This window comes from Ambystoma mexicanum, chromosome 10 (genome assembly GCF_040938575.1).
Source record: "Ambystoma mexicanum isolate Mex_15411 chromosome 10, UKY_AmexF1_1, whole genome shotgun sequence".
NCBI classification, from domain to species: domain Eukaryota; kingdom Metazoa; phylum Chordata; class Amphibia; order Caudata; family Ambystomatidae; genus Ambystoma; species Ambystoma mexicanum.
In genome coordinates this window covers 1498898528-1500051960 of record NC_090932.1, presented here as the reverse complement: position 1 = coordinate 1500051960, position 1153433 = coordinate 1498898528, and the positions used below count along the sequence as shown (strand labels likewise).

The 1153433-nt window shown below is 46.6% G+C and overlaps 2 protein-coding genes across 2 annotated transcripts; one reads left to right on the top strand and one right to left on the bottom strand.

The window, feature by feature from the left end:
- The first annotated feature begins 232074 nt into the window (after positions 1-232074).
- VPS37B (VPS37B subunit of ESCRT-I) lies at positions 232075-328674 on the top strand. Its single transcript, XM_069619636.1, has 4 exons — positions 232075-232314; positions 291443-291614; positions 320963-321045; positions 325601-328674. Exons 1-4 carry the CDS (start codon positions 232210-232212, stop codon positions 326093-326095), a joined length of 855 nt encoding a protein of 284 aa, XP_069475737.1. The 5' UTR covers positions 232075-232209; the 3' UTR covers positions 326096-328674.
- Positions 328675-435324: 106650 nt separating this feature from the next.
- HIP1R (huntingtin interacting protein 1 related) lies at positions 435325-976747 on the bottom strand. Its single transcript, XM_069619635.1, has 32 exons — positions 976523-976747; positions 801809-801872; positions 754999-755141; positions 749451-749507; positions 729377-729457; positions 725873-725949; positions 723578-723639; positions 685077-685217; positions 671080-671137; positions 670894-670969; positions 668780-668926; positions 645289-645350; positions 645128-645200; positions 637222-637405; positions 636967-637055; positions 631850-631966; positions 631364-631465; positions 607360-607554; positions 605745-605892; positions 587878-587964; positions 565189-565296; positions 558778-558914; positions 554520-554630; positions 498498-498556; positions 494256-494286; positions 479332-479394; positions 475748-475848; positions 474192-474297; positions 464261-464384; positions 461464-461525; positions 440705-440902; positions 435325-435812 (listed from the first exon to the last, which is right to left on the bottom strand). Exons 1-32 carry the CDS (start codon positions 976619-976621, stop codon positions 435759-435761), a joined length of 3216 nt encoding a protein of 1071 aa, XP_069475736.1. The 5' UTR covers positions 976622-976747; the 3' UTR covers positions 435325-435758.
- Positions 976748-1153433: the final 176686 nt, after the last annotated feature.

Here is a 1153433-nt window from a genome sequence, read left to right as displayed (position 1 = left end):
GGTGCTATGGGTTAGACCCTGGCTATAGGGCCACAATACAGTGTGCAAAAAAGCTCATTATCACCTAATGAGAAACCCGTAAGCACTCCCACCAGACAAGCCTTCCCTAAAAATTCACAAATTACAAAACAATTCCTTTTGTTTGAATTTCAAATTAAAACAAAAGGAATAGCTTTCTGTACTTTGTGAAATTATATGGAAGGCCTGCCCGGTAGGAGTACTAATGGGTTTCCCATTTGCTTTTTTTGCAGACTCCCTGCGTACCCCACCAACAACAGCCGATTCAGCATTTTATACAACATCGCTACTTCCTCCATTAGATGAGGTCATATCTATAAACATCCACTACCAACTTTACATATTCACAAAATCATCCCAATTCTTGATTTATGGGAGAGTGGCTAACATCATTGCCATGGGAGTACTGGCAGCATTTGGCCTGGGTGGCAAGTTTAATTTTCTGGCCCATAGAGCAATGCCCAAGCCCACAGTGCAGCGCCCCAACATCCAGAACAAGCAATCTCAATGCCAACATCTCCTTCACCCACACGTTCTCAAGTGTAAATAGTAGGTATTACTTTCCTTTTATGCAACATATTTTTCAGTTATGTTTATGGTTTCTTCGCGTGCGGGACCCCTGGAAATTCACCCGCTTACCAAACATAGAAAAATTATTTGAGCCCAGTTTTCAGTGGGTTGCAGTTTGTAATTTGACAGCAGACTGCATCTCCTCCCATCCCATCTTTAGTGAACAATGTAAAAAGATGGCAAGGGTAGAGAATTAATTGGTAGAGCAGACGCATTGCTGAACCACGGGGTCCGAGTTTGCTCTCAGAGTTGAACATGAACTGGCATGCCCACAACACAAACCCCATACTTGCAACCTGTGTACCCACCACCCACAACATAAGACACTCAATTGTCATCCTGCTACCTCACCAGTATGCTTAACATACATTGTTAAAATTATAATTATTTATAGAGTAACACTATAGCATATAAACCAATATGAGTGAGGCTGTAACTACAGATAGTTAAGGATAGTTAAGGAAATAAGTTGCAGTGATGAAAAGTGATTTGCTCAGGGTTACATAATGTATGAGGTAGGTGGAGATGTGAGCCATGTCTTTCTTGGTCCACAGTTTCCAATTCAGAAAGCAGGGGAGACTTCATGTTCCCTTATCCTCAATATTAGAAACATAAATATGTGTTCTGCAATGGTCTGCAAAGTTGTTATTCAAGGGCTAAACTAGTTTACTGTTCAATAAATCTGGTTTTAAAAGCACCAATGTATTTACAAGCGGGACGCCTATTAATTGTATGCTTCCTGAGGCAAATACATCTGAGAAACAGACTAAGATTATGATTATAATGAAAATGTACTTTAAGTATAATCTTAGTCTGTACAATTGTGTGTATTTTCAAAGCACCAAGTCACATGAGAAAGAACCTGGCAAAATATAAGAGAAGTAGTAATTGAAACATGTTCGTAAAGCAAGTATACATCACTTAGTCAGAAAAAAGAAAGGGATCAAGCCAGTCTCACAATTGGGTGCAGTGACATGCAGGTCAGACATAAATCTCAGCAACAGTCAACCTGCTGCCCAACTGTTTCAGATGTGTACTTCCCTCTCATTTACCCTATTTTCTTTACCCATCATCCACAGGTGTCCTTCCCTTGCACCACATTCTCAATATCCATTGTTTCTTACAATTAACATTCAGAGCTCTGTTCCTCTTTTACTCCATCCTTTAACCAGGAACTCAATCCCCTTCCCTTACCTTGCATGCACCTCCTTCCCTTGCCCACGTTTCTCACTTACCAATTCCTTGCCGTTGGCACCCTTTAATTGTCCATCACACCATGCCCATTCCTTAGCCCTCACCACCTTGCATTGCCCTGGCTTACAGTTAAACATTAGACCACCTTGATTTGCCAGTCAGTCTCTGCCAGTCACGACAGGAAGCCACGGTCGGTGTATTGCTGGTAATAGTGGCGATGGGGTCTGCACTTGGATAATACACAGCGAAAGACGGTCAAGCGGCGTGGCTTTTTTGTGCTCCCAAGTTGCAGTTTCTTGGAAAGTCGGCTGCATATTTCAACTCTCAGAGAGATTGCAAGGAGAATATGCTTTGCATCTGGTGATGGAGAGGGAGCAAGAGCGGCCTCTTATATTGACGTGTGTTTTCAAACAATGTGGTGTGTGTTTTTCAGTTTCTGTGACTGGGTTAATGTGTTTCAGTGCATTAGTGGCAGTATAAAGTATACGTGGAACGATGTATCTGTGTTCAAGTGACTTTATATCTATACACCTGAATCTGGTGTTAATTTGCATATGTGTCCATTGTTGGTCACATAAGGGAAGAGTGCTCTGGACAAGACAATTACAATCTATCACAGACTTAGGGGGTGACTCAGAGTTGGGTGGTAACAGTAAAATCATCAGTATTTGGCACATACCTTTGATTTTACCGTCCACCCAATTCACAGTTTGATCAAATACCATTCGTGGTATTCCATGGGAATACTGGCAGTGGTATTCTAGGGAGATGTACCAGAAATCCACCCATTTTAACCACTACCTTCAAGGTGAAGGTAACAAAAATCCAAACTGGTCCCACATTTTTTAAATCTTTCTTTTAGCTATATAGATTGAAAGTACAGGGGGTAAAAAGGTGGGCCACCTCTCACCACCTTGCCCATATAATGCACAAAAGGGCCAGAATTGACCCTTTTGTGCATAAAGAAAGTAAACGGTATTGATATGAAGCACTAATGTACATAATCAATTTCTTCCTTCACATTGATGCTGAAAATGTCTGAAAGAAATGTAAAAATAACCTTTTTATATTAGCGCCATCAGAGGTGGTATTTCTCTGCTGGTGGTGAACTTTGAGTAGGGCAGAGTTTTAGGAATGCCACCAGCACAGTTGATAATATTCTTCAGTGGTATTAAAAAATCTTCCGCAGCTCTAAATTACCCCCTCAGTTGGAAGTCTTCTAATAATAGAAATTGGACTACTATCATCTTTGTAAGTGTGTTTGTCAACTGTGTCCAATAGTAAGTACCACAAACAGTCCAGCAGCAATTTCTAAATCCACTATATAAGTAACATGAATGGGTACTATTCAAGATCCTGTTAAACTCTTTTTGTACTAACACACTGGTGATGAAGAAATTCACCAGAACATAGGGGAAGCATTCGAAAAGAATCAAATCGAGAAGGCAAACTCGATTCCGATATGGACCACTACTTCCTTGGCAAGTATGGGTCATGACACGATCCAGTGGATTGCAACAGACTAACGTGTATGTGGAGAAGTGGGGCCAACATTACAATCCAGGGTCACAGAATCTGTTATTTAAATGCATACATTGCCACTGAGAGGTAGTAACCTGCCCCTGCAGCCACTAACCTCTCGCCCTGGCTTTTCAACCAATACCTGGCAACTCTCGCCTACTGCATTTCTATTTTCTGCTCTAATTTCCAGTGCTATGCTGATGACACCCAACTCATGTTCAGGCTTCCTTCAGCCACCTCCTCTCCTTCCCTCATCTCTGATTGCCTAATCGCCATTCAAAATTGGTGTGCCGCCAACGATCTCTGTCTAAATGCCAACAAGACCGAGATCCTCCTCATGGGTACACCTTCACCATATTTTCCCCTCACCCTGTGGCCGACCGCCCTTGGCCCTCCTCCTACACCTACCTGCGAAGCCAAGAATCATGGGGTCATCTTTGACTCCACACTTTCCTTCTCCTCACACATCTCTGACATCTCAAAAAAGTCAAACTTCTTACTGCACCTCCTCAGAGGTACTCTGCCTTTCCTCTCCTTCCCTCAGAAGCTCACTGTCTCCCAAGCTCTGGTCCTCTCTAGGTTGGACTACTGTAATAGCCTCTTTCTAAATCTACCTGCCTGCACTCTCCACCCTTTTCAACATATCCAGAACAGGACTGCAATACTAGTCCTTGGCCTCAAGCCCTGGGATTGTATCTCTCCAGCTCTGAAATCCCTTCATTGGCTCCCAGTGTTTGCAAGGATTACATTTAAAACCCTCTGCATTGTGCACAAGGCTTTCTGGGGCCTGGGTTCAAAATACCTTCAACTATCCCTCCATAAATACCTCCCCTCTCGAGCCCTTCTCTCCTCTACGTCCAACTCCCTTAGGGTCAGTCGTTTTTCGAAGAAACAAGCTGGGGGTAGATCTATGTCTTCAGCTGGGGCATCCCTTTGGAACAGCCTCCCTGCCACCTTGAAACTTGAGGAGAACCATCTCCGGTTCTGGAAGCACTTCAAGACCTTCCTCTTCGCTTCTGCCTTCGCGCCCCTCTTCTCCCCTGCTGATCTGATTTCTCTTTCGGCACCGTGCACCTGGCCACCATCTGTCCTTTGGGCCAAGGTACCTGCTCACCCTGCCACCCTCCTGCACTGCCTCTGGGCCACAAATTGCACTGGGGTCTGTATTTGTACCCATACAGTCCCCCGCTTCATTTCTGCACTTATCAGATATACCCTACATCCTAGATATGCTTAACCTAGCACTTGCCACTTGCTGGCTCCACTACCACCTTTATTTATTTATTTATTTATTTGTTTTACTTATTTATTTTTCTGTTCTCTCCTCTGTTCCGCACTTTCCCCCTTTTCCCTCTTTCCCATGCACTTGCGCGTTCTCAATGTCACTGGGCCTAGTAAGATCGTTATTTTTGTTCTCCTCTGTTCCCCTCCCTTTGCCTGGTCGCGCTCTGCAACAATTTTGGACGAGCGTGATATAAATAAAATATAATTTCATTATCATTTCCTTTCTCCCTCTCACTCACTGTGGAGGCCCATGTTTGGGGGTGCTCAAATCAAGACGAACGCCTCACCCACGTACACAGAATCTCAGCAGGCTTCACAGCACTCTTTTCCTTTATGACATGCTAGAATCGGAAGGATTTCATATCTGTTATATTTTGGAGCTTTGGTCCATGGGGCAACAGCCCAACCAGTCCGGGGGGCATTTGCCCCTTTGTCCCCCTTGCCAGGCTGCCTCTGGCCAGAGCCTTAGCACAGAGCAAGGTGGATTATGAAGAAGGTGTGCACGCAAACTTTTCAAAAAATACTTTAAAATAACCACTTGTTTTAAAATCAGGCAGCAGGCCTGAGGCTAAACCTTGGTGAACAGGACCAGATCACCCCAATGCTTACACCCCTTCACTGGCTGCTTGTTGAAATTATAGTAACCTCTAAAAACCTGTGCACAGCACTCAGGGTCGATGGGGGTTCTCGGCCCATTCACCCATCAACCTTGTGCAACTGATATGCCCACATTAGGTCCCTCAGGTCGTCTAGATCAGGCACATGGGGGTGGCTAAACCAGAAAAGAAAATCTGGGGGAAGAATGTTGGCGCATATTCAATATGACCATCTGCTAACAAATATACTGTTCTGTAAGGATTTCCCCTCAAGAAGCAGCTACACAGTCTGCTATTCAAGGCCATTGATAACTCTCATGCCTGCTATTCATAGACCCAACTGACCGCTCCAGGGGTCCTGCTCCTGGGTGTTTGTGCCCAAGGCCATTGATAACTCTCATGCCTGCTATTCATAGCCTCTGGCTGACCCCTCCATGGAATATTGCTGGTTTCATTTCTCTGCCCTTTTCCCATGAAGTTTCTGCCCGCTGGGGGGCCATGCCACCTTAAAACCGTGGAACAAGGGACAGGGGTACGTTGGTCACCTACAAACATCAACCTACTTAACTGCAAATTGTTCTCTTCTTTTAATCATACCTCCTTTTCTTGGAAATCAGCAGTTTTTAATGCTGTCCACTTTGACAGTTTTCTTAACGCTCTCCATGGCAGTATCTCAGGTCTACTTAGGAAGGGTATTTCTAAAAAATCTCATCCACATAGGTTTGATTTAGAACTGGCTAAAGAAAAGGCCCACACTCGGAAACGTATTAGAGAGGCACTAGCTCTAGACACTGAGTGGGATAATAAAAAAATAAAAATTAAAGCTATCCGCCAAAAATATAAAAATTACTGCAAATCAAGAAAATCTATTATGCTACAAAATGATGCGGAGCACATGCTTGAAGTTTTAATGAAAAGAGATTTGAGGGCATTTTGGGTTACTCTCTCTAGTCAAGATGATGTGCCGGAGGATGATCAGCTGAATGCTATCCCAGACGTTCAATGGGTAGAGCACTACACTGATTTGTTTGATACAGGGGGAGAGGGGCTAGAATTATGTAATCCCGGTAAGAATGCATCAAATGATTCCTGGAAGCCTGTAATTGATTATGAGACAATATTTGGTCTTGTTTCTAAAATTAAGAAATCAAGGGCCCCTGGGCCTAATGGATTAACTAATAACACATTAAAAGCTGGACCAGAACTTTGGGCCAAGCTCCTTCTCCTGTCATTTCAAGATGTTGTTAATTCTGGCAACGTACCAACTAGCTGGCAGACCGCACATATTGTTCCTATTTATAAGAGAGGTTTACAAACTTTGGTAAAAAATTATAGACCAATCTCTCTTATTGATGCGGACTGCAAGCTCTTTGCATCTACGCTTCTTTCCCACCTTAACGTTTGGATTCAGGAAAATCATATTCTCCCGAAGCAACAAACAGGTTTTAGGGCTGGTCATTCAACTAATCTTAACGGCATCATTTTAACTGCCCTACAAAGCACTGTTTGGGGTAAATATGATGGCTCTCTCTATGTTGCCTCAATCGACTTGTCAAATGCCTTTGATCTGGTAATCAGGTCAAGACTTTGGGAAAAGTTAACTAAATGGGGGATCTCGGCTGGACTTCTCTCTGTCATCATGGCAATGTACGAGAACTCGGGGGTCCATATTAGGATCGATCTGGCAGGAACATTATCTAGAAGGATAAGGTCCCGTATTGGGGTTAGACAGGGTTGCTCTTTAGCTCCCTGCCTTTTTATCCTTTATATGGCAGATGTAGGTGACTTTTTTGGAAACACAGGCATGGTGAGGGCAAAATTGGGGGATCTTAGGCTCTCATGGTTGGCATATGCCGATGACTTTCTTCTTTTTGATCATACTAAAGTCAGTTTGCAGAGGCTCATCTGCAAATTTGAAGAATATGCCATTCTTAATGGGTTGAAGATCAACCCGAGCAAAACCTGTACAATGGTCTTCTCTAGGGGAAGAAAAGGGAATAGCAAGGTGTGTAAAATAGGTGGTGAAAATATCATCAGAGTACACAAAATTGTCTATTTGGGATTTCTTATTCTGGCCCAACCATCGGCGATTGAATTAAGACGATTTCTTAGACACAAACTGCTCTCGCTCATTTCCCAATCCATAAGGTTAGATAATAAATATTGCATGTTTTCCCTTAAACCTGAAGTAGATTTTTTCAAGGGAAAGGTCACCCCAAAGCTACTATATGGAATAGAACTCCATTACTTGGCACTCTTGACATTTTGGGACTCTCTTGAGGGTATCAATTGGAGAAAAATTTTGAAACTGCCGAACTGTGTTCCAATAGTGGCCATAAGATACAAACTCGGGTTAGTTTCACTGCGAGCTAGGATTCTCTGGAGAGTTCTTTCACTTTTCTCCGCCTTGCTCTCCCCCAAATCTGATAAACTCTATGTTGATGTGGGACAAACAATCTTCTCACAGGGACCTATGGATCGAAACTTATATCTTACTAGATTCAGTGATCTCTGTGATAAGACCTTATCTGATCTTTCTACTGATAGGGATACTTTGTTAACGAATCCCAATACGGTTAAGGAGTGTCTATTTAGTCATGATTGGAGTAATACGCTGGAAAAACTGCATACTTATTCTTCTCTTAGTGACTTGCAATTTGATCATAAGAAGAGAGGCTCACTGTCTTTTATCTTGACTCAATTCCCAAATCGCTATTACCGTGCACAACTCCTCATCTAGAATCTCCTTCCCACTAGGGAAGTTCTACATAGGAGGAAGGAGTTTACTGATTTGGACCCTACATGCCGTTTTTGCAACACTTTTGGGGTAATTGAGTCTACTCGTCATCTCTTTCTAGAATGTGCTGCTCTAAAAGGTTTAAGGGACAAATACTTAACTAGATTTAACACGTTAGGCCAATTGGGGGCAGATAATTTTATTTGGTCACAGTGTCTTGCCATAACTAATACTAAGGATGGGCTTGCTGTGGCGGGTTTTATTAAAGCTCTAGATTTGTATGCCCCTCTTCTCTGATCAATTTGCATGATGAATTTTATCTTATGCTATTTCTCTCTGTAGGTATATATAACATCTCAATTTTTTGTGATATCTTTGCTAAAATCTGCCTATAAGTAATTTAAAGGTGCTCTCTTAATTTTAAACTACTTTGCTGAATTTTAATTGCACTGAATCTTTTAAAATGTGTTTTTTTGTGCTATGAGTCTTAATCTTGGAAATGGGATCTCTGTTTTCTAATGTATTGTTTTAAAATGTCTATATAAATGAAATTTAGTTATAATGTATGTTTTTTGTAAAGGTTTCTTTTGTAAACCATATACAATTTAAAAAAAAATACCTCTCATGTCTTCTATTCATAGGCCCCCACTGACCCCTCCAAAGGTCCCTCACCTGGATGTTTGTGCCCAAGGACTTTGATACCTCTCATGCCTGCTATTCATATCCCCCACTGACCCCTCCAGGGGCCCCTCTCCTGGATGTTTGTGCCCAAAGCCTTTGATACCAGTCATGTCTGCTATTCATTCCCGCCACCTGACCACAGCAGGGATCCCTCTCCTGGCTGGATTTGCCCCAAGGGCTTTGATGCCTCTCACATGCTCCATCCAACCGCAAGTCATTGCATACAAGGAATGGACTGCCGATCACCATGATTTCGATACTTGAATCTACGACTGAATGAAAACATTTGCCACATGCTAACTCAAATGTTACCAGGCTGGCTGCCGCAATCTGGCTCGTGGTAAAGCTATGACTCTCTCTTTCTACACACACCGCTTTTGTTCCCTCAACTCCTGCCCCCATCCTAGATTTCCCTCTCTCCACTCCTACTCTTTCCTCTGTTCAAACTGAAGTGGAATGTTTCCACTGTTAGAAACAATCTAGATATATAACTCACTAAGCTATCTAACATTTTTGTTTGCTCTCTGGGTTTATCAGTGAATACAAGTAGGTGTATCACAAAGTAAGTTAGACCGAATTAATATTGCTTCATGGAAACATACAAACATTCAGCTCACGCGCGTTCCTTGTTTTGATAAATGTGTATACAGCCCTCTACCTTCCTCATCGGCCTTCTCTCGCTCATGATTTCTTGTGAGTTTAAGTAGGTGCATAGCTAATTGCTTAATAACTAACCTCTAGTGCTATTCATGTACCTGTTTTACATTATTACGTGCCATGTTTACATTCTGTGCATGTTTCAAGATGGAGGATATCTTAAAATGGAGACTTTCCATGTCGGGACTCACTCTGGCATCTCCCGATTGGCTCCAGTGAAAATATCCGTAAATCAGGCTCAATGTGTGGAAATCAACCAATTCCAGGAATATTGGAATACTGAGACACGTTGAATCAGGCTTTCTGGCATGGGTGAGGAAAGCCTGTGCGGGAGCTTCATGTAGAGTTCCTACACTCATGCAGAACTGTTCAGTTCAGCTAGGATTGTACAGACACTGAAAAAAGACAGGAAAGCAGTTTTCTGAATTTTCAATGATATGATTTATGATATGGCATTCATAACGCGCCTGTACACAAGTGTTTCTAGGCACCACAAGACAAGGGAGGGAAGACAAGGCAAACGATCTTCCTAGGCCTTGTGTCAGTCAGATTGTGAAAGTGCAACACGAGAAGTGCAGTGGGAAGGGTGAGGGGTAAGTGCAAGGGAGAGGGAAAGGGGGAAGTGCGATCAGGGCAGCAGGCTAAGAGTGGCTCTGGGTAAGTGCAAGGAGGCAGGGGGGTTACAGTTACAGCCCCTTAGTGCACGGTAGGCCAGGAGGCAGTGCAAGGAGGACTGGTCATGGAGGAGCCTGGTACCTAGTGAGGGTACCAAGCAACCAGCCTGTAAATTAGCAAGGAAGTGAGAGAGAGAAAGCAGAGGAGAAAAGGAAGGTCTTGAGCCGCTTCTGGAACTTCAAGTGGTCAGGCTCAAGTCTGAGAGGGGCAGGGAGGTGGTTCCAGAGGGAGGCATCTGGAGGGGAGAGATATCTAGCCCCTATTCTCTGCTTGGATAAGCGTCTGAACCTCAGAGGGTTGGAGGTAGCTGAGAGAAAGACTCTAGAAGGAAGGTATTTCGGAAGAGAGAGTTGGATGTAGTGCAGGCCCCGACCCCAGAATGCCTTGTGGACGATGCAGAGGGTCTTGAACGTGACCCTTGCAGCGAGCGGGAAGCAGTGGAGAGATTAGGGCTGGAGAGATACGGTCCCTGGGCTTGAGGCCAAGGATAAGTGTTGCAGTCCTGTTCTGGATTAGTTGCAGGGGGTGAAGAGTAGAGTTAGGCAGACTGAGAAAGAAGCTGTTGCAGTAGTCCAGCCTGGAGAGAACCGGGGCTCTGGAGACAGTGAGCCTCTGGGGGGAAGTGAGAAAAGGTAGAATACCTCTGAGGAGGTGAAGCTGGAAGTGGGCCTTCTTGGCAAGGTCTGTGATGTGAGGAAAAAAGGAGAGCATGGAGTCAAAGAGGACACCAAGATTTTTCGCCTTACAGGAAGGCGAGGGTAGAGGGCCCAAGGAGGGCGGCCTGAGTGAGAGAGGGAAAGCGGAATCAGGGGTCCCAATGAGAAGGATCTCCTTCTTACTGACATTAAGGCAGAAATCGTTGGAGGCGCACCAATCCTGAATTGCGGACAGACAGTCAGGAATGAGTGAGGGAGGAGAGGAGGCTGAGGGAAGCCTGAAAGGGAGCTGAGTGTCATCCACATAACACTGGAAGTTAGAAGGGAAGGTGGAGTTCAGGAAGGCCAAAGGGTTCAGATGGATATTGAAGAGCCAGGGTGAGAGGATAGAGGTCTGGGGGACACCACATGTGGAGAGAGAGGTGGTGGAGAGAAAAGTCCCCGTCCAGGAGGAAGGAGGTCAGCCACGCCAGGACCTGATCCGTGATGCCCAGGTTGTCGCAGAGATGATTGATCAGGGTGACGTGATTGACCGTGTCAAAAGCAGAGGAAAGGTCAAGGAAGATGAGAACAGAGGGAAAGCTGGAGTCAAGATTAGAGAGCAGATCTTCACAGCCAGACTGATTATCATGGAGACAACCAACAGATTCAGTGTGGAGAGTAACCTGGGAGATGGCCAGCTTTTCCAGGAGGTTACCCAGGAAAGGAGTGATAGAAATCGGGTGATAGTTAGCCAGACAGGTAGGATCGTCAGGAGGTTATTTTGGGAGAGCGTGCACAAGGGAGTGTTTTTGGAGGGAGGGGAAAGATCCAGTGGTGAGTGATTGCAGAAATCGGCCAAGGCTGGAGCGAGGGTGGCAATGTTGTCCTTGATGGTTCTGGAAGAGCCGGGGAGCACCTTTTTGGATGACACTTTGATAGATCAGACTTGTCTAGAAATATCGTCAGGTGTTATCAGAGAGAAGGAGGAAAAAGGAAGAGGAGAGGCGGCCAAAGGGGGCCTGAGTGAGGTAGAGGGAGAGGAAAAGGAAAGCGAGGACAAGATATGCTGCGTTTTAGTGGTGAAGTGAGAGGCCAGAACCGTACAGAGGGCTGGGAGGGAACAGGAGAGGTGGACACTGCAGTAGGATTGGCCTGCTCCTTGCAGATTTGAAAGTGTTTGGCATTGTTGTTAGAGGCTGCTGAGATGCAGGCTTGAATATGGACCCTCTTCTTGGAGAGGACAGAGAGGCTGTATTGCCTTTGGAGCAGGCGGCAGGCCAGTTTGTCAGAGGATGGGCCTGAAGCCCTCCACTTCCTCTCAGCCACCCTGCACTTGCGTTTCAGGGTGGCAAGGTCGGAGTACTACCAAGAGTTGCACTTGGATGTAGGCTTCAGATGGATTCTCATTACAGGAGCAAGGATGTCTAAAGTGTTGGAGATAGAAAGATGCAGGTTAGATAGGGCTGTGTTCGAGTGTGAGTCAACTGCCGGAGTAGAAGGAGCAGAGGAAGTGGAAGCAAAGGCATCCACTATGACTCGCTTCATGGGCTGAATGACCAAGAAGGAAGGTGGCAGTGCTGGGGTAGGCTTTGCCTGGGGCACCAGACATTTTGGGTGGAAGGAGAGCAGAAAGTGGTTAGTCCAAGAGAGAGGAGTGGTGAGAGGGTTAGAGAGGAATGTCGGATGAGATAAGAACATTCAAGTTGTGTGCAGCAGAGTGTGTTGCATCAGAGGGTAGATTGGAAAGGGAGAGAGTGTCGCAAAGGTTGCGGAAGAGCCCAGAGGCAGGATTAGAAGCATCCAGGTGGATGTTTAGGTCTCAGAGGAGAAGTTGAGAGGTAGAGGCAAGGAGAGAAGAGGAGAGGTCAGCCCATTCTGAGAGGAAGAGGACGACCTGGCCAGGTGCCCTGTAGATGGTAGCCACAGTCAGAGAGAGGCCAAGAGAGATAGAGAGCCTGCAGACCAGGCATTTAATGGAGGAGTAGGCCTGCGTAGGAATGACAGAAGCAGGGACTCTGGAAAGATCAGGGCTACGCCACCTCCAGGTTGGTTGGTTCTGGTCTCATAGAGGATCTTGTAGCCCTCACGGAGGAGAGTGTCAAAACTTGTGACAGAGCTGGCCATGAACCATGTCTCGGTGAGAGCGAGGACATCCAGGTCAAGGACTTCGAGGAGGCGGCAGATGTCGAAGGAGTGCGGGGCGAGTTTCGAGAGTAGCGACGTGGAGCAGGTTGATACAATTGAAAGACTTCCAGGATGGGGTACAGGAGTGAGGTATACCCAGTGGAAGTGGTAGATGGGCCTGATAGTGGGAAGAGGTAGCAGGCAGGGGTGGCATAGGGGCCAGAGAGGAGGAGGCAGTAGACAGAGGCGTCATAGGGGCCAGAGAGGAGGAGGTGGAGGGTGTCAGAGAGGGGGTGGAGGAGTAAAGAGGTGGCAGAAGAGCCAGATAGGTGGTAGTAGTAGCAGGAGAAGGAAGGAAGTTGATAAGAAGTGGGAGATGCCTATCCAGAAGGAGGAGATTGGGTTGAGAGCCCTGGGTCATGACAGTACCATTTCGATAGACCGAAGCCTTTGGAGGAATGGAAGGCATCCAAGAGGACCTCCCAATGGGTGCCACCATTAATGGGAGAGGAGGAGAAAGGAGAGAGAGTGCAAGGCATGTGAACAACACAGTACCAACAGTAACCACAGTGGAGTAGGAACCTAGAGAGTGGGAGAAAGCCTAGTGGAACAACAGAGGCACAGTAACCAACAGTAACCACTGTGGAGTGGAACCTAGAGAGTGGGAGAGAGCCTTGTGGACACAGCAAACACAGTTACCAACAGACACCAAGAGTGGAATAGGAACCTAGAGGTGGAAAAACAGACCTAGAGGCATCTATACCATTCAGAATTAGGACAGGGGCCTTCAGCCTTCGGTTCTCCAGATATGTTGAACTGCAACTCTCATTAGCCTCAACCAGCAATTTCAATGGTGAGGGATCACAAGAGTTATAGTCCAAAACATCTGGAGAGCTGCAGGTTGCAGACCCCTGCAAAAGTCTCCTTTTGGCAACATCCTTTGAATTAAAGTTAGCACACAAATTAAAGTCCACAGGGTTGCAAATTCACACGTTAGATTCCCATGATGTTCTCATAGCCTTCCTACCACTTTTTGGGCTATCAGCAGGGCTCTCAATAGCCGGAGCTCATCTATTTTTCATATTTCCGTGTAGAATGTGAGTACATGTGCCAACACTGTCCCTATCGTCTGCTCAACCAACGATCACCATTTCTGTATGCGAAAGGGAAAGTATTGAAGTTGGCAAAGGGAAAAGAACCACCCATGTGGAAAGATGCGACAGCCTACACATATTGAAATAGGTCTGGAAATGCTGCAGAAAATGAAAAACGTGTACTAACCCCAATGTAAGGCGGAACAGCATTTCCTTCAATGCTCAGTATGATCCTGCATTGTTAGCAATTGATTTCTGCAATGAGGAAATAACACCAGCGCACATGGGCTTGTTGGGAAACCTACTGCTTCTAAATTATCTGATGTGCCCTTACCACCTAACACCCGCCCACAACACTTTTAAGGACTGTAGAAAAGGACGAGGGAACAGCAGTGAAGGAAGCAGACTCACAGAATACCTGTCCATTGAGTCAGATTTCCCAATAGGACACCCTCCCAGAATAAAGGTAGCAAAATCTACCCTGGAGCAGCTAAAGAAACAGAGAAAGTCCAGAGGAACCAGGGATAAATTCACTGGAATCTTTTGCAGTAGCTAAGGGAAGATCACGTTACCCTTATGTCATCACTTCCAGCCCTTATGAGATGACCAGTCAGAACAATAATGTGTATGGCACTAGCTTTTCTTTTTAAGTAATCACTATTTCTTATTATTATACAGTCATAGGATTTCAATAAAGACTGTGTAAGGAAGCAAATGATGCCCCCAGGGTCACATATCATATGATTAGGAGTTTATGAATGAAAGGAATTGGTTGATTTCAACCTAAGAGGCGGAGCAACATTTTTAGAATTTTGTTTCAATTTCTGGCAGTATGGCCAATCAGAGCATGTGGAATGTTCCTGCTCCTTGATCTGGTGATATATCAGAGAGTACTTATTGGCTGGAATTCTGGACCTCTTGGACTGGGTAGTGTGAGAAACCAGAAGGTGTCTCACCCGCTAGTCCCCGGGGATCTGTCATCCAGGTGGGCAGGATACGTCCATTGCTTTTGGATCCAGTTCCTGGGGGTGGACAAGTGCGGGAGGATCACCTGGATGAGGGGTCTTTGGGGAGTGGGAGTGGGGCGCCGGATGGTGAGACACAGTATCCCCTTCCCCATCATGCCACATAGGGTACTTAGGAACTCAACCCCCCCAAACCCCCTCTGACACAACCACTTTCTCACGGACAGCTCGACATGAGCGAAAACGGACTAATACCCGAGCCGTGTACCTGACATGTCCCAATACAATGGTCAGGCAAGGTCAGGCAATTACTGATCATTACACACACCTGACTTCCATCACACTTCCCCACATGGATAAAAGGCAGAGCACGAAAGCACACACTGACGAAGGCAAAGCCCACAAGGAAGCAGCAGTTCCAAGATGGCAGTATAATATGAGGAAATGCGGCGAGACCAGAAAGGGTTGCAACGAGGGAAGTTCCCTTGACCTTTTCAGACTGTTACTTTTGTGAACCTTGGAAAATAAGAAACCTAAGACCTGGGCCCTGAGACTAGAGCTGAAGAAACCTGCATTGTGCGTCAGAGGTACCTGGGGCTCTCACGTGTCAATAACCACTGTTGTACTGTCCTCCTACAACAAGCAGTGCCAGTAAAGACAGAACAGCCGGTGAGTCGGAGAGAGACTGATACCAGACCAGCCTGTGTTAAGACCAAGGTTGCAAGCGGCAACAATGTATGAAGAAATCTAAGAGAACAGTGTGCGAAATGTATGTGACGAGCGCGGCAAATATAATTGAAAATCAGAGGAGTGACTGAACTTTGAAGGCCAAGAAAGATACCGTAGACAGAGTGGTCCGGCACCACATGGGTGCTCATTTAAAAGTTTCTGTTAGGTATCCAACTGGCTGGCAACTGTGAAAAGGGAATTTTGAGATTGAAGTGGTCCTGCAACGAGTCAAGCTAAACCCCATGCACATTCGAAAAATCTTCGATAGTTGAATGCAAACTGAAATTGGTCGGAGCCCGTCTGAGGGAGACTAATTGTGTAAGAGGAAGGATCTGAGCCTGGCTGAGAGGGAACCGGGGGAACCGGGGTGAACCGAGAGTCACCCGAGAAAGAATATTCTCTGAACACTGTAAAACGGGGGATCTGAGCCCAGAAGAGGGGGATGCACACTAACAACCGTGATACAAAAGAAATCTGAACCGGCTAAGGGGGATCCATGGTGAATCATCTGAATTGAGTACTTATAAAAGGAAAGGGACTTTGTGTTTTGTTTTGGTACATCAGGCCCTCTGAATCAAGAGACTTTGAAGTAAAGAGACATGCGCACAGAAGGCCCTGATACTGGTAATGGTACTGTATCGTCGTGCTGAAGAAGCCAGAGTGTGTGCTTGGCTCGAGTGAACCATCCTGTCCCATGCTGAAAACGTCCTGAACATCCTGACATATCTTTTTGTGAACACTTCTTTCTTTTTTCATGAACACTACCCCACACTATTTGTATTTAGCAGTAAGGATTGGCAATAGGTTTTTTAGTATAGGCCCTTTTATTTTGCCGAGACTCCACTAGGACTGCATTATTATTATTTGATGGTCGTAGATTGCTGCCATCTGTAGATTTAGGTTTAGATAGGCGTTTATAACACCCTTGTTGAAGTTCAATAAACCCCCTTGAACTGTGTTCACTTTGTCTGTCTTACTGTTCATACCATGACTTCCTTACAGTAGAATCTTCCTGAATCCAAGAGGCAAATGGGGGCAGAATCTGCGCTGTGGATGGAATGCGGGTGGGAGCAGATTTTGCACCAAATCTTCTTCCATTCCTTTCACCGGAACAGGAAACTGGATGTTTGCACAACCACTATTCTCCAACGGCATATACCATGTTCAGAGGATCAATACACTTCTTACCACATGGATAAGATATATAATATTAAATAAGAAAATATATTAACAGTTGTTTATAGCACAAAAAAGTAGGACCAAGGCTAATGGTTCATGAAGTTTCCAAATGAATACATATTTTTGTTTAATTTTGACAACCTAAAAATGATCATGTTACATAAAACGCTTTGGGGTGTTGCCTCAGTTAAGAAGGAGGAGTGGACGAGGAAACAAGGTTGTCAGAGGAGGCCCCCTTGAGCACAGAGGCAGAAGATGCACGGCCTCTGGTCGAGCCCTCGATGGAGGACAGGGCCTGTGGTGGAGCATGAGGGAATGCAGATGATGTGGGAAATGGACCCAGGCACACTTCTCATGTGTCATCAGAAGGGTGCAGTTGCTGCAAACCCCCTTGAAGAGTACAGTAAGACGTTTCCTGTCTCATTGAGGCCATTGCAGAGAAGGGGGAGGTCCTTGCGGAGGCACCTTATGTTGGGGAGGATCCTTGGGGAAACAATAAGCCTCATACTGCGCCCGCCATTATAGATGGAGTAAGGCAAGCACAGTAGGCCCAGGAAGAAAAGACCTCTCCCACCTTCACACGCCCCTCATGGTCCTGGGTGGGGCTCCTTTCCCCTCCCTGCAACCGTGGAAGACCGTCAAGGGAGATGAGTCTAAAGTCTTCTGCAAAGTGGATGTCGTTGGAAAGAAATTGAGGCGTGGGCAAAGAGGAAAGGGCCGCTCAGTGGGGTTGGTGGCCATGCTCTTACACATTCACCAGTGACACTAATACTAAGACTTAGTGAATTAATCCCCACCATCGTTGAGCCCACCATTGACCCAGCTGCTCCCATAGCCTGACCCTGCGGTTGAGAGGATGCAGTCGCTAATAAATCGGGATGCCCTGCCAAACAGCAGGCAATCCCTGCATCTGCCAAGCCTCCTGAATCACCAGCAACTGTGGACAGCAGTAGGTCCCACTTACCAGTGCCAACCTGTCAGTGCCTGTATTGTGGCAGAATCTCCAGGACCTGGTGACGATGTATGCTTGCATTGACTGGTGACGATGCATGCTTGCATTGCCTGGTGACGATGCATGCTTGCATTGCCTGGTGACGATGCATGCTGGCATTGCCTGGTGGCGATGCATGCTTGCATTGCCTGGTGACGATGCATGCTTGCATTGCCTGGTGACGATGCATGCCGGCATTGCCTGGTGATGATGCATGCTTGCACTGCCTGGTGATGATGCATGCTTGCACTGCCTGGTTACGATTCATGCCTGCATTGCCTGATGACGATGCATGCCTGCATTGCCTGGTGACGATGCATGCCTGCATTGCCTGGTGAAGATGCATGCCTGCATTGCCTGGTGACGATGCATGCCTGCATTGCCTGGTGACGATGCATGCCTGCATTGCCTGGTGACGATGCATGCTGGCATTGCCTGGTGACGATGCATGCTTGCATTGCCTGGTGACGATGCATGCCGGCATTGCCTGGTGACGATGCATGGTTGCATTGCCTGGTGACGATGCATGCTTGCATTGCCTGGTGACGATGCATGCTTGCATTGCCTGGTGACGATGCATGCCGGCATTGCCTGGTGACGATGCATACTTGCATTGCCTGGTTACGATTCATGCTTACATTGCCTGGTGAAGATGCATGCCTGCATTGCCTGGTGACGATGCATGCCTGCATTGCCTGGTGACGATGCATGCTGGCATTGCCTGGTGACGATGCATGCCGGCATTGCCTGGTGATGATGCATGCCAGCATTGCCTGGTGACGATGCATGCTTGCATTGCCTGGTGACGATGCATGCTTGCATTGCCTGGTGACGATGCTTGCTTGCATTGCCTGTTGACGATGCATGCTTGCATTGCCTGGTGACGATGCATGCTTGCATTGCCTGGTGAGGATGCATGCTGGCATTGCCTGGTGACGATGCATGCTTGCATTGCCTGGTGACGATGCATGCTGGCATTGCCTGGTGACGATGCATGCTTGCATTGCCTGGTGACGATGCTTGCTTGCATTGCCTGGTGACGATGCATGCTGGCATTGCCTGGTGACGATGCATGCTGGCATTGCCTGGTGACGATGCATGCTGGCATTGCCTGGTGACGATGCATGCTTGCATTGCCTGGTGCCTCAGAGCCCAGGAGAGATGGACTTCGACTGCAATCGAGGCAGCTGTGGAGATGCATGTGCTGCAGCACCGTCCTTGTCAGATGTAGTGGTTCTGATGGGGAAAGGGATGAGGCAGTCATGGGGAGAGACTGTCCTCTGGGAGACACTCCACATGTGAGAGTGGCAAATGCTCAGTGGAACAGCCTGTGAAGTATGGGAGTGCCAGCTCTCTGTGAGACAGTCCGTGAACTAACTTCAGGAACTAGCTGTACCCTGTGAAAGATGCAATTAACTTTAGTGTGTGACTGTGCTCTGTGGGAGAGCCCAAGCACTTTTGACTAGTGGCTTTTGTGATTGCGACAACAGTAGAACTCAAAAACAGCTCTACCACAAAAGGCAGTGGCATTTTGTCATCAGCAAGTCAGCAACTCGTCAGAATCTCTCAATCACTAAATATTTATTCTTTTTCCAACAACATGCACCGTGAAACCATTCCTCTCTACTTTTCAGTGACTGACGCTTACTGGGTAAAAAGTCATCATCCGAGCTGGTGTATTGGCTATGGGTAGAGATTGTTCCATAGTCTTCTGCAATGAATTGACTGTTCATTCTTAGTTTTTGTTATTCGGTGGCGCGCGTGCCACCCATAAGCCGAAACCATTGCATTAGAGTACCACTAGGGAGAAATGGCATTCGAGGAGGGACACAAAGCTTGTATGTGTTGTTTGGTTATTTACCCGCCCATTGACTGTCCATGGCAATGCTAATCCCTATGACCATTCCCTCCTACATCCCTCCCTGCCCAAAACAAATCCTCCCGGTACCTTTTTGATCTAGCTTTATTAAGCCTTACCATCAGACTTTGTGCTCAAAGTGTCTGCCAGTGTTTTTTCAAAGCTGGGAGGTAATGACTTAATTGGAGCTGTAAACACGCTACTGGTGTAATACAAAATGTCAACCAGCTCTGCCTTCAGCCTCTCAATGTATAAGCACTACGTGTGCCCATAGCTGAACTCCTATTAATAACAAGCACTGGCAAAGCCAACAATTTGAGATGTGTATAAGTATTAGGCATTTGCCAGGCACTGCTATTATATGCCCAGGTACCTGCACCATTTTGCAACTGCTACCATTGATGGCCAGTCAATACCACTATGGCAGTGCCTGAAAAATGCCTTTCCCATTCCTACACAAAAGCCAAAACTGTTGGCATTGCCAATGCTTGTTATAAATGTCAATTGTTCAACTTGTAACACTGAGAGGATTCTTCTGCGGTTAGCGTCAATAGCAGCCAAAAACCCACTCGGGCTGCACACTTGCGGGGTGCAGCTTAGCCATTCAATGGCACACAAGGACCACCGAGCAGACAGACCACTTGCTGCACCAATACTGTCCTGAGTCATCATTCCTTTCCACATGTGAAGGGCCCAGTAGATGGGCATCAAGAATCTGTGCAGCTTGGAGTCTAATGTCTGCTCCTGTTGATGACCCATCTGCATTCAACATGTCCGAGTCACTCAGGAGGATATCCCACAGAATCTCCTAACAGTATGCTGTGCGCACACTACTCACAAAGCGTTCAAGAGGTGTCAGTGATGTGCTGCCTTTGATGCCATCAATGTTGAGCATGACATTCTCGGTGTATTCTGCACAATTTGGGCTGGTTTATGTTCTACCTGCTGCATACATTCTTTCTCTAACTGATGCATATTTGCACAGTCTCCCCTTCTTTTGCTGCTTACTGCGAGTCCCTCTGCACATGTGCAATTATCTACTTTTACCTTGAAACTAGTGTAAGGGTGCCGAAGAAGGACTCTGACACAAAGGTGGCATGTTTGGGGCTCAATATGTTTATTTTGTAATAAAGCAAAAGAAAACCTATCTTTCCCTATTCCTAAACAGGGTTTCCCTGCCTCAACTAAAGATCTAAGGTGACTATCAGGATGTCTGTTAAAGTAAAAGTGTCCACCGTTCTGTGTCAAGAAAACCCTACTTCTGGCCATTACACCATAATAAATAAAATGATAAAGGTTCCCACACAATGTTCATTGGGGGGCCAGGAGAATGCCTCCCTTCTCCTGGCATTCAGTCTAAAAAAACCTGGGGGAATGATTCCCTTGCCTTCACCAGGTCACAAAGTTCCAAAACAATTTTCACTTTCTCTGTGGACCAGGAACATGCCTCCCTTCTCCTGGTGTTTAATCTCACTCTCAAAAAGAGACACAGGGAATGACTCTCTTCTTCAAGTCACAAAGTTCCAAACAATATTCACTTTATCTGTGAGTCAGGAGAAAGCCTCCCTTCTCCTGTCGTTTGGTCTCAGTCTCAAAAGACCCAGGGGAATGACTCCCTTTCCCCGGCTTGTTGGACCTTCCTCCTGGTTCAAGTTACCAGGAGAATGACTCCCTTCTCCTGGTATTTGTAAAACAATCTCTTAAAACCAGGGGGAACGACACCCTTCCCCTGCTCTTTCTTTCATTAGGATTCACACTTACAACACCCAACTCTGGGTGTTCCGAGGGTCCATGACCCTGGCTTACCTCTTCTTCTTTGGTTTGGCCCACTTGGTCCCCTTCCCTGCCAAGTATTGCCACGAGGAAGATCACTCGAATCACTCTCTTGGTTTGGGTCCCTGGCCCCGGTTTCTCTTCTTCTTTGGTTTGGCCCACTTGGTTCACTTCCCTGCCAAGTACTGCCAAAAGGAAGATGGTTTGTATCACTCTATTGGTTTTGGTCCCCGACCCCGGTTTCTCTCCCCTTCTCTTTATGTCCCCTTGGCTGCTTTGGTTGCCAAGTACTGACACTAGGAAGATAGTCATGCTCATTATTTCCATGCAGTGTTTTTGCCTCCTGTACCTTCCAGCCCCTACCGGTCCCTGCGCCTCTCCCGTTACCTTGCCTGTTCCTGGGATGTGTGGCCAGTTCTTCCTGGGATCTTTCTCCTACTCTGTGTGCTGCGTGGGCATCTCTGTGTCTTATTGCTTTCACCTCCTGGCTCTCCTGCCGGGCCGTTGGAGCATGACTTGGATGCTGCCTCTTGCGTTCGCATCACCGTGGGCCAACCTCACGTTACCGTCTTGAAGGTGTTGGGCAAAGGAGTCCCGCTGTCCTCTCGACTCCGGGAGCAGACTGCTATAGGTTCTGTCCTGGGCGTCTCCTTCGTGCTTCCCGGTCTCTCATCCTGGTTGGCTGCATCTCTCCGACAGTCAGTCCTTCTTTGGTGTTTATGGCATAAAAGGAACCACGACTCTGCGGATGTCTATACCGCTGCAGTTTTTTCTTGGTATTGCTCATTGCTCCTGTGTTCCACCTCGTCCCAGTACTTGGATTACCTATGTGCCTGATGTTGTTCTTCATCTCAGTACTTTCCAGGACCTTGAGGTAGTCTACTTTACAACAGTACATAGATCTACTGTCTTAAAAGAGGTTAGCAGAAGAAGGAGAGATTAGAGTGTGTAGGGGTCTAATGTTCTCATCAGGACTATACCCTAATGGTCGCCATTCTCCCTGATGGGGGTCCCTCCCGATGAGAGCCTCCCGCATTACACCCCGCCCCAACAAGGGGGACTATCATGTAGCAGCCTCACCTCCCTAGCCTCGTGGAAAAGGGCTCCCTCTCGGGGGGAAGTGACACATGCAGTGAATCGTAACACCGGCTAGATGAAGGATGCCAGCAGGTACTAAATATTTCCTTTAAATCCAACTTGGTTGAGAATCGGTCCCTTACCAGCTGTGCTGCATTCTAATCCTCTACAAGGCATGGTCCGTCTGTATGCTAGGGGAGAACCTCAATGAGGAATGCACTTTGATAGTTAAGCCACTTGGTGGTTTCTTTGAAATGCTCCATTGCCACATGCACAGTCATGAGTATTTTAGTAATCTGTGATGGCACTGCACTGCTCATATAGCCTGTACAATATGTGCAAAGTCAAGTTACAGTAGGTGACTACTACGGTCTTCGGGTTGAGCAGTGGCAACTTGTGGCAGGCCTGTCATTGCTGCAGTGCATTTTTGATATGGTTGGCTGGACTGAAATGTGAGCTGAGCTTCTGGGCATAGCAACCATTTCTTTTACAGGCTGACAAATGCTGATAAAGCATGTGACCATGAGATGAAGGCCATGTACAAAACAGGGAAAGTGCATTGTCTTGCCAATTCAAAAGGCAGCAAAGACATTACATTCATTTTAAGACACAACATGGACAAATGCAAATTAGGAGTCCTTAGACACTGTGCCTCCACCTCCTCGACATCATTTCAGATGTCATCTCCCCTGTGGCTTCTGCTCTGAAATCCTTGCATATGCAATACTGCCTAGTGCCTAACTGCATACTCCTTCTGCCCCCTTGCATTACTCCAGACCACTCTCGGCTAGTAGATGAAGGAAAGGTTTTCGACTCTTCTGCGATAGACACGTTGCTAATGCTGTGACCACTAATCCACATGTATCAGGTGAAGTAGAACTACCCACCAGTGATCTGCTTTTTCCATAAACCACTGTAATCCAGGGATTTCCAAAAGGGAGTTGGAAAAGGGTTATTTTGCCAAAATTATAACCTTGCTAGCATCTAGCAGGCACTATCGGTCATGTTGCTTGTGATATTTTCACCTCTGCTCAAATAATTCCACAAGCCTGCCCTGATGCAATGGGGGCATCAATACTATGCATTACTACGGTGCTATGATCCGTGCTTTGTGTCCCAAGCAATACACATCTGCAGTATTTTCACAGGTGCTTTTTCAGACTGATGCTGGTATGCTGCTTGTTTGGTGGTATGGGGAGGGCTGTACCGCAGATATGTTCACTTCTTCTGAAGTCGCTGCATGATGCCACAGCATATGGGACCACATATATGTTCTATCCAAGCTGGTCTATGGGGGTCATTACGAGGTTGGAGGTAAGAAACAGTCCCTACCGGCATGGAGCAAATACCGTGTCCGTGTAGTAAAGAGCCCGCTAATACTGGCATGCCGCTAAAGCCCCCAAAAATTGCCCTTACCGGCATCATGGAAAGCGCAGACAGCACAACCGCCGGCGTCCTCCTCCAAATAACGTGACCGGTATCAATGGATACGGCACTAGCGGGCACCGCTATCAGCGGTGACCGCTAATAGCGGTGACCGTAAATAAGCGGAACCGGAACTAGCGTCATCGCACAGGAACAGGAAAGAGCACGGTGGCCATCTTGAAAACACAATCCATTGCTATCCTCACCACACAGGACCTGGAGCCTATTTCCGACTGCAGATACCAACCTACACCACCAGCATCATGCCCAAGGCTGTAAAAAAAGGCACATCCCAGCAAAGCAAAGAGCGCTTCAATGAGGACGAGCTGACTATGCTGGCAGAGACACTGGCAGACAATGCAGAGGTAGTTTTTGCCAACAGCCTCAAGAGAGAGGCACAGATTAAGAAGAAAGAGATCTGGCAACCTGTTGCCCAGAAAGTCAGTGCCGTAGGGAACACCCCCCGCACAATCAAGGATGTTCGCAAGCGTTGGGACGACTTGCTTCTGAGAGTCAGGAACATTTTGTCTGCAAACCGGAGCCAGGCCATGGCTACTGGCAGTGGTCCCAGCTCACCCATCAAGCTAAGCCGATGGGAGGAAATCTGCGCCAGCACCATTGGCATCAAGGCTATAGAAGGCGTGGGTGAGATGGAACGTGGCACCACCTTGTCGGAGGATGGAGGTGAGTGTCGTAAGAAAACACTGTAAAGCAAAGTATGATAGTCCACCAATTTGTCCGTCCAAAGAGGAAATGCATGGCCCATTACATACACATATGACACTTCCCTGCCTAGATGCCGTCCGCAGCACAGACACATGCACATGCATGCAGCATGGCAATGCCATACCTGACACACACCACACATATATGAAAACGGCATAAGTCACACTGCACGCAGTCCACAACAGAAATGCATGTCACACAGCATACGCCAGCTCCAACATGAGTGAATCTGACGGATGCCTGCATGCTCCACCCATATAGCAAGCAACGTGAATGTCAAAACTCCAATACCTAACACCCTCTAATGTATTGAACTGCAATAATACCAATGTATGCATGATGCTTGTTGAACCATCACTGATGCCATCCCTCTGTCGGTCCCCCACAGCCTCTGATCCTGACAGCGAGGCCCGGGACTCTGCCCCGCAGGCTACAACACCCCGGAAGAGGGCCAGGGAAGAAGGCAACAGGCCTTCGACATCCAAAGTGCCAGCCTGGCCACAACAGGCACAGAAGGGGCAAACACCACCGGATGCCACGGCACTGGTGCCGCTAAGGGCCACTGCAACAGTCCCCACAACACCTGTGTCCCCTGCACAGGAGACAGTGGCCGATGGGGCCCTTTCAGCAGCAACCAGCTCTGTAGGGGAGGCGGCAGCCATGACACCCCAGACAGATGAGAACGTGCAGAGCCAGGGCCAGGTGTGTGTCCCTGTGGAGGACGGCTCATCGGAATCACCTGCCACACCCATTCCCACACCATCACCCCACGTCACACCTATGTACTCCTACCATGAAACCACACTGGAGCAGTCTCGAGGGGAGACAGTGGAAGGGAGCTTGAGCCCCACGGAGGAGCCACACGGATCTGGGGATGTGACACATGGAGCACCTACCTCCACGGAGGAGCCACACGGATCTGGGGATGTGACACGTGGACCATCCACCTCCACCGGTGTTCGGGCAGGGGTGCAGCAGATCGGACACACAGTGCAGCGCCAGGAGGAACTCACTGCCCTAGTCAGGCAGTTTGTGTCAGACAGTGCCCAGGCAAGGCACGAGGGGCGCGACAACACTGCGTCCCTGAGGCAGGCCATTGAGGCCAGCACCGCGTGCATATGCGAGGAGGTGTCTGCTCTGAGGCAGGTCCTCTCCCGCATAGCGTACTCCTTGGAGGCTGAGCGTCCGGCCCCCAGACTGGAGCAAGCGGCCACACCATAGTCATCCAGCTCCAACCAAACCAGCCCCCTTCGCAGGTCAGCATGCACCTTGCGGAGATCTGACATGCCGCCACCAGGTGCGGGAAGTGGACGTATGTAGATGGGTTGTATACGAATTGTTCGTTTTACAACTGCTCAAATGACAATTGACCTTTTCACAATTGACCGAATTGTGAAGGTCAATTGTACCATATAAGTGGGGGGAAACCCCCCACAACCCCCCACCCAACGCCAAACCCCCCAAAACCCATATATATATATATATATATATATATATATATATATATATATATTCGGTCAATTGTGAAAAGGTCAATTGTGACCCTTTAAATTCGGTTAATTGTTCATTCGAACAATTGTAAACGAACAATTTGGGTAATACCTGTAGATGTGGCAGCCAAATCCGGACAATAGACACCTTTTGCATTTCCTTGGACACCATGTGTGTGGGAGTTGTGGGGGGGGGGGATGGGGAAGAGTGTGTGTAGGGGAGTTATGGGGAGTTATGGGGAGGGGGAGAGGGTGTTTGGGGGAGTTGTGGTGGGAGGGGATAGAGGGTGTGTGGGGGAGTAGTGGGGGGAGGGGGGATGGGGTGTGTGAGGTGAAGGGTTTGAGCACTTTGTACTATTGAACAGTTAAATACACCCGTTGTGTTGCAGAAAAAAAACTTGAGTGGACATTCCTTATTGCTGTTGTGTCATTTATTGATATACAGTGCATAGTGTACATGTACTCCCACACCCAGTGCCCTCTGTCCCACTTTCATGTCACCCTCTGCCTCCATGTGTGTTAGAAATATTGTGCAATCACTGACTGACGCACAGCACGTCCCTCCTGTGCATCTGCACCGCGATGTTGTGCGTCCACATCTTCTTCATCCCCTTCATCATCACCAGGTGGTTGCAGTTCAATGTCAGGGGGCATGGGCACGTTCCGTCGGATACACATGTTGTGCAGCATGACACATGCCATGATGATCTTGGGCACCTTCTCATGCCTGTAGAGGAGTGCCGCACCCGACCGGCTAAGGCAGCAAAACTGTGCCTTCAACAGGCCAAAGGTCTGCTTGATGACCACACGCGTATGGGAACAATTGTAGTTCTCCTCGTGCCTGTTCTGCGGGTTTCGGACAGGGGTGAGGAGCCACGGCTTCAAGGGATAGCCACTATCACATGCATGAGAGACAATAAAAGGTATATGTTAGATGATTCATGATGGACAGCTGTACTTGTCACACGTGCCTGCAGATAATTGTTGGTCACATGCACATGTCCCTGGTTGTATGCACACATTTTTCATGCCCTCAATGTGTTCTGTGCCATGGACTTATGGTGTGTATTGCATCTTCAAGATGATACATGGTGTACACTGCCTTGATGGTGCTCATGCATTGTGGACGCATACCGCTGTTTTTGTGTTAAATATGTGATGTGTAGTGTTCTGTGTGATTTTCTAACTGGCAGCGTTGGCAGTAGTCTCTGCATTATTTGCCATTCGGCGCTGATTATTCCCATGGTGACATGCTGTACTTCTGTGGTGGTAGCCCTGTGACAAGCAGTGGATTCCCTTGGTGGTTTTGTTCAGTGCACTCTCATGGATGCTTGCCCTGTGTGGTGACTTGCTGCAGACATTTACATAGTGAATTGTGAATACTCACAACATGTTGCTGGATTGTGTTACGGAGGGTGAGGTACGATGATGGGTGGTGCAGGTGTTGTGGGATGTGGGGTGGTTTTAAGTTTGGCATGTTGTGATAGGTGTGCAGCTTACTTCATTGCTATGGGAATTGGTTGTCATGTTCAGTTTGGGATGCTTTGGGGCACAGTGTTTTGGGATGTGAACATAGTGCTGTCACAACAACAATGACACCATGGTGGTGTGTGCATCTATCCCCCCCATTTCACTGCCATGTGACTGTCATGCAACTTACCAAGCAGCCAGGCACGTCATGCTGCATGCCGCTCCATGTAGTGTGGTAGCGTGGAGTTCCACAGGACCATTGAGGCATGAGTTGATCCGGGATATCGGGCACAGCAATGTGTGATGATCTTGCTGGGGTCACATACCATCTGCACATTGATGGAGTGGTATTGCTTGCGATTGCGTTACACCACCTCCATGGCATGCGGCACCACCAACTCCACGTGGGTGCAGTCGAGGGCACCAATATAATTTGACATGCTACCAGTGCATGGAAGCCAACTTTTGCATCAAAGATGTCCTGGATCTGTAGTCCCTTGTGTGCTTCAAGAGGGCATCCAGCACATGGTTCAGCATGCGAGAAAATAAGGGTTGTGATATGCCATGCATGTGCCCCACTGTGTGCTGGTAGGTGCATGAAGTGGAGCACCGACACTACCTTCAGTAGAGAGGGGATGGCAGTGCGTATTTCAATGAGGCTGACAATGTCGTTGTGTATCATGTCCACAATGGTGGTGATGGTGTCCAGGTCCAGACGGTACAGGGGTTAGGTTGAATGGACTGGCTCTGATGCGAGGGATAGGGGGCTGCCTGCGTGGTACCACTGGCTGCACTGGTGCGGCATGCTGGGCCTGTCTCACCCTCCTTCTCCTCCTGCGTCTCCTCTGTGGTGCCTGCTGTTGTTGTTGTTGTTGCAGCAATGCAAGCATGTCCTCCAGCCCCAGTATTGCTACTACTAGTGGAATCATTTTGGTGTGGGAAGGGGTGTGGTGTATGGGTGTGTTCCTTTTGTGCTGGCCCAGACTCCATTGCCTCCACCTGTGCTGATTGTGTGCACCTGTGGCAGTTGGGAACACTGCCCATAGCAGTTTACGGGTGGTTCGCGATGCCGGTATTGGCGACATGCCGGTATCCCATATTAGCGCCTTCATGATGCCGGTATTTGCATGTCTGCCTGAGTTGTGATGTCCTCCTGTTAGCGGTATCCCGGTATTGCCGACCTTAAGGCCTGCATGCCTGCACCCATGCTGCTATTAGCGTCATCGTTATTAGCGGTGCCTCTAATACCGGGTTCTTGGGTTGGAATAGCCCAGAGCGGTATGCAGTGCCGGTAATCCTTTACCGCCATCATATTTCCATTACCTCCAACCTCGTAATGACCCCCTCTGTCTGTCCGCTGCACTGTGTTTTCTGGTAGAGGGTGCAAGTGCCCAGATTCAGTTGCTGTTTATTCTGTGTGACGTACTGGCACACTTGACATTTTCACTGCAGGCTAACAACACACAGGCTGGTCTCATCTGTGCGCAATGATGCAGGTGGTGTTCTAGATGCCATGTAATGATGTAATTTACTCTCTAATCTGTGGAAGGAGGGCTGTACACAGTGGGAGGCGAGCTTCTATTACTACTACAGCCTCTGTATCTGTGGTGCCATTCTCATCCTCCATAGTAACACTGCTTCCAGCAGGAGCGGCACAGTCCTGCCTGTACTCTGATGGATCCAAATCATTGTTCTGATCTTCTTCTCTGTCCTTTTCAAGATCACTGATATCTGACTTATCAGTGAATGCAGGCGCGAGCGATAGAGATCTTGAATTTTCAAACTTCGCTTCCTGTTCAACTATACCATGTCTGTTTGCTCCCTGGTCCTAACTAGATAAAATCTGCACCCATCCCTCTTCTGCCATTGAGGTAGTGGGTGGAACTGCCTGTTTCGACTCACCATCTGAATTATTCACACACTTCAGATCACCGAGTGAGTCACAAAGCACGAACAAAACCTACCCTAAATCTTACTCCCTACCTCTTCCCCGCACTTCTTCCTACTCAACTGTTCTATGCACAGTCAAATTTATTAGCACTCCCCTCATTTTCCTGAGCCTGTCATCATCAAAAACCTCCGGCCTCTTTGAAAGCTGCCTAAGACTGGAAATAAGTTGAAATGAAGTTCGACCTCAGCCAATCACCCAAACTTTAGGGGATTTGAGGTCCTACCAAAAAAGTTCTTCCAGACCTAGTCCTACGTTTTCTTTGAGTGCTCTGAAGTGGCTGCAAAGTGGCGTTGTGGTGTGCTATAATGTTCCTAATTAAGTATGTTAATAAATATTTTTAGTGATACAAAGTTATTGTTTCTCCTATTAGTCTCATGACCAACAGAAAGTCTGCAGTCTCCATTATCGTCTCTCTTTGCAATTTAAATAGGGGTGCAAGGCCCTGGGCTTGGCTCCTGATCAGGAGCTCCTTACTAAAGTACCAGAAATGGTTCCTGGTGGAGACATACCATTTTTAAGAGAATTCATTATTTGGTGTCTGAATTAATCCAAGGCTCTGAACTGGGTACAAGAAGTTATGAGTGTTTTATTATTACTCATAGGTAGTTGCCTTTATACCTTATTTGGCAATATTTACAAATACAGTCATTTGTCAATTTATTAACATCTGTTCAATTCTTCAAGGAAGCATATTATCATTGCAATCAACTATAGCGTCATGGTGCGCATAGGAAAGGAAGGTATCCCGACTGCTCCCAGTGTACAAAGAAGCAGGCTGGATATATGGGCATGAAAGAGGGTGTTTTAGATGCAATGAGTCATAGCACCCTAAAGAAATGAAATTGGGCCAGGGTGGCCCTAAATCAACAACCAGGAATCACTCCCTGGGTCAATCGACTCCTCACCACTATCCAAAATGACCCTTATGCCCTCCTGCTCACCTGCCGTCTCTTCTTCTGCTTGGAGTCCAAATCTCCTTCTTCTCAAACCTCTTCTCTGGAATGCAGATGGGGTCTGCCTCGAGAGGAAGCCACCCTGCCCCTCTGACTCGGGGCCTAGGGGGGCCCCCGAAACGGGGCAGACCAATGAAGGGGAAAAAGCCAAAAGGCAAAAACCCCTCTTGGTTGAGTACGATGACAGGATGCCAGTCCGAAATGATTGGAATGAGAGGACCCAACAGAATGAAACGCCTACCCAAAGAGGGTAGGATGGGAGTGGTGAGTAACAATCAGACAGGGAAAGAAAGGGAAGAAATGTTGGAGCCAAAATAGTAGCGAAGTCGGAAGGACTGCAGAGGAAGAGGGAAGCCAGAGAGGAACGAGAGTAGCCGAGATGGCAAGGCTGGACGGCACAAAACCACAGGAGAAGGTAACGGGAGAGGGGCAGAACACAGAGGAAAGGACTGGAGCGTACCAACCCGGAAGCCTAACGCGAGTAGGATGCAACGCGCGGGCTTCCGGGTTGGCGCTCGTAATAAAGTACGCCGCTGGTCCGACGGCGGAAAGCTGGACCGCGGCTGGAGAACGTGCAGCGGCGTAACAGCCATTTCAATGGCCGCTCCAGCGCCAGCGTCTCCACAACTGCCAGCGGCCGCGGCCGCCGTGCGTGACACAGGGTTGACGCTAACAAGTTAAGGAAAAAGTTTGAATCACATGTTAAATAAATGCACTTCAGCTGAGTGTTTCAGAGATTTCAGTCGATCGCTTCTTCAAGACCAAAAAAGTCCCCTGGTGAGGTTTCAAAAAAGGAGACAAAAAAAATAAAATCAATTAAAATAAAATAAGGTCCAGTTCAAGAATATATTAGGCGAGGTGCTGCAACTCACCCGCCAACAAGGGGTGCAAAGGACTTCGTATTCCTTAGTATGGGGCTCCTTAATAAGGCTTGTAATGCAGATACCTCTAACATTTGAAAAAGAAGAAAAGACAGACATGTGAGCGGGGTTTGGGGTAGGGGGTGCCTAGGTTCCTGACCGATCCCCGTGGCATTCGTCGTTTCACCTCATATAAGGGGAGGAGTCACAAGAAGGATCCCATTATGTGGATTCTGGATGCCACGCCAGTTTGTTGTCCCCTTGCATATGGGTGATGGTCAAAGCTGATGGCACGCTGGAGGCTGTACGTGATCCCTGTGGTAGGCTGTTCCGGGACAGAAAGAGAGCTTCATAATAAGGGGTTAGTCTGGTGCCGGGAAATAACTTGGAAACCTAAAGCAGAAAACGAATAACTTTACTTTTTGTTAGTCCTTCCAGGTTTCACAACGCATCACCATTTTGACAGTGGAAGCACAATTGCTTGAACTGTTATTTGGGCATCTCCAATAAATCTGCCTCTTCTGAATTGAGAGATGCCACCGTGTGCAAGTGCAGCCCTCAGTCTGACATGGGATTTGGAAATGGGGGCTCGCCAGAATTGGTGAAGAAATACTGAAGATGTGTGTTTCTTATATACCATCCAAGGAACTTGCCTTCAGCGCAATGCTTCACTGATTTCGAAAAGGAGTTATGATAGCAGCACAAAGTACTACAAACAGGCTGTGAAGGCGGAGAGACCGAACCTTTCCGTGCGACTGCTGTAGAGTGCATGCAGGGCTTGCGCACTGGGTAGGGTGAAGGCAGGAGGACAAAGCAGGAGAGAGTGTTGGCTCTCTATTCAGTGTAAATTGAGAAGGACAGGCATAGGGCCTGGTCCCACATTATTGTAGCCTCCTTTGTTCACATACTCTTCGCTGTTGGAAGCCATGTGGTTTCCAATGTATGAAAGAGTTGTTTCTTCACCCTACCAATATGAGGAGCAGGCACCCGTGTGGAGTGCTCAGAGGATGGAAGGAGAGGTGTGCGGGGGGCCTGTTCCCTGGTGACACACCTAGTGATGGGCAGAACGCATGGCAGTACACCATGAAGTGCAGTGCTGCAAGTGTACTGCGCAGCGGTGCTACTGACTGAGCAGAAAGAGGAGGGAGAGAAGGAAAGGCTAGAGGGTACTCTCAGGTGTGCAAGGTCAAAGCTGGCATGGAGCAGGCGTGTGTGGCAACAAGAATTGCCTGCTCGCCGCCTCACCTTAGCCAATGTGGACCATATACCAGCAATCGCGTTCCCTGTACTTAGAAAGTGGCTCGTGGTCATTAACATGGATTGCTGATATCATGCAACCGCAGCTGGACCCCACCAGGAGAGGGACTGTGCACCCCCCCCCAACCCCAGGAGACAGAGAGCATCTGGCAGTGGGATCAGGCCGAGTCGAGAATCTGCAGGAAAGAGACAAGGGTTTTAAAACAATTCTGACTGCTAAGGACCAGTAGAGTTAGACAGGGTGACAGCCCAACGGTGGGACATAGTGGGCCTCATTACGACCCTGGCGGTACGGAGTGAATGGCGCCGTAAAAGGTACCGGCGCCCTTCACTCCGTACCGCCGCATTACGAGTTCCCCTCGCGGGACACGGTAAGCACGCCTGGGAAAACCAGGCGTGCTTACTGGGTCCCGCGAGGGGAAGAGGGAGCAAACAACGGGCCATTATGAGATGACCCTATGGGGGCTGAAATGGGAATGGGGAAGGACCAGGTCCGGGTCCTTGGAGGGAGGAATTACCGGGCCTTCCGAACTCGGAATGGCCCGGTAAGTCCTCATTCCGAGGACCCGGACCCCGACACGATTTCGGCGGCAGCGTTACCGCCGAACTCGTAATGAGGGCCAGTGTCATCTCTGGTTGCAATGGCTCTAAAGCACACTGAGACGAGAGCGGCAGAGGTGCTGTTCTCTGGTTACGGCTCTGGCATCTCTATGTAAGGCTGGGTATATACTTATTCTCTATTGCGATGAACATGGGAAACCTCTTGCAAAGTGTGGATATGCACCAGGGACTTCTCCAATGGTTGTGTTCATGCCATCCATGTGTAGAGATACTTGCAGACCAGAACAGAGCGCTTTCAGACACTTTGGGCCTCATTACGGGTCGGGTGGTAACCGTGCCGGTGATACTGGCAGGTTGTTTCCAGACCCGTAAATATTTACTGGCGCCTGACTTCCCGGTAACACTGGGGGATTACAACCCCGGCAGACCGGAAAGTCAGGCGCCGGCAAAATCTAATTTATTTTCAAATTTGTTTATTGGCATTTATTAATTAACACGCTTGCAGGAAAACATATGCCAAGGTATAAGGATGTTGAAAGTTAATGAGGAAAAAACAACAACAACAAAACAAACCATAAAACATTAATTTTCTCCCAGTGATTCTGCGTGCTGAGTTGGGTCGGTGTCACCAAGTGGGTCAGGAGGGAAGAGTTCCAGGTGGTTTGGAGTGAGGGGGAAGGAGAAGGAGGGAGACATCTTAATAACTGGCGAACTATGGTCTCAGGTCCATTGTGCGGTTGGCTCTTGTTAATTCACGGGGGCTTGTCATCAGAGGGATAAAACAGGGAGTCTGTAAGTTCTCTCCAAGCCTCCAGGGACGAGCTGGATTCATCCGTCGATCTAGTTATGCTTTCCTCCCACGCTGAAGTTTCTGCTCGCACCCAGCGTTTCAACTCGGAGTGCCAGTGTTTCTGTTGGGGCCCTGCTGCCTTCTTCCAGGACATTGCCACAGTCCTTTTTGGCAGTATGCACATGATGTCCATTAGTTTGGTAAAATGCTTGAGTTTGGCCGGCCTGGCATACGTGCCCAGTAGGCATTCCTCCGGGGTCCACTTGTATCTAGTCGCTCCCATGTTGTTGCTTGTCTGCTGAATAGTGGTCCACAGGAGTTGCGCCTTAGTGCATTGCCAGAACACATGGATCAAGTCTGCATTATTCTGTCCGCACCATGTGCAGTTAGAGGGTAATTTGTTGTTCAGTTTTGTTAGCCTGGATGGCGTCAGGTATGTTCGATGTAGGAGGTTAAGTTGGATTTGTCTGAACCTGTGGTTTCTAGAGACCGATTTAGGAAATGACAAGGCCCTTTCCCATTCCTCGTCAGACAATTCTCTGCCTATGTCAGTTTCCCATTTATCTCTCAAATTGGCACTCCGTGGGTTGGGGATGTCGCTCAGTTGGGCGTATATCTGGGACACCGGTTTCCATCCTTCCCCTAGAGTATAAAGAAGCGTGATTAGGGGGTTCGGTTCCGGTTCCTCCGGCCATGACGACCATTTGAAGCGTGCTGTGGTTCTCAACCTCTGGTACCACAGAAACTGGCCCGTGTGGATTCCATCATTTTCCCGGAGTGTTTCAAAGTCTTTGAAGGCTCCGTCCATAAACAGGTCCCCCCACGAGTATATCCCATTTCTTTCCCAGTGTCTGAGGTGTTGCAGATCAATGGTGGATCCACACAGGTCAGAAATTAGCGGTATGTCTGGGGCATACTGATATTTGGTGCATGTAAGGGTCTCCGTTCTGCGCCAGATTTTATGTCCCAGTGCGGCTAAGAAGGGGGCACTGCGCATCAAGTGGGAGGGGGCCCAGATGAGTTCTTTTAAGTATAACGGGGAGACCAGGGTCTGTAGTAGGGGGGTCTCAGTTGTGACCTCGTCCGCTAGCCATTTGGTGACGAAACTAAGTTGCGCCGCCAAGTAATACTTTTCAAGGTTTGGGAGTTGGATTCCCCCCTGGGCGTATGGCAGCATTAAGGTGGAGAGTGCTATTTTGCGCCTTCCTGTACCCCACAAAAAGTCCCGGATCATTCTTTCTAACAGGCGGAAAAAGGGCACTTTAATATAAAAATGAATATTCTGAAACCCGTAGAGGAATCTAGGAAGGACGATCATTTTTATTATTGCCGCTCTGCCCATCATGGACAGGGGAAGCTTCGCCCAGAATTGCATAGATTTTTTTAGGGCTGGGACCACAGTCTTCGTGTTATGCTCATGCATTAGTATGGGGGTGTGCAGTATGTGTATCCCTAAATACTTGAATGAGGTCAATTCCCATTGTATTCCTACCTCCGGGAGATCTGTTATGTCTCTCCCCCTTAGGCCTGCTAGGGGGAATAAGCAAGATTTCGCCCTGCTAAACTGAATGCCAGAGTACTTTGCAAAGTTGTCTAGGACATTTAACATCGTGGGTACGTTGTTCAGTGGATCCCTGACATACAGCAGTACGTCATCAGCGTAAAGGGAGATTATATGGTCAACTCCCCCTAGTTGTATCCCAGCATCGGAAAATTGTCTACGGAAGTAAACAGCAATAGGTTCCAGCCCCAATACGTAAAGCATGGGGGAGAGCGGGCATCCCTGCCTGGTGCCCCTGCATATATCCCAGGCCTCTGATATGTGCTTTCCTGTTTTTACTCTGGCTTTAGGTTTGGTATAAAGGATCTTGATCCAGCTGATGAAGCCTGGGCCAAAGCCAAAGTCAACTAGGACCGCCACTAGCCACTCCCAGTATATCGAATCGAACGCCTTGATGGCATCGAGGGACAATAATGCATACGTCTCCGCGCTGGCCTCTGTCTGAGCAATAATCTGTTGTACCCTTCTTAGGTTCATGGATGTGTTCCGACCTGGTATGAAGCCACATTGATCCTCATGTACCACCTCCCCTATGATTTTGGCCAGTCTGTTTGCTAACACGGTGGTCAATATCTTAACATCATAATTAAGCATGGCTATCGGGCGGTAGGAGTCACATCTGTCAGCCGGCTTGTTGGGTTTGATAATTGGAATCAACAGGGTCTCCCTCATACTATCGGGGAGTATCCCCCTCTCCTGTGCTTCTTGGAAAACCTCGCACAGCAAGGGTGTTAAGGAGGTCTCATAGGCCTTGTAGAATTCTGTGGGCAGTCCGTCGCTCCCCGGGGTTTTACCCGTGGCTAATGACTTGATAGCCTCAGTTATATCTTCTGGTGTGATATCTGCATCTAGTGCTGCTGCCTGTTCCGGGGAGATTTTGGGGAGACCTATTTCCTCCAGGGTGTCTAAAATTTGTTCCCGGGGGACCTGGTCGCTATGAGAATAGAGGAGTTCGTAGAAGCCCCTAAAGGTGTCGTTTATATCTTGCTGGGTCTGTACTATTTCCCCTGCTCCGGTCTGTAGCTTGGTGATAGTGTGTTTGGGGTGTTCCTTCCTGCATAACCAGGCCAGCATTTTACCAGATCTGTCAGCCTCTCTGTGTGTTCTGTTTGTTTTAGCGGCATAATCAAACTTGGCTAGTCTTTCCCATGCGAGGGCACATTTAGCTCTAAGTTCCTTCAGGCTGTCTTCCCTTGGGTGAGTGCTTACTGGAGCGGCTTCTAGCTGCTCAACCTGTTGTTCCCATTGAACCAATTCTCCCCTCAATTGTCTTCTGATGCCCCCTGCTTTTGTGATGATTTCGCCTCTCGTTACTACTTTGAGAGCATCCCATACCGTACTCAGGCTATCTACGCTTCCTTTGTTTCTTCCAACAAAGTTATCTATGAACTCGTGCAGTTCTTCCCTGAACACAGGGTCACCAAGAGCGTCTATTGGCATCCTCCACATAGGGATAGGGGGCCTAGGACCAGTTTGATTCCATTCTACTAGGAGTGGGGAATGGTCGGAGATGGTTCTACCCAAATAACGCGCTTCCACTATTTGTGATAGGTGTTCTTTGCCTATGAAGACGTAATCTATCCTCGTGTAAAGGTCGTGCGGGGAGGAGAAGTATGAATACCCCTGGGAGTCAGGATGGCGTTCTCTCCAAATGTCGGCCAGGTTCAACCTATCTGTCAACAAAGACAGGGCCGTGGTTGCCGGTGCGGAGCCTTTCGGGCGAGGCTGGGATCGATCTCGGTTCACATCATGAACACAATTAAAATCTCCCCCCCAGAGAAAAATGCCATGTCTATAGGGTGCGACCTTAGTGTACATGGAGTTTAAGTGTGCTGGGATGTTAGTATTGGGGAGATAAGAGTTCACTATGCATACTTCTTTTTGTTCCAGCCGGCCCCAGAGAATGACAAACCTGCCCTCAGGATCTATGACTGACTCAACTAGGTGAAGTGGGAGCTGGGGGTGGATCCAGGTGTATACCCCCCGTGCATATTTAGAGTATGTAGTGCCCACTCCCTGTCCTCCCCAGTGTTCCCCCAGTTTGGCCAGGGCATCCGCCGTACAGTGTGTCTCCTGTAGCATTGCTATTTGTACTTTTTTCCTGTTCAGGTATGACTTGACTCTGTTCCGGCGTAAGTAGGTTCCCAATCCCCTCACATTCCACGTCATTATCTTTATTGTGACGTTAGATGACATGTCGGGTCACTTCGATTGAGTTCAGTTCGGTCCAGGAACCATCAGTTCCTTCCGAAAAGGCTCCCGTTCCTCGCCCTCCTCCCACCCGTCCGTCCCTTCTTGCAGCTTCAATCACATTCATGGGAGATTTTGTGATTTGAGTAACTCCCATTTCTTGGAATGGGGAAGATGAACAAACCAAATTAAACAGGAGAACAAAACCTTGAAATGCCCCCAGCAGTTGCTTCAAACTTGCAACGCTCAGGGGTCCCGAGCCTTCCAGGCCACTTTTGGTCTTCCGGGTCGGGAGGCGTGTGGGTAAATTGCCCACACAGTGTCCGGAGGGGTGGGTCATTCTGCAAATGCACGTGTGGTTTCTGGAGTTCCTGCCCGATCTGGCAATCGTTACAGTAGAACTCTGGTGTAACATAGGCGTCTGCTCGTTTAGGCCCACTGGTGGAAGTGCAGGTATATCTTTTAAGTCAGTGTGAGGGCGATCATCTCATTTCCGATCTCGGAGGGTCTTCCTTGTCGTCAGCCAGATTGTTATGTTCTAGCCACATGTTTGCTGCGGCTGGTGTCTCCAGGAATATGGCTCTTCCTTTGTAGAGGATTTTGAGGCGTGATGGGTAAAGCAGCATGTATTTCAGGTTGAGCTTTCTTAATTGTGCTTTAATTGGGATAAAGGAGTTCCTTGCCCGTTGGACAGTGGGGGTGTAGTACGGGTATATGACTATTGTCGAGTCCTTCCGTTTGATCTCACCTCCTTCTCTGGAGTGTCGCAGTATTATTTCTCGGTCTCGGAAGTTCAGGATTTTAGCTATGATTGGGCGAGGGTGTGATCCCGGAGGTGGACGCTTCTGGAGGGACCTGTGGGCTCTTTCCACAGAGAAGCCCTGCGAGAGTTTCCCTGGGCCAATTTCCTGTAGTAGGAGTGTCTCTACGAATTCAGTCGGGTCTGAGCCTTCCAAGTCTTCGGGAACCCCCAGCAGGCGAATGTTGTTGCGGCGGGCTCGGCCCTCAGCATCCTCCGAGCGCGCTTCGAGTCTCGACACCTTTTGCTCTAGGACCTGGACTTTCGACTTCAGCTCCTGGGTGTCTTCCACATTCTCTTGTAGAGTGTTTTCAGCTGTCGTCACTCTTTCCGTGAGGTTGCGGGCGTCTTGTCGCATAAGCTGCATGTCTGTTCTCATCTCTTCAATTTTCCCTTCTACTGACGTGCGGAGGGCTGCTATTGCCTGCAGGACCTGCGCGTGCTTAAGATCTTCTCCCTGTTGGGAGGGTTCCGCTACCGTTTCCTGGGCCTGTTGCGGCGGTCTTTGGGGCTTGGTCGTCGTAAAGGAGTCCATCGTGACCAACTTCAGTTTGCCTTTGGGGGGGGACATCACCCTCGTCAGGCCGTAAAGCTTTAGTTCTATTTCTTGCTGTATTAGCTATGGTAGTCTGCGGCCCTTAAATCTTGTCTCAGGATTGAGGGTGTCCAGTAAAGTTTCTCAGATGGGGCCTTCTATCTGGACTGTTCAAATGGCTATAGGTGCGGATCCCCGTAGTTCAATTGCCCTGATCGCGAATCAAGCGGGTGAGGTACAGTCCAAGACGGCTTCCAGCTATTTTAATTGGGTTCCGCTTTTCGTGGTGTCCCAACCGCAGGTGTTTTAAGTTCTTGATGCTAGCCCTAATGGGTGGGGGCTCCCGGGTTTATCCGTCAGTTGTTGGCATTATAGCTGCGCTTATTATGTTGTTTTGCAATGCTCTAGGAGTTCCACCGCCAGGCAATGGGGCTGGGTGTATGGTAAGGCGGGCGCCAGGTTTCGGAAGGATCCCAGGTCGCTGTGATATGTTTCTGGCTGCCTCAGCGACAGGGTTATTGCTAGTCTGATGAGGCACGTTCCCTCCCCCGGGCAGGGCAGCAGTCGTGGGGCTCAGTTGTGAATGCCTCCTCGGTGTCCCTCTCTTATTAATGCATCGCGCTGCAATCCACCACCTTCCCAGTTGTGAGATTATGGTTCGGCTCACCTGTGTGTGGGCGTCGTCGAGACGACCGTCAGCCCTCGATCTTCCTCCGAGTGTCGCGGTCGCTGTTGCAGCAGGGGGGGTCGGTCAGTCTCCCGCCTGTGGGAGCCCGAACGAGGCCAAGGGGAGGACTCCGCGACAGCGGCTCGCAGGAAAGAAAAGTCCCAGGGACGCGATCGGACTCCAGCCTCGACCTTTCTCGGATGTAGCGGGTCCAGGACGCGCGGGCCAAGTCGCTCACCTCGAGTCACTGGCGCATCCCCGCGTCAGCGTGGGTTTGTTCCCGGCTTCTCCTTGTTCGTCCGGGTTGGCTCCGCTCCGCTCTGTCTCTGCCCAACGGAGCTTCCGCTGTACGTCGTCTCCGCCGGCGCCGAAAGGCTCCGGTCACACTCCCTCCTTCAGCGCTTCCACCCTGTGGGCTGCCTCCGGGCGTCAGGGCCAGAGAAGTCGCCCCGTCGCAACGTCGCAGCAAGCTGCGGGGCGTCCGGTCTCAGTTGGCTTCACTCGATCGCGGGCGCCGCCATCTTGTTGGTCCGAGGGGCGCAAGATTAAGCCTCTCGTTTCGACGCTTCCGTCTTCCGATTTTACTCGAAGACTCCTTCGAGCGCCGGCAATCTGTTTACATTCCAGAAGATATGTTTATAGCCCTTCACAGCGTGATTTTCAGCGATATTTATCCGTGTTTCAAGGATCACGGGACGGAGCTCCGAAGGAACCTGTCTTCACGGCATGCGTGCTGGCCACGCCCCCTGGGCGCCGGCAAAATCTAAGTCCCTATTAAACCACTGACACTGTTGTTAACGGTGCCGGTGCTTCTATGAAAACTCTGCGGGCAGGTGCTGACCTGCCAGGGGGGAGGCTACCTGCCCGGCAGAGTTGTAGTGTGCCGGTCCAGACACAACGTTGTCAGTAAGCTTACCAGCACTGTTGATTCCAGACCAGCACACTTAGAATAAGGCCCTTTGTCTTGGCTTAGAACAAACACGAGTTGTGGCACAAAAATATCAAATTAAGAGACAATGGGCCTCATCACAAGTCTGGCGGTAATCCAGCACAATTACCGCCGGGACGCTAATAGCATTATTGCTGGGTCATGTGCCGCAACACAACCTGGCATGAATGCACCCTGACTCCGGCAGTAACGCTACTAGAGCCCAGCGGTAACTGAGCCGGAATAAGGGCTACCGCTGAGCAAACGGCACTAATAGCGCTTCCGCCGCCGATCCCGGTGGTAAAACAATGGTGGAAATTGAATCACCGCGGGAACGGAAACCATTGCAGCGGCCATTTCGAAAAACACAATCCATTAAATATCTGCACTTCCTGCAGCCATCCGGTCCTGTTAAGCAGCAGAAATGTCTCAGGAGAGGGTAAGAGGCAAGGTGGCCGAAAATCACCTCAGAAAACCCCAATTCAGTGGGGAGGAGCTGGTGGTCGCCACAGACGAGGTAATTCCACACTGTGAGGAACTCTATGGCAGTCGCCAAGGCAAGACCACTGGGCAGCAAAGGACAGCCATCTGTTCCTCCATCTCCCAGAATGTGACAGCAGTATCCAGCGTACCCCATGATGAAGAGGACAGCCGCAAGAGGTGGAACAACCTGAGGGTCAGGGTGCAGGGACTGCTGTGCCAACACCGGCAGAAGTCCCCAGCGCCTGGAGGAGGCACTGAAGAGCCACTGGTCCTCACCGCCTGGGAGGAGAAATGTAGCACAGTGCTGGACCTTAAAGGGATAGAGGGAGTCAGCAGTGCGGAGGCGGGTGCGAGGAGGCAGGAGGTGAGCCAACAGGGCAGAGTGACGGGGTGGTACATCAGCCACCCTCCACATCAGCCATGGGGCAGGTCACCAAGGGCACCCCTGAGCATCACAGCAGCAGGAAGGGTAGACAAGTGAACCAAAACAATGTCATGGGCATCAAACCCTTACCAGCGCACCCTGTGCCAGCGGGATTGAGGTCAGTGAGCGACCACAACACCGTGCAGTAGTCGCACGAGCATGTTACGGCCCAAGTAGGCCTGCCCTATGTCGGCACGGCAGACAAGACACAGGGAAGTACACGTCCCACACATCGACATGCGCCCAGCCTGCCAATCACTGTGCACCACAGTGCAGCCCTGCTGGCTGCACAGCAGTGACCCATAGAGCCATGACACTGCCATGGACTAGGACACCACCCCACCATGTGAGTGCCACCCGGGAAGGGGATGTGGGGCCATGAAGGAACACAAACATGCATGCCAGACGTAAGCTACCCCAGCATCAACACCCTGGCCTACCCACACACAGGTCGAAGATCAACAGGCCATGGGTCACACATCCATCATTAGAAGCAACCACATGATGCTGGGTCCACATGCATCCTCCCATGACCAACCATGCCCATTTGCCCATATGTGTGGGGTCACACTCTGTAATCTAGCAATTGTGCCTTGCATGCCAACACACATGGGGGAGCCATAACTGATAACATTTCCTATGTCCCGTACAGGCACTCAGGCATTGCCAGAGGTATCAGAGGAGGATGCAGGCCCATCTGGGAAGGGCAAACCTAGGCCCTCAAGGTCTGCCACCACCACCCCGCAAAGGCCGACACAGGCCACAACAATGCAGATGTCCCGGTGCGTAACGCCGCAGTAGAGCAGGGCCAAGGCAAGACCCATGTCGAAGGTCACCAGGAGCAGTGCTGGCCACACTGCAGCCACACCCACAGCTGTATGCATGGACACTGAGGCCACACCTACTGGCAGGGCGACTGAGGAGGCACAGGGGGACAGCAGCCCGTGTCACCACCTGTGGAAGGGCCAGACTCCCTCGGAACCCTCCACGCCGCCAGTGCCAATGCTCCCCAGAGAGCTCTCCACACCGCCATTGCCAATGCTCCCCAGAAAGCCCTCCATGCCGCCAGGGCACACGGACTCCAGAACCGGATGTCGACAACGCGTCTTATGGCTCACCTGACTACAGCCCTGGGCCAGTGCCATGCCCCTCACCCACACAGCGCAGTCCAACATGCAGCATGCTGATGCAGAGGCTCAAGGACATGGAGCGCAGACAGCGTGACATGGAGCAGATTGGCCACACTCACTCTGCACTCCTTGAGGCCATATGGGACAGCATCCATGAGGCTACCCACAGGGTTGTGCGTGCCATGGCGCGGAACAGGGCCGAGACGACTGCCAACACGTCCGCCCTGACACTGTATGCACAAGGGGTCAGGGAAATGACCAATGGTGTCTCTGTACTTCCAGAAGTCATCCAGCAGGGAACGGAGGTGCAAAGGCAGCAAAACATGGGAACAGGCTGCATCCCATCCACATCATCCACACCCACAGAGGGGTCACAGCATGGCACGCCACAGTGACAATCAGAGCACCTTCCGCACCCAAGATCACCAGGGGCGGCAGGGGGTGGAGAAGAGGCCACGTTTGTGAAAGACTCTGGGACACTGGTGTCCATGAGTGGTCATGCCGGGGTGTTGGTGGGGGAAGGGGATAGTGTGATGGGGTGTTGGTGGGGAGAGTGGGAGAGATAGTTCGGGCACGTCAGTCCATAGAAACCATTACAATTAATCAATTTGAGGACATTCCTGATTGTGTCATTGTCGTGTTTATTGATAGGGGTGGTGTCACACAGTGGTGCATGGCTTGTGCCATGTGAAAGAGTCAAAAGAAATTGTCTATCAGTCCCTGGCATGCCTTTGCCTTTGCCGCAGGCACTGCATCCTCATTCTCTGGGGGTGGCATGTCCACGACAGGGGGTAGCGGAACATTTCTCTCCAGGCAGATATTGTGCAATATTGCACACACAAGCACAATTTTCCCCACTTTCTCTGGAGCGTACATCAGAGCTCCACCGGTATAGTCGAGGCAGCGAAAATGTGCCTCCAGGAGGCCAAAGGTACGCTCGATGCACACCCGGGTCCTGCTGTGAGCATGGTTGTAGGCATTCTCTTGTGGTGTTAGTGGAACATGCCAAGGGGTCATTAGCCAGAGGTGCTGTGGGAATCCAGAGTCACCTGCATGGGGGAGGCACAGGCATTAGTCACAGTGTAAGGTGTGGGGGTGGACATACACAATATCAGGTCAATGGACTACCTGTGCATGCAGATGGGCCTTCATTTCATGGCATGTCTCTATTCTATGTCTGTGCATGCAGTGTCACTCGTGCCATGCATTGTTTGTGCTTCGCATGCACCTGTTCCCTTGCAGCAAATGTCACGTATGTCGGTGACATGTGCAGCGGACATGGTGGCTGTCATGTGGCTGTGTATTTACACCGTACATGTTGTATGCTTGGTTCCCCATTGACCCTCCTGGGTGCCTGGTGGCAACGGGTGAGCATTGTGGGCTGGCCTCAGATGGATGCATGGCCGTGGCACTGGCGGGGATGTTGTTCTGTGTGGCAATTTGGCCATTTGTCTGCATTGCTTTCGTAGGTGCATGTTGCATTGGGGTACCTTTAGTCATGTTGGTGTGTTTGGTTGATACTGTATGTGTACTACTTATTCTCCTCGCAGGTAAGTCCAACATGTGTATGCTCCCTGCTATCCTTGGTATGGTCATTCGCAATCCCCCCGATTTGTGCTAGCTTTTCTACTCACACACTATTCAGGTATGTTGTCCTCTGTGCCCCTCCATGTATCCTGGCAGTGTATTGTTCCGTAGGACCATGGCATCGTGGGTGGAACCAGGATAGCGGGCACAGCAGTCGATGATGTACAGGTTGAGGTTGCAGGTCACCTGCACATTCAGGGAGTGGTAGTGCTTGAGGTTTCGGTACACTGCTTCATAGGCCTGGGGGACCACCAGTGCAACATGGGTACAGTCCAGGGAAACAATCATGTTTGGCATTTGGGCAATGGCATATAACTTTGCCTTCATGGCAATGACTTGGGCTGGGGTGGTAGACAGCGAGATGTGGCATTGCACTTGCCGCAGGAGGGCTTCAAGCACCTGGGCCAGCATTGCACAGAATGTGGGATGTGCCATGCATCATGGCTACGGAGAGCTGGAAGGTACCCGTTCTGAGGAATTGTAGGACAGACACAAGTTTCAGCAGTGTGGGCACAGCTGTCCGGATGTTGATCCTGCTCCCTATGTCTTCCTGTATTGTGGTGAGCAGCTCTGTTATCGTCTCCCTGTTGAGGCGGTACAGGGTGACGAACTGGCTGTCAGTGAGGGTCCAAAGTGAGGGATGGGCCAGGCCAGGAGATAGGGCAAGCCTTGCTTCGGCTCTCCTCCTCCTACTCCTCCTGCCCACCCCACCCTGTACCCTGGCCTCGTTGTACAGCCTCTCTACTTCCAGTGCAGCATGTCCAGCTGCCTATCCCAGCTCACAGTGGCTGGAAACATTGTTTGGGGTAGGGGTGTGCTTTATGTAGCCCTTTTGGGTGGTTTGGGATCACCTGTGGCTTCATTTCAGGTACGTATGTTCATTTACATCCAGCTGGAGGCTGGAAGTGACTGCGCCTGTATTAGCGCCGCTAATTACATTCCTCCATTGTATGGACGGACCTCTTCGCAGAAGATCAAGAACTATGCCTTCTGGAAATCTTGCCAGGCATTAAGCAAGGGTCTCGCGTATGTTCGCTACTTTCCTTCATCATGGACTCCCCTCTTTGCAGAAGATCAAGGACATGCCCATTGATAACCTTCCCAGGCATTAAGTAAGGGACTCAGAGATGTCTGCTACATTGCTCCTTCCAATTGGACTGACTCGCCGTTTTGCATACGATCAAGGACTATGCCTACTAAAAGCCTTCCCAGACACTAAGTAACGGGCTCACGTATGCCTGCTACATTCCTCTATTTTATGGACTCACCTATCTGCAGAAGATCAAAGACTATGCCTACTGACAGCCTTACTAGTCATTACGTAAAAGACGTGTGGATGTCTGGTACATTCCTTCTTTGTATGGACTCGCCCCTTCACAGAAGATCTAGGACATGCCTACTGAAAGCCTTCCCAGGCATTAAGTAGGGGGCTCACAGATGTCTGCTACATGCCTCCAGCCTAATGGATTCACCTCTTTGCAGACTGCCATGGTCTGTGCCTACTAAAAGCCTTCCCAGACATTAAGTAATGGATTCGTGTATGTCTGCTAAATTCCTTCATCGTATGGACTCACCCCTTCACAGAAGATCTAGGACATGCCTACTGAAAGCCTTCCCAGGCATTAAGTAATGGATTCGTGTATGTCTGCTTCATTCCTTCATCGCATGGACTCGCCCCTTCACAGAAGATCTAGGACATGCCTACTGAAAGCCTTCCCAGGCATTAAGTAGGGGGCTCACAGATGTCTGCTACATGCCTCCATCCTAATGGATTCACCTCTTTGCAGACTGCTATGGTCTGTGCCTACTAAAAGCCTTCCCAGACATTAAGTAATGGATTCGTCGTATGGACTCGCCCCTTCACAGAAGATCTAGGACATGCCTACTGAAAGCCTTCCCAGGCATTAAGTAGGGGGCTCACAGATGTCTGCTACATGCCTCCATCCTAATGGATTCACCTCTTTGCAGACTGCCATGGTCTGTGCCTACTAAAAGCCTTCCCAGACATTAAGTAATGGATTCGTGTATGTCTGCTTCATTCCTTCATCGTATGGACTCGCCCCTTCACAGAACATCTAGGACATGCCTACTGAAAGCCTTCCCAGGCATTAAGTAATGGATTCGTGTATGTCTGCTAAATTCCTTCATCGTATGGACTCGCCCCTTCACAGAAGATCTAGGACATGCCTACTGAAAGCCTTCCCAGGCATTAAGTAGGGGGCTCACAGATGTCTGCTACTTGCCTCCATCCTAATGGATTCACCTCTTTGCAGACTGCCATGGTCTGTGCCTACTAAAAGCATTCCCAGACATTAAGTAATGGATTCGTGTATGTCTGCTTCATTCCTTCATTGCATGGACTCGCCCCTTCACAGAAGATCTAGGACATGCCTACTGAAAGCCTTCCCAGGCATTAAGTAGAGGGCTCACAGATGCCTGCTACATTGCTCCTTCCTTTTGGACTCACCACTTTGCTGAAGATGAAGGGCTGTGCCTGCCCATGCCTGAGGCGTTCAGTGGCAGCAAGGGCTAGGCTGACTCATGGCTGGCAACACTTACTCATGTGATGAACGCCTGGCAACCAGGAATGTACACTGTCTGTACTTTGATTGCTTGCTTCTGGGCCCCTCTTTTGAACCTTCCTTCCATGTTTCCACCATCCACTCTCCGCCCCATACTCATGCGGCTTTAAACCCGTTGCGATGTGAAAGGTGCCGTACACAACAGCAGAAAATAAGCACCTGCACTGCTTGCAACAGAAAGCTACAGAAGAGTGTCTGGGTGGCATAGTGCAAGACGCCGCCGGCTTTCCAATGGGCTTGACAGAGTCTGCGGGGCCTGCGGCTGATGTGATGATGCTTTTCCTTGCATGCTGGGGCAAGTTGAAAGGAGCAATTTAGGGGAGTCTGGGGTCTTGCTGGTTGTCTGACAATGTGTTACAAAGACCAGGAAAGCAACCCCAAAAATGTGATTTTAAAAAATGTGCACGTATATCCTTTTTGAGTTTTCAGTCAATCAAGGATTTAGTAAACCACCGTTTTTGGGTCATCTAATTCAAAACATAAGTAAGGTTCACACTGGTTATGAAAGGCATTTTATTGGGGGGTGGAGGGGTATCTTGTATCGGAGTGGGGGCACCATTGATGTACATAAGGGTTTTGGACCCAACATTTGCTCTAATGGCAAAAACAGTTCTGGGAAAGACAAATATTTCATAATAACCCTGGTGCCCCCAACTGCTAGTGTTCAATGAAGCAGCGGGACCCTCATTGGACATCAACACATGGGTGGTTCTTGCATTGCCTTGGCCAGAAATCAAAGTGTCTATGAATTGGAATTGTGAGCAGCGCTGGAGAGGGATACTCAGAATCGGGAACTGCTGGAGGAACAGCCCTTGGGCAGGGGGTACTCAAAATTGTGAATGGCTGGAGGAACAGCACTTGGAGAGGGGTACTAAGAATCGTAAATTGCTGGAGGAACAGCACTTGGAGAAGGGTACTCAGAATCGTGAATTGCTGGAGGAACAGCACTTGGAGAAGGGTACTCAGAATCGTGAATTGCTGGAGGAACAGCACTTGGTGAGGGGTACTCAGAATTGTGAATTGCTGGAGGAACAGCACTTGGTGAGGGGTATTCAGAATCGTGAATTGCTGGAGGAACAGCACTTGGAGAGGGGTACTCAGAATCGTGAATTGCTCGAGGAACAGCACTTGGAGAGGGGGTACTCAAAATCGTGAATTGCTGGAGGAACAGCACTTGGAGAGGGGTACTTAGAACCGTGAATTGCTGGAGGAACAGCACTTGGTGAGGGGTACTCCGAATCGTGAATTGCTGGAGGAACAGCACTTGTTGAGGGGTACTCAGAATCGTAAACTGCTGGAGGAACAGCACTTGGAGAAGGGTACTCAGAATCGTGAATTGCTGGAGGAACAGCAATTGGAGAGGGGTACTCAGAATCGTGAATTGCTGGAGGAACAGCACTTGGTGAGGGGTACTCAGAATCGTGAATTGCTGGAGGAACAGCACTTGATGGGGGGTACTCAGAATTGTGAATTGCTGGAGAAACAACACTTGGGGAGGGGGTACTCAAAATCGGGAATTGCTGGAGGAACAGCACTTGGAGAGGGGGTACTCAAAATCGTGAATTGCTGGAGGAACAGCACTTGGAGAGGGGTACTCAGAATCGTGAATTGCTGGAGGAACAGCACTTGGAGAGGGGGTACTCAAAATCGTGAATTGCTGGAGGAACCACACTTGGAGAAGGGGTACTCAAAATCGTGAATTGCTGGAGGAAACACACTTGGAGAGGGGTACTCAGAACCGTGAATTGCTGGAGGAACAGCACTTGGTGAGGGGTACTCAGAATCGTGAATTGGTGGAGGAACAGAACTTGGTGATGGGTACTCAGAATCGTAAACTGCTGGAGGAACAGCACTTGGAGAAGGATACTCAGAATCGTGAATTGCTGGAAGAACAGCACTTGGAGAAGGGTACTCAGAATCGTGAATTGCTGGAGGAACAGCAATTGGTGAGGGGTACTCAGAATCGGGAATTGCTGGAGGACAGCACTTGGAGAGGGGTACTCGGGATCGTGAATTGCTGGAGGAACAGCACTTGGTGAGGGGTACTCAGAATTGTGAATTGCTGGAGGAACAGCACTTGGTGGGGGGTACTCAGAATCGTGAATTGCTGGAGAAACAACACTTGGGGAGGGGGTACTCAAAATCGGGAATTGCTGGAGGAACAGCACTTGGAGAGGGGGTACTCAAAATCGTGAATTGCTGGAGGAACAGCACTTGGAGAGGGGTACTCAGAATCGTGAATTGCTGGAGGAACAGCACTTGGAGAGGGGGTACTCAAAATCGTGAATTGCTGGAGGAACCACACTTGGAGAGGGGGTACTCAAAATCGTGAATTGCTGGAGGAAACACACTTGGAGAGGGGTACTCAGAACCGTGAATTGCTGGAGGAACAGCACTTGGTGAGGGGTACTCAGAATCGTGAATTGCTGGAGGAACAGCACTTGGTGATGGGTACTCAGAATCGTAAACTGCTGGAGCAACAGCACTTGGAGAAGGGTACTCAGAATCGTGAATTGCTGGAAGAACAGCACTTGATGGGGGGTACTCAGAATTGTGAATTGCTGGAGAAACAACACTTGGGGAGGGGGTACTCAAAATCGGGAATTGCTGGAGGAACAGCACTTGGAGAGGGGGTACTCAAAATCGTGAATTGCTGGAGGAACAGCACTTGGAGAGGGGTACTCAGAATCGTGAATTGCTGGAGGAACAGCACTTGGAGAGGGGGTACTCAAAATCGTGAATTGCTGGAGGAACCACACTTGGAGAAGGGGTACTCAAAATCGTGAATTGCTGGAGGAAACACACTTGGAGAGGGGTACTCAGAACCGTGAATTGCTGGAGGAACAGCACTTGGTGAGGGGTACTCAGAATCGTGAATTGGTGGAGGAACAGCACTTGGTGATGGGTACTCAGAATCGTAAACTGCTGGAGGAACAGCACTTGGAGAAGGATACTCAGAATCGTGAATTGCTGGAAGAACAGCACTTGGAGAAGGGTACTCAGAATCGTGAATTGCTGGAGGAACAGCAATTGGTGAGGGGTACTCAGAATCGGGAATTGCTGGAGGACAGCACTTGGAGAGGGGTACTCGGGATCGTGAATTGCTGGAGGAACAGCACTTGGTGAGGGGTACTCAGAATTGTGAATTGCTGGAGGAACAGCACTTGGTGGGGGGTACTCAGAATCGTGAATTGCTGGAGAAACAACACTTGGGGAGGGGGTACTCAAAATCGGGAATTGCTGGAGGAACAGCACTTGGAGAGGGGGTACTCAAAATCGTGAATTGCTGGAGGAACAGCACTTGGAGAGGGGTACTCAGAATCGTGAATTGCTGGAGGAACAGCACTTGGAGAGGGGGTACTCAAAATCGTGAATTGCTGGAGGAACCACACTTGGAGAGGGGGTACTCAAAATCGTGAATTGCTGGAGGAAACACACTTGGAGAGGGGTACTCAGAACCGTGAATTGCTGGAGGAACAGCACTTGGTGAGGGGTACTCAGAATCGTGAATTGCTGGAGGAACAGCACTTGGTGATGGGTACTCAGAATCGTAAACTGCTGGAGCAACAGCACTTGGAGAAGGGTACTCAGAATCGTGAATTGCTGGAAGAACAGCACTTGGAGAAGGGTACTCAGAATCGTGAATTGCTGGAGGAACAGCAATTGGTGAGGGGTACTCAGAATCGGGAATTGCTGGAGGACAGCACTCGGAGAGGGGTACTCGGGATCGTGAATTGCTGGAGGAACAGCACTTGGTGAGGAGTACTCAGAATCGTGAATTGCTGGAGAAACAGCACTTGGGGAGGGGGTACTCAGAATCGTGAACTGCTGGAGGAACAGCACTTGGAGAAGGGTACTCAGAATTGTGAACTGCTGGAGGAACAGCGCTTGGAGAAGGGTACTCAGAACCGTGAACTGCTGGAGGAACAGCACTTGGAGAAGGGTACTCAGAATCGTGAACTGCTGGAGGTACAGCACTTGGAGAAGGGTACTCAGAATCGTGAACTGCTGGAGGAACAGCACTTGGAGAAGGGTACTCAGAACCGTGAACTGCTGGAGGAACAGCACTTAGAGAAGGGTACTCAGAATCGTGAAATGCTGGAGGAACAGCACTTGGAGAGGGGTACTCAGAATCGTGAACTGCTGGAGGAACAGCAATTGGAGAGGGGTACTCAGAATCATGAATTGCTGGAGGAACAGAAATTGGAGAGGGGTACTCAGAATCGTGAACTGCTGGAGGAACAGCACTTGGAGAGGGGTACTCAGAATCGTGAATTGCTGGAGGAACAGCATTTGGTGAGGGGTACTCAGAATCGTGAATTGCTGGAGAAACAGCACTTGGGGAGGGGGTACTCAAAATCATGAATTGCTGGAGGAACAGCACTTGGAGAGGGGTACTCAGATTCGTAAATTGCTGGAGGAATAGCACTTGGATAGGGGTACTCAAAATCGTGAATTGCTGGAGGAACAGCACTTGGAGAGGGGTACTCAGAATCGTGAATTGCTCGAGGAACAGCACTTGGAGAGGGGGTACTCAAAATCGTGAATTGCTGGAGGACCCACACTTGGAGAGGGGGTACTCAAAATCGTGAATTGCTGGAGGAACCACACTTGGAGAGGGGTACTCAGAACCGTGAATTGCTGGAGGAACAGCACTTGGTGAGGGGTACTCCGAATCGTGAATTGCTGGAGGAACAGCACTTGTTGAGGGGTACTCAGAATCGTAAACTGCTGGAGGAACAGCACTTGGAGAAGGGTGCTCAGAATTGTGAATTGCTGGAGGAACAGCACTTGGAGAAGGGTACTCAGAACCGTGAACTGCTGGAGGAACAGCACTTAGAGAAGGGTACTCAGAATCGTGAAATGCTGGAGGAACAGCACTTGGAGAGGGGTACTCAGAATCGTGAACTGCTGGAGGAACAGCAATTGGAGAGGGGTACTCAGAATCATGAATTGCTGGAGGAACAGAAATTGGAGAGGGGTACTCAGAATCGTGAACTGCTGGAGGAACAGCACTTGGAGAGGGGTACTCAGAATCGTGAATTGCTGGAGGAACAGCATTTGGTGAGGGGTACTCAGAATCGTGAATTGCTGGAGAAACAGCACTTGGGGAGGGGGTACTCAAAATCATGAATTGCTGGAGGAATAGCACTTGGAGAGGGGTACTCAGATTCGTAAATTGCTAGAGGAATCGCACTTGGATAGGGGTACTCAAAATCGTGAATTGCTGGAGGAACAGCACTTGGAGAGGGGTACTCAGAATCGTGAATTGCTCGAGGAACAGCACTTGGAGAGGGGGTACTCAAAATCGTGAATTGCTGGAGGACCCACACTTGGAGAGGGGGTACTCAAAATCGTGAATTGCTGGAGGAACCACACTTGGAGAGGGGTACTCAGAACCGTGAATTGCTGGAGGAACAGCACTTGGTGAGGGGTACTCCGAATCGTGAATTGCTGGAGGAACAGCACTTGTTGAGGGGTACTCAGAATCGTAAACTGCTGGAGGAACAGCACTTGGAGAAGGGTGCTCAGAATTGTGAATTGCTGGAGGAACAGCACTTGGAGAAGGGTACTCAGAATCGTGAATTGCTGGAGGAACAGCAATTGGAGAGGGGTACTCAGAATCGTGAATTGCTGGAGGAACAGCACTTGGTGAGGGGTACTCAGACTCGTGAATTGCTGGAGGAACAGCACTTGGTGGGGGGTACTCAGAATCGTGAATTGCTGGAGAAACAGCACTTGGGGAGGGGGTACTCAAAATCGGGAATTGCTGGAGGAACAGCACTTGGAGAGGGGTAATCAGAATCGTAAATTGCTGGAGGAACAGCACTTGGAGAGGGGGTACTCAAAATCGTGAATTGCTGGAGGAACAGCACTTGGAGAGGGGGTACTCAAAATCGTGAATTGCTGGAGGAACAGCACTTGGAGAGGGCCACACAGAATCGTGAATTGCTGGAGGAACAGCATTTGGAGAGGGGTAGAAAGGTCAGAAAAAGAGCTGGGGCTCGGAGAAAGTTCAATACTCCCCAAAGCAGAACCCCAGGACCCTCAGCCCCCCACAGAACCTATTTGGGCCCCTCTCACCACCCCCCATATGGGCAATGCACCCTCAATATGATTGCAACATTCCTGTAGGACACAGACTAATCAATGCACGTCTCCAAATACCAGCCCAGTCCCCACCTCAGGGGATGCTTTTAATCACAAAGCCCCCACCCCCTTCAAGATCTCTGTGTTTTTTTTTCTGGGATGCAGCTGCAAGCAACAAGTGGGGTAACAGTAGCAAACACGCACCAGAAAAAGCGACTCTTGCCCACAGAAAGATTAGAGAGACAAAGACAGAGAAAAAGGAAAAGAAAGCTCTCATCAAAAAAAGAGAGAAAGATAGGGCATGAAAAGAGGGCGCACTAAATCAGCAAACCATACACCGTGTGCAGTTGGTTCCCGTATAATACACAACAGCCTGAAATATCTGCATAAAAAACATGCACATTATTTTCGTATGGTTGAGTTTTCACTACTCAGCTGTAAAAGCAAAATGACACCACCCAACTGCATTACCTTATTACAGCTGACTTGTGACGTCACTTAAGGTAGCACAAAGCAGAATTTCAGCTGTCATAGAATTAATTCATTAAAGTTATGCCTAGCTTTCTAGATTCCTTTCTTCTGAAAATAACTCTCTGGGGAATTTTCCAGCTATTAATTGATAAGGAACTGTTTATGGTAGTTATGTTATGTTAAGACTTCTTATAAAGCGCACGGTCGCCCAAAAGCATCATGGCGCTGGAGAGGAAAGAAAAGAAGTCCGGAAAACAGCCATCAACCATCAGCCACTAAGGTTGAAAAATATGTGTTTTAAGAGCCTTCCTAAAGGCCAAAGGGTTGGACATTTTTTTTTATGCCACCGGCAGCTTGTTCCATAGCTGTGCCGCAGCAATGGAGAAAGCATGTCCCCCAATCCGGGAACGGCGAAAGGGTGGCACACAAAGCAGGCCAGCCGACTCAGATCTCAGGCAGCGCTTTGGAAGATAGCGTACAAATTTGATCTGAAGATACTCTGCCCCCTGATCAGGCAGAGCGCGATGCACAATACAAAGCGCCTTGAATTCGATACGTTGGGCAACCGGCAGCCAGTGCAAACGGCGCAAAACCGGAGAAATATGGGCACCATAAGGTGACCCTGTCACCACCCGTGCTGCAAAATTCTGAAGGCGTTGTAGTAGGAGGACCAGGCCCTTAAGCTGTGCAAGATAAAGAGAATGGCAATAGTCCAGCCGACTAGATACCATTGCAGCCACAGCCGGCGGGCGCAAGGAAGGTGGTATCATATAGAGTACCTTTTTCAAAATGTTCAGGTGGAAAAACCCAGTCTGACAAACAGATGATACCTGGGCATCCAAAGACACGATGGCAGTCATAATTACTCCCAGATTCTTCACCTTCGCCATAGGGACAGAAAGAGAACCCAAGGAAAAAGGCCAGAAGGACGTGATCCAAAGTGAAGGGTCAGGAGGAGAACCCACCACCAACACCTCCGTTTTGTCCCCATTCAGCTTCAGCCAGTTAAGGCCCATCTACTCCCCCACGGCCGTCAGGCACTGATGAAAGCACAACGATCAGGATCTGGGTGTCGTCAGCATACGAATAGCACCCGGCGCCGAAGGAGCGGATGAGGCACACTAAAGCCCAGATGTAGATATTGAAGAGAATGGAGGACAAAGCGGAGCCCTGAGGCACACCACAGCTAAGGTGACAGGAATTAGAAGAAAAAGGGGAAAGCAAAAGGGATTGAGATCTATGAACCAGAAAAGAAGAGAAGCAAGCTAATACTTGACCAGATATGCCGATTTGGGCAAGGCGGGATAGCACGGTAGGATGGTTCACTGTGTTGAAAGCCGCTAACAGTATCAGGGCTCCGACACCTCCCGCATCCACAAGCCTGGCCATGTCGTCCTAGACAGAGACCAGGACGCTCTCAGTGCCCCTGCCCGGCTGAAAGCCAGACTGGGCTGGTTCAAGGCGATCTGATAGTTCAAGAAAAGAAGACAGAAGGGGAGAAACCAGCGATTCCAAAAGTTTCATGAGAGCAGTTGGAGAGAAATAGGCTGAAAAATAGGCCAGTAGTGTGTTTATGTTGTGCACTGCTGGACTTTAGCAGAGGAGAAGAGGAATGTATCTGTACGTTATTACTCCATCACCTGCGCTAAAGCAGAAACGGCAACACGCTACAAGCTGCATATTGGTGTTTTATCCACTTTTTTCACTGGTGATTTGCAGCTTTTTTCACTGGCGGTAGCCACTGGTGATTTGCAGCTTTTTTCACTGGCGGTAGCCACTGGTGATTTGCAGCTTTTTTCACTGGCGGTAGCCACTGGTGTTTTGCAGCTTTTTTCACTGGTGATTTGCAGCTTTTTTCACTGGCGGTAGCCACTGGTGATTTGCAGCTTTGCAGCTTTTTTCACTGGCGGTAGCCAGTGGTGATTTGCAGCTTTTTTCACTGGTGGTAGCCACTGGTGATTTGCAGCTTTTTTCACTGACGATAGCCACGGATTTAAATGTCCTGGACGTGGATACAGGGGGGCATCAGCAAAGGAAGTGGGGCATCTGGTGGCAAGTAAGGGACCCCCCTAGAGTGTAGATAGGAGCTTGGGCAGTATAGGTTTGGTGGACGATTCTTGGGGAGGGGGGGCTTTTTGAGACCAGGTTTTAATTTCTGAATCGGAAATGGTCTTCTTGAAGTTGCAGATTCTCAGAGAGAGAATTCAACAGCATAGGGCCAGTATGTGCCAACATTTTGTCTCCAGCTCCTGCTTGTTCAAGCTGGCCACGTTGAGTTAGCCTGAGCTGAATTGCCTAATGTAGGTGTATCTTTATGATGTGATATGGTATTTGTAATGCGCCTTTACACAAGTGTTTCAAGGCGCGACGAGGCGGGGGGGGGAACAAGGGGAGACAGACAACGATCCTACTAGGCCAGGTGTCATTCAGATTGCGCAAGTGCAAGGGTAGGGGGACAGGAAAAAGTGCAGGGGAAGGGGACATTTTGCCATAGTGATACAATGAAATGCATTGGAAGGCATACTTTTTAGCCCTTTTCTTTCCCTCTAGTTTTCACAGTTGAGTTATGCAAATTAAACTTGTACCAATAAAAATATGGAACAGGACGTGGTGGTTTTCTGGTTGGGTAAGGGCAGACTGGACATCGGAGCAGATGATGTGAAGGGCCTCTACTGCTCAAGAGGAAGAAAAGAGCCCAGACTGACTACCCCTCTCTCTTCGGTCTGTCAAAGAACACAGCGCGGAACGAGCGACTACAGCGCGGAAAGCATTGATGATACCAACAGGCATTAGATGATTGGCATTACCACAGATGAAAACTACAGGACTAAGCTTGAATTCATACAGCTATCCATCCTTCTTCCTCTTCTAAAATAATTTTTTCGCTGAGGCTCCACCTACATAGAGGTGCTATCCGGTTCCGGCTCCTGGCACACAAAAAAACAGTTCCAGAAGCTCCCCTCCATGGTCTTCAATCACCATTGTCGACCACAGATGTGACACTCCGCATGCTCAAGGGGCAAGAAACTAAGTTTCTCAATAAGCAAGACCGTCCTGAAGATGGCCGCATAATTACTTCATTGACCAGCGCTCACCACGGTGGTATTCTAAAAAGGCCGAAACATATGTCGACTACAGGAAAACCTAATTGTGTTTTTTCTGGTGTCTCGCATATTGAAATTGACAACTATGCCTTAAATATATGTTAATTGTAGCACCCTGTACTCATACAATATATGGATTGATATGTAACTGTCGATGAATGCATGTTGTAATTTGTAACTGTCCGTTTTTACCAACAACTTTTTAAAAAAGAAAATATTAAAATAAATTTCTACTTTTGTAACTAAGTATCCAGTCTAAAACAATTTGTCGCCCAACAGGTGTTGTTTCTGCTCTATTATTAAGCAGGTTTTAGTGTACCCTTTCCCTGTGTTCTTTGACAGACCGAAGAGAGAGGGGCAGTCAGTCTGGGCTCTTTTCTTCCTCTTTAGAATCTCCCTTCCTCCAGCTCTGACCCCCCCGACAACAAAAAACTTTGGGAGTACCCATCTTTATAATTATCTCTACTGCTCAAGACTTACAAGCCCTGCTTAATATCCAGAGAGCCCCAAAATAAGGCAGACCAAGAGAAGGTGAGTTCAGTGCCCAATGAGACCCGACAACCATGACAGTAACTAAACCAAACCCCAAACTGCCCATTACTGGAGAACAGTGCCCTGCACTGCCTGCTTGATTTCTTTACCTTATTGCTTACAGCGCGAACCTAGCTCAAGAGCAGCGGAGCAGCAGAGCAGCGGAGCAGCGGAGCGCTTTGCAACAGGATTGCGCCAGGACTGGGCTTGGCTTTTATACAGTAACGCAGTCCTGTTGCTGGAGCGAGAGAGGCCCTATGCCTCTGCAGCTAGCTGCCGCCGGATGACATTAGGGTTACACTTTGCCTACTTTCACCTTCTATAGAATCTGACAAAGCAAAGGAAAGTCTAGTACTAACAATAGCCAGTGGTGTGCCTGCACAGCCATTTATCACTGATTTCCCAATGCTCCACATTTAATGTGTCCCAGAAGGATAAAGGCTGAGCAGACCTGCCAGGTGTCCAGCTGTTGCCCTTGATTGGCCAGCCAGATCCCTACAGCTGATGCATCAGTCACCTGAGTTATTTTACCAGCCAGGTTGTGAGACAGGGGGGAGAAAGATAGCATTCAAGGGGGTAGGTGGTATTCTCAGAGGATTAAGGCCTTGGCAAAGAGATGTACTTAGAGATGGTACTTCAGACCGGCATATGGGCAAGCTCAAGGTGAAGCTAGGTGCCCTCTGCATTGAGATAATACAAGTAAAGGGTACTAGGTCCAGACACTAGGGGGCGCTGAGACTGTAACACTGATGGCCATTGCAGATCCTGCCACTAATGAGTACTGGTACCGATGTAGAATGTCTCATGACCCCTGATGCAAAGGACAGGGTCAAAGAAGAGGACTTGATGGCAGCTACGTCAAGTAGGCAACATACCATACCATGCAGGGTTAGGGGTAGCAACTGGCACCCCCTATGGTGCTGCTTTGCTAGCCCTGGCGTTTAGCAAATCAGACTCCTGATCTTATAAAAGCAGGCATGCCCTCACATGGTGCCAGTTGCACTATAGCTGCCTTTTACCTATGACTGTCTGCTGCTTCAAGATTTCAACAAATGTCAAAAAAATCATCAATGAGTCGTTATCTAGGCCAAAGGTCATGCAATGTCAGAACATGTGATTTCACGACAGCCAAAATGCATGTGAGCTCATTTCTACTACCTTGATGATATTGGTGAAAGGACATCGTTAGCACACATACGTGCAAGAAAACATATATGGGGCGTCATTATAGAAAGGAGCAAGTTTGCACTAGTTCAATAAATATTTATTTTATTTTATTTTAAAAATGTATAAAGCGCACAAACAGCCCGGGGGCATCGTGGCGCTGTTACAAGAAGGTGACTTAGTTACATAGGACATACAAAGGTGTTACATAGGAGGATTACATATATTCGTTCAGTGCACTTTTGGTCGGGAAATGTTTGCATTGCTGCTAAGGAGGGCAAGCATTGCTCTGGCGCAAAAATGCATTTGAAAAATGTGTGCTTTGCACTAGTAAAAATCGTTCCTGAATACGAAGACCTTGCACTTGTGCCGGCACAAACTTGCTGTCACGAGGGCCATGGTGCATAAATAAAGCTTGGTGCTAAAGGCCCCCAAACAAGGGAGTAGGGGCATCATAAGAAGAAACGCACGATGATGCAGAACGGGATGTGCTTGTTTGCAGTCAGGCTCATACCTGGGAGCTTTTGGATTTGCCTTAGCAAGAGATTTCCATCCCCAGAAGGGGCATCAACTAGGCTGAGAGCAACACGGAGCCCATCACACCTCCACCAGAGGCACTCATACATCTGCCTGAGGTTTCCTGCAGAAGTCAGCTAACCTACAAGAAGCATTCAGGGTCGATATACGGGCGGCTCAGGTGGCCTCTGACACCAAACCCGCCACATGACTCCTTGCTTTGGGGCGAACCAGCAAAGGGCAAAGAGCTGAGGGCCAATCTCCAGCCTGCCCTCCATCCTCTTTGCCTATGAGCTATTGCTTTGGTGGGCCCTGCTGCTAGCTTCTAAGTACAACTGCATCATTGCTCTGCCCCGCTCTCACCATGCGCTGCTCTTACTTTCTCTTCTACTTTCTTCATTCTCCTCTGATCAAAACCATTTCAACTCTCTTCCCATCCCTATTATCTCTTTTCCTTGCTGTCTCCACTCTTCTCGCTCAACTACCCTCTCTATTCACAACACCTCCATCCCTAACTTTCATCACTCTTTCTCGTCTCACATCTAGCCCCAGCACCTCTCTACTCTAAGTCGCAAGCCCGTTATTAGCGCCCTCCCCATTCCCATTGAGCCCTATGGGGGCTCAAATGGGAATGGGGAATGGTTTGTATAATGGGGATTTACCGGTCCCACCAGGGTCGGACTACACCGCTAAGTCCCCATTGAACAACACCGGACACGGGCACAGTATGGGAGGTAGCCATGGAGCTAACAGCTCCATGGCTACCGCCCAGGTCGTAATGACCCCCAATGCATTCCTTTGCCCTGTGGTAATAGGCTTTCATGAAAAACAGAGATCCACAGGTTGATACTCCAGCAGAACCAGGGGTCAGATAGAAAAGCACAACGCTACAACGAGAATACACACATAATCAATATCGGTTTTGTGTCAGAAACAAACCAAGTCCTTCTGCAGCCACAGTTACCAGGTCTTATATCCAGTAATTCCTAGGGGATCAAGGCGATAAGGAACTAAGGCCCAAAGATCAGAGAACAGCCTGACATTCCCAGCACCGATGGACCCTCACAAGCAGTCATACAAGTCTACAGGGACCTATAGCTGACAGCACAAGGACACCTAAGGAGGTAGGAGATCCAGAGGCAAGAACAAGGAGCAGGATCCAAGGTTTTGCAGAAGACAAATCCAGGCCAGGAAATTCAGAGGAATGTTCAGGAGGAGGGGTACAAGGACCAGGTAAAGTAAAGACACAGGGCCTCATTACGACCCTTGCGGAAATGGAAAAATGATGGCGGAAATGCAATACCGCCATCGAACACCGCTCGTTGCGATCATGACCCGTCACCGTAAAGTACGATGCCATTAGCGACACCGCAGTGAACGGCAACGCTAACTGCACCAAGTACGCGCACGCGCGCCTTGCAAAACCGGAATCACCGCCATGGCGCAACGGTACGCGAATTCTGACCCTAGCGGACATGTACTGAACGCCATCAAGCACGTCGTAAAGTACCATTCCGCCATGGCGAGAAATACGGCAACGCGAACCAACCGTAAATGGCCCACTGAGTGCCTGTACTCCACTCCCTGGCCTCATTGCACAACTCCTGGCAGGCGCAATGTACTCACACTATGCAACCAGTGAAATCCACAATTCACCCATGCATGCCAACGTAGAAAAGCATGCAGGGGCTCAAAGCGCCCCGTGAGTGGGCATCCATGTACGGCATGTCACCATAGCCGTACTGACGCAGCACAGGCATGTGAAGCTACAATACATCAAAATGAAAATCAAGAACACATGACACAAAACAACAGTAGTCCCCCATCGCTTGCCACCAGCGCAAGGCAACATCCAAAACAGCATCCTGAGGGGGATTGCACCAGCCCTGTACTCATGCCAGTAAACAAACCAACCATCAGCAGAAGCATGTACCACACAAGTCGGCAGAGTGACTGAGCAGCCAGGCTCATCCCAAGAGGGGCCGATGGGAGCTGCAGGGCACAGATGGCATCAATACAGAAGCTATTCCAATGGACATGACCCCAGTCCCCCTCCAACAAACGCACGCAAACACAGTCACCTGTGACCAGCCACATTCTGAACAACCCATCATTCCACCAATCGACCTGGCTGACAGGCACCAGTCGGCCAAAAGCCAATCCCCCGCCCCTGAACAGCACATCATGTAAACAGTCACAATGGCAGCCCCTATCCGTGACCATACTGTGCTACGTAGGCAAACGCGGCCAGTACTGTACCACACAACTCAACTCAGAAGCCGGAACACAATGCAGATCATCACGCAATACATACCGCCACAAAGCGAAAATCGCCACATCACCTGCAAAGAACAACGCAACACGACAAATATCGGAATACAATTTAAATGCACATCCAAATGACAAAGGCCCCACAGCAATTTGCAAAATACCACCAAAACAACCATCATCACCGAGGGCTGCATCTGCAATAATTGACCGGCTTCCACTTGTGTGACGCCCTGTACCATCATGGCACACAGGGCCTACATCAACGTTCCAAAAGGCCACATGGAAGCGGCAAGAACCGCAGGTCCGTCCCATGAGGCAGGCACTAGTCGAGCTGAAAGGCCGAAATGTTGCACCTAGCCACCAGTACAGCGTAAGGGCATGTGGCCCATTGGCGATCGTCCCATATGATCGAAATGGTGCTCCACTGATTCACCCGAAGCTGCAGGAGTCGAGAGTAAAAACCATCTGGAGGAGTGGCGTAGAGATGGCATCTGCAATAGGGCAGGAGATACCTGTCACCCAAAAGAAACACAAATCAACCGATTGCATTACGGGACTCATGATGCATTACAATCTTCATTCAACACACCAAATCCACACCCATATGCATGCTAGCCCACTCCAAAGGAATATACACACCCCTAAATCAGTATCGAATCATAACGAAACCAATCGAGCTAAATACACCATTGTCAACGTCGGTTACTGTGCATGCGTCCGTCAAGATAGAACCCATGACATGGGATTAGTAACGTGCCTAGACACAAGTGTATGAAGGCGCGTCGAGACAGGGAGGATCCGACAAGGGCAGATAGACGTATGTCCCACTATGGCAGCCTTGCATCACATAACGCAGGGGAAGGGGAGAGAATCAAAAAACCCATGTACATGGCAGACCCTAAACGGAATCATCAGTCCATGCATCCACACATCATTCCCTCATACCGCAATGAAAACGCATGAATATTCACTCACATAATATGTGAAACTTCCATCGCGTCTGTGCGTAATGCAGTCCGCAAAAACCACTGTGCCCCTGGCCGGATCTGTAGCGTTGTGAAGCAAGATGGATTTGGGAACGTCCTGCCTTATCGTCCACTACGCTGTTGCGCATCCCATTCAATTCATATCATTCATTGCCAGCTCGTTATGGGCCATGTCCCAAGGACATTCTACAATAGAACGTTACATTTCCAGCCAGACCTGTGGGCGTATCCTCGCCGCTACTTCAAAACCCAAAATGCTGGCCTTCGAATTCCTCACTTGCAACATTACGTCGAAAAGGCTTCTGTGAACGCTTGCATTCACAATTACATCAATGTAGTGCGGCTGTGTGTCATGATGCTAACTGGCTGCAATCACAAATGGCACGCCACGCCCGTCGGTGAAGTACGTTACTTTGCTGCATGAGGGTCGGCCATCGATCGAGCCCTACATACCACTGACTCTTCACAGGTATGTAAGCGGCTGCAATCATAGCATGTGTAACAATGGGAGCATAGCATGAAGATCAGTCAAAGTACATCACACTGCCATCGGGATTTGATACATGATTCAAATCCCAAGATGCCATGCGGCCAAATGCAGCCTTACGTGCGGGACGTGCTCGGCCAGAAGGGATTGCATCTGCCACAGATTCATTCAATCAGCACAGGTGGAGGCCATACAGGCCGACAGCACATATATTGCAGACCCAAACCCCTCCCACAACCACTCCCACTCCAAAATGCTACCGGCAGGACTAGCGATGTTGGGCCTGGGGTACCAGATAGCACTGCAAGTGCTACAACTACAAGAAGACGACGAACAACAACAGGTACAACAACCGGGCGCACAGGGGAGACGGAGGAGAAGGAGGAGGAGGAGGGCAAGGCAGGGTCAGCAAGGCCCACAAGCACTGCCACTACCACCACGCAGGCGGCCCGCAATCCCACGCCTCCGAGCCGATCCGTTCAACCTCACTGCTGAGCAGATCCACACCCTCTACCGTTTGGACCGGGACACCATAATCGCCATTGTGGACATGACACATGCTGACCTCGTGAGCATGATAGATAGCCCAACCGCCATCCCACCCCTACTGAAGGTGGTGTCTGCACTCCACTTCCTGGCCACAGGCACCTACCAGCACACAGTGGGACAGTTGCATGGCATTTCACAGCCACTGTTCTCACGGACACTCTTCCAAGTGCACGATGCCCTCCTGAAGCACGCCGACGACCACATCACACTACCACGCACGTACCAGGAGATTACCAACGCTAAAGTGGGATTCCATGCACTTGGCGGCATCCCGGGTTGCATTGGTGCCATCGACTGCACCCATGTTGAATTGGTTGTCCCACATGCCATGGAGGTCCAGTACCGCAACCGGAAACAATTTCATTCAATCAATGTGCAAATGGTGTGTGACTCCAACAAGATATTTACGCATTGTTGTGCCAGATTTCCAGGATCTACCCATGATTCTATGGTCCTGAGGAACACAAGAATACCACGCTACATGGAGAGACACGCAGGGCACAGATCCTGGCTACTCGGTGAGTCTCATTCCATGCATGACATCGTGGCCCATTTGATGCGTCAATGACCTTGCAGGGGGGGGGGGGGCTACTTAGCACTATCATTCCACTGACACCCTTTATTCGTCTCATACAGGTGATGCCGGGTATCCACTGAAGAGATGGCTCCTTACACCAATCCGGAACCCACAGAACGAGCATGAGGAGGACTACAACCATGCCCACTCACGTACCCGTGTGGTCATTGAACAGGCATTCGGCCTACTGAAGGCTCGTTTCCGCAGCCTCAGCAGGTCTGGCGGGGCACTCATGTACAGCCATGAGAAGGTTTCTAAGATGGTCATGGCATGTGTCATGCTGCACAACATGTGCATACGTAGGAATGTGCCCATGCCCCCTGACGCTGTACTGCATGCACCTGAAGATGATGATGATGATGAGGGTGGGGATGTGGAGGCACCTCAAGGAGTCCATGAGGCACAGGATGTACGTGCAATCCGACAGAGCATCATAGATGCATGCTTCTAGCAACCACGCATGGTGCCTATTACACGGAAAGGGGACCTGTGGCACTGTGTGTGTGTAGTACAGGCACATTGTGGACTGTACGCCTATGAAGGCCTCGTACGCAAATATCAATGTCCACACATGTCATTGGATGATAATGAGGTGCTGTATTGTTAATGTGATTTGATTTATACACCCTATGGACCCGCCACCCAGTGAAGCCCAACACACCCCCTCCACCCTACTACCTCCCCCCCCAACACCAGTGTCCAAATATGCATGCTGTCCGTGGGTAGACGCTATTGCAAGCCCCCTCTACGGGTATCAGGGGCACCCCTGCCCGTGGAGCGCAGGTTCCTGCCAGATCTGCGTTGGGGGCTGCCCTGGACGGAACTTGCCACGGATGATGTCTCTGCCTGCTCGCGTCCATGCATGTCTCTGAGGGTTTGTGAGAGCTCCGAGAGCACACGGCGCACAGCAGCAAGTTCAGCACAAACGTCTTTGGACGTCGCATGCAGTTCCCCCCTCAGGCTCTCGGTGCTTTTCTCCATTTGTGCTCTCAGGCTCTCGGTGCTTCTCTCCATTTCTCCCCTGAGGCTCTCACTACTTTTCTCTATTTGTGCCCTGAGTGTCTCGGTGGATGTTTCCATGGCTGCCCTGGAACCCCCGCATTCATTTGCATGGTCCTTGAGTAGCGTGGACGCTTCCTGCTGTTGCTCGATCAGCAGGTCGAGGGACTGTTGCCTCTGCTGGGCCATGGACATTTGCGGTGGTGTGACAGGGGGGCTGCTCAACACATGTTGCCTTGGCACAGGACTTGTGGGGGTTGGCCAGTCGTCGTCTTCAGGGTGCCCCTGCGTGGTTTCGTCATGGTGTAGGGGATGGAACATGCAGGGGGATTGGGAAAGGTCATGGATGGTACCTACGTCGCCAGCACTGTTTTCCGTGTCGGAGCATGCTGGCATGACAGCTGTGTCACCTATGGTGCTGCTACCACCAGAGGCAGTGCCATCAGATACGTTCTTTGGGGGGACCTGTGGTGCTGGGGTTGTGGACTTGCTGGCTGCTGGGGTGCCTGTTGCAGTCCCCTCCAGTGTGCTGCCACTTGATTCCTGCTGCTGCCGTGTCTTGATCCTTGCACCTGAGGTGGAGGCTCTTGGGACGTTGGTCCTGGCCCTCTTTGCAGGCGTGCTGGTAGGGGTGTCCTGCAGCTCGTCGTTGGTATCGGACCCTGTGGTGGAGTAAAGAGGGGCGAGCGTTAGTTATGGGTCTGTCGGATTTGGAATGGCAACGTATCAAATGCATTGGGGTGGTACATGAGGCTGATTTGGGACTGGGCCTTGGAGGTGGTCTCATTTTCGTGTGGATTGAGGATGCATTCATTTGGCTGCCTGCAGTTAGGGGGTGCATGCTGCACATGTAGGGGTTGTTTATGGCTTCTTGATTGATTTGTTTGTTCATTCTGACTTTTAGAGGGCGCTGTCAGGGCAAAGTATGTATTGCACTATGGGGTCACATGGTACTGCACATGTTCGTGGTTTGTGGATTTCGCATTGTTTCTCTTGGCCAACCTACCTGATTCTCCGGATGTCGGCACTCCTTTCTCCATCCCTCCGACTCCCTCTATGCTCTCCATTCCTATGGTGGAGGCGCAGATTTCCTCCCAGGGGGTCAACTTGATGGGCGACTCTGAACCCCCCCCGGTAGCTGTGGCGATGTTCCTGTTCGCAGAAAGTATGCTGCGTACGCGGATCCGCAGGTCGTCCCACCGCTTGCGACATTGCTGTGGCGTGCGGGGTGTTGTCCCCACCGCACTTACGCGCTGTGCCACCAGGGCCCATATGGCCTTCTTGTTGGCAAGGGCCGTCCTGGTCATTTGACTGGAGAAGACGACGGCGGAATTTTCCTGGAGGGTCTCGGTGAGCACGGTCAGTTCCTCTCGGGAGAAGTGTACCTGCCGCTTGCGGTCACACGCTTTCTTGGCTACCTTTCCCATATTTATTTTTTTAACTGGGGTTGCTAACGGGTTGGGATGTGTGTCAGGGTCGGATTTTTTATGGTTGTGTTGGGATTCGGATTTTATAGTTGTGCGGCGTGCTGTTTCCCGTTCCGGCCACATGCTTTTACTTCCGTTTCCGTATATTTACGGTGGCCGTAATTTGCGGTGCACGCTCGTTACGGTGACCGCTCATTACGGTGACCGCTAAGATGGGTGGCGGTATTGCACCTGGTGCAGCGTACGGCGGCGGTAAGGGCCGTTTTGGGGTCATTTCCGCCATCGCAGCCTTTCGGATTCCGCCATGGCGTAATGCTCGTGCCCGATGGGTCGTGATTGGCCGCACTTTGCTCCTTCGTGCAATGGCGGAAACGCTATTTACGCTGTTGCGGTCCGGTCAGTCACTTTCCGCCAGGGTCGTAATGAGGCCCAATGTCATAGATGCCACATTGCATTGCTGTGAAGAGCGGTATCCAGTGATTTTACCTAATACAAAATAGAGAATGACATTTTAACGAATAGAAATTACTGAAAAAATACCAAATTTATTTAAAAAAAAGATATGCACGGGTGGGGTTAGGGGTTACATCTGGTGGGGAGGGGGTTGGGATGGGGTACTAAACGTGTGGAAACAGGGGTTTGGTATTTTGGGTTTGTTAAAATTTCATTATCTATTTTTGGGTTCGATAAAAATCACATAGATCTGTGAAGCGCAGTTCCTCTGGGAAATGTAGTTTGCTGCTCTGTTGCTGCAGTCTCCATTGCAGGTGCCAGCAATCTGTAAGGATTGAAACTTTGCCATCGTCTGACATCACCTGACAGATCCTATTCAAACTGGCTTCCGAACTCTGCACTCTACTGAGTCAGCTCTCCTTAATGTCGGCAACTACATCTCTCCGCTAGTCATTCTAACCAGTCATCTATTCTTATTCCTCTGGACCTCTCTGCTGCCTTCGATACTGTCAACCATTCTGACCTTCTCTCAATATCTCGCCTAGGTATCAGGCACAAGGCCCTCGCTTGGTTTGCTTCAAATCTCGCCCCTGACACTTCCAGGTGTCCTGGAACAGCCTTACCTCCCCACTCAACCTCTCTACTGTTGGTTTCCCCAAAGCTCAGTCCTGGGTCCATTTCTTTTCACTCTCTATACCTCTGCTGTTGGCACATTGATCTCCTACTACGGCTATTCCTATCAAATCTTTGCCGATGACACTCAGATCTTCTCCTTTCCCTCCTTATCTACGAGTTACAGTATAAAATGTCTAACTGTCTCTACATCATCAAATACTGGATGGCATCTCATTTGCTCATGGCCAACTCCACTAAGACTGAAGTTCTCTATTTGCCATCCAAACAGGCTATCTCTTCCTCTTCCGCTCTTCTATTTTTCTCCTCTCCTGACCACCTTCCCTACTCTACTTCTGATTACAACGTTGGTGTCATCTTCAACACATCTCACAACTTCTCGCTCTTCTTCTCCAAATCTGCCGCTGCAGCCAGACTTAATCTCCTCAACATCAGAAAATAAGACATCTTCTCCTCTTCAACACTGTTGAGCACCTGATCTACTCTTTAGTACTCTCTCGATCTGATTACTGTGCCAGTCTCCTATATAGTCTTCCCAACTATGCTCTTTCATTTCTCTACAAAGTCCTCAACGTTGCTGTCCGTACACACTTCCAACTGTCCCGCTTCACCTCCACCTCCCGAGCCCATTGGCAGTAAGGCTGATTAGCTTTGAGACAGAGGGTAAAGTATAAACTCAGTCTCATCATCTTCAAAACTATACACAGACTTGCCCCATCCTATCCATCGGCCCATCTCAATCCCTACTCTCCACCTCTCTCCATACGATCATCCTTGGCTCACCTCTTTGCCACCTCTCGTCCCCCTTGCGCTCCCTCTCGCCCTCTCCTCCCCCATTACTATGCAATGATCTTCCTCTCCCTCTCTGCCCTACTCCCATGCTAAATCCAACCTGCTAGCTCTCCTCCTTTCTGAAGAACCACTTTCATAGCATTCTACGCCACATCCCCCTCTCTCCATACCTCTCAACCACAACCCCACAGCACAGACCCTTCACTCCATCATCTGTAATTTAGCACATCCTCCACTATCCCCTTCCTATACCATGCTCTACTGTCCTCGGCCATGCTTCATGTTTCTATCTCCCCTGCATCATCCGTAACTTAGCACATCCTCCACTATCCCCTTCCTATACCATGCTCTACTGTCCTCGGCCATGGTTCATGTTTCTATCTCCCCTGCATCATCCGTAACTTAGCACATCCTCCACTATCCCCTTCCTATACCATGCTCTACTGTCCTCGGCCATGCTTCATGTTTCTATCTCCCCTGCATCATCCGTAACTTAGCACATCCTCCACTATCCCCTTCCTATACCATGCTCTACTGTCCTCGGCCATGGTTCATGTTTCTATCTCCCCTGCATCATCCGTAACTTAGCACATCCTCCACTATCCCCTTCCTATACCATGCTCTACTGTCCTCGGCCATGGTTCATGTTACTATCTCCCCTGCAGCATCTGGTCGTATATTCACATCCTCCCACCCATTGTTAAGGACACTGGTCCTCCACTCTGTAAAGCAATGTCAAACATTTTGCTGGCATGTTTGTGGCAAATATGCAGTGTTTTCCCTTTAATTTCCATAAATAGATACATGCATTGGTGAGTGATGGGTTTCACCAGCATGATTTTACACAGTTAAGGTTTATTGAGGGACTGCATCAGATCACTCTCAAGAATGGTAGACCACACCACAAATTATGCAGCCTGTTGCAATCTCTTCCTAAATACCTCTCTAGACTCAAAGCACGGGCTGCACTGGGCGTTGTGGACTCGAAGCCCAGGTGTGAGAGACAATAACACCCAGTACAGCCCGGGCGGATAGTCTATAAAGCTATCCCAGCCGCCTTTGTTATTATGGGCATCTGGAAATCCTATAAATGAGCCTGGTCGGTTTTTGGGGAACTGGCTGCGATATGCGCAGCAGGCTGAGCCATCTGCGGGCTCATATAGGCCGGTGATTGTCCAATCAGCAAGCACGATGGCCCTTACAAGGGTTAACATGACATATATGTAGTGCACATGAAACATCGTTCAACAGACAGACAACGAAGAAAAACAGGAGCACAATCGTTCTCTGAAGAACTTGGAGGACATGTCGGTGGTCAAGGAACATTGCCTTTGTTTGTCGGATTCAGCCCGGGTCACTGCGACTCAGAAATTGCATATACATATGTTTTTCATCCTATAAAGACTATAGACTCAGGCCTCAACCTTGACAGTTTCCAGGTGCGCCTGTACGAGTATGCACCTGTCAACAAAGCTGCTTCTGACCTGTACAACAGATGCAAACACGCCCGTGCCATCAACACTGGGAGAATTGTCCATGCAAACTCTTTTAAAAAACAGGTTTCGTGGCAACTGGCCCAAACCAGAAATGTATAAGCACATGCAATGTTTGTTGAACAACAGTCACCTTGACTCATTGTCTCCTTTTCTAGCCCAATCTCCCGCCCTCGTTATTGGCATAAGGTACTTCTATATATCCAAGGAGCGGGACACCTGTGAATTCTGACGAGGGACAAGCGAACTGGACTATGGAGAAGTATCGCGATATATCAACGTGCCACTGCCTGTAAGAGCCTGGCGGGGTTGGGCATGAGTCAGTCACATGTCAAGTGTGGCCTGATGGGAGCTTTATCTTGTGTTCCCTGAATTTCAGGATACAGCTGTTGCTGCAAGATTGACTGCTGGGGGCTGGGTGGCTGTTTGCCCATTCCCTGTCTGCTGTTAAATTCAAGTTGTCCAGATGTTTGTTATGTAAAAAATTATTTTAACCAGCAGCTTCTGTTGCATATTACAGAAGCATTCTGTGTGGAAAAGTGCTGCGTAAGGGAACACAAGTGTTCCTGTCAGAAAGTATTCCGGGTGGTAAAGTGCTTATAAACGGAACAGAAGTCCTGGATGTTTTATCTAAGATTTCCTCTCAATTATCTCCACCTCACCTTCCGAAATTCCCTAAGGCCACCTTTGGTTAACTGGCATATCTTGTTAAGGTTTGTTGGACTGCCTTGTAGAAGATACAGTCGTTTCTGAATAGCATATGTGCTGGGAGGTATGCAGATAGCCAATTGGCTATAATATAAACTACCACAGACCATGAAAACAGCATTATCAATGCTGTGTGATCACTACACAATAAAAGCTGTGCAGAAGTGAGCTGCTCAGTGAACAGTATACTGCTGCTCACTGACACACAGAAATTCCCCGCCTGGCCCATGTCCCGTGGATTCCTGCTTCTACCCCCTGCAGCATGAAGGTGAGTTAGTGTCTTGCTACCCGTGTCCCCGGAAGTGAGACAACCTATTTATTAGCATTTATAAAGCGCCTAAACATCAAATGGTGTTTCAAGGCGCCACAAGTCAAAAAAGGTGTGGGGGGGGAGAGAACTCAACAATAACGCCCTACTAGTTCTTGTGGCATTCGGATCGTGCACGTGCAGTAACATAAAGTGCGGGGGGAGTGGGTTGGGGAGAGGGGTTTGGGCTCAGGGGGAGGTGGGAGGTGGGAGCAGAGGAAGAGGACCCCTGGGGCAGGGCAAGTGCTAAGGGGAGGCCAGGTGTGCAAAGTGCCAGGGGAAGCAGGGAGTGGAGGGAATGAGGACCACAAGGACAAGGACAGGGGTGCACAAGGCTAGGTAGGGATGCCCACCCCGCCAAGCTAATGAGGGGAAGGGGGCCGATGAATGGCAAGTGCAGGTTTGGCTGGGGTAAACTGGACGGGGAGGGCCTGGTGCCCTGTAGGACTCAGGAGGTACCAGGCAGCCAGTCAATGCGGAAAAGGGGGGCATTAGCAGGGGAGCGGGAGAGGGAAGGAAGAAGAGAATAGGAGTGCTTGAGAAGCTTCCAGAACTTAAGGAGATCCGGCTCAAGCCTGAGAGTGGCAGGGGGCCATTTCAGTGGGTGGCTCCTGCTGAAGAGAGAGATCTGTCCCCCACTATCTGCTTGGAAAAAACGTCTGATCTGCAAAGAGCTGGAGCTAGAAGCCCAAAGGACTCTTGCAGGGAGGTATTTAGGGAGATACAGTTAAATAAATCGGGGTCACAGGCCCCAGAAAGCCTTGTGGATGATGCAGAGGCAGTGGTCGAAGTGTACGAAAAGAAGTAGTGGAACTATGTTCTCTGATGGCCTGCCCCTGCTCCCCACAAACCCCATTGCAACAACCCCTCACAAACACAATACACCCCCCCAAACACTTGCACCTGCTGTTTAAGGGAACGTTCAGTACAGTGCACTGAAAGTGCAAGCTGCAACATCTTCCTACACTTTTATTTTAAAACAAAACCATTCCGGAACAGTTTAATTTTAAAATAAAAGTATAGACGCTGTACAAGGTAATTAAAAAAAAGTATAGGAGCACTGCTCCCGACCGCTCCCGCTCACTTCGACCACGGTGGAGAGGGTCTTGAACTTGATCCTCACAGCCTCTGAGAGCCAGTGGAAAGATTTTAGAGTTGGAGAGATGCGGTCCCTGGTCTTGAGGCCAAGGATAAGTCTTGCAGTCCTATTCTGGATTAGTTGAAGGGGCGAATGGGAGGATAAAGGTAGATTGAGAAAGAGGCTGTTGCAGTAGTCCAGTTTAGAGAGGATAAGAGCTCTGGAGACATTGGGCCTCACTACGACCCTGCCGGTCTGGTAACAATGGTGCCGTTAGGCTCACCGGCACTGTTGTTACCAGACCGGCAGAGTACAAGTCTCTGAGCCGGATGCCCTTCCGCCCACTAGGTCTGACCTGGCGGGTCGGAACGGCACCCCGCTCGCAGACTTTGACGGAAGCACCGACACTGTTATTAACAGTGCAGGTGCTTCCATCCTCCCCATTCCCATTGAGTCCTATGGGACACAAATCTGAATGGGGAGTAACTTTTTCCAGCGCCTGTAATCCCCGGTTATTCCCCAAAGCCAGGCGTCAGAAGAAATCACGACTCCGGCGCCAGCCGTGCTGTTTTTACCGGCACGGCTACCGCCAGGGTCGTGATGAGGCCCATTGTGTTTCTGGGGGAAGGTGAGGAAAGGGAGAATGTCTCTGAGGAGGTGTAGCTGAAAGTGGGCCTTCTTGGCAAGGTCCGCGATGTGAGGAGAGAAGGAGATAGCAGAGTCGAAGATGACACCAATGTTTTTAGCCTCACAAGAGGGTGAGGGGAGGGGTCCAATTTAGGGAAAGAGAGTTGGATGTAAAAGGGTCCCAGAAAGATAACATGATAATGGTATGCTTAAAAGAATTTGATGTGTGCATGCATTTTTCGAATGGTATGAAAAGTGTTTTTGTAAGTATTTGGATGAGTGTTTGCACGCCTGTGTGTGAACGAGTAAATATATGAGACTGTTTGCACGTGTGTATGTTTTGTTGTCTGTCTATGTGATGAAGACTTAGAGTGTGTGCAAGTGGATAGATGCGTGTGTGTTATTTGGCAGGGGGCATAACAGCAATATGAAAGTGAACTACAGTGCAAATGCTGCCACAAATTTTGGGTGAAACATCTTCTAAGTAATTTACATTATTCTACATGGCATATATTGTGAGCGCAGCTTTGTGAATGTTATTTAAATGGGAAATGCTGGAATATAGTGTTTGTGCAGCTTTATGAACATCATTTACTGTGGCATTGGTGGCATATATTGTGGGCTCAACATCGTGAAAGAGGTTTACAGTGAGAACTCTGGCTTATAAAGGTGGGTGGAGCATCACAAATCTATTTACAGTGGCAAAGCCAGCATATGCAGTGGCAACTCTTGCATATATTGTGTGCTCATCATCATGATAGTAATTCAGAGTGGCAATGCTGACATATATTGGGGGCACAGCACCATGACTTTGCATTTGTGCATTGTTTTAAGTGCTACCATGAGAAGAGATTGTGAATTGTAAACTTTTTAACCAATTTGTCTCACAAATTGTGTTGTAAAATGCTCCATTTCAATCCATTGTTCAAAACATTTTCTCCGGAGGAAGGGGATACCCTGAAATCCACTACTATGTTTTGGGCTCCCTCGATAGGCTCTATTGCTCATGTTAACTTGCTGAGATATTTATGCCTATCCACTGAAACTATTCAATAGCCGCAACTGACCTTGAATCTTTTGCACTGCCCATGCCCCCTTCATAACTGCCTGCACTCCAGGCACCAAAAGCTGCTTCCACCACTGAAGCTGATAGTGTGTCACGTAAGACATTCTCTGGTGTTTAATAGTGCTGAGCAAGGACTCATATAATAGCCTTTTTTTAAAGGGACTTGCTTCCACTGAGGTAAAGGCTGTATGGTTTATGTCCCTTCTAAGAGCCTTGAACAACTCCTGCCATTTCAGTTCATGGAGTCAGTTTTTCCAGCTTCTGGGAGGCTTAGTTCCAAAATTGATGGAATTCCCATATTAAAGTTTTTAGATGACATTTCTTTTGAATATCTGGTAGTCTTCCATTTAGGTCTAAGGGGAAGCAGCTAGATTACTTTTGTTTATCAGAGTAATAGCCTCTTGTTGGTGGATATAGTTAGAAGACAAAGAACAAAGCTTTCCCCATTTTTTAAGCACCAATCTTGCCTGGTGTGGCGTGACTGCAAGCAGTGTTCCCACAGCACAGGTCTGGCATAATGCAAATCGCATACAGAACAATGTGTGTATTTGTTATACAATGACAACTCCCTCAGTCTACTCTCTGTTTACAATGACCACCATTTGCTAATGGCAGCCATCAAGAACAAAGGGAGTTAACGAAATGCAACGCCAAAAACAGTTCTACAGACATCCAGCAATAAACACCAGCATCGCGACAAGTAACATCATAACAACCACGACAGCATGTTATTCAAAGAGAGCAACCAAAAGCATGAAAGCCCTCCAACACTTGTGACAAGAAGGCTCATAGTAATGTCATTGTGTAAAGAAAACAAAAATGATTTAACAATGAGAAAACACAACTCTTGATTGACTACTTCATGCAAAGGTTATGGCACAGCAACTAAACAAGGGATAGAAGCATAAATACATCTCATTACATTAATTCGAAAGCTAGTTTGAGCATACTGGAATTTACTGCAGTCTTCTGTGAGAAACCTGAAGGTGTCTCACCCGCTAGTCCCAGAGGATCTGTCATCCAGGTGGCCAGGACACGGCCATCGCTATTGGAACCAGTTCCTGGGGGTGGACCAGTGCGGGAGGATCACCTGGATGAGGGGTCCTCTGGGAGTGGAAGTGGGACACTGGAAGGCAAGAAACGGTATCCCCTTCCCAATAACTCCTTTTACCCATCCTTCCAGGTAGGATACATAGGAACCCAACCCCCGTCCCCTTTTCCGACACAAACACTTTCTTGCAGATCACTGTGAGCGACAACAGACTAACAACACCCGAGCCATGTACCTGACATGTGCCAACACAAGGGTCAGGCAGAGTCAGGCAACTACTGATAATTACGCACACTTGACTTCCATCACACTTCCCCACATGGATAAAAAGCAGAGCAGGAAAGTGCACTCAGAGCAAGGCAAAACACACAAAGAAAAAGCAGTTCCGAGATGGCAGTTTAAACCGAGGAGAAAGGTGGTGAGACCAGAGAGGGCTACAAGGAGGGAACTACCTTTGACCTTTTCAAGAGGCCTTGAGAAAAAGAAACATAAGACCGGGAATTACAGCAGAAAAATGGTGCAGTCTGTGCGTTGAAAGTACACAGGGCTCTCCCGCATTAATAGCCAAGGCAGGGAGAAGCGATTGCCGCCGTGGTACAATACCTGGTTCTGATAACAAAGCAGCTAGTGAATTCAGCACAGCTGGTGAGTGAGAGAGACTGATAGCAGACAGGACTGTGTTATGATCAAGGTTGCAAGCAGCAAAATTGTATGGGGAAAGATGACTTGTATGTGATTGAACTTTATGAAACCAAAATAGATACCATATACAGAGTGGTCCGGCACCACGTGGGTGCGCATTCAAAGGTCTCTGTTTTCCAACGTGTGAGAATTAGTGAACTGTAACATCGAAGAGGTCCTGCAAAGGGTCAAGACAAACCCCATGCACATTCAAAAGTCTTCGAGAGCTAATACGAACTGTAATTGGTACGAGCCCGGCTGAGGGAGACTAATTGTGAAGGGGGGATCTGAGCCCAACTGAGGGGGATCCGGGGTGAATCGTGAGTCACCCAAGAAGAGATACACAAATGGTAAATGGCCCGAACCCGGCTGAGGGAGACTAATTGTGTAAAAGGGATCTGAGCCCGGCTAAGGGAGATCCAGGGTAAACAGTGAGTCACTGGAGAAGGAATTGTGGGAGCAAAAGGGATCTGAGCCCAGCCCAAGGAGATCCAGGGTGAAGAGTGAAAGGCCCTACTTGAATACTTGGAAAGGAACTTTTTGTTTGTTTGATTCATCAGGCCCTCTGAAAAAAAGAGACTTTTTGATAACTTGAGAGACTTGGGAATAGAAGGCCCTGATGTTTGTAATGGAACTGTGTACTTGTCTCAAAGAAGCCCAAGAGTGTGCTATGCTTGAGTGAACCACCTTGTCCCGTGCTGAAAACATGGGGAAGGGAGGCCAACGGTCTGAAGATCCTGACTTATCATTTTGTGAACACTTCTTTCTTTTTCATGAACATTACCCCACACTATTTGTAGCTTAGCGGTAAGGATTGACAATGTTTTTTTTAGTATAGGCCCTTTTTCATCTTGACGAGACTCCACTAGGATGGTCGTAGATTGCTCCCATCTTAGATTTAGGTTTAGATAGGTGTTTATCACACCCTTTATAAATTTCAATAAACACCCTTGAACTGTGGTCACTTGTGTCTGTCTTACTTTGATATCATGCCTTCCCTACACTTCCTGTGGATTCAGCTGTGGCTGGACAGTAGAAAGTAAGCCATTTGCCTTTCTTGTGCCCATAAAAATGGCAGTGAGGCGGCACCTACCCAAATAAAGAAAAGATGATGAGATTCACCATACAGTAGTCATTGCAATTATTACATATCCTTTTCTTTATTCTCACTGAGATCCTACTCGGAACGCTCAGCAACATTTTGAAATATTTCTGAGACCAAAAGATAGGTTTACGAACTTTACTTAGATAAAAAGCTCTGCCACACCGACCAAATATGTATGAAGTATATCAGCAAGAATATCTAACGTTTGCAAAAAGAAGATAGATTCAGAAGATAACTGTTTTGATTCAAAAAGAATCTGCCAGAGGAATTTCAACAGAGATCAAATTAAAAGTAAAAATAGCCCCCCATCATCAAAGAATACAGTCTTCCGATAAGCAAAGGCATAGGAGAGCGAATGGGGCTGGCAGTGGTGACTGATAGACATCAGTAGTAGGGAAAAACAGCAAATTGACTATCAGACAAATTCTTAATGTTGATAGCAGCTACTAACTCCAAATTTTTAAATTAATGTGATCACCTACAGCATTACCTGTATTCTTGATTTGTATTATGATAGCCCTAATCCTCTCCTGGATGGGGATTTGTCCGACTACCATGGATATACTAATCTCCGGAAACATTTCTAGCGACATTAATCATATAGTATTGCTAGCTACACTTTGCAATCTCTCCCGAAGAATTAAGGGGACACGCTCTGAGCGTTACACTACAGCTGAGAACCCATGCCAAAAGTTATTCATAGGGAGTTTATGCTGTTAACAGGGGGACGAACCCAGTCTCAATTTATTTGGGATGCAGGACTGAAATATTACATCAGACAGGTTATGCCGATTACGTGCAAAAAGCTTATAATCTGTTGCCCACATTTTCTTTGCTTATCCTCACCTAAAGACATCCTATACCAGATGCTTTCATTAAAAGAGAGTCCCTTAACATGTTGTGTTCCAATGTAGTAAAATGTACTGATGAATTTAAGGGAAGTTGGATCTGTTATCTAATGATATTAATTGATTGATCAAAGAAGTCTGTTACATTTTGTATCAGTTTTACATCATATTTTTAATATGGTCTAGGATACATTATGTTTCTCATCCCTCTCTTTTATTATGGGTTGTCATATTATTGTTAAACATATGTTATTTAGATGCTACAATAGATGTTATGCTATTGATAATTTTAATTAATGTTCGCAATAAAGCACTTGTAACATTATTAGGATTCTTAAGCAGTTTTTACTTTTATACATTATATTCTTACATTATGTTTTATTTACGGTTAACAGTACAGTTTTTCTATCAATTGTTATATTATTGTTATGCATATGTTATTAAGCTGTGTTATGCTATTGTTGGTTTTAATAAGCTTTAGAAATAAAACCCTTAAGTAAAATAATTTGGATTCTTGAGTATTACTTTGGTTCTTTGAGGGGGTTCTTGAGCCACTTGCTTTACTAAATATCAGTACTTAAGCAATATACTCTGCCGTGGGAAGGCTTTACCAGTCAGGTAATGTCCGGGGCTCGAGGTACAAGGTGAGCCCCAGGGCATTACCTCACCGGTGATGCCCTCCCACAGATAGGGTAATTGCTATTAGCACCCCTGGCATGCTTCACCAGGTGATAATAGTGTTTTTTAAGTGGTTATATGGCGCAGTTACTGTTTCTCCACTTTAAAAAATAAAGTACAAAACAAAATGGCCACCATGGACACAGGGAAAAGAGAACTACCCAGTGCTACAGAGGCAAAGGCTGGGAACAGTGAGTGTTTTTCGGGAAAGGTCGAGGGATGAGGCTGCCTCAGGAAAGCTGGGCTGGGGGTGGGGAATGAGGAGAGTTGGTGTGTGAGGTGGAAAATGTGAGTAGGGTGTGGTAAGCCAGAATCAGGAGACAGACAGAGTAGCATTTTAGGAAAAGTAGTTCTTTTTTTGAACACCAAAACCTTAGCTGTGTCTTTGCTAAGCTAACCTAAGCTAAAAAAGTCTGCTCTACAGAAAACTGTCGTAACCAGATTTCTCTCCCTACCTCTGTAAACTAAAAAGAACCTAACTTTAACAAAAGTACATTGAGGAGCTTTGCCCAAACAAAAGAATGGTGGCTGGTTTCTGACTCCACTATGATGTCGCTTTATCAGAAAGGGGCTTGTAGCCCCCAGGGAGAGCTCAAATAAAGGCATGAAATGTCTCTTCCACCTTCGCCTCCTCGTGTTGGATATCAGTAGTTTGGTTAGTCTCTCTCTTCTCGAGTTGCCAGGTACATTGTCTCAATTTCGGGTCATTCACCCCTGGGATTGCCCTTGATTATAGGTCCACACCAGGTACTATCCTGAGCTGCTCACCAGGAAATCTCATTGTGCTTTCACCACTCAGCTAGCGCCTGGATTTTACCCCTCCCTGGGGTGTAAGTTCTCTGGTTTCTCTTAGCCTACCTTGAGGCCTGGTTTCTTTCACCCCGCATTGGTGTCGTTTTTTCTCTCCCTGCCTTGGGGGTCTGATTCCTATTACCCCACCTTGGGGGTTTGGTTGCTCCCACCACACCCTGGAGTTTGGTTTCTGTCACCCCATCCTGGGGTCTGCTTTCTGTCACCCCGCCTTGGGGTCGGGTTTCTCTTACCCCACCTTGTGGGATGGTTTATGTCACACCGTCCAGAGGTCTGGTTTCTCTTACCCCCCCCTTGGGGTTTGGTTGCTCTCACCCCACCACCCCCACATTGAGGTTTGGTTTCTGTCACCCAGTCCTGGGATCTAGTTTCTTTTACCCCACATTGGGGTCTGGTTTCTGTCAACCTGTCCTGAGGTCTGGTTTCTCTTACCACACTTTGGGATCTGGTCGCTGTCATCCCACATTGGAGTTTGGTTTCCGTCACCCCTTGTGCGGTCTGTTTTTTCACAACCAGCCTTGGGGTCTAGATTGGCCTTTCTGACTTCCTCCAGGCTCCCTTGAGTGATGGCATACATTCTGTCTCCCTGCTGTGCTCCTCTGAGCAAGTGAGAGCTTAGGCTGCCACGGTTTCTCCCTTCAGGGTTTCTCTAGGGTTTCCGCTCATGCTGGAACTCCCTTCCTGCTGTCTTCCTGTTGGGCTTCTGTGTCAAGTCCACATTGTGTCACTTGTTGACCACTCCGGTGTTCTCCACTGCATGAGATTCACGTGGACTGGGCTTCTCTTGTCCTGGCACCGGTAGGATTGTCGGGCATTCCGCATGCTTGACTGTGAGCCAATGCGCCATGCCAGATGTGTGCTTGCTGCCCTTTCCCAGGAGGCCTTTTCTCCTCTGTAGCTCCGCAGGCCTCTCTCCTCATCAGGTACAAAGCTGATTGGGTCTTTATCTTCCACGCAAGGAGTGTAGTGGGCTTATTTCCCATTCTTCGTTGATGACAGTGCCTGAAAATGGCCAGAAAGCATTTCACGGCATTTGTGTAACGAGTGCAGCCTTATCTCTTCAAAAAGAAAGAAAAGAAAGAAAGAAAAGAAGACCGAGACCAGATTATGGAAAAAGAAGAGTGAATCCCCAGAGGAATCCCCCGAAGATGAAGGTGAGGAGGTTGAAATGGAAGAGTGCTCAGATTCTGAGAGTTTGCAACACCCTGATCCTACAATGGCAAGTCTGGAGCAATACGAGGAGTTGGTGGCTGGCCTTCAGGGACTGACGGTAGAAGTACAATCCCTCCATGCTGAGAATGTGGCATTACATCAGCAGGCTGCTTTTAGGGATGATCAGAGAGAGGACCTCCCTCCCTTAGCGTTTCCCTTTGGGAAATATGATGGTTATCCCAAGCGCCTTAAAGAATTCCTCGACGCATGTCTGGTCTACTTCACTTTTTGCCCCAGAGTCTATGAGTCTGATAGGGCCAAGGTGGGATTTCTCGTTTCAAATCTTGTGGGGAATACTTTGGCCTGGGTCCCCGCACCCCCGCCCTGGTTACATGTCAACCCCTTCACTGAATGACTACAACCTGTTTATCCAACAGTTCAAGGCTCGGTTTGAGAGACCGGAAGTCCAGTACTCCACCTATGAAAGCCTACTGGACATACGACAAGGGACTTTGGATGTACAGTCGTAAGTGCCTATGTTCCAGAGAGTAGCAGCTGAGGCTTGATGGCCTGACTCAGAACAACAGACTTTACATCAGCATGGGTTACATGAGGACATTAAGGATGAAGTGGCCCGGATCGCCAGGCCGGCTACTTTCCATGAGCTGGTAACCCTGTCCCCCCAGATTGAGTTCTGTTTAGCAGAACGGAGACTAGAAAAGAGAAGGACAAGGCAGTTCCAACCCACACCTATAACCCTACCATCCCAGGCTGAGAAACCTAAAGTGGATGAGCCGATGCAAATAGGAACTGCAGAGGACCGTTAACTGCTACGGAACGCAAGAAGCGGAAGGAGCAAGGATTGTGTATGTACTGCGGATCTAGAAAAATCTCCTGAGGAATTGCCCTGAAGTACCCCCACGTCGTCAGGGAAACAAATATCCCCGACCTTAAGCAAGGCTAAGGTAGGGGAAAATGGCTGCAGTCTCTGCAATCTCACCGAACGGCCAGAAACCTCAAGTGACAACAGACTGATGGTCTTTAGCATAAAACTGTTGCTAGAGAAGTGTTCTCCCATGGAAGTCCTCGCCATGTTAGACTGCAGAGCAGCAGGAAACTTCATTGATGTTGTGTGGGCCAAGGAAAATAACATGACAAGACAAGACGGATCCCATTTCGGTTGAAGGGGTTGATAGTTCCCCATTAACATCTGGGCCCATTGCTCAGGACACATGCGCTCTTACTGTTTCTATGTTCCTTGACAAGGAATATATCACATTCGACTTGATTCGCGCAACCCACTTCCCAGTCATATTGTGCATACCTTGTTTAGGCAGACACAAGCCCGGTATTGACTGGACCTCGGACACTATTAGGTTCCAGTCGCAATACTGCAACCAGTACTGTTTGGAGCAGAAAACCAAGGTACCCCAAGGGGGGGTAAAGATTCCTTTGTCCACTTCAGTAGTGCACTCTATTCCTTTACACTATCATGGCTTCTAGGATGTCTGACAAAACCCCCAAGAAAACTCCCACCACACCGAAAGGAAGACTGCGCAATTGAGCTGCAGCCGGATGCTACGGTGCCTTTCGGCAGGATGTTTCCTTTATACTTGCCGGAAAGAAAATCACTTAGGGAATACATAGACTGCAACCTCCAAAATGGCCTTATTAGGGAATCTAAGTCTGCACCTGGAGCATCTTTATTTTATTTAGCATTTATATAGCGCTACAAACCCTCAGGTATCTAAGCGCTGCTTATTATTACCCACGGTGTGTGGTGCTCATTTATCGAGCTTGGAAGGATGAGAGGCTGAGTTTGGCCCTGCCAGGAATGGAACCGGCGTCAGCAGGCTCTGCACAAATGTCAAAGCAAGCACTCTACTCACTGTGCTATCGGACCGGCTGTGCAGTGAGTAGCCGGTCTCTTTTCTTTATACCCATGAAAGGATCTCAAGAACTCAGGCCTTGCATAGACTATCGAAGGTTTAACAGTCTAACCATCTGGAACAGGTATCCCATGCCCCTCATCAAGGAAGTCCTAGGGGATGTACAAGGAACCAGCATATTTACCAAACTAGACCCCCGGGAGCCTATCACCTCCTAAGAATCAGGACCGGGGATGAATGGAAGACAGCTTTCTGAACCCCCTTGGGTAATTTTGAGTACCAAGTAATGCCATACGGCCTAGTAAATGCCCCAGCCATATTCCAGAGGTTTATGGACAAGGTTTATTCTGATCTCCTGTTCTCCTCGGTAGTAGTCTACCTTGATGATATTCTCATTCACTCCTCAAGCCTGGCAGAACACTCTAAGACATGTCACTGAAGTTCTACATCAACTACGGCAAAATCAATTACTGGCCAAGCCTGAAAAATGTACATTTGAAGTCTCAACCGTCTCCTCTCTAGGGTTCATCCTGTCTGAACACCAGGTACAGATGGATCCTAACAAGACCAAGTTGGCCGGAACGAAGATCCATCAAGGATATTTAAAGATTTATAGGATTGGCAAACTTTTACAGAAAGTTTATACCCAATTCTTCGGAGATAGTTTTACCCATAACTGCTCTCTTCAAGAAGGGTGCTAAGTTCGAATGGGCTGCCGAGGCTAATGCCGCATTCCTGAAGCTTAAGAAAACATTTGTTTCTGCACCTATCCTTCTCGAACCAGACCAAACCAGACCTTTTGTGGTAGAGACTGATGCCTCTCGGGGTGCATTAGGAGCCAATCTTCTGCAGGAAGGAGAAGACGGGATGGAACATCCAGTGGCATATTACTCGAGAACTCTTACTCCCAGCAAAAGGAACTATTCAGTGCTGGAGAAAGAACTGCTCTGTATACGACAAGCCTGCGAGGAATGGCACCATCTTCTCGAAGGAGCTGCTTTTCCATTTTGGTTTGCACTGATCACTGCAACCTTCACATACTCCAACAGATGTCGGAATTCCAGGCATGCCCGATGGGCGTATTTTTTTCTCAATTTGATTTCACTATCACCTAAATACCAGGTCAAGAAAACATTCTAGCAGACGCCCTATCCTGCAGCCTCAGGGAGGATTCTGGACAATACCAGGGCCACAAGAAGATTCTGGCAGGGAAGGTATTCCTGGGTGAGGTCAATGCTTTCCTTCAAGATGTCAATCAGCCTACCATTATGTTCAACTCACCTCAACTTCCAAGACAACCCTTAACTCAAAGGAAGGGACTTCTGTTCAGGAACAAAGCCCTGTTTCTGCCTGACAGGGAACTGCAGAAATAAGCAACATCATGGTGGCATGATCTACCCACCGTTGGCCATTATGGCCAAGCCGCTACTCTGAAGCTGATTTCGTGATGTTTTTGGTGTCTTTTTAGATTAGCAAATACATGAAAGAACATGTTTCATCATGCCCAAAATATGCTCGGAACAAGTACTCCACAGCTAAGCCGTTAGGCCTCTTAAAACAAGGATCTTCTCCTTCGGGACCCTGGCAACATATCTCGAACGATTTTATAGTCCACCACCCCCTTCACAGGGGTACACAGCCATAACGGTAACAATCATTTCTTTTAGTAAATTGGTGCATTTGTCCCCCCTGAAGGGGCTTCCTTCGGCTCCTATGACGGCCTCTGTGTTCTTGGCCTCACCATCGTGTCTGACAGAGGTACGCAATTTACCTCTGTTTTTTGGTCTACCCTCTGCAAACGGCTAGTTATCCATCAAGCTCTTTCTTTGGGATATCATCCCCAGAGCAACGGACAAACTGAAAGACTCAATGCCACACTGGAGCATTACATCAGGTGTTTTTGCAACCAAGGACAAGACTGCTGGGCTGACCTCATCCCCCTAGTGGAATTTGCATACGGTAACACCAAGCACACAGCTATCGGGATGAGTTGCACTTACGGGAATCATCCTAAGCATATACCCGCAACTGGATTCTCTCCCTCGAAGATTCATTCAGTCGTCCAACTCTTGGAGACCTTAAGGTATACCCACAAAGAGGCTCTCCAAAACATGGAAACTAGTAAGAAATCCTCCAAGACCTTGGCTGACCGAGTAAGAAGACAAAACCCATCTTGGGATATTGGCACTAAGGTTTGGTTATCAATGAGATACCTACCTAGGTGGGTACATCATGGCAAATTCTCTCCTTGTTTTATTGGCCCATTTCCCATTGAATCAAGGGTCAACCCTCTGGCCTTTCGATTGAAACTTTCCCACAGATTAAAGAAAGTGCATCCAATATTTCATACCTCCCTCCTTAAGACCTATTTACCAGATCCTTACTTACGCAAGTGTTACGCTCACCTGGTCTCTGCAGGGATGTTGGGGCACGGTTGGATCCCTCCCTCGCATCGGCTCCCTTAGATAGACTCTCTCCCCCAGCTGCTGCTGAGCCTGCTGTTTTGGACGCTGGTATTGCCCCTGAGAGACGATGAGAGGCAATGAGAATGGCGTGGTGGTGTCGTGAATTCCCTCAACCCTCTCGTGCCAAAATGAAGTGTGCAAGCATTTTCCAACGAAAGGTCACCTGTGGTTTTGTAACGCTGAGCTCTCCGTCCTGCTTCTTGTAGCAGGGGCGCGTAGAGTGGACCTAGTTGCTTCACTAGTCCGTGGAATTGGTGATCCAGACCGGCTGCGACCAATCCACTTAGAAGGTAAGTCTTGTGATTATGATTAATGTTCGTTTTCTTATAATGGCTTTTGCCTTCATTATTATTGCAATGTCTTATCTCTTTCTCAATCAGTGTGAAGATGGCCAATCGGAGTTGTGAAGTGAGTCCGGGGAGTTCCTTGTGGATGATGGAGCTCCCGAATTAGCTGGCAAGTTGGCCTTTATAATGGAACTCTAGACTCAGGTATGGCACGGCCAAGCATTCGTTATTTATATGGTTTCTAACCTGTTGTGTTCTTTTTCCCTTACAGGAGAAGACTGGCGGCGTACAGCGGAGTTTGAAGGCTCGGGAGCAGCTCCGTGGCTGCAGGATGAAGGTACCACAAAGATGAAGACAAGAAGTGGAGCTCCGCCTTGCTGGAAGCTCGGATCAGGTGAGGAAAGGCTCCGACTACGATAGCGATGGGATGCAGGTAAGCGGCCCGCCCAGCGATGGAGCGGCTAGAATCAGGTAAGGAGCACCTTCAGCGATGGAGCGGCTGGAATCAGGTAAGGAGCGCCTTCAGCGATGGAGTAGCTGGATTCAGCTAAGAGGCGCCTTCAGCGATGGAGTAGCTGGAATCAGGTAAGATGGTCTTCAGCGATGGAGCAGCTGGAATCAAGTGGATGCACAACGAGATAAAGAACAGGTAAGGACAGCCGTAAGCGTTAGTCTGCTGAAAGCAGAATAACGCGAAGCGGAGGCATGTGGGTGGGTTGGTCTTAAATAGGCTGGCTCTGGCGCCTTCCTTTGGCCCTGCCTTGTGGCTCCACCTTGCCCCTCCCAGGGACTCTTTCACGTGCCTTCCAATGATAGTCTATGTCCACGCCTGGTCCAGATGCACGTGCCCTAGGCACAGAGTGTGCAAAGCACACTTTTTCATGAGCCTGGCGCCAAAGGCACCAGGACTGGGTCAATTTGGGCCCTGGGGGTGATGAAGGCCTGGACCCTTGTCCAATGGCCATGATAGCAAGGTAAAGATACTAGGGATCGCCAGGAAAGAGGAACCTGAACAATATGAGGTATCCAGACTTATTCATTCCTGTTACAAGAAGGTAACATTACAATACCTGGTACACTGGAAGGGGTATTCCGATGCAGAGAGAACCTGGGAACCCTTTCAAAATATTCATGCCCCCCGGCTTTTTTGCCAGTTCCACAGACTACACCCAGGTAAGCTGGGGGGGGACCCCCGATAAAGAGAGGTCATACTGTCATGCACCAGACTTGGAGGTTATGGAAGTGCTGGTGGCTCCATTAGTGTTCTGCTACGTTCCTTCCTTGCGTCTATTATCGGTCTAGCATTTTCTGAAAAGGCCGCTGCAATGTTATATCCTTGCAAATCTTTCCTTATGCGGGTAAGACACTCATAGTTCACTACTTGCTTTCCCTCTATTTTTCCTCCTGTGGCATTCCATTCCACTTGTGGTACTCCTGTTTCTCCCGCTCTCACTCTGTTCCAGTGAGGGCTTACTTCCGCTATTTCTCTGTGTGGTGCGCAGCGGCGTATCTTTCCCTCCTTGCTTATCATTCGATACGCTGCTGTCGCACTTCTCCCCGGCTCCCTTCACGGCTCTCAGCTGTTCCCCTTTGTGCTTGTGGATCCCTCTTGGAGTTGCGGCTCCTCTGCTTCTGCTGGCATTCTCTCCAGTGTACTCCGGACTACTTCCTTATTACTGTGAGATCCCTGGCTTGCTGGTTTCTGGGGTTACTCCATTCTTTCACTACCCCCATTCACCTGAGAAAACTCCTTGTCCTGTGGCTGGGTTTCCGGGCCTTCCTTCCATGGATATTCCTTGTCCATATTTACTGGACCCCAGTAATTCCTCCAGTCTACGGGTTCCTTTGTCCTCTTACTAACAATCTGGGAAATCTCAAATTTCCAAAGACAAATCATCTAAGGAATCATCCAGCTTCACACAGATATCCAGGGTTTTTTCTGCAGTAGGGCTTCTTCCCTGTTCAGGGGTTGGCTCCTCAGAGTCCCCACTGCCTTGCGTGTTGCGCATTCAGGCAAAGTGGCCTGTGGACGAGCGTGCCCTAATCTCTTCAAAAAGAAAGAAAAGAAAGAAAAGAAAGAAAAGAAGACAGAGACCAGATGACAGAAAAGTAAGAGTGAATTCCCAGAGGAATCCTCCAAAGATCAAAGTGAGGAGGTTGAAAAGGAAGAGTGCTCAGATTCTGAGACCCGCTCTCTCTCAATATCTGTGAGAGATCATTTGCACCATGGGTTACCGCAGCACCCTTTTGCGATATATTCATACCACAAATCAACCCTCTTCAAAGCCAGGGTATTCATTCCAACAGATCCCCTATCAATACGCAGCTAGGGGAATGTATGACTGAGACCACACATCGTACCTATTTGAAAGTTCCCCTGTGTTTCCTACCCCCCGCTGTATATCTGTTCTCTTGTTACCTCTGAAAAACACTCTGTTATGCATCTGTACTGTTGTATACCCCTTTAAAGTGTTCCATTGTGTTTCTGTATTGTTGCATACCTCTTTAAAGCACTACATTGCTTCTCGAAGCTAGGTCAGCGCTCAATAAATACAATAATAATATTATAATAATGGCTCCAAGTGAAATATCTCTTATCAGACTCAACGCTGTATTACATGAGTCTAGCTGCAACTCAATATCATGAATGAGTTAAGCTCTGGTCTTCCCAACATGGTACAAGCTTGTAGTACAAGCGTGCACTTTGCAAGTTTGTACCTTGGCAGGCCAGACTCAAGCCTTCACCTTTCTGTGGTGGAAAAATTGATATAATTGAACTAGGTAATAGCAAAAGCTTGTGGGGGGATTTATAGCCAGTGGAATCACTGTTTGGGGAATCCACTGATTTGCAGAGGGAAAATGGCAGATTCACCTCCAGCTTGTTGCTGTGGGTAAATCCTCCACTTTACCTCCAAAAATCGCCAGATTTACAGCGCAGTAATTCCACCGGGTGTACATCTGTCAAAGATCCCCATGAAGTTCTATGGACCACTTCAATGGGGAATTACCACCACTTGTAATCGTTTGGTAACTCCACAGGACCAAGTGGCAGTAACAGCAATTGAGTTTGGCGGTATTTCAGCAGTTTTACTGCAAAAATACCTCCAAACCCATGATGAGGCCCCTGATATTGTTTTCATTATGCATACTGGTATCTAGGCAGTTTCTGAACTGCCTTACAGGTTCAAAGAATCGACACCATGTGCTCCATCCTGAGGCGGTACATGACTGCCATTACAGTCACACAGTCTTCAGAGACACATGGGATATCCTGGGGTTCACTAGTCTCCTATCCATGTGCATCAGAGAGTATATCAAATGAGATATATATGGTGAAACACCACCTACTGGAATGTACAGCTCAATCACTTCTGGCACATATGCAAGGACTAGTCCATGACCACATCAGCGCTGTCCAACAGTGTTTACTCCCATGTGACTGCCAGTCTTTTTCCTAGATTTTATTGTGTTTTGGACGATGCCTTCAAGTACTTCAATCCATGGTAAATTACTTGCTCACTTATTCTTTGACTCCTAGCAAGCTGTTCCATCTTGGTCCTCTAGGGCTTCTTCTTCAAGGTCCTGCTAGGGCAGGTTTTGTTTTGATATCCATGCAGTGTTATTTTGTGCCTAGTTCTGCCTGCCCATTACTGACATTTCTGATGCAGTGCTAGGGTGATTACTAGGATTCCCACATAGCTGTCCCGGGCTATCACTTAACTCCTATTCCTCCATATAGAGGTTGTGTGACGTTTGTAAGGAAGGCATGGTATCAACAGTAGGAGAGACACATGTGACCACAGTATAAGGGCATATATTGAACTTAATTGAGTTTGAAAAACACCTATATAATCCTAAATGTAAAAATGGACCTATACTAATAAACCTATTAACAATCTTTACCTCTAAATAAAAATATGTGGGAAACAAAGTTATGCAAAAGAAAAGTGTTCAAGAAATTATATGTCAGAATATCTGAGCCGTTGGCTCCCCTTCCTCATGTTTTCAGCACGGGACAAGGCGGCACACTCGAGCTTAGCACACTCTCTGGCTTCTCTATCACGAGGATGCAGTTCAAAACATCAGCACCAGGGCCTTCTGTGCCCAAGTCGCTTTGCCTTTCAAAGTATCTTCTTTCAGAGGGCCTGATGTGACAAATAAACAATAAAGTTCCTTTCCTCTTAGGATTTCATACATACTCAATTTCTCAGGTGATCCACTATTCACCACAGGTCCCCCTCCGCTGGACTCAAACCCACTTTGACACAATGTTCTCAGGATTTTCACGTAATCCAATTTATCGAGAGCTTCACGGTTCACCCTGGGACCCCCTCCACCGGGCTCAGATCCACTTAAACATAAAGCTTTCAACTGATCTCCCTCTGCCAGGCTCTGACCAATTTAAGGTTCATCCTGGGTCCCCCTCCACCGGGCTCAGACCCACTGTAACACACAGCTCAATTTTGGGTGTCTCTGTTCACCCCGGGTCCCCCTCTGCCGGGCTCAGACCCACCTTAACACAATATTCTTAATTGGTCCCCCTTCGCCGGGCTCGGACCATTTCCTCTCAATTTCAAAGCCTTCCTTTTTGCATCAAAGATCGAAGGCTTTCGAATGTGCACAGGATTTTGCCTGACCCGTCGCTGGAGCACTTCGATTGAGGTTGTTTTTTTACAACTTTTTAACTTTTCATTTCTACCACTGCTCAGCTGGATAACCTACAGAGACCTTCGACTGAGCACTAACGCGGTGCCGGACTACTCTGTCAAGGGTATTGTATTTTGCTTTAAAAGTTCACTCACTCATCGACTGTTCAATTTTTCATGCGTCTTTCATCACGTGCTTCTTAACACTGTTCATTCCATCGCTCTCTTCAATTTACCAAAAAAACTCAAGTTCCATAATGCCTTTCAGGGGCCTTTTTCCTTATTTCTTGTTTTCTTCCTCAAATTCGATATTTAGGTTCTTGCTCCAGCCACATGCACGCTTCCCGGGATTTCCTCTCTCTTTCCACAAGACTCATTTGGTTGGCGCAGCACTGGCGAGGAACCTCTCTGCAGCTCTCTGGGTTGAGGTCAGGGTCTTCCCGCCTGCCTCTCTGACACCTGGGCTTTCCTTCTTGAACCCAGGGGAAATGAGCCCACCAGGAGACACAGCCAACAGGCTGCAGTCTGTCTTCTCTGGTCCTCTGGAGACATGGCTCCCCTATTAAGATGCAGCCTCTCACAGGCACGGGTCAGTGCTTTCTTTCTCAGCTGTTCTCCTCTGGACTCTGCTGACAGTTCCTTCCGCTCTCTCCTGCATCATGGCTCTCACGGGCCTATCAGCAGTTTCAGCTCACTCAGTGTGTGCTCCCGTGCTCCGCCTTTTTATCCGTGTGGGGAAGTTTGATGGAAGTCAGGTGTGAATAATTGTTAGTAATTGCCTGGCCCTGCCTGATCTCATTATTGGGACAACATGGAGACTGCCCATAGGAATCAATTGCGCATGGATTCCCATGGGCAATCCTCATGACTAACATCTGCCTCTTCTTCGTCCCAGTGTTTCTCAGGATTGGGGAGGGGGAGATTGGGTGTGAACTCGAATACTCCCTGATGGTAGAAAAGGAGGGTGGGGATGATGGGAATTACAAAAGGCCTGAATATCGCGTTTCCCCTTTGAACATTCTCCCCCGAATTCTCCACTCAGCTGGTCATCCCTTTTTATTCTGCCTCCAGAATCGGGACTTGAGAGAGACAGGATTTCTTTGGGCCTTAATGTAGTAGAAACCTGGGGACTAAGGTGGGGAAAAGCCCTGGGTTTTTCATGCCTGCCCGGTTCTCACTAAGAGTAATTTTCCAAATGCTAATGTGTTACCCACTTAGGAATACTAATTAACCTGACTCCGCTCACACAAAACCTTCAGCCAAATATCTGTGTGTTTAGCAGGGTGCTGCCAGAGAATACTGCCTACTAATTAATTGTTCAGGAAACAAGAACATATCTGAGAATGAATCCCAACTCTTAATTTGGCGAGGCTTTTTTCCATTCTGCATTTGGGCTGTCACAAAAGTGAAGCTCCCCACACACAGCTTGCTTCATGCTGGTGTGTTGTCCTGTTACGTGTGTGCAGGATGATGCACTCAGGCCCAATTGCTGAAAATCCTTGTAAAGTACAAGGGAATAGCTATATGTAGCGGCAGCTTTATCGGGAGCTGGGGAATTCAGATCTTGCAAGGCGTTACGACATACGTGTTCTATATTTAACCAGTGGCATAGCACAAAATGTGTGGGACCCCCTTCGAGCTGTGCTGAGGGTGCCCCCCTCCCCCCGAGCTCCTTAACAAAGCATGGGGCACACCACCCTCCAGGCCGGCCCGGACCACCACTTGTGTGCAATGTCCATGATGATCATGCCGCTGGAGGGGCTGCTGTGCTCTAGGTGGAAGTTGTAAGTACGTTTTAATCAAAGCTTAAATGTTTCAGCTATTGTAGAAAGAAGTGGGTGATGCCTGGCCCCCACATATACTGGCCACCAGTGGTGGCTGGTGAGTTGTTTTATTGGAAGGTGTAAGGTTTTGCCACAAGCATACGATTGCAATCTAGCCTAGCGAGGGAGGCCGAACCAACGAAAATGGTTTCGGGGAGGCAGAGGGATCATCCCCGTGCCCCTGCGAAAATGTTGCGAGTAATAGTTTTAAATGGTGCATTATACAGCAAACTTTCTGTGAAAAATTGGGTAAAAGGCCAGAAAATGTGCAATCGTTTTTGTAGAAAAAATCTAATAATATGATATTTGATTTTTATCGCGCGCATACACAAGTGTTTCATAGATGTAAGTCGCCAAACGTGCACAGGAACAATTGACCAATGCATTTTCATGCCTTTCCCCACAATATACGCGAATATATATGTCATGCTGGATGTGCCCATTCATTTCCTTGCTGGCTCCACCAATATATGCCCGTATTCCGACGTAATACCAACCAGCCCCCTTTCTTGCAGTTGTGCATGGCAAGAGCAAGTGTGGCCTGCACATCTATGCATCTACCAATGCATTGATGTGCACAGCCAGTCTGATGCAGGACCTTGATTTGTTTTTAGCATGAAAACTATACGTATTCACAGGCTTGGAAACAAAGGCGGGGATATCGAGGGTATTTTGAAATCGCTCGTACGGTCCAGAAAAACATGCTTAGGCAATTCTGGGAAATCAGCAGAACGCCTCCTCAACATGGCTGACTTTCCAGGGACGTTTGTGTTTTACACCTACAGGCATTTCACCTGACCTGTGGTTTAAATAAATAAACCGCAATGAATCGCTTAATTAAACCACAATTGAACACTAGCAATATTGGACTGGTTTGATGCCAACCTTTCGTTCTCCGAACAAAATCGCCAGCATCCACCTCCTTCTGCTTCCCAGTATTCTCTGGGTAAACATCCCTAGAGCTCTTAGACTTGACGGCCGGGCTACTGTAGCTCTGTAAACATTGTAGCCCAGGAAACGAAACCACCAGAGCAGGGACGAAATTAGCTGACAGTCGGAGCTGTTTTGCTCCTGCTTGTTGCTTAAATAAAGCCTGGTTAGCTTAACGCAACCTTACCGCCACCTCAGACATAGGGCGGGCTTGCACTTCACAATTTCAAATCCCCAGCCCCTCCTTTCCGAGGTTGATGCAGTTATCACCATTGAACTGGGTACTAACAGCTGTAATTACAGTGCTTACAAGTGGGATGCCTGTTGTGGGGTGTTCCATACCCCTCGTGATGTTCCGTGAGCGCCTCAGGCCACCTGGTCAAAGACTCACACAGAGATGTCTTGTCAGGCTCGGGCTCCCCGGTCGCACTGATGACGCGGGCACACCCCCTTTATTTAAAGGCATGCAGCGGAGTGCAGCGTCACTGCGCCCCGTGCCGAAACCCTTAAAGGGGCAGCACCACACTCCTCCTTTTCCATGAGGACCAAAATTAAACACTTGAACTTGCATAATCACACTGAACTCAAAACACACTAACAATGTCAAACCACACAACTGTACCCTGCAAGCCCCTTTATTCACAGCCGCCCCAGGGTCCTCCCGCCCCCATGCATGGCAGATCCTACCTGGGCCGTACACCATCATTGCTCCAGAACATAGTCGCTGAGGCAAACAGGTTTCCCTTGCCCTGTCCTCAGGGGGTACCTCCTGCTCGCCTCGGGGATGGGCATTCCACTGGTAGCTGGCCCGCTGACAGGAGACCGAGGGGAGATCTGGCACCCCCACCCTCATCGGGTATGTCCACAATGTCCTCTTCTTGATGTGCCTCGGTCCTGGGCTCCCCCAGTTTCTTAAAGAAGCTGACATTCCTCATGACCAATGCCCGGCCAGACGAGGCGGTCACCATTGACCCTTTAACTGCAATCATGTCCAGCGGCTCAGGTTCATATGTCAGAGATAACTTCCCACGAGGATGCCTGTTTCGAATTAGCACTTCGTCCCCGGGTACAAGTTGTTGAGGTCGGAGGCCTCTCCTCACAGTCTCCTGCTCGATCCTCAGCCATCAGACCTGCTCCACCTGCTGGTCATTGATGACTCCCGGCTCCTTCTCTTTGACCTCAGGCAGCAACCCCCCTCGGGCACCAATTGAACAGGGCTTGCGCCGGGGTCACCCCAGTAGATGAGTGCGGGGTTGTCTGATAGACCCGCAGGAATTGATATAGAGCCCTCTCCAAACACTGTCCTTGACCTTGTGCAATTCGTAACACTTTATTCAAAGTGCGCATTAGTCTCTCCGCCTCCCTGTTAGCCCTAGGCCAGAGCGGGGTGACCTTCCGATGTTACACTACATAATCGTCCATTAGGGCCGCAAATCGCTCGCTTTGGAATGGGGCCCCATTGTCCGAGGCTACATACTCGTCAACCCGTCGCTCTAGCTCAGCGAACCATACCTTGAGGCGTAGGCGGGCCTTGGTCTTGGCAGCCCCTGGTGGCCTTGTTGGGCCAGGCCAATCACCTCTTGAACTTTTGCCTGAGGGACCACAATCCCAGCTCCTCGCAACAGCAGCCCGTTTGCCGAGAACGACAGCTCTTCCCGCACCTTTCACAACTGCTCGAATACCACTTTCGCTTCCTGTGTGCGCCCTGCCAACGACTCCAGCATGCTCCTCCAGGACCCTTGCTGCATGGCCGCTCTGAGGATGTGGAAGCACTCGTCTTGTGCAGGTGCTACTCCCAGTTCTTCCAGTGGCAGGGCATTTGGGGTTGCCCCCTCGACCACCAGTTGAACGTGATCATCGGCCTCTTCTGCACAGGCATCCATCTCGCCGTCGTTGTGTCCCCTTGGATGGCGAGACAGATAGTCGGCCGCGTTGTTGGAGCCAGGCCAGTAGACCAGCGAGGCCCCGTACTCCAGAAGTGCAAGCATCCACCTTTCGATCCTCGCTGGTGGTTTGGAAGAGGATCTGGCCAGGAGTGGGAGCAGGGGCTTGTGGTCGGTAATCACTGTCACTGGCCTACCCAGAATGTACAGGCGGAAATGCCTGCACCCCCACAGGACTGCCAGGGCCTCCCGTTCTATCTGAGAATAGCGCTGGTCAGTCTCAGACAGGGCCTTGCTTGTGTAGGCCACCGGGCGGACACTGGAATCAGGCCCAACTTGTGTCAGGACGGCCCCCAAGCCAAAAGGGCTGGTATCCATGATTATCTCGGACTAGAGGGCGGGGTCAAAGAACGCCATCGTATCTTCTGCCGTTAGGGCGCTCTTAATGTCCTCGAAGGCTGCTTGCTCCAGCGGTCCCCACTGCCACACGGTCTCCTTCTTGGTGAGGGCCCATGGGGGCACAGACCTGGACACCAAGTTTTTGATAAAGCGGCCATAGGTTACCATGCCCAAGAAGCTTCTGACTTCTGACACATTTTCAGGTGGTCGTGCATCTTTAATGTCCTTTACCTTGCAGGGATCGGGAGACACTCCACCCTCTTTAAACATGAAGCCGAAGAACTCGATGTTTGTCTTCAGAAATTCACATTTCTCCAGATGGAGCGTTAGGCCCAAGGACTGCAGCTGTTCGAATGTTTTAGCCAGTTTGTGCAGGTGATCCACTTCATACCTGGCGAATACAAGAATGTTGTCGCTGATGTTCAGCACGTCCTCAAGGTCCGCCAGTGCACCCCTGATTATGTTTTGGTAGACCTCAGCCGCCGAGGACACCCCGAAGCTGAGTCTCTTATACAGGTACAGGCCCCTGTGAGTTGTGAAGGTTGTGATGTAGCTTGACTCTGGATGCAAGAGGACCTGATGGTATCCAGCCCTGAGATCAAGCTTCGAGAAGAAGAGAGCCCCTTGCAGCTCTGGAATAATGTCATCTATTGTTGGTGTGAGATGTTGCTCTCTCCGGATCGCCTTGTTGGGGAGTCTCATATCCACACAAATCCTGACTGAGTCAGGTTGCTTGGGTTTTCTGGCAACCACGATGGGGGACATCCAGGGCGTCGGACCATCCACCTTCTCGGTGATATCGAGGTTCACCAGGTTGTCCAGCTCCTTGTCTACCAACTCCCTTAGGTGGAACGGCACCCTGCAGTGTTTGAGGGCAATGGGCTGCACTGACTCGTCGATGTGCAGCCTCACTGGGTCGCCGGTCATACGTCCAATCCCTTGGAACAATTTAGCATACTTGTCAAGTAAAGTCTGTATGTCCTCCACGTACACGGAGTACGCAAAGCTTACAAGTCCCAGGGCTTCAGCCGCCGCGCAGCTCAGCTGTGTGTTGGTGCTGACGGGCGTCACATAGAACCAAGCTTTTATTTTTGAGCCCCCATGCCCCACCTGAGCTACAAATGCACCGTCCAGTGGAATTGGATGTGAGCCCCCGAACGTGAAGATTCAAGCCTTCGGGGCAGAGAGTTTGAGGGGGCAGTTCATGGCATCATAGTGCTCTCTGGCCATCACATTGACAGACACCCCCGTGTCTACCAGCACCGGAATGGGGGAGTCATTGACTGCCACGATGCACATTGGTTGTCTTTGGCTCTTGGACTTGAGGGACTCTATGCTCGACACAAAGAAAATATTCTCCTCTTCTTCCTCCTCCTCCTCGTCAGGTTGTACACCCTCCTCCCCTTGGTCCACCTGGGCGACATTAGGAGGGCAAGACTGTCTAAAGAACCCAGACCGCACTGGGCCTCTGGGCACCATCACCGGCAGGAGCGCTCTGCACACTCGGGCATAGTGGTCTACCAGGCCGCACCACCCACATGTTCTTCCAGCTGCTGGGCACCCTGCAGGGTGGGGCAGGTTGTACCCACATTTTTACATGCCTCCCCCGGCTTTCCGCCCCTGTCGCAGAAGTTGCCAGCCGGCCTCCTGGCACCCCTGCCACCACACCCCACTGCGCAGACCTCCTCTGACTTGACAGGATGTGCAACCGCTTCCATTCTTGACGCCCTTACCTCTGATATTTCCTGCCAGCAACCCAGCTCTAGGATGAGGTGATCCCAGGTTCTCTCAGCACCTGCCTCCGTAGATTTCCTGAGGAACACCCTTGAATGAGCTGGTTCCTAACCCTGTCATCAGGGTTGGCCCATGCACATGCCACCGATAACCTCCTGAGACGGCCACAAAAAGTGTCCAGCGTCTCATAGTCCTTCTGGTGGGTGGATAGCATGACAAAACGCTCATAGTCTGCATTGGCCAGGGGGAGGAAGTAATTGCGGAGAGCAGTCTTTGCTGTGCCATAGGATGCATCTGCAGGCTGGAGGAAATCAAAAATGTCATGTACCGCAGGCCCTGCGGCGTAAAGCAACGTGGCCAGCTTACTGTCATTGGTTTCCATTGTTGCACAAAAATACATGCCCAATCGATCAACCCATCGTCTCCACCTAGGCCCAAGGCTGGATGGAGGACCCGACACATCAAACTCAGGTCATACGTCCAATCCCTTGGAACAATTTAGCATACTTGTCAAGTAAAGTCTGTATGTCCTCCACGTACACGGAGTACACAAAGTTTACAAGTCCCAGGGCTTCAGCCGCCGCGCAGCTCAGCTGTGTGTTGGTGCTGACGGGCGTCACATAGAACCAAGCTTTTATTTTTGAGCCCCCATGCTCCAATTGAGCTACAAATGCACCGTCCAGTGGAATTGGATGTGAGCCCCCGAACATGAAGATTCAAGCCTTCGGGGCAGAGAGTTTGAGGGGGCAGTTCATGGCATCATAGTGCTCTCTGGCCATCACATTGACAGACACCCCCGTGTCTACCAGCACCGGAATGGGGGAGTCATTGACTGCCACAATGCACATTGGTTGTCTTTGGCTCTTGGACTTGAGGGACTCTATGCTCGACACAAAGAAAATATTCTCCTCTTCTTCCTCCTCCTCCTCCTCTTCCTCCTCCTCCTCGTCAGGTTGTTCGCCCTCCTCCCCTTGGTCCACCTGGGCGACATTGGGAGGGCGAGACTGTCTAAAGAACCCAGACCGCTACCATCACCGGCAGGGGCGCTCTGCACACTCGGGCATAGTGGTCTACCAGGCCGCATCGCCCACATGTTCTTCCAGCTGCTGGGCACCCTGCAGGTGGGGCAGGTTGTACCCACATTTTTGGCATGCCTCCCCTGGCTTTCCGCCCCTGTTGCAGAAGTTGCCAGCCGGCCTCCTGGCACCCCTGCCACCACACCCCACTGCGCAGACCTCCTCTAGACCTCCTCTGACTTGACAGGATATGCACCCGCTTCCATTCTTGATGCCCTTACCTCTGATATTTCCTGGCAGCAACCCAGCTCTAGGATGAGGTGATCCCAGGTTCTCTCAGCACCTGCCTCCGTAGATTTCCTGAGGAACACCCTTGAATGAGCTGGTTCCTAACCATGTCATCAGGGTTGGCCCATGCACATGCCACCGATAACCTCCTGAGACGGCCATAAAAAGTGTCCAGCGTCTCATAGTCCTTCTGGTGGGTGGATAGCATGACAAAACGCTCATAGTCCGCATTGGCCAGGGGGACGAAGTAATTGTGGAGAGCAGTCTTTGCTGTGCCATAGGATGCATCTGCAGGCTGGAGGAAATCAAAAATGTCATGTACCGCAGGCCCTGCGGCGTAAAGCAACGTGGCCAGCTTACTGTCATTGGTTTCCATTGTTGCACAAAAATACATGCCCAATCGATCAACCCATCGTCTCCACCTAGGCCCAAGGCTGGATGGAGGACCCGACACATGAAACTCAGGGATGGATTGAAAGGGCCGCTGGGGGCCTCATCTGGGCCATGGCTGGAAGTGGAGGTTGGGGCTGTCCTTGAGGCTGCGGTTGTTGCACTGCTGGCTGCCATCTGTCCTGGTTAGGTAGATCACTCATGGGTGAAGCGCACAAGCACCCCACTTAGATTATACAGGGGCCGCAACTCACCTAGCCGGACAGGCCTACTGAGTCCAACTTGATCTTCAAAACTTCCACACCAGGACACACACAAGAAAACCCCTGCAGGCCTTCTTGATCTTCAGAAGTCCACACCAGTACTAATCCAGGGCATAGAGTATACAATAGAAAGTCCAAAACAGAATGGATGGCCACTGAAAGTGTAACTAGGCTCAAAAGTCCAGTGAGGAGTGTCCAAAAATTCAGCCGGGGAGACCTAAGGGACATGCATAGAATAGGCAGTATCCCCCGCAGTACCTCACCTTCACTAGACCATATCTACCTCGAAAATGGAAAAATGACCAAAATTCCAGGCATGTACAAGTAGGAATAGTGGTCTGCTATTCCATTTTTCAAAAATTAGGCTTGGATGGCATTCGTGTGCCCCTCCGGAGCTCCTCGAACATCCTGCGCCTTGAAGACAAATTTGCTGCCGCTGCATGGGCCGCACCTTCCCCCAGGCGTGGAACAAGAGGATTCTGTCCCTCGTTTGAAGGCAAAAAGTCAAAACATTATCACTGCCGGGTCCGGGTGTGCTACCGGCCTCATCGCCACTGTTGTGGGGCGTTCCATCATACCCCTCGCGATGTTCAGTGAGCCTCCCTGCCCCCCTGGTCAAAGACTCACACAGAGACGTCTTGTCAAGCTTTGGCTCCTCTGTCGCACTGGCGACGTGGGCACGCCCCCTTTATTTAAAAGGCACGCATCGGAGTGCAACGTCACTCCGCCGCATGCCGAAACCCTTAAAGGGGCAGCACCACAATGCCTAGCTTGCACAATGCTGTTAGCTTTTTTCTGTTTCCCTTAGGAAACACAGTTCCCAGGAGACCCAGTGGTGGAACAGCAAGCAAGTAGCACGACTGGGAAAGAAACAGGAAGAGAGGTCCAGACTGCAGAACGACCCATACACTGATCAAGCCGTTTGAACACCCCAGGCAGCACGGACTCCAACAACATTTTCACCCAATACTAGTGTGTGATGCGCTCCATGTAGCTTTTCAACTCAGCCTCCCACAAGGACAATGCACTTACCCATAGCTCTCAACTCACACGCTTTTGGCGGGTGTCACCTGCCTTGTGAAGGGCTGACTCACCCACCAGGCCTCCTGCAAGCCCATTCATTCCAATGGGTGTCTCACCTGCCAAAAACAAAATCGGGTGAATTCACCCGCCTTTGCGACAGAAATGGTAGAGAGCTATGCTTACCTGCTATAGGGCCACAGAGCAGTCCTGCTGTCAATCCGGCATCCCATACACTTCAAAAAGCCCTCACACAAAATGTTTGTATTTTAATTTTATTGACATGTGGTTTGAAAATAAACCTTTATCAACAGAAATATCCAATACCATAAATTCATGCAATATCATATTTCCATGCACAACATCTGTACAAACTAATAAAAAATAGAAAAAAGGGAAAGAATCCAAAATATCAATTAATCAGATCAAAGAGATAAAGAACTCTTTCAGAAAATGCAACAGAGAACTAGTAACTGAAAGACTTTCGCCCTTCTGTAACAATGACCAGAACTCTTTCTCTTCCAGTGAACCATATACTTCCACAACCTTGATCATATATCTGGACCTTATATTTGTCAGCCCCTTACAAAAAACATCACATATTTTAATGATTCATCGATCTATTCATTGTGACAGATTCTACACCACTTTTCAGATGACTTTCCATAGGTAACAGCTGGTTAGTGAGCTATAAATCAAATCTAATTCGAAGAAACCAATCTCTGTATCAAGTGCTGGGAGCAACAGAAAGGTGCTTCGGAAGAACCCCATAGGATTTCACTTCCTCCGACAAAGAATCCACAAGGCGATGTAAGTTTCTCTCCTCGATCATGCCAATCCAATCACTGCGCCATAGTTTTATCTTGACTTTGTTTGGGAAGTTACACAATTTGTCCCCATCGGACTGTAGGTCAATCAGAATCTGACAACCATCACACCACTGTCTCATAAGTACCCCATCGACTCTTTCTTGTTTGCACTTGAAGTATGGAACTGCTGGTGTGGGAATTAAGGTTTTCCGGAAGAGTGAGAGAGATTTCCATGTCACTCTTCCCTTAATTGCGATGAGTCTCAGTTCATACCTTATCAAAGCAGTTGAGATGATTTGTGGCAGGTTAAACATTTTTCTCCAGAATGAAGCCTCTAATAAAGCCCACAGTTTCCATGGGGTCATCAAAAATGCCTCCGCTCCAAAGGTCAAGGATGGAACAACTTTGAGGCTATAGAAAGCGGGACTTTGTTTAATTGACAATTTCCCATACTTTCTCTGTATCCTTTTCCCCTGACCCACCAGGCTCTTAAGCCTAGCTTTAAGCTGAATGTGTCTAGACTGGTCACAAATACTGTTGTTAATCCGGATGCCCAGGTAATTGATCTCTGACGTGACTGGCAATCTTTGGCCCCCAAACCATTTGCTAGCTGCTCTCCCAGTTGGCTTTTGGGGCCCAAACGATATGATGCTTGTATTTGAAAGGTTCATTTCGAGGCCATTTTGATGTAGAAATTCATTCAGTGCTAACAGCAATCTCTGCAGGCCAATCAGTGTTTTGTCCATCAGCACTATGTCGTCTGTATACAGGAGTATAGGTAGCTCCGAACCCCCTATCAACGGGAGAAATGCATGTGCCATTTTCAAGTGCTCAACCATATCCGATAGAAAAAGGCTAAGTAAAGTTGGTGGTAACGGGCACCCCTTTTTTGAGCCTCTAAACGTTGAAATACTTTTAGTGAAGGCTCCCTCAGCATTTAGGCGTACTTGGATGCTTATAAAGTCATAGAGAGACTTAGTAGCCGACAACAGGTGTGAGGGACATTTCCACTGTTCCATCTTCCTCCACAGCAACTGGCGGATAACCTATCAATGGCTTTTGACAGATCTACAAAATCCAAGTAAATCTTTGTCCTTCAATAAATTGAGAAGTAGGAGGTTTTGTGCTGTCCCAGTTTCCTTCAGGAAGTCTGTTTGCCTCCGATCAAACCTATTCATTGACCGAATCCATTGCTGCAGGTGTTTTCAAAGAAAGGCTGAGAATAGCTTACTTATGGCATCCAGCACGCAATCGGGCGGTAGTTGGACGGAGCCTTTTTTATAAAGTGGCACGATTATTGCCTTTTTCCATGATTCTGGAATCGTTCTTGTTTTGAAGATGTGATGGAAGACATCCAAGATGAGAGGTATCCAGAGTTCTGGTGATTCCTTTAGTACATTGTTAGTGATTCCGTGCAGTGCCAGGTGCTCTTGAAGAGCTCACTTTTTTGATCAGAGTTCCACATCCTGGTAATCCAAAGAAAAAGGCCATGCTGAAGTGACGAAATCAAGCTCTTGTTGGCCGCAATCCTCCCTTACTTCAAAAAGCTTGCTGAAGAAGTCATCCCAGATTTCTTCCTCCACCACCCCTGCCAGTGCACTTCAGCTAAGATGGTATGTCTCACTAAGCAACTGCCATGTTGCTTTGGGATCTTTCTTCAGAATTGTGTTCAACATTGTCTCTGAGTCTAATTGAAGCAGGCGTGCCTTTTGCCCTTTTAGACAGTTCTTATAGGCCATGTTTCTTCTTTAGATCAAATTCTGGCATTGATCACAAGGTGCCTTTAGAATACTCCTTAAATCTTTGCAGAGGAGAACTTACTGATCCTTTACTGCTGCATCAAAGCCATGTCTCTTACGCGGTTAGGAGGCTTTTCTCCTTGTAGAAAGGTGCATAAATCTACACACAAAAAAGGAGCATAGTTCGAGTCACCCCCTTTACCACATGGTCTCTAAAGTTGGCACTTAAGGAGATTATGTCAGCCTTCTTCAGCCTGAGTCGGAATCCTCCTCTCGTAGTCTCGATGTTCCCCCTCCATTTTCCAACTCCCTCATGGCGTTTAGTAGTCCAAGTCAGAAGCAGGAGGGCATGGTCACTAGTATCTCTTCCAATAACATCAAGGCTAGTAGGGCGATTTATTAGTGAGCTCGAGACAGCTATATAATCAAGTAGCCTGGGTTTTCCTCTGCCCAGCCACATCGGTTTAGCGGGGAAGTCTCCATCACTTTGCCCATCCAAAATATTCAGATCTTTCTCTTCTAGGAATTCCAAGATTTTTTCTACCTTTAAGGAACACCCTCCGCCGTCCTTCATCGACCTCACTTCGCTAGCAGCCATTTGAATTAGGCCATGGCAATTCAAATCTCCACCCACGATGATATAATAGGGCTGGGTATCCGGAGTGAAGTCATCTATGGCCGTGAACATTATGTTCAAAAAGGCTCCAGTGGATAGTTTTTGGGGGTTCCAGTAGATGTTGAGGATTAAGATCTCCTTTCTGATCTCTGAAGATTCCTCCTGCATCGAGAGAACCAGCTCCTGAACAAAGGGAGAGGGGGAGGTGGCTTCCCTAATGGAAACGTCAGTAGACCCGCCGCCGGGTGTCCTCTAGCCCCCTTATATGCTGGATTGAGAAAGGTTGCATATCCATCCATAACCGAAGGGTGAGGTGAGCCAAGTCTCCTGTAAGCAAATGACGTCCAATTTGCCAGAAAGAATCACAGGATCCGAGCACAAATGGGTAAAGCCTCTGGTGTTCCAAAGGGCCATCTGGAAAACTGAAGTACATTGTTAAGCGGGAGCAGAGAATTGCTACTCCACACAACATGAGGCTGGCGATTGCCATGGAGATTGGCACACCACCGTCCACTCAACCCCATATTGCCCAGAAGCCTGAATCCGTGCAATGAGTTAGGGGGCCAGGCATGGCAGAGCTTGCTGATGTACTGCATCTCTGAAGCCTACGATCCCTGCTAAGAGAGACATGGAGGAGGTAATGCTGGTGCTTTTCAATGACCTACGGACCTGTTTCCCATCTTATGAGCATAGGAGTATTTTATAGGTGTGCCTGCCCGCATTCAACAACACGCAACATGGGAGTGATACTGGCTGGAATACCTCCCATTTCTTTTTCCTTTGAGCCCTCTGTACCAGTGTGTTCTATGAACTCATGGGGACAGTGCTCTCAGAAGGAAAGTCATCTTGTATAGGAGGCCCATTGCTGGCTATTACTCTGTGTTTGGGGCCCGGGCGGATTACAAAGGCCACACTCAATGGAAGAAAGCAACAAGGTCATGATCACCTTGTCACAGGCCATCGCGGGGTTGCGTGGGGACATGATGCCTGCCCATGCTACAATCAACCAGAGGAATAATGCCATACAAAGAAAGATCCACCCTCTCCCCCAGACGAGGAATTTGCAGGGACCCCTCACTAATCCTGCACCTCTGGAGGCCACTGCCGCCCCGGCCCTGGTGACAGAAACTGCACCCATGGTGTTACCACCGCTGATTCCACTAGCCCCTAGTCAAAGGTCCTTCGGGAGATCACGGAAGTATAGTATATTTGTCAACCACTGCAAGCTGCACTTTTTGTGCCATACCGCTGCATTTCCTGACGCCACCTTGTTTGTGCTTTCCCACTCGGGTGGTACAGCAGCTGCATGGGCCAACCCTCTATTAGAGGCAAACAACACTGAGCTGTACGATTTAAACACCCTTTTGGGTGCCACGATTCGGGTCTTTGAGACATGCCACTGACCTACAATTGTTGGATTCATTACAGGGCAAGAGAGATCTGTTATCTTAGATTGCTAGATTCAATCAGTTGGCAGCTGAAGCCTGGCCGAGAACAAATGTACTGCAGTGTTCTGCAGCGGCCTCTCTGAGGAACTGAAAGACACTTTGTCTGTGGTTCTGACTCTTCAGTCTACCTTTCCTGTGTTAGTGGACTTGGTTCTTCAGGTAGATGCACGCAGGGGCGAAAGACGTGGGAAAAGAAAACATCCTGACCTGGGTCCAGGTAAAATCGTGTCCCACACACCACTGGTACGGAGCGAGCCAGAACCCATGCAGATCGAGTTGATCAGGGGCCCTCTTACTAAAAAGAGAAGGGCTGCAAACCTTTGTCTGTACTGCAGACCAGCTTGTCATTACACTTGCTCCTGCCCTAAATACCCCGTTAAGAAGTTGGGAAATGCTCCGAGTCGTCCCTAGAGAGAGCCCCCTGGACGAGTTGTTATGGCATGGGTTCCCCCTGTTATAGGCCTTCTATGATTACTTATCTCGAGATTGATACTGTATTGCTAGGACAGCAGGCTCCTTTCCGCAGCTTAGCTTCATTAGATTCCAGAGCTATGCAACTACATAAACATATGTTTCGCCAAAATGCATGGATTCTGAGTAGAAGCCAAAGAGCACCCCAAAGCGGTACGAACAGTGGATGGCACTCTCGTGTCTTCAGGATTGGTAACACAGTAAACCCTGAGGTACTCCTGAAAATGCCCCAAGGACATCAAGAGCACCTTTGGTAAGATCTCATTGCAACCCCACAATTTGGAATCAAATGGGGGACTCTTTGGCTCCACTGAAATAACCAAGTTATTGATTGGGAAAGTCGTACTGTTCAGTTTACCTCTGCCTATTGTAGTGACAACTGCTTAGAAGAGGCCGTAGTTGACCCGGCATCAATCTGCGAAGCATTGCTTACCGCACAATCCGGCTATAGCTGGGGATACTCTTCCTCAGTTCCTGCTCCAAGGACTACCTTGCCGTCTATGATAAAAACAGGCTGAGCATGTTCCCCCTCATAGCTCTTATGACTGCCAATCGACCTTCATCCAGGCGCTTCCGTCCATCATGGTAAAATATATTCTCTAGCCCAACAAGAAGACGAGCTCTTAAGGGAATACTTAGCTACGGCCCTTAGGAACGGGTTAATTAGGCCATCTGTTCAACTACTGCTTTCCCCCATTTTTTGTACCAAAAAAAAAAAGTAGAATCTCAGACCGTGAATTGATCATAGGGGACTCAATGCCATTACTATAATTTAAAAAAAAGTATCCCGTACCTCTGATATCGGTCCTATGGGACCAGTTTAAATCTCTGGTCATCTACACAAAACTGGACTTAAGGGGCACTTACAACTTGGCAGGGATACGTGAAGGTGATGAATGGAAGACAGCATTCAAGACAAGGAAGAGGCTTTTTTTAATATCTCGTAATGCATTCTGGTCTTTACCACCCCTGCGACATTTCAATACTTCATGAATGACATTTTTTGTCACATGATTGACCGGTTCGCAGCCATAAATTTGGACAACATTTTAATATACTCCGAGTCTTATAACCTTCATGTATGTCCGAGCCGTCCTGCAGTTTCTACAGGAAAAAGCTACCTGCGCTGAGATAGAGAAATTGATTTTTCGTATACAAGAAGTTAAATTCCTGTGCTTCATCCTCTCCCTGAGGTCATCAAAATGAGCGAGACTAATGTGAGGGCTGTTTTCGCATGGCCTCCACCTACCTCGGTTAGGACCCCAAAGGCTTCATCTAGTGCCATTTTTCTCACAGCGTCTCACTTCTTCCGAATAAAAATTGATGATCATGGAGAGAGAAATTCTGGAAATGGGCTGCATTCAAAGAATGGTGGCATCGCCTGCTGGGCGCCAACCATCTGGTGACAGTATACACTTATTACTGCAACTTACAAGCATTTGCGTCAGCTAAATGCGATAACCCACTGCAAGCTTGATGGCACCTGTTCTTTACAATGTTCAATTTCCAAATGACGTATCAACCGCGTGCGAAACATGACAAGGCGGATGCCCTGCCCCATATTCGAGGGGAACAAGAGCAACCAGGACAGAAAAGGGAGGAAAGCATATCCCCTGTACATATTGTGTTATGTGTTTGTACCCCAATAGTCCCTTTGATGGACAAAGTTAAAGAATGGACTTGCCCCCATACAAAGTCTCTGGAAGTCATGAATACAGTTCTCAATGTTGGGCTTTCATACCTCGAGGAACACATATACTCCCTAACATACATGGGGCGCACACAAGACATGGTGTAATGATGGCAAGCAGCACTTCCGGGGCAATGTAGAATGCTGAATTGTTGGTGGCCGACTATGAAATGGGAGGTCACTGACTATAGCCTTTCCTGTGCAGTATGTGCACAATGCAAAACACAAAAGGATGGGTATCCCCAACACCGTGGAGCAGGGGAACAATGTATTGAAAGGAACAAAGTGGTGGTCACACGGGTTAATACAAATTATTTAAATCTCGATTGATTCAAAGTGTGGAGAAGGAGAAAGCTCAGTCAGATAAACAATTTATAAACCTCATATTTTAATATTTATCGAAATCGACATAATAGCATAAAACACATTTAATATCACACCATAACATTATAAAATACATCTGAATAATGCCACTAGGGATAAAATATCCATATTTGTTTGCGCACAAATCTAAAATTTGGGAAAAGGCCTAACATATATTGGCAGATATGTTAAAAATCCATCCGTAAATCGTAACCCCTATATGCTGGTCATTTTAGAAAGTGCTAACAAGAAAAGTGCTAACATGATAAAGTGCTAAAAAGGTAAAGTGCTAAGTGCCAGGTGCCTACTACATGGAAAAATACCAAAGTATTTAGAAAAATGTAGTTTCAATGACACACTGTATCTAGTTCCGACTGGAACTGATATTCGTCTTCTTCAGGGCGCACCATTAAATTGCATCTACCATAGAAAAAATAGAAATGTTTACAATTTCTGATAAAGTAACTGAGGCATATATTTGCCCCAATCTGATACTAATAGCTTGATTGTAGCTCACTGTACCGCAACTGTTGCGTACCGCAACAGTGTACTGTAACATGAGGCTGGCGGTTGCCATCGAAATTGGCACTGTCCTCTCAACTCCACCTTTCACAAGATGCCGAATGTGTGCAATGGCGTTGGCCGGCAGGCACGATGGAGCATGCAGACCTCTTGCGTCTCTGAAGCCCACAATCTCCGCTACAAGAGAGGCAGAGAAGGTAATGCTGGTGCTTTTTAATGAGCTCTGGGCCTGTTTTCCATCTTGTGAGGTGTGCTGCACCCTGAAACGTCTTGCCGGTTGTTGACCCTGCTTAATTCCTGGATCTCGCGTTGGATTTGATCTCCTGGAGCGGTCATTTGGATTGTGATTTGGATTGTACTGACCCTTGGATTTGAGTGCTGCATGATTGTTGGCACTGTCTTTTGGATTGTGTTTTGATTAACCTGACCATTGGATTTGACCATCGCCTGTTTCTTGGAACTGGTCATTGGATTGTGTTTTGGTTTTGGCCTTTTTTCACCTGGATTTGAACCCTTCTTCTCTGGGAACTGTTTTTACTGTTTTCCTTGGTTTATTTCTGCCGATTCTGGAACAACCATGGGAGAGCTAACCCCTCTTGTTCATCTAGTCGTCCTCACAGCACAGGGGTATTGTGTAGGTGTGCCTGTCTGCTTTCAATAACACTCAACCTGGGAGAGATCCTGCCTGGTATACCTCCCTTTGCCTTTTCATTTGAGCCCTTTGTACCCGTGTCTTTTATTAACTCACAGGGTGAGTGCTCTCGGGAGAAAGGTCACCCTGTATAGGAGGCCCATTCCTGGCTATTACTCAGTGTTGGGGACCGGACAGGGAAAGCAAGAGTAGTAGGGTTGTGGAGAGGCAAGCATAGTAGGAGAGTATAAAATCAGAGGGTGGCAGTAGATAGTAGAGAAGAGGAGAATGAGCAACATTGGAGGGATAGAATAGGAAGCGTGTGGAAGAGAAGGGAGAGCTGATGGGTAGGGAGAAGAGTAGGTGGCGAAAAAAGGAGTGAGACAAAAAGACATAGTAAGAGGAACAGGAGGGGGTGTGGAAGGAAGAGACCAAGTGGCGCCTGAGTGTCTGAAAGACACTTAAACTTACAGGATACTACCTTTTGGGGAATTTAGATTAGGGACCACCTAGATTGTTCCCAGAGGGAGTTAGCGAGAGAAGGTGTTTGCCTTTAGATCATCACGCTCAGGCAGATAGGTTTTAGATAGTAGGGGTTACCGAAACTGTAGATTCAAGCCTGTGGTTGAGGGATGCGTGGCCGAGGGAAGCACTAGCCTGCACTAGAGGAGGGAGAGAGGAACAACCCTTAGTGAGCCCTTTTTCAGTTCTGAAAATAGAACCCTTGAACTGTCTTCGAGAGTTGGTGTGTTCTTAAGGCTATCAGTGACAGAATATGCATCTTAGTCACATTTATATTTCTGATTTTTTTTTTTTTTAACTATGCAAAATTATATAAAATTATTTTCAAAGTCAGGGTTTGATAAGAGGCCTAATACTGAGCTTTCACTAAGCCAATACCCATACCGTCACTATGCTTGTTTGTGCATTATTTGGAGGAATTGGTTCTGGGTTAAGAACAGAGACAGCACAACTACAGAACAAATAGGTTTGATGGTCACTCATCACCCAGCATTAACACAACGTAATAGAAATGTTAAGGACCTACAACCAGCAGGGTTGTTGAGTTGAGAAACATTTCCAAAGACACTTCCTTAATTGCATAGAAGAAACCGAAACATCTAGCTTGGGCCAGGACCAGAAAGTATTTTCACTAGATTAAGTACACATGTGAGACATACCTAAACAGTGTTAGGAGATTCAATACCTGTCAACACATTTGAGCTCAATCTCCCATTGAGGATCTGCCATTGAGGAGATCAACCTCTATGCCATAGCAATAAAGATATAAGGGGCATACCACTGACAATCATCCAATGCTGTGTACCTCATGCAATGCAAGGAATACAAATAAAATGAGACCTGCCAAGAGTTATGTGGAACAGTTAACATACATAGATATACCATATCAAATTCCAAAACAAAAACACCAGTGGGTCATCACTTCACAATGAAAGGTACATACTTACGGGACCTCTCAGTGATGGTATTGAAAGAAGGTGAGAACATAAGAGTGCAAGTACCTGAAGATGTGTACCCTATAAAGCCAAGGTCTTAACATAGGCATAAAATGTATGACACACTATGAACACCATTGAACCCTGGACTATCAAGACAGCAACACCAGCAGTGGCAGAAGGCAACCAGCACATGTGGGTGACCAGCCAGTACCAACTCTCACCAAAAGCTGTGGAACACTATCGTTCAGAACCCCACAAAACATTAACACCAGGACTCAACAGGTTGGCACCCATGATTGAGCAGGCGGTACACTGGATAACATTGGACGATGACCCATTCAAACAATGGGAATGTATATTGACTCTGGGACATATTGAAGCCAGTGAGCCACTGTTGAGCATAGGGCACATTGAATTCCCATTGGACACTGGCCCACTTGCACTTTGGTAACATTTGTTTTATTTGTGACTTCAGCAAGTATACATCTGTATACCTCCCTGACAATATGCATAGGATGCACAACAGGTGTACTTACCTCGAAATGAATGCTTTAGTTTGGACAGTGGTGCAGATTGCCATTTTTAAGCTTTATTGGGCACTGAAATCTACGCAGGTAATGTTACGAGAGGGGCTGCCATGGAGGTGCAGACAGTCCTATTATTTAGAAACATTTAGGTGGTCGTTTTATACTGGGTGGCATACAAATAAAGGCCTAAACGCAAGGTGTATTGATTTTTCACCTCCAATTTCCACTCCAGCCCATTTGTGTGCTCACACAAGGTGGAGGAGGGGCACAGAGAGGAGTGAACTTCTCGACCATACTCTCCTCTGATGTCTTGTGTGAGCACTTCATTTTATGCCTGCGTAAGATTCTCATGCACGCGTAAAACGAATGGATTCCCATTGAAGCTGCCTCCGTTTAACACCTGCTAAAAAGCAGGCAGATTCCATAGGAATCCATTAATAAATGCTCTCTACAAAGCGTAAATGTAATTATTAAATTGGGAGAAAAAGTGAGAAATACAGGCAAACTCATCTGGTAGTTCACTTCATATTTGCACTCAGCTTCGTGACTCTTTAAAATGCCATGTAGGGGACCCAACAGCAAGTAAGTGTCAACATTGGACATCCCCTGCATGCAATTTGCATTTAGTAAAAAATAAACCCCGTAAGGTTGTTTGCATGTACAGGTGATGCGCAATACTACTAGAATTATTAATGCCTTTCAATGAGTAGCATTTTGTGCACACTCTTTCTGCGCTCAATGGAGCTGAATTGTCTGGTGCCGTGGAATGAGGGGGGGGGGCATGTAGCTAAAGGGCACAAGCCCTTAAGCTTGGGAGCGGCCGCAGGGAACAATGAGTGGGAAGGGGAAGACAGGAAGGAATGAAAGGCAGCCAGAAGGCGCTCCTCCCCTCCTGTATCCTCTCCTCCTCCTCCCCCAAGTGTTAGGAACACGCACACAGGCATCCTGAAAGGAAGACCAACATAGATGGGACCCAGACAGCCAGGGTGCTAATGGCAGGCGCCGGCACCCTGGCAGCAAGTGTTATCTCCCGCTTTGATTTCAAAGGGGGAGAGAAAATAATACAGATAGGTGAGGGGGAAAGGAGGGCCACGCAGCTAGGTGCTACGTGGCCATTGGCATATGCCGGCCTGTCTGTTGCTCAGGGGCCGGCCAGGGGCATGTGATGACCCAAGGGCATGTTTGCCCTATGAAGACAGGGCTGCTGGAGTAGTCCCTCAGAAGAAACACTCTGCCCTGAGTGTACTGGACTATGTTTGCGCAGACCCGGCTTCTGGGTTTCCCGGGTACCCACCCACCGTGGAAGAAGGCACTTTTGGGCAAGCAAAAAGATAACGGTCATAGTCAGGAATTCGTGGAGCAGAAGAACAGGAAGGGGACATGGGCCTGGAAGGAAGCTCTTAGCAGGCACAGGAGTGCTCACCAGACAATGTATAGGTCACAAGCACACACACCTGGGAGCCCACACTGGGGGTCACCCGGTGAGCAAAAAGAGTAACTTCCATTTCCCGGCCCAAGTGCCCAAAAATACAGAACTATGATAACACTGCACACCTGTTGGTTGGAAAATAAACATAATACTCCTGTTTTGGTTATCAGTATTATGTTTAATATAAAGCATTTAATAATAAGCCACTGCCTTTTTATTGCCAACACAAACAAGAGTCTGCGTATTGGTTATTGTATATAATGTATGATGTCTAGGTTCCCCAAGGTTAGCGGTTCCACAGCTTATGGAAAGTCAAACTTTTTTCTATGTCACTACCACATGGCGAAGAGGTCTGTGAGCATGTTTACCATGTCTGCCAGGAAGCCCCGGCACCACTAGAAATCTACTAGTCTACTCATCCATCCAGATACTGGCCTTTCAGCGCCTGATGCGGGAGATCATGCAGGACTTCAAGACCGACCTTCGCTTTCAGAGCTCGGCGGTCAAGGCCCTGCAGGAGGGCAGTGAGGTCTACCAGGTCAACCTCTTTGAGGATATCAACGTCTGTGCCAATCACACCAACCAAGTGATCACCATGCTCAAAGACAGCCGTGTTTGCTCAATCTCTGAATTTGTACTTTGCAGTCCAGGTATTTAGCTCAGATGTATCACCTGGAGCCACTGGGTCTGTGACAGCCTCCCCTTGCTGTGTTGGACTTCCACCTTTACTATCTTTAGAACTTTTAAGACTGGCTACCCCTCCAACATTGTTATTTCTGTCTGTGGGAGTTCTCATTATGTTGCGTGACTTCATTTTCCTTTCTGCTTGGAGTTCTTTTGCTCTTTACTCCTTCTGGTGTATACTGCTCGCCGATTGTCATCATAGCATTATATTGTAACCTCTGATCTAAGCTCCTTGGCATAAGGCCGCATAGAACAAATAAAGCAAACAAACAAGCACTGCTACATTTGGAGTCCTCTAAAATGTTCTCACAAACATCAATGACATTTGTGATGTCATCTTTGATGTCCTGGGTGTTAATCTAAGCAGTGCACGGAGGTGGCGCGAGTTATGGTTGCTTAGCGTAACATAAACGGCAAATTTCAATGGTTTTCCGGTTTTACTTGTAACCATAACGTCCCTTTAACAACGTTTTTTCAGTGAATTTTTACTAGTGCACCTTTAATCTGTTAGAAGTCCCTTATATTCTTATATTATACTCACCCCTCTGCTCTAACATAGCAGATATGGAAATGCGGACAGCAGGGTAGACCGCAGATGCCGGACAGCATTTACAAGGCTCAGAATCATAGGGGAAACCCAAAAAAGATGTACCCAGCAACCAACAAACAGATGTACCAAAAATCACAAATAATGTTTACAACATGCAAACATACCTTTTTGTACAAACACGTTAAAAAATAAAACATTTTTATGTAACTCACATCACAAACCATAACAGTACACACCAGGCGCTTATTGGACAACACATTCTCACTAAATAGTAAATGCGTTGTATTCATTTCTTTTTTATTAGCTTTCATTACATAAACATGTGTTATAAGACAGAAGCCCTTTTTTCTCACAGAAATGGCAAGCACAATTGAATGGGTAGAGGAGAACTTCCCAAAAGAAGAAATGAGCGACGATAACATCTCCAATGGTATACAATAGATATTTTAATGTAAACAAATAATGTATTTTGTACACACCTTACTAAAATAATAATTTCTATTTCTCTTACAGTACAATGTTTTCATGAAGAAACCACGCCCCAGTTGAATTATACCCAATCCCCAGAATCACAAACAGAAGCCCTATCCCCAACTGTAAATAAACAAATCATGAACGTGTCCAACCAATTAGATGAACTTACTAATGATTTGAAAGAACTTGTACAGTATGTGAAAAATCATGTAATTAAAATGTTCCCTATCGCTATCCTTCTTGAACCTGTCCACCTTGTCCCCAGCAATTATCCCCAGCAAATTCTGAAAATGTTAATGAAAGACACTTTAATGAAACCTCATTCCCTTCCTCCCCCCATAATTATTGTACAAAGGTGGCTGATTCTCCCATTTATATTTCCTTTTCCAGAATAAATATATTTTTTGTACTATAAATGTTTTGTTTATTATTGTGTGATAAACCCGTGGACACTACGATTGTCTGGGGTGTCCGCACTCAAAATGGACGGGCCCCCAGACAGGCGCAATGTCCGGACATGTCTGTTTTGTTGTGACACACTTTTAATTAGTTTGCGGACACTGTGCCCGTTCTATGAACACCCAGCATATGTGTCCTATGATTCCAGCCTGGAGGGTGTCCAGGGACGCCCCTCAGGGCTGCTATCATCCCCAGACGTCATCATGTGACTGTGCTCATGCGGCGTGGCAGCAATGTCCACGAATGGTGTTTGTGGCTGTGGTCAGTTTAAAAGTGCTTTTCCAAGGGGGGAGCTGTTGCGCGACATCCAATATGGCGACGCCGGGGGCAGAGTGGAGATTCATCATTGATATGCGACATCCACTGAGGCACTTTTGATAATAAAAGTGGGCGAAATTACTTGTAAAGGGTGCAGCCATCTTTAACTGCTGTCGATTGTGGACGGGTTTGGCTAAAAACGAGCTGCGGAGCAATGTACTGTGGTGGGCACGGTCGGCCCGGGGCGCTTGCTGTGTGATGACTGCACGGTTGCGGGTCCTGCCCACGTCAAGGAGGGAAGGAGTGTGAGCTGGAGCAGGTGACCCGCGTTGGAGACCACAGGGCAACAGACCACGCTTTCCTAGGGCCTTCTGTTTGTTGGAGTTTCAAATAAACAGGTCCTGGTCAGAGCCTTTCGAATGAGCGTCCATGTGGTGCCGGACCCCTCTGCACCAGGATCTCAACTGGGCTTTGTTTGTTTGTTTGCATGGGAGGCAACTTAGGAATCCATGGCTATATAGGTTAAGCTGTAAGATGTTGCTTTCCAACTAGCCATATAATAGAATTACTTCTGAAGTTAGTGAGTTGGTGGTTTTTAATGTGAGAGGGAGTGTGTTCCACAACTGAGCAACCATGACTGGGAAGCTACTTCCCCCTGATTTTTGGAGTTTGTATCTTGGCACTACGGTGTTGGGGGACCTAGTGACTCTAGTTGAGGCCCTGAGATTAAACTTTGCAGAGAGATAACGAGGCGCTGCATGGTTTAAAGATGTGTACATGAGGGCCATAGTTTTCAGTTCTATTTTATCGTTAATTGACAGCCATTTATGTTGTCTTCTTGTTTCAGATATATGAGCTCTCCTTGAGATGCTTCGGGCAGATCTCAGGGTATTATTTTGCAACATTTGTAATTTATTGAGAACATATTTGCTTGCTCCCAGGTACAGTCCGTTGCAGTAATCCAGCTTGGATAGTATAAGTGCTCTGGCGAGGGTAATGCAACTTTCTTCAGAAAGCAAAGGTTTGCAAGCCCTGATCAGTTTCCCGGTGTAGGCAGTAGCCGAGGCAGTAGCATTCACTTGTTTGCGCAGATTCAGTGTTGCGTCGAGATAGAAATCTAGAGTCTTAACCTCTTTGGCTACTGGGATGGTGTTTCCATCGATGCTGAATGAGGCATAGTCTGTGTTTAATTTATTTAGATTCGATGAGGAGCCCACTATCAGCAGCTTAGTTTTGTCGTCATTCAGGCATAGGCCTTGAGTGGCCATCCATGCCTGAATGATAAGGTAGATTTTGTTCACAAGTAATACGTCACTGTCATAGATACTAGTCAAGGGAAGGAGGATCTGGGTGTCATTAAAGCTTTCTTTAAAGTTCAAACATACACACAGGTCTTTTCTTCTTGCGTTCAAAATGTTGCTACTCGCAACCTTGGGCTTAACACAGTTTGGTTTGATATCAGTTTCCTCCAAATCACCACCTGTGCTGAACCCGTTGGCTTCTTTGTTCTCTGGAGTCAAGGACAGTAACACGGTAGCCAGCTTGCCTCTCCACCTGCGTTATCAATGCGGGAGGCCCCCGTGTACCATTGACATCTGTTGCTCCACATGCCAGCTGTAACTCCCGGTCTTACGATTTCCCTTCCTAGAGACTTTGTAGATCTGAGTTGAAAAGGGCAGAGGCAATTCCCCCTTCATCGTCCTTCCAGGTCTCAGTGCTTTTCTTCTCCCTTTGTACTGCCGGTTTGGTGTAGCTGCCTCCTTGTGCGTTCCGCCTTGCTCAAAGTGTGCTTTTGTGCTCTGCCTTTTATCCCTATGGGGAAGATAAAGGGCCGTCAGGTGTGCATGGTTTTTTTTTTTAAAATGTATTTTATTTTATAACGACCACACAGTGCAACAGAACATAAATAGAACACATCAAGCCACAACAAAGGCCAAACGACAAATATGAAAAAGAAGAAAAAAAGAAAAAGAAAAAAACAGAACAAATTAACTTAACAATCCCCTTCCCTCCCCCCTATGAGCCTGTAGGGTGTCCACCATCATTGTCCGTTCCGTGTGGTGGGGTGCCGTCGCTCTCAGATCCAGCCGAGGTCGACCCCGTACTAAACAGTTCAGCCAATAGCACCTTCCATGCCATGAGGGAGCTCACCTCTTCCTCCCCTCCCGCCCTGCTGGCCTCCCACCATGCTGTCGTCTCGGCGGCAGCCCATTTCTGGAGGTCACGCCACCATACCTCCACCCGTGGCCTCTGACAATTCTTCCATCCCATGGCTATTCTGCGTTTGGCGAGTACATAAGCCAAATCTTTAAGCTTCTCCACATGCCGAAGCTTGCGCGCCCTGGGGTACCCTCCAAGCAAACAGGCCCAGGCCGAATCTATCTTAAGTACAATGCCCCTCCCTGCCAGCTTCTGCGCTACTTCACTCCAGTAGGTTGCAATCACAGGGCAGGCCCAGAACATGTGAATCATATCAGCGTTCTCTGTGTTACACTTGGGACACGCCTGGCGCCCAGTGTCTCGAAATCTGGAAATTCTCAGGGGGGTCATGTATGCCCTATGCGTAATATATAGTTGTATCTGTTTAAACCTGGCATTCCTCGACACTTTTTTGTGGTACCCCAGGGCGCGCTCCCACTGCCCATCCGCCATCGGGGCCCCCATCTCTGTTTCCCAATCCAACCTCAGGTACCCCAAATCCTTCCCAACCTTTGCCATCAGCATATCGTACAGCCTGGAGACCTCATGCCCGCCCTCGGATGCGTCATACATAATCTCCAGCGTCGCATCCGGCTCGCCAGCCAATACGGTCTCGGGCCAAGTGCTCCGGACCTCCCTGATCACTCTGTGGAACGTCATGTATTGCCCCGTGTGCAGCCCCGCCCCCGCCTCTAGATCTGCGAACTCCGCCAAGGCCCCATCCTGCCAAATGTCACCCAGAGTGACCAGCCCCACTGCCTCCCAGTATGTTCGCAGGATGGCCCCAAGCTGTCCGTCTTCCCTTGCCAAGGCCACCAGCGGCAGCTGTGGCATGCACGGCAGGGGATCCCCCATCATCCGGCAGGCTCTTTGCCACATGTTCCTGCCCAACGCTAGCATCTTAGGACGCCCCCTCATCCATGTGCTGGAGGCCCAAATAATCTCTCGCAGGTAGAAGGGGGAGCAGTCCTTTCCCAACAGTCTGTGTTCCGGGGTTTCGTCGTCCGAAAGCCACTTGGCCACGTACTGCAGCTGCGCTGCCACGTAGTAGGCTTCAAAGTTCGGCAGCCTCACGCCGCCTTTCTCATAAGCATTCTGCAATTTCCACAATGCGACCCTGTTACGCGTGCCCTGCCATAAGAAATCCCTACATACCCTATGTAGTCTAGCAAAAAACCCCTTGGGTATCATGTATGGAATGTTATTGAAATAATGCAGCAGCCTAGGTAGCACGACCATCTTAAGCATAGCACCCCGGCCCATCATCGCTAAGGGTAGTTTCTCCCAAAACCTCATGCACTTCTCAATCCTCCCCACTGCCAATTCAGTATTGTGCCTGTGTTCCTCCCCGGTCGTGTGGTATACGTCTATGCCAAGGTACCGAAAGGTGCTTGTCGCCCATGGGATCCGCAATACTGGCAACCTCTCAGCCGGTATCCCCACATAGCCGCCCAGCGGGAACAGAATGGATTTCCGAGGGTTGACCGCTATGCCAGAGAGCCAAGCAAACCTCTCCATCACCTCCAAGACATATTGCAAGTTCTCTTCAGGATATTGGAGGTACAACAGCATATCGTCGGCATACAGGGATATCAGATGGCTCTCCCCCCCCACCTCTATGCCCACCGGGTCATACTGTTGCCGGAGGTAAATTGCCAAGGGCTCAAGGGCCAGGATGTACAACATTGGGGACCAAGGACATCCCTGCCTGGTGCCTCTACCTAACTGCCACCTGTCCGACACTACTGCTCCCGTACGAACTCTGGCTAGAGGCGCGCTATATAATACTTCGGCCCACCTCCTGTACCCCGGCCCCATTCCGAAGTGATCCAGTGCCGCCAACAGCCACGGCCAACGAACAGAGTCGAACGCCTTGACCGCATCCAGCGCCACTATCGCCATTTCGCCGTCCTTGCTACATCCCCCTTCGACCACTCTGTGTAGGCGTCTATGGTTGTGGGTAATGTTCCTGTCCGGGACATAGCCCGTCTGGTCAGGGTGAATCAGCTTGCCTATCACTCTCCTCATTCTAGCCGCCAAGACAGCCGTTAGGATCTTGCTGTCCTGGTTCAGCATCGACAAGGGTCGATAGGAACCGCAACCGTGCCCCGGTGTGTTGTGCTTGGGGAGTGGCACTATGACCGCTTCCCTGAGTGATTCTGGTAGCTGTCCCAGCTCAAACGCCTCATTAAACATGTCCAGCATGGGTGGGAGTACCTCTTCCCCATACGCCTTATAAAACTCGCTGGGAAACCCGTCCGCCCCCGGGGCCTTGCAAGTGGGCAGCTGTCGCACTATCTCTCTGAGCTCTTCCAGAGTGATCGGAGCATCCATCTCCTCTCGCTCTTCATCGCTGATTCTGGGCAGGCCTATATCCCCGAGTACTTCATCTATCTCCTCTCGGCTCCCCCCTTCCTGATCTTCATACAATGTTTGGTAGTATTCTGCGAATGCCCCATTTACCCCTTCTTGCGTGTCGATCTCCGCACCCCCTTCGGTGATGACCGATCGGATCGGAGCCCTAGGGGTTTCGCTCTTATATAGCCAAGCGAGGAGCCTGCCTGTCTTGTCCCCACCCGCATGCAACCTCTCAATGTACTTCGTATAATTCAGGTTACAAAGTCTGTCCCAGTGCCCAGAGCACCGCTGCTGCAGCTCAGTAACTACTTCCATATCCGTCCCACCCTTCTCCAATTCTTTTTCCAGCTCAATCTCGGCCTCTCGCAGGTCGGTCAGGATTCCACCCATTAATCCCTTGGACTTCGCGATAGCAACTCCCCTCATCACCACCCTAAAAGCCTCCCACAAAGTACCAGCCGACTTGACACTCCCTGTGTTCGACTCAAAGTACGCGACTATCTCCTCCCTCATGTCCTCCTTGAATACCGGATCCCGTAGCGCTTCCGCCCGAAGGCGCCATGTTGGAATCCGTGCACGTGGGGGGCGCAGCCGCCATTGCATGATTAGGGGCGAGTGGTCCGAGAGGACCCTCGCCCTGTAGTCAATCTGTTCACACTCCGTAAGAATGTCTGGAGTGGCAAAAAAATAGTCGAGCCTCGTGTGCAGTTGGTGCGGAGCCGAATAGTGCGAATACTGCCTCCCACCCGGGTGTCTCGCTCTCCACACGTCTACCAGGCCTAGATCCGTTAACAGCGACTGCAATACCTTGGCCGCTGGGCTGGGCCCAACCATTTTGTCATCCGACCTGTCCTCCCTGGGGTTAAGCACACAATTAAAGTCTCCACCCCAGATTACTGTGCTCCCCATCCCTTCGCCGAGTCTCGCGCACAGTGTCTTAAAGTAAGTCGCTGTGTCCTGGTTGGGCGCATAAGTGTTTATGATACAGACAACTCTACCTTCCACAATCCCCCGAACCATGGCCAGCCGCCCGTCCGACTCCACAACCTCCCCCAAGAGCTTGAACGGGACATGTGGTGCAACCCAAACCAGCACACCCCTGGCATACGCAGAGAATGTGGATCCAACCACTGTCCCCCTCCATTTTCTCCGCACCATTTCAAGTTTATCCCGTGTCAAATGCGTCTCCTGTAACAAGGCCACGTCTATCCTCTGCCTCTTCAAATACAACATGACCTTATTACGCTTCAGGTAGCTATTCAACCCTCTAACATTCCATGTCAATACCTTAAGGTCTCCCATGATTTATCCGTAGCTCCCACTTCCCCCTCTGGTCTGATCGCCTCCCCCCAGTCCCACCTACTTCCCTTCTCAGTTTCTTCCCCAGGCTCACATAACAACTAACACCCCCCACCCCCCTACCCCAACCAACTGCCCAGCTCCATCCCTGGATCTCAGGCATCCCCGTGTCCAGTTCTCTCCGGAAGCCCGTGTAGAGAACCCGACACAGTGACTAATCTAAACACACACTGGGGTACGAATAAAACGGCCCTCGGATTCCCCCTACACATCTATATCCGCGCTCGCGGACCATATGCGAAACAATTAAAAAGTGCATCCCCATCACAAAGTGGCAAAGACTATATTCCAGTCCAAATGTTCAAAGTCAGCCGGGCCCACTGTTTCACTTAACTCTCCCTGCTCCATCCGCCATCTGCTCCTCGGGCTCCTGCGGGCAGTTCTGCGCATCGAGCCATTCCATGGCCTCCTCAGGGGTGTCGAAAAACAGCGTCCTAGCCTTGAAGAAGACCTTAAGTTTGGCTGGGTAGAGTAACATATACTTGAAACCGGCCGTCCGCAGGCGCCTTTTGACCGCCCCAAAGTTCATCCGACTGCGCTGCACTAGTAGAGTGTAGTCGGGGTAAGCAGTGATGGTTGCCTCCCCTCGCCGTATGGTGCCCCCTTTACGAAAATGTTCCAGAATCTTCTCCCGGTCTTTGTAGTTGAGGATCTTGGCGATCACGGGCCTGGGCGGATTACCCGGCGGCGGCCTTCTGATCAGGGCCCTATGTGCCCTCTCCACTGCAAAACCCTGCGTTAGGGCGCCTCCGGTGATCTCCTGCAGCAGCAAGGTCTCAATAAAATCTGTGGGATTCTGGCCCTCAGTTCCCTCCGGTAGGCCCACAATCCGGATGTTATTTCTGCGGGCCCGACCTTCTGCCTCTTCAGCCCTGCTTTCCAGGTTGCCTACCCTCTGCACCAGGGCATGGATCTCTCGTTTGTGCACGGTGCTTTCCGCCACAGTCGGGCCCATCTCCTTCTCCAGGGTCTCTGTGCGCTCGGCTAGGGTTCGCACATCTTGCCTCAGAAGGTTCACGTCCTCCTGTACCGCCCCGACCTGTAGTTCCATCGCAGTTTTCAGTTCGGCCACCGCAAGTTGGAGTTTGGTCTCCCATGTCGCCTTCAGATCTGCGATCGCTGCCAGGACCTCCTGGTTCGTTCCTCCTGTGGCCATCTCCTTGGGCTGAGCCTTCTCTTTGCTCCTGGTCCCCTCGGTGCCAGGCGACGTCTTGGCAAATTCGTCGAGCGTGGGCTGTTTATTCTTCGCCCTCAGGAGCTTGCTAGCCATATCTTCGATCAGGAGCGTCCCTTCGATCTTGCTTAGGCCCCAGGTCTGGGGGCACTATGTCCCCCCGTCGCCACACAGTTTCGGCTACCTCCAGTCCGGCTAGCTCTCGCTGGATCGCGCTGAACGTGAACTGAGGGAATCGTCTCCAGAATCCCGGTCCCCGATCCTTTGTCCCACCATCAGGCGACGGCAGCCATTTTGTCTGCCGGCGAAGCTCCGGCACCAAAACTTCTCGCGGCTCCAAAATACACAAGCGCTGCACAATCCCGTGTGAAAATGCATCCACATGTGCAGCCGAGCTTCGCATTTACAGTCATCACCGTCTATGCCACATCGTAGCGGCCGTTGCGCGGATTCAGGCGCATAATGTTCGGATCGACGGGAGCTCCCGTTCAGGCACGTCCTTTCACATGGCGTCCAAGCCACGCCCCCGTCAGGTGTGCATGGTTATTGTCAATTGCCTGACTCTGCCTGACCCGAGTATTGGGACATGTCAGGTAAAAGGCTCTGGTGTTAATGCGTTGACAGTTACCTTGTAAGAAAGTGTTTGTGTGGGAAAGGAGGGTGGGGGGTAGAGCTTCTAAATATCCTACAGGGTATGTTACAGGGAAGGGGATACCTCCTCTCAACCCTTGGTGTCCCACTTCCACTCCCCGAAGACCCCTCGCCCAGGTGATCCTCCCCCACTGGTCCACCCCCAGGAACTGTATTCAATAGCGATGGTCATATCCTGGCCACCTGGACGACAGATCACCGGGGACCAGCGGGTGAGACACCTTCAGGTTTCTCACACCTCTCACAACTCCTACTAACAAAACTCCTGCTACTCTCTCTTCCTGTACACCACACCCAAGAAACCTGATTGGCTGATCCTCTGATGTCCAGGGACACCCACGACTGTCTGTGGCCTCCGAAGTCCCCTTCCCATGCAGGCAACCTCAAAAGATCCGGATGTGGCACATGCCGCCTGCGGACAACCATGGCGTCTGCGGGCAGACCATCCAATTGAAGGGGTGGGGAGGTTCACACTTAATTTAAACAATTTATTATACACTGGTGGCTCTTAAGAGCGTAATTTTGTTTCAGTTTTTATTTTTTTTGCTTTTCTGATTTGTATTTCCTAAAACTCCTTCCAAATGTTTTCATATGCACTGTACATCTTTTTCACATAAACTTTCTCAATGCATTTAGAATATTTACAAGGAACATCTGATTGCCATAATCAGTAAAATTCACTCAATCACTCAGAAACTGTTTACACCATCCAACTTGATGTTTTCATTTTCAAAAGATGCCATGCCCATGACATTCAAAAAAGCACATACACCTTTATTTACAAGGTGCCTACCATGTCGTAGTTGTGCATGAAATACATTTGGGCATCTCCACACTTCACTTGTATGTATTTCTGAAAAAATAACCTTTGCACATGGAAATAGCCCCGGAACACATATTTTAATGCAACCTGCAAATATAGTGGAGTAACGTACCCCAAACCATTTCCTCCACAATGTAGAACAATAATATGTGGTCATTGAAAGTGGTAACAAAAGGATGGGTAGCCCCTAAACCGTGGACCTGGGGAGCATATGAATACAGAAGACCAAGCAGAGGTGATCACACAGAGCACAAAAAAATGTAACCGTAAATACAATCGACTCTGGTCAGTGGAAGGGATAGTGTGCTCAGTTCTTTTCAATATAGTCATATTTTATTAGTATGTTAAACACAGTTATATAAAAAAAATAAACATAATATAAGACATAACATGTATATAAACATCCAAAAGTTATAAAAAGCAATCCACTTTGATACTGCTGGAAATAACCATATATACCATATATGGGAAGAGAATTGTCATAAATAGACGTTCCTAAAAAATGGGTACTAGATATTCCTTTTCATAGTTGGCCAACTATCCATATTGTATCTATATTTCGTGAAGCCTGTGGCTTTATATCCCTCTAGATGTAGAGACAATATGGCCTCGAATACATGTATATTAATGGCCAAGATATAAGGTATCATAAAGTGCTGAAACAGTAAAAATAGTGCAAAAGATGCTAATACGAAGTGCTGAGTGCCTGAAAGTGAGCCATAGTCTAACAAAATGATAGTAAACTCACCCAGTTTAGCCCTGACACTGTGTACCAGCAAACCTCCACTCCCTCCAAACCAATAGTACCAGAGATGCCACACAACTCAGTGTACCTTTTCAAATTGTTCACCCAACAATCTCTGACCATCCACACCGTGAGCTTTTCTTGAGCACTATCCACATCAATCTTCCCTACACACAACAATTAAAACACCTACTACCCTCACTTCATGTAAACCACATCCAAAACACCTAATTGGCTGATCCCCACAGCCCCCTGTCCATGCCACGCAACCTTAAAATACCCAGATGTGGCACATGCTATCCACAGACTACCGTGGTGTCCACGTACTATGTGGCCATTCAAAAGGGTGGGGAGGAATTAAACACAATTTAAGGTATTTAATCTTTAGGGTTGCTCTGAAAAGAACCATTTTTGGGGGGGTTGGTTGACAAACACCTTTTTTTTAATCCACAACCTCTCAACCTAACCCTATCATTTCACTTCAACTCTTCAGATTTACACTTGAACTCTCAAGAGTACATATCTCCTGTTAATGAAAGACATCTGCATTAAAAAAGAACTCTACAGCTGTCCAAGATTTCTATTTCCAGATTCATCATGATCAGGATCTAACAGAACATAGTACAGGTATGCTTATATTTAAAAAACTGTTTTCTTCAACTCTTTCGCAAATATATATAAAGGGTTCCTGCTACTTAACCTGTAATAAGCTTCTCAATAAGCATATTCTCTTTTTTAACCACTCTAGCAAATGCCATGCATTCCAGCATTCATCACCTGCTCACACAAAGCAGCAAACAATTGCAATGTTCTCTACTTCAACTGTTTCCTTGTGATGAAAGTTAAAGAATGCACATGTGCATATATAGCAGCACTGTATCACTGTTTCATAAATTAAGGGGAAAGTACATGAAATATATCTGTAGACTATTTTTAAATGGCAATTAGTGTCTGCCAGTTTAATATGTTGGCAGCACATGCATACATCCCAACATCACCCATTCCAATGTTTCAGTGCTTCTTAAGTCTTTCTTTTTTCCTTTGCATATTGTCACTTCCAATTCCACGTCTCCCATAATAAAACACAAACTGCAAGTCCCAGAAAGCAAAGAAAAAAACACGACTAACTTCAATATTCGAAACTGTGACAAATAAACATATAAAATGCTGTGCTTTTCAAAACATCTTTTGGAAAGCATTTTTAAGAAAGTTTAAAAATGCATATCTGCATGTACAGCAGTACTGTGTCACTTCTTCATAAAATAAAGTAAAAGCAGATAAAATAGATGTGTACACCATTTGTAATTGGTGTTCAATGTGTGCCACTTTAATATATCCAAGGTAAATGTATGCTTCCTAACATAACCCATTCCAATCTTCAGCTGCTTATGCAGTCCTACTTTTTTCGCTACATTCTGTAACTTGTACTCCAACTTTCACAATGGTAAAAGTGGAACTACAAGTCCCAGAATGCAAAAAGAAATCTAGCGCTACATAAACACCAACAGATTAGAATGCATCAGGATTGGCAAGAATGCATATACTCCTAACATATTACTTCCACACACCAACTGCCATTTAAAAGTGTACTACAAATCTTTTCCATTAACTTTTCTTCTGTTTTACAAAACATTACAGAGCTTCTACAAATGCACATATGCATTTCTTAACTTTCATGAAAATGCTCCTAAAAGCAACCATTTCAAACCGTCCAATTTTGTTAACTTCTTCCCCACCACTCCTCCTTCCTTTATAAATATGAACATTGCTTTCTAAAAGTACTTCGCCATTTACACATATCCCCAGTAACTTTCTATTACAATAACAGGAAAGAAGCACATCACTGAAATCAACAACCGAAAAATGAATACCGTTCGTATCCAACAAAGTAAGTACATTAATGTACCAGGTATATGTGTGTAATTATAGCAGCACTGTTCCACTATAAATATGACCCCAGACTACGCTTTTCAACCCAATTCTTTCACTATAGCCCATTATATTCCACCATTCACACTCTCACTATTCCCATCTACACACCACCATTGCAACACTGACTCTGTTCCTCAAAACATCACAATCACTGTACAGATTCCATCACACCACCACTGCCTTACTCGCTAACCCAACATCATCACACCTCTGTACACTGTTATTCTCACAACCTTCGCAACCACACCTAATATACCACCTCACAATCAAACAGCACTGTATTTATCTCTACAATCACCCCACATACCCATGCACCACACATGCATATAGATTGCACAACTTTCCAAAGCAACCTTTATCTTTTCCCAACATACACAACAAAATGCCTACTAAACATCAACTCTGTAGAAAAGAAAGAAAAAGTAGAGAAAATAAGACTAAAAGTACACCATATAATCATCCAACTCTAAAACAATGTATAGAAAACATTAAAACAAACAAGCTAGTAACCTCACTAAACAAAACAAAACTGGCCACAACTAAAGAAGGTAACGCCCCTCTTGCACAAACAAAAAGTACAAAATTAAGTACAAAGAAAGGCAGACCTACTAACAAACCTAATACTCTATCTACCAGTGTTAACATAGTCACGGTAAAGCAATCCAAAGAAATGATGTTACAAAAAATGTACCACCGTAGAGTTCTTCACAAACTTAACAAAACATCTGAAAAGTCATGATCTAGCCTTAAAAACCACCGCAGCTCCTGCAGGCTCTAATTGACAGCGCTTTTCTGCTGAAAAGAAAATTGCTTATATTTATTTTAAACAGAATGAAATCCTTTACTAAATTAATCAATACATTACAACAAGTACTTCTAAACATGTACAGTGTCAATATAGAGACCTTTTCATACTTCTGTTACAGTGAATGTATGCACACAAGCAGAAAAGAACCATACTTCAATGAAGAAGCTTATAAACAAGAACAACAAAAAGCAATTGCCATTGACAGTAATGGTCGAGGCTATGAAGCAGTGAAACAAACCGTTATGGCAAAAGAAACCCTTATAGAAAACAATTCACCAACAAACTTCCAACCAAATGCTCCTTTGACCCAAACAACCCATCCAGTGTACAAATGGACATGCAGCTCAACGTGTAATGTACGCCAACAATCCTTTAAATCTTTATGGCAATTCCTCAATCACTATTTGAAACTAAAAGACAAAAGTAAAATGAAAACTTTACAAACCATAGACTCCTGTCCAGTGCGCAGCCACACTGGTCTGCAAGGATATTCATTAGCCTGAATTTTAGGAACTGCTTGCAAAAGCACTTTCCACCCCATCAAAATGTTAGCGACACACCATTCTACTAAACAGAATCTTGTGCATCGACTATACTATGCAAAAAGTCCCGCTCTAGAACTGCAAAATTTAAATAACATTCTCGTACATGGAACAGCCAAAGAAATCCTTCAAGAAATAGAGCATATCCAACGTAAATACTTTGGAACCAAAGGTGATTTAGAAAATTCTCTATCTTTAGAAAGCATTACTGAAAAACTCATTAACACCAACGTAATAAAGAGATACAAAAAATAGCTAAATTTCAAAACACATCTGCTGAAATACCAGATCAAATATATGTCTGTTGCCGCAGAACGTTTTATAAAAAGAGCACAAAAATAGTAGATCTAGCCTACAAAATAGAAGACAATGTAGATTCCAATGGTTCCAATTAGCTTTATATCTAACAGCAGAAGCTAAATACAAAATAACTAACCCCTCAAGAGTGTGCACATACTGCAACACAAAGCTTGACAATAACCAAATGTAATCACGTGCTTTCACTAATAACTTAGAAATATTCCCACTTCCGAAAGTTCTACAACAGCTTAACTTGTATGCGAGCATTATAATACAAACAGTGCACATATTTCAAGGTATAATACGCCTTCAACCGAAATCAGCCAAATTACCTCCATCCGAGTTACTAAAGGGCATCTGTGGCAAATTAGTATATTTATCATTAGATCTAAAAGAAAATGTACAAACTCTAAGACTACAACGGCCAATATATCAATCTTTGATTGTACTAGTTAATGGTGTGCCAACAAAAGACAAAATAATTTGGCAACAACTAGTTGACTTAAAGTTAGATAAGCCCTACATTATCTAAGAGAAAACAATGAGTAATACAAAGATATAAACATAGAGGAAAACTTAAATGAAACCATCCAAATTATTCAAGAGTCACCTGAAACTGGCCAATTTGAATGTGCAGATCCTGTTACAGCTGCCAACATTTCAGAGCAGTATACAATTCACCCACTAAATTCTAAAGACACAATTGACGATGTATTTGAAACATTTCAAATGGATCAAGCCAAAGGATCCCCAATGAGCACATGGAAAAAGTGTAGAAGCACGTTCTTTTCTTCTACGCTTTCCTTCAGGAAAAGGAGGAAGATATGATGAAATGTCCACACAAATTTGTTCATACGAATATCAGTCTTTATGAAGATTCAGACAAAATGTTGAATACATCTTCCACCTCCTCTTTGAAAGTGTCTAGCAACTCTATGTTGTGGAGTTGCACACACATCAAAAACAGGCTATAACTTTTTTAACATATCCGCTACCCAACTGCTTCAAAACATAAAAGACAAAGATAAAGTTTTGCAGTCAAGTATCTCTTGGAAAACATGCATGGTACAAAAGAATACTGGTTCCGATATCACGCTGATGTACGTTGTATACTAAGGAACCTAGACCCGCCCACATGGTTTAAGTTGTGCGGAGTACGCATGGGATGACTTGCACAACTTCTTACGCACGGCAAACCAAAATAAAGACGGAATAGATATAAAAACACCAGGAGAACTCTGTTCTCTTGACCCTGTAAATGTATCAGGGTACCATTGCTCCATTGCCATGCTGCATTTTATCTACAATAAAACTACCCGCCCGCTCATAGAAATGCAACAGTTCCTTTGGAGAAAATAATATAAATCCAGAGGAGCATCACACATCCACATGCTTTTGTGGATCAAAGATGCTCCAAAATGTTGCCATGATAGTGATGCCAATGTTTTTCAGTTTATTGAAAAATACATTACATGCGACATCCCTTCAGAAACCACAGATAGTGACCTACATACATAAGTGTTACGCTTCCAAAAACATAAATGTGGCAAATACTGCTGACGTAGATATAAAGGGAAATATTATACCAAATGTCGCTTTGGCTTCCCTAGACGAGTTTGCAAAAAAGGACAAGTAAATAGCTTGATGTCTTCTGTTAGACACAGTGTACAAAGCAATTCCCCTAAAAATACATACAACATTAAAAGGGACGAAGCATCCAGTACATCAATGATTACAAGCCAATCATTGTCCTCTTGTGGAATGCAAACATAGACATACAATACATTACAGACAATTCCACTGCAGTTGCAAGATATGTCACTGCCTATCTCACCAAAGCTGAGAAAACAGAGCTAAAGGACCTCTGAGATGACATATGATCTCACAAAACACTATCACAGAAGTTGTACGGCATCAGTATAAAAATGCTCTCCCATAGTGAATGAAGGTGCTGCAAAGCTGCAGACTGTACAACAGGTACAGCCTTATATGGCAAATCTGAGCACATTGTATGGCTGAACCTTGGACCAGCTTTATCCCAAGAGTACTAAAATCCTACAGAGAGATAGAAAACATAGCCACAAATGATCCCAATAGCCAGGAAATTTTAAAAAATAATTTAATTGACACAAACTACCCAAACACGACATTGCCCAAAACTACACCTACAAAAACAATGCCACGCCAAATGAGACAACTGGCAAATATTCAGTCTCAACTTGTGAAGGAAGCCTAGTGAAACTCACCAAACCCAGTCTAATTAACCATATAAAGTTATCATTTAAATCGCCACAATATAGAGAACTTTATTAAATTGCCCTACTCCAACCTTTTAAAACTTGGAGAAAAAAAATTATTGGGCGACTATGACTCATTTCAAGCTGCATTCAAAAGCAAATGAAAGCTGTATAACAAATGACACAACACAAACAAATGTTGGACAATGAACGCCAACAAGAGGAAGAAATTGAAGCTCAACTACACAAAAACGCTCCTGAGGGCAGTCAACCTTCCCTAACAGGAAGCCAAGACCCGCTTCACTCCTAAATGAAGCAGAAATAGCCATGACTGAGGTAGAAAATAACATGCATCAATATTAACAATCTGAGGAAGACTTGTCATTCTGGAATCACAGCTAAATGATGAACATTTATCTAGAAGTCACTCAAGAAATTGAACATGGTTTTAAACATTAAACTAAACCCTGTAGCTGTAAAAATTATAAATCTTTGCTTCTGTATGTAAGTGGTGAAGTTGTTTCTGGTAAAACATTCTTAATTAAAATAATCAATACATTTCTACAAAACTTAACAAACAACAACCTTTCGGCTGTAATAACAGCCCCCACAGGTTTAGCTGCCTACAACATAGGAGGTATAACTTTACACTGACTACTACTCCTACCCGTAAAACACCAAAACAAATTAGAATACTACAAATTATCAGCAGAAACTACTAGTGAAGTACACATAATTCTAAACACCAGTGATTCCTCCTCCTAAACTCCTCCCTACTAAAACCCTATTGTGCTCCTGGCGCTTGGTAGATACCAAGGCTCTTAGCGCCCTAATAGCCACTGAGTGGGCCTGTCGGAGGCCACTATCCCTAAAATCTCTCTCCCAAATTTTTGTGGCTGCTGCAGATCTCTGCGCCCCACTCAAAATGACTCAAAGCCGCAGACTGCCTTCTCAACCCTGGTTCACGGACCTGTTTAAAGCTACTCAGCTGAAACTCAGAAAATTGGAACGCAAATGGCGAAACCGCTATAGCCCTGCGCTCAGAGATTCCTATAAATCTGGGCTCTCTGCTTATCTGGCCGAGGTTAAATTGGCCAAAAAATCTTTTTTTTCTCAGAAAATCGAAAACGCCCTATACCAGCCCAAAGCTTTGTTCTCGATTGTACATTCACTAGCCTCCTCTGAGGCTCTTACTTCCAGGGTCAAGCCTTCTCAAAAGTTGTGCAATGACCTTGCCTCTTTTTTATCACTAAAATTGAAGGGATTTGCACAAACATTGCAAAATCCCCAGCGATAATGTCGCCAGATACCATCATACTATCACCTGCCCCCCCCCCCCCGATTGATCCCTTAGTCAGTTGGTCCACTTTTCCTCTTTTTAGTGAGGCAGAGGTCCTTGCGGCCATCTTGAAAATCAAATCATCCTCTTCTGAGGATACTATTCCTGCCACCATCATGAAGCAGATTGCCCCAGATCTATTATTTAATATCACCATGGCTATTAATGACTCATGTCAGTCAGGCTTGGTCCCTGCTGAGCTGAAATCTGCAAGGGTTATTCCACTTCTTAAGAAGCCCACACTTGGCCTGCGGTTCCCGCTAATTTCCGTCCAATATCTTTACTTCCCTTTTTGTCCAAACGTCTGGAATCTCTTATCACTCCCCTCCTGTCTTCTTTTTTGGAATCCTCTAAAATCTTCAACTCTGCTCAGACTGGCTTTAGGCCAGGGAGAGGCACTGAAAGTGTGTTGGTGTCTGTTCAAGACGACATGTCCAGACTATTTGACGCAGGTGGAGTTGGTGCTTTGATTCTATTGGACTTATTAGCCGCGTTCGACACGGTTGATCACCCCATTCTGCTTTCTCGTTTGGCCCCGATTGGGATATCTGGCCAAGTCCTTGCTTGGTTTACTTCTTTTCTTTCAGATCGCACCCAAACCCTGGGTATGCCCCCCTTTCTTTCCTCCTCCTGCCCCCTTACTTGCAGTGTCCTACAGGGATCCTCACTTTCCCCGATTTTGTTTAACGTTTACATCTGGGTGCTGGTATGCCTCATCCGCTCTTACGGCCTCAATTGCTGTTCCTATGCCGACGATACCCAAATCCTGATCTGTTTAGATCAAGATCAGGCTGAGGTATCGTCGTGCCTCCATGATTGCTTGAAAGCGGTAGGGGACTAGATGGACCAGAACTGGCTTAAACTTAATGGCGACAGAACTGAGGTTCTGGTGGTAGGCTCTCCTCCTGACCCCTCAATGTGGACCCCAGCCTTCTGGCCCACCTCTTTAGGTCCTCTTGAAACCTGGGCGTTATTCTCTCTGCTACCCTCTCCATGTCCAACCAAGTGTCGGCTGTGTGTTAAGCCGCCCACCATCAGATTAGGCTTCTTAGGAGGGCTCTACCCATGATACCTAAAGCCTTCTGCCCCCCGGTAGTGGCTGCGTTAGTGCTTTCGCGATTAGACTATTTCAATTCTTTGTATTTGTCACAGCCAATTGGCCTAATACAGCGGCTTCAGCGCATGCAAAATTTGGCAGCTAGACTGGCTACTGGCACCTCTTATGGTGCCCACATCTCTCCAGTACTCCGGCGACTCCACTGGCTTCCAGTCGGCCAGCGGGTCCTCTTTAGGTCTCTGCGCATTGTGCACCAGTCAGTTCACGGCCAAGGAGCTGAGTTTTTGCAATTAAAATTCACTCGCTACGTCCCTACACAAGACTTGCGCTCCTCGACCACCAATCTTCTTGTTGTTCCTAGGTTCAACCGTGAAAGTGTCCGCGGTTGAGCTTTTTCAATTGCTGTGGCTAGACTCTGGAACAACCTCCCCCCGGGACTAAGAAACGCTTCCAACCATCTTAGCTTTAGAAGAGCCCTGAAGGCCATTCTGTTTTAGCTCTCTCTTGCCTGGGTTTTCCTCTGCTTGATCAGCTCTCTCTCTCAGCGCCATGATGCCCTCGGGAGACGGTGCGCTCTAGAAGTTTAAATAACATAACATAACAAAACAAATGAAAGTGCTCCTGATAGATAAGGTAAGCATGGTTTCCAACCTCATGTTGACTTTAATTCATCTCAGAATGCAAGAAGTCCTGAAAACCAACTACGAAGAACTATTTGGAGGAAATCATGTTATTGTTTTCGGAGACCTCCTACAGTTATCAGAGAAAGGGCAACCTATTTTCAAAACATCAGGACACAAACCATGCCACAATACCCTCGGCAGCATTGGAAATGTAAATCTCTAGCAATATTTTCACTACAGAGAACTAACTTAAACATGCGCCAGTCTGCAGACGTCACATATGCTAACATTTTAAAAAGCATTCAAACTGGCATGCTTAATATAGATGCAAAATCCATCTTAAATAGTAAACTAATCCATGAGCTATCAAGACGAAACACATCCGCTCCTGATGTCATCGAACAATTAACTCAACAAAATCTAATATGTATGTCCTTAAGGCCAACCCTTGCAAGCTGTAGTCGATTCAATGAGACAATGTTGAAAAAAGAAATGCAACCCATACTGCATATTAGCTCCACAGACAAACTAGAAGTGCACGGCATGACACTTCCTATGTGTTAACAAGCAAATGCACGACTAAATAGCTTCGAAAAAAAATGTATCTCCAACACAGCCGTATTGGAGAAAATATTGACTTTGTGTCTAAGCTGCACAGTAATTCTAAAAACATAACCTTGACGTAGATCAAGGTTTAGTCAATGGAGCAGTTGGTACAGTTGTTGGCTTCCAAGCATATCCACATGACAACAACATTCAGTTTGTCAGCATCCACTTTGACAAACTTGTGGAAGTTAAAAAATTGGCTAGACAATAGGAAGTTTCCTTCTTTTCAAAGACATGTACATAAGCAGAGATCAATTTTCTCTATCCCTTGCATATGCTGTCACTATTTACAAATCACAAGGTCTAACCCTAGATCAAGCATTGATTGACATTGGCAGCACAGTCTTTAAAAAAGGTATGAGTTACATAGCACTTTCACATCTTTGTACAGTCAATCATCTATTCCTAGTTAACTTTGATGCAAACAAAGTCAGTGCTGATATTCCTCACATTCTGGAATACAACCGGCTACAGTCACTATACACCCCCATCTAGATATGCAGCCTGTACTTCAAAAAAAGAAACCTTTTAAAAGACAAATAACAGAAACAGAACCTATAGCAGATTTTCCAACAATACCTCTAAAAGAACAACAACCAACTCCTTCTGCATCAAACAATACAACCACAAAACAGTCTAGTACAATATCAACTGCACATCTATTAGAAAAGAAACAGACAAATCTCTCTTCTCCAGAAACATCTGCAGGCCCATCAAACGATCCACAAACAGAACTCTCTGGACCATTGAAATTCAAAAACAGAACTAGAGTAAATTGTTATGCTAATGTGACAATGCATCTTCTCTTTCAATTGCCACCAATTGTTCACAACATTTACTTAAACGGCTTGGACCAGCTGTGTTTGCAAATGTTTGTCCTTCACAGAAATGCCACAAATAATCCTGACAACACTTACAGTGTCTCAGGTATAAGGCAAGAATTGGATTACTGTGCAGGAATGGTAAAATGTACCATAGACACACATGAAGATCCACAAGAATTCCTAATGTACTTACTGTAAGTACTAGAAACCCAAAACATCCCTATAAATAAAATTTCCAGATTTCATACATGTGGAAACATACATGCGCTCTCTGCAAACTTGTTTCACAAGACCACATCCCTAATGAATGATTTGTATATATATATCCATAACAAACTCTGAATCCATTCCATTTCACCAGCTTCTGCAGAATGCAAATCATGGCATAGTATGCCCTTTTTGCAATTCATACAATCGTTCCACCATACAAATAAACTCACATAGCCAATATGTCATACTAATGCTTCTAAGGTACAATTCAGATGGTGCCAAAAATAACTCTAAGCTTACAGGCTTCACACACGGCTAAGTATCTCTTGGAAAGGAAACCTTCACAACAGTAGGTATAGCATACGGTATGTAGTGTTAATAACTAAACATAAATAAAGAACAAACATTTTCAGTGACACCTGAATAACGTCAAAAAGTCAAATTGTTTAGTAAAAGTATATATGGGGGTGGGGTAAGGGATTAAAAGGGGTGGGGGTAGCTGGGGAGGGTAAACAAACTGTAGAAACATGGGGTTTGGGGGGACCCCCAAAATAAATTAAAAAAGGAAATGTGAGTTTTTTTGTTATTAAAGTGTCACAATATTGTTATTTTGGTTGTTGTTATAAACACATAAACACATGGAACCATAGTATACCACACTGGTGCCACACCCACTTGAGGGCACTACACTGCATACGTCAAAAAAAGAAGTGGTTGGTTTGAAAATAACAATACCTCTGTTACTCCAAAACATAGATCACCAGCAAATTTAACAAATGCCTACTTAATATTCCAGCAACCCAAATTTAGTCACTAAACTATAGTAAATGTAACAGTTATAATATGCCAGCAGGTATCTAACTACATCCATAATACTGCAATAGCACCTTTGAAAGTCAATCTAGTTAGAATATGCCAAAAGGTATCTAACTACTTGAAAAACACCCTTTATTGCAAAGCACTTCAAATGCACCATCTCAATTATTATACAACAAAACATCTTCTAACCTTTAATGTAGTTAGAATATGCTAACAGGTATCTAACTTGTTGAAGCATTCCCTTAATCACAACAAACTTCAAACAAACATACTCTCACCTGTGAGAAACCTGAAGGTGTCTCCCTAGCTAGTCCCTGGAGATCTGTCATCCAGATGGCCAGGGCACGGCCATCGCTATTGGATCCAGTTACTGTGGGTGGACCAGTGAGGGAGGATCACATGGATGGGGGGTCCTTGAGGAGTGGGAGTGCGACAAGGATGGGTGTGACGTGGTATCCCCCTCCTTTCAACACCTTTCCCCCTTCTTACCACGTAGGATAGTCCAAAACACTACCCCCCCTTTTCCGACATGAACACTTTCGCACAACATGAAAGACAATGGACTAACAGCAGAGCCATTGAGATGACATGACCAGTTAGAAGGGTCAGGCAAAGTCAGGTAATTGACCAGAATCACACACACCTGATGGCCCTTTCCCTTCCCCACAGGGATAAAAGGTTGAGCACGAGAGCACTGGTCGTGCAAGGCAGACAGCACGACATGAGAGCTAACTGAGCACAGTAGTTCAAGAGGAGGAGAAAGACGACCCATATTGAGAGGGTGACAAGGAGAGAAGTGGCCTTGCCCTTTCTGCCCAAGGCCTGTGAAACCTCCAGAGAAGGAATCATAAGACTGCAAACAATAGCTAGCGTGTATTGCAGCAGATGTCAATGATGCACAAGACCCTCCTCTGCTGATTACCACACCAGGAAGAGACGCTTGTCTCTGTGGTATCAACCTTGACTCCAAAGAGAAAGAAAGCTAAGAGGTTCATCACAGCCGGTGAGTTGAGGGGAAAGTCGATTAGAAACCGAACTGTATTGAACGAAAAGTAGCAAATGGCTAATTTGAACTGTGAACACTTAAAGAGCTATTGATAGAAGAGGGGAAAACCAGCAACAGAGGAGTCCGGCACCATGTGGGTGCTCATGCAGGAAACCTTGGGCAATTACCCGATGGCAGAAACTACCGTAACCAGAAGGCCTTAGGAAAAGGCAAAAGGGGGTCAAAGTAGTCATACTGGGGTCTTGTAAAATCCTCTGTACAGTCGACAGTCTTTGGCCGACAGATTTGTGTGAAGCAAAGGAAAGTGAGTCCCGACATGACAAGAAATTAATGGAAAAGATTTGAATGACAAGTTGGCAATAGTGAACCTGGTGGAGGGATGCTAACAAGATGGGATGAAGCCTAAAGTCCCATGAACAGGAGTGAACCCGATTGAGGGATGTCCACAGTGAATTGTTTAAAAAGACATTAAGATTTGTGAATGCAAAGACTATTGTTATGCCAGGGGAAGTGGATTGTCATCCTTGGTACTTGGTTCCAAGCCTGACCGAGAACGATCCAGGGGTTAAAAGACATCACCAAAAGTCCATTTGGGAAAGTAACTTTTGTTTGTTTTTGAACACATCAGGCCCTCGAAGACAAGAGAGTTTTCATTGAAAGGAGATTTAACCATCGAAAAACCTGATAGTTGGAATGGAACTGTCGGCTCATGCTGGGAAAGCTTGAACTTGTACTGTGCTCAGGAGATTCACTGTGCTCAAAACATGGGGAAGGCAGACCCATGGCAATCACATCCTCACTTATTATTTGTGAACACTTATTTCTTTATTCAAAACCCTAACCCACACTCTTTCTGTAATTAGTTGTAAGGATTTGGCAATAGTTTTTTTTAACATAGGTCTTTTACTTTGACAAGACGCCACAAGGACTGCCTTATTTTCATTTGATGGTCGAAACTTGCTCCCATCTTAGATTTAGGTTTGGCATTTTTCCACCCTGCATTTACAGTGAATAAACATTCTTGAACTGTGATCACTTGTGTCTGTCTTCACTGTTGCCACCATGAGTTCTTTACACACCCTTACACTCATGTAACTGTAATCATTTTTAAAAAAAATCCAGTACAGATTATTTTTTCCAATGACCCAATGATTATTTAATGTCATACAACAGCAGTGTGTCATACACTAATGCTGTACCAAACACAGTACTTAGAATGTACTGTTTATGAGGGTCTAAAAAGAAAAAGGGTATTTAAATTTGTATACAACTACAGCATTTGAACTATCCTGCTTAACCAATTGTACTGTTTTTTCCACAGAATATAAACCAGAGATTGTAGCTTCATAACGCTACAACACTAAGTAACCACAGCAATTATAATCAAATACATATTCTATAAGCACTAGCCTGAATTGTACTACAATCATAAGTAACATATACAGTTCAATTACAACATTCCTCCGCATTACAAACACGTTATACTCCCACTACATTGCCTACAATTACTATACACATAATTCTACTAATGTAATCCTGGCCATACTCCTACTACATTACCTATAATTTCTATACACATGCTACTGCTGTGGTGGTTGTGCCCAGTGCACATATTCTTGGAGCCATGGCCTTCGGCCATGCCCCACAGAATCTGGCCACTGGCCTCATCCACCACAATACAATTAACTATATAAGAAGTACATACCATACACCGGAAACTAATAAAACTCACCCTGACCCCTTGCAATCGAAATGATGTCCACGGACTCCGAAATTGACTGCAGACTCCGAAATTGACCATTGACTCAGCAGCATTTCCAAACCCTTTTTTCACCTATAAAAACAGCTCCACTTACCTTCATTCCACTTCCCTACCATCTCTACGGCCTCTTCCAGCCATCAAATAACCACAAATCTCTTTTCCAAGCTGTCCATTCATGGCGCTGTCTGGGAACTACTGCAGTTTCTGAAGACAGCTACAACACCTGCCCGGACTTTTTCAACCTACAAAAACATCCCCATATCATCTTTTTTCCACTCTTCCCACCCTTCCCAGACCCTCTTTCCACCACCAAATGACCCAAAATGTGTTTTCCTGACTTTTTCCAAGCGCGCTGTCTGCACTTGCGGCTGTCCGCGGATCCAACATGTAGGGCGTTTCCAAAAATATGACGCACCTTGCGCTTTTCACCATCCAATCATCGGGCGCGGTCGATGCCCGTTGACCTCACGTCGCCCACTCGGCCAATCAGAGGACCGTCCACAGACCGAACAAGGAAGTGGGTCTGCGGACCCAACCCAGATATCACACTTTTTTTAAACCTATTTTTTGGTCGTTTTATAAAAACTACTGGACGGATGTACACCAATTTTACAAAAGCACGCTTTTAGGACCAATCCGCCACTCCTGTCGCACATTTCGTGAAAATCCATCTAGCGGTTAAGCTGTGGGTGTGAGCAATTTATTTTCTATTGAGTCTATGGGAAAAAACACACATTTTGGGACCCCCCTATAACTTTGCACTCCTTGATGAAACCTCACCAAACTTTGCACAATCAATTTGACGGGGTCATATACTTTTTTTTAGCAATGTTTCATGAGGCTTTGTTCAGGGGGGGCGAATTTATAAGCTGCCCAAAAAGTGCTCTTCCTATAGATTGAGCAACTTAACCATAACTACAGGGTCGCTACTGCAGGCCCGTAAAATACATATATTACTAGCTCCATGTTCTACGAATGTAGCTGCTGCTCCATAGTTGAGGTTGTAGTCTCTCAGGAGCTACTTTTAGTTCCTGCTTTTCGACTCTTTATTTTTCGATGCATATCAAAGGAGACACAACTAGGCAGCCATTCACCGTCTGAGGCGAGCTAAAGAAAATTGGTACCCAGAGGTCAAGATGGGGAGGGGTGCTTGGCAGCAGCGCTCTATTTAAGTGCTTAACTCCCCACTCCCGTGCTGGAGAGGGGAGTTAATCACTTCCATAGGGCGCCGATGCTGGTTTAGCATCAGCGACCTATTGAAAGGAAATGCACCCTCTCTCGTGCTGGCACTGGTGAGAGCATACAGATTTCCTTTCAATAGGGTGACTTTACCCACCACGCCAGCTTGGGGGAGCCCTTGAAAGACTCAAGGTGGGCAACTAACATGGCACCCGGGCGACCACCGAGGTCACCCGGGCCTAAAGCTGGCCCTGCCACCATGCAGTCCATGAATCAGTAGAAGACAGACCTGAGCTTGGCGGCCTCCAATACTTTACAGGGAGCCTCATGTCAAGCAAACCCAAATAAATCTGCCAAGCAAAATTTAGGGGGAAGAATTCTGGACGAACAACCAGCAGAGTACAGGGCCGTTTTCTCTGGGTTCCATGTCATTTCATCGCGGGATGTTTTTTTGCAGGGTTTTCTACCGCAATTTTTTTTCTTAAACCATCAAAAAAAAAATTGGGGGGAGGGGGGGGGTTCCCCCCAAAACCCCAATTTCCCCCAAAAATTCTATGGCTTTTTTGGAAAAAATAATCACGGTAGAAAACCCAGCGAAAAAACATCCCGCGATGAAAGGACGTTGTACCTTTCTCTGCAATGCACTGGAGGCCAGAATATGGGCCCTATCCAGCATCCCTGTCGTTTTGTGTGTGTGAAAAAGCAGGTTGGGCAATGTGTGCGATCCACTTTTACTCACAGTCAAAGTCCCTAAGCACCCGGTGGACATGCTGGGGTACTAATGGCAATAATGAAATACGAGCATGTTGGGCAGGGTTTAATTCTAATTGTGAGTGCCGCAAGACATGCAAGCATGGCAAGTGTTGCTCACGGTTAAAAGTAAAAATTGCCTGGCATGCATTTACATAATTTGCAGGGCAGAGAGAAAAAAGCTCAGGTCAAAAGGCGGTGTATACATGTATATGCCGTCTTTTGCCCTACACCTTTACACCCCACCCTGCCAACACCGGAAATTTGGCATCAGACAGCCATTTACGATGCAGTGCAAATGTAATGACTCTCCACCACCAAATTACAGATTTTTATCAAATGAGCTACATACAGTTTAAAAAGCAAAGAAAAAAATAGGTGATAAATGCTTAAATTAACAACATAAAAACTGGATCACAGCATTTTATCACTTGATGATATTCCATTTTCTAACAAGTGCATTTACTCAGTGAATCTGCCACCTTATCTTTGCAGGTTTGAGAATGGCGAATCCTTCAATGAAGGCTGAAGCAGGGCACGAAAAATACAGCTTTGGGGCACAACGAAACCTAAATTTCAGGGGTGGGACTAACCCTTCAAATGTTGGGAGGGATGCTAACTTCAGAGACGGTGTGGGAGGGGCAAACGTATTTGTGTTGGGGCATCTAACTTCTTTATGCATTCCAATGAGACTATTCTAGTGTAGCTTCAATGTTACAAGCAGTTAACCCTCTCCTTTAAGTCTGAACTCTCTCCTTTAAGTCTGAAAGCACCCACTTAAGGACTGTTGTGAGAATAAGCGGTCTCCTGTCCCCTCTCTACCCTTCCAATCACTCTCCTGGCATGCAAGTAATAACCCCACATCACGATTTCAGTTGCCTAAAAATGTATGCATATCAATGCAGGTGCTAACAGTGAAATGCTTTACGTTAGTAATGGCAGGGCCTTTGTTAACAGCAAAACCAAGGTACCATTTAACATCTGTGTCCTCTTCTGTCCAGCCACGGCTCGGTAGGTCTGCCAGGTCGAGTCAACATAGCCCAAAGTTTTGGGGGGCGGGGGAGTTTGCTGAAGCCTGGCCAGCTAAATGGTGTTGCGCCACTGATGCAGCTTATGCCGGTTGCAAGTGTACACGGTTTCATAGGGCACGCCCTTGCTGGAGGGACACCAGGGAAAACAGTAAAACAAGGCAGATGTTTGCGGGTGGTAAACACTGCGCGGGTTGGTCGTGAGAAAGAAGAGCGGGCATGAGTCATGCAGAGAGCTCTGGCACTGGGTATCGCTTGCAGGTTGCCATGGCAGTGTAAGGGTACACCTTAACATCTTCAGACGCCTTGTACAAAAGTGAAGACTGCTGGTTCTTCGACAGCTTTATTTAGGAACAGGCGGAGGAGTGCTGGATTCTGAAAAAAAGGGAGAACATTGATTTATTTTATATGTTAAAATGATGCAAATTGTGCCTGTAAAAGCACTTTTGATAACACGGAAAAAAGCCTGCAAGCAATTTTACAAATGAAATACTTTAGTGGCCAAGAATTAAAAAGCACATTTTAGCGTCTGGTTTCCCGCTGTTAGAAACTGCTTCTGTTGTGGTGCTTTGCTAGGTCAGGGCAAGAGCAATGCTTACCTTCCTGACCACAACAAAAAGATGGAACAGGGCAGTTTTGTGGGCCAATCTGAAGCTACTTTAATGACTTGGTGGAAGATGATGCTGGCAGTTTCATCCAATGACTTGCCCAAAGTGCTTTAAAATGCACCATTTCCCCCAAGCTTGCCCCCAAAACACAGCCTGAGAGCAGACACTACTCAAACAATGGAAGTCATTTTAAGTTTTAAATTACGCTTTGCAGCTGCATTTATTAATGGATTCCTATGAAATCCACATGCTATTTAGTAGGTGCAAATGCGAGGTAGATTCCACAGAAATCCATTTGTTTTACGGCTGCATTAGCATTTCATGCACCATACAAACTGCAATTACCCGTAGAAAAGTGCAAACCCTCCGTTCATTAATAGTACAATTCATGCACGAACACGCCACAGAATCCCCTCCAAAGAATTGCCCTACTCAAAGGGCATGTATTCTAGACAAAAGACGGTGTGTATGTTAAAGTTCATTTATTTTATTCATTGGTCAAACATCATTGTGAAAAACATTTACAAAGAATTACATGTAACACATTGACTTATGTATTAAAACATTTCATGCAGGCATACAACCTGGTGCTCTTCCAAGATGGAGGTGGAAAGTAAATTCTGCTTTGTGCCCCTCGAAAGCGTTGGAAGGGCACACAAATGAGCTGGACTGCAAAACGGAAGTGTAAAAGCAATATGCCTTGCTTTCCCCGTTCATTTGGCCTTCCGCTCATTCCAGAATGGCCACCATGTGCCCCAACTACTTAACTTAGAGCCACCACCACCATCTACCTGGTTCTATTACCCACCCAACATGGGATGTCCCAATTCTGGAACTTGTGGTATTGCTCAGATAACACTATGAGCAAAACAGGCCAATGTGGTGATGTGATAAAATAAGAACTTGTAGAACTTAGAAGTGTGCCGATCCGGTAATAAAGTGCCGGTAACACTGTATACCGGACCAGATTATCCTGAGTCATGTTTGTATTTTGTATTTTATTTATTTATATAGCGCATCAGGCCCATGGGCGCATCACTTAGGTTACAACACAGTATAAGCATAAACAAACGCATTTACAGAAAATATGTACATATAAAAATTTGTAAGGTCAGTTATTTACATATTTTCACAAGACACAAGAGTAATCCTTAGGCGAGAGCAAGAGAGGTCACTTAGTGAGAGACAGAGTAAGAATTGTCAAGACACACTGCGCCAAAAGATGCAAGGATTTTTATCAAAATACAGAATTGTATTTATTGAAGTGTAGTAGTCAGCCTGACACGTGTTTCGAGCCAAACCCGGCTCTTGATCTGAGGCTTATTGGAGGAAGAATGGATACAAACCATGTATATATAAATTGCCAAATTACTCTATTGCTTCGCAATTGCGGCAAATGGACTTGGCGTTAACAGGAGGACACGGACAAATGGCTTGAAGAGCCGGGTTTGGCTCAAAACACGTGTCAGGCTGACTACTACACTTCAATAAATACAATTCTGTATTTTGATAAAAATCCTTGCATCTTTTGGCACAGTGTGTCTTGACAATTCTTACTCTGTATCTAATTAACGTGGTAGTGGATTGGCAGTCCACCCACACTCCTCGAGACACCCGCCGCCCTATTGCTAACTAAAACCCTTTGTACAAGTGCTGTGGATATTACTGACTTTCACTGCCAATTTACTTGTTTGTCACTTAGTGAGAGGTCTGAATCAAGGGCAGGTCTTGGGCAGACAGCCAGGTTTTGGCCTTGCTCTTAATTGCCAGAAAGGAGGGTTCAGCTCTGAGTGTGTTGGGGAGCGAGTTCCAGAGTTTTGCCGCCATGACTGGGAAGCTGATCCCTCCAGATCTTTGAAGGTTGAAACGGGGTATGGAAAGGCAGTTAGTCTGGGCACTTCTAAGAGGTCTGTTGGAAGTGTGGATAAAGAATCTGTTGGCCAGATAGCTAGACGCTTGGCTGATAAGAGAGATTCTTTGTGTTACTGGGAGCCATCGGATACTTCGTCTGGTGTCAGAAATGTTTTGGTTCCTGGGGATATTTAATACAGCTCTAATGGCATTGTTTTGGATGATCTGTAACTTCTTGATATTGCTGGTAGCACAGGCTACGGTAGCAGTGGAATGTCCATGGCCAATTGCTGATAACACCGGTATCACAGAAACACTGTAACATTATTAGCATGGACTTGCCGGTAATACAGGCAGAAAAATGCCAGTATTACCAGCAAATCCATGCCGGAAACACCAGCACCGCAGAGCAGCTGGAAAATGGGCCTAGGTGGGGAAGAAAATGCCACAGGTGCACCCAATCCAACCAGGTGCACCCAGTACACACTGGAACAGCACAAAAGGGCCACACCCACCTCAAGAACACTTCCAAACAAAACCATGCTGCCACTCATTGTTGTAGCTAAGACATGGAGGCACAGCTCACTGGAGTGCAGCTGATTGAGTTGGAGCAGGTGGACAGGGAGTGGAGAAGGGGGAGAAGAAGAAGGAGGATGAGGAAGGTTAATGTGATGCAAGTGACGAGGCAGAGGACTGCTATGATTCCCCGCACAAGGGCAACACCCTGGGCCCTGACAGACGGCCAGATACACACCTTGTACCGCATAAACAGGGAGACACTACTTGAACTGGTGGACCTCATCCTAGATGACAACGGGAGCAGGATTGGCATTCGGACAGCCATATCACCCCTGTTGGAACTGGTGTCAGTCCTGCACTTCCTCGCCACAGGCACGTTCCAGCACTCTGTGAGCCAGCTGCGTGGCATATCGCAGCCTGCATTCTCCAGAGTTCAGGTGCAGGTACTGGAGGCCCTCCTGCACCATGTGGGCCAGCACATTGCCCTCCCAAGCACCCATGCACAGGTAAACGCTACCAAGGCCTGCTTCGATGCAATCGCGGGCATGCCCAATGTGTTGGCAACATTGAACATGTAGAGCTGGTGGCCCCCCCATGCCTTAGAGGAGGTTATAGGAACCGGAAGCAGTACCCTTCACTTAATGTCCAGGTGACCTGTGACGTCGACTTTACAATGATGCACTGCTGTGCCCACTTCCCTGGATCAACCCACGACTCCATGGTCCTACGCAACAGCACCCTGTCGGCGCACATGGCGCGTTATGGAGGAGGTTGGATCAGGACATGTACAACTACACATACATTGCTGCATGGGTCACAGGCTAACGAGGATAGGGGTGAAGGCACAAATGCATGTCCCACAGCCAACCTGCATATGTATGACTAAACAGTGCACGCCCAATTGACTGCCCACAGCTCACATGAGTAACGCGAGACTGGTGTAATATCATACATTGACTAGTCCATTCTTAACCCATAAGGCCACTAACATGCATTGCACTACAGGTACCGCAATGCAACACTGCCACTCCACCAATTCAAGTGAACCAGTACACTGTCCCACGTAGGTCCATGAAATGCATGTCCTAGTCAGACATGGTGCATGCATGCACACACTATGTAGAATCTGCAGTCACAAGCACCACTGTCGTGCACCATCACTCACACATGTCAAATGTCATTGTCAATGTGAACATCAATGGTCCTTATATAGCGCACTATAGACATTTTGCACTCAGGTGGGTCTGCAATGTGAGCAGCATAGGGGTGAAAAGTCAGTGGAATTGGAAGGAAGAGGGACTACACGTCCATGCTGTGCCATTGCCAGCTCCAGTGTGTCCAAACCGGTAAATGGTCTTCCGGCCCTTCTGTGCATTTGAGCGGTCACATGGTATTTGTGCATGTCAAATAATGTCCAGTGTGCATTGCGGGTGCCATGGAGTGTGTGCAGTCACAGCTGTGGTAGGGGCACAGAGACGTCCACACCAGAATCTTATGCATATTGGTGATACCCACTACGTCCAGTCAGTGGCAAGCCATGTCTTAACCCCAGCAATCCATCCCAGGGACCCGTACCCAGCACAAACAGAATGTCATGCAGTGGCTGTTACAGGGTGCAGCAGAGTGCATGGAGTACAGCCAGCCCACAGTACAAGATGCATGACATAGACTACAGAAAGGCTATGTGAAATACATTGTTCTGCCACATGCATGACATGGCTCACCTTATTTCCTCCACCCATGTAGGTGATCCTGGATCTGGATATCTGCTGCTTCCGTGGCTGATGATCCCTCTGAGAGATCCCCAGACGCAGGAGGAGATGGCCTACAATCATGCACATGTGCAAACCAGGACAACCATTGAGCAGACCTTCGGGCTATTGAAGGCACGTTTCCGATGCCTACACCAGTCTGGAGGTGCACTCATGTACAGGCCAGAGAAGGTGGGACAGATAGTCCTGGCCTGTGCAATGTTGCATAACATCTACTCCAGATGCAACATTCCCCTGACCCCGGATTTGGACATGCACCACCAGAAAAAGTTGATGATGGATGCCGATGCCACACACCCCTCGCTCCCCCTCCCATACATTCCCTGCCTACACACACCCCTACCCTTCCCCATGCACCCCCTCCCCACAAACACCCCCTCCCCACATACACCCAAAAACAAAAGGCCATGAATGCTGTGCATCATTGTCATTTCCTATGCTTCTTTGTGTCACAGGCCTTGGCAGGGGTAGGTAAGCCTGAAAGTCACTGGGAGCTTGCCAGGGTGGTTGCACTGGTGGAGGGTGGGGGTTCAGATCCCTGCACCCCCATGCGATCCAGGGTGGCCTGCAGGGTGTGTCAGTGACTCTGCGAGTGCATACACCCCCTTGTTTCCCTCCCAGACACTCTGTGTCAATACCACTAGGGCGGAGGTTGTGCAGCCAGGGCATGTGCACAGCACCGGCTGCTAGCCTGCCGGCATTGACACATCATCCTGGATTCCACCAGTTGCTGACGGACCATGTCCGCCATCTCGTCATGCCTCGCCTCAATCCCACGTATGCGGGCATCCATATCCATTATTCTGGGCATTGGTGGTGGAGGGGGGCAGTGCAGGGTTGAGGGGCTGAAGGCAGGCCTGTGGTAAAGGGTGTGGTCCTGAGAGTCATGCATGCAATTGTCTCCATCCACCGCCTCATCATCATCAGCGGAGGTGCCGGGATAGGCCAGTGCCTGTTGGGTTGTCGCGTAGACTGGGCGCTTTGGCAGAGCGGATGGCTGTGGTGCAGTAGTTGGATCTTTAACAGCAGTTGGCTGTTGTGCAGCAGATGCCTGTGGTGCTGGTCCAAATGGCTGTGGTGCAGCAGCTGGCTGTGGTGCTGGGCAGGATGGCTGTGGTGCAGCAGCAGGCTGTGGTGCTGAGCCGGATGGCTGTGGTGCAGCAACTAGCTGTGGTGCTGGACAAGATGGATGTGTGCCTGGTCCGGATGGCTGTTATGCTGCAGCTGGTCTTGGCTGGGATGTGGTGATGTGTGGTGCTCTTGCCGTCCTACGTGAGGTTGCCTGGCCGATGTAGGGTCCAGGATTGTCACTGTCGGAGGTTGTGACTGTAAGTGTGAGATGGGCATGCAGTTAGTCACCTGTGTGTCACATCAACGGACTTGCATTAAACAGACACAGCATTGTGTGTGACCTAGCCTGGGCATGATGTCTGGTAGTCAAATTTGCTGTGATGCGTGCATGCATATGTGTGTGGTATGAGTGCACATTGGTTGTTGTTCTGTCATGCTGGTTTGTAGTGATGTGTGCATCGTGAATGTGCCAATTGTCATGATATCCCTTTGTGCACATGACCAGTACTCATTTGGCCATGTGTGTGTCGATGCATTTTGTGTACAATGCTTGTGCATGTCTTCCTCTGGCCCCCACCCCTGGCATTTGTCTGTGCATGGATCATACTGATGTGGTTGTCAAGTGTTGTACACATTTAGTTGGACGTGCCTCCCTAATGTGTATGGTGCATTTCACATTTGTCTCATGTTTGGCATTTGAATGTGGCTTCTTGTACTCATCGCCCTGCTCTAGCTTCTGCTGATCCTACTCCCTCATCCCCCTCCATGTGCATCACCGAACTACAGGTCTCCTCCCACGGCATTCGTTTTAGGGGTGAGCCAGTCCTGCCTCCAGTGGCCAGGGATTCCCTCTGATGTGCCGATAAGATGTTTCTGACTCAGAGGTGCAGGTCATCCCACCTCTTGTGGCAGTCTTTGGGTGTGCAGGACATGGGACCCACTGCCGTAACCTTCTGGACTACCTCCTCCCAGATGGCAGTCTTGCAAGGCTGGCAAGTTTGCCGATTGCCACTCCCGAAGATTTCATCTGCGTTGGCCAAAATGTTGTCAATCAATTCCGTCAGTTCCAGCTCAGTGAAGCGGGGCTTCCATAGCCAGACCTCAGGAAGGCGAGACTTGGTGCTACCTGCCATGTTGCTGGTGTTTGCGTGAGTGGATGGCAACAGGTAGTGCAATTGATCGAGTTTTCCAAGCTGGATGACGACGAACTTCCAGTTCCTGCGATGATCCTGTTTCCGGTTCCGCTATTACTGTTGCTGGTGTTTCTGGGACCGGTGGTACCGTTTCTGGTGTTTCCGTCATGATAGACGCCAGATCACTGTTACCGGCATGCTTGTTCACAGAAACACCAGCATTTCCTGGTTTTGCAGTGTTTCCATCATGGTGGTAACAATGATTCCGGCAATGAGGGATGCTCACGAGGCTGGAATATGCCAGTGATTCCGTCCCTTCTGTAGCCGGAAACGTTATTACCGACATGATGGAATCACCAGCCTCTTTCTGACAAATTTGTAGTTCGGCCCACTGTGTAATAACTTTCAATTAGCCAAATCTGCCTTGAAAACACAATCCAATTATCACAACACTTTAGTGCTTACTATTCTTTCAGCATTGGAGAATTATGGTCCACCTAATAGGACTGACATGCACTCATGCAATCACAAAACATTCCTCCCCTGCTAAATCCCTCCTTCTCTTTTGCTTCTATTATCAAGTTTCATATTTCCTTTCTTTTTATCTTCCTTGTTTATTTTTGATTCTGCATACTAATGTGGTGGAAGAAAAGACGACTCACGATTCCAGTGGATTGATGAACACTTTATTAGTAAAGCAGTAGCAGACACATAACCAATGGCAACACAGGACTTTGGTGCAAGTGAACCTCCCTCCCACCTCTGGCTAGGTCACTTATACCCACAATACATGAGTTTCAATGGAAGGGGGGTGGTCTCAACCTGGCAAGCTCACACCTAGCAATATTTTGCGGACAGAGAACAACCCCTCATTATACAGCTTTTGATGCCAGCTGCACTCTGCTGTGCTCATTAGTGTCATCAGTGAATACAGCAAAACGTGATACTTTTCTGTAAAGTATATATACTCCCTAAAGCTTCACTCTCGCTTCAAAGCAGGTGAGAGTCCATGTAATATGATGAATTCCGCCAGCTAAAGCCGCCTTTTAGTAGAGAAGCAAGAGCAGAGAGCACACTGTGAGGGGTCAGAAATGTGAGGCGGGCAACTTTGTGAAAGATTTTCAAAAGATGCCTTTTTATTAACTTAAAAAGTTTGATAAACTCCTCGCTATCCCTAACCAGACGAGGATGTCCCTGCCTAAAATAAACTACAGGAAATACTCTTTCTGTCCCTCACACTTGTACATACATCAACTCAACAAGGTAATATATGGCAGCTCAAAAGCAACACATATAATAGTTAAGTACACAACATCATAACTGTTTCTCCTTATACTCTGGGTGAATTCCCCTTCCCCAGATTCAAGCTGGATTTTGTTTAGCTGTTCCAAAAGGGTAAGGAAATCCTGCCTCATAACAAAATGTTCCACTTCAGTTCTCTTTTTGTTCCAATTGGATAACAAAAATGTCCAACTTGAATTCAATCAACAGTTCACAAGTGTTCAACAAAGATTTCCTCTTTTCGCTTGTAACCAAGATCTTGAAACAACTTATTTTCATCAGCAAAGAATATTTCCATACTTCAATAGTTTCAACAAAAATGTATATTTCTGCACCAGTTCACAAAACCACTTGTTTGACAATATTAAATAATTATGCAGAGGTTCATACAACACTTCCTTCAGTGATATTCATTTGTCAGGATGATTCTGTATTGACCCACAAAACACTTTAGTGGTTCTTTAACTACTTCTTCAAGAGTTTTATCCACACCACAGTAGTTCAACGACTTCCACCTGGCCTACTCACTTGGCAGGCCTTCTACTACAAAATTCTCTGTTCTGGTGTACGCTCCTGTCAGAACAGAACCAATTGGTATGAAGTCCTCTGGCTGGGTTTACTCTCCTACCAGGCCAGAACTAACTACCAGTACTTCTATGGCAAAGGTCAGCTTCCAACAATTTAGCAATGTTTCTTGCTTCGCAACATCAGGTTTAAGGATGTCCAAAGGCGAAATAAGAACCACACTTGTGCTATTTGTTACACATGTGTGATTACCATAGGTAATACAGGATACGCTCCACTCCTCCTGAATACGTTTTATCAGAAGGTCAGCTCTCTTGCCACTTTTATCTACCCACTTCTGCTCCACTACTTCAAATTCAAATTCAAATATGACTTCCAGGAGAACAAGAAACACATTGGTGCTGTTTGATCCACCCTTGTGATTGCCCCATGCAATGCAGATTAACTCCACTCCTCCAGAAGATTTTCTATCAGAAGGGAAGCCTTCCTGACACTCTTGCTAAATGCTGATAATGATTCTGTTTCACTTTTACACTTCTTTGGCAAAGTAGGTTTAAGCCATCTCGTCTTATGACATCCTTTACATATGGGAAATAGTCTTTACAAACACTGAAATTCTCAATTGCCTTCTTTTGCCTTTGTATGATTCTCTTTTGGCTTTGGCAACAGTGATTTGTATTTTGTTCTCAGGTTATTAATCTTTCTTGTTGTTGGCTTTTAATATTACCCACTATGTTATAACAACACCCTTCTCGCTTGATTATTAAGTGCTTGTTCTGCTGTCTGTTCCCTTTTAAATCAGCTTGGTCTTCAACAAAATAATGAGCCGGCTTTACATTAGTTTGGTATTCCAAAAGTTTCCTCTTCTTTATCATTACTCTGTTTATCTCATTTCTGAGGTTCAGATCTGTGGACTTGGCCAGTGGGTGGCTACAGAGCGCTACGGGGTCACAATGTATCAGTGAACTCACTGGGTCTTGCAAGCACGTCCGTTCGCCTCGCTGCCTCCTCTCCTTCGTGGCCTCCGGTGGCTCGTGTCTGTCAATATCAGAGCTCTCCTGGATCCCACAGCTATCCGGATCTCGCCTGTCACTGGTGCTCGTTTAATAGTTGGTTAAACTGCTAAATGGTGTGCATTCTGCTGCGCGACCTCTGCAGCTGCAATCTCGGGCATAAGGGACACTCTCAAGGCCGGCATTCGTTTGGCACAGCAAAATGGTTCCGGCGTCTCGGCTTTTCTTTAACTTCTGCTGCCACGTAGCAGTATCAAAACTACTCCACCTTCTGCTACTGCCCTTCTTCTTCTCCTTTTTCTTATTATTATTAATGGCCTGCACCTGAGTGGGCCTTTTATACCTCCCAATATCCCTCAGGTGTTGGTCATTATTCCTAATGGGCTGCAACTTGCAGTCTTGTGCCTCCGCAGTCCTCCTCCGCGTCCAAGTACTTTGGGATTTGTGGGACATAAAATTCACAAGATAAACTTTCTCTGGTGAAGAAGGTCAGGAAATAGCAGAAATCTGATCGGAGGAACAATCATCAGATGCTGAAGTTCTGAAAACCAGAATCTGGCTGGGCACCACGGAGCTTGAACAGGAGAGTGCAGTTCGATGCGCCCCTGAGCTTGCAGAGTGACCGATGAATCAGAGGCAAAGGAGGAAAAGCATAAGCCTTCATGTTGTGCCACAGGATCTCAAGGGCGTCTCCCAAGGAGGATGCTCCAAGGCCGTCCCTGGATGCATAAAGAGGAAGTTTCCTGTTTGTAGAAGTCACAAAGTGGTCCAGTTCTGGAGTGCCCCATTGGTGAAAAATGAAGGGGAGGACATTGCTGTTCATTTCTCACTCATAACTGGCCGCTGACTGACAGCTCAGTGAGTCTGCAGTTACATTGTTACCTGGGATGTGTACAGCCTGGAGCCAGACCTTGTGCTGGATGGCCCAGTCCCAATTTTGTATGACTAGGTCTACAAGGAGAGGTGACCTGGTGCCACCCTGCTTGTTGATGTAAAACATCACCACAGAATTGTCCATGCAAACACAGACTACCTTGTTGGTGATGGACAGTTGAAAAGCTTTGCGTGTCAGGAGCACAGCCAGGAGTTCCAGATAATTGATATGGAACAGCCTGTTCTGAGGTGTCCATAAGTTGAATACCTCTAGGTGACATAGCGTTACTCCCCAGCCCAGAAGGGAGGAGTCCGTGGTCACCTTCACTTGTGGGCAGGGATCCTGGGAGGAGGCCCCCACTGAAAGGTTGTTGGTCGAAGACCACCACTGTAGATCCGCTGTCATGCAGGATGGAACTGGAATTATGTTGGAATCTGGGTCCGTTGCTTGAGACCAGCTGCTCCGAAGAGCTAGCTGAGTACGCCTCATCTTCAGCCGTGCAAGAGGTAGAGCTAGCACGCAAGAGGCCATGAGACCCAGAAGTCTCTGGAACCACCAGGCCGTCACGTGCGAGGACTGGAGGAAGAGCTGACAAGTGGTTGATAGGTCTGCAATCCTGTCTGCCATTAGGAACACCTTGGTACTGACTGTATTCCAACGGAAACCCAGGAAATCAGGTCTTGAGAGACCATCATTGATGATTTCTTCCAATTCACTGACAGCCCAAGATGGAACAGGTGTTGAAGGATAGACTGAAGATTCGTCAAGGCCGCCTGTGGGCAAGGACTGCGCAGGAGCCAATCGTCCAAATATGGATATACATGAATCCCCTGCAGTCTGAGGAAAGCTGCAATGACCAACATCATCTTCGTAAAGACACGCGGTGCCGAGCTGAGACCAAAAGGGAGCACTGGGAACTTGAAGTGTTCCTCTCCCAGGGAGATCTGCCACGCCTCCAGATGAGACGAAATTCGTCCTCCCACCGGAATCTCGTGCGACCAACAACATATATCATTTGGATGATTTGTCGGCAGGGAGACTGCCTCTCCTTGGAGAGGAGGCTGCTGGCCGAGAGGAAAACTGGCCACCTTGCCGTTATGGCGGGCATGCTAACTGGAGCTTCAGATCGGCACGCACAGCGATCCTGAAACCCACTGAACCCAGAGAAGGACCGAGTTTGGGACCCTGACATCTGTGTATAAGGGGCCTTAGCTGGAGATTTTGCCAGGACTGATAAAGACTTGGAGGTTTGAGTAATCACCTTAGTATTTGTGAGTTCTGCATTTGCGGAGGAATGGAGGAGGAATGGAACAATTCCTTACCATCAAAGGGAAGATCCAGCCCTTTGTCCTGCACTTCCTTTGAAATCTTTGTCGCATGGAGCCACGCTTGGCGGGAAACGTCTACCCCGACCATAAGGCCTCGAGCCGAGGTATCTACGTGGTGAGCTGCAGCCTCCAGTATATCCTGGGTCAACAATCTGGCATCCGACAAACCGGCTTTGAAGTCTTCTAGCCTTCCGCAGGTAAACATTCCTGGAAATCAGTTAGCTCCCTCCACAACCTGACATTGGCCGCAGCCAAGATGAGCTTGGTGTTAGCCTGACGAAGTTGGAGTGCCGAATTGGAAAAGACTTTCTTGCCAATGGCGTCAAGAAGTTTGGCCTCCTTGGAGAGTATTTGGACCAATGAAGTGGAGGATGTCGAGGCCGGCTTGGACTGAAGAGTGGCTGCTGCCACAACCGTTCACGATGGGAGCCGACAAGGCTATATCTTCCAAGGCGTGAAGCTTGTATCGAGCATCAATCCTCTTATTGAGATGCCACCCAGTATAGGGTTTCTCACAGACCTTGTAGGCCTCAGCCAAGACGTCCTTCTGGAGGAACAGGCCAGTGTGCTCCTGCAGTGATGGGGTAAAGGCTCCAGAAAGCACCCCTCCTGTGGAGCGGGGGCCTCGGACACTGGAAAATCAAGCAAGGCCATCATATCCAGCATTCAGTCATGGAATGTACTGATAGAGCAGGGCTGTTCATCGCTGCCATAGTCAGCCTGGCCCTCATCCAGAGAAGCGGGAACAGGAGGCTGATCCGCTGCACATGGTGCGTAAGGTGTTAAAGTGTTGTCTAGCGGCACACCTAATGTTTTTTTCTATTGGAGATAGCGGAGGCAGAGGAGGAAGTGATGGAGGAGGTCCGGCAGTTAGAGGTGGAGGAGGTGGCACCACTGGGGCATGCAAAGGAATAGCCGGGGCAGAAGGCAGCACAGGGGGTTCAGGATACAGTTCCCTGAAAACACCCTTAAAGTATGCCATCATGGGCTCAAAGTGCACGAGTGTCTGAAATGTCCCAAAAAGCACATCCTCAGATGAAGGTCTAGCTGCTTGAGTGGGCAGAGGCCCCTCGGAAGGGGCATACACCAATGAACACAATGAGGATGGTTGCCAGGAAGGTCCTGCACCGGCTGGGTCCACATAGATCAGGGGTGTGGAAGCAGGAGGTAGCAAGACTTTATGAGGCAGCGGTGCCCAAGTGTACCAATCCACTGAAGGGCGGAACAGGTTTTTGTTATCCACATGGTGTGGAAAGAACTGCTCAGCCCCAAAAGGAGTCCCCCCAACACCAGCCGTAGTGAATGATAGGGTAAGAGGGGTAGACAAAATGGCCGCTGTGGACCATGGAGGTTGAGCCGCCATTTTGTCGACACCTGAGGTGAACTGCGTCACAGCCAAAGGTGAGGCAACTGTCTTCTTAGGAGAGTCAAGGGCCTTATGTGACATTTTAGTCTTGAAACAAGGATCGTTGGCCAAGCCGGTACTGGCAGGTCAAGGGTGTTTACTGGGCATCCCAGGGGCTGCTTCAAAATTAGCCTCCAATGGAGGAACCTTGGCAGAGCCAGTACTCGAAGGCCTGAGGTGCGTGACCGCCTTCTTTGCCCCCTCGACAGAGATGGTACCACCACGACCCTGAGCACAGGAAGGTTGAGGAATGTACAAGGGGAACCTAAGAATAGAACCCGGGGCATATAGCTCCCTCAAGAGGGGCCTTGAGATGTGACTCAGTGTGGAAAGCTCCAGAAATGGAGACCTCAGGGCGTTCGCCTGGTATCGGTGTGGAAAGCTCCAGAAATGGAGACCTCAGGGCGAACCCCGGTATCCAGACCCACAGAAGAACTGGGCTGAATTTTAGCCCCCAAACAGGGAACCTCAGAACAATGTCCGATTTTGGCAGGCCCACTGTGGGAACCATCGGAGGAACCTCCGGTGTGCCTATTAGGCCCCTTGTGGGGCACCGCAGGGATGACCCTGGTAACAGAGGTACTCGAGCCCCTCCCAGTCCTTGGAGACCCCGGGAAGGAGTCATCTGGCTGGGGCACCCTAAAAAGTAAAGAACTTACCAGGCTTTTCCTCTTTTCATCAATGAAGAGCTGAAAATGCAGTGGAGGAACGTGTTGAAATACCTCCTCCCACCGAAGATGATGACGCTGGAGCGCCTTGACGGAGAGGGAATCGCAATAACACACGAATCCCAATGATGGTCTGGGTCTAAACACTCTAGGCAAAGAGAGTGGGGATCTGCCCTCGCAAAACGACGTTTGCATGAAGAACAGGACACGAACCCCAGATGCCCCGCCATAGACGGAGGACTAGATGATCGTGGAAGGATGGAAGGACAACGGGAATAAAAATAAAAATGTCCCGGTGATGCTAGTGCATCCTGCCCCGACCACGCAGAGAAAATGACTGAAGGGGGATGTGCGGGGCAGAGCTCAGGAGGGTGGGTTACGGCCACATGCGGTACCTCGTGTAAAAATAAAATAAGGACAAAAACAAAAAAATGTTATGCTTTTTTACAAAAATGCTCCGGTCCCGTCGAAGGACGGAATGTCCCACAAGTATGGAGGAAAGGGGACGGATGTAGGAGTAAGTCCCAAACCTACTATAGAGGGCAATTACCTGGGACGCTAACCACGTCACCTTTGATCTGAGCATCATATAGTATGCTCTTTCATCTAGGTTCCTATTCACCAGTATTCCCAAATAAGTGATAGTATCAACCATTTCCAATCTTTCCTGTCCGACAACCCAGGAGTATATTCCCTTGTGCTTCCTATGGTTTTAACGTTCACTCGTAGATTATTCTCTTCAAGATAGACAATAAAGAAATTCAGTTTATGTTGAAGTCCTACTGGGGTTTGATCTATGATCACCAGATCATCAGCATATAGGACCCAAGGCAAGCATAATTCATTGATTTTCGGAGGAAAGGCATGTACCACCTGCTGTGAATCACCCAGATTTGAAATGTATAAGTTAAATAGTATCGGACCAAGGGGCATCCTTGTTTTAGTTTCCGATATATATATATCCGCTTGGAAGGGGAGCCATTCGCCATCAACCTAACTTGGATAGAGGGGTCAGTATATAAAGCTTTTATGGCCTCCACCAAAACGTTGATGGCATCCAAGGATAGGGGAGGCCTCAGCCTACCAGACTTTCTGAGATATGAGGCAGAACAACTGAGGGTGGTGAGGGAGTGATTTTCGGGAGACAGATCAAAGCCGTGGATGAGGATGGACAGAGCAGTGGTAGGGAGTTGACCCCCTAACACTTGAATTAGCCATATTATTTGATTAGTGCGTTACATATGGGATGGGTTACTAGAGCGGGGGTCGCTGTCCTCAATCCCCTCTTCCTTTACCACGATGTTTGAGAACCCACACTTTTCCACTGGAATAGAAATAGGAGCCTTCACGCAATGGCAGCAAGTCGTCTGTGTAAAAGTTGGTGATATGATGCAGGGAGCGGAAATACTATTCGTTGACACATGTAAACAACATATAGGGCTTACGCAGGAAGACAGAATGAGGTACTGCCAGTTGAGGCTCTGGTTGTTGGATGCAACCATAAAACAACCCGCGTGTAGGGAGCTGACTGCTTTTGAGAAATGTATCACTACGCACAAAGGGACTAAAAGCCTGGTCTCCGCTCTGTATATGCTTTTACTCGACTGCAAGGCAAAGAAACGCTGGAAACTATATGAAGAAGTGGGAGGGCACTCGACATTCCAGAGGAGCACTGGGAACAAATGTGGGGAAATATACCTAAGCTAACTAGGTCAATACAACTTAGGGAGGCCTGGTATAAAATCATGATGTAATGGCACTACACACTGATGGTGTTGCACGCAATGTTCCCTAAGGTTTCATCAGAATGTGGAAGAGGATGCCAAAATCAAGGGCACTGGGCCGACATTTGGTGGACGTGCCCGGTAGTAGTGCCGTTTTGGGTCGGAAATGACCCTCAGATAAGGAAGATTTCACATTTGGAAAACAAATTGGTGCACAGGAATGGATGAGTGTGCTGTTTGACCCAGAACATTACTTACCTTCCAAAGCCCAAAGGAAAGCATTTATGGTGTTGTTGATAGCAGCATTGCTGGTGCTTGAGCAGAAGTGGAAGCAAAGACAACCTCCAACAGAGCTTGAATGGCTCCAGATGGTGTGGATGTTATTGGCGATGGAGTGGGTTACATATAGAATCCAAGGGGGAAGTGCTCAATTTACACAGGATTGAGGGATACTGCTAACTTACCTTCAAAGTGATTTCGAGGAACAATGGTGCTTTCACAATCTACACATTGTAGACATCATGTAAGGGGGAGGGAGGATGGCCCGTGGAATAAGACACTAGGAAAAACAAACAAATGTTGGTTGACACGGGGAGGAGGTAAGTAGGAGAGGGATACAAAATGCTGTTAATGTGTTTGTTATACAAAATGCCAATAAACATAATTTAAAAACATACATAGCTTAAGTTTCATAAAATACCAAACAGTATTAAAGAAGTCATATTATATACCAACCACATCTTAACTAGGCCGCTGCCTTGAGTTTCCATGGAGGAGGTCATGTTATGACAGGGGTAGACCCAGTAGAACGCACATAGGTCAGGGACAGTGCCATGAATATGCCACTAAGTCCCACATGGCAATTTACTGCAGTTTTATACCAATCATAATTGTAGGAATGAACTAGGATTTCTTTACAAAAACCACCCATAGTATCCACTTATTTAATGGTCATCAAATTAAACAAAATCGGTTATGTAGACATCTTCCAAATTATGGGTGATGGTGTCACCGACAGCAAATATATATATATATTTGTTTTGCATTCATAGACCAGTCTTTCAGCTTCAGACCTTTAAGTATAAAAAAGTAAGATTCACACATATTTCAAGGAAGCAAAGAAACACGTTTTATGTGACCCTAACTTAAGACTATAGAGTTCATTACGGGGTTGCCGATAAAGCTTGCTGGTGCCACCAGGCTATCACAAGTGGCAGTAACGGTAAATCCCAATTTCCATGAAGCCCCCTAGTACTCCATGCAAATGGAGTCCGAACGCAGCGGAAGTGTTGCTAATGGTGCAGGTTATTCAGTGACAACCATGCCAATAGGTCAGGTTTGCCGAGGGATCCGTGGCCCCTACCAGCATTGTTGTAGTATGGAGGTCTGGAAAGGGTTCCGGTAGGTTGCTATCGGCACCCTTATTTCCGAACCGCCATACTTGTAATGAGGGCCTACGACATTATTCTGAGCCAATGCACTGATTTATTGATGCGAACACTTAGGCCTTTTATAACAATCTCTTACTTATAAAGTGCTTTCACAAAAGCACTTTACATAAAACACTATTATATTAAATTATTCGTATCCTGCAACCAAAATTGATACTCATTTGTCTACCTCAGAAGGATGAAAGGTTGAATAGACCTCGCTAGGAATAAAACCTGACACCAGGAGAACAGACATAGATCCCAACACTGAGCACTTAGCTTGCTGAGCTATCTTACCAGCTATTTTTTCAATAAAGCTACATACCACAGCATTTGTTAATACACTGGCTATGGGGAAAACATTTCTTATTAACATAACACTAATTATTACAGTGCTTAGAAGCACTAGGAATATGTAGTTGCCCACTAGTAAACCTGATACCAGTTTTATATTTGGTTTTGAAAAGGGATGAACGGGACAGAAGAGGGTGAAGGGTAGATATCCTAATAATAGTTTATTTTAAACTGCACAATTGATTAAACTACATACTGTAGCTCAATTGGATATCTCAGCGAGTTAAAAGCCATTCTGCTCTTTCCAAGTTCATATTTCAGCAGAGCTGAATCAGCCCCTCACCCTTCTTTGATTGAAGTGCAATTACACTTGGTAGTAAGAACACCTATATTTACAGTGTTTAGAAGCAGGAGGAATTAGGAGTCAGACATAAAGCACTATACATAAAACTATGGGCCTCATATGTTTGGCGGTAGCCTTGCCGGTAAAATCGGCAGGCTGCCACCAAACTTGCGAGAAATTCCGGCACCCGCGAATGGGCAATTACCGGGTCATTACAGCCCTGCCGGACCCGGTAATTGCCCATTTGCGGGCACCGGAAAAAAGATGCTCCCCATTCCCATTCGGCCCCATAGGGCTAAATGGGAATGGGGAGGACGGATGCACCGGCACCGTTTATAACAGTGCCAGTGCATCTGACATGCTGTGCTCGCGGGTGCCGCTCTGCCTGTCAGGTCCGACCTGGCGGGCAGAAATGAGCCCAACTCATAGTTGCCGATCCGTGAACTACGGTACCGGCAAGCTTACCGGTACTGTAATTTCCGGACCAGCAAACTTCTAATGAGGCCCTATGACATATTACCAACTACTTTAGTTGGGTATTGAAACATGTGGGGCACAGTAACATTAAAAGTGGAGTATGTTTGCATAAAATGATAGGCCTCAGAAACAAAAAAAAATCAAGTTGAACCTAAGAAGCTCTCGGTCTGTGGCATCCACTCTGCATGGCCTATATAAAGAAACCTAATCTCCAACTGCACCTTGCAAAAAGCCGCACTTCATAGGAGATTTCCGATATTAAAAGAGGGATCCAAGATTCGCTTTTTTAAATTTACCCCACTGTCTCTGCAATCGTTTTATTTTTTTAAAATTTTATTGGTCATTTGTATGGCACCTACGTACAAGTATTTCCAGGTGCCACACGACAAGATGGAGGTGAGGGGATAAATAAGGGAATAACAGCAAAAAAAAATTGTGACAATTCTACCGTGCAAGTGCTTGAGAAGGTGGTAAGTGCAGGGAGTGAGGGGGTAGAGGAAGAAGTGCAGGAGTGGGGCGCCCCCAGGGAAGTGCTGTGGGAGCCTAGAAGCCAAGTGCTAGGGGAAAAATGGGGGAAAGGGAGGAAGAGTGCGGTGGGCAGGGTGGACAAGATCGGCTGGTTTGGGAAAGGGAGCCTGAGGGCAAGCGCTGACAAAGGGTGCAGGGGGACTGGTGGGGTTTGTCTGCCCCCTGTATCACTCTGAAGGGACCAGTCCCCAGACATAGCGGCAGAGAGAGAATTAGCAAGGGAGGGGGAGAAGGAAGGAAGAGGAGAAAAGGAAAGTCTTGAGAAGTTTCCGGAACTTAAGAAGATCCGGCTGAACTCAGAGAGGTGAGGAAGACCATTCCAGAGGGAGGAGCCAGCCATATATAGGGATCTACCTCCCACTCTCTGCTTGGAGAAACGTATGACCTGCAGAGAGCTGGAGCCAGAGGACAGAAGGACTCTGGTCGGGAGGTATTTAGGGAGGGAGAGCTGGATATAAAGAGGTCCCAGGACCCAGAGGGCCTTGTGGATGATGCACATCTTGAATTTGATCCTTGCGTCACCGGGAGCCAGTCGAGAGATTTTAGGGCAGGAGAGATGCAGTCCCTGGACTTGAGGCCAAGATAAGTCTTGCAGTCTTATTCTGAGTGGAGGGGGCAAAGGGAGGAGAGAGGCAGACTGAGGAAGAGTCTGTTGCAGTAGTCAAGCCTGGAGATGTTGAGCTTCTGGGGGAAGGTGAGGAAAGGTAGAATGCCCGTCAGAAGATGGGAGTTGAAATGTGGACTTCTTGGCAAGGTCCATGATTTGTGGAGAGAAAAGGAAAGAGGAGAGGAGTCAAAGATGATCTGTGAGGGGATGGGACCCAAGGAGGGTGGCCAGAGAGCCGTGGGAAACAAGGAGCAGGCGTCCAATTGAGTAGGATCTCAGTCCTACTGGCATTTAGGCAGAGATCATTGGCAGAGCACCATGCCTGAATAGCAGTCAGGTATGAGGGAGGAGGAGGTAGGGGATGGAAGCTTGAAGGAGAGCTGCGTGTCGCCTGCATAACACTGGAAATGAGGTGTGAAAGTGGAGATCTCATAGGCCAGAGGGGCCAGGTAGATGTTGAAGAGCCATGGATATAGAATCGAGCCCTGGAGGACGGCACAGGTAGAGAGTGTGGCGGTGGAGAGAAAAGGAACCATTTGTACTGTTTGAAAGGAAGGAGGTAAGCCATGCCAGGGCCCTGTCCGTGATGCTTAGGGTATCATGGAAACGGTTTACGAGGATGGAGTGGTTCACAGTGTCAAAGGCAGAAGAGAGACCAAGGCAGATTAGAACAGAGGGAGAGTTGGAACCCAGGCTGGAGAGTAGGTCTTCACAGGTGTTCAGGAGAGCAGTTGCCGTACCTCTGGCAGCTTGAAAACCAGACTGTTGATCGTGGAGGCAGCCGGCCATTTCAGTGTGGAGGGTCAGTTGGGGGTTGACCACTTTCTCTGTGGGTTTGCCAAAGAAAGGTGTGATGGAGATAGGGCAATAGTTAGCCGGGCAAGAAGGGTCAGCAGTTGTTTAGGAGAGGGTGCACAAGAGAGTGCTTGAGGGGTTGGAGGGAAGGAGCCAGTGGCAAATGAATGGTTGCAGAGGTCAGCCAAGGCAAGGGCGAGGGAGGTGATGAGTTGTCCTTGATGGTTCTGGAGGAGCAGAGGAGCACCCGTTTAGAGGAGACTTTTATAGAGCGGACGACTCTACAGATATCATCTGGCGCAATGGGAAAGAAAGAAGAGAGTATGAGAGGTTGAGGAGGGGGGCAAGGAAGGCGAGAGAGGGGGTTAAGGGGTGGAGAGGTGGAGCAGAAGACTGAGTGGACAGGAGGTACAAAGTTTTGGAGGAGTAATGGGAAGACAGCACAGAACAGAAGGCCTAGGAAGGAGGAGGGGAAAGAGGCAACTGCAGCAGAATTGGCAGGTTCCTTGCAGATTTTAGAAAGTCCAGCTCTGTTGTTGGTGACGCCAGAGATACGGCCTTGTACATGAGCCCTCTTCTTGGAGCAGATGCAGAGGCGGCATTGCCTTTGAAGTAGGCGGCAGGCCAGTTTGTTAGAGGATGAACTAGATGCCAGCCACTTCCGCTCTGCAGCTTTGCACATGCATTTCAAAGTGGCCAACTCTGAGTCATACCAAGGGTTGCATTTGGAGGCAGGCTTCATGCGGATTCTCATGACAGGGGCAAGGATCTCCAGGGTGTCGGACAGAGAGGTGGAGGTCAGCAAGAAGAGAGTCAGATGAAGAGTCCAATGGGGGGGGAGGCAAATGCAACGACTGACACACGCTTTTGTCCCTATTGGTTTCAGGTGTAGATCATTTGGGTTTGGGACTGGTGGTCCTAGGCAGTTCTCTCCCTGCTTGCCACACTCTGTCCTTGGGTAATTTTCTTGGGCTTTTGCAAGGGGCTACCCCTGGTTCCTAGCAGGCACCCTTGTGGTTTGTCATACTTTAGCTATGCTGTCTGCAGCTGTAGAGAAAGCTTCCTTGCAGGTCATCCGCTCCATTGTATCTTCACACTGACAGGGCACGGGGAGGTCCACTGCATGAGCAGTGACTGCTGTGCACCACTGTCACTGTTGCCCCTGATGGCAATCTTCTTGTGTAAGGTACTGTCTATGTGTACAGCAGCTCCTGAATGCAGACCTTCACTCCCTCTTTCTGGCAAGTCTGTAGCAGTGTCATGAGCCCAATCTATAGTCTATAGTCTATAGACGCATGAACCTAGATGCTTGAGGAACAAAATGCTGCGCACAGAAGCATGATGTGCTGTGCATTGGGCTTCGTGGTTCATGGCCTGAAGACCGCGAATAGAGGCAGCGAGAGCCTGCAGGAGGAGGCAGGGGATGGGGACGGAGGGGGCCGTGTGACAAAAGGCTGACCTTGCGGCATTCGAACATAGATCCAGATGAACCAAGTACACAACGTTTATCCTCATTGAGACGGTTAATAATGGGGTCTTGGATTGGTAGGAAGCAATATGATCAGTCATCCAACCTACAACCCTGTGATTCTTTAAAGGAGCAGTGTCCCATTTTAGCCTCATGTGGTGATCCCCTCACTCTCCTTGGTGGCATGGTAGAAGCAGAGAGGTATCCTCCCCACGCCACATGTTCTGTTGCAGCACCTGGCAAAATGAAAGTAGACCCTTGCTCTGTGAATTTTCTTTGAGAATGCCACCCCAGTGAAGTATGATACCAAGTGTTTACGAATTTCTTTTTTCATACTGGCTAGAAGGTGGACGGCTGTTGGGGTGAGGGTGACTTGGTGAAATACTGACTAGAATGTGGATGGCTGTTGGGGTAAGGATGACTTGGTGAATACTGGCTAGAAGGTGAGGATGACTTGGTGAATACTGGCTAGAAGGTGGACGGCTGCTGGAGTGAGGGGGAACTTGATGAAATACTGGCTATAAAGTGGACGGCTGTTGGAGTGAGGGGGAAATTGGTGAAATACTGGCTAGAAAGTGGATGCTGTCGGAGTTAGGGGGAACTTGGTGAAATACTGGCTAGAAGGTGGACGGCTGTTGGGGTGAGGGGAACTTGGTGAACTAGAACATGGCAATACCTGTTCCCCACCGTTGACACGCCCAGTGAGATGCACTTATCTATCCAGATACGTGAGAATGTCTATAAAAGAGGGGTGCTTTTTGTTTCGCTGATGGTATCTGACGAGCCAAAAGAATTGTTATAATACCACTGGGTCTCTAGATGTTAAAAGTAAATGAGCCATCTCAAGGATTGTCTGTTGGTAGGTCAGGGGAACTAATAGCTCATACCACGTTTTCCCAAACCCCTTGAATTATTCTCACCCTATAATGTAACTCTGGTTCATTTAAAAATAATGTTCCTTGTTTTTCCTTGATTTCTGGAATCTCTTGTTCAAAGGATCTTGGAAGGCCAGGTTTTTCGTTGGGTGACACCACATTTTTAAACACCATCCATCAGGAAGCCTGGGAAGGTTGGCAACACCTCTTTGGGGTGAGTGGAGCCAAAGCCTTTGTGACCCCTCCTCGTGGGTGTCAAATCCCGTACTTCTTGTGCATCAGGGATTAATATAAATTTGCAAATTGTCTGGCCAATTGTGTCTCCTATCTGCAAGGGAGAAGGATCAGGTTTCTCGGACCCTTTCAAGGATCTGAGCTTTAGTCCCCAGCAGTGACAGCTGGAGATTGTTTAACTAAAAGGACATAAAAAGTATCTCTCTAATATGCACAAGCAACCGAGCATAGCGAGGTAGCCTGAACCAAACAATGGGGCTTCGGGGGCTTTTCCCCTCTAGTATTATGTTAAATATTTGCTAAAAATAGTGCATTTTACAGCACCTTGTGAAATATTGGGTCACACAGTTTGCAATCAATTTTGTATAGTAGCACATGAAAAAACCCAATAGATGCGAGTCGCAAACAGTACACAGGGCCATTTTATAATTTATTTTCATGATGCCTTTGCCCACAACATGTCAGTATATAAAACATGCTCAAGGCTGGCTGAATCCATACATGCTGCACCAATATATAGTAGTATTACCACATAAGGAATCTAAGCCAGTAAATGCCATGATTGCGCTCTGAAACACTTGTGTATCAGCGCGATACAAATATCATATCATGCCACAGAAAGAAAGTAGATCCAGACAGGATGTGCCATGTTAGACAGTGTACCAAGTAATCACACCTATGTTTGCTTTTACACATGATCCAAAGTACAAAAATGTCATGACACAAAGAATATATGGCTAGACTCGAGAATTCAGTGTAAGCCATTCCAGCCATGTATTAACATTCAACATGTATGCTTTACCATTGATGTCAAGTAAAAAGTAACAAATGCCATCCCATAGTAAGAAGGTAAATGCACACTGACTCCACAGCTCAAGCTAGCCACATAATAACACTTATCATCATATTTGCTTAACCCGTGATGCCAAGTAGAAAATTGTCATGCCAAATTAAGAAAGTAAATGCAGACTGGCACTACTAATATAAGCCAGTCTAGCCACATAATAGACATGTTTGCTTTTCTCTTCATTCCAAGTAAACACATGCTTCATGCTACATTAAGAAGTTATATGCAGTCAGACACTCGTACTGCCGCTCTGCATATACTTTCTTAATGTGGCATGTCATTTTAGCGTTATCTTTAATGCAAAAAGAAGGCCATGACCCCAGCATACCCCACCCCTAAATGTAGGGGTTGGGGCTGACACTGACACATACGGACACCAACACTTTCTCCCGCTCCTTCACACATCATTCATCTAACTCATTGCATGTATGCATTCATCATATTAAAAATAACACTTAACTTACATTCATGCACCCTCAACACATGTCTTTGCCTCCACAGGGGTGACATGATGCCCGCCCCCCTTCCTCTACGCAACGTAAAACACGCTGACTGACAGAAGAGGATTCCTCGCCTTTCAGTCAGCGTGTCTACCCTGCTAGTGCAATAATAAGAGGCGATAGGGCCATTCTTCTGCTCCCCGCCGCCACCACCGCTGTGCAGTACGTTTTATAAACCAACACAAAATGCGTAGCAGGCGATGCATCCCTGCTCAGAGGCAGGCAGCACACTCCCCCATGCGAGTAAAGCACACAGGGACTGTACTGCCTGCCACTCGGGGAGGGGGTGGTGCCCCCAACCCATAATGGGAGGCCACTAGTGGTCCCCAGCAGTTTGCTCCATGCTCGAGTCTTGACAGGGGCTGGACTGAAAGGCTCGCTTTCTCTCACCCCATCAACCACCTTGAGGATCTTCTCTCTGGCTTCTCACTCTGCCTGCATCCTTCTTTCTCCTGTTATTCTGTTTCCTCAATCCAAACTGCACCAACAATGCCTGGGATTGGTTGGACCATTTCCATTCCAACTCCCGGGGCACATGCCAGGTGTCCATGGCTCCACCTCCCTACCATGCGTTTCCCCTCTTCTGTTCATTATTCCCATGTGCTGTGGCTGCCCCCGGCTAGGCTCCAGGCGCTTTGGTGAGCCTTTGTGCTCCAGCATGAGTGGGTGTGTGGGCTGCCTGCCAAATCCAATATATGAACGGTGCTGTGGTGTCGCCACTCTTGCCTGCTATTAGAGGACGAGTCCTCTGTCTACTTCTGTTCTTTGGTGGGCTGCGACCCACGTGTGTTAAGGGGCGGGGTTACCACCCAAGGGCAGTTCGAGTCTGACTGTGATGCAGTAAAGACGTGTTGCACCCCAGCTCCGTGTCGGCCTAATCATTGTGTGAATGATTGAGTGATCGATGACTTAGCGTGAGGCGGTCTACATGGAAGAATATCACATTGGCGACGAGGCGGACACGAGGTCCCACCGTGCCTGCCATCATCAGGTCCACCGCGCTCGTGGTGTACTGCCTGACACCACTGGAAGCGCAGGACCGCACCTGTCGGGGAAGTCTGATTCAGTGGGTTGGAGCGTGAAGACTCCCCACCGTCGGGACAAGCCCCCCTGCGTGAGCATCTCCCGAGCTCCGGCGCACACACTTCCTGCGGGTGGAGCAACTGCGACGGCTCCCCTCGTGGCGGATCATCCGGGTGGTGGAGAACGGATTTTCTCCCGCCAACGGCAACGACAGCGAGGCCTGCTGCGCACGCTGAAACACTGGCAGGTAGAGCAGTAACTCCCTGCTCACGCATTCCGGGCGGTGGAGGAGCACTGGCTTCCCGCCGACGGCAACGAGCAAAGACGAGTGGTGGAGGCGCGAACCTCCCGCTCCAACGAGAGCACATTAAGGGGTAAGCAGAAGCGCTCCCTTTTCTCTTTTCTATTTTCTTCACCTCCACAAGGCCCAATAGCGCACACAACAACACCACGGCTGCAGATCAGGGCCCCTAGCAAGACACTAGGCCTCACAAGCCTGCCATCAGGTGGCACAGCGCTCCCCCTTCCCCCGGTTGGCGCGCAAAATCGCAACGCACAAGGCGGGAAAGCGCCTGCAAGCTACCTGCAAACTATAGCAGCGCCCTCTTGTGGCGCCAAGGCCCCACCGCACTAGATCAAAGAAACTTCCATCCAGCACATTCATAGGAAAACTCAAGTGCAACGTCACTTCATGAGCGGCTCAGAAGGAGAATCATTAACAGTTCCTGTGACTCCAGCCAGAACAGAACACCGGAAAATGACAGACAGCCTACTAACACAGCTGCCAGCAAATTTCGACCTCACTGACACCGGCACCCTCGGATCAAGGTGGAAGAGGTGGCTGAGGGACTTTGAAGTGTGTTTAAAAGTGGCAGGTACATTGGAGGATGAACAGAAGCTCAACCTGTTAAACCATGCCGTGGGACCGAACGTGCGAGACATCCTTGAGGAAATACCGGAAGGCCACATAGACACATACACTAAGCTGAAGACAACGCTCACAGAATACTTCACACCCCACACAAATGTGGACTATGAACGACACATATTCCACACTACCAAACAGAACAAAGGTGAAACCATAGATGCATTCGTCATGAGACTTCGAGCAAAAATGAAACACTGTGATTTCAACAACTACTCCAACGAGGAGGCTCTCAGATCACAAATAATAGTGTGGTGCGAAAGCGCCGACTTCCGCAAACAACTGCTGCAACAGCCGCGCAGCCTAGAAGAAATCCTACGCCTGGCGCGATCTGATGCTGCTCTCGCCGCACAAGTCGAAGGCCTAGACGACATAAAGATCACCCACGGAAAACATGAGAGCATCAACAAGCTAGAGGGGACAGCAAGAAACAGTGACCTTTTCTGTTACCGGTGTGGACACGAATACCCCCACAAAGGAACGTGTCCTGCAATGGGTCAGAACTGCTCCGCGTGCGGCGGGGAAAACCATTACAAGGCCGTGTGTTTTATATTCCGCAGCAAAATGAGAGGAGCGGGAAGAAGCAACAAACCCATAACAGAACCGGAACAAAACCAGCCGACACCCCACTACCATCGGGGAGCATACCAGCCCCACGAACAAGGGCGCCACAAACACCATGACGAACAGCCAGAAAGAAGGCAAGACAGAAGAGACTGGAGGGAGAGCAAGACCCTACCATCAAAAACCAGGAGAAGACCCCGAAGATATGTACGGTGCCTCATTGAGCAGTCACAGTCTGACAGCGTGTCAAGCGCATCATCAGACAAGAGGGCCCATCGACTAGAAAGACAATCTGAAACGCCGTGGAAAAAGGGATATCTATACGCACTAGGAAATAGTACGGCAAAAGAACATAGCCCAATACTCTGAATACAGGTGAACCAGACGGCGGCTGAATTTCTAATTGACACAGGGGCGACCGTGAATGTAATCAGTGAGAAAGTCTATGAAAGCATACCAAACGCTCCTCGCCTGCAACCAGCTTGAACACTTATTTATCCATATGGTCCAAAGACCCCCTTGGCATGCAAAGGATTCTTCATAGCATCGTGTCGATGTAAAGAGCACAAGAAAGATATCCCCATGCACGTCCTGGAAGCGGCCACTGAGAGCGGATGCATACTAAGCTATCAAGCAGCCATAGAGATGGGACTCATCCACATATTATATCGCCTCATGGTACACAAATACCTAGACCCCACAGCAAGCATAGACCAAGTCTTTCCATCATTATTCAAGGGTCTTGGCAAATTAAAGGACAGACAGATCGAGCTCCACATCGACACCAGTGTCCCACCCGTAGCCCAACATTACCAGGGAATCCCCATCAACATTCAAAAACAAGTTGAAAACGAACTGACCAAATTGCTGGAGGCAGACATCATTGAGCCAGCGGAAGGCCCCACCCCATGGGTCTCTCCCATCGTGCCGGTGCCAAAGAGAGACTCCCAAGACATCAGAATATGCATGGACATGAGGAGACCAAATGAGGCCATTCTAAGAGAACGCCACCAAGCCCCTCGAATAACAGACATGGTGCATCTCTTGAATGGGGCGACCGTGTTCTCAAAACTGGACCTAAACAAAGGATATCACCAGCTGGAGCTCTGCAAGAGCTCTCGCTATATAATGACGTTCGCTACCCACCTGGGACTTTTCCGCTACAAGCGACTAAGCTTTGGAGTGTCGTCCGCAGCTGAAATCTTTCAAGCAGAGATTCACAATGTCATCAAGTACGTGCCAAACTGTTTGAACTACAGTGACGACATCTTGGTCTTCGCCCAAAATCAAGAGCAACACGATGACACGCTAATGAGAGTGTGCATGGCCTTGGAAGACGCACGGCTCAAATTAAACAAGGAGAAATGTGAATTTCGCAAGAAAACACTCCGTTTATTTGGGCACATATTTCCGGAGAAGGGCATGACACCAGATCCAGAAAAAGTCAGTGCACTCCGAGAAGCCAAGCCGCCCACCACCACCACCTCAGACCTCAGGTCATTCTTGGGACTTGTAAGTTACTGCACCAGATATATAAGAGATTTCACCTCCATCAGCGAACCTCTCCGAGCACTCACCAAGCTCAACACAGAATTCGTCTGGTCATCTCAATGCCAAGAAGCGTTTCAAATCATCAAGGACCGCATCTCCGATGCCCGGAATATGGCATACTTCGACCCCAAGAAGACCACAGAACTCATCGTAGACGCCAGTCCAGTTGGCCTAGGCGCCATTCTAACACAACTGGACGACAGAGAGGAAAGCGGAAAGCATATAATATCCTATGCCAGTCGAAGCCTCTCCAAAACCGAGCAAGCCTACTCTCAGGCAGAAAAGGAAGGTCTGGCTGTGGTCTTGGCCTGCAAACACTTCCATTTGTTCCTGTATGGTAAGCCTTTTGTAGTTGTAACGGACCACCAGGTCCACATCTTCATATATGGCAACCTTCAGGCAAAAATGCCACCCAGGACAGCTCGATGGGCACTTCGATTACAAGACAATCAATTTACCATCACACACAGGCCAGGGAAAGAGCAGAACCCGGAAGATTTTCTCTCGAGACACCCAAAGGACACATGCGGTCCAGAGCACTCCATAGCCGACCAATACATAAGATATGTCATCCACAGCAACACGCCACAAGGACTTGACATGGATCACATAACGCGTGAGTCCAACTCTGACCAAGGGATACAAGTAATTCTACGATGCCTAGAAACAGGGCGATGGAAACATGCCAAACAGATTCGAGAGACAATGAATGAGGACATGAAACATGACATCACCTGCCTTCTAGCCGTGAAGGAGGAACTCGCAAAATCAGACAGAGGGCTGCTGCTAAAGGGCACCAAACTCGTAATTCCACGCAGCCTGCGGCAGAAGGTACTAGAACTTGCCCATGAAGGACACCGAGGGATCGTATCTACCAAAAGAATGCTAAGGCAGAAACTATGGTTTCCGCAACTAGACACCTCCGTGGAAGAACTACTGCAAGACTGCCCTACCTGTGCGCTTGTAAAGCCACACACATCCCCTGAACCCCTGAACATGACCGCACTGCCTGAAGGAACATGGGAAGAAATAGCTGTCGACCATTTTGGGCCCATGGAAGGGGGGGAATACATTCTGGTGGTAGTGGACGAATATTCAAGATACCCCGACCTACAGATAGTCCCGTCCACATCAGCACATCACACCATACCCGCCCTAGATCGGATGTTCGCTACCTACGGAGTACCCAAGCTAGTAAAGTCAGACAATGGACCTCCATTCACGGGGCAAGACTTCCAAAGATTTGCAGAATAAATGGGTTTTCGGCACCGAAAAGTGACGCCCCTGCGGCCACAAGCAAATGGCACAGTAGAAAGATTTATGAGCAACATTAAGCGCACAACACAAATTGCACGCATCACTGGAGAGCCAGTCGAGAAACTGCTATACCAACAAATGCGAGACTACAACAGGAACACGCCACACAGCACCACTGGGAAGACACCATCGGAAGTGATGTTTGAGCGAACGATTAGGACACGATTACCACATGTGGCAGTTGATGATGATAAATATGACAAGGACACAGAAATGAGAAAGAAAGACGAACACATGAAGGAGCACATGAAACGGAACGCGGACACCACCCGACGAGCCAAAGTGAATGACTTAGCACCAGGAGACCTGGTGGTGGTCCGCCAACCTCAGCATCGGAAAAGCATAGCACCGTTCAGCGAGGAACCACTCATCATCGCGGAGGGAGACCGCAGGTCCATAACGAGAAACTCGTCACACTTTAGACGGATGCCGGGAGTCCCAGTCGTGGGCGACAACAACTCGAGTGACGATTTCACGCCATGGGATGCTCCCTATGAAGGAGACAGAGAAGACTCTGAAGGAGACATAGCACCAGAGACCTGGCCAGATCCGCCGGTCCGAGCAGAGTGTCGACCAACGAAAACGAGAAAGAAACCCCATCGCCTCATTGAAGAAATTAACTGAGGGTGGGACATAAAGTTTAGTGACGGGAGGGTGTGGTGTCGCCACTCTTGCCTGCTATTAGAGGCCGAGTCCTCTGTCTACTTCTGTTCTTTGGTGGGCTGCAACCCACGTGTGATAAGGGGCGGGGTAACCGCCCAAGGGCAGTTCGAGTCTGACTATGATGCAGTAAAGACGTGTTGCACCCCAGCTCCGTGTCGGCCTAATCATTGTGTGAATGATTGAGTGATCGATGACTTAGCGTGAGGCGGTCCACGTGGAAGAATATCACAGGTGCAAACACAAGCTTGCGGGCTGCTCACGAGATCGGGTACTCAAAGTTAGTGTTGAGTGTGTTATAGAGGCTGCAGTCCCTGAACGACGGCCACATTTTCTCACAGTCTGATTCTGTAACCTGTCCTGAGGTTCCTCTGCACACAAGGTTGAGGATGAGCTCATACACGCTTCAGGGATTGGTTCGTGTAGCAGGTGGCTGCCCGTGGCTCCCAGAGACTCCTAGTGCACCCCAATCTGCCTCTCAAAGGTGAATCATGAGCTCTGGGGGATCTACCCCATGCAAGCTTCAGGGATTGGTTCGTGTAGCAGGTGGCTGCACGTGGCTCCCAGAGAGTCCCAGTCCACCCCAACCTGCCTCTCAAAGGTGAATCATGCATGACATGCACACTTGCATAATGCAAACTGGGAATCTGTCGAATTGTCATGAGGTACTTTGATAAATAGACATAATGGAAACGTGCAATTATGAGCCGATTGGGTTTGCTGGCCATTGACAACGATGAGCTAACTAGGCATGGTATACACCGTAATGGTGTGCTAGCCAAGTCCATACACATAGACATTTAAAAAATGAAACAGCTGAACATTTAGGGGCAATTACAGCATTGTGGCATTGCCTCCGATTAAATGTATTCCATTAGGTGTACTCGGCACATATGCGCTTTGTTACTTGTGTGCACATTAGCAGAATTGTGTTAAATGTACAGTTCTCACGACCTGCCATGGTACCAAGCCCTGTTGGGGACTGTTAAGATTGAAACACTTCTAATGTTCTCTTCTTCCATCAGTCCCTGCCCTGGCCTGTGCCCAATATTCAAATGGCTCCTACGATTTAAAAAAAAAGTTCTACATGCTAAAGATGAAGACTAAAAGTTAAGTTCTATTATGTGGGAGCAAAAGTAATAGAACACCTTGGCATCCTAAAGATTCGCCGCCCAATTTAGTGGAACACGATTTTGGAACCAAATCACAAAGAAACAAGCCCCTAAAAGTAGTGTGGAGTATTCTCTTTTTCCAATGCCCCATTCTGGGAAAAGTGTGGGTCACCTTATTCTGAAAAATACCCTGCTCATTTCTCCTAGTTGTGCAAGCCAAAATAATGTGCTAGTCAGCCCCTTTGATACACAAGCACCCCTCCACCCCCACTGATGCAGTATGAGCACGTATTGTCCCTTTCTTGCAACAGTTTCCTGGAACTCTTCCCCTGTTAGGGTCCTTGCCCCTTCTGTGGTCACGACCAGCAACATGTCCCAGATTCACAAGACCCTCCTACACCAGGCCCAACTATTTCATTTTTCTCGGGCACCATGCTCCCCTTGAATCTTTCTGTAGGAATCTCATGACTAGGTCCCAGCCCACCACAAATCCCTGATGATTCCCCTGTATTGAGTACAGGGGGATTACCCATTCCCTGGAAGCCACCTGACATATTTTGCTTATCCATTCGTGCTCCTTCGGTGGGTCCCTCGCCTTCCATTTTTGGGCGATTACCTGTGCCCCTGAAAGCATTCGTATTACATAGACTTTCCTCTGCGCTTTGGAGGGAAGCTCCTCGGTTATTCCTCCAAGGCCCAACATAGCCTCGCCTCGGTTACCGGTCATCTCTTCAACTGCGACTGTTATCTTGGGCCAGTACGCTTAGATTTGGGGTCATTCCCAACACACACGTCTCCACTCCCTTCTTCCCCACAGCCCCTCCAGCATTCTCTTCTCACTAGCCGGCCCCCACTAATGCTTCCCCGTCTCCCACAACCCATGTGTGAATGCTTGCAGGGAAACGTACCTTGACACACCTTAAATCGCCTGTCATGGATAAAAGTTAGAAAAAAAAATGCTATTCTTTTCCTTTCAAAATGCTAGAAATGGAACAGGCGCATTGCTGTTTTAAGCTTCTGCTCTCCGAGAGGAAAACAAATGAACAGGAGGGTCTTGCATACTCCCCTTTGTCTGTTCCAAACAGCTGGGGGGAATGCATGGCAAAACCGCGCCTTTTCCTGCACAACCTAAACCTATGTGTGGACGTGGGAAGCTCCTTAAAATGGGCGGTTCTGATGCAAATGGTGTTCAAGAGTGAATCAGACCGCGTGCATCTGGAACCCACACAATTCTGGTGCCCTTTGCAAATAGGGAACTTTTTATGTTTTAAATCATAGCACACTTGCTCTTTACATTGAGAAAAAGCTAAACAATTTCAATTGTATTAGTATTCTGCTTGTACTGTGCATATACTTTGGATGAGTCTCTTGTAAGACATTTATAAAAAAAATCTAAACTGTGCACAAGCGCTCACAAATTACGCTCAATTGTTTAAAGGAATAAAAAAGGTAACCGAGAGGTCTCAATAATGGGTATATCGACACAAACCAACACCTATAGGGAAAGGCAAATGTTCACACGCTATTCAAACTACATCCCCTAACTCTGTATTGGGATTGGTCGCTTACACATGCACACTGTAGGACACAATGCTTTTGTTTTTTAATCCCAGGTGGCAACACCACAGTATATAGTTACGTTGCCATAGTGATACCGTGCCTACAGAACACATCGCTGAAAGTGGGTTTCAATAGACAGGAACTGCCCATTGTTAATGGGCAAGAAGTGACATTAGAGACACCCATTCCTCGTGAATGAATAGACTTGAACAGTGCAGTTCTGCAAACTGGATCAGCGAAGGCAGGGGGCTTCTTGGCCTGTAGAGGCCGTCAGAGGTCCGGAAGCAGCAGTGGCCAGTCTCTGGATGCAGATGTTTGCAGGGTGAGTCTATTCCAAACAAGTGCAGATGTGTTTCCGGGCAGTGTGCAGCCTAATATTTACCCAATGGCTACCACGGATTCTCAACACTCACCCTTCAGAGGTATTCAGAGTGTACAAGAGTACACAGAGTAAAGAAGTATTCAGAGTACACAGAGTAAATAATTTTAAAACATAACAATGGCTCAGTCTTTTTACACGTAAATTACATTATACATGATTGTATAAAATAAATGTACGGAAACATAGAACACATGGTTACTAAACATGCGCATGTTTAAAAACTGGAACATTTGAAAGGTATAGCCTTCATCTCGTTTCCCACAGCTCTAAAAGGACACGTCAGACTGACTCAAATCCCAAGGAATAACAAGTGGCAGCACAACCTCAACAAAGTGCATTCATTGGGCCACCTAATAATCATACACAAAGGTGTGCCCGCATGCTCTGTCACCAAGGAGCACGAGTCCTAGGCGTGCTATCCTCAAGCACACTTACAAACTACACTTCACAAGTGGAATCTCAGTTGTAGACGCCTTTGCCAACATCTTTGGACCAGTGACAGAAGCCTTGTGGGTGTCTGCCGGCGGCTTTCACAAACGTTGACACAGAGGTCCAGATTCTGAGCTAAGGAGAAGAGTAGTGTGGAAAGGATACGTGCTCCTGTCCACTCTCCACCTCACCGTTCTGAGGAGAGAGGAAGGATTGCAGGGGATCGATCTTTCCTGCTTTCCAGCAGCAAAAGCTGCTAACATTTCTGTTGTGGAGGCAGCAAGTGGACAAGTCTCCTCCCGGATTTCTGAAAGGTCTGCCACTTTTCTGATTTGCGAAAGTGTCCTTGCACATTCAGTAAATCAGAAAAGTAGTGCTACCTTCTGGGAAATGCTTTGATAATAAAAGATGCACACACTGCGGCTTCGATGGGCAGCCACCCCATTCTTAGTTCAACCAAATATGGTGCATTTTAGAAAAGTGTTCTTCCTACATGGAACAACACTTTTCTATTCTTGCATGCACCTCAGAATTGGGCCCTCAGTCGCATAGCTTTGCTTTATAGCAATTGTCACCTTTTTAACTAACTGCTTCTACAATTGAAAATGTTTCTGCTGCTAGAGATCACAGGAATTGATCTCATTCTTAAGTCAGGGCCTGCAAAGATAAGTTCCTGCTCTTCATTCGACATTCAACTGATCCCTTTGAAATCTTCCAACTCTACATCCAGCGCAGTTTCCAGCCCCAGCCTGCGGTCCCTGGGCTTTCTCCTCTGACTTCATCCATTTCCCCAGCCAAGTGGTTTACAATGACACAGCCCCACCCCAGGGATCTTACTGATTGTGTACATTTCTGGAGCAATACTCATTTGTAAAGTGAAGTAGATGGCAGCAGGAGCCTATCACAGTCATCCTCTCCAGCTGTACGTCTGATCCACAAACCCATTCATCAGACAAGGCACTATTCATTACAGCCACAGAGGATCAAGGGTTTGGCTACATTCAAAGCTAGCCACTGATTGCAACATACAGATTATAATTGGCTTGAGACATATAGACATACTTGGTATCAACCTTTAAAATGTAAACTTTTAATTAAAACGACTTAATTTCAAACCAAGTATCCGACAAACTAAGGCAAATGCGATATGGGGTACTATTCACTTTTCTAAAATATGTATTGCACTAGTGGAAACGCACCAAGACATACACACAATGATTTACAATCCGTGCGGTAGGATGATGATGTTTCACGTTCGTTTCTTTAAGATAGCACAGGGTCAACGTGCTGGTCTTGGAAGCAAGACCACGCAGAGCAACATAGGTTCAAATCTCGGATTCGCAATTAGAAACCAAACTCAGGTATTAGGTGCGTAATAAAATAATTTAATTATATTAATTCTGAATGCAGACTCTATACTTCTGTACCATTGTTTTATAGTAGTTCAAACCAGTGTGATGGAAACTTGTTTTATTTTTTTAGAACTGTACCTTAGAGCTTTTTGTTTTTACATTTATAGAATTATAAAAGCATCTCAGATACACAAAACGTACAAAGTGGTATTTCCAAAGCGCTACACCCTTATCTTACACATCTATTGCTCAAAATAGTAAACCATCTAAATACTACAATGATCATAAAACACTCATTATATAGGCGATGTCCATTTTTCTGTTTAATGGATAGGCAACGCATGTTTCGACATGAGCCAACAAGGTCTTCCTCAGGGCTGATCGTTACCAGTAACATAAATTAAATATATTTACATGGAGGAATAGCAATCGCCTTCAAGTCTCACTTCTACGCCTCAATCATCGGCAACCAGCCATCCATTCCTTCCTGCGAATCACTCCTCGTAAAACTATCCCTCCCCCTTTGTTCTCCCACAGCCTCCTAATCATCTACAGACCCCCTGGCTATGATAGACAATTCTCAAGCAACCTCTGTGACTCTATTGCCACCCTCCAACTAAACCATCCCACCCTCACCCTTCTAGGAGACTTCAACATATGGCTTGACATCACCACCAACCCTATGACCCACTCTCTGGTTGACAGCCTAGACACAATTAACCTCCATACCCACATAAATGGGCCGTCTCACTATAAAGGACACACACTTGATGCCATCTTCAGCTCCCACAACCTAATACATCTAAACCCCCCCTCCACCCCTATCATCTGGTCCGATCACTTCATTGTTTCTTTCACCATTCGCTCACCCAACCCACTCCCATTACCCGAACCAGAACCTCAGAATCTACACAAATGCTGGAAGAAACTAAAAATCCTTCCCGACCTAGCCGATGCACTCCTTCAGTCTACTCCCCCTACCTGCCTAATCAACGAACCCCTAACCTCTGACGCCTTTGACTCATGGCTCAACACCTCACTAATCCTGTTCACCCCCTCTTGCAAACCATCAGCTCGCCATGGCCTTTTTCCTAGATGGTTCACACCAGAACTGAAGACCACTAAACAGCTATATAAATCCCTAGAACGCAAATGGCGGAAAGACAAAACAGCCCTGAGCAGATCCACCATCGCCTCTACAAGGCCGAAATCCAGAAATCTAAAAAAGCCCATTACAAATCCCAAATCCTAAACTGTAAAAACCCCAGCAAAGAACTTCACAAAATCATCGCTGAATTCACCAAACCATCATGTACCACCACCCTTCCCAACCCCTCACAATCACTATGCGACTCACTCTCTCTACACCTTTACACCACAGCTCTCGAAAAGAACAAACTCTCTAACCAACAAACTAGCTCTCTTACACCCACCATGCAATCCACCCACCCTACCTGCCATCCCACCGCCTGCGACCACTACCCAACCGACTTTCGACTCCTTCACTCCAATATCATCTGACCAATTTCTCAAACCTCTCTCTGCCCGCAAACCATCTGGCTCCCCGCTCGACCCCTGCCCAGCCATAACCCTCAAAGAAATGTTCGCATCTACCTGCACAGGAGAACACGCAAGAACCATCATAAATGACTCCCTCTCCTCTGGAATTTTTCCAGACACGTTCATAACTGCTCATGTCAAGCCTCTTCTAAAAAAAAAAACTTTCCTAGACCCTCTCGAGCCCAAAAACTACTGCCCCCATCTCAAACACCAGGTTCCTTGCCATACTCATTGACCAAACCGCCTACTCCCAACTAAATGCCTTTGTCGAAGCCAACAATCTCCTAGACCCCGCTCAATCAGGTTTCAGAGCCTGACACGGAACCAAAACCACCCTAACCTCAATCTGGGATGACCTTAAAAACACTGCCGATTCTGCGGGATGCTCCGCACTAATCCTTCTTGACCTATCCCCCGCCTTCGACGCAATCAACCACTCAATTCTCCTTGACCGCCTCCACTTCCTGGGAATCTGTGGAAACACTCTCAAATGGATAGCATCCTTCCTCAACAACAGGAACCAAATAACCCTAGTCTCCACCGACCCGTCATCACTGGAGTTCCACAAGGAGCATGCCTATCAGCACTCCTGTTTAACCTCTATATGTCCACCCTCCCACAAATAATCTGCTCGCGCAATATCCTGTGCTATAACTACGCCGATGACACGCAATTAATCCTAAAACTCCTGAATTCAAAACCCAACTGCCAACCCGACCTCGCTTCCTGCCTCAGGAATACATCACAAACCACCTCTTGCTAAACCCCACCAAAACTGAAAACATGGTATGTGGCAACACCGAACTTCTTCCGCAGCCGCTACCCTGGCCATCTGCCATGGGCAATTCCCCGGCTCCCTCAAATTCAGTAATAAACCTTGGATGCACCCTAGACTCAGACCTAACCCTCTCGCTCCAAGTCAACAACGTCTCCAAGTCCTGCCACTACCACCTTAAAACTCTTAGGTGCATTTTTCCATACCTCTCCTTTCCCAACAGACTCTCTGTGGTCCAATCAATTGTTATGTCAAGACTGGGCTATGCTAACCCCCTCTACCTCGGAGCCCACGCGTACCAACTGACTAAACTACAAAGAGCACAAAAAGCTGCAGCCAAACTGCTACTAGCACTTGACTCAAGAGATCACATCTCCCCAGCCCTCAAAACTCTGCACTGGCTTCCGGTTGCCCGAAGGGTGACCTTCAAAACCTTATGCATCTCTCACCGAACAATGCATAAAACCGGACCTCAATATCTTCAAGACAAACTAAAACCTTACCATCCTCCACGCACTCTAAGATCAAGCTCTGCCAGTCTCCTAGTTATACCAAAAACCAACTCAGTCAGGTTAGGTGGATCATCATTCTCAGCCCTGGCCCCCACTCTGTGGAACACACTTCCACCCCACATCCGACTCACCGAGGACCTCATGTCTTTCCGCAAATTACTGAAAACATGGCTCTTCCCCTAAAATCGACTCTTAACTCAAACTGGATAACAGTAATCAATGACCTTAGCCGAAAGCTGCTTTATCATAAATAACAATCCAGCATCATGATCCGAGCGAGAAATCGAAAACTAATAACCGCCAATGTAAATTATAACGGATAAACTGAATAGAACGAGTGAAGTGGATGAAATTAGTGAAGTGGATGAAAGGAATAAACTAGATGAAAGCAGTGAAGTGGATGAAATTAAGGAAATGGATGAAATCAATGAAATGGAAGAGAGGAACGAAGTGGACGAGAGGAATAAAGTGGATGAGGGGATGGAAAGGATGAGTACATGATACGGATGGTGTGCACGGAATAGATAGAGTGCATGGAACGGATAGATGGCATGGAATGACAGAGTGCATGGAATGAACAGAACGAATGGAATAGATGAATCAAGTGCATGACATGGATGGAGTGCATGACATGGATGGAGTCCATGGGACGGATGGAGTGCATGGGGCGGATGGAGTGCATGGGGAGGATGGAGTGCATGGGGCGGATGGCGTGGGTAGAACGGATGAAGTGGGTGGGATGGGTGAATTAGGTGGAACGGATAAACAGTATGGATCGGATGAAGAGTGTGGAGCGGATGAAGAGTGTGGAAAGGAGGACGTGTGTGGAAAGGATGACGTGCGTGGAAAGGATGACGTGCGTGGAAAGGATGAAGAGCGTGGAAAGGATGAAGTGTGCAGAGCGGATGATGTGGGTGGAATGGAAGAAGTGGGTGTAACGGATGGAATGCATGGATCGGACAAAGTGCATGGATCAAAAGGAATGCACGGAACTGATTGAACAGATGGAGTGCATAGAACTGAAGGAATACATGCAACGGATGGAATGCTTAGAACAGTTAGGGGGCATAGAATGGACATTGTACAAGAATGGTTGGAGTGCATGGAACAGCTGGAGTACATGGAACGTTTGGAGTGCATGGAACGGTTGGAGTGCATGGAACAGTTGATGAGCATGGAACGGTTAGAGTGCATGGAATGGTTGGAATGCATGGAATGCATGGAGCATGAAGGCGCTCGATCTCAGCACCTACTGAAAACCACCATATCACATCACCACGCTTAGTCTCTTCTATGCACCACCACTCAACTAGAACACAGCGATAATATAACACATTCGGTATAGCTGTTCCCATACCAACACCTGCCATATACTCCCCATCATCCTAACTGAACACAGCTGGCTTCACACCCACCAGACTAGGCGTTCTCCTCAGGCCTAACGCAGCCAGAATCAGTCAGGTATCACCCTGCCAGAATTAACACATACGCCTGATCTCCCAACCTCCACACCTACCGCTAAGAAGCAGCTATCATACGAGTGCCACACCTGCTGCACACATATCATGTGCACACACGCACCTTATGACTCTCTCTCTCTCTACTGACTTGAACTACGGTTCCCGAGGGCGTTCAACCTACCAGCGCCTTGAGATCATACCAATGGTACATAAGGCGCTATATAAATGCAAAGTAACATAACATAACATACGCTTCACATACATATAATAAATTCAATACATTACCACAGTGTGACACATTCAATTCCCCATTGATTATAGTGTGAACATGTAGACTCAATAGTAAACCCATCAAGGAACCAGAGAGGGCTTCAAAGTATGAGAAAAGGAAAAAGAATATATACAAAAGAAGGCTAACATTAGTTTACATGCCCCCTAGACCACATTCCCATAACTCACAGCACTTGACAAATCAGAGCTCCTACCAGTGTTTTTTAATTCCACCTAATTTCACCCATATTTAACAAACGTACCAAGTTGTTCATGCATCCACCACCAGCACAAACCATATAACGCCTAGATTCAAACTCCCAAGATCATCAAAACGGAAAGATAAGTACTAATAGTGAACCATGCAAATCAAAACAAATGCCTGAGGTCTCATTTGGCCCTGCTAGCAATCATCTCCTTCCCAAATGTGATACATAGACCCAGTAATTGGACAATACCTGTGCTTGATTTCCATGGGCAGATGCCTCAAACTCAACACTGTACTGCGCTATTGTCAAGACCACTGCATCATATGTACATTAAAGAGGGAACAGTTTCCCCAAAAAGCCTGTAACCATATAATATAATTGCAGAAGGCTTTGTAGAGTGCAGTTAGACTCCGGGACTCTTATCACTGCATGAACCTAACTGCATACATTTGGAATAAATTGTCACTCGTCTGGAAGCAACAACAGCTTTCTATGTTCATGGGATCTTAGCTCCGCCCACTTACCTATAGCTGCCTACATAAGCAGGAAGTCGTGCTCCTCTGCATTCGCGCATCGTGTAGTACTTTGTAGAGTGCATTTAAGCTCCGGTACTCTTATCACAGCATGGTGTGCCTTGGATTATGTTTTTAATGATTCCTCAATATCCTTCCTAAGACATATGTACTAATGCTGGCTTTCTATTACCATTCCAGAACCTAACCGCATACATTCGGAATAAATTGTCACTCACTTGGAAGCAACTAATGCATTCTATGTTCACAAGCTCTTAGCTCCGCCCACTTACCTACAGCTACAGAAGCAGGAAGTTGCGCGCATTGCAGAGTGCTTTGCAGAGTGCAGTTAGGCAGTTGGGCAGGTGTCTGGTGGCAATCCAACATTTAGTGGTATTCATTTTGCCCTCCACCCGACATTTTCTATTCACGAGAACTAGTATTGTCTTCCATTCGGGACCTCCAGTCCACTCTCATTGTCTACTACCTACTCCTTGAAGTCGCTCAGGCACCCTCCTAATGAAATTAAGAAATTATTAAAACAAACTAAACATACGCCAAACAAGAGATGCTAACTCTGCCAGATCCTTACAACAAAGCATTGTCCTTATGCGACCTCGCTCACACTCCCTCACAACTGATATTAGAGCTTATTGCAGCACAGAGCACACACCCAAAGCTCTAATAAAAGTTGCAGTGGAAAATCTCCCACTTCCCTTGACAGTACACAATACTCAATCAGATTCTAATAATACAAACTTACCAATATATTTGACAACTACCCCTGACTCGATCTTGGCCGCCAGCTTTCTATCGACTGCCCTCCATTTAGAACTTGAACCATATGTCAATCAACCAATAGAGACCCTGCCCACTTCTGCATCAAGCAATTCGAACAATCTCATTCTGTGACTCTGTGACAGTAGCTCAAATTCATAAATATTTGATACCTTTGCTTCCTTCTTCCGAATCTGTAACTGTTGCCACCACTCAGGTTTCTTCTGGAACTGACTTCAAGTCTCCTCCGGTCATGGGATCAATTGCTACTGAATTAATGAATGTGAAGCATTCTACTCATGATCCACTGGCTGGGTCACTTTCCCGCCAGCTTTCTCCAATTCACATGCCCCACCCTCGTCCGATCGACTTACCCCAATCTCCCATTATATTTCCCAACTCGAGCTCCCGTTCCACTGCTCTGTCCTTATCTTTTGCTCATCCCACACCATGCAGAGCTCCATTATCCCAGACTTCCTCCTTACCACTTGTCGAAAGTCCTAAGTGCTATGAACACAGCCCTCCTATCCTTAACCAAATTCTTTGAGAATCTTGACATGAAGGTTGAAGAGCAAACCTCTATTCTAATGAAATTGTTGGATCATTGTTCCAATAACCCAGAGATTAATTGTCCGTGAGTGCAATGTGAACATGAGTTACTCCTTACTAATGAACCAACTATAATAGTCACAGTGGGAGAAACACAAGTAAAAGGAGCTAGTGCTCCCTTTCCGTCCTCGCTATGTGATTCCGTCATTATAGTCCCCGAAACTCACCCTCCTGTCGTCTCTTTGGACCCGCTACCATCTATAAAGCCAGCCTTTACAATCTTTTCGCGGCCAAAGACTACTGCCAAATCTTGTACCACCTCAAAGAAAACATAAAACATGAAAGCGCCTCTGGGGTCTATGCAATCAGGCTTGTGTAAATTCTTCCAAAATCTAACTATGCCTGGCAAGCAAAGTTTAATAGCGAATAACGATATAACCAAGAAATATGCAACCATCACCCGAACCAAATGGCTGCCAAATAAAACTGCGAAAATGTTAACACCCACTTCCATCAATGCTGATGAGCTAACTTATGAACCTCTGGATGAATTTGACTTGATTGCTTGCGGTCAAGCTTGATTTCTGCCCCCCTCAGCCCCAGGCGAGGCTGTGGAAAGTGGACATGAATCAGAAGTCATTTTTATGATAAGGAGTTTGGCCTAGCGCTTGGGACCATCTTCCTGAGATTTCCCTCCCCTTAGCATAATTGACAAAAACACAGCCAAGAAAATTTGTGAAGTTCTTTTGGACTCGGAGAGACACCATTATAAGGCATTACTCAAAAATGTGCAGCTGACACTGAGGATAGAAGGTTAATATATTTTTACTATCGCAGCTATCGCCTACAAGCTCTAATTTGCATTGCACACGCTATAACAAAAGCAGCTATGACATAGCACATTGACATAATAATAATAATAATAATAATAATAATAATAATAATAATAATAATAATAATAATAATAATAATAATTAATTAGGCTTTTATATAGCGCTACAAACCCTCAGGTATCTGAGCGCTGCTTATTATTACCCACGGTGTGTGGTGCTCATTTATCGACCTCGGAAGGATGAAAGGCTGAGTTTGGCCCCGCCGGGATTCGAACCTGCATTAACAGGCTCTGCACGGGTGTCAAAGCGGGCGCTCTACTCGCTGTGCCACTTGACCGGCGATGAGAAGAACTGTGGTATAAGCTAAGAGCATGGTTTACATCAATAGAGAAAAGAACAAGTAATCATTTAGTTTAGCAACTGTGAGTGACATGGGATTTATGTTATGGTGATCTATATGCTATGGTATGGTGTAACATACCAACGTGTAACATACCAAAAGCCTTTAATCTCAACCTGCACACAGCAAGACTTCCACATTTAAACTCACGCTTTAGGAAAAGCTGTCAGTTGGGCATGCGTCTTCCTCTGCTCTTGGACCTGTGATGCTCAAACTCCCCAGCCCCCACAACTTGAGCTCTGCTGGTTGCTGGGTGAACCTCTGCCCTCCCCCGTCAGTTTGCGCTTTTTATCTTAAGAAGGGTCTTAAGATTGTTAATTTGCCTTGCCCTGCTTTGAACATACGACATACCTATGTGCAAACTCAAGAGACAGGCGTTGTCTGTCTCCCCAAGTTTACTCTACCATAGTAGTTGGGCTTCTGCTTATTGACCAGGCAAAGCGTGTCAATTTCTTCCACACCGCTTCAACTCCATTATATTAAGTGCGCTTCTGAAGAGGTAAAGCACATCACTCGCCTCCACACACGTTCAACTGTGCATGTGTATTTTGGAGTCATGCTTCCTGCCCTTGGCTTCTTATCAGATCTGAAATGTGCGAAAAAGCATCTCTGGAATTTGCTAAGAGCTGTTTAAGACAGGAAGCTGCCACTTGTGGTTAGGTTTCTTTGCAGAAAAGGGGAAGCTCAACTTCCTGCTCATCGTCTTTAGCTGAAGCCAAATGGCAAGTTTATGTACGTGATCCTAGTTTACAAGCATGTGCGTTATTTAGTCACTTCACTTATATTATCAGAGGCTAGTGTCTGTTTTTGTCCCTACATTGTTGGACAGTATGTGTATTTTTTCAAGGAGCATGTGTAGCACCATTTCCTCTGCACCATGCAAATTTGCTTGATGTGAGCCAAATTGTCTTCTCCGACTCATCATTCTCAACACCCCCCTTAAGACAATTTGACACAGATTTGACACAGATCAAAAGGATTTGTAGCTCTGTGACGTCATTGATACACCTACTGGGAGCTATAATTACATGAAGATTGCCTATACTGGGGCAAAAACGAAAACATGTACACATTCACATTTTTCAAATAGCTGCTGCTTGCACAAAATTAACATGAGTTGTTTGATAATTTGCTGAGCGCCTAGAAGCCTGTTATGTGTGCTAAACACATCAAAATCAGCGGCTGCATCATATCTGACATGGTTAACACTACTTGCAAACACCAGCATGAATAAATGCATGTATCTAACATTGAAGTATTCAGAAATGAGTCCATTATATTGCAACTGGACCTAGCTATGGATGCATGAATGAATGTATGTATTCAATGTGAGGTAATTAGGTAAAGTGAAAATCATTACAGGTAATAGCTTAAAATACAAAACAGAATCTTTGAGAATCCATTAGCAATTAATAACCAGCATAGCTTGGCTCCTGGTTTCTTGACCCAATGCACTGTGGACTGTGTCATTTTGAGCACATTCTCGCATGCATAAACAGTCAATAGTTTGAACCTGTGTCCTTGAATATAAACCAATATGTGGGTGCCTTTGTTGCCCACAGAGATTACCTGATTCTGATGCCCGCCCAGGCGAATTTGAGCGAATTTCAGGCTTTCTAAACTCTGGATTAGCAGCAAGTCTTTTTCTAAGGTGTGTTAAGAAGCACAGAGGTGACAAAAACAGGACGTTCATGTCATCATTTTGTACTGTACTGGGCATTGTTTTCTTGTGCCGTGTACTCCTGGAACCAGAGGAATCCATTGCTTGCCTTGCCTGTCTGAGGTCCAGGTCCAGGGTTTGGGAGTAGGCATTGATCATCTTGTGGCTTGCTTGTGTCCGTCTTTGCAACAGAGGGTTCAGCTGCTTCCTTGGTTGCGGCGTTGGGGGTACTCTACGCATTTGGAAATAGTCTGAGTCGCTTTCATCGTTTCCTGAGCAGTTTATCTTGCTGTGGCAAGTACACATGACAAGGGGTGGTTTCAGGGGGACTTTCAATGAATCCACAGTAAAAGACTTGCGGGAAGTACCTTTGGATTCCGCAAATGTCTCTATGGACAGATAATATTCTGGCGAGTCTGCTGCGCCACAGCGCAAGTCTTGGCGATAATACTTTGACTCCCACGTTCTTGGCAAGAAGTGATTCTTCGGCACAAACTCTGCATCTAGCAGTGGCTGACACCATAGACTTCTTCTTGATCAATGAAAAAGTGAAATGTTTATGAAATTGCGAACACTGCTCGTATGCAAGACCTCTGCAAAACTATGCTCTGTACCGGAAACGGGTTGCTTCAAGGCCCTTCATATTGCGACTCGTCAAGATTTAGTGTCTGCAGCAAAATATGGAACAAATTCCAGGTATTACCAACAGCCAGCAGTACCAAGCACTCAACGAAGTTAGTGTTCTAGTGTCCAAGGCAATTAACCCTTTATGTAGGGCACTAGTGGTTGCTGCTGCCACCACAGAAATACCAGTATTGAACCCACTGAACTGTGAACTGTCAATCAAAGAGTGCATAGCTTCCTTCATCGTATTTTTGGAGCCTAGCAAAGATGCAATCTTTTTGACCACAGCAAAGTGTGCTTGGAGATATGTCTCTTCAGTGCTTTGCACCTCCAAACGCATTTTTAACAGCCTTGCTATGTATAAGCTCAATTTGGGGTATTCTAATTGTTGTAAAGTGAAGCTAGGCCAGAGCAATGATTTTAATTGAAATGATTTAGGCAGGTTCAAAATAAACCCACAACATTTAATTTGTGCATGTACAGTGATCAGAGTTGGCATTCCTACTGTGACATGACAACAAGATTGATTAAAATGTACCAGATATGAACCATTAGATAGGCTATGCACTGAACTGTGAAAAGAAGCAATTGGTGGAACATGCAGTGTGCATTTAGAGTTAATCTCACAGGAATTTACTGGGTCAGCATATGTACACGACATTCGTGTAGAGCATGTGCATTCACGTAATGAGTAGTGTTATATCAGGACTTGATGATGAAACACATGCATGTGAATACAGCACAACATAATCCTCCCTAACCCACATGTCATTTACCCAATGCACATTACCCCATGAATGTAGTTCTCGACATATAGAAGGTGTTGTTTGGGAATGTTCAGCACCCCGTGCACAATCCAATTTGTTGAGCCTGGCGACCAAGCAGATGCTGCTACTACATTCTTTGGCAGTACACTAAACAATAAACAATAAAAAAGTGGAGCCAGGGGGCGTGGCTTGGAGTGCCATCGATGTGGTCGCTCCCTTGAGGCCGCCCGTGGGATGTCCGCCGCCGCCGCCAAAATTCAAGCGGTTCTGACCGAGTATCCAAGTCGCCAATGCCATCTACGGCGATCGGAACCGATGAGGCACAACCTGGCTTACAATGACCTCCGAACGCTGGAGCGTTCTCCTAGAACTTAGCGACCGAACCGCTCCCCCGTCGCCATTCGAAGAAACCAAGATGGCGGCCGCGCCGGAACTCAACAACATACTGCGAACCTGATGGCGACGGGCTTCAGGGGGACCGAAGAGGAGCAGCAGACGGACCCGCCAACACGGATCCAGCCAGATCGTGCCGGGGTTGCCCGGTGAACATGTGAGAACTTCATCGGGGGCTGCACTCGGCCAGGTCGACAGGGGAAACACGGAGGCCACAAGATAAGTCCCGAGAGCCACCCAGAGAAGCCCGACCTCGCGGGCCCTCCCTTCACGCACCACTCAGTACTTCCTGGGGCGCCCCGGCCCACCCATCCAGCTAGCGACCCAGTCTACTGCGGAATCACACCTACTCTGACGTCTCACTCGCACTCCCATGCTTGAACTCTCCTAGGCGGCTGGCACACAGCTTTGGCCTCACCGCAACCCTTCCAGCCAAGACCGCCAAACACGATCATCATGTCTAGGCAAACGAAGGTTGGCAAGGGCGCAGATATCTCCACCATGCTCACTACGCTAGATAAAAGCAAGAAGCAGGAGCCTCCCAAACTCACTCCACAGAAACAACAAGAGGACGGGGGAGCCCTCGCTACCAAAGGGGACCTGATAGCCTTCATGGCGGACATCAAGTCGGAGTTCCGCTCATGCCTATCAGAACTCACCACCAAAATCGAACAGACGGACCAAAGGGTTACGGAGGCCGAACAGAGGCTCGGAGAAATCGAAGACCACTTGCGGGACCACGCCACCACTCTAGGGGAAATGCGAAGAGCCATTGACTCCCTGCACCAGAAATGCGAGATCCTGGAGTTTAAACATGAGGACCTTGAAAATAGGGCGCGCCGCAATAATCTCTGCATTCGGGGGGTCCCAACCTCTGTCCCCGACAACAAGCTAGCGGACTACGTGGGACGCTTCTTTGAGGCCCTCCTCCCAGACCTGGATAAATCTCAGCTCTTGCTAGATCGCACCCACAGACTTCGCCCGCGTCGTGGGGCTGTCTCTGACCCCCCCCCCAGATGTCATTACGAGGGTCCACTTCTTTACAACCAAGGAAGCGATTTCGGCGATCAGCCGCCAAGGGGAGGAAATTACATTTCAGAGCACGCCACTCCAAATATATCAGGACCTCTCACCACTCACCCTCCAGAAAAGAAGAGCACTCCGACCCCTGGCACTGTTCCTTCAGGAGCAGCAAGTCCGCTACAGATGGCTGTTTCCAGCGGCTCTACAATTCACATACAAAGGCACCCTACGCCGGATCAGTCACTTGGAGGATGGGCATTGCCCCATCCACCTTCGCCCCAGGAACTCTCCACACCAACCGCGGAGGGAGCTGAGGACTCCGGGCCGTTTTCCTCCCCGAAACCTAAACGTACGCCATGGTCATCAACCCAGCGGATCAACAAAAAGAGATGAACAATGGTGCCCCCCGCACCTCCAGGTTCCAACTACATCTCTCCCTGGTCTCCTCTGACCCGGCCTGAATTCGGATACGCCACATAACGCTTAATCTGATGAGCTTCGAGGGCGGAGACGGCGGACCATACCCACGGTTCATACCCACTCCAAGGACACTTTCCAACTTTCGTTCCTTGGAAACCCACAGTACTTGATACACGATGGGACAACCGGCCCCGTTGGCCAAGGGTAGGCCCGTACCTACAATGTCGCTCTACCCACCAGTTAAAGTTGCGGCCCCCCGTTGGGGCCCCGCGTTAAAACCTCAAGTGCAGGATGGTACTACAAGATCTCATGACAAACATGGCAGCTAAACCATCGACCCGGACTCCCCCCCCCCAACTCAAGAGATAGAGAATGGGACACCTCTGGACCACCAGGTTCTGCGAATCCTCTCCCTAAATGTTAACGGACTGAACTCCCCTAACAAACGAAAGGCAATTTTATTAAAGCTCCAGGACGAAAACGCTGCGATAGCTATGCTCCAAGAGACCCACTTGCTGCCGGCGGACGTGACCCAGCTTCGTTCTCGATCATTCCCGCTTCAATTTTTTGCCTCCGGCCCAAGCAAAAAGGGGGGCACGGCGATTCTCTTTATAAAAGACTTGAACCCACAAATCCTGGAAACAAAAACATGCCCGGAAGGCCGATACACAGCAGTCAAATGCCTCCTGTTGGGAGACCTATACACCCTCATCTCGGTATATGCCCCTAACACGGGACAATCACTCTTCTACGACTCCTTGGGCACGACCCTCGCTAGTTTTGTGGAGGGCCAAACAATTGTCGGAGGGGACTTCAATGGGGTTCCCGACCCCACTAAAGACCGGTCACACCCCCGACTCCAAGCGATTTCGCCCAAGCACTCAGCCTCCTCCGGCTGTTCAGGTCTCTGGAGATAATAGACTCGTGGCGGGTGTTTCACCCCGATGAAAGAGACTACTCCTTCTACTCGTTCGTACACCGCACTTTCTCAAGGATTGACTTATTCCTGATCTCCCCGCACACCTTCCCCTCAGTCAAAGACGCCTTCATCGGCACGAGAGCCATGTCCGACCACGCTCCAGTGTTCTTGGAACTCCGGGTTCAGGACCCCAATCTCAATAACCCACGCAAATGGTCTCTATATGACCCGATTCTCAATGAAATGGCTACGAGAGACAAGATTGTGACAGGAATTAAAAACTTCTTTGACGAAAACCCAGCCTCGGACACCTCACTGGCAAATAACTGGGACGCCATGAAGGCAGTAATCAGGGGCTCCCTCATCGCTCAGGGAGCGGCCTACCACTGGAACAGACGCCAGATCCGAATAGCTTTAGAGGACGAGCTAAGAGAGGCTGATGCAATCCACAAAGAAAAAGGCTGGTCCCCTAAGACGCAACGGATCATGCGAACAGCGAGGAAAAAGCTTGAAGCCCACTACGCGGAACAAACCGCCCTAATGATGGCAAAAGCCAAACAATCATACTACGCGAAGGGCAACAAGGCAAACAGGTTCCTGGTGGCCAAACTAGCCAAACGGAGACGCGTCAACACGATTGCAGGCCTGCGTGATCCTGAGGGGGTCACCCGATACTCGGAGCCTGAAAAACAACAGCTCGCGACAGACTACCTGACCCAAATCATGAAGGCAACCCCTCGGAACCGCCCGCAACAGGTGGAATATCTACAGAAGGCAGCGGTTCCCCGTCTCGCCAACACAACGAGAGATGAATTGGAGGATCCCATCACTGGGGAGGAGGTCGAGGAGGCCATCAAGTCACTTAAAACACAAGCCCCAGGCCCGGACGGCTTTTCGACCAGATTCTACAAACTTTTCAGGCCACAACTGACCCCCCATCTGGTGACCCTGTTCAACTCCTTCAGTGACACAGGCGCGGTCACCCCATCGATGCAGGAATCAACCACCATCCTCCTGTCCAAACCAGGAAAGGACCCAAGGAGTCTAGCCTCTTACAGACCGATAGCACTCTTAAACATTGATGCAAATATATATTCAAAAATCCTGGCAAACCGCCTGAATCGCGTTCTCCCGAAGATCATTCATCCCGACCAAGCAGGCTTCATCCTCCATCGATCAGCGGGAGACAACACACGGAGAACCCTGAACCTGGTGGACCTCGCCTCCCGGAACTCCCAAAAACTGGTCTTAGTGGCTCTGGACGCAGCCAAGGCGTTTGATCGAGTAGATTGGCCCTTTATGAAACTTACCCTAGAGGCCTTCGGCTTCGGGTCAACTTTTCAGACAATGGTGCTGGCCAACTATAAGAGCCCAAGTACGAGTCTAAGAATTAATGGACACAGCTCAGCTCCGATCCCCCATTCATGCGGAACCCGGCAGGGCTGCCCGCTATCACCCTTACTCTTCGCTCTCACCATGGAGCCTTTGGCCCAAATGATTAGGGGAAACGATCAAATTAAAGGGCTGCAGGTCGGACCCAACCAACATAAAATCGCCCTATACGCGGACAATGTCCTACTCACGATCTCAGAAGCCCAATCATCATTGAAACAGGCAATACGAGAACTTACCACCTATGGTGAAGTCTCAGGCTTCACTATAAACTTTGACAAATCCTCGGCCATGGGCATCGGGCTCACTCCAGCAGAACGGGAGCCACTGACGACGATGTGCCCGATGACATGGGTGAAGAAGGCCATCCCCTACCTAGGGTCCACATCCCGGCTAACCCAAGAGACACATACAAAGCCAACTTCCCCCGGCTACTGAAAGAACTGGAAGGCGACTTGAAACGATGGGAGACCCAAGAGATCTCACTGCTGGGGCGCATCACAGCATGCAAGATGAATCTACTGCCGAGGTTCCTATACGCCTGCGCCTCCCTCCCAGTAGCGATCCCCACACCAACCCTCAAGGACATCCAAAGGAAAATGCTGAAATTCATCTGGAAAGGTAAGAGAGCGAGAATCCCTCTCAAAACGATGCTGGGGGGCTCCAAGCTAGGAGGTCTGGGGGTCCCGGATTTGAGGGCCTATAGTGTGGCAGCACAACTAGCACAGTTTCAGGCATGGCAGACCATAACAAACCGCCCCAGGTGGGTAGAGCTGGAACAATCACAAACACCTTTACCCTTGCGATTTCTGCCACACATTCCGCCCCCCCTTAGAACACACTGGGGAGACCTCCTATCAACTAAACACACCCTTAGCTCCTGGGACTGGGCTCTAAAGCAGAAGGGAGTGCCCAGAGAACTGAGCCCATGCTCCCCGGTCTTCCATAACCCATCCTTCTCACCCGGAGCAGACCCCCGCAATTTCCGGAACTGGATAAAGGGCGGGCTGGAGACCATAGACCAGCTATATATGGGAGGGACACCCCTCACCTTCGCCCAATGCAAGGAGAAGTTCCAACTCCAGGAAAGGGACAGATTCACCTATATCCAGCTACGCCACTGGTGCTCGCACCCCCAGACTCTGCAGGCAGCAACTCGCCCGCCCACCGCCCTGGAGCTGACACTGGGGGACCTTCCAACGCGAGGCAGGGTATCCACCCTATATAGGCGCTTCTTAAGGGACTTCCTGTCCACAAAGACCCGCTGCATGGCTCAATGGGAGGCGGACCTGGGCCATCCGGTCGAGGACAAAACCTGGGTGGACATCTGGACCAGAACACATACCTCCTCCACCTGCGTTACCAATAGGGAATGTGCGTACAAGGTGCTCCTCCGGTGGTATTACCCGCCCCTTCGACTTCACCACATGAACCCACATGTGGATCATGCCTGCTGGAGAGGATGTGGCCACCCAGGCTCTTTCTTCCATATGCAGTGGGCTTACCCAAAAATACAACAGTTCTGGAGGACATGCCTAGAGACCATCGCACAAATTACAGGAACGGCGATTCCTCTGGAACCTGAACCAGTCTTGCTGGGAGCCCCGATCCCCGCGATCTACCCGCGCTCCGGGACCAAGTCTAAACTATTGACACACTGCCTTCTGGCGGGGAAAACGGTGTTGGCCAGGGCCTGGAAATCCCCAGAAGGATCTCACATAGCCCAATGGTGGTCTAAACTCTGGGACATCCTGATCGCGGAGAAGGTCACGGCAGCACAGGCGGGAACGCTCCACCGCTTTCAGAATGTTTGGAGCCCAGTGCTGGAATACGACCAGCGCTTCCCCGCCCAGACCTACAAACCGACCAGGGCCCGATGGATCTTGAAACACCAAGAGGACCCTGGAGAAGACACATAGACGCTAAGGGGCGAACTGGACAACCCAGAAAGAAAATTCCGCCTCCAAACATGAGGGGGGGAGAGGCGGAAGGGAGGTGGGAGGGAGGAAGCCTGATGGGGGAAATGAGGACTGGGGATCGAAGAACCTGAATACGCATTGCTTGTGATATGTCATGATTTGTATATTTGCCATCCTGCCTTGATTTAAAATAAACAAAGTTAAAAAAAAAAGAAAGTGGAGCCAGACATCGCCTGATGTGCTGAAACCTTGGACAAGTTAAGTACCTGTATTTGTTCTGGCCATGAAATTACATTCCAATCGGGGACCCCTCTGCTGAGTGTGTCCAGAAAATCACGTACCACAGAAAGACTTATTGCGACTTCTTGGTCGCTTCTAATCATAGATAAGTAATTTTGAATCAACCCCACTACATCTGTAATGACATCTCTTAGCGCATAAAAGCCCTGTTGTAGCACTTGATCATAAGAATCTGCAGCATGAAATCCTAGCTGTGCTGCCTCACTTTCAGTTTGTGACCAGGTATAAGTTCTACCTGTTATGGACACTTGTCCCACCTCACAAGGTACACTCGGGTCAGAGGTGGTGCAGGTAGCTGTTCTCCTGACACGCCCACTTTGGGTGCACCTCAGACCAGCAGCTAACTGCATGATGCTGTCCAATTCACTTATTTTATGAAGTTATCTAGAGATTGTATCACCTCACTCAGATGATACTGTGCAAGCATTGCTTGGCACAGCCTACCTATGGATATAGCTTGTGTCAGGGAGACGTTAGGTAGATCCAAGCTCTATAGGGGCCCACTCTGAGTCCTGCTTTTCTTCTATTGCATTCATCTGTCCTATTCCACTCAGGGTAAAAGCTCAGGTTCCTATTACTGCAAGTGGTCTGGAACGGCATATAATTTAAGAAATACATCAAATGTGGGAATCTACATGCCAACACCTTTGATTTTCCATACCTGTTGACCCCAAGTAAACCATAGGGAACAGTTTCCTGCCATGTTTGTTCAGTCATGTTTGCAAAGTATTCTCTGTCAAAGAGGACTGAATCTGCAACATACATGTTTTGTGCATTATGTGGCTCTGGAGGAAATGTATACTGATTTTCAAACATGTAATCCCCTGCTTGGTATGGTCTCAGCGAAATATATGGGAACCGTGCTTTGGTTTCAGGACTGTCTGTTTGAAAGGGCACTGCACAGTGTTCCCAGAATGTGTGTTTGGCCCACAGGATGGGCCCACTTTTGACAAATAAAAAGGCTTTGTAATATCGCACATAACACACATGGGGCCCCATATCATGGGGATTCTCCACATCATCAAACACATCAAATAATGCATTTTGCGCAAATGTCTGGAGCCTAGTTCTTAACAGTTCTCTTCTTTGTATGTTCTAGACACAGGATTACTGGGTGCAAACAGTCTGGATTCATCAATCACAGAAAAGGTGTGAGCTTGCAGCTGTGTAGCTAAGCCATTAAATGTATTGAACGATGCCATCCACACATGACCCATAGTTAGAGAACATTTTTGTTGAGGCTGGAGTTCCGGTCTCTTGGAGATCTCTTTTCTCTAACATGTGTGAAGAACTTAAAGGCTTTAGAACAACTTCTTTGCTTACAGGTGGAGTGGAAACCTTGCTCAGGAAATGCTCAGAAGTCAGTGGGATGAAAAATAAAGTGAGGCTGATCTATAGTAGGAGGAAATACACTGCCAGTATTTTATAACACAGTTTTAGAAAGTCTGTCCAAAAGCATTCTTTCATTACTTTAGCAACTAGAAAGCTTTTCTGTTTCCACATGGGCAGACTTTGCGTACTTTCCTGAATTGTGGACGTGTAGTCGAGATTGGCATATTCTTCCCCATCTTGCACACCTATCAGCATCATTTGACGGATCTCCATCTCTTCATCTTCCGTGGGCTCCTCACTTGGAAGAGGAAGCTTGCGTGGAAACATTGCGGTAACCATCTGGCACAGGTTTTAGGTGATCCAAAGAAACTTGCCTGGTACCTCTCTTAGGTGGTAATGCGGGTAGGACAGCAGTTCTGGAAACTTTCACTCCGATTACTTGCACTACTGGTTGGTAAAACGGGCCAAACAGAGTCTTATCATGGATCTTTTCCAGGACCCAATCTTCTGCTTTGAAAGTGTTCTCAGGACCCGCCTCAGCAGCTTCCACCTGGAGGGATTCCCTCAGCAGCGTTGTCGCCAGCAGTTGCTCGTGCCTAGAGACGGGGCTGGGAGGAGTATGCAGATCAGCCATTTACATCTTTCTCCCAAACAAGAGTTCAAATGGAGTCTTACCGTTGGATAGAGACTGGCATGGTAAATTATTTAAACTCCTGATCACTAATAGCACATGGTCTAAACAATTCCCTCCCAGTGACAAAATGCATTGAATCAGGCTCACTTTTATGGTCTGATTCGCTCTCTCCACAATTCCGTAAGGATTGGAGAAGTGCAGCTTGGTTCCCCATGCTTCCAGTGCCTTCTTCAGAGCCTGCCCCGAAAAAAAAGCCGGACCATTGTCAGCATGGAGCGTTTGGGTTGCGGTCATCGCTACTACACCCCTAAGTGTCTGTATGACTGATTTGCAGTCTGCTTTCTTTTGAGGAATCATCCAGGTAAACCTAGTGCAAGAATCCACTACTACTAGAATGTACTTGTACTTAAATATTGCTGGTAGTGGGCCTATATGATCCATATATTGGATCTCAAAGGGCGAGACTGTCTTTCTCAAAGGAACCTCCTTAGGTTTCTTGCTGTGGTCCACAGATGTCTTTAAGCATGTGTCACAGTTTTCTATATATATTTTCACCTGCTGTCGTAGCCCTGGCCAACCAGCAGTTGTGCAGGTGCACTCACACCAGAATGGGCGGATGCAAGTCCAGCGTGTGTGTCTGCAATCAGATTTTCCCTGTCTGCTCTATTAGGGATTAATCTTTTAATAGGATCCCCTTTTTTCATAGTAATGGTACCTACTCCTTTGTTATTTTCAATGTCCTAAACATAATTACTGGGGAAATCATCCATTGCAGTCGTTGAGCGAGTTAAGGCTGCTATTGTTTTTCTCACTGTGTGCTCTTTGGCATATTTATCTGCCAATGCATTGTCAGTGCTATGAGTGTGCCCTTTGGTATGTGCTCTTGGCTGCATCCCCCATAGCAAAGGGCAAGTCTGTTTAAGATCCCAAACCTGCTTCCAGAGTTGCCTGGAAGCAATAGTTTTATGCCTAATGTCTTTGAAGTCATTTTGCATCCACCAATGCAAATCAGTGTTATAATCCCTGACAATGTAATCTGAATCTGAGACTACTAGAGTGGGCTTCCCTGAATCTGAATGGCGCAATGCAAGCAGTAATCCATGCAATTCAGCAGTCTGGGCAGACATGTCTCCCAGATGCTTTGTTGCAATATCAGTATGTATAAATGCTTCTTCGGAAGTGTCCTATGACTGCTGCACACGCAGCAGCGTATTTGGACCGACTCCCTACCGTGGGAATCGCTGACCCATCACAGTAAATTACCTGGAAAAAAATCAAACAATGGCATGTCAGGCCGTGAGGTGTCAGGCTCTGTGTCCAATGTCCAACTCAATCCACTCAGTCTTTGCAATTCTGCCTTATAATGGTACTTCACATCTGGAGCACGCTGAGATGCTGACCATTGAATCCATCTAGTATATAATGCCTTTGCATTGGGCACACTAGCTTTTGTGGCAGCCTCAAGTTGAGCTAAAGGTGTGTTTATGTGTATGGTTCTATTTGCTGCTAATGGCCTCTCCTTCTGAATAATCATTTGAACTGAAGCCAGATGTTTCTCCTCAGGTGTACATTTTAACTCAGGTGTGGAATATACATGTGATTTATATGCAATTGGTTTAGTCTCCCCTAGATTGCACACTGTGTATGTGAAAGCATTATCTCCTGCACACTGTGTATGTGAAAGCATTATCTCCCACCACCAGGTTTATTTCTAAGTCTTTATCTGTATTTCTGTCCTGCAAAGGACCCGTTTGAGTCATTAATGATTACACATGGTGCAGAATATGAGTGTGTTCTGGCAGCCTGAGAGCTGCCTTGAAATTCGGTTTTATATATGCATACAATGGTTTCACTAGCTTAGCAAAATTAGAAACATACGAACTGTCAAAATGGGTTTATAGACATAATTTCGAAATCAAAAATTTCGAAAGTCAAAAAGTCGAAAAAAAAATGTCGAATTTATTTTTTATGACGTTTTTTTTTCGAAATGGGGGGGTTCCCCCCCCAACCCCCGTTTTTTCTTTTTTCTTTTTGTTTTTACCTATTTTTTTTATATAAACTAGAGCCCAAAAAAAAATATCTAAAAAAAAAATAATTCGACTTTTTTTTTTCGACATTTTTGATTCGACTTTTTTGACATTCGAAATTTTGTATTCGATATTATGACTGGACACCGTCAAAATGCAATAGTCCTAGAATAGCTTGTAATTGCCTAAGCGTGTCAGGTGGTCATATCCTTGCACACTTTTCAAGAAAATCTGCTGACAAACCTCTGCCCTCATCTGAAAGAGTAAATCCTAGAAAGTTAACTACACAATGGGCCTCATTACACGGACGGCGGTAAGGGTTAACGGTCACCGTTAATGGCAACGGTGACCGTTAACCCTTACCGCCGTACTACGAGGTCCCTTTGCGGGTTGGAGGATTTAACGCCTGCTTCTTGCAGGCGTTAAAATCCAACCCGCTAAGGGACCTCGGAGCTAATTACGGCAACCGTAATTTACGGTGCCGTAATTAGCGCCTTCCCCATCCCCATTATGCCCTATGGGGCAAAAATGGGAATGGGGAAGGGCAATGGCGGAAAGGGGATTTACCGCCCCTCCAACCTTGGAATGGGGCAGTAAATCCCCTTTCCGCCAAGGCGGTGCCGGTATTTTACCGGCATGAGCCATGGCGCTAATAGCGCCATGGCTCACCGCCTACCGTGTAATGAGGCCCAATGACCTATTCTTGATTTTTTTAAAAATTAATCAGGTATCCTTTTGAAGCAAATGTGTGAATGACTCTTGTCTACTGTTGTAAGTGTTCACTGAGATTCTCATGGGTGATGTAAATTTCGTCTAAATATTGGCAACAGTTAGGAATGTCTGCGAGCAGGCACTGTATTCTTCTTGAGAATGTGCTGAGTGAATTTTTATACCCCTGCCTTATTTTAGTGAATTGGAAATGTGTTCCCTTAAACGTGAATGCAATGTATTTCTGGCTTTCTACACTTAAAGGTTGTGTGAAATACCCATTGCCGAGATCAAGGTGTGTTTTATATGTACATCTGTGTAAGTTGGTTAGCAAACCAGAACTGTGTTGGTTCTGGACTGCCTTTGTCTTACAATATGCATTCAAAATTCAAGAATCCACAATAAAACGGTAAGTACCATCAGGTTTTAAAACTGGGAGCAGTGGACTATTGTGTGGTCTAGCTTGCTTTAGGATTACCCCCTGGTCCATTAGCTGGTCTACTATGGTTTGCAAGTGGGCAACTGCCTGTGGTTTAACTGGATACTGCCTCTGTGGCGGGGTGGTTTCAGTAATGGAATCACATGTGCTGGAATTTCCCATTATGTCCTACATGGTTTTTAAACAGCTGCACTGCTGCCAGTGCTGAACATTTTCTTGCATATTTTTGCATTAGTTCCCCATTCGCTTCTTGTGAAAAAGCAGGCATTACCACCTCTTCCCCCCTGGGTGCTTGTCGCACATACAATGGTGGCCAGTCTTGAAATGCTAACAGCCCTTTATACTGAATGTGCAACTGCGGCTAAAACAGTGCTTCAATCTTTTTGGGGCCTTAGCTTTCTAGCTGAATGGTTACAAAATACACTTCATTATGTGCTAATGTAAGCCCAGCGGGAGTAGTGATCTGTGCATTCCGGTGTTTCCTTGTGTGCTCCAATAGTGCCTTATGGCTGCATTCAAATATGGAAATGTCAGACCCAGAATCTAATAGGACCTCGATCCAATCCGTGTGTCGCTTGGTCTTGGGAACGATGCAATGAGTGTGTGGACTCTGAATTTTGTGACACCTGTAGGGCTGCCGTGCGTTTTTCCTCAATCTTCACTTCCTTCCCCTCAGCCTTAGAATGATCTGGTGTCCTTGCCTGTGGGGAAGGAGACGGACCCTCATCAGTGTATTCTTGCGGACTCTTCCTGTGTCTCCTATCTCTAAAATCATAGTCAGTAGGTCTGAAATGGGACTGTCCCCCAGGCTTACCCCATGATTGTCTACCCCTGTGGTTGCCTTGCCACTGCGGGGCTTACCTATCACCTGCAGTTTTTATATTTTTAGGCCCATGCTCAGGATATTTTTCTTCCTCTATTGGGGATAATTGCTGCCTCTGGATTGTTGCACTTTTTAGCATGGAATGATCCTCGTCCTTTCGAGGTCCTTCCTTCGTGGTGTGTTTCCTTATCTGGCTTAACATCTTTGTTAACTTTTTCTGTGTCTGTGTCTCGGCAGGTCTCCTGCCTAAGTGATCCCTGCCTAGTGATTGATAAGTGGACGTCACTATGTCCCCAAATTGCTCCCTTTTTTCTTGTTCATTCAATTGGGACAATTTCCTATGACTGGTAGAAATATGCTCTCAACCATTTGATAATTATTAGATGCTATGGACAGGCCTAAATTCATGGCTGCGGCCGCGCCTTGTGTTCCCATGATGTCTGCTAGTATCAGTGCTAGTGATGTGAAGGACGGCATGCCTATCAGCTGTAAATAAAGCCAGCTACAGATTGAGATCCAGGTGTCACACCTCGCTAAAGGCGGTGTGCAGCCAGATGGAAGGAACATGGCTAGTGCCCTATGTCTGTGCTGGGGGGTGACTTGGGGATAAGCCGCTTGCAATTGCCCTAATAAGTACACAAAGTGGAACTTCTTAACAAAAAGATAGATGACCCTAGTTCGCAAATCACTCAAGCCATGCCCAACTTTCCTCTGAGAATGAGAGCCCGAAATGGCCAATGCAGAAAGTTAGCACTTCTGTCAATAAGACCATCCCTATATCACTATTCAAGCCCAGGGTGCAGAATCAGCCCTTTTCATTGCATAATGCTGTTGTTGAACATTCTAGACAGTTGCAACAAAACCCAACAAGGCAATACAATATGTCTGCTCATTCTCCACCAACGCATCATAATCTAATTTTGCAATGCAGAGGTGGATCATATCCAATTTATGATCTCAATAGGGCCAGCATACTAAATATCTTCAGTAATATAGACAGCCTTTAGGACTTATGTTCTTCAGACATAGCCCAAGTTGAATTTTTACATCATAATGACCTGACAATCGCAAGACTCTGGATCCAATCTGGCATAGTCTTAAACACTTTATGGCAAGGAAGACCTCAATTAAACCATCTGGGCTTTATACTCACACAAGACACATCTCCTCTTATATCTACTACGCAAGACAGGATTAGTGCGATTGCACACACGAACCCTAGCACTACATCAGATTCCTCCCTGAAAGTTACCTGTTCCCAGGGAGCCTTTAAGGCAATTAGGCAGGTAGAACGTATACATACATCTAAATATGCCTCTCAGTCACAATGTTGTAATTCAAATGAACAATTTGTGCCATTCTCCTTGCAAATTTGCAAGTTTGCTAGTTGGAACACGAGGAGCTTTAAACATCTTTTAACCTCTGCCAATAACCCATTAAGCAGTTATGTCATAGACTTACAAAACGTTTGGTTGACTGAGACCCATGTTTGGGATAACTGCGCTGTTTCTTTGTTAACAGCCATGGGCCTACCGTACACGGGTAGGCCCATGGTCGGCCTTCTGATTGCAATACAAACTAATCAGGGCATTCACTTGAAACCGTGGGCTACCCTAAACATGTTAATCCAATTAGTTAAAATCAAAACTCCCTCTGAAATGTTGGCCCTCATTAATCTCTATTGGAACCACTCCAGTATTGAACCAGAGTTCTTTCTCCAAGACATGGTGCTCACTCTAGATCTTATCTTTGATGACTGCTCGATAAGTCACATGATTTTGACGGGCAATTTCAATCTTCATCTTCTAACCAAGAAGCCGCAAAAATCTGGTGATCTAGTGCAGCGCTGGCTGACATTGATGGATGAGAGACAGTTCTTAATGAAGCCATCAAGAGAGGCATTCCGCCGCAGAGCACTTGGAGGAGAGGGTGTCAGCAAGCCGTTATTGACTATAGATTTACAGATAGGAATAGGTTTCCAACTATTGAACATTTCAAAGTTATTCCTCAAAAATTCAGTAACCATTAACTGCTTTCAGTCACTTGACAATGGTCCTACCGCTACCTCCCACACAGTTCTACAAAGCTGCCCTTACCCTCTCTGGCAGCAGAATTAGATTTAAATGGTCCCCTGAATCACTAACTCTCTTTAACTTATACTTGCAAGGTAATTACAAATCAGTTAACCCTGAAATGGTCAAATCCGACGGCCTGTATCTGGCTGTGCTACAGATCTTTAAGAAGCAAACATCTGTTCTTGCTAAACCAACCTATGAGCATAAGCACACTTACGATCATGAATTGCACAGAAGAAAGATCCAACTGCGGCATTCTTTAAGATACTTAGCCAATCTGCCTTTTGTATCTAGTATTATAAAAGCCAGAAATCTCAGAACACAACATAAAAACTGGCTCAAATCTTGCAAAGCCTTAACCATGCAGGAAGATGCAGTACAAATGCTTTGGGCTTGCGCCAAAAAAAAAACACAGCTTCTATCTGGAGTCTCTTAAATCGTGCCACCCATGACACCCAAGTCCTAATGCAAATGAACGCAGTACAAGAAGATCTATGGGCACAATACTATCAAACATTAAATGCTCATCTGCCCCATATCCAACGAGCAGCAATGCAGGTAGCATCAGATAACACATCTATTCAATTTGATAGAGATGATATAATCTACAAAATCTCAAAACTGAGCTCCTCAAAAGCTCCTGGACCTGATGGGTTATCTAATATAATGTTGAAAGCCTACCCTGATCCCTGGGCCTCAATTCTTTTAAAACATCTTTGACAATGATTTCCAAAAAATGAATTCCACCATCATGGCAAAGTCCATCATCATCTCCATATTTAAAAAAGGCGATCGGGGGCAACCTGAGAATTATCGGCCCATGGCTTTGCTTGATACCCCTGGGAAGATTTTTGCTCGTCTGGTACTGAGGGATTTCAACCGCTGGATGACTACCCAGTGGCTACATGATACAATTCAAACAGGCTTTGTCCCGGGGCTAGGCACTGCTATTAATCTGTTATCCATGACTGCAGTTACGTTGCATGAGCAACGAGCTAAACAACCCTTGTATATGGCTTTTGTGGATTTTAAAACAGCGTTCGACTCTGTAATGTGAGAATTATTGATAGACAAATTGACAAGAGCAGCCGGTCCGAATTACATCCAGGCCCTGGTCTTGCAGCTACACTCCAATACATCAGTCCAAATCCACGTGTCGTTAGATGGAAGGCAATCAAGATCAATTCCTACATATAGAGGCCTTAAGCAAGGCTGTATTCTGGCCTACTTTTTCATATCTGACATGGCTCACCACTTTTTGAATGTTGTATCTGATTCCCCCAAACTTGGCCACTGTGCAATACCTTGGCTTCTGTATGCAGATGACCTAGTCCTTCTATCTAGGATTCCCAAAGGCCTTCAAAATCTTTTAAAAGCTTTGGAGTGCTATACCCTTGCAAATCATTTGATAATAAATCTAGGCAAAACAAAGGTCATGATCTGCGCAACTCACTATCAGTTCAGCAAGTGGCACTTGCAAGAATCTCCTTTGGAAGTAGTCAGTGAATACCGATACTTGGGCCTCAACACTAACAATCATCCCTCTGATTTGCCATATTGTGTGGATCTTAGTCGTAAAGCTCAAACAGCTGTTGCACAAGCCCACATTTTTCATAGAAGGTTTGGCAAAGTTTCCATTAAACCTCTAATCAAATACTACAAACAAAAAGTGGTACACATTCTCACTTACGGTGCCGAGATCAGAGCCTGGAAGAAGAGACCTTCTGGCTAACATTAGAGGGCCTATTTTGGAAGCAGGTACTCTGTGTGCCCGCCAGTCAACCTATGAGTGTAATTAGACATGAGTTGGGATTGTCATCATTTGGTACTTCTTATGTCTGGAAATTATGTACCTTGTATAGGAAATGATGAGCCTCGATCTTTGTTACTTATCTTATCCTCTTATATGAATTCAACCAAGAATCATTTCATGACAGTTTGGGAACAGCAAGTTGTCACAATCAAGGAAGCTGCAGATATTTCAATCTTGCTTATTAAAACTAAACCGTGCAAAGAAAAAACGATGGCTCTAGGATTGGATCCAAACACGAGAACAATGCATGACCTATCAACATTTCAAGCATGGAAACTTCAGGATCAAGAGTCTTCATGATATTGAGCCTTACCTGATGAAATTCCCCTGTTCAATCTACAGGAATGTATTTCTTCAACTTCGCCTAAACTTGTGGCCAACAAGAGAAGTCTTATTGAACTGGAAGATAATTGTCAGAGCAGACAGCTCATGCAGATGTTGCCACAATTCAAATGAATCTGAGACTCGTTAGCACTTGATCACACTCTGTCCATCTTTGTCCTTAAAGAGAATATTCTTTCTGCAATCCTTGTTTCAAGGCCATTCTAACTTAATCTGAGATTCATTGTGGTTGAAACAGTTTAATGGAGAGCGTATAAGTGTTAGTATTGCTGCTGTGAACTTTTTGTTGTCTCTGAACTTGGGCTAGTTATTTAGCCAGTCAATTGGCTTGGTATTGTTTCTTAATTTTTACAAATCAATCTTCACCTCATTTGGATTTAATCAAAGGTTGCTTACAGTTTATGATGCGCTGATTTTTGGGAAACCTCTGTTGGAAATATAAGGGAAATTTCACATAATTTTCTCTCCTTGAATCACTTTTAGACTTTGTGATCTAATGTAATTTTACAATTGGAAATGATGCACTGATATGTATTGCAATAATATGTTCAACTGCTTTTATCTGTTTCTTCCTCTCTTAATTTTCTATCCTCAGTGTTTTATTTCTTTTTTCCTTTTCTTTCTTTTTTTTGTCAATGTATGATTTTAATTGAAATTGTAATATATTGAAAGGTTGACTTGCTCAACCATAACAATCAATAAAAAAAATAATATCAAACATACATTGGGTATTATACTATAACTCACAAAACAATTCTATTCCCAAAACCATGAAGGAATAGTCACATTGGAAATCGCCAAATCTAATGGGACTGTTCGATTCAAAAGGTTTATAGCTTGTTAGTCCATACTCCAATGTTCAAATGTTCTAAAGAAGCACACAATAAAAAGAGAAAAGGTTTCCGTTAGTCCATAATCTGCTTCCTTCTTATGTAAAACTAATTATATGAACGTGTATTGCCCGCCCATAAGCATGACCCAATCATGACAAGTGTCTCTCACTGTCCTAATAGTCCTTACCTCAATGCTAGTTCTCATGCCTCCATTCCTCGCCATTTGCTCCACATGGCATTCCGCATCTCGAACTTCACAAACTAAGCCACCATGTTGTCGCAATTGCTCCATATAACCACCAGTTGATGTCACCATGTTAAGGATGTTGCACGCATAGCGTCTGACGTCCAAGCCAATTTGCATATGTAAACAACAGAGTGCTCCCGCACTTTGCTTTACATGCAAAGAAAACAGACCCGTAATCTTACGAAAATCAATTCACAGCGCTTCCCATTTTTCTACCAATATACATGGTCACAAGGTCCCTTATTACTTCAATTCATCAGTTTCCAGTAAAAATCAATCCAGAAAGCTCCAACTCTTTAATGATAGCTGGCTCCTCAAACATTGGCTGCGTGTGTGTTTACACAACAAATATGTCTACCCGAAACTTATGTGCATCTGCGCAACAAAGATTGTATTGGTGGTGGTTGCAATCCACAAAGTGCTCATCTATGGCGGTGCAAGATAGCATATTTATTATATATTATTACAGGCACTTCTCTGTGCAAGATGTCATACATTTTGTGATATGTCCAACAGTTACATGTGCATGCATTCCCAATAGTATCATCAGATACACCAGGATATGTATTCTTTCTCCTGAGTACATACAACCCATGCCCAGTGAAGGACAGAAACCGGAGACTTGGCTCCCAGCACCCAGCAGCATAGTTGAACACCCTTTTATCAGAGGTGCCCTCATTAATGCTCGGTCTCTAGTCGCCCACGCGCTCGACATTGCAGACCTTATCTCTGCTAACAACCTTTACTTAAAAATGAACCTATTGCCTGGTCGGACCACCGCGTCGTCTCCTTCTCCATCGGAGGGAAGGTGCAGCCGAATACCATACCGGCCACCCTCCAGCAAACCCTCTCTAGGAATATCCGTAACATCACGTTGCATAGCCTTTGCCCCCTAATCCACAATATCCTTGCACCAACAAACTACACCAACTTAGATGTGGATCAACTTGCAGGCCTCTATAACAAAACTCCTGAATCAGCAATTGATATAATCGCTCCCATCAAACTTACCAAAGCCAAACTGGCAGCCCACCTGAACAAATGGTTCACTCCTGAGCTTAAAATCCTTCGGAACGCCAAACGGGCAGCAGAATATTCCTGGAGAAAAACGCGAACCTAGCCAACAAAACACTATTCACGGTAGCGGCCACCACTTACAAAACAGCCATCCTTATGGCCAAAAAAGAGACCTATGACAAAAGAATTGACAATGCCAAATCAAGAACAAAAGAGCTCTTCATTATCCTTAGGGAACTTGAGTCTTCCTCCACACCTACAGAAACCGGTGTGAAAGATGCAGATTGGTGTGAAAGAATCCAAAAAGCGTTGGCAGACACAATTGCCATGCTACAATCTAGAATAGAACAAAAGAAGACCAGTCTAGCCAAAAAAGCGAACTATCCATCACTATCCACTCCTAAAACTCCTATCTGCTCTCCCCTTTCTTTCACCCCTGTCTCAACAGAAGAAGTTGAAAGCATCATTAAAGGCCTAAAACCTTCCAGATGCCAAGGGGATTCCTGCCCAGCCTCCATCATTCAGGAAGGCGCCAATGATCTGGCTCCATTCATAACTGCACTAATCAACTCCTCCTTCAAAACAAGCTCAGTCCCTAGCAGCCTCAAGGAGGCCTGGGTCATGCCCCTCCTAAAAAAGAAAAAGCCTCGACCCCAACAACCCAACTAATTATAGACCAATCACCACTGTCCCCTACAGCCTAAAGATCTTAGACAGAGTGGCCTACCTGCAAATCCAGAAGTAAGAAACATCTGGAAGAGAATAACCTCTTGGGCCTCGGACAATCTGGCTTCGGGCCTAGGCACGGAACAGAGACAGCCCTTCTGGACTTAAAAATCCAGATGGACGAGGCTAGGGACAAGGGCAACCTAGCCATCCTCTTGCTGTTCGACCTCTCGGCAGCCTTTGATCTCATTGACCACCAGATCCTCACGGAACATTTGGCAGGGTAAGTAATATTCTCCAGTCAGGCGACCGCCTGGGTCCAATCCTTCCTCGCCAACCGAACCACCCAGGTCTTCTCACTGGGGGCTTCTGCCCACCCCATCCCTATCCTTTGTGGCGTCCCCCAAGGTTTGTGCGTCTCATCAACCTTATACAATATCTTCACAAAGCTATTGTTCGACCGCCTAGATAACCTCGGTGTCACATCCACAAATTATGCTGACTGTTGGGTGTTCTGACCCACGTTTGGACTATTATGCTACAACATTTGGTGCTGTGGGCTTAGGAAATCCAAGATGGCCGAAAAAGCCCACATGTGCGCCAGAATCTATGAAAACCGCGCAGTTTGTGCGCACACCAAAATGGTCGCCTGACTTGCCACCCCCCGGTGCGGGTGTGCTGGGTCAGAAGAGCCATGAGTGAAATGGGGTGCCAAAGAGAAAAACAGCAGTGCCTGTTCGCTAGAAAGCACTTTAAAAATCACCCTTTGTTTCTCTGAAGGCAAGCTCAGAATGCCCATTTCAAACATTGCAGAATATCCAACAATCTCACTGAACACCAGCAGACATTTGACAGAATAAAGTCTTGTGGGCATACATAATCTGGAAAGAGGATGAGCCTAAAATAATGTTCATAGCAAAACTGGCTGAGCTGCGGATTTCAGCAGTTTAAGTAAATTTGGACTGAAAGACACTAAAAATCTAAATGTTTAAAAGAAATGAGTGACCTACTTTTGAGTGTCACATAGGTTGCAATTGTTTAAATGTCATAGTTTTAAACTTAGAATCAGCATTCTAGCTGCATGCGTAAAAATTGGAAGTTTGATTTGGACAGGAAAACTGGCAGCCAAAGAGACATTTAGCTGAGGCCTGGCTTAAAAAGAGATGGAATTTTGCCCACCAGCTACCCCCGACAGGAGTTGAGACTTGCACAACAGCTGTGTTCCCAGGCCTAGCTGCCTTTTGCTGTTCCCACCAAAAGGGATATGACACTTCTCTGATTGAATTACCTGGGCTCTGCAGGAAATTGAACAAAGCCCTGTCCTGACTCAGGCAAATGTTTTATTGGGGGGGTCGTAAAAGTGGCTTCCTCCTGGAAGGAAAGGGGAGGAGCACTGCCTGTGAGAGCAAGCTGGCTTGGCAGAACTGGAAAAACCAGAAATTCAACCTTGTGCTGGGGGGAAACCACACCCCTTTGGGGCCAGAACATAAATCTAAAAAGATGGATCATTCATAGAGCGGAATTGTGAAAATTTTATAAGTGATATCATTATTCTTGTGATTTTTCTGTGCACATTTGAAGACGTGTTAGGACCCGGTGGTATGTTCAGGGGGGTTTTTAGCGGAAAAGAGGATATTACTCTAAATGTATGTATGTTAAAAATCTGACACTCCACCACCTAATGCCCACATGCTTTGCGAACATTTGTGTAAATGCGGGGACAAATCCAATATTGGTAACCCGACCAAAAAGTGAAATATGTTGCCATTTTTTAACCCAAGCTCCTAGAAACGACAGAATTGGAACAGGGGCTACCATCAGTAACCAAACAACTGTCTATCGGGGAAGTATGTATTTGGATCAGATATAGATTTGTGTGTAAAGTTGACAGGGGAGGGTTCTCTGACTCATAAACAGATCTCATCATGATGACACCTCACTTCATTCCCCCAATCAAGGGGAAGAGGAGGAAGTGGCCAATGACAAGTGGAGAGGGGTAGGGCCTAGAAAGCTAGCCTCTCCACCCACTTTCAAAACACATAAAAGCAGACAGTCAGGACAGATAGACACATTCTATTCCATCTGCTGCGGGACGCTCTGCCGGGAAAATCCATACTTTACCTCCATCAACCTCCAGAGAGCCAACACAGAGACTTCAGTCTATCCACCTTCAGAGACCAAGACTTTACTTCAGAATTTGTAGCAGAGAGGTCAACTACAAGCTAAATCCCTCTTTAGCAGGCCTCAAATCATTGCAACTATTCACAGCCAGGCAAGCTGTTTGAATTCTTTGCAAGAACTCTTGCCATTTGCCAGAAAGCAGTGTTGTATCCAGAGAGAGACCAGCTGAACCGGAGACCGCTGTATCCGGACCCACAGACCTGATCAGAACCAGAGACCCAGACCAGACCAGCAGAGTAGAGCTGACCCAGACGCTGTGTGCAGAGACCGTCCGTGGCGAGTGAAGAAAACCCGCTGACCAGATCGTGACGAGGCCCAGTCCTTCTAAAAATTAGGAGTGAGTATCCGCCAAAACTGTGCAGAACCCAATCTCTTAGTTAAAACAATCTAATGCAAGCTATTTTAACTTGAGTAGAACTGTCTGCTAGAGATCCTGTCACCTGTCATTCTTAAGCTGCGAGCTGTCATATGTAATTCCAAAGTTGCACGCTGTCACTTGTCATTTTGAGTTGTTTTAAATCCGAAAATCTACCTTTACTAAATCGTTCATAACTCCGGAACCGTTTGGGTTAGGAACGAAATTTAACTTTCATCTGGAAGCTGAGATCATAGGCTGTCCTAGGACCCCAAACGATAGTGCTACTCCTTGTAGTTCCTCTGTAATCGCGCCCAGCGCACTCGTAAAAATCTGCCACGATTTGACATTTTGCCGCGAATTGAAAGGTTAGCTCACGTGGAAAAATCTGCAGCTGCTTGCCTTCCGTTGCAAAAATTCATTTGCAACCTGACAACCATTCATAGAGCATTGCTAAAGTGATCCTGAACTCATTCAAAGTATCTATCACTCACCCTGAACCTCTAGAGGGAATTAAAAGCATTTTAGCATATTTTTCACTTCCTTGCAAACCACATTCAAAGCATTTTGGGCCTGTGTTTAAAACTCTGACCTGTTTTCCTCTAAGCTTGCTGGGGGGGAACTGAATTTCGTATTGTATTGATTGCATTCCTGAGAACTGTGTGCTCTCCTTTCCATCTCCTTATATTGCATAAAGGGGGAGTGAATTTTCAAAGAAAAGTGATTACATTGTCTTTTAGTGAAGTCCTATCAAGTCGATTTCTGTGCTGCATTCTTTTTCATCTGTGCAATTCATTGAAACCATAAAGCATTCTCTGATACTTTATTCCCCTGTTCCTAGTCATAAGTCACCAGAACTGTGCTATTGTAGGATTGCTTATTGCTGATTACTGCTCATATGCCTAAGTGTGCTATCAATTATTAATGTATTATCAAAGTGTGATATATCTATAAATTGTTAATTTCTCAAATAAATCTTTTAAATTTGCAAAACAAACCTACTTCTTGACTCAGTGGGGTCAGGGGGATTCTAAGAGAGGGGTAGTCATCCAGAACTCATGAACTGGGCATAAAGATATATCAATAAGGGTTTTCATTCAGTATTCTAGACTAGGCGTTGACTTAGCTGTAGTGTTGAATTGAATCCTCTTACAAAGTGGGGGCTCGAGCCGGACGTCTGGATTAGGTCTATCACTTGTGCAGAGTAATACAGTGTTTAACTGACAGGAAACATAATCCGGTCGGATCAATACGCTGTTTTACGCTGTAAAGCATTTCTCAAAGGGACGCTTTAAGGAGGTCTGTTTTGCAAAATAAAATACTAACTGTTGTAAGTCAGAAAGGAAATTAACTTCCAGAATGACGTCCTTAGTAGATATGAAAATAGCCAGAGAGCACTTCTTACATAAGCTATTTGTGAGAGGTGAATGGACTGAACAGGACCAAAATGTGTGGTTGCAGGCAATCGCGCAACAAGTCACTGTAACTGGGTCAGACATATGGAGAGATCAGGGTCCATTACATGTGGCCCTGAGTGAACTATATATGGCCCCTAAAGCCAAAGATGAACATAATAAGATCGGCAGAATAGCGGCATATTTGTACATATATATGGGTGGCATGCAGGACAAGTGTGCTGAAGGCCAAGATCTGGCAAGTAGGCAACTGTTGGCACTACAGAAGGCCCAATCTGATCTGGACTCCTCTGAGCAAAGGCTGCACAGAAGCCAGGAGTCAGAAAATGAGAGTAGACAGTATCTCATTAAAATAAAGGAGGATATGGATGTCCTGCAACAGGAAAAGGCAGAACAGGATACCAGATTTCTGGCCTTGCAGAAGGAACACCAAGAAGGTTTGGACTCCCTACTGCAAAGCCATAAAAAGCTGGAGCAACAACTGGACTTCAACAGGGCATGTGCTGAGCAGGTAGTCACCCTGCAAGGCCACCTAGATAGGGAAAAGGCAGAGAGTAATAAACTTATTTTGAAAGACCTGGGTACCCCGGCAGAGTTTGACCAAGAACGCCAGAAAGCTGGTGCCTTTCAAAGGCAAAGGGACGACCTGGCGGCACAAATGCAGGCTCTTAGTCAGGAAAGGGATACCTTATGCCAGGAAGTCTGCCACTTAAAAAGGAAAATTGAAGAAAATCACCTGGCCCTCCAGGGACTGGGTGACCTCCAAAAAGAACACCAGAACTTGCTGGAGCACACCAGGAGGGTGGAAGATGCTCTGGCAAGAAAGGAGCAGGCCAGTAGGGACGGTGCCCAGGAGGTAACCACCCTGTAGCAAAGACTGACCCAGTGCTCCAGGACCAATCAGGAGGCGCAGAGAGAAAATGAGGCTCTCAGCACAACGATAGGCTCCAGCAACAGGTAGCCATGCAGGAGACTGATAGAGTCTAGTAAGGCCTTAGTTGAGGAACTGAAAGCACAGGCTCTTGCATGGCAACAGGGAGCAGGGGCCGATAGAGATGAGGTTCGCTGGGAAAGAGAGATTCCTGAGCATAACCTTAGGAGCCCTAGTGCCAGAGGCCTTCATCTCTACCAGTCCCTGGACTCTGCCACCCCCATGCTCCCTGGCGCACATGAGCACGGGGCCACAGGGATGGCAGATTACTATCCAGCCAAAAGTATGGGGCTCATAGGCCAGTACCGCCCAGGAATGGAGGGGCGGGCATCCGGGTATGGGCACCCAAGTACAGTCCAGTTTAGTGGGGAACCCCAGGAGAGTAAGCCCACCAAGGGCATCCTGAAAACCTCTGCCCAGTTAGGTCAGTGGGGGGGGTACCCAGCAAATCCTGGCAGCAAGGAGGGATCTGAAGACTCCTCTGAGCGACACAGGACACAGGAGACCAGGTCCCCACATTCTGCCAGCCATTCCCAGGCTCGCGGAATCCGGGAAAACCTGGAAGATCAGACGGGAACCTCTGGGAGCAGTGCCTCTGAGTCAGAAGATGAATGGACCAGGGTTACCCGAACCAAAAAGGCCAATAAGGCAAAAAGGGCCTTGCTTAAGGACCCATTAAAGCAAATAAAGGCAATAAGGAGTGTCATCACGCCTTATCATAAGAACGCCAAGTATTCTGTTTGGCAACACTTGGAGCTCTATGAGCAAATGATGGAGACTTTCCATTTGAAGGACAGCAGTAGCTGCATCCAGTACGTCAAATGGACATTCTCCCCAGAATACTCCAGTTTCTTTGCGGGGCTGGAGGACCAAAATCATTTAAGATGGTCCACCTATAAGGCGGCCATCTTGAAACATTTTTCTGTGCACCGAAATCCTCAAGAGGCTCGCAAGGCGGCCTACAATTTGCAATGTGGGGAGGATCAGGCCCCACAAGAGTTTGTGCAAGAATTAAAGCGTGCTTTTGCGCAGACCACCAGAAGGGTGCGCACGGACAGCAGAGAATTTATTAATACATTTTTCCATGCCTTACCCAAGTACATAATGACCCAGCTTGTGAGAGATTTTCACAAGAAAAGATCTTTAGACTGGGTCATTGAGCAAGCCACCCGCATCTATGAGGTGCAGAAACCGGTAGAAAACAAAAGTAATGCGCAGAAAAACCCCAAAACCAATAGCACCCCTGCTGCTGCCAAGGTGGCAGAGGGAAAGGTTGCCCCCGTTTTAGATTTGGAGATGGGGGGGCCTAAAAACCTACCTGCACCTAATAATGCTAGGCCCAGAAGGTCCTCGGGCCAGTCACAGACAGGGAGCCAAGGAGGCAGCCCCACAAATGGGGTCCCTCGCTCTCCTGATTATGTAAGTCCCCGTTACAAGGGAAACAGACCCATCCTGGGTTATGTGTGGACTCCTCCAGCCCAAGGGGGGGGGGTCCAGCCAAGCACCTAACCCAGAGAACTTCCCTCCTAACTTCTCACAGGAGGGCAGAAACTCACCAAACCCTGGGCAGAACTTCTTCCCCAGGTATCCACCCAACTTCCAACCCCAAAATCATCCATCCTTCTTTCCCCAATTCCCTGAGCCCAGACAACCTAATCCGGGAGAGGGGAGGCCAAGGGTGGAGGGGTACCCAAATCTTCCCAACCAGGGGTACTACCAGAGAAGGGATAGCTACCCTTACCTGGATCAGCCCAGGGGAGAAAACAGAACCCCGTACCAGCCTGAGCGGGTTTCACAACTTGAGTGCCAGGTTCAGAACATGGCACGGGATCTGGGTCACATGCTAAGGGCTCAGCAGAACCCTCAGATGGGCAATGCCGGCACAGAAGGCACCAAACTCTGGGCCTGGTGCTCCAGAGCAATGACGGGGGCAGCACCCCGACAACCCACCGGTTCCCAGGGAGGTGGCACAGGAGAAAGGGGGGTGTAAGGCCTTGGAGGAAGCTTCCTCCCCCACTCGTAAACAGCCCCTGGAAACCCAGGAACCGGAAACAAAATCTCCTACACCTGAAAGCCTGCCTCCAAAGGAGCAGAGGGGGGGTAGGAGAAACAAAGTACCCAAAGAGACTCACTTTGAAGAGGAGGTACAGGTCTTCCAATTTGCGGGAGAAGGATCTTCTCCTTCAGAGACGGGGGAACTCCTCCCAAAGAAAAATGGGTCCCAAAGGATTCCAATCCAGACTGGGGAGATATGGAGACTGAGCTACCGCCGCCCATCATCTCATCCCAGAACCAACAGCAAGAAAATCCCCTGGTTCAAACCCATCCTGGTGACTGCCTCCAAAAAGGAGGGGGGGGGGCCAGAACTGGAACCAGGGGAACCCACAATGGCTCTGATCTCCAGTTGCCAAATTTTTCTTTCAGATTCCCAAGGCTCTCCACAGAATTCTGCCCAAATTTCTTCTCTTGCAATGTCCAAAACCAGAAAGTTAGCCCACCAGTTGTCCGAAAATGTGCATTATCTGTGCCCCCTTGAGGAGAAGGAGGGAAGATATTATGCCCCGGTACAAGTACAGGGGCAGGGTACGATTTCAGCGCTGGTGGACACGGGATCTCAAACTACCCTTCTGTCCAGAAGGGCCTTTGATGAACTGAATGCAGGAAGGGGAGGGAATTACCAAATTCCTCTCACCTCACTTCCTGGACAACTCCAGAACTTTGACGGGAAGGAAATTCCCGTCGAGGGGACGGCAGATTTGGACATTAAAATTGGGCGACACAAGTTGACACACACGGTCATAGTTGTGACTCCAGAGGGCACCCCTTGTTTACTAGGGAATGACCTCCTGAGAAGGTTGTCACCCCTAATAGATTGCGTAAACAAGGTCTTCTGGACCCAGACTAGCCGACCCATAAAATTAAAACAGAGTGTCAACCATGTTAGTTTAAACGGCACATGCCACATGGTTGAACAAAAATCTGACCAAGTAGAATTTCACTTCCAGAACAACCAAATTCCAGACGTGACAGTAATAGCAGTAGGACAACAGACTGGTGATGGAGGGTCCTCTCTATTTCTGAAAATCAACCTTCCTTCCAGTTTAAAGTGGTATTCCGCGCTGGAAGTAAACACTCTGAAATTCTATACTAATCGACAATCAGAAACTCCCACTCCTATAATCCAGAAAGATGTGAAATCAGCTCAGAGCCTGGCTGATATTCAGCAAATTGGAGAGCAGTTGTTCATCCCTGTTCAGTTAAATGATGGGAAGGACTCTGTTCTCGCCCTAGTGTGTGTGAGCAACGGTAAGAGCTTCATCAGCGAAGCCATGCTCCGCCAACTCCCAAAAGATCCAGCCATTCCCACATTCAAACTGATAGACAAATGGGAAATGGACCTGGAAGCGCCTAATTCCAAACATCTCCTGCCAAGCAGGTGTATGCTCAAAATCTCCATTGGCAACAAGAGCATAGTCCATAATTGTTGGGTCGTGCGAGACGTCACTGCCGCCTTTTGCTTAGGCAGTGACATTCTCAATCGCTTTGCCATTAGTTTGGACCTAATAAACTTCAAAGCTTGGTCCTGATTAGCGGATAATCCCATGGGCTTTGATGATCCAGAAAAAGCATTTAGGTCAGCTCAATTGCTACCTTATGCAGTTGAAGTTAAGATTAAAGAGGAAGTCACCATCCCAGAAAGGACCCGACAATTCTCCCTGGAGGTGAAAGTTAAAAGAGGACAAAAATTGAAAAACCCTGATGCTTACATACATCTAAATGCTTCTCTCCAACAGCAAGGGTTGGGGGTAAACCCAACTCCATTAGTCAACATAGAGCATGACACCATTCCAATAGAGGTGGATAACAGCGACTTAAAGAGTATTACTCTAACCGCAGGCACCATTATTGGAATGGCGGTTGATGACCGACATTTCTCCATTGATCTAGGAAATGAACTGTTAGGACCGATCCCCAAGGACTGTTTTGACAGTGACAATGATGACAATACAACACCAGACAGGATCTTCACCCGGCATGGGGGGAACTTCCTGGTGTACACTTCCTGCCCTTATGGCAAGGAAGACGTGACTTGTGACTTCAGAAGGGATGAGGTGGTTTTCCAGGTTCATGAGGGCTGCCTTTCCCACCTGAGGCCTCCCGTCCAAATCAGCACTCTGACCAGGGACTTCTCCACCCAGCTGGAGGAGGCCGCTGAGATAGCCAAACCAGAAGTCTTTCCAGGCTTCAGGCAGATGGTGGAAGAGAGAGTCAACCTAGCTGATGCCTGTGTGACTCTGGAACAGAAGCAACAGTTGAAACAAGTCTTCTTGGATTTCCAAGATCTCTTTGCGGTAGACTCATATGACTGTGGTCGCACCGACATCCACACAACAACAATTCCCACGGACCCTGGCATGACTCCAGTGTTTGTGAAGCAATATCGCTTGCCTTTCGCATCCATGGAGTCCCTTACTGAAATAATTAAGAACCTTGAGTCCAGGGGAATAATCTGTCCCGTCCACAGCACCTTCAATAATCCGGTGCTGGGAATATTAAAGCCAAACGGCCAGTGGAGACTCTGCGCTGAAATTAGGGAGCTCAACAAACGGGTCCATACTTCCCGATGGCCTCTTCCCTACATTGACCAAGGGCTGGCCCAGATTCAGGGGTCACAGGTATTCACTGCAATAGACCTGACCAATGGATACTGGACCGTGCCTGTCAGCAGGGAGGACCAATACAAACTGGCTTTTACCTTTGGGGGCCAGCAGTACACATGGACCTTCGGATACCTTAACTCCGGTAATGAGTTCAATATTTTCCTACATAAGGCCATGCCAGACCTGGGTGCGAGGGGTAACCTGGCTTATGTAGATGATGTCCTCATCAAAGGTTCATCTGTGGAGGAACACATAGCGGAGATCCGTTATGTTCTGACACAGTTGAGGGCCGCCAGAGCAAAACTTTCCTTTCAGAAAGCACAGTGGTGTCGAACCCGTGTTAATTTCTTGGGGCATGAGATTACTCCTCAGGGTCTCTGTCCCCAGGAAAAGAAAGTGGAAGCCCTCCAAAAACTGAAAGACCCCACAACTCTGCGGGAACTAAGGAGCCTCCTTGGACTGACTAATTACAGCAGAAAGTTCATTGAGGGCTACGCAGAGATCACCAGACCCCTGATTCATCTCTTGGGAATGGGGTCCAGAACAATCCGAGGCAGTAAGGCAGCTCAAAAGAAGCCTCTCACAAGCGCCTTGCCTAGTTTACCCTGTCAGAAACAAGGAGTTCTTCCTGGAGACAGGGTTCTCTAATACGTGCTTGACAGCAGTATTATACCAAAAGCATGACAAGGTCAATAAAGTAATCTCCTATGCGAGCAAAACTTTATCCTCTGTGGAGGAAAAATTCAACGATTGTGAGAAGGCACTCCTGGCAACGGTGTGGGCATTGAAGAATTACCGCCCGTTCATCCAGGGGGAACACATCATAGTGGAGACTCCACACCAACCTCTGCAATATCTCCAAAGTGACAGAATCCGGGCCGGAAATGTTAGTAATTCCCGAATTACTTCCTGGATTCTGTCAATGCAAGGCTTTCCTGTGGAGGTCAGATATGGCCAAAACAAGAAGAGTCCCCTCGCGCAAGGTCTGGCTTACTTGCATGATTGTGCCAGAGAAAACTGTCTCGAGGACGAAAGTCTAAAAATAAAGGACAACATGGAGGCATACCTTAATTCCCCCCACAAAGTCTTTGAAGAAGTCAAGTGTGAGGGAATGCCCACTGTGTATGTGGATGGATGCTCTTACCATGTTGACAACAACGGGGAAAAAGAACTGGTTGCCGGCGTAGGGAATGCATGGGTGAAGGAGTTCCCAGAACCCTCCGCTGGGTACAAAATTGGTCCCCGAAGTAGTCAGGTGGCAGAGTTGATGGCTGTGCATCAAGCCATCCTCACCGCTGTCCAACATCAACTCCACGAACTGGTCATAATCACAGATTCGGATTATGTCCGGAACGGGTTCGTGGAGCACCTGGTTAATTGGAAAACCAGAGGCATGTTATGTGCTAATAACAAACCCTTGAAACATGGGAAGTTAATCCAAAACATTGATGAGCTGGTCACCTTGAATGGGATGACCATCTATTGGAAAAAGATCAAGGGTCATTCCAAAGTAGAGGGACCAGACAAAACTGGGAATGACTTAGCTGATCAGCTGGCCAAAACCGGGGGCATCCAAGGGGATCTAATAGAAACAGAGTCCCTCTTGGGGGAACTCCAGGTCACTGTTATCACTAGGTCCCAGACAAATGCTCACAATGATCTTTCCACTGCACAATGGAGTAAGGAGACCCCTGATGCTGATTTAATTACAGCTCAGAAGGGGGATCCAATAATTGGTAAGTTTTACCAGCACATTGAGGACCCTGAGAACTTTCCCCTGACGGATACCGATTACATTGGGAAAGAGGACCTAAGAGTGCTGATGAAATGTCCAAAAATGTTGCGAATCCAAGACGGTTTGTTGGTAAGGAAATCGAAAGCTGGCCACGATCAGTGGGTGGTTCCTACCTCATTCCGAAGCCTGATGTTAAGTCACGCCCATGATGCGGCCACCGCCGGTCATAGGGGGTTTCACACAACACTGGAAATCTTAAGAGAGGTTGCATACTGGCCACACATGGGCCAGGACCTCAACCAATACTTAAAGGGTTGTCTTGTGTGTGCACAATGTCAGCCAACATCCCTCACACACCGGGCGCCTCTCCAAAAGAGGGGGATGACACTGCCATGGTCAGATTTACAAATCGACTTCGTAGGCCCCGTGATTCGCTCCTCTCGGGGGAATAAGTACATGTTGACGGTCACATGCTTATTTACCAAGTGGGTGGAATGTCTCCCACCCCAAATTGCAAGGCAGAAACTGCAGCTGCCCTGATGATTAACCACATCTTTTCCCGTTTTGGTCTACCTCAAAGGATTGAGTCAGACAGAGGTAGTCACTTCACCAGTGAAGTAATGACAAAGATGTGGGAGATACTGGGGGTCAAAAGAAAGCTACATATTGCTTACAGGCCAGCTTCTTCTGGATCAGTGGAACACTACAACCGGACCATTGGGAGCATCCTAAAAAAGTTTGTGGCAGATTCTGGGCCAAGTTGGGATATCAGATTACCTCTGGTCCTAATGGCCATCAGATCTACCCCTTCATCTGCAACCAAAATGTCACCATTTGAGTTGATGACGGGGCGCAAGATGGTGCTTCCTCAGCATTTGCTCTATAGGACCCAAGAGCAGACATTGATAAATGCCTCCACAACTCATGAGTATGTGGAGAATTTAAGGAAACACCTTCAACATGCTTTTGCCTATGCTCAGCGGAATCTAGAAAGATCAGCTGATAGCATGAAGACCCACTATGACCTGAAAACTTCCAGGAAGGAATATCAGGTGGGAGACCGGGTCTATCTATACAATTTCCAAAGGAACCAGGCCAAACAGCGAAAATGTTTGCCTACATGGAAGGGACCGTTTGAAATTATAGACAAGATCTCCCCTGTAGCTTATAAAATCCGCATCCCCAAAGGCGGTTTGGCAGAAGGGGAAGACAAGTGGGTCCATATAAATCAGTTAAAGTGTTGCCATCCCAGGCACACTCTACAGCAACTAGAGGAATCCTCTGGAATCCCTGAGGGGGCCACTCCAGAGTAAGTCAGTTCTAACCTAAAATATCCCACATATAGTCTCTAAAATATTATGTTTCTTGTGAGCGACTGTCTCTGAATTATATCTTGTTTTTCAAACTAAAAATTCTACGTCTCCGTATGTATAAAATATATATGTTTGCCACACCATTAATCGTGGTGGAAAAATGTCTATGAGTAGGTATTGCCGCTTTTGCTTTCTCGTCCTAGGAGAGATGAAACCAAGGAGAATGACCCAGGGACCGGGAGCAAAGATCCGAGGGTCCCAGTGTACCGCCCAATACTCCCATCAGGACCGGCGAGGAGAACCGACTGATCCACCCCTGATGGAGGAAAGGATGCTGAACTTTGTCATCTGCCGAATTGGAAGAAGATGATGCGGACCTCCCAGCACGTGGGTCAACATCCTTAGCACCCAACATCCCCTCGACTCAATCCAAGTGCAGTCGGGCGGGGGGGTTTGTTGGGTGTTCTGACCCACGTTTGGACTATTATGCTACAACATTTGGTGCTGTGGGCTTAGGAAATCCAAGATGGCCGAAAAAGCCCACATGTGCGCCAGAATCTATGAAAACTGCGCAGTTTGTGCGCACACCAAAATGGTCGCCTGACTTGCCACCCCCCGGTGCGGGTGTGCTGGGTCAGAAGAGCCATGAGTGAAATGGGGTGCCAAAGAGAAAAACAGCAGTGCCTGTTCGCTAGAAAGCACTTTAAAAATCACCCTTTGTTTCTCTGAAGGCAAGCTCAGAATGCCCATTTCAAACATTGCAGAATATCCAACAATCTCACTGAACACCAGCAGACATTTGACAGAATAAAGTCTTGTGGGCATACAAAATCTGGAAAGAGGATGAGCCTAAAATAATGTTCATAGCAAAACTGGCTGAGCTGTGGATTTCAGCAGTTTAAGTAAATTTGGACTGAAAGACACTAAAAATCTAAATGTTTAAAAGAAATGAGTGACCTACTTTGAGTGTCACATAGGTTGCAATTGTTTAAATGTCATAGTTTTAAACTTAGAATCAGCATTCTAGCTGCATGCGTAAAAATTGGAAGTTTGATTTGGACAGGAAAACTGGCAGCCAAAGAGACATTTAGCTGAGGCCTGGCTTAAAAAGAGAGGGAATTTCGCCCACCAGCTACCCCCGACAGGAGTTGAGACTTGCACAACAGCTGTGTTCCCAGACCTAGCTGCCTTTTGCTGTTCCCACCAAAAGGGATATGAAACTTCTCTGATTGAATTACCTGGGTTCTGCAGGAAATTGAACAAAGCCCTGTCCTGACTCAGGCAAATGTTTTATTGGGGGGGGTCGTAAAAGTGGCTTCCTCCTGGAAGGAAAGGGGAGGAGCACTGCCTGTGAGAGCAAGCTGGCTTGGCAGAACTGGAAAAACCAGAAATTCAACCTTGTGCTGGGGGGAAACCACACCCCTTTGGGGCCAGAACATAAATCTAAAAAGATGGATCATTCATAGAGCGGACTTGTGAAAATTTTATAAGTGATATCATTATTCTTGTGATTTTTCTGTGCACATTTGAAGACGTGTTAGGACCCGGTGGTATGTTCAGGGGTTTTTTTAGCGGAAAAGAGTATATTACTCTAAATGTATGCATGTTAAAAATCTGACACTCCACCACCTAATGCCCACATGCTTTGCGAACATTTGTGTAAATGCGGGGACAAATCCAATATTGGTAACCCGACCAAAAAGTGAAATATGTTGCCATTTTTGAACCCAAGCTTCTAGAAACGACAGAATTGGAACAGGGGCTACCATCAGTAAATGCATGATGTGTGTATGCAATGCCAAACAACTGTCTATCGGGGAAGTATGTATTTGGATCAGATATAGATTTGTGTATAAAGTTGACAGGGGAGGGTTCTCTGACTCATAAACAGATCTCATCATGATGACACCTCACTTCATTCCCCCAATCAAGGGGAAGAGGAGGAAGTGGCCAATGACAAGTGGAGAGGGGTAGGGCCTAGAAAGCTAGCCTCTCCACCCACTTTCAAAAAACATAAAAGCAGACAGTCAGGACAGATAGACACATTCTATTCCATCTGCTGCGGGACGCTCTGCCGGGAAAATCCATACTTTACCTCCATCAACCTCCAGAGAGCCAACACAGAGACTTCAATCTAACCACCTTCAGAGACCAAGACTTTACTTCAGAATTTGTAGCAGAGAGGTCAACTACAAGCTAAATCCCTCTTTAGCAGGTCTCAAATCATTGCAACTATTCACAGCCAGGCGAGCTGTTTGAATTCTTTGCAAGAACTCTTGCCATTTGCCAGAAAGCAGTGTTGTATCCAGAGAGAGACCAGCTGAACCGGAGACCGCTGTATCCGGACCCACAGACCTGATCAGAACCAGAGACCCAGACCAGACCAGCAGAGTAGAGCTGACCCAGACGCTGTGTGCAGAGACCGTCCGTGGCGAGTGAAGAAAGAAGAAAACCCGCTGACCAGATCGTGACGAGGCCCAGTCCTTCTAAAAATTAGGAGTGAGTATCCGCCAAAACTGTGCAGAACCCAATCTCTTAGTTCAAATAATCTAATGCAAGCTATTTTAACTTGAGTAGAACTGTCTGCTAGAGATCCTGTCACCTGTCATTCTTAAGCTGCGAGCTGTCATATGTAATTCCAAAGTTGCACGCTGTCACTTGTCATTTTGAGTTGTTTTAAATCCGAAAATCTACCTTTACTAAATCGTTCATAACTCCGGAACCGTTTGGGTTAGGAACGAAATTTAACTTTCATCTGGAAGCTGAGATCCTAGGCTGTCCTAGGACCCCAAACGATAGTGCTACTCCTTGTAGTTCCTCTGTAATCGCGCCCGGCGCACTCAGAAAAATCTGCCGCGATTTGACATTTTGCCGCGAATTGAAAGGTTAGCTCACGTGTAAAAATCTGCAGCTGCTTGCCTTCCGTTGCAAAAATTCATTTGCAACCTGACAACCATTCATAGAGCATTGCTAAAGTGATCCTGAACTCATTCAAAGTATCTATCACTCACCCTGAACCTCTAGAGGGAATTAAAAGCATTTTAGCATATTTTTCACTTCCTTGCAAACCACATTCAAAGCATTTTGGACCTGTGTTTAAAACTCCGACCTGTTTTCCTCTAAGCTTGCTGGGGGGGAACTGAATTTCGTATTGTATTGATTGCATTCCTGAGAACTGTGTGCTCTCCTTTCCATCTCCTTATATTGCATAAAGGGGGAGTGAATTTTCAAAGAAAAGTGATTACATTGGGCCTCATTACACGGACGGCGGTAAGGGTTAACGGTCACCGTTAATGGCAACGGTGACCGTTAACCCTTACCGCCGTACTACGAGGTCCCTTTGCGGGTTGGAGGAATCAACGCCTGCTTCTTGCAGGCGTTAAGTACCAACCCGCTAAGGGACCTCGGAGCTAATTACGGCACCGCAATATTGCGGTGCCGTAATTAGCGCCTTCCCCATTCCCATAGAGCCCTATGGGGCAGAAATGGGAATGGGGAAGGGCAATGGCGGAAGGGGGATTTACCGCCCCTCCAACCTTGGAATGGGGCGGTAAATCCCCTTTCCGCCAAGGCGGTGCCGGTAATTTACCGGCATGGTCCAGGGTGCTAATAGCACCCTGGATTACCGCCTTCCGTGTAATGAGGCCCATTGTCTTTTAGTGAAGTCCTATCAAGTCGATTTCTGTGCTGCATTCTTTTTCATCTGTGCAATTCATTGAAACCATAAAGCATTCTCTGATACTTTATTCCCCTGTTCCTAGTCATAAGTCACCAGAACTGTGCTATTGTAGGATTGCTTATTGCTGATTACTGCTCATATGCCTAAGTGTGCTATCAATTATTAATGTATTATCAAAGTGTGATATATCTATAAATTGTTAATTTCTCAAATAAATCTTTTAGATTTGCAAAACAAACCTACTTCTTGACTCAGTGGGGTCAGGGGGATTCTAAGAGGTCGGTGTTATACAGGGGTAGTCATCCAGAACTCATGAACTGGGCAGAAAGATATATCAATAAGGGTTTTCATTCAGTATTCTAGACTAGGCGTTGACTTAGCTGTAGTGTTGAATTGAATCCTCTTACATGACGACACCCAGGTTCTCATCACCCTTTCAGGGTGCTATGAAGAGGACTCCACACGGATTAAAAACCTATACCTGGAGATCCAAGCCTGGATGGCAGAACACAGCTTATGTCTTAACGACGAGAAAACTGAGCTTCTTCTCGTTGGCTCCCAACAACGGCTAAACAAAATGGACCCCTGTTACGCTTCTATCAACATAGATGGTAACCTTATCACAGTGGCGGCCAAAGAAATCAAAACCCGATGGGTTTACCTGGATTCCACACTCTCGCTCAAAAACAAGTAAACGCCACAGCATCCTCCACAGCCTACACGAACAAGCTCATCAATGCCTGCAAGGCATTCCTCTCACCGTCTAGCTGCATTACCCTAGCCAGAGCAGTAGTGCTCTCAAAAATCGACTACTGCAATACTCTCTTCCTTGGTACCTAAAAGCGCAACTTGAACAAATAGCAGGTGCTACAGAATAATGCCCTCAGACCGGCTTTGAGTATTCCGCAGCACTCTAACATTACCAGTTTTAGACAAGATGCCCACTTGCTCCCAGTACGAGACAGAATCACCCTTAGATCACTCGTCATCGTCCACAAATGCTTCTCTAACGATGCTCTCAAGTACCTGGCAGATAAATTTAGCAAACACACTTCAGCCAGACCCACCAGAACAGTATATTCTTGTTGCCTATCCATTCCCAAATTCACCCTAAAAAAAGCAGGCGGTTCCAGCTTCCCGGTCCTAGCTGCCAAACAATGGAACGCTATACCTGTGAATCTCAGAGCAGAACCCTCCTTTTGGACCTTTAGAGCCAAAACTAAGTCCTGGCTCGCCAACAAGAACTCGTGCATGGCCCGACTCATTAACCCTGTTTCACCACTGTATTCTCCTATGTCTGCCTTCTGACCACCATGTAACCCGGTCACTTGCACTTATTGTTATTATCATGTATGTCTATAACTTGTTGTAACCTGCTCTAAGTCTCTGGCGGTGGTAAAAGAAACCATAACACTGACATTAATATTAGCTAAAATCTTAAATGCAGGGTGAAGTAATTCCGAACACGGTTCAATCACATGTGAGCCATAATTGAAGAACGCGGTCTATTGATTAGTAATGAACACAGATAAGACACCTGCCTTACTGCTTACACGTATCCCAAGACACCACACAAGGCCAAATACACAGGGATCACCCTGGTTCATGGACTACAAATGAGGGATGGTATCTTCTTTAATCAAAAGAAAAAGCAGCCCGTGGACCTCTCTCCCCCTACGCCTGTCTAGCTCATGTCTTGACGACCTTGCAATTGTCCAAGGTGGGTCAGTGGAAAGCCAACCAATGAAAACCCCCAATGTCAGGCCGTTCATTACGTATTAGGCCAACCAATAGCTTATTTTAGAGATGATGTCTGTGTCTTTTCATTGTTATCAATTTAGAGGTGGTCTCAGGAGGAAGCCATCAGACAAGCATTACCCAATCAGAAATGTAACTCCTATAGAATGTATATGTAGTCACCGCTATTCAATCCCTGTTCCCCATAGGTTTTGGCAACTAAGATTAAAATATGATGTCAGTTATGACGCATATTGAATATATAAACTGTTGTTTTTGATAATCATGTCGAGATGAGGTCCCCAAAGCCTTTGTGGGCTGTTTCACCTCGACCTCCCTTCCGTTCGATAAACTTCTTTTTAAAGAATACATCATCCCCTCTGCCTCTGATAAATCCATTACTCACTCCGCTGCCTTCAGAAACCATCCCTCTTCCAATCCTCGTTTTTCTGTTCTCCATTAGAATACTCCCAATCATTCTTCTTTCTGTCCCTCTGATTATTATTTTCCATATTGCCAACCTGCTCAGGTACCATACTACAGTTCCCATGATTCCCCTTGTGCGTTTCACAATCCCTTTTGTTCTGTTTTACATCCCAGTCACTCTCGCTCATTTCACCGACCTTCCCTATCCCGTCCCGTAGGATACTCGAATACCCCAAACCCCTCTTTTTGTTACACGCATACTGTTTTACACCCAAGACAGCAGACTTATGTTAAATCTGATTACCTAACATGTCCCAACCCGAGGGTCAGGCAAGGTCAGGCAATTCATTATAATCACACACACCTGATGGCTCTTCCTTTTCCCCACAGGAATAAAAGGTGGAGCAAGAAAGCACAAGAAGAGCAAGGCAAGGGAAACTAGCACGAAAGACTGCACGACGAGAAAGATAATCTTTTTATTTTTATTGATTTAGCTGAAATGAATCAACTTTTCAATACATTTAAACATAATACAGTGATGACATACAAGATAACAATAAATAACCAGCTTGTGCTACATTTAAAACTTACAAGACATGATGTGTCATGATACGAAGCAAAAAAGCAAAAACGAAATATTACCTTAAATTACAAACATGCGTTACTTGTCATTTTCAGCAACACAAGATGGAACGTGGTCGTGTTGCTGACAAAACGACAATTACATTTAATTTATCAAACGTCTACCGTTTGTGAATTAATGTCATAAAAAGGAAAACCACTAACAGAAGTGCTCTTTAAGCAGTGGGACATTGAGTACAAATCCCAAATTTGCATTTAAAACAGCACGAGTTGTGCATCATGATTAAGAATCAATATACTAAAACATTAAATATGGACGGCTTCATACAATAGTACATGTATTCTGATCTACTTGTCATGATTAGGCCAAACTAATAAAGTTCTGCTTGCTAAAATACCTTCAGTGAATAGACACAGTTGCACATCACACTATCCACCATTCATGGTCACTAGAAATACATTTATGTAAGTGTCGTTTTCAATTTACTATCATTATCCAGCGCTATTGCTCTCAAAGAATTTACAGTGGCAATTTGAATGCTGATCGAGAGGGTGGACAAGCTCGCTAACCACCTGAGGTCAGGATTCAGATCCCCAATATGTTTGAAATGCTTGGTGAAGAACCTCTGTCTGTCCAAGGTGAGTTCTGGACAGTGGATGATCAGGTGTTCGAGTGTTTCTTTACATGTCCGAACCTCACAGTAACGACAGAAATTTTTGTCTGATATAATGATCTTTCGGTCCGCCAATAAGTCTCGAGTCGGCCATTGATTTAGTCGAAGTCGCAGGATAGATGATCTAATGAATGGAGAAGTAAGTCCACTGGAGGGGCAGCCCTAACTGGCGGAACCAAAGGCTGAAGTAAGCAGTATGTCACAAAAGGGGGTAACCGCCTGACTAAATTGCACCATACTCTAATTTATATACGGTCAACATTTGAAAAGTAAAAAGGGTGGTTTATACAAAAATCAACCTATAATTCATCCTTGTGATGAAATCAAACATCCCTTAGGGGTTGAATACAAGAAAGCATACTTTGTATTGTATAGGCAAGTTCTGTAGGAAACAACCAGTTGTATTCAGTGCTGTTTTATTTTTAGTGCACTCAGTATATCAAAAGAACTTGGAAAACAGAAATACAATGTTTTAAAAAAAAAAAACCAAAAGTTTTAGAGCATCGGTCTCAGACTGGAAAAAAGAAAGCAGAACTATAAGTGACCAATCCTCAGTCGGTCAGAACTATAAGTGACCAATCCTCAGTCGGTCTACGTCAGGAAATAAAAAAAAAAAAAATTCCCAAAGATGTAGGTCGGGTCTAAAGTATATCTGGACCCTTGGACGTTTCGGCTTCCAGTGTGGGTGCCTTCATCTGGGCCGAAAGAGGATTGTATCTCCCTGAAGTCTGGATCCAGACAGGGAGAAACTGTGAAGAGGTGGCTTGGGGAGGGGAAGAAAAGGGCGGACGTGCAGCAATCCCGTCTCTTGGGCTGTAATGATTGAACAGCTTGTGCTGTGAGGACTGGACACCTTCCAGCCAGGGACAGAATAAGCAGGGGTCAGAGAAGGACCCTAGGCAGGCAGAGGGCTGAGAAGCTGAAACTCAGCCCTACTGGGTAAGGGGCAGTTACAGGGAGGAGCCCTTGTAGCAGTAGGCAGTAAAATGTCTGCAGTGTGGAGAGTGGCAATCCAGAGTCAAGCTAGGATGCAACTAATTTGCTACTTGCATCCTAGGCCGGCACTTCTTTTTACTGCCACAAGTAGGCCTACCTCTTACCGAGGTTTTAGCTGGAAGCAAAAAAATATCTTCCCCTGTAGGTGTCTCAATCAACCACGTTTCCTGAAGGGCCAAAATATCGAATTTGTCAATCTGGTTGTCTGTGGAAGATTGTAAATGAGAATGACTGCGTGTTTTCCAGCTGGCCAGGCACATGTATTTCGATGTATTTTTCATTAATGGTTATGTCTCAATATACTGCTCTCTAGATGGATGTTGAGCATCTAGATTATAACAGTGAACACAGTTAGGAGGTTGTGAAATCACTTTGTCATTCACAGGCCAAGTGTTTTTATTTTCAAGGTCTTGTGCTATTAGGAAGCCCATTTTGAATAAATCCATCTGGGTCTTCCAAATGGTATTGAGAACCACACCCGAGGGAATCCAGATTCTAACAATAGACAAGTTGTCATCACACAAGAATTCCACTTGGTCGAGATCACTTGATGAAATATCGTAAAGTGCAGGCCCATCGGAACATATGTTCAGAATGCTGGATCTGCTTAAGTAATTTTGTATATGGCGCATCGCAACATTTCATGATCAAAGAATGAAAAGGCAGAATAGGTTTATTATTGTTGCTTAATGATTTTCGAATAGCAACGCACTGGTCTATCTGAGGAGCAAATTTAACATGTGGGATGGCTCTATTTGTGTACTGCGCTTGAGTGCCTCCGGCAACTGTTGTACACAGGCTGTCATGTGAAAGACCACATGGAGGTACTTGAGTAACAGAAAACTGGTGTGCCTGGACGTCATGTGTAGAGTTATGATATGCACTGCCAACTAAGGCTATGGTGTTTGAAGAAGGGTTTGTTTTATCTTTGAGGCGCGCATCAACTGCTTTTTTTAATCTCTTTGGTCCTATCTTCAAGTCCTAATTCGTGGCAGCCTCCGTTTTTGTTTGAGTTGCTACATTTGAATGAGCTAAAGTAGTTTTTGAATGCATTACCTTGGCATTTTGTTCTATGATCTCAATAAGATCATTCAAAGGTGGATGGGTTAGCGATCGTTCATGGATAGTTTGTTCAGAAGAATTAACAGAAGCCTCCGGTTTGTGTGCTTGAGATGGTAGTCGAGGCTCAGTAATTTTGGATGATTTAGATGCAAGATTGATAGCTTGTATGAAGGGTTTAAGACTCTTTACGCTGGCCGACTGTGACCGCTGCATGTTTTTGGTTTTCTTTTTTTGCGGCATCACTTGCTGTGCTTTCAACTTCGGGCCATTCTATCACCCCTTGTATGGTCCTTGATGGGAAAAGATGTCAAAGGGGTTTGGTGGTGGAGCAACTCAGTTAGATGAATTGGTTAAATCTACACTTATCCATGAGTCGTTAGTTGCTTCCACCATGGCACTGTCTGGAACTTCAGCAACTGGACGTATCACATGTTCAAAGAGTGGAAGCGCTGAGGGTATATGGCCAGCTACAGAAAGATGTGAACGTGGTTCGATTGGGACGCCAACAGAGGGCGAGGTAAGAGGTTGCAGACAAGAGTCTTTACTAAGGCTGCTTAATGTTTTCTTAGCTATCCAATCAGAAATGTGTTGTATTTGGGCCGACTGTAAAGTGATTTTTGAGTCAAGTGAATTCGATCATGGAGCTTTGATTAGAGCTCTTTTTTTTATATGAGATGACATTTGTTTACGTGGGGTGGGTTGCACGTACGATACAGAGACAGAGCACACATAAGAGTCCATGGAGCATTGTTCATGATAGTCAGGTGAAACAGTATGGTTAGAGATTAGGGACGGCTCACATACACTTGCATGCAATGGTTACAGGCAAGCTACTAACAAAATGGGATACTTTAGAGGGTGACTGGGCTGAGCTGAGTATAGTTTGATCTGAAACAGAATAGGGGGAAATTAACCGCCATGGCAGACTCCATCAACACTGTACTACTGGCCGTCACGCCTACCAGATTAAGGTTTTGAAGCGACTCTGTCGCAGCCTGCAAATTTGTGGCATAACTCGCCTGCGTGCCAGGATGCATTTCAGGATGCAGTGACCAGAAATTACTGATGTCTTTCTTTGTTGATAGCAATTTGGTTGATATAACAGGTGTGAGGGTAATTGCCTTATGAGAAGTTCATCTAGATCCGATGCGGTCCGCAGGCGCCATGTTTGCAGAGGTGGATTCGATGATTTGGCATGCTAGATTTCAAGGAATGAAGTCTGGTTAGCATGCAAACTTTTTCTACTTGCAAAATAAAAAATGTATCTAATGTGATAAAAGACAGAGGGCACTATTACGCTGCAACGTCACGCTCGAGAACCGTTAAGTAAATAAGTCACACTTTGCAGTGGCAAAGCAGGACTTAATTCGGTACTTGCTTCTGGTGCGCACGTGTTCCCAATATGTAAGGGTGTCCCACGGGGGTGTGTGGCTAATGCAGTAGATGAATGATGCAAGCATAAAAACAAACAATAAACCAATGTAAATGGGTGAAAATAGTACAAGTGATATATACAGGTCCTGGTAAAGAGTCACTTTTTGAATACTGGACACAATTCAACGATAAATAAAAGGAAATCCTTCAGAGGGGTCACGGTCAGAGTGTAACGTGGCAAATCGGTACTTAATCCGGTACTTGCTTCTGGTGCTTACCGTGTTTACCGCGTTTGGCTATTAACTGTGGCTATTGGTCAAACATGGCCGTGCCACAAGATTTTTCGCTTGTCCCTTTTCCATCTTGTTCTTTAGCCTTCTTCCTGGCCTGAGAGGCCAGGAACATCCTTATAAGGACTTCCAGTGCCCAGGAAAGCAGAAGCTTTTGGCGGGCTACTGGAGGGCTGTGTGGGTTTGCTGGCAGGATGTGGGCTGGGACTGTCTGGTCCCAATCCACAAACTGGTTTCAGTGTGTCTGAGTGGTATGCATGAATGTTCCCGCCAGTGGTCCCGACTGGACCACTGCTGGGGTGTTTGTGTGGGCTAGTCCTGCTATTGGGAGTTTCAGCTCTTACCTGGCTATAGGATAAGAAAAGGACAAATGCACCCATTCTTCAGAGATACTGGAGAAACCTGAAGGAGCCAAGTATCCTGTCCAGCTGTGAGACCCTGAAGAAAGCTGAGACCTGACTGAAGGTGGCCTGGCAACCAACTTCTGTTTCTGTACTGGAGAAGCCCGGTTTTGCTTGTGGTCTTTAGCAGTCCTGCGAAGGAGCTGCGACCCTTGGTGTGGAGGGACCACCTATTCCTGACGTCTGCTCGGTGCCCTGCCAAAGGAAGCCTTCAGAAGTGCCCTGGAACAGTCCTGTGGCTGACCAGCTTTGATTTTGAGCTAATGTGCTGTCGGCATCACTGTTACGCGTTTCGGCCTGAAACTTGGGGATCCTCCGCTGGCCCTACGAGGCTAATCTCTGCGAAATGTCAGTGTCCCATCATCGAGGAGACCCGAGAAAGGAGGGAAAGTCCGACCGTGGCTGCTGAGTCCCTTTGCGTCGACGTGCTGCGGCAACCGCCGTCTGAAATCGCTTACCTGACCCGAGTCCAGTCCTGAGAGGGGTCCTGCATCGAGTTTTGCTGCATTCTTCAATTGAGAGGCCTTGAAACAGTGAAAGAAACCAACCGGAGATCAGCTCGAACCTGCAACCCCTGGAAATCAAAGACTGCGACTTTTGGCGGGAAAAGCAACCTCGGGCCATCTTCTTTTGCCCTGCCAAGCATGGGGAAGAATTGGAGCATGCGGGTAAGTTACAGTGCTTCTAACCTACCCCTATACCCCCATTGTAAGTCAATGGGCTTATAATAAACCTTTCATTCTAACACTTTTGTCTTTGCCATTGCTTGCTTGCAAAAGACTTCAGAACGTTGGGCAACTTTTGGGCATTAGTTTTACTTGTACCCTAACCCTAAGAACTCTTCACTGGACCCCAGAGATCCTACCTGTATTTTTTCCTGCTTCATAACTTCTGTGGAACTTTTACCTGAACTATTGGGCAAAGGCCCCAGACAATTTAGGGTTGGACAAATTTAGTTAGGGATCATCCCTGTGGACCTTGAGTGCATAATACCAATCTAACATTTCAACAAAATGCGGGTAGGGTCTCTGGGGTCTACTATGTATTATGCCCTATAACAAAGTGAATGTATATATGTATTTAGTTTAATAGTGTTGTGTGATAGATAACTCTACTTGCAAGTAGTCATTTGTCATAGTGTGTTTTGGCCAATAAATAATAACTTTATTTGTATACATCCTGTCTAAGTGTAATTTGTGATCCCCATTGTGTGGCCTGATTGTGGATCCTTTCCAAGCTCACCACCTCTAAAGAACATCGCCTAGACGGCCTGTCACTGCATCCTGAACTGGATTGGCTACAGCTCCCTACAGTTGTGCCTATTACAATATATGTTGGCCTTCTATACGGATCTGTGTGAAATTACTGAATTGAAAAGTCTGACCACCAAAAGTCAGTTTTCCCCGGCCCCCATTTTTTAGCATATATTTGTGTGGGGGGAGGCCCCCCACAGCCCCCATCCTTACACCTATATATTTTTATTAACTGTACCCCCCCCCCACATATACATATGCGAATAAATGGGGGTCAGACTTTTGGTGGTAGGACTTTTCTACTTGGGTAATTTCGTCCTAATCCTTCTATACATCTCTCCATCAGGCCAGAGTATAGAAAATCAGTTCTAACACCAATCTCATACCACCTTACTGATGCAACCCCCAAAAAACAAACAAACCCTGGAAAACATAAACAAGATTCACTGCAGAACAATGTCAAAACACAGCACAGGAACACATGACCTCCTTGGCGAAGATGGAACTGACATCTAAATCCTCACAGAAACCTGGCTAATGGAAGACTTCAAGGTAGTTGCACACAAATCCCTCCCAAAAAACTTCAAACTCAGGTAAGCCAATAGAGAAGGAAAAAGAGGGTGGGACCTTGCCTTTGCATACAAAGACTACTGAAAAATCACAATAGCACTGTCATTAAATATCCCAAACTGTAAATCACTCTTCTGTCTTCCACCAACTAGCTCTGGGCCACCAAACTAATCTTTCATTCCTACTTGTCTAAAGACCGCCTACATACAATTTATCTTTCACAGAAGCATTAGCAGATTCCATAATCAGCATAGCTATAAAACTACGCGATCATCCTAGGGTATGGCAAACAACACCCAAAAGAGAAATCTGACAGCTTGAAACACAGCAGCTTTTAGAAATCTGCCACACACAACTAACTAAACTGATGGATGAGCAGCACCAGCCTTAAACTCAACCCAGACAAAACTGATATCATAATCATGCCTAAGAACCCTTAGACTCAATAACACATATCATTGCCTACCGAACTAGGAAAAAGACTGAAAGCTTCCAAAGTAGTGAAAAATCTGAGACTATTAACGGACATAGACCTAACACTAAAAGTGCAAGTCAATGCAGTAGTCAAGAAATAATACTTCCATATATGCACAATGAAATGGATAATACTTTTTTTAACCTTCTCAAACCAAACACTTGCCATCTTCTCCCACCTCATTTCAAGAATAGACTACGCTAATAGCATATACCTCGAAATTCCAGATTACCTTACCAATAAACTGTGATGGATACAGAATTCAGCACCAAGACTATTCCTCAGACTCGCTAACAAAGACCACATCACATCAGCACTAAGATACCTACACTGCCTACCAGTCAAAATAAGGATTTACTTCAAAACACTCTGCATAACCCACAGAGCAATCCATGGTCAAGAAGCAGACGTCCTGGAGAAACTATCTCCATCTATAAATCGAAACGAACCCTGAGATCCAGCAATGACATACGTATTGAACCCAACAAGATTCTAAAATGAAATATGTGAATCAGCCTTGTCATACATTTTAACAAAACTCTGGACCTAACTGCCCGGGGAAATATGCACAATAGAAGGAACATCAAACCACCAGGAAATCACCAAAAACCTGCCTCTTTAATTTGCCAATCTAAAAGCCAAAACACGGTCAAAGAGAAACATGCAACCTCCTTACCCAAGAGACACACCACGAATCAGAGGGACACCTTTCACCTCCTAATTTATTTATTGGTCATTTATAATGTGCTTATACACAAGTGTTTCGAGGTGCAGCAAGGTAAAAGGGGGGGGGGACAGTGAGACCAAAAAAGTAACCAACCACCTGATGGGGCATCTCAGTCATAACCAAACAATCTACTCAACTTTGACACAAGGATCTTCCTCGTCCTAACATTAACCCTACTAAAACTCCCAATATTCAGGAAAAATCACCACACAAATATCAAATGCAACACCCACACAGAAACCCCACAAAACAAACGCTAAAATCATATAGCAAAATACACACCTTCTCCAAGAACTCACTCAATCGCAACACGCTCAAATTCCAACCCTGCACCACAGGCACACAAAACAACCTATACAGCTTCACACACCAGAAAACCCACCAACCCATACCACCTAGAAGCAAACCCAACGCACAGTGGCCGTTTTTTTTTCTGAATTGAAACTACCAACAGAACAGCAAAAGCATTCTTGGTGCTCTCCCTCTGATCCCACCAACTAACTTTCCCCTAACTGGCATTCCAACTTTTTTTAATGCAGAGTCCCGCCTTGAGTAAAAATGTTGTTGCCAAGCCCCCCTTGAGTAAAAATATTGTTGCTGGGAACCCTCAGATGCCATCTCTGCTCTATCAAATGCAGTCACCATACTCCCTTTTTGAAGAGCCTTGCATCCCCGCCTACCCCTTTTGAAGACCTTAACCCTCTTTCTTTCTGATCCGCCAGTGAGCCTGGAGACCATGACAATGGTAGCTGTAGGTCGTATAATTCACGTTAACATAACTGTAGCCTCTCAATTGTGTTCGCGTCCTGTACCTGCTACTCTAACACAGTCCTCATTCATTTTTTTTAGCCGTCTTGCTCCCTTCCCACCCTATCCTGTGCCATCTCCTGGTACTGCCATCTCCTGGTACTGCCATCTCCTGGTACTGCTGCGCTTGTGGTATCAACTTTGCAGCTCATATTCCACTGCATCATCCTCTTTACGTCCTGCTAGCAATCTCCCGTATATGATACGGCCACAACACAAGGTTTTAACCTCACTTCCGCATACAGGTTCTGGTGTGCACGCGGGTAACCCCCAGGCATTGACATCACTTCCGCTCCAGCGAGAGGGCGGGGCGGAGCGGGAGAGCTGCCAGGGCGCTTCCGGTTTGGGCGCAGTCGGCGTTGCTGGGGCTGCGGAAAGGAAGTACGGGGAGGCAGCGGCTGAGGGCGCCGCCATGGCCGTGGACGTCAGCAAGTTCGCCGGGCTGACCCTCACTCAGCTGAACGAGCTCCTGGAGGACGAAGACAAGCTCCGAGGGATCAGCCAGGAGATGGACGAGGTGAGGCGGCCGAATACCCTGGTTACTGGTCAGCAGAGGCACGCTATGTGGAAGCACCACCTGGGGAAACAGCCCAGCAGGGGGGTAATGATGGTCTGTAGGGCACCCTCAGGTGGCAAGAGAGCGAGCAGCGGCCCTAAGGGGAAGCTCGGAGTCCCTGGAGAGGAGGTGCTGGGGACAGCCCGGTTGGAGAGGGCAGCGGCTCTCATTGGGAGATAGACGGGGAGGGAGAGGGCGGCCAAGCAGGAGGGACAAGTGCTGCTCGTTAAAGGCGAAAAGCCCCAGGGGAGGAAGCGGACAACGAGGTGGGAGGGGGGTAGACTATCATGCCAAGTTGTGTCCTCGCGACTGGGGATAGATGCTGTCGAGACGGCAGGTGTCCTAGAGTCACGCGGGGAAGGTGTTTCTCAGGTGTGGGCGTGGGCCCCTGAATGGGCTGAGCAGGAAACTGAAGAATGATCAAGAGAGGGACCGTGGGGGGAGGGGGGGTTCGGCAAGAGAGGGACCGGAGACAGCCGAGGGGGAGCGAATCTCCTTGCCGCCCCCTCACATGAATCAACTGCATGAACTCTGGGGAAGTGACGAGAGTACACCCACAGGGGGTGCCTTTGCCATCTTTGAACGTTTGGATTTGCAATAGTCAAAATCGAGACACCTTTGGGCTAGAGTGCAGTGCTGCCGGTCGGTTGCCTCCTGTACAACATTTGTCCTTGTTCTTAACCTGTTGTCTACGGTGTCTGGTGCGTTGTTGCCATACGCCTTCATTATTTTTGGTACACGCACAGATGTTGCTTATCAGATTGCAGTCCTTAATGGTGAGCATTTGGGATGTCAATCTTTAACATACCATATTCCCCTTTTATCATTAAATTATTCATCATTTGAGAAGGGGCAGTGGTTGTCTAACTTTGTGTCTGACTATACACAATGTGTCACGCTTGTCCACGAATGCTCCAAGTCTGAACTGCATTTATGCCGATTGAGATTTGAACGTGCCTTCTCCAAAATAAACTTTGTTTATTCACTTATATTGCGCGGTGGACCTGAGGGTAAGAGGGCGCAGGAGCGGACAAGGATATTCTCAGTTTAGTTAAAATGCTGTACAGTATTTACAGTGAGTACCTGGGTAAAAACAGTTACAATAGAGGCAGTGATATACAGTTTAAGAATATACATATTTACATGGTTTACAGTGGCATGGTAAGGTTGGGCAGTCAGTTTGCAGTCATTGAGTTTTAACCACTAGATGTAGTTATGTCTGAATTGGGTATAGGATTGAGCAATCCTTAAGGAAGGCGGTAGGGAGTTCCAATGTTGGGCTGCTTTCACCTGAAAGCTGTTGCCACCCATTTTAGTTGTTTGAATCTGGGAACTGTGAGCAGATTTGCATTTGAGGATCTAGTGTGTCTGTTAGGTGTGTATCTATGAATTCTGTCGATTAGGTAGTGGGGGGCAGCATTGTTGATGCATATATGGGTTAAGAAGGCTACTTTTAGCAGGATTTTCTCTGTGGTGGTGAGCCAGTTATGAGTTCTCCTGATATTGGAAATATGTTCTCTCTTAGAGATACAAAGTGCTGCTCTGAGAGCATTGTTTTGCAACGTCTGGATTTTGATGGTGACCTGTTTGTTGGCTCCTACGTATAGGGCGTTCCAGTAGTCCAATTTTGATAGTACAAGGGCTCTGGCTAGAGTGATACAGCTCTGTGAGGATAGGAATGGTTTAGCTGCTCTTATTAACTTACAGGTGTATGCCGGGGAAGATGCCATGGAGCTGACCGGTTTGTGGAAGGAGAGGGAGGAGTCAATGTATATTCCTAAAGTTTTCACTTCTTTGGCTACTGTGATTAGGTTCACGTCAATGATGAAGCTAGTGTATTTGTTGTCGAGTTTGGTGATGTTGGGAGTAGAGCCGAGGATGATGAGTTCAGTCTTGTCATCATTCAGGCATAGACTATGAGAGGCCATCCATGCCTGGATGATGACGTACACCCTGTTCACCAAGGCCAAATCATGGTTGTAATCTCCCGTCAACGGGATGAGGATCTGCGTATCATCGGCATAGTTAGTATAGGTGATACTCAGGCCATCGAGATCATCAAACGGGCTTTGTGAACACGTTGTACACTGTGGGGGAGACACAGAATCCCCGAGGGACGCGACAGGTGATGGGGTCTGCGGCGGCAGAGGTGGAGAAGACACGCATAGATCTATTACTTAGGAATGACTCGATCCAGTCGATAGCTTCGTGGGAGAAGTGGGTCGCTGAGTCCAGATGGTTGCAGTTTTGATCTACGAGATCAAATGCTGCTGAGAGGTCTAGAAGGAGTGGCAAGGCAGCTTTCCCATTGTGTCTGTGTCAATTTGTGCCTTCAGATCGATGAGGGCCGTTTCTGTCCCGTTTTGGGGTCTAAAGCCTGATTGCCAGATGCCCAGGAGATGGTTTTGTTCAAGGTATTTTTGTATTTGTAGGTATGCTGTCTTGTCTAGAATTTTGAGCAAGAAAGGCAGTGGTAATAGGCCTGTAGTTGGTGGGTATAGAAGGGTCAAGAGAGGGTTTTTTGAGAAGGGGGAGGACCCAGGACTCTTTAAGGTTGCTGGGGATGGTACCTGAAGAGAAGGAGGCGTTAATAAGTTTGGTAATGAAAGGAGAGAGGTCTCTAGCCGCATCTTTTAATAATTTGTGAAGGGCAGGGGTCACCCTTGCAGTTTGATGGTTTAAGGCTGAGAATTATTTTTTACCACTTCTAAGGTGGAGACTTTGGAGAAGCTGAAGCGGATAAGAGGGTTGTTGGGCCTAGAGTGTTGGGATGTGGGCCTAGAGGCAGTTTTAGAAGAATTCGTCAATTTGGATAGGGACTCTTTATTTTTGTTTTTAATTTGGAGGCCTGCTACTTTATTAGACAGGGCGTTTTGGACACTGGTGCACCATTGGCAATCAGAAATTACTCATTCTGCTGTAATGAAGCGTTTAAACTAGTTTCAATTTCTGATTTTTAATATGTTAAACTAGTTTGTGTTTGCTAATAAGGCACTAACACATACCACTTCTCAGATATGAGGATTTTTAAAAAATGATTCCCAAAAAATTGACTTCTTGCGGTAACAGGCCCTGTACTGCATTTAGAAAGAAAAAGCCTTGAGTGATGCCAAGAAAGAGTAGCACGTTTTGCTGATAGAGTATAAAGGTACCTGTACGAATCTGAGAATTTGGCAGATGGTGGCTATCTTAGCACAATGTAAACTAAGGCGATAGACTGAAACACCTGCCTTGTTTTTATGTCGATACCCCCCTTTTAAAAAAAACACCTATAAATCCTAAAACTGCAAAAATAAGACCGATGAGGATCATACGTTGCTTATGCCAGACTTGGCCGTTCGTGAAAGATTCTGTTGAAAAGCATGGAATAGAAGCATTGGTGCTCTCGCTGTGCTAGGCATTTTCTAGAAACACTATTCTCTTAGGTGTAATCACACAGTTTAACTGTCAAAGAATTTGGGCTCGTCCGTTTCCTTTCAAAAATTGACAAAATAAGGTTGCCTCAATTGAGACTTTAACATACAAGAATAAGATTTTCATATTTTGAGAGGAATCAGAGTATTATACTAACATAGCCATGTGTTTCTGGATGAAAAAAGTATTTTCTCTGCCTCCCTTGGACTGACCTGCAGTCTTGTTTAGCGCCAGCCTGTTTGGATTTAACTTTAGACAATTGTTTATTTCCAGTTCATAATCTGTCGGATCCAAGTACCTGTTTTCTTTGTACTTTAACTTCCATTCTTGAAATTGTAAATGCTTCAGTTTGGCGTGGCTTGGTTCCTCATGTTCACGAAATTACTTTGGGCACGCTTTCATTAGAATCAGAAATGTGCAGTGATTATAAACCAGCATCTGTTGTGTCGGGAGGTGGCTACCAAAGAGCCTTAAAATTGTGTAATTCTGAAATGGTACACGATAATAGAACCACCATAGTGCGGGTACATGTTCCACTGTGGCTGTCAACCAGTCTTACTTGATGTCCAGTGACGTGAGACCAAAACCAGACCAGTTAACCTCTTAACCTGCTTGTTGCACTTCCGTACCGTTTACACCTTTTTTGCATTTGAAAAAAGGCCAGGATTACCGAGTATTCTGATTAGTAGACCTACTATGACCCAAATAGTTGGTATGTTTCTAGACTAAAAATACATCCATGGTCTTACCCCTACTCTGCTTCCCTACCTGCCCCACTCTACTGGAAGTATTTCCGATCTCCATCAAAGCTATCTTTTTGTGGAACTCTGGCTTGAACTCAAACTGCTAAAATTGGAAGCCCCCCCTTCCTATTCAAACCTCGTAGCCCACCTATTTCTGCGTTCTACCCAGAGTATACTCAAATCTAACTTACAAATACAATGCAACCTATACATTTTGTTTGTCCATTTTGCCCCTTACCCTTTAAATGGCTCCTAGATGTGACCATATGCTCCTAGAAAGAATCACAAGAGCACAAAATAAATGCCACATGGATATGTTTGCATTGCATCAATCGGTGTGGGAGTCAAAAGTAGCCCCTGCCGGCTGTTGATGTTGTTACCCAGGTTCTCCTCGGCTATTAGGAAGAACTAGCTTGCAGAAATGTTGAACCCTGGTATATTTTCCCTCTCGTACCCCATGATAAACCCCATTTAAGGAACCTTAACCAAGTACTGCCTCACTCTTTGGTACAGCCTACTTCGTAAGTAATTTATTCTCAAAATAACACCACGTACTTCAATAAATGCAAATACTGCATGAATCCTAAGAATGAAGCATTTGAGGCTATGCTAAACGTGGGGCCAACTTCAACTAGGCGTAAGGGGCGTGCATTGGAATCCAGCGATAAAGTACATAAAACTTGAACCGCCCCCTGCACATGGTCCAAGTCCCAACCTTTTGTCTGGTAGTAAAACCAGACTTCCTGTTTAGAGGTACCCAGTGGACATTATCTGGTGTGTAGCTCTGAAGCCATACCAAAGAGCATTATAAATACTGCCTGTTATTGGTGTTTATAGCTAGTTGTGAAATACCGCCCACTAGGGGAAAATGCCAACACATTGTACAAATCCAATGTTGCAATGGGCCAGTGGTATTCAAACTTTTTCATACCCACCCCCTTTTTGAGTAAAACATATTTTCTCACCCTTCCCCACCACATAGGACTTAGTGCAAAGAAGGTACGCGGTGGGAGGGGACAGGCTCTTTAAAAAAGGATTAAGGTGACGGCTTTCAGTAGAAAATCTACTTATTTTATATTAAAAACAGCCGTCTTAATCCCCTTTGAGTCTGGGATCGGGGCAGCCTTTGAAGACCACTGCCATAGACTGTAAATGCATTACATACAGTAATCTGCATTCTGAAACACAAGACCATCTGATGTCGCAGAAACAACTGCTTGAAATAAAGTAAAACATCAACAACATCCTTTAATGCTAAAGATCAACATCATAAATATGAGATGTTTGAGATGTTCTGGGGAGCGTTTAATTACCTTTTATGCTTGGTTATTTTTTCTATGGGTTTTGTTTTTATTCTCTAAATGTAGTAGTCCTTTTTTTCTAATTCTTTTTGCTTTTTCTTCATCTCTCCTGTCATTCCTCTGTGAATTGGATTGATGTGTTTAAATACGTGTTATTCTGTACATTAGAATTATTGTATTTTGACTTGTCTATGTAAGTGTCAAAAGAATAAACAAATTGGGGAGAAAAAAAATCAACACCCAGCTGCCACGGTCAGAAGAGTATCTTGATTTCAGTAAATTATCGGGTCAGCGATGATTGGTTCGTGCTTCGTGTCCCTACCCCCCCCCCCCCCCCCCCCTCTCTCATCAGAAGAAAGGTTGATGTTCTTTCAAACTGGCTTCTTTTAAACGCAACAGATTGTGCATTTTTAGATTTTAAGTGTTGTAGCTGTGGTTAAAGTCCCCGCCGTATTAGGATAGTACATAATTGTAGTACTACTGCCAGCATAGTAATCCCTTTCTCGGCTGCATTTTTTTTCCACCTTATCTCTGTTTCGTATGCAGTGGGCCCCAGTCGTCAAATGCCCATGTCATTTTGTCACTTTTTTTTCCCCAGCGTCGAAACGTTTTGTTTCTCTGTACTGGATTTGTAAGGGGACTAAAGCAATACTTAGTGGTTTTGCTAAAGTGGGTACACTTGAAGTGAGTGATGGCAATGAGGTCTTGACTGAAACCGAGATGTGTGTTAATTAAAACCTCGGCATGCTTGCTTTAGAGATCCGAGGTTTACAAGAGCAGGGTGCTGTTTTTCCCACTAGTTGTGTGCTGCTGTAGGCGGTAATTCATCTCTCTGGGTGCCATTCAACTTCACACATTGAGTGTGAAATTGGGGAATATCTTTAGCGGTGTATATTTTAGTGTCACGGGGGTGTGAAATCCCAGAAGCTTGTTGTGCTTTTTTTTTTCTTTTTTCAAATGGAAAATGAAAGGGAACGAGCGTGTGGCAGCGCAGGGAGTTCCCTTTGTCACGGACCAGATTGGGCCCATCTGTGCATTGCAGTTGCCGTGGGGGCCGGTTCCGCCGTTTCCATTAGGGACCGAAATCAATTCATGGTCTTGTCGCAAGATGTTCCCATGGCAGTTTCCAAGCCCAGACCTGTACAGAGCATGCACAGGGCTGGAAATAGATACAAACTCTCGAATGTACCGTCAGGCTTTTGAGTGCCACACACAACCACAGCTCCACAAATTGGTGTTTCGTCGATTTTAATCTATACTGGGTCTCTCGTTTACTGGGGTGCAGTTCCACGTTAACAGGAATCTGCTCTGTCGCCCTTTCTACTGGCATCTGGATTATAGTTTGTGACAATTGCAGACATTTCTTTCTTGCAGGCAGATACTCTGCATTCAAACTGAAATGGCTACACATGACATTGCGAATTTCTTTGTTGCAACATCCCTGGAGCTTGCTCGCCACGGATGTATTATCTGAACAATTATTTCTTGGGATTAGTGAACAGTTGTTAATGTAGTTCTTCTGGGAGCACTGTGATTGACAGTAGTTGTTCACCCTAGTTCAGACGTAGGGGGTGGAATGCCGATTGCAGTATCCTCCCACCCCTCCTTTTTTCTTGGCTCTAGCTCTACCAAAAAGGTGGTATCCTGTGCTGGAGAAACATTGTGACGTACCTGTACAATTTACAATAGGGGGTAGCTGCCATTGTAGATTGTTGGTCATTCTATGATAGTCTAAAGTATGTCCCATGGGAGAAGATATATTCCCTTTTCAATGTGAAGCCATCTTTGTCATGCATGAATTGTTCTTTGGTTTGAAGACTGTTACTTGTCCTGGTTCAAGAGGCCTGCATCTTCTCTGGTGGAATCAGTAAGGCTGCAGAAGCTCCTTCAACGCCCCTGCTCTTGCATCAGAACCTTCATTGATCAGCCTTAGATGTGAAATGGCTGGGTCTTTTCCAGTTTTTGGGACAGCAAACCTACCTTTTGGAGGGTGACGCGCCACAGTTCTGAAACTAAAAAGGGGCAGGGCTCTTCTTTTGAAAGTGAGTCTTGAACTAGATATCCAGGCAGAACACTGGACAATCCTTGGCGATCAGTCTCTCTGGAAGGCTGCATTATAGTAATTGTGACTCCCATCTTGAATATGTAATTATGATCTGAAAGTCTGGCATGAGCCGTGATCCCTATAGTAGTAAAGACACAAGGCCAATTGAAGGCAGAATGCAGAGGGAAAGCGCCTTCATAGGAGTTACGGTGCCTTTATTGAGAATAACCCTCGGAGGTTTGTTCTACACCACTGAGTTATTGGTTAATCTATCGTTTCTGGCAAGGCACAGAGATTATTGCCTTGTCAAACAAGGTGTAGCTGGTCAACATTTTTGCTGCAGCTTTGAAAGGCCAAGGGTGGTTGGTTGCCTTTGGGACGTGTTCTTTCATTTCCTTTACATGCAGTTGAAGCTGTTATGTGCATAACCCACCTTACATTGGTGGATTTCTTTTCTTTGAAAGAGTCCCAACTCGTGAAACATGTCGATGAAATGGTTCAATTGACCACATTAGAAAAAAAATATATATATTATTATTCACCAGACCAGGCAAGTAAAATCGCCTGACACCGGTGTACCGGCTATACAAACTCGCAAATACTACAAATGTTAATGTGAAAAATCGTTTCTAAAATATCGTGTTGATGGAAAGCAGACTACCTCTGAACCAAAATTCTAGTCCTTGCCTGCTGAGAATGAATATTTAAGTACCTTTAAAATATTGTAGCATTTGATAATTCTGTAAGTTCCAATACTCGAGTTTAAACAGGACTGTAGGCCGGCTGTGAAGAAGTATGTACATGGTACTGCTTGATGAAATTTACATTCCAGAGCATAAATGCTGGATTATTATGAAGACGGGTTACATAATTATTTTGTCTCCAATCATTTTGTTAAGGAATTTCAGCCACAGAGTTCCAAAGTAATAGCTTAATATCGTAGATACTGAAGCAGTTGTCAACTATGAAACACAAATAGAATATACAACAGTACATATAAGCATCGTAACGATCTTCTCTCATATTTGCACATGACTAAACCAGATCGAAACATGAAAACGAGCATGTTCAAATATTGGAGAACCAACGGAGGGAGGGGGGTTTACGCACAATCACCGGGACTTGCTTCACATATTCCAGAACGGAGGGGAGCATATGCTCTGAAATTTAGTCCTTAACCCAGGTTCAGATCCATGATTTATCACAGCCACCACAGTTCCCAGCATTTGATAGACCACATCAAAATCATGGGCCCTCTGGATTTTTCCACAGACGGGCCACAGTAATAATTGCTGCCGTTAAAAGGTGGATGATGTTGCTGTTGGGCCCGACACGGAACATTCCGCCTCCTTCTCCCCCCTCCCGCCCCCCCACCCCCACCTCATATCACCGAGTAGTACTGTTGCGAGGTCCCATGGGATGGTCAGCCCAGTGATTTCACCTGTGCCAGTACCTTCCAAAAAAGTTGGGATTTATCACAGGTCCATTGTAAGTGAAAGAGGGAGGCCACTATTGAACAATCTCTCCAGCATTGCGGACGGTAGGAGGGATTCATTGTGTAGTTTTTCTAGGGTTTTTATATCATCTGAAACAGACCTTTACTGCACACTCTTGTGACGCATCTGTGGCTCCCAAATGTGCGCTTCCAGATCCGGCACCCAAATATCCGCTTCCAGATCCGGCACCATCTGTCCACCTCTAATTCTTTCCCCTAATCAATCCTCTTTCCATATTTTCATGTAGTTCTCCTTGACCGATGGATCAAACTAGTCTAACAACTATGTATAGGGTTGAAACTTTCCCCAAGGTTGCGCTTGCTGCCGGAAGTAATTCCAGCACCATGGCTTCTCTAATCGCATGAATCTTCATGAGACATCAGTGCCTCAGTTGGGCATATCGAAGTGCTCAGTTTCGTGAATATGAAATTTGGTCTTACCCTTCAAACGATAAAGGGTTCCCATTCACATAAGTTTCGTAAGTGTTAAACCACCCACCTTCCAGTGCCTAAATCTAGTTGCATCACACCCGGACGAAAATCCAGTTTGTTCGATACTGTAGACCCAAAGTGGATTTAATACCCAATCTACGTGCCGCCCTCTTCCTGTAGTAACTAGTATTGGAGGTGGATGTTAATGTTTTGATCCCATATTTTTGTTGGGTAATTCTCAGATGGGGAAGGTGGGACAGCGACATGCTTGTTTCCATATGGGTGCTTCCTCAAGTACCTACTAGGCCAACATGTGAGATAATTGCGCCGTGAGATTGTAACGAAAAACCTCTGGGACTGCAACCTAAGCATAACCCTCTTTGAGATGCAGGTTTTATTTCTCGCCCCCTCCCCCCAAGTTTATTATTCGCTGTGGAGTTTCCCCAGCTATGCATCAGCGATTCTGACCGGCAAGGCAATGGTATAGGAGTCTGGGATATGGATTCATCATAATTGACGTAATTATTCCAAACCAGGAGATTTCCTGTTCATGCCAGCAATCCAAATCCCTGTGCAGGACTTTCAATAGTTGTGGAAAATTACAGCGGAACATGTGCAATCTTGTTTGGAATTTGGACCCCCAGGTAGTTCATGTTTCTTGTTCAGCCAGATAATTGGACACCTTTTCGCTAATTCCCTCTGGTGTTTTGAGATAAGGATCTCCAATGCGATATACTTGGCATAAGGGAAATTGGGTAAAGAGGCCAGAAGATCCCAGCGCTTGCAACGTGATTCTAAGATGGCTGTACGGCTGCGGTCAATTGTTAGTATGTGAATGCCTTGCCCAGCATCCACAGTGTAAGCAAATTAGACCAAGTATAACAATCGAACTGCGCCACGCACAAAAGATTTCTGTCACAAAGTACAAGTGTGCAGTTATTCAATGCCAAGAACAACCTGACACGTGTTTCGAGCGTAGCTCTTCGTCTGAGGCTGTTGGAGTATAAAGCATATGTAGAGATGTACACAATAGTTAAGACATCCATTCAGAAAGCATGGGCCAGGTATTGGTGGGCAACACGTTGTCAGCATAGTGTGTAATCAGCAAATACACAATTAACAAGCATCAATTGTCATTCAAAATACAGATTAAAAGAAAACAAACGTGCATTTAGCAAAGAGTATTCATGTGCCATTCCTAAATAAAGCGATACGCAATATTCATATTACCCAGTCAGGGATATCACCAAGGTAGTCCAAAAACCTTTCACCACCATCTAATGTCATATTGGTCACACTCGATTTCCAGGCTCTTTATACATCTATTGATAATTTGAAAGCTATTGAAAGCATTAACCTAATTTTTCGCCAGCAATCTGCATCCTATCATCTACATATCAAAATGATTAAAGAATTGCTTCTTTGTGCCTTGCAGAATGTCTTCCTGTTTAACAACACATTATAAGCAATTGGCATATCCATGGGTGCTAGCTTTGCACCATCAGTGGCCAACATTTTTATGCACCACTTTTAACAGCTATGTGTTTACCAACACTGACTTTATTCAATCAATATACCTATGGAAAAGGTATATTGATGTCGTTTTGATTTGGACAGGTCCCGAGGAGCATTTATCTCAATTCGTTAATTTTCTCAATGCTAATTGTTTGGGTCTCCAATTTACATATCAGCACAGTACCCGCACCATTGGTTTTCTTGACCTTAATATCTCTGCATCTCAGAAAGGTTTTCAGACTAAAACATACAGGAAACCCACCTCTGTCAATTCTGTCCTACATTCTTCAAGTTCTCATAAAAAAACTCAGTGATCAATAATATCCCGAAAGGGGAATACATTCGAGCCAAGAGAAATTGTTCTAGGGATGCTGATTTTGTGGCGGAAAAAGATTTTATTCATGGTCAATTCAAAACACGGGGATATAAGTCCCACATACTCAAGCCGAACGTGTAGTGTCGAGTATGAAGAGAGCTGATCTGCTAACACCTAAAAATAAATCCAATTGTGCTCAAGGGCGCCCTCATAAAATTAGACTTATTATCCGTTACAACAGTGACAGCAACAGCATCTATGTGATTCTAAAACGTCACTGGCATTTATTGCAATTAGATCAAGACTTAGCTACATTTCTTGAGCCCAATCCTGCTATTACGTTTACCAGAGCACCGACCCTTAAGAATATCTTATGCCCATCCTTTCTGTCTCAACCGTTAAGTGGGGGGACATGGCTTTCACAAGGCAGGATCAAAGGATTCCACAAATGTGGGAGCTGCAATATGTGCATGTATACTTGGGAGACTGAGATTGTTGATTTTGGAATAACTGGCAAACATGTAATCAATGCATTTATTAATTGCAATTCGAAATTCGTAGTGTATTGTATTATTTGTGTTTGTGGTCAAATGTATATTGGCAGCACAATTAGGCCTCTCAAGATTCGTATTCGTGAGCACTTTTCTACCATGTCTAAACAAGACTCTAAATATCCACTGGCCAATCATTGGCAGACCTGTCATCAAATGGATAATGCCAAGGATATAAGATTTACAGGATTATATCAGGTCTCTTTGCCCAAGAGAGGGGGCAATATGGAACCTAAGCTTAGACCACTTGAAGCACGCCTCATTTGCAAACATAGAATGGTCACCAGAGGCCTTAACTCAGATCATGAATTTCATGTATTCTTGTGACAGACCTATATTTTTTATATATTGTTATATATGTTTATCCCTTTTTATAATGGTTTTGGCCAATATTTTCTGCTAGCCTAGTATCCATAGCTCAATAATATTATGAAAAATGTTTTCTTCAATTATTCTAATTAGCTGGGCTCCATTGTTGTAATTCACTTTCAACATTGTAGTGGGTGCAGTATGACTGCACCCGACACTCCCAAGATGGCGGCGTGAGTGGTTCGCCGTTAGTATTGCAGTAATAGGCTACAGCTTTTAGTTATAGCTACTTGGAGATGCGGCAGCGCGCTCTCCCTTCGATTCATTTTTCGCCGACCAGCAGGTAAGCAGAATGTGTGAACCTGCACACGATCCCTGAATTAATTTAGTGGTTTTAATGGCTAATTATACTATTTTTGAGCTAATTAGGCAATTGCCATTTATCTCATTTTGTCTTTACATTTGTTGCATGTTGGAATTACGGACTGATGCCTTGTTGACACCTAATTTTTACAACTATACTGATTCTCCGGGATCGCTGCAGCCCGCAGATATATATTTAGTATGACAACTACAAGTTAATCAAGGTAACATTTATTATTTTTAAATACTTGTCTCTGCATGTTGGAGAGGACGCTAATTAGCGTATATATTTATTTCTCTTCTAGTTACACTTTTCTGAGCTCGGTTTTGATTCATTCACTTATCTAATTGGTAAGTGATACTTATTTTCTATTCTTTGCTTGCAAATAGTGTCACATACCATCTCACGCTGGAATTATTTTGGGTTTTGATCCATACTCATTTGTTATTTATTATCTTTTCTTTCTAATAACCAGTGTTTCAATTTGGAGCAGAATACGTGGTAAATATGCAATTTCCTTCTGGCATATGCTATTGAATCAATCAATGGTTATTGAACAGACTTACTCCACGACTGCCTACCTACCAAATTTGCTAACTGCAGGTTTTGTTCTATTTCTCTCTCCTTCTTTGTTTTGGACTACCTTGGTGATATCCCTGACTGGGTAATATGAATATTGCTTTATTTATGAATGGTACATGAATACTCTTTGCTAAATGCATGGTTGTTTTCTTTTAATCTGTATTATGATGACAATTGATGCTTGTTAATTGTGTATTTGCTGATTACACACTATGCTGACAACTTGTTTCCCACCAATACCTGGCCCATGCTTTCTGAATGGATGTCTATTGTGTACATCTCTACATATGCTTGACTGTATGTACTCCAAACGCCTCAGAGAAAGAGCTACGCTCGAAACACGTGTCAGGCTGTTCTTGGCATTGATTAAATAACTGTACACTTGTACTTTGTGACAAATCTTTTGTGCGTGGCGCAATTCGATTGTTATACTTGGCATAGTTGAACTCGAACACCGAATTGTTTGTTTTCATCCATTAGGGCTTTAAGCGCGGTATCGCCATGTCTGAGCGGGAGTAAAACGACAGCATATAGCAATATTTTATAGGCTTTACCCCTGACCTGGATCTCCTGAATGTTTTTATTTGTTCCGGTTCTGACTGTGAATGGTTCCATCGTGGGGGGGGGCAAATATCAGAGGAGAAAGGGGATAGAGCCATGCCTAGTTCCCCAGGAGATCATTATTTTTAGAATTAATGTTTCATTGACTTTGATGTCGATGGGTGCTGCTAATTGGCGAGAATCCGTCTTTTGAATACATATATAACCCCAGTCAATGTTATTGTTAATGTGAATGTTAAAGGATATTTGTACCGCGCACTATCACCACCAGAGTGGTCCCCTGGCGCTCTGGTGGCTCCGAAAAAGGGGTAGGGGGAATAAGCTGGAAAAGTGCAAGAGAGCAGTGATGTGCTGTTGGTGGCCTCGGTCCGGTAAGTCCATTGGCTGGGCTTGGACTGTTTTGAGGTGGGTTGTCGTCGTGTGCTGCTGTGTGGTTTGTTTTGTTGTAGTGAAGTTTGTGCATATTGTTGTGTTGTAGGCTTGTGGTTGTATTTGGTTAGTTTGAGAGGTGTATGCAGAGGGGTGAAATTGTTAGTGGATTGGTTAATTGGCATTGCTGTCTGGAAGTGAGGCGCTAAACGCCTGTATTCTCTCCAGGTGTGGTGTGCAAGCATCTCCGTCCAGATCTGTGGCGTCCAACACTCGCAGTTCCTTTCACACATGGCATCCACTCGCATTCATAACCTTACCAAAGTTCGACTTAGGCCCCCTATGTGACACCTATCTATATGCGGGGCAGGCGGGCGTTTGTACGTCCTTTTAAAATCTGGCCCAGAGAGCATTCCCAATTCAGTCGGTGTGCAGCATCTGTCAGCAAAGGCTACTCTGTCCATATCTGGCGGCTGGTCGGCATTTAACATCTTATTCAGTTGCTCATGCAGGCTACCGCTCCCAGAATCTTCGAAACGTGGCACAAGCCAATGCTTGCAATTACTTCCAGGGGTGGCACCTACCTTCATTTACAACCCCATCTGATCAATGCCCATGCCAATATCCACAACTTAGTTCAAGTGTTGCAAGTGGCAACATTCACACAAATCTATAAAAGTATGATACCTGGTTGCAATTATCGAGCGGGTTGCCTGGAGTTGGCTAGGGATGATTTCTGTCCTCATGGGTGTTGCTTGTCATATTCGACTTGGCATCATCTCTTGTTGTAGTGAGTTACTTCGGTCGGTTCTAGATTTTCAGTGTCATCCTAAATTTGTCGTCATGTTCTTTGTGTTTCCTGTTCGGTTGTTAAGCTTGTTCAGTTTGAATCTGTGATGTTGAAGAGCTAGGTTTTTAGTAATTTTCTGAATTGTTTGTGGTCTTCGGTGTTATTTCTTTCGAGATGTTGTTCCAGGTTTTTGCAGCTAAGTGGGAGAAGGAGGAGCCCCCAAGTTTTTTCTTAAGGTATGGTTTTTGTTCCAGGCGCATTTTGTTGCTTGATCTGAGGAGTCTCGTTGGCTTGTAGATTATTTTCTTTGACAGTGTCAACCGCTTTGAGCATCACAGGGAAATAATACCTACTTCTATATTCTTGTCGGCGGAGATAGATTTAATATGCTGTTAATGTTGTCACGAGTGATCCCATTGGTTATCAACCCAGTTTGGTCTGATCCACAATTAACTTTAATACTCCCATTAACCTTTGGGTAAGATTTTTGAGAACATTTTAGCATCATTGTTCATGATGGTAATAGGCCAGTAGGCATTTCGTTCCGTATGGTCTTTTCCTGGTTTAGGAATAAGAACCATGAGACTCTTCCATTGAACGGGGTATGACAGCCTGTAACTCGGAAGGAGGTAAACAATGTTGTCATGCGGGGAACCAGAAAGCACAGATGATATCCTAGTGTTATATTCAATTTCACTTGCTCTTTTTCTAGTTCTACGCAAACTACATTGGCTTCCACTCCGAGACTGTATACTGTTCAAGACTGCATGTATCGTCTACAAAGCAGTCACGAGTAGCACAGTCTACCTGCCGGCTAAGCTCCACATATCTGGTGGCACACGCTCCTCAGGCTGCAAACCGACCAACCGGCTTGAATCGCAACTCCTCCGCAAAGAGAGGACCGCAACAATCCTTCTCTTGTTACAGCACCCACCCTATCCAGCTCGATCCCAGTATTGGTTCTGAATGTCCCCACAATTCTCTAATTTTGCAAATCTCTCAAAGGAATGGCTATTTTCAACAAGACCTAACCAAGGACTAATTCCATTGGGCACATATACCGATGCACAGACCTTACACAACCGCACTACTGCTAAAAGATGCCAGCCACCCACACTGTGTACAGCGCTCCACTGCTCTCGGTCTAGGTCTGTGCTTTAAACAATAAAATTAAAATAACATGCATTTACCCAACTGAACCTCAGTGCTAGAATATTCTTCCAGGAGTGGATTTTCGTCACTTTATAAACACAGGCAGTTTGCTTTGTTTCCATGCGCATAATAGTATTTAGTTTTTGCATTGGCTTGTGCAGATTTATTAGCTAAATGTAGCTCCAATTGGGCTTTGCCCCCTTTCAGCTTCCACCAGTCCTTCCAAGACTGTAGATTTGGGCTCACTTTCCAATTCCCTGACCCAGGCTTTTAATTGGCATTGGTACTGCTTGTTAGTTCTGGTAAATGCTGCCGTACTGGCCATCATTTCCCCCCTAATTGCAGCTCTCATTGCATCCCAGGTTGTGGCGAGGGAGCAATCTGAAGTTGCGTTTTCATTAAAGTACTTGGTGAGAGTGCCTGCGATCGCCCGGCGGACTGACCCATCTTTTAAAACCAGATCATACAATTTTCATGGTCGTTTAGGTAATCTTGCATATTCAGTATTCTAATGTGGGCCATTACTGAAGCATGGTGAGAGATTATGCGCAGTGTGATACACAGCTCCCTGTGGCACGGGAATGGTGGGCCTGACATAAGAAGGAAGTCTAAGCTAGAGAGACCCCTGCGGACATAGAAATAGAAGGTCAAATCCCAAACTCCCTCACTTGCTGCTCTCCAAATATCCACTATACCCAGTTCTCTTAGAAATCTAGCAAATTCTACAGCATTCCTGTAGTCTGTTCTGGTCGGTGGGGGGGTTTTATCTGCTCGTGTTTGGCATCAAGTTAAAATCTCCACCAATCATTATCTGCCCTTCGCTGAAGGAAACAATTGTAGGGGTAATTGTTTGTAGGAAGTGGTCCTGTTCACTATTGGGCCCATAGATCGAGATGAGTGTATACCATTTCCCAAGCATCTGCCCTTTAACTAAAATCTGCTTAGAGTACTCAGCAATTTGTACATCCCTGCTCGGAAGCAGTGCCACGCCCCCTTTATTTTCTCCCCACAAGTGGCAAATAATGTCCTCTGGTATCTCTTGTGCACGAGTCTCATTTCATCCTTAGCCAGCAAGCGTGTCTCCTGTACACAAACATAATCAGCGGAGAACTCCTGGTCTACACACAATGGATTTCCGTTTTACAGCCGAGTTTAGACCTTGCACATGCCAGGTAATCGTACGCAGTTCATGTTACATTTTCCTCACCCATGAGTTATGTACAGAGCGCCTTATTGCGGTGCGCGCGCGGATAGCTTTGCTGTATAACCGAAGTGTAGTTCTGATTCCACTATTGTCAGGTTTCAGACAATTCTATTACATTTGGCTTTTATCTTATCTGACCCTTGTAGTGTGTGGTTATTGCCATATCTGATATTGCAAACAACTATCTTACTCGCTCAAAACGTCAGATATGCTAAAATTGTAACAAAGTATGCGACTGCTGATGATGCATCTCCCCCAGTGAGCCTTGTACTATGAATAAAATTCCAACTATGATTAACCCGACGGTAAGTGGGCTGGAAGGCCTAACTTCACCACAACTCTCAGGGACAACCTCTATCAGGTGTGCCCATGATGATCTGGGGCAAATAAATTATAACGGGAACCGTTCACAGCAGTGTAGATGGCTGTACTGAGACAAGCTTTCACACTGAGCTTACTGTTAGATTACCTATCGGCCCTACTAATTTCCATACCATTCATAGCATTCACTTGGACAAGTCTGCAAATGCTTATCCATATGATGCGACTCCTAATCTTGGCTCTGCGCCTTATGAAAAGAGCAAGGGAGAGGCACACTACTTAAACTCATAAAGCAAAGATTGCTCTGCTCAAAAATACGATCTCTAGTCCGTCATGTAACAGAAATAGCAGACATGATACATATCTTGAATCTAGACTGCCTTGTTCTTACTGAAACTTGGCTGCATGAGACTGCCACTCATGCATTATTACTGGTCACTCCATCTGAGTATAAGTCGCTTAGAATGGACCGGAATAGTTTGAAAGGGGGTGGTGGTGCTATTATTGTTAAAGAATCATGGGAAATACAAACAGCAAATGCACCTTGTGGTATACAAACCACCTAAAAAATGTTGTGTTTTGAGGGACAACTTGTATCCTTCCTGAGCGATTCCTTGAAGCCTCTAATTTATATGCTGGTGCTGGGTGATTTTAACCTCTGGACACAACAATGATGACGTTTAGGCTATTTCATTGATCTCTGCTTTATTAGCCATTGGTTTCTGCCAGCATGTTGATGTCCCCAAACACACATGGTAACCTATTGGACCGGGTACTTAACCACAATTTGTGTATTTCCACTCCTGAGTGTACTTCTTGCCCATGATCATACCAACATTTGATATCTTTTGATTTCTCTCCCTGATGCTCTTGATTTGGTTGGTAACAATTGAAGGTTAATTCAGAAATCATGAAATCTAAAGGCTACTCCTGGGTCAATTGTTAACCTCGTGACTCCACTGATTAGGAATCTACCCCTCATCTGATGAGATTCTGGTGAAGCAATATCAGGAAATCTCATGAAAGGTAATTGATACTCTTGCCCCTCAAACAATAAGAATTACAAAGAGTGAGGTTAAGAACAAAAAGTGGTTTAATAGCAATATCATTTATCACAGGAAAAGTAAAATCTCCCGTGAGCAGTCGTTACATAGGAATCCATGTCATGAAACCAGGAAAGCATATCAACTTGTGGCAGCAGCCAATAAGAAAGTGATTCCTCAAGCTAAATGGCAGGATAGAATCTCGGGTGCTAAATCGGGCTCAGGGAATTATTTTCCATCCTCAAGAGCTTGAGGGCAGTAAACTGCAAGCCAATGAATGCTGGATGAGTGACAAGTAGTGTGAAACCATTCAGGCTGAATCGAATAAAAAAAAAAGTTGACTCATCCATAGACTATCAGGAGTATGAGTGATGTCATGCCACCTGTTGTCGAGGAAAAGGATTTATGTAATAAAACCATAATCTGTCCTCTAAATTAATTCTTCATGAGGTCTCTGAGGTGGATATTCTCCAGATCCTCTCAAGCCTACATCATGAAAAGGCGATGTTTGTCCTGCTAGTGTTATCCAGGGAGCGATTTATAGCCTCTCACCTTTATTTGCCTGTATAGTCCACTCCTTTTCTACCTCATCTACACCCATCATGGGTTTGAAGGAGGTATGGGTTACACCGTTACTTTAAAGACAATACGCATTGGATCCAGATGTCGTGGGGAACTACTGTCCTATCACTAATGTTCCTTTTTTAATTGAAAATCTTGGACAAAAAGGTTTACCAGCAATTTCAAGATCATATTGAAGACAATTGTCGGCCGTGCCAGTGCCAATCTGGGTTCTGGAAGTGTCATGGAACAGAAACTGCTCTGATTGATCTAAGAGCCAATCTCGCTGGAATTATAGAAGGTTGTACTGCCATGCTTAGGCTGCTTGATTGTCAGCACCCTTTGATCTTGTGGACCACTCGCTATTACTCCAATGGCTTGCAGAGCTTAATAACTGCCCTGTTCCTGCAACAGCATGTATCCGGTCTTTCCTTGGTCCTAGACTCTCAAGGGTATCGTCTGCAGACTTTAAAGCATCTCCTGTCCCTCTTTCATGTTAAGTACCACAGCAATCCTGCGTATCCCCCTTACTGTTCAACATATATTCGTCTGCTATTCGATCTTTTGTACAAAGTTGGGGTGAAATACACTAATTATGCATACGATGCTCAGCTTGTCTTTGAGCTATCTGAAAAATTATGATTCTGATTCCCTTTCAATCATTCATGCCTATTCAGTGGTACAAACATGGATGGCTGCAAATTCCCTGGCCTTGAATGACAGCAAGACTGACCTGTTATTGGTGGGATCAGCTCAGCGTCTAAAAAAGCTGAACAGTTTGTGCCATCAATTTGAAATTGTACCATCAATTTATTCCATTGATTCACACTAAAAACACTAGGTTATTTTTTTTACTCTAGTCTGCACATGAAAAATGTTGCACACCTTCGATCTACCTATGCTTATTCTAGCAAACTGATAAAGCAGGTTAAGTTTTATTTGTCTTCAAAGAATTTGGCTTATCTTGCAGGTGTCCTCATTAATAACAAAATCGATCATTTTATTGGTCTAATTGGTACATCTAAAACCAACTTGCAATCATTCAAAACGTGGCTGTTGGAGCAGTGAAAAGTGTAAAGAAAACTGCACATGTCAGAGGCCAGAAGATCGCTTCATTGGCTGCCTGTTTGCCATAGAGTGACTCATAAAATCCTAAAATTAGTACATGAATGCAGGACAGGCAATGCCCCCCAAATATCTTCAGGATTGTTTGCAAGAGGCTAGGGTGCTCTGGTCAAATGGAAATAACAAAGTCCATCAGGCACGGTGTACGTTTAAGAACTTTGGTGGCACGAGCTTCGATCATTGTGCCCCAACACTCTGGAATAAACTACCAGATGCATTACGGGAGGTCTCTAATCTCTAGCTTTAAGAAAGCCATAGACATGTGCCTGTTCAATTCTAGTGACCAAGCTAGCACTCTAGTTATGTGCCTGGGTTTGTTGGTTTATGATCTATTTATTTCTGCCGGTCTCCAACAGTGTTTGTTCAGTCTTTTTTTGTGTGCGCTTGAGGCTATTTGGCGAGATGCGTGTTATAAGTAATTAGTAAAAACTGATCAACTTCCATGTTCCTGGCCTAGTATTGCATATAACAATTTGGCAGTGAGACTAAGTTGTAAGTCATTGAACCTGTGGCACTCTAGTGTTATGACAATCCTATAACATTTCTCACCCCATCTTACCCCCCAGAACCCAAATGTGAGAGTAAGAATTGAGTTCACTCAAGCGGCATCCAGCAACGCCCAAAATCTGCATGTGAAATGCACTCTTTTCAACCCCTATCAAAAGCTATGAATTTACACATAAGCACCCCCAACTTAGTTTTTGCTTCTTGCATCTCATTTAGCAAAGAATCAAGAGTGACCAATGCCTCGCCGGTGAGTGCCCAACAAAAAAAAGAACCAGCAAAAATCCACCCTGCTCCTTTCTTGCCTCTACAGGACATGGCCCCCTGTCTCCTGCATCTGGCCACTGGAGACCAGACCGCCAGAGCCTTATTAGGTCGAGTATTCCCCCCCCCCCACAGCTCTCGCCTCAGTCCCACTCGCCTCCCCTGCTGCCTCTGGATTAAGTGGGCATTCAGCGTCCTTCGAGCCAATCTTCCAGTTCTTGTTGTCGGCCATAAAGATCAGGGCTGCGGGAATAGGGATGGGAAATCTTCCTTTCCTGTCGCCAGTTATAGGTCGCAAGTCCCTCCTTTTACAGAGGGGCCACGAATATTGATGTAGGTGGAGAGACACATCCTTGAATAACTTTCTAGATGACTCCATTGTTGCCTGCACAATGAGTTCTTTGGTCGTATAAAAGTCGACTCCGGCTAATACGGCCAGAGGGCCATTCTGTGGTTGCCTTGGGTGCGTTCAGTGAACTCTGTCCAAATCCAGCTCGGCGTCATCCGTGAGGTCCAGCACAAAATGGAAAAAGTCCTGTACAGACTCTGTATCAGCAACAGTTAATGGAATGCCCTGGAGGCGGATCTTATAACAGATTGGCCGGTTCTCTGCCTCTTACTGTTTTCGTCCTCTAGGGCCTCACATCGGGCTTCAAGGGACTATTTGCATTTGTATAGCGCACTTGATGCCCAGAGGCATCGAGGCGCTGTTGCATGAATTTTAGCAGTTTTTAGATTAAGTTGGTTCACATGCGACCGTGAGGTCTCTTGGTTACAGGTACATTAGTATACCTACAAATCTGCAGTAAATATTACACAGTAAGCATTCGACAGTATTCATATAAAGAGCTTGGTTTTGATTGCTTTGCGGAAAGCTTGGTGAGACACAATCATTCTTGGGTGGGTGGGAAGGGCATTCCAGTAGGAGGCGGCCATAGTGGGAAAACTAGATCGCCCAGCGCAGATTCTTTTAGTCGTGGGCATGAGAATCATGTTGGAGTACCCCTTCCTAAGAGGTCTTGTGGCAGTGTGTTTAACAATTCTTTGGACAAGGTATGGGGGTGCAAGATCATGGAAGCATTTGTGTAAGGGAGAGGGTTTTGAAGATGATTCTCTCCTTGACGGGGAGCCAGTGAGCCTGCCTTCTAATTTCGGAGATGTTATCTTTCCTTGAAGTTCCTGAGGGCGTTGTTTTGAACCAATTGGCCAGGTTTTTGCAAGAGGTCCCTGCTAGGAGGGCATTGCAATAATCAAGCCTTGAACCAATTATTTCCCTAGCAATGGTAAGGCAACTCTGGCGCGATAGGAAAGGTCTGGCTGCGTTGATCGTTTTGGAGTAATATGCTGACGAGGAGGCAATGTAATTCACTTGTCCATGGTAAGATCCGAGTCTAAATAAACTCCAAGTGTCTTGACGTTATTGGATACCTTGATGCGAATATTGTCAATAGTGAAGGAAGCGTATTGCTGATCAAGGTTACCCAAGGTGGTGGGCGAACCGATAAGCAGAAGTTCAGTTTTTTTCACTATTGAGGCATAGCCAGTTGTCCGCCATCCAGGATTGGATAGTAGAGTAGATGAAGGTGAGAGTGATCATATCTGCTGCATAATCACCCGTAAGTGGGATTAGCCTGTGTCATCCGCATAATTAGTATACGAGATGCCCAGGGAGTCAAGGGTGCTGAAAAGAGGCCTTGTGAAGAGGTTGTATAGCGTGGGTGCTATGCATGATCCTTGTGGAACTCCACATTTGATGTGGCACAGTCTGAGTCGAAGAAGACTTTCATGGCCCTCTCTTGGAGAAAGGAAGTAATCCAGTCACAAGCTTTAGGGGAGAAGTTGGCTGCAGTTGCGAGATGGTGGCAGAGGGTGCTGTGATCGACCAAGTTGAAGGCAGCAGATAAATCAAGGAGCAAAAGGAGCGCAGGTTTGCCTGTGTCTCTAAAATCATCCATTTGATTTTTTAGGTCTATGAGAGCCGTTTCTGTGCCATGTCGTGGGCGGTAGCCAGATTGCCGCAGGCCGAGGAGATGGTTCTCTTCCAAGAATTTTTTTACTTGCAAGTATGCTGCTTTGTCCAATATTTTTAGAAGGAATGGGACAGTAGTGATGGGCCTTTAGTTCCCCGGGATAGTAGGGTCAAGGGATGGTTTTTTAATTAACGGGCGTACCCAAGCTTCCTTGAGTCCAGTAGGAACGTGACCTGCCTGGAAGGACGAGTTAATGAACGCGGTAAGGGTGGGTGCAAGGGTGTGTGCCGAGTCTTTGAGCTGGGCTGGGCAAGCATCCCCCTTACAATTCGAAGGTTTGATGGACTTCAGCAAGGTGATAACCTCCGATTCAGTAATATCTTTAAAGTTAAATGGTGGGGAGGGCTTAGGTTTAGAGGCTTTGGGCGCTTTGCTCTGCTGATTGGCTATTAGTAGTTTAAGAGCTTTTTGATAGCCAAGGATTTTAGTTTGCAGGGTGTTGAGTTTGTCTAGCATGGCTGACTGGATACTATTACACCAACTTTCATCCTTGAGGAGCGTGGGTGGAGGGTTTTTCCAGCTCTCTAAAGATGGAGAAGATTTCTTTGGATCCTGATTTAGCATCATTTATCCTAGAGTTAAATGACACGGCTTTAGCCTTGGTGACATTGTTTTTGTATGACTTGGAAATGGTCTTAAAGGCATTCCTAGTGATTTTGGATGGATTGGCTTTCCAGGCAGAGAGGGCAGACCTTTTCTCTGAGCGTTGTTCAAGCAGCTCCTTAGAGAACTAAGCGTTAGATTGACCTTTTTGGCTTTCTTTGGGGCAAGTGGAGCGATGGCGTCAACAGCTTGGGTGACAATGTATTGGCTAGAGTTTCTGGGTCATTAGAAGATGGGGCCTGCAGAGCAGGCACCATTAGAAATGGGGCAAAATTTTCAGGGGTCAGTTTGCGTGAGCTTCTAGCGAGGGCTGGACATGGAATGGTAGGCACCGGGTGCCCTTGTTTCATGGCGAAATTGAATTGAATATAAGGGTGGTCAGACCATGGGATTGGAGTGTTGGCGGCGATTAGAATAGAGTAGTTATGATGACTAATCCAATCCAATGTGCGTCCTTTTGATGTGAGTGGGTTCAGAGATAGTTTGCGAGAAGCCTAGGGTGGATAGATCTTTCTTGAGGGATTTGGCATGGCAATCCTTTGGGTCGTTCAGGCCTAGGTTCAAGTCGCGCAGGAGAATGACTTGGGATGTCTTTTTAATGTCAGACAAGGAGAGGGTGAGGGAGTCCTGGAATTCGGCAGTGGGACCTGGAGGTTGATACACAATGTGCATGGTAATGGTGCAATTGTGGGAGGTTAATTTTGAGTGGGAGATAGTCAGTTATGCCCAAGTTGTCCTGGAGTTTCCCTAATACGGAGGGTTTCCCTAGCTATAAGGGCCATGCCCCCACATCTCTGGTTAGCATGATCTTTCCTGAAGATTGTGTACTCTGCAGGGATGGCGAGAGATGGAGCTGGGCCCAAACTTTCGTTAAACCAGGTTTCTGTGATTATTAGCAGGTCGTCTTTGATAAGATGTGGGTATAGTGTGCGTTGACCAGTGCACACCTAAGAGTGGGGTACATTTGGGGTGTGGAGGCGGGTAGTGGCTTGGGAGCAGCAGGGGGAGCTTGCAAAGCATATATGACATTACTCGGGCAGGCCGGTGATGGTGTGGGCATAGATGGTGGTGTTGGCATGCTCGGTATGATGGGGACCAGCAGAGGCAGGTGGTGACATGGGAACATCATGAATGCGTGGCTGGGCACCAGTGGTATTACAGGCATCAGGTGTGGGCACAGGCTTACCAAGCGGTGCTATCATAGCAGACAATGCAGTAGTACAGCAATCGGGTGTGGACACAGGCATGTTTAAAGGTGCGGGTAAGGCACACAGAGCATTAGTAATACAGGCAGGGAGGTGTACAGGCACAAGTGTGGTAGACGTAGAACAGTTATTTGAAGAACCTGCGTGCAGACGTGCGTACATATTTGTTGGTTTAGGAGGAGACAGTGTTTCGGGTACATTGACTGGTGTGCATTCTCCCAGCGATGTTAGAGGTTACCCAGTGCACTTGGCTAGAGTTTGGCCCTCATAGTCACGTTTAGAATAGCCTGCTCCTTTTAATGCGTGTGACGTGCCGGTCAGTGCTGTTTATAGGGGAGTTTGGCAGTGGTAGCAGTGATTTGGACCTTAAAGGTGTCATAGGGTCCCTCGGATGTGCTCGCGTGAATGAATTTAATGACGCTGTAGGGGAGTGCAAGGCAGAGCTAGTGCAGAGGTGCACGTGGGGCGGATGCCTTTTGCAGTCGCAGATAGACGTAGGACCTTGTAGGAGCGGGCCAAGTTAGGGGGGACACCTAACTCCGACCTTGCGGTCACTAGGGCACAGAGCGTAGGAGAGGGGCAGGGACGGGTAGGTGCACGACCAAAGTCGAGCATTCTGGTATAGGAAGGGGGCGGGCGCGATGAGCAGGTGGCGTACTTCGATCTTTGATGGCCTGATGGGCGTGCAGTGATGCTTATACAGGGACTTGTAGAGGGTAATTGATGTACATGCCCCATTTCACGAAGATTTTCCAATATGTTGTTATCCTGCCTCATGCTTACCCTGGCACTTGGGCGACATGGACCCGGCAGGGGTTTCGCATGCTGGGGTCACTATACCTGGAAGATAACTTCATTCAAACCTGACATCCCAGGGCTGATAACGGAGCATGTCCTCCCAGTGGCAAGAAACTGAGTTGCTTCTCAAACCCGAGAACTGCACACTACTGGGGTTTGCACTGACAGCTGGCGACAGTCGTAACTGGGTGTCGTCCTTGTACCGCTCAATTCAAACATGCTCGGATGTGACATATCAAAACACGTGTATCAAATGGACGAGGTATCTCCAGCTGGATATAACTGATGACCTCTGGCCTGATATGTGCGCACAGACCCAGAAGGTGTCATTCAGCTCCCCCTTTCGACTGATCGCTCAGTGTTATACCGGTACCACTACACTCCTAATAGAAAGTTTTCAAATGAAGGGGCTGGAGCATGCCCACGCTGTAATCTTGCTCATGCTGGATACTCTCATATGTGGTGGGACTGCCCGAATCTTGCAGCCTTTTGGGGCTATGTGTGCGCAATGCTGTTCGAAATAACTAATATGGATGTCCCCTCGACCCATTGCTGTGCTTATTCCACGTCCCAAATTCGCAATCTGCTGTCAGTAAACTTGTACAGCTCTTTCTTCAGTTGGTCAAGTGCTGCATTCTTCTGCATTGGACTGGTGCTCATGCTCCTAATCAAGAACATTTGTTACGTGACTTGGGCGAATAACATGGGGGGCCGGGGGGGTGCCCATTACGCACATATGCAGCCTCCTGAGTCAAGACCTATTTGGAACCCCCTCAGACTGTACCTTTTGCACTCTGCGACAAAGGTGGATGGTAATCACCGTAGTTTGTTTAAATTGTCCCCTTGAAGCAATGACCTGGACACACAAGGAATATGTTGAAAGATTCTCTCAGCATACACTTGTTCCCCCCCCCCCAACCCCCCTCCCTTCAACACTCTCCCACTGTGCTATGTAACACGTGTTTCTGTACCCTGATGCCCTCTCATAGTCGAACGCTGTCAATGATATCCTACTGTGTTGTGTAATATCAAGTGCTTTAATAAAGTAAAAAGAAAAGTAAGGGAAACTGATGTCTTCAAGTCATAACCCTCGTAGTAATGAGAGCGGGTCCCATTCCTGCCTGTAGCTTTGGTTACTGAAGGGATTCCATCTTTAACTTGGAGACCCAGCGTTAATTGGTTATAAGCGTTGAAAATAAGTTCTAAACTCAATAGATTTTGTGCCTGACCTTTGGGCTGCTTACTGGAACGTAGCCAGCCCACCTACGTCCTAACCTGGCAAAATGCACACACGCATCTTAAAATGTAACTCTTAGAATCTCCCACACCTGGACTGTGGTGCCCGAGGGCGTTAACAATTGAGGCCATACAAATGGGGAAAGGGCACTATATAAATGATGAATCCAATACATTGTAACGGAGTGGCAATGCCTACTACCTACCTCCCTTTCTTTAAAGCCATGTTTAGTTTTTGTTGGGGTTGGGATTGAGAGATCACTTCATTTCCACTCTGGGATGCAATCCTTCCAGTTCGTTTTTTTTCAAAACGGTTTTGTTTTCTCACTTATTTTTTTTCTTGTTTGGGAAGGATAGCGGGGCTTACTAGTTTAGATGTATATACCAATGACAAATGCACAGCATGCACACTGCCTCTCTCGACCGAAATCTCTTCCCTGTTTTCCCCTGAATCTCAGCAAAATGATTGCCTCCTTCAAACCGACGTGTTAACTCTGGCAATATAATTCTGCTCTCCATCATTAAACTTTGATGGGCCCGGGGCTAAATGCGCTCCTCTGCATAATCAATGCCTACCTCGCAGGAGGATTATTTCCGACACCCTCAAGACTTTTTGATGAAAAAACAACCCTAGATCCAGACGCCTTAGCCAACTACAGGCCTGTTACGAACCTCCTGTCTATTGGCAAAATATTGCAAAACGGCACTGTCCTGAATTGGTTTACCTCCAGACACCAGGCTGTCCAGACCAACTTGTTGAGTTCTAATTTGCTCCATCCTCTCACCAGTCCTTTTTATCTTTTACATGGAGCCTCTGGGCACTCTACTCAAAGATCCCAATATAGCCATCCATCAATACTCAAGACGATACTCAAGTTGTACATAGAGTAACTAGCGCACATGACATCATTCATCTCTGTGATTGCCTACCTAGCCATCATCCAGTCTTGGATGTCGACTGCCTACCTCAGACTAAACCCATCCAAGTCTGAATTTGCAGTCATCGGTCCGCCCACTAAAAAACAGCTTGTCCAACAATGGGTCAATGAAATGCGCCTAGAAGAATTTGATCTACAACTATCGCTTTGCAAAATCATTAGGCTTCACTATTGACCGCATTCTGCCCTTCCAGAAACACATCTCCAAAAAGGCCCAAATAGTCTGGCACAGATCTGTACCGTTAGAAAAATCAAACCCTTCATTCTGCCGCAGGATTTCTGGACGGTAGTGCATGCCCTTGTGGTCTCGCACATTGATTGGGTGAGGGGGGGGGAATGCTCTCATGACGGGGCTCCCAGCTGCTCACTTGGTTCCCTTAAAAGCAGTCCACCACACTGCAGCACATCTTGTTACGAGAGCAGACACATTTGGCTGAATTCCTACACGAACAACATTGGCTTCCACTCCAAGCCAGGATACTGTTCAAGACTGCATGCATCTACAAAGCAGTCACGAATAGCGCACCAGCCTACCTGCTGACTGTTGGGATGCACGTTCAGATCCCAGCCCCTCCTCAACGATTCGGACTGCGGAAAGTTTACTAATATGCAGGTAATACACATCAGCGGGTACAGGTAGGAGGGGGGAAACTTGCAGGTATAGGTGAAACAGGACTATATGACAAATGACTAACAAGCTTCTTAGAATGCTAGGTGGAGATCTTGCATGCACATGGCATACATATACAATGGATCTTTAAAACCGTATTCAGAGGTAGGCCTGAATCCTCGTAGGCTGTGTTGGGCGCAAAAAACGACTAGGCCTCGCAGGTGAATATTTCTCCCCCACCCCTGGTGAGGAAGGAGCACAAAAACACACATACAGATATATTTTGTTAGAGCTTTGCGAAATTAGAAGGGAAAGTGAGCGGTGCACCACAAGTAAGGGCTGCGGCCGGTTGTGAAGGACAAACCCATGGGATCCAGGGCAGAGGTCTTGAGCTGCCAAAACGCCGATTTAGGACACTAGCACCCCCAGGATGATGGCCATCCTATTTGAACTACCAGTGCCCATGAGCAAAACTCTTCACTACTTGGATTGATTAGTGGCACCTGCAAAAAATCCAGCCTGCCCCTCAGGAGGGGTAGCTGATAAGGGGGGAGCAGAGAAGAACAAAGTCTGTGATTTGTACTGGGAGAGCAAATGATGCCAACTCTTGCAACATTACGGCGGGGTGGCATGTTGGGGGCACCTATCTCTGGGATGAGAAATGGGATGCTTTATTTGCAAGGGCCAGAATTACTTTGAAGTTAACCACGGAGCTTGTGTTGCTGGGAAGGTGCACAGCACATGATTAGGCCTCAGAGCAGGGTTCCCAGAAGCTTAACCAATAATTTTAGAGACCCAAGGTGAAGTCACCCACATGCGAAGATGTTGGGAGTCGGAGAAGATGCTACCAATGAACTTGTTGGGGGAGGGGGGGGTTGTGTATATGTGATTATTGGTATGCAAATAGGCGGTAGCCAATGAGGGTGGAGGATGAACACTTTATATTGAACCTTCCATGAGTGACAAATTTTGCATTATAACATGTTTTGCTTTGAAGAAGACAGAGCTCTAGGGGAGTGGACTTATAATAGCCTGTCACGCCTTTTCCTTTTTGTACACAAAATAAAGCTCTTGTTCTTCTTACAAAAAGGTGCACTGGGCCTTTTTCGCTAGAGGGTTATTTTCTGGTCTGGTTGTCGAGCGATTACTCTACACGGTTATGTTCTGTATATCTGGTGGCACACGCTCCTTGCGCAGCAGATCGACCAACCGGCTTGAATTCCCAACTCGTCCGCAAACTATAAAGTGCACAAAAACCAGGAGGCATCACAGCGCTGTTACAGCTACCAGTTGTATGGGGCCATTTGACAATCGAGTTACAAGCCGAAAGATAAGCAGCTACATACGAACTGGGTTATGCAGAAGGAAAGGAAGGTGGCTCCGGCAGGGCATAAGGGTCATCTGATAATGTAAACGCAAGTTTTAAGAACCCTGTGAAAAACCAGATTCTTCAGCTCTCTGCTCATGTTGGAGGGAGTTCCATTGTTTAGCTGCAATGGATGGAAAGCTTGAACCTCCCGCTTTTGGAGCGTTTACATTTAGGCTGGCCCAACTGATGGGAGTAGATGAGAGGGTTTTAGAGATTTTGTGACAGGTAGGACGGGCAGACCAGGAGATGCCCCTGTGAGTGATCGAGAGGGTGTGGAATATGGTCCTTTCTTGGATTGGGAACCCGTGTACAGCTCTACAGCAGCTGAGATGCGTTCCGTTTTGGGAATGTTTAGAGCCGCTGAAAGGGCATTATTTTGGATAGTCTGGTTTCTGTAAGTTGTATGCCAAAGTACCAGCAAAGACTATGGTGCAGTAGTCTAGCCTGGCACCTATCACTGCACATGCATCGCTGGACAGCTATCTTTAGATGGGAAAGGTCTGGCAACATTTATCAATTTGGTTGTGTATGCTACTGAGATCATTCAGTTGGGGAGTCCGGTAGGGTGTCATTGAGGTATACTCCCAATGTTTTCAATGCAGGGCAGACAATTGGAGTACCATCAGTATTGAATGCTGAGTAGCTGGGGTTGAGTTTTTTTTTTTTTTTTTTAAACACTGGTAAAGGTCCAACAAGGAGCTCAGTCTTCTCATCCAGAAAGGCCATGTGTTACCACCCAGGCTTGGATGGTCGTGTATGATGTGCTCATGGTGTTGGCGTCATTGGAATAGTCTCCAGATAAGGGCAATTTGCGTGTCATCTGCATAGTTAGTGTAGGCTATGCTGAGGGAGTCCAGGAGGTCAAAAAGTGGTTTAGTAAATGCATTAGTGCGTGGGAGAGACGCAAGATGCTTGTGGAACTCTGCATTTGATTGGAACTTGTGGAGCACTTTTGTTTTCAGCGAAGACTCGTTGCTCTTCCTTCTAAGGAGGCGATCCAGGTCGTGGCTTCAGGTGTGAAGGACGCTGAGATGGTTAGATGGTGGCAGAGAATTTTGTGGCAGACTAGGTCAAAGGCTTCAGATGGGTCTAGGAGTAGCAGGGCCCTCAAAAGCCCTTACTGGCGACTTGGATATACATTTCCTGTATGAGAGGGACTTCATACAACTATGGCGCATGATATTAGTCCTATTTCATACCTTTTATAGCATATATAGATCTACCTTGTGGAAGATACAGAATCGCCTTCCAGATTACTCCATACACAATGCGCTGTTGCAAGACCTCAGCCCCGTATGTCAAAATCTCCACTGCCTTCATCTTGTAGATGGTACCGGTTCAAGTGACAAAACCTCTTCATTAAACTTGAGCCTTGAGCAGCTACATTTTAGCTTTAGCCGTAGTTGCACAACCTTGTATGTCATTCACACTGTTGCTCATCAGCATACCTAGATAGATAAATGATTGTACAGTGGTGATTTGACCCCCACTAATGCACCAAGTCTTCGATTTCACCTGCGTTCATCCAGCCCGACCTACATTCAAAAGCTTTGTCTTGGGCACATTGGTTCTCAATCTTTTAAGGTCTACATACAATTGAAGAGCCTGCAGTTGACGCCGGAGACCCATGGGCGTTTGGTCCACAAGCACTAGGTCGTCTGCAAAAAGCAAGTGGCCCACAGGTCTCCCACTCAACCTCAGAGGAAATGTGTTTACGTTGCTCAGTGCATCAGGCATGTCTGAAAAGAATAAGTTGAAAAGGGCTGGAGCCATAGGGCACCCTTGTTTTAATCCTCTACAAGTGTTCAGGGGTCATGTTGGCTGTCCAACCGCACCCTCAGAGGTGTCCTGCAACCGACCCAATGGGCACCTCACTCTGTTAGCTTACTCCTTAGAAGATCCATGTCTATGGAGTCAAAGGCTTGCTCTAGTCCGCAAACACAATTTTGCCTTTCCCCATTATTGAACGAGTATTCGGAATAGTTAGGAAGAAAGCGTTCAAGCTAGGGCCTATCCCTCTAAAGAACCCTGATCGGAAAAAGTCATGGCGCCCCACGTCTATAGGCCAATCCATTAGTTTCCGCAGAAGTCGAGGTAGCAAATAACTTTCCAATTCCATCAAGAAGGGCAATGTTTTGGTAGTTTATTTGGTTCCCCTCTAATGCCCTTCCTGAAAACTGGAACTACAATCTGTTTTCCACAAGGGCGGAATCGTCCTAGCTTGAACAGTCTTTGTGAACAAGACCATGTAGTTTTACCCATTGTTTTCTCGGTTTTCACCATTGTCGGTTAAACCATCAGGGCCCTGTAGCTCCCTTTATTAGATCATACAGGGTTTCTGTTAAATGATAGGTGCCTGTCAACTTGGCTCACATAGTTGTGGAGGTTGTTGCTGTTAGCTGGAGTGGCAAACAATCCCGAGAAATGACTTGCCCACGTTTCTTCAGAGACAGCGTTTAGGAGCAGGGCTTGTTTTGGCATGCATGTGGAGTTTAATAGTTCCAAGATTTTAATTGCAAATTTTCACCAGCATAGTTTGAGCGTCTTTTAATAAAAGTGCACAGTTATGCCATTTAGCCCAATTTCTATTTTTGTATCTTCTCCTTTTCAGGAGTATCGGAGCACACGCCCCCCAAATTCATTTAATTTCTTTTAAATCGGCTCAGTCTCCTTATCTTTAACAAGGGCAGAGATATAAGTATGCTTCCGCAAAAACTTTGCGGTTCCCTCTCCCTGCTTGGCATAAGAAATCCGTTACAAATAGCGGGTAGTCGATAGAGGGAGGGTTGCTGGTACTGGTCTGATTTGAATTGATCCCACTTATTAACCGCAAAAGTTTTTCGCCGACATTCTCACACTATTTCTCCCTTGAGAGAGAGATCAAGCTCTGCTCCATAGGCTGCTCTCGACACCATGTTAATAAACCAGTTCATTTGCAAAATGTTGTGGTCACTGGTGTTGAATTCTTAACCTCAAATCTAGTTATTTGAGACAAAAGGTTGCCGCTAACAAAGATATAGTCCAATAATGCTGACACATTTCCATGTACTGCTTCCTGGTATATACCCTAGCAATGGACTCCTCCATGCAAAACTTTTTTCTGCCCTCTGACTTTGCATCTAGCATTGTCTGCGCTCATTGACTCGGCTGTGCCTTCCAACCGAGGCAAATTTAAGTTGCCACAAAGTATGATGTAATAAGTAGACTGTGCTTCGCAACAATCATTAATCTGTTGGTAAATACTTCCGGTAAATACTTCCATGAACTCTCGATCGTTTTTACCTATGGGGTTCCAATAAAAGTCGCATAGGACGTACCATTCCAATACTTTTACTACTCCACAGAATCTACGAATTACCAACACTTGAATAAAGGGGTTAGGATGTTTCATCTCCGTTACCTCCATATCTAAACTGTTTTTTTTTTAATGCCATCAGGAGTCCTGAAGACGGATTACCCCTCGGGGCCCTTTAAAGCATTGTTCAAGAAAAGAGTAACCATTGTTTGTTGGCACCGTCAATGTTTCCTGTGAACGTAAAATAGCAGGACTGAAACTGCAGTTCACCCTACACAGAGACATCGTGATCCTCGACAATTCCAATATGCCAACGTGATGCTCAATTGCTCAGGTAACCCACTTAGTCCTCTTTCCTGTCTAAAATCAAAGCCTCAAACAGCCAAGTCCCAGTGCCATTCTCTTCTGGCATGTGGCTTTCTACTTCCTTACACTCCACTGTTCTCCATGCTCCCTCCAGCCCACATATAGTTATTTTGTAGGATATCAAACTATCTAAGCGTACACAACAGTTACTGCTTTTCAACAGCCTTGGGGGACAACCTTTGTAAGTTGGGAGGAGCATTTTCTATAACACTGGCTTTTTTTAATGGGCCCACTCGAAGGTTTTGTAGCTTGAATTGTAATCTGTTGTCTATTCAGTGATATGCTTTGTTTGGTTTGCCCTTTTCCCTCCACCGTTGTGGTACCAGCATATGTAGATCTAGTGACTTCCAGACGATTACGGCCTGTTCGGTCTGTTCTTTGGGCCAATGGAGTAGGCTCATTTCTTCAACATGGCCACGGGGTATATTCTGAATAGACATGTTTTTATAGTTTTTTCCCCCTAACCTCAGATCAGTCACTCGATCTTCCTCAGCTGAGTGGGTCGATAAGTTAATCAAAAGCTTTATAGATGCTGATGGAGAGTATACGCCTTGTTCGTCCTCTGAATAATAGATGGATGCGCCTCTCACCAGATTCAACTTTCCTGGCCTGAGAACCCAGAGCCAACAAAGACCTTCTTTCTAGTGATTGCCACGTCCACCGGGCTCAATGGGATAATTAAGTTCCTTAGAAACTTTCTGGAATCGTTCGATTTTAATTTGGGTTTGTACCGCACCGCAGGCATCAGGGTGCACTTAAAAACGTGCTTTTTTTCTGAAGCTGTTATGGTTCCTTTCGAGCCTTAGCTCGATTGGGAGTCTATTCCAGTTTGGGCTACTCTCACTGGAAGCGCTCGATCCAGGCTGTTAGACCGTTTGGAAGAGGGGCATTTAATCTGACTCAAAGCCTCTGATCTTAAGGATCTTGTTGGTATATATCGGATGATCCTTTCTTTAAGATCAGCTGGGGCATGCCCAAACAAACATCTGTGTGCTAATGCCATGCTTTTGAAAAGTACCCCATCTTCAACGGCAAGCCAATGGAGGTCTGTTCTGTTGGTGATATGCTATCTCCTTGTTCTCCTCTTATTCTCAATGCATTATTTAGGAAAATCTGGCATTTAGTTGGGCATCCTTTACTGGCACTCTACATCAGTGCATTCCCATAGTCCAACCGCGACAGGATTGTTGCTCTAGCAATCGTGGCACTGTTCGCCTCGCTTAGGGTTGGATGGGTATCTGGTTATTTTATCTAAAACATTACCATCGAATGCCATTCCATCAACAAAATTGCATTGAAAAAATATGCATCGAATGCATGTTTTTTCAAGGTAAAGGGTTTAGTGGTATTTGAGTTTAAAGTGTAAAAAACGGGTGGTTGGTGGGGGGACCGGACCCCCATTTAAAAAAAAATAAACAAGCAATCGGTGGTAATTTTTTCGATGCATTTTTGTTTTTTTAGATGGAATGGTCATTCGATGGTAAAAATTCAATGGAATGACCATAAACCAGTCGGACGGACTTGAGGAGACGGAGCTAGTACTGGCAGTTGTTGTGCAGGTATGTGACCTGGGAGGCTTCCTAGGAACAGACGAGCGTTTTCACTTTCTCACCAACAGTAATGGCAGTGTCTTTAAAAGTGAAGGACATAAACTCTGGGCTGAGTTTGGCTTGGGCTTGAATTGAGCCAAAAATCAACTCCATCTTCCCATTCAGACACATCCAATTCCTCTCCATCCAGGCCTCAATGGTATTATATATGGCTTCCACCATGGCACTGTCCTTATAACACCTGTTTAGTTCCACCAACTGGGTGTCATCTGCATAGTTTGTGAAATAGGCTCATATGTTATCGACCACTATGCAGAGACACCTCAGGTAGAGGCTGAACAAAAGCGGGGATAGCCTAGCGCCTTGTGCAACACCACTATCGATGGGCATTTCTGTGGATACTTTTCCCCAGGTGGATCTTTGGCTTCCTGCCTGAGCTGAAAGAGTCCACACATCTGGTAGCTTCAGGGGAGCAGTTGGCTACGTTTTCCAAAACCCACTAGAGCTGTTTATGGAAAGGCTGCGCTCAGATCAAGTAGCACAAGTAAGCCCGTTTTGCCTTTGTCTGTGATGCTCAACATGTGGGTCTGCAAGTCCAGCATAGCTGTATTTGCCCTGTGCCGTTCTGAACCCAGATTGTTGCTTATGCAAGATGTCCTTGGCTCACACAAATTTTTGAATCTGTGCAGTGGTTACCTTGTCCATGATTTTAAGTAGGAAATGACTACGTTATAGGACACAGGTTGCCTCGGTCCTTTGGGTCCTGTTCTAGTTTTTTCACTAAGGGTGTAATAGTAACTGTCTTCAGTTCCTCTGGTATTTTTCCCTCTTTAAATGAGTCCACCATCCTGGTAAACAGGGGTGCGAAGATCTCTTTATTTTCCAGAATAATATTTGGGGGGAGAATGTTTTCTGCGCAGTAGGTAGGTTTCATGGAAGCTAATAACTTAAGCATCTCTTCCGTGAAATTCGAAGTTATCCTGTGTTACTTGGCGGCATTATTAGGGTGGGTGTGCCTTGTTGGCCCTGCGATGTGGCTTGCGCTACTTGTATAGATTCTCTGGCCTTCCTTATTTTATTTTTGACTCCTCTTACACTTTATCACAATCGGGGCACTATTTGTGGTGTTAGAGACTTGGGTTTCTCTATTCATTTAAGAATTTCGAGCAGCTTGCTGGACGAGTTTGATGCCAATGAGATCTGTTTGTTGAAAAAAATATTGTTTTGCTTCTACAATAGTTTTTATATGCTTTTCTATTCCCTTCCAATTGTCCTTATTAATTTGTGATGGCGATTTCTGCCATATAACCGTTCCTTATTTTTTCTTTTCTACTCCACTAATTCAGGATTGTACCACTTTTGGTGGTTTTTATTGGCTCTAACCAGCTTGTTCCTGATGGGTGCCACCCGGTCTACTAGTTCTTGGAAGTGAGTTGTACTTGGCGACAATGTCCTCACATGTATCATCCTCTGACCTTTCCTCCAGGATAGTTTTGAGACATGGCTCTAACTGTGCAGTAGTTATTTTCTTGTAGTTCCTGTTCAGATTTTTTTATGTGCGTTATTTTTCAATTGAGCATTTTTTACAAGCAGTGAGAAAGAAACTTTGAAATGATCTGTCCATATGCAAGGGGTAGATTTTCCCATTCGTGCCTCAAGGTTATGTGTAATTAACCCATCAAGTTGGTTCCCTTTGGCGGTAGTCAGTTCTGAGTTAAGTACTGAGAACTCAATGTTATTTAATGCTCTTTCCAATTCAATTGCCTCCTTATCCTCAGGGTTTCCTCTCCACCTATTGAGGTCTCCCAGTACTAGTGATGCAGTATTCATGCCTTTTTAATGTTATTCAGCTGCTGGATGATTTCGTCGTAAAGTCTGACGTTAATGAAGGTGGTTTATCTATCACTAGAACATTGATACTATTGTTGGTCTGTCTATGTGTGTGTTTGAGGTGCAGAACTTCACATCCATGGTAACTTCTATTGGATGGAAACATATTAATAGAATCCTTAACTATAACCACTTTTCTTCCATTGCATTCTGAACTGCTCTTTGCACTGGTGCCATGTGTTAACAGGTCAAAGGGCAATCTGTTTGAGGCCCATGCTTAACTTTAAAGGGAAATACTATCTCTATCCGAAATGTGATGTATTCCGTAATTCGGCTCCACGCCATGGACTGGCGAACAAGCGCCTGTCGTTTGCTTATGAGCCTAGACTGGACTTCTGGGTCCTCTAGTCTCAATTATGCAGTGTGCTGATGTCTCCTTCGGGGCTAATGCACTCCACTGGTCTAATGAGATCAGAACCTTTCTTTCCATTACCGATGTTTTTAGGTTTTTTAAAACTCCTCCATTGGTACCTTCGGGCCTTGTTGCTTCTTAAGGGTTTTCCTTGAGAAAATAGGATTGTCAGTTTTTATTTTATCCGGTGTAGGTATTCCAGAAGGAGTCCCTTCTTTCTCACAAGCGAGGGAGTCATTGGCTAGATCAAGGTTTGGCATAATGGATTTCAGTGGCTGCCCCTCCCCAACCTGTCTTCCGAGCATTGGTGATTCTGTATCACCTTTGCTTCTCTGTTGGACAATACTTGCATCTCCATGTACCACTAAGTCCACAAGGGTGTGCATCTCGTGGATAACCATTCCCTTTCTGGTTTTGCAAACTCTAACCCACTAGCATTGGCAAGATGTTTTTATGAAGGGTGAATACCATTTGCGTGATATTCGACCTTCCTGGCGAGTATGGAGATTTTTCATTTACTGCAAACACTGTTTTCAGTAAATGACATACAAGTTTTACTGTGCATGCTTGACAGCATTGTACCAAATGTGAAGTGCACTTATGGCAACAGGCACCATTTTACAAAAAGGACTGGTAAATATTTTGTCGCCAGTCAACTTGGAGCAAGTACTTTTGCCATAGGTCGAGTATTTAAACTAAGGAACTCGCCCTGCAGGTTTAGTGGGATTTTTACGAATTTGCAGCGCCTGCCTTTGGTCTCCCAGGCTCGGTTTTATTGATTTTTTTTTTATTTTATTTTTTTGTTTTTTTTGCTCCTGAATCAGTGATTCAAACAAGTTTATCTTGGGTTCCAATTGTAAAAACTTCCTTAATCAACTTTGAGTGGAGCATTGCCAACATAGTGGTGAGATCCTTTAAGTTGTCATTCAGAGACTGGTATAGCTTGATGTAAGGACCCAACAAAATGCTTAAAGCGTAGTACACCTATGTCGATACTAGCGTTCCCATCCCACTTCGTAGCTGTTTCGATTTAAATCGACAGGGTCTTCTCATCTGGTCTATTCCGCTCATCACGGACTCTGAAGTGGTAGGGCTCGTCGGAGAGGTGCTTGCTCCTTTAGGGCTAATTAATACTGTACCCTCGCTCTGCTCACCACTCAACCTTTCGGACAGTTCTGTATTCCCGCTTTTACGAACACTGGGACTGAGTTTGCTTGGTCAAATTAATTGCTTGTGCAGTTTTTGAAGCGCAAGGTTGGAGTTTTGGCTCGAACCCTAACGCGGGGATCATTTCCCTGCGCTACTGGGAATTTAACGTCGTCACCTACCCTTTTGGAAGGTGACATAGACGTGTTAGACTTTGGTGTAGATACTTTTTTACCGACACCGATCAAAGGACTCTATGTGGTCTCCGTCAATTCAGCAATCTTAGCTATTTCATCCTTTAAAGATGCTTTTTGTTGATTAGGGGGTAACTAAGCTCAGGAACCAATAAGCGGACCATCTTGGATGAGCATGACTTTTCCCATATACAGGATAGTGATCAATGACTCCAATGGTGGAAGCTTGACCGTTCCCCCAAGACCATGTTGGTTCAGGGTAAAATACCAGCTCCAGCTCTTGCGTAGACTCGAGCAGTTCCAAATTGGGTAGTACTCCCAAAACGATCCCACCCAATTTGTTTATTTTCATTGGATTTACATAAAAAAACTCTTCTTACAGATTGAGTCAGCAGACTGTTGTGCTGATGTTACCGTAGGTGTGTAAGGACCAGTCAAACGCACCTCTGGCACGTTTGTCCCCGATTTAACAAAAAAAAAAAAAGGAGCAGATTCAGCAGCTGCTATTCACCTGCTTGCAGATGTCTATTAGTCTGGTCCCTGGGCCGACCCAGCAACTGTGCCTGTAGCACTACGAACCACTGTAGATGCTAAGATTAGCGCTAGGTAAGCTCCCAGCTACTCCACCCCCTCCGTGCCCCCCCCCCCTTCGAGCTACCTCAACCAAACCTGCAGTCAGTCAGGAGCTGGGACTCCTTGCTGGGTGTAATCCTCATGTAAAGTAATCGGGTCTGTCAACGCAGTGCAGCTGCCGTCGGTTCTTTTTTTGTTACATTAGGGCTCAAGGTGGGTTTTAAACGTAAGTGACAGGAGCAAGTTTGTTTTTATGGATGCTGCACCATGTATAAATAGTGTCCTTTCTAAGCCCAGTCTCATGGTCGTGCTCAGCCGTTTTGAGATTTTATTTTGGTAAGTAACTTTAAAACATTACCCCTTGTGCGGGGGCCGTTGGATATCTCCATGGGGACACGGGATGCTCTGTTAGTTTGGATGTTCTCAAGACCCAGCCTGGAAGTTCCGGTATGCTCAATTCCTTCCCACGTCACACTGCGGACCACAGCAGACCACACACTTGTCTGGACACTCCACGCGCAAAACAGTATTTTAAGGATTTCCTCCTCCTTCTTTCATAGACTCTGAAGAAACTTGTGAAATGTTCCAGAAGCTGGCAAACGGACCAGACCACGGTCGTCTCTACACTCCGCCGAAGGGAAAAACTCTCCCTCAGTTCTGTTTTCAAATGGTACCTCCATGTCGAGCAGGTACTTGCCTCAAGTTCTGCAGATCAACTACCAGTAATAGTTGCTCACTCAAAACTTGTTAGTGAATTACAGATTCACTACGGTTTTGTCCCTTTCAAGATCTCTAGGACCCAAGGAAACCAATGGGTTTTCTGTTGGATGCAGGCCTATAACTGTGATTTATTCAGATCCAGAATGTGTTCATAAATTGGAGGTCTCTGAATTAAATGGCTTACTACAACTAAGAATCGAGTGTGTTTTCGTGTTGAAGGGACTGTTCCATTCGAACTATATGTAAGGCCCTGGTTAAGGCTAATATCCGCTATATCATTGCTGAAACCAATTGGCCTAGAATTGAAATGGTGAACATGAAAATTAAAGGTCCAGAATCTAATGCAGAAGAGCTCAACTTTTACAACTACGGTTGCTGTTGGCCATTGCTTCTGTTCACCTGTGATTGGTTAGATTACTTTATTTTACAGCTTTTTCTCTTTTATAGTTGTGGTTTGAGATACAGAAGTGTGCCTGAATGGGCTCCTATTTATACCTGAAATAAATGTCCTTTGTGTAACTCTGATGGGACATATTCAAAAAGAAAAACTAGATGCAAGATCTCCTTTATTTATGTACAGAGGTGTGTATTGTTTCTGGATCCTTATCGAACCATTCATTTCCCTGGGGAACTTCCTTGATACGACTTTAGAATTCTTGACTGCTTGCATTCCATGAAATGTTTGAGGTAATTTCAGTAAGAATGATCATAGGCTGTTGAAACCAGCGTATCATGAACTATAATTAAGGATAAACAAAATGTATGGTCTTAGATGCTGTAGGGAGATGGTAGTAACATTTTAGCCTGAAGATTAGGCAGTCTGCAAAACGTTTATATGGCTTATGCAGATATCAATCCGATGACCCTCCATTGATTCCATTGCAAACGTCGAGACCTGACAACTGCAAGGACCAGTTCAGTCTGTCAAGGATGGCCTTAAAAATACCCAGACTATAGAGGATTGTTCATGCTGTCTGGGGGGTGGTAATTTGGTAGAACTGATTCAGCATTTAGATTCGGATTTTAGACTATCTGTATTGCTGCACGCCAAGGGCCGTCACTCATCTCCTGTGGGCATCCCACCCTCCCTAGTCAGTGCGTCACTGTTTCTGTGGTTTGCAAATAGAGAGCGGTAAGCACCCATCTACAATTCTGGCTATTTTGGTGGCCTAAAGGTTTCTGCCTTTTCTATCGGACTTCTCTGGGGTTCTTCTAGGAGAAACCTATCCTGAAAACTCCCCCTGGATATGGTTTCAATGAGCTCTGAGGCCTTATTAAAGTGCCTGGTTCTTTACACTACAACACTTCTGCACCCGTGTGTTCCAGTACCTGATGTTCCGTTCCTCACTGACCCTTCTCTCCCTTCTGTTACTTTACTCCACTCCCTCTCCCTCCTTGTCTCCTTTTTTTTCTTTTTTCTCCTGCTCTTCCTCCGATGGTCAGTCCCCTTGTTACCCTATCCCTCTCCACTGTACTCTCCCTCTAATCGCTTCTACATTCTTCTCTCCATTCTTGGCTCTCCTGCCCCCTTGCTCTCCTCCCACTTTCAATCTCCCTCAGATGCAACCGCTCCCATCTTCCATCAACCATTCACACTCCTGTATACTGGTACTACTCTCACAACCAACATCTCACCTGCCACAATCTCCACTGTCTTCTAGTGCTCTGTCCCACCGTCCTTCCTTGTGCCTCATCTTTTGTCTGCCTTATTCCACCTGACCTCCCTTCAACAACTCCTGCAGGTTTTTTATTTTTTTTATTTGCAGCAGTTAACTACATTTTAATATATTTAATGAAATACAAAAACAGTCACTTGCAGAAACTGGTTCCAATTGTCACCTTTCTTTAAGAAAACCCCATGCATCTGTAAGGAAATTCTGCAGGGTTTTCAAACCCTTGACTTTGTGGTGGTCTTTCTCTCCCTTTCGGCTTGTTGAGCCACATGTTCCTGGGGTTCAATAACCTCTTGCTAAGTACCTCTCCGTAGTGTCGCAACAGTGGAAAACCTTAGTGCCTACTTGGCCCTGCCCCCTTTTTCGTTCGTAGTGTTTGTCTTTCTGATGTGGGTTCTGGTGATCGTGTACTCCTTGCTGCAATACAGTTGGGGCTTGTTTCACTGGGGAATTGGGGGCTTGTTTCACTGGGGAATTGGTGTGCGGGGCTCTTGCTGCTGTTTCTGTCTTGTGCATGAAATCGGTGAGTATTTCTCCCAGAGTGCGGCGACTTCATATGATGCGGCCATGCTTCCTGGTACCATGGAGTCCTAAAATGAGAGAAACAGAACTCTGGCCAGAACGGGTGCTTCAGCCATTGGTTGATTGACGGTAGTGCCATACACCTGTGACAAGGCATATAAAGGGGGGAAACGAGGCTAACAACCAACACACACCTACCTCACCCTGCCTCTGGGCTACCCTTGGAGAAAACCTTGGTAGTCCTCCTGTTGCAGGTTGAGTGGGGTCCTTATTACCCCACGTACCCCCGCTCCTGGCAGGTCAGGTTTCTGACGTGCTCGCACTACTGAAATGTTTGAAAGACTGCAAGTTCCTTCTAAATAGCCATGGCTAATAGTTGGTGATTGAGTTTACTTGCAGAACAAATGACCATGCTGAATCCAGTACCTCCTATGTTGCATATTTTCTCCTCTTAGTGGACTCCATGTATGAGTGCCATCTATGCTTTTAAGAAAAGCAGCCAAGATTGCTGATCCTGCGGTTAATAATGGTTGTAGAGGACGGCTTCTTGCATATGAGTCTGGTCACCGGGCAAAGTTAAAATGCCCTGGCAAGAGGGGTTGGAGATCCAGAAGGAGGGTCTTGCAGATACTTAAGTAGATTGAAGGCCAATCTGCATTACAATGTCTCTGGTGATGGGTGAAGTGACTCTTTATTTGTAAAAAGTGGAAAAAGGACATGAATGTGCCTGGATTGGCTACTCAGGGTGTCATTAATGCCTTTCAGGCCAATGCTTATGCAAAGTAACACAATGAAGAGGCTAAAATGTATTTGGCCTTGACATTTTTTTTAAGGGCTACATTGATTAACAGGTCAGCAAAAGGAGCATCTGTTTTACTTTTAATGTGAAAAGGATCTTGGATTGAAGTGCAAGAACCCGGCTTCCAATCATAGGCAACAAAGCGCTTCATTGTTGATTTGATTAAATGCGTAAAAGCACTAGTTGCAATTTTGCAATGCAAGGAGAGAATTTGGGAATCCGGTTTAGCAGATTGAGGATGGTCCAAATGGGGATGATGGATGCGATTACCCCCCAATCGTCGTGCCTTTTTAGGACCTATGTTGTAAAAATAGGTCCTATTGTCCTTTGTGCACATGTACTGCATGCTTAACTAATCCCCCCAGCGCTCCCCGTGCCTGGTGGATAACTAATTAAATTGTTATTGTGTGGTTGCGGAAAATGCATTCATGCAAAACCTATCCGCAGTAAGCCCAATAGCCGATCAACTTGAAACTGCTTTGGAAAGCCATTTGGGATTCAGCAGCATATAAGCCAGTCTTGTTTTAGTTGCAACTCTGGCCAATTTCAGTCTGGTATCATTGTTCCACGAGGTGGACCTCTGCATTCCAGGCAGGTTCTTTAGCATGGTTTCTTAACAAAAGCAATCCTATTTATTTTCTGGGACATTTAGAAACATATGAAAAAAAATAGAATCCTACATTTCGTGAATATATTTTCCAATCAAATGTAGACCATGTTAAACAGTCAACCAAAACCGTGATGAAATATAAAATGTTCTAACTGCATTTTACACAAAATTAGTCTCCTATGCAGACGTATTAAAGGAAACAGTATGTATCGAAAACATCAGAATAGTACATAAAGGTCGAAAGCCCAATCTCACCCATATCCATCTGTCTGCCTAACTCTCATTTAGATTCTGCAAGATCGACTCAAGTTTCGGCTCATGGGGGTCTTGTTCCTTAGTCCCCATCATTTCAGGATCAAATAGCCCTCTTGTGTTGTCATATGTCCAATCTGAAAGACATAGAAGAGCGATTTTTTTTAATTTTTTTATTTTTTTTTAATTGCCACTTTGTCCACTTTAACGAATGTCTCTCAAACGCTTTAATAGTATTATTTGGAGAACTGTTTTAGCCAACTCTGGTATAGAAACAACTGTACCTGTGGTATAGAAACAACTGTACCTGTATTTGGTGTCACTGTAATCGAGATACTCCTCACTGCAATCTACCTATTAGTGTATTGCAAGTAAAACATTAAGTTAAAAATGAACGAAATTGGTTACCTAAAGCTAGTTTCTAAATTCACTAATGCTTAAATCAATTCCAACTCTAGTGTAGTAACACCACCTGTCGATTTTATCCAATCGCATTTTCACCTTGGGGCACAAATTATCCTCTACTGGCATTCTGGCCTGTTGGAGCTTCGATCTTTTGGAACGTCGAAAATTAAACCATGGATATGACTAACGAGATTGAACAACAAAAGTGCCCATTGTGTTTTAACGTCATTGCTTTAATGTTCTGATATTACTGGGACGTGCAGCCACGTTGTTCGATGTAACGCAGCGAGGACTGATGATAATATTTCAAGGTGCAGCTATTAACCATGTTAATCCCATGTGTTAGGGCTTGAAATATTGGAGCAAGAAACCACGGTCGGGAGGGGGGGCAGGTTACATCTGAAGTACAAGGAGCTAATCCAAAACCTGAGCAAATCTAACTTTCACAGAAGACGACACTGTAGCTTTCTAACCATAAACTATTACCCATTTGACTTGAAACGTATTTCTTTTTAAAATAATCCACCTTTTATACAGATTCCCCCAGTTAGTGTCTCCTACATCTGTAGGACACCAGCTGGGCTGCAGAGTTAAAAGTAGTGTGTGGCATCAGTTTGTGTCAAGCGAACCAGGTACTTGGGCCACGGGAGCAGTGTTGATGACAGCAATTTCGATACCATTTTTGCAACTTAGAGTGTCTGGAGAGGATTCCATCCCCAGCCCTTGCAATTGTTAGCTTTGAAAAACAAAATCTTTGCCTGATCAATCTACACTTGTGCCCTTCTATAGGGTGCCATTGGGACTGGGTTACTGAACGTAAGACATTGAAGAAATTCCTCTCAGAAAGCAGCTCTTAATTTAGCAAATAAGATTCTTGGGTGTCTGAGTGTATGGCACTTCTACCCTTGAGCTTGGTTAACCTGAGTTTGGGTGTTCTCATCTTTGCTGCATTGCCTACACAAGGGAGGCAATATCATTCAGGGAGGCTTCTAGTCCATGAAACATTGGCATAAGACCATTTATTTATAGCGTGCCTATTCACAAGTGTTTCAAGGTGCGACGAGGCATTGGGGGGGGGGGAAACAAGGGAGGATAAGACACCGATCTTATTAGGCCAAGTGACTTTGAGATCACGGAAGTGCAGGGAGAGGGAAGGGGAAAGTGCAAGGGAAACGGGAGGAGGAGAAGTGCGAAACATAGGATCAAGACTTGGGAAAATAGTGCGGCCAACAGGTGGCGGTGGAGGGGTTAAGTGCAGACAAGTAGGGGGACTGTAGGATGCAGATTCAGCCCCCAAATGCAGGGTTCCCAGGAGGCAGTGCAAGTGTGCAACTGGAAGGGCAGGGACCTGGGTCCGTGATTCAGAGGGTAGCCAGGTAACAGTGCCTTTTCAAACACGAGATCAGCAGGGAAGTGGAAGACGGAAGGTAGAAGCAAAGAAGTCTTGAGCTGCTTCTGGAACCGGAGATGGTTCTCCTTAAGTTTTAGAGATGCAGGGAGGCTTTTCCAGAGGGAGGCACCGGCAGAAGGCAGAGATCTGCCCCCAACTCGTTGCTTAAAGCAACGACTGACCCGCAGGAAGTTGGAGGCGGAGGGAGAGCCAAGAGCTTGTGAAGGAAGATACTTCTGACGAGAAAGCTGGAGGCATTTTGGTCCCAAGCTCCAGAAGGCCTTGTGGACAATGCAAAGGGTCTTGAATTTTATCCTTGCAGCCACTGGGAGCCAATTAAGAGATTTCAGTGCTGTAGAGGTACGATCCCTGGGCTTGAGGCCAAGGACAAGTCTCGCAGTCCTGTTCTGGATGATTTGCAGAGGACGGAGAGTCGAGGAGGGTAAATTTAAAGAGGCTGTTACAGTAGTCTAGCCTAGAGAGAAATAGAGCTCTGGAGGCAGTGAGCTTCTGGGGGAAGGAGAGGAAAGGAAGAATATCTCTAAGGAGGTGAAGACGTCAGAAATGGGAGGGGAGAAGGAGTGGGTGCAATCAAAGGTAACCTCAAGGTTCTTAGCCTCACAGGTGGGAGTAGGAGGGCAGCCAAGACAGGCCGGTCAGAGTGGTGGGAAAGGGGGGTGCATGTGTGCCGATTAGGAGGATCTATCTTACAGGCATTCAGGCAGACCTAGGCGGAGCACCACTCCTGGATTGCTGACAGTTGGCCATGAGGCGGCACAGGGGAGCCTGAAGGCGAACTGGGTGTCATCTGCATAGCACTGGAAGTTTGAGCAGAGAGCAGCAATGCGGAGGGCGAGAGGTGCCAGGTATTATTAGGTTAGACCCCTGGGGAACACCACAGGTGGAGAGCGGGAGAGATGGAGTAGAAGGACCCAAAACTGGACCTGGGAGGGTTGGTCCGAGACAAAAGAAGTCAGCCAAGAGCCTGATCAGTGACCCAGATTATCACAGAGCCGGTTGAGCAGTATGGCATGGTTGACGGTGTCAAAGGCAGAAGAGGGATCCAGTAGGATGAGGGGAGGTTAGAATCAAGGTTGGAGATCAGGTCTTCACAGATGTTAAGGAGAGAGCAGTTTCCTTGCTTCTAGCTGCTCTGAAGCCAGACTGATGGTCATGGAGACAACCAACAGATTCAGTGTGAAGCTAAAGGTGGGAGATGGCTAACTTTTCCAGGAGTTTGTCTAGGAAATAAGTGAGAGCGATCGGGCAATAATTAGCTGGAAGGTTGGGGTCGACTGAGGGCTTCTTGAGAGGGTGCACAAGAGTGCTTAAGGTTCCAGAGGCGAAGGAGTGGTTGCAAGAGTCCGCCAATGCTGGAGTGAGGGTGTCAATGTGGCCCTTGATGGTTTTGAAAGAACAGGGAAGAACCTGCTTAGATGAAGGTTTCATAGATCGGACTTGGTTTCTAGAAACCTCTTCGCGGGGGAAGAAGCAGAGAAGGGGGTGGGGTGGCAGCTGGGAAGAGGGGCGAGTGGAGGGAGAAGCAGAGGGTGGACAGGATGTCCTGGGTTTTAGAGATGAAGTGAGAAGCCAGGGCCGTACGGAGGGCCTGGGAAGGGACAGGAGGGGTAGAGACCGTGGAGGGATTAGTCAATGCTTTGCAGATTTTAGACTTCGGCCGAGTTCGATTCGGCAGAAACGCAGACTTGGATGTCACGTCTTAGTAAGGACAGAGTCGGTATTGCCTTTGGAGCAGGCAGCAGACCAGTTAGTCAGAGGATGTACAAGATGCCAACCGTTTCTTCTCTGCCACCCTATACTTGGGTTAAAGGTGACGAGGTCAGTTGTACCAGGAGTTGCACTTGATTTTAGGCTTCATGCAGATCCTCATGACGGGGGCAAGTACATCAAGAGTATCAGATAGCAGAGTGAGCATGCAGAGGGCTATGTCGGGGTGTGAGTTAGCCAGAGGTGCAGGAGGTGGAGAGAATGATGCGGCGAAAGCCTCAACTGACGCACGCTTCATAGGTCGAATGACAGAGAAGGTGGGTGGCGGTTTGGGTGTAGGATTGGCCTGTGGGTATTGAGATGGAGATGAGGAGAAATTGATCACTCCGGGAGAGGAGTGGTGAGAGGGTTAGAGAGGCGGCGGTCTGAGGAGATCAGAACATCAAGAGTGTGCCCTGTAGAGTGAGTTGGGCCAGAAAAAAGTATAGAAAGTCGCAGAGGTCGCGAAAGAGACCCTTGGCGGGACAGGAGGCATCCAGATGGATATTGAAGTCTCCAAAGAGGAGTTCTTCAGTGGTCGAGGCCAGGAGGAAGGAAGAGGTTTGCACACTCGAGAGGAAGCAGGTGATCTAACCAGGGGGCCAGTAGATGGTGGCAACTGTGAGAGTGGCCATGAGAGAGAGAGAGCCGACTGACAAGGCATTCAAAGGAGGAGTAGGCCGGCATAGGAATGATGGAGGCGGGGATCCACTCCGGAAAGATCAAGGCTACACCCCACCACGACAGTTGGATATGGGTGTGGAAAGGATCTTGTAGCCATCAGGGCGGGAAGTCAAAGCTTGTAACAGAGCTGGCCGTGAACCATGTCTCGTGAGATCAAGGTCCAGTTCTTCCAGGAGACTACCGATATCAGTAGTGTTTGACAGCTGAGTGAAGAGTGGTGAAGGTTGCCATCCTTGAAAGACTTCGGGGAGGTGGTACAAATTAGAGGTACGCCCGGCGGAGGTGAAGGAACCAGAGGGAGGGTGGAGGAGGTAGGAGAGGGCAAGGTAGCCAAGAAGGAAGATGATAGTGCCAGAGGGTGGAGGCAAGGAAGCAAAAGAAGGGAGAGGGCACAGCAGGTGAGGAAGGGAAAGGAAATTGAGTCACATGAAACGTCTGTCAAAGAGGTGGAGGTTGGCCTGAGGTCCTTGGACCCGGACAGTGCCATTAAGGTAAACATTAATAATGGCCTTGGAGGAGTGGAAGGAAGCCAGGAGGGCCTCCCAGCAGGTGCCACCACGAATGGGAGAACAGGAGAAAGAGAGCACAGAGACCATATGACTATGCCCTTTTCGCTCCATCTAGAAGGTACTTTGAGCCAAATGGCATGGGACTCTCGGCTGCGTTTAGTACAAATATCCCTTCATTTATGAGGGTTAGTTCAGTCATGGTGAGTTACTTATGGGTAGGTTGGTCAATAAAAGGTCCTAAACAGATTAGCACTTTACTTGTATTGTGGGGTTTTTTTGTTACACATTTAAAAACTAGCTTTTTTCTTCAATTTTTTAATTAGAAAAAGGGTTTTTTTCTATTGTGATTAAATAAATTCAGTAAGCCTGGAAATAAAAAGTATGTATGATATTGTATATTAAAAAGTCCTATTACTCCACACTGTTGCCACCTGCATGGTTTCTTGGTCCTCATGCGGATCTGTAAAGCAAGGAAGGAGGCGGGTAATTTAATAGGACTGAGGGGCAAAAAGAGCAAGAACTGTGATGCGCTGTTGGCAGCTTCAGTTTGACACCATTCGCTGGGGGTAGGTTTTTTTTTCCGGTTTGGTAGTCGCCTTGTGGTTTTGAGCTAGACTGTGGTTTGGTTGGCAAGTATGTGTGTTGCTTTAGAGGTATGGCTGTGTTTAGTTCAGAGTTTGAGAAGGAGTATGCAGAAGGGTGAGTTTTTAATAGGGTTAGTGGCAGTACCTTTTCTTAGATGGGCTAAATGCAGTGCATGGCCCACTACCACAGATGGGTTAAATGGAAGATATGGCTCACTGACCAAAATGATCTATGTTCTAGTAGGTAATAAGAGTGGTGGTGCTTTACTGGAGTAAACTAATGGCTGTACTCCCTGCCCAAACTACACTTACCTTATCCGTAGCTGCTGGTTGACTGCGGGAGACTCCTCAGGCGTACACGGGCAAACAGACTGAAGTTGCTTCTTCGGGAGCCGCCCTTTACCTTCGGAGCCCTTGGCCGACGGCTGTCTGAGCAGGGTATACCCTGGGGGTCGTCAAAAAGGGTTACTCTGACCAATCCAGGCTTGTGGCGGGGAGGGGAGGTGGTTGGCTGCAGGTACGATGCGGGTCGGGGTGCCAGCTGGGACGGGGCTAGTGCATAAAGGGACACCTGATTACTTTAATTAATTGCTAAAGGGCTGGGTGGGGAAAGGGGAAAAGCCAGAAACAAAGGAGACTACAGAACCAAGCCAGGGCACTCTGCAGGCAGACTAGCACAAAAAAACAGATTGGGAGTCAAAGGGAAACCACAAATCCCTCTGAAAATTGTAGCCCAAAAAAACGATTGCAATATACTCGCACATCCCTCCAAAAGGCACACAAAATCTGATTGAAATCAAAGGAATGCACTCACAAGGCACCTGCCAGACCTTGGACTGCTGTCCAAGTGGTCTCTGTGCAGGAAGGATGCAGATTACATTCAGGAAGAGAGAAGCAGAGAAAGATGGCCGCCAGGACAGAGGCAAAGGGGGCACTCTTAAAGCAGCCGATATAGACCAACCACTCATCTACTTCCTACTCCCAAAGCGTTGCAGTCACTTACCACATGCTGGTTCGATGCATCTCCTTGGTGTGCAAAGAATGGATCTGTCATTCCTGCAACCCCCCAGAAGTCCGCCCGAAAATGCCATCTTTTTTTAACCCCCTTTACACCACATGCATATGCGTGGGGAAACCCCCCATTACTTTTATTATTTTTATATATATATAATATAATGAATTTTCGGCATTCTGAGTTCTGAAGGCGACATTTTGGTATATTTCCCAAAGAAGCAGCCTACATGGGATCGAGGCCGCATACTGCAACCAACACACCCCATGTTTCCAACTCGTCTAGTCCATCAGCACAGTCAGTGTTTGAAGTGTGTGAATCTGCTTTTAACACGTCAGGAGCCACACCTCGCTTCTTCGACTGCTCCCACTTAACACTCCACTTATAGAACCTAGTGCCAACAGGCCAAGTTTTCAGCCCACTGGTTAGATTGTGGAGAGGCATTTCAATTTAAATCCTTCTGTCGACCATAAACGCACTTTTATAACGCTTTTTTCCCCCGATTGCGGTTTTGGCAATGTTTTTTTTTTCCCCCTTCTTGGAGTCTCATGACTTCAAAAGGGGATTTATTTCCTGCTTTTGATCAGTGTAGTTCTTCATAGCGACCGTCGTTTTGCGCCTTCTAATTCAATGCCAGATCGATCATTCCGGTTATGAAAGCAATTTTAGTCTTTCGATTTATCATCCAAAAAATGCTAGTGTGACTGCATGTAAGATTTTCTTTGTAGACTCCCAAATGCGCACCTCTCGGGTGTTCTCCACCCATACCCCTTAGGCTTAAACCTGGCTGTACAAAGCTTTGTTTGCAGCATGGTGGAGTGTATCTAGATCCCTACCTTGGGTTGGAAATATTGAGGCAATGCTGGTAAGTGGTAACGCATTATTGATGAAACTCCTATGTCACAATACTGGGTTTTTCTTTTTTTAATTTTTTTTTATTTTTTTTTTTTAAATTAAATTATTGTGGTGTTTTTCAATAAAATCTTTACAACAACCAAATTTTATAAGATCACGTAAAAATTACATAAATCAAACCATATTCATGTTACTCTAGTATAACAATTTCATTTACGTAATAATAAAAACAGAGCAGAAGAAAAGAAATGTTATCACAGAGAACAATTAGGTAGCAGTTAACATTGAGGCCCAATCACATCATTATCATCATCTCATTATCCGCTTCTCTTTCCAATTTACTTTCGATGACAATCAAGAAATAATGCAGATCAGCAATCAATGATTTCCTTACTCCCCACATACATTGGATCCATAATAATTCAAGGTCATGGTTATTAGATTCATTCAGATATTTTCCCAGAAAAAGTTGCCTCTGCATGGAAAAATAGGGGCAGTAAATGACCAGATGTTTCAAGGTCTCAATTGTTGTTACATTACAAAATCTGCAACCTTCTACATAAACTGATACCATCTGATTCCAGTTTTTAATCCTCTCTCTCGTTCTAAAAAGATTGAATCTAAAACGCATATAGTTCTCTCTAAACTTTTGACCAGGTATCTGCGTGATATATCCCAGTACTGGTTTTCTGGGATGACGGAATTTTGCATATTCTCTATACAATTTATAGGACCCAATTTTGTCGGCTGTATCTGCCCAATCAAATTCACGTAGTTTTAACTTCACTGTTTGTGGTCGTGTGATTAAGTCCACTGAGTTCATTGCAAATCTTTCCATCGCTATTATACACTGTTGTCCTGCAACTTCTATCCATTTAGGATTTCCCAGTTTTAACATTTCACCCAGATCTACATACAATGAATTTGGTACTGGGTCTAACATCTTTGCATAACTGGCAATTTTGCGCCACAAATAATTTGAGGCTAATGAGTTTAACCCTAATTCATGAATAATTATCACGTTGGGCAATGACATCGGTAATCGCAATACTTGTTTCCATATTTTTCCTTGTACTTTATTAAGGATTTTGCCAATTTCAAGAGTACATAAATCTAACCCATAAATGAGTATTGGTTCCACTTTAAGAATATAATAATCAATCAGTGGTATCAATGAGAATTGACAAAATTTCTTATATATTAGTTTCATTTGAGAGATAAGTGGCAGTGCTTTTGTGCTAATTTCCGACTGCCATTTTGCGATTGAGTCAGCATTTGTTAAATTATACCCCAAATAAATCAGGCCCAGTGCCCTTGGTATACATAACCCATCAATGTTCCAATTATACCGAATAGTCTTTTTTTTATTTGTAAAGACCATGATGTTTGATTTCTTTGTGTTTATTTTCAAGTTGTGATTAGCGCAAAATTCTGCCAAGCATGTCATTTTGTTTTGAAGGCCAAAAGGAGTAGGATCAAATAGTATCAAGTCATCCGCAAATGCCATCCAATTCAAGCGGAGTAAACCCAATTTTACTGAAAAGGCATTACATCCTGACCATATTGCACCAATTTCTGTTAGATACAGATTGAATAATGTGGCAGCCAAATTACATCCTAGTTTCACGCCAATATATGTTTTAATTGGAGAAGTAAGCGATCCATTTTGATCTATCTTTATCCTATAAGTCGTGTTCGTATGGAGTAATGCAATCATTGCTATAATTTGTGCTGGTATATTGTGTTCTTTCATTCTTTTCCATAGTATCTGCCTAATCACTGAGTCAAATGCTCCTGATATATCGAGCAAAGCCATGTAAATCGGTCCATGATTTTTTACCCTCGTTAGCTTTAGTAAGTGAGCCAGAACAGTCGCATTTAACTGTGTCCCCATCCCTTTCCTGAATCCAGTTTGGAAACGGGATAGAATTTCTTTTTTTGTGATGAATACATTTAAATCTTTTAGAATAAGAGCAGCAAACACTTTCGCTGTTACATCTATAAGTGCCACCGGTCTAAAATTTGCTGGATCATTTAGTGGCCCTTTTTTGTGAATGGGGATCACAATCGCCGACAGCCATGATGTCGGTACTCTCTTAGTTTTCAGCACACACTCTATGCTTCTCAGTGTAATAGCCGCCCACAACTTAGGGTCATCTTTTAGAACACAGGGTGGAATTCCATCAGGACCTGCCGCCTTAGATGACTTTAGGTTCATTATAACCAGTTCAATATCTTCTAGTCCCCATGGGCATTTAGTTGGCAAATCTGTCATGTTAACTTCGGTATACATATTTTTAAATTTTGATGGCATCGCATATTTATTACTATATACCTCTGTCCAGGCTTCACCGCTGACAGCCGAAGGCAGAGACGATCCTTCCATCATTGCGGGATCTCTTAACAATGCCCAAATTTCTCTTGTATTTTTTTGGCATAAGTTATATATCATGTTCTGATTAACTTTTTGATATTTTACCATTTTTATTTGTTTTAGGTCATTTTTATAGCTACTCATAATAGCCTTTTTTTCATTATAGTTTGTACTACCGAAATTACCATTCCCAAATTTTAGTAAGTTGCGCAGTTCTCGATTCTTGGTTTTTTTCCTAATGGCAATTTCTGCATTATATAATCCCTTTTGGGTTTTCTTTTTCTGTGTGTTATCTTTTTGCGCTGCTAACCGTTCAATATGGTTGTGTATCATATTAGCATTCTTTGATTCTAGATTATTAGCCTCTCCTGTACTCAAGAACTGTGGATTCATTTTAACCATGTCCCTATTCACCAAGAAGTTAAGTTCCCTATATAGTCTCGTGTTCCATCGTATTGATAGTTCTTGACGATCTATTTCCAATAGTGCAAGTGGCACTAGTACATCATATCTTTGGAGAGGACATTCAAAGTAACACTCCAATATGCAGTGATCACTAAATTGTGAATGTGTAATTGTGCACAGGGATGTAGTGTTAGCTATTGGTCCAGACATCACAATATAATCAATTGTGGATTTCTTAGGCCCGCGCGACCAAGTAAATAGTGGCTCTTTGACAGAATAAGGTATAATATTCATGTCCCATTGTTCAAAAAATTTTAACCAGATTTGTCCCCTTTCCACGGAGGGTGTAATGTAACCCTGGTTAAATATCATTCGGTCTGCGCTGCTTTTGTCAAGGATACAATTAAAGTCACCACCTATGATGATCATCACGTTGGGGGATTCTTCTATAACTGCCGCCATCACATTCGATAATTTTTCTAGTATGGTATCTAAAGTGGTTGTAGACGGATTCCAGTATAAAGATGTTAATAATATGTGTGGGTACCCGATGTTACTTGATCTAATTTCTATTGCAAGTATTTCAGCAGATGTAAAAAATTGCCGTACTTTAACCGCATATAGGTGTTTCACAAAGATCGCTAATCCACCAGCTGGCCGCCCCGTTTTGCCCCTCACTGCATGTGCACAATATGCCATGTATCCTTCTAAGTAAACATCCGCTAGTGCCATTGTTTCCTGTACCACAATTAAGTCAGGCAATTTCTCCCGATGAATTTTCTGGAACCATGCCTGCAAGTTCTTCAAACCACAGCAGTTCCATGAGCATATACTCAAAGGCTCATGTTATAGGTTTGTTTTTCCTGATTGCTCACTATTTAGAGTCTTTATTAGTGGCTCAAGCAATGCGAGAGTGGTGGCCATCTGGGCGACTGCCTCTGATTGTTCCCTTATTTTTACGTGGATTCTTGCAATTTCACTTTCTCGCCCTTCCACATTAGAATCATTGTGGCACAATGATGGCTGATATTCAACAAATCCACTCGCTTCTTCCATTGAAGCGTACAACGACAATTCATAGCCCAACAATTCGAAATCTTTAACGTGTTGCCATATTAGCGATGCAATTATTATATTTTGATATTTGCATAACATCCTACAGTTTGGAACATAAGGGAGCCTGACCCAATCAATGTCATTTGATACCAGGTTGCGTAGGTTTGGAATTTGGTGAAATACCTTCATTAGTGATGCGCGGTTTAAATTTGGTTTTTCAACCTTTGCTGGGTCTACCGTCCAGCCCATCACCAGTTTCATCTCGGGCGACAGTTGTTTATAGTCAATTCCACCATTAGCCTTGCAACTACCCTGTGACTTAATCTCTGTTTCCGATTTCTCTTTAGAGTGTGCATCTATTTGTAATGGATTTACATGTGGGTTAACATGCCCACCTGCCCTTGGTGTCGCAGGTTCTTTTTCCTCTCTTTGTACAGTCAATATGTCCTTATTGGACCCTAAAGCTGTGGTCTGAGATGTGTCATTGATCAACTGCCCAGTACCCTGAGATGATTGAGTAAAGGACGATATTTTCTTATCCATCCTCTCAAAGAAACGTTGAAGTTGTGTTTGTATAAGATGAGGTGTTGATATGTTCGTAGTGTCTTTAGCATCTACTAAACTGTCATTGTCCTCCAAGTGTACCTGACTTTCCTTATTTAGTTGAAATTGGTCAATTGGTGGTGCATCCTTCACTTTATTTACACTAGTTTTATTCTTTTTGAAGAAATCTCCTGTCACCAATCCTTTTTTTTTTTTTTTGTTCTCTTTTTTATTATTTGTAGTGCCCACCACCTGAGGTGAAGTTGCTTGAATTCCTCTAATTGCTTGTCTCTTTTTTGCTCTTGCGTGAAGTTTTTTTGCTTTTCGGGACATAAAATATAATGTTTGATTTGCCACAGGTTCTTCATTATCATTTTTATTTGATTCAGGTGCTTCACCATTGGCTCCTTCAGTCAAGTCAATAAGGTCTGTAAGATCCGAGGGGCTATCAGGCCCTCTATATGTCAAAGAGTCACGAATATCCCCATGTGCCATCTGTTCTCCAACATGTATGGCATCAGGAGCTAAATTTGCAGTTAGTACTATTTGTTCTAATACCAAAATTCTATCGTGCTGGAGTTTTGCAATTTCTGCATAAGGGGGGAGTTTTTCTATGTTCTTATCTAATGGACAGGACTCCATGATTTCTTCAGACCCATTTTCTATACTCCCCAACTGTGTTTGGGTAAATTGTGATTTTTGAGCAGGGATAGCACTACTATTTGCCGCACCCATTGTCTCTGCCACCATTTTCTCATTGGTGACTTTATCTCTGAGAAGTTGTTCAGCCCATGTTCCTGTTTCTTAAACGCATAGACGTTTACAAAGAGAGGCTGTCGAGTAAGCAGATTGCATATTCGTGTGACTGAATGAGGTAGGTATTCTTGGGTATTACACCAAAATAACATACATAAAATGAGAGCGCATGCTAGTTTCGAGCCTTCACGTTTCACTGCTTCAGCTTTAACGAGAAGCCTAGAGTTTCTTTCCTTGCCAGGCCACAGCATCACCTAGTAAGGTGATGTGTGAGCGAGAATGTATCCTGGCCTTTGGAAAGCTTGTTCGGAACCTTTCTTACGTGACTTGAATAGCACTGCAAAAGCAGAAAACAATGATCAAATACTTAACAGAAAAACTTACATTTTATTCCATCAGTGAAATAAAGGGATTGCACAAACCCGGCATCTGGAGAACTATAGCACAGTTTGCCATTCACATGGATGTTTGGTGCTTGAAGGTTCAGCAAGTTGGAAGGTGGTGGTATGGGTGGATTAAGGGGCGAGCAGATGCAGTTGCTATTAGATCCATTGTGCGAGGCAGCTAAGGAGATACTATTGCCTGCATGCAGGTGTGATTGGTTGGCACAGTTTGTTTTTACTGTATGTTGTTCACCAGGTCGGTTCCCAGGACACCTAATTTCATAAGTGCTTATGCTGAAACCATGGAGTGGTTGCTCTCGAGTACCAGATGGGAGACCTGGTTAAATAGGTGGTAAGAGTTGATGAAAGATGTCTGCAGATGAAGGGTTTAATTTAAGTGATCCATGTTTGGTGACGAGGAAGGCAGGTGGCTGCTGCCTGCTTCAGATGTGGTTCAGTGGGTGACTGGTTGAGAGTTGTTTGCAGGTTAAGGTTAAATAGCCACCACATTCTGTGACATCGCACCAATCGTTAATCTTGGGCCAGTGCTCTCATCCACATCATACAGAGCCTCTATAACAGGACATATCGCAAAGCTGCATGATGTAGCCGCTTTAGGACAGGACCTAAATCTGAGTAGAACATAGCGGAGTTGCACATAGCTGAGTTGCACTTTGGAAACCATCCACAAGGCTACCCGCAATTCGGCCTCAAAATGACACTGTACTAAAAACATCTAGATAGGCCCACACACTTGTATGTGGTCGGATATGTTCAACTATGCCTGTACAACTTTGTTGTATGTTAACATTCAAATGTTTAAAACACGCCATCTATGACCGATTCTGCCCCTATGCAGTTTCAGAAAAGCGCAGCAATTCTATAATACTTTCCTATGCATTTACGCTCTTATAGGCACTCTCGTCTGCGCCCTGTAAAGTTTCACTCCTAGATCCCATGCACTTATTGGCACTTAGTTTCAGCAATCTTACATCTGTTCTGTGAGGTAACATTAGTTACCTTGTTATCTAACATACTATTTACAGGGACTGCAGTGGCCACCACAAATCTCAAATGCCTGTCTAATTTTTTTTGCAGCCTCCCAACATGGAGCAGGAGATATCAGTCCAGCGTGTAGGTAGCACCTTTCACCCTATCTCGGCAGTCTCCATGACCAAGGCAGGGTTCGAAATTGAGGATAGCCGGCAGCTATTTAGCAGCTGGTTAACTGGACACAACAGCTACCAGGAGCTACTTCTGCCTCCCAAGGCCAACTGATGCCCAACATTCACAACTATGTGTTTAACTCTATTCCAAATCCCCAATCTATAAAACCTTTCGGCACATCTCTATGGCCAGTGCTTGGGTTGTAAAAAAAAATAGTGCTGGGGCTCAAATATTTTCTAACGCGCCCCCGAAACGTTAGGATCAGCAGCTACTTGGTCACCTTTGCCCCACCCACGCCGTCTGTCCATCCTGTCGACATATATGGGGTTAAAGCTGCAACTGCCACTGTTTTATTGTGGTTGATGTACTCACTACGGCAGATGTAAGTCAATATACATACACAAATAACATGCTCGCGTCTTGACATGTTTTTGTGCGTCTTGAACACGAGCATCATTTTTGCTCGGAATCTATAGGGTGTTCAGTGTGACTGGTAGTTAAAAATAAAGTTGCCAAAACAACGCATTATAAGTCTGAGACGATTGCTGGGGGTCAGAAATAAGTGACAGGGCTGAGCCCTGGCAAACACCCCCACATATTAAGCACCGTATGACATTTTAAAGCATAAGAGATCATAATGGATAACCTGATACGTTTTTCTTATGTGGAAATAGAATCTGCAGAACGCTATGCACTAGCCCCTTGATCCCCCCCCCCAGTGGTAGCTTCTGGTTGATGATGGATACCCTTGGCTGATTTTAGCTCCTGCTTATCTGAATTTCCATCCCTGCAAAGGTGTAACCGCTTTTCGGCGCGATTTCTCCCCTTAATAGTTGCGACCTACAAGCAGCATGCATCTAAGGCTACAGTCATCCAGCGCTTGCCTTTTCGATTGTTGAACTGTGCATCCGTGCATTGCATTTTCGACAAGGTTTCAGCACTGAAAAGTCTTTTCAGTGACAGCTGTGCACTATACAAAACACCTTTTGACATTGGCCTGAAAATGTACTCTTCTGGAGCGTTCATGACTTTCACCCAGTGTAACATATGTGGAAATAGAAATCATTCAGCACTCCTCGGGAATGCATAGTTTTGCTTTTCCAGTGGTAAGTTTGGTGTGGTATGAAAGCTACGAGCGTTTGACTGTTCTCCTACAACACAATGATCTTATTATACATGTAGGCATCGCAATCCTATTACAAGTAGGCAATTTTTTGTGCGTTTACAGGCAGTCTTTATGCTTTTTAGTGTTCATAAGGACTGGGAAACATGCACACTTATGAGCGATTATTTGTTTCCACATATGTGACTCCATAAAGCAGTCTGATGTGCTGTAGTTCATGCTAATTGAGTACTTTGTCTCAAAATATTTTTCATAATAGTTCTGTGTCGCAATATTCAAGGAAATGCCTTCTAACAGCTTTACCCTTATTTACTGTATCTTGAAACCGTGGGCCGAGAAAATCTGATTTGTAATCGAGCAACATTTCCCCCCTCCACTGTGGCAGGTTCAGAATGTGCAACTTACCAAAGATATGACCCTAGCTGGAAACCGCAGCCTCGCAGAAGAAAATCTTTTGTACCAGCCGCAAATTGACAGTCTGAAAGCGAACCTCACGCAGAAATATCAAGAACTGCAGGTCCTCTTTGAGGCACACCAGATAAAGAAAACCAAGCTAGGTAAAAACTTTCAACTTATTCTAACTTTAATTTGGCAGTTTTTGACAATGAAAAGCAAATGTGATCAGTGTTTTCTTATACTAGAGCACGGGGATGTGTCCCGCTGTTAACCAAACCATCCCATCTGCTAGAAAAATGGCTTGTTTGAAGCCCTCTTTACAAATGTGCTGTTTTTCCTGAATACTTTGGTTTACTGTGTCCTCATTTCACCTTCGCTTTCCGAGTTGTATATGCATTGGACTTTTTTTTTTTTTACATTTTAATTTTAAACCAGTCTGATCAAGTGTGCGAACTAAATGCTGTAGAAAAACATTCTTCCACCACTGGAAGTGATAGAAATGGGGTTTAAACTTACTCTGGGGAAACGACCACTGGCTTTTATGGTCGGATGCTGGTACAGGGGTTGGGTTGGAGCTTAACAGCTGAGTGGGAACAGCGGGCACATGGCTGGCAATGCCATACTTTCTTTCCATGTTGGTCCGTGATATAGATGGGATGCAAAAGGTTGTGTATGTATAGCTCTTTACACACCACCAAAGTATTATAACCAAGTTGCCAAACTACATTTTATAATTCCTTGTCTTTGGGTTATAAATATTGTTCTGTATACAGAGTGCCCCTAAAAGTTTCAGGTGGAACAGAATGGCCCTGTTTTTTTTTTTTTTTAATTTAGCACTGTTTTGTGGGAGTTTAATTCCCTATTTTGTCCGAAAAATGGAGGAAATCCAGGCTCGCACAATTTGGGGTGATGTAATTCAAATCCAAATTGTTCTCCTTTACTGTTAGGGTGTTTGAGTATGAATCTAGCTTCAGGAAGCAGCAGAGTGCTTTACAATCGTAGGGGGGGGGAGAACACACTGAGGGAAGCCGAGAAAAAAGCAGCTAACAGGGAATGGTGGGCAATTGGCAGCACAGGAGAAGACCCGTCGTGAGATCACGGAGTCTCAGGTAGGGTGGACCTGGTGTTACTATTTTGATGCACAAAAATTGTCTCGGCAAGTAAGCTCTGTCAACACTCCAACCCAAAAATATCCAGTGTGCTGGGAAGAAATGATTGCCATTGATTCGCTATTCCCTTGGTTAATCGAAGGACAGTATGCAAAATTGCATTTAGCTACCTATTCTTTCTGAAATGTGGGCTCAGGAATTTTGGTCCACACATCGAACATTGTAATCTAACATGCGTACGCCCATGGCATGCTCAGGGATGGTGACCATTGCTTTCCAGAAATGGTCTTCATTTGTTGGGAGACAGGCGACAAACACAAAATGAGTGTTTGATTTTCCCAACATCACGTACTGTGGGAAAACCAGAGTTTGAGCCCAATAAGCCTGGATCCTTTGTATGCAGTATGGCAGCAGACAAAATCTCCTTGTTTATATGGTATTTTTAAATTGCATCTAGTTGGAACCAATGGGGAAGCACATGTATGGTGCAGGAGATTCCAGAGTCTGCCCGGAGAGGTAGGATTAGTGGGGTTAGGTTCAGGGCTCTGGAGGGGGATATGTAGGGTTACGTTCGGTAATCAGCGATTGGTGAGGTCTTCAGGTCCTTACTGAAGTGTAGGTTGGAGGGGGCTGGTCTGATCAGTGTTGGTAACTGGTTCCAGAGAAAATCTGGTTGCCAGTTCTTTTCCTCTTGCAGTTCTTCGTTTCCAGTCTGGTGCTGTCATGTCGGGTCGTAGTGTTCACCCCAAGAGATGGTGATCTATATTTTTTCCGCGAGGTAGAGCAGCATTTTGGTTGGGGTCGTTTTGTAGGTAATGCAGACTGTTAGTGCAGCTCCCCAAGGATATGGCTCGTGTGGTTGAATATATTTAGTAATGTGATGTGTGCTGTTTAACTTTCATAAGACGATGGTGGCATCTGGAACTCCTGCAAGTAGGTTGTTGGCTCTGTCCAGAGATGAGTAGGCATGGGCCATGTTCTGTTTCTTGGGCAGGAATTAAGGGTTTCACTTTGAACAAGAGCTAGCTAGTACCCTGCTGCTTGGGTTTTCCTGTTTGTTTTGAATAGGATGTTGGTGTACAGTAAACCTGAGTGATTTTTATGCAAGGTGACGCTGGAGGCATGAATCAGTCAAGCTTTGTGGACCAGTTCTGGATGTGGTCATGCTAGTTTGGGGTTCCTAGAAGAATTAATTTGGTCTTTTACATCAGTGAACTATGATTTCTGAATAGTTTTCTTTAACAAGGTAAAGGGGAACTCTTTAGCAAGCTAGATTTGCAGAGAAGGGAAGGGACTGGTGTGAAGAGAGTTGAAATATTAAGCAATGGATTTGTCCACAAATTTGAGTATTGAAAATATACTTCTTTACTTACCACATTCCTTTTTTTAGTTTACATACTTATTTAAAGTAAATGCACTATATGCACATCCAGTTCCTTACAGTGGGACACTGTCCAAACTTTTAAATGGTGTTTGTTTTAACACTGTTCCTCCAGCTAAAGTGGGAACAACCTGTACAGCAAATTTGCCAATTGTATGGTAGTACCAAAACTACCCAAGAACAGTGTCCACCAATATTCCAGGTGAGTACTTTACAGTATTTTGAGGAGATGGCGGAGACACTCGAAAGTCTTATATAGTTAATTAGGGTTCCACTCAAGTCTATGCTTTAGACATTGATCTTTCATATCCAGAAGAAAACCCTTTTACTTCACAGGAAACTGTTACGACGGTCTTTCAGGGAGACCGTATCCAGGTTTTCACTAGCCCAGCTCCACTGCCTATGGCAAGCCAAAGCTAGCTTATATTAGTGGGCTTTGTGCCCACTAGTTTGTGAAACATGAGGCACAAAGACAGGGAGGTGCCCAGCCCTACAAACCAATCAGAAGTAACAACCACATTGGGTAAGTTGGAATATTTGGGGGCCAACTGACCACTTTTGGTTCTGTTGCAGGAGGTCCACGGTGTGCAGATGCAAGACTGCTTCAGAAGATTGGCAGCTGGGTCTGAAGAATTGGCAATTCTTGTCTCAGTGATCTATCGAATCACCACCAAGTTGGACCCTCACTGAACTGCTTTGAACTCTCATGACGTTGGAGACCCCCCCCCCCCCCACAGGGTCAGTGGGCATGAAGCAAGATGTATGGACTTAGGCTGGCTCCTCTCCTTGGTGGAGAGCCACCAGACAACAAGGTATCCTTGTGAGCTTTCCAGCCCAGGGTTAGACTTGGTCCATGCAATGTAGTCCCCACTAGAGAAGATGCACACCGTATACAGGCCCAGCGACTCTGAGGACAGCAGAAACACCAAGGACTAGTTGGGCCCAGCAATCCAGTGGGTGGCACCTCTCCTGGGGGTTCTCTGTTGATGGAGCATAATCTTGCAGTCGCTAGGCTGGCCAATGGGGATTCCAACAACAGTCCTCTTTGTATTGGTTGCTTCAGTGGTCGACATCCATAATGGCTGCAGACCTCCTTCCCCTTGTCCAGAAGCCACCCACCGATGGAAGGACTAGACAAATCCATACAGAGCGGCAGTCCAACCCTGTGCTACCAGCAGCAGTGACATCACTAAAGCTGCTTTGTATATTAAGGATGACTGCATTGCGTTACTCAGTTCAAACCATTTCTCACAAACTAGGCGCATCCCGGGCTTCTTGCAAGCAGTGCGATTTGGCATCTTAATCTGCCTGCCTCCACTCTCCGCCCTCTGCAACTCATCCAGAACAGAACTGCGAGACTTGTCCTTGGCCTCAAGCCCAGGGACCGTATCTCTCCAGGACTGAAATCTCTACACTGGCTCCCAGTGGCTGCGAGGATAAAGTTCAAAACCCTCTGCATTGTCCACAAGGCCTTCTGGGGCCTGGGTCCTAAATACCTTCAACTCTCTCTTCCCAAATATCTTCCTTCCCGAGCCCTTCGCTCATCTGCCTCCAACTCCCTCAGGGTCAGCCGCTTCTCGAAGCAACGAGCTGGGGGTAGATCTCTCTCCGCGGCAGGGGCCTCCCTCTGGAACAGCCTTCCTGCCTCCCTGAAACTTGAGGAGAACCATCTCCGGTTCCGGAAGCACCTCAAAACCTTCCTCTTTGCTTCTGCTTTCTCTCTCCCTCTCCCCTGCTGAACATCTAATATTCTTCACTGAAACTGCACTGATTCTGCAACTGGACCACTCTTAACAGCCTCGGTCCTGGGCCCAGTCACTCTCCACTTGCACTGATGCCCTGGAACCCCTCTGCACTGCGGGACTATCTCTGTATCCCTACAGCCCCCCCCCCCTTTTCCAGCACTTGTTCTGCACTTACCTTGCACTTGCCACCAGCTGGCCATATTTATTTATTACTTTACGCCACCTACCTTGTACTGCACTTCCCCCCCCCTCCCCTTGCACTTTTCCCCCTCCCCCACCCCTGCACTTGCGCGATCTGAATGACACCTGGCCTAGTAGGATCGTTGTCTGTATCCCCTTGTTCCTCCCCTCCCTGCCTCGTCGCGCCTTGAAACACCTGTGTATAGGCGCGTTACAAATGCCATATCATATATCATATATCATATTGCCATATATGGCAACCTACCATGCCTGGGAGGAAGACGGCTTACAAAGCAAGGACATCTAAAGAGCCATGCTTAAACCATGAGGCACCACAATTCTGGGCAAGGCAATGTCAAAATACTCTCCTGAAGTAACAATGCTCGAAGTAAGTTCACCTTTAAAACCCTAAAGATAACTAACACTGCTTGTTTTAGGATACATTAAGCAGCATTAAAACAGTTTACAGAAAAATTAAAAGGGAAATCCTGTTTCCCTGCAGTACTCCCCTACAGGTTTCAATGGAGGATTCTGGTCCCCCTGTACTAGTAGCAATTAGTCGCAATGAAATTTGCAAAGCAGATGAGGAGGGTTACCAAATCGGCAGATCTGCCATGCGTTCCTTTGTAGTTTGTGGGGCAGTTGCATGAGAAAGAAAATCAGTGGAATGGCTGGCAGCCATTTTTAAACGCCTCTAACATCATGTTGGATGCTGTAGGGACCTACTGCAGCTTTGTGGTAGAAGTGGATTGACAACAATGAGCCAAAAAACCTGTACTGCACCTCAAGGGTCCACGCTCACTTGGATCTATGACTGCTCTTTCACCAAAGTCAATCACCTGGCGGGATGTGACCATATTGACAGCCGTATTTCAGTCTAAATACTGAAGGATACATTTCCAGTCTTGATGGTCGTGGAGTGTGCAGTAAAGCTTGCTTCGAGGGGATTGGGTCCTCCGACGTATTCCATATCTATGACAGTAATCACCACAGCTGTGCTGCTTCGGAAACTTTTTCGGCGTCTGCGTCCTGCGTCGATGACGTCGATGCGCCGCCGTCGAGGACCTCCTCCGACGTCCGACGTCATCCGATGTGATAAGTAGGACGCACGACGCCAGTAGCCTCAGTTCCGTTTTTTCCGCGAACGTGTTGCTTCGTGTTTCTCGGTTCTAGCCTCGACTCTTTGGAGTTCTGTTCTTTCTGGTTCTTCGAACCTGTTCGTTTGTGAATATTCCTTCGCAGCGATGTCTTCCACTTCGTCTTCAACCCCGCGTCCGGGCTTCAAGATGTGCGGGGTGTGTGGGTCCAAGATGTCGGTGACTGACTCGCACGCCGCCTGCCTCTGGTGCCTCGGGGAGGCCCACGACACGGATGACTGTGTCGACTGCCTGTCGCTCACGTCCAAGGCCTTACGCGAACGTAAGAAGAAATTGTCGGTGGGTCGGGTGTCCAAGCCCCGGAAGTCGAAGTCGGCGGGGCTTTCGACGGATGATTCGAGGGGTGACTCTCCGCGTCATCGTCGGAAGTCTCGTCGGTCTTCTTCTAGGAGTCGGTCTCGCCACTCCTCTGCCTCTTCGAGGCGTTCTCGGAAGCGCCGTCACCGGTCGCCTTCCAGGTCCTCTTCCGAGGACTCTGCCCGGCACGTCGGTTATCCCACCAGCCGTGCGACGCCGGAGGAATGGGCTTCCTTCGGGAAGTAAATGTTGGCGATTCTTGAGTCGCAGGGTACTCAACCGTCCGCGCCCCCGAGTGGGGTCGGCCGTGTGAGGTCGAGAGACGCCGCTCGCAAGAGTGGTCGGCACGAGTCACGGGAGAGGTCCCGTTCGGACAAGGAGGCTCGTTCTCGCCGTACCCGTTCCAGGTCCCGGTCCTCGACGCGATCGAGACCGTGTGCACCTGTGATGTCTTCGAGGAAGACATCGACGTCTGAGGCGTCGAGGGCGTCGACAGGCTTTCTCGAAGCTCCGGCTCCGAGGAAGTCGTCGAAGCCGTCGACGTTCAGGTCGTCGAGGGACACGCTCGGGGCTCCGGCTTCGAGGGCTGTGTCGACGCCGCCGATATTGGAGGCGCTGCATCTGACGTCGACGCCGATTTCCTCGACGTCGACGCCGATCCTCTCGGCGCCGTTGCCGGTTTTCTCGACGGCGGCGCCGATTCGCTCGACGCCATCGACGCCTTTCGTGTCGGAGGTGCCCCGTGTCTCGGGTGTACCCCCTAGGAAGGCTCTGGCTAAGAGCAGGCACTCTCAGGTGCCTTTCCACCGCTTGGATTATATTTCGGAGGCGGATGAGGATTCGGTTGGCCTGGTTCCTGATCAGGTGCCGGATGACATTGTCTCGGGCCATAGTCAATTTGACGATTTGAGGCAGTCGCTGCATGATGCTAGTGGTCTGGACACCTCTCCGGAGGTGGAATTTGGTCGGCCTGAGCCTGGCTCCCATGCCGATTCCTCATTCCGGCGCCTTATGGCTAGGGTGTCTGAGTATCTGGGATGGTCTGCTCCCCCAGGGGAGTTTGTGCAGGATGATCTGACGGACATCCTTGATGTTGGTCCCCCAACTGACCCGGTACTGCCATTCCATATGGCTTTACAGCGTAGGGTGGCGGCGGCTTGGACTGCTCCGGAGAGTCTCCCGGCAGTGGGCAGATCCTTGTCGCGGAAATACCGTCCAGCCAGTGGCGACCCCTGCTACTTGACCAGGCACCCCACTCCGGAAAGTTTGGTGGTGCAGGCGGCCACGGCCCCGGCAAAGCAGGCGTCGTACCCTACCATCCCTCCTGATAGGGACGACAAACGTTTTGATGGCTGGGCGAAGAAGGTGTTTTCTTCTGGTGGTATGGCGCTTCAGGCGGCCAACTCCATTTGTGCCTTGTCACGTTTCACGCACACTCTGTGGAACTGTGTTGCGTTAGCGGCTGAACATATTCCCGAAGGGGACGAACGGGATGGTTTCCTTGCTTTGGTCCAGGATGGTAAGGATGCCATGTGTGAGTCCGTTCAGTCGGGTTTGGACTTAGCTGAATGCGTCAGTAGGTCCATGGCGGCGAGCACCGTGATACGCAGGTTTGCGTGGTTGCGGAAGTCGGGGTTTGCTCCTGATGTGCAGTCCCGGCTCCTCAACATGCCCTTTGATGGTGAACATCTTTTTGGCAGCAAGGCTGACGAGAGCCTTGAGAGGTTGCAGACCTCAAAAGCTGCAGCGAAGTCGTTGGGCGCTGCAGTTCGCCAACCTCCGCCTTTTCGTCCTAGGGGACAGCAGTGGAGGGGTGGCTCCTTTCGCTATTACTCGTCCTTTGGTGGAGCGAGAGGTGCTGGCAGTCAAAGGGGCCAACGCAGGGGTACCAGAGGTGGACGACAAGGTACCCGTGGTGCCAAGGCCGCTCGGGCAGTTGCCTCTTTGCCCTCAGGTGACGCCGCAGCCGCTCCTACTCAGTCATGAGGCCATGTCCCATGGTTCGCCGGTTGGGGGAAGGCTGGCGCAGCATCTTGTAGAGTGGCGTGCCATTACTTCAGATGTGTGGGTTCTGGAGATCATAACCCACGGCTACTGTCTTCCCTTTCGGCACAGGCCTCGCGACAATCCACCGGGGAACCTCTCTTTGAGGTGTCCGGATCCGCTCCTTGCGCAGGAAATTCAAGCCCTGCTGGAGAAAGGCGCCATAGAACTGGTGCCTGTAGCGGAGAGGAACATGGGGTGGTATTCCCCTTATTTTTTGATTTCCAAGAAAGACGGGGGATTGAGACCCATCATGGACTTGCGCGGTTTGAACAAACTCCTCAGGAAGGACAAGTTCAAGATGGTTACTCTCTCTCAAGTCCTCCAGGCCCTTCAGCTTCAGGACTGGTTGGTGTCACTCGACCTCAAGGATGCTTACTTCCATGTGCCGATCCATCCCAAGCACAAGAAGTACCTGAGGTTCGCGGTTGGCGACTCGCACTTTCAGTTTCGGGTCCTGCCGTTCGGTTTGACCTCCGCCCCGAGGGTTTTCACCAAGCTCATGGTGGTGGTGGCAGCGCATCTCAGGCAAGGGGGGATTCACGTCTACCCCTACCTGGACGATTGGTTGATCAGGGGGAGCTCTCCCGAGCAGGTCCTGGATCATCTGTCCGTCGCCTGCCACTCCCTTCACAGGCTGGGCTTCTCCCTCAATTTAAAGAAGTCCCATTTGACGCCAACGCAGAGGCTCCAGTACATCGGAGCAGTGCTCGACACTTCCCTGGGGCAGTGTTTTCCTCCCCAGGTGAGGGCTCTTCACATTCAGCAGATGGTGCGCAAGTTTCAGCATGCCCAGACGCTCCCAGCGTTCGAGTTCTTGAGGTTGCTCGGCCTCATGGCATCCTGCATTCTTCTGGTGCCAGAGGCTCGCCTGCGAATGAGATCTTTGCAGTGGGCACTCAAGATGCAATGGTCGCAGTCCTCCGGCAGGATGTCGGACCCGATTCAGGTGCCGCCCTGGTCGCCCGGGACCTTCTGTGGTGGGCCGTCGATGGCAACTTGATGAAGGGGGCTCCGTTTTGGCTTCCCTGGCCGGAGGTGACGATCGTGTCGGATGCATCCCTCACGGGATGGGGAGCTCATGCCAACGGGCTGACAGTCAGCGGTCGTTGGTCTCCGTCGGAGTCCAGAATCCATATCAATCTGTTGGAGCTGAGGGCCGTCAGGCTAGCCCTGAGGGCTTTTCTGCCGACTGTGCGAGGAATGAATGTCCTGATCCTGACGGACAACACAGTGGCCATGCACTACCTCAACAAAAAGGGGGGGGCAGGGTCACTTCCTCTGTGCAGGGAGGCGATGCAGCTCGAGTTCTGGGCCATCCAGCAGGACGTTTCGATCTCGGCAGTTCATCTGGCCGGAGTCGAAAACGTGACGGCGGACGCTCTGAGCAGGCAGAGCACGATCTCTCACGAGTGGGAGTTGGCTCAGGAGATTCTCCTGGAGATCTTCGCCCTTTGGGGGACCCCTCAAGTGGATCTCTTTGCCTCCAGTGTCAACCGGAAGTGCGAAAGGTTTTGCTCGCGGGAATTTCCTCCAAGAGGAGCCTTAGGGGACGCGTTCGTGGTGGAGTGGTCGTTCCCGCTGCTGTACGCGTTTCCTCCAGTCCCCGTCATCCCGCAAGTGCTGCGGAGGTTACGGAAGTTCGGTTCCCGGATGTTCCTCATTGCTCCGGCGTGGGCTCGGAGGACGTGGTACCCGGACCTTCTCGACTTGTCCGTCTGCCCTCCACGTCGTCTTCCCTACCGAGACGATCTGCTCTCACGGGAGGGGGGTCGGGTTCTCCATCCAGAGGTCGGATCCCTCAACCTTCACGCTTGGCTTCTGAAAGGTTGAGGTATAAGGATTGGGACCTCCCTGAAGACGTGATGGAGGTGTTGCTTTCGGCCCGAAGGCCCGCAACTAAGTCTCTGTACCGTTGCCGTTGGTTTGAAAACTGTGTTTTTGGTTGCGGTTACTTTGCTCGCAGAGTGAGTGAGTTACAGGCACTTTCTGTTAAGCCACCCTTCACTGTATTTCACAAGGACAGGGTTGTCCTTCGAGTTCGTCCTTCTTTTCTTCCAAAGGTAGTGACGGAATTTCATTTGGCCCAGAAGATTGTTCTTCCGGCATTCTATCCTCCTCCGCATCCTGGTAAGGAAGAGGAGAGGCTCCATAGGCTTGATCCTAGGAGAGCTTTGAGCTTTTATGTTTCTCGCATGTCCCGGGTCAGAGTGGACGTTCAACTCTTTATTGGTTACGCTGGTAAGCGCTTGGGGCAAGCTGTGACGAAACAGACTTTGTCCCGCTGGATTATTTTGGCCATCTCGGAGTGTTACCGCTTGGCGGGCAAGGACCCACCGGCTGGCTTGCGGGCCCATTCTACCAGGGGCTTGGCTGCATCTACTGCCCTGCAGAGGGGTGTTCCTATTCGCAACATCTGTGATGCTGCCACCTGGGCTTCAGTACATACATTTGTGCGGCATTATTCCCTCGATTCCATCAGAGGGCAGGATCTGGCCTTTGGCAAGGCGGTCCTTTGCTCTGCTATTTGATTGGCTATTCTATATTTGTTTCTGAATTCTTTCCCTCCTCCTTGATTTGGTACTGCTTTGGGAGTCTGTCATAGATATGGAATACGTCGGAGGACCCAATCCCCTCGAAGAACAAGTTACTTTCTTACCTGGTAACGTTCTTTCGATGGGATGGTCCGACGACGTATTCCATATCGCTCCCGCCCTGCCTTCCCCGCTGCAGAATTTCTGTTGCGATTGCAGCTTACGTTCCGCAAGGCTTTGTGTCGGACTGGCAGTTGACTAATGTCACACGTTCTGGGGGAAAAAACTACAACTGAGGCTACTGGCGTCGTGCGTCCTACTTATCACATCGGATGACGTCGGACGTCGGAGGAGGTCCTCGACGGCGGCGCATCGACGTCATCGACGCAGGACGCAGACGCCGAAAAAGTTTCCGAAGCAGCACAGCTGTGGTGATTACTGTCATAGATATGGAATACGTCGTCGGACCATCCCATCGAAAGAACGTTACCAGGTAAGAAAGTAACTTGTTCATCTAAAACTGGAGAGAAAAGGGCACGTTTATTGATAGCTTCATGTTAACCTATTACCGCAGAATGGCCAGTGATCACCCAAAGGACTCTGATCCCCTTGGAAGTCTTTCTATGGCTGGTATCTGATTTGAATCGCAAGCTATGAATAGGCCGACATCCAGTGGTTGGTGCAGAGTATTACATCTTATGTTTTTCGAATTTGAAAGGGCATTTTCAGGGATGTTCCTGTACCACTCTCCCCCTCAGTTACACATGTTGTTTCACGCCTCCTCAGGTTGTTCTGTCCTAAGGTATGTGAACAGGTGCAGTATGGTCATTATTATTTTTTAAACTGCCCTTGTAGAGAGAATTAGTGGGTGCATGTGATTCTAAGCTGAAACAAACCAGATACTATTAAGAGATGAGTAATATTTGTCTTCTGGTGCTTGAGAATCTGTTTGGATCCACATGCTATGCATAGATTAGCAAGTAGTACCTGAAGGTGGTGGGTGAGCTGAAGGGACAGTTGCAAATAAATGTCAAACTACTTCACCCACTTGTGAATTTGTGCTGCAGTATCTGCACAGTAGCGCTGTTTCAATGTGTGCACAGCTCCATGTTGCTGCTTTACAAATGGCTTCTAATGTAACGTGCCCAATAAAAGCTAGTGTAGCTCCTGCAGTGTTGCATGTGCCTTTGATGTGAAGGGAACTGTTTGAATGGCACGTAACACTGTTGTATACTTCTGATCCATCTCGCAATAGTTGCTTTAGTGACTGGGTCTCCTTCCCTTCCTGTTAACCATTGAAACACATGTTCAGCTGTTTTATGGAGGGAGTACATAATCGCCCTTTGTACATCAAGAGCATGGTGTGCCCTTCCCCTCTGTTCTGAGAGTTTTGAAAGAAAGAGGGTAGCTCCATGGAATGATTCACATGGTATTTGAGATTTAGGTAAAAAGGTGGCTGTCCTTAAAATCACCTTGTTTTTGTGTATTGGCACAAATGGTTCAGATCCAGATAATGCTTCTCATTTTCTTATGGATGTAATTTGAAATAAGGCATGCCACCTTATAAGTAAGACCTTTTTTATAGAAGCCTTCTGCACACATTGTAAGAGGATTCAATTCAGCACTACAGCCAAGTCAACGCCTAGTCTAGAATACTGAATGAAAACCCTTATTGATATATCTTTATGTCCAGTTCATGCGTTCTGGATGACTACCCCTATATAACACCCCTCTCTTCGAATCCCCCTGACCCCACTGAGCCAAGAAGTAGTTCTGTTTTGCAAGTTAAGGGTTTATTTGAGAATTTAAACAATGTATATATATATCACGCTTTATAATAAATTAATAATTGAATATCACACTTAATCTGATATGATAAAGATTAACAACGGAGAATCTGGCACTAGCACACTTGTGAATAGGAACAGAAGAAGAAGGTGGTAGAGAATGCTTTATATAAGTTCGGATGGATGTAATGTTGAATGAAAATGCAATACAGAAAATACTCAATATGATTTCAACAAAACAATGTAATCACTTTTCTCTGGCAATCCCCTCCCCCCCCTTTTATGCAATGCAAGGAAATGGAAGGAAAGCACACAGTTCTCAGAAATGCAATCAAATGTAATTCAGTTAACCCCAGCAAGCTTAGATTACAAATCGGAGTTTTAAACACAGGCCCAAAATGCTTTTATATGTGCTGGCAATGAAGTGAAAAATATACTAAAATGCTTTTAATTCCCTCTAGGAGGTTCAGGGTGAGTGGTATCTAGTTAATATTAGTCCAGGCTCACTTTAGCAATGATTCTGGGATGATTAGCAGGTTAAACGAATTTCTGGCAAATGGAAGGCAAGCAGCAGCAGATTTTTACACGTGAAGAAATTTGCAAATCGCGGTAAAATTCGCGGGTGCGCCGGGCGCGATTACAGAGGAACTACAAGGACTATCACTATCGTTTTGGGGTCCTAGGACAGCCTAGGATCTCAGCTTCCAGATGAAAGTTACTGCAAGTCTCTAGCACAAACGGTCACGGAGATATGAGCGATTAAATAAAGGTCGTTTTTCAGATTCGAAATTTTAAAGTTCAAAAAGACAAGTGCAGCTTGCAACTAGAAAATGACAGGTGACCGCTTTACAAATGACAGGTGACCGTTAGGAGGCAGTTCTACTTAGATTAAAATAGCTTGGATTATATTATTTTAACTAAGAGATTGGTTCTGCACAGTTCTGCTATGTACTCACACGATATTCTTGAATTAGAATGGGCCTCGCCACGGATCTGGTCAGGTTTTAGACTGGACTCTGGTCTCTGCACTTCACAGTGATCTGGGTCAGCTCTCTCTGGTTCTGCTAACAGTGGTCTGGGTCAGCTCTGCTCTCTCTTTGGTTCTGGAAATTTGATAGATTTGAAGTCTCTGTCTGCTCTCTGAAGGTTGAGGGAGGTAAAGTATGGATTTTCCCAGCAGAGCGTCCCGCAGCAAATGGATTTGAAGGTCCCTATCTGTCCTGTCTGTCTGCTTTTATCTGTTTTTAAAATGGGTGTGTGTGCAGCATCACTAGACCCTACCCCTCTCCACTTATCATTGGCCAAGCTTTCATTTCTCTCCTGATTGGGGGAGCTAAGTTGTGTCAGAGTGATGTCATTTTACAGCCTGCAGAAAGTCCACTCCTCCTGTCAACTTGCACACAAATCTAGATTTGAACCAAATACATATTTCATAGCTACACAGTGGTTTGAAATTACATGCACCCATCACATATCACAGGAGGTATCCCCTGTTCCAACTCTGCTCTTCCTGGGAGCTTGCATTCAGAAATGGCAATATTTGCACTTTTTAACTGATTTTGCAATACCGGACATTACCCCAAATTTACACACATGTGCGCAAGGAGTATGGACATTAGTTAATGAAGTGTCAGATTTTTCACATGCACACATTTTGAGTAATATCCTCTTTTCCGCTTAAACCCCCCTGAACATACCACCGGGTCCTAACACGTCTTAAAATGTGGGCAGAAAAATCACAAGAATTATGGTGTCATTTAAATAATTTTCACAAGTCCGTACTATGAGTTATTCATCTTTTTAGAGTTATGTTCTGGCCCCAAAGGGGTGTGGTTTCCCCCCAGCACAAGGTTGAATTTCTGGTTTTTCCAGTTCTGCCAAGCCAGCTTGCTCTCACAGGCAGTGCTCCTCCCCTGTCCTTCCAGGAGGAAGCTCCATTTACGACTCCCGCCAATAAAACATTTGCCTGAGTCAGGACAGGGCTTTGTTCAGAGCTCCTGTATTCTGTGGGGGCTCCCCTTAATTCAATTATCAGAGAGATGGCATATCCTTAGTGTGGCCAGCAAAAGGCAGATAGGCCTGGGAACACAGCTGTGACTCAAGTTTCACTCCTGATGGGGGGGTAGTTGCCAGGCAAAATTGGAATCTCTTTAAGCCAGTTTTTAGCTACATGTCATTTCTGTTACCCAGTTTAAGTCAAGACAATGTTTACATATGCAGCTAGAATGCTGATTCTAAGTTTAAAACTATGACATTTAAACAATTGCAACCTATGTGACACTCAGTAGGTCACTCATTTCTTTTAAACATTTAGATTTTTAGTGTCTTTCAGTCCAAATTTACTTAAACTGCTGAAATCCACAGCTCAGCCAGTCTTGTTATAAACCTTCAAGTCACTTCAGAATATAACTTTACATTGGATCCACCTCTCAGTAAGTCTTTCTTTGGCCTGCTTTGGGTTCATTTATTCAGTTTTACACAAAAAAAGTAAAATCTGGTGTTTTAAAACGCCGGCTTTTTGATAGTGGTGAGTACTGGTACTGCACCCCTTTTTTGGGATTTAAGAAAATGAATTCCCAACAGTAATGGGTTTGCTTTTGGCAATCAGCATTGCCATTCCCAATGGTTTCAGACTACTGTGTGGGTAGTCCAATGGTGGTTTTGGGCAGTGTCCTTCTGTGCCCATAACATCGGCAAAAATGAGTGGCAGCCTATTCTTCATGCATTTCCCTGTGCATTTTCTGGGAAGCTCTGGCCATCATGATGTTTTCCATGTCAGTACTGCACAGTTTTGAGGTAGGGCTTGGATGCATGGATAAAAACATCCCACAACATGCAAAAGGTGGGCCTAGAAGTTTGCTTAACTCAATGTTAAGTTTGCAGCCTGGTCGCAGATGCCCTTGTGGTGGGTAAATGTGACTTCTTCCATAAAAGCCTTGATAACTGGACATTTCCACCAAGGCACTGTTAAGATGTAGTGTCTACTGACAAAGCAGCTAAATGTACTTTATTGGAGATACTAAAGTCTAATAGATAAAGAAGGTGCGTAAGAATGTTTGTTGGAGAATAGTCAATGGGACTGATTCTTTTTGGAACACCATATAATAAACCTTTTACTTTTGTTGAAATGGCAATGTCTAGTGATTGGTTTTAGTACCCCTATAAGGGTTTCCAGTCAACGTGTTCAAATAGATTGATGTGTGTTCGTATTCCTCATTAGTACCGGCAAGGGTCAATTTGATTGGCCCTTGCTGGGGCTCTACCCATCGCAGAATCCCTCATTCATATCCCCAGCGAGGAGGTGTGGCAGTCCCTCAGCTAATGAGGAGGCTCGGAACGGGGTAATCCCACTCCGAGCCACCACATGGCTGCAGGAGTGTTTTCTCCCCTCTTTTACTCCTTCCCCAAACAAAACCCCACCCTCCCAACTCCACTTACCCTAATCGTCCGTTTTCAAGAGCGAATGCAGTGGGAACATTTCTGTCCCCAGCGCGGTCTGCTCCCGATGGCCTCTCGGGCCTGTATCTATGGGCCCTGGGGTATTGCCTGACACGGTAAAGCCCCCGCGTCTCGGGGCTTATTGCTTAAGTGGTGACTATGCGCAGAACAAGAATAGATTCACTGTATTCTTAGGTGTAAGGGAGTTCTATAAATGGTACACAATCTGATGGTTTCTCATTGACCCCTTTTATTGGAAAACCCTACAGTTGTGCACATGCCTTTTTTTCGCCTATACACCGACTTTGTCAAGGCTAATGCAAATCAAGGACATTTTGTTTTATAGTCCCATCATGCCTGTGGGTTTTCCTAGTTAAAAAGTACAGGAACAAATATTGAATTTGAATTGCTTGTATCCCAAGCAATGTCCAATCCAGAGAGAGTGGTTGGCATACTGGAGTACCTTTATTTTTTTCTAGATTCTGAAAATTCTCTTGTGCAATATGATGGTGACTATATTTGACATTGTTCAAAAGTGATGTAGTCATGGCTAGTTGGACTTAATTGATTATATAGTGATGTGCAGTGAGTTTTTTTTCACGTGTTGAGAACACTTCAATATTAGTTGATCACCTCTTGAAGATAAACATCGTCCAAGGTGCATACTGCAGACGGAGAGCAATAATCTGGAATAGTTTGTGGTGGGGTCACTGGTCTGCTGTTTCACAGTATTGCTTAATTTCTGATGATTTAGATGACCAACTTCATTGACTTCAGGAGCCATGTTGCTAAAGTGAGGCGTTGAGTGTTAGCAGGTTTTGTGCTGCTGTTTCACCCAATGTGGGCACGACCACACTATCTGCTAAACATGTTACTTTGCCCACCATTCAAGGAGTGTCATTGTTGCATGTTCGTGGTGCAATTTGTGTACCAGTTTTCAAAATAGTGTTTGGCAGGAGAAGGGGAAGCATTTGCACATATCCCTGACCAGCTCATTCATAGTGCATTGCCTAGAGACACCTGTTGTGTGGATCTGGATGCAAAGCTTTGGCATTTTGTGTTTTTGTGGTTGAAAAAAGTGAGTTTGTTGACCACATTGTGCTGGTGTTCAATTACCATTTGTGGTCCTGGACTAGCTAGTGTTTTGCTCTTGGAATGTGTGGACTTGTCTTGAGACACCACTGCCAAATGTTCTGTGCACGCGAGCACAACTCGACTGTATTCTGCCTTGTTTGCTTATATTAAACAGGGCTCTTGTCTGTAAGGATGAACATTTTTTGTTTATTAAGCGTGTTTGACGCCATTTTCACATCTAAACGTTCTGGTACGTTTGTGCTTCTTGGCTTGTTGCCCTGACCACCTTCCTTGTGTGGTAAGGAGCAGGCAACGCGCCCACCACCCTGTCATGGATTTGTTTGTTGTGATGGTTTTCTGAAATGGGTTGACATCCACCAAAAAAAAAAATGGGTTCACAACTTTTTCTTTCAAAACCGGTTTTCTTTTGTCCACCACTAGTGGGATGAATGGATTAAAAAAAAAACAGGTGTGACCACTTCCTGATAGCCTCACTCGCCCTGTAGCTTTAGATCACTGGTATGCTAACCATTGACCTAACCGTCGCATATAGTCTTGCATGAGAGATTTAATAGATGCAAGATGCCATCATGACTAATGGTTTAATTACTTTCCTGACGGTTATCTGACAACCGACAAAATAACCTTGCATTTGCACTGTGACTTGCAAGGCTTTCTAGATGCGGTGGGGGGGGGGGGGGTGTGAATTACTTTTCACCAGAGGTGAAATGCTACTAACACAAGCACCTTGGTGAATACTTGTCAAGGCTGTTCCAAAAGGAAGTACTTTGAACCGGAAATGTGTGCGCTCGATCTTGAATCCGAGGTACGCTCGATAACCTGGGAACATTCAAATGCATCTTTCATGTTAAACGTTGCCATAGACACTTGAGGTGGGGAATAATCTCGTTTGGCTAGTCAAATTTTTGTCAAGTTTGACATACTTGATTGCCAGTGAAGTCTAAAACTAGTCTTTCTCTGGGGACTATAATGTGTAGATGATACATTCCCGTGTTTGCCTGGTTTTAACATACACTCTCAATGTTTTCTTTTTTAAAAAAAAACAATTATTACATAATCAAATAAACAAAACCAATACCAAGCACGCAGTGCAAATAGCAATACAATCTCACATTGTTCATTACACAATATTGGTCACTGCTCCCCTTGTCCCACCCTCCCCTACGGGCCTATTGTTCCACTCACTCTGTATCCGCACCGCGTGGTGGGGTCTCATTTCCAGTGGATTCTGTCAGATCTTGTATTGTTCCAAACAGTTCCGCTATCAGCGATTTCTATGCCATCAGGGTTCCCACCTCTTCCTCTCCCCCCCTATGTTACTTGCTTCCTGCCATATCATGGTCTCTGCCTCCGCCCACTCCTGCAACTCTTTCCACCACATCTCCACCCGTGGCCTATGACAAGCCTTCCATCCCATTCCAATCCTCCTCCTTTTTGCGAGCACATATGCTAAATCCTTCAGTTTATTGACATGCTTTAGTTTCTGCAATCTGGGGAACCCCTCCACCCCCCCAGTGAGCAAGCCCAGACTGAGTCTATGATAATAGTGACCCCCTTTACTGCTAGTTTCCCCGCTACTTTGCTCCAGAAGCACTCAATCACCGGGCAGGACCAGAACATATGTACCAAATCAGCCTTTTCTTCGTCGCATTTGGGACATGTCTGTCTGCTGGCGTTTTCAAACCTCGATATCCTCAGGGGTGTCATATATGCCATGTGCGTGATATATAGTTGTATCTGTTTTAATCTAGCATTTCTGGACACCTTTTTGTGGTACCCCAGGGCACGTTCCCACATCCCGTCCTCTATCGAGGCTCCCACCTCCGCTTCCCAGTCTAGTCTCAATTGCGTTAGTTCTTTCCCAACCTTGGACATTAGCATTTCGTACAATCTAGAAATCTCATGCCCTCCTTCCGTTAAATCATATATCATGTCTATGGTAACATCAGGCTCTTCTTCCAGTACTGTCTCAGGCCACGTTTTTTTTAAATTTCATGTACCATTTTATAATATGTAATATATTGACCCACATGTAACCCCACTTCCTCTCTTAGCTCTTCAAAATTTGATAGCCCCCTCCTGCCAGACATCTCCCATAGTTACCAACCCCACCGATTCCCAGTGGTTCCTAATTGTCCTTCGTAGCTGCTGATCTCCCCCAGCCAACGCAACCAGCGGTATCTGCGGGGAGCATGGGACTGGGTTTTCCATCATCCGGCATGCTCGGTGCCAGATCCTCCACCCAAACTTCATTTCTGTCTTAATCAGCCAAATCATTTATTTTAAATAAAATGGGGCACAGGCTGTTCTAAACAACCTAGATTCAGGGGTCGCTTCGTCTGCGAGCCATTTGGCAATATATTGCAGTTGGCTCGCTACATAATAGACCTCATAGTTAGGCAGTTTTATTCCCCCTTTTTCATGAAAGTTCTGCAACTTCCATAGTGCCACCCTATTCCTGGTACCCTGCCACAGGAAATCCCTGCACATGCCGTTCAGTCTGGTGAAGAACTTCTTAGGTATTGGGTACAGAATATTCCCGAAATAATGCAGGAGCCTGGGCAATACCACCATTTTGAGCATTGCACCTCATCCCATCATTGCTGGAGGCAACTTTACCAAAAATGTCATACGCTTTTCGGTTTTCCATATGGCTACCTCGGTATTATGCCTATGCTCTTCTTCCACTGTGTGATACACATCTATCCCAAGGTACCGAAAAGTACCAACAGCCCAAGGAGCATGCAGCACCGGCAACCGCCTGACAGGGTTCCCCTTATAACTACCTAACGGGAAAATAATAGATTTCTGAGGGTTCACCGCTATGCCAGACAGCCCCGCATACCTGTCCATAACCTCCAAGATGTACTGGAGATTCTCCTCGGGGTATCTCGGGTTCAACAGCAAATCATCCGCATACAAGGAGATCAAATGTCGCTCCTTGTCTGAGGTATATCACCAAAGGCTCTAAAGCTAGTATGTACAGCATAGGGGACCATGGGCACCCTCGTCTGGTACCTCTGCCTAGTTGCCATCTCTCAGCAATCACTGCTCCTGTTTTGACTCTGGCCAACGGCTCACTATATAGCATCTTTGCCAATTTTATGTATCCAGGCCCCATACCATAGCCCGCCAAGGCTGCCAGCAGCCATGGCCACTTGGCGGAATCAAAGGCCTTCACAGCGTCTAGAGACCCTATTACCATTTCGCCATCATTCCTGCACCCCCATTCGACAAACCGATGGAGTCGCCTATGATTGAGTTATGTTCCTATTTGGGACGTAGCCTGTCTGGTCCTGGTGTATTAGTTTGCCAATGACTTCGCAATCTGCTTGCCAAGACAGCTGTCAAAGTCTTGCTGTCCTGGTTCAGCATTGAGAGTGATCTATAGGAGCCACAGCTGTGTCAGGCTTATTAGGTTTGGGAAGCGGTATTATGATCGCTTCTCTAAGTGACTCTGGCAGCCGTCCCATCTCAAACGCTTCATTTAGCATATCCAACAATCGGGGGGAGCACTTCTGCCTTATACACTTTATAAAACTCACTTGGAAACCCGTCCGCCCCCGGGGTCTCACTAGTAGGTAGCTGCCGCACCACTTCTTCTAACTCCTCCATGGTAATCGGTACATCCACCTCCTCTTTCTTCGGCACTTATTGTGGGCAGACCTATGTCTTATAGTGTCTCTTATTTCTTCACAACTGCTTCTCTCCACATCCCCGTATAGATCCCTGTAGTAATTTGCAAACTCCTGATTAACTTCCTCCTGGGTGTCAGCTACACTGCCATCTTCTCTTGTTATTGTCCTGATGGTGGGTCTGGGGATCTCACTCTTGTACAACCATGCCAAAAGCCTTCCTGTTTTATCTCCTCCCGCATGCTGTCTTTCTATATATTTCCTATAGTTAAGGTTAGACAGTCTATCCCATAGATCTGCGCATGTCTGTTGCCATTTAAGTATCAGCTCCATATTCCCGTGTCATCTCCCCCTTTCAGCGCCTTTTCCAATTCCCTTTCTGCCTCATGTAGATCGGCCAGGATTCCTCCTTGCAGGCTTTTAGATTTCGCTATGGCTACGCCCCGCAACACCACCTTAAAGGCTTCCCATAGCGTGCTCGCTGAGTCCACGCTACCCTTATTCACCTCAAAGTAATTTATAATCTCCTCTTATCTTCCCTAAAAAGGGGGTCTTTAAGCGCCATGTCGGAATCCTCGCTCTTGGGGGGCAGTTTTGCCAGCCAATTCCCAGGGGCGAGGGGTCCGACAAGACCCGCACCTTATTTTCTGCCTGCACCGTCTCCATCATTATTTCGGATGTGACAAAGACGTAGTCCAGCCTCGTATGCAACTGTTGTGGGGCAGAATAATGCGAGTACTGCCTTTCGTGGGGGTGTTTTATTCTTCACACGTCCGCCAGACCAAAGTCGTCTAGCAGTGTCTGTAGCTCTTTTGCCGCTGGGGCAGGTCTATCAAACCTCTGATCTGTCCATCTTGGGGTTTAGTACGCAGTTGAAATCCCCTCCCCAGATCACTGCACTCCCCATACACATGCTAAGATTAGTACTCAGGGTTCTGAAATATGTTGCCGTGTTCTGATTGGGGGCATAGGTGTTCACAATGCATACCTCCCTGTTCTCCACCAGTCCCCTCAGCATAACCATTCTCCCATCTGCTTCCGCAGTTTCCTGCAACATCTGAAATGGGACATGCAGCGCCACCCAGGTGAGTACTCCTCTGGCATAGGCAGAATATGTCGAGCCCGCCACTACCCCTTTCCATTTTTTCACAACCGTTGCCAACGTTTCCTGTCGGGTGAGTCTCCTGTAGCAGCGCGATATCTATCTTTTGTCTGCGCAGGTATAACATCACCTTGTTCCTTTTTAAATAACTATTGAGGCCCCTGACATTCCATGTAATTATTTTAAGGTCCCCCCCTGGCTTGTTAGAGAGTTCCTGTCCCCCCGCCCCCCGCCAGTGCAGACCAGTTCCTCTTCCCGTTTGTCTATATAGGATTGTTCCCCAGTTCAAACCACCCCTAACTACAAACACCCCACACAGCCCTCCCTCTCTCCCTCCCACCCTTCCCTTCCTCCCCAAACTCAGTTCTCCCACCCCCCTCAACTGTTGCCCACCTCCATCCCTGGATCTCGGGCACCCCCGCATCTAGCTCTTTCTGGCTCTTGCCTGTACTCGAAGCTCCGCAGGGTGAGGTCGCCCTAGTGGCTAACCTGCTACAACTACTATTACTCGGAGGGGGGGGGGGGGAAGAGTAGGGTGCTTGCGTCCTGCCGCTCCTGTTTGCAACAGTTCAACCACACATTGCTATTCAATCTGCGCATGTATGCGCACTACTATATTCTAGTCTCTTAAATTCGACAGTCAAAGGTATCCAAGCCGAATATAAACTTTACTCAGTCGCATCCCTTAATCTTAAACACTATCATTATCTCTGCTGGGATACTCGCCCTGCGTCCCCTCAATATACGTGCAATGTCCCCATCACTTATCGTGTTCCTCTCGAGCCTGCTCCGTATCTCGTTCCGGACAGCCCTGAAGGTCCAGCCATTTCGTTGCTTCTTCCAGGGTGTCGAAAAAGTACATCTTGCCCTTGTGCTGCACTTTCAATTTCGCAGGGTACAGGAGCATGTATTTTATTCCCGCTAAGCGTAGCCTCCTTTTGATTGCCACATAACTACCGTTGCCTCTGGACCAGCATTGTGTAGTCAGGATACGCTGTAATAGGGCATGAAGCCCTTTCAATCGTTCCTCCTTTGCGAAAATATTCCAATATCTTCTCGCAATCTTTATAGTTCAGTATTTTTGGGATTATTGCCCGGGGGGGGGATTGGGGGGGCAGTTCCCAGGCTTCGGCCTCCTCATAAGGGCTCTGTGTGCACGCTCCACTGCAAATCCTTGCGAAAGTTTCTCGGCCCCCATTTCTTGTAAGAGTAGATTCTCAACGTAGTCTGTAGGTTCTTGGCCTTCCTCCCCCTCCGGCAGGCCGACCACACGGATGTTGTTCCTCCTTGCTCTCCCTTCCACTTCCTCCGCATGATTCTCCAGGTTAGCTCCCTGTTTCAGTACGTGAACCTCCTTTGCATTGTTGGTGCTAGTATCCGTGTTGGTTTTCACCGCACTCTCCAGGCTGCTTGTTCTCTCTGCCAACGCCCTAACATCCCGTCTCAGTAGGGTGACGTCAATGCCTACTGCGTCTATCTTGGCCTCCAGGGAAGTGCGCAAGTCTGCCATCACTAGCCCCCATGAGTCTTTCAGCTCTGTGATAGCTGCCAAAATCTGGTGATTTTCCGTCACTACGGTGCTCTCCACCGTTGTTGTCGCACCCTTAGGCGCTATGGTCGCAGGAGATAGCTGTGTCTTGGCAAATGCTTCCATTGTGGATTGTTTATTCTTGTTCTTGCTTATGGCCCCTCGCCCTGTCATCTTGTAGCCGCAGTTGTGTCTGTGGTTGCTTGGTCTCTGACGTATCGGCCCTGCACTTCTGTTTTGATGCAAACCCAGTGTAGCACTTCAGGTCTGAGGCAGTTGTCCAGAAGAACTTCTGTATAGGCTTGTGTTTGCCGGGCTATTTCCTAGAGTGGGTTGAACTCTCCCACGTTTTGACTTGTCTTATTCTTCAGCCTCCCAGCGTACCCCAGCTCCCAGTGTTGCACACCCCTTTGCCCCTAGGAGTGCAGGACCATCTCCACCCGTGCCAACCCAGCGGCATATAAAGGTGTCCTCCAGTAGCTGTTAAGTGCACAATTCCACCATTCCGGCTGCTTGAACTATTGGTGAGCAGCCATCCTTTGCATCAGCTGCCCCTTCTGCTAAAGCACAATGCTCTATTCTCCAGCTCGGCTCGCACGCACTGTTATTGTTTCCTCACGCTCCTGTTACAATGTATCATGGGTCCGGGTGCGCAGCGCTTGTTTTTCATTCAGGGAAGCGTTTGGGTGGCCGTCGGAACGCTTGGGCCCTGCTCGCGCTACAGTATCAATTCGCCACTCCCGGGCTTGCCGAACCCTGCTGTACTGCGTTAGCGATTGTTGCGTGAGCGATTGTTGCAACGAACAGTTGCTTCACCGGGTGCCCCGTCTGTAGCGAGCTTCTCGTTTACTATTTGCAGGGAGTTGCTCCTGCTGCTGAGTCCGTTCGATTCCCCCTCTCCCAGGCTTTCCACACGCTGCAGCGCGACGCAAGCCGGCATTACAGCGATCTGATATTCTGCCGGGCACCCAGTCCGATGCAAGCTATTCAAGTACTTTCTGCCAGGAGTGCTTGCGCTACTGTATCCCAGAAATCCACCTTTCCCAAAGCTTTCCGCACACTGCAGCTCAACGTGTGCTGTTATTGCAGGGATCAGATGTTCCGCCGAGCGCCCCGTCTGGAGGGCGCACTGCAATCACTGCCGGCAGCCCGGCTTAGAGATTTCGGCAGTCAGGGGCCCGATGCCTTTGTTGTCCGCCATTTTGGGAGGCTTCATATTCTCAAAGGCACACACAAAAAGCTCATATCTTTGACATCCTTATCGCAAATTGCTAGCCTGTTGCTGCCGTCGTGGGGAACACGTTCCGACACCTCTGCTCGTATTTCCAGTCACTTTCAAGTCCGTTTAAGTGCTTTAGCACAGATCACCATCGGATTGACAGGAGCAGTTACACCGGAGCGTGTCCTACTCCATGGCTAGTTGGCCACGCCCCCAATGTTTTCCTTTGTTAGTAAGGTCTGAACGTCCCCTCGAAGTAGGAAGGTGTCCTGATGGTGTCTCGTGGCTGATCGTGCAATTTTTGCAAGAATTCTATACATTAACTTTTACACAGTTGACAGCACCCACTTATCTGAAGTTTTACCCACCCATGTGTGGGTGAATATTATGCACCCCCTACATGGGAGTGAACTTGTACTGGTGAGTTACTGCTTTGTGGCTGAGGCCGCTGATGAGTTTGGCTTCTATCATGGCCTCTTCCGTGTTTGAAAAGAGCGAGTGGTGGGTGTGTATGTTGCTTGTGGTGAGCCATGACTAGACTAATGTGGGCGATATTTGTGACCGGAAAAGTAATACCTATGTTAAAAAAGCTTGTTTCAGTTGTCTGACTTTTAATGGTCTCTTGTCCTTTCTTGGCCTCCTCAAGCACGTCCTCCACAGCTTTGCCAAAAAGCTTGTTTTCCTCAATGGGCATGTAAAGGAGTGAGGCCTGGGTTTTTGGTCTGAACCACACAACTATGCCCGTCTCTTTAGAACAGTGGCCTCGGCAATAAGCCTGCCAGCTTTCTCAGACTCCAGGGAGTTCTTTATTCATTGTTTATTTGTATAGCGCCTATACACAATGTGTTTCAAAGCGCTTTGAGGAGGGAGGCAACATGGGAGAAAGTTACATTCTCTCAAGTCAGTTCAGAATGTGAAAAATAACTATCTTAATCAGCCTGGCGACATTTCAGATAGTGCAAGTAACAAATAAGGGAGGAGAGGGTCAGGGGGGAAATGAGACAAAAACAAGCAGTTGCATTACTATGCCTGACAGCAATTCATGTAGTGCCGGGAAGTAACAAGAAGTGGGGAGGGGGGGTTGGTGGTAGGTATGAACCAGGGAACAGGAGAACAAAACAAGCAACTAAAATACTAGGTCAGATGACAACGGGGGGAGGGTAGAACAAGGAGGGGAGAGACAAGCTATCGCAGGTCGCGCGACAGAGTGCTAATAACAGTAGTAAGGAGGGGAAAATGGAAGAGAAGACAGGCGGCTACAATTGCTATGCCAGACGACAATTGGGGTAGTGCCAGAATTTAACAAGAGGAGAGGAGGAGGGATAAGCGATAAGGGTGTGGGAGGAAGGACAAAAGCTGACAAGACTACCTATATAGAGTAATGCTAGAGGGGGGGGTAGGAGAAAAGGAAGAAAGACGGGGGGGGGGGCAGAGGAAGGCTATTGTACAGATCAGAAGGTACGTATGAAATCAAAAGTGCTAGCGAACAGAGGGGGAAAAGGGGGCTACAACACACAATCAAGGGAGACCAAAGGGGGTTGGGGCAGGCACAACCATCAGAAGGAGTGCAGGGGACGGAGGAGGGCACAAACATCAGTCAAGCAGGCGGGTGGACAAAACCTAAGGGGGCTGGGGCGGAGGGGACACGCACCAAAAACAGGGGCAGACGAGGGCACACACCACAGCTGGGGGGGTGGGGGAGGCGGCGAGGCACGCACCATATCGGGGGTGGGGCGGGGGACACGGTAATGGGGCAGAGGCGGGGCAGAGGGGGCACACATGCACCATAATGGGGGGGGGACACAGAGGGGCACACATGCACCATAATGGGGGGGCAGAGGGGCACACACGCACCATAATGGGAGTAGAGGGGGGGGCACACACACCATAGCGAGAGGGGGGCACAGACACCATAGCAGGGGGCACAGGCACACCATACCAGGGGCAGAGGACACACACCAATCCCGGGGGGGCAGCAAGGCAGCGTACCAGGCTAGACAGGGGGGCCAGGATCGGGCTTTTGAATGAGGGCTGGCCAAGCCTGCCGGCCTCGTGATTGGCGAAGATGTAGAAGGCCAAGGCCAATCCTGGGCCCCATGCACACACTAGCACTCCAGTGCGTAGCAAAATGGCACAGCCATATTGGAATGGCATATTAGCAAAAGGATAGAAATGAGCGCACACAAGACAACGAAACGGAGCGTTCTTAGGCTCAAAGAATCAAAGGAGGATGACTATCAAATCTATATGATTAATGTACCTTGAATCTGTTTTGCACAAACGTGCGCCGCTCGCTACAGCCCAAGGGGGGCATGCCTTGCAAAATGGAAGTGAACCCAGTGCACTTGGAGGGCATCGGGTGGAGGAGGGAGAAAGCTGCTACAGCCGCTCCGGCGGCCGCAGCATGATAATCATGTTAGTGGATTGTTTTTTTCCTAGTTTACAATACTCATTGCTTGTTCTTGTTGGAAGTGTTCTGTACGACTTCAAGGAAATTTGTCCACTTAGTCCCACTGTGCCCGGTTGTGTGTAGCTGTAAGCACAGTTGCATTTGCTATTCTGGCCTGTCTTTGCTCTGGCTATTCTTGGTTTGGAAGAGGCATATTGCCCCCTTTCGCGAGTATAACCACTAAGGAATCTGGAAGTAGCTGACCATTGATGTACAACAGGTCTGCAACTGCTGCTTACATTTTTTTTCTCAACCCATGGGTTGTTTTAGTTGGCACCAGGGTAAAGTAATGCAGGGCTCATTCTCTTAATGGCTTTTAACAAGGGGATGTATGGGGCTGTAGTGTATCTTCAATAAGATCTGTGTACGTACTCTTCTGACTCATTTGTCTCAATGCCAAATGTCTGTCCTGCCCTACGTAAGATTTTTTAATATCCTTCTCAACCTGAGTCTTGCACTCTAGACATTATAATTTGCCCACTTTCTGGAGAGATCCCATGTTTTCTTAATTTTATTCTTCTATAAAATCCATAGAGAGGTTACATAATTACTTAGATTTTTAGAAAGAGGGTATTTAGTCATATGTGAGGTTGTGGACGAGCATTTCAGAGGGAGGTAGGGTGGTTACCCCTTTAAATGTAGATGGCGACTCAAGGCTAGTGCTAATTTGTGACCGTTAATTGGGCGGTCTGACGAATGACTGGGTTCTCAGAGTTGGTGTTGTGGGGCAAGGAGTGAGCAAGAGCAAAATGGAACATGCTCAAGGTGGTCGAGGGACAGATTGTGTGCTAGATCAAAAGGTACGAGTCAGAGTACCTGGGGATAGAGAGAGATAAGTCAATTAATAGATTTGAAGACTAGTAGACATTTGAAGGGTTGGGCAGTGAGCCGGCAAAGTGGGAGAGTGGTGCAGTATTTTGTTGAGGCGCAAAGGGTAGGACCCAAGAGAAAACTCAAGCCGTACTAAAGGCAGCTGACTATCAGACTGACAATGAATGCTAGGCAAGTACAGGCAGTTCTTTCAGATAAGCAGATCGCTGTCCGAGGGACCCCAAGGTTTCTTATCTTGGAAGGTCAGGGTGAGAACGTCGGCAAAATGAATGGGTGAGGACCGGAGAGGTGGGTCATTGAAGGCATTAAGTTGGATCCATCAGCCTTAGGGGGTGCGCATAAGACATTGAAGGGCTGCCCAAGGCCAGAGAGCTGAGAGGCAGTCTGATAGCCTTGAGAGGTTGGGGTGGTAAATGAAAGGCTAATTTGGTTAATTTGGTTATCATTAGAAAATGTAATAGGAGTACTCAATGGAGTAAATGAGATTGCCTGCGAAGAGGATGTAAAGAGTGAGGAGCAATGGGCTTTGGGTAGAGCCCTTGGAAGATACCCACTAGGAACGGGTTGAATTGAAGCTTTGTGTTCCAGAAGATGGAACGGCTGGCAAGTAAGGGGGGGCAAATCAAAGTGCCTTCCATTTCAAGTTTCGAGACATTTAGCAGTAGTGTGATGGCTTACGATGTGAAAGTTTACAAAGATTCCTAAGCATGAAGGTGTAGGAGAGCTTGGATTGAAGACGAACATGGGTCATGCTATAGAATACAGATTGCGATGGTCATGTAGGTCCTTCAGGTAACTAGGGATGCTGTTAAAGATGGCATCCAGAAGCTTAGAAGAAGAGAGGAGTGAAATTGGCTGTAAGTTACTTAGACAGTTCTATTCCACAGGGGTTATTCTTAGTTGGTAGGACCGTGGCTCCCTTGAAGGCTTGAAATATTCCTAGACAGTGAGGCTGGTGGTGCTAGCTCTGATACTTTGTGGAAGAGGTCAACTGGGTGTGTAAGGGAATAGCCATCTGAAGGATGGTAGCCAACTCGACAGGTGATGCAGGGGAGAAAGCGTGAATGCAGGGAGGTCGTGGAGATGAGGGATCATGGGGTGTTTGTTGTGCTCTTAGGTGATAAGTAGAGGGTGACGTCCTTGGCTGAAAGGGAATATTAAAATATCTTGAGGGAGAGCCAGCATAACTATTTGCAGGGGGGTTAGAGTGTGGAGATGTTGTTATTGAAGTAGTTGGACTTTGCCATGTCTAGAACGGTTTTAAATGCTAGGAAGTTATTCTTGTATACCTTATGTATTAGAGGGGTGCAGGATTGTTGCAATCATTGGAGGTGAATTATCCAAGGCTGAGCGCGAGGGTTGAATTAAATGTTCGGGTGGTGGTTGCCAAAGTTTCTCAAATGGGCAACTAAGAGCCATTAGGAAGTTGCAGAAGGCATGGTAGGAAGACGCCTGAGGAAATGACAGCAAGGAAGGAGGATCAGATTTCTGCTGAGCAGGGAAAAGCCATCTAAACTTGTTGGCCAGTAAAGGCATACCGGGAGTAACAGAGTGGTCTCATAGGGTTTGATGGTAACGTTTTGGTGACAGTAAGTTGCTGCTGTTATGGATACCAGAAGCGCACCAATACCTGCAAATGCAGTTTGCCGGTTTGCAGAGATCTTCAAACTACTGGCAGGTGTGATTTATGTAGCAGTTTAAAATTTGTCTGGATAGTCTGTGGCCAGTAACTAAAATAAATTGCTCAGTCACTACGTTTTGGGACAATGCATCTGAACAGTTTTGCGAAGTGTACTATTAAAGCTCTCATATCAGTGCTGGGTTGATTTGACAAACACTTCTCTGTTAAAGATGTATGGGTTAAAGATCTTTTCATCATTACATGCCAGAGTGTAAGAACTAGATCTCCTTTTAAGTGCTTGTAGTGTTTCCCAACGGAATGGAGACCTAATGAACCCATCTTTTTGTCTTTTACTCAGACCAACAGTCGAGCAATGCTTCCCTGGAGACTCTGCTGGCACTTCTTCAAACAGAGGGGGCAAAGATTGAAGAAGAGACTGAGGTATGACCGGTTTTGTATTTCCAAAATAAATATATATTGAAAATGTGCCCAGATTAGATTTTGTATAGCATGTACCCTTACCTACTAGGAGCACTTTCAAGATCAAGATGTGGAAGGTTTTATGGGCTTGTGTGAAGGTGTGTATAGCTCCTCTTCACCCATGATTGGCAATCTTCCTTCGGCAGCCCCCTCCCCAACCACTTTGTTTGCCACCCAGCTCCCCCTTCCTCCACATTCTCCACCTCCACGCCTTAGCGCACCAGTCATTTCTTTTTGAGGCCTTAAGGAGCGCATATGTTGCATGTGTATTTGTTTTGGAGTCTGGATACAGTTTTATTGTTGTTATTGTGCATTTATATAGCCCCTTATATACCATTGGTATGGTCTGAAGGCACTGGTAGGTTGATCGCCCTTGGGAACCGAAGTTCAGGTCAGTAGAGAGAGTAGAGAGATTCAAGGTGCGTGTGAGCACCAGGTATGTGTGCAGCTGGTGCGGTATTCGTGTAATAGCTGCTTCTTAGCGGTAGGTGTGGTGGTTGAGAGATCTGGAGTATGTGTTCGGCCTGGCAGACTTTATCCAGACCAAGTTGTGGCTGCGTTAGGCCTGAGGAGAACGCCTGGCTGGGGGTGTTTAACCAGCAGTGTTTTACTTAGAGTGATGTGTAGTATGCGGCGGATGTTGGTATGAGAATAGTTATACCGAATGGTGTCATAGTATCTGTGTTCTAGTTGAGTGATGGTGTAGAGGGAGAGTAAGCGTGGTGGTGTGATATGATGGGTTGTATGCTCTTTCAAGGGATTCTCTGCATTCTAAACCATACTACTATATACGTCACGCGATTCAATGTGCTCCAGTCCGTTCCATGCACTCCTATCAACTCCATGCATCACAATCTGCTCCACACACTCCGGTTCACTCGACGTACTCATGCGCTCCAGTCCGCCCCTCGCACTCTAGTCTGCCCCACGCATGCACTATGCATTCATCTGTTTTGCGCACTCGCCCCCTCTACGCACTCGCCCCCTCTACGCATTCATCCCTTTAAAGCGTTCATCCCCTTCTACGTACCTCTTTTTTTCATATGCGCTCTTTCGCTCCTATACACTCGACTGCTCTATGTACTAGTCAGCCCTACACACTAGTATGTTCTATGCAGCTCTCCATTCTATACATTCTTCTGGTCAACTCATCCATCCTGCTTCGCTCATCAATCAGTTCCCCATACTCACCCGTTCTACGCACTCATCGGCTGTGCATGCGTTCCGCACTCATCCGTTCTACATGATTATCCGTTCTGCGCACTCATCCGGTCTATAACTCCTCCGCTCTAGGCATTTGTCTGCTTTATCCCCACGTATGCACCATACCTACAACTTCTCTACGCATTCATTCACCCTACGCAGTCACATGCTCCTCGCATTCACCCGCTCCCCATCAGCTCTCCATGCGCATCCGCCTCCCCCCCGCACACATCCGCCCCCCCCCCGCACACATCCGCCCCCCCCCCGCACACATCCACCCCCCCCCCCCTCGCACACATCCACCCCCCCCTCGCACACATCTGGTCCACACACATTCAACAGCAATATGCACCCATCAGCCTTATATAGTAATTCGCTAATACGCAGTAATCATGTTACATCTATTCGTCTGCTCCGTACACCCCTCCGCTCCATGCACTCAGCCTCTCCATGCACTCGGCCTCTCTACACACCCAACCGCTCAACATGATCGTCCATTCTATACACTCATCCAAATTCGATATTCATTCAATTTGTACATTCATTTAAATTATATAGTCATCTGTTCTTCCACTTGTGCATTCATCTGGTCCACGCGCTTCATCTATTCAAACTATTTCGCCCACGCCATTCATTTCGTTCACGCCTCATGCATTATGTCTATTTCAGGAGTTAAGTCTCTTTACTGTTTACGTATGATTTATTCTTATTAACCACTTCATTGTTTTGATCTATTTTATTCGGATACTTCTGATTGTCCTTTTAGTTTATGTTAGGGGTTTACTAGCTGTCAATTTCTCGCATCAGGTAGTGAGTTTGTGTCATTGAGATGCTGTTAGTCTGTTTGGGTTAGTCTGGTATGGGTTGGTTTTAGGGGAAGAGCCAGGTTTTCAGCAGTTTGCGGAAAGACATTAAATCCTCAGTTTATCTTTTGCTATACAGTATAGTTGCAACACATTTAAGTGAATGGAAAAGAACCAATAAAGTTTCTGCACTCATGATTTCAGAATATAACAGTTTAAAAGCAAAGACATTCTATGGGAAGTACTCATTTATGTGGACATATGTCAGTAGTTAAAAAATGGTAATGGAAGTGCCAGTCGTGTCTAGAAGCCTATTGAGTGGCGCTATAATATCACTTATCTATTGTCCCTTACATAATGCGCATGTGGCGTTTGTAAATTGTTCATTGCCACATCATGCACCTTCAGTGTTTAAAGGGTTAATGGGAGCATGCAAACGGAGCAAGTAGAGGAGGCAGGATTCGAGTGGCTTTCTGCATAGCAGGTGATCTGAATCTGTTACCATTGAAGATTCATTTCTTTGGGTGGACACACATTTAGTGTCTCATCAATCTGGCAGAGAATTTTAGGAGCCGACACTGAACAGATAAAGCCCGGCATCCTAGGCAGTGTTTGAGGTAAACTGTTGGGACTGGCAAATGTAGTTGGTAGTCTGGTGGGATGGCATCTGTTGTCAACACTCTGTGTGGGGCAGTGTTCTGATGCAGCACCTTAATGGTCCACTTGCCTCCAGCCTAGGTTCTTTAACGCAAATGTTGGTTTGACGTCTCTTTACTACATAGAACCCTGGCTGCTTTATTTGATGTCAGCCACAGCTTTTGTTTGGCAAGGCTGATGTTACACAAAATGTGTACTTGTCAATGAGTGATCTCATAACTGGTAATAGTTGCAACAGGTGAATAACTTGATAGTTTAGAGAAATTAAGGTAAAATGTTACCATGGTAACTGACTTCTGCTAGATGGGAGGTGGCTAGGTGACTCGTGGTAGCTCATTTGAAGTAGTATCCGTTCACTATCTGCAATCAAGAACAGAAATTGGTATAATGGACAGTGGTGTATACCTAATTAGCTAATCACTTGTGCAGTGCTTCAATCCATGAATAGTCCCTAGAGACATTGGCGGAGGGTAGGAGCAGTTTCCAATAGAGAAGCATCTTGCAATATATTCACTAAGCCCCTTTTTCATGGTCTTGGTATCACCTACACTAACTATGCAGATGATACCCAGATCCTCATACCGTTGACTGGAGATTATAAGGATTTGACCTTGGTCAACAGTGTACCTAATCATCCAGGCATGAATGGCCACCCATGGTCTATGCCTGATGACAAAACCGAGCTCATAATCCTTGGTACCACCTCCAACCTTAATAAACTCGGCCATAAATAGACAAGCTTTAATATAGATGGCAACACCATCAACGTCGCTTAAAAAGTTAGGTTTCTAACTAGACGCCACCTTATCCTTCACAAAACAGGTAAACTCTATGGCCTCCGCCACTGCTTACACATGTAAGCTAATTAGAGCTGCCAAGCCCTTCCTGTCCACGCACAGCTGCATCACCTTGGCCAGAGCCCTAATTCTATGGAAACTGGACTACTGCAATGCCCTATATCTGGGTGCCAACAAGTATACCACAAATAAAATCAAGATTCTCCAAATAATGCCCTTAGAGCAGCACTGGGTATAGCTAAAACTATCGAATCTCAGAGATAAGGAGAATGAATAACTGGCTCCCGACCAAGGGCAAAATCCTACTAATAAAGGCCTCACTTACTCACAAGTGTTTAAACAATGCCGCCCCACGCTATCTGATTTAGAGACCATCTTTCAACCGTCCAACAAGAATGCCCACCTCTAACACCCGGACGGTACCGAGGTTTAATCTTTCTAAAACTGGAGGATGTAGCTTCCCAGTTAAAGCTGCTCAGCTGTGGAATTCTCTACCCCCCGCCATAAGGACAGACCAGACATCTTCAGACACAACATCATTAACTGTATCAAAGAAAACGATTGCTAAAACACTGGCGCCACCATTGGCTCCACTCTACCTACTTCACTATACATAATGCTGCATCTTTGCAACTTACTGCCCGATAGCTTATCCCTACCTCCCTTGTACATATTTCCTATGGTCTGCCGCAATATTCTGCTACTTGTGATGGCCTGTCTGTATAATATATCTACTGTTCTACTCCCTTTGACCTCGTAACCTCTCTGGAATTGTTGCCTCTACCCTTTTTGTATTGTATATACCTGTACAGCATTGTAACCTAAGCTGAAAATATTCTCTATTTGCGCTCTGGTGCGCACTACAAATAATAAAAGACAATCTTCTACATGGTGCCATTTTAATGAAAAATATTCCCTATGGGGATGGAAAGTGGATCCAGTGCTTTAATTATTTTATCGGGAGGGTGGTGGGGGGGGGGGGTGTTCACACTTTTTTAAAGTGGTTTTTACTCTTCCATTACAAGACAGCAATAAACATATTTACTTTTTTTTCAGAATATGGCAGAAAATTTCCTTGATGGTGAAATACCACTGGATTCTTTCATTGATGAATATCAAAGCAAGCGTAAACTGGCCCATTTGCGACGTGTGAAAATCGAGAAACTTCAGGAAATGGTACTTAAAGGCCAGAGACTTCCACAGGCACATGTTCTAGCACAGCCAAGACAGTCCATAGTGACTCCTGCACCTCAGACGTGCTACCCTTCAGAATTAAACAACCCGCCTTCGGTCATGCCTCGTAGAGCGGTGCCCCCACCACCACCAGCTGTAGCTCAACCAGGAGCATTCCCTACTCCGTTTACTGCAGCAATGGGATCAGGATCAGCCAACCTTCCTTATACACCGTGTCCTTATCCACCTCTCCCGCCTCGAGTAAATCCTGCTATGCAGCCTGGGTATCAACATGCATTTTTATCACAGTATCCTCCAGCGCTCCCAAATAGACCACCGCCTCGCCTTCCGCCTAATGCTGGCTTCATTTTACAGTGAGGGCATCTTTGTATCAACCTGATGCATATCTGGTGCTTTCAGTTTCACTTCAAATTGTCCCCCCCCACCCCCCAAAAGGAAACTCTCCATATCTTGGATAGGTCTGTGCTTTGCAGTTTAGACAAAGAATGGGGACGACAGCACTTGCCTGGAAAAACTCTGTACATTGGTTTTCCTTTTCCTAATTAAGACTCGCTTTCCAGAAGGTGCGAAGTAGTCGACATTTTGTTAATCCTAGAGGAAGTTCAATGGGCCCTCCCATAATCGGCATTTCTTTTTGTTCCAAGAATGGCATTTTGTACTAATGGTACATCAAAAATGTACTATTTTTCAGGTCGGTAAGAATGGACTTTTGGGGCCTCATCAAAGTTACAACTTGCTGTACAAATACCAAATTACTATGATTGCTTCTGCATTGGGAAATGGTATTTAATTCATAATATGTATTTAGTGTTTGCATTAGGTATCGTGCTCATTTTTATTTAAAAAAGTTAATTGTATGCAAAATTCATCAATGTTTTGCCTAATTCATGCTGGTACGTCCACCGTAATGTCCATGATGGTTCGTTAAATAGAGGATCTATTTTAGCAAGGAAGTTGGGTTCCAGCCCTTGAATTGTTCTTACACGATGGTACATCTCACTTGGTCAAACATTTTACATTGCCAATTTTCTTTGAGGTTTGTGTATCGCTCTAATAGGGTGTAGTGAACGTTTTACTTGTGTAGGGAGAAGACAAAGATTTTGCACTGCAAATTAACCTATTTTTTCAAGTGGTGATTCCCATCCATTTCTATTAAACAAAACAGTAGTAATGCTTATATTACTTGAAAAATTTGCCTGTTTAAAAAAATCTAGCGATGCTGACTATTCAGGGATCTTTCTTAAAAAAACAAAAGGCCTTTACTGGGCTGGAGTGACGTACGGATCACATTGATGCAATTTTCCATCTGAAAGCAATGCATTGTTACATATGCATGTGACTGTGATGTGCCTTAGTATCCTTGCTTGCAACTGGACCGTCGGATTGTTTGCACATCCTCAAACCCAAATGGATGGCTTATTTTCAAATTTGGAAATGGTCTTTGTTGAGGACATGTTACCATCAGCTTGCCAAAAGCAGTAGAAAGGTATTCGAGCTCTGGTATTTAAAAAGTAACTGACCGACTTGGATGTAGATGGGGGTTCATCCTGCTTTTCACAGTTTGTAAACACAATCTCTTTAAATGACTGAAAGCTGCTGTTTTAAATGTACATATCACTGCTGACAATAGTGAATCCGTATTGAAAGCGGCGTACTTGCAATTTAACCATTTGCTGGGTTGTGCTTGGAATCTCTATTGCCATATGTACCTTTTTTAAATATTCAATGGCCATTGAAAGCAGAGCTGTTTTATAATGGTTAACCCTGGTACATTTGTATTTTTAGTGCAGTGTTTTATAGTAAAAAAAAAAAATCCTGATGCCCAAAGTGGTTGACCTTGCGAAAAAAATCATGTCACTTTAATGCTGTTCATGGTTTTATTTTGTCACAGTAATTAGTCACAGCATTTGGTGTTTTTTAAAGAACACCCCACCGGGATTAAGTGCTACTTAAGAAGTTTTTGTCCTACTTTTCTTTTATTTTTTTGAGAAAAAAAGCCATATTGCAGGTCACTGCAACCTGATCGCCATTTGCAGCTATGGATGGAGCAGCTGGATGTGTGTAATGTACCAGTTGTATGTTTGGTGCTGTTAGAACTTTTTTCCACCAAATTTGGAGCCGTGGAGTTGGTCTAGATTGGCAGCATAAGAACGTGTTAGAAGTAAAATGGGAGGAATAGAATTATGCTTGCTGTTGCAGTACCGTTTTGTTCTATCAAAACCAATTTATATTTTTGTTAAACACCACCAAATAGATGAATATTGATTGAACAATTGATGCAATGGGCTTTGCTGATTTCTGTCTCTCTCACGCTCTGTGTCTGTCATATCTACACACATATATCCCATCGTTCTCCTTTGAAAACGTCTTCATAAGTGAACGGGAGGTGAATTCAGCATGTCAGTTTGCAGAGTGATATCAGATGTTATGTATACCAACCACTCCACTTTTTTGCCACTGATGTGGACCTCCACACTTGGTAAAGATGTGTGCGGCCATGTCCTCTGCAAACCTGCTTTGGTCCGGCACCGTGGCTGTTTTTTCCAGGAGCAGCAAAGTGGATAAGCACTTCTAAATAAACCTGCATCCTTATCCAATATACTGGGCTGATGACTGGATGTTGAATCCTACTCAACCCCCATATGAAAGATTCCCACTATATATTCATGCCACTTGTACTGTAACCTGAGGTAAAGTAAATGACAACCCACTTATTCGTTCACACCCAAAAACATTAGTTCCGAATGAAAAAGCATGATGCAGTCGATGGGGGGTGGTCTATTAAACCCTGTGAAAGACACTAAGCTCTTGGTAGCACTTGTTCATAGTGTAAAATAATTATGTAAAGCTACGGTTTGTGCTGCATAATTAATGCATATTTTAGTGACTGAAAAAAGTTACCGCTCGTTATTTTAAATAAATGACATACAAAAATGCTGTGAGATTTATTTTATTTTCCTGTTCGGAATGTTGGATTAATGTCTTCTGTTTCAGATGAAGCTCTACTTGGTTATTAAATGGACACAAATAGAAAATGAGCTGAAGGAGGAAGGCAAAGATCGCCACGTTTCTTCTGGCTCCAACAGCGAATCATCCAAAGTCAGAGCCTCCATAAGGTGCGGTGCACTGGGTGAGGCTTGAGGTCACAGTTGAGCAGCACATAGATTGGTGGCTGGATGAATGCTAATCGACTGAAGTTTAATGATGAAACTGAACTTCTTATGCTCCATTCCGGCATTAAATCAGTCAATTGCTAACGTGGAAAGAGCCTTTGGATTAGAGCCCTACACGGCTCAATTCTGGCCGGAGAGGCTGGGAGGGTGCACAGCTCCTGCCTCCAAGATCGGGAACTTCGCCATTTGGCTTGATACTTGACTTTCTTTGCAGTCATATTGCTACGGTTGTCAGTTCCTGCTTCCATAATCTGCGCTCGCTCAAAAGACTTTGATTTCACATTTTCTCATAAGATACAACTGCTTACCGCTTTTATATCCGGCCGACTAGATTACTGTAATTAGATTTACTTGGGCCTATACAAACTGACTTTCAAAAGTCTTCATATTATACAGAATACGACTGCTAGGCTTCTTTTTCATTTGAGATGCAACTCACATTTCCTCATTACGAACTTTACATTGGCTCCCTGTAGCTGAATTGTTTCAGTTGGGTGCTTTCCCTAACGCATAAGGTCTTTCGTAACACTGTCACTGTTTTTTAGGGCCTGATTTCACCATTCCACGCCTACCACAGTACTGTGGTCATCTTCTGTAGGACTTTTTTGTGATGTTTATATTCAGATACGAAAGATGGGATGGCTAATCGTTCAATGCTCGGGCAACTAAACTTTGGAATGGACTATTACTCTCTGACTTATTGCTGATCACCTGACGTTTAGATTAGGTGTGAAGACCTTCCCCCTCAGTTATTTTCCATTTGGTGGGGAACTCTTGATCAGCTTGACCCTTTGTGGAGTCACCTTTAGCCCCATGCTGCCTTTTCAAGGTCTATGTTGCTCTCTATAAAATTTCTATACCATACCATCTAATATAGTGTTCACCCATGTTTAGGAATCGCACATCTTCACACACTTAGACTTAAAATCTGGCAGTGGTGGCACTGGGGAGGCATTTTTGGGAAACGCCTCTTGAAGGGCTTGGTGCTTTGGCAAGGCCAGTGTGGCCAGAGGAGCCAGGAGGAGCTGCTGCCATATCTTACCCCATGCTGACCGACATTGGGAATGTTGGTGGCCTTGGGGATGAAGTAACTGCTTGCAGTAGTTCACTAGAGAACAGTGCATGAACTGAGTGACTGTAGGTGCCTCATAAATTACTTGATAATGGTGACAATACCCTTTAGTGAAGGATACTGCGGAGGCCATTACACCTAGTTTTTGAAAACTATTCTTAGAATTGAGGCAAGCACAGGATGAAAATAGGACAGCTCTGGTGCCTACAGGGAGAAGGAAGTAAAACACGTTTGCTGACTGTGTATCGCACACAGAATAGTGATGCTACATGGGGCTGGGGTTCAAAATTGCTGGGAGCCATTTAACTCCTCCTAGCCTAGGAGAGCTTGAAAACAGGAGCTACTTCTGGCTCCCATAGCCAACTGGCAATTCACAAACCTATGTCACTTTAGCTTTTAGTATATGAGAAAGTTTATAAAGAATGAGGACACATTTAAACATAATGGATCATAGATAATGGGCAAAAAGTTAGTTGCCTCTCCTGTGGTAGCTCGATTTGCAGTACATTGTATACTTGCTCCTTGTTTCTCAGCCATAGTGCCTTCTACTGGGTGATGCCCGACACCCAAGGGCTGCTTTTAGCTCCAACTCATCTGACCTTAATTTTGAACCCTGGATTATTCTTGGCGGAAAGCCTACTTGCAGACTGAAGCGAAGCAGTCAGGGATTCTTTAATGCAGCACCTGATCAGACACTGGATGGCCACAGAGGGATTCTGTAAAAAGTGCTTGTCTGCAAGTCGTCCACAACCTGGTTTGCATTCGAAATGGCTAATAAGCCCAAATGGGTTCTTGCCCCAGATTATTTGTATCTTTATATATAAAGTAGAATGTATGTTTGTCCGGCTATACAAATCCACACTGTTGAAGCCACTGCTACCAAATTGTGCATGGATTCCTCATTTTTTCTGGGCCAAGATTGTAGTCTGTATATAAAGTTTCACTCTGTAGACACCCTCATTTACTGATGCTCACCCTGATTCACTACAGTAGTTACTAGGAGGCAACATTTGGAAAAGTGTTTGAAGCAAAATGTTGGATGTGTTGGTTATTCCTTAATTTGCGAAAGCGTTCATTAAAGCATTTTAAAGGGAATTAAAAGATATATGGTAAGGTTGCAGTTTACTTAAGCTCATTCATGAGAAGAGCTCGATCTTTCTTGGACATCTTCTCAAATGTCTTGAAGACATCGAGTGACAAATTCTGCACAAAAGAACATCACTTAGAAAAGCTCCATCTGATACAAAGCAAACCTCTATCAATAGCTTCTGAAATACAGCAGCAGGAATTGGCGACCCTAGAACAAGAGCAACTTTCTCCAGGTCAAATATGATGCCAAATCAAACTGAAGCAAGACTTGCTGACGTGAGGACACGAGCCACATCTTCGAGGGCACATAAAACGCCACTTGATCAGAACACTGGCAACGCTTGGTACCCCAGTGTAAAGACTGGAGGTTGGTGTCTGTATTCCTGCTCTCTATATGGCAGAGGAGAGGCGCAGAGGACCCCAGCCAAGATTCTCTATTGTTTTTAGCAATGGTCGAGCAATCAAGGCTTAGCTCTCAGGAGGTGAGGTGGGCTGGTTCTTAAGTACAGCGTAGTCCCCAAGCACCCACAAAGGAATGTCCACCCACTGTATTAATTAAAACAGCCTTTATATCATTAAGGTTCAAGGTTCTATTCACAATAACTCACTTTGTGCCCAGTAAATCTGCAATGGCAAATGTATACACAGTTCTATGTGGTACCACAATTACTTTGATTCCTTTTTAAAGTGCATTAACTAGACATAGTTTAAATGTCACACAAATTAATAAATCCAGTGAACCAACGATAGACTTAGGAGGAAACAGTTAGGCAGAACAGTACTTTAGCTATTAAGTCAGTTCTGTATGAGGATCCCCCCCACCTGGGCAACCCGTAAATAAAGATATATCGTACAAGCCCAGTCCATATATTGCCCAACAGAGTTTTAGTTCCTTCTAAATAGTTCTACCACTCCAATGTACCCTGAATAGCAGAGTTCGATGTTGGGTTGCCGACGGATCATTCTTGAGCGGTTCCCTTTAAAGCAGGAGCCACGGATCGTCGAGATCCCATGAGGAAGAAGGGTGAACACAGTTGTTGCGGCAGCAGCTTCGGTTCTTGCGGTGCTCGTTGATAATCTGTCAAAAAGTCATGCAAGTTGAGGCATGCAGTGCACCTCGACGACTAGTGTGTGTTGCCCCAAAGAGTTACTGAAGAATGTTGGCCCAGCAAGGGCGTCTAGGAGTTCTGCAGTCTTCGGGTGGCGGGTGACTGCCTTGACTTTCTATGGCAGGACGGAAGTGGTCGACTATGATGAACAAGGGAGTTGTTGGATCAAATGTTCTTGGGCAAAGGGAGCACAGCGGCTCCGGTCAGCGACGACGGTCGATGGCTGTCCAGTGCTTCTCTTCGTTCTCCTCAGCGATCCCCTTCTCCGGTTGGCAGCCTTTTGTAGGTTCGTTTACCAGGGAGCTTTGGCAAAGATCAGCTGGTGCACAATGGTCCCTTGTAGCTCGGGAAGATGTCTCCTAGCCAGGTCCTCTCTTGGATCAGTTCCTTGAAGGCACAGCGGCTTTCAGATTAAGGAAGGACAGCAGCAGCAGTTCTTCCAGTGGGCTTCAAAAGTTAAGCATCAGTTTCAACTTAAGCTTCTGAACGATTTCTAGCAGTGAGAGGCCCCCAGATATATATCCCATTCACTCTGCTGAGTCACACTTGGGCAACCAATCACTCAGGGCAGTCAGGTAGCCAATCGGCCACACAGTGCATTCAGGCCATTATTCTCCATCCAGACACTATGAACACAGAATGTGGATTCGGACAAGCACTCTGCTATTCAGCACTACACACTGCATTCATACCAGTTTTGGGCAGGGCTGTCTCAGTCATTGTGTCAAACACCAGATACTAGACACCCACAACACAGAATGCGTATTCATCAGTCTCCATTCACCTACGTCCCACCCCACAAGCGTACCCACAACAGTCATTTGGAAGGCTGCAACCAGTCTGGCCTGGTCTTCCCCACAACACCATATATGGAGCATCCACCCAACAGCCAGTCAGGGGGAAGGGACAGTCAGCGCTTCCCTGGACTTCGGGAAATGTAAGGTAACAGGTGATAGGAAACAAGATGGCCCCTGTGGCCTCTGGCTTTCTATCTGGAATCCACGGATTCCAATGACGGGGCCTGGGCATCCCAAAATGGAGGACGCTCAGGGCACCTGTCAATTCAACAGAGCTGCCACTAGCGCGTATCCTGCTCTCATACACTAGGAGTAAGGGTCGTACTCCCACCCATGGGTGCCATAGGGATATCCCAAGGGTTGGTGCACCAAACCAAATGCAGGAAGAGATGCACTGCCAGGAGTCCCACATGAACTCCTGTGTGGAAAACAAAACCGAACACATGATAGAAGGTAATCAAGGACAAGGATTCAGAGGCCATATCCCTCTGATGTATTTCCTGCATCAGTCGCCCCCCCCCACCCCCAGACTGAGGTTAGGGTGTCTAATCTCCCACGAGATTGACGCTCTCATCCAGACAGTCAACATACCTTCTGGAAAGACCATCTGCATTATCATGACTCGACCCTGGTCTATGCTCTATGGTGAAGTCTAGTCATTGCAGGCTAATGGACCACCTTAGCAGTTTCGGGTTTTCACCCTGCATCTGCATAAACCACTTCAGGGGCTTATGGGCTGTTTCTACCTTGAAGGTAGACCCTGTAAGGTAGGGTCTAAAACGCCTAAGGCTCCAAACGATACTGACATTTTCCTTTTCGACAGTAGCCCACCTAAGTGCTCTACCCTTGAGTTGTCTACTGATGAATGATTGGATGTTCCCTCCCTTTGTCATCTAACTGGGACAAGACCGCTCCACTTCAGGTGTCGCAGGCTTACTGTAATTAGGTGCACACAACACAGGTTCCCTACAGACTTTCTTTCAAGCCAGCAAAGGCCCTCTGACAGTCTTCTGGCCAATTAACCTTCCTTGGTTGTTTGGGCGAAGTCGTAGCTGTCAGAGGTGCAGCTATGGTTCCATAGTCCGCCATGAAGGTGCGATAATACCCAATAAGGCACGAAAAGGCTCTCACTTGGGTTTGAGTAGTGGGAGTCTCCCAGTCATGTACATCCTGTACTTGACTAGGGAGAGGTTTGACCCCCTCCTACCCCATGACCAAGTTACATAACTTTCCCCTGAGCTATCTGGCACTTGGTGGCCTTGATGGTGAGGTTAGCCCTTTTCAAGGCCTGCAACACTTCATCCAAGTGAGTCAAATGCTCCTTCCAAGTGGAACTGTAGACATTGATGTCGTCTAACTAGGCCACAGAAAAGGCCTCCAGCCCACTGAGTGCATGATTGGCAGGTGCATTCTTCAACCCAAAAGGCATGACTCTAAACTGGTAGAGCCCCTCAGGCGTTGCATGCCGTCTTTTCCTTGGCATGGTCCATCGACGCCATTTGCCAACAGCCTGGGGAAAGATCAAAGGTGCTCACAAATTTGGCAGCACCTATGGTGTCCATGAGCTCATCAGCCCTGGGCAATGGGTGTGTCAGTTTTTGGTGACTGCATGGACTCCTCTGTAGTCCACACAGAACCTCCAATCCTTGGTACCTGCCTGGGAACTTGCCTTGGAGACTAGGACCAGTGGACTGGACCAGGGACTGGTTGAGCGTTCAATAACGCCCAGATCCAACATTTTGGCGACCTCAACCTGGATGTGGTTTTTAACTGTATCTGACATACGGTAGCACCTGCTTTTGACAGGCACACTGTCACCAGTGTCAATTTCGTGCCTACTCCACGGTGTAAGGCCTGGTGTCGGTGAGAAGAGGGAGGCATACTGCCAGAGCAAAGCCCTGCAGGCTGCTCTGTCAGATCTGGAGAGATGCACTACCTCCACTGAGCCTTCCTGAGGGTTGCTATGCAGCGAATCGGGAAGGGGCTCACTCTCATCCTCTTCTTGCTCTGAAGCTAGCAAGAGACAGACTTCTGCCCGCCTATGGGGAAAGGCTGTTAACATGGAATACCTGAGGGGCTACCCCAGGGACTCCCATGTCAACCAGATAGCTGACTTCACCCATCTTGGAGATTATCCTCAAGGGTCCAGTCCACTTATCTGCCAAAGCTTGAGGCTTGGTAGGCTCCATCACAAGGATCTCCTGTCCTGGAGTCAATCCATTTGTGATGCTTTAAAGTCATGCCTGCCCTTGAGAGTTTTATTAAATCTCTCAACCAGACCGTTGGTCTGGGGATGGTAAGAGGTGGAGAACTTGTAGGTTACCCCGCACTCTTTCCACATGGTTTTCATGTAGCTCGACATGAAGTTGGATCCTCTGTCGAGACAACCTGCTTAGGGAATCCAACACAGGTGAAAATGCCCAGGAGAGCCCTGGCAACCACCTTGGCAGTAACAGTCCGAAGGGGTATAGCCTCAGTGTATCTGGTGGCATGAGCAACCAATACCAGGATGAACTGATGTCTGCCTCAAGTGGGAGGGTCAAGGGGACCCTCTCGCATGGTGTGCCAACTGGCAATGGCTGCAGTGGGGCAATGACACTGCCTCCAGTCTTGCCAGACGTCTGACAAGTTGGGCTGGTCCTGCAGTGGGACTCAACTTCTACTCCCATCTGGGGCCAGTAGAAATGGGCAGAAAGTCTTTGCTTTGTCTTCTTGGTCCCAAGATGACCAGCCAAGGGCACCCCATGTGTGAACTGCAGTAGGAAGGGCCTGTGAACCCAGGGTACCACCAACCTCTTGAGGGCACCAGGTTCAGGCTTAGTGGGCTCACTAACGGGGAGCTCGCACTCCCAATAGATCCAGAATGTCCTAGGCACTTCTGCCTGGGCCTGTTTCCTCAGACCCTCGAGAGTGGCACTCTCTCTGACCCCTACAGAAGTCTGCCCGTGAGGGTCCCCCTTCAGCCAATAGGCATTGAAGGTCTGGGTGGTCCTCTGGGTTGAGCACCTCTGCCGCAGGAGGGTCTTCTGCTTAGTCTCCCTCAGGAGTTGAGTTTGGGTTTACCACTGGATCAAGCCCATCCAGAGCAGGAGCAGCTAGAAGCGAAGGGGTCCCTTTCGCAGAGGCGGCCTTCTTGCTCTTCCTTCATGCCTTGGGTTTCCCCGTCAGCGAGGGTACCGACTCGAAGCCGGACCCAGTGTGACCTGTGATCGGGTGACCGCCGCAACAGCCATGGATATACCATCCAAGATCATCCCCATTTCTATCAAATCATTTCCTAACAAAATGTTAGCAGGCACGTTGTGCTGAACCAGGACAGAAAGCTTTGTTGTCTCCAATTGTACTGTTGATTAAGGCTAGAGGTAATAATTTGGGAGGCCCACCAGCTAACCTGCTTGTTCTCAGAGAAGCACCTACATAGTCCTCTGGCTTGAGCAGGGTCCTGTCCACCACTGTCATGCTTATCCCAGTGTCTCTCAAGCCAGTAGAAGGCTGGCCCTTCAAGAGGACACCTCAAAAACCTACAGGTGTTCTTTGGGATTGTCGCCAGTACTTCTACATACTGGTCCCAGGCCCCAAGGGACACTAGGGAAATCTCTACAGGGGCACCGAATGTGATCCCTGTAGAGGAGGGGAGGACAGTGGCCTCCACCTCAGATATGAGGTAAGGGTATGTCAGGCTGATAGCCTGGACTCAAAAGTGCCTTACCTTTACACTTGTGGTCACCCTTCTTGTGATCCAGAGCCCCACAGTCCCATCAAGTATCAGGAATGCGGGGTATGAAACTGGAACCACTGGGAGCCTGCTTTGCAGCAGGTGGACCACTACTTACTCCCTCCCACATAGGACTTATCACCACTAGATCTTTGGGTCTTAGGAGAGGAAGGTTTTGGTTTACTTGACTGTGATTGCTTTTGGGACTCTTCAGCCTTCTGAAAGGTCCTCTTTTCTTTGTCCTTCCCCCTGGAGTCTTTAGGGGACATCCTGTGGGAGACCCACTTGTCAGACAGCCTGGCCAGCTTAAAGGATCTAAAAGTTTCTGGTCAGCAACATACTGATGCAGCTCCGGTGAACAGGCTTCCGAAAAATGCTAAAAAAACAAAAGGGGTGACAATTCGACAAACGTTTTCACTTTGTAACCATCAATCCACCCCATCTTCACCCAGCCAACCCAAGACACATCCTCGTTAAATTCCCTGAACCTTTAAGGTATTGGGTAGGTGTCTTGCCAAACTTGGCGATCAAAGCAGACTTCATGCACTCGTACTGACACCTTTCTTCCACACATTTTTAGAATACAGTCATCCAGTCTGAGACACACTGCTTAACAAACACTTGGCTTGTGCAATTCATGATGTTGATAAAAGATATTGGGCCATTTCAAACGCTTCAATCCGTTGGAGGATATCGGAACCCTTTGCATACCCACCAACCAAATTGTTCATCAACTTGGTGGCTGGGGACCCAACATTCTCAACTGGTTTCACTGAAGTGTCCACTCTAGCCTTCTCTAGCTGGATTTTCTGGCATTTTGTCCTTGTTTTTTAGTTCATGTTCCTTGTCTTTGAGTTCAAGATCCCTATCCTTTAGTTCCAGATCCCTGGCTTTAAGGATCACTTGTTGTGCCAACTCCTTTGTCTTAAGTTCAGCTTCTATTTCCAACTTTTTGTATTCAAAGGCCAACTTCATCCTCCATTGCAAGTTCCAAGGCATTCCCTGAAGAACATTGCTGGAGGTCGGAACAGAGGCTTCAGGAATGGTGGCATTCCAAGAAACAGATTCAACACCCCCAGGGGCAGGGCCCTCATTGGTTACACCCCCTCTCCCTTCAAGAGCTTCCCAATAGGTCTCCGCTAAGCCCTAGACTTATTCTCATTCTAATTCCCTGGCTTCACAAGCACTCTGGAGAGCCTCTAAGCTCATCCGAGTCAGTTTAGCATTCGCAATAGATTCCATTGCTTGTAATGTAGATATCTTGTACACAACTAAACCTCAATTTAACAAAGTGTAGATATTTTGTAAGTGGCAAGGTTACACGCTGATTCTTAAAACCATAAGCATCCCACCACTGACACCAGTGTAAAGACTGGAGGGGGTGTCTGTACTCCTGCTCTCTATATGGCAGAGGAGAGGCAGAGAGGACCCCAGCCAAGAGTCTCTATTGTTGGTAGCAATGGACAGGCAATCAAGGCTTAGCTCTCAGGAGGTGAGGTGGGCTGGTTCTTAAGTACAGTGTGGTCCCCAAGCACCCACAAAGGAATGGCCACACACTAGTAGTTAAAATAGTCTTTATATAATTAAGGTTCAAGTTTATATACACAATCACTCACTTTGTGCTCAGTAAATCTACAATGGCAAATATATACACAGCTCTACGTGATACCACAATTGCTTTGATTCCTTTTAAAGTGCATTAACTAGATGTCATTTAAATGTCACACAAATAAATAAATCCAGTGAACCAACGATGGACTTAGGAGGAAAACAGTTGGTTAGAACAGTACTTTAGCTACTAAATCAGTTCTGTATGCGGATCGCCCCACCTGGGCAACCTGTAAATATTAAAGATATTTGTACTGCGCATCGTCACCAACAGCGTTGGTCCCCAGGCGCTCTGGCGGATCTGTAAACAAGAAGGTGGGATGGGTTAGTAGGGCGTAGAAGGAGTGGGATAGTGAGAGGAGTCGTGTTTTGTTGGCAGCTTCAACTCTGTATACACTGGATGCTGAGCTTTTGGTGCGAGTATCGGGCGATGTCAGTCCTGGTGTGCTGTTGGTGCGGTGAAGTGCATGCGGATTGCGGTGTGAGAGGTGGTTGTGTTAGTTTGAGTGAGCTAAGTATGTAGAACGTTTTTTTTGGTTAGTGGGTTAAATGCTTTTCAGCCAATCACAAAATGGCTGAATGCCTGGGCTTCAGGATTCCTGCCTGGTGCGGAAACTGCTAGACTAGAGAGCCGCACAGTGGGGGGGAGGCCCACACCCAACTGAGCCACTGAGCATAGCAACCTACTTCGTGGGATTTCGGAGACAATTTAATAATTTGTGCAGTCCCAGACCACAGCTAGAATCGGGAGTCCCGCAAGGCGAGAGGCCCACACCTGGCAAAGATTCAGTATTTGCGCAACGCATTCCCTGTTGTGTTCTAATGAGCTAAGTCTACTGTAGTATTTTAGTGAACTATGTATGGGGAGGTTGGTGTCTATTCTCCCTTTAGGTGTTGGAGTAGGGTTCTCCTCTTACCCTACCATCTAAGTGAGAATGTCTGCTTGAGCATTAGGAGTGGGACGTGCTGTGATGCAGAGGGTGAGTCGACTGAGTGGTTTCGTCTTGGTCTGACTATGTATTTGGTCTGTACGGTCCACCTTGTGCCTATCTCTTGATGTCTTAGCGACTGTCGTGGGGTGCATTCTGATCGAGTTTGGTTGTTTTGTGAGGGCCGAGGTCGGTGTCTTTATTAATCGTCGGTAAGCGGTGTGGGTGTTCTTGTGGGTGGTCTTCTAGTTATGCAGTGAAGAGCCAGGATTTGAGCGGTTTCCTGAATGCTAGGTGGTTTCTTGTGTTCTGTATATTCTTTGGTAGGTCATTCCAAGCTTTCAGTGCCTGGTGAGAAAACGAGGATCCTCCAAGTTTTCTTTTGTTGTAGGGTTTCGGTTCTAGGCATGTCGTTGCTTGATCTGAGCGTTCTTGTTGGCTGGTGTAGGCGTAGTTTTTGTCTCAGAAATTCTGCGCCTTGGTTGTGTATTGCTCTGTGTGATGCACATGGATTTGCATTTTGTGTTTTATTGGTAGCCAGTGCAGTATTTGTAGCGCCGGTGTGATGTGTTCTCGCCGTGGTAGTTTGAGAAGGAGTCTGGCCGCTGCATTTTGTATGCATTGTAGGTTTTTCTAGAAGTCTTTCTGGCATGCCCAGGTATAGGCTGTTGGCATAATCTACTCTGGACATGACCAGAGCGATGATAAGAGTTTTGTTGGTGAACGACAGAAGGGTAGGATCCTTTTTGCTGCTCGTAGGAGAAAGAAGCATTTCTTGAGTAGAGCGTTTACTTGTGGCTCTAAGGTGAGGTTGTTGTCCATCAGGACCCCTAGGTTTTTTACAGTTGACGATGGCGTTGGGGTCGAGCTGTTTTTGGCCAGGGGATGTAGTTAATGGCTCCTCTGTTTTTGGTGACTATCATTTTTTATCTGGGTTGATTTTGAGGTGTCAAGTTCATCCAGTTGAATATCATCCAGTTGAATATACCCCGAAGGCAAAGCTCTAGTGGTTTCTTCTTGGGTGTCTTGTATTTTGAAGATGTGTCGTTGGCGTAGGTGTAGGAGGTGAGGCCATGTTCTTTGATTTTGATTAACAGATATAGGTAGATGTTGAATGGGAAGAAGGATGAGCCTTGTGGTACATCGTATGTGGTGTCTCTTGGGTTGGATTCAAAAGGTTTCATCCATACGGTTTCCGTTCTGTTTGTTAGGCAGGATTTGATCCATAGTAGGGCGGTGTCTGTTATTCCCAATCCTTCTAATCTCGTTATGAGGATGTCATGGTTGACCGTGTCGAATGCTGCGGATAGGTCAAGTAGTATCGGGGCGGTGCTGTAGTCGGAGTCTGCGTTTGTTTTTAGGTTGTCCCATATTGAGAGGAGAGCTGATTCTGTTCCACTCATTGGTCTGAATCCAACTTGTGCCTGGTCTAGTAGGCAGTGTTCTTCTATGAATGCTTGGGTTGTTTTGCAAACGTATGTTTCTAGCAGTTTGGCTATGTATGGGATATTGGAGATGGGTCTGTAGTTGGATAAGTCCTCTACGTTTCCTGTTGTGTCTTTGAGTAGCAGCCTGCTGTACACCTATTTAAAAGCCTCTGGTACTTTACCTGTTGATATTGAAAGGTTGAGGACGTTTCTATGGCATTCCATGGGGGTTCCTTGTTTGAGGAATGATTTGTATATGTCCGGGGGGCAAGGGTCTTCCGGAGAGCCTGATTTGTTGCTTTGATTTACCAGTTTGATGAAAGTCTCAACTGATAAGCTTTGTAGTTTGTTCCTTGTGAGGATGTGTGGGGTCTATGGTGTGATCACGTGGTCTGCTTTGTTGGATGGTAGTGATCTTATTCTTGAAGTGTTCTCCTAGGTCATTGCATAGTTTCATCAATGGGGTTGGCGTGTTGCATCCAAGTTTTTTTTTTAATTTAGTTTATGGTTTTGAAGAGTTTTTTGGGTTTTTGGTGCTTTGAAGATTTTTTTGTCATAGTATTTCCTCTTTGCTTTTTGAATTTCCTTTTTGTATGAGCGAATATGTTGCAGAAATTTCAGTTTGTTTGCAGAGTGGTTGTTTATCCTCCTTCTGATTCTAGTTTTTGTTTTTTCTTTTCATGGCGCTGAGTAGCGGGGTGGACCATTTTGCTATGTTTTTCTTGTGATGGAGTGAAAGGTTTTTCTATGGCGATGTCATCTAGCGATGTTACGATCCATGTGTGGAGTAAGGCTACTTTGTGTCCAGGTCTGCTTCTTCCATAATTGATACTTGTGGTTTGCTAAGTTCCAGGAGTTAATTTAAGTTGGAATATTTGATGGTTCTCCAATTTCTTTTCATGGTGGCTGGCGGTTTGTCTTGTTGCATGTTAATTGGAATGGCCATTGTGATTATGGATGGGATGATGAGTTGGTCGCTCTAGAGTATTTGAATTGGGGGTGCCGTGTTGTTGAGTTTATTGTTTGCAAAGATTGCATCAAGGGTATGGCCTGCTGAGTGTTGCTCCTTTGACTAGTTGTCGATTCATTGTTGCTAGTTGGGCGGTTAAGGATTTTTGTGTGGTTGTGGTTTCTTCATCGAACCAGATGTTGACATCTCAGAGGATGATCAGATGATTGTGCTTGATGGCTAGGATGGTGATTGCTTCCGTGAAGGTGTCTACAAAGGTTGCATCGAATGTTGGTGGTCTGTATATCAGTATGAACTTCAGGTTTGTTTTGGGGTTTACTGATAGATGCAGTATTAAGGATTTGCATTTATCAGTGTTTGATAGCCAGTGTATGGTTGCCAGACCCCCCTCCCGCCCCCCCCTCTTTTGGTTTTCCTTTTTGCTTGGATACATTTATAGTTTGCAGGCAGTTGAGGGTGAGCTTGTAGTTGTCGTCTAGCCATGTTTCGGTTACAAATAGGATGTTGATGCCTCAGTCTGATAAGAGGTTGTATATTTCGTTTCAGTGTTTGGACATTGACCTTGCATTTATTAAATTACAGTGGATTCTCTTGGTGTGATTATGTTTGGTAGTATCTTGTTACGGTTTGTAGTTGTACGGTCGTGGTGTTTCTTTAGTGATGTTGGTTGGATGAAGAACAGCGACGGCTGCTTCTTCAGCGAAGCGGTCCACTAGGTTGGTAGTGTGATTGTTTAATTGTGGCGCTTCTCCAGTGATGGGGATTGGTTGAATTTCATTGATGGCTTCTTCATTGAATCGGTCTGTTAGGTTGCTGAGGCTTTGTCGTCTTGTCTGGTATGTGGTGGGTATCGATGGTGCCCCTCTGGTCTTGTAATGTATGGGGTTGGTATCATTCCACTCTCTTTTTGGGGGTGATCCTGTCGTTTTTCTGAGTGTTTCGGGGGATTATTTGTGTCAACATTCTGGTGGTGTTGGGGTATCGAAGCTCAGTAGTTGTCGTGAGGTACGGTGTAAGATATAAGGATTTTTCTCTTAAATGGTTTGTTCTGGTGGTAACTGTTTGGCGGGGTGTTTCCTGCATTTGAGGCTGCTTCTGCTGGGTGCCTTTGGTATCGTCTGTTCGCGGCAATTGTTGCACGATCTTCTTTCTCTGCGTCCCTTTCTGTATCGTGGCATTTTGGTTCATGGTGCAGAGGTAGTATGGTAAATGATCCTCTGTGATGTATTGTGCAAGCACAGTATTGATGTTTCTCTTTAGTCTTGATGCGCTTGGAAGCTGTCCAGCTCAGTCTGCCCTTTCTGTCAATGGGTTGGGATTGTTTCCTATGGGTGTACTGTCGGGGCTATTAGGTACTACACCTAATGGGTCAGTTGAATACACTACTAAACACAGCTAGATTTGAGATTCCATTATAGTGTGAGAGTACAATGCAGTAGTCAACACAGCTAGATTTGAGGTTCCTGTGTAGTGGGATAGAGGCCCATGCCCAACAGGTCAGTTGAGTGCACTACTAAGCAGAACTAGACTTGAGATTCCTGTGTAGTGGGAGAGTACAGTATAATACTGAACACGGCTAGATTTGAGATTCCTGCACTGGGTGAGCAGCTCATGCCTAACAGGTCAATTGAATACAGTACTGAACACAGCAAGATTTGGTTCTCCCTAGAATTGGAGCAGTTGTGTACGATATTGATCACATCTATACCCAAGGGTCAATAAAAACAGTTGTGGACAATATTTAAACGCAGCTAGATTTGAGACTCCTGCGCAGTGGGAAAGAGGCCCACGCCAAACAGGTCAGTTGAGTACAATACTAGACACAGCTATACCTGAGATTCCTGCATAGTGGGGAAAGAAGCCTACGCCTAGTAGGTGAGTTGGGTACAATACTAAACAGAGCTAGGTTTTGTCTATTTGTTTGCTTAAGTGGCTAGGATTCCAGGGTAGAGTATTTGCTCCACTCCTAACCCAGGCCACTTCTACCTTACTGATCCTTGTAGTTGATGGTTGACGACTGGCCACTGGCTTACCCCACTGACACCCGCCAATACCGTCTGGTGCCACCTTTGTTTGGAGCCGCCCTTTGCCTTGGGCCCTTAGCTACAGGGCTGCTGGGCAGAGGGCTGCCCAGGAAGGGTCAGCTAAAACCAGGCAGGGCAGCCAATTGCAGGTGGTGGGTGGGGTAGGAGGTGGGCAGGGGGAGGAATCAGGAAGTGAGGTAGGGCTGGGGATAACAGTGATCATGGAGGAGCAACACAGGGGCTGGGGCCAACAGAGAAGGCGGATTCCAGGTGGATTGAGGCCCAGAGGGTCTCGGAAGTAGTTTCTACTCACCAGGCTTGCAGGCGGGCACTGAGGCACGAGCAGCGTGGGTCAGTAGCCCCAGCGGACTCTATAGCAACGCCAATCAGGGCCGCTGTTGTGGGCCGGAGTGGCCAATCTGGGATGGTGGGAGGAGGGCAGGGGAGGAATCGAGAAGTGAGGGAGGGCTGGGGATAACGATGATCGTGGAGGAGCAACACAAGGGCTGGGGCCAACAAAGAAGGCAGATTCCAGGTGGATTGAGGACTCACCAGGCAGGCACTGAGAGAGACGCGAGCAGCGTGGGTCAGTAGGCCCAGCTGAATAAATAGATATATCGTACAAGCCCAGTCCATATATTGTTCACCAGAGTCTTATTTACTTCTAATTGTTGTACCACCCTAATGTGCCTGGAATAGCAGAGTTCGATGTCAGGTCGCTGACAGATCCTTCTTGAGCGGCTCCCTTTAAAGCGGGAGCCACGGATCGTCGAGAGCCCACGAGGAAAGCGTGAACACGGTCGCTGCAGCAGCAGCTTCAGTTCTTGCGGTGCTCGTTGACGATCGTTTGAAAACATCCTGCAAGCTGAGGCGTGCCATGCACCTCGATGACAAGTGTTCGTTACTGCAAAGAGTTACTGAAGAACTTTGGCCCTGCGAGGGTGCCGAGGAGTCCGGCGTATGGTCTTCGAGTGGCGGGAAACCCACCGTCGGATTCTCCTCGGTCATTGACTACCTTGAGTTTCTCCGGCAGGACGAAAGCAGTCGACGATGATGAACAAGGGAGTCCTTGGATCAAATGTTCTTAGGCAAAGGGAGCACGGCGGCTCCAGTCGTCTTCAGCTTCTGAATGATTTCTAGCAGTCAAAGGCCCCAAGATATACTATTCTCCCATTCACTCTGCTGAGTCACACTTAGGCAACCAATCACTCAGAAGAGCGTTCAGGCTGTCGGGCAGCCAGTTGGGCGCACAGTGCATTCAGGCCATTTGTCTCCATCCAGACACACGCAGCACAGAATATGTATTCGTACAAGCACTCTGCCATTCAGCACTACACACTATTCATTCCAATTTCGGGCAGGTCAGGGCTGTCTCAGTCACTAGACTCCCACAACACAGAATGCGTATTCGTCACCCACTCCATTCACCCATGTCCCACCCCGCGGGTGTACCCACAACATAGTCATTGGGAAGCCTCCAGCCAGTCTGGCCTGAACTTCCCACAACACCATATATGGAACTTCCACCCAACAGCCAGCCAGGGGGAAGGGACAGAGTCAGGGCTTCCCAGGACTTTGGGAAAAGTAAGGTAACAGGTGATAGAAAGCCAGATTTCTGCCCCAGACAGGAGTAAATGAGATGGGGGGGGGTCACCAGGAATGTGTGGGCAGGCCTCCGAAAGGATGGGGCCTACAGGTTAGGATGGATGCTCATCTTCTTAATTATCGGATGTGTGGGCGGACCCACGCAGGCGCTTCCCCATCATTAAAGGATGATATGCACCAAACCCACCATTTAGCTCACATAAACTCACAACTCCTCCCACCGACCCGTCTGCCTCACAAAATCCAACAGCACACTGCTCCTCCTCCTGCCTCTCACCCCGTCACCTCCCACCAAAGCCTTCCCACTCAGCTCAGCCACACCCAGTGCAGACAACCAAACCCTCATCAATTCTCTCTCCTCAACATGTTTCACACCTAAGCAGAAAATGTCCCACAGTCTCAGGCACCCCACACACCGCACAGTCCCTCGACTCGCGCTTCCCCACTCGAAACAGTCAGTCATTCAGCCCCACATGCCCTATCCTCAACCGATTCAGGATCACCTCCTCCATTCCAGACTCCTCGCATCCACCTTCAGCGACACTTTCCCACGAACACCAAACATCCACCTGCCCTTCACCCCACTCATCCACCTCTCCTGCCACTCATCCATGACCCGTCTCACCACCACAGCTTTCACCTCATCCACACTCAAAGGCAACCTCACATCAACCGCTCCCCTTCTCATACCCTCACCTGCTGCCAGATCCACCAACTCATTACCCAAAATGCCACTGTGACTGGGGACCCACGCCAACTCCAAATCCATTACCCCATGCACACACTGATCAATCTTCCTCCTGATGTCCAAAATCACATCCTTCCTATCACCATCCCCTGCCACAATCGCCTGCAACCCACTCAATGAATCCGAGAACACCACCTTCTCATACCCCAACTCGCCACCCTATCAATCGCCAATGCAATCGTCACCAACTCAGCCGTACACATAGACACATCATTCGTCAGTTGCCCCACTTTATACTCCCCAGTGCTTTCCAGATAATACGCCATACCCACTCTCCCAGACATAGGATCTTTCGAACCATCCGTGAACACCTTACATCCTACCTTCCTGACCCAAAGTCTTGATCTCGCCCCGCAAACCCCTGCCCTAGGGAATGGGCCCAAGGAGGAGAAAAAAAGGGGGAGGGAAAAAATGTCGTTAATGGTTCTGGGGGAGTGCCCCCCCTCCACCCCCCCACTAGACCACCAGGGAATTGTTTTTATGGAAAGGGGGTCATGATTTCTAGCCCTCCCTGGGGGAGAATTATCTGCTCCTAGGAAGGGGTATCTGACCCCAGGGAGGGCTGCATGAGATGCCCCCCTTTTATCTGCCTGCAGGGAGGGTTGATTGAGATGCACACCCCCTTGCATTTGGTGTGGGGGGAGAGGGCCACACCCTTTACATTAAAAAATTCCCTGGAGGTTCAGTGTGCCCTCAGCCCCCCCCTGTACCATTTTCAGTTTTTTTCTTTGTTTACCAAACTTCCCTTGGCACAGATGGGCACATTGGTGTGCCCATCTGCCCCAGGGTGCCCAAACCTTCCTGCCCCACCCACTGGGGGGCCTGTTCCACGTTTTTTGGTGGACCCCCCCACCCCAAATGGAGGGGGTGGGACCTCATGCAACCTTTCGATGGAGCCCCAGGGAGGCCTGCATGAGGTGCCCCCTCCATCTGTTTGGGGTGGGGGGTGAGAGGGCCTCCCCAAAATGTTGGACAGGCCCCCAATGGGTGGGGCAGTAGGTTTAGGGCACCCCGGGGGCAGAATGGCACACTATTGTGCCCATCTGCGCCAAGGGGAGTTGGGTAAACAAAGCAAAAAAGTGGATGAGACTGGAGCTGGATTGTTGGTGGGAATGGGCCATCTGGGCAGATATTTTGGTGGGCTGGGACACAATTGCAGGGGCAGGCCACAAATTGACCCCCTTGCCAGCAGAATATTGGTGTTTCCCTGGGAGCGGATGTCTCCCATGTGGGTTGTCCGTCTGCAAGCCCAGGCTACACCTCTGGCTGTGCTACATTACAAAGGTCACCTCTGGGGAGGAATGGGGATCCTGCCGGGGCTCCCTGGAGCTGCTGCTGTGCTTGGGGGACGGTACACCGACATGGATGTCCAAGGCCGGGGACATCACCGCCAACGGTCCTGGAGTTGCGGCTGGCCTGCATTACAGCTTTGCCCTTCGGGGCGGTATTGGCACACTGCCGGGACTCCCTGCTGGGGAGAAGCTGTAACGCAGGCCAGCCAGAGCTCCAGCAAAGTCAGCGGTAATGTCCCTGACCTTGGGCACCCTTCTCCCATGTGGGACTTTGGCGGGGCTTGTGGGTAATGCATTCTGGGGTGATTTGCGCAAGTCGGACATCTTTGGATTCCCACGGGTGTCTTTTCAGAAATGCATGGGGTTCCCTATTTTCCTTGGTGGTTTGGACACCCTAGGCACATATTTGTATGGTGTGCGCTTCAGAAAAAATCCTGAAATTCAGCTGTCGGAAAAGACTTGGGGTTGTCTGGCAAGGACAGCCACCCTGCTGTGTGAGTGACAGCCAGGCTGGAATGAATGGGGGAAAACTGTTTAGAAGCTGGTCTCTTGGACTTGGAAAGCAGAGTCGACCACTGGAACGAAAGAACCGAAGACGAGCTGACGGAAGAGGACTGCTGCAACTCCTGGACGACCGGTGAAGCCCTGCTGCAGGTCCGAATTGCCTGAAACTCCATCGACAGAGAAACCCTTCAAGGTTAACTTCTTACCTTGCGTTTGGTGGGAACAACCAACTCGCAAGCCACCTGGACACTGTCCCCATCCTGGTCGAATTTTCTTCAGAGTGCTGTTGAAAACCAGATAGCCAGGGGGCAAGGAAACCAGCTTGTGGACTTTAAGGCACTTGCACCTTAAACTAACGTTTTGCCAAGCTTGTGGCCTCATCCCTGGACAGTGCAGGAACCTCTTGACGTCGTCCTTCTTGTCCCCACACCTGAAGCTCAGGAACAGCGAGATCTCCTCAAACTCACAGGAACTGCCTCAGCTAGAGCTCTTCTTCACTAATCTTTTCGGCCACAGGGAAAGTTTGGGAAACTTTCCAGACTTAAACGCTTGTTTAGGGAAGGACAAGCCTTCAAACTTTTCGCCTGGCCAAATTCTTCTAAAATCTGTGGCAAAGACTTAACCGCTTACTACCAGAACTTTTCTATCCTATACAAAGACTCTGAACCATTGACTTTGGCCCAGGCCTATGAACTGAATTGCTGGTTGTAGTTTACTGAAACCCTTTGCCCTGCCTATGAAAGTATTTGTGGTGTTGACTCTTATAACCTTGTCTTTTTACCCCTTTTTACAGTATCTGAAGTGCCATTTTGCTCCCACTTCAGGGGAGCTGAACTTGTTCAGTAACTTATTGGTTGTGTATTTGTAGTATATTAGTATATGATATTGAGCTGCTCTTGCTAGTGTAATGTTTTCAAACTGTAAATAAATGTATATTCTTTTACCAAAAAACCTTGAATAAGTGTTTGTTTGAATCACTGTATTTGTTGGTCCTATGTGTAACTTGTTCTACTGCTCACTCAACTCTTGAGAAGTCTGGGTGCTCAACCACTGCTACTACATAACTGTGTAGTACAGGCTTGTACCGAAGGTGAAATTGTACTGACACTTGTAGTCTTAATTGCATGTAGTGTTCCCCAAGGGTACTGCATGTGATTCTGCCTAACAGCGACGTGTTTCGGTGGGTGAGCTGAGTGAAATGTCAATGTGTTTTTTCAACAATATGGACTTTGCCGGGAATTGTGGGTGATACATTTTGGTGCGATTTGTGCAAGGCAGACCTCTGCGATTTCCCACGGGTGTCCTCTTTTGGGAAATGCATGGGGTTCCCTGTTTTCCTTGCTGGCTTCGACACCCTAGGCCCAAATCTGTAGGTTGCCCACATGAACAAAATGTGCTGTGCCGAAAGGCTTGGGGTTACCAGTGGGCTAGACTTTTTCTTTAGCGCCCAGGTAGGTATACCCACACATGTGAGGTACCGTTTTCGTCGGGACACCCCGTTGGAAAGAGGGAAGGTATGACATCTGTTGTTGCGATGTGCTTCAGTCAGTGGACAGAGGGGAAATATCTCTGAAATTGGCTGGAAAATTGGCTGGAAATAAATGCAATTCTCAGACATTTCGCTCTGGCCTCCCATTTAACACGCTGCCAACAACACATGGCCAACCTTCCCATGTCCCCACACGTGTCCCAATGAAAACGGTACCTCACATGTGTGGGGGCACCAAGGGGAAAGTCAAAAACACCAGATATGGGCCTAGGGTGTCCAAGCCACCAAGGAAAACTGGGAACCCCTTGCATTTCTGAAAAGAGGACACCTGTGGGAATCCAGAGGTCTGACTTGCGCAAATCGGCCCAGAATTTATTACCCAGAACCCCTGGTAAAGTCCAAATTTGGGGGAGCGGGAATACAATTTCCGCACATTTCACTCTGCTCACCCACTGAAATACGCAGCCAACAACACATGGCCTACCGTCGCGCATTCCCACAGTTGTTCTGAAGAAAACTGTACCTCAAATGTGTGGGTGAACCTACCTGGGCACAAAGGGGAAAGCCTAAAACACTGCTAACCCCAAGTCTTTCAGCACAGCATAATTTCAGGAATTCTGCGCATACGCACACCCTACAGATTTGGGCCTAGGGTGTCCAAGTCACCAAGAAAAAGGGGGAACACCATGCATTTCCGAAAAGAGGACACCTGTGGGAATCCGCAGCGGTCTACCTTGTGAAAATTGCCCCAGTTTTTATTACCCACAATCCCAGACAAAGTGTGATATTTGGTGGGGAAAAAACACAATTATTCACTTTGTCAGGGGTTCTGGGTAATAATTCTGGGCCGCTTCGCGCAAGTCAGACCTCCGTGCATTCCCACGGGGTCCTCTTTTCAGAAATGCATGGGGTTGCCTGTTTTCCTTGGTGGCTTGGACACCCTAGGCCCATATCTGTATGGTGGGCACTTGAACAGAATTCGACAAATTCTGCTGTCCGAAATGACTTGGGTTGGGGTTGGCTGCGTTTTTGGCTTTCGCTTTGGCGCCCAGGTAGCTGCACCCATTCATGTGAGATACCGTTTCTGTTGGGACACCTGTGGGAAGGTATGACATTTGTTGTGGTTGCATGGTTTTCATAACGTTTGACCCATTTGCTGGTGCCCTTCAGCACACAACCCTTTGATTTCCCAAATGTGCCCTACATTTAGTCGCTGCTTTAGACACCAGACACTTTTGTAACCTGCACATGTCACCTACCCTTAGTCTGCCTGTGCTCTTTCAAAAAATGTATGCATGCCGTTCCTCACCACATTGGTGTTCCTGATTTACACATGCCAAGTACGTCTGTTGCCGTAAGCATAAAACTGCTGTGTACCATGGCTCAGTTTTTGGCTTGTGGTATTGCTTGTTTTGTGAAACACTACAAAAAATGTGATTTTTTCCAACTGCAAGAGTCGGGGGGGGGGTTGGGTAATTAGCCGAGCATTGTTTTTCTCAAAATTCATAGAAGCCATTGCTTTACCAAGCCAACCATGTCCACCACAAGTTTTTTACGGTCATTTTCCCGCTTTGTCCCCAAACTATGGAATTTTCCCCTACCTAGTTATTGCCTGAGCTGCGCAAATCACCCCTTCCTAAACTTGGAATTTTGTCTACTTTTTGGCTTTCCTACCCTTTTCTTCCATTCTGTCCACGCATGTCCAATTGCACTTAAATGGTTTTTAAGCTTTCTGGAAAGTTTATTCCACATACGAGGGGCAGCCACAGAGAACTGCAGTCACCCATGGATTTAGGTATCCTGAAAAGGAACGGGTTCTCCAATCATAATGGCCTGCTGGATTTGTATTAGCAGATCTTTGCCTTCCGTTAATCTGGAGCAATACCATGTAAACACTTGATTATCAAAGCACTGCTACTTTCCTCTTTGCAGGCACAGCAATTGGTATTATGACGTCCAACATACATGACATTTGCCTTGGCCAATTTAGAATTTCAGTGAGCCAACCAAAGGGTGACTATTTCATTAAGGTTTGGAAGATCACAACTTAATGGTCACAATTTATAGAACGAAGATTTGGTCACAGTCCCAATTTGGCTATTCAGATCTAAATCAGCTTGCCAAAGAAACCAAGATTTATTTTATTTATCCTTTAGGCATACATTGGTGGACGACCAAATAAACTCTGAAATGGGGCAACTTGGGAAAGGTTCTGAAGTTGTTTAGCACTGTGCAGCAGGACCTAACAGGCTTGATAAGATTCAATTGGAGACTGTTCTCCAACAATGGACATTACATTTGGTCAATATGCATTAGAGCTGTTAACTTTAAAATACACCTCGGTGTCAATCTGTGCGTTGACCTCCATGCTTCTATATACATGTTGAAAAGCCAGGGTCACAGTGGGGAACCTCGCAGTACCTTTTTATTTCACTGCTGCCTTAAACACAAAAAGGGCCCAGCATCACCAGTCCCCCCATTTCAAGAACATTTGGAACCAGCAAATAGCAGAGCCAGAAATACTAACCTGATTGGAAAGGTGAGTAAGAAGTATCCCATGGACCACTGTGCTGAATGCCTCAGGAAGGTCCAACATCATCAAGAATGAAAACATCCCCTCGTCATTAATTGGGATGCCTTCCCAAACAGCTCAGGTGCTCTCAGTTCCATGTTTTGGTCGAAATCCTGACTGATCATCTAAGATTGAGTTTGATCCCACAAAGTTGTAATTGGGCCGTTACAGATGGCTCTGGAATTTGGTAGGCCCCGGCAGGCCCCACTAGTGGTTAATAGTTGGAAGGTGTTGCAGATTCCAGTAGAGGGCTTAAGAAGGGGTGTTGCAACTGAGCCTTCAAGTGCTCTAGGACAGTACCTTCAGAGAATGTAAATCACCATGAGGTTAACAATTGAATCAGTGAAATTATTCGCTGTGATGGCAGGTAATTGATTGATGTTTACAATTTTTTTTTGATCTTGGAGAGAAAATTAGTTTAAAGCTTACCATTCTTCCTTGGATACCATAGGAAATGTTTGTTGCAGCCAGTTTCAGTTTTCTATTTATAAAACAAATTGGCAGAGGCATGTGAATAAAATAGCGGCCTTCCTACTTGTTTTAGCTAAAGCTGCATGGCCATAACATGAAAGAACCCTAAAGGATCCTTATTACAGCAATGGCTCCATGACCGACATATTGAAATGGGCCACTGCGGAAAGGGAAATAGCATGGAGGATTCTGATGATCAACTTCAATGGGGCACCCTCCTCAATGACCTACAGTCCTCGCCTGACGACCTCTCCCCTTGACGGAGGGGTGGGGAGGCAAGGTTACATGGACATGTGGAGAAAGACAGACCAGTCATGAACCCAAAGACTCGATATATTGCATGCATTGCCTGTACTCCAAGGACTTTGAGTTGCATGAGAGTGTGTGTGTTGGGGAAGGGCTTAGAGGAGTAGGGGATTTACAATGGTATGTTGTATACCTTGTTACAAAATTTAATATACAATAAACATATTTCAAAAAACAACAAAAGAAACAACTGAACCTTTTTGTCATTAAAAACCGTTTTCTTGTAGGATTTCTGGAGGTCCTTGACTACCATTAACTAAGTAGTGTTTCTTCCATTGACTTTCTGACTTATTCAAATTGCTCTTAATCTTGGATGAGAACCATGGATTAAGATGTTTGGGGCACGTTTGTAGGGTTGCAACGTTATTGCAATTTCTTTCAAAAAAGTTGAAGGGGAATTTAAAAAGACCAAATGGATACTGTTCTGATATTTCGCTAGGTCGATTAACAGTTGCCCTTCCTGCTTGCAACCCACAAATTTACAATTAAGATTACAGCAATGAGATTGATCTAATGGTGTGTTCTGTATGCCATTTACCCCCCACACAGTAGGTCGATCAGATGTTGTTCTGGCTGTTTGCAATCCCTGAGCCCTAACCCCTCAATTACACCTCGGGTACTAGAGGCAACAAAAGGCAATGCACTGTATTGAAATTGAATACAGTGGGTCTCTGCAGCAAAACATGAGCACATTGGGGCTGTGCAGTAAAACATGAAAAAGTGCACAAAGTTGGTTAAGCTGTCCAATGCATTGCCCTGCTCTTTTAGGAATTTTGCAAGGTGTCATTCTGCACTAGTTACAACTGCACTTTAATGATCTATTACGCTGTAGACTGCTTGTCTGCTGACACAGGACCTGAGGATTGTCCAAAATGATCAAGGCTTTTAGGTTCAACTCCTTCCACACATTGTTTTGCTAAAGGAGAGATTGGTTACTTTCAGGCCTCAAAATGTGCAGCCATTGATTGAGCTATGTATAAAATAGAACGAACGTAAGACGAAGATGATGTTCTGGAGAAAGGTTTGCATTTCTGCTAATTTGCATAACTATAGGATTAACAACATATGCCCACACATGGGAGGCCATAACATCAGAGAATGGGGTCCTTTCAACAGTCAAGGGCACTTCATAGTGGTTTTAATAAAACCGTGGAATCCAACACCCCCAGGAAACTGAAGACGGCTGCAGAACCTCTTCTAGGGGCAGAAATGTGGGCTCTAATCGAGAAGGGGGCCATGGAAGAGGTTCCATTATCATTGGCAAATGGGTATTTATTCACTTTACTTTCTTGTTTCAAAGAAAGACTAAACAAAAAGGCCAGTGTTAGGCTTAAGTCCGGCAAACAAATATATAAAGCCACAGCATTCAGAATGACCACTTTACAAGGTCATTCGTCTGCTCAAAGGAGATGATTATCTGGCCATTCTGAAAGTATACAATTTTTTATATCTAAAGTTCCCAGGTCATCAAATGCATCTAACTTTCATACTGAAACGGGTGCATTACCAATTCAAAATACTCCCTTTGGAATGGCCTCAGCACCATGGGTGTTAAAAAGTGCTAGCAGTGGAAGCGGTGCACCATTGCAGGAAAGGCAATCTGCTTCACCCTAATCTGGACGACTGGTTAATATGCAACAATGTCACCTGCATACACAGGCCACAGTCCATCTACTGCCCAGACTAGGGTTCTCAATCAATGACAAAATAAAATCCAGCCTGGTGCCAACAATTTCTAGAGGCATTAATAAATGCACACTTGACCACTAGTATACCCTACCAAGGACCAGAGTACACAATCGGCTGAGCCAATTTCCTTGTTAAACAGCCAGTCATCGGATAAGTGACAAAGGTTATGTGCCTGCTCGTCATAATGGCATCTTGCAGCTTCATCATGCCTCATGCCAGACTTAACGTGTCCAGTACAACAGTGGTCACAAACAGGGTAACTGGGGAGAGGGGGGTGGCTAACCGCCATGTAGAGAGGACGCGATTTCGGCAAGCTCCGCTAGATGTGCCATTTATAAGCTGTTTTCTACGGCTCTGAAACATTCAACAGACCCTGCGAAGCACCACGATTGTTGCGGACGCCTGCGGGAAGCACCAGGACCCTCCATGTTCGAGGGTGTAAGCCCGAAAGACTCGCTTTGGCCGCCCGTGGATTACCGCTCGGCGAGGAACCAAGATGGCAGCTCTCACACACTGAGCCCGGGGAACCCAGCGCCATCCCAACGGACCGCGAGACTACAAACTCGCTCAACCGCTCGGGAGAGGAGTAGGAAGAGCGACTGGGAGGCACAGCTGCCAAACGGGGCATCGGTGGCGTTGTATGGGCTACCGAGACACCCGAGCGACCGTGGACGATAGGCCCGACACAGGCCTCCGCACCTCAAAGCCGCGAGCCTCACCCGAGGCCACAAAAGAAAGCGCACATTACCGCAACAGCCCTCAGCGCCCGTAGCCCACAGACGTAGCTGGATCCAGGAGAATGTCGCGCTCGAACAAATCTACACCGAAGGGGGCTAGGTCCAAGCAGCGCCAGACCACCATAGACGCTTTCACGGCCAACGGTCTCCCCGAGGCCTTGGACACAGCATCTGGTGGGACGGAAACCGGCCCCACTGTAACGGCGGCTGAACCTAGCAACACCGAACTACTGGAGGCCATTAAGACATTCCAAGCAACAATGGTGAACAAAATTGATGCCGTGGCTACGGATCTGGGCCTCCTACGTCAGGATGTCCGCTCCTTGGCTGGCAGGACCGAAGCGCTGGAGACCAAGGTACGCGAAATTACGGCAGCAAAAACCCTTCTCCTACACGACGTAGATGGCCTTCAGCAGAAAGTCAAGAACTTGGAGGACAGAGCGAAGGAGGCAGAAGCTAGGGCTCGCCGCAACAACATCCGGCTTCTCAGCCTGCCGGAGGGCATTGAAGGCCCAGATCCCACCAACTACATGGAGAACCTCCTGCTGCAGGAGATTGGCGCAGAAAAGCTGTCGCAGGGCTTCTCCATAGAGAGGGCTCATAGGTCACTTGCCAAGAAACCACCACCAGGCGTTCCACCTAGGCCCATGATAGCGAAAGTACTGAACTACAGGGGCCCGAGAGGTCATTTTGGCGCATTCATGATCAGGTGGCCAGATCAAGAGGGACGCCGCCAAGATTGCGATTTATCCCAATTACACCTTCCAAGTACAGATGAGCAGAGCTCAGTTCATATATACGAAAGCCAGATTGAAAGCAGCAGGATTGCGGTACATGCTTCTATACCCTGCAAGACTAAAGGTAATACACAACAACAGGGCCCGCCTGTTCAACACCCCGGAATAAGCACGGGACTGGATGGACGGACAGCAACTACCCGACGCCGAAGACAATAGGCGGAAGCCGCACCAAACCACCTCCCTAAAGCCGCAGGAGAACTCTTCTTAATACAACTGTGTATCAGCAGAAAGACCTAGCCTATTAATCGGCTGATATGATCCTACTTGCGGAAACCGAAGCAAGTGCTCCCCTAACCCCCCAGGAGTTTCTTTTTCAGGGTACGTTTACCCACCCGTAGGGCACCCGAAGACCATGCCTGGACCTAAGGAGCGGAAACGGGACGGTCAGATCGAGGGTCACCTCGCTGGACCAGTTCTATGTTTGGGAAGTTTATTTAATGAGAGGGAGAAACGTAGAGTTAGCACCCACGTTGGGAAGTTTGGACGAAGAACACCGAGACCTCAGGATAACTGCACTACAGATACAGCATCGACAGGACCTCGGCCGAGGAGGAGCAACGGACACCACGGCGCCTATGGCTGAAAAAATAGAAGTAATGACGTGGAACGTCAGGGGCATGAACAGCTTTGTGAAACAACGCCGGATACACGCATATTTGTGACGATGCAAGGTCGGAATTGCTATGCTTCAAGAAACACACCTGATGACGGAAAAACTGAAGGCGCTAGCCAAAACATGGCGAGGAACCCTGATCGGTTCCTCCTACTCCTCTTATGCAAGAGGGGTCCTGATTTGGATCGACCCGAACATCCCATTCAGAGTGGTGAGCACCAGAACGGACGACAAGGGCAGGATGGCACTTGTGCAAGGTACCATGGAAGGGAAGGAACTATACCTGGTTAGTACCTATGCTCCTAATCATGATGCCACCGCTTTCTTCCACTCCCTGTTTTTGCGACTGAGCCCCTATGTAAATTGCACTATGATTTGGGGGGAGACCATAATTGCACACTTGATCCCCTCAAAGACAGGTCTGATACTAAACACTCCCGCCCATCCCCCCCAGCCAAGATATTATCTAAGCTAATAAGCCAGCTATCACTATGTGATCTGTGGAGGGAACAGGACCCTGAGCGAAGAAAATTCTCCTTCTTCTCCCCGCCACACAACAGCCACACTAGGCTGGACTATATTCTAGTCAGTCTGGGGCAGCAAGCCACGTTTAGTGAAGCACAGTATTTGCAAAGGGTGTTGTCAGGTCATTCCCCCATGTTGGCCACCTGGGAAGTATACCCGCCCAGGCCCCCGATTCCCACGTGGAGACTTAGGGCCGAAGCCCTGCTCGATGCAGCCTTTCGCAAACATATAAAAGACAGTACTGACGAATACTGGCAAAACAACCTGGACAGTGTTAAATGTGTCGGTACCGCGTGGGAGGCGTATAAGGTAGTCATGAGGGGGGAGATGATGGCCGCGGTGTGGGGTGCCCAGAGGTCCATCACTAACTCCCTGGAGGGCGCAGAAGGGGAGTTGAGGGCGCTGGAGAGCAGGACAGATCCAACTCCAGAACATCTACAGGAAATTACCAAACTGAGACAGACCTGCCTGTCACACTGAGAAACCTTGGGGAAACTAAGTTACGCTAAGCACACTGAAAGAACGCACATGCTGGGAGATAAACCCGGTAAACTCTTAGCCTGGCTCTACAAAAAGGAAACCCCTAGGATCCCTATTTGCCACATACTCAGACCTGACGGCACCACAGCGCACACCCAGGCAGAGATCAACTCGGTCTTTTCCAAGTTCTATCTTGACCTATACTCCAAGACCCTGCCCCCCCACTGACACTGAGATAGAGGACGTCCTGGATTACATAGAGCTACCAAAAATAGATTCACAGATGGCTGAAGCCCTAGACGACCTAATCATCCCCGACGAAGTAAGAGCAATAATTAGATCCTTACCATCTGGGAAAGCGCCGGGCATGGATGGCTTACCCAGGGAATTCTATAAAACATATGAGGAGACCCTTGCCCCACTGCTAGCACAGGTATACAACGAGGCTTACGAGCGCGGTACCCTCCCCGACTCCATGAGAGAAGCCATAATAATCCCCCTGCTGAAACCGGGAAAAGATGGGACAGACTGTGGGTCATACAGACCAATGTATGTTAAATGTGGATAACAAAATACTGACTGCACTCCTTGCTAATAGATTACGTAGAGCGATCCCCCTGTTGGTTCACCAGGACCAAACTGGCTACTTGCCTGGGCGCTCTATCACCGAAAACTTGCGCAGGTTACATCACATAATATACAGCACAGAGCGAGGGCCTCAGAAATATGCTGTGGCATCACTAGACGCCACCAAGGCCTTCGATTTGGTGAGATGGGAATGGTTATATGCCACCATGGTCAGGATGGGGATCGGACCCGCCTTCCTGAAAGGGACCCAATTGGTCTATACCAATCCCATGGCCAGAGTGCGCACCAATAAGTCATACTCGGAGAAATGGCCCCTCTACAGAGGCACACGGCAGGGTTGTCCACTGTCCCCTATGCTATACATTATTGCCGCGGAGCCTGTAGCTGCGTATCTCCGGAAGGAGTACGAAGACGGAGGCATCGAACTCGACGGGGAGACACACCTCGTCTCTATGTACACAGACGACATGCTGCTGTACCTGCACAACCCGGAGCATCTCCTGCCCTACATTTTAGAGACTTTAGATGGTTTCCACAAACACACGGGCATTCAGATCAATAAAGATAAGTCCTGTCTCTATCCCCTCGCCACACTGTACAGAGAGGAGCATAGATCCCTGCCCCCTTTAGACCTTCAATGGCAGGTGACATCGTTCAGAAACTTGGGTGTTACCATACACCGTAACCCTAGCACCGAACACATTCTCAACATGGTTTGGGCCAAAGATGCCCTTGCAAAATCTATGGAATTCTGGGGGTAAGCTCCCTCTCTCGGTGGCTGGGCGGGCGGGTCTCCTCAAAATGGTGGCACTCCCCCGATTACTGCATTGCTTTTCCAACGTCCCCTTCAACATCCCTCGCTCCTTTTTCAGAGACATAAACAAACTCTGCAGGGGGTTCCTTTGGCAGGGAGGTAGGCACAGGGTGGCGCTGGACATTCTCCATAGACCATATGAGAGGGGGGTTTAAAGGTCCCTGATTTCGAATTTACTACTTGGCTAGCCAACTAAGGCATGTGACGCATTGGATGGCAGATGAAACCACTTCTGACACCCGACTCCGCCAACCAGCTCTGCCTCGTTGGTTGCTCCGAGACTTACTATGGGTTGACAAGGGGGCCCTGAGACATTACCTATACCTGGTTAGACTTGGATCCCAGCTCTGGAGGCGGGCATGTAAATCAGTGGGGGCGACAGACCCATATTCCCCGCAGATCCCCATTGCGGCAGTCATCGCTAAACTCTCATGGGGACACACAGAAATACGCACTCAGTGGGAACCCTATGGGGTGGCAGTATTAGGAGACCTCATGTACGAACAGGAGCTCATGACATTTAGTGACCTCAGCGAGTCCACAGGCAAGTTTCTGTTCCACAGAGCAGTGACACAGGCCATGAAAGACAGATGGCCGGAGGCCACCGACCAAATCATGGAGAACGATACCATTGAGTCGATGTTGGACACTGCTGAGGGGGGCCACGCAACCTCCAGACTATACGAAGCCCTACTGCAGGGCACCACCAAAAAAGAACTTAAATGCAGAGAGAGGTGGGAGAGGGAATTGGGCCTTGAATTTGAGGATAAAGAATGGGAGAGAGTAACCCACTATCATAAGAAAATGTCTAGAAATGCCCGCCTCCAACTCATCCAACTGTACATTACCAACAGAGCCTACCTCACACCTGATGCCATATCAAGGTTTAAAGGAGCCACAACCCAGATATGCCCCAAATGCAATGAGCCAAGGGCGGGAATGACCCACATGTTCTGGGGCTGCCCGACAGTCCAGAGGTTCTGGGCCCAGGAGAGGGTTGCAAACGCGGAGATTGAATTGGAAATTCACGAACCAGCAGCCTGTATTCTGGGAAGGTATAAACGAGATAGTAAGGATAAGCCCCTAAATAAACTCAAAGACTTGATACACATCACTGCGAAAAGACGCATAGCCATGGGATGGAAAAGCGCTGGAGGCCTAGGCAAGGCCCTTTGGTGGGGTGATCTCAAAAGATGGATTGCCGCTGAGACCGCAGCTTGGGAGACAGCAGGTACAGAGGCTGGACTCCAGTGAAGAACTACTCCGTTGGGTGGCGTTGACAGTGCCACTGCTCCACCCTGTGGCTCCAGATAGCACATCGGTCAGTATGGACAGTCCTGGCCCAACGCGAGGTCCAGAAGGATAAAACCGATGTACCTGAGGTCTTGGAGGGAGGGGGGTGGGGCAGGAAAGTTGGGAATGTTATGTTGTTTTTTTTTGTGGATTGTGCATATTGCATTGATTTATCTATGATCCTTGTCGGTCACTAATTGTTGAAAAACCAATAAAGATATATATATTTTTTTTTAAAAACAGGGTAACTGGGATGATCGAGTAGCGATGCAAACACTGGTTTTTGGCACCGAGATGGTGGACAAAAGAGAACTTGGAAAAACGTTTGTCAAATCGTATTACAGCTGACACATGTGACAGGCTGGGCGGGGAGGGCCATGTTTGCACTTCTGGGCAAATTGTCACTGCCACATAGGAAACCTTACATAAACATACTAGAATGTCTTGCGTTCAAAATGGTGTTTTAGGCTTTTCAAATTCAGTTGTGTGTGGGGGTGGGGGGGCAGGGGGAATATCTTCATGGCAACAGACAGCACAATACCCATGTTTTACATCAACAAACGGGGTGGAACACATTCCCTGAAGTTGTCAAGGCTCGCTCAAAGCATGTGCACGTGGTATATTTACAGAAACATACAGCTCCAAGCTCAACATGTTCCAGGGGAACACAACGGTCTAGCAGACTAACCAGAAGACAGTCGCAGGAAACAGGTGGGAGTTGAAAGCAAACATACTCTACAGATCTTTGCACAGGGGTCATCCAACAATATACCTTTTCACAGCAGAAAACGCAAAATTACACCTCCAGCTACCCACAAAGGATCTCTGGAGAATGCACTATGGATCTGTTGGTCGAGGATATTTGCTTATTGAACCCCTAACTGAGGCTCCTTTTGCAGTACCCAAGATGCATTAAGAGCACATGCTGGTGATAATCATTGAAATGATGTGGACACGTCTAACATGGTACTCCCATCTTCTAAATGGGTCTCTGCCCACAAATACAAATGGCACCCTCTCATGACCTATTGAGACAATGTCAGAAATCGGTCTTGCCCCTCACACAACCAACTTGGCTCCAGAGGTCATAGAATTCCGACATCTCAATTTACGAACAGGGTGTATGGACATTTTAAAGCAGGCACTCAAACCCAAAACTAGTTTGTCATATGTTGTACCAAGTCAAACATCAACCTTATTGATTGCTCACCATTGAACATTCTATGATACCTCTCCTTTACTAGACTGAGGTCTAGAATTTAATTCCTTGAAGGTGCATTTGGTAGCCCTACCACCATTCACATCAGAATAAGGTCTCCTGGTGTAGAATTTCTCTCATCCAACACCTTCATGGGAGGTGTTCAACAAATACATCCACCTGTAGCTAATCTGCCACCAGGTTCGGTTCTCAATGTTGTGCTAAGCAGACGCATGACTCCACCTTTTGAGCCAATGCATGAAGCTTCCTTAAGGTAGCTTTCATTTTGGCAATTACTTCCGTTAGTGAGCTTTAGGTGCCATCTAAGCTTTTCATTACAAGAAAAGGATGGTCATAAGAGTTTATCCATGTTTCTCTCAGAAATACATATCTACATTTCATGTCGATCAATGAATTGAGCTACCAGATTTCTTCAAAAACCCTCAGAATAAAGGTGAAGGGGACCCTACACACATTAGCAGGGCAGTCACGTACTACAGATCAATTCTTTGTGTCTATCAGCTGAAAGAGATGGTGATACTGGGCCTCATTCCGAGTACGGCGCTAACCAATGGCGCTATTAACGCCTTGGTTGACGCCGTACCCGGACCGGCAGCGCCTTGGTGGTTGGCGGAATTACCGCCCCATTCCAAGGTTGGCGGGGCGGTAATTCCCCAATCCCCATTTACCCTTCCCCATTCCCATTCTTGCCCCATAGGGCATAATGGGAGTGGGGAAGGCGTCAATTACGCCACCGTAAATTACGGTGGCGTAATTAACATCAAGGTCCCTTAGCGCCATGGTATTTAACGCCTGCTAAAAGCAGGTGTTAAAAGCACCATGGCGCTAAGGGAACTCGGAGTATGGCGGTAAGGGATTACCGCCACCGCTCTCGTTAGCGGTGGCCGCTATCCCTTACCGCCATACTCGGAATGAGGCCCACTGTCTTATAGGCTACTATAGCCAGATCGATTGTTAAATGCATACAAACGTGTTTGAAGTTAAACCTTCTTATACACCTGAAGCTCATTCCATGGGTAATACAGGCGCTATGCTGGCAATTGCCAATTTTCTACTTGACGCTATTTGCAAGGCATTCAGTTCACACATTCACTCAGTACTATTGTGATGATGCTCAAGCAAGAAAATACTCTGGTTGGGCAGACAGTTTTAAAACATTTGTAAATGTTCCTTCATCTCACCCACCACCTTCAGATACTGCTTGCTATTCTATGCAAAGCATTTGAGGCTTGCAGATCTGCTTGGAATCATAAGGCAAACATAATTAACAGTAGTAATCTTTCGAATGGATTGTGTCCTCCCATGTATTCCTCATCTTTGATATTCAAATATCCAGCTTCAGCTGTTCCAGAATTATTTTCGGCAGAGGGCGCTGTGCATTGATGCAGTCGACTCGATACCCTTGAGGGCCTCTGTCTCAAAGATGATGTCAACAATGGCATATAAAGCGCGTACAGCTCCTGTTTGCTTCAGTTCCATTTTTCTGAGTAAGCTTATGCTTTGTAGAACTATGGCGTGCTTCAGTATTTTCTTTGCGCAATATACAAACATTTCTTTCACCGTCTACCCTGAAGACTGGGTTTAAGAAGTGTCAACACTGTGGTTCCAAGATGTCACTAACCGATCCGCATAGGGTATGCTTGTGGTGTCTTGTGTGGAGCTCAAGACCATGGCCTGCTTGAAATGTCAATCGATTACCGGAAAAGCTCTGAAGGAGCATAAAGAGAAATTGGCTTGTAGGTAAAAGAAATCCCAATCGACTATCCCATCGAAGAAACCTTCTGACGATGAGAGAGGCAGCACTCCTTGAAGAAAGAAGGTGAAAAAGGTCCAGGTCAAGGAGTGGCTCCAACCACTCCTCATCGTCGCAGAAGAGGCACCATAAGTCGTCCACTTCGGCGTCATCGCCTGACTCCTCTCCTGAGAGAAGCTATATCGTGTCCCACTAAGGCCTCCACTCCTGCAGAATTAAAAAATGTTGAAAAACAAAAACCCTTGACATGCTCCTACCATGATATGGCATTTATAACGCACCTATACACAAGTGTTTCAAGGTGCGACAAGGCAAAGGGGTTGGGGGGGAAACAAAGTGAGGACAGACAACGATCCTACTAGGCCAGGTGTCATTCAGATCGCGCAAGTGCATGGGAAGGGGGGAAAGGAAAAGTGCGAGGGGGGGAAGGGAGAGGGGAAAGTGCAGTACATGGGAAGTGGAATAAATAAGATAAATAAAACACATAAAACAGCCAGCTGGTGGCAAGTGCAAGGAAGTGCAGACAAAGTGCTGGAAAGGGGACTGAAGGGATACAGAAAACGGTCCCCAAGTGCAGAGGTTGCCAGGGAGGCAGTGCAGGTGGGCAGTTGACGGGGCCTGGGCCAGAGATCAGGAAAGGGAGGCCAGGTAACCAGTGCAATTTCAGTCAGGAATTCAGCAAGGGAGGGGAGGAGAGAAAGCAGAAGCAAAGAGGAAGGTTTTGAGGTGTTTTCGGAACCAGAGATGGTTCTCCTCGAGTTTCAGGGAGGCAGGAAGGCTGTTCCAGAGAGAGGCCCCTGCCGAAGAGAGTGATCTGCCACCAACTCGTTGCTTGGAGAAGCAACTGACCCTGAGGGAGTTGGAGGCAGATGAGCGAAGAGCTCGAGAAGGAAGATATTTAGGAAGAGAGAGTTGAAGGTATTGCAGCCTCAGTCCCCAGAAGGCCTTGTGTACAATGCAGAGGGTTTTGAATTTAATCCTTGCAGCCACTGGGAGCCAGTGCAGAGATTTCAGTCCTGGAGAGATACGATCCATGGGCTTGAGGCCAAGGACAAGTCTCGCAGTCCTGTTCTGGATAAGTTGCAGAGGGTGTAGAGTGGAGGCAGGAAGATTTAGACAGAGACTGTTACAGTAGTCCAGCTTGGAGAGGACCAGGGCTCTGGAGACAGTGAGCTTCTGGGGGGGAAGGATAGGAAAGGAAGAATACCTCTAAGGAGGTGAAGCTGGTAGTGTGACCTCTTAGAGATATCAGAGATGTGAGGGGAGAAGGAGAGGGCAGAGTCGAAGATGTCCCCGAGGATTTTTTGCCTTGCAGGTGGGAGAGGGAGGGGGGCAAAGAGAGGCCGGCCAGAGAGCTGCAGGGAAGGAGGGAGTGGGTGTGCCGATGAGTAGAATCTCAGTCTTACTGGCATTAAGGCAGAGGTCATTGGCGGCACACCAATCCTGGATGGCAGACAGTCAGAGATGAGGGAAGGAGAGAAGGAGGAGGCCAAGGGTAGCCTGAAAATGAGCTGGGTATCATCCGCATAGCCCTGAAAGTTGGGACAGAGAGCAGCAATGCGGTGGGCAAGGAGTGCCAGGTATTGGTTGAACAGCCAGGGAGAGAGGTTAGATCCCTGGGGGACACCACAGGTGGAGAAAAAGATGTCAGAGAGGAAGGACCCAAGTTGGACCTGGAGGGTTGGTCGGAGAGGAAAGAAGTCAGCCACGCCAGAGCCTGACCAGTGATACCCAGGTTATCACAGAGACGGTTGAGCAGGATGGCATGGTTGACAGTGTCAAAGGCAGAAGAGAGATCAAGCAGGATAAGAACGCATGTCTTTCGAAAGCCGGTAAAGAAAGGGCTGAAGCCAAATTCTGCATGCCCTCGAGCCCAGGACGAAGGCCAGATCCGCATCGAGAGCTGTTGAGGCCTAGACACAATGAGAAATCATTGAAGGATCCTTTAGGTGACATGTTGAAAAAATAGGTTGAGGTAGTCAATGCCAGCTGGCCCATTGACACCAATGGTGCCGTCGAAAATGTCTTCAATGAAGACAGACTCCTGAAGCTCAACATTTCTTTAAACCTTCGACTCCATTACCAGAGAGAACTTTCACTCCTTTACCAAGAAGGGATTCCTTTAAGTCACTTACCTCTATTTATGAGGACAATTAACCATCTGATAAAGATGTTCCATTTGGGTAACAGTATGGTACACCAAATGTCCCTGATTGTTTTATATCAGAGGAATCCAGGCTAAAGGACCTTTATGAACATTTGCAAACAGTCAGTGGAGTGGACACTTCACCAGAATTAGAATTTGGTAAGCCTGAGTCAGTTGAACATGCAGGTGCTTCATACAGGCAGTTGATGTCTAAGGTAGTAGATAACCTGGGATGGAGCAGACCCGCCCTCCCCTTCGAGCAAGAGGATCTAACATCCTTGCTAAAATCCGCAAAAGGATCCCATTTTACCTTTCCACATTACTCTTCAGAAAAGGGTGCGTGCCAATCGGGAGATGCCGGAGTGAAGTCTGGTAGTAGACAAGAACTTGACAACAAAATACCACCCATCTACTAGTGACCCCCAACTACCTATCAAAATACCCCACCCAAGAAAGTCTGGTGATGCAGGCAGCAACCTCAAAACAAGCAGCTTATCCTACCATCCCACTGGCTAGGGATGACAAAAGAGTAGATGCATGTTATGTTAAAGGATATGTATACCATGCACTATCACTACCGCAGTGGTCCCCTGGTGGATATGAGAAGGGAAGAGGGTGGGATGGGTTGGTAAGGATGAGCTGGGAAAAAGAGAAGGAGAGCTGTGATGTGCTGTTGGCAGCCTTAGTTCGGTTACACCGTTCGCTGAGGTTCGGTGGGCTTTTTGATTGGTAGCCACTGTGTGTTGTTGTGAGTGGCTATGTGCGTTATGTTTTGTTGTTGCGATGTAGTGAAGTGTGTGTGGTTTGTAGTGCTTTGGAGGTGTGGTTGTGTAGAGTGCGAGTTGTATGCAGAGAGGAGAGATTGTTTAGTGGGTTTGGTTAGTGGCAACGCTATTTAGAGGCTATGCATGCTAGTCTTTAGAATCATGTCTGGATGCGGCGCAATGCTAATCTTTATATTTCTATCTAGATGTGATGCAAGCTAATCTTTACAATTCTATTTGACATAAGCTAATATTAAAATTCTATTTAGATGTGACACAATGCTAATCTTCACAATTCTGTCTGGATGTGACGCAAGTTAGTATTACAATTCCCAAAACCTCCTGCAACACCTATTAGGTGTTAGACATGAACTATCCGTGTCTGCCGACGGGGTCATATTGAAAGGACACCGAATAGTGCTACCATTGGCACTAGAGGAAAGAGCCCTACGGTTAGCTCACGAGGGACATCAGGGCATCACTATAACTCAAGCATTCCCCAAATCGAGTGTGGCTGCCAAACATCCAGGCAAACGTAATGGCGCTGGTAGGCGTGTGTGCAGCCTGCCAAGCAACACAACGATCAAGCCCGCCGGAACCCATTGCCTGCCCCCTCAGAGTCAACAGAGGTGGGCCACTATCAGCCTGGACTTCTGCTCAGTTGCAAATGAAACATATATGCTGGTTGCCATTGATGAATTCAGCAGGCATCCCGAAGTTGAACAAGTCCGGTCAACAGATGCAGCGTCTGTCATCTCAGTCTTGGAGAAGATGTTTGTGGTACATGACATACCCAACAAAATCAAAAGTGACAACAGGCCCCCATTGAAAGGGCGCAAGCTGCGGAACTTCTTGACAACTTAAACGTCCAGCACCACCACATCACCCCAGGCAAATGGGGATGCAGAACGCTTTATGGCATTCTTTAACAAGGTGATCCGCATCGCGAAGAAGCAACAGGGCCCGTGGCTGCCTGCAGTATATCGATTCCTGCAAATGTATCGACAGATGCCTCACTCATCCACCCAAGTTAGCCCAGCCACCCTAATGTTTGGCTTCCCAGCACAAGTAGAACTGTTGATACAGAACAGCTGGATTGCACAGAGCCGGACTGGGAGCGTATAGAAGAAAGCAGGAGAGCCAGAAACGAAAAAGAAAGCAGCTCCCGAGGAGCTATCACCATGGACATTGCCCCAGGAGACAAAGTGCTGGTGAAGAACAGACAGGAACAAGAGTCAGTAACAAGAAATGCATCTCACTATTGTCAAGTGCCGGCCAGTATGTGGGAAGAAGGTCATCCTCCAGTGGTACCACACGCAGTCGTCCCGGTTGAACCTCCGATGACGCCTCAGCATACCAACCGCAGGGAAAGAGATGAAGAGACGGGCAGCCCAGCAAAGGAGTCCCCTAGCACGGCCAACCCTGAACAAGAGCATGCAGTGTCACCTCCCCCCGTGCAGACCTCGAGGTACATCATCAAGGTATGTGCTGAGAGAACGCCCGCAGGTATCCACGAGACACAGAGGTATTGTCCTGCACCGTGTCTACCACTGAACAGTGAGCCCAAAGGGCAATGCCACGTGATGTGACTGACAGTAGTTCCTATTACCTGTTGTATTGTCTTTTGTCATGTAAGTTGGGGAGGGGTGTGGTATGTGAGGAAAGGTCCCAGAGGCGTCCTGAAGCTACGACAGAAAATAAAGGAGCTGACTGCCAGCGAAAACGGGACAGTTGATGACGGACAAGCGAACATATGTGTCTGTGTCATATGTTGTACTGCAGCCAGGCCTATTGAGGCCCCCATCCAGCAGTGTGGCTTTTGCCCACATGATACCACAATCATATATGCAAGATGTAGTCGAGCGAGAGAACTTACATTTTTCCAACTGGACGGAGGGTGACGGATAGACATGAGCCATTTCCCATGGTTAGCTTTAGATGTATCAGTCAGTTTGTGGAAAGCCCCTATTTAGAAATATGGTGGCTTTTCGCATAGTAATTTATATCACTATGTCCTTTGTTCACTTTGTCTTGCAGTTTTAAAAGATTCAATATAACGAATGGCACTTAGTAGCATCATTTATTAGCCATTTAGGATGGATAAATGGACCTATGCAGAAAAGGAGATTCCAAATACATCTCTTAGATCAGAAGACGGTCAGCCGGGTTATACTGACGTTTGTGCAGAGAATACTTGATCTAATATGCTTCATTTGATGCATATTTTCCAAAGCACTGATTATGAACCGACAAAGACAAGCTAATAGAATTATGATCTAAATGGTGACTCTTAACCAGGTATGAAATAGCACTGATGCCTTTCTACTTAAATATATTAATAATGTAATAATTCACTGAGTTGATTTGGATTTTTCAGCCTGTTTCCGTTCTTTTTTTAGCTTCTCTTCCAAAAACTGTTTAGTAATGCTGCTGCAGAAGAAATGCGATTATGTGAAAAATTCTACATTTCAAGAATATGAGATTACGTTCCCCCTGATGAAAGTCCAGGGCACTAGAGGCCCAGTCAAGGACAGAAACATGTCGGGAGAGTCTGTCTAAATTGTATAGGCTTGAAAGTATTTCTAAACAGTTGTATATGAATGGGGTGGTCTGGTATATTGTTGCCATGTTGAGCAGTATGATTGTATGGATACCAAGTGTCTGACACTGAATTTATATGCATTTTTTGGCTAATTTTGATAAGTCATTTATAAAGCGCATGTACACAAGTGTTTCTAGGCGTGACAAGGAAGGGAAAACAAATGAGGGCTTGTGTCACTCAGATCGCGCAGGTTAGGGGGAGTGCAAGGAATTCATAAGTGCTGCCTGGGAGGTGGCTCATAAGTGCAGGGAGTCAGGGACTGTATCTGCAACCATACAGTCCCCCAAGTGGTTTGGAGGCCCAGAGGCAGTGCGAGGGCAACTGGTTGTGCAGGAGCCTGGTCCTGTAGGTTCAGTGGATGGCCAGGATATAAAGATTGGAAATTAAATATTTGTGCATATATTATTTTGGCATGTATTCACTTTTAATGTATAACGTGCATTCGGTTTAAAATGGAATAGTGTTTTTTCTATTGGTTTTCCTCCAGAAGCTGAGAATAACAGACTGGCTCATAAACCCACAGTTGTTTTTGTTTATTCAGTAGTTGTGGGGTACTGAACTGCGGTGTACGTCTGGCGGTCCTTCCCTAGGTATGCCTTCCTACGCAAGAAATTTTTTCAAAAGGCAGATGGGTGTATTAAATATTTGGTGATCACTGTGATGAGGAATCTTCGCGAGGTCCTTGCTGAAAATTAAGTACCTCTGTGGGCTAGGATTAAGAGGAATCTTGAGGCCTGCGAGAAAAGGACCGTCTCTCGTGGATAGCGCGATTGAATACTATAAAGATGAATATACTTCTGAGGTTCTTGTATCTCTTCCAGATGCTGCGAACAGTGGTACCCAGTAGTTGCCTGGGCACCATTAAAAAGGACCCCCGGGGGTTTCTGCAGGGTGAGACAGACACAGGATAAGCTATGCAGCACTGATCCTGCCTAAGGATCAAGGGAGAGTGGGGGTGTGCTACCTAGAATTTGAGTCGTATTATAGGGCAGCGCAGTTGCATGTAATAGCTGACCACCTGGACTCCCAGACCAAGAAGCTCTTGAAAACATGGTGTTATACTGGGTCACAGTAGCCGTTTGGTTGTGGGTTTTATGGAGTAGGTTTCAAGTAGAGTCCTTGGGCACCGTGTACTGGCAGTCCTTTGGAGCCTGTGGCATGCAAGAACGAATACAAGATGGCTCCCCGTGTGGCCATCTCCCTTAAGCTGTATTTGGGTGCTTCTAATTAGGTATCGTATTATCGACCCAAACAGGTTCCAGCCGTGGTACAAGGGAGGGCTGGAGAGAGCAGGACACACATGGACACAAAGGGTGTTTGTCACGCTCGCTCAATTGCAAGAAATGCTAAACATTGGCTCCTTGCCATCTGTAACTCAAAGGGGTGCTTAATGATGGAAAGCGGCTGGGGTGAGGGAGAGGGGGGGTGCATTGTGACCAATTTTGAGTACTGTTTGGCCTCCCATGGGTAAAATGGAAGGATCTCTAGAATATATAGATTGCTAATAGGAGCAGTGCCTTGTGAGCCGCTTGGGATCGATGGCAGGTGAATGTTGGTAGGGAGAAAGATGGTGTCCTCTGTGGTAAATTATGTAAAGGGATAGCCAAGAAGTTGATAGCATTCCAATATCAGCTACATGCTTTTAAACATTTACACTGATGGCTGTGTGTCTTTCATGCATTTATCCAGGAAATATCCGCCCACCCCCCCCCCCCCAAACCCTCTTGCTGGAGAGTTTTTAAGAGGGGAGGCATGCACTGGCATATGTGATCGACATGAGAAGGGGTGCAAACGTACTGGTGTGACGTCCTGGAAAAGGGAGCTAGACCAGATTGAGAGATCTTTAGACTTACGGTTGGTGCTTTTTGGGCTAGAGGAGCCATTTGAGCCCTTGGACCATATGGGGCATAACCTACTCCTGGAGGCTAGGGTCGCATTGGTTCGAAAAGGGTAGAGCAACAAACGTCCCTCTAAGTGTGGTGGCCTGAGATTCATTCAGTATGGAAAAGCAGAGACATCTCGTACATGACTCATGGCGCAACATTGAATTGGAATGGTTCACCTTTGTGACAAAATATCAGTCTGGAGGCGAAAGTGGGAAACAAAAGGTAGTGCAGGAGGGAGAAGACGAAGTAATTGAGGCAAGAATGAGGAAAGTAGTTCATGGATCGTCGTTGGCACAAAGCCTACTCCTGTGGTAGGGTGGGGATGATACATTACCCAAGAAGAAGTTTTATCAGTTATAACTAACCTTCCAACAAATAAAACGATCGGATGGGTATATTGCCTTCTTTTACAAAAAAATGTCATGTAATCTTAGCCCCTAAGTTAACAGATCTATATAATTCCTTTATTGGGAGTGGTAAAATAACGGCTTCAATGGAAGAGGCTAAAATAATTCAAATTCCAAAGCCAGGGAAGGATCCAGCTAAATGTGGTTCATATCACCCTTTGCGCTCATGAACATTGACGCAAAAATATATAAATATTTTCTTGCAAACCGGCTTAAGAACCTTATGCCTCACCTTATCCATCCTGATCAGACGGGATTATAAAAGAGCGAGAAACCCATGATAATATACGCAAATTGCCATTTTATTGAAAAGGTGACTAAACTGGGGAAGCAGCAGTCTTGGTGTCATTAAACCATGAAAAAGTATTTAACCGCCTGGAATGGTCCTTTCTTTTTTAATACCTTATGAGCCATGAGCTTCGGTCCCAAATATTTAGCAATGGTTAAGGGTAATTATGTGCACCCTTCTGCTAGATTGCTTATCAATGGTCAACTTTCCCCAAGCGTTTCTCTATCTAGGGGTACCAAACAGGGCTGTCCTCTTTCTCTGTGTCTATATGCACTCCATTTAGAACTACTATTATCACAGCTTTGACAATCAGGGCAAATAGAAGGTATATCCTTTGAGGTGGAGACTCACAAGCTGATGACATATGGTGATGATATGCTCCTCATGATCTGTAACCCGAGTATCTCAATACCTGCGGCCCTTCTTCAACTAGAATAATTTGGTAGGGTGGATGGTCTTAAAATTAATATCACAAAGTCCGAAATTTTAAATCTGGGTCTTAAACAAGGGGAATTATCTGTAGCAACGAAGAAGACACAGCTTCGATGGATGCCACAGAGCATCCGGGTTTTCGGAGTAAACATAACACGTTCAGTCAGGGAATTATTTTCTGCCAATTTTCACCCCTAGTAGATGAAATTCAAAAGCTGGTCCTGTCCTGGGGCCCTTCATTGGTTTTGTTGCTGGGACCGATTAACTCAATTAAAATGGTGATCTTACCTACGCTTGTTACATTCGTTTCAGGCTCTTCCGTTTCAAATTCCAGCGTCCTTTTTCTGAATGTTGCACAAAATAATGTCAACGTATATATGGAAAAATATCCCCCCCCTCTCCCGCATTGCACTGAAAACATTAAAGGAATGATTCGGTCAAAATTTTTATTGGTCCTACGGGTCAGCCATGTGTTTTTAAGCCTAAGTCGCTCGATTTTAGAAAAATTTCCTATGGACCTTACCCGAGTTTTCGTCCATTAAACACACGCGAAAACAGGCAGTAGGGCGCCGCCATTTTGTGATAATCCTATCACTTGCCGCATCGCCCTGGCTGACCTACTTTTGCGGCACTAAATCATATCCTCCGCCCATTTCAAAACGCCAAAGGACGCCTCTTTCCTCAATAAGTATAAACAGACCTTTTCACAACACACAGCAGCAGATTTTCGATTCTATTCCTCTCTCTGTGTTACTTTGAGTATTTTGTGACTCGTTTCTGTGCTCTGGTCAGCTACCTTCGTTGCTTGTAGCCCGTGTGAACAGATACCAGTACCACCGCTATAAATTATTTTAGTTTGTTTAACACACAATGGCTACAATAATGCCCTACATGTATGAGCCCAAGTATACCGAGGAGGAACTACTGGAAAGAGAAACACACGAAAACGATGGGTCTTCGGATGGTAGTTGGGAGGACGATTCAACAGCTGAAGAGCCTGGACCTAGTCGCATGGACGGTGTTTCCACCTGGTGCACATGCAATCGGTGCGAGCTAATGCCAACCGAGGACGAGAACTGCTGCTGCTGTGAAAACTCGGGATGCGTGGCCTACATTTTGGAAGGCAAGCCACGACCGCAATGCATCACCGAGCTGCCAGACTTCAGGGCAGCCTGCCTCACACGGTCCGTGTTGAGGATAATGATGGTGCTTATGCACGAACTTTGCGCAACTGTTCGTCCTCGTAATCCAAGTAACAAGTAAGTATACTCTGCTTGTCATGCCACTCCTATTTCATGGTCTTCTACTATATCCAAAATTACATATACATATCATTGTAACGCATGAAAGTCGTTCAATAGTGTGCAGTGCCTAGATAGCATTTGTTCGAGCAGAATGCCATTAGTTACAAGAATTGTCATTGACAACAAACGTTTATTAAACTTATCTTGGTCATTTAAAAACAGTTTGTTTCATTCCTTTTCACAGGTGGTACAGGCTGGTGGCCTATCGTTCCTTTACATGGTGGCTTCACGGGAGGCTTGGGCACCGCGTTCGAAGAGTAATACCCGCCTCTGCCGTTCGTGCCATAAGAGAAACTTTCCCAAGTGACAGCGGTCAGTACAGGGGATTTTCTCTCGCTGTGCTGCAACCTGACCTGTACAATGTGTAAAGTCTTGCATTTTTATGTCATCAAAATAAGATACAAAATAAAACACCACATATATTTTAACAACGGTTGTTTTGATTTTTTAAATGAATCAAGTGTGTCTCCATTCAAGGATGGACGTCAGACATCCGTGCTCCGAATGGGTGAAGGTCAGGTCGCTGTGAAGCAGGGTGGTCACTATCTAAACTAACATAATATATTCTCAATAATGCATGCAGGTATTGAGGACACGTTTGTGGAGATGAACGAGCTATGTGCTTAGTTCAGGCTGGTTCACATGCAGGACAGTGATCTCAGAGGAAGAGTGATGTGTTACATTTATTAGCTGTTGCAAATACCTCTGGAGATTTCCAGTCAGACTGGGAACGAGCGTGGGGGCCATGTGCTCTGCACAGTGAGGCCTGGTCACCAAGATGGAGTGGAAAGGGGGTACAAAAATGGATGCCCCGTGTCCTGCTCAGTGGTCCCATCTACGCGAATGTCAACCAAAGTTAACATCACATAAGGGCAAGGGGTGAACCCACTACTGGAGGCACTTGGTCCGAGTTTCTACTGAGAAGTAAAGGATGAGAGGGGCCTGATGGCCCCTCGCTCCCACACACTTGCCTGCACGCCCCAGGCCCATCCATCCCACCCCCCTCTATCAAAGGCGGTTCGCACCCGGGGATGAGCGCTGGCATGGGGGGCTGTCACGGGCGCACACGGCCAAGGTGCCAAACAGCATGTACACTTCAAAAGGTATCCCAGGCCCAGGGGCCATCGCTCACATGGCCTCCTCAGACCCTGTGTCTCCAGGCAGGCCTCCCCTGCGGCAGGCCGCCCCCCTGCAATCCATATAAGTGTGTCTCCATTCAGCAGTCTTCCTGTGCCTTATCTGCATGCCCCAGGCCCATCCATCCCACCCCCCTCTATCAAAGGCGGTTCGCACCCGGGGATGAGCGCTGGCATGGGGGGCTGTCACGGGCGCAAACGGCCAAGGTGCCAAACAGCATGTACACTTCAAAAGGTATCCCACGCCCAGGGGCCATCACTCACATGGCCTCCTCAGACCCCGTGTCTCCAGGCAGGCCTCCCCTGAGGCAGGCCGCCCCCCTGCAAAGCACATAATACCACGACATACAGACGTCATTCATTCACAAACACACCCCTGTTTCTAATACTTTATAAACCACTTGATACTTGATATGTCTCATGGGAACATCTTTGTGCTTTGCAAGTCAACTCCTGAACCTTCTACCTGAGAAGCACTGAGATCTATGCTAATCTGCTCGTCGTCGTGCCATCTGTGACTGCTTCGAGCAAACTCGTCAGTGTGCTACCTGTGGCCATCTACCTGTTCTCCTGAAACATACTGCTTGGCCTGCTGAATCCAACTGTTTGTTGGTCAAGGAAAGGCCATGTATCCTAGTCCTATTTCGGTCATTTTTACATTTCTATCTATTTGCGATTACAGTACCCAATAGTGCTATGGTCATTGGTCTCATTGCTATTGACTTGAGTTTCAATTGTTATGCTATCAATAGATCTATTTATTTTCATCTGTGTCAAATGTCATCAAATTGCATCCTTCTGGGGTCCAGTCCATAATGTAAGCATGTTTCCTTCTCGTGCAAGACAGAACATCCAAGGGACGAGTCACATGTTGAGTTTAGTCACATCATTTAAAACATTTCTGTAACTTATGCAAATATTAAGCCGCACATGATGAACTGGTATAGTTCCGGCGACCAAAACAAACATTGCATTGAACATGGTATGGTTCATTTACTTTTTTATGACATTTTTATTCATCAAGGTTTTATAATAATCTAGATATTTACTTTTCAGAATTTTCAACAATGTCTGCCTGTTCGATTAGCGGTTGCCCTTCGAAGACCCATGCTAAATCTGAAGGCACTACAATGCATGTATTCCCTAAAACTGTTGATCAAATAAGAGAATGGGTCAGACATTGCGGTTATCCACCGGAAGAGCTTGAAAGTAGAGTCCAGCAAGTCTTTGAGGACAAGAGGGGTGGTTGATACCGCATCTGCAGCCGGCACTTTTCCTTGAACATGTACGCCACATCTTGGGTAACAAAGAAGAATAAACGGCGAACGACACGAAAATTGCTCGCAAACGCTATTCCAACTCTATTCGTCCACATTATGCCACTGGTGAGTCAAGTGTCCAGATTTAGCTTTAGGCCTTGCGGTAGTGTGTAGGTAGCCAAATGGATTAATTTATATTTTAGGTGTTGTGTCCCTTGTAATACTTTCGATATTGATATGAGTGTATAGCTTTTTGAATAATGACATTTATCAATAAATTATTTTTTGATTTTATAACCCCCAAAGAAAATCTATTTATGGGCACAGGGAACTGTGCTATATTGCGCATTTTCAATAGCATTATTCTCAAGTATTCTGTCGGTTTACAGGACAATTTTTTAATCTTTGCATTTCATTATCAAACAATAATTTACCTTTAGAACTGCTTGACTATCCACTGAATCTGAAGCAAGAACATTCTACATCCGTGACGTGCCCGCAGTTATCAACCACTTCTAGCGCATATCAGGTAATCATACTTGGCTATTCCGCTACAGACTTGTTTTATGCATGTCAAGTAATAGTTTTTATGTATCGTGTGCTTATTTTACCAATTGTTTGGTTAGTGCTTTCCAATTGATATACACCTTAGTTGTCGTCCCCTGGTGTTCGTTTTCAGTTATAATTAGTGTTATCCATACTAATGCAAGTACTGTCTTTCAGGGAGATGCTGAAGCGTCCACCACATTGACAACAGCCCTAGATGTTCTTCAGCAGCACGAGGTATGGATACTGACAGCTCCATTGACCGTGATCATCAGGACTGGAACACTTGTCGTTTGATTGTTCTACACCATGTTTCATTCGTGGTTAGCCATTGATATGTACCTGTGCGGTCGACGTGAAGTGTGTGTTGTGTTTTCAATATTGTAATCCTTAATAATGCAAATACTATGTTTCAGGCAGTTGTTGAAGCGTCAACCCCTGCACTTGATGCAGAGCCTGACATTCAAGTAATTCCAGGGGAAGTGGAAGCGGGACCATGCGGATACGAATCGTCGCAACAGCTTTCGGAAGTGCGCACCACATTTACAACATCCATAGATATTCTTCAGCAGCACGAGGTATGGATACTGACAGCTCCATCGAGCGTGATCATATAACGTGATTCCATTTGCTATACTTTCTTCCCTATTAACGCAAGTACTGTGTTTCAGGGAGACGATGGAGCTTCTACTACAATCACAAGATCCCATTTAGATGATGCAGATGTAAAGAAATCGGAGAAATAAGTCGATTAAATCTGATCATATTTAAATATTCCTTGATTCTTTTAGACAATGCATCATTTGTGGTTATCTCTTTATATGTACCTGTGCCGTCGACCCCAAGTGTGTGTTATGTTTACAATATTGAAAACCATACTAACGCAAGTACTGTGTTTCAGGGAGTTGCTGATGCCTCCTCTCCAATACAATCATTCATGGCAGTCCATGCAGAGTCAGAGGTATGGATACTGACAGTTCCATGGAACGAGGTCATCAGAGCTCGAATACTTGTCGTTTGATTGTTCTACACAATGTTTAATTCGTGTTGAGCTATTGAGATGTACCTGTGTGTTCGTCCTCACGTGTGTTTTATGTTATCAATATTGTGATACATAGTAATGAAAGTACTATGTTTCAGGGAGTCGATGGAGCCTCATTCCGTGCTGTCTATGCGGATACAGAAAATATAGTCTTTGCAGCGCAAGAGGAAGGGAAGAGATGCGGAAATGAATCGGAGCTACAGCATGCAGATGTTTAAGGTCGATTCAAGAAAGTTGCAAAGAAAAGAAACAAAAATAAGGTTAGTTACAATCAGTTCATAACTTTAGAAATGTTTTTGTGCTGTGGACTATTTTATGTTTTTTTTCCAGTCAATTGTATTATACTTTATCTTGTGTTTAAACTGAACATCCCTTTTCCAATCTGTCCTCTAGTTACCTGTGGGTGTACGAACTATACATACATAGACAGTGAAGCGAATGAGAGATGTTGCTTGCCAGACCATTTACACTATGGAGGCACTATTAATTCAGACGCCGCGTGTTGAGACTAGAGATGCTCATGTCCAATGGCCAGAGCACTGGCCATTAGTCACATTATGAGGGTATAGTGGACACTGTACTAGGATGCAGGTTAAGTGCAGTGGATAATGGGGGTGGTTTGGTGGGGCGGGGACTATGGCCGAGCCTCATGCCCTAGGCAATTCAACCATGACTTGCATCTCCCGCATGCTCTGTTGATACCGACACAAAAAATGTATCCTTACATGGACAACTGTCTGATTACCGGGGACAGCTTTCCCCCCCACCCCAGAGGTGCCTACAAAGCATGCAACAATCAATCTGTTGTTCCAATTGGGCGTTTCCATTAATGAAAAGAAGTCAAGTCTAGTGCCCAGCAAAGTAAAGACATTTCTGGGGGCATTAATCAAAACAAACGACCAGCTAGTCTTCCCCTCCGAAGAGAGGGTTCAAAACATGCTGTTTCAAACACCTCGGTACGTAGCCAGTCGTCAGGTGATGGTACGAAAAGCAAAAGGCATTCTAGGAATCATGGCTTCCTGCATCTACTTGGTACTACACGCCAGACTACCACGTGCCCAATGCAAGAGTGGCTAGCAAAAAAATGGTTGCAAGCAAGCGGTTAATGGGACAATCTAGATGTGGTTTCGCAACCTCTGGTTCAATCGCTATAGTGGTGGAACAGAAGTAATCTGCTAAAATGAAAGCCTTTCAACACAGCAGCAATCAAAGCCACTCTAACAGCAGATGTGTCAATGACAGGGTTGGAAGCTAACTTTCTCCACCACACTGCTCACGGGGTGTGGACACAAGCCCTAACCAGAAAACACATCAACCTTCTGGAACGGCTAGCAGTCCTCAAAGCTCTTCAAGACCAAGTTAGCATGCAAAACATTCCTAGTCCTCACAAACAATACCACAGCCTTTTTTATATATGTAAAAAAATACAGGTGGAACTCACTCACCAGGGATGTCCAAACTAGCCCAGAATATCTGGCTGGCACTACATCGCAACATGTTTCTAGTGGCACAACATGTTCCAGGGGAACACAATTATCTGGCAGACGTGCTAAGCAGGAGTACGATGCTACCCTCAGAGCACGACTGGCAACTAAACACAGACCCGATAGACAACGTCTTCTCAAGCTGGGGGTTGCCAGAAATAGACCTTTTTGCAACCCTGCAAAATACACATTGCCCAGATTACGCATGCAGGTTTCCTCGGAAAGGCTACAAGGGGAATGCACTTCTGATGAACTGGTCAGGGACATTTGTGTACGCTTTCCCCAACACCTATTTTCTACAAGATAGTACAAAAGCTACAGCAGGAACACATAACACTGATCCTCGTAGCTCTCATGTGGGCACGGCAGACCTGGTTCTCTCACCTTCAAATTATGTCCATGTGTCCTCCCATAAAACTGCCCTGTCTGGACAACCTGTTAACTCAGAATTAAGGGACAATGCTTCTCCCATGCCCTTGGACACTGAACTTAGCAGCTTGGCTGCTGAGGTTCTAGAATGTGACACCTAGAGCAGAGGTGCATGGAAATACTCAAGGAAGCACGTAAGCCTAACACAACACACTGCTACTTTAACAAATGGAAACGTTTTGTGTTTTGGTGCAGGACACGGTCTCTCAAACTGACTGTTTACTGTCTAATATAGTCAACTACCTTCTGTAACTTCTTGACTCAGGATTAGTCTTTAACTCACTCAAAGTACACTTAGCGGCTCTCTCCGCTTACACCACATCTCAAAGCAAAATGTGGTGGAAGGTGCCTTTATTTGAAGTCTTCATGGAGGGCGTTAAAAAACAATAACCTCCAGTTTCTAATCCTACTCCTGGCTAGGACCTCAGTATCGTACTCACAAGGCTCATGGGTGCCCCCTTCAAGCCAATGCACAAGAGTAGCCTTAAGCAAATGACATACAAAACCGCCTTCCTTATAGCCATTACCCCTATCAGAAGGGTTAGTGAACTACGGGCCTTGGTGCTACGCCCCCATCCTCGATTGTCACCAAAGTTCATATACAAAATTCCATGTAAATCAAACTGTAGAACTTCCTGTGTTTTTTCAAAACCCAACAAACGCAGCATAAAAATGCCTTAATACACTATATGTACGCAGAGCTGTCATGTTCTACCTTCAAAAAACCAAGGCAATCAGAAAAAACGATAATTCTTTCATATCTGTAGCCGCTGGAAGAGAAGGGGACCCTATCTCTAAGGCAGCAATTTCTAAATGGATCGTGAAATGCATCCAACTTTGTTATTATCTTGCTAAGAGAATGTTGCCTTTTAAGCCGAGAGCTCACACTCAACTCGAGGCACTGGGGCAACTCTAGCCTTCATAGCAAATGTACTCCTAGATGCCATTTGCAAGGCTGCCACTTGGAGTTCAGCACACACCTTCCCCCAACATTACTGTTTGGACACACATTCTAAGGGTGGGACAAGTAGTGCTGAAATATCTCTTTGCAGCGCTACCTTCAAACAACCCACTTCCTTATACAAGTACTGCTCCTTAATCTATGCAAAGCATGCGATTCTAAGCAGCTCCACAAGCCTCAGAAGGGATACATTTCTCACTGTAATCATATTTCTGATACTTGTATCTGCTTATTTATTTATTCATTCGGATTTGTATAGCGCGCAGCAGTCCGGGATCATCGTGGCGCTTGTTACAGTGAAGGGTGGCAACTTAGTTACATGGTTAGCAGAGCAAAGAAGTCAAATCTTGGTTACAGGGTAGCAGTACAGAGAGGTATATCTTAGTTACATAGGTAGCAGTATGGAAAGGTCACATCTTAGTTAGATAGATAGCAAACAGGCAGACATAGAGTGTTCATTGTGGGGTAGTTGGTTGTATACAGCATGAGTAGGGTGGTTAGAAGGAAGACAATGATGGATAGGCGAAGAATTTAATTAAAAAGTGCAGTTTTCAGGTTTTTTCGAAATGCAACGAGAGAAGTTTCTACTCTGAGTGCAGTGGGGAGCGCATTCCATAGTTTGGGGGCTAGGTATGGGAAGCCAATTCCTCCCGCTTTGTCTCTGAGGATGCGTGGGATGGTGAGTTGATTGGTGTAGAATGTTCTTGTAGGTCTAGTAGAAGTGGATCTAGATAGGGTGTCTACGAGGTAGGAGTGTACAGTGCGGTTGATGCATTTATGTGTGGTGGTGAGGATTTTAAATGTGATGCAGTCTTTGACTGGGAGCCAGTGTACAGCTTTTCTTGCTTGAGAGATATGATCCCTTTTAGGTATACTTAAGGCTGCTCTTAGTGTGTTGTTTTGGGTGATTTGGAGTCTGTTTAGGTTTTTTGTGGAGATACCGGCAAGTAGTGCATTGCAGTAATCAAGCTTTGCTCCTATGGTAGCTCTGGTTATAGAGTGACAGTTGTCCTTAGTTAAGAAGGGTTTGATGGTGTTGATGAGTTTGGTGCTTAGGGCGGAGGCAGAGACAATAGCGCTGACCTGTTTGTTCATGGACAGTGTGGCATCTATATGGACCCCTAGTGTCTTTACAGATGAAAGCACTGGGATGATGCAGTTGTCGATAATGAAGTTGGAGTAGAGACAGTCTAGGTTAGCTAGAGTGGATTTTTGGCCAAGAATAAGAATCTCTTTCTTGTCGCCGTTGAGGCAAAGGCCGTTGGTGGCCATCCACGCTTGTATAGTGGCGTAGATTTGTCGTAGGGTAGTGGTGTCTTGAGTGTAAGAGCCAGTTATGGGAAGGAGCACTCGGGTGTCATCAGCATAGTTGGTGTATGCAATCCCCAGTGCATCAAGTTTGTCAAAAAGAGGCTTAGTGAAAAGATTGTATAGCGTGGGGGCAGTGCAGGATCCATGAGGGACACCACAGTGAATAACGGTGGGAGCAGCATTTTCTATGTTAGAAAAGACTTTCATCCCTCTACCTTCTAAGAAGGAGGTGATCCAAGTAGCTGCATGCTCTGCAAAGTGTGCTTCAGGTGTGAGATGAGGGTTTTATGATCCACTAGATCGAACGCCGCCTATAGATCGAGGAGAAGGAGGAGGGCAGGCTTGCCGTTGTCTAGGATATGTGTTATTTGATTCTTTAAGTCTATCAAGGCGGTTTCAGTTCCGTGCCCTTTGCGAAATCCAGACTGCCTTTTTCCTAGGATGGAATTGGATTCTAGATAGAGTTGGATCTGTATGTGGGCGGCTTTGTCTAGTAGTTTGAGCAGAAATGATATGGTTGTTATGGGCCGTTAGTTGTTTGGTTGGGAAGGGTCTAGTGTAGGCTTTTTTAGGAGGGGGCGTACTCAGGCCTCCTTAAGGCTGTCAGGGACAATGCCTGATTTAAATGAGGAGTTGATGAAAGCAAGAGGGGCAAGTGGCTCGCCACAATCTTTAATGATCATAGGCGGGCATACATCGCCCTTACATTTAGACGGTTTGAGGTGTTTCAGGATGTCAATGACTTCTACTTCAGAGATGTCTTTGAATGCAAATTTGGGGATGTTGATGGTTTTGCTGTTAGACAGCGACTGTGCTGGTTGGCTTTTGTTGAGATTAAAAAGGGTTTGGTAGTGGTTTCGAATTTTACTTTGTAGCATGTCTATTTTGTTTAGCATAGCGGCTTGTATGCTGTTGCACCAAGCTTCATCTTTAATGATTTCGTCTGTGCACATAGGAGGGTCTGCGAGTTCCTTAAAGATATTGAAAAGTTCTTTATCTTGGGAACTGACTTTGGAAATTCGGCTATTGAAGGCTTCCAATTTGGTAGTAAAAATGGCATCTTTGTACTTTTTGACAATAGTTTTGAAGCTTTCTTTAGTGGTGTCACAGGGGTTGGCCTGCCAGCTTTTTAGCGCCTGGCGTTTGTTGTTGCGTATGCTTTGGAGCTCCTCCGTGAACCAGGAGTTTGAGTGTAGGGACTTTTTTTCCTTTCTTTCTTCTAATGGGGCAATGGGGTTGACTGCATGAGTGATAGTGTCCTTGAATATATCAGCTAGGACATTTGGGTCTTGCGAGAAGGGAGGTGCTAGGCCGGGGGTGTTTAGATAGGGGCGAAGGTTATCAGCGGTTCGTTTTTTTGCACTTCTTGCTGCAGGAGCAGGTGTGATGCTTTTGGTACTTAGAGCTGTGGGGATGGTGAATTGTATACAGTTGTGGTCAGTCCAAGGGTGAGCTGTGTTGGAGGTGATGGCGGAGTCACAATTGTGGTCAACCACCCAGTCAAGGGTACAGCCTTTGGCGTGGGTGGGGGAGGTGAACCCCAGATCTGTCAGGTCTTTGGTGAGTGCTGTGGCGGCTTTATCAAGAGGGTCACTAAATCCTAGGTTGACGTCGCCTAGGAGTCGGGTTTTGGTGTTTTTTAAAATATTTTCACTAAGTAAGTGTGTGATGTGGTGTGAGAAGTCAGCTGAGGGACCTGGTGGCCTGTAGATGACGTGCATGTTTATGGTGTCTTGGGGGGACAGTGATAGTTTAGCAGACAGTATGTCTGCATTACCCTCCCAGTTGCATGGTATGAGTCTAAAGGCAAATGCCTCTTTGAAAATCAGAGCAACCCCTCCTCCTATTTCGGTGAATCTATCCTGTCTGAGGATAGAATAACCTGGAGGTAGGGCTAACATGATGGTTGGGCCAGAAGCTTCATGGAGCCAAGTTTCTTTGATGGCCAGAATATCTAGGTACTGACTTACAATAAGGTTGTTGACTTCAATGGCATGGGCGGTGAGCGAGCGGACATTAAGCAGGGTGCATTTATAATGTGGGGGCAGTGCTAGTTTTGTTTGGCCGAGGTTGTTTAGCAGTTTTGGATGTGAGATTTTGAGTTGTGGCAGAGAAGGCTTTGGCCTTAGAGTTGAGAGGTGGTATAGTTTTGAAAGTAACGTTGTGCTTGTTAGTGAGGTGAGAGTAGCGCCTGACACTAGTGCAAGTTCCTAATCTGAGGTTCCTAAGGGCAACATGTGTGGGGCTGGTGTATGTGTGCATGGGAAGTGTGCGGGATCTGAGTCTAAGAAGTCTGGATTGAAAATTTGGAGTGTGTGAGAGAGGAAGTGGTGCAGTGAATGGAGAAATTCGGCATATGGATGTTATTCATGGTGGTGTTGTTTAAGATGGGGGGTTGAGGCAAGTGAGGTGATCCCTTATGGCATACAGCAGTATGGAGTAAATGATGAATAGTGTACCTAACAAGCTATAGGTGTGGAATGTGGTTGACATGCTAGGCCTGGAGTATATAGTGGACAGAGTTGTGATAGTGTTTGGTTAGTTTAGGCAAGTGTGCAGGCCAGGTATAGAATTAGCGTGCGGCAATGGGGTTAATCAACAGCGTCTATTACGCGATAGGCTGAGTCCCAGTACTAGAGGATACACTATCTCAGACAGCAATTGGCAGTGGCACTGGGCTAGATAATAAACGGCATGATGTCTATTTCAAGATGCAATTGGTAAAGACATAGTGCTAGAAAAGCCGTCCGACTAATACATTATCAATGGTGCGGACTGCAATAAGATGAATATTTGACTTTACACAAATACAGTGTCCAAGTGCAGGAGAGATTAGTGCCGGCTAGATGCACAGATAATAACAATTGTAAAAGGCTAAACATTACTTTGTACGGGCTAATCTCATGTGTAATAAAACATTGCAGAGAAGGCATTCTAACAGTGTTCAATAAAATGAGACATTGCTGACGATAGGAAGAGAGTAGGCATGCACCATTGTATGAGTGCAATACATGTGCTAGCATGCATACATTCCTATAATCACATAGTTAGTGTTCTGTGTGGCAGTAGGGCTCTTAGAAGCAGCAGCAACTTACTGGGATGTGGAGGGGTTAACCCAGTCCTCTGCGGTCCGTCGCGGACAAGCGCAGACAGGCTCGCGCCTTAGGTGCTTAGATTCAGATGCACCCGCCCTTCCTCCCCTCTTGGAGGTTAAGGTTCTGGGGAAAGAAATATAGATCTTTCTCACCTCATGGTCTCTACCTACACTCCACTCTTACCCTCCCTCTTGCCAGAGTTAAATTATCTGAAGGGCATTGAAGTGCGAGGGATCATGGGTGCAGGGTACGTCACAGTAGGGATAGCATTGCAGTCACGCCCTGTCGACACCCCTATTCGACCTTCTAAAAACTTCATGTGCAATACTCTGCAACTTCCACTAGATGTCAGCCTATGCAAAGCATGTCAATCTAAGCAGATACAAGCATCAGAAATATGACTATACACACACACACACACACACACACACACACACACACACCCCCCCCCATGACAGAAAAAAAGTTCTTTCGTTGACATGATTGGCCCGGTAAGGCAATGGTTTCTGTAAATTTTGAGAAAAGCAATGCTCTGCTACACTCCAGCCAACTCTTCCAGTTAGGAAATCACACATTTCTTGTAATGTTTCACCAAACAAGCAATACAACAAGCCAAAAACTGAGCCATGGTACACAGGATTTTTATGCTTACGGGCTAAACAGACGTACTTAGTATGTGTAAATAAGTAAAACAAATGTGGTGAGGAAGGGCAAGCATACATTTTCAACCCACATGGGAGACAGCCGCCCAAGGCCATGGACATCACTCCCGACCTTCCTGGAGCGCTGGCTGGGCTGCATTACAGAATTGCCCTCAGGGGAGTGAAGGGGACCCTGCCGGGCCTCCATGGAGCTGCCACTGTGCTTGGGGACGGTACACACACATGGTAAACGGATTTCCAGGGACATCACCTCCAACCGTCATGGAGTTCTGGCTGGGCGGTTGAACGTCCCCAAACCCAGCAGTAATTCCAGGGAGGCCCGGGGCATTCCCCGTCCTTTCCCAGAGGGAGAACCTGTAACGCAGGCCAGCCAGAATACCAGTATGGTTGGGGATCATGTCCCTGGCCTTGGGAACCCGTCTCCCATGCGGGTCGACCAACCACAAGCCCAGCCTGGAGCTCTGGCTGGGCTGCGTTAAAGACTTTCACTCTGGGGAATAATGGGGACCCTGCTGGAACTGCCACTGGACTTGGTGACGGTCGACCCACATGGGAGTCAGCCACCCAAGGCCAGGGACATCATCCCGATAAATCCTGGAGCTCTGGCTTGGCTGCGTTACAGAATTTCCTTCGGGGAAGTGAAGGGGACCCTGCAGGGGCTCCCTGGGATATCCGCTGCACTTGGGGATGGTTGCCCCATATTAGAGACAGTCCACCAAGGCCAGGGACATTACCCCTGACTATCCTGGAGCTCTGGCCTACCTGCATTGCAGCTTCTCCCTCTAGGGAAGGTTGGGGACGCTGCTGCAGCTCCGTGGGACTGCCGCTGCACTTGGGCATGGTCAACCCACATGGGAGTCAGCCTCCCAAGTCCAGGGCCATCACCTCCGCCCATCCTGGAACGCTGGCTGGGCTGCGTTACAGAAGATCCCCCTGGGGAGGGTAGGGGACCCTGCCAGGGGCTCCCTGCCTCTGCCGATGTGCTTGGTGCTGGTACACCCACATGGGAAATGGATGCCCCCATGGCCAGGGACATCACCTGCAACTGTCCTGGAGTTCTTGCTGGCCTGTTACAGCTTTTCCCATCCAGGCAGTGTGTCAATATCTCCCCGAAGGAAAAAGCTGTAACGCAGCCCAGCCAGAACTCCAGGACGGTTGGAGGTGATGTCCCCGTTCTTGGGCATCCGTCTCCCATGTGGGTCTACTGTCTCCAATCACAGCGGTAGTTCCAGGGAGTCCTGGCAGGGTCCCCATCTTTTCCCGGAGGGAGAATCTGTACTGCAGGCCACCAGATCTCCAGGATAGTTGGGGGGTTATGTCCCTGGACTTGGGCGGCTGTCTCCCATGTGGGTTGACCATCCACAAATGCAGCAGCAGTCAAAGGGAGCACCGGTAGGGTTCCCATCCCGGAGGGAAATTCTGTAATGTAGCCCAGCCAGAGCTGTAGGATGGTCGGGGGTGATGTCCCTGGCCTTGGGCATCCGTCTACCATGTGGGTCAACCACCCCCAGCACAGCGGCAGTCCCAGGCAGCCTTGGCAGGGTCCCTGTCCTTTCTCAGAGGGAGAAGCTGTAATGCCGGCCTGCTTTCTCTCCCCCTCTTCCCTGCTGAATTCCTGGTTGATACTGCACTGGTTACATGGCCACCCTTCTGTCTCGGGCCCAGGCCCCGCCAGCTGCACACCCGCACTGCCTCACTGGCAACCCTTGTACCTGGGGACTGTTTTCTGTAGCCCTACAGTCCCCTACCAGCACTTACCCTGCACTTGGCGCCTTCTGGCCGTTACTATCTTGTTATTCTACTATCCTATGTACTGCACTTCCCCTCTCCCCTCCCCCTTGCACTTTTCCCTTTCCCCCCTCCCACGCACTTGTGCGATCTGAATGACACTTGGCCTAGTAAGATCGCTGTCTGCCTTCCCTTGTTCCCCCGCCCTTGCCTCGTCGCGCCTTGAAACACTTGTGTATAGGCACGTTATAAATGCCATATCATATCAAGAGCTCCAGGAAGGTGGGGGTTGATGTCCCTGGCCTTGGGCGGCTATCTCCCATGTGGTTTGAGCACCCCCAAACCCAGCGACAGTTCCAGGGAGCACCGGCAGGCGGGGCATGTGCCAATATTTCTGATGGCCTCTCCCCCCCACCCCAAATGGGTGGGGGCATCTCATGTACCCCTTCCTAGGGGCAGAAATATGCCCCCAGGGAGGGCTACATGAGGTGCCCCCCAACCACTTGGGTGGGGGGCACCCCCCTTTTCATTATACATGATCACCAGTGGTTTAGTGTCCTCGACCCCCAAATCAAGGTTTTTTCATTTGTTTTTGTTTTTGCCCCTTCCATAGTGGCAGATGGGCACATGAGTGGGCCCATCTGCCCCCAGGGGGGGGAACACGTACTGCCCCAGACTTCGGGGGGGCCTGTGCCAATATTCCTGGAGGCCTCACCCCCACCCCAAATGGATGGGGGGCATCTCATGTACCCTTTCCTAGGGGCAGATATCTGCCCCCAGGAAGGGCTACATGTGGTGCCCCCCCAACCACTTGGGGTGGGGGGAGGGCCACACCCTTTTCATTATATATGATCACTGGTGGTTTAGTGTGCACCACCCAAATCAACGTTTTTTTCCAATTTTTTTTGTTTCGTTTTGCCCCTTCCCTAGGGGCAGATGAGTACATGAGTGTGCCCATCTGCCCCCAGGGGGAGGGCAAGACGTACTGCCCCAGGCTTCACGGGGGACCTGTGCAAATATTTCTGGTGGCCTCTCCCCCAACCCCAAATGGATGGGGGCATCTCATGTACCCCTTCCTAGGGGCAGAAATCTGCCCCCAGGGAGGGCTACATGAGGTGTCCCCACATCCACATGGGTGGGGGGGAGAGGGCCACCCCCCTTTTCATTGTACATGATATCACTGGGGGTTTAGTGGCCCGCCCCACCCCCACAATCAACATTTCTTTTTTTGCCCCTTCCCTAGGGGCAGATGGGCACATGAGTGTGCCCATCTGCCCCCGGGGGGCGGGGGCAAAACATGCTGTCCCATGCTTTGGGGGATGGGGGGCTCTCATTGTATGCTGCCTTACATTGTAAGCAGCCCCCTCCTCCTCCACAAACAGATCCATGGTGGTCTAGTGGCATTGCTGGGCGCGGATTGTGCGATCTGCGCCCGATCCGCACCAAGCAATGCTTAAAATAAGGTGTTGTTGGAAAGGGGATAGCCTCCCCTTTCCAACAACACCTCCCTCAATCTGAATGGCACAATAATGCTGAAGATCAAGGGAGAGAAAGGTGGACACTCACCTTCTCTTTTGACTGCGGCAGGGGAAAATGGCTGCTGCAGTGAAAATTACTTTCACTTTCATGTCTGAAACTGAAAGAAATCCAACCCCCGGGACATGAGTAGGAACCTCCTCCTCACATAGCCCAGGGGTTCGATTTCACTTTCGTGCGATCCCTGCTTTGCTTTGCAGTGAATTGCACAAAGTGTAGTGCCAAAAAGGACAAGGTATCTCGTCCTTCGCACTGCAAAGGTAATGTCAAGGACTAGATACCTCGTAAGAAGCCCTCCAGCCTCTTTTCCTTTGCAGATGGGGAGCAGGTGCAAGTGGATCTAGGTCACCTGGCCTAAGCACCACCTACCTTCCTATCCCTGCCTCTTCCTTTCTGCTCTTAACTCTTAGATCAAGGGGATCCGAAGCAAAGGGCAGAATAAGAAAAGGGCGATTCCTGTTTGGACCAGGAGGAGCCAGGGCCCAAACCCCTGCTCAGACAGCAGGTAAGCATGCACCAACATGTGTTTTCTCCCTCTATCCCCACAGGACATCCCCACCATCATCAGGCAACACCAACATCAACTTCTCCAGTGCTGGGGTGAGGACAGGTGCTCTGTGGCACAATAAGTGGTGCATTTGTAAAAGTTGTATTCTTGCACAGCAGCGCGCGTGTGCCTGCTCCCCCTCCCTTTGTCCCGGTTGCTTTACCCAGGGCACCCCTGCTGTGGCAGCCCCCTCGACCAAGGACCAGGGGCCAAGGACAGCTCCAGGTGTTGTCTGCCGGTGTTCGCTGTGGTAGCACCTAGCCTGCTGCGACTGATCAGGTAGGTCGAACCTGGGTGTGTAGTATTGTGCTGTGCTCAAAAACCTAGCCTTTTCCCCCTTCTAGGAAAGTCAAATCTGGGTGTGTTGTATTGTGCTGTGCTCAAAAACATAGCCTTTTCCCCCCTTCTAGGAAAGTTGAATCTTGGTGTGTTGTATTGTGCTGTGTTCAAATACTTAGCCCACAACTTGGCACGCACAGCTTGGCCATGTGCGCTCCCATGCTTCTCTAGGTGCGTGGTCTCTCATCGTAGGTCCCGGCAACCAGTTCCGTCCCCCCACCCCGTGTTTCCCTTCCTTCCTCTCACATCTCAGCCCTTCCCTCTTCGATCTATTGTGTACTATTCTGACACTGTCTCGTGCTTGACTGTTTTTCTGGTATTACTTTGCATTGCCTGCATTCTTCTTCTAGGTTCCTGTTGTGTTTTGTGCCTTGTTGACTGTATTGACTTTGTCTTTGCTCTATACAGTTCTCGATATTGTGTTTCTATCCACGGTTTGTGGCATCACATTGCAATTGCCTGCATCCTTCACTTCCAGGTTCCCTGCTGACCTCTATGTTTTGCTTTTGGTCCTGTATTGCATCTGTTTTCTTTACTCCTGCGTTCCCTGTTGTGCTCTGTGCTTTGCTTGGTTCTGTACCACATCTGCATTCTCTATTTCTAGGTTCCCTGTTGTGCCCTTTTCTTTCTGATGGTTCTGTACTTCATCTGATTTGTAGGTCTGTTGTTCTTGTTCTTTGTTGTGCCCTCCTCCCTTTCATGCCCCCCGTGCCTCCCTCCTGTCTGCCCTCCCACCCCCCTATGTGACCACCATCCTCCCTGGGCTCCCCTCTCCCTACCCCCTATGGTGCTCTCTGTCTCACCTATCTTTTCTAAACTGCTTTTCTATCGACTGTCCTATCCCTCTCACTAGGTCTGGCAGGAAGAAGCTCAAAAGGGGCATCCTGGTCTCCAACCCAGGCCTCCCTATCGCTGATACCTACATCAGTGCTTCCTCCAGACAGACCCATACCAACATAATCTGTTGTTCTCTCTCCAGGCCTATGGACCCCCCATATGGTCTGTGTTTTCTCTCCTTTTTCCTCTTCTCCCATTAATGATGGCACCCAGTGGGAGGCCCTCCTGGCCCCCTTGCACTCCTCTAAGACCATCATTAATGTCTACTTAATTGGCACCGTTTTGGTGCAGGGCCCTCAGGCCAATCTCCTCCTTTTTGATAGATGCTTCCCATGCCTTATCAACTTCCTTTCTTCTCCTGCTATCCCTTCTTACCCCTCTCTGGCTCCTCTGCCGCCTACTTCCTCTGCCATGTCTTCGGCAACCCCTGCTGCTTCTCTGGCCACCCCGTTGCCTCCGTCCTCTGCCACCCCTCTGGCACTCTTTTCTCCCTCTCTGTCTACCCTGCTTTCTCTTCCTTCCTCCTATGCCCATCCTTGGGCACCTCCAACACTTCAGCAGAGTGTACCTCTGGCTTGTACCCCTCTCCGGGAGTCCTTCAAATGTGGCAACCTACTCCACATCGCTACTCTCAACTCTCGTGCCAGCTTCTGGAATAGCTTGATTCGGATATATTCGGTCTCACAGAGACTTGGGTCGCAGCCAGCTCTGTCACGAGTTTTGACACTCTGCTTCCCAATTGCTACAAGATCTCCTCCGAAACCCAGAAACAACCGTCCCACTGGGGGTGCAGCCTTGATTTTCCCAGAGTGGATCCCTGCTTCTATCATTCCAATGCAGCACTACTCCTTTGAATGCCTAGTCTGCAGGCTCTCTATCTCTCCTGACCTCTCTCTCACTGTGGACACTATCTACAGGCCGTCTGGCCTGGTCGCTCTCTTCATCTCCAAGTGGGCTGACCTCTCCTCCTTGCTCCTTGCCTCTACCTCTCAAATTCTCTTCCTCAGAGACTTGAACATCCACCTGGATGCTACCAGCCCTTCTTTTGGACTCTTTCGCAACCTCTGTGATTCTCTCTCTCTCTCTCTTCTTCCCTCTGGCCCGCCTCACTCTGCAGGGCACACCCTGGATGTTCTGATCTCCTCAGACCTCCCCTTCTGTAACCCTCTCACCACTCCTCTCTCTTGGAGTGATCATTTTCTCCTTTCTTCCCACCTCTCTCTCCCTCTTCACCGCAGGTCAAGCCAACTCCAGCTCTGCCACCTACCTTCTCGGTCATCCGACCCATGAAGCATGTGTCAGTTGAGGCTTTTGCTGCTACCTTCTCTCCTCCTCCTGCACCTTTGACTGACTCACACCCTGACACAGCCCTCTCTAACCTTCATCTCTCTATCTCTCACACCCTGGATGTCCTGGCCCCTATCATGAGAATTTGCCTGAAGCCGAGGTCCAGGTGCAACTCTTAGTACGATTCTGACCTCTCCCCCGTTAAACGCAAGTGTAGGGCGGCGGAGAGGAAGTGGAGGGCATGGAGGGCCCTCCCTGATAAACTGGCCTGCCGCCTGCTCCAAAGGTAGTACAGACTCTGTCCTCTCTAAGAAGAGAGCTGACATCTAAGCCTGCATCTATCAACTGGGCCAAACTTTTCAAAATCTGCAAGGAGCTGGCTAATCCTGCTGAAGTCTCTACCTCTCATGTTGCCTCCTAGGCCCTCTGCACGACCTTGGCCTCTCATTTCACTACTAAATCTCAGGACTTCCTGTTCACCCTCTCCTCCTCTTCCTCCTCCTCCTCTACCACTCCTGGCCCATCTGAGGCCGTCTCTCCTCCTTTCTCCTGCTTTCCCCTGTTCACCCCTGATGATGTTTCTAGAAAAGTCTGATCTATGAAAGTCTCGTCAAAGCAGGTTCTCCCCTGCTCACCCAGAACCATCAAGGACCACATCAACACCTTTGTTCCAGCCTTGGCCGATTTCTTCAATCACTCCTTTGCCACTGGAACGTTCCCCTTCCCCCTTAAGCACTCTCTTGTGCACCCCTTCTAAAGAAGCCCTTGGCCGATCCTTCCTCTCTGGCTAACTATCAGCCAATCTCCATCACTCCTTTCCTGGGCAAACATTTGGAAAAGCTCGCCATCTCCTAGCTTAACCTACATACTCAATATGTTGTTTGCCTCCATGACCACCAGTCTGGCTTCAGAGCTGGCAGAAGCACAGAAACTGCTCCCCTTAACACCCGTGAAGACTTGCTCTCCAATCTTGACTCTAATCACCCTTCTGTCTTCATTCTCCTTGATCTATCCTCTGATTTTGACACGGTCAACCATGCCATCCTGCTCAATTGTCTCTGCAACAACCTTGGGATTACTGATCAGGCCCTGGCCTGGTTGACCTCCTTTCTCACCGACCAACCCGCTCAGATCCAACTTGGGTCTTTCCTCTCTTCTATATCTCTCTCTCTCTATCTCTCTCTCTACTTATGGAGTTCCCAAAGGCTCTAACCTCTCTCCCTGGCTCATCAACCACCTCCTGGCACCTCTGCCCACTGGACCGCTACTTTCTGCTCCAATTTTCAATGTTATGTGGATGACACTAAGCTCTCTTTCAGGCTCCCCCCAGCCACCTCTGCTTCTTCTCTCATACCAGACTGTCTGGCCGCAATTCAGGAATGGTGAGCCGCCAATGATCTCTGCCTTAATGCCAGTAAGACTGAGATCCTCCTCATTGGGACACCTGCTCCCTCCTTTCCTCCCTCTCTATGGCCACCCACTTTGGTCCCCCTTCCTGCTCCTTCCTGTGAGGTTAAGAACCTTGGTATCATCTTCGACTCCACCCTCTCCTTCTCTCCTCACATCTCTGACATCTCTAAGAAGTCAAGCTATCGGCTGCACCTCCTCAGAGGTATTCTTCCTTTTCTCACTTTCCACCAGAAGCTCACTGTCTCCAGAGCTCAGGTCCTTTCTAAGCTGGACTATTGCAACACCCTCTTTCTAAATCGTCCTGCCTCTACTCTTTGACCTTTACAGTTTATCCAGAACAGGACTCTGTGACTTGTCCTTGGCCTTAAGCCCAGGGATCGTATCTCTCCAGCTCTGAAATCTCTTCACTGGCACCCGTGGCTGCAAGGATCTACTTCAAGACCCTCTTTATCATCCACAAAGCTTTTTGGGGCCTGGGACCGCTCTACCTCCAACTTTCCCTTGCAAAACATCTTCCTTCTCGAGCTCTCCGCTCATCCACCTCCAACTCTCTGAAGGTCAGATGCTTCTCCAAGCATAGAGTTGGGGGCAGATCTATCTCCTCGGCTGGGGGCCTCCCTTTGGAACAGCCTCCCTCAAACCTGAGCAGAACCACCTCCGGTTACAGCAGCAACTCAAGACCTTCCTTTTCGCTTCCGCTTTCTCTCTTCCTCTCCCCTGCTGATGCACCTGACTCTCCGTGCACTGGTCACCAGGTCACCCTCTGAACTCAGGCCCAGGCTCCTGCATGTCCAGTTGCCCCCGCACTGGCTCCAGGCTCCCCAGCACTGAAGGGTCTGTATCTGCAACCCTAAAGTCCCTTCTCTCTGCACTCATGAGCCACTCGCTGGCTAGACTTGTGAGTTAACTGCACATCTCCCCTTCCCTCTTCCCCACACTTGCGCAATCTGAATGACACAAGGCCTAGTAAGATCGTTATTTTGTCCTCCCTTTATTTCCCCTCCTTGTCTTGTCATGCCTAGAAACACACCTTATAAATGCCATATCATGTTAATAAGTCCATCGAATTACTGGGCCTCATTACAACCCTGCCGGTCTGTTACCGGGCCAGCAGAGTACAAGTTTGTGGGCTGGGTGCCTTTCCCCCGCCAGGTCTGACCTGGCGGACGGAACAGCACCCGCTCACAGATCTGCTACCGTCCTCCTCATTCCCATTGTGTCCAATGGGACTCAAATGTGGAATTTCTTTTTCCGGCGCCTGGCTTCAGGGACCGCCGGGGCTGTAATGCCCAGGTGATTCCCCAATGCCTGGCGCCGGAAAAAAAACACGACTCCGGCGGCAGCCGTGCTGTTTTTACCGGCACGGCTACCGCAGGGGTCGTAATGAGGCCCACTGTCTTTCTTTCCAGCCCCACAAAGTACGGGAGAAAAGGCACTTCACACTTCAGAGGTATGAAGGGCTGTAATGTTCTACCTTATCAGGACATAAGATATTTGTAAAAATCCAATTCCTTGTCTCCTTTGCAACAGTTATAGAGGGAAGATCCAGCCTTTGAAGACACCATTGGAAGGTGGATTGTGGGGTATATACAGCTCTGTTACACTATGGCACATGACAAGAAAAATGTAAACGAATTAAATGGAGCTTTTGTCACGCTTCATGACAGAGACCAGTCTCTAAGCAACAGATTGGGATTCAAACTCCCTGCTGCTCTGCGTTGTCTTGCTTCCAAGACAAACGCATTGCTCCTGAGCTATCATCACGCCCAAGTCAAAAGTTGCCCTTTTTCACCCCAAGGGCTCGCCCCACGCGCAGCACAGGTGTAAAGCTTATTGCAAGTGTACCATCAGCAGACATTTGTAAAGCAGAAACATGGAGTTCAGTACACACATTCACACAACACTATTGTGTAAAGAAACAGGCAAGCGCTGATTCATAGGAGGGCCGCCTTCGCTTGGTACTGCTTGCTAATCTATGCAAAGCATGGGAATCTTTTCAGCTTCACAAACCTCAGAGGACAAACATTACTCACCCACAAATCATCTCTCTGTGGCTGGTATCCGGTTAGAATCACATGCACCCGCCGTGCCTCCCCTCTCGGAAGCAATGGGACATTACAAAATACAACAAAAGTACAAATGTATGCCATGTCAGAAAAGCAACCCAGCTTCTCCAGCATTGGATAGTTCATGAATTCACATGCTTCCAATCATTTCTGTTGTCAAACTGGGAATCCTCTGTTACATGCTTCCCCATTGTTAGGCTGCAGTAGTCACCGCTTTCCTATAGCTTATCTACTTCCTTTTGTGTCATTGTGCTCTCAGCTAATGGGATGTCGAGTGCTCGGCCCCGCAGCTTGAGGCCAAGTACAGATTCTAACGGTGTCATACAAAAATGTCACCCTCATTTGTGCGCCCCCATAGTCACTGCGACTTTGGAGGTGCACAAAATGAGGGTGACATTTACTGCGCCCAAGCAGAGCAGGGGTTGCGGTGGTGTCCTCCACTCTTCCTGGGTGCAGTGATGGGGGTCAGGGGTTGCGGGGGTGTCACCCACTTACCATTTTGGAAAGTGGGGGGCACGTAAAAAAAATAACAAAAATGAAGCACCCTGTGGTGTTAGATCTAACCCACGTTAGTGGGAAAAGCTGACATTTCAGGGATCACAGAGTGCGGGCGGCACACGCAGAAGTGTGCCGCCCTAAAGGTAAGTGGGGTGGCGGGTTGGGAGGGGTAATGCAGGAATGGGGAAGCGGGCACAGTGATCCATATGATCACTGCACCGCGTGGTAACTGTCGTCGGCATTTTCGACGCTGCAGTTGCGGGCGGCGCAGTGATAACATAGATCCATTCTAACTGCATGTCGTGCTAATAGGAGTCCTTGATCTAGTAGGCTTCACTGAGAAAAAAGTGACATTAAAGAGAGAAGATCTCTGGAAAAACTGAATTTGCAGACAGAAAGGGATTTTTCTCTGCCGATGGGAGAAGTTTGATTCTTTGGGAATTTTGCAGGGAGGGGTTTTCTTTCCACACTTAAGCCCCTCTTGGCTCATGGATATAAAATGTCTCAAGGGGGCATAACATCAGATAAATACCTTTTATGGGCCTGTGCTACTTGTAGTCTAAAGAATGTTTATGAAGGGGACATGCAGGAGGACTGTATGTACTGTCTTCACCCTCCTATTATGGACGACTAAGTTCTAAAACCCTAGCATATATCAGACAAAGCTGCCTGGTGTGCTGGCAGAATGAGGGCAAATACCCTGCCAGAGGCTGAATCTTCATAGAGTGTGGGTGCATCCTCTTACAAGGAAAGAATATTACCAAGTCAAAAACAATCCAGAGTGGAAGAAAGACTTACAAAAGGGTGAAATGTGCCGATCTGGTCTGGCCTCAAGAAGTGCAGCTTCACCCACAACGGAGGGCTTTGAAGCCTCCAGAAGGAAGACGCAGTTCCCGTCAATGACAGTCTTGTCTATGGCTGAAAAACCTAGTGCGTCCAAGCAACCGCAGTGTAGGTGACCACACCATAGACGGGCAAGAAAGACCATAGCTCCGGGAAATCTACACCCTCGTCTGCGATACCGTCAATGAGTAGCATTGCACATGCCAAAGCGTCTTTGTTGTCTGTCCAAGCAAAGACTGTGTCGTAGATGAGACCGGGAGGATAGCACAGGGGCAACGTGCTTGCCTTCGAAGCAAGGCGACACAGAGCAACACAGGTTCAATCCCTGGGTCCGCGCTCTCGGATTCAATCCCCGGGTCCGCGCTTAGAAACCTCTGGGTATTAAGCATGTTATAAATAACCTATCATACCCATCCTCATCCTCATTTGACCCTGTTGTCGAATGGGTGTGAAGCAGATTTCAGGTGGCCCACCACCAATCGGGCAACGGACCCGCCACCCGTATCTAGACAAAGATTGCTGTGGTGTTCCTATGAAAGTGAGAACACTCTACCTTCATGACCCCCACATAGTACTTCGTCCAAGCCTATAAACCACGAGGAAGGAGAGTTGCTGCAAACAGGTTTGTACCGGGATCCCTGCAGTAGACTCCTCGTCCGTCTCGACAAGAGAAACAGACTGCCTTTTGAGGGGTATGAGCTATTCGGAAAGAAAATTGATGAGGCCTTAAAGACAAAGTTGGACAAAGTTGGATACAGACACTGCAAAATCCCTAGGCTTCTTGGAACACAGGAAATGCGATCTGCTCTGTTAGGGCATAACGGGACAGTCCTCTTCTGGAACTATTGGCGGGTGATCATATCATCAGACTTGTCCTATCCAAGGCCTTTGAAGGGGAATACCAAGTGTATCGGAAACGACAATATTACTGCTCCACTGCAGGGGTTTCACAGAATCAAAGGCCTGATCCCCGGAACAAGGGGGCATTGACCTTTCATTGATCATCCACTTCTAATGCGCTTGGCATGTGCCTGCCTATGTCCAATCTGGCCCTTCATCTGCACATGGGCATTCGAGAAGGGCAGAAGTTCGAGGACTGCAAGGGCTCCCAGCAGGACATCATGCCTTATATGCCAACACTCCCAGCTCAAAATGACCTCTTCTGGTCACTTATAGGAAGAGAGCCTTTCAGCACCTTTTCATGAGATGGCCGCCAATTCTCATTGGTTGTGTTTCATGCAGTGTACCGATGCAGGCACCTAGACCAGTAACCCCATTGTCTGATATGGTTCTATGTTCATTTATCGACGGTCATTTTTTCGACTGTTTTTTTGCTGAAAATATTTTTTCGCAAAAACCTCAAACATTTTTTTCTTCTTTTTTTGTGGGGTCCCCTACCCAAGCCCTAACTCTCCTATTAAACCAACACAATTCCCCACGCCCCCATCCCCTTATATTTTTTGCTGAGTTTATTCAGAACAAATTTGGCAAAACACCCATCGAAAAAATGACTGTCAGTAAATGAGCATCGCACCGGCCGATACAAACAAAAGCGTCTTTTGCCGTATCCAGTGAGCCATCTTCTTCAGGATGGAGAAGCCTCAAACTGCACTCTGACCACTCATGGTCGGATGAAGAGAGACAGTCAGACCAAAATGAGTCCCGCTGCCAGTTGGGGACTCCTTGGCGCTGTAGTGAAAGCTTCTTATAAGAATGATGTGGCAGAGATGTGAATCCTAATCCAGCACTGCCTGTATGATATGACGTGGCAGCGATGCCAATCCCTGTAGGTGAAATTGAGCGATGCAAGACTATCTCAGTCGCTAATCCAGGCCATCAAAGTGGTCCGAAAGTTGCATGTATACATGCAAGTAGTCTAAGACTCAATGGCATACCCCCACACCCCGTGTACTTATTTGATTACAAAATGCCCACAGGTCTTTTAACATGCTACCAGGCTTAAGAATGGAAAGGGATCTCCTTGACATCTAGCCCTCTCACCCTAAGGTAGTGGACCCGACGTGGCTGCGGTGGTGGTTTAATCCCGGAGATCTCATCCATCTAAAGTTGTCCAGGCTGCACCCCTTTGCCCAGAGTGGCAGAATACCCTAAAGGGCGTGAGGGGTTACCTAAAGGCAGAATGTCCAGGGGTAGAAATATACAATACATTATTGTTATTTCAGAAATTGATGATCAGATGCTGACATTCATGGCAAGAATGTAAAAGAACCCAAAAAGGAGATTTCCAGAACATGATGTGCCAGTCGAGGCAAACTGCTGGACGTCCCAGGAATATTGCTTTCTCTGCAAGATCAAGAATCTCTGCCAACAGCCATAGGGGAACCAGCCGACCCACGCATCTTAACAGGCTCAACAAAAGGCACTGTCTGCTTGACACTGCCAACTGCACTATTTCTTTGGAGAAACCCAAAGGAGTTCTGAGAAAACTTGGTGAACTGGCTACTTTAGAAACAGGCCCATTGGCGCAGGGTCTCCTAAATGGCCATCAGTTCACCAAGGAAATGGCTGAATTTGTAGTCACATATACTGTCCTGCAGAAAGAGACCTTGATAAAAACAGGTTGTTCTCAAAGTTTTTAAGTAGGGCCAGAAGATGCAGGGGTCCCTCCTCTGGTTGACAACACTTGTGCAAAAGGCTGTATTTTGGAAGGGGAGCTTGCCAGTATTGGCTGGTCCAAAGAGCAGCTACCCTTTTTGTTCTGTACAAAGGTCAAAGTTGATGTGGCTGGAGAAGACCTTTGAGACAGCTGGGTGCAGCCTCTGGTTGATGTTCTAAGTGCACTGTTGCCGCCAGTGGGGGTAGGTGGATTAGGGTTTTGCACAGTCTTGATTGTGATGCTTCGGCCTGACCAACTGGGACGGAAGGAAAAAAAAATCACATGAACAGTCCTTACAGACAGGGCAGGGACCCTGTTCTGCATATTCGACTTTGGAAATTGCACCAGGTTATGGCTGTCGAGGTGGCCAATCTTGTGCAAAATGGAGTTGTCTGCACCTACCTATGCCCCTAACCTCATAACTTTCAACAATGTCAACTTTATCATAGAGGACATCCACATGCTCAGGGATATCCTCCACCTGAGAGACTGACAAGTCCCCATGCTCCTCCAGATGCCGATCGCACAATCCCAATCAATCGGCTCTAGCGTCACTTCCTGCAGTTTCACTGGACAGGTCATTTTGGGGAATTCACAAGCCTGTGGCTGGGGATCTCACCGGGCACCCTTTGCTTCCCGAAAATGAAGTCCGGAGTGGCTGCTCTCCGTGAATGGAAAGTCTGCATGATTATCCATCCACCTGGCCAACATGATGGTCATGCTGGCCAGCAGATAGCCTGCTCCCACATGAGCCTATGGCCATGAAGCTGTTTGCTTAAGTTTCCTAATAACTTGGAAAAAGACAAATCTCTCCTCTTTATGTCGTGGAATTTTTAGATTTATCTGTGGACAAGGTAAGGGCCACACTCATGCTGCCATTGAAGTAAGTACGAACAAACAAACAGAATGAATAGGAGTTTCCTTCTGGGAAAGGAGCCGTCCTCCCCCAGGAAACTAAGGAGAGGGATCTGCCTCTTATTGACCATCAGACAATATTCTCCCGCCCTCTGCATATGAGCTCTGAAAAGGTTGAATTCTGAACTTCACTGTAGCGTCTAGTAGGCAGTCTCCCTTTTGAAGAAGTGAAAGCAGAGCTTTCTTGGTTGCTGGGTGGCAGAGACCTGTGTAGTTCCTATCAAATCTCATTGTACTGTAGGACACAGGCAGGTCAGGCTGGGAAGCCCATTGCAGGGCCTTGACTATGGGAGAAAATGGTCTCTTGAAGATGGACAATGCCAGTCCATTACATTAATCCTCTCGGGTCTCTGTTGAAGCCACTAGTGGAGCCAGCCAAATACTCTGACATTATTGCCTGGTGATAGAATACTTACAAGCTGTAAGGGAGATTATTTCCACAGCCCTCTGGGAAAGGTTGCAAAGACATCTACGCAAAGGGGAGGTAGTGAGGGGGGCTTTCCACCAAATTAAACTAGAACTGAGGTGAACGAGGTTAGCACAGGGGCAACGCACCACGCAGAGCAACAGAGGTTCGAATCCCGGATCCGCGCTTAGAAACCAAACCCCATAAATAAATAAATAAATAAAACTCTTGTTACATAGTAAAGCAGTCCGCCTTCATTGTTCAGAGCGGATGTGCTAGCAAATAGGTTGGATTAAGCCGAGTAGATCCCATAAGTGAACATCAGAGAGGTATACAATAAAATATATGCTCTTTATTATAGTATTAGGCACAAGAAGGGTAACTAAGTGTGTTGCATTATAAGTACAGTAGAGGGCCTTGGGGAAATACCCTTCCTGCCCAAACGCCAATATCAGGATAATTACCTGGTGGCAAACACCTCTACACCTTTCAGTGCTGACAGAGGAGCTGTAAAATACAGACATAGGGCCTCACGTGTTTTACGGTGCAGGAAAAGTGCAGGTAAAAGTTGCGGTAATTCCGTTACCGTCATTTTTCCACAATGCAAAACTACAAGTTTGCTGGTGGGGGTCGCAAATTCACCTTCAGCCAAGAGCTGGAGGTAAATCAGGCCCCCACCGGCAGAAAACAGCTGGTATTTCCAGGACCGCATTACCGGTGCCTGAAATACCAGAAATACCATCCATGGAGTCCTATGGGACTCCGTGGATGTGGATTTGCCGCCCTTACCGGCACCAGTAATATCGATAAAATTCTGGTATTTCATGCGCCGTAACGGTAAGTCAGTTTGTTGGTATCCTGTCGGCATTACTGGCGGTATACCGGCAAATGTATGAGGGCCACGGTCTTGAAATCAGAGCCAAATCATGGGGCGGACAGTCTTCTTTTCCTGCCCCAAGCCTAGTTTATCAGAACAGTGATTTATCACCACACGCCACTGATAGGTAAGGGGGTGAAAGGGTTGGAACACATGGACGGGCCATAATAGTTAGCGGGGACATTGGAAAGAAAGTAACAGCACGGGTCCTACTGCACTTTGAAACTCATGTAGAAAAAATTGATACATTTGTCACACTATCCATATGTTACTCAATGGCATAGTGAACAGTAATGATTTTTGTTAGTATAGAAATCAACATAAAATCATAGATGCGCTCCAAAAATCCCAAACTGTCCTGGGAATTTGAGGACCCCCCGGGAGACCTCAGAGAAAATGTTACCATCCAGGTAAGTACCCGTCAGTCGTTTTAGGTGAGATTCCACAAATCCCAAAAGGTTTCACCTAGAGAGCGAGACAAATACAATAGGGTTTCTACGGTTATAGGATTAAACGAGGTAAGTTCTCTTTATCCACAAGTACAGCAGAAAGAGCAACCAGCCAGGGTGGGCTGGGGTCAAGTACAGTTGCAGCCGTGGATCGAGAATTAGTAGGTATGGAAGAGCTGGTTGCAGGGCAGCACAACCCCCACTCCGGCCAATAGAAATCAGGGTAGCAGCCTTACCCTCAAAAGCCCAATAGTCCCAAACCCAGGGGAACCATGATGATGTGTAACCCAAGCAGTATGTTGGGACACAGGGACCAATACAAATCCTGCCCTGCAATGGTGGAAGAATGCTGCATTTTGGCACCGAATTGAGGTCTAGCTAGTCACATTTGTTTCTTCAAATTGAAGGAAGTTGAACCCATGACCCGCCAAGGAGCCTGATAAGCCAAAAGAGCAATCGACAGGACACCCAAGAAGACAACCTACAAAGCGGAAGCACCAGCATCCATCTCCTGTCACCTGGGGATTTCACACATACCCTTGCTTCTACCTCCTCAACTTCTCTCCTGCTCCCCCCCTCATTTCTGTCGGCATCCATCAAAAAGTGCACTGAAGTGGATCTGCTAAATCAAATAGCATTTTCCCCAACCTCCTGTCACCCTTGCTCCTGTTTGGAATTTCCCCTCTTCCACCCCACACTCCCAGCTCCACCTCTTCTCTGGCTCTAGAATGCCAAATCCTTCTGCTTTCATTGAATCTTCCTCACACTGGCCTTGCAGTCATGGCTATTTCTGGACAGGACACTGCTATACGTGTTGCTCTCTACCATGATGTTGCCATCTTCTCACTCTCCCCTGGACTGACTAGATGAGGTGAAGGGGTCTGCATCGTGGACAGTAAGACTTGCTCAATGTCTAACATCCAACTTTCTTTCCTCTTTGATAGCACAACATTGACCAGATACTAACCCCTACCTCTCTATCTACTAACCCCCAAACCCTTGCGTTCCTGACTTTCTTGGCACCTTACCCACTTAGGCCTTTACAGGTTAATGAGAGCCTTCAATATCCCTAATATCGCCCTCCATCTTGAACTTGACTCTTCCTTTGCTGGCCAATCCCTGGTCACTCTTCACTTCCTACCAATTACATGATCAAGGCAACTTGACAGAGGATCTTACTCTCCTCAGCCCCCACCTGCATGGACCTCATCATTGACCCCCTTCTGCCACCTGCCCCCTCCACCAAATGCAAATGTAAACCTGTTAGCTGGCTCCTTATTTATTTAGTGTAACATGCATCACACCCAGTGGCCTCAGTGCGCACTGCCAGCAGCCGCATACAAATACATCCCTGGTGGAACCTTATGTTTATGTCTGTCTGTTCTCCCCAGCCCCAAACTAATTAACCACCCTCTCAAACCTTATCCTTCCACCATAAACCCCATTCTAACTTCCGCCACTGATGGCCAATGCCACCCACAGTAAGACCACTAAGCTGCTATTGCTCCTCTGTTCTGCTCTATCACAACTCCCCACATTAACAGGCAACAGTGCAGTGAGCACTTTTCATTCCATATTTGGAGGGTGATAACCGTTTGCCTCGAATGTGTGTGAGCCACCGAGCGCAGATGAGGAAGCTTGAACCAAGTAAGGAGGAATTAGGGAGGGGGAGCTCCGCCCACCGTGATATTTTTTAAAAATAATGGGTTCAAATTGTGGGTTTCAGGGCGGGTGCTTGATCTGGAAAAGATCCAGACTCGGGCTAGCTAGCTTTTTGGTTGCAGCCCCTAAGCTTCTATCTGTGGGCCAAAAAACCTGTGGCTATAGCCGCCTCAACCCGCCTCTGGTGGGTTTTACAGCACACATTGTGAATTATGCTGAGATAATTCTTAATAGAACTGCAGCCCAGAGTTACGCGCCGAAGGGCGCACAAACTATGACACTTGTGTGTCCAGGGGTGTTTTCTTTTTTTATCTTGATTGATGCTTTGCAACATTGTCCTCTGAGTACTCGCTCAACCAGACAAATGGTCTGGCTAGTTTCTATTCACCATAGCCTTTTGTACTGGAGGCAACAATGAAAGGAGGTTATCGCAATTCGTTTTCACATAGAGTGACAGTCCTGCCCTGCTAGAGAGGACTGCACTCCTTTCCTACTTGCATTCACCTGTTCCCGAGTCTTTTCACCATTGTTGTGCTGGTGGGTGGACCCACAGCACAAAAGAGCATTTGTGCCGCGGAGCGGCCGCGGAGTGGACGTAGAGTGACAGTCCTGCCCTGCTAGAGAGGACTGCACTCCTTTCCTACTTGCATTCACCTGTTCCTGAGTCTTTTCACCATTGTTGTGCTGGTGGGTGGACCCACAGCACAAAAGAGCATTTGTGCCGCGGAGCGGCCGCTGAGTGGACGTAGAGTGACAGTCCTGCAGCCCTGGCAGGCTGGGCAGCCAGAGCCAGGGCCGCTATTGACTCCCCTCCCCTCCTTGAAGATGACGACGGACGATGTCTTCGCAGTGCTTGTCTAAAAACGCTTGCAACAGTCTCCACACCGACAAAAAAAATAATAACTTTGCAAGAGATAACTAATACAAAGCTGGACCAGCCACTACGCACAAAACCAAAAGGGAGACTCAAGGTCACTAAACTGCTGAATACACCACCACCAAAAACCACCTGCATCGACCACACAAACCTGGAGCCGTCGGCTGCTGCGGCGGGGCCTGGCAGAGAGGAGCCCGTGGACGCGGCGTCCATGGAGCGGGCGCCGGTGGCGTTGGTGGCCGGCGTCGATGCTCCTGCCCCAGGTTGGCCGCCCACTCGCCTGCCGGAGTCGTCTCCCGGAGGGGATTCGACGCCGGCCAAGGTCGGTGAGGAGGCGAGGGGGCGGGTGCGTTCGCAGACGAGATGCGGAGACGACGTAGTCGGAGAAGCTCCAGTGGGAGGTCCTCTCCCACCAAGCGTTCCTGGTTTCGATCGCAGCCTCCCGCCTCCGGCTGCTCCCGAGCAGGCCCCCGGGGAGGGGGAGCGGGGAGTGGAGGAGGTGGTGGGCGAGCAGGTCCGTACGCTTCCTCCAGCGACAGCCCGGATCCCCGAGCCCCAAGAAAGAGGGGGGGGGGGGGGGCGGCGAGATCCATGTGGAGACTGTGAGGGGGGTCGTGCCCGCCCAGCAAGTGTGCCTCTTTGATTGACATCCAGCGACCAGACTCTGCCCAGGAAGCGGACGAAGCTCCGCCCTTGGCAACTATCAGCGAAGTGCAGGCTCTGATCCATGCTGAGCCGAGTACAGGACCATTGCCATCTCCGGGGGATGTAAGCCAAGAAACAGATGAGATCCGGTCATCAAATAACAGAAAACGCCAAAGACCTGCACCGCCCCACAAAACCGGGAATGTTTCCAACAGAAACAGCATAAAAAAAACGACAAAGGGGCTACAAACTAAAGGAAAAGGCCTAGCCCAGAAAAAACTACAAACACAAACGGTAGTGCTATTAATTTGAGAAACTTTTTCAACCTCAGGCCATCCTTCACCAACGTTGGAAGGGCTGAACTAACTGACCTGGAAATCCTAGAAGCCCTGAATGACTGTTTGCCGGTCTCCAAACAAAGACGGATTGAGTACCCTATACCGCAGGTCCCAATTAATATGGGAAAGGCGGTTCGTGGCATTACTGAAGTGATCAAAGAGCTGACGCCCCGTATCGATAACATCCTAAGCCCCCAAAAATTGACGCCTCAGAGGACAGTGCTACTTCCTGGGGAGCAAGAGCTGGCCGAGGGCACAGAGAGTCCTCGTATAGTCCAAAAGATCGCGAATGGATCATCGATTACGAAGGAAAACGATCATCCTTTACCCTCATCGTTTGAAACCCAAGAAAAGAGTGGACAAACGAAGGGCCAAGAGACATTGTTTGCGAAAGGTGACAACCATGAAATTATAACTACAGACACTGCCAAAGAGCCCTTGGAAAACACGCAAATCAAGATGACGCAAAAGGGCAGTCTTCAGTTAAATGGCACGCCATCATGCAAACAAAAAACCAACGGCTCAATTCTCAATACTGATCAAGCACTTTGTGACCTCTCAATGGTGCATGAACCTTGCAGGAAACTGACAGAAGTCACCCAGCTACAACGCCCGTCTCAAACGGGTTCTCTGCCAGACTGGCATATTCCTTCGATGAAAGGGTGGCCACCGCTGCCCGTTGAACAAAATCTAAGCACTTCTACGCCATATAACCTGGATGTGCCGGCAATAATGTCGACAGTGTCAATAGCTCTCTGTCCATTTATGAAGCTATACGAAGGTATAAGCGACACATTGAAAGATCACACGTCCATCCAAGCATCATTATTGACAAAATTGTCTTTCTTGGAAGCCTACATCATATCGCAGGAAAACATCAAAGTAAGCGAAGTACAAACGAGGGTTCTGGGCCCAGCGGGGACTGGGCCAGTCCAGGCCCTAAACAGTTCATTTTGCAAAGAAGTTGGCTCCCAAACTGCTCTCACGATAGATCTAACGGAGAGCACAACTGTGCCCTCATCAGTAGCAAAAGTTAACGCCAAAGGGGGGCAAACGGTGAGGAGCGAAACCCGTCCAGCATTAGAGCCAGTATTCGTTCTACAAAAATAAATGAACAAAGGGTCGTCTAAAGATAACGAAAAGCTAAAAAATAGACTAGGGGAAAAAACACCGTCGACGGCCCCAGCGTCATTAGCAAACAAAATCGAAGTCTTGAGTGCAAACAAGTCACCAAAGACAATAGAAGAATTTATGCAAGAGGATTTGATAAACCTGAGCACCTACTGCAACGACGAAGTCCTGCAGGAAAAAAGGAACGAAACAACAAGCATAGACTTAGCGACAGTTGAGCCTCGAAATGTTGAAAACCAAAGCAAATTTAATAATAAAGAAGATAACGTCCACAAACTTTACAAAAATAGAAGACCTGAGAGCGTAAGAAAAGAGTCATCAAACTCAACTACTCGATACTCAGAAAATCTAAGCAAATACAACAAAGAAGGAAAAAAAGTTCACAGGATGGAGTACGAAGACGAAAACACCAGAAATGGAAATCGAAAAGAGTCCACAAAGGATAAAAAAGTTGGAAATGCAGCAAGTTCTTCGAGGAAGCAATACAAGAGGTGGGACAGATCGTCCCGCGGCCAGACAACACCAAAAAGACACAAAACATTGTCAAAGGCAAGGCCAGCATACGACGGGCCTCCTAAATTCCATTATGTCTCAAAAACAGAAAAGTACAATAAAGCTCACGTCCAAAGAGAGACAAGATGGATTATGAAACTAGAACAGATTGAGGGAAATGACGACTTAATTACTCTAAATCGAGGGGGTGTACTCGCTTTGTTCAGCTACATTCCGTCATTAGCCCAAATAAGATCCGAAGACTTACTAATCGTGGACCCGAGTCATACACGGAAAAAGGCAGTGGCCCACCTGTACATTGCCTCAAAGGACATTAAAAGTCAACTGGAAAGCGACTAACAAACTGCTCAAAATGGGATATGATCTAACGGAATCAACGAGAGAAATCACTTCAAGGGCCGGTGCAGTTTTGCCCCGGCGAAAGCCCGCTCTGAGCCAGAATTGAGAAAAAGAGGCCATAAACCACCGGCAAGATCAAAGGGAGAAAGACAAGGACCTCTGCAAGGAAGCCAAAAATCGTAGTAGAACTGAAAATACTTGCCCTCGGAAACCTTTAGACCACCCATCGGAAGACTATCACGACAGGTCACCAATGAGGAACAGAAAGTGTTGTGAAAGTGACCATACGTCCTCAAACAGACTCGCTACTAAAGTCCATCTGGACCAAATGAGGTCCAACCCTCGTGGACGAGACGCAAAACCAGCAAAGATGGTGGTTTCTTCCAGCAAACCTCCGGCAAGAAAGCTGTGGGACTGGTTCCCGAAAATGCTGCAAAAACAACACAAAAGCTAGCAATTGCTTATCCCGGAGCAAGTCGATCAACAGCAACGCGGCGGAAAACAAGCTACAGGTGGCCTAAAACTCTGCTCCTGGAATACAAGAGGCCACAGGCACCTTACGGCACCTAGTGATGTAAAACTATCAGAATTCGACATCCTCTGTTTCCAGGAGACCTGGCTAATGGAGTCGCCTTCCCTTGACGTGTACAACATCTTTTTGGCCCCTGCAAAAAAGGGCTCGAAAGGGCGTCCGACATCAGGAATCTTGACTGCGATTCGACATAACTGCGGCCTGTCTGAAGCAAAAGTTTTGAGAAGTAATCAATCTTTACTTATGATTAGCACAAAACTGGACGAGCACAAAACAAACAAAGGTAAAAATGCAAAATCGACATTAGTCATAATGAACATTTACTGGAACCCAGCGGCTGTCGATGCTAGAAATTTCCTGAAAATGATTGAACAAGCCATTGACTCGGCCACAGCTACGCACGCGGCATTACATCTATTGCTGTGCGGGGACATCAATGCTTCCTGTGACAAAAATAACGGAAAAGAACACTCGGCCCAAAAAACTTCATCCACAGTCTCAAGAGGGAGGGCATGGTCAAAACTGATGGCATCCAGGGATCTACACAACATGAGTGAGGTCCTAGCCAAAGAAACCTTTCTCCCCACTTGGGAAAATGGCCTATGTAACGCAACAATCGATTACATCTATGTCTCCGACAGCCTGGCGAGACTAACCACGGAATTTGGGGTGACAAGGACCAGCAAAAGTGACCATAACTTGCTGCACGTTACCTGGCAGACAAACCAGATCCAAAATCCAAAGACATTAACTCAACTGGAAACAAACGTCAGAGGAACAAAAATAAAATTGTCAGCGAATGCAATAATCAACCTCAAACGGAAGTACTGTGCTCAAAACATCACTACTCAAGCAAACGAGACAGACTATCTACCGCTCCTAGAGATCTATAAAAAGAAGAGGGGCCCGAAAAACAACGAAGAACCCAGGAAGCATGTGTACGACAAACTCTTGGTTGAAAAGAAGAGAGTCCTTAGAAAAGTGAAGAGGGAAGCCCTCGCTAGAGGTCTCACAAAAACAGACAAGACAGTCATAGAGGCCACCAGGGTGTACAGATTATGGCTCAAACAGCATCGGGCGAAATTGTTCCAGCAAGACGCCGAGGAAATCCAAACAGCTATACGAGGGAACAAAAGCCGAGAATTTTGGTCGCTAATAAACTCAGCCACACCACAAGAAAAATCAACTATAATTAACAACGTAGGTGAATCCGAATGGGTGAATTTCTTCAAAACCCTCTTTGCCCTACCAGAAACAACTAGGGCTCCTAAGCAGAATCTCAAATCTGCACAATGGATAATCTTGGATAATGTCGAAGACATAAGTTGTCAGATTAGGACACTTAAGAACTCCAGAGCGCCCGGCCCTGATGGGATCACCAACGTGGATCTAAAGGCACATCCTGAAGAATGGACGGCCTTCCTGTGTGAAATTTTCCGGAGATGTGCCATATCAAAATCAATCCCCCCATCATGGAAATCCGCGACGGTGGTGCCCATCTTCAAAAAAGGCAACAAAAGCGACCCGGCAAATTACCGCCCAATCGCCTTGCTGGATTGTATAGGCAAGGTGTTTGGGTCCCTCTTGCTAAAGGAATTTAAGGCGTGGGCTAAAACGGCGCCTTGTGAGGACCATTTACAATCAGGGTTCAAGAAAAATTTTGGTACATCTGCAAATATCTTGATAATGAACATCATGAAACAAAGTCCTCGAGGGAGGCCCACGGATCTTCACTGTCTTCGTGGACCTTACTCAGGCCTTTGATCGTATAGACAGAGGCCTGTTATGGGACAAGTTAGAGGCATGGAATTGTCCGCCTTCCATCTTAGAACCCATTAAAGCGCTGTATTCGGAGACAAACATGAGGGTGCGCCTGGATCAACAGGGTCTCTTATCCGCCCTGATTCCAACGAAAAGGGGCGTAAAACAAGGTTGCCCTTTGGCTCCGGCACTGTTCTTGGCATTCCTGGGAGACATCAAGATATCGGAAGAAATGGTGCGCAGTTTTGCCCCTAAAATCGGGAAAGAGCATGTGGGAAGGCTCCTGTACGCAGACGACGTTATACTCCTCGACCACACACAAATTGAACTGCAACGTCAGTTGAGTAACCTCCAGCAATACATGGAAAGAAACAACCTGGAGATAAACGACAAAAAAACCAAACTAATGTCTCTGTCCAAAAACACTAACACCACTGGAAAGACGAGTCTAGTTCTGAATAAAAACCAGATTGAAAACGTGACAGAATTTAAGTATCTGGGCGTCATTTTGGATAATTCCAAAAAAAGAGACTGGTATGCAAAATCTCCTAAAAGAAAAAACTAGAAAACTCATAGCACAAGCAAAAGCTATTGATAGGAAATTTGGTCGATTTTCCTTGATCCCGGTGATCAACTTTTATAAAATGAAGGTGGTCCCAACCTTAGCTTACGGAGCAGATGCGTTGCCTAATATTCCCACATCCATCTGGTCTACCTTGGAGGCAATGTTCTGGCGGTCTATCTTGGGGCTTCCAAAATGCGTGCCTATAGCGTGCATAAGACAAGAACTCAGTCTTCTCTCCCTCGAGGGATCAGTAAGATGCAATTCCATAATGCTCTTCTGGAAATGTCAAACGGCAGATAGTCCTTCTGTCTACTACTTGATTCTTCAAGAAATAAATGAACAAAAATGTCAGATGCTAAATGACTGGTCAGACCGAATTAAGAAAATCCTTCAAGAAGTTGCACTCGATATGGAGACTCTCAACACCAATCCACTAAAAGTATTGATCAGAGTGAAGGAACTCGATTGGATCAAAACAATTGAGAAAGCGGCTTCAAACAAGCTAACGAGTCACCTGCCGGTGAATATTCGTAAACTAAACGAGCTACAACCACTTGTCAAGCAGTTCCCGTCCAAGCAAGCAAGGTCTCTGTTACTAAGAGCTAGACTGAACTTGCTATACACAAACGAGATCTTATTCATACGGAGCCTCACGACTACAAACTCCTGTAGATTTTGTGGCCCAACAGAAGAAATAGAAACCATCCGTCATTTGTTGCTTTCTTGTCCTGAAACCCTGAAGTTAAGATCCTTGTACCTGAGACACATCTTCTCGGACTACGTGCTGCAGGACAAAGCACTCTGTTGGTCAAGGCTAATAGCGGGCGACAAGACCTCATGGCTGTTAGCATCCTACATCATCTTACGCAACTTACAGGAAATCCTGCAAGCTCCTCCAAATGTAGTGGTGTTTTGCTCTCCACAAACGTCTTCTCCACATTAAAACAAAGTGTCTTCGCTGAGACTCAGGACACGAAGTTAGACAAACATTACCAAGTGGTAACGAAAAATCATTCCTTCTTTTGTAAAAATCTTACAGATTAAAAACAAAAAAAAAAAAAATTGTGAAAAATTGGGTAAAAGACCAGGCAGTTTGCAATCAATTGAGTATGGAAGCACATTAAAAAAAAATAGATGCAAGTTACCAGCAGTGCACAGGAGCATTTTCCAATGCATCTTCCTGATTCCTTTGCCAGTATACAAAACACGTTCATGCTGCTTGTGCCCTTACAAGTCCATGCAGGCTGCACCAATATAGGCCAATATAACCATATACCAATATTGCTGCTGTTAACTTTGCCAGCAAAACATTCCACGTTGATTAAGACAACATGTCCAGACTGGCTGCGCCAATTCAGGCTAGTAGTAGAAATCTTTATTTCAGCGAGAACACACTATAAAAGAACACAGGACAAAAGAGGATTTTCCACCAAGACCAGACCAAATAGGCTTCATCCAGCGGGATCACTCCCTAGCGTAGGCAAGGCACAAACAAAAGTAGTGCCTTTAGTCCTCAACTAGGGCCAGACAGCAAGGGCACCTGGCGAGAAAATTCTCCCCCCATTTGCAGGTGTGGCATGCAAGTAGTGGCAGGGTACCCAGCCGAAGTTTTACAAATATAGTTTTCATTTTCAGGATTATTTTGTATTTATTTATTTTGGTTCAAGTTAAAATCCAAATACTGTTCAAATTCCCAAGACCTTTTAATCAAGAGGTAGGTAACCACCCGCTTGCTCCCAAGGCAGGAGTCCACCATCCTCCCCCAGACCCAGTGATTAAACGCAGTCCTAACAGGGCCTTTATAACCTGGACCCATTTTAGTAGGATTTAACAATAGGTCTGCAAGACCAATATTAAGAAGCATTGTTCTTACATGTGAGAACCAAGGGAGCGATTGACCTCCAGCCATGGAAAGCAAGTCGGTCCGCCCTTCCCTGTATTGTACAAGGGCCTCAGAGTTCCAGATCCTCATCCAGTATAACACAGGCAACAGCATTATTAAGTATTTGATCTGGACTCGCCCTACTTCGCATGCTACTTGGACAGAGGGAGCATTATAGGTAAACCAAGTAATCTTTTAAAGAATGTATTCTCCACCACTTGGATAGGTGCGGAATCAGCCCAGCCCCATAGCACTGCTCCATAGGTAATTGCAGATACCACTTGGATCGAGTATAGTTTTAGTGGTAGCGAGATTGCCTCCCTCCTCAATCGCGAAACCATAAAACTAATAAGGCCACACTGGCGTGCACCTGTGAAAGCACTCCATGCAGACTTGGGCATCCATTCATTTATTGGAGAAAGCCAGGCCCAAATAATTGTAAGAATTGACCATCTCCAGTAATTTGTCATTCAGATAGAACTTGGGAGCTAGACGAGCTTGGTGTCCACGAGGGGCAGAGACCATTGTCTTCGTTTTTGACCTATTGATACAAAGGCCTTTTGTAGCACATCATTTCCCCAAAGGTGTCGAGCTGATGTTGTAACCCCACTGGACAGCATCATCTGCAAAAAGAAGTATGCTCCATTGTGTGAACCCAGAGCAGGAGCATCCTTGGCCACTTTGTGCAAATCTGTACCAATATCATTAATACACAACAGAAATAAAAGAGGAGCCAGCACACATCCCTGTTTTATATCAATCTCAATTGGGAATGGCTCAGTTGTTTCCCCATTGGGGCCCCAACGGATAAAAGCACTTAACAGAAGATCATTTATTTATTTTGATATTTGTATAGCGCGCCAAGCCTAGGGGCATTTGGGCGCTTGACTTAATGGCACGTCCCAGCCATTGTGGGATTGGCATCCTCTCAAATGATGCCCACAAAAGATCTCGGGGAACAGAGTCGACAGCCATTTGCAGGTCAAAAAATGTTTAATACAGTGGGAGCGATTTCAAGGAGACATGTTTGCATAGCAAAAGATCCAACCTCATGGCTTGATCAAGTGTAGATAGCCAAGGGAGAAAACCCGCCTGTACACAAGAAAGGATACTCAAATTATCCACCCAGTCCTCTAGTCGATGCAGGATGACCTTTGAATACTTTTTCGCTAGGGAATCAATCAGAGAAATGGGCCTAAAGTTTGATGGCAACTTTGGGTTTCTATGCTGACGATATAGTGCTTATTTCAAAGACTCTTAGTGGCTTACAAAAATTGATATCCGCCTTGGACTCCTATATATTGGAAAATGAACTAAAAATCAATACTGCGAAAAGTCTTGATGTATAATCCTAATCGAGATCTTCACAATTTAAAACATTGGTCCATTGGTGACAATATTGAATTGTCCATGGTCTCGACTTATACTTAGGAGTCATTTTCGAAGCCTCAATGAAGTCCATGCAACATATAAATCAGATAAACACTCATTTCACAGTCACGCATCCTCCTCGCCAAATTTGGTAAATTTTCCATAATCCCTGCCTTAACATTCTGCCAAATGAAAGTCATCCTCACTATACTCTATGGACTAGAGACGGGGCCACTCCTCGCCTCCAGCGTATTTGATAAATGGGAAGCAAACATTTGGAAAAATGTATTACATCTACCCCATTGCATCCCAATCTCATGGCTACGTTATGAATTAGGACTTTCTCTTCTGTCCTCCATATTCAATTGGAAGCAGTGCTCGTTTTTAAGGAAGTGTTTGATGTCTATTCAACCAGATTCCCTTCTCACGATCCTGTCTAGCTAACTATTTAGCTCTGATCACGCCTTTACTCAAAAATGGCTATTGTCAGTGTATAAGGTTTTGGCTCAAGCAGACATCACAATCGAACTTCTAATCCAAAAGCCTGATAAGGCGAAATTAAAAATCTATCAAACTGCATGGATCATGAATCATCAGAAATGCCTTTCATACAAATACACCTCTGGCCAACGTTTTCCTCCTCATAAAAGAGGTACTACATTAAATTATCTCTCAAAAGCACTGTCTTCCAAATATAGAGACCTAATTCTACGTTTTCGGTTACATATGTGGGAAACTAAGGATCTTCTCTGTACGCAAAAACTAATTCTGACTACTTTGAATGTGTGTCGTTTTTGTCAATCTGCTCAATCTCTGGAAACTATAGAACACCTCATTACTCAATGTCCTAAGTTAAGTAGCCAGCGACAATTGCACTATCACAAGTATTGTTCGACTCTTTCCATCTATGAACCTAACGCATGTTGGGACCACATCTATGGTTCGACACTTTTGGGCCTTCAAGTTGCGACAGTGAACCTCTTACTTTCTTTACATTTAGATCATTTCAAGCCTTAGTTACCTTAGTGTATCACAAGTATATTCACTTGTGCAACCCAGGAGACCATTTAAACTGCATCAGTTTCTATTTGTTTCCTCAAGATCATACGTGATGTGGATGTATATGTTTTTATCCTGTTGTATTTTTCTTCGCATTTGTTTACATGTATATCAACAGTTTTAATGTCTTACAATGTGTACATTATTAATCAATTTTGTCTTACTGTAATGTATATTGAAAAGCTGTCAATACAACTAAATCAATTAAAACAAAAATGCACTTGCACCTCTCAGCCTCATTCATGCCAATGTTGAGAGATGGAGATTTGCCACCAGCATAGGCTGATACAGAAGTGCTGCCATCACAGTGAGGGATATCAATGGAACGATTATTAGGGTGGGCTTGCACTGCCAGCAGTAGACGAGTCCCTTCCTGTGTATAGGACACACTATATTAGAACTCCAGGTCCCTATAGTCTGCAAAGATTGGTACACCATATGCTGTCTTACATTAGCCAAGCCTCCGACAGTAGACATTAGGGGGGGGGGGGGCATTTTATTGGGGGCATGGGGACAGAGTAAGAGACTCGGGATAATAGCTAAAGACTTCTCAACACAGTCATTATCACGCCTCCTCACTTTGCTTTGTTCCCACACTACATTTTCCAACTCTTGTAGACGTTGTACAAGGTTTACCATAAATGGGGAGAAAGTGGAAAAAGACACAGGACTAGGAATCTCTTGCAATGGACTCCTAAGAGAACCAGCTCCTCCCCACCCCCAATCTCCCTAGTGGGCTCTGGAGGCCCCATTTGACTCCAATAGCTCCAATAGAAGGCTAGTGCACTGCGGCACATAATCCAAGGAGGATCGATCACGTTCAATAATATGATCTACAGATTGGTCTCCAGGGTTACCTGTAACAGGATTATCGGGGCAACCGAGAAATATGCCTCCCGCATCTTCTCGAGTCCCAACACCTTCTAGAATAATTTCATTAATTGCTGGGATTGCCTAGAAGCTCTGGGCAACCTCTACACCCGTACAGTCCACAGAGTGATGAGCAGTAGCTACTTGCACCAATGGCCCTTCACAGGCTACAGAGTCCATCCACTCAGAGACCACCCTGTGATCCAACAAGGATCTATCCGATTAATAATCTATTGCAGACAAGTCTGGCGCCTGACATTGACAGTTTTCCATGTAATGTTGATCAATCGAGGGTTCTAGAGCCTCCAAGATTGAACAATCCGAGTGTTCATGGGTCCCACCAGCTGACTTATATGACTTATTAGAAGACTCATTGGTCACTTCCATGCCCTTGAATGGAGCAGACACTACTACGGCTGGAGTAACACAACTTACATACGAGACCAAAGAAGTGTCCTGCGTCTGAGTCTTCATTAATGTCAATGAAGCTCCAAAAGTCTCCTGGGCTCCATGGACCATTACGGTTCCCATGTTCTCCATATCTTCCACTTGAGACAAACCCAGCACTGGATCAGCAATGGAGGGTCCGGCAGCAGAAAGTGCCCCTATTTCAAATAGACTTTCCTTGACTTCAAGACTGCCCTTGCTGCTCCCTAAGACCCCACGCTGCCACCACGGAAAACATCCAACAAGCTCCATTATTAGTTTTAACCTCTGGCAACCGCACACAAATATATCCCCGGTAGACCCTTATGTTTATGTCCGTCTGTTCGCCCCACCCCCAAACTAATTAACCACCCTCTAAAACGTTATCCTTCAACCATAAATCACACTCTAACTTCCACCAATGATTGCCAATACCACCTACAGTAACACCACTAAGCTGGGACTATTGCTCCTCTGTTCTGCTGTATCGCAGCTCCCCACATTAACAGGCAACTGTGCATGCACGGAGCACTTTTCATTCCTTGGGTTCTCCCCTGCGGATGACACTCCTAAACGATTCTGCAAATCCCACAGAAGCATACAGACACAGAGAAACCAGGTGCTTCCAAGCAGTGGTGACTGGTGAATTTATTAACTGTAGGGTCATAACTGTTTGCCTCGAAGGTGCATGAGCGAACGCGCATAGACGAGGAGCCGGAACCAAGTAAGGAGGAATTAGGAAGGGGGAGCGCGTGCAGTGATATTTTTTAAAATAATGGGTTCAAATTGTAGGTTTCAGGGGGGTTTCTCGGTCTGGAAAAGAACCAGGGCTATACTAATGCTAGCTTTTTGGTTGTTGCCCCTAAGCTTCTATCTGGGGCTACAACCAAAAAACACAGGGCTATAGACCCCTCTGGTGGGTTTTACAGCACACTTTGTGAAAAAACTGGGTAAAAAGTCACACCGTTTGCAATCAGTTTGTATGGAAGCACATTAAAAAAACAATAGATGCAAGTCACCAACAGTGCACAGGAGCATTTTCCAACGCATCTTTGTGATGCCTTTGCCCACAAAATATGCCAGTATACAAAACACTTTCATGCTGCTTGTGCCCTTAAACGTCCATGCAGGTTTCACTAATCTATGCCAATATTACCATATATTAACTTGCTGCTGTTGGCTTTGCCAGCAAAGAAATTCCATGTCTGACTAAGAAAACATCTCCAGAATGGCTGCACCAATTCAGGATAGTCTAGCCACGTCATATCAGTTTTCTTGTTTGCTTTTTCCATGATGCCCAGTAAAAAATGCCATGCCACAGTAAGACTATTTCCAGACTGGCTGCACCAATGTATACAAGTCTAGCGATGTAACAAAAGCCATCATGTTTGCTTCAAAAATGTCATGCTGCTAGTATTCCACCCCCCTGCCCACCTAAAGAAAATTAGAGGATATCTTCCTCTTCACACATGCAGGCACACACGTACTCAAATTGCACACATACAAAACACACTCTCTCATTCACCTGTGCACTAAAACAACTCCTTGCATGCGCACATACATAAAAACACAGACACAGTCATACGCATGCACTCGTACAACCCCCCAAACCCCGCCCACTCGTGCACACGCATTCCAACAGTGCCTGGGTAATTTGAGCTGCAAAGGATGTTGAAATATGGGTGCACTTAGAAACAGGCTGAACATCAGGGACGTCATTTGGGGGTCGCAACTGCCCGAAGTCCCTCCCAGTGTAAGCTCCTGGGCTGTAGCCAGCACCATATGGCACTTTCTGGAGTGGCTGGCTTTCTTTTTCAGGTCTCTTAAAATGAAAACAGGGCGTACTACAAGTGTAACAGTTTGAGCAGTGAAAAAGAAAGAACAGGAATGACAAATAATTTGTCTTTCTGGAATTCTAAACAATAATTGTTAGACTCATTAAAGGTTTATTTCAGGCACACTTCAGGCGGTGAGTCACTGATTTTGTCTGTTCTTAAACACCTCAACTCAGCCTTTCATCCTTCTGAGGTTGATCAATGAGTACCAACAAAGGTTGGGTGATATTGTATGTATATTTGTTCTATATAAAGCGCTTAACCGTAAATGCTTTATAAAAACAAATCATCATTTGGCCTTAGACATCTGCTTGCATTCACAGTAATTTGGTAATATGGTCCTATACACACTGATATTAACAATACATATGGTGATCCATTCTTGTATGAAATGTATATCACATTATAGTGAAATAGTCACCATATTTTTCATAGTGTACTTAGAAACAATGCTATGTGATGCCCCTTCCTGTTTTGTCAAGTGATGAAAGGTTGTGTTCTATCACTTCCCATGATGTCACTTTTGGGTTGGGTCAAATTACATCACTTCCTGTGATTTCATCAGAGGTCAAGGGTCATGTGATGTCACTTCCGCTACCCTTGGCATTTTGGTGAAATGACGTCCCTTCAATGGCTTCAGCAATTCTTATACTGACTGTTGAGCTGGCCTGTCAGAAAATGTACTGAATTCTGAGGGGACTTATCCATATGTGTTGCAGGTACCTCAAGAAGTCCTTTTACGTCTGTCTCCAAAAAAAAGAGCACCGTGTTGCACCCAGTATTTGTGTTGAAAATTGGCATAGAGAAACAGCGATAAGGACCCAGAGCTCTTGCAAACTCATCTGCAGCAAAGAACCAGAAGTTCTTCCCACCTCCAAATGCAACCCTTGTGTTTAGACTATGGACCAACGTTGTGGCTAAAACTACACCATTGATGCCCACAGTGTGTATTGGGTCTTTATTACAACCTAGCTGCACAGCATCACTTAAGTGGCATAGGATGCAAGTGTCTGCCTCTTTATGTGAGGTTGGAGCCATAGGATGCAAGTGTCTGCCTCTTTATGTGAGGTTGGAGCCAGTCTCAACACTATTGCTTTTGCTAATCACCCGTTTGCCGCATTTGTAGCCATGAAGGATAGCAATTATGTCTTGTTTTCATCAATGCAGAAAAGCTCTTTCCAGTTTTTATGGAACCCGGCTTGTTGGCACTACAAGTTTCCCAATACCTTTTCCCCCTTTTGCCGAGTGCGTCACTCTTCAAGCTTTCAGGCATGTACACATTCCAGATTAAGTCTGCTCTTGATACAGTTGGAAGCTATGATTTTATGTAGGCCATGAAAACATTAGTCGCATAAACTTGGAATGTGGCCGCATCAGGATAATAATGGCTGCACCATCGAGAATGGCAACCTGGACGTTAGAGCTGGAGATATTTTATTTCCTAGGTGTGAAATGTTGCAGGCAGTGCAATGAATCTGACTTCGTTCCAATCTTCTGACTCCCCCTCTTTGAAAATGCTGAACGATGGGCAAGATGTAGGTCTAGCTCACTTTTCCCGAATGGCAACTTTTCCAAATTCGGTTGTGCCACATTTATTTTGCTGATTGCTTTCACCACAAACAGGTAAATGGTAAATTGGGGTAAGGTATATAATAGGTGTGGGATTAAAGGGGGCAGGGGAGTGTGGTCTCCACCCCCCCCTTGCTGTTTGTGGCAAAATAAATAGGCAAATTTGGCAAAAACAGAATTCAGTGAATTTGCCAGTCGGGGGAAAAGAAATCCAGCAATCATTCACAGAACCAAGAAGTTGATGCCGAAATAAGTCACCCAGCTCGCCAATGCATATCTCAGATGCAATGCAACGTCAAGAAAAAAGTGAGCAGTCGCTCTTTAGCGAGGTCAATTGTAACCGTTTGACTTTTCTCTGCTTGGAGGAGGGCTGAATATATGGAGTTTGTTCCATTTTATAGAATCTGTGAAATCTTTGGTTGACACGCCTCTCAATGACAGGTCTCATTCTGGTCAACTTCAAGTTTCTCCATCTTGAGCACAAATTCTTCCACTGCTGGATGTACTATATTTCTACTGTTGACTAGAATAGGACCACAGCGGTTTCACTAAACGGGTGTCCCATAATTTCCACTGTTCGGGTGAGAAACTAGACATCTTTCGCAAACACCATGTGTGAGTGTCTCTTGATGATGCTCATCCATTTCCCATGGCTCCCTTAGTTGATTTCTCAAACTCGTCATTTAAATGGACCATCTCTGGACCAGAGACCATCCAACTACGCAGAGAGGCTGGGATTTAGGTCAGGCCTACAGCCCCACCATCGCATTTAATGGAGGTATTTGTCTGCTCATGGGCCTGGTTAAAGGCAATAACTGAGAATGCATGTCTTGACTCATTTGTGACAGATTTCCCTTGCACTGTTAATATTTCACAACAATGCTCGTTAAGTGAAATCTTATCGGGCAAATGGAGAGGAATCCATGCTGCATAGTGGGTATGGTGCAAAGAAAAGAGCCAGGGAACAGTCTTGGACAGGGCTCTAGCTAGAACATCAAGTCTCCCACCTATATCACTCTCACACAAACCAAGAGCAGTTCCAACTGAAGAATGACATACCAGCATCGAAACTGGCGACATACACTTCTTTCGTTAAACCAGTCTTCTCACAAGGTTACTTGACTGCTATCTTACAAGTCTTGGCTGAGCACATTAGAGGTCTGCCAGAGAAGTACATAGAGAATTCTAGCTGTGATTTGATAAATCCCAAGGGTGTGCGACAGCTGGGACACTTTTATCAATGAATTAGCTTTCCCAGATGTGGTAACATCAGCTTGAACAAGCACACAAATCTACCCACACGCCTCCCGAAGGTTTCCAAGTAAGTTGAGAATGGCCATCTCAACATGGACCCAGCAAGCAATACAATACATGTACGCGCACCATGAGTTGTGGCCCTTGGCCAGTTCCACTGAATGTATTTGCTAATGAGTAGAGTAGCGGATTGAATGAGATTAAGGGTTTCAATTGGGGTCTTCACAATATCAATTGAATGGAGAAACATGGCCCGACATGGCATGGTCTGGAAATAAAGGGATCAGGAAAGCTAGTATCAGGTCACTGTATTTCAGAGGTGCTTCTTGTTGACTTGAGTGGTATGCCACCCAGGTGATTATTTCATGTCCTTGGAGATTGTTACTAGCCAGAACCTGTCACCAACACATGAGCTAGGTTTATTCATTCGCCGTGGCTTGTTGTATTAGTTGATAGTCTACTTTCTTCGGATCTTCTTGCTACGGCAAAGGACAATCGGTTGTGAGAAAAGAAGCAGGAGGTATGCTGGTGTAGGACAACCGGGAGATATGTAGCCTTATAATGTCCGGTGATGGTCTGATCAGTTCCACGGAAATGATTGTCTGGATGTTAAAAAAGTGGTATTCTTGTCCCATGGAATGAGTCGTAAGCAGTCGTAGAGCTGGGATTAGGATGAATGTTGTCAAGAGCCCTCCTTTTGAACTGAAGAGGAACAGCTTTTTCTATATTGTGGTGGTGACATTTTTATTTCCTAGCTCTGATGAAATGTCTAGCAAAGACTGTAGCACAAACTCAAGCAAACTCTATTCCATTTTAACACAAAGAGCATCAAACATATGACAGAGCAGATGGAAACATTTCTTAAGTGGGCATTTTGGAAAAAAAAGATCTGCCATTACTGTTTGAGGGGTAATCTGTTATGAGCCTATGGTCTAAAACCATATCCAGAGGATAGCCTAGTTGTGTTCCCAAGTCTCATGCTTCTAACATAAAAAGTGCAAATCTGCCACTTTATCTTCATCTATCTGTTATACTAGGACTTGTGTGGCCATAGAGCAAACCTGCTTCCCTTTCACAAGGCATTCTAACAGGATACTTTGTTGAACTATTTCAATTCGAAGTGAACCAAGATGGCCATGTTCTACTTCCACCCCTCAGTCAGTGTAGATTTGTTTTTCAATGTGTTCTTTTTATTGAAGAAAAGGAAACCAAACATAGCAGAATCAGAACAGAACAGCCACAGTGCATTTGATATCTTTACAGCTTTTACAGGAACCAGGTCATAATTATGTTGGGCACAGTGATGGGGCTAGGAGAGATCCCTGTATCGCTTGTCGCTTTGGCATGCGCCAGACCATTCATTCCATTACCTCCGAACCTTGGATTTAGACTTCAGTACTGTGAGCACCACCTGAGAGCCAGTGGCTTACAGACCACCCCTGGGAATCGATCCGCATATTGAAATAAAGGGGAGCAAGTATTGTCAAATTTTCCTTGCTTACCCAGGCGCGTGGCAATGATTTCTTTCCCCCACTGCTGTGTCCCTGCAGTTTACCCACCACAATTTGAGCACGGGCACCTAAGGATTCTTCCAGAGACTGGCTATAGTGATCTTTGCCGCCGTTAGGAGGTGTGTGATTAATTCAGCCATTGGGCCTGTCATGGGGTAAGCACCCTCTCCCGTATCCCCCAATTATCACCACCCTGGGCTCCCAGGGTATCATCAAATGAGTCATGTGCTTAATTTGTGCCAGCACCTCCTTCCAGAATGGGGCAGATTATTATCATTTATTTTTTAATTTTGATTGGTTTATTTCAAACCTTTAAAACACTTAATCAAATCCATTACTTTTCCCCATCCCTCCTTAAAAAAAAAAAAAAACTGGAAAAAAAAGAAATAAAAACACACACAGACCAATCAAAAATGAGTCAAAGACCCCAATTTGGCCACTGAATGTACGGCCCGGCCAGGCCAATTCGAGCACAATCGTGACACAACCCAAAATTTAACTCGTGGATTCTTTTCTTCCGGATTCAATTACCCTTCGGCCCCCCCCATCATGCATCCTTAGGTGGTTCCAACCCTACTTCAAGACACTTCATTGCAGCCAGCATCATAGAGGTGTTCCCCAGCATCATAGAGGTGCCTCCCACATCCCCAAGATAAACATGTCCCACCACTCCTGAGATGTCAGGGTTTTGCAGCCCTTTGTTGACTTACTCATATAGAGCCTTTTTACCCCCATCGAACGTTTGGCACTCTCAGTAGGTGGTTAGATGATTTTACTGTCACTTGATCATTACAATATCTGCAGAACGGATCAGTACCGGGATCTGTCGCCTATGACTAAGCAACTCCCTGGTAGGGAGAATGTTCATTCTTAATCTCAAGGAGTCTCCTATAATGTTTGCTTGGGAATTTCGATAGATATTTAGGGAGGCTATTAAGTGGTCTCCCTTCATGCTCCAAACTTCTCTGGTGGAGCGTGTTAATCCAATCCAATCTCTTGAGCTTCGCTTCATCTGGATTGGAAAGAAGGACCTCCTCTGTTAGATTTAATTCACAGAGTACACCTCTACAACAGGCTCTCCAACCATCCACTATATGATAGGTACCCATAAAAGCTCCTTTATCTAAAATTTCAACAGGGGTACCCTTCCCTCAGTCACACACTTAAAAAACAGGGTCACTGATCACCAACAAATCATTTATCTGAGCGATTGCAAGCCTAGTTCGAATCGGACAAAGAAAATGGGTAAAGATTGTGGGAGCCCCAACACCATCCTCCAAAAAAGTCTCTCTAATCAGTCCCAAGTTGCCTCAGGGAAAAGGGGGGCACATTCCGCACCGTATATCAATATTGGTGCAACCTTCAGTATATAAAAAGCAATGAAAAGTTTGATCTATTTTCATTGTCTGTACAGCCAATCTCACACATTTGAGTCTCAGGGCATCCACACAAGGTTTTTCGATTAAACTACAATTGAAGGGAACTCCCAAGTAGGCCATTACGTTAACACTGTAAATTTTCTCAGGGTTTACTACCCAGCCGATTTTTGCCTTTTTCCTTGTTAAGGTAGAATCATGATTTTAGTTTTTTTTGTATTCCCCCTCAAGTTGTTTTCAGCCAGGAAAATCTCCAATTGCTTTAGACGCCTTTGTAGCCCTACTGGCGTGTAGTCAATCAGAACCAGGTTGTCTGCATAGATGACCCACAGGATCGGGTGGCTATAGATTTTAGGAGGTAAGGCGAGGACTTCTTCTTGACATCTCCAAATCAGATAGATACAAATTAAATAAATCGGTGCCAACAGGCAGCCCTGTTTAAGTCCTCTTGAAGTATTTATAGATTTTGTTAATGTCCCTGCACCTGACATCCTAATTTGAATAGAGGTTGAGGAGTACAGGTCTTTTATTGCTTCCAGGTGGTCTTGTGGGCAACGCCATCTAGCAAGTTCTTCCCAAAGCTTTTCCCTACTAATGGAGTCGAAAGCTTGCTCCAGGTCAATGGAGGTTAGATAGACCTTCTGCCCTGACCTGTAATCCTTCAACTTCAAGATGTTAAGAAGGAGTAGGTTAAGGCTAGTGGCAACCCCAGAAACAAACCCAGTCTGTCGTTTATCACGACAGCCTACTTTGATCACCCAATACTTAAGAATCAGGTGGATTTCTCGCATAACCATAGCAGATGTAAGGGTGAGCCTGTGGCTGCACATCCCCTCCAACATACTGGAGACAGCGAGGGGTTACACGAGGTTTTTTTTTTAAGGTGACGTACCACCTGTTACATACCTTTGCTGGCCCCTCCCTGTTATACACCTAGAGCTTCTGAACGTGTGGGCCGAGATTCAGCTCCACTCCTCTGCCCGCAACTCTCCCCAGATCCCTCTCCCATCTGGTCACATAGCTCTCTTCCACTGAGGGTGCTGATCCATCTAGCAGCTTGTACAGGGTTGACATCTCCCCCCCCCCCGGAGCCACCGCAGTTTAGGTGTGTTCTAATGCGTTAGGTTCCCCGCCTCTGTGTGTTTTCGTGGTATGGTGCGAAATCCAGTGCCAGAGTTGGGTATACCTACATTGCTCCTCCTCTGGGACTGGGAACTTGACGTTGTAGTCTTCAAAAGGATAAAGGGCTGCTATTTACAAAAAAAAGTATTTTAAACGAGAAAGGCCTTCGACCCGCTACCTATGGAACCCCACAAGGTCACACAAGTCCCGATTCCCACAAATTGGTGTAAGGGGGCCTTCGGTAGTTCTGACACCCTACCTGTCTTCCTCCAACAGTGAATGGAGGTGTTAGTGGATACAAGTGGGCCATGGCCAGGTCCCTTCTGAGCAGGCTCCAGATGTTGTAGGGAAGAAAGAGGGGCCAGAGGCCCTTGCTTCTTCGATTTGCCTCCAATTGGATGGGACAAGTGCTTGCCAAGGGAATAAATGAGATGCTCTGCCACCAGGCTATATCTAAAGCCACCTGGGACCCCAAGACCCCTACTTGCAATTCCCCAGAGCATCACTTTCCTTACCACCCGTGGCTTATTCCTACCCGTATAAATGCCATCAAAGCCCTCTGCAACCTCCTCTAGGTTCTTCTCTGGAATCAGGACAGGCAGCGTGAGGTAATAATAAAGGAGTCACAGGACCAGATTGATTTTGAGAGAAGCAATGCTCGCAAACCACAAAATCTCCTGTCTGTGCCAGCAATCTTCCAGTAGGGATGCCTAGATAGGTGATGCTTGCTTTGTCCCAGGACACTGGACTCTTGTTTGTGAGCCTCTCCAGACGCATTAGCAACATATTTACCCCCATGGCACTAGATGTCATGTAGATAACTCAGAAGCTTCACACCCTTCCGAACAGAGAGATGTCCTGCAACAAAGTCGAGAGGGATGAGTCCACATGCAGGAGGGAGAGCAGAACATCATCCGCATATAAGAAGATTTTATAAGTGCTCCTGCCTCACCTGTATCCCCTGTATCTGCGGGTTAGCCCTGATCCTTGTGGCAAATGGCCCCATCAAGAGCTCGAAGATCAGGGGAGAGAGGGGGCAGCTCTGTCGCATGCACCGAGAGATCTCCAATTTGGGGACCTAATCCTGTTGATTCCAAGCGATGTGGAAGGGCGCTAGTAGTTGGCCAGGAACCATTTTTTGAAATTCGGACCATTCCCCTAGTGGTTGAGAACCCTGTCAATGTATCCCCAGTCCACCAGATCAAAAGCTATGTGAGCGTCCAGAGAGATGATGCCCAGTTCTACTGCTATCATGGAGGCGCTCTCGATAAGATTCAGGGTGCACCTAATATCACAATGGGTGGTGTGGCCAGTGATGAACCCCGTTAGATATGGGTTCACCAGGTGTCGCAGGACATCCCAAGTATAGAGGTTAGGATTTTTGAAAAAGGGTGTCGTTCATCAATGTTATGGGCCTACAGGAACTGCAGTCCTTAGGGTATTTCCTAGGTTTGTCAATGAGCACCGTGAGAGAGACTTCCATAGAGGGCGTGATTCGCCCTGTGTGTAGAAAAGAGTTGAAAAGGGCCACTTGGTGGGGAAATCCGTGTGAGAGTAAGTTTTGTAAAACTAGGCCCTGAAGCCATCCGGGCCCAGGGCAGCATGTTTCAATGACTTAATTGCTGCTTCTACATTCTCAAAGGCAATTGTGTGTTCAAGGGGGTCCAGAAGAGGTGGCCGAGGAATGAATGGAGGCCAGATAGTCCAATTGTATTTCGCCCGCAATCGGGCCCCCCCCCCCAACATGTTGCCTCTGTGATGCTCTAGCAGCGTGTCTAACTTAACTTCATCTGTGACCCGAGGTGACCCGTCTGAACCAATCAGCATTTGGATGTTGTTTCTTGTGTTCACCTTCTGTAATGTATATACCAGTAACCGGTTTATTTCGTACAGTGAAGTACCACCGGTACTAGGTAGAAAAAGTGAACCAGTCTAGAAGCTCCTTGCCCCGCTGTCCAAGCAATAGGAGTGTTGAATCTAGACCTGCTTCTACTCTGAGTTTTTAAGTCTTCACATCAGCAACTCTCGACTCTGACCTGGGTCTCTACATCTATGGGCATAATGGAGCAGAGAGCTCAGCGATCGCTGGTCAGTGATCTGGATAAGGTGGATTGGAGTTGGCTGGCTGGCTCTCTGGCTAGGGGGCGGTCATCTGCATAGCTTGGGGCAATTGGGGGTGGAGAAAGGTTACAGGCTTCGAAGCAGTCGATTAGAATTTGTTGTTGGAACACCCGGGGGTTCCTCCATTTTTTTGGCGAGGGCATCCCCAATCTTCAGGAGTTTCATCTAATCTGTCTCCAGGAGACATGGTTGAGGTCGCCTCCTCTCCTGGATGGCTTCTCGATTTTATTATATCCAGCTAAGAAAGGCCGGAATGGTCGCCCAAAGGCTGGCCTACTCATGGCCCTTCGTGTTGACAGGGGATACCGGATTATTTCTGAACATTGGCCCTTCGCCTTTGGTCCAGGTTGTCATCATCCAGACGGGCTCGCCTCCAGCGGGTCGCCCCAGAAAGGTCTTTGTGGTCAACTTATACTGGAATGTGGCATCTACTTGGAGTGAGAAGCTTTTCGGATTCAGTGTTTGCTCTCATTGACGAAGGCAGGGCCGTCCATATGGACCTTGAGGTGCTGGTGTGCAGAGACTTGAACATCCACTGTTTTGATTCTATGAATACTCTCAAAGATATGACACCCATGGCCCCAGGGAAAGTGGTGCAAGGCCTTCTCTGGAGGAGAAAATTGGAGGAAAGAAACATACTTTTGGCGAATTGTCACATTCTCGGCGATTGCCCTTCAGCTCCTACCTGGAAGAGGGGACTGAAAGCTAAAGTTTTGGATTATGTCTTTGCTTCGGAACCCCTGTCCTGTGATATAGTTGGCATGGACATCAGGGATACTACGAGTGATCATAACTTCGTAGTCATATCATTGATTGGTAAAATGGCCAGTCGAAGGGCGTCCTCGGCTAACCTGTAGTTTTGAGATTGAACCGGGAAGAAATAGGCTGAGGAAGAGACCTATTCTAGTTGCTGCATCCAACTTGGCGGCAAACCTAATCCCCGTTATACAACCATTCAAAACCTTCAACCTTAAAGATATGGCCTCAGCCAAACCTTGGCTTTATCTTGCGCCACAAGTATGATCCAGAAGTGGCCAGGCGGAAAACAGCTATAAATAAAGAAGTTTGTCTCAATTCTAAAAGTCACATAGCAGAGGACAGGGACCATTCGAGATGACTAAAGCAAGAGTTGGCTGAAATCACGCAAAGCCCTCATGCTCCAACGAGAGGCGTAGAATATGCTATCTCACCTTTCCCAGAAAAATACAGCTGAAATATGGAGACTGCTTAACCACTTGTTGGCCCCCCCAAGAAGCCCTTTTGCTCAACCCAATTACAGAGGAAACTTGGAAGTCTCAGTTTGAACAGCTTTTTGCGGGTGGTCAAGACTCAAATTCCCAAGCAACTACAGGCTCTGAAAGCCCTTGGTGCTTTTCAACAACTCAGAGCGACATATATGATCTGATCCAGATGGCCAGTAACTCAAGAGCAACCGGGCTGGACGGGATGTCTAATAGCCATCTGAAAGAAGACCCAGACTTCTGGTCTGCCAAATTGGATGTCTGGTTTGACCAAATCAAGAAAGTAAAAAAAAATGTCACCATCATGGACATATTCATTCATTGTACCGATTTACAAAAAGGGCGATAGGACGGTTCCAGGCAACTACAGGCCCATCACCCTTCTCAATGCCAGTGGTAAAATCTTTGGTTCATTACTTCTTAAAGCCCTTACCACCTGGGCAACATCTACCCACCACTTTGACCCCTTGCAAACCGGCTTTGTAAGAGGTGTGGGGACTTCAGAATCTCTTCATCTTAAACATCCTCAAGTGTTAGGCGAAGGCAAAAAGGGGGCCAGCAACTACATATGGCATCAATTAACTTGGCGCAAGCTTTTGACTCTATAGATCGCCCAAGCCTGTGGAAAAAACTGGAAAAATGGGGCTGCCCCTCAGACATAATTGAAGCCCTGAAACTTTTGCACTCCCAAACTTAATTACGAGTAAGACTGGATCGTAAGGGCCACATGACCAAGCCTATCAAAACCTTCAATCACTTAAACCAGGGTTGCCCGTTGGCATCTGCAGTGTTCAAACTGTTTATTTCAGACACAGAGTTGGCCTTTGATGCAATCAAATATTTTCCTCCTTCATTGGCGGCCGGGCGTCCTGATTGGAAGGCTGATTTTTGCTGACGACCTAATCCTTTTGGATCAAACCAAGGTGGGCCTCCAAAGACAGCTGGACGCCTTAGATAAGTACGTGGAGTTGAATGGATTGAGGAATGGTGGGGAAGAATGACGCCGAGCACTCAAACCTCACTAACTTTAGCCTTGCTGGCCTTGGTGTAAGAACTTTATGAATTACTGTTAACGGAGTAGCCCAAGAAGGGCTGATCTCTAAAAGCAGCAGAGCTAGGATCCCTGGCAGCTATGCTCAATTTGTTTTGTTTTTTTGTATGGAATGCTTTTCTTGTTTTCTTTTTTTTTACTTTATGCATTTGTTTAATTTATGGAAGATTTGGTCCGATTGTTTAAATGTTCTATTTAGCTAAGGTTTAAGAATAAAACCAATGGCTAATAAAAAATAAAAAAATGTATACAATTGTTTGGTCTTTGAGAGAGCCCGAGCTGACTTATTTGGCTAAGCCCAGTTCCAGTAGCGACTTCGCTTTCTTCAGGTCCCCCCACGCCCAATTAGATTGTGTGGTCTTGTGCACCGTCTCTAACGCCTGGACCCTGTCCTCCATCTGCGCTTGTTGCAGCTTGCTAGTTCTATAAACAACTGCAGTGCAGATTATCTATTTCCCTCCCCCACGTATTACTGATTTAATTGCGTCTCACGCTGTCGAGCGCGAGCATTCGGCGGAGGAGTTTTCCGTGATGTCGTTTACCAGGGAAGTGGATATCTCCTGCCGAATTACTGCATCCTGCAGAACCAACTCCTGTTGTTTCCAGGGCAGTTGCTGTGGGGGCTGGGAAACTAATAGCTCTGATGTGGAACAAACCCAGCAGGTATTATTCAAGGCCAGTTTGGCTTATTCACTACACTGGGCTGATGCCACAGATTCGACAACTCTGCCTGGAAGACATACCTAATATAAATTCATATAATGAAGCAACTTTAAGAAATCAAAAAGTGTAAAGTTTATTTATACACATACTCAAAATAATACTTTTAATGTGTATGGTCTGCCAACAAAAATGATACAGCACATGCACATAAACACAATTAGAAAACAAGTTTTACACAAAACATACAATATACACATCAGTTAAAAAGGGACAACAGGCAAAAGATGCCAATGCACGAACTGTGCCGCCTGTAAAGAATGTCAAAGAGCCACACCAGGCTTCAAATGTACCCCTTTGTCACCACTTCAGCTCAAAGAGAAAAGGGCATGATGGGGAATAATTCAAGATTACCCTTGAAAGGAACTTGACCCCCCTCCCCTCCTCCCTGAGACAAGAGAAAAGTGTGCTCGAAATGAGGATCGGGTCTATTCCCCGAGAGGCCCTGGTGAACCTGGGAGCAGAACGAATAATCGCTTATCCCTTCGACGGACAGCCTCCATAGGTCTACAACCTCACCTCCCTGAGGGACCTGTCAAACCCTAAGGCTTGCTTATACTCCTCTCTAGTTGGCGGGAGGGTTTTGTCCGCCTCTGGGTCTGGAACCAGATTAAAATGTATGCCTATGAAGCTCTAGCTCTGGGCAAACGAGACAGTGTTTGCGGAGATTGTTTGCAGGAACCGGTCCTGCGAGCTGTTAGGGGAATAGATCGATATGAATGTGTTTGCTCGAACAAACAACCCTTAACCATTATGTATCTCCCTAGTGGGTCACCCTTCACGGAGATCTCTGTTAGGGGAACCCCCTTGCTGAATAGTAACACCACTCCCCTCTTCTTTCCCCCTAAGGTGACAAAGTACACCCTAGAGAATCGCCCGTGCCCAAAGCCCAGCTCATCTTTGGCCAGCACCCGACTCTCCTGCAGACAGACTAGATCTGCTGGGAAGTCTGCCCGTCTCTGGCCAACCGCCCTACACTTCGCTGGAGAGTTGAGGCCCTGCACATTCCAAGTTACCATGCACAGCTCTTTCACATTGTCGTAAACCATGACTTGTGCCTAGCATAATGTGTACTACCCCCACTGTGAACCCCCGATCTTTGCGGATGAGGAAATTACATGATCTGGAACCTAAGCTGCAGTGGACTAAGTAACTTGTGGCTATGTGGTAAATGAAACCGATTGGCAGTTCTCCCTTCCAATTTCCCCCTCCCCGCAAAAACATCCCGCTCCCCCAAACCCAAAGTGGGAAAAAAGTGAGTACAACCCACATTCCCTAGAGCAACCAGCGCAACCCCTGCAACCAGGCCCCAAAGGAAAATAAACAACATATTATCAACTGTCTCCAACTTCAGCATTGTATACTTCATTCCGTTCCATGCCCGGGAAACCTACAGTCAAGTTAATCAGCGCCTCTGTGTGTCCGACCCGTCAACATCTGTTAGGCCCCAGCCAATCCTAAATTCAGTTACATTTCGTTGTAGTGGCCAGGAGCCGTGCAACAACCGTCCCTCCAAACGGGGCTAACTTGCCCATTCCCCCCTAACCTGCAGGATGGGAACCACTAACAGCTCCCAGATCATTCCTCTCCCATCAGTCTCCGTTGGTGTAAGCCTCTCGGCCTCTTTCATCGATGTCACTTTCCAAAGTTTACCGCCTGATGAGAAAAGTAAGGCTGTAGGGAATCCCCAGCGATAAGCAATTTTCCTAACCCACAGCCCTTCTGTTAGTGGCCTCAAGTCCTTCCTCAGGTCCTTTCTTTTTGCCAAGGTAATGGCAGTGAGGTCCTGGTATAGTGCGACTGAGGTGTCCGTGAACTGGACTCGGGGTGATTCTCTGGCGGCTTTTACAATTTTCTCCTTAATTCTATAGAAGTGGACCCTGGCGTCTGCAGGGTTGGCTTGTGCTTGGTCTCGGCTGTGTGCGATGCACTTTGTCCAGTTCAAGGGAAGGGTCGTTTGGGAGGCTCAAAATGAAGCGATTGAGGTCCCGTACAAATTCTTCTAGATCACTATCAGGCACTGTCGGCGGGATGCCCCACAGGCGGATGTTATTGCGATGGGAGCAATTCTCTGCATTCACCTGCTTCATCTCCAGTGCTTCACATCTGCCCTCCAAGGCGGTGATCGATCCAGTTAGCGCCTTCACCCAATTCATAGCTCTGCTTCCATAAGGAGTCCTCCACGTTGTCTGTCCTGCCCTCCACCTCTCCCGCCTTGAAACACTTGTGTATAGGTGCGTTACAAATGCCATATCATATCACCTCGGCCGTCCTGCCCACCATCTCTTCCATGCATCTATCCAGAGCAGTGATTTTCTTCATTAATTCCTCTGTTCCTGAAGGTCCGATTTTGTGACGGTTTGGGAGGGATGTGCGAGGCCCACTGAGGCGGTTTCTACTTGCTCCCCTTTCCTAGCTCGCTCTGTGGTGCTTATCAGTAGGGTTGCAATGTCGGACAGCTTCGCCACCTTATGGGTCTTTGCCATGTTGCCTTATCACAGTGGCATGCACGCTCCTTAATGGATAATGCAATCTCACTCTCAAGCCCGCGACGTCTGCACATCTTGTGTCTTGCTGAGACCCCCGTCGACTCTCGCTCCCCCGCCAATCTAATGCCCCATGCAAGCCTATGGGCCCCTCCACATGCTTTTTTGTATTGGCCGGTGATGTGGGTCTGTGTTTAAGGCCAGTGGCGGCGGGGAGGTCTAATTCTTGAGTCCAAGGAGGCCCAAGTGGTGGCACTGGCTGCGCCCCTAGATCCCATTAGGGGCCTGGGGGAGAGCCGCCTCAGGTGCAGAGCAGGGAGGGGGCAGGGGCCTCTTGTAGGCTGAAGGGCGGGGCGGTGCCACCCAAGGGCCACATTTGAAAGAGCAGGTCTCGCCAGTTTGGGGGGTGGGGAGGAGAGAGAAACGGTCTAATTCATGGGGCCCAGGTCTGGCCCGCTCCATCCCCTGCTCACCTCCAACACCAGAGCACGGAGCCGGATTGTCACCGTTAGGGCAGCTACATTGCGGTGCCCCACTCTGTGATCCCCACTAGGCCAAGCCAGATACTGCTAGGACTGGTTGCTCCACCGCAGTTCGGGCAGGAGCCGACAGGACACCTCTCTGGGACGGCCAGGAGCGAGCACCCTGCAGTGCAGCATATCAGCCAGGTCGGCCACAGCAATGTGCTGGCTCCCCCCCCCACCACCACCGCAGGGACAGGTGAGTAGAGCAGAGCCCACGGGCCGTCCTGCTCACTGATCAGGTCCGGGAGGCTGGGCACTGGGTCCCCACCATGCAGCCGTGCTCTCTGCCCATTGTACTTGACGGCGGTTATGGCACTCAGTGCCATGTTGTCTTCAGGTTTGTTGGGGCGTCGATAACTACAGGATGGGTTATCCTTTGGAGCTGCGACTTTCACCGTCTGCACACACTGTTTCCCCATCCAGAGGCAGCATTTTCACTGTCAAATTGGAGCAACTATTGAAGTACAGGGCATAGTTGCCAGGTTCAGGCATGGAACTCTCACTGAGCCATACTTCAAGCTCCAGCTCTATGCCCCCCCACCCCCCCAAGTCAGTATATTAAAAGATAATGTAGGACTGGCAAACACTGTCTCATGACAGGGCACCGCATGATTACATTCCATTCTCTGATATTCAGTTTTGGGCTATCAGGACATCAAGGACGTGTGTTTGGGGTGCCAAACATCTGTAGGGCCCTGTAGAGTAACCATGTCTACCAAGACAACCACATCGAAGCCCACATAGAAGAGAAAGGTTTCAAGCGCCATCATGTACAAATGCAGCGCTTAACATTGCAAGCATCAACATTTGTGTAGGTATGGGGAAGCATTGGCCAGCCCCTGTTATAACGTTGCAAACTGACCATAAGATGCTATCGGCTGGAAAATGTTGCAAGTACCTGGGAGTATGATGTCAGTGCCTGGTAAATGCCCATCTAATACCTATACAACCCAAAACTGTTGTCTTTGCCTATACTTGTTATTAACAGGACATCAGTTTAAGGCACAGATCAAGGACACTCATATATTGCTTAAATAAAACTAGCCAAATTAAAAAAAAATATTCTTGCATGTTTTTTCTGGACAGAACTCGTTGATGGAATTAGAGGTCTATCCTGCTGGATATTTTGCAAATCTCTTTGAAAAAAATCTATGTGAGCATTTGCCACCCAGACACAAAGTCCTGCTCTGTTTCCATTCCCATCCCTGGCATTTGATCAGTTTTCTCCACGTTTGTGGCAGCAAGCACAATGGTCTATGTGACACCACACAATTTCATGGGAACACCAAAAGACACTCAAACTTTTATTGCTCATTTGACATTTACAAATTGATACAAAACCAGATGATTTCCATTAATAAAATATAACAAGAAGATGTCGATCACTAGGATGCTTGCCGTGAACCCTTCTGCTCCGGTTTCTATGTACAATATCGTCTTGTGTTACACCCGCTAAAAGCTCTGCAAGTAAAAACCACATGTAACATGCAACGCAACCAGCATCTGGACACTGCTCCATTGTGTACTGCTCCAGTCTCCAAACAAGAGCCTGTTAATTCAACCCGTGGAACAAGACAGATTGTCTTTGGGCAGGCTCAATAGGAGGCGTTTGTGAATGTGCAATTTCCATGGAGAAACTCACAAAGATGAACCACTTCCCGTTAGCCAATGTATTCACTGCTGCCTCGGAAACAGATGCCACTTGTAAACCAAAGCGTAGTGTCTGAAGGTTAGGCTTTCCTCAAGTCTGATCTGGAAGACATAGGCAGATGAAACCCCGGCAGGAAAGCAAGATGGTTCATGCAAAGTGTTGACTATACCCAGGAAAACTAGTTAAGCTTGTGCAACCAATTGGCTGTACCCCCAAATGTGTGTGCAGAACATTGGCCAGGCCAGCCAGAATCAACTTGGACTACTCAAACTATTGACCAAGCCGAATAGGAGTAACCTTGCTAGCTCAAAGCATTGGCCACGCACAATAATAGCAACATGACTCGATCGAAGTATACATGATACCTAATCATATTAACATGCTTTCATTGAAGCCATAATCAACCTGGAACGCTCAAAGCATTGGCAATATTCCATGTAATCATCTGTTTATTGAAAGCATTTGGCTGGCCCCATCCAATCAACGTAGGTTGACCATCCCCAATATTACTGACTTCACTGAAATAATTGCCAATGCAAGTTTACTCAAAGCACTGGCCATTTCTAACGCAAGCAACTTGGTTTGCTCAATGCATTGCCCACGGGCAAGAGCCTACATAATTCCTTGCGACGACAGGCCAGCTTTTGTGATCAAGTACAGTTCCAATGGAGCCAAGGCAAAACCATTGCGGGGCACATGCTGCTCCTCGGAGACGCAGGCAGGAATAACTTGCAGCCCACCACACACAAGCACTTACCTCGGCCAGCTGTCCAATTCCATGAAACTGGGCTCTCATGCGTTGCAGCCACCGGGCTACTTTACTACTTATTGCGTTAAGTGTTAACAATGTTGGGCCCAAAACTGAAACCTGAAAAAAAATACAATGCCTGGACTCCTTAAAGGCTGGCCCTGAAGGAAGCTAAACCCAACACCAAACATGAACTCTCACCAGCATGCTGCTCTGAGAATTGCAGATTAAAAGGTAAGGACCTGATTTGCTCACTTTGAAAGAATGAACTTCCCTTTGTCCAATATAAATATGAAAATGTTTCCAAACATTTGGAAAACAGTAAATCCCAGTGTTAAATAAAGTTTTCTCGCAGTAAGACTTCCTAATGAGCCAAAATATTATTTCATAAAAATAGATATATGTTCTGATAAACTTTTTTTATATATATAAATAAGATATGCTCTAATGTCCTGAAACTAACCATGCCCTACATAATTTACACAGCTGCTTAGAGTTTGACTAGGTTACCCCATAAATATGACAAGGCCCTCTACAATAGTCCTGACCTTGGCTTTGAAAGTATGTTTGGACATGGTTACTAGATACCAGTGAACATCTCCTATAGATTGATTTTGTAGCACCATATAGCCTAATATTACAAAGCACTTAAGACAGCATAAACTAGCCAGACCATGGCCGCAGAGAAAATGGCACAGGGCAACAGCGATGGGCTATTGCCTCATCTGCGTTACATGTAACATTGAAGTTACCCTGCACTATAGGCCATTGTTAACAGGTGGGCATTCTTCAAGAAAACATATCGGGGTCCACATTTAAACAAAACAAATATTTTAACAGCTTGCTAATAAAACTTTTTTTGTGTTTCTTTTTTTTTTTTTTAAAACAGTCCATGAGTATTTCTAAAAATCCCATTTGGGGAAGATGCTAATAATAACTCCAGTCCTTAAAGTAAATCTATGTTGCAGTAGAAGGTGAGGCACCATTTGTAGCAGCTTTTTCGGACCAAAATTAAAATGTATTTTCCCGTCCACAGCAGCAGATATGAACATACTGCGATCGTTATTGCTAGAAATAAAAAAAGAAGGCGGAACGGCTTTTCTTCGCGGTCAGCAATGGCGCTCACAGTGCAGGTGACCGGCAGCAGAGACCAGGCAGGACTTCTCCAAAGGCAAGCGAAGCAGACCGCGGGCCACCACCCTCTGTCGACGCAGCGGAAAGGCCCTAGAAACGTCGCTTCGAATGTTGCTCTGCGCCTGGTACTTCAGGTAAGAGGAAGACTACAGAAGCACTGGTGCTCGGCTCGACCTTGCGTCGCCCTAATTGTTATAGTTCACAAACTGCGCCTGGTAAACACCATCGTCTTTATCAACCTGGAATGAAAGAGGATGGCACCAATTAAAAAACAGTTCTCCTCTCAACAGGCGAAATGATTAAGCACAGACAGAAAAGTGAAAGCAATTGCAGTCTACGTCAATTATGGGACCCAAGTTGAAGAACCATTAGATTCCGAAAATTAAAACTCAGTAGCATGATTGACACTGGCCAAAAACCAAAATGCGACCCAGGGACGTCATTTCACCAAAATACCAGGGGTTGCGGAAGTGACATCACATGACCCTGGACCTCTGATGACATCATAGGAAGGGATGTCATTTGACCCCACCCCAAAGAAAGCCAGCCACTCTAAAAACAAAGAGGCACACGGAATTTGCCACAGCCCAGGAGCTTCAATTTGTTTAAAAAAAAATGTTATATTTCTTTTATTTTATTTTAGGGGTAGCAAGGGAGACCTCAGGGGTTGCAAGTGCGACCCATGGATAACCCTAAATGACATCCCTGATTCGACCCAAGCTCAACTATATAGGCTGGCTGGTGTAGGCCACTCTGGCTTACATTTACGACACTGTATGTTATCCACCAGCATGATGGACTTTCTTTCAAGATGCTCCCATGAACGAAACACATTAATCAGTCAATTTAGTGTAGCCCCTGTCTTATTCTTTTCGTTCCCTGGCCCGGGAAGCCTAGTTTTAAAAATACTCTGGGCCAGGAAATGGGCGAACCACAAGGACACCACCCCACCATCACCGTCCGCCTGCTCTTGTGGGGCACGCTAAGCAACCTGCAAATAAAAGGGTTAAAACAGGAGATGGGCCACACCCTGAGTTCCTTGATTTTAATAAGGCACAGTACACCTGAGGGGAGTTTTGGTGCCCATGTAAACCTTTATCTAAAATAAACTGCAATTCCTAAACATAAATTCCTTCAACACAACCTGCCCCAATCTATTTACTCATTCCATGCTTGATGATGCATTAATATAGTTAAGAGATACCCAGTGCTCAAACTCCTATGCATATTAACCGTAAGCAGGTTATCAATTACTTCACCCTAGGCATCCATCTTATTTCATTCCCCAATACTTTCCACATGTACCTTTCCATTGCAACACTTTCAATAACCATGACAGCTGCAGTCTGCCCTTATTCACGTAACCACAGTCTTTTTGGTCAGTCGTGAACACAGTCAAAGTCAATAAAGTACAATACCTGTCTATGCTGCCATCACTGCTGCTCTGTACTGTACTGTACACCTGCGCTCGAACCCCCTGCTCTGCTGCAGGTGGCTGTCACAGGACATCTTGTTGAGAATCCCTCCTAGGGCTTTGGGGAGCCCCTATGGTGCAGTCAGGGCTTTGGGAGTCCTTATGCTTTTGGTAGGTCTTTGGGAGCCCTTGCATTAATATTGGGGCTTACAAGCCCATATTTCCTCCATGTTAGTGAAAATTCTAAGTAATAGAAAGTCCCAGGGCTTTGCCAGCCTTAATTTTTATTTTAGGATTATGAGCCCATGTACTCCCTGCTAGAAGATTCAGGGTTAATTTTCCTCCATGGCAGTGTTTTTATTTTGATAGGGCTCTGACAGACGTAAATGTTTGTTGGGGCTTATGAGCCCAAGCTGCCTGCTGGCAACCCAGCGGTTAATATTTTTTTCTTTTCCTCTGTGGCGGTGGTTTCCCAGGTGGGGAAAGTCCTTGTTGGAAACCCGCCCAGGCCCGCCCACCTGGACGGAGTCAGGACCCAGCCGGTGCGCATCGCGCTGAGCCCCGGTCGCACTAGACATAGCGACCGGGGCTCCAGGTACGTTTTGCTTCTCCGCTCTCCCAGTCTGATCCGGGTGGAGCTGATGCTGCGCAGGCCCCCCGGCGGTGCTGGCGGACTCGCCCTCGCCCTCTCCCCGCTGTCAGGGTTTTCTTCCTCTTCGCCACCCGCTCTGCTTGGCCATGCTCGCGTCTTGGGCTGCCTGCACACGCGACCTGCTTTGCTTCACCCAAGCCGCTCCCCACATGCGGGCTGGGCCTTATCTTCACGCCAGGCTGCAGCTGGCAGACACAGCCTGGCTTATCAGAATGCTCCGGGGGGCCGCTCGAGGCTGCAACACCCCTGGAGACCCCAACTCCTCTTTCTCCTTTTCTGTCCTTTCTGTTCTTGCTTTGATCTTTCTACAGATTTCTTTCAACCCTCTCTTTCAACTGTCAATTTTCAACGTTTCTTTCTCAGCTCAGCCCATGTCCCTGCTGATTGGCAGGGGGGACCTGCCATTGTCCTGCAGTCCAGTCCAGTGTTCCGTGTGTCCCCCATGGTGAGGAACGTGGTATTGAAATTGATATTGATATTTTATTTCTATCGCGCTCGTACACAAGTGTTTCAGAGCGCGACAAGGCAAGGGAGGGGAACAAGGGAGAACAAAACAGCAATCTTACTGCCAAGGCACAGTCCAGTAAGTCAGTCTATGCAAAATACATACACAATTAATAAAAGCTTTAAACAAACTACTAATGTGTCTTGTCTTTATTTGTATACGTCCATAACCCCCTATCTTTTAGCGCCCCTTTGGGGCTGGGGATTCCATTAGATTTACCTATCCCCTAATAAGATCCCCTTCTGGACACAGTTTCTGGTTATAAGCCAATGGTGGGTGACAAACTACTTTGGGGTGGGAGGGGGTCTTACGATGTTGCGTGTTCAACCCCCAACTTTATGGCTGCACTGAAAACCTCTCTGTTTTGATGCACTAGCACTCAAAAAGAGAAATGCTATACTTGACAGGCTCCTAGAAGTGGGTGGATTAGCTGTGTAATTCCAATATGGAACCTTTGCCCACATTCTCCCTCTCTCGCTCACAATGGTAAGCCTTACTTTTCATCCTGGGGGCCTCGACTGGCATGGTGGACTCCACCATTATTTTTTCTGGTACACTGGATCTTGCAGAGCATACATGGTCAAGCATGGAAATTCATGGTCATGCAACAACCACGTTCACGCAACCAACCACACACAAATGTAGCAACAAGGATTGATGCTCTGGATGTTGCATACTCTATGCAGGATATCAGACAGCTACACACACGGACACCGTCCGCTCTGATCGTAAGCGATTTCCCCACGCAAAGAAATCCCAAACTACTATACTTACACACCATCATCCCACATACTCTTTCAGTAAAGGTGCAAATTCAGCACTGGCAAGGGGGGGCGCACTTATCAGTTGTGGGAGTGATGAGGACGAGACATTCCCAAACGAGGAGTCAGCATTGACAGCTGCCACATGTAACTTATGTGCCGTGTGCGCAGGTGGAGCTAGAGATGTCCGGGGGTGGAGGGGGAAGAGTGGGGGCACACATGGGGGAATAAGGACCAGGGAAAGGGGCTGGGAATAGAAGTGGTAGTATACCATATCATGAACCACACAGCAGCCATGTTGAGACATAAGCCACTAGCAAGTAAGGCACTTGGGGTTTTCACTGACAGGCCCTGTGTTCGAGGGCTGACATGATTTCTCGAGCACAGCAGTGTGTTGGAGAAATGTTGCAAACTTATCGCTCCCAGGAGGCTGCAGTCGCTGGTAGATGGGTCCAACCGATACACCCGAGGATAGCGAGCCAGGCACCTGGGTGCTCGCTGGTTAAATAAGAAATGTAGCCAACAAATGCAGGCAAATAATAGCTACATCATGGTGGGGTAAACAGTTTCAAATCGCCCCTTAGCAGAAGGGCCTGTGGGGCGAGGGGATGAGCTGGGAGGTGACCATTGCTGGGGAGAGTTTTGGTGCCCCGAGGGTACAACAGTGTTTTGCGTCCTTGCCGATGTCAGCAGGGCACCTCATTGGTTAGATGCGGTGTGAATGTTGTTTCATTGCCAAACTTGGGTTGAATTCTGCGTCTCACAAGAACTGGCCGCTGGCAGTCGAATAAAGTTCTGGTTGTCAGCACAATCTTGTCATGAAATGTTTGTCCTTGTGGGAGTGGTGTGGGAAGGTGTGTGACGTCAAGTGGGAGGTGTCAGGAAGCCATAAGGGATTGCTGTAGTCCCACCAATAAGCTTTGTAGGACGATTAAACAGTGTTGCAAACTTTGCTTATGCTAATAATATTCCAACGTATACAAAGTTTAGCCACGGTAGGCGACGCCGTCACTTCCCTTCCATCAGTTCTGTTCCACTGTGCTGATTGAATTCTGCTCTCCCAGCTGCGTCTGAGCCTGCAATAAACAGTGTTATTTCTTGCACATGTACGCTCCTTTTTGGATTAATTTTGTGTCTCCGATGCTACCAGCTATTGGAGGGCCCCTGAACACAGCTTCTGACAGAGTTCTGCGCAGAAAGCACACAAGTGTACCGTTACCCTCAACTAATGTATCACAATCTTCTCCAGAATCCAGGACAGGAGTAAGTCCCAAGATGTTGTGTAATTGACAGATGCCTTTTGTGCCACTAAATCGGTCCTTTTTCCGGCTTATTGTGGGGCATGCAGCTCCTACAGGACTGGCCAGAATGAATCTGTAAATTGCAGGATGTCTGTACCACTTTCTTTCGATCTGCCATTAAATCTTCACTACGAACAAGAGTGGAATCGAATTTCTTCTCCATATGTTATGATATATGCATGAACAATTAACTATTAATGGAGTTGTGAAGTCTGGCTATGGGGTGGGTTGTGGGGAGGCCGTAGTGGGCGCTCTTTTCTTACCTGTAAATATGGCCTTTAGAAGTGTACCACTCATCCCATTAAGTTTGGGTGTTTGCTGGAAGTACACAACACTCTAGAATATCATGTGTCAGTTTCAGTGAAGACGGAACTCCCTACAACCAGGAAGTGGAATTAAAAAAGATACAGGTGCAGTGTTAACCCACTGAAATAACCCCAGCAGAGCACTCCCTATGGCACTTGATAAACAGAGTAACCTTTAAAACGTCAGTGATACCTTGTTTTCCAGTTTAGGGGGCAGGGTGGGTTTCTGTGGCAGCTGTGGCTTCTTCAGGATACCTCTCTGGGTGGGCACTGGCTTGATCTCTTCCACAATCTCGTCAAAGACTCCGGCCAAAGCGTAATGCTTTCGCCTCACCTCTCCGAGCCGAATTCTTTCATTCTGGAGTTTGCTCTCCAGTTCCAGTACTTTCACCTGCAAAAAGAAGGTGCAGAGTTGGTTGCAAACTGAGAAGTCGATTTTAATTCTAATCACTCTCCATGACCTGGAAGATGGAATGTGCACAATTGTATACAACAAAGCGCCTCACTTTGGCAAGTGTGTTTCTTTAGGATGTGACACACGGCTATGTGTTTGCATAACCCAGGAGGAGAAGAACCTCTAATATGTACAGTTTTTTTTAAAATTCATAATCCTGCAAAGCGAACACACGTGCCTGCTGTGGTGCAAAGTATTCAGCGCACAGTCGCTTAAATGAAAGGGGTAGGGGGTCCCAACAGCCACGTTTACTGTGTGAGTGCAACTAGTGGAGGGAAGAAACGTTGAGGCCTCAGTCCTACAAAACTTACCAAGACACTGCAACCTTGGAAACAAAAACATTCTGTGCGGTCATTAGATTGTTGTGGACACAAGGGCAACCACTTACCATAAAAACTCACATTTTTTAGATCCTTGTGTGCTTAGTCACCATATAAAAGTACCCAGGAATAGCCTTCCGCTGTGTCCCTCCAAGTCATTTGGATGGGAACATCAGAAGAAAAACAGGCAACAAAATAAGAACTGATCATCCAAAGACCTTTCTCTCACTTCCAAAAAAATTGAATAGTATTTCAATAGGTTGGTTTCTTAATTTGGTGATATACGAAATGTTTTGCCATTTCACACCACCGTAAATAACAGGCGATGACTTGGTGATCTCATTCAGAACCTAACGTAATGTGTTTTATGTTCTCAAATATTTGGCTTGACGGGTACAACTACTTTGCCTCTCATCCTACCCCTTACTGATTGTCATCAACTCTGGCCAAAACAATATTATGGGTGTGGGGTGTTTGAATGGAAAAACGGCAGGGTACCTCACACACTCAACTCGGCACCTTTACTGATGACGTCCCCCAATCAGTGAAAGGTACCACCATGGACCCCCCACCCCCTAGCCAACCCTACTTTCAACAGAGAGTACGGAGTACAAGGAAAGCCATTCAACGTTGTTGTGTAGTCTAGAGAGCTCAGGAGTAGTTCCAATACTCATCTTTAAACGGATATAGTGTGCATATGATTGGCCAGATGTGCATTACATCTGTGTAGACCACAACAGTACAATCCACAGACAGTACAATCCACAGAGTGATGTTCTCTGGGAAAGCCACGAGCATCTAATTAACAACACGCTGCACCTTTTCAATGTAAGGATTCTTACCCTTAACTTTGTTTGCCTGCAGGCATTACTGTAGAGTCAATGAAAACAAACATTCCTTTAACCAGGATTTATAAATGGATTAGCTTAGGTTTAAAAAAAAAGAGAAACTGAATAGAGTGATGACATCATTTCTGAATTCAAATCGTGCAGATTGAAATTTGTTCAATTAATTGAAAAAATACCCATTAAGTAGAAATTGATATTTGTTTGTATTAACATTAGTTTAATTGGCTTAACCAGTCAACAGCTACATACTATATGATATTATAGTTTATTTATATAGCGCCTATACACGGTTTATAGTGATAATGTAGAAAGACAAAATGTAGAAAGTCAATATGTCGAAAAATAAATGTAGAAAAAAAAAATTTCGAATTTTATTTTATGATGTTTTTTTATTCGAAATGGGGGGGTGGGGGTTCCCCTCTACCCCCCCCCTTTTTTTGTTTTTTTTGTTTTACCTATTTCTTTTTATTCCCGGACCCCCAAATAAATATATAATTAAAAAAAGGGAATTCGACATTTTTTTTCTACATTTATTTTTCGACATTATTGTCATTCTACATTTTATTTTCGACATTTTGACTGACCACCCCTATACACAATGTGTTTCAAAGCGCTTCAAGGCAAGGGAGGGAACAAGGGAAAATACAATGCAATGACATTCTTACAGGCCATGAACAGTAAGGATGTGAAATTAACTATCGTACTCGGCTTGATGACATTTCAGATAGTACAAGAGCGAAGACATAGATAAGGAAGGGAGGTGGAGAGTGGGAAGGAAATGGAAGCAGACAGGCGACTACAATACCAGACCTAACGACATTTCTGGTAGAGCTGGAGAAAAACAAAAGGTGAGGGAGAGGGGTGAAGAAAGGGAGGGGAGGAACAAAACAAGAGACTATCGTACTAGGCCTGATGACATTTCAGATAGTGCTGGAGGGGCAGGGGGGTGACAAGTAAGGGAAGAGGGGTGGTGACAGACGAGGTTGCCATGATACTAGGTCCAGGGACAATTCTCATAGAGTAAGTGCATAGAAGAAAGTAAGGGGAGGAGATATGACAGAAAATAGCTGACCTATCTAATAACGTGATGCGAGAGCTCTCTCCCATGTCTATGTAAGCTCATTTCTGTGCAACCTTCCAGAATGTAGCAAAGTCAGACAAAGCGGTTAGGGACGCCCTAATCGTTGGACAATAAAACACCATACACTGTCCCCCAGCCGGCGACCTAAGTTGCAGCCAGCCAAAGTCAAGGATAAAGAACATCTCACCACATCACCTCACCCACCATGAGGGGGCAACAATGGCTCCCTCCTCAAGGGTGTATTCTAGGGGTCTGCAACCTTTGGCTCCCTAGATGTTTTGGACTACAAATCGCATCAGCCCCAGCCAGCTTAGCTGATGAAGACTAACGTTAGTCCAAAACATCTGTAGAGCCGTGGGTTACAGACCTCTGGTGTAGTCAAAGCAGGGACTTTTGCCTCATCTAGAAGGCAGTCACTACAGAGGAACCAGACTACTTGGCACAGAAGACGAGTTCAGGGGCTGAGCACGCACCACACAGAGCCAAAACACGAGATCGGAAAATCACAGGATGAGATCTGAAAACAAGCCTTCTCGGTGTAAGACCTAGAGGCCCCCATGAACCACAGTCTATTCCTCTCTTCCCTCCCTCCCTGCCACAGTTCTCAAAGGTTTGGAAAACCCTCATAGGCACTCAGTTCATACTCTTGCAGAAACTACTTCCTGTGGTCCCCAGGTAACCCTCTGCTCCTCCCAGAAAGCCCAACTTCCTGCACACATTCTACTTCCAGTGTGTAATATCGTTATACCCTTCTCCCATGTTCTGAACAAACCCTCGGCTGCCCCTTAACACTAGGTATGTGTCCTGTTGGGGTTCTGGATTCAGGTCCAGGTAATCGGAGATGACGCTGGAGGCAGGCAAGTACAAAAGGAAAGTGTCTTTATTCAGTTTCAGGGCAAGTCATGAAAGGGGGGAGCATTCAATGCCAGTCACATACTACAGTATTTGAATGGGAATACTGTAAATGCCACGTTTCGTAAAATGGATAACTCGCCAGCAAGAACAAGGTCAATCCCTGAACGGGATTTAAAATGCAATTGAAAAAGCTTCAAAACAAACACAGGCTCGCTCGTTCTCACACACCCCATCAGTTAAGTTACAAAAATGTAACAACCAGCCGTTAATTCCATAAGAAAATTCACATTAGCACAGACTGGCCATTGCCTTACCCTCAGCCAATCAGCTTCATGCAACACCAGGCAATGACTACAAGTTAGTGGAGTTTGTCCCGTGAACGAGGTAACCGTTTCCTGATGATTTTATCTGTTATTCCTGCGCTGCACACAGACTCCTGGCAAGCTACTTATTGTAGAGCTCTTCATTACCAGACTGAAATTTACAGTTTTGTCTACAGTGAAACTCTAAACAATAGCCTGTATTTTGCAGATTTTCTTCAAAAGAATTGTGCTTGTTTTCCCTTAGAAAAAAACCCCGAAACTCAGAAGTAGCATGTCTGTTTGGACCATCGCTAAAGTAAAATGTATTCTTCTCAGAAGTATTTGATGTCAAACCGCGTTTGGATGTGGCATTGTTCGAAAACGAGTACGGTCATCAAGGGCAACAGTGGCCCGTGTATGGCTGAACTACTCGGTTTACTGGGGAGAGCAAAGCTGCTTCCATGGGTTGAGAAGGGCTTCTGAAATATTGCCATGTCATGTCCAGTGAACGTCATGCAGGGCTGCAGAAGCATGGCTGAGGCTGTTACAGAATGGCCTGAGAGATCATGGAGACCCCGGTTTCAACCGAGGACTATGTTAGGAAGCCTGTAAGCACCCCCCCGCCCCACCAGTGTGGTGGCGGGGGAAGGAAGAAAAACAAGGGACTGCAAAGAACTGATAGGAGGAAGGAATACCCTCATTGGAGCATGGCTGACAGGTTCTCAGGGGCGGCTAGAAGAAACCCTGCGTGCAAGCTGCGGATTGGTCAGTGTGTGGAATTGTTCTATGGAAGCAGAGTGCCAGCCCCCATGCATTGGTAGTCTGTGCGGAGAAAGCTATGCAGATAAAAGCCTGCGAGCGGTGCACTTCACTGAGGAGTGCCGTCAGGGCAGCAAATGCAGTCAACGCCATAAAAACAAGTACTTGGCAGAAGCACATATCACTAGTCCTGGCCTCACTGCACTGGTTGCCAGTCAAGAATACAGGTCTTCCAAAGGCCATGTGCATGTTACTCCCAGAGGTCTCTGCCAAATGGGTCCCAGTTTCTCAACGAGCACGAGTATTCCATACATGCCGGGATACAGTCTTGCCATAAGCCATTCTTGGAGGACTGGTACCCTCTCTCAAACATATCAAGCTTACAGGACAAGCAGAGGCTGTCACATGCACAACTCACAGGATACTAGAGAACGGCAAAATCTGAATATTTCTGAAGACCTATGGTCTACGGCCCAGTCAGTCACTAGCTCACTTTGGACTTATGCCAGCACCAATGGATCACCCTAGCAGTCTTCGCTTAATGTTTTATAAAAGCCATTAACAGAACCAATGTCGAATAGTCAAAAGCCGTTTCTGGAATGAGCGGAAGTATCTGCACGTCTTTACGCAGAGTACGGTTATATTTTAATCATATTTCCCATTAGCACCATGGAAGGGGGCGCTGGCCAATCATGAATTCTCTCGTATAAGCCCGCGTTCCGAGCAGCCCTAGTGCTGCTGGCCTGCCCCCCTTCCTCTGCCCCCCCCATCCCGCCTCACACATTAGCACCGGTATAGATCACACGTGGATGCTGAGGGTGTGCTTAAAAAATTAAGAAAATCTTACTTTGTGGCCCGATGCTGCCTTGCTCTTCCCCAGTCTGCTTTCTGTGTTGATGACATCACGATCATCCCCACGGAAAATGGACTTGAGAAGTACCAAAAAGTGCCGGATCCGCATGGTAAGATGTTTTTTTAGCCACATTAGCAACCCCATAGCAACTACACGGGCGCTAATAGAGATTTAATTGTCACAGGAGGGCCCAACGCTGCCGGTAATGGCCCTTCACCCGCATTAAGGGACCCTCGCTTAGCTCGAGCACTTAAATTGGGCGGCAGGCTCTCACCGGCAAGGTCGGCCTGTCCGAGAGTTATGTTGCCTCATTCATTGTACCAGCAGTAAAAATATCTGTATTGGGAAAGCAAACTGGTGCAGGTGCATCATTCGTCACCTAGTATTCATAGAGGATCGAGAACAGAGCAGAAATCAAACTATAGTTAACCTTGCAAAGTGGTCACAGTAAGATCACTTTAAAGATTGCTTTCCTGCTAAGCTATCGCTCTCCTGCGGTGGTATCCTGCTTCCTTATGCAGGATCTGGCCATTATACTTTTCCTCTCCTAGTGCCAACCACAATCCTCAGACGACAGGATACCAGAAGTACTCCCGCATACAGGATCACACTGTGCACCATAATCTTCTTTGCTGTGCCGAAACTAATCAACTCATAAATGCACCACTGAGGGCCATCCCTCAACCCTCCAGAAATGAACCCCAACATCATAAGACTTAGTTAGGATATGCATGCAATGGGGATGGCGTGTACATCTTGGGTCAGGCCGCCTACAAGGTAAGCTTGTGTGACTGTTTCAGCTTCCAATGTAAGCTGTTTTAAGGGTGTAAGCCTTTGTAAACAACATAGATTTAACCTTGTTTACATTCCAGGGGTGGCAGGAGTGTTAAATAGTTGGTAAACTCATAATTTCTGCACCGACTCAAGGAGGAAATAAGTAATAACGACTGTTAAAAGAATATCGTGTGCTAAATGGTTTAATATGTCTCAAAAAACCCACGGAGAAAAGGATATGGTTTAACAGTTATCTGAACTCAATACAAATGGACAACTAGCATAAAGAATATACAACCACCTGGTAAAAAGTAAAGGTCTGAAAGAGGAATTACTAACTACCTGGTCTGGTAAACTGAATTTGGAGAACTGATATTAGATGGTGCCTTGACTTTCCTGAACTTAAATGAAAGGGAATGGCAAATCAAGATCCTTAATAGAGTCTGTTGGACACCAGAAAGGCTATGTAGGCGAGCAAGGGTCAAGTCCTAAAATAAAAGTGGGGGGACTCATTAACATACCAATTGAATGTGGTGTGTCACCGGAAATGTGTATATCAAGGTGCCCCCTGAAAAAAGTGGGTGGACTCAAAAGAAAGTGGGGAGAGCCTGTCCACCCACGTGCACCCTCGACCTGAGTCCTGTAGGCGAGGTATGACAGACTCAGAGGCTTGCTGGAAATGCTATGGGAATGTAGCAAAATTAGATCTTTTTGGGGCGAAGTCACTAGGGAAATGAATAGAGTTTTGAGAAAAAACATGGACTTTGATTTTGAAACACCAATTTTAGGAGATGATGTCCTTCTGGACGATCTTCCCTTCTGTGGTAAGTCAGAAGGAGGAGATAGACCAGTATCTGGCATTCTTGAATGAGTGAAAAAGGCCTCACTATCGCTAATCTATGGATTTCCCTGCTTAACCAAACTAAGGTGCTCATCGTCTGTTGTGAAGTCCAAAGTAAACAGTCTGTCCTCCGTCCAAAGCTAAGCTGCTCTGTCCCTACCACTGATACAAGAATAACAAAAGAACAGGAGAATGACTCCCTTCTTCTGGGATAGGCTTCCTCAGCCTTAGTAGACAATCTTGAGATACTTTTTGTCTATCTCTTGGATTAACTTATTTAGTTCCTCTAGGGGACTTTTCCAAGTCTTTGGCTCCCCTATTCGTTCACTTTTTAGACCTCAGTGTTATGGGCTTTGTAAATTCTTGTACAATGTCTTTAAGTGCCTCTGAAAGTCTCTCCTTCTCTGAGATTACTAAAGAGACCGAATCCATCTTTATGTGGGACTTGTTCTGTTGTTTCTGTAGTTCTTTAACTCCTTATGAATAAGAAATGTGATGATATGATGATCCTCCTCTTCGGGTTCACTGTCCTTCTCTCCTTGGGATAATTATAGCAGACCCTATCCTTATTCTTATTCTCTTGTCCAATTCTTATACTACTGAGACAAGTAAAAGAGGTTTCATACTGGCTCTCATTCTTAACTTCGGACCACTCACTGGGGCGAGTAGATCAAGTCCCAGAGTGTTCTTAGTTTCGGGCCACTCGCTTGGACGAGTAAGCCTATGGTACTCTTTATTATCCCTGTGTTAACTTTCTTTCCACGGGTTGGCATCACCGGCCCTGCTTGCAGAATAGGGACTCCCCTTGTAGTCAGGATAGCGTCAATTCTCGCTCCATCTCCTTCTGTTTCTTCTCTGTGGCACCATTGCTACATTGGTTTCTGCGTTGTTGCCAGACTGAACAGTCAACCTCTCCCGGGTCACACCACCGCCCTACACTGGTTCTCTCTCCTGGAGTTTTCTTCCCCTTCTCTCTTCTGCTTTTGGCTTCCTCTGTGCTTCTTGCCCACAGCACCTTGTGGCTTCCTCCTGACACAGGATCTCCTGATTTGAAAATCCTGGGTTTCACTTCTCACGGACAGTAGTCCATCTTCCCCTTCTGTGATGGGTTGGTGGGTCCTACCCAGCGGAGGATTATAGGCCGTTTTCTCTTTTAGTTGAGCACTCTTCATTATTCGTTAATTCTTCTTCATCACAGTAGTGTTGGTAATCGCTATTACTCGCTCAGCATTCTTCTTCACAGTAGTTTTACTATATTGTTCCTCGGGTTGGATCGTGTCACAGTAACTAACAGTGGCTTGGTTTGATGGATGTCTCTGAAGTTCTGATGTTATTGTTGTTCCAAAAGAGATGACTCTCTGGAGTTCCTCTGCAGAACAGGAGTCCTTGTTCCCCAGAGGGAAGTCCCTCCCTGTGAGGTCCCACATGCCGCCAGCCCTAGGGAGAATATTGTGTAGCGGGCTCACCTCTCTAGCCTCACAAGGAAAGGCTTCACTCTGGGAAGAATTGGCTGTATGCTGCGAATCATTGCACTTCCCACAAAAATGTTGGCTCTTTAGATCTGCACAGGTAGCCAAACAACGTAGAATGGAAATCAGATAAACATCCAACGTTACAAGATTGGTCCCAAGAACATCTTAGGATGTCATTGACACAGTGAATTTAAGACAGCAAAAGAAATACAAATTATATGATGAAATCTGGGGAAGGTTGGACTGTGATGGGAAGCTCGGCTTTAAGGTTTATGCATTCTTTTTTCATGCTCCTTTTCAAATCTCTTAGCCTGCATTTAACCTGGTTTGAAGAACACATCGATGTTCTGTAAGTAGATATTCGGGTTGGTCTTGTGTACACAGTTTATCATGATATACTTTTGTACAATAGAAAGCTTGCTTAAACCACAGCACCCATGCTTAGCCACAGCCCAGAATTATTGTTCTATAATCATAATTAGCCAGGACCACATTTACTCAAGGCTTGTTGTGGCTGGTGGGGTATTTACAAATCTGTACAACCGACCACATGCAACACTGGTGGCTCAAACCAATTGAGGTGGATTCAGAGGAGTGGAGGGGAGACGAGAAGTAACTCCCCCAAAAACAAATCTAAAAGCAAAGGTTGAAAGGGTGCAACGTTTTAGCACATTATTTGTTAGAACATTTGGTAAAATACAATTTACTCTCAATTCTGTAGGATAACATGATAAAGATCCATTAGATGGCAGGTAAGCAACAGTACACACAAGCATTTTACAACAAATGTTCATGATGCCTCCACCCACAGTATATGCCAGCACTACCACTATAAAGCACATGGATGTGATCATAATATATGTCATCATTGCCACTGATACACTCATGAAGCTAGTTGTCCACTCAATAGCTCATCATTTGCACAGTAAAAATGCTTTTCTGATACTGGTAACCACACTATATGTAATCATTGCTACTGTAAAACACTTAGGAAGCTGATGTCCATAATACATGTCATTGCCACTGTAAGCTTTCCTGATGCTGGTGTTCATAACATATGTAATCAATGCCATTGTGAAACACTTCTAAGACACTGGCGTTCCCAACACATGCCATTATTGTCATTGTAAAACTCTTTCCTGGCACTGGTGCCCAAACTGCAGGTCATCATTGCTACTTAAAATAACGTTCATAATGCTGGTGCCCCCAATATGTGTCAGCAGCACAATAAGGGTGCTTATTAAACTATGTTTGGGGTGCTGGTGCCACTAACATTTTACCATTGCCACATTAAAACACCATGATGTTCGTGACGATAAAAAAAAGAAATAAAAAAAAGCCTTGCCCCAGACACCCTCCTCCACACAAACACAGACACCCATACCACTGAAACAAAATACACACAATCTGCCCCACAAAGAGAGACAGACACACACACACACACACACACACACACACACACACACACACTTTAACCTACCCGAAACACACAATCTCTTGCTCTCCCACCTTTGATCACCCTCTGAAGCTATGTAGGCAGAAGCTGCCTCCCGCACTGCTCTGCTCTAGTCTGTCCCTCCATTTCAGGGTGATGGGTGGGCTGTTTGTGGCAGAGACTTGGGCTGCTGATTCAGCACCCTATGGCTCATTGAAAGTCGGAGGATAAACCCCCAACTATGATAGTGCACTCTGCATGTGTCCCAGGGGTGCACAGATTGAGTGCTCTTGCACATGTGCAGAGGGCTATATAAGATAACTTTCCTTATGTCATTACTTTAAGCAAAGGGCAGATAAACCCTTAGCTTAAACAAGGACAGTTTTTCACTGAGTGGAAGGCTCATAAGTGGCAGGGCAGAGCCCCTACGTCCTTAATAGATGAGCCACCACTGCCCAAGGCACTCCCGCCAGAGTATTGTACGAAACAAACGAACAATAGCCAGTAAGCAACAAACAACAGCATACAAGCTAAAGGTCATTGCACTTCTTCAATTTTGGAGGGAAATGTATCACTATTGCAGTCACAGGTGAGATGTTTGCCAGCGTATTAAACCGTTAAACCAATCGGAAAACAAAGAAAATTGTGGAAGTTTACTGAAGCAATATGCTGGGTGATGGTTTGCAACTGAGCCCTTGTCAGGGTCAGCTTTATTCATTGTTGGCTTTTTAATCAACAGCCCTTTGCATGTTGGAATGTTTGCTTGTGTCCTTTATAAGTATGGACCTACAAGCCCTGATGTGAAGAAATGACTACAGGAATGAGTGTGGCTAAATTGCCTACTCAGACCCACACTACTACTAAACCAGCGGTTACCCCAATCATAAGGGTGAAGGTATACCTTATTTTGGTAGTACAGGTTGTATATCTTCAGGAGGGGTGTGAGCTGCTAACAGTAGCAACCCAAACAGCGTTATTACAATGGCTCCAAAATGAAAGAATGTCAAATCAAAGTTCTATAAAAACATAGAAACTTTAATAAAACAATCGATGCAACAAACTAACTAAAAATGCTACAAAAACACCCAGGCAAAAGAAACAGAGAATGCAGAAGATGGTGTGCAAGGGCACTCTGGGTTCATAAGAAGAGGTGTTCAGGCAAGGAACTTGGCAACAATGTCAATAATTAAATAATATGTCTTTGTAGATCTAGAGAAAAGGTAGAGAAGTGGCTTAAAAGTCACTTTAGTCCCAAAAAGTTGATCTGGGGGACATGACCTCTTCACAGTACCTTTGGTTTCTTGTCTTTCCGCGCTTGACAGCATTTCGTCTGACTTCTAGGAGCTTCATGAAGCAGCGATTCACTGTCGGTGAACTGGTCAACTGAGTCCAGCACACTGAGTCCAGCACACTGCAGTCCAAGCAGTAACGGCATGTGGCACAAATAAGCTTGGAACAGGTAGGCGATGTCCTGGTCGCTGTAGCTCACAAGCGGTCCAATGCGGGTACCTGGGCCCAGAGTGGTTAGTTGACTTCTGGGTTGCTGAGAGGCCCAAGCCATGGTCTCTGGGGACAAGGCGAGTCCTTAATTCTGTACTTCCACTCCAGGAAGTTGTCTGGCACATGGGGTCCTTCACCTCTATGATCCTGGTTCCAGTGCATAGTCAGCAAAGAGGCCTTAATCCAACAGCTCAATGGAGCCCTCAATTCCTGGCCCTAGTCCAAGCATGTGTGTCCACCGCCCACACCCCGGACCAGGGACAGTTCCCATGGAAACCCCCCCCCCCCACACCCTGGCACGCTGGGTAGGGAGAGGCAACTGTTCCTGCTAACTAAATTTGCTGTAAACAGGATATGGTCTACACTGAGTTCTTAGATCACTAATGGACACAGACATGAGAGTGAATTCTATAGGGATACCAATGGTGACACCCCTTTATTTATTAAACACACTTATCCTTTAACTCGTTTTTTTTTTTAAATTCTTTTTTGTCTCTAGGATTCCCCTGGCATGATCAACAATTGACTGGGGACTTGCTACATCAGCTTACCCTTCCATGGAGGGGTCTCGGGGACCCTTAGGGTGACTCTGGGGCAATAGACCTCACTAGCTTTAATCAGGTACCACCCACATGGCACAGAGCGGCGCTGTGTGTGGTCCCATCTTGCTAGGCAGCCTCAGGCAGCCCACCACACTGTCCAGCTACCTCACGCTAGGATACCTTCCCCTCTACCCCCTTTGTCTATGTAACGTTACTTTAAATAATTAATATCCTACCCCCAACTTAACTCTTGATCTTACTTAGCATTCCCATAAAAAAGCTACTCTCTACTTCACCCAGGCTGCCCAGTGGAGCAGCCTGGGACTTCCTCCATCCGCCTCTACAACCGGGCTGACCAGTGAGGCCAACCCGGTACTTTATCTTCACCTCCTCTGCTCTTAAACTCCCAGGATGCAGCTGGCATACGCAGACCGGGAGGACATTATTGAAGGCCACCAGGTGGGCCTCCCATCGCACACGCGGCCTGGGCTGTTCTTTGGCACAGGCAGCACCTGGCATGCTGCCTGGGCCCTGGATATTGTGGGGCCCATCCGCTCTGGCACCCTGGTGGTACAACAGCTGTGGCAGTGCGAGGCAGCGACTCACCCCTCCCCCACGCCCACCCCAGGCAAGTCTCTCCCTTTCTCTTTTTTCTCTCCTCCCCTCAACTATTTTCTTTTCTTACCCGTCACTTTTTAAAAACAAATGTCCTACTGGATTCTTTTCTCTCCTCTGCCCAGCCCATTCTTGGGCAGGGGAGTTCTATTTCTTTGTTTTCATGATTGGGTCATTGGCTATTCTGGTTACAAGTGGTTGCACATTAGGGATTCTGTCTGAATCTTTTACCATTATGCAAAAGCTCATTTTGTTGGAAAACATTTATTTTTCTTTATCACTAATTGTATCTTCACCTAATATATTCACAGTTTTGCTGTTCGAAGAAGGGACTTCCCCTGGAACGTGTTGGGCTTTGGTTTGCTTAATTAAAAGAAGCGCCATTGTTTACTGAAGACTACATTGCGAATTATTCTAACTTTTTCTGTTAAACGTAATCGCTGAACCATCACGTTATTGTCAAATAATTTTTGGCTGTGTGTACAGCAAAAAGGTGTGCAGAGAAGTCGCAACACTAGGACACCATTTTTCAGAGTCCAAAGATGAATCAAAGAAGGCCAGAATTCCCTCTCCTTGTAATGGTAAATTTCACAGGTGATTGGAATAAGTGCCCTTTGCCTTCTGACATCACACCCAGAGTGCATTGCCAGCAGGAAGGGGGGGGGGGGCAGTAAGGCGGTAGAGAGCCCTAACAGACACCAAGAAGGTGGAACCCTTATCGCAGTCCACCTTACTGGCCTCGCGACTAGGTCCACACCTATCCTATGTTTGCGGACTTCCAAAAGGACTCTAGAGGTCAGTGCCATGTTGTGAGAGTGGGTTATGTCACTGCTGCCTTTGTGGCACCAGTTCACAGGAGATCAAGCTTTACCCTTCCTGCAAAATAATCAAAGGGGCAGCATCCCGGCCATTGTTCTATATAGCTACAGTGGTAACATTCAGACCAGACACTAATACACATCAGTCCTGTCATTGCTGGGCGGACACTAGTCCTGTCAGAGCAGACACTAATGTGATACCATAAATGTGTAGTCTTAGTAGTCACTATGCCACAACCAAGCATGGCTTAGATCTATAGGTTTATCTGCCACCAGAATGACTAAGGAATACATTGATTAAATTTGGAAACGGGTGCAGAGGATTAAAAAGCCATCTCTGCCTGCAGGAACTTTGTGTTCCAGCATCTCTTGCAAGAACTTTGTGTTGCAGGAACTGTCGGGAATGCATGTTTGACCTTCGGACCTGCTTTGCGCCACTACAAAGCTGGTGCTGAGGGCACCAGGAGGCAGTCTCGGAAAAGGTACATGTGTGCACAATAATTTTGGCATGGAGCATTTATGAAAGAGGGTCAGGTTAGCGCCTCTCAAGTTCAGAAACATTTACCTATATCAATTGATTGAATACAAATTGTAAATTCACTCCCTTGCCGATGCCAATCCGTCACAGCTGACATGCAAAATGAAGCAAATTACAAAGTCAGGATTGGATAAAGGTGACTAATTGGGTCTTGCATGAAGGATCTAGAAATCCATGCTTGTAGCCAGTCTCCAATCTCCACTCGTTCGCTCTAGCAGGCCCCGAGGCATGTCAGTATGGTATGCATGACCTGCCATTTTGGACATGTGCTTCAGGATGGGTGGTGCCAGTTTATTCATTCATTACATTTGCAAAATCGGTCCTCCGGCATCGTGGCGCTGTTACAAGATGGGCTTACTTCGTTGCAGGCACAAAGGAAAGAAAGACAGTATGGCAATACAGCCTTGTCTGTGGTTCATGGCTACAATTAACCTAATACCAGACAGGTGATGGTTATAAGTGTCATAGTTAGAAAGGGTCAGGGGCTCAGCGGTTCATGTGTTCCAGGGTACCCGGAAACAACTCGACCTTCTAGATAAAGATATCTGGGTGACCCTGGGGGTGTGAATAACACTAGTTAAAGAGCCTCTTTTTTAGTGCTTTGTGGAAGGAGAGGTAGGAGGTCCCGTTCCTTAAGGTGGAAGGGAGGCCATTCCATAGTTTTGGAGCTAGGAATGGGAAGCTGGAGCCACCCGCTTTAACCCTTTTGAAAGTGGTGATGTTTTGCTGGTTGGAGTAGTGAGAGCGTATGGGTCTGGAGGAGCTGGCACGGACTACCTTTTCAGCGAGGTAGGAGGGGGCTGTGAGTGAAAGGCATTTGTGGGTTATGGCTGAGGTCTTGAATATGATGCGTTCTTTATATAGCCAGGTGCACCTGATAACATGGTGCTAGTCGGCAACTATGTTGAGCACAAGAAAAATGTAAAGTAAGCACCCGGCTGCTGTTGGCCGACATGCTGTACAAAAGGAAACTAGGTGGCGAAGGGAGGAACCAAGACTGTGCCTACCTTGCAAGATCTACTTGGACAGTCCGTAAGCTGCACTTGTCTTGGGCATCAGATACCTTATCTACATTCCAAAGGTCAAAAAGTGCACACAGGCTTTGCTTCAATAGAATGCTTTGCACCTGTATACAACACCACATACAACAACCATACATGCTTGCAGTGATTACCCTGCATGGAGAGATCACACCACTAAAAGTAATTACTGGATTTAAAAAAAGATGTATGACATCAGCAAGCCAATAGGGATCACCACGACATGTGTGTGATTGATTAGATGCCTAGAGAGGAAGCAGGTCAGGCTGGGGCCTGGGCTATACACTAATATCCTGGAAACAATTACCCAGGCTGAGAGTGGAGAGGTACAAACAGGCCAGAAATAACTCACTGGCCCCTTCCCCCTGACTAGCCCCAGATACAATAGTATCTGGGGCTAAAAGGTGCCCCGCCCCCCTCACTTTACCCGGGAGGCAAATCTAAAGAAACCTGAAAAGTAAAAATAACTACATCATCGTTTCTAAAATAAAATCTCCCCTATTGAGTCTTGTCATACAGGAGGGGCGGAGAACCATGCATAGCTTGCATTATAAGTGGGCAGTCTTTCTTTTGCACTTAGCCCTGGCAGTCTCCAAAAATGGCGCCGGGGCTCTGCAGGGGCTCCCCAATGGCCCCCGACTAACCACAGATACGCTGACCCCCTAAGGTAGCCTGTTAACCAAAAGGCTGTGTTCAGGCGTCTGATCTTCGGATTCGAAAAAAGGAGAGGCATTGACCAATGCCTCTCCTTTTTTCTACTCGGAAGCTCCGACACCTGCACGCAGCCCTCTAACCATGCGTCTCCTTGAGTGAAAGTGCTGCCTGCTGGGGGGTTGGCTCCTCTCAATAAGAAACGATAGAAAAGCTGGGGCACACTGCCATCATACCTTTGCTAACTCTTCCAACACGCCTCAAACTTCCCCACCTGTTGGGCTAGTTTCTTTTACTTTTTTTAGCTGGGCTATTTTCCGTTGATATTTGTATTACTACTTTATTTCTGCTATTCTTCATTTTTGCTCCGTTGCTGGGGTCATTGAATCTGAATGGCCAGCAGGCCTGGAACCGAGCCGGTCACAGCTCAGCACCCATGCTCTTCTGCGATAAATCCTCCCCCCCTATTCTCCTTTCACTTAGAACCCCGCTCCCCACCATGAAGACCACTCCTCCTTACGCTTTTCTGGCGTGTGGTCAAGGCAGCCGAGCATCCCGGATTGTGTGAGACCTCCCTCGAGAGTGGAGCGTGTACAAAGACCCCGCTTGGACCGCCGATGAGCACCAGGCCGATCTAGTCCGCCATTTCCTCTGCCAGATAGAACGCACAGGCATTACACGGTATCCTGGCCTAGCGCAGAGCAGTAACAGTTCGAATGAAAGCACAGAGGAGGAGGCTGTTGTGTGGAATCATTCTTAGGTGGGACAGACCCGCCAGTCAGGCTGCTGCTACTGGACTACTATCAAGCAGGTGGTGTTGCCCTCAATCTCTGGCGCTGCTCTGGCCATCCCTCCAGACCATCGTTCTTTACCCTGCCAAACCATTAAAGAAAGGGAAAACACCATATGCAAATCAGGCTTGTGCCCACCCCCAAAGGGGTAGTCCAGGTCACATCTCTTTTCCGCACGAGACCACAAGCATCCCCAGACATGTTTTGGCCCCAATGGTCGTCAGTGAGGAGTAGCTTGGGTCTCTACACCCAGGACCCGCGTCTGGCCATACCCGTCCCACTCAGGGTGACTATAGCAAAGCAAAAGCATTGCAGGCCAGTCGCTTTGCAAAGTAACAGAATAGAATGTTTAAAATTAAATGGAATTCCTTTTAACACTGTTCAAATGGCTGCAGCCCTTGACTTATTGTGCGAGTACAGAGCTGAAGGAGCTTCCCATTAAAAAGGCATCCACCAGCTAATGTGTTTTTAATTAAATATGGAAAAATACTAGTTACGACCTATTTTTTTTTTTAACATAGCAAGAAACAAATGTGGATAAATACAGAAAAAAAAGAAAAAAAAAAGAAAAAACCGATCTGGATATGTACAGATGAACATGCCAAAATAAATACCATAAAACCGGGAGCCTTCATTATAATGCATTCCTCTCGGCTCTACGGTCATGCTGCATAAACAGGAATTCCCCAGCCCCACCCCATATTCACTTCGATCTTTTTTTTAAAAAAGAGAACGACTCGGCATTCACAAAGAAACAAAATCTAAATTAAGGATAAGCTACAGAAAAAATGTTGTTTTTGAAATAAGTATTAATGAACGCATTCAGGAACTGGCACCTGGTTCACTCGCACAGCGTTCTTGTATGCAGTCAATTCACTGCCGACTACTTAGTCACAGGGGCAGATTCTCTACAGGTAGTTGGCACTGCCCAAGCGCATCCTAATACCTCACTGATAACTCATGTGCAGTTTTTCAGTAGTAGCTCCCAATGTGGCCGCCTACTTCACTCTTCCCCACTCCAAGAAGGGGGAACAATTCACCAACCTGCCGACAAGACTCTACTGGGAGACCACGACAAGACTTGGAAGAGAGTAAAAGCCAAAATTGGTCAGATATGGTGAAAATAGAGCTATAGTAGGCATCACCTGTGCAGGATAGATGTGCGGTACACTACATACTAGCGCTTTGTTGCTCAGGCGTTGCTCCAGCTTTCTGGTTGACCCTAGATTTTGGCATTTGTACATATGGGAGAGGAGAGGGGGGGTGTTTTATCTTTGCAACTATTTCGAACAGTCAACCAGCCCTACATTTGAAATATGCATTCCTCTGTGCATGAGCATTGGTGTACGAGCTGAACGGGACTGTATTAACTTGCTGTAGGCTCCCTTAAAGGCTTGGCAGATGAGAGTAAGACCCCTTGGACCCTTCGATGACTTCTGGCGGAGAAGGGTGCACAGGTCACTTTTGGTTTCGGAATATCGCGATTTTCCAAATTTCAGTTATTGGGTGCTGCAGGTGCATCACGGATCTCTGGTTGGCTTCTGCTGACCTGGACTCGGCCACTGGAGTGGACCTCTGACCTTCACCAAGTCTGAACCCTCGGGACGTCTGTGTTAGCTTCTGGTGGCGGGAAAGCCACCGACGGACCTCCTCTGCACTCAGCGACTCTGGGCTCTCGCCGGTGGGAAAAAGTGGTCAGTAATGATGGCAAGGATGTCTCTTGAAATGTTCTTAGGCAGTTTGGAACTTTTGCAGCTCTGGGATTCCAGCAGGACTATGCCAGGGTATCCCCTCTTTTGGCCGATAGACAGCAATGAATTCCAGCAGTCACGAAATGCACCTCTGGACCCTGGGTGACACCAATGGACTTCTTTGACTCGAGATGTCCGGGCACCCCCTTCAGGACTCCCAAAGGCTGCTTCTCCGGATGGCAGGCACACAGTACTGGCTTCCAGGACACTTCGGATGAAGAGTAGCAGTTTGCATGATGGTCCCTCGTACCTCGGTGAGAGGTCTCTTTTGCAGGTCCTCTCTGGATCAGTCCTTGGAAGAACACGGCTTCTGAGCAAATTGGTAAGTGAGAGGTCCCCAGATATACACATCGTTCCCCAGTCACTCTGCCTGACCCAGGCTCAGTCAGCCAATCACGCAGAAGGGCATTCATGCAGGCAGGCAGGCAGCCAATCAGTCTCGCAGGCATTCAGGCCATTCACTCTACCCAGACACCCATAACAAAGAATGTGGATTGGGGTAAGTACCCAGCCTTTCAGCACACTACAATGCATTCATGTCAGTTTCAGTCGTTCATTGTGTGTCGCACACAGAAACCAGACACCCATAACACAGAATGTGAGTTCACTTCAGACTCCATTCATACAGGTCCCACCCCTAGGGTGCACCCACAACACAGCCCCTGGGAAGGCTCCCGTCAGTTTGACAGGAGGCAGCCCCAGAGCCGCATATATGGTATTTCCACCCAACTGCCAGTCATGAGGAAAGGGAAAAAGAAATATATGATGTTTCCACCTAACGGCCACTGAAGGAGGAAGGGAACAGAGAGAGGGCTTCCCAGGACTTTGCGTAACAAGGTAAAATGCAATAGAAACCAAGAGGCCATCTTGCTGTCTATCAGGAATCCATTGATTTCTATGGAAGGGCTTGGGTGTCCCAAAATGGAGGACACTCGGAGCCACTGCCAAGTCAGCATGCAGCTGCCACCAGCCCATACCCCGCTCTGTGGGCAAAACACATGTGTCCAGAAAACACACATAAGGGTTACAAGGGTGCACCCCCACCCATGGATGCCATAAGGGTGCCATGCGTGGTGTTCACCAAAAGATAAAATGAAGAGCTGCACTGCCAGAGGTGCAGGCTGGACCTCAGTGGCAGAAAACAGAAAACACACAGAGAAGTGGTATGACAAGGACTAGGAGGCCCTGTCCCTCCATAAGGCATTTCAAGCATCACAACTACTGAACACTGTACATAAACTTTAAGAGAAACCTCATTGAAACATTCAGTATAATTTAAACAATAACCCTCGATGTGGAGGGCATTACCAGCAGCTAATGTCCCCAGGCCCAAGTCACCTGCCGCTAACACCCTCCCCCCCACATCTTGGGGGTTATAGCTATTTACATCATGGCATGACTCCTGGGGATGCTAATAGCTTTATGTTGAGAAATGGCACAGTGGCCTTTCATCAAGTTAAAAACTTGAAAAGAAAATGGATGCCACGGAAAGAGGAGAAGGGAACTTCTACCAGTTTCTTCTCCATTTCCATGGTGGCCATTGGAGGAGGGACGGCATGCTGATGCGAGCAGAGATGGAGGTTGCAGAGGTAGGTGCTGGTGAGGGAGATGGGAGTGTGAGAAGCAGCAGTGGGTGTGTAGGCCATTGTTGGTGTTCCTGGAAGAAGATGGCAACCTCCCACTGTTCAGGGTGCACAGAACAGACCGCACTGTGTGGTAATGTTCAGCTTCCGAGCTACCTGACTAGCTGGAATGTTGCAGGACTTCACCTCCTGGGTGCAGCCTCTCAAGACTTGTTGTAGAAATTCAGCTGAGAACCTAGCACTTATTATGCAGGCCTTGAAAATGCACAGAGCACATGTAGGTATATGTATGTGTTTTTAAAATTGCCCTTTTTAGCTCATTATGTTTATTAAATATTTCATTGAAGTAAATTACCTTACATCATTGTATTTAATCGACAAGCCCACAATGTGGTACTCCAATGCAGAGCATGTGTCACACTGGTGCAGCACCCTATCAGAATCTGGAGCTTCCACCATCCAGGATGCCACAAACAGTACACGATGGAAGGGGCGCACACTGATCCCTGCCCAATTCCCCTACTCAGCCACTGCTGTTCTCCAACCTGGTCCTGCGCTCATGTCGCCTTCCAGGAGGCAGTCTCTAATTGCAGCTCACAGCCAGGGAACCCGCTCACACTCAACGATGCCATTTGCAAAATCATCTTTGATGTCCCAGGTGTTGGTCTGAGCAGTGCATAGCAGGGGTGCGAGTTTTGGTTGCATAGTTTACCACAACTCGCGAATTTCTTTGTTTTTTTGATTTTGTGCTGCAATCAGAACACCCCTTTAACAGCGTTTTTTCTCTGAATTTGAACAGTTTTTATTAGAGTAACTTAACCATAACTTTGCTTAACAAAGTTTTGTCGTTATATAATATACACACACATACATTTTACATCGCCACAATGTAATTTCAGTAATGTAAATTACCACAAGGGAATTTACTTTGATGAAAAAACAGTACATGTTCTTTGGGATACTATCTTTGGCTTATTACAGTAGTATTGTATACACACCGATATAACTCCTATATGACCACATTTAATTGATACTGTCAAATACTGAAAATTACAACTAACTAAATTCCTTTTCTTCGCTCTTCATAGTGGAGCGAATCTCTTCCATAATCTATTAGTTCTGCTCTTACCTGGGCTTCCATTTCTTCCTTCTTCAATTTAATCAGCGACATCCCGGAGAAATCCATGGTATCTTATGGAAAAAAAAACACAAAAAAGCATTGTTTATACAAATGTGGCAGACTATCGAAAAGGCACAGGACTTTCATGAATTACCCAATGGCAAACATCTGATCTATAAGGGAGTGTACGCATGCGAGCGTGGCAAATGTACATGTTATTGTAATTATTTGCCCCTTTTGGAGATGAATGCATTTTGCAGTGCTACTGTAGCAAGGGATTTCAACAATAGGGTACCCTAAAGTTCAGACGTGTGGCGATTTCGTCTGCGCCATATGCAGATTTGACTGTTTGAGTTTTTCAGAATTCATGTTTTTAACGGTTTATTTTCCTTTTTTTCACTGGCAGAGAAGCAAATGGTCAAATGTGTTTGAAAAGTTAGAGAGCAAGTCAAATAATCAGCAGCTTTTGAAAAATAGTTTGATTCGTAAGAACAATGAGCCATCAGCAAACTCCTAACATCTGTGAGCCAATCAGATTGGCGCGCTCCTAGGCAGCCGACCCGCCCCTAACCTCATAGGGTTCTTGCATAGGCACTACGGCATAGCCCCTTTACTGTGGCTAGTATGAACTGGTTGCATCGAGGCCTAGGTCATTTACATCACGCAGTGGTAGCAGTGAAACCGGAAGTGAGTGAATTAATCCAGATGCTGGTTGCACAGAACTGTGGATGCAGAGTCATTTAAACCACATTCACATCGGTACTTTGCCAAACATATTGGAGACTTTTAATGTGTCACGCCTGCGGAAAGGCACATCCCCTACTCTACATGTAACCAGCTTTGGCATTGTCCCGCTGGAAAAGGGCTCCCTTGACTGTGGGCCAGTGGACACTGTGGAAGTGAAATTCAAATATGATCAGGATGACTGAAAAGACTAAGCACTCTATTCCAAATGTTCTTCAGTGTGTTTACTCTGCCCTGAAATGCAGCCAGGGCCCGTGGGTGGCTTTGCCAGCGGGGTCCTTGGAGCTCCCGCTGCTGGCACGCTCGTAGAGGTCGAAAGCAAGCAGCTCCCCGCGACTACTGAGCCCACAGGGCAGCGATGGCTGGCTGAGAGCTCACCCTCGCAGGCCTCCTGGCTACAGCACAGCGTGCAGGATGGGAACAGTGGCGCAGATTCTTGTGGCCCCCTGCCAGGATTGTGTGGTACAATGTAGATGCTTGTGGCAAATGGGTGCTATTCTTTTCATTTATTTTTCCATTTATAAAGCGCACTAAACCCTGAGGCATCAAGCCGCTGTTACATGAACAGTTACTCACACAGACACAGCATACACAAAGAGTCATGATATCAAGTAGTTTAACAATCAACGCTTACAGGTAGAGTACATGGGCGTCCACTTCCTGGCACCATTGTCTAATTGAGCGGACCCAGACTGAAGCACAAGAAATGGCCCCCATGGATACTGGTAACCCCTCCATGAGATCTACTTCTGATCCCTTGGAATTACTCCAAGCTACGAACTACAGCCCTTTACTATCAAGCTGGCAAGATTGCTCTGTCGTGTCCACCATCGTGAAAGGTTTGATTCTGTAGGCTAAGTCTTTTGCAAGGGGTTTAGGAGGACAACATTTGCATCAGAACCTATGGTTAAAAGCTACTGTGAGATTTCACATTTGACTCAAACAATTAACAATCACAACATGGGGAGATGTACCGATCAATCGGGAGGCCTGAATGCATGCAGAACCTACCAATGGCTGCTTGCGTTCTCTTCCGGCCTCTAGTGTTTGAAGCCACTGCCTCTGGATCCTTCCACCCTATTGCTCCGAACCCTGAACCACCCACAGGATTCCCCTTCTTTTCCCACACTGTCCTGTAACCACCTCACCACCCTCTTACTTGCTCTGACTCAGCCAGTATTCCATTGTCCGAGCCTCCCTGGCCAAGGACATATCAGTTACTATTTAACCTCGGCCTTCTTGTTTTGTGTATTATTTTAGGGAAATTGGGCTTGCATAATACGCGCAGAGCACATTTCCCCCGCAAACTGAAATTCTTTAAAGGTATTTGTGCATCAGACGTTGGCTCTGGGTGCAAATAGTGATCACTGGCGCTTTCTGGGGCATGCATAGCTGATAACAGCCCTGAGCCTCGTTGAGACCCAACCAAATGCTGGGGGCTTTTACCAGAAGGTACAGGCACCGTTCATACCGTCCCGCCGCATTACGAGTTCTGCTCGCGGGTGCCCGACAGACTGTGCGGCACCCGCGAGCAGAATTTGTAATTGCACCGGCACCGCTATCAACGCTGCAACCATGCTCCCCACCCCCATTCTGCAATACCGCCACCCGCAAATGGGCAATTATCCCAGCCCATTCAACTCGTAATGGGCCGGTTATTGCCCAATTACGGGTGGCAGTGCCGGTGGCAAGTTTGGCGTTAGCCAAGCCTGTAAAACAGGCACGGCTACCGCCAAACTCATAATGAGGCCCACTGTCATTCTTTTTTGTGAATTTTAAAAAGCAATGGAAAGTTAATTTTAATGCCATCAACATGTAATCCTAAAATTGTTGTTCAGCCACTTAAGTTTATAATAATACAGGAATCCGAAAACACAAACCTCAATACATTCAAGTGATTATGAAGAGCCTGGGCAAACGTCGACATCCGGATGAAAATGAAGGCACAGAGAAGGCTTCAGGCGAAGTGTTGCTCCTTAACTGATGGTGCCCAAGTGAACATGCCCCCATTGGCATCTAAAGAAACATTTATTAATATCACCTGGAGACGACAAACGCTTACCTTTCTCTTCAATTTGTTCTTGCCCTGATTTTGTGGAGGCAACGACGTTAGCAGCCAGCTCGTTTACGTTGCGTGAACACTGCTGCAGCCTGGTCAGGTTCTTGCTGTGTTTGTCGGCTTTCACCTAGAAGCACACACCAGAGGCACATGAGATGTACTGAGGGAGCATAACGTCCTACGCACACACGCTATGAGGGAAGCCATGTTTGTTGGTCCCGAGATTAGGAGAGGTGGGAAACAACAGGTACTGTGTAGAGGCAGAGTCTAGAGTGATGTATGTCACATGATCAAATGGAGCGAGGGCGTGATGGCACGTGACCAAGCGGGGTGAGATTGTGCAAACGGGAGAGGTGCCTTTCCCCTGATAAGGGACATATTTTAAGGTTTTGAGAACAGAAACCTTTCTGATGTGATAAAGGGTGTTAGGCAGAGTTTGTATGCAGTACCCTTTGGGACCACTACACACAACTATGACTACAGGTGTAAGCAAAACCAACCTTTGGTATAAGTCTGTACTACACAGTTTCTGGTAGCGGAGCTGAGCAGCCAGGCTTATCTCAAGAGGGAATGTGAGCTGTAAGGGTGTTACACAGAGGTCTACAATCACAAGTATTCAAATAAACTCTTACACTCAAGGTTTCTTGGTTAAACATCTATTCATTTATTCAACAGTCAGTTATAAAACATTCACTAGAAGGAGGCAATCTATATCACACACAAATATACTTCAGTACTTCACACTGTACGTTTCGGAGGCATTTAAAATACTCTGAAGGAGGAGCAAAATAGCATTCAGAGCACTTTGAAGTAGGAGCAAAAAGCATACGTTAACGAAAAGAAGATACAGTTCCTCTTGAACAGTGCAAATAGTTTGAGTTCATAAGAGGAGCTGATTCAATGCAACAGGTTAGGCCAAAGTCAATGGGCTAAAGCCTTATATAGGATAAAGCAGTTCTGGTAGTTTAACGGAAAAGTATTTGCCAAAGTTTTCAGAAGTAGTTGGTAAAAGAAATATTCATATGTTGGGTCACTAGCTGACTAGGCCTGCAAGTTGCCAAAGTTCCAAGCACTTTCGCACTGAGAGGTAAGTTCTCTCGGTTGGGTTTTCACAGTACCTTACAATGAAGAAAAAGATGCAGATGAAGACTTCTGTTCCTGCAGATCTCACTGTTCCTGAGCCTCAGTCATGGGGACAAGGGGGGGGGGGATGTCGGGAGACTCCTGCACTGGGACTGGTCAAAGCTGGCACTTGGCAAATGTTAAATTCCGGTAGCTGTAGGCAAGCACACAAACTGGTGTCCTTCTCCCTGGCTATAATGTTTCCTGCAGCACGCTGAGGAAAATACAACCAACTCCGAGAATGGTATCCTGGTGCCTTACGAGTTGATTGGTCCCACCAACTCAAAAGGGTGAAGTCATCCTTGCAGGGCTTCTTTGTCGAGGTGAACTTGGCGATTCAGACCTGCACCAGGGCTTCACCGGGCAAACCAACTGTCCAGGAGTTGCAGCAGCCGTCCTCTTCAAGCTAGTCTTCGGTTCTTTCATTCCAGTGGTCGACTCTGCCTTCCAAGCCAAGAGACTTGCTTTTTATCCAGTTTCCTCCCATTCATTCCAGCCTAGCTGCCACTCACCCAGCAGGGGGGGGCTGTCCTTGCCAGACAGTCAGCCAGCCAATCATGCCAGAGAGCATTCAGGTCTTCTAGGAGACTAAGTACAGGGAGTTTCGGGCACCTCCCTCACTTCCTACCCACCCCAGACACTCGGGCACCAGAGGCGGTCTTCAGTCCTGAAGCCTGCCAAAGGCGATGAAACAAAGGGACCAAACCTCGTTTGGCGCACAGAGCAAAACTGTAGAAGGACCTTTCCACAAAGAAATGGTGAAAAAAGAAGACCAAGACCTGTTTAAACAAAGGGGGTTCAGGCGCCATCTTGAAAAACATGGCTCCAGCGTTTTAATGCTACTGGTGTTCGCGGTCGAGAAAAATCATGGTAGTTTGTTGTAAAACACTAGAGTAAAACACACGACAAAATACATCAGAGAGTGGGTAAAAAAGGGTCACACTCTCTCCAGGTAAACAGTCAAGTCCTCAAAATCCAGCAAAATTGCTGGGGGTCTCTAAGGTGAAGGGAATTAGCACATTTTTGAGAATTCTCCCTAACAATGTTCTGTTCATGCCTACTTCAAAGGTATTAGAAGGTATACAAAGGTACTGCTTTACTTGCTTTGGGGGTTCACGTTCACAGAAGCGATACTCTGGATTGCTTACTTGCATTGCAATGTGAATACATGGACACTGTTCCTGATGCAAAGATATATTCAAGAGCGGCGTGGTTTGCTTCAGCAGTATATAGCATGAATATTGCAGCCCAATTACAAAGTTCTACACCTGTCTTCTTCTCGCCAAGTTTTTATGAGAGCAAGCAACGCGGTTTTAATTTGTGCTAAATCATTATAATTAAAATGTACTTGGACCTTTATAAAGGTTTTCCTCCAGAGTGGTGTTTCTTTGGATGGGTTCAAGCATATAGTAAACGTGTAAGACCCAGAAAACCAAGCCCCATCAGGTGAGCCTTTCCATTGTCCCTAGTAGTTTACACATGAAAGCAGCAAAGCTGTGCTTGTCCCATTAGCTTGCGTTCATGCTTTCATTTGCTCTAGTATCAGTAAACATGTACTCTTTTCTCCAGTAGTTTGCCCTTTCATTTGCTCTGCCGGTAACACACATGTGGCAACTCTTACTGCTGCTTTACCACCGCATTACTGCCGCGCCGTACAACAACTTTGTTGGGAAGGTGGTGGATCTTTCTCCAGTTAAATGTTTGGGGTAAATCCTCCACCTTACTGCCAAAAAACTGCAAAATCAGCAGAATTACAGCCGGTGTTCCGAGGAATCCCAATGGAGTCCTATGGACTTAACAAAATGGGGGCTAACACCGCCTACCACCACTTGTAACCCCGAGATAAACCCACGGGACCAAGTAGCACTAACCGTATTTCCGTTTGGCGGTATTTCAGCATATTTATCAGTGAAATACTTCCAAACTTGTAACGAGGCCCATTGTATTTTGCCTCTTTGTTTAACCATGCAAGTTATCCTTGTAGTCCAAGGGTCTGCTAACTCGAGCTCTTTCAGTGCTTTGGACTTCAACTCTCATCAGCCCGAGTCAGCATTGTCAATGTTGAGGAATCATGGAAGCCGTAGTCCAAAAGACTAAGACTAAGAAAGCTGGGGCTTGCAGAGCACTGGTCTAGCTGATGATTTCTAAGGAATATATGATTTATCCTACCTACTCTGAAATGGATGCATACTATTTTGTCTGTATTTGATATTAGTACTCTTGTAGTTAACAAATGACCGGCTTCCTACTGTTCCAGTCGTCATAGTTTGTTTTTATCATTGCTGTAATTGATGCCAAATACTTGAGCGGGATCACTTTAGTGGCCATTACTTCAAGGATGGTGTTGTGTGCACCTTAGCGGACTGATACTGGCCACAGACTGGTAGCCAAAGCACCTGGATCCCGAGAGGACGATCACTTACATCTTTGTAGGCTGCAACTCTAGTTGACTTTGCCCATTTAATTATTGATGGCTGTGGGGCATAACTGTTGACCCTCAGGCACAGTCTACTCTCTAAGAGAAGGTACTCCCCAACAGCTGTGTATCAGCATAGTTGACCCCCCCCTCCCCCGACAGTCAAACGGCAGATTGTGGGAACATATCATGGTTGATGTATCTAGACTTCACCCCTCTAATAACACGTTCCGCTAAAGGGAATCACTGTAATCTCTCCCTATCCCCTGGGCTGGTTCCTTTTACTAGTACAGTAATAAGAATAGGTGGTTTAAGAAAATGTACCAATTTGTGGGATAAAAAAATTATAATGAGACACCCGCTTGGTGGTTCAAGGGCCAACAAAAAAGGCTATAATGAATGCCCTTCTCTTGTGGGCCCTCCAATACAGAAAATAACTTAAGACCCACCACTTCAAGGAGTCTCTCCTCCTCAACACCTAGGCCATCACGTTGCCCTGTGCCACCAGACCCACTAGCAGCTGTTCGCCCCTCTCCTCCCTGCCACCCTGTGCAGCTGTACTCCTCCTCTGTCCCCTGTACCCTACCTCCCACTGTATATCTGTTCTGTTACCACTGAAAAGCGCTCTGTTATGTATCCGTATTGGTGTATACCTCTGTAAAGCGCTGTGTTATGTATCTGTATTGGAATATACCTCTGTGAAGCGCTCGGTTATGTATCTGTATTGTTGTATAGCTCTGTAAAGTGATGCGTTATGTATCTTTACTGGTGTATGCCTCTGTAATGCGCTGCGTTATGTATCCGTATTGTTGTATACCTCTGTAAAGCGCTGCGTTATGCATCTGTATTGTTTTATACCTTTGTAAAGCGCGGCGGTATGTATCTGTATTGTTGTAAACCTTTGTAATGCGCTGCGTTATACATCTGTATTGTTGTATACCTCTGTAAAGTGCTCCGTTATGTATCTGTATTGTTGTATAGCTCTGTAAAGCACTACATTATGTATCTGTATTGGTGTACACCTCTGTCAAGCGCTGCGTTATGTATCAGCATTGTTGTATACCTCTGTAAAGCGCTGCGTTATGCATCTGTATTGTTGTATACCTCTGTAAAGCGTGGCGTTATGTATCTGTATTGTTGTAAACCTTTGTAATGCTCTGTGTTATGCATCTGTATTGTTGTATACCTCTGTAAAGCGCTGCGTTATGCATCTGTATTGTTGTTAACCTTTGTAATGCGCTGCGTTATACATCTGTATTGTTGTATACCTCTGTAAAGTGCTCCGTTATGCATCTGTATTGTTGTATAGCTCTGTAAAGCGCTACATTATGTATCTGTATTGGTGTATACCTCTGTAAAGAGCTCAGTTATTATATCTGTATTGTTGTATACCTCTGTAAAGCGCTGCGTTGTGTATCTGTATTGTTGTATACCTCTGTAAAGCGTGGCGTTATGTATCTGTATTGTTGTAAACCTTTGTAATGCTCTGTGTTATACATCTGTATTGTTGTATACCTCTGTAAAGCGCTGCGTTATGCATCTGTATTGTTGTAAACCTTTGTAATGCGCTGCGTTATACATCTGTATTGTTGTATACCTCTGTAAAGTGCTCCGTTATGCATCTGTATTGTTGTATAGCTCTGTAAAGCGCTACATTATGTATCTGTATTGGTGTATACCTCTGTAAAGAGCTCAGTTATTATATCTGTATTGTTGTATACCTCTGTAAAGCGCTGCTTTGTGTATCTGTATTGTTGTATAGCTCTGTAAAGCGCTCCGTTATGTATCTGTATTGGTGTATACCTTTGTCAAGCGCTGCGTTGCTTCTCGAAGGTAGGTCAGAGCTAAATAAATACCATCATAACAATAACAATGGCCGAAAAAGAGAATGTCCGTCTGGTTATGTACACCTGAGCAGACTTGGACACATCCAGGAAGTGGCCGCAGTCATGCAGATGCCAAAGAGTGTGGAATTTCTCCCAGATCTTTCTCTACTGGTGTAGGTTCTGGGTGTCATCCACATACACAACAAACAACCTGGGAACTGGCTAATACGTTCTATTGTCTGTGTACTAAATGCGTGCTATTGCCTTGGCAGGCAGTGCCACTCACACTCCAAGAGAGTCTCTCTTCACTCTCCATGGAGTTTACTTCCGGGTGCCCGAGCCAACATCTATTTATAGTGTTCCAGTGGTGTTTTCCATCACTTGGGCGAGATACAGCCGTTTCCTGCTCTACCCGGCTATGGTGGCCCAAAACCCATGACACAAGTGACCATAAGAAGCTAGTCAAGCGTGCCTGCGAGAGGATGTCATCCCCTTAAGTCACCACACCATGCCACATAACAGCGAGATGGCAAAATGCAAAATCAGTACCCGAAAAAGCATCTGGGGAGAAGTAAATGTACTCCCGCGTTCCGTTCCTATGGGAGAAACTCTTGGCAACTAACCCGTTTAATTGCTTGAGCAGGTGGCAAAGTATAAATAGATGCCAAGGGAGTGATACTGGCACACCAGTGATGTAAAATACAAACAAAGTACGATATCTAACCCAAGACCAACAATCCACAATTTAACCTGCAGATAGAATGCATCACGAATCCTCCATCTGCGGCCTCCATTACCTGCAATGATGCAGGCATTTAAATAAAGCGCCCACCTGCACGAGATGGCGCTAGTCCACGGGCTGTCCTGAGAATGATTTCCACCCACTGCTGATCTGCATAGAGATACACCACCCCACCCCCAGTGTATCACTCAAATCAGAGTGCTTTGTAGCAGTGCTCTTTGTATTGTTACACGCCACTCCCAGAACCAGTATGTCAGCTTCCCAAAACCACTGGGGTGATGTACAGTAGTGTAAGTAGCAGGGGTTGTGCCCTAGATTCTGACTCAACTTGCACAACACCGAGTACATTCCGTTGTGCTTTGATAGTTTTGCAGTAAGGTCAAGGGAGGAGGTGTTGCCTCAGATGTAGAGTGTTGGTTTGGCTTAACTTGATAAATGATGGCCTCTTCCCCATGTTGTGCATCTGCAGGTTTTGCAAAAGTGTTCACTGTGGGGGAACATTATAGCCCAAAGAGCCAGCAAGCTAGCTCATTGGACTAAGCACCTGCTGTAGAGATGTGTGTGTTACAAGCAAGTGAAAAGGCTAATTCTCGGCCAAACCGACTTAGTCTTATCCTTACGAAGATGCTAAAATTAGAAGCATGGGAGTATAAAAGCAGGGATCGGAAGAGTAAGTCCAATACCCCATGCTTCTACGATATTAGAAGCATGGGAGTATAAAAGCAGGGATCGGAAGAGCACGTCCAATACCCCATGCTTCTATGTTCGATGATATTTGAAGCATGGGGGTATAAAAGCAGTGATCGGAAGAGCAGGGATTAGCAGAGAAAGTCAAAACCCCATGCTTCTACGATATTAGAAGCATGGGAGTATAAAAGCAGGGATCGGAAGAGCACGTCAATACCCCATGCTTCTACGATATTAGAAGCATGGGAGTATAAAAGCAGGGATCGGAAGAGCACGTCCAATACCCCAGGCTTCTACGATATTAGAAGCATAGGGGTATAAAAGCAGGGATCGGAAGAGCACGTCCAATACCCCATGCTTCTATGATATTTGAAGCATGGGGGTATAAAAGCAGTGATCGGAAGAGCACGTCCAATGCCCCATGCTTCTATGATATTTGAAGCATGGGAGTATAAAAGCAGGGATTAGCAGAGAAAGTCAATACCCCATGCTTCTACGATATTAGAAGCATGGGAGTATAAAAGCAGGGATCGGAAGAGCACGTCCAATACCCCATGTTTCTACGATATTAGAAGCATGGCAGTATAAAAGCAGGGATTAGCAGAACAAGTCAATACCCCATGCTTCTACGATATTAGAAGCATGGGAATATAAAAGCAGGGATTGGAAGAGCATGTCCAATACCCCAGGCTTCTATATTTGAAGCATGGGGGTATAAAAGCAGTGATCGGAAGAACACATCCAATACCCCATGCTTCTATGATATTTGAAGCATAGGGGTATAAAAGCAGGGATTGGAAGAGCACGTCCAATACCCCATGCTTCTATATTTGAAGCATGGGGGTATAAAAGCAGTGATCGGAAGAACACATCCAATACCCCATGCTTCTATGATATTTGAAGCATGGGAGTATAAAAGCAGGGATTAGCAGAGAAAGTCAATACCCCATGCTTTTACGATATTGGAAGCATGGGAGTATAAAAGCAGGGATTAGCAGAGCAAGTCAATACCCCATGCTTCTACGATATTAGAAGCATGGGAGTATGAAAGCAGGGATCGGAAGAGCACGTCCAATACCCCAGGCTTCTACGATATTAGATTAGCAGATGAGAAGGGAGTATTAAAAGGGGTAGGCAACTCCCTCCTGTGCTCCCCAATCCGGCCTCTTTCTCTCTGGACTTATTAAGCATTTCCAGTTCAGCACTGTTGCACAAATGGGAAAACACTTGGTAATATATGGGGTAGGGTCAGCTCTCTGCTCTGTCCACTCACCCTAGATAAGTGGCTCATCAGCGCACTCCAGAGTTGACATTTCAGAGGGACAGTTAGTATTGGTTGGAGGGACATGCTATTGATCAGCTAATAGGACAGATCAATGAACGTGTGGACCGATACATCTTTGTGTGCGATGATTGGGGGATTGTATATGGTCCCGCAGCACATTTTGGTCCTTTCGTGTGAAAATAGTCACAAAGCGATTCCAGCTTCGAACCCAAACTCACGTATTGTAAAACACAGGTGCTTTATGCCAGTTGGAGCCTGAAATTGTAACCCAGCCATGCAAATCTTTGGGTCACAAAAATGTCATAGAATAAAGTGGTAAAGATTCAAAACAGAGTGTATGTACATAACTTGCTCTAAAATTCTCCTGTATGAGAAGATCTGGGTGTGGCTAGAGGGAGGGTTATCAGAACGTCTGGACATCGGTGTAGGATGGGAACACCTGGGAGCAGCTATGCGGGAAAAGGATAGAAGCATCAGTGTCAAACATATCAGAGAGCTGCTACAGATGGGTGTGGGGTATTATTGGCAGGCAGGTATATAACGGGGTGAAGAAAACAGGCAGCGGTGAAACAGAACATGGGGAGTATAGTAAGCATTAAAGTGAATTTGCTTCTGTAGAAACCGAAGGACCCGTTTCACAGACTTGCAATGACAATTTCACAAAGTACATCAATCATCTTTTGATATAGAAAACATTATTGACCTAACATGGAGATTGTGGGAGCCCTCTACGGAGGCCGAACATGGCTTTAATAGCCTGTTTTGTGGCAAAGTGAAAGGTTGACTGGCATATCGGTGCTGGACTGGCCTTGTGGCGTAACCAGACTGACAAGCAAATCGATACTTCTCAGTGTACAATGTAGCTGTAGGCCCACCTTAGTGGGAACCATCCCAGGGAACAGGTTATTGGGCAGAGTTCTTTCTCAGTAGTGGGGCTCCCACAATTTGGGTTCAACATGAAAAAATGACCAGTATTTACATATCACCTCTAAGGACGATGGGGCTGCTCTAGATGCCCAGTGTTATTCTGCACTCACTGAGATACTCTGAAGAGAATTGAATGCCCAAAAGCACCTACGTTAGCATTAGGTAACTGCCCCAACGTTAGCAATCCAATGAGTAAAGAGCAATTAAACCCTGCTCCGAGCCATGAATGATGAGATCTGCTCCGAGGTGGCGGGCCTGTAGGTAATGGCCCGCCATCCTCCTTAAGGGAACCTCGTTAAGGGACCCTTGCTGCGCTTGGGCCTTTAACTTGGGCGGTGGGCCGTTACCTACAGGGTGGGCACAGCCACCTTTCTCGCCGCATGACGCTGCACAGTGCCTTCAACCAGGAAATCCGTTTTCAATGCCAAGGACTGATGTCATCAACACAAAAGAGATGACTACCTGGCTGAAGGTACTGTGCGGTGATGGGCGTCGAGATAAAGGCAAGTTTTACTTTCATTTTGCAAAATAAAAACATTAGCACCCGCGTAGGGATCTGCACGGGTGTCAATGTGGAGTGGGGAGCCCGGGAAGGGAAGCGCCCAACACTAATGAAAGTGCTTGGATGCAGGGTATCCTTTGTGGATACAGCCTGCGTTCCGGAGCATTTTCATTGGCTACAGGTGCCTCCTAGGGTGCTAATGAGAGTAAAGAGCAATTTGTCTCAATATCTCCCCCCCAGGACCGATGCTTTGGTGGTTCATCATCCTGAGTAGGGGAATTACTTGCCCTTTACCAAGTTTAACAGTCCTCACATTGCTCGGGGCCATTACATTGCGCTGCGGGAAATTGATTCGCATTAGTGCAATACCACCAGGGCAGTAACAGTAAATGAAGCTTTGGACTTTTATTAGGAGCATATACTCTACCTTGGATGCAGCTACCAGCTGCGCTGTGCTGGCAGCGATCTCATGGGACCCCACAATGAGCTCCTCGTACTTCCCAGTGTGCAGGACCACTCTATCGGCAGATTCCCTGGAAGGGAAACAGAGTAAAGTCTCATTACAATACAGACAGAAGTGCTGTCCTTGCTAAACGATAAACCATTTCACTCATTTAAAGAATGAAGGCAATCATTGTCAGTTACTAAGCTCTTTATCAGAAGCCCAAGTGTGTCCGTCAATTTGACATCGCAGGTCAACGATATCGGTGCAGGGGTTCTGTGTTCTTCAGTCAGCACAACACAACCCAACAAACGGGAAACTATGGGACGATGCTCAGGAAAAGGCAAGAGGAGACCATAAGTGTGACACGAGGACTCCATGAGATGTGGACAACACTTTCCAATCGTGGGCATTCCTACTTCAACTCACGGGCAGGAAGGTGCTTATGTCGTCCTTGTTCAATTGGCGTTAAATACTATAAGTCTGTAAAATGGACTTCCCAGCGAAAAGAGGACAGTGGCACACCAAATGCATGAGGCTAAGGAGGATAACAAGTTATCCGCTGCGAAGGAACAACGGATTCATTAAGTGAAGAAATTACAGCAAGCAAACGCTTATGCGAAGAGATGAGGCAGTGTTGGAGAGGGAGTGAACGGATTAGAGGAAGGTTTTTAGGAGCCTAACTGGGAAACCAACGTTTCTAATTCTAGATATACTGTATGAAAAAGATAGAGGCCACAAAGTACAAACATTTACAGAAAGATTTGGGGGAGGATTTGAACAATGCATCTCTAGTAAATTATTCTTCATCCTGCATCTTTGGCTCCAGAAGTTTCTCAGCAGCTTTCATAGTAAAGCCTGAGCAAGAACTTTGCCACCAGAAGCATCTGTGGGCTAAGCTGCTCAGACCACATCAGGATGGCCTTTGGGGTCCTTCGTAGCTTTGGAAAGGAAGGACTGGTTTCAGTGCCTAAAGGCGATCCACAAAGGATTCCATTAGAATCCTCTTTACTGACAGAATGCCAATCGCAGCTAAAGAGCCAGTTCTGGCTTTAGCTTGGTCTCGCCCCATCCAAATTCTGAAAAAGGTTCTATGGGGAAACAATGCTGGCAATCCAGGGGAACCTGCTTTGGAACACTTAGCCGAGCAACTTGCACCACTGCTACTGCCTCCAGTCAATAGAGAGCTTCTAAAATCCCACCAACACCCCCATGCCTACAACAAGCCCCTCCCCCTGGCCTGTAGCCTTCAGTAGCTCCTCTCAGTATGGCAGAGTTTCCAGACACCCTCTGTCATCAGCATCACCTTCATCTAAATCTTTCTTTAGCAATAGCGCCTTGCAATCTGGGACCTGTAAGCACATATGTATAATAGAAAACATAAAGTCCTTAAAAACCAGGCAGATCTATTCGGGATTGTGATGACATGGGCCATTTGCCACTCTGTGGTGGACACGTGCAATATGCCCACTCTCCTAATGGCACCAGGGCACAAAAACATCAACAACAACAAAAAGGCGACCCGCATGGCAGATACCTACACCAGTTGCGTGGCTCCCCATCCGACAGCTTTGGATGCCGAGATCAGCCCTTCTGTCCAACGTGAATTCTTTGCATAAAAGTCTTGGGGTGTGGCTGCCCCCTAAAATATAACAAAGACGAAAGAATATGATTATGCAACAGAAGAGCAGACATCTCTGGCAACCACTGTGACAGTTTCCAGTAAAGTAGAGCCAGCACACATGGTATATTAACGATTTGCAATTAAAAGGTGGGTAGAAATGTAAGGAGCTTCTGCGTATTGTCCCTGTACCCAGCTTATACCTAGGAGGGCCGTAGTCGCAGGAAAAGCACACCTCGGCACAAAATGTCGGTCTTCTTGGATCTACTGTCCTAGAACCTATTACCCAAGGAAAGATGCAGAGGTCCCAATTCCTAATGGGCCAGGAGGATAGCCCAGGGGCAACACGTTTGTCTTGGAAGCTAGACAACGCAGAGCAACTCTGGCTCGAATCCCAGTCCCATGCTTAGAGATTTGTCTCCAGGGCTAAGCGCGTAATAAAAGATTAACTAATAATGCAGCTTTCACAGGACATTTAGAGTGTAATATCCTCTCTTCTGCTCTAGTGTTGCACATCTGTAGGTCCTCAATTCCTCTATCAATGCGTTTCTGGAGAGTGACTGATATGACATGTATGCAACACTGGCATCCTAACGCCCCTCACACCCGATTTTTAATGCCCTTGGAGAACTGGATTCACAAGGGCATGAGTGTTAATTGCATAGCTGCAATGCCACACCGTTGCCATCAATTTGTAGAACACAAGCACAGCAGGCACGCTGTGCTTCTCCTGGTTTCCTTCTACACTGTACATTCCAGGAGAAATGGGGCTTTCGAAACTGAACGAAGCTCCACATGTCTTCTCACACATTACATTTGCATAGAAGATACTAGACAATCACACCGCTTCAAGGTCACGGAGCCTGTGGATTTGAAGGCGTGGGCATATGCATGTGCTATGTGATCTACCCCCTGCCCTGTAGGAGATCAAAGCTAGCCAGTTTTTCCCTTGATGCCAGGGCTGTCAGTGAGGCTGTGGCAGCCATTTGCACACATTCAAGCTCACAGGGAACAAACACATCACAATATGGACATTGCACGGTCAACCAATAGAAAGGGAAATCCTCAAAGCTCTCCAGGACATGGTCTATACCAGACCGAGATGGGGCGAGAAGTCGTCGAAAGGATACCTGTCGAAGTTGGGAGTAATGAGGATGCAGGGTTTCCAGGAAGCATGTCATGTTAAAGTGAATTTTCTATAGAGCACTAGCATCACTCTCGGCCAAGACATTGTCATCTATTGCGGAAGCAGCCAGGTTTTAAGACGTTGACGTTAAGAAGTTGACAGAAAATAAGATGGGCATCTGCTTCGCAAATAGATCTCGACAGACTTCCATTAGGGGATGGTAGAGAGGAACGACGAAGCGAGTCTTAGTGCTTGATTCTTTTCAAGAACAGGTTCCTTTCAAACGAAGGCCGAAAGCAAAGACCATAAATGACATTCATTCATAAACTCAATTGCATTAGACCCAAGAGATCAACTTTGTTGCTCGGTCATAAAAGGTCCCATGCGGTATGCAGATTTAGCAGCACTGGAGAAACGTGGTTTCTTGTAGGAGGGTTTGTCAGCAAGCATGCGCCTGTATTTTCAAAGGTCCTGTAGTCTGTTGATGTTGCACTTAAGATCAACATTCATAGTGTTTGTCAAATCAATTCAAGATAGTCGATAAGGTTTTCTGAGAAAATGGCAGATCCGCTTTGTGACCTTAAGGTGGGACAGCTACTTGCGACATTGCAAATGTTAATTAAAGTTAGATTCCAAAATAATTCCTAAATCTCGGTAGAGCTTCAGAGCATGCCTCATAGATATAAGGTCTACCAAGCTCTTGCCTCCAGAACTGCCTTCATTTTGATCTTCTTCAGATTCAAGTTCAACCAATTGTTTGCCATCCAAGTATACAGCCACCAAGTCTCGGGAGGATAGCTCAGGGGCAACGTGCTCACCTTGGAAGCCAAACGACACAGAGCAGCACAGGTTCGATCCCCGGGTCCACGCTTGGAAACCTCTTGGTATTAAGCGCGTTATAAACAACCTATCATATCACTCTGAAACCCTTTGAGTACGCGGAGAACTGGATGCCCCCAATATCCATAAATCTCCTCTACACGCTTTCTGGCACTGGGGAACGTCTACGCGTGAGCAGACATTTCTCCACACAACAGGGACAACGTATGCTCTCCTTGAAATAGCCTATGCTGGAGGAGCCCTTCAATTCATTCAAAATGTTGCCATTTCCGCCTGAATGCTGTTGATGCACTTTTCGGTGTTACTCCTGTGGCGACAGCAGTGATTGGCTAGGGTTAGACTAGACCTGTGCATTCACTGGTATTTATAAAGCGCTAACAGTGACAGAATAGATTCAGCATTTAACCAATGCACAGGTTTCCTCTTGGATTTTTGGTTGAAATCGCCTATCCCTTAGGAGACAAGAGTAAGACATGACACAGCTTCTTGCCACTCTCTTAGACAAGCTATTGGATGGGGGCCCCCACTAAGCAAGCCCCACAAATAAACAGGCAAAGGCAGGAATTCTGCCTTTCTGCCTCACCTTTGTTCATGCAAAGAGGGAGCGCGCTGGCGAAAAGTGCCCCTCTCCAATTTCATGCTCTAAGCAAAATTGGACTTGTGGTTAAGTGTTGGTCGCAAAGTGTAAATGGTCTGAACATTGGTGGTATAACGCCTGGACAACTACAACAATGTGTATGTTGCCTATCAAAACGAAAACTGGCAGCAACTTTAATATGTGCAAAGTCCAGCTGCTGGACTGGGTTTGGGAAAAAAAACTGACAAGGTAACACCAGTTCTACAGTGTCTTCATGGAAATTTGCTTTTAAGCTGCTTTGCATGACTCGTAGGGCTTATGGGACTCGTGGTCCCAAATGTACAGGTAATCTGACGCAGATCAACATGTAACCAGCAATCTTAGATGGAAGGGGGCATTTCATCGACCAACCCGCTGCAGTGGCAAGACCACAAAAACGGCTAGCAAGGTGGCAAAGAAGTCACCTAAAGGTCACAGCGGAGCTAACAACAATCCTCTGCAGGGAGGCGTTTCCAATCAAAACCAATCCTGCCTCAATGGTCAACGACCATGGCCATGCGTGACAAAGAATCAGGGCATTTCGGAATTTGCATCGAGGCCGACACTGACATTTTGTTGAACTCTGCCCGGCACAAAGTTGTACAATTACTTTGTAGAGCTCCGACTTTGGTACCTTGCCTTCTGTCCGTGCCACTGGAATGAGAGCTCCCGTTGAGCTGTGAACATTTGCCCCGTCTCTTGCCACTCAGTCGCTCCCCCCTCTTCAGCATTGAAAAGAAGCAGTCAGCCAACTAAAGCCACCTTAAAAAACATGACTGTACCCCATCAATAGCCCTCCAACCCTTCAATTCTCCACAGCCATAAGATGGACAGTGGGACACGTTAGCTCTGGATTAATCAGATTGCCTATGTCAGAGAAAATGTGTGAATGGCAATTGGTAGGAACTGGACAGTTGCTCACCCGTCCACTCTCTACGATCTCCTTTTGTAGATCTGTCGACGTGATCACCAGGAGCTTTATGGCCTGAAACAGAAGTCAACGGTAATAGGTCAAATCACTATCTTTTCTCTTAGGTCAACACTGCATGCAATAATTCTTTATACATAACCTATAGTAGATCTATACATAGGACTACAGAACACACACGTGCACATTCATAACACACATGTGAAATATTGACTGCACTTGGGGTTCATGGTCTACGTGCACAGATCTTTGGAGGTCGAAAGACACTATTAAAACCGCAGTCAAAACTTCATTTAGGAAACACTCTTTAGTTATTGATCGAGTGCAATTTTGTGCTGTCAAGCGTTTGTTGTATGCATGATATATTTAAGCAGCACAATTCATTGAAAGTTAATAGGTCGAATGCACACATCAGATAAGATTTTGAGGCAAGAGTATTTTACTAACTACTTTTGGAAGTTGAGAAAATAATAGAATTTTAAGGAGGAACATCTTAGTTTAAATTCACAACTCTTTTTAATCAAGTAAAATAGATTTAAAATTTGAACACGCATTCATCTTCTCGTCCACTGCACACGAATAGATGCACTTTTATCTTTAAGCCCTCTTTAAACAATGACATGTGCACAGCTCCTGTGGACCATCTAAACAATGTCTCTGGTCTGCACTTACCAACAGACCAGCGCAGGTTGCATTATGGGGCAGGCACCTGCATAATGTTCCTCCATATTGTATTTTCTCAGAGTGAAGTATTAGCATGATTGTAGGGAGCAAAATGGACAGATGGACAGATGTGCTGTTCATCTGCAGCACCAAGTGCAGCGCTGTTCTCAATTAGGACAGACTGTTAGGATCACCATTATAACACTCATACATACACAATCTGCAAAGTATAAATACACATCATCTTGTGGTGTAGGGCTTCTGGAAGCCAATAATAACAATTGACAGTTCTGAATGGTGTATTCTACTTTTTTGTGAGATCAAAGCAGTGGAAAAATCATTGATTTCAGAGGAATTAACACATAACTTGCCTCTCTGTAATGTTCTTTCTGAAGGATGGTTCTCCCACAGATTCCTCACCTATGGCACGCGCAGCTGATCTTTGGAAAGTTTCTGCCACCAGTGGGCCCAGGACATCGGGCCGACAGGACATCGGGCCAGTATATATCAAGGTATATATGGAGGCACTGCTCCAGTCACCCCAGTTCTACCCTTTTCCCCCTAGCACTCTGATGCGGAAGGACTGCAGAACCATAGCGCTATTAGCTATCCGCCAAGAGGGGCAGATAGGGAGGGCGATGAGGAATCCGTGGGAGGAATGTCCATCAGAAAGAACGTTACAGAGTAACGTAATTTGGTCTTCTAATGGATTCCTTCCTCCCATGGATTTCTCATCTAGGATATATTCTCATAGCAGAAAGGTGATATGAGGAGGGAGGGGAGCAAGGAGACCACCTGTACCAGAAAACTATGGCGGACCACTCAACCAAAATCGGCCTGCTGCTCAGTTTGGGAATCCAGGAAAAACTGTTTGGCAAACGTGTGCAGTGAGGTCCAGATATCCGCCTGGCAAATGTCCAGAAAAAACAACTTCCCTTTGTAGGGCAGCGGTGGCAGCCAGTCCTCTAGTAGAATGAGCACTGAGACCCTCATAGCATTCTGAGATGCACAGAATAATCCACCTTGACAAGGTCTGTGTGGTCACCGCCATGTCAGCATGTGTACCAGCATGACCTAAAAAAGCTAGTCATCTTTCCTAGTCTCCTTCGTCTAAGACATATTAGGTGAGGGCTCGCACCTTGTGCAGCCGATCACCCCTCTGCCTTTAAAGGATGAGGCGAAGGGAAAAGAAAACAGAAGATGGATCTTCTAAGAGAAATGAAAATCAGAGACCAGCTTCAGAAGGACAGCCATGCTCTCAACATCATCATCTCTTTACAATTAAAAAAAAATAATAATAAATAAAAGGGAGGTTTAACAGACAACGACTGGCGGTCACTCATCCATCTTGTGGAAGGGATGGCAGAGAAGTCTAATAGAACAAGAAATGTAGTAGCTCACAGGGAGCACCCATAAGAAACGTTACCACTAAATTTAAGTCCCTTGCGGGAACCACAAATTTGCATGCGGGAAACTGTACAATCCCCATAAAAACTGCATAACTGTGGACATCGTGAAAAACAAGCCCTGCTCAGGTGACCTTTTAAAAACCGAGAGAGCTGCTAGATACCCCTTCATAGTGCCAACCTGCAGGCATGTCCAGGCCAAAGACAGAAGAAATTCCATGGCAGAAACATGATATAGGGTGCAGATCCCTCTCCCAGCACTAAGTCGAGAATGTATATGATCTACAAGTATAAATGGACTTAGTGGCAGATCGAGGGCTTGGAGAATCTTGGCTAGAATTACCATCTTGAATTTGTCCTTCGCAGGTACACATGCAAAAACCCTGAATCCAGTATTGGACACAAGCCACCGTCTTTCTTTTGGATCAAGAAATTAATACCACCCCTTTTCTTGCGCTGAGCACAGGACTTGTTCTATTGTGCTCTTCGAGAGAAGCTGATGGACCTCGTTCAAAAGGATGGTGTCTAGATGCAAGGTGAGGGTGTGAGAAAAGGGGTCCAGAGGACGCTGAATAAAAGAGAGGAAGTAACCCTGCTTAATGACCTGTAAGGCCCAATCATCTGACATGGTTCGAGACCATTCCGTGCTGAACACGGAAATTCTCCCTGATACAGGGGCTCATGGTAGAAAATCTCACAGAGGTTTCATACCATGGGTGGATGAGGGGAAAGTGGCTGCTACCGTTACACCCCTAGGGGCACCCTCTGCCGCTTCCTCTTGGGAAGTGTCTACCTTGCAGTCTCCCAGGGGCCTTCTGACTTCTTCCCCAGTGTGGAGTAGGAGGTAGAAGGGTGAAAACCCCGAACCCTTGTAGATGGTTGTGGTCTAGCCAAACCCAAAGACTTTGCCATTACCTTGGAGAACTGAAATCGTTGTAGGGCCTCGTCCGCCTTGGCCCCAAATAGGTTCTGCCCATCGAAGGGCATATCTCGAAGCTTTTCCTGCACATCATGCACAAAGCCTGATGTCCTCATGTAATAGTGGCATCATAGCACCATGCTTGTGTGCATGGAACGCCAGACAGTCAGCTGTATAGAGTCTGGATTGTAGCGTCTGGCAGGAAGCCGCCATGCCATCCTGTACAATGATCAAAAATCCTTCTCTCATGTCCCCTTCAGGGACGTGGTATGCTGCTTTGGCAGCTGAGAACCGAAGACCAAAAGAAAAATGATGCAGGGGGCATTTATTGCATGAGGGCAAGGCTGCTTGAGGCAAAGATCTTCTATCCCCAGGCATCTAGTATTTTACCCTTTATGTCATGTGCAGTGGTCGAAGTGAGCGGGAGCGGTCGGGAGCGATGCTCCTCTACTTTTTTAAATTACGTTTTACAGCTCCTATACTTTTATTTTAAAAAGAAACCGTTCTGAAACGGTTTCGTTTTAAAATAACAGTGTAGGAAGAAGTTGAGACTTGCACTTTCAGTGGACTGCACTGACCGTTCTCCTAAACAGCAGGGGCATGTGTTTGGGGGTTTATATTGTGTGTGGGAGGCGGTGTGATGATGGGGTTTGTGGGGAGTGGGTGCAGGCTGGCAGGGAACATAGCTCCACTACTTCTTTTCGTGCACTTCGACCACTGGTCATGTGGGAGAGAAGGAAAGGTGAATGTATTTAAATTCACAGTCACAGCCTATACCACCAATCTCTAAGAGGAAGCATGGCTGGATAAAAAGGCTGGGTCTGAGGGAACAGGGTGATTTTCTTGGTTTATAGTGATCATTTTGAATACCAAAATGTCGAAAGTCATAATTTCGAAAAAATAATATTGAAAAAAATATCGAATTTCTTTTTCACTACGTTTTTTATTCAAAAAGGGGGGGTTCCCCCAACCCATCTTTTTTTTACTTTTTTTTTACTCGCAAACCCCCCCAAAACAAAATCAAAAAAATAAAGAATTCGATATTTTTTTCTTCAACATTATTTTTTCGACATTGTCTTTCGACATTTATTTTTCGAAATTATGACTGACCACCGATTTTCTTTGCTAGCTCTATGTTGGTAGCAGTTGTAGAGGTGGGCCTTTACCACACCTCTAGCACAGGAGCTTCCACAGCTAAGTTGAAGGTAGCCAAGTTTCCTTCTTGGGTCCTTCGTCCAGGATATCCATTTATTTTTTAAATTACCTTGCAATGGGGGCTGGTATGATATCCAGCTCAGGGGAGTGGTCAAGACTACTGGCCTCCTGAAGGTATCCGGACAGTTCTTGGACATCTTTACCTTCCCCATAACATTTCTCTGATGTCCCTTTCCTCTCTGGAGCCCAAAGGCTCAAAACTACAGGCAATTTGGTCACCTTCCTCATCATAACTTTGGAACATTTTTGTCAGAAACAGCCTCACTGGAAGAGGGGCATATTTCTGAGGGGCTTCAGCATCCTCGACATAGATCAGTGCCAATGACAAATACGAGGATGGAGCCAGGAATGAGGTCTCAACGCCGAGAGTGGTGCCCGTCTATGCCAGGAGATATCCTCCCCTCAGGGACCTAATCTGAGTCAATAGGCATGCAGGAGTATCCACTGTGGGTACCCTGATGGATTGGAGCAACGGGGTGGTTCCCAATGGAGCCTTGGCGAACAAACGTCAAGCATCCTCAAGTTAAAGTTCTCCCATTCCTGCAGGTTGGACCATTGGCTGGGAAACGGTACCTGCGGCGTCACTTCTGTGGAGGCTCCACTTCCTTGAGGGGAAAGAAGATGCTGTGAAGGACCACCCGGGAAGTAAAACCTCTTGCAGTATTTCTTCCAGTTGTTTTCTCATAGGAGACCTGTCCTTAGAGAGGCGATGCGCACTGTGTGACCTAAACAGAGACCGGGCGTCCTGACCAGACTTCTTGTGGAGCTAGATGAAGAGTTAGGCTGCCCTTTCCTCAAGGGCGTTGGGATGCATGGATTGGCATGACCTGCAAATGTTGACGTAGTGCATCTCCACCAAGCAGTATAAACAGATTTGATGGGGATCCAAAACAGACCCCTGCAATGTTTGAAACCTAAGGCCTTAGGCGGGGTAGGCCATTTTCCCGTTGAAAAGAAGTAGCATGTTCCCGAAGCGTACAAAGTGCACAGAAAACATGAGTTGAGGTCAGAAGGCGCAGCGCCTCTATATACTGACCCCGATGCCCTGTCTGGTGCTGGGTGCATAGAGGCATTGACAGAGGCAATACGAAGCCGCGCTTTGGCCACTGGCGGTAGAAAGGTTTCCAAAGAACACTGCACTGTGGATGGGATTATCAATGATGAGGCATCCATGGGAGGTAGGAATCCATTAAAGTGCAGTCCCCCCTAACCCCCCCTCCCCTCCCCTCCCCTCCCAGGGCTCCTCAGAACTGAGGGAAGCAAGGGGAGGGCGAACTGGCAGTTTAAAAGCTGGTGTCACACTCGGGAGCAGGGCTCTAAAGTTGAAAGGCCAACTGCTGAATGTAGCGGGTTGGAACTGCGGGTCTGAAAAGGAAACTGACCTGTAGCTGCCACATACTTTGAGGACAGCGCCACAATTGGCCTCTCAGCTTCCAAGGCCTGTGGCTGTGCCAAGCCTTCCTCACTGCTCACTGATAGAGCTGGGGCCAGAGAACTGTCGCAGGTCTGTGGCTCTGGGGCCGTCCGTAAGAAAGCTTGCTCAGCTGTGTCAAAGGGAGTGAGGTGGAGAGCCTTCAGGGAGGGAGGCAGGGTGCTACTCTTTTTCCTTTTAGTGCCCCGCAAGGAATCTACAAAAGGTTTTTGCAGTGGGGTGTGGAAGGAGGCCAAGTACTTTCAATGTGGCATCCCTCGTGCCTTGCCCGGTCCACACTCTGCACTGATGATCCATAAGAACAGCACACGGCATGGGAAAATGAGTGTGTGAAATGCACAAGGGGGGCCCCGGGGGGAACGCGAAGCGTTTCCCCCCGGGGAGTATTTTGGCGCTGCACACGGCCAGCGAGTGGCCGTGGGGGTGTAGAGCGCCCCGCCCGGGGTATTTAAGGGATCAGGGAAGGTTCGGGAGGCAGGCGACGGTTAGGACTTGGCGATTGCACAGGTCCCGTTGCCTGTTCCCGAGCCTTCCCTGTGTCCCCTGGGCCTAGTGGCGGTTTAGTGCAGGTGAGATAGGGAGTTTAGTAGCGGAGGGAGGTTAGGTATGTAAAAAAAAAAAAAGTTCGGTTGATTAACAGGGTAGGAGGGGTGCCGTAAATAAGACACCCCTCGTCTTTCCGTTTTCTCCTGCTTCCGCGTCGTTGAAGCGGTAGTGCGCGATCGGGGGGGGCGTGGGGGCGCCGTTTTATTTGGTTAGAGAAAGGTTTACTTCCTGTCCAAACCGCGGTCCGTGTGGGCGTTGGGGCCGAGGGAGGAGCGGAGTGTCTGGGCTCAGCAGCGTTGTCCGCGGGGCGCCTTGGTACTACTTCCTCGCCGCCTGTGAGCGTCAGGTCCGTGTGCGAGGGCGTGTTAAGAAGCGCTCGCTCGCATAGGGGGCTGGGCGGCGTGTTAAAGGAGCCGTGTCCCGTTTGGGCTTGCTGTAGTGCGGTGCGCCCGGGACACAGACAGGTGGCAGTGTGGGCCTGTTAGCAAGTGCTAACTAGGCCAGGCTCCTGGACGTTCAGGACTCCTGCTCCTGGATTGGGTGGTGGGGAGGGAGAGGGTAAAGTAATTAGGGGTAGTTAGGGAGGTATATAATAAAAAAAAAAAAAAAAATTATAATTCATAACTTTCAATTTAGCAGCTAGAAAGGACAAAATAAAAAAAAAAAAATTTTTTTTTCCAGTTTAGGTAGGTTAGTTTAAAATTTGTTGCCTTTATTAATTGGCACTAGTAGGGAGACTTATTGCAGGGTGTCAACTAGGTGGGGTGTGTTTATTGGGGTTTTTTGGGGGCGCTTAGCTCCTTTCAGGTTTGAGGTTTTTCAGGGCCAAAAGGGCTAGTTCACGGGTAGGTCTCGGCTCGGGGGCATTAGGGTGTTTAGGGGAATTTTTAAAGGGTGATATCTGCTGGGCACACCCATTTTAGTGTGCACAATGACAGGCCGGGGGGCGAGCAAGAAGGGGCTGGTGGATGCCGGGGCCCTGAAGAAGGCCCTGGAAATCATTAGCAGGGCAACTAAAGCCCAATTGGAAAGTGCGGTAGGGAAAGTTACGGGAGAGGAAGGGAGCGGTGGGGGCCGGCCGCAGCGCAGAGCGGCGGCAGACGGTGCATTGGCGGCGGTGGTAGCTTGCACCCCTACGGCAGGAAAAGGGGAGATTTGGGAATCTAGGGGCAAGAAGATGAGGAGGGAGATAGACAGGAGGGCAGATGGGGGTTTAATGAGTTCAGGGGGTCAGCCAGAAAGGGAGGAAGGGTATGATAGCTCCAGGGTAGAGGGGAGTTCTCGTGAGGGTAGAGACCGAGGGAACAACAGTGGGGGCAGGGGTGGAGGGCAGGTGGGTGTGGCAGGGCAGAGAGGAAGAGGGGGAACATACCTGCAGAAGAGTGCGGGTGGGAGAAGGAGGGAGAGGTCCCCGTCAATTGAGGAGGGTAGGGTGGGGCGCGGAACGGCCCCCCCGGATAGGAGGAGTGGGGGCGGAGGGCGCTGCGCAGCCCCCGCTGTGCAGATGGAGGTTGAGGGTTTTGGTACGGCCCCTCATCAGTCAACGCAAGGAGAGCCTAGAGGGCACAGCACGGCCCCTAGCAACGAGGATGTCAGGGTGGAGGTCGGAACGCCTCGCCCAAGAGAAGAGGACCAGGCAGAGGTTCCCACAGCCCCGCCGAGAAGACGTCAGGGGAGTGGCGGGGCGGACGCCCCGGGCTCGGAGGAAGATCTGCAAATAATCTCGGGCAGGAGCCCGCATCCTCAATGGTATTTAAGGGGTGATGAAGTTGGTTGGGATGAATATGGGGGGCAATGGGAATTTGAGGATTACAGGGCGGAAAGGGGAAGGGCGGAGGAGAGAAGAAGTTCAAGGTGGGACGGGGAAAGGGAAGTACAAGGGGGTCGGGGCGAAACGGGTCGAGGAAATTATTGGCTGGGCGATTGTGCTGACATGTGTTGTCCCCGCAGCAGGAGCCCTCTGAGAATGGAGAGGAGGAGCAGCGGTGTGGAGGCCAGGCCGCAGATGGCAGGCGTGGAAAGAGGTGAGAGGGAAAGAGAATGGTCATCTGCATGGCAGAGAGGGGTCACAAATAGGGGGTTGGGGGATGACCGGGGTGGTCTACAAGGTGTGTTGAAGGAAGTAGGGGTGCAGGCGTTTGGAGCTGAAGGGGTTGGAAAGAACATTTGCTCAGTGGAGGTCCAAACCGACAAACTGGTGGAGCCATTGGTGCTCGAAGTTCAAGCTGGAAAGAATAAGGAGTGTGAAGTGAAAAGAAAAGAGAAAAAATGGCCATACATGGGGATAACAAAACCATTGGGGGCGCACTTGATGGCAGCGACCAGGGAGAAGATTCAGGCAGGGGAATTTGTGGATGTCTTTAAATTGCTCCATAGGGAAGTGAGAGCAAGGGAGGGGTCTAAGGAGGAAGAGAGGGAACTGGCGTCACGCCCAAGGGTCCCGGTGACTATTGAGAATTGGACGTCGGCGTTTATTATTTATGCCAGTGTGTACTGTGAAAAATTTCTGGAGCGTTGCGTGGCCCTGCTTAAATATATGGACGTAATTAGGAAGGCTTTCACGAGTTTTGGGGGTTTTGCCTGGGTACGCTATGATGAGGAATTCAGAGCGAGAATGGCGGAGGATAGTCAGGTGGTCTGGGGGGAGATAGACATGGATCTTTGGCTGCAATGGATGGCGCCAACGAGGTCTGCCCCGACATTACACACAGCAAGTGGGCTGCCTGTGCCTTACCGGCCCTTTCTTGGTCGCCCCGCCCATGAGGGGGCGGGGGGAGGAGGCGGAGGACAACCCTCAACAGCATGTTGGGCGTTCAATAAAGAAAACTGCACGAGGTGGATGTGCAAATTTAAACACGAGTGCAGCAGGTGTGCGGGTCGGCATCCGGTTACAGATTGTTTTCAGGCAGGGGACAGTGGGTCAGGGCGAGGAGCGGGGCAAGAAAGGGGGGGGGGGAAGGTCCGCATGCCAGGTAAATCGGGGTGTGCTGGTAGGTCGGGCTCAGTTTATCGTAAAGGAGGTGGGGGGCACAAGGTTTGATGAAAGGTTTGTTGGGAGCAAATTAAAGGGGGCAGGAGAAAGGTGAGGAGGAAGATGCGTAGGTAGGGGAGGGCCCAGGGGGGAGGTAACGGTGGAAATTGTTAAGGGAGAGGTAGCTGTCGTTGGGAGGGCAGGGTCGACGGTGGGGAAGCCCTCACGCTTGCCGCACGACAAGGTGAGTAGGCTTCAGGCTGCATGGACGGAGGTGCGGGAGCGCCTCTGGTGCAGCAGGGGGGAAGTGAGGAGATGGGGCTGCATGGACGGGGGTGCACTAGGGCCCCTGGTGCAGCTAAATTTAAAATTAAAAAAAAAAAAAGTGGGGCAGAGAAGCGAAGTGCCGGAAGAGGAATTTATGTGTAATGGTCTGCATGGACGGGGGCGCAGGTTTGGCCCCTGGTGCAGCGGTGGAGAGGAGTAAGGAAGAAAAGGGGCCTGCATGGACGGGGGTGCACTAGGGCCCCTGGTGCAGGCGGGAAAAGGTGGTAATGGATGCGAGGAGCTTGAAGAGTTATATGGAAGGGACTGCATGGACGGGGGCGCAGGTTTGGCCCCTGGTGCAGCGGTGGAGAGGAGTAAGGAAGAAAAGGGGCCTGCATGGACGGGGGTGCATTAGGGCCCCTGGTGCAGGTGGGAAAAAGGTGGTAAGGGATGCGAGGAGCTTGAAGGGTTATATGGAAGGGCCTGCATGGACGGGGGTGCACGTGGGCCCCCGGTGCAGGGGGGACAATGGGTGCGGGGGGACAATGCAGGAATGTAAAGGAATAAACTGGGCACAACAAGTGGAGCAAATGGTTTATTGCTTGTAGGGGAGCGGTTTGCGACTTGTTTTACGTGGGTATTGTTTGGGGGGCTTTCAGGGTTTTGAGTTGGTCGGGGGAAAAGGGGGGGTAGGGGGACTGCAATGGGAAGATGTTCAAATTACAGAAGTAGGTTTAGACATCAAGATTAAAAGGCTAAGTAGGATAAGGAGGGAAGGGACTCTTGGGTTCGGCTGGGTCGTGGGAGCAAGGTCTTATGCCCAGTTTCAGGTGCTAGGGGTATTGCGGAAGGAGTTGGTGGCAGTGGGTGAAAAGGAATAGGTTTTTGGGACTCATTACTTTAGGATGGGCGCAGCATCTGAGGGTACCGGGCTGGGTTTTTTCAGAAGCCGAGGTGAAAAGATTGGGTCGTTGGAGGCTGGCAAATACAAGGGGTACGGCAGGGAGTTTGATGATGGGGATGCTGAAAAGGTGGTTAGGTTTTTGCGGGCCAACTGTTGTTGAAATATTTTGACTTGTCAGTGATTTTGTATTTTCTTTTTCAGATGCTGCGCGAAAGGAAGGGGAGTTGGCGCAAGTTTTGATTTGTTGGCCATTCAATTGTTAAGTGGGCTGGGGAAAGAAGTGGGGGAAAAGGGGTTTGGAAGGTAACAGGGGTGCAGTTACAAGGAAGTGGTGGTGAGACGGCACGGGTTGGGGGGCCTGCGGTGGGATCACCTGCTTCCTATATTGGCAGGGTTGAGGGATGCTTGGGGTTCCAGAGGTGGTGATTATGCATGCAGGGGAGAATGACCTGGTGAGAGATACGGGGTTGGCTCTGCTAAGGAAAATGAAGAGGGACTTAGTGTGGGTGCGGGAAATGTGGCCTCGAGCAGTGGTGGGATGGACTAAGCTGTTGCCGCGATGAGTGTGGAGGGGAGTGAAAAGGGGGGAGCAATAGAACGGGCCAGGAAGGGGATAAACAGAGAAAGGGAAAAATTGTGTGCCTCGGTGGCAGTGCAGGTCATGGACCATAAGGAAATAACATATGAGGGTCTCCTTATCTTTAGAGAGGTGGGGGTACACTTGTCCGTGTATGGGAATAATCACTACCGGGCGGACTGGGGTGCTTGGCTGGGAGAATGGGTAAAAAGTTTGAGGTAGAAAAGTTGGGGGGGGGGGGGGGGTTGGGGCAGAAAGAACTCCTCGGGGGAGGGTTTTTCTGGTGCCGGGGGCATGGCCCCTTTTGATGTGGGGGGAGGGAAGCACAATGGGGGAATGACACGGGAAAGGAGGGGGTGGCGCTGTTTGCACAAGCAGGTCACCCCGGGGGATCAGGTATTGAGCCTGGAGGGGCATGGCCCCTGGGGAGAAAGCGGGACGCCTGGAAAAGGGGCAAGGATACGGTAGGATCCAAGGGATAATTAGGGAGGAATGGGTTATTTAATTATTTAACTGTTGGGGGAAAATGGGAAATGTTTAAGTTATTTAATTGATTGTTCAAATAGCTATTTAGTTTGTTAGGCCATGGAGCCAGTTAAGCGTTCTGATTGTAAGCTTTGGCCTGTCACATTAAAGCGACCTTTTCCACTTTTAAATGAGTCTGGGTTTTTGTGCAGTAAGCCAAAAGGGGGGCCCCGGGGGGAACGCGGAGCGTTTCCCCCCGGGGAGTATTTTGGCGCTGCACACGGCCAGCGAGTGGCCGTGGGGGTGTAGAGCGCCCCGCCCGGGGTATTTAAGGGATCAGGGAAGGTTCGGGAGGCAGGCGACGGTTAGGACTTGGCGATTGTCCCGCCCTCCCACCCCTTCATTTTTGTTTAGGGAAGTTAGTTATGTAATGGGGGGGGACGTTCGTCAGAGGATTATGAGGGGGAGGGGGGGGTTTATGGTTTAGGGGTCTGTTAAGAGGGTAGGGATGGTAGTTTGGTGTGACAGGTCAGGGCATCGGGAAAGGTGTGTGTAATATTGTTGCTGATGTGGCAGGTCAGGCTGGCTGCAGGTCACAGGTAAGAGGAGTTTGGTGTAGAGGGGAGTTTCAAGGGGTCAAAGTTGGTCGGGGTGCCGGGGGCATGGCCCCTTTTGATGTGGGGGGAGGGAAGCACAATGGGGGAATGACACGGGAAAGGAGGGGGTGGCGCTGTTTGCACAAGCAGGTCACCCCGGGGGATCAGGTATTGAGCCTGGAGGGGCATGGCCCCTGGGGAGAAAGCGGGACGCCTGGAAAAGGGGCAAGGATACGGTAGGATCCAAGGGATCATTAGGGAGGAATGGATTATTTAACTGTTGGGGGAAAATGGGAAATGTTTAAGTTATTTAATTGATTGTTCAAATAGCTATTTAGTTTGTTAGGCCATGGAGCCAGTTAAGCGTTCTGATTGTAAGCTTTGGCCTGTCACATTAAAGCGACCTTTTCCACTTTTAAATGAGTCTGGGTTTTTGTGCAGTAAGCCAAAACATACCATTTAAAACGGCTGACGGCAACATATCCTAACCTGGTTTTCAAGTGATAGCATTGATGACGTGTGCTTAGCTTGTCTATCTGGTGTCACAGAGAAGACCTTGGTGGAATACATCTCATTTGCTGGTAGTCATCCGGTTACAATCCTGTATAACAATCAGTAACGATGGTGGAGCTAGCCAAATATATTATAAAAAGTTGTCTAGTTCTCATACCATTACATTATATGTAAAAAACACTTTGTTACTGCTCTGCTCAGCTAATGGTAAATATAACAAGCATATTCTGAGCTGCACCCTGCTCCTCGCCGGAGGATAACAACTGCTTTCTATCAAAAACTGACAAATTGCTCTGCATTCAATGACCTTCCCCTTTCTTTACCTAAGGCTCATTATTATGCAGAGGCTGGACAGTCCCTGCCCAGAAGTCTGCCCCTGCCCCGCAAGCAAACTATATTGCCGGTGATGGGAGTATAAATCTGTAACATACCACCAATAACAATAGGACTTAACAACAAAGTATGTCGTGTCAGGAGGGCATGAATGAACCACACACAAAGACAGGGAGAAAGAAAACAAAAAATAATTTTAAAAATACAAAAAAGAGTTGCATTTTGCATATGATTTTAGGATAAAGTTGCACATGATCTCACTAACATTGTACTGATGTATTCGTGTTTTTTGTCACTGTCTAAACAAGGCAAAAACTTGTGAAACACTAAAAAAATAATTTCACCACAACAAGCCAAAAAAGATAACTTTCCATAATGCAGATAAAAACATATAGGGAGCTATTTAAAGCCATCGTAGCAGACACCTATTTTTTTTTTTTTTTAGAAAAGAATAAAACGTCATAGTGTAATAATACCAAAAAGAAATTTCAAATACGCAACAGGGAAAGTCCTACATAGGCAGGAGATAAACCTGACCAAGTATTTTTTAAACATTTAGGCTATAATGGTTGTTGTGAATCTCAAAGGCGTGAACTTCATACCGGGTAGGACGGGGACATCGAAAAACAACAGCATTCAACAAACATCCTGTCTGAAACTACAACCAGCACAGACCACACCGGTGATGAAAGACTTCATCATTTGACCCCATATTTTCTCCCCAATTACCTCCACCCCACATTTTGTCTGCAAATGTACCCAACCACCAATGTGCCTGAAATCCACTATTACACAACAAAAAATGGTAGAAAAAAGTATAAGGATAGGTTTAGAGTAAAAATAAGAAACACAGGGCTTGAAACAAAGTAGTAGAAAGGGACAGTAAATGATGGGAAATAAGCTGCAAAAAGGAGGAGCGTGAGGGTCTCCCTTCTGCAGCAGTAAAAAGGGAAAATAAACAAACAAGCTATTTGGAAAAGAAGAGGCATAAAAAAATAGCAAAAAGCCAAAATTGGGCACATAAACGTAAGGCAGAAGAACCCATTAGGAACCTTCACCTGCAACTTATTCAACAATGGTTTCCCCTAAACTTGCATATGGGTGATCAAGGCTTTCCCACAGTCCAATCTCAAAAAGAAACCACACTGCTGTGGCCAAGACTTTAAATAGATTTCAAAGGAGCAAGCACTCAACAACATGCTAACAAGGAGGCCTGGTAAGAAATGTTTCTGCCCTGGTCGCCACACAGGCACCCTAGGTCCCCTAAGAACCAAATTATCCCCAGCTGCTCTTCCAACTGACGGGCGCAGGATGCTTGAAACCATCCAGAATGCCGCAGCTAATCCTATTCTCCACTGAACTTCACAGAGACGTGCCTTAAATCAGTTTAAATCATGGGTAGAAGAAATTAAGATGAGATGAAATGTCATCCGTGAACACTGACCGTGGAAATAGATTCACCTAGCAGCAAGCCCATAAGCAGTTCTTTTAAGATGGCGGACAGAAATGACAGCAACACGCATCCCAACTCAAGTGGCACTACGCTGCAGCCCTTTGTTTCTACGCCAGTGTTTAGAGCCATCTACTCCATCACAACCGTCGCAGGCAGTGATCTGCCTAGAAGGCGTGTGCAGGACCAGATTCAGAAATGTACTATGCATGCCCCACTAAGGTACTGCCCACAAAAAAATAGGTCCAGTGCCCCCTCCCTCAAAAACTGGAAAATCCCTGCTATCTTTGAAAGGTTGTTAGTACTTTCAATGGCGATGCCCAAAGTTGGTGGCAGCCATCTTGAAATCCTGCATGTTTCCAGGCTGGTCCTGTTAAATCAGATTAAGTTTGTGGCAACCTTGCGTGTATGTGGACTGGAAAAGCACATGGACATGAATGGATTTAAGCTTGAGCGCTGCATATGCTCGCACATTCTAATGTGGCTCTCCACCGGCTTACAACCCTGCCATCAGACATGACCAATGGCCATGTTTTTGGGAAGGGGCAGTGGAAAGTATTACTGACGTTAATCGCAGGGATAATTTGACTAATGCTGAAAGCTCACCAATTCTTACCTAAACCAGCAGCATTGGGAACGAACAAAAGGAACATTTGCTCACCTTCATGAGTTCAGTGCAAGATTTCAAAATTCTGTAAAGAAAAAACAAATAATGTATCGTAAAACCAGTGCAATCATGGGGGTCAAGTAGAGGATTCGTAACAAGCACTATTTTGAGACGTTTCATTAATGGGCCTCAGAGAAAATGACGAGTGAGATGAAGACTATGGATTTAGGAGGATGGGAATAGAAACAGCCCTGTAGAAAATGTCTTTCAGATCCGGGGGCGAGAGTGAGGGACTTCTGTGTCCCCCAAGGAGCTAACCTGTGCAGCCATCTCCCTAGTGTGCCATCCACCGTATCAGCCGCCATGCGGAGGCTGCATCCAGGAAGTGGTTCTGCTGGGGGAGATCAGAGTGCAACGAAGGGATGTACCACTACTGCCAGCTTTAAAAGGGGGTAAGGCTCAGGAAGAGGACGAGACAGAGTGTAAGACAGTGACTTGCCAGGTGTTGAGGGGCAATCTGGGCACCACAAAATGAGATCCTAAGAAAGGGGTCCACAACTGAGAAAGGAAGTGGGTAGACTAGAAATGTGAAAATCAAAATAAATCAGAACTAAAAATGTAAATGCCAGTGGAAACACTGAACAGCTAAATGTTTGAGACTGTGAAGTCTGCAGTGCATCAACTGATACCATATTGGCTACATAGCATGGGCCAGTTGATCAAACCTAGAGCAAAACACGAATTATAGGAGTCAAACAACAAGTAAAGACAGACATGAATAGGTTACCCATCGCAACTGTGGCTCTCAGCAGTTCCGGAGCATCACAGACATCAATGTCTAAACCTGCTGTGCACGACTGGGTGTGTAGCATCCTTAGAGTGCCGCGCCCCTCTGCAAGCTGCACATCTTAGACCAGTTCACCTTTGATAACACCCCTGGCATTTTTACCCTACTAATGTTACTCCACTCTTACTGGATTCCTGTGTCAATGTATTCCATCATTCAAATATGAAAGTGCTGGAAACACACAGTATCATCAAGTGTTGGATTGTGGTACGCTCGGAGGAAAAGAACAGAGCAAAAGCATACACAACTTGATCTCGCCCAGGATCACTCCTGAAATCAAACTCTCCCCCTTGAAGTCTGCAAATTGATACCTTGAAAGAAAATGAAAACGTGCAATTGTCTTCCAAACACAATGTTTGCCCAATCTGCTGTTGTCGAGAGAATTGGGAGAACGCTGGCACAAAAAGACCTGCAAGAGGATTTGCACGCTCTCTTACAACCTCCCATGTCCATAGCGTGCCCATTAATCCTTACCAAGGGAAGGTTTGCATATGCAAACATACTGCTAACATCTCAACTATGTGCTCAAATCCTTTAGTAAAAGATGATCACAGATTTAGGGAAATCTAGCAGACCGGGAATGTTTTTTAGAGCCCTTGACAGGGAACCAATTGCCTAATTTTAGTTTGAGCAAAAGATGATCACAGATATAGGCAAATCTAGCAGGCCGGGAATGTTTTCTAGAGCCCTTGACAGGGAACCAATTGCCGTATTTTAGTTTGAGCAAAAGATGATCCCAGATATAGGGAAATCTAGCAGGTCGGGAATGTTTTTTAGAGCCCTTGACAGGGAACCAATTGCCTAATTTTAGTTTGAGCAAAAGATGATCACAGATATAGGCAAATCTAGCAGACCGGGAATGTTTTTTAGAGCCCTTGACAGGGAACCAATTGCCTAATTTTAGTTTGAGCAAAAGATGATCACAGATATAGGCAAATCTAGCAGGCCGGGAATGTTTTCTAGAGCCCTTGACAGGGAACCAATTGCCGTATTTTAGTTTGAGCAAAAGATGATCCCAGATGTAGGGAAATCTAGCAGGCCGGGAATGTTTTCTAGAGCCCTTGACAGGGAACCAATTGTCTAATTTTAGTTTGAGCAAAAGATGATCACAGATATAGGCAAATCTAGCAGGCCGGGAATGTTTTCTAGAGCCCTTGACAGGGAACCAATTGCCTAATTTTAGTTTGAGCTAGAGTAATATTTATTTCTTTTTAGATCATTGGCATAGTGCAGATCTGCCGCTAAGGACAGCAGAGGCTTTATGTTGGAGGATATTTCCAGATGGTGCTCTAAAAAAGAGCCTGTATTGTACTGGGGCATTGTTGGTATACATGGATGTACCGAGAACCGCATGGGGTGTAGTTTAGGCTAAATTAAAGAACACATTGCATGTGATGGGGAGGGCCGGTGGAGACTTCCAATTAGGACTGGTATGCTTCATCAAGGAGTTCTTTTTTTGGATTAAATGCATGCACAAGTTAGGACACTAAGACAACACCATTTTTGGATAAGTGCGGAAGTAGAGATTATAATCAAGGACTTGTGGTTCCAAAATCATCAATTAAGACACTGATTTTCACTTTACCAACCAAGTTCAAATTATTGACTAGCTCTCATGCAAGAAGCACCTTTTGTTTAGAAACCAATCATAAGAGGATTACTATCAGTTGCAGAACAAATGTCTTGGAATGATCAAAACCTAAAAAATAATGTATGTTTTAAATGCCATTTTCAGAGAGTGTCACTTTAAACAAGTTCATGCAAACCCGCATTTTTCTGCTACATTACATACTTTGCATTCAAAATTACAGAAAAGGAAAAACGTTATAAAAGGAAAAACGTTAGAGCCTAAAACAACGTTGCAGAACATCTTGTCCAAAGAGCACATACACTAGTGATAGGCAGAGTAACATTAACAGCCTGCACGTTGGAGAATGTACGCCATTAGTACCCAGTAAAGGGACAATCACCGGCAGCAACAGATCCGAACTCCGTGTCCCGTGGTGTTCTTTTGTTTTCTTCCTCAGGCCGCCATTGAAGGGGAGAAGGGACTATGTGTAGTCCCTTCGCTCTAATTCATGACAGCCATGTTTTTTTTCTTCACATAGCTTTTCAATGGCGACTATGGAAGGGGAGAAGTGACTACGTGTAGTCCCTTCTCCCCTTTCATGGTGGCCATTTTGTTTGTTTACTTTTTTCCTTTACCTAGCAATGGCCACCATGGAAAAGGAGAAGTAGTCCCTCCTCCTCAAGCCCTTGTGGCCATTTATTTCACTCTTTTTTCTCGAGTTGAGAAACAGGTGCGATACTGTTTCTCAACTCGACATAAAACGGCTATTTGTACCCCGGTACGACATGCCAGGGGACTAATTGCAATAGAACCTGAGGAGAGGGGCATTACAGGTCTGGTAATGTCCCCGGGGCAGGGCTACATTAAAGCTCTTGGTTCGCTTGGGCTCTAACTACCGCCACGGGGGCATTACCAGACCGGTAATGCCCCCTTCCTCAGGTTCTATTGCTTCAGTAGTTTGTATTAGTGAATGGATTTCGAACATATACAATGAGCAACTGGGTTTTCTAAATAGAAGGACTTCACATAGTAGTTTACTTTTAAAATAATACATATTTGGTACGTGTCTTTTTTTCCCTCTCGCAGAGCTTAAATTACCACCAGTTTGGAGGAGGCATGGGCACACTTCACAAGAGTAAAATCAGGAGAGATCTGCAATTTAACAAACATTTTAAGTTGCAAAGCTCTAAAACCTAGAATGTGGCATGTGTGGGTGCAGAGCTGGCGAATGACGTTAGTTATTGGCCTTTATATGACTCATGTGACTGAACCCCAGACAGCACTTATGCAGGGTAAGTAATAACAGCATGTATTACCGACCTGCTCCAAAGGCAAAGACATTATGTTGGGATATAAATGCGCTAATATTAGCGCCGCCCTCTTCCTCCGGGTCCTCTCCGAGGCAGTTGTCTGTAGTTAGAGGGTTTCGGCTGAGGACGTGTACACGCAGTTAAAGGCTGCATTCCGAAAATCCCAATTGGAGGTCCAACTCTCAACATTCAATGAGTGGCCTTAGACGGCCAACATGGAAAATTGTGTGTCACAAATGGCTTCACATAGGTGTCTTTTCTAAGAAACTGCAGCAGGCAGTTTTCGCACGTTCCATTTATTTTTCAATCAGAAATACCCAACACCAAAATTGCTCAACTCGGTCTCTTACGCAAGCCACAGAGCATTGTAGGGCCCCCTTAAGCTTCAATGATTCCTAGCAAAATATCAGGGCATTGTCAGAACCTAAAGGAAGTGTCACTTTCAATGTGGCTTCCTCAGACAAAGGTAACATTACTCAAAGCCAATCAAAAATCAAAGACATATTTTGAAAGTTCAAGCAGATCCTCATACCTACTGGCCATAAAGCATGATGTTTGAATTAACGTACCTCTCGTTTACTTCAAGTTTTACTCCAGAGCTTCCTTGCCTGGCCTGGTTCATCATTTCCTATTTACAATAAAAGAAAGGACATGCTTGAAACACGATAAAGGGAACGGTGTTCCTCTTGCTTTGGCTGCACAAACATTACAAAGCAACAACCATAACGTGACTTCCAGACACCTTTAAATATTCACCATGGACTTCCTTCAGTTCAGTACAGTACAGTACAACAGATAGCTGAAATATCTGGAAGAATTCTGCTATTGATGACAGAAGAATGAACCTTGGGCACATACACTAAATATGGAAAGGTTTTATTTCAGCTATGAGGCCATCCCAGATTTTCCTCCTAAAAGTAATGGCGGACATTCAAAATGGCGGACTTGGAAAATGGTTAATCTGCTCTTTTGTATGTGATCTGATGCTGTTACTTCCATATTAAATGTGATTTTCTGTGAATTTATGTTTGTGTGTGCAAAACATCCAATAGTTCATAAAAATGCATACACAAAACAAGGGTGTGAAGAGAGTAGTGTAATATTATAATTCTATTGTTCACAGATTAAAGCGTTTGTATGACAAATTAAGAAGAAAAGGAAGATAAAAATATGGAGAAAGTACATAAAATGGTGAATCCATTCAAGCCTGATACTTCTAGAAAAACAGTAGAACAAGTGTTTTTCATCTGCCAAGAAGACAATTCAAAGGTTCTTTGCTGTCCAGCAGGGACTAAACGAGATACAGGGGGGGGCGGGTTATAAGACGATATGCAATCTGCTTGTTAACCAAGGACAATTAATCTGTCGCATCTGGATGAAGGTGGAGGTATCAAGGCAACATTGGTACAAACATTGGTGCAACAAAAATCTCAGTTTCACGAATCATGTAGATTGCAATTCAATGAAACAAAACTACAAAGAGCAGAGAAAAGGAAGATATCACCAGCAGATAATGCTGATAGCTATATAAAATTCACTTGCCTGAATGTTCAAGAAAACTTTTCATTGTATACAAAACTAATATGCTTTTTTGTGACAGGCCTGCACCAGCTGGAAGATCATTGTGTGCAGCATCTATATTCAGCCTTGATAATCGCATTTGTCACTGTGCCCTTAAACTAGAAGACAAACCCCTTCTTGCTAAACTGAGCGCACACAATCTTATTTCACAAGATGACATCTGCCATATTCATTGCCTCGTATTATCGCAAGAAACAAAAAACACAAGAAACTCTGATGAACCTAATTAACCATGGTATTGCATAACTTATATCATACATCGCAGATGCTCGAATGGACAATGAAATTGCACCCATAATTAAACTTGTTGACGTATGAAATCTGTACAGCATGAGGATGAAACAACTTGGCAGTAATCTTTCAGGACACACACATTCCATAAAACCAGTGGTTGAAGTGTACAAAAAGAAGTAGTGGAGCTATGTTCCCTACTGGTCTGCACCGCTCCCCGCAAACCCCATCGCCACACCCCCTCCTATGCACAATATAAACCCCCAAATGCATGCGCCTGCAGTTTAAGAGAATGTTTAGTGCACTGCACTGAAAGTGCAAGTTTCAACTGCTTCCTACACTTTTATTTTAAAACGAAACCGTTCCGGAACGGTTTCTTTTTGAAATAAAAGTATAGGAACGGTAAAACTTCATTAAAAGAAGTAGAGGAGCACCGCTCCTGCCCACTTTGACCACTGCATAAAACTGAAAAACAGGATACTTGCTAACTTTCCTGACATGGAAGCACATAAGCAAGATAAGCAAGGCCGTCATGTGATGCTTATCTTCTTTAATGATGATATTGGATCTGCACTGAGCAAAGCATGTGAATACGATGCAGATAGTAATGCTGTTCATCTTGCTAAAGCAGCAAATATAGTGAGAAGAGAAAATCACCAACTGATCTTTTCGAAAAACAAGTGTCGGGAAGACTCTGTGCCAGCATCTCTGTTAGCACCGGTTGCTATGGTTACAAACGTCACCAAACATTAAAGCACAGTTACGTTCTTAAACAATGGCACAACCAATCCTCACTGTTGCAGTTACTAATGTACAACAGTTTGGTGAGACATCGGGAGACTGAATCTGAAAGAGCCTTTAGGCACAACCGAGAACGGGAAACTCCATTGACGATCTGCTTCGGTATTTTAATCCATACAAGAACTCGCAAGCGTGAACTTGTTGAAAGCCTGCACAAGCTCGGGTTAAGCATATCATATGACCATGTGCTACACATCTCATCAGAACTTGGCAATGAAGTATGTCATCACTATCACACGGAAAATGCGCTCATCCATCTTCAGTTAAAGGGAGGGCTTTTCACGACTAGTGCGGTCGACAATATAGATCACAAACTAAGCTCTACCACAGCTCAAGACTTTCCATGGCACAGGAATATCAATATTTCAACATCCAGATGTTAATTTTAAGGGGACTGATAAGAAAAAAGCCTTGTGCCGAGAAAGTGACTAAACATCTTCCTGGGTGCTACACCAGCATCCCCCCTATTCCTCCTACGAAAACTGATTGTGCTCTGCCAACAGTAGAGGAGAAATTAGTAGACTACCAAGTTATGCTGCAAGCTATGGTGAAAGAATACACCTGGCTGAACCATGTAACTGATTCTGGCTAGTGACAACCTACAAAGGGATGACATAATCACCTGGGCAGCATACCATGCAAGTCAACAAGAAAAAAAACCAAAAAGTTGTGAATGAACACTTTCATCCCTGCATCTTCTATTTCCAGACCATGCTATTTCAGTAGCCATGATTCGCCATTCAATGGATATTGTGACGACAGCAGTTTTAATCCTGGACAGATTCCAATCATTACGTTTGACCAGCGACTCCATGCATTGGCAAAACAAAAATGGTGGAACTGGCCAACAACTCATGGTGGCAATCAATTCATTGTAATATTTGGTTGGTTGCATGTTAAGATGGCAGTTTGCAAGGTTCTTGGCAATCTCTTGAATGCAAGTAGGCAGACTGGAGCACTTGTTCGGGCTGACATTTCCACATCTGGAAAAGCAGATCCGTTTATAAAAGGTTCCCATATGACTACTAACCGTAAAGGCTCATCAAATCACAGCCAGTAGGTCTCCATTTACTTCTGCAAAAGGCCTACAATGACTACACCAAAGACAGAGGATAGCAGTGAAGTTAAGGCACTAAGACTGGTGTAAAAAAGAAGTGATGTACCCACCCAATTGGATTCTAGTAAATCATTCTAAAACTAGAACTCCTTTTGATGACTTTTGTAAAAGCGTTAATAGGGGATTTCTAGCTCTACTTGGAGGCACTATCCAAGATTGTTCCCTGGTTCTTTTCCTTGGACCATACTCACTATGCAACATGGATTCATGTCCACTTACAAGATGTGGCTTCACTTAAAAATCGTCACCCTAACAGCTATGCAGTATTCAAGAAAGGAAAGTGAGTGTTTGCTGCCACCGCCACTGATCTGGCCCATGAACAACAGAACTCATCAGTCTCATCAGTCAAAGGTGATGGAGGGGTTGTAGGCCTGACATAAAAAACTCAACTGCTCTGCATCTCTGTATGGTCTCTGGTCCTGAGACGGCCGGCTTTGTCTCTTACTCATGCAATACAAGATATGGGAAACCCATTTAGCGAAACCAGCTATGATCTAATGATCATTTAAAGCAGAAATATAGTACATCCAGCAGTTGCAGAAACATTGTTAAATATTGGAGTTGACCAGTATGTGTTATAGGTCTGCGACAGGCTTATTGATCAAACTAAATGTATCGCAGATCGGTGTCCGGTCAAAGGGTCGACTACAAAGGGTCGAAACAAAAGGATCAATTTTTTTTTTACATTACATTTTGTTTTTGGGTTTTCGTTTAGGGAAAAAAGTGGTTTTTACCACAAAAAACAGGGGTTGGGGGTGGACCCCTCCACCCCCAAAAAAAATGTTTAAAAAAAACCCAACAATTTTTTCGATCCTTTTGTTTTCGGTCCTTTGACCATTTGATCCTTTAGTTGTCGATCCTTTGACCTATAACCTCGCAGATCTTCAGTGAAGTAACCACCATCTCTTCAGCTGTTCTCCAGTTCGTGAAAAGTCAAGTAAACAGTTACAACTGACATCGCTGAGGAATGACCACTGACTATTTTATAGACTCTACATTGCATCACAGATACGTAATCGAGATCTGAAGGATTGCTTTAGACGTGAAATTCCAAGCCTATCCTCCAGCACGGATGAAGTTAGGGAGTCTAAGGACCAGACAAAGTCTAATTTATTGATTTGTTTGAAAGAACTCACATCAGAGGAAAAACACTACTTTCAAGCCAACAGCCCAAATGACCACCCTTGAGATCGCTGTAGTTTTCAACATGCTGTGGCCAGTATTTGCAAAAACATTCAATGATTATGCCAGTACTGTGTTCATATCCTACATCAAATTGCATCTTCAATATGTTGACACAAACAAGCAGGTAACCACAAATACTACCAATGTTCTTTTTATAAATCTAAAAGTTGGCACTGGCTCCATGCTCACACGAAGAAGCAGACACTTGCATCCCACTCCATTTATGTGATGCTGTGCAGCAAGGATATAACAAAGCCGAAATACACACTGTGGTCACCAACGTTGTTCTTGCCATCACATACATTGAGGAAATATGGGTTATATTTGGAGTTAGGAAGAACTTCCGGTTCTTTGCAACTCATGAGTTAGCAAGAGTTTTGGGTCCTGATCATAGTACTGCTTTAATTATGATTCAGGCAATAACTCGGTGTGACACTGTGTCCTTTTTTCAGAGGAAGCGGCAAGAGCACTGTATGCGACACCTGGAATGCATATGGATCAGTCCCCTGCACTTTTTGTGGATTGGGCGACAAGCCTAGTCAGCAGGCAGTAGAAGAAATGCTGAAGCCATTGGAGAGCTTTGTAGTCTTGCTATACGACTGCACTTGCAGCAACAAACATGTTAATGAGGAAAGAAAACACCTATTTACTCAAAAAGGTAAAGCAACTGACAATCTACCTCTGACGCAAGATGCGCTCGTTCTGCATACAAAAAAGCTGTCTAACCGGCAAATTACTTCTGGGCCCAAACAATTGTTTCAAAACCACAGTTTCCATCGGCAAGTGATTGGGGGTGGAAGAAGAAGGATGAAGGTTGATTGGAAATATCCCGGACAACCCTACCAGAGGCTATGCAAGCTTGCAGGAACTCTTACGATGTGGCTGCAAGAAAGGCTGCACACTACAGTGTACTGCTCTTATTTCTTGTGGTGCTCTTTGTTGTACTGACTAAAATAAGGGGAGGGTAATGATTACCAATCTGTTTGAGGAATATTTTCAATATTCATTCAGTAATTAACAATAACATCGAAATCAGTAATATAAGACACTGTATTTATATTCCATAATCATCAAGAATAGTTAATGGTTTTGTTTTTCTTTCCTTGACAAAATCAATGAATGTATATATTCTGCTATAAATTATGAAAAAAAACATTATTTACTATTAGGCTTCATTTATAGTTCTAATGGTTACAATAGGCATCGCATGACCACAAGTAAATGATTGAACAATTAAATGATTGAACAATGAAAATCTACAATAATCAAGATACCTAAATGCCAACTAGTCGCTATTTCTAAAAATGGATGTCAACTTTGTTACAGGAAAAATTTGAGCTGGCCCCATAGCCAAAAATGTTAATTATGGTGTGGCCTAAAAGTGTGCCGAAACTCATGTCATTGACACAATTGTTTCACCCATCTGCAGTACTTGTAAACATTTTTCAAGGTATTTTGCTCTATTCTTATTCAGCTCATATTTGCACCTAGTCAACCATGTTTGGTTCACATAAATGAGATCCAGTTGTCACCCAGCTGATGACATTGTTTCTGAAGACAAACCCACACGCTAGATAAGGGGGGGGGGGGGAGACACCTGAAGCCTCCCTTCTTAGGGTACACACAGAAGAGAGATCACCCAGCAAGCCAGGGTCTCAAAGACTGGCAAGGCTATGGTGGAGCATGTTGGGCACGGTCAGTGTTAATAAGTCATCAGTGGACGGTTTCCCCTTCTCTTCTTGGAATTGCAACAAGTCATTCAGTTAAGCTTGCATTTCAAATTTCTGTGGTCCCAATCTGTTAGCAATTACTTCCTGGCCAGCTAAGCAGATGAAGTAAGACAGGTTACTGCCTAGCGTGCACACGTGTCGCGATCCAGGCGTCAACTGCTACATTCTCCTTAATGTGGAGGAAATGGTGACACTTCCTTGTTGCCTCTGGATTGAACACATGGGTATGCGGAATGATTGAGGGAGGAGATTGCTGACAGCAGTAAAAAGCACCAGATGCAAAAAAGGGTTGGTGTAGCAAAGGCTAAGCAAAGAACAGCAGCACTGGAACCATGGATGTGATAAACAGGAAGAGTAACAGTTAAAAGGCAAATTCGGCAAATTCTTTCCTGCAGGAATACTACTAGTCACCTAACAAGGAAAGGCTTGGCAAGCCTAGTGGTCTGGGAATCCTCTCAGTCATCCACCTAAAGGAAATGAATAGTTATAAAAAAAAAACATAAAAACATCATAGATCGGGTAAACAAACCTGCAATCGTCCAAGGTCTGATCCAATCTCACTTGAAACACAAGTCATTTCTGTGACCATGAATGCTGCTCTTTGCGGTCCTGCAAACCCGAGGCCCTGGGCTAGATCTCTGGCCCAACGTCGCAACTGAACGCATTGGACATGCAGCCCCTGATGCATCAGGCAATAATGACGATCCCAGAGCATAAATGGTCATATCGACCCAGGTTTTCTCCAACAAATGCATGATCAACCTCCCTCTCCAAGCTGCTCTTTCAGAAGGCCCAGGCCACATGGAGAAATCAGGCAGCCATTGCAGACTTTGGCTCCGGAGTTCAATAACAAGACATTGGCATCAGAGTCAGCCAACACAGACTAAAAGGCCATTCTAAAGACATCTGCGGCATTGAGGTTCATTGGGGAGCTGTGTGTTAATCCTGATGTCAAGAACTAGAACTTGCATCGGCCCCGAGACCCGCAGTAATTGTGTTCATATATTTGGGTCTTGTTATTAAAAGGCAGAAATGGATGTCGTATGTGATGGCAGATCCCTCAAAGAACTATCCTTAAGAAATATCTGCATCCTCTTATGTGGATGGGCTTGGCTTTTCCATGGTTATGTTTCTGTAGTACTCGTGGTTTGGGAGAAATTTGAATGGAATTTGCAGATCCCACGTTGCTGCTATGTGGACATATGGTTATCTCTTGAATCCTAACATCAACTCGGGAGCTACACTTCACACGTGACAAGAGGATGGTTAAAAAAAAAAACTTTTTTTAAAAAAAAACAGAAAATGCATTTTGTGTGCCTAAGAAGCCATCTGTACTGGGCGAAAAAGACACATTGTAAGTGCCTATGTGCAGAATAAATGTAAGTTTGCAACTGAGGCCCTGACAGCCCTTCTTGGCTGTAGCTCTTAATGACATGACTAGGTCCTGCTAGAAGAGAAGCAAGAACGGGGTGTGTATCACAAGGATCTGCAGGAGCTACAGGGCAGAAATAGCATGAACATCTAAACAGTGAGAACACCAACGCGGCTAGTCCTTTAAAGGCCTTTCAATGACCGGATCCCTGAAATCAGGGGCTCAGCCAAAAGACAACTTCATGCACATCTTCAGTGACCACATTGACACCCTCTGATAAAAAGACTGTGCCACTGGACAGGTGCAGTGTCCCAGGATGTGATCTTGAGTTAGGAAGAATCCAGCGGACTAGAATAATGATGGGATGGACTGGTAAAAATGGGAACTCGAAATAGGTCAAACTTGATTGCTGTTCAGAATTTGACATTGTGTGAGAAACTGTGTTCTCTCACCCACTCCCTCAGGATCTTCCATTCAGATGGGCAGGGAAGGGCCATTGCTTTTGGATCCCGACCCTGGGGGTGGTCAAGCGAGAGAGGATCAACTGAGTGGAGGGTCACGAGAGACTGGGAGGAGGATACCCAAGGGCGAGACATGGTATTTCCCCAGTCCCCAAAACTACCCTAACCTACTCTCCCTCAGCTTTTATGGGATATCTCCAGTCTCACCCTATCTCCCCCTCCCTATTTCCACCAAATACTGAGACGAGGAAGAGGCAACTAAGATCAGTAAAGATTACCCATACAAATAACATGGCGGAAGTAAGGGTAATCTACCATAGAAAGAACTCTAGTTGCCCCACTAATAAGAGTCAGAAAGGGTCACGAATTCAATAGTAACCATTCACACCCAACTCCACTTGACTGGTCTTTTCTCTATAAAAGGTGTGGTCTGACACAAATGTATGAGCGAGTAGGAGAGTAAGCAGGAGAGCGAGTTGGGAGGAGAGCCGAGATGCCAAATCACATGTTTGTACAGGGAGAGGACAAGCATAGGTTTAGACACAGAGACTTTTATTTTGGACGATTAGACGACGACTGCCATTAGAAACATCAGTTAAGGGAACCATCCTTTTAGAGTTGGGGCCAGTCAGGCATTCCTCCAACCCAGGCACCTTAGTAAATAAAGGTTTTAAAACTAATACTTCTGAGTCTGTGTCTCTCTTGATACTATGCCTGTCTCACACATGGGTTCGGGAAGAAATTTAAAAGGGAAAATATGTCCTAGAATGAATAAAACAAGGCCAAGATATGTGGTCTCTGTGCAGTTACCCAGCAAAGGATCCGGACCAATACCAAGACTCGGTAGTGAATGGACATGACCAGCACTTTAAATCAGGGCTTTCGTAGGAACAATACAAGAAGAAAGTGTAGCTACTATAGAACAGGTGTGGACATGGGGAGATAAAGTGTATCCAAAAAGAAAAAATGGCAAAGTGTATATTAGAAGCCAAAGCAGTATTGCATCAATGTAAGGATGCTTCACTGGTTGCCTGAATGGAAAAGTGGTACACTGCATTAAGTAAGACAATTGTTTTGTCCTTGCACTGCATGCACAGCGTTTATTGTCTGGAGTATGTCATTCGATGCTCTATCTTTATAATTCTCTAGATCTGGGATTTCTTAGATCTGGCCAGGCAATCTTAGACATGGATTGTGTCAAAGTTCTGGTCTGAGTTAATACATAACCTTTGGTAGTGGGGGGGGGGAGGGAGGGAGCAGCAGGCATGCATGGGGATCCTACAATACGGCTGTAATTGCACATGCCCTGACTTTGATGTCACAACTCAGGTGTGTACTCCATAGGAGGATTCTGCTTGTGGGTATTCAAGCAACTGTGTCACTACTCCTCTCTCGGTGCAAGTGGGGGTTGGAGCGGATGAGCAGACAGTGAGTTGCAACTGCAAATGTCCCTCTCCAAGCACATTGGGCCATCTATGCGAGGGTGGGGGAATACTAGGAGAAAAAGAAGCGAAAAGAGTGGTAGGGTTAGTAGGATCGGGTTGCACAAAGTCAACCTATTGCAGGGGGGGGTGAAACCCGATTTTGTAAATAACTCGCAGAAGGGGCCTCTGGTAACCCACAATAAAATAGTCATCTCCCCAAGACTAGATCACCTCAAGGACAGAGAAGCAGCTTCGTCTTAAGCATTTTCTCCAGTGGAGCCATAGATTGATTTGTGTATTTATATACAGGACGACAATGTGACCATCACACACAGTTGCCTCTCTTCCGATGACCCACCTTACCTATCAGAAAGAATCACCCTCAACCCTTCCAATAGACCCATTAGATCGCACCTGACCAACCAGATCTACGTGCCAGCCTTAAAAAGAACTAAAGCTGGAGGATCTAGCATTCAACACTTGGCCCCCAAAAATTGGAATGCACTGCCCACACCTCTAAGAAACGAAAGATCCTATACTGCCTTCCGCAAAATGCTAAAAACCATACTATTCTGCCAGATCAAACCAATATGTATAGACATGCTGTTCAACTGTAACCTTAGTAACAGCTCAACATACGCTTGCTGCCATGCTCTGTACTACTGTTGCCTGGTCTATATACCGTCACCCCTGTTCATGGCTATTGCCTGTTTCCAAGTGAGTACTCTGTAACAGCGCCACGATGCCCCAGGGCCGATGTGCGCTTTATAAATGCAGATACATAAATAAATAATGCTTTTTTGATCACAAAAGAGCATTCAATTAATAAGAAATCAGATTTGACGGGAAGCAGTGAGCTTCTTACAATGAGGCGAGTTTGAGGGACATTCTGACCAGGTGGTGGAGGGAAGTAAATGGAACAGTTACCAGAGACAATACATAAGTGGATATGCATAGATTAAGGACAACCAACATTGGACATTTTTAAGTGCAGGTGGCCGGTACGCCCAGATGTGCTCGGGATGTGACCATGATGGGTGAAGTGCTAGAGTAGAGGCAGAGGAAGTGAGGGACTGAGGGGGTTAGAGGCAAGGAAAAATGAACCCTCATTTGAGGGTGGCCTTTGCACCATTCCTCTTGCCTACTTGTAAGCAAGAGCATGTATTATGCTAGGTTTGAAATGGCACTACCCTGTATGACAAAGACAATTTTCTGGAGCAAATGGCTTGCCTTGGGCTAATTTGCTTCCCCACAATGCTTTGCGCATGTGGCTCTGCACTCGAGGTGACATTCCAGTGACGATTACTAGGTGGTGCCGTGACGTGTGTGACTCGGCTCAAATGAAATAAACAAGGGGCTGACATAAAACAGTGCAGTGTGTGGGGTCCAGTTCAAACCATATGGCAGAAGCCCTGGTTTGGGGGTGGGGGAGCAAGGCTTTTAAATGGAGATGTTGCAATTATGCCCTAAATGGCACAATGCACGTGTGTTTTTGTTTACAGATGTATACTACAGGTATTTACAATATGAGCACCAGGAAGATTCCCCCACGTGACAGTCATGATGAAGCGTGGCCTGCATGCCAGGGCTCAGTAACACAGTGTGTGCGCTCATGATGTGCTTCCCCAGCAGGTGTTCCTGAGCTGAGCTCACATTTCTGTTTTTTTCCAGTTGCAAGCATACTTTCCCCAGAATTACACAACATTACATGTTCCAGTGTCGAGGATAAGATCAGAACTCTTATGCGGAACCCATGTACGGCATCGACTAGGTCCCACATTTCCACTGCCATGCATGTGACAGACTCTTCAGCAGGCCAACGCCTATTAGGGCATTTAGCAAATTACTGATCGGTTCATTCTCCTATACGTAGAAAATTAGTGGATTTTTCTGAATCTCCTACTTGGATATAACCAGAGGACGGTGCATCAGTCAGGAGAAGTGTGTGTGCATGAACCCGATTGTGGGCATAAAACAGAGAACATGTCATGGAGTCTTAGTTGCACGAGTTTAGATCGTGAGAGTAGCTAATGTGCTCATAACAGTAGGCGGCACCACCATCATTGCCACATCACCTCTATCTGCCAGAAGGGGTTTGTCAACAAACGCAACTGGAAAAACGAGATATTGTGAGCTCAGCTCAAGAACACGTGCTGACTCCAAAAAGGGGAAGCCGTAGCTACGACATCATGACACATAGGGTGCGACAGGCCTGGCACGCAGGTAACGCTTCAGCATGACTGTCACATGGGGGAATCTTGCCAGTACATGCAAGGTCTGTTGACTAAAGCACACAGAAGCATCAGGGCAGGGTCACAGTTATTTGTGAGTCTCAGATCAAATTGTCAGTTTTGAAAATAAGGCGGAAGAACACATTTCTTACCTCTTGGTAATTTTTAATGGATTCCTCCTCCCTCCCACAGACCTCTCATCTTAAATATATATATATATATCTTGCAGTGCCAGCAGCCTGTGGAAACCTTTATCCACCATTGGGCGCCATGTGGCTCTGCTCTACTCCGATGCATGCCCATGATGCCAGACAGGACGTCAAGGACAATATAGAGGAGCAATTGGTGCCCTGCGACCTCAGTCCTTTTTTTCTGGCATGCTCAACCTAATCCCAAGGTGGGCTTCAAAACATGTAGTGACTGCTTGAGGTCATCGACATCCAAATGTTTTGACAGGGGCAGATCATGAGACAGAACTGTGCTTTGTTCCAGTCCATGCATGGAAAGGCCCCTCTGGGAGTGGGCTAAGTTGTTTACCTTCCTCCACAAGGGTAGGAGATGCACTCCCTCCAAGTCTCCTGCTCTGGAGCCCTCGTCTAAAAAGGCCCGCTCTTTGGAGGAGACTTGGATGGAACACTGCTCTAAGGAGTAGCAAACATCAAGAGGAATCTAGTTCACATGAATGTGACCGGAAAGAGAACAAGTAGCGTCATGTCCCCCTAGAAACCTATCTAGATGCTGCCCTTCCTTCTCATCCTCCCAAAGTGACAATCCCAATCCAGGGAAGATGAAGATTCTTCTGAATAATCGCCGCCTTTGACGTACCATTCCCCACTCTCTCTTTTCTGGAGCAGTGGGAGACATTGAGGCAACAAATGCAGACAGCTTTACCAAGGCCCTGGTGCAAGGGCCCACTGCGCTTGGACAAGTCGACAGAGCCACCTCTTCAGATGGCAACCGCATGGCTACTGACTCTGCTCTGGCATCAATACTCAAGACTGCTCCACCTTTGGGCATTGCAGCCCCAGTGCCTGTTTGCTTGGCTTTACCCTCAGCACGGACTCCTCGCTGGAGTTTTCTCTGGCTCGGAAGGGTCCAGTTCTTTCCTAAAATGGGCCAGATCTTAAACAAGGAGGGTGCTCCCATCGCTTAAGGGTTACAGACCTTGGATTCAGGAGAGGAGGACTTTCCAGAGCAGTTATGTGGCTCAGACAGTCCTTGCCGATCTGGCTTCAGACCTTTGGGATATGGATGGTTTGGACATTTCCCCTGATGTGGGTTGTAATCAGGCCTCTTTATACGACAAGCCACATGCTTGCTTCCAGCAGACTATTGCAAAGGTCATTGACTCCCTGGGCCCATCTATTCCAGCAAAGCCAGTGGTACATTATCAACCTGATCCCCGACAGAGACCCTTCTGCCCTTTAATCCAGCAGTGGATGCCCCAGTGTTGGTCAAATGGGTGAAACCAGCCTCCACACCAGCTGTGGACCATGGCCTTGATAGAAATCATCCAGCTTCCACCAATCAGGGGTTCCTGTTCACACACCCCACAAGCAAGAGTCTGGTGGTCCAGGTCTCCACACTGCTTTGAAGTTGTAAGCATTCCCATCCTTGCCCCTAGATAAGGTAAGCAAGATGTTGGACGCCTCTGGCTGTAAAGTGTTTCCATCAGGCATCCTGGCTTTGAGAACGGGAAACGCCACCGCTTGGCCAAACCCACGGTTTACAGAATGTGGCCTGTGAGGCAGTGATGCTAGAGATGAAAGGTAGTTTTACACTCCCTGCTGTGGCCCCTACAATCCTCCTGTTGGGCCTAGACACGACAGACTGTGGCTAGGTCCATGGGTACAGGTTCTGTTTTCCGCATACATATGCAGATGTTTGGTTTTGCCGCAGACATTTATGCTAAACTCCGGGATATGCTCTTCAACTGTGAAAATGTTTCTGGGCAAAAGTGGATGAGCCTCTGCAGAGATTTAAAGCCTCTAAAACCACCACTAAGTCCTTAGGGTTAGCCGTTCAACAATGGTCTGCCTTCACTTCCTATGGGGTCCCTCCCTGGATCTTTCCTTTGTCCACCCACCATGGCAGGGGTTGATGTCCTGCGGAAAGCAAAGCCAGCAGTGTTTCCCAGTCAAGGTAGGGGCAAAGGAGCACAGGCCTCTGCCGCCTTTCCTCTCGGTTAGGTCCACATAGGAGCTGCTGGACCCACAGACCCCATTGAGAGTCCTGCAGCTGTCTGTGTTATACCACTGCAGTCACAACACCCCCAGGAGATTGTGACTAAATAAAACTCAATCGCTTCTTCTCATCAAGATCTGTAAGAAAGAGAAGACAGACAACTAATCAGTGAAATTCAATACTTAGTATGATCCCCCTCATAGACCTGCAGCCTGACCCTGGGTATGTACTTCTCTGATCCTACAAGCTCTGTCTGGAAAAAAATAAATCTGTGCCTTTGTTCCAGAGAAAAAGCAGAGATTAGTGTAGTTGAGAAAATGACTCACAATGAATTTACAACCTTAGATCGATGTTCATAAAAACTCTTCTGAACAGTCTCTTGAATGTCTGTACAGTAGATGCTTACTTTTGCTGAACTGAGAACAGTGATTTTGAGAGTTCTATTCACTTAAATATTCTACTCCTACACAATTCTTAAGAAACCTCAGTTGTATACACTAGTTGTGTCTGTATTTCCTCGTTTTAACAATTATTGCATTTCAGTTCAAGTTTAAATGCATCTCTGTTGTTCCATGCTTATGGCTTTTCACAGTCTCTCAATTTGTTTCATAACTGCAGCAAGAGACCACTGACTTTAGAGAGGGCAGTGTCTCTTCAGCACTCATGTGTGAGAGACACTATCCCCTGGGCAGATGTTGGGCGGGCAGTGGCTCATTAACACTCTACACCTTAAATTATACAGCAAGCATGCGCATGAGAGCGAGTCTCGGAATGCTTCCTGCGTGTTATGCTTTTTACTTGGGCCTCAGGCGAGGAGGCGCGGGCACGTAACACAGATCGCTTCTAGCTGTAATCTGCCTGAGTGCTGACGTCTTATTTGTTTGCGCAGCACCAAAGTCAGAAAAGGGCGACTTCAAGGAGCCTTATTATACCCAAGTCTTTTAAGGATTACTGATGGGAGTGAATGGCTCAAGTAATGCTGTTTTGCCACCAATGAAATCCGGAACGCGTCCCATGGTAATGAGTCTTGAAGTTCTGGGAAACCCTCTACCGGTACGAACACGGCCCATTGATCTGTTCTTGGGTGGATGGCCCCCGGAAAGGTCTCAACCACCCTTTAGGTCACTTTGCTTTCCACAGAGGAGAAATTTCCATACACATCAGTCTTTGTCCCACCCATAGGTAGTCCAGCACCGAAATGGTGGGCAATTCTCCTCTGAACAAGATTACCAACAGCAACCCTAGACACGCCTTTCGACCTTGTTGGGCATCATCATCAGTGAGGTGGAGCTGTGCTTCTCTGAGCACAGTGAGCAAGAGGTCCACGTCTGGATGACCCTAGGACACTTAGGGTGGCTAAACCTAAGGCCCTTGAAAGAAAAAAAAAAATCAAAAAATGTGTCATAGGCGCCCCTCTATGAGAACGAACACAGCAAAAATGGCCTGTTCTATGGGATGGTACCCACTAGAGTCCGCAGCCACATTTTAGCTCACTGTACCTTTCACAGATGGGAAATATCCATTTGCATATCAGTCTTTGTCCCACCCACATGGGCAGTCCAGCACCGAAATGCTAAGGCAATTCCCTTCTGAACAAGCGCACAAACAGCAACCCCATACACGTGTTTCGGCTTAGTTGGGCCTCATCAGTGAGGTGAAGCTGTGCCTCCCTAAGCACAGTGAGCAAGGAGCCCACGTGTGGATTACCCTGGTAACTAAGGGACTTAGGGTGAGAACCCCAAGTACCCACAATTTGCATAAACATTTCTGGGAAACTCTCTACCGGTGTGAACACGCCCATTGACCTGTTCTTGGGTGGATGGCCCCCGGAGGGTCTCAACCACGTTTTAGCTCACTTTGCTTTCCACAGAGGAGAAATGTCCATACACATATCCTACTTTGTCCCACCCATAGGTGGTGCAGCACCGAAATGGTAGGCAATTCTCCTCTGAACAAGAGCACCAACAGCAACCCCATACACGTGTTTCTGCCAAGTTGGGCCTCATCAGTGAGGTGGAGCTGTGCCTCCCTAAGCACAGTGAGCAAGGGGTCCACGTCTGGATTGCCCTGGTAACTTAGGGTGGGAACCCAAAGTACCCAAAATTTGCATAAAAAGGTCTGGGAAACCAAGAACAGGTCAATGGGCTGTGTTCGTGCTGGCAGAGACTCCCAGAACCCCCTTCGTTTTGCACATTAAGTAACTTTGGGTCTCACCCTAAGTTACCAGGGGAATCCAGACATGGACCCCTTGCTCACTGACCTCAGAGAGGCAGAGTTACACCTCACTGATGGTGCCCAACAAGGCTGAAACACGTGTATGGTGTTGCTGTTGGTACGCTTGTTCAGAAGAGAATTGCCTAGCATTTCGGTGCTGGACTGCCCCTGGGCAGGACAAAGACTGATATGCAGGGATATTTATTTCTCTGGGAAAGGGACAGTGAGCTAAAGACTTGGTGGAGACTCTCCCAGGGGCTATCCACCCAAAACAGGTTAATGGGCCGTGTTCGTGCTGGTAGAGAGACTCCCAGAACCCCCGTTGTTTTGCTTGATATAAGTAGTTTGGCCCACAGCAGGCCAAGGTTTTCAACGAGCGATAGGGAGACCGCCTGACATAGACCAAAGATGAATGAGACACATTTCTAGGACAAGTGTTGGCATTCTATCGGTTCAACACGTTTCTGACCTCTTATGATTTCAGGTTCTCCCCTTCACTCTGGAAAGAGAAGGGTCTGGGGTCACGAATATGAAAAACTAGACTGAGGAAAGTACACATGGTGCACCAGGCACCATTTCCAAAATTCCCATTCACTACCATAGCCATCAGCCAGAGGCCAAGCTCCCTGTGGGTAAAACAGCTCCCACCCTATAGGTAATTATCCTACCTTGACATTTTAGGGTGTTGCACAATCTGGGACCCCAGATCCAAAACCTCTCTTAACTGGTCTTCAACCACTACCTCTAAGGTGGGGATGGGTAATGTCAGTGCAAGTCAAGAAGTGGCAACTCACCACTTCTGACGACTGGGCCTTACAGGTCATCTTGCAAGGCTATTGCCTGCGATTCATTCAACACCCCCCAGACTGTCCTAACTCCCCCTCTCCACAAACCCTCCTGCTAGAAGTTGATCACTTCTTGGGATGTGCATCACAAAGTTGGTGCCTTCTATTGAGACGGGAAAGGGCAGGTGCACTCTACTTTCTGGCACTGAAAGATGACAGGGGGCCTGCATCCCATCTTGGATCGGAGACTTCTGCACTTCTACCTGCACAAAGACAAGTTCAAGATGGTCACCTAGTCGCAGATCTCTTACGCCCAGTTCTAGGTACTAATAAATGCTCCCAGGCATTTTGCTTTGTGGCATTTCTTTGAACGGACCATGAGGTAGTCTTACACCGACTGTTGTGTTGACATAGGGTTGGCCTGAGCCCACTCCTGCACCCTTGGCGGCGTTCTAAACCAAGTCCCCCTGACTTGTCTACACCCTGTGTGTTTGGTGGGTTTTAGAGCCAGCCTGATTGGCTGACCACCAACATCTTTGTGTACTGCCTGGAATGTGATAGGAAGGCTGGCCATGGCCAGACCCTGGTTAAAAATGGATATTTGTTGGAAGACCCTGAGCATTCTAAGATACTTACCTGCAACTCTGGAAGATTGCTTCTGAGATGGGCTGCTCCTGAGGGAGGAACGATAATTTTAACATGCACCAAGACATTATTATACATTTTTTGTACAATACATCACTGCAGTTCACTCTTTGCTACAGGAAATACTGATGCTTCAGTAACCACCGATTCTATCTTCTTATGGGTGAGCTGGGACCTATACAGGCAGAGTATGGAATTCCTGATTTTACCTACTGTTTGTTAGCCCTCTGGTCTCTCTTCATATAGTGTTTAACCCCTTTCCTCTCCACTTTAGAATACATACAGGGCTAGTACTTCTGTATTAGGGCAATGCCCCTATATATTATGTTTTATGGAGTGAGGTGGAATCAATGTTTAACCTAGTACTGCTTTTTGCAATATAATTCTGCATTTGTTGGTATATTTGGAGAACCGATTGGACAGTGTCTTTTTAGTCTAATGTAATACTTTAAAAAAACTGTATACATTTTTTACACTCTACCCAGTTGGACACCCTGACACTTCACAAAGTCTCTTTACACCCCTCGGAAGAGGGCTGCAGAATACCCTATCGATCAGCCATGCAGAAGAGTAAAACCTGGCCTTATTGGTGAGGTATGTGGGAGCCAGACCACAGTGCTTCGTGGGCTTGGAGCAGAGCAGTGAGCAGGACTCTGGTTTGGAAGGGGCTCCAATTAAGTGTTCTCTGAACGGGATGCTGATTTAAAAAAGATATTGTACAGGCAATGTAAAGTCTGCCAAGAGACATGTTACATGAACAAATCTGAATTCCAATAAATCTATGTGTGGTAAAGGCGCAGTGGCCAAACGGCAAATCTGGGTCTTTGGTAGTATACGAGCATCAAATGATAGATGGGAGACCTCATAACAGACCCGAACCAAAGTCTGATGGATAGTAAAGCTGGTGCCCAGCCACCTCGCCTCTGCCGATTTACACCATTTATGATATGACATAACTCATATATAAAGCGCCTGCACACAAGTGTTTCTAGTTGCAACAAGACAAGAGAGGGAAGACAGGGGGAGGACAAGACAAACGATCTTACTAGGCCTTGTGTCATTCAATTCGTGCAAGTGTGAGAACGAGAAGTGCAAGGGAAAAGGGAGGCGGGGGAAATGCAAGGGAGAGCGAAGGGGAAACAGGGCAGCAATGTGCAGTCAGGGCAGAGCAGCTCTGGGTAGTGCAAGCAGAACAAGGAACTGTAGGGTTACAGTTACAACCCCAGCGAGACTCTGAGGGTAGCCGCCAAGCAACCATTCGGTACAGCAGACAGGTAGGCCAGCAGGGGAGGGAGAGAGAGAAAGCAGAGAAGAGAAACATTTTGAGCTGCTTCTGGAACTTCAAGAGGTCCTGCTCAAGTTTGAGAGGGGCAGGGAGGCCATTCCAGAGGGAGGCACCTGCAGAGGAGAGTGATCTACCCTCCACTCTCTGCCTGGAGAAGCATCTAATCGTTAGAGAGTTGGAGGTAGCGGAGAGAAGGGCTCAAGAAGGAAGGTATTGTGGAAGTGAACATTGGATATAGTGCAGGCCCCGGCCGCAGAAAGCCTTGTGGACAATGCAACAGATCCTGAACTTGATCCTTGCAGCCACCGGGAGCCAGTGGAGAGATTTCAGAGCTGTAGAGATACAGACCCTGGCTTGAGGCCAAGGATAAGTCTTGCAGTCCTGTTCTGGATTAGTTGCAGAGGGTGGAGAGTAGAGGAAAGGCAGATTGAGAAAGAGGCTGTTGCAGTAGTCCATCCTAGAAAGAACCAAGGATCTGAAGACAGTGAGCCTCTGGGTGGAGGGGGTGAGAAAGGGAAGAGTCCCTTTGAGGAGGTGCAGCTCGTAGTGGGTTTCTTTCCAGATGACTAGTGCTCAAATTGTAATCTCCTTATCTATGAAGTGAACTTAGCTATAGATATTGTACCTCCCGTTGCTCTCTCATACGCAACACTATATGCACTGTTCCCTCTATGTGTACCTACCCTTGCTAAAACCATACTTGCTGCTTGCTCCCCATTACTATTTTGGCTTAACCACCTTGTTAGCCAGCCCCCGTACCAGCACTCGGTACTAGCCATCCCGCTGCTCAAAACCAGTATATGCCCTGTTATATAGGATTGCTATTTACTGTGAATATACTGCTGTTGTACTGCTGTCGTGTTACTGACGTACTAAATTAATTAGCCAAACTGCCCCATCACCAAACAGCACATTGCTTAATGTTTAATTGCCCTATCCTAAGTGATCTGTTGATTACTGCCTCTAACCATTCTAGGATACTGCCTCTTGATGACTACGGCTTCTTCCTGACATGTCTAAGTAATGCTTGTGCCACTTCAGCTGTAAGTAATGCCTATGCCGCGACAACTGTGTAATGCAATGCTATACTGAGAATTTGGTTATACAGACCAGTAATATACACCTATATATAGAGCTACACCTAATTACACCACCTGTTCCCTGTGATAACTATAGCATGTAGTTCCTTTCTACCACCTTTCCCAACTATCGTGGTCATTTGTGTAGTGATCACAATCCTACGGTACACTAATAGCATTAGTATGCCTCTAGATTTAGACTGCTATAACTATTATATGCTCTCCTAACGTTGAGATCAGAAGCATATACATCCACCCCTAATAACAGTGACCACCTAAGAACAACTAGAATAGGTATAGACAGACATACCCCAATGACTCCCACTTATCTACACCCTCAGCTCATAGGTAGCTACCCTCCCCTACCCTCCCCTCCAACACCCTTACACCCTACCTTCACCGTCCACAACCACACAGTCAGGAAATACCATCAGCATGGTCTTTAGCAATAGCCGTCATCCTATCCTCATGACCTATCGCCACACCAGTCCAACTAATATCCCGTGCGCACTCCCCAATCAGAAACTCCAGACTCCGAGACAGATTATCCAAGCTCCATGAACCAACCAAGTCCCCCATCCAAACCAACCACACCCATATCAGAAACAACTTTATAATGAAAACTTCCATCCACAATAAAAAAAAAACCGACCCATTTGCCATTCCTATCCCTTCACCCAAAATATGCCACGATACTCTGCCTACTACCTCTAATGTTACCACCCACCCCTACACTAAAACACCATCAAAGAACCCACAGGCAGCTACCAAGCGCCCAGACATTAAAGGCACCTTAATTAATGCCAGATCCCTAGTAGTACACCCTACAGAAATAGCGGATCTGATCACTGGTGAGGACTACGACTTCCTTGCTATAACCGAGTCCTGGCTTCATGCTGCCGCTGGGCCTGCCCTCCTCCTAGCCATACCGGACAACTATGAAATCATAAGAGCAGACAGAACCGACTCCAGGGGAGGTGGCTTGCTCTTATCGCCAAATCTGACCTGGCCCCGAGAATCATACCCTCTCCCGCCACTAGCTCAAGTGAATTACTCACAGCTAAATTCCCAATTTCCGACAATGACACCTTAACAATCCATCTTATATACAGATCGCCAGGACCTATTGGATCATTTGAAGAGGACCTATTTGCCATCCTCTCTGAGAATACCAAATTGACCTCCCAAATACTCCTGCTTGGAGACTTTAATTTAGGATTTAATGATCCTAATGATCACAAAGTTCTGGCCTTTGCCAATGTATTAACAGAACAGGGGCTCACCCAAAGAGTGACCCAAGCGACTCTTGATAAAGGGAGAACCCTGGACTGGGTAGCAGACTACAACTGCGTTACCTCCATCACGTCGATATCTCCTCTAGCCTGGAGAGATCACCATCTGATATCATTTACTATGCCGGTCACTACCTCCAAACCTAAAGTTATTCCCATTGCACCATCCCTCCCCACTAGGAATAAAAATAACATCACTGCAGATAAGATCATTCCACTTATCCTACCGACTCTTGACCTACTTCCCAGCTCAACTAGTCCAGACAACCTAATACATGTCTATAATGAGGCCATGACAAAATCCCTTGACACAATTGCCCCACTTAAGACTTAAGATATGGAAAAGCAAACCAAAAGCCCACCTGAACCCATGGTTTACGCCCCATCAAAAAACTTTGAGAAAGGAAAAAAGAAAGCTTTAAGGCCTATGGAAAGTCAGCCCAACTGATTAAAATAAAACCAATTTGATCAACCTAGCATCCCTATACACAAAGGAAATTTTATGCACCAAACAAGAATTTTATAAGGAGAGAATTAATAAAGCCAGCTCAAGTTCCAGAGATCTATTTACCATTCTTATGGAACTGGAGGCTCCTATCCCACAGATAGATGACTGCCTCAAAGACAAACCCTGGTGCACAAGCATACGGAATGCCTTACAGAATAAAATCTCCCTACTCCAAAGCAAAATTGCTAATAAAAAAAGACACTACCCAGTGTAGATAAACCTAGCATTACTTCAGAAGCCATCAACGAACCCCGTCCACCCAACCAGTTCAAATTTTCTCAAGTCTCGATTTATGAGGTTGAAAAAGTAATTCTATCACTTAAACCATCTTAACTGTCACGGAGACAGCTGTCCGGCATAGATCATCAAAGAAGTAGCTAGAGACCTTTCGCCTTTCATAACTAAACTGATCAATGCCTCATTTACTTCTGGCATAGTCCCCTGCAATCTAAAAGAGTCCTGGGTCCTACCACTCTTGAAAAAACAGACCCTAGATCCCTCAATACCGACTAATTACAGGAATATCCCCACTGTACCTTTTTTACTCAAGATCCTTGACAAAGTGGCCTATAATCAAATTCAGGAGTACTGAGAGGGCTTCAGACCCTGTCACGGTACCAAGACAGCTCTAATAGACTTAAAACACAGATCGATGAACTGAAGGACAAGGGAAAAATAGCCTTGCTGCTACTTCTCGACCTTTCGGCTGCCTTCGACCTGGTGGATCACCAAGTTCTCTGCAACCATTGGGCCTCAGCAACACACTTCTCACAAAGTGCCATTACCTGGATTAAATCTTTCCTCAATAATAGGACCATGCAAGTCTTCTCACCACCTGCTGCAGCCGACCCAATCCCCATAACCTTTGGGATACAACAAGGCTCCTGTCTTTTCCCCACATTGTATAACATTCACAAAGCCATTGTTCGATGACCTAGACCTTCTGGGCGTCTCCTACACTAACTATGCAGATGACACCCAGATCGTCATACCCCTATCGGGCGAGTATGATGGGGACCTGGCTTTGGTGAATAAAACATACCTCACCATCCAGGCATGGATGGCCACACATGGCCTATGCCTGAATGATGACAAGACCAAGTTGCTAATACCTGGTTCCACATCCAACCTCAACAAACTAGGCCAGAATTACACTACTTTTAACAATGATGGCAGTTCTAGCAATATAGCAAAAATAGTAAAAACCCAAGGTTTTTATCTAGACTCTGCCCTCACACTCGACAAACAAGTCAGCTCCCTGGAATGCTCCACAACCTACACATGTAAGCGGATTAGAGCATGCGTACCATTCCTGCCAAAGGAGAATTGCACTACCGTAGCGAGAGCACTTATCCTATCAAAGCTGGACTAATGCTCTCTATCTAGGGGCCAACAAGTACCTCATCAAGAAAATCCAAACTCTGCAAAATAATGCCTTAAGAGACGCTCTTGGTATACCCAGGAGAGAACACATTTTGCATCTGAGGAGACAGATCAAATGCTGCTCAAAACCTTATCTCTAACGCATAATGCCTTAACCATGCAGCACATAGATACCTTTCGGAGAGAATTAAACACTCCTCAACCCACCCTACTAGGACCATCAATTCAGCACGCCTAGTTGTGCCCAGATTTAAGCTAAAAAAGGGAGGGGGAACTAGGTTCCCTGTCATGGCAGCCCAGGCATGGAATGCCTTACCCACGTCACTGAGAGCAGACCAACCCTTCTAGATGTTCATGTGCAACATTATAAACTGGCTCATCACCAATGATAGAACTTAGACTATCCCCCCTCTGTCTGCTTTCATTGTAACCTGCTTCCTAGGCTGAGCCTATCCTGCCTCCTAGTCGGACTATGACGTTTTTTGCCTCATTATGTATTTTTGCATATCCACTTTAGCATATGTGTTTTTGCATTTCCTATTGTACTCTTTGTTTCATTACTGTCACTCCATTATTTGGAAATGCTGCAACTAAGTCGAAAGTATTCCTTTAATTTACCATGTAAAGGCACCCAGATACCCTCGGGTTCGGTGACCCATACAAATAAATAAACATTCGAGATGTGAGGAGAGGAGGAGAGAGTGGGAAAGCAGGGTGAGGGGTCCCAATGAGAAGGAGCTCCTTCTTACTGGCATTAAAGGAGAGGTGAAAAGTCAGTTTTGCTGCATTTGCAAGGCTTTTTTTTTATGGGGGTGCGGGTTTAAGGCCCATTAAAAAAATAATTGGGATAGTGTGTGTGGATGTGAGGGATATAGCAGGCTTGCAACACCCATTATAAATGCAACAAAAATGGCCATGCAACCAGAGTCTTAGCCAGAATTATACAACATGTAAATGGGCCCACTGCAGTGACATTAATATCTGTAAATGCCCACACAGTGTTGCTGGGTAGGCATTTACAGATTTTGGAGGGGTTTGTCTGCTTAGGCCCTACCAGGTCTACACCTCTGCATGCAACGAGGCGGGCTAGATCCAGCAGAGATTACTCCCAAGATCTGAACATTTCCAAGATGGGAATCTTGGCATAACGTTGTTCAGTCATTGCCTGGGCCTGTCCAGACTCAAATAGCAGCATCTCAATCTTAGACTGGGTGAGATTGAGCCAGCTACTTTGCATCCATTATTGCTAAACAACTCTTTCACGCAAGCGCAGTTAGCCCTTGGGACTTGAAGCGCAAAGGAGATCTGTGCGTCATCAGCATAGTTAAGAGAAAACACTGCAAAAGTAGATCATGGAGAGGCTTAAAAAATATTAAACTAAGCAATAGACAGGAGACCGGTGGAACACTTTACTCAATGATGGCTGCAGAAGACACAGTCAATTGTTGCTTTGACCGGCACATTACTGAAAAACTATGTGATGCCTGTTTTGACCTCATGTTGGATCACCGCCATTTGTACCACGGACCACTGCCATTTTCATGCTTTGTAGGTGCTCATCACAATACTACACCACCACCCAATCTGGAAAGCAGGATGGTGTAGTCCAGGGTATCAAAGGCAGCCAACAGATCAGGTTGCATCAGTATACCCCAGTATACACCACCCACCATCATGCACAATGCTCAGAATGTTGCTTCTAACACCCGACACCACTGGTGCAAGGCCTCCATGAGATACGAATCCTGATTCCAAGCTCACTAGGAGGACCCATGATCCTGAAGGTGTTCCTGCAGCAGATTGAATGCGGCCTTTAGGGAGGATTTTCAAGAGTAAAGGAGCATTAGTGATAGGTTTATAACTACCACACAGAGATGGATCTAGTTATGGTTTCTTTGAGAGTGGTGTCACTTGAGGTTGCTTAAGTCATTGGGGAACAATACCAAATAAAATGCACCCAATAATGTATGCAATAGATGGCACTAGTACATCAACACACTCCTTTGCTACAAACAAAGGGCAGGGATAATTTGGACAATTAGTTGGATTCAAACTTTTTATTCTTCAGAGTCTGTACTATAGTATGTTTGATGCAAAGCAGATTAATTTACAAGTCATTTCAGTCGAGATGTCGAGGTTTTGGGGTGACACGGCCACCAACACCTCTAGTTTGGATGCGGCACTAACACTTCGCTGATATACCCAATATTTTCTCTATAAAGAACTACCGTTGCTTATTACATTGCACTTCTGAAGACAAGGCACTTCTCATTAAAAATGGGTTTGTCTGGTAGCTTCAGAGTTTGGAACAATGCCCTACTATAGTGGTCTACCAACCCTTCTTAGAACGAGAAGCTTACCTGGCCTCACCGATAGCCCATTCATAGTCTCAGGGCACATCGCGCAGTGCCGAGATCTTCACACCATTTTCTATCTACCACTCTGAGTTCAGTACCAGTTTGGCCATCAACCATCAATTCCTGCTTGACATTCCTAACAACCTTTGTTTTGACGAGGCAACCATATCAAACATTCTGAAAGAATAGCATTAGGTTGCGGTCTTTAAGGAAACTGTATCCTTATACAGCAAGTTTGTCATCAATTGCTACAACGTATTAACACTTAGTTTAAGTTTGCCTCTGAGTTTTCATGCAGACCAGAGTCTGGTTTGCAGTGGCATGGGTGTCGTAAAAAGCTGCCTGGCCCTTTCCTGGGCTATAGGGTCTGACATGTGTGCAGCCCATCATAGAGTGACTTTCAGAGAGTGATCTACTTCAGTGTGCTGACAGTAAAGTGGTTTGCCAGTAGTCCACCATAGTGCGTTATAAACATGCATTGGCTTCCTAGGAGTGGCTCTTGTATGCAGATGCGTACAATTGTGTTTAGTGTGTTTCTGAGCAGATGTGAGAACAAATGGGTGCATCAAATTGGTTCTGTGTTCTTTGATGCTAAGCAGTTACCCATTCTCTGTTAAACAGCACATGGGGAGACGTTATGGCTGTTCTATGACAATTACCTAATCACACGGGGGGTGGTCTGTTAGAGCAGGGCTCACTGAGCCACTGAACAGTAATATCCAGATAGACTTTCATATGCACATCTGAAATGAAATTCACTAGAACTAAAATGTTCAAATACAGTTTTCATCTGAAAACTAGACTGCATTTAACTATTTGAATCAGCTAGACTTATCAAACATTCTGGAAGCTACTCACAGGCATAGGCACACCTCCAATAGAAAGCCTTTCTGGAAGTCTATGTGTCACAGGGCATGTCTTTATGGCAGAGGTCTCGGTCTGTAATTTATCATGGGGGGGGTCTCTTTTTAGCCCAGTTCTTGGTCTTACTACATTGTGAATTTTTCTTACGATGCTCTAGGTGTGGAATGTACTTGCTGTTGACTTAATGAACCACTATCCCCATCACACTACACAGTCGCAGCACCTGCTGACACCCAGTTAGCCAGCACATCTCCTTCAAGATTTGATAACTTTAAAAAGCCTGTGCCCTGCCTACAGAGTAAAATGTGACCCCACCAACAATCCACTTAGCTAACAGTACCTGTTCTCCATCCCCAAATCCAACTTCAACTGCAGAAGGGACTGGCGCTACTCTGAGTGTCCCCATGCCGTGGCAATCCTTCCCTCACGCCAACGTCAACACCTTAAGGCAACTCAGAGCAAAACTGAAGATCCACTTGTTCTAACCTCACCCTTCCCTCATGAAGCAATCATTAGCTCACACTATTGCACCTTCCCTCCCATGACGAATACTCTGATCACTCCCCATGCTGCAATATCTAACTTTCATAGTTTTAATTCCAGTGGATATAACTTCTCTCTGCTGCAGGTGTTTGAGATTTCCTTTGTTGTGTGAAACATACAAATAATATAAACCGCGCAGCCTGTCTTTCTGCCAGAGTTCTTGGTATGGTAATCATCACATATACAGTCTTTTGGGCAAAAGTCTATACTAATTATTGCATGGGGAGAATACGATCATTCTATGTCAGTTATTAAATCTCAGCAGGATAGCTCAGCGGCAATGTGCTCGCCTTGGAAGCAAGATGACACAGAGCAAAGGTTTGATCCCCAGGTCCACGCTTAGAAACCTCTGGGTATTAAGCGCGTTATAAATAACCTATCATATCATATATCATATCATTACTTTATTTGTGTGATCTAGTTTAACAAACTTGTCATACAATACAAAAACTATCAATGCCAGATGACAAAAATAAAATCGCCATATTGAGTTACATTGTTGTTATAAAACCAACACAATTTTCCATTACAAACAAATTTGATATAAATATTTTAATTGGGTAATTAATAAAATGTCATTGCTCATAGGTCTAAGATAGTTGTCCTCAATTTCTTGCCATATTTTTTATTAATGCAATTAAAAAAAGATATTTGATGACTACTTAAGCATCACAGCCAAAAAGAGTTATTTAATGCTTGCTAGTGATGGCACAAATGAACCGAGGTACCCAATATACAAGTCTACCAAAGCATTGTATGACATTAATAAATGCTTAATAGACCCTACAGAATTATTGTTTCTACAGGCATGGCAAAATCGCAATTCTTTTGGTATCTTGTGCCTTAGGCCCCATGTGGCAAAGGAGGATGTTCATTTGCAAGAACAAGGAAGTCCTCCTAAGTTTAGGAAACAATATTATTACAAATTCTATCAGGAACTGTCCTGTGTACATGGTTTACTTGAGTATAATTATGGATGTTAAAGGTCCAGATGGATTTCTAGAATCTAGCCTGGTGGACAGACTTTAGGAGGCCACCCTAGTTATAGAGCTCTGAGAGGTTAGCCAAAACCCAATTAAGTTAGCAATGGAGAGCAGTCAAGGCTATTCAGGAGAGTGTGCGTGGGGTCAGGGGTCTAGAATGAGTCCACATTGAAGCGCACAATAATTCAATTTAGACAGGAATGTATAAAAATATACAGTGAAAAACTAAATGCTGTCCGTTTGTGGTGGAGATCCTAAAGTAGTGTGCCATCATACTTGAATTGGAGCTGAACAGTAAGATTTATTGATAACATGAAGACACAGTGTATGTATATACAGAGTTTGGACAGGAATTAAATATGCCACTGGGCACTTACAAAAAACAACAGTGCAGCTCCTCATGAAAGTATGTGCCTAAACCCTACTGCAATATATAAACAGGAGTGGGGAAGGTATCACACCCTCTATTTAACGTGGACTCAACTATGGCGATTAGATTGAAAGAGCAGGAAACAAATATTGCTGGTGAGAGCTACGTGGGTAAAATAACATTTTCTTCCTCATATAAGGCATAACAGTGATAGAGGGCACTGCGTCCCTAAATGTAAATAAGATGGTATTATCTTTGCCGAGGCGAAATAGTGAGACAGGGTCTTCGCCCCGTCTTTATAGATACTAATAATTTGCTTTTGAAATTGTGATATTCAATACAGCAGGAGTCTATGGGCGGCCGAGAGTCTTTGATTCCATCTGAGAATCTATCTGAGCCCATAGATGTAGATTTGCTAAACACAGCAGATCGGAGGCTATCCAAATCGCTAGATCTAGTCCGAATTCTGGAGAATGTGAAAGGCGATGCTGATTTTGTGGATATTTTAAATTGCACAAATCCTATCCAAATAGAAGTATCTGAACTTACAGCTATGATGAAGACGATATTTGTGCTTTGTGCCAATATAGCTAGAGATTTAAAGAACAATTGTACACAACAATGCGCATTGTGGATGCCATCTTATTTTATAGTGGCATGGACTCCCAAGGTCAGCTAATTAGTATGTTACATACTCCTAAACCTATTACACAATCTAATTTGCTCTTGCAGGAAGAAGATCTGATTATATTAGATCCTGTTGGAAATTACAAGTCTAGGTAGGAGGGAGAGATGGAATCCAGAAGTAGCAAAGAGGTCCCTGAGATTGCTGATATGGAGGAGGTGGCTGAATCTCTTTCACACAAGCAAAAAAGCAACTTCACAGGAAAAGAAAACTGCAACAGCGTAGATTGGCCAAGGATGAAAATGGGGCTAGTAATGCTGAATGTTGCCTCTACATAAGGATCATATTGCTTAATCAAAGATCGAGGACTTAGAATGTTTCTATAATTTACATGAGAAGGAAAGCGGGAGATCAACCCGGAAAATGAAGAAGCAAAAATTAAGATAGCAGGATCTAAAACAGGACTCCATAGATCGATGGCTAGCAAAATTGAACTATAGGAGGAAGTATTCGAATGAGGAGGCGCAGAGTGAAGCCTCCAGTATTTTGATAGAAAATCCATCAAGCTCTTAAACTATGCATACGAAGGACTACTCCATGGAGGAACATTTTTAAAAAGATATTGAACGTGTGCAAGCTCCAGCAGAATAAGATTAGCAACAACCTACGGTTAAGCTCAATAAGTTCAACGTGACCAAGATAAAAACGGTGGGGCTTTTTCCCACTGAGGCTAGTCCCTATTTAAACAGAAGCACACTGATACAGATTTTGCACAATATTCCATAATTTACCATGGTTAGAACCAAGGACATATCGCTGGTGGAGTAGTTGCTTGAGCCTGATAGTCAAACTAATTGGTCAGTGGTGCACTTCATGTTGCCTATATTTATAGAGTATTTATTGATCTATGCAACAGATGTTCTTAGAATGGGGTTTGAAATTGCACCTGTACAAACAATGCAAGCAGATCTGGAAGCGGATCCATCTTGGTCCTTAAAGGGCTTGAGTAATTTAAAGATTGTTAAAGCGGAGGACGGCCGTTGTGTGAAGTAACTAGAGTCTAATCTAGAGCACTTTCAATTGTCAGAGAAACAAGAGTACTGGAGATGGTTACTGGCTGTGCTGTCCAAGAAGGATTGACTGCAGGATGATAACCAAAGATTGGAGTCCAGTAGTAAACTAAATTTTATCTCATAGCACTCTCGTGGGTTCCATTCCTTTTTCAAAAATGAGGAGAGCCGAGAGTTGACACTACGGTTGGATATTTTTAGTCTGCAAGAAATTGGTTTATGCAACCTTGTTATTTTGATGACTTTACAACTATTCAGCGATTAGCAACCAAGAAACATATGGGAAGACCCTTGGGGTTGGGGGGACTATTATGGAATATTTACCCAAAAAATTTAATAGAAATGCCTTAGGAGGAATATTTTCTGGCTCAAAAGTTGAAAAACAGTTTGAAATACTTTTGAATAATATATATATGACCAGCAAGGTGGGGAAAGATATACAATTTTGCAGAACTATTTGGATACTGTGTTAAGCTTCTGGTTATATGATTATAGGGGAAAACCTATTATGATTGCACTTGGACGTGTTTGGGCCCAGTTGCCTTGCGCTTGAGAACAGTAAATAACTTTACTTTTTTGTTTGCAATGATTTTGTGTATTTTAATAGCATTATTCTTGTGGTCAGCCTACACGCGTTTCAACCCCTCCGGGTCTTTATCAAGGCTGAACTGATACATTTACATGTACATTGTGTGATAATAATGGTAGACAGTGACAGTGGTTGCTAGTATCCATTGTGCATGGCATTTTTATGCATGACAAGCAGTTTTTCATTGTACAAAATATATGGTACATCAATGATGCACATCAATTATGAACATTTGAGAGGAGAAAGAGGGAAGGCAGGAAAGGAAGCAAATATTTTCGCATTGGGGTGCAATGCGCGTTAACCAAGGCGCATGCACCATTCCCTCTGCACATGCGCACGGACCCCATCTCCATGACGGGGCACTTCGCAAGCGAACAGGATAAAATCCTGCCTCCCAGACGGTACACTTTACAACTGGGAGCGAATGCGTTGCAGCAATTCAAGATGAGAGCAGGGCCCCCCAGCCCCGAGCATCCCCAGGCCACCTGGCACCCCCACAAACAGCCCAGATTCTGTCCCTTCTCTCTTCGGCCGACCACCACAGCCTCCAGGAGACAGTCGGCACCGATCCAACGGGTGCACAGGCACCATGTTCCACCGCAGATTCTGCAACTATTCAACTCGAGTCAGCCATCTGGCCCACTACAGTGCCCCAAAGCGCCACGCTTGAATCACTTCCCTATCGGGATCCACAACAGTCGCAAGTGCCTCTCGCTGCCCTCACTCACCGGCAACTCTGCCCTAAACCCCCATAGGCACCTCCTGCTCTCTACCCGTCCCAATGTAGGGCCAACCAGTACATGGGTAATAGACCCCGAGCAGTAGGCTGTTCACACAGCATTGCCCCACCGCCACAGTGTCCTGCCAGACTCTGTACGCCAGACCTTGTCCAATTAGATAGTCCTAACAGGGACAGACTATCAACTCCTCAATCCCAACAGGCACCCCCAGAGCTCATCAGTTCATACAGGGCCAACCAGCACATGGCCCACTGACAGCCGGACTCCCACAGCACTGCCCCACCGCCACAGTGCACATCCAGACCTCTGCACGCTAGACCATCAAATAGGCAGCCTCAACAGGGACAGACCCTCAACTCGCCAGCCACAACTGGGCCCCCACCCTTTCCGAGCACAATCTCAATCCACCCTAATCTCAAAAGAGCCGTGAATTATCTCCAAACCTTCACTTACAGGGCCCAACAGGAGCAACTGTATTCACAGGACAGCTACACACAACAACTTACGAGGACCCCACAGGGGGCACCAGACCTGAACCACTAGGTAAGAGGCTGCACTCCTCACACATGATTTACCTGGACCAAACCAACCTCTTGCTTAACCTTTTCTCTCCTTCATTCTTTCTCCCTTGCCTTAACATTGGCTGATAATGCATTGAATAAATTGTACCATAATGTATCTCTCCAATTTAAACACGTCACCTCACCCTACACCACTCACTATACATTAATGGAACAATGTAGGTCACAATTATGTCACAATTGATAACGTCACATGGTTTTGAATACGTATCAGCCTTGATAAAGACCCACGGGTCAAAACACGTGTCAGCTGACAATAAGGGGATGTAAGAGCCCCAGATGTATTACATGTATACCAAAAATTGAAGAAAAACTTGCACAAATAAAAGCGAGATCACATCGTAGCAACCAGTGTGAAAGAAAACATTTTTTAATTGCAAAAACAAGATAGCCAGGCGAACATATATATATATATATATATATATATATAGGGAGAGAGAGAGCGGAAAAACACAAACCCCTACGTGGTTGTAGCACTTCAAAAAACCACCCAGTGGGTATGTACAAGAGTACTCCAGCACACAACACCTAGCTATTTTAAAATGTCATATTTATTATTGCATAATACAGCACATTACAAAAACAGGGGTGAAGTCATGACAGACGTAAGGTTGCACAAAGCACTCACCCCACGGGTGGAAGAAAGTTACGCGTTCCGCCTGAATGCTCAGGCTTCCTCAGACCTTTAAAATCCAAATGCGGCATTCACATCAAAGAGTTTCAAAAAGAAAAGCAATTACAGAGCGTCTCCATTCGTTTCCTCATCACGTGCAAAACAGTCATGTGACCGCTTTGTGAAAGATGGTAAAACCTGTCAAATATAATGACCTCCATATTGGAATGGTCAAAAACCTATGAATGAGGTAGGTTAGAAAGAAAAGTGCTTGGATATCTCGTGCAAAAACTTCACTGTGCACTGTTAATGGCTACCGTGATGATAACACAATCGTAGAGACGCTCAAAACTGCCCTTATATAAAAATTGTCATTAAATCGCAATCGATGTGTAACAAAAGCACAAATGTGCCTGTTTATCGTACAATGGCTAAATGCAACACAGATGGCCGCTATTAGCCATACGCCCCCTCTAAGGGCAAGTGCTTCCAAGCCTGGAGCAACGAGCAAACAGCAGCAGCCAATATGTAAGTGGGCAAGTATATTAGTGGTGGCCGTGTAGTTATGGTTAAGTTGCTGTTTCCATAGGAAGAGCACTTTTTGGGCGGTTTATAACTTCGCTCCCCCTGGACGAATCCTCACCAAACTTTGCATATGGCCCACTCTGAATTTTCTGCAAAGTTTGGTGATGTTCGGTCCAGGGGGGGCAAAGTTATAGGGGGGGTCCCAAAATGTCTTTTTCCCCATAGACTGAATGTGAGAAAAATTTGCGCACGGCTACAGGCCAAACCGCTGGACGGATTTGCACCAAATTTGAGGCAGTGGCAGGGGTTTGGGCGCGAAAGCGTGCTTTTGCAAATTTTGTGACAATCCATCCAGTAGTTCCCTTAAAAACGATCAAAAAGTATGTCTCTGAAAATTAGTGCTATCCATGTCCGCTCCGCGGTCACACTTCCCTGTTCGCTCCGTGGAGAAGATTGCAATTGGCTATTCCGTGGCATGCTGCCCGCGACCATGTTGCGCTTTCACTGATTGGTTGTGGCACAGCGTGAAGTGCGTCGTAATCTTTCGATACGTCTGCCATGTGTGCTTCGTTTTCTGTTGAAAGCGAACATCGGCGCTACCATACCTAAACGAAGAAGGCACCAATGCACTTGTTACACTTATGGAACACTGTTTTGAAAAAGTGAGCGTTAATGAGACGTGGTAGTAGAAAGTCAAACATTTAAGTATTCTTGTTAGCACTGTCATACAGTGGGACTTGCTACTCATTGTACGAAATGTATTTACTGTGTCCATTTCACAAAACATAAACAGAATTACTGCGATCAGGCTGGCGTCCTACTGTTTGAAATCTCAGCCAGCCACCTGCACTATTTCGTACACACAGCCCTTCTGCACGTGTACGACAGTTGCGTTTCCCATGAATAGCCGCTGATATGTTGTTGCAAAATGAGAATGTATTTGCATTCGGAGTGAAGGCCACTGCATTTTCTCTTTTCAACACGCGCTCAGTACGGCCGCATATTTGTCGACACCCATAAGGGTCCCGTGTTTTTTAACCTTGAGGTACAGGGAAATAGTATAAAGAATGTAGGGCGTAACAGTTTGAAAACCATATTGTTTGATAAGGTTATGCTTCAAAAACGTTTGCTCCGATCATGAGAAATTAGTTCCCGAACAGGCAGTCTTCCACATACACTAGTGTCTGACTACAGCAAATGCAATGGAGGCGCTCCACATCATGTATGTGTATTTTTGCCCCCTACATAACGAATGAACGTTATTTTTTAGTTCGTAAAAAAAAAAATTCCCTATTGATTTACAAGTTTTATGTGCCGTTGAAAGTTTTTTTCCTATTATGGACATTGCACATTGTCGCTGTTTGTAGGGTGCCAGTACATTTCCCGAAATTAAAATAATATTTAATAAAAAAGGTATATGTTACAATTTTGTTTTGTGCACAGGTTGTGCACTGATAGAAGCTCTATTTCCCCTTCCACCGCGCAGCTACTTTCAAACAGAAATTGTATTACTAATAACGACGTTCCAGCTTAGGTTCCCACTTCATTTCCTCCTATTGAATTAAGTTTTTACTGAAAATGTTATGTATTACAACTGTCGTTTATACAAAGGTTGCGCATTCATACATCTTTTAATTCCCCTTTCGTCCTCAGATATTTCCTTCCCTATTGTAATTGTCACGGATTAGAGCTGCCGAGTGACGGCTCCTTTAACCGTCAAATGCAACTGTTCATAACCGGCTGTCTCAGCGTCATATTTCACTGGGATGATCGTGTGTGCCCTCTGTGTCCCTATGCTGCTATCGCTATAAGAAGTAACATTCCATCCTTTCTGGTGGTGTAGATCACAGCGGTTGTCGTCGTCTTGCACATCAATGTGGGAGGAAAACGACTGCTGTGGCGGCAACGCTTACTTTCTGTGTGAGGAAAAAAACAACGTGGCCTTGAACATTCCCATTGTAGACCAAAGAGACAAACTTAATACTTCTATGGAAAATTGAATAGTGCTTTCTTTTCGCACAGTTCATTGTGAAACAAGACTACTTTTACTACTTGCATAGGGCGATGATTTTGCTCAGTTTATTAAGAAATAAAACTACTGGAGAAATGTTTAAATTTTAGTGTTTTCTTTACAAATATACTCTCTGTTTTCACAATGTGGAATGCTACGTTGCAAGTCGTAATGTGTTCTTTTGTAGATGCTACATCACGGCACGTACGTCCATATGGACGCATTTGTTTAAGCTGCCAAGGAACGTTATGGAGAAAGGTACTCCATACCACTTGCATTGGCTACGGGAGGGTCAGGCCCATCTCATATGCATTAGTGCCGTCAGGCCAATTTCTGTCACAGTCAGTCCAATTTCTGTCACCCAGATGCCCTATGCACAGAAATGTTTGTACAATAATACATGGTTACACCCTCCCAATAAAAATATCTTCACACCTTTCGACCTGTGCTACTTACAAAATGATGTGTCAAAAGGTGAGTGGTAATGGTGTTGCTTCCAGTATTTCCGACGTCATTGCGCTTCCTATCACAGAGTTTGTCTGGCAATTTATGTCAACGTAAGTGACTACTCCTTTGCTTTTTTTACGCACATTTTTACAGAAAGAAATTAGTACATGTACAACACATGTATGTAAAGTTCATTGACGATGACTGCAAAGCTTTGTGTTGTGCATGTGATAGTCTTTTCATATTTAACAAGTGTCGTAATGTACATAACAAATCAACGGTACAGCTTCCGTCTCTGAGGGGTAGCCTCTATGTATGGGTAGTGGCCACAATGTCTGGGATATGGCTACTGACCTTTACTGCAAGGGAGAAAACATTGCATTGAGTTCTCCATGTCCGCCAGGGACTGCCTTTCTGGTGAAGGTCTTGCTCATAGCCACATATTTATCAAAGAACACAAATGTGGTGCTGCCATAATGGTACCACAGTTTCTTTTTTGCTTTCTGCAGCCTGCAATGGAAAGCGAAGAAGGCTTTCTATCCAATGCCCGTCTTCACTTTGTATGGTGGCCATCTTGAAACAGGATTTGTTTTCTTCAGCCGGGAACGGCGGAGGCGTTCCGATTGAAGACAAAAAATCCTCTTTCTTGGTACCACGGATTTGTGCTGTAAAATATCGATTGCCAATGGCATTAATCTCCCACTCTTTGGGGAGGAATGGGGGTGAATTTTCCAGAAACGTCGGTACGCACTCTTGCTTATATTGCGTTGCACACTTGCATTGTGGAGTTCTGCGCCAGACATTTTGCAGTTAGAAGTTCTTACAAGAATACCCAATGTACTTTGGCGCTATCAACCAGTTACACATGTCATTGTGAAGTGTGTATGACTGTTCGAACACGCCCCCATTCTGTATGTCAGCATATGATAATGTGGAATTCTTCGAAAGGTGGGCAGTTACTTCAAATGTTCCTTTACAGTCGTATGCTTATGTGTTACTATTAGAACCCTGATAAATGTAGTCAAACATTTTTGTTAAAGTAATGTAATGATGCATTTATACTACTAAAAACCTATGACATTCAGTTAAAAAAAACTTTTTCACAGGGTCGTTATGGTTACGATGCCCTCCCAAAAACCTGCAAAATTCACTACAAAAAAAACTTTGTTGAAGGGACGTTATGGTTAAGTTGCCCTACGAAAAACCTGTGCACTTCACTAAAAAAAAATGTTTGCCCTCCCCATTGTGATTTAAAATTAAAAACGAAAAACCCCTGAAATTCGCCAGTTATGGCAGACTGAGCCCCCTCACTTGCCATCACCACTGTGCACTGCTAACACTAACACCCAGAACATGAAAGCTGTCCTCTCAAATGTCACTGATGACATCACTGATGACATCACATGTTTAGCCTCTTTGTTTTCGTTTCCTGCTATATATATATATGTACATTCAGTAAAAATAACTTTTTTAAAGGGATGTTATAGTTCGAAGTGAAACCAAAAAACACTGCACATTCCCCCATTATGGTAAGCTAAGCAACCATAACTGCCCGCAACACTGTGCACTGCTAACACTAACACCCAGGACAAGAAAGATGACATCACAAAAGTCAGCCAGCCTGATCGCCCTCAACTCCAGCAAGTGCATATGTTTCTGAGACTCTGCGGGAGACCACATTCCGCCCACCATTCGGTCTGACATGTGAGCATATCAGCCAGTCAGAGATGCGTCCGTGACCATCATCACCTGGAGCCAAGGTTGGCGAACCAACACACCCGTCAGCAAGATGTCTCGCACAGCCCACCACGTGAGATCCTGGGCTACCTGAAGGACCGACATGTGGCCCTGGCACTGTGACCATTCGCAACAGAGAAGCCACTGAAGCAATCTCATGCGCAGCCTCACCTGCAGCACAGAGGACACAAGGGAGGATAGCTCAGGGGCAACGTGTTTGTCTTGGTTTGACGAGCAAAACTGCCTGTTAGATTCAGTTGCAAACAGATCCACCACTGGGGTAGCCCACAGAGCAAAGACCTCCTCTTGGACTTCATGGCACACTTCCCACTCGTGTGAGACTGTGCTCTGCCTGCTCACAGCATCTGCCAAACTGTTCCTGTCCGCGCCAGATGAACTGACAAGACTGAGATCTGGTTCTCCAATAACCATAACCACAGCTGCATCACCTCTCTGGAGAAGGGGAGGGAGCACAAGCCACCCTGCCTGTTCAGGTAGTGCTTGGCCACCGTATTGTCCATCAACATGAGGATATGCTTCCCTCTCAGAGATGGAGAAAACGCCATCAGGGCTAACCCAATGGCTCACAACTCCAGCCTGTTGATATGCCACCTGGCTTCCATTGCAAAACAAAGGCTTCTCACCTACAAATCCTCGCAGTGAGCGCCTCAGCCCCTCAGGGACACATCCGTAACCACCTGGACCTGAGGCCGCAGAGGCCAGAAGGGTTCCTCCACTATCAGGTTGCTACTGCTGGCATACCAAGAAAGGTCATTGACCATGTACCTGGAAACCCTGAGGACGCCCTTCAAGGTGCTAAAGTACTGGGACCACTGATCTCGCAGGAGCCATTGCAAAGATTGCATTCACAGCCTGACCTCTGCTACCAGAAAAATACAGGAGGCCATGAGGCCTAAGAGGCGGAGGAAGGATGCCGCTGGTAAGGTGACGTGGTTCTGGAACCGGCATATCATCTGCATAATGCTGGCTACTCTCTCCTCAGGGGTTGGGGGGAGCCCTCCCCACCAGAGTCTCCAGGACTGCTCCGTTAACTGGAGCCTCTGAGCTGGTGTCATGTGGGACTTCTGTAACTTTAGGGAGAAACCCAGCCTGTGGAGTAGTGAACAGGTGTCCCGAGATGGGACACCTGCTCCGCTGACCTTCCTCGGATTAGCCAGTTCAGGTACGGGAACACATGGACGCCGAATCTCCTGAGGTGAGCCACGAATGCCACCATGAGCCTTGTGAAGACCCTCAAAGCGGAGGTCAACCCAAAGGGGAGCACTTTGAACTGGTAGTGCTTGTCCCCTATGAGGAACGTCAGGAACTTCCTGTTCTTTTGATGTATCGGCACATGAAAGTAAGCGTCCTGAAGATCTATGGACACCAGCCAGTTCTGTAACTCGAGAGAGTGGAGAATCTCTCTCAACGTCACCATCCTGAATTTGTCTTTCCCCAGGAACGTGTTCAAGGCCCTGAGATCCAAGATGGGACAGAGACCTCCTCCCTTCTTGGGTAACATCAAATACCGGGAATATCAGCCCGACCCCCCTCTGCTCGGGCACCCATCAACAACAGTGCTCACAGTTCTTCTTGAAGCTCTGGTTCCGGCTAGCAAGGAGGTGGTGGGGGTCTGCCCTGAGTTTTTCTTAAGAAGGGCAGACACTAACCGCACCACACTTGTTGCAGGGCCCAGGCATCAGAGATAATCTCCTGCCATTGGGTCCAATGCTCGGACAGCCATCGCCAACCAGTGAGTTGTGGGAAGGGAAATCAAAGCGGCTTAGAGGACGGAGCCACCCCAGTCGCTGCTGCTGCTGCCTGCTGACCTCCAGTGGCCCCTCTGCCCCTTCCTGAAGGAGAGAAACACCTCTGCCCCTGCCTGGCTTGCGGGAGCTGAGCCTTCCTGCCATAGAGGACTTAGCGCCTGTAGCCTCTGCCACTGGAAGTGAAGCTCAATGCAGGTTTGGCCGGCTGATGCACAGCTAGGCCTAGCAACTTTGCGGCAAGCTTGGAATCCTTGAATTTTTCCAAGGAGTCAACGGCATTCAGACCCAAGAGATTATCCCCATCGAAAGCCATGTCCAACAGTTTACTCTGGACATTGGGGGAGACCCCCAAGGAGCGCAGATAGGCCTGCCTCCTACAGACCATAGCTGACCCCATCTCCCGACCAACACAGTCCGCCACGTTTGCAAGGACGGTCTGGCCACCTCTTTCTAGTCATCCACCCGGTGAAGCCCTGCTGCTGTGCTGAAGCTCCGAATTCGCCTCCACTAGAGAAGCCCTGCAAGGATGACTTCTCCCCGCTGAGTTGGTGGAACCAATCAACTCTAAAGTGAACTTGTTTGGACATTCTCTCGGAGCTGGCTGTACTTCCACTGCTGCTGGAACAAAGTGCCAGGGAGAAGGACACCAAATGGAGTGAATCACTTTTAAGACAGACCCGAGCTGCTGGAAGATCCCCCAGACTCCCAGTAAGCAGGACTGACCAAGCCGGAGACATCTCAACAGAGTGCTGGAACCCAGATCTGAGGAAAGTTCAGAGTGGTATCCATGAGACTGTGGTGGTGCTATTTGCTGAGACGTGAGGAGCTGAAACCGCAAAGTGCAGCTGAATAGAAGGTTGTCCTTTTCTGCCGCTGACCGTCCCATTGCAGTATAGGCGTCCCCAGAAGTTCTCCCTCTTGTCCCCACGACCGGGACCCAGGAACAACAGGATCTACAGAGTTGCACAGGAACAGAAAGAAGCCAGCTGGAACCATTTCTTCTAACCAAAGGAACTGTAAAGTTTGAGAGCACTTCCCTCTTGTTGTAGCCTTACTTGATCTCAGTTGAGACTTGTCTTGGTTGCTTCTGTAGAGTTGCTTGCATCTTCTACCTCTCACAAGCCTCCCAACTTGTGGCCCTACATTGATTTGAATTTTTCTACAAAGACTTCTAAAACATTGTGCAAGACGTATTCACCTACAAGAAGTGCTTCAGCTCACCTAGACTTTTACCCAATTGATTTTGGCTGGCCTGGATCCCCGAATAACCCTTCTTTCCTCTGACATTGTGTTTTATCTTTCCTTCTGGGAAGGGGTTAATCTGCTTTACATTGAGGGTTCAAAAGTACTTACCTCCTTCAGAATAATTGTGTGATCTCTTGTGTTATTTTATAACCCTTTTCTTTGACATACTAAGCGTGTGTATTTTGGAGTGTATTTGTGTGTTACTAATATATTGCCCCTTCTGAAGAAGGCTTATTCAAACTGACTGTTAAATTAACAATTATTTAAGCAAGAAACCTTGAGTATAAGTGCTTATTTGAATACGTGTCACTGCTCACATTGACCCCTCTTCATCTTGGGATAAGCCCGGCTGCTCAGCCACACTACCAACCTGTGTAGTACAGACTTATACCACAGGTTGGGTTCCCATTGCCTGGAGGACAAGGTTGTTGTAGTGCACCCAAAGGGTACTGCTCCAAATCTTTCTTCACACTGGTGGCAGGTGGCAAGGGTTTATTGTAGAGTTGGTACACTAGTATTTGCTTTGCTTTTGTTCAACTAAAACCTTCACAAGGCTAAGCTCCACTAGAACAGCAACTGTAACATGCCAGATATGGATAACTTCAATCAGGAAGCCCTGATCATTTTAGCAGTAGATCAGCTGAAAGTAATGTGTAAAGTCTCCCTGTAAAAGGAAAGAAAAATGAATTGATAACAAGATTATTGAATCATCAAAGTCTGGATAGTAGGCCTGTCACACCTACTAACCCAGGCAACGTGGAAATTGATAATGAGGATGATGATTCAGAGTCGAACTCTAACACTGTAGAAGAGTCAGAGGAGGGAGTGGAGTCCCAGCAAGGGAGCCCCACTCTCTGCCCCAGCCTGCCCTTTTGCCTCAACCTGTATCCACTGGGAACCCACAAGGTCCATCATGAGTCTAGAATATGTGTCTCTTGAAAAAAAGAGACTTGAATTGGAATTTACAAGGTTATAAGCCCACGCTGAAGCCAAACATCAGGACATCAAACTCAGGGAATTGGAAATGCAACATGCTCTTGAAATGAAAAGATTGTCTCTTGAGAATGTTTCCCTCCCAGAGTCCTCTAGGTCTTTCACAGTCCAAAGAGGCCTTGTCTGCCGAAAGAAGCAGTGAGTATTTATGATGTGAAACTTCTACCAAAGGTTGGGTTCCTGTTGCCAGGAGGACAAGGTTGTTGTAGTGCACCCAAAGGGTACTGCTCCAAATCTTGCCTAACACTCCCCACAACCCCCCACTGGCCTGTGTGGTGCAGGTGTAGTATAACCGATGAAGTATCTTGAATTGTAATAGCCGCAGTCGGGCTCCGATTCCCACCTCCTTTGGAAACATTAAGGCATCCACCCAATCGTCCATGTCAGGTCCCAGGGAAGATAACCAGCATAATTAATGTCCCTGAGAAGATTACCAACATGTTTTCATACACTGTTATCTGCCCTGTAGATCACTTTCTATTTACTGAGATTTTATTATTTGCCTTCTTCAGTGACGTTTCTTAGGAGTTGGTTTGGGCCTTAACTTGGGTGTTCAGAATGCTGGTGGGATCCCAAGCCAAGATGGTGGAAAGGAACAGGAGTCGTGATTGGTGAATGGGCGAACAATGGACAAGGCTAAACATTCTAAACTGCCTTTCATTTTAGTTTCCATGTATGCAGGTCATGTTTTTGTTTGCTCTTGAGTTTTGGGCCTAGGTTCTCAAGAGAAATCATCAGTACCTTGAAGAAGCAAGAAACAAGTCAAGTTTCATCTTGAGAAGATAAGACTTCATTGAAGAAAAGAAGATTTGATATTTGTGAAAGAACTTTCATTTCAAAGATAAGTAGATTTCTGTCAGATTCAGTATTCCAGCTCTTCCAAATAAAAAAGGCTTTTCAATTGCCTTGGTAAAAACAACCAGTAAGAAATTTTGGGGCTATGGGGTTAATTGTTTTGACATTACAGTGTGCGCGAGTTGTTTTGAATGAGAGGATCACTCAGAAACTCTCGTGTGCTATTATTTGGTCACCTTGTTAGACGGCTTCTGTTTTCGCCGCAGCAGTATAACGAGAGAAGTCAGCTGCTGCGTTGCGTTCATCTGAGCTCAACGGAGGTGAGGATTCCGGTCTGCGTCATCAACGACTACTGCATGTTTCATGAGGTGAGGTTAGAAAATTCCTCCTGGGTTTCTTTTCCTCGATAAGGTGAGCGTAGCGCTTTTTTCTTTTTCCCGGCACTGTGTAGTTTCCTTCATTTCATGTTTTCGGAAAGCACGCAGAGATGTAAATTTGAAACTGACTGTTTGCTCATGTAAATATATTTCCTCATTTTAAAAGACGCGGTTTGTGCGCTGTGACAGTGGGATACTGAAGTCAGTAGTAGTTCTATAATAGAGCAACTATTTACTTTTTGTTCTCATTTTGAAAGGCGCGATTTGCGCGGCCATTGTTAGGAAATGCAGGGAGTTTCTCTTCAATAAATAAACTTTATTTGGAGTTCTAGTTTACACGCAGAAGTGTTGACACTATTTCCCTGTGACAGCAGAATCCAATGTGTTCTTAAATAAGGAGAACATTTTCATTCAGTGGCAGTTCAGGAAACTAAGGTAGTTCTGCCACTGATCTGAATGAACACTATTTCTCAGTGCAAGCTGAAACCAATGTGTGTCCTATATGGAGAACTCTTTCTTTCAGTGACTGTTCTATGAATCTAAAGTGTTTCAACTGCTGACCTGAACAACTTGCCTGTTGTGAAATAAAAAAAGGGTGAACACTTTAATTCAGAGTATAAAGGCAATTTTGAAGTTTTAGCTTAGCTCAAGTTAGGGTGTCATGAGAAAAGAAACACGGTAATACAAGAACATATATCCTCTAATCAGTTGCAGAGGAGTTTTCAGGTAACTGGTTTATTGTGTTTGTTGGGAAAATATTATTTTAGAATGGGAATTTAGGAGTAAACTAATATTACTAATACTATGCAGATCAGATACCAGAAGGAGGTTGGAGTTCCTATGTCTGAGTTTGTAATTTTATCCATTTCTTTTTCCCCCTGGGGTGTCACAAGCTCAGCTGGTATTTAAATTAGTTGAGTGCGCTACACCTTGGTGGGTCTGTGGGGCTCAGCAGCTCCTGCGATGTACCGAAGACAGGATTTGACAGTCCGGTTCCAACCGCCCCACGTCCCTTTTCCATCTCTTCTTCAAGTAGGTCATATCCTTGGTCCCAAAGGCCATGTGCACCTGGGTACAGTGTGGATATTACCTTGGAGGCGATGCCTGCTGGGAATAGGTTTGCCTCCAGGGGCGAGCACCTATCGTCAAGAGAGGAGAATTGCGGCCTCATAGCATGTGCTATTTTGTACATACCAGAACGGCTCTGCCAATAGCATACCATGTTTCTCGTGTAGCGCCTTGAATAAAATCAGTCGGCCGTCCTGCACCATATCTGCCAGGGTGGCTTTCCCTTTTGCCTCCCAGCTCCTAAGATGTCCCACCTTCTGCAGTTCAGTCAGGAGATCATTGCGGCAGAGGGGCTGGTCAAGGGTTATTCTACCCCCCCACCCGATGTCCTGGTGTGCCTCGCCCCATATTTGACAAGTGCGCTGTATCGGCCCGGGGAGAGCTCCTCTGTTGCATGCCCCCACGTATCCTACTTGGCACAAGGGCAATATGAGGGAGTGTCGGGTCCCTGTGCAGCCAGTCATTTACAGTCCCCAGTTCAGCCCAGTAGTACCTGCCCAAATTTGTGAGACCAATACCCCCCTTCCATACCGACCTCTGCAGCGTCCTTAATGCCACTCGCAGCTTCTTACCCACCCCATAGACTGCATAAGCCTCCATCCATTTCTATAAATCTTTGCCTATGGCGTAGGAGCGGGCATTCTGTAAGACAAAGGAATTTGGGGAGTGTGAGCATTTTAAAAAGGGGTGCTTTACCCAGCAGGGTCTGCGGGAGAGTTTGCCAATGAATTGCGTCCAATGCAAACCTGTTCACCACAGGGCGAGGTTAAGCTGCGAGAAGTCTGCTAGGGCTGGGCTTAGGTGAATTCCCAGATATTTGAAACACAAGGGCGCAATCATGTACGGGCAGTCTAGCAGGATTGCGTCTTCCCCCTCCCTGTATAGGAAACAGGACCGACTTTTGCCTGTTAAATTTAAGCCCACTTCACAGCCTTTAATGCCATGCTCCCAGAGGAGAACATTTTCTTTGGTAGGGCATCCATTTGGTTTGCCCTGCCCATCGGTACTTAAAATGGACGTGGACGAAGCCACTGCAGTGGACACCATGGCCGCCTGAACCACCAAACCTTCCAGTGTGGGGTGAGAGGAGAGGAAAAGAGGGTCATCCATTGCCGACCTATACTTGCTCATCAGGTTTGAATTTACCGAAGGAATGGAGCAGAGGCGCTGCGGCTGGGTCGGCTATAGCCGGGTCAAAGGGCATGTTCCTTTTTCGTGGTGGGACTCTCATCCAGAACAGGACAGGACAGGTACAACAGGGGTATTCAGCCCCAAGGTGTCAACTACCCTGTCTACAAGAGCCCTAAACATCGCCAGAGTATGGGCTTATGGGTAAGCCTGCTGCAATTCGATGTCCGGAGAAGTGCCCAGCCCACTGGCGTCATGCAGTCCCCTCTGCCAAGGCAATGAGCTCTGCCTGGTCAGTGAAATAGTCTGCCTCAGCAGTACCTGAATAAATGGGTTGAAATCATTGTGGTCTCCGTCAGCGCCGAAGATGTGCGTCATTGACCCGAAAAAGTCAGACCGAGAAAGCAGTGCAAAAGACCAATCACTGATGGTCAGCGTCAATGGTTTATTTGTCGATGTCGCGTTAATGGCGATCAGCGCCGACAAAGTTCTGGGTGCCAGTGGTGCATTGAGAATGATCGGGGCCTGAGGCACGCAGAATCGTCCTGGTGTCGAAGATCGGCACGATTTGCTCAGCACCAAGCCTCAAGGCTCCCCTGACAATGACGGCATTGGAATTTGTGCTACCCGGGGCTTGAATCATCAGGTGCAGCTGGGGGTACCGTTTCAGGGGTTTGCCCGCACCCACAGCTGCCTTTTGAAACATGGCCAACATCTTCCTCCCATTCCTGCCTGGACGTCGCCCTCCGATGAGGACCCCGAGTCGCGTCGGTGTTAGTGATGCCTTTTCTTTTTATGCGGGGACGAGTGGCTCAGAGAGTGGGATCCCTTCTCCTTGCGCCGGTGCCTATCCTCTTTTCCCAGTGTGGGGCCTTCAGTTTTGGCCTCCGATGACCTAACGGTCGACCGCGCTGGTGACTTGGACGGCCGTCTGTCCTAATGCAAGCTTGGCTGTCAGATCACAAAGGGACTTTTGGTTCATTTTGTCGCAGGATGCACACCCCTCCACTGAGGCATGACCCATGCCGAGGCACCACACACAGAAGTTATGCGGGTCTGCCACTGATAGCTTGGAGCCGCAATTGGAGCATCACTTGAAGCCCGAAATCTGAGGCACGGACATGACAGCATGCAATGACAGAAATTGGTCAAAAACGTAGCAAGAAATTCAAATATCACAGGTGCTCCTCACGAGCAGCATGCGGAGTGCGCAAAAAAAAAGGAACTGAGTTACATGCTTTAGTGATGGATTATATATAAAAAGGCTGACGTCACGTACGGAGCAGAATAGGAGACTATCCAGTGCCGAGTCAAGCCGAATCGACGGCCGAGTAGAGGCCCCATTACACCCCCTGTCGAAGTTTATTCCGAGCAGCTGCAGCTGGATGCGGAATCTGAGAGAGAATAATTCATAGAAAGAACATTACGGTAAGTAATTCATTGAAAAAGGGGATCTGGGACCCTTTGGTAAATATGAGAGAGAGTTGTATACTTGGCAAGATAGTGAACCAAGTAGATACAAAACAACCTTCCAAGTCTGCGACTCGCACCCATATGTGAAGTGTGAGAAACATGACACTGGGACAAGGAAGAGGCAAACTAGGAGTAGTGAAACTAATCATTTCACCACTCTAGTACTGAGACAAGGTAGAGGCCTGTAGAGTATTGGAAAGGTCAGGCATGTCCCAAGTTCACCACTAATAGCAGACAGGCAATTTCAATTGGGAACTCATACCTGCAACCTGTTAAGTGGTTGCAGTTGTATAAGAAGGGAGGAGACCAGCAGGGTATCCTTATTGCAAGGAGGTAGTCATGGTGGGTGCTGCAGGAGAGCCAGGAGGCCGGCAGACGACCCAAGGAGCTGTGGTGCCCACGGTCAGGCGAGCCATAAGAAAACCGCAGCTGTGGGAGCCTCTGTGGTCAGAGATATGCAGCCGAAGCTGCGGGCAAAGAAGAAGCAAAGCAGTCACCAGTGTCCGAAGGGAAGCAGAGCTTCCGGTTGGAGCAGAGGAGCACCTGAAGCGCGAGCAGGGCTCCCGGTTGATGGCAAGCCAGCATACAGAGCAGAAAGGGAACAGCACATTTTCCCAGAGGGAACGCCAGGAACCGGTGAATGAAGGGGAAAGTCCTTCTAAACCAGGCACTCCGGGGGTCTGTGTGGAAGCGGGCCGAATGAACAGAATAGTATGCGCAGAAGGAAACAAACACAAAGCCACGGGTTGGGAGAAAAGTGAAGCGGCAAAAGAGAATGATCACTAATATTGAATACCAAACTGAATAATCACTTTATGGGCAAAGCTACGGCTGATGACATATGAATGTGAAATTGCCCATTCGAAAGCAACGTCCGAAACCACTGCAAAGTGAACTTTATGCATGAATACAGTGTGGCAAGGCCAAAGACTGGCAAAGGATATGTGACACATGCAGCAAAACGAAGAGGCGGACAAGGAAAGCCAAGTGAAGGTGAAACCTTCACATAAAGACAAGAGGCTGACAAGGAGAAGCCAAGTGAGCGAGAACATTCTCACCTCTGTGCATGCTATGGACCCTAGGGTTCCTGGTTGCACGGCCTATGATGGGTGGACCATGTGGTCTGCCAACTGTGCCTAGACCAGGGAAACCTCAATTGTGAAAGCCAAAGACATTGTTGAAATAAAACCAAGAAGGAGTAATCTGATTGAACTGTTTATCCAATCCAGAGGGAGTGTCCACTGGATCTGGGTTTGTTTTGAACATTGAAAGACTGAGACACAGTATGAGTTGGCAAGTTGAAGTCTTGGGGAAGGGAAACCTGAGACTTAAGGAACTTTAGTGCTGTCTTGAGGACGGGAATCTTGAGACCCTTTTTTGTGGAACTGTGTTGCCTTGAACTTGGGGGGAAGGGAACCCTGGGGATTTCTGGAACTGTTTTGGGAAAGGTAATCACAAGACTGCTGTGGAACTTTCTTAAACTTGGGGAAGTGAAGCTGGAAAGCAAGCTAGGAGCTAGAAGCAGCTCAGAACTTTATTTTGATCACCATTTCTTTATTGCGGACCGCCCTACACATTGTGAAGCTTTAGTTGGGAGGGCAAGGATAGATTTTGGACACAATCAGACTTTAGTTGATCTTTCTGACTCAGACTTTCCTTACTTTCATTCAGGTAGGGAAATCCTACCTTAGTTTATGGCAAGTTAGGCCATCATCCAACCTGACATTTGATTTCATAAAGAGATTCTCATTCAACTTTGAATCGGTTTTCTGTGTCTTGCTTCATGATGCCTTCACAGAGCCAAAGTTTAAATAAAGAGGGGCTGGAACCCTGGAGAGGAAAGGAGATTACAAGAGAAAACACTTGATTGGCAGGGAAAGGAACCAAGCGGTGTAAAGTTTTGAGAGTCTGGGACCTGCACCCACGTTGGAGGTGAAGGATAAGGGGGTAAAGAACTGAGCATACCAAGCTGGCAGGATTCGGCGACTGTGAGATCAAGCAACAGTTCCTCTTGACACATTTAGCAACTTAAGATAAGACGGAGTCTAGGGGAAAGGAGTACAACGCTAGCATTGAAATCTTGTATTTTGGAATAGACTGGCAACTATCTGTTGGTTGAAAGCACAGCAAACACTTACTACATTGAAGAGACCATCCTTCCACAGTTGTATTATTGTTAGGGACAGTAGTAGTTTTTCAGACACGGCAGTGACCGACCTTTTAGTTGCTGACTTCCTGACAATTTCACTAGTTTCCTTTGTGGGAAACTCCCCCTAGCTTTAGGGATAGCGAGCCATTTCCACAACCCTCTAATTATTAATAAAAGTCTTTATTCAAAAATATACAAGTGTTGTGTCCAAGCCTTATATCTGCACCCTTACACTTACCTAGAGCGCATAGGTCCCATCCCAAAAGGGACCTGGTCATTATATGATTATATACATATTTGACATAAAAGCATCCATAAGGAGTGGGATGTATTCCTGCTGAGCAGCGGTATCCACAGTGCCTATCGAAGTCAACACCAGTGCCAGCGCCGAGGCGGCGGTGCCCAAAGGCAGGGCCCATTGGCACAAATTTGCCTCCGCTTCTTTTTGGTCCAGGCCCAAGCCCTTAACCATGCAGGAGTGGTCCTCTGAGGGTATCCTGCCGGTCACAACAGACACGGGGGGAGCCTGTGGCACCAAAGCCGACGGCGCCGTCACCTGCCCCAAAGGCACTAGGTATGTAGGGAAAGGTGTCTGGCATCTTCAGGCAGAAACTTTCACAAACCTCTGGCGTGGAGGATTGGGTAAGAAAAGGTACTTTATGACGCTTAAGCGAATCCCTGGAGCAGTGGCTCTTTGAAGATTAAGACTGTCAGTGCGAGGACTCACTCGGAGAGCGGGACCTCTTCCGATCCTCCTCCTTGCTCTTCTTTTTCTTGTACTGAAAAGCCTGTTCCTTGGTGCACTGATCAACGCTGTGTGACCTCGACCAAGATCGCAGAGCCTCACTCTTCGTCTTGTGGACAAAGGTGAAAATCTTCCCCACCCTCTGCTGAAGGGCCTTTGGGTGCATGCACTAGCACGACCCAGAGTCCTGGGTGTCGTGGTACTTGTGCAAGCAGTTTAAACAGATCCGGTGCAGAACCGAGACTGACATCTGTTGGCCACACTCCGCACACAGCTTAAATCCTGAGGCCTTTGATGGAATAGACATGGCATCAGAGAAAATATTCAGCTTGACGAGCGTGTTCCCGATTAGCAAGCAGAGTGTGCGAGAAAAGGAACTGAGGTTATGGGGCGCAGAGCTGCTATACTAACCAACCCGGACATACTGGCCCGATGTCATATCCAGCACAGGGCATGCAGAGGTGTTGGACGGAGCAGACCCGGATCCATGCTGTTCCCCCTGGTGGCAAAAAAGCTTCCAGAGAACAACTGCACTGGGATATCATGGATGAGGAATCAGTGGTAGGAAGGAATTCATAAGAAGAGGCTTTTCTGGGACCTTCTCTTCGAGGGGCATGTTGGTTTGGTAGGGCTCAGATTCTTCTATGGTGGCTTGCGCTAGAGGGGTTTGTTTCCTTGGATATCTAGGGTTCATTAGGTTTAGGTTGTTTTGGGCATTTCTTTTGTTTTGGGATGGCTGTTTTCCTCAGACTGACTTTCCATTTAGCTTGGTGGGTTGAAGAGACATGTTTTTAGTGATATTCTGAAGGTTAGTTTATGATCTGTTGTTCGAATTTCTTTCAGGAGTATGTTCCAAAGTTTTGCCGACATGCAGGACCTCAACAAAAAGCAGTGGAAAAGAAGGGTACAAAGAGACTTATTGTCAATGTTATCCTATGGCGGACAGGAGGAGACAAATGCCTTGCATTTACTTAACTCCCTGACTCTGATTTTCCCAGACGACTAGATGGGTCGACTAGGGGGCGGGCGGGTTGCATTTCCAGCTGTTGGTTCTGGAGAGATACACCCATGAGCTGCGGGTGCAAGGATTCTTCCGGTCGGGTCCAGGAGCAGAATGCAACGCTTGGCGATGGAGAAATGTAGACAAAACCGATGCAGCACTTGTCAGAACACTTCTGAGGACAGGGGAAGCAAGTTCCAGTGACGGCCACCGCACACACAATGGCATGCATCCCAACAGTCACAGCTGTACAAGTCCTTCCAGGACAGGATCCCTTGAAATTGGGAGGCTAAAAATCCGGCAGGAAGGTGACTTATGCCATCATCAGGTGACCACCAAAGTTCCAGCTGCAAACGTGGAATGGCAAGAGTTCTAGTGAGGTAGCCCACTGGAGAGCTGGACAGTCCACTGGGTGGTACAGGCCCACTTCCGAAGGCTCATGATGGCTGGATCCTTGAGAACAAATTGAAACTGGTTGGTCCCACCAGTCCAGGCGTTGAAGCAAAGCACAGTGCCTTCGCAGATCAGATAGTCCAATAGGACTTCATCGGGCCAGATGCAAGAAGGGATGCTGGGCCTCTTCAGGAGTCTTCTTCGAATCTTCAATCAGCTGTTCTTCTACAAGAGATTCTTGGCTACAACGCCGATCTAAAGAAATGGCTGCAGGAGTCCACTACCTATCCAAAATCCAGCCTACAAACATGTTCAAGCCCACCAATGGTAAGGATCTGCTCCATTCAAACAGTCAGTAGTTGTCCAATCAGGGACAACTATTGGTTTCACTCATGCCTCACACCAAGACTCTCTGGCTCCAGAAATGTGGAATGGGACCAGACAGTCCCAACCCCTTCCTGAGTGTCAGGGTCTGGCTTGACTGAATTCCACAGGAGCTGATGCTGGCCCCACAGACCCTCACCAGGAGTTCACCTCTCAACCCTTAAATATAAGCTGAGCTGAAAACCCCAAGAAAGGGAAAGGGGAATTTGGAGAAAATAACAACGGAGACACTGCAGCCCTTTAACCGTCTGGTAGGCTCTCTGGTATCTGTGGTAAACAAATACACCTGGTTACTTATATGATAAGAAAACTTCTTTTCTAAAATTATTCTAAATAAACTCTAAACTCTTTACCTCTTAAACCTCAGTAAAAGACTTAGAGGTTAGTAATCTTTGTGGAATATCTTGTAAATATATCTTGTGTTGTGCATATAGTTCAAGCCAATCAAGTCTCTTTAGAATCCTAAAGTGGTGGCCTTTGCAACATCTTTTCAGAACTAGATTTTCTTCTTGCTTCAGAGTTCTTTTAACCTTATATAGTTTTCAATGCTTTCATAAATTGCAGTCTTTCTCTGAAAGTATTGAATTCCATTTGCATAAATTACTTTAAATAATATTCTTTAACTTCCTGGAATACTGCTTTCTTTCTGTGTGAGAATTGTTTCCTTATTTACACAAAGAACGTATAGTTTCTTCCTTAATAAGCGTGTGCGATAAACACGTGAAATCAGAAGACGTGAAGAATTGTCCTCGCGTTTAAAATACACACGCGATTCTTTACAAAACCCGCGCGCGTGAAAAAATACGTAAACGCGATAAAAAATAACGCGCTGGTTAAAATGGACTTGCGCTCTATCGCAAACCAACACGCGCTTTCTCATGAGACGTCTTTCACGTAAAAAAAAAAAATGTACACGCGCTAAAATTCACTCGCGCAATTCTTTTGGGCACGCGCTCTATCGCAAAACCACACGCGCTTTCTCAGGAAACGTCTTTCACGTTAAAAATGTACACGCGCGCTTTCAAAAACACGTAAACGACGACTTGCGAGCTTGCGCACACATTAAAACAGTCTTGAAGAACATTACACGCAGTTAATAAACTTTAAACTCCTACGCACTATCTTCAAGCTTGTTTTCCTTATAATAACTTTAACTGTAAATGTCTCGTTTCTCAAATGAATTTGAAACTTGTTAACTCTTTAAGTTTTCTTATAAAAGAAAATGAAAGTTCACTGTGACAATCTTAAAATCTTTAAAAGAACGATCCCACCTGATGACTTCTTGTTCAAACTGGATCAGCAAACGATATTCTTACTTCTTTGGTAGATTTTCTGAGCTCTGAAAAGGCCTTACTTAAGGAGCTTAACTAATGTACAACCAGCCACTGAATTTCTCTGGATGAAAGGCAGTTTAGAATCTTGCTCACCTCCCAAGAATCAAACCCATTGTCCTCTCCACCAATCAGGCAAACCAAACATATCATTGTTCCTTTAACCAATCAGATTAAGTTTCTTTTGCTCCATCTTGACTTGGGCAAGCACAATGTTAATTCTATGTACAAACTCTTCCTGTTACTAACCCAGCCAGTTCTGAAAGTCCAACTAACCCAGCCAGCTCTGAAGGCACAATGTTAATCTTGTTACTGTTACTAACCCAGCCAATCCTAACACTGAGCTACCCCCGCCACACCGACCCCACACACACAAAGGCATCACTAGCCCTCGAAGGAGGAATGTCAAACCACAATATGGTCTAAGAACAAGTGAAAATCTCATGGTGTGGCCATTTTAGGGCACTTGCCAAGCTTAGTAACTATACATGGTGCACACTAGAAATAACACAAAGATGGTAAAAATATAAATTACTACCACCAGTTTGTCCTTCGGCACCTATAAGAGTAACCAAAAATCACATGTGTAAAGGCTAGTGTGATACAAAAGTATCTTATTTATTTATTAATGTGTTAACAGCTTAACATAAGCTTTTCACATATAAATCAATACAACATTTTATAGAGTAAAGTTCTATTAGAATAAAAAAAAGATAATCATTAATACAATATAATCATAAAAGAAGAAGAGAAGAAAACAAAAGAGAGAAAAAGAAATGAAATAAGAACTATTAACAACATTACTTAAGTTGACACAAGTGACCTTATATAAAAAAAAAAAAAATAAGAAGAAATTTAAAGTGTAAGATTTACACCAAGTTACATTTAAACCTTCTTTCAGCATTTAGACTATGTATCTAATAATAATGTAACTTATATAAAATAGGCATTCAAGCTATATTATAAGACTTACACGTCAATAGCTCGTATAAACCTTAACTAATACAAACAGCCATATGACTAGTTATAGTCACAATAATAAAAATAGGTAAAATATCTCTATATAGCTATTTCTAATAATTTTTCAATTGTTAGCCATACGTTATATACAGCAATATAGAGCTTCATTCCTGAGCCATTGAGCGCCCTAAGCCAAAAATCTTCACTGCAAATGTGATCCAAATGGTGGACAAAGTCCCCATAGCAAGTTGCATAGGTTTTTTGCATGGCCGGACATCTAGTTAATACATGTTTTCCTGATTCAATCGCCATATTATTCATGCATAACCGGCAGGATCGTTCTATCTTGGTGAGATTACTCATAATCCCGCTAATAGCCAATACCGGGAGTTGGTCCATCCGCAATAATAAAATAAATCGTCTTAATCGTGGAGAGGGGCAAAGAGAGAGATAGGGAACCGGTTTCTTAAAAATGTATCTCATATGTTGGACAAATTTATAGCGTTTCAACTCTTCCAAGTGTGCATAGTTTTCATACACTTTGCAGTGGAGATACCAAAGTATCTCCACTGCACTCGATTGTTACTTTTTAACATTGCACACACCATCTTACAAAGTAAACGACAAAAAGGGAAACAGTTTCCCATTACTGAGACTCTGAAGGACTGATCACTGTCCCCATAACAAATTAGCAAAAGGCAAGGGAAGTGAAGCTGGAGGCTTTACCCCCAGTCAGAAAAGTCAGAACAGGTTCTGAAAGAAGCCAAAAATATTGGGGGTCCATAGAAACTACGGAAGGACAGTTGGAAAAGAGAAATCTTTAATAACAAAGGTTTCAAATGGAATGCTCCTTTCTAGCTCTGTATTAAATTCCTGCAAAACTTAATTCACATAGGAAGACTTTCACAACAGGTCTGTTTTCATGGAGCATTTCCAGCACACTTCTCATGTGCTAATTGCAACAAGGGAAGCCATTGTTAATTATCTTTAGAGGAGTCTAAGTAGCACAGTTCTATATCTGTAAATGATCACACAAGGAATCTTTTTGGCACATCCGTGTCACTGATCCTGTATCTTTCCTGGCCAGATCTGTGTAAGTACTTGCAGAGGAGACATCTATGACCGTTCTCTCAAATCTTCTTCTGTCCCTTTCCTGTGGCGGCAAAATATATATGAACTACAACTATTTAGTAAGTGCGAAACTGCTATTTGGATACGTTTTATGAGAAGATACTTTTCACTGCGTTGGTGCGCGACAATATACCCGATGTAAATGCAGCAGATAAGGGAAGCCACTGGCTTCATCCAGAGTGAATAATGAAGGGAAAGCTTGATGAGAAAGCAAACATTATCTTTCCTATCCATTTCCTAATATGGAAAAATATAAGAAGAAAGAAACGAAAGCCAACTGTGGACATTAGCTTGGCAGATGATAAATTGACAGACTAAGGAGGGGACTTGCCAATCCTTATAGAGGTGTTAGGAATTGAAGTGCTTTTTGACGGTTAGACTAGTCCAGAAAGGGAATAGAGAATTCTGTTAAAGATTTAATACGGTTTAATGTCTTGAAAATGAAATAGCGCAAAGGAATTTTAGGATCTTCACAATTACATTTTTTAAAGACTTTTTACTAGGGAATGTCACAGTTCGTTTCTTGGGGCAGAGTCGAAGGCTGATTTTATTATGATTGTGTATCAAGCAATGTGTTTGATAGCTGCTCTGTCCCTTTTAGGCTTCAATTTGATTGCATTTTTATACAATGTTTTTATATTTCTTGTAATGTTTTAGGAATTCATTCAAATAAACGTATTGATGAATGACTGGCGTCATGTCCTGTTCATACCTCCCTTTCAACTACTACTACTACAAAAAAGAAATGTTTACTTACAAAAAGGCTATAAATTATCTTTGTGGGCGGCGAGCAAAGTGAAACAGCACCACTTATTTATACATATTCAATTTACAAAAAGCAAAGTTTGGAGACCCACGGTTGCAGAATAATACTGTACCATAGTCCTCTTCAGGGTCCTTCTACTGATTGCAAATAGTTATCCACAATGTGAATTAAATTGGATAATAAATACATCAAGTGGAATAGTCCTTAACAGAGGTAAAGCGCACTGCAATCTACTTTAGTCTTAATTGAGTATCAGTAAGGCATGGCAACACTATTCTTTCCTCACCAGCTTTTCGACCCTTGTTTTGCAACGCTCAGCTAGACCAGGTTCATGGCAATGGCATCAGGGGATCTAAGCTTACATTCCCAAGGAACATGTGTAGATGTGAAATGAACGTAAATGGTAACTTGACCTGTTTATTTGCCTGCTGTTATATGTGCACAATCTAGATATCTGAAAATGATCTGTAATTATTTAACAATCCCGCAATTGCAGAAGCTTTCAAAGCTTCATTTTTGGTGGCAGGACCCTCCTCCACTTTGTCAATGACATGATACCAAGTAGGAATGGAAAAATGCACTGTACATTTTGAATTTAATTTTGCTGAATTTCGATTGTATTTGCTTTGTTTATATTTGTTTATTTCTTTGATCATGGATTGAGTACGTTTGTAGGATTACTCTGTCAATCACATACATGTTATATGCTTACATATGACCTTAATGTATGCTTCATATACAGTACACAAATGTTTGCTGAAGGGAGAGTGTTTTTATTTATATACTAACATAGAATAAGAAGTATATGAGAATATCTCAGACATTCAAAACATCACAAAGACTTGTAATGTTGTACTGTCTAGAATCAGAGAACAGATTTATCTTAAGCACTGGAAACTGGTTTGGGAATATCATAATAAGCTCAATTCAGCAGTTAAAGAGCAACAACCAATTGTATCTGTGGAAATATCTCCATCTACAGATGTATTGCGCCACTGGCCCAATACTATCCAGGTGCTTGCAGGTTGTCGCCCATATCCGTTTGCATAGAAATACGGACCTCATGGTGCAGATAATACAAAAGCAGACAACATTGTTAAAATAATTGCACAAATAAGGGCGCAAGTAGCTGTTTATGCCCCTTCAGACAACTTCAGTCGGGTAGTGCAATGCGACACCAACCACTGCCAAATATAACTAACTTGTTATTGTGCCCTCACTATGTAAATAGGTGGATGTTGGCCATGGTTACAAGGTGTATTCCCTGCAATTCGACTTCATGCTACAGAACCATCACCTTTTACTTTTTGTTCCCTCTTACCTCAATTCTTCGAACAGCATCTTCGATGGCTGCAGAGGTGGCAGCCATTTCCTTGTCAACCATATCGCCAAGTTCTTCCTGTTTGATATCTAAACTTTTGGGCCTCAGTTCCTGGGGAGGTCAAAATAATTGATTTAGAAAGGAGCTTGGAAGCAAACAATCTTACTACTTTTAGAAATATTTTGACAATATAACAACTGTATGTATGCTATGTGTAGTAGATAAAAAGCACACGCCTAGCTGGGAAGCATTAGAGTATCATACATGGGTGCCACACACCCGGGGGTAGATGTAAGGATGCAGGGCTAGCAGAAGAGCAGGGATGAAAAAGCTCCAGAGGGGGAGAATTAAGGTTGAGTTGAGATGTACTTTGAAGAGTACAGTCTTCAACCATCTTGTTACTCTTTGTAAACGACCCGTCTGTACATGCGAACATAATTAGTTCCGCTGATGACAATCTGAGAGGACAAAGTTGAGCCATGCTGTGGTTTTATCTGAACTTGATGGCCAGTCAATAACGATATGATAAAGTTAAACTAGTGATTCTCAGCCAGTAAACGGGTGGTGGAACCTATGATTGGGTGAGGTCTAAAATGAATTGAGGGCAACAGGCTTCTGTGACCCAGAAATAGCTAATGCATCAAGTTTGCATTTTTCTCCCTTTCACCAGCGAAGATTCACATAACCAAAAGACATAAAAGTCACATTGATCTCTTCTGACCCATTCCCATTCAATCTTAATAAACAGTCCATAACTCCCAGGATCAAATAGTTCATCAGCGCAGATCTGGTGTGCTAACTGGAATGAGCACAAAAGATGAGCAGTCTTCTGCATTCCATACTCTTCATAGGAGAGGTTTAACATCAACGCCAAACCAGTGAACATCACACAGGCCGGCAAGGACTGGCTTTAATGCAGTGGCAGTGAAACTACTAAACTAATGTGACATCACAGCTTGGAGTCATTCAAAACACTAAGGTTTTGCTTTGCTTAAAGAGCATTTAATTAGCATAAATAACTAATTTGCAAGTCTAAGGGGCACCCCCAGACTCCCCCCCCAACCCCACATACCCACTCTTAACCATCAATCATGTTTCAAGGGCACCAAACCCCTATGCACGGCAACGTAAAATCCCTAGGAGTAAAATTACACTCCCTTCTGACAACAGAACCCCACGTTAAGAAGCACTTAAAATGTGACCAGCTCCACCTCAAGCTACCGAGATGTATAGAGATTGTCTTGCTATGAAAACATTTTGGACCCCATAGACTACCAGAGCTCGAAGGACCTCGAGGTCCAATATTCAAAGATTGAGGGAAGAGTGATAACTCAAAATGTGAGAGTGCTTTTCCCCATTTGCGACAGTGGCAGATGGTTGCCGAGTTTGTGGGAGGAGCCTTGAGTGTGAGATTTAGACAAACTAGCGTTCAAATTCCTTAATCAGATTCAAAACTCAAAATGAAGGGGGAAGCCTGTTATTCTGAAGGCTGTGAATTCATTGGTAGAGCTCACTGATATATGAGACGGTTAGTGGGCCAAGCATTGGAAAAAAACATTACATTTATTTGGTTTCTTATATTGCACTTCATGCTGGCCTCCAGCCTCTAAGCGCAGTATCGGGACTGGGTACCGAACCCCTGCTTCTCAGCGTAGTCTTGTTTACAAGATCAAAGCGTTGCCGCTGAGCTATCCTTCCCAGTTGCTGTAAGAACATCAATGATCATGGCTCACCTCTATGGGACACAATCCAAAAAACTCTCTCTCTCGGTGACCCAGGCAATGTGTTTGTTAATGGAGTATAAATGTTCAGCAAGTCCCAGAGGACCCACGTTTGCTTTTGCAAACTGTTGATTCCTTAAAAAACATTTCCTCTAGCATAGTCTTCTGAGGAAACCCAGAGTTTCTACACTCCAGCTGTAATCGGGCCTTGTGCTTGAAAAGCGCTAGCGCTCATGAGCCTTTCCTGGCAGCTGTTCCAAGCACAGGTGCACCAGAAGGAGGGAATTTCAGAGTACCAGCGTGACAACTCCTTCAAGTGAAAAAGTGTCTCACAAGTAGCCAATAACTATGTGCCCCGCACCCCAACAAATTTCCATTCACGCCAGCAAGGCATAGCATCCTATCACTAGAAAACAGATGCCTCACAGGGTGTCCAATACAGACATCACAAAATTCCTTTAACTACCCCCGCCTCAGCCCGACCATTGGTAATCACTTGTGACATGTCAACATATCATCTAACAACTCTGTCCAGGATATTTACAGCCTCTACAGGCATGTTCTTTAAGCAGAGAACTTAGAAAATGTTTTCTGTCTGAGGAGTATTTAAAGGGAATTGTAGCCTGCATAGCAGTTACAGTGAGTATATGGATAGCTGGAGTAAAATAAGCGTATAGGCATATCAGCAGGCAACGGTATAAAAGCAAATAGTGTCAAAAGGCCATTCTCAGGAAGTTGTATGGAAAGTACTTAAGGTTTTCAACAGCAAATTATTAATTTAAAGAGACGTTCCAGGAGAGAACCCAATGAGACTTTCTGCCTTAAGGAAGGAATTCAGGATGAAGGGTAGACGATTAACAGGGGCAACAAGATCTAGAATCTCAGGTGAAATTGAGAAGGGTTCCAGAAGCTGCACTACATAGAAAACAACGCTTCAGACAAGGAGTGTGGGGTTTCAGGGACTATACCATCCCAGCAGACAAAATGATGATTGGGGGTAAATGTAGGTAAATATTTCTGATAGCAATTGTCTAGTTCAGTTTTCTGGTGAAGAAGAGAAGGGATCCTGTTTATTATTTTGTCCCATTCTCCTTTCCCTCCAGGGTGAGGAGACTGAAGTGGAAGCGCAGCAGCATTATATACTAGATGCTGGAGGCTGGGGCGGCGGGGTGAAGGGGAGGGGTGTCTGCGGGCCATCAACTACTGTAGAAAAACATCTACTGCACTGTTGTTTTGCTAGCCTACTAAAGAAACACACCCAGAAAATCTGGAAAACACATACAGCACACATTCAGGGCATCACCCAAATGCTGGCAAAGCTGAATTGGTCCCAGCTCAATGCACAGATCAAATTTAGGCCTCTGCCTATTAACACAGCCATAGCTAAGCTACATCACTGGAATATACCAATGACAGACTAACCCTTAACTACATCAACACCATTGTGCATGACCAACTGTGACCTATCTTCATCGGGGAATTCCTTTTGGTGGAGTTTTTTATTATGCAAATTTAACTTTGCTCACTTCAGACCAACCAAATAAATATCAGACTCTAAAGTTGGGTGAAAGAAGAAACAAAACATCCATAGTTACCAACATTAAACATTCCAATCTGTAGGTGCTTACCCAGTCTTGTTTTCTTTGCTTTCTGCGATTTGTAGTTTGAGTTTCATAATGGGAAAATAAGAACTACAAGTCCAAGAATGCAAAAAATAAAACAGGAGTGGACGAACACCTACAGCTTTGAATGGATCATGTTGGCAAATATGAAAAAGGACTCTTACACAGTTAAAATGTTTACCATAAAAGACTGCCAATGAATGAGATGGATCTGTGACCAACAGCCAGACAGTGTGAAACATATGATTTCTTCTTCACTAGGAAAAGGGGGGCACAGCAGGGCACTAATTCCAGCAATAAGCACCAGTCACAGAAAACAAACACTTGGTAACTCCAAATGCAATCCAACCTCTATTCATGGAATGACTCAATGCCCTCCTCATTTTATTAACATCTAAACACTGAATGGCAATACTTCTGAAAAATAACCCCTGTTTTTATATCAAGGAGATACATTTGTGTAGAACCCATTTTGTACCCCAGTAAAGTCAGAAGATGGGAGTAGATACCCCATTACCTCCATAGATGTCCTCCCCTGATCATTCAGAAGAGAAGGGTAATATGTGGGGAGTGGTAGGAAAGGAGGTGCTTGATGTTAGTGCTATGTCCCTGGTACGGGAATCCCACCATGAGCAAGACAATACGCTGCCTGTACACCCATACAACTGCCAGCACCAAAGGGCACTCTGTGTGGATGGTAGTCATTGCATAACGTAGCATATCCCATAAGAGTGGACCAAATTTTCAGCAAAGCACAATGTCCTGCTACTTTACAGTCACTGTACATTTTTGATGATTACAGAGAGTGAATTGGTATCAATCACACTTTGGCCTCAATTGGAAGGCGTTGATCGCCACCAGACCCGCCTCCTGGTTTGCGCCATAACATACTCTACAATGGTCTCATTGCCGCACCTGTCCCAGGTAAAGGATGCTCTGCAGGGTCCGCCTTACATCCGCTGGATCTGCGCTCTTTAGGGATAACTTATGCTTCAGTTCATTCAGGTACTGCAAAGTCTGGTTTCCACAATCCCTGCAGCTGTCCGTCAGTCCTGAAAAGGCAGCAAGTTCAGCTTTTGTTTAATAAACCACAAAGATAAAAAGATATCTGTATGTAGCACTTTTAAGAATCTTAGAGCTTGAAATGACTAGTGGCTAAAAGGGCAAATTCTAGTGCTGCAATCTAACTTGTTTAATGCTTCAAAAGTTCTTGTAGGCTTCATCAATACACAGTCAAATGGAAACCAATTCTTTCCATCCTAAATTCTATATATTATTTTAACTATTTTTTTCAAACTTATTCGGATATTGATTTTTTGTTATTTGCAAACACTAGTAGGGATGTGGCATTTTTCTCTTCAAATATGTTTTGTAAAGTAGACGTATCTGAAATAAAACACAATTTTTGTACTTTATTCCCATAGGTTTTAGATTTTTCTAAATCTTTACTGTGTAAAAAAACAAACCTGCTTTTATTTTTGATTCGAGTTTGTTGGCACAGTAGAGTGATTGTGTGACTGGTGGTGGCTGGTGGCGAAGTGGTATGTAAGAGCATCAAGAACCGGCGATGTTGGTTGGGAGGCAGTATATGTTTGGGGGTGTTGGCGGAAGCTGTGGGAAGGGGCGACTTCTCGCTTTAGAGGTGGGATGACACAGTGAATAAAAGGAGGGTGTGGGAGGTTACAGACTCCAGTTAAGGAACCATGAGGTTATTTAAGGTTTTCTGTTTATCGGATGCCTTTTAAGACACGTCCTACTGAAGGAGATTCAAAACAGAGAAGGAGCCTCTTCCTATATTATATTAAAGTTTGATTAGAAACAATACATTAATTTGTTTTTTATATAGCTTTTACATAGGACATAATTACATACATTACCATTATTACCCAATTGAGATTGGTACTCATTTATCGACCTCGGAAAGATGAAAGGCTGAGTTGGCCTTGTCGGGATTTTAACCTGCAAGGTTGAGGCTAGGCAAGCACTTGAATCAAACCAGATCAAATAAAAACTGGACCAGCTCAGCCTTACATAAATGGAGAACATTGCCAAGTTCCATCTCTTTGGAAAAGCCAAAAGGGCCGGGATAGAGGTCATCATGTCAGGTGAAGGCTGGCATTGGACTCGAAGCCCAACCAAAATGGCGGCAGCACTGGCCTGTAAGACAATCCACCTATTTCTGCAAAGCTCAGCCTTAGTCATTAGTAGCAATGCTGAAATATAGCAAGCGACCACCACATCAAACACTCCAGTGCAAATACCAGCTTTAAAAAGTAAGCAGAAACACAGGCTCATCAGCACACTGTACACAAATAAAGGCAAGTAAGCTATTTGTGCATGAAATGTCATCGACATAGTAACAATGTGTGTGAAAACCTTTCAGAGTTGGGTTCACTTCTGTGTAAGCAGTGCTAGGGGCTCGATCAGTAAATACACTAGATGTATATAGTCAGTGTTCTCCAAGCACTGCTAAACCATAGCATGCGTTGGCACATGTACCTCACTTTATACTCCAAGTAGGTTTAGACTCTTCCTAAAACCGCTTTGATCCAGTATATGTGCTACTGTTTTTACCTTGTCCTGTAGCTAGTTGGGGTGGAGGCGAGGGAAAAAAGGGGGACATCGATTGTACAAAAGTAAACATGAAAAAGAAAGCAAGGGTAGTGCCCACTTTTATTTAGGTAGTTTCATTTCAAATTGTAAAATGCTATATATCCACACTCTGTAGCATCAGATTCCCTATCCTTCTAAAGGGACTGTGGCACAACCCTCTGCTGGGCCCCGAGGGTGTGTGGGGATTCCTCGGGGAGCACCCCGTGCTGTGGGTAGGATCCCTTGGGCCTCCCACATAATACCAGGGCTGTGGGGTAGGGGACAAGCACTTAGTTCTACCCCTGCTACTGTCCCTTTAAATCATTCCATGTGTGAGGGGAGAGAACCACTTTTGCTCACGTCCACGAGGACCTTCGTGAGTTGGGTAGAGCTAGTGAGAGCAAGAACTGCCACCTTGAGGTAATGTCATTTCAATGCTAGGGAAGCCACAGCAAGCAGCAGAACAAATCACTTGCTGGCTCCAACATTGCACTTCGGTCGACTCTGTGGTTGCACTACGGTATGCACGCGCATGCGCACGATTCAGACGTTTAAACAGTGGATAGGCGTATTCAAAGGCTCGGTCTGTGGTGCGGAATAGGCAGCAGGGAAACCACGGACTACTCTTGAATCATTACCACGAGACCATTACCAAGTGCGGAACAATTACCAGTCGCACATGGGGCACATCGAAAACAGCCCGGACGGATCAAGGCTCAATAAAAAGCTGAAGAAAGCGATAGTGTGGGTGTTTGGACTAGTGCAGCAATTGAAGCAACACGGTATGGAGAGGGAGAGGCGCAGAGAGCTGAAGGTGCCGGAGGAGGAGGTTCAGCGAGAGCTGAAGTTGCAGAAAGTGGAGTGCTGCAAAGAGGTGACAGTGCAGCAGAAGCAGAGATTAGAAGGTGAAGGAGGGGCAGAAGGCACAGGTGGAGCTATGGTGGAGCTATGGAATGGTTGAAGGTACGGGCGGTGGAGTTTGAGGTGTGGAGGGAGTTGAAAGAGCAGAAGGTGGTGAAGGTTCAGGGAGCTGAGGGAATTGTAGGGCAGAGAGAGTGGAGGAAGTGGGAGAAGGTGCAAATGGCAAAGAAAGCTGATGCTGCAGGAGGGACTGGACGAGGGCCGGAGAGTACAGAGGCTGAAGGAAGAGAATATGACCAGGGGGAATAATGAAGAGGAGACGAATGTACAGGAATGGCCGGAGGAGGGAAAACTCAAGGGGAAGTGGAGAGAAAGTTAATAGATAGGGCAGGGAGGGAAGGAGAGAGGACCAGGAAGAGTCCAGGTATAAAGAGACACTGGCCACAGAGAACATGAAGACTGACCAGGCTATCGGGACTTTAGTTGGAGGAGTAAAGAACCAGGCAGACGGTCGTTGGGAGGTTCCCTGGAGGTGCAGGGCAAAGTAACTGACCGTCAGTGAGACAATGTCAGTATTCTTTGCATTTGGGGAAGTGGTTGAGAAAGGAGATTGTAGCAGACATTTGAGGAGGTGAGCCGACAGATGGCCATAGTTGAGATCTAGACAAAGGCCTTCAAGTGCAAGTGTGCATCGGCTCAGAGGGGAGGAAAGCTAGGCAGGCTTAGCGGTGGCGGGATCAGGGACCTGGGAAATAGAAGAACCACAGCACCTAGTCTATTGTAGCAAAGCTTGTAACATCAGCAAGTGCCTGCTTTACTGGACATCATCCAATTGTTGTGCCCAAAAGACTGTTTGACACTGGGACGAGACCCAGAAAATAAGACGTTTGTGGATAGGGCCAGATGAATAGATAGGTAAACGTATTGAGATGTTTTCAATCTTCTTTATGCCAGGAGAGTTGCAGAAGTAGAAGTGTACCCCAGGGATTTAACTGGCAGAACGGAAGATCAAAACTGAGTAACCGGGCATCCCCTTGACCTTAGTACTAATCGTCACCCAGGGGAGGAAAGCAGAGAGATTTCTCCATTCTGTTAAACCATCACCTAAACTGAGACGTGAATGAATTGTATCTTTGTTTCTAGACCTTAAAAAGAACCCTCTACTATATCAAGGTCCTTTTGTTATGGAACACCAATAAAAGGACAAGTTCTAAAACGTTACTTTTCTTATCTGGTCAGGTTTTCCCCATCAGTGGAGTCTTGTTGCTGCTGGGTATTTTTTATCTAAAATAAGCAAGTCTTGAAGATGGGTTGGATCGAGGATTGTGGAGATCAACTATATGACAATTAACTTACCAAAGACAGCTGGGATTAGATCTTATATTAGAGACAAATTGTTTTACCCCTTTCTTCAGTGGTGGGGTTATCATTGGTTAATGGGAGAACAGCTTCTAATAGCCTAGTCCAACCATAAATACAAGTCAAGCCAAGAATGCCATTAATTTCTTCCAGATTCTGATAGCGATTGGCAAAGGACAAATTACTTCAACATGACTTCCAGACCATGAAGCAAGCATGGTCCTTTACTCTTGACTTGATGGGGAGAAACAGCAATACCTTCATTAAAATAAGATTTGCCTTGCCACAATGCCCTTCTCACAACTTACCCTGAATTTCCCGATGTTTGGGGACTGGGTCGCTTGCGGTCATGAGTCCAGTCGCAAGATGACAAAAATACCAGTTACTCCCAAGGACCTCCCAGAAGACCCAGCACCCACAGTGCAGAGGAGGTGGTGACAGCATGATTGGCCAGTCGCATCATGTGATCAGGACTTGCATTTAATATATGTGTCCAACAAAGGAACAGGAGACTGTCAGTTCGCCGAGGTTGTATGTCTGCCTGTTCACCAGTCTCACCCTCACTACCCAAATTATTATCTCATGCAAGATGGCGCCTGGCAGAGGTCACCATAAACACTCTAGTAGGCATCGATAACTTCACTATGTTGGTACTTTCTTCCACTAAGATCCATGGCTGAGGCTAAGCTCCCTCTTCACCTGTGCCCCCCCCACCCCGCCCGGAGATGGTCATGGATGTGGTTAGGAATAGCATAAGGTTAGGTTTGGAGTCGAGGGGCAGCAGGGCTGAAGAATTTGGGGTAGAAAAGAAGGGGTGCAGGGGTCCCCCCCCTGCAATGACAAAGCAAATATCTGGGCAGGTAAATGTGACAAAGTAAGTGATGGTGAAGTGAATGCTGGCAAAGTAAAGACATACTTCTCTCTTCACCAATCTTCCCATCTCCCACCCTCCTGGCTAATTCTAGTCAAATCATTCCTCCCTTAGACCCATTGGGCTAGTTATTTGCACCTCTCTACTGCCACTCACTCCCTCCAACCCTCCCTCCTACCCCCTGCCCCCCGGGATGGTTCTGGGCGTGCCTCCCTCCTCACCTCCCAACCCATAGGCCGGGCCTGTGCTCGCTCTGCCCCACCACTTACTTCCATCCCCAGAATGGACCTAGGCTCCCCACCCTCCCACAGGCTGTTTCAGGGCACACCCCCATCCACATCCATCAATACGCAGCTCTACCTCGAGATATTCTCCATCGAAGATCAAGGGCTCAAGGCCTGCCTCGCATTGATCCATTCATCGATGTACAGCGCTTACCTGAAGCTCTACCCCTCCAAGACGGAATTCCTGCTGTTGGCCATTAGCACCGAATACCCCGACATCCAGACATGGCTCTCTACTCTCAAACCTGAGGGCTTCGCACCCCAGCTGGGCGACCTGCGCCAAGTCACTTCGCTAGAACATTGACAGATACCGCTCCTTCAAACAGCACATAACAAGGAAGACGCAAACAGCTTGGTACCAACTTCCTCTCCTGCAGAAAATCAAACCCATCATCCCAGAAAACAACTACAGACCTGCTGTCCACCCCTCCGGCCTCTCCTACCTGGATGGCGGCAATACCCTTTTGTAAGGCCTTCCGGCAACTACTCTGGCGACTCTGAGATGTGTCCTGCATAATGCAGCATGACTCAAAGGACTCTGCAAATTCGACCACATCACCCCGACGCTCATCGGACTTCACTGGCTCCCACTGCAGGCCTGTATTATCTTCAAATCCTGGAATCCTTGACATCTACTAAGCTGTCACCCTGACGTCGCCAAGCTACCTCACTGAGAAACTCCGCATCTCCAGAGGCCTGCAAGTAAGGACCCGTGAAGACTTGAATTCTAACTGTGCAGGAAGGAAAAATCCAGAAGACAGGCCTTCTCTGTCTACGTCCAAAAACTATGGTACCTCCTCCTGGTCAACATCAGATGCGCCCCATCACTTCTACCGTTCAGGAAGGAGCTCCAGACCCTCCTCTTCAAGGAATGGCTACTCCCTAACACCAAGCTCCACACACACACTACTCCGCTCCCCACCGTTTCCCCTCCTGGTTGCTTGTAGCTACCTTGCTGACAAATTGGCCGCTCTTCCCCCTCGCCTGTTAGCTCCCTGTTCCCTTGTTTCTCTGCTTCCCTCACCGTGTTCTTCCCCCTATGATTGTACAGCACTATGTTGCTTCCTGAAGCTAGGTCCACGCTCAATAAATAAACTAATAAACAGGCCATTGCAATGCAAATCCAAATGGATGAATACTGGAAGTTGTCCCAATACACTAAGCGCCTGGAATATCGGGTTCATCACAATGAATAACCCATGTTAGCTACGTGTTTTTTAAAGGCATAACAGTGTCCAAATCTTTGTTGATTAGTTGTCGGACAGCAGTGACGAAGGCTGAATCACATACACAGTGAATGATTGGATGGTTTCTAAACCAGGATGTCACAGAAATATCGATGATGTACTGAGGACTTACTGTCGGCGTGGTCCGTTGGAGCCAAATGCGACGTGGCGCTGCCGTTCACAATGGTGTCAGCCGTTAAATGAGAGAACTGGGCAAGTGCAGCCACCAAAGCAGCAGCATCTGTAACATGCAAATGAATATAAGATTTAGCATACAAACCAACACACTGGAGAGAAACAAAAACACATTGAAATACAATTCTAAATAATCATAGTTGAAACATTCTTAGCCAAATGAAAGAGTTAATACGAATGTAATGACTTTTTCGGTATCTTCAACAGTACCAATGATCGCTCCCTACACTCATTTTAGGATGAAGAGTGGCATTCTGTGACACAAAGGAAAGCCTACAATTTGGTTCTCTTTGAAACAAACTATTTCTGTTTTCATGCTTTTTGTGCTTGGCGAACTTGGTCTGCTCATCCCTTTGCAGCAACTCATGCCAAAAATCCTCATGCCTTAAGAATAGTGTCTGACAGTATGAAATGAAAAAAAGAGCAACTACCACAGTCCAACGGGTTAGCCAAATGCCATGCCACCCCCAATGCCTGACCACAATATCTGTGAGTCTGACCCAACAACCTGCAGGGGACTCTACAGCCCAAGAAAATAAGCTTATCAGGATGCCAGGGAGATGTTGCCAGAACTACCTGCAGGAAGAATAGTGGATGAGCTGCAGGGTCACTTCCCGTCCCCCCCTTCCACATCTCTGGTCGTGTCCTGACCTAAGTGAGATGGCCGCAGGGCTAGGAAACTCCAAATGCACCCCATGTTCCATTGTCTGTTTTGTGGCGAGTGCCACTGTTAGGTCGCTGCCTTGTCACTTCTAGTATAGGAAATAGAGACTGAAAACCAAAGTTAAGTTTTATGTGTTTTATTTCCAGTTATGCAGGAACAAAGACAATGGGGGTCAAAGAGTTGGGCGGTAAAACATCAGTAATTCCACCCAGCAAAATTACCGTTACTGCCTTCGTGTCTGACGGAATTTCCGCTGCATGACAACCTGTTGGGAGCGCACACAGACCATTGACGGAAATGGTAAAGCCAAAACGGGGCTCCCCCGACAGATATATCCTGGCATTCGGTGGAATTACTGTTACCGCTGTCCAATCAGTGCTAATCCTCCCAGTGGAATTACAGCCGGTGTAAATAGCGTCATCGGTGGAACGGGAAGTATGGCGGCAGCCATTTGAAAAACTCAATCCACCAGTTCCTGTAGCCATCCACAGCAACGGGACATAGCAACCATGCCCTAGAACATAGCAAAGGCCAAGGTGCCCGAACACAGGCTCCAAAAGCCTAACATCAGTGAGTGGGAGCTAGAGGTTCTCACTGATGAGGTGGTGGCACATGCAGACAAACTGTATTGCAGCTGCCACAGGAAAACGTCAGGCCAGCGCACAGCAGCCATCTGGGAGTCCACCTCCAAGAAAGTGTCCGCTGTGGGCACAGTCCCTCGGGATGGAGAGGACTGTTGAAAGAGGTGGAATGACCTCAAGGTCAGGGTGAGCAGCCGCCTGTCAAAGCACTGACAGTCACTGGCCACTGGAGGCAGCACCACGCAGTGTCTCGTCCTGATCCTATGGGAGGAGAAGGCCAGCACCATCCTGGATATGGAGGGAACCGAGGGAGTCTGTAGACCCGAGGCCAGGGCCAGCATCAGAGACCAAGCTGGTGAGTTTGAAGGCCCTCTTCCCCTGAAAATGAACTGGGGGTGGGGGTGGTGGTGCAGGAAATCAATATTCCCTGTGTGCTGACAGGCCAATGCTGTCACTGTATGCAAGGGTTGGTGGTCAAATGTGCACAAAACCACGCACAGCAGTATGAATGTGCATGGGTTCACAGGCAACCATGTGCACCACCAGGGCTGGCTTCAGGGCCAGGGAGCAACATTAGCGCCCTATAGGCCCCACTGCAACAGCAGCTGGGGGTAATCATTCAAGTGCTCCTGCAAGCTTGTGTGGCGCATGAAGGTGCCCAATTGAAAGGAAAGGTGCCACGCTCTCATGCTGGCACTGGGCGTTCCAGCACGGGAGCAGGGCACATGTCATTACAATAAGGTGCTGACGCCAGACCAGCAACAGCACCCTATTGAAATGTTGTACTACTCGCCCCAGCAAGCGTACGGGGAGTCAAACACTGAAATGGAGTGCTGATGTTAGGCGCACAGTCACCCCCCTCCCCCGGACCCCAAGGTGAGCGGGCAAAAATTACTGTTACAGCACCCCGGGCGGCATCACAGAAATGGCTGTCCCTGTGAAGCTCCAATATGTGCTGAGAAAGAAGTGCCATAGTGGTCCACCCCCCTCCCTCCAGCCCATCCCATGGAATGGCCACCTTGGCAGCATAAGGGTGTGTACAACCTCAGCATTCACTACACTCACCTTGCTGTGGTCATAGGCAATGGCCTGCAAACGACCATGTACTACAATCCACATGTGTGGAAGGTCCCTCAACTATGTAGCATGTGCGACTAGCAAGCCAACGTATCAGTATGCAAGTTGCCTGACAGCATGGCATTGTTCACCCAACAGGGTCGCAGCCAACTCAGGAGGATGAGGAAGGGACATCAACCTTGCATGGTCGATCCTCCAGGTCATCGCCTTCAGCCACCACCCCAGCACCGGCCACAGCAGGAAGGGCAGGGGAAGGGGATGGCAAGTGACACCAGCTGCACCACACCTGCCAGTGCAAGCACTGCACCCATTACCATTGCTGGGGACACACTCACAGGGACTGCACCCCTGGCTCCTGCAACTGCCCCCCAACAGCCGGCCAATGTCGACGTTGTGGGGGAGCCAGCTGCTGGCAGGCATGCAGGAGGCACGTGCGCCCCACCACGCAATAGACCCATGAGACGATTCCGACACCTGAGCAGGGCAGCCAGCATCATGGCCAGGAGTCAGAGGGTGACTCAGACATCAGGTCCTATTGGTCACTGTGTTTCAGCCCCAGCCCTCTCCACATCCCTCAACCCATACCTTAAGCCACACAGGATAAAGTAATTGTGAGGGGGCTGGATACGATGGAAGAGCGGCAGGTGCGCCTTGAGACACTCCTAGATGCGCATGTCCTCCACCTCCTGGCCATCTGGGACTGTGTCCAGGGTGCCGTGACCAACATCAGGCGGCTGAGACATCTAACCATACGTCCATTCCTGGCCTCTGCCCACCCACTGCGTGGCAGTGCATCAACCACAGGCAGGGTGTCTGCCTCTTCAGGGGATGGCATGTCCACTTCAGGGAATAGGAACAAGTTACTTACCTGCAACTGTTGTTCTCCACCATGGGTCTGGCATGGATTCACATGCTCATGAATATTCCCCGTCAGGCTGGGAATCCTCAGTAAAGAAAAAAATCAGTATCAGTTTCGTTTCTGATCTGTCTTTCTTAGTAGTAACCAATCACTGATCTCTGGGTCATACTGCCCTCTCCCTAAACCCCACCTCTGGCAGCCATCCTCAGATTTGGGAGCACACAAAGTGGCAGTATGACCAAGTGAAGAGCCGCAGAGGGGTAGGCGGGAGGGTTCGCATGTGAATCCATGCCAGACCCATGCTGGAGAACGACAGTTACAGGTAAGTAACTTGTTCCTTCTCCAGCATGGGGTCTGGCATGGATTCACATGCTCATGAATAAAAGAATACATAGCAGTACACACATGCACAACCACAGGAGGTGGCAAAGGCTCAACATTAAGCATTACATCCAAAACTCAACATTAAGCAATTCTTACCTCCTCACCAGGCTCACCTTAGGCAAACCAGTTGCGCAGCACTGCTTGGCCGACCCTGGACTCCTCCCTGGAGTCCCGATCGACGCAGTAGAATCTTGTGAAGGTGTGCGTCGACCTCCACGTTGCAGCCCTGCAGATGTCCAGCAGGGGCACACCAGACAGGAACGCCGTGGTAGCAGCGATCGCACTGGTCGAATGGGCTCTCGGACGGCCGGGCAGCGGTCGGTTTGCCAACCGGTGACAGTGCATGATGCAGCCGGAGAGCCATCTGGAAATGGAAGTCTTCGAGAGAGCCTTCCCTTGATTCACAGACCCAAAGTTCACAAACAGCTGTGACGTCTTCCGAAAACTCTTTGTGCGGTCCACGTAGAACTTCAGCGCTCTAGCTACATCCAGCGAGTGCAAAGTCCTTTCAGCCGGCGTCGAAGGCGAGGGGAAGGAAACTGGTAACACCAAGGGCTCGTTGAGGTGGAAGTCCGACGGCACCTTGGGCATGAAGGAGGGGTGCGTCCTCAGCACCACCCTCGTGTCATGAAAAGTCAAGTATGGAGGCTTGCAAGATAGGGCCTGGATCTCTCCCACTCGTCGTGCTGAGGTGATGGCCACGAGGAACGCTGTCTTCCATGACAGGAACTTCAAAGGCGCCGAATGCATAGGCTCGAATGGGGCCCCCATGAGCCTGGTCAGCACCACATTAAGCTCCCACGCCGGGGCAGGAGCCTTCACCGGCGGAACGATTGGAATAGTCCCTTCATAAATTCCTTCACCAGGCGATGAGACCACAAGGACGCCCGTCCTGTAGTCCTGGTATATCGGGAGATGGCAGCCAGATGTATTTTGATGGAGGCGTGAGTCAGTCCATCTTTTGCCAGCGACAGTAGGTACGACAGTACTTGAGGGGCCGTAATCCGCAGAGGGTTAATCTTCTGTGCACGGCACCAGACAGAGAACCTCTTCCACTTATGACTGTAACACTTGAGAGTTGAGGACGCCCTGGCTTTTGCAAGAACCTCTCTGCAGTCAGCCGGGATATCGTACCCTCCAAACTCTAGTGCTGCAGGAGCCAGGCCTGCAAGTTCAGCAACTCCGGATCATGATGAAGAATGGCGCCTCCTTCTCTGGAGAGAAGATCCGCATCCGTCGGCAACTTGACTGGTGGGGACGTTGACAAGTCCAGAAGGTCCGGGAACCAGATCTGCCTCAGCCACGCCGGTGCGACGAGGATCATTTTGCACCTTGACTTCTTTCCGGGGTTTTCCCCATCGTCGAAAGAGCCGATCCACCTGGTCCTGACTTAGTTCCCACTCGTGGCACGAGCGCAGCTCCCTGCTGAGTGAGTCGGCGATGGTGTTTTTTATTCCTGCCAAGTGGAAGGGAACCAGAAACATCCCCTGAGCGACAGCCCAGTGCCACAGATCCTGGGCCTCCTTGGATAGGGCTGGGGATCTGGTGCCTCCCTGCTTCTGTATGTAGAACATCGTGGTGGTGCTGTCGGTGAAGATCCTCACCACTTTGTCCTTGAGGGACGGAAAGAACGACTTGAGCGCCCAGAACACTGCTCGGAGCTCCAGAATGTTGATGTGGAGAGACCTCTCCTCTGGAAGCCAAAGGCCTCTTGCGTGGAGATCTCAGGTGTGGGCCCCCCAACCCTCCAGAGAGGCGTCCGTCATCACGGTTTCCTGAAACACCGGGGTCTGAAAGTCCGTGCCTGTAGTGAGGTACGCACGGGTACCCCACCATAGGATCGCCCGACAGAACTCCTCGTCGAGAGGGATCCTGTCTTCGAAGGAGCCCGTCGCCTGAAACCAGCGGGCATCGAGGAACTCCTCTAGCAGACGCATCCGAAGTCTGCAAAGGGGTACAAGGTAGATGCATGAGGACATCATCCCGAGGAGGGACTTGATGGACCTCACCCTGGCCACGTCCGTGGCTAGCAGGAGCCGCACCTTGCCCAGAATGGCCTTCGTCCTCTCCTCGGACGGGGAGGCCAATTGCCCCACTGTATCGAGCTTCGCTCCCAGAAACAGTGCTACTTGGGACCAGGTGGGATTTGGGGTAGTTGATGGCGAATCTCAGTTCCGTGAGCAGCCGGACGGTCCTCGCTGTGTGTTCAAACGGCAAGTTCTCTTGTCCTTGCCCAGATTAGCCAGTCGTCCAGGTAGGGGTAGACGTGGATCCCCTGCAGGTGCAGCCATGCCGCCACTGGTGCCAGGCACTTGGTGAATACCCTGGGTGCCGACTTTAATCCGAACGGCAGGTCTCTGAATTGGTAGTGGCGTCCCTGAACCACGAACCTGAGAAACCTTGTGTCCTTTTAGAATGGGGATGTGGAAGTAAGCATCCTCCAGGTCCAACGATGATAGGAAGTCGCCCTCCTCCAGCTGTCCCAGCACGTGCTGGAGGGTGACCATCCTGAATTTCTGCGCCTTGATGTACTTGTTTAACTGACGCAGGTCCAGGCTGGGGCGCCAACCACCTGTCTTCTTTCTGACGAGGAAGTACCTTGAGTACACTCCAGAGCCCCGGAGCCTCCTGGGGACGAGCTCGATGGCACCTTTCTTGAGCATCCCCCTTACCTCCAACAGCAGTTGAGGGACGTGATTCTCCTTCCTGGCCACGGGAGGAATGCGAGGACACTTCTTTTGGAATTCCAGCGAGTGCCCGTTGGCCAGGGTGTCCAGCACCCAACGGTCGGTGGAGATGGACTCCCACACGCTGACGAACTTCGTCAGCCGGCCTCCCACCGGGGTGCTTCGGTGGGGGCCCAACGCCACGGCCGGTTCAGTCTTGCTTGGAGGAGGCCTTGCCGCCTTGGCCTCCTTGACGATGACGGCGGGATTCCCCTTGCTTGCCACAACCTCTGTAGGCCTCCTGGGACAGGAAGCGGCCGCCTGGCGGTATGTAGAAGAGCCACCGCTGGATCCCTTGGAGGCACCTTGTCTGCCTCCAGAGCTCCAAAAGGGCCGTCGTCGTTGAAGTACCCCTAGGGCTCGGGCCGTCTCCGAGTCGGTCTTGATGGCCTGGAGCGACTCGTCCACCGTCTTCCCAAAAGGTTGTTGCCGTCGAACGGCATATCCAACACTCCGGTCTGGATGTCCTGGCGAAAGTCTGTCGCCTTGAGCCATCCTCATCGTTGGAAGCAAACCCCGTTGCCCAGTTGGCGAAATCCGGTATCGGCAATGACCGTTGCCACCGTTCTGGCGTGATCCGATGCCACCTCTCCTTCCTGCAGAATTTGTAGGGCCTCAGCCCTCTTGTCGTCCGGTAGGAAGTCTAGCAGGGGAGCTATCTTGAACCAAAGCTCCCTGTCATAGCGGGCCACGATCGCCTTAATCGTTGTCGCCGCCGAGTTGACTCGTCATCCCATGGAGTCCAACTTTTTGCCCTCGCTGTCCGGCGGGGAAGTGGAAGTTGAAGCCGCCGCACCCGCTGCTTTCTTCTTGGCCGCTGCCGAGACGACAGAGTCCGGCATGGGCTGGGCCCTGAGGCACAAGGGGGCGGCATCGAGGACTCGGTACTTCTTCTCGTACCTGTCCCTCTTAGCGGGTGTCGTGGAAGGGTTCTTGAGGATAGCCAGCCCACAGGCCTCGCGGGCACGAAGGGAGGAGCGGGGTGGACTCTCCTCTGCTTGTTCGGAGGGCTTCCCGACGGGCCTGGTTCTGGATCCTCCGTCGGGGTCCGTGGTAACCTCGTCCTTATCTCAGTACATAAGGATTGGATCGCCAAAAAAATGGCCGCCGAGTTATTCTGGGGCTCGGGTAATGGTTGCGACAGACGGGATGGCCGCTCCACTGGGCCCTCTTCGTCGCCATCGTCGCTATCTTCGATCACATCAGCGGGAACCGTCCCCTGGGATTGAACCTTCTCGAACTTCTCATTGAGGCCTATGAACCTCTCGTTGAGGCCCTTCCCGGTTTCCACCAGATCCTCCTCAGAGGCTGATTCCGAGTCTGTAATGGCCACCGCCCCCCCTCTTTTTCCGCCGGGGTCTTCACAGGGGTCTTAACGATGGGCTGTAAAGAGGATTCCCTCCGCGGTGGCAGGGATACTCTGGGCCCTGAGGCCGTTTCCACTGGTCTAGTCTCAGCCGGCTTCGCCAGGGTCGCAGCGACCACTTCGATAGAGGCCTTTGCCGGCTGGATCAAAGCCCTCACCACCTTAGGTGCGTCCTGGGCCTTTGCCTTGGGGGGAGGGTCACCGCCTCGCTCCCCCTCGGGTCCCTTCAAGATCGACCAGGGCCGCTCCAGCAGCTTACCCGGGTTCTCGGACTTCCTCTTCCCCGAACCAGAGTGCTGGCTCGTGGTTGAACGTGCCAGGGAAGTCGCGCCCTGCCTGGCAGCCGAAGAGCCCGACCTTTCGGCTCTCCTGGTGCCCGCGGACTCGCGGTGCTTGGCCTTCTGTTGGGCCTCCGTCGCCGGGGTGCCCTCACAGGACTTAGAAGCCCGCTCAGACTTTTTCTTCGCCTTCTCACCTGCTGTGCCCTTCTCCAGCAAGGTGGCGAGGCGGGAACAACGATCTTGTTTGGTCTGTTCGGAAAGGTTCTTGCAGAACGCACAGTCCATATCCACGTGCGTCTTGTCCTCATGAAGGCAGTAGAGACATCGCGAATGCTCGTCCTCCTTGAAAACATTTTGTAATCCGCATCCAGGGCAGCACCTGAACAGCTTGGATCCGGGCGTCAAGCTTCCCTTGTCCTGGGCCATGTACGTTGAGGTAGGCCGCAGATCTTCCGGAATCCTCCAAAAAGCGTAAACTCGACGAAAACTTCACCCTTGAGGGGCGTAGAAGAATTCCGAAACGGGTCCCCGTTATCGGAAGTAGAAACGGTGGAGCTTGAGGCTCGATTAAACCGAAAAAATGAGAAAATCTCCTGAAAAAGCACGGAAACGCAGCAAAAACTCGAGAGCTAAAGCACGAGGACTCCCAACACTTGAACGTGCAGTAAAAATCTGAGGATGGCTGCCGTAGGCGGGGCTTAGGGAGAGGGCAGTCATTGGCTGGGGGCAGTATGACCCAGAGATCAGTGATTGGTTACTACTAAGAAAAAGATCAGAAACGAAACTGATACCGATTTTTTTCTTTACCGAGGATTCCCAGCCTGACGACGGGGAATATTCATGAGCATGTGACTCCATGCCAGACCCCATGCTGGAGAAGAGCGACATTCTTCCTGAGGCACATGTGCAGCATGGCACAGGCAAATGCTGCACCCCATTTCCCCAACCTTTTCCGGCCCCTCCAGTCCGGTCCAGGCAGCGGAAACAAGCCTTCAGGAGGCAAAAGGTCTGCTCAATGCAGAGCCTGGCCTGTACGTGGGCCTCATTGTAGGCCACCTCTTGTGGCATCTGTTGATGCCGCATGGGTGGCATGAGCCATGGTAGCTGGGGGTATCCAGAATCACCTGCAAAGACAAAGGTCAGAGGAGTCAGCCACGGGGCATCGTGGATGTGCTTCCATTTTACTACGGCATGTTGATGGGCATTCTGTGCATGGATTCAGAGTGTCATTGCACAACATGTCTTGCATTCACCATACTTGCATGTGGGACCATTCAGTATTCACATTGTTCTGTTACACCATGCACCGAGCTCACAGCCAGCGGTTAACGCGTACAGGGTCTGTGATTGCCATGGCAGGGGTGCCATGGGGCCCGTTTAGGGCCCGTACATTGCTCTCATTCATGTGCGCTGATGGTTATCTAGTTGTACCTCTTCGTGTTTCTGTTTGCGTCCATTCTGTGGAACGTCATCTACCAGAGTACATGGCATCACTACTGCCAGTGTTACTGTACTTTGTACTGTACTTTGGTGCTGTGTTTACTTTGTGGTTCAATGAGTATGGATGTATGTTGTTGCATTGTGGTACCTGTAGTCGTGTGTGCATTTCAAGTCTGCGGGGGCAATGTGATACATCATTGTCCATCCTGTCCTAGTCAATGTAGGCTGTCATTGGTGCGGTTAAGAGGGCGGGTCCTGCATGTACAGATCCTTAATTTGGCATGCATTTTTCTGTTGAGACTATGCACCCCTCCCTTGCTGTAACGTCGTGCCGCACAATGGAATTGCATGATGGTAATTGTACTCACTCACCATCCACGTTCGTTGACCTCTGTCTCTCCATGTATGCAAGCAGTGTTGCGTAGGACCATGGAATCATGGGTGGAACCAGGGAAGTGGGCACAACAGTGGGGGATGTAGAGGTCAGGATCACAGGTGACCTGTACGTTGAGTGAGTAAAAATGCTTCCGGTTGCGGTATATCTGCTCATATGCCTGGGGGTCACCAAGGCCACATGGGTGCAGTCCAGGGCAGCAATGGCATTTGGGCAACTGCAAAGAACTGAACCTTCATGGCATTCTCCGGTGCCAGTGTGGTGGGCAGGGATATATACTGGGGCACATGGGGCAGGAGGGCTTCCAGCACCTGTACAAGTGCCTTCAAGAATGTGAGCTATGCAATGCTCTGCAGCATGGCCATGGTGTGCTGGAAGGTGCCAGTTCCCAGGAATTGCAAAACAGACACTAGCTTCAGTAGCAGGGGCACAGCTGTCCTGATGTTTATCATGCTCTCTAGGTCTTCTTGGATTAACGTGTGCAGATCACCTATCGACTCCCTGTTCAGCCAGTACAGGGTGACCAGCTGGTTGTCAGTCAGGGGCCATGGTTAGGAAATGACCCTGGGAATGGGCGCTCGTCTTACATGGTGTCTCCTTCTCTCTTCACCCTGTGCCGATTTCCCTGCCCGTGAAGGTCAATGTGCAGCTTGAGTAGTTGCATGTCCCAGGTCACAGTGGCTAGTGGCAGCCTTGTGTTGGAAAGTGTGTCTGGAGCAGGTGTGTGCCTTACTTAGCCCGCTTTAGTGGATTGGGTGCACCTGTGGCTCATTTGTAGCACCTGTCTGCATTTAACTGCGCTGTGTTTTTGGCAGTATTACCGTATTACAGTATTACCGCCATATCCGAATTTCTGATACAACAGTAATAGAGCTTTTGTGCCATTGACGTTAATAACGTTAATTTTAATACCATAAACGGTAATTCCACCAACTGTCTCACAGTCTACAGAATTACTGTTGACAGTATTACCGCAGGCTCAATTTGGTGGAACAATAATTGTGGTGGTAATTCCATTACCGCCACTTTCACCATATACCATCCGACTCATAATGACCCCCAATGTCAGGTTACTTCTCAACTAAAAAAACTAAATGTGTCAGGATGATGGGAAAACTGAATACTAAATGTCAGGCTGAAAGGGGTGCCCAAATGTTAAAGTGTCAGTGTCTAAAGTGAGGGTTATTGTCTATGATTGCTTACAAAAGTCCAAAGGGATAGGAATTGCCCCTCATGAACCAAAGAGAATCCTTTATAAATGTGTTCCAGTTCCAAATTTGAATGCAATGCAAAATCTATGGCATTGAAAGCAATACTTTTAAAAGTGCTTGCAGTATTCAAAGGTAAGTATTCAAACCAAGTCTTCTCAAGGCGGGGTCTTTCCTCCATGAAACGCCTCAGAGACGAGCAGGGTATGTTTCTGCGGTTTTTCTTCTGTCCCTTGGGAAGTCCTTTGGACTGTACCCACAGTTTATGGGCAGGCTGATGTTGTGGGGATCTGCCCGACATCTGTCTCCTAGGCTTATTTTGGGTGGTTCTCCATGTGAGGCAGAACTGGAAACCCCTGCTTGAAGGGCTAGGGAGTCACTTGCCGGGGTGGTTGACTGGCTGTGGTAGGGCTGGCCTGAGAAGCATGGCCCTATTCCTATTCATGCCCTTCTTCCCCCATTTTGACAGGGTCCCTTGTGTTTCCTAATTCACGTGCCTAATTCTAGAGCCAGGCCCACCCCCGAAGCTCTCGGTCAAGGGAGGTGGCTTTCTGCTCCGAGTCTATCCTGCACCTTCCTTCCGTTGGTGTTCTTCAATCTCTGTGTCTACACTTCTTCCTCTCTTGAAGATTCCCCTCTATCCCAAGCCACCTTAATAGAGTCTCTCTCTCCCTCTCCCTCCTCTCTCCCACCCTCTTTCCCTCTCTCTCTCTCTCTCTCTCTCTCTCTCTCGTGTCTAAAATCCTTCCCCTCTTGATAGACCCTCTCACTGCAAATCTCTTCACACCAACAATCTTTCAGAGCTCGATGGTTCTCCAGGTAGTATCCCCTACTGTATTGTCCTAGACTGGCCACCAGCTGCCATATCCTCCGACTTGCACTTTTCCAGGATCTGCTTCTGTCCCAGCTCTTCCCAGGGCTGACAAAGGCTGGCTGATTTGTTTCAGGTTTTAATTGAGGCTCCTCCATTCGGATGGGTGTCAAGCGGATACTCTGCACATTTGCATTGTGGGTTGAGCTGTTCCTTTATTGGGATACATGCTCCCGTGTCAGATGGTCTCAAAGGTGGCCGCTGGCCTAATGCATTATCAGGCCTATCTGCCATTTTGGATTTCATACTGGTCTAGGTTGCATAAGTATTTTCTTCCCCCTCCTGAGACATCCTCAGATGCTACCGGCTGCTTTCTGTATTTTTCTGTGTCTCCAGAGTGTGTTCCTCCCCTAAAGAAACCTTCTCGTAATTGGGGAAGTGTCTGCTACACTTGTTTCTTTCCCTAGCATAAAAAAGAGGTTTAGGGTGGGGAATAGGAACATTTTTTTAATCCAAATTTATTTATTTTCATTTATAAAGCGCACAAACAGCCCAGGGGCAGCGTGGCACTGCTACATGGAATTGGTTTAGTTACAGTTCGATGTGCATATATAAGTACATGATATGTTACATGGGTGCGATATGGCTACACATAGGGTTACAAGGTGTAAAGCATAACGTGGCATAGCACAGTACATTTAGCGGTTATTACATGAGAGCCTGGCATGGAGACGCTGCTGGTTAGGTGAGGGGCTTAGGCAAATAGCCTAGTTTTGATCACCTTGCGGAACGCAAGGTGTGAAGGTTCAGATCTGAGGGCAAGCGGGATGGAGTTTCATTGCCTAGCAGCGATGAAGGGGAAGCTTACACCCTCTCCCCCTCTGGCACTCTTGAGTTTGGGTACAAGCAACAGATTAGAGTAGGGTGTTTTTCTGGGTCTGGAGGAATGGGGTATGTATACTCTCTGTGATAGGTAGGACGGGGCTGTGTGATGGATGCAGTTATGGGTAAAGGCAAGTGTTTTAAAGATGACATTCGCAGACAGGCAGCCATTGGGCTTGTCTGGCTGCCGAGAGTGTTCCCTTTTTGGGATGCCAGTGGTGGCACACAGGGCTTTATTTTGGATGGTTTGCAGTCTGTCAAGGTTTTTATAGGAGGTGCCTGTAAAGAGGACGTTGCAATAGTCTAATCTCGAACAGATTAGGGCTCAGGCAATTGTTAGACAGTTAGCAGTGGAGAGAAATGGCCTAGCTGCATTTAGGAGTTTAGTGTAGTAGGCTGCAGAGGAGGCAATGGTGCTGACTTTTCTGGACATGGATAGGTTACAGTCTAAACAGACCACCCCCCCTCCCCCCAAGTGTTTTTACTGCCTCGGATACTGGGATAGCAGTGCTGTCGATAATGAAAGATGAGAACCGGGCGTCAAACTTTCTTAGGGTGTCAGTCGGTCCTAGTAGTAATAGTTTTGTCTTTTCACCGTTGAGACAGTGCCAGTTTTCAGCCATCCAGGTGTGAATGGTGGCATAGGTGGTGTTGAGGGTCTTGGCATCAGCCTCACAGTCGCTGGACTGAGGGAGGAGAACTTGAGCGTCGTCGCCAAAGTAGGTGTACATGATGCCGAGCGAGTCAAGTATGTTGGAGAGGTCTGGTGAAAATGTTGTAGAGCATGGGTGATATACAAGAGCCCTGTGGTACTCCCCATTTGGATGGTGGCTGGTTTTGCAGACACTCGGTCAGAGAATACTCGCATGGCTCTGCCTTGGAGGAAGGAGGAGATCCAAGCGATGGAATTGGCGGAAAAATGTGCAGAGGAGGAGAGGTGTTGACAGAGCAACTTGTGGTCGACAAGGTCAAAAGTGGCTGAGAGGTCTAGGAGGAGGAGTAGGGCGGATATGCCTGTGTCTCCATGTCATCCAACTGGTTCTTTAGGTCAAGCAGGGCCATTTCCGTTCAGTGGCCAGGACGGAAGCCCGATTGTCGGGAGCAAAGGATGTTATTAGAACCTAGGAGTGCTGGACTTGTAGGTAGGCTGGTTTGTTGAGGATTTGTAATAGGAAGGGGACTGTGGTTATGGGTCTGTAGTTTGGGTTGTTACGGTCAAGTGATGTTTTTTTTAAGGTGGGGGCGTACCCATGCTTCCTTGAGGCTGGATGTGACCGATCCTGAAGTGAAGGAGGCATTAATGAACGCAGTGAGGAAGGGTGCGAGCGTGTCAGGACACTCCTTCATGAGGGTGGCAGGGCAGCTGTCCCCTTTACACATGGAGGGTTTCATGTTCTTCATGAGGTTGATGACCTGCAGTTCATCGACGTCCCTGAATGAGAAAGGTGGTGTGTGTCAGGGGCCACTTGGATAGAAGGGGCGGTGTGTGAGTGTTTATCGGGGGGTTAAGTGGGTGTTGGTTGGTAAGTATTCTGTTGTGGAGGGTGTGTAGCCTGTTGAGCATGGCTGATTGTATGTCTGAGCACCAGGTTTCATCTCTAGATATGGCCTGGGTGGAAGGGCAGGGGTTTCCAGTTCCAGTTCAGATGGCAAAGATTTCTTTGGAGTCGGAATTGGCATTGGCAATTCTCGTATTGAAAGAGTTAGCTTTAGCCTGGATGATGGCTATTTTGTATTCCTTTGAGAGTTTATTAATTTGGCTGAGTCAAAGTGATTGGATTGCCAGGTAGATAGGGCTGCCCGTTTCTTAGAACGTTGTTCTAGGAGTTCCAGAGAGAACCATGCGTTAGAATGTTTGGTAGGTTTGGCTTTCTGGGCGGCTAGTGGGGTAGTGGCCTCCACTGCCTCTGTTAATATAGTGTTGAAGGTATGGGCCAATGAGTTTGGGTCGTTTTATAATGGGTGCTTCAAGGGTGGGACTTGTAGATGAGATACGAGTCTCTCTTTAGTAAGTAGGCGTGAGCTCCTGGAAAAAGAATGGTGGGCACAGCGGGTGGCTTCTGGTAGTTTGGGGGGGCGGCGGGGAGGGTGAACTGGATGAGGTGGTGGTCGGTCCAAGGGAGGGGAGTGTTGGCGCTGAGGACTGGTGGGCAGTTGTGGTGTCCCAGCCAGTCTAGGCTACTACTGTTGATGTGAGTAGGTTCGGAGATTAGTGTTTGAAGCCTAGGGTTTACAGGGGCTTGGTGAGGGATTTTTTTTATTAACAAATGGTATTGTCCTTATGCGCCAGCTGAGGGCATCAGATTATTTCAAAAATAATTGCTCCAAAAAACAGTCAAATATTTCCCAATTTCTTTATTCTGTCCGGTTTTCCAATTAATTATATAATATTTTAATTCCACACTCCACATTTATTTATCTCTCAACACGTGTTTCAACACCTTCATACAGTGGCTCATCAGGAGAGATTCCTAAAACAGTTCCAATTTGTTTTATGGAATTTTCTAAGAACGGTTTCACTTTTGGTGTATTCAAAATCATTACTTCTTTCTGTCACTATTTACTTTTTTAGTCTGTTTTGTAGAAAGGGGTTTGTCTGCCCCCAGCCTGATGCCTCTGATCCGTGACATTGTAACATATATAAAATGCCCCACTCCACCCCCTCCCTTAAAAACCGAAGTCTAGGGTCACAGAAGTTGCATATGAAACTAACAAAAAAAGATCCACACCGACAGATGCTCAACCCTGTGTCCTGAACTCCTATACGTCTCAAAGGAAGCTCCAGCCTGCCCTCTCCTTCTCCACCTACTGGGCACTTATAGGTAGCTCTTCCAATGCTATTATATCATAAAGGTTCATAGCTCTGCATCTATGGGGGCAAGTAGCGTATATGAACTCTGAGATCAGAAAGGCCATTAGTGGTTTCCACTTTCATACAAATGCCTCTCGCCATCTCTCACATCTGCCGGCATCTTCTCCATTGCCATCACAGACCATAATGTTACCCACCATTGATTTAAGTGAGGCGTCTCCATGCTTTTCCAGTTGGATGCTTTTACCATCTTTGCTATTGGTAGTAGTAAAGTTATCATTGTGCCCTCTGTAGAGAACAGGGGGAACACAATGTTGTTGGGAATACCCGGCAAAGCCAGTCTAGGGTCAAGAGGAATGGTGTGTCCAATTATTTTAGAAATGTGTGCCATTACTTCTTCCCAAAACAGTTGGACCTTCGGGCAGTCCCTCCATATAACTATAAAGGTTCCCATTGCCCTAAATTCCATCCAACACTCTCCCTGGAATCCGGGTATATTTTCCGAACCGGTCAGGCATTAAGTACCATCGTGCCATTACTTTGTAAGCTGCTTCTTCCAGCTGTACTGAAGCAGCAGCAGTCTTTAGTTCTCCACCAGATCCCCACCCATTCCTTTTGCGGGATTTGTCTGCCTACATTATTTTCCCAGGTGCTCATGTAATGTTAGTAATGCGCCATTTCGTTGTGATCGACTTTGTTACAAACTTCTCAAACTGTGCCAAACATCTCATGGCCGCCTCCCTGATTATTTAGCTCATCACACCAATGTCGTAATTGACAATATCGAAAACAATCCTGTTCCCCCAATTGATATTCCTCTTTGCACTGTAAAAAGATTTTTCATCTCACCTCTCTTGAACGTGCCGGCAATGCACATGCCCCTGTTTTCCCTCAAACCCTTCAACGGTCTGCGTTACTATGGATCAGAGTTAGAGGTGACGGGAACGTGCTGAGGTTCTTACGTGTTGCCACTTCGTCCCATTTTTTGAGTCTCGTCCTGGTTATTGAATTACTATAAACTGACTGAGGTCTCTGAAACTTGGGCAGTCAGAGTATTCTCCACAATGGAATAGCTCTGATTTTCGTGTACGCTGCCCACCACTTGTTTAGTAAAGCCAATCAATCACCATTCCCTCACTTGTTGCAGGTGTGCTGCCCCGTAGTATGCCTGAAAGTCCGGCGCTCCTGGCCAGTCTGCCTTTTCCCCCATACAAACAAGGTGATTTCACTTTGCAGTGTGAGAAGCACTAGCTTGGGGACTCTCACCGGGAGAGCTTGGAAAAGATATATCAAACGCGGGAGTCTATTTATTTGTATTAGTTGATTTGGCCAAACCAAGAAATGGTAATCTTGCTCCATCTCTTTAAGTCTGCTTCCATTTGCACTAACAGTTTAGGATAATTAGTTGCATATGGCCTGCCTAAATTGGCGGGCAGCTGCACTATTTATACTGTCTGTCGCTCATCGAAATGGGAGCATTGTTTTCAGATGTGGGCTGGCCTTTGCTGGTGTAGTTAGAGTCAAAATCTCAGACTTTTCCAAATTTGCCTTAAAACCTCGAAGCAAACCCATATTTCACCAACTCGTCCTGTATCGCTGGTAATGAGAAGAGTATATCTCGCACAGAAAATATAACACTGTCCACAAACAGCAGCACTTTGTACTGTGCTCCATCAAACTGGATCCCCTGAATGTTCTGTCGTGCCCTCAGCCTATGCGCAAATTGTCCTATCATCATCACAGAGAGGAGGGACGACAGCGGGTAAACCTTCCTCGTTCCCCTACCTAGTGTAAACAGGGTCGAAACAGATCCATAGGCTCTGATGATGGTGGTAGGTTAATTATAAAAAGCTTCAATCCACTTAATCAGATTGGGGACCATCCCCATCCTCAACCGCACTTATTTAAGGAAGGTCCAGTTGACCCTGTCAAAGGCCTTCTCGGCATCTAGCGACAACAAAAGCGTTGGGTCCTTGCCGAATCTCGTGGCTTTATCTATCAAGTGGGTTAGTTTCCGAATGTTATCGAATGTCTGGCGCTCGGCAATTAAGCCCGTCAGATTTGGGTGGATCAAGTCGGGGAGCAGACCCTCCATCCACAGACAGAATTTTGGAAAAGATGTTTTCATCAGTATTCAACAGCGCAATGGGGCAGTAAGATCTCCAGTTCTCTGGATCTTTGATGGGATTATGAATCACACGTATTGTGGCTTGATTCATTGTATCTGATATTGTCCCTAACAACAAAAAGGAGTTAAACAAGTTCACGAGTGGCTTCAATAGGTTGCCAGTGAATGTTTTGTAAAACTGTTTCGTCAGGCCATCTGGGTCCGGCGCTCTGTTTGACTTCAGAGGTTTGGTCACGCTGACAATCTCTTGTATTGTAATAGAGCTGTCAAACATCTGCCTCTGATTTCGCCGCAAAACCACCCCCTCAACATATTCTCACAAGCATGCCCCCCACCCTATCTTCACAATACTCTCTGTATCGTGGCATAGAGCACCCGCCGGACCTCTAACTGCTATAATCTGTGCCCTTTCTCTCTTAGCTTTCAATGCAGAGGCCAGCAATCTGTTGGAGTTATTGGACTTTTCATAGAACATTTGTTTTAAGTTAAGTAGGGAACGCTCTCCTCGGTTAGTATCTATGACATGTATTTGGCCCCTCAGTGTTGTTAGTTTTCCAAGAAGTATTGGGGAACCACTCGGTCTAGATCTCTGTTATGTATCCCTTGGCTTACTGAGCAGCTTTTCTCTTAGGTTTGTCCAAATGCGCGCACACGGGCAAGAATCTACCTTGCACTACTACATTAAAAGAATTCTACGTATTGTTGTAGGACATGTCCTCTGGTAGATTTATGAAGTATCGCTTATTTATTTCCCCATCTCTAAGGTCCCTCAAAAGGTGTCACGGGAGGGTCCAGGAGTGCTCTGGTGACTTCTGACATTCCAAATCCAACTGAACCACCACTGGGGCATAGTCTGGTATTGTGACATCATATACCCACCTCTAAAGCGCTTCCTTGCAATGTTTCCGCCAATAATATGTAGTCAATTCTTGCAAAGACCCTGTGGATATGCGAGAAATAGGAGTAGTCCCACCCCTCTGCATGCTTATCCCGCCATATGTCACTGATACAGAGGTGAGATAGTCCCCTTTTTAAATTTTGTAGAGGCTTGTACCCCCTCCCCCCTGTGTTCTCAATCCCTCAGAATTATCCATTTGCTTATTCATGATCATATTCAAATCTCCACCTATAATCAGTTCTTTTGCAAAATGGGAAATCTTTCGATACAACTACAGCATAAATTCCACCTGACCTGCTTTAAGGGTATAGATCGATATTAGGGTCAGGGGTGGTGGCCCAAACTGCAGTTTACCAGAACGTCCAGGCACTGCATTTGTTGCGCTTAGGACTGTAGTACAAGGGAATACAGCGGTTCCTGCTGAATCAGAGGGAGGATGCGCCTGATACAGGATTCCAATAAGCGGGGAAGAGCCGAGCTTGACCTGAAGGAATACATTGAGTGAACAATACAGGTCTCCAGCAAAAAAAGCCTTCAGCGCTGTATCTTCTTGTCAAACTACTCAGACATGGTTCTCAGGAATGCCTGGATCCCCGCAAACATACACCAAGGGCTGGAGGCTACTCGTCCCACCAATCACCATATGTGCACCATTCAAAGTTCTTGTGCAATCCAATTAGAACCGAACCCCACATTCGGGGGGGGGCGGGGACACGGGGACACGGGGACACACACACACACACACACACACACACACACACACACACACACACACACACACACACACACACACACACACACACACACACACACACACACACACACACGGATACCTTCATGCAGTTAAGAGCTGGATACCACTTGCACAAATGAAACTGTGGATTCCGCAGAGAGTCAACGGTGATGTAAATTACAGCTCCTCATTGTGCAACATGCAAAACATCACAAACAAAATGGCCAAGTCAAAGGACTTAAAAAACGCTTTTGTAGTTATGTTAATCCTGTTCAGGGAGAAAGTGGCCATCAATGAAGTAAAAAGGTTACACTGCTGTGCAGCCAAATAAAAAGTACAAAGATGCAACTAGCCTTCCACTAAAAGACTTTCAGGCTTAGAGAATTCCCCTTCAGACAAAATGTGTTTTTTTTGGTATCAACCCTGCCCTTGTAACTATATATGCTGCTTAGAACTGCATACCGAATGCAATTGCTGGTTTCAGGGAGACTATGCCAGTAGAATCCCTGCCAGCATGGAGTACAAAAGGCAACAAAAGGCCAAGACCACTAAGAGTTAGCAGGAGACGAGTGCAAAATGACCTTCTGAACTAATAGCATTTTTAAAGCAGAATGTCAACAGGCCTCACACATAGGGGAATGACTGGAGAACAAGTCAAGAAAAGTGGGGCTCACTACTCATTGATGCTGCAATCGAAGACCTCAATCTTTTTTTCTGCTCGATAGTGATTAGCAAGCAAAAGCTTAGCACACGGGGTTGCATCTGTGATAGGAGATCCAGTGAGGTCCAGATGCAATTGTGAAATGGAAAAAGAGCTCAAAAGATTATTGATCTCGTTGTATTAACAATAGAATTGACAGAGGCGATCATCCTCGTTTGTTCCAGTTTGGAGGAAGGGAACAGAACTCTAGAACTCCAAAGGGTCTCCAGAAATGATTGATGGAGTAAGAAACGCAACGCGTCTGAAAATCACCAATAAAATCACAATGAGTTGATAAAGAGTCTTTTCAATAAGGATATTCTTGGTCTACATCTACAGAGCAGAGAGCTTCCATAAGAGAAAACATACATTCACTACACTTATAGCACTCACTTAAAGCTAATGTGGACCTCTGCATACAACCGGTCCACTTTGGGACAGAGACTTGTTCAGACGGGTCTCAGTGGTGGCTTTTTATCCTTGGAAGATACTGGATTTACCTGCCGGGGGTTGTCATTCAACACAGCTTGAATATGTATTCTAATATGCATTACAGGATGTTTATCCAAAGCACTTTTAACAACAATTTTGCCAGTAATTTACGAATTGGTTCCATGCTGGGGATAGCCGCAAGAAGACATCTGAGTAATAGTCTAACTATTGCTTCTATGACACTAATATGCAACTGTACAACAGCTAAGGAAATCTGGATAAGGGACAATGGTCTGGAGCCTATTTGAGGCAAACTCACATGCTCTTGAATCTGTAAGTCTTCTGGCTGTCTTATCCGGCCTTTTTTGAGGGATCCCGTCCTTAAAACAAGTATGAGGGTCACTTTCAAAGTTTCAAGCGGATCACCAGGTTATTATTATGGTACAACCAACCATTCCATACTCTTAGTTAGGCTTTTGGGATTTAGGTTTAAGCCAGTAAAACCCGGGAAAACTCCAGAGATCAAATGTTTGCTTTTAAGTGGAAACCGGATTATCACTTTTCGTGCCTACTGTTTGTATTTATTGTGTGCCTTGCATTTGCTGCAATAGTAGTAGAAATAGGCCTGGAGCAGAGGTTGGGCATAAAGGGAGCCAGCAGGGAGCATGCCCCAATTGATGATGTGCACCAAACTATGGATTCTTTTGGCGTTTGTTAGTTTTTCTATTGCGTTTCATTGCTTCAGGTCCTGTACTTCACTGTAGCAAACATCCATGTAGATCCCTTCCAGTCAAATCCCCCAACTATTGCAACTACTTTCCCCTAGCCCCTTATTCCTCTGTGGCCCATCTCATGCTTTGCACAGCATTTTTAAAATTCACACGGCCCATGAGGAGCTATTGCACTGCAGAAAACACACAACTGGAGACAAGACTTTCTCCAAACTTGCAGTGAAGCTAATCTGTATGCTTCCTAGTTAATGAAGAGAATGGGAGCCAATTAGGATTACCTGTGGGAAGTTATACTGAAAATAAAAGCAATATTTTCCTTGTGAGGAACACATTTATTTCTCAAATAACTTTCCATGCCCTTGGACTTTGCTGCTACAACATGGCATGCATGCAGTGATTAAGACAATTTGTTTTGTATACAATGGAAAGATACTGTTGACAGCAATTGTTTTGATGGTAAAAATGGGACAGCGCTGAAAAATATTCTAAATCTTTTATTTTGTTATGTTTAAACACTGCAAAAACACCACCAGAATAAAAAACAAACAATGACGATAGGAAAACCTACTCTTTATTGAAACCAGAGATAAAGAAAGGACTCCAGGTACCAAACACTTGGGATACAGTAACTGGAGAACTAGGCTGCCAAGGCTGTCCAAATGGAAATGTACAAAAGTGAGTGTGGCCTTTACAGGAAGGAGGTCAGACAAGCACTACACCCTTTAAACTTTGCCTGAACTGACCGCTCATCAGGACCGCCCATGACCGAAAGTCATTACTCAAAGTCTTTCACTCTTATCTCGGTCAAGGACCAACTCCTATCCAGGTTTGCTCCCCAGTTATTTGAATGCAGAGTATGTAGCACATGCAATTCTGCCAGCCCTGACATTGAAAAATGTGGCACTCCCTTTTCTTGTGGTGCCCATCTGTGAAACTCTGAGCCGCCCCAACTATACTGTGTAGTGAAACGTTGGCATCTCTCCAAACACCTAAACAACCAGAAACCCTATAGAGAGGATCCAAAATGAATTCTGCAGGAACCTAACCCATGAGAACTTAAAACATGCTTTTTACGATGGGCTTGTTCAAGGCACACACCGTTAGTTTTGTTCAATCCTAGTGTTTGGCTTCTTGCTCCTTTTGGAGCAAAGCGATGAAAGAGGACTATATACCTTTAATATCTGATTATATGTCATATTTGATCCTACATTTCCAAATAGATCTAGCTCTCCCTGGTGACCATCTCACACCACCACTGTAATGGACAAAAAAAATAGGTTGATTAATGAATACACCATCAGAAGGGCAGCCACTCCTCTTAACTTAAACATGAAGGTAATTTAGCAGCGAAGTCACTCCAGCTTGAATGTGCTTTAGAGTTTACATTTACCATAGACCACACGCATCTCCACTGCAAATCAATTTTAAGGTCTCCTTACCATATCAGTGTGCAATCAGCATTGATCGAAGGTTCTTATCAGATCTACACAAATATTACCAATTGCAGCAATGCCACTTACCGGTCATGTTCTCGACATACTTCGCGTGCCCGTTTTCTAAGGAGGTTACAGAGTCTAGGGCACTCTCTGCTCTGCTGATGAGGTAATCTGAAGGCAACAAAAAGACAGTCACGTGTAGGTCCACAAAGTCATGACTTATTCACAACAAACTACGTCAGACTTCCCAAACTTGAAAAACATGGTTAGAATAAATGTATTTCTATTACTGTTTTCATAGGCCTAGACATAACATGTGTGACTACGTATTTGGCTTTGTACCCCTTTCACAGATTTCAGATCAAGGGCCGAGTCGGTTCAGATGGCAATCCCAGCAGGACCAAGGCTAGAAGCAGATGTCGGAGAGTGATTTGAAAGGTAGACTTATTTATCCTTAGTTGACCAACGAGGTATCACACGGCAGGACATTGGTGGCAGCTAGATTAGCATGTATTTGGCCCATTTAGATCAGCTCCATTTAGACACACTGTGCACACAAATTACAATTAAACAACGAATAAGATGCAGCCTCTCCAAAGCAGCACACAAAATGGAGTACATGCTGTCAAGAAGAGGGAGGAACAGGACACCCTGGACTTCAGTTCTCACACAATTCCACACAAAGGGTGAGGTTTCACATGAAGGGAACATAACGGAATGGGGATCTCTCTCGACAATTACTTGGTAAAAAAAACAAATTATACATGATCTTCCACCCCACTGCAGCTGCTGGCGTTCATCGGAGTGCTGCCTTCATACCCGGATACACCAAGAGAAAAAGAAAACCCAGGATTTTAATGACTTCCCTGTTGGACTGCCTTTGTTGCTGGTGCCAAGTTCTAACAAGGTCTTGGACCATGTGTTTTCACCCTTGCGAGTCTCATGGAGTGGTTGGTGAGATTCTATTGTCCCAAGGAGTACCACTACAGAACAAGATAAAGCAAGATTTCACAATTAAAAGGGTCAAGAAAGATGAAATAATACACTTTATCCAGGCCTCTTCAAGGACCGGTTATCCTCTGTCCAGAAAGTCCAGGCCCTATTTTAGAAAGCAAGGTTCTTGAATGATCACAAACAGGACAAATGTTCAACAAATTCCCTCTCTGTCTCTAGGAGTTATAGCACCCTGCACACTTCTATATCCTTGGTGTGCTCTGGTCCTCTAGGACCAGGGTTGTCACACTGTGTCTTGGCCATGCCACCTCCAGAGACTTAGCCAAGTTACCTTCTACCCAGTCTCCAAGTTTCACTTTCTAAAACCTTTCTCAGCTTGGAATATAGAGCCAAGGAGTAATTTCAGCAACATTTAGGGGAATGGCACACTTGACTTGCTTCATCACCCCCTTCACTAGTCTTTGCCTGGCCCCTACCAGCTTCTGTGCTAAGATCTCCAACAGGCCGCCTTCTCTAGCCTCAAGTCTAACCTGGCCACTTCACCACTGTTCCTTGCAAACATCCACCCCATGTTTACTTACTCTCTTCCCAGGTGACCGTCTTAATATAACCGCTATTGCCCATACCATCGGCATACTGCGTCTCCTCAATCTCCATCTCCTGCTCCTTGCACAGCCTCGCTATACTGGAACAGCATCCTCTCCCCATCACAGCTAGAGAATCGCTTCCTTCTATTAAATTGTGGATGATTTGGTGATTGAGCCATTAAAAGCTCCAATGCGCTGACACACTCCTTCCTGTTTCTCCCTGGTCCCAATTGGCCTGGCCATGATTACCCACCTTCTTATCTTGTGGATATGTCGGCCGTCTCCTTAACTCCAGGTGAGGGAAGGTGTAAAATGCTTCGAGTCTGGGCCCTCTGCGGACACCATACTAAATTCAGACGGGGCATCATTGCGGTTACTCATGTTGGCTGACACGCTTGCCTGGTTCATGGTGAACTGGCTGTCCTCAATCTAATCCTGCATGGGCAACTGAAAGCGGTGGTCCACAATGATGCACTTGACTTCCATCTGTGTCCTGGCTGCCATAGATGTTTCCAAAAGAACATATGAGATCCATACCAGGCTTTGTCCCTCCAACACGCTTGGGGCAGAGACTCTCGCTCCCACATAAACCCGCAGACAGCGTAGAGGTTACGCAGCGAGTGTTGTGTTTTGCCCGAGCTGCCTTTAAATCTCTTTACGTGTGTTGGTCTGAGGTTTCTACACAGGGCAGTGGGTCTTTGCTGGATAGCTTTAGGAGGCACACATTTTCATTTTTTGTTTTTACTACCAGCTGTGGGAACACTGTAGGAATGCCCAATGTACTGCTGTCAGATCCCAACTTTACTTGAATTAAGAGAGTTGTTGGACCCCCACAGACACTCACCCTTGGCCACCGGGTGGGGAGTGGATCAAATAAATAAAGAATGCTAGGCTTTACTTTAACAGTTCCTCAGTAAATCATCTTTTTCAAAAAGGGGTTTCTACATACCCTTAATGGAATAAATCTTTAACAACTGACGAAGTCTCTGGCCGGACCCAGTACCACACGACAGACTCTGAGGTGAGCTCAGTCCGTTTCCATCCTTATTGTGCATTAAACTTTGCTCCAAGCCCCCCGGTGTTAAGGGGAGGTAAGTTGTTTTACAGGTAAGCACACATGAGCTGAAAGTGCGGCCTCATAGAGGACCCTACCCTGATGAGGTAGTGCCTGTATGAGCAGCACAGAGAATTCCGGATCGGCCCTCACAGCGTCAAAATGAAATGACTGCTGATTGACCCCCTTACCAACGCCCTTAGCCCTCCAAGGGCTTTGTGGAAATGCAGACCAAGGAGGTTTCAGCAGAGGCCTATCTTAGGAAATATGTTATCTCTACACAGTTACTGAAAACTCATATAGGCAGATCAAGGTCTTTTGTGAAGCGTTCATGAAAGATTGCCCAGATCGCTGTGCTCCCACCCTATTAACACTGTTACTGCCCCTCAAAGGTGCCTTGTCCACAGACAATTCGTTTTTCTTGGATGTTCTTGTTCAGGTTGAAGGACAACAATTGGTTTTGTGGGCTGTGTGGTAAAATCATGAAAAAAATACAATAGAAGCAAGTCACCAAAAGTGGACGGGACATTTCCCAATGCATCATCATGCCGGTCCCAGCAATATATGCCAGTATAAAAAAACATTTCATGCTGGCTGTGCCCATACATTTCCATGCTGGCTCTACCAACCTATGCTAGTATTCCCATTTAAGACCATACTCATGTTCGCATTAAGATTTTTTTTTAATAGTATCTTTGCTGACACTGGGCACAAAACTGCCTCTGCCAATATATGCTGGTACTCCTATGTAAGAACATACTCCCGTTGGTTTGGCCATTAAAAGCGACATGTCACAATATGAAAACCTGTCCAAACTGGTTCCAATGTAAGTCAGTCTAGACCCATAAGAACACTTATCATGCTTGACTCATCATAGATGCTCAGTTAATAAAAAGTAATGCTACAATAAAAAATATACAGGCCGCTACACCAAAACATCAGTGTAATGCGGTAACACTACTTATCATGCTTGCTTTTTTAAAGATGCCGAGTAAAACATGCCATGCCACAGTAAGCATTCGCTAGACTGACTGCACCAAAATACCAGTCTAGCCAGGTAATGACAAATTAACTTGGCTTTGCCTGAAAATACATGTAAAAGATGCAAAGTCAATAAAGCATGTGTCAAAAATGCTCCAGTTATCCCCAGTCTCCCAGGGGCTTACACTCACATGCATCCCCTTTCACCCAGCGGTCACTCACCCATACATCATCTCTCACATTCACTCACACTAGATTCACCACAGAGGTACATGCCAAACCCCACACAACATTCAAACACACTACCACATTCATACTCATTCACCCCCCCAGTCAGTCACTTGCACCTTCTCTTACATCCACTCATTGAATTCTCTACAGATGCACACACCCACCCACCCAGAACATTCACCAACACACATCACATCACTTCTCATTCACCCACCAGTCACTCACACCTTCTCTTACATCCACTCATTGCATTCTCTACACAGGCACACACCCACCCACCCACCCACCCAGAACATTCAAAAACACACATCACATCACTTCTCATTCACCCACCAGTCACTCACACCTTCTCTTACATCCAACTCATTGCATTCTCTACACAGGCACACACCCACCCACCCAGAACATTCAAAAACACACATCACATCACTTCTCATTCACCCACCAGTCACTCACACCTTCTCTTATATCCTCTCATTGCATTCTCTACACAGGCACACAGGCACACACCCACCCACCAAAACATTTCAAAACACACATCACTTATCATTTACCCACCATTCACAAAACATACATCTGACACGCACTTCACACATGCAAAATACACATAATTTTTTTAAAAGTCTTCTTACCTTTTTCTTGCAGCTTCAGCCTGTCCTTTTGGGCCACCCTTGGCTCCTCCGTGCTGCTCACCAACAGGAACCAGGAAGCGGCAAGAGCTTCCAGATAACTGGATGTGAGCTGCGAGCAAGCAGAGGGAGAAATAGTTGGAGATGAACGCGGCATGTGACATGTGCCACTTGTTACGGTCAGCTCCAACCCCTACTGAGTGCCTGCCTGGCCCAGCCTACACCCTGATGGGCGAGGTCTGGGGTGGGAACCCACCACACCTGGTGTGGGGGGGGCCCCGGCATCACGGGGGGCCCCGTTACACCAGGAGATTCTGGGGTTTTTATCTTGAAAATGAAATGTGTGTTTTTTAAAATAAAAGTTGGGGTCACAAGGGAGTCACCAGGGGTCGCAGTTGTGACCCCCTGGTGACACCCAAATAACGTCCCTGCTTTTAAGCAAGATATAACGTGTTTTGTGGGGATTGTGCAATCCAAAACTGACTTCAAAAGGAAATATAAGGGTAGGGTGGAGTTCTTCCTAGAGATAGCAGGGGTGTTGCTAGGTGTGGAAAAGATCCGGAGCTATGCTAATGTCAGGACTGGCGTGACTCTGGGCTAGCTAACCTTTTGGTTGTAGCCCCTGAGCTTCTATCTGGGGCTACAACCAAAAGATCTGGGGCTATAGCCCGCCCATCCCCCCCCCACCACCACCTCTGGTGCCAAGTATGTAGTGCCTACTCATGTTCAAACCAGATAAGATGTCTACTCAACTATTTTGCCAAGGCAACACGCATTTCAACTTAAAGCAGATTCTTGGCTGTAGGCCGTCCATCCGTTCTGATACTCACTAGCAGGGGTGTTCCTAGGACTGGAAAGGATACAGGGCTAGGCTAATGTCGGGACTGTCAGGACTCGGGGCTAGCTAGCTTTTTGGTTGTAGCCCCTGAACTATCTGGGGCTACTACCAAAAGACCAGGGGCTATAGCCGACTCAGGCTCCCCTCCCCCCCCCAGCAATGCCTCTGCTCACTAGCCGCAAACCATAACAGAGGGTTAGTGGAGAAGAGGAGCTAATCGAATAGTCTTCCATTTCACTTAATTGGGCTCTGGTATGCAACAAATGGAAAATAAACTCAATTTACTCCAGCCTTCTGTTGATCATATCACTTCTACGCTGGAGTGGATTTCAATCGACCTTGATTCAGCAATCTCTAGTCATCTAATTAGGTTAGACATGTGTGATTCACTACAGGCCACATTTTGTTTAAATTTGACTTTTATTATTGGATGCAGAAACTAGGAAGAGATGCGGTGATTGTACATCAAAAAACAATTACTAACTGTAAATAAAATCTGTTTCAATCATAGTCACTTCTTTCTTCTTATAAATGCTTGATAATTTAAAGGGCCGCCTTACTTGTGTCCTCTCCCTTCTCTTGTTGAACAGAATGAAACCCCAAAATGTGTCTCTTACAGCATGAGGGGCATTATAAACATACATCGAGTAAGTCTCCTCTGGAACACAGAAACAATTTGAAAACAAAATATTTCCCGAAATAAATTAACAAGATTGCTCAGGTTTTCTTTTTATTTTAATTTCCTGTTTTACAGGTAGATTTTAATACATAAACATATACATGGTTTTGCTCTTTTATATTCTGAAATTAAGACATCCGGATGAAAAAAGGTTTTAGATCACTGGAGCTTTTGGCACCCTGCATCATGCCCATTAATCCAAAGCATTGATGTAAGTTGGCTCAATAGCGGGTTGTGTCCTTTGTGCCCCCTGAGGCTTTGACTTTACTGGCCATGGGGGCAGCTAAAGACCATGCACAAATCCTAGCCACCAGCAATCAAAATTAGCCTCGCTATTCAAACCAATGAGCTTAATTTTGTGAAAGCGCTATAGCAGGAAACTACATCAATAAATAAACGTGAAAGTGAGAAATACTTGATTTGTAGTGTGTTGCTCCAGTGAGGTGTACATTTGGTTAGTAACATATGACCAATTATGTAGATTTATCCATAGCAATCTAGAATGCATTTTAATAATCTCTCTCTCTATATATATATACACACAAGCTCAGGATAAGCGTATCTCAACAGAAGGGCTGAAATACAACGTGTCGACCATTACTTGACTAGACATCATTGGCCGACTAATCCCACTTCCATAAAGGACAATAGATTTCCTCCACCGGAGCCTCTTTGGGACGAGTTTGATGGCCCCTTTTCTTAGCATTGCCTGTACCTCCAGCAGCAGTTGGGGGATGTGGTTTTCCTTCCTGGCCATGGGTGTAATACAGGGACACTTCTTTTGGAAGTGCCCGCGGGCCAGGGCATCCAGCACCCAACGGTCGGTGGAGATGGACTCCCACACGCTGACGAATTTCGCCAGCCGGCCTCCCACCAGGGTGCTCAGGTGGGGGCCCTGACACCACAGTCGGTTCAATCTTGCTTCGTCGCGGCCTTACCGCCTTGGTGACGACGACTAGGTCCTCCTGTCTTGCCGCGTCCTCTGTAGGCCTCCTGCGATGAGGAGCGGGCTGCTTGACGGTAGGACGAGGAACCGCCGCTGAATCCTTTGGAGCTCCAAAAGGACGGTCGTCGCTGCTGAAGAACACCCAAGGCCCGAGACGTCTCGGCGTCCGCCTTGATGGCCTGCAGAGAGTCGTGCACTGTCTTGCCGAACAGGTTGTTCCCGTAGAAAGGCATGCCCAGGACCTTGGTCTGTACGTCCTGGTGGAGGTCGGTGGCCTTGAGCCAACCGCGCCGGCGAAGGCAAACGCTGTTGCCCATCTGACGAAAGCCGGTGTCAGCGTTGTCCGTGGCCACCGTGATGGCGTGATCCGAGGCCACTTTGCCATCCTGCAGGATTTCCAGGGCCTTGGCCCTCTTGTCATCTGGGAGGAAGTCCAGCAAGGGAGCGATCTTGAACCACAGCTCCCTGTCATAGCGTGCCACAATCGCGAGGGCATTGGCTGCTTTGATCGTCGTCGCCGTTGTCGCCGCCGCCGCCGACGAGATGACTCGTCATCCCATGCGTACAGCTTCTTTTCCTCGCCATCCGGTGGGGAAGTTGAAGTTGATGCCGCCCCCACCGCCGCCTTCTTGGTCACCGCGGAAACCACCGAATCCAGGGAAGGTTGTGCCCTGAGACACATGGGGGCAGAGTCCGGGACCTGGTATTTCTTCTCATACCGGTCTCTCCTGGCAGGAGCCGTGGATGGGTTCTTCAGGAGCGCAAGCCCCTCGTCCCAGATGTCATCCAATAGGGGGATTGAGTGGACCGTCTTCCTCTTGGCCTCCCGCCGTTGGTAGAGGAAAACACCTTTCTTCTGTTCTTCGGGGCAGAGCTGGAAGAGCTCAGATGCCCTGGCGATCATGGCATGGAAGCAGCCTATTTCGTCGGGTGAGGAGGCACGAATAGGTGGTGAGGGGAGGTCCATTCCGTCGTCACCACCGTCGTCCGTCTCCATTGTAGCCGTCTCCGTTGACGTATCATCGCTCGGAGGAGGGGATGGCGGTACAGGCTGAAAGGGGGGAGGAGGATGGCCTCTTCTCCGCTTGTTCGGCTGGCTCCCCGGCGGACCACGTTCCGCTGGGTCCTCAGTGGGGGGTAAGGGCATCCTCGTCCTTATCTCTGCACACAGGGACTGTATGGCCATCAGGCTCGCTCCTGAATTGTCCTGTGGTACAGGTGCAGGTTGCAATGGGACCGATGGTCGGGGCGTGGGTACCTCGTCGCCCCCCCCGTCGCTCTCCTCGTCAGCCTTGTCGGGATCGTTCCCATGGGCCTTGGCATCCTCGAACCTTGTCCAGGATCCTTTGGACGCTCGCTTACTCATCCTCAGAGTTGGTATCCGTGTCCATTATGGTTACTGTGCCCACCCCCTCTTTTCCCTGCTGCGGTTTCACGGGGGTCTTCTTGATAGGCAGAAAAGATGATTCCCTCCTGGGTGGCAGGGAAACTCTAGCCCCTTAACTCACCACCACTGGGGAGCCTCCGTAGGCTTTGCCAGGGCCGCCACGACTCCTTCAATTGAGGCCTTAGCCGGATGAATCGGGGCCTTCACGACCTTGGGCGTGCCTGTGGCCTTCACCTTGGGAGGGAGGGTCACCGCCTCGCTCCCCTTCAGCTGTCTCCATCAGGATCGACCGGGGCTTCTCCCGAAGCTTTCCTGGGTTCTCCGACTTTCTCTCCACCGAGCCAGAGCGTTGGCTCGTGGTTGAGGGCATTGGTGATAAAGCGCCCTGCCTGGCAGCCGAGGAGCCCGACCGTTCAGCGCTCCCGGTGCCCGGGTACTCGCTGTGCTTTGCCTTTTGTTGGGCCCCCATCGCCGGAGCGCCCTCAAAGGTCTTAAAAGACTGCTCAGGTTTCTTCTTCTTCTCACCTGCTGCTGGGCTCTTCCCTTCCAGCCAGTTGTTGAGTCGAATACGACGATCCTTCATCGTCCGTTCGGACATGTTCTTACAAAACACACAGTCCTTTTCCACGTGCGATTTGTCGTCGTGAGGGCAGTAGAGGCACTGAGAGTGCTCATCCTCAAAGACGTTCTGGAGCCCGCAACCGGGGCAGCTTCTGAACAGTTTGAATCCAGTAGGCGTCATCCTTCCCTTGTCCTGGGCCATGTCCACGCAGGGTAGGCCTCAAAGATCTTCTGGAATCCTCAGAGAAGTGGGAACTCGACGAAAAGTGCCCTTGAGGGGTGTAGAAATTTCCGAAAATGGGTCCCCGTTAATCGGAATCTAAGTCGGTGGAGCTTGAGGCTCGATTGACCGAAAAATATAAGAGTAAACTCTTCGAAAAAGCACAAACGCAGTAAAAGCTCGAGAGCTACAGCACGAGGACTCCCAAAACTTGTACGTGTGGTAACGATCTGAAGATGGCTGCCAAAGGAGGGGCTTAGGTGGAGGGCAATCATTGGCTGGGGGCAGTATGACCCAGAGACCAGTAATTGGTTATTATTAGAAAGACAGTTCAGAAACTAAACCTGATTTTTTCTTTACTGAGGATTCCCAGCCTGACGAAATATTCATGAGCATGTGAATCCATGCCAGACCCCATGCTGGAGAAACCCCAATTATCGGATATGCTTCACTGACATACACATTAGGCATATGACCATAAGTTAATTGGATGCATTTACAGCCTGGTTCTGCACAATGTCATATCAAACACAAAGTACACATACTTAGGTTCTCAGTCCCAGCTTCCCCATGTGTGATCCTAGGCAAATGATTGTATGCACGTGCCCAGTTCTTTTGTTAGGAAAGAGAATACACCCAGTTCTCCATGGCATGGATTAATAAGCAATACCTTCCCTAATGAAAAAGGTCTGTCTTGGCGTTAAGTTAATAGGGTTTCTACCACTCCAAATCACCACTGCAGTAGAATGAGCACCTGGTGCTTGTCCATGGAGTGACGTGACCCCGTCGAGGGGGTGGGAATACAAGCCCTAGGCTGCTGCCGGAAAGGAAATGAGCAAAAGGAAGATAAGAGAATGGAAAAGAAGGAAGCAGGTGTCACAGAGGATGGAGTGATTGAGCAGTGGAAGAATGTTTTGTGATAGCAAGGGTTCATGTCACTCCTGTTAGGTGGACCAGAATTCTGCAAAAGAGAGAAGGGGATGTGTCCTTAAGTGTTGTGATATTTGGATTGGGGTTTTTAGCTGGTACACCATTTTAAGTCTGGATGTGTGAGGCTCAAGTGCGAGCTCGGGCAATTTGCCCGTGCACCTCCATACATTGTAACCAAAGTCAGAATGTTAAAATTGAAAAAGCCTGGTAGCTTGATGTCAAATGGTTATTATTAATTGTTTGATCTGCGTCATGTCATGCTAGAGTACTTTAGTTCATGGTGAGAACCACACTTAGTACCCATCCTACCAGTCTATAGTGAGAAAATATACCCTGAGCTCCCTTTGCCGGCTCTCTTCACTAGACTGTCGGTGTGTGACAAATACTGTAGGTAGGGAGAGAAGCGCCAGTTGTCTGTCATCCTGCATGCAGAGACAGCCTGGCACCCCTTTTGAAATCGTAATGAGTGTCTTGAAATGGAAGCGTTTTCTCCTAAAAAAGCTGCCGCTGGAGAAACCATTTGAAGATTGCACTGTATGGCCCTTTAAGGCTTTTTAAACCGGTTTGCCACATGCTGTTCTAATTGTGCTGTTCTTCCCTTTCACACAGTGTGGCAGCATATTTATTACAGAACCTTTCACAAGAGAGGCGACAGTGAAGAGGCAGGATTTGGCTGTTCATCAGATGTTTCAGTTTTTGGTGATGAGGTGATTGCCCTTTAGGTTGAGGCATCTGCTGAAGATCTCTGTGGACAGCCTGATAGTATAAAATACACTGAGTATGAACAATGGCAACACGGTTGCCGTGGATGTTGTACCGTGCCAATGCCTATACTTCAATCTGCAAGGGCCAACATATCCAAATGACCTTCAAACCATGGCGAGTAGCTAGTCTCGTACCGCAAATCATGGCGAGTAGCTAGTCTCAGAAAGCTACATGACCTTCAAACCATGGCGAGTAGATAGTCTCGGACAGCTACATGACCGTCAAACCATGGCGAGTAGCTAGTCTCAGACAGCTACATTGGTAGTTTCTGTTCAGTGTTTGTTACGGTAGTCGAACTATTCGGAGACAACACATTGTGGACGTTGAAAAAGAATAAATGGACTGGCCACCAGGGGGCGCACGGATGATCTTCCCTGCATGAGCTCCGTCCTCGTAGGTCTGTGATATGATTTGAGCCCCCAGATCGCGACCCCCCCACAGAAGATAAACAGAAATTATCCCATCCGAAGACCCCCCCCCCCCCACCACCCAGGAGAAAACCCGACGTCAGGGGAACTGATGAAACCACCAAGAGCAGTCCCAGGCTGGAGACAGCCTGAAAGCGAAAGTAAAGTGTGCACGGCCTTGCGCGGCGACTCTAGAGGCAAGCCCCTGTACACAACGCACATCAACAGAGGTACTCTGCATCCGCCCCCCCGGCCCTCCTCATGTGCACCCTGCGTGACGGCAGAGGCGCTGCAGCATAGGGAAGCCCACAACAGCTGCCTGCCAGGCCCCCCCCCCACCGAAGTGACCTAGAACTTGCGGCCCGCCAAGACGAACGAGAGGCCCTGCCATCAGGCATAGGCAACGCTCCCCCGCCACCCGCGGAGCATGACAGCTGCAGCAGGTGTGATGCCTGGAGGTGCCGTGTCTCACGGGTCCGCGCCCCGACCCCGGACGAAGTCACAGAGGACTTTCACAGGACGCGGCCCGTGGGAGAATTGCTGCCTATGGCCTTCGGGGCTCCAGTGCTTGCGCTGAGGTGACTGGCGTGCATCGAGGGGCCCAAGAGAGAAAAGCGAAGCTGGGACTGATTCAGGGCTAAAAAAAAGTGACCACCATAATCTTGATGCTGGTTCCCAAATTGTAAGGACACAGAACGCCTCAGCCCCTAACTTCAGCCCGCCCCCTCCTTACCCCCCTGTGGAAGAAAGCGAGATCCCACGGCGCAGACCCTGCACACCGCGTCAGGTCTGCCCAGTCACACATGGCTATAGCGTCCACACGGGGTGACCCCACCAGGACCCCAAATACCACCTGGCAGCACTCATAACAGTCAAGCACCACCCAGATACAGCAGAGAACAACGCAGGAGAGGAGCAGGAGTCCACTTTAGACTCTCCATGCACACTCTTAACAGGACCCAACACGGCACCATGACTGCACTGAGCCACAATGTCGACGGACGTCTCGGAGACAGGAGCAGCAGCCACCAAGGGCAACATTGCTACCTTCCAGAATGAAATAAAAAGCATGGGAGCCAACCTCAGTGGCAAAATAGATAGGATCACACAGAGAATGGATAATATTGAAGAGACTAGAAGGCGTTGAGAACAACAAAGCCTCAATAGACACCCTTGAAACCCAAATGGACCTGATGATAAGAAACATCGAGAAGAGGGAAGAAGAAATTCGCCAGAAGATTGAGGACTTAGAAAACAGAGAGAGAAGGAACAACCTACGGTTTTTCGGGATACCGGAACACCAAGGGGAAACAGAAGATGACCTCAAAAAAACAATACACAACATCATCAAAATCCTGACAGCAGACGAGGAAATTGAAGAGCCTAAAACTGAAAGAATACATAGAGCCGAAGGCCCGCCAGGCGGCCCAAAATCAGTCCTCGGTAGATTCCAGAGATACCGGGACAGAACCAGGATACTAGAAAAGGACAGATCTGGGGGTCCCCTCACATTGGGGGAGAGCAGATAACCATATTCCCGGATTTGTCCTGGCTCACCCTAGCCCTGCAACCTCTCTGCAGCCCCTTGACGAAATGGCTCAAAGAGCAAGTGACCCGATACAGGTGGGGATACTTCTCCCTTACCTCCGAGCATGGAAGCAGAAGGATACAGCTACGATCCAAAGAAGAGATCTGAGACTGTATCACAGACCTCCTCGAACAGGTCCAAAGGAAGGAGACAGAGAGGAACCTGAACAGAACACTATACGATGGGAGCTCCAGGGACCAAGGAGGAAAAGAGTGAAGGGGTCAAGAAAGTATAGGCGAACCAACAACACACCAGATAGTGACAAATGAAAACCCACCCCCGTGGTCCACATCCCAAAAAACGGATAACCGGATAACACTGCACGGGCTACTGTCGAGACCCGGGCCCCCCCTTTGAAGTGAAGGGTGGAACAGTCAGTGGATGAAGAACCGTGAAACCGCATGTATCACCATATTTTCGTTTATAACAGTTTTTGTTGCATTCTAATGTGTTCGGGGGGAGGGAGGCGGTAAGGGGACTCATAACATCAAATTGACAGTATCTGCAATAAGGTCCGTGAGATAACAGTCCGCACCGGTGGTCCGACATTGCACTGTTTCCACCCAATCCGGATGCCACCAAGCAAGGGAGGGGGGAGTGCAGGCAAAAACACCAAAGCTCAAGACGGCTACGAGCACTCACCAGCACACTTCTACTTCGTCGGCACCCAGCGACAAAAGATGGGATTTGAGGAACAAACCAGGAAAACAAATGGTCAATAGTCACGACATGGCAAGCGACAGGTTTGGCACAATCAAAATTGGCACATTGAATTTCAAAGGACTCAATTCCCCTACCAAAAGGTCACTAGTGTCCAGAGAATTCAAGAGGGCGAAACTCGATATACTCTTCGTACAGGAAAACAGATACAGTAGGGGGGAGGAAAGGAGGGTCCTGTATGCCAAGACAGGCTCCGAACACTGGGACTCTGGCCCACTCAAGAAAGCAGGCTTTGGCATCCTCATCAGTAAAGAGCTCCGATTTGAAATTCTGAAAACCTGGGCCGACGTAAGTGGCAGAGCTCTCGTACTGGTTGGCAAAATACAGAGCACTACCATCACACTTGCATCCATTTACACCCCCAACTCTGGACAGTCCAGGTTCCTACAACATATTATCCCCAAAGTCATGATGCAAGCTGAAGGTGAAGTGATTTTAGGAGGCAAACTCAATATGTGGACAGACCCAGCACTGGACAGACAAGCTGGTAACCCACAGGCAACTACTCCACCAGAATCTGGCCGCTCACAGGTAACATACATGATGGACGCCTACAAACTCAAAGACGCATGGCGACACATGAACCCACGGCAAGCAGGCTTTACATTCTACTCTGTGCCGCACGCCACCTATACCAGAATCGATTATATATATACACCTCACCCCAGAGCTCACGGAGTCGATGTCCACATCCGAAATATCCCCTACAACGTGGTCAGACCACGACATGGTCACGGTTACTCTCAGTCGGCTGGCGCTCCCCCACAGAAGCTCGAAATGACGCTGCAACGAGACACTATGGAGGGACCCGATATTCCAAGATCAACTCATGGAGGACATCAACCAGTGCTTCGAGCAGAACACCACAGGTGACATTTCTGTAAACACAGTATGGGAAGCAGGGAAAGCCATGTGGAGAGGGATACTCAAAGAAGGGGCAGCAAAGAAAAAGGAATGCCAACTCATAGAAAACAAGATCAAAAACAAAATAACTCAACTGGATCGCAGCGCCCAATCCGTCGGCTCCAACAGAACCCAAAAAATAGATGAAGCCAAAAGCAAGAGAGGAATTGCGGCAATACGAAATCGACCAAATCATGCGCAAACTTCAATATCTAAAACAAAAACAATACAAAAAATGGGACAAGGCAGACTCCCTGCTCGCCGCCAGACTCTGTGGACAACGTAAAGAGAGATGGATGTCAGCTATAGAAAGTGAGACTGATTCCCACAGAGTCCACCCCCCCAATATTCCAGAAACCTTTGCCAGCTTCTACGAGAAACTGTACACCTCAGATGCCACACCACATGAAGAGGCAATTACAGAATCTATGAACAAGATATCACTTGCAAGCATACCCCAGGACATAGCACGAGCCATTGACGCCCCCATCACAGGCGAGGAGATAGAAGCGATCAAAAGGCTCCCAACAGGTAAAGCACCCGGAAATGACGGCTATACGGCGGGGTTCTACAAGACTTTCATGGATACCCTCCTTCCATTTATGGTCGAGCTCTTCAACAACATCCTCCAATCAGGCTCCGCTCCCGAATCCTTCTCCGAGGCGCCAATTACGGTCATCCCCAAAGAAGGCAAAAACCGCAAATTATGCGCATCCTACCACCCAATTTCTCTCCTAAACACGGACGCCAAAATCTACACAAGGCTCCTCACTGCACGGTTGGAGACGCATATGCCCGCCATAATCCACAATGATCAGGTGGGGTTCATCCTCAGCAGACAGGGAGCAGACTCCACTCGTAAAACCCTCCACCTTATACACGAAGCCAAGAAAATGCCAAACACACCCGCACTGTTCTCAATCAATGCGGAGAAGGCGTTCGACAGAGTCGAATGGCACTTCCTGGAAGCCACGCTACAGAAAATAGGTTTGGGCCCTGCTCTCCGATGAGGGATTAAGGCTGTCAACACCTCGCCGCGGGCGTCCGTTGCAGTGAACTCCCAGTACTCACGCTGGTTCCCCCTGAGTAGAGGAACAAGACAGAGATGCCCTCTCTCTGCAATATTATTTGTACTATCGCTGGAACCACTGACACAAACGCTCAGAATGAACAATGGCGTCGAGGGATTGAAAATGAACGGTAGATAATATAAGCTGGCCCTGTACGCAGATGACATCCTGCTCCATGTGCAGAACTCGATGACATCAATCCCCAAAGCGATCCACCTTATCGAAGAATATGGCGCATTGTCAGGCTTCAAAATGAATAGAACCAAATCCATCCTCTTCCCGCTACATGAACCCACAGCGGACGAATGAGCGGAATTCGAGCATCTGGGACTCATCATCGAGGCCCAACACTAAGATACCTAGGGGTCAACCTGACGAGAGATGTTGCAGACCTATATGAGGCAAACTTCCCCAACTTCTCACCGCCCTCAACTCAGACCTCACAAAATGGAGACCCCTCACAATTTCCTGGATGGGACACCTGAACGCCATCAAGATGGTTAGTCTACCACGCTTCCTATACCCCTTTCAGGTACTCCCCATGACAGTTCCAGAACATTTCTTTCGACAAGGGAAAAGGGCAATATCTGGATTCTTATGGGAGGGAAAGAAACCTAGATTACTGTATGAAACCCTGATACTACCCAAAGATCAAGGGGGAAGTCGGCCTCCCCGACATCGAGCGATACTACCAGGCAGCCCAATTAAGAATCCTCATCTGACACCTAAGAGACAGGAAGGACCTGCAATGGGTCCAGTTGGACAATGACAACCTGACCCCTGCAACTCTCGCAGAATGGCTGTGGGTCCCCAGACCACAGCTTACAAGAAGACTGCGCAATCACCCAATATTGAGGACAAATATGGAAGGAAGGGAAAGGGATGACGGGCGTGACCACATGCCATCTCTGAGCCCCCGGAATCAGAGAGGAAACCGCAGAACACCCTAGATACCAAACCTGGTTCGATGCAGGACTTGAAAGGGTCGGCCAGTTATGGAGATAAGACAAATTCATACCAATCACAGAATTAGAAGAAGCTCTCCAATTGCATCCAATCCCGATCTTCCTCTACCTACGTTTGAAAGGCATCCTATCCAAAAGCGAATGTAAAACTAAGATACGAAGAGAACTTGCGCCCTTTGAGAAAGTGCTGGATACAACTACCACGAATAAAGGCTTGATAGCACGCATGTACAGTGCCCCGATCTGTAAAGACCAAGTCTCAAACCCCTGCCTCAAAGAAAAATGGGAAAAGGACTTTGACAGAGAATTTGACCAGCAGGCATGGGATACCATTTGCAAAACACCATCTCGAATATCAATCGCTGCTCAATACAAACTACACGCGATAAAGTTACTTCACAGATGGCAGTACGACCCTCACAGACTATCGAAAATGTACCAGACCAACAGCCCGAAATGCTGGAGACAATGTGGAATGGAAGCTAACTACTGGCACATGTGGTGGGATTGCCCCAAAGTCTGCATATACTGGAACAAAGTCCTAGGATGGATTAAACAAATAGACGGCATTGAAAGAAACCCATCTCCCCTCCTGGCTTTATTTGGCCTAGAAGAGGTAGACGATGAGATCAGGATAAAAGGGCCGGCATCCCCTCTGGTATTAGCTGCGAGAGCCGGCCTGGTCATGAAATGGAAATCTCTGCACCTCCCAGTTAAAAAAGAATGGATTAACACTGCAACGAACATTTACACAATGAAAAAAATAACGGCAGCCCTCCACGATAAGGCGGCCCGACACGAAGAAATTTGGTGCGACTTCGCTAACCAGTATATCGCAAGCCAGAAACAAAACAACCCAAAAGATCAAGAATCCCCGTAAGCAGCACTCTCCAACGAGAAGCGAATGCCACCCAACATGTTACAAGCAAACAAGGCTATCATAAGTCCTGAGCTTAAGCGAACCACCTGTGATAAATGTCCCATCCTGCGTTAACCACAAACTGAGTTTTTGCCAACGAACTGGAAGAATCCGACATGCCATCTTGGAAAGGGAGGGGGGTGGGGGGAGTGAATACGATAACTTAACCCAAACGGGGAGGGGTAGACAATTCAGTCAAAAGTGCTGTATCCATTCAATCACAATGCAATACTGGTGTAACAATGTGAATATAACATGCACGTACCTGTATGTATTGCCCTTATGTTTTAAAATCAATAAAATTTAATACAAAAAAAAAGAATAAATGGGACAAGGCAATTATCGAAATCATTACAGAAAGAACATTAACAGTCTGCATAAAGGTTAGGCTATAGTGATGATTTAATGGTGACTTTTTGATTGGGCAAGGCATGTAGTCACCTAACTGGAGTTCAATTCCACATACGTGTGCCTATTGTAACAACTTCTTGATTTGCACTGAAAGTTCTCCACAGTGGATCCAAAGGCCCCACAGTTCCCATCTTACAAAGAAACAGAATAATTGCAATCACACTCTACCGGACAGAGCATTCCCTATGCCCCATGAACATCTGTACCTGGTGAGCTTGTGCACCGGATGTGCAAGGGGTCGTCCAGCTTGGCGATGGCATCCTGGATAATGTTCTCTGCCTCGCTGACTGTTCCCTGAATAATACTGAACTGGTCATCGAGGAGCTTCTGGTGTAGATTCTGTTCCTGTGCTTTCTGTTTGGGGAAAGAAAAACAAAAGGGCATGATTTCTCATAGGATCCACACAAACCCTCTGCACAGCTGTGCTTAATGGCAACAGATGAGAGTCCACAGGTCAGGGATCTGATGGTTTTGAGCCAAAACTAAAGTTTTAACACAAAGTAGAAGACCACCAACTGTGGGTCTATATTAAACTCTTGGCTGACCTCAGGACAATACATATTTCTTAATTTAGGATGCTTGTTTTGCCTGTATGATATCATACAGGCAAAACAAGCATCCTAAATTATGATATCATACAGGCAAAACAAGCATCCTAAATTAAGAAATATGTATTGTCCTGAGGTCAGCCAAGAGTTTAATACAGACTCACAGTCTATATATATATAGATATATTTTATTTATTTTAGCATTTGTAGCAGCGCACTGAACCCTCAGGTATCTAGGCACTAGTTACATTAGGGAAAGGGGAAGGGGAGTACAGGTAAAGGTAAACAGGGAAGTAGGAAGCGTATGTTCAGGACGTTCAGCAGTAATAGTATAATGGCTCAGAGGAACTTAGGCAACAAAACAGGTTGTCAGGTTTCTCCTAAAGGACCAATAGGAGGGTTCCATTTTCAAGCAAAAGGGGAGATTGTTCCACAGCTTGGCAGCAACGACAGAGATGCTTGAGCCTCCTGCAGATTAGCGATTGAAGCTGGACACTTTGAGCAAGTGGTCGTGTGAGGATCTTAGTGGGCAAGAGGGGGTGTATTTTCCACACGCTGACAGGTAGGCAGATGCTGTTTCGGAGAGGCACTTGTTAACTATGGAGAGGATTTTGAAGTTGATCCACTCTCGGATCGGCAGCTAAAGGGCGTCTTTTCTGGCTTCTGAGACGTGGGTGTTTTTGATAAGTCTTAGGGTAGCTCGGAAGGCATTGTTTTGGATGATTGTAACCTTTTCAGGTTGCGTTCTGAAGTGCCAGCAAAGAGGACATTGCAGTAGTACAACTTGGCCCCAGTGATGGCTCTGGCAATTGTGAGGCGATTGGGTATGGAGAGGAAAGGCTTGCTGGCGTTGATCAGTTTGGCCGTGTGGGCAGCAGCGGAGGAGATTGCGTTAACTTGACGTGAGAGGTCGAGTGAGGCATCTAGATCAACAGTCAGAGTTTTGGCAGCAGGTGAGATCGGGATTAGGTTGCCGTCGATGTTGAAGGAAATATATATATATATACACACACACACACACACACACACACACACACACACACACACACAAATGTAAACAAGTATTGCAGATCAACGGCTCTTACAACCAGAACTGAGCATATCCCCTCCCGGAAGCCCCTCTTTCCCTGGAAATTAAATACCCCCAGAGAAATCAGCACTATCTACAAAATGTCATACTAATTGCATTTTAAATAACAGGATATTGTATGCCTGGAATAGAGCCTGAGATGAGACCTGGTCATTATAGGGAAAGTGCAGTATTGAAAAGTACCTGCTCTGTGAGCTGCCCATGCAACCTTTTCACTTCCTGTGCATTCCGGTCTTTCTCTTGGCGTAGCAGGGCTTCGCTCTCCTCGACGGCAGCCTTTATACTTAGCAGCTCTGAATCCTTGGCCGTGACTGTGCTTCGTAGGGAATCCTTTTCGGCTTCAAGTGCCTCAACTCTGGTGTTCAACTGGGAGCCAGTCTGAAACAGTGCAACACTTTCATAAGAGAGCAATCCCATGCCACCATCTTAATGAACCAATCCCATCCTATCGTGACCATACACATTCTGTATAAATGTCTTAACTAAAAGTCATTGTCCCAGTGTCATAATAATCCCACGCAGTACCATCATGGTAACTAGCCAATCACATACCACCAACATGACAAACCAACCGTAAAACAATGTCCTAACAAGCCAAGATAGGACACTAAAAAAAGAAAAACTATTTGTATTTATTTTATTTATATAGCGCAACCAGGCCCAAAGGCTACCGGGCGCATGTCTTCAAAACAGTTGTTACATCATTACAAGAGCATAGTACAAAGCAGAGGAATACAGGAACAGTGCAAGTTAGTCAGGCATATATAACAAACAGGAGGAAATATCGGCTATTCAGTATGACACTTGGTGATCTGAGGCGGCTAGCCAGAGTTTAGCTATGGATTTAAATAAGTTAAGTGGAGATAGGTTTCTAATAGTGAGAGGCACAGTGTTCCAAAGTTTGGCTGCCAGGACTGGGAAGCTAGTCCCTCTGGCTGTTTGGAGCTTGAATCTGGGAATTGAGAGGCTCTGGCTATGGGCAGACCTAAGTGCCCGAGGAGGGATATATTGAGTAAACCGCGACGCTAGGTAGATAGGGGCCTGGTTGTGAATGCATTTGTAAGTAAGGGCGAGTGATTTTAGTGAGATCCTTTGGGCGACTGAAAGCCAGTGAAGGTTCTTCCTAGTTTCAGAGATGTGTGCTGATCTAGGGATGTTGAGGGCTGCTCTAATGGCGTTATTCTGAGTTTATTGATGTTGCACTGGTTAGTGCCTTGGTACAGTACGTTGCAGTAGTCAAGTTTGGACATAACCAATGTCCTGGCGAGGGTGATGCAGTTCTGCGTAGAGAGGAAAGGGCGACAGGCTGTGATCAGCTTGCATGTATAGGCTGATGCGAATGCATTGGTTAATCTGTGAAGGGAGAGTGTGGAGTCTAGGTAGATTCCCAAGGTTTTTGTGTCTTTGGATACTTTGATGATGTTGCCATCGATATTGAAGTAACTGAACAAGGGGTTCAACTTGTTAAGTCTTTGTTGAGTACCTAGAATGAGGAGCTCTGTCTTGTCATCATTAAGACAGAGCTCATGTTGTGCCATCCAGGCTTGGATGACCTGGAAAATGTCATTTAGTGATTTAGAATCTACAGAGTAATCGCCAGTGATGGGAATGAGTATCTGGGTGTCATCGGCGTAATTAGTGTAGGTGACACCCAGATAATCAAGCACATCGAACAGGGGTTTTGTGAACACATTATAGAGGGTGGGGGATACACATGACACTTGAGGGACCCCGCAGGGGACTTGCGCTGGGTCAGCTGAGGAGGTTGGGGAGAATACTCTCATGTGTCTTGTCTAGGAATGACCTAATCCAGTTGGTGGATCACTCTTGCCATGAAAATGTAAGTATTTAACTTCACAAATGAGTATCCATTGTGTTCCAGTCGTTTAGCATGCCTTTCAAAGAACGCACACTGCTAAACGTGCATTAATGGAATATTCTGGTCTATGGGTAAATAGGTTTGTGTTAAAAACAATATAGTGCACTGTTTGTTCGTTTCATCAGATATCAAAAAGAAAACATTTCATGCAAAGGTGTAAGAAATTGGGGTTACAGGAGGGATACAAGGGGGTCACATTTCCCGCACAATTGTAGGCAGGGTGGATATAAAGCCTTTTATCCTCCCTCCCGCCCCCCACAATCAGAGGCAAGGGTTTTATTTTTATTTGTTCCAAGAAGTGAAGTGATTAAACAGCAGGGCAGCGTTAAGCAAAAATCAGGGCTAAGCGAGAGCGGACATCCAGGCCTGCAAACAGCAGCAGATAAGCACAAGGCATTAACAGTGATGGAAACCAGTCACAACCAGGCAATTAACATTGGGCACACTGCTTTGATGAGACACAGGATTCAGCTATTTACAAGGCGCTGAAAATGCAATTCATGTTTTATACATGTACATGTTTACATTACATTCAGTTCGTGACTTCCTCACCTATTACATCCGCTCACTCGCATGTGCGGCTATAAAATGAATGCAAGTGCAGGTGAACATATGAGGCCAGGGGATCAGTGCAAGGTCCTTATGTGGGAATGTATACAGTTGGTGTATACTTTCAGTTGTCTCAATGAAGTCTTTAAAAAGGGGAGTACAGATCCAATTCCAGGTCAACACATATAGGACATGTTATTTGATCCATCAACATGTATAGTCTGTTTATTCTGCAAATTATCTCAAAGTACTGCAGAGTAATATTCAGGGCTATTTGAAGGATTTTGGGCACCTTATGCAAAATGACTCCATGCATACCAGGCCCTGAACTCCAGGCCCAAAATGCCAAAAATGTAATATGCAGAAATAGCCTCATAGGGTAAGGAATCGAAGATTTTACCCAGAACAAGCCGCATTTGCGAGGTGTTACTCATATGCCCAGGAAATAGATTCATGTACTCGCTGACCAACCCTACCTCAAGGGATATAGCAAAGAGCAAACCTGATTAAAGGTTTGTCTTTAGCGCGTGTCTGTCAGATTCTTGTGTACCACTGCTCAGCTGAAATGCCTTGTGGTTGTGTGGGCGTGGCATGATCCAAATTCAATAAGATCACCTTGGCTACTGGGAACAGTGCAATTGTGAAAGAGTCAGTAGCCAGAGAGGATGTGGCTCTCCAAGGAAAGAATCCTCATAAGTAGCAGTAGCCAGGCGTGGACGCTGCCAGTTGAATCCAGGCGAGGGGGTGCGACTGTGCGATGGCATCGCTTATTTATTTATTTATTCCTGGTTTTGGGCAACTGGACTAGGAGAGCATGGCTCGTGATGAGAGAACAGGGATGACATGTCCCTCTACGGGTGAGGATCATGACGCCCCCGCTTTCCCTCCGCCCTGGTCCATGTGCAGTTTTTGCAGTGCATCCCGTTCCCCGGCGCCACCTCTCAGAGGATTCCCGGTGATTCTTTCGTCTCTTACTACTGGAGGGGAAGGGGGTATATCTATTGCAACAAAGACAACCAGGGCGTCGGGCAGGCACATGTTTGGCACTACTCCGAGAACAGCACACAATTTAGTGGACACACCAGGTGATGCGATCCGCCAATCTTGGCATGCAGTGGCAGCAGCTGGGCACCAAGTGACCAAAACTAAGAAGGAAAGGAGCAAAATGAAGTGTTCATAAAGCAGTTTCGGTAGAGTGTATTAAAATAAATATCCAGGAAATGCCACCAAAACGTAGCACATGAAATGCCACGTGCATGAAATTGCTTAGCCTGTGCCCCTCAATCTGCATGAAATGCCCTGCAGCGTCATATATGCCCATCAGTGTGCCATAGATTATGGTCCACCAATGCTACAGTAAACCTGCAGAGTGCCACATAATTTTACATACCAATGCCACAGCATATTGTACAGGCAGAGTATTTACACCCTAAAATCAATGAATGATGCCTGAGATTTAATTGGAAAAGGACTGCATAAAAACACAAAGCACAGAGCCCCCTAAACTCTCACTAGCACCCTTGCCCCCGAGATTTTGATAGGAGGTACCCCTAAAATTAACAGGACTACCTGCAGTATCCACCACCTTCCAATCAGCTGAGATGGACGGAAAGCCCAGAAGCGTCCATGCATGCATGTGGCCTCCTTCCAAAACAACAAATACAGCACAGAAAACCACAGTAAAGCCAAAAGAGACATCCTAAATGGAGCTCAATCAGGGCAACTATGCAGGCATGGACTGGCCTATTATGCAGGCATGGACTGGCCTATGGGGCACTCTGGAGACGGTCGGCCTCTGGACCTTGGGCCTCTTGTGTGCTAACCTATTTTAGTTCCAAATGTTCTCATAGCAAAAGGGTTGGGCTTGCTGAAAATGCGTAATATGGGGCCTCTTGTGGTTAGCAGTCCATCCCTGCAATGTAACAGCATGTCACATGCACGGTCTCCCTGGAATTACACATACCGACTTGGGCTTTCCTGAATGAAATGCACTGTAATGCAGAAATATGGGACCAAAAATAATTGGCTTTCCAATGTGTGCAGGGAGAAGAGGCTTTATGGCCGTGCAGAAATGATGCAGGACAGACAAGTAGAAAACCTGCACGTTCCTTTCACGTTTAGCATGTGGCCATCAAATGCCCAAACAGTGTACATGTCGCAAGCGGACTGCCAAGTGCAGTCATAGCAAATGTTGCGGGTACACACGAGTGGATGCTGGCTGTTAGATCCGGCCTCTGCGGCTCTGCGCGCGGGGAGACCGGATTAGTGAAAGCACAAGGCCGCGCGGCATCTGTGTCGCAGCTCCAGCGTGAGCTTAGAAACCACGCAGCACACAGTACTCAGGTTGGCCCGGAACTGCCTCCCGTACTCGGGGGCAGGGCTTTTATTAGAGCACCCTGCGTCCCCACGTAGCGGGACGCAGGGCGGATATAACATTCTCCTTTATTTCAAATAAGGTTAACACTAAACACAAACATGCTATAAACTTCAGTTCAAACAACATTAAACTGTTATACATCCCTGGACCCTCCTTACTCACAGTCCACGTGGAGCCGACTACCATATATAGTCTTTGAGCCTGGCGGGCGGTCTTGTGGCAGTTCTCAAGCTATATCGCCCGTCTCTGGGGGTGACCCCCGCTGTCCCACTGGGTGTCTCACCTTCACTGTCTGGCTCACCCATGTCCGGCTCGCTCCACTGCTCCCACGTCCTGTCACCCACTGCGGTCTCGTCCTGGCGGGAAGCAGGCTCTTCTTCGTTGGCCTGGAATGCCTCCTCTTCCTGGTGGCCTTCGCCATCGGTCCACAGGTTGCGTGGCACCGCCTTGAACCACGACGCATTTCGTGTCACCTGGCGGCGCCCTCTCGTTACCGTCACCATGGTCCCTTGCTTGCCACTGACGGTCCATGGGAGCTCTTCGTATCTGGTGTCCAGTTTTGACTTTGTCGGATTTCACAACATGACCACCTGGTGGTCGGATGGTCTCGCCCTCCTCCTGGCACTCATGTGTGCGTTGGCACTCGTTCTCCTTCTCTCTGTACGCTCCTTATCGACTTTGTCCGGGGTCCTGCTGGGGTGATGTGGAATCGAGGATTTTATTACGGTGCCATACATGAGGTCAGCTGGCGGGACGCCCGTCGTGTTGTGAAGGGTGACTCGGTAGCTCTGCAGAAAACAGTACAGGTCAATTTTCCACGGGCTGGCGTTCGCCTTGGACATTCTTAGTACTTTGTTCAGGGCCCTCATGAAACGTTCTACATCGCCGTTCGCCTGGGGCCATCTCGGCATGATGTGATGGTACTTGAGATTTAGTTTGTGCAAATACTTTTTGAATTCCTCCCCTTGGAAAGGGGCATCATTGTCGCTCTTGATGGTGGTGGGTAAACCATGTGTCGCAAACATTCTCCATGGCATGGATGACCGCCTCTGCTGCTGTGGATTCCACTATTTCGACCTCGGGGTACCGGGAGTGGTCATCAATGACTACCGGGAGGTAGAGGCCTTCCTGTAGTGTGCAGAAATCGATGCTGATGGCATGCCAACGGCTACGGCCACGTTCCGCTGACTGAATGGGTTCTGGTTCAGGCGGAGCCCCGCTTCTCTGGCAGGGTAGGCATGTGCTTACCAGATTTTCGACCTTCTCGTCGATCTGTGGGAACCACACCCGGTGCCTGATCCGACCTTGTGCCCGTGCCATCCATTGATGTCCTTCGTGGGCCAGTGCCACTATTCTGTCTTGTATGCTCTGTGGGATGACAGTCCGATTCCCCCTGAGCAGCAGTCCGCTCTCCGTGATTGACAGGTCTCGTCTTACGGTGAACATCCCGGAGAGAAAAACCTTTGCTTCCACTGTCCTGTTATGGGTGTTCTTCATGAAGGTCTTCCAGTCGCCTGAGATGATGTCGTCCTTCACTAGGTCGCAACATGGGTCTTTGTGGGTCACAGACTCAATGTCCTCAATGCTGACCGCCTTTGGCCTCATGGCTCGCACCACCTGGCATATGTGCTCCTCGGTCTCTTCGGCCACTTGGACTTCTTGTGAGGTTGCTGCTCGAGGGTGCCTTGAGAGGAAGTCCGCCGGGTTTCCATTTCCCGGCTGGTAGGCCAGTTCAAAAGTGTACTGCTGGAGGTGCAGCAACCATTTCGTTATCCTTGCCGGGGGGTGTGACGACGTGCCCATGAAGATGGGTAGTAGGGGTTTGTGATCTGTGACCGCCGTAAATCTCCGTCCATAGAGGTATAGGTGAAAGTGACGACACCCCCATAGTACGGCAATGGCCTCCTTCTTGATATGGGAGTACCGTTGTTCTGTCATGGTGAGAGCTCTTGATGCATATGCGATGGGCCTCTTCTCCCCCTCTTTGGTGACCTGCATGAGGATGGCCCCTAACCCTACGGGGCTCGCATCCATGAACAATTCTGTCGGGAGCTCGGTGTTATAGTACGCCATTTTTGTGTCAACAGACAGGGACCCCTTAATGTTTTCGAAAGCTTCCTGGCACTCCTTCCCCCATTCCCATTTGGGGTTAAGCTTGGTCAGCTCGCCTAAGGGCTCCGAGAGAGTGGCCAGATTCCGGATGAACCTGCCTCAGTAGGTGGCCATGCCCAGGAAACTGCACACTTCCTTGGGTGTCATTGGCGGGCTTGCGGCTTGAATGTCTGCAACATTCTGGGGGTCAGGGGAAATGCCTGTGCTGCTGAATTTTTACCCAAAAAACGTGATTTCCGATTTGAGAAACTCGCACTTTTCCTTATGTATGGTTAATCCAGCGCCTTCTAACCTGCCCAGTAGCGTTTGGAGCCTCTTGAGAGGTTCTTCCTTGTCATGAGCGTGAATCAGGATATCGTCACTCACGTTGAGAACGCCAGGTATCAGGGACGTCATTTCACCAAAATGCCAGGGGTAGCGGAAGTGACATCACACGACCCTTGACCCCGGGTGACATCACAGGAAGTGATGTCATTTGATCCCACCCCGAAGTGATATCGCGGGATGCGATGGAACGCGACCTTTCACCCGTGGACAAAACAGGAAGTGCTATCGCATCGCATTGTACACTACAAAAAATATGGTTACGATATCACTATAATGTGATGTACATTTCATACAAGAATGGATCGCCATATGTATCGTTAAGATCAGTGTGTATAGGCCCATATTACCAAATTACTGTGAATGCAAGCACCATGACCAAATGATGATGTGTTGTTATATAGCACTTACGCTTAAGAACAGACTAAATCAGTGACTCACCCCCTGAAGTGTGCCTGAAATAAAACTTTAATGAGTATCAATTATTGTATAGAATTCCAGAAAGACTTTATTTGGTATTCCTAATCTTTCTTATTTAGGGTCAGTGCTGAAAGTGTTAGACTTGTGTCAATCCTTTTCTTCTTTTTTTAAGGGGCTTTAACAAGAAAGCCAGCCACTCCAAAACTAAAGAGCCACATGGTGCATGAGCTTGCATTACTACAAAAAAAAGTTTTTAAAAAAAACATTTTTTTTTTCTTTTTTTTTTCTAGAGGTCGCAAGGGTGACCTCTGGCGACCCCCAAATGACGTCCCTGCCAGGTATGTCTCGGATGACCTCTTGAATTGTCTGTTGGAAGACTTCGGCCGCCGATGATATCCCGAAGCTGAGGCGTTTGCACCTCCGCAACCCCAGATGTGTTGAGAAGGTCGTTATGTAGCGAGAGTCTCTGTGAAGCTTTAACTGGTGGTATCCTGCTTTCAGATCAACTTTGGAGAACACTTGCGACCCTGTGAGGTCAGCCACGATTTCGTCGAGCATGGGTGTGATGTGGCGCTCCCGCTTGATGGCGGTGTTCGGAAGACGCATGTCTATGCAAATCCGGACTTTGCCGGGCTGTTTAGGCTTGTCACTACCATCGGGGAGACCTATGGTGTGGGCCCAGTCACCTCCTCTATTATTCCCGCTTCTTCCAGCGCTTTGAGTTCTTTCTCCACTTGTTCTCGCATGTGGAACGGTGTCCTCCTGTGTCTCACTGCCTTCGGCTGTACCGACTCGTCAATGTGGAGTCTGATAGTCTTGCCTTTCAGACACCCTATTCCCTTTTGCAGGTAGGGATAGAGCTTCAAAATGTTCTCGACTTCTTGCACTTCATCCACTTGGCCAATGAACTTGACTAACCCCAGATCTTCAGCCGCGTCCCCACTCAAGAGGCATTCAATCCCCGCCTTCACGACGTAGATTTTTGACCGCAGTCTGTTTTCGCCGTGGATGAGAGTGGTGCGGAACCTGCCGACGACCGGTAGGGGCTTCCTGCTGCTGTACGCAAACAGCAGTGTGTCCGTGTCCTTCAGATCTGGTTGGGGTTGTAACGTTTGGAACATGTTTGTGGGCATGACATTCACGGAGGCTCCTGTGTCGATGGTCATCCATACTTGCTGATTTTGAAGGGTGACCAGACATTTGCCTTTGGAGATGATTTCTCTGTGTTATCTGCCCTTGATCCAACGCAGACACTAGGTAGACCTTCCTCCCTTTTCTCCATTGTTCCTTGCCGGCTTCATGTTGTATGCCTGACCCATCATCCTCTTCTTCCTCGGTCGAAGAATTGGCCATTTCGACTCACCTTGCGCTGGCCTGCTTCTTCTTCTTGGTCCCGCTCTTTTCTTGAGTGTTCTGCGGGGGCTGTGCCGGGGTGCCCACTGACCGGCATACCTTCGCATAGTGGTCCTTTCTACCACATGCCTCGCATGTTGTTCGTTGCGCGGGGCAGTTACGCCGTCCATGTCGCGGTCCACCACACCATCCACACTCTGTGGGACCTGGGACACTTGGCTGCCACCTGTTTTGTGCGTAGCTGCCACCAGCCTCGTCCCTCGTGAATTGTCTGTTGGTGACATGGGACACCATGGCTGTAGTGAGGGCGGGCTGTAGTTTTTGTAGCGTTGCCTCCATGTTGGCAGCCCTGGTATGTGCCAGTTCTCTTTGTCGACCCCACTCGAGAATCCGTGTAAGGGAGATGCCTTTCTCACCAAGTGCCATCCGTCTCAGTTTTTCCGAATGGATGCCATTGATGAGTTGCCTCCGGATTTCTTTTTCTACGTTGGTAAATTCACAAGACATAGCCAACTTCCTCAGCCGTGTGTAGTAGGCGTCCAACGTTTCTTCTTCTGCCTGAATGGTGGTGCAGAATATGAAGGTCTCATAGTCCGGGTTTAATTGTGGAAGGAAGTGCGCCGTCGGGGCATCTTTTGCTTGTTGGTATGCGTCCTGGCCATCATCAATGGTTAAAGAGTTAAGTATGCCTAGTACCTCGTCCCCCACGTTTAGCAGCAGGTGCGACCTCATTTTCCTGGCAGTCGTTATGTCCTTGCATTCCATCGCCATTTCGAATTTCTGGATCCATAGCTGCCACCTGGGGCCAACTGATGGGTCAGTGAATGGGTCGAAAGGCTGGATCATACCCGGGGAGCTCCCTTGCGGGTGAGCCTGTGCTGTTGACATCGAAAGGTTTGCTGCCAATCTCGACGGTGTGCCGGGTCTGGGGGTGGATGTTCCGGTAGCCATGCTGGGGTTCACTTGCCTCACCCTGGTGCAGGTCCCTGGGCGATCCCTTGACTGTCCAGATGGGCAGCAGTTGCCAGGTCCGGCACTCACCACGTGCTGAATTAGTAGCTGTGGATCAGCATTGGGCCTTCCCTGACGTTTTCCTGGCGTTTCTGGCTCATGGGAGGCAGATGGAGTCCTGGCGCCTCCACGTTTTGGTGGTCCGCCCTTTGTAGGATCGGTCAGGTTGATGCAGGTGGGGGTTGTTTCCCCCTGGTGTCTTTTTTTTTTTGGGGGGGGTGGGGGTTCACGTTTGTATCGCCCCCCACCGGGTGTCCAAAAAATTAAGATTCGATGGCCGTGGGCCATCAGCAGCCTGTCGAGCGCCGAGCGTGTGTGTCTCGAGTAGTTCACCTTGTCGCCATTGTTAGATCCGGCCTCCACAGCTCTGCGTGCGAGGAGACCGGATTAGTGAAAGCACAAGGCCGCGCGGCATCTGTGCCGCAGCTTCAGCGGGAGCAGAGAAACCACGCAGCACACAGTACTCAGGTTGGCCCGGAACTGCCTCCCGTACTCGGGGGCGGGGCTTTTATTAGAGCGCCCTGCGTCACCGCGTAGCAGGACGCAGGGCGGATGTAACAATGGCCTCTGGCCCCCCCCCCCCAAAACCCCCTTGGCTGGGAGGTGAAAACGGGTAGTGAACAGTGCTCCCTTTAATGAAATGACAAGGCCATTGCATGTTCAGCTCCTAGGCCGCCGCTATGACTGGCCTATAATGGGCAGATTTTGATCTGTGGCTATTTTTCCAAAGGGGGAAGGTGAAGTACAAGGAAACTGGGCTGATTCGCCTGATCGGTCTAGATGGAATGACATGGTTATCCTATTAAGGCTTCGGCCCTTGGCTGGCCTTGCCTTACGTTGGTTTGCTTCAGCACTCGGCTGGCCTTGCCTTACGTTGGTTTGAATATCGGTTGGTTAGTGTTTGTAGCAAAGGCCACAAGGTCTCCCCTGCCCCCCCCCCAGATTGTGTGCGTCTCCTACACCCCTGATTTCATGTAAGGGGATGTTAAGGCGCCACCTGATGGACCACAGAAGATCCACATGTTTAAATGACAAAGAAGCACACGTGTGTTCACTTCTGCATTGTTGCAGTTCCCAACAGTGTGAAAATGGTTGGTTTCTTTGTCAGACTGAGTGAGATTTCGTGATGGACAGGGCCGTGAAATTCCACCTGCTATTTGTTTTTAAAGTATTCAAATAGCGGAACATTGTGATGAACCTTAACTTCAGGGCACTTGGTTCTGGTTAATAATAATGGCTGCGATACTTGCAAGCTTGGATGTTATTGAAATGCCTTTGAGGACAGTTTAAAGAGTCCATATATATAACTTTAAAAAGCCGTTTGGTATTTTTTCAGTGCCTACCTCAATATTGTGCAAAATACTGCTATAAAACACTTGTGCAAGGATTTGTGTCCCATTTTAGGAGGCTCAGTCTGTTGGGCTTTCACGTGCAAGGGGGCTGCACTTGGCCCGCAGAACGGTGTGGAAGCCTGTGGTATTTTATTTTCCTTGATTTCTGTTATCATATTTAACCCCCAAAATATAGATGGTGGGTCAGTCAATTTTGGTAGGCGCAGTGGTTGGGGGGGGGGGGGGGGTTGCTTGAGAGGTAGTGGGGTTGCCACTGGGGAGGTCTCCCCTGCATTGTGGGGTAAAACATGCTATTAAAAAATATGAGCAAATATAATACAACCATTAATTTCAACAAAAATTGACCTACAAGAGATTCAACTCTAGCAGATGTGGGCAGCCAATTGACATTTTTTCAAGAAAGGCTTGGCATCATTAAGTTTGGTTAATCACCATCCCACAAAACAGATGGAACCTTTCCTGACATTTAACATTAGCTGTTTTGATGCAACTATTGACCTTTTACTTAAGAAATGAACTGAAAGTTCACAGAGCATTGGGCAGGACAGAAGCTAAGAGGTGTATGGCGAATTTATTTATAGTGCAATTACTCATCTGCGAGCAAGTGAAACCTACCGATGTAACGAATGGGTGACTCATACGTAATGCATTTCAAAACACGCCTTCTATAAGAACACTACCAACCAATTTCACCATTCGAGAGCCAGACGCTTCTTTAAATATGGCTACTTGCAGGTTTCCCGCTTCCAAAATGTGAACACTGATCCTCTGTGGCTGGGCTTCTCTTGGTCTCCTGGTGTCCTTTAAGAACTGGCTGCAATCTCCACAGATTTAGAAAGAGATCTTGCCTTTAACCCCTTAACTGCCATGGCTATTTCCCCCCCCAGTGCCAGGACCTTTTTTTGGTGATTTTGGTATGTCGCCATTCAATCCCTTGTAACACAGCTGGGATAAAGCTGGCTACAGCTTCTAATGAGGATCTGTGCAGCAACACCATGTCACAGGCAGGAACCTGGGACTATGGAAAATACACAAGTTATTCCATCGGAGGTAAATTGAAGAAATAAATACGTGACATTTAAATATCGAGGCCTGACGTGCTTTGATAATAGAGCTTGTTTTTAGCAATCACAAGTTTACCTCAACAAACTTCCCAGTAAGTGATCTGCTGTAAATAAATGTTCTTTTATTGCATTATATGAGGGGTGTTTGTTGAAGCAAAAGCTGTGCTTTACATACAGTAGAGAATGATGCTTAGCGAAAAAAAGTACGAGTAAAAATCAATAAGACTTAAAGGGGAGGGCAGACAAAGCAACAATGAGATGTGATTTGCTCAGCACTCAATGTTGGATTTAAAAAATCCTTGGGAGAGAGAGAGCGAGTACAACGTTTACAAGTGAAGCAAGGCTGGCAGCAATGACACGCAAGGAGGTTCATGGGCGAGGAAAAGTAACATTACGTGTTAGCTGGCACAGCAGCTACCACAGAAGCATTTAACAGCCGGTCAGTGGCCAAGTCAGAAGCTTTGGCCAAGTCAGAAGCTTCTGGCCAAGTCCCAGGCTGCGATCTTGCAGGCCAAGATTCACTGCATGCTTGTGTGGGGACAAGTCAAAATGAGCGGGTTGGCCATAGCAAGAGCGGCCAAAATGAATGCCTTGGGACAGTCAAACATACCAAAATGAGTGGGTTGGTTAAAAGTGAGAGAGGCCACACGAGATGAGTGGCTTCGGAAGCCATAAAACAGGCCAAAATGACTGGATTGGCTTGCATTGGGGAAGGGCCAATTATTCTTTTCTGGTTTACATTTATGTCAATCTGCAGGAGGTTGGAAATTTAAATACCGGCAGGAAAATTAAGAGTAAGTGAACACACAGTAGCTACAGTCTAAACTGCTCAACCGCACAAATTGCAGAGTCGTAATTAGAAGTCCTCACATCTGGCCAAAAGACTGGCTACCCATTAAACATGTTCGGCAGCAGGTGTGTCAATTAATTCCTCAGGCTAGTCCCACTTAGAGCAAGCACTTTAAAGGGATAAAACCCTAGTGCACAGGAACATTAAACAAAAACGCAGTACTACACAAGGGCCCTCATTACAACTCAGGCGTTAAGGGTTAACGCCACCGTTAACCCTAATTAGCGCCTTCCCCACTCCCATTATGCCCTATGGGGCAAAAATGGGAATGGAGAAGGGAAAATGGGAAATGGGGATTTACCGCCCCACTCTCCTTGGAATGGGGCGGTAAATCCGCCATCCACCATGGTGTAAACAGGGTTTACACCATGGTGGTAAAGTTGGTGCACTTAGCACCAAGGTCGTAATGACCTCCAAGGACTTTGAAGAACACATCCTTAATGCACATGATTCTAGAACATAGAACATAACACTTTAGTAAATAGAGCCTAAAACAATAAACCTGTAGTACACAAGAACCTGGGCAGTAAAAGCGCAGTGGAAATTAGATTTTAGTATATAGGGCCATAGACTGTAAAGGTCAGAGGGGCCTAGGGAACAGGACCTTTGCCAATCAGACCCAACTGCATGGGACTATTGGGCATACAAACCTTACTACACAGGACAAATAAAACTTTACCGCACAATATATTGGGCACTAAACATTAGTAAGCATCGCATTTTTACACAAATGCTAGAATACACAACCTCTGATCATCAATGCTCGCTACCCAGGTCTTTAACAATATAAGAGAAGTACAAAGAATTGTGAAGGCAAAAATGCGTGTACTCGGTCATGACAAACAACTTTGTCAAAGAGGGACATGGAGCACGGAACATTGGTACATAAAACATTAGGGAACAAGACATTACAACTCTGTTACCCATCAGCAAAGGGCACCCAATGAGCAAATATGGCGGTCAAGCATATGTAGCCCCTGGTTTTCTGGCCCTGGTCCATGCAAGGATGTGCTCATCCCTTCCCGGAGCAGAGAACCCATGGATACCACCCACCAAAACCTCCAGCCCACTGGGCGGGGAGGGGCGCTACACCTACTAAAATAAAATTGCTGAAAACAGGTTGATGGGCTACACCCCGAGTTCTTTGATGACTAACGGACACAGACACCAGAGTGAACTTTTATAGGGATCCCCATGGGGACCCCTCTTTAATTATGATAAACACTTACACTTTTAAATACACTTCGCTTTCCAATTCCCTCGGATTCCCCTTGTGTGAGCCCCACGTAAATGTGGACCTGCTATGTCAGCTCACCCTTCCTAGGCAGGGGTCTCGGGGACCCTTAGAGTGAGTCTGACGCAACAAACCCCTTAACTACATTCAGGTACCACCCACATGGCGTTTGAGGCCAGAGATTGGCCTCTGTGGGTAGTCCTATCTTGCTAGGTGGCCTCAGGCAGGCCGCCACAATATCCTGCTACCTCACGCCAGAGTACCTTCCCTATACCCCCTTTTTCTTCTTAATGTCTCTCTATATATAGTTAGCCTCCTGCCCAAGTGGGGGTCCGGCATCTATCACCATGACTCTCCATGACCTCTTTCACTCATCTGGGTGGCCCGGTTGGAGTGGGGACCACCAATAATCACTGGCGTGCCTGCAGCCCTTTTTAAATCTTCTGGGCGGGCCCCGTTGGCTGACATCCACCAGGGCACCGTGGCTGTCGACCTGCCCCTGGCATAAGAAGTTAGGCCCCTTGGCTCACGCTTCAGGGGTCTCCATACATGCCCAGATGCCTGGGGGGCCGCTCAAGGCAGCGGCATCAGGTAGTCTTTCTCTTCTCCTTCTCTGCTGTCTTTTGCTTCTCTCCTCCTTCCTGTCTTTTTCTAACTCTCACTTTACTTCAATCCTCTCGGGATTCTTTTCTCCGCTGGCCATTTCATTCTTGAGCAGGGGAGTTCTTCTATTCCTTTGTTTTCCTTTCTTTTTCTTTATTAACGTTCCATCCAGTCCCATGGTGGGCTGGATGGTTTCATCTAAAGCCAAACACATTGAACACACATACACACACATAAAACATACCCAACACATTCAATAAAGTACTTCTATTACCATGGCGTCTGCGTCTTTAATTCTAGGTGTTCCATCAGGGGACAAGCAAATAGCCCCTACTGGCTGCGCCCTGTGGGGCCACAGGTTACATTACATCAGAGAACAAGACATTACAACTCTGTTACCCAGCAGCAAAGGGCACCCAATGAGCAAATATGGCGGTCACGCATAGGTCAGCGTTCCTAATGGCAGTGAGCCAGAAAATAAGAGCAGAAAAGACCAAATAAAAACTTCCTGAATTTTTGTTCTAGTTACCAAAACGCTGCTATCCAGAATCCTGCTTATTCAGCCTCAGAACCTAGTTACACAGCATTTACGGTTCTATTACTAGCTATGGCAGTCACAGACTAGTTCCGTGTAGATAGTGCCGGATAAAACCATTTAGCACAAGGGTTATAGGATTGCAAGACAAAGTTCTCATTTATATTAAGTCATAAGTAGGTTTAGGGTAAAGAGGGCAGAAAAAAACACAAGCGGTTTGGCTCGCCCCATATTCTTATCTACAAAGGACGTATTGACTTGTTATTGGCAGCCATCTCAGCAAATGTATTTAACTGAAAAACCTCTCTATGAAATACAAGCAAATAAAATCTCAACTCAATGCAAGGACCCAACTTCAAAAATGCAGTAACTGAGATCTAAATAAATCTTGCTTACAGAGTAGACTATTCACACTAAAACAAACAATCTTATATTACACACTTAATAAAGGAGACCAGCCCGTGCGCGTGCGCGTTTGACCAGGATTCAAACCTGTGATGCTCTGCATTGTCTTGCTTCCAAGAAAACGCGTGGCGGCCCCTTAGCTATCTTTCCAAATGACAATGATAAAATAAGATGTAATAAAATAAGGGGGTAAACAACCTTAAAAGGGGAAGAGACATGAAAAAAAAAATTAAAACCAGCTACAAAAAGGTTATGGAATGAAGGTAAATACAGTGGATCACCCACCTTTAATCATTAATAAAGGAAGAAATACAACAAACACATTTTTTAAAACAAAAACAAACAAATGTCACTCGCATTAAGATACCATGTACATAAAAAGTAAAAAATGGTGGAAAAAAATGAGGTGTCAGGTTTAAGTGAATTGTGTTAAGGATAAAAGATGTAGGAGCCCTAATTTATTAGAATCTGCGTCACATTAAAACAAATGTGGATGATCCACGCTTTTAAGAGGAGTTGATAAAAGTATTATATAGTAAGTATTACATAGTACAATAAATTATGCCGGGCCTGAAACATCAAAGTTACCAGTAAATGTAGAGCTATGCCACGGACTGTTTGGTGAAAATAATTAGAAAAAGCTTTAATGATTAAAACCCGCTATTTTCCCTTTGTATTTGTCCTCCCTCTGTTATTTGTTTGAAATAACAGAGACAATAAGGACACCATTGGACAACATTAGCTCTCTTTCCCCTGCACTCACTGATCTTGCAACCACTCATTTGCTACTGGTTCTTTCCCCTCCTCCCTCAAACACTCCCTTGTGCGCCCCTCCCTTAAAAAAAACATCAGCAGACCCCCCACCTATCCAGCCAACTACCTCCCTATCTCCACCACCCCCTTCCTGGGGAAACTGCTGGAGAAGTTGCTCTGCCCCAACTCAATTCTCACACTGAACTTGTTGGTGGTCTCCATGAACATCAATCTGGAATCCGAGCATCCAGAGGCACAGACACTGCTCTACTGAACTCCTGTGAAGAACTGCTCGCATCTCTGGACTCCAACTCCCCTTCTGTCCTCATCCTTCTTGATCTCTCATCTGTATTTGACACGGTCAACCACTCCATCCTCATAAAAAGGCCCCACGACACCCTTGGTATCTCGGAGCAGGCATTGGACTGGCTGACCTCCTTCCGAACTGACCGCTCTTCCCAAGTCATCCTGGGCACCTTCTGTCCTACTTCCTTTTCCACCTGTGGTGTCCCCCAGGGTTTTATCCTCTCCCCTTTAACACCTACCTTGCTCAGCTGGCACTCCTCCTCCGCCAACTTCCAGTGTTATGCAGATGACACTCTTTTTCAAACTTCCTTCTGACCCTCTTGCACCTTCCATCATCCCCGACTGCCCATCTCCCATCCAGTCCTGGTGCACTTCCAACAATCTCTGCCTCAATCCCAGCAAAACCGAGATCCTTCCCATTGGGACGCCGGCTCCCACCTTCTTAACTCACTCTGGCCTGCCCGCAGGGGCTCTCCCCCTGCTGCCTCTTCTGAAGCCAGAAACCTTGGAGTCATCTTTGAGTCCTCTCTCTACTTCCTCCCTCACAATCGGGACATTGCCAAGAAGTCACACTTTCAACTCTTCCTCCTCAAAGGAATTCTCCATTTTCTGTTCTCTCACTTTCTCCCAGAAGCTCAATGTTACCCGAGCCCTGGTTCTCTCTAGGCTTGACTATTGCAATAGCCTCCACCTGAACCTACATTCTTCCACTCTGCGACCCCTCCAGCTAATCCAGAATAGGGCAGCAAAACCTATCCTTGGCCTTTAGCCCACAGACTGCATCTCTCCTGCCTTAAAAAGTCTTCACTGGCTCCCGGTTGCTGCACGGATCAAATTCAAATCCCTCTGCATCATCCACAAGGCTGTCTGGGGCCGGGGACCGCGCTATCTGCAACTTTCTCTAACTAAATACCCTCCCTCTAGAGCTGGCACCAACTCTGTGTAAAGTGTTTTGCTTAACAGAGTGCAGGAGGTCGATCTCTTTCCTCAGCTGGCTCCCTCCTATGGAACAGTCTTCCCCCTCCCTCTGCGTCTTGAGCAGAAATTCCTTAAATTCTGGAAGCTCCTCAAGACTTTCCTCTTTTCCTCCACCTTCCCTCCTTCTCTCCTCTGCTAATCTCACAGTTGCTGTGATTGGTGTGTGTGATGCTGGAAATGCATCGGAGGGACAGGGCTTCCGTATCCTTGTCCTTTACTGCTTTTTATCGTGTGTTCTGTCGTGTTTTCCGCGCAGGAGTTCATGTGGGAGTCTTGGCGGTGCAGCTCTCCTCCTTTTGGTTTGGTGAACGGACCCGTGGGATACCCTTATGGCACCCATGGGTGGGGGTACAACCCTGTGCCCCTAGTGTATGTTTTTGGGCACCTGTGGGTGGCCCACAGAGCAGGGTATGGCCTGGTGGCAGCTCCATGCTGAATGTGACAGGTGCGCGGCGTTTCCACCATTTTGGGATACCCCGACCCTGCCATTGGGATCAGTTGATTCCTGATGGACAACAAGATGGCCCCGCTGGCCTCTTGCTTTCTATTACCCATTACCTTGTTTTCCCAAAGTCCTGGGAAGCCCCGACTCTGTCCCTTCCCCCTGACTGGCTGTTGGATGGGAGTGCCATATATGGTGTTGTTGTGATGGCCCAGTCAGACTAGCTGGAGCCTTCCCGGTGATGTATGTTGTGGGTACCTCCTGTGGGTGGGACCTGGGTGAATAGAGTGTGTGACGAATATGCATTCTGTGTTGTGGGTGTCTAGTATCTGGTGGTTGACACAATGACCGAGACAACCCTGCCCGAAACCGGTATGAATGCAGCTTGGAGTGTTCAATGGCTCGGTACTTGTCCCAATACACAACTTGTTGCGAGTGTCTGGAGAGAAGTGAATGGCCTGAATACCTTGTGTGCCTGATTGGCTGCCTGCCTGCATGAATGCCCGTAGTCATGATTGGATGCTTGAGTGTGACCCAGCGGAATGAATGGGAGATCAACAGTATATCTGGGGACCTCTCACTGCTAGGAATCGTGTTCAGAAGCTGAAGTCCACAACGACGAGTAACTGGATTAACTGACGCCTGACCTTGAAGCCCTGCTGGACGAGAAGAACTGCTGTTGCTCTCCTTCACAATCTGAAAGCTGTTGTGCCTCCAAGGACTGACCCAGAGAGGACCTGGTAAGGCGCCCTCTTCCCGAGCTACGAGGGACCATCGTGCACAGCTGATCTTTGCCAACGCTCCCTGGTAGACAGACCTACGACAGGCTGCCGACCCGATACGGGGACTGCTGCGGAACTCCAAGGAGAAGCACTTTGACTCTTGTCCGCCACTGTCGACGACCGCCGTCGCCGAACGGAGTCGCCGTGCTCCCGTTTGCCTAAGAACTTCCATTGATCATCGGACGCTCTCGTCTGCATCGTCACCCGCTTGTCTCCCGCTGGAGAAGGCCCGACCGTCGACGCGCCGAGTGTCAGGGTCCGGCTTGACTGAATTCCACAGGAGCTGATGCTGGCCCCACAGACCCTCACCAGGAGTTCACCTCTCAACCCTTAAATATAAGCTGAGCTGAAAACCCCAAGAAAGGGAAAGGGGAATTTGGAGAAAATAACAACGGAGACACAGCTGCCCTTCAACCGTCTGGTAGGCTCTGGTATCTGTGATAAACAAATACACCTGGTTACTAATATAATAAGAAAACTTCTTTTCTAAATTATGCTAAATAAATTCTAAACTCTTTACCTCTTAAACCTCAGTAAAAGACTTAGAGGTTAGTAACCTTTGTGGAATATCTTGTAAATATATCTTGTATTGTGCAAATAGTTCAAGCCAACCTAGTCTCTTTAGAATCCTAAAGTGATGGCCTTTGCAACATCTTTTCAGAATTAGATATTCTTCTTACTTCAAAGTTCTTCTGATCTTATGTAGTTTTCAATGCTTACATAAATTGCAGTCTTTCTCTGAAAACATTGAGTTCTATTTGCATAGATTACTTTAAATTATATTCTTTAACTTCCTGGAATACTGCTTTCTTTCTGCGTGTGAATTGTTTTCCTTATTTACACATTTACACAAAGAACGTATAGTTTCTTCCTTTACTAGCGTGTGCGATAAACACGTGAAATCAGAAGACGTGAAGAATTGTCCTCGCGTGTAAAATACACACGCGATTATCTTAAAAAACCCGCACGCGTGAAAAAATACGTAAACGCGATAAAAAATAACACGCGCTGATAAAAATGGACTCGCGCTCTATCGCAGCCCGACACGCGCTTTCTCTTGAGACGTATTTCGCGTAAAAAATATACACGCGCTAAAGTTAACTTGCGCAATTCTTTTAGGCACGCGCTCTATCGTAAAACCACACGCGCTTTCTCAGGAAACGACTTTCACGTGAAAAATATACACGCGCTAAAATTCACACGCGCAATTCTTTTTGGCACGCGCTCTATCGCAAACCACACGCGCTTTCTCAGGAAACGACTTTCACGTGAAAAATGTACACGCGCTAAAATTCACACGCGCAATTCTTTTTGGCACGCGCTCTATCGCAAACCACACGCGCTTTCTCAGGAAACGACTTTCACGTGAAAAAATGTACACGCGCTAAAATTCACACGCGCAATTCTTTTTGGCACGCGCTCTATCGCAAACCACACGCGCTTTCTCAGGAAACGACTTTCACGTGAAAAATGTACACGCGCTAAAATTCACACGCGCAATTCTTTTTGGCACGCGCTCTATCGCAAACCACACGCGCTTTCTCAGGAAACGACTTTCACGTGAAAAATGTACACGCACTTTAAAAAGAACACGCAAACGACAACTTGCGAGCTCGCGCACACATTAAACAGTCTTGAAGAACATTTCACACAGTTAATCAACTTTAAAATCCTACGCACAATCTTCGAGCTTGTTTTCCTTATAATAACTTTAACTGTAATGTCTCTTTTCTCAAATGAACTTGAAACTTGTTTACTCTTTAAGTTTTCTTATAAAAGAAAATGAAAGTTCACTGTGACAATCTCAAAATCTTTAAAAGAACGATCCCACCTGATGACGTCTTGTTCAAATTGGATCAGCAAACGATATTCTTACTTTGGTAGATTTTCTGAGCTCTGGAAAGGCCTTACTTAAGGAGCTTAACTAATACACAACCAGCCACTGAATTTCTCTGGATGAAAGTCAGTTTAGAATCTTGCTCATCTCCCAAGAATCAAACCCATTGTCCTCTCCACCAATCAGGCAACCAAACATATCATTGTTTCTTTAACCAATCAGAGTAAGTTTCTTTCACTCCATCTTGACTTGGGCAAGCACAATGTTAATTCTATGAACAAACTCTTCCTGTTACTAACCCAGCCAGTTCTAAAAGCACAACTAACCCAGCCAGCTCTAAAGGCACAATGTTAATCTTGTTACTCTTCCTGTTATGAAACTAGTCAGTCATGACACCGAGGAGCATCCACCGGTGGGTTTCCCGCCACCTACAGACCGCAGAGACGCCGACGACTCGACGCCCTTGCTGGGCCACAGTTCTTCATCATCTCTTTGCGGTCCAGAACTATTGTCACCGAGGTGCCCCGCACGCCTCTTCCTTGCAGGACGCCAACGCTCTGTCGTCGACGAGCACCGCTAGGAACGAAGCTGCCACTTCCCTGCCATAGTTCACCCTGTTCACCGTTCGACGACCCGCGACTCCTGCCTTAAAGGGAGGGCGCTAAAGAAGGGCCGTCGATTCCCCGACACCGAACGCCAAGTTCCCTGACACCTCTCGACGATCCGTGGCTCCCGCCTGAAAGGGAGGCACTCAAGAAGGATCGGTCGGTGCATTGTCGGAGAACTCTACTCCACCAGGTACATTGGGGGGGTAAAACCTTAATAGGAAGAAGTAAGACTATGGAACAATATATGGACTGGGCTTGTGCTATATATCTTTATCTACAGGTTGCCCAGGTGGGGGGGATCTCCACACAGAACGGTGCCTAGTGGTAGGGGTCAGTATTCTGCCTATTGTTTCAACCATCTTGCGTTCCTTCCTATCTCTATTGCTGGTTTACTCGTTATTGATCTGTGTGACATTTTAACCGTACAGTTGATGTACTTTAATGAGATTTGATAACATTAGTGGTACCACTCTAGACGCGTATATATTTATCATTATTGACTTCCAAGTACAAAGTGCGTTTTGTGATTGTGTACATACCTTTGAATATTAATTATATAAAGACTGTTTTCAGTAATACAGTGTGTGGACATTCCTTTGCGGGGGTTCGGGGACTACACTGTACTTAAGAACCAGCCTGCATCACCTCCTGAGAAGCTAGGCCTTGATTGCTCGTCCATTGCTACCCTATAGAGAAACATGGCTGGGGTCCGCTGTGCCTCTCCTTTACCATATAGAGAGCGGAAGTACAGACGCCCCCTACCAGTCTTTACAGTGTGCAGGGCCCTTATGCATCCTTAGGGGCCTTTACCTCTCACTCCCAATCAACTAGCTTCTGTCTGCCTCCAGCACTTACTTCTGCACACCCTCCGCCCTGGAGGCTCGCACTTTGCCACCCAAAGCAGCTCCATGCTGTGTAGCACTTTGCATACCTGGCACGTCTTCTGGTTCTCACTCACGAGCACGGACACCCCAGCACTTACCCCCAGTGCCCTCATCATTCATGCACTTGCATGTTCTGAATACTCATAAGGCATGGTAGGTGTGTCTGTTGTTCTTCCCTCACTGTATTTTATATTACTTTGCATAGCATTGCGTTTCTTTCTCGTGTTCCCTTCCTGTTGCCCTGTGGTTGCTTTGAAACAGTATTCGCTTCCTGCATAAGTGCTTAACAAGCAAACAATAAATACAATTAAAATAAATGTAGGCATGCAATCTAATTAGGCTGGTCTTTGGGCTGAGTAACACCTCTATGTTTTTTGGGGCTCAGGATGGACGGTATCTTTTTAATTTGTATTCCAATTCAGTTAGGTCACTGTTTTGTTGCTTGATAATATTTTTATATTTGTGTTTTTACAAATGTTGTTTATGCAATATCTTTAATAAACACTGATGATAAAGAAAAGGCTTCCCATTGCTAAATATAAATGTAGACATTTAGTATGTTACATTGGTTTTATGATCTGAGCCAAGCGGGTACTGCAATGATTAAATACAATGCAAATGCAGTATGATACCTAGTATTTATTATAAACATTACTTCACTTGGTTTATGGTCTTTCCATCTAATGCCATTGCATCTAATGCATTTTTTTTATTTTTTATTTTTTTTGTTTTGAGGGGTCCCCCCCCCCCAACCCTTGTTTTTTACCCTTTATAATGCACCTAAACAAAAATGAACCCTTTACCCCCCAAAAAAGATGCATTAGATGCAAAGTTTTTAGATGGAAAAAATGTGATGGAATGGCATTAGATGGAAAGACCAGATACCCTTCACTTGCACTGCTCCCTTTTATTTTATGTAAATGTGTCATTGGTTAACACCATCATACAGAAGTTTGCAGTAACCACAATCTCAAAACACCATTGGATTAATATTACAAAAAAAGAACTCCCAGTGATCTCTTTCATAAAAATTAAGGACCCATTTCCTTGATCATTGAAGTACTTATCTAGGTACAATTTCAATATTCATGCCTCTCTAGGTCTATGTCAATTCTCCACTTCATTTCAATACATCACTTTTTGTTACGTGTTCAAGTCACATAAGAGATACTTTCCAATATTTCATGCATTTCCAACGCATGTAGGTGATCTGGGACACTTCTTTATAAATCTCCCCGAAAACGATTTGTGCAAACCACAAGTTGTTTACTTTAATTTGGGGTCACTGTGAAGCGCGGAATGCTGCAGACCGACTCAATGCCCTTTAAATAGGGCACTCCTAAATAAAATCACTTCCTTATATTTAATGCTGACTCAGAATATGTTGCATCAACTCAAGGAGTGTTCCCCCCCCCCCCCCCCCCCCAAAAAAAACTGGCATGACACCCATGGATGCAAACTTGAAACAGCGGTCATTCGAACAACATCTGGCCATGGCGCTTGGTGGATGAGGCAAACATCGCACGTACCTGCTCTGAGCTGCTCAGAGTCTGCTGCAAGCGACCCAGCTCTGCGACCCTGGACTCCAGGTCTTGTTTCAGCTGCTCCAATTGGAAGCTCTGATCCTCCAACTGTCCAAGGAGAAAAACAACACACCAACAAATCAATGAAACAGGAGATACAATCAATACTGCACAATCTAAGAACAGGAAGTGAAGCAGCCCAGGAATATTACTAGAAAGGTGTTTGCTGGTTAGAAGGTAACTTCTCCGCTCCGCCACCACATGAGGCAGACAGACGCTGGATGGATGAACATAGGCGTCCATGATGGAAATTGCTTGTATGGTAAAGTGAATGGAAACCCAAATCGATTTAAAAAGAAATTGATGTCGATGAATACTCGGATGACAACAAATACAATACGCAGCCTTAGTATGACATCAGCAATCAGTGATTCTTGAGTTGTGTTGACTTTTGCAAAGATCTCCATCCTTTACACCTGGTCCTCAACACACCTTCATTTCCGATTCACGCTTCACTTGGTCCATTTGGAATTCCAGCTGCTCTTTGATGCGGGCCACTTCCTCTTGATTCTGCTGAGTCACAGTCAGCTGTTTGGATGTATCCGCATTCTAATATAAAGGCAAACAAGTCATTTTGGTTACTTGAAACCCAGGTCTTTTTCAAATTCAGAACTTTAAAATTCTATTCAACATGCACCTAGCCGGAGTGGTGGAAAGTAGAAGCACATTAACGGCCAAGGCTGCTGAAGCAGCCAGACGCGTTTACAAGATATCCAAGTGCTCCCTTCATAATATAGCAAGGAAAGGGCAGCCAGTCACCACCAGGAGGAGGAACTTTTCCAAAGCTCTGCATTCATTTTTTCCAACCAAATTGTTATTAGCAAAAGATTATACATAAGTACATTCACATATAAGCAGAATGTCCTCCAAATGATCCCTCCATCAACCAATGTGCCCAACAATAACTACTTCAACCCCCACACCCCAAGAGTCTAGAGGTGTCCCTTCTCCTGTATCCTCCCCTCCCTGGCTGATTCCTCCTCCTCTGGTAGCAATCCGAGTGTTTTAAACAAAAGTTTCGGAAAACTTGCATCGAAAAAATTAATTTATTGTAGGTAAGGCTTTTTTTTACGCAAATGGCTGTTAAGGGGTAAAATAAAAAAAAACGGGTTGGGGGATTAAAAAAAAAAGAAAATGCATTTTTTCGACGCATTTTAATTCGAATCTTTGCCATTCGAAACTATGGCATTCGAAAATATCACTATAAACCCTGATAGGCGTAGCGGTCCTCGCTTCCCAAGTCATACTACACCCCGTAGTTATCAAATGTTTTGAGTTTCCCAGTACTAGGTCTCCAATCTCCCTTAACCCTTCCGCTATACAACGTTTACATCTACTGTGATCCATTCCCGGTGGGAATGCAGGGTTCTGAAAGATTGTGGTCCAAGGCAACGGCCACAGCGCTAAGCTGAACCGCCTGTTCACCGTATCCCAGACCACCAGGGTGTCTTTTGTGATTGGATTCTCCATTAGACCTCCTGGTCTGTCCCCTCTCCTCATTCAGGGTATTTTCCGGAGATATTCTCCCACCACAGCCTGTTCCATTGCCACCCAGTGTTTTTGGTTGTTTTCCCTCCCCCACTTTGCCAGAGCCCTAATCTGTGCTGCTTGGAAGTATTTCTTCACACTGGGGCAACCCCACTCGCCTCTGCCCTTTCACTCCGAATAAGACCTTCCTTCCAGTGCAGGGTTTCTTCCCATTCCATACAAAACCGATTATGACTTCCTGAACCTCCATCATCTTCCTCGGGATTGCCAATGGGATCGCTTGAAATAAATATAACAGTCGAGGGAGGATGTTAATTTTTACAAATGGCAATTCTACCTAGCCACGACACATATAGCCCCCTCCACCTTGCAAAGTCTGGCGTATAGTTCACCCCAACTATCTGAGTTACAGCTGCAGTCAGATTTACCCCCCAAATATCTAACCGTGTCCGCCGCCTACCTGAACGGGGTGTCCTTCTCTAAGCATTTCTGTTCTTCTCCCCCTACTGAGAGGTTCAATATTTCTGACTTGATATAGTTCACCTTGAACTGTATCTCCCCTGTTACTGCTGGTAGCGATATTTCCGGCTTGGTGACCATAAGAACCACATCATCAGCAAATAGGCCAATTTTATGATGGGAGTTCACCCACTTGACCCTTTGTATCCCCCCCGTTCTCCCAAATTCGATGCGCAAAAGGATCCATCACTCGCACAAAGAGCAAAGGTGATATCGAGCACCCCTGTTTACTTCCTCTTCTTATCGAGAATGGATTTGTCAGTACCCATTTACTTTAACCCTTGCCAGTGGCATCTGGTAATTGGCCTGGAACATTCTTAGAAACTTTGGCCCCACCCTACTCAACGTTTGGCTCATGGACTCCCAGTTTACTCTATCCGAACGCCTTCTCTGCGTCAAGCATTAACAGGCAGGTGGGTGTAGATCTCCCCCGTCACAGCCTTGTCGATTAAGTGCATAACCCTGCTCACATTATCTAATGCGTTCCGCCCCTGAATGAACCCGGACTGGCACTATCAAGCCCGGGAGCACCCTTTCCAACCGAGCCGCCAGCACCCTCGTATACAGTTTGGCATCTATATTAATAAGTGCGATCGGCCAGTATGAGGAGCTCAGCTGCAGGTTCTTCCCCGGCTTCAGGATGAGGGTAAAGTGCGCCATTTCCATGTATGATGCGATCTTGCCCCTTTCTCAAAAGTCGTTAAAGACCTCTGCCAGCCCCTTAGCCAGTGATTGTTTAAACGATGTATAGAACGTCTCTGTCAGCCCGTCCTCACCCGGGCATTTGTGTGCTTTTAACCTCGCTACCGCCTACTGCACCTCTCCCATGTTATAGGCTCCTCTAGCTGGTCTCTTTGTTCAGAGGACAGCTGCGGCCCGATCAATCCTCCAAGTACACTCGTTGTGCCTTCCCATCGCATGGCTCCTCCTCCTAGAGACCGGCAAAGAATTCCAGGATCACCCTGCGTTTATGCCTCTCCGCCCCCACTATCCCACCGCCCCATCCTCCAAGTTAGCTATAAATGCTCTCTGCTCCCTAGTCCTTAATTGCCTTGCCAGTGCCGTGCCTGCTCATAGAATGTCCGTCTACTCCTCAAGAGGGTGCTTCCTACTGATCTACCAATCAACTGTTTGATCAACTGTTTGAGTTGCCTCCTCGCTTGAGCTAGTTGCCTGGCCACCTTGTTCGTGGCCTTCACTTTATGGGCAGCTTCCAACTCTCGAATCTCTTTCTCCAGATCCTGCTCTGCCACCTGCCCCTCCTCCCTCAGTCTCTTAGATGCTGCTATTAGGCAATTCTTGATCCCAGTTTTAAATATGTCCCACCTCTCTCCCGGCGTCCCCTCCCTTTCCCCCCATCTCCTCCATGAAACGACCAATCTCAGCCTCAACCCTGATGCTTAGTCCCCAGGTCTCTAAGATAGTCTTCCATTCGCCAGCCCCTACTGTCCCTGGAATGGGACAGTACTAATGGAGGCTGTACCCTATTGCACAGAGAACTTGGCCACCAGCCAAGCCTTGCTAAATCAGATGAGAAACTTCATCTAGAGATAGTTAAGAGCTGTTCAGAGTTTTTTTTTCTTGGGTAATGAAAAAAGAACATTTTATGTGTGGGGTCTGGAGAAACGTGACTCCTGAGCGTGGATCACCTTATGGGAAATTCACTGTATTTTGATGGATGTGTTTCTCAGCTAATAAAAATGTTTAAGAAAATAAAATGCATCATATATAGAATAGTGTACACCTACAGTAACTATGCAATGTGCAGATTTGAAAAGTAACTGAGGGGTTCTGTGCCATATATAAAGCAGCGGGTCGCAGCCAGCCATGTGCGTCATAGAGGCAGCAGTCCAGGTTGATTCTCATTGGTACACAGTGAAGTGAAACTATTGGTAGGGAGTGTACAGGAAGGGGGGGCAACGCTGAGGCCACAATAAGGACAGGTGTCCTTAGGCTAGATAGGTTTGGCTCACAAATGGCAGCGAAGCACCACAAAGCAAACCACGCAGTTTTGCCTCGTAGGTGGCCATTCGTTTGTGCCCTTCTGCGGCGCTTACAGGGCGAGTCAAGTACATTATTACAGGTATATATATTGTACAATGCTGCAGACTGTGAAAACTGAACTGCCATGGCTGTGTGGATGCATCTACCTCCAGCTGCTTGCCCCTCCCACACTGTTCGCCGCCTGATATTGCCAAAGAGCAGTTTCACGTTTGGCGACCCCAGGTTGTTGACATGTGCAACTGTTCGAAGCCCTCGCAAAAAACGAATCCTCCGCCTCCCCTTCTTCCCCATTACCTCTCCCACAAGACCTTGTGTTCTCTCTTTCAGGGGGGTCCACTTCCGAACCCCAGCCTTTCATAGCACCATCGCTTCACCCAGACACTGCAACCCACTATCCCTTTGCTGCACCGTCCCCCCAACTCCTCATTCCCCTTTCACCCTTGCAATTACTCACTCCCTATAAACCACCAATACCCCATCCCCTCCTGGAGCCCTGCCCTCTCCCCACATTACAAGCATACCCCCCACCATGCATTCCCCCACCCAACCCAGCCCCCTCCTAACCTTACAACCATCTCACATGCATGTGCCCCCAACCCCTCACACCCCAGGCCCATCCTCACTTTGTAGGTTGGGTCTCTGCTCATCAAGCAGTCGATCCAATGAACGGGTCGACCTTTTTAAAGTGTGTACCACTCCAAACTGGCAACCACTTAATGACTATCAGTTCCCTCAACAAACAGTTGGGGGCGAGCTAAAGACCTAATACCAATGCTACAGGAGAGGGAACTGGGGAGTACTGGGAGTCTACACTCTTCTCCTGTAGCGGTGCTGGCCGCCTCCCAGGTCTCTCTGCCTGGGATCTGAGAGAAGGCCGGCAGAGCTAAATTAAGTAGTTCTCTTTTAGAAAAGCCAAAACTCTTGGATTTCATCTGCTTGTTTTTACATTCCTTCTAAGACACTATCTGGGGTACACTGTTCTATATTCATTGAATCCTGCTCAAGTCTCACACGAGAAAAGATATTCTTCATGTGAAAACTTGCAGTGTTTTGAAAGTCTCATTCGCTTTTCAAAGGGGCAGCTGTCTGCGAGTCAACGAGCTCACCCAAGGTGCCATTTCTTCCAATGTAAGATCTGACACGAAGGGCCAAGGTGCCATTTCTTCCAATGTAAGATCTGACACGAAGGGCCAAGGTGCCATTTCTTCCAATGTAAGATCTGACACGAAGGGCCAAGGTGCCATTTCTTTCAATGTAAGATCTGACACGAAGGGCTCCAATATTCGGATATCAAAACAGGAAGTTTCTATACTTCAACAGGGCAGCTGTGAAGTTCCACCTAGAGAGTTAAATAATTGGACAGTTGTGATGTCACAACTACAGAATTACAAAGACAATATTTAAAGATCCTAAGTAAACGGCCAATGAAGGGGAGTTTGTCAACGTCCAGGTGCTAAGCCTTACACCTCCATAGAGATGGGATGTCAGTCTCATAAACAGGCTGGCATCTGCCTGGTCACAGTAGTGGCCCCTCTCACCTTCCTCAGAAGCCCTGCATGGGTTTTTATCAGCTCGCCGTGTTTCTCTTTCAATTTGTTATAACGCACTTCTGTTGCCTGCACCTTCTCTGTTGGAACAAAAGAGCACAAACAGTGGGCGATTTTTACAACATATGGCCATGAAACAAAAGTATATCAGATTCATGTTTTATGAGAGGGGGCCAGACATAGCACACTAAAGGCAACTTATCGCTATGAACTGGCATGACACGGAGGGTGTTGTGCGCTACCTACTTTCTGCCTCGGTGTAGAGCACCTGGGTTTTCTCGTTCTCCAGCCTCAGTTTCTTCAGGTTCTCCAACTCATCACGGAGGTGCTCGTTGTCCACCAGAGCTTTCTGCTTCTGCTTGCGCTGCTCCTCCAGCTCCGCCTCCAGACTGTTGATTTGGCCCTTTAATTGCGTGATGTACCTCTGAGCCTGTAGGGAACGAGTGGAAGAAATGGAACAGAGCAGAATATGGGTGGCGAATGGGAACAAATGCACTCACCAGTTCCTCATTCAGAGCTGTTTTTAAACAAGGGATGACACAAAGACACTGAAGCTCAGTGCAGGAGGCCAGTAAAGTCAGTTGCATTTCAACGACAATAAGAGGACAAAAAAACTACTAAAAAGAAATGATTCAAATATAGAAATAAACATCACAGTAAAGAACCTCTCTGTCCCAAAATATGCATCATTACATATTTCCAAGGGAGGATGGATGGTGCAGACTTGGATAAGGCAGGTTTCAAATCCATTAAATGAAAATCAACATTTCCAGCAAAGCGCTACATGATCTTAGATCAAGGGTTGGGTTTTGTTCAAACCTACCATCCTTACTACCATGTCAGCTTCTGGGCTAAATATGCTCGTTAAAACGTAAATGGCCCAAAATGTCACCCTCACAATTGCGACGACCGAAATGGCTGATTTTTTTTTTTTAAACACCCCCTTTCCACCACATATATGTGTGGGGGGTATGGGATATTATAGTCATATGGGAGGGGTGCAGGGATCTCTGTGGTAGAAAGGGAGTTTAATAAAAAGAAAAAAGTTGGCTTTTTCAGCCGTCGCAATTGTGTGTGGTTGCGGTGATCACATAGATCCAGTTAAAACAAAGAGGTCTTATTGTCAGGAATCCCACACATGCTCCGAGTGGAGTACTACGATCGTAGCATTGGGTATTCGTACTGAGATGTGCGGCTGAACTAAACTCTCTTCAGGGACGTGCCAGGGCGTTTTTTTCTGATGACCAGGCAATTTGGCATGGGGCTTGAAGTTTGGTATGGCTTCCGGTTCAGATTATGGTACGTGGTACATACCATTATTGCTTCCTGAAGGGGGTGAACTTGGCAATCAGAAGCGTTTACTAATGCATTTAGATCAAGATCAAAGTGCAGTGTTGGATCAGGAAATGGAGATATTTTCCACCTGAGATGCGATTACTGGCGCACTGATATGTACTCTAAACTCGTACAGACATATATTGACAGGGACCTTTCAATCTTTGGCAAAATCGTGCACAATGAGGCCATGCTAATAAGCCAAATATCCCATGAAAAACCTTGAGCATGAATACATGGTTACCATTTTGTTGACCCTTGCTCTGCAATGGTTATCCAGACTGCGGTCGAGAATCAATAGGGGCACATTTGATTGGTGTGGAGGGGTTTGCAGAAGCGCGAGTACAACATGAACGAGGTTGGAGTTGTTAGCCCTTTGTCCATTGCTGGAACCATGCTGCCTCCTCTGGGTCTCCTCCAGTACATAAGGAATGAATGACCCCTTTGCAATTGGCCTCTGCCTTTGTCAACCATCATATGACGGTGCAATGCCAGCTCTCATTCTCTGCAGAGGTCCGAAGAGCCAATAAGCCAGTACGATGTCTTCCATTAGCATTGCTAACTACTCAGTGAACAACCACCGTTTATCATTTCGATCGAGCATATACACAACGCTCATTCAGTCCTGAGAACATCTAGTCCATTCACTATTATATCACCATAAGTCATTCCCATCCTAGGATTGGTTGATTCCATCCCTCCCATAGGTTATCAATTGGTACTCTCCCAATTCTGGGCTCTGCCGAATCCATACAGCAATGAGTTAATATACAGAAACAGAGAACAGGCACTGCCACCCACCACCAAATTAATCTCAACTTCACCCAGCTCATGAATTGCCACCACCACAACTGAACTGCCATCATTTGCTAACTCATGTCATCCTGGGCTCGGACAATCTGACCGCCAGTGAATTACTATAACATTTGATTCATGAGAACTGCTATTGGCATACACCGTTGAATTAACAAAACTCATCCAGTCAAAAAAAACGACCTCACCCGCCTGTAAATGAACATAACTTCTGCTCCCATCCACCAGTGGATATACCTGATCACACCACAAAAACAGCTGAGCTCATCCACCAGAGTTACCAAAGGTGATGATATCATGAGAAAACCAATGTCATCCATCAGTAAATTCCCACAGCCCATCCAATCCTAAACTCTGCCGATTTCATCCACCAGACAGACAATGCTGATCTCATCCACCAGTGAATTACTATAACTGATCCGACCACAAGAACCTGTGATGAAATGTCGTCACTTCTCCCCAAGGGGAGCCCCTTCCCATGAGGCCATGGAGGGAGGCCGCTACCCAATAATCCCCCTGGGGTGGTGCACAGCAGGAGGATCTCATGGGGGAGAGACTCCCCTCTGGGGTTAAGGACAGACATCTAGGGAGAACAGAGAATATACTAACCCTCCACCCACACCTTGTACACCTTCCTGTCCCATGAAACCCAACTCCATATCCCATACTGCCATGTAGTATGGGACATGGTGCTCGCGCTCTGAAACACTTGTGTGCGAGCGCGATACAAATAAAATATCAATGTATGTCTAATTTTCGAAAAACCTAAAACCTGAGACGAGGTAGAGCAGGGACTACCACCTAACAGAGACTTACCTAACAAGTACTGGGACGAGGAGGTGCGGAACAAGGAAGAGGAATGATGAGAACTTGAAGGAACAGTCTAGTCTTTGCTTCCAATAAAAATGAAAGAAGGACTTACCATGTGGTCAAGTCCTCCCTGTAGGAACCACAAGCTTAGGAGTCGCCCGGCGTGGAAAATAGAAGAGGCTGCTGACCGGGGGGACTAGCGGGCAGGCAAAGGCATACCTATCCGGTCTGCCATGGATGGACCGACCAGAAAACTGGAGAGGCGGAGGTCCAGGCATGCAATGCACCTGGACCATGCAGTCAAGTGAAGATGCGTATTCTGCGAGGAACCAAATACTGCAGATCCGCCATAGCACAACGAAGAGCGGGAGAAGCCAGAAGAAACTCGAAACAGAAATCAGAAGAACCCGAGACTGACCAGAGCACACCAGATGCAAACCCTAAAGGTACAGGGGTTGTCGGGACGGTTGGTGGGGGTACAAAAGAGTCATGGAAGACTCTTAACCCACAGAGCAGGGAGGAGGAGGAAGCCCCTGGGGGAGAAGAAAACATTAAGAGGACCAAACGCAGTAGAGAAATGCGGCTCTAAGACCCGCACCCATAAGGGATGAAAAGTACAAAGCATCTTTCTCGTGGCATTACTTGGCAGGAGAGGCAACTAGGTGTGCTGAGGTCTGGAGACAGGGAAGCCTAGAGTCTGAGACCCTCAAATTGTGAAACCAAAGTGAAAGAGAGGCCAGGGGAAGGTATTCATTCCGCCCTGGTGGTATTGAACTGTACATTCCAGATACCAGTAGAAGGGAGTCATTCGTGTGGTAACCAAAGCTGAAACGACTTTCTGATAGAAAGTGCTAAAAGATGAGCAGTCTGCCTGCCAAAGAGAAGTGCTGGAACTTTGTCTTTTGTGTTGGGAGGAAAATGATGACCCGAGGAAGGGAGCCATTCCCCCAGGAAGAAGTTAAAGCCTGAAAGTGAACTTGTATCCCCGGTCCAGAAGGGGGTAATTTGGCCGGACCAAAAAGGTGTACTTTCTTTCTAGTTTAGTTTTAAGCATAAGGGACAGAAGTAGGGTTTATGACACAGGACTGTGGACTATTGATTTACACAGACATTCTGACAGAACCCTTAGTCCTTTAGTTGAGGCAGGGAACCCCCTCTTAGAGATCTGGAAAGTTAGGAGTTCTCTTTATTTTTTCGGCTACTAAAGGTATATAGCCATCAACATGACAGCTGTGTGTCAGTCTCCTCCTTCTGCACCCCTAGAAACCGTTTCATAGGACCCCCCAATCCACCACTGATTTACCAAAATGCATACCATCATTTAACTTACAGAATCTCTAGCCATCAAAAAACATTTAGCCAGTAGGCCATCATAGTTATTATGGCCACACAAAATTGAAAGTCATGTCATCAATTATGAATGGATGAAATGCTGAGTCAGAACCACCCATCTGTGTGTGGCACCGCCAGCAAATTTGAGGAGTTGCGTGGTTGGCAGAGGATAATAAAAAGGGCGATTGTTGGCTCCTTTTAAGGGCCAGAAAAACAGAGTACACTATTTAAACATCTGTGGGGGAAAAAGATTTCAAAGAAAAGTTCAGAAATATTGGGCTCTCTGCAAGGGCCTGAAGGATAGCTCTGGGGCAACGTGTTTGTCTTTGAAGCAAGACAACCCAGAGCAACACAGGTTTGATTCCCGACCCTGCACTTGGAGACTGGTCTCCGGTATTAGAGCGTTATAAAAGATGGATTAATTAAAGACCAAGATCTAGTCAGGAAAGCATGGCCATAAAGCTCCTTAAAGGGGATCTTTTTTCAAATCTGTAGCTTAAAGAAGGTCGTCTTTCTGGTTTCCCTAACAGAATGGCAGCACTTGGTGCCCAAATAAAATGCAAGCTATACTCCAGAAACAGATGTTCTTTAATAAAGACACTGCTAGAGATTAGAGGAGCCTCAAAACCCACAGTGAGACTGAGCACAGGCCTGGAGGGCAAATAACATGCACCAGAAAGCATGCCTGAGCTGCAAAGGCTCTGAGTAAAGAGCAAAGCATGCCTGAGCTGCAAAAGCTCTGAATACAGACAGCATGCCTGAGCTGCAAAAGCTCTGAATACAGAAAGCATGCCCGAGCTGCAAAGGCTCTGAGTAAAGAACAAAGCATGCCTGAGCTGCAAAAGCTCTGAATACAGAAAGCATGCCCGAGCTGCAAAGGCTCTGAGTAAAGAACAAAGCATGCCTGAGCTGCAAAAGCTCTGAATACAGAAAGCATGCCCGAGCTGCAAAGGCTCCGAGTAAAGAACAAAGCATGCCCGAGCTGCAATGGCTCTGAATAAAGAGCAAAGCATGCCCGAGCTGCAAAGGCTCTGAATAAAGAGCAAAGCATGCCCAAGCTGCAATGGCTCTGAATAAATAAAGTATAAAGAACAAAGCATGCCCGAGCTGCAAACGCTCTGAATACAGAAAGCATGCCCGAGCTGCAAAAGCTCTGAATACAGAAAGGATGCCCGAGCTGCAAAGACACCGAGTAAAGAACAAAGCATGCCCGAGCTGCAATGGCTCTGAATAAAGAGCAAAGCATGCCCGAGCTGCAATGGCTCTGAATAAAGAGCAAAGCATGCCCGAGCTGCAATGGCTCTGAATAAAGAGCAAAGCATGCCCGAGCTGCAAAGGCTCTGGGCTCTGAATAAAGAGCAAAGCATGCCCGAGCTGCAATGGCTCTGAATAAAGAGCAAAGCATGCCTGAGCTAGAACAAAGCACGCCCGAGCTGCAAAGGCTCTGAATAAAGAGCAAAGCATGCCCGACCTGCAATGGCTCTGAATAAAGAACAAAGCATGCCTGAGCTGTAAAGGCTCTGGGCTCTGAATAAAGAAAGCATGCCCGAGCTGCAATGGCTCTAAATAAATAAAGTATAAAGAACAAAGCATGCCTGAGCTGCAAAGGCTCTGCATAAAGAACAAAGCATGCCCGAGCTGCAATGGCTCTGAATAAAGAGCAAAGCATGCCCGAGCTGCAATGGCTCTGAATAAAGAGCAAAGCATGCCCGAGCTGCAATGGCTCTGAATAAAGAGCAAAGCATGCCTGAGCTAGAACAAAGCACGCCCGAGCTGCAAAGGCTCTGAATAAAGAACAAAGCATGCCCGAGCTGCAATGGCTCCGAGTAAAGAGCAAAGCATGCCCGAGCTAGAACAAAGCATGCCCGAGCTGCAAAGGCTCTGGGCTCTGAATAAAGAACAAAGCATGCCCGAGCTGCAACGGCACTGGATAAAGAACAAAGCATGCCTGAGCTGCAACAGCTCTGAATAAAGAAAGCATGCCTGAGCTGCAACGGCTCTGAGTAAAGAACAAAGCATGCCCGAGCTGCAATGGCTCCGAGTAAAGAGCAAAGCATGCCCGAGCTAGAACAAAGCATGCCCGAGCTGCAAAGGCTCTGGGCGCTGAATAAAGAACAAAGCATGCCCGAGCTGCAACGGCTCTGAATAAAGAACAAAGCATGCCCGAGCTGCGACGGCACTGGATTAAGAACAAAGCATGCCTGAGCTGCAACAGCTTTGAATAAAGAAAGCATGCCTGAGCTGCAATGGTTCTGAATAAAGAACAAAGCATGCCTGAGCTGCAAAGGCTAAAGAACAAAGCATGCCTGAGCTGTAATGGCTCTGAATAAAGAACAAAGCATGCCTGAGCTGCAATGGCTCTGAATAAAGAACAAAGCATGCCTGAGCTGCAAAGGCTAAAGAACAAAGCATGCCTGAGCTGCAATGGCTCTGAATAAAGAACAAAGCATGCCCGAGCTGCAATGGCTCTGAATAAAGAACAAAGCATGCCTGAGCTGCAAAGGCTAAAGAACAAAGCATGCCTGAGCTGCAATGGCTCTGAATAAAGAACAAAGCATGCCTGAGCTGCAAAGGCTAAAGAACAAAGCATGCCTGAGCTGCAATGGCTCTGAATAAAGAACAAAGCATGCCCGAGCTGCAATGGCTCTGAATAAGGAACAAAGCATGCCTGAGCTGCAAAGGCTAAAGAACAAAGCATGCCTGAGCTGCAATGGCTCTGAATAAAGAACAAAGCATGCCTGAGCTGCAATGGCTCTGAATAAAGAACAAACCATGCCTGAGCTGCAAAGGCTAAAGAACAAAGCATGCCTGAGCTGCAAAGGCTGTGAATTAAGAACAAAGCATGCCCGAGCTGCAACGGCTCTGGATAAAGAACAAAGCATGCCTGAGCTGCAACAGCTCTGAATAAAGAACATAATAACTTTTAAAGAAGAAACTCTTTAGGCAAAGCTCCCAGACATAAAAGCTAGAGTTGCTAAACATTTCAGGAGAAGAGCATGGCCATTCAGACGGGTGAATTAAATGTACGACTAATTTCCATGAAAGCCGGGAGTATCCGCTCAAGCCTCTTCCATGTGGAGCCATATGGCCTTGAGTTTGAGGACGACAGTAACCTGAAGAGCAACAGTAGACTGCCTCTGTACTATACACATGCAGGAAAACCACTCACAGCTATTCGAGTTAGTGACCTGCAAGCTATACAGCACTCGATGGAGAAGCGCGTTCAACATCATACCCGAGTTACTGGGTGGTAAGGTCTTAACTTGCCGAGTTGGCCTCAAAAAGTGAACATATCTACGCTGCGTATATTCATCACAGCTATTTTCAGTAACAACAAGGATGCACAAAGCAATCTGTTATCGCATCAGACACCTCCTAGAAGCAAAACAGTAGGCCGCAGATGGAAACACAAAGACTGCCATGTTTTGCCATAATGTTCCACTTTTCAGAATTGTTGCTATTGGTTTAAGCAGCTTCGGGTTATGAGTAAAATACTCCTGCAAACACTACATCAGCTACTAAAAAAAAAGAACGATATGCAATTAATGTTAAAATCAGGTGTTGAAACAGTTCAATATAGTCTTTTATGAGTATTAGCGCCCAGATGCCTCCGGGTTGCGGCGCTATACAAATTACAAAATAAATACATATATAAATGGAGTTTTGATTTACTTCTGTCTATTGACTTTTCATTATTTTTGTGATCAATGGCTCCACATAGTGATCTCCCTGAATTTGCTCATTTTCCCTACGTTTCACAATTATAAAAAATAAAGCCAGCCACATGCTGGAGTCTTCCATTATGACATTTTATAAACACTGACACAGCCACCATCTTTGGTTTTCAGAAATGTCACTTTACCTCCAACTTCATTTTTTCTAGCTCGGCCCGGAGCATCTCAATTTCGCTCTTCAGGTTCTCGATTTGGAAGTCCCTGCAGGGCACAAAAAAGGGATTGTTCAACGAGTCTCCTGCACAGCCACCGCTTCCTACTTGTGCACGCAACCGCTTCCTTCGCTTACCTGTCATCCTTCACCATCCCATTGGGCGGACCAAAGTTTTGCACAAATAAATCTTCAACCACCTGCAGAAAAGAAAAACTTGTGTTGGGTATGGTCAGTTCTGGGTAGACCTTGGAACATTCCAAAGCAATGCAACTACATCATTTTTATCGGGGGAGGATTGGTCAGTGTGCACACAACTTCATACTTGATGGAGCTGTATTATATAGCGTTAAGCACTTGTTCCAAGCGCTGGATTGGGTGTTAACGGCACGGGTGTTAACGGCCCGGGGCCCAAGTTAAACGCCCGAGCAAATCCTGGGGGGAAAAATGTAGGGGGGGGAGATGGCAGTGCGGGGGAAACAGCCTTCAGGTTCCATGGAACGCACGCAGGCTGAGATTAACAGTTTCAAGCCCGCGATACAAGGAAGCCGAGTGGCTGCGCCCCCTACCCCCCACACCCTGGGTGTTAAAAGCCAATAGCACATACACACACACCTGAGCAAAGTGTCAAATGAAGGGGGACCTAGACAATGAAACCGAGTTCAAAACTTCTTTATTTTTCAAATGGTCTGTCAGGTGGTGCGGACCGCTACTTTCAGTTTGTTGGTTAGACAAAGTTGCTTCTTTCTCCCTGAGGACTTGTCAGGATAGGTGTTTCAAGTCTCAGGGTATTAAATCGGGCTTCATTGCGTCTTTCCCAGATAGCCAGCCACATGTAATAAAACTCAAGTCCCACTAGTCCTCCTTTCAACCACTTTCTCAAACGAGCCCAGTCTGTTGTGCTTCTGGACATCCCCTACATCGAGTGGCCGCCTTTGTGGCTCGCCCGTTCCTGCAAACCTCTCTCCAATATCCAGTCTTGGTTTTCGTCGCTGTCAACGCATCTCCGGGTTTGCTCGCTAGCGTACATCTTCCAGTCACGTGCTCGCCCAGCAGCTCCTCATGGACGCAGGGTCTAGCTTTTCCCCTCCACCTTTCACTCCTGACCACTCTCTGTAACGTCCCGCCGTCCTCGTCTCCTCTGCTCTGCTGCTTACCAGCTCGGTGTGCAACATCCACCGAGCCTCTGTTGGACGGCCTGCCTTCTTTGCCTGGTCGTGACTCCGCCCTTGAACTCCTAACCCTAGCTTGCCTGTACTTTTCCTGCCACAAAACCTGCATCACATGATCATAGCATCTGAAGTCAGACTCGTATTGAAGTAATTACATAATATTTCACAAAAAAGCGCACCCACCACAGAACCCCTACGAATATTAGTGACTTTTCTTTTACCTTATTCTACTTTCCCCTCTATTCTGCCACTTACTGGCTCCTTTTTCTCAAACCTTTTCCTTCCCATTGTTGGGATGAACATCTTACATCCCACACGTGAGAGGAAATATGAACTAAGAAAACCCATAAAGCCCGAGCGTCCATCAGGGACAAGGTGCAGGTTGCAAGCAGATCGCCCTGGCATTCCCACCATATCGCTTCACTGAGAGAGAAGTGGAGAATAGCAACAGACAGACACACACACACACACAGACACACACACACACACACAGCCTAGATGCGCAGAAAGACAGCAGAAACTATTAACCAACAATTATGCACCAATAGTCACCTTGACACTAACACACAGATATAGGTGCAAGCGAGTAGGCCCAAGAGATGGGGAGCATGGTAAGCGATAGGGTTAATTAGATAAAGCAAGCATTAATAGATCTACGCAACAAACATGACATATTAGCAGGAGTGATAGATTTCTCTGTGAAACAAGACATTCATAGATGCATGCATTTATAGGTAGGCCTTAAGCCATCTACGGAATAACAGAGGCAGAGGTTGGCCCTAACCGAATACATACACACGTCCGTAAAGACTAGAAGAAACGGGAAACACATTAGTAGTTATGAGTGTGGAATGGAAACACTAAGGGGTAGGGATTGTAACACGATATGCATCATTGAAAAAACATTGTTATAAGGGACGTTATGGTTAAGTTGCACTAATAAAAACCTATGAAATTCAATGGAAAAACGTTGTTAAAAGGGACGTCATAGTTACAAGTAAAACCGAAAAACCTCAGAAATTAGCCAGTTATGGTAAGCTAAGCAACCACAACTCGCGCCACCCCTGTGCACTGTTAAGACTAACACCCATGACATCAAAGATGACATCACAAATTCGGAAATTACATGCAGTTTCATTGAGTGGCGGCAAAGTTATAAACCATCCAAAAACTGCTTTTCACCAACTCTCTAACGCACAAATAAGCATAGATGCTTCCGAACATCTAATATGTTCGTGGACATCAGAAAAGAAAAACGCCACTTTTTAGGCTTTTTAAAGCATATCCCATCCCATCCTCATCAGCCCTCACCTCTCAAGAGATTGTTTCATTAGTATGACAAGTGCAATATTGTGTTTTTTAATGTTTTTACAGCGATGTTCGCAGACACTGGCAGCTGTCCACGGAAACAAACATGGCAGGCATTTGTAGAAGTTCAATGCACCTCATGCGTTTTATTGACCAATCAGCAGGCGCGTCCGATGTCCACTGACCTCACATCGGCCTCTAGACCAATCGGATGCCCGTCCGCAGACCGTACAGATATCTCACAAATATTTTTTTACCAACTTGGTCGTTTAAAAAAAAAAAAAAAAAACACTACCCGACGGACTTACACCATTTACAAAAGCATTCTTTCGGGACCAAGCCACCGCTCCTGTTGCAAATCTGGTGAAAATCCATCCAGCGAGACGGGAGCACATTTTTTTTCCATTGTGTCTATGGGATAAAACACACATTTTGGGCCCCCCCTATAACTTTGCCCCCCGGCCCTTAATGTAAACTCACCAAACTTTGCAGGATCGATCTGACGGGCCTATTACTTTCTTTGCAAAGTTTCGCAAGGATTCGTTCAGGGGGGACCGAGTCATAAGCCTCCCAAAAAGTGTTCTTCCTATGGAAGGTAAGTGAGGGAGCATAGCCTGAGGTGCATGCTCAGGCTCACAGAATGGGAGGGAGTGAGCAGGGCCGGCCTTCGGGCAGGGCGGGCCAAGCGACCGCTCAGGGCGCCGTGCTCCCGAGGGCGCCATTAACCCCTGCCACGCCTGGCGCATTTAATAAAAATAGGGTGCTGATGCTTTGCATCAGCACCCTATTCACAAGATTACCTCCTCACTCTGACGCGAGTGCGAGGCGGTTTGCATTGGAATAGGGCATTCATGCATTAGCATGAACACCCTATTCCAGTGATTCGCTCCTTGCGAGGCGCCAGAGCCGGGAGGTGGAAAAGAAAAGGTGGTGCATCCTGCACCCACCCCCCTGCCCGACCAGGGGAGCCCAGGGAGGGGGGGTGCCAATTTGTGTAGGGCACTGCTGCTGATGAGGCCGGCCCAGCGAGTGAGGGACAAGTTAAGGTGTCCCTCACTGACTTCACTGCGACCCCCAGCCGTCCTGCATTTAAAGAAAATGAAAAAAGCATGGTATTTGTAGGCAAATTTTATTTTAAAGAAGGCCACTAGAGGGGGGAGAAGCACTGTTAGTGTTAGACTTTCCCAGGTACAAAACCAGCAAAGGCCAAATTTGCAGGCTATAATGAAACTGCAAGCTATACAGTTTCTTATAGCCCACAAATTGACCAATATGAAAGGCGTATTCATCGGCCCAGGGATAGATAGATAGATATATATATTTATATATTTATATATATACACACATATAATAGGGTGGTAATAGCCACCCTATAGTTAAGGTGAGTCAGACTCCCATAGGAACCCTTCAAAATTCTATTGGTAATATTTGATTTGAGTAATAGATTTGACGGAAATTTTTGTAAGTGATTAGGGACTCGCGCCCACCCCCAGACTGCAAGGTTTTGTAAAGATACGTTAAAAAATCAGAAAGTTATTGAGACAACAAAAAAAGAATTAGCTCCCAAAAGTACGGCCTACTTCCCATTCATTTTCCCATAGAGAAACCATGTCAGTATTAGCCAAAGCGCACAGCCCAAACCGCTGAACGGATTTGGACCAGGTTCAAAACAACTTGGCATTGAAGCATTGACTAACGATCCATGCATGGTTTGGGGTGATTCCGTGCAGTAGTTATTTAAACATTTGACAGAAAAGGGGGGGCAGGGGGGGCCCTTCAAAAATAGTTTGTTATATCTGCCATAGTGCATTGCAGGATCATGGTTTTCAGAAAGGAAAAAACTGCCATCTTATTTTTCTCTCCATGCGAGAGGTAGGAGAAAATGAAACGCGGGAACAAAGCTATTTGCAGGTCAAAAAACATGTGAATGCCATTGGGCTAGAGGTGTGGGGAGTGGGGTGGCTAGAGGGCACCAAGTGAAATTTGGGAGTTAGAGTGGGTCTAGGGACTGAGATTGCAACATGAAGCTTTCTGTAGCCTCGGCTAGAGCAGCAAATCACCGACATCTCAATACAAACTACGTCACAGAAACATGGTGTGTTGTGGGGGAAAAGGGAGAGGGCAGTGGAGGCGAGGAGGCCCTCTAGGGAGTGGGGGGAGCTGGCACAGATGAGGGGGCACTTGGTGAGGTCCTGGGGGGCAGGAAAGCATATTCTTTCTGTCAGTTTTTCCGATATTCGCGACTACATTCCAGGCTATAAATAACTACAGATAGCGGAGTATATGTGTAGTTCAGTACCCACAGTTACAGTTTTTATTTTTTTTTAAAGATATTATTACAGCTATAGTGACGTTGGGGGTGAAAAATCATTGTCCCGATTGCCATCCAGGTCTCCATCCATGCAGTAACCAGGACAGACCCTGCTTAGCTTCAACGTGAGGAAGGGGCCAGCCTCCTCAGGCCATGTTGCCGATAAATGAACCAAAGTTACAAGACCACTTAGAGACACAGTCCAGCCCTTTCCTTGCTTTGAAGCCAAGTAGTGTCAGTCTCGCTTTGAAGCTAAGCCGGGTCAATCCTGGTTACTGCATGGATGGGTGGCCGTATGGCTACTGTTAGCCCTTGAAAGTTTTGCACTTAGAGACCACTTTTCTGCCATTTGCGGAATTGCATTCTGGTATTTGTAGTCTCACAGTCAATGCCACAATTGTATAGTTTTCACCTAACAGTGCTATAAGGATGTATATATTTGAGTGACACTATGGTATTTGTAATTTACAAGTTAGCACTATAAAGCAGAGTATTGTTGAAAGCCAGACATGTGGGTGAGGAGGGGAAATTCTGAGAAGGCAAGTAAGTCATGAGTATTTGCCCATGATGTGGCAAGAGAGTTTGCAATCCTGGACACTGGTGCAGTTATTATCCCCTTATTGTGGCTGGTTTTCAGGGCACTAGTAAAGGACACGTGAGTGAGGAGCATAACTTTTTTTCAGAGGGCGGTTGCAAAACATGGGGTTTTTTGAGCTTGGCAAGCTTGCTCAAGTATTTGGCTACCAGGATTTTACTCAGGTTGTCATGTTCCCAGTGCAGACAAGTCCAATGCTATTTTGTATTTTGTCTTGGTCACTTTCTCCTAAGGGGAAGGACAAATGAACTAGATTTGTATATTTCACTTTAAGATATATGTTCACTTACTGTGCGGATATTCATGGGTGCAAGCTTTTGATTTTTGCTATGGGTGCAGAAAGCACCTGGGCATATGTTATTCTTGCAGCCGGTCAGTTTTTTCATTGTTTCCGTACTGCTTAAATGTGGTTAGTTGGGGTTGTGCGATGTATTACAACAGTCACCAAACAACTGGCCATAAAACAAGGGGCTTGGAGCACGCTGCTTAACCAAAGTTTGTGGTCCATGGCAAATAATGTAATCTCACTGCACACTGCCTAAAAACATTGCAAGTTCTCAAAGCCTGCAATCTTTTATACATAATAATACCACGGTCAATACAGGACGAAATCAATTAGTGATTAACATCTTTGAGCGACGGGCTGCAAGTGTTCTAAAATATAGAGCAGACATGTTTGGTAGTGTTCAGCTGTGCCCAAGGCCATGGCTAGTGGTCTGGAAGGGTTTTAAAATGGACAGAGGGCACGGCCAAAGACTGTGCACACTGGCCATGGCCTAAAACCATGCTAGTGGTCTGGAAGCATTCTAAAAATCTATGGAATAACAAAACCCTTGAAATTCAAGGAACAAACTTTGGTAGCAGGGACGTGAGGGTGAGAACTTAACACAACAAAACCCCTGAAATTCACCTACATCCACATTAACTTTGCGCCCCCTGTTGCGCAGCCTATGACCACAATGATGACATCAAAGATCACATCACTGATGACATCACTGGTGACAACACTCATCACATTGTATGTAACTAATTACATAAATAATGGAATGAGAAAGAACATAATTTATAAGTTAGCTCATGAAAACTTTGATTACCTTAATATTAATTTAGGCCGTGGACTTGGCCAGAAAAGGCTGGGGTCAATGGCCAGCACCAAAGGCCATAGCTAGTGGTCGGTTAGTGTTAAAAAAAAATGCCAATGTGCATGGTTAAAAGCCATGCCTAGTAGCCCATCACTGTATTAAAATATACATTGAGCAACGTTGAAAGCTGTAGTCAGTGGCCATGGCTAAAGGCCATAGCTAGTGCCCATTAATATGTTCGAATATACACTCAGCACGGCCAAAGGCCACGGCCACTGGCTAGTATTGTGTTGAAGAACATGGCTAGTGGCATGTTAGTGTATATAATATACAGTGGGCACGGCCGAATGCCATTGCCTATTCCATTTCATTATTTTAAAATATACAGTGGATATGGCCAAAAGATGTACAAACTGCTCAAGGTCAAAGACCATGGCTAGTGGCCCATTTATATGTTACAGCCAAAGATTGTGGCCACTGACCACTATTGTGCTAAAGTTCAAGGCTAGTGCTTGATCAGTGTATATAATATGCAGTGGATACGGTTGAATGCTGTAGCCACTGGTAAAGTCCAAAATCTATGGTTGGTAGGCTGTTAGTGTTTTAAAATATTCAGTGCACATGGGTGAAGGTTGTGATCACTGTCCATAACTAAAGGCCATGACTAGTACCTATGCATGTGTTAAAATCCATTTGGCCATGCACACTGACCATGGCTGAAGGACATGCTTAATGCCAGTTATTGTTGTAATGTAATTAGTGATGTCATCAGTGATGTGATCTGTGATGTCATCATTGTGGTCATAGGCTGCGCAACACGGGTGCAAATTTAAGTTAGATTAAGCTGAATTTCAGGGGTTTTGTTGCATTAAGTTCTCACCTTAACGTCCCTGCAACTAGTTTTTTCCTTGAATATCTATGTGTATATACACACACATGCATTAACTCTTTGTAGGTATCTAAAACATAGTAGGCCTCAAAATTGAAGGCAACACAAGGGCTAGATGAATAGCAAGCCTCAAAACAGCAAAGATAGTTTTACACAGCAAAAAGGCAACCCGCTCATGACAGCGCATGAGGAGTGTGCTGGCAAGGCCAGCAGCCATGAGCACGGGGTAAAGTCACGCAGCGATTGGTTAGAAGTAGGAGGGGACTACACCATCAACTGGAAATCCCGTATGCACTGATGCAGTCTCTAGGCAAAACCAATGGGTGCTGCTTTGAAGAGCTTCATTATTTAGAAAAGGTAGCTAGATTGTTATAATAACAGTTCAATGAAACCAGGAAAGTAGGTTAAACACACATTTTAGAAAGTTTTTTAAACAATTATTAAAAAAGTCCATCAATAAATGTTAATTAGTACAGGTAAAAAAAACAATATAAAAAATAGTCGAAGACTTAAAACTTGTGTTGGAGAGTAAAGATTTTTTTTAACAATGAATGAAAAATCGGAACGATCTCGTAAATTTCAATCATGTTGTCAATTTATCACAATGTAATTACTGGATACACCCTATTATCAACAAAGTATAAAGGGGTATGGCTCTCAACATGTTTCTGTTCTCTATGGTTAGTCTGGAACATTCAGGAGACAAGGTGTTAGTCACTTGGGCTATTGGGAAGTACAGCTATTGTTCTTCCTTTCTTTCAAGTCTCTCAGCATAGAGTCCTTGGGCTGATATGGTTTGGGGGTGCAGTTACTGGAATCTTCATAATTGGAGATTCTTCAGGAAGACTGATTAGTAGTGAGCTCTGTCATTCATTTCTTTTTAAACTTGGGTTCACTGTCCCTCCTTAAGTCGCATGTCATAGAAGTTTCCTTTGTACTTCTGTGGCTGTTATAGCAGTCGGTCTTTCTCAATTAGATTCGCCCCATTGGCGATAGGTCACTTGTTCATAAATCTCATGTTTGCGCAATCCTTTCGTGTGTTCAGAGCGCTCATTTTCTTCCGATAGTCTTCTTAGTAAGTTTGTCCCACACCGCAATGGTCTTTGAAGAGCACATTACAAGTGACTAAACTTGGCAGTGGCTTCATTTAAAGAAACCAATCTCTTTAACAAGCAAACAGAAAGGTGTTGTAAAGAATATTTACAGTTTTGTTTTTAGCTATAGTAGCAATATTATGTTATTGTCATATAGATTGATTCTTCATCTATGAAATTTTGCGATAAGAATTATTAGTTGTCTTTCTTTTTAAATGAGGTCTTTGTCTTCCCAATTCTGCCTGAGTTTCCTTGATTCTTTCTCTTCTGTTTTTTATAATAATATTTTATTTCTACTTTAATCTTATTTCTCTTATCTTCTATCTTCTTTCTATTATCTGTTAAATTCATCATTCGTTTATATTTATGTATAAAGTTTATATTTAAACTGTTTCACATTATTAAATAAACAAAGTAAAGAATATTTGCCAATAACTTTCAAATGCCATATATGTACGCATAGACCTCAATGGTGATGCAGCCGAGCTCATACATAACATTGCATGTTTCTCATTTAGCTCTTGATCAGGCCGTTTCAAAGCTCTGTGCAGGAAATGAGAGAGGAGTTGGCAGTAAGGAGGGTGAATAAGAGAAAACGAGGGATGGCAGTGAAAGGAAGCAAGCTTCGGCATGAAGCTAGAGGTTTGAGAGCACAGTGAGAAGAGGGCCAGGATAAACTAGGACCTTGCAGCTCTCTGCCCCTCCCCATCCAAGGTGTCTGCAGAGCTCCTGGGCTCTATCTCATATTCATACATTTTCCTGCAGAGCCAATAGCCAATGACAGCTAGATGCAGGTAAAAGCATTGACATAGCATATACATGTTCCATTCAAGCCCGCCATCTAATCCTTCAATTCCCCCCATGATGCAACAAATCCTGGTGTGAAGGAAGGCACATCATGTACTATTGAGTTGTGGCAAAGTATCTTCCCAAATGAAGGGACGCTGTTCTTGTAGGGTGCTCAGTGCAAACAATTTGCAATAAAAAAAGCACAGGTGCCAAAACAAGAGCGGACTGGAGCCGGGTGCTCACTCAATTAAAAAAGTACCACAAAACAAAAAGAGAAAGACAGGGCCAGGTATTGCTTCAAAACACTAGAAATGTCTCAAATCAAAAATGAAAACGGTGCAAGGTGGGGCATTTTATTTTAAGAATGCAGAGGTAGACTAATGAATCTGAAACGCATTGTGGGGACCTGATTGGGAGCCCCTCCCTCTTAAATATTAGCCGATTTGCTGTTCATGAACAGAGAGGAAGTGCTGCAGCTCCGTTTACTACAGGGTGGGGCCCAAAACGCACTCTGAACAAGCCTCGGAACTGGGAGGCAACCCAAGTAGTTCCTAATGCAGTACAAAGGACTGTTGACTTACAAAAGTGGAAATCGTTACATTTTTTGGAAATCTACAATTATGGGAGTGAATGGGTTCCATGAGCTAACAGAAGTGAGGTGTTGGGGGTATTCCCGGCCTCAATTTTCCAAGTCAGAGGGCAAGATGGAAGGCAGAAAAGTCAATCGGAATTTTAAGAGTCCGGATGTGGCAACTATTCCCTGGTCCCAAATGGGTTTTAGGAAGGGATCCCCAACTACCAACGATTGGCCTACCCTTGCTCAGCTGGCGCATCAGTACTCGCAGGGGAGTCAATTGCCCCTTTATGCTGGGTTACCTAGTGCACCTGGCAGCAGTAACTGGGGAAACTCCAGTAAGAATATGCAGGTTGGGGCTCAGCGGGGCCACTGCAGAATCTTCCTATTGCACTCCATGAAGATACTGGGTAGCGGCACACCTGGGCTTCAGGGGGATTTAACAAAAAAGCAGCTAAAGCAAGAACACTTCCTAGCGCTAGATCTGTTCAATCCTCTGTCATCAGTAATACCAATAGCAGAGTGGTCAGCCCAAGGCTTCTCCCTACGGGAGGACTGGGGAATTTGGGATTGGTCTTATGTGGCCATCTTAGTTTATTTTCATCTGAATAAATATTTACATCTAAATGAGTTCATGATAAATAAGGGGAAAGTGATGACAGCGAGCGTGGTTTATTGAGCTTAGGAAACTTGACAACGTTAATTTCTCAGGGAGCAAGCAAAACCACATTACAAAAAGGGTGCAGGGGTCGACATTTAGATTGGATAAGCAGGAGGCAAAAGCTCCTCCTGGGTATCCCGCATTAACCAGGGGGCAGGAGCTACCAACTGAGGAACAAGGAGCTAATACGGATCTTGCAGCAAATATAACTTCAACATACAATGCAAACGTATCACTTTACCCTTTATTTATGACCCCTTGTGCTTTAAATATCAGATGTGTCCTAATGTTTATTTATAGATTATCCCAAAAGCACAGAGTAAAGGTGACATGTGTATGTCAGTTTGTCACCAGTTAGCATGGGGAGCCCAAGGTAGCTCCTGGTAGCTGTTGCAGTCAAGCTAACCAGGCTCTTCTAGGCTACAAGCAGGAGCTAAATAGCTCCAGGCTCCCCTCAAATCCGAAGCCTGAAGGGCTGAAGAAAAAATGAGAATGCCGGGAAATTGTCTCCCTCCCCGCCCCCGTGCTAAAATACATCCACAGTGAATTATGATAATTTTAAAAAATGTCATAAAGGCCTTTAAAAAAGACTGAAAATTGATTAAAAACATGTCAAATAAAATTAACAACGAACTTGGCCGCACTGACTTGGTATCTGAAGCCTCAGATATTTAAATCATCTCTAAGCTAGCAGGGATCTCTGCAACCGCCTCATCTAGCAGGGATCCCTGCAACCGCCTCATCTAGCAGGGATCCCTGCACCCGCCTCATCTAGCAGGGATCCCTGCACCCGCCTCATCTAGCAGGGATCCCTGCACCCGCCTCATCTAGCAGGGATCCCTGCAACCGCCTCATCTAGCAGGGATCCCTGCAACCGCCTCATCTAGCAGGGATCCCTGCAACCGCCTCATCTAGCAGGGATCCCTGCAACCGCCTCATCTAGCAGGGATCCCTGCACCAGCTTCATCTAGCAGGGATCCCTGCAACCACCTCATCTAGCAGGGATCCCTGCACCAGCTTCATCTAGCAGGGATCCCTGCACCCGCTTCATCTAGCAGGGATCCCTGCAACCGCTTGACTTCCCTTGGTCATGCTCCAGTTTATATAAGTATCTATCGGAAAGATGGAATATTCTCCCTCTGCCCCGAGACAAATGGATTCGTCCCCTATGAGTTTGATTTCTTTATTTTTTTTAATGATTTCTAGGAAAGCATGCAATCCCTATCCCGAAGAAAATTTAAGGATAGACTTGAAAAGCGTTGAGAAAGCACCCAAGAAGCAGACAGTCTTTTACTCGAGTCATATTTGCTAATTTAATATTGCACCGAGTTATTCATGCAGATTAAACTTCCCAATAATAATTCTATGTGCTCAAATTGAATTAGCGAGAATACTAATTATTTAAAAGACTGCCAGCTACATTAATGTCAACTCTGTTATTTATATTTTTGCTGGGTTTCAGGCATTTTTATATGGAATTGATATTCTTTAGATCCAGGTTTGCAAACTTTACGATAAGATCATAAAACCGTCATGCATTTGTATTTATCTTATGCACTAACATTGACTTGCAGAGGTTTTCATTTATTCATTTGATTCAATTATACACAGCGTTTATGAAGAGCACTTCTAGCCCCACAATGGAGCGCAAAGTGGTTTGCCCACAGGGGTGGACGACTTTTCATTTGTCAGAGGCTAGTAGAGAGTGTTGTCCAGCTGTGGACGGCTTCAGCTTAAATGGCCAATGAAATGTAGTTTAAAAAGTCATCCCAAATTGCTGTTGTCTGTTTCGATTTGGAGTCTGGTTCTACAAAAAGGATGCTCTTAGAGTGTAATACTATGGCAAGGTTTGAAACGTTTTGATAAATAGACACGAATTAGCCTGCTACATGGTTTTATAATTGAATGGGAATATGTTTACCTTGTAGGCCACTGGAGTCAATTCTATTATTTACAGGGTGTTTTTAAAGTACACAATGACATTGTAGATGGAAAGTGTGTTCCCAGTTACTTAGCCATTTATACGCTTGCAGTAATGGAATATTAAATGTAATCAATGCTATTTTGTGAGTTTTGAATGAACAAATCTGTGGGCATCAGGTCGTGCCATACGGCATAGAACGTATTTGTCCTTCCTTAAGGACGTTTATGATTTTTTCTTTTAAACCTGAAACCAAACTGAAACCAAACAAAGGGACTAGTGAAAGTGCAGGAGGGTCGTGGGGAAACTTAAGGAAACAAGCTGGGCTTCAGAAAGATTCTTATTTCGGAGGTCCCCCAGCAGGGGGTGATGTGGAAGTCCTTTGAAGGGTTGTTTTTAATACTTTCCTTAAAACTCCCCAAATGAGCCCAACTGCCTCCCCTTCCTAGGATGGGTGCTTGTACAAATATTGCGCTTGCGGAGCGGTTATGTCGAAGTAGAAGCAGCACAACATTTACAGACGGATTGTAGCATTTTCATAGATCCATAAACAGGGTTATGGGAAGCTCTCCTATGACTTGCGATATTTGCACAATGATCAATTTTGGAAACTTATTTATGCTTGGTTAGGAATTTTACTATTATATATGGCAAAAGATATTCATCAAGGAAAATGTATAAATGTATATTAATGATCTGCGGTTTTATCTTGCTGATATTTTTGACTCATGAAGATGAATGTATATATTGTAATTTGATATCTTGTTTTATGAGAATAATTGTGTTTTAATGTCATTGTTTGTATTGGTGTAAAAAGGTTATATTTAACCAATAAAACACAATGAGCCCAACAACTATAATTAAACAATAGTGGCAAGAGCTGCAAACCATACAGGACCTTACGAGCCTGCAAGTCTGACTTGTGAACCCGAGTAAACCGAGGGTGTATAAGGGGGGCTGTGTGCCCATAATATCCCGGATTCCCCAGCAGCTCTGGGCAATGTGGCTATTAAGACCCAGCCAGCAGCCGCCGGGCCAGGTGCTAAGCAGAGATGCATGGAAGGCTGAACAAAAAGAGTGGGGTGTAAAAAGCCACTTGGTAATGGCCGCCAATAAGCGGACGCATGGCAGCCTAGGGAGTGGAGTCTGTTGCTCATTTTCGGAGGGGAGAAGGCGGACAGGTCAGCATGGGACGAAAGAGGGGATGGTTTAAGATCGCTACACAGGTAGGGAGGGGTACATGTCGGGAGGGCCTGATGAAAGGGGTCTAGCCCCAAAGCTGATCATGTATTCCCCTGGGCCAGCTGGAATGTTGCCATGCTGGCTATAATCGCTCAAGGCTCTCGTTTATGATTTGCCGAGAGGAATCAATCATGCAACTCCGGGTGCCCATTGAGAAAAGGTACAAGTTACTTACCTGTAACTGTTGTTCTCCAGCATGGGTCTGGCATGGATTCACATGCTCATGAATATTCCCCGTTGTCAGGCTGGGAATCCTCAGTAAAGAAAAAATCAGTATCAGTTTCGTTTCTGATTGGTCTTTCTTAGTAGTAACCAATCACTGGTCTCTGGGTCATACTGCCTCCAGCCAATGACTGCCCTCTCCCTAAGCCCCGCCCCTGGCAGCCATACTCAGATTTGGTAGCACGTAAAGTGGCAGTATGACCAAGTGAAGAGCTGCATAGGGGTAGGAGGGAGGGTTCACATGTGAATCCATGCCAGACCCATGCTGGAGAACAACAGTTACAGGTAAGTAACTTGTTCCTTCTCCAGCATGGGGTCTGGCATGGATTCACATGCTCTTGAATATAAGAATACATAGCAGTACACACATGCACAACCATGGGAGGTGGCAAGGCTCAACATTAAGCATTACATAAAACTCAACATTAAGCATCTCTTACCTCCTCACCAGGCTCACCTTAAGGCGAACAGGTTGCGCAGCACTGCCTGGCCGACTCTGGACTCCTCCCTGGAATCCCGGTCGACGCAGTAGAATCTCGTGAAGGTGTTAGTTGACCTCCACGTAGCAGCCCTGCAGATGTCCAGCAGGGGCACACCGGACAAGAACGCTGTGGTGGCAGCGATCGCTCTGGTCGAATGGGCTCTCGGACGCCCGGGCAACGGTCTGTTTGCCAACCAGTGACAGTGCATGATGCAGCCGGAGAGCCATCTGGAAATGGAAGCCTTCGAGAGCGCCTTCCCTTGGTTCACAGGTCCAAAGTTCACAAACAGCTGTGATGTCTTCCGAAAACTCTTAGTTCGGTCCACGTAGAACTTCAGCGCTCTAGCTACATCCAGCGAGTGCAAAGTCCACTCGGCTGGCGACAAAAAAAAGAACGGTAACACCAAGGGCTCGTTGAGATGGAAGTCCGACGGCACCTTGGGCATGAAGGAGGGATGCGTCCTCAGCACCACCCTCGTCTCGTGGAAAGTCAAGTATGGAGGCTTACAGGAAAGGGCCTGAATCTCTCCCATGCATCGTGCAGAGGTGATGGCCACAAGGAACGCTGTCCTCCACGACAGAAACTTCAACAGAGCTGAATGCAAAGGCTCGAATGGCAGGCCCATGAGCCTGGTCAGCACCACGTTGAGCTTCCACGCCGGGGCCTTCACCGGTGGGAACAATCGGAACAGTCCTTTCATAAACTCCTTCACCAGGCGATGAGACCACAGGGACGACCGTCCTGCAGTTCTGGTGTATCGGGAAATCGCTGCCAGATGTATCTTGATGGAAGCGTGAGCTAGTCAAGCTTTGTCCTGCGACAGTACGTACGGTAGCACTTGAGGGGCTGAAATCCATAGAGGGTCAATCTTCTGTGCACGGCACCAGGCAGAGAACCTCTTCCACTTGTGTCCGTAGCACTTGAGAGTTGAGGACGCCCTGACCTTTGCAAGAACCTCTCTGCAGTCAGCCAGGATATCGTACCCACCAAACTCTAGTGCTGCAGGAGCCAGGCCTGCAAGATCAGCGACTCCGGGTCGTGATGAAGAATGGCACCTCCTTCCCTGGAGAGGAGATCTGCGTCCGCCGACAGTTTGACTGGCGGGGACGCCGACAAGTCCAGAAGGTCCGGGAATCATATCTGTCTCGGCCACCTCGGTGCGACGAGGATCATCCTGCACCGGGGCCTCTTGAGTTGGTTGATGATCCTGAGCAGCAACGGCGGGAACGCATACAGGAACAGGCCGTCCCAGGGGAACGGTAAAGCATCGCCAATGCTCCTCGGCTGGGGGAACCTGCTGGCGAACCTCTGACACTTGGAGTTTGTCGCCATCGCGAACAGGTCGATTTGGGGTTTGCCCCATCGCCGGAAGAGATGATCCACTTGATCCTGGCGTAGTTCCCACTCGTGGCACGAGCACAGCTCCCTGCTGAGTGAGTCGGCGATGGTGGATTTTATCCCTGCTAGATGAAAAGGCACCAGAAACATCCCCAGGGTAACAGCCCAGTGCCACAGATCCTGGGCTTCCTTGGACAGGGCTGGGGATCTGGTTCCTCCCTGCTTCCGGATGTAGAACATTGTGGTGGTGGTGTCGGTGAAGATCCTCACCACCTTGCCCTTGAGGGACGGGAGGAATGACTTGAGGGCCCAGAATACTGCTCGGAGCTCCAGTATGTTGATGTGGAGTGGCCTCTCCTCCGGGAGCCACAGGCCTCTCACGTGAAGATCTCTGGTGTGCGCTCCCCACCCCTCCGGGGAGGCATCCGTCGTCACCATCACCTGGAATGCTAGAGTCTGAAAGTTTGTGCCCGCGGCGAGATGCGCGCGGGTGCCCCACCATCGAATTGCATGGCGGAATGCTTCGGTGGGCGAGATCTTGTCCTCGAAGCTGTCCGTCACTTGCGTCCAACGGCCGTCGAGGAACTCCTGCAGAGGACGCATCTGAAGCCTGCACAGGCGCACCAGATCCGAGAAGGGACTTGATGGACCTCGCCCTGGCCACGTCCATGGCCAGCAGATGCTGTACCTTGCCCAGGATGGCCTGCGTTCTTTCCTCCGACGGCGAGGCCAACTGCGCTACTGTATCGAGCTTGGCTCCCAGAAACAGCGCAACCTGCGACGGAACCAGGTGGGATTTGGGGATGGAGAATCCCAGGTCCGTGAGCAGCCGCACGGTCTTTGCCGTGTGTTCTACGGCGAGTTCCCTTGTCCCTGCTCGGATGAGCCAGTCGTCCAGGTAGGGGTAGATGTGGATCCCCTGCAGGCACAGCCGTGCCGCCACTGGTGCTAGGCACTTGGTGAACACCCGGGGCGCCGACTTCAATCCGAATGGGAGGGCCTTGAACTGGTAGTGCCGCCCTTGGACTACGAACCTGAGAAACTTTCGGTGTCTTTTTAGGATGGGGATGTGAAAGTATGCATCCTCCAAATCCAACGACGATAGGAAGTCGCCTTCCTTGCTGTATTTGTTTAGCCGACGCAAGTCCAGGATGGGACGCCAACCTCCTGTCTTCTTTCTGACGAGGAAGTATCTTGAGTATACTCCGGAGCCCCGGAGCCTCTTTGGGACGAGCTCGATGGCTCCTTTCTTGAGCATCGCCCTTACCTCCAACAGAAGTTGAGGGACGTGGTTTTCCTTCCTGGCCACGGGAGGAATTCGGGGGCACTTCTTTAGAAATTCCAGCTTGTGCCCGTGGGCCAGGGTATCCAGCACCCAACGGTTGGTGGAGATGGACTTCCACACGGTGACGAACCTTGTCGGCCGGCCTCCCACCGGGATGCTTCAGTGGGGGCCCGACGCGACGGCCGGTTCAGTCTTGCTTGGAAGCAGCCTTGCCGCCCTGGCCTCCCTGGCGACGACGGCGAGATCCACCAGACTTGCCTCGTCCCCTGTAGGCTTCTTGCGACGAGGAGCGGGTCGCCTGACGGTAGGTCGAGGAGCCACCGCCGAATCCTTTGGAGGCACCTTGCTTGCCTCCGGAGTTCCGAAAGGGTGGCCGCCGTTGCTGCTGAACTCCCAAGGCCTGAGCCGTCTCCGTCTCGGTCTTGATGGCCTGCAGTGACTCATCCACAGTCTTTCCAAACAGATTGTTTCCGTCGAAGGGCATGTCCAAAACCTTGGCTTGCACGTCCTGGCGGAAATCCGTCGCCTTGAGCCACCCCCGCCGTCGAAGGCAAATGCTGTTGCCCAACTGGCGGAAAACAGGTGTCGGCAATGTCCGTGGCCACAGTTATGGCGTGGTCCGACACCACCTCACCCTCCTGTATGATCACCAGGGCGTCTGCCCTCTTGTCCAACAGGGGGGGCGATCTTGTACCACAATTCCCTGTCGTAGCGGCCCACAATCGCTAGGGCGTTGGCTGCCTTAATCATCGTCGCCGCCGACGAGATGACTCGTCGTCCCACGGCGTCCAGCTTCTTTCCCTCGCCTTCTGGTGGGGAAGTTGAGGATGAAGCCGATCCCCCCCCCCGCTTTCTTCTTGGCCGCCGAATCCGGGGTCGGCTGCGCCCTAAGGCACAACGGGGTGGCATCGGGGACCCGGTACTTCTTCTCGTACCAGTCCCTCTTGGCAGGTGTCGCGGACGGGTTCTTGAGGAGGGCAAGTCCCTCGTCCCAGATGTCATCCAGCAACGGCACCGCGAGGACCGTCTTCCTTTTGGCCTTGCGCCGTTGGTAGAGGAAGCCTTCCTTCTCCTCCTCAGGGCAGAGTTGAAAAAGCTTGGATGCCCTGGCAATCATGGCGTGGAAGGAGCCAATCTCGTCGGGTGGGGACGCCCGAGGATACGGAGACGGGAGGCCAGTCCCGTCGTCACCGCCGTCATCCGTCCCCATCGTGGCCGTGTCTGTTCCCATTCCCGTGTTGTCCCTCGGGATCGGGGAAGGCGCCAAAGGCTGAGAAGCCCGTGAGGGCTGAAGTGGCACTGGATGAATTCTCCTCCTCTTGTTCGGAGGGCTTCCCGACAGACTTGGTACAGCTGGGTTGTCCGTCAGGGGGGTAGGGGCAGTCTCGTCCTTATCTCCGTGCATAAGGCTTGGATTGCCATCAAAATGGCCGCCGAGTTGTCCTGAGGCTCGAGTTGCGACGGGCGTGCCGGGAGCGACGGTTGTTCCTCCACGGGAACCTCATCGTCGTTGCCGCCCTCGCTCTCGTCGTCCCCCTCCTCGGGATTCCACCCGTGGGGCTGGGCCTCCTCCAAATTCTCGGTCAGTTCCTCCTCGGAGGTTGTGTCCGTGTCCGTAACGGCCACTGGCCCCCCCCTCTTTTTCCACCGGGGTCTTCACGGGGGCCTTCTCGATGGGCTTAGAGGATTCCCTCCGCGGAGGCAGGGAAACTCTGGGCCCCGAGGTCGCCTCCACTGGGATAGCCTCCACAGGCTTTGCCAGGACCGCAGCAACTCCCTCGATAGAGGCCTTAGCCGGGTGAATCAAACACCTTGCGCGCACTTGAGGCCTTCACCTTAGGGGGAGGGTCACCGCCTCACTCCCCCTCGGCTGGTTCCCCCAAGATCGACTGGGGCCTCTCCAGAAGGTTATCGGATTTTCTCTTCCCCGAGCCAGAGCGTTGGCTCCCGGTTGATGGCGTCGGTGAAGGTGCGCCCTGCCTGGCAGCCGAGGAGCCCGACCGTTCAGCGCTCCCGGTGCCCGCGGACTCGCAGTGCTTTGCCTTCTGTTGGGCCCCCGTCGCCGGGGCGCCCTCACAGGACTTAGAAGACCGCTCAGACTTCTTCTTCTCACCTGCTGGGCTCTTGCCTTCCAGCCAGTTGGAGACACGGGTCCGGCGATCCCTCATCGTCCGATCCGTCACGTTAAAGCAAAATGCAGTCCTTCTCCACGTGCGTTTTGTCCTCATGGAGGCAGTAAAGGCATTTCGAATGCTCGTCCTCCTTGAACACATTTTGTAGGTTGCATCCAGGGCAGATCCTGAACAGTTTCCCTTCTCCTGGGCCATGTTCTTCTCATCCACAAGGTAGGCCTCAGAAACTTCTGGAATCCTCCAAGAAGCGTAACCCGATGAAAACTTCACCCTTGAGGGGCGTAGATAAATCCGAAATGGGTCCCCGTTGATTGGAAGTAGAACCGGTGGAGCTTGAGGCTCGATTAAACCGAAAAATGAGAAATCTCTTTGAAAAAGCGCAAAACGCAGTAACAGCTCGAGAGCCATAGCACGAGGACTCCCAACACTTGAGGATGGCTGCCAGGGGCGGGGTTTAGGGAGAGGGCAGTCATTGGCTGGGGGCAGTATGACCCAGAGACCCAGTGAATTATAGCAAAGGATGTGCGCTAGGGAACTAAAAAAAAGAAAGGCTACAATTTGCCTTTTAAAAACAGGTGTGGTGGTCCATTGCAAGACATGCCCCAAACAGTGAAAACTAGTGTAATAGCATTGCCTTTACCTACCTCGCGGTCTTGGGCTCCGAACTCCTCCACAGCGGTCACTCACCTTCAATATGGTGTATATACATACACACCTATTTGTGTTTGAGTTTTTTGACTGGGTGCAATATTTATCATCCTTCCCGGGAGTCTCACAATAGTACATTTTGAACATCAATTATTTTCTTCATTCAAAGGAGCGGAAACAAAGTTGTATTCAGTTTAAGATCTTGTTGGCCTTGACAAATCATGAAACACGTGTGTTGGCCTTATAAAAGAAAATGTCTTTTCAACAACAACTACTGCTTAAAAAGAACTTTTAAATGATGGTTGTACGAACGGAGGAACAACAAACATAACGGAAAGTACAATTTACCATAAACATTTTTTAAAATTAACAAGCAAATTATATTAATCTGCTTTGGCGCAGGGAAGCAATTCCTTTTTGTATTTATAATTGTTCTGTCATTACGCGCTTAATACCAACGAGTGGTTTCTAAGCTGGGATGGGGATTCAAACCTGTGTTATGCTGCGTTTTCTTGCTTCCAAGACAAACGTGTTGCCCTTGAGCTATCCTTCCTCCCCAACGAACGATTTCACAAAATGTGTCAATCAGGAACATCTGGGGGAGGAAGGGGAGGGTCTTCAATCTTACTGCCTTGCACTCTTTTGCCCCTCCCAATAATTGTATGTCAAACCAACAATGGTCTTTGCTCTCTACAATGCACGTCATTCCACACATAATGGCTGCTTAGTATTCGCAGAAATATGCCTCTTGATATTTCGGAACTATGTGAGATTATGCAATAGGATTAATAACTCACGGTTTGCATTTTGGAATGTGCAATCCCTTGGAGTCCGGTGTTGATTAGAATGCTTATATCCCTAAGCAGTGTACTCCAATGTCAGTAACATTTGTGCTGGATGGAACAGGAGTCATTGCTTGAACCCGACCTTGATGAAAATTCTGCTGCCCGCTGGGTCTAGATCACTGGCTCCCTTCTTCAGAAGAAGCCCCCCCTCCTCAATTGGTGGAGTCCTACACCCCAGGAGCCACTTGCAGCTCAGGTTTATCAATCCCTGCTGCCCTTAGACATGGGTGCATTTGAGCTCGGGTGATGTTCTGCTTGCAGAGACCTAGGCCAGGATAGTTTCTTGCTCTGTGCCACTCCACTCAGTCAATGAACATTACGAGGAGGGGTTCATCGTTGTAAAGAGGTTACACGTGCAGAATGACGTCGCCGTAGAGATGTGAAATGCGAGTAAAGCAACGCAGAACCTGTAAACCCAATGTCCACGCTTTAAAAGCAGTAAACACCCTGCACGCCAAACACCAATGGCATAGCCAATCCGCTGCCTCCAGGCGAGACTGCCGCCTGCCCCGCATAAGCACACCTATGCTAAGCACACTTGGGTCTATGCTTGAAAAGGGGCATCAGGGCAATGTGAGCCGCTAGCACCCGGTTCCCTAGCAGGGTAAACAAGGAAGAAGGGCTGTGGCGACATCCAGTCTGGGGCTGGCTACACAATCATACCCAGTACACTAAGCTACCCATCAAGGGATTACTGAATCACCATGAGATAGATCAGCCTGGGGAAGCCTTTTAACCAAGCAGCGCGCTTCTCATGGCATTGCCCCAATACCCCCGATAACATGAAGTGCTACTACGGCACAGAAGGTTTGGTGAATGAGCATCATCTTGACGGCCATGCTTGCAATCAATGCTTTCTTTGGGATGACAAAACCACTCAGGTGGAATTACTACGGAAGTTGACCAGAACTGTTCTCAGGGATCTACTTGGAACTCCTATGCAGAGCACAAGACCTGCCATTTAAAGGCAATCAGCAACATGATATAAATCATGTCCTTTACAACGCGCCTGTACACGTGTGTTTCTAGGCGCGATAAGACAACGGAGGGTACGGAGGGAGGACAAGACAAACGATCTTACTAGGCCTTGTTTCACTCAAATCGTGCAAGTGCGGGGGGGGGGGGGGGGAGTACCAAGGGGATGGGGGGGTGCAGCCAGGACAGAGTGGCTCTGGGTAAGTGCAAGGAGGCGGGGGACTGTAGAGGTTACACTTACAGCCCCTAGTGAGTGACAGGGCAAGAGGCAGTGCAGTGGAGACCAGTCAAGAGGAGCCAGGTACCTAGGGAAGACTTTGAGGGTAACCAAGCAACCAGTTGATGCAGAAGACAGGTAGGTCAGCAGGGGAGGGAGGGAGAGAAAGCAGAGGAGAAAGGGAAGGTTTTGAGTTGCTTCCGGAACTTCAGGTGGTCCGGCTCAAGTTTGAGTGGCGGGGAGGCGTTTCCAGAGGGAGGCACCTGCAGAGGAAAGTGATCTGCCATCTACTCTCTGCCTGGAGAACCGTCTGACCCTCACAGGCAGCAGAGCGAAGGCTGTTAAGTAGAATTGTTTTACCTATGCGATTGCCTTGCAAAATTACCCTCTTGCCCTGAAACTATCCTTTTGCCCTTCAAATGTATGTTCGGTGCCCTCCAAACATGGAAAATGCCCTGCCCTTTTAATATCCTATGCTGATCACTGGGCACACGTGTGCATTTCCAATCTGTCGAAAAATACCCAGTTGGTCAGATTTACTCCAGCCAAGGCGCCACCTTCATCATGTAAAGGTCTCAAAAGGTCACTCTCCTGCAAAAGACTGGATGCAACCAACGCTTCCTGTGCCCAAGTGAATCTAAAGTGGATTCTCCTTATAGTGGGGAACTACCGCCAAACCCATTCCCTGCAAACGGCTCATCTCCATAAGCCAAGAACTAGGCCCAGTTACTAATGTTTGCAATTTGCAGGTAAGTTCCAGGATCCATTGCCTTGTTCCAGGACCGAATTGGTCAGAACATAGGATCTCGATAGAATAAGAAAACGCCACTCCTTGTACCTAGGGTGCCAGGAGAAGTAAAGCAGTTGCAGCTGGTACAAGCAGAGCTGCAAAGCAGACATTGGGCCTCACAATATCAGAGTATGCCAACCCAGCTCAACAAATGCTGTGTTGTCTCCGAATAGGCTAGAGGCAACCTACCTTTCTCGGATATTCTGGTTATTTATGTATGGATACACCCCAACTCCATAATCCTGTGACCTGCAAGTCTTTAGCCACGTGACAGCGCTGCCTTCTCTTGCTGTCCCCAATGTCTCCCTACTACACAAGGGTTACAGTACCTCCTATCCAGACATCTCATCAACCAATGCAAGGTGCCTATTCAGGGGACTACTCGGACATATGTGTTCGTGTACAGTTTCTTGTTAAAGTTACCACACAAGGCCAACCAAAATCACTCTTGACGCTTTCGAGAAAAGCATTAAAACCTGGAAGAAATATGTGCAAATACAGCAAACTCATTACAGGCAAAAAGCGGTGCTTAGACCCGGGATGTGGGGACCTTTTCATGACAGACCCAGAACAAAAGGCGGAACGTGGGGAATAAGAAAGGACATGTGCTCTATAGGATCGAGCCAACGTGGCACACCAGAGGCGTTGCTAGGGGGGCAGGGGGCTAAGGGGGCTATAGCCGCTGATCTTTTGGTTGTATCCCCGGATAGAATCTCAGGAGCTACCACCAAAAGGCTAGCTATTCCCCCATTCCCGACAGTTCCGACATCAGCGTAGCCCCGGGTCTGTTCGAGACCTAGCAACCCCTGGCTGTGAGAGTATTTGTATGTTTATAGGGAGTATCTAAATGTATACACACAGATTCACATAGGCACAGCCCCTTGACCTCCCAGCGGTATCTCGCATATATAGCTGTTTCCAGGGTTAGATCTTTAAGAGGGGTCTCCCGTCTGTATCTGGTTTGGGGCTCAGCTTGATCTCTTGGCTGTGCAAGATGTGCAGTTTGAGTTTATGGCACAAGATGAGAAACCGGTGAATGTTTACATTGGCAACTTACCGGCTGCTCCACAGGCTGCGCAGTGCTGATCTCAATCAGGCTTTCTGGCTCCTCGTCTTCGGGGGGCTCGCTGGCCTCACTGGGTATGACCACCACAGGCTTCACGTGCTCTGCCAGTGCCGAAGCCCGCAGGAAGTTTGGTGGATTCTGCCCCCATTAAAACAAATCAAAAGAACAAAAATTAGCCTTCGCCATAAAAAGCCTACTTTTGTGGGCCAGTTGACAATCTTTAATAGTTCCAAACAGATTAAGGCCTCGAAAGATCTTTCGATAGTGTGACTGATGAAACCATTACATCATCTTTAAATGGTCTCCAGTTGTTTTCATGCAGTAAATTACTTTGTGGTAATTTACTGTGTGAACATTTCTTCGAATTATTTCCAATATATATGTATATATTTGCGGGTTAAGGTATGCAAGGGGGTGGGGAGGGGTTCGGGTAGGGGTGATAGTGAAGTGGGGCTTGTGGGGAACCCCCCATAATAATAAAAAATCAAAGTAACAATTTGAAGCGATTTCCACAAAGTAAATTACCACCAAGTAATTGATTTCGTGAAATGACATGGAGCCCTTCATACACCTTCCTTTACCTCAGACACTTCCGGTTCTGACGCGAGTTTTGCATACAGACCAGCGGATCAGATGCTGGCTGTGGATTCAGATAGGAGTTCTATACCGAGAGATTGCTCACTTGACTAAACTGCCTGGGGATAATCACTGAACCCCCCTCTTACTCCTTTCTCTAATCTGACAAATAAACCTAGGTGTGTTTATGAACAGACTCCCCGGCATCTGGCTGTAACTTACAGACAACGCCCGGGCCCGCAGGAACACATCTGTGGCCACTTGCTGTCCCTTATGCAGAAGGGAAGACGCAGCAGTTTAGGTCACTTGCTGTCCCTTATGTAGAAGAGAAGACGCAGCAGTTTAGGGGACATGGTCCCTTATAGTTTGGGCTGATTGCATGTGGTTTGCCCTCTCCCACATTAGCACAACTGAGCTAAACAAACTGGTGTGATGGACTTCCGCTTTGAGGGCACAGCCACTGTGCCTAGTGGTCACTTACTTGCATAGACTGCTATAACAAATTGGTCCGGTTTCTTCTTGGAACCATTTTAAACAGCATAAATACCCTACTCCCCAAAAATGTAGAATTAAATTCATATCGAGGCAAATAATTATTAAACAGCAACCCAGCTTCATCCCCTCCCAGATACTCAATATTTTAAATCCGTTACATACCGCTCCAAAGTCTATGTATCTTTACCGGACATCAGACTGATGAGAATAGGTTACAGCTGACTTCTATGCCCCCCCTCCCCCGCCCTATGCATGTACAGTCCTCCAGAACCCTCTAGCTAGGCTTGCGCTACCTAAACCACAGACCGAACCTCCCAGGAGTTCTGTGCCGCCCTTGGATCAGCAATGGAAGGGCCAGCCGGGATGAACGAAGGCACAGTGGGCCAGTCAGTGCTCAAGGTGCCAATGAAAGTGTTGCCCAGTCTCAGACCTATGCTTTTCGATACACATTGCGGTCATAGTGTGAACTAGATTTGGGCAATTGTTCATTATTCTATTTCAAAGTCTGTGTGTTGCCCGTTCACCTCCTGAAAACAGGTTCTGCCCTAAAAATGTATTTATGAAAACACGATGGAGAGACCATTCAAAGGCAGGCAAAATAATGGAAATGCTTGCGACTATACCTTGTAAACTAATGAGAGCTATACCATCCAAATCGCATTCTATTATTTAGTTCTACTCCACTAAGCCCTTGGAGAGAGGCCTAGCCATGTGTGAATTAATCTCATGCCTTGCCATACTAACACGTGTGGCCCAACCATCTGGGCCATACTTCTTTTGATAGCCCCTACAAGGAGCCACATGCAGTTTTGGCTTCTGCCCGTGAGGTGGAGCTGGATGTTGGAATGGAGGCTCTCTTCTGGATCCTGTGGATCATTTCGGGTTACACCTCGTATCTAGACTTGAACAGGGAACGCTTGCGGCTATCCCCTAGACAGAACCATGCAGCTGAACTCTCCGCCCTTGCAAGGGAGGATCCTACGCAACGCGACCAGCAAAGCCGCCCAACAGCGAGTGGCCCACGAAGCACTTACATCTGGCAGTCGGGGAATCTGGATGAGTCTTTTGAAGTACAGCATCTCTGACGCACGCTTGAAGAAGGTCCGGAGGCTGTGTGCAGAAGAGGGGGGTGGGGAGGAGCAAAGGAGAGAGTTCAAATCAAGCCGTAAGGTCCCTCAGATTTCAGATCAAACCCATGCTTGCCAAAGTGCTGACGTTACCTGTGGAACTGTTCGTGGAACCGGTCTCGGTGGCCCTGCAGTGTATCTGGTGGAAGACCTACAACCCAGAAAAATAAAAACATACAGGTTACACACTGTAGCAATGGGAGTCATGGGTGCACTTTCCTCGAGGATCAATGGATGTCGTAGCTGCAGATCACAGCACTGGAGCATCCTTGTTACAATGAAAACAGAAATGGACCAATGGCACGGATGGCATGTCCGTGCACCACCCTCCGACGAGTCCACTTGCTCGGTATCTCATCTGAACCCCATTTCTTCTGTTGCGCATCACTGGATGGTTTGCCTAGGTTCTGCTTTTCAGTTTAATTATCCCATTAGTCCTCAGGCCATAGCTCGGGCTGCTGGCATCTCGGCTCAGCCATTGGTTTCCGCAGCTTAAAGCTGATAATACTAGGTGGGAGTCCTGCAGCCAGGATCATAAGAGCACTGCATCTATGGATGTGGAGACATTGTGCACACCCAAAAGCATTGTGGCCTGGCCAAGCAAGTGGAACTGGGGGCTGGCCTGGCCACCCGTGCAAGAAGATCAACACCGTTACCTACATGATCTAACCACCACAACCCTTAATCAAAAAGGGGAAAACATGCTTAGAAGAAAAACGTCAGGAGACCATAAGCGAATAGAACAGCAAAACTCAGCTGCAGCAATTTTATCTAGTCTCCGTGAGAAACTGACCAGACACCGAAAATCCAGAACTCAGCTGCAAGTGTGAAAACATACACGAGTCAATTCACCCAAGTGACCTACTTACTCGAAAAACGACCCTGCCTTTGAGTCAAATCGAGAGTAGAATTCAAAACAGCAATCACTAGAGAAGCACTGCATTGTTGTACCCTATCCTAGTTTCACACTACCCACCCAAAACTGTTTCTCCTAATCAAGAGTGTATTCTGAATACCGGACCGTAGCTACCACCATGCATTTAGTAGAACCTGATTTGACCTCCCCCCCCCACATTGCCAAATGCCTCAAACCCCATTTGTTACCCAGAAACAGAGCTTAAAGACCACACAGGGAGCCACAATCCCCTACCTGCGAGTCAGAAAGTGTTCAAGTCCTTTACAGCTTAAGTGCTATACAAAACCCCAAACCACACTATCAAAAAGAGAATCCGACTTTTCTTTCTTTGAGTTTGGCCAGCCCTGAAAGCCGCATGAATGCAAATAGGGCGCCGATGGGCCTCGGCATACTTTGTACTAAATTGTATCAGAGCTCCCCAAGCGAACTGTGAAATACCACATTCCCACAATATATTCCAAAACCTCATAGAAAAAGGAAGTCACAGTCCCAGAGGCAGTCAGACAGCTGGCTCAAGACAACCCAGAATAAAGCAGGGCTCCATCTGCTAGAATAACTTTGGAAAGCATAGCAATGGAGCCACTGCTTAGAGATGCTGGCGCAGCAATGTTCGAGGGCGTGCCAGTCAGATGGATAGAGGGTAGTGCTCAGATACTGGAGAATGGCGATGCATGTTTGGTGGCAGGCAGAAGGGTGAGAGGGTTTGGAGAACATGGGCAGGGGCAGATAAAGGCTGCCTTTGAGCGGTGCTTACCCAACTGCGCTGGACCCCAGAGAACGAATAGCTACATTCAGGACCTTCTCGCTTGCATTTCTCTCTGGAAACTATGGTAACCGCGACAATCTGCTGCCAACGTGGGACTGACACTCCATTTTGAAAGCTACCCTTGAGGGTACTCCCATTTCTTGTGGCTCCCTGATCTCTGACGACCACAAAAGCCGACCGATTGTTTTCATCGTTTGGCACAGGACATGGCATGCTCTGCCCGGAGAAACTGGATCAGGCCACCGCTCCGAGCAAGCGGTGGGCTATACAACGGAAAGCTTTCTACTCAAATTATATGCAGGGGAACTGTCCAATGTGGTCCATACTAAACTCAAAACAACCTCAGCTATTCTTCTTCGCTTCCTTTTTTCAGACTTATTTGACGATAGAGAAGCGCATTGAGGGCTTCGCGAAACGTGATGTGTAAGATACGTGCATAACTAATCTGCTTCGCGAAATGTGATGTGTAAGATACGTGCATAACTAATCTGCCTAGTCAGCCTAAATTGCATTAGGCTACTTAGGATTTCTTTCCAAATGTACCAGGCCCCACTGTCTGCCCATAAACAGCCGTGGAGTAGCCAGGGTTCTCGCCTAGAACCAGGTAAGGTTAGAGTAGTTAATCTAATCCTCTTCCTTTTTTCGTACATTAATGAAAATATGAAAATGTAAACCTACACAAAGCAAAATGCAAATAAATAAACCACACCAGGAGTGGATGAGCTGCCCACACCTGGTAGAAGGCATCTTTGATTGCTGTGCACCAACGTCTGTGGGAGTTTACGCCTGAAGTAGTGCGTGAATAAGATGCTGTGGGGAGACCACCAGGGGGTGAGGACCAAGATGGCCGCATACAGACCAAGCTCCCCCACACACTCATCAGATAGTGGTTTTGGTTTGCCCCCCGGTTGCTGAAGGAGCGTCTGCGGAGTGCTAAGCAGTGGTATGCAACAGGTGATGGGTGACACGGCAGATCGCAGCCCCTGGCTGGTGTGGAGGCTGCCTGGCCTAGGCGGAGCAGGCATTGTGGAAGGAGGCCCCGGGCCATGCAAAGTGCGGAATAAAGTCGAGGTGGAATCCAGGCTCCCCCCTCGCCCTCATACCATAGTCCTTAGATGGAGAATCCGGCTAGGCAAACCACGGGTGTGAAAGAAGCCTGATGGGAGGGCCCTGGTGGTCTCCGGGATCCTGGAAGAAGTACAGGTGATCCTTGCCACAGTATATTGCCTGAACATGGGTCAGTCCCAATTCATAGTGGAAATACTCAGCCGGCCGGTGGAATTATTATTGCTGGGGGCGGAGGGGCGCTTTAACATGTGGGCAGACCAGTGCATGGACCACAGTGGCAGCGATGGCCAACTGGGAGGTGGGAGTACAGGAGGGGGTGGGGGGGGGCTTCCTTGGTCACATGAGTGATCAGGGCTAGGTTAGGGGCTTTACCTTCTTCTCCCCCATCCCATGGGTCTAGAACAAGGAATGATTATTGGTTTATACAACAGCAACATGGGCAAAAGCTCTTAACTAGTCAACTTATGCCCATTAGTTGGTCAGACCACAACATGGTTGACATGAAAATCTCGATGACAGGCCATAGAACAAGGGAATCCCTATGGCGCTGCAATGACAGGCTACTAAAAGATGTTGTCTTTGCCGGGGAAATGAGGGCGGCTATAGATTAATAATTTAGCCTCAATGACACCAGGGAGGTGGAACCCGGGATGGTGTGGGAGGCCGCCAAGGCCACATGTAGAGGCTTCTTGATACGAGAGGGTGCCACCAAGAAGAGGGTTAGAACCCACCAGACAGAGGATGAGGGGTGAGATCTGGGGGTTGGAGGCCGGGAAGTCAGATTTGGGTTTGAAGGATGAGGATCAATTTCAATTGGCCAGGCAAAAACAACAATAGTTGAAGGAATTAGAGGTGGGGAAGGTGGTCCCTGGCCTACAGTTCCTCTGACAACGATACTAAGAGGGGGGACAAGGTGGACGCATTGTTGGCGTAGAGGCTGCGGGGGCAAAGAGCTGACAGGTGGATGACTGAAGTGGAGAACTCTAGGGGTGGGGGGGTCGCTACACTCCACCACGGGGGAGGTTTTGCAGGAATTTGCCATGTTCTATGGACAGTCCATGGGGAAGAAATGGTTGTCGAGGAAGGGGAGTTGGATAGGTATCTGAATGGGGTGCCCCAGACGACTCTACGCGAGTGTGAGGTAGAAGACTTAGAGATGCAGATTACCCATGAGTAGGTACTGAGGGCGATTCATGGGTTGAAGTTGGGGAAGGCCCCTAGGGACGATGGGTACACAGCAAGGTGTTATAAGGCGTACTCGGGCAGTATGGCCCAGCACATGGCTAAGTTGGTCAATAACATTCTGGCCTCGGGGAGGACGCCCCCTTCGCTTGTTAGAGCACTAACAACGGTCATGCCTAAGGTGGGGGTGGGGGGGTCAGTAAGAGCTGTAAATCATATTGCCCCATATACCTTCTAAACGTTGATGCCAAGATCTTTAATAGGATGTTGGCCACGAGGGAGGTGAGTCATGCCAAAATTGGTTCATTCCGACCAGGTGGGGTTCTTTCGGGTGAAGGCAGGTGGCTGGCACACTGCGCAAAATGCTGCATCTGATGGAGCCCGCGGCGAAAAGAGGGGGCAACCCGGTGCTTGTCACCCTAGATGCTGAGAAAGCATTTGACCGGGTGGACTATGGCTTCCCCTGTGTGGTCCTGTGCAAATACGAGTTTGGGGAGAGGGTTCTGAAGGGGATAGGAGCATTGTACTCATCCCCAGTGGCACGGTTGGTAGCCAATGGAAGACTGTCACAGTCCATCAACCTGATGAGGGGTACCAGGCAGGGATGTCACTTCGAGACTTCCATTTGCGCCATCGATGGAGTCGCTCGCTAAGCGACTTAGGAGGGGCTCCCCAAGAAGAGGGGATCAAAGTTGGCGAGAAGGAATTCAGGGTGGGGCTGTACGCAGACTATGTCTTGCTGCACTTGGTAAATCCAATGAGTTCAACCCCGGCAGGCCTAGAAATAATGGAGGAATATGGAACCTTCTCAGATTTCAAGGTGGACAAAGGAAAGTCGTCATATTTCCCTTTGCAGGAGATGGCCAGAGGGATGTGGAGGCCCTCCGGTCCCTGGGGTTGGAAATACAACTAGAGAGCATACAGTACATGAGGGTCACCATTGTTAGTCCCGGGAGAGACCTGGGAGAAGCAAATTACCCTCCTCTTTTCAACAAATTATTCAATGACATGGCGAGCTGGGGTAAAGGGCAGATCTCATGAATGGGGAGGCTGAACGCCCTGAAAACGAACCTTCTGTCGAGGGTACTGTATCTGTTCCAGATGTTACCCATAGGGGCTCCGGAGACCCTCCTGCAGGAGGCCAAGTCCCGGATGGTGAAGTTCCTTTGGCAAAACCAGGAACCAAGGGTGAGATAGGATTCCTTGATAATGCCCAAAGAGAAGGGGGTGGGGGGGGGGAGTGGGGCTCCCGGATCTGATGCTATATTATAAAGCTGCACAGATGAGAGCAATGGTATCACACCTGCGGGAGGACCATGATAAACAATGGGTCTGCCTTGAAAATTATCACGTGCGCCCTGCTATGGTGGGGGAGTGGTTCTGGGTCCCAAGGGGGCGGCTCCCGATGAGAATCAGAGAACACCCATTTCAGGGAGTTTACTGGGATGTGTGTGGTAAGGGAGCTGGAGTTGCGAGGAGTTACCACATGGCCCTCTCAGACGAGTCATATTTGGGCCCCCCCCCCCCTGTGCGGGATGAGATACCCGAACCAGAGAGTTATCACAAATGGTTTGAGGCAGGAATATCCAGGATCGGTCAATTGTGGGTGCAAGGGAGAATCATAGGGATGCAGCAGTTGGAAGCCAGTTTGGGTGTCGGAGGTTGCCCGTGCTTCTGTACCTCAGGCTGAAAGGGGTTTTTACCACAGAGAAAACTGGAGGGACCGGATTCAAAGAGACCTCAATCCTGTTCGATAGACACACTGAAATGAAGGGTCCCATCTCGCTACTCTATAGGGCCTTGCTAGAAACTTCAGGGAGGCGCAGTGGAGGAACCTTCGGTAGAGGTGGGAAAGGGACCTGGTGTGGACTTGAATGTACACCTTTGGCAATTAATGTGTAGGAGGACTTTTAAAACATAAAATAGCCTGTCAGTATAAACTCCATGGCGTGACGTTACTGCAACAGTGGCAATACGACCCAGCGTGGCTTTCTAAGATGATCCCTACAGTGAGCCCTCAGTGCTGGCATGGCAGTGGGGACAGAACTAATTATTGACACATGTGGTTGAGATGCCCGAAGGTTCAAGTGTATTGGGCTGAGGTCTTGGGATAGATCAAAGATGTGGGAGGGCGGAAATAGGTGTTGGAACCTATGTTGGTACTTTTTGGTTTGGACGAACAAGAGAGACAATGGCACACCTTGCCTCATGCGACTCATTTTCTGTTATTGGCTGCAAGGGCATGCATCGTAAGACATTGGAAGAGAAGGGAACTCCCGAGTTTAAAGGAATGGTCCGACACAGCAAGGGACATTTATCTTATGGAAAAGATCACTGCAGCAATCCATGGCGGAGGGGGGAATGGCAGCAATCCATGGCGGAGGTTCGGGCATGGAGGGGGGAATGGCAGCAATCCATGGCGGAGGTTCGGGCATGGAGGGGGGAATGGCAGCAATCCATGGCGGAGGTTCGGGCATGGAGGGGGGAATGGCAGCAATCCATGGCGGAGGTTCGGGCATGGAGGGGGGAATGGCAGCAATCCATGGCGGAGGTTCAGGCATGGAGGGGGGAATGGCAGCAATCCATGGCGGAGGTTCAGGCATGGAGGGGGGAATGGCAGCAATCCATGGGGGAGGTTCAGGCATGGAGGGGGGAATGGCAGCAATCCATGGCGGAGGTTCAGGCTTGGAGGGGGGAATGGCAGCAATCCATGGCGGAGGTTCAGGCTTGGAGGGGGGAATGGCAGCAATCCATGGCGGAGGTTCAGGCATGGAGGGGGGAATGGCAGCAATCCATGGCGGAGGTTCAGGCATGGAGGGGGGAATGGCAGCAATCCATGGCGGAGGTTCAGGCATGGAGGGGGAATGGCAGCAATTCTGCAACAGTTTTGGGTAGAAAATGGGGACAGACAATTACCCTGGGTGGTCTTGCATGGTCCCGGCCGAGGCCGGTTCAGGATGTGTACAGAGTTCTAGTTAAGCTTACTCGACCTCTCTATGTATATTCGGGGCTAGAAACTTCACGTCCAGGGAATGTGGTTTGAGGATAATTGGGAGGGTATAGGCGAGAAAAGAACAGATGAAAGATCCCGTGTTAGAAACACGTGCCGAGGGCAAACACCATCCAGTTTGTTTGTACATTTCCATGTTATCTCGAAATCAATCAAATTCAATTTACAAGAACAAAAAAATAAGATGCTGTGGAAGGCCAGGCAGCCATTGAAACCTACATATCGACAAATGAAGTGGGAATACACCAAGCAATGAGGGATTCAAGCAAGCTTGAGGAGAATTTAAGAAAGAGGGTGGGGAAAATGTCCTACAAAGAACTTTCAAGCATTTTAGGCATAGAGCTCTTGAGCAAAAACACGAAGAGGACAAAAGTGCTTCCATAATCAAATAATATAAACTTTCAGCCAATAGGAGCGTGCTGGAATGCACTTGGAGTTGGACTGCACATCAGGAAGAAACATTGACATAACCAATAGACGTGGCTTTGCTGTGGGCACTGCCCAGCGCCATCTGCTGGACACTGGGGGCAGGGCTCTAGCAGAATCTTTGCACATGCGCAGAATCTTTTTGAAGGTTAGAGCGGCGGAGAGGGACAGGCAGGGATGTGGTGACCCGCTAATGCAGCTTTCCATAGGAGAGAGGGGGGTGGCATCAGAGCCCTCCCTTGCATCATGGAGCGTGCCCTCACAGCATTTCAAACGGTGTGTGCCCTTTTGCAATGCACTACTTTGCATACAGACGGATACACACACCATTTATGCAGACGACACCCACATTTATCCACAAACTGGTAAATAAGCCCCGCACCCCCAACTAATATACAAGACTGAAGAAGATGTCTCGCACACACAGACGCACGGATGACGACAAATGGACTAAAGCCCAATCCTTCTAAAACAGAACTCGTGCTTTGCAGTGCAGCCCCATCCGACACCGCCCGAGTTACCTGGACCCATGCCCAGTACCATCGCTCACGGTGGGGAACCTTTCAACAACAATGGACAGTCAGACCTGCCTACCATTTGCAGAGTAAAAACCTGGGGAATGAAGTCAGCGACGCCCCGCTCCATTTTGGCAAAGACTGGCCGGAATACTCCTTGTGCATTGGCTCCCTGCCAAAAATGAAGAGACACTTTCAAACCCTCTGCATTGCCCACCACATTCACCATAGAAATGGCCCAACCTAGTAAACAAGGGATTGTCCAGCATTACCCACCTTCCAGGACACAGAGGTTGAGTAACGCTGCTCTAATCTTTGTTGCAGGCTACAAAAGATAGTACATCTCCATTTGGCTAACTATGGAACTCCCTACCCAAACATCATGGGTACAGTACAGGTCACACTAGGCATGGTGTTACAATCGCGCCCAGTCGACGTCCCTTTTCGAACTTCGAAAACAAGATTCAATACTCAACAACTTCCACTAGATGTCAGACTATATGCACAGTATGTGATTCTAAGCATATCCACAAGCCTTATTCGCGATTATTAAAAATAAATGCCTCACTCGCAGTTTGACTATAGAGTTGCTCCATGTATAATAATAGGGACCATTCATGCATTCATGTCTTTCGCACAACAGTTATTTGTCTCTCTGCTTACTCGTGGCAACTTGCTGTAATGCCACTTTTCATGGTACCTCCAAGTATCAAAGTCTGATGATGCTCTTTACAGTGCCCTTTTTCTGTGAAGTCGTTATTAGCTTTGCATATCTTTTGCCCCACAGGACAGATGACTAATAGGCCAGTGTCCTGCATACATAATGGTCCTAGAGTTTTGGTACTTTTTGTGCCGTGTAAGTGTTAAAATGCCGTCTGCCACTAAAATTAACAAAAAGGTTGATGGGGAGAAAGATGGGCACGAATGACACCGTATGGAACTGCGCACACTGCAGGCCACTTATGTGCTGCCGCGTCTCAAGTGTCCCGCTAAAGCAATTTGTAAAGTTGGCCACCCTAAGACAGCGGACACTTAAGCTGGGATCTCTTACTTCAGAGCCAGACCCGTTTCCTGAAGCGGGTGGAGCAGACGACTACCTGGGGAGTACACCTAAAAAGCTCCATGGGGGGAGCGGGGGCAGAAAGGGGCCAACCCAGACGGTGGACTCAAAGCCGCCAGAGCAAAAGTTAAGCATGACTTTGTTACAAAAGAATGCATATTGCGAATGCAGCCTCTGAGAAGCTCTGGAGAGACACACACACACACTGTACCCCTTGACCTTTGTGTTGACAGTGCCTTTAAAGTGGGGGTAATTTATAAGCGAAGGCTCGTTTAACAAGCCATTGTTTTTACACAGTATGTGCTTAACATTTCAGTGTTAAGAACTGAACATGGGGCATTTTTATTCTGAAGGCTAGCACAAAGCATCAGTTAGCTGCATTCTTCCTTATTACATTTTTATTATTCTAGCGGCTGCTTTGTGACATGAACTAAATGCATCCACTCCACCAAAGCTCCTTTCATTTTCTTAACAAGGCAACCACTGCCTAGCGCACACCAGATGGCACCTCGATGCGACTTGGCACCTTGCTTAGGTTCATTGTGTGTCCCCATGCAGACAGTACTCTATGGCAAATCAATGCTGCACAAGTCACCACCCTGTTGGTTAATGGCATCTATGTGGTGCTCCTCTATGAAACAGCACATATGCCTGTTTTTGTATGATGTGTCCCATGTCCATACAATAGCGCACTGGAACGTTTTGTGTATGTGGCTCTGACGAGTATGCCATACTATGTCCACACTTACACACATAAAGCAATCAAAAAAGTTGCCCCAAGTCGTACATCCAACAGGCCAAACGTCCTTTCTACACTAATACACCCTGAGTTTTACTAGCTGCAGGCCCGCACTAATAAGAGTTGCTTATCCCAGCTGTGTTAAATAAAGCATGGGCCTGCTCTTTTTGCAGATAGGACCCATGAGGCCTGCATAATGGCGAGGAGGTAGGGGCTGAGGAACTGTGACCCTTTAACATACATTGGAAGCCGGTTTTGTTTAAAACGCTTCATCGGCTTATTACTGGTCAGGCTAAAGTTCCTAAGTGGTACAATCATTTCTGTGTATCCTTTCTGTGCATTGTTTATTGTGTCTTTCTTAGGCATCCTTTCCAGTCTATAGATCTAATTCCCTAAAGATGTTTCTGTGTTGGGGGTTGGGCATGCTCATAGCGAGACCCACCCCCTCCTCATCTAAAATTCTACATAAACAAGAAGCAAGAAGCAAAAAAGCCCTTGTACCCCATTTGAGTGGCTGATGTTGCAGCCATTCTTTACTTTATCCTAAAACGTAAGCTGTCCAAATGAGCATGTATTGTTCATGGTTACAAACATTTTAATGTTAGGGTGTGTGTTGTGAACAGTGATGTGAGCACCAAGCCATGCGTCTTAAGTATTTAGAGATTCACACATACAACCCTTTTATCACAGACTTGGTTATCGAATTTAGAAAGCTCTGATCACGGTTATATTCCTGAAATGCTCTAGTGATTTCCTGCAAAGCAGACAGGAACACTCATTGGTGCCATTTATCGTTCTTTCCCACTCTCATAGGGGTATTTTGAAAGAGAACAAAAAGGAGTGTACCAGGCTGTCCATCTTGGTATCAGAAAAATATCAGAAAATAATTCATATCGTTAGGCTAGTATGTCCCCTTGCAAAATACAAGTGAGGTGGTACGAACAGAATGCCTGCAACACAGGGCCATGCCAGTGGGCCGTCAGACCCTGGCAGGCTGATTACACCGCATTGTGCCAGTATGGACAGTTTGATACTGCATTCAGGCAAGGCCTGCCCTAAGAGCAGGTGACAGAAGAGCGATTTACTTGGGCAGCAACCGCTGTGTTTTCACTTTCGATTGCTTCTGGAAAGTACTTGAACAATATAATGAAACCTGCTTCATTAGTATAGCAATGATGTATTGATATTGAGGAGGGGCTTTGTCGCCAGACAGGTGTAGTTTGCGAGCCATGTGCCCCAGTCAGGAGGGAGTAGGGGCAGGGGGCATTGTAGTGTCTTGCCCTGGGCACCAAGTTGGCTAGAAACTATGTACAGAGGGTTCTGTTTTGGACCCCCTTTCATGTCTTTGGTCGCCATATGTACGGAATATGAGGAATGAAAATGGGCGGGATGCAACTAATCTTCATTCGGAAAATTATCTCTCATGGGAATAAAAGTTTAAAAGCCGTCAGGGTCCCCTCTGTTCCTTCTGGTGAATACAAGTAAGTATTGGACGTAACAAATTTAGCCTGCATGAAACGGAATATTGTGTGCCTGCTGGGTGTCGTGTTGGCAGGCCTGCTGCCCTCAAAGCCCCCTTGTGAAGTGCGGCTTCCTGTTACTCTCTCCATTCCCCAGGCTGGGCATGCCTGGACACAGGCCGGGCTGTACACCCACTACAGAGCACCGATCTGTATCTGGCCCCCGTGTGGAACCCGAGCAGGCGCGAGGCCCCCAGCCCTGCAGATCAAAACTCGGCTCAGACGCCGCACGTCACGAACTCGGGGTGGGGTCCTCGCTGGAAAGCGCTACACCTGCGAGAGAACACACGCAATTCATACTAGGACGAGTGTGAGGATGTAAACCAGGGCTTTGCGTGGCCCGGGGCTAGCCGGGGCTAGCCGGAGCTTAGCTCCGGCAGTCTCCCGTGATAACTTTTCTCCAAGCTAGCGATGAAAAGATGAGTGACACTACTGCTCTTCGCCAGCAGATGTCACTGTGAGCCGTGTTTACGAGTACGCCATCAGTTTCACACATGTACAGTTAAATGATTTGTTTTGTCCTAAAAAAAAGTAAAATACAAGATACATTGTGCGAATTTTACAACAATCAAATTGAATACTTGGTGCTGGACTGATGCAACAGAAGGAATACTTTAGAAAAAATGGATTTCCCTCAATAGAAAAGAGTGAATTGAACTTGCATTGATTTTTCTTTTATTTCCTTTTCATATTTGAATTATTATTTGTGTCTGTTTTGCCTCTGGGTAAATTATATTTAACACCGCTTTGGAAGTACACTGTATACCCCATCTTATGGCGAGAATGAAAGCGCGGCCATATCTGTTAGGAGACTCCTTTAATTCTGTAGACTGCGCCTCTTGAAAGGGTTCTTGGCCAGTTGCAATAGCACCACACACTTCCTAAACCCCACACTAAATACTGTTCGCAACTCGTTAGGGGCCGCCGCGATTTCTTATCCCACTTAAAGCCCTGATGTGAATTCCAAAAATGATCTTACGATAACAATAGGACATGTATGTACACACTGCAATAGTATGCACTGGTAAGGGATGGGAGTAGCAGCCATGACTAAGTGACGAATATAGAGGGTCGTATGAAGATGTGTCTGGGCTCGTGAGGGTTCCCATTCCAACATGAAACCGCAACACCCATTCAGTGCTTAGATTATAATGGGGACAAAGCAATGCAGTGAGGGGGTGAATCGCTGCAGATTAACAAAGGACAGGCAGCCAGCGAGAAGCTGAAACTGAAAATGTCCACTGAAAGGCTATTGCCCCCTTCGGTGAGCAAGACACTAATGAAGTCGAAATCGCAGTAAATAGGTAACAAGGTGACAAGAACGTGGATGTATACTGACACTGACAGGGGGACAGAGACATAGGGTGGGGTGAGAGATACACACAGCCAGGTCAAGAGGTGGGGGAGGGAGAGCCTGAGGGTCTGGGCCAAGCGGGAGGGTGAGAGGGAGAGCCTGAGGGTCTGGGCCAAGCAGGGAGGGCGAGGCACAGGGGCCTGGGCCAAGCAGGGAGGGCGAGGCACAGGGGCCTGGGCCAAGCAGGGAGGGGCGAGACACAGGGCCACGGGCCAAGCAGGGAGGGGCGAGACACAGGGCCACGCCAGGCCAAACAGGGAGGGACGAGACACAGGGCCACGCCAGGCCAAGCAGGGAGGGGCGAGACACAGGGCCACGCCAGGCCAAGCAGGGAGGGGCGACACACAGGGCCACGCCAGGCCAAGCAGGGAGGGGCGACACACAGGGGCCCGCCCAATCGGAAAGAGAAAGACAAAGGGCTCTGGGCCAAAGGGGGGAGGAGAAAGAGAGGGACCTGGCCAAGGGGGAAAGGCAGGCCAAAAAGGAGGGAAAGCCACAGCGTTTGGCCAAGGACGAGGGAGAGAGACAGGGTCCCGGCCAAAGAGGAGGGAGACACAGTGTCCATGGGGGACGGAGAGACACAAGGTCTCGGGCCAAGCGGCAGAGAAAGATACAGGGTCCAAGGCCAAGGAGGAGGGAGAGACACAGGGCCCCGGGAAAGACACATGGTCCCGGGGCCAAGCCGGAGGAGAGACACAGGGTCCCGGGAAAGACACATGGTCCCGGGGCCAAGCCGGAGGGAGACACACAGGGTCCCTGGGCCAAGCCGGAGGGAGAGACACAGGGTCCCGGGGCAAAGTGGAGGGGAAGTAAGGCTCAAGCCTAGGGCGAACATGGGGCTCAATTTAGTAAGAGAGGGAACATATGGAAATGCAAGAATCATGTTAATATTTATTTTTAAGAGTATGGAAGAAGACCACATAGGAACTCTGAGCTGTACGGAAGAATGTAAACATGCATTCATAACTACAGGGTGATAACGCAATGTAAAAACACACACAATTAGACAATGGGGAATGTATGAGAACAATACCCTCTAGTGAAGGACCAGCAGTGGGGTCTAAGTTCGAGGAAATGCACAACCAATCCTTTTTAGTTTATGTGGAGCACACAGGAGCTACACTTCACAATTTAAATTGACCCAAATCAGGTCATGTGATTAATTTCCATGTTTTATCCAACTAAACAAATCTCATGCTTTTATGTTACAAGAGGTACACATTACACTGTCCTGTTATTTAGCTAGACAAATTAATTCTGGATGTGAACAGCTCAAGTTATAGATGTAAATGGAACAGAGTTTGATCAAAAGTAAAACAACTATTGGACATTATTTCACAGGAAATTCACACTGAACTTTATTCATTTCCCCCACCATCAGATCCTCCCCTTATCACGAAAGGTCTACAGCATCGATAAAAATCAGTAGGCATGGATTTTGCTGATGAACAATGGCTGCAATGTTGCTTCTATTTTTATGAGAGTTGGTTATCATGCAAGTACAGAAACAAATAATGAAACCATCAATACTCACACGAATGGAGTTTGAACATCAGCTTTACTGTGTAGTGGTAGAGGTGGCTGCAGTCTTGGATCACTTGGATAAGAGGCGCCAACTTGCACTGGCCTGCCGACATCTGCGACACAGCGACAGCAGTGTTGAGCTGTCTGGAAACTACACAGACACACTGGGTTACCTTGCTTGCAAAGGATCATCCATGAAATCAATAGAAAAACATCAACAATAAAGAAGGAAGACTAGCGGGAGGGTGCTTCAAAGTTTGCATCCTATCACGCAAGTACTCCATGAAATGTTCAGCTGCTTAAATTCAGATATTGAATTTTGGCCAAATAATTTGATGAAAACATTACAAAAACTAAACAATTAAAGGATGCTATTTGTGAAATTTTGGGTTAGACAAAACAACTAGTTGAGAAACTGCCATTTCTGCAAAACAATTTTGTTTTCTACCAACTTTCTCTTTTCTGGATTAAATGTGTTAATTTCAGAAATTACAATGAAAAATAAAACTGCAGAAATATAAGAAAAGCAGGAACAAAACTTGACAAGATACATTTTTATTACTTTAATAAACTCTGATTATAAATTCGGAGACCATTTAAATTATTATTCAGGTTTCAGCTGAAAATTATCCCAGCTTCTATCTGAGGTTATTCCTTCAATTTCATCACATCACACTGCAATGCATACCTTTCTGTGTGTCAATTTCATCTAAAAATTAATTTCATTGCAAGGCTCAATCATCTAACTTTCTAAATAATTACCACTTTTGTTTCAGGCTAACCCTCTGCATTACGCCATCGCCCTTTTACACTCCTTTCGCCCTAGCCATTGCATCCATCCATCCTGATAAGCTTTTCTGGCAAATATCTACAGACCTTTATGCAACAAAAAAAGGCCCTGGCTGGTGGGCCTGACACACATGTACAGTGTACACAGCTGAAGGCTCTGGCTAGTAACTTGGTAATGTTGTAAAATATACAGTGGGCATGACCAAAGGCTGTGCTGATTATCCAGGGCTGGAGCCAGTAGCTAGTGGGCCCGATACACATGTATAGTGGCCTCGGCCGTAGGCCATGGATAGTGGCCTGGTATTGCTCTAAAATATGCAGTGGGCATGGCTGAAGGCCATGGCTAGTGGCAGAGTAATGTTGTAAAAAACAGTGCTGATTTCAAGATGGCCGCCGGGTGTAAAGAAGTGTTCCCCGAGCTCTGGCGAGGCCAACAAAAAGCGGGCCCTCGGGCCAACAAGTAAGCTGTGAAAATATCCTGCTGCAGGCTCCGGAATAGTGGACTGGCTTAGGTATTGGTCGAAGATACCTGCACTGCCCCCGACGTGGAACAAGGAGAGAGGCAGACCCGGTCAACACACGTATGGGCCGTGGTGGTGCGATGTGAGGCCTTCCGATCCGGAGGGACAGTTAGAGCAGTGAATGTGGAGGAACAGGACGAGACCACCGTCGAGACGGGAATAACCGGGGGAGGGTCTAGAGTGGGAGTGAAAGGGACGGAAGGTGCCCTGAGAAGATCTGCGGATAAAGAGGGGCAGTGAGCAGGCCACACCCAAAGAGAGCGGGAGTTCGAAGAAGGGAATCCAGTGACCGTGCGAACACTTTGTGTAGTGGGTGATTTAGTCAATCGCAAGAAGATGAAAAGGTGTTTCCATGCAGTGATTGGGTGCAGAATTCCTTGAAAGGACAAGTGGCTCGGGGCCAGACGTGGTGAGTGGGGGGTGCCCATATGGAGCAAAAGGGAGCCAGTGAGGAGATAAATAATGGGATGAGGAGACTGACTAAGGAGAGGTAGTGGTCACTCCCGGATGCACAAGGGAGGGTGAACAGTGTTTTGTTAAAGCGTGGGGTTAGGACACAAAGCGCCATTCCCGGATATCAAAAAACATTGGGGATTTATTAAGATTCTTCCAACTCTCTTTTGGCCGAGGGAGTTGAAATCTGTACATAGGAAGACATGGGTGGTTGGAGACACGGAGTGGGGCCACCATTGGTGTCCAGGGAAATATAATCACCTAAGGGAAAACGGGGCAGTGAAAGGGTCACTGCAAGACCAGACACATTCAAGAGAGAAATTATGGCTGAAAAGTGGGGGGAAGGCTGTGGATACCATATTATATAAAGATGTGTGCAGGTGGTGAACAATATACCAGGTCTTAGGCAATGGGGAGCCGTCAGGAGCGGGAGAACTGATCCGACGGTCAAAGGGAGCAGCCCCCCGGGGATTGAAAGCGCACACTTCCAGAGGCCAGTAGCTAAAGGGAAAACCACCCTCACGGTCTAAAACACCCACCAATACGACTAATAAGCAGGGAGACCAGCTGGAACGCTGTTGGAGGCCCTGTATTGAAGGAACCCATACGGATGACGAAGATGCAAAAGCAAGCAATGGGAGAAAAGGAATTAGAGACAATTAAAATGGTCCTAAATAAAGATCGTAGTAATGCCTTTAAGGAATGGAAGAAAGGATGGTGACTACCTTTCAGGTCCAGCTGGGAAAGATGAAAGAAGACATACGGAGCTCTTTGACAGAAGTAAGAAAGGAGATTAACGAAATTGGCACCAGAGTAGATGTCCCAGAATTTGGCTTATCAGATATAACAGAAGTTAGAAGGGCTCCTGAACAATTAGATAGAGCCACGCATAATCTGGAAGTACAGACAGAAGATTCGGAAAACCGATACAGGAGAGCAAACATTTGGGTGAAAGGCCTTACGGAAAAGACATAAGCGATGCAGACTTGAAGACCATGATTCAGCAGTGCTTTGGAAGTCTTCTTACCGAAATGACACCTGAAGATGTGAGACTAGATCGGATACATAGAGTGGGTCCTAGGAGATCAAGCAAAGGAACAAGGCCAACGGACGTGCTGGTGGGTCGCCTTGTCATATATCATGAAAGTGGACATACTTTGGACGGCAGAGTCACAGCCTAATATAACAATGGGACTCAAAATCATCTTTTCCAAGACTTGGCCTTATCAACATTACAGAAAAGGAAGGCTATGAGTCTGGTGACAAGGGAATTAATGGCTAAACATACCTCCTACAAGTGGACATTCCCATTTGGATTGCTATTTACTTGGGAAGGCAGACAGCAGAGGGTCACGACGTGCAAGGAAGGGACTATCCATCATGAACTTGACAGAGGAAGGGCAGCCCACGGGGCAACCACAAGACTCTTTCCCTCCACCCCCCGAACAGTAATCGCCAATGGGACTGGCCAGAGACTAGGAGCAGGCGTGGCAGTAAGGCTACTAAGCTAAGTGGTCCCTCTGGCAAAATATGCGGTGCAGGATTGCCTGAGGAGATTCGAGACAACCCAGATTTCCCCTGCACTTGGTCTACCGTGTCTTGGCACCACAGGAAAATTGACTTGCCAAGGGGGAGGTGAGGAGATATGAGCGGAGATTGCAGCAGGATTGCAGGCCCACTAGAGATAGGGTGGAGGAGACCGCATCAAGAAATCAATGGGGTTAGGCGGGGTTCAGGTTGCCCTCTATAGGGGAGTTCCCAAGTTTGTACCAGGATCAGAGCCTCAGGATATCTAGGGATTTTCCTAGGGTCTCTGGGTTTTTCCGGGTGTGGTGGGGCCGAGGGAGGGTGCGGAGGGGCCGGGGAGGGGTTGCTGGAATGAAACAAGAAAGGAAAGGGTTAACTATGTTGGGGGCGGGGAAAGGTATGGGGAGGGGGTGAGGGGCAAAGGGATGGGGGCGCGAGACAGACAGTGCTGGTAATGTAGGGGTACGAGATACTCACCACCAGTGAGCGATGATTAATGATAGCGAACCTGTAATAAACGATGTCTTTGACAATGTATTGCCATAATGTTATGGGAATGAGCTCCCCTGTTAAACGCAGAAAGGTGGAGGTGCAGATAAGGTGGTTCCAGGTGGACATAATAATGTGGCAAGAGACCCATATTAGGAAGGCAGATAGATCACATCCCTGCTTCCGTCAATTTACACATCTTTATCAAGCTAGTGCTTCGGGGAAAACAGCAGGGGTGTTGATCGGGCTGAAGGATACACGTTAAACAAAGGTTGAGCAAACATTAGTGGACAAACAGGGTAGATTCCTCTTCCTAGTGATTCTAATGGAATGCATAAAGGCGACTTTGGGAACAATTTACGCAGCCAATATGGGACAGGAGGCGTTTGAGGGAAACTTTGGTGAAACTGAAAAGATTTGTGGTAGGGGAGATTGTGCTGACTGAAGACTTCAATCTAGCATAGGACCCTAACTTAGACAGGAGTATGAGCAATCGACATAGCGGAGGTACCCCCTCTAAGCTCCTGAAGGAGAACTTTGAACACCTAGCCCTTAGGGATGTGTGGCATTATAAGGAGGGAACAAAAAGAGGGTTCACAGGTTTCTCTCATGTTTATCAAACACTGTCAAGAATCGATTATATATAGGTGACTGCCACATTGGTGGGGAGGTGAACAATGTGAATTTAGGAGTAATATCAACGTCAGATCGCACTCCGCTGATGGAGGAATTGAAAGGGTGGGGCCCTCGTAGGGGGATGTGGACATGTACATGCACCTGGGAAATATTGTTCGACACAGTGTTGGCGGAGCAGGTGGGAAGTAAAATAGATGATTACTTTGTAAACGATGAAAATGAGGAAACAACACAGGAAGGGCTCTGGGAGGCTTTTAAAGCGGTTATTAGAGGCTAGATAATAGCAATTGAAGCTCAGAGAAGGAAAGTAAGAGTAGCATTGGAAACAGAACTAGAAACCCAATTGAGGGCAGCAAAGCAGAACTTGGCAGAGAGGAAGAAACATAATTCTTATAAAAAAAAGAGAGGTAAGAAGTCAATTGGAATTATTGCTTACACAAATCGCAGAGAAGGTATAATACTAGGCAGCAATATTATATAAGCGCCAATAAGCAGATAGGCTTTTGGCCAGACCGATACGAGTGACGAATGCGAAAAAAGCAATCTTTGGTATTAGGGAAAAGACGATACAATAGTGACAGACTGAGTCAAAAATGTGTTCATTTGTAGGATTTTACAGGACGTTGTATAAGACTGATGAACCTGTACAACAGGCAGTGTAACAGAATTTTAGTGGACTTTCACTTCAGAAAATAATGAACCAGTAGAGGGATTGCCTAGAAGAAGATATTACAGAGGAGGAAGTAGTGGCAATAATTAAAACATTGCCAAAAAATAAAGCTCTGGGAGCAGATGGTTCTTCAGCAAGTTTTTATCAGAAATATTGCAGGTAGCTGAGTCCCAAGCTCACACGCCTCTTTAATTCCATAAGGGCGAGTGGGAAAGTGACTCCCACCATGGCAAAGGCAAAAGGGGTGGTTTTTGGCAAACCCAATAAAGACTAAACAGTATGCGGGTCGTACCGGCCATTGCTCACCTGGACTTGGATGCAAAAAACTATATGGGAATCTTGGCGGCCAGAGTCATCCCTTTTCTCCCAAACATTATAGATACAGATCAGTCGGGTTTTATAAAAGGGAGGCAAACAGGGGATATACCAGGAAGCTAACACACCTAATATAAAAGACAGCCATTCGGCGGGTCCGTGCGATATTGGTCTCACTCGATGCAGTAAAAGCTTTTGACTGTGTCGAGTGGCAGTTTTTATTTAAAGTTATGGAGCATATGGGATTCGGCCCAAGATCTATCAACATGGATCAGGCCAATTATGCAAATCCCTCAATTCGGCTGCTTATCAATTCTCATTTATCATAAAAAATCCAGATTACAAGAGGAACGCGACAGAGGTGCCCGCTGTCACTGCTGCTTGATGCTATATATTTGGAACCCCTGTTAGCAACGATGAGACAGAATCAGTGCATAAAGGATAGAAGGTTTGGTGCTGCAGAATATAAAATCATGGCATTTGTTGACGGCATGATGTTGACTTTAACTGAACCTGTGACCTCTATCCGGGCATTAAGCGGGGAACTATTAAAGATGGAAAATGTAGCAGGGCTGAAGATGAATATGGTTAAATCAGAGGCACTGAGTATAGGGCTGATGGAGAATCAAAAGGTGATTTTTCGTCACTGTGGCCTTTTCAGATGGCCAAAGATGCTATTGGTTATCTGGGTGTGCAAATAATCAATTTAATATCGAATTTATATGAAACAAATTATCCGCCATTAATAAAAAAGATAAACGCAGATTTAAACAAGTGAACCCCTTTGCAAATATCATGGCTGGGTAGGATATCACCGGTAAAAAAGGTCACGTTGCCCAAAATTCTGTATTATTTTCAAGCACTCCTGATTTGGTTACCAAGGGCTTTCTTTAAGAATATTAATAAAATAATATCTTGCTTTATTCGGCAGAATTAATGCCTGAGGGTAGCTTTAGAAACACTGATGGCTTGTAGACAAAAGGGGGGGGTTGGGACTCTCTAATGTTTCCAAACATTATGAAGCGGCCCAGCTACGCGTGATAAGGGAACTGCTGTCGGGTCGGACCAAACCGTGGGCCAAGATGGATAGGGCAGTTGCAGGGGCTCCTCTCGAAGGACTACTATGGTTAAGCAATCGGGATAGACCTTGGAGTGCCAATATGACTGGGGTACTCTTGGTGACATGTGATACATGGGATCGTTTTCTGAGGCAAGGACATCTCTCTACACAACTGTCCCCATTTACCCCGTTACTTAGAAATCCACAGTTCACACCCGGGATGGCACAGGGCTCCTTTAAGAAACGGAAGGAAGTACACTTAAGGAAAGTGGGAGATATGCTAAAAGAAGGGGAGATGAATACCTTAAAGGAGTTTATATGATTCCATGGTGCCCTCGGAACTTGAGAATATTGGACATCATGTAGAGGATGGGACGTTTCTCATTCAGGTGGGCGATATTAGGAAATATAAGAACGGTATGCCAGCAAAGTCACACACAGTGGCCATGGCCAGTGGTGCAGAAAAAAACTATGGCATAACAAAACCCTTGAAAATCACTGAAAAATCTTTAGTTAAAATGTAATTATGTTGACCAAATCTATCACAACAAAACTGTTGCGTTACAAACCACGCCAGGTGGGTTAGAAGAAAGGTTTATTGAATATCTTGGTTCTGTACAGGACACGTAGACAAAGACCCCCAACCAGCTCTGCAGCCCTCAACCAACTGTTGTTGCTCAAGCAATAACACCACTGAGAATTCGATGCTCTGGAATCCTCTGACCTCACGCTTGGCAGCAGCAGGAGATTCACATACAGAAATGTTCACACTCTTTATACATAAAATACAAAGCATAAACTCAACACACCCCACTCCCTTATCTAAAACAAAAAACGAATTTAAATTTTATTAGTTATTCTAACTTAACTGCAAAAACATGAAAAACGAAACCATAAAAATAACAGGATACATACACTGAATTGAAAACCCATGTGACCAATATGCAACACCTCATATGTATCTACTTAACTTCATCTTTTTAGCACTTCTGGTTCTTCAGTTTAGCAACTCTAGACATATTCCAAATTTGTCCACTTTCTAGTCTCACAGCGTTTTCAAAAACTTGGGCGATTCTAACAGGATCCGAATAAAGAGTCTCACCCAGCCTTCCTTATCCTGATGAGATTCCCCCACTTCAACCAGCGTCCTTTTTATAGGAAACTTCTCATTCGTCTTTTTGACCCATTTATCCTTTTCGAACATCCATTCTCTTCCTCACATCATCCACCACATTGTCTGTTTCTCTCGCCCTGCCCAACCAGGCTTGAGACAATAAGGTATTACCTTTGCGACCTCTCATCAACTCAAAAGGGCTGACACCCGTTTCAACAGACGGTGCCATTCGCAATGCATATAAGCGTTCTTTTACAGCAACTTTCCTATCCATGCCACATGCACTTGCCCCTGATTCCTTCCATAATACTTCAACACATATGTGACAGAAGGCTATTTTATTTACAAAGTTATTCCTAACACTAGGTCCCTAGTAAAAAAGCTTTTTCGCCCTATGTGTTGGCAATCTAGTGCCCATGGGTGCTTAGCCCTAGTGGTTGCTGATGTGCCGACTGCAAGGGGATGTTGCGAACCTGTCCCTGTCCTCTCTAAACCACTTTCCTATTAGCTAAAACAGAGTGCACACATTTGGGGGTCGAGATCTGTATTTAATATTTTCGCCTCCCAGCCGTGTGGCTTATCAAAATGCTAGTCAAAAAAACACAAGGTTTTATAAGAAGAGATTTGTATGTCATTCTTGTCACATAGAACCCTGTTAAAAAGCTCCTTTTGCTCTGTACAGTACTAGGACTGTGGAAAGCAAATGGAGTTATGATAACATTAGATTTCTTTTTGCAAGCCCTTTACTTAATATGTAGGGGTATTGGGGTCTGGGTTATCCACCAGATCCTGCTATAACAGTCAACCGGTTTCAGCGGGATTCGCAAGTGGCCGCTTTCTTCAGGACGAATATTAATAAATGAAATATTCTCTTGGAAATTCTTCAATGCTAAGAAGAATGTTGAGGATGTCTTCAGGTCTCGGACCAGCTTAGTTGGGTCAATCCCTGAGTCCTACAGGACAAACAACAAAAAGAGATGTGTGGACTGTCATCAGTCTCCGAGTACTACTAGAAATCACTGAACATATATTTAAGTCATCATTCAGGGGTGAGGCACATCTTACCTATTAATCTGGCATTTGTAGTTATACCTGTTCTCTGTTGGAACACAGCTATAGGTGTCTTGATTCTTCCTGTCAGATAGCCTGCGTCTCTCAGTATTCCTTCCTAAAAATGGAGAACGGGGCGTTAAGTATCCAAAAGTGTACTGTGCGCTACATCTCACAGTCCATCTGGACTCATCTCCATTCTAAACAGTCCTTTGGTATAGCATCAATCTTGCTTTCCTTTCCCTTTTTAATTTCCCTTTTTAATTTTTAAACATTACTCCTACGGTGGACCCACTCGAGTGGATAACAAGGTTTTTTGGGGGCTATTGATTGCCACCGCTTACCTTATTTTCTTTTCCGTGCAGCTGCTATTGCCCGTGTTTGTGTTATGCGCCATTTTGTGTTTCTATTTATATGATTGTAGTCGCGGGTTGGTCACATGGTCAAGCGCGAACTACAAAAACAACTCAAAGTGACTAGGGAGATGTAGTCTCTCTTCCGTGCTTAGGTACCGCTCCGTCATTTCGAAAGCGGCATCACAGTCACGTGAGCGCAAACACCAATCGCTCGCAAGTAGAGCCACAGCTGACTCCGCGGCAGTCGGGATCCGTAGTTTTCTTGGCCACATCTAAATTTCATAATGTTAAATGTTTTGGAAAGCCAACTATGTTGATTGGTAGCGGCGTCGCGATCATGTGAGCGCAAAACCAATCGCTCGCAAGCTGTACCACATGAAACTCCGGGGCAGTCGGGAACAGTCGGGAACTGTAGTTCTCTTCCCATTAGCCGCGTCTGATTTTCATACTGTTGATTATTTGACGTATATTCCGGTCACCAAGGTAAAATCGGGAATTACGTTAAATATGTGGTCTGAGTTAACAGGGCTATTTCGTATAGCGGGATGTTGTTATAACGGGAGAGACTATGCAGTCACGTGAATGCTTGCCGTCCAGTCCCAGGTGGATCTGGGAGTTGTAGTGTACCCATTTTGTTCGTGTTAACAGGACCATTGACATAGATCAAATGTCGTTGTGTGTACGGTTACATCAATGAACACAAAATGTTATTTTTGATGTAAGGCCATAAAGGTTCAATCATAATAGTAGTTGGTACGAAATCTTTGCTCTTCGGAGTCACTCAATAAATTCCAAGGCAGAATTTAATGAATAATCAAATCCGAAGTGGAAGTGCTTGTCTGCCCTCACATTGCGGATGTGTATACTGATTCAGATTCTATCATAGAACTGCCAAAGCTTGCCAGCAAATTTCTTCATTAAGGCCTGTGACATGGCTCCGTGTCCTATAGATCCATTGTTGTTCTCTTCTCAAAAGAAGAGCTGCTAAATTTCCACCTCTTTTAGGTATTCTGACCTTTTCTAGTATGGTCCAACTAAGGTCATTCTCAGTGTGGTTCATTTCAATGTAATGTTCAACCAATGGGGCGGTCCTCTTGTTGTTTCTTATATTGGATCTATGTTCTCCGATATGTGTCTTGATTGCTCTTGTCGTCATTCCAATGTAGATTTTCTGGCATGGACATTTAATCAAGTATACCACATTGTTGGTGTTACAGTTCGTAAATTGCCTCTGCTCCCAGGGGTATTTCCAACCTATGTCTACAGTAGTTGTACGTTGGGTGAATCTACAAACAGTACAATTTCCACATGGAGTATGCCCCACAGGTTTAGGTGTATTTCATAATGTTGTTGAGTCAGTAACAGTAGTTATTTCTTTGTAGGTATGTACCAGTGAATCCCTAAGGTTTTTTCTCCTTATCGCAAAAAGTGGCTCGGTAAGTTGATGTTCATCAATATTTAGTAGGTGCCATGCTTTTCGAATCTCTTTCTTTAAGCGGTTAATAACCGGAGAGTGACTAAATACTGCTGTGATAGAGTTGTCGTCTCTCTTCCTTCTGCCATGTTGGTTGAGGGTTATTTCCCTAGGTATGTTTCTCGCCCTCTTTTTGGCTTGTTTTATTATTTTTTGTGGATAATTCTTTCTCCTTAAGATTCGTAGAGAGTCTTTCCGCTTGTAGATCGTATTCAGTTCGTGTAGTGCAGTTCCTCCGGAACCGGAGAAACTGGCCAAAGGGTAGATTTTCTTTTAAAGACCTCTGGTGAAAGCTGGTTTAGTCCAATAGTGAATTCCTATCCGTGGGTTTTTGGAACACAGGGGTCTCGAAGATCTGGCCTCTCCTTGTGATTTTCAAATCAAGGAACATGGCCTCCGTTTTGCTGGTCTCATGTGTAAAGGGTTTAAACCATTAATCCACTCTATAAATCGTGTAAGAGTTCCGGCGTCTCCATTGAACAGTAAAAAAATATCGTCAATGTAGCGTCGCCAACTCACTATGTTACTGACAAAAGGGTTGGTTGCAGGGTATATATGATTTTCTTCGAAGTCTGCAACATATAAGTTCGCTAGAGCCGGTGCAAAAGTCGCGCCCATAGCTGTTCCTGCTATCTGTTCATAATAGTTTTCTCCGTTTAAAAAATAGTTTTTGGTCAGAGCTATTTCTGCTAATTGCATTATCAATTGGATGGGCATATCGATAGTTTTTGTTTGTAAAACTTTTTCGATGACTTTCAAAGTTTCCCTTTGAGGGATCTTGGAATAGAGTGACTCTATGTCCATGGTCACAATATAGATGTCTTCACTTTCAAGTGTTAGGTTGTCCAAGTACGTCAGGATCGATGTAGTGTCTTTTGTGTAGGAGCGCATTTTACTCACTTCTTCCCTAAGATAGAGCCAATTCCAGACACAATCGGGCGTCCAGGTATGGGGAGGACACCCTTATGTATTTTCGGAAGTGCGTAGAAAGCAGGTCGCCTTGGATGTTTTGGGTTTAAGAACGCAGCTTCTTTATTACTTATATATCCCGACTGCCGCGGAGTCAGCTGTGGCTCAACTTGCGAGCGATTGGTGTTTGCGCTCATGTGACTGTGATGCCGCTTTCGAAATGACGGAGCGGTACCTAAGCACAGAAGAGAGACTACATCTCCCTAGTCACTTTGAGTTGTTTTTGTAGTTCGCGCTTGACCATGTGACCAACCCGCGACTACAATCAGATAAATAGAAACACAAAATGGCGCATAACACAAACACGGGCAATAGCAGCGGCACGGAAAAGAAAATAAGGTAAGCGGTGGCAATCAATAGCCCCCAAAAAACCTTGTTATCCACTCGAGTGGGTCCACCGTAGGAGTAATGTTTAAAAATTAAAAAGGGAAATTAAAAAGGGAAAGGAAAGCAAGATTGATGCTATACCAAAGGACTGTTTAGAATGGAGATGAGTCCAGATGGACTGAGATGTAGCGCACAGTACACTTTTGGATACTTAACGCCCCGTTCTCCATTTTTAGGAAGGAATACTGAGAGACGCAGGCTACCTGACAGGAAGAATCAAGACACCTATAGCTGTGTTCCAACAGAGAACAGGTATAACTACAAATGCCAGATTAATAGGTAAGATGTGCCTCACCCCTGAATGATGACTTAAATATATGTTCAGTAATTTCTAGTAGTACTCGGAGACTGATGACAGTCCACCCATCTCTTTTTGTTGTTTGTCCTGTAGGACTCAGGGATTGACCCAACTAAGCTGGTCCGAGACCTGAAGACATCCTCAACATTCTTCTTAGCATTGAAGAATTTCCAAGAGAATATTTCATTTATTAATATTCGTCCTGAAGAAAGCGGCCACTTGCGAATCCCGCTGAAACCGGTTGACTGTTGTTATAGCAGGATCTGGTGGATAACCCAGACCCCAATGCCCCTACATATTAAGTAAAGGGCTTGCAAAAAGAAATCTAATGTTATCATAACTCCATTTGCTTTCCACAGTCATAGTACTGTACAGAGCAAAAGGAGCTTTTTAACAGAGTTCTATGTGACAAGAATGACAGAAATCTCTTCTTATAAAACCTTGTGTTTTTTTGACTAGCATTTTGATAAGCCACACAGCTGGGAGGCGAAAATATTAAATACAGATATCGACCCCCAAATGTGTACACTCTGTTTTATCTAATAGGAAAGTGGTTTAGAGAGGACAGGGACAGGTTCGCAACATCCCCTTGCAGTCGGCACATCAGCACCCACTAGGGCTAAGCACCCATGGGCACTAGATTGTCAACACATAGGGCAAAAAAGCTTTTTTTACTAGGGACCAAGTGTTAGGAATAACTTTGTAAATAAAATAGCCTTCTGTCACATATGTGTTGAAATACTGAGGTATAGATAGGAGGCGTACACCTATCGACTCCATTTCTGTAGTTACTTTTCCTTCCATAATACATCTGTTTACTCTTTCAATCATGCCATTCCCTTGAGGATAATATAGTGCAGTCCTTTTGTGCTTTATCCCACACTTGATCAAAAATTCTTGAAATAATCTTCCAGTACCAGGACCATTGTCCGTAAGAATACTCCTTGGCAGGCCTTCCCTCTCAAATACATTTTCTAAGAATCACACAATATTCTGGCACGTCACTTCCCTCAACACTTTGAACTCCGTCCACCTCGAAAAAACATCTACTAAGGCAAGTACAAATCTTCCTCGCCCTCTACCCATCTCAACCGGGCCTAATACATCTATAGCCAGATCCTGCCATACCCCTTTGGGAGCATGTACTTTCTTCATCGGCTGAGCTACAGCTGACACATTTTTTCCTGATTTGATACAATCAGCGCATTCTCCAACTCTTCTTTCAATTTCTCGATCAAGGCCTGGCCACCAAGTCATCTTTTATTAATTCTTAAGTTTTATACACTCCAATATGACCTTGATGAGCAATTTTTATCAGTCTCTCCCTTAAACATCCTGGAACAACCAACTTGTCCCACCGGTATAGTAACCCATCTTCCACTGATAACTCAAACCTCACCTCCCATAGGGCTCTCTCTTCACCAGATAACAGCCTCTTCTCCGGCCATTCGTCTCCGACAAAACACATTATACGCTTCCACATTTCCTCCGACTCCAACACATGAAGCCATTCCTCCCTCTGTATAACACCTTCTACAGTTGCAAAAACCATATTCCCTACCTCTACAGACTTGTCATACTCATCAACGTTATCCTCTTCTATTCTTACTCTAGACGCATGAACAGCTCGTACATTTTCTTTGCCCAATATCTCCTCTATGGCAAATGTATGGCATTGTAGCCTGGTTACCCAGTAGGCAACTCTCCTCGAAACTTTATCAAGGCCCTTGCTTTCAAAAATTGCTTTGAGAGGCTTATGGTCGGTTCTCAGGATAAATTCCTGTCCCCAGACAACATTTCTGAGTTTCTCTATGGTCCTTTTTCTGGTATCATACATAGCTAAAGGTTTTGCCATGTCAATCTTCAATTTAATTTCATTGCATTCCCTCTCACACTCTTTGTCCCATTCAAATCCTACGCCCTTTTTCAACAATCCCCTTAGTCTAGTCACACTATCAGCATATTTTTCTACAAAGCGATGATAAAATTCAATTGTGCCCAGAAACGATCTCAATTCAGCTTTATTTCTGGGCGATTGCATTCTCACTATTCCATCCACCAAATCTCTCTTTGGCCTCAACCCATCTTCTGATATTTCATGACCCAAGTACTCTACCACTCGGGTCGAGAACACACATTTCTCCCCTCGCAATGTTATACCCCTTCTTTTGAATATTTCCAACACCACTTCAACCTTTTATTTTAATTCTTCCTCACTCTTCCCACAAATCAATACGTCATCTTGAAAACACCATACACCACATATATCTTTAAGAAGTTTATCCATAACTTTTTGAAATACAGATGAAGCTGATACCAAACTGAATGGCATGCGACAAAATTGAAAAATCCCTTTGTACGTAATAAAAGCTGTAAGCTTGCGAGTGTCAGGTTCCATAGTAAATAGGTGGTAATTAAAGAATTATTATCCTTATGTTCTTTGTTTATTTCATTGTTAGGTTTAAAAACTAAATATAGTCCTTTCACTGTTAAAATGGTTGGGCCTTAACTTCCATATTCAGAGTACTGCAGATACCCCAAGCCAAGATGGAGGGCAGAGGCAGGAGTTCTGATTGGGTGGCAGGTTGACAATGGTGTGACTCCCAACATTCTAAACTGCCTTTCATTAGTTTAGTTTCCTGAGCTGGTCATGTTTCTGTTTATCTCCTATGTTTTGGGCCTTGGAAAACTCTTAAGAAAATATCTTCAACACTAAAAGAAAAAGAAACAACTCATTCAAGTTACATCTACTCTAAAGAAATTAATTTTCCCTGTAGAAGAAAACGCTGAGAGGTCTTCTAAAGCAAAAAATAAGCTAAGTACTTTTTATGTAATTAATCTAAATGAACTGCCAAAGTTAGCCTTATCTTCTGTTATTTTCTCCTCTGAAGTGCAAGGATTAAAAGACGTTGTGTTGTGAAGCCAGTGTTTTTACATGGCAAACTCATTCATCAGAGATTAAGTCATGAAAACATGATATTTAAAGGCTATTAAAGTTAATGACTGCACAGGCAACCTTGTTTTTTAAAAGCAGCACAAAGAAGGATATTTATTTTTGAGCCAAGGTATTTTTAACAAAGAGGAAAATATATAAGACTTGTTTACCATATTATATGATGAATCTTCCAAATGCATCTCATTACATGCAAAGACGTTTTTGAGGAATAACTTTACTTTAAAAACTGCACTCAACATTAAATGGTATTTCCTTTGGTTGTTGAACTATTTCCATAAAGAGAGGTAAATGAAATTGAATGAACTGATTAAGGAAATAGTATAATTTTAAGGAAAACAAAAGATTATTTCTGTGTTTTCAACTATTTTTTCAAGTGTGCTTCATTCAAAAGACTCATCTTCTTGAGACATTCTGGAGTTTGTGTTCACAGTTTTATTGACATTGTTTGGAAACACATTTTCTTTTCTTCAAGTTCATTTATTTCCACAAGGAACCTCCATCAGTTTAGTCACATGTAATGACATTCAGTTCATTGGTTTTCAGCAGCACAGTTATGAAACATGACCACCAAAGTTTGCTTTTAGGGTAAAAGAGTTGGAGTTATTTCAAAACCAAAAAAAAAAAATATATAGAAATAATTATCATCCTCTGGGATTTTTGCAGAGGGTATTCAGGTAGGATTGTTGATATTCATAAAATAATAGTTGTTTAGTTTTGTAATATTATTTAATGCTTAACAATTTTCATTCATGCAGAGACCGGATGAAGATAGAAGATCCAGTGTCTGATTTGTTATTTTATCCACTTTTCCCCCTTCCCCCCAGGGGTGTCTAGTACTCAGCTGTTCAGTTTAGTTGTGAGCTAGACATCTTAGTGGGATCGTGGGACTCAGCAGCTCCTGCGTTGGATGTGGATATTACCAGCCTGACACAATGAAAGGCCCAAGTAGTTAACTTCGCCTGAGCTGCTGAGACCACTTCCCAGAATAATTATGGAAGCCTTGGGGGATATGATTAAGGAGTTGAGGGAAGAATTAAGGGTTTCTATAAATGAGAATGTCCTTTTAAATAAAAAGATTGAGGAGTTAAATATTAAGGTAACACATATTCAGGAAATGTCAGAAGAAAGGTTGGTAGGTAGGAGAGAAGAACAGATTTTGGAACCTCCAGTTCTGGAAAGGGAAGGTTCTAGACAGAGGAGATTCTGGGTTAGGAGCAATTGGAGGTTTAAAGTCTTTAATTTTACCGGTGCCTCTGGCACCACCTGAACGTTTTTCTGGTGAGGCTAAAAGATTTCAAACATTTTTCACTCAATGTGAATTACATTTTTTAAGTAAACCGGAAGTGTTTTCTTCTGATATGTCAAAGATAACATTTATGATATCTTATCTTTCAGGGGAGGCTGCTATTTGGGCAGGAGTGTTGGTTAAACAAAAAGATTTAGCTTTGTATGATTTTAAATTATTTAAGGAGGAGTTCAGTAAGTTATTTGATAAACGTCAGGGATCCTTACAAGTTGATGGTGAACTGCTTGAGTTAAAACAGGGGAATCGAGAGTTAGTAAGTTATATTACCCAATTTAAGACTCTAGTTGTTGAAAGTAACTGGCCAGAAGAGAAGAGAGCATCCCTTTTTTACAGAGGTTTAAGGGATGAATTGAAAGACGCCTTGTCTGGGGTGGTAAATAGACCAACTTCTTGTGACGTCTTGATGGATTTAGTTGTACAGTTAGATTTTCGCCTCTATGAAAGAAGATTGGAGCGTAGGAGGGGAGACAATAAACAAGAGAATAAATCTAATCCTAGATTTGATAGGCCTAGGCTGGAGTTTGTAAATAGAGATTTTAGGTCAAAAAATTTAGAAAGTTCAGGAAGAATTAGAGGACCTCTTTCTAAGGAGGAAAGAGATAGGCGAAGAAATAATAATCTCTGTCTTTATTGCGGAAGGAGTGGACATTTTCTTGGGAACTGCCCTTACACTCCAAAGAAAGTACAAAATCCTGACGGCAAGAATCATCAAGTAGCCAATACTCTTCAGGCGGCAGTTCCTCACATAACAATTAATGTATCCTTGATTTTTGAAAAGAAATTGGTGGGTAGTGGTCCTGTGATTATTGATTCAGGAGCAACCGGGAATTTTATGGATTGGGGAGTAGCAAAGAGTTTAGGTATTCCCTTAGTGAAGAAGGTTTTATCTGAGCAGGTTAGTTCAGTGGATGGATCAGAATTAACTTCAGGACCAATCACACATGAAACTTCTCCCTTACTAATGATTATGGCAGGGAACCATGGAGAGGAGTTGATTTTTGAGATTATCGATGCTCCACAATTGAAGATTATTTTAGGCATGCCCTGGCTTAGACATCATAATCCTTTGATTGATTGGGGCAGAAGGGTGATTGAATTAAATTCCAATTTTTGTAAGGAACATTGTTTTGAAGGTAAATCCCTTGAAGATACTCAGATTGATGATGTTAAGGGTGCAAGGTTCTTAGGAGAGGTTGGAGCTCTTTTTCACTCTCATACTATTGGAGCTGTTATGGGAGAGTTACCTGATTGCTACAAAGAATTCAGTGATGTCTTTGATGAGGAAGTGGCAGGTGGTCTTCCTCCTCATAGACCATTTGATTGTAAGATAGAACTTGAACCAGGAGCCACTTTACCTTGTAGCAGGGTTTATGCACTTACTGAAAAGGAAAACAATTACCTTAAGGAGTATTTAACTGAAAATTTAGCAAAGGGTTTCATTAGACATTCCAAGTCCCCGGTGGCATCTCCTTTATTTTTTGTGCCTAAAAAAGAGGGAACATTGAGGACTTGTATTGATTATAGAGCTCTAAATAAGGTAACCATCAAAAACAGATATCCACTTCCTTTAATTTCAGTTGTTAGATCAGATACAAGGAGCTGAAATATTTTCTAAATTGGATTTGAGAGGTGCTTATCATCTTGTTAGAGTAAAAGAGGGAGATGAATGGAAGACAGCTTTCAAGACTAAGTATGGATTATTTGAATATTTAGTGATGCCTTTCGGATTATGTAATGCCCCAGCTTCATTTCAGTTTTTTATTAATGAAGTTCTACGTGAGTTTCTGGACATTTTTGTTGTAGTCTACATCGATGATATTTTGATTTATTCACAAGATTTGAAACAACATCAAAGTCATGTAAAATTGGTCCTACAAAAATTGAGAGAAAATCATTTATTTGCAAAATTGGAAAAAAGCCAATTTCATACTTCTTCAGTTGAATTCCTTGGTTTTGTGATTACTCCTGGTGAGGTGGAGATGGATTTAAAGAAGATTAAGGCTGTCAAAGAGTTTTTTGGGCTTTGCCAATTTTTATAGGAGATTTATCGAAGGATTCTCTCAAATCATTACTCCTATTACTAAACTTCTTAAGAAAGGAGTAAAATTCATTTGGAGTGAAGAAGCTGAAGAGGCTTTTCAGGTTTTGAAAGATCGTTTCATTACAGGACCTGTGCTTTTACATCCTGATCCTTCTAAGCCTTTTTTTGTTGAGGCAGACGCCTCCAATCTGGCTATGGGAGCGGTTTTATCTCAAAGGCATGAAAACACTGGACAATTGCATCCAGTTGCTTATTTTTCCCAAAAATTTTCTTCAGCTGAAATCAATTATTCCATCATGGATCGTGAGCTTTTAGCGATCAAGGCAGCCTTTGAGGAATGGCGCCATTATTTAAATGGAGCTAGACACACTGTGACAGTTTTGACTGATCACCGAAATCTTTTATTTTTAAAATCAGCTAAAACTTTAACACCCAGACAATTAAGATGGTCATTATTCTTTTCAGATTATGATTTTGTAATTACTTTTAAACCTGGAAGTCAAAATGGAAAGGCAGATGCTTTGTCTCGTCAGTTTCCTGGTAGTGAACAATTGAAGGAGATTGATCAACAACCTGTGATTTCCTCTGAACATTTTATTGTGGCGGGTGTTTTTGATGAAGGAAGTTTTTCTAAAGAAATTCAAGACTGTATGACTTCTGAACAAATGGATGAATGGGTGAGACAGGACCCAGTGAGAAAAATTAAAAATGGTTTACCATATTTCGACACTAGATTATATCTTCCTTCAGAGAAGCTCCGTGAAAAAATTTTGATTGATCGTCATGAATCAAAACACTCAGGTCATCCAGGGTTTAGAAAAACTTTAGAGTTGGTCAGGAGGGAATTTTGGTGGGATACAATGAGAAGTGACATTTTAAACTTTGTTAAGACTTGTGAGACTTGTATTAGAGCCAAGTCACATGTGGGTAAACCAATGGGTTTAATAGAACCTCTTCCAATTCCGCCGCATCCGTGGCATACTATTTCTATGGATTTTATAGTTGATCTCCCTAAGGATCAGGGTTGTTCTACAATTTTGGTTGTTGTTGATTTACTTACTAAAGAAAGTCATTTTATTCCAATTAAAGGGGAAGTTACTGCAGAAAGTTTGGCACAGCATTTTTCTCAAGGCATTGTTCGGCTGCATGGTTTACCTAGTCAGGTGATTTCCGATAGAGGTTCTCAGTTTATTTCAAAATTTTGGAGGGCCTTTTGTAGAAGTCTTGGTGTGGAAGTTAAATTAACATCTGGATATCATCCCGAGACTAATGGTCAAGTGGAACGTGTTAATCAAGAGTTGGAAAAGTACTTAAGATGTTACTTGCAAGCAGGAGACAGTTGGGTAGATCTAATTTGGATAGCAGAATTTGCATATAATAATTCTATGAAGGATTCTACTTCTATGTCACCTTTTTTCTGTAGTCGTGGTTTCCATCCTCGTTTCCTTAGAGAACAGATAGAGAAAGACATTGGTAGTCCAGCACTTGAGATTAGATTACAGACTATGAAGGAAAATTTGGTACGAGCAGTGAAGGCACTTCAATTGAGTAAGGCTAGTTATAAGAGATTTGCTGATGTTAAACGCAAGCCTGGGCCAGAATTTTGTGTTGGGAATAAAGTCTGGTTGTTTACCAAGAATTTGAAAATCAAGGGTCGAACTAAATTTAGTCCAAGATTTATAGGTCCTTTTGAGATTGAGACTGTGATAAATCCAGTTGCAGTTAGATTGAAACTTCCCGAAAATTTAAAAGTACATCCAACATTTCACATTAGTCAGTTAAAACCATTTGTTGATGGAACTAGATTAGGAGTTCCTCCTAGTCCAGTTTTAGTGGAGAATCAATCTGAAGAATTTGAGGTCAGAGCAAATTTGGACTCTAGAAGAAGTCGTGGAAAACTTCAGTATTTAATAGACTGGAAAGGTTTTGGGCCTGAGGAACGCTCTTGGGAATTTGCTAGTGATGTCCATGCTCCAATTTTTGTCGCCAAATTTCATAGGAAGTATCCTTTCAAGCCTGGTCCGGGAGGGAGGGCTTGGAGAGGGGGTACTGTCAGGTTCCATAGTAAATAGGTGATAATTAAAGAATTATTATCCTTATGTTCTTTGTTTATTTCATTGTTAGGTTTAAAAACTAAATATAGTCCTTTCACTGTTAAAATGGTTGGGCCTTAACTTCCATATTCAGAGTACTGCAGATACCCCAAGCCAAGATGGAGGGCAGAGGCAGGAGTTCTGATTTGGTGGCAGGTTGACAATGGTGTGACTCCCAACATTCTAAACTGCCTTTCATTAGTTTAGTTTCCTGAGCAGGTCATGTTTCTGTTTATCTCCTATGTTTTGGGCCTTGGAAAACTCTTAAGAAAATATCTTCAACACTAAAAGAAAAAGAAACAACTCATTCAAGTTACATCTACTCTAAAGAAATTAATTTTCCCTGTAGAAGAAAACGCTGAGAGGTCTTCTAAAGCAAAAAATAAGCCAAGTACTTTTTATGTAATTAATCTAAATGAACTGCCAAAGTTAGCCTTATCTTCTGTTATTTTCTCCTCTGAAGTGCAAGGATTAAAAGACGTCGTGTTGTGAAGCTAGTGTTTTTACATGGCAAACTCATTCATCAGAGATTAAGTCATGAAAACATGATATTTAAAGGCTATTAAAGTTAATGACTGCACAGGCAACCTTGTTTTTTTAAAAGCAGCACAAAGGAGGATATTTATTTTTGAGCCAAGGTATTTTTAACAAAGAGTAAAATATATAAGACTTGTTTACCATATTATATGAGGAATCTTCCAAATGCATCTCATTACATGCAAAGACATTTTTGAGGAATAACTTTACTTTAAAAACTGCACTCAACATTAAATGGTATTTCCTTTGGTTGTTGAACTATTTCCATAAAGAGAGGTAAATGAAATGGAATGAACTGATTAAGGAAATAGTATAATTTTAAGGAAAACTAAAGATTATTTCTGTGTTTTCAACTATTTTTCCAAGTGTGCTTCATTCAAAAGACTCATCTTCTTGAGACATTCTGGAGTTTGTGTTCACAGTTTTATTGACATTGTTTGGAAACACATTTTCTTTTCTTCAAGTTCATTTATTTCCACAAGGAACCTCCATCAGTTTAGTCACTTGTAATGACATTCAGTTCATTGGTTTTCAGCAGCACAGTTATGAAACATGACCACCAAAGTTTGCTTTTAGGGTAAAAGAGTTGGAGTTATTTCAAAACCAAAAAAAAGAATATATAGAAATAATTATCATCCTCTGGGCTTTTTGCAGAGGGTATTCAGGTAGGATTGTTGATATTCATAAAATAATAGTTGTTTAGTTTTGTAATATTATTTAATGCTTAACAATTTTCATTCATGCAGAGACCGGATGAAGATAGAAGATCCAGTGTCTGATTTGTTATTTTATCCACTTTTCCCCCTTCCCCGCAGGGGTGTCTAGTACTCAGCTGTTCAGTTTAGTTGTGAGCTAGACATCTTAGTGGGATCGTAGGACTCAGCAGCTCCTGCGTTGGATGTGGATATTACCAGCCTGACAGCGAGACTCCTCATCCAAACTTATCTGGCGATAAGCACTTGCCATATCCAGTTTCGCAAAGAACCTTGCACTTCCAATCTGACTTAATAGTTCTCCCATATTTGGAAGGGGGTGTCGATCAGCTATCACACACCGATTCAGCTCTCTTAAGTCAACACAAACTCTCAAATCTCCATTTCCTTTTTTCACCACTACCACTGGGGAGATCTACTCCACAGCCTTAGCGGGCTCAATGATGCCTTCTTTTTCTAACTTTCTTAGCTCCTTATGCACTGCATTGCGCATTGACACAGGCAAAGGTCTGAGTTTTGTCGTCACCAGCACACTTCCCTCTGTCACAACAATTTTATGGATCATCCCTTTGAGACATCCCACACCCTTGTTAAAAACTTCTGGATATTTCAAAATTAGATCATTCTTTCTACAGTCAATTTTATCAATTTCTGGTATTACATTTAATACTTGTTCTTTACTATTGGGGTCTAGTTTGATGTTTAGACCCCTTTGTTCCTTCCAACCAAGCAAAGTTTCACCCTTTTTAGTGACATACATTTTTCCATAAGTTGTCCTCCCTTTAAATTTAAATTGAGCACCACAGCATCCTAACACTTATATTTTGCTTCCATTGTAACCCCCAGGATTCTTATCTGAGGGCTTCAGATCTTTCATACGCCCATCAATTGCATTTTCATAAACTGCCCTGGGCATTAATGTGATTTTTGAACACGAATCCGCCAACATTTTCACCTGATGGCCATTTACCTCAACCCAAGCGGAAGGATGTTCGGACTCATCAACTCCAGTACATTTCACCATATGTACCGTAACAATCTCATTCTCCAACATCTCACATTCCTCTGACGACATCACCTCACACTCATCAACCAACATAGTACCCTTTCTCCCACCAATGCGGTAATTCTTACAACAGTTTTCAAAATGCCCCCATCTCTTGCAAACACTACAATTGGCACGTCTCCCAGGTCACATGGGTGACGTTGATAAATGGCATGCGCTTCCACACCAGAAGCATATCCTACCATCCTTCTGGGATGGTTTATTACCCAGCTGACTTCCTCCACCCTTGTTCTGATTAGGTTCATAGCACTTTGCAGGTCTGGGCTTCTGTTTCTTTTTGTCTCTCATGTTATCTTTCTTTTTATCGCCCACTCTCAGGGTCATCCTTTAGCCACACTTACTCACGTATATTGTCATTGGCACAATGTAACATGAATTGATCCCTTATATGTTCGTCCAATGTTTCGCCAAATTTGCAATTTATGGATAGGTGTCTCAAGGCCGTTACGTAATCTTCCACAGACTCCCCTTCATGTTGGACCCTCATACCAAAGTGGTACCGTTCAAGTACCGTGCTTATTTTCGACTCAAAATGTTTATCCAACTTTGCTAGCGCTTCATCAAAATCTTTCTCTCCACCTTCCATATCTAGTTCCGCTGTGGCTGGGAGCCTATCATAAATCCTTTGGCCTTCATAGCCAAGAAAGTGCATAAGCATTGCTACTTTTCATTCAACCGACATTCCATTGCCACATGTAGCTTTGACATAATGCAGAAACCCCCTCTTCCAGGGGGCCCACTTGATCCTAGGTGGGCCCGGTGTGGGCATAAACATTTGGGGCCCAGGAACACCTGATAAAACCACTTGCTGTTCAGCACTTAAATGTGAATATATCACTGCTTTCCACTCAATCCACACCCACTGCAGTTTAAATTGCTGAGGTAACACGCTTTGCCGATATGGTACAAATGTAGGTACAGCACAATGTTAGTTCACTCATTCAGTGTACCCTGTGTTCTTATCAATATAGGGAGTCTATGACAGTGCCTTGCATCGGTTCACTCTCACCTGTGGGCTATCAGAAAATGCGTGTTACCTCCAGGGAACGCACAACACGTGTCAACACTGCCTTCCCGATTGGGCCCTCGGTGGGTTATCAAACGCAGCTGATCCTGCTCCGGTCTTCTGATGCAGGAGCACTTCCTGGTTGCTGCCTTGGGCCGCGATCGCGTGTCACGACAAGCTCCGGTCACGTGACAGCAGACGCGTATATGGGCGGAGATTCCTTAGTCCCTGCCAATGGGCTGCCTCACCATCCAAACTAACTTCGAGTAGTAGGACCCAGCAGTGCCCGGCACCAAACTGCAGCACTCAGATGAACTCTCCCTCAGCTGGGAAAGCGGGGAAGGAAGCAATCACCCACGCCGGCACTGCGTACGTATCCGCAGCTAAAAATAAATTCGGACTCCTGTTTCGGCTGGCGGAGTGGGAGGGGCGCCCACTCACGCCTGCACCCTGTATAGATCCACAGCTCCCACGCAGGACTCCCCTCTTGCCTGGTGGCGCGAGGAAGGCAATCACCCTCGCAGGGTCCTCCTCCCCAACGGCAAAACAGCTGATCGCCAGGCGTTTGATATAGCGAGGCGCAGCTCCACAGACCGGTGGGCTTCCAGCCACTTCTCTGACCCGGCAGGCAGCGAGAAACCGATCCAGGAGGACGACAGCTTCTCCTTGCTTAAGGTTGGGGGTCTTCAGGTCGCAGTTTGTTTCCAGATGGATGCCAGTTGCTTCAACATCCCATCCTCGTCACCAATGTTGTGTTACAAACCACGGCAGGTAGGTTAGAAGAAAGGTTTATTGAATATCTTGGTTCTGTACAGGAAACATAGACAAAGACCCCCAACCAGCTCAGCAGCCCTCAACCAACTGTTGTTGCTCAAGCAATAACACCACTGAGAATTCCATGCTCTGGAATCCTCTGACCTCACACTTGGCAGCAGAAGGAGATTCACTTACAGAAATGTTCACACTCTTTTTATACATAAAATGCAAAGCATATACTCAACAAAAACCCCTGAAATTCAGCGCATTCGGGAGGTCATGACCGAGTTAACTCAGCACACGCCAGTTGATGTCCCTGATAATGCTATGTCCCCCATAATGCGATTTTGTATGTTATTAAGAATTAATTCTCTTCTAATATATATGTGCTCTTGGGCTTTCCAGCGTAAATGCGGCGAGTTAAGCCTATCATGACTTGCCGAATGCGCCGATTTTCAGGGTTTTTTCGGTGATGAATTTGGCCTGCGGTAGTGGCCCTGTAGTTATGGTTAAGTTATTCAACTCACAGAAAGAGCACTTTTTGGGCAGCTTATAACTTTGCCCCCACTGGATGGATGCTCACCAAACTGATATCTGGGTCTGGTCCGCGGACTCATTGCCTGATTCGGTGTCTGTGGATACCTCTGGATCAATCAGGGCCAGGCATGTCGTCCACGGACATCGTACCCACCTGCTGATTGCATGGTGAAAAATGTGAGCTGCATCATTATTTTGCAACCGGTCGCAATGTTAGATCATCGGACAACCGCCAGTTTCTGCAGATATCACTGAGGAAAAATTGTGGAAAATGCATTGGGCTTATTTGGTGGCTGAAAGAGGGTGTGGAAAGGGCAGAGGGGTGAAATAAAGTTGACATGGAGCTGTTTTTATAGGTAAAAAAAGTGTTTGTAGGTGTCGCCCAGTCCACGGACATAGCCACTGACCGCGGACAGCACAGTGAGGAAAACACATTTGGCTTATTTTGTGGCTGAAAAAAGAGCTGGGAGGGGTGGGGGGAGTGGAAAAAACGTAAGATGGAGCTATTTTTGTAGGTGAAAAAAAGTGGTGCATGTTTAATTCGATTGTGGTGGTTGTGGCCAATATAGGTAGAAGTGCTGAATTTTGTTCGCGGACACAATAGTAATCTACACGTGCCATCTGGGTCTTTTAAGGATGCCTGGCATGGAAAGGGGGACTGCAGTGACAGGGGACAGTCGTGGATGTCCACAGACATCGGGGGGGATTAGCCAATCAGGTTCTGTGGTTGTGGTGCACAGGAAGAGAGGGTAGCAGGCATTTTCTTTGTTTGGTGCAGTGTAGCTACGGCTGTGAAGAAGCAGAATCTGTGGATGGTGGGAGATTCGTGGATGCATTCATTGAAGAATCTTGTGGTGGTTCTGCTAATATTGGATTGGGAAAAAGTGTAAGTTTCGTGGAATGCAGTTTGTGGGTTAAACTGGGCGATCTTATTGCCATTCCTTAAGAGTATGGCTCACTTTAAACTTTGAGATATTATATTATTGCTGTGCATTCTGGAGACAACAGTTTGGGCTATATAGGTCCAGTATCTTTGCAGCTTGCCATGAATAATAGGTTGAGAAGCTGGTTTCCAGCTGCAAAGATTATTTTTTCTCAAATCAATCCAAGGCAAATGTGGAGATGTCCACATTTGATCTCTCCACAAATGGAAGAAGCTAGGCACCTTGTCTATAAAGGTGTATGTGCTTTTTATATGGTTTAGGGATGGCATCTTTTGATAATTAAAATGTAATGTTGGATGGTGTAGATACTTTTCAGAGCGTTGGAGTGCATTTAACTGATGTTGGCAATCAGATTTTTCCTTGGAATGTTAAAAATGCATTAAAAAAGTGAATGTGAACAAGTTGAAAGGGAATATGTAGAGTGCACACTAAAGCATTTCTTAGTCAGCGTAGGTCATCAAAAGGAGATAAACAAAACAAAATTGAACATCCACCCCCCCCCAAAAGAAAAGGCGCCACCAGTGTAAATATAAATTATTTACATTTAGTTTATACCCCTCCACCCCCCCGCCCCCTGACCCCCTTCAATTGTTCATGCCATCCACAAACACTATGTTCAATCTGGGTATTTTAAGGAAGCTAGGCATGGAAAGGTGACTACTGGTTTTGTGGGTATGGTGTACAGGAAGACTGAGCAGTAACATTTATGTTTGTTGTGTGCAGTGGTGATGGCTATGGCTTTGAGGAAGCAGAGTGACTGGTTGGTGGGCGATTCTTGAGTCCATTGGGATAAGGTGAACTGAGAGCAGTGTGGACTACCTGTGAATCCTGGATTTCAAGAATTTGAAGTTTTTTGGTTTGGAATTTGAGGAACAAAAGTGTGTATAATTGCTCCCATTTTGTGAGAATATGGTTACTTTGAAGCATCCGGACATCATTGTAATACACTGTGGTGGCAATAGTTTGGGATATGTACATTTTATTAGTTTGTAATGAAGGATCAATTTTCATAGTTGATGGAACAGTTCCAACATTTGAAGATGGTTTTCTCACGGATAGCTGAAAGACAAATGTGGAAGTGTTCGAATGTATTTTGTCCATGAATTGAGAAAGCAAGGCGCAATGTAAACAAAGCTGTATGTGCTTTTTTGCAGGTTGCTTAGCTTACCATAACTGGCACAATTCTGGGGGTTTTCGATTTAACTTGTAACCAGAACATTATATTCAATGAAAAAACGTTAAGTGGACGTTATGGTTACAGGTAAAGCCAAAAAAAAAAAATCACAGAAATTCGCCAGTTATGGTAAGCTAAGCAACCATAACTCACGCCACCACCGTGAACTGCTAAGACTAATACCCAGGACTTCAAAGATGACATCACAAACGTCACTGATGAAATCACTGATAACATCACATGTGAAATTAATTTTGATGAAGTCCCTACAAGGGGTTGTGTTTATAATGTTAGTAGGAAGATGTCAGGGGTGATTGTGTAATGTTAAACATGTAATAACTAGCAATTCAAGACTTACTACACACGTGTGCTAGTACAAACAATACATAAGAAGACCCACAATGCGTACAAATCAGAGGCACATACAGGGAAACTAAAGTAAGGAAGAAAGAAACAGCATCATTGGAAAATGTTAATAGCATTAAGGTTTTTTTTTAGTTTTTTTTATTGGAACTTCAGCTCGGTGAGCCTGGTAGCGAACTAACAGGCAACCAAGCTTTTGTTACAGTAGGACATCATTGTTCCTTTGATATCTACAAAACATTGACAGTTGATAAAAAAGAAATAGAACTTCTTTCCCTTTGAAGACATTGTGTAAGGTTTATCTTTATGTATACAAATTAACTTTGTGTTTGTGTTTGAGGCCTGTCTATTGCCCCATGCACGTACACCATGAGCTGTGACCAAACCCTTAGGAAAGTAATTTAAGAACTTATGACAAGGTTAACGTCTAGATATAAAGCACCTTTTGAATTTTAATATTCTGACTGTCAGTGAACAAAACCACCTGGCCTAGATTTTCAGTGAACAAAAGCAAATGGGCCAGATATGTGATGTCATTAGTGATGTCATCAATTACATTTGTGTCTGTGTGCCCCCCTGATGCCTGCGGGCTTCGGTGCGTTATAAATAACGAGGGCTCCGGTCCATTATCCTCCATTGCAGCCGCTGCAATGGGGGATAAAGGCAATTATCACCCCTGGTTCCCAAAGCAGTATCCCGGGGTGCTAAAAAAGATTTTTCTTCCTCCAGCTGTAGGGGGGGGGGGGAATCCTTTTCCAAGATGGCCACCATGGAAAGGGAAGGCAGGAATCCGTACAGAGCACCTCTTGCCTTTGCACGGCAGCCCACAGAAGGCGAAGACAGAACCCTATGACCATATTACCACAAGCACATTTTTTCCCTTTCAAACATATCCAACTTTTGAATAACTTTACCACATAGCCAGTCCCAGATGGACATAGCCACTTCACACCATTTTTCGTCCCTCGTGGCCATGGCCAGTAGCCAGGTTGTCTGGGTCATGACCTCATACCAAGACCCGGACAATCTGGCCACTGCCCATGGCCACAGGCTATTCCTCAGTCACCAAAGGTATATCACTATTTTTTGTACCTACATTATGACATTTGTCAAAAAATCAAACACGGGCACATTTGCAAAACCATGCTTTAAGGTCAAGGTACTTGCCAATACACGAGTTTGCTTGAAATCCGCCCATGTTTTATTTTGTCAAAAGTGTCAAAACGTATGTACATACAATAGTCATATAACTTAGCTCCCACTTGACAAAATCCATTCAGTCTTTACACAAACATTGAATGTTTGGGTCTATGATCTTTCTGAAAACGTCCACATTCGTCAAACGGCAACAAAGTTATAAGCCATCTAGAAATGTTGAGACCCACCTCTAATTTAGACCCCTGTTGAGAGAATCCCACCAAACTTTGCAAAAACATTTATATCTAGATTTAAAATTATTTTGCAAACCTTTGTGCAGATTCTTCAAAATAGCACCACTTTTATAAGCCTTTCCAATATTTTAGGACCCCTCCTCTGAATGTGTTTCCTCTTGACAAAACAGTGCCACACGTTCCAGAACCACTTGGAATCAAGTTTAGAATAAAACTTCAGAATTTCATGCAGTTTCATAAGCCATCCAAGAACTGCTTTTTATCAACCCTGTAATGCAGAAATAGGCATATATGTCCCCGAACATCTTAAGTGTCCGCAAACATCACAGGACTGTACCCGACCATCTGGAGCATTTGTGGACATTGCGGGTGAAAAACATCTGTTTTTTGGCTTCTTATGGCCATATCCCATCCCATCCTCATCACCCCTCGTCTCCCCAGAGATTGTTTGATAAGTTTGACATGGACAATGTTGTGTCTTTTTATATGTTTTTACTGTGATGTCCGCGGACACCGGCGGATGTCCGCGAATCCAAAATGGCCGGCGTTTCCAAAAATCTGATGCACTTCTCGCTTTTCCCCATCCAATCAGGGGGCACATCCGATGTCCGCGGACATCACGTCACCCTCTAGGCCAATTGAATGGCCGCCCGCGGACAAGTGGTTCAGCAGACCGGACACATCACATTTCTACCTACTTTTTGGTCGTTTTAAAACTATTGGACAATTTTAAACGAAATCTACAAAAGCACGCTTTTGAGACCAAAACGCAACTGCTGCCTCATATTTGGTGAAAATCGGTCCAGCGGTTTGGGCTGTAGACGCGAGCAGTTTATTTCCATTGCATATATGGAAAAAAAAAGTGTGACCCCCCCTTTAACTTTGCCCCCCGTTGACTAAACCACAGCAAACTTGCCAGAAAGAATTCAGAGCGGGTCATATACATTTTTTTGCAAGGTTTGGTAAGGATTCGTCCAGGGGAGAGCAAAGTTAGAAGCTGCCCAAAATGTGCTCTTCCTACGAGTTGAGCAAATTAACCAGAACTACACGCTGCTACCGCAAGCTGTGTAATGGACTATATACATACACATGTATATATATATATATACATACATATATATACATATATACACACACACACACACACACACACACACCCCCCCCATACCACTACAAATCAAACCTATATTTTGCAACACTAAAAGGCTACTAGCCACAGCCTTCTGGCACCGGTTCAGCGCTTGTGATGAAACATTTAGTAAAATGCTAATTTTTTCAGGCTATAATTGCATGTTTTATTACTGATCCCATAGACCATCTCACAAGCTGCCAAATGACTCGGGAGGAATTTAATGAACTTTTTGGAGAAGTGAGCTCTTCCTGCGCTGCCATAGGATCCTGATCTAGTTCAAATTCCTACGAGGCATTTCTAGAGCCAAAATAGCACATGTGTAGGTCTGTCTGGAGAGCAATTGGTTTCTGTGGTGGTCAGAAGGAGACAACAGACCAATGTGTACTGTTTTCAACAGGCTTATTGGAAGAATAGTGAAGAAACTTCAGATGCCTAACTTTCCCTATCCTAGGGGCTTCTCTACCTAACAGAGCTAAACTTGGGTGCTTGTTGTCCATGGTGAGGTCCAAGGTCCAAATCAAGTCGGTTGTCCGTCTGAAACTAACCTAGGCTGCCCTACCACTACTACTACACAACCAAAAAAACAGGTGAATGACTCCCTTCTCCTGGGGTGCTTTTCCACCAAGTGCTCCTCTATATAGGATCTTCAGATAGCCTTTTGCTATCCCCCTTACTAAGTCCTTCAGTTCTTTCAAAGGGCTTTCCAGGCCCTTTTATATTGATTCTCTTGACTCTTTAGATTCCTTTCTGGGATTCTTTACATCTCTGAATATGTTTTGTACTTTACAACACTTATTTCTTCTTTAGGATAAACAGCTGTGTTCTCAGAATGATTCTCTTTCCTCTTGTTATTTGTCCTCTCAATGAAACAATTAAGCTGAGTCCTTGTTTGACTCTTATTCTCCTTATGATCTTGCCATGCACTGGGAAGAGTAGGAATCACTGCTGAATGCTGTTCACTCTTCTTATAATCTCGCCATTCACTGGGACACCTATTGTCCTTCAACATGCTTTTTCCCCACTGGGACTAGTAAGCTCACTGCAATAGTTAAATTCATATTTTCTCAGTACTTGCATATACTCGCTAGAGATGCCCTGTGCCCCGGGTCTCCCGCTCGCCCAGTTACCTCTGTTGTACTGGGGCTGCGTCAACAGGTCGGCATTTGGATTTCTGTGGTCTTTGGCCAGGACGGCTCCTCGGTCTGCACAAAATACTTAGTTGGACACACCTCTGTGTCTGTTCGTGGTATCGGTGGGTAGAGGGTGTGGGTTTATCAGTCCTCTCACACCACCAGCCAATTATCTTTCTGGATATCCCTCTCGGGGCCTACTTCCTCCAGTTGGTTTCCCACTATGGGCACTTCCTCTTGCATTCTGCCTGTAGCCAGGTAAAGCAGCGCTCTCCCAGAGTCACCAGCATCCCGTCTCTAGCTGGTTTGTAACTCCTGGGTCTCATTCTGTAGTTCCTTTGTTCCTCCCACTTTTATTGCTCAATGCTGGGGCTCCCCCAGCTTGTAAGGATAGGCCTTTCTTTGTGTTGGGAGTTTTACTCTTCATAACTCCTTTTGGTCTCTTTGTCTCAGTGATTGACAGACAGGTATTTTTTTTATAACTCCTATGTTCTTACTCTTCACAGTACCAGGCAGAAACTTTTCTTCTGTCATTAGAAAGTGCACCCTTGTAGCATCTGTGTTAATGTTGAACCTAGACGGTTTCCCAACATCTTTGAGTAGCCGCCAATAGCGTCACTGTGGTAAAGTTCAACCTAGAAGCATCCCCTATTAGAGTCACTATATTAGAGTTGAATTAAGATAGTATCACCAACAACATTGAATGTACCCTAAAAGCGTCACTGTGTTAAAAGTTAAATTTAGTAGGTAGATTGTGCCCGATTGAATACACTTCACTGATTACCACAATATCACACTACTACGCTTACTCTCTCCTATACACCACCATTCAACTAGAACACAGCAGTACTATGACTCATTTGGTAAAGATGCTCTCATACTAACATGACCCATCAAACCACCCATCATCCTAATAAAACACAGCTAGCTAGCACACACCGGCTAGCTTAGGCGTCTACTCAGGCCTAACACAGCCATAACTCAGTCTGGTTGTCAACCCTCCAGACTGAACACATTCAACTGATCTCCTCAGCATCACACCTACCGCTAAGAAGCAGCTATCATGCAACAACCACACCGGCTGCACACATACCTGGTGTGCCCACGCACTTTACGACTCTCTCTCAACTGACTTGAACTGCGGTTCCCGAGGGCATTCAACCTACCAGTGCCTTGAGATCATACCAATGGTACATAAGGCGCTATGCAAAATAACATAACATTACAATAACATATGTAAGAGGAGTCTGGTTGTCTGTGAACTGATACGGTTTTAGTGGGTATTTGAGGATAATGAAAAGGGAGTCCTTATGCCGAAGAGGGGAGTCTCTCCTGGTGAGGTCCTGCTTACAACCGCACCCACCCCCCCACCCCCTGCGCCCACCCCCAAAATGTTGCACAGTGGCATAGTGGGCTCACCTCCCTAGCTTCAAAGAAAGGCCCCCCCCTTGGGGAAAGTGACTGAATCCCATGATTCGTCACATTTCCCACAGACCTAATGTCTAGCAATCCCACATGGACTCTGCTTCAGTCAAAAGAAAGACAAAGGATAAAGGCCTTCACATCATTACCCTCCAATTAAACATTATACAAAGCAGACTATGAGAATAGTGCAAAGAGTAGCAGTGGCGTGAACACGAAGAACCTCGATTTTTAGTGGGGGTTTAAAAAGGTAAAACAAAGTTGCCACTTTCAGTTAAAAAAATGGTTCCGGTTTTACTTGGTCATGTTGGTAACACTTGCCATTTATTCCCTCCCCACCCCCTCCCTCCCTCCACCACCCCCGCAAAGTCAATGCTCAACTTCCGGTCAAAACTACCTGGCAGTTATTGAGGAGAAAATGTTGGCATTATGATTTCGGTAAGCCACTGGTACTGTAAGCCCAGAACAGAAACAGTAAGCCGAGATTGCTGGTAAACTGCCGGCAGTATCGGCGGCTTACCGGCAATCTCGATTTACCAGCGAATCTCTACTTTTCTGATGCCTGATATCCTGGTACTACTGGAATATTACGGGAGGCTACGGAACGGTATTTTACCATTCCCATAGAGTGCCATAGGACTCCATGGGATGGAATCACTGAAGCACTGGCACTATGGTTAACGGTGCTGGTGCTACAGTGAATAATTATCCGGCAGGTCAGGCCTACTAGTAGTTCACGGGCCCTACCGGCAGACTGAGTATCCCGGTCTGGAAAAAATGCCAGAGCTGGAATAACCTGCATTTTTTCCAGCTTTTTTCCAGACTGGGTTATCCGTAATGAGGCCAAAATCCTCTGAATTTGTGTTGGTCTCAAAATAACCTTGCAAAAAAGGGCACTTATGTCTTCAGTGCTTCTGATTAAGTGCGTTTTGCAATGTAATTAATTTACAAAATTCTCTGCTTGATATCAAGTGTGCTTTTTTGTGGCCCTTGAATTGGCCAAAAATAAACATTTCTCACAAAATCTTCGTATTTAACATTGGTAACATGCAGTAGTTTCTATTTATTTTGTTCTTTTTTTTTATATAAAAAAGTTATCTACAGCTGTAAACTCCAAAGATATTTCGACAAAAGCTCCAAAGTTGGAAAAGGCTGCGTTGTTTTATCCAAGCACATCAAAGTTTTACCTTCAACCAATCAAAATGCTGTTGGCAAAAGTAAAGTACCAAGTGCAGGGATCTGACGGCGAGAAAGTGGAAATTACTAGAACTCTATCATAACTCCCTCCCCACCCCAGGGTTGCTCCAAAAGTGAACCTGGTACCCTATTCCCATCCCCGTGGAGTCCTAGCTCACCCACAAAGAGCCGAGGACTCCATCACCAAAACAGCTTTAGAAACAGCATTAAGTCAACCGCAACTCTTCCAGGACGAGACTGGTGAATGTCGAAGATTCATGGAGTATCACGGCTTTCGGGTGCCCAGTGATAAAACGGGAGCTTTTATTTTAAAATAAGGGGTATTTGACACCAAAATTTGGAGGGACGGAAGATTTGATCTACAGAGGCTTGGTTAAGTCTTCAACTTTATAAATTGGGTATGTTGCCATCACTGGAAAAAAGGGCCCTTCCCGAAAGCAAGGAACAGAAATAAGGCAGGCAGAGGAAGTGGGGGCATCGCCACCTCCAGAGAGATCCACATCAGCGTGTGATAGTTTAAGTACTGTGACCATCACACCTTTTAATGCCTTTTTTTTTTTACACATTTTTGGACTTTTTATTCCTCAGTTCCTCTGTTCAGTTCCACTGCCCTGGGTTAGTTTTAATATACTTCTTTCTAGTTCAGGGTTTTCCGAAGTCAATATGTTGTAGGAATTGTGACACTGCAATTAGTTCCTTTGTACCTTCCCCCTCCATTAAGCGTTTCCACCATTCCTGTTCTTCATAGAAAGAAGCTCCTTCAAAGAGATGCATCATGTGAGTGGTTCTTAGTTCCGTCAGACCCTTACAATTCAGGAGGAGATGTCTTAGAGTTTCTTTGAATTCTTTTTCCTCACAGAAGCGACATTTATTAGTAGGTGTGATTCCTCGAATAGCTCTTCTCTCATTAGTTGGTAAAATATTGAGGCGTGCACTCATAAATGTTTGGCGATGTTGTCTGCTTGGAAAGAGCTTCAGGTAGAATCTTGTGTCATTTAGCTTTCTGCTTATCGGAGTTACATGTGCCGCTAGTTTATATGACCCCGTGGTGTCCTGTGTCTTTATCCAATCTAAATTTTCTAATCTTGTTGTTGCTTTTGATGGATTGTCCATTAGCTCTTTTTCTGAAGATCCTATTTCCTCCAATAAGCAACTTATTTTCTGACGCCAGGTCTTTAAGGTTTTGGAGTTTGTCTCAAAGACTTCTTTATAGATGATAAATATATTAGAGTGCTCCGGGATAATCACTTTCCTGTAAATTATCGGTTCATTCCTTGAGACAATGCCTTGTAGGGATAATATGCATAATTCCCTTCTGATTAAAGGCATAGGTGTCGAAGATGGGCGATTCAGTATCTGTCTCCAGAAGGGACTCTCCAGCTTCATCCATAACACTTCCAGTATGTTAAAGAAGGCCTCTGCCGTAAAGTAGATGTAAAGTAGACCAAGTAAAGCATGTATTTAATGCCTTTACATAGATTAGAGCCCGTGCAAATGACTTTGCACTGCTTTTGTACTAGTGCTAAATGCAATTTGCTGAAATGTACGGTAATCCGCGTCCAGACCAGCAAAATGGAGGCCCGAGATGAGCAATTGATGCTAAGCCATCCACTGCCCGCTTTACACAACATGGCAGCGAATGAGGCAACTACGGTCAGTTCCCTGCAATTGCAGAAGATGGAAGCGTAAGCCACCTGCTCAACTCCATGCATTTAATTTTATACAATGCAGCTACTTCACAGCATCATGGAGGATACTCTGTATTCAAGCGGGCAGTATGTTATTCCGCTCCGGCAATCAATACGGACAGGGATTATAATCAGGTACGTATGGGGTGCAGAGCGGAGGAGATTTAGGACTTTGGAGAATTTAAATAATATTTTTATGAAGTTGAAAAACTCCAAAAAAGAGAAATCACAAAAATGCATAATATTCAAGGTTAGTGGCAGGAATACAGATGAGGTGAGAGGTAGCTACTAGGTTTCGCCTAATTTGCATTTCTTCTATTTCAATGTATTTTGTATTTATTAGGTGCACACATACACCTTTCAGCATCTTGGTGCTGGGTAGGTAAGAGACTCCAGCAGGAAGAAGCAACAGAAGTAGTCTAGGAACATCAGAAAGGACAAAGCCAGGTTTACAAAATCTTCTGAAACTTTGATGCATCATTGGTGGAGAGAGGCAAATCGATGTCCTCCAATACGAAACCGTTCAAAGCAGCGAGCCTAAGCAGTGCGTCACTGAAGAGGCAAATCCCATGAGAGGCAATAGCCCGTAAAAGCCTATGGATAAATAAAGCGGGTGTGCAGCCATAGATGGCTTTGTGTACATGGAAGTGCCTTGATTAGACCCTTCAACGGAAACGAAGACGGCTGGTGGAAACCAGGTGTGGAATGTTCACAGGGGGGTACATCACATAGCATGCCAGCAGCTAGATTCTGGGCTCATCAAACGTGTCAATGGAATAATCGTAAAAGACCAGATGAACCACATATCAATAGTGAATACTGGGGACACCAGAGCATTGACCATGATGGTCAGGGCGTGGCTAGAAAACCACGTAAACATCTTCCTGAATAATCTTAGCTGAATGGTTATCAAGAAAGGAGGCGAGGCCTTTAAGCACTGTGCCTCTGACCGGAGCGCCCTCGGCCAGCCTGTGAAGAAGGCTTTTGTGGTCGAAGCTGGTTGAGAAGTACCAACTGGAGAAGACGGTCCTTGATCCCCCCCCAGAAGATTAGTTCATTCCGTATGTAAAGGGGGCGCTATTCAACAGGGGGCAGAAACATGGCTTGATATAGCTCAGGATATGGTTAAGACCACAAATGGGATGTAAGCTGTTTGAAAACCCTTGTCCTGGGGAACCTCATGAGACAAAGCATACCCGATGGTCAGTAATTCTAAAGACCATCTGCACCACCATTTTGGATTACGGTATCACAGCGTGGTATCACAGCGTAGATTACTTAGAGCATTTATCAGGTTACAAGTTGTGTTAAAAAATAGAGATCAAAATATACAGGATACAATAGTGAAATACATGAGTGGAGAGGGTAAAAATTGGTCCTGGCCAGGGTAGTGGTTGAGAACATACTAGTTAAATGTGTTAAATAGCCAAGTTTTGATAAGCCTCTAAAAGCGCTGGTGCGAGGGCTCGAGTTGTGAATCGTGCGGAGGTTTGTTTCAGGTATGCCAAGATTTTGCCAACCTACATTTGATCAGCAGGGACAGGCCCCAACAGATGTGCTGGGCAACATACTTGCTTTGTGAAGGCGTCTTCACACATTCGTCATCTGTGGGGATGTTGGGCTCTTGGGGTGGCCGTTCTGTTTCTCAGATAGGACAGTGGGGCTTTGAATTCTATTGCCACCGAGTTGGAACAGAAGATGGGACAGAGTTTGAGGTGGAGATATGCGGAATATCTGTTTGAGGGAGTTGTCGGATTCTGAAGACTACTGGATCTGGTAGAGCAATCTCTCCAGGTTGGCAAATGCTAGGCTGTATCTACTGCAGTGCATATGGCAATCCAAACTGTGCACCAATAAGGGTTTTGATCTTTACTCTATTTAGATTCAGTTTTACTAACTCCATGCATTTGGCTCTGCAGATCACCAAAAAGTCATCTCCTTATGGATCGGGCACTTGTGCGTGTGAACCACATTGCGATACAATCTGCCATCGTCCACAGTAATTCTATTTCTCTCTCCAACTTTATCGACTTATGTTACAGCCTAGTGCCACACAATGGTCTGCTTTAACTAAGCATATTTTATATGTCCATCGCTTTTTGAGTAAATTGAAAAATACAAATGGTGATTTTCCGGCTATTATTTCACCAGAAGCATTCTCCACACACAGTCATATCCCAATACCACTAGTCTGCTTTGCAGAAGGATCGGTGAACGTGTTATGGAGGTCCAGAACTCCAATGCACACTTTTGAGTGGGCCCATAACTTTTTTCCTCTCACGTTTAGTCATTTCACAGTTACTTCCCTTTGTTTGGGCTACTTCTCTCCTCGGTCCTTTCCCAAATCTTGTTTACGCCTTTTCTTTCCAGTGTGTTTTCCCCCATTCTCCCCAGTGATTTTACGCACTTCTGGCAGCATTTGCTCTTCCCTTAAGGTCCCGCCCCCTACCCCCACCCCATGGAAACTGTCTTGAATGTTCTTGGTTAAATAGGGCCGTTTTCCATGGAAGGAAATGCATGAACATGAATATTTTGTTTTTTCAGTTTCAACAAGCCTGTGTTGTTGGTGTCTCTGATCATATCCAGGTCCACTGTCGTCCTCAAATCTGATTGACTGCAAATAATGTAATGCAAGAACAGCTCTATCTATTGGCTGCAAACAACAATCCATGTTTTTCCATTATTGGAGCACAGTGTCTGACCTCTACCGCCTAATAATGTCCAGAGGAGGGATTCTACATGCAAGGGCGAAACACTGCCCGCTGCGCAATGCTCCAGTACAGCACAGACCGCACCATGGCTCGATTACTGCACTTCTTGCATTTAGTAATGCAAGTGGAAATGTGCATTTTCGTGAGTGAGCATGTAATATCAGGAAAAGCAGGCTAAATTCCCATAACTCAAGTATAATCCCCTCATCACATTAAAAGCCCGTACGACCCTCCGCTTACCGGATTCTGCGAGTCTGAGCTCAAAATCCATGTAGTCGAACATCTCGACTGTGAGCTGGAATCTAGAGAAAAAAGAGAAACGAAAAAGGGTTATATTTCTTCCGGCCAACACCCACATTCAGACTCCCCCGCCCTTTCCTTTTCCGGACCATTCACACGTGTATCCCCCATGATGCAGCTTTTGGATTTATTTAGTCAATAATATGTGTTCCTAACAATCAACCGGAAGTAGCTTGAACCGCCCCTGACCTTCCCTGCAGGGGAGACTATGGAATAAGCCACAGCCGGGGATGGCCACTAACTTGGCAGACTCTTACTCGAATATTTGTAGGAGGTTGGAGGCTGAATGGCACTTTTTAAAAGGGTCAGCCGACATGCTTTGAATACAGCAGCTCTGAGAAACGTCACTTCCGATCTTAAATGCTTGCCCTGGCTACCAATGGCCAATTGAGCACTGTTGCAGGGCGCAACCTAGTATCTTTTCATAGAACCCAATCCTGGTGATTTGCATAATAGCAAGGATCATGATGGGAACATAAGAATTGCCACAATTTTAAATTATAAACATGCCTTAGAATGAGTCAGTAATGAACCCTTTTGAGCGAATCGTGTAAGCTGGACTCTGCGGTTTTGATTGGTCACAATACTCATACTAGCACAGAAGCTCTGTAAATTACAGGACAGATATACCAGTTTGGACAGCAAGTATGTGTGGCTATTGGCGTTTCTATTTTCAGTTTCTCGTTCCGAGTCTGCTGAATGCCATCTGATTGTTGAAACGTGGGTTGTTAACGCATGCACTACCTCGGCTTCCGAACTCGCCCATGGCCCTGGGCACAGATCTGTTCTGAAGCCAAGTTAGCAGGTTGCTCGTCCAAGCGGTAAGGAATTCTTTAAAGTTGAGCGACAGTCTACAAAGCAGAAATCTGCAAGGTAGCACAGCAGGTTAGGTGACTGTTGCAGAGATATTTTAGATCAACCTATACATCATTTAGGTTTCTTCGAATTCTTTCCGTAAAATGTGCTGGAGGATACACGGTTTTCACCTGCAAAGGTTCAAGCTCGGTGTCTTGCTCGTGTTAACGGGGAAGGGGTACTTTTTCCCTCCATAGTGAAAATGAAAGCCAGCCACCCATGAAGGCGGAGCCTTCCATTCCCAAGGCCTACATGTTCAGATTGCAAAGTTGAGCCCTACATTCTGGCAGACAACCATTGTCCAGCCAGTTAAAAGCTCCAGGCCCTCTTTAGCGTGAAACCACTATGGGTGTTTGGGTTTTCGCAATTGTTCCAATGCTAAAAAATACTTGGATAAGCAGAAAAATGTACCGCATAAAGACAGACAGAAAACAAAGCTAGTTTAACAAAACTAGAGAAACTCTTGAAAGTACTGCACGTTTTAGCCCCCGGTCTTTTGGTTGTAGCCCTGGATAGAAGCTCAGGTGTTACAACCAAAAAGGCTAGCTAGTCCCCAGTCCCCAAAATTAGCGTAGCCCCGGATCTTTTACAGCAACACCCCTGATGCAGACATTTTTGTTAGGATCGGAGAGGCAGATTCCACACACAAATACTGGGTGTCATCAAGAGAAGAGAACAAGTTATTTGCAGCCCCCTGTCTATTTGCATGGGACCTCAGCGCGAGGAGTGTTTTGCTTTTTATTATTTTTCTAAATGTGACAGGCGATAGAAGCTACCGTTGCATTGCCCAGAATGTTGGGGGAAGCGCGTCAAATCCATAACAACGAACCCAACCCCATCTCTTGCAGGTTTTGAGCTCCGATAGTCGCCTGGAATAATTCCTTCCCTGGACATACTCATCATTTGTGACCAAAAGCCCCCTGACACGGGTCAACTGTTTGCATGCTGCACTACACAAAACCAATCAAAGATTCTTATGCAGTTCTGGCATTGAGCCGGATTTAGCCAGATTCTGGATCCGGCAAAAAATGTCTCCCGGGTGCAGGAAATCTATTTGCACCCTTCATTAATTGATCTTGTTAAGATGGTACTCTACAGGTCCTACTTAAGAGCAGCTTTTTAGGTTAAATAGGTTTAGGTTTGACACTTTGCTTGCAGCATTATATATGGGTTATTTTCCAGGTGTTCATAATTAAACTTCCAAGCAGCAAATGGGTGGGGGTGGGAGGGCAGCAGAGGGTAATCTCCTCTTCCCCGGTCCCTTGTGGGATCCCTCAGTAACGAAAATCAATTTCCAGCGCTGTTCCCATGGGAGAAATGACTATTGTCAATTTCTATGTGGCAGTGAAATGTTTCAACAACAGAAGCTGCTCCACTTACATGTTATTGACATCTGTGCCGGCAGCCTTGTCCAACACCTCGTCCGACACCTCCAAGTTTGCTGGAAATTCAGGATGCTATAGAGGAAATGGATCATAACAGAAGTACATCAATTGCACAGGAGCCCACCACTACAGATCAAAAATGGGCCAGTAGCACAACTACAACTTTTAACATTAAGGATGGTGGTGGTGTGGTTAAGTGCCAGGCCTCTGATGTAGTATTTGCCTCGAGCGCTCTGTTGCCAGAAGAACGCTTTACACAACTAGCTTCAGTGGGGCGAACAATGTGAACACACCTTGCAAGCGGTCACCCCTAAAATGGCTGCAGGTTGGTGCTATAGTATTGTGCTGTTGCTTGGACTACATTCAGAAAATGGGATTGATGCGTGTACAAATAGAACAAAATGCATAAGCAGTGCAGTGGTAGCAAATACACATCTTAAAACAAAGAGGGTGGGACTAATTGTGTCCAAGAACAATGGGGAGGAGTCCCTGGAGCTGGTTTGCAGAAGGTTTCCACTGGAAGGCGTCTCTGAAAGGCTCATGTGACAGCGTTGTCAGCACTAAGTGGAGATAAACGCCTTAAGCGAAAGAATTACTGCTACATTAATTAATATAATCAACCACCCACAGAGCTGCAGAGCTGTTAGAAGCCTGTATTTCCGATTGGATACCTCTGCAAGCAACAAAACGTCTTTCACATAGTCTACATTTACTCAATCATAAACCCAGGAATTCAGGCTTCTAAAGCATGTCAGGGTCTGCAACCTTTAGGTCTCCAGATGCTTTGGACTACACCTCCCATCAGCCATCGCCTGCATAGTAGTTGGTGAAGTAACATGGGAGTTGTTGGGAGAGATTTAGTTTTTTGCACGTTTCCCTCCATAGATTCCTATGGGACCCCCAGCCTTTTTTGCTTTTTCTTGTATTTAATTTTTTAAACATTGTCCCGAATTTGGAGGTCAGTAAAGTTTTCTGCTTTACTTCCTGTGTCTATTTTTCTTATTCTTATGGTGAACTGGTCTAGTCCCTAATACGGTCAGTACCAAGTGACTTTGTGGCTCCTTTGGAATTGTTGTGATTTTACAATTGCACCCATCACCTTTTAGTGAAAAGCAGTTAGGATACTTTGTATCCTCTATAACTTTTTAATTAATGGCTTTTTGGTTACTTTGACAATGTGCCTAAGACAAGCCGGTCGCAGTTGTGTGATTTTTACAATTTTGTGATATTTTACCACAAGAGGCTACTAAAGTGGCTAGCACCGTAAAATCGTTGTGCCACAAGATTTTAGCTTGTTTTCTCGCAGTCTTGTCATTTGGCCTTCCTTCTGCCTTCACAGGTCAAGAAATGCTTTCACAGACAAGTGGGCTTTGTGTATGTGAGCCAGAGGACGGGAGGAAGGGGCTGCAACTGTCTGGTCTCAGTCCACATCCTCTGGTGCCCGAAAGTCTGCTGCTGGATGGATGTGATAGACCGTGGCAGTCCAGGATTGGACAACCCTGGGCTGTTTGAATGTTGCAGATACTTACCATTGGTGGATTTCGGCTAGCTCCCAGCCTTCAACTTGGATGAAAGGAGGGCTCCTGTAGCTATTCAACCAATCATAGTTGAAGTCAAGACTTCTATGAGGAAGAACAGCCCTCTGACGGCCCAAAGACAACCACTGCAGCTGACCAGCATCGACTCCAGTGATTGGCCCGGTGAAGCCCTGCTCCTCTGCCAGATCACAGAAGACCCTCATTGGTGCTTTGACCCTTGGACGGGTGGGAACACCCAGTCTCAACCCCTGCACAAGGATCTGTGCCTTGGAATCCTTTGGAAGAGTCCCTGGACCACCCACTGGACAGATCAGCTCCCTTTTGGGGTACCTCACTGCAGCAGTCAGCATTCCTAGCATAGCCATGGACTTGCACGCTCTTCAGATTATGCTATAAATCGCCTGCCCTCGCAATGTCAGTCATCTTACTACAAGGGAAGCTATGCTAGGTCTGCCCCCGTGTTCACTACAGGATGATCGCCCATCACTGCCTTACCGCGAGGATCTCCGCTGCAACAATCTTTCTGCACTCCCGTGAGGTGCCCTAAAGGGTCTGCACTGCCAAACTTTACACTTCTTCTTCTTGAAGCTAACTAACCATCCGGTGAGAACCACCACCAGCTCCCGACACAAACTGGCCTCGGCACCCGCAACCCCTGGGCTTCTCTCACCCAAGCCAAGGACAGAAGATTGTGTCCCCAGCCCATTCCAGAAGATCTGAAGTGTCACCTGGCAGAATCTGAGTCAGTGCGGTAAGTGAACATACTGGTTTCTGTCCGCACCCACCCTCCTGCGTAGGCTAACACTGGCTGTAGAGCCCTTGTCCCTAAACTCCCTCTGGCCTGGTCTCTGGTCGTCGAAGCTAGGATAATGATCTTTTCCTAGGGCTTACCTTGAGACTAGGATAGAGTGGGGTACTTAACTAATTTGGGGGTAAATACTTAACTTGCTCCACCACAGGCTACTGCATCAGTTCTGAAACCCTTCCCTGAAGAAACCATAGTTAGGAATATGTTACTTTTGGGCACAAGGCCCAATACATCTTAAGGATGGACTTCAAAAGCCAGAGGCAACTGGGTTTGTGCTTAATGTAACGAATTGTCCTGCATCAGATTGCTCACCTGTATTGCACTGGTATCTAATTCATGTGCAATTCTAATTCTAAGGGTGAATGTTACATATGTTTTTTTCTCTACACTACTTGCATGTGATATTTATATGCTTCGGGTGTATATACTTAGTGTCCAACTTGCATTATTGCTGTTGTTCTGTGTGGCCTCATTGTAGCCCTGGACCGCTCTGGCATCTTTCCTTAGACTAAGCCTTGACTGCTCTCCTCTCAGTGTCTTCCCTGCTTACCATAAACAGAGAGGCCTCCTAAAATCCTCCCATTCCAGGAGATGATTTCAGGAGTCCTAGTCCAAACGTCTGGAGAGCCACAGCTTGCAGGACCGTGCATGGTAATATTGCAAGAGATCTTTGGTTACTCTACTAGCATCTCCGCCCATTCATTCTTACAGGGCCGGGAGGATAGCTCAGGTGCAATGCGCTCGCCTTGGAAGCAAGACGACACAGAGCAACACAGGTTCGATCCCCGGGTATTAAGTGGGTTATAAATAACCAATTACACTGCTTGTGAGTTTTACCACGAGCAACAGGGGAAAATGAACATACACCTTGCAGTTTTATTGCTCAGTCTGACCTTCCCCATTCAATTCTACTTCCTGCCTCACTATCGGGTTTGAAAGGCTAGTGTGTGTGGAGGGAAAGAAAGACCACGCTAACAGAAAGTGGGTAGGACTTATTACTCTAATCCCAGAAAAGGTGCTAGGGTCCCTGGCGCCATCACAAGAGTGGCAGAGAAAGAAAGCCTCCAGGCTGAAACATTACTCTTTACTCCGAGCTGCATCTCACTTATTGAAAGGTGTGCCACTAAAAGCACGAAAAAGAAATCCTGCTTACCTTCAGGTGAAAGCTCATCTTATTGAGTAAAAGTTTTGCATAAATATTCACAAGTTGCCCGTATCGGTCGTGTAAATGTCCCTGCAAAAAAAAAACAATGTGTGTCAGGGCAGGCGAATTTCCATTGCTCTCCAGCAATATAAATGCAAGGCATTATTTTTTTTTTTTAAAGATGTACATGAACAGTGAGATCCACAAAAGCAGATCTCCTGTAATGGAGAAAGTCTGACGTCCCTCCTGCCTCCCAGGCGAGCACAGGCCACCGAAACAACCGCCGCTGACTTCAGAGACAGGCGGCCAATCATTCAACAGCGTTAGACCGCCCCGAAAGGGAATCTGGAGATTTTCCCATCACAGGTGTCGCTAAAGGGGGTGTTAGAAGTGTGGCTCCGCTACTCCCCACACTTTGATCCTGTGCCAACGTGATCCCGTGCCGCCAACGCCGGGTAGCTGCTTAAAGAGTGAGTGAGTGAGTGAGTGAGTGAGTGAGTGAGTGAGAGAATGAATTACCCAAGAGATCAGAAGGGAGCTCTGTGAATCCACTGTTTTGCTAATTAGTTTATTGCTTCGGTTAAACTGTGGGGTTGAAAGTAAAAGGTTCGACCCACATTTCCGAGCAACACTATTAAAAACATGCATTGGCAAAGCTAATCGTTTTGGCGTTTGTAGTTTATTGCATTTTACATTTAGCATGGACGGAAGGAATGAAAGTACAGGGAAAAAGAAACGACAGCATGGGGAATGAAGGGTAGCGCTGGGGAGATGGAAGCAGCACTGTGGGGGAAGCATTAACAAAAATTGCAACACTCAGAATAAAAAAATCCAATAGATGAAAGCTAGACCAGCAACAGTACACAGGAGCATTGAACAATATTTGAGCGAGGGGGAGCAAGGGGAAGGAGACAGAGCAAAGGGGCAGGGAGACAGGGCAAGGGGGTATCATGTGATATATTTTATTTATGTCACACTCGTACACAGGTGTTTCAGAGCACAACCAGGCGACAGGAGGGGAAACGGAGGAGAATAAAAACAACGATCTTACTAGGCCCAGTGACATTGAGAACGTGCAAGTGCATGGGGTTGGAGAGACGGGGCAAGGGGTTAGGAGACACAGCGCAAGGGGGTAGGAGAGACAGCGCAAGGGGGTAGGAGAGACAGCGCAAGGGGGTAGGAGAGACAGCGCAAGGGGGTAGGAGACACAGCAAGGGAGGGGAAGTGCAATGGGTAGGATAGAAAGCGCGGGGGGACGTTTGAAACAAAGTTATTAAGGTTTCATGTTTAATTACAACACACTATAGTTGTCATTTAAAGAGTATGGCCAAATAATGTATGCTGTGCCTTTCTAGCAGCATTTAAAAAAAGTTGTTGCAGAGTTAAAAATGTCACAATGTGACAAATCAACTTACGGGGCACCAGTGGCCCAGGGATGAACATAGGTTTCTAAACCATCAATCAGCCCCACACCTCTATTACACCAGAAGACATCTGAACAGCTTGGAAACACAAGCAAATTATAAATATCCTAGTCCAATTTTGATAACGTGGACGGAACGGTAGGCTTATCTCCAAATGGTTGCGGATCATTGGTTAGTTGCAACACAGCGAAAATACAATTACCCAATGATAAAAGGGACTGTCCAGTCAAGGTTGTATACAAATATCGACTTTATTATCATCACAACAGACAGTTCTAACATACTACAAAATACAACCCACCCTGTAAAGGAACGCAGAGGACAAACAGTTTCAAAGAAGGAAAAGGGCTGCCATCTGGATACTGACAGGAAGATAAGTCGGTATAGTAATTAATCGCAATAGTGTAAGGATATTTGATTTCAACACAAAGGGAGCAATAAGTCATAAAATGTCAGTGTCCTTCGGAGAAGATCAAGGGGACAGAACCATGTACTTTGTGCTGTAGGAGTTCTTGATGCTCGACAGGGTCAAGTTGATTTCATGGCTCTTTGCAGCTTCTGCGACAGAGTTCAAGACATGAGACAGTTGCGGGCATCATGCGGCAGGCAGTTCGGTGAGCGAAGCTGGACTGACGGCTGCAGGCTGGCCCGGTGTCAGGAATCGTTGTCTAAGTGTTGGTCAGCGGTTCAGAAGCACTGGCCGAGGTGTCTCGGATGGCTTTAGCGACTGCAGCATAACAGTCAGGGTTGCAGCTCGACTGGCTCATAAATGTCCTTTAAGGCGGACGTCAGTAGGTGCTTCTCAACACACTCCTCCTAGCTTCTTCACTGGGCTTGGATCATCTTTAAGGCGGACGGCCCAAAGCTGAGGAGAGCGTTGCAGGCAGCTGCCTTGTCCTTGAGTTGGTTAAGAGACTCTCTGGCACTTCTCACCTAGGAAGCTTGTGACAGAGCCTAGCAGGGCACAATGTGTGCTTTCTGGGTACTGGTTCTGGAGCTGCTGGAGTGTATTCTGGATTCAGTATCTCCCTCTGGTCCCTGGGAAATGTTTGGGGCAGGGACCTTGCTTCCCTCTTATAAAAAGGGGGATACCATGTCTCTCCTGTGGGTACCCCACTCCCAATCCCCAAGGACGCTCAACCCAGGTGATCCTCCCTCGCTTCTCCACACCCAGGGTCGGGATCCAGAGCGATGGCCTTTCCCTGGCCAACCGAGCAGAGGATCCGGGAGGGGGTGAGGGGAGTGAGGATACCCTCTGTTTCTCACAGTTCACAAGTGACCCCAGAGCACTCCCAACTCTGTCCACGTGTTCATGGCAGTTGCTTCACGTCCTCCTGTAAGGGTTTTTCTACTTTACTCTCCCTTCCATTCGCCTTCTGAACAAGTGCCCGTTCACCCACACCCCCTATAGCGATGCCATTCTTTATAGGTAACGGAAGAGAAAGGCATGTTATTCACAGAAAAATTCCAGTTCCTACTTTTCCCTCCTCCAGGTTGCTTGTTCTTATTCTTTTTATCAAACTTGGCAGAGGAGTGCGTCATGGTGGCCTCTCCTAGATCAGGGGTGCTCGGAGTGTTAGTTACAGGTGAGGTCCAGGAGGCATCCAGCAGGGTCACGATGGCAACGTAGATGAGCTGCTCCTCTTCCTAACCTTATCCAACCCCTTTTAACAGCGCCGTTGCCGGAGCCCCCTGTGGATCTCACCACTGTCCTGACCAACGGTGTGTCACCACACCGTCGGCCAGTTTCCGGCGGCTGCCTGCAGTCCCCCCTCCCCGCCAGACCTATCAGTGCCCCCTGCCCCGCCCACCCCGCGCCCCCTCCATGCATTGGTTTACATGGCCAGGGACACAAAAAATAAATTTTATGATGTAGCAAATTCATTCCTGAGCATTCCCAATTGCCATGTCAACGAGATATCCTGCTTCTTAACACCAATTCTTCTTTCTTATGTTAGCAATGCTTTGCTACATAGGTGGCTAGCACCACCATATGCGCCAAGACCAAAAAAGGAAATCAAGGTCCACTTTCGAATTCGTTACCTGAAATAGTGGAAATGTCTACTTCCAAAGTGCATTTATGAGGTAGAATTAAGAGCACATAATCGGAGATGTACGAGGCAGGCGCGCAACGTCATTGAGCTGACCGGCTGAAGCCCCTCCCCGAAATGTTAGCTGAGTGGCGGGGCTTCCATGCCCTTTAACAGTTCAAAGGATCAGGAACATACTTATGGCCGCATTTTGTTTCTTCCGAGGCAAATCTATCTGTTCTGGTCGGATGATCAAGCACTGCCCGTTTCCCAGAGTCACAGCCCCCCGGGACACAAAGGCTGCGTCCCTGGCTCTGCAGCCAGTGCCGTACTAAACTCGACAACACATTTCTTTTGTCATCAGCAGCATAGCCTTTCTTATGCTTGACAGTGAATTTCCGAATGAAAGACGACCACCATCACCTTGCAAATCTGTGACAGTTAAAGCGAGCAACACAATAAAGCACCCTATGAAAATGTGTTCATACCCATAACGTCTAATAGTTTGATATGCTAAAAAGGAAAGTTTGCTTTGATGTCCTTAGTTGAATGTTCTTAAAACCATACATAAAACGCTAGAGGTTTGTGAAGAAACTCTAAACCTAAGTGAGTTTAAGACAACTTATTTTATTGTGTGTCTTAAAGCACTGAAAATAAAGTGGGTAAATCGAAATTTTGCCTTTTGCATCTTATAGTTTTCCATTCAGGGTGTAAATAAAAGGTACATTGATATTATTTTAGCCCAAAATGCTGGTATAAGGATTTACATGTTGTCATGATGCTTTACTATGCAATTTGTGTATTTGGCAAGTAAACTCTATAGCACAGTATTATTGTAGGTCTTGATATCCAAAACTTAAATATTTGTTCCAATTAAAGCGTGGAAGAAGGTGGCCATTCCCAAATTTCAGAGAGGGTTAAAATCCCTGCTTCGCTGTTTAGCATAAGTGTGTGATCCCGGGCAAATAATGTAATCTCACCCTGACATCAACTGCAAAAACTGGAGTGCTTATAAGTGATGACATTTACACCCTTACAATAGGACCGTTTTAATTAGCGTGGGACAAATTGGTGTACCCAGGTGCTCTTCTGTTGGTGGCTCCAATACTGTCACATAGAATTGCTCTATTGCTGCACTGGCCCTGGCCCCAGTCTCATAACACTTAATTTGACAGGCAGACAGTCTGACAGTCAGTGCACCAAGATTCTAGTATAGCGGACTAACTGTGGTAGAACCAACATTATATTTTATCCCCGTTTCTCCCAGCCACTGAAGTTTCTTGGGCTGTCCAGAGTACTGCCCCACACTCTACAATGTCCTGTTATGCTATGATCTTGAGTCTTTCATTGCACACCATCTGTCATTTTCACACTTTCTAGGACCTTCAGGATATACAAGAAGGAACAAGTTACTTACCTCTAACTGTTGTTCTCCAGCATGGCTCTGGCACGGATTCACATGCTCATGAATATTCCCAGTCGTCAGGCTGGGAATCCTCGGTAAAGAAAAAATCAGTTTCAGTTTTGTTTCTGAACTGTTTTTCTCCTAATAACCAATCACTGGTCTCTGGATCATACTGCCCCCAGCCAATGACTGCACTCTACCTAAGCCCCTCCTCTGGCAGCCATCGTCAGATTTGGTAACATGTAAAGTGGCAGGAGGACCAAGAGAAGAGCCGCAGAGGGGTAGGCGGGAGGTTTCGCATGTGAATCCATGCCAGACACATGCTGAAGAACAACAGTTACAGGTAAGTAACTTGAACCTTCTCCAGCATGGGGTCTGGCATGGATTCACATGCTCATGAATACAAGAATACATAGCAGTACACACATGCACAACCACGGGAGGTGGCAAGGCTCAACATTAAGCATTTCATCAACTCAACATTAAGCATCTCTTACCTCCTCACCAGGCCCACCTTCAGGCGAACTGGTTGTGCAGCACTGCCTGGCCGACTCTGGACTCCTCCCTGGAATCCCGGTCGATGCAGTCGAATCTCGTGAAGGTGTGCGTCGACCTCCACGTAGCGGCCCTGCAGATGTCCAGCAAGGACACACCAGACAGGAACACCGTGGTAGCAGCGATAGGTCTGGCTTAACGGGCTCTCAGACGGCCGGGCAACGGTCGGTTTGCCAACCGGTGACAGTGCATGATGCAGCCGGAGAGCATATGGAAATGGAAGCCTTCGAGAGGGCCTTCCCTTGGTTCACAGGTCCAAAGTTCACAAATAGCTGTGATGTCTTCCAAAGGGTTTTCGTGCGGTCCACATAGAACTTCAGCGCTCTAGCCACATCCAGCAAGTGTAAAGTCGTCTCGGCCGACGAAGGCGATGGGAAGAAAACAGGTAACACCAAGGGCTTGTTGAGATGGAAGTCCGACGGCACCTTGGGCATGAAGAAGGGGTGCATCCTCAGCACTACCCTCGTCTCGTGGAATGTCAGGTATGGAGGTTTACAGGAGAGGGCCTGAATCTCTCCCACTCGTTGTGCAGAAGTGATGGCCACAAGAAACGCTGTCTTCCACGATAGGAATTTCAACGGTGCCGAATGCAGTGGCTCGAATGGCGGTCCCATGAGCCTGCTCAGCACCACGTTGAGCTCCCACGTCGGGGCCGCAGCCTTCACTGGGGGGAATGTCCGGAACAGTCTTTTCATGAACTCCTTCACCAGGCGATGGGACCACAGAGATGATCGCCCCGGAGTTCTGGTGTAGCAGGAAATCGCTGCTAGATGGATTTTGATGGAGGCATGAGCTAGCCCCGCCTTGGCAAGCGACAGTAGGTACGGCAGCACTTGAGGGGCCATAATCCGCAGAGGGTTAATTTTCTGTGCACGGCACCAGACAGAGAACCTCTTCCATTTGTGTCCATAGCACTGGAGGGTCGAGGACGCCCTGGCCTTTGCAAGCACCTCCTTGCAGTCTGCCGGGATATCGTACCCTCCAAACTCTAGTGCTGCAGGAGCCAGGCCTGCAAACTCAGCGACCCCGGGTCGTGGTGGAGGATGGCGCCTCCTTCTCTGGAGAGAAGATCCGCGTCTGTCGGCAGTTTGACTGGAGGAGGGGGGGGGGCGCTGATGTGTCCAGGAGGTGCGGGAACCAGATCTGCCCCGGGCACGCAGGTGCGACGAGGATCATCCTGCACCAGGACCGTCTGAGTTGATTGATGAGTCGCAGCAGCAACGGTGGGAAAGCATACAGGAACAGGCCGTCCCAGGGGAATGAGAAGGCATCGCCCAAGCTGCCCCGCTGGGGAAACCTGCTGGTGAACCTCTGGCACTTGGCATTCGCCGCCGCAAATAGGTCGATCTGGGGATTGCCCCATCGTCGGAATCGGGGATCCACTTGATCCTGCCGCAGTTCGCACTCATGGCACAAGCGCAATTTCCTGCTGAGTGAGTCTGCGATGGTGTTCTTTGTTCCTGCCAAATGGAAGGGTACCAGAAACATCCCTTGGGCGACGGCCCAGTGCCAAAGATCCTGGGCCTCCTTGGATAGGGTTGTGGATCTGGTACCTCCCTGCTTCCGGATGTAGAACATTGTGGTGGTGTTGTCGGTGAAGATCCTTACCACCTTGCCCTTGAGGGACGGAAGGAACGACCTGAGGGCCCAAAACACGCTCGGAGCTCCAGGACATTGATGTGTAGTGACCTCTCCTCCGGGAGCCAAAAGCATCTTGCGTAGAGATCTCTGGTGTGCGCTCCCCATCCCTCCAGGGAGGTGTCTGTCGTCACAGTGTCCTGATGAGCCGGGGTCTGGAAGTCCATGCCCGCCGCCAGATGCATGCGGGTGCCCCACCACCGGATCACTTGGTGGAAGGTCTCGTTGAGCGAGATCCTGTCTTCGAAGCTGCCTGCCGCTTGCATCCAACGGGCGTCGACGAACTCCTGTAGTGGTCGCATCCGCAGTCTGCATAGGCGCACGAGGTAGATACACGAGGACATCATGCTGAGCAGGGACTTGATGGACCTCACCCTGGCTACGTCCATGGTCGACAGCCGTTGCACCTTGCCCAGGATGGCCTTCGTCCTTTCCTCCGACGGATAAGCCAATCGCGCCACTGTGTCGAGCCTGGCCCCTAGGAACAGGGCGACTTGCGACGGTACCAAGTGGGATTTCACAAAGTTGATAAAAAATCCCAGATCCGTGGGCAGTTGAAAGGTCTTCGCTGTGTGATCGTCCAGGTAGGGGTAGACGTGGATCCTCTGCAGGCGCAGCCGCGCCGCCACTGGTGCTAGGCACTTAGTGAACATCCTGGGCGCCGACTTCAATCTGAAGGGAAGGGCCTTGAACTGATAGCGTCGCCCTTGGACCACGAATCGCAGGAATTTTCGATGTCCTTTTAGAATGGGTATGTGAAGGTAGGCATCCTGCAAATCCAGCGACGATAGGAAGTCGCCTTCCTCCAGCTGTCCCAGCACGTGCTGGAGGGTGACCATCCGGAACTTCTGGGACTTGATGTACCTGTCAGACGATGAAGATCCAGGATGGGTCGCCAACCGCCGGTCTTTTTCCTTACGAGGAAGTATCTTGAGTACACTCCGGAGCCCCCGAGCCTCTTTGGGACGAGCTCGATGGCTCCCTTTTTTAGCATCGCTCGTACCTCCAGCAGTTTTCCTTCCTGGCCACGAGTGGAATACGGGGACACTTCCTTAGAAATTCCAGAGTGTGCCCGTGGGCCAGGGCATCCAGCGCCCAACAGTCGGTGGAGATGGACTCCCACACGCTGATGAAATTTGCCAGCCAGCCTCCCACCGGGGTGCTGAGGTGGGGGCCCGACACTACGGCCAGTTCAGTCCTGCTTGGCCACGGCCTTGCCGGCGACAAGATCCTCCCGTCATGCAGCGTCCTCTATAGGCTTCCTGCGACGAGGAGCGGGCCACCAGGTGGTACGACGAGGCGGCGCCGCCGAATCCTTTGGAGGCACCTTGCTTGCCTCCGGAGTTCCAAAAGGACGGCCATCATTGTTGAATAACACCCAAGGCCTGAGCCGTCTCTGTGTCTGCCTTGATGGTCTGCAGTGACTCGTCCACTGTCTTGCCGAACAGGGCATGTCCAGAACCATGGTCTGCACGTCCTGTCGGAAATCGGTTGCCTTGAGCCAGCCGCTCCGACGAAGGCAAACGCTGTTGCCCATCTGGCGAAATCCAGTGTCAGCAATGTCCGTGGCCACCGTAATGGCGTGGTCCGAAGCCACCTCTCCTTCCTGTACGATTTCCAGGGCCTCAGCCCTCTTGTCGTCCGGGAGGAAGTCCAGCAGGGGAGAGATCTTAAACCACAGCTCACTGTCGTAGCGTGCCACAATCGCGAGGGCGTTGGCCGCTTTAATCGTCGTCGCCGCCGCCGACGAGATGACCCGCCGTCCCATGGCGTCCAGTTTCTTCCCCTCGCCATACGGCGGGGAAGTCGAAGCCGTTGCCCCCACTGCTTTCTTCTTGGCCGCCATGGAGACGACCGAATCCGGGGATGGCTGCGCCCTAAGGCACTTGGTGGCAGAGTCCGGGACCCAGTACTTTTTCTCGTACGGGTCTCTTAGCAGGAGCCATGGACGGGTTCTTCAGGAGCATCAGCCCCTCGTCCCAGATGTCGTCCAGTAATGAAACTGAGAGGACCGTCTTCCTCTTGGCCTCACGCCGTTGGTAGAGGAAACCTTCCTTCTGTTCTGCGGGGCAGAATCGGAAGAGCACTGATGCCCTGGTGATCATGGCGTGGAAGGAGCCAATTTTGTCGGGTAGGGAGGCCCGAGCGGGTGGTGATGGAAGGTCCATTTCGTTGTCATCACCCTCGTCATCCGTCCCCGTCGTCGCCGTCTCCGTCTCATCCCTCGGAACAGGGGAAGGAGATGAAGGCCGTGAAGGCTGGAAAGGAGGGAGGGGGTGAGTTCTCCTCTGCTTTCTTGGTGGGCTTCCCGACGGTCCAGGCTCCGCTGGATCGTCAGCTGGGGATAAGGGCAACCTTGTCCTTATCTCCGTACATAAGGCCTGAATCGCCATCAAGATTGCTCCTGAGTTGTCTTGTGGCATAGGCACCGGCTGAGACGGGAGCGACGGTTCAGTCCCCTCCACAGCTCATGGTTCCTTGTCGGCACCGCCGTCGCTTTCTTCGTCCACCTCATCGGGATCCCTCCCGTGGGACCGGACCTCCTCTAACTTCTTGTTCTTGATCTTTGCAACGCTAGCCAGCTCCTCTTCATAGGTGGTATATATCTGTGTACGTAATGACAACCGGGCCCCCCCCCCTCTTTTTCCGCCTGAGGTTTCATGCAGGTCTTATCGATGGGCTGAAGAGAGGATAGCCTCCACGGTGGCAGGGAAACTCTAGGCCCTGAGGTCGCCTCCACTGGGGTAGCCTCGGCAGGCTTTGCCAGGGCCGCCATGACTCCCTCGATCGAGGCCTTAGCCGGGTGAATCAGGGCCTTCGCGACTTTGGGCGCGCCTGAAGCCTTCACCTTGGGGGGAGGGTCACCGCCTCGCTCCCCTTCAGCTGTCTCTATTGGGATCGACCGGGGCTTCTCCCGAAGCTTACCCAAGTTCTCTGATTTCCTCTTCCCCGAGCCAGAGCGTTGGCTCGTGGTTGATGGCATCGGTGCCCGCGGTGCTTAGCCTTTTGTTGGGCCCCCATCACCGGAGCGCCCTCAAAGGTCTTAGAAGACCGCTCAGACCTCTTCTTCTCACCTGCTGCTGGTGGATAATGATAAACATTGCTAGCTGGTGGGCCATAATCGATGTGTCCCCTCCCCCCAATAAGTAGAAAGTAAGCATGACCCACCAAGCCTAGTCCTCCTTTTTCTAGTTAATGACAGTGGGCCAGTTGGGGCAGAGATTCTGAGGAAAGGGGCATTGACACTGGTCAATAACAGAGGGAGGTTTTGGTGGTCGCATAGGAACATGACCCGTTATACCCATTCTGTACAACAAACTGGTGCCATTGACTGCAACTTACCTCAGACCTGAAATTATAGCGTTTCACCAACAGAAATTAAAAAGGATTTTGCTGGGGCTGTACTGCACTTTGTGACTGAACCCATAAGGCCAACCTTGAAAAAGGGCAACATGGTTTGATAACGAAGGTACGAACGGCAAGTCTAAACCTCCAAGCTTCCAGAGGGCCGAAGCCAGAGTCGGAGGACTCGAAGCAGAAATTGCCATCTTAAGCAAGTCTGACTGGTTGGAAGAAGAGGAGATGGAAAACCCTGAGGTTTGCGGTTTTGGTAAATAGTTACGAGAAGTGATAAGACTGCTTAGGTTTCCCCAGTCATTACGAATGCACTGGTCCGCACATTTCCAATTACTCCATAGTTAGTACAAACACGTTTCTGCAGCAAATGAGGTGATAGAGTATGAAAAACCTAAGGGTAATACATTAATACCTAAACCTGGAAAAATCATCTTGGTCTTAGAAAATCAAAAAGACAGGTCAAGCACCAGGCTTCGACCAAAATACCGGCTGATCTCTTTATGACTGAGTTGATCATCAGAGTCCCATTCCTGTTCAAATTATTCAATGACATGAACGTAAAGTTATACCCAAGGACGTCATTTAAGGGTGGGCAGAGGTAGCAGCTACCCCTGGGCTCCCTCTGTTACCCCCGAGCGAGACAGAGGTCACAAGAGCAGTGCCATGGAGAGAGAGAAAAACAGTACTTTATACAGTGTTTACTCTGGTTTTGGGGGTATCGTACTAAAATACCGATTCGAAGGGATTGTGTCCTCCGACGTATTCCTCATCTTAGATATCTCCTTCCAGCTCTGCTGGCCTCGGCAAAAATTTTCTCTCTAGAGGGTGTTGCGCATCGACGTCCTTCGAGTCGATGTCCCTCGACAGCCGCCGTATCGACGCCGACGTCATCCTGGCTATAAAGGCCGCGCGCAGCGCCCGTTGCTCAGTTCTGTTTTTCCGCACGTACTCAGTGCCTCGGAATACCGTTGCTCAGTTTTGTCAGGTTAAACCTATTTACCTCGAGTTATCCGATCCGTACTCGATGGCTTCTTCGTCGGAACCGACAACTCCTCGATCCGGCTTCAAAAAATGCAGAGATTGTGGGAAAAAGATGTCGCTGACTGACCCTCACAGAGTTTGTCTGTGGTGTTTGGGAGCTGAACACCATTGTTCGGAGTGCGAGGACTGTATGTCCATGACAGCTAAGGCCCTGAAGGAGCGTAGGGGGAAGCTGGAGAAAGGTAAGACTTTTAAAGCTTCTTCTTCGTCGACGAAGTCGAGATATTCGTCTCCTCGTCACCATTCGCGCTCCAGATCTCGGAGTGGGTCTCATCACTCCTCGAGATCGAAGCACTCAAAGAGGAGACGTCGAAGATCCCCTTCTCCGTCTTCCTCTTCCTCTGTTTCGCCAAAGAGAATCCCGTGCCCCACGAAACATAGTTCCCGGGCTGAATGGGAGGAATTCCGCAAAAATATGATGAGCGTCTTCAAGAAAGCGGCCTCGACCCCCTCGAAGACTGCCGAGAGCGATGCTCTGGTCGAAAGACCCGAAGGTCAAAAACGCCGCGAGTCGCAGTACCCGGCGAAGGGAACCTCTCGAGCGCGTCACGAACCCTCGAGCAGGACTATGACCTCCAAACCTTCCTCGAAGGTTCCGTCGACGCCGTCGACGAAAGTTCCGTCGAGGTCGATGTCTTCGACGTCGAAGGGACCTTCGACACACGAGTCTGTCGACTCGACGCCAGCTTCGACACTGGTGTCGACGCCAAGAAAAGTCACAGTTACGACACACCCAGTGTCTATCCCCAGGTCCTCGACGTCGATGGCTTCGAGATTGTCGAGTAGAATCCCAATTCTGTCGAGGTCTTCGAGGCCTCCGCATTTGTTTTCGACGCCACGCTCGAAGCCTTCGACGTCGGCATCGACGACATCGACGTTTTCGAGGCCGATTATGACAAGTTCGGCACCCTCTGCCTTGGAAATGGGGTTTACACCCTTTATGAGTTCAGAACAATTGAGAACTATGTCCTCAATACTGGAAGAGGGTGAATTGTCTGAACAGGAAGACACATTTGAGTTGCGGGGACCTGTAACCCCAATTAGAGAGGAATTTTCCTCTGAAGAACGCAGGTTAAAGGATCTTCATGATTCCTTACATGAGGCAAGTGGGTTAGACACGTCCCCTGAGATGGAGTTTGCTAGGCCAGACCCGGGGGAACATGCTGAAACCCCCTATAGAGCCTTAATGGCCAGGATCACAGAGTTTATGGGGTGGTCTGCACCTTCACAATCTTTCCAACAAGATGACCTCACGGATATTCTTGACAAAGGCCCACAGGAGGATCCTGTGGTGCCTTTTCATAAAGCTCTTCAGAGGAAGATCATGACAAACTGGGAAACCCCAGATGTCGTACCAGCAGTAAATAAAAAACTGTCTACAAAGTACAGGGTATCCTCTACAGACCCGGAGTTTTTGTCTAAACACCCATCCCCAGAAAGTCTGGTGGTACAGGCAGCATCCTCTACCGATGTCAAGACGGCTTATCCTACCGTCCCACAGGACAGGGACGATAAAAAATATGATGCTATGGCAAAGAAAGTCTTTTCGGCATGTAGCATGGCGTTAAAATCTGTTAATGCTACTTGCACCCTTGCTAGATTCAGCCATACACTTTGGGAGTGTGCTTCTACAGCGGCTGACTGCATCCCGGAGGGAGAAGAAAGGGATGCGTTCCTGAATATTATACAGGACGGTAAAGACGCTATGTGCGAATCCCTCCAGACGGCCATTGATTCGGCTGACAGTATCCGCAGAGCAATGGCGGCAAGTACAACAACCAGGAGATTCGCTTGGTTGAGAAAGTCTGGTTTTGCCCCAGATGTGCAAGCCAGGCTCTTGAACATGCCATTCGATGGCTCTTCTTTGTTCGGGAAAAAGGCGGATGACAGTTTAGAGAAACTGCAAACTTCAAAAGCAGCAGCAAAATCCCTAGGAGCTGCAATCCGTCAGACACCTTTTCGTCCCACAGGAACCTCTGCGAGGGGCAAGTCCTTTCGCTTCTACTCCGCATTCGGAAGAGGTAGAGGACGACCGGCTCAAAGGGGACAAAGAAGAACTACCCGAGGTGGACGAGGTAGATATTCAAAAGCTGCAGCAACAGCAGGTGCCTCTTTACCATCGGCATCTGCATCAGCCACCCCAAAACCACTCTGAGGACTTCCCTCACAGGACACCTGTAGGAGGCAGGTTGACTCAACATCTGGCGGTATGGCAGGCTATCACGTCAGATGCTTGGGCATTGGAAACAGTTGCCCAAGGTTACTGCCTACCTTTCCTACGTATACCTCAGAGTCATCCACCGGGGATCAGCTCTCAGAAAGCTCCAGATCCGCTCCTCTTGCAGGAAATTTTAGACCTGCTAGAGAAAGGTGCCATAGAACCGGTACCTGTAGCGGAGAGGAACAAGGGCTGGTACTCCCCTTACTTTCTCATTCCGAAGAAAGACGGAGGACTGAGACCCATCTTGGACTTGCGAGAATTGAACAAATTCCTCAGGAAAGACAAATTCAAGATGGTCACTCTTTCTCAGATCCTCCAGGCCCTTCAGTTCCAGGACTGGTTGGTATCTCTGGACCTTCAGGACGCTTATTTCCATGTGCCTATCCATCTCAAACACAGGAAATACCTGAGGTTCGCAATTGGCAACTCTCACTATCAATTTTGAGTGCTGCCATTTGGGCTGACCTCCGCCCCGAGGGTCTTCACCAAGTTAATGTCGGTAGTGGCAACAAGTCTAAGGAGGGAAGGGATTCACGTCTACCCCTACCTGGACGATTGGTTGATCAAGGCTGTTTCTTCGGAACAAGCTCAGATCCAGCTAAATCACGTGTGCCACTCCCTTCACAGACTGGGCTTCTCCCTCAATTTAAAGAAGTCACAAATGATACCATCGCAGAGACTCCAGTTCATAGGAGCGATCCTGGACACTTCCCTGGGAAAAGCCTCGCCACCAGAGGTGAGGGCTCAAGATATTCTACAGATGGTTACCAAGTTCCAACATGCCCAACGTCTCCCAGCCTTCGACTTTTTGAGGTTGCTAGGCCTCATGGCATCCTGCATTTTCCTAGTGCCAGAGGCTCGCCTGAGAATGAGATCCCTCCAGTGGGCACTGAGGACTCAGCGGTCACAATTCTCAGGGAGAATGACAGATCTTCTTCAGGTTCCCGAAAGAGTAGCTCGAGACCTTCAGTGGTGGGCCTGTCAGGAGAACATTCTGAAAGGAGAACAGTTTTGGCAACCCTGGCCGGAGATAACAGTAGTCACGGATGCCTCACTCACGGGGTGGGGAGCCCACGCCAAAGACTTGACCATCAGCGGTCGTTGGTCTCCATCGGAGTCCAGACTACATATCAACCTGTTAGAGCCGAGAGCCATCAGACTTGCGCTGAAGGCGTTCCTGCCGGCTGTACAAGGGAAAAACGTCCTGATAATGACGGACAACACGGTGGCCATGCATTACCTCAACAAAAGAGGAGGCGTAGGATCACTACCCCTGTGCAGAGAGGCGATGCAGCTCTGGTTTTGGGCAATCCAAGAAGGAATCTCTCTATCGGCAGTTCACCTAGCCGGAGAGAAGAACTTGACAGCGGACGCTCTGAGCAGGCAGAGCACAGTCTCCCACGAGTGGGAGCTAGCTCAGGAAGTCCTTCAAGAGATCTTCGCCCTTTGGGGAACCCCTCAGGTAGATCTGTTCGCCACCAGCCTCAACAGGAAATGCGATCTGTTCTGCTCGAGGAAATGATCAGGAGGTTGAGAAGATTCCGGAGAACCATGATCCGAATTGCCCCGGATTGGGCCAGGAGAACGTGGTACCCGGACCTTCTAGACTTGTCCATCTGCCCTCCAATTCGACTTCCACTCAGAGAGAACCTACTCTCACAGAAGGGAGGTCAGGTTCTCCATCCAGATATCAAAACCCTCAACCTTCACGCTTGGCTTCTGAAAGGCTGAGGTACAAGGATTGGGACCTCCCTGATGATGTTATGGAGGTGTTGCTTTCGGCAAGGAGGCCAGCAACAAAGTCTTTATACCGCTGCCGTTGGAACGGATTTTGCAGCTGGTGTAGAGAACAGAATATCGACCCTTTTTCATGTGGTACACCAATGGTTTTGTCCTTCCTACTATATTTGGCAAATTCAGGCCTTCAAGTTGGCACCATTAAGGGCTATCTCGCAGCGCTATCCATCTTTAAGCGCACTGCGGAAGAACCATCCTTTTTCAAGTTACCCTTGGTAATACAATTTCTTAAGGGGTTAACCAATGTTTATCCCCCAAGACCATTCCAAGTTCCCCTATGGGATTTAAACTTAGTCCTAACTTTCCTGATGGGCACACCTTTCGAACCACTCCATTCTTGTTCGTTAAGATTCCTTACCCTTAAAACTGTTTTATTAATAGCACTTACATCTGCTAGAAGGGTGAGCGAATTACAAGCTCTTTCTTGTAAACCCCCTCACACTATCTTTCACAAAGACAAAGTTGTCCTGCAAGTGAAGCCCAATTTCCTCCCAAAGGTGGTTTCTGAATTCCATATCACTCAGAAGATTACCCTACCATCTTTCTATCCTCCTCCTCACCCGGGGAAAGAGGGTGAGGAGGAGGATAGAAAGTCTTTTCTACAAGACTATTTACCTGCAGACCCCCGTTCTTCAATCCCAGAGTGTCCTTTTCTCCCAAAGTCTGCATTCCTGAGCACCTCATTGGAGGGGTTGATTGTTAGTGTTTGTGATAGTTTGTCAGTCCTTTAGTTTAATTAAAACCTTATTTTTATAGAGCCTTCATTGCACATTTCACCCATCTTGGTACTTACCGTAGCTATTGCTGTTTTGGATGCTGCCTCCATGCTGCCCCACCCTTGGAGAGTATAGCTTTCCCTCGCCCATGCTACCTTGAAGAGCCAAAGGCGCTTGAACATTGTAGTCTGCCCATTTCACCTTTATAATTGAAATCAGGCCTAGTTTTAGTAGTAGTGTGGGGCGGAGTAAGAGTTTAGAAACCACTATTCCTCCCTGTACTCCTGCAGGGCAGTAGTCCTTTCATCACAGGCAAGCGCTGCAGCTCCTCCCAGCAGGGCAAGCAATGAAAAAAAAAAAGACTAGCCAAGCAGATAAATGACACAAATACTAAAGCTGGCAGCCATAAAGAAATATATGCAGCATTGTCAGAAGCTGTCATGTTGCGCCCCAACTCACTTCTATATTTCGAATGCGAGTTTGGTGATTTTATTACCGTTTCAACAGTTAAGATGATCATGTTTTGTGATAAGCTGTAAAAAAACTAAGGAAAAATACCATTATGGGGACGTTTCTAGATACATTTCATAAAGTGGCCATTTTATGGCACTTGGGATGCTTGGTTTGCTGCTTTCTATTCACGCGAAATGGACAGAAGGATGTCTTGTTCTTGCCCCGAATGGACAGGTTTATACGATAAAGTCGCGTATTAAACTAAAAATAAAATGTCTTCGTAAAGATCAACAGCTTACCAACCTGTATTCTGGAAGTAATGCTACTGCGTTTTGTGACTATATAGTTGACGTTAGCAGCAAGGCATCCTATTCAACTGCTTATCCAAACAGTACGATTGCTAGGCAGTACACGAGACTCAAAGTTAACTCTAGTAATGCTTTGATCACTCGAGGAGCAGGATCCGGAATCCCACGAGAAAACAGATACTGTCGGCTGTGTGGCAATAATGTCCTTGAAACAATTTAACACTTGTTAATTAACTGTGAAAGCCGATGTCATTTATGAAGGAGTTATTTAAACTCCCATCGTAGTGGGACGAATGGTGACTGCAACCAGCTACTGTGGTCTGAGTATATGAAAGGGTGTGATCATAATCTGATCTTTTATCTTGTCAAATGTTATTGGACATGGGTCACCAGCCTATATTGATGATCCATCTTGGTTTAATACTAGTTTTAAGTTTTCTCTGTGTTTTATATTTTAACCATGTGATGTATTTAATGTATTCTATTTCACTGTGTTTGACCTGATGCATCTATGATAGCTTGAGGGTTTCCTCCCATTAGACTGCTCACTAGCCTCGCTCAAGATACATCTGTTAGATAATGTTGGTAGCAATGTAAAGCAACTCGTCTAACAAACTGTATCACACCCGGAGTATTCACCTGCTCAGTAACGATGTAGTTTAATTCGACTATGAAGAGATTGTATGTGTTAAATGTCTTGTATATAAATGTTGTACATGCAAAGCCATTCGGCTGTAAGTATATGAACAAAAACAAATTGTCAGAATATTCGATTGCATTATTTCTGGTACAATATCACACTGCATAAACAAGACATAGAAAGGGGCCCGTGAAACATAAAACTATGGAACATCTCTTGACACTGAACTCACTCCTCCTTCCGACCATTGTAACTAGCGTCCTGCTGCCCGGAGGCTTGACGCGCTGCTATAAATGTATAAATAAAATTAGATTACCTTAAACCATATACTCTGATCAAAGAGAAAGAAGTTGATGAGGTAGTTCCAAATAGTAAAATGGAAAGGTACCCAAATCTAACGGGCTGAGAGCCGAATTCTACAAACACGTTCTACCTTCATTAGTTCTTTTTTGACCCTGTTGAGTAAATCCCATTTGTTTGCCTCTGGATCAACACTAATAAGTAATAGCTAAGGCCCATATTGCATATTCCAAAATTGACCCAAAACAAATGGCAATGCAAATCACACTGTCGTGAAGCTTGCTACTCAACACAGATTCAGAAACGCATGGGAACACTCCTGTGAGCTGAATCCTAGAATCCTAGTGGTTATAAAACAATAAGATCACAAAAGCTGATCCCAGGCAGGAAACTGGACGATTTAACTAACTATTGTATATTGTATAGATATCTTGTATAGATATCGTGTCCAAGAAAGGAAGACCTATTGCCTCACAGCAGCAGATTCAGTAAAAGGGCCAGATCTAGTGAGGTGGAAAGTCCCCTGGAGGGTGCCCATACGTACACATAGATTTCTTTGGCAAGTAGCAACATACCGGAAGCCCTATGCCAGCAGTCCTAGATGGCTGTCTGTGCTAATCAATACATGCACACAGCATATGAAGCAGGGGCACCCTAACCACTAGAGAAAGCACAAGCCTTGGACCTTCTACACTCGGGGATTGGAGCAAAAGTAAAAGGGCAGCTGTGCAGACACCAGAGCTGGAACCTCCTATCGAAGCATTAGTAAAAGAGTGAACACAATTCAGCAATCACTTTGGTTCTAAGTCAATACAACTAAAGCAGATATCAAGGCATGGGATATACAGAGCAGTAGCCTGCATTAATGAAATCAAGACATGTGATGTTTAGGCCTTCGGGTACATGACGTCGGGATAATCCATATGTGAGACTCCAATCCCGCACAAAGCTTGGAGAGGTGTCCAAACTTGCTTGCACAGTATTTGCATGAATGCTGCCTGGGGAATCATTGGCTCGTTTTAATGATGTCGGCTTCTTGCAGCTTGAGAACCACATCAGAGCAGAACACCTAGACTATCCATGCAATGCGCATGGCTCCGGAGCAACCATTACACAGGAACCTATCGCATACAGAAGCAAAAGCTTTCTTCTCTCCTGCTCCGTTCTCTTTTCCTGTGGACTCCCCCTTGCATCACCTCAGCGCCTTGCCTCCGCCATTTTCTAGCCTTTTCGCCTCCTCCTATAATCCATTCTCACTCCATGCTCTTAGCTTCTCTCCTCCACCCCTCATCTCAAGCTCCTCTCTACGCGTACTCCCCTCCACCACCCATCCAATCGCTCCCCACTTCACTCTACACTGCACTCCAACTCCTTACTAGTGATTATAAAACGCCCGCTGCTGTGCCCGATGTAGATCGGGCAAGGTCGCGTAAGGTGGAGATCTATGCCAGCTGTGTGAGTGCAGTGACTGGGCAGGGCTCTGGCAAGCAACACTTTCAGCAGGTGGTCCAAATTGCTTTGCTGACACCCACGTTAGAAAATGGGGGACCGCTATCTGGAAAAGTTGCTTTGTGACTTCTGGTCGGCTGTATCTTTAGAAGGCTTCGGGTTCCTAATGGTCGCCGGCGCCTCCGAGCAGAGATGAACTGGCCCAAGAGGGGTGGGGGTTGTCTCCATTACTCCATCCCTCCCTCCTCAGACCCCCTCTCTGACATTTCTCTTGTGTGATCGCAGGCTATCGTAGGGACCTCACCCCCCCCCATTCTTCAGGCTAGGAATGGGATGGACGGCTTCTGAGCCTGCAGCAGAGACCAGGCGGCAGTCGCAGGCCCCCCGGGATCGCGCCACTCCCATCCCCTAGGCTCACGCATGTGACCACTTTACACATTACTGGACTGGCAAAGATGGCATTAGTGTTCCTCCTGGGAGGCGGTACAAGGCACGGAAGTCCCCTGCCAGGGCTGTGCCGCTCGTTTCTGGCCAATGAGATTGGGGAGAGTAGGTTGTAGAATGCAGGTGTGGGGTGCACATCCCTTGCAACCCTTCCCCAGTCGCCTTCTCTATGCTAGCAGGGGATGCCCGACCAGCCAGTACTAACATCAGAGGTGCATGTAGTTTCCCGCCTCCCTGATCAGTGATGTGGGACTCCTCACTCCTAGGATCTGGGACAGACCAAGAGACGACGGCCAGGCACTTACCCACAGGTCCCCGATCTCCCGCACGTTGCTTCTATGCCGCTGGCAGTCCTGCAAGACCTAAGAGAAAGAGAGACACACATGAAGGCTCTGCAAGTCACTGCTTTCCCATGGTCCCCCTTCCATGGTGTGTGGAGGGGGAGGGCTCATTTACGACTAGCATAAAAAGAACCAAGAGACCCCTGTTCTGTTCCAACTTTTCTCATGAACAGGACATTTTGGTTCAACGCTCACCTTGCTAATTTTCAACAGAATTTCATAGACTTAAAAATGCATGATTAGAACACAAAACATGACACAAAAACACTTACTGGATGAGCAGCCCTTTTAGGACTGACTGGTGTAGGTCTCCGCTTTTGCTCAAAGTCCGGTGCATGCAAACACCGGCCAAGCCAACATTCGTCTGTTGTTCAGGTCAGTGATGAAGTGTCCAAAGGCTAGCTAATGGGAGTGGGGAGTTATGCTGGGGAAAGAAAGATCAGAACCTAAGGAAACGTTCTAATGTCCTTTCTCTGGTTGGGATCATCCCTAGGAAGCCTACAGAAGAGTCCTGTGCGCTGGATGGAGGCAGAGTCCCCGGAGATCCAGCGGCTGAACGGTGGCCAGAGATTGGGAGCAGAGCAGTAATACGCAGAGGAGAGGGCAACCACAGGACGAAAAGCTGGTGAATGTCTGGTGCTGAGACAGCAATAGAGCATAAGATACGAGAGGGTCAACACGGGTGACAGGGGCACAGCGTGGAGATGCAAGCATGGAGCAAGATGCGCGTGCGAGAGGTTCCAGGCTCGAAAGACCCCGGGGTGCAGAAAATGGCCAATCAAGAGAAACAATACGCCGACAAGGGCACTGACACAAGCATTGATGAGGCTGAGGGAGCGGAGCCGACAAGGGCACTGACGCAACCATCGATGAGGCTGAGGGAGTGGAGCCGACAATGCCACTGACGCAAGCATCGATGAGGCTGAGGGAGCGGAGCCAACAAGGGCACTGACGCAAGCATCAATGAGGCTGAGGGAGCGGAGCCGACAATGCCACTGACGCAAGCATCGATGAGGCTGAGGGAGCGGAGCCAACAAGGGCACTGACGCAAGCATCGATGAGGCTGAGGGAGCGGAGCCGACAAGGGCACTCACGCAAGCATTGATGAGGCTGAGGAAGCGGTGTAACGCTCACCTGATTCCCGCAGAGGTGCCGGTCTTGACTGGGTGAATGCCGTATCTTCAAAGGTGATGTGTAACACACGGTTGGCTCTTTGGGCTGGACCTCTGTGCACTGTATGTCTGACTCGAAGAGTAAGATGTCCGCAGATAGAAAATATGGGATTAATGAACTGGGGTTATTGGGTGCCTCTCTCCTCTTCCCTTTCTCTTCTCCTGTAGAACCCCAAAGGTTAACACCCTCACCTTAGGTAAGCGAACGCCGAGCTCTCCATCTGCCTCGGGGCAGGGTGCCGTAACCAGTTTCTTCACTGGATAAGGGTGCAGGCCTCTTGGCCTCAGAGGACTGCTGTCCGTCGTTAACTGCACTAACGGTAAGTTCTGGGCACTTCAAATGTCTTAAAAGTCTTTTGTAATGATATCTCTTGTTTTGCAGGGTTCCGGCGATGGCGGATGGCGGGCTGATGAGAGTTGAGGATCGAACCCGCGTGAGGGATAGAAGCGCCTGGAAGCACGTAAGTAAGCGCTTGAAGCCTGCTTCACGATGCGCACTAACTGTCCCTTTTATCTTGCAGGTACAAGTTCGGAGCTTTAGAGAAGCTGAAAGGTGCTGGAATACCCACTGGATTCGGCGTGGGAAGGAGTAATGGCACGTGAGTAATACAGTTGCCCAATGTCTTTAAACGCACCTTCTTTTGTCTTTCAGATGCGGGATGCAGCGCCGAAGGCCTCCGGAGCGTGCGAAGAGCTGGTAAGCTTTTGTCTTTCAGATGCCGGAATGCAGTGCGAAGACCTCCGGAGCATGCGAAGAGTAGGTAAGCCTTTGTCTTTCAGATGCCGGAATGCAGCGCGAGGTGTTGGTAACAGCCGATGGACCAGGTAAGAGATGCGCTGCCACTGAAGACCGTAGTGCTAACCTGTTCTTTCTTTGTCTTTACAGGTGCTGCTGAAGACTGGATTCCAGGATGGTAAGCCTTTGTTCCCTTAGGCCCAGGATCAGAAGCAGAAGACACGATGAGCGTTCTGCTGCAGAGAATGCAGAATAACGCAAAGCAAGATTCGTCCATCGGGTGTGGTTTAAATAGCCTCCTGTAGTGCTTAGGTGTCTCCTTCCACAGCCACGCCTAGGTAAGAAAAGAGTTCCTGCTTTCCAGAAGAGTTCCAGTGTTCTGAACCTAGGGAGTGGCTCCTGCCCCACCCAACAGGAAAAGTAGTCCCAAACAGAAGAGGATCAGGGGTTCAACTGGCAGGTAAGTAAGCAGCATGGTCTGCTGCAGGTAAATCCATCCAAGCATTATGAGCCCGGCGCTTCCAGCGCTGGGACTGGGCATCTTTATGAGCCTGGTGCCACTGGCGCCAGGACAGGGTCCAAAAGGTCCCAATTGGGACTGGCTGGCACTCGGAACCGGGGTTATGGGTCTGCTTCCAAGGGAGTCGGGCAAGTCCTGATCTTTTGGAAGCAGAGATCATGACAAGCGGAGCCAATAAGGGCACTCGCGCAAGCATCGATGAGGCTGAGGGAGCAGAGACGACAAGGTCACTGACCAAGTCATCGATGAGGCTGAGGGAGCGGAGCCAACAAGGGCACTGACGCAAGCATCGATGAGGCTGATGGAGCGGATCAGACAAGGGCACTCGCAAATTTGACACTTGAGGGAGATGAGAGCACTAACCGAAGAGGAACTCGTAAACGAGAAAAACATGAGGGCATGCTCAGCCTGGCCTACAGGGCAATAGGGCAGAGCCCAAAGTGCCAGGCTATGAGTTTAGGATGGGCCCGTTATTTTTCTTTTTACAAAATGTACCACTTTTATGGCCAGAGTGGTCCAGTTTCACAAGTTACTACACTCATTTTAAGCAATGTTACTAAGCAAATATGTTTTCAAATGCATTATATGCAACATATGTCGTCGAAATCACCCCTTGGATAGTACTCAAATGGTCTATTTTTGATAGTAACTAATTGCAATATGTGATTGGGGCCCACTTTTTTGTATTGGTGCCTCGAAGGATTTCATGCCCCAGTCCGTCCCTGTATGAAGGAGATGACTACGCCGGGCGGGGTGCGGGTGGTTTGTACCAGAGATATGAGCTCCACACTAGGAGAGCATGCGGAGAACAGAGCAACAAGAGACAGGAAAACAGATTAACAGCAAGCAAGAGAAACCCCAAGGAGTGGAGTGTGGTTACCAAAGGAGAGAAAGAACCAAGAACCAGAAACACTGCATTATGGGAGAAAGTCAATTTCAAACTGTTACAGAATTAAGAATGGACACAAACACTGAATACTGGAAAGCAAGAGATCCCGGCACAAGAGGCAAGTATTTTTGGCACTGCGTACTGAGATGCCGAAACCAATCCCGAGAGAACACAGAAATTGAAGAAAAATTGAAATGCTGAACTCTGACAATGAGGTGGAGTCCAGTACCAGAAGGGAAGTAATTGAAAGGCTGCCTTTTGGGAGACAGACTACTTCCGAAGTGTCATGGAAACAAGAGACTAAACATGGAACCCCTAATTTCTGGGAGAGTAAGAGCAGAGTTGGAGAATGATTGAGACAAAGCAACCTGGGAGAACAATTGGAAAGTGTCACAGGACAAAGAACATCGCCCGACTGTACCCCGAGAGGGAGCGATTTCAGTCTCGGAAAGATAATTTCAGCTGCTGCATTCTGGCCAAGTTCTGACCCCACTTGATCTGAAACTGAGAAAGAAGTCCAGAGGACTACTGTAATCTTGGACACAGAGCGAAACCCCCAGAGAAAGTAATCAAAGAGGAAGAAGATACCGAGAAAACTGATTTATTGTGGGTACCGTTGCAGAACCCCAACGCCTGGCCAGGTGCAGAGGCTTGAGTAAAGACGAGAGAGCGAGTGGAAAGACAGGGAGGTGTGCCAAAGCTGGAGAAAAACTCTCAAAACAATTAACCAATCTGGTCTACATTACTTTACTGTAACACATCTTTGAGCTTGATGTTTCATTGTACTCTGTGGGACACCCCCTTGCAGTGCACGCCTCCTTAGCGGACTGGTACAGGCTATCATGGAAAACTTTGTGGAAGGCATGCCAACCTTCAAGACATTTTACAAAATGTTGTTTTCAAGTTGATAGCAAGTTGTGACTGGTATTGCAGATTGTTGGGACATTTACACGTGCCCTTCAAAGAGAGCCAGGCATGGTTTCTCTGAGGAGTTATGTCCCACAAGTACATGTCTTGTGAATCCCATTTCAGTTGCTACTTTCAATGCATATCATCTTGCAGGGGTCTGCAACCTTTGGCTCTCCAGATGTGTTAGACTACCAGTCCATCAGTCCTAGCCAGCATAGTCAATGGTGAGGGAACATGGGAGAGGTAGTCTATCTTGAGAGCTGCAGATTGGACCTCTTATGTGGTTCCGCACATTGTTGAGTTGGAGGAATCGGAAATACATTTTTTGTGTAAATCACACTAGACACACCATTGCCAAGTAGACTGGTTATTTTGCTCGTTCGTCTGAGGCTAGGGGCAGGGAACTGGCACTATGTCATCGAAGCGACCTTTACCAGATGCCCATTTTTACTATACGGCATTGTAAACAGGGGTCAAGTCCTAAAATAAAGTGGGTGGACTCTTACATACGTTGTGGGGTGTGACTTCACCAGAAATCTGCATATCAAGGTGGCATATGCACATTACATTCAATTGGCTTTCCATAACCATACAAATTGCACAAGAAGAATGCCATTTGCCTTTGATCAAATCAATACCCATCAAAAACGAAGAGAGGACATTTTCTCCTAATTGTGTTTGAAAATGTTAAAAGGTGTGTATGTTTTAAACTTCTGGAACATGCAGTCCTGAAATACGTCATGTCCACTTTAGTTGTACTGCACTTTTCATCAGGTTATATGGTGCAGTGGTGAAGTGCCTGGCCTGTGAACCTGGTGACTGCGGTTTAAATCCCCAGGTCGGCATACATTCAAAGAAGACAGTCAAAAGTTCTGATTTTACACACAACCTCTAAAATACCTATACCTAGGGGGACTCCGCCCACCCTCTTGAAAAAAGTGGGGGGACGCAGTCCCCCCCCCCCCCCGCGTGTACCCTCGACTTGAACCCCGAGTAAACAGCCTACAATTCTTACCAAGCAAAGCGCTTTTGCCTATACAAATTCAATACATTATATGAAAAAGAATGGTAAACTTTTAATGAAACGAGAAGGTTTAATTTACCCTATTGTGTACAGTTACATGTAGTTGGTACAATGATGCTTTAAATTGAAAACGTAACATTAAATGTAAAATGTGCAACATTCGGCCTTCCCAAGGAATCGGTAAAAAAAATGTGAGAATACAAGTAAGGTTTGCAGCACCCTCACAAGCGTGCTTCCTGGGTGCAGAAACCCGTCCACTTACGTTTGGGTGCCCGTCGCGCAGGACCTTGTGCAGGACATGGCAGAACTTCCAGCTCAGGATGGCGCTGCTGGGCAGAGGGAGGCCGATGGCATAAGACCAGAAGGTGAAAGCGCCTTTCTCGTGGTGCGTCCCCAGAATAATACCTTCGCCAAAGTCAAGGGAAATAAATCTGCAAGCGTGCTTAGATATAAAAACATTTAAATCACCTGGGTCTCCAGATTATCAAATCTAACACTAATGGAAATGGATTTCAGTCCCATGCAAGGAAAGCAACATCTGCATTTCTTCCAGCTGACATTTATTTCCACCACAACGTGGGCTCATCAGTGCGCAACTGGGCAGCATGTCATATTGAATCATCCGGGTTTGCACTACTTCCTTCTGTTCACCCCTCCCCCACACCCTCCCAGAATATTACCGATGCAAAAAGCAGACACACTGACGAATTGAGCTCCCAAGGAAAAAAAACCCATAGTCTCGTAAAAAGGAGTTTGTAACACGACACCCATTAAAGCCTACATCCTAGAGAGTAGGAGCCCACTCTGGGCATTGCCACACTAATGAGGGTGGTCTGCCCACTCTAGCAGTGGAGTGACTTTGCTGGAAATGTTGGGGGGTGGAGGGGACATGACATCTAAAGGAAAGGGGTCCCTGCCAAATGAGGGGGACAAAACGGTGTGCCACAGACGTTGCCGGGGCAACCACCCTTGGCCGCCCCCTAAAATTACGCCTATGCACTCTAGGTGATTGGTGTGGAAACCTTGGAGAGCGCTACTGGTGTGGGCAGGGTGATAATGTGACTGAATATATAACTAGTCCACACCCGCCTCTTCTCTTCTCCCCATTTCAAAAGCTTTCGCCAAGGCTTTAAAAAGATCTCCAAAAGGCCCAAACATTTATTTGCTGGCAACCTGCTCTTAAAATCAAGCTCCCTGTGTGATGAATCAATTTCCGGGGGCACCAGTGGTCCAGGGATGCATATCGGTTTCTAAACCATGAATCAGCCCCACACCTCTAGTAAACCAGAAGGGATCCGAACAGATCGGAAACACAAGCACATTATAAACCACCTTGTCCAATTTTGGTAGCGTAGACAGAATGGCAGGCTTATCTCCGCGAGGTTGTGGATCGTTGGTTAGTTGCAACACAGCGAACAAACAATTATTACCCAACGATAAAAGGGAGTGTCCAGTAAAGGTTGTATACAAATATCTACTTTATCATCATCACAACAGACAGTTGTAGCACACTACAAAATACAGCCCACCCTTTCAAGAAATGCAGAGGACAGTTTCAAGAAGCAAAGGGGATGCACTCTGGATACTGACAGGAGTGTAGTCGGTAAAGTAATTAATCTCAATAGTTCAAGGATACCTGGTTTCAGCAGAAAGAGCAAAGGGTAGTAAAATGTCACTAGCGGCCTTCGCAGAAGGACAAGGGGGACAGAACCACAATGTACCTTATGCTTGTAGATGTTCTTGGTGCTTGACAGGGTAAAGTCGGTTTCAGGACGCTTTATAGCTCCTGCGACAGAGTTGAAGACGGGAAACAGCTGCGGGTATCAGGCGGCAGACAGTTCGGCAAGCGAGGCTGGATGGACAGCTGCAGGCTGGCCTACACAGTGGTCCATGAATCGTTGTCTCAGTGCTGGTTGCTGGGTCTGAAGCACTGGTTGAGGTCTTGGACAAAATTAGCAACTGCGGCATGACAACAGTCAGCATTGCAGTCGGTTGCAGCTGCACTGGCTCGGAAATGTCCTTGAAGGGGGATGCTGGTTGATGCTTGTCGAGGCACTCCTCCTAGCTTCTTCACTGGGCTCGTGTCGTCCTTTAAGGCGGACGGCCCCAAAACTGAGGAGTGTGTTGCAGGAATCAGCATTGTTCTGGTTTTGGTTCAGAGACTCTCTAGCATTTCCCACCTTGGAAGATTGCTTGCAGAGCCTACCAGGGCACACTGTGTGCTGGCTGTGTACCGGTTCTGGAGCTGCTGGGGGGTCCTCTGGATTCAATATCTCCCTCTGTTCCCAGGGAGATGTTTAGGGGAACGATCTTGCTTCCCTCTTTGGAAATCCTGGCCTTCCTTCACTGACAAGCTGTAAGGCAGACTGTACCTTCAGCCAGGGTCCAAATAAGTTCTTCTTGTGACTCCTTGCAAAGTCTTCAGATGATCTGCCCAAAAGAGTGGCACAACCCTCTTTTAAAGCCAAATGGGCTACAGTGATTGGTGTAGGCTAAGCCTACCTTAATGAACCAATCCTGGGTCTCCACCAACAATCTCCTGGATGCATGAGGTCAAAGCCAAAGTGCTTTACAACAGAAAAGGTAAAGGGGTGAAAACATGTAATACTATGTCCCACCCATCTTCCTGTCTCTTGTGGATCAAAGGGTCTCTCGGGTTAATTGAGCTCTCTGTGGTTCATGATTAAAGCAGCAGGTCTCCCTTGAAGCTGCGGGGAGACCAGACTTTCGTTGGCCGCCAAACCACATTCTCGTACCTTCTGAATGGGGTCCTGCTGAAGGGATGACAACTGTAAACAGCTGTCCCAGACATGACAGGTCACTGCCATTGATACTGAGAGGTGGGAGCTGGCTTCAGGTTGACATGCATATCAAAGGTTGTTGGGGTTTTTCTGTCCTTTGTTAACCTCTAGCAGCCAGGCCCCATGTGGGCCTGTTTGAAGTAAACTATTAGTATGTTAATTATGTTAATTGCTGCCACCATCTGCAGAGGGTAAACAAACGGACCAGGCAGATAGTCAATTAGGCTGGCCATGGCAGGAGGAAGGTTTTGGCCCTCCCCCGTCTGAGATGCATTGTGTACTCCACCTGTCAGATCCCAACTAAATATGACACGGAGGACTGTGCTTGTAAGCTGTGTCCACCCAGAGTACACAATGTGTATGTCGTGAGGTGAGCATAGGAAAATGTGTGCGGATTAGCCCCACACATTTTCCAGAGGTTTATCGGCCATGATTCAATTTCTTTTTTTTTTTTCATAATATTTTATTGGCATTTTTAAAGAGCATTACATTGATCATAACAGCAGTTATAATGCAGCATTCAATAATCTGTTAAAGCAGCAGTGACTGTTGGGGAGACCAGTGTGCGGGGGGCCCAAATGCTGTGAGAAGCATCATTGTCCATGGTCCATCTTGTCCTTGGATGCCAGGTGGGATATACTGGTTGCGGCATAAAGGGTGGCTATGGCTTAGGGTTGTGGTTCAGTAGAGCGGGCTGCCCTGGAGCCATCTGGTCAACGGCAGCCTCCTGGTGAGGGCCGGGAATTTGACTGCATAGTCCATAAACGGGTCCCATATGTTTATGGTTCTATTTAGGAAGCCCATACGGATCGCCGTGATTTTTTCAGCGACCGCTATGTCCCAACATTTTGCCCATCAAAGGGCCACTGAGGGGCCTTCTTTATCCCTCCACACCCGGGCCATTGCTATTTTTGCTGCTAGAAGTAGATGCATACACAGCCTGGGGATGTGGCCTGAGACTGGGAATTCACCCCCACCTGTGTCGCCCAGGAGAATGACTCCGGGATCCCACGGAATGGAGAGGCCCGTGATTTCTTTGATATGATTGATTATCTCTCTCCAGTACACTTCAGCTTTCGGGCATGCCCATATCATGTGGGATAGTGAGCCAGGATCTGGGCATCCTCGCCAGCAAGTACCGGGTCTGGATGGATTGGCCTTGTTAATTTGCGCCGGAGTTACGTAGTACCTGTAGCAGTGTTTATAGCCCCTTCTCTGTCTGTGATACATTGCGAGCTTTTATGTAGTCTGGCCCAAATTCTCCCCCATTCTTCGACTGCAATTTCCTTTCCCAGATCCTTTTCCCATTCAAGCATATACCTTTCTTTTTTAGAGGGGTCTGCTCTGTCGAGGAGTCGATAAAGGGTCGAGATCCTGCCTTTACTTGTGGGGGTTGCTAAGGAAAGTTCTAGTGCTGTTAATTCTCTGGAGCACTTTTCCCTGGTTGCTCTGTGGGACAGCCAATGACGGATTTGGGCATAGTGGAATCTTTCCCGTTCCCCCACCCCGAATTTTACTTTGCACCTTTCAAACGCGATGGGCGCCCCTGTTTCTAGGAAGTCGCTAGTCATCCGTAGGCCTCCCTCTTATCCAGGGTTGAAAGTCGTGCGTCGACAGGCCTGGGGAGAATTCTGGGTTATTCCAAATAGGAGTTAGGGGGGCCCATGGGGCCACGGATGCCCCATTTACGGGCCGCTTCTTTCCAGCAACGAACTGTTGTCATCGTCGCTAGTAGGGGTCCACTATTTGCCTGCGGTTTCATTGTTGGCAGGTGTGGGAGGACTGAGAGTGGAACCGGACACCAAGCTTCTTCGAGTTGTGTCCATTTCGGCTTGTCTGTCTCTTGGACCCATGCGAAAGCTTGAGATAACTGCGCAGCTAGAGTGTACCTTGTTAGGTCTGGTACTCCCAGGCCTCCCTGTGGTATGCCCCTCAACATTATTCGTTTGGCTATGCAAGGTTTTTCCCACCCCATACGAACTTTTGGATTTGTTTTTGCAAGGCTGCTAGGGCCGGACCCGGTATATGGACAGGGAGTGCTGTGCAATGATACAGCCATCTGGGGATTAGGTTCATTTTGATAGCAGTGATTCTACCGAAACAAGATATTTCCTGGGGCTTCCATCTTTTGAGATTGTTTTGGAGATCTCTGATCAATTGCGGGAAGTTACTCGAATACAGGCGCGATGGGTCCTTGGGGATGTGTACCCCGAGATAACCGATTGGGCCCGTAGACCATGGGATTGGCATTAGTGGTCTGAGAGTGTCTTTTTCCCGTCCAGAGAGATTAACCACCAAGGCTGTGGATTTGGATAGGTTTACTGAGAACCCTGACATGGCCCCAAATTCTAAAATTTCCTCCCATAGAGCTTTCAAGGACGTTGCCAGATAAGTCGCTGTTATCAGGACATCGTCTGCATATAGCGCTAGTTTATATTCATGGCCCCCCACCGTTAGCCCACTTATGCTGGAGTTTTGTCTAATTCTTGTGGAATAGGGCTTCATAGACAGAGCAAAGATTAAAGGTGAGAGTGGGCATCCCTGCTTAGTGCTCCTGGTTATGTGGATTTTGCTAGATCTAGCCCCATTGACTTGCAGCTGCGTGGTGGGAGATTGGTAGTTGGCCATTACCCAAGTGATGAAATTTGGGCCAAAACCCAGGTGCTCCAGGACTGCTCGAATGTACCCCCAGTCTACCAGATCAAAGGCTTTGTGTGCGTCTAGCGATATAGCGGCCATTCCTACCTTTAGTTTGTGGGCACATTCGATGATATTTATCGTCCTTCTGATGTTGTCGTGAGTTCCCCTCCCAGGGACGAACCCCGTCTGGTCTTGATCAATTAGAATTGGTAAAGTTGGACCCAGTCTGCTGGCCAGTACTTTGGCAAAGATCTTCCCATCGTTGTTTAGGAGTGAGATAGGCCGATAAGAAGTTGCTAGTTCGGGGTCTTTGCCAGGTTTGTGTAACAGTACAGTAAGTGATTCTGCCATTGATCCGGTTACTGATTTTGAGTCAATGAAGGCGTTAAATAGGGCTGTCATTTGAGGAGCTAGGATTCTAGCGAACTTTTTATAGAAATTTGATGATAGGCCGTCAGGGCGCGGCGGGCTAGAGAGACTTGATTGAGTCTATGATTTCTTCGGTGGAGATGGGTAGTTCTAGGGATTCAAGCTGGGATGTATCTCGGGGGGGGAAATGTGCTCAAATATTCTGGCAGATTGTCCAGTGCTGTGGGGTTCCCGGCCATGATTGATTTATGGTGGTTCATTAGCTCTTCAATTTTTTCTGCCTCCGAGTAGTGCATTTTTCCATCTTCCCCTCTTAGTTTCAGAATATTGTTTCGACTCGAGTTTTTTCAATTTTTGCACGAGCACTTTATTCGCCCTGTTCCCTTTGGTATAATAAAATTGCTTAGTAAATGCTAAGGCTTTCGCTGAGCGATCAGCACAATGCATTTCCAGTGCTGTTTTGGCTTTCTTCAGGGCTCTCTCCGTTTTCCTGGAGCTGCGTAATTTCAGTTCATCCTCTAGGTGTTTTACATTTCCCTCCAGTTTAGCTGCCATGATGTTCGCGACCCTTCTCTGTTCCGTTCCAGCGCTAATCAGTGTGCCTCTGACAACTGTTTTCATGGCATCCCAGATGATGTTGATAGGCGAGCTCTCCGTTGTATTTTCTTTGAAATAGTTGAGGAGCGTTTCTTCAGTTTCCGATCGGATGCATACGTCTAATAGCAGTGCGTCATTAAGTTTCCAGTGCCTTTGCGCAAGTCGTTTACTGCCTGAAATGGCTAATTTAGCTGATACTGGGGCATGATCCGATATCATGCAGGTGTGGATTTCTGCATTGTTAAGGCAGGGGAATAGGACTCCAGACATTAGTATGAGATCTATTCTTGAGAAGCCTCTATGCACACAGGAGCAGTGCGTGTAGTGCCGTTGAATAGATTCAATTTCTTTTAACATTTCAAAAAACCCAGGCGAGCGCACAACCACCGTGCGGATGGTTGAATTGCTTACACCCCGATAATCAAAATGAGTGAAGAATGTGCACCCAGGAAGCTGAATATACCATCCAAGGCAGTGTTTTGAGCATCTTTGATGTTACCAGGCCTAGAGCATTTTTGTTTGCATATTGCGCCATATTAAACACCAGCGGTGGCTAATGGGCCGGCTCTCGCCGGACCCGAGATCCGGCAGCAGTTCTTTAGCCAGATCTCGAGATCCAGCTTTCCTTTGCACCAGCCCCATCAAACAGCGCATAGTGCACTCGCACGTGATCTAATGTGCTCTGTGCACACAAAGCCTGTGTGCACAGTGCGCTTGCATAGAGCACATTAGATCACAGAGGCCCAGTGGCATATCGAGTGGGGGGGGGGAGAGGAGGTGGAGTGGGGGCAGCTGCGGGACATTTTTCAGTGGGACACCTCTCCTGTTCAGCACCTCAATGAGGGTGCCCAGCGTGAAAGGTGTCCTGCTGGCAGGACAATGTGTGCCGAGCAATCCCTGCTCAGCACGCTGAAGGACACCTTACCTTTTCTGAACAGGAGAGGTTTCCCGCTGCCAGGACAATGCACCAGCTCCGGACCTCAGAGGGGCTCTCACGTTGCTCTGCGTAAACAGAGCATTAGAATGTGAGCCTTTAGACACTGGTGGGAGGAAGGGGGGACTATACACAGGGACTTTTGTCCCTTTAGAAATGGGAGGGAGTGATAAGTGTACATAATGTTGCATGCTTTATGAAATAAAGACTATGGCTTTAAAATCCAAGGGGGATTTGTTAGGCTCACTTTGAATGCAGGACGGGGGAATAAAACTAATGCCATGCTCTTGTTGCTCAACTTATTTCTATGACAATGTATGTAGCGTATAATTCGTTTACTATGAAAGGTTAGTTCATTATGTAATGTGCTTTGCTTCCAAGGCATTGCTATCAATAAAGTATTATTTAAGCACATGAAATGCGAAGCAAAACCTTCATAAATCCGTAGATCAGCTAACCTGCTCAGTTGCTTAAATTGGCCACATCCCGGTTTCACCATTTAACCAAAGTGTGTGATCCTGGGCAAATCATTTAAATAGCTCTGTGGGCGATTCTGATTCGCTTCATAGCTTATGTGAATATAACATCCTATTATTTTTTTTTAAAGGCCTGTGACTATACAGTTGCTCTATATATAATAATAGTGCAATTTAGATATGTTGCACCACAAAGCGATTTGCCACTTGTTTTACTTATGGCAACTCATTTTAAAGTAATTTCCATGGTGCCTCCAAGTATCAATGCTGTTGCTCCATGCAATGTCCTTTTCTCTGAAGTCCCTTCTGTTGGTGCAAACCAAATGCAAATGGGGTTGGATGCATTTTGCCCCGGAGCCCCTGGACAGAGCCCTCTATGGATGAGTTTCCTGCATCTGTAATGATCGTGCAGTTTGTTTTTGTTATGTGTTAAAATGCCATCTGCCACTAATGTTACCAAAAAAGTAAATTAGGGTGGGGAAGCTGGTTTGAGGGCGCACATGAGACTATCGGATTTCGCGCGCTGCATTTGGGGGGGAAAAGTAACAGAACTGTTTTCGTGGCTCACCCCTGCCTCCACCCCCCACCCCATTCTTGCAATGCTGGATACTCCCCTGCCGAGGACAGCCCCCAGGTTCGCAGAGGGTCAGAGACCCTGTGACGGGGCAGAAAGCACACTGTGCACGCAGAGCAGAATCCATTTGGAAAACACAACGATCACCGAACCCCCAGCTTCTGTGCGAGCACACTCTGCACACAGAGTAGCACATTATCTAGCCCGCAAAGCTGGGGGCTCGGGGATCATTGCCTTCCCCAAACAGATTCTGTTATTTGTAGTCTTGAGAAGATGGCTTGAAAAGTACACAAATCATAGTAAGATATGCATTAGGGGTGTACCGAACTTCGGCTTCGAGTAAGTATTCGGCCGAATTCCGGCTGAAAAAAAGCTCTTCGGCTCCTGCCGAATAGTTTCTAGCTATTCGGCGCTTGCCGAATACTTTGACATTCTCATTTGAATACAATGCAACATGAACTCAGAAAGGCAAATACAGACTTCAGTTTGCAAAACTGAATAGAATTAGACCAGACAAACTGCTATTACACAGCTGAAAAATATCTTATATTGTACTCTGCAACAACAGGAACATCTTTTTTTTGGCAAATGTTCATATGCAATGTGCACTTTTTTTAGTTGGAAAAAACAAACTGAAAGAAATGTGCATAGATACTTTCAGTTCCTGTCATGTCAATTCCCATTGCGTACGTCATAATCCCCCCTCTTTCTTTAAGGACTTGAGTCCTGAGTTTAACATCATCTGATATTTTATCCGGAAATTATAAGTTGCATATGTGTTGTGTATTTATGAAAAAGAGTGGCTAGGATAAGTGAAAACTGAGCAGCATTTGTGTGGGTGGCATGAATAGTTGCGAGATGTAGTTCACACATTTCAGATGTCCTCTTGACTCGTCTCCTGCATGAACCGACATGAACCATTTTATACATTTCTATTATCAAAACTCAACCACATCGACTTTGCAACTGGATAGAGAATGCAATGCATCTGATTCAGAAAGGCAGTCCTTTTGCATTTGTGAAGCCTCCTACTTTAACTGGCACTGAATATGCAACAATCTTCTGTACATTTGGTCCCTTCATTTTGGTTAAATCTGCTTTATTTCTGGCTTTTATAATTTAAATAAAGATGCTACATTAATTACAATGAAGAGAAATAAAAGTATAGAATGCATTTAAAATTGTGCTTTATTTGTTTTTTTAATAAGTGTGTTTTTTTGAGGTTTGGAACATGGTTTATTAAATAAAGCAACTATTCGGCTTCATATTCGCCTTCGGCCGAATAGTTGACAAACTATTTGTTATTCGGCCGAATACTAAATATGCTATTCGGTACAGCCCTAATATGCATACACATGTGTGTGTGTGTACCTTACTATGGTTTGTGTACCTATCAAATTTGGAACATCCTTTGAACGGAACTCAACTGCCAGCACTGCCCCCCTGAACCCTGCCTCCTCGGAACTCCGCCCCTCTGCCAAACTCTGCCTCCAACCCGGCCTTTGTGGGATCCCCCTTCAAATGTTTTCCATTTCCACCACTGTTAAACACCAAATAAAACTAGCAGTGCCCAACTAGATGGAAAGCAAGTGGACCAATGGGATTCGCCATAGACTACACATCCAAACCAATAAAGATAGGGGGGCGTGAAGATCATGTTGCCGTTCTGCAGATCTCCACCGAATGACAATGGCTCGCAAAGTGCATGCATAGGCTTTCTCTGAACAGGGATGGCATTGGTGTCGTAATGCCTGCAGCCAATCCAAGCCAACAAGCAAAGGACCTGGGGGAGGTTTGAAAGCTGGACTTGTGAGCACCGGAAATAAGTCAAGTCCTGCATGAACCCCGAGGGCACCGCAAACACCATGCCACTGTTCTTTGGTTCATCAAGTTTATGAAGTCGCCAGGCTCAGCGTCTGGGCCTTTCAACCTTTGCAACTGAACTAGTCCCCACACCTTGGGGGACCTCGTAACTCCGACAAAGAAAGCTTAATAGCTTTCCATAAGTGGTCATTTAGAGTTTGGGCTCACGGCTACCCCCGTTGGCTGTCGTTCTTTTTTTTTCTATGCAGAGGCCAACAAACCCTTCCTGTGATAATCTGCACCTAAGCATGGTCGGCCTTAGAGACGCTCCCTATGCGCCCCTGGTCAATGCTGGGGCAGGGGTCACTTTCGCCCAGCAGGGAGTTAATCACTGGAGTCGTGCGCCGATGCTACTGCATCAGCACCCAATTCTAAGGAAAAGCACCTGCTCCCGCGCCGGTGCGGGGCGGTCATCATTGTGCAATAGGCACTGCCATCTGCATTCACAAACTAAAGGTGGTGGGGCAGCAAACGTGCAATTGCTGGCAGAGGCCAGATCTCGCAATGATCCCAGAGAGGCGTTACCCGTATTTCAGCTCTTTGGTGCAGGCAGCGAACATGGCAGATGACTCATGAATTTCAAGGTGGGGCTTATGTTATGTAACCTTAATGATAAAAAAACGAGGAACTCACCCATTGGAATTTGCATTAGGAAGTATATACTCCATTATAATGTATGCAGCACACAGCGGCCTCCCCAGCCCAATCCTTTCCCTATGTTGCACTGAATTCCTGCTTCCCAAGTAATGCATTAGACGGAACAACATACGGGCTCCTATGATGCAAAACTGCAGGAAGTGCAGCACTGCTTGTGCCTCAAAAAAGCGCATTCACACTTTTTCCGCCACCTTTTTGCATTTGCAAACTTTAAAGTGCAGCAGATCAATGCATTTTCTGTTAACTGCAGGCGGGTTTCTCCCACTGTATCCAGAGCGGCCCCAAAACATTGTTTTGAAATGGGCCCCGGCAAACCTTCAGTGGCCCGGGGAGATGCCCTCCAGCAAGGATTACAGAAGGACTGGAAGTGTTTTAGTGTGGAGGAGCCATGCAGGGTAATGACAGTAATGACAGTTCCATAACGTGGAGGCCAAACGAGGCGGTAAGGTGGAAAAACTTTGGCCACAAGCTTTATTGTATCGTGAGCTATGTATGGCGCAAAGAAAACCAACCAACCAACAATAAAACAAATGGAAAACGTAACACTAATATTTGGGGATCAGGTGAGCGGGGACACCTTACTCCCACGTAGGGCCAACTCGAGGCTGATCCCTGCCGCCCATCATGCAAAAGCTTGTGACATTCTGTGGGCCCAGCGTGTGAGCTGTGCCCGGCTTATCAGCTTTGCTTTTTAATTGATATTCATACTGCATTCCTCATACACAAGATGTCTCCATTGCTTCGCCAACGGCTTTCCGGTCTTCCAAACTTTCTTGCAACATCAGTCTTTTTTTGATACAGATATTAACTCCTTTTTGGGATTGCCCTCCCCATGCACCCTGGAGAGGCATTTTGCCTTTCCCTACTGCCGAGCGCCTTTTTCCTCGTTTTGAGGCATATGTCAGCATTACTTCTGCCCTGTGATCCAGTTGGGATTTGGCCCCTTCAGGGGTGTTATTCATTTTCCCATTAGTGGTGGACTCCCGAGTTTCGGTTTTCATCAAACTTATCCAAGTTTGGCAACCTGCCCTTGAGGTTCAGATATTTATTTAGTTTTGTTAACTTCTGCTTTTAGCGTTCCTGTGAGCCTAGATCTTTTAATTGGTGCCCGTTTGATCTTGGGGGTTTTCTGTTTTTACCATTAGTACCGGTCCTATATGATCACCATTTATCAGTCAATAGCATACCATTTAGCGGGAGGGAGGGAGGTTTTAATGTCTCACGGCTCCAGTCGGTGCAGGAGCGAGGGGAACAAATAACTAGACGCTGCCTTGCCCTCCCCCGATAGAAGCCAAAAATGGCTTGAGGGCAAGGCAGCCATCCCTTTGGTACATCAAAGGCCCATTGTCTCCATGTCCGTCCGGATGGGAAGGGGGGGGGGCTTTGATGTGAGTTGTCAGGGGCAGGGACTACCTGTTGTCACCTGCCCCTGTCACCTTCTTGCTGGGAGGTGCTGCTCATGTCCAGACCCACTACAAACCCCACCTCCCATCCTATGCCCCTATTAAATGGGATCCCATGGAAGGAACATGCCATCTGGGGCAGACGCCCACAGGCCATGCATAGAAAGCAGGGTAGCCTTGTCAGATGCGGGCGCGCCCCCTGCCGGCATTTCAGACCCACCCACACAGTCAAACATTTGAGATTCTGCTGCACCCGTAGGCCGTTGCTGAAGAACCCCACCCCCCAACCCACCCACGGAGCGGATGAGTGTCTGGGGTCCTCCGTATCGCGCGTAGAGACTGTGCTGGCAGCCTGTGGCGTGGTGTACAGGCCCACGCACAGAGGGCACGCGCTTGGTGTGGATAACCTATTCCAAAAGGTTCCATGGTGCTGCCGCTAGAAGGCAATATATTCTCATGTGCGGCTGCATAGAGCACAGGACACCAACAATGCTGTCACGGGGGAACGTGTTTTGTGTGCACAGCAAACTACCTCCAGTAACGCAACCCAGCGAGTTTTCTGCATGCTAGAAACGCGCAAGTGCTTCAAAGCAGAACAAAACATACGCTCACACGACCAATAGATCGCACACAGGAATGCGTGTGGCTTGTTTAACTATAATTAGTGATGGCATAGCGAGGCCGCAACCTGCTTGCAACAGGAATATCATCTGAGGTGGGGCGAGGAGCTGCCACGCCCCGATCGCCCCTTACCGGGACCCAGCATGCCAGGAGCCCACACGAACGCAGCTCATCCCTTCCCTGTGGCTAGGGGGGACGGGCACTCGCCCCCCCTTCCCCCGCCTGCCCGCTGTCATTGTTCAGAAGTCTGGTGGCTGTGGCAGTGGGGTGTCTGCTTGTGTACTCTTACAGAGAAGACAAGCACTGGCAAAGCCAATAGGTCTGGCTTTGTAAATGTAGAGGTCAAGATCTCTTTTGTAACGCATGATATGGCATTTATAACGTGCCTGTACACAAGTGTTTCGAGGCAAGGGAGGGGGAATAGAGGGAAGACAGACAGCGATCTTACTAGGCCAGGTGTCATTCAGATCACTCAAGTGCATGGGACCAACACATTTACAATCCACACTTACGACGCCGGAGCAGTTAGCACAGCCAATGCATTAGTGTCCTGTGCAGGCTTTAGATACAAATAGTAGCCTTTATATTTACAAAGCCCCAGCCAGAGCTAAAACAAAAAAAACACTATTTCTATGTGCGCGTGAAAAATGGATCTGGCCCAGGGCTACAAGAAGCGGATATCCAGCACCTGCAGCTGAATGCTCTTGGGGGACAGAGTAAGTCTGCCTAAGCACTGGTGGGGGTATGTGGTATGTGTGTGTGGTTGGGTTTGGGGTGGTTGGGGGGTGTGTGTGGTTGGGGTGCTGGTGTGTGTGGGTGGTTGGGGTGGTGGTGTGTGTGGGTGGGTGGTGGTGTGTGGCTGGTTGGGGTGGTGTGAGTGTGGTTGGGGTAGTGGTGTGGGTCTCCACCTGTTGCTGGATCTTTGGGGCCGCTTCTGAATACGTAGCCGTCTCAACCTGTTCTTGTCAGGGCGTGTGTGGACCCGTCAGTGCCCCCGCCTGTGATGCCCATCATGAAATACCAGCGCCTTATATATGGCAACTGTTCCAGGCATAGAATTGCGTTATTGGGGGCTGTGCCTGGCCTATGAGGGCAGTTTATGTGAGTCTATACCTCCCATAAGGGCACTTACAGAGTCATTTAAGGCTGCACAGGATAGCAGCATCTATGAGGCTGTACCTTACATACACAGACTACACACCTGACATACAATGGCATTTGAGGCTGCACCTGGAATACGATGGCAGCATCTATGAGGCTATACCTTTAATAAGGTACCCTATTTGGCAAGTATTAGCGTCATTTTCCCGGCTACGTCGTGCTGCAGCCTACCCACTTGCTCAGGAAGACGTCACATGCCAGCGCCTGGAAAATGATGGTACTGCCTGGCCATAATGGCATCAGCAATGCTTTGCCTCACACTACACGGAGGGATTGAGCACATCAAGTGGCCCACCTGGGGGCTGCAAGTATTATGCAGAAATCTCCGGATCCGTGCGAGAACCGCCACCTATTCCGGAGAAACGCTCTAAAGGAGGTGAAGTGTCTATGGCTTGAACGAACGATGTTTCTATAGTAACCATCGCTCTTAGAATAGATCTGTCCATCCTGGCAAGCGCCTGTTCCAGGGCACACACTATGGACCGCAACCCCGAATAACTTCCCCAAAGGCCTTATAGCTCAGTCTGCTATTATACACTCCTGGTGCAAAGGAAGGACAACTACCGGATTCTAAATGGAATGCCAATCGTGGCTCCGTCTGTCTCTCTGTGTATGTGCGTCTGCGTCTCTGTGTGCGTCTGTGTGTGTGCGTCTGCGTCTCTGTGTGCGTCTGTGTGCGTCTGCGTCTCTGTGCGTCTGTGTGTGCGTCTGCGTCTCTGTGTGCGTCTGCATCTGTGTGCGCGTCTGTGTGCGCGTCTGCGTCTGTGTGCGCGTCTCTGTGCGCGTCTGCATGTCTCTGTGCGCGTCTGCATGTCTCTGTGTGTGCGTCTGCGTCTCTGTGTGTGCGTCTGCGTCTCTGTGTGTGCGTCTGCGTCTCTGTGTGTGCGTCTGCGTCTCTGTGTGCGCATCTGCGTCTCTGTGTGCGCATCTGCGTCTCTGTGTGCGCATCTGCGTCTCTGTGTGCGCGTCTGCGTCTGTGTGCGCGTCTGCGTCTCTGTGTGCGCGTCTGCGTCTCTGTGCGTCTGCGTCTGTGTGCGTCTGCGTCTCTGTGTGCGTCTGCGTCTCTGTGTGCGTCTGCGTCTCTGTGTGCGTCTGCGTCTCTGTGTGCATCTGCGTCTCTGTGTGCATCTGCGTCTCTGTGTGCGTCTGCGTCTCTGTGTGCGTCTGCGTCTCTGTGTGCGTCTGCGTCTCTGTGTGCGTCTGCGTCTCTGTGTGCGTCTGCGTCTCTTTGAAATGCACACTTTATAAATAATTGCCCCAATTTCCCACTCGACATAAATTCCTGGATGCAAGGTGTGTACAGGCAAAACGGCTTTCATAGTTTAGCACTTGCTCCATTAGTCAGGATTACTAGTCCATGATCTTTCCATTAGTCAGGATTACTAGTCCAGGGTCTTTCCATTAGTCAGGATTACTAGTCCAGGGTCTTTCCATTAGTCAGGATTACTAGTCCAGGGTCTTTCCATTAGTCAGGATTACTAGTCCAGGGTCTTTCCATTAGTCAGGATTACTAGCCCAGGATCTTTCCACGAGTCAGGATTACTAGCCCAGGATCTTTTCACGAGTCAGGATTACTAGCCCAGGATCTTTTCACGAGTCAGGATTACTAGCCCAGGATCTTTCCACGAGTCAGGATTAATAGTCCAGGATCATTTTGGGAAATATTCCATATAGTCCAAAGACCGGTCACCCGTCTCTGGAATGTGTGCCATGGGAAGGAAGACAGAGGGACACTCCTGAGTACAGTTCTTTGCATTTGTCAATTACCTTTTATTACCCAACTGCTGAACAAAATGCAAATAGAGAGAAAGCAATATTTATTCCCACAATTAACCAGTGGATTTACTTTCCATGCAAACTGTTGTCGACCTTATTGGTGCTGGAAGTTGGGGAGGGGTGCCCGAGCACCCCCAAATCTTCTGAAGAAAAACTCAGCCAATGAGTGGACAATGATGCTCCTTCGAAGGGGTTGTGTTTTTACTGAAACGTTTGTTCAACTACAAAGAGTTGTAAAGAAGAGTCCCAGGAACAATCTTCTGACCAATGACTGTTCATGTTTGGTAACTTTCTGATCTAGGTTTGTTGGGTGAAAGGGACTTTGTCGCTGGATTCCAGTGGCACTGCTGCTGGGAAGAGTGCAGTAAAGGGACTATGCAGAAGGGGTCTATACGCGTGCAGATGTAACACGCACTGAAATGGATAGACATGTGCTTTTACACTGAAAATCATGTATGGGTTTCATTTGAAAACGTAGTGCATCCATAGTTTCAAAAAAGCCTGCATGTGCGAAAGGGGTGCATGCACGTGTAGAAGTCTCAGCAGAGAGGTCAAGGATTGACAAGGCGTGCCATTTATTTATTTATTGGTTATTTGTAGTGCGCCTATACAGCCACATGTTGTTTCAAGGCACATCAAGACAAAAGCGGGCGGGAGGGGACATGGGAAAAAGAACAAAGTAAACAATCCTACTAGGTCTTGAGACATTTGGAATGCACAAGAGGTATGACATTAATGCAATGCAGGGGCGAGGGGAATAAAGGATAGGTAGGAAAAGGGTGAAGAGCAAGCAGCAGACTAGAAACCAGACCAACGATCCTACTAAGCCATGCAGCATTGTAGAATGTGCAAGTGCTGTAACATTGTCCAGTGTCGCGAAATGAGGGGGCACCCCCATGTGGCTCAAGGGCCCATGCCCTTCACCTTGGGGAGCTGCCCATGGGGTACATAGGAGTGAAAGGGGGAAGCAAGACGGCCATAAGGCACCCCACTCCCCTTTTCTCCCCTTTTCTGCCCTTGACCTCACCTGCTGCGGAGTTGGCGACTACGTGCAATTGCGGTCATAACTGCCTGTGATGTCACTTCCTGCATTTGGGCACCTCCCGGGAAATTCATAAGTCGCCTCCCCTGATGAAATCCCATACAATGCAAGAGTGATCAACAGGGGCGTGCATGCAGTGAAAAGGATGGGCAGCCAGTAGCTGTGGAGTAACTTTGCTGAAAATGTTGGGGGGGGACATGACATCTGAAGAAAAGGTGCCCCAGCCAAATGAATGGGGACAAAATGGTGTGCCATGAAAATTGGGGGGGGGACAAACACCCCTGTAACCCCCTAAAATTATGCCCATGCGTATATAGGTTATTTGACGAGGTTTGGGAGGTTCCGACAGGGAACTGCTAAAATCAGCTGATGGGTCAACGCCGAGCGGTAGTTGGCATCAGCAACAAAAGAACGTCATGCCAATGGGTGCTCAAAGAACTAAGGGCAATGACCACAATTTCTCTCAACAATCGCATAGGAATTCCGGCGCCTCCAACCAGATGATGACAGAAGTGCCAAAAGAGGTTTGGGAGGTTCTGATGGGGAACTCATGAAAACAGCTGAATGGTACATGCCGAACGGCCGAGGCCAGGAGAAGAAATCAGCGTGCGACAAACGCACCTCAGAGCACCCTTACCCTTACCGAGGGAAATGGAGGTTAACACATTTGTTGCATGGGCTTATAGCCAGAATAAAAAGAAAGCATGTGCTGGGAGGCACCTATGCGCTATAGCATATTTTGTCAAATAGGCTCGGGGGGAAAGAACCAACACACAGCGCAATGATAGAAGGGGAAGAAGGCCTTGGTGTTGGACCTTAGTGGGGAACAGCTTTGCCTGCCGGCTCCCAAGGCATCAGGCGACCAATCGAGTGAATGTGGAGGCGGGCAGTCAGGGTTGCCGGCCTGGGTGAAATGAACACGGCAAAGGCAGCGTACATTTTAAAGGGATTAAAGACCCAAGCCACAATGCGAGCAGGTGGTAGGGGTCTCAAACCCAGCAGGGCTTACCTTGGTGCTGCATCTGCTCCTTTGCATAGCCCGATGTAAACACGGCACGATTGTTGCTGCATCCGTTGCTGTGCTGATGGTGGTGGGAGCGAGGCTGCAGAGCCCTCAGCTGAGGAACACAACTCGGGCCAGACAGGGAAGAAGGCCTTGGTATTGGGTCTTAGTGGGGGCCGGCTTCGCCTGCTGGCTACAATAGGTGGAGTTTAACAAGGTATCAGGCCACCAATCTAGTGAGAAAAAGTGCATCCTGCTAAGCCGATATAATGGTACGCGTCAGAGGCTACCATCTCTTCCCAGCAATGCTTAAGTACATATAGGGATAGAGGTTGTACTTCCCAGTAGGGCTGCCACGCGTTTACTGGGGCAGTATATGCACTTAGCAGGGGTCCTATACATTTAATAGGCAGTCCTGCGATACGCAATAGCGTAAGTATGGCCCTTTCCAGCCCTTGCCCCCCACGTCTCAGACGAGCTGCTCTTTCAATAGCACTCTACCAGCATTTCTTGGCTGGACTTGCCTAACGTTAATGGCGCGTTACCTGCACTTCTCAGTATATCTGCTGTATTTTTACTGGCACGGCTTCACTCTTACCAGCCTTTCACGAGCAAAGGTATTTCTGAATCCTATCATTTAAACACAATGTTGTCTTTCCACATGCCAGTTGGGCTGGCTCAGGACCCCTCACAAGTCGAGTAAAATTTAGATGCGAGTACACTGCCCCAGTCATAAAGGGCTGCCTTTGGCACCGGGCAGGCACAAAAACTAGCTCAAGTGGTTACGGCATTGCTGACAATAGTGATTTTTATAAATATTTGTACATTTTTTGAAATTTGTAATCTTGGAATTTTTTGTACTTTGCATTTTTACTTTAGGTTTATTACAAATTTGCTGTTTTTACATATTGAATGTTCCTGCTGTATTAGGAAATTGATTCTGTATTATAGTGCAAAGGTTTTGTTTTAAACAGTTTACAATAAAGATTGAATTGAAAATAGGTCTCCGGTGTTAATATTGGAGAAAAAGCTTGGCGGGTTAATTTGCCTGCTGCAACAATGTGTGTAACTCGCTGGTCGCAGATCTGAGCGCGAGCTGAACTGACTTCGCCTGCCACTACTCAGCAGGGGTGCAATGTATTCAGTGAGACATTAGGGAAAGCCCTCAGCTCCGCTGCTATACTAATTTGGAAATGTAGTTTAGTGTATTAATTTTAAACAGCACTTCCAGTCACTTCAAGGCACTACGCTTCTCTCAAGGCTGGCCGATGGATTAATACATTTACTCTTCAAGGAGTCTCTCTCTCCTCCTCAACACCTAGCCATCACGTCGCCCGCCCCTCTCCCAGTGGTCAAAATTTACTATGTTCCCCACTGGCCTGCCCCTGATCCCCACAAACCCCATCACCACGCACAATACAAACCCCCAAACACATGCACCTGGTTCGGTGCAGTGCACTGAAAGTGCAAGTTTCAACTGCTTCCTACACTTATTTTTAAACATGTAACATTTTAAACCAATACCATTCTGGAATGCTTTCTTTGTAAGATGTATAGGAACAGTAAAACTTAATACACAAAAGTAGAGGACCACTGCTACCAACTTCTCCCGCCCACTTTGTCCACTGCCCTCTCCTTCCTGCCACCCTGTACAGCTGTACCCTCTGTATCCTCTGTACCCCTCTGTATCCTACCCCCACTGTATATCTGGCACGTTACCTCTGAAAAGCGCTCCCTTGCTGCTCGAAGCTAGATCCGGGCTCAATAAATACAAATGACATGGCACGCTGATACAGAAGGCACAGTGGGGTGCCAGGGACCCACTTCAGTGACTACACATCCGGGGGCTAAAAGGCAAATGTGCAATGAAACTCTCCCTAAATATCCAATATTTGGCATCCAATCTCGGCAGTCAGCTGGTTCCATGGTGAATGTCTTTGGGCCTTATAAGAGCGCGTGCCCTTTCTTTTGCGGATTCGGGAGTAGTAAGCCGAGGATACGAGCATTGAGGGGGCAGCAGTGCTGGATGAACACAGGCTCTGTGTAATTTCTGCACGATGCACTTTGCCACCACAGTGCAACTGATCTGCCACCAGAGTGCAACTGATCAGTGATCTGCCACCAGAGTACAATTGATCGGTGATCTGCCACCAGAGTGCAACTGATCGGTGATCTGCCACCAGAGTGCAACTGATCGGTGATCAACTGATCAGTGATCCGCCACTAGAGTACAACTGATCAGCGAGGTTTGAAAAAGCTAGACTTCACATTGCCACCATACCCCGTGCCATCTAGGGAGGGTGCTGCCCCCTCAGATGCCCAGGCTGTTCCTCTTACATTTTAATTGAAGGCTGTATTTTTTTAAAGCAAAATAAAGGCCCCTTTTAAAATAAAAATATATATATCATGGATTGTTGACTATCGATCATTGTATTTTATAATTGATGTATTTTTGTCATTTGTGTGAAAAAAGTTTCTTATAAACTGAAGCACATGTTAAAGAAAACATTGGAGGCTCCTTGCAAAATGCAGATGGGAGAGAACATCTAGGATTAAAGCGTTTAGTGCCCTGGTCTCAATTTAAGAAGAAGAATCGCATTTTGTTCTGCATGCCACCACTCCTCCACGGCCGATTTGCAGCTAGATACAAGTTAACTTGCCCAGCCAGTCACTCCCAGATCCATAGCTTGTGTGCCTTCAGCATAAGGGCGCGATAGATGATGTGACGGCACTACATTAGAAAGCATGCCAGCCTGGGCCAGCAAGACTGGCACCCTTACAGACATCACTTGTAATTTGTTTTCTAGGAAAGACGCAAATGGGAGCGAGAGGGCCCCAAGATGGACGGTGGTGACGTTACTGCAGTGCTTAATTTCTGGGGGTGTTTGCCAGGGCTGAGCCCTGGCACTTATTTCTGAGCTCCGGCACTTATCTCAGACTGAGTTTGATTATGAAGTCATGATAGTCAGAGCATTGATCAACCCCGCTGAGCAGGTGCGAGATTTAGTGTAACTCCCAAATGTGTCAACACTGAGGAGAAGCTGTGGGAGGTGGCAGCAATGGCGGGGAACTGCCCGCCCACAGTGCCACAGGTGTGCTAGAAACTATTTGGGGCCCTGGCACTTATTTTCTTACAAATTAAGCACTGCATTACTGGGAGCAAGACGCCAAGTCCACCATACAGGTATCCGCTGCATGGTCCCGGACCGGCAGCCAATGGGATCACGAGCAAGTGTGAAGTCGCTGCAATGCAGGCAGCTAGACCTGGAGCTGTTTCACTGCAATGGCGCTCTAGCAACTTTCAGCAGGCGAAGACTCTGGAAGGGAGCCCAAACGTGGCCAAAATGGGAAGGTCCTTGCATTTAATGAGGCAGTACCGTTACTTCTAAGCAGACCTAACCTTTTAGTGAGGTATTGCCAGCATTCCCAGAACGTTTGCTATTTGCGCAGTGGCACAGGGCCAGCATTTCTCAGCGGGACTGCTATACATCAGTGCTACAGTTCCTACACATCTCATCCAGGCTGCTCTCCCTCTAATGGAAAATTACCCGCACAAGGGCACAAGGACTGGGATAATGGGCATGTCTGACTACACTGTCAGCTTGGGCGAGTAGGATATAATGCACACTGGTGGGCCATGAGAGAAGGTTGCATTGCTGTGCCAGATAGCACGGCTATTCTCGTGAACTCCCTCTCCGATGCTTGCAAGCGACTCCCATGGACCCTGTCCTACTGGGCCCTGCCCTACTGGCCTTCAAGAGACCCGCAGTGGTTTACAATCGTGTTGATGCTGGCAGACCTTTGGCAGATCCAGTCATAAAGCGAGTACGCCTTACACATGACTGGCACTACTTAAGCCATAAGGATCTGTTGGGGAAGATAGCTCAGCCAGCTGGTACAACTGATGCAGAGATCAAAGTTTAACTTGCAGATCCCATTTATCCCCTAGAGAGTTCATGTGCCTGCCGCAGAGGTCCCCATATAACCTCCCACTTCCCAGTCGACCAGACATTTTAGCTAAGCCAGTACTGGCACTTGTCAGCCTGGCTGTAATATGTTTAATGGCACAGTAATGACTTTCAGCAGGGCTGCTTTATTTAAATTGGGAATGTACACGTTTGTTTTTTTCACAGCACTCAAAGCCACCCGACAGACTTTTCTGAGGGTTGTACAAAGGGCACTACTCCGAAGAGCAGTGCTACGTTTAATGGCACAGCACGTGCACTTGCCAACACTTTAACAGCAGAGCACTTCGAAGAATAGCTGCTAGATGTCTCCTTGGATGGCGCAGCGTCATCACCAAGGCGGTTCGACATTTAAGAAGACTGTGCAAGACGCGGCGCAGAGGAGTTGCTAGGGAGTAGTGGGGTTTGGGGAGGGGCTATAGCCCTGGGTCCTTTGGTTGTAGCCCCAGATAGAAGCTCAGGGACTAAACCCAAAAGGCTAGCTAGCCATGAGTGCTGACATCAGCCTAGCCCCGGATCTTTTCCAGACCTAGCAACAACACCCCCCCACCCCCTGCAAGACTCCTAGGATGCCAACGGCACTGCACAGACTAGAGATTTAGTCACGACATTTATTTAAAGCAGTGTCTCAAGCGCAAACTTGCCCTGAGGGTATCAGAGCGCTGTACAATGCTTGCATGTATAAAAGTATTATTTAACAGGATTTACAGATATTAACACACACACATTATTTCTAACCTAAAACAACTGCTGCGTCTTGCTTAAAATGAAATCACATCCCCATAACGTTAGATTCGCACTAAAATAGTAAATTCAGATAAAAATGCTTATTTCCGTCACTTTTGAGATCCAAAAAAAGCCATATTTCATGATGAGGCCATTACACGTTACCTAAATTTGAAAACGTCTTCAGTAACACGTTATTCATGGATCTAGGTTATAAAGCCGAATCCCAAATACTCGAATGACAAAAGTACAAAGCCCACTTGTTTGCATTTTGTAATTTGAATTTTGGGGATTTCGTTTTTGCCCCCGCTGGCCATTTCATATATGTGGGGGACACCCCCGCGGCCCAGAATACTGAACCAAGGGAGTGGGGGGCATATGGGCTTCGATTTTCTTTCTACCAGGTCGAATGTACAGCCTTTTCTTTCTCAACATTTTGGGGTAAACCCATAATTGCTTTGGCAATGACTAGTTCACTGAAACAGACAGTTTAAAACTTGGCACTTCTAGATAGAAGGATTCTCGACTACGTAATCCCTTTAGGCAATGTGTGGGAGCGAGAGGCCAATGGGCCCCTCTCTACCATCACTTCTCAGTACAAAACTTGGACCAAGTGCCTCTAGTGGTGGGTACGCCCCTCGCCTTTATGCGATACTAACTTTTGGTTATATTCGCGTAGATGGGACCACCGAGCAGGACACAGGGCATCCATTTTCTCTACCCCCTTTCGACTCCATCTTGGTAACTAGGCCTCACTGCGATAGTACAAAATACATCTCTCCCTTTTGCCCGCCGCTGTAGCTCGGAGCACATGGCCCCCACCCTCGTCCCCACTCCAACTGGAAAACTCGGCGGCTCCATTCTCACGCTGAGGCCGGAGCTGCTTGCAACAAATAATAAATGTACACATCCCTTTTCCTCTGAGATCACTGTCCTGCATGTGAACCAACATGAGCCAAGCACAGGGCTCGTCCATCTCCACAAAAGTGTCCTTGCCCTCTTACCCTCGGAAGTTGAAACTTATTGGCATTCTAACCCTGTGTCCTTGCAATGCATCCCTTTCATGTGCCAGACTGCCAACCATACTATGAAAGCCACCCAGCAGACCCCCAACTAACATTAGACCCCTGTGCAGTATATCGTGCCCAATACTAACAAGTGCCACATACCTGAGATTCTTGTGAGACTAACCCTATAGTTCAATGACAGTATTATAGTGGTCAAGGCCCTTAAACTTGTGACCTGTGTAACCCAAATGTGTAGATGGTATAAACCCTTGAGTGATTTGTATAACGACATGATACACTACTGAGAGTCTTTTGATTAACGGTTATTTAGTGCATGCATTACTCAGAATGTATTTTCTTAGCTTAGATGGTGACCACCGTGTTTCACAGCGACCTGGCCTTCACCCATCCGGAGCACAAATGTCTGACGTCAATCCTCCCGCCAACCAAGCAACCAACCCGGAGGAAGAGATGATGCCCACACCTAAGTCACCACCACGGCTGACCAATCCTGGTCCAACGTAGCATCATATGTTAAAAATGTAGATGTACTATATAAATGTGTTGTAACCTTGATGTGGTCAGAGCGCTCTCAGAGATCTAGATAAACTTTTCCTTGAACTCTCGCAGCCTGCGCTTTTGTGCCTTATTCCCTGCCCAGGGAGTGTCTGTTTTATTCATTTTTACACGTGAGAGTCAGGGTGGGCACAAACATTTGGTGACCCCCTGCAACGTGATCGGAGAGGTGCGTCAAGGCCGGCGCCGAGCGGCGAGATCCGTGATGCCCCCAGCGCAACCATCGCCTCCGCGGCCGACCAGCCTGTGCGCACTACAAAGAAGGGTGAAGGGTTCCCGGTTGACGAATAACCGACTGAAAATCTGCTCGTAGAGGCGGGCCATGGCTTGGATGGGGTGCGAGCCTGACTGGGGTCGGACTGCGAGCGGCGATCCTCGGGTCACCTGACTGAAAACATGAGTGCCGGTTGCGAAGGTCACGAAGGAAAGGTAAGGGGGAAGTAGGGGGGACAGGTGGTAACGGGTAGTAGGGAAGAGTAGGGCATGGGTGAGTGATGATGATGCTTTTCTGATCTATCCTTTATATGGCCATTAGGTTTTGGTAAGAAGTGAAGAGAAAAAGAGAAGTGGTATCCTAGCCCGAACGCGCTAGAAGGCTGCGCCGCGTAGCATTGTCTCGTCCAGTGCAGAATAAATAAGTGAAGTTACAGAGAAAATAGTAGGAGTCTCGTATATTGAGTAGACTCGGAGTAGTTATTTAGAACATTCTTTTTCTGGGTACGAAAGAATTCTTGGAAAAGAGTAAGAGGGTGTAAGAGGTGGGGAGTGAATGAGAAGAGTAGGCGAAACGGGAAAGGGGGTGGAAAAAGGGCAACGGGGAGAAAACGCGCGCAGGTAGTGCATGTGCATGATTAGTGTTATATGTGCTTTTGTGTTCTGTCCATTTTATTGTCAAGGATATCCAAGTACTGTGATTAATTTGTGGTTAAAGTGGCAAAATATGCAACAATGAACTGTTGAATTTGAACATGCAATAACTAAAAGGTTAACGTTGAAAAGGGGGTTGACATATATATATATATATATATCTTGATACATATATGTGCATACAAATTACAAGTAATTGATAAGACTCGTGGTATATTACCCAACTGGTGAAGAAGTGATTAAGGGGAAAGGGAAGTCGAAAGGTAAGTACAGACAGAGGGAGGGAAGGAAGGAAACATCATCATGGGAGGAATAACACCACTAGCACATATTTGTCAGCACCTTCCGTTAAACAGTGAGAAAATACAAAAATACCATGATCAATGGTTGACGGAAATAAAAGGGGACAGTGACACCAATCTGGCCAGAGGGTGGGTCATTTGACAAAAGAGTATTAGATCTAGTATCTACACACTTGTTAGCAAGGTATAAAGGGAAACAACTGCAAAACAGAAGCGAAGTACTAGACCTATGGCGAATGTATGAAGAAGTTACGCCTGCAGCAGAGGTAAGTAAAGATAAAGTGAATGAAACGCAGAAAACACAGGAAGAGGTAAGTGGAACGCCAAAGGGCGAGTGCACAACCACTACAGCTGAAGGCAATACAACTAAAATATATCCTCTAATGTCCAGACCAGCAGTAGGATATAGTGAGCCCCTGTACGTACCAGCATGTCCAACTCCTACACCTACAACAGGAGCAGTTGCCACAGCACCACCCCCCTATGAGAAAGGAGGTTTGTATGGCCCAACAAGTGCACCCCCCGTGAATTTAGCACATCACTGGAGAATTAGACCGCCAGCTAGCGCATGCACAGATGGAGATAATGTGGCTACGAGCGTTGTGCGACAGGAGCCAAATGCTACCAGGGGGAGGAGAGGTGCCACCATTTTCCATAGCGGATCTAACACCAACATTGAGCACAGCAGGGGAAGTGGCGCAAGCGATCTCAGAGCCAGCACGGTCAGCATCATCACAAGGAACACGCATACCACAAGGGCAAGAGAAAGAGTGGCGGTCAGGGGAATTCCTGTTCCATCTAAATGACAAACCCGTGAGGATTATACGCCCACCCACCCCAGACAGTGAGAGAGTAGAAGGATGTGAAGGGAACAATGAGCAAGAATCAGAACTAGAAGAAGTGTGGAGTGACTTAGACGAATATGAAGAGGCAGCTGCCGAGACCGGGTCCCCACTGCCAAACCGCCGGTACCCAGACACACCATCGCCACCACTATGGCAGGATAGGCTAAGACAGCGAGGGGGAAATATGATGGTAAGTAAGACAAAGAAAGGTGTGGTAAGTAAGGTAGGGAAGAAACAAGTTACAAATGCCATTGATACATAAAGGAGCAGGTAGGCCACATTACATTCCGTGGGCTCAAATGGATAAAAACAACTTGCTAAAGGTCTTCCCCCCACTGTCGGGAGGGGCTGGGAAATGGATACACGCCTTTGAGAAGAACACAGCAGAAGTGCCGCTAGCAATAGGGGATGTGAAGAGCTTATTAGTGTCAGCAATTGGTGACCAAGCAGACGCAGTGTGGGAAAAGGCCGGATTTCCCGGAGTAACGATAAGTTGTGACCGCCACGATGGATCAGCGTTCAATAATGTTCGAGCACAGGTATGGGATGCATTGCGGCGCACGTTTCCTGATATTCCAGATTTACATTTAGTGATGCAGTGCATAATGGAGGAGAACGAGGATCCTGCGCAATTCATACTGCGGGTGCAGGATTTATGGAGAAGCGAAACTGGCACGGCGTGGAACCAGTCCACCGCCTTGTTTTATTTTATCATCAAGAAGGGGCTCCCGAAGGAGGTGCAGAAGGCCTTGGACAAAATAGCTGGGATAGAAGCCAAGGGCTGGCCTGAAATACAGAGCATAATTGTACACCACTGCAGGAGGATCAAAGAGAGAAAAGGAGATAGCACAAAAAAGGCTGGCAGACGAGGCGAAGCTGGTACAGAACAAATTAGTGAAGGTCACCGCCATCAACGCCAGCACAACCACAGACCGAGAAAACGAGGGGGGCGAAGGAGCAGGAAACAGACCAGCAACAATAGCAGCGCTGCGGGCCACAGGAGGACAAGGACAGTGGAACGGAGAAGAGCAATACGGTGGGCAACAGTGGCAAGAAAGACCAGCAAGAGGAAGAGGTGGGTACCGGGGCCAGAGAGGGGGGTTTGGAGGTATGGGAAATAGAGGATTTGGCGGTCAGGGAATGAGAGGCGGACCACAGTGGTCATGTTGGAACTGTGGGAGATGGGGACACTACTCCAGAGATTGTAGAATGCGGCCTTCAGGGTATTTCCAGGGGCAACAGCCCATGGAGAATGAACAAAGTTGGGGGTGTCCACACCCAGGTAGCCCCTATGGACTACCAATGGGAAGTGGGAGACAGCAAGACTACTGCTATAACGAACCTCAGGTACAGCAAGGACAGCCGCAACCATCATCACAACCAATGGCAAGACAAAATGCAGTGGGGAGCGCAACCAATAATTGTTATGCAACATCTGCAAACGGTGCGCCCGCACCGTAGCATGGCGTGACCGTGATCGGAGATAATGTCTTCTCCGTGCCAAGGCAAGAAAGACATTCAGATTAGGACAGCCCACAGGGAACACTTGCGTGTCCAGTCCTATCCACCACCCTATGTGCAGAAGAGGAACCACTAGTGGGGGCAGAGATAGAAAATAAGCAGTTCATCTTTATGGTAGACTCTGGAGCAGAGAAATCATGTCTTATGGAAGGGCGGTTTCCGCTCTCAGGCAGGAATTTAGAGACGTGAGGGTTCTCTGGGGCTATTTTAAAAGTTCCTTACACTAAAGATCTTGATCTAACGGTGGGGGGAAAAACTGTGCGCGCACCCTTACTGTACCACGAAGACGCGCCAATAAACCTGCTGGGTAGAGATTTGTTGAGCAAATTGAATATGACGATCTCCTTTACAGAACGAGGAATAGTGTGCTCAACACCAGGAGTATGCCCAGTACGAGCAACGTTGATGATCAGCACAGTGATGAATGAAGTTGTGGTGCGAGGGATACCCATTGATATAAGCATGTTCATATATGGTATCAAGGTGTTAGCACGAGTGGTGCCAGAGATAATGAGAAAAGAATGGAGAACACCATCAGATTTCATATTCCGCCCAATTGGAAACACAGACATTGTACCAGGCACGATAATGTCCATAGACATTGAGGCAGTTCAAGTATCCAGCAAACGTATTGTGGTCATAGGACTGGACGCGCAGGGGTGCGAGTGGAGGACTATGTTATGCATAGACCCAAACATAATGCTACGAGATATAACAGATGAGGAATTGTTCACCGATGGTGAGGATGATGGAGAATAAGCATACCATGTGATATTATGGTTCAATACAGAGAGGTACATAACCCATTGATGGCTAGCGTTAAAGCCCCACTGACTATATTTGAGGAAGACATGACAAAAGTAGCACCTGAAATTTGGACCACCGGGCCCCATGATGTAGGGCTGCTGCATGAGGTGACACCAATAAAAATAAAACTCAAACCAGGTGCAATGCTGCCGAGAGTAAAACAATATCCCATATCAAATAAGCGGAGGAGGGAATTAGAGAGAGACCATAAATGCACTCCTGAAACAAGGCATCATAGTGCCATCAACCTCCCCATGTAATACAGCGATTTTCCCGATCAGAAAAGCAAAGGGAGGGGCGTGGAGGATGATCAAGATCTCCGCCCACTCAATGACGTCATTCAAAAAGAGTTCCCATTAGTGCCTAACCCGGCATCAATATTGTGCAGTGTGCCAAAAGAATCAACATGTTTTACTGTAATTGACTTGAAGAATGCTTTCTTCTCCATACCACTTGACCCAGGATCCCAGTACCCGACAGCGTTCACAAAAGGGAACAGGTATGAACACCGCCGACTCCTGCAAGGGTATTGTGAAAGCCCCAGCATTTTTAACAGGGTGTTACGGGAAGACATTGGAAACATAGATGTAGAGAGCACCATCATTCAATACGTAGACGATTTGCTCGTCTGTAGCCATACAGAAGAAAAGTGTCGAGAAGACTCGATAGCACTACTGAATGTGCTAGCTGCCAAAGGATATAAGGTAGACAAAGGGAAATTGCAATACTGTCTTGCCGAGGTTGTATACCTCGGACAGTTAATATCAAAAGATGGGAAGCGAATACTCCCAGACAGGGCAGCTGCTATATGCAACATAATAATACCAAAAACTGTGAAAGACATGCAAACATTTCTTGGCATTTGTAATTATTGCCGAGCATGGATCCTTGATTACGCGGCATATACACGCCCCCTACTACAAGCATTAAAAGAGGCTCAGAAGAATAGGGCGACAATAAAATGGACGCTTGAAATGATAATACAATACTCTAAATTAAAAGACCTCATTGCTGACGCCCCAGTCCTCGCGAACCCAGATTATGAGAGGGAATATTTCTTGTTTTCACACTGCAATGGGACACTGATGACAGTAGTACTGACACAGAAGACATCACTAGGTCACAAACCATTGGCTTACTACAGTGGGACACTAGATCCAGTAATGCAAGGTCATTTCGCGTGCGAACAGGCCCTCACAGCTGCGGCCGTTACGATTGAAAAAAGCTGTAACGCTCACCTGATTCCCATAGAGGCGCCGGTCTTGACTGGGCGTATACCGTATATTCAAAGGTGATGTGTAACACGGCTGGCTCTTTGGGCTGGACCTCTGTGCACTGTATGTCTGACTCGAAGGGTAAGATGTCTGCAGATAGAAAATATGGGATTAATGAACTGGGTTATTGAATGTCTCTCTCTTCTTCCCTTTCTCTTCTCCTGTAGAACCCCGAAGGTTAACGCTCTCACCTTAGGTAAGTGAACGCCGTGCTCTCCATCTGCCTCGGGGCAGGGTGCTGTAACCAGTTTCTTCACTGGATAAGGGGAGCAGGCCTCTTGACTTCAGAGGACTGCTGTCCGTCGTTTACTGCACGAACGGTAAGTTTCGAGTAATTCTAATGTCTTTAAAGTCTTTAGTAATGATGTCTCTTGTTTTGCAGGGTTCCGGCGATGGTGGATGACGGGCTGAAGTGAGTTGAAGATGGAGCCCGTGTGATGAATAGAAGCGCCTGGAAGCACGTAAGTAAGCGCTTGTTGCCTGCTTCACGATGCGCTCTAACTGTCTTTTTATTTTGCAGGTACAAGTTCGGAGCGGCTGCAGGGTGCCGGAATACCCACTGGGTTAGATGTGGAAAGGAGTAATGGCACGTGAGTATTAAAGTTCCCCAATGTCTTTAAACGCACCTTGTTTTGTCTTTCAGATGCGGGATGCAGCGCCGAAGGCCTCCGGAGCGTGCGAAGAGTTGGTAAGCTTTTGTCTTTCAGATGCCGGAATGCAGTGTGAAGACCTCCGGAGCGCACGAAGAGTAGGTAAGCCTTTGTCTTTCAGATGTCGGAATGCAGCGTGAGGCGTTGGTGACAGCCGATGGACCAGGTAAGTGAAGAGCTGTCACTGAAGACCGTAATGCTAACCTGTTCTTTCTTGTCTTTATAGGTGTTGCTGAAGACTGGATTCAGGATGGTAAGCCTTTTTCCTTAGGCCCAGGATCAGATGCAGAAGACACGATGAGCGTTCTGCTGCAGAGGATGCAGAATAACGCAAAGCAAGATTCATCCATCGGGTGTGGTTTAAATAGCCTCCTGTAGTGCTTAGGTGTCTCCTTCCACAGCCACGCCTAGGTAAGAAAAGAGTTCCTGCTTTCCAGAAGAGTTCCAGCGTTCTGAACCTAGGGAGTGGCTCCTGCCCCACCCAACAGGAAACGTAGTTCCAAACAGAAGAGGATCAGAGGCTCAACTGGCAGGCAAGTAAGCAGCATGGTCTGCTGCAGGTAAGTCCACCCAAGCATTATGAGCCCGGCGCTTCCAGCGCTGGGACTGGGCATATTTATGAGCCTGGTGCCACTGGCGCCAGGACTGGGTCCAAAAGGTCCCAATTGGGACTGGTTGGCACTCGGAACCTGGGTTATGGATCTGCTTCCAAGGGAGTTGGGAAAACCCTGACCTTTTGGAAGCAGAGATCATGACAAAAGCGCCACCATTGTCATCGGATGTTTGGCAACGCTATATGCGGAGCATTCCCTGTTCGCCATCCAAAATCAACACTAACGACACAAAGAGCAACAGCATATGAAGTAATAATTTCAAGCCCCAACGTACACGCTGTGAGGTGCAAGACAGTGAACCCAGCAACATTTATTACAGAGGACATACAAGAACACGATTGTGCCACATATGAGGGGGAAGGTGACGACATCCCGAAAGCAAGTGAGAATGCCCTACCGGAGGGAGAAATATATTTCATAGATGGGTCAGAATCAATAAACCATGAGACAGGGGAAAAACACGTTGGAAAGGCGGTAGTGCGCATGGAAGAAGATGAATATGAGACAATTGTGCAACAGCGCCTCCCATCCCATTATTCAGCACAGGCAGCAGAATTAACTGCCTTGATTGAAGCCCTGCGCACAGCCAAAGGCTGTGCGGTGACAATATACTCAGGCTCAGCCTATGCAACTACCACGGTGCACTCAGGGCTGTCACGGTGGCGTAGAAGAGGATTCAAGAGGGCAGACGGTTCTCCAGTACAGCATGCAACATTGTTGAATGAACCGATAGATGCATTAGCAGTACCATCATTAGTGGCAGTGGTGAAATGCCAAGCCCATACCAACAACACAGACGTAATCTCATTGGGAAACGCGGCAGCCGACGCAGCCGCGAAGGAGGCCTCATATTTCAATGTGATACCAACACTTGAGTGCATCACAAAAGCAACCACCACAGACCCACGAGAGGAAGCATACAATAATACCCCAATAGCGCAGATAATAGAGTTACAAAGACGAGCGTCCCAAGAGGAGCAAGAACTGTGGAGCAAACGGGGATGTACACAATCAGCCACAGATCTCATTAGGAGGCAAGAGACAACAGGAAAGGTTGTAATGCCCATGGAGTTACTAGAGATAGCATTCCAACAGTTGCACTTCCCCGGCCATGTAGCGAAACAACACATTGCTGCAGACATTCAGGAACACTGGTTCGTCCCCAATTTACAAGAGCACCTGTCAAAATTCATTGTAGAATGTATAACATGCCAAACATATAATTCCGGAATGAGATTAAGAACACTGCTTGGTACCTTGCCCCGACCAACATGACTATTTAGAGAGCTCCACATAGACTATGCCGATATGGGAGAGCGGTGTAACGGAGCAAGATATTTGATTGTGGTGGTGTGCCCCTTTTCAAGGTGGGTGGAAGCGGGCCCATGCCCCACCCAGACGTGAAATGTGCGGCCAAGTTCCTCATGCGGGAGGGGTTTTCACGATGGGGGATATGCGATGTGATTAGATCAGACAATGGTACGCACTTTGTGAATGACCTCTTTAAGGAAATGACATCACTCTTGGGGGTGAAGCACAAATTATGCTCAATTTACCACCCAATGGCGAATGGGATGGTAGAAAAGATCAACGGATTATTAAAGAGTAAGTTGTCCAAGTTGTGTAACACATTAAAGAAGAACTGGGTGTATTGCTTGCCCCTAGCACTGTTCCAACTCAGGACGCAACCGTGTAAAGACCACCAATTAAGCCCCCACGAAATTGTAACTGGGAGGAGAATACACACGCCAGTATCCCCGATTAGAAGAGCATCGGATGCACACAGGGCTGCCACAGGGCTGGGGGAAGAGTTCAAGGAATACCTAACCCAGTTAACACGCACAGTACGCAGCAAATAGCACTTTCTTTTACTGAAAATGTGATGACTGATACTGCTACACCGGCCATAGATAGTTCAAGTGGGCATGTGTATGTCCACAGCTTTGTGAGACGGTGGAATTCACCCAGGTTTCATGGCCCCTACAAGGTCATTTATAGTACACCCACCGCGGTGAAGGTGAAGGGATTGAAGTATTGAGTGCACTTATCCGATGTGAGGAGGGCACACAGTAGTACAATCCCCCAGGAGGAGCAATTCAGCACTACTGGGACAACAAAGAAAGAAATAACAAAAGTGTTAGTAAAAGAATATGCAGAGATAAAAGTGATGATATGTATTTTGTTCTGCACAGCTTACTTCATCCTTCTTTCTTTTCTGTCTCTTACCCCTCTCCTCTTCAATTGGCCAGCATATTGTCTATGTACCTCACCTATTTCTCTCTATCTCCCACCTTTATTTTTTGATGGTTGTCTCTACAGCAAAAGTACATGGGAAATAGAGTAACAGAACAAGCCTGATTGAAAATAATGATTAAACTTGAAGTTGAACAAGAATGTAAATATATGTATATATTGTGATGACTTAACAAATTTATATCGCCCCTCCAGGTGAACAATGGCCCAACGACCCACGATCGGAGATAGCAAATTAATGTTAGATAGCGATAGGGTCGCCAATAGGGCTAAAAGGTTCAGTGATGTTGAATGCGTTTTGAAATGTGTTGCAATGTTTATCTCAGTAATGTTGTTTTTTGCAGCTTGTTACTATACCCTTTTATCTCTTGTTGATGACATGCAAAGGGGAGCGGGGCTAACATAAGAGAAGGATCGCAAATGATATGGACGGGGTGAAGAATATCTGGCAGGAGTCACATGAAATTAATGTTAGCAAAACAGATGGAATGCAACCCTCAGAATACATCACTGTGGGATCAACAAGTGTGTCAGTGTTACATTTCGATGTAAATATGAGTAATGCTTATGGATATAACGAATATGATGGAGATTATTATTGGACAAATGATTTAATTAACACTAGTATTAATGGACAGACAACCATACACCCTAACTCACACAATACTGCTGCTACTGATGATGATACATATGCCATATTGAATAGTAATGATACAACATGGGCTGGGATGTTTCCAATACATTACAAAAGGGTGAAAAACAATCATCAGGAAGGGAGGAGGAGGAAGAGAAAAAGGGGGGCGGGAGGGAAAAGATACGACATCTATCACGAACTGGGGTTAGATGAAATAGAAGATCCCCGCCACCCTGATTAATCAAATAAATGGTATTCTGACATGAGTGCCACGGCAAAGCAAGCAACAAATGAGAGCTGCTACGTCTGTTCACTCATCCCGCATGCATCAGAAACAACGAAAATGTTAGTACTACAGGAAGTGCCCTTGTCGGAGGCCCAATGTTGAATTAATCTGGTTTTATGCAGAATAAAGAGCACATTCCAGGCGCACACGGTCACATTGGAAAAGCTGGAAAATGAGAAAACATGTACAAGCCGGCGCCAAGGAGTAATTTGCCTCGAGGAACCATTTCTTGTCATCAAGCGGACACGATTTGCAGAAAATACATGGCACGAAGAAACAATACAATGCAAAGCCGAAGCGCTTCGAGGACTACCAAATGACACTTTCCAATGGATAAAAGGGGCATTATGCCAGACCCCGTCTGGTCGCAACATGTCGCAAAGCTAACATGGGTCACAGCATTAGAAAAACCTATCAAAATACAAAAAGAAGTGCCACATGAACTGTGTTTCCATGGGGAAGGGAAAGTGAACATGGGGGAAGCAAGGAGATGTAACAAAACAGTAATAATTCCCCGACATGAAGAAAGGCACAGCTGCACTAATGGACATGTATTGGGTTTGTGGCAAGCAAGCTTACCTGCACCTCCCCGCATCGTGGAAAGGAACTTGTGCTTCAGCCACCCTCCACACAGCCCTGACGGGAATACCAGAGAGCCACATCCAAGGGTCAGCAGAGCAATCGGCTGGCATATCGGCAGAAGAGCAATCGGCTGAACCATCGGCAGCGCCCCAACTAATGAGAACAGAAGCTCCAGCATATGAACTATTGTCAGAATATGAACTAAAGAAAAGATTGACATGAAGTAAAAGATCCTCCAATTACATCTCATCCGAATCATCGAAACTCCTTGCTGAGATCCCGCAGAAATACAAGCTCTTTTCATCAGCAGAGACATTCTTTGCCTCACTTCTTGCCCCTGGACTGCAAGCACGAGCAAACGCCAAATGGTTGCAGATCGTACGCTGGGAGCTCATTCAATTGGCCAACGACACTGAAGAGGGGTTCAATGTGATAAAGATAGAGCTCCGCGCGTTGCGCCTAATGACAATGCAAAATAGATATGTCCTCGATCTCCTCACAGCGATGGACGGTGGTGTTTGCCGAAAAATTGGGGGAGCGTGTTGCACATTCGTGCCAACTGAAGATGCTGATAACGGAACTCTCTCCCATGTGATAAACGCAGTGCAAAACTTAGGGGAGAGAATGAGACGGAAGGAGGAGCAGAAGAAAGTACATGGTTCGACAATTTGTTTAGCTGGATACCATCATGGGTAAATGTGGCAATGAAAATACTGATCCCATCATCGTTTTTGTGCTCCTGTTCTTTTGTGTGTGCCAACTGGGACTACGGTGTTGTGAGAAAAGCATGCCAACCTCGGCTATGATGATGGTGACAATGGGCCGACTGACAACGGTAGCTAGCATGATAGATGCACAAATGCAAACAGGAGAGTACACCACACCACAATACAGAATGACAGCAATTTACAGGCACTATGGGGATATAGTGGATAATTTGCATTACACAACGATAAAGGAACCAAGAGAGTTGCAATGGTACCAAGAAGTATGGATAGATCTAGATGGGGGTGGAGGTATTTACTTAATGTGTACCCCAGATGAATATGCCAGAAGAGGAAACAGCCTTAGAAGCGTTTGCAGAGCTTGGATGCCCATAAAGGGTACCCCCGCGTGGGACGAGGCGGTGGCAGAGGTTGAGTACTACCGAAGGGAGAATGAAAGGAATAAAAAGTAGAAGTATTTGTTACTTTAGATGTAACGAAAGGGGGGAATCTGTGGTAGCGAGGGGCCAATGGGCCCCTCTCTACCATCACTTCTCAGTACAAAACTTGGACCAAGTGCCTCTAGTGGTGGGTACGCCCCTCACCCTTATGCAATACTAACTTTTGGTTATATTCGCGTAGATGGGACCACCGAGCAGGACACAGGGCATCCATTTTCTGTACCCCCTTTGGACTACATCTTGGTAACTAGGCCTCACTGCGATAGTACAAAATGCATCTCTCCCTTTTGCCCGCCGCTGTAGCTCGGAGCACATGGCCCCCACCCTCGTCCCCACTCCAACTGGAAAACTCCGCGGCTCCATTCTCACGCTGAGGTCGGAGCTGCTTGCAACAAATAATAAATGTAAAACATCCCTTTTCCTCTGAGATCACTGTCCTGCATGTGAACCAACATGAGGCAAGCACAGGGCTTGTCCATCTCCACAAAAGTGTCCTTGCCCTCTTACCCTCGGCAGTTGAAACTTATTGGCATTCTAACCCTGTGTCCTTGCAAGGCATCCCTTGCATGTGCCAGACTGCCAACCATACTATGAAACCCACCCAGCAGACCCCCAACTAACATTAGACCCCTGTGCAGTATATCGTGCCCAATACTAACAAGTGCCACATACCTGAGATTCTTCTGAGACTAACCCTATAGTTCAATGGCTGTATTATAGTGGTCAAGGCCCTTAAACCTGTGACCTGTGTAACCCAAATGTGTAGATGGTATAAACCCTTGAGTGATTTGTATAACGACATGATACACTACTGAGAGTCTTTTGATCAACTGTTATTTAGTGCATGCATTACTCAGAATGTATTTTCTTAGCTTAGATAGTGACCACTGTGTTTCCCAGCGACCTGACCTTCACCCATCCGGAGCACAAATGTCTGACGTCAATCCTCCCGCCGACCAAGCAACCAACCCGGAGGAAGAGATGATGCCCACACCCAAGTCACCACCACGGCTGGTCCAACGTAGCATCATATGTTAAAAATGTAGGTGTACTATATAAATGTGTTGTAACCTTGATGTGGTCAGAGCGCTCTCAGAGATCTAGATAAACTTTTCCTTGAACTCTCGCAGCCTGCGCTTTTGTGCCTTATTCCCTGCCCAGGGAGTGTCTGTTTTATTCATTTTTACACGTGAGAGTCAGGGTGGGCACAAACATTCGCCTGAAAGGTTCAATTTGTTACAGTGATATTTTCCGGTGCCTTAAAATACAGAGCGTTGTACACCGCGGATATCACCTTACACATGATCCTCTGGTTCAATGGGTAGCCAGGGCAGCTCCTTCAAGATTGCTGCGATATGGTCACATTTCTTTGCCCCATATACCAATCTTGCAGCAGTGTTAAAAACAGACCTTAAACGGGCAAGAGATCACTTTGGCACCCCCACAAGCACAGAATTTCCAAAGTCTGAGAGAGCGGTGATTTTCAGCAGAGCTTCTAATGTTTATGTAGGGTCTTTCTTAGCAGGGTTTCTGATGGTGCACGGCCCACGGGGTAGTATTAGCAGTTATCGGCCAGCTTGCTGGAGGTTTCCTGGAGAGTACCTACACTTCCTTTAAGCCTGCTTCACTTTAAATGTCAAAGAACAGGGAGCCTCAGTAGCACTGCTCCAACTGTAATAGTGCAGTGCAAGTGGTTATCTTCATGATCAGAAGAGAGGCCACATATGTGATGCTATTGATTAGGTAATGAATAGATATGGCTGTGGTGCAACCAAAGCACATTTAACAACCTTCTCCTTCACCCAGGGTTGACCATAAACTGGCGTAGCCCCATCCTGAATGGCTTTTAAGAAACAATCTATGTTACAGAGTAATGCAAACGATTGTTTATGTTGTTGTGAAACTGTATTAAGAAGGAGAGAAATGTTTATCCTGCTATGTGCGATAAACACTGCAAACCGATATTCCTTTTTGGAACAAGTCAGTGCATTTACACTAAGGGGTTATGTAATTGTAATGGGTTATTTATAACGCACTTAATACCCAGAGTTTTTCGAAGCGCGTTCCCGGGGATCGAACCTGTGTTGCTCCGCATTGTCTTGCTTTTTTTTTTTTTTTTTTTTTTTTTTTTTTTAAATTGTATTTAATCCCATCTGATTTTTTAACAAAAAAACAGAAGACGAAGAAAACTTAAGAGTTCATAGTAGTAAAAGGAGGGGATCTTAGTCTCTAGCATTAATTAATGGTACAGTTGTAGGATCAAAAGTTTGAGCCGGAATCATCACTTTAATGATGTATTGCATAATGTTCACTGTTGCCAATAGCCATGCCGGTCTGTCTCCTCCGATCAATTTATGCCAGCAGTTCTCCTCATCCAGAAGAGTGAAATTTGAGATGGTACCATTCAGATATAGAGAGCGAATCTTGTGTCGCCGGACAGGTCAAAAGCAGGTGGCGGATGGATTCCTTCTTCGTAGTTGATTTGCAGAGGCGGCAACAGTTTGACAAAGCTAGGCCTCTGATGGCTAGTATTTTGTTCGTCTCCAGTAAGTTCAGACGAGTTTTCAAGAAGAAGTTGCGCGCTGATCTGTTCGGGAATAAATTGATGTAAGATTGTAGTGTGTCCAGTTTCTTAAAAGTTGGAGAAAGATGAAATGCGAGTTTATTTCTGTTTGCCATTTCTAAGGTCTTTATCCAGTCTAGTTCTCTAATCTTCTTCATGACCTTTACTGTACTATTCATTAGCTCATCTTCACAGCTTTCAACTGAATGTAAAAGAGCCACGTTTCCTGCTTTCCATTTGATCAGCATTTTACAGGATCCGAACAGCAATTCTTGATTTATCAGATGGTAAGTGTATGAAGTATCTTTCAGAATACATTTCCTGTAAAGCATCAGGCTATTAGAATCTACTGTTTTCAATAATGAAAGGCTAAGTTCCCGCCTAATCACCACCACTGAAGTTGATTTGGGTAGGCCCAAAATAGATCTCCAGAAGATTGCTTCTAATTTAGGCCATAATTCCGGAGGAAGGTTTGGCATAGCTTCAGAGCCATAGGTTAAAGATGGAATAACCTCCTTTTTATACAAGTCTCTGACCGGTATTGTAGAGAAGCGACCATATTTGATGTCAATGGCTTTCCCCTGGGCCGCCAGTTTTTTTGTTTTTTCATAAAGTACCTCCTGCATGGCTTTTTCTTTCGACGTACTATCTAAGATGACACCTAGGCACTTAAAGTTGCTGACTCTTTCCACTGTGACGGCACCCAGATGAAGAGACGACTTTTCATTCCTTTTAGTTGAATTTTCGATTATCATCATTTTCGTTTTCTCTTAGTTTATGTCCAAATTGTTACTCGCCATGTATTGCTGTAAGTCGTTTAGTTGCCATTGCAGGCCTATTGGGGTCTGATCTAAAAGGATCACATTGTCTGCGTATAGTAGGCGACTGATCTGTTCACCTCCAAGTTTTGGCGGAAATGATCGTATCGAGTTTTCGGATTCTTGAAAATCACCTAAGTACGTCCAAAACAGAGCCAGAGCCAGGGGGCAGCCCTGTTTAACACATCTGGCAGTGCTGATCTTTCCAGAAAGAGTCCCTTGTTGGTTCAAAGGGACTTGCATAGTTGTGTTACAATACAAGGCTTTAATGGGCTCCAGTATTTCATTTGGGCATTTCCCGGAGGAGAGTTTCTGCCACAATTTAGATCGATCGATTCCAAGACGAGCACGTTGCCCATGAGCTATCCTCCCGATTAACGATGTATGTCTCCCCTAGCCAAGTTCCTGGCTCATGTAGATATTTTCTACTTATGTATTAAAGTTTCCTTATCCTAAGATACGGCAGATCTACATGCGGTTTAAATTAAACCAGTTTCTGACTTTGGAGCGTGCTCAACACAAACTATTAACAGTGGACCGTAATAATAAATCATGTTGACGCCGTCTTTCAATCATCCCAGAGGAAACTATAAAACACTTGGTTCTGTACTGTCCTTAGTTGATGGGTTGTTTTTATCCAGACCCAACTGTGGTCACCCAACAGCCATTCTGGGAAAGATCTATGAGAGGTGAAATTACGCGGATGTTATTGACATTGGGCAGATATTTGTTCAAACTTGAAGAAATGCTTTTGAAAATGAATCCGGTTCAACATAAATGACTGCTTGTAAAGGGGTCTACTGCCCAAAATGTATTGTATTAAAGTCATATCAATACAAATCGCTTAAATTGGTATCACATGTTCATAGATGAATAATGCTTTACTTATGTTTCATAACGTCTTATTATGTTGATTAAAACTTAATCTGTTTTATATAACATTTTACGTTTTCAAACTATACGTCGGCGCTATGGTATTATGTAATGGTATTATGTATTTTAAAAAGGAATTATTGTCGTTTGTCTACTTTTATTGATGTTTGTAAAGGTTTTCTTTGTAAACCATATACAAATAATGAATAAAAAGAAAAAAAAGTTGTTTTTTAACACTATCCAGCACTACCTAAGGAAAGGGTAAGGATTAGACAGTGTTGACTGTCAGAGTATGCAAAAACGAGCCAGTGTCCAGCTGCTAAATAGCATTAGCTCTGCTGCAGTCCGATCAAGCTCTTTCCGGCCAGACCTAAACACAAGGAGATCGCTTTCTTTGAGTTCAGAGTTATTTTGGGGATTATCAATAGTAGACACTTGTGGGTCATTGGCTGGAATGTCTCGGGGCACAGCATTTATGACTGGAATTACTATTTCTACTGTGGCTCATGATGCAGCCAGCGTTTGTGAAGCAAATACTGACAATCTGCTACTCTCTACAAATGGTGCAGATTCCAGCAAGAACCTTTATTGCGTTCATGGCATGATGGACATGAATATATTCATCAGGGGATTGGTGTTTTGCTTCCGCAAATCTCGTGAAAAATGCTGTCGGGGACATTCAGAAAAACACAACTGCAGGACCATTGAAAGGTGCATTTTACAACGTGTAACAATACAATCAGGTCACTCCCACTTAATGCCATAAGCCAACATGCCATGTCTCCTAGTCCCTTCAAACGTGAAATGATAGAACTGCCGAGATGCATTTGTAAATGGCCTGTGCACTTTAAACACGCCATGAATACGTGTTTTTTAGACTTCGAAATGATGCATAGATTGGACTTACTTGTATTCCAAATAGATTGGTGCCTAAATGGGCTTTTCACGAGCTTGTTTTAAGTGAATCCCACGACAAGGTCATTTAAATTCACATTGCATTCGAGAGCAGGGGCCTTTGGAGGCACAGGGTGCCATGGGGTAGCCACCTGCCCACAACCAGACCTCATATACTTCATCAAAGACAACTATTAGGTTGGATTGCATCAATAGCATCGCATGGTTAAGGCTTGCATTGGAAAATATATAAAAATAGGGGAAAATAGAATGTAAATACATTTCCATGGTCCCCAAGTACTTTACCACCATAGGATGGTCATGGGACTGGAGTCTGGCTTTCTCCTTAACAAAAGAAATGAAAGGAATGTGCCTGCACTTGCGCTTCACCCTTGTGGCACTCTGGCTGGCCATTAGGTACATCTGTGCATGACTAATTAAAGGCTCTAGCATCAGGAGGGCCCAGTCAGCTGTTTAAGTGAATAATTGAACTGAAATTAAACTTCCACATGCAGAACCATCTCATCGTCACTCTAAATTACATAATCATGCAGAATACATTTTTCAATGCAACTCTGCAATCAATTGTTCCATTAAGAGTATGAAAGTTTTGAAATCAGGCAGGAAGGCGTGCCCACGAAAGAGAATACAAATGACATACTACGTGTTCATTGTTAATGAAATATCATTTTAGTAACTGTTATCTAATGTGCTACAATGGCATGATGCAAGCTTGCTCTGCAATTTTGAAAATGCTTGTTTTAATGATGGGAAAAGGTAGAATCAGAGTTACGGCAGAAAATATTAATGCAAGCCCAAATTGTACCAAACCGCCCCTGAGTCACAGAGCTAAAATGTTTTAGAAGTATCACGTAAGGGGGTGTATTCACTGGACGTGTCAACCTGTTAAGAGAACAAATTGGAAGATTGAATCAATCAAAATTGAGGTCAATGGGACAGTGAGGGCAATGAAGACCATGTACTAGTCAAAGCGCACAGAAACTAGAGAGAGCGCTGGGATACTCGAAGTCTGAAGCCTGGGGACCCCCCTGTCCGAATGCACGTGTGCTGAAGTGGGACAATATCTTGAGTCAAGAGGACTTGCCAGGGGATTCTTCAATAGGAAGCCTGAAGCAGACTTTGCTTAAAGTAGAATGGATTCCATGAAACGGGTTGGAAGCAGAGACTGGTGGGCCTAGCTGACTAGGGGGCGTTGCCCGGAAGCCATAAGAGGCTCAAAGGTTTTGCCGCTTAAATTAAAGACCAAGCAGTGGGTATAAAAGCCCTGATGCAATTAGATAGAAGTCCACAAGAATACATTAAAAAGTATGCCACTGGAAAAGAAGGGGTGGAACTGAAAGAGAGGCTACTGGGGAAGAAACATACCTTTCTTTCAATCAATAATGAAGCTAAAAAGGGGACAGACGGTGCAGTGTCTTAACTATAGTCAAGTAAAATAAACCCTGCGTTTTCACAAGTGTAGTCCGAGACGGAGGTTGTGGATCGTTGTACAAACCTCCATAGCTTTACATTGGATTATTAAATTATGAACTGTGAAGGCCATAGACATTTTAAAGCCCATATCGTTTTAGTGGGTATAAAGGGAGTTTTGCTGGGTCACCTCCATTCTCTAGAAAATTAGGCTATTTAAAATAACCATTCAAATATCTCTAATGATATTGTGTAGCAGGGGAGAGGGCCCTGAATTGGATGAGCTCAATCTGTGCTGTGGAATTGGGGGTTGGTTCTTGTCCTTTCAGACAATCCTAACTATGTTTCTATGTGGTGTAAATGAACCAATTGTTATGTGTGCTCTAAAATTGAAAGCACTGCTCCCATAAACTCAAGCCTACATATTTTTAACACAACTCACCATAATTTGGATTGTACATACAACATACCCACAGCCCCCAAAAACAGACATGACAATGCTCTACACATGTTGAAAATATGTTTTGAAGCTTAATGGATATGTGGTGCTGTGTTTTTTTGTGAAACCTTTCTCTGATAGCAACGCCTATCGACAATGGAGGAAATAAAGTTTTTATAAGTAATCTGCCAATAAACAAAGATAAAGTGAATTAAATAGCCTAATATTCTGAAAATCTAGAAATTGATCTCTGTGTGAAACTGCAAGATCTGTACAGGCAGGTACAAATTTGATTTTTGTAGACAAGCTGTCTGTCATTGTGACTTCCCTTGCATAAGGCTGGGGGGGGGGGGGTACGTTTGGTTTGCGATATCTATTTAAATAAAATATAACATTGACAATAAATACAGCCTGTTACTTGTGCCAAAAGTGTGGGGTGGTATTGTTGCAATAGGTGCTGTTAGATCATGGGGTGCTGCCTCGGTAGAACTCAAGCTTGTATCCGCAGAATATCCGACAGTTAAATGTGCATCTAGGTTTCCAAATGCTTTTTGGGGGTGGGGGGATATTTGTGGCGCAGCAGAAAAATAAAGGAGCTGCCGATTGTGATGCTTCAGGGATTTAGAAAGGTCCATAATGAGATGCGGCTCATGACCCTAAATACCCAACATGGTTATGAACCGGTTCTCTGCCTGTAAAGCGTCAAGCCGATTATATGTTGGGGTGATTCTTGATGATGGCTAAGCACTAAGGGGCATGCTTTCAGGGGAGAACACGCGCTCTAAAAATGACGATGAAACTTTATGTATTTGAGAAAATGTGCTTTAGCATTCAGCTCTGGGCCCCAATTGTTAGATATGGTCGTAAATGTCTTTAGTTCTTAAGTTAAGCCCGCCCAGGCTTCGATTGAAGGGGCTGCTCACTGGATACACGTTCTCAATCAGCCACCACAGGTGTCTTCACAACTCCTAGTATTTTAGTAAGACGACACCAGGCAGCACCCCCATTCTAAAAATGGCTCCAGCGCCGCTGCTGAGCTTGTATCTATTGTCCGGGCACCTGTTGGCTGTTTGACGAACACCCGCCTTCATGATCCATTTGATCCTTGTGGCCAAGAGTACTCTGCTGAGAAACCAGTTCTAAAGCAGGTGCCACCATTCCATGATGGCACCCACAAAAAATAGTGCTTTGAAAGTTGATGTCATGGATTGGGAGACTAGTTATGTTATCTTTAAAACCATTATAATGCAGCAGAAAGTGAACAAACCACATCAATGTACAGCGTTGGGGCTAAAAGTGAGTCTAGAGGGGTGGAGCCTCGCGTTCACAGTGTGCAGTGGCAACCAAGATGGTAGTAGCCCTTCCCCCGCTTCCTCCTGCACTAAACCGAGAAGATGCGGGCTGCGGAGTCGTCGAATGCAAGGGGCGATCGTCAAGATGTCTCAGTGCTTATAGAGAGTGACGCCTGAGGGAGGAGGCAGAGTGTGAGAGTGGCGAGTGCTCCACTCACTGCTCACTAATAAAAAAAGAGAAGCCCCACCCTTGCTGTTGCGCCTTTCCCAGAGGCTTGCAACAGACTACAGTGTGTACCAGAATAACCTGGGCCAGCTCGTAGGACACTGGTCATGGCAGCGAACACGCCATGGGTGAGGTTTTGCTGCGCCCTCTGCTGTTCAGGGAATGGCGCGGCTGTCGAGTGCACAGGGCTGGCATGCTCTGGGTTCCTACTGTGATGGACAGGAGGATTGCACAATGAGGGAGACACTTCTTTAATCCATGCTCACGGTTCCAGAGGGACAATGAAGGTTGAGGCCCGGTCTCGGGCGACTGATCTTGCAAATGATTTCAAGGATGTTAGGGCACCAATTTTAGCACTCCAGTAATCAGCCTCTATGAGGGTCGCTTCTGGGCACTTGGGTGGCAGCTTAAAAGCTCAGAAGAAGGTGTGATGGGGTTGGAGGGTCAGGTGGAAACCCTGATTGGAAAAGTGGATCAGATGGGGACCCAGCTTCCAGACATGGGGGATATTCATGAGAGAAACGCATCCACTGCGGTGCTCCTCAATAAGAAGCTAGCGGTGGTCAGAAAATGTCAAAAGGAGCGACCGCCAATGTTGGTTTTCTGGAGATTGAGGTTTTGGGCAAGACCATCAAAAATGTGCGCAAGCTGAGGTGGGCCACCGAGTTAACAGGGAGGCAAGGGAATTTAAGGGGGCGTATCGCCTTTCCTCACACAAATCATCTTGTTTGTCAGCAAATACTGGAGTGACAGTGGTAGAAGTGCTGAGGGGCACAGATGCTTCTTCAGACTATGAGTGCAACTGATTTCTTCCCTTTCCTGAGATGATGTGAAGGCATCGACTTTTCCAGATCTGGGACACAACCTACCTGCCATGTTATGCGAACCGTCAGGGTTTACGGTTCTTTTTCACAAAAGTTACACTTTTGTGGATCCAGCGGCTGAGGCTTCCTGCAGAACATTAGTGTTGATCATAAGATTACGGTTTCAGGTCATCCCCCCTCTCATCCCCCAAACCACCCTCCCTCAGCCCCCACGCCTCCCTCCCTACCCAAGACTCCACAAACCAAACATACAACACACACACACACACACACACACACACACACTTACCCGGTCTCCCTCGCCGGCGCTTCTGGGTCCTAGCGTGCCAGTCAGTACCTGCACACACTCGTGTGCGGCAGGGGCGTGACAGTTTGATTTAGAAAGACCACTCCGTGCGTTCATGGACGGTCTTTCTAAATCGTTTTTTTTATATTAGTTTTAAAAGAGGTCTCTTGACCCAACACCAAAGGGACATACTCACCATGTCGGACAGAGCAAAGTTTCACTAGAACAGCTGTGCACTCCGTTTGCCATTTGGGAATGTGATATGTTGGAAGCTTAGTAGATCTAGAGACGGTTATCCAGCTACTTCCACAATCAGGGGGACCTTTTCATAATTTGGAAAACTGTTCCATATGCAGGTTGTTGGTTTTGCATTCCATAGAAGTGGTTCCCTCCTTGTATACTTCTGTAACCCATTTTCTTCTTTTGTTCCAGCTCTTTCGGTTCTGCAGATTTCCCTCCCTCTATACTTGGTTTTCTGGAATTTTGTTTCTGCCTGGGTATTTCTGTGCCCGCTCTTTCCTTTTCTCTAGAAGTCTTTACTGCTTATGCTTCCAATTCCTTCTAGGCAATTGGGAAAAATCTTTTAAGTGCTTTTGTACTCTAATGGGGGAAGGCACTTTTATTTAGAAAATGGTGGACTGCTAGGAGGAGATTGGTAACATTGTGTACTTTCCGATGTCAACTGCTAATAAAAAGACCTTAAAAAAGAAAGCACTTGTGTATAGGCGCGCTATAAATGCCATATCATATATCAATCTTTCAATAAATCCCCCTCGAGACACAGTTCCACCAACAGCATCAATGTGTAAGCAGCGTGGAAACAAAAGAACCCTAAAAGCATCATTCTGAGACCATCTCCCTCTTGCAGACAGTCCCACTCAGCCCTAGTGATAAGTGGCATACCAACCTCTTTTACCCGCTGAAAATAAGCAAATACTTCAAAACAAGAAAAATGGGGAGTAAAAACACTCCCAACAAAAAAAGAAGAGACACACAGGAAGCGGCCCTTCTGCTTAGACCACACACCCCGCGGGATACCCTTGGATCAGTGGCTCACTTCTATTACAACTGCCTGATATGAAGAAAAAAACTGCATATTTAATGTGCATGAATAACTACTAGGTGCAAAGAAATATGACAAAACATTTTTTAGTTCAAAAATGTTTACTCACTTATAAAATACACCACGGGGAAAGGGATTTCTTCATTTTCCCAAAACATAAGGGCACTAAATACTCCCACTTCAAAATCTTATCTAGAGCGCTGTTTCGAGTCGCTCCTGTAAAATGGCTGCTGCGACACAGCTTTCTCCGGGGAGCACTCATTATGCATGGCCGGGATACTGACTGATACCAGGGCTCCTTCCTAATATACAGCTGCATGAGCTCTGGCAGTGAGGAAAGATCACTCTAGCAGGACCAAAAAAAAAGGATACGGCGCGCATGCTTCTCCTTGAGTGGTGCTTCCTGGGCGTTGATGGCTTTGCTGATGCTGATAGACTGCAAAGGAAGAAAGGAAAGCGGTCAGAGGCATTGCTTTCATAAAATTGGCTGATATGTGTAGCGAACAATCTACTCAAAGGTGTTGGAATGCTGTTCAATACAAAAATGTAAATACAAAGATTCTATTTTGTTACAACGAGCATTACATCACAGTAACTAATAACGTCACAGAACAAAATAAATAAACAAAAGAAAATAACAGCCAGCCCTGCCTTACTAACCAAAGCATCACACCCCAGAACCTGCCCACTGCCAAATAGCTGTCAAAACATCCTCTCAAGTGCAATCTGAGTCTGAAACGACTATTTATGAATGGTATTTGGCATTAGCATGACATCACAGCTCGGAGGCTCTCCTGGGGGGGGCGGGGGAGGGCAAGAACGCCCCATATAGGAGAGAGATGCAGGGCCACCTCATGACAAGGGGGTGAAGAAAGAAATGTGAATGCTACATGGAATAAACCCCGAGATAGAAATATTGGCAGGATAGCCACGAATCTCCAAGACTAATGGACACTCTAATGCAGAATGTCTAGCACATGAGCAATGAATCAACAGACACCTATACACTCGAAGGCCTATGGGCACTATTCTACAGGCAAATACCAATAGAAGCCGATGACTGGGGTAGATTAGACAAGCCAAGGCCAACCGGCACCATTAAACAGTCAAAGAACAACAGCCACCATTCGAGATACAGACCAAAAGACATCAGCAGACAGGCAAAGACTAAAAGCCAGCATTAGCCAAGCAAAGACCAAAAGACGGCAGCAGACAAGCAAAGACCAAAAGACGGCAGCAAACAAGCAAAGACCAAAAGACGGCAGCAGACAAGCAAAGACCAAAAGACGGCAGCAGACAAGCAAAGACCAAAAGACGGCAGCAGACAAGCAAAGACCAAAAGACAGCAGCAGACAAGCAAAGGCCAAAAGCCAGCAGCAGACAAGCAAAGGCCAAAAGCCAGCAGCAGCCAAGCAAAGGCCAAAAGCCAGCAGCAGGCAAGCAAAGGCCAAAAGCCAGCAGCAGGCAAGCAAAGGCCAGAAGCCAGCATTAGCCAAGCAAAGACCAGAAGTCAGCAGCTAACCAGCAAAGACCAAAAGCCAGCAGCTAACAAGCAAAGACCAAAAGCCAGCGGCAGACAAGCAAAGACCAAAAGCCAGCGGCAGACAAGCAAAGACCAAAAGCCAGCGGCAGACAAGCAAAGACCAAAAGCCAGCGGCAGACAAGCAAAGACCAAAAGCCAGCGGCAGACAAGCAAAGACCAAAAGCCAGCGGCAGACAAGCAAAGACCAAAAGCCAGCGGCAGACAAGCAAAGACCAAAAGCCAGCGGCAGACAAGCAAAGACCAAAAGCCAGCGGCAGACAAGCAAAGACCAAAAGGCAGCGGCAGACAAGCAAAGACCAAAAGGCAGCAGCAGACAAGCAAAGACCAAAAGGCAGCAGCAGACAAGCAAAGACCAAAAGGCAGCAGCAGACAAGCAAAAACCAAAAGGCAGCAGCAGACAAGCAAAGACCAAAATCCAGAATTAGCCAGGCAAAGAAAAAGACAAAAAGGCCAAACTATTAGACACTAAAAGATCAACAAACACAGAAAGGCCAGTAAACACTGTTAGGCATACAAACCTCCTTGAAAACAAAAGACCAAGAGACAATTAGATGTGCATGAACTGACATACATTACAACATACACAACTAACAAACATTAGATGTGCAAAGACTAGCTGGTATTAGACAAGCAAAAACTAAGGTATATTGGATACTGTTCAAAGGATGCTATTTAATAGTTCATTTGATAATTCTCGACACTGTATACCACTGATCCCAACTAAATACGTAAAGGTTGATAAATAATTAGATCTGCATTCTCCCGCCAATACTGTGATCAAAGTGTGGGTTGGTATGCAGAGAACAACCACTATTAGATAATGAGAAACAATGAAAGCCATAAGACTCGAGTGAAACTGTCAAGTAACAGGCTTAAAAACGAAAACACAATGAGCGATGGACATGATCCGACACTCAAAGATGAACACCATCAAATATTCACTCACAACCAATGCCCACCATTAGAAACCCATAGACTAACCACCACTACCAGGCAACCTCAGGCAATAAGACACTAAAGCAGCTTACCAGCATCTTATACATGTGCCAGCCCCAAATTCACCTCCCTAAACCAAAGCTTGTGGAAATGCGAGCAATGCTGCAAAAGAGGCAGTAAAGTGCATGCCCAGGTTAACAAACAAAAAACAAACGAGGTTCTATACAAGTGTTGCGCAAGCAAGTACATGAATGCTCCGTCTCTTCAGATGGAAATAAACAGAGCATGCACAATAAGGAATGCACACATTTGTGATGTGTATATCTCCATCGCTGCAACAGTTTGGGACCACGATAAAATACACCTTACACGTCTTGGCCAGATAACTCGGTGAATTATGCACTAGCGGTTATAATTTGCGCTCACTCTGCAGGTGATGGGGTCTAATTCCAAACGGCCCAACTCTGCCTTTCCTCTTTCTAAGGTAGAAGTGTTTGCTATTAATAGGCCAATATTAACACCCGCTATATAGAGCACTATGCCATGGTAAAACCTGTGATACTAAGTGCTACAGCAAAAACAAGTTACTATACTGTAGGTTTATGAAAGGCCATAAAGGTTCCAGTGCTGTCCAGACAAGTGGTCGACTGTAAATTGGTCGAAAGACAAATGGTTGACGTAATTTGGTCGAAAACCAAATGGTCGAATTTTTTTTAATTTATATATGTATTTTTTTGGTTTTCGTTTACGGAAAAAAAAGGGTTTTTTAGAAAAAAAAAAAGGGGGTTGGGGACCCCCCCAAAAAAAAAAAAAAAGGGGTGAAAATAAAAAAAAAAATATCTCGACCATTTGGCTTTCGACCAAATTGGTTCGACCATTTGTCCAGTTGACCAAATTATTTCGACCAAATGTCTGGCAACCGTTCCAGTTGTACAAACATTGTTCTACAGAGGTGCACAGTTGACAAAACCTCCAAAAACCCTTTAAAAACATTTAAAAAATAAAAAATGTAAAAAATCAGCCTACCACACGGAGGAAGGCCCACATTTTGCATAAAAAAAAAACAAAGTTCTCAAGTCAACGTTTGAATTATCGGCCTTGGTGGGACCCAATCTCCCAGTATCTGGCTGCCAAGGATGGCATGTGCCAGACGGGTACATTTATATTGCACATCACAAGACGCTATGGAATATGGACTGGCATAGCGCACACTTTCCATTGGATTGGGCTTTGTAGCACTGAGCTGGAGGACTGCTTCGCTTAATTGTTTAACCAGCACCACAATACGCTCTCCAAGGGCGATGGGGACCCTTGGAGGAGTGCTAGTTAAAAGGAACGTGACCCGACATTAAGGTTTAGAGCACATAGCGAAGCAGGGACTAGGGTACAGAGGTAGGTGGAGATTGTGGGGGGGGGGCGGTTTGAGGATAGGGTACAAACATACAGTGTAAACAAAATCATCATGTTAGGTCCTTTAAAATCCCTCGACCAAGATCACGATGAAAGGTGACAGCTCAATTGGATGACAAACTCCCTTCTTGACTCAATTAGTTGACCCTGTACACAACCCCATCACCATTAGGCCACGGTTCTCTTAAGAACTTCCAATTTCGGCTAATAAAACAGTCTTAATTCAGGTATGAAAACCAATCCCTTTACATTAACCAGGCTAGTCTCTTGGTTCAGAAACGGGGTCAGGACAGCAGCAGTATTTCAGCGGTGCTTCTGCAGGTGCTGGCGGTGATGCAGGCATCTTTGGTCGTCTTCTTCGGAGCATATGTTGCCAGTGGTCAACTTAGCCTTCAGTCCCAGAAGTCTCACCTTTTATGCAGGGAACCATTCATTCAGTCCTATGGACCTGTCCATCACCTGGGGGTGGCTGTCCTTGCAGGACAGCCAGCAGTCCAGTTCAAACTGGTTCCAGCCAGGCATACATTCAGATTAAGGCCGTAGAGGTTTTGGGCTCCCCCTCACTTCCTGCCTTAGCAGGCACACTGGAGCCTTGGCGGGCTTCACAAAGGGATCCTACCAAAGGCAAAACTCTAAGAGAACCCACCCCCACCTGGAATGGTAGAAAAAGGGCCAAGAAGGAACAAACAAAACATGGAAATAAAAGAAGACTGGAGCCATTTTGGGAATGTGTCACCCATGGGTGCTGTACTGCAGCTGTGGAAACAGCCTGTGAGTAACTAACTAAACAAATGGCAAAAAGATATCCACTGCCACCAACCATTTAAGTTTCTCTGTTACTGTAACTATAAAAGTTACAAGAGCAGTGGGAAAGGAGTTACAATGTACGCCTCAGCACTCCACATAAGGTGGTGTGTGTTGATCCCACAAAAGAAAGATTAGTAAAATAAAACCAATCTTACTATCCTGGAGAACAGTAGTTATCATAGAAAAATAATATTCATTAAAAAGGGAAGCCCAAAGGACTCACCTGCAACACTGCACAAAGGGTGCTTTGTGGTGCAACCATCTATTACAGATGCCTGTAGTGAAGTGTAATACATGGGGGAACGCATGACCCCGTTAAAGTAAAAAGAATCACAGTAGCATAAAACAGGGTCCCACTTGGAGCAAAAAGGACGAGTGAGTGGTAAAGTCCCACTCACTCGGGAGAACAGATAAAAATGATCCCACAGCCCAGCCGATGTGCTGCAGTGTCTTTCGGGTTGAGTGAAATTGGCACACAAAATGAAAATTTGAAAATTCTCCCCAACACTGGTCTAGGGCAGGAATCCAAAAGAGAAACAGTTTCAAATGTTCAGGACCTTTAGAAGATGAGACACAGTTAGAAAATGTTCCTTTGGGGGTGAACATGGTTCCAGAAGTCTTTCAAATGGATTTGCAGTCAAGTAAAGTCCTTTTCTGAGCTTCGAGAGCAGCTTTTTCAACCGATGTTTAAAAAGCAATGAAATGGAATATAAATCAAAGTTCTTCACAAACTTTATAATGGAGAAGATGGGGGAACCAGTAAGTATTGAGACTACTGATTGCCCTTACTCTGATTTTCCATACGGACTTGGCAGGTGGAATGGGGGTCACTGGAGGTAGTTTTTCCCCACCATTGGATCCAGTAGAAGATGCCCAGGAGCTGCAGTGCTAGGAAGTTTCTGGTTGAGTCCACGAGCGGAGTGCAACTCTTTCTGGTGAAGAAACGCAGCAGGCACCAATGCAGGACTCTTCAGGACACTCTACCAGACGGAGGAAGGCCGGTTCCAGCAGTTACCACACACTGGCGACAACAGGCATCTCGCCAGTCGCAAACAATGAAAAACCTTCCAGAACAGGACCAGTCGATGCTGGGATGATGAAACTTGGCAATACGGCGGTGTGTTGGACTTGCTGGAGACCACCTAAATTATGTGCAAAAATGCGGAATGGTAGCCCAAATGGAGTTTGTCAGTCCACGGGGCGCAGGGACACTTCTGAAGGCTACGGGCTGCAGAATCGTGAGCAGGCGTTGAGACTGGATGGACCCACCAGTTCAAAGGTTCGAAGCACCAGCAAGGGTCTTCTGAGGTCAAGTAGTCCAGCAGGGCTTCACCAGGACAGCAGCAAGAATGCTTGCTGGGCCTCAACCGGATTTGTCTGCAAGTCTTTAGTCATCTGCCCAGTTACACAGGATACATGGCTCCTCTTCTGATCTGCTGGAATGGCTGCATGGGTCCTTATCCTAAATTCTGGCGAGTGATCAAACTCAGCCCTCCAATAGAAAGGACCTGCACCACTCATGCACAACAGCAGTGGTCCTATTGGGGACCACTGTGGGGCTCGTTCATGCATGTACACTAGACTCAGTTTCACCTGTTGTTGGATTGGGACCATACAATCCCAGCCCACTTCCTGGGTCCATGCACACATGGTTTTAGGGGATTTTTCAAAAGTTACTGCCTATTGCTGAACTTAGGAAAGCCCACCTTGGTGAACAGGGTTACAATCCTTAGGTTTGGCCAAGGTTTGAGAGCAATGGACAAACAGCCAGGCTTAGTCTAAGGAGGGAGGAGAGCTGTAGAAGGTACACAGAGCACACCTTGGTTCAAGGAAACACTTACAGGCTGTGAAGTTACATAAAAATAAGTATTTATTTATAGAAACTACTCCACACTGTTATACTTCTAAGTTTAGCTAAGTAGTGTGACGAATCCAGAGGTATTGTCACTGCTTTAGATGGGGGCGCCCCTTCCCATGAGGCCAGGGAGGTGAGTTTGCGACCCGATAGTTCAACTGGGGGGGATAATCAGTGGGAGGATCTCATGGGAAGGTATGACCCCATTGGGAGTAGTGACTATCCCCGGAGAAGGGTGGATCCCTTTGACCCTCCCACTTTCCCTCACAACCCCTCTAATTCCATACTACCCAATGTCCTCATGTGTTTCTGTAGTATGTCTGATGAGGACGACGCCAAGAGTAATAAAGATCACTTATCAGAGTTACCCCTGTAACTCATCAAACAATCTACCCAATGTCCTCATGTGTTTCTGTAGTATGTCTGATGAGGACGACGCCAAGAGTAATAAAGATCACTTATCAGAGTTACCCCTGTAACTCATCAAACAATCTAATTCTTCTTGGGACTTACAAGATCTTCAGAAGAGGGGCCAAGGTCATGTTTCGTGCCACCAGCTCTGGTCCTTGATGCCCTGGAGTTGATGGTTTGAGCACTTCTCCGGCCGGTCTCTATTGCTGGTGCAAGTTCTTCAGGAAGTTCTTCAGGATTGAGAAAGCAGAAGAACTCTATGCAGGGCCCTTCTCAGCACAGGACTGGATGCAGGAAAGCAGTCATGGACAACAGCCACTGATGCACAGCGACACATGGGGACCCACTTTTTGCGGCCAAACTTTGCCTCCTAACTCTGGTCCTTTTTATGTAGGAGCCACAAAATTAAATTGAGCAGGGACGTGTCCTGTAGCACAAGCTATTTCCCCCAAAGTTCTGAGCCTCAAAGCGGATCAGCAGTGTCTGCAGCAGAGTAGCTCAAATTCAGAGCTGGCCAGCCACTGGGGGTTCCAGGAGCACTTCTGATCGCTCTTCTTTGCTGTGAGGAATTCGACCATTTGCACGGGGAGTGTGCACTCGCCTGGACTGTTTTGATATTTTTTTAAAGAAATGGAATGTTGGGAGATAAACGTCTGGGAAATGTGTGGGGTTAATCCGCACACATTTCCCAATGCTCACTGCATAACAAACGCATATCAAGTGCACTCTGTGGGACACAGCCTACCGGCGCAGTCCTCCTGTCATGTTCACCTGGAATGCGACGACCACAGGTACATCAAAGCATCTCAAGAAGGGGGAAGGCAACACCTTCCTCCTGCCATGGCCAGCCTAATTAAAATATCAAAGGCTCCATGGATCCGCCCTCTCTATTGTCTAAGTTCTGCTGGTGGCAGCGCATACTGGTGAGAGTTAATTGAAACAGGCCTGCGATAGGCCTGATCGGAGAACTGACAAAAGGGGACAGGAAACCCAAACACCTCTGATATATAATGTGTCAACTTGAATCTAGCTCCCACCCCTCTGTATGAAGGGCAGTGAATGGCATGTCTGGGACAACTGTTTACAGTAGGCAACCGCTGCAGGGAGACTCCCTTTCAGATGGAAGTAGTATCTGATTTGATGGAGACAAAAAGTCTGTTCTCGACACAAACATCATGGGAGACCTGCGCTTTGATCAGCAGTCACAGAGAGCTCAATTAACCAGAGACACTTTGATCCACAACAGACAGGAAGATGAGTGGGCCTTGGGAGTACATGTTGCCACACCTTACCTTTCCTGTGCAAAGCACTCCGGTTAGGACCTCACGCATAAGAGAAGATTGTTGGTGGGGACCCAGGATTTGTTCTTTAAGGTAGGCTAAGCCTTCACCAATCACTGGGGCCAATTTGGCTTTAAAAGAGTGCCAAGTCCCTCACTTACTAGATCATCCGACAATTTCAAAAGGAGCAAGGACTCCTCATTTGGACCCTGGCTAAAGGTACAGTCTGCCTTACAGCTTCGGCCAGTGAAAAAGTCCATGATTTCCAAGAGGGAAGCAAAAACCCTCCCCTAAACATCTCTCAGTGAACAGAGGGAGATATCGGGCTCATAGGACCCGTCCAGCAGCTCCAGAACCGGTACCAGCCAGCACACAGGGTGCCCCGCTACGTTCTGCCAGTAAGCTTCCTAAGTGGGAAGTACCAGAGAGTCTCTGAACAAGGGACAAAGCCGTTGCCTGCAAACACTCTCCTCCACCTTAAAGGATGACACGAGCCCTGCTAAGAAGCTAGGAGTGGCACAACAAGCATCAACTAGCGTCCATCTTGTAAGGACATTTTGGAGGCAGTCGAGACTTCGAAACGCGACCGGCTGCACCACCGACTGTTGTCACGCTGCAGTCACTAAAGCCATCTGAAAACCTCGACCAGCATTCCAGATCCACCAACCAGCCCAGTGACGATTCTTGACCCTGAGCCGCTGTGTAGGGTAGCCTGCAGCCGTCCATCCAGCCTCGCTTGCCGAACTGCCTGCCGCCTGATACCAGCAACTGTCTCCAGTCTCGAACTCTGTCGCAGTAGGTGCAAAGTGTCCTGGAACTGACTCAAGGCTGTTGGGCATCTAGAGCATCTCAAGCACCAGCTACATTGTGGTTCTGTCCCCCTGGTCCTTCTCCGAAGGGCCATAGTGACATTTACGACCCCTTGCTCCCTTGGTACTGAAACCAAATAACCTTGAACAGTTAAGACCGATTGCTTTACTGACTAGCCTCCTGTCAGTATCTAGAGTACATCCCTTTCCTTCATGAAACTGTCTGTCCTCTGCGTTCCTTTACAGGGTGGGTTGCATTTTGTAGTGTGCTAGAACCGTCTGTTGTAATAATAAGAAAGTCGGTTTTTTTATACAACCTTGACTGGACAGTCCCTTTTATCATTGGGTAATAATTGTATATTTGCTGTGTTGCAACTTACCAACGATCCACAACCTTGCAGAGATAAGCCTGCCATTCCGTCCACGTTACCAAAATTCGACAAGGAAGTTTTTAAGTTACTTGTGTTTCCAATCTGTTCGGATCCCTTCTGGTGTACTAGAGGTGTGGGGCTGATTGATGGTTTAGAAACAGATATTCATCCCTCGACCACTGGTGCCCCGAAAGTTGATTTGTCACATTTGCAGCACACCGTGCTGACGTCGAGGGTGATTGTTCCCACCACCCCAACGGCCGAAGCTCCTTTACAGGACTTCTGGAGATTACTAGACAGACATGACTCTTGCAGGACAGCAGCAGAAGTTGGCCACGAGGCCTTCTTCCAACGAGTCTCCGGTTTCTTCATTTGTCTGGCAGCTAGACAGGATACTTGGCTCCTTCAGGCTAATCCAGGATCTCTATGGGGCATGGCTGTAGAAGGACGAATCCTATCCAAAGTCAGGTGAGAGCTCAGACCCAGCCCTCCAATGGCAAGATCTGCCCCACTCATGCACACCAACAGTGGTCAAATCAAGAACCACTGGGGGTCTCATGCAAACATGCACACCAGACATTCAGGCACCAGCTGTCAGATCAGCATTCTCTTACCTAGCCATAAAATGTTGGAACTTCCTCCCTAGAGAAATACGAACCATGAAGAACCATCTAAAATTCAGAAAACTTATAAAACCCTGTCTCTTCAACTCCGAACAGGACAAAAACCAATGAACACACGCCCCATGAAAAATAACACAAAACTCAAGAGGACTAGGGAGTGGGCTGGACCAGAGTGAGGTGGAGGAAAGTAGAAAGGCGTCTGAACGGGAAGGAAGCCCAGGTGTACCCGTCCCCATAGAGGGTGAAACTGGAAACAGAGGAGAGAAACTGGCCTAATGTAATTGAACCGCAGATAGAGGGCCTTAGACGAAAAAGCAGCAAGAGGTGTCCTGAACTAATGGGCCGCGGGGCACAGGAGTGCCTTGGACTTGGGCGTCTTATCACTTGCTGATGTGTCTGAGATCTGGGTATCACTTCTTTTGCTGTTGAGCCCCAAATTTAGCCGATCATCCTATAAGGAGGACTAGGGAGTAAGATAGACCTGAGTGGTGTTCAGAAACGAAGAGAGACGTCCAAATGGGAGGGAGAGTTGGGTACACAAAGGCCACTGGAGGAACCCGTGGGGGTGACGGCTGTTGCGCACCAGGGTGCTCCAAGAGGGAAAGGATAGGGGCAGCACTTGGTCTGAACACTTGGGGTGGAAAGGTAGCACCACTGAATAGCCCATTGAGGACCCACTGATCTGCACGCACTCAACATAGGAGTGGTGAGTGTAGCTCACCAGAATATATGACGGCGATGGGACACAGGCCACAGTCAATTAAAACAGTGGAGGTAAAATAAGGTTCATCCACTAACCCACCCTACTGAAAAAAAAAAAAAAAAAAACACACCCTTCTCCATACACATCTCAAACGCTGAACTAAAAACACAACCACATCTCTACAGCACAACTGCACGTACTTCACCAGACTGCAACGACGAAACAAACCACCCACAGCACACGACTACCAAACGAAAAACACACCTTACGGGTCAGCGAAGGGTGTAAACTGAACTGAAGCTGGCAACAGCACATCACAGCTCCCTTGTTATCTCTCCCACCCAATCCTACTAATTTACAGCCCCCTTCCCCTCTTGGCCTTCCAGATCCGCCAGAGCACCAGGGGTCCATGCAGGTGGTAACAGTGCACAGTATAAGAACCTTTAACATAACATATTTAAGATGTGTCTGACTTTTTTCTACATGTCCGATTATGCCATAAAGACTCAAAACGCTCTGATCTGGAATGATTTCACCTCACAATCAAGCCAGGGGCTACAGAAACAGGCCTAACGTTTTCTGTTGGCAGCTACACACATACACAGCCCTTTGCACACAAACCCGACTGGTCACATATATTTGGATCATCGTCAGCACACCTCCAGGGGCTACAGAAACAGGCCTAACGTTTTCTGTTGGCAGCTACACACATACACAGCCCTTTGCACACAAACCCGACTGGTCACCTGTATTTGGATCATCGTCAGCACACCTTGTCACGCCACGCCTGAAGAACCGGTTTCACTTTTGAAAGCCAATAGCAGCATGTTTTTCATGGTAAACAATGGGAACCAATGGGGCGGCGCCTCCACGTCGGCAGCAGACGGCCGAGCGGCGGGCACGCAGCACGGTCACCTCACCCGTCAGACTGCACGAAGAGACACAAAAAAAAGAACATGCCCAACCAGGCTTTGTCGGTTACATTACGGGGAACCACCTCCAAGATTAGAGTATTGGCCGCTAAAATGGCCGGCTCCTCCATACAGCGCAGCTAGGAAGCTAAGGCAGGCCGGGGGCTCGTGGGAAAAACAGAAGGGAGGAGGCAAGAAGTACAGAGGAAAAGGGAAGGCAAGAATGCAGGACAACGAGAAAGATAAAAGAAGAGTAGGAATTAAAGGAAAGAGTAATCAAAAAGGAGGGAGACATTAAATCTTAGAAAACGAAGGAGGAAAACAAATGAATAAAAAAACAAAACAAAAAAGATTAAATAATGATAGATTTTTTTTAACGCCCATTGGAGATTACCAAGTAGGTTTTACACGTGTAATCCACTACCGGAATCGATGACTCAAAAGACGGTGGTGGTGGGTGGGGGGGGGGGGGGGGGGGAGAGTCCGGATTGCTCCCAGGGCTGCAGCAAACTCGTCACCATGTGCTTTCTGCCTGGAGAAGGATTGGAAAGTGGCAGGGCTTCAAATGGGATACGAAATTGAAAGGGGGCGGGGGCGGTGACCTAAAGGACGTGCAGGAGACGTGTGTATATGAGTGGCAAGGTTGTACACACAAACATGCATAATGAAGGCATACTGCCTCCTTCCAATGTGTGGAACCAGGTGCTTGCTATAGTGCGATCTGGCAAAGCAGGTGTTGGACATGATAAATTGCTGTATTACCCAAATTAGCAATAAATAAACACAAGCCCATACACCTGTATGGGTTCAGAAAACATAGGCCTGCACACATACATAGACACACACTGAATTTTATGGATATGCATGCAACCATATTTAACAACACACACTTAATATCACTTTTTCTAATTGCTTTGTAGCTGGTTTCTGCCTCTACTAAACTATTGTAACATGGCCTTAAACTACCCAGTTACTGGAACTCCTTGGACCCCCCCGCTGGCTGTCTGCTGTGCATGCACTTAGGGGGCAGCCAATAGGAGGACAGCTAGCACGGCAATCAATGGCCCCTGGTAGCAGTGCTTAAGGCCCCTTTTGATGTTACAACTCCTCCCTCCTTAAAGTTGCACCAACGTTCATGGAGCCCAAAGGCATCCATCATCCCCCCCCGCTGCCCCAAAAGCGCAGATGCCTGCTGTCCCGTTTTACCAGGCACACAGGCGCGTCCCAGCATACGTCTGCCAGGTGCTCCCAGTGGCGGACAGAGCCCCAGCAGGGATCCGGGTCAAGGACGATATTTGGAGACTGCCGGGGCTCTGCCCCGCCAAGCCCCCGCCCACTTAAAGCAATGGAAGGTGGCGGTTAAAACGCAAGGGATCCAGACGCTGGGTGAGGTGTCCCAGCCCGGGAGAAGAGGCCTTTGGGAACTATTCTATCCAATCAGCTTCTTTCAACCAACCTCACGACACCACCCACTCTCGGTTCTCTCTCAAACACTGCTCATAGCCAGGCAGAGCCTGTGGTTTGCACATAAGGGACCATGTACAACCATTGACGGTGGGGCCTCCACTTTAAGAAGAGCCCAGGCCCCCTCTATGCGAGGCAAGAATAGCCCGGACACTTTCTTGTTGTGCATGGGCCTGAACGTTGGGAATTTGCACAAGTGTTGACTAAAAGGTGCTGCAGTACACCAGCCAGCATGCCCAATGGGCCATGCAAGGCCGGGGATTCCAAGAGCCCGTTGGCCATGCCCAGTGGGCACCCTAAGTATATTAGCAAATATAAAAAAATAAAGATATGTTTTATTTCCAGCCTAAAAGCTCATAAATTCACCAGTTGGAGTTCCCAAACAGAATACGGTCATGACACCACAAGTTAAATGCGCATCCAAGATCCCCCTTAGAATCCTTACACAGCTTAGCAAACCTGTAAGTATACATTTAGGACCAAGCCCTCCAAGCGCTGATTTGATGAGCTACAAGATTTCGTTATCAACATTCGAAATGCCATTTTATCCATTCCCTCTGGATTCAATATTGGTCAAGAGTAACGTTCAGCGTCAACCCCTATGCCAGGCACCAGGGTTTCCTTTTTACCCAGTTAAGCTTGAAGTTATTTGCACGATAATACAATTGCTCAAACCGACCACTTGTCCCCACACCTCTCCACGATGATTAAATCCCATCTGGACATCTTAGCCAACAACATTGTCAAAGCCATCTTTTGAAGAGGATCTCTCTGCTTGCCTCACACCTCCTGTGAATAAACCCTCCCTCATTCATTTTCTGCCTCCCAGCGACAGACTGATCTTTAAATGTCCTTTCGTGTTGAAGATTCTAGACAAGCTCACCTTCCCACAACTTTTAGACTATTGGGAGGATTTCCAGCTCCTAGGTGATTGCCAATCGCACTTCAGGCCTAACCAGAGCATAGAAACCACTTTGTTGGATGTAAAGACTACTCTTCTTCAACCAATTGAAGTGGATAGGTCAGGAATAGTAATTTTGCTCAATATTAATTTAGCTCAACCGGTCGGCAGCATTCGACACGATTGATCATCAAATCATGTTGGTCGGACTCTCTGTGGACATAAAAACCAGACACCGTGGCCATCAACCAGTTTCCTTCCTTCCTCCAAAATAGAATCCCGTAGGTCAAGCTAGAGGATTATGAATCTAACCCCATTGGTCAAGCTAGAGGACTATGAATCTGACCCCATAGGCCAGAAGTGCGGTGTTGGACAAGATTCCTGCCTTTCACCTACTGGGTTTAGTGCACACCTTAATCACCTTCACAACCCGTGAGCCAGGTCTGGCATTGTGTTGGCAAATCATGCAGAAGACACTTCCCGACAAATACACTATCCTCAGGGCTGACAGACCGAACGCTCGCGGAGGAGGTGTAGCCATTATATTTAAATCCTCACTCGATATCAGATCAGTTACCTCCATTCCACTTAAGACATGCGAGCACCTCACCATCAAAATACAAACCACCCCACACAGTACTATCACCTTGGAACTAATATATAGACCCCCAGGTCCCACAGTTACCTTTGAGGAAGACATCACAGCCCTCATAACCGAGAACTCCAAGCCTCACTCCCAAAACATCACCTTAGGCGATTTCAACTTGGGGTACAACGACCCCAGCGACACGCCGGCGTCCTCCCTTGCTACTGCCCTTTCTGAACATGACTTTACTCAACTCATTACTCGACCAACTCATCAGAAAGGCAGAACCATCGACTGGCTTGCTGCCCACAATTGCAATATCACCTGCAAAGCCCCCAAACCACTCCTTTGGTCAGACCATTTCCTCATATCATTTGACATTAACATCCAGAACCCTAAACAGCGCCCCCTTGCACCAGCCTGCCTAACTAGAAACAAGCGTAACATTACAGCAGAAACACTTACACCACCGGTTCTCCCCATTCTAAATATGATCCCTACCACCACAGACATCAACCTACTAGTCAGCACCTATAATGACGCCATGGCCAAAGCCGTTGACGCCATTGCCCCACTTAAGCTACGCAAAGGCAAACCTAGAGCTCATCTGAACTCTTGGTGCACACCTGAACTTAAATTACTTAGAAAACAGAAAGCCAAATTGGAAACCCTATGGAAAACAACTCCATCAGCGGAAAATAAATCCAATCTCATGACCATTTCCTCCCTCTACAAAAAGGAGATAATCCGTACCAAGAAGGAAGCCTACAACGTTAGAATAAACAACGCAGCCTCCTGCACCAAGGAACTCTTCAACATCCAAAAGGAGCTAGAAAATCCCAACCCACCGATGGACACGTCTGTGAAAGACAAACCTTGGTGCACAAGTATCCAAAATGCCCTGGCCAACAAAATTACTGGCCGCCAAATGAAAATTGAAGCCAAGAGACTTCAACTTTCCAACAGCAACCCCCCCCGCCGCCCCACGCCGAGCATACCCACCACCTCTAACATTACCACTGGCTTCACCTTCAAAAAGGTAACGATACTAGAAGTCCAAAAAATCATAACATCCCTCAAACCATCAAACTGTAAAGGAGACAGCTGCCCTGCCCAGATCATCAAAGATGCAGCAATAGACCTATCCCCATTCATCCCTAAGCTAATAAACCTATGCTTCTCCACCAACTCAGTACCCAACAACCTGAAACAATCATGGGTTCTCCCTCTCCTAAAAAAACAAACATTAGACCCAGCCATTCCTACTAACTACAGGCCAATCACCACGGTTCCATTCTTGCTAAAACTCCTTGACAGAGTTGCCTACCTGCAAATTCAGGGTTACTTGGAGACCAATCAACTGTTAGGATTGCGCCAATCTGGCTTTCGACCTCAACACGGGACAGAAACTGCTCTTGTTGACCTCAAAAGTCAAATTGATGACAAAGGATAAAGGCAAGGCTGTCATCTTTCTTCTCCTAGACCTCTCAGCAGCCTTCGACCTGGTCGACCATAAAATAGTCTGCAACCACCTCCCCACCACCGCCCACTTCTCCCCCTCCGCTGTCACGTGGATACAGTCCTTCCTGACTAACAGAACTATGAGGGTCTTTTCACTAGCAGCAGCAGCAGACCCCATCCCAATCACATGTGGCGTCCCACAAGGATCCTGTGTATCCCCCCACCCTCTACAACATCCTTACAAAGCCTCTCTTTGATAAACTGGACCATCTGGGTGTCACCTATACCAACTACGTAGATGACGCCCAGATACTCCTCACCATCTCTGGCAACTACAGTGTTGACGTCAGTAGGATCAATGAAATCTTTAGCATCATTCAGGCATGGATGGCCACACATGGCCTCCGCCTGAATGATGAGAAGACAGAACTTCTCCTTGTCGGATCACCTAACAACCTACAGAAACTCAGCCCGGACTACACCAACATTATTATTGATGGTAACACTATCCCTATAGCAAAAAATGTGAAAACCCTCGGCTTTTATCTTGACGCCAATACTAACCTCACTAAACAAGTAAACACGACTGCCTCAGCCACCGCCTACACCGGGAAACTAATTAGAGCCTGCAGACCCTTCTTACCCACCACTAGCTGCCTCACGATGGCTAGAGCTCTCATACAATCTAAGCTAGACTATTGTAACAGCCTTTACCTAGGTGCCAACCAATCCATCACCAATAAACTACAGGTTCTCCAAAATAATGTGTTACGGGCTGCATTAAACATCTCTAGGCGCGAGCATATCTCTGCCACTAGAATCTCTTGCGAATGGCTTTCCATTCAACAAAAAATGTACCTCAAAACCATATGCCTTACCTACAAAGCATTAAACCACTTAGCCCCCCACCTTAGGAGCAAATTCACCATGAAGCCAGACACCTGAATCACCAGATCTTCCAACACTCTCTGCCTCACAGTGCCCAGATTCACCTCTAAAAGCCGGTGGCTCGAGCATCACGGTCCTCGCCTCCCAACTCTGGAACACTCTGCCCCTGAACATCAAGCTGAGCAAATCCTTCCAACTATTCAGGACACTCGCCATTGGACGGCTACTGAACAAAACACCTACTACAGCTTGATTTAACATACCACAAATTGTATATATTGTACTTACATAAATGCCACAACTGTATATTTAGCTACCTCTGACTGTATATATTGTACATATTCTGACAAATGTATTACAGCAATCTCTAATACTGTGCCTTGTAACCTATCCTTAAGCGCCCTCTTACTCCCGGGTCTGGAGCGCTATATGAATAAAATAAACCAACTTAGATCTTGCGGCCATCAGCTGTAAATTCAGAGGACGGCCAAGTGTTTGCAAGCCCTTTTCAGTGTCTCTGAAAGAGGCATGGATGAGGGATAATTGGCTGAGTTTAAAATCAAACAAAAGACTTTCTTTTATGCAGCCATTACTTTGAATTAAAGCGGACAACTGTAACTGTACACTTTCTCATTGCGCACACAAAGATTAAAGAGTGGAAAAAGCGAAATCGGGAGGCGTCATGCTAGATGCTACTTTATCAATCTGCTGCCACGCCAACGCCATTGGCAGTTCCTTTTCTTGCGTTCTGCTGCTTCTTAAGCAAATCCGACCCGACCTGTTGAAACCTCACTGGGCATGCATTCATTGCCTGTGCCATTATAGGCGCAACATTAGACTATTGTAATGTGCTGTTCCTGGGAGTCAGGAAGACCATTATCCAACGATATCAGGGAAAAGCTCGTAACAAAGAAAAGCGCATGAAACAAAATGCTGAATTCAGCAGTGAAAAAGAAAACGAAGACTCAACATGTCGACATTAAGGGAATTTGGGGGTGGCAGGGGTGTCGCCCGCTTCCATAACAAGGACAGTGGAGGAAGAATAAAGATATTTACAAAAAAAACAAAAATTAGGTGACCCTGCGGCGGAAGTTCCACCTCTCAATGGGGAGACAGAGCTCGCGTTGCAGGAACGTGGCCGTGCAGCGGTAAGTAAGGAGCGAGAGGAACGTTTTCAAGGGTAGGGGGATGGGAGATGGCAGGCGGGGGTCATGTGCGTGATTATTTCTATACGATCACGTCGAATTCGTGATTTCCTAATTCGACATTTTGGTATACGAAATAATCAGGTACATCCTTATTCAGCGACTTCAGGTCGTGCTGAATGCGGCGGCCAAAGCGGTTACTACCACCCCTCGGCGTTTGGATAGCAAGCCAGTTCGTAGGAGGCTCCCCTGGCGTCCAGTAGAAGCCAGAGTTAAATTTAAGGGCCTCACTATATCCCATAAGAAACTTCAAAGTAAAGCATGGACATATCCCAAAGGAAAGGGATCCTGGTTTATGCCCGGCAGATCGCTCCGCACAGCAAATACACGCCTGGCTGTTATTCCATGTTTTAAGCAGAAACATGCTAGGGGATGCGGGTACTGAGTGCAAGCGCTGGCGACATGGGCCTCCTTTCCCTTCCATACCCCCGTGACCAATCCACTTTTGGCCTTTCACAGGAAACTGAACATGTATTCTTGCCTTCACTTTCTCTAATACTCCAGCAGAAAACAAATCCCACATGGGCTGTGAGAGATTATTTTCCGGGTCAATATACTCTAAATCAGAGTCATATGCAGCTCAGGGGGGGGGTAGCAGCAGAGCAGAGCGCCTTACAGAGACCATGTACTGCAGCAGGAGCTTCTCAACAGGAGGGACTGCACCTAGGACAGCAGGGCGGTGATGTGTAGTGCCAGCCTGAGACCAGACTGCAGGCACTAGGCCGCCTAATCTACCACGGTTCCTTTCATTCCGGCGCAGGGAAATAAAAGGAGTTGCTAAGAATTACACGATTTCTGGTCAAGACTAACACACAAACATTTATCCTCTAAAACCACATGTCCTCCCTCTAGCGATTAAAATTCAGTATAACAGAGTCACTTACGGATCCGTGGTTTGTAACATATTTATGTGCAGTGCTTTAAATGGAAAAAAGAAGTGCAGGTACTCAACAAGCTAGGAAGCCAGACATTCCAGCGCAGAGCTGTCCGTTCGAGGTGGCACCTTGGGCACAGGTGGTCCCTTTTAGGCACACCCTGTTTGCAGGCAATGGCCAGTGAGATTCAATTATGTGCCAAGGAGCACACACCTTGCTTCTGCAGTATATCCGAGATCCTTTCACACAAACTTCCAGTGTGTTATGCATTGTGTTAAGAATGTTGGAATATTTATATTAAATTACTTTCTTCTTTGTGTATCAAAACACGGGCAGATATCATAGCTGTAAACTAAGCTTTAGACGGGGAGATGTCCTACTGCTCGCTTTCGTGATATCATAGCTATAAACTAAGCTTTAGAAGAGGAGATGTCCTACTGCTCGCTTCCGTGATATCATAGCTGTAAACTAAGCTTTAGAAGGGGAGATGTCCTACTGCTCGCTTCCGTGATATCATAGCTGTAAACTAAGCTTTAGAAGGGGAGATGTCCTACTGCTCGCTTCCGTGATATCATAGCTGTAAACTAAGCTTTAGAAGGGGAGATGTCCTACTGCTCGCTTCCGTGATATCATAGCTGTAAACTAAGCTTTAGAAGGGGAGATGTCCTACTGCTCGCTTCCGTGATATCATAGCTGTAAACTAAGCTTTAGAAGGGGAGATGTCCTACTGCTCGCTTCCGTGATATCATAGCTGTAAACTAAGCTTTAGAAGGGGAGATGTCCTACTGCTCGCTTCCGTGATATCATAGCTGTAAACTAAGCTTTAGAAGGGGAGATGTCCTATTGCTCGCTTCCGTGATATCATAGCTGTAAACTAAGCTTCTGCTCGCTTCCGTGATATCATAGCTGTAAACTAAGCTTTAGAAGGGGAGATGTCCTACTGCTCGCTTTCGTGGCCTAGCAAGACGTTTGGTAGATAACTGGAGCTGTGTGCAAGTTTTCAGTCGAAAACGTTCCATCACAACGCCAATTCCTTAAACATTTACACATTAGAATAGGCACGGCTAATAACAAAGACACATCTTAGAAAGTAGTTTTCCAGGATTTCCAAATCAATCCCTGCTCCATCAAAGGGCACCAATGATAACAGGAGAAGCCCACCGAGAGAAACAGTGTTCAGCGCCTGGTGTGCTGAGAGCACAGTAGAGAAACAGTGTTCAGCGCCTGGTGTGCTGAGAGCACAGTAGAGAAACAGTGTTCAGCGCCCAGTGTGCTGAGAGCAAAGTAGAGAAACAGTGTTCTGCGCCCAGTGTGCTGAGAGCACAGTAGAGAAACAGTGTTCAACGCCCAGTGTGCTGAGAGCACAGTAGAGAAACAGTGTTCAACGCCCAGTGTGCTGAGAGCACAGTAGAGAAACAGTGTTCTGCGCCCAGTGTGCTGAGAGCACAGTAGAGAAACAGTGTTCTGCGCTCTGCGCCCAGTGTGCTGAGAGCACAGTAGAGAAACAGTGTTCAGCGCCTGGTGTGCTGAGAGCACAGTAGAGAAACAGTGTTCAACGCCCAGTGTGCTGAGAGCACAGTAGAGAAACAGTGTTCTGCGCTCTGCGCCCAGTGTGCTGAGAGCACAGTAGAGAAACAGTGTTCAGCGCCTGGTGTGCTGAGAGCACAGTAGAGAAACAGTGTTCTGCGCCCGGTGTGCTGAGAGCACAGTAGAGAAACAGTGTTCAACGCCCAGTGTGCTGAGAGCACATTAGAGAAACAGTGTTCTGCGCTCTGCGCCCAGTGTGCTGAGAGCACAGTAGAGAAACAGTGTTCAACGCCCAGTGTGCTGAGAGCACAGTAGAGAAACAGTGTTCTGCGCCCAGTGTGCTGAGAGCACAGTAGAGAAACAGTGTTCTGCGCCCAGTGTGCTGAGAGCACAGTAGAGAAACAGTGTTCTGCGCTCTGCGCCCAGTGTGCTGAGAGCACAGTAGAGAAACAGTGTTCTGCGCCCAGTGTGCTGAGAGCACAGTAGAGAAACAGTGTTCTGCGCTCTACTCCCAGTGTGCTGAGAGCACAGTAGAGAAACAGTGTTCTGCGCTCTGCGCCCAGTGTGCTGAGAGCACAGTAGAGAAACAGTATTCTGCGCTCTGCGCCCAGTGTGCTGAGAGCACAGTAGAGAAACAGTGTTCTGCATCCAGTGTGCTGAGAGCACAGTAGAGAAACAGTGTTCTGCGCCCAGTGTGCTGAGAAAACAGTAGAGAAACAGTGTTCTGCAACAAGCGCGCTGAGAGCACAGTAGAGAAACAGTGTTCCGGCCCAGTGTGCTGAGAGCACAGCAGAGAAACAGTGTTCTGCGCCCAGTGTGCTGAGAGCACAGTCGAGAAACAGTGTTCCGGCCCAGTGTGCTGAGAACACAGTAGAGAAACAGTGTTCTGCATCCAGTGTGCTGAGAGCACAGTAGAGAAACAGTGTTCCGGCCCAGTGTGCTGAGAGCACAGTAGAGAAACAGAGAGCACAGTAGAGAAACAGTGTTCCGGCCCAGTGTGCTGAGAGCACAGTAGAGAAACAGTGTTCTGCGCCCAGTGTGCTGAGAGCACAGTCGAGAAACAGTGTTCCGGCCCAGTGTGCTGAGAACACAGTAGAGAAACAGTGTTCTGCGCCCAGTGTGCTGAGAACACAGTAGAGAAACAGTGTTTCGTGCCCAGTGTGCTGAGAGCACAGTGGATAAACAGTGTTCCGGCCCAGTGTGCTGAGAACACAGTAGAGAAACAGTGTTCTGCGCCCAGTGGGCTGAAAGCACAGTAGAGAAACAGTGTTCCGGCCCAGTGTGCTGAGAGCACAGTAGACGCACGTTTGTCTCTCCTTTGGTCCTGCAGGGTGGGCACTGAAAGAGACATGATGGGCACCGCGGATGGCGGCGAGAGGTGTAGGGAGAGAGCGCTGCTTTACCCAGCAAAGGTTGCAGCAGCTCAGTCCTTTAAGGTGCGAAAAAGTTAAATGAAAAGCTTTACATTTTCACATTGCAACTCTTGGGACGCCGGGACCAAGAAGTAAATACTGGGACGTCTGGTCACCCTAGTGGAGGGCCATCGTAAGCAGCCAGTTGAGGAGGGTAGAAGAGCTCCCATGGCCGCGGCGGAAAGTTAAGTTTCACTGCATTTAAGGAGAGCCAGTTATGAGCCACCCAGGAGTGGCCTTGAGCAGAACTTCCAAAAGGGATGACATGTGTCTTCTTTCAGAAGAAGTTTAATATAAAGCAGTATGTGATCACCTCTACAAGTTGCATTCAAGGGAATGGGATCAAAGATGATTTCGGGGTCATATAAAGGCAAGTTCAGGACACCAACATTTCATCAAAGAGCACATGACTGCCAAGAGTGGGGTGTTTTAATGGAAGTCTGCATACGTGAGTTAAGCACTTGATATATATACATTGCGTCATCTCGCAATACTGCCCCACGCATCTCTCCCAATCTAAAAATAGAATAAATTATACTTTCTTCTCAGATAGGGAGACAAGGCACTTGCAAAGCCGATAAAACTACAAAATTAAGAAATGTCAAAAAGAACACATGGCCGAATAAGTAGGGAGCACAGGAAAGCAGGCTAAAAATGCAGTACACAATGGCATCTACCTGGGATAATTAAGCAGTACTGGAAACCAGGGAGAACTGGCCACACTGATAGATTAACAGGGGGGAAAGCAAGGAGAAGAGCATCTGTCAAAGCTTCCCAAATGGGGAGAAGTTCATGGATTAGCCCAAAGTGGGCCGGAAGGGATTTTCACAATCAGGGGCAGCGGCTGAGAATGCCGGAATGGGAAATGCCATGCGGTGGAACTGGAGGGGATGGCAGGATTTCCAAGCAGAAGATGCCATTGGTCTGAGTGCAGAGGGAGCCAGAGGAGACATCAGCTTTTCAGCCAGCTGGATAGGATTTTAGGGAAAGCGCCTCAAATGTTGCGCAGCACAGCTCGGGAGGGATACCGTAAGGAAGCTGAATCGGACTGATTTGCCTGAATTAAAGAGATGAAGAGAAAAGTTCAGAGAGAAGGTACCCACAGTCCAGCCTGGAAAGCAGTAATAAGGCAGGGGTCCGCAACCCCTCACTCTACAGATATTAATTTACCATAACACTCAGCCATACCCAGGTATTCAATGGTGACGGGTCATAGGCGTAGTCCAGAATAAATGGAGAGCTGCAAATTGCAGACCCCTATACTAGGGTTTAGACGGACGTCGGCCAGTAATAGAAAAGGCAGGATTTTCATCAACAACTGGAGGCAGTTAACAGCCGGACTGAGTGACTTGCACAATGTGTGCCGGGAAATTAAGTGGTAACTCAAGCATGAATCCAAAAGATGGAGCAGATGAGATCAGGGCTGTAGAAATACAAAGAGAAGACCAAGCAGAAAGCCGGCGCGGTACAGGAGGAGGGGTAGTGAGGAAAATAAATATCAGAAAAAGAAGACATCCAGAATAGCGCTTAAACAGGCTCATGGACCTCAATCTCTGACCCGGACAGGTGCCTTATATTAAGGTACCCTCATTTTGATGGTCCTGCCAGCATTGTACACTCATACTACAAGTAAAAAGGACTTCCTGACAGTCCAAAGCCTTAAAGTGGAAAGTTAAAGTTGGACCAGCCTTACAATGTCAGGACCCTCACCACAACTTTGTGACGGTGAGAGCTGTGCAGCTATCGTGCCAATCCAGTATACTGCCCTTCACTACACTTCCCCAAAGGCATGGCCTCGAGACCTAACCACAGCCACGTCCCCGCCTTTACATCTCAAGGACGCCAAAACACACTGAATGCATTGCACTGCCTTTAGTGCCAGATGAGGGTGTGGGGCGCTAGAGTTCTGAAATGGGAAGGACTGAAGGGTTTGGTTCTTCATCCTACTAAATAGGAAAGCAGGGGTGGAGTGGCCAACATAAGTCCCGAAAGCCAGGAACAGTGGTTAACCTTTCTAGTCTTTCCTCACCGGAGTGTGGGAGAAGATACAGGGGTGCTGGTAATTTGAATGCCACTCCCTTGCAATCATGCAATGTTTAGGATCTGTTGAGTCATTCCGGTGCCCATACACTGTAAGGGAACATTAAAGACAGATGGCTTCAATTTAAAGTCAAGAGGTGCCAGAATAATGCATTGCGTGAACACACAACTTGCGCCTCTCCCCAGCTATCAAATCAAGTTTGCACTTATGGGATACAAGTAATTGCCTGCTCCTTTCAGAGACAGCACTCCACAAACGATAAAGAGTTGGACACAAAGACAAATTATGTGAACTGGACCAAAGGCTGGGTCTTGAACAATTTTGAATTGACAGCAGGGAAAGCTGAAAGATCCAGGGTATAAAAAACACTCACTATTTATGGAGAACTCTGCCTGCTGCACTGGAACAACGCAATTGATCGCAATATACAAGCCTGGCGTATTGGTCAAACACAAAGCAGAACCTCATCTAAATAGATGCTGCTTCATTCCATTCAAACCACAGAACTGCACATCCAAACACACAGACGCCCAAATGTGTCAGACATGTAATTAACAACAAGCAAGTGAACATGGCCTGTGCTACAGAAATATCCACTTTATACTTATAAAATGCAAGTGAATTATTCTGTAACTTCATGGGATGTGGCCATGTGTTTTAATGGCGCGACTCAGGTGCAGAAGATGCAAATGTAACATAAATGTATATTAAAGTCCTCCTGTAATTTGACTGGGTATTTTATGTAAAGCTAATGAAACAGGCAAATGAAAACAGTGTATGTTTACAAGATTTGTCAGAACATTGTACCATGTTTATAGCAATGTAGTACACTTTACTTAGGATACTTTACAATTAAGTGTGTGAAAAATCAATGGGACTGTGGCATCTTCTTAGGATATTCCAGTTAACAGAACACGAAGTTTGAACCTTAAATAAACCAGAATGTGCATTTAAGCATGGCTGTCATCAGACACCCCTGCCTTATTGGGGGGGCTAATTTATCACATCAGAAATAAAAAAGAAATTCTCAGGACAAATGGACCCATGGACAGGCCCTGCAAGTCAATGAGCATCCCCCACCTTTGCAGGTCCATTTAAGGATAGGTTATTCTTATAAATACAAGTTAAAATACCACAAAATAATAATTTACGGTGTGCTACCAGATAGCCATCAATTCTCTTTTCCTAGTGCTCTGCTTCAGACACATCCTTTTAACATCAGTCAAGGCATAAAACACAACTAGATGGACAGGCTAATGCCAACTCGAGGTCTGTGTCAGTAGACCCAGGTTAAAGACCTGCTTGTCTACTGGGTTCTATTATCCACAGCAACAGAACTACGTTCGGAACACTTCTGAGGAAACCATAACCATATAAATTAACATTACACTTGGATTTAAACATGTTTTTTTAAATGTAAGTCTACAACCAAATTGGTTCTGATCAAGCGGAAATGTGCATTGTGATTGCGTCGCTCCCCTCCATCTACGCAGACTTTACATTTCCTACATTTGTACATTGATTCCAAATTATTAAAATGAAAAATATCAATACATTTCTGAAACATTATGATACACATTCGTGCCTCACAGCCAAATATCCGTCTAGGCCAGAGTATTACAGAAATCCATGGTTTATAGATTCAGCACATAGCTAAAGAAATAAACACAAGAAAAACTGATTTAGAATGCAATATTACTCGGAGCAAATCAAGGTTCACCTTTTTCGTATTCAGACACATGAACAACCAATGGAGATTAAGGGGTTTGTTAAGCTGGGAGTGTTGACATTAGATAAGCCATTTGAAGAACTTGACCAATTAAAAACAGTGACATAATATTGCACATTTTAAAAAGCACGAAGATACAGGAATAGGATTCGGACTCCATAAAGGATACTGAACCAGCTTACCCTGATAAACCTGCTTTCCAGGAAAAGAGAGAAAGGGACCAGGAGAGACCTGCAGGATGGGAAGTCCGTGGGAACAGCCGACTGTCTGTGCTGGCTACGTGCCTTAAATAATTGAGCAAAGGCAGTGTACAATATCCATCAAACTTCATTAGATAAATCCCTTATAATTATTGCCCTGATGGAGGGAATTGGATGGTTGCGACAAAGGGGTGTTCGTTCCAAATAGAATATCTTGAGATTTTAGCGTCTAATAACTGTATTTAAAGCCAAGTCAGATTTGACTGCTTTTATAAAACATGAAAACCTAGCATTTTCTGCGTGTAAAGGACAGGGGCGGATAAAACATTAAAGATAGAATAAGAATATACTATTCATGTTTCCTGGTGTAAATTGCATTCTGCTTTCATTGTACTTAAGACTGTGTGAGATTACATTTAAACAAATGTAAACATGTTTTCTGTGTGCTGTGTGTGCTGTGTAAAATGGGGCACACTTCCCAGCACTGACAGTGTAGGATTTTGTAAGAAAGTTAAATAGGACCCAAATCGTTTGCACAGATACAATCAACAGTTGTTGTTTGAAGTCGCCATGCACCATAGTCTAATGAAATATTGCTTGATAAGGTGTGATCTCTGAAAGCCATAAATCTAGTTTGGGAATGTGGAGCAGCTAAATTGTGCCACTTCTACCCCCCGCCCCCAAGAAAATTACACCAATGTACATTTCCTTCACCACTTACTGTTGACCTTACACAGTGTGGCCTGATTCTCAAAGTAAAGTCGGAGGGGTACTCATCCTTTTATTAGAAAATCACAAAACCATGTTCCTATCTTGGTTGGGTGGACCAACATGCTGTGCTTTCAAAATTGATAGCGTTGGTTTCAGACCCAGACCAACAGAATTCTGATTGAAATGCAGGCTAAACTCAATTGAATCGCATGTGCATAAGATTAGAAATTAACAACCCCACGTTCACACGGTGGGGGGTGCGAAGTAATGTAAATGTGTATATAAAAGGTCATTGTTCTAGGTAACCTTGCTCTGGTACCAATACCGTTTTATACTGGAGAAAATAAAATGTGCTGATTTGCTATTTATTGGCTGACGTTGCTTATGTTCGATTGTTAATTGAAGAGCTTTAATACACTGGCCAATAAGCGGCATTATGGTCATAGAATTAAGTGCCGTTTAGAGGTGGCCTTGTATTATTTATAGTTCTGTTGTGTGACAGAATGTGCAGGCCAAGTTTAATTTGCTAATAAGCCCATGTAACGTATTTCTGATGTCTTGTGGTTACTTCCCCCGCATAAAGAAAGGGGGCCACCTTCAATTTCTTGAATTGAAAAAATTGGAGTTTGAATCAAACAGCTTTTCTTTTGTCCCAGGATGGCGTAATGGGACTGAACACCAGGGCCTGTTAGATTAAGAAGGGCCGCTTAGTGAAAAGACCAACACGTATCAAAATGTGCTCTGCTACACCCCTTGCTGGAGATATCCTAGGCGGCGGTGGCCTACCCTGTTCTTATAGCACCAGCCCTGCACAGTGGCTGGAATGGTGGAGGCAAAGATGGAAGGTGGAGGTTCTCTTGGCTGTTCCTGAATTGCTTGAGCTGCACCATCACATTTCCATATCAAAGAAGTATATTAACGAGAAGCAGAAGTGGCCCCATCACCCTATAACAAATGATCACCGGAAATCCAATAGGATCAGTAAAGTCAATTCTCCCTAGGCCTAATCAGGAGGTAAGCTCTGAACACCTGGACCGTCAGCATATATGCACAGGTTGGGACGGGAGAATGTATACAGAAGATGGACAAGGCCTGGAAAGAGAAAAGCACAGGGACCTCAAACACTCAGATTATAGGTTCTGCCACATGTACCCAGGTTGGGCACTGCACAGGTATAGGAAGGTCAGCGGTCTTATGGATGATCAATGGACGTGCTGAGGCATTCTGCATCAATTGGAGGCTGAGAAATCGGGGCAGTGTGTACAGAAGGAACACCGCAGGATTGAAACCTCAAGAATTCCTTTATGCACTACCTCAGATAAGGCCCCCACAATGTCCCCTAACATTACTTTGCTTGTTGTGAAGAAATATCTCTGCCCCTCACCCCCCAAATGCCCCATGTACAGTTGGCATCCTTGTTTGTGGTCGGTCATCACTACCCAATTTCCCCCAGGCCGATCACATCAATTTTAGAGGGCAGTGTGGCAGAAGCAAGCCTTCTGATCTCTGGCTCACCCAGAACAGAGATTGGTGCAGTCTTGTTTTTAAAAGATTTAAAAGCATTTTGGGCCACCATCCCACACTGAGGAATTAGAACTATTCATACATGCGGATCAGACTCCATTCTGTGTAGGACAATTAAGCAACAGAGGCCCCAAGTGATCATCTCCAATTACAGATGTTAAATGCTGAATAATCAAATGTTCAAGTTAAAATGTTGATTCAATATAAATTACAAAATTAAACAAAGATAATGGGGAGGAGGGGTTAAAAAAAAACATCCACTCCAAACCAACCCCTTACTGTCAACGAACTGTCCGTCCATGCCAGACCCTCCCAGAAACGAGTCTCCAGCTTGCCCTCACGGTTTAGTGTGCCCTTAATATCTCCATGTTTCAAAGGAACACTGTTGCAATTACTACATGTTTATGTTCAAATTCTTTTGTGGCACATCTTTTGGTTTATTTTCTGATGATGAAACATATTCAATGCAACCAGGTAGGTGCTTCCTTACTAACGATTTTAGGAGATGACATAGACCCCGCCCACCCAACTCCACGGGTCTTGGGAGTCAAAGTCAGCAGCGACTGAAGGGAGGGTGGGAGGGTTGGGACTGGCTTGTAGGGTAATGCCCTGAGGCCCTGTCCAACAGGCATAGCGAGGGCCAATTTGTTAGACAAAAGCGGGCCAGTTTGACGAGTAACTGCACAGATGGTAGTTTTGACCAATGTTACTAACCAAACAAGCTTTATAATGCACTATTCGCAACAAAGTTTAGCAAAAACAACCCCCTACGGGGCAGTCAACAGTCAAAGGATTAAATTACCATTATCGACTGTGGGCAACTTTCTTATTGGTGCCCATGCCGATGTAACATCCCTTTTCGATTCTGGGGCAGGGCGTACTGGAGCGGCACAGAATGGAACATATGGGGGTCTGTGCCCATTCAGCAAGCACACGAAGGCCCCTAGCCCGCCCATGTTCAACCGAAGGGACTATACGTCCTCTACACATCCAAGAGATGAGGATTTTGGGAAAGTTCACTGGATATTGAATTCAATGCTGAATGTGTGGGGGGTGTTTGCCGGAGCTCAGCCCTGGCACTTATTTCTGAGCCCTGGGACTTATTGTATCAGACACAGTTTGATTGTGATGTGTTTTTTTGGCAACTATGTTATTGTAACTGCCAGTCACATAGTAAACACCCGTAGAATCAGAGCAACATGTAAATGATGATTGTGTTTAAAGAGGCACTTAAACGTGTCTCATGTAAAAACACAACTAGTAGTTTATGCTAGGTGCATTGCTGATTGGTATTTGTAAATCACACTTCTGCTGTAGTGAGTACATCCGTCAACCACAATAAACCAGTGGGAGGTGCAGCTTTAACCCCATATATGCTGACAGCATGGACAGCAGCCGTGGGAGGTGGCATCAGTGGGCGGGGAACTGCCCATCCTGACAGGTCATGGGTGGGTGCGTTAGAACATATTTAAACCCTGGCACTTTTTTTTTTTACTTACAAATTAACCACCGATTGAATTCCATGGCGATCCCTAATTCTGAGGGCTCAACTGTTGTCAAATAATCCTCAGATTAACAGTATAATCCTTAAAGACGATGCAAAAAAAAGACAAACGCGAGTCTTGCTTCGATCATGACGGAATACAGCTGCCAGAAATCAGATGGCAGGTGTGCTAGCCAACACAGGCTCGAGCAGAAGGGCACAGGGCGGGGGGCTCTGCCAAGTCCGGTGCCAGGACTGGCTAGTAGAGATTCAATAGGAACACGCCGATATACACTTTGATATCACACGTGTGTGTGTGTGTGTGTGTGTGTGTGTGTGTGCCTGTGTGGCGTGAGGGGGAGCAGCGGCTGAGATGCTCGTCTCCTGGTGCTGCTGTGTCTCTACGCTATGAAGCAGCCACTGGCCGAGTGAGTCGCCTTTTTGGAGTGAAATCAAACCACATGCCCCGAATTGTGCAAACCACAAACACAAGGAAACACGTGGGCCTGCACCCTGTTGTGCCAAGAGGCCGTGTCTGCTAGATGTGTAACCTCCCTCTGCGACACACCCCTCTTTCACAATGCCGGCTACGGCAGAGGCCTGTGGAAGCGGCGCGCTGTGGGACAGGGTGACAATTAGAGACTCACTCCACTGGACCGACAAGATGCGGCTGGGGACGCTCACCGGGGGCTAAGCCCATCCTTTAAGAGCCTACCCCGAGAGACTGTTGGTTTTAGAGGCTTGTGCCTTGTAATTGTAATACCACCTCATATTTATTTAGCGTTCTCCGTTAACTTAAGTGCAGCATTTAAATAACAGGGTTTGCTTACCCAACGCAATGCACTCATTTCATCAATGTCAGAAGGATGAAAGGCAGAGTTATCCTGCTGCGATTGGATACTTTCGCTGGAGGTTTCACAAGGGGCGGAGCCATATCTGCATGGTAGAAGCGTGTGCACTGCGGCGTTCCTCACGGGTTTTCAGTGGAACTGAAATAACGAAAGTAAACACTGCCAGGGTTACCTCAAAAAGCAAAATGGCTGCACTAAAGGTAAATGATATGGTTTGAAGTAGTACTAGTCGTTTATGTAGCGCCTTTTCCCATTATTATGGTATCAAAGCGCTTGTAGTGGGACCGCCCTCGGGGACGAAGTCCAGGTGTGGGACATTTCTGAATAGACTTAGAATGCGTGTGTGCATTTGGCCTAATCTGGCTAGGACGCAGTAAGCAACCCAAGAGGACAGGCATGTGGGTGGATGCTTGGGGGAGGTGGGGGGGAGGAAGGGGTCACGAGCGTGTGCAAGAGACTCGTTTATGTGTCCCGCTCAGCCACATTTGTGTTGCGGGTTGTCACTGTATGCCAGTGGTAGAGTTGTTGCGGAAAGTCTGGGGTCAGTGGCGTCCTCAGACATTTTTCATAGGGGTGGCATGATGAGGTCACTAGGGTGGCACACCAAAACATACCCAACCAGCAGGCGGACTTGTGGGGAAGGGGGGGCAGCGTTTTTTTTTTAAAACAGTGGCTGTGGCACCCTTTGACCACCTCTTGGTGACGCCGCTGTCTGGACAGGGTCGGACTGGGACAAGAAATAGGCCCGGGTACCCAAAAAAAAGTGACCCTCGCCTCGCGACCTTTGACCTCTGATGACCACCGGATGTGATGTCATTTGACCCCACGCCCAAAGTGACGACCTTTCACCCCTTAACAAAACAGGAAGTGGCATCAAATAGCATTGTTCCCAAGTAGACTAAATCACTGTGAATCCAAGCAGACGTCGAAGGCCAAATGATAATGTTGCTCTATAGCACTTACCATTAAGCTCTTTTTTATAGAACAAATATGCATACAATATCACACAACCTGTGTTGGTACTCTTATCGACCAAAGAAGGATGAAAGGCTTTTTGGAAAAAGAAGAAAAAAAATGTAAAAATAAATATTTTTTTTCAATTTTTTTTTCTTCTTCCAAACCGGCCCAGGCATGGCCAGAAACCGGACCCCACTCTCCCCAGCCACGGGCCGAAAGGCAGAGGGTCCAATCTGACCCTGTGTCTGGAGTGAGTAGGATTAAAAACATTAAATGTCCAACTAGACCGAATTTGTCGTAGGTCGTAGCTGCATTTTAATGTGTGTGGATGGATACTCGTGCCTGCGGCAGATGTTCGAGGTGGTGCGTTTATACGCACCTAGAGCTCCGATGGTGCTTTATTTTTGATGTCGCTGTGTCATCAAATCGTCTGTGGGGGGAGGGGGGGGAACAGCTATCCTGGTAGACTCTTCTAGGCACTATGATCAGGCTACCCTCAAGTCTACTAAGCACAATGGACTGGCTGTCCTAGTACACCTTCACCGGCTGGAACCAGGTCCCATGATCAGACCATGTAGTGATACAGTGGTCGCAAGCCATACTGGATGAAAGAATAAGGACACGGGGCGTGGCCAGTGGATCGGGAATGTGGGGGGGGGGGCCACGAAGTGGGTGCCAGTCTAAAGCCTAGTCACAGCCGCAGACTTCTGAAACATCATTCTTTCTGTTTTGGCTCAAGATGGATGAAAGATGAATGAAAGCGCGAGACAGGTATGATGTGATCAGATATGATTGGTTATTTATAACGCGCTTAATACCCACAGGTTTCTAAGCGCAGACCCGGGGATCAAACCTGTGTTGCTCCGTGTCGTCTTGCTTCCAAGACGAGCACGTTGCCGCTGAGCTATCCTCCCGTGACGGTATCAGGTAATATTATCCCCATATATATGGTCGCTGTAGATAATATCGCCGGGAAAAGGTTGCAGCGATATTATATGGGTGACCATATATATGGGGACGGGCAAAAAAAAAAAAAAATTAAAAAAAAAAAATATATATATTAAAAAAAAGTTTGGGGGTGCGGGAGTGTCCCCCCCCCCATCTTCCATGCAATAATGTCGCCACAAAAAACGGCCATTTTTCAGCGATATTTTTGCAGGGCGAGATTTTTGTGGCGACATTATTACATGGAACCCCCGAGACTAAGGTGTGTAAACTAGTTTTAAAATGGCAGAAAAAAAAACACAGTTTTGGGGAAAGACTGAGGAGCTATAAAAAATTTCCCCCGTTATACAGAATACATACGTTCAGAGCTACAGCTGGGGTGACCGTGAATTATAAGGCAGGAGCAAGGGTGGGGAAGGAGTGCACGGATTGGCTCGGAAGCAAAGGAGCTTTAAACAGAACTTTAACTAATAAAAAAGGAGTCCATAAAATACAGATCCTGAAACGTAGCCTTTTCTGGCAGGTGCTGCCACTGGCTTTGCAGAGTAGTTAGGCTCGAAAATGTAACATAAGCCTTGGCAAAGGCCTTGGCATACCGGAAACACTTTGCCTTGCCAGGCACCAACATCCTATGCCAAGATACTCACCGTTTGCCAGGTATTGCCAATATGCTCGAGTACGGACATCATTAACTGGGTTTTCTCAAACACCCAGCTAGAACCTTATAGCAGAGTATGGGCATCCTATCGAGTTTAGCATTTCTACAAGTTGCCCGTTTTTGCAATTAGACTCCCAGCTACTCGTGCAATTCGCATTTTAACATGTGTACTCTTGGGCCAAACTCATCTATTTCTTTGGACTGTAGTTTTCAATGAATCTTAAGGCAGACAAATGTTCCCCGAGGTGTCTTTTCCGACCAACTTAAACAATATGGCCATTTAAAAAACGGAATCCTAGCTTTGGGCCACACGGATGGGTGGCCCCTACTTGAAGCTTACTTCCTCAAAAACAGATCTTCTAATACAAGGACCCTCCCCCCATCACTGAAGCATAGCCTTCCGAAGAAGGCACGTGCCTGGTGCTCCCAGAGCTGCCAGGTCCTTACTGGCGTAGATTTATCCTTGCCCGCTAAAAAAAAGCATACCCCACGGTAGAAACTGGATGCATTCCTCTGCCCCTGCTGAGAACACCGTCTATATCCGCCCAGCACCCATGGAACTCAAGTCATAATGACCCCTCCCCATCTTTACACAAGCACAATGTCCTGGAAGCCCCCAATCTCTCCTCGCAAGACTCCAGCGGCAGCAATACACAGCGGCGTGCATGCCAACTTGAATGCCGGGGTGAGAGCATGCAGGCCCTGCATTAGAGGCGCTTTATTAGCGTAGAGCTGGCAAGCAGGTCCTTCTCAAAGGCCTTTGCTGAGCTCCAGTCCAGGCCATTCCATCACCCACCAGCCTTTCCGATCACTTCCTTCCAGCGATGCCTGCCTTCGGCCGGTTACACTGGGATGGTGTGTCCCTGCATGGGCCGTGGTGCCTTTTCCACTCTGGCCCCACCTCTTTGTAATCAATTTCCTTCCTCCTTCAGATCAAGTTAAGGTCCACCTTAACTGAGGAACTGCTGACCTCAAAGCCCTCATCTGGCAGGGTGGGATAGCCAGAATGGAGAAGTCCTGCAGACGGTGTATGTCCATGCTGCCAAGCCGTGCCGCGCGGTCGAGGCAGTGCCGTGTATGGCAGGTGTGCCAGGATGCGGCCGGTGAGACGCAAGAGCAGGGATTGGATCCAGCATCCCGAGGACTGTATGGGGGCCAAGTGAAAAATGCAGTGAGCATTCAACACCTGTTGCCGGACACCATCGGCCACGTGCCAATGAACAACACAGCTGCTTGGCGGCTGGTAAATTTGGGCCCCAAAGGTGCAATTTCCTTGCACAATTTTACTTGCCCCTTCCTCAATCGGGACTAAATTTCGATACTCAAAACTCTCGTTTCTCTGGTAGCTTTTTCCATCGCTGGCATCAACCACCTGCCGGCGAGACTGCAATTTCTAAACCACTTCAGAAGGGTATTTTCCAGCTGACTGGCGGTAAACCTTGCCCCATGTTGAGTTTATGGAGCACTCATTTTCTGTGTATGCTTTTCTCGCTGTAAACCTTACCATTTCCTTGCATTTTCTCTGCAGTGCAAGATGCCTTAGAGTGAACATGAAGACAATAACGGGAAGTTCTGGGGGAGCCATTAGACTTGGCTGGCCACCTTCCAAACCGCACCCCCACTGCATAGTCCACAGGTGTAATTCTCGTCAGATTCAGCTTTCTCTCAGTGCAGTAGTGCCATAGCATCATTGCGCTTCAAGAACAAACTCCCATCATAACATTATCTGCCCAGTTTCATCCTCCATTTTCTGCCTACTGCAATCACATACCAAGGTACTCAGTTACCAGGATTCCATGTGTTAATATCCCCGCAAAAATATCGCGATACAAAAATATCGCCATATTTTTGGCGGCGATATTGAGCCATGGACCCTGCGGGGGACACCCCTGTTTTATTTTCAAATGTGCAGGGGACACCCCCGCAACGCCCGCTCCCACAAGTTATATAAAAACGCTTGCGTTGTTGGGTAGATTGAAAAATGGTAACTGAGGGGAAATCCCAAAACCTTAAAGAAATGGGCAATTTTGGTGTCCTGTTGGGTGAGGATGGGGCAGGTAAACTATTACCTTGGCATGTGATAGAAATACCTGGCAAATAGGGTACCTAGGCTTATAATGGCCAGTGGCTGGTAACGGTATCCCTACATATTATCCCCATCAAAAATACCGCCGTACATATGGTCGTTTGTCTCGCCTTAGGCAATCATTTTGGGGGGATTATGGGGCGTGATCGGCCTGGAGCCCAACCCGGCAAGAGAGGAACGTGTCCCCCACCCACACTGCACAAAACCAGAGCGAGCAACATAGCCCTGAGTGAAGAAACACTCCCGCTTGCATTCAGGAGCAGACACCCAGGAGCTGGGGAAGAACGCCACCATCACTGGCTCGAACCCGCCTCGCTGGAGCAGGACCTGCTATGGAAAAGGAATGCGAGTTGCTCACAGTAGAGGGGGCACAGAGACCAGACCGTGGGAACGGGAGAAGGAACGAAGAGGCTAGATCCCTACGAGGGGCAACCAGGTCCAGAGAGGGAGACGGACATAAGTAATCGGAGTGGTTATGGTCGCCCTCAAAACCTAAGCATTGGAATCAGGCCAACAGCTCAAAGCCACACACAAAAACCAAGAGAGATAGATATACTAGGAGGGGATAAACATACCCCGACAAATCAAGCGAGAAACTGGGAACAAAAGAACGAAGGGTGGCCCTATATAGCAAGCAAGGAATCAACCCAAGCGGAATCAAGAATCACGTGGGAACAGACCTACGTAGTTGGTGGAGGAGGATTACAAAAATACCCCTTAATCTACGACCACTGAGCGAATTTACCTTTTTTGGAACTTGGATCTTATTCTATATACCGGAGGAATACCTTTTATTTTTTTGAAACTCTGATGAGGTGGACAATAACTGATAAAGTCAGGAGGTCTGTCTCCTATTAATTAGTTGTGGAAACTAAGGAGAGATTCCTAAAGCACTGGGAGACAGCAGAGTAAACAACACTGAGGGCAACCTATATAACGGGCTTTCCCTTTTCAGTTGTTTTTCTAAGTAATAGGGCCTGTTTAGAAGTTAGGATTTGGACAGAGGACAAGGTTTATTATTTTGGCGAGTGCCCTTAGTTTAGTTTGTTAGGTAGGGAGCTTCCCCATTAGCGATAGGGTCAGTAAGGAGTTTACTTTCATTGAAATAAAACTCATGTAGCACAAGTATTTCTTCTGGTCTGAGTCTTTCTTCTGGTACGCCACAGTCGACACAGAACTACACACTGGCAAGACAATTTAATGCCGGAGTGCAGCTCTGTCTTGATCCGGCCCACTTTCTTCCCTGGGCCTATTTTAAAATGGCACCAGATAACTGCACCACTTAGAGTTAGAGTGGAAACCTAAACTTATGCAAGCGCAGTCAGAATAAAGCTCCCTTCCTCCTTTTAAGTTTTACTACTAGCGAGAGCAAATCGTCCCTGCTGTCATTGAATGAGTGCCTTCCTAAACATTTGGCTTTATATTTTTAGTAAATCAAGCTGATCTGTTACACAGGTCCACTCCAACATGGCGTCCCTCTTTACAACTCGTGGACATGTGACATGACCAGCAACATGGAAAAATATGCAACTGGCATTGAACATTAGTTCACTTCGCACCGGAAAGGAGAACTTGTTTAACCTACAAATGAAATAGAACTGCTGACAGGCAAGATCGCATTCACTTTCAAAGTTAGACCAATGGTACCAAACCTCGTAGCAAATAACACAACTTGTATTCATTTCCCTGCTCCCCTCTTCATATTAGACTGAGATATTGAACTCCCTAGTGACAGGCCTCAGAATGTGCACTCGCTGCTAGTCACTGGCAAGCAATAGTGTACTCGTGATGAGTAAAACATGCGATACTGTGTGAATGTGGACAACTGGCACCCAGGCCAGGGGGCAAGTGACCTATTATCAGCTAGTAGCTTGCAACCGGAAATGTTCCACCCTGCTCTAATGTACAGATCCCTTTTTGTGTCGGGCATCAACTTTCACAACTGTGGCTAGCACTTTAATACCCTGCCACTTTTGGGTAAGTACAGTTCGATGCATCAGAGATGTATCGTTCCCAACCTTAAGTCTGTAAGCAATCACTCCTCAACTCTTACACAGGTGCTCATCTAATGCATATAAAATATAACCCCAAAAGACCACCGTGTATTGCTGAAGTCACTTCCTGCTCCATTTGGAAGCCAAAGCGTACGTTACCACCAGGCGACTAACTTCACCCTACTCCTTTTGTCTGTTTTATTTTGTTTACCCTCTCTCCCCTGCCCCCCATGTATCCCGCCAAACCGGCCATCGCAACTAGGCACTATAGGCCCTCAGCCCTTTGGAACCGATCAAAAGGCAGAATATGAAAAATGTACATCGACAGGACAACGTCCGCCACCATTTTAAACACGAGACTTGACCGCACACAGCAACTCTCAATTCTTAATCATGACCTTAAATTGGCCCTAGTAAATTATAATATTGTAACAATCTTGTTTCTGAATGGCTGATTAATCTCCTTTTGGTGTGCTATACTTGGGTCTTGTTGCTTATTAATAGGACTTTACACAATGGGGGTTAAACCCCAGTGCCCTCCTTTTTTTGTTGGGTCCACCTTACTCCTGGGTGAATTCGCCAAATCCCATTGAATGTTGCATCTTGATAAAACGCAAAACACGTGTCTGGCAACGGATGCCTGTCTTTGTCACATTCACTTCGCCAGACATTACCGTTGCCATTGCAGGAAGGGATGCCCTCGATTCCCCTTCTTTTATACCCCATATTCTTCCCTCCTGCTGCCCCTTGACCCCAACCTAACAAGATCCCTAACCACATTCATTATCATCTTCACAATGCGATGATGCAAAGTAAACGGATGACAAAGTAAGTGTATTTGGTGAAGTAAAGGGGGATGGATGAGGGCGGTCTGCTCACAAACATTTTGTTTGTGGGTGGACTGGCCGCAGTGTAACTGATCGGGCCCCCGTTTTGACCACTCATTAAAAACTGTGCCGCAAGCAATTTTTTGTCCTGCGCCGCCAATGTTATGGATGAGAAGGTACCGAACGTGGGGAGCGGGGGGGACCCCCACAACATGCGCTCTTAATTTTCGATATTTCCGGACCCAAATCGAGCAGAAAAATTTGAACTAATGGTAGTGACCGAATTCGGTAAAATCTACCATTCGTTTACATTTATTTGATCAATTTGTGTAATGCCAAGGGGGATACCACTGCAAACATACCACGAACATGTGAAATCAATACGCGATAAAGAAATGCCACACAATTATAAATTCAGACGCCTATGATATGATAAGATAGGTTATTTATAACGCGCTTAATACCCAGGAGGTTTTCTAATCGTGGACCCGGGGATCGAACCTGTGTTGCTTCCAAGGCGAGCATGCTATGACAAGGGGTGTTAAGAAACCCCAGCTACTTGACAAGCATTGAACAAATACTGGGCACAAACCTGTCCCAAACGCTGATAAACATGGGATGCACGAATTGCTGATGTGAGCAAACATAAAGAAAAAACCTCTGCTAGTTGCCAAAATCTTTCACCATTAAAAAGGCGGCAAACGCATATGCCTCAGAGAAATCTATATAAGATCAAACAAGGAATTGCAATAGGTGAAAGCACACGCCTCCTACGTGTGCACTTTTCCATCTACTAAACTATGTACACTGAGCAGAGGTGCCCAGCTGTCTGCGCTTGGCAGCTCATCCCCCTGCCCCGGATGGGACACTGGCATTTGCGCAGATTCAGGGCACACGCCTTCCTGTATCGTATTGCTACTAGTTCCATAAGCACTGTCGGCACACGTCCATGTTGCCACCATTTGCAATATACATGTGCCCAGGTACTATGGCCCGATTTACGGGTTATTTGCCATCATATGACCGCATACACCCTTCGGAGGCTCTTGCATAATTTGCCCAGCAACTCTATTTTCCAGGAGTGGGTGCTGGAAAGGGCCGGGGAAGCACAGGCATGGCGCACCTCTCCCAAAAGTCCTACCTTGCAGGAGAGGAGCACCGCATCCCTGTCCTCGCCCGCAGTGCCAACTGCACCCCCAAAAAGGTAGAAGTGGTAAAGCGCCAGTGCATAGCGGGCTGGGTGAGAGTCAGCGGGGCTGGCCCACTCTCCTTTCCACCTCAGATGGCTGGCTCTGCCAATCTATAAGATCTTTGGAAATCTTTGGAAACCTCTTGTTTTCTCTATATGCCAGCATCCCTCTGCCTGTTCTTGGCTCTGCCCAAGCCCTACTGATCTTTCAGTGGTGCCAGCATGTGGCGAAATGTGTGGCTTTCGCTACAGGGGAAGAGGCCACTGCTGGGAGGAGTTGTGGCCTAGTAACCAAGCTTGCAACTGTGGGCTCCAGAGATCTTAGTCATACGCCTTGGTCTACATCAGAAGATCCCTTGCCCGACCCTGGACACCTTGCTGCATCTCCGTTCACTTATCTGCCAAAATAGGGAACACTTAGAAAAGGATTGTGTCACTGTAGAAGTCACCTGCACTTGTGCGATCTCAAGGTCACCTGGCCTAGTAAGATCGTTGTCCCCGTCCTCCCTCTGTTGCCCATTCCTTGCCTCGTCGCACCTTAAAACACTTGTGTATAGGCGCGATACAAATGCCATATCATATATCATGGATCAGAACCAATAAATGCATCATGTTCAAACTAAGGGCTGCTTTGGGTGCTCTATCGAAGAACCCAAGGCCAATGTTGGTGTATTCATGTGAAACAGCCGTGTCCTGTCCCACTGGCACTGGAATCCAAAAGTGGCCTATACAAATGTGCAGGTAACAATAGGTTTTCAAAAGAGTACGGGCTCGCTGGGCCGTGTGAGGCGGATACGCCTGGGCAACCCTTCAGGCACATGTCCATGAAAAATGTGTGACTGGCTTGGCCGCAAACCAGACGACCATTTCAGAAATAGTGGCTTGTTGGGAACAACTATTCTCTCTAGAGGCCAGCAAGCCTCTACCTCTTGGGAGGAGAGCATGTCTGGTAACTAAAGTTAGTGGTGGGGGATCTCAGGTGATCTTATTTGAAATCCTGACTCCCAGCAACAGACACTGCATAATTCCGGGTATAATCGCTTGCCGAATTTGGGAGTATGCGGAAACTGATAAACTGCCATAATATTAGCCAGAAATGTGACAGCCCACCTACTGAGGTTGAACATTGCTTACATAGCCTGTTCTGTGGTAGGAAGCCCGCTCGACAGGGTCGGTTATCACATTTCAGCCCATTGTGCCTTTCTATTAGTCTGGTGCAATTTATAAGGACAGTCCACTGCTGAAATGCTAGGCAATTCTCCTCTGAACAAGAGTACCATCAGCAACGCCGCGAGACATGAATTTCTCTTTTGCTGGGTGCCAACGGTGAGGTGTGTCTGTGTTTGTCAAGGCACAGAGAGCAGGGTGTTCAGGTCTAGACTACCCATCTCAATTTAGGGTGACACCCACAGCTTTCAAAATTATCCAAAAACATGAGTGCCCTGCTACGGAGGACGGACACGACTTAAATAGCATGACAATGCAGGCACACTTGTCTGGGGCTGTTGGTAAAACCAATGAACTTCATGTCACATTCCAGTTTAAATATCCTGGGTCAATATGCTGGCAACATGTGTTATTTTTTACCTCAAGCTTCCTGTTGGGACTTGCCTTTCCCTGCACCCTGCACTGTATGCATGGAATGCTAGGAGTGACTGACGTGGAATGTAGTGTGTGAGAATGCCATCTTCTGAATGGTTCTGAGGAGGACAGTTGGAAGATGGGTTGACAGGGAGGGTGCCGGTGGATGTTATCCCCAAGTTACTTACCTGATGTTCCCTAAATTTGTATATGTACCCTGGGACTGGAACTTCACTAAAGAGGTTTCCTGTTCCTAGACCAGTCTCAGTCTCATCTCTGGCCAAGTCCTCGTTACAGCAATGGCGACGAGGATGAGAGGAACCTGGAGGGGCTGTGGCTGGGACAGCACCTGGAAGCGACATCAGTGAAAGGGACATCCACCGCCCCCCAAAACCCAGAGAAGACCCTCTCTCGAGGAAGGAGCGCTGCTGGGAGCAGTGGGACCTGTGACGCCAGCCAGCAGCGCCAGGGTCAAGGGCCAATCAGATCTGCAGGGGGCAGACAGACAACGCTGTTAGAGCCTGGTTTGAAGCTACAGTCTATTCGTTGCTGCGTGGTGGGGGTCGGGAGGGTTAAGAATGAGTAATTGCTACAAGGGACAGCTGTCCTAGGATTCCACTGTGGCAAGCGGCACCTGTGCCTAGGGGTGGCAGCGATCTGGTGGTCATTGCAGGTGGTGGCTGGCATTGTAAACCAAGTGAGGTGCATAGCCATAAGGATTACTGTGTGGCCTGCTGAAGGATTAATGGCCGCTGTGGGAGTAAAGTGTGTGCTGCAGCTGTCAGGCTCTCTTTCCCCATTGGGAGCTCACCTGGGTCTTGTGGGTCTCCGGCGTCCCTCATTACGCATTATGAAGAGAGGTGCCCTGCAAGGGGCGGTGTTTGTATAGTGGGCAGAGGCTGTGAAGGGAGCTTTGCCTTGGTGTGACAAAGCCATAAGTGGAGACTGTGACAGGCATGGGTACAGCGTAGTGAGGCCCCGTTTAGGTAAAAGCAGTGCTATAGACCCGATATCCTAAAGTATAACGGAGGGCACGTGTGCTTAGTTGGGCCTGTAGAGCACCTTGCAATCAGCGTAGTATGGACCGCTGTCATGGAGAGGGTTGGAGAATGTAGAACCGCTGGTCAGGAGTGTCTCATATGATCCGCCCTGCCAGACGAAAGGAGCATGAATGAGGACGCTGTGGAACCTCGTGTCCTCCAGCGATCTGCAGCAACTGTCGGCATTGCATCCAAGAGACATAACGACTTGTTGCAAAGGACGCGCAGGTATGGTTCGAGGAAGGAACCCTGGTACATGTTAAGACGCGTTTTATTTTTACTGTGGGACCCTCCAGGGTACAGAACGGATGGCGCTTTGGGTTGGCGCTTTCCATCAAGGAGGACTCTTGGGACTTTCAATTGGGCTGGTAGGGAAATAATAACGGGACTGACAGCGGGTCAGAGAGGGCAGGGGAACCAGAACTATATGTGCCTTGTCGGGCAGTGAGGGCATTTGGGCCTTTTCTAGAGGAACTTGTTGTGCTGCCAGAGCGTGGTACAAGTGCAGAACATAACATGGATCTGTGACCTAGTATGTAGGACAGTTCCAGTGCTTTTCAGTTTTTTTAGGTTGTGGAGCAGCCCCAGTGCGGTTCAGTGTTTTTTTTGTTGTTTTGTTGGGGGTGGGGGAGGGGTTAGTTTACAACTTATTGGGGTTGGATGGAGGTGAGCCGTATAGTGATGTGCGGCCTGTGTTATCATTAGGGTGTGGATGCAGTTGGTTGAGTGCGTGGTAGTCATGGCCTCCGTTTGTGAGGTTAGAGCATTGGCAAGTTGTGTTGGATGAGTGAACTTGGTCAATGTATGTGATGTTTAATCATCGTGCTGTTTAGCCTTTTGTTTTCTCCACAGCTTAGACATTTTAAACTTCAGTTATGGGCATGAATTTTTAAAGAGCATAGTTATCAATGCATTAATTTAAAAAAATGCATGCCTTGTTTTCATGTTTTAGTGAACTGTTAGAATTATAGGGCATAGTTTACAAAAAAAAAGAATGTTCTGTTCTACCATGTTTAACCTATGTTCGGTGAGTACTTTTGTGGATTTTGTGCAGTCGGTTGTGTAAGAAACCTAAAGGTGTCTCCCTCACTAGTCCCCGGAGATCTGTCATCCAGGTGGCCGGGACACGGCTATCACTTTTGGATCCAGTTCTTGGGGGTGGACCCAGTGAGGGAAGATCACCTGGATGCGGTTCCTGAGTGATTGGGAGACTGACGGGTGAGTCGCAGTATCCCCCTTCCTGTTACACCTTTTCCCCATCCTCTCACGGACGACATTCCAAACCTATGCCCGCTCCCCGCCCCCACGTTCGAACACTTTCGCTCAACACAAGGACAATGGGCAAACACCATGGCCGCTTACCTGACGTCCCAATACAAGGGTCAGGCAACTGATTAGAATCACACACCTGACAGCCCATTCCCTTCCCCACAGGGATAAAAGGTGGAGCCAGAGAGCACAGTACGAGCAAGGCGAGTACAGTGGACAGCACGATGAGATGGCTATCACGCAGCAGCTCAAATGAAGGAGAAAGGCGGCAGGAAGTGAGAGGGTGCCGAGGAGAGAAGTAACCTTGCCCTTTTCGTCCCAGGCCCACGGAATCTTTGTGGAAGAGAGCCTAAGACTGAACAATAGCACAAGTGTCCTGCAGCAGATGTCAATAGTACAGGGGCAAGCCTATGCCAATAAGCAGGAGCGAGGGAAGCTCTCGCGCCCGTGGTACCGGCCTTGACTCCGGAGTAGCCAAAGGCTAAGCGGTTCATCTCATATCTGTGTTGAGTGAGAATCACAAAGTGCCACGTTTTTTAACAAAAGCTGATGACCTTTGAATGAACTGTAAAAGTGTGAAGGGGAGACCAGGAGAAGAGGGAAACTGGCACCACATGGGTGCTAACCCAAGAGACTAGTCAAGCCCCATATGAGAGAAACTACAGATACCAGAAGGCGGTAGGAGAGCCGGTGAAATAGGTCAAAGTGGTCATACAGAGGGTCAAGCAAAATCCCTGTCCAATTGAAAGACTTTGATCTACCAACAGTACGAGAGAAAGGGAAGTGAATCCCACAGTGAGAGAAAACATTGAGAAACCAAGGGAAAAGAAAGCCCGTAAAAAACAGAGGGGTCCGAGCACGACCGAGGGAGATCCAGTGGTGAAGCTGTCACCCAAAGTTGATTGATAAAGGAACTGTGATATATTTTGGAATACGATTGAGAAGGGTCAGCAGCCAGAAGAGGGGGACCCCACGGGTGAACCCATCACCCAGCGAGCATTGGAAAAGAACTTCCATTTCTTAAAGGAACTTTTGTTTTTGTTGTTTGAAGACATCAGGTGCTAAAAGGCAAGAGACTTTCAAGAGAATCGAGACATGGCCATCGGCAGCCCTGATAAATAAAAGCTCAAAGGGTAAAAGCTGAAATGTCATCTCGTGCTAGAAAAGCCCAAGAGTGTGTCCCGAGAGCGGTCATTGGAACTGTCGTCTCATGCTGGAGAAGCCGAAACTGTACTGTGCTTCAAGCTCCCATTTTACCCCATGTCTAAAATGTGGTGATGGAGACACAGGCTACTGCATCTTGACATATTATTTAAGAGCACTTCTTTCTTTTCTTGAGAACTATGCCACACCCCTTTTTGTATTGTGCGGTTTGGCAATAGGTTTCTTAGTATAGGCACCTTTTATTTTGACATGACGCCACTAGGACTGCCTTAATTTTCATTTGATGGTCGACGCTTGCTCCCATCCTAGATTTAGGTTTATAGATTAGGCATTTTTCCAACCTGCATACAGCATTCATTGTTCAATAAACACCCTTGAACTGTGATCACTTGTGTCGGTCTTACTTGTTGTCACCATGAGTTCCTCACAGTTACCTTGCTGGATGTGGATGGTGGTTTAGCTAGTGTGCAATTTACATGCTTTGGAAGTATGTTTCTATTCTGGAGTTGTGGAGTGTGGTCCATTAGTTCAGGTGTGTTGGGTTTTGGGGGTGTTGGGCACTGTGAGAATTCTGAGGGCATTCTCCCATTTATCTCTATTAGGACTGCATTTCAGATGAACGAGAAAGGGTCACGCCCAGTTATCTCACCCGAGATCCTACGAAATACTGCTAATAGGAAGATGATTCAAAGAGTAATGCAAATTACACATACAAAACACCACTTTAGTACTGGGACGAAGAAGAGGGGTCCTGAAGACTACGGAGCTGCAGGTCAGGCATGTCCCAATAATTGGTGTAGTTGGATTCAGGTAAGTCAGGCAGAGAAGGCCAAGGACTCACACCTGAAACCCCTTGAAAGGGCCCAGGTGTATGAAAGGTGGAGCACACAACAAAGAGTTAGGCAGCCGCTTGGAGAGCAACAGGGAGGCTGCGTGGCCGAGTCCAGCAGGGGATCCCTTTTTGCTTTTAAACCAGCTTTTCTAAGGAGAAGGGAGCAAGCTGTGGAAGCCGCAGCAGGAAGACACAGAGGAGTCCAGAGGAGAGCAGGACACTGAGACACTGACCCGGTGTGCAGCGTTGCAAGGGAGCCTTGTCTCAAAGGAGCCGGACTGGGGTGTAAGCAGTCCTGTGGGCCGTGGCCAGGAAAATGCTCGTTTCCCTGGGAGGATTCCAGGTCCTAGGTGTGTTTAAGGGGCAGGTGGCGAGACCCTGACCTTAGCACTGAAGCTGGCAAGCCTTCCCGACAGCATTGCGCTAACCGGTGAGTTTCTGGGAGATAAGAAACCTGGTGCGCGTGTAAGGCTGTAGTGGGAGATTGAAAAAGACAGACAAGAAACGTATTAATCCTTTTGTGAACTTAAAGTCCGCTATTGTCCATAGGGAGAGGGGGCATTGTGGGACTTGTGGTGAGAAGCCAAGTTATATGAGAAAGCCAAAGGGGTCTGGAACCCGCATATATGAGAAAGTTAAAGGGGTCCGGGGCCCATGTAATGAAGAAGAAATACATGAAAAGCAATCATTGCCTCGGCCAAAAGAAAGCCAGTATTGTTTAAAGGAAAGACAGAAATAAGAGGGTGTGAGCAACCCAAAAGGAAAGCAAGAATACAAGTTTAAAGGGGCAAATGGAACGGAAGGAAAAATAATTAAAAAGTGCAAGAGGCACGAAAAGGGAAACACAAAGTGTGACAAAAGCATGGGGAGGAAGGAAAGGCCTATGGGTTAGAGGCATCGCAGCAGGCAAAGTAAAACAGAGAAAACAAGTAAGCAAAGAAGGGGACCAAGTATCAGAGTGGTCGTGCATAGGGAAGAGTAAAAGCCACGCGCTATCAAAAGTCTCTGATCCTGACCCAGTGTTGAAAACGCAAAGTATTTTGAAAGACTGTTTGAACCAAAAGGAAGAAAGCTGTATCTTGCAAGAGTGAATCCTGAAACGCTGAACCTTTGTGAAACTGTGAAATCAGAGAGGCTGAAGCTTGGGGAAGGGAACCCCTGAGAGTCCTAAAGGATATGTAAAACTTGGGGAAGGGGCCCCCAAGTGAATCCTACAAACTTTTGTAAACTGATTTGTTTTGAGCAGTGCCTTGAAGAGCCAAGAGCACTCCTTTTGAATTGAGTTCTTTTGAACTGGCAAAGCAATACCTGAAGATAGGGCCTCCTGACTCCAGCTTGGTCTTGTTCCTTTATGGAACACCATTTTCGTTTTAGAAAATCCCTACACAACCTTTTGTTTAAAGCCTGAAGGCCAGCATAGGTTTGACAGACAGATTTTGTTTTGGGACTTACTCACATTGACTATCCTTAGAAACATCAGCTGAGGGAATACCCCAAGTAGAGATAGGGAAGATAGGTATTCACCCCAACCCAAGTATTTCAATAAAGGTTTTTAAACTTGTAAGCTTCTGTGTCAATCTCTTGTCACCATGCCTTCCTCACAGTTCTCGAGTGATTGAAGTGGTCAGCTGGCCCGTAGCAAAACCTGGTCGACGAGAAGGATGAGACCAAGAGCAGGACACGGCCAGACTGCAAGAGAGAACGAGTCCAAGACAAAAGGAAGAACCAGAGCAGGCACTGACCCTGGGGACGGTGTTTTACCAACTTCGTAACAGGGAAGACTGGAGAACCACAAGGCCACCGGGGAATCATTACACATCAGAAAATACTCATCCCAGTGAAATTAACGAGACATTGAATGGAAAGATGATGAAGTGGAACTGGAACAATGTAAGAAATACGGTACAGGGTAAATCTGTAAAAGAGTCTAATAAGCATTGGCTACAAATACCCTGTGAAGAGGAGGAGATGTCCCATAAAAAAAGAAGGGCAGAGTGGAACGTATTGGGAAGAGAATCCTGAGAGTGTGAAGTAAAGAACAGCAGGGTCTATAAGAAAGGGACAAGTAAGCAATCTCAGGCGAGAGGAAAGATTAAATACCAAAACAACTCTGTCCCTACTAAAAGTATATGTCAAAAGAATCAAAAGGGCATAGTATCCTGGACCAGAGGGTAAGACAGGATAAGAGGAGATCTACTGATCACTGACCAGGAAAGAAATTGTAAACCCCAAAATCTACTGAAGGAGTTACAAGGTCCAATACAGAAAGTGACTACAGACCATTTAAAGATACCATTGTAAAGGATTTTGGATTGAAGAACAAACCCATAAAGAAGAGACAACCAGGAGAAGGGGGCAATTCACTAGACTTCATTTATTTTGGTTAGAATAGGGTTAGATTGAATTTGATTTCTTTCTGATATACTATATTTTTATTTGGAGACTTGTGGAAGACTGACAAGCACCTTAGTTATTTATAGAGGCAGGGAAACCCTGGTAGCAACAGGGAGAGACAGGCATTATTCTCATCATTTAATAAATAATTTAAGAAATGTAAAAACAGTGTACACGTCCTCCATCTGACCCACCACACCAAACAGCAGAGCAGTAACAAAACCATGTGCGGGAAGTGAAGAGCATCTATCTGGATGTACAGATTCGATTTGCGGCATGCTTGTCTGAACCAGGATCAAGAACCTGGTACAGTTTGATTTTTTTGTTACTTTACTAATTTCAAATGTATTGTACGACTGCATCAGTACTTTATGCAGTACACGAGGGTGCAGAAGTAAGGCTCAGACACAATGGTGGCATGTTTTTGGGCAGAAACTTTTATTATTCAAGAATGGATTGGAAAAATGCTGGTCTATCCCTAAAACTAGGAGGGGTGGCTTGGCATGGATGACATTTGGGGGTGGCCAGGGGTCGCAGCGGCAACCCCTGTGGCCGCAGGCTGCGATCCGTGTTTCGGCTGCGACCCCCATGACAATGAAAACAATTAAAAAAAATTAAATGGGGCGAATAAACAAAAAAACTAACTGAAGCTCTGCAGCTGACTCCTGGGTTGCGGTGCCACTCTGGGACTAGTGAATTCAGAGTTCTATGACAATACCTGGTGTGCAGCTATAGCTGGCATAATATATGATATGGCATTTATAACACTCCTATACACAAGTGTTTCGATGGGTGTAACTGGCCATACAATGCTGATGTGGCATATCTATGGCAGTGCCTCGGCCTGTTTATTCTTTTGGGTCAAGCCCTATGCTATCATGTCCCCATCCATGGAATATGAAAGCAGCACCCTTGCTAAAATGCATAAAAAAATTGTACACTTCTAGTGATGCCACCAGGGTTAAAGTGGTGTGGTACAGATGCAATCCAGGTCAAAGGTCGTGTGACATCACTTCCTGTGATGTCATCAGGTGTGTGATGTCACTTTCGCTACCCCTGGCATTTTGATGAATCAACATCCCTGTGGCCCTGCCGCAAAGAAAACTAAGGAAATTGTCACACTGTGCAAAACTATAAAGTCTGTCACTGTCGTGTCTCAAAAGGAATACATATGCCCCCAACACTAATAACTTAAACCAACTGTGCAAAGACGATCTCTTCCCAAAGTAAAGCGTTCGCTGTAGATCCAACCAAGTTGCCAGTCTCTCAGGTAATCAAAACTGGAGAAAATAAAGAAATGCTCACAATTGTAGGACTCCAAGGCAAGGGTCGGAATCCTTTCCCCTAGATTCCTTCAACATACTCCTTCTAGGCCTCTTAGGCCTTTGTTTTCTTAAGTAAATGTCAATAGGTATTTCACACGAATAGGTTTCTTGAATCCACACTGCTTTATCCCAACAACTTGGCAGACTCCCTTTGCCAAGCAGAGGATTCCAAAGAAATATTCACAAATGTAGAAGTCCCAGGCTATGGTCGTGATAATTCCCCCTAGCTTCCTTCTTGTTCTACTTTTTTTCATTTTGGGCCTTTAAGGCCTATATTTTCTTAAGTAAATATCAATTGCTAGTTCACAAGCATATGCCTTTTTCTGTTTTATCCCAACAACTTGGCACACTCCTACCAAGCATACTATTCCTTTTCACTAATTATTCTGCTTTCATTTTGGTTGCGGTTCCCAGACTCTCAGTACTTGGAACAGTTCGGTTCACTCTCCTGACAAACCTTTGTCCTCTCATTAACTGTTCCTTTTTGTGTGAGAGTCCCTGATTGGCAATATCTAGAAGTGCTTGCTTTACTCTCCTGCCAAGCAGTTATCCTTTCATGAACCTCTCATTTGGGTGCGGGTCTAAGACTCGCAATGTTAAAAAATGGCTTGCTTTACTGTCCTGCCAAGCACGTGTCCTCTCATGGGGTGTCTCTCAGTGGGTGCAGGTCCCAGACTCGCAATATTCTGAATAACCCTGGTTCGGTTTAGATGTGATTCCCAGACTCCTAATTTGCAGTACTGCTTGGTTTAGTCTCCTGCCAAGCAGTTGTCCGCTCATGCAATGTCTCTTTGGGTACGGGTCCCAGAATCGCAATATTTTGAATGGCTTTATGTCGCATATGGGTGCGGGTCCCAGACTTGCACCTCATACCCAGGGTCAAAGAGCCTCTTATTCTAGCTTCTGCCTTCACCCCCTTGCTTTCCTGGAACCTCAGCACCTCTCGGGTAACCCATGTGCGCGTTTGCTTCTTCCTTGCCGGTACCAGTGTTTCCCAAGCAGCTGCTACATTCCTCGAGGTGCCGGTAGCGCTCAGGGCTCCGTCGCGGTCTCTGGGTGTCTGCTTCTCCCCAGCGGTGTGTCCTCCCTCTCTGATGCTTTGCCGGTGCCTGGGATGCCCAGAGGCTTTACTCTGCAGCAGCCGAGTAGGCTTTCTTTCCTGGCACAGCTCCCAAGATTCCTCCTTGGAGGACAGCTCTCTCCTTGGTTCCCCCGGTGAGGGAGTCTCCAGCTTCCCTCAGTCCCTTGCACACTGCTGGTGCTCAAGGTCCCCTCTCCTACCTCTCTGGGAGGCACACTGGTCTTCTTGGTTCCCCCAGTGAGGGAGTCTGCAGATTCCCTCAGTCCCTTACACACTGCTGGAGCTCAAGGTCCCCTCTCCTACCTCTCTGGGAGGCACACTGGTCTTCTTGGTCCCCCCAGTGAGGGAGTCTGCAGATTCCCTCAGTCCCTTGCACACTGCTGGTGCTCAAGGTCCCCTCTCCTACCTCTCTGGGAGGCACACTGGTCTTCTTGGTTCCCCCAGAGAGGGAGTCTGCAGATTCCCTCAGTTCCCCACATAAAGCAGAGGTTCAAGGATTCCCCCTCTCTGTGGATGGTACAGCGGTCCACAGCCCCTTTGGTACAGAACAGGATTCCTGCCTTGCACCTCCAGAGAGGGCTTCTCGCACACTTCCAGAGTCTCTCTTCCCTTTTATACTGGCTCTGGCCAACATGACTTGGGGAACACTAGACTGTTGAATGGGGTTTCTACAGGTAATCCTCATGCCTCCACACTTCTCCCTCATCACAGTACTGATATTATGACTCCCTTCCGAGTCACAGGGGTGGTTCTTCGTCGCAGTACTGGGAAAGGGATCATCACTTAGTTAAGTCCTAATCTTCCTCATCCCAGTACTTACTAGGAGAAGGGTAGGGTGACAACTCATGAGCCCATTAGGGAAGGGGTTGTTACTAGGGTTGCAGGAAGGGGGTCTATGATCAGGTGATTGGCAGGGATACCGCGTTCTCTGGGGAGGGTCGTCCCTATTCCCATAAGGAGCTTCCTCTTCCATGCGACCCCCCCCTGGTGCACCACCCCCAGGGGGATTACTGTACTGTGAAAGCACCGCCCTTTCCCCATGGGAAAGGTCTCCACTAGGGGAGAAGGGACGACATCCTCAGATTTGTCACAATCACAAATTTGAAACATTATAATCACGTGTTTCGACAACAAAATGCTTACTAATGTATTCCACTCTACTTTAGAATGTATTCCAGCATTCTTGTTTAGATTCTTCCGTGCACGATAGTGCACTATGCCCATTACTTCAGGTTAGACACAATTACTATGCCTACTAGTTTGGCAGACCATTGAGCCCAAAGGCCCGTAGAGAGTCCCCTTTATTATTTCTCAACAATACTCATTGCTGGTATGTACTCGTTGTCTATTAAGCAGTGATAAGCCAGAATTAGGAGATATTCTATGTCCAGTAGCTGCACACCCCTTATTTGTTTAAACTTCTCATCCTGCAATAACCACAAACACCAATGGATAGCAGCCAACGAGAGACCTACTTTACTGAGTCATCCTCGAGAAACAGTTTTTTTCAATTTTGGCTCAGTCTCATTTCCCATGTTTCTCCCTTATTTGTTTTATTTATATCGCTAGTTATAATGCAACTTTATGAATGCACCATTTTGACTAACATGCACTCTTTCTTACAATCAACTATTATGGCATCCTGATGAAGTGCCAATTGTCATGAAACAGGTGTTGCTTTACCTGTCCTATACCTATATGCATTATACTTATTGAAATCCTTGTTACGCGAACTTAACATATGAAACAAACTAGGGATTGTTTTCATAAAAAGATAGCCGAGTGGGTTAAGCACTCGCTTAAAGTGCTACACAAATAGATTAGTAACTGCATGCTAAACCTTCCACTTTTCCCATTATAAAACTCAGACTACAATTCCCAGAATGCAAATAAAAAAAATAGGACTGGATAAGAACCTACAGATTGGAATGTGTCATGTTGGCAACCATGTGATCACCACATGCCAAACTCAACCCACTACAAGACCAGCCTTGTTTTCATATATAGACCTTCTCTACCATCAAAATGCAGAGTCTGGCAGCTAATCCCTGCAGTAATGCCGCAAGCCTCATCGCTCTAGCAGAGGCAGATTCCACTTCTTTTACATCCAAGAGCCAGGAAGCAATAAATTCTTCCAGGAACGCAAATGGCCTTTCTAATCTGATGACAATTCCTGAAATATTAAGATATAGGTCTGTTCTGTGGCATGCGGCTCACAGCACACAGCACGTATCTGCAATATTACTGGATTCCGCTGTACCTGGAGCAGAGTGCAGGAAGCAATGTACAAGGCTGGCCAGGAAGGAGCCAGCCCGGCTTCAATAAATGATTAACACAAAGTAAACAGGCCCAGAGAGGGCATATGATCTCCTGGTAGATCACTGCATCCTACCGGCAGAGACGGCATAGGCCTCGAAACTGCAACTTAACATTCACTGGCTTAGGGAACCGGCGCAGCCCCAAGGCAGAACTAGGTCACAGCCAAGAACCGCACCACATGAGCACTACGCGCAACTGATCCCAGTGCCAGCTAACAGGGCATCACAATGTCACTTGGTCCAGCACCTCCTAGGACATTGCCCTCTTTCTTGGTGCTAGATGGCTCAGGGCAGAGAGCCACCAGAAAAGAGGTCTGCAACCTTTGGCTCGCCAGATGTTTTGGACTACGGCTCCCATGATCCCTCATGATTGACTGTATTGGTTAGGGCCGAGGGGAGTTATAGGCAAACACATCTGGAGAGGAAACCATTGGAAAAGAAAGGACACGTTTAGGGGAGTTACTGAGCCCAACCGCTCCCCGTTTTTGGGTTGTAGACTGTTTGCACGGGCTTTGTGCCTCTTTGCATTTGATATGAATTGGTTTATGGAGATTTTTGCACGACAGGCCTAGGCATCAAGGGGTCAAATAATGTCAGACGTGAATTGACGCTGGCGTGAAGAACGAGCATGGAAGCCAACCCAAGCAGCCATGGAAGGGGACACTTGGTTAGTTTTGGTGTGTGGCACTATTCAATGTTTCGGCAAAGTGAAGAAGGGAAGGTTAGTTCTGACTGGGTGTGGACATTCTAGCCGGGACCCAGAGTACTTGGGTAGACAGTCGGCAGGACACAGTGGCGGAGCCAGGGAGGGGTCGGGGGAGGCAGCCGCCTCCCCTGGCTCCCCCCTGGTGCCCAGTGCACCCCCAGCCTCCCGCTGGCGCCCCATTATCCACCTCCAGCACCAAAAGCTGCCTCTGCTTCTGGCAGGACCATCAGGCCTCAGCTAGGGAAGAAACACCCTAGGAGGGATGGATGTGCTTGTCTTTTGAAGGGGCTCTAATGTGAAGTGATCTGAAAGTGATTTTGGGGTGCGGTTGAGATAGGATGATATTAGTGTGTTCAGAATGGTCGTTTTCTAAAATAGCGAGCCAGGTTAACAACAGTTGTACGCTTATGACCCGACAAAAAAAGAAAGCGACTCATCCCAGTGACCCCAAACAAGAGCCAATGCAGAGGGAGGTCGGCATTGTTCACCCCGACATGTGAACACTAACATTCCACGTACAAAAAGAACAACTAATTGCAGTAAAACAAAAAAGTTGCCTGGTAGCCACATCTCTGGTGCGGCCTCAGCAGCTGGCGAGTTGTGGCCGTTGGGGGCAGGGAGGAGGATTTCATTTTGGGCAGTGGCTGTGCGCCTTGTGTGAGAGCAGTTTAGGGCTTGTGCGAGACAGGTTAGCGTCTGGGAAAACTAGCAGGAACTCCGCCGCGGTCCCGTTGGAAAAGCGATCCCTGTTGGAAAAGGTCAGTGAGCACAGCGCCCGAGTAAGTTAGAGTGGGTTTTGAGAAGTTGCTCAGCCAACAGAACAAGGGAGCTGCGATGGGTGGCTCTGGTCCTCCGATTTCAAGCAGTCCTTTCTCAGAAACCAAATGTCTTGTCCCCCATAACCCTTAGCAGCTTATGCTAATGAGTGGAGTCTCCAGACTGCCATCCTTTCATTTACTTGCAACCTGCAGATGTTTGCTTTGCTGCACATGGGGTAGGATGTATCTGAGACAGAGAGAGGGTGGGGCGAGTGTGAGAGAGAGGGTGGGGCGAGTGTGAGAGAGAGATTGCCAGAGAGAGGGTGGGGTGAGTGTGAGAGAGAGATTGCCAGAGAGAGGTTGGGGCGAGTGTGAGAGAGAGGGTGGGGCGAGTGTGAGAGAGAGAGATTGCCAGAGAGAGGGTGGGGTGAGTGTGAGAGAGAAATTGGCAGAGAGAGGGTGGGGTGAGTGTGAGAGATTGCCAGAGAGAGGGTGGGGCGAGTGTGAGAGAGAGGGTGGGGCGAGTGTGAGAGAGAGATTGCCAGAGAGAGGGTGGGGGAGTGTGAGAGAGAGATTGCCAGAGAGAGGGTGGGGTGAGTGTGAAAGCGAGATTGCCAGAGAGAGGGTGGGGTGAGTGCGAGAGAGATTGCCAGAGAGAGGGTGGGGTGAGTGTGAGAGAGAGATTGGCAGAGAGAGGGTGGGGTGAGTGAGAGATAGAGAGATTGCCAGAGAGAGGGTGGGGTGGGTGAGAGAGAGAGAGATTGCCAGAGAGAGGGTGGGGTGAGTGTGAGAGAGAGATTGCCAGAGAGAGGGTGGGGTGAGTGTGAAAGCGAGATTGCCAGAGAGAGGGTGGGGTGAGTGTGAGAGAGAGAGATTGCCAGAGAGAGGGTGGGGTGAGTGTGAGAGAGAAATTGGCAGAGAGAGGGTAGGGTGAGTGTGAGAGATTGCCAGAGAGAGGGTGGGGTGAGTGAGAGAGAGATTGCCAGAGCGAGGGTGGGGTGAGTGTGAGAGAGAGATTGCCAGAGAGAGGGTGGGGTGAGTGTGAGAGAGAGATTGCCAGAGAGAGGGTGGGGCGAGTGTGAGAGAGAGATTGCCAGAGAGAGGGTGGGGGAGTGTGAGAGAGAGATTGCCAGAGAGAGGGTGGGGTGAGTGTGAAAGCGAGATTGCCAGAGAGAGGGTGGGGTGAGTGCGAGAGAGATTGCCAGAGAGAGGGTGGGGTGAGTGTGAGAGAGAGATTGCCAGAGAGAGGGTGGGGTGAGTGTGAGAGAGATTGCCAGAGAGAGGGTGGGGTGAGTGTGAGAGATTGCCAGAGAGAGGGTGGAGTGAGTGTGAGAGAGATTGCCACAGATGGTGGGGTGAGTGTGAGAGAGAGATTGCCAGAGAGAGGGTGGGGTGAGTGTGAGAGAGAGATTGCCAGAGAGAGGGTGGGGTGAGTGTGAGAGAGAGATTGCCAGAGAGAGGGTGGGGTGAGTGTGAAAGCGAGATTGCCAGAGAGAGGGTGGGGTGAGTGTGAGAGAGTGATTGCCAGAGAGAGGGTGGGGTGAGTGTGAGAGAGAAATTGGCAGAGAGAGGGTGGGGTGAGTGTGAGAGAGATTGCCAGAGAGAGGGTGGGGTGAGTGTGAGAGAGATTGCCAGAGAGAGGGTGGGGTGAGTGTGAGAGAGAGATTGCCAGAGCGAGGGTGGGGTGAGTGTGAGAGAGATTGCCAGAGAGAGGGTGGGGTGAGTGTGAGAGAGAGATTGCCAGAGAGAGGGTGGGGTGAGTGTGAGAGAGATTGCCAGAGAGAGGGTGGGGTGAGTGTGAGAGAGATTGCCAGAGAGAGGGTGGGGTGAGTGTGAGAGAGATTGCCAGAGAGAGGGTGGGGTGAGTGTGAGAGAGATTGCCACAGATGGTGGGGTGAGTGTGAGAGAGAGATTGCCAGAGAGAGGGTGGGGTGAGTTTGAGAGAGAGATTGCCAGAGAGAGGGTGGGGTGAGTGTGAGAGAGAGATTGCCAGAGAGAGGGTGGGGTGAGTGTGAGCGAGATTGCCAGAGAGAGGGTGGGTTGAGTGTGAGAGAGATTGCCAGAGAGAGGGTGCAGTGAGTGTGAGAGAGAGAGATTGCCAGTGGCATTGTGAGATCAGGGAAGAGGACCCACCTGCAAGAGGCCAGTGGTTGGAGTGCTGGGTTGCATGTTTTGCCTTTTAAATCCTACTCAACTGTTCCCCGGGATCACCTATAAGATACCCTACCATCTTACACTATAAACACACAAATCCCCTACAGACGGCATGACAGGCCTAGCTGTTAGCACATCAACACTAACTGAGCCATGACTAAGCTCGCCACTTTAGACCCATCTCACAGTCCCACATCCGCGGCTAACCAGACCAAAAGCATTGGAGTCTATCAGATCTTGGGCTCTTCCCTAGGCTATGGATAGCCCGCTCCCAAGTCTCTTCACCAAACACAGCGGGCAGACTGGCAACTTCTGACCTGCACCCATCGATTGGCAACTGCCTCTCTCCCTGTCCCACTAAGGACTCACAGCACACTTTCTTCTTACAGAGCCACATGCACTGAGGCCAGAACAAGTGGCAGACTGGCACTTTGCAAGACCTCTGACAATATACATTTGACACCTTGAACCAGTTTCAACCAAAAATCCTTTTGCATGCTGGGGCTTGTAGTTTTATTGACTCTTAGCCATCCATGACTCCGCTGGGTTTGCCACACGTCGCACATATGCGAGTATGACAGCAGACCTTTCGACATGGCAGCTGGGAGGCCGACCTGTTAATTTAGCACGTGGCTTCAAAGCGAATGATAATGTAAAACCCTGCTAATGCACACAATTCATCACACTAACTTGAATAACCTTTACTCAAACAGGGGCATATTTAAACCTGGAGAGTTGCGCTATTTTCACTGAAAACTAGCATCAACCTGCGCATTTTTTACTGAGCGTCAAACCCTTGCGCCTGGAACACTCCACCGGCTTGCGTTCCTCAAACGAATATGATTTACAACACAGCCACACCTAGAATTTTCGCTAAGGTTTTTTTTTTAACAAACTTATTTAATACATCAATGATTAATATTCTCTTCATTGCAACGTTACAAAACAAAAAGATGCACTCCAAAGAACTATTGTTTCTTTGTCAACAATCCTAAACATTATTTAATTCCAGAAATATCAAGGACTTTGAATAATCAAATGTGCTGTCTATTACAATATTGAATATGTAAAGCTCTTTATAAAAACAAAACCACTGCCTATTCCATTCTCAAGTAATTGAAGAAACGCATTCTGTGACCAATGAACTCCGCCTCCGCGCATTTCAGTGCACGAGTAGCTGCTAATCCAATCTACTACCCACAGCGAGCTTCTTCAGGGCGGAGCTCCACCAAAAACAAATTGAATATTAAGTTACATAACGATTCCATTATTATAACATTTCTCACCAATTACGCCCCACTTAACTCAATCACTTCTGCTACTCTCCTTGTTTACATCATTAAATTAACATCAGGCAGATAAATGCTTTCTATTTCCTACTGACCAAATTCTAGAGAACAATTGCCTATGCTCATGTCGTATTACTAATGTTGTGTCTTCACTTTGCATGTACTAATTCCTGTATGTGCTCCAGTCTAGTCTGTCTGTTGTGCCATCTTCTTAGATTATGGTTCTTTCTGCACAGTCTTCTTTGCTGCTTTTGTCATCTACTCTCAAGCATTGTATGTAATTACTCATCTGAAAAATGGAGATCTAGTCGCTTTGGAATAATTCATTCCCTCGACTTTGAATATGCGGATTGCATCGTATTATTCTTTATTTAAACTTGCCTTTTGCTCAAGACTTTAGATTATCTTTATTCACGCTTTCCATTTCATGTCCTACTTTCATATTCATTGTTCTGGCTACAATTCCAATGCCGTCTCTTCTTTCCCCTGCCCCCTAAATAAGGCACAAAATGTTTAAAGCAGTATTTCTGTAAATGTATTTATCAACGCCAACATAAAGAACTCTTACTAGCTGCGACCATCTCTATCTTTTCAATGATCGCATTAAATCCTCGTGACCTCTCCCATAGTTATTTGATCATATGTCCATTGGCTTTATTTATAGCTTTCGCTTTCTGGTATAATGATTGATCCATTTACTTCGCTTCCAAAAGAAAAACAATGCATTCCATCCTTCGAATTAACCTACCTTCATATAATTCATTAAACTCCACCAGCACGATAACGGTGTGGTTTTCAGTGTTGCGTTTAACTTGTGTGCCATTTTGGATTTTAGTTTTTACTCCTTACACCTAAACGAACATCAACAAAGGACTAAAACCACTGGAGGAAGACTTCCCTTCCTCGCTGCCATCTTGTGTGTTCCTCTCCCACCTAACCATCTCCCATCTCCCATCTCTTTCTATCAGCCAGAGCACCTGGAGACCATGCAAATGGCAGTGGAGCACAGTATATAACCCGGGACCATACCACATAGCCCAGGAAAATACCACATAGCCCAGGACCATACCACAACTGCAAGAAAAGTATGTAAAGTGTGAGACTGGATGACCTTTTCATGCATGCCATGGGGAAACCAGAGAGCCGTGGGGTACTTGTGCAGCAAAATCAGGGCCCACAATTATAGAAAAATGGTTCAGAAGTTCTCTTCCAATTGTCCACTAGAACCAGCCACATACTCCTGATCCATGCCTTCAAGTAGCCATATCAGGTGCAAGAGAAGCCCTGTGCAGTCATGCATGCACGACTAGAAACGGTCATAGCCCAACACACTCTTTGCAGCTTGGATTATTTTCTCTTTATTTGGAGCAACATGCTTCACACAGAAGCGTTCACAAAACAGTTAAAATAGGAACGGGTTAATCCTGACATCAGGGGTCTCACACTTTGGGACTGGAGTATTAGTAGTGAACCAGTTGAGAGGGGCGAGGAGGACATGCCAGGAACTTGACATATAGCGATGGAGGGGGCAGGAGGGTGGGCGCAGGATCTTAAGGAGGAGAGGTTGAACAGGAGGAGGAGTACCTTTTCAAGCAGAAAGAAATGGCATTGAAGGGCTGGTATCAACACTAGACTACTGGTGAGATACATATAACCGGGATAGGGAGGGCCAGTGAAGAACTAGTAAGGAGTAGGAAAAGAAGTGAGAGGAAACACAAGGTGAGCAAACGCAGGGTGCAGGTGTAGTAGTAGCTAAAGATGGAGGCTGCCAGGTTGGGTCACGGAGGGCACGTTCATACATGGATTTTAATAGGAGTGGGAATTTAATAAAACAAAGGCTGTACATGCAGGGCTTGCTGTTGTGAATGTTTTGGGGGTGGGGAGATAGAGGTTGGACGAAGAAGATTAATGAGGATGTGAGTAATGCATTGGAGTCCTTTTTTATGGGGGAAGTAATAGGGAGGGAGTATAAGGTGGAGACTGGAGCAGCAACCAAGTTGATTAGAGAACACCATAGGAAGAATCTAATGTTCAGCATGGTGAATCTGGCAGCGGTAGCACTTGAGGTTTAAAATAATACCACCGGATGTCACTTCTAAATACGACCCCAATGGTGAGAAAGCGAGGGGAGAAGAAGAAAAGCTTTGACGGTGGGGTAGGTAGATGAACTTGGTTCTAGAAGAGTTTTGCATGAGAGGGACAAAGGTCTTCCACTGGTGGGTGGCTGAGAAGCAGTCAGATACTCCTTTAGAAAGCTCAGGGTGAAGGGAGAGAAGGGGAACGGAGAAGCCAATGAAGAACACACGCTGGCCTAGTGAAGAGGTGTAGAGGGTAAAAAGGAGAGGTCCACTGACAGAGCCTGGGGGACTCCCACAGGAGGGGATAGGTTCAGAGGATTGCATAGTCCAAGAGATGCCAGAGAGATGGAAGACAACCCATGCAAATGCAGAGCCTTAAGCCCCAAAGACAGAGAGTAGGGGGAGGGTCAACCGTGTCAAAGACTGCTGAGGGTTTGAGATGGCTCTTAAAGGCCGGGATGGACAGGGATGCTGGCAATGCAAGTGGTGAAGATCCCAGGGAAGACATGCAATTGTTAGTGGAGAAAAGGCATCAACTCAGGCTCAAGCCGGGTTGGCGATTCTGAGACAGAGGGCCTACTCTGAGGGTGACGTAGGAGAAGGAGCTGTGGCAGGTACAAAAAAAGTAGGAGCAGGTGGGGTGAAGGAATAGGGGAGGGGAATAGGAAAATCATGAGAGGGGTAACACATTTTAGATTTCATGTTAAAAAAGGAAAATCGTTTGCAGAGATGGGGAGGGGGTAGAACGGGGGTATCCAGTGATAGCTTGGTTGGAGAGAAGAGGAGACTGAGCGTCGAGTGGAGATTGTAAAGTGTAAGATTTGGTGGTGTCAATAGCTGTAGTACGATTCAATAGAGCATCCTTGTAGGTGGAAAGGGTAAGTGGATTTATGCCAGCTATGCAGGTAAAAATGCATTTAGTCCAAGAGAGGAATTATGGGGTGGAGGGGGTGGTCCACAGTTGAAAATTAGGTGGGGGTCGTGTAAATGTGAAGGAAGGGAAATGAAGTTGAAAAGGGGAGCTAAATTGAAGTTTTTGAAAGACCGCTGGATGAGAGACACTTGGGGTGAGATACAGCAAGGAGGAAAGACTGGATTACAGCCAGGTAAGGGGACACAGTGCCGGTATGAATATGCTCTTTGCGGCAGATGAGGTGGGTGGAAGGGACAAAGGGCAGATTGCTACATCAAAGGGAATAATGGAGTGGGCAGGTGGGGAAGGGTCAATAGAGGTTGGCTGTGGAGAAGGAGGGGGACGGAATGGCAAGATCAAGGGAGTTAACTCGAATATGTGTAGGGAGTGTGCAGGAAGGACAGAGCAGTACGGTAATAGAGTAAACTTTTAGTTGTGGCCAGTGGCCCTTTTGAGGATATTTAAGTCCACCATGAGGGTGACAGTCACGTTTGTGGGGAGAAAATCAAGTTGATGTTCAAGGTCAGTGAAGACAGAGTTGGGGGGAAGGTTATCAGAAGAAAAGTGAGGGCTGTAGGTGGGAGTAGTTATATGATAATATGCTCGAACAAGAGGGAGAAAGTCAGCTGGGGAAGTAGGGCGAGGTTGCATTGGTGGTAGTCGGGGCATTCGTTATTTCTAGGTTAGATTTTTGGAATGCCCTGCTAATGTGTATACCAAAAAAATCAATGTAGCGTCTGCAGGTTGCTCAGAATGCGTCCGTTAGGCTTATTTTTTCCCTGCCTAGGAGATCTATCCCTCAGCTTTGCAGGAGCCTCCGGTGCAGCAGAGGGTCCCGTTTAAGACCATCTGCTTGGTCTTTAAAAGTCTTCATGGCTTGGCTCCCTATTATCTCTCCTCAGAAATTGTTTACCACCCAAACCGCCCTCTTCGATCTTAGCCTTTTGGAAGTTCCATCATGATAGGATAGATTTGACATTTATAACGCGCCTATACACAAGTGTTTCAAGGCGTGAAAGTCTAAATCTGTCTCTTGGGGGGATCAATGTTTCTCCTCTGCAGGCTCACGAGCCTGGAATTTGTTGCCAATTGATCTCCGGAAAATTGAATCCCTTGGTGATTTTAGGAAAAGGCTAAAAACGTTCCTCTTTGAATAATGGCCCATGATGACTGCTCAGCTTTTTGTTCAATCACTTATAGAATCTGCGCCCAGATGCAGTCTTTGCTTGGTTCTATGGGCTATGTGTAATATAAGTTCAAAATCAGATCAGACGCAGGCATTTTTTGGGAGTTGGGGCGGGCTATACACATGTGGCAGTGTCTATGTGGGGGGAGCGGAATTCTGGCAATAGCATGGGGCAGAATTCAGGTTTTGGTAATATCAATGCCTAAAATAATGGGGTTAAAAAGTCAAAATGGTCAGAGAGAAAGTAAATTTTGGCGTAATGTGTATGAGTAGTATGGAATGCATGTATTCATCAGAGTGAAGAGAGAAGTCTTTATTACTGCTTGGGATTTATGGAAGGAATTGTAATATATTTTTGCAGCAATTGAATATTATATTTTCTTAAATGTGAAGGTTTTGACAAATTAGTTCATGGTCAGTTCTGTTTGCTACTAGAGGGCTTGGTCTTTGTTTATAAGGAGAGGTTATGATAGCCTGGATCATCAAGAGCATACCAGGTACCCTAGTGAAGTGTATATTAGATATAGGTTTTAGAATTGCAGAGTGGCAATCTGCTGAAACTGTCCAAATATTTCAAAAGCTGAGGGGGATTTACACAAATCTGCAGGGAATTGTGAAAGCCTATATTCAAATCTGCTCTACAGACTGGACTGTCTCTACTAAGGAGGTTGCAGAGGAGCAGGAGGCCTCAGCTAGGTATGGCTATACTGCGAAGAATTCAGCACAGGCACCCTAGCATGCATTGCATTGGACAGCTAGCATGGACATGTCTTTACAGTCTCAAAGCTGGGGTGCACTGTTGCAACATGACCCCTGTTTTAATTTGGCAGAGCCGGAGTGAAAATATGTTGCAAATGCCCTGCGCGCTGTTGGTGGCGGGACATCTCCAGGGTTATAGTTTTTCCGGTGTTCCCCTACCGAACCACATTGATATTGCATGGCATTTTTTTACCAAATGTTTTGCTTTAAAATGCACGATTTGAACCCATTAATTAAGACATCTCTATTGGGAATACCATCCCCAACCTCCCCAATGCTATTCTGGCTGGCACGCTTCGCTTGGGCCAATTTGGGGAAAACACTGCCATGCGTGGAGAATTTGCTTAAGAAAACGGGGCCAGGATTTACATGCGGTCATGTAAATACTGCGAATGAGCCCAGCAGGAAACAATACACCCGGTCCAACGCAGGATTAGGCCAGGCCGCGGGCAGGCCTCCCTCCACTCCACAGCACCGAGCTCCAGCGCTGCAGAGCCAGTCACCAACCGACTGTCCTGAATAAAGCCAGGCCGGGTTACCTTTCACAGGGTGCTAGGATTTCCAGGACACGAGATCCAGGCAACTCCAGGGGGGCGGCGCCCCTGTTCTTTGCACCAGGACCGTCGTATGAATGCAGGGACAAAGATTGACAACCATCTTTAGAATTCTGCAATCCCTGCGCCGGCACTGAGGTTTCATCGTGGAACTCATTCATGCGGATTCCTTGGCAGTGGCAACCCACAGCAGCCTCCCGCAAAGCTCCAGTAAACAACATGCTGCAATTCAAACAATAATTGCACCTCACACCAGGGCCCTCAGCCCCTGCCTGCGCCCCAATAAACACAGACACGTGGGGCATGCGCAGAAAAGCGCCCGGGGCGTCCCTCAATAAGCAGGAGTTAACTTACAGGTGCTTGTTTCCATGTGCTTCTTTCCCTGATGGTATGTTGCGAGCATGTGAGCTGCCTGCATGCCTGTGGAACGCTGATGTGTGAATCCCTGCGAGTGTTCCATGTAGGTAAGTTGAGAAGTGAGCTGCCTGAGTGGCGGGGTGCCGGTAGATGTATTCGTGTCCCTTAACCTAATGTTCTTACCTGTAACTTGGCACCTGAAGACTTGTAACTGGAGACCTAAGTAAAGCGGTTACTCACCCCATCTGTGACTCCAGTGTCTTTCCTGAAGAATCCATCCATTTTAATAGTGCTCCACGTAAAGACGTCAGAGTGTTGGGATTCTACTCTGAACTGGCGTCCCTGGCCGTGCCTGTGAAGAAGTCTGTAACCTCTTCATCCGGTCACCTGGGCGCCACCTGCCCTATGGTCGGCCGCTTGAGCACTGCTTTCAAAAAGGAGTGCATCTCCCCCGTAAGACACTGACTATTCCCCTTCCCTCACTGAAATCTCGCACTGTCCCCTTATCCACAACTTCTATGGGTTACCCATTGCCCATTGCCCTAGCCCTTTGCGTAGTTATCCGTTTACTCTTAGTTTCGTTTCCAGCTTGACCTCTGTCACGTTGACGTTTCATAATTATGGGGGGTGGGGGGGTCAAGGGAAGAGGAAGTGACCATGGGGGGGGGGGGGGGGGACGAAATGTGACGGGAGGTGGGACCAAGGGCAGTTGGCATGTAATAGGAATAAAGATTAGACGTGTGCATCAGCGCTCCGCCTCTGCCTTCCTTTGTGTGCGCCACGCGCAGCGGCCCAGGCGGACCCCGAGCCACGACACTGGCGACGAGGTGGGTAGCCTCCTGCGGGGCACACGAGGAGCCTCAGTCAAGGCGAGGGCGGATGCAAGGTTACATCACGGCCCATCGCCCAAGCGGCAAGTGAAGAGTGACTTCACCGCCATATGCCCTGGAGCGCAGTTAGAACATTGGAGGCCCGCCACAGAGGAAATAACCAGGCGGCAGAGCCAGTTTATTCCGGTGTTCCCCTACTGAACCACATTCTGAATGTCATGAACGTTCCAGTCCCGGGCCTCGGCGATGAAAACTAACTAAACTCCCCAACTGATAAGCACGTGCCTGGAGTAAAAGAGCAGCCAGCAGCACGGTAGGCCGGAGTACTGCAGGCCCACCAAGGGGAGGTTTCCCAGAACAAGGCCTCCCCCACAAGTGCTCAAGAACATGGATGGTGCTTGTGTCATAAGAGGCGACCATCCTGGAGGATTGTGAGAGTGAAGGCACACACTCACAGGAACAGTGACACTCACAGGGCAGGAAGCCCTGCAGGGATGGGTGCTCGTGCCCCAGTGAGGCGGCCATTTCCCAAAGACAATTGCAACAAGGGAGCTAGGTCTGGGAAACTCCACGCCGGCACAAGATAAAAAGTGACCGGAAGGTCAAGATGTCCAGGCAGGACAATGATCAAGGGGCACAAGCTTATGGCCAGGGACAACCGGGGCAAGGCCCCCCGGTCGTGGACCAGGTCCCATTTAGGCTGCCTGACACGTTGGTGGCCCAGATGCCAGGGGCATTTGACGTCACCGAAACCATCAACATGGGTCTAAGGTGGAATAAATGGATAAGAGACTTTGAGCTGTACATGGGAGCCACCGGGCCCATAGAAGACGCTTGCCAAAAATGTCTCTTTAAACTGGTGGTAGGCTCCATTGACTCGCTTCAAGACCTGAAGGACGCCTTAGCTGCGTACTTCACCCGCCACACCAACGTGGACTACGAGAGGCACCTATTTCACAGCACCAAACACCACAAAGGTGAGACCATGGACACCTATGTCATGCGGTTGCGCACCAAAATGAAACACTGTGACTTTGCAAATTATTCCAACACCGAAGCCCTAAGGTCCCAAATCATAGCAGGGTGTATATCGCAGACATTTAGGAGGAAAGTGCTCCAAAAGCTGAGCACCCTGGATGAGATACTTGCGCTAGCTCGCACAGAGAGAGCCATAGACTCACAGGTAGAGAGCTTCAACAACCCTATACCAGGAGAAACCATACACAGACTACAACGCGAGAGAAGGTCGGAGGAACTCTTCTGCTATAAATGCGGGTTTGAGTACCCCCATGAAGGGAGTTGCCCCGCTGTCGGTCAGCGGTGCGCCATGTGTGGCAAGGAAGGACATTTCAAGTCTGTGTACAAGCTCTTCAGGGACCGAGGAACGGACTGTGCGCGGGATATGCCACCCAGACACAAGGCAAAGCCCCAACCTTCTCCTGCGAACCACCCTGTTGCCTCCTCTCAAGGGCCATCTAATCAGGCAAACCCCAATCCCCGAGACGAGACTCAGGGGAAGAAAAACAAAGAAGAGCGAGGAGAGACAGAAGGAGATACATAACGAGAGCAAGACCGGAACGACGATCATGGCGCCATGTCCGCTACCTGGTAGAACAGTCACCATCTGATTCAGACCCCAGCTCTTCAGGGAGTGACCAGAAGAAGGCAGCATACGTCTATGCTTTGGGTAATCCCACGGCCACTGCACACAGTCCCACGTTGATCATCAAGCTAAATGAGCAACCCACCGATTTTCTGATAGACACCAGCGCCACAGTTCATGTCATCAGCGCAGCCAACTTGAAGGAACTCCCTGCAAGACCCAAATTGAGCCCCGCCATGGTAGACATCTATGCATATGGTGCCAAGGCTCCCCTCAAGTGCCTGGGACAATTTGAGGGCACATGTAGATACAAAGGGCATGAAGAAAAGTACACAATCACGTCCTGGCCACTGAAACGGACAGGGGATGCGTACTAAGCTTCAAAGCAGCAGCCGATATGGGGCTAATCCACATCCTCTACAACATCATGGTCCACAAATATATCGACCCTGTGGAAATGATCAGCAACCTATACCCCCGCATCTTCGGAGGCATTGGAAAGCTCAAGAACAGACCCATCAAACTACATAGGTGAATCCGTACGCCCGGTGGCCCAACACTACAGAGGGATCCCGATCAACGTAAAGTGGAAGATGAATTACACAAGCTGCTCGAGCAGGATATCATCGAGCCAGCCACCGGCCCCACCACGTTGGTATCCCCCATAGTACCAATTCCAAAGAAAGGATCGGAAGCGATCCAGCTCTGCGTTGACATGAGGTGCCCCAACCAAGCCATACGGCGGGAGAGACACCTGGCCCCACGCATCACTGACATGATTCATCTCCTAAATGGGGCCAAGGTGTTCTCAAAACTGGACCTACAGAAAGGCTATCACCAACTGGTGTTGAGCCACGAAAGCCGAACCATAAACACGTCACCCACCTAGGACTCTTCCGCTAAAAAAGGCTACGTTTCGGGGTGTCCTCGGCTGCAGAAATATTTCAGGCTGAGGTACACAACGTAATCAAACCTTTAGCGAACTGCCTCAATTACAGCAACGACATTCTGGTCTTCTGTGCCGATGTCAACAAGCACGATGAGGCCCTAATGAAAGTATGCAAGGGCCTGGAAGCAGCCAACCTCACCCTCAATCAGGACAAATGTGAATTCCGCAAGAATACATTATAATTCTTTGGTAACATTTTCTCAGAATCAGGCATGTCTCCAGACCCCAACAAAGTGGCGGCACTAAATGACCCTGCACCGCCTGCCAATGTCTCAGAATTACGCTCTTTTCTTGGGCTCGTGAGCTACTGTAACACGCTACATCAAGTACTTGGCGACGTAAGCAAGCCTTTGAGACTGCTGACCAAACAAGACGCCGTGTCCCAGTGGACACCTGAGTGTAAAAAAGCATTTGAGACCATCAGAGAAAGGGTCGCCAGGGCCAAGAATGTGTCTTACTATAACCTGAATCGTCAAACGGAGCGGACGGTGGATGCCAGCCCATTAGGGTTGGGGGCCATACTGGCTCAAGTGGATCCTAGCGACCCTAAACGAACACATAATTGCATATGCCAGCCGGAGTCTCTCGGCCACGGAACAAGCTTACTCCCAGTCCCAAGCAGAGAAAGAAGGTCTTGCCGTAGTCTGGGCGTGCATTTAGAAAGTTGCATTTAGAAGTGTACCCAATAGCTGTGAAATGTTGCATTTAGAATTGTGCTCAATAGCCTCTCTATGAAAAGTTGAATTTAGAAATGTGCCCAATAGCCTCTCTGCGAAAAGTTGAATTTAGAAGTGTGCCCAACAGCTTCTCTGTAGAAAGTTGAATTTAGAAGTTACCCAATAGCTTCTCTGTGAAAAGTTGAATTTAGAAGTGTGCCCAATAGCCTCTCTGTGGAAAGTTGAATTTAGAAGTACATTTAGAAAGTTGAATTCAGAAGTGCACCCAATAGCTGTGAAATGTTGAATTTAGAAATGTGCCCAATAGCCTCTCTATGAAGTTGAATTTAGAAGTGTCCCCAATAGCCTCCCTGTGAATTAGAAGTCTCTGAAAGGGCATGAAACCCATCATATCTCACCAACACGCTGACTCTCTCCTTACATCACCACTCAACTAGAACACAGAGATACTATGACACCATTCGGTATAACTGTTCTCATATCAACATTCGCTGCTCACTCCACATCATTCTAAATAATCACTGCTGGTTACACACCCCCCAGCAAGGCGTTCTCCTCAGGCCTAACGCAGCCACATCCGATCTGGATTAATCCTGCCAGAACGAACACATACTCCTGACCTCTCAACCACCACACCTACCGCTAGAAAGCAGCTATTACACTGATACTGCACGAGCTGTACACATACCTGGTGCTCACACGCACCTTTTTGACTCTCTCTTCTCTCTCTCTACTGATATGAACTTCGATTCCCAAGGGCGTTCAACCTACCAGCGCCTTCAGACCATACCAATGGTATATAAGGCGCTATATAAATGCAAAATAACAATAACAATATTTCCATCTTTTCTTATACGGCAAACCCTTCCGGGTAGTCACAGACCACCAAGCGCTGCTGTTCCTGTATGGGAACCCCCAGACAAAGTTACCCCTCGGATAGCCCGCTGGGGGCTACGGCTGCAGGATTACGCATTTGAAATAGTGCATCGGCCAGGAAAAGGGGACAACCCTGCTGACTTCTTGTCCAGAAAACCCTGCGAAGGGTGCATACCAGAACCATCAGTGGCAGACGGGTATCTTAGGTCCCTAATACATCAATCCACACCAGCTGGGATTGACATTGGAATGATAGCCCAAGAAATGGAGAATGATGCAGCGTGTCAGATCCCCTGCAAGGGTGTTCAGTCGGGTATGTGGAGAAGGGCACGTGAGAAAGGAAGAGCGGCTGGGGACCCGGTACACTCTGAGGTGGAACGACTAGTGCAGGTAAAGGATGAACTGGCACCGTTGGATGATCACCTCCAGATCAAGGACTGCAAAATAGTCATCCCACCAGCCCTACGAGCCAAAGTCATCGAGATTGCTCATGAGAGTCACAGAGGGATGGTGTCGACAAAACGCATGCTAGGCCAGAAGGTCTGGTTTCCCAACATGGATGCCATGGTAGACTAAGCACTCCGAGCATGCCCCACCTGCAGCCTCATCACACCAAACCGTCACCCTGAACCTTTGAGAATGTCAGAACTCCCTCAAGGATTATGGGAAGCGGTGGCGGCTGACTTCTTCGGGCCCATTGAGGGAGGAAGATACGTGTTGGCAATCATGGACGAGTACTCCCGATATCTAGAGGACCAACTCATCTCCTCGACAGCCGCTCATCATGTCATACCCGCCCTGGACCACATCTTCTCCGCATATAGCATCCCGCGAGTGCTGAAGACGGACAATGGGGCCCCATTTAATGGGCACCAATTCACGCAATTTGCAACCTATTTAAGCTTTCATCACCGCAAGATAACACTGTTGTGGCCTCAAGCCAACAGGATGATAGAACGCTTCATGGCCAACTTGAAGAGGGCGCTCCAGATAGCCAAACTAACAGGACAGCCCTATGAACAAGTGCTGAACCAACTCATGAGGAACTATCCAAATACGCCCCACAGCACCACGGGACAAACACCCTCAGAAGTCATGTTCGGAAGGGACGTCCAGACAAGGATTCCCCCAAGCACCGCCTCAAGAACAGGTCATCGACCTCAATAAGGACTTAAGGATGCAAGACAAAGCCGCCAAGGAGCGAATGAAAGAATATGCCGATCGGTGGAGAGAGACGCGGCCACCCCAGATAGAGGTGGGAGACATTGTTGCCGTACAACAGTCACAGACCTATCTTCCAAGCGGAACCCCTCCTGGTCACCCAAAGGAAAGGATCCATGATCACAGCCCAGGGGTCGGGAGTCCCCATCACGAGAAACTCGTCCCACTTCTAGAGCGTTCCCTCGCTGGGAACCCACCGACTCAGTGGACATGTGGTCATTCCCTTTGACTATGCCTCGGATGACCCCTACCAAGGATATGAAGGGGACACTGATGATTCGGACCACGAAGGTCCCCAAGAAAGCGAGGACAGCGGAAACACACCACAGCCCATGAGCTCACGCCCGCAGAGAGTGAGGAACAAGCCTCATTGCTGGATTGAAGAAATGGGCCAGGGGCCCACCAAGATGTCCACCGGTTGTGACTATCCTGGTAACTGTTTAAAAAGGGGGGAGATGTCACGTTGACGTTTCATAGTTATGGGGGGGGGCGGGTCAAGGGAAGAGGAAGTGACGTTGGGGGGAATGGGATGTGATGGGAGGTGGGACCAAGGGCAGTTGGCATGCAATAGGAATAAAGATTAGACGTGTGCATCAGTGGTCCGTCTCTGCCTCCTTTTGTGCGCACCAGGCGCAGCAGCCCAGGCGGACCCCCAGCCAGGACAGCCTCAGAGCCAGTCAGCTATCCTCCATTGTCTTGTTGATTACCACACACACACACATATTCAGCTGTCCGCCATTTTCTTGTTCATTATCAACCCCACACACTCATCTGTCCCGCGATTCTTTTACCGTAGCCTCCACAAAGGTCTTGTTCCCCTTGAGCTCCTTCCCCAGGTGAACCAGCAACCTCCACTTCTTCTGTAGCAAGACCTTCCTTCCCACCTGTACCCGATCATTGTCCCCCCCAAATTCACTACCAATATGTTGGGCTGCCTCAAAAAACTACACGCCTGAGCACTTCTGCAACTAGTTCATTAGAGCGTATGCCCCCTTTTCCCATTCGACGAATCTTAATGCCCCGGTAGTGCTTGGTTGCCATTCACATCTGATGCCATTGCTCCTTTAGCTGCCTGTGAAACGGAAGCGTGCATGAGAAGGACTGTAGACTACATTTACTCTAGGCATACCATTGCCAACTAGACCCAACTGCTCTCCCGTCCCCCATCATCAATGGAACCCTTGGCTTAACCAGAAACCTGTAGCTTTAAACACACACACACACACATATATATATATATAAGAAGGAACCACCCCCAAACCCCAATGGACACCCATGACAGTCACCCGTCGTGCTCGATACTTGCAAACTCTGCACGCTCCACTCCAAACTAATACCATTGACAAATCAGTAACCGGAGCTGCATAATAAGACATTCCATCTGGTGATCGTACCCCCTGCCAACCCCCTAGTCATGTCCAGATCCTGGCCCACCCAGCACAGGACACGCCGCTACTCCTTGGTTATTGACCCACGCTGGGATGCACGCGCACCATGAACCTATCAGATTCCCATCTACCCATAGTCTGCGTCTGACCACAGGAGATTTGCCAGCAGAGTGCATCTGGGGATCATGGCGTGGGCTTGGGCCCGGCCTTCTTGGTTATTTGCCTGATGCAAACTGAGAACCTTGGACAGGCCGATGAGGATGGGCCCGCCTGTAATATACCTGGGCTGGTAACTTGCGACCTAAGCACTCGATTGAAACGTGGAGCCAGACTGCACTTCGCTAATTCGACTCCTAGCTCAGCCGACTTCATTCCAGAAGACCCATTATTAGAGAAATCAAAAGTAGGTGGAATCCACCATCAAATACGATATATTATCGTGGGGGCATTACGTTATTCCCAGGATCTCAGGCCAGCATTTGCCTCCTGAGCCTCAATGGCTCGAAGGCTTTGGTCATGGCACGTGTGACCTACTGTGGGATAATACTGCATTATACAACTCCAGTGATTGTTCCCCAGATATAGACACTTTCTTGGGGTTCACCAACAGTAGACAAGAAATGCAGGGTATTGCCCCAGTTGAGGAGGCCACACTTTTGGCCACCATCTGTTGATAGTTCCCAATAACGCAGTAACACATCTCGATGTACCTGCTACGCCATGCTAGGAGGGTGTCTGAATTTGCGTGCTATGCCGTGCTAGGAGGGTGTAGAACAACTGTTTGGCCCAGACTGCTCGTTTTGAGACAGAGTTGGACTGATTTGCACTGCATGGCCCGCCCTCTCGAAAAGACACAGCTGAGCTAAAAAATGATGGAATGCTGCCACGAGGTACCTCTAGCTATTTCATCATATTTTAATAACTCGAAAGTTCGACCCAACATTAGACATGAAATGGATGGTTCCACCCTCTGCCCGCAGGGAGGAGGCTTTTTCAGCGGGACCTAGAGTACGCACCGCCAGCAGCCCCACAGCCATCAAAACTAGAGAGGATTGTTCAGGGCACTTCCACAAGCTGCACTGGTGTCTTTGCAATGCCTGCTTGTACCTATTTGCGAGATGCTGGCACTGCCCAACAGACATCTACTGCCAATCCCAGAACTTCCCCAATAACCATGATCGGCAGCCAATTGCTGCAACGCGCACAGTAGATATACTGGCAAATATCAGGGAAGAGCATGGCGGCACCAGCCCATCACCTGCCAGCCTTCTAGAAAGTAGCTGCTTATGCCCAATTTACACCATTGGAAGCCAGTAGCTCAGACTGGCAACAGGTCACTCAGCGCTGTAAGTGGGGTGAGAAATCGAGAGGGTGGGGGGCTGCAATGAGGGGGTGTGGCCTTAATTATGGGCGTGGCCTGAAGTGTCCCTAGCGCACAACTATAAAAAAAGAAGTTGTTGGGTTACCTTTTTTTTATGGTCTTGCGCTGGGGACCTGCTGCTGATAAGCCAGTGTCGAATTGCACTGCGCTGTTTCATTGGTACTCAATTCATTTTGTTTAATTTAATAGAATATCAAGCAGTTAATTGAATGAAACCAATGGGATCCAGCACCTACGAAATAGCACAGTGAGATGGGACACTGGCTACTCATCAGCAGGGCTCGGGTTTGAATCCCCAGCACTGGACAACACCACATTTTTCTTCCCTTATTGGCTTTATAGGTCAAGCAGTCCATGAAACAAAGAAATCCACCACCTAAGTAATAGCACAGTGCAATGTGACAATGGCTAGACACCTGCAGTGCGTGGGTTCGAATCCCGTGCACAGAAAGAAAAGCGGTTGTCGGGGCTGTCTGGGGTAGTGTAAGCCCTGGCTCGATCAAGGTTTTGGGAGACTGCCAGGGTCCAGCCCCGGCTAGCCACGGCCCACTTTAAGCCTCAGGTTACTCTCACTGGCAGCGGGAAGGCACTGAATAGAGCGGTACACTGTATTCAGATTAGCATATATTTTACACCACCTACTTTTTCCATTATCGAGATTATATATTTTCCTCTTCTTCAGGTTTGCCATTCAGCAGTGCTCCATTTCACCAAACTCAGAGGTAGCGGCAGTGACATCACAGGCGTGGCATCCCATAATACACAACTCAGACAATGACATATTGTACTTATTTCCAGCAATTCTTTTGCAAGTGTGAGGCTATGGGTGAAGAGAGGCCCTGGTTCTATGGGGGCCAGGAAAGACTGGGTTGGTGAGAACAGGGTGAGGAATATCCAGAACCAATGTCATTCCTTCACAGTGGAATATCCTCCTCCAGGCTCTCCGCTGATCGCGTTACTGTGGTCAGAAGAATCCTCATACCAGTATATCATCCGGTACACACCAGCGATCCCAGTATAAAAACCATGAGAAAGAAATAGGAGTGTGCAGTCACATACAGACTGCATGGACAGCGGGGTACGGGGTGACACACTGACCAGAGAGATCCTCTCACTAGAAGAACAGGGGCCTCCAAGTCCAATCCTCAAGAGTGAAATCCACTAATTGTTTTCAGGATATCCATGCAAAATCTATTTCAATATAGTGAATCTAAATTGAAGCTATTTTACGCAGTGAGAGGTAATCTGGAAAACCTGGTGCAATTCAGGCTCTCGAGGACTAGACTTGCAGGATCCTTGCACTAGACATTGCAAAGATCATGAATTTTACATTTAGAAAAAGCAAGTGCACAAGAAGAAACTGCACCATCAGCGAACTGGATCATTCTAGATTTAGATAAGAGCAGATCAGGAGACGTGGACAGGAACTACGCTCCCCCGCCCTCAGCATCCAGCGAGGCCTACGGAGACTAGTTTGTGGTCGATGGCAGAGGTGGCTGGAAGACGTCCAGGTAGCCAACAACCTCAACCACCACGTGACACTGCATTGCTGCCTCCAGCACAAACACCATCATGCCAGCAATGTGATGCCTCACCGTGCCGCCGGGCTGGAAAGCTTGTAACCACCAGATGCGTCAGCGTCGGCTAATGATGGGGCTGGTTCAACCAGGGAAGATACCAATGGATACCAGTAGGGTGACCAAACGTCCTGGTTTTCCCAGGACTGTCCCGTTCTCAAGATTATACTACCATTGGAAACTGCAATGGTCCCAGTTTTTTGCAGTACGTCTTCATGGCTGGCAGGCAGGAATGCACAATCTCGCACAGAAGAAATCCTGCATTTTACAACTTAAGATGGTGTTATAGTTTGTGCTAAATTAATTGTAACATGGGTTTATTTGAACACTTAAACCCCCTTTTTCTCCAAACACTACTAAGTGTAGTGCCTTGACAGCCGCTTTCAAGATTTAGTCCTACTTTTATGTCAGTTGTCCTGGCATCGTTTTTTACTTTTTAAATATGATCACCCTAGCCACCTCCCAGCTACCACCGGAAGTGGCCATCAGGCGATAATGGGGTATTTTCTACACTCATGCACGAAACTATCAGAGAGGACGGCAGTGCCGTTGCTTAATCTTAATATATTGTGCGAGCACGTGATCAGAAATGCGTTTAACACAGTCGTATTGGTCCGCATGACAGGGCCGCATCACAAATTATATTAAAACAAATAATTTCAGTAACCACATGAAAAACATAATTACACAAAAAAGTATTAGATAAAAAGGAAACGACAATGAGAAGCAACCAAAACATTTACACACCTCGGGTTTTAGGGCAGCCCTCGAATAAATTTGGCATTCCAAGGGTTTCAAAACGTGCCTTGGGCAGAGACGCTCCTAATGTTACAGGTCTAGTTACAACCAAGTTTTATGTAGTTGGGCGATGCACTCTCTGGCAAAGCTGCCTTTGCATCATGCGCCGACAGACAAAGAGCGAATACATCAAACTTCCGGACACAGGAGGAACACAGCTGGCGCTCTAAACACTGGATACATGCCAGATTTGAAAAACAAATGGCCCTCGCTAGGCCAGAATGAATAGCTAACACAGAAAGCACTCTTTTACCTCTCCAAGTAGGGCCGGCCCTAGGGCAGGGCTGCCCGGGGGACAACCCGGAGTGCAGTTAGACCCCTGCCACACCAGCTCGGGGGAGTCTTTCAAGGTCTACCCCGGGCTGGCGTGGTGAAGAAGGTGCAGCGCCCTGCACAGGAGCAAGTGGACGCATTCTCCCTAGTCAACGCCCCTGCACCCTCCACCTATTGGAGTGACAGAGGAGTAACCACAATTGGGAACCCATGCATAAGTTTATGCGACATGTCCATACCACGTCGAGTGTATGAAAAACGATATGCACTCAGGCAGCCATTCAGAAAATACCCTCACGTTGAAGCAACCCTACCAAGAAGGATATGTCTCTTGCCGAGTTCGGAAAGCAGCCATGAATAAAATGATGCGCGACATGGAAGTGCGATATGAAGTCTAATAACACAAAAGAATGTTCAAAAGAAGATATATGAAGCTATGCCGAAACAATTTGAAAATACTTAAGAATGACGATGCAACTGAAGCAGTAAGAGACACATGTACTCCATAATGCAGTGTTTACAAATACAAAGAGGAATGACGTGACCCCCCTGGTCAATAACTGTACATACGCTGAAACGCAAGGCAGAAAGAATGCATCGAAGCTTGCTTATGAGAGGTATATATATCCATCATTTAGGACTACCATCAGAACAAATTGGATGGCTCATGTCAATCAACCCAGTTACCTCAAAATGAGATACCCAGAGTTTTAATGTGGAAAGAAGATGAAGAAGCCGTTTTCATTGCCAAATAGGGAGTATATTGGCTTTAAATCAAGGATGCTATTTCGAGAGATGGAGGAAAAGCACAAAGGGAATCTATAACAAGACCATGTGCAAGGACATATTTTCCAAATATTAGGAGGAATAAAAAATAAGAAAATGTACTGATGACAAATATTGGACAATTAAAAAAGGCAAGAAGTCAATATGGGATGGAGTGAGCAAGTCTCTTAAGGCCAAAAGGAGAACTTCACCCATCATGATTGAATCCAATGATGTTAAATGCACTGTTGAAATGAACAAATTCATGGTCGTGCAACACGTGATGGAGAGCTCGCAAACAAGGGCTATTCATTAAGCTCGAAACTAAGATAGCATGGTACCTACAATCCGTCAAATGTCCCGAGACAGTGCAGACTGGCAAGGTCAACCTTCAAACAGAAGACACTGGCATGAGGCCAACCAATGAGAGAGGGTGTCCTAATTGGGAAACAAAGTAAGAGCCGACGTACCTCCATCCACCTGGGTTTCGTTTTTATGTACATGCTGCCAACAAGCCGAATGTCCATGGTTGGATTTGGGTTGCAAACCAATTAGAATAGCCTGCCATGCACTTCTTCATACGAATGTTGCAAAGTAGAAGTCTGCTGCTACATTTTCTGCTGTGACGATTACCTTATAACCATGTGATTAGGAGTAGCTCGGGGTGTGTCTCACAGAAAAGTGACCACCAATGAGAGACTAACATGCACATTTTCTATATGTAGAGATGAACCCTTAATCCAATCACACCCCTCGATAGGTTTTTGAAGTTGGTCACATAGGATGACGTCATAGATGACGAGATCTAGTATAATAAAATCTAGAACTAAATGAAAAGATAGTGTGATCTTCCATGAGTAGAATTAATGAGTGTTTATTTGCCCTGCTTTACTTCTTGAGATTAAACCAGTATTTTACCATCTCATTTGAGTCTGTCCGGTTATTGGATCCGACGTATTTTCTTGGTAATTCCATCTAGCACAACAAATGCTTCAACGTGCGAGAGGACAGCCCTATTGAAATTAAATTCCCGGGAGCGGGCCACATTTAATAACAATAAGGCGCTGATGCAAAAGCATCAGCACCTATTGAAAAACATGTCACCCCGCGCATGACCAGGGGCGCACAGGGGTCACCACATTTTTGTTTTGCTGCCTGGGGTGCTGCTGCCACCAAGGCCAACCATGTCCCTAGGGACTGCTGTTTTGCGTGCTGGGACATTATGGGCAAAGAGGCCAATTTTCAGAAATCATGCAGGAGGTCGCAACCTCGTGGTCATCCGTACACATGCTACTGCATCATACTGTGAAATCATTGAATTCCAGACCTAGAACGTTGCAGGAATGGGGTATAGCATTGAGCCATCAAATAAGGTTCCCTATTCTGTGATTTAACATCAGATCTGACAGGTTTAATTCCAACACCAAGTTGGGTATGGAAAAAACCTTCCTACTTAAAATGTGAGCATAGACTATAGCATTTGGGCTAACACACACAGACATGTCACACTCTGAACCACCGATCAATGCATTGTGGATATTCAAATGAGCTCATGTTCATCTTTCTTTTTCAGATACTGTATGTAGTTTTGGCATGATCTTAGATCCCTCTCTCGCCCTTTCCACTCATATCTCAGAGATTTTCCAAAGTTGCACCTAACAGTTTAATATCCATAAAATCAGACCCCTTCTTTCCATTTCTGCCACTACAATCCTCATTTCTGCTCTGGTGTGTTCCCGTCTCTAACTTTTCTTCACTTCTTGTGGGCCTTCATGTTCATCATCTGGCCCCGCTTCGCTCTATCTAGAACTACTCTGTCTGCACTGGTCTAGCTCTCCACCACTCACTCTCCTCAATCTCTTCTGTTCTTCACTTTCTTTCCTGCCCTCCATTGAATCCCGGCTTCTCTTTCATTTTCTCTGCCTAATGTTCAAATGTTTTCATGTTCTCCTTGATCCACCTCATCTTTCTTCCCACACCTTTTTCTACTCTCTCCCCTCTGTCTCTTGTGAAGGCATCATGAAGTAACAGACAACATATTCACTTTTCTACAAAATGTTTTCTTCTTCTTAAATGTCAGGATGGAGTAAGGCCTACCTTGCCCTATGCTAAGGTGGGATTTCCCTACCTAAAGAAACTAAGGATAGTTTGTCTTATTAAGTTCAACTCAAAAGTCTGTCTGTGTCCAAAACCTAAAGATATACAATGTGTAGGGATATCAGCAACAAAAGAAACAGTGTTCCGACAAAGTTTGGCGCTTCTTCCAGCTCCTGGCTTGCTTTTCAGCTTCTCTTTTCCAAAGTTCAAAACAGATCCAAAAAGGTCTCTGGGTTCCCTTCCCAAAGTTCAACACAGTTCACAACATTTTGGGGTTCCCTTACCCAAGATGGCAGCTGGTCCAGCTTCCAAACCACAGTCACTTCAAATCTCTCAGCTTTCAATAATAATTCCAGTACAACTTTGTAAACATACAGGCTTTTCAATAGTTCACATACAATGTTCCTTTCTTCAATCACTTCAGCACTTACTATAAAAAAAACAGCTTCTGTATCTTGACTTTCCTTGATTCTTTCCAAGTAGGGGTACTCAGTCTAGGCACAGTTGTCGGACCACACGGTCACCAGTTACAGGTCACACAAACGATAACCCTTTGGCATTTTGCTACCTACTTATGTTTTCTCTCTTTGAACCTGTATCATTAGGCGACACTCAATTCTGCTTCTTCAACAGTATCTTGGTTTTGTCACAACATGCTTTCCATATTTTAGGTATTGCTGCACTCCAATTTCAAGTTCTTCTTAACACAACTTGTATCTCATACAATCCTTCAGACCCTCTTGCCAAGACATGTTTTCTCTCTTTTGAACTGGTGTTCTCAATCCACATTCAGGTCTGTTTTTCCTTAGCAGTCGCTGGACTATGCTACGTGAATTTCACACAACTCACTCTGTGGTGTTTATTTCTTTCCACCACCTTGCTCTCACATTGTCCATTAGTGCTGATCACTTGCTTTCCACTTGGGTCATAGATGATTATTACTGGCTTTCACTTTGTTCGTCAATGCTTATTACTTGTTTGCACTGCGTTCATAAATGTACATCACTTTTTCACTTATGCAGTATTTTCATATACTTTTCATATCTTTTCTTTGGTGTGGTATTCAATAATACTTGCAGTTCAAAAGTACTTTGCAGCTTGTTCAGTATTCAAAAAGTCTTCCATTCAGTCTTTAAACCCAGTTGTTATACGTTTCCATTCGATCAGCATTTCCATATGCCCAATTCCAGCCCCTGGAGCGCCCCGGTATGAGTGTTCCCTTTCTTTCACTCACTGGTGTTTGGCCGCTCCACTAGGTGTCTTCTTCCTCCTGTTCAGCTTTCACTCACTCCTTGTACTCGTCGGGAGCACCTCTGAGCAGCGCTCACCGCCTTCGGACCTTGCCTGGCTCTGGTCAGACGCCACAGGGGACTGCAGGTGTAACGACCCTCTCATGGACCGTTTGGGCCCCAGCGTCTCTCTCCCCTCTCTGCAACACACAGAGTCCTTTTCGCCAGCCCCCTCCAGGCTGCTCCACTTCGGATCACTGCGTAGTTCTCACCAGCTGGGTTTCTTCCTTTCTCTTGACGGTCTCTCCTTTTATGCTATTGGTTGCAGGTGCAAGTCCTTTGCCTGACCATAGTTGAATCTATTAGTGGACATGCCTGGCCATTGTAAAAGTATTCCTCCATAGTCCTCTTCCTCGTCTCAGTATCAGAGTGGTGTGAATGAATGGAATTGTGCATAACTCCCAGTTGCTTCCTCCTTGTCCCAATCTTAAAGGAATATGATTGTGGAACATTTTGTGTGCGTGAAAGAGAAAAATACTGAATGGAAGGGTTTCCAATTCCCAGTCGTTTCTTCCCTGTCTTCTTGTCTCTGTTATTTCTCTGTATCAACAAGAGGAGGTTGACGTGGGTTTAACCTACCCATATAAGGAGGTGTCCTAGTTTATCTCCTCCTTGTCCCTCTATAATGATGGTATTTCCAAGGATCATTTAGGAAGGAACGGAAGGGGTTGACAGTACCATATAAAGGCTTCAGGGACTGAAGGTTCATTATGAAAAGGGAATGGGGGATACTGTTTCTCACCCAAGGACATCCTCTATCCATTCTCCAAATCTCATCCACCCAAGTGATCCTCTGTCTCACATCCACCACCAAGGTCAGGATCCAAAAGCGATGGCCTTTCCCCAGGATGTTGGGGAAAAGGAAGTGAGAATGCCCTCAGGTTTCTGACTCTCTCCAATCCCAATCGCTCTTCTCGTTGCGCCCGGACTACCTTGCGCTCACTCATTTACGCTCCTTTGCACTCCTTGCTCCTAAATACAAAAACTCTTTTCCTCGCTCTATTTGTTACTTATCCTCATTTCCCGTTTGTTGTTCCCACCTAAAAACCCCCATCTACTTTACTCTATTGCCTAATGTAATCATTTATACGTTATATAATACTGCCAATGGAAAGGCAATTACAGTACAATAATTCATCATATGTCTATGAAATAAAACATACGTGGGAAGTACTATACGAGAACTGAAAATAAGAATGAGTGAACACCTTGGGAACTTAACGGCACCAGAATGTAAATCAGCCCAAGCGGATCATTGGCAGAAGAATCACAGTAACAACAAGAAGGAGAACATCAAATTCTTCGGGGCTAAACACAGCAGATTGGTTGCAAGAATGGGTGATCGGGAAAAGAATCTGTGTCAACAACAGGCAAAGATGATATGCAGTTTAAGATCTATCACAGAAGGCCTTAATACAGATAACGAGGGTGCACTATTTTCTGTAAATTGTGAGACATGAATGCTGAGAAAACAAGCTTAAATTCTGACTACCCAACAAACCTTAACAGGACCAAAGGGCTAGAGACTGATTCAGACCCATAAGACCAAGAAATCAGAAACAACATGGTCCCAAAATTGACCACAGAACTATAGATGGTGCATCCTGTACACACGATGGAACCATTGAACAGCTCTTAACGTGTAGTAAAAGAGACCACTCAACGATGAAACTACCATAAGGAGGTCAACTATGCTATTATTTCAATTCAATTATAACAATACTAAGAACGAGACTGACACATTGGGACACTAGACTATAAATAAATGACGGAATTATTGGGCAACCCGTCTCTCGTTGAGAACTAACAAACCAATAGTCTATAACAATCCTTATTTAAAACTTCAGTGATATCTCTATTTATTGTATGTAATTGTTTTTTTTTGTAACATGTCTAATACCATACCCGTGTTCTGTTTCTAAGCGCTGACCCAGGATTCAAACCTCTGTTGGTCTGCGTGTTCTTGCTTTCAAGACCAGCGTGTTGCCCCTGTGCTATCCTCCGTTCACTTTGTACAATGTACTCTCCAATTTGATACCTAGAAAAGGACATCAGTGCACCAACTGATTAACTAAATTTATGATAGAAATTTCGGAAATTATTTCCTGGTTCAAAATATAAGCTATATGCTAATTGGTTACTGAACCGACTGGCTGCCTAACCGAATGGATGGGTTTTTAGTAATCTTTTATGTAAATAATTGTCCCTGTCGTTAACTAACCAATAATTATGTAAATAATTGTCCTTGCCATTAACGAACCAATAATGAATTTTAACGACTGTGCAGCATCTCATCTGCAATGGACCTTGCCATCTAATTGACGCACAGCAGACCGCTCAGTTTAACATTAAAAATATACAGAACTTGCCCTCCAAAGAGGATTAGCAGGCAATGACAAGATTATTTGCAAGGTATGGGAATAATATACCCAGACTGCTGCAATCCCATCCCGTCCTGCAACCGCGGGGCAGAACATGTAATTAGAATGGGTTTGCCAACGTGGATGGCGTCATCACGCTACGGCGGATGGCGTCACCACGTTGGCAACCATTATAAGCTCACTTTCAGTATGGCGGCGGTTGAGCCACACGCGGAATGCCGCCATACTGAAAGAATTGAGCAGACCGAGTATTTACTGCTCCTTTAAAGGTAAGCGTAGCCCAAGCTCTGGCTTTCAATTTCATCAGAGACCTTAGAAAGACACAATACTGAAAGATTATACTCAACAATTAGCCAGTCTAAAATTAAAGAAAGTTTTAACCGGAGTATGTTATTAACAGTGTGTGTGCAAGTAGGATTACTATACTAATTTAAGTGATTGGCTTCTTCACAGATTATTAACTGAACAAGCACCGTTTCCTGGAATAATATCAGGAATCCCATCCTTTTTTCCATGAGAGACTCTTAAACAGACATTTATTGGTATCAGTTAATATTATCCCCACCAATAATATCACCATAATCGGGTACTCAGGAATGGCCATAGGCCATATTATTAGTGGGGATAATATTTGGGGTACATGGGAGCAGGGGTGTCCCCCGCTCCTTTTAAAATATGGGGATTGCGGGGGTGTCCCCCGCAGGTTTAATGGGTTAATATTGCCGCACAAATATGGTGCCATTCTTGTATGGCAATATTTTTGCAGGGATATTAAGACATGGAACCAATATATTAAAGGTACTTTAAACTTAGTTAAGTTTTTCTGCACGTGCAACTACAATGTCTTTTAAAACCTACATAATCCCATTTCTACAATCCATAGGCTTTATACCTAGATGCACCATTATAAGGAATTTCAAGATAACCACTGCTAACCAGTACAAGTAATAGTGACACAGCTAGGGTGAAAATCCCAGAAGCGAGATACCAAACGGACCAGATTCTTATAGGTAAGACCTATTATGGACTTATTTGTGAAACCAGTACTAATTAACCCGATTTGAAATTGACAAAACCTTATTCACTACAACACTACTTTTCCTTTTTTCCTTTCCACCCGTCCATTACAGATCCTTTAAGCTTCTACTTAGCTACAGGTTGCTCCTAATTGAATTAATTTGTGTATAGGCACAATATGTGCTTAAAAAAAGGTAAATTAACGCATCTATGTATGTAAATGATGGATGCATGTCAATTGTGAAGCAATATTAAACTGTATTTGAACCAAAAATCTGTATGTGAATCTTGTGAATAAATGAAAGAAGTGTGTTTATGGGTTAACACACATTGTACATATAATGAGAATTGTGCCTTGAGAAAGTCCGGATAAGGGCGAAACTACTGCAGTGCCTCCCAACGGAATATGTTGGCACTTATTATACATTTTATTTTCATACTACTACTATTGGTACATAACCAATACAGAATTAAAAACAACTTTTTAACAATTTAATTAGCAACCGATTTACCTAGATCTCATTTGAGAAGTCAACCATACAAAAACTGGGCGCAGGTAACCTAACAAGATACCAGCTTCTGGGTATTGGGTATCAATCACCCTGCAGGCAGGAGCTACCACAGGGCAACCTGGAGCTACTAAGAGATGCCACTTGAACTTTTTGCCCATTTGTATGATCCATTGTATATCGATGTGTTTTAGATGTGTCCTAATTCTTCTTTAACATACAGCCGTACATAGATACTTCCACTAAACACAGGAAGGAGTCAGATTGAACCACAGCCTGAGCCCAAAGAAAGGATATACAGACTGTGGATTCCGTGGTTTTGTACTATTGAAAGACTGCAATTCTGCCTAGAAATACCTGACAGGAAAACCTGTTCAGTCGTGTGTCCCTCATTACATATAGGGGTACAAACTGAACAGTTTCTTTTGGAAAAAAAGGGGACAATACCCTGAATTTTACAATAAATACGTTTTCTTTTAAGTTAAAGAAATGTTCATACATTTTTTTTACTCTTTCTGCCGAACAAAGAAAACAAATAAAATAGATGAACCTCTTCATTTGCAAGGCAGGCGATACATGCCCGGATGGTTCGCCATGTGCCTATTAAAATAATTGAACAATCAGACTGTTCTTTCTAGAGTGTGTTAGAAGGTTAGTGATAGGGCAAGTTTCTTCTGTACTGTCCCCTGACCCTACATAAGCGGGGCAATCGGTGCAAGCTAGGGCAAGGAACACACAATGGTATAGTTTAGCATGGTTGAAGGGCAAGTTAGACTAGGGCCACATTTTGTACCAACACAATTTACGAGAATTTAAAAATACTGAAGACTTCAGTGTGTGAAAATATTGACTAGGGAGGTCTTCAGCCAGATACCCTAAACAGTCCAAACGTGTGTTTTTGGCGACATGAAGTCTTCCAGGTTGTATTCCTTGCCTGGCTTGTGGATGATTGTGAAGTCAAATTCTGTAATCTTAGGCCCATCTTTCTATTCGGGGGTGGGGGGGGGCATCCGTAGATGGTTACCAGAGCTTGATGATCGGTCATGATCGTGAATGGTTTGCTCAGAGGAAACATTTGGAAGTGTTTGCATGCCCAGACGACGGAAAGGCCTTCTTTTTCCGGTTGCGAGTATCTGCTTTCCACCTCGGAGGCGCTCTTGCTGGCGGAGGCTACGACAGTAATTGTAATTGGTTATTTATAATTTGCTTAATACCCATAGGTTTCTAAGCGCGGACCCGAGATCAAACCGGTATTGCTCCACGTTGTCTTGCTACCAAAACTAGCATGCTGCCCATGAGATATCCTCCTGAGATAGTCCGGGGAGATTCCCATCCCGGCTGATGTGCCAGAACTGCTGCCAGACCAACTGGGCTGGCATTGACGGTCAATTCTGTGCACAGATCCGGATCAAAGTAGGCCATGTGTTCCACTGATGCAAAGTCGCTTTTGATCTGTGCAAACGCATCCTCGCAGTGTTGTGACCATTGGAATGGTCTGCCTGGCTTGGTGAGCTCTCTGTAGGGGCGCACTTGTAGTCGCGAAGTCTCTTAGGTATCGGCCACAGTAGCTGGCCATTCCCAAGAATGATCCGACTTCACTGACATCTTTGGGGGCTCAGAATTCTGAGATGGCAGCAACCTTGCTCAGGTCCGGGCTCATGCCCTCTTGTGAGAAGATGTGTCCATAAAACTTGAGATGATACTTGTGAAAAACACATTTCTCAATGTTGATTGTCAGCCCGGCATCCACCAGTGCCGTGCACACTTGATGCAGGGCGTGATCATGCTGTGTCAGCGTAGCACCAAATATCTAAAGGTCATTGTTATAGTTGAAGCAGTTATTCACATGGCAAATCACTCTCCTCACACTCTCCTGAAATATCTCAGCAGCAAAGTAGATGCCGAAGCTAAGCCTCTTATATCTGAAGAGTCTAATCTGTGTGGCATATGTGGTGATCTACCTGGATTGTTCATCTATCACAATCTTATAATATCCTTTGTTCAAGTCAAAGTTTTGAAAACACCTTGGCTCCATTTAGTAAGCTGATCATATCATCCAGATGCATTCCGGGATGCCTCTCTCACCCGACTGCCTTATTCACCTGGCGCATGTCGACACGTGTATATTATTGGTGGATACTCTCTTGAGAACAGCTACTACGGAGACACCCATTGAGTGGGGTCATCAGCCGGTTCTATTATGCCTTCACTCCATAGGTATCAGGTTTCTTCCTCCACCATTGGTTCTAGGCGCACGGCAATCCTCGTTGAATGTTGAGAAACTGGGTGTACTGATTCATCGATGTGGAGCGTCATAGGACTTCTTTTCAGGCACCCAATGCCTTTGAATAGAGTAGGAAACACTGGTCTGACCGAGAACTTGGACTGCATATTGTATGTTACCGCAGCAATCTCCATCTCAATGGCTGTGGGGCGACCAAGTAGGTTGCTCCCATGGACCTCTCCTGGAAGCACGTGAAACTCAGCTTCGGTGCACTTCTCTTTATATCTCACTGTTGTGGAGAACTTCCTGTGATTTTGTACCGGCCCTCTCGCTGCCCACTGGAAAACCTTCAGGTCAGATGCATTTAGCCGTGGCAGAGATACATTTTGCAGTATTCTGACACACACAGATGTTCCAAGTGGCGCTGGTGTCGATGAGGAATTTAGCCCGATCTCCTACCAGTAGGTTGAGGTCGCCTTCAGGCGGGATGCTACAAACACCGGAGGAAAGCAGTGCAGAGCGAATGTTCACACAGAGCCAGAGAACGTTATAAACCATTCTTTATTCTCTGCGCCGGCAACTGCCAGAGCGCAGGATATCATAACACGCATGCATGAACTGCGCACATTCCCATTGGCTGACGCCTCTAGTGACGGAACTCAGACAATCCGTTAACTGTGTCCTTGCCGGGACACAACAGTTCTGGTCTCCATTTACAGCCCTAACACTATGCTGCCAGTGTTGCAGGTTGGACTTAGTCACTTGGCTCGATGTGCTTTGATATGTGTGTGATTTTAGTGTGTGTGTGTGTGTGTGTGTGTGTGTTACAAAGAAGTGGGAGCCCCTCTACTGAGAACGAGGCCTGTTCTATGGAATTTCTTCCACTCAGGAGGGTCTACCACCCAGTTTTAGCTCGCTGTACCCTCCACAGAGGAGAAATACCCATTGGCATATCAGTCTTTGTCCCACCCACAAGGGCAGTCCAGCACCGAAATGCTAGGCAAATCTCCTCTGAACAAGAGTAGCATCAGCAACTCCAGAACTGTGTTTCAGCCTAGTCAAACCTCATAAGGTAGGTGAAGCTGAGCCTCCCTAAGACACAGTGAGCAAGGGGTCCATCTCTGGATTACCTTGGGTTACTTAGGGTGAAACCCCAAGTTTTACAAAGTTACAAAGGAGTGTGAGAGCCCCACTACTAAGAACGAACATGAGTCAAATACCCTGTTCTATTGAATTTCTTCAACTCAGGAGGGTCTACAATCACGTTTTAGCTCACTGCACCCTTCACAGAAGAGCAATATCCATTTGCATATCACTCTTTGTGAGTGAGGTGTTGTGGTTTGTGAGCAGACTTGCGTAGGATTTAGTGTATGGCTGGCTAGAGCAACGTTTGTGCCTTTATGAATGTTGTGGGTGGTTTCTGGCAGGTTGATGGGTGGAGCGGAGTGTTACATTTTAATCAGGGGCACCCTCGCCCCAACGCCCACCTTCCAGCAACATTTCCCTGAGAGGAGAATGCAGGGCACAGAGGCTCACCACACTCTTTTCTTCACTGCTGTCCCAAGCACTTGGGTAGAATAAGCCAGAGTTGAAATGCACTCCTGAGCCTTCCAAACGCAAAGCCTAGTGTATAGCTAAACATTCCATTCCTTTCCGAAGGCAAAACATTCCATTGCTCTCCGAACGCAAAGCCTAGTGTATAGCTAAACGTTCCATTGCTTTCAGAACACAAAGCCTAGTGTATAGCTAAACATTCCATGCCTTCAGAACGCAAAACATTCCATTGCTTTCCGAACGCAAAGCCTAGTGTATAGCTAAACATTCCATTGCTTTCAGAACACAAAGCCTAGTGTATAGCTAAACATTCCAGAGCTTTCAGAACGCAAAGCCTAATGTATAGCTAAACATTCCACTGCCTTCCAGACATCTCATAACTGATTTGAAATGAATGGATACCGTATGTTACAAGCCATTGGTTGTATCCTTTCGTTCTTAGATGGCGAAATGAGATCTTACATTAAGCGTGATCGGTTTCTTCACACATTCCCAAAAGGTTTCTTGGTACAGACTGTTAGGCAGAAACCTGTGCAGTTCCCTTAGGGATCACTGTAAAAGATTTAAGACTACAGGTGTTGGCAGTAAACCCAATTGGTAGCAGTCTGTACCACCCAGATTTACCTGGTAGCTGTGGCTGAGCAGCCAGACTTCTCTCAAGAAGAGTTAGACAGTATATAGAGTATACAAGATAGGTACCAAAATACAGTAGCACAAGCAAACACTGACCAGAGCTTGGGTATAAAAGTATATAATTATTTATTTAAAAACACCCTTTGTAAAATACACTAACACTAAAATGGCAAGCAAGTTCAAACACAGTCACTATTAATATATATACATCCCCGATTACTTATTGAACAAGTCTTAGTTAAAACACCACTTATTTACAGACAGAGGTGAGTGCTTAACCTAAGATGGCACTCCTAAGTTAATTAAAAAGGGAGGGGAAAAGGCAGAATTAGGAAAATACACAATACCAACACTTTAAGAGAACCAGAGCAAGTCAGAAAAGGCAAAGTCTACTGAGGAGCAAGAAAGTCATAGGCCAGGCCCACTCTTGGAGAGAGCAAGGCGGAATGTGTCCAAGATCACAGTTGAATAGTACTTTTAAAAGTCTTTGCAGATAGTTCAAAAAGCGTTGGATCAGTTCAGAAAAAGTTAGTTAGCAGGTCCCAAGTCACCCCAGGATAGAAAGTCAAGGATTTACGGGACACCTTGAACAGTCTGTTGCAAGGAAGACCAGGCGGGACTCAGTACCTGAAATGGTGAGAAAGCTCCAGCGGGGGCAGTTGTTCCTGGCAGCGGGTGCAAGTCAGTGCTTCGTCCAGGGGAAGAGAAGGTCTCGACATGGAGAAAAGCTGGAGGTCGTTGCACTGCCAGGGAAGAAACCAGCCGCGGAGTTTCCTGGTTAAAAGGTACTACCCTTTTATTCGCGGTAGTGGTGAAGCGTGGCTATCCGGTCGTCGGGGTGCTTGGCACTGGCGATTCGACCACGAGACGATCCAGGAAGGCGAAAAAGAGGGCGAACTGGTTAACCCCACCAGTTCAGAGGAAGAAGACTCTCCGGGATGAAGATCTTCTCTGTCGTTGGGAAGTGGTGAGACGGTGCAGCAGGGCTCCACCGGTGGTGCCGTCGTTCCAGGTCGGCTCAGCTTCTCCCTCTTCGGATTCTTTGGTCCTGTGGCGACTTCTGAAGTTCCAGTCCCCAAAGCCCTGCTTTTTTGCAGAAAACCCCCATTCATCAGACCTAGCTGTCACTCAAACATGCTCACCACTGGGCCAATCACACAAGAGTGCGATTTGAGTTGCCGAGTCAACTCAGTCCAGGGTGCCTAAACCCCCCTCCCACACATCCTGTAGAACCAGACAGAGTGGCACCACTTTTGGAGGCTTCTGTGCAGAAGCCCGCCAAAAAATGGAACAACGGGCTCGACTTGGGTTGGAGTTACAGAGGCGAACACAAAACGCCATTTTAAAACCGAGTCCTGGCAAAAAGACCCAACCGGAGAATAAATATTAAATAAATAACCCAGCGGTATCTTTAACATTGCACCAAAAAGTGGTGCGTTTAAAATGAATGGGAAAATCCCATAGGAAATATTCTGGTGGAATATTTCGTGTGGTAACCACTGCCACCAGCCAGAAAATCGACGAGGGGGGACTGCACAGTGCCCCCTCGAAAAACAGACCCAGGTGCAATCTAATTACCCCTATCAGTACTTCCACAATATGATGGTTTGTACTGGATCTGTTCACAATTTAAGACTAGTAAAGTCAATGGTGACTTTACATGCCCTGGGAGACAGTAGTCAGTCCTAGGGTATGGAGTCTATGTTTGGGGGTCACTATGACACCCCTGTGTTAATGCACTGAGGGTGCTGTGTAACACACTTACCAAAAATACATGAAACCCTATGGAGTAAAAGACCCCATAGCCCATAAATCACATTACAAAGTCAAAGGATATCTCATATCATGTCTAAGAGTGGGAGAAAAAAAGTCTGACTCTTAGCAGGAGAAAAAAATAAACCCCAAAAATCCAGCAAAGCTGCTGGGGGGCTCACTAGGTTTGGGAAATTAGTCTATTAGAGAATTCTTAGGCAGAAAGAAGCGTTAGGCAGAAACCTGTGCAGTTCCCTTAGGGACCACTGCAAAGGGCTTATGCCTAACAGACAATATCATACGAAATGTCTTTCTTGAAAGAGTGATGACATTTATATAAATTGAAAGTTGGTTCAATTTAATGGCTTTCGCGTTAGTTATCATCTCGGAAAGATTTACTAAGTTTAGTAGTGAGATGCATAGTGTTACATTTGTTGTCCTTTCTGTTCTTCTAAAAACTGTCACGTGCACATATGAGATTCTCGGCATTCCGGATGCACTCGGCTGCTCGCGCATGGTCATCATTGCGTAGTTGCTCCTCGATACTTTGAACCCAATGTTTTTAAAATGTGATTCAATTATTTTATTTTAAATTATTAGATTGGCTTTCCAAAAGGAAGTCTTTATGGTAAGACCATCAATATCTGTGCTGGGGAACCACTCAATTTCATTGGACATTGGTTTTAAACTTCTTAAGAGTAACACTATTGCTAAAAGTGAAGATTAACACAGGACTATAGATACAAATAAATTGGACGTATTGAACGTTACTCAACATGCTTCCATTGGTCTGGCATGGTCCAGTGTTGTTAACTACATGAGCCCAACTTGTACATTGTACAATCATTAATAACACAACCCATACAACTAACTCCAAGTCGTATAGCGCTTTTAAAGGCACACATCTGTGGAGACATTTCTTCAAATTTTGCTAATCTCCTGCCAACTGCTGGATATAATAGGAATGTGGTAAATTGAAGTATAACGCGTGCGGTGCTTTTCACCTGAACTACAGCCACAGTGAATAGGATCCAAAAGCGACTTGGATTCCTCCAGACTTGGAAGCGCGACAACACCCACACATTTTAACCAGAGTCTCTAAGAATGCCATGTCAGAGTTCAAAAAGAAGGCTCTGTGAAGGCAACCACTTCCCAGTGTATCAATTTCCTCGTCGCCTTTGTCAGGTCCATCAATTTCCCCTTAGGAAATTCAGCAGAGCTTGCCCCAGAAGGAATTGATGGGCCTGGCAGTACTTTGCTTTCCTGACACAGATCTACAAAAAAAGGAGCATTTTGATTTTTGGCATGTTTAACCATCACATACTGCAAAACAATTCCAAACTGAAGAGAGCGGAAGCAAGTTAATTTCAGGGAGCACTACTTAACAAATGGCAGACTTCCACAAACGATGGCTGTTGCACCTGTGTTTGCCCGCCCTACCCCCATTGACGGAGTCCATGACCTCCGAACTGGGAAACAAAGCCACAGGAAGAATTGCCTTTGGGATCAGTGACCAGGCCAGAGGTATGGAGAGAGTGTAAGCACCGTGGTAAGATCTCTGTGGGAATACATTCGTGAGAGCTCACCTTCTCGGTTATGTAGCGCTCAGTGCCAAGGTCCAGCAGGGCTCCACTCATGAAATCGATGTCAAAAAGTATGGTCTGTGCATTGAAGCATTTTCTCTTCCAAAGGAACGGGACCAGCTTGCGGTCGCAGTCTTACAAATGTGCAGTTATGTTACTATGCAACAGAATGAGACTCAAGTCATCGAGCTGGAAGGATGAACGGTTGAGCCAACCATGCCAAGATGCTAGATTTGACCCACAGGTTGCATGAGGATATTTGAGGTGGATGCATGAGTCCACCGAGTTTGGCTTTTGCAAGAGAGGCAACGCATTGAATTGGCGCTAAAGTACAAGGACTTGTGATCACGGAAAAGAGTAAATTTACTACAGAAAAAATTCCTCTGTAAAGGAGTTTGCATCCGGGTTAAAAAACAAAAAAAATTGTAAAAAGCTCACAAGGGTGTCCCTGTGCAATTGGGGTGGGGGGTGGTCAAGAAACAGCCCCACAAACAGAAAACAGGGGATAGAGAAAGAGTGAGCTTTGAAAGTTGCGGAAATGATGTGTCCAATGAAATAGCGACCCAATCCGTCAGCATTACTAGTCACCAGCCAGATATACAACCGGAGCCAGCAAACATTCCCAGTGCAGGTCCTCGTGGGAAAGTGGCCCAAGTCTGAAAATATGGTAATGTGGGGTACAAGAGAAAACCCAAGTGGATAAAGGCATCTTTGCCTAAGGGATAACCAGAGGGTTCAAGGTGAATACCCTAGTCCCACCGGAATCAAATCTTACGCCAATGGTATAGGTAATCTAGTAAAAAGAAACAGTAAAGTAAATTAGAAACAAGATGTTTCCCAGGCAATCTACACAAGGATGCGGTGTTCATAAACATGTAAATGTCATCGTTTTTTTTAATGCCGGATTTCTCCCACTTCTAACCCTGCAATAAGAGTAGTTATGTGCTCGATGCATCAACCATGGAAGAATGAAAAGGCTGAATCGGGCACACAGGGGTTTGAACTAGCAAAGTATAGGCTCACACCATGACAGAGGCCAGAGATTAACCGGGGAACTATTCACTCGTCCACGTGTTTCCCCACGGTATCAAGGTGCAAGCAGAAGCAGTGGGGTTGGATATTTCCAGGGAGCTGCGCCCATTTTCAATCTCCCAATCTGCTCACTTAAATCTCGCTGGGACACACTTCATGGGAGCACCTGGAAAAGGCCTTAAGACTAGCACCAGTCCGGGACCCTGGAGGGTTCTTCTGCATGTCCGGCTCCCGGCTGTGCCTCTGCAGATAGCCCAGCAGGCTCCTTGCATTCCCCATGTGTTGGGTGTGACAAAAGTAGAAGCTACTAGAGATCAGGCTACCAGTATATGGTCTCTTATCCCCACATATTTGTCACAGACCTCTGCCATGCACACCTCAAGGTTTATCGTTATGGGTGGCCATCTCTTGCATGGTCCCTACAATGTGGAACTCATCCATTCTCAGTCCAGACCCTCCCATATTTCTGTGCCTTCATCGTCATCCAAGTTTCAGTTTGCTTGGTCTATCTTAAGGTTCTAATAGTGTAGCTGGATTGGGAGTAGTCATTCCCCACCAAGCAGATGGACTGAAGGGCCTAAGGCGATGCCATGAAAAAAGAAGTTTACTACAAGCAGGTGCCTTCTTCTCACAAAGCCAAGGAGCTCTAGCGTCAATTGAGGACTTTTTGGCTGAAGTATAACGACACAGAACACCCTCGGCAACCACCTCAAAACGAGGGTTTCCAACATGTGCGGTTGTCTCTTCTGTGGCAACATCTAGTTCAGCGGATTGGGACGAATAGGATTTTTTACTTTGTGGTGCATGTATTCCTTTGGTCTCCCTTTTGAACGGCAATGCGTTACAAACGGTTGCTGCCCGTGCACTCTGCAACCATCACGGTCTTTGACCAGCTCCATGCACCGCTTTCCTTCATGGCGGATGTCTAAGTACAACGCACTCTTTTCAAACCCGGAGTCCTCAAGCCTCGCCCCACCTGGCTGAATCCAACACTTGTTACTCAACCCCTGGGACCCCCTCCCTCCACCCACATGCTCCTAAGATCCCATGCAATTCACTACCCATTCCCAGGCAGTGCTGGCTGACATTTTAGTTTTTCACTCCTCTAGATCCCCATAACTTGGACTCTCTACCCGCTCTATTCAGGAACACGCCTTCAGTTTCAGGCCTAAAGGTTGGCGCTGAAGGAGACCCTGAGACGTATGCCGTCCCCACCCCCATAAAAAAGAGCTGGCGAGGCTTTATATACTAGAAAGGAATGCATTACCTTTTCCGACCCATTCATTGTCCATATGTGCCTCCCACACTCTACATTGCCATCTTGTTCCCTTGCAGCACCATATATATATATATATATATATATATATATATATATATATATATACATATGTACATCATCAACGAAAAGGTGCCTTGTGTAAAGCACCCAGCAACAGGATCGCTCACGCCACTACTCTGACCTAGAACACCATGGCGATTGCGGCCGGAGCACTTTCTTGTTCAATAAGTACACATACAAACCTACATGCATCAGATAGTTGAAAATATTGCGATGAACTAAAAATTTGAAAAACTAACGTAAAGCAGAAAGGTAGTGGGGGCTTTGGCGTGTGCCTTATAGCCGGTAAGATAGCTCACTGGGTTGAACGCTGACTGCTGGGATCTGAGTGATCTGCAGGTCGCAGGTTCCAATCCCGGCAAGGCCAACTCAGCCTTTCATCATTCCAAGGTCGAGAAATGAGTGCCAATTTCGGTTGGGTGATCTTGTATGTAAATATGTGGTCTGTAAAGCGCTTTGGATAAAGGCGCAACATAAATAACACATCATTATCGTTAAATACTATTTATAAGCAAGCAGAGGCCTCTTCCTAATTTTTCATTGTATAAACCGATAAGCAGCGAATAAACATGGTAAGACGTAGCCCTCTGCTTGCTGTCATTGGCCACTGCACAAGAGGTAAGGGGTACTGGAAACGTCCTGCACCCAAAGAGAAGGCGATATCAATATCCATGCACAGCTCGGATTACATTTACTCTCACTTGAAAAAGTGATCTTTGCCAACTCCCCCCCTGCACAAGAGGTCTACCCTTGCCAACAGGAGGAAGACTTGCTTCATGGATTCGACGGGAAGCGACCAAGTCAACAATAATTGCACACCTTTTTCAATAGGGGGGGACTAAATATTAATGGCAGAATGCATTGAAAAGAGACTGCACATGTCCAAGCTGCAATAGGAGACCTAGCCTCCTTCATGGATTCCCTAATTGGGAAAGATGAGAAATAACAAGGGGAAAGGACATTACACATTCTCGGGGGGCCGTCCCGCCCTCTCGGACTTGGGGCCACTTATGCAATACCCTTTGTGCATGTAGCTTCAAAACAAATTATAAAAAAGGGAGCCGCCCGCGGCTCTCCAGAGAGTGATCCTTTCTGCGTGAACTGGCGGGTCTGGGATCAGGATTCACAAGCTATGACATCATAAAGGAACCAAAGCGCAGAAGATCAGGGCAGCACAACGGTGGGTGCCTTGCACACCCGACCAGGGTGCACAAGTGACCTGGCCTTGAGACACTGCCCTCATGAATCCTTTCAGTGGCTTATCAGTGTCTCTTACCGAGATAAGGAATACTTGCCCCACTAGCTCGGACTAAAGGTCGGCCAACCACAGCCGTATGGCAGGAGCTCTTATTTTGACAAGAAGCACAGAAAGGAGCACATCTTAACATACATCATATGAAGGAAGCTTTCAGATATAAAATTGAGCAAAACAGAATGAGAAAGATCTGCCGGAGTAAATGTATCGTGGCAGTACCTTTGGCTTGTAAGAGGAAGCTTGTATAAGTCTTTTTCAATCGTAAGGTCGCATTTGGGAAGTGCTGCCCTTGACGTAAGGCAGTCGCTATGGCGACATGTACATCCCAACTGACACAAGAAGTCACTAAAGTTCCAGCAGTGAGAGGCTTAAAGAGGTGATTCCCTTTGTGGTAAATGCTGGGACAGCGCCTGTTTGAATTTGGGAGCGGTTGACATGGGTCGCAAGTAGCACGAGACGACACCATAAGCAAGGTAAGGCAGCTTTCAGTGGGAGGGGCCTAGCCAATTCTGGCTGATCGGGGCAACGTGAGTAAGACCGGCATCCTCCGTCACTCGGCGGAAGTGGTCAGAGTGGGCGGGAGCAGTTGGGAGCGGCGCTCCTCTGCTTTATCGTTTTAAGTTTTACAGATCCTATATTTTTCTTTTAAAAAGAAATCATTCCTGAATGGGTTACTTTATAAAAGTGTAGGAAGAAGTTGAAACGTGCACGTAAGTACACTGCATTGAGCATTCCCTTGAACCGCAGGCGTGTTTCTTTGGGGGTTTGGATTGCGCGTGGGGATTGGGTTTGTGGGGAGCGGCGGCAGGCCAGCAGGGAACACTTCTACTACTTCTTTTCATACACTTGGACCACTCTCTCCTAGAATTCAGTATCAATGCAACAATTTTGATTTTCTCAGTTGAATACAACTGTTTCTGCAGCACTGCCATTTATGGACTAACGTTAGATCAACCGTCAAAGGAAAGGTGACAAGGCAATGAAACCACCCTTGGTTTAACATGTAATGAAGATTAATGTCACCGTCGTATTCTAGGAACAATCTTGACAAGTAGCACTGCACTTGTTGCGTATCTCTCAAAACAAAAACAAAATTTGATTAAGTTTGTTACCCGTTAAAAAAAAATAGCCCATAGGCGCCCCTCTGCGAGAACAAACACATCCCATTGAGCTGTTCTATGGGAAGGTACCCACTCGAGAGTCCGCAGCCACATTTTAGCTCACTGTACCTTTCACAGAAGGGAAATATCCATTTGCATATCAGTCTTTGTCCCGTCCACATGGGCAGTCCCGCACCAAAATGCTATGGCAATTCTCCTCTGAACAAGAGTACCAACAGCAACCCCATACACGTGTTTCAGCCTTGTTGGCCCTCATCAGTGAGGTGGAGCTGTGCCAACGTTGGTAAGAAGGTGCCAACGTACTCACCATCGTTGAGGAACATCCAAAATTAAAAGTTTCAAACTCCAGCCACCCACAGAAGAAGCGTAACTAGCAGCCAGCGTGGAACTATCGAATATTCTGAGCTCATGGGGATCATGGTCTTCCAGACATTGGCCACACCAGTGGCCATAGATCCTGCTGGCTTGCTGGTTTCCGTTACTCACTCCAAGTGTCCCGCATGGTCCCCATTCCCTCACAAGGCCACTAGATTGCCATACACTTGCCCCCGCTTCCCAAGCCGCCTGCCTGGTGCTCGATTTCCGATTGCTGTATCCGCATCCCAACGACCTTCAACTCCAGTCTTGATGACCAAGGTGGGCACCTCCCTCCAGCTCTGCATCACAGACGGAGCACAGAAAAAGAAAAATGGAGTAACACTCGCAAGCCGCAGAACATCATAGCTTGGCGACAACACTAGAATTAATTTTTTCTATTTCACATCCTCTGCAAATTTGGAGCTTCGACATGTACCCAGCCCTGCGGCTGGGTGCTAACTGCCATAGCACCTGGTGCCGCTGGGAAGAACAGGATCTTATCATTCATTAGGCCTCCTCAAATGCCCTCACTTCGCTCAAGCCCACCAGCCGGGCTTCTGAAGTCCTAAGATTCCAGAATGCCGGTAGCTCTGCCATGCAGCCCAATTATGGGCCTTGATGTATATGAACAATGTAAATAACTGAAACAGAATGGATTCAGAAGACCACCATGGAGGGGAAAATATGGGCGCACCACCTCGCCTGTTGGGTTCGTACGCAGGTTCACTGGTTGTCACCTTTTTTCTGTTTAGTGTGGTGCATCTGGCTGTGTTCACTGGGGTGGAAAAGTGAGAGGATTTTGAATGCTTTTGTGACTATGAAAGATGTGAAACCCATATGCATTTTTTGTTACTTTATATCCAGTCGTCCAGTTCAAAACATCAATACCGCGGTTTACAGTACGCGAGTTCAGGGGATGCAGATCAACACTCCTGTTTATGATCCTTTTGGACAATATTTCTAAGTGCGATATTGAAAAGATTTGGGAGTGTGGCTTTTTGTATTACAAATAGAGGAGGATACCACACATGTAGCTGCAATCATCTGTAGAGGCCATCGGTGCAATCAGCTGTAGAGGCCATCGGTGCAATCAGCTGTAGAGGCCAGTGGAGTAACTTTGCAGAAAATGTTGGGGGGGGGGGACATGACATCTGAAGAAAAGTTGCCCCAGGGAAATGAATGGGGACAAAATGGTGTGCCATGAAAGTTGGGGGGCGGGGGGACAAACAGTCCCGTTCCCCCCCCTAAAATTATGCCCATGGTAGAGGCCATCGGCGCAATCAGCTGTAGAGACCACTGGCGCAATCATCTGCACAGGCCATCGGCGCAATCACCTGTAGAGGCCTTCGGCGCAATCACCTGTAGAGGCCACTGGCGCAATCATCTGTAGAGGCCACTGGGGCAATCATCTGTAGAGGCCACCGGCGCAATCAGCTGTAGAGACCACTGGCGCAATCATCTGCACAGGCCATCGGCGCAATCACCTGCAGAGGCCTTCGGCGCAATCACCTGTAGAGGCCACTGGCGCAATCATCTGTAGAGGCCACTGGGGCAATCATCTGTAGAGGCCACCGGCGCAATCACCTGTAGAGGGCACTGGCGCAATCATCTGTAGAGGCCGTCGGCGCAATCACCTGTAGAGGCCACTGGCGCAATCACCTGTAGAGGCCACCGGCGCAATCACCTGTAGAGGCCACCGGCGCAATCACCTGTAGAGGCCAAACACGCAATCATCTGTAGAGGCCACTCACGCAATCATCTGTAGTGGCCACTCACGCAATCATCTGTAGTGGCCACTCACGCAATCATCTGTAGTGGCCATCGGCGCATTCATCTGTAGTGGCCATCGGCGCATTCATCTGTAGTGGCCATCGGCGCAATCATCTGTAGAGGCCATCGGCGCAATCATCTTTAGAGGCCACTCACGCAATCATCTGCAGAGGCCATCGGCGCAATCAGCTGTAGAGGCCATCGGCGCAATCAGCCGTAGTGACCATTGGCGCAATCAACTGTGCGACTGGCTGCCTGATAAACGCGCAGTTCATCTTTTCAATGTGGACAAAAAGTTAGAATGTTCCCCGCACCCGAGACGTGAAAGCAATTGACCCAATATGGCCCTTGGTTCCTCGGGTAACCTCTTCAGGTTGAACATGTGCAGTTACATAACACAGATGAGACAGGAGTTAAAAATAGAGCAGCTGGACCTGGAAGGCCTGGCAGCGCTGCATGGCCACCATTGACTCAGCCGGGCGGTAATCTGCTCCTTCCACATTCACTAGAACTTCAACAAAAGGCCGACAACATACACGAGCTCACGCGTCCAGAACGCCCATTGAAGCCTCCAGAAGAAGTCCACGGATGACACGTGCGAGCGTCATGCATAATTGAACGTACAATTAGCAAATTGTGGTCGAGGCGACGTCACATGAATCCAAGGCACACCTCATTTGTCAGCCCTGGGAAAGCTTCCAAAACAGCCATCCCGAAAAACAAATTCTTTCATCTCCGGAGGAAGCGAAGCGAGGCGTCTGGAAATCACCTGCTTTTTTAAGACATTGGAAATCAGAATCTTCAAAGCCTTGATATGGTTGGTTATTTATAACGCACTTCGGTTTCTATGCGCGGACCCGGGGATCGAACCTGTGGTACTCCCGTCGTCTTGCTTCCAAGGCGAGCACGTTGCCCCCGAGCTATCCTACAGAGAAACACCTCATGTGCCTTAACACATGGTTAAGATTTGGGTGGCAAAGAGAACACCTGCAGTATTAATCGTCCACCCAAGTCACCGTTGGGCCAAATACCACCAAATGGATTCTATTCCCAACGTCCCATGGAAGACGGAAAAGGCGCACACAAACAAAAATAAAATGCATTTTATGGTTACAACTATGGTTGTATTCCAAAAATACCACTCCCATCAGTGGTAAACTCTGAATTGGGTGGATTTTAAGAAATAACTTCCAGGGGGGTGGGCGCCTGCAACCTGTGGCTCTCCAGATGCTTACAAGGGCTGATGGGATTCGTAGTTCAAAACATCTCGAGAGCCAAAGCTTGTAGACCCTTGCCTTGGAGACTGCAACAAGCATCTTGTTTAGGTTTACATTTCGGAGGCATTTGCTGCTTGGAGCAGAGCAGGCTTCAGGAAACGCCGCAGAGCCGATCCACTTGAGCAGTGCCCAGTCTGCACAGGATCCAGAACAGAACTGCGAGACTTGTCCTCGGCCTCAAGCCCAGGGACCGTATCTCTCCAGGACTGAAATCTCTTCACTGGCTCCCAGTGGCTGCGAGGATTAAGTTCAAAACCCTCTGCATTGTCCACAAGGCCTTCTGGGGCCTGGGGCCTAAATACCTTCAACTCTCTCTTCCTAAATATCTTCCTTCACGAGCCCTTCGCTCATCCGTCTCCAACTCCCTCATGGTCAGCCGCTTCTCGAAGCAACGAGCTGGGGGTAGATCTCTCTCCGCAGCAGGGGCCTCCCTCTGGAACAGCCTTCCTGCCTCCCTGAAACTTGAGGAGAACCATCTCCGGTTCCGGAAGCACCTCAAAACCTTCCTCTTCGCTTCTGCCTTCTCTCTCCCTCTCCCCTGCTAAACCTGCTTAACTCCCCACTGAAATTCTGCACTAAACCTGCATCTTGGCCACTCTCAGCGACCTCGGTCCAGGGCCCAGCCACTCTCCACTTGCACTGCCTCCCTGGCTCCCCCTGCACTGTGGGACTGTCACTGTATCCCTACAGCCCCCTTCCTAGCACTTGCTCTGCACTTACCTCGCACTTGCCACCAGCTGGCCCTTTTATTTATTATTTATTATTTTATTACGCTACTTACCGTGTACTGCACTTTCCCCCCCTCCTCCTCCCCCTGCACTTTCTCCTTTTCCCCTTACCTCTGCACTTGCCCGATCTGAATGACACCTGGCCTAGTAGGATCGTTTGTCTGTCTTCCCCTTGTTTCCCTCCCTCCCTGCCTCGTCGCGCCTTGAAACACTTGTGTATAGGCGCGTTACAAATACCATATCATATCATATCATATCCAGCCTTATGCAAGAACGGTTTCATCACTCGCTCCAGGAATTGTTTGCTTACAAGGGCTGGCCAGAAGATCGCCCTGCGATAATGTTTTATTTAATGTTAAGGTGAGGTCTATCGATGCTAGAATCAATGGCGATGACGTCGGTCACGCTGAGCATGTTCCACGGTTCCCAGAACAAGAGAAGATTTCAGATTCTGCAAAGTGTATTGGGGCGCACGATAGAAAAGCAATTCAATAAGTTATAATACCACACAGCACTGCCACTGCACGGTCTCCCGGAGCTCTGTCGCATCTGAAGGAGATAGAATACCACACACCACTGCCACTGCATGGTCTCCCGGAGCTCTGTCGCATCTGAAGGAAATATAATACCACACACCACTGCCACTGCACGGTCTCCTGAAGCTCTGATACATCTGAAGGCGATATAATACCACACTGCTTCCACTGCACGGTCTCCCGGAGCACTGTCGCATCTGAAGGAGATGCCACTGCACGGTCTCCCGGAGCTCTGTCGGATCTGACAGAGACGGGAGTGCATTGGGTTAGTAGGGAGTGCGAAAAATGGAAGGTAGCTTTGCACGCAGTAAGAAGCACCCGGGCACGGACTCTGGGTCCCATTTCTAGGTGGTCCATGGTAAGGTGCCTACATGTATTCATGTCTAGATGGGAGCCACGTGTGCGGTGGTCAAAGACTAGGTCAGGCAAACACTTTACTGGGGGCATGGCCTTCAGAAATACCCTCGGCATAGTGAACCTACCTTCGTCTGGACTACCCTTATAACTTTCCTGCTCCCCAAACCAGAGGCGGAAGTCCACAAACCTGTCCAAAAGTAACGAGACTGGGTTGCATATCTTATTTGGAAAGTTTGATGCTGTTCGGTCAATGGTGTGAGGGGACGGGGAATTCAAAGTTCAAGGTAAAATATTTGATGTAGTCTTTCTGTATTCTTTGGAAAGTTTCATGCAGTTCCGGTCCTAGTGGCCACCGTTCTACGCCTCCCAAAAAACTGCCTTTTCTTATAGTCCAACCTCAGCAGATTTGACAGGCATAAAAACAGTTGCACAACCCAAAAACCTACACACCCACCTCCCCATACCAGGTCGCCACAGTCAAGTGTTGCAGTTTATTTTTTCTTGAAAGGGGCGTATTTACCCATCTGGGACATGTCTGTGCGCTCCAGCGTCAAAACATGCTCCAAGTGGTGACTACGTACCCCTCGCTGAAGTTTCTTCAATGCAGGATTTGCCTCCTCCCCGTCTCCGCCCCCAGGCCCGTGGTGCCCATGGCCATATTCCACCATTAATCTCTCGGCTTATTCCATCCCTCTGGGTCATGACCTTGCCCCCCTCAGAACCAATACCTTCCCCCGCAGGCAGCTACAAATATCTTGGCAAAGTTTTTCCAGTATTCAATCGGAGGATCCAGGTCCAGATCCAAGATGCCACCGAAGGCTGAACAGATTTCCACCAGACCAAGGGAATATTGCCTGTTGGCCCAGATAACCGCTACTATTTCAAGATTGGCATATACATTTTGCCACTACGTTAAAACAAAAATTGCAAAATGAGAGTTTGAATGGCATTTTCAGCTTCTGTCAGCCCTGTCCCAAAAAAAACAAAAAAAGAAAACAGCAGGATTTGCATTTCTTCTGGAATGTTTTCTGTGGTTCGGTGAGAAGCCCCATGGTTCGAAGCACGCCACTGTGCCTGCATGCTCTGCGTGGCCCTGTACTGCCTTGTTCCGCTGGAGGCTTTGGGGTACCGGAGCATGATGCCTGGGGTTGTATGAGTAGTCCCCAAACCTCCCCTGGATCATGGAGGAGGCAGGACTCTGCTTGAGAGGTGGATTGTGAATCCCTCCCAGGATCCGTGTGCCACCAAAGAAGCGGAGGTGCCTAGGGAAGAAGGTGGAGGGGGTTGGGGAGAGAGAAAAAGGGCGTGGTTGGATTCTGGGTGTGGTGTGGGGAAGTTGAGGGGGGTGTGGTGTGTGTGTGGTGTGTGTGGTGTGTGGGGGGATGGTGTGTGGTGTGTGTGGGGGTGTTTGGGGGTGTGGTGGTGGGGGTGTGTGGTGGGTGTTGGGGGTGTGTGGGTGGTGTGTGTGTGGGGGATGGTGTGTGGGGTGTGTGGGGGTGTTTGGGGGGGTGTGTGGTGGGGGTGTGTGTGTGGTGGGGGTGGGGGGTGGTGTGTGTGGGGGATGGTGTGTGGTGTGTGTGGTGGGGTGTGTGTGGGGGGGTGGCGTGTTTGTGTGTGTAAACACTGTGCAGCCAGTATTCTCATCGCTGCACACAATGTTCTGTTGGTCACGTACATTTGCTCGGATGAAGCGCTCCTTTGCAGGTTCTGTGGCCTGGCATCTTAAGTATTGCGACATTGCATGTGTCCCCCCAGAGAACTGCGGGAAGCCAATGACTTTTTGCTCTCAAAAAACGGAACTGTAAAATGCAACGTCCCGCGCAATACTTCATCTTCCAATGTCGTCCCTGGCGGGGTCAGGCTTGACCGGCCAATTCAGGGAACAAGTGCTGAGGGTGTTTACTGTCGTCCAGGTGACAGAGATATATAACGTGCCCGCACTTGATGTGATGGGTTTTAAGGTTTCCCAGTCGGTACTGTGCGCACGTGTGGCACAGACTCCTTGTGCAAAGCAAAAGTCATGCTGCCTGGCAGTTTTCACTATGCTGGGCCCAGAAACACCCGTGCCACTGCCACTTTTTCCACAGACCAGGGTGAGCAAACTAGGCCTGAAACACTGGCATTCCTCGCCCAGGGGGCCGCGCGCTGCTGTTTTTGGCAGAAGGGCGAGCGCCGGGCAGAATACACACAATGCGGGCTTCCCAGGCAGGGGCCTTTGTTAGGAGGTGGTCTGTGTTCTAGGAGAGCTTGGCCTGCTCGCTGCTTTTCCAATATAAATGGCCGGCTCCCAAATGAATGCAGGCTGCAAACAGGAACTGGAGTTTCGGAAAAACATCTCGTATCGCTCAGCCAGTATAAAGATACCTTTTCAAATTAAAAGGGGTGGCGGGGGCTGGCAAATGTCCACTGCCACGAGGGTCGCCTTCCGCCAGTCTGGTGTTTCGTAGGAGAGATCCGATGTAAAACGTGAACATTTCCAAAGGATGGCATTAAGGGGCACGTCTAAATATAGTGAGTGGTCTACTGATATCTGTGAAACTCTCTGCCAACTGGCCTTTTCACTTAAGGGCTTGGCTTTTTGGACCAATCAAACTCGTGAATGTAAGAGACTCCACCCACCACTTAAGTGCAATGGTGACGATGATGTCCTTTCCCTTTAAAGGGCCTCATGGGCATTTAGCTCATGTCCCAAGTGCTCCAAAAGGTGGGAGGGGAGGATAGCTCAGGGGCAACGTGCTCGCCATGGTAGCAAAGCCAGAGGGAGCACCACATGTTCGATCCCCGGGTCCGCGCTTATAAACCTCAGGGTATTAAGCGCGTTATAAACACCATATCAGAGAACTTTAGCACAAGGAAGTAAATAAAGAAAGCACCCCAACATCAGACTCGTATTATGGACAAGGTAGAGAATCCAAGCTTCTATAGGACCCCTGCATGCCAGAGCACACGGTTTAAGGTTCCCACAATAGTAACCATTTGGGTATCGTGTTGTGGCGCATTGGAGCACCAGCAACAGCTCTGCTTCCGGTATGAGGGGCTCTGGTTCCACAGAGAGGAGCTTGTTCCTTAAACTCCCAATGGAATGGTGCAGGACGGCAAAGCGATGTTTCCACGGTTACCCAATACAGTAAAGTACAGTAGTGGGATTCAAAGTCGCGCCACCCAACGTCGTGTAAACCTGCCCGTTAGACCACATGCTCTCCAATGTACTCACACATGCTTGAAGGTGCCCCCCAATCGCCCTGATCCCACAGTTTACTCCGCATCTGCCTAAAAGGGTGAGCACCGGCCAGTGGCACACTTCTGAGCATTAGGCTCACTGCATCAGCGGGAGGAGAAACACCCACATTGAGTAGGTTTTCTATACATGGTCTTCTTTGGGAAGCTAACACCACATTTCTAAACTTACACCTAAAGATTGAACAAATACTTACTACAAAATCAGTTGACTTAAAAGTGAAGATCAAAGATTGTCAATTTTGGGCGAGGGAGAGAGAACATTGCCAAGGGACATGTGCGGTTCTTGATGGAACCAAACGTTTTTAAATACAACGGAATGACATCTTGGTACGTCCCGAATCCCTGTTTATGTTGGGCGTGAATAACTGGCATAGAAAGCCACTACCCAGCATATTGTGGGAAGGCCAGTACAGAGGTTGGCAATATCTGGGAAATCAAAGTCTGGTCTAGCTCTGGTGCAGACAATACAACACTATCCAGGCAAGCCATTGGCACCCTAATACCACTACAGTGGTGATGGGCACGGTATAACTTTATTAAAATAATACATTATGTCAACAGCTGCATCAAGATACAGAATGGCAAAAGCTGGAAAATGGTTCAAGTAATGGGGCATAGGACTGCAATGCCTGGCAAATGGTATACCCAAGAAAAGGATGGCAACTGCTAACAAATTAGATCAAAACACAGCATGTGGTTCGAGTGGTTTGTCAAATAAATTCTGATAGCTGGCAGATGGTGCTTGCACAGATTGGATGGGGAATAATGGTGTATGGGTAAGCACATGATGGCATTTGCTGCCAAGCAGTATGAGCCCTTGGCTATACGATGGAAACATCTGGCGATGTTGAGCGCACCTTGCAATACCCGCTTATTGACGAACATACCTGCCATGTGATAAGAGTACCATGGCAATACCTGAAAAGCAACGCTGGCAAATTGGCATGTCATGGCAAAAATTGGCAGATATGCAAACGCCCAAGTACCTGAGGCCAAGCGCTTTCAGTCTGTGCGCGTTTCCTCTGCATAGACACTATGTTACGATAATAAGTGTTTATACTGTGCCCATTCGTAATACTAAAAAAGCTCTTGCCGCGTAACTTCAAAAAGCTATCAGACCATCCTTCTTTGCAAAAACATACAATTGACGAAACCAGTATGTGCCCTATAAATAATTTTATTTTGCGAATACAAAAAATTGAGAAAGCGACAGCCTCTTCCAATTATTACCATGATTCAACAAATGGCACGAGCTCCCAGGCCTGAGCAAGCACTAGAAATGATGCCTGTGATACTCATTCACCACACCCGCACTGGACTCCATGCATACCTAGCCCTACATGTTTCTTTCCTCACTTCAGCAATGCATTTTCAGAAATTCATCAGGGGGGCAGCCGCATCTCACTACCAAACAATGTTCGTAATTTTATTCTTTGAGTTCCATTTGGATGAACTTTTCCTTTCTTTTCATTATTTTAATCTTATGATCCTGTATTCGAACAAACACATTCCTTTTACACACCATCTAGTGGAGTGCTTCCTGCAACCATGCACCACTGGGATACACTCCTTTGGACTCACGACGCTGCACAGAACCAGAGCAAGTGGCATATAGTGCCCCGACCGGCGGCGAACTAAACCCTGGTCTGTGGGTAGAAAGGAGAAGGGGATAAAGGTGGGAAGAGAAGGTGAGCAAGAGTGGGCCAGACACAGGTGAAAACAGTTAGAAAGACGTCGAAGGGGAGGTTATACAGTTGTGGTAATTGATAGAATTGTAATTGGTCATTTATAACGCGCTTAATACCCAGAGGTTTCAAAGCGCGGACCCGGTATCGAACCTGTGTTGCTCTGTGTCATCTTGCTTCCAAGACGAGATGTTGCCCCTGAGCTATCCTCCCAAGACTGATAACAGAAATTGCTGCCAAATAGTGAAAGAAGCTTGGCATAATAAGCCAATACCTGGCTAGCATTGCCAATACCTTGGCATAACACTCCATGCCTGGCTAGCACTGCCAATACCTTGGCATAACACTCCATACCTGGCTAGCGTTGCCAATACCTTGGCATAACACTCCATACCTGGCTAGCGTTGCCAATACCTTGGCATAACACTCCATACCTGGCTAGCATTGCCAATACCTTGGCATAATAAGCCAATACCTGGCTAGCATTGCCAATACCTTGGCATAACACTCCATACCTGGCTAGCATTGCCAATACCTTGGCATAACACTCCATACCTGGCTAGCATTGCCAATACCTCAATATGAATTAAGTATTTTATCAAATTATTGGAACACCTGGATAATGTGAAAAGGTGAAAATAGCTAGGCATATCATGACAATGCCTAAACTTATGATGCAAATACCCGATTCATTATGGCAAAATATGATGCTAGTACCTGAACATACCATAGCAAAAGCAGGAAAATTATGGAAACCTCGGGGTCCAGGACATTGTAAGGCTTGTGCGAAATTCAAGCTAAAACATGGCGTCGGGGCGCAGCCAATTTGGACACTCATCTCCCATCACTGTAATAAAAGCCTGCCTCTCCGCGGGTCTCGCAGAGTAAACTAGCATTTCAGTAGCGAAAGCAGAGCAAGGTCAAGTAACTACATAAATATTGTTGCCGAGTAGACTTGCTGTGGAGAATAGTCATGGTATTGTCCACTGAAGGAAGAGTACGCAAAGGGAGTCCAGGCGTCCTGCAGGTGCATGGTGAGGGGTTCTGGAAATTAATGCAAGGAGAGGGGTGTATGGTTTTTCCACTCTCTACCCCTTCCACTTGTGATCTGCTCTTTGGCTGAGGGGAGACAACTGAGAAGTGCGGGGACATGCCCCCCCATAAAGAAGAGGGCATTTTGTGGCAAAGTTAGTTAGAATTTGGACGCCCGGGTGATGCAGTCTCGCTGAGAGGAAGGACACTCAGCCTCAGACCCTGTTAGCACGAGTGTTCTCTTCGCCTACCTGCTGAGGGACTAAGCAGTGTCGTAGTGGCCAAGTTGAAGGGGTCTTCTATGTCTTTTCTAACGATTAAGTCATTTATATCTATACTTCTATATATCTAAGTGTATGTTTGTTTGTGTATGCTAAGTTCATATATACATATATTGTGTGAATAAAGGGCCTAGAACGAGCCATCTTCATTTCGTTTTACTATAACAATTAGTCTGTGTGATTTCTTGCCCGAGTCCAATAATTTATTTTGCCTGTGGCCGGGGAAACATAAGTGTAAGTGTTTTCCTCGCGTGGCCAAGCAAAAGCAAAACAGACATCAAAGCCTGGAAAAGAGAACATATTTTCTCGATAGCCCGAGGCACAAATGACTGCTTCGCCGTGACGCACAGAACATCAGGGTTCGTGGGAGGGCCCTGGAGAGCGAGAAGAGGCAGCAGCGTGGCCCGGTACAGGCAAGTGATGGGGCAGCTGGTGGGAGAAGTGGATTACCGCAACGTCGGTCTTAGGTTTTCGGAGCTAGGTCCATTTTCTCTATACAAAAAATAAAAACACTACCGATTCTGTCAATGCTTTTTTTTTCATGGCCAGTAGGAACCTGTGTGATGACAAATCTTAATCAACAAACCATGTGAACATATTTTTAATTGGATCCGCTTGTTGCTAATTGGCGAGCTTGTGTAGGCTGGTAGCACAGCAAAGTCAGAATGCCATATACATAATACTTGCCATCACAGACCACCAAGTCGCACCAAGACCTGGAGTTCTCCAAGCACATGTCCAGACCTCCAAACTGCTCCTCTCAAGGTCTACTGCCTGTGCCAACTTTGGACTGGGACTCTGGACTATGAACGTCACGAGTCTTCATGGGTCTCCCACTGTATCAAGGTCTTGCATAGTGCAGTCACGATGTGGCTTGGCATAGAGTTACACATCCTACAATGCGCACGCCAGGGCTGAAGCAACATAGATGCCGGCAGTGGTAGGACCAGATCGGCTGGAAAAGGAGCGTAGGAGAAACTAGAATTACGGATGGGACACTACATGGCCCGTGGGAGTGCAGACAAAGGGTTCCAACCTAAACCTAACGCGGAGTGCTGTGCAACAATAGGGTACAGATGTGCAGCATCACGAAGAATCACAGTGCAGGGTTGTTCGCAGTCAGTGATCGGCCAGGTGCTCTTTGAAATACAGGCTCATCACCTTTGCTGAAGTCCTAGTGGGAGAGACGGAACCAGTCACCCGTGAGTGGGCGTGCCAGTGCACAGGCATCAGTTGTTACACAGCACAAAAAGGCTCTTCCCCTTTCTCCAGTCGTTTGTTTTATTAGCATGTTTGGAGAGTGCAAGCAAGGCAGGAGTGAAATGAAATGAAATATTTTATTTATATCTCGCTCGTACACAAGTGTTTCTGACGTCTGTACAATAGTATGAAAATAAAGGACAATCCGGTATGCAATCCACCAGACAATACAAGCAGCGCAATCCCAAACCCAACCAGGAAAAATCCACATCCTCAAGAGATGGATCAATTAAGGGAAATGGACCAACACGGTTTCGGAACCCGGAAGTAGTTTCGAATGGCGAGTAGAGAAGCAGGCAACTGGTTATGCCCAAGAACCAGAACGTTGTACTCTCACTGCCAATCCATTCCCAAATTCTCCCTAAAAAAAAAACAGGCAGCTCCAGCTTCCCGGTCCTAGCCGCCAAACAATGGAACGCTATACCCATGAACCTTAGAGCAGAACTATCCTTTTGGACCTTCAGAGCAAAAACTAAGTCCTGGCTCGTCAACAAGAACTCTACCATTGTCTGACACACTAATCAATGTACTTTTTTTCCTGTGTCTGCCTCTCGGCCACCATGTAACCCGGTCAATTGCACTTACTGTTATTATCTTGTATGTCTATATTCTGTTGTAACCTGCTTTAAGTCTCTGGCGCCCAGTTACCTCAGGGTTCAGCGTGCGGTATAAATAAACTAAACTAAAGAACAGTGGGAGATTTGAACCTTCCCTAAACAAGGGACATCAAGTTGTAATACGTCAAGGCTCTTTAGTCCTAGGACCCTCCAGAGGATCTCATCTTATCAACTAAGTATCCAGAATTGCCAGCAAGGAGGGCACTATGAGTGGGACAAGAGATCTCAAATTGCATGTGGGCTAGAAGCGGAAGCCAGCGCAGCTGCTACACCACCAGCATTGTAGAGGAGGTCCCAGACATGGCCTGCACCCCTGCCCCCCATTTCGAGGTACCAGGAAGGTACTCGCTAAAGTATGTGACATATGAGGAGCAAATGAACCAACAGAGAGCAGCACTCGGGCTCTGCCCAGTGTACATCAGTAGAGCAATACCTGTTGAAGCACCCGTAACCAGACAACCATGGGCTGCACGATACCCTCTTGGACAACCATACCAGCAGCTGACACAAAATGAAGAGTACCTACAGACAGTCCACGAAGAGACCCAAAGAGCATTAATGGATGGCCAGTGGAAATGACACGAGGGCCTGGACAAACTCGCAGAGGAATGAAAACGGCAAGCAAAGATAACACGCCAGTGCGAGCAGCTATGAAAATAGATGTAATGGACACGGGAGAAGAGATGATGTTGAAAGCACTGATTGATGGAAGGGAGGCAGGATGAATCTTGGGACACTAGGCACCTGGGTGTCCAGTCTGCATGCTGCTAATTCAAATGGAGATTCATGTCTAGGGGTGTAACCTGCCCAATCGCAATGGACCAAGTTATCTAGGGTCCTATAGATAGTAGAACCAATAGGTCGTCGTACTTGTAGTGACGTCTATCATGTGTGATGTAGAGGGAGGGGCGTAGAGGCCCACCCGATAAGAGTTATTCAATCCACTTGCTCTGTTACCATATACAGATATAGCACCTATACTTAAGTTACCTTTTCCAACCAATCATGTTGCATGACAAACTTGTAGAGTTAGACGTCAATGATGATGAGTTTTTGGTATAAATGTTACTGTTTGTATGAGGTTCGTGGAAGTTGAAGCGAGGCACGTGATCGCATCACTGCTGATTCCCATTTGTTTCCCCGTTTCTTGTAATTGTCATTAAACGGACTTCCCTTTGCCAAACTATTTGAGTTGTCCTTATTGAGTCGTGTTGGAGTAAATGAATCCTGCAACCCCATTCCTCACATGGTGCAGCTATCTTGTTTTACAGGTACTCGAGGGTGAGCTCTGACCTATGGGCCCGTCAGAAGACATTCCGCCTCTCTTGTACAGCATAATATGGTGGAACCTGGAAGAAGCCACTGCCACTATGGCGGTGGCATGGCATTCTGCCTTTTTCCAGAGAGAGAAGAAGGTGGCAGGCACACTGGCCAAGACAGCTAGCGGAGTGCATCCTGGAATAAATCAGTACCTGTGCCAGAGACCAAAAGTCAAAGGGAGTAATGCAATGGGGAGGGGGTGTTCTAGGATAGCATGGTAACAAGCAGACACAACCACTTCCTGGCTGTCAAGTGGCTTTGCAGAAGTGGCAAATGTGTGGGTCACGGCCACTAGCCAGGCCCACCATCCAAGCCTCAATCAATTTATTAAAATGGCCATGTAGCATCGTTTGAGCCAGTCGTCAAAGGGGGTAGGAGCGTTGCGCTTCAACTTTCTTTTTAAAAGTTTTTACTGTTCCTATAATTTTATTTTAAAAAGAAATCGTTCTGGAAGGGTTTACTTTTAAAATAGAAATGTAGGAAGAAGTTTGAACATTCACTTGAACAGCAGGTGTGTTGTGGGTTGGGGTTTGCGAAGGTGGGGGCAGGCCAGCATGGAACATAGTTCCACTACTTCTTTTCGTACACTTCGACCACTGGTTTTAGCACCTTAACAACATCCACTCCAGACAAGCATAGGTAAAAGTGGCGGTCATGCACGTACTGATGGGCAGGGACATGGAGCCTCCTGGTCATATCTTCCAGGGGCCCCACTGAGAAGTTACTGTGATAAAACCAACCGCTGTGCCTCGCAGGAGGGAGAGGAGACTCACAAAGACTCTGCCTCTCAAATCCTGACCAGCCGCGGGCAGGAAAGAGGCTCACCAATCTAACACGGTGGCCAATACGCATCTGGCTATGCCTGATGTCAAGCACAATTCCTTGCCGCTGAGAGGTCAAACGAGACCAGACGGAAGGCTACCCTCTTATCCAGTGTGCAGTATGCCTCATCCAGGAGTGTGGCGGTTACCATGCTAAAGACGGTATGAAATCCAACGTGTATGGGGCCAGTAATTGGATGATAGTTGTGAAGGACAGGAGGGTCCAGCATGAACTTATTTAACAGGGCATATACATGGCTGCATGACAACTCCTTGTGCCAGGCAGCTACGGATTAGGGGCAGGCAAAGTGGATGAACAAATAGGAAAATGTGCTTTCACCAAAGATGCCAGAATGTCATTGTATCCTAAAAGAATGGTTTCATTGGGGGCATGGGGAGTTTGGTGTATGGGATGGTGAGGGGAAGAATTTCAGCCCAAGATTCAGTGAGTTTTTAGAGTGAGCCTAGGTGTGGTTGGTTTGAAAGATTGCAGTATGCAGGTTGCAATGATCACGCTGGATCACCACATGCAGTTTCACATGTGCTTCGTTCTACATTGGCTACAAGGCTTGGTTTGATGGCACAGAGAAGATCCACCGAGTTGTTCATCACCATCCATGGTAGACACCAGCCGACACTCACGCCGGCCACTCTCAGCACTCCACTCTGCCTCATCACTCAGCTAGGTCACTTGCTCGCATCATGAATCTATTCACAGGACACCACTTCCCCTTCCTTCACAGACCCAGGCAAGACGCAGGGACAATCTTGATGGAGAAGAACAGCACAAAATCGTTGCACCTTTGTGCAGTACAATAATCATCTTCATTTCTGAATGAATCCTTCCCTGAAAGTACACTGTACACGGATACAATATTTTACTATTTCAGCCCGTAGCAGGTGGCAAAGGTTTCCTGTAGGGCGAGTAAGTAAAATGAGAACTGTTGCTTTGGATCTTTTGTGAGTAAGGCACGCAATCTGGGTATGGAACAGAGCTTGTCACCTTGTGCTTCATTTGCCTACATAGACTGCCCCCCCACCCCCTGGAGTATCACAGGGACGTTGAACGTCACGTCCTTGCAAGTGTTGCATGCTGTCGTCAAGGTGATGCGGGCATGAAGGAAAAACCAATGGAGCTCTTTGGATGGGAGTGATGTCATCACAGGCGGCGTGGGACGTGTTGGGCAGCTGTCAAGTGAGGAGAGGGGTCAAGACAGAGGAAGGAAGACCTGGGTCAACAGTCTTTTACTGCAGTAGAGGGAGAGGAAAAAAGCGTGGGCCAAGGTTCCGAAATCGGTCCTGGGATGACTTTATGGAGAGGGGATGCCAGGCGGTCTGTTTTTTCCAGGCGATGTGGGTTTGAGAGTTCGCCGATGAACCTGATTTTGCGCAGGCACGGAGCAGTTTTGTGAATGCATCTATGCCCCTCTCTGTCGACACAGTCTGGAATTGGCGCCTTGGTTGGAGAAATTCCACAGGAGGGAATTCTTAGTGGGGTTCACTTTTAGATAGGTTCTTAACATTCAGGCGTGGATGAGGGAGAGGCAGCGTCTCAGTTGGTGTAGGCCTTTAGTACGGTAGACCCTGATGCCGCTTCCTCACAAATAATCACATACGGATGAAATTGTGAAAGTAATGTAAAAGGGAGGCGCACCGCCTTGGAATTCCTTCACCCAGGGATGTGGCTCTCGTCCACCATCTTGCCATACAGCCCTTTATTTTCTCACATCTTCACTAGCATTTGCAGGGGCAGTTGTGATTGGACAGTTCTGCTCCCAATGTAAGATGCTGCGCCTTGCGGGTTTGTTAAACTACACACAGGTTGTTCCTGTTGGGCAGGGGCGTTAGGTCTGGAAAAGATCAGGGGCTAAGCTAATGTATGTATTGTCTGGATTCGGGGCTAGCTAGCCTTTTGGTTGTAGCCCCTGAGCTTCTATCTGGGAGTACAACCAAAAGACTCCGGGCTATATATAGCCCCCTGAGCCCCCCCCCTAGCAACGCCTCTGCTGTTGGGTAATACCCCGAATGCTTTGGAATTAAAGCTTTCTATCAGAATTAATTAAAACATTCTACAACACATCTATTTACATTTAGAGAACTGCTTGATCCAAATCAATTTAATGGAGAAATATATGCATTCAATAGGTTGAAGAAAACAAAATTGTAAAACAATGGTGCAGCAAGTATTCAAACAAGGTGCACGTGCCAAAAGCGAGTATTGATATTAGCGGATTTACACCTTACAATCATGGTAGGGTAGGTATTCATATTGGTAATGCCCAAGTAACGAGGCTGAAAATGCAGAGTTTTTTTAGTCGAATTTTTCGACCTTTTTTGCAAATAAATAGATAGGGAGTGGGATACGTGAATAGATTAGGATATGGGGAATATTGGGGCGAATGCAGGGGGTCCCCCACACGCATTTGCTTTTTTTTTTAAACAAAAGAGTGCAAAAAAGTTAAAGAATTTGGAAAGAAAAACACGGACTTTTCAGCCTCGGGATTTTTTTATTCACAATTTTCATGTAGATGCTCCATGGTTACAGAAGGCATTGAGATGAACAGTGTACCTTCAGAAATATATACAATCTACACCAACAAATGAATACTTCCGGGTTCAGCAGGTCATGAGTGAGTCAGAATGAACAGGCTACAGCGCAGTGCCTTGATACACAGGGCCCAAACATCCCCCACGAGAATCAACGGAGACGGTTTGTGCGCTTTTGTATCTTGCATCCTTTGGCTAAATTGTTCTGCAGGCATCAGCGTTTTGCACCTCCCCCGAAGCCCTGCAAGAGGTAATTGGCCCCTGTGGGAGCTAGGACCCAGGGCCAGGTAAGATTATTTTGGAAAGGCGCAGGAGGCGGAGCAACACGCCTGAACAGAGCACTGTAGTGATGGAAACGCATCTCAAGAAGTGACCACGTTGTACCACAGCCGAGTCCCCTGGAATCTGCCAGCAGCCAAACCACGCAGTGTTAGTGAGGAGTGTGTGGTCCCCATAGTACCAACCATACGCGGGAGGAGACCATGTGTCCCCATGTACTCCATGCGCAGTGACAGGTACACGTCTGGGTGCACTCCTATGCCACACCTGCACCCATGAAGCAAATCAGCGTCTGGATTTCCTTTTGCGGTTTTTCTAGTGCATTCTAGGTCTGCCAGCAGGGTCAGATTGGCACGTGTTCAAGCATCAGCAGCTTAGCCAGGTGGTGAATGGTAGATATGGGAGATGAAGGAATGTCTCCAAAGTTTAGAACGAGAACATCCTATGCCCAGGCACTCCCAATTGCTGGCCTCAAGCAGCCAACCGAAGGCAGGCACTCCCATTGCTGGCCTCAAGCAGCCAAGCGAAGGCAGGCACTCCCATTGCTGGCCTCAAGCAGCCAAGCGAAGGCAGGCACTCCCATTGCTGGCCTCAAGCAGCCAAGCGAAGGCAGGCACTCCCATTGCTGGCCTCAAGCAGCCAAGCGAAGGCAGGCACTCCCATTGCTGGCCTCAAGCAGCCAAGCGAAGGCACTCCCATTGCTGGCCTCAAGCAGCCAAGCGAAGGCACTCCCATTGCTGGCCTCAAGCAGCCAAGCGAAGGCACTCCCATTGCTGGCCTCAAGCAGCCAAGCGAAGGCACTCCCATTGCTGGCCTCAAGCAGCCAAGCGAAGGCACTCCCATTGCACAGGTACGCTAGGCAGAAGGACATCCCCGTCTGTTTTCTTTTCTCCAAGTACCGGTCTTCTCTCTAGCATAGCCTTTCCCCACTCCTTTAAATTGCCAAGTTGTTCAGCCTTAATCATCCCGCTTGGCAGGGCATAGATTGGACTCGATGCAATATCAGTCTTCCGCTCTGGGGACTCCAGATAAGGGGTGGAGGGGGGGTGCTGAGGAGCAAACAAGGTTGCGGTGGGGACATACAGTTTTTCTCTCAATGGTGACAGGGCTGGGAATGACGAACTCTATTTGATGGTGCTCGGGACCTAGAGCACCATAGTTTTTGTGGCAATGTTAGTTAAAAAGGCATCAAAGCCCATGACGCGAAGAGAGCTTGTCTACAAGCACCTCTTCCCTAGGGTACGAGAAACTATAGGACAGTTGGCAACGGAATTCTGCGGAAGCGGCCGCTAGGCAATGCAGCTTCACGGCTTTAGGTCCCTTCTTCTAATCCCCTGTAGCAACCCGTGTGGGGCTGCTGCTGAGCACCAGCACACTCAAGATACCTTGGTGGAATGCTGGGCCGGGAGACACGGCTAAAGCTGTGGGTGTTTGAGGGGGCTAACGTTTCCAGGAATGTGCAACGTCTAGTGAGACCGGATTGTTGGTGTTAGTGAGCTTGGCATTTGGGGAGGGATACCGAAAAGGGCATTGCTGCAGTATGTAGTGCGCACATATGAACCGTGAGACCCGTGTTTGTGGCACCCAGTGCAATTTTCTCTCAATTTCACTCGCTATCATCACTTCCCTAATACATTTCCTGGTATAAGGAAAGAGAGGTCTTTGATGTCCCCCGTTTGGTTGATCACCTTTACCACACGCACCAGAATGGCTGTTACTAGAGCTGGAGCGCATAAAACTACACAGAGATTAGATGATGTGTCCCACTGATGGATGCCCCTATGACACAAGGTGACTGTCGCATAATGAACAATTTGGCTAGAAGCACCAAAAGAAGACCACGCTTACTAGACGAGAAAGGAGAATTACAGAGTGACGAATCTTGACAATTAATAGACTCTTTGACCATTAGGCAGGACTGGAAAAAAAAGACTATGACAACCACGAGACAACTAAGTGATAACACTGAATCCCTTGACTCTCTCCAAGTGGATCATCCAAGCCAGGTTAAAGAGGGCGCCTTTGATCCTCAAATAGGAAAAACTGACTGCCTAACCTTAGCAGTAAGCATTGCAATGCAATCCCCCCCTACAGAAAGCATGGTTAGTGTCATCAGTGAAGCCTTATCCAATTCCAACTTGGGGGAAAAGTCAACGAATGCTACTACTGGTTGGCAGATTGTTAAGGAGAGAATCATCTGTGACAGTCAAATGCGAGAGCGTTGCAGACTTGAATGCATGGGCAGATTCTTTTGATAAGATAATTCCCCAGTTAGCGTTGACAGAGTGTGTCAAACAGATCACTGTACAGCGCAGGTAGTTGCCAGGAAGATGGAGACAAGTTGCCAAACTCATTTGAAGCCAGCCACCAGTCCAGTGATAGCAAATAATGCATCCCCTATAGGCAACACTAAGAATCAGGTCTCAGTCCGTGACTTGGCCATTCCGGATGGTTTTACTGCCCCAATGTGTAATGGGACCTTACTTCGTTCAAAATTGCCGAGTTCTAGATGCCCCAGGATTAATTCAATGTGCCTCTTATTGAGGAGACACTTAAGTTTTAGAAAGAACTCAATGCCAGAGATCACGGACCCACATTTAAAAGCACTGGTTGAGGCCCAAAGAAATGTGGTTATTGGGGATGTTAAAAAACCTGAAAGGCCTGAGCCGAGAGATGATCTTCAGAACAAAGTCTTGGCCTGGTTACGGTCTAAAGCTGTAGAGAGTTGTATTAGGACTCAGGATTTTAGACTTTTGCGGATGATCCAAATCAAGGAGTGGTCCTCGAAGAATTATCTAGACTGTATGGTCCGTGGCTGTGGCCGCAGTGATCTAGACTGTGCTGTCATTGGCTGTGGCTGCAGTGATCAACCTGTATAGTCACTGGCTGTGGTCGCAGTGATCTATATTGTATGGTCCCTGGCTGTGGCAACAGTGATCTAGATTGTATGGTCCCTGGCCGTGTCCGCAGTGATCTAGACTGTATAGTCATGGCCGTGGCCGCAGTGATCTAGACTGTATAGTCACTGGCCGTAGCTGCAGTGATCTAGACTGTATGGTCCCTGGCTGTGGCCCCAGTGATCTAGACTGTGCTGTCATTGGCTGTGGCCGCAGTGATCTAGACTATGTTCCCTGGCTGTGGCCACAGTGTTCTAGACTGTGCTGTCATTGGCTGTGGCCACAGTGATCTAGACTGTGCTGTCATTGGCTGTGGCCGCAGTGATCTAGACTGTATGTTCCCTGGCGGTGGCTGCAGTGATCTAGACTGTATGGTCACTGCCTGTTGCTGCAGTGATCTAGAATGTATGGTCCCTGGCTGCGGCTGCAGTGATCTAGACTGTATGGTCCCTGGCTGCGGCCGCAGTGATCTAGAATGTATGGTCCCCGTCTGTGGATGCAGTGATCTAGACTGTATAGTCATTGGCTGTGGCCATCGTGATCTAGACTGTATGGTGCCTGGCTGTGGCCGCAGTGATATAGACAGTGCTGTCATTGGACATGGCCGTAGTGATCTAGACTGTATGGTCCCTGCCTGTGGCTGCAGTGATCTGGACTGTATGGTCCCTGGGCATGGCCACAGTGATCTATACTGAATGGTTCGTGGCTGCAGTGATCTAGACTGCATGGTCCCTGGCTGTGGCCGCAGTGATCTAGACTGTATGGGCACTGGCTGTGGCTCCAGTGATCTAGACTGTATGGTCAGAGGCTGTGGCCGCAGTGATCTAGACTGTGCTGTCATGGGCCATGGCTGCAGTGATCTAGATTGTATGGTCCCTGGCCGTGGCCGCAGTGATCTAGACTGTATAGTCATGGCCGTGGCCGCAGTGATCTAGACTGTATAGTCACTGGCCGTAGCTGCAGTGATCTAGACTGTATGGTCCCTGGCTGTGGCCGCAGTGATCTAGACTGTGCTGTCATTGGCTGTGGCCGCAGTGATCTAGACTGTATGTTCCCTGGCTGTGGCCACAGTGATCTAGACTGTATGGTCCCTGGCTGTGGCCACAGTGATCTAGACTGTATGGTCCCTGGCTGTGGCCGCAGAGATCTAGACTGTATGGTCCCTGGCTTTGGCTACAGTGATCTAGACCGCATGGTCCCTGCCTGTGGCCGCATTGATCTAGACTTTATGGTCCCTGGCTGTGGCTACAGTGATCTAGACTGTATGGTCCTTGGCTTTGGCTACAGTGATCTATACTGTATGGTCCCTGCCTGTGGCCGCATTGATCTAGACTTTATGGTCCCTGGCTGTGGCTACAGTGATCTAGACTGTATGGTCCCTGGCTGCGGCCGCAGTGATCTAGACTGTATGGTCCCTGCCTGTGGCCGCATTGATCTAGACTTTATGGTCCCTGGCTGTGGCTACAGTGATCTAGACAGTATGGTCCTTGGCTACAGTGATCTAGACTGTATGGTCCCTGGCTGTGGCCGCAGAGATCTAGACTGTATGGTCCTTGGCTTTGGCTACAGTGATCTAGACTGTATGGTCCTTGGCTTTGGCTACAGTGATCTAGACTGTATGGTCCCTGGCTTTGGCTGCAGAGATCTAGACTGTATGGTCCCTGCCTGTGGCCGCATTGATCTAGACTGTATGGTCCCTGGCTGCGACCACAGTGATATAGACTGTATGGTCCCTGGCTGCGGCCGCAGTGATCTAGACTTTATGGTCCCTGGCTGTGGCCATAGTGATCTAGACTGTGCTGTCGTTGTGGCTGCAGTAATCTCCCATTTTTTCAGAGCTGTTGTAACAATCTGGGAGAGTTGACATCCACTCCGAGTTTAAGAATTGTAACTTATTGAACTAATTTTCTGACGTTCTTATCAAGGTTCTTTGATATATTGTTTGTTGCAGCAGTTGTAGCGCTCAGAGGTCTATGGGCAGGTTGGTGTTTAATAAAAACGTAATAATAATATTGACTGAAGGACTTAAAGTGCTTTTTTGAAACTCTAAACTGTTCCTGCGCTGTCACGAAATCACAAAAAAGAGGTTGAAAAGTTAATTTAAGGAAGAAAACGAAGGGCTGCAAACAGCAGAGAATATCGTCCCCCCCCCTTTTTTTTTTAACAAAGATTGTTGCCTTCGAGCGCAAAGAGCTTTCTTAACACCGGAGCCCGACAACCCTTAAACGCGGGCTTTATCTCATAATGCAAATGGTATTGCGTCAGAAACAAAGAGACGCAGAATTTACCGGTATTGCAATGAAATGGCAAACGTACATGGTGACACAGCCATGCTTCCATGGGGATGTTTAACAATGCGTGTACATGTGTCCAATCACACATCAATGACAACTGCAAGCACCCAGTCACGAGATCGGACTCTCAGGTAGCTCCGAGGTAGGAACATAGAATGAAACACTCCATGATAAATATGCCATACCGATCCACATACCGTCATGGTGACTAAACTCTATGAAATAGTATAAAACCCTAAAACCCAAAGGCGCTGCCTAGCACCGAGTCCCACTGCGCCCTTCCCAGGAGTGACTGCTGGGAAGAAAACCAACTCAGAACATGGCTGATGAAGAAGAAAGGAGGAACGGAAAAGTGTCGGAGGCGAGTTCAATAATATGGCACTGCCTGATGAGGTCACGGAAGCGGAAACTTGTGTAGGTTTCCCCTTCACTCCGCGGTGTCGCTGCAGGAGCAAAGGCACCTGAAGGGCAGCCTGGAAAGGTCTGGCGTGCAGTGTGTGTTTACTGCACTCTGGCTGCACCAGGCATGTAGATAAACAGATCGGCCATTCATAAAGTGTTTCTGCCGTTTACTTAACCTTCATTAACCTTCATCAGGAGCTTTCATTTACTGAAAATGAACAAAGCTGTTGCGGCGCCAATATAAAAGGCCCACAAACGTAATCGACACAAAAGGGACACGTGCCCTTTTTATCTAGCTTTCTGGTAAGATGGTGGGGGGGTAAATACTTTCAGTAAGCTGCTTGAATTTCACACTCTTTGTCCCGGTGCCACATCCATAATATGGCCGGGCACTCCACTGGCATTGGGCCTTCCAAACCGGTAAAGTTGAAAGCAGCGCTCCGTGGTACGCTCAGCCCTGGGCATCGATAGGAGGGGACGCTACAATAAGCGCCTGCGAGTGCAGAGAGTGCGTAAGGGTCAGCAATCATTAACAAGAAGCAGCAATAAAAGTACAGTGGCAGAGAAGAGAAGCCTGCCCTGCCCGCATCCATACACCATCCATGAGACGTATTTCTAGGTTTATAAAAAGGTGGCTTGAAAAGTGCACAAACCATAGTAATTTACGCACACTCAGGGACGTCATTTCATCAAAATGCCAGGGGTAGCGGAAGTGACATCACATGGCCCTTGACCACCTAATGACATCACAGGAAGTGATGTCATTTGACCCCTCCCCAAAGTGATATCGTGGGAAGCGATGGAACACAACCTTTCACCCGTTGACAAACCAGGAAGTGGCATCGCATAGCTTTGTACACTAGGAAAAATATGGTTACAATATCACTATATCACTGTGATGTACATTTCATTCCTGAATGGATCGCCATATGTATCGTTAAGATCAGTGTGTATAGGCCCATATTACCAAATTACTGTGATTGCAAGCAGACGTCCATGACCAAATGATAATGATGTGTTATTATATAGCACTTACGCTTAAGCGCTTTACATAGAAGACATATAAACCCACTATCACCCAACCTGTGTTGGTTTTATCAACCAAAGAAGGATGAAAGGCTGAGTTGAGGCGTTTGAGAACAGACTAAATCAGTGACTGACGTGTGCCTGAAATAAACCTTTAATGAGGCTAGCAATTATTGTATAGAATTCCAGAAAGACATTTTTTGCCATTCCCATTCGTTCTTATTTAGGTTCAGTGCTGAAAGTGTTAGACTTGTGGCCTCATTTTCTTATTTTTCTTCTTTTTTAAGGGGCCTGAACAAGAAAGCTAGCCACTCCAGAATTAAAGGGAGACATGGTGCTGGCCACAGCCCAGGAACTTGCATTGCAAAAAAGAAAAAAAAAAATCTTTTTTTTTAGGGGTTGCATGGGAGACCACAGAGGTCGCAAGGGAGACCTCAGGGGTCACAAGGGAGACCTCTGGCGACCCCCAAATGACGTCCCTGCACACACTTGTGTGCTTACCTTACTATGGTTTGTGCACTTTTCAAGCCACCTTTTATAAGCATAGACAATTATAACATATTTCTATGTTTATAAAAGACGGCTTGAAACGTAAACAATTCAAGGCATCTTTTATAAAGCTTTGCCAAGGGAGATAGACGCCTCGGGCTCTGTGATCTCTGCTCTGAGCAGATCTAGCGAACCAGCGGGCTCCGTGATCTAATCTGCATATTAGATAATGGAGCCCGCAGGTTCGCTGAGGGTCAGTGACCTGGCGAGGGCAAACAAAGGAACTGTAACTTCCCCGATGACCCCTCAGATGAGGGGCCATCAGGGAAGTTACATGACTGACAGAAGTGCCAGCCAGCCTCAGCGACGCTGAGCCTGGCTGGCACTTCTGTCAGCTCGCCTGAAATTAAACTGGCGGGCGCATCTCCCGTCGCGGCTGCGGCGGGATAATGCATCCCGCAAATGTTGTGTGGGATGGGGGGCCCCGACAGGGCCCCGGCTCAGTCCCACTTTTTGGAGAGGGCCGGGGCCCGGCCCCGGCAGGCCCCGGTCCACTTTAAGCACTGCCTACAGGTAAGTGGTGTATCAACCACTTTTACTCACTAAAAATAGGCAAATACTCCCAAAAAATAAAAATAGGGAGTAAACGTACAACAAAAAAAGAAAACTGACACGTAGGACCTTGTGCTCCGGCCTTCACCCACACAGTTCCATGGACATGTTTGGAACAATAGTGCACATGGTACCACAGGAAGAAACTATTATTATGGCCTGATTGGAAGAAGTAAGCATGGATCTTTTAATGTGTACGACTTTGTGCAACAGAATAATTATTACAAAAACATTTCCAGTTAAAACATTTTTACTCACTTGAAAAATATTCCCAATGGGAATTGGTCTTACATTTTTACGCCCTAAAAAATTATTTTACTTCCAACTTCAAAAAATGGGGAGTAAAATACGCCCACTTCGAAATCTTATTTGGAGCCCGATTGCTCTGCCCAGCTTTAAATGCCCCACAGCTCCCAAGTGGCATCGGATAAGGAGGTTTTGCTGCGGCAGATATATGTGGCGGGTGGGTTTAGGTGAATATAAATGTAGTGGACATATGGGGGGTGGCTGCGGGGTGTCTCCCCTGCATATATTTGAGGCAAAATCTACCACAAAAAAAAATGTTATGAAATCGAATTCGATAAAAACTCTTCGACAAACTCACATAGAACCATTAGCATCAATATGCGACACAAAGTTCTCTGAAGGAGGGTGGTGGGGTCAAAGATGATCCAATGGGCCAAAGGAAGAAGAAGATATTCAGCTTCCCGGTTTCAGAGGAAGAGGTCGAAGTCGACAGCACAATAGGTTAATGCACATACTTCAGCTGCGTGCATAACCTGCAGGCAGCTGATCCAGTTCCTGATGAGACGCGGATACAAGTTTGCTGGCTGTGCTCGGACCTGCAGTCACCTGATATCACATCGAGAAGGTTCAGTGTTCGATTCTCGACACAAATACCTTATCAACATGGACACCTATGCTTCACTTTTGCTTCCCTTAATCTTTTTTCTGGAAAGTTGCGAGCAGAGAATCCGCTTATGTATGAAGGCTACTTAGTGCACAAAGCAAAGACACAATGGATAGTGGGCCTACAGGCACTTGGAGGTGCATTGGGTGTTGGGAGGATAGCTCAGTGGCAACGTGCTCGCCTTGGAAGCAAGACGACACGGAGCACCACATATTCGATCCCTGGGTCCGGGCTTAGAATCCTCTGGGTATTAAGCACGTTATAAATAACCTATCATATATCATTGCCCCTTTTGCGGCTCACTGTTTAAACTGTCCTCCAGCCGTTGCAAAATTTTGAGGCCGACTAGGGCTTTCTGGATATAAATCCTGGGATTGCACTAAAGTGGTCCTCAAAAGGAATGCGATTTGGGAAAGTAAGCCAGAAATATTTCCAAGAGCAAGTAGGGGCACTTTCCATCACTCCTGGTAGCACTCAGCCCTACAAATAGGGGTGTATCGGCCACTTTGACTCAGTAAAAATAGGCAAATACTCTGCAAAAAAAATAAAAAACAGGGAGCGCAACTACTCCCAACAAAATATAGGAAGCAGAGACGTAGAACCGTGTGCCCCCGCTTCCAGCCCCAAAGCTCCACGGATATCTCGGGACCAGAAGTGCATGTGGTACCACATGAAGAAGCCACCATCATTACTGCCTGACCACCGGAAGTAGTAAGCATGCATCTTTCAACGCGCATGAATAACTAGTTGCATAGAAACAATTATTACAAAACAATTTTACTTCTTATAAAATACTCCCATTAGGGATTGGATTTACATTTTTACTCCCAACTTAAATTAAAAATAGGGAGTAAAACAGTGCCACTTCCAAATCGGATCTGCTGCACTGGCAGCACTGCTGCTTTGACGTGGTGTCCTCCTTCCACAAAGCTCCTTTTTCAGGCTGAATCTCGCCATGCAAAGGTTCACTCGCCATCTCCGCCACCGCCGCCACCGCCACCGCCACATCGCCCTCCATCGATTGCTCCTTATGGCTTCTACTTTTTGTAATATATTTGCTCCTCTTAACTATGCAATACTCTTATAATCCTCGGTAAATCGATATGCAGTTAGTGGGTTTGTACGGTAACATTTTTAGCCAGGTGGGACACTAACATTATTTGAAGATGTCTTTTCCCGTCCCCTGAATGGAGTTAAAAATGCTAATAAAAATACAATGAAGAAATATGGGTTTTTTTAATAGATATTTCTGGGAGCACATGCAACACTTTAATTTTTTATTTTAGTAGTGATTGCAGAGCGGTTTAGCAGAATTCCAAATTGTGCACGCCTTCGTTAGTGGTAGTAGTTGATAGCGATTTCTACCTCCGATGTTTAGCCACCGAGTAAGAAAAGGTGGCACATTTACACGATTTAACAGAGCTCAACGTATAGACCTTAAAAATGCTCAGAGGACAATGCGGCCTTGCTAGGATTTGAACCGGTGGCCTGCAAGTGTGAGAACAATCTCAGCAGTAGGCATTAGCATCTGAACAGCCCTTTGGTGAAATACTAGCAAATTCAGAGATATTGACCAGAAGAAAAATACACGATTTAAGGGGATTGGTATCTAATAAAGAATGACCCTCTAAAGCTCGTGGAAACGTATTGAGAGGCTGGGCTGCCAAACCTGTTTCTTAAACCTAACTTCTGCTGCCTTAAACCTAGCACTTGCAAATTGCTGGCTGCATTACCACTGTTTGTTGCCTTTATTATTTATTATTGTTATTTATCCGTTTCTCCTCTGCTTCGCACTTTCCACTTCTCCCTCTTTCCATGCACTTTTCCCCTCCCCCTCTCCCATGCACTTGCGGTTTCCCAATGTCACTGGGCCTAGTAAGATCGCCGTTTGTTCTCCCCTGTTCCCCTCCCTTGCCTTGTCGCGCTCTGAAACACTTGTGTACGAGCGCGATAGAAATAAAATATCAATCCATCAATTCTCAGATTGCTGAATAACAAAAACTGAAAAGCACAAGCACCTGCATGAATAGGGACGTACACACAAATCTGCAAACCTTTGGGGAGAATGAAAACAAGCAAACACATCTGCAGCCGAAAGGAAGCAGGAAAGAGTGCCAAGGAACACTTCTAGGAAATGAGGGATGAAGGCAAACACTAGAGGCCATCTGTGAAAATCTTTAGGCACCATCGCCAAGTATCGCTAGCAGGACTCGGCGCAAAAAGAAACGTTGCAGCGTCTAAATCAAGTAGGGCTCAGCAAACGTTATCCTCCAAAACTGAATTGGGGAAGACCGGCAGCAAATTTCCCCATTAAAGCTAGGCAAATTCACCCACTGGAAACTACACAAAACGAATCAATTCAGCAAAAAACAACTACGTATTAAAAAACCACATCTTTAAATGAATAAAAACAAAATCTAACATCAACCACAAAAATGTTACAAACATTTTCAGTCTAGCCATTCAATGGATTTTTTCTTTTTCGCAGTTTGGACAACATAATGTATGGAGATTGTATAAGAGGGGAGAGCAATATAGACAGTGACCATTCTCGGCTAGTTAAAGGACCCCATTCTTTTCCAGAGAGTTGTATAGTTTAGTCCCCGTTAGGATGGGCTTGGCCGGTCATTTGTGCAAAATGGATTCAAACAGCGTCACATCCAATTGGGTAATAATTCAGCATTAATCCCGCTTTCTGCAGGCCACACCGGCCGGTAACGGCACAATACCCAAGTTACAGCCCAGAGCGAAGCCGTTTTGCTGGTGCCATTACCGGGCCAGTGAAGTCCACAGAACACGGAATTAATGCTTTTAGCATGCCGAAGCAAACCCTTGAGCTGCCAATTGCAACAAAAACACAAAATGGCCATGCTGCATCATTCGCAGCAGCGGCCAGGAAGAGTCAGGCAGGGTTGCCATGGAAATGGAAGGCGGTGCTCTGCTCTGAGCCCCTCTTCCATTTCCATCGTTGTGACCAAGAAATGAAGCCGACTCTTCAGGCCGGGACGAGGGGCCCCTTTGAGGCAAGTCTAGCAGTCCTGTTCTGGATGAGTTGTAGAGGACAGAGTAGAAGCAGGGGGATTTGAAAAAGAGGCTGTTGCAATAGTCCAGCCTAGCGAGAACCAGAGCTCTGGAGACAGTGAGCTTCTGGGGAAGGAGAGGAAAGGAAGAATACCTCTGAGGAGCTGCAGTTGGTAGTTTGACTTCTTAGGAACATCAGAGATGTGAGGGAGAAGGAGAGTGTGGAATCGAAGATGACCCTGAGGTTCGGTGGGAGCAGTGTGAATTCTGCATTCCCTTGTTCATTAATCCACTTGCCTATTTGTGCTAGCCCTCTTTCAGCACACTTCCCAGTTATCGGTCTTCCTAGATTATATAGTCAGCTGCATGCTTTCCCCTTGTAAGGGTTGATGATCCGTGTGTACATTCATTCTGCAGGACTTACTTTTATAAAGCCCTGCCTGGACTTTCCTTTTCATTTTGCTACTTACCACATGGCTATTGTTTGCAAGGTTCTGAAGCCTGTCTGACGATCAGAACCTGCCCTTGACCCATGCTACCAATTCACCTTTATGCCTGAAGCACCACTGAGCTGAACTGTAATTCAAGTGTGGGCATAGCACAAAGAAGCCTTTGCATTACTTCTGCCCAGTAACTGAGTTTGCCACAGTACTCATTTCGGTTGGAAATAAATGGATATAAAAACATACTATGTAAAGTGCTTGGTGAAAGGACTATATAAAATAACAGATTTTGCTGCTACACTATATCAGTGGTGTGGTGCATAAACAGTACACACCAGTACTGTTTGTTATAGGTGCCACCCAACTCAACAAATAACAAATGGAAAAATGCTCAGGAAACCCTCTCATTTTCAACTGGATAGGGAGCTGGTAGGTTCTGTACCCAACACCCTCAAACCTTCCTGGCATAAGTGGTTAACACCTTTGACAAAACACAATACTGTGGAGAACTGCTTAACATTAAAAGTCGGCAGGATAACCCATCTGTGTGCGTTGCCTTAGCGTTCCCGCCACAAATCAGATAAAAAAACGTTGGGCAATGCCAAGAGCGGCACTTGGTTATCAGGTGGCTCAATGTCGCTGAGGACACAAAGGTACAGTCATACACTTTCATTCAATGGTTGCAGTCTTGGTTCAAATCAATTATCCAATAGGACCCAGGGATCAGTTTACAATGCTTTGCAGAAGGAAAGCTCAGTGTGTCCTCAGTAACTTGAGGTAATCCTACCCATTCGTGCGTGTATGCCCACACACCACAGAGTAGGGGTGAGAATGCGTATAGCGACAGTCGCCAAAGGCAGTAGGACACGCACGGCACGAGACACGAGTAAGAGAGAAGAGTATGTGGGAAAAGCGGTTTATTTTTTAGCAAGTAACAGATTGTCAATGTTGTGCAGGAGATGAGGATGGTTATTCCACAGAGCAGGAGTCTGCACTGAAGAGGCTTATACACCTTTAGTTTGTGTGTGGATACGAGGACTCAAACAGACCAAGATTGGGAGAAGGGAGGCCGCAAAAGATACAGTAGTGGGTAAGACGCGAGATGAGAAAGGAGGGCCCTGGCGTGAAACGCCCTGTGCAGAACAGAGAGCCAGTGAAGCTTAGCTAGAAGAGGTCCAATAGGGTGCACTCAGTGCTAGGCAAGCTGTAGAATTCTCAACTACCTGGAGTCAATTAATAAGGTGATCCTGGAAATGTCCATAGTCTAGGCCCTATAGGGCACAAGGGTGAAGACTGCAACAGCGTGCAATGAGAGGAGCAGGATCTTCATGGAGGAAAAGCAGATGCTGACAACAGCACTGCCCTGGCTACTTCCAATAAAATGCGACTGGAACCCAAAGCCAAGATCGTGACAGGGAGGAGAATCCTGGTGCACACGCCGAGGCGGTCAGACGATGCCGACACGCCTCTTCTACACCTGATGCGACTGGAACCCAAAGCCAAGATCGCGACACGGAGGAGAATCCTGGTGCACACGCCGAGGCGGTCAGACGATGCCGACACGCCTCTTCTACACCTGATGCGACTGGAACCCAAAGCCAAGATCGCGACACAGAGGAGAATCCTGGTGCACACTCTGAGGCGATGCCGACACGCCTCTTCTATACTGGATACTAACTGCTGGCACACCTATTGAGTACCCAACAGATTGATAAACGTTCAACACATTTTGATTCACAAATAAAGTGCACTTAAACTGACTGGCACAAAGAAAGGGGAAGAGACCTGCTCACACATGTTAGATTAGAATGTACTCTACTTGAAAACGTCTTGAAAACATTCAGGTTAACCAGGACATTTGTCGAACGGCGGTCTTGATTTGAGAGTCAAGTGCAGCAGTAGCAAAGGAACATGAAACGTGAGGGTCCAAAATAAATTCGTAGAAGCAGCTGTGTAATGTCAGCCCAGTGCCAGAGTGGATTCGCCACATTTATATGGCACTGCAACCTCACAAAAAGAACCAATAGCAATTCTTTGAAGGAACAGTAGAGATGTACAAAAAAAAATCGAATTATATGCGGGCCTAAAATTTAGCTAGATTCGGAGCATATGTGACCAATCGTTATCCAACCTCACAAAAACTCAAAGCCTGGCATGCGGTCGAGTGGACTCTTTGGAACACATGCTAGTGTTTTGTATATGCAACACCTTCTCTTCAAGCTTCATATAGGTCGTACTATACAATACACATATGTAGCAATTGAAACGGCCAATCCATGACACTTTTAGAAACTGTTTTTGGCCAGCGCGAACGTCATGGACGGGGGCAGGAGCCAGACAAGTAGGCAGAGAGGGGAGCCCCCAGCTCAAGACTGCAATCAGCAACTACTTCCTCAGTCTTAATCACATTTCAGCTGCAGCCAGTGGCGTGACACCCATTAGTCAATTTCCCGCATGCTGTCCAAGAGCTGCCACAAATTAGACCCCAGATCCTGGTGCAGCTGGAGCAGGGTCTGGGCACCATTTGAATAAGAGCAGAAGCGGCGCCAGTGGCTGAAGGGGTGACAAAGGAGTACTGCAGTAGCCCACAACAGCAAGGACCAGAAGAGGGCAGAGCGTGGGCAGGCAGCAAGACCCGAGAGCGTTCAGTAAGGACTTGTGCCCCCAATTCTCACTCCCACAAGGCCATGCAGAAGAATGCTGCAACGCTATCACGGATGTGGCATGATCGACATGCGAGGCCGTGCAGAGATCCTACCGATTGTGTACTCCTTGCCAGGTGGAACCCTACTTGATATGGATCGAGAATAGGAGTGGCTTCTAAATAGTTCTGAAAGAGGGGAGTGACAGAAAACACTCGTACTGGCAGGAGCCAGACTGGATGGAAATTAGCAACAGATGGCGGAGGCAAAGTGTTTTACTTTAGTCTCTTTTTTAGGAGGAGTGGGACCATTTAAGAGGGGGCGGGAACCACAACCTCTTGCAAGGAAGCATTAAAAAAAGTAAACAGGAAATGGAACTCGAGGCACAGACTGCCAAATGTTACACGAAGACAATGGCTGATTTAAAAAAACAAAATAATAAAAAAAAAAGTTTTTTTTAATGTGAAACATTTTTTTAAAAGCATTGAACTTTTGTTTTCTACACGGGCAGACGATAGCGTTGTATGGCACAGAAAACTATTACATTTTCATACCATGCCAAAACTGGGTCAAAAGACGCAGAGCAACAAAAACATTTTTTAAAAAAACAATAAAACCCCTTTTTGTCAGTGCCCTTTTTCGATGCACTCTTCTACTGCACACGTTCAACATGGATCACTTCAAAAGGTACCACATAAAACTATTTTTAAAAGCCCACACACACGAAGGAAAGTAGTAAGAGAATAGTTGAAAAAAGAATATACAAAAAATAATAAAAAGAAGGGGGTGGTATGGAGGCCGCCTCCCAGTGAAATGAAGACAGCATGGGTGAAAAGAGAAGTGGGATCCATGCAGAGTGGGGAGGTTCACAGCTGCATTTAAGAACGGACTGCAGGCTTCTCTAAAGAGTGGTAAATGAATTGGACCACTGGCAGAGTGCCCCAAAAACACAAAGGAGAGACTGAAGCGCCACCTCACCCCCCACAACAGTTTGTAGGATTCAGTAGGTGCTTCGATAAGTTGGCTATGGCGAGTTGCCTCAACTGCCCAACCTTACATGTGCTGATAGCGAGCAACCAGGGATGCTGCCGGCTTGCTGCCCCACTCCAGAGATGCCAGGCAACCCTCTATCAAGACTGAATGGTGGGTCTTCTACCACCAAAGGGCCCTGCAGGGGCCAACAGCAACCCCAGACACGTGTTTCGGCCTGGTTGGACCTAGTCAGTGAGGTTGCTGTTGGTACGCTTGTTCAAAAGAGAATTGCCAGGCATTTCGGTGCTGGACTGCCCTCGGGCAGGTCAAAGACTGATATGTAGTGGAAAGATCTCTTCTGTGAAAGGGTGGTGAGCTAAAGACTCAGGTTGAGACTAGGGGTGTCACGGTATTAGTTTTATGACGGTACAATAACCTTCTTGCCAAATGACGGTATATCATGGTTATCGCGGTATAGCAGGTGGAGTTAACTAATCTTAACAAATATTTTCTAAAAGGTCATACATTGTCAGATTTATCATCACAAACAAAACCAGGTACCCAGGGCCAGAATTGGGCTTTTCAATATACTTTCCACTGAAATGCCACTGCTTGCTTCCACCAAACACAAACACGTGTGGAAAGGGGGGGGCTGCTGCAACTGGCAAAGCAAACTGAATAGCTTTTCTTAAGTTGTCATTTAGGCTTTTAGCCCCCCCACTGGCTACTGGTGAAGATGAACATGTTGCCATTTTGATAACCTGCATGCCACAGATCAATGGAGTCTGATGGTAGTATACGCTTGTGCGCATACACACGAACACGCACTCTCTCTTTACGTTACAGCCTTTAGTTTACTTGCGGGCCAATTGGTGTTCAGTAATCACGGACATGTTACACCTTGGTATGGCAGCAGGGAATACCCACAGAGATGAGTAAATTTCGCAGTGCGACTTATTACATGTAAATTCAATGATGGAACCAGGGAAATCCCCCATTGTCATATGTTTAGAAAACTTTAGCCATTATAAATATATAAACCTCAAAGCCGCCAACCCAAAATAAACCCTTTTCCTTCTTGGCACTGTATTTATTCTTCCTATTGCTAACATATTGATTTTGTGTCAGGCACATGTGGTTTATGGAATGCCATTTAAAAATTGCTCCAACTGTAACTACTTGGCAGACGGCACATCCAACAGTGCAAGACCAAGACTGCACAGCACTTGCTTACTGCAGCCTTTCCAAATCAGATTGAAAAGCACACTTAACGGTATGACCGGTATACCGGTATAAACAATGTGACGGTTATTATTGTTCAATTAAGTGGTTCACGGTATCTTTAACGGTATACCGTAATACCGTTACATCCCTAGTTGAGACCTTAACCCGGGATATAGGCCAGTAGTAGAGAAACTCCAGGACCGCCCTTGGTTTTGCATTAGTTTAGGATAGCCAGAAGGGTAAAGGTCTTTTTTAAGAGTATGCCTTTGCAATCCATGCCAACGCCTATTCCCACAGAGAGAAAGGACTCATAAAGATAGGTTAAGAACTTTGTGCTTGAATGTCAGAAGCCTATAGGAAAACCCAACTTTGCATCAATAGGGACTTTTTATTTTATTTAAAGTGATTTTATGGTTATACATTGGACAACCTTTAATCACATATTTAAGCTTCACACAAATACAAAATGTATACAAAAGGACTATCATCACATGAATGAAATACAAAGTATGAAAATGTTCTCTAATTTGATCGGCACTTTTCACATGTACTCTATGACAATGATGATTTGTAGTTTCCCCCTAGATTCTTTACGTATGTATCCAACCCCTTCAGAAGGAAGGAAACCAATCTGCACTCCTTGATTAGAAAATATTGATAAGACATTTTATAGTAATTATTTGGTAATTTAAGGTGCGGAGGAGATGAGAAACAACCCTGGCATATGGGTTGTCTTAGAAATCATTAAACAATTACTAAGATGTGGTGACCTCGCGAAACGTCTCGCACAGAAAGAACTATTCTGGATCCACAAATTGGACTCATTAGCTCCATTGGGACTCAATGAAGATTTCTATATGGGTCCTTTTTTGTAAACTAGGTACTTCACTTTATGTAGATCTAGTGTGGGGAACTAAGATTATGATTACTAGGATACAGCTAAACAAGCTCTCCAGTGAGCTAGCTTTAATATGAGTGTATGATATCTCAGCTGTAGCAAGTATGCCATGTTTCAGTTCATACTCAGTCACGAATTTGGTCAATCTTCCAAACATTTTTGTCTATATTGCATTTATAAATATAAGATCGTGAACTCCTGATGAGGCACTAAACAGCTCACCAGTGAGCCTACTGAAATATGAGTATGACATCATTACCATAGTGAGTATATCATGTTCTAGGTTTAGTTCACATTCATTCACAAGTTTGGTTAATCTTCCAATTTCGTGCTCTTATTGTTTTTATGAATATAAGACTGAACTCTTGATTAGACAGACCTGATTATTGGATTTTCGATGCGCCTCTATGTAAATAACTACCATATTTGAGGTCCTTTTTATTCCTTTTTTACTCTCTCTAGACTTTGAATCCAATGTATCGTAGATGACTCTTTCTGACACTTTGTACCTGTATATATGTCATTATCATGAATATCTGTAAAAACAGCCTCTTACACCAGGCATTGATATGGCACTCACTGACACTTTTTCCCCATACTTAGAATTTTTATTTAATGTTTTCTGTTATTTCGAGTTGCTCATATTTTGGCTCTCCTAAACTTCGGTTTTAGTTTACCCGTGGTCCCTCTATTTATGGATCGTCATTTGCTGTGCTATAATATTTCTTTATTCATTTATATATATTTTTTAAATCAGTACATTACATTTTATCTTGTATACGATTCAGCTGCATGCACATGCATTAGTAGTCAACATCCTTGTTAGGCATGAACTTTCTTTCATATCCTTGATACCGTTATTACGGGTATCTGCCTTTTGTGCATGCTGCGGTGACGTTGCAGTGTTTACACTGTGATGTCACTCGCCGACATTATTTATTTATTTGCATTTGTTAAGCGCACTTGCAGCCCAAAAGGCATCGAGGCGCTGTTACAGAGGATACACAGATTTAAGATTACGTACGGGTGCCAGAGGCTCTTAGTTACAGAGGATACACATATTTAAGATTACGTACGGGTGCCAGAGGCTCTTAGTTACAGAGGATACACATATTTAAGATTACGTACGGGTGCCAGAGGCTCTTAGTTACAGAGGATACACACATTTAAGATTACGTACGGGTGCCAGAGGCTCTTAGTTACAGAGGATACACATATTTAAGATTACGTACGGGTGCCAGAGGCTCTTAGTTACAGAGGATACACATATTTAAGATTACGTACGGGTGCCAGAGGCTCTTCGTTACAGAGGATACACATATTTAAGATTACGTACGGGTGCCAGAGGCTCTTAGTTACAGAGGATACACACATTTAAGATTACGTACGGGTGCCAGAGGCTCTTAGTTACAGAGGATACACATATTTAAGATTACGTATGGGTGCCAGAGGCTCTTAGTTACAATTTGGCATGCAAATAGGCAGTGGAGGATACAGATTTAAATCACACAAAGAGTCTGGTGTTGATAGCCTTACGAAAGGCTAGGTGGGACTCAATGAGTCTTAGGTGAGGAGGCAGGGCGTTCCAATGCGTGGCTGCTAGGTTAGGGAAGCTGGAGCCACCAGCGCGCACTTTCCGAGAGGTAGGCCTCACAATGGTGTTGGCGTAGATGGATCTGAGCGGTCTTGTGGCGGAGTGCCTGGTAATTCTGTTAGTCAGGTAAGGAGGGGCAAGTTCGTGAAGGCATTTGTGGGTGAGGGTACATGCGTTTGTAGACGTAATGCTGTCACGATCTTAGTATTTAAGGACGCCATCTTCTGTTGATAACCATTACCCAGGAAGCAATTCCTGAAAGTGATGGCGTCTTCCTACAAGGATCGTTTTTCTTCGTTTACAAGACTAAGTAAATTGCCACGAGATACTCCTTCAATAGTTACCCTTAATCTGGCTTTCTTCTTTTCTTGCTACTTTTTCGTTACATCAAGGGACAGACATACTTATTTTAGGATCCCTTCTGAATTCTTCTATAACTGCCAGCCAGTGAACATCATATCATTGGCCCAGGATTAGTCCCTACGTGGATCATTGCCATTTCTTAACTATCTCCATTTGGGGGATTATTTAGTTTGAAACATTGTTGGTAAATCAAAAAACCCGATTACTTATTTTTCAACAAAACGCCTACCCTTAGGCTTAAATACTCATAGGACCCCATTTCATTTTTTAGTCCCAGGCCACTCTTCAACTACTGCCTGGTTCCAAATTCGTGAAGAGGACCTATTCCCCTCATTATCACTAGAAGCGAGTTCATGGGTAATTATTGGAACTCACTCATTGGGGGTGCTTGGTCTTTGCACCTATGATTCTATGGTGTATATACACCTTTTACAGACAATGACAGAATGGAATATGCACAAGACACAGGTTAAAACTTAGCAATAGATGTTCATCTTCAGGACTGGCCTGATTATAAAATGTTGGATACATGTCAAGAATGTTGTCACTTTTGTGACTACATGTCAACAGTCATGCTCTTGTGTTGTTATTTTTGATATTGCTTATAGCATTAACCCAAACAGTACTAATATGTATAATTTAAATATTCTTTTTTCAAGATATTATTGTGAAAAACTGTTCACTTGCCCCTGAAGAAGTGATTGTATCACGAAAACGCGTTGGACCATAAATAAATCAACCCAGTTTGATCAAGAAAATTCAACTGTGTCAGTGTATCTGATATGTGTTAATAAGTGTTTACCTATTGATGTTCTAACATGAGTGTCTTATACATTTACAAACACCGATTAACTGAATACATGTAATTACTAGGACTCTTTACAGAGCCACCTATAGAGTGCAGAGGACGGGAGATCCTACATTTGGGAACTTTTTGCTTGTTGCATGTATCCAACCCCTTCTCCTCCTGAAATGACTAATGAAGCGGCTGTGTTCAGGCACTAGGAGTCAGTGGCACCTGCGTCTTGGCTCGGCCTGACTACATAGCAGCCCAGGAGTGGGTGCAGGCTGCAGTGCAGTGCCAGAGGCTGGGATAAAGCAAAGCAGGAGTCATGGGAGGCTGCAAGAACCTGAGAACTGCTGCACAGCAGCCTTTCCTTCCGAGCTGGGAACCGGGCATGCCCCCCCCCCCCACCCCGGGGTAGACTGCAGCATAAAATAGTCCTGGGCACCAATGAAAAAGTGGCCCACAGCTGCAAGTGGCAAGTCATTCCTTTTGCGACACTGTTTAGACAGTACACGAGGGGGGAATCTTTTGATGAAATGTGGTGCAAATTATGCAATTTAAAGAATATGTATTCAGCAACAATGGTCTAAACGATAGCTGCATAGTGAAGTAACTCCTCAAACTGGCCCACCTTGGCCAAAATATGGGCCCACACTAGCATTTTTGATTCGGGCATTGCCCTATAGGCCAGTCCGAGCCAGACCCCCACCTGAGTGACGATCAGAAGTTGCACCGCAGTCCAGAAGATCCCTGCAACCGACCCCCTTTTAAAGGGACGTCACGTGAAGAAGCACGTCAAACTGTTCACGAATGGACTCGCTCCGAGCCAAGGTTACCACAGTATCAATCTGCAAAGGATGCCATGCCCTATAGGCCAGTCCGAGCATGCCCCCCACCCCACCAAGGTCCCCACATTCTTTATCAATCTGCAAAAGAATGCCATGCCCTATAGGCCAGTCTGAGCATGCCCCCACCCCGCCAAGATCCCCACATTCTTTATCGATCTGCAAAGGATGCCATGCCCTATAGGCCAGTCCGAGCATGCCCCCACCCCGCCAAGGTCCCCACAGTCTATCAATCTGCAAAGGATGCCATGCCCTATAGGCCAGTCCGAGCATGCCCCCCCCACCCCGCCAAGGTCCCCACATTCTTTATCAATCTGCAAGGGATGCCATGCCCTATAGGCCAGTCCGAGCATGCCCCCACCCCGCCAAGGTCCCCACAGTCTATCAATCTGCAAAGGATGCCATGCCCTATAGGCCAATCCGAGCATGCCCCCACCCCGCCAAGGTCCCCACAGTCTTTATCAATCTGCAAGGGATGCCATGCCCTATAGGCCAGTCCGAGCATGCCCCCACCCCGCCAAGGTCCCCACAGTCTTTATCAATCTGCAAGGGATGCCATGCCCTATAGGCCAGTCCGAGCATGCCCCCACCCCGCCAAGGTCCCCACAGTCTTTATCAATCTGCAAGGGATGCCATGTCGCAGGCCGCGGACACCACTTTGTCAGGCCTAGAAATTCATACAACAAGCGCAGGACACCAATGATTTGCAAAAAAGACCACTCTGGGTGGGAACACGGTGTCTCTGTAACATGTCGATTGACACCCTGCCAAAAATGATTTGCAGAGCCAGCAGTTGCTCGTAGCTAGGACAGGCTTGCCCTACCATGCATCAGCTAAATGGGGTACATTTATTGCCCTGATTGCACTTCCCCCTTCCCACCCCCAGGCGCCTCTACCTCTCCACCCCCCCCCCCCACCACCACCACCACCCTTGCACAATCTGAATGACAAGTCCCAGTAAGATCGCGTGTCTTGTCCTCTCTGCCTTTTCTTGTCGCGCCTAGAAACACTTGTGTGCAGGCGCGTTATAAAGGACTCCTCAAATCACACCAGCGCAAGGCTGCTCTCCAGCGGGGCGGTTCTTAGAAACACTTCCATGGGGGATACACTGGATGGAAAAGCGCGCAGCGTGCACAGGGCAGGCGAATCCCCCGAGGGAGCTCACTGGCAGGTCATTACTGAAGCTGTTTTACAAAGGTAGCGGGCGCCCCTCTCTCGCAAGAACAGACATGATAACCTGTTCAGTGGTTATTAACCACTTGAGAGTTCGCAGCCACTGCTTTTACTCACTGTGCCTTTCACAGATGGGAAATATCCATTTGCATATCAGTCTTTGTCCTGCCCAGGGGCAGTCCAGCACCGAAATACAATGGCAATTCCAATCTGAACGAGAGTACCACCAGCAACCCCATACACGTGTTTCACCCTTGTTGGGGATCATCAGTGAGGTGAAGCTGATGCCTCTCTAAGCACAGTGAGAGGGAGACCACGTCTGGTTGCCCCCAGGAGACCTAGGGTTACCAATCCCAGGTTCCTTATAAAATAGTTTTACAAAGGTAGCGGGCGCCCCTCTCTCGCAAGAACAGACATGATAACCTGTTCAGTGGTTATTAACCACTTGAGAGTTCGCAGCCACTGCTTTTACTCACTGTGCCTTTCACAGATGGGAAATATCCATTTGCATATCAGTCTTTGTCCTGCCCAGGGGCAGTCCAGCACCGAAATACAATGGCAATTCCAATCTGAACGAGAGTACCACCAGCAACCCCATACACGTGTTTCACCCTTGTTGGGGATCATCAGTGAGGTGAAGCTGATGCCTCTCTAAGCACAGTGAGAGGGAGACCACGTCTGGTTGCCCCCAGGAGACCTAGGGTTACCAATCCCAGGTTCCTTATAAAATAGTTTTACAAAGGTAGCGGGCGCCCCTCTCTCGCAAGAACAGACATGATAACCTGTTCAGTGGTTATTAACCACTTGAGAGTTCGCAGCCACTGCTTTTACTCACTGTGCCTTTCACAGATGGGAAATATCCATTTGCATATCAGTCTTTGTCCTGCCCAGGGGCAGTCCAGCACCGAAATACAATGGCAATTCCAATCTGAACGAGAGTACCACCAGCAACCCCATACACGTGTTTCACCCTTGTTGAGGATCATCAGTGAGGTGAAGCTGATGCCTCTCTAAGCACAGTGAGAGGGAGACCACGTCTGGTTGCCCCCAGGAGACCTAGGGTTACAAAATAGTTTTACAAAGGTAGCGGGCGCCCCTCTCTCGCAAGAACAGACATGATAACCTGTTCAGTGGTTATTAACCACTTGAGAGTTCGCAGCCACTGCTTTTACTCACTGTGCCTTTCACAGATGGGAAATATCCATTTGCATATCAGTCTTTGTCCTGCCCAGGGGCAGTCCAGCACCGAAATACAATGGCAATTCCAATCTGAACGAGAGTACCACCAGCGCTGGTGGTACTCTCGTTCAGATTGGAATTGCCATTGTATTTCGGTGCTGGACTGCCCCTGGGCAGGACAAAGACTGATATGCAAATGGATATTTCCCATCTGTGAAAGGCACAGTGAGTAAAAGCAGTGGCTGCGAACTCTCAAGTGGTTAATAACCACTGAACAGGTTATCATGTCTGTTCTTGCGAGAGAGGGGCGCCCGCTACCTTTGTAAAACTATTTTATAAGGAACCTGGGATTGGTAACCCTAGGTCTCCTGGGGGCAACCAGACGTGGTCTCCCTCTCACTGTGCTTAGAGAGGCATCAGCTTCACCTCACTGATGATCCCCAACAAGGGTGAAACACGTGTATGGGGTTGCTGGTGGTACTCTCGTTCAGATTGGAATTGCCATTGTATTTCGGTGCTGGACTGCCCCTGGGCAGGACAAAGACTGATATGCAAATGGATATTTCCCATCTGTGAAAGGCACAGTGAGTAAAAGCAGTGGCTGCGAACTCTCAAGTGGTTAATAACCACTGAACAGGTTATCATGTCTGTTCTTGCGAGAGAGGGGCGCCCGCTACCTTTGTAAAACTATTTTATAAGGAACCTGGGATTGGTAACCCTAGGTCTCCTGGGGGCAACCAGACGTGGTCTCCCTCTCACTGTGCTTAGAGAGGCATCAGCTTCACCTCACTGATGATCCCCAACAAGGGTGAAACACGTGTATGGGGTTGCTGGTGGTACTCTCGTTCAGATTGGAATTGCCATTGTATTTCGGTGCTGGACTGCCCCTGGGCAGGACAAAGACTGATATGCAAATGGATATTTCCCATCTGTGAAAGGCACAGTGAGTAAAAGCAGTGGCTGCGAACTCTCAAGTGGTTAATAACCACTGAACAGGTTATCATGTCTGTTCTTGCGAGAGAGGGGCGCCCGCTACCTTTGTAAAACTATTATTTAAGGAACCTGGGATTGGTAACCCTAGGTCTCCTGGGGGCAACCAGACGTGGTCTCCCTCTCACTGTGCTTAGAGAGGCATCAGCTTCACCTCACTGATGATCCCCAACAAGGGTGAAACACGTGTATGGGGTTGCTGGTGGTACTCTCGTTCAGATTGGAATTGCCATTGTATTTCGGTGCTGGACTGCCCCTGGGCAGGACAAAGACTGATATGCAAATGGATATTTCCCATCTGTGAAAGGCACAGTGAGTAAAAGCAGTGGCTGCGACTCTCAAGTGGTTAATAACCACTGAACAGGTTATCATGTCTGTTCTTGCGAGAGAGGGGCGCCCGCTACCTTTGTAAAACTATTTTATAAGGAACCTGGGATTGGTAACCCTAGGTCTCCTGGGGGCAACCAGACGTGGTCTCCCTCTCACTGTGCTTAGAGAGGCATCAGCTTCACCTCACTGATGATCCCCAACAAGGGTGAAACACGTGTATGGGGTTGCTGGTGGTACTCTCGTTCAGATTGGAATTGCCATTGTATTTCGGTGCTGGACTGCCCCTGGGCAGGACAAAGACTGATATGCAAATGGATATTTCCCATCTGTGAAAGGCACAGTGAGTAAAAGCAGTGGCTGCGAACTCTCAAGTGGTTAATAACCACTGAACAGGTTATCATGTCTGTTCTTGCGAGAGAGGGGCGCCCGCTACCTTTGTAAAACTATTATTTAAGGAACCTGGGATTGGTAACCCTAGGTCTCCTGGGGGCAACCAGACGTGGTCTCCCTCTCACTGTGCTTAGAGAGGCATCAGCTTCACCTCACTGATGATCCCCAACAAGGGTGAAACACGTGTATGGGGTTGCTGGTGGTACTCTCGTTCAGATTGGAATTGCCATTGTATTTCGGTGCTGGACTGCCCCTGGGCAGGACAAAGACTGATATGCAAATGGATATTTCCCATCTGTGAAAGGCACAGTGAGTAAAAGCAGTGGCTGCGAACTCTCAAGTGGTTAATAACCACTGAACAGGTTATCATGTCTGTTCTTGCGAGAGAGGGGCGCCCGCTACCTTTGTAAAACCATTACTGAAGCTGGCATGCAGGGGGGTGCGTGAGAAGCGAGGCTTGGCTCCAGCAGCTGGGGTGAAGGGAACATTGGCGCAGAGGAGTGTCCTAGGATATGATCACATACAGTGATCCATAGCATCGAAAATCACAGATCATTTTTCTGGCCTAGCGCTTAAGGCCTTCGGGCCGCTTTCCAAGTGGTACGGGGCAGGAAAAGGGGGAAATAACAGGTAGAGGAGATGTCAAAGGCAGCGGTAACAGTGTCAAGAAACGGAGTGACTAACAGGGGACCATTGCACAGGCTCCATGGTAAAGTGTGGGAGGAGGGGGGAGGCGCGGCAATGGGACGCCCCCGCTAAGGCTCCATGCATGCAGTCCAGAGCCGCAGAGGCCCCGGCGCTCGCCACCCTGGTGGGTGCGTTCTTCCAGTAACCTGGGAAAATGTACATGACTAAAGTGTAGCCAGTGAAAAAACGGTGGTGAAAATACCTTGCAGTGAAAAGGTCACCAAATAAAAAGTTGTCAACAAATCCAGCTGAAAAGTAGCCAAAACAGCAGTGTTGTTGGGATAAGTGTTAAGGAAGTTGTGGAGGGATTGCGATTTCCTGTTTAACGGTGAGCATATAGGTTCATGTGTGGCTACTGCTAAGGGGTTAGGGTGAGAGTAAAGGTAGGGCAAGTATTCAGGCAAGGTAGTTTGTGAAGTGTGGATCACGCTGGGGTTTGGGTACGTGCTGAGTGAGGGTTCGTTTAAGTATTAGGGTGAGGGTAGATGTTTGGGTAAGAGATGGGATAGATACATTGGAGAGGGGGACAGGATATGGGTTAGAATAAAACTAGAGATTAGGGGGTAGGGTCAATTTAGAGTGGGTTTTAGGAAAGGTTAGAGCAGAACTGGAGCAAGACTTAAAAAACAAAGTTAGGGTAAGAGCTTTAAAGGTTGTAGAGGGCAATTGATGCGCCTGGAGTAAGGGTCGCCATTCATTGTTTGTCGCTCTTCTTGGTGTTTTGTACGACGCCACACGCAAACGCAAAGGTCAAAGGATTAGGGAAAACCCACGGGTTAGGGTTCAAATGAGGTTGTGGTTATAGATCCGTTTAGGGCAAGCGATTGCAAGGATTAGGGTCACTGCTTTGCACTTTTCGGAGCTTAAAACCAACTCTTTTCGTGCCCTTTCCACTGGCAACATTTTCACACGCAACACTGCTTCAATAGAATGGCTCAAATCTGGAAACTATTCCTTGCGACCTGCTTTCTCATTGATCACACGCTTCTAGCAACATTTTCAAATGGAACCCGTTCCCTCAGGGCTAGGTTTAGGTGGCGGCAGAGCTGGAGTCACCGCTAGGGACACACTCCTTCCTTTCCCTGGATGGACAGCGCTTCTAGTAGGGTTCAAAGAAGGAGGGCGGGGATGAAGAACCACACTCCATAGGGATTGACCCGTTCCCTGGATGGAAACCATTCCCTAAGGGCTAGGTTTAGGTGGCAGCAGAGCTGGAGTCACCACTAGGGACACACTCCTTCCTTTCCATGGATGGATAGCGCTTCTAGTAGGGTTCAAAGAAGGGGTGTGGGGATGAGGAACCACGCTCCATAGGGATTGACCCGTTCCCTGGATGGAACCCGTGCCCTCAGGGCTGGGTTTAGGGAGTGGCAGAGCTGGAGTCACCGCTAGGGACACACTCCTTCCTTTCCCTGGATAGACAGCGCTTCTAGTAGGGTTCAACGTGGGGGGAAAATCACCCCCCTAGGGATTGACCTGTTCCCTGGATGGAACCCATTCCCTCAGGGCTAGGTTTAGGTGGCGGCAGAGCTGGCGTCACCGCTAGGGACATACTCCTTCCTTTCCCTGGATAGACAGCGCTTCTAGTAGGGTTCAAAGCAGTTCGCCGGGGGGACCATGCTCCATAGGGATTGACATGTTCCCTGGATGGAACCCATTCCCTCAGGGCTAGGTTTAGGTGGCGGCAGAGCTGGCGTCACCGCTAGGGACATACTCCTTCCTTTCCCTGGATAGACAGCGCTTCTAGTAGGGTTCAAAGCAGTTCGCCGGGGGGGCCATGCTCCATAGGGATTGACATGTTCCCTGGATGGAACCCATTCCCTCAGGGCTAGGTTTAGGTGGCGGCAGAGCTGGAGTCACCGCTAGGGACACACTCCTTCCTTTCCCTGGATGGACATCGATTCTGGGAGGGTTCAAAGCGGGGCCGGGGACCACGCCCCATACGGATTGGCCTGTTCCCGGGATAAACACTGGAAAGTGCACTTCATCCACGATATCATCACTCAGAATCCAAGGACACCTTTGGTGGGGCTTGGGAAGTGCCCACTAGATGCAGGCCTCTAGGCTGGGGATGCGGGGGCAAGAGGGAATTTAGGAGGCTGGGGCCACTACAGCCTGGCATCAGTCCCCCTCACCCCCCCATAGTGGTACCGCAGGATGGCCCAAAAACGCAGGAAGGGACGAGCAGCGGGTCGACAGGGAGGGAGCTAAAAAAGTAGCTCCAAAGTGGCAGACTGCCCCGGTCAACACCCATAGAACTTGGCGAGGGCTCCTTGGCATTGCCACACTACACAAATCAGAGGGACAGATTACTTTTTCTGGATGGGTTCAGACATGGATTCGCAAGACCTTTTAAAGGGCCCAAAGGAGCTTCTCAAAGTAAGAACTTGAAGTCAACATGGGCAGTGCCGATGGTTTTGCGGGGAGAGATAAGGAGAGAGTGTGAATTGGGCAGGGTGTCAGGCTCATTTTTGGGCCCTCTCAAAAAATGCAAAGACGTTACCTCTGGGCCTGGTCCCAAAAGAGGAAGCTGAGGAATATAGATCGATACATCACTTGTTATTCACAGCAGGGAACGCTCTTTGAACCACAACGTAGAGGAGAACGGATTGACAGCATCGTGCTGTCCATGATCTTAACTCAGTCCTAGGTTTTTTCCTAATTCAGAAAAACTGAACCCTGTGTAACCTGCCGCTAGAGTCCACCAAGTACCTGCAACTCCTTTTCCCCAAGTGAACCTAACCAAATGAATTGAAGTCCTCGCTTAATTCAATTAGGCTTTCACTGGCTCAGCTGGGAGGCACTCATCCGATGAACCCTTAACTCCACCCCCCAGTCAGGCACCGCCTGAGGAGGAGGCACTTCCCTAGTAAATGGTGAGCAATGTCTGCTCCTACGGGAGATCCGTGTCCCAAATCTGTCAGCACGCAAAATTGCCCCGCCCCCACCCACCCAGACTAGAAGCGGGAGAAGGCCACTGTGGGAGACAAGGTAAAGCTCATCCACTCTATGAACAGTCTCCGATGAATGGAGATTAAGCGAGAGCCAATCAGAAGGCTACCCTGCACCCACTCTCATTGGACTCGCCGCACGTTAATGCGCGCATCACCACCAGCACCCTCGGCCTCAATCCAGGACCTCAAAGAGCTGGTGCAGGCCGCTAATGAGAACAGGTTCATATGTTGTAAAGTCCCACACACATTCCTCAAGCCCAAAGTAAACCGAAGAGGACAACGGAGCACAGAAGGGGCAGAACAACAGGGGTCTATATTCCTTATTGCCCCTGCAAGTTAGTCACCCTCACCTTTACCAGCCAATCCTAAAGGCATCCCTGGCACTTTTTCAGCTGTATGCATCAGGTATGTGTGAATATGGACATATAGATTTGTCAGAGGACTCCTAGTGTGTAGGGGTCTGCAGCTTTGATTGTCTGGGTAGTTGGTAGGGGTGCAGCCAAGCAGGAGAGGGTTTAATGAATTGGCCGAAGTGGCGGCCCCAGGTGAGGGAACTCCTGTGTCAGTAGGCTCTTATTTAGCTACCGACCACGGTAGGTATGAGGAGCTACTGTAACCAAGCGTTCAAGCGATGGCTGATGTGGCGGTGCCAGGTGAGGCTACTCCTGCGTCAGTAGGCTCGCTCTTAGTTACCGACCACGGTAGGCATGATGAGCTTCTGGAACCGAGCATTCAAGCAATGCTCCCATCGGGTTCCATTGGCCCACTGATTTCAATCCATTGACTGTCCGCTTTTTCAAGGATGATATATGATGGACTTCTCATCCCTTGATAGATGCTCTGACTAAATTAATTTATAATAACAAATATTGTTCGGCACTCCAATCTAGAAGTAATTTAAACAAGACTTTGTTTTTAATACAGTAGTAAACTTAAAAATGGAATGCAACAATGTATGCTCCTCCCACATTTACCTTCCCTCTACGTGCAACCCCCCCCTGCCCACTCCCCAATTAGAAAATGCCCTTCACATCATAAGAACCTGCCCAGAAGAGGACACAAGGCCATGAAACGTAAAGTGGTTCAGATCACTAGAAAGCAGATTCTACCCAGTGTGGTTAAACACCACACAGGTGGATCACTAAATGGTGTACTGCAGCAGCTTCTTAGTCCCACAGCCAGTCTTTTAAAAGTAGTTGCCTGCGCTTCATGGAGCGCACAGTGAGGACAAGTCTTCCATGGACCAATGAGACGACTCCACCTCCTCTTGGGAATGGCAGGTCTGGGTACAACTGTCAAAGCCTCACTCTCCTCTCCCTCAGGTTCCTTGGCGCAGGCACCCTTACCAGTTCGTGGTGGCGGTTTTAAAAGGAGACTCAGTCAAGCCAGGACAACATATTGAGTTTGGAGCACCGAGGATGCCTCTACATGGAGTTTAGAGAAGAGAAGAGGATACGCAAGAACTCCCTTAAGAAATTGAGAAATTGCAGAAAGAACCAGAAAAGGTCCAAGAATTCCTATCAGGAAAGAGAGGTATGTAATAAGTAACATACCACAACACCCTTTGAGGGATGAGGGTGTGATTATATGTAAATAGAAATGTATGCCCGATTATTGATTATTAATAGGGTGTCCTTTTTTTGATTAAAAGGGTACTCTCCCCTACCAAAGAAGATTTTAATACCGACACAAGACATACTCCCCTGAAGAATGTCTTACATTGTTGTATATCAAGGACAGAAACTTGTACAAGTCGTTTTTTTTTTAAATACACTAACAGGAAATAGGCTGAAAATAGTGAGGCATAGGAATCAGAGTTATTTTTTTTTTTTTACACATTTCAGATCCTTGAAAAATTATTGTAACGTGACTCACACATGGTGCTTTCTACTTGTGTTGTTTTAACATATATGTGTTTTATGTATTATGATCATTTTTATGATTGTTTTATGAAATTGTTTGATTTATGATTAATAACATTTTGTGATATTTGATTCCACTTTATGTGGGAAGAGTGTGAGGTGACACCGGAGAGAATATAGGACTTTCTTTTTGTATATAGAAATTCTACATGGAGGGCAGCCAGACTGCAGTACATTAAGGTGTACCAACGCTGTTGTTGCCCTTGCAATGCCACATCCAGATTCAGGGAGAGCGAGTAAGTAGCTAGGACGCGTGCTACTTCATCCCTGCTGCGCACGCACAGATATAATACAGCTCTGGTGACGCAAATCTGGGCGTGGTGCATAATCTCACTGGATCGAGATGAACACCATCTTGTGGACCTAGCAGGCAGTTGCCTTTGTGCATTGTCCAAGAAAGGCATTGCTCCTGACAATTCTCCACGTGGCGCTGATGGAGGTGGCACCACATCTGTGGCTAAGGGTTATGGCACTGCCTCTGTTCCTTCAATGAGTAAATACTTCTTCAGTCTTTTTGGGAAGTAAAGCCGTACATTGTTAGGTGCCTCATCACCACCACTGGGAATTAAAGTTGCAGAGACTATTGCAATGCATCTGTATTAGGGATCTACATCGTTTTTTGGGCAAATTATAGTATGTATTGGACACATCCTTTGTCATAAAGGGTCTTTGCTAATATCTTAATATCGGAATTCGGTTGCGGGGGAATGGAAGTCCTTTTTTTCTTCTATTGTCTTTCAAATGTACTTTTATATCTATCATTTCAGTATATTTGTTTGAGATTGCTGAACTCTTATTAAATAAGTATCATTTAGTCAGATTTAATTAACTTGTTTAAGTAATTTAATTCCTTTTTTGATCCATCCCACACAAATTAGTCATTCTGTTAAATATATTTTTTGCTCCCAGATTTTTGTGGGTCATGGGACGACCACTTTCCCAATTTATTTTCTGCCTGTTAAACCATACAGAACCAATATAGGTCAGTAGGCTCTCACTGCGAAATGGGATGGACCCGTTGAGCAAACGCAACCAACTTATAAGTAGCTGAGGTGGAAGTATCCCTTGGAGGGATGCTGGACCCAAGACCTTATGGTGGATGCAGCACGAGGAAGGCACCATAAATGTGATAAGCAAGCAGCCGTCCCTTTAGGGGGCCACCATCCTGGCAGCAGGGGCACTGTTCTAAGGGGACCTTTTACAGCGTATTAATTCCCCCTTCTAACATTAGTCATGACAGACTGGTTGAGGCCTATTCCAACCAAAGCCAAAGCGTAGCGTCTTTCTTTGCCTACTGGTCCAGATTTCTGCGCGTGCGTTTGCTATTTGCCATGGTTGCGGATGAGGGTGGAGAAACAATCTACCTGCCTGACTCCAATCACAATATCCAATATATGCAGCAGTTCCGTAAAATGCGCTAAAGAACCTCGATTCAGACCGGCCGCCTTCAGATACTAAACCGAAGTGGTTCATCTTCTGATGAAGAGATTTAAACCTGAAGCAGGCCAACAGCACAAGTCGTGAATGCCAATTTAATCACAAAGTCAGCAGCATAATGCCAGATGGAAGGTGGCGTGAACAGACTTGCTTTTCCACAGGCGTGTCTTCCCCACCGTACCTGGGCTTGGCAGAGGGGTGGCCGTTGGCTGCCATTTTGCTCCTCGATTAAGCTGGAGTCTCAGACTTGGAGTCTACTAGCTTCAAAGAAGCCATTTTCAGAGTCTCCACCATCACATCACTCCCACTACATACCAGTCAACAAGGAAGGGGTGGTCTACCGTCTGCGGTACAGTAATCTATGGCAGTGGCATCATTAAAGGGTCAGCAGCAATTGCAAATCATCTGACCCCTGTGCATCCCTTTGCAATTTATCTGCCCAATCTGCTCCTGTGAGCTTTTGACATTATGCATTAATGTTACACTGCTGATGTTATTTTGTGGGTTTCCGGGATGGAAATCAGTGTCATCCTTAGAATTAAGCGTTTCCACACACACCATCAGTTCATCCCTTTGTCCCTTGCCAGTGATCTCAAGCAGTGTTACCCGGGAGAAGCCTGTGATCATTCCAGGGGCTTTAACACTCTTCTAGATGGTGGCGAAAGGCCGCCATCACCACCGACCAAGAAAAGCATTTCAAGTGTCCGTCTGCAGTTTCTATGATTGCCTACAGGTTAAAGACCTATCGCTGTATCCCGACCCCACCACTTTGGTATTCACAGCCCACGATTCCCTCCTATGCCACATGACCCAGCCTCATTATGGGGCACCACAGGCTACTTTATTAATCCGGTCCAGCATCACCCAGATAGGTTATTCCTCTCCATGGTTACTTCAGGACACTTTACTCAGTACTCAGAGGATCTGGGTCACTGTGTTCATCCCTCGCCCTAGTTTCCCTTGTTGCTTCCTGCATTCACCTTACACAGCCAGCTCTTGGTACTGTCCCTTCTCAAAGTCTTCTTGGCAGTGCCAGATCAATTCCCTTGGGGGATCGTTAGAGGACGCTTAAGGTCATTTGGCAATTAAGTCTTAATGTTTTAAAAACATGCTTCAGCAAACCTCGAGTCCATCATACAACCCACCTCAGACCAATTCTAGAGCCACCCTTAAATTACTAGACATCCCATTCCCATCTTCCATACATCACGCTCTGAGGTCCCACGCAGGGATAGGATATGGCACCGACAAGAATCAGCACACTCACACCACTACAGCGGTGGCCTGCGCAATATAAAAACGTAAGACGTATGCCGGTATGTTGTGCTGAGTGTCAGAAAAGCCACCAGAGGAAAAAGGTGGTGAATCTTGCTGGAGCGGGACACTGATGAACGGAGCACACAGAGAAACCAAGAGGGAACTCCATGAACAGGCGTCCCGTGGGACATGAGCGGTACTTTCTGACAAGACCGTTTGAAAGCCCTCAAAGGATTGGGAACTGGATGTGTGACAGCGAGGCTATAGGCAGTGGCCGCACGGATGAACCAGAGAAGTTGAAAAATGTGTTGGTGGCCCTCAAATATTACCAGGACGTTGACGTTGAGGGACTCCAGACTAGGGGTAACGAAGAAGCCACATAAAGCCAGAACTGTGGTGAGAACGGTGACGAACTCCAAGGAGGAGGAAGGAAAAAGTGGCCCAAAGAATAAGCAAGAGATTCCCAGTTGCAGTGAAACTGAGCACAGTGAAAAGGGCGGAGGAACGAGTGAGACAACAGAGGCGTACCAGAGCACACAAGTAAGCTAGATAAATCCCTCTGCAACCAGGAGCATGGAGTAAAAGTTCCCAAGACTGCAACAGCAACCAAAAAACCTGGAAAGCAAGAAAGAAATTGTGCTTCATCTTGGAACCTGGAGCCCTGGGTCCCAAGCGCAACCCAGCAAACCTTGAGCCTAGTGCAGAGGCAAGGAGAAATTGTGCTGCATCCTGGAACCTTGAGTGAAAAACCAGAGGAGCACTATGATTTATTTATTTATTGTTCGCTTGTTAGGCGCCTATACAGCAAGTAAATTATTTCAAAGCGCCCAGAGGGCAAAGGGAGGGAACATGGGAATGCAACATGTTAAAAAACAAAAATATTAAATAAAGTATAGGGAAAAAAAAGAAAAAGAACGTACCTACTATGCCTTGCGAGCATTCAGAACGTACAAGTGAAGCAAGGAAGAGTACTGTGGGCGTAGGTGTTCGAACTTCCGTCGTAGTGGGTGAGCCACAGATGAACTGCAAGATATGGTAAGTGTTACACGGTCTGAGGCCGCGTTGGGTGAAAGTGCGAACCTCCGGGACAGAGGGTGTGCCAAGGCAAGTGCTGAGGGAAGATTGAAGCTGGGCCGATTGGGTGTGGGAGGTCAGGGGTACGAGGATGCATAATGGGCCCAGGACACCAATTGCAGCAACTGCGAGATGAGATAAGGAGAGAAGAAGGAAGTAGGAGGTAAAGAGGAAAGTCTTGAGGAGCTTCAAGAATTTAAGAAAGTCCTGCTCAAGATGCAGAAGGAGGGGGAGGCAGTTCCATAAGAGAAAGCTAGCAGAGGAAAGCGATCAACCTCCTGCCCTCTGAGTAGCAAAACGCTTTACACACAAAGAGTTGGTGACAGAGGAACGTAGAGATCTAGAGCGAGATTATTTAGTATGAGAGAGAGTTGAAGATAGTGTGATCCCCAGCCCCAGACAGCCTGGTGGATGATGCAGAGAGATTTGAATTTAATCCGTGCAGCGACCAGGAGCCAGTGAAGACTTTTTAGGGCAGAGGAGATGTGGTCCCTGGGCTTAAGGCCAAGGATAAGTCTTGCTGCCCTATTCTGAATTAGCTGGAGGGGGTCGCAGAGTGGAAGAAGGCCGATTCAGGAGCAGGCTATTGCAATAGTCAAGGCTAGAGAGAACCAGGGCTCGGGTAACATTGAGCTTCTGGGGGAAAGTGAGAAAAGGGGGGAAGCTGAAAGTAGGGCTTCCTGGCAATGTCCCGAGTGTGCAGGAGGAAGGAGAGAGCAGTCGAAGAGGACGCCAAGGTTTTTGGCTTCAGAAGAAGGAGCTTGGGAGGAAGGCCAGAGTGAAGTGAAGAAGGAGGGAGCAGAGTTCCCAATGGGAAGGATCTCAGTTTTACTGGCAATGAAGTAGAGATCGTTGGAAGTGCACCAGGACTGGATGACAGATAGGGAGTCAGGGATGATGAAATGTGCAATAGGGTCAGCAGGAAGTTTGAAAAGAGTTGCACGTTGTCTACATAACACTGGAAGTTCAGGGAGAAGGAGGAGATGAGGAGTGCCAGATGAGAGAGGTAGATGATAAAGTGGCATGGGGAGAGGATGGAACCCTGGGGGACACCACCATTGGAGAAGGACGCAGGAGAGGAGAAGGTTCCCAAGATGCCTTGGGGCGAGCGGTCCATTAGGAAGAAGGTAAGCCAGTCCAGTGCCTGTTCCGAGATACCAAGGGTATCGTGGAGTCTTTGTATGAGGATGGAATGGTTGACCAAGTGAAAGGCAGAGGAGAGATCGAGTAGGATGAGGGCAGCTGGGGAGTTTGAGTAAAGGGATGCGAGCAGTTCTTCACGGGTGCTCAGAAGAGCAGTTTCCATGTCTCGATGCTCTGAATCCAGATTGATGGTTGTGGAGACCACCAACAAGTTCAGTGTGCAAGCTGAGTTGGGGCAAGGCCAGCTTCTCAAGCAGACTCCGCAGGAAGAGGGTGATGGAAATAGGACAGTAGTTGGCTGGACAGATAGGGTCTGCTGAAGGTTTTTTCTTTCTTTGCTTGAGGGATGAGGGGAATATCCAGTGGCAAAAGAGTGGTTGCAGAAATCAGTGATTGCGGGGGCAAGAGAGCCAATGTTGTCCTTGATGGTTCAGAATGAGCAGGGGGAAACCTGTTTAGAAGAGACCTTCATGGAGCAGACAACTCTGGTAACTTCTTGAGATGTGACATGGGAGAAGGAGGAGTGGGTGCAAGGAGGAGAGTGAAGAGCCAAGTGAGGCAGGAGGGTGTGGGTGGGGTGGGAGGGTGAGTAACAAGGGTGTTCAGGATGACCTGAGTGTTGGTGGTGAAGTGAGTGGCGAGTGTGCTGCAGAGAGCCTGGGAAGGAAGAAGGGGAGGAGTAGACTGCGGAAGGGTTGGCTAGTTCCCTTCAGATCTTGAAATGTTCACCCGCGTTGTTGGATGCACTGGGTACCCGTGCCTGAATGTGGGCTCTTTTCTTGGCACAGATCAAGAGTCTGTATTGCCTTTGGAGCAGGTGGCAGGCCAGATTGTCAGAGGGTGAGCCTGAGGTTTGCAACTTCTGTTCCGAAGCTCTGCATTTCTGTTTCAGAGCTGCAAGTTTGGAGTCATATCAGGTGTTACGCTTAGAGGCAAGTTTCAGGCTGATCTTCACGACTGGGGCAAGAAAGTCACGAGTATTAGCGATAGCCAAATGGAAGTTGCTGAGAGCAGAGTTGGTGGTAGAATCTGAGGAAGGTGGGTCGGGGGGTGAAGGTGGAAGCAAAGGCAGCAACTGACACTCGTTTCATCGGGCAGATGTTTGTGAACGAGGTTGGCAGGGTCGTTTGGGGGTGGAGTCAAGAGGGCCAAAGGGACCCAGGTGGGAGGAGAGCAGACTGGTCTGACCAAGAGAGAGAGGGGGACAAGTGGGGGTGGGGGGCGAGGGAGAGGTCAGAGTGGATGAGGGCGCTCAGAGAGTGCCCAGCCAAGTGGGTTGTGTCAGAAGGGAGAATGGAGAGGGATAGAGAGGTGCAGAGGTCAATGAAAAGAGTGGATGCTGTGACAGGGGAGTCCAATTGGATGTTGTCATCACCAAGAGAAGGTGATTGCAGGTGGATGAAGGTAGGAAGAACAGAAATCAGCCCATTCAGAGAGGAACAGGGTGGTAGCACCTGGAGGACTGTAAATAGTAGCAATGGTTAGGGTGGAGGAGGGAAAGATGACCAGCTTGCATAGCAGGCTCTCAAAGGAAGAGTAGGGCTGGGTGGGTAGAATGGCTTTTTGCAGACATTGGCTTGACCTGAGCTCCCGGCTGATGCCCAGTTATGCCAGGCAGTTCTTAAAAGCTTGTTCCAAAAAGGGAAATTTCCATCCTCCCATTTTCCTTTGGTCAGTGCTTGGGAATATCCCAAAAGTATGGAGGAAAGGGAACGGGACGTAGAAGTACGACAAAGTTACTCACCATAGTGACTACCTTACTCCCAGTCCATAGTCCCCTCTAATAAATCTCCTCTTTTTTTTGCTAAAATGATCCTTCGACCTGGCGATAGAGAAGGACTGAAGGGTGATGTGCGGGGCAGAGCTCAGGAAGGCAGGGCTATGGGTGCATGTGGTGGCCCAGCGTAAAAATAAAAGAAGGACAAAATGTTATTTTTTAATGCTTAAAAAGTGCTCCGGTCCCGTCCCGATGGACGGAATGTCCCATAAGCATGGAAGAAAGGGGACGGGACGTAGGATTTTGAGGCCTCCAGCTCTTGTTCCCGTCATGCGCAGAGGAGCTGGAGGCCTCCATGTCATGGGGAGCGGGGGAGCAGTATGACTTCATAAAGAAGTTATTTCCATTATGGGGCCGAACCAAAATGGAAATTATTTCTTTATGAAGTCAGAGTGACTTCAAAAAGAAAGCATTCCTTAAATCCTTCCATTAGTACGCTCACTACTGTTGTTCGATGTAAAAAACTCATATGGTTGTTACTTACCTATGGCGGCTTGAGACAGAGTGTGTGGCTGCCGAGGTGGACCGCGAGAGCTTGCGGTTCTCGAACGCATTTAAGCATTACCATGGAGACCTGGACGGGCATCGCGCTCCAGCAGCAATGTGCCGACGTGCCTGCGCCTTGCGTCACACCCTCCCATGGCAACGGGAGGGCGGGACTTGGTCTTTGCGTTACTCTCAACGTTACTATGGAAACCTGGGTAATGCGAAGCTGAATCTCAGCCCAGTCTAAACATATGTGTTAATAGGCACTGTGTCCCTACCCTGTAGCCTACCAATTCAGATAAATGAGCCATACATGGTCATCACAAGACGCCTACGCAATACTCGAACCTTACTATAACCTACCTCATATAATTTATCCAACCACATTAGAGTTGTTTCCTCGCCAGGTTTTCCAAAAGTTCTCGCAAGTACGATTGCACGTATGTCTGTTTATGCAAATCATTTGGTAGTTTGCACTAATAATTCTACCAGGTGAAATTGCGCGTGTGTATGTCAATACTCACAAATTCCTAGTTCGTACCTCTACATATATCTAAACCTATGTTTCAATCTCGAGCGATACTTCCGATTTCTCATATTTTGTCTTAATCTGTGCTACTTGTTACAGAGATACCACTCTGCCCAGGGATTACACATTTCCCACATACCCGGCCCTGTTAAACACAGTATATTCGTCTCATGTGTACATCGCTACATTGCTGAGCAATTTGAGAACATTAGGCATTGCCGTTATTTTTGTCGTAAGTTTTGTATGGATCCTTGTGTCATGGGATGGTCTATGCCTGAAAGCTCCTAGTACAATTTAGACTAATCCATGACCCCATGTATCGAATTAAGAAGAATGATATGCAGTAAATAAATAAATAAATAGTGGTGCCCGCTTCTGCCATTTCTCCAGCAAGAACAAGTGTCATCTGCAGAAGCATTGGGTTACCAAGGGAAGGGAAGGCAAGGTCTGCCTGGCCATCTCTAAAAGGGATACAATAGATAAATAAAAAAGCAAAGGAGCCCGGACCCATCGCTGGTGCATGCCTTTGTCCGGCCTTTCATGGCATGGTTAATTCTTTCGATGACCTACATCTTACCTGCACACCGCTGTTCAAATGGTTCTATGTGATTTGGTTAAACAAGTTTCGAATTCGATTTCATCGAATGCTTTTTTTTTGGCACCTGATTTCGCTGGAAATATATGCGGGGGGAGACCCCTCACAGCTCCCACCATAACCCTCCCACATTAGTTATGCATCTATACCCACTCCCCACATATAGTTGGGGCAGAAATAGTTTAAATAAATGCCATCAATTCGATGTAATCTCCCGCGCCAAAACCTCCTTATCCCGTTCAAATGCATCTCAATTAGTAAGCTTAGCATAGCAGGTTAGCAGATAGAAAACAGAAGACCCACTGTACTTGCAACAAAAAGAGTAGCCAATATGAGCATGGTTTGGTTTAATCCGCCATCTTGTATAATGGTAAAATGATTGCTTTCTACCACCCGTTAATGGCATTGGTACTAATCTTAATAGCATTGAATATAAGACTTGGAAACAGGTGCCCAGAGCAGAGGACTAATGCATACAAATCAGATTGGCCCTTATTCTAGCCTGGGGCTTTCGAAGCTTGCCAAGTCAGCAAGGCTATTACACTTTACACCATTCTAAAACCCGGTAGCACTTGACTTGCCCACTCTAGAGTCGTATTTAATGTATTGGTCGAATAGGACGGGCACTGTGCCCTTGAACAGTATGTTTGCCACCATATAAAGGAGGTGAAGTTATCTGCCACGATTTGTGGAAAAATGCGGCCAGGTAGACCGTCGCTTGCTTTTCTTTCCCTCCGAGAGGAAAGACCCAGCAACAATGCACTAAAACAAGTGAGTTTAGTTCATGGCTGCAGTTCCAGCAGACCATCCGACAGGGCGTAGTCTGGCACAAAGTGTCCTGGTTGCCGCATAAAGCATTACATAAGAACATTCAGAAGACTTTGTAGATGTCCTCTTAGGTTGACACTAGGAATGTTTTACATGGCCACGATAAGATTTTGCCAATAGGTCCTTTTTTGCCCTGTTTAGTGTTTCCTGGAAGGCTATTTACGTTGTTGTATCAGGCCTGTCTGTGTTTAAGCAAACAAGCTCCTTAAACATGTAGTAATTGTATAGTGTGCCGGGGTTGGTTTAACCACCGCTCAGTTAAGGTTGTGTATATTGTTCATAGCCGCCATTCTATTTTAGGCTGAGATTTTAAATATACGGGCATTGCACTTGTTCGGTTCAACCGGTAACGCAAGCAGATCATGTCCTCAATTCCTTACGTTCGCTGAAATCTAGCTCTTTGGCTTTGGATGAGCAGCTAGTCCTTGTATTGAGATCATCCATGGTGATGAGCAATCTGCCCCGGAGGAACATCAAGCAACCTGGTACATCTGGATGCACCGTATAGTTGACAAGTCTGTACCAGATGCTATACGATTGTCCACCCAGACAGACTAACCAACCTTTACCATCAATGAGCATGTCCACCAACAGCAGCCCGACAATACTATGTGCCCTGTCCTGCTCTTCTAACTCATCACCAATAGCTCTGTGGCCTAATTGCATATTCAAATCGACTATTATTAGTTTGAGAATTTCCTTCTGCGTCTTGGTCAAGTTAGGGTAGTGTACCCAGTACCGCTAGGATGCACAATTTACTTGCATTTACTAATGCCAATGTCGGGGTTATAATCTCTCTCCCTCTGTCTCTCTCTATATATCTATATGTGAAATTAGTGGATACGTGTGTGTGTGTCTGTTCGAAATGTTCAGCATACTTCCCCCAACATGCTACAAACCTGAAATGTGGCATGTTGGGAGGTTCCATAGTGTAGACAATGCAGATAGTATGAAATATAAATATACATTTGCCTAATTTGTTAATTATTTTTTTTTTTAGTAGGAGTTACCGTGCGAAGCACGGGTACAACTACTAATAATGCATAGAGTGGATATCATAACCACTCGAATAAGGATGTTGGATATCCGTGGAATCGATGTCTCGTGTAGTAACCCTTTTGATGAAGTAAAAGGCAATATCGATTGCAAAAAGCTTAACCTCCAACTCCCCCAAAACACACACACACAGCACACCTCATGAAGTCATACGTATACACAGTCATATCAATAGAAATGGGACCCCTTATTCGCCGAGGTTTTCCTACAACACAATTAGTAATACTCTGCTCCAAATCAGCATCTCCGATTTTCAGACCCATTAAATTCCACGTTAAAAAAACCATGTGCTTCCGCCTGCCTGGCGGATAACCATATCCCCCCTACTTGATCAGTTTCTCTGCTGACATTATCCAGCTCTGCGATATTCCGCTGGAAAAGTGGCGGACACAAAAAAAGCGTCGAGAAACGTATTCATTACCTTGTGGGAAACACAAGTCCAATTCAAGTCACTTGACATGTTCGGGTATGATATGATAGGTTATTTATAACGCGCTTAATACCCAGAGGTTTCTAAGCACAGAGCAAGGGATCGAACCTGTGTTGCTCCTCGTCGTCTTGCTTCCAGAGGTTACAGCAAATACCGGTGTACTCTCAACAGTTACTAAGACCAGGAAGAATTATTTGAGGATGCCCTTCAAGAAATCCAATACAGTGCACGCATTACTGGATTGATTCGAATGTCTGGCAAGCTCTGGCTGCCAATCATCGCCTTTCATTACTGGCATGGTTGCAAATCTATTTCATTCGTTGGAACCCCGATTGTGTGCGACTGGAGCAGGTTCAGCGCCACTTATTCCTACACCCACTTTATCCTGCTTATTCTAGACCTGTGTACTCTCCAATGACACACTGTGTGGAAAGAAAGGCGCAGAGGCCCCCCTCTTGGGCCACCTGAAGCACCCATGGGTTGATAAAAGCAGCCTAATGTAAGAATTACGATACCGGGCTCTGTGGCATCTAGCCTCTGTTGTGACAGGCCTTTGGTACTTCTGGCCTTCATCCATCAACGCCTCAGGATTAGCTCCCGTCGCCCCTCTCACTAACCCCCACACCGCTTAGCCCCTTCGCTATCAGAACCACACACCAAGAAGCCCCCATAACAGCAGATTACATTGAATAAGTGGCTTACAAAGTTACCATTTCCTGGCAAGTAAATGTGGACCCGATGTGCCCCTCTGATGTCCTTACGTTTTGGGCCAGCGCTAATCAAGCTCTTCAACCAGAGTACTTGCTCATAAAATAAGTTTTAAAAAAACAAGGGGGGGGTCCTAGGAGTCTCTCTGCCAGACAGGGGTCCTGGTTACAAGGGCCTTACCCAGATTCCTTCGCTCACTATCTTTCACAGAGGAGAAATATCCAAAGCATATCAGTCTTTGTCCTGCCCAGGGGCAGCCCAGCACCGAAATGCTAGGCAATTCTCTTCTGAACAAGGGCACCAACAGCAACCCCAGACACGTGTTTCGGTCTGGTTGGACCTCATCAGTAGGGTGGAGCTGTGCGCCTCTGAAAATAGTGAGCAATAAGTTAACATATGCGTTTATCAAGTGGGGTCTTGGGATATCAACTTAGAGTGCCCTGCGCCCAACATTAAAGGTGTGTCGCATGCCCGTGAAGGTACAGAGAATTATTTCCCCTACTCCGTTGTAGTCAAAAATATCCAAAAGATTTTGCAGGGTCTCAGCCAATTGCACCAAAAAGCTTCTACTGCCCTGATTGAAAAGGGCACAGTATGTGCCGAAACGCGTCTCAAATAAGGGCTACTATGATATATTAAAACAAATATCATTTCCAATGACTTATTGTTGAAAATGTTTTTACTATAGTGGCGCAGCCCATGTGTGAAAGTCTTTTGGATGAAGTTAAAATATGCCGCTTATTCCAGCATCTGAATTCACACCAGGTGTTGGGGCTGTAATTAGGAAAGGTTGTTCTTATCCAACCAAGCCTGGCCATCAGATTGGGTACTATCTGAGCCATATTCCAGCCAGCTGCCATATCGGCCTTCGGCACCAGAAGATGCCACCACATTACCCAGAAGCACTTCAATGGCTATTTAGCATCATCACCAAAGCCTTACACCACACAAACCTAGATTACACCGTCTACAAATTGAAACTCTGCCTAAATAAGATTTGTCACCGGCCATCGTTGAACAGTCAGAGCTTGTCCAGAAAGACCCGTGTGGGCCCACAGGACAGTTTCATGTGAGACAAACCGATCATAAGAGAAACTGGTATTGGCCAAAGCCAACACAAGTTTCTGTGGCAAACGCGCTATAAAATAAAACTGCATGCCGTAAGGACCGGAGCATATTTTATGGAATACTCGCAAATATTTTGTTTGACGGATATGGTCAGCCTACATCTAGATAAAGTCAACCAAGGGCTTTCAAAATCATTTTCATTCTTTTAACAATGCAAACAAATTTCCAGTGAAATGTAATAACGAATGCTACGAAAAGCGAACAAGCACTGACAAACCCAATACCTCTGGCTCACATCGAATCAATCTATTTCGAAAATTGATCCTTTTCATAAAAGAATGATATGCAATAACATAACAAAACATACATGATATGCAGCAACATAGCAAAACACTTCCAATAAAAATTCCTAACTCAGACGTCAAAACAACAATCTATGACCAGACATTTTAAATGCAGGATAAAATTAATATGAATTCAACTGTAACAGACGACTTCTGATTGATCAAGCATTTTCAATGATACAGTAAAGGCTGCGTGCACTTGGCTCAGTCCCCATCTTCTCAGCATGGGGAAGAGATATCTCTTTCTAAAATTAGAGTAAACTGCTAAAAACAAGATAAAATGTTCTTGGGCTCAGGCCGGCTGACGAGGCATTTGCTCGTTCCATTGAACTACCCTCGAAGTAAGAGCCAGTACCTTTTCTAAATTGCAAACTGGACCGGAGGCACAACAGAATCCACCTTTTTCTTCTGTTATCGAACCGTGGCAAAGTTGGTTGAGCGATAAACTTGATGCGTGAAATAGAATTGCATCGGCTTCTTACATTCGTTCTGTTCTCTATGTTCTTTAAGGACCTTTAATATAAGGTTAGACCTTGATAAGAGAAATTATTTAGTGAACTTCCAAGAATCATCATTGCCGATCAGGTCATAGTTGATGTAAAGTGCTTCGAGGCCTAGACTCTTTAACGAAGATCTAATATAATTTAGCCAAGAAGAGCTATTGTGCACATAGGAATTAATAATTTCTTCCACTAACGATTTAATGAGACTCAGATGTGAATTCCTCCAACGCTGTGACCAGTAAATTAGGGACTGCAAGCCTATGTAATCTTCAGTAGGAGTCAGGCCGCATGCCTCGTGCAGAGGGTAGCCTGAGAAACCCAGATGTACTCTCAAAATGTGAATTACCTACTGGCTTTGATGGCCCAAGATGCCCACCCTCCACAGGGCCAATGGCACAGACTTTGTATATGCGGATAACGTTCTCTGTAGGCAGACATCGGAAAGGGTATCTGGTCTTTACATCTAATGCATTACCATCGAATGCCTTTCCATCGAAAAAATTGCATCGAAAAAATATGCATCAAAAGCATGTTTTTTAAAGGTAAGGGTTTAGTTTAAATCTGCTTTAAAGGATGAAAAACGGGGGGTTGTGTGGGACCCCCCCATTAAAAAATAAAAAATGCATTTGATGCAATTTCTTTCGATGCAATTTCTTTCGATGGAATGGTCCCTCAATGGTAATAATTCTATGCAATGACCATGAACCCTCGGAAAGAATTGTTAACCTTTGCCACTTAGACTTGTTTTTTTAATATGCAGATTCCATTTGAGATTGTGATTATAGTGACACCAAGGTATCAAAACGGGGAAACCCGTTCCCTTTATCCTCCCGTAACTAGTATTGGACCAACGGGATCTCTGAACTAATGTGCATGATCCGATTTATTTGTATTTACCCTTTACAAATCTAACACATTTCATGACCTCCCATCTTTGGGACATCACTTGTCATTTTGCATAATTCAGACTAAAGTGAGTTCACCTACAAGGTGAATAAAAGTGGGGCTAAGACTCAGCCTTCCATTACGCCACGCGTTGATTGAAAGGCCTGTGTTAATTTACCCCTACTACTGTGCCGCACTCTCGCTGTTAGATTTCGGTGCATTTCGATCAATATTTGGAGTAATGAATTGGGCATTCCAAGACCCTGTAATTTAATCCAGAGTTTATTACGATTAACACAATCAAATACTGCGAATAGACAGAACTGTTATGTCCTTGAACATACTGATCCAAGATTAAGGTTAGGTTCAGGATCAGATCCACGGTGCACATACTCTCCTGAAATCCAAATTGAAAAGATTCCATTGGTTTGCACCAATTCCGTTATCTTTCCATAAATCACCTGGCCGAACTGTTTGGGTGTGGTGTCAATTAAGGAAATTGGTCTGTAGCATGCAGGATCTGTTCTGTCACCTTTTTTGAAGATTAGTATAATGATCGTTTCCGTACAGCTTTCCGAGATACTCACAAGATGTAACAAGGTATTAAATACCAGTGTGAAGTGACCATATAGATCTTTCACACTTTCATAACTCCATGGGAAAGAGTCGGGCCCTGCAGATTTTCCATTCTGGATAAAGCTTTTCCTACCTGGTTGGGGTGGAAGCAGTTTTGTGTCTGGAGATTTTGGCTCAGCCAGTTTTTCATCTGAGGGCAGTAAAAAGAAAACAGTTGACTCATGATGCGCACGTTCTTGTCCCACTTCAAGTAAGGACATGTAAAAAATTGAACTCTGCTGGTGCAGGAAGGAAAACAGAAGACAGGCCTCCTCTGTCAATGCCCCAAGATTCTGGAACCTCCTCCTCCTCCTCAACATCCAACTTAACCCCTCCCTTCCACAGTTCAGGATGGAGCTCAGGTCCTTCCTATTCAAGGAATGGCGCATCCCTAACACCTATGTTCAGACTCCATAAACTCCCCACCATAACGGAGACTGGGTAATCTGATCCCCACTGTTTCCTCCCGTGGTTACTTGTAGAGCCATTGTTGACAATGGCCCTCCCTCACCTGGTAGATCCCCACTCCCTTGTTTCTCTGCTCCCTAACCTTGCTCTGCACCCCTATGATTGTAAAGCGCTGCGTTGCTTCCCAAAGCTAGGCCTGCACTTGTTATATACCCCAACAGGGCTCAAAATTAGGATTCAAGTGGCAGGTTCTAAGACCAGCCCCTGGGAATCAGGCATCACCCTGTCGACAGGAGATGCTGCTGGAGAATCTGCAGCGAGTACACAGGGCACTGCAAATCTAACTTCCACATGGGATACACACTCATTTTCTTTTTGTTTAATTTATATTGATTTTCATGTTAAACAAAAACGGTTACAGTTCTCCCCCCGCCCCACTCTTACACCTACCAAAGGGTCTGATCCGGTTGGTCCATCGCTTGATTTTTCTTAATATTGTCACATTATGTCCAGAATCTGTATTCTATGAGGGCAGCATTGAAGCATATAATCACTTTGTAAATAACCCAGCACATCTCCCCAGTTCTGCTTAAAGGAGGCCAGGCCCTCCTGGACCATGCAGGTAGCCCATTCCAACCCGATATAAGACCATATCTTCTGTAACCAATCTAGGTTCGGTGGCGCCTGTCTTTGTTTCCTCTTTCAAGCCACGCTGCTATCAGGAGAGTCATGAAGCTGCGGTTCTGTTTTTTTTTTTTTTTTTAGAAGGTTTTCTGTTTCGGATGCCATAACCCGCACAGCCACACCCCTGTCTAATGAATCGATGTTGGACAATATCCCACCCATTTGTTTTCTGCACCTCGATCCACTAAGGTCTGATCACCAGGCACGCCCACCAAATAGGTCTCCAATCCCCCCCTTAGAGAGACACACCCACGTATAAATCAGATACCGTCGAGTACATTGCGTGAAGTCGCTCGGGTGGGTAATGCCGCTGAAACATTTTGTACCACATTTCTCGTTTGGAAGACGCGCGTGAGTTTAGGAATTGACCCCCACAAATACTCCCATTGTGCTCTTGGTACGACGTTGTCTAATGTGGCCTCCCATTTTTTGTTATACTTCCGCTGTACTAATTTTGTGTCATTGTTTGATACTTTGTAAAGGCTCGAGACTAACTTTTTCGAACCATTGGGGGGGCGTAATGTACTTTTCGGAAGGGATTTTCGCGTGGCCACTGCTTTAATCCTTGGGCTTATTAGCCAGTGCCGTAATCGGGTGTAGTGTAATCTATCTTCCTCCCCCACCCACATGTCTCTTTTGCAATCCTCGAAAGTTCTGAGATCTTGGCCTTGAAACGTATCTCGTATCTTTAGACAGCCCGCCTCCTTCCAAACTCTGAATGCTTCGGGTTGCAAGCCCAGGGAAAATTCTGGGTTCCGAAACATTGGGAGAAACGGGGAAGTGGACAAAGCCCCTTTTTTAAATTGCAGAGTCCCACACCTCTGCCACCACACTCAACATTTTACTAAACTTCACATTAGACGGTCTACGATTCCGGTCTAGTCAAAGAAGGGCTGAGAGAGGTGTACCCGCAACCGCCCTATCCTGTCAAGCCCATATCCTACGATCCACCTCCATGAACCATTCCCTAATGACCTGCAGTTGTGCAGCTTCGTAATATCTATGAAAGTGCGGGAGTCCCAAACATCCCTGATGTTTTGGAGCTGTGAGAGTGGTTATTGCGACCGTGGGCGGTTTATTATGCCATAGGTACGACCTTATATGTCCCGTTAAGTGAGCTAAAAAAGGATCTAGGTACTTGGAGTGGGAGTGCTTGAAAATAATATAATATTCTGGGCAGGAGCATCATTTTAACTACCATTAATCTCCCTAGCCAGGATGTCGCCAACGGGTTCCATCTTCGTAAATCAGTTTCCCCCTGGTGAATAGTTGTGGAGAGTTTTCCCTGTAGAGTTGTTCTGGCGTTGCTGTAAGGACCACCCCTAAGTATTTGATACCATTCTCTGCTAGAGTTAGCTGGGAAGGGAGCGCAAGCGTTCCAGGATCTCCGGGTTTACAGACACGTTCAGAATTTCTGATGTAGTCCTATTTATTTTCAGCAACAAACGCAATGATATTTCTGGTTCCACAATCTCTAAGCAGGTCGTCTGCGAACGCCATTGTCTTGTGTTCTTCACCTGCCATAGCTATGCCCCTAACCTGGTACGAGTGGCGGAGCCTGCCCAACACGGGCTCCAAGTACATGGCATATAAATGAAGAGACAGGGGGCATCCTTGTTTAGAACCCCCGTTTTATAGCAATAGTGCTCGAGAATGCCCCATTTATGGCTAACCGTATTTGCAGAGTGGTAATTTGCCTGCACCATTTGGAGAAACCCCATTTCAAACACCATGGTCCGGAACAGGAAGGACCATCCGACTATCGAAAGCCTTCCCGGCGTCCAACGATACCAATATCGCCAGTGTGTGTGTCATGGCAGTTTTTTCCAGCAGGTGGTAAACTCGTCCGACATCATCGTGCGTCTACCTCGGAGACAAATCCAGACAGGTCTGGGCCTATTATTTTTGGCAATATTTCCATTAAATGGTTCACCAATACTTACATTTTGGCATTTATAATGATTAACGCCATAGGCCTATTTGAGCCAGTGGACAGCGGGTCCTTGCCTGCTTTAGGGAACACAACCAGCTTTGCTTCGTTCATCGAATTCGTAATCGTGCCCTTTGATCTAAATGAATTATATAGCTTTGAGAGGTGTGGCGTTAAAGTATCTTGATATTGTTTATAAACATTTGCGGGATAGCCATTCGCACCCGGAGCCTTGTTTTTAGGTAGCGATTGGATCACATTTATCACCCCTCCCTCCCGAATTTTCCCTTCCAGGGATGAACCAACCTCACATACTGAACCCTAAATGAATAACATTACCTCAAACGCACAGATGAACTGTCCCTTATCATGTCGCCCACTTCCTGATTTTTATTTGTGGCTATTGGGTGGCACTAAAGCACCACCTCTAAGCGGAAACAATTGCATTCGAGTACAGCTATGAAGAAATTGCATATGAGCAGGGGCACAAAGCTTGTAGATGTTGTTTGGCTATTTACCCACCCATTGACTGCCCGTGGCCGTGCTAATCGCTATGAATATTCCCACTCACTTCCTGCCCCTCCCAGCCCAAAACACATCCCCTAGGATCTATTTGAGCTAGCTTTTTCAAGCCTTACCATCAAAGTTTGTGCTCAAAGTGCCTGTCTGTGTTTTTTTTCAAAGCAGTCTTCTGAGAGTTAATGACTGGAGCTGTAAACACTCTACTGGTGTAATAAATAATGTCTTAACCAGGTCTGCCTTCTTCCACTCGATTTATAACTCTTCCTTCTCCCCCCCCCACTTCTCCCCTTCCCCCTCCCCTGGCCTTGCGATCTCAATGTCACCTGGCCTAGTAGGATCCTTGTCTCTGTCTTCCCTGTTTCCCCTCCCTCGCCTCGTCGCTCCTTGAAACACGTGTGTATAGGCGCGTTCTAAATGCCATATCATATCATATAAGCAGTATGCATGTCCTTCATTGAAGTCCTGTTAAAAACAACCATTGCAAAGCCAAAAGTGTTGGCTTGTGTAGAAGTATAAGGTCCACTGCTCCAGACACATCTCGCATTGGGGGCCATCACGAAGGAGCTCCCCAATTCCGCCTCTTGCCCAAGAGGCCTGGCCAGCGCGCAGAACCAGCCCCAAGACTTCAATGTTGTTCTTGCTGCCAAACCTGTTTGTTTTCATTGACAGGACGGTCTCATCACTACACAACATTCCATCGCCGATTCTGTGCTGTGGCGGAGCTTCATTCCTGCAATGAAGCAGTGTTGCTGGAACGCATTTGTGTAAACACGAGACACGCCCCCCTTGTAAATGCCATACGTGGGCGGGGCGTGCGGTCACCTCAAGCAACATCGCAAGACGTTTGCTATTGTTTTTGTTGAGCAATCTGTCACTGGTTGTGCGATGAGCATAGGCCCAAAGGAGGTGCAAGTTAAACGACTATATGCATTGTGCCAATATAATATGACCTTTTCTGTAGCCCTGCAATCTCCCATGGTAAGATAGCGCAGGGAGTTAAGCGTTCTCCTCTCTCGCAGGTTCAAATCATGGCCGGGCCGACTTGGACCTTAATGCTTGTGAGGTCGCCTGCAGCGCCGTGCAATTAATGTATTATACAATGCTTAGAGGCCCAGAACCGAGTGTACCCTCTTAAAGCCCACCGCTGGTGAACGTCAGTCCCTATGATGTAGGGCCGCAGCGCTCCCCACTACCCACTGGCTAGTGGCCATCGCATGGTGTAGTGTGTGTAGAACTGACGTGGCGAGAGACTTTTTATGCCTGGCTAGTAGGGTGTAGGCAGGAAATGTACATGGAACAGGCCATTATTATCCGATTTGTTAAAGACCCTATAACACAAAGGCACCTCTGCAAGCGATGCAAAACTGCATGCAAGTCACGTGTTCCTGGCACATGAGGAGCGCATGTTCAAAAACACGACTGCTACACCGTTTGCCCGGCCTTCCACCCAGGCACAGGGGACCGTGCAGTTAACACAGCACTATTCCGAGCGCACTCTTGCCTTCCACACTGCCCCTCCCGCCCGAAATCAACAAAGAGGAGGAAGGTGCGCACCACTAACTGCAGGTAATCGGGAAGACGGGCAGACTGGACCCCAAAATTAAGTTGAGCTACTCCCCGAGCAGTCCAACGGCAACTCCGTCTTGGGAAAACAACCAGTGGCGCATCACAGACAGCACTAAAAACACCATTGCAGCCCCACAGAGCCTTGCAGCCAAGGTGGACGAGCATACAAACCAACAGTGGCAGCGACTCTACACCAGCTTCTGTCTCAAGACAGAAGCATTCCCTCTCTAACAACCAAACACCTCCACTCCAACAGCATGAATCCAACATCCCCTCTTTAACAGCACCAAAGCAACCAAGCACCTCCACGCCAACAGCACGAATCCAACATTCCCTCTCTAACAGCACCAAAGCAACCAAACACCTCCACGCCAACAGCACGAATCCAACATCCCCTCTCTAACAGCACCAAAGCAACTAAAAACCTCCACTCCAACAGCATGATTCCAACATCCCCTCTCTAACAGCACCAAAGCAACCAAACACCTCAACGCCAACGGCATGAATCCAACATCCCCTCTCTAGCAGCACCAAAGCAACCAAACACCTCCACGCCAACGGCATGATTCCAACATCCCCTCTCTAACAGCACCAAAGCAATCAAACACCTCCACGCCAACGGCACGAATCCAACATCCCCTCTCTAACAGCACCAAAGCAACCAAACACCTCCACTCCAACAGCATGATTCCAACATCCCCTCTATAACAGCACCAAAGCAACCAAACACCTCCACGCCAACAGCACGAATCCAACATCCCCTCTCTAACAGCACCAAAGCAACCAAACACCTCCAGTCCAACAGCATGAATCCAACATCCTCTCTCTAACAGCACCAAAGCAACCAAACACCTCCACGCCAACAGCATGAATCCAACATCCCCTCTCTAACAGCACCAAAGCAACCAAACACCTCCACGCCACCAGCATGAATCCAACATCCCCTCTCTAACAGCACCAAAGCAACCAAACACCGCCACGCCAACAGCATGAATCCAACATCCCCTCTCTAACAGCACCAAAGCAACCAAACACCTCCACGCCACCAGCATGAATCCAACATCCCCTCTCTAACAGCACCAAAGCAACCAAACACCTCCACGCCAACAGCATGAATCCAACATCCCCTCTATAACAGTACCAAAGCAACCAAACACCTCCACGCCAACAGCATGAATCCAACATCCCCTCTATAACAGCACCAAAGCAACCAAACACCTCCACTCCAACAGCATGATTCCAACATCCCCTCTCTAACAGCACCAAAGCAACCAAACACCTCCACTCCAACAGCATGATTCCAACATCCCCTCTCTAGCAGCACCAAAGCAACTAAACACATCCACTCCAACAGCACGAATCCAAATCCTAAGGATACACTGCCCTGTTATTTGGGGAACAGGGTTAGTTAAGTAAGCAAGCCAGTAGGACCACACTATGGGACACCCACCAGAGAAGTCAATCTAGACTTAAAAGAAAACAAAAACACACAGCTTTTCGCCTTACAACCCCAAGCCCAACTGCATCACAAAGGTTGGGTTAGCCATCCCACCACTCCCCAATGGAAATGATATCTTAACACTGGCTATGCCTTATGGGAACTGTAGGCCTAAGCACCAGGAGGCTGATAGGTTGGGTATCTACTGCTGTAGGTTTAAACAAACTGTGCATGCTGGCATCTAGGTTGCTAGGTTTACTTCAACAAGCCGCCTGCAGCAATTTCACCTGACTGATCTCTAGAGCAAAGCACGCTCGGCCAGGCGAAAGCGCAGCCAATCCATTAAAAGAAACAATAGAAACATTCACATTACTGCTCGTTTTCAGGATTTTGATAGCGTTGGCGGTTTTCAAAGAAGGCCCTCACCAAACTTGTCACCTACTCCCGATCTGAAACCTAGTGTGCCAAAGAGTGGTAGGACCAATCATGCGACTCCCCATCGGGGGACCCACCCTGGGTCGTATTGGGTCCACAAGTAGTTGGAACAAATTTGGCTCATATGCTTCGATGATGATAGGTTATTTATAACGTGCTTAATACCCAGAGGTTTCTAAGTGCGGCCCCGGGGATCGAAACCTTTGGTGCTCCGTGTCGTCTTGCTTCCAAGGTGAGCGTGTTGCCCCTGAGCTATCCTCCCAAGACCAAGTATTGATGAGGATACTGGGAAACTGTGCGGGTTCCTTTAACTGTGCAGATGGGCAATGGCCTATGGTTAATCTTCTGGGATGCACAGAGAACCTAAAAAAACAATGGATTTGATGCACCAGCCTCAGGAATTCTCATTGGTTAAGGAGTGACGGAAGAAGAATTTGCATCCATCATTTTCCTAATTTTTCTCTCAGTGCAGGTTAGCACAATCAGGTGTGATGGGTTGATCTTTGCCTCTTTGCGGTGGAAACCAACTTCTTTTTGACGCTCCCCTTGGAGCTGCAACACCCCGAACACGGGTCTCAGCTGGCACAGCCTGCCCCACCTGCTTCTGGAGCCCCCCAGTCTGGCTGGCAAGCTTGGCAGCACATTTTGTTTTTCACGCCCATCTCAACTGAAGCAGAAGCCCGACAACGAATAACCTGGAACGTGACTTTGGCATCAAAGAGCCTCGATTCTACGAAACACCTGAAACTAAACAACATAACAAGGCAGTCTCAAACATTACGATAGGCCTTAGCGTACTCCAAAAAGTCTGTGTAACAACCCATATCGGTGTACGATCACAAAGTAGAAATACTGATAACGTAACAAGACAAACATAGCAAGTGCCAGCATTAACAGTACAGAGGGCAGCAGTGTTAAGTCGTTTCTCAATGTTTGTAGGTAGGTTGGGTTAGAATGCACAATGAGTAAATTTATTTTTTCCTAAACACTGGAGTGCTCAGTTTATTCACGTAAGAGAACTCACATGCAAGCACCAAAGTAAGATACCCCAACTAGCGTCAAATTCACCCTTTCTTCTGAGAGTGACTGCACCACTATAGCCACAGCTAGTGCAATACACCAAAATTCACCCTTACTTGTCTGAACGAAACTGCACGACTATAGCCACAGCTAGTGCAATACACCAAAATTCACCCTTACTTGTCTGAGCGTAACTGCGCCACTATAGCCACAGCTAGTGCAATACACCACAATTCACCCTTACTTGTCTGAGCGTAACTGCGCTACTGTAGCCACAGCCAGTGCAATACACCGAAAATCACCCTTGTCTGAACGTAACTGCGCCACTATAGCCACAGCTAGTGCAATACACCAAAAATCACCCTTACTTGTCTGAACGTAACTGCACTACTGTAGCCACAGCTAGTGCAATACTCCATTCTTAAGTGCTCTCCATAAAGTTTTAAGTCACCGACAAGTCTACAGCCTCAAGAATAGTAACCAACACCCCTAGAGCGGGCCAGGGGTGCGTTCTTGTGCTAAAACCTGTTTTGTCTTTTCATGAATGGTATTATTCTGAAATAATTCGATACGTCCTGTGACGCACCTGCACTAGCTGAGGAAACATATCCTGTATTAATGTTCGCAGACGACTCCAAACCCAACTGTCTCGAAACAACAGTTGTTTGTTTTTTGAGGAATTCAGCATTTAAAATCGGCTCACCGTTAATGCCCAAAAAAACGAAAAGCCATGGTATTCAGGAAAACCAAAACTAGGGGGGGGGAAGCAAACTGGGGCTGACGCGGAATAATGAGTATGTCGAGCAAGTCAAAGACCATGGCCACTTAGATCTCAGATCTTCTGAAAAGTGCAAGTGGTCAGTGCAGGTTTCCAAAGCCCAGGTTACCTGGGCCGGATACAATGGGGGCATTGCAACATTTGCCAGTGACTTCGGAAACGGGGTAGTGAACGTGTCACGAGAAGCTTCCACAATCCAGGCACGGCAAGCGTCTCTGAACTCTGGGGCGGTACACAGATGGACCTACGGAGAATTGAATTTTTTTGTGCAAATCGAAGGCGCTATTTTAGTGGATAAGGGTCCAGGCTGCCCTAGAGGACATACTGTCTCAAGAGGGCGGGCGGCCGTTCATTAGCCTGGCTGGCTCATATTACAGAGTTACTGTATACTCTGGGATATAGCGAACGCTGGTGTGATCCGCACCGCATCGACTCCAGACCCAAACTGAGAATGAACAATGCTTTATCTTTGAGGAAGGCAAGCTACCGGAAACCGCTGCAAGCACCGACAGCCTACGGAGATGCCATGAGGTAAAAGAACCTTCAGGTTATGAACGGTACCTGGATATAGTGTCTCCGAAGTTCACAAGAGGGTTGTACCTTACATTGCAAGCGGGCACAGGCATTCTACCTCTTGCGCAACTTCTACACAAATGGAGAAGTGATGTCTCGAACAAAGGTCTCTCTTGCAAGGACAGGATTGGGACTACAATGCCCTTTCTGCTACCATGCCCCTGCTTTTTAGATACAAGGTAAGATACGTAAAGCCACTATTCCAGGTGATAGCAATCAGAACTACCCAGTCAGCGCAAGCCCTCGGTTATAGCTCGCAAGATGATCTAGCAGTTCACTCTCTAGCTACTTATCTCACATGGCTATGGATGAAAAAGACTATCTTTAGTCCACTGATGTCTTAGACCTTTGTGTTTGTGTTCAATACCATGCACCTTATGCTGGATTCGCATTCCGTGTAGATCACGTTTAGTTGGTTTCATGTGATTTTATTGTGGTATTTTTCAACGAGATCAAAAATACAGATTTTTTGTAATTTGGGGGGGGTTCCCGTAAACCCCTTGTTTTCCTACCCTTTAAACCTCATCCCCACCCATTTCTACCCATAACCGCTACTCTATATATATATATATATATATATATATATATATATATATATATATATATATATATATATATATATATATATATTTAATATGTTCATTTTTTTACTTGGTAAAACTTACCACTTTTTTTTCCCTCTGTAAAATGACTGGATACCGTTTATTTATATTTTTATTAATGAACTGTTCTTGGGCACCCTCTCACATAACAGTTTTATTGTATGAAGGCTCCTGGAGTTATAGCAGAACATTAAATGGTAGTCTGTTCTGCAGAGACAATTTGATGTGTGTTCGAAGGCTAAGGACATACATGCTTAAACAATGGTTTTAGATGTTTTGGAATTGGTATTTATATAGCGCCATTTACCATCACTATAATCGAAACATGCTTATGTGGGGAACGACATTCTCACAGAGGCTTAGAATGTGTGTGCGCATATGGCCAAGATTAGGGATTGGATGCCAAGAGATCAGACATCTGGGTGGGTGCTGAGGGGGGGTCATGAATTGTGGGCGAGTGCAAGGGACTCGTTTTGTGTCCAGCTAAACCAAAATTTTGTAGTAGGTTGTAATTGTATTCCAATGGCAGAGGTGCTGAGGCAAGTCTGGAGTCAGTAGGCTAAACAACATTAAGTGTCCAGCTAGACCGAATTTTGTCGTAGTCGTAGCTGCATTCTAATGTGCTTGAATGGCTAGCTATGCCTGCGGCAGATGTCCACCGAGGTGGTGCGTTTATACGTAACTAAAGCTCAGATGGAGTTGATCTTTGATGTCGCCGTCTCATCAGATCTTCTGTGAGGACAAAAGGCTGGCTACCTATGTAGAGTCACCTAGGCGCTATGGAGAGGCTACCCTCTAGTGTTCCAAGTGCAATAGAAAGGCTGTCCTAGTTCCTCTTCTAGGCATGACAGGTAGGCTACCATGGGATCAAGGATATACGATTCTGAAAGCGTCATAGACAGGCTACCTTGAAAGTCTTACTGAAATACCTTCCCAGTTCTATAAACGCTACTAACAGCCATCTACCAACTGCAGTATCAGGATACCAATGCTCAGACTTAAGAAATATTTTAAATTCGCGGCTGAACTGATCCTTTTTTAATTACTATTTTCTATGCTTGTGCTGTTTTTAATGCAGGGTTCCCATGAAATAATTGTATATACTACTTTTATGGTCCGTCGACCGAAATGAAGATATAGACTTGAAGAAATTTAAGAGGATCCCCATTTTCCCTGGCACCATAAGGGATTGTGATTGAGAGTCAGGCTGAGTGGTTCTAGAAAGATCTTCCACCCAATCTGAAGCGGCGCTTTTTCATGGCCAGGATTAGTCGAGGCTGAGTAGAACACAGCTAGCGAACCGGCTGATACTTTTGAAATATCTCAGCCAAGAAAGGCTGTCCGGTCCCATGGTACGGCCTACTGGCCCAGGCAAAGAGTATTAATTTCAATCTGCTTCACCAGAGGAACCCAGTTAAAAGAGCAGGCCACCAGTAAGATTGATAATGGTACCGTGGCTTGGTAGTCTAGATCTGTGAAGCCCCAAGCAGACCCCATTAGCCTAATGTAACCGGGAAAAAAATGAAACCATGTGCTTCAGTAAATGAGATGAATTCTAACGATGTAGATTCTGAGCAGCCACTTGGGCAAGACAGAAAACACGCCGTTGCTTGGAGTTGGGGCATATATGTGCAACCGAAGCGCGATTCCACATGAAACGACACTCAGTAATATCTTCTGAATGTGGTCATTTTTGAAAGCCGTTTTGTCTCTCCCTCAGCTTTTGCTATGGTAGTGCGCCTTATCCACGTAACATGTACCCAATTGTTTTTTAACCCTTTGTTCGCTGTGTTTTTTGGGAGAAAGGGGGGGGTCGTTGATATTCAGTTACTATTATGATGTTACTGGATTTTTTCACTGGATACCACTTGTATACCAAGTTGTTACGGGCGAGGCGGGTCTTTTCTTTATGTTTTATGACTTTGCCACTTCCACCTTGAGCAGGGAGTGGTCAGCTCTCACGTTAGTGAAATGCCGTCAGGTTTTCCAAGTGAGCAAAGTGTCCTTCTCTGCCAAAGTGTACTGCGAATATGATGGATAAACATTTCAACTCCACAAGTTACTAGCCAGACATAAAAAGTCACCCGCCCCTTCAATTCTCCACATGCACATGACACAGTATTTCTCACTCGCCAGTGGCTAGTGGCCAAATGTACATTGTGAGGATGGTCGAACTCGGATCTTGATCTTCCGGTTCGACAAAAGCAACCCTATTCACAACGTTCTGCGAGCGCTGTCCCAGTGGGGCGATGGGAGTGCGCGGTGATGTTCCGTTCTGCAGCCAGTTTGACAATTGAATAATACTGTATGTTGTTGCTGTGTAACTTTACCAGATAAAAATGGTATCAGACATACAATCTTACACTATGACAAGTGTGCAACAATAAAAAAAGACAAGGGAAACTCGGATCACTTTTTTCAAATTTCAGGATCTCAGAACATTGGTTTTAGACCTAATCAACTGTGTGGTTCATTGCAAATTTAGGAACCGATATTTGAAGACAGCAATTCTAGCGAGGGGAAAAGACAAATTGACTGTTCCTCAATGCCGCGAGAGAGGGCCTTTCTTACTCCAGGAGGTGCAAAGTTAATCATGTATCTCTGGGAGCGAGGGTCACTTACCCTACAACAGACCACGTTCTAAGCAAATATGTAGTGCACTGGCCCTGCCGGTAGCTTCAAATCCTTGTTCTTGCATACCTCATTTTGCCTTAGGGAAAATAAGGCATTTGCTGATGCACTAACGGACAAAATAAATCATATTTCATGGTGCCTGCACATGTTCGTCAATTTCCCCACATTTCCAGGCCAGAGAGCAGACAGCTCAACCAAAACAAATCCAAACCCAACACCCCATGGATTCCCACAGTTTGTACTAGGAAACAATTCCCTTCTGCAAAGCATCCCACAGCCCCACCTCCAGGATGCCACAGCCTGTAATCACTAGCTATTAAACCTTGACCTGAAGAAAGCCTGTGTTAAGTATCCTTGGCCGAAACACTTTTGGCAACGGTAACAAGCTTCGGAGTAACAGTAAGATTGATACTGCGTGAACCGGATTCTAGGTAATTACTCCAGTGCGTCATTACACCTCAGGTCAAAGATTGACAAACTCCACCGATTCATACAACCGGTATTAGATTTATATGTACAAAAAAGCATTTAAAATGCTAAATAACAATAAATAACTTTATATTGAACAGGGAACTTCGGTTCGCATTGTTTATCCACAGATTTCACTGGAATCAAACACCTTATTTAAGTGGACATGTAGCCTTTTCTGTGAACACTATTCATGAATGGAGAGATTAAGGTTATACTTTTCCTACGAGAAATAGTCCCATCGCAATCACTTTGTTTTATATACCTTCCCCGGGTACCCAAGTATGTACCCCCCTCAGTTATCCACTGTAGTATGTACCCCATCCCCTCTCCCAAGGCTTCCTCAAAATATACACTCGATACAGTGTCCTTGTATAACCAGGCCATGGGAGCAGTTTATCCCCTGGCCCAAGGAACCCACTGCTCCCCTGTTCACTCCAGATCACAATGTCCCCTGTCACAATGTCCCCTGTGCGACCCAGTCCCACCCTGGTCTCAAGCTCCATAACGATCTCCTAATCCAGGAGTCCACTACCTTTGGCTATTGAGATGTTTATGACTACACCTCCCATCAGCCCTCACCACCAAAGGCAATGATGAGTAATCATGGGGGAAAAAGTCCACACCACCTGAGGAGCTGCAGGTTGCTGATCCTCGTCCTCCTAACCCTAGGCTTCCTATGCCCCCATCCGCAGACTCCCAGTATATCTACACTCTCCAAACCACAGGGACCCTGATGCTTGGTCGCTCCAAAACTCCCTGTATATGTCTTGGTCTCAGGGGCCTTCAATTCCCTGGCACCTTAGTACCCCCTCACCTCTTCTCTGCTCTCCGTATAGGTCTTGGTTCCAGAACTCCAAATCCCAAGTACCCCATTACCAAGTCACCTGCCCGCGTATGTCTTCCTTCAAGTTCCTTCAAAATCTCCGATACCCAAGTGCCACCTAAACTCCCCTCTGGTCTCTGTGTATGTCTTTGTCTCCCATCTATCAAATCTGAGGGCCCACATACCCACTCCCTTCTGGTCCCAGTGTATGTCTTGGTCCTAGGTCTCTCCAAATCTCAGGTACCCCATTACTCATGGCCATAACCTGCCCGTGTCTTCCTCTCAGGTGTCTGAAATCCCAGGTACCCTAGTACCACCTCCGCCCCCATCTGGTCTCTGTAGGTCTTGCTCTCCCAGGTCTCTGAAATCCCAGGTACCCTAGTATCACCTCCACCCCCTCTGGTGCCTGTGTATGTCTTGCTACCGGGTCTCCGAAATCCCAGGTACCCTAGTACCACCTCCACCCCCCTCTGGTGCCTGTGTATGTCTTGCTCCCAGGTACCCTAGTACCACCTCCACCCCCTCTGGTGCCTGTGTATGTCTTGCTCCCTGGTACCCTAGTACCACCTCCACCCCCCTCTGGTGCCTGTGTATGTCTTGCTCCCAGGTCTCTGAAATCCCAGGTACCCTAGTACCACCTCCACCCCCTCTGGTGCCTGTGTATGTCTTGCTCCCAGGTCTCTGAAATCCCTTGTACCCTAGTATCACCTCCACCCCCCTCTGGTGCCTGTGTATGTCTTGCTACCGGGTCTCCGAAATCCCAGGTACCCTAGTACCACCTCCAACCCCCCCCCCCCTGGTCTCTGTGTATGTCTTGCTCCCAGGTACCCTAGTACCACCTCCACCCCCCTCTGGTGCCTGTGTATGTCTTGCTACCGGGTCTCCGAAATCCCAGGTACCCTAGTACCACCTCCAACCCCCCCCCCTGGTCTCTGTGTATGTCTTGCTCCCAGGTACCCTAGTACCACCTCCACCCCCTCTGGTGCCTGTGTATGTCTTGCTCCCAGGTCTCTGAAATCCCTTGTACCCTAGTATCACCTCCACCCCCCTCCGGTGCCTGTGTATGTCTTGCTCCCAGGTACCCTAGTACCACCTCCACCCCCCTCTGGTGCCTGTGTATGTCTTTCTCCCAGGTCTCCGAAATCCCAGGTACCCTAGTACCACCTCCAAACCCCCCCCCTGGTCTCTGTGTATGTCTTGCTCCCAGGTACCCTAGTACCACCTCCACCCCCTCTGGTGCCTGTGTATGTCTTGCTCCCAGGTCTCTGAAATCCCTTGTACCCTAGTATCACCTCCACCCCCCTCTGGCGCCTGTGTATGTCTTGCTCCCAGGTACCCTAGTACCACCTCCACCCCCCTCTGGTGCCTGTGTATGTCTTTCTCCCAGGTCTCTGAAATCCCAGGTACCCTAGTACCACCTCCACCCCCCTCTGGTGCCTGTGTATGTCTTGCTCCCAGGTCTCTGAAATCCCTTGTACCCTAGTACCACCTCTGCCCCCATCTGGTCTCTGTATGTCTTGCTCCCAGGTCTCTGAAATCCCAGGTACCCTAGTACCACCTCCACCCCCCTCTGGTGCCTGTGTATGTCTTGCTCCCGGGTCTCTGAAATCCCAGGTACCCTAGTACCACCTCCACCCCCCTCTGGTGCCTGTGTATGTCTTGCTCCCAGGTACCCTAGTACCACCTCCACCCCCCTCTGGTGCCTGTGTATGTCTTGCTCCCAGGTACCCTAGTACCACCTCCACCCCCTCTGGTGCCTGTGTATGTCTTGCTCCCAGGTACCCTAGTACCACCTCCACCCCCCTCTGGTGCCTGTGTATGTCTTGCTCCCGGGTCTCTGAAATCCCAGGTACCCTAGTACCACCTCTGCCCCCCTCTGGTGCCTGTGTATGTCTTGCTCCCGAGTCTCTGAAATCCCAGGTACCCTAGTACCACCTCCACCCCCCTCTGGTGCCTGTGTATGTCTTGCTTCCGGGTCTCTGAAATCCCAGGTACCCTAGTACCACCTCCACCCCCCTCTGGTGCCTGTCTTGCTCCCGGGTCTCTGAAATCCCTGGTACCCTCGCCTCCTTTAACTCTCCACTGGTTCCCGGGTTATAAAGTCCTGCCATCCCTACCCTGCCCCCCCCCATGCTCCTGTCCCCCCATCGCAAGTGTTCCATTTCCCCTTTATCTCGGGTTGGTAGCAGGCCCTCCCCGCCCCAGCATCACCAGGGTAACCGCGGCTCACCTGGCGCCCCGTCACCTCCGGAGCTGCTCACCTGGTTCTTGTCGAAGGTCTCCCTGTCGGTCTCGAGCCCGTGTCCCGCCCGCCGGCTCAGCACGCGCGAGGGCACGCTTTTGATGGTGTTCATGTTCATCCTGGAAGGAAGGTGGTGGGGCTCCAAGCCGCAGCAGCTGGCACTGACTCCTGCCCGGCTCTGCCTGCCTGCCTGTCCGGGGCTACACTGCAGCAGCAGAGCCTGGGAGCATGACGGGAAGGAGCCGAGGGAGGGAGCCCTGCCCATCCAGCCAGGCCTGCGTGCTCTGCATCAGGAAACGCCGGCGCTGCAGCTGCTGCCACCTGGCGTCCGATGCACGGGCCTGCAAGCCCAGTGGCTGTCACTTCTCACTGGTGGCAGCAGGCGGTCTATGCCCGGAACTGCTGACACCTGCACCAAGGGGAGGAGAGGGACGGTGTCTCCTGGCTGTCTCTGGCCATCCCATATGCACACCATGTACCTTTGAGGGGGATCCAAACTTCTCACTGGGGACATGTATGAAGACAGTATGTCCCGATTTACACAGCAGGCACCTAAACCTCTGAGGAAAGACACACCCTCCTCGCAGGGGCCTATATGATGCGTACAACTGCCCTAAAGAGAGGGAAGCTATCGCCTGACTGTGGCCCTATGCACTGCACACATCTAAACCTCAGAGCGAGTGGGGAACACACCCTCCTGTCTACTTTCACATACACTGCACACAACTGGCCATCTCTCATGACAACTGTGCTCTTCACCTGATGTACACCACGACCACTAGCTGACCTGATAAACCTCATAAACCCCATAAATGTACCATGTATATATGTACCCTAATGTTTAATTGTACAACTTCTTTCTCTGCTGCTCTCACCCTGTAACTAAGCTTCTTGCAAGTAACAGCGCCTCGATGCCCAAGGGCTGCTGTGCGCTATACAAATGTAATAAACAAATAAATAAACTGCACCAGGTGGAGAAACCCTCTCCTGACTTTGGACATATACGCAACATATAACTAAGCATTTCAGGGGGACATACATTCTTCACTGGGGACATTTACGCTGCACCCACGATGCCCTCACTTCAAGCTGGGGGCGATGCCTCCTGAGTGTGGCCATACACACAGGCCCATACCCAAATCCACTGACGGGGGACACCTGCACCCTCCTTAATGGGGACATATATACCTGTGCGCACACCCGTACCTCAGAAGGAAGGACAACTCCCCCTCACCGGGAGTATATAAACGGTACCGGCAGGGCAGACATTAAGACTGGAGAGGCCCCATGCGGCAAGCAATGTGCAAGTCCCCCTAATTTGCATATGTATTAACATCAGAGGTCAAGCTATGATATTCCAGGGCAACAAGGTTGCTATAATGAAGCAGGAACACATCATTATATTATATATAGTGCTGGCGCACCGCTTGCATGACCTCTAGGCGCTCCTGCAGACCTGAAAGCGCAGGTTAGTGGGTAGAAAGCAAAAATGCAATATACCTGCGCAATATTTGACTATTTACTGCTTAAAGTCATAATATACTCTATTTAACCATGACTGTTTTTTTTATAGTGTACACTGTCAAAATGATTAAGTTATAGGGCCTCGCTATTTTGGCGGACAAGGCACAGTGAGAATGATTTGCTCAGGATCACACACTTTAGTTCAATAGTTAAGTCCGTATGGCCCCTGTCTGCAAACTGTGTCACTTCTCGGCTCTGGGTCATGCAACTATGTGTTAGGCTTTCAATACCTACGAGAAAACTTCTCTTCCATGTATCCATGTGTATTTCAGACAATGCTATCCATACAAATATATGAAACAGACATAACATTGAAACACGAAAAGTAATTCTGTGGTACATAGCTGACTTGAAAAGTATACAAGTACAGCCCAAACCAAAGTTACAAATATGCAAAACTTTACAAAAACAGGTAAGCAACGAGAATGATTGAAGTTGTATGTGTCCAGCCAGGATGGGTAACGTAACGTGAGCCTTAAAAATCTACTGGCGGTGATCAAGTAGCTTCGAAGACTTGGAGGCACATACCAAAACAAGAAGTGTGATGGTAGCCTGCTTGTAGTAATTGTTTGGCTCAGGCATGCAGAATTTTATTATTCACATTTGAAATTCTGCAAAAAAGAAAACTATTTATTGCATGTCAACAAATGTCGCTGAAATAAATCGACTTTACTTGCATGGTTGATTTTGTGACTCCGTTTAATTGCCTTTAAAATGTTTTACATGAACATACTGTCATTGCCATTATCACCCACCATTCACACCTACTTGGGAAACACATTGGCTCATTAACCAGCTCACGCGAGGCAACGTAGAGTCACGTTCTTTTGTTTCCAGAAGTACTTTTAAAGCGTCCTTGCAATAGACAGTCTGCAAAGCCTCCACGGAAAAAGGGCTCGAGGTCTGAAGCAGCACCTCAGACCCAACTCTCGAGGCCAGGTACTGTAATATGGAGGGACAGGAGCCGCCTGCAGGACTCTATGAGTGTAGGGGCACTTGGCGACCACACACACTGCCCATGAGTAGTGTGATGCTGTGCCCCTTTAAGGAATAACGAGTCCCTGCTAAGGGCTCCTGCTGATGTCACATGTCTGTGACCATGTGACCAGTGCAATAAAAGGGAGATCCGCCAGACTCCTGCCTGATGTGTGTGTTTCTTGTAGTTGCTGCGCCAGCGCTGCTCTCAGGTAGAGGGCCTGCCCTGCAGTGCCCTTCACTATTGCAGAGCCCCTGCGTGGCAACTCTGCATCTGTGTCCCAGAGCCCCTGCGTGGCAACTCTGGCTGTGTGTGCTGGAATGGCCTGGGTGGCCCCAGACCATGATACCACCGTGTGCCCACGGTCCAACAGGTTGATCCCTGCAACTGTGTATGTCAGCTGGGTGGCCCAGCAACTGTGCTCCTGGACACTGTGCCCTGGGGGTCCCGACATAACATTGGCGACAGGGGGTTTTCGGGACCCTGGTACCCTATCACTGCATGGAGCCAGCCACCATTTATTTGCAGGTGTGGGTGGCTCAAAGGACAACTTAAAAGAGCGTTTCACGTGATCCCCCAATGCCCCATTAGAGGGTCCACAAAAATTAGCATCACGGTTTCATTAACTACTCTCGTTTACGGGGTAGGAAGATTCCATCGCTGGATTTTACCATCGTGGGAGAATTCATCACATTTTTTCCATTGCATTTTGCAGCAAATGTAATAAGCAGGGGTTAGCGTAATAATGAAGGTATGGGGGATTTGGAGGGGCTGCAGGGGTCTCCCCCGCATACATTTGTGTTAAAATGCCCTAAAAAACAAAAACCGATGAATTCTCCCACAATGAAAAATTCTTGATTGTATCACATAGAAGCTCATTTTCTAATTGCCTGCATTCCTGTGTACAACAATATATGCTACGGTATACTAAGAGGGTTTGTTTTATTGCACCAGTGACAACCGTAGTGGGGACACTTATATGGCCCCGGCAAGTGGTAGAGAATTTATAAATAACCAATACAGTTTAAATCATTTTAGACGCTGCAAAAGGATGAAGGGCAGAGACAGCTCTGCCCCAATTCAAACATATACTTCTCTGTTGGCACAGACTTCTACATATCTCCAAAGCTCATGGAGATGTGCATGTATGAGAACCTGGTTCTATGAGTGGAACCCACTTTATCGCCAGTACTACATGTTTTATGTTTTGCCAAACAACAGTAGACTTCATGTGTGTAAGACGTTGCATATCTAGTGACAAGTAGCATATCATAACTCCCAAGTATCAAAAGGTAAAAGCCACACGATGAAGCAGCTGCTCCCAGTGAAGCTTGCAAGTTGCATTCTTCAGTAACAGCTGTTCTCAGCATGGGCTGGAATGGCCTGGGTGGCCCCAGGGGAACTGCATTCTCGTACAGTACTTGTATTTTTCACACTATAAACTGAAGACCACACGTTCCAGAATGTAATATGAAGTGTGTCTACAATTCAGGAATGGCTGATAATTTCACACCTGACATGGGAAATTTGAGATTGCTGTAAAATACCCTATGAGTTATTCCACTTTTAAGATCTAAAGCACAACTCAGAAGAGTATTTGTGAGAAATGCACAAGCCTTTAGTCATTGTTTGACACAAGCATGCAGCTTACTTATAAGGTTAAACATACAAGTTATATAGCTCAGCGGCAACGTGCTGGCCTTGGAAGGAAGAGGACACAGAGCCACACAATTTCGATCCCCAGGTCTGCGCTTAGAAACCTCTGGGTATTAAGCGCGTTATAAATAACCTATCATATCATATCATACATCAATACATGAAAACATAAAATCCCATATGCATAACAATCAGTGTGTCAGAAACCTTGGGGCAAAACGAATGGCCTAAAATAAAGTGACTTGAAAAAGGCCCCCCTGAAAGAGGAAGACAGGAACCAGTCACCAATAATGCCATTCAAACAAAATGTCTGCCTCTTGCTCATTTGTATGTGACTGAAACTTTTGGATTTCAACCATTTGTGAAGCTGACTTACACCTGTAAAGGCAATGGTATATATAGATCACATATTTTCTTTCAGCTACTGTATGGCAATTCAAAGGACAAGACTGAAGACCAAACAAGAAATAGGGCCATCTAAAAGATAGGCCCAAAACCTTTGAATTAATTTACTTCCAAAAAGAATTCAGCAGGCTCAGAATTTTTGTGGAAGAACATGACACAGATACAGGAAATTCTCGGGATATCATCACCAGTGAAATGTTCCTGGATTGCCAGTAAACAGAGAAGAGCAATTTGTATTTTATTTGTCCTGTTTAAGGAAATGTGTCTGCTGTTTAAATGTGATTGATATTCAAGGAGCAAATTCATTTTGTGTTATACATAATGATGTATATTACAAGGCTTTTGCAGCATTAAGTACAGCAAATTGAAATGACAGCAGTGTTGCATACACAACTGTAGGTCATATCAATGACAGTATTTACAGACGTTTCATTTTGCTTAAAATAAGAAGATGACCAATCATACAGAAACCAACACAACCGTTCCATTTTGTTCTAGTAAACATATATTTCACGTGGAGTCCTTGCACTCGAAATTCAAAGGGACCGGTCTGAGTAGGATGATTAAAAAGGGCAATATGAGAGGTCAGAAATGGCAGACGGACACAAAGGTAAAGTTTCCTCATAAATTTGCCATTTTATTGAAAGGAAAAAGGTTGGATGAACGCCTATCTTTCCCTAACTTAATAAAGGCATCCCTACTTAGCAAACTAAAACTAAAGAAAAAGGATCTAGTGTCCAAAAAGTCTCTGGCCCTTACACTAATATACACAACAAAACTATTCAAGGAAGATATGGCTAACATTTAGTTTCACAAAACAGTTTCTCAATTCAAACTTAAAAGTTCTTGAAAGCACTCCTTGTGACCAGGGTTGGAAACCCTTCCCCTGGATCATTTCAGGATTATTTCAAGCACAGTTCCGATTCAGCAAAGATCTGTTCAAGGTAACATAAAAGTCTCTTTCAACCACTATGTCTTTCTCTTGGACACAACACATGTCTTTTCCACAAAGTTTTACTCACAGTTCAAAAACAACTGGTGTTTTCCACAATAGTCTTCTTGAAAAGATAAATGTCTTTCTTTCATAACACAAGTTCAAACAAATATAATTGTTAATTTAGCATGTGACACCTTCTTCAAATGAATTTCTTTTGTCAGGATAGCACTGTACCTTCTTCAAATAAAATACTTCTGTCAAAATAGCAATCAATATTCCTAGGTAATGTCACTGCTTGTCAAACCAGTGATAAAGTAAAGTCATTTCTTAATTCAACAAAGGTTCTTTCACCACACCTTTTTGGCAACAAATGTATTTCATCAAACCATCTTCTTCTTTCCTGGTCCACTCTCATGCCAGGACTAGCCACTAAAATTCCTTTCCTGGTATACTCACCTGCCAGAAAGAACACCTCCTAAAACTACTTTCAGGCTTGATGGCAATGTTGACTCCAAGATTCTCCACATCAGTCTCTCTTGGAAGTAGGGTTGAACAATAACTGCGCTTTCCTATAGTTTCTTGACTCTTCATAATGTGTGTTCCAGCTTTCCCCAAGCTGAATACTTGAGATAGAAGGATTATTCTTAAAGTATCTCTTAGTGGCAGTCTCTTGGCAGTTGGCAATGTGACATATAGGCTTTCAAAGGTATATCTCTTATGAGGGGATTTCTGCCTCAGTTGTTTTATTGATGTTTTCTCACAACTTCTTGACTGATGGTTATACTGCTTATGAGCTTTTCCCAATGTTAGTCCTAATATGGCTGTCTCACAGTTTCTTGGCTGTTCATAATACTGGTTATAACGTTTCCCCATAGGTAATTCTACTAAGGTCTTCTCACAGCCTCTTGGCTGTTGGTAATGTTGGTTATTCGCTTTCCCCACTGTTAGTCCTCTATAAGGGACCTTACGTCTCTGCCACAAACGTTCTGTTTCTTTACTTATTCAGTATTCAGAATCAAATGGTTTCTGCTTTGGTTCATCAATTGTTTGTTATTCCAAATAGTTATTGTGTAAAAATGTTCTTGCACAGAGCGCCCCAGCATTAGCATTTGCTTCTAGTCAACTAACTGGCTCGCTATGGCAGCTGCTTCTTGCGGTCAGGCGTCATGGCGGATCGCCTGCATCAAGCATGGTCTCTCCCCTTCTCCTGTGTACCTTCGGTAAGCTGTGTGCCAGTCTTCTGGAGTTGGACAGCTCTGTGGATCTTCCACAGCTACAATGGCTTGCCATATAATGCTTTGGGAGCATGTCTTCTCTGCAGCTGGGCTTCTTCTTGAAATGCTGTTCCTGCTGCGTGTACTCTGCACTTCTGCTTGCCTTCACCCTTTATGGTGGCTTCTGCTGGCATGCTCCTTTCGGTGGCTGCTCCTGCACCTCATCATCCACGCCTCTCGCACAGCCTTCAATAACTCCTTGCCCTTCTTCCTCTTCTTCACCTCCTTCTTGCAGCTGTGCCTCATCTTGGGATTTAAATATCCCACTCAGGTGCCTTTGTCTGCAGCAACGAGACCGCACCTTTGAATAAACAACATTCTGGATCCTCATTGCCTCTGAGTCCTTCATCCACGTCCCAGGAAACAGAAGTCCAGAGGATTGTGTGACATTAGTTTGTTCTATGTTGCTTCCAGTTCATTCAGACTGCTTTATGTACTGCGAGTTATTAGGATAAGGACAGGTTCTGAAAAGAGTTTTAAATTCCACATTGGAGTAAGGATATCTATTAAAGGTAGAGGCTTTAACCCTATTCTATCTATATGATTTCCTATGACAGGTTCTTTGGGTATTTACATGGGAGGGAATTGTACATTGCTAATATACCTTCAGGGACCTAGGAATGATTTCACTTTCATCCCCAGAAGAAGATGAATACTGTGTCTCTCCTAGCAGATTCACCACTTCACTTGATAGCCATCTCTTTCCATGTGATACTCCCCCCTAATACACCCCCCCTGGGTTAGGATCAGGTAGAAGCTGCCTTCCCCTGGCCACATGGGAGGAGACATTAGGCTGGGGTTTGGTGATGACTCCGTAGGATACATCACAGCAGTTCAAAACGACTGAAAGGGGAAATAGAAAGGCTTTGTGTACTCACATAAAAGGCCTGATCCAGCCCTGGAATTTGCAATGACAACATATGAAGTGTCTACATACAAAGGACCTTGATGATCTGCTTGAGCTGGTCCCAAAGATTAGACTAATAATTGTACTGCCAGATGTCACTAATTAAGTTGGGCTGGTGAATGCGTGTTGCCTTGTCATCATTTGTCTAATTCCAGTCATCTCATAAAAATTCCATTAACATAGTTAAAGGGAAGGTTATGGATTTTTTCCCCTGCAAAAGATGCTGCCCAGGATACACATTAAGAGATTATGTAGGCAATGCACTGCCACTGCCAGCTGTAGGAAAATGTCAGCAACTCCACATCAGCAAAATATATCAATTATAACATTAATGAAACCTAAAATCAAATATGTGAACACTAAATTGATCACTGTATCACCATGCACACAAAATCTTGATACTTTGTAGATGGAAGCAATATCAATCAGTATTAGAAAAAATACATATCTTGCCACATTTTAAATAGGTGAAAAATGGTGAAAACTCATAACCGCATCAAAGTTTGTTTTAATTGTCATTGGTTATTTTTTATTTAGAACGAAAATTCAAGTCTGCAAATGTGTGAATTGGTGTACAGAATCTGAAAATATTAGTTATTATTCATTTTGCATATCTTAATCAGAAAATATTCTAAAAACAAAACAGACTTTTTTCAATTGGGGTGGCTTTCCCTCACACCTATTGATCATGGGACTGGAAAGCCACACCTCTGTCGCAAGACAGAGGTGGAGTCAGAGAGATATATAAATCCATGCACATAGGAGAGAGGATGATTATGCAATATGGGGAGATGAACATGGATAACTGACCCCAGGCAGATAGGAAATCAGGCCATTTGGAGAAGGATGACTAGTCTTTGTTGGAATTGGGTTCCAGATAAGCCACCTTAAGAGAGGGTTTGCTGAAGGAATGATTTCAGGCTAGCTGTGTCCATGGCTGACTGGCCAAAATCAGAAGCCACAGAAGGTAAATGTAACCCTGATCAACCCCACACTGTCCAGATAGATTGACCAGGGTAAAATATGGTGTGATAAAGGAAAGGAAGCTGAGGGGGATGTAATTTAAAAACAAGAACGCAGGTGCTGATATCTCAATGCCCTGTGTTCCCTCATCTACACTAGCCAATCTACTTTGTATTGAGAAATAGAATTTAAAACCAGAGGTCGAAGTGGGCTAGAGCAGTCAGGAGTGGTGCTCCCATACTTTTTATTTTTATGTTTCACTGTTCCTATACTTTTATTTTAAAAAGAAACTGTTCTGGAATGGTTTAGTTTTAAAATAAAAGTGTAGGAAGAAGTTGAAGCTTGCACTTCAGTGCACTGCACTGCACATCACTATATATTGCAGGTGTGTTTGTTTGGGGGTTTGGATTGTGTGCCAGAGGGGGCGCAGGGATGGGGTTTGTGAGGAGCGGGGCAGACCAGCAGGGAACATAGTTCCACTACTTCTTTTCGTACACTTCGACCACTGTTTAGAACTGAATGCATGTTGGTGCCACGTTAATGTGGAATTGCCTTTGTAAAGTTAAGTACTATTTTGAATATAAGTGGTGACTTATTCCAGAGTCTTCTTAAGTTATTGTGTTGTTGCAAAATATTATTGCCTGGGGTGACAGTGTGCATTTAGTGCATTTATGCAGCCATGGGAGGCCACAGTCATAGCTTAGATGCTGGTGCCACTAAAATGAATATACTTTTCTTTTTTTTTTGCTTTTATCAATTTTATGATTTTGCAAAATCGTTTTCCTCCTTACTCTTCATTTCCGAGTTCTTTTTTGATTGTCGTTTCGTCACCATTGCTTTAGGCGGCCGAGTTTGCTGTTAGAAGTTCTATCTGCTTTTTTTCGCATTCGTCCAAGGTGGCTTTTAATATTTTTGCCGTTGCTAGGGACCATAAAGTCCTTGAGCCACTCATTAAACGGGACCACCACACTTCTTCGTCGAACTGAGAAAACGGTTCCAGTAGGGGGCCGAGAAATGCTCTTCTCCATTTGATGGTCTTTGGGCAGTTTAGGAGGAGATGTTTCACTGACTCCTTTTCTGATTGAGTTTTACACAGACGACAGTGGTTTGTAGCAGAGAGGCCCCTTATGGCCCGGACTTCGTTAGTTGGCAGTAAGTTTAGCCTTGCCCTAAGAAGGGTTGAGCGTGGAGCTCTATCCGGAAATCTTTTGATTATTTCTGACGTTGCGTCCAATTTTTTCGGTTGGGAAGACAGGTGTTTTAGAAGTTTGTTTTTTTCCGCAATTGTTTGAGTTTCAATCCAGTCTTCTTGGTCCATTTTCTTTTTTACTTTGGTTGGGTTTTGGATCAGTGTCGCTTCTGTGCATGCGATGTTGTCCAGGCTAGTTCTTTGTTTGGTTGCCCAAGTGGTCAGCATCTTGCAGCTGTCGTTGTTCAGTTCTGTGTTTATCAGATTGTATAGCGGAGAAGATTCAGGCATAAGTACTTTCCTGAAGAGTGACATTTCTTCTGCCTCTTTTGCTGCTTTCATGGATCGGAGGCCCAGTTCTCGTCTGATACCTGCGATCGATGTCGAGTTCGGAAATTGGAGGACTTTCCGCCAGAAGTACCCCTCCAATTTTTCCCATATTTTCGTTGGGATAGTGGGCAGGGCTTCTCCTCCGTAAACCAGGCAGGGGACCACTTTTCCTTTGTAGAATTTCAGGACCGGTAACAAAGAAAATCTTCCATACTTCCTGCGATGATCCGAGCCTGGGTTGTTAGCTTTCGTATTTTTTCCCACAGGTGTTTCTGCATTGCAGCTTCTGATTTGGTGCTGTCAATCATCACAACGAGGTATTTAAAGTGTTTGATGACCTCCAGGGCTGCTTTTTCGCTGTGCCAACTCATTTTTTTTTTTACTTCTTTCCAGGTGGTTTTTCCATTATCAAGATTTTCATTTTTTCCTTGTTTATCTCCAGATTATTTGCTGATATGTAGGAGGCCAGATTATCAAGTTGTCTTTGGAGACCTATTTCTGTCTGGTCAAGGAGGATAATGTCAATAGCATAAAGGAGTCGAGCTATTGGTGTTTGGCCAATTTTTGGTGGAAAAGATCTTATTTGATTTGCACTTTCTTTGTAGTCCCCTAGAAAAGAGATGAACAGGGCCGGGGCCAAAGGGCATCCCTGCTTGACCCCTCTGAATGTTGGTGTAACTTCAGAGAGTAAGCCTTGATGGTTCAGTTTAACTCTCATGGAGGTTCCTGTGTGGAGAGCTTTGATGGGTTCTAGTATTGCAGTCGGGCAGTTCCAAGAGGACAATTTGGACCATAGCATCTCTCTATCGACTACGTCGAAAGCCTGGGTAAGGTCTATGAAGGCTAGGAAGATCTTCCCAGACCCTTCCATGAGTTTGCTCTTCAGGATACTGAGGATCAGGATGTTCACTTGAGTTCCGCAGTTTTTCATAAAGCCAGCTTTGAAAGGGTCATTGCATTCAGCCGATTTAGCCCAAGTTTGGAAACTCCTTTGTAGAAACGAACCATAGATCTTTCCGATGGTATCCAGCAAAGCAATTGGGCGGTAATTTACAGGAGCCGACCTGTCTCCTTTCTTGTATATGGGGGCGACCACTGAGCTGGGCCATGACTCTGGAATTGCTCTGGACATGGTACAATTCTTAAAGACTTGACTGATAAAGGAGGCCCATTCTAGCAGATGGTTTATTAAGTCGATGTTGATGATTCCGTCGGGACCCAGAGCTCTTGACGATTTTAGCCTTTTTATAGCTGACAGAATGTCTTCAGTGTCGGAGAAGTCCTCCCAAACGGTATGATCCGATTGCGTGCCTGTAGTAAGAGAATTCACCTTGGGGAGCTTGAAAATAGAAGAGAAGTGAGTTGTCCAGGCTTCCTCTGCGACACAGTTTGATGTTGAGGAGGACGTAGGGTTGTCGTTCTTTTTTATCAATTGCCAAAAGGCTCCCGAGTTTTTGTCTGCCAATTTCCTTAGCATTTCTTCAGCATCTTGTTGGTATAACGCTGATCTGTGGAATCTTAGCCAGGACTTGTATCTTTTTTGCTCTTCCAGGTAGATTTTCACTGCGTCGAATATACATAATTATTTACTTTTATTTTAGAGAAACGTGCGAACAGCCATTCCCTGCATTCTTTTATCTTTCAGTGCAGAGGCAGGCTCATGTGTAATGTGGAAGAGCGGGGAGAGGGTTAATATTGTACATATTATGGGGAATAGCGTACATTCAGCCCGAAAACACATGCAGGCTGAAAACCACACACTGATACCTTAAAGCTGTGCAGGCATACTTCGGTTGAATGTTGCACACGCAAGTAGCTTGAAGACAGTACATGCACTCAAGTGACAGTAAAACACAATTATTATCTGTACTCCAAATCTCTCTCTCTCTCTCTCTCTTTCTCTCTCTCTCTCTCTCTCTCTCTCTCTCTCTCTCTTTCTCTCTCTTGCTCTCTCTCTCTCTTTCTCACAGTGAAAGTAGCAGACTCATGCATGATTAGTGAAAGCTGCCCCCACATATTTTGAGAACACAGTATGCATGGGGTTCAGAGTAGAGTGGACAGATCCCTGAGATTATTATTTCAAATTCAAACCTAAAGGAGACTAATGTAAGCTGTCCATTGTCTACAGTCAAGTGGTGTGCACCTAGGCTATACACATTAACTACCTGACACCGATATGGGGAACTAAACCTATTGTACATTTATTTGAAACATCAATTATTCAAAGAACTTTCCCCAATACCATATTTGTCTTGATACTGGAGAAATTGAAATGTTTTAAACACACTTGTTTCATCTTGAATTGCTATCATTGAGTTAAAATAAGATATCTAAAGAAGCCAGTGTAGCAGAGAAATGTTTAGAATGTCCGGTATTGTTCAGAATAAAATATATTTATATGAGGGTTGTTTGAATTAAGAGTGAATGCTTGTATGGACTGATACTAGTGAGATTCAAATAGGAAGGTCATTTGGTTTCATTTTTCTTGATTATTGTTTGGACTAAGAATTATTGAGGATCAAAGAACAAGGAGATAGTGAAGGGACTAACCCAGAATCTTTGAGTATAAATCTTCATCCAAATAACCAGTGGTCCTCCACTTTTCAGGGAAATACCCTACCCTGCACGCCTCCAGTGAAGATCATGGTCAATCCGTACTCAGGAGATAAAATTAGCAGTTTAACTCCACCACAAAGGAAAGGAGAACTCACATATTTCCCTATTCAACTCCATGGAGGTAAGGCAACAGTTCTCTACAAAGTTGAACTCAAGAAAAAAGCTTCATCAGCAAAAGATTACTTAGGAAATTACAGAAGGATCGGAACATTCTCATTTTTAATCTAATAGAGAAGTGGTGTGGAGAATCCTGTGGATCTCCCACTAAAGCCCTGCCTAGAGTCTCCTCCCAGGTGGCCAGGAGAGGGCAGACACTTCCTGATCCCAATCCTGAGGGTGATGTACTGCGGGAGGAGACCAGGCCCAGGGAAGTGAGGAGATTGCACAGGGTCATACACAGTATTCTTCCTTAAAGAAAAAATACTGTTAAACCAAATTTACAAGAGGAATTGGATTATTGCCATTGTGGTAATTCTCAGTCCTCTATTAAGAATAAAAAGGTAAAACCTGAAAGAGTAATTCCGTTTTGTGTTGAACCCAAGAAACCAATCTTTTATACATCCCGGGTCCCACATCATCTGCAAGATCAAATGTATTCCAACAGGAGCGATGAACATGTATCCTTTTCCGTCCCTTCTGTCTCTAAAAGGGTTGCACCATATAATTGTTCTCTTAATAAAACCTGGGGAAGAAAAATCCTTAATACATCCTTTGAAGAATTAGAGAAACCAAATTTCTCTAATTCAAACTACAAGTCCCAGAATCCGTCAGGGATTGTGAAGAAGAAGAGGGCTAAAGAGGCAGGTAGGAGCCCAGGTGAGGCAGGCGAGCCTAATGACTCTAAACAAGGTCAGGCAATTAAGCATAAGGGCCTGCACCTGAACCTAATCAGCCCACCTGAGGGGCATATAATGCTGCCTGAGAGAGAAGCAGCAGAAGGAAGCTGGTGCAGGAGCTGGAAGATCAGAAGTCGTAGAAGCAGAGCACTTAGCCAGCAGAACACAAGGACGTGTGACCACAACAGGGATGCCAGAGTAGAAAGGCAAATTCCAATTGCAAACTCTGAGTTGGTCCTGTGCTCACAAACCCTGGAGAGCGGTGGCAGCACTGGAAATAAAAGAAAGCAGCAGGCAGTCTTTCTAGGTGTGTCACATTGCTGTGTGTGCAGAGCTAAAGGTGCAGTTGCAGTTCTTCCTAAGGCCTGTATGCAGAGTCAAGCCGAAGGAAACTGCAGAGTGGATATCTCTCCCTTAATGATGCCTGATCAGAGACACCCGTGAAGCAGAGGGGTGTGAATCCCAGGAGTGCCCGAAGTAGTAGCAGGGGAAGCAGAAAAGTCGGGAAGATGCAGCAGCCCGCAAGCTTTATAATTGGGAGTCGGAAAAGGAAGCTCCGTACTCCTTAGAAGCAGAAGTTCCCTGTCTGTAACAGTAGCCAGCTTTTAACTGTACGTGTGTTGAGCTATGAGCGAGTGAAAATCAACCATAGAAGTGGGAAGTCTTTTATTAATGGGAACCTATCACGGGCTTACCTGAAACACTTCTTTCCCGAGGAGCAGTAATACTTTGTTGCCGAGTGGTCAAGTGTCTCTGATTAGCACAGAGAACTCTGCCAGTGGCCTAAGCAAAGCGAAATTGACTTTCCTGAAAAGTTGCAAGTATTGTTTATGGGACCGCATACATGAGATAATGTTTCCCTGTGCCTTGGAGGCTGAATGCTGACGGAAAGGTGGGAACAGGTCTTTCTTTGAAGTGGCGGTTCAATACTAAAACGCAAGTATGTGCACGTAATTTTGGTTTCCATTGTAAACATTTACTTGCAGCACATCAAAGGTTGAAGCAGCAGAAGAAAGACGCAATAGAAGTCGAAGATAGAACTAGCAATGCCCATCTCTATTACGGGATCTCTATGAAAGCCAAATACCATGCACATAAGAATGGTACACTGGTGGTTTTGAACTTGATGAAAGTGTTGTTACCCAAGAGTCTTCATCCAAAGTTGGGAGAGTGAGTGGCACAACCACTTTGGGGTAACTACTGAAGACCAAGTATACGTAAAGCTGGCGAAGGGAGCTGGGTACTTGTTCACCAAAGTGAAGCAGAGTTTATGTTAGCTGCAAGACAGGCAAAGAGGATGCCCTTTCTGAGGATATAGAAAGAAGAGTGCATTGCCAGCCCGTAGAGGTAGAAGATGTCTTGTAGTAATGCCTAATTTTGAAGTTGCCATTATCGCAACCTATTGAGAGGCAGTAGAAGTTGTAGTAGCAGTATCAAGACTCTGGCTGTTAATATTGTTGAAGTTAACTGTGGGGCCAAGGGAGCTGTTCTCAGAGTTACATTGTAGTAGGACGTTGGTTGACAGAAAAGTGAATCTCAAGCAAGAACATCCTGACAATTGTACAAAAGATACAGCAGCATCTAGAAGTGAAGTAGTTATAGGCAAAGTGGGAGAACATACTTTTGCCAAGTTCATCTACTCTTTCGTCCAAGAAACTCCATTGGTGTTGTTCATTCTTTGTGGAACTGTAAAGAAGGAAGTCTTTCATCAAACAAAGAAGAGACTTTGACCAGTGGATTTTATTTATGTGAACCTTTTGTTTCCTATGAACTCTTCAATGTTTGGTCAAGACTTTTTGTTACTGGGAGAAAATTGACTTTGGACATTCTTGGGGGAGCAGGATCTGCCCAGGACCACAAGAAGTCATCCAAGACACTGGGTGTTTGGTAACCTTTTATTTATGTTGTATTTATGTTATTTGAATGTTGATACTGTTTATGGTGAGGGTTTGTTTTGTTAATGCCAGAAGGTTTTCCCTTAGACCTTAAAATAGGTACGTAGGTAGAGTAGGTTTAGTTAGGATTTTTGTTATTATTTGGTGTTTAATGAAACAGGAAATCCTCAGTAAACTCAATGCAGGTAGAATCTGGGCTTCATGCAACAGATTCCAAACATATTATTACTATCAGGCGTATGCTGGAGATCAAAATTGGAAACAAGGAGAAATCAATATGGATGGGTTGTTAGAGACGTCATTTCTGACTTTTATATTGTGTGACAAATCCTTGGATGTCGTCCCTTCTCCCCAAGAGGAATACATTCACATGGGGCCAGGGAGGGGAGGCCACTACCCGAAAGTCCCCCTGGGGGTGGTACTCAGCAGGTGGATCTCATGGGGACTAGGGACGACTATCTAGGAAGAACGTGGTATGCCCAAAGCACATCCCCACCTCCCTCATCCTCCTACTCTACACAGAGTCCAATACTTCCACACACTTCCATGTTCCTCTGTAGGGTTTATAACCTGACCTCCCTAGAAAGTACTGGGATGAGGCCGAGAATGGACTACTTATGTGAGTCATATGCAGAAACCAGGACAAAGAAGAACACAGGTAATCCACTTGAGAGTAAGAACATCAATACTGAGATGGGGAGGAGGCACAGAGCAATGTGGAGTGCCCGCAGAATCAGCACGAGCGATTCAGACAATATGAAACTAACAGATACATGCTGAGGATAAAAACAGAAGAAGGACTTTACAACCTGTCAGATCCTTCCTGGAGGAGCCAGGAACTTTGAACGCCGTTGAAGCAAGGGAGATGCCAGGAGTGCAGAGGCCGAGACACTTGGCCACCGGCAGAGGCGTCCCCGGTAACTCCACCAGGGTTGAGCAGAGAAGAAGGCAGAGGGCAGGACAACCAGCTGGCATGGAGGACTGAGGTGAATGGAGAGCTGGAAGCGTACCGTCCAGGAACAGAGGAACGCAGCAAGGATGCCATGGTTCATGGAGAGACTGCAAGAAGCCCGAATGGGGAAGAAAAGGCCACAGACAACCAGAGATCACCTGTAAGATGGCTGAAGAGGTCCTGGTAGCTGGGGTGGTTGGTGGGAAGCCCCGGCGGCAGAGAGGTCGCAAGGATCTGGGACCTGCAACAGATAACAAACTGCCCCCAAAGGCATCTTCATAATCACAGTACCTGGCAGGATAGTGAACCTTGTCTGCGACAAAGAGAGGATAAAATCTCACAGGTCTGGGATCTGTACCCTACTGTGAAAAGGAACCCAAATCATCTTCACAGTCCCAGTGCCTGGCAGGGTAATGAACTAGGCGGGCTGTGAACATTGCAAGAAACTGAAGAAAGGCCAGGGGAAGAAGCATACCTCCTGGTGAATTCTTGTGAATTGTGCAAGCCTCCTAAAAGAGACCAGGCGAAGAGAGTGCTTTGTATTCAAATTAAGACGTTCTGCAATCTGGAACTTTGTGAAAATAACTGTGACCTGGAGAAGGGAGTCTCTCCCTCAGAAAAGAGTAATTCTAAACTACTGGCATGCTAGTCCGCTCCGCAGAAGAAGGGACCCGCTCTTCTGCACCAAGAAGACTCGCCAACCTTTTAGTTAAGTAGAAGTGTAAGGGAAGGAAATAGCTTTTTGACACAGGATGGTGGACTTTCGATTCCGGACATTCTGACATATCCTTGGTATTAAATTGAAGCAGGGAAACCTCTCTTAGTGACATGGTCAGGTAGGGTTTCCTTTATTTTCTGCCAAAATAAAAGTCTTTAACCACAATAATGATACCTGTGTTTCAGTCTCCTCCTTCCTCCGACCATATGGTTTGAGGAGAGGGATCTGACGTGGCTGACACAAACTGGGTGACTGCAAAGTTTTATAGCCTTCACTGGGTCAAACAGGTTTGACATCCGCAGTCACCCGAGTATTGCCATCAAGACAGAAACTAGTCTAGTCCATAACACCCGAAGCCCTAGAATGGGAATAATATTCCAGCCACTAACATCCCAGGCCATTCTTCCAGTGAGAGAAACACTGTAGGGGAATAGTTATCAACTTTCTATCCTCCCCGGGTATATTAGATTCAGGGCAGGGACAAGATCATAGTCTCCTTAGATCTGTGTCTACATTTCTTTGTAAACTCTGTCATGTACGTGATACCTCCTGGGAAGCCATTTCATAAAAAGCATGTCAATATACTACTTCTTCTATTTTCTGTATAGGAGATAAAATTCATCATCTTTAATTTGTCACGTGGGCCTGTTCAGCTTAATAGGGGCGAGTTGGTGGGATAACTATTGTATGAAACCCTGTGGGATGCCTCCACCAGGGATTTATACAGAGAGAGGTGAAGATAATCCCAGGAAACCACCCAGTGAGAAAATAACCCCAGAATTCTTTTTAATTACCCTATCTGGGAGAGTAAGTCAAACTCTAACTTTCATCATGATAGAAAAGAGTTTAATATCTCATTGCAGGGTACAAGTATACTCAGTCCTTTAATATGCCAGGAAATCACTCCTCCCAAGAAAGTGGAGAATTTTGAAACACGTGAAGAAAAATCCCAGCCAACTCCCCAAGAAAGTGAAGTAAGTAGCACAACTCCCATCAGGGAAAGCGATTATGAGAGTGACTCAATGTTTTCCACATAGACATCTATTGAAGGAACTGTAAATTATTCCAAGGCATAAGGGGGGTCAACCTAGAAGGAACATTTTGCCAACTGTGATTTCTACTCCCATCTTTCGAGCCAACCACAGCATCCACAAGGCTCGAGGAAACCAAGGGAAAATGGCCCTGCCATCTTTGATCCCCACCAGAGAAATCCAATTTAGTGAGTGAAGGGACAAAGACAATTTCTTTTTCCCAAAATTAGAAAATCCAGTCTCAAAATCATTCCCCCAAGACGACTACCCTGTAGAATGCAGGGAAACAGAAAAAGCCAATGTCCTTATGACAGAACCCGAAGCACTCGTACCACTAGAGCTATATAGTGCACAGACCTCTCTGTCTGTTCTAAATATCAGACCAGACATCTTCAGTGTCATCTGTACTAAATACATTTAGTTGGGGTTCAGATCAGGAAGGGAACTTTCAGTCAACTACCCAAAGTTGAGAAAACCCCAGCAATATTGCCTCCACAATATTGTCCGTACCTCTACAATCCAGAAGGCTGGTTGAAACAGGAAATAGTCCAGATATATTCCTGCCTTGACACCTGGGAAGAGAAGGAGTTCACACTGGTCAAAGCATCAAATACCCCTGTATAGAATCAGATGGGGAAGCCACTGGCATTAAGGGAAGGGTATGTGATGAATCCTTGGATGTCAGCCCTTCTTCCCTAGTGGGAGCCCCCTAGCATTGGGCCAGGGAGGTGAGGCCACTTCCTGATAGTTCCCCTGGAGGTGGTTCTCAGCGGGTGGATCTCGTGGGGAAGGATCCCCCCTATGGGACTAGGGACAACTGTCTAGGAAGAATGCGGTATGCCCAAAGCACATCCCCACTTCCCTCATCCTCTTACCCTACACAGAGTCCAATAATCCCATACACTTCCATGTACCTCTGTAGAGCAGATAACCTGGCCTCCCAAGCAAGTATTGGGACGAGGAAGAGTAGGGACAAGGGAGATTCCATGAGTGCAGAGGATGAGACACTTGGCCACTGGCAGAGGAGGCCCTGGCAACTCTACTGCGGTCCGAGCAGAGAAGAAGGCAAAGGGCAGGACAACCAGCCACCGTGGAGGGCTGGTGTGCATGAAGAGCAGGAAGTGCACCGTCCAGGAGCAGAGGAATGCAGCCAAGATGCCATGGTTCGTGGAGAGACTGCTAGAAGCCCGTGTGGGAAGAGAAGCCCACAGAAAAACAAAGGTTGCGGGTAAGAAGGCAGGAGAGGTCTGGGTAGCTGGGAAGGTTGGTAGGAACTCCGATGGGCAGAGAGGCCACAAAGAATGGGTCTGGGACCCGCACCCTTCTGTGAAGAGTAACCCAAGTCATCTTCACAGTCAAAGTGCCTGGCAAGGTAGGGCTGTGAACATTGCAAGAAACTGAAGAAAGGCCAGGGGAAGAAGCATACTCCATTGCATCATGAATTGTGCAAGCCTGGAAAAAGACTAAGATAGGGGAGTCATTTTCTGGGCCTCAAGGTCAAGTTGGAACAAGCCTGATATAGATCATTACTCCTGACCCTGCAACACATACCATCCACTGTAAAAACAGTGCCGCTCTTACTACATCTGAACTGCTAAAATACTCCACTGCACTCTCCCACGTAAACCAATGTCTGCATACTGCCTGTGATGCACCTTCATCCCAGTAGACTAATCATCAAAAACACATGCTCATTATGCCACTTTTCATTGTCTCCTGGTGCCCATTGCATAGCTTACCTCTCAACGTTGTGGCGATAAGAGCATTCCGAGTGCTGTTTGAATTCTATGCCTATGTCAAATTATCGTACATTCCACAAGAAGTCAATCTTTGAAACATAAAGAAAGGACTACCTATTGTGGGAAACCTGAGGGCAATCTCACTCTAGACCCCTTGGATTCTGTGCAGGTGGCCAGGGGAAGGCCATCACTCTTGTATCCTGACCCTGGGGCGGAGAAGCAAGGGAAGATCCCCTGGGTGGAGTGTCCTTGAGTGAGCCATGGTATCCCCCCTTTCCCTACTGACAACCAACCCAACCCTTCCCCGACCTTTATAGGTTATTGTAAGTCAGCTCCCCTTGTTTCCCCACATGCAAACCCTGACAGCACTGAGACAAAGAAGAGGCAACCAAGAGCAATGAAGATTAAACTCTTTTACCACTCTGGTACTGGGACGAGGAAGATGCCCATTAAGAGCAGTGAATGTCAGGCATGTCCCTTTAATTGTGGTCAGGCAGGTGTGAGATTGGCATCATGGAAGGAGACACAGACAACAGATTCAATGTATTACAAACGTTTTTTATTAAAGAAAATATCAGGATGGAGTCAGGCCTAACTTGCCCTATGCTAAGGTGGGATTTTCCTTCCTAATGAAACTAAGGAAAGTCTGTGTCATTAGGTACAACCGAATAGGTTGTCTGTGGCCAAAACCTATACTTGCCCTCACAACTAAAACAAAACAATGTGTAGGGATGTGTAGGGACGTCAACCATAAACTAAATAGTGTTCCAGAAGTAAAGTTCCGAGCTATTTCCAGCTCGGGCTTACTCTTCAGTTTTGTTTTCCCCAAATGTCAATAAGTTCATTACAATGTTCACTTTACCTTCTTTTGGAATTGAAGCAGTACATTACCACACTTTTGTAAAGGCCAGGATGCCCTTCCCTAAGTTCAATATAGTTCCGGGGTCGCACGTCTCAGGGTTTCCTTCCCCAAGTTCAATATCAAAAGATGACACAAAAATTCAGCTTTGCTTCTTTGATGAATTCGGTATTCAATAAAGGCAACTTTTCTTGTTTCATTCAATTCGGTATTCAATAAAGGCAACTTTGCTTGGTTCCGTGGACCGCTACTACATTTATGATCCCTTGGAGAGCCCAGGTGGTTCCAGTGTCCCTGACACTTACCGGGACCTGGCAACTCCTTTTAACAGCTTCTCCCCAAGTGAGAAATCCTGTTTGTTGGGTGCTTTGTTCAGGACACGGCAGCTCTTGTGCGCAGCTACGCCTCTGCTGTTCGGCAGCGCCTGCTGCCTGCCTTCCCTTCTGTGGCATCTCCGTTCTGCACAGTCACACCAGGAAGACTCCTGGGGTCTTGGTCGGCATCTCAGCGTTTCAGCTTCTTGCGCTCCTGCACGGCTCCTTCTGCTTTGTCTTCCTCTTTCCCTGCTTCCCTCTTGTGCTTCAGCATTCCGCCTCTTAGACACCTGCAGTCCTTTAAAGAGCTGCCTGGCTCTAATTACAAGGACATGCCTGACCTTCATGCATGTTCTTTGTCCCAGTACCAATGTGGTGAGAGTAAGTAGTGTCTATTACTCTAAATTGCTTCTTCCTCATATCAGTACTAGAGTGGGGAAAGTGTGCAATGTTCATAACTCTCAGTTGTTTCTTCCTCGTCTTAGTACTGTTAGGTACCCCAAGAGGGGAATAAAGGGGAACTGCCTTATAATGACACATAATGTTTGGGGGAGGGTTAAACTGGTTATCACAAGGATAAGGGGGTACCAACGTACCTCACTCTCAATCCCCAAGGACCCTCCACCCACATAATCCTGCCTTGCTTCTCTACCCCCAGGGTCAGGATCCAGTAGCGATGGCCTTTCCCTGGCCACCTGCATAGAGGATCCAAGAGGAGTAGGAGTGAGAATATCCTCAGGTTTCTCCCATACCCTTCCCCAATGCGAGTTGTACTGAGATGCTTCACAGGGAAACCGGGAGAGAAAGACTACGTTACCCTGTTCTCGACCTTTCCTGTGTTCAACTGTGAAGCAATTTGGTTTTAGGTCCAAGAACCATCGCATTCCCTGAGGATTGGATTCTTTTCTCTGACTGATCCAAACTAGAGGAGAGTGGTCTGTTATTAGATGGAATCCATGACGCAGAAGATAATATTTCAGATGTAACTTAGCCCATTTGATAGCTAACGCCTCTAGCTCAATAGCTGAATAGTTGTTGCCTCTAGGAAAGAGCTTTCTGCTGACATATAGAATGGGGTGTTCCAAACCGCCATGGTTCTGGGATAGTACATCTCCTAATCCCACCAAAGAGGCATCAGTCTGGAGGATGAATTCCTTAGAGAAATCTGCTACTCTTAAAAAAGGGCCTTGACATAGAGCTTGTTTCAGGGTGTTATAATAAATGTCATCCTCTTCCTCCTATTTGATGTTTTGGGGCTCAGCGTTTTTCAGTTTGTCTGTCAGCCTAGATGTTTTACTACAGAAGTTAGGAATACATCTGTAGTAATATTCGATCAACCCCAAAAAGGCCATTAGATCTTTCTAAGTTTTTGAAGGGGGTGTATCAAGGACAGCTCTTACTTTTTCTTGTTGTGGCTGGGCCGTACCATTAACCATAAAAAGAAAACCAAGTACTTTTCTGCGGATTGGGCCAGTTTGTATTTTCTTTTTTGGTTGGAATTTAACCCTGCTTCTCTTAACAACCTCATGATTGTATAGAGGTGGTGCAAATTATCTTCCCAAGTCCTGCTATGGATGACGATATGATCGATATAAGCTCAGAAAAAGTCTGAGTATGGTTGTAAAATGTTATCCATAAGTCTCTGAAGTGTTGCAGGAGCACAATGCAGCCCAAAAGCAGGACTTTAAATTTAAACAGTTATAAAGGAGTGGAAAAAACTGTTTTCTCTTTGTCAAGTCCATGCAGGGTCACTTGCCAATATCCTTTTGTAAGGTCTAATGTTGAAAGATAGACAGCATTAGTCAGTTGATCTAACAGATCATCAATGTGAGGAATGAGGTAAGCATCAAAAGTAGAGATGGCTTTTACTTTATGAAAATCTATACAAAATCTCCAACTTCTATTGGGTTTTGCCACCAAAACGATGGGGGAAAACCAAGGGTTAATGGAAGGCTCAATGATGTTGGCTTCTAACATGGTTTTCATTTCTTTAGTGTTGGTTTTGTTTCTAGTCTCAGGTGACCTATATGGTTTTAAATGTAGCACTTTTTACCTGCTAGAGTGTGGATATGGTGATATTTACCCTTTATTTTCCCAGGCTCTTCACGAAACACATCTGTAAATTGTCCTATCAGTTCCTTTAAGTCCTGTTTTTGATTGTTGTTAAGATCAGATGAAATTAAGGCCTTATCATCTGCATCTTCTAGCAATAGACATGATAATATTATAATTGGGGACTCTGAAGGATTTTCCTTCCATTAATTCAACAGATTTATATGATAAACCTGGGTTTTAAGGCGACAGTCTGGTTGTGCAATCTTTTAATTAAGTGGACCCATTTGTTCTAATACTTCATAGGGCCCATGCCATCAAGACACTAATTTATTTTCCGGAGTGGTTAATAGGACCAGTACCTTTTGACCTTTTGAGAACAATCTTGGTGACACCTTTCTATTATAAGAGATCTTTTGTTGTTCCTGGGACTTACCCATATGAGTTTGTACCAAAGACCTTACAGCTGGCATATGTCCTATCAACCTATTGGCCATTTGGGAGAGTGGAATAGGGGCCTCCTCTCTTTCTTCCCAGGGTTTCCCGTAACATATCAAGGACATCCCGTGGTTCTTGTCCATGAAGGGGTTCAAATGCGGAAAAGACTGTTGAGGCGTGCAGGGTTTTCATACTGCAAATAAGGCCCAAGGTATCATTTAGTTAAAATCTTTTGCATCTTGTTCAACTAACTTTCGAAGTATGGTCTTGAGGGTTTTATTAAATCCTCCTACCAAGCCGTCTGTTTAGGGATGGTACACTGATGTTCTAAAGGTAGCAATATGTAACCATTCTTTGACTTCTCCCCAGACTTCCAGATAAGCATCGTACCAGGCCTTTTTACACATTAAAATCATGGAAGTATGCCTGCTTTATTCTTTTGCTGCGTACATTTATGCACAGGTTTAGGGCAGAGGGCAGGGAAAAGGACAGATTACTTGACAGAAACTGTCATGATTCCTGCCCCTCATGTCCCCAGCCCTCCAAGATGTCAGGCTGGAGCCAAGCCACGATCACCTACATGGCCCTCAAGGGCCTCTCCATCCCTCCAAAGACCCACTTGGAGTCAGACTTGGCGCTTGTGGCACCAGACTCACTCACTCCCAAAGGATAACATTGGGGATTGGACTTGTAGTGCATTGATGGGGACAAGATGGATGCCCCCACATATTTCGGTTCCCAGAACTGCATGTGCGGTCTAGTCTTTTGGGTGTGGTTCAGCCCAGAGACACCTGGGATACCCAGAGACTATTTAAGCCACACCCAGGCTGAGAAACATGCTTTGCGTTTTCTGCACCTGCAGCGTGACACTCACCGTGTTCGGATCGGTCTCCAGTAGGCCTGCATCTTTCTTCTGCGCTCAGCTCCTGCAAGAACAAGAACACCGTTAGGAACAGCCTTACCTTGCGGCGCTTCTGCCCATCATTCATCGCTCCTTCTGTTCTGCGGGCATCTTCGGCGGTGTCATTCCCATCCCGGCAAGCCGCTTCCTAAGGAAAAGGGAAAAGAACAGAAAAAAGGCATTAGTAAGCATTCTGCAAATCTTCACTTATTTTTAAATACTGTACGAGCTTCAAACGCTTACCTGAATCCCAGCTGCTCTGGGCGAACTCTGTCTCCGGAACTTCTCATCCATCTGCAAGAGGGAAAAGACACTCCAGGTTAGCGTGGACACATCTAGAGGTGCTGCATACAGTGCTTACCCACCGCATTTGTTCTTCATAACCGGCATCCACGCTGAAAACGTTGCGGCACCGAAAAGACACAGAAAAAGAACCTTCAGCGCTACTCATCTCAGCAGCACGCCGCCATCCCCGGACGCCGGCCATCATCTAAGGAAGGAAAGGAACGAAGTTAGAGAACTGTTTAAAAGACTCATGATACTTACCTGTCAGACTCTTGCCAGTGAAGTAACTAGGCACCAATGAGCCCCTGCGCTGAAAGCAGGACGGAGCGCACACTATCCAAGAAAACAAGGTGAGCTGTAGATCAAAGGGAAGAGTTGGACCCCGGGGAAGAAGGGGTTCAAGCACACAGAGACAATAGGGAGTTAAACTCTACCAATCCTGTGTTTCAGGCCCAGTCTCCAGTCGAATAACCTCCAGGGAAGGGTTTGAGGTCGTAAGAGGTCAGAACAGGCTGAGTGACGTCCCCATGGATACCAGGTGAGCGTTACAGAACGCAAAGCCTCACATCAAAATCTACCTGGGCATCATGGAAATGTCAGAAACCGACCAGTTAGCCCACATGTTGGGGCAGCTACGTTCCGAAGTACATGCAGCCAGGCAGGAGACCAACACCCTGAGGAGAGAGCTGATAGTAGCCAAAGAACGCACTGATGATTTAAGCCGGCAACTTCTCCAGTCACAAGCAGGGCATGCACCATTGCCGGGAAGCGTGCCCTCGATGCCAGTGCCATCAGCCAATCCCGTTCAGATAACCCTTCCTGGGGCAGTTCCTTTGGCCCCGCCTGAACGATTTACGGGGGATCCCAAGAGGTTTGCAACGTTCATGAACCAGTGCCGCCTGCAATTCCTTTGTAGGCCAGGGGCCTTTCCGAATGACCAATCACGGGTCGCTTTTGTGCTATCCTACCTGAGTGGTAGCACCGCGGACTGGTCTGTACCCGTTGTGGCCCAAGACGATCCTTTGCTGCATGACTTCAGGGGCTTTCAGCAGGAGATGGAAAAGCTGTTTACCTGTCGTACTCATGGGCAGCCATTAGACAACGAACTTCTGTCCCTACGCCAAGGGAATCAAGACCTATTAACATACATAGCCACGTTCAATAGACTCGTAGTTGAAGCAGAATGGCCAGTGGAGAAGAGAACCACGTTATTTCATCAGGGGTTGCGGGGGGAGCTCAAGGATGTTCTTGCACAAGTAGTGGACCCCCTGAAAGACTGCTCAGAATTCATTGACCTTGTTGTTCAACTGGATCATAGGTTGCAGGACCGAAGAACAGATCGAACCAGACCGGACCCTCGCCCTATGTATGTGCGTTCAAAGCACAATACTGCCCGAACAACGGAAGGTTCAGGAGAACCAATGCAAATCGGGGGGGGTCAGATCCCCCTTGACTAAAGTGGAAAGGGATAAAAGGAGACAGCAGCAGTTATGTCTGTACTGTGGAAGGTCAGGTCATTTCCTTAAAGAGTGCCCTGTGAAGCCACCAAGGAGGTCGGTAGGGGCCACGGACAAGGAAGATACCATCAAGGAATCGGTAAACTCCCCAGCCCGGCAAGTGTAGGGGTCCACTTGTCGAGCGAAGAAAGTGAACTACAGACCTCCCATTTTGCACTATCTGTGGTCTTGATCAATCACCAACAACCATCTTGGATGCACGCAGTAAGAGCGTACATAGACAGTGGAGCCGTTGCGAATTACATTGACCAGGATCCTGCTGCAATGATGGGGTTTCCGTTACGCCCTAAATCAACCACCGACCCTGTTACCACTGTCGATGGCACGGAAATAGCTTCTGGTCCAGTATCCCAATGCACTGCAGCTTTAACCCTTCTGTGCCAGGATGGACACCAATAATCTATCGTTTTCGACCTCATTAAGGCACCACAGTTACGGTTGATTTTGGGAATGCCATGGTTGGTAGCTCACAATCCTCGAATCGATTGGCGAGCAAAAGAATTGGCTTTCCCGAGACTTACGCCCACACATGTTATCGCCAAGAGAAACAACCAATAGACACCAGAACCTCCACGCTTGCGACTGTGGCAATGGGCACCCTACCAAGTGAATACCAGGACTTTCAAGATGTCTTTCAGAAAGAACAGGCTAATACCCTGCCAGCGCATAGATCATACGATTGCCAAATCAACCTGATACCCGGCGCACAAATCCCTTGTGGGCGAATTTACGCACTCACGGAACCAGAAACCAGCACCTGAAGGCCTATCTTGACCAATACCTGGCCAACGGGTTCATCCGTCCCTCGAAGTCTCCAGAAGCCCGTCCTCTATTCTTCGTACCGAAAAAGGAGGGGGACTTGAGAACGTGCATCGACTATCGCGCACTGAACCAGATTACCGTAAAAAATCGCTACCCCCTGCCACTGATCCCTGAATTGCTTGATCAAGTCAAAGATGCCCAAATGTACACAAAACTCGACCTGAGGGGGGCATATCACCTTGTTCGCGTAAAACAGGGGGACGAATGGAAAACCGCATTTTCGCACCAAATACGGCATGTACGAATATCAAGTAATGCCCTTTGGCCTTTGCAACGCGCCTGCTGCATTTCAATACTTCATGAACAATGTCCTACGGGAATTGACTGATGTCTGTGCTCTAGTGTACATCGACGATATCCTAGTATATTCCGCATCAAAGCAGGACCACGTTAAACACGTCCAATCCGTATTGGAGAACCTCTGTCAACACCAGCTCTACGCCAAGCTCAAAAAGTGCTCATTCCACGTCTCTGAGGTGGAATTCCTGGGCATTATTCTCAGCCCGAATGGAATCCGCATGGATGTACACAAGATAGACGCTATCCTGAACTGGCCATCCCCAAATTCATTCAAGGGGGTTCAAAGTATGCTGAGTTTTGCAAACTTCTACCGCCGGTTCATCCCAGGAATTTCGCAAATCGTGCATCCCATCACATCATTACTAAGGAAAAGCAACAAAAAGTTCCAGTGGACAACAGAAGCCGAGGAGGCTTACCAGGAACTCTAAGCAAGATTCACATCTGCCCCAATCTTACACCACCCTCGCCCTGATCTCCCATACCTGGCGGAAACGGACGCCTCAAGCATGGCTATGGGAGCCGCCTTCTCACAAAAAGGACCCCGAAACGGGCCAGCTACACCCTGTTGCCTTCTGGTCGCGTAAATTCACACCCCCTGAACTCAATTACGCTATCACAGACAAAGAACTCCTGGCCATTAAGTCAGCCTTTAAGGCATGGCGGCACTACCTCTTGGGCGCCAGACACACAATCACCGTAATAACTGACCACCGGAACCTCCAGTACCTAAAAATGGCAAAGGCCCAATACTCACGACAACTACGTTGGGCTCTTTTTTTGCTGAATATGACTACGTGATTACATTTCGACCAGGGGTGAAAAACGGGAAGGCCGATGCCCTTTCCCTTATGGGGGTGGAAGAGCAAGGGTATCAGACCCCTGACCCAATAGCAATCATCCCGAGTGACAAGCTCCTAGGAATCACAGCAACCATAACTCAGAAAGAATTACATGAAGAAATCCAAAACCTGATGAGTCCGGAGCAATTACAAGCGTGGAGTGCACAAGGAGAACATTACATGATAAAAGATCAGTTGCCCTACTTCAGCAATCGTTTATTCTTACCAAACCAAGAACTACGAGAACACGTTATGTCCAGTTATCATAATTCCTTGATCGAGGGCCACCCCAGAATCGCTAAAACCCTAGCCAAGGTAAAACGAAATTATTGGTGGCCCACGTGGCATAAAGACATTATCCAATTCATCCTATCTTGTGGAGTGTGTGCTCAAAACAAGTCATCCAAGCAGAAACCGGCTGGGCTATTACAACCATTGGAAATCCCACCAGCACCTTGGCACACGTTGTCCCTCGATTTTATTACTGACTTACCACCCAGTCAAGGGTTTAACACTATTCTTGTGATTGTGGACCTATTTTCAAAAATGGCACATTTCATTTCTCTTAAGGGGCTCCCAAATGCTTCCACTCTGGCAAAGGTATTTCTTGAAGGCATCGTACGGCTCCATGGGTTTCCTTCAGTTTTGGTCTCAGACCGAGGTACTCAATTCGTATCTAACTTCTGGAGAAAATGCTGCTCTATGGCCCAGATTGACATCCGGCTATCCACCAGTCACCATCCTCAAACGGATGGTCAAACTGAGAGGACAAATAAGACGCTCGAGCAGTATCTGCGTTGCATGTTACACCAAGCTGAAGGAAGCTGGTTCGACCTATTATGGATAGCTGAATATGCTTATAATAATTCCCTACACACCAGCACTGGGCAGACACCCTTTTATACCATGTATGGCAGGCACCCACGTACTTCTGAGTTGGACGTTCCTACAACCCAGGGAAATGCCAGTAGTCAAAACCTTGCACACAACCATTTCTCAAACCTTTAAAAGGGCAGCTGAACACCTACTTCAAGCTAAGAATCGCCAAAAGAAGTTTGCTGATCAACACCGTGCAAAGGCCCCCAACTACCAAGTGGGAGACAAAGTCTGGCTGGCGTCTAAACACATGTCCATTAAAGGAGCCCGAACTTTCGTCCAAGATACCTGGGTCCATTCACCGTCACCTCCGTGATAAATCCTGTGGTGGTCAGACTAGCTTTGCCGTCAAACATGCAGATTCATCCTGTGTTCCACGTGTCTCTCCTTAAACCTGTTCAACCTGGGACCAGGGTAGCAACGCCACCGCAGCCAGTAGTAGTCGCCGGGGAGCCAGAATTCAAAATCAAGGACATCCTAGATTCAAAGTACGTCAGAACCAAATTATACTACTTAGTAGACTGGAAGGGGTATGGTCCACAAGACAGGACATGGGAGCCTTGTGAGTACATCCATGCACCTCGCTTGCTTAGACGATTTCATCAAAACCATCCAACCAAACCAGGACCAGACAGAAGAGCCACCTTGAGAGGGGCCTTGGGGGGGAGTGCTGTCATGATTCCTGCCCCTCATGTCCCCAGCCCTCCAAGATGTCAGGCTGGAGCCAGACCACGATCACCTACATGGCCCTCAAGGGCCTCTCCATCCCTCCAAAGACCCACTTGGAGTCAGACTTGGCGCTTGTGGCACCAGACTCACTCACTCCCATAGGATAACATTGGGGATTGGACTTGTAGTGCATTGATGGGGACAAGATGGATGCCCCCACATATTTTGGTTCCCAGAACTGCATGTGCGGTCTAGTCTTTTGGGTGTGGTTCAGCCCAGAGACACCTGGGATACCCAGAGACTATTTTAGCCACACCCAGGCTGAGAAACATGCTTTGCGTTTTCTGCACCTGCAGTGTGACACTCACCGTGTTTGGATCGGTCTCCAGTAGGCCTGCATCTTTCTTCTGCACTCAGCCCCTGAAAGAACAAGAACACCGTTAGGAACAGCCTTACCTTGCGGTGCTTCTGCCCATCATTCATCGCTCCTCCTGTTCTGCGGGCATCTTCGGCGGTGTCATTCCCATCCCGGCACGCTGCTTCCTAAGGAAAAGGGAAAAGAACAGAAAAAAGGCATTAGTAAGCATTCTGCAAATCTTCGCTTATTTTTAAATACTGTACGAGCTTCAAACGCTTATCTGAATCCCAGCCGCTCTGGGGGAACTCTGTCTCCGGAACTTCTCATCCATCTGCAAGAGGGAAAAGACACTCCAGGTTAGCGTGGAAACATCTAGAGGCGCCGTATACCGCGCTTACGCACCGCATTTGTTCTTCATAACCGGCATCCACGCTGAAAACGTTGCGGCACCGAAAAGACACAGAAAAATAACTCAATTCAATGCAAACACAAAAGGGGTACATTGCGCATCGCGATCTCACTCACCTTCAGCACTATTCATCTCAGCAGCACGCCGCCATCCCCGGATGCCGTCCATCATCTAAGGAAGGAAAGGAACAAAGTTAGAGAACTGTTCAAAAGACTCATTATACTTACCTGTCGGACTCTTGCCAGTGAAGTAACTAGGCAGCAACGAGCCTCCATCAATCAACGTGCCCCTGCGATGAAAATAGGACTGAGAGCACACTATCCAAGAAAACAAGGTAGATCAAAGGGAAGGGTTGGACCCCGGGGAAGAAGGGGTTCAAGCACACAGAGACAATAGGGAGTTAAACTCTACCAATCCTGTGTTTCAGGCCCAGTCTCCAGTCGAATAGCCTCCAGGGAGGTCGTAGGAGGTCCGAACAGGCTGAGTGACGTCCCTGTGGATACCAGGTGAGCGTTACAGAAACCTGAACACTTCTTCTGATTTTTATCTACATGGATGTAATTGCAAGCCATGGAGAAAGATCTCTGAAACAGAAATTATTTCCCGGAAGCCTTTGAGAAAGAAAAGCAAACAGTGATATAAGGAATAGTTTCTTTCTGTTCAACTTCTGCTGTTTTGTGTCTAGGTACAATGGAGCAAACAGAAGCATTGTGCATATTTATTTTCCTAGCATTTTAGGATCATATAATTAATACGATGGAAAACTGAGTTAAAATTGAGAACTGTTTTGTTTTTAATGGGTCCTATTCATTGTCAAGTTTTGTCATGTTTTAGGTGTCCGCTGCATACTTTTTACACTCTCTTGAGAAGGCCAATCATTTTTACACTTATAATTTTAATGTACACTCTAATTATAAAATAATCAGTATGCAAGGTCTAGTTTACATCTGTTCAACCTTAAATTGCAATTAATTAGGTAAATATTACTATAAATGGTCAGTGGCAGCAAAGTCCTTGCTCAAGGGTGAGTGATTGCAATTACACCAATAACCGGTGTTGCATCCTTTTTCGAATCTTCAATGCTACAATTAAAACAGCCAAAACCTGACTCTCCAGAAGTGCAAGCACTGCTAAAAAATAAGTTACATTTGTAATTGAAATAGAAACTCAGCAACACCTGTCCTTGTAGTCCAGATAGGTATTTAATCCAGTAATCCTGTTATATTAAACCATATACATTAAAAGTAATATTAAACCTGTAATCCAGATAGGCATTTAACTTATTCATGTAGCGTTTCATGCATGGTTCATCCAAATTCTAGGCACTGTGATTATTATACCTCAGTCGATAGTCAGTTCACCAACCTCTTAAGGATGTTAGCCGGTAAAATGGCTCAGCCGGTTGAACGCTTGCTGTTGCTATCTGTGCGTGATTTTCAGTTTTTAAATTTGAATCTGGGCAAGGCTAACTTAGCCTTTCATCCTTCTGATGTTGATAAATAAGTGCCAACTTCGGTTGGGTGATAATTGTATGTAAATATGTTCTATGTTTAGTGCTCTGTCAAAAGTGCAATATAAATAACAAATCATTAACTCGTCCAGCCAAAATTGGACCATGAGTTTAGGTATAGAATTTAGCATTGTGTCCTTGCATCCTTATGTGTCATAACATTGGCATACCATTAGGTAATAGTAGTTCCAGGAAATTAGGACTTTCACTAAACATTAAAAGACAATTCTATCGGACCACAAAACACACAATACAATTCATGTTTGCTTTACTGTGTAATTGGCTAGGTTTTTTTTATTTTTTTTAAATATATATATGTATACAGAAGATGAAATGGTCAGACCTAAGAGGAATAACTAGGTGTATTGAGTGACTAAGATTAGCATCCCCTTCTGCAACATGTTTTAGGAAGTGAAGCAGCTGGAGAGTGGCTGGGAATTGGTACAGACATAATTTGGTTTTCTAAGGTTCAATTCCCTCTAATTATGGTTTACCGAATTCCTACTATGCAAAGCTTTTCTGATTTGAGTTCACTTGCGTATTTTGACTACTTGCTTTCAATGTTATATTAGTTCTATCTTTGAGGATCATGCACTACTGAGGCAATTAACTGTTCCTGTTCTATGTGGGGGGTTCTCCCACTGCTGGGTCAGTGATACACATGCTTGGCATGTTCTTTGTGACAGTAATTTGGACTGCTGGGGCCTATGGTGTTCCAGTTATGAGTGTAGCTTGCACTGCTGTGCTGAGGCTGTTAATTAAGCAGTGTGGGGGTGTTTGCACTGTTCTATCGCATGCAGTTCTTTCTCTATGCAAGTGGAACATCTACGGTTATGACACATCATTTATCTGTATCAATTGTGGTAACCTTGCATTGTTGAGACTCACAATCTTCCTGTTCTATGCGAGGAAAGCATGATCTACTGAGAACCATGCAATACCTTTTCCATATTAGGAGTGGAGTGCGCACTACCATTAGGAGAGGAGCTTCTACTGTGCAGACACATTCCTGATTGGTTCTTTGTGTGAGAATCTTCTACCCTTGCTTTACACCTTGTACTGATTTCCCCCTATTCTACATGATTAAAGCTTGCATGGGGCTGCCCTGAGTCACCTTTTCTGTTTGTCTAGGGGAAGCCTGCATGGTTTTTACTCAAGCTGTCCTGCTCTGTGTGAGCGAAGAGTTAACAAGCCTAATAGTGTTGTTGTACTCTTTCTTTACATTCAAGGGAAACTAAGTCTTAGTGTTCATCTGTTGCATTTGTGGGAGGGTGTATGTGCCACTGCACCTTGTGCTTTAACTTTTCATGTGAGAGAAACCTGCTTTTCTGTCATGATGCAGAAAGCTACCGCATGGTAATGATTTCCTTACAGTTTTTGCACACATCGGCTGGCGGTCATATACTTTTTACTCTCTTGCAAATAAGAAAACTAATTGTTTTTTTAAATCACATTGGGCTTCATTACGAATCAGGCGTTAAGGGGTTAACGGCGCCGTAAACGGCGCCGACCCTTAACGCCTGCTTACAAGGTCCCTTAGCGCCATGGTGATATTAACGCCTGCTTTTTGCAGGCGTTAAAATCCATGGCGCTAAGGGACCATGGTGCTAATTACCCCACCGTAATTTACGGTGGCGTAATTAGCGCCTTCCCCACTCCCATTATGCCCTATGGGGCAAAAATGGGAATGGGGAAGGGTAAAATGGGAAATGGGGATTTACCGCCCCACTCACCTTGGAATGGGGCGGTAAATCCGCCATCCACCAATGGTGTAAACGTAGTTTACACCATGGTGGGAAGGGTACGACCCAGGCGGTAACTTACCGCCTGGGTCGTAATGAGGCTCATTTACTCAAAATTGTATCTGGAGCGCTGCTTCTCCCATAAGTGTACTCATGAAGGTAGAGCCCATATCAGTCAATATTTCCCTGGGAAACTCTATTCGAGAGAAAAAAGGGATCAGATGTTTCAGAATGTGTTATGTGGTGTTGTTTCTTAAAGGAAAGGCCTCAGGATAACGGGTGGCATAGTCCACAATAACGAGAATATATCTGTTCCCTATTTTAGAAGTTTTCAAGTTTCCCACAATATCCATACCAATGTGGGAACATGGACCTCAATTATTGGCAATGGATTTTAAAGGACTGGTGGTGGTATATGTGTGCTTGTTTTCTGACAAACCTCACATGCTTGGACAAAGGTCTTAATGTCTGTATGGATTCCAGGCCATTAAAACATATTTGTTATATATGCATGAGTTTTAGACTGTCCCAGATGACCTCCTGTTAGATGTGAATGTGCTATTTCCGAAACAACCTGTTTATGACTTTTAGGGACTACCAACTGGGTTCTTATCAGTCCTTTGAAAGTGGTATCTCCTGTGAGAAACCTGGGGGTCTTCTCACTTCTACTCCCTTTGGATCCTCTATGCCAGGGAAAGGCCATCACTTTTGGATCCTGCTCCTGGGGTGACGGACAAGCGAGGGAGGATCACATGGATAGAGGGCCCTCAGGGATTGGAGGTGGGATGCCCATATGTGAGACACGGTATTCCACATCCTCCTTTCCGAAAGGAACCCCTATCACAGAAGTGGTTATGGGATATTGTTCATCTAGTTCCCTAGTTTTTTAGAAGGGTAGGAAACATTATCACACCAGACACCTTAAACAAAGGAAGAGAAAGGTTAGGGATGAGATCCTTGGGAATGAATCTCAGCATCCCCCTTATCCTCATGATAACCAACCTAATCGTTCCCTGACCTTTATGGGTCATTGTAAAAGTGTTCGACCTCACTCCCCCTTTAAAATGCATAACAATACTGAGATGAGGAAGAAACAACAGAGGTGTGAAAATTACCTCCATTACCCTTTCAAGTACTGGGACGAAGAAGAGGCCTGATGGTCAGGCATGTCCCATTGGTTTACTTATTTATGGTCAGGCAAGCCAGACAAGGCAAATCCTTGACCCACACCTGCAGCGTGTTAGTCCAACACAGGTGTATAGAAGTTGGCAATGCAGGCAGAGGACAGAACCGGAGAAGAGTGGAAGCCGTGAGAGACTGGAAGTCGTGAGGGAGGAGAAGCCAAGACGCCAGTAAGCCAAAGGGAACCCTGGGAATCCTGCTGGATGGTGAATGCCGATCGGAGGTCTCGTAGAGGGACTTCGCTGTGTGCCACCGACTGCGACATTCCTTTGCGACACCGGTTCCCTTCACATACGTGCATGGGAACCGGTGACGATGGGCCCTTTTTATTTTTATTTTACTTTGTTGTTTAGGTCACGGGTGACACCCCTGCAAACCCAGTTGCAATTATAGTGAACAAGGGTGCGGGGGACACCCCTGCAACCCCCACTCCTCTTGTTCACTATAATCAAACCAAATGGGATATTTATTCAAAATTTTCAGCTGTTCATAATTTTCATCCAGCCGAAATTCGAATAAGATTTAAAATTAATTAAATGGAAGTTTTCTCTTCAGAGAAATTGCCATTCCCCAGAAATAACAAGAAGATGAATGGGAAAGAAACCCTCATACCTCAGGCAGAGAAAACTAGTTTGAGGGGCATTGTGAGGTTGGCATCATGGAAGGAGACACAGACAACAGATTCAAAGTTGAACACTCTTTTATTAAAGAAAAGGTCAGGATGAAGTAAGGCCTAACGTAACCTGTGCTAAGGTGGGATTTCCCTACCTAAAGAAACTAAGGATTGTAGTGTCAGTAAGTTCAACATAAAAATCGGTCTGTGTCCAAAGTCAATACTTACCCTCAAAACTAACACCAAATAATGTGTAGGGACATCAACCATTACTCAAATAGTGTTTCAAAAATAAGGTTCTGAACTACTTCCAGCTCTGGCTTATTTCTCAGCCATCTCTCCCAAGTGTCAACGAGGTCACCACAAAGTTCAATCTCTCTTCCTGTTAAGATTAGATGAAATACAGTTTTATAAAGGTTAGGGTGCCCTTCACCAAGTTCAACACAGTTCCATGGTCTGACAGTTCCAGGATACCTCAACTTGGGGTTCCCTTCACCAAGCTCAATATGAAGCTTTTGTCTTTCAGCTGAACTTGCATAACTCAGGTCCTTTCCCCAAGTCTGATGTTTATCACTATTGGCTATCTTGTTTTCACCACAGCAAGCTTCCCTGTTAACATAGATAGGTTCCCTGGTTAGGGTGTAATTTGAGACCACAAGGTCCACCCATTACAAGTCATGAAACCAGGAGCTTCCATGCTTCTTTCATAGTTCAAGGTGGAGTTCATCAAACCGTTTCTTAAAGTGCAGTTTCACAACTTCACCACCTTTGTTTCTTAAAGCCTTCAGTTTAGTTTCCCTGCTAAGTTTCAATTCATTGTTCATCAATGGTGTTCAGCTTATATAATTGTGTTCAAAGAAATAGTTCATCTGGTTACAAGGATTGCTTTCATGTACTTCAATATGTCTTTGCTTCTGTTTTCCAGTTCGATATATGAATAAAGCCAGCTACATTGTTTTACCTAAGGCAATGTTCAATAAAGGTGGCTTTTGCTCAGTTCATTCAATCTGATATTCACCATAAGTTCCTTTCATTACTTTCATTCAGTATGATAATCAATGGAAGCAAATTGGTTCATTTCATTCAGTACGCTGAGTTACTTTTACTTGTTACATTCAGTTCTGTATTCAATATGTATAATGTTGTTTGCTTCATATAAGTAACATTGTCCGCTTCATTCAGTGCGTGAAGTTATTTTCATTTGTTTCTTTTAGTTTGGTATTCAATATATGTAACTTAATTTCTTTGTTCAATATATTACGTTACTTGCGTTTATTTCATTCAGCTTGGGATTCGGCATAAATAACGTGGTTCGTTTCATTCATTTGACAGGTACTGTGCTCTCTGTCTTCTTAGAGCGCCCCGGGTATTGCGGGTATCTCAGACACTTACCATCGGTGGCTCTTTATTTCTGCTTTCAGTTTCCAGGGGACAGCCAAATAGCCAGACGCTTCACAATGCACTCGCTGACTGATCTGCAGAGCTGCGCCTTTGACTTTCTGCTGCTCGACAGGCCAGGCTGGGGAACCTCCGATCCGCATACACCTTCCAACGGGATTCCCAGGACTTCTGATGTCTTACTGGCTTCTCAGCTTCTCTTCCTGCGCTGCTTCCATGCTGGTCGTCTAGCTTCTGCTTCTGCCTGGGTTCGTGCCTCAGTCATTGTCTCGGTTCTTGTTCGCAGCTTCCATTTTTATACACCTGGGCTATACTAATAGGCTGCAGGTGTAAGTTAAGGGTTTGTCTTGCCTAACCACAATGAAACCAATTAATGGGACATGCCTGACTTTCAGGCCTCTTCTTCGTCCCAGCATTTGAATGCAAGGTAATCTTCATGGCTCCTAGTTGTCTCTTCCTCGTCTCAGTACTGTCATGCATTTTTGGTGGGAAAAAAAGTAGAACACATTTTTAATGAACATAAAGGTCAGGGGAAGATCAGGTTGGCTATCCTGAAGATAAGGGGATACCATGTCTCGCCCAAAGGTACCTCACTCCCAATCACCAAGGGTCCTCCACCCAAGTTATCCCCCTCGCTTGTCCACCCCCAGGGTCAGGATCCATTAGTGATGGCCTTTCCCTGGCCACCTACAGAGAGGGTCCAAGGGGAGTGGGAGTGGGAATACCTTCAGGTTTCTCACATACCCTTCCCCAATGTGAATTTGACCGAAGTGCTTCACAAGGAAACCAGGAGAGAAAGTCCAAATTGCCCTGTTCTTCACCTTTCCGGTGTTCCACTGTGAAATAATATGGTGTAGGTCCAGGAACCATCGCATTACCCTAGGTTTGGACCCTTTTCTTTAAGTGATGCAGACTAGAGGGGAATGATCTGTATACAAACGAAATCTGCATCCCAAAAGATGGTATTTCAAATGTAACAGCCCATTTGATAGCTAATGCTTCTCACTCAATTACAGAGTAATTTCTCTTTCTAGGGAAGAGCTTTCTGTTGGCATATAAAATGTGATGTTCTAGGCCGTTGTGATTTTGTGATCGTACAGCTCCTAACCCCATAAAATAGGCATCAGTTTGTTGGATACATTCCTTGGAAAAATCTGCTACTCTGAAAATAGGGTCTTGACACAGGGTTCGTTTCAAAGTGTTATAACAAACCTCATCCTATTTCCCCACTTAATCTTTTGAGGTTCTGCATTTTTCAATGTGTCTGTTAATCTAGACTTTTTACTTGAAAAGTTGGGAATGAATCTGTGGTAATGTCCAATTAACCCCAAAAAGGCCCTTGGATCTTTCTTAGTTTTAGGAGGAAGTGTATCCATTACTGCTCTCACTTTTTCGTGTTGTGGTTGGACAGTACCATTAACTACAAAATAACCTAAATATTCTACTGCAGATTGGGGCACTTTTCATTTGTTTGGATCGACAGTTAATCCTGCGGCTCTTAACACTCTCATGATGGTATAGAGGTGGTACGAGTGATCTTCCCATGTCTTGCTATGGATAACAATGTCATCAATATAAGCTCTGCAAAATTCTGAGTAGAGTTGTAATAGTTTATCCATAAGTCTTTGGAATGTTGCAGGAGCACCATGTAATTTAAAGGGTAGGACTCTAAATTGAAGCAATCCTGAAGGAGTGGAAAATGCTGTTTTTTCTTTGTTAGGTCCATACAGAGGTACTTACTAGTATCCTTTTGTGAGATCTAAGGTTGAAAGATATGTTGCATTGCCCAGCCAATCTATCAGATCATCAATGCAAGGCATGGGATAAGCATCAAAAACAGAGATGGCATTTACATTACGAAAATCTATACCAAATCTCCAACTTACATCAGGTTTTGCCACCAACACGATCAGCGAGGACCACAGACAACTGGATGGTTCAATGATGTTCGCTTCTAACATGACGGTCTGAATTAAGTTAGTTATAATTTCTCCTAGCCTCTGGTAACCTATATAGTCTTAAATGTACCACTTTACAAGGTGGAGTGCGGATATGAAATGTACCTTTCACTCTTCCAGGTTCCACCCGAAACACATCTGTAAATTGTCTGATTAAATCATATATCACTTTCTTCATGCCTATGTGGTAGCTGCCTCACCATCAGCCTACGGACCACGAGGAGGTGGGAATCACCCACCCCCACCGAGCAGCATGCAAGTCAGGTAATGAATGAATTAGCCTGAAATCCAAATGCCATTGACTATCTCCCCGCACAAGTGTGGAACTGCAATTATATGCAAAAATTGAATCTGTATGTTAGATTGCTTAAAAATGATATTGCCAGGGCCATGGCCACCTGATTCACTTGCGGTGAACGTGTTGTGAGATCTGCTGCCCCATGGAGCCATTTTTGTGCCTTGAGGCCACACTCCTCCAACATGGCCGACACCACCATTTGCCCTGCAGCCCCTTGACTGCTAGCCCTGCTGCTGCTGTGATTGACCTCTCTTATCTACAAGTAGCCAATCAGGCTACTGGAAGGCGTAAACCAGCCTCTGACGAAGGCTCCCTGTCTGGCCCTTTCATGGCCTGGAGGACCAGGAGGGCCCCCAACTTCTTTCCCTCACGTACCACATAGCAGTCCCCTCATAGCCAGCAGCTTTGTGTCATATTCCACGGCACCTCCATGCTCCCTCTTAAGCAACACGTGAGTAATGGTTGTACCTTTCCACTGACTCCTCTTCTGACTCTGAACCAGGAACAAACTGCCTAGTTCCCCCTTCCTTCCTTGACTCTCCTTTTATACCCCTTCTGCATTGCTATCTGCACTCCCTTTGTTCTTCAAATTTGGGCGCTGGTGCTGTAACATCTTGTGTGCCCTGTTTTGACTTTCCAACTTAGGTGTGTATGTTTTTAACATCCTATACCCCAGATTGTATTGCATTTCTTACCCTGTTTTTTGTTTTACTTCAAACATAGGTGTACTTTTTTAACATCCTGCACCCCAGATTTCATTGCAATTCTTACCCTGTTTTTTGACTTTCAAACAAAGGTGTGGTGTTTTTTTAACATCTTGTGCCTCTGATTGCATTGCATAATGTGCCCCTCCTGTAATCACTAGATCGCCTTGTTAGCTGGGCCAGAACGTGCAGTGCAGCCTCTCTTCCCTCCTCAACTGTCCTCTACCACCCTCATGGCACTCACCATCTCTCCTATCTTGTCCTACTGCTACACTATCACCTACCCTCCCTCTCTCACGAAGTCTGGGAGAAAAAAGCACAAAAATACATAGTAAGAGCCAACCCTGGCATACACCTCGCAGACACCTATGTCAGTGCAACTTCCAGAGAGGTCTTCACTGACATCCTTTTCTCTGTCCCTTCTCCATCTCTATGGACTCCTCATCTCATCTCCACTCTCCTCCCTTTCACATCCTCTCCCATTAATAGTGGCACCAAATGGGAAGTCCTCTTGGCCGGCTTCTCATCATCACGCTGCATCATTAATGTCTACCACACAGGCACTATCTCGGTTCAGGGTTTTCAATGCAACCTCCTCCTCTTTGACAGGCACCTGCCATCCCTCATTAACTTCCTTCCTTCAGGGGGCGTGACTAGAGAGCCATGTAGGAAGACGTGGATCTGCTGGAGCTTCCGCGGATCCAAACAACATTCGATATATAACGGCGTGGAAAGACAGTTCCTGCTGACAGAGATTCATGTACATGAAAGCGAAGGGCATAAGAAACTCGTTGCCGCCGGTGAATGGAAGCGAATGATTCAAATAAAACCAGAGAAATCTGCAGCCCGAGGACCGTGGCGGACAAAAGAAAGATGGCGGAAGCTTGAGAACAAAGAGCCGGCTCAGAAGGAACGGGCACCCGATCGCAATTGACAGAGGAAAAGGGGGGAAAAAACCCATGGTGGAGGAGCCCCCCCTGCTGAAGACGCGCTGGAAAGGCTACGAAGTGCAGCCCTAACGCGAGACACAGCGAGATAGGATCTCACCCCCACAGCGGAGGACAGGCGTTGCGAAGAAAGGGGGAGGACACGCCCGCTGCACTTACAGCACATTTGTCCCTACAGAGGACACCTGGAGACACGGCAGGCAGGAGCCGACCGCTGCAACTAACACCGCGTAGTCAGAACCCTGCAACGCTGAGAAGCAGCGTGGACCTAAAGACGCTTGGGCAGAGACTCTAAGACAAAGGCCAGTCCTAAGGGAATTCCTGGAAATATTCTCTGCACAATAGGAAGTCGCGCTGAAGGTCGGTGGAGCGCGCTGCAGAGCTTGTTGGATCAGTGAAGTGAGAGCTAGTGACCAGCATACGGCACCGGGCGGCAGACAGAAAGAGGAGCCCGCAGGCAGCTCACTAAATAATGTGAGGAGAGCGCAAGGTAAAGGAGGCCAGCCGGGCACAACTCGCCATCCATGACACAGGTGAATAGGGGAGACTGATCCGTCATGTTGGCCTGAGTAGGACACCATTAGAACCCTTGCTGGCAAGCTCAAAGTGCGCAGCGCGTGAAGAGAGAGGGAGCTGCAACCACATCACTGCCCACGAAAGGGGGCCCGAGAAGCACGTTAGTCCCATGACACAATAGCACAGGCCATCAGACTCCAGAGTGTGATACACAGGGGGCCCAGAGATAACAGGCACCCAGATACAAAAAGTTGGTGCCTCATAGCAGAGGAGGCAAGCACCGAGAAGACGGCAAAGGAAAATAAAAGCCACGGAGGCTGAAGGGACGCCGAGACCGTTGCACAGCGCATTGCCCCCAAGCAAGAGGGCAATTGCTAAGGGGGACGGATCTGTCGCCACCCCTAAAGGTCCCAAACAAAGCCTCAACATCATGGGGGCTGCAGCTAGAAAGTAAGACAATGACCACTAATAGGGCAACGGGAGCAGAACCACAGTGGCGCTGAAATGACGTCCAAGCTACTGAGAACAAAGGGGAAGCAACAGACAATGGAAGAATATACAAAAACACCCCAATCATCCAAAGGGGCCAGGAACAAAGACAGAACCCCGCATGTGGAAGCAACCCTGCAGCGGGATGACCGACAAATACTGCACATGATTGCAGACCTGAAAATTGCCTGGGAAACCAAATTAGAAGCAGCCATGAACGAAATCAGAGCCACATTGGACCTTAAAATAGGGGCAGTCCAAGAGGAAGTCAACTTACTACGGCAAGATGCAAGGAAAATAGCAGACCCCACTGGTGAGCTGGAGAAGACAATGACAACTAACACAGCGGCCTGTGCGTCACATGACTCAGAGATCCATACATTGAGCCAACAAGAGGGAAACTTGGAAAATAGAGCAGTGGAAGCGACGAGCCCGAAGGAATAACATCCGCATAGTGGGGATACCCGAAGGAGAAGAAGGCCCCAACCCCACGGAATATATTGAAACCATGTTCCTGCAAGAAATAGAGGGCAGGGCACCCACCTAGGATTTGCGGTCGAGAGGGCGCACAGAGCACTGACAAGGAAACCACCACCTGGATCGCCCGCAAGACCGATAATAGCCAAAATCCTGAACTACCGGGACTGGGAGAAGATCCTGGAGTTCTTCCCTAAAGGAGGTACGATACGCAGGGCATCTGCCCCCATAACAGCATACCCGGACTACACACTCATGGTACAGAGGAAAAGAATGAACTACAGCACAGTGAAAAAGAGACTCAGAGTGCTAGGCCTCAAGTACATGCTGATGTACCCAGCGACGTTGAAAGTATTCCACAAAAACAGAGCTTTCTTTTTTGACACCACAGAGGATGCGATGGAATGGTTAGATACGCAGAATTGCCCCTCAGGGATGGACACGCAGAAGGAAGACGGCACAGGGAAATGACATGGCGGCTAGCGAGGTGGAGGTGCTGTATGACAATAACACTGGGGCTAGAATATAATGTAATGCGTACAGACCGGAATAGCTAGGTCTGAATAGTATAAGCATAATGTACGGCCGAAATGTAGCTAAAAGCGGGAGATACAGGAGCCACACTTTCACACCGCATAAGGAAGGTTAGAAAGGCCACCGATAGAGTGGTGGCCTCCCATGGCGCCCCTAGCACCGGTAACCCGGGTTGGGACGGGAAGTGGGATCGCCTGAGATCCAGGGATGGAGCAGGGCAACAGTTGGGGACGGGAAGGGAGGCGTGTGGGGGGAGAGTTGGGGGAGTTGAAGTGTTGTTTGTGGGGAATAGTTTATAGAACGGGAAACGAGCGTGCACACCTGTGCACCTGCTCCTCATGCAGGAGTGGGGAAGGGACTGGAGAGGGATTGGATAAGGATGAGACATGGGGGACCTCAGAGTAATCACATGGAATATAAGGGGGCTCAACAGTTATTTAAAAAGAAATAAGATAATGATGTACCTACGAATGAAAAAGATAGACATTGCCTTGATACAGGAAACCCATTTTACCAAAGAAAAACAGGAGGTGGTTAGGAAGAAGTGGAAAGGGATAGTCATTGGTGCACCATATTCGGCGTATGCAAGAGGGGTGATCACGTGGGTGGCCTCACACATCCCATTCAGACTATTACAGACCAAAATAGATGTCGATGGGAGGACAGTTGCAATACGGGGACTGGTAGAGAATAAAGAGATATGTATCATAAACACATATGCCCCGAATCAGGACACGGTAATGTACATCAGGTCCCTATATAATAAAGTGGATTCATACTTGGGAAGGGAGGTGATATGGGGGGGGGACTTTAACTGCACGCTGGATCCAAGGGTAGACAGATCAGATATGAAATGGGATAAACCTGCCTCAGCGGCCAAGGCTTTGAAGATGCTGTTATCAGAGCTCCGGTTGGAGGATGTGTGGAGGGTACAGCACCCACTAGACAGACAATACTTGCATTATGCATCCCTGCAGAAGCTATATACAAGGCTAGATAACATGTTCGCCACACAGGAGGGAGATGATGACGGAGATAACATGCACGGAATACATGGCGCTGGACCACTCTGTTTCTGGTACTAATTTAACTTACAAAAGACCTCTGTTTATTATCTTCTTTCTTCATATACAATGTTGCCACTGCAACCTTAAGTCTAACACAGTTTGATCCACTATCAGTCTCTTATCAGGCAGCAGGAGTAACAGAGTAGAGAGTGAAGAAAATAAGTAATAGAGTGATAGTCAGTAGTAGAGGGCTGAGCAGGGCACCATATCCCTGAGGGTCGGAATAAAGACTAGCGATGGGTTGAGCAGGGCACCATATCCCTCAGTGTCTTGGAGAAGTGTCTTGGAGAAGTAAAGCTAGCAAAGGGATAGTGGTAGCAGTTGATTAGGAACAGCAGTACAGGGAGAGGGGGAAGTGTGACAGTGAGGGAGAGAATAGGAGCAGCTATTGGTGTACAGTGAAACAAAGATTATGGCCAGAGGAATAGTAAGAACAGGAGTAGGAAAACAAGTGCGATTCAAGGGTGGAGGTGGAAAGGCAGAGTGAGAGATTGGAGGGACAGTGACGTGGTGGGAGGAGAACAGCATAAGAGACCAGTATAGCGAAGAATCAGGTACAGGAGCATCTGAAAGGAGTGTGTTACTGGGTGAAAGAAAGCACCATTCATTACTCACTGAGACTACTAAGCGGGGATAGGAGAGGGAAAGTTTGAAGATCCCTAGGGAGTCAGATAGCCAACAACGTAGTGAGAACACATGGAGCCCAAGTATTGAAACACAGATAGGGATTACCGATCCTAGTGCTACTAACATCCCTGATAATGATGTCTGGGTTTGGGAGGCTGGACCAAGGCTGGTGTAGACCAGAGAGAGAGGACTGGCCATAGCGCCAAATATCCCATGCCCCGCTAGGGACAGATATCTTTGGCACAAGAGAAATGGCTATCCCATCTGTAATCATTTTTAATGAACACCCTTGGACTTGCTATCAGAGCCAGCATGGTTCTTTGTGGCGGGCCACCCTGTGACACATTCTATAAGTGAGTAATTATGCAATCCCTTACTGTCTTGCGAGAAGTCAAGGCTGTGAGACAAGTTATCAGATGTTTTGAAACACAGGGAGAATATAGTAAACAAAGAGTCTGGGCTGCAATCTTGTGGTAATTTTGTTTATGTTAATAGTATCCGATGTTCCAGTAAACTATAAACAATGTACTGATGGACTACACTGGACTACATTTGAAGTGGCTTCCGGGCAAGGATTTTGTTTATACAAAAGCTCTGGGTTTTCTCTATGCAGACACTGAGGCTTTTGTTTATACAAATGCTCAGGATTTTGTTTATCCAGACAATTGGAGCATATGCATAAACATCCTAGAGAGGCTACATAAAGCGTAGATCTAGGAGGGGTGGCTAAGAGCTGTTTGGAGCTCATCAGTAGATGCTTGTCAGGAACCTTAGTGACTCATCCACTCTTTCGTCACGTTTTCTTAGGAGTAAGTCTAAAAATGCCTCTAGCGTGTTCACACAATCACAAGCATTGCCTTTTTCTATTCGGGGAAAGCATTATGCTCCAAGATGCGGCGCTCATCTCCAAAGATTCACTACATTAAAGAAACGTGTGCCGGTTGCAGCCCAATGGCGGTTGCCGTGGAGACTAAGGTATAAACAGTGAGGCGTACGTCATCACGCACACGTTCAATCATGTGACTTCATGACTATTTAAACTCCTCCTTGACATTTAAACAGTGCTTCTGATTTTGGCTGAAGTGTGCTACGTTCTGTGTGTTTAACTACATTTTGTCTATTGGGTTCCTGATGTTTGGTTTGTCCTTGGACTACGTTTCTGACTTTTCCATTACCTGCTCTACGTGACTCCTAACCCTTGTTACCTTGTTAATTCTGAGCCTTTATTCCTCCCTTGATCCACTGTCTCCCTGCTAACCCGCGTTGCCGACACAGACTGCTCAACGGACTTCTCTTTCCTTTCGATTTTGGATTGTTACTGCTTCTCACGTTGCCGACCCGGACTGCTCAACGGACTTCTGTCTCCTTTTGATTTTGGATTGTTATTGCTTCCAAGGTTGTCGACCCGGATTGTTCAACGGACTGATTTCGCCTTCCAACTCTAGATTTGACCTGCTCATCATTGCCGACCCGGATTTTCCATCAAACTGCAAGTGAATTGGATCCTTACCTGTGATCGCCACCTGGTAGTCCAGAAGCTCTTCACTCTGGACTCCTAGTACGGACTAGAGACTTCCTGGTACCTGGAGGGTGTTTTGGGAGCATCTGCATTCTGTCGGGTTCTTCAAGGAACTTACTGGCCTCTAGGCGTTCTGTTTTTCTGCGGGAATAGTCCTATCACATTGTGTTGCTTCCGGACCTTACCTAAGTAATAATCCTACATTGTCTCTGCACGTCAGAAGCTGTTTCAAACAGGAACACGGTAAGGGCCCCATCCAATCCCTTTCCTGGTCTTTCTCCTCTGACCTATTATACCAATTCTTATATTATACCGCTTCTGTTGATTCTATCCCATTTGGCCAGCCAGGGTGGTGTTAGACTTTACTAGTGAAAAGCCCATTTAAGGTTGGTCTCAGTTTGGATGCACTGTTACTTGTTTATAAAGAAAAAGGCTGTTGTTAATGTGCCTTTTCCTTTCCGGCTCTAGGTCTGCTGTTCGTGTTTGGGTCCATTCTTCCAAATAATAGATCCCTTGGTATTGGTGTTTGTATCCATACACAGGGTTACATTGTTGGATAGAATTCTTCGTATACACGTCGTGGGCAAGTCACAAGGCAACCCTGACATAATCAGAAGCCTTATCCATGGACCCAAACGAACCCTTGGCCCAAATTTTGCAAACGGTCACAGAGTTACGTGCAGATATGACTGCTGCCCATGCTTCTACCCAGCAGAGTATCAACGAGTTACAATCTGGTATTCAACAAACTGGACCCCCGGTCCCCAACTTGCACAACCTTCGGGTTCTGGTTTAGCCCCTCCTAGGCAGGATTCTGGACCAGTGTACATGACGGCTCAGTTTCCTCTGGCCCAGCCAGAAAGATTCAGTGGGGATCCCAGGACATACCGTATCTTTCTGAACCAATGTCAATTGCATTTTCTCTGTAGACTGTCCTCCTTTCCCGATTCTGTGACTAAAGCCACCTTCCTGTTGTCACATTTAGGGGGTACAGCAGCATCATGGGCTAACCCATTGTTGGAACAAGGTAATCCATTACTCTTCGACTGTGATGCCCTTATCGAAGCTATTAGTCGAGTATTTGATACTCGGTATAAAACTCAAGCAACGGATCTTGAACTCTTAGGGTTACATCAAAGTGACTCTTGATTATTAGCATATCTGGCTAAATTTAATCAACTCATAGCTGGGACAGGTTGGCCTGAAGATAAAAAGGCTTCAATGTACCCATAGTGTCTACCACGTTCCCTGAACATTTGGATATGGTACTTCAAATTGATGCCAGGAGTGCAGAGAGGAAAGGGGAAAAGAGACCCTTAGTACCTTTGGACATGACTACCCCGGCTCCAGTTACAGGAGGTCCGGAACCCATGCAGATTGGTGCAGTGCGGGGTCCTTTGACCGCAGAGGAAAGGGAGGCAAGGAAAAAGAACAACTTATGTTTCTACTGTGGTTCCTCGGAACATCTGTTGAAGGCTTGTAATAAGACAAAGCGGCAGGGAAACGCCAAAGCTCAGCAGTAGAAGGGGTCGAACTGTCGAGCTCAGCACCTCTTGACTCCTTGGTCTCAAAACCGTTTGTAATTCCCATTCTTGTCCGCCTACTCATGAATGGTCCATAGATGCAGTGCTCGATTCCGGAGCTACTAACTATATTGATGATGCTTTCGCACGGAAACTGGGCATCCCGGTGGTAACTAAGTCACATCCGGAATTGGTTAATGCCGTGGATGGCACTACCTTACTTTCTGGTTTAGTTACTGTTGACTTGACCATGATTACTAACAGTGGTCATACAGAATCCCTCTGCTTTGAACTCATTGCGGCCCCACAATATCGGTTGATCCTGGGGTTACCATGGCTGCAACGTCACAACCCAATAATCAATTGGAGATCCGGTGAAGTGGATTTTGTGTCCTCTCATTGTGAAGCAATGTGTTTTTCTTCTATCACAAACCCAAGCTCACCTTGTGGGCCACTGTTAAGGTCTCCTCTTCCATAGGGGCCATCACGACCACTCCCTTGCCAAAGGAATACATTACCTATGCGGATGTGTTAGATGCAAAGGGTGCCGAAACTCTTCCTCCACATCGACAGTATGACTTCCCTATTGATTTAGTACCTGGAGCCAGGATACCCGCAAGTCGGGTATACTCTCTCACACAAAAGGAGGATCTCATTCTCAAAGATTATATTGACAAATCTTTGCAATCTGGTTTCATCCGTCCCTCTCGTTCTCCAGCAACTTCCCCATTGTTTTTTGTGCCCAAGAAGGAATGGGATTTACGGCCTTGCATTGACTATCATGCATTGAACTCTGTTACCATCCGTAATCAATACCCTATTCCTTTGATCTCGGTACTTCTTGATCAGCTCGGTTCATCAACGATATTTACCAAACTAGATCTACGAGGAATTTATAATCTGGTGAGGATTGGAGAGGGGGATAAGTGGAAAACGGCATTCAAGACTAAGTACGGTCTCTTTGAGTATTGTGTTATGCCATTTCGGCCTATGCAATGCTCCTGCAACTTTTCAACACTTTGTTAATGATGTTTTCAGGGACATGATGGATAGGTTTCTCATAATTTATTTAGATGACATCTTGATTTATTCAGATTCTTACGAACACCACGTACAACATGTACGTTTAGTATTGCAATGTCTACGGGAACATGCCTTATATGCAAAGATGGAGAAATGTATTTTCCATGTTACTTCTGTGAAGTTTATTGGTTATGAGATGACTGACCAAGGAATACATATGAGCTCCACAAAAGTTTGTGCGGTTCTGGATTGGCCAGCTCCAAAAGGCCTAAAATCTTTGCAATCATTCCTTGGTTTTGCAAATTTTTATAGACGCTTTGTGAGGTCATTTTCTGAAATCACGGTGCCCCTTACAGCCCTCACTAGTAGCAAGAAGGAATTTGTCTGGGATTCTGCTGCTAACAAGGTTTTCGAGGCACGAAAAATTGTCTTTATATCGGCTCCAGTGTTACAACACCCAGATTCATCCCAGCCATTTGTGGTCGAGGTTGATGCATCAGATGTTGCTTTGGGTGCTATCTTGTCACAGCACTGCCAGGACTCGCAGGAACTTCATCCTGTGGCTTATCACTCCAGAAAGCTCAATCTCCGTGAGCGAAACTACACCATTACTTAAAGGGGGCTGTTAGCCGTTAGGGATGCCTTTGTTGTCTGGCGACATCACTTACTTGGCACTTGGAGTCCAGTCCAGGTATTTACTGACCACCACAACTTAGTGGCTTTACAGTCCGTGAAATGTACAATGGCTAAACTCACACGTTGGCATGAATTCTTTTCGGCATTCGATTTCACGATTACTTATCATCCTGGGTCTAGACACACTAAGGTGGATGCATTGTCTTGCATACCAGGGGATGCAATTCAGCGGGCCGGTCAGGATTCTCTTTTGCTTCTACATCAAGTTATATGCGGTTGTGCTATGAACTCATCTCTGAGATCTCTTCTGCTTACTTGGGTTGAACAAAACCCGGAGATCATCAAGAACGATGACATCACCATTATTCATTCTCTGCCTTATGTTATAGATAGGGTTTTTCTGCCTACTATGGCAACTCGTAAATTGGCCTTACAGTGGTGTCATGACGCCAAATTCTCGGCACATCCAGGTGCTCGAAAGACCCTAGAATTATTACGCAGATGGTGCTGGTGGCCAAAAATGTCTGGCGATGTCAATTGTTACATATCTTCCTATGCAGTATGTGCTCAGGGTAAAGTTTTGCATGCCAAACCCATGGGGTTGCTACATCCGTTGCCTGTCCCTAAGGTACCATGGACCATGATATCTATGGATTTCATTGGTGAATTGCCTCCAATCCGTGGTTACGATACCATTTTGGTCCTGGTAGATTATTTGACGAAGTCTGCATTGTTTGCCTTCAGCCCCCGTGTTGGCCGACTTATTCATCAACCAGGTTTTTAGGTGATCTGGTCTGCTGAGTATCATTATCATGGATCGTGGTTCACAATTCACGTTTCGTTTTGGAGGGCTGTGACCTCTGCTTTGGGTGTTGAAGACAGATATTTGAGTGCCTATCATCCGCAGACTGACGGGCAGACAGAGCGGGTGAACGCTACTCTGGAGCAGTTTCTGAGATGTCTTTTGCTACACCAAGTGTCTTGGTTATCGCTACTGCCTATGGCTGAGTTTGCCTATAATAACTCATTACATACAGCCACAGGTGCCACACCATTTTTTGCTTTGTATGACATCATCCTCGCACCCTGACTCTGCCACTGGTAACTTCCTTGAGTAACCCTGCAGCTCAGTCCTGTGTCAAATCCTTGGCCAAACTGCAGGCTGATATCAGGCAACATCTGCTGAATGCCCAGCGCTGCACTAAAAGTTTTGCTGACCTACATCGGTTAAAACCGCCCTCGTACGACAGGATAATGAAGGTTTGGGTAGGAAGGCATTGTTACCATGCTTTACGGGTCCTTTTGTAATCACGAAGTGATCAACCCAGTGACAGTTCGTCTGAAACTCTCTGATTCTTGGAAAATAAATTCTGTCTTTCACGTTTCACTTCTCAAGCCTTTGCAGGGGGACACTAGGTTCATAGCCCGTAATCGTCCTCTTCCCGTGTTGGGCTCGGATGAATATGACGCACAACAGATCCTCGATACCAAAGTGTTGCGTGGTGTGAGGTTGTTTCTGGTTGACTGGAAAGGTTACGGGCCAGAGGATCGGAACTGGGGACCTCTTTCTCATATCCATGCCCCTACTTTGTTGCACGATTTCTGGTTCTCACGCCGGGGGAGGCGTTCTTTGAGGAGGGGTACTGTCAGGAACCTTAGTGACTCATCCACTCTTCCGTCATGTTTTCTTAGGAGTAAGTCTAAAAATGCCTCTAAAGTGTTCACACAATCACAAGTATTGCCTTTTTCCATTCGGGGAAAGCGTTATGCTCCAAGATGCGGCGCTCATCCCCAAAGATTCACTACATTAAAGAAACGTGCAACGTTTGAAGCCCGATGGCGGTTGCCATGGAGACTAGGGTATAAACAGTGAGGCGTACGTCATCACTCGCACGTTCAATCATGTGACTTCATGACTATTTAAACTCCTCCTTGACATTTAACCAGTGCTTCTGATTTTGGCTGAAGTGTGGTACGTTCTGTGTGTTTAACTACATTTTGTCTATTGGTTTTGTGATCTTTGGTTTGTCCTTGGACTACGTTTCGGACTTTTCCATTACCTGCTCTACGTGACTCCTAACCCTTGTTACCTTGTTAATTCTGAGCCTTTATTCCTCCCTTGATCTGCTGTCTCCCTGCTCACCCACGTTGCCAACCTGGACTGCCCAACAGACTTCTGTTTCTTTTCAATTTTGGATTGTTACTGCTTCCCGCGTTGCTGACCCGGACTGCTCAACGGACTTCTGTCTCCTTTCGATTTTGGATTGTTATTGCTTCCAACGTTGTCGACCCGGATTGTTCAACGAACTGCTTTCACCTTCCAACTCTAGATTTGACCTGCTCATCATTGCCGACCTGGATTGCCCATCGAACTGCAACTGAATTGGATCCTTACCTATGATCGCTACCTGGTAGTCTGGAAGCTCTTCACCCCCGTTCATACTGGTACGGACTAGAGACTTCCTGGTACCTGGAGGGTGTTTTGAGAGCATCCGCGTTCCGTCAGGTTCTTCAAGGAACTTCCGGCCTCTAGGCGTTCCGTTTTTCTGCGGTAATAGTCCTATCACATTGTGTTGCTTCTGGACCTTATCTAAGTAGTGATCCTACATTGTCTCTGCACATCAGAAGCTGTTTCCAACAGGAACACAGTAAGGGCCCATCCAATCCCTTTCCTGGTCTTTCTCCTCTGACCTATTATACCAATTCTTATCCTGCATGTTTCTTCCTTGTTACTCTACAAATACCTCACACCTCATTGCGCTCCTGTTGATTCTATCCCATTTGGCCAGCCAGGGTCGTGTTAGACTTTACTTGTGAAAAGCCCATTTAAGGTTGGTCTCAGTTTGGATACACTGTTACTTGTTTATAAAGAAAAAGGCTGTTGTTAATGTGCCTTTTCCTTTCCGGCTCTAGGTCTGCTGTTCATGTTTGGGTCCATTCTTCCAAATAATAGATCCCTTGGTATTGGTGTTTGTATCCATACACAGGGTTACATTGTTGGGTAGAATTCTTCGTCTACATGTCGTGGGCAAGTCACAAGGCAACCCTGACAATGCCGTCAGACAAGGGACTGGAGGCAGAGCTGGGCTGAGGGCCTAAAAGCTGGGACACATTCTCCATTCTGGCCTGTGGAGGGAGGAAGGGCTCATACTGCTTCATATTCTTCTTTTGATGGATTTCTGAAGGTCCAAAAGCTTCCCTCTTCTGTTTTTTGAGAGAGCTGTTCCTTTTTGATTGGGCCGTATAGGAAGGCACCCTTGCCTATAGCAGTCAACTCAAAGCCCATTTAACTATCTTATTCAGTTGTGGCTTATGTTTGCCTCATGATCGACTCCAGATCTCTTGAGGCTTTACTATAGCCATTGTAGTCCATCATGGGATTTGTAGGTGGATTTTGCCATTGGATTTGATTTTTCATGATTTTTAGATTGTACAAACTCAACAAGCCTTCGCCCAGCTACAGACTGTTGCGAGTATGAGAGATGGTTGTACCCATTATTTGTATCACATTCAAAAGAAGCGAGTAATGAAAGTAGTACCCCGACCTAATAGCCTACCCGTGGTGAATGTGGAACATAAACAACATAGAACGGAATGCAGCAAGTAGGAACATAACATGGGACTTCACTGTAGCCCGGCACCACATGAAATAGAACCTACTACAGCATGGAAACACAGGACATAGAACTTACTACAGCCTGGCCACACAGGACAGTGAGCTTATTGCAGCATGTATAACTCATATTGACACAATAACAAGCAGGATGGCACATACAAGGGTTTTCTCCTCTAATGAAGAAACAAACACATGGCTGTTTGGGCAAGCGAAAGCAAACATGGCAGTTCATTACAGTGAAGGGTTTTCCCTTATATGCTATGTAGGTTCATGAACCCTTCCTCCTCATGTAATGATGGTGAACTCAAAAGCGCACCCTATTTCCCATTCCAAAACATGCCTTCCGCGTCTCACCGCAGCGGACCGTCTCTCACTAAATGACACAAATGCCTGCTGCAAGACAGTTCAGCCAGCCCTTTCTCTGAGAAGCTGTGCTTCGCGCGGCCGTAGTACTTATTCAAAGTAAGCCGTCGTGCGAGAAGTGCCCACTTACTAACATATACATGATCAGTGGATTCTGAACAACGTTTCAGCACTTATCTGAGTGCCTGGTGCCCCGCAGGACAACCCAGACCTGAAGTTGCGCGCAAAGCCCTTGCCGAGCCATGGACACCGTCAATGCCGTGGCCCGGGCTGAAGCAGCATCCCTGTCCGCTAAAGAATCCCTCACACAACGATGTGACTGCCCGTGCTGGAATCGCCAATAATCCGCACCTAAGCATGGGTGGCTGGCATTAGAAATAGTCCCTCAATCCCAATCAGCTACAGTAGCGAGCTATGCCTAAAGACTTCAAAAACTCCCAACGGCTGTTGGGAAATGTAGTTCTACGCACACTGCATGCCTTTTCCTGCCCCAGCCCCAATTCCCGGCAGTTAAGGAGTGAGTTGGTAGGAGGTATAACAAGTGCCCCCTCTATAAATGACATGACATTAGCAAATCAGTCCTTTGTGGATGGGTGAGGGTGACTAACCCACTGCAGGGGTTTCTTATCTACTCTCCCTCACTGTGACAGGGCCTACAGTTAGGCCCTCTCAAAAGGGGAGTCACTCCTGTCAGTTTACAGGCAGGCCCCCTCCCATCCCCTCCGTACCTGATGCAGCTCCTGTGCTGCAGAGCAAAGGAGGGAAGCGAGACCAGGAGGATAACAGCAGCTGCGGTGGGGAGGTGGTCTGACAGCCTCCCCACCTGAGAAGACGGAACTGCAGCTGCGCTGCTGCTGGCGCAGCGGTGAGAAGCCCAGAAAATGCAATGGGACACAGCAGTGGCTCCCTCAGCACCAGGGGTGCTGCAAACAAGTCAACACCGGCCTGTACAACGTCGGCATGTGCAACACAGGAAGCAACCAAACTACGGGATGCCAAGAGCACCACAATAGGAGGATAATCTGCTTAACTACCAGGGAAAATATATAAAGAAAGGCCTCGATGAAGGCCAGAGGGGTAAATATCCCACTAGCCCACCAGGGATAACAGTAAGGGGGAAAGGCCTCCCGGAAGGCCTGGAAAATCTGACAGCCCATATAAGCGACTGCAGGCTCCATGTTAAAACTGCAGTAAGACTGCATGTTGAGGGGGGCAAACCTTACTAGCCCCTATGAATCCGTCCCACAAGTAAGGTAAGTGGTTGGCTAAGGTAAGTGGACCAATCCTGAAAGGTGGGGGGGTATTTAAGGAGATGTATGAGAATGTTTGAGTGTGGGTTAGTTGGGTGAGGACAGGAGTTGGTGGAGGATGTCCGAGAGACAAGAGGAGGAAAGAGTGACTGGAGTGCAGAAACTACTGTATAGAGGGGGGTCTGTAGAGTATTTGTGTGTGTAAGTGGAGAGTGTGAGGAATAGAGGTAAAGGTGGAGTAGCAGGATGATAGTGGTAGTGCAGGCGGTAGTAGATGTGAGGGTAGGAGACCGGTAGAGTGAGTAGGAGGTGGTTGTTGTATGGTGGATGGTAGTGAGTCTTAGGGAGTGGTAGTGGCAGTGGAGGGGGGTAGTGGTGGTAGTAGTGACAGGGAGTAGGAGAACAGGAGTAATGATAGGAGTAGCAGTAAGAAAGGAGAGGCGGAAATAGTAGTAGCGGAGGAAGACATGAAGTATCATAGGAGGGAGAAAAGTAGAACAGCAGCGTTATTAGCAGAGTACTAGCCAGAGGTCTGTTTGATTGTAAGAACAGGAATAAGAAGGGAAGTAATGTTAGAAGGTAGAGGGTCGAAAGTTGGAGTGAGAGGCTGGAGAGACCGTAGTAGGAGGGAGTAAAACATCTTAAAACCAGTGTAGTGAAGTGAACAGATAGGACTGTGTGAGAGAGTGACACCGCCTGAAAGAAGGCACCATCCCTAACGACTCCTCTAGAACACTAAGCGCGCCAGGTCAGGGAAAGATCAGAAGGCCCCTAGCAATCGCTTTAGGGAAGTCACAAATAGAAACCAGATAAAACAGCAGACAATTAGGGGTTACTATACGTGAGAATTCTAGCATCCCCATTAGGGACGTCTGAGTTAGGGAGGAGGGGAAAAGGCCAGGGAAATGGAGGTAGAGAAGAATGGCCTGAACGCAAATCTTCCCTAAAGCACGATAGACCCTGAAGACCTTTCTGAGATCCTACAACCATTCTGTTTTATATTCTGAAATAAAGACCCTTGGACTTAAAATCAGAGTCGGCGCGGTTATTGGTGGCAGCTTTCCAGTCACATAACCCACGAATTCCCAATGGACAATGGAAACTCTGTGCAGACCTAAGAGGATGGTAACCAGTGTTCACAATTGAAATTAAACCCTGCCCGATGTGCGAGCATGTCGGGCAGGGTTTAATTGTAATTATGTGCGCCGTTTTCCATGCGTACATGGCAAGCTGCGCTCACAATTAAAAGTAAATGCTGCCTGGCATGCGAGTATGCCAGGCATTGTTTACTCACTTCACCTGGCAGAGTGCAAAAGTGCAGTGCTAAAGGCAGCGTACACATGTGTATGTCAACACGTAACGGCTCCACACAATCAAATTTGGACTTTCATCAACGTGAGCTCTGTAGTGGTAATGGCAATATAGATTTCTGGGTTGTGGTCAAGTAAAAAAGGTTAGTTTAATAGTGTGTAGAGTAAATACACTGAACGTGTTAGTACATTAAAAATGCTTTTATTTCATAGTATTTATAGAAAAGTTTTTTTTTTATAATGTTAATCTTATAGACCCGGAGCCTTGCCCAATTGCCTCCCAAACAGCCAGAAACACTGTAAAAAGTGTTTGAAAATGGTGATCCAGCACGCTCGGCGCTGCATGCTCCTTCCCCATGTCCCATTCTGTGCCCTGGCCAATCCCGCCTCCCGACCCTCCACAGCAGTCCTATTGGTCATTTCCCCCATCCAAACAATTTGGTGGAGTGCAGCGTCCTCGCCGGCACCATCACAACGAAGACAGCAGGCTAAGGTGAGTTCTGACCCAGATCATTGCCCCATTGCCTCACAAACAGCCAGAAGCACTGTAAAAAGTGTTTGAAAATGGCGATCCAGTGTGCTCGGCGCTGCATGCTCCTTCCCCATGTCCCATTCCTTGCCCTGGCCAATCTCCCCTCCCGACCCTCCCCCGCAGCCCTTTTTGGTCATTTTCTCCCATATCATGAACCCTCACAGGGCAGCCCTCTGCCCGGCAGCACCTGCGGCTAAGGGCCCCAAGTCCAATGGCAGTTTTTACAGTGGCGGCTCCAGAGAGTGTCTGCAGGTGTCCGCAGGGGAAGCCAGTGAAGCCAGCAGTCAACAGACACCAACAAAAACTGTAAGTGTGGCATGGGCGGGGTGTAGAGCAATTACTCTACTCCAGAAAATCCCAGCCACTCGATCGTACCTTCCCATAACAGACTGCCATAGATTCACACCATGCATACTTAGAAAGATTTGTGACCACCAGCCTGAACCTATTCATGACAGGATTGTAGATGTTGCCTTGCATTACATACTAACATACTTGTCAAGGTCAACAAACGCCACGCAATAGATGAAACTTGAATGTTAGCATGTGCCACACTTAGAATTGTGAACATTAGCCTGTGTCGCATCTAGACAGGATTGTGACTGTTAGCATGCCCACACTTGGATAGAATTGTGAACATCAGCCTGCGTCGCATCTAGATAGGATTGCGAAATTTAGCATCCGCCACACTTAGAAGAAACCAGAATGTTAGCATGTGCCACACTTAGAATTATGAATATTAGCCTCATCACATCTGGATAGGATTGTGAATGTTAGCATGCCCACCCTTCGATAGAATTGTACCATCAGCCTGCGTCACATCTAGATAGGATTGTAGATGTTAGCATCTGCCACACTTAGATGAAACCTGAATGTTAGCATGTGCCACACTTAGAATTATGAACATTAGCCTCATCACATCTAGATAGGATTATGAATGTTAGCATGCCCACACTTAGATAGAATTGTGAACACTAGCCTGCGCCGCATCTAGATAGGATTGTGAAGGTCAGCAAGTGCCACACTTAGACAGAACTGTGAATGTTAGCATGTTAAATGTCAGATAACCCACTAACCAATATAAGCTCAAACTCTCTGCATACTTATCGCACTCAAAAAACTCACACAACCATCACTCGCACAACAAGCCGCACACACCACATAAGCCGCACCAACAGCACACGCTGACTGACATCGATCCAATACTCGCACCAAAGCTCAACACCCGGTGTATACCGAGTTGAAGCTGCCAACAGAACACCACTCCTCTCCCTATCCTACTCCCTCTTCACCTTACTAACCCATCCCACCTTGTCGTTTACAGATCCGCCAGAGCGCCTGGGGACCAACTCCATTGGTGACGGTGCGCGGTACAAATACCTTTAACATTTAACATTTTGTAAGCTTGGTTGAAGTGTAAGGGGTTTAACATAAGCATGGACTTGGTGTAATGTAAAAGATTGTTCTATTGGGAAGTGAATGGCTTTCACTTTGATGTGTTAAATTGGATGTCGCCTGTGACTTTGATGGTGCAGTAATAAATGCTGCTGTCTTTGTTGAAAGAAATCTTGCTGTTTCTTAAATGCAGAGAATGTTTTCTGTTGTTTCCCTGTTGCTTCCGAAGTCAGGATGTTTGGAATGTTGTCAATACCAGTAGTTATTGACTGCATTCCAGGCACTCTTATTGGCTGAGAGGAGGCCAATAATGACTTCAATGTGCTAATTCAAAATATTTGAAGAGACATTCCAGTATTGATTACTGAGCCTTATTATGTGATATAAAACCTGCAGTTTACGTCCTTAGCCATCTTGCTAATAACATAATACGTACAACACACGATTCTGTAAGCATGCTGCCAACACAATTTTGCCTAGATAAAAGAGTTTGCGTTTTTATGTAACATATATTTACAAGACACATGCTTGAAGGAGGAAATCATGCTAATGTAATTTATCCCCACCAATGCTTGGGTGCTTTCCGTTGTGGTCAAACATGTAGACGGGTCGTATGGTTCCAGTGTGTTTCTGTGAACAGCACATATTTCTGTGACGGTTTCGGTTTTACCAGCAGGATGCTAGCCTTCACACCCCACTGCGAACGTGGCTGTGTGAGACAGAGCTAAACAACTTAGACCAACAGTGCTGCTTTAATGGCTCTGAAAAAAGGGAGCTTCTGAGTAAAATGTCTTAGTCGAGGGACAGGTGGTGGTTCCACTCCTGGACTCATATATCATTTCCTGCCACCAAAAGAGGAAGGACTCGCAGAGCAGCCCGGAAACGGAAATGGCAATCGGCAGACCCAGTATTAGTGCATTCACTCTCTTTTTTCCCTTTGTATACCTCTCCTGGTGGATGTCTCATACAAATACAGTAGTTTGTATTGGCCTTTTAGGTAGTACTACAATGACACCTTCCTGTAGCTTCCAAGCACTTTCTTTGAGACATTGCAAATGGCGGACAAAAGTCCTCCAGACTAAGAGGCCAAAGCAGGAATCCAGCCGGCGTTCTAACTAACATTATTACTTGTCCACAAAGACATTGGCAGGCAGTAAAGCAAAGGCGTGGTGTACATAGTTGAATTATGAACTGGTGATTAAACAAATCACTCATACAATACTATGTTGAGTCTTATGTGAAGTCACAACAGGCCCCCTCTTAGTTTTGTTTTGTAACGTCCTTAATAAGTGGGGTTTTGGGATAATAATGCGAAAGGTCCAAGGTTGACCGGTTTGTGCCATGCACATCTCCACCAACCATTTTTTTGCTGTGATTTTATACACAATCTCCATATCGTCAGCAATGCCCTTCATCGGCCCCTGGAAAATAGACAGACTTTTAAGCTGAACGTGGATAAACCAGACGCAATGCCAGTTTTCTATGCATGCCACGGAGGTCATCATAGAAGTTGTGTTTTCAGGTGGTGCAATGATGGGTCAGGTGCCTGGGGAATGGATATGCCAGGAGAGGCAAGAGACGTGGTGCCACTCAGGTTTCTGAAGATCATGGATAAAGCGAGGGCAGACAGGGTGAGGTGGTCAGCACTGCATTCTAGCCCATGTGGGAAGGTGAACATCATATAGACAAACCTCCCTCCTCCATAGGGTGCTATATCAAGGTCTGTTAAAAATCCTGCATAGAAAAATGATATATTGCATATGCAGGAAAGAGGAAATACACCCACATGCTCATGGGCAATGCTGCAAGAAGTGTCGAGGGGAGGGTGGGGGTTGAATTTCCTGGTGTGCACCTTAAGCCAACTCTCTGAAAGTCTGGAAAATGGTACCATGACATTGCATGGCTCAAAAGAGAGAGCAAAATGGCCTTTAGCTCAACCAATGAGAGTATTTGGCCCTGGCTCAAGACATTGGAGTGCTAGGGCAGGAAGGGAAATGCTGGAGCTCATCGACTGTTAGGGAAAACCTGAAACTTTGAGCCAAAGGGTAGAACATTAAATGGGAAGTTGTGGACTTGTTGTGGGGTCATCTCAGTGGACTGGCTGTGGCATGCTGGTGAGTGCTGAACTTCAAATTCCTTCAAATTTGGCAGAGGAGAGTCAAGGCGTTATGACACGCTCCAAGAATGCTGGCACACTTTCTTTGCACTGAGCTCAGACCCGGAGCTGGGATGCTCAACCATGGACTCCCTTCTAAGCATAGTGAAAGTGGAGATTAGCAGGCTTCAGAATTTGTTTTTAACATCAGAGGAAGCCATGAGTCTAGATGAATGGTGTTAGATGTGGGCTCAAATGTTAGTATGTTGTCCGGGACACAAAGACATAGATACAATACTGGGAATACATTTCGGAGCCACCATGGACCAGCCCCTGGTCTATATCTAGCAAATAACCCTTTTACAACCACGCATTTTGGAAACCAGCCTGTTTGAGCATGGGGGAAGATAAGACTTGCAGGCCTATATTAAAGATGATGCCAAACTTACCCATGCTGATGGCGTCCTCACATCTACTCCCCGGGAATCCCACTTTGCATGTGGCCAGAGAAAGGCCATCCTTTGGACCCTGCCCCTTGGGGTGAAGAAGTGAGGGACGATCACCTGGGTGGATGGAGGGTCCTTGGGGATTGGGAACGAGATATATTCAGGTGAGACACAATATTTTCCTCATCACTTCCAAGTGGAACTCTCTATCCCAAGGGCAGTAATGGGATATTGTCATACATGTCCTAGTGACAAGGAAAAAGGTATGAAATACCATTGACAAAAATGTACTAGAAAGACAACCAGCCCAACCCTTCTCCAATCTTCATGGGTTATTGTGAGTCAGTTTCCCTTATTTCTTCACACATGACCATTGACAGTACTGGCACGAAGAAGAAGCAACTAAGAGCAATGAAGACTATGCACTTTTACCACTCTGGTACTGGGACGTGGAAGATGCCTGCTGAGAGTTGCAAGGGTCAGGCAGGTCCCTCTAATTGTGGTCAGGACAGCTAATGAAAAATGTTCACCAGCAGCCTGTCAATGGGCTGCAGGTGTATAAAAGGAGCCCAATTCATGGTGTGAGGAGAAGGTGGAAGCAGAGGCGGAATCGAAGAAGCAGCAGCAGGGAGGCCAAGAGAAGCAGTTGGGAACCGTGGCAAAGGGGCACGCTGAGAAGCTGAGGTCTGCCGAGGGAGACGACCTGTGATAGCACAGCGTGCGAGCTGAAGCCCATGGAGCGGAGCGAACGCTGGAAAGGGAGCCGTGCAGAGAGGCTGTACCTTTTCGTGGCATTTGAAGTGCACGTTTCCCTGTGGTCAGATGGTGACACATGAGTGTCTTAGGGGCAGGATTTTGATCTCTTATGTGTAAAGCTGAGGTCCGAGAGATCTGCGCTGCTGGGAGGTTCTTCAACACAACCTGTGAGTGTCTTCAAAGGAGAAACCCGTGGTATGCAAGTGTTTGAACTTCCTGAGAGGAATACATTGTATCATAGTGGTTGCGTGTGAGATCAAACACGTTTTCGAAGGTCTCCGAGCATTGGACATTTTTTAAATAAAGAAATATTACATAGTGGACTGAAGAGCAAAAGGGTTTTGAATGCAACCTGAGTTCACTGAACACCGAACTTACATCGCAGGTAAAAAGGGTGAATGTGTACTAAATGCAACCCGTGCCCTATGAATTGTAAACTGAACGAAACCCTAAGAAATACAATTCCATACGTATTGAATACTGAACTGAGTGAATTCTTTGCCAAACTGAACAAAACCTTAACAAGTTCAATTCTACATGTGTTGCATACCGAACAGAGTGAAATCTTCACTAGAGTAATTTAAAATCCCAAATCAAGACATAAACTGTATATTACAAAGAATTACTTTTTGAAGCATAACTAATTAAGAATTTAAAGTTGTTTTGAGTATATTTTGCACTTTATGTCCGATCGATCAAGTATAAAGAAGACCTTTGAGTTGCAAAGACCTTTTCAGAGACAAAAGGTAATTCTTGGTTTTGCTGAACTTAAGCCTCGGGGAGGGGAACACTGAGGCTGGAACTATTTCTATTTTTGTGTGTGTTGCTGAACTTAAGCCTTTGGGAAGGGAACCCTGAGGCTGGAACCATTCCAATTTTTTTGTGTGTTGCTGAACTTAAGCCTTTGGGAAGGGAACCCTGAGGCTGGAACTATTCCAATTTTTTTGTGTGTTGCTGAACTTAAGGCTTTGGGAAGGGAACCCTGAGGCTGGAACTATTCCAATTTTATTGTGTGTTGCTGAACTTAAGGCTTTGGGAAGGGAACCCTGAGGCTGGAACTATTTCTATTTTTGTGTGTGTTGCTGAACTGAAGGCTTTGGGAAGGGAACCCTGAGGCTGGAACTATTCCAATGTTTTCGTGTGTTGCTGAACTTAAGGCTTTGGGAAGGGAACCCTGAGGCTGGAACTATTTCAATTTTTGTGTGTTGCTGAACTTAAGTCTTGGGGAAGGTATGTTGCTGAACGTAAGTCACGTGGAAGGAACCCTGAGGCTGTAACTATTTCTATTTCTTGGGCTGAACTTAAATCTTGGGGACGGGACCCCTCAAGATTCATTGGTACTTGGATTTGTGCTGCTTGGAACTTGGGAAATGGAACTTCGAGCCTTGGTGAAAACTACAATATTCTCGGTTCAAGAGAGGTAACTTTGAGACTTTTGCTAAAACTATTTTATACTTAGGGAAGGGAGCTGAAAGGAAGCTGCGAGCCGGGAGAGGCTTGGAACTTTGTATTGGACACTATTTCTTTTGGTTGCGGACATCCCTACACATTTATATATTAGTTGTGAGGGCAAATACAGGTTTTGGACACAGACAGATTCTTCAGTTGAATTCTTTGACAAAATCCAAGCAATTTTGGTAGCAGACCTCAGTGCCCCCGACTCAATATGTTCACATTCGTTCCACGTGACACACAAGGAGCGACCATTAAAGCATCTGTACACCATTTATTGTATAGGCGCCTTACAAATATGCAACATGCCAATCATGACACAGCACTGACGTCCGGGATGCCATCCTTATTACAAAATGCCAAATAGGCTTGTGTTGCTTGTGGTACTCTCCTGTTCCGAGGAACTGCCACCTTGCTTCAGCTAAAGAATAAAGCACTTATGGTACCTCTACTACTCATGTCACAGGATCCTGTTCCTCTCCCCCTGTGACATCCCACCAAAAAACACATCCTAGTCATTTTGCCCGGTGGAGGGATGCACCACACCTCCCACTGCTCTAAGAATCCATTTGATGAAACCATGACCACCAATAGCATAACATAGGCAGTCAGATAAATGATTAGATGACTTGACCAGATGCAAAATACAAAAAGGGTCAGTGAAAAAGAGAAATAAAAGGACGGGAAAAGTAAAGCTGAAGGGGTGGGAAAAGGTGAGAGCTGGGGGCTCGGGTACGATGGAATCTCCCAAATGAAAAAAAAAAATAAACATAAAGTGCCCAATTTGAAAAAGAAAAACAGTTTGGGGAAAGGAGTTTTTGCTCATTTTCGTCAGAAATAGAGTATCGGGTTCTGATAAACAACTGCAGGGCTGTAGTTGGATAAAGATCAGGTGTGGCCATGTTCAAAAACACCAAATCTAAGCTTGCACACAAACGAGTCAAAACGTGAACAGGGCAGGGAACAGCCTACCTGATATCAAGTATGGCCATGAAAGCTGGGAGCCCTCTTCCAATACTGGGCCCTTTTCCGCGACTGCCACAGGCGTTGAGCCACGACCCCCTGCGACAGGAAGTGCAGAGTGCACCCGCAGTTCAGGCGGAGGCACACCGGCCGGAAAGCAGTAGACGCTCTAAAACGGAGCGCCTCCAGAGGTGGCAAGGAGGAAATGTCTACTGATGCCAGGCGTGACGCAGTGATCAAATCCTTATCCTAGACGTGCAAGGACCCATAAAAACGACGGTTTTTATCAGAGCCCCAGGGAAAAACATGCCTCTTGAAGAGCCCCAAAGAAACATCACGTTCTGAAGGCAGCACTGGAACCATGGCAACCCACAGACACTCTGGGTGGCCTGTCATCCAGATCGTCCTCAACCTTCAATCTAGAACAACACAACGCCTCAATCATGACTTTATGACATCATGGACGTGCAGAAAGGCTCTGAAATGCAACAGCCAATGATGTCTTGTAGTGCAATTTCTCTTGCCATACACATTTAGTTTAGGGAACCAACACAAACCAAATCATCTTTGATACTTTGACTCCCTTGTGGCTTCTGTGGGGGTAAAAGGGATGGTTTTGACACCGAAAGAAGAAGTAGGTGACAACTGACAGCTGTGATACAGGGCTGGACTAGTCTGCAGGAAAATGGGGGATTCTTTGGCATATCCGTGCTCTGAAGGCCAGAGCCTGTCACACGCACACCTCAAGCCAATGTGTGATTGATACAGGCCAGGACCAGTCAGGTTTTTTTTTGTAGTCCTGTCCAAGAATTGGGGGAGAAGGCACTGCTGAGATAAAGAAAACACCACAGCATTACCACAATTTATTAAGATACATGAAACAAGAGGTGACCAGAAGGTACCATTTCTATGATCACTAGGGTCTTTCATGGCCATGAATGCACCATCTTACCACGCAGGAGCACGAGCATCAAACCTCAAACGCTTCTCAATTGTAACCATCACTTTTAAAGTAGGCCCGGAAATCTAGGGCAAGGCAAAACCAGGCAGCAGCCGCACCGATAAAATAGCTCAGTGAGTGAAGCGCTCGCTGCTGCAATCTGTGTTTGATCCACAGGTTGCAAGGCCAGATAACCTTTTCATCTTTCTGAAGTCGATAAATGAGTACCAACTATGGTTGGGTGATAATTGTATGTAAAAAAAGGTTCTGTGTAAATCGCTTTGACGAAAGCGCTAAATAAATGGCAAACGATTATCATTATTCTTGACTTGCTGGGGAGCAACATGCTGTATGGCCTACCATGGCAAGACTCCTTGCTCGTGCCCTGCAGAAATGGATCACAAATGCATGATGCAGCTCGTGAACAAACGCCACACGGGGAGCCAGACACACTGCTTAATTGTAACCCTCTATGGAAATTGATCAATACGCCTTTCTGTTAAGAACCCAAGCTGTGCTTCGGGGAATTGCAGAAGACATTAACAGCAGGAAACACAGAATTGCAACATGCAGAGCCATAGAATCTGGTGACCTAACACCATTCATTAAATCAGTGCAAAGCCCAGCACTTGCATATCCAGCAAAACAAAGCAAATCATTATGTGTCAATTACAAAAGTGCCAACAAAGATAAATGAGTCCATCACTGTCTTCTTCAAGTCAACCAGACTTCATTTGCACGACAAGGAGCAAATCGAGCATTCCCGGCCCTGCGGCAGATGCTACACATACAGCTGCATTGTATGCATGATGCAAACGGAGCGCAGTCCCCTCCAGTGCCATGGTACACCAATGACAAAAATCCATCCTGCGAAAAACAAACCAGATCATTCCTGGGCACCTGTTTCTGATGACCAGCACAGGCTCCCAAGCACAATTGTGTTTAGTTTTATAGCGACAACTGGCGTCAGTTTGTGACAAACACAAGGGTTTACTATCAAGGGCACGCTTGAGGACTTGATATCAAAGACAGTAGGAAAGGGACGCCTACAATTTGTGACGAATCTGGACAATTTGTTCCTTCGTCCGAGGGGGAGCCCGCTAAGCTAGACCCTCCCTAAGGGTCAGGGAAAGCGGGACCTCACTGAGAGGGACAAGGACTCCCATTCCTACAAGGAACTTCCTATGAAGAATACTCAGCATATATGGGAATGGAAGAGACTGATGTTACTTCTGTTTTGCATCCAACAATTACTGACATTGCTTTTATATTTATTTATTTATAAGGCACATCAGGGCACACCAACATAGACACAAGTGAGACAGAAACAAAGCAGACAAGACACCAAGAGCGCCAGCAGGATTAAGAGCAGGAAGGGATGTATTCAAAGAAGAAGGTATTCAGTTTACAACGAAAGCTGAGATGGTTTTCCTCAAGTCTCAGATTAGAAGGAAGGAAGTTCCATATTTTATCTGCCACAACTGGAAAGGTTTTACCTAGGCCATTGGTCCGATTGAAACATAAAAATCTTACTAATCCCATCTCGGAGGAGCGCAGAGATCTAATCGGGACAGAGGGAAGAATCATGGTTTTTAGGTAAGCAGGGGAGGTGCAATAAACACAGTTGTGTACCAATATCGTCGCTTTGAAGGATAAACGAGCAGTGATGGAAAGCCAGTGGATTTCCTGCCTACTCTTAAAGATGTGGTCCCGATTCAATTTGTTTTTGACAATTCTAACTACGTCATTCTGGGAAATTTTAAGTTTAGACAGGCATTTCTTATTAGCCCCAATCAAAAGTGAATTACAATAATCTAGTCTAGACAAGATTATGGCCCGGGCAATAGAGCTGCAGTTTTTCTCAGAGTCTTCCTCAGCAGTTGGAGATAGTAGGAGTAGTTTTTAGACACTTGGTTTTCGTGAAGGTCAGCAGCAACAGATTAATCCAGCTATGTGCCAAACGTTTACACCCTTTCTACAACCCAGATATCACAATTGTCAAGGTGAAAAGATTGAAATGTGTGGTCCAATTTAGCTTTAGTCTGGGGTAAACCAAAGATCAATAACTCTGTTTTGTTGCCATTAAGGCACATCCAATTGGTGTCCATCCAGGGCTCAATTGAGGCATAGATGTACCCTAGATGGTTTGAGTCCAACGCGTAGTCACCCTATCGTTACATTACCAATTGCGTGGCACTCATGCCTTCCAGGAGGCTACACAAGGGCCTGATGTAAAGATGGGACACCACAGGTAATCAGAGCTTGAGAGGACATTGCCTCTCCCCAGCACACTCTGGTCATCCGATGTGTGAAGAAGGAATACACCCAGTCAATAGAACCCTGACCACATAAATCCACATCTTTTAGTATGTGAAGTAGGTGTTCGTGGTCTAGCAAATCGAAAAGCCACTGAGAGATCTAAAGGACCAGAAGGCCTGTATGTCCCTTATCAAGTATCCCCAGCGTATAGGTCTGAAGATCTAGCATAGCTGTTTCAGTGCTTTGATGGGGTCTAAACCTGTGTAGGGTGTAAAATCCTAACGGATTCCACTAATGACTGAAGTTGTAATGTAGCTTTTCTTTCTAAGATTTTCAGTAGAAAATTGCAGTTGGTGATTGGCCTCAAATGACTGGCTTCCATGGGGTCCAGGCTTGTTTTTTTTCAATAATGGGGTAACTGTGACCACCTTGATGTCCTATGGTACCAGTTTGTGATGAAAGGATGAGTTAACTAATCTAACAAGAAAAGGGGCCAAATGTTCTTGTTGTCAAGTATCAGTTTTGGTGGAATCACGTTTTCTGGACAGGAGGATGGACGCATTGTTGATCAGGTTTTATTCATGTCAGCGATCGATACAGGATGGAATTTAAAACGCTGCTGTCTTGTCTCACTAGCGTGCACAACCGTAGGTGGATCAGACTTGTGTTTTAATAGAAACGTCTCGATTTTATCATAGGCTTTTAAGATCTTGGTATCAAAGGCAAGTTGAACTTTGGTACAATCCAAATTAATAGGTGTAATGGTTGTTGCCTACATTTTTGGGGCCACTAGATGTTTGAAAACCTCAGAGTTTTTTTCGGGTTGTTATTTGCAGCATCTATATGTTTATTAAAGAGATTCTTTTTGTTTCTAGAATAGTAACATGATCGATTTTTTCCAGGGTCTTCCAATTGATCTCATTCACCTCAGTGGCATCTTTCAACCATTTACCCTCTGCTTTTCTTTTATCATTATATGCAGCTCTTGGGTGAACCATTTTTGATGACATGGGTTCGCTCTACTTAATTTAGATTTAAGAGGGGCCACTTTGTCCAACATTTGGATCATAATAGACTTAAAGTTTGACACTAAGGTGGTTGGGGGATCAAGATCGTTGGAGGAAAGCATAACTTGATCAATGGAGAAATTAAGACTTTCATTAATGGGTTTGTCATTGGCTCAAGTTAATAGTGGCATTATCTTAAATTTAGCAACAGACGAAAAGCAACATGCACCTTTGAAGTACAGCAGCAAGAATAAAGGGACGAGGAACCTTTAATGGATGAGGAAAAATCCTACGGAAAGGTGAGCCTCTGATGTACAGACGTCCTGGAGGGGCAGGGCCGCACTACACTGTGGAGCCAGCGATAACGTGGAGAGACACAGAGAAAAGGCAGAGATGCCGGAATGCCGGCACTGCAAAAGGTGATACAGCCAAGTAAGAGACGGGGACGGACGGACCATCTCACCTGCTGGCGCGACCACGCTACAGCCGTGATTGATCTGGGTCCCGGGAAATAACGATGAGGCCAGGACAGAATGGAGGAACGAATCTTCCACTTGGAATGCGATGACCTCAGAGGCTGCCAAATCAGGTAGAAGCTGAGAAGAAACAGGGGGAAGAAGGACCGTCTTACCTGGTGGCGTGACCACAAGGCAGCCGTGGTGGTTCTGCGACCCAGGAATCTACACCAAGGTTAGGCCAGAATGGAGGAACAAATCCTCTACTTGAAACACATGGAACGCAGAGAATGCCGAATCGGGCAGAAGAAAAGAAGCAGAATCCCACTCCCACTATCCCTCTGAAGGAGCAGGAGCTCCCCTTCCCACACTGCTGGAGCAGTGCCTGTTAATGGAGAAGCTGTGCAGGCACATTCTGATGCAAGGTAAGCCTTAAGGCTTAATGTGCTGCCCAACTGCACGAAATTTTACAACTGCCCTTTGATGCTGAATATCTGCCGAATTCTGCTGCCACAATTGCTCCACTTGCCTACAAGAGCTAAATATATCTGGCCATTAGCTTTTACTGGCCTCTACAACATTATGCTGTAAGTGAACCTCCATTGATGACCATGAGGTTTCACTATTCCAAGATGGCCGCCCGCCGACGCTTCTGTTAACCAGCACCTTTGTGTTCCTGTGCTGAGCTCCATGTGGCCAATTCGTTGGACTCCACCCCTGACTCATACACCTCACCATCCATTACAAAACCTTCAACAAGTATCAAAGCAGCATTGACCAATTCCAGGCCTCCCACTGCCCATGCCCTTGACATGGCTGATCTCATCACTACTCATGATTTGGACTTTATAGCCGTCACTGAAACCTGGCTCCATGCGGCCTCAGGACCCCTGCTATCCCTTGCTATTACCGAAGGCTACACCATCATCAGAAGTGACCGTAACACTGCTCAAACTAGAGGAGGAGGTATAACAGCTATAAACCTCTGTCTCTCCCCTCCTGGCCAATTCAAATCAGCAGAATCCCTCACAGCTAAGCTTGCCATCTCCCCCAACCAAACTATTACTGTCCACATTATATACATACCCCCTGTCCCCATATCCACCTTTACTGAGGATCTCGCCCACACACTGTCTGAAAACACCAAGACCCCTTCTCAAATCATCGTATTAGGTGATTTCAACTTAGGCCTCTCTGACCCTAACGATGCATCGGCCCATGATGTCAACAGCTTACTACTCAATCCAGGCTTCACACAACGTGTTACCACACCTACTCACTCTAAGGGCAGAATCCTAGATTGGATTGCTGACCTGAATTGTGACACTAAGGTCAATTCCAACTTACCATGTACTTGGACGGACCATCATCTTATCACCTTTAGCATCCCCACTAAAACCTTCCATTCCACCCCTAACATAGCACCTGCCACACTCACCAGGAACAAGCGTAACATAACTTGCGCCAAACTTATCCCACTCATCCTCCCTGCCCTCAATGATCTTGCTTCAATATGCTTGGATCCTACTGTCTTGGTAGACTCTTATAAACAGACTATGTTAAAAGCATTAGATCTCATCGCTCCCTCCAAACTACGTAAACCTAAACCCCGGGCTCACCTTAATTCCTGGTTCACGCCTCAGCTGAGAACCTTACGCAAGGAAAAAAGGACCCTTGAAACTCGCTGGAGAAGCCACCCGACTGAATCTAATAAAGTAAGCATGGCATTAGCGACGCTAAACTATAAAGAAGCCAATATGTCTGCTAAAAAAGAGACATATAATAAACGTATTGAACTTACCCAATCTAACACCAAGGAGCTCTTCAAAATTCTAAAGGAATTGGAATCCCCCGCCCCTCCCCTAGACACCTGCTCCAAAGACAGCACCTGGTGCACTAACATCCAAGAGGCTCTCCTGGGTAAAATTACCATGCTCCAAACTAAAATGAATGGAAAAAAAACAGCCTGCACTCATTTATATCACAGCTTGCTCCTCAGGCCAACCACAAACCCATTACTGCATCCTTGCAACCATTCTGCTTCTCACCTCTCTCCACTACGGAAGTGGAACACATCATCAACAGCCTTAAGCCCTCTAATTGTCAGGGAGACTCTTGTCCTGCGACTATTATCAAAGAGGCCTCACAGAACCTGGCGCCTTTCATCACCTCACTCAAACTCCTCCTTCAGGACGGGGATCGTCCCAGACAACCTCAAGGATGCCTGGATTATTCCTCTTCTGAAAAAAACAACATTGGATGCTAACATTCCCACCAATTACAGGCCAATCACCACAGTGCTGTTTCTCTTAAAAATTCTTGATCGAGCGGCATATCTGCAGATCCAAGATTATCTCTAAACCAACAACCTCCTGGGTCTAAGGCAATCGGGCTTCCGCTCTCACCACGGCACAGAAACTGCACTGTTAGACTTAAAAACGCAAATAGAAGACTTAAAAGACAAGGAAAAATTGGCGCTCTTACTCTTATTAGACCTTTCCGCAGCATTTGACTTAGTCAATCATCAAATCCTCTGCCACCACCTCAAAACTGCGGCCAACTTATCTGAGAAAGCTACAGCCTGGATTACCTCCTTCCTGGACAACAGATCCATGAGGGTCTTTTGCCCTACCGCCACTGCTGAACCTTCTCCTGTCACATGTGGGGTCCCCAAGGATCATGTGTGTCCCCGACACTCTACAATGTCTTCACAAAACCTCTATTTGACATGCTGGACCGCATGGGCGTCACGTACACTAATTATGCTGACGACACCCAAATACTTATTCCCATTACAGGCGACTACAAAACTGACTCCCTAGCTATCAACGCCATTTATCAAGTCATCCAGACCTGGATGGCACAGCATGAACTGTGTTTAAAGAACGAGAAAACTGAGCTCCTCATTTTAGGCTCACCCCATAAACTCAGTAAACTTGACTCCTCATTCAAGTCCTTTACCATCAATGGTAACTCCATCAAAGTGGCCAAGGACACCAAGACACTAGGGGCCTCATTACACGGTAGGTGGTAAACCATGGTGCTATTAGCACCATGGTTGCCGCCGGTACCATACCGGTACCACCATGGAGGAAAGAGGAGTTACCACCCCATTCCAACGTTGGCGGGGCGGTAATTCCCCCTTTCTCCATGGCCCTTCCCCATTTTTGCCCCATAGGGCATAATGCGAATGAGGAAGGAGCTAATTACGGTACCGCAAATTGCGGTACCGTTATTAGCACCAAGGTCCCTTTGCGGGTCCCAACTTTAACGGCTGGTCTACACCAGCCCTTAAGATCGGCTCCCGCAAAGGGACCTTGTAGTAAGGCGGTAAGGGTTAACAGTCCCCGGGGACCGTTAACCCTTACCGCCTTCTGTGTAATGAGGCCCTAGATATGTACCTTGATTCCACCCTCCCCTTAACTAGACAAACCAATGCAGTCTCCTCAGCCGCATCCTACACATGCAAGCTCATCACCGGCTGCCGCCCCTTTCTGCTTCCAGCCAACTGCACTACCCTAGCCAGGACCTTGGTCCTATCCAAAATCGACTATTGCAATGCCCTCTATCTAGGTACCAACCAATGCAACATCAGAAACTCCAAATTATCCAAAATAATGCAATTAGAGCGGCCCTTAACATCCCTACGACCTCACACATTTCAGAATACAGACAAAACCCCTGTTGGCTTTCAGTTACCCAAAGAATCCCCCTTAAAGCTCTGGCACTCACACACAAAAGTATCGTGAACCAAGCCCCCAGTTACCTCTCCAACAGGTTCACATCTCACTCAGCTGCGAGACCCCTCAGAAGCACACACGCTAATTGCCTTGTCATCCCACACTTCAACCTCCAAAAATCTGGAGGTCGCAGTTTCCCAGTCCTTGCAGCTAAGCTGTGGAACACGCTACCCAACCCACTCAGAGCTCAACCCTCGTTCCCTGCCTTCAAGCGTAAAGCCAAAGTTTGGCTGTCTACCCATGACTAGGCATGACCTTGACTGGAACATTCATCTCAGCATCATAGGCCGTTTTTGCATTATATCTTGCCTTTGTATTTTGCTCAGCCTGTGTAACCTGCACACCATCGATTATGTATCATGTATATTTTGTATATTTTTAATGTAAATATTGTGACTGTAACCTGCCTGTAACTAAATAATGCGCCCGGTTGCCCTCGGGCCTTGTGCGCTATACAAATAAACAAAATACATAATACAAATACAGAATCTTACATGCCGGCGATGCCGTGGAGAAGGACGAACAGCGACATCCCCACTAGGACACCACCCCACTGGAGCTCACCCGAAAGCATAGAAGGTACCAGGGCTGTTCAGGCTGGAGGGAGGCGAGTGGAAGTGAACAAAGAGAAAGAAACTGCAAGGAGGGTTACAGGAGCCTTAGAAACCTGAATATTTATATGCAAGATGCACACATACAAAATCCGAATAATGAATGTTGGCAAGATGCACACATACAACCAGAGAGGTCAAGGAAATTTGAAAGCCAAAGGGGCCTGAAGAGCCTTAAAGAAACAAGGGCCATAGTAAAAATATAAGTAGAAGCGAACCTTGAAGTTTCAATCAATTGGTTCAAAATACAAAACCATTAGAGAGGAACTGGTTAAGTTGGTGGAAAAGGAATAAGGGAAGAATTCCTCCATGTAAAGAAGTTCATACATTTTGATTTATTGATTGATTGATTGATTGATTGATTGATTTATAGAGCGCTTTACACTAAGGCGCTGTACAGTACAACATTATACATAATAACATCAACAATGTAACAGATGAAGCAAAATTATATCATGAATCATTCGATAAAACAGTGACAAGAGCAATTGACTGAAGGGGAGAGGGAATAAGGAGTGGGATTAGGCAGGTGGGGGAGGGCGTGATGGAGAGTTAGAAGAGGGAAATTGAAGAGAGAGAGAGGAGGGTCGGATAGGGGAGAGGAAAATCAAGGGGAAGAAAGAGGGGGGCAGGGGGGAGCAGAGAGGGTAGAGGGGGAGGTTTCAGGGAGGAGAATGGAGAAGGAGGGATTTAAGGGAAGTGCGGAAAGAGGGGAAGGATGTAGAGGAGCGGATAGTAAGAGGGAGTGAGTTCCAGTGTAGGGGTGCAAGGAGTTGGAAAGAGCGGAAACGGGAGGAAGCACAGGGGGATAGAGGTACAGTGAGAAGGAAGTGGTCAGCAGAGCGAAGGGATCGGGAGGGGGAGTAGAAGGAGAGAAGGGAGGAGAGATAAGGAGGAGCAAGACCATGGAGGGATTTAAAGACAAGGCAGAGAAAGTAAAATTTTAGCTGTGAGTGAAATGGTAGCCAGCCAAGGTAAGAGAGCGAGGTAGAGATGGAGTCACGGGAGGTGAGGAGACAAAGGGTGCGAACAGGAGAGTGGTAGATGGATTTAAGGGGGGCAAGATTAGATGCTGGTAGTCCAAAGAGAAGAGAGGAGCAATAGAAGAGGCGAGAAAAGATGAGAGAGGAGATTAGGATTAGGAGATTATCTGGAGACTGGCCAAGGGGTAGCAAAGGAATAAAGGAATACATTCTTCCACTTAATGAACTTGAGACATTTCATTTATGTAGAGACATCCACGTCTATCTGAAGAGGCTAACATGAGAGTTGAGAATATTTCTTTTCTAAACTATTTTTATGAACTGGAAACCAACTCCAGAGTGAGATCCCAAAAGACAATTGATTGGATAAAGCCTGGGTGGCAAGGCTAACACCTTGGCTTATTTTTATGTTGGTTTTCCAAAGTTTCAAAGCCAGATAGCGATTAAGTTTGGACTGAGGACAACTTTTTATATTTGTGACAGATGAGCACCCTTAGCTTAGGTTTGCAGGTAGGGAAAATCCCTATAGGCAGCAGGGATTGAAAGGTCTTTTCTTTTAATTTAATGAACACCCTTGAAATTGTCATCCTCGAATCTGACCCTCCAACTGGCTCGCCACAAAGTATATATGTTGCATCTCTTTCTTGGGAACATACAAAGAGTGTGATTTATTTGCATTCATTTTAAGCAGGTTTTGGTCCCTCAATTTCTGGTCCATGGGCTGCAGAGACAGTTACCGTTTCAGCTTGCCTATTTATCAAGCAGGTCATCTGTGTCTCCTATTCCTAAAGCAGTGTTGCATGCATACCATCTGTGTCTCCTACCCTTACAATTGTGTGTAATGCATATCATCTTATCCTCCTGCCCTTACATCTGGGCTTCCTGTACCTCATCTGTGTTTCCTACCCTTACAACTGTGTGTCACATATATCATCTGTGTCTCCTACAATTGTGTGTCATGTATATCCTCTTATCCTCCTGCCCTTACATCTGGGCTTCCTGTACCTCATCTGTGTTTCCTACCCTTACATCTGTGTGTCACATATATCATCTGTGTCTCCTACAATTGTGTGTCATGTATATCATCTTATCCTCCTACCCTTACATCTGGGCTTCCTGTACCTCATCTGTGTTTCCTACCCTTACAACTGTGTGTCACATATATCATCTGTGTCTCCTACAATTGTGTGTCATGTATATCATCTTATCCTCCTACCCTTACAGCTGGGCTTCATGTATATCATAGGAGACACAGAGTATTCTATGTTATATCATCTTCTGTCCTTACAGCGATGTACGAGTCCTAACAAATTCTATGTCCCCCATATCTGAGATTATGTATATCTTTTTTCCATACTACCCTTACAGCTGGGTATTAATTACACCATCTCTCCCACCTAGCCATGTCTCATTCATACCATCTTTCCATCCGACTCTTAGACACACACTTGATGCATGTTATCTGTCTCTCCTACCCTTGCAGTCGTTTCATGTATATCGTCTTTCCCTTCTACCATTCCTGTTGTTTGTCAATTATATAATTAGCTTTTCCCAAAATGTTGGATTCTTTGTATGTGCACTCGCTTGACCTTTCCAGTGTGTTGAAAGGACTCCACTAACCTTCCTCTAATAACTCATCTTTCCATTGTATATTTTATTTATTTATTGTGTAAGGTGCGTAAACATCAACGGGAGTCGCGGGAGGATAGCTCAGCGGCAATGTGCTCGCCTTGGAAGAAAGATGACACGAAGCAACCCAAATTCGATTCCCGGGTCCGCGCTTAGAAAACCTCTGGGTATTAAGCGTATTATAAATAACCTATCATATCATAACTAAACTAAACTGTGTTTCAAAGCAACCTTGTGTTTCTTCCCCTCCCATCAGATAAATGCCATGTTGGCAATATAAGGATTTCTTACCAATGACTAATTTTGGATTTACTGAGGAATTGGTCATTGGTACTGTGGCAGGAGATCTCTGAGGAGATGTGTGATAATATAGCACTATGTTCTCTTACCTTAGGGGATAGAGCAAGGCAAGTCAAGATGTTGAACCGAGTGTCTGGACTCTGGCACGTATGGGTGAAAGCAGATTGAGTGATTCTGCCTTATGTTGGGGTTGCAAACATAGGAAAGCTACTGTGGAGCATATGCTATGGGAATGCCTTTGGGTCGTGACGTTTTGGGAGGATGTTACAGCTTCTATGAACACTATTCTGAGGTTGGACATAGATTACCCCTTTGAGGCACTGATTTTAGGAGGGTCTTCACCAGTGGAGGACCTATAATTTCCACAGAGGTGCTGACTATTTTGAGCTGCGATGATGGCTAAAAAACGAATTTTGAGACGTTGGAAGGATGCCAGATCCCCGACCAAGCCTAAGTGGGCGCAGAAGATGCGCAGAATATCTTTGGCGGAGAGAGTTCTGTGGAAAAGCAGAAGAAAATGAAATCTTTTTGAGGAGACTTGGCCACGTTTCATCCGAAAGGAGCTCTAATGTATTTGGGCCTTGTGTATTTGGATGTGGGTATAACAAGATGGGGAGGGGCTGGAGAGGGATTGTACTATGCATGGGAACCGCTGCTTAAAGACTTTTGTTTATAGATTTTGTGAAATTACATTGTAAATAAAATTGTATGCCTACATATAAAAACATTTTTTTTTAAATCTATATACTTTGCTGTCCCTACTCTTACAGGCGACAAGCTCATTTATCCCCTTTCTGTTTTGTTCCCTTACAACTGTGCACCAATCATAGAATCTGTCCGCCCACCCCTTACAGTTGTATCATGCATGTCATCTTTCCTTCCTGCCCTTATAATAGTGCATCATGCACATTACCTTCCCCTCTACTCTTATAGCTGTGCCGGCATGCATATCACCTTCCCCTCCTAAACATATAATAGTGCATCATGCACATCATCTTCCCTCTACTCTTATAGCTGTGCCGGCATGCATATCACCTTCCCCTCCTAAACATATAATAGTGCATCATGCACATCATCTTCCCTCTACTCTTATAGCTGTGCCGGCATGCATATCACCTTCCCCTCCTATACATATAATAGTGCATCATGCACATCACCTTCCCCTCTACTCTTATAGCTGTGCCGGCATGCATATCACCTTCCCCTCCTAAACATATAATAGTGCATCATGCACATTATCTTCCCCTCTACCCCTATAGCTGTGCCGTCATGTATATCATCCTTCCTTCCTTCCTACACTTACAATAGTGCATCATGCACATCATCTTTCCCTCTACTCTTACAATTCTGCTGTCGTGCATTTCACCTTCCCCTCCTATACATATAATAGTGCATCATGCACATTATCTTCCCCTCCCCTCTTACAGCTGTGCTGGCATGCATATCACCTTCCCCTCCTATACATATAATAGTGCATCATGCACATCACCTTTCCCTCTACTCTTATAGCTGTGCCGTCCTGCATATCACCTTCCCCTCCTAAACATATAATAGTGCATCATGCACATTATCTTCACCTCCCCTCTTACAGCTGTGCCATCATGCATATCACCTTCCCCTCCTAAACATATAATAGTGCATCATGCACATTATCTTCACCTCCCCTCTTACAGCTGTGCCGGCATGGATATCACCTTCCCCTCCTATACATATAATAGTGCATCATGCACATCACCTTCCCCTTTACTCTTATAGCTGTGCCGGCATGCATATCACCTTCCCCTCCTAAACATATAATAGTGCATCATGCACATTATCTTCACCTCCCCTCTTACAGCTGTGCCATCATGCATATCACCTTCCCCTCCTATACATATAATAGTGCATCATGCACATCACCTTCCCCTCTACTCTTGCAGCTGTGCCGGCATGCATATCACCTTCCCTCCTATACATATAATAGTGCATCATGCACATCACCTTCCCCTCTACTCTTATAGCTGTGCCGTCCTGCATATCATCCTTCCTTCCTATACTTACAAAAGTGCATCATGAACATTCTCTTCCCCTCGCCTCTTACAGCTGTGCCGGCATGCATATCATCTCCCCCTCCTAAAAATATAATAGTGCATCATGCACATTATCTTCCCCTCCCCTCTTACAGCTGTGCTGGCATGCATATCACCTTCCCCTCCTATACATATAATAGTGCATCATGCACATCACCTTTCCCTCTACTCTTATAGCTGTGCCGTCCTGCATATCACCTTCCCCTCCTATACATATAATAGTGCATCATGCACATTATCTTCCCCTCCCCTCTTACAGCTGTGCCGTCATGCATATCACCTCCCCCTCCTAAACATATAATAGTGCATCATGCACATTATCTTCCCCTCCCCTCTTACAGCTGTGCAGTCATGCATATCACCTCCCCCTCCTAAACATATAATAGTGCATCATGCACATTATCTTCCCCTCCCACAGCTGTGCCGTCATGCATATCACCTTCCCCTCCTATACATATAATAGTGTTTCATGCACATCATCTTCCCCTCTACTCTTACAATTCTGCTGTCGTGCATATCACCTTCCCCTCCTATACATATAATAGTGCATCATGCACATCATCTTCCCTCTATTGTTACAGCTGTGCTGTTATGCATATCCTCTACCCCTCCTATAGTATAATTGTGCATCATCTTCCTCTCTACTCTTACAGCTGTGCCATCATGCATATCATCTTTCCTTCCTACCCTTATAATAGTGCATCATGCACATTATCTTCCCTCTATTCTTACAGCTGTGCCGGCATGCATATCACCTTCCCCTCCTATACATATAATAGTGCATCATGCACATCAACTTCCCTCTATTCTTACAGCTGTGCCGGCATGCATATCACCTTCCCCTCCTATACATATAATAGTGCATCATGCACATTATCTTCCCTCCCCTCTTACAGCTGTGCCGTCATGCATATCACCTTCCCTCCTATACATATAATAGTGCATCATGCACATTATCTTCCCCTCCCCTCTTACAGCTGTGCCGTCATGCATATCACCTTCCCTCCTATACATATAATAGTGCATCATGCACATTATCTTCCCCTCTACCCCTATAGCTGTGCCGTCATGTATATCATCCTTCCTTCCTTCCTACACTTACAATAGTGCATCATGCACATCATCTTCCCTCTATTGTTACAGCTGTGCTGTTATGCATATCTTCTACCCCTCCTATAGTATAATTGTGCATCATCTTCCTCTCTACTCTTACAGCTGTGCCATCATGCATATCATCTTTCCTTCCTACCCTTATAATAGTGCATCATGCACATTATCTTCCCTCTATTCTTACAGCTGTGCCGGCATGCATATCACCTTCCCCTCCTATACATATAATAGTGCATCATGCACATCATCTTCCCTCTATTCTTACAGCTGTGCCGGCATGCATATCACCTTCCCCTCCTATACATATAATAGTGCATCATGCACATTATCTTCCCCTCCCCTCTTACAGCTGTGCCGTCATGCATTTCACCTTCCCTCCTATACATATAATAGTGCATCATGCACATTATCTTCCCTCCCCTCTTACAGCTGTGCCATCATGCATATCACCTTCCCCTCCTATACATATAATAGTGCATCATGCACATTATCTTCCCCTCTACTCCTATAGCTGTGCCGTCATGTATATCATCCTTCCTTCCTTCCTACACTTACAATAGTGCATCATGCACATCATCTTCCCTCTATTCTTACAGCTGTGCTGTTATGCATATTTTCTTCCTCTCCTATAGTATAATAGTGTATCATGCACATCATCTTCCTCCCTACTCTTACAGTTCTGCTGCCATGCATATCATCCTTCCTTCCTATACTTACAATAGTGCATCATGCACATCATCTTTTGCAATACTTACCACTGTGCTATCATGCATATCATCTCCCCCTCCTATACCTATAATAGTACATACACATCCCCCTACTCTTACAACTGTACTGTGATGCATATCACCCTCCCCTCTACTGAAAATGAATATGATTTTCAATCCCATTTGTTTCATTGTAAGCCTAAAGACTGCCCTGCCTCCTGCCCATTTGCAGCCAGTGTGAAAATCACCAAACAACACAAAGCATGTGCTGTCCAGTGATTCAGTGGAATATACAAAAACACAGATATCAGCCTATTTTCCAATTATGGCCAAGCAATTGGGGCACAGAGTTTGAGCCGCCTTCACTTAACTGTACCTTTCCTTTCCTCTTCCTCTGGGAATTATTGGTCCACTTTAATGCTGTAAAAATGCTGTTTCCCCCCAAGTTTATCTGGGCTCAACTTACTGTCAACCTAACTAGGCAACAACAGCTCAGGGAAGTGGTAGGAAAGAAAGGGGCTCATTCAACATAAAATCTCAGGAATTTCCATTGTTTGATGGCATGGCCAAAAGACTATTGAAGAAGCCTTAGAGGCTGTTTTCTCAGCAGAGAATCTACATCCTGAAAGCCACCCTTGCATGAAAGTGTCTTCGAGGCCACCCACTTATACAGACTATAGAAATGACTGTTTGCGGCTGCTTGTGCCTGTGGTGCTCTCCAGTGCAGACCTTTGGACAGTGGCGGCTCGTCCTTAAAGGGCGAGGGGGCATCGAACCACCAGGTCCTGGCCCCCTCTCACCCATTATAGAGGAGCCGAGGAGCCAGTTCCATCAAACACTGATCACTCCCTCAGTTGCTTTTTCCAGCTCCAGTAGCGCTCCTGGGCTGGCTGAACTGTCAAAGAGAAACATTGCACAAGCTCATGAGACATGGAAGGCTTGGGGCATTTTGTTTCCCCAGCCTTGCATATTTCATTGGAAATGCTGGCTGGGGAACTGCATGTCTGTATGTGTGAGGGGGCGCTCTTGCGCCTCATCGCACATACAGACAGAGCAGGCTGGAGTGGGGCGTCTCCTCATCTACTCCAGGCCCAGGCACACATGTGCAGGAACCAGGAAGCTTCATGATTCCTGTTCATGCTAGCAGAGGCTGGAGCACTGGGGAGGAAACTTCAGGACTAGTGGCAGAAGGTAAGTTTATGCTGTGGGGACCAGAGGCATGCATGGTATCTTTAAAATACCATGCCCGCCCCCTGGACCTATGGAGAGAGGGAGAGAGGGAGAGAGGGAGAGAGGGAGAGAGGGAGATAGGGAGATAGGGAGAGAGAGGGAGAGAGAGAGAGAGAGAGAGAGAGAGAGAGAGAGAGAGCGAGAGCGTGTGTGTGTGAGGGAGCGTGCTGGGGACCCAAGGGACAGGCATATCATTTTGGGCAACCAGTGCCTTGTATGTACACATAACCAAATTGATTGTGTGTGTGAGGAGCTGGGGAGTACCACGGGACAGGCATGTCATTCTTTTACTGGGCATCTATGATAAATGTCCAGTAAAAAATAAAATGCCTCACCCCTGTACCCCCTAGCGCCTAACATACACAGAATCACATTCTTCGTGCGCGTGCAAGGGACTGGGGCCCAGTGGGCAGGCATGGCCTTTTTTTACTGGGTATGCCCAGTAAAGAAAGTCAGCCCAGTCTGCTGGAATTCCTAGTGCCTCACATGCAATGCCATGCCTTACCTAGAGCCCCCCAACCCCTCACATGCATACATAATTGATTACCTGTGCATGTGAGATGCTGGAGGTCCCAGGAGAAGGGCATTCCATTTATTAATGTGCATCTATGTAAGATGACCAGTAAAAGATGCCATGCCTGTGCCTCCCAGCACCTTGCATGCAAACAATTGATGTGTGCTTGTGAGGGGCTTGGGCCCCCAGGGTGTGGGCATGGCAGTTTCTACTGGGCATCTATGGGATCCAGGAACGAAGAAGGTAAGCACACAGCAGACGAGTCCGGGAAACAAGGAGGAAGGAAGAGGGTAATGGGAATGGAATTAGGAGGTCCAGGAACAAGGACAACAGTGTAGCAAACTACGGAGCACATGTCTAGTCGCTGCTTGCAGTAGCATTGAGACGCAGGGGCGCGGCCTATTTGTAAATACGCTACGTTTGACGTAAGGACAAGGAAGATTTTGCACGTTAGACGGCCATGTTGGGAGTATCAAGGAGTGCAAGCCCCGTTGTGACAAGGACCATGAGGTCCAAAAGGGGCGTGTTCTGTGGATCATGACAGCAAGTCCCCTCCGAAGACTCGTTCCACCGGGTTTGCCCGGGTGTATGAGATGGTATCTTCTGAGCAATCGAGTTGTATTTAGGTTAGAAGCTGGTTCCCAAGTTCTTTCACTTGGAGGATATCCTTTCCATTCAACCAGGTATTGAAGCTGACCCCGTTTATACCTGGAATCGCATATTCGGGACACTTCATATTCCACTTGGTCGTCCACTACCACCGCAGGGGGTCTGCAAGACTTCCGGGAAGATCGGATGTAGGGTTTTAATAAAGAAGTGTGAAAAACTGGGTGAATCTTCTTCCAGGAGTCGGGTAGCTTGAGTCAGTATGAGACAGGATTTATGATTTCCTTGACGGGAAATGGACCATAGTACCGGGGGGCCAGTTTGTTTGGCTGTAAGTGTCGGGGTAGTAGCTTCGAGGACAACCAGAATTGATTGCCAACTGCACATGAAGGCTCTGGTCTTCTTTTAGAATCAGCATTTTGTTTAGTTCGTATTCTGGCCTTCTCTAAGTGTTCCTTGGCTTCCTTGTGTACATTGATGAGTGTTTCCATCCAGGAGTCAACGGTAGGAACAGTTGTGGGATGTGGAAGAACAGAGTGTAACACTGATGGATGGAATCCTTGACTGCAATAAAAGGGGCTGGTGTTGATCGCCGAATGATCGGAATTGTTGTGCGCGAACTCAGCCACGGGTATTAGGAGCGACCAGTCGTCCTGAACCTTAGTGGCGAAACAGCGAAAGTATTGTTCCAGGGTCTGGTTTACACGTTCAGTAGCTCCATTGGTTTGTGGATGGTAACCTGATGAGAGCGCGTTGGATTCCCAGAATGCGACAGAGATGTTTCCAGAATTGTGAGACGTATTGAGGTCCTCGGTCTGATATGATCTTGGAAGGAAGTCCATGTAGGTGGAAAATGTGTTGCAGGAAGATTCCAGCCAGCTCTGATGAGGACGGTAGTTTATGCAGGGGTATAAAGTGATTCCATGTGACTTAGATGATAAAGAGAAAAGTAAGAGATCCAGCAACATAAAGACACAATATACAAACTGGTTAAAGGATTATAAATATAAATATAATACTAACAATGCCAATTGGAGGTGTATATATAAGCTATGTAAAATCCATGATTCAAACAAATTCTGGTACCTATATCGCCAATTCCTAATGGATGAAGATAATAGGGAAAACAACAATGTGGGCCAGGAGGTTTGGAAGCATTATATTACTGATCTCTTTTTCAAGATTAGCCTCATGTCTGCTGCCCCTATTTGTATGAATTCATACGGTATTGATAAATTCCCCTTTAGTATCCTGGACATCTTTAAAGTGATTTCAAAAATGAAATCTTCACGTGCCCCTGGCCCGGATGGGTTGGCTAATGTTGTTATAAAACAAAATCCTAAGAAATGGGTAGTGATTTTCCTACAGTTATTTACTGGAATATGGGAAACAGGCATTATACCGGATAGCTGGAGGAAAGCTATAGTTATCCCTATTTTTAAAAAAGGGCACAGAAAACTGCCTGATAACTATAGGTTACTAGCAATGGCTGATAGTAGCTGTAAGATTTTCTGTTCCCTTTTAGTGGACACTTTGAACAACTGGATAGAGGAAAAGGGCCTCCTCTCTGCTCACCAAACTGGTTTTCAAAAAGGATACAGTACCCTGGATAATCTAACTATGTTGAAACACATTATAGCTGGGTCTAAGGATAAGGGGGAAAAACTATATGTGTGTTTTATAGATTATTCAAAAGCCTTTGACTGTGTCAATAGGGGCCTTTTGTGGGAGAAATTAAGAGGGAAAAAGATCTGCCCTAAAATCCTTCATTTTTTGGAGGAAATGTATAGGGAGACCACGGTGTCCATCTGTTTAGTTAAAGGAGGGATGTTATAATCTGAGATCATTACTAATACTGGACTAAAGCAGGGATGTGTTACATCTCCTATACTGTATAACCTGTATGTTTCAGATATGTGGGAAAGGTTTACTACCTTAAATAATTTCCCACCTATTGTGGCGGGGAAACCTATATGTGGCCTTATGTATGCAGACGATACTATCCTCTTGGATAAAACTCTGGTAGGATTGCAAAGAATGCTGAATGGCCTGTTGTCTTACTCCGAGGCGAATAACCTTAGTATTAATATAAATAAGACTAAGGTTATGGTATTCGGAGCCACAAAGCAAGAAAAGAAAAGACTTACCTCTAGATGGCATATTAATTCTATTAAACTGGAGGTTGTTGAGGCCTACCCTTATTTGGGGATGCCCATTCTGAGTAATCCCTGTATTAATTTTTTCCAAGAGGCAGTTAACTTAAAAGTACTAAAGAAATGGAATGCTATAAGGAAATACATGGCTAGTAAAGGTGGCCACTCCATTGAAGGATTCCTTGAGATATACAAGAGTTGTATCATTCCCGGTATTATGTATGCTCTGGAAACAGTGGAAAGTAAATATTTGAGTAAACTATACCAACTCGAAGGGAAGCTTTGGAGACCAGCCCTTGGACTTCCTAAGGCTGTACCAATACAAGCAATAAGATGTGAATTGGGGCTCATCTCCCTTCTGACTCTGTGGAAAATTGGATGTTGTAAACTCTATTTTAGAATAATATTGGGGGAGGGGGAGGAAGGTAATCTGCTTAACCTAATAGGAAAAAATAAAAGTGAAGGCAGATTTAAGAATACCTATATGCTAAGTCTACTAAATACAGTACTATCCTTTCTTGAAGCCTTAGGCTATAAAGAACCTATGGGAAAAGACAATATTGTGTGTATTATGAAAAGTCTTAAGGATAAAGCTTTTACTTGGGATTCGTGTGAAAATCAATCCTATCTCTATACTAAGTCTCAATATGGTGTCTACGCTCTTCAAGGTCTCAAACCTGCCACTCCGAGACAATATCTGCTAAATACGGGAAACAGGGCTTTGAGAAGATTTATTTTGCAACTACGCTTGAATACCCTCCCATGTAATGAAATAATTGGGGCACGGACTAAAACCCCCCATGCAGAAAGATTGTGTAGGCACTGTAAAATAGAGGTGGAGACAGTAAGACATATCTTAACTATGTGCACCAAATTAAAGGAATGTCATTTTAAAGGGTATGCACATTTTGTTGGGGATTTGCAAATGATTGAATCTGACCAATTTTGGTCAGTTATTTATGACGGAGAGATTAAGGTTTTCGTTGGGGCAGCCTTGTATATTTGGAAGCGAGCAATTTGTTAGCAAACTATTTGTAATTGTCTTTTAAATACGTGTCACTTTTTTCTCCTATTTTTGATATGTGTTTTTAGATTGGAAATAATAACTGTAATTTGTTTGCTAAATGGTTTTTATGATTAATGTTATTGTCTTTTTTTGTTTGCTGATATAATATTCTTGTAGTGTATAAGGTTTTAATTAACCAAAATGCACTTTAAATAAAAATGTTTTTAAAAAAAGTAAAACCTGCTTCAGGAGACCAGTCAGCTTCCTTGGTCAATTGCTTGAATCGGGTTACATACGTAAGCATATCCTGGGATCCTTGTTGAAAGTCTAGCAGGCACTTCTGGGCACTATAGACCTGCTCAGGGCGGTCAAACATGTTTTTAAGGGCTTGTATGAAACCGTCGTAGTCATCCAGGAGGGCATCACCAGAATTGACTAAGGGCATAGCCCAGGTTAGGGCATTTCCGGAAAGGTGTGAAATTATGAAGCCAACCTTAGCCCTAGGGGTTTGAAAAGTAGTAGGGCATAAAAGTAAAGTGAACCAAACAAGAATCAAGGAATACACTAAGGGTTTTTGCTGAACCATCGTATTTGTCAACAATGCCGCCCAGCAATACGCTTTCCTTTGTGGCAGAATCACGAAACTAATTGTTTGAGAGCCGCGTTTTCCGCCTTTAAATTTTGTACCTCGGTCGTTAGTTCTTGCGTGCCACGCATGAGATCCTGAACAGCCGCTTCCATGTCGGCTTCGACTTCGGTCGTTTGTCGTCTCAAACTGTCACGGAATTCCCCCTTTCTCACCTGGGAGCGATCCTTGCAGGATTTCTTGGGCGGCGTCTTCTTACGCACGGACCTGGTCTTGTATAAGCCCGCGCGAGCCTCTTCTGGCTCCAGCGTGCGCTCAGAGCTCCAGGATTCAGACACTCCGGGATCCAGGAACGAAGAAGGTAAGCACACAGCACACGAGTCTGGGAAACAAGGAGGAAGGAAGAGGGTAATGGGAATGGAATTAGGAGGCCCAGGAACAAGGACAATAGTGTGGCGAACTACGGAGCACATGTCAAGTTGATGCTTGCAGTAGCATTGAGACACGCGGGCCCGTGGGGGCGTGGCCTATTTGTAAATACGCTACGTCCGACGTAAGGACAAGGAAGATGTTGCACGTTAGACGGCCATGCTGGGAGTATCAAGGAGTGCAAGCCCCGTTGTGACAAGGACCATGAGGTCCAAAAGGGGCGTGTTCTGTGGATCATGACAATACCGGGCACCGGTAAGGAGACCGGTGCCGGTAATCCCCTACCGCCCTATTCTGAGGTCCCTTGGCGGGGACCGTAAGGAACGTGTGGTCGGACCACACGTCCCTTATGGGTCCCACTAAGGGACCAGGGCGCAAATAATGGGCTTGCCATTCGCGAGCCTGTTATTTGCGCCCTCCCCATTCCCATTGAGCCCTATGGGGGCTCAAATGGGAATGGGGAATGGTTGGTGCAATGGGGATTTACCGGTCCCGCCAGGGTCGGACTAGACCGGTAAGTTCCCATTGCACCACACCGGACTTGGTCCTGTTATTGGTGGCCGTCATGGTGCAAATAGCGCCATGACTACCACCAATCTCGTAATGAGGCCCTATATCATATCAGTGGCATCGCATTTTGTATTGGGCATATTTGATAATGCAAGCATGATCAGTTGTATTATTCTTTCTGTGGTATGACATTCTGTATTGAGCATCTTTGATAAAGCAAGCATGATAAGTGTTAATATGCAGCTAGACTGGCATTTCAATGCAGCCAGTCTAGCCATTTCTTATTGTGGTTTTACATTTTGTATTGGCATCTTTGGTGAAGCAAGCATGATAAGTCTTATAACGAAGCTAGAATGGTATTCTTATGCAGCCAGTCTAGCCATTTCTTACTTTGGCATGCCATTTTGTATTGGGCATCTTTGATAAAGCAAGCATGATCAGTGGTATTATGTAACTAGACTGGCATTTTAGTGCAGCCAGATGGACATGTATTCATACTGTGGCATACATTTTTAATGGTAAAGTCAACTGGAGTATGTTCTTGCGTGGGGATACTGCCATATATTGGCATAACAAACATGGACTTGTTTTCTTACAGTATCATTACTCCCATTATGCATGAAGCAAAGAGGAGTATGTTCTTATATGGGAATCCTATGGTATAATGGTGCAGGCAGCATGGAAATGTATGGGCCCATCCAGTGTGAAAATGTTCTATACTGGCACATATTGTGGGCAAAGGCATCATGAAAATGTGTTGGAGACATGCTCCTGTGCACTGTTGTTGACTTGCATCTATTGGATTTTTTCATGAGCTACCCTACAAAACCAATTGCAAACTGTTTGGCTTTTTACCCAATGTTTCTAAAAAAGTGTGCTCTAAAAGGCACCATTTTAACCCATTATTTTGAAAAATGTTGCGGGGGGAGAATCCCACTTGAGTGGTTTGGGCTCCATCACTACGCTCAGTCGCTATGGCATATCTGGAAGATATATTGACAGCCCTCCAGTTCAAGAATTCACCAGCCACAACTGCCTTTGGGTGCAATGGTATTCACTCTGTTAGCCTCCAGTCTCGGAAACACCCTTCACACTACGCACCCTCCGTGTTGTGACAAGGACTTACTTTGGCAATAAGGGCTACACAAGCACCAGGCATGTCAGAGCCCTCTGTACAGGAACTCTGAACAGTGCAGCAACTGCACTTTCAGACAACATATTATCAGAATATGACATTATTCCCTAGCACTGCACCCATCCCACTATATCTGGCACACTGAGGAAAAGTCCAAACACTTGCATTCTCTTCCCCTCTGCATTCACTGTGCACCCAGTCCACTATGGGCCCTGCAACATTTGGTAGTCAGCTGGGCAATCCCACATGGATCCCTCTGTGATCTGGCCTGTCACATTAACAGCTAACGGTCAAACAAGCCTCCACAGTTCAAGGGTAAGCTGGAGAAATGGGTGGACAGTGTGGTCTGACAACTGCACCAAGACCAGTGAACCCTGAATACTGAATACCCAGAGTATTGGGAAAACCAACTGGTAAAACTAAGACAAGTACAAAAGGTGAAGTTGAAGTCTTGGGGAAGGGAGCCCTGAGATTGAAAAACCTGTTCATGTTGTCTTGAGAGTGAGGCCTCAAGACCCCTTTTTTGTTTGGAACTGTGTGAATGAGACTTGGGGAAGGGAACCATGAGGATTATCTTGAACTATAGTGCCTCGCACTCAAGCGAGGTAATCTTGAGACTCTTGTGGTTCCTTCTTACAGTTGGGGCGGGAGAGCTGAGAGCTGGAAGAAGCATCAAACTTTAAGCTGAACATTGCTTCTTTGGTTATTAACATCCCTACAAATTCTTAGTCTTAATGGTGAGGGCAAGTATAGGTTGTGGACACAGACAGACTTTGAAGTGGGACTATTTGACTCAGACTTTCCATACTCTTATTCCGATAGGGAAATCCCACCTTAGCTTAGGACAAGATAGGCCTTCAATCATTCTGACATTTGATTAATTAAGTGTTTTAGTTTGAAATATAAGTATTTGATATCTGCAGTAGTAGGGATAAAATGATTTCACCCGGAGAAAAAAAATGAATACCTACTGACTTGATATTGATTCCACCCCTCTATTACGTATATTAGACTAGCACCCCGGTTGGGGTTGGCATGTCGATTTGGCCTTGATGTGTTAGCAAGGGTAATAGACCCAAATTTCAGAGGCGAAGTTAAGGTGTTGCTACAGAACCATGGAAAAAGTCCTTCCATGTTTATCAAGGCCATACAATTACTCAAGGGGTGATTGAGAAAGCAAGGTTTCTCAGAATAGCAGAGAAAGAAGAGATTGAAAGGGGAACAGAGTTTCAGGGAGACGAGGGAAACTTCAAATGATTCCCTCTCCTCTGAGTCCGAAAGAGAAGGTCATGGAGAACTGAATGTCCCTCCAGATTTAGTCATGGCTAAAAGAAAGCACCCCTTTCTAACTAGAAAATGTTCATAAGTACTTTCAGAAAAGGAGGGATGTAAAAGAAAAAAAACATTTATCATCTAAAAGAAGGATTTCTTTATAGAGGAAAGACCACCCCAGAAGGCAAAATAAGGCTACAATTGGTGATTCCAGAAAGTCACAAAAAGATGGTCTTGGGAAAGGCTTAATCCCATCTGATGAAAGATCACACAGACCCTGGGAAATGTAAAATGTATTTAAGAGAAAGGTTTTTCTGGTTTGGGATGGAGGCCGATATTAAAGCCCTGATGCAAGCCTGTATAACGTGTACACCCATACTATCTACATGTTCCTCTAATGAAGGGATAGAAACAAGAAAAATATTTTCTTTTTTCGGTCAAACCCACAAAACCTGAGTGTCGAAGAAAATAATAATTTTCCCAATCAGGGGATCATTAGATAGGGTAACACTTCAGGCTTTGAACATCCAGGCCATACTTCCTATCAGGAAATCTTTAGAAGGGAATGATTATCATCTTTTTGTTGTCCTTATAACTGTCGAGTAGCAGAGAGAGACAATATAATAACCTCTTTGCATTTACAGCTTGATTTACCCCATGGTTTAGGCATGAATATATTACCACCTAAAGGAACAGGAGTGAAAATACAGCCTATAATCTCATGGGGAGAGGAATTAAAATGTGTCCTCTTGAATTTTTCTGATATCCCCATTGAGATAAAAAGTGGTCAGCTGGTAGGAATTCTAAGATATGACATTTTAGAGGAACCTTCCTCCTCTCCAACCATAAGAGAATTATCGGACAACCATCCTAGTCACAGGAAGAAGTAACATTCTTGGCTTTAACTCTTTTGAAACAAAGACACAATACCCCTGTGGGGAAACTGGGACATTCAATTCAAATATTACCTCAGAAGGTGTGGGAATGGAATAGTAAACATCAGGGACGAAGAGAAAGGAGACATTGCTCTGACAAATCCCTTTGAAGGGAACCCAGAACGTTCTAGCGAACCATGAAGTAAAGTTATATCTTCCTCATCAGAGTTACTTGACATTCATCATCCTCAGATGATTACCTCTTTAGAAACAGGGTTTACAAGAGCTGAATCCTGAGGAGAACCAAAAGAAGGAAAACGGTAGCCTGCATTAATAAATCCATTTCTCGATCCCTATCAGAAAATGTATTCTTGCAAAGGGTTTGGGCACCTAACAAGGAGTTGTCCATTAAATGCATTTGAACTTCCCAAATTTATATCATCCGGTCAACCCAATCAGCCTCAAAGAAGGCTTGATGCCTTTTTATAAAAGGGAAAACCACACATAAAATCCCTGTTTTCTCAGAGGAAAAATTGAATTGGACACCGGGAGTAAAGAAAGTGCCATAAGAACAGAGATACTTCCCCAGGGGTGGAGAGAAGGGGAAAGGGACAGGTAACTTGTGTACATGGCCATTCCTAGAAATATCCATTGACTCAAATCCCTATTTCTATTTTGGGAAGAAAAACAGATTTGACGGTAGCAGTAATTTCCAACTTGCCAACTGAATTAATTTTAGGGAGAGACACACCTCAATTTGATCAATGGTTTTCACAAATAGCCCAAATAAATTCTAACGATCTTGTAGTTGGACCTCCATTCCTTTTGAAGGCGGAATCTCCCCAATTGAAACAAAAAACTGGCGAGGAGGGCAGGAATACTTAATTAGAAACAGGTTCAATAGTCCAACCAAGAGGTACTAACCTTAGGGAAATGCAGAATTTCTTGGAGCGTCAATACAGTGGCTTCACAATAGAACTTCAAGAGGAAACAGAACAAGATCAAATAAATCTCCCCTCTTGGTTTCCATGTGAAACATCTTGGTCCAACCCCCATTGGGGAAGGGTATGTGAGAAACCTCAGGGTATTCCCACTTCTATTCCTCATGGATCCTCTGTGCAGGTGGCCAGGGAAAGGCCATTGCTCTTGAATCCTGACCCTGGGTGTGGACAAGGGAGGGAGGATAACTTGGGGGTAGGGTCTTTGAGGAATGGGAGTGGGGTGCCCTTGCGAGAGACATAGTATCCCCATTTTCCTACCACCAACCAACCTGACTCTACCCCAACCTTAATGGGCCATTGTAAGTCTGTGCCTCTCACTTTCCCTAATGTGAGATATGACAGTGCTGGGACTAGGAAGAGGAGACTAAAAGGAATGAACACTACACATTTTTACCACTTAGGGACTGGGACGAGGAATCTGCCTCCCAGGCATTGGGAAGGTCAGGCATGTCTTCTTAATTATGGTCAGGCAGATCCATTTAAGGCTGCAGGCACATAAAATGGGAGACTGGGAACACCCCAGTGAGAAGCAGGGAGGCTAGCATGGCAGAGACCAGCAGGGGACCTGCTCTACAAGGAGGCAGCCGTGGTGGCACTGGAAGCTGAACCAGGACTCCGGCAGACCAGGATTACAGAGGACACTGCCTACGTCCACTGGAAAGCAGAAGAAAAACCGGAGCAAAGAAAGAAGCATCCGGAAGGTAAGCAGGGCTTGCAACAGCAGTTTTTCACAGCTCCAGAAGTGGAGGGGAAACAACGGGAGTCGCCGGGATAAGGAGAAGACCGCTGTTGAGTGTCGGAGGGACATGCAAACACCAGGGAGCTCCAAAGAAGACCGCAGGCAAGTGCCAGTCTGTGCAGGAGAAGGAGCTGACCGCTGGTCAGTGTCAGAAGGACACAGAGGCACCAGGGAACTCTGAAACAGACTGCAGACAAGTGCCAGTTTCTACATTTTGAATACCAAACTTAAAGCAAATTATATTTAACTACAAAAGCACATTTTGAATACCAAACTGAAAGTAAACTTATATTTAAACTAAAAGAGTGCATTTCAAACAACGAGAGTGGTTTTTCAGAATGAAAACGTAAACCTTAAACAACACAAGTAACCATTGAATCGAGAGCAACTCACATTCAAAGCATGGCAAACTTGGGGAGCTTTTCTGGCTGCACTCTTGAACCTCCGCGACTTTATACAATAGTGATAACTTAATCGTGTCGCAATGATGTGTATAGAGAACGAAGACACAGAGTTCCCCCACTTTGTTTGTCAAAAGTGAAACTATAGAAATCCACACACATCCATTACTGCGCCACAACAATATATTGTTCAAGATCAGTTTTGTTTGTTCATTTTCAGCCTTATTTATTTTTTATTGCAGCCCATATTGATGACACGTGTTTTGGCACTTTAAAATTGCCTTTCTCAAATCTGGGCAATTTTTCTTTTACAAATTATTTTCAAATCAATCTTTCATTGCTTATGATTTCTCTAATACTAAGCTTAGTAAAGACACGACGCTTGATGCTGGAATTGTGACTTTTCAGGACGAACTTCGTCCACGAGTCTGACGGGACTTTTTTCACACGTCTCACCCACGGTATTAGAGAAATCATGAGCAACGAAAGATTGTTTTGAAAATAATTTGTAAAAGAAAAATTGCCCAGATTTGAGAAAGGCAATTTTAAAGTGCCGAAACACGTGTCATCAATATGGGCTGCAATCAAAAATAAATAAGGCTTAAAATGAACAAACAAAACTGATCTTGAACAATATATTGTTGTGGCGCAGTAATGGATGTGTGTGGATTTCTATAGTTTCACATTCAAAGCATATTAGAACCATTAAGCAATTTACATGTGAAGCTAAAAAAACATTAAAATATAACCCAAGAGGCTAACAAGGAGAAGCCAAAAAGAGTGGATCCAAGGCCAGGAGGACAACCAAAAGACATTAAGTGAAAATACCTTGTTGCACAGGAACAAGTACCAAGGATCCCCTTGGCGGACAGGAGCAAGTGCCAAGGAACTGGCAGGGGGCTGAAGAGCCCGGGGATCCTGGTTGCTTCACCTGTCATTGGTGGACTGTATGGTCTGACAACTACGCCAAGACCAGTGAACCCTGAATACTGAAGACCCAGAGTATTGGGAAAACCAACTGGTAAAATTAACTAAGACAAGTACAAAAGGCGAAGTTGAAGTCTTGGGGAAAGGAGCCCTGAGATTGAGAACACTATTCATGCTGTCTTGAGAGCGAGACCGCAAGACCCCTTTTTTGTTTGGAAATGTGTTGAATGAAACTTGAGGAAGGGAAGCCCGATGATTATCTTGAACTATGTTGCCTGGAGCTTGAGGGAGGTAATCTTGAGACATTTGTGGGACTTTCTTACACTTGGGGAAAGAGAGCTGAGAGCTGAAAGAAGCACAGAACTTGAAGCTGAACATTGCTTCTTTGGTTATTAACATCCCTACACATTGTTGGTCTAAATGCTGATGGCAAGTATAAATTGTGGACACAGGCAGACTTTCAAATGGGACTATTTGACTGAGACTTTCCATAGTTTTATTCCGATAAGAAGATCCCGCCTTAGCTTAGGGCAAGATAGGCCTACAATCATCCATTTGATTTAATAAAGTGCTTTAGTTTGAAATACAACTCTGTTGTCTTTGTCTTGTTTAATGATGATTTCACACTCCCCAAATCTACCCATTTGCCTATTCCCCAGACTGAACACTTGCCGAAGTTATTCAAAGGGCATCATCTGCCCCTCCTGCGACACATCACCTATCTTCAGTACTCTTCTAGAGATCCAACTCTGCCAACATAATGTTTTATTCACAATCTGAAGGGCGGGATTTTCCCAAGGAAAAGCCCTGTAGTGTATCCACAAATTCTGATAATTAGCAGTCAACCACAATTCAAGGCCTCCTCAGTTGCATTAGTGGGATGTAAGTTATCACTGACATTTGGCAATCTCCCCATAGAATAAATGTTAGTCAACCCGAATGGAAAAAAAACGATCTTTGTTTACTGTCATCCAAAGTGGTTCCAGCTCACTAACAGGTGCAAAGTAATGAGCTGCCTTCTTTAATCGAGCCCTCTATGATATTTAACAAGATCTGGGTAACGAAAACCACCTCCTCGAATACTACGCTTCAGTATGAACCTAGGAACTTTTGGCTTCTTTCTCTCACCCCACAAGAAGTCTTGAAAAATCTTATCAATTCTCCGCAGTAACCTTTTCAAGAAACGCAAGGGAAGTGATTGAATGATATAAAGAACTTTTGCCAAACGGGACATTTTAATGGTGTTGATCTTAGCCCAGATACCCAAGGGTAATCACTCCCATTTCCTCACATCCTTCATCAAGATTTCAGTCAGCCATCCACATTAAACTCTGCTATCTTCTTAAAGTCTCTGATTAGATAAATCCCCACAATGTTTTACATGAGAACCCAACCATTTACAGTTCCACATCTCAAAGTCCCCCCACCTACAAGTCACAGATAGTGGAAACACGTCAGTTTTGTCCTAGTTGACCTTATGTCCTGAACATCTAATCAGCCTTTCAAAGGCATCCTTCAAGGCCATACTCCCCTCTTCCATATTAGAGAGGATTACTGCCATATCATCTGCATAAGATAGCACCTTGATCTCTTTACCACCAAAATTAAGACCTTGAATCCTCTCCGACAAATGTAAGCTGCTAGCGGCTCCAGTTAAATAAAAAAGGGCGACAAAGGACATCCCTGTCTTGTGCCTCTCGTAAGAAGGAACGAATCTGCACTCAGAAATCCAGCACCAAACCTCATCTTTTGCATTGTATATCTCAAGAATTCCCAGTTGACCCCATCAAATACTTTTTCAGCATCCATAAATACTAATACTGTATCAGATAGAATATCCTGTCGAAGCCCCATCACATTAATTATAGTCCTGATATTCTAACAACGGAATCTACCTCTCATGAATCCCACCTGGGAAGGATGAATCAGACCCCCTATACACCTATCCAACCTGTTCGCCAACATTTTCAGCAAACAATTTCACATCCACATTAAGCAATTAAATTGACCTATAATTCCCGCACTTTCTATGATCTCTCTCCAGTTTAGCAATCAGTGAGATCAAAGCCTCTCGCATAGTTGGGCATAAAACCCCACCCCGCACAAAGCGGTTATATAATTCCCACAAAACCGAGGCCGAATCAGACCCAAAGGTCTTAATACACTCCACTGGCAAACCATCGAAACCCTGAGATTTGCCAATATTAAGCTGACCTATCAGCAAGTCAATCTCCTCCACCTCAATCTGAGCATCCAAATCAGCATTACCCTTCGGTGTCAGTACAGGGATTTCAATCAATTCAAAAAACTCATCCAGATCAGATAATTGTTTTATTTATTTATAATGTATGTATAATTTATAAAGTGCATCCATAACGACCTGGAGGCATAAGGGTTCTGCTAGATGATTTGATAGAACAGACATACAGAATGACGTGAGACCCCTAACCACAGGTGAGTATAGTCCGATTTTGTAACTAAATAGGTGAGTCTTTAATTTATTTTTAAATTCCTTGAAAGTTTTTATACTTTTCAGGTCTAAAGGGATCCGATTCCATGTTTTCGGGGCTGCCGTGAAAAAAGCTCATTTACTGACTACAGTGAGATTACATTTGGGCACCATAAGAAATGTTTTGTTTTTAGATATAAGGCATTTAACATCTGATTTCCAGTCTAACCTGTCCCTAAAATACAGGGGATTGAGACCATTCAGGCATTTGAATGTTATAGCTAGTAGCCTGTATTTTATTCTTGCCTCAATGGCCAACCAATGAAGGTTCTGTCTGGCCTTAGAGACATGATCACATTTTTTTTGTCTCATCACTGCTCTTACTGCACTATTTTGAATAGTTTGTAGTTTCATACAATCCCCTTTGGAGATCCCCACAAGAAGACTGACTACTGCAATAATCAATTCTTGATCCAACTATTGCCCTTGAAACCGTCTCACAACTTTTAGAAGTTAAGAAGGGAAGAATTTGGGCTAGAAGTCTGATGTAATAGGAAGCCGAGGACAATAGGGAATTAGCCTGTGCACGCATACCAAGGTTCTGGTCAAAGTACACTCTCAATGTTTTCACTTTCTCTTCGGTAGCGATTTTGCAACCCGCTAACTGGAAAAACTGATATTCAGGGCCAAGCTTCTTTATTCTGGTACTATTGGCCATTACCATAAGTTCAGTTTTACCACTATTGAGTGATAGCCTACTTTCTATCTTCCAATTCTCAATTATGCGATAAACATCATTCAACAATTTTGTATCTTCTTCGTGTTGCCCAGAGAGCAGGATGACACATTGTATGTCATCCGCATAATTAGTGAAACAAATGCCCTTTTCATTCAGGGCCGGAGCAAACGTCCAGTAACTATATTATGAAGAGAAGGGTACAAAGATGCACCCTGTGGTACACCATGTTGCAGAACAATAGGATTTGCTTCAGCTATATCGCTACAGGCCCTGATAGACCGGTTTACTAAAAAAGATTGTACCCAATCTGCTGCTTCAGGACTAAAATTAGCAACACTCTTAAGCCTTTCAGCTAGTAGGGCATGGCCCACTAAACCAAACGCTGCAGACATGTCCAAGAGCATAAGTAGCGAAGCTACACCTTTGTCCATGTGTTGTAATATGTTTGATTTAAGGTCGAGCAAAGCTGATTCAGTCCCGAAGCCTGGTCTGAAACCGGATTGCCTTTTGTTTAACATGTTTGCCGGCATTAGGTCGTCTAAGATCTGTTCATACACTACTCTGACCAGTATCTTTAGCAAAAATGGCGTGTTTGTGATGGGTTTGTAGTTTGTAGGAATCTCCGGTTCCAAACACGTTTTCTTAACCAATGGGGTAATCCAAGACCCTTTCACCTCAAATGGCACATGATTTCCCCAAAAAATATCTATTTACAAATGTGTTAAGCACTGGTATTGGTATCTGGTCAATCCATTGACAACCAAAGCATCGACAGCCATACCATTGAATTATATGCAACAAAATTCCATTCCATCGAACATCCATTTTGTTGTAAATAATTCGATGGAACCATCGAAATTAGTGGGGTTAGGGTTAGATTAGGGTTAGATTAGGGTTAGGGTTGGGTTAGGGCTAGGGTGGGTTAGATGAAGGGTTACATTAGGGTTAGGGCTGGGGCTAGGGTTAGATTAAGGGTTACATTAGGGTTAGGGTTGGGGCTGGGGTTGGGGCTAGGATTAGATTAAGGGTTACATTAGGGTTAGGGTTGGGGCTATGGTTAGGGCTAGATTAAGGGTTACATTAGGGTTAGGGTTGGGGCTAGGGTTAGGGTTGGGGCTAGGGATAGGGTTGGGCCTAGGGTTAGATTAAGGGTTACATTAGGGTTAGGTTTGGGCTAGGGTTAGATTAAGGGTTACATTAGGTTTAGGGTTGGGGGGTGGGTGTGGGGTTTGGGGGTTTAGGGGTTTGGGGGGGTACACCCCCCCAATATACAAACAAAATTCAAACGTTACAATGTGCTGGCCAGTGCCGAAATTTCAGCACTGGACAGCTCCATGTAACGTTTTAAAGTTACAAAAGAAAGGATTGAAATGCATGTAAATTTACATGTAAAAATGCATTTCCATTGAAACCAGTCCATTTATATTTTCGATGGACTGGTTTAGATGGAAAGGCACTTTTACATGTAAAAGATAGCATGTTGATGCTTTGGCATTCTATCCTTTTTATTAGATGCTTTGGTTTGTTGTTGTTTTTTCTCTCGATGTAATCACTGTAAACCACTGGTATTAGATCAGAGACACAAACCTTGACCGTAATCGCGATCTTTAGCTTGCTGATAATAGCCATTCAGTCCTCTTCAGGGACAGGTTTAAAAGTAAAGCATGCATCTAAATCCTTAGACATCTGTTCCCTGCTTTCAGGTTTCACCCTGTCCTTAATCGCAACCTCTTTATCATCTTTTAAAGAGATGCTCTGCTTGCTCTTATCAAGCAAGGTCTGTTGAATGGTCATACACCATTTAATATCCTTCGTAGGTTCTTTATTGTCCTTTGGATAGGGTTTTTCTTATTCTCGCAGAATCTTAACCAACTCTTTTCAGTCAAGTTGTGCCTCCCGTATACGGGATTCATACATACCTTTTTTCGCCTGTACAATTGCGGCTTTATAATTTCTGCCCACCTCTCTCTATTTCTCTTTATCTGTATCCTTAAGAGTGTTTCTCCATAGGTGGAAACATTTCCTTTTCTGAACGTTTAACCTTTGTAATTCGGATGAGAACCAGGGTTTATTTATTTTTTCTGAAATAATTCTAGTTTTCAAAGGGGCAATAAAGTTCACTGCTAGTGACATCGTTTCTTGATAAGCTACTATTATTTGCTTTGAGGCCTCTAAATTGTCCAGATTATCAGCAAGTGGTGTGATACAGACTTCCATGATATCTGGCTGCAATCTCCACACATTGCTAGACGTGACCCATTTTTGTGGAATGTTTCTTTTTACAAAATTCCGTTGTTAGAGGCATTTCAAAATGAATGACACAATGATCTGACCAGGGACAGGGTGAAATGTTAGGCGCAGTAGTTTCTATATTGTAGGCGACCAACCAAGCCAAAGTGTTACCTTTGTAGTGAGTAGCTTCATTAATTACTTGAGATAAACCCAAACTAGAGAAAGTTTCTTTCAGATTTTCACCTGGGCTGTCTGAAGCATTACCCCACCACAGATTGAAATCCTGCATGATAATAAGTCTGGTAGTGGGCTTCAATAAAAGGAGTAAAACCTCCCCAAGTTGGTAGCTAAACGCAGACATAGAAATGGGGGAGGCGATACAAAATCATCCCATTAAAGGCATGATCCGGTAAAACATTTTATTGTCCCTACGGGTCGGCCATGTTTTTTTAAGCCTAAGTGGCTCAATTTTAGAAAAATTTCCTATGGACCTTAACCGAGGTTTCGTCCATTAAACGCACGTGAAAACAGGCACCTGGGCGCTGCCATTTTGTGATAATCCTATCATTTCCCCCATCGCCCTGGCTGACCTGCTTTTGCGGCACTAAATCATATCCCCCGCACCTGAGCCTGACATTATCAAAACATTCATATTCCCCGCCTCTCTCCGTGACGTTACTGTGCTGCCTAGGCAAACGCGCCCAGTCGTCTTCAGCGCGACTCCAAACAGAACCCGGAAACCAACACAGATCAACTCACAACACAGCGCGCCACAATTCGGAATATGAAACTGTACTTTAAAATGAAACAGCAACACGGTACATTTGGTAAAGTACATTTATTTGACATTAAATGTTTAGAGAATATTCAGCAATTGCCATATGAACTCCGAAAGCCATTTATTTTCTTTTATCTGTATCCGCAATAACTGTTCCGTTTCATCTTGAGTCACGCGCTGTTCCTTTATGGTACACAGGGTGTTCATTTTCGTAAAGCTTTGGAAGCACGGTGAACCGCAAGGCTGTTCCATCAACTAGGCACTAGTCCAGTGTAAAGGTTGATATGTTGCTTCTAGCCACTAGCACAGCGTAAGGGCATGTGGGCCCTTGGCGATCGTCCCATAATATGGTGATCGTGCTCCAGTTGTTGACACGAAGCTGCAGGTGTCTGCTGAAGAATCCATCCGCCGGTGTCTCAAACAGATGGCAGTGGCAGAATGGGATCAAATACCTGTTATGAAAACAAAAAAATTATAATTAGTCTCGCTAGCCGAACTTCATTAATATTACTCATTTTATTTATTACGGCCGATCAGAAACTATTTGCTTGCAAGGATAGTTCAATGGAGTATGTTCGTCTCTAAAATCAATGCGAAAAGTAACGAGATAAATCGAGGCCAACACACAATGAGAAACAACTTTTTGTCTACATGCCTGTGTAATGATATGATATATGATATGGCATGTGTAACGCGCCTATACACACGTGTTTCAAGGCGCGACGAGGCAGGGGGGGAACAAGGGGAGACAGACAACGATACTACTAGGCCAGGTGTCATTCAGATCACGCAAGGGGAAGTGGAGAGGGGGGCAAAAGTGCTGTACATAGTTAGTAGAATACAAGATAAATAATAGGGCCAGCTGGTGGCAAGTGCAAGGTAAGTGCCGGGAGAAGTGGCTGAAGGATACAGAGACAGTCCCGTAGTGCAAGTAGGCAGTGCAGGGAAGAGTGGCTGGGCCAAGGAACGAGATAGTTGAGACCTGTGGACCTGCATGCCCATGTGCCCACTACGAACACGTTTCCCTTTCTTTTCCTAGCTCTTCATTCATTCATTTATTCATGCATCCATTCATTAATTCTTCATTCCGGTATAAAAGCGTCCAAAGATGTACTCACATTATATTTGAAATTTCCATTGTGTCTCTGCGTAATGCAGTCTGTAAATCCGACTGTGCTCTTGACAACGATTTTTCGTATACTGAACTAACATGAAACTCGGTCTAGTTTCAGAATTTTCTGCCTTATCGTCTCTTACGTTATTGCGCACCCCCTTCAAATGAAGTTCATTCGGCATGGTCCCTGTCTCAAGGTCAAAAAACAATAGACCCTTATACTTCCAGTGCAACTTGTGGGCCTCTTCTGGGCGCGAGCTGAAAATCAAAGCCGCTGTCCTTCGCATTCTTTATTTTCAACATCACGTAGTAAAGGCATCTGTGAGAACTTGATGTTTAGAATCCCTCTATGTAGTGCGCCTCAATGTGCAAATGCAAACTGGCTTCTCTCCCAAATGCCACGGCCCGCTTGGCGCGTTCTAAGGCCCCCAATTTTGTCCCCGTTGTCTGCGAGCTTTGCAGCCCCAAAGAATCATAACTATGGAGACATTTCATTTTTGGATGAAGGTCAGGGAAAGTATAAAGTACCAGAGGAGTTCAGTTAAAAGTGAGATTTATTGTTTGTTTGTTTTATTGTTTGCAATACGCAAGCCTCCCCTCCAATAACAGTGCGCAACAGTGCGCAGCATTTACATTTACATGAGATGAGACATGAGAAAAATATATACATACACATATATGAGGTGAATAGAGAGAGAATTCAAAGATGACACCCAGCAATTTCGCCACCCATGATGGTGAAGGTAGGGGTTAGGGTTCCAGGTACACTGTAAAATAACATTTATTTACAAAAAGACAATCGTATTGCAATTATAGACATATAGACATGGTCAGCAATATTCAGACAATGGTCAGCTTGTTCGCCACCCATGATGGTGAAGGTAGGGGTTAGGTTTCCAGGTACACTGTACAGAAACATTTATTTACAAAAAGACAATCGTATTGCAATTATAGACATATAGACATGGTCAGCAATATTCAGACAATGGTCAGCTTGTTCGCCACCCATGATGGTGAAGGTAGGGGTTAGGGGTCCAGGTACACTGTACAGTAACATTTATTTACAAAAAGACAATCGTGTTGCAATTATTTAAACCGGGATTTGTACCTCACAACTAGCTCCCCTTTGGGTGGACATGGCACAGTTGCAATGTTCGATGGCAACGCATCACTGCTCTGCACAGAAACGTCCAAAATTCCATATTTGTGCTTCTTTAACACAGCAACAATAAGGCCTATCACAAAGTCGAAATGCATTTCATCATAGACTGGTTGGATCACCTATTGCTTCGTTTGTTTTGAAAAGCGCTTATTGTAGCGAGGCATCCTTACTTTACCCCTAGTCCTAGATTGTTCACGTCCGACATTGCTGTTATGGGCCAAGACCGCTAGTAGAGTGCGATGTTTCATGCCCCGATAGCTAAAATGCAAGCGCTTTGGTCTGTACTTGAGGCACATATTGTGGAACACCTCCAAACCTCCTGTGTGACAGAATTCTCTCAATCCTCTCAAATCTTTTGTTAGAGTTTTGTCGAAAACAATCTTCTCAATGACTTTGTGTGTCGGTGAAGATGGAATCAACCACTTCTTCTTCCTTGCCTCCTCTGGGGACAATGGCCCATGTTCACATTGGTTGAAATGTTGGTTTTCTGACCAGCGCTGAACATTGGTACAGTGGTGCATCAGTGACCGCCATTTTTCAAGTAGTATTTCCACTGACCCTTCACAAGTTTTTGAGCTCCACCAAAGATGGTTTGTGATAGACTAGGACCACTGCAAAATACTTTCAAAACCTTTCTTTTTTCCTGCAGCTGAGATTTTCTTACTGATTGATTTAGCAAGATGCCATACGTCAAATTGATGATTAATATTTGGGAACTGCTCTCTCATTGTCTTGGCAATTGACATGTGTCTGTTCGTGGCTATGAGTTCAATGTCCATTCCCCTTGATTGTAGATCTTGCACTGATTTTATAAATCCTAGTTTCTCCATAGCCACTGAGGATGTACATTGTGACACCTGCACGACCAACAAACTCACAATTTTCTTACTATCCATGTCCTGAAAGTGGTAGGTGCAGTACTTGGCAGAAAATCCAGGGCTGTTGTACTGTCCATCGCCGGCTAGCCTGAATCGTTTCCCTTCAATTGTTCAATTTTCCAAGCATCACTTAAGGCCGGAATCAGATAATCATGTTGGTATTTGTAGTACTGCGTTTTAGAAATGAAATGGAGTCCCACAAACTGAAAGAAAGCCTCTAACTTTCTAAAACTGGAGCCACTAAAAAATGATGCAGCTGCACACAGTAGATTGCCTGCTGGCATTTTCCCCAGCATCGGTTGTGCAGACCATGAGAACATATAATTTAATCTACAGGCGGCCTTTATTTTGACGTTACTGCCTTTTATTTGATGAGTCACATTATTCAATGGCTTCCCACATACTTTCCCTCCAACAGAATGCCCACATTTCAGCATACTTATAATATCTATCAAACAACTGTTGAATAAAATGTATTTGCTCTTTTTCATTAGATTGTCATCCGGCGTCAACGTGGTTTCGCCCTGTGACGTTGTGGAGATTTCAACACATTGGAAAGTAATATCGCTGATATCAAGTTCTGATGCGTCGATGGATGCTGCTGGTTCATTCTCAGTCATTTCAACATCTTTTACTTCAGCATTAATGGGAGAACACAACAATGTTGACAGGTTTTTTGGTGACAATTTTTTGGCGGGTGTAGATTGTGTGAATTGATCTTCAATATGCGGTGGTGTGGTCTCACTGTAGCAATGGTCCAACGAAACTTTGCTGTATTCTCCAAACTCAGCAAATTCAGTTTCTGGCCATTGGACAGGAGCATCTCGAGCCTGAACACGCTGCGCCTCAATGAACCGTTCCTCCATAGTGTACATGGTCTGGGAAGCAACATCTCTCATTCACTTCACTGTCTGTGTATGTATAGTTCTGACACCCACGGCTAACTAGAGGAGAGATTGGAAAAAGGATGTTCAGTTTAAACACAAGATAAAGTGTAGTCCAATTGACTGGAAAAAACATATAATAGTCCCCAGCACAAACATTTTTGAAAAGTTATGAACTGTTTGTGACTAACCTTTTTTTGGTTTCTTTTCTTTGCAACTTTTTTGACTCGACCTTCAACATCTGCACGCTGTAGCTCCGATTCGTTTCCGCATGTCCTCCCTTCCTTTGCGCTGCAACGACTATATTTTCAGCATCCGCATAGACAGCACGGAATAAGGCTCCATCGACTCCCTGAAACATAGTACTTTCATTACTATGTATCAAAATATTGTTAGCATAAAACACACTTGAGGACGAACACACAGGTACATCTCAATAGCCAAACACGATTTAAACATTGTTTGGAACAATCAAACGACAAGTATTCGACCAGTGATGATATAGTTCGATGGAACTGTCAGTATCCATATCTCTGGCTCCGCATGGACTGCCATGAATGGTTGTATTGGAGCGGAGGCATCAGCATCTCCCTGAAACACAGTACTTGCATTAGTATGGTTTTCAATATTTGCAACATAACACACACTTGGCGTCGACGGCACAGGTACATATAAAGAGATAACCACAAATGATGCATTGTCTAAAAAAAAAAAAGGAAAATCAAAATATGCAGATTTCAACAACTGATTTCACCGATTCCTTTACATCTGCATCTAAATGGGATGTTGTGATTGTAGTGGAAGCTCCGTCGTCTCCCTGAAACACAGCACTTGCGTTAATAGGGAAGAAAGTCTAGCAAATGTATTCACTTTATATGATCACGCATGATGGAGCTGTCAGTATCCATACCTCGTGCTGCTGAAGAATATCTATGGATGTTGCAAATGTAGTGCGCACTTCCGAAAGCTGTTGCGCCGATTTGTATATGCAAGGTCCCGCTTCCACTTCCCCTGGAATTACTTGAATGTCAGGCTCTGTATCAAGTGCAGGGGTTGACACTCCATCAACTGCCTGAAACATAGTACTTGCATTAGTAAGGATTACAATATTGAAAACATAACACACACTTGGGGTCGACAGCACTGGTACATATCAATGGCTAACCACGAATGAAACATTGCATAGAACAATCAAACGACAAGTATTACAGCTCCGATGATGACGATCGATGGAGCTGTCAGTATCCATACCTCCTGCTGGTGAGGAACATCTAGAAATGTTGTAGATGTGGCGGACACTTCAGCATCTCCCTGAAAGACAGTACTTGGAAAAGCACTAACCAAACATTCGAAAAAATAGTTACACGATAGAATAAAACTATTACTTGACACGCATAAAACAAGTCTGTAGCGGAGTAGCGTAGCAAGATTACCTGATACGCGCTAGAAGTGGTTGATAACTTGCGAGCACGTCAAGGATGTAGAATGTTCTTGCTTCAGATTGAAGGGAGAGTCAAGAAGTTGTAAAGGTAAATTATTGATTGATAATGAAATGCCAATATTAAAAATAGCCATGTAAGGCGACAGAATACTTGAAAAATGCGCAATATAGCACAGTTCCCTGTTCCCATATATATACATTTCATTTGTGGGTTATGAAATCGAAAAATAATTTATTGAAAAATATGTCATTATTCAAAAAGCTACACACTCATATCAATATCGAAAGTATTATAAGGGATACAACACCTAAAATATCAATTAATCCATTAGGCTACCTACACACTGCCGCAAGGCCTAAAGCTAAATCTGGACACTTGACTCACCAGAGGCGGAATGTGGGAATAGCGTTTGCGAGCAATTTCTGTGTCGTTCGCTGTTTATTCTTCTTTGTTACCCAAGATGTGGCGTACATGTCCGAGGAAAAGTGCAGGCTGCAGATGTGGTATCGATCACCCCTCTTGTCCTGTAATACTTGTTGAACTCTACTTTCAAGCTCATCCAGTGGATATCCGCAATGTCTGACCCATTCTCTGATTCGATCAACAGTTTTCGGGAACACATGCATTGTAGTGCCTTCAGATTTCGCATGGGTCTTCGAAGGGCAACCGCTAATCGAACAGGCAGGCATTGTTGACAAATCTGAAAAGTAAATATCGACATCATTATACAATATTCATGAATAAAGATTTGATGCAAAACTCTATACTAAACTCTGAACATGTGACTCGTCCCTTGGATGTTCTGTCTTGCACGAGAAGGAAACATGCTTACATTATAGACCGGACCCCCGAAGGATGCAATTCGATGACAATTGACACAGATGAAAATAAATAGATCTATTGATAGCATAGCAATGGAAATTCAAGTCAATAGCAATGAGACCAATGAACATAGCACTATTGGGTACTCTACTCGCAAATAAATAGAAATTTAAAAATCTGTGAAATTTGACCAGGATACATGGCCTTACCTTGACCAACAAACAGTTGGATTCGGCAAGCAGAGCAGTATGTTACGGGAGAATAGGTGGATGGCCACAGGTAGCGCACTAATGGGTATGCTCGAAGTGGTCACAGAAGTTCACGGATAGCACGACGACGAGCAGATTAGCATAGATCTCAGTGGTTCCCAGGTAGCACGTTCAGGAGTTGACTTGCAAAGCACAAAGATGTTCTCATGAGACATATCGAGTGTTTTTTAAAGTATTAGAAACTGGGGTGTGTTTGTGAATGAATGACGTATGTATGTCGTGGTATTAGGGGGGCGGCCTGCTTGAAGGGGAGGCCTGCATGGAGGCACGGTGTCTGAGGAGGCCATGTGACCGATGGCCCCTTGGCATGGGGTACCTTTTCAAGTGTACATGTAGTTTAGCACATTTGCCTTTCGCACCCCTGACAGCACGCATCCACTGGCGCGCACCTCCTTTGATAGAGGGTGGGTGGGATCGCGGGGCTGGGGCGTGCAGATAAGGCACAGGAAGACTGCCGAATGGTGACACACTTATGTGGATTGCAGGGGGGCGGCCTGCATCAAGGGAGGCCTGCATGGAGACACGGTGTCTGAGGAGGCCATGTGACCGATGGCCCCTTGGCGTGGGATACCTTTTCAAGTGTACATGTAATTTAGCACCTTTGCCTTTCGCGCCCCTGACAGCTCGCATCCACTGGCGCGCACCTCCTTTGATAGAGGGTGGGTGGGATCGAGGGGCCTGGGGCGTGCAGATAAGGCACAGGAAGACTGCCAAATGGCGACACACTTATGTGGATTGCAGGGGGGCGGCCAGCATCAAGGGGAGGCCTGCATGGAGACACGGTGTCTGAGGAGGCCATGTGACCGATGGCCCCTTGGCGTGGGATACCTTTTCAAGTGTACATGTAGTTTAGCACCTTTGCCTTTCGCGCCCCTGACAGTGCGCATCCACTGGCGCGCACCTCCTTTGATAGAGGGTGGGTGGGATCGAGGGGCCAGGGGCGTGCAGATAAGGCACAGGAAGACTGCTGAATGGAGACCCCTTGCCCTCTACTGCAGTATATTGTTGCCTATCAATAACAAATGCCATATACCGGAGATTCTTGTGAGCACAGACCCACACTTCAACTAGTGTATTATAGTGGTCAAGACCCTTGACCTAAGGCCTGTATAATCCAATGTTAATTGATATTATAGATATATGTGGGGCTTTTATAGAGACATAACCTACTGAAAGACTTTGAACAAGTGTTATTTAGTGCATGCATTATCGAGAATATTTTATTTTAGCTTAAATAGATAGTGACCACCATGCTTCACAGCGACCATAACCTTCACCAATTCGGCGCACAGATGTCTGACGTCCATCCTTGAATGGAGACACACTTGATTCATTTAAAAAATCGAAACAACCGTTGTTAAAATATATGTGGTGTTTTATTTTGTAACTTATTTTCAAGACACAAAAATACAAGACTTTGAAGATTATACAGGTTAGGTTGCAGCACAGCGAGAGAAAATCCCCTGTACTGACCGCTGTCACTCGGGAACGTTTCTCTTATGGCACGAATGGCACAGGCGGGTATCACTCTTCGAACGCAGTGTCCAAGCCTCCCGTGGAGCCACCATGTAAAGGAACGATAGGCCACCAGCCTGTACCACCTGTGAAAAGGAATGAAACAAACTGTTTTTAAATGACCAAGATAAGTTTTTCCCCCCCAGTGCCAAGCCCTTTTTGGTGATTTCGGTATTGCAACACTCAATACTTTCTAACATTTTCTCCTTAATTAACCCCTTCAGTGCCAAGGACGAGCTATCTCGTCCTTGGCACTGTGGAGGTAATCCCAAGGACGAGAAATCTCGTCCTTGGCACTTAAAAGGTTAATAAGCGTTTGTTGTCAATGACAATTCTTGTAACTAATGGCATTCAGCACGGACAAATGCTATCTAGACAATGCACACTATTGAACGACTTTCATGCATTACTATGAGATGAATATATCATTTTGGATATAGTAGAAGACCATGAAATAGGAGTGGCATGACAAGCAGAGTATACTTACTCGTTACTCGGATTACGAGGACGAACAGTTGCGCAAAGTTCGTGCATAAGCACCATCATTATTCTCAAAACGGCCCGTGTGAGGCAGGCTGCCCTGAAGTCTGGCAGCTTGGTGATGCATTGCAGTCGTGGCTTGCCTTCCGAAATGTAGGTCAGGTATCCCGAGTTTTCTTGGCAGCAGCAGTTCTCGTCCTCGGTTGGCATTAGCTCGCACCGATTGCATGTGCACCAGGTGGAGACGCCGTCCATGCGACTAGGCCCAGGCGCTTCATCTGTTGAATCGTCCTCCCAACTGTTGTCCGAATCCCCATCGTTTTCGCATGCTTCCCTTTCCAGTAGTTCCTCCTCGGTATACTCAGGCTCGTACATGTAGGGCATTATTGTAGCCATTGTGTGGTAAACAAAGTACAATAATTTATAGAGATGGTACAGGTGTTCACACGGGCTACAAGCGGCAAAGGTAGCTGACCAGAGCACAGAAACGGGTCACAGAATACTGAAAGTAACAGAGAGAGAGGAATGGAATCGAAAATCTGCTGCTGTGTGTTGTGAAACGGTCTGTTTATACTTATTGAGGAAAGAGGCGTCCTGCCATTTCCATGGCGACACGTCATTAGCTGAGGCGCAGCGATTGTTGACACGAGACGTGCTTTGGCGTTGGGAAATGGGCGGTACGCGTCTGCTAATGACAGGCTCAGGGGCGGGGGATATGATTTAGTGCCGCAAAAACAGGTCAGCCAGGGCGATGGGGGAAATGATAGGATTATCACAAAATGGCAGCGCCCAGGTGCCTGTTTTCGCGTGCGTTTAATGGACGAAAACTCGGGTAAGGTCCATAGGAAATTTTTCTAAAATCGAGCCACTTAGGCTTAAAAAAACATGGCCGACCCGTAGGGACAATAACATTTTTTACCGGATCATGCCTTTAATAGTGTTAGTGGCCGGCGTCCTAATTTTGAGGTGTATGAAATTACTGTCTATAAAACCTATTGTAGCTATTTTGCAGACACCAGGCTTTCTCTATAAATCACAGCAACCCTACCTCCAGATTTCAACTCTCTATCCCTTCTCATAATAGTTTGTCCATGGGGATAGCCAAACTAATGGCCGGACCAGCAGCTTGTTGGAGCAATGATTCAGTAATTGCACACATATCCAGATTATGTCCTACGATATAATCTGCTACATCTGTGGAATGTCTAACCCCCGATCTAGTTTTAAGTAACATAACAACTAGATTGTTTGATTTGACTAAATTAGAGACTGTATTTGCAGGGGGTTTCTTTGCTAAATCCACTATTGTCTGATTTTATCCTAGGGGTGCCGGAGTGGTTTTATCTACTTTAGCCACTACTGCTAGGTCAATAGTTTATTGTATGGGGCTTTAATCGCTGTCTTATCTATAAGCACATGGCACCTCTCAGATTTCTCCTCACCTTCAGCGAAGGCCCTAGTGGGGGTAATCATTTGTGTATTTTCATTATTGACAATCTCTGTTGTTACACATACTTCCCCATTAGCCTGCACCAAACAATGGGGATTTCAGTCAATGGAAGGAGGTGTAAGAAACTGTGCACTGTCGGTTCTACGTGCAGCCGACCCCTCTAGAATGACCCTGTAATCAACGGTTCTGTTGCCCATATTACTGCGTACAGCCTCTAAGAGATCTAGCGGGTGCAACCTAACACGAACATTCCAAGAGGAAAGCAAATAAGAAAAGGAATTAACATGGCTTACCCAAGCACACCAGAAGTAGCAGACAGCCCAACCAGCATGGACCTGGCTTGCCACTACGCGCCCGTGCTCACGTGCCAATCAGCAAATTAGTATCTCAAAGGAAAGATATCCTCGGTATACAGAGATTCATAAAACGGGCAAAGGCACCTGAATATATCAGCATTTCTCACAACTACACACCCATGTTCATTCTCCACACCTTGAACATATGACCTCTCCACCACCCCCTTCAACCTACTAGCCAATGACCTACCACTCTTGTCGGCACATTCCCAATATTTGTGCCTCACATAAAAAGTCCCTTCTCTGCTAGCATATCAATCTTATTGCTCAGATCCTCCCGTACTCGAACCTCTCCAACTTGTCAGCAACCTTCCTGGTCAGTGCATACATCCGCTATAGGCGAGTAAGTTCTCACTCCAACAGTTTCAGTTCTGCTAAACCTGCCTTCCTAGACTGAGAAGTCCTATTAGTCAACTCTCCTCGTATCGCAGCATTGAAACTATCAAAACACCAGCTGAGCCTACATTTTCCTTGAAAAAAATATCAATTAATCTCTTAAGGCCCGAAATCACCTCCAGATCTCACAAAATACCTGTGTGAAGTTGCCAGCTAACAAAAGTTGAACCCCCACCAACTAAACCCAACTCAACCCAATCGCAAATTCACAAATGCATGATCAGAGATCTCACATTCCCCGATATTCACACAAAGAACCCTGTCAATAAGTTTGTCAGATACCAACATATAGATGATCCTAGAAAATTAACCATGTACAGATGAGCAGAACGTAAATTCCTTCACTGTCGGATGCACAACTCTTGATATGTCCACCAAATCAAACCTCTGAAGGAAAAGACTAAATTCCTTACTCACCCCTATATTTGTAAACCTGCATGAAGCTGAACAATCCATTTTAAGAGCAATAACACAATTAAAATCCCCACCTAACATGACAGTCTTCCCATGCATGCCACATAAAATCAAAGAAATGTTTCCCCGGTGAACATGGACCATAAACACATCCCTTATATTTTTTAGTGTTAACATTCTCTAGGTTATGTATGACCTTATCCAAACTACAAGACCTCCTCTCCTGGGTTCTTCATATTGTATTGTCCCTTTTATGAATCTGTTCCCTTGACAGTCTGATTTCACAATACTTGCTACACTTATTTTCCATGGGCTCTCTCGTCTCTTTAAGCCTCGGGGCTTCTCCCTTCATCCCAGGGTATTTATTTGCTTCCAAGTTTTATCTATTTCCCAAATAGCCTTTTTCGTCATGCTCTGTATTGGTTTCAGATATTGTTTTATTTTTTAAAACAAGTTTTACTAACTTTTTCTGGTGCAATATTTACATGAAATTAAGAATCAAATGTGACTTAATCAAGTGCAATAAACTTCTCAGTACCCCATGTGTACAACCTAACACCAAACAACCACATCCCTACAAACCGTGCCTTCCTGTTCCGTCCAAACCCACAGTCCCCATGAATGATACATTACGTTGCTCTCCAGTAACCACACACATACTCAAATTTCTGCATACTCAAACTAGTCCATGCATTATGGGCACAGTGTCCGGGGGCACAAACATTGTCTGTGTTAATGCATTCCATGATGTGACATCCTCGATCACCTCCCTAAGTTCCTGGTACACTGCCCTATGCCAAACCACAGTCTCTGCAAGTGCCCACCTCTGCAGGTCCCTCCACCATGCGTCCACACTTCCTCCGACTTCCAGGCCATTACTATCCTGCGTTTGGCCAGCACGTAGATGATGTCCTTCATTTTTGTGAAGTGTGTTGCTCCCCGCCTGCGCAGGAACATACATAGTAGGCATGCCGCCGGGGAGTCAGTATCCATGTCTACCCCTCCCTGCAATCTCCTCCCAGTACTCTCGAATCTTCTGGCAAGACCAGAACATATGAAGCATGCCAGCATTTTCTTCCGCATATCTGGGGAAATGTTGTCTTTCGGCCTCCTTAAACTGGGAAATCTTGCAAGGTATCAGGTATGCTCTGTGTGCAACATACAGTTGTGTGAGTTTGAGCCTGGTGTTCCTAGAGACTTTCTTTGGGGTACAGCAGTACCTGTTTGGCATCCAAGAAAGACCTGCCCAAGTCTACCACCCACTTGGTCTGAACTCTTAAATCTGGGATATGCTGTTTGTTCAGGAATAGCTGCGAGTGTGGATGCCACATGCCCTCCTTCGGACATATCATACAGTGCTTCTAGCCCAGGGTCACCCTCTAAACCATTCTGGAGGTCCGGTCACCTTCGGTCCAGCACACGTGTCAGGCTCTAGTGTAACAGGAATTGTCCTCTGTGTATGTCAGACTGTTCCCCTAATGGCGTGAAATCTGTCAACTTCCCTTTCTGAAGCAAGTTGCCCACAGTAACCACCCCATTACTTTCCCAGGGCTTACGGACACCCTGCAAGCATTGTGGCTGCCCCACCAATACGGTAACTAAGGGGATGCGCAGGGAAATGGAAGGCTGCAAGAGCGCGGTATCTAGCGTTGGTTCATCCGCCAGCCAACCTACGATGAACTGCTTCTGCTCTGCCAGGAAATATAGTTCAAAGTGTGGTACCCTAATCCTGCCATCTTCATAGGCTCGCTGGAGTGTGCTTAAAGCCATGATGTGCATACTCCCTTTCCATATGAATCCCCTAAGCATGGAGGCCAGCATGTAAAAGAACTGACTGGGTATGTTATATGAAATCTTCACAAAGTAATATATCAGTCGTGTGAGAACCGCCATTTTAAGAAGTGCCACCATGCCAGTCATAGATAAAGGCAGCCTACCCTAAAAGTTCTTTGATTTCGTCTCCCTGTCCAGGACGTTCTGTATGTTGCGCTCATGCTCAGTATTAAAATCATGATAAATGTCGATGCCCAAGTATCGGAAGATGTCAATGGACCACTTCAATTCCATGTCCCAAACCAGGTCCCTTCCCTGCCCCCTCAAGCCTGCCAACGGAAATAAGCACAACTTATCCCGGCTGATGGTGATGCCTGAGTGTTTGGCAAATCGATCCAGGATGTCCAACATATATTGTAAATAGTCCTCAGACGGTTGTATGAAAAGCAGTATGTCATCCGCATATGTGGAGATCACATGCATCACTCCATCTATTTGGATGACAGCATCCACGTATTCCTCTCTGATGAACACCGCGATTGGCTCAGTTGCGAGAACAAAGAGCATTGGAGACAGCAGACATCCCTGCCTGGTACCCTTTTTAAACTCCCATCCTGCGGAGATGCAACAGTCAGTTTTCACCCTGGCCCTAGGCGTGGTGTACACCGATTTAACCCACCTGAGGAATCCACACCAAATGTCAAACTGCTGCAAAGTGGCAAACAGCCAGTCCTATCGGACAGACTCAAATGCTTCAATAGCGTCTAGCAACGCAACTGCAAAGTGCTCCTATAGGGACGTGGTTCTGTCAATTATGTGGTGCAATAGTCATACGTTCCAGGAGGTGTTCCTGCCTGGGATGTAGTCGGTCTGGTCTGAGTGCACCAGGCTGCCAATTGCACCCTTCCACTAAGGCTGTGAATATTTTATTGTCCTGATTCACCATGGACATGGGTCTAAAGGAGCCACATTCCAGCTGGGGCTTATTGGGTTTAAGTATGGGCATTATAATGGACTCTCCAAGGCTCGGGCGAAGCGTGCCCACCTCATATGCCTCGTTGCAGCAACTCAAGGAGCTTTGGGGACAATTCCTCAGCAAACTCCTTATAAAATTTGCCCAGTAGTCCGTCCACTCCGGGAGTTTTACCCGAGGGCAATGTCCTGGTTGTGGCCTTCAATTCCTCAACAGAGATCGGGGTGTTCAAATCCTCTGCCACCTCCCTGCTCAAACGTTAATCAATGACAGGACCTTACCAAGGTCCAAGTCACCCATGCGGGTGTCCTTCAAGTACAGGGAACAATAACATCTGAGAAAAGTGTAACTGATCTCGCTCTGTGTACTCCAAGTGACGCCACGCTCATCATTGATGGAGCAAATAATTTCCCTCTGTACCTCATTCCAGCAGAGCCACGCCAGTATAAACTTGCCCAACCTCTCTCAACCCGCTATACACTTCTGCCTCAGTTCAGTCAGGTCTTGGACTGCCGCTCCCGCACCCATATTCCTACGCTTCTCTGCTTCCAGGTCAGCCTCTGTCCTGAACAGGTCATGCATTATGTCCTTCTGTATGCCCTCCATTTTGCCCATTGCCTCCCCTCTAATCACCGTCTAGAAGGCCTCGCACAATGTGCTAACCGCGGCCACGCTGCCGGCTTTATCAAAATAGTTCTTTATCACCTCCCTCATACATTCCCTAAAGGTCTCATTGTGCAACGCTTCCGCTCGTAGTTTACATGTAGGGACCAGCGGTCTGGACGGTGCGCCCTGCTATGTAAGGAGGAGCAGGGCATGGTCAGACAGGACACACGCCTTGCAGTCAGCGTCAATAAATTCCCCCACATATTCAGACCCTGTGAACACAATCAATTCAAGTGTGTACTGTGTGCGGAGCTAAATAACGTGAGTAACCCAGGGCATCCCCATGCATGGCTCTCCAGATATCAGTCAGTTGGAAGGACCTCAAAAGGAAGCCCAGCCCCCTAGCAGGTGGGGATGGCTTCTTGTATTTGCTATCGGACGGATCTAAAGTTGGGTCAAGCGTGAAATTGAAATTACTACCTCAAATCCAGATGCAACCTCTGTTAGGGGTGAGCCTGGAGTACAATGAATGAAAAAAGGCGGTAGCATCGTGGTTAGGAGCATATGTATTAATTAGACACGTTTCTCTGTTCTCAAGGAAACCATGCACAAGTACCATCCTGCCCTAATCATACTTTTTGGTCTGCTGGACCCAAAAAAGCACTGACGGCATAACCCATATTAGGATACCTCTGGCGTATGCCGAGTGCATGGAGCCCAGAATATAGCACCCCACTTCCTGGCCAACGTGATTTGTCTATTTACAGTAAGGTAGGTGTGTCTCCTGTAGTATCACCACCCCAACTTTATGTCTGTGCAAGTATGGCAACACCATATTCCTCTTAATAAAACTGTTGAGGCCATGCACATTCCAGGTAACCACTTTCAGGCCCTCTGGCATGGGGTATATGCTATAAGCTTGGCAGGCTGTAGTGTACTCCAATGTCTCCATCCTTGCCCACCCCGTGGCCATGATCGTGACTCAAGGGGGCGCCCAAGACACAATCAAGAGCAAGACCTGGACAGCAATTCCCACCATACCCAGCATGGACTGGTAAATACAATCCTTCCTGCACCACATCTTTCGTCAATACTGCTTGGAGACAGCTCAGACAGTTTGAAAGGCAGTTTGAAAGGCAAAACAGACCAAGCCCATAAACCTCCGCCCACCCAAAGTCCTCCCCATCGAAACAATCACTCATCAACGCACAGCATGGTCAGGCGCAGCTGCTTCTCATGCTCAACCTGTTGCCAGCACCCTAGCCAAACAAGTCCGCACGCAGCAACCGGATACTGTCAAGCTAGTATCCCAAATCTGGAGCTGGAGTATCAGCTCCAAAAGAGGGGTCACACCAGAACCACCGCAGTAAATGAGGCTCAAACCCTCACCAATGCTTGCACTCCCACATTCGGGGGATCTCATTGTCGCCCTGCAATGCAGTGAGTAGAAGAGTACCTTGACAGCTCATCTCACTGCCTCAATGTTGCATGTTACACGTCACATACCATCCAACTAGAGCAGACTGTCGCTGCGTGTCCATTGTTGCCCTCCGCTCAGGAGGGGTGTACTTGGTCAGACCTGTATCGTCCATTATCTCCTCGATGACTTGTTACTCTGCAAGCTGGGTCACCTTCATCATGTCCATCCATGTGTGCACCTCCTCAGGGCTGTCAAAGAAGAGGGACCAGCCATTATGTAGCACCTTGAGTCTAGCAGGGTAAATGAGCATGTACCTGAGACCAGCTCGCCGAAGCCACTCTTTCGTAGGGCCAAATTGAGCTCTGCGCCTTTGAACTTGGAGCGTGTAATCAGGGTATATGGCCAATTTGGCAGACGCTCTTTAAATAACGCCCCGTCTCTCGAGAATGCAGGTATCCTCTCCCTGTCTTTGTAATTCATGATTCTGGTAATGTTTGGCCTCAGGGGTACCTCAGGTGGGGGATTCTTGTTCAGGGATCTATGTGCAAACTCTGCTGTAAAGCCCCGCGTTAGTGTCCCTGGTACCACTTCCTGAAAGGAGCGTGTTCTCCACAAACGTTGTGGGGTCTGTACCCTCCGTCGCCTCTTGAAGGCCCAGGTTCCGATATTTCTTCTGCCTTGGCCTTCAGCATCCTTGGCCCCATTTACCAGCACTCTAACCTTCTGCTTCAGATCTTTGACCTCAGACTGTATGCTCAGGATGCTCGCTGTGTTGTCATCCACCTGTGTTTCTATGCCTCCCATCCTGTCAGCTAGAGCACAGACATCCCGTCGAAGCAGAACCACATCTATCATAACTGCATCCATTTTAGACTCAAGGTGTGTTTGCAGAGCGACAATAGTCAGAAGGACTTGTTGTTCCCCACCCGCCTGCTATTCGGGTGGCCCAGGAGTCTGCACAGTCTTGCCAGGGGTGTTTTACTCTGCCTGCTGCAGGCATAGGCTTCCATTTTGGTCTGTTTGGCATTCCACTTTCCGGCAAGGTTAGGCATGTGCTCAATGTATTCCTGAGTCTGTCGGCCAGTTCCCTGCACCTCCCCCAACAGCCACAAAGTGTACTAGAGAGAGCGCCCACGTTAAGGTCGACACCCACTGTCCCCAACAGGTATGAAGGACTTCAGGGTGTGTGCTACAATGGTGTGTTCTCTATCAGCATGTCTGCCAGCACCTGTGGCCCTCAGCGTATCCTAATTTGCACATAAGCAAATCCCAGGTTCAACGCTCCTTGCGCAAATGTTCTGCTATGCCTGCAGTCCTGCAGGTTCCAAGGGGCAACTCTCCCCTGCTGCCACAGGCTTCTGATAGCCCACACAACACTCCGTACCCCACCAGGGGAAGGGCCACACACCACGTACCACTCTTGGGCAGGGGCACCTCAACTTCTGCACCCGCAGAGTGTCATAGCTGGGCACTCTGTTTCGCCACAGCCCCGGTCTGGAGCCGTGCACACTCCCTGGTTACTTCCTGCCCAGGCTCGCCACCTTGCCCACAGATCTGATCATGGGTCGCTGTCTTCTCCGCTCGCCAGCAACAGCAGCTCCGCTCCAAAAGCGGCTGATTCAGGCACGGAATGCAGCTGCCTCTCCAGTGACTTCAGGAGCAGCGCAGAGGATCACGAGCTCCCGTACTCCACCACAGTGACCGCTCCGAGCCCTGCATTGTCCTATTGGCGCGCCCTCACAGGCCTCCTGCATAGCCTGAAGCCCCCGGGCTCACAGCGGTCGCCATCTTGTCAGCCATCGCAGCCAGGCTGAGGTCAGTGTTACACTGCAGTATCCCTGTTTTCAGCTGCTGTCCCACTGTACCCGCTTGCCGCTGAATTTAACACATCTGCAAAAAGTGTCTGTAATTACTGTCTGTTGCAGTTAAGGGCATATCACTGATGGATCTAGTGGGAACGCTCAGTAGATGTGACTTCACAGCATGGTTGCTGGCCACAACCCCCCCATGATTTCAGATAACTCCAATTCTGCTCATTTAATGTTCGACTTTCATACTTGTGACTGAGAGTTTTCTCTCATTCCCATTATGTTGCCCCAGCGGCCTCCCACCTCTCCTGTTCTCCACAGTACCTTTTTTGACGGAGGGGAAACTCGCGGGGTTCGCTGCACACTCAGGTAGTGAGCTTCTTGGTTGCTCTTCTCTGTGTCTGAATTCACTGGTGTAGCATTCTCGGGTCCTTTGATGTAGGGTGCCATCTATGTACACAAGCATCAGGGAGCTGGCAGTTCTCCCTTCTTCGGTGGTCTCGGCATCATTAGTTGGGAGTCTCGCCCACTACAAAGCAGCTGTGGGCACACCACCACCTTGCACGGTTCTTAGTTTCCTGTTTGGACAATGGTTCTCCCATTGCAGGACTCGTTGGCTCTCTGGCGTCCAACTCTGGCATTCCTCACCTTTCAAAAAGTCATGGGCTCCGCGACTCCATTCTGCTCCGCCTCTCCAAGGCGTAATCACATAAGGGGGGCTTCTCCTGCATACCATACTCTCTCTCCTCACTGGAGCCACTTGTCCTAGCTATATACACGTCTCTTTTTAAAGAGACAACTCGTCTTCCTTGGTATGGCTGTTTTGGTCCCACATTGCCCAAAGCCATAGATAAGGATGGCGGATTGATCTTCAGTGCAGGCAGTCCAATATATGCAGATATGGTATTAGGTCTAGGGAATTCCTCATCGAATGGGCATCCTCGTCCCCTAAGGGTGAGTCACTCCCACTGAGGTCTCACATGCCCATACCCATAGGGAGGGTCTTGTGGAGTGGGATCACCTCCATAGCCTCAAAGGGGTTGACTCCCCCTAGGGTGGGATCCGTCCTATGAGGGTGATGGTGAGGACTTGTGTGAAGAGCAGGCCCAGTTGCCTCAGAAGGACTAAGAGGAAAGCTTGACCCTGCGAGTGACAGCTCGACCTCAGAGAGCCCGTAATCGACCTGAGAGACTCATTTAGGAAATGAACTAAGGCACACCGTTGTGTTTAGTGCCAGGGGGTGGGAGGGTGACCTCACGAAGCCAGCTCCCACATCATGTGGAGAGGGACACGGTGCTACGGGAAGGGCGGGAGGAGGGAAGTTAAGTTGGTGTTTGGAGTCAGAGGATTAAAGACCTGTTGTATCCTCCTCCTGTCTCCGCCTCCTCATTGTATGGTGTGAATGAGTGAGGTCGTGCGGGTGATCCGCTAGAATTGCGAAGCCTAGATTCTACAGCGTGGAAGCTACATTTCATAAATACTACTACACAAAAGGTTGTAGCAGACTTACTAGTATTTACTCTATAAGGCATAATACCAATATCTTTTGGAACAGACTTCATCTAAACTCAGTCCCTCTGCAGGGATCAGATAGTGATGCAGCAAGGTGCTTTGATGCTACAATCACAGCAAAACTGTAATCCCAGGTAAATCCGTCCTTCCTTTCCCATAAGCCCCCTGATCCGTATGATTCACCACTGTCTTCTATGAAAGGTTTACAGAGATGCCGGTTGAACCTCTAGCTAGACTATTTAAATGGGTTTGCAATATTTGCTAGGGTGACCCTGGCCACTCTGATCCATAAACAAGGTGATTGGCCCTTGGAATGTAGCACCTACGGACCAAAAACCTTGCTGAATCAGAAAGCCAAGATATTTAATAAGGTGGGCTAAAGATGAATTGTCCGGGAAATGCAGAATAGCTTGTAAAAAGATATCTGCATTAATCTGGCTGCTCTACGTTTATCAGGTCCTTCGCCTTCGTACACCAAAGGAAATGGTTTGCTAGATGCAACCAAGGTCCTTGCCCAGTGTGAGGAATAAGACAACACCCTGTATACCCAATAAGGCCCTGTGTACCCAAGAGGGTCTTACTCAAGGCACGATTTAAAGAGGTGCTTGCTCTGCCTGAGGAGCAATAGGTTTTGGTATCCCATCTCAAGACAATTCTGGAGTGAGGCACTGTCATGGATACCAAGTAGTGGGTAGGACTACAACACTCGAGAACAAAACAGAAGCATCAAAAACAGTCCTGGATACAGACACAATAAAAACGTGATTAACCTTCCAAACTGCAAACAGTTAAGAATAACTCCCCCTCTGTTCTCATTCTTCTTGACCTCTCATCTGCTTTCGACACAGTAAACCACAACAATCTGATCTGCTGTCTCCATGACACCCTGGGTATCACAGATCACACCCTGGCATGGCTTGCCTCCTTCCTCTCGGACCGTGCTTCCCAGGTGGCTATCACTCTCTATACTTGTGGTGTCCACCAGGGATCTAACCTATGCCCCTGGTTCTTCAATGTCTACTTCTACTCTCCGACCTCTACAATTCATTCAGAACAGAACCGCAAGACTTGTCTCAAGCCCAGGGACCTTATCTCTCTGGCACTGAAATCACTCCACCAGCACCCCGTGCCTGCAAGGATCAAGTTCAAGACCCTCTGCGAAGTCCACAAGGCTTTCTGGGGCCAGGGGCTGCACTTTCTACAACTCTCTCTCCCTAAATACTCTCTCTCTAGATCCCTCCACTCGTCCTCTTCCAAATCTCTGCGGGTGAGACGTTTTTCAAAACAGCGATTTGGAGGTAAAATATTATCCTCTGCAGGTGCCTCCCTCTGAAACAACCTCCCTGCCTCTCTCTGTCCTGAGCATGCTCTCCGTAAGTTCTGGAAACTCCTCAAGACCCTCCTCTTTCTCTCTCCCTTTCCCTCTCCCTTGTTAATCCCCTCTCTTTTCTTGACTTCATCCCTCTCTCCCTAACTCTGGTCTGTTTGCTGATTGGTCGCTTGTTGCACCTGCAGAGCCACACAAGTCTCAGGCTCCCCCACCAGTCCTCACACTTGCCCCCAGGCCTCTGCACTCTACTCACCACTACTGCACTTCTGGATTTCATTCCATGAGAAGGGTAACCTCTCTGCACTGAACCAGGGCCCTACTGGACTGGGCGCACTTGTTCCCTTCGCCCTCCCTTTCACCTCTTTTCTGCGCACTTACATTACCAGAATGTCCTAGGCCTCGTTTGCTAGGCCTAGTACGGTAGTTTTTTGTTTCTCTATGTTCTTCTCCTTTGCCTCCCCCCTTTATCACCTCGCTCTGTGTTACGCACTTGCACTATCTGAAATGTCGTGGCCTAGTACGATAGTTTAAGGATTTGTATGCTCTTTTCCCTCTCCCCCTCCCCCCTTGTCTTGCACTTGCACTAGTAGTAATGCCATCAAGCCTAAGTTGCTAGTCATTTTATTTGCTAGATCATTCAGAAACGTCAAGGCCTAAGAAGGACTCTACTCCCTTGTTCCCGTCCCGCTTTGAATCACTTCACTTGTGTATAAGCGCTTTACAAATAGAAAATAACAATTACAATCTCAATTGATACAGGAGATGGCCATAATTGGGGGTTTTACGTGTCCTATCAGTTTTCTTTACATTCAGAAAATAACTTCAGAGACAATGTAAAGTTAAGCTATACCCAGGTATAACATTGCAAATGAAATGTTAAGATTGCGAAAGCAGGTGGTAGGAAACCCACTGACTTTGAGAAGCCAGTATTAGATGTCCCATCCAAACACTTGGTTCCACGCATGTAGATTGCAACCTTCTTGAAAAGTTGAATTGCATCCAATCATGGAGACCAGGAACTGGGCAGGCCCACAAAGAATGAAAAGTGGGTAGAGATATGGGGACGGACTGCTACATTCTGTGACGAGTCCAGGGAATGTGTGCCTTCTCCTCAAGGAGCAGCCACCCCTTTTGAGACTTGAGAGGTGGGCTGAAAAGATGCTGCGAGACTGGTGAGATAGGCACAGGTCTTTATTGCAGCGGGCCCACCTCCTCACAGCTAAACTAACTGACTCATTTTCAAAGCCTGCATTCCAGCTTCACAAGCATCTCCATCACCCTCTGAAAAACAGCAGCCGCTGAAGCCAAACCAAATGGCATTCTGCAATATTTAAATGTGCCTTCGGTAGTGATTAAGGTAGTTAGATGTTGACAATCCTCTGAAAGTGGAATTTGATGGTAATCTTGTGACAAGTCAATTACAGAAAATGTTTTTGCTTTTCTCAACATGGCCAACTCCTCGCTGATAATAGGTAAAGGGTGATGATCCACTAAGATGTTCTTATTAAGTTCCCTCAGGTCAACACAGTCTTATATCCCCACTGGCCTTGGTAGCTACAACTGACCCTTCCACTCTCTCCATGATGCCCCTTTGAAGTAATGCTTCAATCTCCTCCTTTACTTTGTGTTTGTTGTTCTGTGGAACTGGTCTGACCCTGTGTATGCTTGGACAGCTCCCTTCTGTAGCTTAATTCTGTGTTCATACCCCTCCAGTTTCCCTAAATCTTCAGTGAACACATTCGGGAACTCTTTTTCCCACTGATCTCTCACTTCCGCAATGGTGACTGGGTTCTCAGCATTTGCTTGAATCCTGATCCCAAGCTTCTTCTGCTCACTCCAGCCCAACAATGAAGATCCTTCTTTAGTGACAAATATGTCAGCTTCACAACGCCTCCCTTTAAACTTGATGTTGGTTGAAAACTTTCCAAGCAACTCTATTTTGACGCTTCCATATGTGTAAGGTTCTATGCCTGGATGCTTTAATTGTTCAATGTTTCCATATACACAATTCGATAGTCCATGGAGTGCAACTGCCCACTTTCATGGTGATCACTCTGCCATTGACCATGAAGACATCAATTGGTCCCTTGTCAGAGTTGGACACCTCTCCTATTTCAAAAACATGCTTGGTTTGTTGATACTCTCCAGCATTTTCCTCTTGTTCAGGGCACCTGGCAGTGGCATTGGCATTGGCTTCAATGTTTTCCACTGAAGAGCTTTCCTGCATACTTTTACATTTGAGACAATTTGCATTTCATGCTGGACAAAATGGGTTTGATGAGACATGTCTGATGCTGCCACACTTCAAACACTTTAAAATTCTAGTATTGTTGGGCTTCTGACTGCCGCCACCTCATTGACAGGCTTGTCCGCCTTCATGCTGGCCATGTACTTGGATGTCTCCTTCATTCCCCTTGCCACTTCCACCGCTTGCTCTAGAAGCAGATCTTTTGACAACAACTTTTCCTGCACCCTACTACTGTTAGTGCAACGCGCCAACTGGTCACGAATAAGTGAATCCACCAATTGTCCAAACTCACACGAGTAGCTGAGGGTACGAAGTGTAGCAATAAAAGTTTCTACAAGCTCATGAAGTTCTTGAATCCTTGAAAAGAACTTATGTCTCTTGAACATGATATTTTTCTTAGGTTCAAAGTGTGATTGTAGTTTCCTGATTGCAACAGAAAATTGATCTTCATCACCTTGACCCATTTCAATGGGCTCTGCCAAACCATCAAAAACACTGCGCCCTTCAGTCCCTAACTTATGTAGCAACACAGCCTCTTTTCTAGCTGGAGCAAATTTGTCTCCCCCAATGGCTACCAAGTAAGTATCAAACAGCTTCTTCCATCTGTCCCACCTAATCAACGGTGTACCTGGTTCGGCCAGAAAAGGTGGAGGAGGGGGCATACTTGCAGCCGCCATATTAGTTTTCCTAGTGCAGTAGTGGTTCCAACTTTTTGTATTGTTCACGTTAAACAGTCAACCTGTGCACATATACGCTGTAAGCCTTGACTGAGGAAACTGTACAAGCAAATGAGTCAACTGTAAGATGATTGCACTTCCAATATTTGCTACTTGCAACCTGAGAAAATCTTCTGACCCTCTCTGCTACAGGGTCAACATACTCCCTAAATACTGTGTTTGCCACTCTTATGTAGATGGTATGGCATTTGAAATCCTCACTCCCTGTTGTCTGCCTGCAGGCTATGCAGCACTAGTGTTGCTAAGTAGTTTCAGCTCCTTACTACAAAATTCAATTCACCAGGGCTGCCTCGGAGCATGAATCAACTGTTCTGCGTTATTTATGTTGCCACTCTACAACAGTTAATACGGTAGCAGGCCATAGCCCAGATACATTTTTTTGGCGGGGCTAAGTAGGGCACGTAGACGCTCACTGTCGACTGCTTCACGCTCAGGAGGAAGAGCGGAGCGGTTTAAGTGGGTGAGCAGGGAGTCCCTCGTTGGCAGCTGCGACGCCCAGGGAGGGGGCAGAGCAGCTCAGTGAAAACAGTCAACAGCTGTTTCCGGGCTGAGCGGGGAATCCCTCGTTGGCCACTGCAACACCCTGAAGGGGCGGAGCAGCTTGGAATGAGACAGGCAGACAGCTGTCTCTGGACTGCCCGCTGCGTCGGCTTCCTCCGTCCGTTCAAGGTCCTCGGCGGCAGGATTTGATATATACACGTGGCGGGCCCGCTGCCTTCCGCAAACCTCGTCGCCAATGAAAAGATGCTCCGAGACTGGCGAGGTAGGCACAGGTCTTTATTGCAGCGGGTCCACCTCCTCACAACTAAACTAACTGACTCATTTTCAAAGCCTGCATTCCAGCTTCACGAGCCGCACAGAACGGCCTGCATGTCTCGTGAAGCTGGAACACGGCCATCAAGGAAGAACACAGATCACTACATGGGCCCTCTACGCAAAACACTCCATAGGGGATTGGACAAGCGGGATCTCACTGGGGGCGACTCTACTCCCCCTTAGGGAATAAGGACTTTCATGTGAACCACTCTGCACCATCTCCCTTAAACCCCATGTGTAAGAGGGTTGTTGCATACATGCAAGTTAATCACGTTGCTAAAGAAGAAGGTCCTTTAAAAATACTGGGTTTGGTGGCTGATCCCTCCATGAAGCTGAAAGCCCATAACCAATGTGACTGTCTCTCGTTCCCAGGTGGAGCATATAAGGTGCAAGCCTCTAACCTGGAAGGAGAGCGGCCGAAGAGGATGGCCATCGAAAAGGAGCCAGCAGCAGTGAGACAGCGCAAGGCAGGGCAGCTGTCATATCAAACCAACCCAGCCTGGCAATAGGACGATGCATATGTGGTGGGAGCGGAGAGCCTATGCAACTCTGTGGATTCCAAGAATGCTGGGGAGTCCCATCCCCGAGGTCACAGGGAAGCAGGAGGAAGTTGGTGAACTGAAAAGGACAGTTCCCACCCCTAAGGAGCAACCTCCTCCCCAGACACAAGTTTGAAGGCCACAACGAGGAGAGGGAGGAGGGCTAAACTCTGCGAGATGCCAAAAAAGAACCTAATGCTATGTAAGTTAACCGAATTCAGAGGTGGGCCTAAAAATGTGCCAAAACTGAAATAAAGACCCAAAGAGGGGTTTAGGGGGATATAAGACCCAGGAGGGGGCTAATAAAAAACAAAGACTAAGCAAAATGGCCCCAAAGAGCTGAATACAGAGCATATACCCTAAGAGGGATAACCGAAAACCTGAACAAAGCAGAAACGACCACGTGGATTGTGTTATGAGATGTTATGTTATTGAGCATTTATATAGGGCCTTACATACCATTGGTATGATCTCAAAGCGCTGTGGGTTGACCACCATTGGGGACTGCAGTCCAGGTCAATGGAGAGAGAAAGGTAGTTTAAGTGCTTGGGTGCACTCAGTATGCGTGCAGCCAGTGCGTTGTGTAGCTGCACTCTAATGGTGGGCGCAGTGTGGTGGCTGTGTGCAGTCAGTAGAATGTGTACAGTAAGGCCATTGACCTTGGGTCTGCATTCTGGCAGTTTTGGTGCTTGTTTATGATATTATGTGTGCCGCTAGGCTGATTCTTTCATTGGGTATAGCTGCGTTCTAAAGACTGTTGAGTTGCTAATGGCGGTGAGTAGGTATGTGTGCAGCTAGGCGGAATTAATCGAAGGGTATAGCTGCATTCTATTGTTTGTTGGTGTAGAGGAGAGAGTGAGCATATTGGTATGTGTGAGTGTCTGTGCAGATTGATTGGAGACCCCCGTTTTTGAATTTCTTTCAGTGTTCGCTGAGTTGACGGTTTCTATTCTGTAGGAGCATTGGTTCTCAGAGAAATTCTCTTTCATATTCTTCGCCTGCCTCAGAGCGTCATCCCATGAGGTGGGACAGAGTAAGTCTGCTTCAGAAGCTTGTTTATAAGTGCTGGTGGGCCCATTTGCCGGGTCCCGGGTAATAGTTTGTGGCAGATGGGAGTGTAATCCTGACATAGTATAGTTTGAATTGTGGAATTTAATGGCATTATTGTCCCTTCGGGGAGCTGGGAGTGCTTGAGAACTCCCCGGATCGGGGGGCATAGTGCATATCTCTGGGGACTAGAGCAAGTCTAACCAAGCTTGGTTGTTCCTGCACCCAGAGTCAAAGAGGTTGTTGCATCAGTTCCTAGCGAGGTCAGGGTAACATGGCTTGATCAGAGAGCCCCTTGTATGCCCGATGGATGATGGATGATGTGATCTGACCTAGCCGTAATTTTGTTAACAGAAGTGCTGTTAGATTCCGGCATTGTATTTCTGTGCATAACTTTCCCGAAGAGTGAGATTGACACAGGTTAGCTGGTGCAGGCTTGATCGTATTATTTAGAACATAACTGAAATTGCGCTCTAGGTTTGTAGTTCTGCGCATTGATTTGTAGATAGCAGGGTGTTAGGTAAAATTGAATGTACTGCTATTTGACCTCTATATTTGTGGACCCCTCCAAACATTTTGCTTTTGTTTCAGCCTCCTGTCCTGACTTTTGCCAGTGGAGCACAGCCTTCAGCTGCACTCCACTGGGCTTTCGCTCATTGTTCTGGGGAAACTGATTTGTCCTTCACAGTCAGTACTGAGAAACTTTGTTTCTCTTAGTCTTATGACTTTGTTGCCACTTTGTTTTTATTGTGAATTGGTTTACAAAAAACCATACACACATTTTTAAAAAAGAAAAGCATCAATACACAAAAATCAGAAAGTTATCTTACATATAAATATACAAAAATGGGAACAAAATTCATACACATTTGGCAACTGTATTTCAGTGTGCAAAGTACATTACTGTACCACACACTGGGATCCTTGTGTTTTCGGGCCCTTGCCATCCACTAAGGATTTTTTGGTAACTGGACATTGGGCCTCATTACGACCCAGGCGGTAAGTTACCGCCTGGGCCGTGACTTTACCACCATGGCGTAAACTACGTTTACGCCATGGTGGTTGGCGGACTTACCGCCCCATTCCGACCTTGGCGGGGCGGTAAGTCCCCAATCCCCATTTACCCTTCCCCATTCCCATTTTTGCCCCATAGGGCATAATGGGAGTGGGGAAGGCGTTAATTACGCCACCGTAAATTACGGTGGCGTAATTAACTCCATGGTCCCTTAGCGCCATGGATTTTAACACCTGCTAAAAGCAGGTGTTAAAAGCTCCATGGCGCTTAGGGACCTCGTACTCAGGCGGTAAGGGTCGGCGCTGTTTACGCTGCCGTAAACCCCTTACCGCCTGGGTCGTAATGAGGCCCATTGTGCCTAGGAGTAGACTAGTGGCAACATACACTTTTTCAAGTATTTTTAAGATCTTTTACTGAGCCATACCACGCTTAACTCGTGTGGCTCATGACCGTGGCTAGTGTCTGTCAAGGCCGTCCCACAAGGTCTTTTGTCTTCTCCTTTGGCCATTTTGTCTGTTGGCCTTCCCCCTGATCTTTGTGACCCTGGGAGTCCTTATTTGGGCAAGCATTCTGCTGCAAAAGCCGGTGCTTTTCACGGGCTAATGCCTGTCACGTGTGTAGGTACCCAGGAAGTGGGCTGGGACTGTCTGGTCCCAATCCATACTAAGGGTGCCAGGATGTTTGGTGTGCACCAGGACACAAAAGATGCAGTGGACCCCGGTTGAACCACTGCTGGTGTGCATGAGTGGGGCAGATCTCCTCATTGGTCAGCTGGGTGCAAGCACTCACAGGACTTTGGGATATGTGGAGTGGTCCTGAATGCAGACCCGCAGATCACCAAAGGTACAAATTGACCTATGCACGGAGCCAAGTATCCAGAGAAGCGAAGCAGATCTGAGGACTAGCCAGAACCGCGCAGAGAAGGTTTGTCACCCTGAGCCCGCTGTTGTCCCGGTAGAGTCCTGCTTTGCGCTTGTTCTACGAAGGCCTGCAGGCGCTTCTACTCCTTAGACTGGTGGGACCAAATCACTCGCTGCGCCTCGCTGGTGCCCTGCAAATGAGCCTTCTCGGAACTGTTTCGGGCACTCCAGTGGACTGACCAGCTTGTACCTTGGCATCCGTGCAGGATCATTATTTCGAGTTTCGGCTGGAGCTTTGGGGAAATCCTAGTTCGCACTGCAAAGCATCTTCTTGCCAAATCGCGTTGCCCAGCTGCTTTGGGCCACGAGAGAGAAGCGCGCATCAGACCGCAAGACTTGAGTGTCCCTGTGTCACTGTGCGACAGTGGCGGTTGCTTCTGGTGACTTTCCCACCTGTCTTCAAGTGTCCTGGGCCAGCTGCAGCAGTGCTTTCTTTGTCCTGCATTCGAGAGGAGAGATCCAGCTCCAGTTGTAAACTGGACCTGTACCCGCAGCGATTGTGCACTTTGAAGCTTAACCAAGGAGGGGATTTTGTACTCCAGGAAACCTTCCAACCTGTCAAGTTTGGACCCAGAGTGAGCTATGGGCGGTGAGTTATCATACCACTTACCAGTGGCCCCTAGTTCATCCAAACCCTTTTTACGCACAAAGGATCCCTTGTGGTCCTTGCCTTGGCTTGGGTGGCGTCCACCTCCGAAAGCTGTCTGAAAGTCTGGAACCAACCGTTCTCTGCAGCAGATCCTCCACTGATACTCGGAACCACATTTTCCTCACTCCATAAGCCTCCTCTAACTTTACTACCCCATTGAACATTGTACTTTGTGCTTTTACGCATCACGGAGCGCTCTACGCACACCTGACATTGAGCACATTGAGCACAAGGCTCCAATCTTTGCAGGGTTGGACCTTTAACAGTTAGGGAAATCCATCTGTGGATTTTATCAAAGTGTTAAAGTTTGTCTGCTTTCCCTCCTTACAGGTTTTGCAGGAATCTGCACTTTACTGCATTGACCGAAAAGTGACTGTACATATATTTTACATAATGTGCGTTTAGGTAGTGATATTACTGTGTTTTCCATTACTCACTTGTGTTTTTTTTGGGCTTAATAAATTGTGTATTTTTGATATACTACTGTCCAAGGGTAATTCCTGTCGTCCGACTATGTGTGCTCATCCAAGACCTCAGATCACCCCCACTAGTCCTGAGACTTAGCCTTGACTGCTCTCCAAGCTACCTTGAATTGTCCTGGTTAACTTCACAGAAGTGTTCCCTGTTTCACTAACAAGGGTGGCCTCCTCAACATCTGTTCACCAGAGCAGAGTTTAGAAATCCATTCTAACACAGTATTGACAAAGGTAGTCATCTCCTGGACTGAATATGCAGTGCATGCTTGGAGTAAGACAATGGTCAGGCTGCAGGAGAAGAGCATAAGTGCTGTTAGGACTCAGGTTTGCCGAGCGGGTGCTGTTATGACTGAGCGAGCCCAGTCATAGCATAAAAGTGTCAGTGTTGTTGTGTCTTGGGTTTGGAGTTTGGGCATTGAGATCATAGCGAGGTTGGGGTGGCATGATCAGCATTTTTCTAGCATTGAAATGGGCTGGTCAATGGAACTTCATTCCGAGTCCCGACAATTCTTACCTCCCACTCTTGATGCAGTTCAAGTCAATTTTGGCCATTGGCGGGTGGTCGACTGGCCTAAACCGGTCCCATATATGATTTAGGGGAAAAGCTGTGTTGAATGTGAGAAGGCAGTGAGTTTCACAATGCCTGCACCAGGGTTGAGTAGGTGGATCCTCCAATCCTGGCTGAATTGGAGGTGGGGGAACACCAGGAGGAGGGATGTGCTTGACATTAGGGTGTGGATTGGGTGATCAGGTATAGTCCTTTTCTGTAGGTATAAGTGGCCGGCTTTGTGCACCGCTTGGTTAGTAATGCACAAGATTTTGAAGGTTGCCCTCCATCCAATTGGTAGCCAATGTAGAGTACAGAGAGAGGGTGAAATGTGATCCCTTTGTCCCAGTGCAAGAAACACTATGGCAGCAGCATTTTGGACTCTCTGGAGTTTGTAGGCTAGCGCACCCAGGTAGATGGAGTTCACGTAGCCTTAACATAACAATGGACATAATTGCTGCCAGCCTGTTAGGGTAGGAGAGGTAAGGGAAGATGCGCTTCAGAAGCCTAAGGTGATAGTGACAGGATTTGGATACATTGTTGATGTGGTGAGACAGGATTAGGTCTGAGTCCATTGTGCATCCAAGGTTTCTGACAGTGGTGGAAGTAGGGGAAGGGAAGAGGAGGAGCACTGAGGGAGGGTGGCTATGGGGAGGGTTGCAGGAATAGGGCGGCAGGTGGTGAAAGCAAGCCCCTGAACGCTCGCACCAGAGAGAATACAACCCGCTAGGGAAGAAAGGCCCAAGTCTATCTTGTAAGGATAGCAAGTTTAAACTCATGCGCAGATGAGAGCACCAGCAAAGAACACTGCTGCTTAGAACTTTCTGCCAAAGAGAGGCTCAAGCAGAAACTTTTAAAGCGAAACATTGTCATAAGTGATGCAATACATACAGTGAAAACCCGCGTGGCTGATCTGATAGACCCTATATAGGTGCTGTCTTTATCCAAATGGGATGCCAGTTTATTGGTCCCAGCCCAGTCCGTCCGTCTTCCATCACGTGGGTGCTGCGGGGCTCATCTTCTCATGTCGAAGGTAAGAAAACAAATTAATTATACTCCTACTATACAGCTTGTTTATCACTCATATTGTGCACTTGGCAGGCCTTAAAACGGACACACAGGAGGTTCCAGGGTACTTTAACCTTCACACACACACATTTCACTCACTCCCTGCGCGCCATCCGGATCCAAGGTCTGCGCCCGAGTTTTGAACTATAATTTATCCCTCGCAATACAAATCACATGATTGTCGCTTCAACGATACACCCTATCCATCCTCTTTGAAAATTTCAGGACTTGTTACTTTGGGGTTGGTGGTCAAAGGGCACCTTGTGTCAGGGAATTTGGGGATTTTAGGATTCAGTCATTTATATGGGCTATAACTCGTGGTCACTCAGGAATGGGCTGGGTCATGCTTTGGCCAAAGTGAGATAACATGCACACCAGCAGACGCCTCTGATCTCGTTCTTGTAGGGCACATTCCCCTTGGGTGAAACACTTTCTTTGCAACACTTTCAAGAACAATGAACAAACAGTGTGGCGGGTGGGGGTGCAAACTGTCCTCATGGGTGCTCGAGCAGGACTGGAGATTTCTGTAGCCTCGTGGATTTGGGCCTAGTGCATGCAATGCTGCCTTTATCGGGCTTACTGCGCAAGCCTTCTCTTCTACCTAGGAATATTAATATCTATGCAAAATAGCTATGCCACCCGTACCTTGGGCCTCACCATATGAATAAACTATAACTGATATTGGTATAGGGTGCTGCTTAACGGGAAAGCTTTCCTTTCACTGACCCCATTCCGACCTGGTGATCCCAGTGCCTCAAATGCATCTCGTTTTACTTTAAAGTGCCTGGAGGGTGGGGGCTGCCGCTTCCCAACAGTGGTTACTAGTCACTCATAAGTCAATATCTGTGAGACAGGCTGCTAGACATGGTAGGGATCGGAGCTTGATTTGGGAATTCTCAGGATGATTTGTATGTCGTCGGCGTAGTAATAGAAGGAGAGATTGTGAGAGCGAGTGATTCCTGGCAGAGGGGATATGTAAAGTTTGCAGAGTAGGGGAGAGAGGCAGGCACCCTGGGGTACTCCAGTGTTCACTGGTCGCGCAGAGGAGACAAAGGGGGTGCAGGGGGAGTAGAGTGATTTGCGGTCTGTTAGTGAGGAAAGAAGCAATCCCGTTAAGTGTTGAATGTCGGATTCCTAGAGAATGTAGTCTGCCCAGTGGTTAATGATGTCAAATGCTGCAGAGAGGTCAAGAAGAACAATGCTGCGCATCCTTCAGAGTCTGCAGACACTTTGAGGTCATCCCAGATTGAGATTGTTCCGTGGCACGGGCGGTTGCCTGATTGCACAGGGTCTAGGGGCTTGTTGGATTCCACAAAACAGTTGAGCTTTGATTATGCAAAACAGTCGATGTGGGTGTGGGAGTGGGTGTTGGAGATGAGCCTCTAGTTGATTGGTTGGAGAGAGTCGAGGAAATAATGCTTACTTTAGAAGGGGTATGACATGCACGGTTTTGAACGGTTCTGGGAAGACGCCGGAGGTGAGCAAGTCATTCATTATGGATCTTGCCAGTTCTCCTGAAACAAGTGAACGTTAAGATTTCTTTGTGGAAAAAGGCGGGACAAGAATCAAGGGTCGAGCCAGAGTGACAACCACTGGATTGAAGTTTGACTAATTCATCGCTCAAGATAGGGTTGAACGAGCAGAAAGGGGGTGGAGGGAGTTTGAGGGGGGGTGGGGTGGATTCTTGAAGGGCTGGTGTTGGGCGGGGGGGTGAAGTTGGAAAGTTTGGCATTAAGGGTGGCCCTTCTGTCTAGGGCTGTAACATGGAAGTGTTCAGAGAGGGAATTGCAGAGCATTGCGAGGAGGTGGTTGGGGCAGAGGTGCAGAGAGGATTCACAAATTCCGCAATGATTCTGTGGAGCTCTTTGCTGGTTGTGCAGCAGTTTAGGATTCTTTTATTATAATAGGTTTTTTTGGCCTTTCGGATTTCTGATTTGTAGTTTCGGTGATGGTGGGCGAACACCAATTTGCTTAGAGGGATTCTGGAAGGAGCAATTTTCAGGTTTGAATGCCTTCAGGTGGGTGCCGGGTGAGCCACTTGGGTGCTGGTCCTTTGCAGGAAGAAGCTGAGTTGGAGGAGGTGAGCGGAAGGAGCGAGTCATTGAGCCAGGCATCAAAGGACTTGATGGGTACAGATCTATCTGTGGCCGGGAATGCAGGGAGGGGGCGCAGCAGAGCTTCTGTCAGGTCAGGTCATGTAGTACGTTGATCTTGTTCCAGCATTTGAAATCACATGGAGTGACAGGCGGTGAGGGGGGCCTTAGGAGGCGGAAGCATTGTTTAGGAGATAGAAATTAAGTGTTAGCCACCAGAGTGACCAACGTACTCCCAAGTGCCCTTTCCTCCATACTGTATGGGCGTCCCTTGCTAGGGATGTGAACTGAACCCTTTTTCACCAGAAAAATAACATTAAAATCATACACGCAAGGCGTGGACCTGGGAGCCTGCGCTCCCCTAACCACGCCCACCGTCACCACACCTCAGTCCCCTTTGACGGATCGGCTGTATTGAACTGTTCAACCTTGCTGCTCTTATTTTAGGGGGAAGGAGGGTGGGACATATGGAGGAAAGGGGACTATGGACTAGGAGTATGTTAGTCACTCCGGTGAGTAACACTTAATTACTCCCATGTCCCATCCCCTTTCCTCCATCCTGTATGGGTGACTACAACTGATGAAAACGCCCTGGGAGGAGAGCTTGATACTATATACAAACAGATTACACAGGACAGCCTGGCCAAATGCTGAGTCAGCCCTGACGCACGTATCCAGACAGTAGTGCTTGCAGAAGGCCGATGCAGTGGCCCATGTTGCTGCTCTGCTAATTACTTGCCATGGTACATGACCTTGGAAGACAACAGCTGCTGCCTTGGCCCTTATAGCTTTAGCGTGGATCCCCCTTGGTGACTCTTTGCGCCGAGTCTTGTATTCCTCTTGGATGGCAGCAGTCATCCATCTGGCTATTGATGCCTTGGACGCTTGTTGTCCAGGACTTTAGCCTCCAAATGTGACAACTAAGGTGTTGGTCTTGCAAAAGGCCTTGGTCCCGCGGACACCTGGCCCCAGGATGCTGAAAAAAGCAGCTGCAGCCTGCTCATTCACAGCCTGGTGTAAGGGATAGCCAGGAGGCATGTTGCCTGTACATCTAGCAGGTGCCAGTACCACCAGGCCGTACTTACTGTTCTTCTGAGGAGACGAGCAACGGAAGCTTTGATCGCCGCCACCTTCTCCCCCATGGGGAACACCCTCTGCTTCTGAGTGTCCCACAGCAGCCCCAGAAACAACAGAGTTTGTGTAGAGTAGAGCTGAGACTTCTGGAAGTTGATTGAGAACCCCAGTTCGTAGAGATAGCCATGAGTCTGGTCGTTGAGTACCCGACCTGCTCCTGGGACTCCCCTCTGGCTAAACAGTCATCGAGGTAAGGATACACATGGAGGGCTTCTGATCTGAGCAGGGCCTCCACCGCATTTGTCAGTCTTATGAATACCCTTGGCGCTGAGTTCAGGCCAAAAGGCAGTACCTTGTATTGAAAGTGCAACCCCATGACCCTGAACCTGAGGAAGGATTGATGGGACTGCACTATGGGAACACGCAAATATGAGTCTTTCAGATCCAGGGAGCAGGTCCATTGACCCCCCCCCCACCCCAAACAACACAGCATGTCTGCTATAAGTGCTGGTATCACCATTTTGAACTTCTGCAGAGGTTGGTATAGCTTGAGGAAGGAAAGATCTAGGACCACTCACAGGCCTGCCTGGTTCTTCTTTTGAATGTCATAAAAGCAGGTGTAAAAGCCCTGCCCCTGCTGAGGGAGAGGAACCTCCTCCACCGCCTCACTCTCCACAAGGGAACGAATCTGCGCCAAGAGTGAATGGGTCCCAATCTGTGGGAGGGGACGGGTGGGGAGGAGGGGATGGTAGGGAAAGTCGGAAGCCTGCGGAGACCACTGAAATCACCCATGAGTCTGTGAACCGTGAGCGCCAAGCTTGACTGTGCAGGGCCTGCTGCCTACTGGGGTGCTGGGGACCCGAGAAGAGCCGGCATTGCTTTTTTGGGTCTGAGACAGATGACTGAGAGGGGGACTGAAAGAAGCCCTTGTGCGAAGACGTCTGGTTGCCTGGGCCGGCAGTCCTGGAAACCCCAGAAACTGCCAAAGGTTCGGCCTCTGTCTGATCAAGAGTGGCCCTGTGAGAAGGTTTTGACCACTGGCTTGATGAGAATGGCCAGGGACTTGGCTGTCTGTGAGCAGCTCTTCTTTTTATTGAGTTCCTCATCCGTGGAGGAGTGGAACAAGCCACCAACCTCGAAGCGTAGGTCTAGGATCCTGTCCTGAACATCAGGATTGGATCTGGTTGCCTTGAGCCATGCATCCTTCTCATGTCAGTTCCCACACAGATAGCCCTGCTCGCAGTATCTATGTGCGCCACCATGGACTCCATGATGTCTTGTGCCACGAGTTTCGCTTCTGCGAATCCCGCCTTGAAAGAGGCTTGCTTGTTAGACAGGATATGCAGCAAGAAGTCTGCTATCTCTCTCCATAGCCATTGGTTAGCTGCTGCCAGGATGGTGTCAGCATTGGCTTGCCTGAGGTGAAGTCCCACGTTCGAGTAGACCTTCTTCCCATAGGCCTTGAGCATTTTCTCTTCCTTGCCCAGCAAAGCTGAAGTTGCGGTGCTCGTGGTAGAAGTCTGGGGCTTGGCATTCATAGATGCCACCTCAATGACTGACGTCAGTAGCTGGGGGGCCACTGACAAGAGCAGAGTGTCTCCCTCCACCTGCCTGAACTTTACATCCAGTGTTTTATTTGTTGGTTGATTGGAGTAAGGCTTGAGCCATCCCTTCTCTGCAAGGGCCTCCACATCCTTCTGTAAAGCGAAGCCAGATCTGAATTTTGCTTTGATGGTGAGCACTTCCGCCAGTACCCCTGCCTTTGGAAGTTCCCTCTGGGGCTGGGGAATGCCCAGGTAATTCGCTAACCCAGCAATCCTATCATGGAATGCCCTCGCGAGGAAGGCGGGGCCTGGTCCTGGTCCTGCTCCTCCTCATTGGTGTCTTGTTGATCATATGTGTTATAAGGGGCCGATGGGTCATGTAAAGAATGCATGGTATCGAACAGTGAATACAAACAAGTGATCACAGTTCAAGGGTGTTTATTGAACTTCAATGGGTTGGTCGAACGACTATCTAAACCTAAATCTAAAGATGGGAGCAAGCTACGACCATCAAATAAAAATAATGCAGTCCTAGTCACATCTGTCAAAGTAAAAGGGCCTATACTACTAAACCTATTGGCAATCCTTACTTCTAAATACAAAAAGGGTGTGGGACTGTAGAGGGGGTCCCAGACATGACCTGCACCCCTTCCTCTCATTTTGAGGTACCAGGAGCGTACTCGCCAAGGTGTGTGCCGTATGAGGAGCAAATGAACCAACAAAGAGCTGCACTGGGACTCTGCCCAGTATACAACAGAAGATCCATACCTGTTGAAGCGCCCGTAACCAGACAACCCTGGGCAGCACGGTATCCTATCAGACAGCCGTACCAGCCGCTGATACGAAACGAAGAGTACCTACAGACGGTCCATGAAGAGACCCAAAGAGCCCTAATGGAAGGCCAGTGGAAATGACTCAAGGGCCTGAACAGACTCGTGAATGAACAAAAGCAGCTATCGAAGATAGCACGCCAGTGCGAGTAACTACGAAAATAAATATAATGGACACAGAGAAGAGACGATGTTAAAACGTGAGGAAACGTTGCTACGAGACAAGATGGGAGCAACCGACCTGTCAAACGTGTGTAAATAGGCTTGGAACGCAAGAGGCAAAAGAAATGATACTGCTTGCAATGCTTAGTAGAAGATTAGAGCGGCAAGCGCCAAAAATATATCTACCTCAATAAGGCACATTATACAAGTGCGACTCCATTTTGTAAAAGCAGAAATGTACCCAGGCTGCCAGAGGCCTGACAGGCCAAGTTTCGTAACCCAGCCAAAGGCAAGAGAAGGAGCGGAATCGAAACTCAACAAAGAGCGGCTCATGCCTAGGAAATCGAGGTCAACCAGAGAAAGGGAGGAGAGTGTCCGCTAACAAGACTCAAACTTCAGAGCATACCAGCCTGCCTCATGAAGTCAAGATAAGTGGGACCAAAGCAGGTGGCGAGGCTGAAACAGAATTAAATGCACTAAAAGCTGGAAACTGAAGCAGATTCATGGTGAACTAACACGTGACCAGCCAGGCGCAAAGAAGTACCACCGCCTGATGTCATCCAGGACCCGAGGATGCCATAACTTTTCCCGATAAGAGACTACAGTTTCGAGGCCATCTTTAGCCAACTAATTGACACATCGCCCTAAAACACTGATTGATGGAAAGGAGGCAGGGTGAATCCTGGGGCACTAGGCACCTGGGTGTCCATTCTGCATGCTGCTAATTAAAGTGGAGCTTTATGCTTAGGGGTGTAACTTGCCCAATCACAACGGACCATGTAATCTAGGGTCCTATTGATCCTGTAACCAATAGGACGTCGTAGTTGTAGTGATGTCCATCAAACGTGATGTAGAGGGATGGGCGTAGACGCCCACCCGATAAGAGTTAACCAATCCACATGCTCTGTTACCATCCACAGATATAACACCTATACTTAAGTTACCTTTCCTAACCAAGTAAATTGCCTGTCGAATTTTTGTAGAGTTAGACGTCAATGATGATGAATATTGCCTATAAAAACTGCTGTTCAACTGAAGTTCGAGGAAGTCGGAGCGAGGCAGGTGATCGCAATGCTGCTGATTTCCATTTGTTTCTCTGTTTGATGTACTGGTCATTAAACTGACTTCCCTTTGCCAACCTCATAATTGAGTCATGTTGGAGTAAATGATCCTGCACCCCCTGTCCTCACATGGTGCAGCTATCTTGTCTTACAAGTTCTAGAGGGTGAGCGCTGACCTATGGGCCCGTCAGTGAATTCCTCTCCTCCTGAACACTTGGTAGCAGAGGATGGTTACGGCCATTAATTATTGATGATATAATACTAAGACACCTTAGACGATGGCACGAAGTAACTCCGGGCCTTCGGCAATATCACAAGTCCTTTCGCCATTCCGGCTGAGTAGACTGAGAAGCTCCCCATGGACAATGATAGAGTAAGTCCATAAAAAATCTGCAGTGGGTCTGAAGGAACCCACCTTTCCAGGCATAACCCTTCTCATTCCCACGGGCAGCCAATCGGACGAAAACCATAAAAAGCTGGAAGAGGAAGGGGCGGTGATCCCGAAGTTCCAAAGAGGAAAAGATGTGATCGGTGAGTGAAACAACAAACTCGTTACTTTGGCAAATGTGTTGTAGGCATTAGAGTAAGTAAGGGAAAAGATAACGGAGGGTGGCGGAGAAAAAATTAAATAGTCAGAAGTAGAGAAGACTGTATATATATATAGGGGGTAATGACTCGAGCATAAGAGATAAAGAGTGGATACCGGAGGGACACCCGAGAGAAAAACAAGGGGTACCGGGGGAACACCAGAGAGAAAAACAAAGGGGAACTGGGGGGGACACCCGAGATAAAAACATAAGGACTACCAGGGGGGGCACCTGAGATGAAAACGTAAGGATTACCAGGGGGGCAACTGAGATAAAAACAAAGGATTCGCCTTATTCCTGTGCTTTAATACAGCGGTCAGAAAGAAACGTGAACTCAGAGCCCACAGTGGGGGGACAATTACGCTACAGTAACTTTTAAAGACGTCATCAAGGGAGTTTGTTTAAATCCCATGATGAGGTATTAATTAGAGGGCAGGTTATATGTATGACCAGCTTGTGTCTGTCTAGTCTGTCAAGTGTCTGTCACATGTGTTTTGTTGTACGTCGAGTGTAAAATAATTGTATTATTTATTGTGTGAAATGAAATTTGGTTTTACGCGATTCTGTAACTGAGAGGGAATCGCCAATGAATTGATGGTTTTGAGTTAATTGATAGTAAAATTTTGGCAGGAAAACCCTGGATCGGAGCTTGCGTATTTGGTGCTTGCTCATACTATTGGAAGGATAAAATACTGTATAAACATTGTTGGTGGCGAAATCAAAAATGGAGGAGGTCACCCCACTTGCGCATCTGTGCATGCAACTACCTAAGCATGCACCAAAACTCAAGAAGTATAGCACAGAGTGGGTTAAGGGTACCGCCCACAAAATGTTCATGCCTTGGCCACAGAATGGGTCCCTTTCTAAGGCTGTTTTACAGAATATGACGACCCTCCTACATGCCACATATACAGGCAAGAAGCTAGAGAAACGTCTTGCTGTTCTAGAATTGTGGAAGATGTTTGAAGAAACGAAGGTGGAAGAACCACCCAGAGACTGGATACTAAATGTATGTACGGAGCGGGGTGGGACGCCTACCGCGCCACCAGCCCCAACTGAGCCAGTCATTGAAGGGAGTAAAACAGAGGGGCTTTAACCACTAAGAGAACTTAAGGCAGCAACAGGGTATAGCAACCCCGCATATGAGTCGCCTCGTACAGTAGTGACGATAACAAGGGAAAGGAACAGGAAAACAATATCGCCTCTGCGGTCTCAAGGGAAAAAGAGAGATGCGAAGATGAAGGAAAAGATTGGGCACGGAGTTGTGCACCTCCAGATAAAGAGAAAGAGGGAAATAAACGTAAAGGAAATGAAGGTAGAGTTGATGAGATGGCATTCGCAAAAGTCGATTGGATGGGAGGTCAGATATTACTGAAGTTGGATGGAAAAGGAATTGATGATTTGAGGCCAAGGGAGAGGTCTGATGAGACGCAAAGGAGAGAGAGAGAGAAAGAGATGGAAGTAAGGGATGAAAGGACAAGAAAGAAAGATAGGCTAAGGCGAGAACAACTATATCGCGAAGAGCAAGAGAAACAGCTTGATTGCAGACAAGAGGTAGCCTACGACCGGTACAGACAGACTAAGCAAAGGATAGAAGAATAGCAAAGGGTACGTGAGAAGAGAGCGAAGAGACGAGAAGAGGAGGAAATTAGAAGGGCAAAGGAACATAGAAACGAAAGAATGCGTGAAGTAGATAAGGCTATAGAAGAAGAGAAGAAGCGCAAGGAAGTAAACGAGGAAATGGAACGTAAGCGCAGAGAGAGGGCACAGGATCTTGAATATCTGGAGTGGGAAGTTAAAAAACCCAATCCTGTTGTAGAATGGGAAGACATAGAAGAATTATTTCCTGCACATGACTCGGTGCAAGGTATAAGTGGGACAAATATTGAAGATGACATCGGGGAAACGATTGATAAAATATACAATGAGATGGGGCTAGAGCAGATATCCGATGGGGGAAGGGAAGATGAGCGCTTAGAAAGCACTCAGCTATATGACACTGAGGATGTCACCCGAAGTAGTGGGAGCAGGGGATAGTCCCTAGACAGGCTGGAGATCAGGCAGAACGAAGAGGATGCAAGGATTTGCGTAGACTGGGATCATTCAGAAACCGACTCCGGTGGGGAAACGGAGGACGAGGCACATGAAGAAGGAAGACGGTGCGAAAAACGGTCCCCAGGGGAACGAGGTGTACGATGGTCAGACGCTAGCGAGTCCACAAGTAGGACACCGAAGTCTGTCGCGCAGTCCGGCCGACAAGAAGGAACACCCCACGGTCAGAGGGGGGCAGCAGCACCTACCTATGCAGACAGTTTAAGGGCATTTCCAGGAAGACAGCAAGGCAGGAGTGCCACCCCAGCAGTAGATAGAGGAGCTATGAGGAAGGAAAAGGAAGACTGCGCATTCCAATTCCCGTTGCTAGAAAAGGGGGGAGCAAGACCACAATATATTGGACCGAGAGAACCTTAAAAATAAGCTTCCAATGCTGACATCAGGAGCCGGAATGTGGATACATGCGTTAGAGAAAATGACGGGGGTGTCACCTTAGCTATAGGGGACATTAAGGGCCTCCTAATTGCCATACTTGATGAAAGAGCAGATGATGTATGGAAACGTGCAGGCTATCCTAGGGTAACCCTAACTAACACCTCCCATGATGGAGCGCCATTTAATAACTGTAGGGCAGTAGTGTGGAAAGCACTGCGAACGCTATATCCAGACACTTCAGATATGGGGGCTATAATGACTCGGAAAATGAGAGTCAGAGGATCCGTTGATCTATATCCAGAATTTTCAAGACGCTTGGGTGCTCGAAACGCATGAGTCTTGGACGAAATCTATCCCTGTATTCTACCACATATTATGCCAATGGGTGCCTGAACCAGTGCAGATGCAGCTCAAAAAATTGGTAGGAGTAGAAGCAAAACCATGGGCTGAAATACAGTTGACAATTGCACACTACTGTAGACTGCTGCAAGAAAAGAATCGGAAAAAGGAAGCAACCCGTAAGGGTGAGGAGGCAAAGCTGGTGCAAAAGAAACTCTCAAAGTATGCTCTCGAGGGAGCCATGCCGACGAGCCCAGCTGAGCCAAGCGCACAGCAAGCGACTAACCCATCGCAGAACAATCAGGGTAACTCAGGATTTTACCCGAGGGGAAGGGGTTTTGGAGGAAGAGGATGGCAGAGTAACCAGGGAGGCTTTCAGAATAATCAAAATGGCTTTCAGAACGCGCAGATGGGCAGTCCAGCTATGCCAGATGGACAGATGGCCCGACCACCGCCAGTCTGTTGGCTGTGTGGAATGACAGGACATGTGGCGCGTGTGTGCAGAAGCCAAGGCATGTGGCAAATAGCCAAGGAATGGCGACAGGCATGGTGAATCGGCCTGCCGTCCCGCAGCCGGGCACTGCACAAAATCACACAGTGCTGCAGCAGGCGCCAGGCCTGCAGCAAGGTGCACAGCAAGTGGTTCATCCCCCGCACATGGGGAACGTATCGCAGGGACAATCCCAGCAGGCACCACTGCAAATGGCACAGGGCACTAGCTCCGGAGGGGGAGTCAACCCTGGGGCTGGGGGAAATCAACAAGTATACAGTCGGCCGAACTTATATATGAAATAGGACAGCTCACGGGGGACTCTGATGTGTTCTATCCTATCAGTGACACCAGACCCTAATAGGGAACCTGGGATTAATGTCGTCATAGGGGGTACAGAATATTCCTTCTTAGTTGACATGGGTGCGACACGCTCGTGCATACGAGAAGGCAAGTTCTCGTTGTCTGGCGAGGCCATAGATACTCAGAGTTTCACGGGTGCTCACAGTAGAGTTCCCTTTACAGACGCACTCCCAGTCTCTGTGGGAGAGGGCGAAATGAATGTACCCATATTATACTCACGTCAGACCCCAGTAAACATCCTGGGTCGGGACTTAATGACTAAGTTGAATATGACAATCTGGTTTACCGAGAACAGTATAGTGTGCTCCACTCCAGGAATGCATTATTCAAACGTGTGCGAAATGATCAGAGCATATTCCGGACGTATGGCCATGAGAGCTATACCATTAAAGACAGAAGTATTCGCATATGGGGTGCGGGTACTCATGGCAAGATTGCCAGGCCTTGCAGATAGAACTAGGAGGACACCCGATGAGTTTTTATTCAGATCCAGAATACCTATGCACGAAGAGTAGGGACAAGTATTTCCCTTAATGATACAATCTGCCGCAGTGCGAGGGAAAGTGGTATCGGTAGAAGGATATGATGACGAAGGCAGACAATGGTATGCCATTATCGCCATCGAAGAAGGGTATCGAGTGACTGACATTACCGACGACGATCTGTTCGAAGAACACCCTGACCTGGAAGAGACGAGGGTGGAAGTAAGTCTCACATTTTGGGTCAAAATTATCAAACGGGAGGTGCCACAGAGAATGATGTTGGCGCTGATACATCCAGAATACTTTGTTGATGACATGGCCCAAGTGCCTGCCGTGGTATGGACTACATGGCCCTATGATGTAGGCCTCCTGAAAGGGGCAGGTGAAGTAAAAATTAAACAAACCAGGAGCAATTTTACCATGAGCGCGACAATATCCCATGTCCAGAGAGGCAGATAAGGGGATTGCAAAGACAATTTCCGCCATGATGGAGCAGGGCATCCTAGTGGCGTCAGAATCACCTTACAACACGGTTATTTACCCTGTCAAGAAATCAAAGGGAGGGTCTTGGCATTTAATCCAAGATTTACAAGCATTAAACGATATAGTTGAAGCCGAATTCCCTCTAGTCCCTAATCCATCCACAATTCTGTGCAACATACCAAATGAGGCAAAATATTTCACGGTGATTAACCTGAAAAATGCGTTTTTCACAATCCCGTTGCACCACGACACAAGATCTGACGTCATTTGCTTTCAGACAAATGCGCCTGAAAAGCACGAGGTTGCCACAGGGGTACTGTGAGTCTTCATCCATTTTCAACAGAGTCCTGCAGATGGACCTAAACAATATTGCAGTAGACAGTGTTGTTTTGCAGTATGTGGATGACATTCGGATCTGCAGCATCACTGAGGAACAATGCAGGCGCGACTCTGTCCAGCTACTGACAATACTGGCTGAGAAAGGATACAAAGTTGATAAGGAAAAGTTACAATACTGTCAGCGAGAGGTGCTGTACAGAGGCCAGCTAATCTCACATGAAGGGAAAAAGGTAACCCCAGAAAGGGCTGAAGCGATCATGAACACGGCTAAACCACTCACGATAAAACAAATGCAAAGCTTCCTAGGCTTGTGCAATTATGTCAGAGCATGGGTTTTCGACTACAGCTCGTATACCAAGCCCCTGCTTCAGGCTTTGAAGAAAGCCCAGGAAACAAAAGGAGAAATTGAATGGACTGAGGCAATGGAGAAGGGGTTTGCAGAACTTAAGGGGGCAATTTGTAAGGCCCCAGTTCTCGGGATTCCTAATTATGCAGAGGAATTCTACCTATTCTCACACTCTGATGGTAGTTTTATGACAGCAGTGCTCGCGCAGCGATCCTCGCTGGGGTACAAGCCCCTAGCATATTACAGCGGGAGTCTGGACCCAGTCATGAGGGGCCACTTCCCATGCGAACAAAATCTAGCTGCTGCCGCCTTCGCCATTGAGAAGGCATCATCTATTGTGATGGGGTGCTCCATGACATTGTACGTCGAGCACTCATTATTCGCCATACTAGAGAAGCCAAAGGGCACGCTGACATCACAGAGAGCATCGGCCTATGAGGTGATTATCTCCAACCCATCAATCAAAATAGTTTGATATAAAACTGTGAACCCTGCTACATTCATAGCTGAGCCAGTGAACCTATACATGACTGTGCGAATTATGAGGAATTCTATGATAAAATCCCCAGGGTAAAGGAAAATGCCCTGGCAGGTGGCGAAATCATGTTCATTGACGGTCTTCAAGAATCGATCAAGAAGACGGACAAAGATATACAGGCGTGGCTGTGGTAACACACCTAGCGAATGGAGAGTTCCAAGTACTGTTCAGTGCGTGAATACCCTCTCACTATTCTGCGCAAGCGGCAGAACTGTTGGCGCTGATACTCGCCATTGAGAATCATGCAGACCAGGAAGTAACTGTGTGCAGTGACTCTGCCTATGTGACGTCCACAGTACATGCAGGTCTAGCGCGCTGGAAAAGGTGGGGCTACCTCCGAGCGGACGGCACACCAGTGCAACACGCAGCTTTATCGGACATGTTGATAAAAGCACTACAGCTCCCAGTGGGCATAGCGGTCGTGAAATGCGCCGCCCACACCAAGGGGACAGCTTTCGTGTCATGTGGAAACCATGAAGCGGACACGGAAGCCAAGCACATGGCATCCAAAACTGAAACAATCATGGACGTGGAAGTGGCACGTACCCATGAGAGGATGATGGTAGCACGAGCCACACCTGAGGCCTATAGTAACACGGGGCAGACTCAGCTAATGGAACTCCAAGGGGAGGCACCTCAGGAAGAGAAAAATTTGTGGAAGTGTCAAGGGTGTTCCTTAAACCCCTCTGACGGTTTGTGGAGGCAGGACAGTACTGGTAAACCGGTAATGCCTGTCGCCCAACTGAAGGTAGCATTGGAGCAGTTACACTACCCTATACATATGACAAAAGAAAACCTTGCTGCAACAGAAGAATGGTTCACACCAAATTTAGCAGAGCATGTTGCATTTTTCATGGTGAACTGCATTATCTGCCAACAGTTCACCGCCGGGCACACATTAAAAGTAGTGAGAGGAGTTATCCACCAGCCGAATGGGCCATTCCAGCACTTACAAATCGACTACGTCGACATGATTCCAGTGTGCAACGGGTACAGGTATTGAATTGTGGTGGTGTGTCCATTCTCTAGATGGATAGAAGCAGGTCCCTGTACACACCCAGACGCTACCTTTGCTGCCAAATCCCTAGTGAGGGAAGTGTTCCCTAGATGGGGGGTGGGCGAAGTAATGAGATCAGATGACGGGGCTCACTTTGTTAATGCAATGTTCGAACAGATCAGCTTGTTGCTTGATATAAAGCACAAGTTCTCGTCAGCCTATCACCCAGAGGGGAATGGGATAGGTGAGCGGCTCAACGGCCTGTTAAAGGAGAGGATAACCAAGTTGAAGCTCACATTAAGAAAGGGATGGCTGCACTGTCTACCACTGGCATTGTATGCACTTCGTAACCAACCCGGCTCTGACCATCATCTTACGCCGCACAAGATAGTTACAGGCAGAAGGATGAGGACCCCTCTCACCCCCCGAGATAGAGCTAGATGTGATGCCCAGCCAACTAGAGAGGTTCTGGGAACAGAGATGCAGGAGTACCTTAACTGTTTGACATCCAGCGCCTCTGTCATTACAGGCCAACTGCAGCAATGGCGAAAAGGGGACAGCACAGCACAAAACACATCAGGAAGTGCTGAAGCAGACACTGCGCAAGGTATACATGCGCCCCTCGTCTTCCCTGGCGACAGAGTACTCATAAGGAACTTTACCCGGAAGAGGTGGGACGAGCAAAGATTTAATGGCCCCTTCATTGTAGAGGACTGCACCCCGTCCGCCATTAAGCTCCAGGGCAGAAGGGCATGGATCTACATAAATGACATTAAACCTTATGTAGGAGAGAGCCCTCCAGCTACATTCAACAGCAAAGAAACCAGAGACAACGGGGAAGAACCTCAGCACGTGCAGACAAGATCCATGGCGAGGAAGAAGGACGCATGAGCAGCAAAACGACGGCAAAAGAATCCAGTAAATTGAGGCTTTTAAACAAAACATTTCCTCAAACCAAGTGAAAGATGACAAAACAACAGTAATGCGAACACTCTGTGCACCACAGTTGCAGAATAAAGCCCCGACAACGTTGATAAAACTAACTTGGGAAGCACATCATGCCCAAATAATACAAAGAATCAAGACTCTGATAGACAGCAAATAAGACATTGCCTAAGAGTGAAACATAGTATCCTGAAGCAATCAGTATCGAGACTTTGTTCTCCCAGCAGAAATATCACAAGGTATGTGTTTTCCTGTTTCCGGCTGGACACCAGTATCCCATATTTCATTCAGAATCCTGCTAACAGTAAGACAATACGGCAACTACTGACTGTCCTCGCAGAGGCCTTTGCCGAGGTGCCAGAGTAAGGGGGAATAAGAACACAAATGCTTTCACCGCCAATTGACATTGATGAACTCACGTTTAATTTGTTCTTCCAAATAATCGAGAAATGCCCTGGGCTCGTCGGGAGAACAACTGATACACACACTTATATCAGAGATCCAAGAAACCTAGCTCAACTGAGCCAGCTGTGGACTAAATTAAATCATTTGGTGGTAATCCACGCAACGGGAAGGTGAAAAGACTGTGCGAATCAAAAGAAAAGCTTGTGATCAGGACATAGCCAAACAGGGCAAATGTCCCTATAACCAGAGGACACCCGGCTGGCACAGAACGTCCTGTTTAGATTAGTCACAGACTATCCAGAATGGTAGGAAGGCCTGCAGATGTTGACGTCATCACCTTCCTTAGAGATCCAGCCAACACCCTGCACATGGGCACACTTCTCCACGGTATAATGCTCCAGGTGGAGCTATCCAACTTCCAGCGAGAATTCCCAAGGAGATTCCAATGAGACTTTCCGCTGGGGACAGATCGAGAAGAGCAGAACGGATTACGACATCTTGGTCCTAGTTTATTTTTTTATTTTTTTCTTCTATTTTTCTTCTTATCCTTTTTGTCATCTTTCCGCCGTGGAGCAGATCGAGGAGAGAGACACTGTTCTTCAACTTGTCGCCGAGAGACCGAGCGAAAGGAGCAGACCCAAGGACTTCACCATCTTGTTTTCCTTTTTCTTCATTTTTCTCATTTTTCCTATTTTTTCACGTTTTTGGTTTTATTTTTACAACATTTTATTTTTGTGTGATTTACAGCAATTCCATCTGTTCAGCCCTTCGCATTGAACAGATTCCAGCATGTCCTCAGGGCCAAGGCAAATTAGAGGAGTGCACTGGGATTTTGTCTATCATAGAGATGCAGAATGAGTGTGATGTGTTAAAGACGTTAGTCTAACCTTTTTCTATAGTCAAGTCAAGGGAACTAATGCATAACCAGAGACTACTGTCACCACCCGCGAGAGGGGGGACTCTTGAAAAGCACTCGTCACTTTAGTATTTACTGAACTTTTGAGCAATGAGATCTGAATAAGAAAAGAAATAAATCACTGACTAGGGACTTGGTCGGCATGGGGGCTCAGAACAGTAACTTAGTTTTACCCCAGACAGAGGGGCGACCCCGCTTCCCAGGAAGAAAGTGCTGCCAGATGTCTCTCAAAACGATCATGTGTATAGGCATAGTGATTATTGTTGTATTTTTGTCCCTAACTATCAGAACTGCATTTTTTATTGCCGAAGTGTCCCAATGTTGGTACACCCATCAGATAAGAACGTCTGGGTCCCACGAAAGCAGCCAGACCATATATAGTAATCCCCGTTCCGAGAAAAGCTGATGGTAAAGCAAATGAACTGAAATTAAATGTAATAAGTAGTGACACATACACACTTGAAGTATCAAATGAAGGAAAAAGCTGGAGACAGGGTCAGCAAGGAATGAGTGATAGTGTAGCACTGATCACGGCACGCACCCACACACAGCATGCACACAGACAAGGGCAAGTGTCAATGGCTACAGGGCCTCCACGAAGGCAGCAGAGAGGGGGAAACTGCCTGCTGAACAATCAGTTCCAGAAAACAGTGGAAGTACCCAAGAAGAGCCAAGTGAAACACTAGAGAGAGAGGGCATAGCAAAATCCCTCAAAAGAACAGAAGTATCCACAAAGGAATTCACAGAGAAAACACAAATGCTGATAGACTATTTGTTCCCCTTCATAGTCAGAGCAAAGAAACTGCATGAAGAGCTGAAAGACAGGACTATAGAGACTATAACAGCAAGCACACCTGCTCCAACGCAAGGAACAAGCCTCAGGCCTACAACACGACCATGCGTTGGGAGGTTGGGGAGCCAATGGCGGTTAGAGGAAGTCTATGAGAAAATACAAAAGGGAAGGAAAGGAAACACAAAACCTTCTCCTACCACAGCGATGCAGCAGAGGCAGCCTGCTCCACTGAGACACCCAGAGAGGAAAAGCAGCACAGATGCATTTAGAGACATAGTCATAGCAAACTACAAAAGAACGATGAGAATCAAGAGAAGCCCGCATGAAGATAACAATGAACTTAATGATTACCTGGACAGCACAGCCCATCTCGGAAACAACATATGGTACCAGCACATGAAGGAAGTAGGACGAAGGAAGTCAGAAGGAGAATGCTTCGTCTGTGCTCTCCTACCATACACCATGGGAAAATCCAAGATCTTCGTGGCTGTCGAAACTGATGTCCCTACAGCACAATGTATGTCACACGTAGCTATGTGCAACACCAGAGGACAATTTATGGGAAGAGACGCTTCACTGATATGGGCCCCTGAAAAGGACTACCCAGACGAAGATGGCTACATCCAGGACATTAGAACAGGAAACAGGGCGCACACCAGGAATCATGTGATCCGATATGAGAATCCTGACATCAAAGGATCAGGGACATGATGGGTGACAAACCCGAGACTGAACATTCACGGAAAAACTGCAAAAGAGGCACAAATCTGGAAGAACAGAGGCCAAATGCAGATCTGGGGAACAGTGGTTTCCCCAAATTGATGGGAAGAAGGAGTAGTGATCTGCCGAGCTTGGATGGTCCTTGGAGCCTGCAAGGAAGCAATAGAAAACTCTCAAAAACTGTGCAAACCCCTATGGCCAAAGCTAGTAAAGTTACTAACATGTGTCGAAGATAGAGGGGGACCCCTGCAGATAGTGCCACTTGAGAGCCCGAAACTATGCTTCAGAAACAATGGCACAAGGAAGATGGGAGAGAATCAAAACTGCAGACGAATCTTTGAAGCTCCAGGAATGACACAAGGAACTGCAGTTATTATGGACATTACTGGATCCAAGGCATACATAAGGCTGCCGAAAAACTGGGGAGGCATATGCACACTAGTGAACGTCCACGTTCCCGTGCTAGTGATCCCTAAGAATGACCTGAAGTTGGACAGTTTCCCGAAAGCAGATGCTCATCTAAGAAGGAGATCTGTGGAACTGGTATCCAGGATGAAGAGGGAAAATTACTTTTCTCCCAAATCAGAAGAGGCATCCCATGCAATCCCGTAGGAACACAGGCTGCTCAGCCTCACCTCAACAGTATTCACAACACTACTCCTGCCCCACATCCAAGTTGGAGTGAATGCTAAATGGTTGCAGATAACCAGATGGGAGTTATTGCAGACCATCAATACCACTATAAAAGGATTCAACACAATCAAAGAAGAGCTGAGAGCAATCAGACTGATGACCCTCCAAAACAGATATGTGCTTGACATGATCACTGCAATGGAATGAGGTGTTTGTGCAAAAATCGGAGAATCATGTTGCACATTTCTACCATCACACGATGAAGAAAACGGAACCCTAACAGTGGCCATAAGCATGTTGACAAACCTGAAAAACCAGATGATCAATGAAAGTGATGAAGTGGACGATGACAGCTGGTTTGGAGACCTATTCTCGTGGGTCCCACAATGGATGGCAGATATATTCAAGTTTCTGGGAGCTCTACTAGCAATGGCATTGCTAGGATTCTGTGTTATCAAGATAATCATTACACAGTGCCAGAAAACTGCGAAGAAAGCCATAGGGATGAAAATAATGGTTGATGTCGAGCCAGGGTGGAAGCCCAGAGACCTGACTGATGAAGAAATAAGAGACTTTGTGGAGGCCAGCAAATTTGTGCCAGAAGGAACAAGGTTCACATACCCTAAGAAACGAAGAAGGTATGAAGGAAAATGGATCTGCTGCAGCCCAAATGGACAATGCCAGCTAATGACATGGAACAAAGAAGAACATGTGAAAACAGCAGGGAGTTTGAAAGGAGTGATAAAAATATAGACTCCCAAGGCTCACACATTCACACCATCATGTACACACCCTGAAGACGATGAACATGACACTGAAGAATCAAAAGAAATAAATGCCAAAGAGGTTGCAGAAGTGGTCGATGAACCGATCAGAGGGGGGAGTGAAGAGGAGGTCCCAGACATGGCCTGCACCCCTTCCCCTCATTTCGAGGTACCAGGAGCGTACTCGCCAAGGTGTGTGCCGTATGAGGAGCAAATGAACCAACAAAGAGCTGCACTGGGTCTCTGCCCAGTATACCTCAGAAGATCCATACCTGTTGAAGCGCCCATAACCAGACAACCCTGGACAGCACGGTACCCCATCAGACAGCTGTACCAGCCGCAGATATGAAACGAAGAGTACCTACAGACGGTCCATGAAGAGACCCAAAGAGCCCTAATGGAATGCCAGTGGAAATGACTCAAGGCCCTGAACAGACTTGTGAAAGAACAAAAGCAGCTATTGAAGATAGCACGCCAGTGCAAGCAACTACGAAAATAAATATAATGGACACCGAGAAGAGACAATGTTAAAACGTGAGGAAACGTTGCTACGAGACAAGATGGGAGCAACCGACCTGTCACACATGTGTAAATAGGCTTGGAACACAAGAGGCAAAAGAAATGATACTGCTTGCAATGCTTAGTGTATAGTTAGAAACACTTGTGTATAGGCGCGTTACAAATGCCATATCATATCACATATCAGTAGAAGATTAGAGCGGCAAGCGCCAACCATATATCTACCTCAATATGGCACATTATACAAGTGTGACTCCATTTTCTAAAAGCAGAAATTTACCCAGGCTGCCAGAGGCCTGACAGGCCAAGTTTCGTAACCCAGCCAAAGGCAAGAGAAAGAGCGGAATCAAAACTCAACAAAGAGCGGCTCATGCCTAGGAAATCGAGGGCAACCAGAGAAAGGGAGGAGAGCGTCGGCTAACAAGACCCAAACTTCAGAGCATACCAGCCTGCCTCATGAAGGCCAAGATAAGGGGGGGCCCAAGCAGGTGGCGAGGCTGAAACTGAAATAAATGCACTAAAAGCTGGAAACTGAAGCAGATTCATGGTGAACTAACACGAGAGCAGCCAGGCGCAAAGAAGTACCACCGCCTTATGTCATCCAGAACCCGAGGATGCCATAACTTTTCCCGATAAGAGACTACAGTTTCGAGGCCATCCTTAGCCAACTAATTGACACATCACCCTAAAACACTGATTGATGGAAAGGAGGCAGGGTGAATCCTGGGGCACTAGGCACCTGGGTGTCCTTTCTGCATGCTGCTAATTAAAGTGGAGATTTATGCTTAGGGGTGTAACTTGCCCAATCACAATGGACCATGTAATCTAGGGTCCTATAGATACTGTAACCAATAGGACGTTGTACTTGTAGTGACGTCCATCACGCGTGATGTAGAGGGATGGGTGTAGACGCCCACCCGATAAGAGTTAACCAATCCACATGCTCTGTTACCATATACAGATATAACACCTATACTTAAGTTACCTTTCCTAACCAATTAAATTGCATGTCCAGTTTTTGTAGAGTTAGATGTCAATGATGATGAATATTGCCTATAAAAACTGCTGTTCAACTGAAGTTCGAGGAAGTCGGAGCAAGACAGGTGATCGCAATGCTTCTGATTTCCATTTGTTTCTCTGCTTGATGTACTTGTCATTAAACGGACTACCTTTTGCTAACTTACTGAGTCCTCATTATTGAGTCGTGTTGGAGCAAATTAATCCTGCACCCCCTGTCCTCAAGTGGTGCAGCTATCTTGTCTTACAAGTTCTAGAGGGTGAGCGCTGATCGATAGGCCGTCAGTGAATTCCTTTCCTCCTGAACAGGACAATTGTGTATGCAAAAAGAAAAGTGTTCAAGAAATAATATGTCAGGCTGGTTGAGCTGTTGCCTTCCCCTTCCTCACATTTTTAGCATGGGGCAAGGTGGCACACTCAAGCTTCGCACACACTCTGGCTTCTCTGCCACGAGGATACAGTTCAAAACAAAGGTGTCGGGGCCTTTTGCCCAAGCTTCTTTTCCAATAACAGCCTCTTACGGCAGAGGGCCTGTTGCAACAAATAAGTACCAAAGTTCCTTTTTGATCAGGGCTTTCACATGTACAAATTCTTGTTTTCAATATTCATCATGGGTCTCTCTCCTTCAGGTTTGGAGCCCTTTTTACCACAATGTTCACAAATGTTCTCCCTCATTCGGGCTTGGACCATGAATCTCCCTCGTTCGGGCTCAGATCCTTTTAGCATAATGTTCAGAGCTGGTTTCCCTCGTTCGGGCTCGGACCATGCAATCTCACTTTCTAAATTTTCCTCTTGATATCAATAACCGAAGACTTTTGAATGTGCGATGGGTTTTGCTTAACTGTCGTAGGACCACTTCGATTCACTTCACACAAAAATTCTTAATTTCGTTTCTGCCACCTCTTGGCTGGATAACTTTACAGAGACATTCGATTGAGCACCCTCACAGCACTGGACCACTGTCACTGGTATTGTATCTTTCCTTCTCAAAGTTCAAACATTCATCAGCAATTTAGCTTTACTTGCGTCTTTCATCACACGCGTTTAAAAATGTTTGTTTCGCCGCTCATTGAACCGTGTTGCAGCTTGCAACCTTGACTTCAACACAGACCGGTCATTCATCAGCCTCCCCAACTCACCGGCTGTGTTGATCTCTCTGGCGCTACTTTGTTCTTGGAGCCAAGGTCAATACCTTGACAATACCAGCTTCTGCTCCTCCCCAACTTGGTCAGCTTCGCAGGACCGCCTTTGGTATCTCCGACACACAATGCAGGATTCTTTAGCCTGGTTTACTGGCCATACATTTTCGGGTCTACAAGGTTTTTGAAAGTAACGGTTTCCAGTCAAGGGTATTTCCCCCCCCTTGCGAACCCTTCTTGGTTTTTCGTCTTTCTCCCCTCATTCAGCTGCATTCTCGAAACTGCTACTCCTTCATGTGCTTTGCCTCTTTCAGAGTGGGTGGACGGGGTGTGATCCTGCACCGGCTGTGGTGGAGTAAAGGCCTGCTGTCTGCTCCCTCCTTACGAGTTCATGCCCTCATAGTACCTTGGCTGACACGAGAATGTCGGGTATGATGTGGTCCACATGACCGACTCATAGGACCACAATCTGCCCAGGCCACAGGCTAGCGCTTTTGCGCTTCACCCTGTTGGCGGGCTCCTGTCATTGTCGCCATCTTGACTGTGCGTGCCGCCATTTCGTCCATGCCTTCTGCATGTGCCACTGTGGATGACCTGGGCCTGGGCTCGGCCTGCATGCCAGGATGCATCAGCGTTGCCCCCAGCCTGCACCTCAGGTGTTTGCCTGGTAGGCAATTGGCCCTCACCCATGTGGCTGATAGTGTTGTCTGAGCTGCGTGTAGGCACCACCTCAGGCATGTGCCTGGTATCGGAGCTAAGCCCCACCAGGATGTGTCTTGCTACCAGAGCTCATAGGCGCCATTTCCACTGCAGCACGTCAGGGGGCACAGCAGCAATTCACCCACAAAGTTTGTCACTGCAGCTGGGTGACACAGCGACTTATACCCAGAGTTTACAGTTTCCAAATGCTCAAGTGTTAACTCGAGAAGGCAGCGATTCCAGGGCAAAGGTCCCATGCAAGCTGGTCAGTTCATGGGGCGGTCCAGGAACACCTCCAAAAAGGTTCACTTACAGATTAAGTTGGAGGTGCCGAGAATAGCTAGTCCCACTATTCCAATGGGTCGAAGTGCCTTTGCAGACCTAAGTGCAATCAGAAACAGGTGGTCCAACGGGACGACAGCAGGCTCAGGGTGCCAAACCTTCCAGCGGTTCCTCAGCTCTGCTTCTTGGTTTCAGGATATTCTGCTCCTATCCAAAGTTCAGTGAGAACTCAAGTATCGACCTGGTATGGGTGTAAGGGGCCCTCTCTTATCCAGAATATCCTTCATGCGAAAACAAAGAGGACCCAATGAGAGATCTGCTCACATACAGCCAGCCCAGACGTGGGCCAATCACAGACCATGGTGGTCCCAGTCATTCCCAGCACACCAGACATCCTGGCACCCAGGAAGTGTATTGGAACTAGACAGTCCAGCCCACATCCTGGGGGCACGCACAGAAGGCATGCAGAAGCCTGCGAAAGCTTCGGTTTGCGTGGGGATCTGCATGACCAAATAAGGGTTTTCCCGGGTCTGCTCGACATGGGGAAGGAAAGGGGACAAAATGGCCAAATGATAGAGCAAAGGACCTCATGGAATGGCCATTTTGGGGCCAAGTCACTGTCCTGGGCCAAACTCGGTAAACGCAATATGGGCCACATTAAAGGGTTAAAAAGGAATGAAAATTAACAGCTGTCACCAGCTCCGTACAAGGCACTTCTACTGGAAAATCCTTTGAGGGTGTCTAGGGCCTTAAAAAATTAAAGGAAGACCCCAGCGCACTGTACTGTAAGGTACTTTGTGCACTGTTAACATGTCGCTTAAAACTAGCCACAAAGCGCCAATACTGACCATCTTTAAGGGCATGTCAGTTTCCCCATAACAAAGTGAGCGAAAACCCAGCAGAGGACAGCATAAGGCTTGGCTCCACTGCACTGGCAAAAGTCAGGCTAGGATGGTCAAACAACAGAAAAAGTTGGGGGTTCACACCTGGAGGGAAAATTACACATAAATGGAAATATTTCCCATCACCGGTGAAAGGGTCTAACTATCCCATCCTGTCAGTAGGCTTCGCCTGGAAGGAGTCGCCTCTGCGGGGTGCTTTTGATAAGAGTGTGCTTACCTTCTTGGTCTTCCTGCGTATGTATTCCTTAATGCGCTCCGGTGGAGTCCTGGCGAACAGCTCTATCCACTGCGCCAGCCTGTTTGAGGGATCGGGGTGTGAGAGTATCGCATGCTGAGCAGCCTTTCCATCCATGGTCTTCCCCGAGGCACCACAGGCAAAGCGCATGCAGATCTGATGTGGGAAAGGAACCATTGCACAATGGGCACCCACTGAAGCCAGCCGTGGTTGGCATGTGCCAGGGACGACTAGGGCACCGGTGGTCGGTGTTCCCAAATACCTGAAAATTTGAAAAAAGATTAGGGAAAGCGCATGAGGCCTCACCCAGGAGCGCTGGTGAAAGCATTCCGTTCCCATCAATGTGAAAAAGAGGACTGAGGTGTGGCGCTGGTGGGCGGGGTAAGGGGAGCACATCCTCCCAGGGCCGCACCCCTCCATGCATATACATTTAAAAGGGAAAGTGTTATTCTGGTGTTTTCTGGTGAACAAAACGTTCCGTTCCAGTCACTAGCGAGGGACGTCCATACAGGATGTAGGAAAGGGGGCGGGACGTAAGAGTAAGGTAAGGCTGAGTGGTCTGACCAGGGGAGAAGTTTAAGGGTGGACACCAAGATGTCGGAGGAGCTGGAAATCGCATCAAGGGTGTGACCTACAGTGTGGGTAGGTCCTGTGGTGTGCTGGATAAGGTTGAGTGCCTCTAGACTGCCGACCAGGGGTTGCATCATGGTGTTATTGGGAACATCATACTAGATTTTAAAGTCCCACAGTAGGGGGCGTGCTATGTGGTTAGCTAGGGTGGTCACTAGTGAGCCACAGATGCTGTTGGCAAAATGTCTGTCATATCCTGATGGCCAGTAGAAGAGTAGGAAGCGTGAGATAGTTTGACTAGAAGGAATTTGCAGTTAGCTGTGCAGGGCTGCGTTTTGGTGAGATTAATGGAGATGTGAGGTTTGTGGAAGATGGCTACTCTGCCTCCTTTGGAAGGTCTGTTGTGGTGGATGAGCGAGTAGTCGGGAGGGAATGCTTCGCGTGCGATTGGTCTGAAATCGTCCGAGAACTATGTTTCAGTGATGAAGATGAGGTCAGGATTGTTGGAGCATAGGAGGTTAAAGATGCTGTGTCTGTTTTTCGTCCCTGGAGCGGGCTTTGAAAAGGAGGTAGGTGACTTGATGGGAAGGCGCGGGGGCAGGGGGGTTTCCTCAAGTGTGCTGGTCGGGGTGGACTTGGTTAATCGGGTTGGCTGGTGGGTAGGAGTGGTTCTATGTAATTATAATGAACGAAATAACAGAATGAATTTACAGTGAAACATTAAGAAGAAAAAAATGATTTTTATTATTGGGGAGTCCCCCCATTTCCCCATGCTTTAAAACCCACCCCAACCGCCTCCCCACACATTTTAACCCCTTACCCAACCCCCATATATTTTTTTTTAATTAAATGTTTTTCATTGTAAATGTTTTTGTTATTGAATCATTCTCGGTTTTTAATAATTCACTGTTGGTACTGGATACCAGTAGGAGTGGGTCGCAGGGAAGAACAGTGTGGGTGGTAGGACCAGGTCAGTTGGTGTGACTGGAGGGGTGGTGTTAGATGCGTTGGGGATTCGGTAGATAGGAGCAGAGTGTGTGGGGGAGGATCAGGAGGGTAAGAGTGAGTGAGCTGTGGTCAGCCTTCGCAAGAGGTGAGGCGTTGGGACCAAGGTTGGAGGGGGGCTGGGTTGTGCTAGGCTTGGTGCTGTCTGGGCATCGTGCCTGGGAGGATAGGGGGTGAGGATGTACTGGGGGAAAGGTCTTGCTCCAATAAGGAGGAGGGGGGCATGTGTAACAGGGAAGTCCTGGGAGAAGGGCAAGCAAATGTGAGGAGAGTGGAGAGGTGTAGGGATAGCGAGGCATGAAGAGTGGAGGGTGAGGGGGGTCTCTGCCTCAGAGTATGGGGTTTTTAGGTGCAAAGGGCGTGTGTGTACGGGGGTGGTTGAGGAAGGTCTGTTGATGAAGGTCTGTTGATGGCGGTCAGGGGGGTGGGGTTGATAAGAAGATGGGGCAAGTTTGTAGGTTGGGGGACGATAGGATAGGATATAGGATAGGTGGAGACAACCTGCTTGAAGGAAGCGGTATGGGCGTGGCTAGTGAGAGGAATGATCAGAAGGTTGGGTTGGAGGTGGGGTGTGGTGCGTGTGGGTTATGGCTGTCAAAATAATGCCAGGATTTCTTGGACGTGGTGCTGGGAAAGGTGGGACGTGTCGGCGATGGATGGGAGATAAGAACAAGTTACTTACCCCTGGTAATGTTCTTTCGACTGTATGTTCCTCCAACATATTCCTCATCTTTGACATGTAGTGTCCACAGCTCGGCTGCTTTGGAAATGTTTCGGCAGAGTGCGCCCTGCGTCGATGGCATTGGGTCGATGTCGCTCGAAGGCCTCCGTCGAGGGTGACATCATCGGATATTATAAGAAGTTACCATGGGTAAGTAACTTGCTCTTCAAATGGATTGGGTCCTCCAACATATACCTCATCTTTGCCAGACTCCCAAAGCAGTATCGATGAGTGGAGGAGGGTGAAGAATTTAGTAAGATTGAAATTAAAGGGCAGAATAAAGGACTGCCTTACCAAACGTCACATCCTGAGCATGGGAATTATCCAGGGAATAATGCTTGGTAAACATGTGTATCGAAGGCCACATTCCAGCATCACATATGTTCTTTATTGAGGCACCCCTTTGCAGGGCTGTCGACGTAGCCATGCCTCTGGTTGAATGAGCACACAAGCCCTCAGGAGGGACCTTGCCAAAGTATAGCATTCAGAAATAGTGAGGATGATCCACCTAGACAAGGTCTGTTTAGACACAGCTTGCCTAATTTGTGCCCGGCATACCCCACAAAGAGCTGGTTGTCCACTCACACCTTGGAAATTCTGGAAATATAAAAGCTCAAAGCTCTCCTAGGGTCCAACCTATGAATCCTTTCCTCTTCCTTAGTAGGATGTGGAGGAGGATAGAAGGCAGGTAGCACAATTTTCTGACTCAGGTGAAAGTCTGAAACTACCTTACGTAGAAAGGACGGTCTGATTCTCAACACAACCCTGTCCTTGTGGAACACAGTAAAGGGTGGCTTGGAAGAAAGTGCCTGCAACTTGCTCACTCCTCTATGTGCAGATGTAAGAGCAACCAATATAATAGTCTTAAAGGGTTAACAACCTCAATGGACATGAATGCAATGGTTCAAATGGAGCACCCATCAAAAACTTTAAGACCAAGTTAAGGTCCCAAAACCTGAAACGGTGAAGGCGGGAACACATTTGTGAGCCCCTTTAGAAATTGAGTAACCAAAGGAATCTTAAAATAAGAGCATTCCTCGGATGAGCACTTAAAAATTGATAGTGCTGCTCGGTAACCTTTAATGGTCCCCACCTGAAGACCCTTGTGGGCTAAAGAAAGCAAAAAGGATTGAACACCCGAGGTTGAACACTGAAAATGATTCACATTCTTTTCTCTGCACCAGTGACAGAACTTATTCCAACGGCACAGAGACTTTGTTGCCGGCTGCCTGGCCGAAAGCAACACCCCCATTAAGTCATCCGGGAGGTCGCAATCCTTGTATCTCAACCTTTCAGAAACCATGCGTAAAGGTTGAGAGTCTTGACCTCTGGATGGAGAACCCGACCTTCCTCTCGCGAGAGAAGATTCTGTGTTTGGGGAAGACATATCAGAGGACAGATAGACATTTCCAGAAGATCTGGGTACCACTATCTCCTGGCCCAATCTGGAGCAACTAGGATCATGCGGGACCCGAACCGTCTTAACCTCCTGAGAACTTGAGGAATGACGGGGACTGGAGGAAACGCTTACAGTAGCGGGAATTCCAAATCCACCACAAACTCGTCTCCTAGAGCTCCTCTCGGAGGAAATTCCCTTGAGCAGTACTGCTCGCACTTCTGTTTGGCACCGGTCGCGAACAGATCCACTTGAGGGGGTTCCCCAAAGAGCGAAGACCTCTTGAAGGACTTCCCAAGCTATTTCCTACTCATGGGAGACTGTACTCTGCCTGCTCATAGCATCTGCCACCGTGTTCTCCTCTCCAGCCAGATGAACTGCCACTAGGGAGATTCCTTCTTGAATTGCCCAGAACCAGAGCTGCATCGCCTCTCTGCACAGTGGTAGGGACTCTACACCTCTTCTCTTGTTGAGGTAATGCATGGCAACTGTGTGTCATGGCCACTGGTCAAGTGCCATTCACTTTACATCCTGCAGGGTCCCAATGGATCCAGTCTTGGCACCAAGTTCATTTCAAAGTGTGCTCTGCACACAGTATGCGTAGGGCACATGCACCCAGGCCAGGCGGGGCCATACAAATGCATGGAAGGCACGTGCTGAAGACAGGAGGAGTGGCAAGGTGGGGCCACAGGACAGGGCCTAAAGGGAGTGGCTGGGGCCATGCTATATAAGCCAGCCCCACTCGCATTTTGGCACTTCGCATTAGTCTGCTGGAGCAGCGTGACGCTTACTGCCGTCTACAGATTCTTACCTGTTCAGCACGGGCATCTTGGTCTCCGGATTCCATCCAGCATCTTACCTGCATCAGCCAGGCCATCGTTGGAAGCTTTGCTATCCGCTCCTGACTCTGCAGCTCCGAGCGCATCTTACCTGAGAAGCCACGCCATTGCTGGAAGCCCTGCTACCGCTTCCGACTCTGCAGCTCTGCGCGCATCTTACCTGAGGTCAGCCACGCCATCGCGGGAAGCTCAGCTATTCGCTTCCAACTCTGCAGAGGTCGCACGTCTCTTACCTGTCCCTTCGAATCCACCGCGGGCCGTGCCTTGGACTCCCGTCAACACAAAGGCATCCTCCGGCACAGCATCCTCACGGATCCTCTCATCTGGCAGCCGGCAGGAGTTCGGTGAACCGCTTCCTTCAAACACCGAATGGCAGCACCTGCAAAGAAGACAGAGAGCACAAGGTTAGCAATTGCATGAACTTTAACAATGCTAGGCTGCGCAACTCACAAACTTTGCGCATCATTTGGAAAGTTGACTTACCACCTGTAGAATTTCCCGCAATTGGCCCCTCTTCCATCACCACCCTCTCGTGGGGCCACTTCAAACCTGAGGAAAGAAAAGACATTATAAGTTACGGACAATAATCATTATTAAGAAATACCACAAAGTATACGGACAATAATCAGTGTTGTAAACACCTACCTTCAAGGCAGAATTGGTCGCAGCCGGTCTGGAACTCCATGCTAAGGACCAGTGATGCAACTAGGTCCATCCACAGCGCCCCTGCTGACAAAAAGCAGGACGGAGAGCTCATCTTTACATTAAAACAGGTGAGCTTGCATGGGCAAACTCTTGCTCACATCATTCTGGCACGAAAGGGTCGAGGGGGATCACGGTACCACCACGCCCTTCTCACTACCTCTCATCTTCCCTCAGGGGCAATACCAGCATCCCAAGCCTTTGATTTCGCAGCAACTGGGGAAGAGTGTCAGTCCAAGGGAGCCAAGTCCTGGGAGGGCTCCAACCGTGCCCCAACGTCCCCGCAGAGACCAGGTGAGCGTAACACTGTGTTGTCCATCATTATCAGGACATTCTTCCCCTGTACAGACGGCAGGAGAGTCTTCAGTGCTAGCCTGATTGCTCTCAGCTCCAAAAGCTTGATGTGAAGTTTGGACTCCGATGGTGACCAACGACCACTGATGGTCAGATCGTTGGCGTGAGCTCCCCACCCTGTGAGGGAAGCGTCCGTCACTACAGTTACCTCCGGCCATGGTTGCCAAAAATGTTCACCCTTCATGAGGTTTTCCTCGCAGGCCCACCACAGAAGATCCTGTGAGACCCTGACCGGAACCTGAAGGCGATCCGACATCTTGCCTGAGAATTGGGACCATTGAGTCCTGAGCGCCCATTGAAGGGACCTCATCCTCAGACGGGCATCTGGCACCAGACAAATGCAGAATGCCATGAGGCCGAGCAACCTTAAGAATTCTAAGGCCGGAAGACTCTAGGCATTCTGAAATTTGATGACCATCTGGAGAATGTTCTGAGCCCTCACCTTGGGTGGTGAGCACTTCCCCAAGGACGTGTGTCTAAGACAGCCCCAATGTACTGGAGCTGTTGGGAAGGTGTCATATGGGACTTCTTGAAATTGAGGGAGAAGCCCAGTCTGTGAAGGGAGTCACAGGTAATGTTGAGATGATCCAAGGCTTGTTTGGGAGAACGCGCCCGGATCAGCCAATCATCCAGATAGAGGTTGACGTGAATCCCCCATCTCCTGAGATGTGCTGCCACTACTATCATCAGTTTGGTGAATAACCTCAGGGCGGAGGTGAACCCGAATGGCAGGAATCGAAACTGATAGCGTGAGCCGCCAATGGCGAACCTCCGGTATTTCCTGCGCTTGAGATGGATTGGCACAGGAAAATAAGCATCCTGAAGGTCCAATGACACCAACCAATCATGAAGTTGGAGGGCCTGAAGGATCGGAGAAAGAGTGACCATCTTGAATTAGTCCTTCCTGAGGAACTTGTTCAAGTATCTCAAGTCCAAGATGGGTCTCAGTCCCCCGTCCTTTTTGGGAATAAAAAAATAAGGGGAATACCAGCCCTTGTTCCTCTCTACTACAGGAACTAGTTCTATAGTGCCTTTCTCTAGCAGGGTTAATATTTCCTGCACAAGGATCTGGAACCCTCAAAGAGTGTACTCCCGAAATAATGGATCGCCAATCTTCCAGATGCTGAGACAGTCTGCCCCCCACTGGTGAGCCGTGACCGAAGGCCTCAGAGCGGTTTTGAAGCGGCAGTAGCAGAGCCTGATGGCAAAGATGCTGCTGCTTGAGAGGCTTTGTCAGCTCTACGTCATCCACCATGAGGAAACTTACGTTGGCCTCTTTGACTGGCCATTCCCTTCGCCCTTCCAAATGAGGAGTAGTAGCGAAAAGATCTACCCCTCCATTGCTGTCCGCTTGGACGAAAAGGCTGAGGCTGCCGAACAGCAGCGCCCAAAGACTTGGCGGCTGCTTTAGAGGTCTGCAGCTTCTCAATGCTCTCGTCAGCCTTGCTGCCAAAAAAGTTGAGACCCGTCAAATGGCATGTTCAGGAGTCTAGCCTGCACATCCGGTGCAAAAATCGACTTCCGTAACCACGCAAACCTGCGTATTACAGTGCTCGTAGCCATGGACCTGCTGACACTGTCTGCAACATCCAACCCAGACTGAAGGGATTCACACATTGCTTCCTTGACGTCCTTAACAAGAGCCAGGAAGCCCTCCTTTTCTGCCCCTTCGGGAATATGCTTAGCCGCCATAGATATGCAATCCCACAGAGCGTGCAAAAATCTTGCCAAGGCGCAAGAGGAGATGGCCTCCTTCAACGCCATACTCCCAGCTGAAAATGCCTTGCGCGCCCATCCATCCACACACTTATTGTCCCTATCCAGAGGGATGGTAGGGTACGCAGCCTGTTTTGAGGTAGCTATGACTGCCTGGACCACTAGACTCTCAGGAGTGGGGTGAGATTACAGATAGCCGGGGCCGCTACTGGAGGGGTGGTATTTTCTAGTCAGAGACTTGTTCACCTCTGGATTAGTCCCCGGGTTTCCAAATTTTTGGCCACCCGGTTCTGCAGAGCTACATGAAATGGCAATATGGGATCTGTAGGAGAACCCTGATCCAAAAGGTCCATAAGATCATCCTGATCATAGTGGGCAGTAGGCCTGGCCCAGCCCAAATACTCCACAACTCTCGACATAAGGTGTCAGTAAGAGGAGTCAGCATGCTCCCCAGGGTCTGGTCTGCGGAACTCCAGCTCAGGAGAAGTGTCTATTCCACTTGCATTATGCAAGGTATCACAAAGATCCTGCATCCTACTCTCCTCTGAGATGAAGCATTCTGGCACATTAGGGGTCCCAAACTGGAGACCAAAAGGAGCCTCACCATGATCAGAATTTTCCTCCTCCTCAGAAATGGAGGTGAGGGACTTAAAGTCTTTCTTTGGCAGAGGAGTACACCTTTTCTCAGGAATCACAGCCAGAGGCTTCAAAGTCAACGACTTTGACGTAGACACACCTTTTTAGGGGGTTCCAACAATAAGAGGGGTTGTGCCGGTAAATTTGGCACGGACTGCGCTGATGGCGTCGGCAACAGCTCCAAAGGCATCGAGGGTCTGATCGGGGTATAGGACCTGACGGGCACAATCGACTGGTGTGGCGCTGATCGCTTCGATGGAGACGAAGATCGTGAACTCGCGTGAAGTCTCGAGCGATCCTTAGGTACTTTGTCCAAACAAGGCCTCGAAGGCTCCCGATGATGATTGCGCTGTGTACCCGGGCTTGAGGGCGCACGATTATCCAGCCGAGATCTTTCCCTGCCGGCTTCAACAGAAGGCGCGGACAGGGCCTTGCCCTGCTTATCGAAAATGTCAAGCATTTTCACACTGAAAGATTCCCACTCAGCGGGCATGAAATGTTTGGACTGGCAACTCACCCTCTTGGGGGTGCAGCCTGAGGAAGACAACGAGGAAGGTGACCGACGGTGCCTTCTACTCGAGCGCTTCAATGAGGATGAGTGGCGGAAACCACTCCTGGACGTTGAACGCTTGGCCTTCCTCTGAGAAGAGTCACCTCTCGAGTCATCAGTCGAAGGCCCAGCAGGCCGGGACTTCTGGGGCTTGGACACCTTGCCTACCTTGAGTTTCCCCTTTCGTTCCCGCAGGGCCTTTCCGGTCATCGACTGGCACTTGGAGCACATATCCGTGTCACGGCCCCCGCCGAGGCACCACAGGCAGAAACAATGCGGATCCGTGATGGACATCGTGAATCCGCAGTGCCGCTATTTCTTGAACCCGGACCGAGGTGTCATTGGAGTGGAAGATGAACACATATCGAAGAACTTCAAAGCAAATACTAGAAAGTACGAGGCACGCCGAGTTTCACGAACGAAACGCGTTTGCAGAAAAAACGGAACTGAGGCAACGGGCGCCGTGAGTGCTACCTATAAAATCCAATGACGTCACCCTCGACGGAGGTCTTTGAGAGACATCGACCCAACACCATCAACGCAGGACGCCCTCTACCAAAAAGTTGCCAAAGCAGCCGAGCTGTGGACACTACATGTCAAAGATGAGGAATACATTGGAGGACACAATCCATTCGAAGGAGAGAGTTTGGTTGGTGGTGTTGAAGGGCGTTGGTTTAGGATATGGATTGGAGCTGCCCTTGTATGAGTGTTAGAAGGGATGAGATGCGCAGGGGTCATTGGGGTTCTGGCTATGACGGAGGGGGATGGGAGCATGGGGACTGAAGTGGGGACTGAAGTGGGGACTGAAGTGGCTCCTGGAATGAGGCGCAGGGGTTATGGTGGAGGCAGGTTGACTGTGGTGTTTGGAGCGCCAAAAGGTTCCTCTGGTTGAGAGTTGGAAGCTGAGCTGGTTCTAGTTATGACGGAGGGGGATGCGAGTGTGGGGGCTGAGATAGAGGGAGGGTTTCTGGAAGGAGGCTAAGAGGATTTTGTGGAGGCGGTGTGGTTATGCTGTTTGGAATGCCAGAGGGCTCCTCTGTTCTGAGAGTTGGAGGGGTGAGGTAGGACAGAGTGTGGGGTTCAAGTGGAAGGGTTGGGGATGAGAGAGTTGTGCAGTGTGTAAGGAGGGTTCATGAAGGAGGGTGCGAGGGTAAAGGAGGTAGAGCCAGTGGTGTGCTGTTTGGATTACTAGAGAGTTTGTCTTGTTTGCAAGTTGGATGGTATATGGCGAGTGGTTGTGTGTGGGAGTGTGACTCTAGCTGAGAGTTTTGCTGGTGGAGGTCTTGGTTGCAGTGGTGTCCAGCTCAAGTTGAGATTGGTAGTCATGGTCGTGTAGGGGTCCACCACATTTGGTAGGAAGCACCCAAGTTTGAGATGGCAGCAGAAGGTAGTAAGTAGCCAACCCAAAAACACCTCTATAGAGGAAAGCACCCAAGTTTGAGACAACAGCAGTTAGTAGTCAGGCAACCAGATTTAGGATACCTGAACAGTGGGAAAACACCCATGTTTGAGAGAGTAGCAGCAGGTAGTAAGAATCCAACCCAGAGACACCTCTATAGAGGGAGGCTCCCAAGTCTGAGACAACCAGTCAGTATTAGGTAGCCACATTTGAGACAGCAGCAGACAGTAAGCAGCCACATTTTAAGACAGCAGCAGTAGGTAGTAAGCAGCTACGTTTGAGAAACCTGAACAGTGGGGATACAAATAGGTTTGAGACCACAGCAGCCAGTATCAAGCTGCCAACCTGAGGACACCCCTATAGAGGGAGGCGCTCAAGTTTGAGACAACAGCAGCAGGTATCAAGCAGCGAAATTCGAGACAGCTATAGTAGGTAGCAGGCAGCCATATCGGAGACAGCAGTAGTGAGTAGTGTAAGAAACCTGAGGGTATTCTGCCAAGCAGACCTCGAGAATCCATTATTCAGGTGGCCAGGGAAGGGCTGTAGCTCTCAGATCCCAACCCTGGGGGTGGACGAGTGAGGGAGGATCACCTGGGTAGGGGAGCCTGGGGTTATGTTCGGGAGAATGCCCCAGGTGAGACGCAGTGTTGCACCAGGGAGGAAGACGAAATATGGGAGACTTATGGGCTACTCCAAATCAACCTCCCTTCCTCGTGAAATATCTCCCTTATCAAAATCTACTAACCGCTCGCAGGTGGTAAATCCCCTAGTAGCACAAACCCCATTCCACACGAAAACAACATCTCCCAGAATCCCTGTTTTCTACCCGAATACTTGCAACCCTTCCTTTCTTCCCTCCGATTATTCTTTCCCGAAACCACAGTATACTGCAACACAATACCTGCCCCACAATCCCCCCACCTCCTGTACAGGTCATGATAAAAACTCTGGTCATTTCTGATCATTCCACAAACCCTACCCCTCTCATCCTTCCGAGTTAACCAACCAACCCCGTCATATAACACCTTTTTTCTATCTTACCATGTAGGATACTCAGATAATCTACCACCCATCCCCATTTCCGACACAAGCACTTTCACACACCACGAAAGACCATGACTAAGTCCAAAGCTGTTTACTTGACATGTCCCAACCCAAGAGTCAGGCAATTGACCAGAATCACACACACCGACGGCCCTTTCATTTCCCCACAGGGATAAAAAGGTGGAGCAAGAGAGCGCAGGAGGAGCAAGCTGGACCGCACAACGTGAGGGCCAACTCAGCACGGCAGTTCAAGAGGAGGTTAAAGACGGCGCATACCGAGAGGGTGACAAGGAGAGAAGCGGCTTTGCCCTTTCCGACCAAGGCACGTAAAACCTCTGCAGATGGAAACATAAGACTGAAAACAGCCAGTATGTATTGCAGCAGATGCCAACGGTACACGAGACCCGCCTCTGCTGATTCGCAAGCCGGGGAGAGACGCTTAAAGAGAAGAAAGCCAGGTGGTTCATAACTGCCAGTGAGTCGAGGGGAGAAACCAAACTGTGTTGAACGAAAAGTAGCCAATGGGTAAATTGAACTTTAAAAGGTTAAAGACACCATTGATGAAAGAGGGGGAAAGCCTGCAACAGAGGCGTCCGGCACCACATGGGTGCTCATGCAGGAGACTCTGGGCGATTACCTGATGGTAGACACTACCGGAACCAGAAAGCCTTGGGAAGAGGCGAAGAGGGGTCAAAGTGGTCATACAGGGGTCTTGTATAATCCTTTGTACCATCAAAAGTCTTTGACCGACAGATGATTGTGAAAGCTAAGGGAAGGAATCCTGCATGGTGAAGTCTGAAGAACAGTGTGTTGACAAGAATTAACCCAACAGAGGGATGTTCACAGAGAAATGTTTGAAAAGGCATTAAGACTCAGGAAGTTTTTGACCGACATATAATGATGAAGGAAAGGGAGATGAGTCCCTTGTAGTTAAACTAGCGTATGAACTGTGTGTCGTAAAGGTTGGCAAGAGTGAACCCGGTGGAGGGGTGCTAACAAGAAGGGACGAAGTCTAAAGTCCCGAAATAAGCAAACTGTCTGTAATAGTTGCACCAGGCAGAGGGTTACCGACAACCAGAAGAAGTGTTTAAAAAGCCATTAAGATTCGTGAATGCAAGAATTATTGGAAAACCAAGAGAAGTGAATTGTCCCCCTTGTCAGTTGGGTCCGGGCCCGGCCGAGGGAGATGGGGGGGTGAAAAGTCATCACCCAAAGTTCATTGAGAGAAGGAACTGTTTCGTTTTGTGGAATACGACTGGTGAGGGGTCTGCGCCCGGAAGAGGGGTACCCAATGGGTGAAGCTGTCACCCAAAGTATATGTGGAACAGAACTTTGTGTTGGTTGAAGGCATCAGGCCCTCGAAGGCAAGAGACTTTTATTAAAAGGAAAGCTAACCATCTAAGAACCGGATGGCTAATATGGAACTTTCGACTAGTGCTGGGAAGGCTCGAGTGTGTGCTGTGCTCAGGAGATGCACCTTGTCCCGTGCTCAAAACGTGGGGAAGGGAGACCCCTGGCAATCACATCCTGACTTATTACTTGTGAATACTTCTTTCTTTATTGAGAACATTATCCCACACTTCTTTTGGTAATTAGAGTAAGGATTGGCAATATGTTTTTCTTAGTATAGGCCAGTTTATTTTGACACTACGCACACAAGGACTGCCTTATTTTCATTTGATGGTCGAAGCTTGCTCACTTCTTAGATTTAGGTTAGGCATTTTTCCACCCTGTATTTACAGTTTAATAAACACCCTTGAATTGAGATCACTTGTGCCTTTCTTTACTGTTGGCACTGTGAGTTCCTTACAGTATTAAGCAGCCAAATATGAGACTCCTGGACAGTGGGAAAATGGCCCAAATTTGAGATAACAGCCGTACGTAGTAAGCAGTGTGAAGGCATAATGACTCAAGACACAGACAACAGATTCAAGAGTCAAACAAAACAGTTATTAACTTTCCCTACATAAAGCAACCAAGGAGTGTTAGTCAGTAAATTAAACATCTGTCTGTGTCCAAAACCTATACTTGCCTTCACAACTAAAGCTAAACAATTTGTAGGGATGTCAGCAACAAAAGAAATAGTGTTCCAGATAAAATTCTTTCAGCTATTGGCTTACTTTCCAGCTCCCCTTCCCCAAGTTCAAAGCAATTCCAAACAGACCTCGGGGTTCACTTCCACAAGAAGACAACACCGTTCCAAAAGCCCTTGGGGTTCCCTTCTCCAAATTCAAAGCAATCTCCAAAAGACCTTGGGGTTTTCTTCCCCAATAAGCATCATGGTTCCCTTACCTAAGGCGATAGCGCAGTTCCAGAAGTCTCAGAGTTCTCTTTCCCAAGTTTAAAGCAGTCTCCAAAAGATCTTGGGGTTCTCTTCCTCAAGAAGAAAAAACAGTTCCAAAAAAGGGCCTTGGTGTTCCTTGTCCCAAGGTGACAACACAACTCTGTAAAGGCTTCTGTTTCCCCAAGGCGTCAACTAAGTTTACAAGGTCTTAGGTTTCCCTTGCCCAAGACATGAGCTTGCCAACTCACTCAGTTCAAGGCTCTTAATTCTCAAAACCCGTTCCAGATCAACTTTAAAATCCTCCAGGCTTTTAAACAGTTTATACAGATTGCTATCTTCTGCATTTACTTCAGCAATCTTATTCACAAGCAGAGATTCTTTATCTTTACTTTCCTTGGGATTTCCAGACAGGGTATCCTTAGTCTAGGCGCAGTTGTCAGACCACACGGTCCACCCGTTACAGATCACCCAACCGATAACCCCAAGGTTTCTTGCCTACACAGGTTTCTCTTTCACTGCACCTGTGCTTGGCTTTGCATTTGCTTTGGATTCTCTTTGAAAGTCTCTTGGTGTTACGCTCACCTGGTCTCTGCGGGGGCGTTTGGGCATGGTTGGAGCCCTCCCAGGAGTTCACTCCCTCAGATCGCTTCTCTCTCCCAACTGCTGCGCTTTCGTGGACCCGGAATGCTGGAACTGTTCCTGAAAGAAGATGAGAGGGAGTGCGATAGCGTGGTGGTGTTGTGGTTCCCCTCAACCCTCTCGTGCCAACATGTAGTACGCAGGAGTTTGCCGATGCACGCTCACCTGTTTTTATGTAAGGATGAGCTCTCCGTCCTGCTTTCCTTCAGCAGGGGTGCTGCGAGTGGATCTAGTTGCATCACTGGTCCAAATTGTGGAGGTCCAGGCCGGCTGCGACCATTCCGTCTCGAAGGTAAGTGTTTATAACCATGATTATTGTCCATATTTTTATGTTAATTCTTCCCCAATGATTATTGTTCGTAGCCATATATTGTTCTCTCTCCCCCTTAGTGATGAAGATGGCTCAGGAGCGCGTGATGATGAAAATGTCTATTCCGGATGACCCACTGTTGGTAAGTAGGCAGTTCCAGAAGTTGCGCCAAGTTCGTGAGTTGTGCTGCTTTAGCATGTTAAAGTCTGTGATTGCTCACCTTGTGATTCTTATTCCCTTTGCAGGTGCGGCTGATCGGTGTTAGCTGGTGAGCGGTTTCGTAACTCCTGCAGGCTGCCGGAGATGAAGACCCACATGGATGCTGCGTCTGAAGATGGCCCAGTGTAGATGTAAGTTCGGGACAGGTAAGGATGCTGGGCGGCTCCCGCAGAGGATTCAAGAAGACAGGTAAAATGATTGCAGCTGCTGCTGAGTCGGAATCGATAGCAATGCTTCTTCGAGCGATGGCGTGGCTGAATCCAGGTAAGATGCGCGCAGCGGCTGCAGTGTGGAAGCCGGTGGAAGTGCTTCCAGTGATAGTGAGGCTTCAAGGTAAGATGCGGGCGGTGGCTGCAGAGTGGGAAGCTGATGGTAGTGCTTCCAGCGATGGTGTGGCTGAATCCAGGTAAAATACTGGAGAGTTCCGAAGACTGAAGATGCACATGCTGGACCAGGTAAGATGCTGGAGGGTTCCGGAGACTGAAGCAGCACGTGCTGAACCAGGTAAGGGTCTTCTGGACGGCGGTAAGCGTTACGCTGCTCGTAGCAGACTAACGCGAAGCGCCAGTATGCGGGTGGGGCCGGCTTATATAGCCTGGCCCCAGCCACTCCCCTTAGGCTCCTCCTGTCTTCTGCACGTGCCTTCCCTGTACTAACAGGGACCCACCCGGCCTTGATGCACATGCCTTGAGTGTTCTGTGTGCAAAGCACACTTTGTAATGAGCATGGTGCCATAGGCGCCAAGACTGGGTCCATTGGGACCCTGCAGGAAGTGAGATACTGGGCCCTTGCCCAGTAGCCATGACACTTGGCTTTTCCAGGGTGTGTTCTTCCACGCAATTCACTCTGTGGTGCTCACTCTCTTCCACCACTTTGCTTTCATACTGTTCATTAGTGCTCATCACTTTATTCATAAAGATTCATTCTTTGTCTTTAACTGTTCATTACGTGTGTTGCACTCATGCTTTCATTTCATTTATAGGCTTATCAAAGCTTTCCTTTAGTTAGGTATTCAATGATGCTTGCTTTATATTTGTAGGCCGTTTTTCTTTATAGTTCAGCGTTTGCTTGATATTCAAAACCCCTCACTTTGGGTTCACCGTTACTTGCACGCAGTTTCCAGTTCATCCAGCCATAACATATGCTCCCTTGTAGCCCCAGGAGCACCCCGGTACAAGTTTTCCCTTCAATTCAGTCACTGGTCCTTGGTGGCTCCTCCGGGCATCCTCTTTTCTTTCTCCTGGCTTGCTCCTGCTCCTTGCACACGTTTCGGGAACTACACGAGCAGCGCTCGCATTCAGCAATCTTAGTTGTAGGTTGCCGGTAGCTCCGTTCTCTTCACACCCGGACGCTACCAGTGGCCTGTAGCACTTGGGAGTCTTCCGTGCCCCACAGCTCTGGCAGTGGGCGCAAGGCAGAGGAGACTCAACGGCTACGCGCCTCTCGCGGTCTCTCCTATGCAATAGCGAGCGTCCTTGCCTCCAGGCAGGACTCACCTCTGCATGCCCCTTCTGGGCAGGAATTCACCCCATCAGGCCCATCTCTCCCAGCCCGGATTCTCTCCTGCTGATTTTCTTTAGGCTTGGAGTCTGATCTTCTCCCCATCTTTCCTGTCTCCACACTGCTCAGGTCGCTAGGCTGATTTTCTTTTGGAAACAAATTTGGTTGAATAGTCCCCTTATTGTCTTTCCTTCTGTCCGATGTAACACATGCAAATGTCCGTTAGCATCACCAAAGTTCTGAGCGGTCTCAATGGCTAGAGCAAGGGTGGGTTTGTTTAGTTGTAAGAATGCTCGCTGAAGTGTGGGAGGTAAAGAATTAATACATTGCTCTATACTTAGAGCCTCCTACACTTCAGGCAAGGTTTTCTTTCCCAACCACAAACAGTTTATTTTTAACTCGCTCTCCCAATTCTACTGCTGTTTCCCCAGGATTCAGCGTAATGATTCTTAATTTTTTATGGTAGAGTTGCTAGTTTGACCCATGCGTTGTAAGAGTCCATCCTTTATGTCATTAAAAGAGGCTGTCCAGGAAGATTTAGTAACTGGTAGGAGGTCTGTAATTATCCTTTGAGTAACACCATTTCAGTTCATCCCCCTCAGAACGGAGTGGTCAACTTTTTCTTGAGCGGCAATCGGCCGTTCCAACCCTTTTTGAAATCATTGTTCAGCTTGGATCTGTTGGGTGGCTAGTTGGGCTAACACTTCCTCTAAAGATGCCATTGTGCCTGGAGAGGATATGGAGTCACTTGAACCTCCTTAGGAATGGGCCATAGAAAAGAATTCTAGGTCTTCGGTAGTATCTGATTTGACATCATTTTCAACCAGACTGATAGAATTTGGATCTCCGTCTCCACTTCCACTAACTCTAAGAGAGAGGAAGGGGACGAATCTGAGGAGCCCCCTGGCTTCAAGTTTATGGAACCTAAATCCCCAGGTCTAATACAATTTTGGGATTTTCTAACGAATAAAAAATGTTTGTAACCATGTTTTAAATGATAGCTGGCCATGGGAAGAGTATCAAGAAGGACCTCCTATCTATAGAATAGATCTTGACACTTGACTGGGATATGTAGTTGGAGGGAAATCAACTTCTTTAATATTAAAATCGATCTTGATCCTGAACCTTGACAATTGTATCCTTCCCTGAGGTTTATTGAACTATCAACCACATAGGGGTCCCTCCGTTTGGATCAATGGAGTGTATCCCACATCTAGCACCATTTGTTCCCTTCCCTAAATAAGGAAACATCCTCCTATTTAACCTCTTCCTAGTTTCAATACATTGACATTTAAGAGGGTCATCTTGAAAGGAAGAAAAGAGGAAAGAAATGCTCCTGGGACTTAAGGTTCATCATGAAAGGGAAATGGGGGATACCGCGTCTCACCCCAGGACATCCCCCTTCCGTTCCCCAAGTCTCCTCTATCCAGGTCATCCCCCTGCACATATCCACCCCAGAGTTAGGATCCAAAAGCGATGGCCCTTCCCTGGCCACCTGAGCAGAGGATATTAGGGAGAAGGAAGTGAGGACACCCTCTGGTTCCTCACAGCAGCTAAAGTTGAGATACCTAAAGTGCGTATATTTGAGGCAACAGCAGTATGTAGTGAGCAGTAATATTTGAGATACCTGAATAGTGGGAAAATGGCCTACATTTGAGACAAAAGCAGCATGAGGTAAGATGCTAAATTTGAGATGTGAATAGTAGGAAAACATGCCTACATTTGAAACAACAGTAGTACGTTGTGAGCAGTAATATTTGAGGTACCTGAATAGTGGGAAAATGGCCTGCATTTGAGACAGCAGCAGCACATGGTACGTAGCTAAATTTGAGATACCTGAATAGTGTAAAAATTGCCTAAATTTGAGATAACAGCAGTACGCAGTGAGCAGCTAAATTTGATCTATCTAGAGAGGCAATGCTTAACTTTGTGGTTTAGCGGTTTGATGATTAACAGCTTCACTCAAGAGCTACTATCTACTATTACTGATATGGGAATACAATGATAAGTAGGTTATCAAGATTGGTGTGGAATGTAATTGAGTACAGTATTTGCTGTAATCCCCCACCCTGATAACCCTTACCTTGTCTTTCACGAATGGTTGATGGTGGCACGCTTCACGTGCAAGCACTGACTGGAGCTGCTTCTATAGGAGCTACCCTTTGCCTTAGCGCCCTTTGCCGATGGGGCTGCCCTGGGAGGTTGTACAATATGGGATAACCTAGCCAATCAGCAGCCAGGGGCAGGTCAGAGGGAGAGACGCCACACAACAAAGCAGGAAGCCAGCAGGTGGGGGGAATCAGGTGAGCATGGAGCTCAGAGGCCAAAGAAACCACACAAAGTACTGAAATGACAAGGCCCAAGGGGTCGAGGCAGCAGAAAAGGCACACAACTCACCTACTACACCAGAGCTAAAGCGTTGAGCAGGGTGAGGACAGATGGTTTTGTAGCTTGCTGTAGCAAGGCTATAACTATCCAATCAGCGGCTGGGAGCAGGTCAGAGGGAGGCAGCACAACAAAGCAGGAAGCTTGAATTGCGCAGAGGTCAACAAAGCACTACAATTACAAGGTCCAAGCGGTCAGGGCAGGAAAAAAAAAAAAGAACACCACGCATCTGCTACACCAGAGCTAAAGCTGGGTGAAAGATACATTCATCAAAAGGGAAACTTTGGCCCAAGAGGTCTTAGCCCAGTCCGGTTACAACCTGCAATCCGACACAGGGTGGAAAACTGTAAGCACTTATTTTTAAATGTTTTAGTGGCATTTTTATGACACAGTTCCTCGGTCCCAGTCAGGCCACTGCCCCGGATAATCTGCCTGATATCCAATCACCCTGGAAGAGTGGACATAGAACAGGAAAAAGAAAGTTGAAAGAGTTACAAGATCAGTTGAGAGCAGAGCTGTCAGAATTGATCCGCTCATTGTGGAGAAACCCAAGAGTTCATTCTGTGTGCTTTGAAATGTGCAAGAAATGTAAAGCCTACTAGGCTAAAAGGAACATTATTTTCTTTTTTGTGAACTGTATACAAAGACGAGCAACCGGGGAGTTCAAGAGAAACTGTTCCAGAGATACTTTTGTGAGGGGATAGGGGTTTGTCACACACAATCAGCAGAGGGCAAGGCAGGGGGAAGGAGAACCACTTCTGTAGGCCAAGCTTGTTTTCTATTATTTAGTGTTCGGGCCAGTTAGATAAGTATAGGTTTGGACAGAGGACTATTTTTGTTTGTGCTACATCCTGAGGAGCACTATTTGCTGTTTTGTAGCATGGGGAACTTCCATAACAGATCTATGCGGGTATTCTCCCCGTCAGCATCTGATGAGCCTTCTCCCATTCATTGCGGCGTCCCCCAAGAATCATGTGCGTCACCGACTCTTAATAATGTGTTCACCAAACCACTTTTTGATGTTCGACTATCTTGGTGTCTCGTACACTAATTAGGCCGATGACACCCAGATACTCATCCCCATCACAGGTGATTACGCAGTGGGCACTAAATCCTTGAACAATGTTTATTTGGTTATTCAGGCTTGAATGGCTCAACACGAACTCTGCCTCGATGATAAGATGGAACTCCTCATCCAGGGATCCCATCAACGTCTTAACTAAACCCTTCAAGTCGTTCACCATTGATGGCAACGCCATTGAGGTCTCAAAGGATACCAAAACATTAGGAATTTACCTCGACTCCACACTATCACTGACCAGACAAACCAGTGCTGTTAACCCAGCATCTGCTCATACTTGCAAACTCATTACAGCCTGCAGACCATTCCTGAATACTGCCAATTGCATCACCCTGGCTAGAACACTTATTATGTCAAAGATGGACTACTGTAGCGCACTTTATCTACGGACTAGCCAATGCAACCTAAATAAATTGCAAGTCATACAGAACAATGCCATCAGAGCGGCCCTAAACATAGCTAGAAATCAGCACATTTCTGACCATAGACACAATTTACATTGGCTCCCTGTTACGCAAAGAATCTCCTTGAAAACACTTGCCCTTACACACAAGTGCTTGGCCAACCAGGCCCCTACTTACTTGGTCAACCGACTCACACGCCACACTGCTACCTGACCTTTGAGTGCTGCCCAAGTCCATAGCCTCTCCCTTCCTAGATTCAAGCTTCAGAAAGCTGGTGGGGTGAGTTTCCCGGTCCTAGCCACCAAACTATGGAATACCCTGCCCAATTCCATTAAAGCTGAGCCCTCCTTCCAATCCTTCAAGAGTAAAACCAAATTATGGTTCGCAGCCCAAGACATTTGGGACACCTTGTCTCTGCATCGCTGATGCTGCCCTTTCCCTGACCTGCATTGTGATTGTTTACATGTATTTTATTTGTATATTATTATGTCTCCTTCACTGTATCTAAATTATCCACATTTCCCCGTATCTTCGCGTAACACATTATCATGCCTGTACATATTTCACTGTATATTTACCTGCTCTCTGTTTTGTAAATTACCTGTTTATCTGTAACTTAAGATATGCGCCCAGATGCCTTTGGGCCAGGCGCGCTATACAAATAAATAAAATACAAATACATGGTGAATGAAGGCCAAGTGCAGCGGCCTGGCATGATATGTGGGCAGCTACTTGCAGATTCTGCTTGCATGCCCAGCCTCCAGCTTGGCCAGCACTCTCCCACAGGTGCTTATATAATGCAATCATAATTGTAGAGCTAAGCTAGCTCTGGAGGCCAACTATGGTGTATGGCATTTCCGTAGATGTACAGACTAGATGGAACTATTCACTACTTTGTACAAACCTCTTGTTAGCTTTGTGTATTAATTATGTAAGAGGCAAGAAAGTAATCGACTGCAGAATGGATAGTGTAGCAGGCAGAGAACTAGGCAAACTAGGTGGAATGTTGTAGTTTTGCGGCCATATCTCCTTCAGGAGAGCTGGTATAAAGCAACAGGATGAGAAGATAGAATGTCAAGAAGTTTAGGATTAGCTCCTGGGTTGAGCTCCAGTTGCACATATTGATGCAACAGCAGGTAACATAACTAGGTTTGTCATCAACCGCATTTGGCCATGTGATCATGTATGTTTTCAAAAGTGGTCAGTCGTCAATACGATGCACGTTCCTCAAGAAAATGAAAAATAGTTTGCACTAGGAGATTTAGATAGACTTACCTTGGAGACCATGCAGTATTTTAGCAATGCTGTAATTCTGCATTATGTAACAACTTAAATGTTTAGGAAGGACATTTATGACACTCTTTTAAAAAAAGAAATGAAGTTAACACGTACTGTCTTTGCCAGACAGGGTATAGTTTAATAGTGTCACCCAGTTTACTTCTTGTTTGCAATTATTCAAAAAAAGTGAGAACGTTTCTTGCCTAGCACTACCACGCAGGACTGAGGCAATATGAATAGTGGAGATAATTACTGCTGCACTATCTCCCATTAGCCTCTTTGTACTTGCAGTGAACAGAACAGAGGGTAGGGGTAGCCATGAGGGCAAAAGAGGAATGCACAGTGAGCTGTGCTTTCATTGAACAAGGTAAGTTAAATAGCTAGCTGTGCTACACAAGTGTCAATTTAATTAGCAAACCTACAGAATTGCATAGCAAATTGCTACGTGACACTGCTTATTTTATGCCTTGAAGTACTGTGACGAATCTGGACAATTTGTCTTTTCTCCCCAGAGAGGAGCCACCCCCCTTTGAGGTAGGAAGGTGAGCCTGGATGTCGGAAGAACGCTCCATTCCATGTTACAACTATGAATCACAACGATCCTTCTGTGACCATGTAATAGTGAACCTCACCTCGAGTGCCATAATCATGGAAGATGGACATTTCATTAATTCTAACGTGTATTAGACAAAATCGCTCTGTGAATGGATTGGGAAATCCCACCGTGGGAGGAGATTAAGTGCTATGCAGCGACGAGCCTCTGCAGTACCTAAGTTCTGGAGGGGCTGAGCTACATCTAGCCGCGGAGCCAGCGTTGACGAGCACAGGGAGAAACCTGCCAGCTTTAGGCTGAACGGCGGATACCTTAACCGAGCAAGATGCTCCGGTCAACCGTCTTCCCAGGTGGCGGCGTGACCACTGAAGATCAGTGGTAGACCTGGCGCCCAGCAACGAACGCAGAGATCCGAGATGAAAGAGGAGTCCGAAATCCCAAGCTGAAGACGACAAAGTTATTTCCCGCCACGAGAGGCACAGACGGGGAAAGGAATGCTACAGGCCTGTGGAGGCGAGCTAGATATATGGCAGCGGGATCCCAGGAGCACAGAAACAGAAGCAGGTACTAAAACCAAAGCAGAGGTAACAGACACACGCCCACACTGATCCATTGAGAAAACAATACGAACATTGTACTGAAAGGCTGGGACAGCCGTAAATACCACAGTCAAGAGAACGTAATGGGCAACCGGACCCTCTAATATATATAGAGAAGGGATACGAAGAAAATAATACAAGGCTAGAATAGCCGTAAAAGTACACCAAGGTAAGAGTGATTTAGGCACAAGTCCCTCACTAAGTAATAAGAGTGGGAAAAGATACAGAAACTGTATACGAAAGGTTGAAGTAACTGTCAAGAGTGTCAAGAAAATACAGACATCCCATGTTGCGATAGAGTAAATCTAAACAGAATACACTACATCACGGATAGCACAGTGCACAGGGAGCGGTGTGATTCGACTGGGCAAAAACCCTAAGCTAAAGAGTATACTGAGAAATAAGACCTTTTACCATAGAGCAAACAGGTTTTGCGGCGTCCAAACGCTATGAAGGTAGGGACAGAAAGAAGTGTGTCTTCAAGTTGTCCTAGAGGGATTGGAACATTTAAAACTAAGAAATTGTTTCCTTATCAGAGAGAGAAACGGAAATCCTTACAGAAGATAGCCGTTTTTCTAAAAGGAGTTGGTATAAAAATTGTGAAAACACTCAAGAACTTTAAAGACAGAAACAAGTTAACTGCAGTTGGGCTAGGCAGATGTCCATACCGAGGCTAGTGAACAAGCCTCCCCTTTATTTGAGTTCATTATTTTTTCTCAAGCGGTAGGGCCAGCTAGCTACTTAGGATTCGGACAGAAGACATTTTTTTTTACCTTGACAAGCACCCTTAGTTTTACTTGTATTAGGTAGGGATGTACCCTCATAGAAATAGGGCAAGTTAGGAGTTTTCTTTAAATTTAAAAAGTTGTCTGACTCCTCCGCCTGGTGCACCACAGTACTTGTTGAAGAGGTTTACTTACATCTTCTCCATGATTGGGAAATTCTACACCAAATGGAAATCCCTGGATGTAACATC

Coding starts and splice junctions, on each gene's coding strand:
- VPS37B (XM_069619636.1), top strand. CDS start 232,210: ATGGCCGTGGACGTCAGCAAGTTCGCCGGGCTGACCCTCACTCAGCTG. Junction 232,315..291,442: donor TCAGCCAGGAGATGGACGAG/GTGAGGCGGCCG, acceptor CCACTGTGGCAG/GTTCAGAATGTGCAACTTAC. Junction 321,046..325,600: donor AGATTGAAGAAGAGACTGAG/GTATGACCGGTT, acceptor CTTTTTTTTCAG/AATATGGCAGAAAATTTCCT.
- HIP1R (XM_069619635.1), bottom strand. CDS start 976,621: ATGAACATGAACACCATCAAAAGCGTGCCCTCGCGCGTGCTGAGCCGG. Junction 685,218..723,577: donor GCTCAGACTCGCAGAATCCG/GTAAGCGGAGGG, acceptor GTGTCTGTGTAG/TTTCCAGACAGCTCAACACT. Junction 440,903..461,463: donor AGGAAGAAATGGAAGCCCAG/GTAAGAGCAGAA, acceptor TTCTTTTTGCAG/GTGAAAGTACTGGAACTGGA.